The 1153433-nt window shown below is 45.3% G+C and overlaps 2 protein-coding genes across 3 annotated transcripts in view; both read left to right on the top strand.

Moving 5' to 3' along the window:
• Window positions 1-341218: 341218 nt before the first annotated feature.
• On the top strand, window positions 341219-869307 carry LOC147706990 (cytochrome P450 2K1-like). Its single transcript, XM_086926217.1, has 9 exons — window positions 341219-341718; window positions 503845-504007; window positions 532279-532428; window positions 594067-594227; window positions 598297-598470; window positions 704623-704764; window positions 788186-788370; window positions 842553-842694; window positions 867713-869307. Exons 1-9 carry the CDS (start codon window positions 341533-341535, stop codon window positions 867892-867894), a joined length of 1485 nt encoding a protein of 494 aa, XP_086782343.1. The 5' UTR covers window positions 341219-341532; the 3' UTR covers window positions 867895-869307.
• A 224223-nt stretch (window positions 869308-1093530) lies between these two features.
• LOC147706987 (cytochrome P450 2K1-like) overlaps window positions 1093531-1153433 on the top strand; it is a 576312-nt gene continuing 516409 nt past the window's right edge. Inside the window, exon 1 of one of the 2 annotated variants that reach the window (XM_086926213.1) lies at window positions 1093531-1093760. In XM_086926213.1, the coding sequence (XP_086782339.1) occupies window positions 1093575-1093760 (186 nt within the window). In that variant the 5' untranslated portion in view covers window positions 1093531-1093574. The remainder of the gene's footprint in view (window positions 1093761-1153433) is intronic. The other variant, XM_086926214.1, reaches the window with a different exon arrangement.

The raw sequence follows: 1153433 nt of genomic DNA, 5'->3' as shown, positions 1-1153433 counted from the left end.
CCACAACTGATCATGAGAATACAGAACTTCTCACGGAGTAGGGAACAGGGAAGTAGATGCTGTGGCGAACAAGGCGTTGTCCTATCTATTTTTTTATATTATATCATCACCATTTTCTCGCTAGCCCTATGCAACATAAGACGTGCACTTAGCGTGAGACACTGACCCCTGACCAGGTGAAGTTACACCTTATTGTAAATATTCATCTTAGTTCTGATAAATGTACGCCCTGTGGGTATTATTGACATCAATGCAACTGACCAGTTCTGCATTTAATTTCTGCTTTTATGGGGAACAAGAATGAAACTCACCGGTCAGTCCTCAGACTACCACCCTGTCATGCTGTAGGTCACTATCTGTGGGTATTCCCCAAGAGCTCTTGTTTTTTTTTTTTTAAGATACAATTGAACTTGCCAAATATATCTGCTATTTTGTCTCCTAAATTTGTGGTGTCTTATCTGCAATTTAATACTTACATTGCAATTGTAAAGCATCTTTTCTCATGTTTAGACATGTGTCTTTTCAGCCTCTCAGCCAAAATCTATTTTATTTTTTGAGAATTCTTTCTTGATCAAAGCTGTGTATTCCATACTGTATTTACAAGTATGTCTTTGAGACTTTAAATTACTCACTTAACATTGCATTTTCCGAAAATGTTTCTCTTCTAACAATTTCAATGCTTTCTGAATTCCAGTGAAAGTCACGTAAAATCAACGCCTTCTGATAATGTGATTATCTGTCAAACAAACTGATTTTATTCTTTATACAATTATCATTCCTTTGAAGCTGCGCCTTCTAATACATTTTTTTAACCTTTTGGTTTGGTTTCAGTGACTCACACGTTTGTTTCCTTCATTTTAGTACGGGCATCCCTGAGCACCCCGGCTCATGTTAAGTGGCCCACAAGCCCTCCCCCATATATGATAGTATGACTTTGTAGCCTGATACTCTTTGTGTGGTGAGGATGGTTTTAGCTTTCTGTATTATTGTAAAGACAGCATGCTCAGTGTATAATGTCAGTGGTGAACCCATAGCTATGGGGGTGCTTTCTCAACAGCAAATGCTGCAGCCGCTAGTGCTTGTTCACAGGGGTAAAGATCCTTCATTACAGAGTCTAACATGCCACTGAAGTAAGCAACAAGTTTGTGGCCCATGGGGTATTTTTGAGTGAGCACTGCTGTCATAACCTGTCCATTGCAGTGAGTAAACATATAGAAGTCTTTGGTGTAGTCGGGGGATCCTAACACTGGGGCATTTGTAATTTCATTTTTCAACTGTGCGAAGGCTGATGTCATTTCAGGTGTCCAGTCAAGCCTATTATGTCTGTCTTTGGCAATTATAACAGCTTTCCGAAGAGGCGCAATAATTGTAGAATAGTCAAAGTCCCATTGTCTAACGTAGTTCACTAGCCCTAGGAACTTCTGCATATCTTTGACTGTCTGGGGTTCAGGAGTATTTGTAATTGCCTTTAATCTGTCTGGGGTAACTCTTCTACCTGATGCTGAGATTAGCTGTCCAAGGTAGTGCACTTCTTTCTGACAGTATTGAAGTTTATATTTGTCTACTTTGTAGCCACTAAGTGCTAACATTGTGAGCAATGCTATGGTGTCCTTTCTGCACTGATGTTCAGTGGTGCTGCAGAGCAATATGTCATTGACATACTGCAACAGTGTGCTATCACATTGGAAGTTTGCCAAGTCTTCCCTGGCAACTCTGTTAAAGACACCGGGGATTCACAGTGGCCTTGAGCCAACCTTCGGTATGTGAATTGGACATGTCTGAATGAGAATGCAAAGAGGTATTGTCTGTCAGGGTGCAATGAGACACTGAAAAAGGCATTGGTATTGCGCCAATGCTAGTTTGCATCTTTCTTTATCCTTTGAGAGATGTGATATACGCCATAGTCGTTCTAATTTTTTGCACCTACTCTTTTCTGTACGAGGATTAGGAGCGAACCAAGCTGACTGAGGGCGTCTGCCTACGTTGGTGCGGAACCAGATGGTCAATGGTAGTTTTAATATTAGAGTTGAAACAGTATCTGTATCAGAGTTTTGAGAGCTAAGGAATGTTTTTTCAAAATCCTTGTGCGTGAGTTTGAACCAGTGTCTGTGCCACCTGGCAGAATTAGTACAAGGATTGTTAGATGTCCCCGTGCCTTTAATATAGAACTCTAAAAGTGAGTGGTCTGTCCAGATGATTTTGGGGGAGTTAGAAAAGATAATATTTAACGGATGTCCCGCTACGTGAGTGGGCTACTATTGATCTTACCCAGTTTGAGTGAGGTTAGATCTGCCAGAAAGCTAGCTGTGTCTTGATTTGTGGAATTTTCACTATGGATATTGAATTCTCCTAGAAGCACAAAGTTTCTAGTAGAAATCAGATGTGGTAGGATGAATTCCTTCAATTGAAGCGAGAAATTGGAGAGGAACCCCGGTGGTCGATAGACCAGAGCACCTTTCCAGCAATGTTGGTGGAGCAGATCTATTCTGAAAACCAAGATTTCCAAACTGTCACTGCTGAGTTGGTCGAGTATAGACACTTTAATAGACTCTTTGTGAATAATAGCTATCCCCCCGTTCTGGAATCTCTATCCTACTTTTGGATCTGATGTCCTACCGGAAGAGCCACAGCAATAGATGTCTTTGAGCTGGATTTTATCCAGGTTTACACATTATATAACAGGCAATTCCAGTTTTGAGATTCCTGGGAGGTCATGGGAGGGGGATCAATCTGGTCTGAGTAGCAGCGTTGGCTATTACTTCCACCCACAAACTCCGCTCTGTTTCCAATGACACCTTAAACGCGATGCTGTGGCAAGACATACAAAGCAGGGATGTATCTCAGGCACGCTCCTACTTGAAGGCACCATTGGGGGCTGTCAAGGCTTCCGCACTTTGGGACATGCAACTGGGGCACAACCCGTTTAAAAAAACTTAAAACCTCTTTCCCTAATAGAGGACAAGGCCGCTTTTGGTAAAAGAAACCATGCGTGGATGACATTAAACACGTATAAATCCCTGACACCACAACTTTACTTCAGCCAGGGCTATCCCAAAACCATCAAACTGAAGTTTCTGAAATACAGATTAGGGATCCTGCCCAGCAGAGAGCATCAACCACCATGGCTCAGGAGCAATGGCCATGTAGCCTGTCCGCTCTGCAACTAAGCATGGGCGAATTTTGCGAATCTCGCGTTCGCGAATTTTGCGGATTTGCGAACTCGCAATTCGCAAAATCCGCGAATTCTCGCGAATTTGCGGATTTTTTTTTTGTGTGTTCGCGCGGGTTTCTGCCAGTTCGCGAGGGTTTTGTACAATTTCGCAAACGCGAACTTACCTGTCGGGTCGCAAGTTTTGCGAACTTGTTGTTTCTACGTGTCCAGCCTGTTTGGGACACTCTTCTTCATCACTGCCACTCTCTGTCACCACTGCCACTCTCTGACTACTCATGCCACCCTCTGGCCCACCCATGCCACCCTCTGTTTCATCACAGCACCCTCTGGTTGTCCAGTCAGTGTACATTATTGTGGCAAAGCAAGCACACCTTCCCTGCCTCAAGTGACCTGAATTAATTTGGGGCTGATTAATGTGTCACAGAATATTTTTTTAGCTGGCACCTGCTTCCTTAGTGCTTCCTGATTAGTGATCTTTTGCACTTGCTAAGTGCTTTCATTGTTGCAAAATTAGTTACAACACCTGCCCTGCCCCAACTGACAATAATGAATTAGGGGCTGATTAATGGATTTGAACTTCCAGCCTGGCTCCTGCTTGTCTCTCTTAGCTGTAATTCAGGACCTTTGTGGCATATGTGTAACTATTCTGAGGTTCAGAGCAGGGTCACATAATAGTTGCAACTGGCAACTGAACTCTGGAGGGGCCCCTCAGGAAGCACTACAGGAAATGGCTACTAATGATGAGCCTGAACTTTTGAACCTGGTAAGTAGTTTCAGTTTTGCTAAGATCGTATTTCTGCAATTTTGCGCTTATTCGCGGGGCGCGAAGTTGTACTGGGAAGCCGCGAACTCACGCGAACAGTGCGAGCAAGCCATAAAATCCGCTGCTCGCGGATTTGCGGATTTTGCTGGAGATTCGCGAATCTCGCGGATTGCGAATTTACCGAAAATCCGCAAAATCCGCGAGCGAAACGGATTTTCCGCCCATGCTTATCTGCAACCTAGCAACTGGAGACATACTCCACATGACCTGTCTCTGCGAAGAGCTTCGACAAGTCCGCCGACAGCTACTAAGGGACCAGCTCAAGCAGATAGGGACCAGCACGCGCAGGCAGGCTGTGCTTGCATGCTTGAACCCTGCGAATACAAAACTGAATTGTAGATACGCCAAGTTTCTGAACACGATAGAGCAAAGACTACCAAATCTACAACTTGCGGCAAGCACGGGTTCTGGCACCTAGCGGACGAACTTTGGGCTACAAACGCCTAGCCCGGCCGGGCTCAGAGAACTTTGCTAGACAATTATTCTCGGTCCCTCACGGCATGAACTTTGATAAGGACAATTACACAGACTATTCTCACCATATTTTAAGAAATTGTTTTAATTGCAACAATTGTATTGGTTTTAATTAACTATACAAAATAAAATGAATCTTATCCACCCATTAACATTCCCTTAAAGCTACGAGTAGCTGGTTTCATGCTCTGAAAACAACATGCTCTACATGTAAAGGGACCTTCCATTGTCAAACATGATGTAGTATTAAGTGGCTGAGTGCAATTATCTAAGTCATCTTTCCTGTAGCTTAGAAGTTCTTGTCTGGTATATCTCACCCAGTACTTTTTCCCTATTTCTGATGCAGGACGAGCAGGGGACCTGGCTCCTAGTGACGTCCACACGCGGTCGGGCGGAAACGGGCTTGCCTTAGGCGCGTCTTTGGCGCTCCCGCTGCGTGTTGTGCCAGCCATCCATTTATGTAGGGAAGGTTAACAACTAGACCGTTAACCTCCGCTCTGTTTCCCCGCAAACCGGAAGTGCCCAAAGCCTCTCCCTCCACTCAAGCGGGAAAAACCCGTGGTAGACCAGGGAGAGATGCGACAGTCTGAATAAGTAGTGCAGTGTTGGTTGAGGCAGGTAGGATGAAAATCTTTGTGCCCCCTCCACAAAATGTGCCTCTTGTGCTAAAAACACTTTAAAAGCAGTCACAATTAAAATAAAATACCACACTTCTAAAATACTTAAACCAATTCTGTTTCACTCTGAGCTGTGAGTTATGGCACCCACCCTCCTGTTCATTGCCTGAAGCCTTGAGGACCACTCTCCAGTGTTGGTCATGGGCTCTTTGCCAGATTCGGTGGGAACAGTGGTTGACAAAGGTGACACCCTGGTGGCTGGGCCAATGAATGCCCCAGGTTTCCACCTTGCAGGACTGTCTGGCGTGGCTCCCATATAAAGTCATTCCGGGCTCTCCTGGAAGAATTCATCCTCCATTGACCCAATTCTACAGGTACCTGCAGTGCTGCCACACACTGACAGAATATCACTCGCCACTGCGAGACCTGCCAGAATATAGTCCCCTGAAGGCCCAAATCCTCTCATTATCACTAAGCCAGGGCAGCATGTCGTGAATATACCACTCCCTGATTGTCAATTCCCCCAAAAGCTTTGTAGTCCTATGGGCAAAAGGCAGCACTGGATTGATGAGCTCAATGATAGCGACTGGCGCTTTCCCTACGCCTGCCTGCTCTCGGTGTGCAGTCGAGGATAGTGACTTCTTCCATATGGTGTGGGCAGTCAAATCGGTGATAAATATTGGTCCTCCGTTTTTATGACACTGTCTGAGATCCTGGGGAGACCTCTTGAGTGTTACTCTTATGTGGTCTTGGTGGGTAACCTGGAGGATGTTGGGGGACTAAGGGGTGTGGGTGTGCTGGTGGGCATTGATGTTGTCATGGTTAAGCGTGACAATAACTACTGCTGGTTATCCCCCACGTCACCAACTACTAAGGACTGGTGTTCCATGCTGTTATGGTGCGCTAAAGGTGAAGAGCCCATGTATTCAGCCTGTGGGTGACCCTCAAATCATGGGAGAATTTGGGAGGATGGTGGGAATACTAAAACCTTGATGATGATTGACATGCAATCGTCCCACCCTTTTATTGTCTGGTGTCACACTTGTGATTTCATTATATAGATACTTTGCACAATTTTTGATCTTTGTTGTAATGTTAATAAGATTTGGCTTCTAAAAAAACCCACAAAATCCAAAAGTCCATACAATAATTTTAGACCTACAAAAACATACTATACCCACCCACAAAAACACAATATTAAATTGTAAGATAAATATTATATTAAAACTATAAAAAACACATATCATTATGTAACATTTTTATACCGTAGTACCAAACACTAACTAGGCCTGACACAGAAGACTGTTAAACAAACTAACACAAATTACAACTAAACTTTCCATAGACAAGAAGCAAACACTATAACTACCATTTGCTAGTACTCCCGGCCTCTACCTACCCCTAAAACCCTATCGAAAGCTTAAAAAAAAGGTCTTACCTTATCCAATAACTCACCTCCAGGAAAACAGACTAAAATGACACAAATAGACTACAAAAGTTAAGTTAGCTGTAAAAGAAAAATGCCCTCTATGTGAAACTAATAAAAAGACTATCTCCCCATAGAAAACAAGTGGGTCTTAAACAGAAAGTGTTTAAAAAATGTACAACATGTCAACAAACGTTATATGGAACACTAATGCAAAGTATAATGTAAATAATTCAATAAATAATACAATATATTATTCTTTAAAATGGATTTCAAAACTGTAAATAAAAAGTATGTTGAAAAAAAATTATATATTTTTTTTAAATAAATGTACCACACTTGAAAAAATAAACGAAAAAGTAAATAATGTAAAACAATGTTCTAAAAGCATGTATATGTTTTATTTAATGGTAAAACTGTACTAAAATGTTATTTTAATATCACACTGAGTTTTTTCTTATGTATAGAAATATATATGTATTTAAAAATGTACATATGTACATTAAATAAATGTGAACAAACAAATAAAAATTACAAACTGTGTCATGTACCTTTCTTATTTAAAAGAAATACAAATAATTATGTAAAATAATAAAAGATGTGAGAAATGCAATATCCACTCCAATCTAAAACATTTAGATTGCACGCTAAACCATATTAGGGGAAGGTGCTGAACACTAAAGGTGTAACATTTACTATTCCCACCCCAATGCAAACCATTTTGGGATGGTGTTGGAATCTAAAGGGGTTACATATACTATTCAAACTCCAATCTAAACCACGTAGGGGAAATTGTTGGACACTATACGGGTGACATTTATTATTTACGCACCAATCTAAACCATTGTAGGGAAGGTGTTGGACACTAAAGAGGTAACATTTACTATCTCCACTCTGATCTGAACGATTTTGAGGAAGTGTTGGAATCTAAAGTGGTTACATTTACTATTCCCACTCCAATCTAAACCATTTTGGGGTAGATATTGGACACTAAAGAGGTTACATTTACTATTCCCACTTCGAACCAAACCATTTTGGGTAAGGTTTTGGAAACTAAAGTAGTTATATTTACTATTCCAATGCAAACCATTTTAGGAAGGTGCTTGAAACCAAAGGGGTTACATTTACTGTTCTCACTCCAATTAAACAATTTTGAGAAAGGTGTTGGACACTAAAGGGGTTACATTTACTATTCAAACTCCAATCTAAACAACATAGGGACATTTCTTGGTCACTAGAGGGGTGCTATTTTCTATTTTCACTCCAATCTAAACCATTTTTGGGAAGGTGTTGGACACTAAATAAATTACATTTACTATTCCCACTCTAATCCAAACTATTTCGGGGAAGTGTAGGGCACTAAAGAGGTTACATTTACTATTCCCTCTCCAGTATAAACCAATTTGGAGAAGGTGTTGAACAATAAAGGGGTTACATTTACTATTCCCACAGCAATCTATAATAATTTGTGAAGGTACTGGACAAAAACAATTAACCATTACTGTTCCCACTCCATAGTCAGACACCCTATGGAAGGTATTTAACAGTGAAGAAGTGAAACTACTTTTACCCACTCATTTCTATTCAACAATTATAATATAATGAACAGTACAAAATATCAAAGCAAATAAGTAATTTGAAAGTAAAATAAAATACAAAGTATACAATATGGTTAATAATATTACAATTGTTTTAGAAATACTGTACTTACTATAAAACACATTAACAAACTAAACGAATTACTGAATTACATACATTAATTATACATTCTATATTTCAAATAACATTAGTTTAAAGTAAAATAAATTATTTAAAAATAAAACTATACTATTTTTATAATTAAACATAATCTTAATGGAACATATTTATATGCAAAACATAAATTTATCATATAAAAAGGCATATTGAAATTAAATATCAAAACATTTTTACATTTTTCTATTTACTTATTTTTTTATAAATGTTAGTAAAACCTTAAATGATTATTTATTGATAAAAATAACCCATAGAAATATGTATTTTGCTTTATTTCATTTGATATACATTTGAAATGTAAAATAATCATATTGCCAAATAAATACATCTAAGGTTTGAATTCATTTTTGAAACATAAAGGCAAAAATAATAAAAAGACATGTTAATAAAACATTACCACATAAAAGATTAAAAAATACATTGTTCTGAAAAAATATTACATTTAGTCAACAGAAATATGCATACCTAATAAAAATGTCCACAACAACTAAGTTCTACAATTTTAATACACATTATAAAACAAAATATTACATTTAAAAAATAATTAAGGATGTAAACAATATTTCATCCATTTTAACAATAAAAACAATATTTAAATAATGTAAAGTATATTTAAGAAATGTATTGTACAAACAAATTAATATTCACACATTTTAAAAATCTACCCACCCTTTCCCCCTATAAACCAACAAACCACTCCTATAACATAATAACATATACTTTCATTTAAAGAATTCTTCAAAGGGGCGTGGTTACGGCACCAGCTAAGATGGCCGCCTGGCGTGGGACTTCCTCCGCACCGGGACACGCTTTGACTTCTTTTCAGCACTTCCCGGCATGTTTATCGGCGCCGGACGTCTTTTCACTGCACCGGAAAGTGAGGCTCACCCGGGGAGTTACTTTGTTGCCAACAAGCGTTTCTTTTTCTGCAGTTTTCGGCCGTGGCCCGTTTCTCTCATGACTGGAACGGCCGCCGCCATTTTGCAGCGATCCCGTTCCTTTCACTGCAGCATGCTGCCACACGCTGCTTAACATTATTATGCCCCTGTATTTGCTGCAGTTGCTGTTTTGACTAAATATCACCAGAAATTGCTGTCTTGACCAGATGGAATTTGTGGCCATTACCCTGGGGGATCGGTCCATGTTTTCAATGATGCTGCATTCACCCTCATAGGGAGCATATATTAATTACCTCACGCTTCCAGCACCTTCGGGACATTGCTACTGCCTCCTCTTCGTCGATGGAACCTCCCTCATCTCTTTTTTTGACATTTTATGACTAGCCAACATTTCTCTGAGGTATTTATGCCCTTTTTTCACCGATCTCTGCACTTATTGGTCAAAATCTCAGCTACCTGTATTATTGAACTGAGCGCCTACCACATTGGACATTTCTTCATATTTGTAGCATATCAGTGGCCCTCTCTCACACTCTTAGCAGAGTTTCATGACTTTATACTAATTTTTGTTCGCAATTTCAAATGAGGTTTTATTGATATTTTTGGGTTATTACGCATGCCTACGCTATTACATTCTCGAGGATACACCCCCTCTTGCAACTGATTGCGATTTTTTACACTATCTCTTTTGATTTGTTCTGGACAAAATTTGCGTGCGTACGCATATGGTCAAGTTGCGTAAGCCAACATTTGTTTTTATCTCCTCTAAATCCACCCAAGAGTCGACTTCTTCCTCTCCAATCAGTGCTTCTGAGACAACTAATCAAATGGCTGGTTTGGCACCGCCTCGTGCCTCCTCTTCAACGCAATCGTCATCATGTAAGGCTTCCCCTCCTAATGTCTCTTCTAAACGTTTGAAGCATGATCCTCCTTCACCAGATAAACCATCCTCTCCTATTTCTATGAAGTTCATTCTTGAGGAGATACAATCCCTTCGTCCCTTTGTTGAGGAGACCAGCAAAGATATGCAGGTTTTGAAAGAAAACTGGACTTCCATGGATGCTAGGATCACTTCTGTAGAACAGCAAATTTCAGGAGTGCAATCCAATTCTAAACGCATATCTTCTTTGGAGAAGTCGGTTCTTACTCTTCAACAACATACTGAGGATTTGGAAAACAGAAATAGATGGAACAACCTTCGTATTTATGGTTTGCCGGAATCTTTGGAGGGGGATGATCCGGTGACATTTATCACTTCCTTTCCTCCAAAGCTGCTCGATATGCCGCTTTCCACTTCCATCAGCATACAAAGGGCTCATAGATGTGGTCCGCACTCATCAGATTCCCCAAAGCCAAAGGTGTTATTATTCTTTTTTTGAAATTCACTGATCTTTTTGCGGCCAGTTCTAAACGTCAGGTTTCCTGGTTGGGCCAGAGAGTATTCTTATCTCAAGAAGTTTCCAATGCTACAGTGTCCAGAAGGAAGGAGTTCCTGAATCTTCATGCACCCTTGAGGTCTATCGGTGCAAGATACAGATTGTTTCATCCCTGCATCTTCAAAGTTACTTACCAGAATAAGACTTGGTCCTTTCAAGATCCTGGAGAACTTAAGAACTTCATTCATCTTCACTTGGGTGGTGTCATGGACACTTCTTCCTCCTCCTCCAGTGGCTGATTCAGCTGATCTTGTGCTCGTGTTTGCTCTTTCATGGAATTTTTGATGTTCTTTATCTCCAAGTATCTTGTCTACTTTTTTCTTTCTTCTCTTGCTCATTACTTTCCTGACTTAATTTTTTCTTCCTTTCCAGTATTTGTTTGTTCTGCTTATTCCTTCTATTGTTCTTCCCTCATTGTTATTTAATATTTCTCTTTTTTCCTCTTACACAGGTTCCTGATGTTTTTTCCTTGAGTCTATGCCCATCAACCTGTCAAGTATCCAATTTGTTTTTTGTCCTGGTGCGGTTGGATTTTCTCCCTTCGCAAGGTCCGTCTTGTAGAGTGTCGCCACTTCCCCAATCCCTTGTGTTTATCTTTTTTAGGTACGTTGTTTTCAGTCATCCTTTGGATATGTACTGTCTCTCCTTCTGCTTTCCTCTTTCCCTCCTTAAGTTCCTGTTCTTTCTGTTTTTTTCTAAATTCTTGCTATTCTCGCTTTTCGGCTTCGTGTTGTTTACATACGTTCTTGCAAATTTTAAAGTTATCATGTCTATCTTGTTTGCAAATTTAGAGTTATATCGTGGAATGTAAAAGGTTTTGTTAATCCCATTAAGCGGCAGAGAGTAATTTCCCATTTATCCTCTTACACCCCTGATATTGCGCTTTTACAGGAGACTCACCTTAATGATCTCGAATCCCTCAAGTTGAAAAGGAATTGGGTTCGTACAGTTTTATTTTCTCCCTCTTCCAATAAAAAATGGAGTTGCTATTTTAATTCATAAGAAGTTAAAATGTAAGGTATTATTGGTGGAGAGGGATTCCGAAGGGAGATGGATATTAGTTAAATTATTGATTAGCTCAATTCCTCTAACTGTCTTTAATATTTATGGTCCTACTCAACCCGACCGTTTGTTTTGGCCTTTAATTACAAGCAAATGAATAGAACATAGAGATGATTTTTTTCTTTTAGGAGGAGACTGTAATCAGGTAATCGACCCGTTTCCGGATCACAAATCTTCTGTCCGTTTCATCCCCCACAAACCCCACAAACAATTCTTGAACACTATACTTCAATCACACCTCTCCGACTCATGGAGACTGTCACGGGTTCTCCGCCAGAACAGGTTGTAGCAATAAGGGGTCCACCTCCAAATCTCACAAACACTCTGATATCACAATACACAGAGTATTCATATGATTAGGCAAGGGAAAAGGAGAGGAAGGGAACAGCAGGGACAAAGGACCTGAAACGACAAGACACTGATTAGCATGTATATATTAACATCAGTCTACTCTCATTTAATTCTTGCTAATAACTGAGATATGCCTTATACATGCGCCAAAGGACTTTATGAACATGTACTCCTTATTCCCACTGGAATCAAGAACCTAAACAAGAATAGGTACAGGTCACTATGCCATTCGTATGCTCAAAATGAGAGAACATAGCAACATGTTTCAGGTGCCCTAATATACCTTAAGCTAGTATAATGCAGCCTCACTGTTATTCAATATTCACAGCACGCTACGGTTCCTCATGTCCTCCCTTCTTAGCATAGTTTTTTCATAGCAAAAAATAAATGTCAGGCCTATAAAGGTTGCTTCACCAAAGCCTAGAAACAAAACCTTATTCCATTTGTAGGGTCTTGTTTTCTCCAAATAGATACCACAATAGTCCTTCAAATACGGTAGAACGTGGCGCCGCCACAGGTCTCCGCTTTGGCACTTGTAATCCAATCCTGTCAACAGAAGTAGTTCTGTGTCAACAACAATCCTCCAAGGTAACGGTAATGCGTAGCATACGCTACTGCACTCCGCTACACAAATGTTCCCTCTGGCACGAATCTTCAAGTAAAACCCAAACCAGGAAATCACAGTAACCATACACTTACAAAACAAAACTTCTCAGGCGCTAACAGGACTAAAATGAACTGTCCTCCGTTGCAATGTGCTTCCAAACACCTCCGAGACAGAGCCTCTGCCTCACGAAGCGTAACCAACCTGAAACCACCCAATGACGAGTTCTTCGCTTACCACCGTAAGCTGAATGCGGGAACTCACGAAACTTTCATAAGTCTCCCGCCACTCCATGGAATGTTGTTTGATGGTACACCGCCTTGATACCAGACGCGCTAACAGATTACTTCGGCGCTCCAACCCGGAAGCGCCCGCAGGAACCACACAGAATTACGCACAACGTGACGTGCGTTGCTCATCGTCTTAAAGCCCGCATCACGCGTGAGCCTCCTGGGAAATGTAGTTTCTTGAGGCTCTGTAGGCGCATCATGCTAGTTCCTGACAGTAGGCCCTCCCGCCAAGCGCCTCCTAGGACCAGGCTTGGCACGCAACCTCCGATGAAAAGAGGACGCAGCACCAGGGGCATGCACATTACACCAGGGCTCCCAGGAGTCGTTTTCGGCCGAATACCCCTTCCAGGATACCAAATACCACAGCATACCTCTACGCAGCTTGGAGTCTCGTATGCTGTGAACCTCATATTCCAGCACCCCATCCCGCATCACCGGCAGGGGCAACCTCCTGCGGCCTGAATTAGCTGGTTTCAGCAGATCACAATGGAACACAGGGTGGATTCGCAGAGACCCCGGCAGCTTAAGTTTATAAACAACAGGATTGATCTGCTTCACAACTTGGTAAGGGCAAATGAACCGTGGATGAAAAATACTGCGCAGTCTGAACCTAATGTTTTTGGTGGACAACCAGACTCGATCCCCCACCTCATAGTGAGGCCCCTTTATTCGATGACGATCCTCCCAATGTTTGTATACCTGCTTAGCTTTAACCACATTTTTATTCACTTCCCGATGTATCCGATGAATGCGCAAGACTTGAGTCTTCACAGACGGATAATCCATGACCACCTCAGGGATAACCACAGGCAGAGTGTTCGCATCATACCCATATGTGGCTTTGAAAGGAGAAACACCAGTGGAACAGTGCCAAGCATTATTATAGGCCAACTCGGCCAACCACAAACGGTCCACCCAAGAGTCCTGAGCTTCCTTAGCGAAACATCTAAGGTATTTTTTCAAGGTCTGATTTAACTGCTCAGTCTGGCCATCTGTCTGAGGGTGAAAACTTGAGGACAGAGCGGATTCAATATGCAGGGCTTTACACCACATTTTCCAGAAGAGAGCGATGAATTGTGGGCCTCTGTCTGACACTATAATTTCTGGAATACCATGTAACTTAATGATGTTACTGGCCAACAACTTAGCAGTTTGTCCAGCGGTGGGAAGCGAGTGACATGGAATGAAATGCCCCAGTTTAGTGAGCCCATCCACCACCACCAAGACGGCTGTACATCCCTAATCAGCAGGGAGCCCAGTTATAGTTATAAAATCCAAACTTATGTTCTGCCATGGCCTTTGGGGAGTTGGTAAGGTCATGAGTTTCCCTTTTTTCCGGCTATTCTCCCCCTTGGCTCTTGCACATTCCTCACAACGCGATACCCATATAGACACATCCTTGATCAGCGTTTCCCACCAGAAATGTCTTTTCAAAGCCTGAATAGATTTAGCTTTACCTGGATGACCTGCCAAAGGACTCAGGTGACACCACTCGAAAGCTTTCTTTCTTAAGTCAGTGTTAGGTAAATACAATTTAGACTGAACGAACGGAAGCCCCTGTTTCACATTTCTTTCATTGCTTTGCCGTGCCCAGGCATCCCAACCACCTCTGACATTATGATTCTACACCTCATCCAAGAAGGTATCGGCGCGGATCACACAAATCACTTTGGATGGATTAATGATTATCTGAGTGTCTCCTGGACTAGGAGTAGAAGGCATCTCTTGTCGGGACAGCGCGTCTGCTTTGCGATTCTCTGTTCCTGGTCTGAATGTAACCAAAAAATGATACTCAGACAAGAAAAGCATCCAACGCAATTGCCTTTGTGTGAGATGCCTGGCGGATTTCATATACTGCAAGTTGCGGTGGTCTGTATACATTGTTATGGAATGACTGGCTCCCCATAAAAAATGCCTCCATTCTTGGAACGCCTTCTTTATAGCAAGAAGCTCTTTCTCCGCAATTGTGTAATTTATTTCCGCTGCGTTTAATTTCTTAGATAGGTATGCTACCGGATGTAGTTGTCCTGAATCTTTGTCTCTCTGAGATAGTATTGCCCCAATCGCCTCATCTGAGGCATCAGCCTCTACTACGAACGGATGTTCTAAGTTGGGATGAGCAAGAATCGGAGCGGTGGTGAATGCCTGCTTTAAGAATACAAACGATTCCCCTGCTTCTTTGGACCATGAAAAAGGAGTACCTTTTCTCAACAACCTAGTAATGGGAATTGCAACTTGAGAGAAGTGAAGTATACATCTACTGTAGTAGTTGGCAAAGCCAAGAAAGCTCTGCACTTCTCTCACATTTCTGGGGATGGGCCATTCCTGCACCGCCTTCACCTTTCTCTCAGCCATTTGGAGACCATCAGGACTCAACATGACCCCTAGAAATTCCACTGTGGTCACCCTAAACTCACACTTACTCAGTTTCACAAACAAACTGTGCTCTCGCAAACACTCCAATACCTGGCAGACCTGGTTGTGATGTTGTTCTTTATTGGCAGAATAAGCCAATATAACGTTCATATAGACAACTACAAAACGGTCTATGTATTCTTTTAATGCATCATTTAGAAAAAATAGAAATGTCGCCGGGGTATTGCACAAGTCAAACGGCGTGACCAGGTATTCATAAAGACCAAAACGAGTCTTAAAAGCCATTTTCTCACTGGCATATTCTTACTAAATGATAAGCACCTCTGAGGTCTAATCTAGTGTATACCTGGGCCTCTATCACTTGGTCCAACAATACTGAAATAAGAGACAGTGGATAACGGTTTCGAATGGTGTTCTTATTTAAAGTCCGATAATCCACACATGCCCTGAGATCTCCGTTCGCTTTTACAATGAAAAGCAAAGCAGAAGCAGCTGGGGATCGGGAAGATCTGATGAAACCTATAGCTAGGTAATGGTCTATGTACTCTCGCAAATGCTGGATTTCTGGCAGCGATAATGCATATATCCTACAGGATGGTATTGTGGCCCCTTCCACCAGATCTATATGGCAATCAAATTACCTGTGCGGGGGTAGCTTCTCTGCCATGCTCTCACTGAACACCTCCCGATACTCATGATATTCCTCAGGCAGGATAATCTCCCTCTCGGCTGCTGTCGCTATTAAAAACAGAGCAGTCAAAGCTGCCACCTGGGAAGGTGTACTGAATACAAAATGGTCTTTACAACCTTTTGACAGAAAGAGAACAGACCTGTCTTGCCAATTAATAGAAGGATTAAGGCAGAGACAACCAAGGCATGCCCAGAATTACCTCGTATTGAGGAGCTTCGATTATGTTAAAAGATATCTCCTCAGAATGTTGTCCTCCCTGGATGTCGATGGACAGTAACAGCACCTCGGTGCATTCTATGATAAGCCCTAACTTGAGAGGCTTGGCGTCTACTGATAGCACTTTCTCAGGGTTATCTCTCAATACTCTGGTTAGGTTTAACTTGTTTACTAAACCATAATCAATAAAGTTGCCTGTGGCCCCAGAGTCCACCATAACCACTACCTGATGGACTTGATTCTTGCCTTCAAGGTGCACAGGGAGCACTATATGGCTTTCTGTATCTCCGGGGATATGGGTAGATAATGAAGGAAGCTTCCATGCCTCATTAACCCCTTCCTTGTTTTTGTTTTCCTCAGTACTCACTGTCTCCTTATTCATTGCTGAAACTGACACTTTCTTATTCCTGGCCCATACGTTGGACGTCTTAGGTTTGGAAGGACATTCTTTCACATAGTGACCCTTCCGTCCACAATACATGCATAAACCTTGGGTTCTCCTGCTCTCACGCTCTTCTCTGGAAAGTGGTGCCCGTATTGCCCCTATTTCCATAGGTTCTCCCCCACCCTCAGGAGGACTCAGAGCCTTATAGGGGGTCCTATCAGACCTGTAATAGTTCCTATCCCATTTCCTTCTCTCCCCTCCTCTTTAAGATATACGACTATCTAAATGCAGGGACAGGTTAATCATATCCACACAGGTGGTAGGTTGAGGATCTATCTGAGCAATCACATTTTTCAATTCCTCACACAATCCTTGATAGTGTAAAGACATTTGTTTCTCCGCAGGCCATTCAGCTTCAGCCACCAAACGATTAAATGTGGTGAGATACGAGATCAACTCCCCCTTTCCTTGTCTGAGATTGAGCAATTCCTTGTCAGCACTAAAAGTAGTGGTCCTACGATCAAACACTTTTTCGAACTCATCTCGAAATGTATTCCAGTCAGACAACACAGCATGGCTATTTTTACCAAGGGAACCGCCCAGTTAACTGCCTTGCCTGCTAAATAAGAAATGGCAAAAGCTACTCTAGAATGGTTAGTTGGGAATTATGCTGGCTTACAGGAGAAATGCAATAACACCTGCGTCAGACAAACTTGGATTTTGCGGGGGTCTCCTGTATATCTTTCTGGGTTTGCCAAAGGAATAGGCCGGGGTACAGTATCTTGGATCTGTGATGCTTGTGATACGGGGTTCTTGTTCATTTGCTCTACCTTATCTTTCAAGGCTGCCGTTTCTGCCTTGGATGAGGCTAATTCTTGCTGCACTAGAACCAGGGCGTGTAATACGTCCTCCATGGAGGCCATCTTTTGCTACAACCTGGTCGAACGGAGATAATATCGTGGGTGCGTAATTCTGTCACGGGTTCTCCGCCAAAACAGGTTGTAGCAATAAGGGGTCCACCTCCAAATCTCACAAACACTCTGATATCACAATACACAGAGTATTCATATGATTAGGCGAGGGGAAAGGAGAGGAAGGGAACAGCAGGGACAAAGGACCTGAAACAACAAGACACTGATTAGCAAGTATACATTAACATCAGTCTACTCTCATTTAGTTCTTGCTAATAACTGAGATATACCTTAAACATGCGCCAAAGGACTTTATGAACATGTACTCCTTATTCCCACTGGAATCAAGAACCTAAACAAGAATAGGTACAGGTCACTATGCCATTCGTATGCTCGAAATGAGAGAACAAAGCAAGATGTTTCAGGTGCCCTAATATACCTTAAGCTAGTATAATGCAGCCTCACCGTTATTTAATATTCACAGCACGCTACGGTTCCTCCTGTCCTCCCTTCTTAGCATAGTTTTTTCATAGCAAAAAATAAATGTCAGGCCTATAAAGGTTGCTTCACCAAAGCCTAGAAACTAAACCTTATTCCATTCATAGGGTCTTGTTTTCTCCAAATAGATACCACAATAGTCCTCCAAATACGGTAGAGCGTAGCGCCGCCACAGGTCTTTGCTTTGGCACTTGTAATCCAATCCTGTCAACAGAAGTAGTTCTCTGTGCCAACAACAATCCTCCAAGGTAACGGTAATGCGTAGCATACGCCACTGCACTCCGCTACACAAATGTTCTCTCTGGCACGAATCTTCAAATAAAAACCAAACCAGGAAATCACAGTAACCATACACTTACAAAACAAAACTTCTTAGGCTCTAACGGGACTAAAATGAACTGTCCTCTGTTGCAATGTGCTTCCAAACACCTCAGAGACAGAGCCTCTGCCTCATGAAGCGTAACCAACCTGAAAGCACCCAATGACGAGTTCTTCGCTTACCACCGTAAGGGGAATGCGGGAACTCATGAAACTTTCATAAGTCTCCCGCCACTCCATGGAATGTTGTTTCTTGGTACGCATCCAACCCGGAAGCGCCCGCGGGAACCACACAGAATTATGCACAGCGTGACTTGCATTGCTCATCGTCTTAAAGCCCGCATCACGTGTGAGCCTCCTCGGAAATGTAGTTTCTTGAGACTCTGTAGACGCATCATGCTAGTTTCTGACAGAGACTCACGCATCCAGACACTCTAGATTATTCTTTCTTCTCACATCCTCATGCTTCTTCCTCTAGACTAGACTATATCTTTCTTTCTCAGTCTCTTACTCAATCTCTTGTATCCTTCTCTATAGAGCCTGTTGTTATTTCAGATCATGCTCCCATTATTACTGATATTGATTTACTTCCTCCTCATCCTAAACCCTCTCGTTGGCGCTTTACTGCTTACTGATCCTATTTTCTCTACTTCATTTCGATCTTTTACTGACGTCTTCTTTCAAACTAACTCTACTCCCAACACTCCCCCTTATATTCTCTAGGATTCCTTTAAGGCTACTGCCAGAGTATTTATTATTGATTTTGTTTCTAAGAAAAAGAAACAATTTCTTCAAAAACTTAAATCTTCTCTCGCTTATATTAAAAAATTAGAACACCAATTCTATACCTCTGCCGATACATGTATGTTCCTGAAACTTTTGCGTGCGAAGATTTCCTTTAACAAGTTTACCACAAATAATGCCTCTTCAATTCTTCTTCGTAGTAGTGCGCGTTATGATGGAGGTCGTAACAAATCTGGAAAACTCTTAGCTAATTACCTTAAATCTCGTAAGGAACACACTTCCATTGAATCCATCTTTTCTTCTGACAATGTTCTTCTTCATACAGTTAAACACATTCTTGAGCTATTCCAACTTTTCTATCAACAACTTTATACTCCAGAATCCCCTCCTACTTCTGATATACTTCATTCCTACTTTGAAAAGTTGCCTAAGCCTTCTACCTCTCACCTGGATTTTTAAACCCTTGACCTTGATCTCTCCCTTCATGAACTTTCTGTGGCCCTATCTTCGCTTACTAAAGGTAAAACTCCTGGTCCAGATGGCTTTCCAGTGGAGTTTTATTTGCATTTTTCTGACCTTTTGTTACCCAAACTATTATTACAATCATTTTATTCCTCTGGTACAGCTGAAGGAACTTTTCAAGATGCCACCATATGTCTTATTCCGAAAGAAGGTTACGACCCCAAATTTTGTAAAAATGATCGTCCTATTTCGCTAGTTAATGTTGATTACAAGCTTTTCGCTAAATTACTCGCCTTACGATTGGATTCTTTCATGCCCCATCCTATTGGTAAGGAACAGTGCGGTTTTATTAAAGGGAGGCTCACCTCTGACAATTCTCGTCTCTTTCTAAACGTTTTAAACAAAACCCCCTCTCTCTCCATACCTTTGGCTGCTATTTCTGTCGATGCTGGAAAAGCTTTTGTGGATTGGTCCTTTTTATTCGCTTCCCTTAAATGGCATGGCTTTGGCTCCAAATTTATTTCCCTTATTTCTTTATTATATTCTTCACCCAAAGCTTCTATTCTAGTGAATGGCCAGCTCTCTTCTTCTTTCACCCTTCAAAGAGGCGTTCGTCAAGGCTACCTTCTCTCTCTGCTTCTTTTTGTTTTGGCTCTTGAACCATTTCTATCCTCCATTCGTCAGAATTCTTCCATTTCCGGTTTTCCCTATGGTGACCATCAATTAAAACTCTCCGCGTACGCCGATGACATCCTCTTGTTCATTTCAGACCCGGAATCATCTATCTCCCCTTTGTTATCTGAATTCAAAGCTTTCTCTCTTGTTTCTGGCTGTAATATCAATTCTGAAAAAACATAAATCCTCCCTTTGACTAAGTTTTGTCTCCCTCACTTCTTCTCTTCCACTGGTTTTGCCTGGATTAGTACTAAGATTAAATATCTTGATATCTGGTTCTCCAACTCTATTTCCAACTCTGTTAAATTAAATGTGTACGCTGTTCTCTCTAGAATCGATAAGTTATTTACTTCATGGAACCCTCTTTTTCTTTCTTGGTGGGGTCGGCTTGACTCCATTAAAATGATGATTGCTCCTGTCCTTATTTACACTCTTTCTATGTTACCTGTACATATCCCTGCCCTGCATTTTAAACGTATAGATTCTTCTATTTAAAAATTTCCCTGGAAAAATAGGAAATCTAGAATCTCTCTTCTATCTCTTCGTAAACCTAAATCGAATGGTGGTGTTAACTTCCCAGACTTTTGCCTCTATCACAAATCCTTCTCTTTCCGTCAAGCTTCACGTTGGCTCTCATCAGAATCGTCCCCTTTCTCTCCTCTTTGGCTTTGTATTGAGCAATCCTTTTTATCGCCCTTCTCTTTTGAGGAGATAGTGCGTTTCTCTTCTAGATCCTCTTATGATTCGCTTCCTTTGTTTAAACACACTTCCTCTCTTCTTAAACCTTTATTCTCTTTGTCATCTATTTCGCACAATTCCTTTCTACAATTACCCATCTGGTATAATCCACTTCTTCTTTTACATAATAGACCTATTTGTTGGACCTCTTGGAGACTTAAAGGTATTATATGGATACATAAAATTTTTAATGGTGTATCGCCTTGCTCCTTTCCCCATTTTCAACTTCAATTTCATTGTCCTCGCTCCTTTCTACAGAAATATACTCTCCTCATGGAACTCATTCTTGATCGTTATTATTCTCTTCCTTCCTCAGTCTCTCTCCTTGCTCCTTCTCATCTTCTTGTATTACTCTCTACTCTTCCTAAAGCGTCTCTTATTTATAAATTCTTTTCTTCTCCTAACCCAGACCGTCTTAAGTCCAAATTGGAACTCTCCTGGGAAACAGATATGGGATGTTCTTGGCCCATTACCCTTTGGGATAAGCTCTGGTCTAGACCTTTAAAAATTTCTCGATCTGCATCTCTCACTCAGTCTCTCTTTTTGTTCTATCACAGACTTTATCTCTCACCTTTTTCCCTATCCCGTTTCACCTCTTCCTCTGATTCCAACTGTTGGACTTGTAAGTCGCCTAATGCTGTTCTTCTGCATATGTTCTTTTTCTGTCCTACGGTTTCTACTTTTTGGAAACAAGTTTGGTCTTACATCTCTCATGTTTTCTCACTCTCCATTCCATATTCTCTCCCTCTTCTTTTCCTTGGTAGTCTTTCAGATTCTCTGACTCTCCCTTCAGATTCACATGGTCTCTTTGATCTTATGCTTCCACTCGCATTTCAACATATATCTTCTAACTGGAAATCCCTTACAAATGTCTCCATTCAGCATTGGTGGAACTCTCTGTGTCATCATCATAGACTTGATGTCTCCTTCGCTTCCTCTTGTAAACCACCCCGTAATGTTGACCTGTTTTGGTTACCTCATACCACATACCTAGATCATTTAGCTCAAAAGAAACCGGTTCCTGTCAATTCTGAAAATTTTAAACATACTTGAATGACTTTACTCTCTCCCTTTTTTGTATTCTAATACTGTTTTACAGTTTCTCTGTATTATTATTGCTATACACATATTATACCATATTTGATTAATGTTTGCATTATTCCTTTTCTTTTTGCCGTTCGCTCTTGTAACATGGTTATGTTATTGTAAATTTTTTCTTTCTCCTTTTCCTTTCCCTTAAAAATCTCATAAAATGCTTTTAGTTCACTAGTTTGACATTGGCAATGTTGTACTTTCCTCTGACTTATATGCTTTATATACTTTTTGCTGGTGTCAATTGTTTTCATTATTATTCTTAAATAAAGCTTTTCAAACAGAAAAATAATTCTTCAAAATTAAAATTAAAAGTGCATTTAAACATACAAATTACAAAGAAATACACAAAATGTTAACACAAACATTAACATACACAAAATAAAACAGTACAAAAAAAAGGTAGTAATGAACCCATACAAACAATTTTACATATGATATTTTAGAAAAACACATTTTTACAACAGTATTAAATCCAACATTTAGGATGATATTCTTACCTATGAGATTCCTGTCCATGAGATTTTTGAGATGACAATATTATTGACCCAATATTTATGTATCACAATATATTATATTCAATATTTTGTCCAAACTCCCTTCTGGTACACTCACACATGAAGCGAATTCTCTACTAGTTGGACCCCACTCTGACTAACACAATCTATTCTTGTGAGCAAAGGATTAGTCAAACAGTATTCTCAGCTAGTAACATCCCACAATAGTAGTTTAATAAGCCCTTATCTTTGTGTGCCGTGAAGCACTTCATGGTCGTACACCTCAATCTTAACAGACAAATCAAAAACCACTTAATATATCTTTGTATCTATCCGGGAATCTTGGATTATAATGAATCCAATAATCAAACTTCAACTCTCTTCAGCAAGCACAGTAATCTACATAAGCACAAGCAATATATGAAAAAAAGCACTTCAATTCTAAACATCAACATGGAAACCTCAGGGACCCAAATTGACACTGCAACTTAAAACACAAGTCATTAAACAAAACAGCAAACACAGCAACTCTCAACAACTCACAATCAAAAACATATAACTCTACATATACTCACACTTCTAGTATACTACAATCGCTTTCAAAAAACTATTGTAAGTTGTCTTGGAAGCGTCATACTGTATGGTCACTGATAATGGTGAGGTGGCCTCCTTGATAAAGGCCATAAAAAAAGAGACCCAGAATGTCGATCTCAGCGTGTCAGCTCAGCTACCAGTGGTAGCTGAGCTGACACGCTGAGATCGACATTCTGGGTCCCTGTTTTCTCAAGCCCTTATCAAGGAGGCCACCTCACCATAATCAGTGACCATACAGTGTGCCGCTGAATCCATATTCAAGAACGCACCATTTGCGTACCCATTCCACACCGATTTGCCCTGAGGAAGTTCAATACATGAACGTAATGCGTTGGCTGATGTATTTATTTATTTGATTTTTATATAGCGCTGGCTAGAACCAGAGATGCCAGAGAGCTTTACATAGGGAAATAGTTTGTTAAAAGTTACAAGTAATAATCACATTAATTACAGAAAACTTACAGGATGACTACCGGAGTTATTAGCAACCATGAAAAATAAGATCCACAGAAAAGAAAAAAGAAGAAGGCCAGGGAGAGCAGGGAGTCCATGGGAGGGAGTCATCAGCGGAGAAAGGGACGACACATAATTCCGAGGTCCGGCTTGGTAGGTGACGGCAATAGCGGTGTGATAGAGCCTGTCTCCCCTATAGCTGTCGGAGCAGCTCCACTGGGAATCGGTCAAACATTACGGACTCCGTCAGACTCCGTCAGATAAAAATGAGGATCAGGAAGGGACCAAAAGTCTAAAGTCTAAAGTCCAGAGACGGGCTGGTGGGGCTGCCAAATAATTTGTTAGAGGGAGGGGGGAGGTAGGGGGCACAGCAAAGAGACGGGGAGAATTGTGCCCAATTTCCGGCTGGGTAGGCGACGGCTGAGGGGGTGAACCAGGGCCCATCTTATCTATAGCTGTCTAGCAGCTCCACCGGGCATCAGCCATGTTGCTCAGGTCTCAGCGGTCAGGAATAACAAGAAAAACTGATTTTTCATGGTTACAAAATTTATAGTTGCATAGTCAGTTCAGTTCATTTAGTCTTTATTTCAAAATTAAATTCATAAAAGACAACATACAATACATAAAATAAAATAAAAACAACAATCATAACCCTTATTATTGAGGAAGTTGTAAACATTCAGGGGGGACTTCATACATTGTCATTCAAGTTAAATAAATGTTCAATTTCTTAATACGAATCAACCACGCCCTTCCCAAAAACTTGGCCACACAGACCACAACAAACTCAGATCTAATATTACGAAACTTCCGCAGGGCTTCAAGGTGGCCCCCACAATCCAATCTACTACATAAAGGTTTCATCCATTTTGATCGTGGGGCTCGATAGGCTGGGCAGGCAAAAAACAAATGGCCAATACTTTCCACATGATCCAGACACCAGGGACACTTATTATTTACATTCCCCGCCCACTTTACAGTAAAGGAATTAATGGGGAGTGTCCCTACGCGAAACTGATGATACAATTTCCGATCCAAGGTTTTGCATATCAAATCCCAATAAGGCTCAAGGGAAGGTGTCAATTTATGTGTTAAAAAATGCCCTGTTAGGTTAGTGTCTGAAGAATGAATAACTGCAGTAGATTTAACCGATGCCCAAAATTGGTCTTTAAAATCTTGTTTTGAAGGGAAGATGGAACGCCCTGGGTTTATCCACAGCTCGGGAAGGCCCATTGCATACAAAACATGTTTGACTTCCCTGAGCCAGGGGATTCTATGGGCACCCCACAGTGATTTAACCTCCTCCAATTCACTAGCAAAAAGGCTAAGCTCTGAGGTCGTCCAAAGCCGACGCCAAAGTGCCACCAAACGAAACCGAGCCATCTCATCTAGGGGTTTGCAACCTAGGTCTAACAGCAGTGGCTTGGTGGATGTGGACTGGGGTAGCCCTACCAGATTCCGCAGGAACCTGTTCTGGGCTGTGATCAGAACAGACAGATCCTTGTAGCCCCATATGTCAGCCCCATACAAGGTGGCTGCGTTGATCTTAACTTCATATATCTTTAATGCTGGGTTAATACGTTTAGTCAAGGATTTCTTCTGTTCCTGCAATAAACAACCCGTAAGACGGACAAATTTAAGATTTAGTGCCTCGATCTGGGGTTTCCAGCTGAGTTGGTAATCAAGGGTCACACCCAAATAAGTCATAGCCTTCACCTGTTCAATCGAAACACCGTTCAGACTAACAGAGCTTTTAATCGGGGGTTTATTACTAAAGACCATAAATTTGGTTTTATCTACGTTAATCTGTAGATCATTCATCCTACAGAACTCAGCAAACCTATTCAAGGCTGTCTGCAACCCCTTCCGGGTTTTAGAAAGGAGCAGGGTGTCGTCGGCAAAGATTAACATTGGGTATTTAGACCCGCCCAGTGATGGTGCATCAGTCTGAGTATTAGTAAAGAATTCGACAACCTGGTTGATAAAGAGGAGAAACAGGGTAGGTGCCAGCACGCATCCCTGGCGCACCCCACGTTGGACCGGGAAGCTGCTGGTCACCTGACCCTGCTTGCCCCACCTCACTCGGGCAAAGTTGTCCTCATGTAATCTCATGACTAATTCCAAGAGTTCGACAGGAAGGCCCATGAGTCTTAGTGCTTCCCATAGTTTCGCTCTTGGAACCAAGTCGAAGGCCGACTTGAGGTCCACAAATGCGGCATAGATAACCCCTCCACCCAAAAGAACCACCTTCCAATAAAGCATAGTAAGTCTAAACACCTGATCTATAGTACTGGTGCCCAGTCTAAACCCAGCTTGCATGGGGGAAAGTATATTATTCTGCTCTATCCATCCCTGAATTCTTACAAGAACCATTCTTGAAACAATATTTTGGAGTGAATCGATCAGACTTATGGGGCGATAGTTGTTTGGCAATGATCGATCCCCTTTTTTAAATATTGGCAAAATCTCTGCCCCTTTCCAGGATTCCGGGATCCTGGCCCCTGCTGCAATGGCATTGTCAACATAGTGATGTACGGGACCCATACATCAGGGTTCGATTTAAAAAGGTCTGCAGGGATAGCATCTAGTCCCGGAGCTTTTCCTGGCTGGACAGAACCAAGGGCATGCACCGTGTCTAAAGAGGAGAAAGTGAGTGAAGCCCCAGAATTAATGAGCGGTAATCCCAGTGCAGGCTTGATTAGTAAATCGGGCACGGCACTTGAATCTTTAAATTGGGCGGTGAAAAAACCCACCCAGTCCAAAGCAGAGATATGGTTAATGGGTGATTGGGAATCCGGGTCCCTGCCTCACCTAACAGTCTCCCAGAACTTCACTTGGTTAGACGATTTACACGCCAGGAGTAGTTCCGACCAATATGAGTCATCCCATTCCCTCTTGGCTGTCCATAAGACCTGTTTATAGATTAGCCTAGCATTCTTGATATCATTGGAGATCCTCGATTTAACTGCTGCTATTAATTTGCTATGCACTTCCCTACAACACTTGTTGTACCATCTTTTACGGACTTTAACTACCTTATTGTTCGATGGCTTAGTGAGCAGACTTTTGAGTTCCGTGAAACACTTCTCATGGAGGTTGGTAATTAAAGAGTCGACCCCACTAGAGGGGGGTAGGTCCGTCATCTTACCCCTTATTCCTAAAACCACCTCCTCTATTTCTTTAATGAGCTCAGGATCAGCTATGACCCTAGGCCATTTAACCCGTCTTCTGTTGTTACACAAAATTATCTCAGACGTTGGGCATGTTGTTACCAAGGGTCCATCACCCAATCCGGGGACCCTAAGACCCAAAGAGAGGGGATTGTGGTCACTCTCTGGCCTAGCCTCTACCTCCATATCTATCACGGATGACCAAAAATCTACTTTGACCAGTATGTAGTTGATTCGACTCACATTGGTCCCATTATCAAAGGTTGGTTTGCCGGATTTATCGGACGGAGTGCGGCCGTTCACTGCCCGTAGCCCCCACTCCAAACAAAATCCCAACCAGTGTAGGGCCGCCTCAGTTCCCCTAACACCCTTACCTATAGTTAGAGGGGGGATATTCCAAGCAGCGTCCTCGTCAGTTCCCACATCTTCAGCCAGAATAAGAATGGGTTCAAATGAACAGTTCAAATCTCCTGCCACTAGGATAAAACGGTCACCGCTAAACTTCTTCAGGAGGCAATCTAGGTCGTTCAAAACCGATTGCTTACGGCCGCCCTGGCTGCCTCGGGCATAGATGTTAATTAGTACAATGCCCTCATTATTACCCTTACTGAGGTTAATACATAGAAGGTCAGCATTATCTACCATGATTTCCTTAGATTGAAATCCCAGGGAATTTCTAATCCATACCACCAGGCTTTCGGAGGCCCTACCCTTTGGGCCCTGTATGGCAGGCTTATAATGGTTCAGGTAACCTGCTCTAAATAAGGGAACGGTTGCCCAGGTTTCCTGGAAAACGACATTGTCATAAATGTTGATAAAATCGACCCAATCATCGTTGTCCAAGCGACCCCTTAACCCTGCTATGTTCCAGGAAACCACCTTAAGTGATCCCACTGGACTACTAGTCGGAATTACCTCTGGTAAGCTTAAATCTTCCACCCTGGTCTCAGTGTGTCTAGTTACATTACTAAGGACTGGTCGTGAACCTTCAGAGGGAGCAAGACAGTCTACACATGCTTCTAAGGGGGTAGGGGGAAGAATCACCTGGGTGGGAGTAGGTTCGGGGTTATGAACTGAAACGTCGACCCCCCCAAGTCAATCGACCTCATCCAAGCAACCGAACATATTGGAAGTAGGAGCCCCTTCCCACCAACCATTTTGACCTTGCCAACCATCCCTTCGTCCACCCTGCATGGTATTTTTGACTGTCGACCAGTTCCCCCCTAGATTAACGTTCTGCCGTGGGGGGTAAAAGAAGGTGAGAGGTCTGACAACGATGATTGAATTATCGCCTCGTACATCCCATGAGCATAGATGTTGAGCTGTACAGGGATCTGCAAAGCAAACCACAATACAGTCACCAGCAATGGACTTAGACGTGGGGCCTACCCAAGGTACCCTACGTACCATTAGTATGTTACTTCTTAGGTGGTTTGGTAGCTGTCTATTTACATTAAGCCAGTAAATAACCTTATTTTTTAGTGACCAATGGTTCTCTTGAGATTGTGGCTCCAAGACAGGCACACCAGCTAACACTATGACATGTTGGCTGGCATCTGGAGGTAGATCTATAAAACCCCCACGAAAATTAGGTCGACTAGGTCCCTGGGAATATGTACGCATGTTCACAGACTTATTGGGTTGTTGGACTATAACCTGAGACCTCTGTTTAGATGGTACTGTGCCTTGTGGGGGGCGATGGATTGGGACAGTAGTTTGTGGGATAGTAACTGAAGGGGTACAGACCTTTGTGCGGAGTTTGGGTGTAGGTTTAGGATTTGGGGGGGCGGGGCTGGTGCGTCTAGCACCGGGGCCTGTGAGGTGCGCTCATCACCCTTAGAGATGTTAGCTTCCATTTATTTTAGGCTAAGACTAGCTAGAGCGACTATAGTCTTATCCATTTCTAGCAGATTGTTTTCAATATGAGTGAGTCTAAGTTCCAAGGGAGTTAAAAGCTGTTTTAATGTAACCCAAACAATTTTGAGGAATTCTTCATCACCCCCCTGATGCTTCCCTGACTCACCCAACCGTCCCTCAATAACCCCCTCAGCAGTGTTTAAAAGGGTTTCCCCCGTTGTTATATCTAACACAGCGCTATCTATACTAGTACCAATTTCCTCGCCTTGTGAGCTGGTATTAGTCTCAGGAACATCAGTACCTACCCCATTTAAGACCAGAGGTCGACGGTTATTAAAAAAATGAGACCTTGCGATTTTGGCCTTTTTACGTGCATAAGCTGATCTGGCAAGGCATTTCCTTTTGTGAATAACATCTTTTTTTTTACACTTGCTGCTTGCTTTGACATCTCGAATTTATTGAGAATACCTATGCCTAAACCTGAGGTGTTTGACGACAAAATCTGAGTGGGCTTCGGGGATGTCGACAATGGAATAAGAAGATGCTCCGAGGGTGGTGTTGATGGTAAATGATGGATATCCGCCTGAGTTATCAATGGCCGGAGACCAGACAGGCGCTCCGGAGTTTTAGCAGAGGCAATATTACCTAAAGATGATTTTTTTGAAAAGGCTAAGTTCTGTGATAATCTGCGTGCTGCTTCTAGCTCTATAGACACTCTATGTTGCATTTTGCTGATTTCGAAATCAATGGCCGTATTGGTCTTGATAATGAAATCATCAAGAGTCCCGTTGGGCTTGTGCTCCCCCTTAGCAGTTTTGCTACGACTACCCCGTGTGCACATGATGGTAAGAAGAAAGAACTAATTAACAAGATATAGATATGGCAGGAGATAAACAGGGGGGGTGGCCCAGGCCAGGCCTTTCAGACCTCGAACGGCCTCAAACGGCCCGCTCTTAGCCCGGTCTTCGCCCCGAGCTGCGTCCCGCGCTGCGGGAGATTATACCTTAGATGTAGGGGACGTTATGGCCGGTGAGCGGGACAACAGGGAGAGCGGACCGGAAGCTGGCAGTTCAAAGTTCCTTTCCTCCCTCGAGCTCCTACATGCAGCCCCTCTCACTCCCAGGCGATGCGGCACCCGCGAAGCGGGTGCGGCGAGGTTCAAGGTCCGGTGCAGGCAAGTTCATCTCCTGACGTTAGCTCCTGGCGATTAGGGTCAATGTAAAAACGTGGTCCCACAGAAGCAGGGAGAAAGGGGATTTAAAAAGCCTCCAGTGGGCGGTGGGCGGGACAACAGGGAGAGCGGACCGGAAGCTGGCAATCGGTCACACAGGGACTCCTGGGTAATGGAGTCCCTGCTACGCTCGCAGCCCCGCTGTGTGCCTCAACCCGGGTCCAAAGTTCCTTTCCTCCCTCGAGCTCCAACATGCAGCCCCTCTCACTCCCAGGCGATGCGGCACCCGCAAAGCGGGTGCGGCGAGGTTCAAGGTCCGGTGCAGGCAAGTTCGACTCCTGACGTTAGCTCCTGGCGATTAGAGTCAATGTAAAAACGTGGTCCCACAGAAGCAGGGAGAAAGGGGATTTAAAAAGCCTCCAGTGGGCGGTGAGCGGGACAACAGGGAGAGCGGACCGGAAGCTGGCAATCGGTCACACAGGGACTCCTGGGTAATGGAGTCCCTGCTACGCTCGCAGCCCCGCTGTGTGCCTCAACCCGGGTCCAAAGTTCCTTTCCTCCCTCGAGCTCCAACATGCAGCCCCTCTCACTCCCAGGCGATGCGGCACCCGCGAAGCGGGTGCGGCGAGGTTCAAGGTCCGGTGCAGGCAAGTTCGTCTCCTGACGTTAGCTCCTGGTGATTAGGGTCAATGTAAAATGACGTGGCATAGTCAAACACAGAAGAACAAGTCCCCAAAAGAGAAATAGAGGGAATTGGGAGGGGAATGGGAAGCAGATTAGTTCTGGCAGACCGGCAGTGGGAGAAAAGTACCATATGGGGGCCCAAGAGGTAAGAGTAAGCGGCCCATAACCCAAATGGTGTCACATGGTGATGAAGTCCAAAATTCAATCACCTCATTAGGTCATCAGCACTAACTTCTGTATGCCCTCCTAAAAACTGCCATGGGGCGTAAGTCCACTGTAGGGAGCAAAGTACCCCTTACTCCTTAGGGCCGTTTTCATTAGCTCCATAGACGCAGGACGAGTCCTGCAGGCCTCAGCTATTTCCATAGGTTCCATTGTCTAGAGCCCCAAGTCGGGTCATAGCAATTCCCCAGAGCTCAAGGACACTCAAGCAATCACTGCACTGCCACCTTCCTCACAGCTGATTCCCGCAGTGTCCAGTCGGGTAGCAAACATACCTCACGCCTCTTGTTGGCTCTGCTCCCAGGCACTCTCTTCCTCTCACATCGTTAGGCTACCCAGGTCAGAGACACTCACTCAGGCAGTTCCAGTACTCTGCCCCAGCCGTCAATTTTCACCTTGAGGGCATGCATCAAGCCGCAAGAGATCCAACGCGGTTTGCAGGACTCGGGGCGTACCTTCTGCACGGGTTTATCAGCTCAGGCAGCAGCGTCGGGCAGCCGTCATCTTATTGCCGCACATCACTCTTCAGACGATCACTGCTAGAAAGAGAGAGGCACCAGGCAGGCCAGATGCGGTCACTCCACTTTGTTTTGTGGGGACCCGCTCTTTGCCAACTCGGCTCTTCCTCCATTCCGCGACCTCAAATCAACCTTCTGCACAACAAAGAAAGCTGCAACAACCTCTAAAACTTCTTCCCTAACAAGATTTAATTAGTTGAGCTATCTATATCAAACGTTTGCTCATACTACTGCCATAAGCACTGACATGCAAATCCAAAGAAATATGGTCTAACGTAGAAAAAAACATTGCCACACCACTAATCCCATAGCTTATATCAATAATCAATGCCTCCCTAATTGAAGGTGTAACACCTGACTGCCTTAAAGCAAACCAGATTACCCCACTGCTGAAGAAACCAGACACTGACCCCAAAAACCTGCGACCTAGCTTCCCACTCCCCTTTCTAGCTAATTTTTTTTTTACAGCTGCATGGCTCACTGGCTCATCATATATGTCAAGAAAAACAACCTTTTTGATTACCACCAAACACTTTCTAGATCTAGCTACTGCACAGAGACCTCTAAGCTACAAATATTCGATGACGCCGTCCACATAATGGTCAATGGAAACTCTAATTCTATTAGACTTATCATCTGAATTTGACATAGCTAACCACTCATCCCTTCTAAGACTCCTAAAAGATCGAATGGGTCTCTAAGGTAGTATACTGAGCTAGCTTAAGCCGTACCCATAGAATAGCTCTCAACAAGTCAAGATCTCAACCTTTCTCTCCAACCCCCTGTCTCTGCAAAAAGGAGTACACCAAGGCTCAAGCCTGTTACCAACTCTATTCAGTCTTTATATAGAACCCCTCTCGAGCCTTCTGGAACATACAACAACCTCTTTTCATCTCTATTTTTTATGACATGCAGCTTTGTTTAAGAGCTTCTCCTCCCTAGGATGTTCCAAACCTGTCAAAAGCCCTCTCAGACTTCAAATCATTGCTGTTGCTCCACCATCTTAAACTTAATCCCCAGGAAGACAGAGTTCCTTCTACTCTTTCCACTACACTGCAATCAATCCACATAGTCCTGGATAATCTCCTCTAATCTTCTTGGCTTTAACTCTCTACAAGGCTAAATCTCTGGGCTTTAAATTTAATACTAATCTGACCCTTCTTGCTCATATCAATGCCATAGCTAAGTGTGCCCAATTTCCAATCAAGCTTCTCAAAAGGATCAAATAACGAATCTCCGCCAATGACTTTGAAAAATTTGTCTATTGATGGTTCTCTCAAAACTCGACTATGTCAACCCAATGCTTACAATAATTCTCAGAGTAACCTTGTCCCCCTGGAAGCCGCCCTCAACTATGTTGCTCGCTTGGTCTCTGGCCCAAGACAATCTGACTACATCACCCATCTTGATCGCTGTCAACTGGCTTCACATTAAAGCACCTTCAAAAAGGCCTGCATTACCCGCACTACCCAACATGAGGGCCAAGTGAACTATCTCAGCAATAAACTAATCATCTTAGGAGGCTCCTGCTCCCTCAGAAGCTCTGAGTCTCTGTCTCTGGAAACTCCTGTCTTCAAAAAGTCGAGAACTACGCATAGCCACTGTAAGTAGGGGTGCTGCAGCACCCTCAAAATAACCATGCAGGAGATCTGAAGGTGAACGCGCACTACAGATGTATTAAAATGTTTGTTTTCATCTTGTCACATTTGCTGTGCATTCAAAGACAGAGGTCAAATGTCAGGCTGTAAATTTAGATACACAGCTGCTTATTCTTTTAACATGAAGATTGGTGTTTACTTTTCTTTTTTTGACTGCAAAGGGAAAGAATTTTGTAGAGTGATCTATGTGACAATGTTTCTGGGGTACAGGGAGCGTGAAAGGAAAGGCTAGAGTATTTTTTTGTATACAACAAAATGTACATTTTTGAAAATGTATTGTAAAAATACTTCTAAATATATCACAATGAGGAAAGCAAAAATGAAGCACATTCTTCATAATTCAGAAGTTAGGTTATGCTATAAGGACTTAAACATGATTGGCTGCCCTAAAATAGGGGCTTTCCCATGCATCTGTTGAAAAGGAAAAAGAAAGCAGCACTTACAAGTGGAACAGCCAACTCTTCAGCTGCTTCCTGAGGCTAAAGTGATTGGACACGGTCCTTAAATGGTTTGGAAGGTTATTCCAAAGAGAAGGCCCTAATATATGAAAGGACCTTCTTTCCCGAGGTGTGACGGAAATAAAGCGCCTCATTAGGATGTCAGCCAGACCGCCACTGACAGGCCGTAAATAGCAATCCGACTGAAATGCAGCAGAGCTGTCTGACCCCCCCACACACATACAATGATGTGGTCTATCGGACCGAATTGGTCATAGGGACTGACTGGCGCTTGCGACAGGTTCGAGGAGCCCTTCGGCCTATTTGTCAGATCGTATTCACTACAATGGCAGTGGTGCTTGCTAGGGATTACGTTGTCCCTTTACGACAGCCTTTCCATGACGGACCGGCCGCCATGTAAAGGCTGTTGAAAGGTTGTTGAAAGGGACTTTGGGGCCCTTGACAGGACCCCCGTCCCGCCATGGGCCTCTGCTTTGAGACTTGGGGGACACCTGTGGTGCCCCCCCAATCATCCGTGCTCTGTGTGCCAGGCACCACATGGTGCTTGGCATGTGGGCATGTTGTTTCAAAATATCCTTTTTTCCATTGTGGGTTGTGCTGCGACCCTTTCTGACAGCCAACACAGCGGTCGCATCATAATTTGATGGGTGGGACCGCCAACTACTTTGATCGGTCCTAATCCCATTACGATGGGGGTCATATGCTCGTCCGACCACCATCGTAATCAAGCACACCGATGGGGTCAAGACACTTTACCTGGTGATGCACAAATGATAAATATTTGCTCAAACACGATTTCCACAAACATTGTTGGCATATATTTTTTGTATCTGCAAAAGTAGTTGTCTGGGCAAATGTAATGGCCCTTTTGAAGGGAAGTGTGTTGTTTAAAAATGACAGTGTGCTCTCACACCAAATATTTGTGAAAGCGTGCTCGAAAATGCACCTATAGCTAACCCTTAGCGCTCCTCCGCTAAATGTACGTAACTCATTTGCTACACTTGTTCTGTGTTCAATGCTTGAATTTTTCTGTCTCTATCACTTCATTGATGCATGTAAAATGTAAAATCGATGGTAGCGCCCAACGCCCGGCAATTGTTCCAGCACCATTAGAACTCTGAAACAGCCCTTCTCAGATGCAGCCCTCAGAGTTGGGAATGCCATCCCACCTGCCAGAACTAAGGGGCATATTTACAAGGGCTTTATCTCCGCTTTTTTGGCTTGAAAAGCCAAAAAAGCGGAGATAAAACTATCGCCCTATTTACAAGAGGGTGCTAACAGGCATAATCACATGTTAGCACCCTTTTTCCCAACACCTGCCTTTGCATCTCTAATGAGATGCAAAGTAGGCGTCACTGGGCGTACCCCGGATGGAATACCTTGCAAATATCGCTGAGGTACACATCTGGATATTTACAAGGCTACCCAGGCATGTTAGCACACGTTAGTTTTTGGAGAAAACAGCTGTTTTCTCCAAAAACTAACGTCTGCTAAAATGCAGACCTACCTATCCCTAACATTGGGGTGGATTGTGCTGATACGACTCAGTGGGTCGCATCAGCAAGGTTATCGCCGTTTTGCAGAGAACAGCACTGGAAACCCGGTGATGTTCCCTGCAAAATGGCGATAACCTCGTTATCCCTGGAATTTTTATTGCCCTGGAGAAACGCATTGTTAATAACGCGCTACCAGGGCGATAAATTCCAGAGATAGCCTGCAATAACAAAATTATGGCTAAGCACGGCCAGTGATAATTATCGCTGGCTGTTGGTAATATGCCCCTAACTCCTCACATTATCTCCCGACCTAACACATCTGCTCTATGAAATGCTACTACAATCACATCGATACTGCCTCCAACTTTTCGGGCACTAAGCTCTATTCCTTATCTAATTGTTATCTAAAATGTCTACTGTAACTATGCTAATGTACTGCTCAGGTGATCTTTGGAAAGTGCTCACATACTCCCAGGGGTCTGGCTTGCGCTTTTTAAGACTGTTAAAAAATAAAGAAATAAATAAAGAAATGTTTGTACATTTTCCTTCCTAGTTCAGACAATGGGAAAGAGATACACAGAAAGTAAGCGAATTGGTCAAGTCATGGTGCGGTCAAAAGTGAGCGCTATAGAAATACAATTACAAAAGGATGTACAAATAAGCACATTTACTCCCACAAGTGAAACGTGCCTCAGATTGAAATCGGGGTTTCTTTATAAACTCACCGAAGGATGCGTGTGCTTCCAGTGATTGTGTTAATTATTTTTTAAAGAGCACTGTGGGCAGTTTATTGAACCCTAAAACTTGGCACACGTGTGAATAACTTCCAATTAAACGAGAGCTGATTTAGAACATTCTTTCAAAACAAAATAATCTTGCTATCTAGAATGTCAAAATAGCGCAAGGACTGTGAAGGGATGGAGAAAACGAACATTAGTACCTATCACCTCTCGGATTGGTCGCCATCTCTTCTAATTCTTCTGATCGTCTTGACTTGTTAGATTTAGGAACTGTCTCTCTGTCAGACAGCAAGCACCACACGGGATCAATGCAGCACGACTTCCAATAAACCAGAACCGTTTCACCGTGTTTCTTGCGTAAACAAGCATTGTGAAAACCAATAGGTCTCGCCTACACCTAGGTTCGAAACGCCTGTGCCCAGAGCGTTTACCTCCGGTTTGGGGTCCGCGCTGCAGACAACTAACTCCTCTACATGTTTACGACAGAGGGGAGCAAATGGGCTATTGAGGGCTACACCCCTTCGTTCGAAAGCCCAGGAGGAAGATAGAAGGAACGTTTTTGCGTCAAGTCGTTGATCGTTTTTTCCCCTTTCAATTTTTGGTGAAGATACAGCCGCTGTTTGTGCCAATAAATCACATCTAAACTCGTGATTGCTAAGTGCCTCGTTAATGATCACCCGAGAAGAGAAGTCGCGCTCTCTCGTTACTACCTGTGGCATTGGTGAGGCTTGTGTGAAGATGGATTTTCCTGCTCCCGTTGTCGCACTTCTGCTGTGTGTTTAAATTCTCGTTTTTCTAATAAACGTTATTATTGGACGGAAGAGCGACAAATACAGCAACTTCCCTCCCGGACCGAGGCCGCTGCCGGTCATCGGTAACCTGCACATCTTCAACCTGAGGAGACCTTACCTGACCTTACTGGAGGTGAGCGCAGCGCGCGCTTTTTTTCACGCCACAGCAAGGGGGGACCCAGGGAGAGCCAGGCACGAGCCAGTATCTTCCTGGGTAGGTTCGCGCGAGAATCAGGAAATCAGGTGGGACTGATTAGGGAACAGATATAAAGGGGTCAGGCTGACGGTTGGGAACTGCGTAGCGGGTGGCAATTAGGGAGGTTTGTTTTGCGACGCTCGTGGTTTACCTTGTATCCTGGGTCATGGAGGCAGCGGCTGAGGTCCGGAGGGCGGTGCAAATCCTTTGTGAGGCAGGGCGTGAAGACCTGCTGCGGCCGGGTGTCCCGGCGGAGGCGTGGGTCGGCATGGCTCGCCCCCCTCGCAAGGCATCTGAGGGTGTATCCCGGGCGGTGGAGGCCTGTTTATCGCAGGACCTGGAGGAGGAGGAAGACGGAGATGCGGCTATGCCGGCTGACGGGCCTGGGCTAGTGTTGCCCGCCGTTGATGTGGAACCCCCACCGGATGCCCCGGGCGCCTCCCAGCAGGTATGTGCGTTACCATATTTTAGTGCTGGCACACGTGGGGTGCCCGGGGGGAGGAGGGGTCGCTCGGCGGGCCGGCAGGCTCCGAGCCCCAGCGGGCTGGTACGAGGGAAGTCAGGGAAGCCTCAGGCGGGCCCCACGCCCAAGCGTGGGCGGAGCTTGGATGTGCCTGGGCGTGTGCCTTTTCCCCCCCCTTCGGGGGTACCCCCCGTCCCCTCCTCTGAGGTTCCCCAATTGTCGGCCGGGGCCTCGCCTTACCTGTGGCTGAACGGTCAATGTTTCCTGCTCTCCCCCGCTGTACCGGGGCCCGGTACTGTTCCCCACCCCTCTTTTGGCCCCCCTCCCCAGGGTGGGGCTGATGCCCGGTTCCTGCCGGGCGAGTTGCCGGCTTGCTCCCTAAATGACGACCCGCCCCCTGCTGAAGTTGTTCTTGCTGCGGGTGCTGCAGCTTTTGGGCTGCCACCCCCGGCTGCCCAGTCCATGGACTCCGGGGTGCCTGACCTGGGGCCTGCCATTTCCACCCCCTCGGCTCCGCGTGGGGGGGGTCCGTTGCTCCGGGGGGCGCACACAGGCACGGGTCCCTCCCTGTTCCCGGTCCCCAGGGGTCGGCCGGGTGCCAGTTCGGGTGGACCTGCGTATGGGTCGGTAGGTAACCATGGTTTGGCGTCGGGGGCTCGTTCCTCGGGGGAGGATGGCGTCTTCGTTTTCGGGGACCCGGTTACGGGGTCTTCTTCTTTGTCTGGCTTGAGCGGCCGCAGTTTTCATGCTGCGCCGTCGGCTGGGCGGCTGTCGGCTGTTTCTGCGGGCCCGGGAACTGTCCACACGGCTGTTTCCAGTGGTGGGCTTCACGGGGGGCTGTCTGGAGCGGATAGCTCTTCTACAGTTTTCAATGTAAACAGCTTTCAGCCTATTGATTGGCAGAGTTATGACGGGGGTATTGGTGATGGGGCTATGCCCAGTGGCAGTGACCAAGTTTTATTTTCTGATCCAGCTTTCTGCGGGAATTTTCGTGATGAGGAGTTGGAGGAGGGGGAATTGAGAGAATCAAATGTTGGGCTTTTGGCAGCACGGGCCCAAGGGGGTGGGATGGGGCAACCCACTGTTTCTCGTGTTTTGCAGGAGTCTCGAGCGGACCATGCAGGTGTACGAGTGGCAGTGAGGTCTGGACCTTCGCAGAAAGATCGTGGGGCTGTCACGCTGCCGTCCGAGCAGTTGCCCAAAGGTAAGGATGGGTGGTGGTCTGTGTGGCAACCTACGGAGAGTCTCCCTGTGAAGAGTACAAGGTCTATTGGTACGGGAGATGGGGTTGTTGAGCGAGTCGCTCTGGCACCGAGGCTTGAGCGGCCAGTATTTTCGAATGTTTCTGCTGGGGATGGGGTTGTGGTTGAGCGAGTCGCTCTGGCACCGAGGCTTGAGCGGCCGGTATTTTCGAGTGTTTCTACTGGAGATGGGGTTGGGGTTGAGCGAGTCGCTCTGGCACCAAGGCTTGAGCGGCCGGTAGTTTCAAATTTTCCTATGGGGCAAGTTGCCAAAGAAGTTTCTACTGTGGGGACTGGGGGACTGGTTGCCACACAGGTTGCGGAGGATAGTATCCTACCGAAAAAGTTACCTTATTCTGGGGTGGGGATGCCTTTGGGGTCTCATTTGTCCGAAAAAACGAAGAATCTGATATGGTCCGGGGCTTTTGTGGATGTTTTTCGACTCCTCCATAGAGATGTTCAGGCAAAAGAGGGGTCGAAGGAGGAGGAGTTGGAACTGGCTCGGAGGCCTCGTGTTCCGAAGTCTATAGAGAATTGGACTTCAGCCTTTTTGATTTATGCCAGTGTTTATTGTCAACGTCATCCTGACAAAGCAATTGATATGTTTAAATATGCTGATATTGTCCGCAAGGCCCACAGTTATTTTGGTGGTTTTGCCTGGTTGTCTTATGATGATGAATTCAGGGCCCGCATGAGCGCTTTCCCCGAGCGTTCATGGGGCGAGGTTGATTCTGAATTATGGCTACAGTGGATGGCATCGGCTAATCCGTCTGCTACGACCCACACGGCTAGCGGACAGCCAGTGTATTATCGGCCCTTTCCAGCTCGCCCCGCTCAGTCTGGGGCGGGGGTTTGGGGCAGAGGTCAAACAGCCGCCACTGGCACTTGCTGGCACTTTAACCGGGGTTCCTGTAACAGGCCAGCTTGTCGGTACAAGCATGAGTGTTCTCAGTGTAGAGGAAAGCACCCCCTCACCCACTGTTTTCCTGGACAACGAGTGGGCGACCAGGGACGAGGTTCAGGGGGTAGGGGCCAGCCGCAGCAGTCTGTTCACAAGGGCTCCTACTCCTATTAGACAGACGGTTCTCGATCTCTGGCTAGTGGATTATCCGGATTTTGAAGCCGCTAAGATTTTGTCTTGGGGTTTCAAAATTGGTTTTCGGATTGGGTATCAGGGGCCCAGGGTGGGTAGGTGGTCGGACAATTTGAAGTCTGTGAAGGAGAGTCCCCAGGTTGTGAGAAAAAAGCTGGATGCCGAACTTGCGGCTGGTAGAATTGCTGGTCCTTTTGTGTCTTGTCCTCTGCCTGATTTGATTGTTTCGCCCCTGGGCGTGGTGCCCAAGAAAGCGGCAGGGGAGTTTCGTCTTATCCACCATCTGTCCTGGCCAGAGGGTACCTCCATTAATGACTTCATCGATCCAGCCGACTCAACCGTTACTTATGCCTCGGTGGACGATGCCTTACGGCTCGTGCGCCTGGCAGGTGTTGGGGCGTTGCTGGCGAAGAGCGACATTCAGTCGGCTTTTCGGCTACTGCCCATCCATCCTTGGGATTTCAGTCTATTGGGAATGCAGTTTGATGGTTGTTTCTACGTGGATCGAGTGTTGCCCATGGGCTGTTCCGTGTCCTGCTCCCTTTTTGAAGCTTTCAGTACCTTCTTGCAGTGGAGATTCACTTTTGTTACTGGCCACACCCTGGTCTGTCATTACTTGGATGATTTTCTTTTCATTGGGGAAGGTCGCTCCGGGCAGTGTCAGTCGGCTTTGACCAGCTTTCAGGCACTGGCGGAGGAATTGGGCGTTCCTTTGGCGCCTGACAAGACTGAAGGCCCCTGTACGTCCCTGATTTTCTTGGGGATTGAAATTGACACGCTGTCTATGATGGCGAGATTGCCTGCAACTAAAGTGAAGGAAATGTCTGATTTCATACAACTGGTCTTGGGGGAACGGAAAGTCGCTTTGAAAATTGTCCAGAAGCTGTTGGGATACCTCAATTTTGCTTGTCGGGTTGTGCGGGCGGGTAGGACCTTCTGCAGGCGTCTGGGGCTGTCCATGTCCGGTGCGACCCTTCCCCATCATCGGGTACGCATTACCGCCGCTGTCCGTTCCGATCTGACGGTCTGGCTTCAGTTTCTGCAGGATTTCAATGGCGTGTCCTTGTTTTTTGCGGATGAGGACATGGTGTGGCAAGTACAGTTGTTCACTGATGCTTCCGGGGCTCACGGCTTCGGGATCTTCTGGGACGGTAGGTGGTGTGCGGCCGGATGGCCGGCGCACTGGCAGGAACAAGGCCGTAGCATTGCCTTTCTTGAGCTCTTCCCACTACTGGTTGCTTTGTATCTGTGGGGGGATGAGTTTCGGAATAGATCAGTTCTGTTTCATGTGGACAACTTGGCAGTTGTACATCTTGTCAATCACCAGAAGGCTCGTGATTTGAGGGTGTTGCGCTTACTGCGCGCATTCATGCTACGGTGTCTGCAATTGAATATTGTGTTTAAAGCACGGCATGTTCCCGGTACCTCTAACTGCATCGCTGACTCTTTGTCTCGATTTCAGTGGGCAGAGTTCCGCAAGTTAGCTCCTGGGGCGGACCTGGAACCAACAGCGATCCCACAGTACGTATGGGACCTGGGGGATTGAGGGTTCACCACTTAGTCGAACAGTCGGTGGCTGCCTCCACGAGGCGGGGGTATGTGAAGGCTTGGAGTGAATTTCTGCAGTTCGGTAAGGATTGGGTGGGACCGTCTGGGGCTGCTTGGTCTGATGAACAGGGCATCTTGCAGTTTGTGTTGCATTTGGCTGACAAAGGTTTATCGCCCACTACCATTTCGGGCAAGTTGGCTGGGATTTCTTTTTATGGGCAGCTTTGGTGGGGAAGGGATCTGGTTGGGGGGGTGTTGGTTCGTAAAATGTTGAAAGGTTTGGCCAGGCTTCGGGCTGGTGGTCCCCAGCTCCGGCAGCCAGTTACTTTTGAGTTGCTTCAGTTGTTGTTACCAGAGTTGGAGGTGTGTTGTCATGATGCCTTTGAGTGTGCCAAATTCCGTTTGTGTTTCATTTGGTTGTTCTTTGGGGCATTCCGGGCATCTGAATTGTTGGGGTTACGGGGTAGGGTAGGCATGACTAGTAGTGAGGTGGTGTTGGAAAGTGAGAGGTTGCGGCTGTGGCTGCGGGCCTCCAAAACTGACCAGTTGGGGAGGGGTAAGTGGGTGTTCCTTGGCAGGAGTGGAGTTTCTGCATGTTGCCCGGTTGGGGAATGGGAAGGGTTTGTCTCCTCTCCGCATTTTGTCCAAGGGTCTATATTTTGTCATGTGGATGGTAGTCCCATTGTGGCATCCCAATTGTTGGCTGTCTTGCGCAAAGTGTTGTTGCGCTTGGGGAAGGATCCGGTTCAGTTTGGTACACATTCATTCAGAATTGGTGCGGCAACGGAGGCCGCTCGTTTGGGGTGGGACTGGTCCCAGATCCGGCGCATTGGGCGCTGGCGTTCCAAGTGCTGTGAGAAATATGTACGAAAGTAGTGCATTTTTGGATTGTCTAACATTTCTTTTTCTCCTAGGTCCTTGGCCGTCGGTCGCCGGAGGCAAACGGAGGGTGTGGATACTGGGGCACTCTTTTATTAAACGTGCAGCTTTAGCCGCTGCCAATCAGCTCTGTGGGAGATCGCTGGGTCTCAACAGCACGTCACACGAAGTCTCCTGGCATGGAACTGGGGGCATGCGCTGGGGCGGGCTTTTTCCCGCCTTGGCAGCTTTGGTTTCCCAGTGTTTGGGGGGCCCTCTGGATCTCCTGGTGCTACATCTGGGAGAGAATGACTTGGTTACTTTATCAGGGTTGACTTTGTTGAAACTCATGAAGCAGGACCTGGAAATTATAAGAACCACATGGGTGAACACCATGTTGATATGGACTGAATTTGTGCCTCGTCTGCAATGGCGTGGAGCGAGGAACCATTCCGCTCTCGAAAAGGCCCGGAGAAAAGTGAACAGGACGATGCGACCTTTTTGTCATAATTTGGGTATATATTGTTTGAATCATTATCATTTACAGGTCTCGGAACATCATTTATTTTGTGAGGACGGAGTGCATCTCTCAGCTTTGGGTCTTTCTTTTTACCTGTTGGAGCTCAGGGATTTGATTAGTAAAGTTCTTCAAGTTCAGTTATGGTGTGCCCCTTCCTGTTCTTTTGGTGGGGCAGGAAAACACTAAAGGTTTTCCTGGGTGGCGGGGTTTTTTGTAGGGGGGGTGGGCAGCCTGGAGCGGGTTGGCCATCCTGAAGGGTAGCGTGGGTAGGTTAGGGGTAGTAGGTAGGAGTTTTCGTTCTGGGTTTTGGGATTCAGTTTTTGCAAGATCATTGTACAGTTGGAATTTGTAAATAAATAAATAATGAAATGTGTTTCGTGAAATTATGATGCACCTGTCCTAAAATAAAGTGGCCTTTTTTGCTCCTAAAAGAAAGAGGTGGACAATGATTTCTTGCGCGAGGGGGGACCCAGGGAGAGCCAGGCACGAGCCGGTCTCTTCCTGGGTAGGTTCGCGCGAGAATCAGGAAATCAGGTGGGACTGATTAGGGAACAGATATAAAGGGGTCAGGCTGACGGTTGGGAACTGCGTAGCGGGTGGCTATTAGGGAGGTTTGTTTTGCCCCACCCACCCTCCCTCTTTTTTCTTTTACATTTGGGTGGGGGGTGTTTTTTCTTCTTCTGCGGTACTTTAGGTGCTGCTCCTTTTCTTAGCCTGCCACAGTTAGGATGGGTGCATGTGTGCTAACTAGAGGCGGGGTTTTTTGTAGGGGGGGTGGGCAGCCTGGAGCGGGTTGGCCATCCTGAAGGGTAGCGTGGGTAGGTTAGGGGTAGTAGGTAGGAGTTTTCGTTCTGGGTTTTGGGATTCAGTTTTTGCAAGATCATTGTACAGTTGGAATTTGTAAATAAATAAATAATGAAATGTGTTTCGTGAAATTATGATGCACCTGTCCTAAAATAAAGTGGCCTTTTTTGCTCCTAAAAGAAAAAGGTGGACAATGATTTCTTGCGCGAATGGGCGTTCTGCTTTGTTTATAGTCAGTGCGTGTTTTTACTTACAGGTTCGGCGCGTGTTTGAGTTGAAGTAATTAATACCCTTGGGTGAACCATGTACGCAGGGAATCGAACATTCCAAAAGAGAATCAACGACTTCACCATCTCCCTAACTAGAATCTGAACCGAAAACTATACATATTGTTTTTATACACTGGTGTGGAGACACGGGGACCACGATTACGTTCATTGCATTTGTGGTGCCACTCACTGGTGCCAAGTGCTTTAATTTCTGCAAAGATGATCGGTGCAGAAGTCATTTTTGCACCAGCCAGTCAGTGCAAGGAGCATTGCAAAATGACCCTGGCCCCTGGAAAATGTCTTGGCACCATTGAGAAATCACCTGGCAAGCTACCAGGCACATGTTTTTACAGGTGCATATACAGGGCTATGCGTTTTTGCACAATTCCTCCTGCTTGTGTAACAGCAAATGGAGCAAATAGATTTCCTCGGCACGTTACGTAGAAGTTTAATTTAGGAGAAAACAAATGGAGCTAACTAAACTTGCAGCGTTTGTTCTTGTTTACATCATAAGGACCTGACGACACTTTCTTCAGTTGCATAAATGTCACACATGCAACTAAATCTGTGGTAAAGTCAGTTTGTTCCATTCCTTGTTAAACAAATAGTAAATCCTTTTTTTCACACTGTTTACATGGATCAGGATTTGTCTGTACTAAGACGATATTACACACCAGAATCGTTTATAAACAACAGCTGTGTCAAATGTTTATTGCACTGGTTTCTCTATTTTGCTCTAATGGCCAGCGGCAAAATCTGATCGCTAAAGTCAACATTGCAAAGGTGGTGCGGACAAGACTGCCGATGCTAATCGTTTTGGTTTTAGTACATTGAAAATATATTGGCTAGCATGAGTAATGGTCTGAAAAGGTAGCACGTGGGTCACAGTCGCGGACCCGCCAACTCATGTATCTCATGATATCTGCTTTCTACACATGCCCACCCAGGGAAAAGCTGATATCACATGGTGGTGAGGAAGGCAAGATGGAAACCTCGACGCTGAGTGAGTTTACTAGTGGTCTTTGGAGGTTCTAAGCAGCCAATGTCTATTAAGGGATTATGAAAACACCCCATGACGTATTGGTGGCAGCCCCAGCAAGCTTTTGTGTTTTTGATATTTTTTGTTCTTTTTGGGTTGTAAAGGAGGTGGAAAATAGGTGGGGAAAGGGCCAGAAGTTGCAGTAGTAGAAAAAGCTTTATTCGAGTTATACACTCAAAAGCACACACATATAAATTCATACATTTTTTTAAAACTTCAAACATTCAGTAACAATCAGTTTATAGTTAAAAATACATAATACATGAACACAAAAAGTTGTTACCAATTAGGGTAAGAAAAGCTTTTTCATAGTATGCGGAAACTAGATGTATGTTGAGATGTAAAAACCTCCGCGTTACGGACCATTTCCAGTATTTACACACTAAAAACTCATACTATACATGTTAGCCGCAATTTAAGGTTAAAATTCATATATATCTCCCAGTAGACGTTTGCAAGGATAAGTCAAACAATGGAAAATGTAAAATTCAAAACACATTAGAAGATAGAGCCCTCCTCCTTATGGACCATGCCCACCCCAGATATTTTGCCGTTCCAGTTACGACGGGCATTTCAGTGGAGGAACAAATAATTCTCAACCCCTCAACACCGCTTGGTTCCTACAAACTGGAGCCAACCAGGATTTTCTTGGATTTGAATAAGCCTCGCATAGGAAAAGAAAATGTGCAATACTTTCGTTGGGGGCCCCACATGACGGGCAGCACGAACTACTACTAGTTCTACAACTGGCCGTCAAACACCTCAGGGGGAGAGAACCTGCCCTTAACTGGAAAAATAATTTCCTGTCTAGTGGAACAGTTATACTGTCCCAATACTTTTCTAGGAATGGTCTCTGTTTAATTTCCATAAATCTACCCCCCATGGATTCAGAGTTTACACTCCTCCAGAGTTTCTGATCGATGTGGTCCCAATATATTTCTTTGATACTAGATTTACTGGGGAATACTTCCCCAAGGGGGTTGTCCCATAGTTTGGAGAGCCCAAGCTCAGCAAGGACGTCCCTTAGCATTTTTAGCCATGTAATTTTGCGAAAAGCATCTGATTTGGCTAATGCTAAGAACCCCTCTGCGTAGTGTCTTATTTCTATGGTTGTCCATAACCGTCTCCAATAGAGGATAGGCCTCAGTCGGGCACGGTCACTAAGCGATCTTCTGCCTAGATCAAAACCAAGCGGAATTAATGGGGTACTTTGGGGGAGACTAGTTATCCCTCTCAAAAACCTGTTCTCAGATCTTTGAAGGGTGGTAAGACTCTCAAAGCCCCAGACTTCAGCCCCATAAAGGGTTGCGCCCAAGGCTTTTGCGTCATAAACCATGAGAACAGGTTTTATAGGCCTGGTTTTGGATTTTACTTGCTCGACCCTGAGGGCTCCTGAAATCTGCTGGTGTTTCAACCCCGCCTTCTCTATATGTCTTGACCAACCAAGTTTACTTGATATCTCCACCCCAAGGTATGTAAAAACATTTACTAACTCTAATTTAATATTGTTCAAGAAAACCTTGGGTTGGGATTGGCACTTTTGCCCAAAGGCCATCAACTTGGTTTTATTTACATTGACCTCAAGTCCCCGTTCTTTGCAGAATGAGTCAAATATGTTCAGGGCTCGCTGGAGACCCGACGGGGTCTTGGATACGATCAAGGTGTCGTCAGCGAACATCAGAATTGGAACTCTGATGCCCGCTAACGAGGGTGCGTCAACCATTGCCTCCAAAATCCTATCTACAATGCCATTAATGAACAGGGAGAACAGCAGGGGTGCCATTGCACATCCCTGCCGTACCCCCCGCTCAACTGGGAAGTTGGTGGTGGATTCCCCATTCCTCCCCCTCTGGACCTTAGCATAGTTGCTTTCATGGAGACGCATTATCATTGTGAGCAAATCCAGTGGGACCCCTAGCTTAGACAGGACCTCCCACAACATGCACCTGGGCACCAGATCGAAGGCAGCCCTTAGATCTACAAATGCTACATAAAGGCTGCCTTTACCCAGGAGTACAGTCCCCCACCGTAGCATGGTGAAGCGCAAAATTTGATCGACCGTACTGGTTGCACGTCTGAATCCTGCCTGGAAGGGGGATAAGGCATTGTTATCATCTACCCAGGCCATAAGTTTGTCGACCAACATCTTCCCCACTACTTTTTGCATGGTGGCCAGCAAACTTATTGGTCTATAATTTACCGGTAGCGACCGATCACCTTTCTTAAAGATCGGTATTATTATTGCCCCCTTCCAGATATTGGGGATTTTTGCCCCTTTGGCTAGGCCATTTCCCAGCAAGGTCGCGTATTTTGCCCACTGGACCTTGTCGTATTTAAAAATGTCTGAAGGGATTCCATCCAGCCCAGGGGCTTTCCCCCCCTGCAAAGTTGAAATTACAAGTTCCGCGTCCTTGGTCAAGAATAGATCACCCTTGCAAAATACCATAGGGATTGATTCTGTGGGCACTATATCCCTGCTCTCAGCATACTGGGGTTTAAAATACTCGACCCACAATGCCTCATCGACATTGTTGTCGGGATTTTTGGGGGCGCCCCCTCTTCCCCATTTCACAATTTTCCAGAAAAGTCTGGAATCCTTTTGCCCTGAGGCCTCGAGTAGCTCCTCCCAATACTCCTCGTCCCACCGCTTCTTAGCCTTGCGGATGCTATCATTATATTGCTTCCTGGTGGCGCTAATCGAGGCCTTGTCCCTGCTTTTTAGTGCTCTGCCCAACTCCAGTCTGGCTGCCCTACACTGTTTGTTGAACCAGGTCGTCAATGTAATTGGTACTTTTCTGTTAGTCTTCAGTGGCTTGATAAAATACGGTTTTATCAAAGAGAAGAATGTGTCATGTATATCAGTTATTTGGATAGAGCCTGGTATTACAGGATCTGCCTTTTCCATGGCAGCAATAGCATTGTCTACCTCCAAATTAATGGATTCCAGGGTGGCCAAATTGGCCAGGACATATGGCCATTTCACCCTTCTTGAGTCGTTAGCCATAACAGGTACGCTCCCACTACCTGGCACTGGGTTGGCTCGTGCGGCCCTCCACCATGAGTGGGAGACACAGAGGGGGTTATGGTCACTTTCTACTCTCCCCACAATTTCCATATCACCCACGCCACACCATAACTCAAGGCTACAGATGACGTAGTCAATCCTACTTTTATTATGTCCGTTGTCGAATGTACAATTGCCACCTTGGTCGCTTTTTGTCCTACCATTAAGGGCCCTTAGCCCATACTCCAAACATAACGCATTCAACAACAAAATATCTTTTGACCACCGCTTCACAGGTATGAGGCTTAAATTTGGGATGCCCCAAAGAGCATCTTCCTCTAGTCCTATTGGATAAGCAGTATTTTCTAGAGGCTCAAATGTCCTATTCAGATCACCAGCCAAGATTACTCTATTTCCAAGTGACTGGGATTCGAGGGAGGCGGATGGAACTTCTAGGGTAGCAGAATTCCCTAGACTCTTGCCCCTAGCATATATGTTATAAATGTCTATCACACCACCCTTTCCTACAGATAATCTCAATAATTGTATATCCTTGCAACCTAGATCAATCATTTTTACTTTTACATTTGAGTTTTGCTTGATCCAAACTGCTAGGCCTCCCATAGGTCTACCCCTGGGGCCTCTCGTTGCCGGAATACTAAAATTTAGATAACCTGGACAAAAAATTGGGTCACAAGCCCACGTCTCTTGAAATAGGCACATTTCGAACCCACTTACAAAATCAGTCCAATGCTGTGACAACAATCTGGCCCCCAGCCCCGCTATATTCCATGACAGGAATCTCTCCAAGGGATTTTCTATACAAATCCCCTTTTTATTAGGGGTCATGGGCGGCAGATCATCCGGCATTCCACGGTCACAATCCTCTCCTAGAACAATGTTTATACAATTTACATCTATTCCCTCCTTAGTACAAATGATAGTTGGGAGGGCCGGTTCACCCACACAGTCCTCCGAACAAGCAATAATACTCCCATCCCTCTCGTTCACCACTTCAAATGTTTGACTCATTTCATCTTCATTGGTTGTCAATGTTACATCAGGGTCGCTTCCCCCGACCACCTCCCCTTCAAAATGTAATTGGTCAACTGATCTCTGTCAACATCCCCACCTCATCTGCCCCTGCCCATTATAGGGATTAAATGCCTGTATGTAGCAGTTATTTATTCTTGATATGGGAGCAGCAGGGGGGCCAGCCTCTGCCCAAGTACCAAGACTGGATCTCGATTGGTCCCTACAGCCCCCAGGGTAGATCGGGATAAAAGAAGGTGAGGTCCACAACCCCAATCCCACCAATACTAATATTCCAACCAGGTCCCGTAATCAACCCCACAACCCTTGGGTCTTGGAAGTTAATTATAATACAATCTCCCCCCTGTTTTTTTAAGGTGTTTCCTATCCAATTGACCCTTCTGGCCCCAATTATCAAGCCATCTACCCCCCCTGGCAGGGGTCTATTGACACGAAGCCAGTGCATGGCCTTGTTTTTTAGCGTGTCATAAGTTTTTCTTTGACCCTCCGGTAGGGGTGGAACATTAGTAAGTATGGCCACATATGGGTAGGAGTCCGGGGTGAGCTGTACTGGGGGGATCCTAGTCAGTGGTTTAGTTATTTGGGGCTTCGTTTGTGCTTGTTCTAAGGGAACACGGCACTGTGTAAGGATATTTTCCACTGCCACACAAGTATTCGTCCCATTCCCGATGCTAAGGGTTTCCCTTGTGGGACCACCCCCCATTGCTATCTGTGAGGTAGGCCCCACCTTATTCCCGGTGCCATTACTAAAGTGTATTTTCTCATTTTCTGACCGTTTGACCATAGTTGTTCCCGGTCCGGTCGGCAAAAGTGTGGCATTTCTACTAATTATTGCAGGTGGGTTTTTTGCACTGTCCCTGCTACCCTTGTTGGTGATGTTATTGGGCTTAGTTTTCCCACGGTTACTAATGATTTTGGTGGACATTAAATCAGATACATTCTTGCTATTCGCCCCTTTATTATCCTGTGCGGGAATACCACTCACAGGCGGAGATTGTAAGTCAACCAACACGACTCCTTGGTCCCTATCGACTGTCTGTTGGTGTTTCCCAATCTCGCCCATTTTATTGCCAGACTTAATTAGTGATTTAATAGAGAAAAAATTATCTAAGCTAGCTTGTTCTAGATGGTCAAGTTGTTCAGCTAGCTTTTTAAGTCTAAGCTCTAAGGGGGTTAGAAGGGAACGCATTATTTTTCCCACTTCTAGCAAGAGATCGTGATTGGGAGATAGTGACCCCGGGAGTGCTATGATAGTTGGATCAGGGGCTGGTACCACCAATGTTGTCGAAGGCACCATAATTATAGGATCTACTTCTACTGGGGCTGCTTCAGCCTCCCCCATTGGCATTACTACGCCATTCATTGCGGGGACATTGCTTGGGGATAATTTAGTACCCAGCTTCCTGTATTTTCTTGCGGGTTTTTGTGGTTGTGATTTTTTAACAGTAACTCCCCGTTTCCTTTTGAGGCAAGGCTTGGGTTTAATCACTTCCAATTGTACACAGGGTTTTTCTAAAACTCCTTTCCCTTTAGGTAATTGGCTAGGTACATCAGAATGCTCAACAGGTAGACTAGTTGCTACAGTGCCTAGTAAGGAATCATCAGCTAACTCAGTATGCAGGGCCAAATCAAGTGATAGATTCTGGGTGGCAGGTAAAACAATAGATGAAAGAGGTGTAACCAGCGCAGGAAAGCTCAAACCTTGATTTTTCTCAGGCGGATTTTTCAAAAGCTCAATCGAGAGCCTACCCCCGGCTCGTCTTTCCGCCAGAGCGATCTCTTTATCAATATCCTGTGGTAAACGCTTAAAGTAGGAATCCAGAGGGCCCATGACCGTAGGCTCAGCTTCACCCGGAGGCAGCAGGGTAGAAGTGCTAGTTGAGCAAGCCATAGTACAAGAAACCCCCCTTCTACCCACCAGTAGACTAACAGGTCACAAATCAGTTAATAAGGCAGTTGATTGATCAGTACCTGGACCGCAAATGTTAGTAGGGTGGCCCAGCCCGGCCTCCAGTGGCCCCGGACGGCCACAGACGGTCCCGCCCTTGTCCCGGGCTTCTCCCGGCGCTCCCGCGCGCTACCGCGCAGCGGGGATGCGAGGAGCGTAATGTAGGATAGATGCACAAATAGGTGAAGGGGGGGAGGGGTCGGGGAGAGCGGCCCAGGTGTGACTGGTCAGGCAGGCAGGCGGGCGCTCCTGGGATATGCAGTCCCAGTTGAGCGCTCGCACTCGCTCGCAGCCCCGGCAAATGTACTTCCCTCAGCGTCCCCTTTCCTGAAACAGCAGGCAACACTCCTGGCGCAGCGGGACCCGCAGAGCGGGTTCCGCAAGAAGTGGGCTGGTGGCAGCAGTCTCCAACAGGTCAGAGCAAAATGCAGCGAGGCGTCCCACTCGCCAATTCCAAAAAGGCAGTTGATAAGGACTCGGTGAAGGGGGGAGGGGTCGGGGAGAGCGGCCCAGGTGTGACTGGTCAGGCAGGCAGGCGGGCGCTCCTGGGATATGCAGTCCCAGTTGAGCGCTCGCACTCGCTCGCAGCCCCGGCAAATGTACTTCCCTCAGCGTCCCCTTTCCTGAAACAGCAGGCAACACTCCTGGCGCAGCGGGACCCGCGGAGCGGGTTCCGCAAGAAGTGGGCTGGTGGCAGCAGTCTCCAACAGGTCAGAGCAAAATGCAGCGAGGCGTCCCCTTGCAAAAAACACAGTGGATGGACAGAATGCAGAACAATGTCTTACATTCACCCCAGTACAAAGATCTGGGCCTAATTCCATCGTTTTTGTTGCACTCCACACCACCCTAGCTCAGAAAATGGCTATATGCAAATCAGCCTCGACCCTGTGCCTCATGGGAACAGTCCAGCCCGAACTACCAAGCCCTGTCTTTCCAAGACCAGAATCAAGCATCCAAGGAATGGTTTCTGACTATCAGCCTTCTTCAGCCTGGATAGCTTTACTCCAGTGATGTGGAGAGCCTGGGACTCACGTCTGAGCATACCCAGCCCACTCGGGGTGAAAATTGCAAAAAACACAGTTGATGGACAGAATGCAGAACAATGTTGTACATTCACCCCAGTACAAAGATCTGGGCCTAAATCCATCGTTTTTTTAGCTCTCCACACCACCCTAGGTCAGACAATGGCTATATACAAATCAGCCTCGACCCTGTGCCTTATGGGAACAGTCCAGCCCGAACTACCAAACCATGTCTTTCCTAGACCGGAATCAAGCATCCAAGGACCGGTTTCTGGCTATCAGCCTTTTTCAGCCTGGATAGCTTGACTCCATTGATGTGGAGAGCCTGGGACTCACGTCTGAGCATACCCAGCCCACTCGGGGTGAAAATTGCAAAAAACACAGTTGATGGACAGAATGCAGAACAATGTCTTACATTCACCCCAGTACAAAGATCTGGGCCTAAGGAGGTGGAAAATTGGTGGGGAAAGGGCCAGAAGTGCCTTTCAGGCCCCACCCCTCCTCACAAGGTGTTTTCATTTTTTAGTTTGCTTTTTATGTTGAGGCTGCAGGCAGCGCACATGCGCTGTTGCTTGGCGACATATTGTGCCTTAAAAATAATCCTCTAAAAAGGGGCTCGCTCATTAGTTACCATTCGGTGGCATCCTTTCCACTCTTCATTGCTTCCTTCTAATTCTGCAGGGTGTGTGAGACATCACTTCCTTTTGTTTCTGTGGTGCATGTACCAATTGCTGATTGATTTATTTTAAATGGTGTTCGTCCACTGCTCGCGATGTGATTGCAATAATATTTCTTCTTCTTTTTTTGGCCTTTTCATATCACATGAAATCGACCCACCCTGAAGTTATGAGTGCTTTCTGTGAGCACCAGTTACGGAACACAAGCTCAAATTCGCATTTTTGATTAGATGATTTGCCCAGAATTAACACAAACTGTACTTCAAGATCTGATATCACCTTTCTGTAAGCCTCAAAAGAGAGTCTGCGCCTATGGAATATGCAATAGCTTGCCTCTGTGCTGCTGTTGCAGCTGCATGTGAGCACTTTTGCAGCAGCTATGAATACTTCCTGGATGTCTCACCAGTAGGCCTGTGAGGTAAATTCCATTCCGCTCGAGGAATTCACAGAATTTGGGTAATTTCGCTACCCGCGAGAACGTGGAATTGCCAAAATTTCCAAAATACGTGGCTTCTCTGAATTTTTTGTTTGTTCGCGCTTTCAACGTGCCCACACATACTCAGACGTCCTCGTAAGGGTTCAACATTTGCCAAAAAATTGATATATACACAAAAGCAAATATCCCCACACACAATATAAAGCAATTAATACCTCTGTGATATCAACAAGAATGGAATAAATAAGATCAATAACAAAATTAACACTTGAAATAAATAATCAGTTGATGGTACAATTCATGTTTAAAGTCCAATTTCGTATCAGAAGGGGGAGACAAGAAAAGCATCACATTAACAAGAAGAGCTCCAGTGCCAACACGCGTTTTGGTGCGTGACCTAGTTGTGGGTCTCACCTTCTTCAGGGTGCACTGATCAGTTGCAAAACGAGGGAGGACACGCCGGAAAAGACAGAAAATACAACATACTGTATATAATACGATACAACAGTGCTGTGTGTCATGAATCTACTCATCTAGTACCAGCACAGCATAACAAGAAGGAAGGCACAGGTTCATAACAACTAGATAAACTGATAAATATAAGTACAAGAGAGCGTGCACACTAGGGAAAAATAGCAAAGGTTGTATCAACGGATATAACCACTATATATTTAAGGCTAACCCAAACACCACTGTGTCCAACACACGTTCCTGGAAAAGAAAAGTTGTTAATGACCATGCTCACACAATTGTTATCCCAGTGATAAGGTTGACCAAGAGTAAAATCAACTAGACAATAAACAAAAAAAACTCACAGTCAATTAAATCTCAAAAAGAGATATCAGACGGGATAGAGGTGTACACAGAGTAAGATAAACAGCTAACCAAATTCAATGGGACAGCGGGGTCCCTAAGCCAGGAGAATATAATATCAGAGTCCTATAAAATAGGACCTGGGCTCATACACTGGAGAGTCTGAGGATTAAGTGAACTCTCATTAGGGCCAAACAGTCCTCTCTAGAATAGAACCCAGAATTGGCACGACTAATTGTCCATGATTAAACAAACTGAAATCAGGAAAACCAGACAGCCAAGGTGCCTAAAACAAGAATACAGGTACTGTGAACCAAGAGAACACCTACTGTAATCAAATGACAGTGGCCCCATCTGTGAATCTACCTAGCGCCACCACGGATGGAAACAAAACCTGTCTTAAAACAGTGGTAAATATAAATTTGCTTGTTGGTGGCGTGGCGCACTGCTAATGTTTGTTTGAGAATTTACGTGTAAGTTTTAAACAGCTTAATTGTAATTTGGGGTGCTCCACCAAGTGACGTAACCGTCCTTGTACGTCGTAATTGTTTAATGGGTGAGTGCGTTACAGGAGAGTAAACGCATCCTTGTGAGTGGGCACTCGCATCTGGTTCGTCATATATGGACAGACTCCATTGTTAGTTATGACCATCGATTATTTATTCAAAGATTTGTCATACTTCTTTGCAATAACAGTTCATGAGTAAGTATTTTTCGATACGTTAGTTTGACCACGAAAACATCGTTTAAAATATTTTCAGCATACTCCTATGCATTTCGGGTGGAGTTTGCCCTTTATCAAGGAGCTCTGTGAGGCAATAAAACGCATTTACAATTCAATACATAGCCCAAATGAAATAACATGTTAATTGTTTACATTTATTTCAATGTGTAGAGGCATGCGTGAAAAGCGTGGATAGGTTGGAGAGTGTCTGGGTACCTTATAAGCCATGGGTGGGTGACTAGGATGTGATAGGGGGGTTTATGAGAGATTGGGGAAGTGGGGCACTTACGTGGCTGGATCGTGAAGAAGTAGTTAGTCTGCGAAAATAAAAATGCGAGTGATACGAGGTTAGAAACGATAAGACCCGGAGTTAACAAAATAACGCGGGTCAATGTCGGAGCTCCGACTTACTTCGGTCAATGTGAAGATTCAGTTCTAGGGTCGATGAGCGAAGTTGCGTGGAGTTCGCGGAAGTGTTTGGCGGGGCGGGTTATGACAGTGGTTGTAGGTCGCAAGCTAGTCACGTGGTTAGGTTATGGGAATCGATGAGGGACTGGAGTGTGACTGGGAGAGTGGCAGCCATGTTGAAATGGGGATTGAAAGGGACATGTGTGATGTAAGAGAATGTAAACATTGATAAATACAATAAAATATAAACATTATATGAGGTAATTCTCGAGTGAAATGCACAAAAGATACAGGTGAAACATATATACCCAATGGTTCTATAGGAAACAACTAAATTCAATTCGGTCATTAAGACCGTATGGCTTCATTGCTTTGAGTCTATATATCCAAGCTGTCTCTCGTTGCAAGAGTACTTTGTTATTGTCTTTTCCTTCTTGTTTATGAACAGTTTCGAGCACCATAAATTTCAATTGTGCTACGTTGTGGTTCAATTCATTAAAGTGCATTGCAATGCTGGATTTCAGGTTTTTAGTGCGAATATTTGACTTGTGTTCGTTAAGACGAACTTTAATTTTTCTGGTGCTTTTGCCCACATATATCATACCACATGGGCATTTGAGTAGATAAAACAAATTGCTTGAATCGCATGTTGCATCCACATGTAATTTAATTTGGAACCCTTTCATGGGGTGGCTTATGCTGTTTCCCTTGATGACGTTGTTGCAACTATTTCAATTAAGGCATGGTCTTGTGCCTGTATGGGAAATTTGTGTCCTGGGTTTTTTTTGACAAGATTTCTTTCAGGTTTTCAGACCTGGTATAAGCAAAGATCGGTGGATTTTCAAATAGGTTCTCAAAATCAGGTTCTGATGACAATATACGCCAATGTTTTAGGATGATGCTTTTGTAAGATCTGCTGGGAGTAGAATATTTTGAAACTAGTACAGTTCTTTTCTCATCTTTTTTATGGATCCTTTGAGGGCTTCCTGTCGTGTGATGGTCGAAACTTTTTTTATAGCTGCATTAATGGTTTCTTGAGGGTAACCTCGGTTGAGGAACCTGGTGGCCATTTCTTCCATTTGAACCTTACATCTTTCGGGTCTGATACGATTTGTTTTAGACGTAGCATTTGACTGAATGCGAAATTACTTTTTAAGGAGTTTTGGTGGAAGCTGGTGTGCTGTACTGTATTGTTTCGATCCGTTGTTTTGCGAAAGAGGTCCGTTTTCAACCCTTTTGCTGTAATTTTAACCAGGACATCAAGAAAAGTGATGGTGTGCTCATTGATGTTCCATGTGAGAATAATGCGGTTATCTTTGGTGTTTAAGTCAGTTAGGGCTAACTCTAAGTTTTCACGGGTGTCTTTCCAAATAAAAAATAGATCGTCGATGTAGCGGACGTATAGCTTAAGGTTATCTGCCCAGTTTTGGTTGGCGTAGATGTGGGTTGATTCGAATTCTGCCATGTAGGTATTAGCGTAGGTCAGTGCTGCGCAATTGCCCATTGGCATACCGGACATTTGAAGATACCATTGGGATGTACCATGTTACAACGCATACTATTACAACTACCTACCGTTACAACGCGACCATTACAACGCATACCATTACAACGCATAGCGCTTTGAGGTGCTGGATAGTGGTAAGTATAATTTACTATTCTAACTCCAGTCCCCGTGGACCCTAGGGAAGGTGTTGGATAGTAAATTATACTTATTCCCTATCCTATAGCGCCCCCCAGCGCAATGCGTTGTAATGGTATGCGTTGTAAAAGTCGCGTTGTAATGGTAGTGCGGAGTAAAAGATGCGTTGTAACGGGTGTATACCTACCATTGTTGGTCATTGTGAAATAACTATGATATAGTGTAAATATCATGAGCTCCATGAGGAAACTTTGTAGGGAGTTTGTGATGTTGCTGTTGAGTAGGGCTTTTTCTATGGCTTCAATTCCACCTCCATGTGGGATGGATGTGTACAGGCTTTTGACGTCAGCGGTGCATAGGATGAGGTGTTCATCAGTTGTTCTGTTAATTTCAGAAAGTTTTTTGAGGAAGTCAGTGGTGTCTTTGATGTAACTCCTTTGGGTCGTTACTGTGGGTTGCAAGTGTCGATCTAAAAATTTGATAATGGGTTCATGGAGGGATCCTCTGGTTGGGCCCAAGGCCTGTGTCTAAGGCAGTAGGGCTTAATTTGTAAAACTTAAATACTACTTTTTCAAAAGTCATTTTCGGACTGTTCTGCTTTGGGGCACCCACACAAGTGAGGTATCATTTTACTCGGGAGAACAAGGGGAACGCTGGGTTGTAGGACATTTGTGCTGACACGGAGATCCCACGCAAAAATGTTTGGAAAACTGTTTTTTAACCTAAATTTATGGTTTGCAGGGATTTCTGGGTAGGAAAACATTGGGGGACCCACGCATGCCATACCTCCCTGGACTCCCCCGGGTGTCTAGTTTTCAGAACTGTTTGGGTTTGGTACTTTCCAAAGATGCCCGCCGAGCCCCGGTCCAAAAACTCAGTCCCCCCCCCAAAAAAAAGGTAATGTTGCTATTGGATATTGTAAATTCACCACCGTACGATTTGAACCGTTTCCTGTTGCAGCCACTATGCCTACCCACGCAAGTGAGGTGCCATTTTTTCCGGGAGACATGGGGGAACGCTGGGAGGGAGGAAATTTGGGTGAGCCCAGTGATGCCACGCTTTCCAACACAAACATTGATGAAATTTTTTTTTTTTTAACTAATATTGAGGTTTACAGGGGATTCTGGGTAAAGGAACGTTGGAGGATCCACACAAGCCATAGCTCCTTGAAAGCACCTAGGTGTCTACAGTTAAAAAATGTATAGTTTTGGTAGGTTTCCCTAGTAGCCCATCAATTCCAGACACATACACACATACTGGTTGGATTTGGCACGAGGGCAAGTGATGGTTCAGTATATAAAAGAACATTAACAAGAGATTTCCCAAAAATGAAATGCGCTGTCAATTACATGGACAAAGAAACTGAACCAATGACTTGCAGCTCGTGAGCTGTAAAGCCAGCGTCAAGGCACCAACCGCTTTACAGGCCATTCACACTCCTTTCATACCTGAAACAAAGAAAAACAATCACACCACCAGGCACAAAAGGAACACATCACAACATTTACTCAAAAAAAACGCAGAGCACCCTTACTGAAAAATATTTTTTTTTAAAACACAGCAAACAAGTCCTCAAACACACACACTGAATGGATTTAGCACGAGGGTGAGTGAAGGTTCAGCATATGCAATTCTATTAGCAAGCAAATTCACAAATAATGAAATGCACTGCAAATAATTGAGAGAACGAGAAACTGAACCATTGACTCACAGCTCGTGAGCTGTAAACCCATGACAAGGCACCAACCTCTTTACAGGCCATTCACACACCTTTCATACATCTGACACAAACAAAACATTCACACCGCCAGCCGCAGGCCCTTCACATCAAAACACTCACACCAACAGACAGCGCCATTCAAGGGCCCATCACATTCATACGCCCACATTCCAGACACAGCAAATACGCAAATTGATGGACTGGGTGGAGTGGCACTCAGCTAGCACTGTGTGTAGTGACCATCAGAAAGTAAATACTCACACACCGCCAGCCAAGCGCAAGTCCACCAACACCACCAACCAAGCACTTGTCCACACACACCGCCAGCCAAGCACCTACCCTTGCACACAAACACCAAAGCACCATCCATTCACACCGCCAGCCGAGCACCAATCCTTGCACACAACCAGCAAAACACAATCCACTCACACCGCCAGACAAGCACCTAACCATGCACTCCGCCTGCCAAGCAAAAATCCACGCACCCCCCAAGCACAACTCCAATCCATGCACTATGCCAGCCAAGCACCAGTTCACGCACACCACCAGCCAAGCGCCATCCACTCACACTACCAGCCAAGCACCTAACCATGCACTTCGCTAGCCAAGCAAAAATCAACGCACCCCCCCAACACAACTCCAATCCATGCACTATGCCAGCCAAGCACCAGAACACGCACACCACCAGCCAAGCGCCATCCACTCACACCACCAGCCAAGCACCTAACCATGCACTCCGCCAGCCAAGCAAGAAACCACTCACCCCCCAAGCACAACTCCAATCCATGCACTATGCCAGCCAGGCACCAGACTACGCACACCACCAGCCAAACGCCAGTCCACGCACACCGACAATCCAAGCACAATGCTGCACACACCACCATCGAAATTTACACTTTTTTTAAGATATACCACAAATCAAATGAAGAAACCTACAAATCTGCTAACACAAATTCAAAAACTAAATGCTGTGCACTAATGCACACCTTGAAGCAGACTAAAAAATATTACAGAATACAGACCAGACAGTACACTTACAAGCTCAATGAAACTCCCAAAACTTCTTTTTTTGTGTGGTACGATTTAAAACAAGCTGGCACACACAATCCAGGTTTTGAAGGACAGTCAGGGCAGTACAAACGAGACTCCCTCCGCACTTCTCTTCGCCAACAGACTCTACATCTTTTAGTGGGATTGTCTTTTGCAGCTGTGGGAGGAATGTATCCTGGAAAGTGGCGATCTTTCAGTCTAGCCACTTCCTCCACCACTCCAAATCTTGGGACACTTGCCTGTTCCACTAGTACAAGGCTGCCTATTATAGTCTCCTGAAACTTAACAAAAGGCATCTTTAACTCAGGACAAGATTTCTGGAACACAACGAAAGCATTAAAGGATGCCAAGTGGAAAAGATGAATAGCCAACTTCTTGTACCAAATGTAAGACTTTCGAAGAGCAGCATAAGGTTCCAACCTCTGATCTACTCTGTCAACACCACCCATGTACTTATTGTACTGTAAAATGCACACAGGTTTACGCACTTCAGCACGCTCACCCCGAACAGGCAGAGCTTCAGTGCTTTCATCATGGATTGTAGTCAGCATGTACACATCTCTCCTGTCTGAAAACTTCACAGCTAGAAGATTCCCACATCGCAATGCAGTAGACTGTCCCCGCACAAGCCTTTTGCAAACAAGTTCTATTGGGAAACCTTTCCGGTTACTGTGCATCGTGCCACAAGCAACAGTGCCCACTTTGGCCAATTCCTTGAACAAACGCACACTAGTGTAGAAGTTATCTACATATAAATGGTGGCCTTTGTTAAATAATCGTCTACCTAGTTCCCACACAATTTTCTCAGTCACTCCAAAAGTGGACGGACAAGCAGAAGTGTTAATGCTGGAATCCTTACCGGTGTACACCCTGAAATTATAAACATATCCAGTCTCACTGTCACAAAGCATATACAGTTTGATTCCATAGCGTGCCCTCTTACTAGGAATATACTGCCTAAAAACCAAGCGGCCCTTGAACAATACCAAAGACTCATCCACAGCTATTTGTTTTCCAGGAGCAAAGATCTCAGAAAAACGATCAACAAAGTGATCAAGGACAGGCCGAATCTTAAAAAGACGGTCACAATCAGGGTGATCGCGTGGCAACGCTAAATCATTATCAACAAAATGCAACATGCGAAGAAGAAGCATATACCGATCACGAGTCATAACTGCTGGAAATATAGATGTTGCCATCAAGGGACTAGTGGAACAATAAGAAGACATTGATGGCTTCCTTAGCAAGCCCGTCAAAAAAATTAATCCCAAAAACTTCTTCATCTCTTCAACATATGTGGGAGACCAATGGGTAGCTCTAGAATGGGGCTTATGGCTGGCACTGTGGTCCCTCAAATACTGCTCTGCATACAAATTAGTTTGCTCCACAATCTCTTGCAAAAACTCATCGTCAAAAAACAACTGAAAAAATTGAATTGTCAGAAAATTGTCAGTATTCACTCTACACCCTGGAACACCAGCGAAGTCTGGCAATTCCGGCTGCACCATGCCAGGGGCAACCCAGACGTCATCACTAACATCGGAAGAAGAAGCCCCCCTAGCCTGCAGCCCAGATGCCTCTTGCTGCACTACATCAACGGGAACACTTGCATCCCCAGCTGCCTCTTGCATCTCAACATCAACAGAAGAACTCGCCTCCCCAGATGCCACTTGCTGCTCAACAACAACAGAAAGACTAGCAGCACCAGATGCCTCATGCTGCTCTACAACAGGAAGACTGGCAGCACCAGATAACCCTTGGCGAACCACAGCAATGTGAAGCCTTTTGGGCACACCCTTTACCACATTTGCCTCTTCCCGACGAGAAAAACAGGGAAACCTTGAGGACCTAGGCTGCCGCTCAGATGGCTCTTGCCTCTCTACCGGCACATCAATGTCCCTCTCTACCACAGGCACTTCATCAGCACTAGAAGAATCATCATCCGATGATGATGATACCATGCGAAGAGAAAACTCACTGCCTGAATCTTCTGCAAATTCCTCATGCTCCGAATCGGAGTCAGTGTCTGGACCATGCTCAGAGGAAGTCTCAAAAAGCAAACTAACAACGTGCTGAGCAGTCATTCTGCGAGCAGCCATTATCCTTACTATGCAAGAAGACTACACACACAAGTGAACAACAAGCTACACTGTGCAAAGTAAGAAGTAAACAAGGTAGAGTCTTCACACAAAGATCAATACACTTTAAAACAATTCAAATCTAACCAAATATAAGAACACTCACCAGCACCTACTCTGCTGAAACACAGCAAAAAGAAAGGAAATCCCACTAGAAAGAAAAAAAAGTATAGATTAGACAAAGTACACATCAAGCAACAATACAAAAAAAAAGTTAACAATCAAGAACCACAAAGCCACACAAACAGCGATAACTAGACTTTTCATAAAAACACATTCATCTAGGGAAAGTAGTACAAAAAACATTTACTTACCAAGCACATGCAACTACACAAGCTGCAAAACCAGCAGTAACTGAACCACAACCAACACCAATACAAACAGCAAAAGCCTGGATCAAAAACAAAGAGGAAATAAAAAAATTAATACTACATTTCACAAACAACATAACAAATGAACAAACAACACACAAATTTACCCACAAAATCACATCCACACAGATGGGCCATCAAAAAGGGCAAAACGGACAAAAGTACGGGTTGATTTGCCCACCGGGGGGGGCAGAAAATCTAAGTTAAAAATCCAACCCACCAGGAAGCAACCCTTGCAAAAGGGGTCACTTCCTACAATCTAAAATTAAATCCCTGGTGCTAGTGGGGGCATTTCCACCGCACAAACGCAATGCTGTGCGCAACCGTGAGGCTGGAAAGAGACATCAGGAGAGAGGAAAATCACTTGCCTCTCCCCTGATGCCTCTTTGCGGCCCCACACCCCCCAAGACTCTCAAAAATAAATTAACACCTCCAGGCGCAGGAAGCAAATGGCTTCCCGACCGCCTGGGAATCCCTGAAGATGTTGACGCGTGCTGTGGGCGCTGACGTCATCAGGGATTCTTATGGGGAGGGGGGCAACAGAATTACTGTGGATAACTGGGATGCTGGACCGAGGCACTTGCATCCTTCACTTTCACAAGCTAAATCCAAAAACAGTTCCTATCACCAGGAGCTTCTTTCACCCCATCTGCTGCTCTCATCAGTCTGTGACCACTCATACACATAAGAGGCATGTGAACACGCACAGAAGACCCCCGTTTGGCCCCGCCAACCAACTAGCGGAGTGCACCATCTGTCCTAAATTTACCCTCTATGAAGGACAGCTCACTCAAGGAACCTGTGCACACATCGGTGTAGCGTCGAGCATGAAGAAGAAGTCGAGGAAGTAAGGCAAACGGCGGGAAGGCATAAGGTTTCAGACCTCTCCAGTCTTGTAAAAAGGCGTCTACTTTTCGAGCTAGAGGGTCCGGCCTCCAACTGAAGAATTCCTTCAGTTGTGTGTTCAGACGATCTGCAAAAAGGTCTGTCCTGAAAGGACCCCACATTGAGTGAATAGTCAGAAAAATGTGTCTGTCTAATCTCCAGTTGCTTGAGTCCCTGAAATTCCTGGAGTACCAATCTGCTACACCATTGCTCAAACCCGGAATATGTTCCGCTACTACCGAAATGTCTTTGTTCAAGCAATATTCCCAAAAACTCTTCGCATGGTCCGTCAGGCCCTTGGAGTGAGGACCTCCTAATTTGTTGATGTAGCGGACTGCTGAAACATTGTCCATTCTTAGTGTCACACAGCATTTCGCTGTTTTGGGTGTAAAGCAACGAATTGCAAATGAACCTGCTAGTAATTCTGAGCAGTTGATATGCAATCTCTTCTCCTGAGTGGTCCAACGACCACCTGTTGAGTACTTCCCACATCTCGCTCCCCAGCCTTGCAAACTCGCATCTGATTCTATTATCAGATCCGGTTGTTCCCCGAAAATGGCTCTGCCATTCCACGCTTCCGCATTCTTCAACCACCAGAGGAGTTCTGTCTTCGACTCTTGATCTAGAGAGATCATATGGGAGTATGAGTGGTTTGATCTTAGAGCACTCGCTTTTAGTCTTTGAAGTGCTCAATAGTGGAGTGGTCCCGGGAAAATAGCTTGGATCGTTGAAGACAAGAGTCCCACTATCCTTGCTAGTACTCTCAGAGGAAAGGTTTTCTTCAAAAGAGCTTTCCTCAATTCTTTTCTTACCTTCCTGACTTTTTCGGATGGTAATTTTAGTTCCGCTTTGATAGTATCTACCGTAAAGCCTAGGAATTGGGTTTCTTGACTGGGTATTGTAGAGGATTTTTTTAAATTTATGATGAAACCCAGATGTTCCAAGATTCGGATTGCAAGGTTTGTGTGGAGAGAGGCAGTCTCTTTCGATTGGGCCATTATTAAGATGTCGTCTAGGTATATGATCAGTCTTACCCCTCTTTCCCTGAGCCAAGCGGTCACAGGTCGTAGAACCTTGGTAAAGCACCAAGGGGCAGACGATAGTCCGAAGGGGAAACTGCAAAATTGGTAGAGTTTTCCTAACCAGGTGAACTGGAGGAATTTCTGATGGGGTTCCCAAATGGGAATTGTGAGGTAAGCGTCCTTTAAGTCTAACCTGGTGAGCCAGTCCCCTTTCCTTAAGATGTCTCTTAGGAGGTGAATTCCCTCCATTTTGAAATGTTGGTAAACTACCCAACGATTTAAATCTTTTAAGTTTATTACAGGCCTCTGTTCTTTGTTTTTTATTCTCTACTGGAAAAACATTGCTGACAAATCCTTTTATTTTGGTCTCGATTATAGCCCCTTTTTCTAAAAGTGCGTGTACTTCCTTGGAGACCAGATCTCTGTCTTTGGGAGAGAAAGTGATCTCGTGAGGGCAACGTGTTTGGAAGGGAATCCCTAGAAAATCTATTTTGTAACCCTTTACTGTTTGTAAGACCCAGTTGTCTTAAGTTATTAAGTTCCAGTTCCCAGCAAACAGGCGTAATCTCCCTCCCACCTTTGGAGGGGTATCTAAACGGTCTTTGAAGGTTCCTACCTGAAGAAAAGGAACGTGGTCTTCTCTCGCCTCTGAAGGTGCGACTTCGATTTCTTTGCCTTTGTGGGAAGAATTGGGAGTTGTAGTTGCTATGAAATCTTCCTAGGCGGGTGTTGAAGGGTCTTGTAGGTTGGGTTCCGCAGCCGGGAAAACGACCCCGTGTTCTCCCGGCCCTGGTAAAAACTCTATCGTTGAATACCTTTTTTATTTCCTTTTGCGATTTCTGAATGGAGCTGAAAGCGCTTACATATTTCGCCATTTCCTTGATGAAGTCTTCTCCAAACAGGAGACCTTGAGAATCAGCACCTCCGTCTTTTTTAGCCAGTTCAATAAGTTTAGGGTCTATTTTAAGCAAGACTCCCTTTCTCCTTTCCGTGGAGATGGCGGTATTAGCGTTGCCTACAAGGCATATAGCTCTTTGCACCCATTCTCTGAGCTCCTTGATGTCAATTTGATTATTGCCTACGTAGGCAGATTCCGTCATTTCAAATATTTTAGATAAAGGACCTATAACGTCAAGTAGACGGTCCTGACATGACTTCAGTCCTTTATCAATACCCTTCCTTGGGTCCCTGTTGTTTTTGGCTATAAATGCCACCACTTTTGGGTCTAACTCGGGTGTCATAGCAATTTTATTTGGCAGGGACGGGCGTGGGCACTCAGATCTTAGTCTGGATCTTACTTCTTGGGGAATCTCCCTTCTAAGCCAGTAAGACAGGTAATCGACTATGTGTTGTGAGGGGGTCCACTCTGGGGACAGGGGATGTTTAATAAGAAGGGGATCGAACATTTCTTCCCCAAAGGGATCAAGGAGCATATTGTTGGGTGCTGAGGCCTTAGACGCCTCTTCATGGCTTCCAGTTCCCCTGGTGTGGTCGTCTTCCACATCAGTATTGAATCCTGATGAACAGGATAGTTCTAATTCCTCCTCGCAGCTTTCATCGCTGTTATTAATATTGATTGGAAGCTCTGGGCCTCTATGTTGCCCATCTGGGGTGCCCGAGGCACCAGTCTTGTCAGCGCCCCTAGGGCCTGAAGTAATAGAGCTTCTGGGTTTCTTTGCCCCTTTATTAGGTTTAGGTACAGGAATAGCTCTTTTTTTTTACCTTTTGGACCCCCATTGACCTTACTAGTAGAGGGAGTGGAGGACAGACTAGTAATTAAATCTAATTTTTTGTTAATAGCATCGTCAATTGATCCTAAGGCTTTCTCTACAGCCTTATTGACGAGCTCCTCCAATTTTTGGTCAATCGATGGGGATGTGGACATGGTAATTCCCCTTTTTTTTTTTTTATGTCCAAAATTGTTGTTAATGTTGTTAGTAAATCGGAAAAGTTACCGATTATAAACGCGAGGAAAAATGAGGGTGATCAGATCGGTGAGGAGATCGTTCGCGAAGTCCGTTGAGAAGGGTTGCTAAGGGGTACAAAATGGTTGCTACGTACGTTGATACGTGAACGTGGCCTCTGCTAATGGGCATTCCTCTAACGCGTTAGCGTGTCATTGTCCCGTGCCCGTTCACATCACATCGGTGCCGGAATCCGATTAAATGTTCCCAATGTGGAACAAAAGTGTGAGGCGGAGCATGTGGGGAGACCTGAGGCTAGACTAGAAGGTAGGCACTAGACCAAACTGCATGCGCGTGTGTGCGCGACAAAACTGCATGCGCGTGTGTGCGCGGGGGACATTCAAAAAAGGCGCCGGGTAACGGAAGCCGGTCGGACCAATGGACAAGCTGTCAAAATGTCAAAATGTCAACACCAATTCCTCAATATGTCATTCAAACAATGAGAACGAGGATGAGGACGACGCGCATTCAGTCTTCCTCATCTGCAGGGAAATATAGATCGATAGATACATAAAAACAGAGATGACAAGCCCCTAGTGCAAAGCGAGTGAAGTCCACAATAACACAGTTCGATAAACGGACAGAAAAACACAGAGTGACCTCCTGGATGACAGCATTACAAAGAGATATATAAATAAATATAAGATCCAGTTACTGCTGGCACAAAACCAGAAAATACGGTAATTTCAAGCATTATACAAAAGGTTTAAGAAGCAGCAAGACACCAAGTGTCACAAACAAGCTTATTCTAAGGTTAAGTCACTAAGCTTGAAGAGCAGAGTACTTATCTTTCTGAGCAGCAGCAACAAAGAAGGAGAATTTGCATAATATTAGCCTCCGTGTCCTTAATAAAATCCAGATTTTCTGCCCAGCAGGCTGTGAAAAATCTAAATTTACCCACTATGAAGGACAGCTCACTCAAGGAACCTGTGCACACATCGGTGCGATGGCATAGTAACACACACGGTCACTGGAGACAAAGCAAGCGCTCGAGTTGCAGCACAAATTCAGGAAAACATTCATCAGCCCACAAACATGTGTGACCTTCCCGCTATGATGGACAGCTCACACAAGGGATCCCTGCGCACATCTGTGTGATTGCATAGTAACGCACACATGGACACTGGAGACAAAGATGGCGCTCGAGTTGCAGCACAAATTCAGGAAAATATTCATCAGCCCAAAAACATTTGTGACCTTCCCACTATGATGGACAGCTCACACAAGGGACCCCTGCGCACATCTGTGTGATTGCATAGTAACGCACACATGGACAATGGAGACAAAGATGGCGCTCTAGTTGCAGCACAAATTCAGAAACACATTCATCAGCCCAAAAACATTTGTGACCTTTCCACTATGATGGACAGATCACACAAGGGACCCCTGCGCACATCTGTGCGATTGCATAGTAACGCACACATGGTCACTGGAGACAAAGATGGCGCTCGAGTTGCAGCACAAACTCAGGAAAACAATCATCAGCCCAAAAACATTTGTGAATTTCCCACTATGATGGACAGCTCACTCAAGGGACCCCTTCGAAACATCGCAGCGATGGCATAGTAATACACACATGGTCACTGGAGACAAAGCATGTGTTCAAATTGCAGCACAAATACAAATAAACAGTCATCAGCCCATAAACACTAGTGAGCTTTGCCGAGGCAGGATAGGTGTGTTATTTAGCCACTTCAGATAAACACATCAGTATAACTAATGAAGGACAGAGGCACTTGCATCCTTCATTAAAATGAGCACTGTAATTGTACTTTAAAAATGACCCCCATCAGCATTTTTCAAACAAAAAACGACCATTTCCAAAGATTAATTGATCGTAAAGACTTCAAATTTAATGTTCCCCCAAAAAGGGTAGCGACCCTTCCCCAAGGGGCCGCTCCCCGAACAACGAAATTGAACACTAAAAAAAAAAAAATGAAATACCTAGCATTCCAGCTGCACGATCGCACGATCGTGCAGCAGGAATGCTCTAAAGTGGCATTGAGGGAAAGGAAAAGCCTTTCCTTTCCCTCGATGCAAGTTTCAGCACAATCCCCCCCGCCCCAGCCGCAAAACGAACCTTTTTCTCCACCGACGCGCAGGAAGCAAATGGCTTCCCTGCGCGTCGGTAAACAAAAGGAACCTCCGGTGACGTCAGCACGCCTCGCGCGCTGACGTCATTGATGACGCGGGCGGGGGGAGGCAGGGAAAGGTCTTCCCCTGCCATCCCCGCAGAAACGAACAAAATCGGGCAGACTCGGGGGGAGCGCTGGCGCTTCCCCCGAGGGTGGGGCTCATGACGAGCTGGGCTCGTCATCAGCGTGCGAGCGCCCTACTCCATGACGAGCCCAGCTCGTCATCAGCCCCGAAGGGGTTAAGGAAAAACTTATCAGGAGGGGGTATCCTACCAAACTGATCAAAGACGCTCTCAAGAGAGCTAGATATTATGACCGTGATGAGATGTTCAAACCCAAAAATAAAGAATAACTTGGCAAACTTGTATGTGTGACCAAACACTCTAACTTTGATAAAAAAGTTACGCCAAATCATCAACTCGCAATGGCACCTTTTAAATATAGATGAGCACAATCAAAAACTGCCCAGGCCTCTTTTTGCATTTAAGAGGAATAAAAACTTCAGGAACCTCTTAGTGAGGGCCAAGAGGCCCGAGCACAACAATTTTTGTTAGAAATCCATCTCGGGAGGTGAGCCTATCAAAGGAGACCACAAGTGTGCCTCTTGCCAAGCCTGCCCCAATACCATTGTGAATGACTATATTCGAATAAATGAGAGAGCGTGGTTTCTAAAAGAAATGACAAACTGTCAATCCTCGAACATTGTGTACATCATTCTTTGCCCCTGCAATCTGGCCTGAGTAGGCGAGACTGGAAGAGCATGCAGGAAAAGAATTGGTGAGCACAAATCCAACATCAGATTACCAAAACATACCATGCCTCTAGTTAGGCACTGGATAGAGGCTAACCATTCTGATGGGGACCTTAGGTGGTCGATTTTGGAAAAAATCCTACCACAAATGGGGAGAGACATAGCGGCAACCCACAGAAAAAGAGAAGTGTTTTGGACTTTTGCACTCAACACCAAAGACAAAGGACTAAATTAAATTTTACCGTGGGAGAATGCTATCCTATAACCATCTGGGATCTCCACCACAATGTTTACCGTTTCTCGCCAACGTCAAATTTCTACTCTATCAAACTTTCTGGTGGCACTGTCGGGAGTTTCCTCGATGTCCTTCTTTTTACCTCAGGGCCCACTTTGTAGAGTCTTCTCTGGGCTAGTTTGATGTGAGGTTACTTCAGTTGCTGCCTTGTTGGTATCAGTGCCTCTCTTGTTCCAGGGTTCCCTTGTACCCTTTAAACCCATGTGCCTTGGTGCAGTTGGAGCACGTCTGTAGTAATTCTTTTACGATCTCTGAACACTTTTTGTGTTCTTACATTCTTCTATATCAGTATATGGCTAGGCTTTCAGTTTGTCCCTGCTTGAGTTTTTATTCTTGTTTTATTTGTGCTATGCTCAGTTATATTCTATATCTTTGGTTCCCACCTGTGATCATGAGGTTTGTTCTTCTTTTTTTCTTGGGATTATATTTATGTCCCAGGTACAGCTTTCTATCTTGTTTTTATTCCCTTTCTACTTGGGGCGTTGTTTTTATTTTTTGTGGATCATGCCCCCATCGTTCATCTTCATTTTCCTGTTCATATACCTGTTTATGCACACAACGGGCACCTATTGCAAGATGGTGCCACCTGTATTGGCTCTTTCTCCTTACATCGTTCTCCTCAATTAAGGAGTGGCGATATAGTGAGGAGCATGAGGTTTCAAACTCAGCGCACGTTTGATCATGCATGCCCGTATGTCTCTATTAAACTCTCTGCCTTGCCTCATTCTTGTCCTCAGTTGTGTTGGGAGCCTGCCAGTATCCCGTTTAATTCCCGTATCAGCCGAAGGCGATGGATGGGAACCATTATCTGCTGCTCTTTGAATCCAGGTGAGTTCTCAACCTGTTATGTGCTGATAATATTTACTTCTGCAGAGTTCAGTGATTTATATTAGTTGTACTTCTCTCCGGATTCTATCACTACGCTTCTCCCTCAATTAGCGTATGACTAACCGTCCAGTACAAGTGACTTTTTAATTGTATCCTTGAGGTTGGGAAATGGCAGTTCTAGGCCTTTATAGTTCTCTCTGGCACAAGCAGCACGCACCACCTTTTGAGGGATGCTCGATCTAATAACTTTATTGCCACTATATCTTGTGATGCCACTGTTTTAAGACAGGTTTTGTTTCCATCCGTGGTGGCGCTAGGAAGATTCACAGATAGCGCCACTGTCATTTGATTACAGTAGGTGTTCTCTTGGTTCATGGTACCTGTATCCTTGTTTTTAAGCATCTTGACTGTCTGGTTTACAGGACACTCCCGCGCCGCACGGCCACCAGCTGTAGCGTGTGCTACCCCCTCCCGCTGCCGCCCTCAGCCTCGCTGAGCCCGCCCCGTGGACCCCGCCCCCCGCTGCATCTCCCGTCTTTTTTCGCCTGCTGCTGTTGTCCTGTCTGTTATCTGCAGTACTTGTGTGCTGTACTTGTTGCCTGCTGTACTTGTGTCCCCCGTCCTTGGTTCATAGTTTTACTGTGTGTCTGCTAAATTATTTCTTGTTTTCTCCCCCTGCGCCGATCACCTCGCTCTGCCCTGTGACCCCCGCCCCACTCCCCGCTCCCCGCCTCCCGCCGCCGTGCTCACGGCCACGCCCCCTTTGCCTTCTGTGCCCTCCCCGCTCCCGCCTCCCAGCTGCTCCGCCCTCTCTCCCACTTCGCCATATATGGCGACCGTGCGTACGCGCAGCTTGCACGCGCAGCAGGCGCGCCGATTGTGCGCCGAAGGCGCGCCAAAGGTAAGCCCGTCTGCGCCCATCCGCGCCTGGACCACGCCCAGTGCCAGGCCCCCTGGTCCCCGCAGACACCAGCCCGCCCGCCGGACCTACAGCGCCACCGAACTCAACGCACTCATCGCCGGCCGACTCCCGGATTGCTACCAAGCCACCCCGAGACGCACCCACGGACCCTTCTGCTGCAACCCCTGCAAGTTCACCTGCATCCGGACCTGCACCACTCCAGCAGTGCCCAAGACCTCGACGAGCAACAGTAGCAGCCACCTGCAGTGCATCCTGCTCAACACCCGCTCCGTCCACAGACACGCCGTCGAGCTCTGGAACCTGCTCGACACCAAAACCCCAGATGTCGCCTTCCTCACGGAAACCTGGATAAACGCCTCCTCAGCGCCCGACATCGACATCGCCATCCCGGACGGCTACAAGATCATCCGGAGGGACCGCGTCAACCAGACAGGAGGAGGCATCGCCATCATCCACAGGAACTCCATCCGCATCACGACCAACACCGACGACACCCTTGCACTCGCCGAGCACCTGCACTTCCAGATCCACATCAACCCCAAGACCACCCTCAGAGGCACCCTCATCTACAGACCCCCGGGATCACGCACACAATTCAGCGAGGACATCGCCGACTTCGTCAGCCCGCATGCCCTCCCCTCCGCTGACTACATCCTCCTCGGGGACATCAACTTCCACCTGGAGAACAACAACGACCGCAACACCACCACCCTGCTGGACAACCTTGCCCACCTCGGACTCAAGCAACTGGTGACCACCCCCACCCACTACGCCGGACACACACTCGACCCCGTCTTCTCATCCAGCAAGGACATCACCTTCAACCACGCCACCGGACTCCACTGGACGGACCACAGCTGCGTCCACTTCAGCTTCAAAAGGACCACGATCCACCACCAACAGCAACAGGTTGCACGCAGAGGCTGGAACAAGATCACAGCCGACCAGCTCGCGACTTCCCTGAGCAAGAACCGACCCACCAGTGCAACGAGCCCCAGCCAAGCGGCCACCAACCTCACGAAGTGGATCGGCGACTGCGCAGACGACCTCGCCCCTCTGAGGACCCCGCCTAGCAGACCCGGCAGCAAGAAAGCCCCATGGTTCACCGACGAACTCAAGAGCTCCAAGAAGGACTGCAGAGCCCGTGAGAAAGCCTTGCGCAGAGACCCAACACCGGACAACAAGACTGCCCTCAAGCTCGCCACCCGAAAACACCACCAACTGATCCACAACACCAAGAAAACTGCATTCAAGGAACGACTGGACAACAATGCACACAACAGCAAGGAACTCTTCAACATCGTTAAAGAGCTCTCCAACCCCAACGCCGGAAACAACGACATCACCCCTTCGCATCGACCGGCCACGCCCTCGCCGCCGTCCCCCGCATCCGAAGAGCCACCACAGGGGAAAGGTCCTTCTCCTACCTCGCCGCCAAGACCTGGAACTCCCTACCGACCCACCTCCGCCTGATCCAGGACCACCTCGCCTTCAGGAAGCAGCTCAAGACCTGGCTGTTCGAGCAGTAGCAGACCCCCCCCTCCCCTAGTGCCTTGAGACCCTCTGCAACTTCCTCGCCTCCTACTTCCACAACAAGATCGCGGACATACACAACAGCTTCAGCACTCAACCGACGCACACCACGACCAAACCACTGCCCCCCACCACCACCCTCCATGCTTGGACCCCGACCAGCACCGAAGACACCATCCGCACGATGAACTCCATCCACTCCGGATCTCTGACCGACCCTTGCCCTCACCACGTCTTCAACAAGGCCGATGCTGTCATCGCACCCCACCTGCGGGACATCATCAACACCTCCTTCAACACCGCTACCTTCCGGGAGAGCTGGAAGCACGCCGAACTCAGCGCCCTACTAAAGAAGCCATCAGCCGACCCCACCGCCTCAAGAACTACCGTCCCATCTCGCTGCTCCCGCTCCCCGCAAAAGTCATCGAGAAGACCGTCAACAAGCAGCTGGCCGCCTTCCTCGAGACGAACGGATCCCTTGACCTCTCGCAGTCTGGCTTCCGGGCCAACCACAGCAACGAGACCGCCCTGATCGCAGCAACCGATGACATCCGAGCCCTGCTCGACAACGGATAAACAGCGGCCCTCATCCTCCTAGACCTCTCTGCGGCCTTCAACACTGTCTGCCACCGTACCCTAGTACAGTGCCTCAGCAACGTCGGAATCCAGGAGAAGGCACTGGAATGGATCACCTCCTTCCTCGCCGGAAGGACACAGAGAGTCCGCCTCCCCCCGTTCAGATCAGAAGCCACCGAAGTCATCTGCGGCGTCCCTCAAGGCTCCTCGCTGAGCCCAATCCTCTTCAACGTCTACATGAGCCCCCTCTCAGCCATCGCTCGCCAGCACAACCTCAACATCATCTCCTACGCCGACGACACCCAGCTGATCCTCTCCCTCACCAACGACCCCGTCACCGCCAGAGCCAACCTACACAAAGGGATGAAAGAGGTAGCCGAATGGATGAAGAACAGCCACCTGAAACTGAACTCGGACAAGACGGAAGTCCTCATCCTGGGATCCTCACGCTCCGCCTGGGACGACTCCTGGTGGCCCCCCGCCCTAGGCAGCGCACCCAAACCAACAGACCACGCACGCAACTTGGGCTTCATCCTGGACTCCTCCCTCTCCATGACCAGACAAGTCAACGCCGTCTCCTCATCGTGCTTCAACATCCTACGCATGCTGCGTAAGATCTTCCGGTGGACCCCCACCGAGACCAGGAAGACGGTCACCCAGGCCCTTGTCACCAGACGTCTGGACTACGGCAACTCCCTCTACGCCGGAACCACCGCCAAACTCCAGAAGAGACTCCACCTGAAAGACCTGCACTGGCTCCCGGTCAACAAGAGAATCACCTTCCGTCTCCTCACCCACGCACACAAAGCCCTGAACAACCAAGGCCCAGGATACCTCAACAGCCGCCTCAACTTCTACGCTCCCAATCGCCAGCTTCGATCAACCGGCCACGCCCTCGCCGCCGTCCCCCGCATCCGAAGAGCCACCACAGGGGAAAGGTCCTTCTCCTACCTCGCCGCCAAGACCTGTAACTCCCTCCCGACCCACCTCCGCCTGACCCAGGACCACCTCGCCTTCAGGAAGCAGCTCAAGACCTGGCTGTTCGAGCAGTAGCAGACCCCCCCTCCCCTAGCGCCTTGAGACCCTCCGGGTGAGTAGCGCGCTATATATAAATGCTTTGATTGATTGATTGATTGGTTTCCCTTCTGTCCCGTCAGGAATATGCTTTTAGCGTCATGGCTTGCTATCTAGAGTCACAACTTGTAAGTCTGGCTATGAGCACATGTTTTTATGTTTCATTTTTTCTTTCAAGTTTATCAGTATGTTTAATCATGGACAATTAGTAGTGCCAATCCTGGTTCTGTTCAAGAGAGGACTGTTTGGCCCTTATGAGAGTTCACTTACTCCTCAGACTCTCCAGTGTATGAGCCCGGGTCCTACTTTCTAGGACTCTTGATATTATATTCTCCTGGCATAGGGACCCGGCTATCCCATTGAATTTGATACACTTTTTTCTTACTCTGTGTACACCTCAGTTCGCTCTGATATCTCTTTTTGAGATGTATTCGACCGTGAGTGTTTGTTCATTATTGTGTTCTCAGGTTTGAGCCCAGAGCCCACTTATTATTCATTTCATGTCTGATATTCTGTTGCCATCTCTTTGGTCATTTGTTCCAGGTGTATTTTGTTTATTGTCCAGTTGATTATTCTCTTGGTTTACCTTATCACTGGTATCAGTATTTTATGAGCATGGTCATTAACACTTAAAATGTTTCTTTTCTGGCACGGGTGCTGGGCACAGTGGTGTTTGGTTTAGCCTTAACTTTATAGTGGTTGTATTGGTTGATACAACCTCTAGTATTTTTCCCTGGTGTGCACCCTCTCTTGTACTTATATTTATCAGTTTATCTATTTGTCAGGAACCTGTGCCTTCCTTCTTGTTATGCTGTGCTGGTACTAGATAAACATATTCATGGCACACAGTACTGCTTTATCGTATTATATACAGTATGTTGTATTTTCTATCTTTCCAAGTGCGTCCTCCCTCGTTTTGCACCTGATCAGTGCGCCCTGAAGAAGGTGAGACCCAGAATTGGATCACACACCAAAACGCTCCTCGGCACTGTAGCTCGTCTTGCCAATGTGATGTTTTTCTTATCTCCGCCTTCTCAGAAGAAATTGTGTGTGGGGGTATTTGCTTTTGTGTATATATCAATTTTTTGGTAAATGCTAAACCCTTACTTTTTAAGACGTATGAGTATGTGGGGGTATGTTTCTGTTTGATCGAATGAATGTGTGTGTGATGTAGGAGGCGCTTGGAATATTGTGGTGTAACTTTCACTATGTTTTTATATAAATTGCAAAACTATATTTATTAAATACATTTGATATTTTTGGTATTTAATGTTTCTTTGTACCATACTTTGGAAGGCCAGTGTTTCATGTTTGCGGTACTATATCGGTGACTATTATCACAGTGTGACTTTGTATACATGCCGACAATTCCTGTCATGATTGCATTTCTAAAATAGAAGGACCCTGCCTTAATAAACTCTCTCACAGTAATCTGTATAATGAACATACAGAATCTTCTAAAACTCAGATGAATGAGCTCTGATGCAAATTGCACAAACGTGGATTTGTAATAGCTTATGTCTCCTCTATTTCCAGACTATTACTAGTCTGACCGCCCTTCAAAATCTTGATTTACTCAGTCATCTCACTCTCTAATGGATATATATTTACATTTTGGTTTGATAATATCCTTAGTGACAAGATAAAACAGGATGAGATATATCATTCATCCAAAAATTCTTCACACAATGTAAGGTAATCCAGACACTCCAACATTCCATATTTACATGTCATCTTCGAGTACCATAATAGCCAAATTATTCACCTTTCTGGCTGGTAAATTTAAGCCTTTCTTGGAATCGAATCTAGAAAAGAATATTCAACCAATCAGATCCAGGCACTCAAATAGTTGTGCTGTTGGGTGATCTAAAATTGCACTGAATTTTTCCATATGATCATGCATATTGTTGTGAACCTGAACCGAGTCTGCCAAAACCCTACCCATAACAGAAGGCCAATCCTGGATCTAATAATTGCAAAATCTAATTGCATTAGGATTCATGAACCTATTGTAAACAATTGGTCTGAACGTTCCAAAATCCCCTTCCTTGTAACTTCACCTATTCCTAGGCAATGGTTTTCTGGCGGTACAAGGCTGAGCCCATCCTTGACTCAAAGTTAGCAAAGCGCCACCACATCAACTGGACTGCCACCCACCACACCAAAATACATCTTAGAAAAGCACAGATAAAACTAGCATAAATTCAATGCACCTTTGTGTGCATAGATTTGCACCATAAGGCACCAATCTGGATTATTTATTTATTTATTTATTTATTTAAAGTTTTATATAGCGCGAACAAGACCCGTGGGTATCAGAGCGCTTCACATAAAAGTAGTTTAAATATTAACAAGAAGATAACCAATTAAACAAACAAATATATATGAGGTAGTTAGTTATATGGCTATAGTGAGTGCTTAAGTAGCTACATTCCACTCGGGTTCGTGGGTTATAATACGGATTAGCTTTACAACGTGAGGTTATGTCATTTGTCCTTTTTGTCATACCTATGAGGTAGCGGTTATATAGTTTCAGGATGTGAGATAGTTGTATGAATTAGTTTTGACAAGAGGTAGCAATTGGTATACAGTTTAGTTACAAAAGGAAAGTCGACAGTATCAGACCATCATTATCTTCCATCTAATTCACGGCAGTCCTTCCCTTTCTGCTAGCATTCGTTCTCATAGTGAGACATAACCTTGTCTATATCTAATATTTACTCATTAAGAAGCTCTTCACTTCTCGCTTAAATTTTGAGGTATTAGGAATCTTCCTAATGCTTGGAGGCAATGAGTTCCAAATCCTGGGGGCAGCTCCTGAGAATGCTCTGTCATAAGTTTTTTTCTTTCTGAATATGGCTGGGCGCAGCACCAACTCTTTGGCACTCCTGGCCGGTCTGTTGCCTCCTGATAGCTCAATTTTCTTGGATAGGTATCTAGGAGTATTGTGGTGGAGTGCTCTGTGGGTGATACATGCTATCTTTAGTTGAATTCTGGCCTCATAGGGTAGCCAATTCAACGCTTTCAGGTGCGGGGAGATGTGGTCAAACTTTCTAGATCCGGTGATGAGTCTCGCTGCAGCATTGAGGCAGGCTTTTAGTGGTGCTGTGGATGTTTTTGGTAGACCTGCTAAGGTGGTGCAACCATATTCAATCCTAGAGATGACTAAAGATTGGATTGCCAGTTTCAGATCTGCTTCAGAGATGAATGGTTTCAATTTTCTTAGGTAGTTCAGGTGGAAGCGGGCGTTTTTGCCATTGAATTAATATGAGTTTTCATGTCAAGACTCTCGTCTAAGGTGATCCCTAGCGACTTAGCTGAGTTGACTAGAGTCGGGGTGCAGTTGAGCGCAGTCACCAACTTGGTCCATTCCTTTATTTCCGTAACGCACTTTGGTGGAGAGATTAGTAAGAATTCTGTTTTTTGAGCATTTAGCTTCAGATGATTGGTAGTTAGCCATTGCATTGCCCTTTTTAATATTTCATTCATTCGCTCAATGTCTTCAAGGGAGGTGATCTTTATATATATCGGCGTGTCATCCGCATACATATGATAAGATACCTGTGAGTTACTGAGAATTGTTGTAAGAGGTTCAACATACAAGTTAAATAGATCAGGGGATATTGTCGATCCTTGTGGGACTCCGATTGAGTTAGGGCAGGATGGTGAAATTGAATGATTGACCAGGAAACGTTGTGTTCTGTTCCGTAGGAAAGATTCGAACCATTTCAACACATTTCCAGACACTCCCATCCTGTCTTGTAGCCTGGCCAGTAAAGCTTTGTGATTTACTGTGTCAAATGCCGATGACAGGTCCAGAAGAATTAGCAAGCATGCTTGATTTCGATCAAGAGCCAGTAGCGCGTCGTCGACAATATGGAGGATCGCTGTTTCCGTGCTATGTCCTGATCTGAATCCTGATTGGCAATCATCTAGTAGGGAAAACTTGTTGATGTGTTGGCTCAGCTGGCCCTGCACGCATTTCTCAATTAGTTTGGCCAATAGAGGGATGTTGGTTACTGGTCGAAAGTTATTCGGGTCTGTAGGATTTGCAGTAGGTTTTTTGATCAATGGAACAACTTGACCAGTTTTTAGACAGTCTGGGAGGGTCCCTTGTGACAATGATGCATTTATTATTTTGGTCCAGATTGGCACCACAATGTGGCTGATTTCTCTTAAGCATTTCGCAGGTAGGGGATCTTGGTAGTGGTTGTTGGGTTTGATTTTCACGAGCATTTTGGCGATCGTGTTCTGATTGTATAATTCGAATGTGTCCCAGTTTGCATTGTTTTTTGTTGTGCTACACACTGTAGTTGAATTGGGATCGTTCGTAGTCAGTGGTTGAATGGGGGGGTTATTTGCTGCGCTTAAGAGCTCTGTTTCAAGCGCTTTGGCTTTTTCCGTGAAAAATGTAGAAAATTCCTCACTACTTATGGATGTTTTTACGTTTTCATGCGCTGTTTTGGTTAGTTTGTTTGATTGTTGTTTCAGGATTTCAAACAGTTTCCGTGGTCTGTTTTTGGCATTATCCAGTTCCGATCTTATGAATTCCTTTTTGGAGTTGATGATCTTTTTGTTATATTGGTTCCTAATTTTTCTGAGGGCTTTCAGCTCGGGGGATGAAGGGTTTTTTCTCCATTTTCTTTCGGCCATTCTTAGTTTGTGCCTATCTTCGTTCAATGATCCGTCAAACCATGGGTTCTTCGTTTTTTCCGTTATTCTTTTTAGTTTTAATGGCATGGTTTTGTTGACGATGTTCCCGATTGAGGTTATATAATGCTCTGTCAACTCATTTGCATTCTGTAAATTGCTGGGTGGCTTTAAGCCACTCTCACAGCTTTGTATTAGTAGTTCAATATTCGTGTCTCTAGTGTCTCGGATCCATTTTTTAACATTGGCAGGTTGAACAGTCTTGCCCTTTTCAATATGGGTATCCGGAATGTTATTGCATAATGGTCCGACCAGTCACATGGGGCTATTGAGAGGATTGTTGTATTTTTGATATCTGAGATAATCCAGTCAAGTGTTGCTCCTTTTGAGTGTGTGGGTTCCGTGCATGCTTGGTTGAGTTTTAGCTCAACAAGGAAGTCCTTAAGCGTGTTGACTAGCTTATCATTGCAGTCGTCCCAATGTAAGTTAAAATCTCCTAGGAATATGTTATTGGCATTCGTGTTAGAGTTGGTCATAATGATCTCCATTAACTGTTCTATGAACTTAGCGTTCTCTCCTGGTGGGTGGTAAAACGCATGTAGATTGCATCTTTGATTCGTTGCTGATTTTATATTGAGACCTAAGTATTCGCAAGATTCTAGGGGGTCAGATTGAATTTGATTGACCTCTATCTCCGATCGGTGAATGCAGGCAATTCCTCCTCCTGTCTTTATAGGTCTATCAAGTCTCACAATGATATATTCAGGTGGTACTAAGAGATCCATGGTTGGGGATGATGATTCCGATAGCCACGTTTCTGTAAGAATTGCCAGATCAATTTCTTTGTTGATGATGAGGTCTGCTATGTCTGACGCATGTTTTGTAGCCGATCGACAGTTGAGTAGGAGGCATGTCAGTTGTTTCCCAGGGTTCTTAATCTTCAGCGTTTCGTGTTCGGAATTAAGCAGGACTTGTTGTAAGTTGTTATGATTAAGTTTCCTATCGTTCTTTCTTGATATTCTATTAGGGTCAATCGGAACTGTTTTGATGTTCTCCTCTTCTTCATGATCAGGCGATTCATAGGATTGGAGTAAGGCAATGGCATCTTCCTTCGACAGGGCCTTCGTCCTTTTTGGTCGGTTGTTCCTATTCGCTAGTGATATGTCAATTTATTTGCTCTTTCTATGTATGGAGTGTACAAGATCTTGAATATTTGTGATCTTAGCATGGGTGCTTGCTGTCATTTCCAGTATTTCTTTCATCGCTTGTAAAGTACTAATTGTGATTCGTGTCATGTTGCTGACTAGTTTCTGAAGATCATTAGTAGCCTTCTGGTTCCTGATTAGTTTCTTGGGGATGGTTAGTCTGTGTGTCCAGGGGTTGTATGTTGCTTTTCTCGGTTTTCGATCTTTTCTTAGCCGAGAAAGGGACACACGACTCGTCAGGAAGAAAAGATAGGAAAATTGCTTTCATACACCCACCCACGCCCTTAAAATACCACAAAGATCATTGTGATCCAATTCCTTTTGGATTCACTCTAACACAATCCACTGAACACAACAAAGCCCCTGAAAACCAATAAGCACTATTAAGCAAGTTTGTTTTATGCAGTTCCAGTTTAACACAAACCATCCAGTTCTTTTTACATCTCGGGTTTTTGGGTTACTGCTGTGACTGAGTCTGCCCAATGGGTTCTCATCCACTGTAAGCTTCAGTCAAATTGTTTTTAGCTCTAATCACCCTGCCCCACCTTCAAAAGGTCTGTTGCTGCAGAGCTATGCTAAAAACGGGGCGAACGGAATTATGCATCTGTGGAGGACCAATTATTTGTCATTTTAATATCTATTAATACTAACTGCCCCTCAGTTTCATTTGAACATAAATGCCACATTCAGCAACTGAATAGTAACTAATTAACCTTTGCAAAGGACATGCCACTGTGCCTAAGTCCACATGGAGCTTTGTGTTTAAAAACCTTTGGTCCATTTGAGGTATAAACATGTTTTTGCGAAATATGCAAATTACTCAGCAGATGAATTGTGCATACTTGTGTGAAAAATGCTTTTGCTGAAGAATTGCATTATTCCAGAGGCACTTGGTAAAAGGTTCTATTCTGGTTACACATGAACACTGGTGCACACGTAAAGTTGTATGCGGATTGAGTGAAGACGGCTATTGTCAGACTCATCCTCATATCAGCAACAAGGCAGCCCTGTTCAAACAAGCCTATCAATAAATAGGTTATAGGCTTTGTGCGCCTTACAATTTATTTGTCAATCCCAAAAATATTTGTCCCCTTTCATTTTGACTGAAGTGCCATTCTCTAGGTCTTAACTCTATTTATACTTTGGGCCTGATTACGATGTCAGTCGGTAAGCCTCGGACCGACAGTCGGATTCTCCTAGACCGTGTCAGAACCCATCCGCCCGCCCACTTATGTGGCATTCAAGACAAACATCTTGATGGAGGTACTTCAGCCGGTAGTCACCCCTTCTCAACCCTTAATCATATTGAATTATTCACTTACATTGTCCTCCTTGGGGCCTGGTCCGATCCCTGGACAGGAGCTTCTGTGAACAGGACAATTGCCTGCTACCCTCGCCTGCTCCTGGGGACCCCAATTTCTTCACAACACAAGCCGAGAGCTTGCTTGTCCAAGTCTCCATTTCAGGATCAATCCCGGTGCATTCCCTACCACTCCACCGGATAGCGAATCGAAAAATGCTGTATACCTTTGGTAAGATGATTTTCTCTCCACCAGCTTTGCTCTGCTGTTGGTTAACATAGCTTGCGTTTGAGCGTACCTTCATACCTTTCCCATAGTCTCAGAGGCGGAGCAAGCCATACTCTCTCTAACGATTGTTAATGGGCGAGATGCAGCAAAGATCACCATCAGATGTTGGCATGACATAACCAAGTTACTCGGCAGAACGATTTTATGATCAGTGGCCCTGAGGTGCCACACCTGGCTGAGAACCACTGGCTTCTCAGGAAAAGTCCAAGCTTTCTTAATGGACTTTCCCATAGATGACTCTTGCCTCTCTGGTGAGAAGGCAGACTCAGCGGTGGAGTGCTTAAAGAATAGCAGCCACGTTCCGAGGCCTGTCCATGGCTCTTTATCAACCCAGTCTGCCTTTCACCCACTCGGAGGCTTAAGTAGGGGTTACCAACCTCGTCCTTTCCTGCCCAGCCACTAAGGCCAACAGGGGCCACCAAGCGGAGGTCGGGTCAGTCCTCCACTCCCACGGCAGCTGCTGACTCTAACTTATTTAGGTAGCCCTTATAGCAGCTTGGGCACCCTGTAGGATGCAGGACGTGCCATCACCGGCCACATTAGAAATTAATAACATCCGACAAATGCGTTTTGAAATCATTCAGAATGACTCTATCCCTTTCTTGGAAACCCTGTCACCCATGCCACCCACTTCCAGTCTTTCTCTAGCTCGACGATTGGCTATTGAAGGCGAGCTTGCCCCAGGCAGTCGTTTCTCACCCCCAGACTACATTGCACCTCCTCCTTTAGCTGTGGTTCACTATCAACGTGCTGAAGTCACACCTAACTTCCTCTCAGACGTTCTCTTTCCTCTGGACTGCTCTGGATACATTGCAGTTTAGGGCCTGTTCTCCCAAATAACGAGTTAAAGATGTTTGGGTTTTACCGCCTCTGTTCTTGATTTTGAGAAGGCTCCAAGGCTGTTTTGCCTCATGGCCTTCTGCATCCTTCTTTTGACACATGCCCGTTACCACATGAGGGTTCTGTAGTGGGATCTGAAGTTCCAGTAGGCATACCATCAGGGGAATCTCTTTGATCTGGCCCAGATCTCAGAGGGAATTGTAAGAAACCTGCAGTAGTGGCTGACGAACCACGATTAGGTCAGCAACAGACCCCTCTCCTTTCCCCACCCAGAGATAACAGTAGTGACAAATGCATCACTCTTAGGCTGGGGGGCATCAGGGAGAGGTGGAGATCTGAGAACTCTGGTTTTGGGCAGAGCCTGGACTACTAATCAACCTTCTGGTTCTCGGACATTGAAAACCTTTCTTTCTTCGATCAAGAAAAGGCTAGGGCAAGTATTCATACAACACCACCACCATATGGTGGGAGGCATTTTTTACCACGCATCAATTTCAACGTGGTACTATTACATTGTGGTTTTCACTATCAAAGTCATTACTGCGTGGATTCTTATGGGTCAGCACAGAAAACAAGCACTTCGAAGGGCCCAGGACTGGATTGGCACTACTTGGCAAGGCATGACTCACAGATGGCAGAGTCCAGGTGCTGCTGCACAGTTGGTTGGCAGTATTTGATGGCCCGAGCCTTCAAAACAGGGGGCAAACAAGGAAGCCCTTGGAATCACTCTAGGTTCAAGTAAGATGTGTCCAGTCCTTTTCTTGAGCGGGGCAGGGAGAAGCAAGCGACTGGCAACAGGTAGCACATCAGAGCAAAAAAGCAGTTCTTCCAGAGGAGTAGTCCAGCAGAGTGGCAGCCTTTGTAGCAGCACAGCAGTACGTTTTCCTCAAAGGGTTCTTCACAATTCCAGTAGTGTACTGTTTTGGTAGGATCAGAGACCCAGTACTTATACTCATTAGTGCCTTTCAAGTGGGAGGGACTTCAAAGAAGGGTCTTTGAAGTGCACTCGGGTTCTTTGTGTACGGAAGAGGTGTGGCGCCACAGCCAGGGTGACTGACTCCGGAATCTGGGGATCACGGGTCAATCCCCGACACCGGCGGCAGATTAGCCCAGCACCATGTGACTCTGGTCAATAGCTCGCTTAATCTTCAAGATGGCCCCCAGCGCCTAGAGACCCTTACGGGTGATTGTTCGCGCTTTACAAACGTGGATTATCATTATTTGTTCCCAGCCCTGGTTCTAGACCATTATTAAGAGGTAATTAGCCCTTTTTGAGGGAAACAGGACACTGCCTACTCAAGTGTATGTGTCAGCTCCACCCTCCCTTCTTGCTCTGGAAGAGCCATCAGAATACAGATGAGTATGCAGGCAAACCTTACCTTCCTGTGTTAGTGGCTGTTTAGAGAGAATGCGCAAAGTATATCTGTCACCCACCCCAGATGTGTATTGGAGAAAGACTGCTGACACACAAAGCAATAAGAGCAGATAAATGAAGCATTTCTAAAATAGTAATGTTAAATCCAGCTTTACCAGTAAAGAGGGTTTATCATTACCATTCCAAATATATAAAACTTGATGCAGCTCCTCCTTTCTAGTAAGGATTTTAAGCTTGAAAGTGTATTAAGGAATTCCCAATGTTAATCTATAACAGGAGTAGGCCTTACAATAGTGAAAAATGAATTTGCAAAGCTGTCACTACCAGGATAAGTAAAACATACCAGTACATGTCCTACCTTTTACTTATACAGCCCCCTGCCCTTAGGGCTACCTAGGGCCTACCTTATGGGTGACTTATGTGTAATAAAAGGGGAGTTGAAGGTTTCGCAAGTATTTTTAAATGGCAAGTCAAAGTTGCAGTAAACTGCACTCACAGTCCCTTAAATTGCAGACCTGAGAAGACAGGTTTGAAAAGTTTGAAATGCTGCAGCCCACTAGTAGCATTTAGGTTACAGTCCCTGGATATATGGTATACCATTTTGCTAGGGTCTTACCAGTAAAATAAATATTTCAATTGTGAATATACCAATTGTACCGTGTTTAGGGGGGAAGCACATGTGTTTTAGCACTGGTCAGCAGTGGTAAAGTTCTCAGAGTCCCAAGGCCAAGAAGAAGAATCTGCAAACAGAGGAGGTAGGCAGGCAAAATGTTGGGGAAAGACCACCCTAAAGATAACAGGTCTAACACCACTGCTGCCTAGAGTTTTCAAGAAGATCAGGAGCGACTTGGCCTAAGCCAATCATTTGGCTCTGGATTGGGCACAGAGAGTTTGGTATATCAAGCTTCTGAGCATAAGCATTAGCCCTCTAATCAGGCTGCCCCTTTGGGAGGATCTTCTGTTGCAGCAACAGGAGAAAGTTCTACACCCAAAAATGAACATGCCCCACCTTCTGGCGTATAGATTGAACAGCATTAATTGACTGCTTTCGGCCTTCCACCCAGCTTGTGATTTTGTTCTGGCAGCTAGGCAGTTCTCTACAAAGACCCTATACGCCTGCCGTTGGGACACATTTGTGGCATGGTGTGCACTCAGAAACATTGACTCCCCCTTTCTGTACCCTTATCCCACCTTCTTCTATTTGCTCTTTCTTTCTTTAGACTAGAAGGGCTCTGGGCACTGTTTAAGGTTATCTGCCTGCTATTTCTGCTTTCTTGTGGTTGCCAGAACAATCTTCTCTGTTACGTCACCTGTTGTGACTAGGTTTTTAAAAGGACTGGAACACTTTTTCTCCCCAGGCCATTCATCATGTCCCAGAGGAATCTTTACCTGATCCTTACCTTCCTCATATATACTCATCTTGAACTGTTACACAACTACCCACTTTGCTTGCTGACTATCAAAACAGTCTTCTAGTGGTCATAACATCGTCCGGGGGGGGGGGGAGGGGGGTACAACAAACTTCCGGTCCTCTCGGTACATCCTCCCTACACCACCTTTTACCTAGGCAAGCTAGTTTCCTCTCGAAAGTTGTGACACCCTTTCATGTAGGCCAGACAATCACCTTGCCTACTTTCTTTGCTCCGCCTAACCCTCCTAAAGAAGAGGAGAGACTCCACTGCCTGGACCTAAAAAGAGTGTTGTTGTTCTACATTGATCGCAAACAAAATTTCTGGTGGTTGATCAACTCTTTCCAGGATATGTTGAAACTAAGAAAGGGAATGCAGTGCCGAAACTAACCATCTCACAGTGGATAGTGCTCTGCATAAATATCTGCTATGTTTTGGCCAAAAGTTAACCCTCTGAGGGCTTGTGTGCTCATTCTAGAAGAGTCAAGGCTGCGACCATCGTGTTATCTTATGGAGTCCTTATCCTGGACATGTGTAAGGCAGCAATGTGGGCATCTTTGCGCACGTTTAACAAGCACTGCTGCCTAGATAGTAAGGTCTGTTATGATGGGCACTTTGCTCATTCAGTCCAGCAGGACTTTTTCATCTAATCGGTTTGCAGACCCACCCCCGGGGTGGTTTTGCTTTGGTATCTATTCTAAGATAAAGAATCTGTGGCTAGAAGTCCCTATCAGATAAACAAGTTACATACCTTCGGTAACACCTTATCTGGTAGATACGATCTAGCATCAGATTCCATACTGACCCTCTCATCGTCCCTGCTCTGTGAACTGATACATTAGGGTCACCCTTCTTAGGGCCTTGGAGTGCCTCGGTAATGCATACCAGTATGTCGGCATTCTTAGTGGCTCAGCGCTTCTGGAGTGGAAAGTCACGAAAAGAAACTGATGTCAAAGAGTTGGGTTGGCAACTATATAGCACTTTGCATGGTACATTGGGCGTGGTTGAAGCTGAGTTGAGCGATGCCACTTGTTGGCATGCAGGTGCACTGCACATACATTTCCGGGGAGTGTCTACCAGAGAAGGAGTTACCGAACATAAGTAATGTGTTCATGAGGACACACTTTTCTGAAATGATGCAGGCTTATTAGTAAAGCTTGCCTACATATAAATATAGTTTACACTCTCTAAGTTCTTGTTTGTACCTGTAAATTAACACTTTTGAAATTTGACCAATATACAGTGCAGCTTGTTCCTTTAACAGCAGTTTTCCTCACTATTGTCTCACGAAAGCAGATAACTATACTATGCCCAGTAGTTGACTTTTTCCCATTTAAATGTCTATTTAACTGTTTCCTCACAATTTACTTACTCTAACTTAAATGAGTACAACACTGACTTTCGTTCCTTCTTGTAATCTTAGCTCAGCGCAAACTCTCAGTGTGACATAGCAGTATCTAATTTATTTTCAGAAACAATCACTGTGATTTCATTAGTTCCCTTAAAATTCTTATATTACTGACCTATTTGCAGAATCACTCATATAGTTCGAAATGAAGTTGGTGCCTCGGTCGGACACCACCTCTCTGGGGAACCCCATCTGGGAGAAAACACCCATCAGTGCCCGTCCCACCACGGGGGCCGTCACTGTCCTGAGAGGGATGGCTTCCTGGTACCTTGTGGCATGGTCCACCAAGACCAGGATGAACCTGTTGCCCAGGGCTGTCTTGGGGTCCAGGGGCCCAACAATGTCAATACCCACCCGGTCATAGGGGGTGCTGACCACTGGAAAAGGTTGAAGGGGAGCCTTCTGCTTCCTTCCGCTTTTCCCACTTGCCTGGCAAGTGCGACAAGTCTTGCAATGGATGTCTACATCCCTACGCATCTGAGGCCAATAAAAATGGGTGACAAGCCTGTCATAGGTCTTGTCCTGCCCCAGATGTCCAGCTAACGGTACGTCATGAGCCAACCCCAGTAGGAAGGCTCTGAAGCGCTGGGGTACCACCAGCACACGGGCTGACCCAGGCTCAGCAGCCTTAGGCTCGCTATACAGGAGGTCGTTCTCCCAGTACACAAAATGTGACCCTGACTGATCACCTGAGGATTGGGCTGAGGCCTGCTGCCTCATGCCCACAAGAGAAGGGCACTCTTTCTGTTCCGCACAGAATTCCTCCCTGGAGGGACCACCATCCTGCTGCCAGTGGGTCAGCTCGGGCAGATCTCCCAGTTCGGCAATTTGTTCCCCGGTGGGCTCCAGGGCATCCCCCTCAGGGTCTACCTCCTTCTGGACCACGGGAACAACGGGGGCCGGTTTCCCGTGCCTCCTGCCTCTTCTCTTCACAGCTGGGTCCTGGGCCGTACTTTCAGGCTCCGGGACCCCATCAACACCCTTACTCGCTGTCATGGATCGAGTGGTTGCACACACCCACTCCGGTACACCCAACATTTTCAAGTGCGCCGCTCTCTCCACCTTAGCCCAAGGGGAGTCTTCCAAATCATTGCCCAGGAGACAGTCGACAGGCATGGCGGGCCTCACAGCAACCTGAAGAGTACCTGAAACTCCCCCCCATTCAAAGGAAACCTGAGCCACCTCGCACTCTTTCTGGGAGTTATCGGCAGCTATCACGGGGTAGAATGCGTGGGGAACCACCTGCTCTCTGGACACCAAGTGACACTTGACAGCTGTCACACTCGCTCCGGTGTCTCTGAGGGCTTCCACTCTATGGCCATTAATGGTCACCCACTGCCTATATTTACTAGTGTTACTAGGCAGAGGGGGTGGAGGGACCCTTTGCATGTCTCCTAGCGAGACCAGGGACATTTCTGCGGGACCCCTCCCCTCATGGACAACCATCTCCTCCCCTCCCAGGGCTACACTGGCCAACTGACGAGGGGGTGCACGCGGCGGTGCATTCGAATCCTTTTTGGGACACTGGGGGTCATAAAACCGGTGTCCCACCTGCCCACAACCGTAGCAGGTTAGGGGGCCCCTATGAACAGGTTTACCCGTCGGGGCCCCTGACTTCTTCTCAGGGGGAGGCTGGGAACCCTTCCCTTGGTTCCCTTGGGGATTAATTTGGGGCCCTTTCTGAGACTCCTTCTGTTTACACTTGTCCCCCCCATTCTTCTGCTGGGGACCCTGCCCACCTTTGGCTGAGTCTCCCACTGGACCCTTGTGGACCCTGGTACTGACCCAGCGGTCCGCCTCCTCAGCAAGTTTTCTAGGGTTAGATATCTTGCTATCAATCAGGTGCTGGCGCAGCTCTGGAAAACAGTTATTAGACAAGTGCTCCCACGCAAACAAATCATAGAGAGCTTCATAACTTTCCACTTTGCTGCCCTTTACCCAACCATCCATGGCTCTGCAAAAATAAGACACATATTCAACCCACGTCGTACCAGGCAATTTCTTACATTCTCTAAAAGCTTGTCTGTACTGTTCGGGGGTTAAACCATATCGCAACATTAAAGCCTCTTTCATATGAGCATACGACATCCTATCTGCAACAGGCATGTCTAACAGGGTATCTCTTCCCTCACTCACAAAGCGACCCCACAACCCAGCTCCCCAATTCTTCTCAGGGACCTGGTGGGCCAACAATGCTAACTCATATGCTTTAAACCATTGACCAATATCTTCATTCTTGTTGTAATCTTTGATCACATCTTTCGGGAAGTAAAACTTACTTTCTGCAGGCTCGGATGGAATGCTGCCACCAGAGGGATTCAACTCTAACTTTTTAGCTTGGATATCCAGTTCCCTCAACCTGGCTTCATGCTCCAAAGCTAACTTCTCTCGTTCAAACTCCAACTTTTTGATCTCTAAATCAGCTTCCCTTCTACCTCTCGCATTTTCTAACTCCAACTGCCCATTTATCTTTAGCCTTGCCATCTCCATGTTGTAAGCTCGCTCTTTCGCCCTTTCTTCTCTTTCTTCCGGGGAAAGACCTTTGGAGGAAACACTGCTTCCGGGAGAGGCCACAGGTCCATTCACTGGCACCTCCTCATCCCCTTCCTCTGTGGGTACCACCACCACATCAGAGGGATTTCTGGATTCCCACCAGGCCTGTAATGCTTTATAAAAATCATCTTTTCTCGAGAGGCCGGTGGTAGGAACTTCAAACTGGTTGCAAAAGTGTTTCAGCTCATCTTTCTTGTATCTTTTTAGCTTACTCCTCTCGAACTCTTCAACAACAACGATAGCAGGGGCAGTGACTCCGTTGTCACTCATGATGAAACTGGCAGTGTTCAGAAAATCAAGTTTCAGGAAAGCGGAGAACAAAAATAGGATCCTTCCGAATCAGATTGTGACTGCGTTATGGTCTGCTTTCACTATGTAGCGCACACTAATCACTGTACATGGGTCATAAATGCAAAGTCCAAATCCCACCGCTGCCACCAATGTTAGAACCGGCTGTCTCTAGTTGGCAGAGGTATACACTTCTGACAAATAGGGACACTCCTTTTCTAGTCAGGGCAAGGGGATCACACCCTTCGATAACCCCTGCTCACCCCCTCGGTAGCTTGGCAGAGCAGTACAGGCTTATCTCAGAGGCTGTGCGTTAAGCAATTATGACCACATACAGTAATACAGTGAATACACTACAAATGGACACGACACCGTAGTATTATAAAAATAAGTATTTTTATATAAGGCTTAGCACAAGACCAAAATAACGGCAAAACTGTACACAATCGGAATAAATACGTTCGGGAAGGAAAAAGGGATAGTTCACAGGTAGTTTCTTCTTTAGCACAAAAAGTCTTTTAGTATCAAGCAAATCTTCTTCTTGGAAACACAGTTCTTAGCAACAGGGTAACTCACACGGGAGCTACACAACGTCGAGGCAAAGATAATCCACAGGTATGGCGTCGACCGCGAGGAGCGCTGCGTCGGGCCTGGAGTCACACGGACCCCCAACAACACAGTACCTTTAGGAAAATGAAGCACACGAGGATCAGCGGCGTCGAGCAATCCGGCGTCGCGCCTTCGGTGTCGATCAGGCCTCAGCAGGCGTTGTCGATGATGCAGTTGCACAGAGTGAGCAGCGCTCACGGCGTCGAAGGGCACACGGTTGATGCGATCAGCAGCGGGGCAGACACGAGGTCCTCTGGAGTTAGAGCCGTACTCCTACTCACTGGCGTCGCTGCTGGCGTCGGTTGGGCCCAGCGTCCGGTCGTCGTGATTGCTGTTCCTTTCAGAGGTGCTGGATTCAAGCTTCCAGCGGATAGCACTTTTTAGCAGGTGAAGTCTTTTGGCCCTGAGACTTCGGCAGGAGACTGGCACTCTTCCAGTCCTTGGAGATTTTCTTAGCAAGCGTGAGAGTACACACACAGTTCCTCTCTCCTGGTTCCTTGGCAAAAATAAAGAAGCACCGCAGGATTCCCCCAACAACAGCACACCGGCAGAAGGGGTAGGCAGTCCTTTAGATCAGCAGGCTTCTTGTCCTTGGTTACAGGGTTCCTTGTCAGAAGTGATCTGATTTCCTAGTTCAGGGGTCCTTCTCTTATACCCCTTTCCGTCTTTGATCCCTTTGTCTATGCTGGGGATTTCCCAACACCCTGGGTCTGTGGTGGGTGGAGCTAGGCAGTAGCACCTGGCCTCTTCATTGAGCCGGGCCGGGTCCTCAGACGCCCCGCAGGAGGTGGAGCCAGCATTGACACTGGCAGGAGCAGCTATCGCCCTCCTGGCAGGAGGTGGGGCTAGGATCGTCCATGGCAGGCACAGAGCCATCAGTTGCTCGGCAGGAGGTGGAGCCAGCATTGTATCAGGCAAGGCAGGCTATCAACAACTACTCTCCCCCTACTCTCAACGTAATGTCCCACTCATCCCGTACTGACTCATCCAGACCTCTTGGAGCCACCCAGCACCTGTCACACACACGCAAGACCAGCAGAGACCAGATATGGTTAGACAAGAAAATAGACACTTTCTAAAAGTGCTATTTTCGAACCCAGAGTCCAAAGACCATCCATATCAACGGATGCGTAATTAAACCCCGAGCTCAGGGATACCAAACTCGACATTGCACCATGCTCCCCGGGCCAGCTAGGATTATAGCGTTAATAATCCCGGCGGCCCATTCTATCCAACGGAGAGCAGGCTACCTCGCAATAGTGAAGCCCTAAGATGGCGGCACTTCACTATCAGGACATGCCAACTTGGTCAGGCTTGTCCTACCTTACACTTACAATGCACCCTGCCCACGGGCCTACCATAGGGGTGACTAACATGAAGCTAAGGGAAGGTTGGAGGGGCTGGCAGGTAGGTATACCTGCGCAGCCGACGTGACAGTGCAAGACTGCACGTGGGTCTCGCAATGACCGACCCGTAGACATTCTTTTACGAGGCCGCTCCTGTGGGTGGCACAACACGTGCTGCAAGCCCACGAGCGGCATTTGTATTTACAAGCCCCGGCACTCCTGGTGCACTAGACTAGGGACTGACAGTAAACCAAATAAGCCAAACATGGATACAATAGACACATCAATTTAACAGAGGGAGCACTTGCGCTGTGGCACTGATCAGCAGTGACACGGCGCCCAAAGCATGTACCAGCAAAACATCGTAAAACAGTAGAGGCAAACAGAAAAAATGGAGGAGAGACTCAAGCCAATGGTGTCAGGTCTAACACTCCCTGATTGCAACCGAATATATCGCTGAGTGCCACTGGTTGTCACACAAACCGCTAAAAAGGGCACGAGAGAGGATTTCCAAAACTGGCCCTGGATTGACTAACAAAGTTTAACAGGATCGGATATGGCACGTGCGAGAATAAACGTCCATCAGGATATGAAGACATTTTGTGAGACCTGCTGAATGGGCCTTCCCCAGCCCCAACCACACAGGACTGCCAAGAATCATGTAATGCCTGGTGCCAGACTCATTTCCCGGCCCAGAGTATTCCGGTATAGGGCCCAAAGGGATGTATGTCATTACAACGCATGCTTTTACAACGCATGCCATTACGACGCAACTTTTACAACGCAAGTCGTTACAACGACTTGCGTTGGGGGCGCTGGATAGTGAATAGTTTAATTTACTATTCCAACTCTAGGCCCCGTGGATAGTAGGGAAGGTGTTGGATAGTAATGAAAATATCACCTATCCTAGAGCGCCCTCCAGCGCAATTTGTTGTAATGACTTGCGTTGTAAAAGTTGCGTCGTAATGGTAGTGCGTTGTAAAAGTTGCATTGTAAAGGATGTTTCCCGGCCCAAAGCAAGATAGCGTTACTACACTCAGCAGAGGGTTCTGGCCTACCTGCATTTCTTTTTGCTAGGAGAGGGACATGGACTATAACATTCCAGATTCACCTACCCCCCTGCTCTGTTGTGACTCCTGGGTAAACAATCAGCCTCAGGGGGCCAGGTTCATGAACTAGTCTTGTGATACATACCTTGGAGTGGGTCCCAATGACTCCTTCTAAACACATATGAAACCCTTGAGTGGCAGCAAGGCTGAGGTGTTTGGGGAGTAATCTACCCTGAGGGCAGTGGGGTACTGCGCAGGAAGACCCTGGCCAGGAGACTAAAAGCGAGCGACCACAGATCATTGCCACTGTGCCCAGTACAAAAATAAGAGTTCATGGACAGAATGCAGAACAATGTCATACATTCACCCCATTACAGAGATCTTGGCCTAAATCCGTTTTTTTGCTCACCACACAACCCCAGTTCAGACATGGCCATATGCTAATCAGCCTTGACCCTGTGCCTCATGGAAACAGTCCAGCCCGAACTGCCAAGCCATGTCTTCCCTAGACCGGAATCAAGCATCCTAGGACCGGTTTCTGGCTATCAGCCGTCTTCAGCCAGAATAGCTTGACTCCAGTGGCGTGGATAGCACCGGACTCATGTCTGAGCATACCCGTCCCACTCGGGTGACAAATGCAAAAACAACGATTGATGGACAAAATGCAGAACAATGTCAAACATTCACCCCAGTACAGAGATCCGGGCCCAAATCTATCGTTTTTTTGCTCACCACAACACCTCAGTTCAGACATGGCCATATGCAAATCAGCCTCGACCCTGTGCTTCATGGGAACAGTCCAGCCCGTACTGCCAAGCCGTGTCTTCCCTGGACTGGAATCAAGCATCCTAGGACCGGTTTCTGGCTATCAGCCGTCTCCAGCTAGGATAGCTTGACTCCAGTATTGTGGAGAGCAGGGGACTCAAGTCTGAGCATACCCGTCCCACTTGGGGTGACAAATGCAAAAACAACAGATGATGGAAAGAATGCAGAACAATGTCAAACATTCACCCCTGTACAGAGATCTGGGCCCAAATCCATAGTTTTTTTGCTCACCACACCACCCCACTTCAGACATAGCCATATGCAAATCAGCCTTGACCCTGTGCCTCATGGGAACAGTCCTGCCTGAACTGCCAGGATATATCTTCCCTGGACCGGAACCAATCAATCAATCAATCAGTCAATTTATATAGCCCGCTACTCACCCGCTAGGGTCTCAAGGCGCTGAGGGGGAGGGGTCCGCTACTGCTCGAAAAGCCAGGTCTTGAGTTGCTTCCTGAAGGAGAGATGGTCCTGGGTCAGCCGTAGGTGGATGGGGAGGGAGTTCCATGTCTTGGGCGCCAGGTAGGAGAAGGATCTTTCTCCGGCGGTGGCTCTGCGAATGCGTGGTACGGTGGCGAGGGCGAGGCTGGTCCATCGCAGCTGGCGGGTGGGCATGAAGAAAGTGAGGCAGTTGTTGAGGTACTTGGGGCCCAGGTTGTGGAGAGCCTTGTGTGCATGGGTGAGGAGTCTGAACGTGATCCTCTTGCTGACGGGGAGCCAGTGCAGGTCTCTGAGGTGGGCGGAGATGTGGTTGTGGCGGGGATGTCCAGGACAAGTCGTGCGGAGGCGTTCTGTATGCGCTGGAGTCTTTTCTGTAGTTTGGCTGTGGTTCCCGCGTAGAGGGTGTTCCCGTAGTCCGTCGGCTGGTGACAAGTGCCTGTGTGACCGTCTTCATGGTTTCGGTGGGGATCCATCTAAAGATCTTTCGGAGCATGCGCAGGGTATTGAAACCGGATGACGAGACTGCGTTGACTTGTTTGGTCATCGAGAGGGAGGAGTCCAGGATGAAGCCCAGGTTTCGTGCGTGGTCCGTTGGCTTGGGGGGGGTGCCCAGGGCAGGAGGCCACCAGGAGTCATACCAGGTGGAGGGGGATGATCCGAGGTCGAGGACTTTCATCTTGTCTGAGTTCAGTTTCAGGCAGCTGTTCTTCATCCACTCGGCGACGTCTTTCATTCCTTCGTGTAGGCTGGCTCTGGCGGTGGCGGAGTCGTTGGTGAGGGAGAGGATCAGCTGGGTGTCGTCGGCGTAGGAAATGATGTTAAGGTTGTGTTGGTGTGCGATGGCGGCGAGGGGGCTCATGTAGATGTTGAAGAGGGTGGGGCTGAGCGAGGATCCTTGAGGTATGCCGCAGATGACTTCGGTGGCTGCGAATCCAAACGGGGGAGGCGGCCTCTCTGGGTTCTTCCCGCGAGGAACGAGATGATCCACTCTAGTGCCTTCTCTTGGAGAAGTGTGGCTCAGGGGTTAGAGGCGGCAGACCTGGAGCTTGAGTTTCAGCCCTGGACCAGGGTTCAATTCCCCGCCTCGGCGGGTCTTGGGCTCAATAATCCCACGGACTTGATAATTCTCGCTCCGGTGCCTTCTCGACTCACGGGTTCACACTCTGCGACTCTGGGCAATAGCTTGCTTAATCTCCACATCGGCCCTTCGCGGCGGGATGCCTGGCTTTCACCTTGTGGATACCCTTCCAGGGTTATCTCACAGGGGAATACCAGGACGGGTTCCCTAAGCAAGCGCGGAAATGCCCCAGGGTAAGTCCTGCGCTATATAAGTTTCATACATTTACATTTACATTTACATTCCGGTGTTGCTGAGGCGCTGTATTAGTGTGCGGTGGCAAACTGTGTCGAACGCTGCAGAGAGGTCCAGGAGGATGAGGGCAGCTGTTTCCCCGTTGTCGAGCAGGGATATGATGTCGTCAGTTGGCTCGAAACTGGACTGTGAGGGGTCGTGGGATCTGCTCGTCTCGAGGAAGGTGGTGAGCTGTTTGTTGTCGGTCTTCTTGATGAGTTTGGCAGGAAAAGGGAGGAGCGAGATGGTGCAGAAGTTCTTGAGGTCGTGGGGTCCGCTGGGCGGATGGAGGCTTGTTGTCATTCCTGCAGCGAGGACAGGGTTAGCGGGCGTGGTTGGTGTCATAGGAAAAGTCGGGAGGGTAGGTGTGATAGAGAGAACAGTAGGAGGGGCAGTGGGGGCAGGAGTGGGCTGTGGCGGGGGACATGCGGGGTGGGATGCGTCAGGGCAGGGTACATTGGGGCTTATGCAGGAGGGCTTTCTAGCATGGTATCAAGCATGAAATCACCTTCTTCTCCCCCTTCCATGTGGCCCTTTCCTTTCTCCTCACGAGCTGGATAACATTTTTGTACCTGAGCCCCATGCTCCCTATCAGCTATTTCTACCGATTTTGTCATTTGATTTTGTAAATTTTCTCTAGCGTGTTCGGCCATTGACATACGTTCCTGTTTCCTTTCTTGGGCCTTCTTCTTTCTAGCTCTCTGCTCTATCTCTTTCCTCCAAAATCGGACAGATTCAAACATAGACGGGCGAGTTTTTCTTTTCATTAAATGTTCCTCTAAGTTGGCGAGAACTTGGGAATTAAAGGAGCCATAAAGTGGCCACTGTAATTCCGTGTTACTTTGTTTGGTATACTTTACCCAAAATAAGGAAAACGTTATGGCAGAAGGGCCATGTTTAACATACATCATATGGCCAGGTGCCCCTTCTGGAGGAAGCGGACAGGCCGCCTTCAGCTGGGAGCCCTGCGTACACATACAACAACATATTTTCTTGAACTTACTACTGACTGGCATGCTTAAAAACAGATAACAGACACCAGCGGGTTTCTAAAACTCACCTCGCTTGCTTGGCTTTTGCAAAAGTCAATAACAGCAGAATCATACAGAACAGACACCAGCGGGTTTTTAAAACTTCACCTCGCTTGCTTGGCTTTGGCAAAAGTCAATAACAACTTGGCTTTTGCGAAAGCCAATAACAGAATCATACAGACTTGGTAGATGATCAGTCCACCCTTACCTTACAGGGGTAGTTCTCTTCTGCAGACATAGGGCTGTGTCCTGTTCCAGAAATTATTTGCTATGGGACTCCAGCGAGGACGCGGTCATGTGGCCCAGACCGGGTGGGGAGGGACAGCGGGCGAGTCATTCGGTCTACCGGAATACAAGAATCCCGCGGGTAGGGCGCCTCCGTCGGAGTCTCTCCGTGCACCTCCTCACATCCACCGGGCCTGACCTTTGTGCTCGTGGAGTCCCACGGGCACCATTTAAAGAACCGGGATAACCCACTTACTGGGTCTGGGTGGCGGGGGAACCGCCCAAGTCTTCCATACCTTCCATACTTAGTAAAAGGAGACACAGGAGCCTTCGTCTGCAGGAGTAACCCAGATTTATTTAAATAGCCCGGGCTATGGAACAGAGTCCCAAGCTATTCAGAGACAAGACAGAGGAGGCTGCTACTGCACTCTGTAGCGTACAAGCCTTTAATACATTTTTCATCCCAGTCTTTTGGTTGTTAATCCATTGTTCAATCAGGGCAGTGTTTGCAGTTGATAACCAGATCCAGACGATGTTTGTAGTTGGTGACCTGGGCAAGGCTTGGTACACAGATCATTGTTCACTCGGCTTGATCAAAGCCGGTCTTTCAAATCATTGTTTAATCACGCCTAACAGTCAGACCATTGTCCAGATAACCTGATCACGGTGTCAAGGATGTTTACTAGGCTGGGAGTAGGAGATGGAAAACGAGCTTGTTTACACAGGGCATGGGCGTCTCATGGCTTTCTGTTGAACTACAAAGAACAGGGGGTTGGGTGTGCGACAGTTCATTGGCAGAAATGCAGGCTGCAAGATGGTCTCTGTTGTGTCAGTTTAGATTTTCCTCAGGCACCAGCAGAAACGACCAGGTGGGTCGTGTGGAAGTGTTTGACACGAGATGGCAATGAAAAAACAATGGAGTCCCTGTACAAATGATGCCAATCAGAAAAACACTTTTCCTCAATCTGAATATCAATCAATTAATCAGTGTCTTGTAGAGCACGACTAATCACCCGTAAGCATCTCAAGGCACTGGGGTTGAGAGGGGAGGCGACCTGCAGGTCCGTCCAGGCACTGTGGTTCAGCAGGTCTTCAGGTCCTTCCTAAATTGAACCAGTGACGGTGATTGCCTGAGGTTGAGAGGCAGGGTGTTGCAGGTCTTTGCTGCGAGGTAGGAGAAGGATGTTCCTCCAGTTGTGGTCTGCAGATACATGGGATGATAGTCAGGGCCAGTTGGGCAGGGGGAGGTCACTGGTGGGTACGTTGAATGTGAGGCAGTGGTTGAAGTACACAGGCCCTGCGTCATGTAGGGCATTGTAGGCCTGTGTGAGGAGCTTTAAGGTGATTCTTTTGTTGACTAGGAACCCGTGGCGGTCTCTTAGGTGTCTGGTGATGTTGGTGCGGCGGGGGATGTTGACAATGAGTCTGGCAGCAGTGTTATGGATGTTCTGCAGTTTCTTGAGGAATTTCTAGGTGATGCCAGGTAGTGCGGTGGTGACCCGTCTTTCATGGATTCGGTAGGGATCCATTTGAAGATCTTTTGGAGCAGGCATGCCATGTGGAAGCAGGATGAAGAGATGGCGTTGATCTGGCAGGTGATGGTGTGTGAGGAGTTCAGGATTATGCTGAAGTTCTGCACGTGGTCTGTGGCAGTGGAGGAGGTTCCAGGTGTTGCAGGCCACCAGGAGTCGTCCCAGGCAGAGGGGTTGGAGCTTATGATGAGAACTTCCGTCTTCTATGAGTTGAGCTTGAGGCAGCTGTTCTTCATCCAGGTGGTGACAGCCTTCACCCTGTCTTGAAAGTTGTTCTTGGTGACTGTTGGTTTGCTGATGAGGTAGCAAATCAGCTGAGTGTGATCTGAGTAGGCGACGATGTTGAGTAAATGGTTCATGACAATGTCTGTGAGCAGGGCCATGTAGATGTTGAAAAACCTGGGGCTCAGGTAGGAGCCCTGAGGCATGCCGCAGCTGATCTTTGTGGGTTCCGAGAAAAACTGAGGTAGTCTGACTCCCTGTGTTCAGTGGATGAAGAAGGAGCATATCCATTCCAGGGCTTTGTCGCAGATGCCAGCGTTGTGAAGTGTAATGCGTAGGGTGTGGTGATAGACAGCATCGAATGAGGCTGAGAGGTCCAGGAGGATGAGGGCTGCAGTTTCACCTCAGTCGAGGAGAGTGCGGACGTCATCTGAAGCAGCGAGGAGGGTGGTCTCAGTGCTGTGGTTGCTTTGGAAGCTGGATTGGGAGATGCCTAGGCTGTGGTTTGCTTTGATGAACTTGGAAAGTTGGGCGTTGACGGCATTTTCTATGACCCTCGCTGGGAAGGGGAGAAGCGAGATGGGCCTCAAGTTCTTGTGGTCAGTCTGGTTGGCACAATTTCTTCAGCAGGGTGTTGATCTCTGCATGCTTCCAGTCTACAGGGAAGGTGGAGGAGTTGATGGAGCAGATTTGATTGATTTAGATATTTGTAAAGCACAACTGTCACTCTGAAGGGGGCATCCTGGCGCTACACAGAAGAAGCAAAGGAGATTAGGTAGGAATGTGCAATTATCCTGTTATACCAGTGAGGAGCAGAATGAATCCATGACCCCAAATATCCAGGTTTTCAGTGATTTTCGGAATAAGGTCTCTGATTCTATCGCCCTTAGATATGTGGGCATGAGATTCCATGCTCTTGTTCCCAAGACCGCAATGGATTTCCCTCCTTCAGTTTTATACCTATAGGTGGGAAGCCTAAGAAGGTTTGCTGTGGAGGATCGGAGAATCCTAGCAGTGATATGATGAATGAACTTAGCTGCCAGATATTTGGGGCCAGACTCTCTAAAGGTAATTACCAAGATCTTAAATAAAATTATTTTCTGTATGGGCAGCCAATGCAGAGTTATAAGAGCTGAAGTGGCCGATGATCGACGAGGCATTTTCAGCACGAGACGTGCCAATGCATTCAGTACAATCTGTAGCCTTTTTACTACTTGTTTGTTGGTTGCTGCGAAAAAGCTATTTCAGTAGCCTAATCTGGAAAAGATAAGTGCAACTGCCCCTGTCTTCCTTGCAGAGCAGGGAATATAGTTGAATAACCTTTTGAGGGTTTTTCTGAGGTTGAAACACATTTCTGCCACTACAAGAGCCTGTGGCCGAAATAAAAATGAAGCGTCAAATTTTACTCCCAGATTCCTGGCAATTTCCACTGTGTTAGTGGGGCAGGTGCCTCTTATGGCCACCATTGGATCGGGTTAAAGGGATTGGCTGTTCCTATCAAAAGTATCTCAGTTTCATCCGTGTTGCATTTAAGATTGTTTAGCCTCATCCAGCGGATGACCTCTGTCATACATTGCTTAAAATTAAGCTGTTTTGGTAGTGTCTTTATCTAGGGCCAGGATCAATTGTGTGTCGTCTGCGTATGAAGTTGTATCGATATTGAAGGAAGATATTAACGAGATCAGCGGAGCCATGTAGGCATTAAATAAAAGCGGGCTGTGAGAAGAGCCTTGTGGGAAGCTTAAGGTAATCGGGCGTTCGATTGAGAGGAAATGTCCTAGGGTCACTGTTTGTCTACGGTTGGTAAGGAAGGATTTTAGCCAGGCCAGAGCTGTTGAAGACAAACCGCTTTGTTTGATAGAAGGAAGTCATGCAAGATGGTATCAAATGCAGCCGACAGAGCCAATAGGATCAGTACCGCCTTTTTTTATTCATCTAGAGTTAATTTCAGTGTACCTAGTACTTCCTGCAATGAGGACTCAGTTGCGTGTTTAGGGCTAAATCCAGATTGGCTGGGGTATAATATCCTGTTTTCTCAAGGAAGTCAGTAAGCTGTCTCTTGACAAGTATTTTAGTAATGTTGCCAAGAATGGATAGTAGTGAAGTAGGATGAAGATTGGTGAGTGTGGAGGGGTCTATGTTCTGTTTTTTTTGCAGTTGTTTGATGACTGCTAGTTTCTATTCTGCAGGGATTATAGCTGTAGTTAGGGATGAATTAACTATATTGTTAACTCCTGGATTAACAATATCTATAATCTTGTGAAGACCCACAGGGGGACATGCGTCAAATGGGGATCCTGATTTACAAGCAATGATGGCTTGACATTGATGTGTGGGAGAGTTTGGGGGCGATGGTGATGCCTTCTCCGTTGACGATGGGGTGTGGGCAGGGATCCGAGGGTGCACTGGCTTTGATGCTCTCCATGACCTTGAGGGTGTTGTCCTCTGTGAAGGGGGTCCAGCTGAGTATGGTCTTTTGGGGTCCAGTGTCTTGGGTGCAGTGGTTGCGGGTGGGGTGGAAGGGTCTTGGGTATCGAGGCGTAAAAGCTGTCATATTCTCCCTGATCTTGCGGTGGAAGTAGGTGCAGAGGGTGTTGCAGAAGTCTTGGGAGGGGGATGTCTGCTGACTTTGTGCTGGGTCTGGCGAATTCTTTGACTATGGCGAAAGGTTCCGTACTGTTGAGTGCTGATAATGGCTACAGTGCTTCAACTGTGGTCAGAGCCATCAGCATGGTTTATGAAAGGCATGCGAAAATTATATGGAAAGATATTGATACATCTTGTATAAACATATATTTCCATTACCTATTTAAACAGTATTCGGAAGGAATGATGCAAAGGGCCAAGAAGGACAACTGAACTGTCATTAAGCAACTAACTTTAGAGATATCCTCTGAATGGCAGTAGTTAGAGAAGGAGACTTTGGCGATGAGGATACAGTGTGATCAGAGGAAAGAGGTGTAGCATTGAGGTTAAAGGGATATTATCCATAAAGCAATGAAAGGGAACATATCCATTGTTTACATTTAGCAGTAGAATGAGACGTTTTGATTGGGAAAGGGGCTGAGATAGATTGCGTTATGTTTCCTGTTTCACAGTGGGTCTGCACATCACTTTGTGGTAAACAGCCATGACAACGCGGGCATTAGCCCACGCTGCCATTACAATGCTGCTTTTACAACGCAAGTCGTTACAACGACTTGAGCTGGAGGGCGCTGTTGGAAAAGGAATAGTTTAATTTTCTATTCCAACACCTTCCCTACTGTTACCTGGGCTGGAGTTGGAATAGAAAATTAAACTATTCCACAATCCAGCGCCTACAGCGCAAGTCGTTGTAACGACTTGCGTTGTAAAAGCAGCGTCTTAATGGCAGCGCAGGGTAAAAGCCCCTATTGTCATGTCATACATCCCACTTCGTTGGATAGGCCTTTTCATGTCACATCTTTGTTTTCAGTATTCTGCATGGGGAGCTCAGAACATCAGAAACATGTTAGTTTGATAACAGTGATTGTGTCCTGTTCAATAAAGATGTTATAGTTAATATTTTCCTCCTAGCCCTATGCTAGTTTGTGCCAGAATCAGTATTTTTGTTTTTCCTATCTCCAAGCTGATCAATCTTCTTATCATAGGGTTATCATTGTTTATATTTATTTGTTTGGATGCTGAAAGAGCTGGAGTGTACTGTTTACCAAGCAACCTGATGTTACATGATTACCACAGATGTCCTACAAGACATGCTTCGTGGACATTTGAGGGTTTCCAAATCCCTGAGTTCTTGCAACATACGTTTGAATAGGCCTAGCAGACATCACCTTAGGAATTCACCCATTTTTCTTTAGCTGGGTGTAAAGGACACTGCCATATAATCACAGACATTCGGAAAGCTTAACTCTTGCCTGCTTCTTACCCGAGTGTTCTTCCTGTATTTGATGCTTTAGAACAATGTCTGTAAAAGTAGTATTTGTTAAATTCTTCATCCTATTTGTCTTTATATCATCCAGGCATATTAGGCTTAACTGAGGCTGTACTCCGACAAACTGATATCAAAGCACTTTCAACCATGTATTGCTAGTTTTTACGTTAATCAGGAAAACTTTTTTCTCCCTTCTAACCAGAACCATCATCTGAGAAAAGTCTCTGGCACTAGTTTTGAAGTCCTGCTAATGGCAGAAGCTCATCTCTTCAAATAAATTGGCATCCACTGTTATGATCTTCTTTTTTTAATTTAGTTCATTGTGTATCGGATTTGAAAGCTTCTTTCATAACCCTTGATGGATGGGTGCAGTTGGAAATATTAGAGATTTACTCAGTGTATCTTTAATCTCTCTGGTAATGAAGGGAACAGCCCCATAGAGCATATAGAGCATAGCAACTTCAGGGGTTGTAGTTTGAGTGACTGTTTTGCAACAGTTGCAAAGTTGTCCAAATTTCAACCTTTACATCAAGTAGGCCGTATCTAGCAAAGCTGTAAGAACAAAGTGTGATAGTGGAATCGAGACATATTGAGGTTAACAAAATACTCGACTACCATCAATCCAGCTTTTATCCATCAAACAGCAATAAAGCGATCACTATGGCAGTTATGGGCAGTCTGTGCCGAGACCAGGTTTTAATAAGTCTCTCTGCTCCATGTTAACACATCAACCATACCATACTGTGTCACAGGTAAGCTGAATGTGGCCTAGACATAATACTTCATTTGTGGGAGTAGAAACCAAGTAGTTTGCTTTTCTATCTATTTATTTTCAATATTTAAATATTTATATTTATATAGCGCAACATATACCCGAAGGCGTCAAGGCGCTTGAGGAGACTACATCAGGTGACCGTTAACTGTGCATCAGCTCAGACCAATTCCAGGTTGCAGGTAGAAAAGCCAAGTCTTTAGGCCTCTTGTTAGAACCGGCTGTCTCTAGTTGGCAGAGGTATACACTTCTGACAAATAGGGACACACCTTTTCTAGTCAGGGCAAGGGGATCACACCCTTTGATAACCCCTGCTCACCCCCTTGGTAGCTTGGCAGAGCAGAACAGGCTTATCTCAGAGGCTGTGCGTTAAGCATTTATGACCACATACAGTAATAAAGTGAATACACTACAAATGGACATGACACAGTAGTATTAAAAAAATAAGGATTTTTATATAAGGCTTAGCACAAGACCCAATAACAACAAAAATATACACAATCTTAATAAATACTTTTGGAAGGAAAAATAAAAGATCCAATGCGGATGCTTCTTTAGGACAAAGTATTTTCGTATCAAAGCAATTCTTCTTCTTGGAAACACAGTTCTTAGCAACAAGGTAACCCACACGTGAGCTACACGACGTTGAGGCAAAGTTAATCCAAAGGTTCGGCGTCAACCGCGAGGAGCGCTACGTCGAGCCCGGAGTCACACGGACCCCCAACAACACAGTCCTTCGGAAAATGAAGCAGACGATGATAAGCGGCGTCGAGCAATCCGGCGTCGTGTCTTCGGTGGTGATCAGGCCTCAGCAGTCGTCGATGTCGATGATTCTGTTGCAGGTGTGAACAGCGCTCACGGCGTCGAGAGGGCACGAGGACGATGCGATCAGCAGCGGTGCAGACACGAGGTCCCTTGGAGCTGGAGCCGAACTCACTACTCACTGGCGTTGCTGCTGGCGTCGATCGGGTCCGGCGGCCGGCGTCGAGGAAGCGGGACACTGGAGCCGTTACTCACTATGTCGAGCTGGATTCGGCGACGTCCGTCGGCGTCGAGATTGCTGGTTCTTTCAGAGGTGCTGGATTCACAGGTTCCAGCAAATAGCACTTTAAGCAGATGAAGTCTTTTAGCCCTGTGACTTCAGCAGGAGACTGGCACTCTTCCAGTCCTTGGAGATTTTCTTAGCAAGCGTGAGAGTACACACACAGTTCCTCTCTCCTGGTTCCTTGGCAAAAATAAAGAAGCACTGCAGGATTCCCCCCAGCAAACAGCACACTGGCAGAAGGGGTAGGCAAGTCCTCAGATCAGCAGGCCTCTTGTCCTTGGTTACAGGGTTCCTTGTCAGAAGTGATCTGATTTCTTAGTTCAGGGGTCCTTCTCTTATACCCCTTTTCGGCTTTGATCCCTTTGTCCATGCAGGGGAATTTCCCAACATCCTGGGTCTGTTGTGGGTGGAGCCAGGCAGAAGCACCTGGCCTATTCACTGAGCAGGGCTGGGTCCTCAGACGCCCAGCAGGGGGTGGAGCCAGCATTGTCACTGGCAGGAGCAGAGCTATCGGCCTCCTGGTAGGAGGTGGGGCTAGGATCGTCCATGGCAGGCACAGAGCTATCAGCCGCTTGGTAGGAGGTGGAGCCAGCATTGTATCAGGCAGGGCAGGCTATCAGCAACTACTCTCCCCCTACTCTCAACGCAAATGTCCCACTCATCCCACACTGACTCACTCAGACCTCTGGAGCCACCCAGCTCCGGTCACACACACGCAAGACCAGCAGAAACCAAAAATGGTTAGACAAGAAAATAGACACTTTCTAAAAGTGCTATTTTCAAACCCAGAGTCCAAAAACCATCCACACCAACGTATGCGTAATTAAACCCCGAGTTCAGGGATACCAAACTCGACATTGCACCATGCTCACCGAGCCAACTGGGATCATAGCATTAATAATCCCGGTGGCCCATTCTAACTAATGGAGAGCAGGCTACCTCGCAATAGTGAAGAACGAAGATGGCTGTTGTTCACTATCAGGACATGCCAACTTGGTCAGGCGTGTCTTACCTTATACTTACAACGCACCCTGCCTGTGGGCCTACCATAGGGGCGACTAACATGAAGTTAAGGGAAGGTTTGAGGGGCTGGCAAGTAGGTATACTTGCGCAGCCCGCGTGACAGTACTGGACTGCACGTGGGTCTCGCAATGACCGACCCGTAGACATTCTTTTACGAGGCCGCTCTTGTGGGTGGCACAACACGTGCTGCAAGCCCACGAGCGGCATTTGTATTTACAAGCCCCGGCACTCCTGGTGCACTAGACTAGGGACTGACAGTAAACCAAACAAGCCAAACATGGAATACAATCGATACATCAATTTAACATAGGGAGCACTTGCGCTGTGGCACTGGTCAGCAGTGGCACGGCGCCCAAAGCATTATCCAGCAAAACATCGTAAAACAGTGGAGGCAAACAGAAAAAAATGGAGGAGAGACTCAAGCCAATGATGTCAGGTCTAACACGTGTCCCCTCCAGCTGAAATGTGGGGAGAACTACCCTTGACCTAGGGAGTCCTCATCACTAAGGCGGAAAAATCTGGACAGACCATCAGCATTGGCGTGATCTGTACCAGGGCGGTGTTCCACCGTGAAGTCCATCCCCTGTAGGGAAATGGACCACCTCAACAGTTTCAGATTCTCACCCCTCATCTGCATCAACCATCTGAGGGGCCTGTGGTCGGTCTGAACCCGGAAGTGAGTCCCAAACAGGTAGGGTCTTAGCTTCTTCAGCGCCCAGACCACAGCAAATGCTTCTCTCTCTATCGCACTCCACCTCGTTTCCCTGGGGAGTAACCACCGACTGATGAGGGCTACAGGCAAGTCTCGGCCCTCTTCATTCATCTGAGCTCGAACAGCCCCCACGCCATGCTCTGAAGCATCCGTCTGGACAATAAATTCTTTCGAAAACTCGGGTGCCTGGACTATAAGTGCTGTGCACATTGCAGTTTTCAGGGTGTCGAAGGCCGTTTGACAGGCATCAGTCCAGATCACGTTTCGTGGCTGCTTCCTGGAAGTCAGCGAAGTCAAGGGGTGCACAATGTTACCGTAATCCTTGACAAACCTCCTGTAATAACCCGTGAGTCCTAAGAAGGCTCTCACCTGAGTTTGGGTTTTGGGCGGCGCCCAAGCCAGGATGGTATCAATCTTGGGTTGCCGGGGGGCAACCTTGCCGCTCCCTACTTGGTGCCCCAAGTACACCACAGAACCCTGCCCAATCTGGAACTTACTGGCTTTGATTGTGAGGCCTGCTCGGCGCAGGGCCAACAACACTTCCTGGAGGTGGCGCAAGTGTTCCTCCCAGCTGGCACTGAACACTGCGATGTCGTCCAGGTAGGTGGCACTGAAATCCTCCAGTCCAGCCAAGACCTGGTTGACCAACCTCTGGAAGGTGGCAGGGGCATTCTTCATCCCAAAGGGCATCACCCGGAACTGGTATAGCCCATCTGGTGAGGAGAATGCTGACCTCTCCTTTGCCCCATCGGTCAAGGCGATCTGCCAGTACCCAGACGTCAAATCAAACATGCTAAGGTACCGGGCAGCCCCCAACCGATCGATGAGCTCATCAGCTCTGGGGATGGGGTGCGCGTCAGTCTTCGTGACTGAATTGAGTCCTCGGTAATCCACGCAGAACCGAAGTTCTGGTGAAGCACCAGGAGCTGCAGCCTTCGGGACCAAGACCACTGGGCTGGCCCAAGGACTGCTAGACAACTCAACCACCCCTAACGCAAACATTTTGGAGACCTCCTCCTTAATGTATGCTCGAACCTTGTCAGTCACCCTGTAAGCCTTGTGCTTCACAGGAGGGCTGTCTCCGGTGTCAACGTCATGGACACACCAATGAGTGACACCCGGAACCAAGCAAAACAGATCCGGGAATTGTCCCAACAGGTGGCGACAATCCTGTTTCTGCTCAAGGGTCAGTGTGTCAGAGAGGACCACACCATCCACTGACCCGTCTTGCTCTTTAGCACACAGGAGGTCAGGATGAGGCTCACTCTCCTCCTCCATTCCAGCATCTGTAGCTAGGAGCATGCCCACTTCGGACCTTTCTAAGTGGGGCTTCAAAAGGTTGACATGCAGGACCCGCAAGGGGTTCCTGGGAGATTTCAAGTCCACCAGGTAGGTGACATCGCTCTTCCTCTCCACAAACTTAAACGGTCCAGTCCACCTGTCCTTGAGCGCACAAGGTTCCACAGGGGACATGACCCACACTTCTTGACCAGGCTGAAGCTCTACCAGAGTGGCATTCCGGTCGTACCAACGCTTCATCTCCTCCTGGCTGGCCTCCAGATTTGCCTGAGCAAGTTCTCTGAAGCGCCGAGTCTGGTTCCGAAAGGCCAGCATGTAACTGTATACATCCTGGGGAGGTTTCCTGGGAGATTTCTCCCAGCCTTCCTTGACCAGACTCAAAGGTCCTCTTACCGGGTGACCGTATAAAAGCTGAAAGGGGCTGAACCCTAGAGATTTCTGCGGCACCTCTCGGTAAGCAAACAACAGGCATGGCAAGAGGACGTCCCATTTCCGCCTCATTGGTTCTTCAAGACCCATGATCATGCCTTTAAGGGTCCGGTTGAATCTTTCAACCAGCCCATTTCCTTGAGGGTGGTAAGGAGTGGTGAACTTGTAGGTTACCCCACACTCCTTCCACAGAGACTTCATATAGTTAGAAATGAAGTTGGTGCCCCGGTCTGACACCACCTCTCTGGGAACCCCATCCGGGAGAAAACACCCATCAGTGCCCGTCCCACCACGGGGGCCGTCACTGTTCGGAGAGGGATGGCTTCCGGGTACCATGTGGCATGGTCCACCAAGACCAGGATGAACCTGTTGCCCCGGGCTGTCTTGGGGTCCAGGGGCCCAACAATGTCAATCCCCACCCGGTCAAAGGGGGTACTGACCACTGGAAAAGGTTGGAGGGGAGCCTTCTGCTTCCTTCCGCTTTTCCCACTTGCCTGGCAAGTGTGACAAGTCTTACAATGGATGTCTACATCCCTGCGCATCTGAGGCCAATAAAAATGGGTGACAAGCCTGTCATAGGTCTTGTCCTGCCCCAGATGTCCAGCTAACGGAACGTCATGAGCCAAACCCAGTAGGAAGGCTCTGAAGCGCTGGGGTACCACCAGCACACTATGGCTGACCCAGACTCAGCAGCCTTAGGCTCGCTATACAGGAGGTCGTTCTCCCAGTACACAAAATGTGACCCTGACTGATCACCTGAGGATTGGGCTGAGGCCTGCTGCCTCATACCCACAAGAGAAGGGCACACCATCTGTTCGGCACAGAATTCCTCCCTGGAGGGACCACCATCCTGCTGCCAATGGGTCAGCTCGGGCAGGTCTCCCAGTTCGGCAATTTGTTCCCCTGTGGGCTCCAGGGCATCCCCCTCAGGGTCTACCTCCTCCTGGATCACGGGAACTATGGGGGCCGGTTTCCCGCGCCTCCTGCCTCTTCTCTTCACAGCTGGGTCCTGGGCCGTACTTTCAGGCTCCGGGACCCCATCAGCACCCTTACTCGCTGTCATCGATCGAGTGGTTGCACACACCCACTCTGGCACACCCAACATTTTTAAGTGCGTCTCCCTCTCCACCTTAGCCCAAGGGGAGTCTTCTAAATCATTGCCCACGAGACAATCGACAGGCATGGCGGGCCTCACAGCGACCTGAAGAGTACCTGAAACTCCCCCCCCATTCAAAGGAAACCTGAGCTACCTCACACTCTTTCTGGGAGTTGTCAGCAGCTATCACAGGGTAGAATGCGTGGGGAACCACCTGCTCTCTGGACAACAAGTGACACTTGACAGCTGTCACACTTGCTCCGGTGTCTCTGAGAGCTTCCACTCTATGGCCAATAATGGTCACCCACTGCCTATATTTACTAATGTTACTAGGCAGAGGGGGTGGAGGGACCATTTGCATGTCTCCTAGCGAGACCAGGGACATTTCTGCGGGACCCCTCCCACCAGGGACAACCATCTCGTCCCCTCCCAGGGCTACACTCGCCAACTGACGGGGGGGTGCACGCGGCGGTGCATTCGAATTCTTCATGGGACACTGGGGGTCATAATACCGGTGTCCCGCCTGTCCACAAACGTAGCAGGTTAGGGGGCCCCTATGAACAGGTTTACCCGTCGGGGCCCCTGGCTTCTTCTCAGGGGGAGGCTGGGAACCTTTCCCTTGGTTCCCTTGGGGATTACTTTGGGGCCCTTTCTGAGACTCCTTCTGTTTACCCTTGTCCCCCCCACTCTTCTGCTGGGGACCCTGCCCACTTTTGGCTGAGTCTCCCACTGGACCCTTGTGGACCCTGGTACTGACCCAGCGGTCCGCCTCCTCAGCAAGTTTTCTAGGGTTAGATATCTTGCTATCAATCAGGTGCTGGCGCAGCTCTGGAAAACAGTTATTAGACGAATGCTCCCAAGCAAACAAATCATAAAGAGCTTCATAACTTTCCACTTTGCTGCCCTTTACCCAACCTCCATGGCTCTGCAAAAATAAGACACATATTCAACCCACGTCGTACCAGGCAACTTCTTACATTCTCTAAAAGCTTGTCTGTACTTCTCGGGGGTTAGGCCATACCGTAACATTAAAGCATCTTTCATATGAGCATACGACATCCTATTATCAACAGGCATGTCTAACAGGGTATCTCTCCCCTCATTCACAAAGCGACCCCACAACCCCGCTCCCCAATCCTTCTCAGGGACCCGGTGGGCCAACAATGCTAACACATATGCTTTAAACCAATGACCAATATCTTCGTTCCTATGATAATCTTTGATGACATCTTTGGGAAAATAAAACCTACTTTCTGCAGGCACAGATGGGATGCTGCCACCAGAGGGATTCAATTCTAACTTCTTAGCTTGGATCTCCAATTCCCTCAACTTGGTATCACGCTCCAAAGCTAACTTCTCTCTTTCAAAATCTAACCTTTTGGTCTCCAAATCAACTTCTCTCCTACCTCTTGCATTTTCTAATTCCAACTGCCCATTTATCTTTAGCCTTGCCATTTCCATGTTGTATGCACGCTCCTTCGCCCTCTCTTCTCTTTCTTCAGGGGAAAGACCTTTGGAGGAAACACTGCTACCGAGCGAGGACACGGTTCCATTCACTGGCACCTCCTCAGCCCCTTCCACTGGCGGTACCACCACCGGATCAGTGGAATCTCTGGACTCTAACCAGGCCTGCAATGCCTTGAGATATTCTGTTTTGTTCTTGCAGCCCTTGGCAGGAACTTTCAACTGCTTGCAAAAGGATTTCAGCTCCTTTAAGCCGTAGTCGTTTATCTTCGCTCTGTCGAATTCCTCCACAACAACAACAGGGGTAGTGACTCCGGTGTCACTCATGGTCAAAACTGGCAGTGTTCAAAAAAGCAAGTTTCAGAAAAGCGGAGAACCAAAAATGGAATCCTTCCAAGTAGATTGTGGCTGCGCAATGGTCTGCCTTCACTATGTAGTGCACACTAATCACTGCACATGGGTCATAAATGCAAAGTTCAAATCCTCACCGCTGACCCACCAATGTTAGAACCGGCTGTCTCTAGTTGGCAGAGGTATACACTTCTGACAAATAGGGACACACCTTTTCTAGTCAGGGCAAGGGGATCACACCCTTTGATAACCCCTGCTCACCCCCTTGGTAGCTTGGCAGAGCAGAACAGGCTTATCTCAGAGGCTGTGCGTTAAGCATTTATGACCACATACAGTAATAAAGTGAATACACTACAAATGGACACGACACAGTAGTATTATAAAAATAAGGATTTTTATATAAGGCTTAGCACAAGACCCAATAATGACAAAAATATACACAATCTTAATAAATACTTTTGGAAGGAAAAATAAAAGATCCAATGCGGATGCTTCTTTAGGACAAAGTCTTTTCGTATCAAAGCAATTCTTCTTCTTGGAAACACAGTTCTTAGCAACAAGGTAACCCACACGTGAGCTACACGACGTTGAGGCAAAGTTAATCCAAAGGTTCGGCGTCGACCGCGAGGAGCGCTACGTCGAGCCCGGAGTCACACGGACCCCCAACAACACAGTCCTTCGGAAAATGAAGCACACGATGATAAGCGGCGTCGAGCAATCTGGCGTCACGTCTTCGGTGGTGATCAGGCCTCAGCAGTCGTCGATGTCGATGATTCTGTTGCAGGTGTGAGCAGCGCTCACGGCGTCAAGAGGGCACGAGGGCGATGCGATCAGCAGCGGTGCAGACACGAGGTCCCTTGGAGCTGAAGCCGAACTCACTACTCACTGGCGTTGCTGCTGGCGTCGATCGGGTCCGGCGGCCGGCGTCGAGGAAGCGGTACACTGGAGCCGTTACTCACTATGTCGAGCTGGATTCGGCGACGTCCGTCGGCGTCGAGATTGCTGGTTCTTTCAGAGGTGCTGGATTCACAGGTTCCAGCAAATAGCACTTTAAGCAGATGAAGTCTTTTAGCCCTGTGACTTCAGCAGGAGACTGGCACTCTTCCAGTCCTTGGAGATTTTCTTAGCAAGCGTGAGAGTACACACACAGTTCCTCTCTCCTGGTTCCTTGGCAAAAATAAAGAAGCACTGCAGGATTCCCCCCAGCAAACAGCACACTGGCAGTAGGGGTAGGCAAGTCCTCAGATCAGCAGGCCTCTTGTCCTTGGTTACAGGGTTCCTTGTCAGAAGTGATCTGATTTCTTAGTTCAGGGGTCCTTCTCTTATACCCCTTTTCGGCTTTGATCCCTTTGTCCATGCAGGGGAATTTCCCAACATCCTGGGTCTGTTGTGGGTGGAGCCAGGCAGAAGCACCTGGCCTATTCACTGAGCAGGGCTGGGTCCTCAGACGCCCAGCAGGGGGTGGAGCCAGCATTGTCACTGGCAGGAGCAGAGCTATCGGCCTCCTGGTAGGAGGTGGGGCTAGGATCGTCCATGGCAGGCACGGAGCTATCAGCCGCTTGGTAGGAGGTGGAGCCAGCATTGTATCAGGCAGGGCAGGCTATCAGAAACTACTCTCCCCCTACTCTCAACGCAAATGTCCCACTCATCCCACACTGACTCACTTAGACCTCTGGAGCCACCCAGCTCCGGTCACACACACGCAAGACCAGCAGAAACCAAAAATGGTTAGACAAGAAAATAGACACTTTCTAAAAGTGCTATTTTCAAACCCAGAGTCCAAAAACCATCCACACCAACGGATGCGTAATTAAACCCCGAGTTCAGGGATACCAAACTCGACATTGCACCATGCTCCCCGAGCCAACTAGGATCATAGCATTAATAATCCCGGCGGCCCATTCTAACTAATGGAGAGCAGGCTACCTCGCAATAGTGAAGAACGAAGATGGCTGTTGTTCACTATCAGGACATGCCAACTTGGTCAGGCGTGTCTTACCTTATACTTACAACGCACCCTGCCCGTGGGCCTACCATAGGGGCGACTAACATGAAGTTAAGGGAAGGTTTGAGGGGCTGGCAAGTAGGTATACTTGCGCAGCCCGCGTGACAGTACTGGACTGCACGTGGGTCTCGCAATGACCGACCCGTAGACATTCTTTTACGAGGCCGCTCTTGTGGGTGGCACAACACGTGCTGCAAGCCCACGAGCGGCATTTGTATTTACAAGCCCCGGCACTCCTGGTGCACTAGACTAGGGACTGACAGTAAACCAAATAAGCCAAACATGGAATACAATCGATACATCAATTTAACATAGGGAGCACTTGCGCTGTGGCACTGGTCAGCAGTGGCACGGCGCCCAAAGCATTATCCAGCAAAACATACTAAAACAGTGGAGGCAAACAGAAAAAAATGGAGGAGAGACTCAAGCCAATGATGTCAGGTCTAACACGTGTCCCCTCCAGCTGAAATGTGGGGAGAACTACCCTTGACCTAGGGAGTCCTCATCACTAAGGCGGAAAAATCTGGACAGACCATCAGCATTGGCGTGATCTGTACCAGGGCGGTGTTCCACCGTGAAGTCCATCCCCTGTAAGGAAATGGACCACCTCAACAGTTTCGGATTCTCACCCCTCATCTGCATCAACCATCTGAGGGGCCTGTGGTCGGTCTGAACCCGGAAGTGAGTCCCAAACAGGTAGGGTCTTAGCTTCTTCAGCGCCCAGACCACAGCAAATGCTTCTCTCTCTATCGCACTCCACCTCGTTTCCCTGGGGAGTAACCACCGACTGATGAGGGCTACAGGCAAGTCTCGGCCCTCTTCATTCATCTGAGCTCGAACAGCCCCCACGCCATGCTCTGAAGCGTCCGTCTGGACAATAAATTCTTTCGAAAAGTCGGGTGCCTGGAGTATAAGTGCTGTGCACATTGCAGTTTTCAGGGTGTCGAAGGCCGTTTGACAGGCATCAGTCCAGATCACGGTTCGTGGCTGCTTCCTGGAAGTCAGCGAAGTCAAGGGGTGCACAATGTTACCGTAATCCTTGACAAACCTCCTGTAATAACCCGTGAGTCCTAAGAAGGCTCTCACCTGAGTTTGGGTTTTGGGCGGCGCCCAAGCCAGGATGGTATCAATCTTGGGTTGCCGGGGGGCAACCTTGCCGCTCCCTACTTGGTGCCCCAAGTACACCACAGAACCCTGCCCAATCTGGAACTTACTGGCTTTGATTGTGAGGCCTGCTCGGCGCAGGGCCAACAACACTTCCTGGAGGTGGCGCAAGTGTTCCTCCCAGCTGGCACTGAACACTGCGATGTCGTCCAGGTAGGCAGCACTGAAATCCTCCAGTCCAGCCAAGACCTGGTTGACCAACCTCTGGAAGGTGGCAGGGGCATTCTTCATCCCAAAGGGCATCACCCGGAACTGGTATAGCCCATCTGGTGTGGAGAATGCTGACCTCTCCTTTGCCCCATCGGTCAAGGCGATCTGCCAGTACCCAGACGTCAAATCAAACATGCTAAGGTACCGGGCAGCCCCCAACCGATCGATGAGCTCATCAGCTCTGGGGATGGGGTGCGCGTCAGTCTTCGTGACTGAATTGAGTCCTCGGTAATCCACGCAGAACCGAAGTTCTGGTGAACCACCAGGCGCTGCAGCCTTCGGGACCAAGACCACTGGGCTGGCCCAAGGACTGCTAGACGACTCAACCACCCCTAACGCAAACATTTTGGAGACCTCCTCCTTAATGTATGCTCGAACCTTGTCAGTCACCCTGTAAGCCTTGTGCTTCACAGGAGGGCTGTCTCCGGTGTCAACGTCATGGACACACCAATGAGTGACACCCGGAACCAAGCAAAACAGATCCCGGAATTGTCCCAACAGGTGGCGACAATCCTGTTTCTGCTCAAGGGTCAGTGTGTCAGAGAGGACCACACCATCCACTGACCCGTCTTGCTCTTTAGCACACAGGAGGTCAGGATAAGGCTCACTCTCCTCCTCCATTCTAGCATCTGTAGCTAGGAGCATGCCCACTTCGGACCTTTCTAAGTGGGGCTTCAAACGGTTGACATGCAGGACCCGCAAGGGGTTCCTGGGAGATTTCAAGTCCACCAGGTAGGTGACATCGCTCTTCCTCTCCACAACCTTAAACGGTCCAGTCCACCTGTCCTTGAGCGCACAAGGTTCCACAGGGGACATGACCCACACTTCTTGAGCAGGCTGAAGCTCTACCAGAGTGGCATTCCGGTCGTACCAACGCTTCATCTCCTCCTGGCTGGCCTCCAGATTTGCCTGAGCAAGTTCTCTGAAGCGCCGAGTCTGGTTCCGAAAGGCCAGCATGTAACTGTATACATCCTGGGGAGGTTTCCTGGGAGATTGCTCCCAGCCTTCCTTGACCAGACTCAAAGGTCCTCTTACCGGGTGACCGTATAAAAGCTGAAAGGGGCTGAACCCTAGAGATTTCTGCGGCACCTCTCGGTAAGCAAACAACAGGCATGGCAAGAGGACGTCCCATTTCCGCCTCATTGGATCTTCAAGACCCATGATCATGCCTTTAAGGGTCCGGTTGAATCTTTCAACCAGCCCATTTCCTTGAGGGTGGTAAGGAGTGGTGAACTTGTAGGTTACCCCACACTCCTTCCACAGAGACTTCATATAGTTAGAAATGAAGTTGGTGCCCCGGTCTGACACCACCTCTCTGGGAACCCCATCCGGGAGAAAACACCCATCAGTGCCCGTCTCACCACGGGGGCCGTCACTGTTCGGAGAGGGATGGCTTCCGGGTACCATGTGGCATGGTCCACCAAGACCAGGATGAACCTGTTGCCCCGGGCTGTCTTGGGGTCCAGGGGCCCAACAATGTCAATCCCCACCCGGTCAAAGGGGGTACTGACCACTGGAAAAGGTTAGAGGGGAGCCTTCTGCTTCCTTCCGCTTTTCCCACTTGCCTGGCAAGTGTGACAAGTCTTACAATGGATGTCTACATCCCTGCGCATCTGAGGCCAATAAAAATGGGTGACAAGCCTGTCATAGGTCTTGTCCTGCCCCAGATGTCCAGCTAACGGAACGTCATGAGCCAAACCCAGTAGGAAGGCTCTGAAGCGCTGGGGTACCACCAGCACACTATGGCTGACCCAGACTCAGCAGCCTTAGGCTCGCTATACAGGAGGTCGTTCTCCCAGTACACAAAATGTGACCCTGACTGATCACCTGAGGATTGGGCTGAGGCCTGCTGCCTCATACCCACAAGAGAAGGGCACACCTTCTGTTCGGCACAGAATTTCTCCCTGGAGGGACCACCATCCTGCTGCCAATGGGTCAGCTCGGGCAGGTCTCCCAGTTCGGCAATTTGTTCCCCTGTGGGCTCCAGGGCATCTCCCTCAGGGTCTACCTCCTCCTGGATCACGGGAACTACGGGGGCCGGTTTCCCGCGCCTCCTGCCTCTTCTCTTCACTGCTGGGTCCTGGGCCGTACTTTCAGGCTCCGGGACCCCATCAGCACCCTTACTCGTTGTCATCGATCGAGTGGTTGCACACACCCACTCTGGCACACCCAACATTTTTAAGTGCGTCTCCCTCTCCACCTTAGCCCAAGGGGAGTCTTCTAAATCATTGCCCACGAGACAATCGACAGGCATGGCGGGCCTCACAGCGACCTGAAGAGTACCTGAAACTCCCCCCCATTCAAAGGAAACCTGAGCTAACTCACACTCTTTCTGGGAGTTGTCAGCAGCTATCACAGGGTAGAATGCGTGGGGAACCACCTGCTCTCTGGACAACAAGTGACACTTGACAGCTGTCACACTCGCTCCGGTGTCTCTTAGAGCTTCCACTCTATGACTATTAATGGTCACCCACTGCCTATTTTTACTAATGTTACTAGGCAGAGGGGGTGGAGGGACCATTTGCATGTCTCCTAGCGAGACCAGGGACATTTCTGCGGGACCCCTCCCACCAGGGACAACCATCTCGTCCCCTCCCAGGGCTACACTCGCCAACTGACGGGGGGTGCACGCGGCGGTGCATTCGAATTCTTCATGGGACACTGGGGGTCATAATACCGGTGTCCCGCCTGTCCATAAACGTAGCAGGTTAGGGGGCCCCTATGAACAGGTTTACCCGTCGGGGCCCCTGGCTTATTCTCAGGGGGAGGCTGGGAACCTTTCCCTTGGTTCCCTTGGGGATTACTTTGGGCCCTTTCTGAGACTCCTTCTGTTTACCCTTGTCCCCCCCACTCTTCTGCTGGGGACCCTGCCCACTTTTGGCTGAGTCTCCCACTGGACCCTTGTGGACCCTGGTACTGACCCAGCGGTCCGCCTCCTCAGCAAGTTTTCTAGGGTTAGATATCTTGCTATCAATCAGGTGCTGGCGCAGCTCTGGAAAACAGTTATTAGACAAATGCTCCCAAGCAAACAAATCATAAAGAGCTTCATAACTTTCCACTTTGCTGCCCTTTACCCAACCTCCATGGCTCTGCAAAAATAAGACACATATTCAACCCACGTCGTACCAGGCAACTTCTTACATTCTCTAAAAGCTTGTCTGTACTTCTCGGGGGTTAGGCCATACCGTAACATTAAAGCATCTTTCATATGAGCATACGACATCCTATTATCAACAGGCATGTCTAACAGGGTATCTCTCCCCTCATTCACAAAGCGACCCCACAACCCCGCTCGCCAATCCTTCTCAGGGACCCGGTGGGCCAACAATGCTAACACATATGCTTTAAACCACTGACTAATATCTTCGTTCCTATGATAATCTTTGATGACATCTTTGGGAAAATAAAACCTACTTTCTGCAGGCACAGATGGGATGCTGCCACCAGAGGGATTCAATTCTAACTTCTTAGCTTGGATCTCCAATTCCCTCAACTTGGTATCACGCTCCAAAGCTAACTTCTCTCTTTCAAAATCTAACCTTTTGGTCTCCAAATCAACTTCTCTCCTACCTCTTGCATTTTCTAATTCCAACTGCCCATTTATCTTTAGCCTTGCCATTTCCATGTTGTATGCACGCTCCTTCGCCCTTTCTTCTCTTTCTTCAGGGGAAAGACCTTTGGAAGAAACACTGCTACCGAGCGAGGACACGGTTCCATTCACTGGCACCTCCTCAGCCCCTTCCACTGGCGGTACCACCACCGGATCAGTGGAATCTCTGGACTCTAACCAGGCCTGCAATGCCTTGAGATATTCTGTTTTGTTCTTGCAGCCCTTGGCAGGAACTTTCAACTGCTTGCAAAAGGATTTCAGCTCCTTTAAGCCGTAGTCGTTTATCTTCGCTCTGTCGAATTCCTCCACAACAACAACAGGGGTAGTGACTCCGGTGTCACTCATGGTCAAAACTGGCAGTGTTCAAAAAAGCAAGTTTCAGAAAAGCGGAGAACCAAAAATGGAATCCTTCCAAGTAGATTGTGGCTGCGCAATGGTCTGCCTTCACTATGTAGCGCACACTAATCACTGCACATGGGTCATAAATGCAAAGTTCAAATCCTCACCGCTGACCCACCAATGTTAGAACCGGCTGTCTCTAGTTGGCAGAGGTATACACTTCTGACAAATAGGGACACACCTTTTCTAGTCAGGGCAAGGGGATCACACCCTTTGATAACCCCTTCTCAACCCCTTGGTAGCTTGGCAGAGCAGAACAGGCTTATCTCAGAGGCTGTGCGTTAAGCATTTATGACCACATACAGTAATAAAGTGAATACACTACAAATGGACACGACACAGTAGTATTATAAAAATAAGGATTTTTATATAAGGCTTAGCACAAGACCCAATAACGACAAAAATATACACAATCTTAATAAATACTTTTGGAAGGAAAAATAAAAGATCCAATGCGGATGCTTCTTTAGGACAAAGTCTTTTCGTATCAAAGCAATTCTTCTTCTTGGAAACACAGTTCTTAGCAACAAGGTAACCCACACGTGAGCTACACGACGTTGAGGCAAAGTTAATCCAAAGGTTCGGCGTCGACCGCGAGGAGCGCTACGTCGAGCCCGGAGTCACACGGACCCCCAACAACACAGTCCTTCGGAAAATGAAGCACAGGATGATAAGCGGCGTCGAGCAATCCGGCGTCGCGTCTTCGGTGGTGATCAGGCCTCAGCAGTCGTCGATGTTGATGATTCTGTTGCAGGTGTGAGCAGCGCTCACGGCGTGGAGAGTGCACGAGGGCGATGCGATCAGCAGCGGTGCAGACACGAGGTCCCTTGGAGCTGAAGCCGAACTCACTACTCACTGGCGTTGCTGCTGGCGTCGATCGGGTCCGGCGGCCGGCGTCGAGGAAGCGGGACACTGGAGCCGTTACTCACTATGTCGAGCTGGATTCGGCGACGTCCGTCGGCGTCGAGATTGCTGGTTCTTTCAGAGGTGCTGGATTCACAGGTTCCAGCAAATAGCACTTTAAGCAGATGAAGTCTTTTAGCCCTGTGACTTCAGCAGGAGACTGGCACTCTTCCAGTCCTTGGAGATTTTCTTAGCAAGCGTGAGAGTACACACACAGTTCCTCTCTCCTGGTTCCTTGGCAAAAATAAAGAAGCACTGCAGGATTCCCCCCAGCAAACAGCACACTGGCAGAAGGGGTAGGCAAGTCCTCAGATCAGCAGGCCTCTTGTCCTTGGTTACAGGGTTCCTTGTCAGAAGTGATCTGATTTCTTAGTTCAGGGGTCCTTCTCTTATACCCCTTTTCGGCTTTGATCCCTTTGTCCATGCAGGGGAATTTCCCAACATCCTGGGTCTGTTGTGGGTGGAGCCAGGCAGAAGCACCTGGCCTATTCACTGAGCAGGGCTGGGTCCTCAGACGCCCAGCAGGGGGTGGAGCCAGCATTGTCACTGGCAGGAGCAGAGCTATCGGCCTCCTGGTAGGAGGTGGGGCTAGGATCGTCCATGGCAGGCACGGAGCTATCAGCCGCTTGGTAGGAGGTGGAGCCAGCATTGTATCAGGCAGGGCAGGCTATCAGAAACTACTCTCCCCCTACTCTCAATGCAAATGTCCCACTCATCCCACACTGACTCACTCAGACCTTTGGAGCCACCCAGCTCCGGTCACACACACGCAAGACCAGCAGAAACCAAAAATGGTTAGACAAGAAAATAGACGCTTTCTAAAAGTGCTATTTTCAAACCCAGAGTCCAAAAACCATCCACACCAACGGATGCGTAATTAAACCCCGAGTTCAGGGATACCAAACTCGACATTGCACCATGCTCCCCGAGCCAACTAGGATCATAGCATTAATAATCCCGGCGGCCCATTCTAACTAATGGAGAGCAGGCTACCTCGCAATAGTGAAGAACGAAGATGGCTGTTGTTCACTATCAGGACATGCCAACTTGGTCAGGCGTGTCTTACCTTATACTTACAACGCACCCTGCCCGTGGGCCTACCATAGGGGCGACTAACATGAAGTTAAGGGAAGGTTTGAGGGGCTGGCAAGTAGGTATACTTGCGCAGCCCGCGTGACAGTTCTGGACTGCACGTGGGTCTCGCAATGACCGACCCGTAGACATTCTTTTACGAGGCCGCTCTTGTGGGTGGCACAGCACGTGCTGCAAGCCCACGAGCGATATTTGTATTTACAAGCCCCGGCACTCCCGGTGCACTAGACTAGGGACTGACAGTAAACCAAATAAGCCAAACATGGAATACAATCGATACATCAATTTAACATAGGGAGCACTTGCGCTGTGGCACTGATCAGCAGTGGCACGGCGCCCAAAGCATTATCCAGCAAAACATCGTAAAACAGTGGAGGCAAACAGAAAAAGATGGAGGAGAGACTCAAGCCAATGATGTCAGGTCTAACACGTGTCCCCTCCAGCTGAAATGTGGGGAGAACTACCCTTGACCTAGGGAGTCCTCATCACTAAGGCGGAAAAATCTGGACAGACCATCAGCATTGGCGTGATCTGTACCAGGGTGGTGTTCCACCGTGAAGTCCATCCCCTGTAGGGAAATGGACCACCTCAACAGTTTCGGATTCTCACCCCTCATCTGCATCAACCATCTGAGGGGCCTGTGGTCGGTCTGAACCCGGAAGTGAGTCCCAAACAGGTAGGGTCTTAGCTTCTTCAGCGCCCAGACCACAGCAAATGCTTCTCTCTCTATTGCACTCCACCTCATTTCCCTGGGGAGTAACCACCGACTGATGAGGGCTACAGGCAAGTCTCGGCCCTCTTCATTCATCTGAGCTCGAACAGCCCCCACGCCATGCTCTGAAGCGTCCGTCTGGACAATAAATTCTTTCGAAAAGTCGGGTGCCTGGAGTATAGGTGCTGTGCACATTGCAGTTTTCAGGGTGTCGAAGGCCGTTTGACAGGCATCAGTCCAGATCACGTTTCGTGGCTGCTTCCTGGAAGTCAGCGAAGTCAAGGGGTGCACAATGTTACCGTAATCCTTGACAAACCTCCTGTAATAACCCGTGAGTCCTAAGAAGGCTCTCACCTGAGTTTGGGTTTTGGGCGGCGCCCAAGCCAGGATGGTATCAATCTTGGGTTGCAGGGGGGCAACCTTGCCGCTCCCTACTTGGTGCCCCAAGTACACCACAGAACCCTGCCCAATCTGGAACTTACTGGCTTTGATTGTGAGGCCTGCTCGGTGCAGGGCCAACAACACTTCCTGGAGGTGGCGCAAGTGTTCCTCCCAGCTGGCGCTGAACACTGCGATGTCGTCCAGGTAGGCGGCACTGAAATCCTCCAGTCCAACCAAGACCTGGTTGACGAACCTCTGGAAGGTGGCAGGGGCATTCTTCATCCCAAAGGGCATCACCCGGAACTGGTATAGCCCATCTGGTGTGGAGAATGCTGACCTCTCCTTTGCGCCATCGGTCAAGGCGATCTGCCAGCACCCAGACGTCAAATCAAACGTGCTAAGGTACCGGGCAGCCCCCACCCGATCGATGAGCTCATCAGCTCTGGGGATGGGGTGCGCGTCAGTCTTCGTGACTGAATTGAGTCCTCGGTAATCCACGCAGAACCGAAGTTCTGGTGAAGCACCAGGCGCTGCAGCCTTCGGGACCAAGACCACTGGGCTGGCCCAAGGACTGCTAGACGACTCAACCACCCCTAACGCAAACATTTTGGAGACCTCCTCCTTAATGTATGCTCGAACCTTGTCAGTCACCCTGTAAGCCTTGTGCTTCACAGGGGGGCTGTCTCCGGTGTCAACGTCATGGACACACCAATGAGTGACACCCGGAACCAAGCAAAACAGATCCGGGAATTGTCCCAACAGGTGGCGACAATCCTGTTTCTGCTCAAGGGTCAGTGTGTCAGAGAGGACCACACCATCCACTGTCCCGTCTTGCTCTTTAGCACACAGGAGGTCAGGAAGAGGCTCACTCTCCTCCTCCATTCCAGCATCTGTGGCTAGGAGCATGCCCACTTCGGACCTTTCTAAGTGGGGCTTCAAACGGTTGACATGCAGGACCCGCAAGGGGTTCCTGGGAGATTTCAAGTCCACCAGGTAGATGACATCGCTCTTCCTCTCCACAACCTTAAACGGTCCAGTCCACCTGTCCTTGAGCGCACAAGGTTCCACAGGGGACATGACCCACACTTCTTGACCAGGCTGAAGCTCTACCAGGGTGGCATTCCGGTCGTACCAACGCTTCATCTCCTCCTGGCTGGCCTCCAGATTTGCCTGAGCAAGTTCTCTGAAGCGCCGAGTCTGGTTCCGAAAGGCCAGCATGTAACTGTATACATCCTGGGGAGGTTTCCTGGGAGATTGCTCCCAGCCTTCTTTGACCAGACTCAAAGGTCCTCTTACCGGGTGACCGTATAAAAGCTCAAAGGGGCTGAACCCTAGAGATTTCTGCGGCACCTCTCGGTAAGCAAACAACAGGCATGGCAAGAGGACGTCCCATTTCCTCCTCATTGGTTCTTCAAGACCCATGATCATGCCTTTAAGGGTCCGGTTGAATTTTTCAACCAGCCCATTTCCTTGAGGGTGGTAAGGAGTGGTGAACTTGTTGGTTACCCCACACTCCTTCCACAGAGACTTCATATAGTTAGAAATGAAGTTGGTGCCCCGGTCTGACACCACCTCTCTGGGAACCCCATCCGGGAGAAAACACCCATCAGTGCCCGTCCCACCACGGGGGCCGTCACTGTTCGGAGAGGGATGGCTTCCGGGTACCGTGTGGCATGGTCCACCAAGACCAGGATGAACCTGTTGCCCAGGGCTGTCTTGGGGTCCAGGGGCCCAACAATGTCAATCCCCACCCGGTCAAAGGGGGTACTGACCACTGGAAAAGGTTGGAGGGGAGCCTTCTGCTTCCTTCCGCTTTTCCCACTTGCCTGGCAAGTGTGACAAGTCTTACAATGGATGTCTACATCCCTGCGCATCTGAGGCCAATAAAAATGGGTGACAAGCCTGTCATAGGTCTTGTCCTGCCCCAGATGTCCAGCTAACGGAACGTCATGAGCCAAACCCAGTAGGAAGGCTCTGAAGCGCTGGGGCACCACCAGCACACGGGCTGACCCAGGCTCAGCAGCCTTAGCCTCGCTATACAGGAGGTCGTTCTCCCAGTACACAAAATGTGACCCTGACTGATCACCTGAGGATTGGGCTGAGGCCTGCTGCCTCATACCCACAAGAGAAGGGCACACCTTCTGTTCGGCACAGAATTCCTCCCTGGAGGGACCACCATCCTGCTGCCAATGGGTCAGCTCGGGCAGGTCTCCCAGTTCGGCAATTTGTTCCCCTGTGGGCTCCAGGGCATCCCCCTCAGGGTCTACCTCCTCCTGGATCACGGGAACTACGGGGGTCGGTTTCCCGTGCCTCCTGCCTCTTCTCTTCACAGCTGGGTCCTGGGCCGTACTTTCAGGCTCCGGGACCCCATCAGCACCCTTACTCGCTGTCATCGATCGAGTGGTTGCACACACCCACTCTGGCACACCCAACATTTTTAAGTGCGTCTCCCTCTCCACCTTAGCCCAAGGGGAGTCTTCTAAATCATTGCCTAGGAGACAATCGACAGGCATGGCGGGCCTCACAGCGACCTGAAGAGTACCTGAAACTCCCCCCCATTCACAGGAAACCTGAGCTACCTCACACTCTTTCTGGGAGTTGTCAGCAGCTATCACAGGGTAGAATGCGTGGGGAACCACCTGCTCTCTGGACAACAAGTGACACTTGACAGCTGTCACACTCGCTCCGGTGTCTCTGAGAGCTTCCACTCTATGGCCATTAATGGTCACCCACTGCCTATATTTACTAATGTTACTAGGCAGAGGGGGTGGAGGGACCATTTGCATGTCTCCTAGCGAGACCAGAGACATTTCTGCGGGACCCCTCCCACCAGGGACAACCATCTCCTCCCCTCCCAGGGCTACACTCGCCAACTGACTGGGGGGGGGTGCACGAATTCTTCATGGGACACTGGGGGTCATAATACCGGTGTCCCGCCTGTCCACAAACGTAGCAGGTTAGGGGGCCCCTATGAACAGGTTTACCCGTCGGGGCCCCTGGCTTCTTCTCAGGGGGAGGCTGGGAACCTTTCCCTTGGTTCCCTTGGGGATTACTTTGGGGCCCTTTCTGAGACTCCTTCTGTTTACCCGTGTCCCCCCCACTCTTCTGCTGGGGACCCTGCCCACTTTTGGCTGAGTCTCCCACTGGACCCTTGTGGACCCTGGTACTGACCCAGCGGTCCGCCTCCTCAGCAAGTTTTCTAGGGTTAGATATCTTGCTATCAATCAGGTGCTGGCGCAGCTCTGGAAAACAGTTATTAGACAAATGCTCCCAAGCAAACAAATCATAAAGAGCTTCATAACTTTCCACTTTGCTGCCCTTTACCCAACCATCCATGGCTCTGCAAAAATAAGACACATATTCAACCCACGTCGTACCAGGCAACTTCTTACATTCTCTAAAAGCTTGTCTGTACTTCTCGGGGGTTAGGCCATACCGTAACATTAAAGCATCTTTCATATGAGCATACAACATCCTATCCTCAACAGGCATGTCTAACAGGGTATCTCTCCCCTCATTCACAAAGCGACCCCACAACCCCGCTCCCCAATCCTTCTCAGGGACCCGGTGGGCCAACAATGCTAACTCATATGCTTTAAACCACTGACCAATATCTTCGATCCTATGATAATCTTTGATGACATCTTTAGGAAAATAAAACCTACTTTCTGCAGGCACAGATGGGATGCTGCCACCAGAGGGATTCAATTCTAACTTCTTAGCTTGGATCTCCAATTCCCTCAACTTGGTATCACGCTCCAATGCTAACTTCTCTCTTTCAAAATCTAACCTTTTGGTCTCCAAATCAGCTTCTCTCCTACCTCTTGCATTTTCTAATTCCAACTCCCCATTTATCTTTAGCCTTGCCATTTCCATGTTGTATGCACGCTCCTTCGCCCTTTCTTCTCTTTCTTCAGGGGAAAGACCTTTGGAGGAAACACTGCTACCGAGCGAGGACACGGTTCCATTCACTGGCATCTCCTCATCCCCTTCTACTGGCGGTACCACCATCGGATCAGTGGAATCTCTCGACTCTAACCATGCCTGCAATGCCTTGAGATATTCTGTTTTGTTCTTGCAGCCCTTGGCAGGAACTTTCAACTGCTTGCAAAAGGATTTCAGCTCCTTTAAGCCGTAGTCGTTTATCTTCGCTCTGTCGAATTCCTCCACAACAACAACAGGGGTAGTGACTCCGATGTCACTCATGGTCAAAACTGGCAGTGTTCAAAAAAGCAAGTTTCAGAAAAGCGGAGAACCAAAAATGGAATCCTTCCAAGTAGATTGTGGCTGCGCAATGGTCTGCCTTCACTATGTAGCGCACACTAATCACTGCACATGGGTCATAAATGCAAAGTTCAAATCCTCACCGCTGACCCACCAATGTTAGAACCGGCTGTCTCTAGTTGGCAGAGGTATACACTTCTGACAAATAGGGACACACCTTTTCTAGTCAGGGCAAGGGGATCACACCCTTTGATAACCCCTGCTCACCCCCTTGGTAGCTTGGCAGAGCAGAACAGGCTTATCTCAGAGGCTGTGCGTTAAGCATTTATGACCACATACAGTAATAAAGTGAATACACTACAAATGGACACGACACAGTAGTATTATAAAAATAAGGATTTTTATATAAGGCTTAGCACAAGACCCAATAACGACAAAAATATACACAATCTTAATAAATACTTTTGGAAGGAAAAATTAAAGATCCAATGCGGATGCTTCTTTAGGACGAAGTCTTTTCGTATCAAAGCAATTCTTCTTCTTGGAAACACAGTTCTTAGCAACAAGGTAACCCACACGTGAGCTACACGACGTTGAGGCAAAGTTAATCCAAAGGTTCGGCGTCGACCGCGAGGAGCCCTACTTCGAGCCCGGAGTCACACGGACCCCCAACAACACAGTCCTTTGGAAAATGAAGCACACGATGATAAGCGGCGTCGAGCAATCCGGCGTCGCGTCTTCGGTGGTGATCAGGCCTCAACAGTCGTCGATGTTGATGATTCTGTTGCAGGTGTGAGCAGCGCTCACGGCGTCGAGAGGGCACGAGGGTGATGCGATCAGCAGCGGTGCAGACACGAGGTCCCTTGGAGCTGGAGCCAAACTCACTACTCACTGGCATTGCTGCTGGCGTCGATCGGGCACGGCGGCCGGCGTCGAGGAAGCGGGACACTGGAGCCGTTACTCACTATGTCGAGCTGGATTCGGCGACGCCCGTCGGCGTCGAGATTGCTGGTTCTTTCAGAGGTGCTGGATTCACAGGTTCCAGCAAATAGCACTTTAAGCAGATGAAGTCTTTTAGCCCTGTGACTTCAGCAGGAGACTGGCACTCTTCCAGTCCTTGGAGATTTTCTTAGCATGCGTGAGAGTACACACACAGTTCCTCTCTCCTGGTTCCTTGGCAAAAATAAAGAAGCACTGCAGGATTCCCCCCAGCAAACAGCACACTGGCAGAAGGGGTAGGCAAGTCCTCAGATCAGCAGGCCTCTTGTCCTTGGTTACAGGGTTCCTTGTCAGAAGTGATCTGATTTCTTAGTTCAGGGATCCTTCTCTTATACCCCTTTTCGGCTTTGATCCCTTTGTCCATGCAGGGGAATTTCCCAACATCCTGGGTCTGTTGTGGGTGGAGCCAGGCAGAAGCACCTGGCCTATTCACTGAGCAGGGCTGGGTCCTCAGACGCCCAGCAGGGGGTGGAGCCAGCATTGTCACTGGCAGGAGCAGAGCTATCGGCCTCCTGGTAGGAGGTGGGGCTAGGATCGTCCATGGCAGGCACGGAGCTATCAGCCGCTTGGTGGGAGGTGGAGCCAGCATTGTATCAGGCAGGGCAGGCTATCAGCAACTACTCTCCCCCTACTCTCAACGCAAATGTCCCACTCATCCCACACTGACTCACTCAGACCTCTGGAGCCACCCAGCTCCGGTCACACACACGCAAGACCAGCAGAAACCAAAAATGGTTAGACAAGAAAATAGACACTTTCTAAAAGTGCTATTTTCAAACCCAGAGTCCAAAAACCATCCACACCAACGGATGCGTAATTAAACCCCGAGTTCAGGGATACCAAACTCGACATTGCACCATGCTCCCCGAGCCAACTAGGATCATAGCATTAATAATCCCGGCGGCCCATTCTAACTAATGGAGAGCAGGCTACCTCGCAATAGTGAAGAACGAAGATGGCTGTTGTTCACTATCAGGACATGCCAACTTGGTCAGGCGTGTCTTACCTTATACTTACAACGCACCCTGCCCGTGGGCCTACCATAGGGGCGACTAACATGAAGTTAAGGGAAGGTTTGAGGGGCTGGCAAGTAGGTATACTTGCGCAGCCCGCGTGACAGTACTGGACTGCACGTGGGTCTCGCAATGACCGACCCGTAGACATTCTTTTACGAGGCCGCTCTTGTGGGTGGCACAACACGTGCTGCAAGCCCATGAGCGGCATTTGTATTTACAAGCCCCGGCACTCCTGGTGCACTAGACTAGGGACTGACAGTAAACCAAATAAGCCAAACATGGAATACAATCGATACATCAATTTAACATAGGGAGCACTTGCGCTGTGGCACTGATCAGCAGTGGCACGGCGCCCAAAGCATTATCCAGCAAAACATCGTAAAACAGTGGAGGCAAACAGAAAAAGATGGAGGAGAGACTCAAGCCAATGATGTCAGGTCTAACACGTGTCCCCTCCAGCTGAAATGTGGGGAGAACTACCCTTGACCTAGGGAGTCCTCATCACTAAGGCAGAAAAATCTGGACAGACCATCAGCATTGGCGTGATCTGTACCAGGGTGGTGTTCCACCGTGAAGTCCATCTCCTGTAGGGAAATGGACCACCTCAACAGTTTCGGATTCTCACCCCTCATCTGCATCAACCATCTGAGCGGCCTGTGGTCGGTCTGAACCCGGAAGTGAGTCCCAAACAGGTAGGGTCTTAGCTTCTTCAGCGCCCAGACCACAGCAAATGCTTCTCTCTCTATCGCACTCCACCTCGTTTCCCTGGGGAGTAACCACCGACTGATGAGGGCTACAGGCAAGTCTCGGCCCTCTTCATTCATCTGAGCTCGAACAGCCCCCACGCCATGCTCTGAAGCGTCCGTCTGGACAATAAATTCTTTCGAAAAGTCGGGTGCCTGGAGTATAGGTGCTGTGCACATTGCAGTTTTCAGGGTGTCGAAGGCCGTTTGACAGGCATCAGTCCAGATCACGTTTCGTGGCTGCTTCCTGGAAGTCAGCGAAGTCAAGGGGTGCACAATGTTACCGTAATCCTTGACAAACCTCCTGTAATAACCCGTGAGTCCTAAGAAGGCTCTCACCTGAGTTTGGGTTTTGGGCGGCGCCCAAGCCAGGATGGTATCAATCTTGGGTTGCAGGGGGGCAACCTTGCCGCTCCCTACTTGGTGCCCCAAGTACACCACAGAACCCTGCCCAATCTGGAACTTACTGGCTTTGATTGTGAGGCCTGCTCGGTGCAGGGCCAACAACACTTCCTGGAGGTGGCGCAAGTGTTCCTCCCAGCTGGCGCTGAACACTGCGATGTCGTCCAGGTAGGCGGCACTGAAATCCTCCAGTCCAGCCAAGACCTGGTTGACCAACCTCTGGAAGGTGGCAGGGGCATTCTTCATCCCAAAGGGCATCACCTGGAACTGGTATAGCCCATCTGGTGTTGAGAATGCTGACCTCTCCTTTGCCCCATCGGTCAAGGCGATCTGCCAGTACCCAGACGTCAAATCAAACGTGCTAAGGTACCGGGCAGCCCCCAACCGATCGATGAGCTCATCAGCTCTGGGGATGGGGTGCGCGTCAGTCTTCGTGACTGAATTGAGTCCTCGGTAATCCACGCAGAACCGAAGTTCTGGTGAAGCACCAGGCGCTGCAGCCTTCGGGACCAAGACCACTGGGCTGGCCCAAGGACTGCTAGACGACTCAACCACCCCTAACGCAAACATTTTGGAGACCTCCTCCTTAATGTATGCTCGAACCTTGTCAGTCACCCTGTAAGCCTTGTGCTTCACAGGAGGGCTGTCTCCGGTGTCAACGTCATGGACACACCAATGAGTGACACCCGGAACCAAGCAAAACAGATCCGGGAATTGTCCCAACAGGTGGCGACAATCCTGTTTCTGCTCAAGGGTCAGTGTGTCAGAGAGGACCACACCATCCACTGACCCGTCTTGCTCTTTAGCACACAGGAGGTCAGGAAGAGGCTCACTCTCCTCCTCCATTCCACCATCTGTAGCTAGGAGCATGCCCACTTCGGACCTTTCTAAGTGGGGCTTCAAACGGTTGACATGCAGGACCCGCAAGGGGTTCCTGGGAGATTTCAAGTCCACCAGGTAGGTGACATCGCTCTTCCTCTCCACAACCTTAAACGGTCCAGTCCACCTGTCCTTGAGCGCACAAGGTTCCACAGGGGACATGACCCACACTTCTTGACCAGGCTGAAGCTCTACCAGAGTGGCATTCCGGTCGTACCAACGCTTCATCTCCTCCTGGCTGGCCTCCAGATTTGCCTGAGCAAGTTCTCTGAAGCGCCGAGTCTGGTTCCGAAAGGCCAGCATGTAACTGTATACATCCTGGGGAGGTTTCCTGGGAGATTGCTCCCAGCCTTCCTTGACCAGACTCAAAGGTCCTCTTACCGGGTGACCATATAAAAGCTCAAAGGGGCTGAACCCTAGAGATTTCTGCGGCACCTCTCGGTAAGCAAACAACAGGCATGGCAAGAGGACGTCCCATTTCCGCCTCATTGGTTCTTCAAGACCCATGATCATGCCTTTAAGGGTCCGGTTGAATCTTTCAACCAGCCCATTTCCTTGAGGGTGGTAAGGAGTGGTGAACTTGTAGGTTACCCCACACTCCTTCCACAGAGACTTCATATAGTTAGAAATGAAGTTGGTGCCCCGGTCTGACACCACCTCTCTGGGAACCCCATCCGGGAGAAAACACCCATCAGTGCCCATCTCACCACGGGAGCCGTCACTGTTCGGAGAGGGATGGCTTCCGGGTACCATGTGGCATGGTCCACCAAGACCAGGATGAACCTGTTGCCCAGGGCTGTCTTGGGATCCAGGGGCCCAACAATGTCAATCCCCACCCGGTCAAAGGGGGTACTGACCACTGGAAAAGGTTGGAGGGGAGCCTTCTGCTTCCTTCCGCTTTTCCCACTTGCCTGGCAAGTGTGACAAGTCTTACAATGGATGTCTACATCCCTGCGCATCTGAGGCCAATAAAAATGGGTGACAAGCCTGTCATAGGTCTTGTCCTGCCCCAGATGTCCAGCTAACGGAACGTCATGAGCCAAACCCAGTAGGAAGCCTCTGAAGCGCTGGGGTACCACCAGCACACGGGCTGACCCAGGCTCAGCAGGCTTAGGCTCGCTATACAGGAGGTCGTTCTCCCAGTACACAAAATGTGACCCTGACTGATCACCTGAGGATTGGGCTGAGGCCTGCTGCCTCATACCCACAAGAGAAGGGCACACCTTCTGTTCGGCACAGAATTCCTCCCTGGAGGGACCACCATCCTGCTGCCAATGGGTCAGCTTGGGCAGGTCTCCCAGTTCGGCAATTTGTTCCCCTGTGGGCTCCAGGGCATCCCCCTCAGGGTCTACCTCCTCATGGATCACGGGAACTACGGGGGCCGGTTTCCCGCGCCTCCTGCCTCTTCTCTTCACAGCTGGGTCCTGGGCCGTACTTTCAGGCTCCGGGACCCCATCAGCACCCTTACTCGCTGTCATCGATCGAGTGGTTGCACACACCCACTCTGGCACACCCAACTTTTTTAAGTGCGTCTCCCTCTCCACCTTAGCTTAAGGGGAGTCTTCTAAATCATTGCCCACAAGACAATCGACAGGCATGGCGGGCCTCACAGCGACCTGAAGAGTACCTGAAACTCCCCCCCATTCAAAGGAAACCTGAGCTACCTCACACTCTTTCTGGGAGTTGTCAGCAGCTATCACAGGGTAGAATGCGTGGGGAACCACCTGCTCTCTGGACAACAAGTGACACTTGACAGCTGTCACACTCGCTCCGGTGTCTCTGAGAGCTTCCACTCTATGGCCATTAATGGTCACCCACTGCCTATATTTACTAATGTTACTAGGCAGAGGGGGTGGAGGGACCATTTGCATGTCTCCTAGCGAGACCAGGGACATTTCTGCGGGACCCCTCCCACCAGGGACAACCATCTCCTCCCCTCCCAGGGCTACATTTGCCAACTGACGGGGGGGGTGCACGCGGCGGTGCATTCGAATTCTTCATGGGACACTGGGGGTCATAATACCGGCGTCCCGCCTGTCCACAAACGTAGCAGGTTAGGGGGCCCCTATGAACAGGTTTACCCGTCGGGGCCCCTGGCTTCTTCTCAGGGGGAGGCTGGGAACCTTTCCCTTCGTTCCCTTGGGGATTACTTTGGGGCCCTTTCTGAGACTCCTTCTGTTTACCCTTGTCCCCCCCACTCTTCTGCTGGGGACCCTGCCCACTTTTGGCTGAGTCTCCCACTGGACCCTTGTGGACCCTGGTACTGACCCAGCGGTCCACCTCCTCAGCAAGTTTTCTAGGGTTAGATATCTTGCTATCAATCAGGTGCTGGCGCAGCTCTGGAAAACAGTTATTAGACAAATGCTCCCAAGCAAACAAATCATTAAGAGCTTCACAACTTTCCACTTTGCTGCCCTTTACCCAACCATCCATGGCTCTGCAAAAATAAGACACATATTCAACCCACGTCGTACCAGGCAACTTCTTACATTCTCTAAAAGCTTGTCTGTACTTCTCGGGGGTTAGGCCATACCGTAACATTAAAGCATCTTTCATATGAGCATACGACATCCTATCCTCAACAGGCATGTCTAACAGGGTATCTCTCTCCTCATTCACAAAGCGACCCCACAACCCCGCTCCCCAATCCTTCTCAGGGACCCGGTGGGCCAACAATGCTAACTCATATGCTTTACACCACTGACCAATATCTTTGTTTCTATGATAATCTTTGATGACATCTTTGGGAAAATAAAACCTACTTTCTGCAGGCACAGATGGGATGCTGCCACCAGAGGGATTCAATTCTAACTTCTTAGCTTGGATCTCCAATTCCCTCAACTTGGTATCACGCTCCAAAGCTAACTTCTCTCTTTCAAAATCTAACCTTTTGGTCTCCAAATCAGCTTCTCTCCTACCTCTTGCATTTTCTAATTCCAACTGCCCATTTATCTTTAGCCTTGCCATTTCCATGTTGTATGCACGCTCCTTCGCCCTTTCTTCTCTTTCTTCAGGGGAAAGACCTTTGGAGGAAACACTGCTACCGAGCGAGGACACGGTTCCATTCACTGGCACCTCCTCAGCCCCTTCCACTGGCGGTACCACCACCGGATCAGTGGAATCTCTGGACTCTAACCAGGCCTGCAATGCCTTGAGATATTCTGTTTTGTTCTTGCAGCCCTTGGCAGGAACTTTCAACTGCTTGCAAAAGGATTTCAGCTCCTTTAAGCCGTAGTCGTTTATCTTCGCTCTGTCGAATTCCTCCACAACAACAACAGGGGTAGTGACTCCGGTGTCACTCATGGTCAAAACTGGCAGTGTTCAAAAAATCAAGTGTCAGAAAAGCGGAGAACCAAAAATGGAATCCTTCCAAGTAGATTGTGGCTGCGCTATGGTCTGCCTTCACTATGTAGCGCACACTAATCACTGCACATGGGTCATAAATGCAAAGTTCAAATCCTCACCGCTGACCCACCAATGTTAGAACCGGCTGTCTCTAGTTGGCAGAGGTATACACTTCTGACAAATAGGGACACACCTTTTCTAGTCAGGGCAAGGGGATCACACCCTTTGATAACCCCTGCTCACCCCCTTGGTAGCTTGGCAGAGCAGAACAGGCTTATCTCAGAGGCTGTGCGTTAAGCATTTATGACCACATACAGTAATAAAGTGAATACACTACAAATGGACCGGACACAGTAGTAATTTAAAAATAAGGATTTTTATATAAGGCTTAGCACAAGACCCAATAACGACAAAAATATACACAATCTTAATAAATACTTTTGGAAGGAAAAATAAAAGATCCAATGCGGATGCTTCTTTAGGACAAAGTCTTTTCGTATCAAAGCAATTCTTCTTCTTGGAAACACAGTTCTTAGCAACAAGGTAACCCACACGTGAGCTACATGACGTTGAGGCAAAGTTAATCCAAAGGTTCGGCGTCAACCGCTAGGAGCGCTACGTCGAGCCCGGAGTCACACGGACCCCCAACAACACAGTACCTTCGGAAAATGAAGCACACGATGATCAGCGGCGTCGAGCAATCCGGCGTTGCGTCTTCGGTGGTGATCAGGCCTCAGCAGTCGTCGATGTTGATGATTCTGTTGCAGGTGTGAGCAGCGCTCACGGCGTCGAGAGGGCACGAGGGCGATGCGATCAGCAGCGGTGCAGACACGAGGTCCCTTGGAGCTGGAGCCGAACTCACTACTCACTGGCGTTGCTGCTGGGGTCGATCGGGCCCGGCGGCCGGCGTCGAGGAAGCGGGACACTGGAGCCGTTACTCACTATGTCGAACTGGATTCGGTGACGTCCGTCGGCGTCGAGATTGCTGGTTCTTTCAGAGGTGCTGGATTCAGAGGTTCCAGCAAATAGCACTTTAAGCAGATGAAGTCCTTTAGCCCTGTGACTTCAGCAGGAGACTGGCACTCTTCCAGTCCTTGGAGATTTTCTTAGCAAGCGTGAGAGTACACACACAGTTCCTCTCTCCTGGTTCCTTGGCAAAAATAAAGAAGCACTGCAGGATTCCCCCCAGCAAACAGCACACTGGCAGAAGGGGTAGGCAAGTCCTCAGATCAGCAGGCCTCTTGTCCTTGGTTACAGGGTTCCTTGTCAGAAGTGATCTGATTTCTTAGTTCAGGGGTCCTTCTCTTATACCCCTTTTCGGCTTTGATCCCTTTGTCCATGCAGGGGAATTTCCCAACATCCTGGGTCTGTTGTGGGTGAAGCCAGGCAGAAGCACCTGGCCTATTCACTGAGCAGGGCTGGGTCCTCAGATGCCCAGCAGGGGGTGGAGCCAGCATTGTCACTGGCAGGAGCAGAGCTATCGGCCTCCTGGTAAGAGGTGGGGCTAGGATCGTCCATGGCAGGCACGGAGCTATCAGCCGCTTGGTAGGAGGTGGAGCCAGCATTGTATGAGGCAGGGCAGGCTATCACCAACTACTCTCCCCCTACTCTCAATGCAAATGTCCCACTCATCCCACACTGACTCACTCAGACCTCTGGAGCCACCCAGCTCCGGTCACACACACGCAAGACCAGCAGAAACCAAAAATGGTTAGACAAGAAAATAGACACTTTCTAAAAGTGCTATTTTCAAACCCAGAGTCAAAAACCATCCACACCAACGGATACGTAATTAAACCCCGAGTTCAGGGATACCAAACTCGACATTGCACCATGCTCCCCGAGCCAACTAGGATCATAGCATTAATAATCCCGGCGGCCCATTCTAACTAATGGAGAGCAGGCTACCTTGCAATAGTGAAGAACGAAGATGGCTGTTGTTCACCATCAGGACATGCCAACTTGGTCAGGCGTGTCTTACCTTATACTTACAACGCACCCTGCCCGTGGGCCTACCATAGGGGTGACTAACATGAAGTTAAGGGAAGGTTTGAGGGGCTGGCAAGTAGGTATACTTGCGCAGCCCGCGTGACAGTACTGGACTGCACGTGGGTCTCGCAATGACCGACCCCTAGACATTCTTTTACGAGGCCGCTCTTGTGGGTGGCACAACACGTGCTGCAAGCCCACGAGCGGCATTTGTATTTACAAGCCCCGGCACTCCTGGTGCACTAGACTAGGGACTGACAGTAAACCAAATAAGCCAAACATGGAATACAATCGATACATCAATTTAACATAGGGAGCCCTTGCGCTGTGGCACTGATCAGCAGTGGCACGGCACCCAAAGCATTATCCAGCAAAACATCGTAAAACAGTGGAGGCAAACAGAAAAAAATGGAGGAGAGACTCAAGCCAATGATGTCAGGTCTAACACCTCTCCTAAAGGATAACAAATCGGGGTCGTTTCTCAAATCAAAACGTAGCTTGTTCCACCATCTAGTGGAAATACTGAAAAAGCTTTTACCACCCCATCTTTGAAGAAGAAACGTGGGTTCCTCTACTAGCTTCAGTGTGGTTGATCACAAGGTTCGACAGGGGGTGTACCATGAAAAGCGCTGCCTCACGTAGCAGGGTCCAGCGCCCTGCAGTGACTTGAAGGCAATACACATGGCCTTGAACATTATACGCTTTTCCATGGGTAAACAATGCAATGTTTTAGGAGCCTGTTTTGCTGATGTAAATTTGGCTAATCCAAAAAGCAGTCTTGCTGCAGAGTTCTGAAGAACCTGAAGCTTAACCAGCGCGGATTTGTTTACTCCTACCAGAAGCCCATTACAATAGTTGAGTTTTGAAAGGACTAATGCTGACATCACTGTTTTGTGTAGGTTTCCTGGGATGAAGGGGAGCACTTTCCTTAAAATTTCCAAGACGAAAAAAATGGAAGAAGTAAGCCTTTTTATATGCAGGGAGAAGGAGAGAGAGGAATCCATTATGACCCCAAGAATTTTGGCTTTGACCACGGGAGTGGGAACCGGTCCAAGTTCTGGAGGTCACCAGTCTGTGGACCAAAAAGTGGTATCTTTACCAAAGGGCAACACCTCCGTTTTACTTGAATTCAATTTGAGGCAGTTCTTGGCCATCCATTCACTGACACTTCTCATGCAGCCCTTAAATTTTAATGCTGTGTCCTGCTTATTACTTGAGATTGTAATAATTATCTGTGTGTCATCTGCGTATGATACCAATTCGAACCCATGCTTTTTTATCAGGCGAGCCAGGGGAGCAACATAAATGTTGAAAAGGGTGGGGCTCAGCGAGGAGCCCTGAGGGACCCCGCATGGGAGTCTGAACGATTTTGATTTAAAGCCACCCGATTCAACAAATTGTTCTCTGCCCTGTAGAAAAGATTCCAGTAATGCAAGGGCAGTGCCACCAGCTCCTGCCTCACCGAGTCGATTGATTAGGATGCCGTGATCTTCCGTATCGAAGGCAGCTGACAGATCAAAAAGTATCAAAACTGCTGATCCGCCTTTGTCAACTGCCCTTCTGATTTACTCGGTAGCGGTGAGCAAGGCAAGTTCAGTAATATGTTGCCGTCTGAAACCATATTGTGTCGGATCAAGGACTTGTTCTTGTGTTTTTCCAGGATCTTCGCCGGCAGGGGTAAACGGGAGATGGGGCGATAGTTACCTACATCCAGTTTGTCTAGGTCAGACTTTTTTAAAAGAGGAAGGATAGATGTCTGTAACAAATAAAGTTCTTGAATCCAGTAAGTAAATGTAGGTTTGATTTATTGTAGATAAATCCAAGTTAAGGTAACAATAAATGATCTATAGATGTAATAATAAAAACCCCACCAGGAGCAGTTCTTCTCTCGCTCAGCCTGTCTGCCATCAACTGCCTCTACTCAGAGCAGTCAGGTACCAAACATTCCAAGGTGTCATCATACATTCTACCAGATGCAGTGGCTAAGCAAGGGGAAAACCTATGCAAGTGAAATGCAAGAAATAAGCAAGATGTAACACATCCCCCTTTCTTATAAAACAACAAACTGAAGATAAGAAAATATATACAAAACAGAGAAAAGAACACAATGCAAAATGAAGAGATCAGATTACATTGCATTCTAAAAGATAAGACAATTGCATTCTGAAAAATAATAACAATTGCGTTTTGCATATACATACAATCTGAAAAATAATAACAATTGCGTTTTGCATATACATACAATTGCATTCACAAATAAAATTGCATTCTCAAATAGTGACCCATCCCCCTTCCTAGGGAAAATTAAACAGATGTTCATATAATCTTCGACAACTTCCATAGCCAAAATAAATAAAATATGAACTAGAGTAACTTGCGGCTCTTAACAAACTTAAACAATTAAACTCCTCAGAGTTCATCTCAAGAAAATTTAGCAACCAGCCAATAGAGTAACATGCGGCTATAAACAACATTGAACCATGGAACTCCTCAGAGTCCATAACAAGAAAATTGAGCAACTACGGCTCTTCTAAACATAAGCAATTGAACCCCTCAGAGTCCATAACAAGAAAATTGAGCAACTACCGCTCTTCTAAACATAAGCAATTGAACCCCTCAGAGTCCATAACAAGAAAATTGAGCAACTACGGCTCTTCACAGCATTACACAATTGAAAAGGATGGAGCGCCTCAAAAATGAGCACCGAAGTGGCTTCCGCAAAAGTACATATCCAAAGTGGAGCGCCTCAAACATGAGCACCGAAGTGGCTCCAGCAAAAATACACTCTAATAAGTCCAAACACCTGAACAATTAATCTTCAACAAAAATCTCAACCTCAAAAACAAATTGAGCACACTTGTGGTTCAAATCAGCGTATCAGAATCAAAAATATCTGCAAATAAACACGAGAAATAAACAAATTGAGCACCCCAACAAAAGTTGAGCACAAACGTGGCTCAATCCAATAAAAGTAAACCAACACAAATTGAGCACCACAAACAAAAGTTGAGCATAATAATGGCTCACTCCATAAATAAGTAAAACCAGAAATCTGAATAAAAATGATAGGGAACCTCAACATACGTTGAGCATAAACATGGCTCCCACATTCAAAATATATCATGCAAAGTACACACATACAAAGTACACACATGCAAAGTACACACATGCAACTAATATGAGAAGAAATACATTGCAATTTAAAAATGATGTGCAGTCTTCCCAGAAATACATAAATGAAAGATGCAGCACCACCCCCCTCTGAAAACAAGTTACTATAACTGCCTCTACTCAGAGCAGTCAGGTACCAAACATTCCAAGGTGTCATCATACATTCTACCAGATGCAGTGGCTAAGCAAGGGGAAATCTATGCAAGTGAAATGCAAGAAATAAGCAAGATGTAACAATGTCCTTTTCCATGAGGGAGGTAAAGTTGCGGTTTTAATGACAGTGTTCAAGACTTCCATAAGAGGGTGGGCTAAAGTCTCAACTAACCTGTGGCTAATGTTAGTAGTGCAGGGGTCTAGTGGGGACCCTGACCTGGTTGCTAGTAAATATTTAACAGTTAGTTCCTGAGACATTGGTGTAAAATTGGGGAGACCGGGTGAAGTATGACCATGTGTCACGGTGAGCGTGTCAAGACAAAGCTTTGCCATCTCGTTTGGGAAAGTCTGGTTCAATGGGGTTTTACCAGAATGGGTCATGAATGTGTTATAGATACTGGAGACTTTGTCACAGAAATGAGAGGCCAAGTTATCGCAGAACGCTTGATCTGCTATGACTTGACTAGTCTCTTGTACCTGACTAAGTTTCAGAACTGTGGAGAATAGTTCTTTTGAATTATTTTGTGCCCCTTCAATTTTTTCTGAGTAGTATCTTATTTTGGTATTTTTTATCAGTTCTTTATATTGGGCTAGTCTTAGCTTATATTTTTCCTTTTCCTTAGAGTCATAGCATTTACGCTAGCACGTTTCCAGGCCACGACAGAGTCTTTTTGCTCGCCTTAGATCTTCAGAAAACCATGGTTCTGTGGGTGCAGTCCTGCTAGCTTTGCCTGTTCTCTGCGGAATGGTTAAATGAACTGCTTTAGAGATCCAGTCATGATATTGAAGCGATGCAGTTTCTGAATCTGAGGAAAAACATTGTTTACTAAGAATTAGTTGCTCAGTGAAGGTGTTTTTATCAAAGCACAAGTAATTTTTCCCGCTGCTTGCTGGAGCGTGTTGCCTGCGGTAGATCCAGAGTTAGCATAACTGCCAAATGAACTGTCCATGGCAGTTGTAGATTGTTGTTGAATTTGAGAAGCGGCCAATCAGAAAAAAACAGCATCCAGGAGATGACCCGCAGAATGGGTGTGTCCTGTTACTAGCTGTACTAGACCGGCATCTGACACCAGGTCCATCAAAGCTTGTGAGTCTTTGTCAGATATCAGATCCAAATGGTAATTAAAATCACCTCTCCATTTTGGACCGTGGGGGTGTCTCCAATCCCCCCACGGTCCCACCGACTCCCCGCGTCCCTCGGGAGCCGGCATTGCTTTGCCACATGGGGAGCTGCTAAGATGCAGCTCCCCATGTGGAAAAGCAATTAGGTTTGCATTTTGAAAGAGAGAGCAGGTTTCCGTGATCTCTCTTTCAAAATCCAAACCAAGTTTGCTATACGCCTCCCGCCCTGCCATAGCAAACTACAGTGTTCCAGGGTGGGCACCCCGGGACACTGCAGAAGTTGGCCTTGGGGGTGGCCGTCCCCATGGCCACAACAAGGCTCCAGGAGGGGGGCAGTGCGGCCCCCCTCCCTTAATTTACAAACCCCGGGGGGTGGTGGTCCCCGGGGCTGGGGGTCCATCACAGACCCCCCCAATTTTAATATTTAGAAACCTGGGGAGGTGGCGGTCCCCGGGCGTGTGAAGGCCATGAGCCCCCCCACAGGTTATTTCTTTAATATTAAAACAAAAATCAAGCCCCGGGGGCCACGGTGCACAGGGCTGCAGGGGGGGGCCGTGAGCCCCCGCATATATTGTAGATAAGCCCCGGGGGTGGTGGTCCCCAGGGCTTGGTAGGGCCTTTGAGCCCCCCACACGTTACATTAACCCCATCGAAGCTCATGACGAGCTCAGCTCGTCATGAGGTACCCCTCTTGTACACTCATGACGAGCTGAGCTCGTCATGAACAATGGGAATCAAGAAATATCAGCACAGGAGCAAAATAACATCAGCATCGATGGTGTTAAAAACCCCTGGCGGGTGGCGGTCCCCAGGGCAGGGGGGCCCCTGGGGGCCCCCAATCCAATACTAATGGATTTGACCCCCGGGGACTGAATAATAATGAAACGCAGGAGCTTGTGCTTAGTTTTTTTTTCTCTGCAGGATCCGCGCACCCTGCATGGATTTTGCCAATTTTTAAATAAAAAAAACAAAGCTACAGCCCGAACTGCCGAACGGAATTACATCAAATTTGGCAAACAAGTAAGCGCTTGGATCAGAAAGCGACCTTTTTTAAAAATGGTGTAAATCCATTCAGTAGTTCCTGAGAAATTAAAATAAAGAAAACTTTCGATATCTGGGCAGAGCCTAACCACACAAGCTTGCCTCTTCAAACCAGGAAGTGTTGGCAGCCATCTTGTGTCTTGGATGTGGGGTCCCATTTGGACAAGCTTTCTTTGTAAACATTGGCCCACATCAAGCATAGGTTGCCAGAAACAGGCAAGCCGTGATGACTGATACAACGCGCCAGCTCTAGGAGTGAAGGGGAACAGCATTGGCCTCCTTTTCAGCAGCTAGGCGGCCGTACGTGATACCGGACCTGGAGCCCCAACGTAGATCGCTACCGGCAATCCGATAAAATCTGGACATACCTTCTGCTATCACCTGACAGTAAGGTGCTATCGACTTGCCGCCGCACAGCTCTTTCTATCGCACTTAACATGAGCCAATGCAGTGTGGTAAAGCGGAGTCGCCAGGCAGTGATGCACATCGCCTTCGGTGAAGCGCAAGCCTTTCCAGCAGCCCAGAATCGATATGACCCGTGGGAGTGCAGCGAAGTCTGGTGAGTGACCCCTTTGTGAGGTGTGATGTGCCCCGTGTGCAGTGTCTGCTGCGGGACTGGCTGGGTGCTGGCGAGAGAAAGCGCGCGATGAGAGAGGTGACTGGAGTTGAGCAGCACCGGATGGAGTTGCGGGCCTGGACAGTGTGTGCCCCCGGGAGTGCCTGCAGGTACACATATTGGGAGCCACTAGCTGCAAGTGGGGAACTCTGTTTAGGCAAGTCACACGATCCCCATGGGCAGCTTCCCAGGTGGCCATATACTGAAAGGGGGCTTTTAATCCGGGCTGGGCGGTGGTCTGAAAGGGCCCTGCGGTGCATACTGCACCGGCACTCCGAAAAATTAGAAACGACCAGCTGGAGTGACTCACCGGGACCCCTAGAGCACTAGATCAGTCTCAGAATATGTCCTGGGGGTGTAGTAACTACTCTCAGCCCTGCCAAGTATCACACTAACGCATTTAAATGTGGTGATCAGCATCACCACATTAAAAAGCATTAGTCATGCATTTGGCGCTGTTAGGGATCAGGGTGGCAGCGACCGTCAGAGCTGCCTTTAATTTTAACAGGGAGGTATCAGAGGGCTGAACGAAGGACAGCTCTTTCAGGCAGGGTGGCCCAGCCAGCTGCTGCAGCAGCAGGCTGCTCTTAAGGGATTGTGAGTCCTGGAGTCGGTCCCCAGATCTTACCTGCTCTGATTCACGTCCAAGCTGGTCTCCGCGGAGGGGCGCTTTCAGCTTTAACCCAGTGCCACAATTATTGGGAAATTATCATTAAAATGAGTTGAGGGGGCCGGATGATCTGCTCTCTCATGATTGAATGTACCCAACACCACAGGGGTGTCCGAAGAAGTCAAGCTTACAGCCTCCCATTCTGTCTGCTCTGCTGCTGTGTGTGTCTGTCTCACTGCAGACTGGGGCTTCAAAGTAACTATTGGCCATGAGCGAGGTCGGTACTCGCCTTTTTAAATAAATGAAATACATACAGAGAAGAGCTTAATGTATGATATGTGCAGTAGCGTCTCTTTGTGTGCATACAGCGTGCGTCGCCCCCCCAAAACATGTGGCCACATAAAAGACATGAAGCAGGTTGTTGTTGTTCAATATGCAGTCTTTTTATCAAATCTTAAAGCAGTGTAATCCTTTGTTCAATTTTAATTAAGGTACTTGACCATTTTCTTCAAGCCGAAGGTATACACAATATTATTTACAATCCAATCAAGGCCATACCTCTTCGTCATGGCCACCTGTGCTTGTTGTGCCAGCAGGCCCCAACTTGCACTGTTTCAGTTGTATCTTTCCGTGCTACTCCTCCTCCCAGAGAGAGGGACTACCACCGGGGCACTGCTTCCACCTGGGCCCCACCATACCGGGAGTACCCCCTCCAATGTTCATAGACCTACACACCGGCATCCTAGGTAGGGCAGGAGAGTCCAGAATTCCCAGCCGGTTAGTCCCCCTCCTGCCATCCCAGAGCCCCACAATGAATGCTTGCCCCGTCCAGGGTCAGCCAGTCCATGCCAAAAAGGAAGTCCACACCCTTTTCTTGCCTGGGACCCCACCACAGGGCAAGGAGCTCACTGGCGCTCTCGCCCTCCCACCAACCTTTATCATGCTTAACTGTTTGGGTACCACCCCTACAGTACTCACCAGTTCAGGTATGACCAGGACATTTTCTGCCCGCCGGTCAGCCCCCCACTCTTACCAGCCACCAGCTAATTACCGGCCAATGGCAACCATTAGGCCCCCAACCGGCGCCTCCTAGGAGCCGCTTAACACACCGTCCATTGTGATGCCTATGCTGTGGCCAAACTCCAGGCACCTCCCAACCTACCAGAGAACTCTAGGGTAACACAGGTAGGGCTGACCAGGCTACGACCCCAGCCAGTCAGTCTTTGACTCCTCCAACTTGACCCCTCACCGGTGCCCTCAATCATGCCTCTGTTTTTGTATCGGATAGCCCACCTATGGTTCTCCGCCTATGCACCATAGTCAACCTGGCAGAACTGTGCTGGTGGCCTCTCCATCCCCCCAACAGGATGAGCTGTCTGCCTAGAACCTGGATTCTCCCTAAGCTTTCAATGAGCCTCAAAACCTAGAAATCTTCCTGTTTTATGATCCTCCCAGGTTACAGAGTGTCAGACTGCCCAATGATAATGCAATGCTGATTGTCTGATAAATCCCGCCCTTGTGGTGATGCCTGTAAATGATGTCTCTCTAATGCCTTCCCCACAACCACTGCTGAGGGACACAGCCCTCTGTGGACCCAAAAGTCCGATCCAACCTTATTCATATGGGACATGGTGGTATGATCATTCACTGGTAGGTGGTATCCCCAAGCTACCGAGCTCCTGGCCGCCCTGGTATAATTGTAACACCAATTTCCTAACATAACTTGCCCTTGAGGTGAAACCGGTAGGCTGTACCTCCCACCTCCACCACGGCCCACTATTGAGTGACAGTACCACTTGTGCAAACAACCGCATACCCAACCCTGTTCTTGCGTTGAATACTAGGCGCCAGCCTGGGGCCTTTCTAAAGCCTCTGCTTTGCCCTCCATGTGATGTTCTTATTACAGGATCAGGCTGTAGGTCCCCCTTCCACCTCCTACGCCTAAAATTCACTGCTAAACCCAACACCCTTTACCCTACACTTGGGTCTTCAAATAAGATAAACACATTGCCCCCCCACAACTTATTAGATGATTGTGAATCAACTGGGGACTGTCCTCCGAGACCACTGAGAACCTTACACATATGAGGGTCTGTGCAACAATGTCTGTTTGCACCTGTTCTTTTTAAGAGGCAGACAGGCGTGCCTAGGCTGCGTAAATAGGCTTTGCCAGTGAGCCTGCTTAAGCAACCCTGCCATATCATTTGGTCTATCCCTGTCCGTTAGAATAACCGGATATGTGACTGCCCCCAGCCCTACCGGCCGTAATGTTAAGAGGCTGCCCTGAATCTTGTACCTTCTCTGTAGACTTCACAACATCCAACAAGGACCCACAGGACCCAGAGCGTGACCCTTGACCCATTTCTATTCACACTCCTTGCCATCACCCCACACCATGGTTCGACTTCTAAACAGGAAGTGCAATCAAAATAATGGAGATGTTCCCTGGACTGGTCAGATTGTAAATCGTCAAAGTGTCCGGAATGTGATAGGATGTGACAAATGGCTGTTCCAAGACAATTATTGCTCACCAGCAGTGCCCCATGTGAAACCGTGACTGCTGCACTAGCCACCTTTCCAAGTCTAGGAGAATTTATTCATATTGGATGGCAAATTTGGACTGATGCACCATAGATATTCAGGCACCAACCCAAGACCTGGTCATTGGCATCACGCCAGGCCCCGCGAAAATTATGTCTCTGCACTCGGTTGCTTTTACTTCCTCCCGTACTTACTCCTGGGGAATTAGCAGCCATTGCTCCTGGTAGAAGGGTGTGCCCCCATCATACTCTAACTCCACCCTACCCACTGCAGATCAGGGTATAGCCTAGAAGGCATCCCATACTAGAGCATATGGGCAAAAATTTTCCTTGCGTGATCTTCCGAACCTTGGTGGACCCTCTAGCTACTTGAAGTTCCCATCCTGATTGTGTCATGGGAGATTTTTGGGGAAATAACTGCACTGGCTGAATTTATATCCTGGGTTTTGGCCCTATGGTCTTCCCTCACCGGCTAGTACTTGAATATTTTCAGCCTATACCACGCTCCCCATCAGATCTACCATATTGTCTGACATGTGCCACGCCAATATAAGTTAACAGTAGAAAAATGCCCCCGATGTACGATTATCTTCCTAAACGGCCTTCACGCCGTTACTCCATTTAAACAGTAATCCAGAAAATAATGTTCTGGAACCTGCACGTGGTGCCGTTATCAGTACCTGATTACTGGTGCCCTGATGAGTTTGGCAGGCTTGCCAGGCTGTTGACCAACTACTGCATGGGAGTTCCGTACCAACTGAACCACCAATTCCCTAGCCTTGGGCAGAATAATCAGGATCAGAAGAAAACTATAGAGCTACCATATGGCTCCCAATGATGGAGTCCTCCTGGATTACCCAAGCTTTGCGCCACTTGTACCAGCCTAGCATGAGTAGATTACCAACTATGCCCGATTGCTGGCCAAACATAGAAAATTACCACAAGGAGCTCTGGAAGTGGGACCCGCCAGATCTAACACCTATATCTGAAATTAAGGGGTCCCTCCGCTATTTGCCGAGGGTGCCTGCGCCATACCACATTATAAGCTAGTTTGGCCAAGGGTCCCTAAAGAAAACCCAGTGCTGGTATTGGAGTTCACCAGCGAGTTCACCAGCGGCCAACCCTCCTCTCAGTGATAGAGCAGGCCACAATTCGGGCCTTGGAAGTCTACGATACGCTGGGGATGTCAACCCCACGTGAACGGTGCTGGTTTCACGAATAGTCACCCTACTCCTAAGGAAAATTGGCAAACTAAGCTTAGACACCCCCCCAATTGCTCCTGCCTGGATGCTTCCTGGTACCGACTGCAGGGGAACCTATCCCAACACACGTCCTCACATGTCTGTAGCGTGTATGAAAGTGCCGAGCTGAGGCTTTATCGCCATACCCCAATCCACAGGCTGCTATGTGATGTTGCCAAGGAATGCCATAATGTATACCAGAGATCAGCCAATTATCCCCAAACAGCTTGTGTGACGTCTGAAAACACTTGCCATGCTTGGCACCACTTCGCCATACCCACTCTGGAAGTTCAGGTCCATCTTCCTGAAATCGCGTTGGCAGCCAGTAGCGCGATGAGCCTCCCCGTCATCACAGTGATAGAAGCAATAAAACATGAGAAAGGAATAGGTTATTCGCTGCCCCCCACTTACTGTGCATAACCAAGGCACATCCCAACCTAGTTGTTACCACACCAACCATATACCCTTAAATCCTGCACACCAGTTACTAGCTTACAATGAGAACGAGAAACTTCATAAAACCGTGCGGCCAGGCCCCCTAGTATTATCAGCAGTTGCCCTTCTTGAATGAATTAGACAGAACACGTCAAGAGTCTGCTTTGAAATGCGCCGCCCTTGCCCTGGGCACCCCCAGCAGCGGGCCGCACTCCTACCACGTGGCAATGCTAATGGAAGACTCTCGACATTCCTTACCCCAAGCTAACTCTGTCTTGTGTCATGCTCAGGTGCCCCCCCCTTGCACCTACAGACATGAGAATGTATGAGAATGTCCGCGAGTTGGTCGACTGCTGGCATTAGCAGATGATATGTTCCCCAACTGTGGCTCAGCTGTATGGGGTGTTATCCCGGTCAGAAATTCACATTTAACATTGCCCTATTTCTCCTACCTCAATTGTACCGGGGTAGAAAGCAGAGTATACTTGTGCGCGTCTGTGCCGGCCATGTGATCAGGCCCCCGGTTTATCTATCCGCCATGCGCCCACAATCAGAATATACATTGTGCGTGTCTGTGTAGGCCATGTGATCCAACCCCCCGTTTAACTATCAGCCATGCACCCATGGTCATTGCCGAGCGCCTCAATGAGGCACGGAGGCACCGCCATATTTGGCCAGCCTCGATTGTAATGGGGTAGAAAGCCAAATATACATTGTGCGCTTCTGCGCAGGTCATGCGATCCAGCCCCCTGTTCATATATGAGCCATTCGCCTACCAACCGAACATACATAATTCTGCGTAGGCCATGTGATCCAACCCCGGTTTATCTATCCACCATGCACCCACAGTGACTGCAGAGCACAAAGGCAAAGGTGTGCTACTCAAGGCACAGGAGGAAGCTCGGACCTGAAATACAAACCTGTGTTTTCTATTCCAAGGCCGACCCCTATGTATATTGTGCCACATTCAGCCACAGGTAATTAATGTGCTAAGCAATCTTGGATAGGACACATACACAACAAACGTAGAACAACGGCCTGGTCAGGCTCTGGACAGCAAGAGATAAAGCACCCGTTCACTTGACCACTGCACAAACCAAAGTTTTGTAAATAATGTCTTCTGGGCTCTAGCAACAGACTTGATCAGTGATGGGCCGACCCCTTGAGCCGGTTCCCTCACCAATTGCGTTGTCCGTCCGGCCAACCAGCTACGACAACAAATGCCCCAAACCCGTCACAAGAGATACTCAACATTTAGGGATCCTAACACGCCTCCTTCCTACGCCCTAATGCACTCTCTGTTCTGTGTCTGGAAAACGGGGCTTAACAAGGAAAGCTAAGCACTTTCTTAAATTAAATTAAATCTATGCAGGCTTCGTAGCAATAAGAGAAACTTCCTCCCTAGAGCCTGCCTGTAACCCCCACCGAGGTTTTTAACTGTAGCGCTCCCTATCAATGCACGTGCTACAAATCCTCCGCCATTACAGCCGGCGATGCGACGATCTTCCGAAATTTACTGACGATATTACTGGGATAGGTTGCCGCTCTCCGAGCATGGTGGCAGACCAGGTACTTCTCTCCATGACTGCCCGGACCATGTTTCAGTTTAGCGAAGCATTTCCTCAAAGTGAAGAACAATAAGACTAGTTTAGAGCTAAAGAATATCACACCTCTGTAATGATGCTGGAGTTCAGTGCTCCAAGAGAAATTGAGTGAGAAATTTCTAGTAAATCACACAGACATATTCTATCAACTCACCAAGAGACTACGCTATTAGGCTCTCTCCTTTTCTCCCTGTGCAGCGATCCAGCTTCCACCGTAGCGCGTAACTTATCTAAATGCACAGCCGCGTAGCGGCTGCATGCAGCGGGCAAGCTGCTGCTTTGCCATCTGCGCCCGGACCGTGCCCAGCGCCAGAACCCCTGGACCCGGCAACCGCCACGCCACCAGACTCCACTACGACACAAGCACCCTCCACGCTCTCAACGCTGGCCGAAACCACACCTGCTTCCAGGCAGCCCCATAATGGACCCACGGACCCTTCTCCTGCCTCACCTGCAGCTTCACCTGCGACAGAACCACCAAACCTCCAAGGACTGGACCCAACCACCTCTGCTGCATACTCCTCAACACCCGATCCGCATGCAAACACGCCGTCGAGCTCTGGGATCTGATCAACACCTCCGCCCCAGACGTGGCCTTCCTGATCGAGACCTGGTGGAACAACTTCTCGTCGCCCGACATCACCATAGCCATCCCGGATGGCTACAAGATCACACGCAGGGATCATGCCAAAAGAGTTGGAGGAGGAATAGCCATCGTCCACAAGTCCACCCTCAAGGTCGCCACCCACGTAGACGACACCCTCAACAATGCCGAACACCTGCACTTCCGGATCCACATCGACCCCAACATCACCCTCAGAGGAACACTCATCTACAGACCCCCGGACCCTGGGCTCAGTTCAGCGACTCCATCGCCAACCTCACCAGCACCCACCCACTCGCCACCATGGACTTCATCCTCCTCGGGGACCTGAACTTCCACCTCGAGAACAACAACGGCAACTCCGCCACCCTGATCGACAACCTCGACAACCTCGGCCTCAGACAACTTGTCACCGCACCCACCCACGCCGCCGGCCACACGCTGGACCCCGTCTTCTCCACAGGCTCCCACGTCACCTTCAACCACACCACTGAACTCCACTGGACCGACCACCGCTGCATCCATTTCACCTTCAAGAAACCAACCACACACCATTGCACCCAACAGCCACCTCGCCGCTGCTGGAGCAAAGACACCGACGACCAGCTGATCACTACCCTCGCCCAGAACCCACTCAACGACCCCACTAGCCCAGGCACCGCAGACCGCAACCTCAGACAGTGGATCAACGAATGTACCAACACCGTCCAACAACCACACCAGCAAGAGAGCCACCAGGTTCACCGACGAGCTCCAGACCTCCAAACGCGCATGCTGGAAACTGGAAAAGACATGGCTCCACTAACGCACACCGGACAACCACACAGCCCACAAGGATGCCTCATGCAGACATCACCACCTGATCAGACTAGCAAAGAGATCCTCCTTCAAAAACCGCTTAGACAACAACGCACACAACAGAAAAGAGCTCTTCAGCATCGTAAAGGAACTCTCCAACCCCAGCGCCAACACCAACGACATCCCGCCCTCACAAGAACTGTGCGACTCACTATCCATCTTCTTCCACCGCAAGATTGCTGACATCCACAACAGCTTCAACACCACGACCACACGTCTACTCCGGATGCCACCTCCCCTGTGAACACCACCAGTGCCAACCGCCTGACCTCCTGGTCCAACGTCAATGACAACGAGACACACAAGGTCATGAACTCCATCCACTCAGGATCTCCGTCAGACCCGTGCCCACACCACGTATTCAACAGAGCAGACGCAGCCATCGCACCCCAACTACGGAAGGTGATCAACATCTCCTTCAAAACAGCATCATTCCCGGAAAGCTGGAAGCACGCCGAAATCAACGCACTCCTCAAGAAGCCCAAAACGGACCCCAAGGACCTCAAGAACTTCCGCCCCATCTACCTGCTCCCGTTCCCAGCAAAGGTCATCGAGAAAATCGTCAACATGCAAATGGCCCGCCACTTGGAAGACAACAACATCCTAGACCTGTCCCAGTCCGGATTCAGACGCAACCACAGCACCAAGACAGCCCTCATCGCCGCCACTGACCACATCAGGCGCCAACTAGACAACAGCCAAACATCAGCCCTCATCCTCCTGGACCTGTCAGCCGCCTTCGACGCGGTATGCCATCGCACTCTAAAGACACGCCTCCTAGAAGCCGGAATCCAAGAGAAGGCCCTTGACTGGACCACGTCCTTCCTCTCAGGCAGAACACAGAGAGTCCACCTCGCCCCCTTCCGATCCAAAGCCACCAACATAATCTGCGGCGTACCTCAGGGCTCATCCCTCAGCCTGACGCTGTTCAACGTCTACATGGCCCACCTCGCACAAGTGGCCCACGATCATGACCTCAACATCATCTCCTACGCCGACGACACCGAGCTCATCCTCTCCTTCACCAAGGACACACACACCGCCAAAACCAGCCTCCATGAGGGAATGAAGACCGTCGCCAACTGGATGAGGAGCAGCCGTCTGAAGCTGAACTCGGACAAGATGGAGGTCCTCATCCTCGGAACCACCCCCTCAGCCTGGGATGACTTCTGGTGGCCGACCAGAATGGGAACCGCACAAACACCCACCGACGATGCACGCAACCTAGGATTCATCCTCGACTCCTCCCTCTCCATTTCTAAACAGGTCAATGCATCTCCTCCTCCTGCTACAACACCCTCCGCATGCTCCGCAGGATCTACAAGTGAATCTCGACCAAAACAAGAAGAACGGTGACACATGCCCTCGTCAGCAGCAGACTGGACTAAGGCAACACACTCTACGCAGGAATCCCAACGATACACCTACAATGACTACAACACATGCAAAACGCCTCCGCCCGACTGATCGTCAACGTCCCCCGCCGCAGCCACATCACCCCCCACCTGAGAAACCTACGCTGGCTTCCCGTTGACAAGAGGATCACCTTCAAGCTCCTCACCCACGCACACAAAGCACTCCACAATGCCAGACCTTCCTACCTGAACAGCGGACTCAGCTTCCACACCCCCACCCGCCAGCTCCGCTCCGCCAGCCTCGCCCTCGCCACTGTCTCCTGCATCCAATGTACGACCTCCGGCTGCAGATCCTACTCCTACCTCGCCGCCAAGACCTGGAACACCCTCCCTACCTACATACAGCAGACCCAAGACCTACCCGCCTTCAGAAGACTTCTCAAGACCTAGCTCTTCGAACAGTAGCAGCACCCCCCACCCCTCAGTGCCTTGAGACCCTCACGGGTAAGCAGCGTGCTTTACAAGTACTCTGATTGATTGATTGATCGCTGGTCTGCTGCCCCTGGAGCTGCTTGGAGAGGACAAACAGGAATATTTCTACCTCTCCCGATGCTTTTATACCCCCAGAGGAGGAGAGGTCGACCCTGCCTCTCTGATGATGTTGCTCTCGCGTGGGCATGCCTCACTTTCTACTTCTTCTACCTTGCCGCCTCCTCCCTGTCCCCTTTCTACCTTGAAGACAGCCATGCCGGCTCCCGCTCGAGATACCACTATGGGCGCTACGCCCCTAGTTGTGGGTGGCGCTGCTCAGTTGTTTTAGACAGTGGTTCATTATCAGCGCTAGTTTAACACTTACGGCGCTGCTCAGACCGGGGCTCACTTCAATCAAGGTGAGCTGGCCTCTAAGTGTTTCAGCACTCGCAGCAGGTTTAGGTAAACTTGTGCAGGTGTTGCATTATGGTTGTGCAGTTTAATATGTTGTAAAAAAGTAAGAGGCTCCTTTATATAAAAATAGTAATTTATTTCAAGTTGGATGGAAAGAAGCACAGCACATCCGTTAAGTAGAAGAGACAGGGAGATATAACAGTTGGGGCAGAATCTGGAACCAAGGATGTAAGATGCAGGCACGCATCATACATTCCAGGCTCCAGCACAATGGGGCAAAACACAGTAAATAAACAAGCACAGGAAAAGCAAGAATGTAACACATCTTACCCCAATAAAAGAAAAGTCAACACAGATACCTACTAGGTGTTTTCTTGGGTCTAACATCCGATTTGACCCGAGAAGCAACAGACAAATCTTTATGAGGAAAACTCTGGAGAGGTGCGTTAACTTGCACATGAGAAGAAGCATTTACCTGTGCATGAGAGGGCATATTGATCTGCACTCGTGATGGTGATGGAAGTGAGTTAGGAGGAACAAGAGAATTGGAAAAGTTGGAGGGATTAGGACATCTGGCAACCCTACGAACATGCCAAACTCTCCCATCTTGCGTGGCAACACAGTTTTTGAACACTTTGACCACTTTAATAGGAGGGAAGAATTTGGAAAAACCTTTAACCAAAAATCCAGGTTTTTTTACTCTCACCCACTCACCTACAACGAAATCATGAAGCTTAACATTCATTTTTGAATCAAATGCAACTTTCATACACTGTTGTTTGTCTTCAACACGTTTAGCAACACTTTCAACATCAATTATAGAATTATTCCTGTTAAGTTTTTTAACCCACCAGGGGCAAATGACGGAAGAAGGTTACCTAGCCTTCAAGAGTTTGAAAGGACTCACACCAGTGACAAAGTGAGGTGTGATGCGGTAGACCCAAAGTCTTTTCCTGACCACTTCCAACCAAGAATCGTCAGAAGAATCAATCCCAGAAATGCAATCCTTGAGGACACGATTAAAACGTTCCACCTGACCATTCTCCCTAGGCTCGTACAAAGAAATAGTATGATGTTTAATTCCACAGCCGTCAAGAAACTGTTTTACCTCAGAGGAAATCAGCTGTGTACCGTTATCAGTAACAAAGGTCTCAGGAAAGCCTTCCCTAGCAAAGGTCTCTTTCAAAAAAAATAAAACAACCTGAGAAGAAACATTATTTACAAATTTAACTCCAGGCCATTTCGAATGGTAATCAACCAAAACAAGAGCAAAACGGGCATTAGAAGGCAACTGTTTAAAAGGGCCTGAGATGTCAAAAGCCACTTTTTGCCACGGAAATTTAGGCCAAGCTACAGGTTTAAGAGGAGCAGAAGACAAATGAAGCATTTTGTCGCTGCTAATGCACTGAGAACATTCCCTTACCATTCTATCAACCATTTTGTCAATACCAGGCCACCAGAAGTTTTCTCTAACCAGACGCTTCATGGATGACATACCAATATGACCTTGGTGAGCTAACAACAAGATCTTCCCTTGTAAAGAAGCATGAGGAATTAACTTGCCAGTCTTGAACAGAAAACCACCAAACTCTTCAATTTCTGAAGCGACTTGGGAAAAGGAAGCTAAGTCAGAAGGAATAGACTTATTATTAGGCCATCCACCATTTACAAAGTCCAAGATTTGTTGACATACCGAATCTTTTGCCATTTCTTTAAACCATTCCTCCTCAGTTAACGTTAAGAACTCCTGAGATATACAATCTTCAATGGAAGCAACTACATCCACATCCTGGTCAATGGTAGAAACCTTATCAACACTACATGGCAATCTGGACAAAAAATCTGCCATGACATTGCTTTTTCCCGGAACGTACATGATCTCAAAGTCATATTCCTGAAGGCGTGAGGACAAACGAGCAATCCTATCTGTCGAGTTCCAACCACCACCAGGGGACAGAATTCCTACTAACGGTTTGTGGTCCGTTCTCAAAACAAACCTGTTCCCCCACACATAGTTTCTAAAATGTTCCACAGCCCAAATACATGCTAGTAGCTCCTTTTCGATAACAGAGTATCTTCTTTCAGTGGAAGATAAGGTTCTAGAAGCAAAAGCTACGCACCATTCATCCTTACCAGCAGTCTGACTCAACACAGCCCCAATGCCATACAAACTAGCATCAACAGTGATGATACATTTCTTACTTATACAGAATGATTTGAGTGTAGAGGCATTAACAATCTCACTCTTAATTTGCTTGAAAGCAATATCTTGCTTGTCCGTCCAAACAAATTTGGCTGAACTTCTAGTCAACTCTCTTAAAGGTTCCATCTTGTTAGCGAAATTTTGAATGAATTTACTGTAATATTCGCACAACCCCGCAAAGGAGAGCAACTTCTCTTTACTATCAGGGGCTGGTGCATTCATAATGGCATCTACAAGGTTTTTCTTTGGTACCACACCATCCCCAGAGAGGGTATGTCCCAAATATTCAACCGATTTACAGAAAAATTTACACTTGCTGGCCTTAATGGTCAAACCAAACTGTTCTAACTTAGAACAGACCTCTTTAAGATGAGCATGATGTTCACAGTTTTTCTTGGAAAAAACAAGAATATCGTCTTGAAAGCATTTGACGAATGACAGGTCTTTAAAAATATGGTACATAGCTCTCTGAAACACTGAAGCAGCCGAAGCTAGACCGAATGGCATTCTCTTGAACTGAAATAACCCATGAGGGGTGATGAATGCAGTAAATTGTTTAGAGTCTTCAGTGAGTTCGATCTGGTGATATGCAGATCTAAGGTCTAATGTTGAAAACACGCTAGCCCCATCTAACATGCAAAGCATTTCATTAATGTTAGGAAGAGGGTGGCAGTCTGTGACCAAGCTCTTATTAAGCGCCCTTAAATCAACACATAGCCTAATACTTTTATCAGGTTTAATGGCTAAAACAATGGGGGAAACCCATTCGGACGATTCCACTTCCTCAATTATACCATCTTTCACCATGGTGTCAAGCATATCTCTAAGTTCGTCCCTAATACTAATAGGCACCCCCCTTAATTTCTGTTTAACAGGGACAGAGTTAGGTTTGACTTTAATCTTGTGGCTAAACCCATTCAATTTGCCTAACTTGTCAGAAAACACTTTAGGAAAGGCACAAGAAATCTCTGTGAATTCGGGTGATTCAGTAGAGTCTCCGTCAGATATAGCCTAAACTAACACAGGATCTTTTGGAAAGGGGCGACCACTCGGTCCCCCCGAACGTATGGCGGAGTGCCTCGATCCCCCCGGGAAGCCATTTTGGGGCGGGAAGCGCGTCTCGGCTGGTATGCCCGAAGCGGCGTAGCCGGGGCGCGCTTTTTCCCGCCCTAGAGTGGGCTGGCCTAGACACCGACGTAGCCAGCCCCGCCCTGGGGGCAGGCAGGGGCGGGTTTTCGCCCGCCCTGAAGACGGATAAAAAGAGACGCAAGACCAGAAGACGTCCTCTTGTTCTTGTGCTCCGAAGCTGCACCTCCTCGCTACACGTGAGCTCGGGACGGAACGAAGAGCCAATTTTGAGCGTTTTGATCTTTTTTCTTTGTCTTCTAGATACTTCCTCGGAGAGATGCCCAAGAAAGGCGCAAAGAGAATGACGACCGACCAGATGGTGAGGGCCCTTTGCAAAGAGGTGTCCGACATAAAGAAACGGTTGGCGGAGCGAGACGGGGAGGAGGGTTCGGGCCCTGCGCCGGCTGGAGGGAGACCTAAGAGGCCGAGAAGGGTTCCAGCCGGTGGAGACGTCCCGGTTCCCTCTGCCCCGCTCGAGGCGCCGACCCCAGTACCGATGGAGGGGAATCCAATCCCCGTTGTCGTCACCCCGACTTCCAAGGAAGACATGCCCCCCGAGCTGGCAGCACAGCTAGCAGCATGGTTGGGGGATAGTAGTGATGGCGCCACGGCTGCCGAGGCACAGGCGCTGATAAAAGGGCTTCGTGAGAAGAGAGATGCAGCTAAAGTGACTGCGCCGTTGGCGGGAATAGACAAGCCGCAAGCGGCAGAAGCTGCGTCCGGTTCAGGTAAGCGGCTATTGCCGATTGCAAGGGACGAGTCAGCACCCTCTCGTAGAGAGAGATTGGGACAACATGTGCCTTTAGCTATAAAGGAAAAGATCTGGGCGGGGGAGTACGTGAATATTTTCTCCTTGCTTGTTGATCATTATGAGGTGGAGCACGTTAAAAGTCAGAAGGACCTAATGCATCCGAGTGTTTGGCGCGCAAAAATGGCCGCCTTTAAGGTAAATGAGAATATTGGCAACTGGGGCAATGCGTGGGGTATTTTTACATCGATTTTGGGGGAACGTAGGCCCGAGTTGCTTCCTGAGTTTCCCATTTATCAATCACGAATAATGGGTTACTCGACAGCGTATCAAGGTAACCATTGGTTTTGTTATGACAATCTGTTCAGGAAAGAAAAGGAACATAACAAGAGTTTGACTTGGGATTGTTACGATTCTGTAACATGGGATAAAATGAAAGAATCGGGAATGTTAAGAATGCCATTGGTTGGGAGCACTGTTGTTGATTACTCCCGCCAAAATGGGGGGACGCCCTTTCGACCAAGTACGAGCACCGACGATCAGTCGAGGCCCGCAGGCAATACAGGGAGAAAGGGTTTCTGTTTTAACTTCAACAAAGGGAAATGTACCAGGCCTCCGGGATCGTGTAAATTCAAACACGAATGTAGTACGTGTGGGTCGTCCCATCCTGAGTCATCGTGCAGAGCCAGAACGAGTGAGAATGGGGGTAAGGGAGGCGCCAAACAGGTCTAATCTAGTCCAAGGGGCGCCTTTACCAACCCCGATTGATACCTTGGCAATGATTCCCTGGCTCAGCGAATACCCGGATCGTACTTCTGCTGGGGTGCTGCGGAACGGTTTTACACATGGTTTCCGCATCCCGGTGGGGGACTTTCAGGGTGTAGGGATGTGCAAAAATCAGCTTTCCGTTTTACAACATACAACTGTAGTGCAAGGGAAAATTCAGAAAGAGGTTAGCCGGGGACGGGTCGCCGGCCCGTTTAGTGTACCCCCGGTGCCGGATTTTGTTTGTTCTCCGTTAGGGGTGGTCCCCAAGAAGGACCCAGGTGAGTTTCGTTTGATCCATAATCTGTCTGCTCCGCATGGTCTTTCGGTGAACGACGCAATCGATCCAGAAGTTTGTTCGGTGCGATACGCATCGTTTGATGAGGCAGTAGCCATCTTGAATCGCCTGGGGCCCGGGACGTTGATGGCGAAATCAGATATCGAGTCAGCGTTCCGGTTGCTCCCGGTACACCCAGACGATCAGCGTCTTCTGGGATTCGGGTTCCAGGGGTCATTTTACATGGATAGGTGTATGCCAATGGGATGCTCTATATCATGTGCTTATTTTGAGCAATTCAGTACTTTCCTGCAATGGGTGTTCACTAAGAAAACGGGTTTCCGAAATATAATGCATTACCTTGACGACTTTTTGTTCCTTGGCCCCGCCGGAAATCCCGAATGTGCCCAGGCCTTAGCTGAATTCTGTGTGTTGATGGGTCATTTTGGCGTGCCATTGGCACCAGGTAAAACTATGGGTCCCACGACTTGCCTCGAGTTTTTGGGGATCGAGTTGGACTCAAGGGAGGGGTGTTTCCGTTTACCAGCTAGCAAAGTGTTGAAATTCAGGGCAGCCCTCCAAGTATGTTTAAATGCATCTAAGGTTACACTGCATCAGTTGCAACAGTTAGTTGGAAAGTTGAATTTTGCCTTGAGGGTGATCCCAATGGCTCGCCCCTTTTCCCGCTCAATTGCCCAGGCGATGGTTGGCCTAAAAGAGGGTCATCATCGCACGAGGTTATCGGCTGAGGTCCGCCAGGACATGCGGATTTGGTTAGCATTTTTGGCGGACTTCAATGGCCGAGTCGTCTGGAACAAGCCAGCCGTGTCCTCCGAAGAGCTTGGGCTATGGACAGATTCAGCAGGAAGCATAGGCTTTGGCGCCATCTTCGGCACAAAATGGTCTGCACAAAAATGGCCCCTATGGTGGCACGAGAAAGGGCTGACGAGTAATATTGCTTTCCTTGAACTATTTCCCATTCTGGTGGCCCTGAGAACCTGGCCAGAAGGGTTCAGAGATCATTCTGTCGTGTTCTGGTCCGACAATATGACCGTGGTAGAATGCATCAATAGTCAGGCAGCCCGTTGTAAATTGATTTTGAGGCTGCTCAAAGAGATTGTCTTACTGTGTATGCAACTGAACGTGATATTCAGAGCAAAACATGTCCCAGGGGTGATGAATCAGGCTGCTGATGCACTGTCTCGTTTTCACATGCAGGCTTTCTCGGGTTTCCTTCCTTCAGCGGACCCAGAGCCGGCACCCTTCCCCGAAGCTCTCTGGTCTCTCGGTGCCCCGAACTTCGTCACCTCGTGGGAGAGAGTCTAGCACCCAGGACAAGGAAGGCATATGAAGGGGCGTTTCAGGCCTATTTAGCCTTTTTGGGGGCAGAGAGAGGGGGACTTTGGGGTCAGGAAGAGTGGGTAGTACTTTTTCTGATGTCCTTACGTAGGGCTGGGAAATCGGTGGCTACGGCCCAAAGGCATCGTGCCGCCATTTCCTTTGTTGCCAGGGCCCATGGCATCCAGGACCCGACAGCGTCTTTTACAGTACAAAAGGCGCTGCGTGGGTGGCAACGCCTAGAGGGTCGCAGAGTGGACGTAAGACGACCGATAGGTCTAGATAGGTTGTCCGAGTTACTGGCCACACTCCCTAACACATGCTCGTCTCCTTTCGAGACCTGTTTGTTCCGGACTGCATTTACGCTGGCATTTCACGGGGCTATGAGAGTTAGTGAGCTGGTTGCAAGGAACAAACAGGATGTGGCGGGGGGCTTGTGCAGGGAACATGTTCAGATCAGGGGCGATGCGATGGTTGTCTCCTTTCTCAGGTCCAAGACCGACCAAGATGGGAGGGGGGACTGCACGATCATTCGCAGGATCCCCGGGTCATCCATGTGTCCGGTACAGTGCTTAGAAGATTACCTAGCACGAAGGGTGGCATCATGGGGGGGGGACATTGTTGAGGCATGCAGACGCCACCCCGCTGACGAGGTTTCAGTTTCAGCGGGTGCTTGCAATGGCCATTGCCGCAGCGGGCTTGGACCCGGGCGAATTTGGGACCCATTCCTTTCGAATAGGGGCTGCCACTGAAGCTACAGCCAGGGGTCTTAATGTAGAACAAGTGAAACGTGTGGGGCGCTGGTCCTCCAATTGTTATAAGAGGTATGTGCGATTGCACATGTTGTGAAGCTGTAATCATGTACTCACGCTTCTTGTCTTTTGTTTGTTTTCAGTTGCGCAAGCCTACGCGGCAGGGCGGACTGTGCAGTCGACCCAACACCAGGCCAGCGGTCGCACGTCACCGGCTGAGAGAAAGGAGGTGTGGGTCGTAGGCCACTCATACGTGAGACGGGCCGCAGACGTATTCAAAGCAGGTGACATGATTCACGTACCTGGGGAATACGGGTACAGAGTGTCCTTCTACGGAAGAGGCGGTCTCTGTATTGACCAGTTTCAAGCATTCTTTGAGGGTTTGTTAGAGCGGATGAGGTCACCGCCGTCCATAGTCATAGTGCATCTAGGGGGCAATGATTTGGCCACCACCGGTAGACGACTTCTCCTGGAGGCTATGCTTTCCACGGTAAGTTGGTTAGCAAGGAGAGTTCCGGGGTGTATAATTGCGTGGTCTCATATGATCCCACGAAAAGTGTGGCGGGGGGCTATCTCGATCCCTGCTTTGAATCATTCCGTTAAAAAATTGAATAACAAAGTGAGTAGGTTGTTCCGTTCCAAGACATTGCATTCGATCTCGCATAGTTGTATTAATGATGACAGTATGTATTTGGGGGATGGTGTGCATTTGTCGAGGGTTGGGAATGAGTTACTCATAGGAGACTTCTTAGCTTGGTTAAAATCGTTAAAACATGACCTCTAGGTAGGAGTTTTGTGGGGGGTCCGGATAGCCGGTCAACTATCCGGACCTGTGGCGGTAAGGTCATGATCGGTGAGCACTAATTGGTAGATCCCTATGAGTGGGCGTCACCCAACACGGATGGGAGCGCTCGGGAGAGGTGGCCATTGGCCCCTCAATGGGGAGGCGGTCCCGTCTAAGGGCGGGTCGCCGGAAGTAAAGGAAAGGCGGTCAAGGCCCCTTCCTTTGTAGGAGGGGTTACAGCCCCCTCCTGGGGAATTTCCCGGGGCCAGTGTCATCTGCGACGGCAGATGCGGTAAGTTGTGTGGGGTGGGGTGAGGTCCACGATACCTTCGAGATACCACACACTAGTGTTCGAACGACCTTTAAATGGCGTCGAGTCTTAAGTGCCCCCGTCAAGTCAAGGGAAATTGTTAGTAGTTGCACTTGAGGTAAGCCTCTGTGCTGTCGCCCCTCCCAAGTGGGAGGGGTAAGTCTGGTTAGGGATCTTGACACCGGTTATGACCTTGCCGTTGGCCCTTAAACGTTAGGATGTACAATTTCAGTGTTTCTAGAGAATGTTTTTTGTAGGATGCTAGTTCGGCTAGGAGAACCTCTGTATTAGAGATTATGTTAAGGTTAGCCAAACATCGTAATGTGATAATGAAATTGTACATAACATGAAAACGTTTAATGTTTTAATTTTTTGTTTTAATAAATACGGCCGGGATGGTTACTCCATCCCACATCCAAAAACTTTAAGAACTGTTTCCGGTTTCCCTCCTTTTTGGGGATTGTGTTGAGAGGGGGTGGCGGGTATCTCAGCCATATGGAAAGGGGCGACCACTCGGTCCCCCCGAACGTATGGCGGAGTGCCTCGATCCCCCCGGGAAGCCATTTTGGGGCGGGAAGCGCGTCTCGGCTGGTATGCCCGAAGCGGCGTAGCCGGGGCGCGCTTTTTCCCGCCCTAGAGTGGGCTGGCCTAGACACCGACGTAGCCAGCCCCGCCCTGGGGGCAGGCAGGGGCGGGTTTTCGCCCGCCCTGAAGACGGATAAAAAGAGACGCAAGACCAGAAGACGTCCTCTTGTTCTTGTGCTCCGAAGCTGCACCTCCTCGCTACACGTGAGCTCGGGACGGAACGAAGAGCCAATTTTGACCCACCCACCAGCCCCTGAGGACAGCAAGTTGTTGTGCAATAAAGTGAATTTATAAGTTTGTTTTTCCATTTCGTTTACAGGCTGTGAAAGTATCAGTTTGTTGTTAATCATAATAAAGTATGGTGTATATCGTCTAGGTTGTTACGATTAAAATGATTTGATGTAGTGTTGCATTTTAAGCATGTTCTTTCGGTCGTAGCGACCAATGTTTTCATAGGTTTAAGTAAGAATTGTCGTATTTATTTTTTGGTAGGCGGTAAGGTCATGATCGGTGAGCACTAATTGGTAGATCCCTATGAGTGGGCGTCACCCAACACGGATGGGAGCGCTCGGGAGAGGTGGCCATTGGCCCCTCAATGGGGAGGCGGTCCCGTCTAAGGGCGGGTCGCCGGAAGTAAAGGAAAGGCGGTCAAGGCCCCTTCCTTTGTAGGAGGGGTTACAGCCCCCTCCTGGGGAATTTCCCGGGGCCAGTGTCATCTGCGACGGCAGATGCGGTAAGTTGTGTGGGGTGGGGTGAGGTCCACGATACCTTCGAGATACCACACACAAGTGTTCGAACGACCTTTAAATGGCGTCGAGTCTTAAGTGCCCCCGTCAAGTCAAGGGAAATTGTTAGTAGTTGCACTTGAGGTAAGCCTCTGTGCTGTCGCCCCTCCCAAGTGGGAGGGGTAAGTCTGGTTAGGGATCTTGACACCGGTTATGACCTTGCCGTTGGCCCTTAAACGTTAGGATGTACAATTTCAGTGTTTCTAGAGAATGTTTTTTGTAGGATGCTAGTTCGGCTAGGAGAACCTCTGTATTAGAGATTATGTTAAGGTTAGCCAAACATCGTAATGTGATAATGAAATTGTACATAACATGAAAACGTTTAATGTTTTAATTTTTTGTTTTAATAAATACGGCCGGGATGGTTACTCCATCCCACATCCAAAAACTTTAAGAACTGTTTCCGGTTTCCCTCCTTTTTGGGGATTGTGTTGAGAGGGGGTGGCGGGTATCTCAGCCATATGCCCACATGCATCAAACAGAATTGCATTCGCAAACGGTGCGAATCGCAGATTTCGGACGTTTGCGAATGCAAATCCTGTTTTTGAGATGCATCATTCAAAATGGTATTTTTCTCAATCTGCGAATTCGCAAATGCGTTTGCGATTCCTTATATTCTCGCAATTTTAAGGAATCGAAAAAAAACTCAAAAATGTGTATGCATCAAAATTCGCACATTGCGTTTTTACAAAGGATTCGCATTTAGGAATCTCTAAAATTAGAAGTACTGGGAGCAGTCGGTAATTTTTTTTTTTTTGAGGAAACATGTGAAAGCAATTATTTGGGTACTTAAGGGGTTGTCAATGAGCAGCACACCTCTTTGAGGATGGCAGCAGTCATTTTTCTTGCCCGTCGCTGGAGGTTGAGAGCAGCAGGAAGGAGAAGGAGGATGCTCAGTGAAAGGATATTTAGATTACGCATCACTTTGTTTGGACAGACACAGGCCGAAATCTATGACAAGTATAGGTTGAATGGTGACTCCATAATAGATCTCATTGCGGAATTAGACCCAATATTACGCAGACAAACACGTAGGACCCAAGCCATACCTACCCATGTGCAGGTCTTATGTTGTCTACACCTGTTAGCCTCAGGTTCCTTCCAGGGAGTAATAGCAATTGCTGGGGTGGTTTCACAGAGTGCACTTTCTAGATTTTTCAAAGAATTCCTAAATGCAATGCTGACAAGGATACAGCATCACATCTATTTGCCTAGAAATCAACAAAAGTTGTTGGAAACCAAGTTGGACTTCTACAACATGGCCAATTTCCCACATGTCATTGGTTGCATAGATGGAACCCATATTCCCATATGTCCTCCATCTACCAATGAGTACATTTTCCGGAACAGAAAAAACTACCACTCTTTAAACATCCAAGTAACTTGCAATTCCAAAACAATAATCACTGACCTAGTTGCAAGTTTTCCTGGGAGTGCCCATGACTCATATATATTCAAACATAGTGCAATCCATGGGCGACTGTTGTCTGGTGAATTCGGAGATGGATATTTGCTAGGTAAGTCATGCATTACTACTCAAATTACATTGCTCTTACTGTTACATGAAGACTTAACTGTAATTCCAATATTTGCAACTCTCATAGGAGACAGTGCATATGGTGTGAGAACATATATACTAACACCATACCTGAATCCATCAACCCAGAAGCAGCAGAACTACAACCATGCCCATATTTCAACTAGAAATGTTGTGGAGCGGACCTTTGGGGTCATGAAGTCTAGGTTCAGGATACTTCACAAAACTGGGGGAGCATTGCAATATCGCCCAGATGTATGCTGCAAAATTGTAGCGACATGTGCCATCCTCCACAACATTGCCACACGGAGAGGCTTGGAACTGGATGCAGAAGACATTCTACCAAATAATGACAACCAGCCTCAACAACCTCATGCAAGAATGCGTGGACCTGATGCTGCAGAAGGAAGGCGAAGACGAGCAGAAATCACAGAGCATTATTTTTTTAAAAAAAGGTAAGAAACCAGATAATGTCATGTGTACATAATGATTTTAATTGTAGAAGAAATTAGCAATAATGTCAAACCAAAGTAACATGAACGCAAAAGAAGTTGTGAATTAAAGAACATCTAGCTTTCAAATGTCAGCTGCTTAAACCCACTATTGCCAAGTTGTGATGCATTCATCATTTATCACATTCATTTACGTCCTCTCACACCTAAAGCCTTGCATTTACTACTCTTGACAGATGTAGATGTAGATGAGTGGCCCTGCAGTGTCACATGTCTGGCACTACGTCGGCCAACCACCGTTTCAGTTTTTGATGCTGTAATCACTTCTGCACCATCATTTGCATTGCACCCTTTTGTTGATGGAAACACAGTCACGTTTTCCTGCATCACCTCCTTGGCATTACTTTTGGCAGCCATTTTAACTGACAGGGCCTTAAAGCATTTCTTTAAGTTCTTTTGCATAGACATTGCTGTTGTAATTAGTGTGGTGTTCGTGTTGCATATACGATGTATTGCTCTGGTGTACGTGTGTATACTAGAGTACATCCTCAGGTGCCTATTCGCATTTGCAATGTTCTGTGCCTCCATGGCCTCAGACATTCTCTCCATGGCTGTTGCCATGCGCTCAAATTGTGAAGTATTGGCCAAATGTGCATTTTCAAAAACAGAAACCATTCTGACAAGGCTGTCACTCATGGTGCTAATATTGCTTTTGATGTGGCTAAGTTGGCCCTTCATAACCCTGATGTCTTTGCCTTTCAGCCTTTGGACTTTGAGGAGCTTTTTCTCCACCACACTGGCCTGGCTGTCATCTGGTGTGGACATTGCCTGGTGATCAGGACGTGCTCTTCTCCTGTAAAATTGTCTGAGTCTACTGCGTTGATTTATTATTTTCGTTGCATTACTTCCAACAGGTTCTTGCAAATTGTCCTGTGTATTGATATTTTCATCACTGTCAGACTCTTCCAGTTGTCGTATCCTTTTACATTTTTTCTTTAGAGATACTGTTGGAGAAGGAACATTTTGACTACGGACTGGCATGTCCTCTATGTCTGCATTGACAGTGTTCTCCAAATCTGTGATTTCCATCTCTTGAAATAAATCTACGAATTAAAAAAAAATGTTTGATTCACATTATTGCAGTTATGTCATTTACCTTCTAACTCAAAGAAAATGCTTTTCTTCAATAAAAGAAGCGTGTTCTTTATGTAGCAATTCGACTACTCTTCAGTCCTCTGACTTCGTAAGTCATTTGTGAATGTTTCATTCAAACAAATGTTAAGATTAAACTTCATACGAACTACATCTCCCACAATGCACTGATGCATTGCAGACTCCCATTTATTCCTATGACTCTTTTAGTGTGTGTTTCAGAGAACATGCTGTAAATTAATATTAACTTTCAGATTTTTTAAGTAGGCAAATGTCTGTGACATATGTTAAGTAATAACATTTACAGTTACACACTTACCTTGCGAAGTACCAGGCTTTTCCGATGTATCTATGTTGGTCACTCCAACCACTGCTTCAGTAAGCAGGGTCCCCTCAACCATCTCCTCCAGTGGGGTGTTTGGTTTATCCTTTGGGGGTCCACCACCTGTCTTGTTTGCATATTTTATCCTGGATGCAATTTTGTCCTTAGCACGGCTGCGCAAGTCATACCAGCGTTTTTGTAAGTTTGTAATATCTCTGTGGGCAACCCCCACCGCATTCACTTTCGATTGAATGGCCAGCCACAGTTTCCTCTTCACTCCTTCTGGAACCTTCAAGGAATCCTTACCAAAAAGCTGGTCATGCCTCAGAGTGACCTCTTCAATTAATATTTCAAGTTCCTGGTCACTAAACTTTAATTTTCGCTTCCTTGCTTGCACGTCTTCAACGGCACTTTCCGCAGCCATCTCTCCGTCAAGGGCACACCAAACACACTCCTCCAGTAGCTGAAAGCAGAGCTTCAACTGCCAACCGCCACTCCCAGTTTAAACTGAACTTCAGCTGTGTCTAATCTGTGTACTGGTTTCCTGGGTGTGTCCTCATTGGTATGCATGAACATGCGAATTCGCATTTTGCGATTTCGCAATGTGCGAAGTCGCACCGGAAAAAATCGCATTTTTCTTGCGATTCGGAGAAAAATGCGAATTTTACCGAATCGCAAAAAAAATGCGAAAAAAATGATGCATACCATTATGCGATTCCTAATCTGCGTTTCGCTAATTTTCGCAAATTAGAGAACGCAAAAAATAACTTTGATGCATGTGGGCAGTTAAGTCTAGGATTTAAAGAAACACCAAGTCTCGCTTGGTCCCTCCACCCCAAGACATTCACTCCCTTCCATGCAATATATAGTTTCCCATTAGCAGAACTACTTTTGATTGTAAGCATAACTTCCTTAAAGCCAATAATATTGATCTTGGACCCATCAAAATTGTAACCACATATATCAGGCTTCGATAAGGAATTAATATCAATTAGATCCCCAAAAGACTTAATACAATACTCATGTGTGATAATGGTCCAAGGAGAACAGGAGTCCACCATGAGCTCTAACACTTTACCCAAAATGGTAACAGGACTCTTAGGAGAGGAAAGTGTGTCTGCTTGAGATAAGTCAATTGACTCCTGTACAGAAATGACAATACCAAATTCCTTAATATCTGGATCATTGCATGCTTCGTCATTGATATATGATACATTTCCAGAAGGACGTTTAGATGAAGAAAAAGAAGATCTTTTTGTGTCTTGGAACGGTCTTGCGGGAGTTTTACACATTTTGGAAAAATGTCCAGAGCGTCCACACTTATTACATTGTCTAGAAATGGCTGGACATTGTGGAAAAGAAGCAATGTGGTCCGGATTACCACATCTAAAACAAAAGAATTGTCTAGCCTTCCCATCATTCTTGTTGGAAGGCACAACATTTCTTGGTTCCTGGGGTTTAACTACACTAACTTCGCTAGAAGAGGTAGAAACACTCGAAGAGGTAGAAGCAGTAGATGCTTTATCTAATGTTTTTATCCATTTATCGGACTGTTCAAGAGCTTTAGCAGTACTGATCGCTATTTCCAAACTAGGATCACCTAAGATCCACAACTGCTCTTGAACTTTCTTACTTTTTACATGTACAATGATCTGATCTCTGATCATTTCGTCTGTCATAAGGCCAAAATTACAATGCAAAGATAACGCACGTAAAGCTGTAAGGAAATCATCAAAACATTCTTTTTCATCTTGAACTCTGGTATAAAACTTAAACCTATTCAGTGCAACACTAGTAATAGGTTTGAACCTCCCTTCAATTCTAGAAACAGCTTCGTCATAAACATTGCTATCACCCCCAGATCTTACAGGTGGTAACGTTCTAAAAACTAATTGCCCTTCTGAGCCGAGGCAGTGTAGAAATATGTTCTTTTTTCTCTCTGCAGACATGCGTTCTCCATCCATGGCTTTGAGATATGTAAAAAATTCCTCTTTCCATCTTGTCCATGGAATAGGTGGATCACCCTTAGACTGTAAAAATTTTGATGGCGGATCAAATTGCATGTTAGAAAATAAATGTCAAAATAACTGCCTGAGAATAACACAAAGGAAGTGAAATAAAAAAAATAGATACCAAAAATATCCAGTAGATGGCAGTCTAATAAAGGAGTACAAACTTCCACTGAAGATTTCCCAGAAAATTTCAAGATAAGACTTGGAACGTAGAAACAGTCTGTAGCCAATTAATAATAAATAAGTCACTGAAATAATATTCCCAAAATAGTATTGTTGAGAAAAGTAACAAGTTCGTGTCCATAAAAATTATTCATAAAATAAATAAGTATAGGAGCACACGCAATAAGAAAGAGCGTGTAAAACAGTACCTTTATCTTTCCAGTTAAAGCGAAATGATGGAAATGCGCTTGCCCGGTGAAATTGAAGCAATCCTTCGTGTTACACACACTCGGTGATTTGGTTGCTATGGAAACGAACACGGAAGGCCTGCGTGATGCGCAATGGCTTGGAATGCAATGCGCGATCATACGCGATGACGCGCGATGACTCACAGAGGCTGGTTCCCAGTAGCCAATCAGGGGTAGCAAACACTGGAATATGCTGATTGGATTAAACGTCGGTGTTTGCTGACGTAGGGCAGCTGCCGTTTTCTCGAAGGAAAACACGAAGAAATCACTAATAAGCAGAATACTTAGCGCAGCTTCACCGGATTTGAAGGAAAATAAGTAGGAAAGACTCCGCTTCACTCCTGAAGTAGACAAAACGACTTCTGAGGTTGATAACGCGGATTCTTTAAATTTCTGCTCCTGTGCTTCGAAGAGATGTGGCAGAAAATGATGAGAGTCCCTCGTCGCCAGTGTAAAAAAGTAAGAGGCTCCTTTATATAAAAATAGTAATTTATTTCAAGTTGGATGGAAAGAAGCACAGCACATCCGTTAAGTAGAAGATACAGGGAGATATAACAGTTGGGGCAGAATCTGGAACCAAGGATGTAAGATGCAGGCATGCATCATACATTCCAGGCTCCAGCACAATGGGTCAAAACACAGTAAATAAACAAGCACAGGAAAAGCAAGAATGCAACATATGTGTATCTTGCTTGGCTGACTGGCGCGATGATTCATGCAGGGGCTGCCCGTCAAGTGAACTCCTCATCGTTGGACGGGCTGACGCTTCCGTGTCCGGGCACAGACTGCTATTTCAGGGGGCTGTGTGGTCTGTGATGTTTAAGCACTGTTTTGTGCCCTGGAAGCACTTTTCATGTTTAAAACACATAGTGGCTTATGTCCTGTTCCCCAGTGCAAGCCTGCTCAGAGGAGGGGGCCCCTAGTTAGTACGTGCTGAGCACAGCCCTAGATGACGACATTTCTCTTACAACATAATCCATCAAACATAGCTCATTGAGCTTATCTCTGGACATACAAATACACTAGGGACAAATTGGCACAGTTCCAAGTAATTTTTAGGCGCTTTGAGGCAATTCTGTTTATGTTTTGTGCAAATGGTCAGTTTGCAGCTCTTTTGGTGGAACATGCAAATTCAGTCTGAATCTGTGCGGGGCTGACTCAGCATGTAATCTTTCAGAGCTCAATAAAGTAGATGTGATCGAGCTGGATACATACAACTTAACATTTCTGTGCAAAAAAACTGCTAGAAATAGACGGTTTTATATGGGTGATATAAGAGTTCATCACACAGCAGGGTAGTATGATTGGTTTATTGGGGGCCTGAAGCAGTCACAGAACCGCAGGCGACAGCTTTGTTTATCCTTGCTGTGCCGCCACTGACAGAGCAGACTAGGGGCCCCAACCTCGTCCATGCCAGACCCCTCAGTGCTTCTTGACCTGGTCTAACAGCTATGTAGCCACGTGCCTGATCAGGGGTCCCACAGTCCTGTCCGACTGAGCACACCTTAGTACAATAAAGTCAATATGAGAGCGTGGGGGGAGGGTTGAGGAAGACATGTTTGAAAAAGGTGGTCTTTCACATCCAGCAAAGTGCATGTAAACTAACACCGCTTGCACAGGGCACAAGTCGTAAAAAAGAAGTGGGGGGACACTGTCACCGGAAGTGATGTCACGACAGGAAGTGACGTCACGAAAGGTACCGAGTTCCACGTCCCAGAGAGGCCAAAGAGTAAAGTCCAGCTGTTTGGCAGGGGGGACGGTGTCCCCCCAGTAAAATTAGTGGGGGGACGCCGTCCACCCGCGTGGTACCCCAAATCGAGCCCTGCGCTTGCATGTTATAATGAAAGATAAATGCAAGTATAGTAATCAATGGGAATTGAACTATAACATTATGAAGCCTCATAGGTTAATGACATCACTGCAGATCTCTGAGTGTGTGTCACAAAGTGAAACAGGGTAATACTGACTTGTGTATTTGTATTGCCTTCAAAGACTTATTGTTTAATATCATGGGGCCCCAATTGTTTTACAGGTCTGTCATTATTGAAAGGGCCAGTGCATTAGTGACTTTACATTTTGGGTTTTTTGCAGCAGTTTCAAAATGTTTTTAGAGCTTCTCGTTGCTCAATGGGATATCATTTCTGTTATTTATCTATTTCCATGGACTTCTTTGCTTGGGTTTACATGAGAAAACGAGCCACTCTAAGTGTCACTTCACATATTTGGTTGTTTAATGTCACTCATAAATCCACTGTAACACAAATGCAGTCTGAAAACTTGGCAGCTCTGTGAGTCGGCTATCGTGACTGAGTAACTATCATAATTTATTAGCAGGCAGCTGAGATTATCCGCACTGGGGCTCTCACATCCTATTTGGTACAGTTGGGTCGTACAGCACCATTCCATTTTTGGCACTCTGCAGCAGTTATAAGATCTTCCTAGAGCTTCTTGTTGCTCAAATGGATGTCATTTTTGATATTTATTTTTCCCTTGTCATCATTGCTTGACTTTACTCATGAAAAGTGTCACTCATAGTCGTTGAATGCCACTCATAATTACACTGAAACTATAATATTGTCGCACATAAGCAATCTGAAACCTTGGCAGATATGTACTCTGGGACAATTGAGTAGATATTCTAATTTGGGACTAAGAGTACTTTCAATAGGGCATAATCACTCTACAGCCGGTCAGCCCGTGGGGACTGCCTCACTGGGTTGGTGGGGGGGATCGGGGGAACAACAGCGGAGCTCTTATCAACTGAGGTTTCCAGTGGTGTAACGATAATTGAGGGGGCCCCCCTGCAAGGTACAGGGAGGGGCCCCCTCGAGACTCTATCAGGATCTCCCCCGCCGAAGTGCAGTGCTGAGGGGGCCTCCTGGATTTTGTGGGCCCCCCCGCACTGAGGGGAATGCGGGGGCCTGTGTTACGCCCCTGGAGGTTTCCCATCATCGATGAGCTGAGGCCTCTTCGTTACAGCCGGATGGACTCTGACTTTCCGCTCATTCGTTTTTTTCTTGCTCCTCTGGATTTCCTGACTACTGGTCCAGCGTCCTCCATTTCATCACTTTCGCTGGTGCCCTCACTCAAAATTGCCGCTCCTGTTGATTACTTGCTACTAGAATGTCTTTTATCTAACTGGCTCTGTCTTTCTGCTTATAAATGCCTCGCCTAGCTTTGCTCCCCCTTTAATCCTTCACTCTGCATCCTTTTTGCTTCCTAATCCCTTTATGTCAACAACCCTCCCAAATTGACCACTGTCATGCCCCACCAAATAGGACAGGAGCCGGAGAGTAGTCTTCAATACTTCTTTATTCTTTCATGCCCTACTCGTAACTGCCTCTCGACCTTGTGTCCCTCCCATTCCTGTTCCTGGTTCCCGGCTCCGCCCCCTCAACCACTAGACTGCATCACGACGTGACATCTCCCCCCTTTTTAACAAACAAAGTTGATTCCCGAAACTTCTATAGTGTCTTGATCAGCTGCACAGGGCAGCGACCCGCCTGTTTGAGTCATGAGACACATCTCCATCACAAACTCAGAATCGGTCTGTTTCATGGGTGTCAGCAGGGTGCAGTCTGTTGGGGACACCTCACTGTGTCTTTCCTGCTGCCTTGACAGGAGTATCGCTTCTTGTGATGTGGTCATAGATGGCTCCGCTAGATGTCGGCTGTCCGTATTCTTTTGTAGTTTTTGTTTGAGCGGCAATTGATCGCTTGCACGTGTGTCCGTTGTTTTAGTTTTCTTCCGAGCGCCTGCATGCACTTCTATTTCTTGTTGTCTTGTTCGGTCAGAGACAACACTGTCCTCCTGCCCTTGGACAGGCATGTCAGACAACACAGGTGCGCGCTTCCCTTCTAACTGATGATGATGACCTCTCTTTCCCAACGTGTTGGCCCCTCTGGGTAAGGTGACTGGGTGGTCCCTTTCCGCCCAGCGGGTGCAATCACCTGCATCCGTGCTTTTTCTGTGCCCCTTTTGCGTAAGTCTTGCCGACCCTTTCAATGGTGATGGTATATTCTTCACATCATGGTGTTCCTGGGGCTGATATGGCATGTTGCCTTGTGAGGAGTTCAGACATTGCAGGTTGTTGGACTGAGGTGTGTTGCTTTGGACAGGGATGATGGCCTTTGCTTCCACTGTGTTTTCAAGTGGTGGACACCGTGACCGTTGTCGGTACCAGGACTCTATTGATTTAATTGATCGTCTGGATATGCTTTCTGAGTCGGTCGACGACGCACTCCTGGAGCCGCTGCTATCGAGGAGGCACTCCTCTGGGTGCATCTTTTGAAATGTGTTTTGTTTTGTTGGATGACGGGGTTGTTTGCTAGCCACGTATTTGCTTCCTTGGTTTGGTCTTGGAGTATTTGACTCTCCTCTGTTTTCTCCAGTTCACAAATGGCTTGAGCGTATGCATCTTGAGTTGTTCGAGTGTATGTGTGTATCAGTTTCTGGGGATGGCGTGGCCTGTCCCCTCGCCGGTGTTTGGTCCTTTCCTCACAACCGTTGAGTCGACTGCCGTCGGTCTCCTCTGTGTGGTCTGTGTCTCTGCTTGATGGTTCTCCGAAGTAGTATGTTGGTTTCTGAGTGCTTGCGGTCTCCTCTGTGTGGTCTGTGTCTCTGCTTGATGGTTCTCCGAAGTAGTATGTTGGTTTCCGAATATAACGTGACTTGCCTCCTCGCCGGTGTTTGTAGTTTTCATTACGACCATTGAGTAGACTGTCTTCGGCCTCCTCTGTGTGATCTGTGTCGCTGCTTGATATGTCTCCAGAGTAATGTGTTGAGTGGCTTCTCGGCGTTATGTCCACCTGGTTGTCACGATTCCTGGTTGTCCCAGTCTTTCGTACACCCTTATCCATTGTCCTTTGTATTGGTGTCTCAGGGAGTTCCCTGTCACTTCGTCTTTCATGGTATCTTACTTGAAGTCCGCCTTCGCCCTCCCTCTCTCGAGTTTTGTGTGAGTCCTGGGCTTTCCTTGCGGACATGGGGAATGTCTCCGTTCTTCTCTTTTTGTTTCCTGCTTCCTTGTCACTTTGTCTCTCATAGTATCTTGCCTCTGGTCCGCTTTCGCCCTCCCTCTCTCGGGTTTTGTTTGACTTCTGGGTTTTCCTCGCGGACATGGGGAATGTCTCCTTTCTTCTCTTTTTGTTTCCTGCTTCCCTGTCACTTTGTCTCTCATGGTATTGTGCCTCTAGTCCGCTTTCGCCCTCCCTCTCTCGGGTTTTGTTTGACTTCTGGGTTTTCCTCGCGGACATGGGGAATGTCTCCTTTCTTCTCTTTTTGTCTCCAGCGTCCTGGTGGAATTCTTCGGACGCTTCCCTCGCTGTGACCCGCTCTCCAATTTCGGCTCTCCTGATGATCTCTTTTAGCGAGAACCGCCCTTGAATGATCTTGCGCTTGGTGTCGGGTTTTGAACAGCCTTCAATCACCCGCAGTCGGATTGCATCTTCATTTGTGAAGGTGACGAAGTGGCAACCTTTCACTAAACGTTGCAGCCGGGTAATAAAGCTTGGTAAGGATTCTAATGGTTCCTGCCGTGCTGCGTTGAAAGCAATGCGTTCATGATCCACGTCTTACTTCGCGTAGAAGTGAGCGAGCAGCGTCTCTCTGAGTCCTCTATATGTCTCTGTGTCTTTTGCTAAAATTGTTTTGATTAAACGTCGGCCTTCATGACCCACCAGCTGAAGCAGTAGTAATCGCTGTCTGCTATCCCTCCACTCACCGATCGTTGCGAGGAATCCATCAAATGACTCCAGCCACTTTGACCATTCAGGACCTAAACAGTGAGCGCTGGTCTGTGTCACTGGAGGAGGTACTCCAATGCAGGGATTGGGTTTGTGCGTGTCTTTCCTCACCGGCATGATGGTGTAGTACGCAAGCTTCAGGTAGACGGACTTGATTTCTTGGGGTTAGCTTGGTCACCACTCAGCCGTTGGCGGTCTGATTCTTTGTTCGTGGTTGTTGCGTTCACCAGGGCTCGTTCTCTTGTGTTTGCCAATGCATGTTGTGGTTTCCTCTAGTCTTCACTGCTGTGTGTTTCTTGCGGTCACTTGTGCTTGTTTCCTTATTCTATCTCTGGTTGATGTATGAACGAGGCTTCTATGGGATTGTTGGCTATTGTGGGCACGTTAACGGAGGAGCTGGGCCTCCTGTACTTGCTGGGCCTGATATGTCGTTCCCTCCGGGTAAGCTATCAGGGTTTATATCGGACATCTGCAACTGACTGACCCTGGATATCTGGATGGGAAGTCGTCCAGGCTCTATTATATTGTTGCTGGCTTCACGACAGTCCTTTCTTTATGTTAGGAAGCTTTTCTTTGCTTTAAACGTGTGTTGCCCGCCTTTTTCTTTCAGTAAAGTCCTTGGAGATGAGTGGCGCCTGACCTTAAGATGGCCGCCATCAAGGGTGCGTGGATTGATTTAAGCGCTGGCGCCTGACCCCAAAATGGCCGCCGCGCGGGACATCGTGTCTCATTTATTTTTCCTTTGCACTTGCTGCTATCTATGTTTGAACGCGCGAGGAAGGTTGCGGGGTTTGGACTCACCCTCGCTCCTCGCTCTGTCTTCGTTTCTGGCCCCCACGCTCCTCGCCTCATGTCTGGGGTCTGGCACTGTTCTCCGGCGCTACGCAGAGCCGATCGCTCGCGTCTGGGGACACGTGGTGGCAGCGTTCTGGCACCCACGCCCTTCTTTCAGCAGGCAGGCAGTGTTTGAGTGCACACGGGGTGGCGCTCTGGCACACGCTCTCCGGCTTTTCGGTGGACCGCTGGCTGCAGCCTGATCTTGCCTCCCCACTTCCCTCCGAGGATCTCTCGTGTTAACAAGGCAGTTTCTTTGCTGGGGTGAGTGGCGGCTTTCAGCAGCTTTCAATTTCCGTGCTCTTTCCGAGCCTCGCATCGGGACCCCTGTAGGCTCTCGGGTGTCGGGCCACCCTCCGGAGGCAACAAGTCGGCGGGCAGTACCTCCGCTATGTTGATCAGGATGTCAGGGCATGGGCAGTAATTTATTTGAAACAGCGCTGATTCTCGCGCTTTGGCAGCATTCAGGCACAACGTGTGGAGCATCCCGTTTCGCGCTCCTTACGTGCTGTGCTGACACGGCTGCAGGCTCTCTGCTTTCCTGGCCGTCCTCAGGCGGCAGGGGTCTTGGGCAATGTGGGCTTCAGTTGTCATCCCACCCTCGTCGCCATTGTCATGCCCCCCCAAATAGGACAGGAGCCGGAGAGTAGTCTTCAATACTTCTTTATTCTTTCATGCCCTACTCGTAACTGCCTCTCGACCTTGTGTCCCTCCCATTCCTGTTCCTGGTTCCCGGCTCCGCCCCCTCAACCACTAGACTGCATCACGACGTGACAACCACCATCTTCTCTCTCTCTCTCTTTCATTCTCCACTGCTCTGTTTCATGCAGAAGAGTTAGTGGTCTCCTGTCTTAAACCTTGAGCACCACCTTGTGGCCTACATTAGTATCGGAGGGCTAGTCAGCTTTTTAGATTTCAGATGATTGGTGATATATTGAATCTCTGGAAATACACGTTATTTCCTTGCAGCATTCTTTTGTCCTCATTCCTTAATGTCGACCTTGAGAGACTTAAACTCGGCCCTCCTGGGGTGAGAGCTGGAGAGTAAGGTGGGCGGCACTTCCCAGACTCTCAGAGATTGGTCTCAGGGGGACGGTGCTCCAGTGGTTTCGTTCTTTCCTGGCAGGCCGTCGACAAACGGTCTGGGCCTCTGCTTGCTCCGCCGAGATGTCGCCATTGGGGGTCGGAGTTCCTCAGGGCTCAGTATTGAGCCCAACTCTATTTAACATCTTTATGACCCCTCTGGCGGCTCTGGCGGAGTCTTTCGGGGCCCAGATCGTTTCCTACGCTGTCGACACCCAGCTCCTCTTCACCTGTGAGAAGGGTGCGGATTTCGATGGAGGTAGGATTCGGGGTTGCCTTGAGGCTGTATTTCAGTGGTTCCAACATAACAGCCTCAAGTGTAACTCTGATAAATCCGAGGTCCTCTTTTTTGGGTGCAGTTCGGATCCGGACTGGAAAGTGTGGTGGCCTGAGAACATGTTTCCACCAGCAAGTTCGTCCCAGGTGGCAAAAAACCTTGGGATTAAGATTGACAACGGCCTCTCACTGCGCTCACAGATAGTCGGCCTCACGGGCACCTGCTTTGGTCTGCTCCGGATGTTGCGTAAGTTTCTCCCTTTGTTATCGGAGGAACACAGGAAGATCACAGTGCAGGCGATAATTGGCTCGAGAATTGACTATTCCAACGTCTTGTATCTCGGCCTGCCAGAATATCTGCTTCAACGGTTACAGGTGGTCCAGAATTCAGCAGCACGAGCCATTTTTGGACTATCTCGCCGTGCTAGAGCCTCGTGCCTCTTGGAGGCATTGCACTGGCTCCCTGTCCGGAAGCGGATAATGTTTAAGACCTTGACTCTGGCACATAAAGCCCTGCACGCCTCCGGAGCGAAATACCTCCAAAAAAGACTGACCTTTTACCACCCAGCCAGGTCGCTGAGGTCAGAAGTCTTGTTTCTTGCCGTTGTGCCCCGTGTCAAGAGGGCACGCATTGGAGGCCGCTCCTTTAGACTGTTGGCGCCCCAGTTGTGGAATAAGCTACCAGTGGCCCTGCGCAGCACTTCCAACCTGCTGGCTTTTAGGAAAGGGCTTAAAACCTGGCTTTTTACCTCCTAGTTCTCCATGATCTGTTGGTCTCTTTTCTGTCTTTTGCTGTGTTTCTTTTCCTGTTATGTTATCAGATTGGTGTGCAAATTAAAGCGTCGGGACACTCGCTGAGTAGCCGTACGCTATACAAAATACAGCTTAACATAACATAACATAACAAACACCAGGACTGGTGCGGCCGATGGAACTGTGATGATGCCCCTGTGGCTAAAACCACAAATGTTGTACTGACCCAGGAGCCCAAGCTAGCATGGCTGATGCCCCGTGGAGCTGTCTGTTTAGGCAGCTATAGAGCAGCTTGGCTCTGGTTTCACCCCCTCGACCATCACCAACCCAGCCGGACATTGGACATAGTTTTTCTTCGTCTCACCGCTGTGTTTACTTCCCTCCCCCACCTCCTCCCTCCGTGATCCTGTGACTGTCTCCCCCTTCCTGCCCTGCTTGGAGCTGTTGAGCAGTGCTTAATTTGTACGGTGCTTAGCACTGGCACTTATTGAACAGGGCCGGGTCTATGGTGGTGAGGCACTCTCCGCACAAAGTAAATGTGGGCCTGAGGTTATTGGAGTAAATTAAAAGTGCGTACCTCGGAGCCTTACTTTTAAAACAGCTTGAGCCTTGCACGCCCTGAACTGAATTCAGTTGAAGCCCCCCTGCCATACATAATTAATTCGACCTTCTTGTGCTCTCACTGGGGCTGCAGCACCACGGCAAGTGGCAACATTGTTCATTTGCTGCCCAGGCCAGAGACAGAAAATTTAGTAATTAACTGGGCGGTGCGAGCTGTGACTGTGCGGACGAGGCTGCTTAGAGGCTGCTCGTGGTGGCTCTGAGACTCCCACTCTGGAGACCGAAGGGCTCCTGCCCCTGGAACTGCTGCAGCTGCTACTATCATGCTGCAGTGCAAAGGCAAGTAAAGCAGACGGATTTGAGGACAGTGACACACACGAAAAGCGCTGGTGAAATGCGAAGGGCCAGCCAGCATCCAGGCTGCCAAACAGTCAGCCACCCTTCAAAGGGGTTTTCTCCCAGCAGGATGCCAGCCACATCCATGTGGAATAGCTGGCACAGGAACAAAGCTTGACCCCGGAAGACTCTGATCCATCGAGGTCAGGTGAGTTTACATAACCTTAGATTTAATTATATTATTGTGTATAGTGTGAACGCATGAGCCAAGCAGTTCACAGCTCCTGCTGGCTTTATCGACAACCTTATGGAGGGTTCTTTTTTTTTATTGCTGAACTGCTTCTATGTCCGTCCATTAAGCAATTCAGCAATCACAAGACAATAGAATAGGTCAGTAGGAGCTGGGAACTGCTTGGCTCATGCGTGATCGGTGCAGCAGGCACAGCCTCTTGCTGACCTCACTATGTTGGCAGCACAGCACTGGATGCTGACGCTGCTAGGAGTGCAATCAGTCGGGCCGGGGCTTCTGGGGTGCACTTAATCAGGACACTTCTTCGCTTTTCTTCCAGAGTTGAGTGAAGAGGCTTCCGTGTGCAGACTATTGCGGTGCCCTCCATAACACCAGCCAGCTGCAGATTGAAAGCAAGATTGGGCAATTAAGATCATTTATTTGCAGGCAACTGAGAGCATGTGTGCTGGAGCCTCTCACATCCTGTTGGGACAGTCAGGCCTCCAAGTGCCCTTCCATTTCTGGTACTATGCAGCAGTTGTAACCCTATTAGCGCTGGCACATTCTGAATGTGTATGAATATAAGTATTGGGGAGTGTGGAGCCTAAACCTGGTTAGGAAGTTGGTGCCCGTGACCGCAACGGAAAGGTATATTAAATATGCTGAAGGAGCGCTTGATTTGAACTTGCTGATTCAGGTGGGGCCCACCAGCACCTATTTTTTGGGACTGTTACCTATTTTTCTTAATCAGACTTTCACCCAAAGCAGAGAGATAAAAACATAAAAAGAGGAAAGAAAGAGGAAGAGAAATATGAAAAAACAGTGACACAAAAAAAGAACATGCATGAGTTAAGGGAAAGGGGTGACCGGTGCTGGATGAAATAGGCATGATGTGTAATCAAGAATACGTAACCTTGCTATGCGGCATACCCAATATTCATACTGCCACCTACAGGATTTGAGCAAAACTTTGTGCACCAGCACTTACTGTTTTACAAATTAAGTACTGCGGCAAACTGCATCACGTATCACTTTTGCGGCCAGGAGTGGGGGGTCGGTGGGCGAGGCTATGACTAGGAGTTGCTGTGTCTGTGAGAGGTGTTCCGCCCTGGGGAGCTGACCAGACCGACAGCATAAGCGCCGTCAGGCATGTGGTCCGGATGAGTTTATTTTGTTGTTCTGCAGGAGGTGTGTGTCATGCCGGCAGCTGCATGTCTGCACTATGAAGCAGGAGCGTGAAACCACCACAGGCCTGAACTGTGCGTGTTCCTGGTCAAAGCTCTGCGCTACAGTCGCTAAAACACATTATCATCTCTCATCCACATGGAAAATGCTCTCAGGTACGTGCATCTCTCGCAGACCAGTGAACATAAGATTCATGCATTGAACACATGCAACGCTCTGAACCACGTGCTCTAAGGCTGCCTCCCCCAACACATATGCTTTGGAAGGTGGTTTGCACTATTTTGAATCCGGAGGCCTAGCCACAATGTTTTCCTGGATGTCTTTCAAAATGGTGACTGAAAGACGCTGTGAAAAGGGAGTGCCTCACACAAGAAGGGAGGAAAGGTAGCTCAGGTCCTCCAAGCACAATGTTACTAAGTGCAATGTCTCTTTTTTAAAGCTATATTATAGACTGATAATAACACTAATAGTCAAACTAAACGGCATATGTAATAGACTGATAATAACACTAATAGTCAAACTAAACGGCATATGTTTATTTAATTATTTGAATTTAGATTGCACTGCTCTCATTCCTTTTTCTAATGTTCTTGTTCAATCACTTATCACTTCCTTCCTCCTCCGTCTCCAGCGCTTGGACGCACACTTTTTGTTAATCCAATACGTCCTGTATTTAATTATTTTTTGGTTCTTCCATCACTGTCATTTTGTAAGCAATTCCGATGTGCATGTTGATTTGTTGAACCCTGCTCTTGGTTGCAATCATTGACCGCATGCCGCCCACAAAGCTGAGAACACCAATACTCCACTTGACTTCATTCAGTTAACTGCAACATACTTGACTTTCCACATCATATAGGACAAAAGACACCAGCTGACTAGAATGGTCTTAAATTGAGGTGCAAACCAATGGGGAACCATAGTGTTTAATGAGCAGCGAGCTGCTCAACGGAAACCAACTTGAAGTGCTGACATTCTGTGAAACAAGGGAGATAGACCTTCCAAGTGGGGATGGCATGCAATCCTAACCTAAAAAAGTAAAAATACATCTCCTTTTCAACATTGGCTCTCTTACATTCCTTTTGGGATAGGGACTGTAGAACACCTAATACTTGCTACTGTCATGCTGCTTCACTTCAGCCACCATCTTGCATGGAAGCTCCCTTATTGCAACTGTTCAAGGTCGACTAAATTAACCTTTGCCACCATGTACTAGTTTTCTAGTACTTGAGAGTCAGCAGTACCAGTTGAGGATGTGGGTGAAGCAACTAGAGTGAGTGGGTGGAGCCACTGCTAGAAGAGGGTGGGGCCACGGGAAGTGGGTGTGGCCTCCTAAAAAAATTCAAGCACCTGCACTTCATATTTTACAAATTAAGCACTGCTGTGGAGTCATTTACTTTATGGTTTTTGCATTGGATTTTTGTATATCCCTCAATTTTGTGATAATTACGGCTCCCATTACCTGGGTCCTCCCTCTTGCTGGTTTCAACAGATCCTCATTTCTGCTGGTCTGCTCCTTTGTTTTTTGGACTGGCCTGTTTCCTCTAATCCAACCCCCCTCCCCCTTTTAGGTCTCCAACACCCCTCCTTTCCTATGCTTATACCGTTACATGGGATGTTTTTGGATTGTCTGTCCCCAGCCCGTCTTATTGTTCTTTCACTTTAACTGTTTTGTCCCCCTGAAGTATTTTCCCCCTTGCCGGTCTGCCTGACTTGAATATGCTTGGCGCTAATAACTCATGTTATTGTTTAATCACTGTTTTGTTCTCCTATGTTATACTTGGCTCCTGTAACTGAAGCAATTATTATTATTTTTGTTTGTAACTTGTAACTCGCTGATCCTCATGTATCAATCAATCAATCAATCATAACACTTGTATAGCACGCTACTCACCTGGAAGGGTCTCAAGGCGCTTGGGGGAAGAGGGCCGCTACTGCTCGAACAGCTAGGTCTTGAGTTGTCTCCTGAAGGCGAGGTGGTCCTGGGTCAGCCGAAGGTGGATGGGGAGGGAGTTCCATGTCTTGGCCGCCAGGTAGGAGAAGGACCTGCCTCCGGCGGTGGCTCTTCGGATGCATTGTACGGCGGCGAGGGCGAGGCTGGCAGACTAGCTGGTGGGTGGGCGTGTGGAAGGTCAGGCGGTCTTTGAGGTACTTGGGGCCCAGGTTGTGGAGAGACTTGTGTGCATGGGTGAGGAGCCTGAACGTGATCCTCTTGTTGACGGGGAGCCAGTGCAGGTCCCTCAGGTGGCCGGAGATATGGCTGCGTCGGGGGATGTCCAGGATGAGTCGGGCGGAGGCATTCTGGATGCGTTGGAGTCTTTTCTGTAGCTTGGCTGTGGTTCCGGCGTAGAGGGTGTTTCCGTAGTCCAGACGGCTGGTGATGAGGGCCTGGGTGACCGTCTTCCTGGTTTCGATCGGGATCCATCGGAAGATCTTGCGGAGCATGCGGGGGGTGTGAAAGCATGAAGAGGAGACGGCGTTGACTTGTCTGGTCATCGAGAGGGAGGAGTCCAGGATGAAGCCCAGGTTGCGTGCGTGGTCTGTTGGCTTGGGGGCAGTGCCCAGGGCTGGGGGCCACCAGGAGTCGTCCCAGGCGGAGGGTTGATGGTCCCAGGATGAGGACTTCCGTCTTGTCTGAGTTCAGTTTCAGGCAGCTGTTCATCATCCACTCGGCGACGCCTTTCATCCCTTCGTGGAGGCTGGTTCTGGCGGTGTTGGGGTCTCTGGTGAGGGAGAGGATCAGCTGGGTGTCGTCGGCATAGGAGATGATGTTGAGGTTGTGTTGGCGTGCGATGGCTGCGAGAGGTCTCATGTAGATGTTGAAGAGGGTGGGGCTGAGTGATGATCCTTGCGGGACGCCGCAGATGACTTCGGTGGCCTCGGAACAAAATGGAGGGAGGCGGACTCTCTGTGTTCTTCCAGCGAGAAACAAGATGATCCACTTCAGTGCCTTCTCTTAGATGCCAATGTTGCTGAGGCGTTGGACTAGGGTGCGGTTGCAGACAGTGTCGAACGCGGCGGAGAGGTCCAGGAGGATGAGTGCCGCTGTTTCCCCGTTGTCGAGAAGGGCTCTGATGTCGTTGGTGGCTGCGATGAGGGCGGTCTCGGTGCTGTGGTTGGCGCTGAAACCGGACTGCAAGGGGTCGAGGGATCCATTTGTCTCGAGGAAGGCGGCAAGCTGTCTGTTGGCGATCTTTTCGATGACTTTGGCAGGAAAAGGGAGAAGCGAGATGGGGCAGAGGTTTTTGAGGTCGGTGGGGTCCGCTGTAGGTTTCTTCAGTAGGGCGCTGAGCTCGGCATGCTTCCAGCTCTCCGGGAAGGTGGCGGTGTCGAAGGAGGTGTTGATGACGTCTCGGAGTTGGGGTGCGATGGTGGAGTCGGCCTTGTTGAAGACGTGGTGGGGGCAGGGGGCAGTCGGAAATCCGGAGTGGATGGTGTTCATCGTGCGGGCTGTGTCTTCGGAGGTCACCGCGGTCCAGGTGCGGAGGGTGGCGGTGGGGTATGTTGATTCGACGGTTGGGTGCGAGGATGGTGCACCGAAGCTGTTGTGGATGTCGGAAATCTTGCGGTGGAAGAACGAGGCGAGGGAGTCGCAGAGATCTTGTGATGTCGTTGTTGCCGGTGCTGGGGTTGGAGAACTCCTTGACGATGCTGAAGAGTTCCTTGCTGTTGTGGGCGTTGTTGTCCAGTCGCTCCTTCAGTGACTTCTTCTTGGAGATGCGGATGAGCTGGTGGTGCTTGCGGGTGGCGTGTTTGAGGGCAGTCATGTTGTCAGTGGTCTGGTCGAGGAGCCAGGTTTTCTCGAGGGTGCAGCAGGTCCTCTTGGAGTCCTTGAGTTCGTCGGTGAACCAGGGGGCCTTCTTGCTTCTGGGTTTGCTGGGAGGGTTCTTTAGTGGTGCGAGGTGGTTGGCGCAGGCGGTCAGCCACTGCGTGAAGTTGCGGGCTGCTTTGTTGGGGTCCGGTGTGCTGGCAGGTGGGTTCTGGCTGAGGGAGGTAGTGAGTTGGTCGACGGTGATCTTGCTCCAGCTTCTGTGAGGAGCCTGTTGCGGGTGGTGGTGGGTAGTGGTTTTTCTGAAGTTGAAGTGGACGCAGCTGTGCTCTGATACCTTCGGATCTAGCCAGCCCTACATAAAGCTCTGCAAATAAACAAATAAATACATATTTAGTGTAGTGGCTGAGTTCTAAGTGTTGCTTCTAAGTAATTATATTAGCAGTTCTCTGTGACTCGAAATGTAATCGGTTTCCAGGGACTGCTTTACCCCTCCCGCCCCACTCGGCTTCTGGAAGGTAAAAAGCGTGCGCCTTCTAATGAGTAATTACAAGCGAGCCGCAGTTCGCCCATGTGACACAGGCTGTCACGGACTCTACATTTTCCTTGTGGACTCCGGTCCAGCCGCTAGAAGCCGGTCCCATAAATAAATCTTTAATCCTCCTATTTAAACTATTTAAACTAATATTTAAGCCCATTTCTCGGCTTTTGAATCCCACGTTAATTCCACAATCACTTCATTCATTTTTATTGCTTTTAAAAAGTGCACTCTCTCCATTCTCTCTTTGTTTACAACCATCCGCTTCCTTATCCCTCTTAACTGCCTCCGTTTTATTATGTATCAGTAAGAGCTTTGAAGCAGGGGGCGTAGGAGCTAGAGCGCCTCTAATGGCGTAGCACTTTTATTTTGTATTTCAATCCTCTCCTCGTCTGCTGCAGGCAGGAGCATTTGTTTCACAAATGAGGTGTTTTCTTTCGCCGTCCGCCTTCATTTTCTTCAAAGAGGATTTTTGGAAACTGTGACATGGCAGCGACTAATCTGTGGTGTGGTAATTCGGCGGGAATAGAGATGCCGCACAAAATAGTGTCTGGAAGTCGTCTTTATTACAATTGGAGGGAGAGCGCATAGAACACTCTACGCAAAATGGCCGCCAGCGCCCCCAGCATGCGTGAGGCCGTCACGTGGTGTTAGCCAATAGAACGCTACACCACATATCTCCTCCCTTTAATAAATCATAACAACATGAACTGTGGACCATACAGTGGTGCTGAAGAGGTAACATTCAAAGGCACTGGTAACTTAACACGAATATACGTCTTTTTCCTGCAGTCTTTTTTCCCGCATAGAATCACAATGCGGTCGTAACAACGACCGAATTGTGATTCTGCATACCATTACTCCACAAATCTGAACAATGACTTGCAGGGGGGGGGGGCACTGGGTGTTGGAATAGTAGAATTTACTAATCTAACTCCAGTCTGTGCGGACACTAGGGAAGGTGTTGGATTTTAAATCCAACACTACCCCCCTCCGCAAGTCGTTGTTCCGACTTGCGGAGTAATAGAATGCGGATTCACAACCCAGTCGTTGTAACGATCACGTTGTGATTCCATGCGGGGAAAAAGTTTCGTCCTAAACGTTGTTTACCTTTAACACATGCCAATAAATTGTGACATGGGGTAGGAACAATGGGAATAAGGGATACATAACATACCGAGAAGTCACGTATCATATTCTTGGTATCTATTTGGTAACACTACTGCCCTGTCTGTGCGAGTGTGTGTAGTGGGTACTTGTGTTGCGTGTGTGTCCCTCGAGCGTGCTCTGGTTTCCCCTGTACTCGCCTGCTAGTCGCTATCGAGAGCTTTGGGGTTTTGCTGCATAGTGCCTTCTTTACGGGCTTCGTGGCGTTCTTGTGGCCTGAGCTGACGTGTGTCCGCAGGACTCCTCTGTTCTTGTGTGTTACTACTTTCGCCTTCATTATCTCTTAAAATACTGTGTCTCTGTGTGTCTTTCTCTGGTTGATCTGGTGCTTGTTGTGGAGGCTTCCTTGTTCCACCCAATCACTTTGTTGCATTTGGCCACTTTACTCGTGAAAAAGTGTCACTCATAGTCGTTGAATGTCACTCATAATTACACTGAAATTATAATATTGTCACACATAAGCAATCTGAAATCCTACTGTGGGACCATATTTTGCCATCACTTAATAAGGCAGATCTCAAGTAGGTTTCTTTGACTTGCAAGGGTTCACTGAACTTGCTTTTGTCTTTCCTACGTAGTAGGGCCAATTACACTCTGACCTATTCCCCTTTTTCCAACGAGACCTCTCATGCTGTGCATCTTGTTTTAGTGGTACGTGTAGATTTTCTGGGCCTTCTCCAAATTGCTTCGGACAACAGCTGAGGACCACCTACTCTGTACTGTAAGGTTCAGCCAAACTGCGTTGTCTCGTGTAAACGGGTCCCAGCCACGTGGAATCTTGAACGGACTGTATCCGATCATTGGGGGAGTGATGCAGTAAGCCCATACAGTACAGTCATTGGCTATGTGCGATTGACTGCCACACCTGTAGCAACCAGTCTTGGGGTCACTGGGTGCTTTGTGGTGTCCTACTGCTTTCGACATGGGCTTCCTGTTGTACTTTGCCCCAACCATGGGAGGGGGTTTGGCATTGTGGGCTTTTGTGTCAGTCACTTTACATACTGTAACCTTATTTTCGCTGTGCTTTTTTGGCGCAGCTACACATCTTTTGGAGAGTTCTGCTTTGTTCACCATGGCAATGATCTAGTTGAGGGGGCATCAGCGCTAACCCACAATTTCTCCTGTATATTTGTGTTAATGGTGTGCATTATGATCTGGTGACGTTCCAGATCATCCTAGAGGTGTCGAAATTTGCAAGTGACCGCTAACCGCTTCAGCACAGCTATAGTCTTCCACAGACTCAGTGTACGTTTGTTTCCGTTGGAAGAAATTATAGCAGTCTATGGCTGTGCAGACCACTGGTTGGTAGTGACTGTCTAAATATTCCAACGCATACTGAAATACGTCATTGGGGGGTTTAGTCTTCTTCACCATGTTCTCATACACTCGAAGACCCTCCGCCCCAGATTATGCAAAAAGATTTTTTTTCTGCGTTTGCTAAAAAATGCTTCTTCCCCTTTGTCTTCCAGAGCAGACAAATAATTCAAGAAATAACCCTTCCAGTCCTCCCACTTCATGGCTGGCTCCCCCGGTTTAGGCAGGAAGGGGACTGCATTGGTGGGAGAAAATGACTGCGCACACATGCTGGCGGGGTGATCGGGCCGGTGTCCACCGGGTGTGTACCAGCAGATGCAGGAGGATGACCAGCCGAATATATGGGCAGTCCGGTGCACTTGGCCATCGACGGTGTGTGCTCCTGATAGTCCTGCTCAAGGGGTCGGGTTATGGGTGGCATGGATGCTTCACTCCTGGACCCTGTCTGTGCCCTGTGGGTGCTCTGGGGAGTCGCCAGACTTGGCTGCAGGCTGGGAAGATCCCCGTAGGCAATCTGCTCCCCTAGCTCACCTCTAAGGGTACTCAGCTGGTTCTGTGGTGGGGCTGCAGGATGTGGCAGCTAGTGGGGGTGGAAGGTCCCAGGCAATGATCCACTCCCCAAACAGGCAGGCACGTACCCACCCAGGTACTTACTGTGGAGGAGCTGGTCCTTGGAGGTCTGACTGCCGACTGCAGGACTCTGTTTCAGGGCTTTCAGCGCCTGCCTGTCGCTTTCAGCACCAGCCTGATGCTGCATCTAAGATGTAGGCGCCTGGATCACCAGTGGGGGTGCCTAGCATGCCCAGGATCCCTCTGCCCGCTCTCCCTCTTCTTCTGAATGCCCGCGCTGATCGCATGGCTCATTTAAATGCAAATGAGCACCAGCCTTGTCGCCAATTTGTGGTGCGCTAATTCGGCGGGAATAGAGACGCTGCACAAGATAGTGTCTGGAAGTCGTCTTTATTACAATCGGAGGTAGAGTGCTGGGGTCACTCACGCGTGTAGAACACTCTGCACGAAATGGCCACTCCCAGCATGCCGCAGGGCATCACGTGGTATAAGCCACTAGAACGCTACACCACAGAATCTGAAATACAAGGAAATGAAAACCTAAAAAAATCCACCAGAATGGGCTTTTATTTCTATTAAAAAAAGACCTTCTGAAAACGTGTCTGTGAGCGAAATGTTATCCATACTAATAATGTTAAGTTGTTTTTTATTTATTTTTATTGTTTTGTATTTGCTTATTTCCGGCTTTTGAGGGGGCTATCTTTACACCCTGACAGGGGGTCACCGGGGTTTAGTGATTGCAGGTTTGCAGCAATGAAAAAAGTATTTTAAAATACGATGTTTCTATTAAGAAGTGTGTGTGGGTTACAACATACCAAGGGACCGTGGTGGGCTGAAGGCCACGAGCCCGGTGTCAACAGACACCCTGTGTTTCCGGACCATAATACACTTAATAATAGTATTTAATTTTACCTACCAGGGGTTTTCTTTCACATGTTTTACTTTAGTTTGTAGTTTATGAAAAATGCATTTTTTTTCCAAGTAAAGAAATGTTTATGGAGTTAGGATGGGAAGTTAATTACTGAAGTATGAAAGAAAAAATTATGGTTACTATGTACATTGAGAGGCCAGGAATCTGCAGTGAGAGCAGCGGAAAACCAAGGTTTGTTATATTGTTGTGTAGGCGGGGATATATTTTACAAACGTGTGTGCCGAAGTGAGGTTTTAGCAGCTGCTGTCTGCAGTGCTCACCAGGGCCCAGGCTCTGCTGACGTCCAGGCGCTGCTGGGGTTGGTTCAGGTGCTGCTGGGGTTGGTTGCTGCACTGCTGTGGTTCAGGTGCTGCAGAGGTTAAGGCTCTGCTGGGGTTGGTTCAGGTGCTGCTGGGGTTCAGGTGCTGTTGGGGTTCAGGTGCTGCAGGGGTTCAGGCACTGCAGGGGTTCAGGTGCTTCTGGGGTTCAGGGACTGCTGGGGTTCAGGGACTGCTAGGGTTCAGGTACTGCTGGGGTTCAGGCACTGTTATGGTTCAGCTACTGCTGGGGATCAGGCACTGCTGGCGTTCAGGCGCTGCTGGGGTTCAGGCACTGCTGGGGTTCAGGGGCTGTTGGGGTTCAGGCACTGTTGGTGTTCAGGCGCTGCTGGGGTTCAGGCACTGCTGGGGTTCAGGCACTGTTGGGGTTCAGGCACTGCTGGGGTTCAGGCACTGTTGGGGTTCAGGCACTGCTGGGGTTGGTTCAGGCACTACTGGGGTTCAGGCACTGCAGGGGTTCAGGCACCCTTGGAATTCATGTAATGCTGGGGTTGGTTCAGGCGCTGCTGGGGTACAGGTACTGCTGGGGTTCAGGCACTGTTGGGGTTCAGGCACTGCTGGGGTTCAGGGACCGATGAAGCAGGCCTGTGTCTGTGGGAATATTAAAAACTTGTTATGTGTGGAGAACACCAAGGATAATTGTTTGAAAAGAATACTAGACTAACCATCTCGTCCTTGAGGCCTCACATTGGTTGAATCCCGAAGTTAAGACATGTGACATCATTCCCCAGAATGCCAGCGATGACGTCAGAGTGACGTTCCTTCTGTGAAGAAGCCATGGTTTTTAGTGGAATTAATGTAGGGCACATGTCATATATATATATATATATATATATATATATATATATATATATATATATATATATATATATATATATATATATATATATATATTCAATGAAAAAACCATAGGTTTTAACCCATATATAGTTAGGGATTAGCATTTACAAAACCTTGAAAATTCACTGAAAAAAACCATAGGTTATAGACCATATATAGTTAGGGATTAGCATTTACAAAACCTTATTTTACTCGCATAAAACCATTGAAATTCGCATATATAGTTAGTTGCGCTAACTATATATCGCGCACCCGCAATCCACTGCTGATGATGTCACATATTACATCATTCATTACATGGTCAGTGACATCACTGATGACATCACTGATGACATCTCAAATGACATCACTGATGACATCACTGATGACATCTCAAATGACATCACTGATGACATCACTGATGACATCTTAAATGACATCACTGATGACATCACTGATGACATCTCATTTGACATTACTGATCACATTACTGATGACATCATTCATGTGATTGTAGAATATAAGGTAACACTTCAACAATTGACCCTTAAGTGTAAAAATAAGACGCTATGTGTAGAACACAAGGTGATTATATGTTTCTAATAGGAGAGAACTATGAGCAAGTCATCTTTTAGATCTCGCTCTATCGCAAAAAAGCCATGAAACTGAAATCTCTCCTACGTAATGAAATCATCAGGGAGGTCCCCTTAAAGTTAACAAAATATATCCACAGGAAGCATTTTTGACCAAATACCACATTCAATGATATCTCTGGCATCAGGTGTTCAAATCTTTTCCCTGTTCCCGGTGCACACATTAGGGTCCTATCATCAGTCAGATAGTAGCATTAACTAAGTGTCTTTAGCTATGTATATTCATGAAGTTTCTCGCAGTGTAAGTGTATAGGGTTTGAGAATAGCTTGTTAACTAGGATAAGTACTGTACAATGTATTTCTATGAATATTTGTCAATCAACTGACATAAGACGACCAAAATTGTATAAGGTTTAATCTAGTAAGTGTGAGTCGACACAAGGTCACAATGTATAATATGCACTCATTTTGTATAAAAATTAAAGGTAGCTGATAAAATTTTTTTTTTAAATTCGCTAACATAAATATGTGAATATGTGAAAAGTACGTAGTCTTGTATGACAAATATATATTATTTTTTTTCTCTCTTTTTATAAATTGCTTCTCCAGATTATCAGCAGAAACTCCTGAAGAAGGCGGTTTTTCTGCCGAAACGCGCGTCGAGTTGCTTTATGATTATATATTTTTATTGTCATCTAATTTCATGAATGTATTGCTTTCTTCACTATATGTATGATTTTGAGAATTTATAGTGGAATATGATATGTTTGTTTTGGTTTTAATGAACTGTATTTTTAGCCCTATCATATAGGTTGCCTGTCTATATGATTTTTAATTAATACGTATTAAATTTATATACTGTTTGCAATTTTTAGTCTTTGTTTATTTTTCACACTTGCTAGTTTAAACTAATTTGGTCATCTATAATATGCAGATGTCCTAGGTTTTATACACACATAGGTATTTACCCTGCCCTAGGAATCTTTATCGGTACCCAGGGGGTCCTTGTTTTTCTCATATATACGATGAACCTCTTCAGACTCTGATACAACCTTAGATACACTCAGTGTAAACAGACACTCACAGACTGTCACTCATCCATGGAGTTACTCACACACCTAGTCAGCCATGCAAAGAATCAATCACACCTCCATTTCCTCAACTATACAGTTATACACATCTTACTTATTCAAACATATACTAAAACATATTTACCCCCTGATACAAGTTCACAATGATCCATACAGCCACTCACACATTCACTGGCTCTTATGCACAGTTATTTATATATGTCAACTCTCACATGTACTGTGTTTTACATATGTACTTACTTTGACATGTAGCACTGAGATATCCATTCACTCACCAATAAACTCATGCACACAGTCAACCGCCCATACAGCTGTTTCCACATGCACTTTTGAACCCATACATCTAGTGAATCAACTGCTCACACATCTATGCACAGAGTCATACACCTCCCAGCCACCCCCACACACACTCAGTCTCCCATACAAATACTTGGGCAACCAATCAATAACCCATATAGTTACTCATATAGCTACTGATCAACACATGCAGCAGTTTACAGAACAACAGACATAATGATGCACAAATTAAGACAGTTTAGTCACTAACCCATGCACTCAGTGAGACACATTTAATCACTCACTTATACAGTCAGTCATGCACCTACTAAATCCTTCATCCAGACACTTATACATCCACTCATTCTTCAATATGTAATACATATTTTAACTTTACAGAAACATACAGTCACTGGATAATGTCATCAGTGATGTCATCAGTGATGTCATTTGAGATGTCATCAGTGATGTCATCAGTGATGTCACTGACCATGTCATGAATGATGTAATATGTGACATCATCAGCAGTGGATTGCGGGTGCGCGATATATAGTTAGCGCAACTAACTATATCTGCGAATTTCAATGGTTTTATGCGAGTAAAATAAGGTTTTGTAAATGCTAATCCCTAACTATATATGGTCTATAACCTATGGTTTTTTCAGTGAATTTTCAAGGTTTTGTAAATGCTAATCCCTAACTATATATGGGCTAAAACCTATGGTTTTTTCATTGAATTTCAATGGTTTTTTAATAGCAAATATCAAAAGCTGTCAAATGTCAAGTACGTGATAGGTAAAAACATTTTCGTGTTTATGCACGCTGATGTGCTTTGAACGCTGCCCCCCCCTCTTTTCTCTTAGAAGTACTCTCTCTTTGCAGATAGTGAAGGGTAGTTAACGCAGGCCTTTGCCCCCGTTGTAATCCGTCGTGCCTGCTTGTCTCTCCATTTGATTGATTGTTATCCAAGCATTTACTATTTTAGAATTTATTCTCTTTGGTTCATTCTCTATTTACTAACAAGCACAAAGCCGCAATACTCTGTTTAGTCTTTGCAGATAGTGAAAAATCGTGTAAAAAATAAAAAAAACCAATCGAGCAAAATCAGTAGGCCACTAATGGGATCTCTTTTTGACCTCGCTAAAATAGAAACATTAGGAACAACCCTTCATGAGAAATACGAAACTAGTGAGTTGAACTGAGCTCCACACCATGATGGCTGCAAGACAGCTCGGCTCCGCCACCCACCCCGCCCAAAATAACGATAAACTCTATGCAAATATTATAAATATATACAACACACCAGCAAAGTAACAGGGTAAAACATTTTATTAAATAACTATTTACATAACTATTTTATACTTTTTGTTGCCTGATCCGGCTAGCCCAATCGATCGAGCATGAAACTCATGCACTCTGATAGCAAGCGTTGCTGCTGATGCTATGCAAACAAAAACTGGTTTTCAGTTTGTACATTCTTCAAGATTTTTCATCCAAGGCTGGTTGAGAGTTTGTAGAACGATGGCTTCAGATTTTCAACATACGGTGTGGTGGCGCGGACTGGGAGGGTGCGCTTGACTTCTGCCCCCTCCCCAAGTCGTGTTGCCCTGGCGTGGCCTAAGATCGCCCCCGACATAGGCGGCCGGCTCCCGGGGTCCGGCGGAACATTTTGCCTTTTGATGACTCTTCCATTCTGGACCTTATCCCACAATCCGTTTGACCTGAAGACAAGCTGTAGTGGGGCGCCCCTTTACCGTTTCAGTTGCCATTCCGCCCGCTTTTGCTACAATGTGCCTCCTCCGCCATTCAGCTGTTTACCGCCCGCTCTTGCGACTACAGCGTCTCGCTCACCATGTAGTTGAGTTGCTCCCGCTCTTGCGATGCAGCTATAGGCGGCTGCCACAGGACTCTCAAAATGGCGGCCGCCTCTTCAGATTTGGGCGTGGTCCACTAAAATGGCCATGGGACACCTTGGAACTCGGACGCTTGTCTGCTAGGGCCCGGGCCCCATTCTCAAAAGCGTCCACTGAGCCTTGAAGATTCTACAAAAGTCTTGGGGGCCCCGACTCCCGCAGGCTTCTGGTGGGGAGCGGCTGCCATGATTGCTCGTGGAATGGCCACGACTGAGATACGAGATGGTGGTGCTCTCATGCTAATGCCAGCTTCAGTCTGAAACATCCAGAAACACTGTAGACTACCAATTCGATCAGTTACGGTAGCGCCCCAACGTGACCCGGTAGGGAAGAACTTGCCCTCCCATCTTTGACTGATGGTTCTTGTTGCCTGTCCCTTCTGTTGTCATTTAACAGAACTTTTTAGACTGCTGAAAGGGGTTGTGTTCCGACCGCTGGTTGGTGGAGACATTTTGACTATATTCTGGACCTACGTTGTCGCGTAATGCGTTATATGACACGCCGCGTTAGCGCACCCGGAAGTACTCCAGTGCGCGAAGCGCAGCTTCCCGGAAGGGATCCGGGGCGCGGCGCGCAGCGCGTAACGTAAGCATAACAGGTCATGTGACTTGTTAATAAAACTTTTCATTGGTTCATTTTACTTTTGTTATTCTAATGATGAAAGGCTTGGTCATATGACCTAAAAATTACGCTTTTTATTGCTTTCGAACATTATTTTTTCTTAAACATATATGTTATAATGTTCCAGGCTAATGTATTTTCCCGGAAAATTTACAACTGTCCTGCAAGTAAAATATATTCCTTTTTCTAGAAAAAGGGCGTTTCTTCGTCCCATGACGGAGCCGTTGAGCAAAAGATGCTCGGCCTGCTGTCTTAGTCGCCGATACGCCTGAATATCAGATTCTTATCGATCACTTTATGTTGCAGGAGTAAAAAACACAACAGCCCTTGACCATTTATCTTTACTGCGTTCCTGCGTATTATACCTTTTATCCGTCATGTAATTGGACTGCTTTATTTCACTTGCCTTTTACTGATTCGAAAACAGTGACTAAAATTAAAAACTTTACCAATGTAAATACTACTACCATGTTTTGTTTTAAAAACCTTTATTGTGAAAATGTCAGTATACAAATACGGGCCTATAACCACGTGGGCCGGCCACGGAGCAAACTGGAATCGTATATGATGAGGAGACATTTACACTGTAGAGGAACGCAACGAGCGGGCAATTAGGTTGCAAGAACTAATGTGTCTAACAGTTGCGGAATCGGTGGACGTACATTTTGTAATTAAAATACGACAGGGCCACTTACAATAAAATTATCTAGATATACATTTGCGGGCAAGTACCATGGGTGACGTTAATTCGAACTTTCAATAGTACAGTAATCAATAACACATCAGAACTTAATATCAATAGGGATGTCGAAATATTCAATCAATTCTCGTTCCCGCCCGCCATGTGCTTCAAAACTGCATACGTATCTCGTGATATCAAGGTTGTGCAACCAGTACACAACAAGGAGTTACGAGTCCCATTTATACCGGCGCCATTTTGGGCGAGGCCGGGCAGGTCCAGGATATAGTCAAAATGTCTCCACCAACCAGCGGTCGAACCAGAACCCCTTTCGGCAGTCAAAAAAGGTTCAGTTAAATGACAACAGAAGAGATAGGCAACAAGAACCAACAGTCAAAAGAGGGGAGGGCAAGATCTAAAGCCATTGTTCTACAAACTCTCAAGCAAACTTGGATGGAAAAATCCTGAAGAATGTACAAACTGAAAACCATTTTTTGTCTTTATAGCATCACCAGCAACGCTTGAGTCAGCTTTGTGTGAAGCCGCCATTTTGATTCAATTAATAGCGTCCCCCTGCACACATTCAGGGACCTGGTCGTGTCTAAAGGTCAAACGGATTGTGGGACAAGATGCAGAAAGGAAAAGGAAAAAAGTTCCGCCGGACCATGGGAGCCAGCCGCCTATGTCATGGGCGATCTTTGGCCACACCAGGGCAATAGTGAAGCTGCAGCAGGTGCAAATAAGCTTCAGACAGTGTTACAAGCGCTGCTCAGAACTCTCAACTATGACACCACCTCCGTGCCATCCGGACCTTGGCGCCTTGTGCTGGTTCCGACCTATTCACACATCGGTCCGCTACTGACACCACCTCATAAGCCAACGGGGCACCCCACGCCGACTTTCGGCGCAGCATTGTAGGATGGCCACACCAGTGCGGCAACTTGCTAGACACCACCTCGGTGCCATCCAGATCTCGGCGCGTTGTGCTTCCTTCGGCCTACTGTAGCCGCAAGTGCGGACGCAACTCAGCTGGATAGCGAGTGAAACACCAAGGGGCGCCCCACTGCAGCCGAGGAGCCTCCATCTTGGGGGCGACGCACAGCATCACATTGCTTTCACAAACAGCCCCCACTGACTGACGCGACCTCATAGGCCAACGGGGCACCCCACGCCGACTTTCGGCACAGCATTGTAGGATGGCCACACCAGTGCGGCAACTTGCTGAACACCACCTTGGTGCCATCCAGATCTTGGCGCGTTGTGCTGCCTTCGGCCTATTCGCACATTGGTCCGCTACTGACGCCGCCTCACGTGCCAACGGATTTTCTACGCTTTTTATACCAGCGCGTAACGTAAGCATAACAGGCCATGTGACTTGTTTATAAAACATTTCATTGGTTCATTTTACTTTTGGTTTCCTAATGATAGAAGGCTTGATCATATGACCTAAAAATAACACTTTTCATTGGATTAAAACATTTTTTTTTTCCCAAACGATGAAAGCCCCACCTTGTTTCTGGATGTTTCACACTGAAGCTGGCGTCAGCATGAGAGCACCACCATCTCGTGGCTCCATCGTGGTCATTCCGCGAGCAATCATGGCAGCCGCTCCCCACCGGAAGACTGCAGGAGTCGGGGGCCCTCAAGACTTTTGTAAAATCTACAAGGCTCAGGGGACATCCGAGTTCCAAGGTGTCCCAGGGCCATTTTAGTGGACCAGGCCCAAATCCGAAGAGCCGTCCGCCATTTTAAGAGTCCTGTAGCAGCCGCCTATCGCTGCACCGCAAGAGTGGGCGCAACTCAACTACATGGTGAGCGAGACGCTGTAGCCGCAAGAGTGGGCGATAACCAGCTGAATGGAGGATGAGGCACAGTGTAGCAAAAGCGGACGGAATGGCAACTGAAACGGTAAAGGGGCGCCCCAGTACAGCAGACGAGCCTCCACCTGGGGAGGTCCGTTCACGCCGCCTCCTCCCCCCCCCCCCCCCCCGGGGCGCCCCACGCCGTTTTTCCGAGCAGCATTGTAGGATGCCAAAACCAGTGCGGCAACTTACTGGACATCACCTGGATGCCATCCACATCTCAGCGCGTTCTGCTGCCTTGGGACTATTCGCCCAACAGACCGCTACTGACAAGGCCTCTCCCCGCACCACCCGGGACGCCCCACGCCGTTTTTCGGAGCTGCATTGTAGGATACCAAAAACCAGTGCGGCACCCAGGTAACATCACCTGGGTGCCGTCCAGAACTCAGCACGTTGTGCTGCCTTGGGACTATTCACACAAAACACAGCTACTGACCATTGTTGCTTCTTTTTTAAAAAAAATCTTTAAATGTATTTACTGTTTTTGTTGCGTTGTATATATTTATAAGCTATTAAATGTTATAATCCTACTACTTTGTTGGAGTGCTATATATTTTTAATGTGACACATAATTGTAAAAACTTTGATGTACAAAGAGGCATCCCTGGAATCTTCCGCTTCAGGCTCGGACCCACACACCCTCACAGTGAGAATCCCCTTCCCAAGCACAATGCAGGATGGTTATCAGATAGTAGGAACGCGTGTGGTGTGACGGATCTCATCGGGTGGGGGCCTTGATCTACTGTAACTCCTTTGAAGAGGGGTGATTCTCTACAGCTGGGGCCATAAACTACACCTGCAGGACTAGGTGATAGCCTGGGACCGGCCTGGACAATCGGACACAGAGGAAGAGGAGTGTCAGAGGGTGCGGTAGTGAATAGGGTGAAAGGGAGGTGTCGGGCGGGCACAGGGTGTGATTCTCAGAGAAGAACAGTGCAGATGGGAGGAGGTTTCTGGCCCATGCATGAGAGAGAGAGCGGGGTGACCAGTGCGTAGGGGAGATGCTTGCGAGGGTGGGAAGCCATGCTGAGGATCAGCGGCGTGCAGAGAGTGGGTCTGGTCAAGGCATCTAAAATGGCTGCCGTGCTCAACAAAAGTGTGGCATTGCAAAAAAGGCAAGATGGCGCAGACAATGTTTATCAATAAGGATTAATTTATAACAATTATTTTTAACAAAATATTTAATCGCAGTGACAAAATGGCGGTCAACAGTTCCTGATTTCCATCGAAACGAACGTTAACAGACGTCACGCAGCAAAAAAAAAAACGCTCCCGAACAGCGCAGATGGGAGGAGGTTTATGGCCCATGCATGAGAGAGAGAGCGGGGTTGACCAGTGCGTGGGGGAGATGCTTGCGAGGGTGGGGAGCCATGCTGAGGATCGGCGGCGTGCAGAGAGTAGGTCTGGTCAAGGCATCTAAAATGGCTGCTTGTTGAATAACATTGGAATAATTTGGAAAGAACATTGGGTAAGAACACTATAAGATGGAATGTGGAATGAACACAGTTAAAGTGATATGACAAGTAATTCACAACATAACACTGCCCTGCTCAACAAAAGTGTGGCATTGCAAAAAAGGCAAGATGGCGCAGACAATGTTTATCAATAAGGAATAATTTATAACAATTATTTAAAACAAAATATTTACTCGCAGTGACAAAATGGCGGTCAACAGATCCGGATTTCCATCGAATCGAACGTTAACAGACGTCACGCAGCAAAAAAAAAAAATGCTCACGCACAGCCGCTGGAAGACATGTATCAACATATATGAGCCTCCTCAGCCACCCTCAGAAAACATAAGGGGTCAGGATACGTCTCCCGTATCCCCTTATACCTAGTAATTTAATTAAATCGAAACACAAAATGGCGAATTCACGTTTCGCTACCAGTTTGCGACCCGGTTCGCGCACCGAGAAGCGCTTCTACCACGAAAAATAAAACTTTTATTATTTGCCCCATGGGAACCTTTAATAACCCCAACATCATTCCTAGGGGGTCAAGAAGGATCTACCTTGCCCCCTTTCATTAAATTCCCCCTTTGTTTTTCTCCTCCTCTTGTCTCTCGATCCTACCGAGAGACAAATTGGCGGCTGCACCGGACGGTTTAGAATGTTGACAGACACCGGAGAGCCAATCAGCTTCGCTACGCAAAGCTCCGTTACGCGAAAAGTACGCGATCTGGTGCGCTATCTGGGACGCTGTCACAGATATATCTGTTTTTTTAAACGTTAATTTCTCAAAATCCACTGGAGCACATATATTGAGACCCAGCAAAGGCACATCGGGCTAACAGTCCCTATAATTTTGCCAAGTTTCGTGTAAATCCATTCAGCCGTTCGAGCTAAAAGTGAGGCCAAAGGCCCTATGGAAAAATGAATGGGAAAAACGCGTTTTGGGACCCCCCTTTTTTCTCGGCCCCCCCTTAACGGAACCCCCCCAAATTTGCAGGGGCTGCTCAGAAACGAAATGTGCCGTTTTCCTGAAACGCCGATTCCGTCCACAAACGCCAAAGTTATTAGACATAGAATTTTCAAAAGTTCCATAGAGAAAAAATCCTAACTATATATACCTACTGGCGACTGCCAGTAGGTAATATATATATATATATATATATATATATATATATATATATATATATATATATATATATATATATATATATATATATATATATATATATATATATATATATATATATATATATATATATATATATATATTAGCTACTGGCGGTCGCCAGTAGGTAGTTATAGTTAGGATTTTTTTCAATGCAAAATCTCAAAATTCTATTGTGAATAACTTTGGCGTCGGTTGATGAATCTGCCTGAAAATTCCCTCAAATTTGCCTCGCGGAGCTCCGGTCCTTCCCTGAAGGTTTGGGGGGGATTCGTCAAGCGGGGGCCGAGATAAAAGGGGGGTCCCAAAACGTGTTTTCCCCATGTTAATTTCCATAGGGCGGTCAAACTCACTTTTAGCCCGAACGGCGGAATGGATTTGCACCAAACTTGGCAAAATTGTAGGGACTGGTAGCCCGATGTGCCTTTGCTATGTCTCAAGATATGTGCTCCAGTGGTTTTTATGAAAATTAACTTTGAAAAAATATATATTGGGCTACATTGGGCTATATATATGTTAGAGCCCAAATGTAGCCCAATGTAGCCCAATGTCGCCCAAAGATGGCCACCAGAGACAAAAAAAACAAATGTAGCCCAAATATCAGCCAGATGTAGCCCAACTATAGCCCAATGACAGAATGTCCCAGAGTGTTCTAAAGAACAACTAGAGCGCTAACAGTTTTACTTATGACAAAAGTATGGCACACCTGAAGTCATCTTGATTGGAATAAAGTGTTAACACTTAAAACATTTTATTTGCAAAGGAACAAAATGAGGGGGTTAATTTTGCCATAGAAATTATGATTAGTGCTGAAGAAAGAAAAATTAGGGCACATTTTGAGTGACTTCTCAAATCCTCTTATATTTCATTAAAAAAATTCTGATATGCAGTCTCCCAAGATGGTCACCAGAGACAAAAGAGCCCAAATGTAGCCCAAATATCAGCCAGATGTAGCCCAACTATAGCCCAATGACAGTATGTCCCAGAGTGTTCTAAAAAACAACTAGAACGCTAACAGTCTTACTTATGACAAAAGTATGGCACACCTGAAGTCATCTTGATTGGAATAAAGTGGTAACACTTAATACATTTAATTTGAAAAGGAACAAAATGAGGGTTTCATTTTGATTTTATATATATATATATATATTCACTGAAAAAACCATAGGTTATAGACCATATATAGTTAGGGATTAGCATTTAAAAAACCTTATTTTATTTGCACAAAACCATTGAAATTCCATATATAGTTAGTTGCACTAACTATATATCGCGGACCCGCAATCCACTGCTAATGATGTCACATATTACATCATTCATGACATGGTCAGTGACATCACTGATGACATCACTGATGACATCTCAAATGACATCACTGATGACATCACTGATGACATCTCAAATGACATCACTGATGACATCACTGATGACAACACCCAGTGACTGTATGTTTCTGTAAAGTTAAAATATGTCTTACATATTGAAGAATGAGTGGATGTATAAGTGTCTGGATGAAGGATTTAGTAGGTGCATGACTGACTGTATGAGAGAATGATTAAATGTGTCTCACTGAGTGCATGGGTTAGTGATTAAAGTGTCTTAATTTGGCAATCATTATTTATGTTCTTCTGTAAACTGCTGCATGTTTAAATCAGTAGCTATATCAGTAACTATATGGGTTATTGAATGGTTGCCCAAGTATTTGTATGGGAGACTGAGTATGTGTGTGGGTGGCTGGGAGGTGTATAACTCTGTGCATAGATGTGTGAGCAGTTGATTCCCTAGGTGTATGGCTTCAAAAGTGCATGTAGAAACAGCTGTATGGACAGTTGACTGTGTGCATGGGTATATTGGTGAGTGAATGGATATCTCAGTTCTACATGTCAAAGTAAGTACATATGTAAAACACACTCCATGTGAGAGTTGACATATATAAATAACTGAACATAAAAGCCAGTGAATGTGAGAGTGGCTGTATGAATCATTGTGAACTTGTATCAAGGATTGTATAAGAGAGTAAATATGTGTTAGTATATGTTTGAATAAGTAAGGTGTGTATAACTGTATAGTTGAGGAAATGGAGGTGTGATTGATTCTTTGCATGACTGACTAGGTGTGTGAGTAACTCCATGGATGTGTGACAGTCTGTGAGTGCCTGTTTACACTGAGTGTATCTAAGGTTATATTAGAGTCTGAAGATGTATTATCACATAAATGATATCATCAGTGATGTCATTTGAGATGTCATCAGTGATGTCATCAGTGATGTCACTGACCATGTCATGAATGATGTAATATGTGACATCATTAGCAGTGGATTGCGGGTCCGCGATATATAGTTAGTGCAACTAACTATATATGGAATTTCAATGGTTTTGTGCAAATAAAATAAGGTTTTTTAAATGCTAATCCCTAACTATATATGGTCTATAACCTATGGTTTTTTCAGTGAATTTTCAAGGTTTTGTAAATGCAAATTCCTAACTATATATGGTCTATAACCTATGGTTTTTTCTGTGAATTTCATTGGTTTTTTAAAAGCTAATATCTATAGCTGTAAAATATATTCTTTATTAAGTGACGTATCACGTAGCCCGTGAGACGCCTCATGATGCATCGCATAACCGTGACGTATCGTCTCTGCAGCGCAAACCAACCCCAAAACGTAAGCGCGCCAAAACACGCTTAAAGATATATATATATTTTTTAACCTTAATTAGACAAAATCCACACGTGCACATATCACAAACGTTCAAAAAACACAATATGTCGGACTCCCGTTACGCTGCCGGTTAGCTGCCCGGTTAACGTACCAGGAAGCACCTTTACCGCGAAAAATCGCAATTTTTTTTTTCACCCCCCAGGGAACTTTAATAGCCCCCTCATCAATCCTAGGGGTTCAGGAGGGGTCTGCCTTACCCCTTTCATTCATTTACACCTTTTTTCCACCTCTTGTCTCTCGATCCCACAGAGAGACAAGATGGCGGCCGCTCCAGACTGTTTACAATGATAACAGCCAATCAGCTTCTTTTCAGACTCTAGTTACACTGCCGGTTAGCTGCCCGGTTCGCGTACCAAGACGCGTCTCTACGGCAAAAAAAATCGGAATTTTTTTTTTGGGCCCAGCGTGGCTCTATAATATCCCCTCATCAATCCTAGGGGGTTAGAAGGGGTCTACCTTGCCCCTTTCCTTCATTTCCCCCTTTGTTTTGGCCTCCTCTTGTCTCTCGATCCTACCGAGAGACAAGATGGCGGCCGCTCCGAACTGTTTACAATGTTGACAGCCAATCAGCTACTCGTCAGACTCCCGTTACACTGCCGGTTAGCTTCCCGGTTAGCTGCCCGGTTCGCGTACCAAGACGCGTCTCTACGGCGAAAAAAACGGAATTTTTTTTTTTTTTTTTGGGCCCAGCGTGGCTCTATAATATCCCCTCATCAATCCTAGGGGGTCAGAAGGGGTCTACCTTGCCCCCTTCCCTTCATTTCCTCCTTTGTTTTGGCCTCCTCTTGTCTCTCGATCCTACCGAGAGACAAGATGGCGGCTGCACCGGACTGTTTAGAATGTTGACAGACACCGGAGAGCCAATCAGCTTCGCTTCGCAAAGTTCCGATAAGCGAAAAGTACGCGAACCGGAGCGCTGCCCGGAGCGCTGTTACAGATATATATCTTGATTTAAACGTTAATTTCTCAAAATCCACTGAAGCACATATATTGAGACCTAGCAAAGGCACATCGGGCTAACAGTCCCTACAATTTTGCCAAGTTTCGTGCAAATCCATTCAGCCGTTCGAGCTAAAAGTGAGTCCAACCGCCCTATGGAAAACTCAATGTTAAAAACGCGTTTTGGGACCCCCCTTTTTTCTCAGCCCCCCCTTGAGGAAACCCCCCGAAATTTCCAGGAGCTGCTCAGAAACAAAATGTGCCATTTTCCTGAAAATTTCAGCCGATTCCGTCCACAAACGCCAAAGTTATTAGACATAGAATTTTCAGAAATCCCATAGGGAAAAAATCCTAACTATATATACCTACTGGCGACCGCCAGTAGGTAATATATATATATATATATATATATATATATATATATATATATATATATATATATATATATATATATATATATATATATATATATATATATATAATCACTGAAAAAGCCATAGGTTTCACACCAGTTATAGTTAGGAATTAGCATTTAAAAAACCTATTAAATTCACTGAAAAAACCATAGGTTTCACACCAGTTATAGTTAGGTGGAAATTTTACTCGCATAAAACCATTGAAATTCACACGTTATAGTTAGTTGGACTCACTATAACTTGCGCGTGCAATGCACTGCTGATGACGTCACATATTGCATCACTCATGACATGGTCAGTGATGTCATCAGTGATGTCATGAGTGATGTCACTGACCATGTCATGAGTGATGTAATATGTGACGTCATCAGCAGTGCATTGCACGCGCATGTTAGAGTGAGTCCAACTAACTATAACGTGGGAATTTCAATGGTTTTATGCGAGTAAAATTTCCACCTAACTATAACTGGTGTGAAACCTTTGTTTTTTTCAGTGAATATATATATATATGTATATACATATATCTATCTATATATATATATATATATATATATATATATATATATATATATATATATATATGTATATATATATATATATATATATATATATATATATATATATATATATATATATATATATATATATATATATTACCTACTGGCGGTCGCCAGTAGGTAGTTATAGTTAGGATTGTTTTCCATAGGAAATCCTCAACATTCTATTTGGAATAACTTTGCCCCTGGTTGAAGAATCTTAGCGAATTTCTTAAAGAAGATGGCTCGGTCCGCTGCGCTCCTTCCCTGAAAGTTTGGGGGGGATTGGTCAAGTGGGGGCTGAGATATAAGGGGGGTCCCAAAACGTGTTTTCTGCATGTTATTTTCCATAGGACCTTTAGACTCGGCTACAGGTCGAACGGCTGAATGGATTTATAAGAAATTTGGCAAAACTGTAGAGTCCGGTTCGCAGATTACGCTTTTTTTGGAATGGTGTAAATACGTTCAGTAGTTGTTGAGAAAATTAAAGTTAAAGTCAATTATATATCTATAGGCGCGCACACGTGCGCGCACTCAAGCGGCTGCGCTTGAGCGGAATTTTTATTTGCTGCGTGACATCTGTTAACGTTCGATTCAAAGGATCTCAGGAAGTTTTGTTCGCCATTTTGTCACTGCGAGTAAATATATTGTTCATTTCAAAGCGTTGAAACATGGAAAGGGGAGAAGGTAGAGATTGTTTTGCTGCATAGCTTTTCTCGGGGTGTGCAGTAAGGCCCTTAAACGCAAAAAGATATAATTTTTTCCCCCCAAAAAATACGGGGTGCGCGCAACCGGTCGCGCACACCTATTTACAAGAGTGTGAAAATGGAGATAAATCAGAAGTTTGAGTGCTTAGATATAAGGTGGCTCTGAAAAGAGCCATTGTGTTAATTGAGTGTTTTCTGCATTTATAAGTAAGTACCGATGCAGAGCCTGATGTTGCTGAGGAAGATTCTGTTTCCCTCATTCATGAAATGAACACCGTCTCTCCTATAGACGTCTTGCATGTGGTATCGCAAGTTGTTGTGGTAAATAGAACCCATGCTATAATCTCTGAGGAACGCAGAAACAGATTTATTTACATGTCTCCTTGCTTTCTCAAATTGTGCACAATGTTGATTGGACCAATTCCATTTCTGTCTTTGGCATATATTGGAATATACCAAGGCAGATCGAGGAAAAAGTGTCATCAATTGTCGAAAGGTGTCTTTTAGAAGCATTTCCAGACCTACCCCAGTGATTGTGCCTAGATCGTTCCCACCACAGTGCACAATTATAAGGTCTGGTTCTGGGAGATGCATAAAAGTTTTCACCAATGGAATCAATTGGTGACATTTCAATCCTCTTTTGGCAATCCATGTTATGTGTACATTTGGTAAGCCGAGGTTGCAAATTCGTCTGCTTACTGCATATTTTTCACTCCAGTGAATATAACTGTGTCCTATAAGCCAGACCTTCATTTTCAAGGGATTTGTAGTCGTCATCCGATCGGTTCTGGAAGTGGAATGGTAGTTAGAAGTTGAAATTCTAAATAAAGAAAAAGGAAGAGGCTGGGTGTGGATAAAAAAATACAAATGATTGGTTGATTGTAATAAGTGGAGATTGAATAGTACGTTGCATGTTAATGTTTATGTTAAACGAGAAGTACTATTGGGTGTGAAAAAACAAGACATGTAACAGAGCTGTGGATTGGCAGGTGTTTCTGGAGGGAAAATAGTCTTCTTAATTTGTTGTAGAACGTTGAGACATGAACTTTTGACCTGTGCCTTCAGCAAGGTGCAGAATGAGGTGTAACCATGGAAACAGCCGGAGATGGCAGTTGGTGATGGGTTCACTCCTTGGTGCCTCTGTGTCTGACTCTGTTCTGTGGTGGCAGGCGGACAACTGTTTGTTATTGTAGAGATGAAAGGGTGATAAGGAGAGAAATACGACATAGCGTTTGGCCTGTAGAAGCGCGGGAGCAGTGATTAACTCTGAGTGAAGCGGAACTGTGGCGGTGCTTGGTAACAATAAAGACATTTTTTTAACAGTGGTATAACTGTCTGTACGGTGCGCGACCTACTAAGAAAAAGTTCACGGGCCGTAATTGGCTTGCAGGTTCTAGTATCAGTAAGTGAGGTCGAGAAAAGAAAACATTCAGGACTTTATTTATGAAGGCCTTGTGCCACCGGTGTGTCACTGTTTCCCATTTTAAAAAATGAGGCACCGGCGGCGGAAGGTCTTCATAAATAAGGTCCTCAGTGACTGCAGTTAAGGTTATGTGGAACCCATGAATAGTTTTTCAATATGAAATCATTTCAGTTGAGATTATGGATTAAAAGAGAAACCGTGAATATTTGAAATGTTTATTTAGAAATGTACTGTTTTAAAGGCAAATCATTATGTAATATGAGTACAGAAATTGCAAAAAACACAGTAATTGGTATTGTCAGTAGTACATGGAATACAAACGCTATAGTTGAAGAAAAATGAATATAGTTGGAAAAAAACATTGTACACTCTTATAAGGAAGTATATTATATTTTAATAAATGGAAGAAGGTCTCTGGCCTTTCAGTTTAGGAACGATATATGAAAATGCAAGTGGTTATACATCATTACTTTATCAATCAGCTGTCTACATGTGAAGCACTATCAAGTTTGTGTTATGTTACTGTGTACGGGGAAAAAAAGGCGCCAAAAGCGACAAAATGGCGAGAGGTGCATGTATGTAATCTGTTGGATGCTGCGCAAATCACTATTGAGGAGAACTACTGTATTGAGATATCTTTTGAAGGTTGCAGTATTGCATTTGAAATACAGCACAAGTAACAATGGAAATATTGTTGAAAGAACATATTTTTCTGTAAAGTATTTTAAATTAATAATTTTATAGAAAATTAAAGGAGCAGAGGCGTGTGAGGTGGAAATAAGCAGTTGAGATGCGAAATGGCGTTTACAGTTATAAAAAACTAGTTTATAATTTACACATTAATTAGGGTACATGTAGCATATATTAGCGAGTTTTGCATCGAGTACGTTTGAAATAACCTTAGATAAGATATGCAATAGAATTGTTGAGATTAGACTGTAAAAAAAAAGTTGAAAATCGAGTAGCTGAAGAAACAAATGTAGTCCACATAAAAGACCAAAATTTAAACAACACAAAATCATAATGTCCACTGTTAGTAAAGCCAATAGGTCTGTTCTTCAAAAGAAAATATGGAAAAGAACGTGAAGAATATAGGGAAGCAAAAGGAAATGAGGACGTCAATGGCTTGTATAAGAGTTATTGAAGCATTGTTTAGGCAAAATAGGTAACTTCTGCTTGTAACAGGAAATCACTTTTATGATTTGAAAGTATGTCAGCTATCCAGTGGAAAAGAGTAAAGCAGTACTCATGATCTGTTAAAATCGGAGCCTCTTTTATTATCAGAGGGCAGCTCGGTGGGTTTTCGATGTAGTTCTCTGTTAGGAAAGAGTTAACCGTCCATTGTGTAGGCAAAGTATGCAGCAAGTGCTTCTAACAGGAAATCATTGTTATCATCTGAAAACATGTCAGCCATCCAATTGAGAAGATGAAAGGAGCATTCATGATCTGTCATTATTGGAGCGTCTTTTACCATCATAGGGCAGCTCGGTGGGTTTTCGATGTAGCTCTCTGTTAGGAAATCTTGCGCCGCTGCGAATATATTCCAATGACCCAGAACTCCTTGTATCGCTGCAAAGGCCATGAACCCTGCGTTGTAACAAAGCTGTTCATGATCAAGTAACGGATTCATGAGGTGATTGTAATTCGGTTCAGGAGGTACCAAATTGCAGAGACATAAATCCAGGGCCCACGTGAAATCACAGCTCAGGCAATGAAATACAGGCTGCACACAGGTGAAATACAAATATCGAAATGTTAATCGATATGAAGTATTCAAAGTTGAGAGTGGTAAGGTGCCGTAGTACAGAAGCATTCTCTGTCGAAATAGTTCTAAGTAGTCCGGCTCGTTTGCGAAGGCAGGAGGGACATCCATTTTGAATTTCCCAAGATGGTAAAGGAAACGGCGCAGCACTGCCGCTTGTATAGCAACTCCACAGAATTAGGTCGCCGGCTATGCAGTGGAGAGGAGCAGAGTGACTTGATAAATTTTTTAGGAGTCTAGTCACTTATATATTGCTTAGTAGTTATCAAAAAAGTAGCTTTTCTTGAAGTGGAGGATGCGTTAAAAAATAAGGGAGTTATTTGACCAAGTTGTAAAGCAAGGTCAATTTTTTTTTACATCAATGCTGTTTTCTGTGAATGTTAGCTAAGTGAAAGATATGTGTGTGAGCAGATGCAACGTTCAGTTTTAAATGTGACAATGGAGGTCTTGTTCATGTCTTCCGATTCAAGGTCGGTATTTGCTGCCAAATACAAAGATCAAGAAACGCATGCGTGGGGTAGATAGTCTGCATTCTTAAAGGAAAGGAAATGAAGGGTTATTTTTACCGCGTTAGCATTGTCGTTTAAAAAGTTACAGTGATTTTCATTATATGTTAAGAAAGTGTCACTGATGAAGACTGAAAATAAATCCTTATAAATAACAGGGACTGGTATTTTAGAAAAGGTGTGTAACATTACATGAATTGTAAAAAAAAAAATAATGTAATTGAAAGTGTATGGTTTGAAAATGAAAAGTAGAGGTTTATAGTTCACGTTTTGAAGGCGGTTCTAGAGGGTCAGATGCATGATAGATTTATAAAAAATAGAACATGTTTTTCAATAGTTTTATGGAAAAAATATGTGCCTTTATGTACTATTTAGATTATCTGCCTGTTGCCTATTCTTTGAGTGTTAGTAATCCTGTGTCTTATAAGTTTTGCAGGGGCGGTTTGAGGTTCATGGTGGGTTTGGGCAGGGAGGGTAGGTTGGGGGTTTGTAATAGGGGGTCCGGGTGGGGTGGAGTGTGGAGTTTAGTGAAGAGTGAGGGGGCGGGGGGTTAGGGTGTTTGGTAATGAAGCAGAGTCAGAGGACGACAAATTTCTTTTATGGGGTGCCACGGAAATATGTATTTATTCTCAGAGGTTTATTATATTAAGGATACATATTAACATGGTGGCTCTTGTCGTTTTGTGGTTCTGTGCATGTGTATAATGCTGGCCCTGTAGTTTTTGTTTATGGACCTTATTACGACACACAGGGGAGCCACGTTGCACAGTGTGAGATCAGACACTTAGGAAATAAAACTTTATAATTGTAAGGGCTCTAAGCGATACAAATCGCCCGTTCTCGGTGTAAAAAATATCACCGCTATTGGTGGTATTTTCTACGGTGTTAGTGCTCGAAGGAGAATAGTAACATATATGTGAAATAAAATTCTGTAACAGGCTCAGCATTTCACATTATTGCGTGAAAACAAAAGTTGTTCTCACATAGCAATAAGGGACGGAGTGTATATAGTGCTATTTACTACTCTGCTATGTGAACGATGTCGAATATTTCATAAGAGGAGGCTTTAAAAGTTTTTCGATAAACTGGTTTTCCAGGGAAGTGGGTGGAGTGTTCCGTGTAAATTGCAGAATAGTAACTAGTAAGAACCAATTGGAAGTGTTGTTTTAAAGTCAATATGACTGCACATGCGTGTCTCGACGCCTGTACGCGATAGGTGGGTGCGCGCACCCAGTCGCGCACTAAATGTAAGCGGTGAAAAAACATCCTATAATATGCTCTTGGAGTACGTTTTGGTAGAAAGAGTTAGTTCTGAAAAGAACTTTTTTTTTTTTTTTTGTTGGAAACAAGTGTTATGATGCTTTTGATTTCTTAAAGTTGCTACGACATTTTTCAGTATGTCATACTATCCAAATAAAGTGAAGAAATTTAACTTTTTTTGGAGCATTTATGACTCTCAATTTTGTGTTTAATTAGAGTAAAGCTTTGCTCTCCGTATACAAGAAGTTTTCCACAGTTCGTGCATTCCATGTGCACGTTCGCCAGATATGGTTTCAAGTCCATTTCAGCACTCGATGGAGATACAGGTCGTCCACCGGAAGATGTGCTGATTACTTCTGATGGTAATAGCGGGGCCTCCGTTTTTCTTGTCAAAGGTGGTCGCTCATTTCCTTCAGATTCGGAAGATGAATGCGGAACGGTAGCCATTGCAGCGAAGTCTTCGGGAAGATGTTCGACGTTGTTCTCTCTTAAGAGTAGAAAAGAAAGTGATGGAAGTGGGTGGAGTGCTGCGTGTAAATTCCAGAATAGAAACTACCAAGAACCAATTAGAAGTGTTGTTTTGAAGTCACATGACTTCACATGCAAGTGTCAGGTCCTGTACGCGATAGGAGGGTGCGCGCACCCGGTCTCGCACTAAACTAAAGCGGCGAAAAAACATCTCATAATATGCTCTTGGAGCACGTTTTGGTAGAAAGAGGTAGTTCTGAAAAGAACTTTTTTTTGTTTTTTTTTGTTTTTTTTGGAAACAAGTGTTATGATGCTTTCGATTTTTTAAAGTTGCTACTAAATTTTTCAGTATGTAATACTATGAAAATGAAGTAAAGAAATTTATCTTTTCTTGGGGCATTTATGACTTTCAATTTTGAGTTGAATAAGAACGAGGCTCTGCTCTCCGTACAAAAGAATTTCTCCACACTCGTTGCATTTCATGTGCACCTTCGCAAGATATGGTCTCAAGTCCATCTCAGCACTCGATGGAGATACAGGTCGTCCACCAGAAGATGTGCTGGCCACCTCTGATGGTAATATCGTGGCCAGGGCTCTTGTCGATGCTTTTGCATAATGCTCAGGGTGCCTTTGTTTAACATGCCGCTGCATGGTGTGTATAGAAAAGGAATATTTTTTATTTGGATTTCCCCTTGAGAGCTCCGAATTGCATATCGTGCAGGTTACTTTTGGCGCATTCACTTTCTTTTGATCTTTAGGATAAGTAAAAAATTGCCAAATGAAAGATTCCTTTTTTCTTCTTAACGGTGGTCGCTCATTTCCTTCAGATTCGGAAGATGAATGCGAAAGGGCAGCCATTTCAGCAAAGTTTTCCGGAAGATGCTCGACGTTGTTGTCTCTTGAGAGTAGAAAAGATTGTGAGGAAAGTGGGTGGAGTGCTTCGTGTAAATTCCAGAACAGAAACTACTCAGAACCAATTGGAAGTCTTCTTTTCAAGTCACATGACTTTACATGCGCTTCTCAGGACGTGTAGGTGGTGACACTATCTAGTTACGAACGTGATTACATACTTAGGAACTAGCATTCAAAAAAACTATGAAATTCACTGAAAAAACCATAGGTTTTACACACGTTATAGTTAGGAAATAGTATTTGAAAAACCTATGAAATTCACTGAAAAAACCATAGGTTTGACACCAGTTATAGTTAGCTGGAAATTTTACTGACATAAAACCAATGAAATTCCACGTTATAGTTAGTTGGACTCACTATAACTTGCGCGTGTAATGCACTGCTTATGACATCACTGATGACACCATCCCTGTGACACAGTGACTGATCTCCTTTCACTGTAAAGTAACCCTTGAAACACATATTCAAAAATAGAAACTAACATTTTCAAAAAAGTGGATATACCCATACCAGTTACAACAACGAATTCAGTAATTTCACCATCTATGTACACATTCACACATTCACCAACAGTTTTATATAGTCACTCATACATATACTCACTCATCATATGTAGTGCTACACCTATTCAACCTATGGTTTTTTCAGTGTATATATATATATATATATATATATATATATATATATATATATATATATATATATATATATATATATATATATATATATATATATATATATATATATATATATATATTCACTGAAAAAACCATAGGTTATAGACCATATATAGTTAGGAATTCGCATTTACAAAACCTTATTTTACTCACACAAAACCATTGAAATTCCATATATAGTTAGTTGCACTAACTATATATCGCGCACCCGCAATCCACTGCTGATGATGTCACATATTACATCATTCATGACATGGTCAGTGACATCACTGATGACATCACTGATGACATCTCAAATGACATCACTGATGACATCTCAAATGACATCACTGATGACATCACTGATGACATCTCATTTGACATTACTGATCACATCACTGATGATATCATTCATGTGATAATACAATGAACCTCTTCAGACTCTAATATAACCTTAGATACAATCAGTGTAAACAGACACTCACAGACTGTCACTCATCCATGGAGTTACTCACACACCTAGTCAGTCATGCAAAGAATCAATCACACCTCCATTTCCTCAACTATACAGTTATACAAGCTTTACTTATTCAAACATATACTAACACATATTTACTCTTTTATACAATCCCTGATACAAGTTCACAATGATCCATACAGCCACTCACACATTCACTGGCTCTTATGCACAGTTATTTATATATGTCAACTCTCACATGGACTGTGTTTTACATATGTACTTACTTTGACATGTAGCACTGAGATAACCATTCACTCACCAATACACTCATGCACACAGTCAACCGCCCATACAGCTGTTTCCACATGCAATTTTGAAACCATACATCTAGTGAATCAACTGCTCACACATCTATGCACAGAGTCATACACCTCCCAGCCACCCACACACACACTCAGTCTCCCATACAAATACTTGGGCAACCAATCAATAACCCATATAGTTACTCATATAGCTACTTATCAACACATGCAACAGTTTACAGAACAACAGACATAATGATGCACAAATTAAGACAGTTTAGTCACTAACCCATGCACTCAGTGAGACGCATTTAATCACTCACTCATACAGTCAGTCATGCACCTACTAAATCCTTCATCCAGACACTTAAACATCCACTCATTCTTCAATATGTAAGACATATTTTAACTTTACAGAAACATACAGTCACTGTATGTTGTCATCAGTGATGTCATCAGTGATGTCATTTGAGATGTCATCAGTGATGTCATCAGTGATGTCACTGACCATGTCATGAATGATGTAATATGTGACATCATCAGCAGTGGATTGCGGGTGCGCAATATATAGTTAGTGCAACTAACTATATATGGAATTTCAATGGTTTTGTGTGAGTAAAATAAGGTTTTGTAAATGCGAATTCCTAACTGTATATGGTCTATAACCTATGGTTTTTTTAGTGAATTTTCAAGGTTTTGTAAATGCTAATTCCTAACTATATATGGTCTATAACCTATGGTTTTTTCAGTGAATTTTCAAGGTTTTGTAAATGCTAATTCCTAACTATATATGGTCTATAACCTATGGTTTTTTCAGTGAATATATATATATACATACATATATAAACATATATCATCTGTATATCTATATAAATACAAACATAAATGCATGCATACATATACTTATATGCATACAGATGCATGTTATTTACATGAAAGTTGAAAAAACACTAATAAAAGCAAAGCTAAAAAGCCACCTCATTACAAACAGAATGGTTTTAACTCAAACGAGGGCGAGATCTATTGCATTTTCAATGCTTGTTTACTTTGGTTCCATCAAGAAGGCATTCAGATGTGTCACACATTTGCCATAAATTCTGAATGTTAGCACTCTAGTTGCACATTAGATCACTGTAGTAAAGCTACTGCTCACCAGGGACGTCTGCTGCTGGTATTCAAAGTGCATGTTTCAGTCTGCATGTCAGAATTTTTTTAATGAAATAGAAGAGGATTTGAGAGGTCACTCAAAATGATCCCTAATTTTTCTTTCTGAAGCACTAATCATACTTTCTATGGCAAAATTAACCCCCTCATGTTGTTCCTTTTTAAATTGAGTGTTTTCAGACTTACCACTTCATTCCAATCAAGATGGCTTCTGGTGTGCCATACTTTTGTCATAAGTAAGACTGTTAGCGCTCTAGTTGTTCTTTAGAACACTCTGGGACATTCTGTCATTGGGCTATACTTGGGGTACATCTGGGTGATATTTGGGCTACATTTAGGCTCTTTTGTCTCTGGTGGCCATCTTGGGAGACTGTATGTCAGAATTTTTTAATGAAATTGAAGAGGGTTTGAGAAGTCACTCAAAATGTGCCCTAATTTTTCTTTCTGCAGCACTAATCATAATTCATATGGCAAAATATACCCACTCATTTTGTTCCTTTTTAAATTAAATGTTTTAAGAGTTACCACTTTATTCCAATCAAGATGGCTTCAGGTGTGCCATACCTTTGTAATAAGTAGGACTGTTAGCGCTCTAGTTGTTCTTTAGAACACTCTGGGACATTCTGTCATTGGGCTATACTTGGGCTACATCTGGGTGATATTTGGGCTACATTTGGGCTCTTTTGTCTCTGGTGGCCATTTTGGGAGACTGCATGTCAGAATTTTTTAATGAAATAGAAGAGGATTTGAAAAGTCACTCAAAATGTGCCCTAATTTTTCTTTCTGCAGCACTAATAATACCTTCTATTGCATAATACACCCCCTCATTTTGTTCCTTTTTAAATTAAATGTTTTAAGAGTTACCACTTTATTCCCATCACGATGGCTCCAGGTGTGCTATACCTTTGTAATAAGTAGGACTGTTAGCGCTCTAGTTGTTCTTTAGAAAACTCTGGGACATTCTGTCATTGGGCTATACTTGGGCTACATCTGGGTGATATTTGGGCTACATTTGGGCTCTTTTGTCTCTGGTGGCCATTTTGGGAGACTGCATGTCAGAATGTTTTAATGAAATAGAAAAGGATTTGAGAAGTCACTCAAAATGTGCCCTAATTTTTCATTCTGCAGCACTAATCATACTTTCTATGGCAAAATATACCCCCTCATGTTGTTTCTTTTTAAATTAAATGTTTTAAGAGTTACCACTTTATTCCAATCAAGATGGCTTCAGGTGTGCCATACCTTTGTAATAAGTAGGACTGTTAGCGCTCTAGTTGTTCTTTAGAACACTCTGGGACATTCTGTCATTGGGCTATACTTGGGCTACATCTGGGTGATATTTGGGCTACATTTGGGCTCTTTTGTCTCTGGTGGCCATTTTGGGAGACTGCATGTCAGAATGTTTTAATGAAATAGAAAAGGATTTGAGAAGTCACTCAAAATGTGCCCTAATTTTTCATTCTGCAGCACTAATCATACTTTCTATGGCAAAATATACCCCCTCATGTTGTTTCTTTTCAAATTAAATGTTTTAAGAGTTACCACTTTATTGCAATCAAGATGGCTTCAGGTGTGCCATACCTTTGTAATTTGTAGGACTGTTAGCGCTCTAGTTGTTCTTTAGAACACTCTAGGAGGCTGCAGTAGAACACAAAGGAATCAACTGACAGTCTCTGTCCTTGTTGGATGTACATGTTTTACTGAGAATGTCAGACTTCATTTTCACATGACTGAGAAAGATAATGTGAATTTACAGAAAATATGCTTTCAGTTTAGCTTATAGATCCCCTTCCAAACCACTGTGGGAAAATCATGAGATATTATTTTTCTTTCAAACAATATTCATGATATCACAGCAGAAGGTTTTTTCACATGGTAAAATCACCTTAGAACCCACCACAATTCCTAAAACGAGTATGGTACCATCAACAAATGATTTATAATGTAACTAAAGTCCTAAAACCCTCTATTAACTACAATGCTTTTTAATGAGGTGCTATCATGTATATTGGTCCCAAGATGGCTGCCAACACTTCTTGGATGAAGTGCTGACAGCCAATCAGATCAGATGTGTGGTTAGGCTCCGCCCAGATATATATCTTTTTTTGAACCTAAATTACTCAAAATCCACTGGAGCACATATATTGAGACCTAGCAAAGGCACATCGGGCTAACAGTCCCTACAATTTTGCCAAGTTTCGTGCAAATCCATTTAGCCATTCGAGCTAAAAGTGAGGCCAACCGCCCTATGGAAATTAACATGGGAAAAACGCGTTTTGGGACCCCTCTTTTTTCTCGGCCCCCCCTTGATGAAACCCCCCCAAATTGTCAGGGGCTGCTCAGAAACAAAATGTTCCATTTTCCTGAAAATTTCAGCCAATTCCGTCCACAAACGCCAAAGTTATTAGACATAGAATTTTCAAAAATCCCATAGAGAAAAAATCCTAACTATATATACTTACTGGCGACCGCCAGTAGGTAATATATATATATATATATGCGCAGCTCCAATTCCTTGTAGTTTCTCAGGAAAACACCACTCATAAACAAACTGATGCTAGCACTCGTGTTTATTTGCACAGAGTAAACAGACGCGTTTCGGCTTCAAGCCTTCCTCGGTGTCAATTACACTATGCAGATTAGCCATACATATTGTGTGTGTCACACGTCAAACATAAAAAACGGACTCATATCATCAACACATACTTGGGGGCCATCTTTGAATGGGCAAGAAATCCCAGTTGAGCAACGTAAGATTATATACTCACTGATGTTTGCCTACCCAAGTGTGATACAAATAGAGTTTTACTTATACTGCCGTGTATCGGCAAGTGACCCCGGATAGAAACTATATCGGGGGTGTGTGGTCTCACATGTGAATGGTGGGTTTAGAATTGGCACAACGCGGATCTCCCCAGTTCCTTGATATCTGATGGGTAGCTATCCCATCTAATCTAGTTTGTACTCTATATCCAAGTATATGCATCACATAACATTGGCCAATATGTGGAACTCCGGCATAATGCCGTGGATCGGCTTAGCGCCATCGCTTGGAACCTCATACGCGGGCATATATCACTGCGAAACCATCTCCATTATTCTATCTATTCTATTTGATATTGCAAATTAATGTCCGCCCGGTGTTATATTAACCAATAAGTTTGACACATGTTATCTTATATACAAAACAATTTATTTCCTATGTAGAAACTCTCTCTGTTTAAAAGGTAGTGCAGCAATTAACAAACAGTCTTTTCTCTTCATATCATATCATGTCACAAAGCTAAATTGTCCCTACGTTGAAGTTCAAGAGTTTATGAGCCCATAAACTGTTAGATCAAGTCAATTAAACAATTAAACATAAACCATAGATGGCAAAAATAATAGTATTCTAGGTCTCAGATTATTCAAATTCATCACGACTGGTACAAAATCACAAAAATGTAGTCAGTTTGGGTCATCTAAATTTCATATTCCATATTCCATATTCCAAGATCAGCTCTTGTTGTATCTAAAAGGGCACATAATGTAGCAACAGGTTCTTACATCGTTTAGGATCCTAATTTGTACCATGTGCTGTCTATCTTCCTAAATGTACAGCCATTTCTTCCCCGCTATTTAGCCCTCGAGGTGCCTTTGTCATCAGATCTATTATATATCTGGATTCCAGACGTCTCAGTTGGTTTAGCCTGTCTCCACCCCGGATGCTAGCTGGAATGCTGTCCAGTCCTAAGTACTGTCATTTACTTCTGTCCCTGCTGTGTGTCTCATCAAAGTGTCCTGCGACTGGGTAGGATGGATCTACTTTTTCAATCGCTCTTTGGTGTTCCAAGACCCTCATCTTTAATGGATAGATTGTGCTGCCTATATATCTTAGGCTGCATGGGCAGACAAGACAGTAAACCGCAAATGGTGTACTACATGTTAGGAATTTCTTTATGGGCTTAGTTATTTCTGGCCCTGGTACCCAGTAAGATAGTATCCTTCTACTCCATGCACAAGCTTTGCACTTGCCACAGGGATAAAAAACCCTCATTTCGGTCAATGTGCTTGCTTCGGTTTCTTTTGTTCAAAATGGCTTCTCACAAGTGAGTCTTTCAGAGATCTCGCCTTGCTGAAGGTAATCTGGGATTTCGAAGGAATATCCCCTTTAATTACAGGATCAGTTAGAAGGATATGCCAATTCATGGCCAATATTCTTCTAAGAGTGTGAGATTCTGTGCTATATGTCGTTATCATACAAAATTTGCCGCCTGTGTCTGTCTCTTTTTCTTTGATTTTAGTTTGTAGCAGGCATGCCCTCGGGATCTTCCTAACCTTCATCAGTGTCTTGTTGAGAGAGATAGATATATAGATATATATATAGATATATATATATCTATATATATATATATCTATATATATTCACTGAAAAAAACATAGGTTTCACACCAGTTATAGTTAGGAATTAGCATTTAAAAAGCCTATTAAATTCACTGAAAAAACCATAGGTTTCACACCAGTTATAGTTACCTGGAAATTTTACTGACATAAAACCATTGAAATTCCCACGTTATAGTTAGTTGGGCTCACTATAACTTGCGCGTGTAATGCACTGCTGATGACATCACATATTACATCACTCATGACATGGTCAGTGACATCACTCATGACATCACTGATGACACCATTCAGTGAATGTGTGTCTTTCTGAGAAATAAATATGTTTTATATATTTATATGTAAAGGTCTATGGAAGAATAAATCTTTAAATAAGTGTCCTAATGGATGTTTTTTAAAAAAGAAATTGATGGGTTAACTGCCTTATTAAGTGTATTTTAGTGAATACATATATTAACGAGTATTGTTTAAATATTTAAATCTTTGTATCAGTGTTTCACTTTGTGTATAGGTGGCTGCATGGGTTGGTGAGTAGCTACATGTGTGTGTATATGGGTTGTTATATATTTTTTTAGTATCTTTATAATTGTCTGTTTGATTTGGTGGGGGTGTTACTTAGCACATAGATGCATCAATGACTGACTCACTGTTTGTATGTGTTTTGAAGACAGCATATGTGCCGGACTGTATAGGTGAATGAGTGTGTATATGTATGTGTTAGTAAGTGAATGACTGTCTCACTAGTGTCTTTATCAGTAACTACATATGTTTTAATCTAGTATATGTGAGTATTGATGTATATAAGTGAGTATATGTGAGAGTGAGAGATTGAAAGAGTTCTTGTTTTAATAAGTATGTGTTTCTATAAGTGATTGTTAAAGAGAGTAATTATGTGTAAGTTTCCTTAGAAGTAAGGTGGCAGTGTGTGTATAGCTGTGTATGCAAAAAAATGGATGTTCAATAGTTTATTTGCATGTGTGAGTATGTGTGTGAGCAACTTTTGGAAAACTTTCGGTGTGTTAACGGATGTAAAGGTGTCTCACTACATAGGATAAGTGAGTATATGTATGAATGACTATATAGAACTGTTGATGAATGAGTGGATGTGTATATAAATGGTTGAATTGCTGAATTGGTTGTTGGAACTGGTATAGGTATCTCCACCTTTTTGAAAATGTTAGTTTCTATTTTTGAATATGTGTTTCAAGGGTTACTTTACAGTGAAAGGAGGTCTGTCACTCTGTCACAAGGATGGTGTCATCAGTGATGTCATGAGTGATGTCACTGACCATGTCATGCGTGATGTAATATGTGATGTCAACTATAACTGGTGTGAAACCTATGGTTTTTTCAGTGAATTTAATAGGTTTTTTAAATGCTAATTCCTAACTATAACTGGTGTGAAACCTATGTTTTTTTCAGTGAATTTCATAGGTTTTTTTAAATGCTAATTCCTAACTATAACTGGTGTGAAACCTATGGTTTTTTTCTGTGAATTTCATAGGTTTTTTAACTGCTAATTCCTAACTTTTTATAGGGCCTCATACCTATTTGTTTTTTAGTGAATTTATAAGGTTATTTTTTCGCAAATATCAATAGCTTAGAAAAGTATGTTTTTCTAATAATGAATCCTATATTGTATATTAATATATGATTTTTTTAAAAAAAAGTATATTCTTTTTTTTTATATTTCACTCAGGAGCGCTCCCGGTGCGCGTACCGGTCAGCGCCCTGGTGCGCGTACCAGGCCGTGTCCCGTCAGCGCACCAACAAAAAAAAAAGGAGTGAGCATGAGGAATGGGGAAAAAAAGAGAGTGGTGTAAAGAGAAAGAGAGCTAGAGGGAGAAACACAGAGGGACTGTGTAAGAGATAGTAAAACAGAGAAAAGGTATAAGAGGAAGTAACTGAGAAAAGAAAATGAATAAGGGAGCAAAAGTAGAGAAGAAAGAGGAAGAAAACTAAAGCAGATGTTCTAGGAGAATGTGAATGGGTGATGACAGTAAAAGGAAGGAGAGTAAAGGATGAGGAATGAAAGGTAGTGACGGAACCAGAGAAAAGTAACAATGGTGACGGAGGGAAAGAAAATAGCAGTGAGTGTAAGTAAAGAGGAGTGAAAGAGGGTGGATAAAAGTGAATAAGGGTAAGACATGGGGAGTGACAGAAAGAAAGAACAGAGAGAGTAAAGGAAGGAGTGTCAGAAAGGGACTAAGTGAAGCAGAAAAAAATGAAAGAGAGGGAGTGTGGGTGAGCAGGGGCACTGAAAGAAGTTGAATGTGGTAGGAAAGTAAGGAAAAGAGAAGTAAATATGGAGGATAAGAATAAGTGAGGGAAGCAGAGTAAGAAAACATGGGCGAGGTAGGGTGAGAGAAAAGTAGTGAGGTTAAAACAAAGGGTGATGATAAATTACATTTTGTAGTCACACTTACCATATAATTAATGAAAATTTACTTGCATCTTTAAACTACACTTTGTATCTGTGAAAGACAAAACAAAAAACAAGTTATAATCAGTAAAATATATATTTTAAAATAGAAGAAACAGGTCAAGAGGTAAAAAATATAAAAAAGTTTACTAATAAATAAAGCAATAGTGAAGGATACAAAAACAGAAATAAAGTAATGTAGAGAAAGAAAAAAGAGAGAAAAAGAAATAGAAAGAGAACAAATTACTGAAGATAAGTAAGATACTAAAAGAATGCGAGATACCAAAACGAAATCAGGAAAGATAAGAAAGTAAAAAGAAAATGAGTGAAAAGGGGAGGAGTCTAAATGAGGAACTATTAATAAGAAAGAGGAATAGAAGATGACTGAGAGTGAGTGAAGGGGAGTCACAGAGTGAAGGGATGAAGGGAATGAGGTTAATATAGAACGATGGAGGAAAAAGGAGTGAGAGAGTAAGTACACAGAAAGACAAAGGGAAGGACTGAGTGAACTGGAGTACAATGAGTGAGAAAGGAAAAAGAGTAAAGGAGCAAAAGAAGGAAAGAGAGGGGAAGAGAACTAAAGCAGTGGTACTCAGAGAATGTGAGAAAGATGCAAAGTGAGAAAGCACGGAAACATGTGAATAAATCTGTTTCTGCTTACATGAGAGACTTTGGAATGGGTTCAATATACAACAATATACAACAACTTACGTTACAACATGCAAGACATCTACAGAGGAGATGGTGTTTTCTGAGGTAGGCTTAGGAAGCTCATATAGGCCAAAAATAATGGCCAAAAATAAATAAAAAAATTTAAAATTTAGCGGTGGGGGCGCCCAGTACACGCACCGGTAAGCGTACCGGGGAGCGTACTTTGGTGAAAAATAGTGAAAAAAGTTAGAAAAAGATAAACGTTTTGAATGATCAGAGGTAGGGTAGCTCTGAAAAGAGCTTTTGGGTTCTGTGGCTGATTTAGGTACCTACAAGTAGGTTCTAATGCACAGTCTTAAATTCAGGAGGAATATTCTATTCCCCTCATCTGAGAAGTGCTCACATCTCCTCTGTAAATGTCTTGCATGTTGTAACGCAAGTTATTATTGTATATTGAACCCATTCCACAGTCTCTCATGTAAGCAGAAACTGATTTATTCACATGTTTTCGTGCTTTCGCAAATTGTGGACAATATTGGTGGGACCAGTTTCATTTCTGTCTTTGGCATATATTAGAATATACCAAGGCAGTTTGTGGTGGAAAAAGTGTCATCAATTGATCAAAGGTGTCCTTTAAAAGCATTTCCAGACCAACCCCAGTCATAGTGCCCAAGTCATTTCCTCCACAGTGCACTATTAAGAGGTCAGGGTTTGGCAGATGCAAAAAGGTTTTCACCAATGGTATCAATTGGTGACATCTCAATCCTCTCTGGCCAACCCACTTGATTTCCACATTTGATAAATCAAGGTTGTGAAAATGTCTGCTAGCTGCATACCTTTGAGCCCAATGGAGGTAGCTATGTCCAATAATCCAAACAGAATACATGGAGAGAGAAGGTTCTGGTGCAGTCAGATGAAGTGTGGGAATGAAATGGCAGTTGGAACAGTAGGAGTTTACAAAAAAAATAATTGTGGAGTTTCCCTGCTCTTGAATCACAAGCAATGATTGGTGGATTCAGATAGTTAAAAACTGAAAGTTAGGGTGCATGGTTGTGTTGTGTGAAAGAAGCAATTTGAATGGTTAAGAAAAAGTCAATTAAAGCAATAATGCCCTGGATAAGCTGGTGTATTGAGAGGTCAAACATCCTTGCTGACTTAATTTGCAACATTGAAGAATAAACTTTTGAACCTGAGAGTTCAGTTAGGAGGGAGTTGCTATGGTAACAGATAGAAAGGTCTGAGAGGGGGAAGGGTGTTGGTTTGAAAATAGTGAGGGAAGAGTTTTGATTAGTTGAAATGAGGCATATGTGTGTAGAATTAGAGGTTATCAGTGCCATTAATGGTTGCAGTGCCTGGAGAACATACCTTTTGCTCTGCTAAAGAAATATTGGTGTGTGTATCTGACACTGTTCTTAATCTCCTACAGCATTTCTAAAGGTAAGTAATGATTCATTTAATTTAGATAGAGACTTATATGCTCTATGGAGAAGATTTGGAAGCAGATAGTGAAGTTTCAGTAGTAAAATTGAATGCTTGTACATAGGACTTGTGCTGTATTTGTAAAAAGTTATTTAAAAAACGATTTGGGGGTAAAAGAATGCCTTTTATATTTTTGAGAAGCAATTAATAGTGTCTGCCTCTGTCTTTGCTATGTATATTTGCAAGATAGGGGATTTGTATTTTGTGAAACAGTGAGGTTTCAGTAGTGAAATTGAATGCTTGTACATAGGTCTTGCGCTGTGTTTCTAAAATGTTATTCAAAAAACGATTTTAGGGGCAAATCAATGGTATTTACATTTGGGTGTTATTTATGATTGCCTTGTGGTGCCGGTGCGTCACTTTTAACATGGGACAAAAGTGACATACCGGTGGCGCAGAGCCTTCATAAATAAGGCCCTGAGTTTCTTTGCTATTGGTTTCTGTCTTGCTTTTTGATGATGCTTGCTATGTATATTTGCAAGATAGGGGATATGTCTTTTGTGAAACAGTGAGGTTTCAGTAGTGACATTGAATGCTTGTACATAGGTCTTGCGCTGTGTTTCTAAAATGTTATTCAAAAAACGATTTTGGGGGCAAATCAATGGTATTTACATTTGGGTGTTATTTATGATTGCCTTGTGGTGCTGGTGCGTCACTTTTAACATGGGACAAAAGTGACATACCGGTGGCGCAGAGCCTTCATAAATAAGGCCCTGAGTTTCTTTGCTATTGGTTTCTGTCTTGCTTTTTGATGATGCTTGCTATGAACATTTGCAAGATAGAGGATTTGTATTTTGTGAAACAGTGAGGTTTCAGTAGTGAAATGAAATGCTTGTACATAGGACCTGCGCTGTGTTTCTAAAATGTAATTCAAAAAACGATTTTGGGGGAAAATCAATGGTATTTACATTTGGGTGTTATTTATGATTGGCTTGTGGCGCCAGTGCGTCACTTTTAACATGGGGAAAAAAGTGACGCACCGGTGGCGCAAGGAATTCATAAATAAGGTCCTGAGTTTCTTTGCTGTTTATTTCTGTCTTGATTTTTGATAATGCTTGCTATGAACATTTGCAAGATAGGGGATTTGTATTTTGTGAAACAGTGAGGTTTCAGTAGTGAAATGAAATGCTTGTACATAGGACCTGCGCTGTGTTAGTAAAATGTTATTCAAAAAACGATTTTGGGGGCAAATCAATGGTATTTACATTTGGGTGTTATTTATGATTGGCTTGTGGCGCCGGTGCGTCACTTTTAACATGGGGAAAAAAGTGACGCACCGGTGGCGCAAGGCATTCATAAATAAGGTCCTGAGTTTCTTTGCTGTTTATTTCTGTCTTGATTTTTGATAATGCTTGCTATGAACATTTGCAAGATAGAGGATTTGTATTTTGTGAAACAGTGAGGTTTCAGTAGTGAAATGAAATGCTTGTACATAGGACCTGCGCTGTGTTAGTAAAATGTAATTCAAAAAACGATTTTGGGGGAAAATCAATGGTATTTACATTTGGGTGTTATTTATGATTGGCTTGTGGCGCCGGTGTGTCACTTTTAACATGGGGAAAAAAGTGACGCACCGGTGGCACAAGGCCTTCATAAGTAAGGCCTTGAGTTTCTTTGCTATTGGATTCTGTCTTGCTTTTTGATAATGCTTGCTATGTATTTTTGCGAGATAGGGGATTTGTATTTTGTGAAACAGTGATGTTTCAGTAGTGAAATTGAATGCTTCTACATAGGTCTTGTGCTGTGTTTTTAAAATGTTATTCAAAAAACGACTTTGGGGGCAAATCAATACTTTTTACCTTTGGGTGTTATTTATGATTGCCTTTTGGCACCGGTGCGTCACTTCTAACATGGGACAAAAGTGACGCACCGGTGGCGCAAGGCCTCCATAAATAAGGCCCTGAGTTTCTTTGCTGTTGGTTTGTGTCTTGCTTTTTGATAATGCTTGCTATGTATATTTGCAAGATAGGGGGTTTGTATTTTGTGAAACAGTGAGGTTTCAGAAGTGAAATTGAATGCTTGTACATAGGTCCTGCGCTGTGTGTCTAAAATGTTATTAAAAAAACGATTTTGGGGGCAAATAAATGGTATTTTACATTGGGGCCTTATTTATGATTGCCTTGTGGCACCAGTGCGTCACTTTTAACATGGGAAAAAGTGACGCACAGGTGGCGCAAGGCTTTCATAAATAAGGCCCTGAGTTTCTTTGCTATTGGTTTCTGTCTTGCTTTTTGATAATGCTTGCTATGTATATTTTCAAGATAGGGGATTTGTATTTTGTGAAACAGTGATGTTTCAGTAGTGAAATTGAATGATTGCATATAGGTCTTGCGCTGTGTTTTTAAAATGTTATTCAAAAAACGATTTTGGGGGCAAATCAATGGTTTTTACATTTGGGTGTTATTTATGATTGCCTTTTGGCACCGGTGCGTCACTTTTAACATGGGACAAAAGTGACGCACCGGTGGCGCAAGGCCTCCATAAATAAGGCCCTGAGTTTCTTTGCTGTTGGTTTGTGTCTTGCTTTTTGATAATGCTTGCTATGTATATTTGCAAGATAGGGGGTTGTATTTTGTGAAACAGTGAGGTTTCAGTAGTGAAATTGAATGCTTGTACATAGGTCCTGCGCTGTGTTTCTAAAATGTTATTAAAAAAACGATTTTGGGGGCAAATCAATGGTATTTTACATTTGAGCCTTATTTATGATTGCCTTGTGGCGCCAGTGCGTCACTTTTAACATGGGGAAAAAAGTGACGCACAGGTGGCGCAAGGCTTTCATAAATAAGGCCCTGAGTTTCTTTGCTATTGGTTTCTGTCTTGCTTTTGATGATGCTTGCTATGTATATTTGCAAGATAGGGGATTTGTATTTTGTGAAACAGTGAGGTTTGAGTAGTGAAATTGAATGCTTGTACATAGGTCTTGCGCTGTGTTTCTAAAATGTTATTCAAAAAACGATTTTGGGGGCAAATCAATGGTATTTACATTTGGGTGTTATTTATGATTGCCTTGTGGCGCCGGTGCGTCACTTTTAACATGGGACAAAAGTGACATACCGGTGGCGCAGAGCCTTCATAAATAAGGCCCTGAGTTTCTTTGCTATTGGTTTCTGTCTTGCTTTTTGACGATGCTTGCTATGTATATTTGCAAGATAGGGGATTTGTCTTTTGTGAAACAGTGAGGTTTCATTAGTGAAATTGAATGCTTGTACATAGGTCCTGCGCTGTGTTTCTAAAATGTTATTCAAAAAACAATTTTGGTGGAAAATCAATGGTATTTACATTTGTGTGTTATTTATGATTGCCTTGAGGCGCCAGTGCGTCACTTTTAACATGGGAAAAAAGTGACGCACCGGTGGCGCAAGGCATTCATAAATAAGGTCCTGAGTTTCTTTGCTGTTGGTTTGTATCTTGCTTTTTGATAATGCTTGCTATGAACATTTGCAAGATAGAGGATTTGTCTTTTGTGAAACAGTGAGGTTTCAGTAGTGAAATTGAATGCTTGTACATAGGTCCTGCGCTGTGTTTCTAAAATGTTATTCAAAAAACGATTTTGGGGGCAAATCAATGGTATTTACATTTGGGTGTTATTTATGATTGGCTTGTGGCGCCGGTGTGTCACTTTTAACATGGGGAAAAAAGTGACGCACCGGTGGCACAAGGCCTTCATAAGTAAGGCCTTGAGTTTCTTTGCTATTGGATTCTGTCTTGCTTTTTGATAATGCTTGCTATGTATTTTTGCGAGATAGGGGATTTGTATTTTGTGAAACAGTGAGGTTTCAGTAGTGAAATTGAATGCTTGTACATAGGTCTTGCTCTGTGTTTTTAAAATGTTATTCAAAAAACGATTTTGGGGGCAAATCAATGCTTTTTACCTTTGGGTGTTATTTATGATTGCCATTTGGCACCGGTGCGTCACTTCTAACATGGGACAAAAGTGACGCACCGATGGCGCAAGGCCTCCATAAATAAGGCCCTGAGTTTCTCTGCTGTTGGTTTGTGTCTTGCTTTTTGATAATGCTTGCTATGTATATTTGCAAGATAGGGGGTTTGTATTTTGTGAAACAGTGAGGTTTCAGTAGTGAAATTGAATGCTTGTACATAGGTCCTGCGCTGTGTTTCTAAAATGTTATTCAAAAAACGATTTTGGGGGAAAGTCAATGGTATTTACATTTGGGCCTTATTTATGATTGCCTTGTGGCGCCAGTGCGTCACTTTTAACATGGGAAAAAAGTGACGCACCGGTGGCGCAAGGCCTTCATAAATAATGCCCTGAGTTTCTTTGCTATTGGTTTCTGTCTTGCTTTTTGATGATGCTTGCTATGTATATTTGCAAGATAGGGGATTTGTATTTTGGTAAACAGTAAGGCTTTAGTAGTGAAATTGAATTCTTGTACATAGGTCCTGCGCTGTGTTTCTAAAATGTTATTCAAAAAACGATTTTGGGGGCAAATCAATGGTATTTACATTTGGGCCTTATTTATGATTGCCTTGTGGCGCAGGTGCCTCACTTTTAACATGGGACAAAAGTGACGTACCATTGGCGCAAGGCCTTCATAAATAAGGCCCTGAGTTTCTTTGCTATTGGTTTCTGTCTTGCTTTTTGATGATGCTTGCTATGTATTTTTGCAAGATAGAGGATTTGTATTTTGTGAAACAGTGAGGTTTCAGTAGTGAAATTGAATGCTTGTACATAGGTCCTGCGCTGTGTTTCTAAAATATTATTCAAAAAACGATTTTAGGGGCAAATCAATGGTATTTACATTTGGGACTTATTTATGATTGCCTTGTGGCGCCAGTGCGTCACTTTTGACATGGGAAAAAAGTGATGCACCGGTGGCGCTAGGCCTTCATAAATAAGGGCCCGAGTTTCTTTGCTATTGCTTTCTGTCTTGCTTTTTGATGATGCTTGCTATGTATTTTTGCAAGATAGAGGATTTGTATTTTGTGAAACAGTGAGGTTTCAGTAGTGAAATGAAATGCTTGTACATAGGACCTGCGCTGTGTTTGTAAAATGTTATTCAAAAAACGATTTTGGGGGCAAATCAATGGTATTTACATTTGGGTGTTATTTATGAATGCCTTGTGGCGCCGGTGTGTCACTTTTAACATGGGGAAAAAAGTGACGCACCGGTGGCGCAAGGCCTTCATAAGTAAGGCCTTGAGTTTCTTTGCTATTGGTTTCTGTCTTGCTTTTTGATAATGCTTGCTATGTATATTTTTAAGATAGGGGATTTGTATTTTGTGAAACAGTGATGTTTCAGTAGTGAAATTGAATGCTTGTATATAGGTCTTGCGCTGTGTTTTTCAAATGTTATTCAAAAAACGATTTTGGGGGCAAATCAATGGTTTTTGCATTTGGTTGTTATTTATGATTGCCTTTTGGCACCGGTGCGTCACTTTAAACATGGGACAAAAGTGACGCACCGGTGGCGCAAGGCCTCCATAAATAAGGCCCTGAGTTTCTTTGCTGTTGGTTTGTGTCTTGCTTTTTGATAATGCTTGCTATGTATATTTGCAAGATAGGGGGGTTGTATTTTGTGAAACACTGAGGTTTCAGTAGTGAAATTGAATGCTTGTACATAGGTCCTGCGCTGTGTTTCTAAAATGTTATTAAAAAAACGATTTTGGGGGCAAATCAATGGTATTTTACATTTGGGCCTTATTTATGATTGCCTTGTGGCGCCAGTGCGTCACTTTTAACATGGGAAAAAAGTGACGCACAGGTGGCGCGAGGCTTTCATAAATAAGGCCCTGAGTTTCTTTGCTATTGGTTTCTGTCTTGCTTTTTGATGATGCTTGCTATGTATATTTGCAAGATAGGGGATTTGTATTTTGTGAAACAGTGAGGTTTGAGTAGTGAAATTGAATGCTTGTACATAGGTCTTGCGCTGTGTTTCTAAAATGTTATTCAAAAAACGATTTTGGGGGCAAATCAATGGTATTTACATTTGGGTGTTATTTATGATTGCTTTGTGGCGCCGGTGCGTCACTTTTAACATGGGACAAAAGTGACGTACCGGTGGCGCAAGGCCTCCATAAATAAGGCCCTGAGTTTCTTTGCTGTTGGTTTGTGTCTTGCTTTTTGATAATGTTTGCTATGTATATTTGCAAGATAGGGGATTTGTATTTTGTGAAACAGTGAGGTTTCAGTAGTGAAATTGAATGCTTGTACATAGGTCCTGCGCTGTGTTTCTAAAATGTTATTCAAAAAACGATATTGGGGGCAAATCAATGGTATTTACATTTGGGCCTTATTTATGATTGCCTTGTGGCGCCGGTGCGTCACTTTTAACATGGGACAAAAGTGACATACCATTGGCGCAAGGCCTTCATAAATAAGGCCCTGAGTTTCTTTGCTATTGGTTTCTGTCTTACTTTTTGATGATGCTTGCTCTGTATATTTGCAAGATAGGGGATTTGTATTTTGGGAAACAGTAAGGCTTTAGTAGTGAAATTGAATTCTTGTACATAGGTCCTGCGCTGTGTTTCTAAAATGTTATTCAAAAAACGATTTTGGGGGCAAATCAATGGTATTTACATTTGGGCCTTATTTATGATTGCCTTGTGGCGCCAGTGCGTCACTTTTAACATGGGAAAAAAGTGATGCACCGGTGGCGCAAGGCCTTCATAAATAAGGCCCTGAGTTTCTTTGCTATTGGTTTCTGTCTTGCTTTTTGATGATGCTTGCTATATATATTTGCAATATAGGGGATTTGTATTTTGTGAAACAGTGAGGTTTCAGTAGTGAAATTGAATGCTTGTACATAGGTCTTGCACTGTGTTTCTAAAATGTTATTCAAAAAACGATTTTGGGGGCAAATCAATGGTATTTACATTTGGGTGTTATTTATGATTGCCTTGTGACACTGGTGCGTCACTTTTAACATGGGACAAAAGTGACGTACCGGTGGCGAAGGCCTCCATAAATAAGGCCCTGAGTTTCTTTGCTGTTGGTTTGTGTCTTGCTTTTAGATAATGCTTGCTATGTATATGTGCAAGATAGGTCATTTGTATTTTGTGAAAAAGTGAGGTTTCAGTAGTGAAATTGAATGCTTGTACATAGGTCCTGCGCTGTGTTTTTAAATTGTTATTCAAAAAACAATTTTGGGGGCAAATCAATGGTATTTACATTTGGGCCTTATTTATGATTGCCTTGTGGTATAAACTTAGATATGTGGCAAATTAGTGTTTATATCGTTTGCTTATTGTGATTGCTTTGTTGTTTGCTAATAGTGGTCTATAATGTGTTATTTCTTTCTTTACCACAGATTGAAATCAAAATTTAAAAAGTTAGCAAAAATGCTGTTAAGGCAAGGAGAAGAAAAAATAACACACAGAAAATTACAAAATTAGCAACAAAAGTAAAAGAATCCTCTACAACAAGTACTTCAAAAAGCACCCAAAAAGGTCCTGGTAAGACAACTAAGTCTTTTTTTCGCAACATATGTAAAACAAAAACAAATGTTAACGGTAATGTGAAGATCCAGAAGGAGAGAACAAATTTGAAAAGGAAGGAGAGGCCCTCAAAAAATGTCTCTATTGGAGCAGGAGAGAAGAATATGGATAGCAATAGAAGGTTAAATCGATTTAGGGACATTCGTAGATGAATGTTTCGCAATAGGGTAGTTTTAAGTTTGCTAAAAAAATGAAAAGAAAGGTAAACAGAGAGCTGCTTTTTACAAGAAAAAGAAAAGTGTAGAGAAGATTGTTGATCAGGCTTTTGAAGTTAAGAAAAAATTATTTATTTTAGTAATCAATAGAATCAGGATACCTAATAAGGCAATTGATGTTTTCAAATCGAACAGTAGATGGAAAAGAATAATTAATCGGACTAATTTTTGTGAAGTATTTTCTGGAGAATGGATGCATAGTTCAAGTTCTGAGCCATTTTTTAATGAGGAGAGTTACTTTCAGGAAAATGATTTGGTGCATGCAGTTGACAACAGTGGTCGAGCATATGAGGTGAAAGATGGTTGTGTGATGGAAAAAGAGAAACTTGTGTCCAGAGATGCAGAAGAGGTGTTAGCTGATGAAGTTTTAGGGAGACGTACTAAGGGTCCAGTGTACACATGGAAGTGCAGTAGTATTTGTAGTGTGCGACAGGATTCAATCGATTTGCTTCGAAATTTCTTACGTATATATAGTAAGAAAAGTCTAAAACAAAAAATGAAGATCTTGCAAGACTTAGATCCTTGCAGAGTGAGAGAAAGCACAGGTTTGCATGGGCATTCACTGGCTTGTCTTTCTAGAAAAGTATGTCAGAGTGTTTTTCATCATTTTAGGATGTTAGCAGTGCATCATAATAAGGTGAGGAAATTAGTGAGAAGGTTGTATTATGCAAAAAGTCCAGCACTTAAGCTTAAACAGTTAAACAGTGCTCTTTTGCATGGATCTGAAGTAGATGTGAAGACTATTTGTGAAGAAATTGAGTTTTGTTATTTTGGGAACAAGGAGGACAGTCCTGAAATGGATATAGTAATGGATGGTAATGTGGAAGACAATGTACAGATTTCAAGTACAGAAAAGTTTGACGAGGAAATTACCAAGTTTAAGGTGAAATCAAGTGAAAGGCCTAATTTAACTTGTGTGTGTTGTCGACGGACTCATTATAAGATTCAGACTAGGTTAGTTGATTTATATGCAAAATGTAAATTGGAAAATAATAGTGAATGGAAGGATTTTGTAAGTTATTTGTTGGTTGAGAATTGTTTTGATTTGAGTTTTGATTAGGGTATTTGTAATTATTGTTTGAAAAAATTAAATGAAAATAGAATGCCTGCTAGAGCTGCTCATAATAATCTTCAGTTGATAGATATTCCTTCTGAATTGATGGATTTAAATAATTATGAATCAATTTTCATTCAATGTGTTCATCCTTTTCAAGCTATTGTTCGCATGGAGCCTAAGATAGGGAAATTACCTCCTACAGATTTACAAAGAGGATTAAAGGGAAGAGTTGTTTATTTGCCTCTAGATGTCAAGAAAAATATTGATACAATTGGTGTAGAAAGAGTAGAAGAGGATCCTCTGGTTATTCTAGTTAATGGGGTTCCGACAAAGAGTAAGAAAATCTGGCAAGATTTAGTGGATGTTAGGAAAGTCAAAAAGGCAACGTTGTATTTGGTCAAAAACAATGAGTACTATAAAGATGTAAGTGCTGGAGCAGAGGAAACAGCTACAGAAGAAGACAGTGATTGTTCAGTTGGCCAAATTGAAAAAGTTGATGTGTCTAGAAGTGAAGAAATATATGAACATTATACTGTTCATCCTTTGCATTCCAAAGAAGTAATGGGGAATGCAATTGACTTGTTTCAGCAAAAGGAAGTCCTATTAGTGTGTGGGAAGAAAGTTTGGAAGCTCGTTGTTTTCCACAGTTATTTCCAACAGGTCGAGGTGGACGATATGACGATCGACCAGTTCAAATTCCTGCAGCTGAATACCGGACTTTAAGATTATATGCTGAAGATCCAAGGTTTCGTCAATGCATTCCGTATTTGTTTCATCTACTGTATGAAAGTGATTTGTCTGGGCTTTCTTATGCAGTTAATCAGATATTGAAAAGTGGAGCTCATCTGCAAAATGTTTCAGCGAGGGACTTTATGGAGAAAGTCAATCTGCAAGACAGTATTTTGGAATCTCAGCTAATCAATCTCATGGCATGTCAGCGTGGAACAAACGAGTATTGGTTCCGTCGTCATGGGGAATTGAAATGTATGCTAAGGAACTTAGGAACTCCTACATGGTTCCTCACTCTTAGCTGTGCTGAGTATGCATGAGACGACTTACTTCAATTTCTATGAGAGGCAAATGGAAACATACAAAATATAGAATTGAAAACACCTGGAGAACTGTGTTCTTTGGATCCAGTGAATGTATGCAGATATTTCAATCATAGATTTGAAGCTATGATGTCTTTTATTACCAACAAAAAAAATCCTCCCCTTGGAGAGGTTTTGGATTTCCTTTGGAGGAAGGAGTATCAAGCGAGAGGTGCTCCTCATATACATATGTTGTTATGGATTAAAGATGCACCCAAATTTGGATCAGATTCGGATGAAACAGTGATGAGTTTCATTGAAGAGTATTCAACATGTGCGGTTCCGAAAACTACTGAAGAAAACAGTTTAAGGCAACAAGTTTTACGTTTTCAATCTCATCGTTGTGGAAAGTACTGTCGTCGAAAATTCAAAAACAAGGAAAAGTACTAAACAAAATGTCGTTTTGCGTTTCCACGACCAGTAATTTCTAAGGGAAGAGTAAAAAATTTGATGTCATTTCTACGACATATTGTGATGAGGAAATCACCCAAAAAAACATATAATTTAAAAAGAAACGAAGAGTCCAAATACATCAACGACTACAACCCAGTGATTTTGTCCATGTGGAATGCTAACATGGATATTCAGTTCGTTGCTGACAACTCTATTGCTGTGGCTCGATATGTGACATCTTACATCACAAAAAAAAAAAAGACAGAACTGAAGGAAATGTGGGAGGACATTTCACTTGAAAAGAGTCTAAGCAAGAAATTATACAGTTTCAGTCTGAAGATGTTGTTGCATCAAGAAATTGGAGCATATGAATGTTCTGATCGGTTATCATCAGCAAGTCTCTATGCCAAATCAAGAACAATCATTTGGGTGAGTCAAGGTATTGCTGCAACACGACACCGAGTTTTGAAATTGAATATTTGGCGGAGAAAGAACCAAACAGTACAGATATTTTGAAGACAAATATGTTGGATACATACTATCCAAATAGAAGTACTCACCTTGAGAACACTTGTTTGTATGAAGTTCTGCAAAACTACAGTTATAAGAGGAACATCACAGAAGATATCAATAATGGAAAATATGCTGTCATTGGGTATGAAGGATGTCTAGTGAAGCAGAGAAAAGGCCATTTGATTAATCATCGAAAATTGAGTTGCGAAGCTCCAGACTAAAGAGAATTTTACTATTTAGCTCTTTTGCAACTCTTTAAGCCATGGCGTACAGAAGAGGAACTACTTGGAGATTTTCTCTGTTATGAAGACTCTTTTAATGCAACTAAGGATACTATAGAATGCCCTGTTTTTCCAAATTATCTGCAAATGTTGAACGAAGAAATAGAGCAAGAAACCACAATTGCTGAAGAGATTGCTAGAGACAGTTCTCAAGACAGTCAGAGTTCTACTTCATTGAGTCAGGATCCACTAGGAGGACCAATTATCCAAAATGAAGCTGCAACTGCTATGGAGGAGGTGGAAAGAGCTATGGAACAAGCTCAAGAGGATGGAGTTAACTTAGAAGATTTGGTAAAGCAACTAAACGTTGAGCAGAAAAAGATATATGACGAAGTTACAGAACAGATTGAACATGGATTCAGACATGAGAAAAAAGTGTCCTCATGTACATCATTTAAGCCTGTTCGACTGTATGTAAGTGGAGAAGCTGGAACAGGAAAAAGTTTTCTGATTAAAGCCATTGCAACCTATTTGCAGAAAAGGACTGAATCACCACTGTCTTGTGTTGTAACCACTCCTACTGGACTGGCAGCACATAACATTAAAGGGATTACTCTACATCGTTTACTGATGCTGCCAGTTGAGCATGATAATAAATTGCATTACACCAAGCTATCTGGAGATGCATGTTCTGAAGTTTCCAGAGTCTTGAAGAAAATGAAACTTCTTATCATTGATGAAGTAAGCATGGTCTCAAATCTAATGCTTGCTTTTGTGCATTTGAGAATGCAAGAAATTCTTAGAACAGAGTATGATGTGTTATTTGGAGGAAAACACATTATTGTTTTTGGAGATCTACTGCAGTTGACTCCAGTAAAAGGACAACCAGTGTTTAAAATGCTTACGCATGAAGATACCAGGAAGTCCCTTGGAAGCATTGGAAACGTTAATATATGGTTAAATTTTAAATATGCTGAAATGCTTCAAAATATGCGACAGGCAAAGGATGAAGATTATAAAAATATTCTACAAGATATAAGAATACGGAAAAGTAAGTGAGCTTGGGAAAGAAGCTTTACATGCTCGATTAATTTCAAATTTGTATCCAAATGAAAACATTCTTCCAGAGAATATTTTTTTAAAAATGACTGAGAAGAAATCTGGGATATGTTTGATGCCAACTCTGCAAGAATGTTCCATCTTCAACAACAAAATGTTAAAGTTAGAAAATGAAGAGATTGTGAAACTGGAAGCAATAGATAAAATAGAGCATATGGGTGCAACAATTGTTTTGTCAGAAAATTTGAAAACAAAATTGGATTCATTAGAGAAAAGTATTTCTAAAACAGCTGGTTTTGAAAAGACTCTGAATGTGTGTTTAAATTGTCGTATCATTTTGATAAGGAATTTAAATGTTGAAAGAGGTCTGGTAAATGGAGCAATGGGTTATGTTGTTGATTCTGTGAATTATAGAAATAGAGATGGAATTGAATTTTGAAAAATAAAATTTGATGGTATTGAGCAAGTACAACAAATCAGTCGTTGTTCTGCTAGATTTTTGCTTGTAAAAGACTTATATGTTCGCTGAAAACAGTTTCCTGTTTGTTTGGCATATGCAGTGACAATTCATAAATCTCAAGGTTTAAGTGTAGATAGTGCTTTGGTGAACATTGGAAGATCTGTGTTTAAAGATGGTATGGCATATGTGGCATTATCACGAGTCAGAACTTTATCAGGATTGTACTTGATTGAGTGTGATGAGACAAAGATTTGTGCAGATCTAGATTGTGTTAAAGAATACAATAGGTTAAGAAGAGAGTATGCTCCACATTTGCCTCAATATCCTCTGTTTGAAAAACGTGTGGTAGGCCGAAAAAGAAGAAATGAGAATAATTGCAGTGAGGTAGTAGCAAAAAGACAAAAAGTAGATGAAACTGTAATTCAAAACAGAAAGAAAAAGGATTCTGATGAAAATGTTGTTGGATTTCAGTTTGAAAACAGTTCTGGTGTCAACTGCTATGCTAATGTAGTGGTTAATGTTGTTTTTTTTCTTCAAACTTTACAAGAACAGATTGTTGAAAATCGGGATCAAAGATTGTGTGGTTTATTGAATTCTGTGTTTGAGAAATGTAGCAGTGATAGAGCAAAATAGAAAGTGTAACAGAAATTTGAAATATTTTAGATATGTGTTCTGGTCAAGATACATTTTCACAGAACATTCAGCAGGATTGTCAGGAATTTTTAATGTATATGTTTGGTGTTTTGGAAGATGAAGGTGTAGATGTAGATAATCTTTTTTGCCTTTCTTATCAATGGCAGCATGGCTGCCACAACTGTAGTTCATCAAGTACTACTAGAATAGACACTGAAAGATTTATATATTTGACTTTACCAGACTGTAAATCAGTGTCATTTAAAAATCTAGTTAAAGCAACAGATCATAATATGGTGTGCACCCAATGTAAGTGTCCAATGCTATCCACATTATTTATACAAAGTTATGGTCAGTATATCATTTTAGTTTTCCAACGATGTAGACCTGATGGAACTAAATTGACAACTTCTATCAAACATTTTGTGGCTACTCAGTTATCAATTTCAGGAAGAACCTTTAAAACTGTAGCTATTATTTATCATGACGGTCCTTCGACAACATCAGGACATTATACATGCTACTTAAAATGTCAAAAAGGTTGGAGTTACTGCAATGATTCTCATTTGACTTATAAACAACGTTTGCCTTATGACTTTAAAAATTCTTACCTAGTGTTTTTAAAACCAAAGTTTTAGTAAAGGTAATTGGCCTTTGAAGACGGGAGTAGTAATAAAAGTTAGTTAGTTAGTTAGTCTAATGTTTAAAATTATTTATCTCATATAGGTATTGTAAGTGGATCTCATAGTAAAAAATACTCATATATCTAACACAATTTGGCCGTAAGGAAAGTGTAAGGTATGATGTTCTTAGATCTTTTTTCATAGGAAGTCGATGAAATGGAAGTTATAGAGAACAGCAGACTTTTTTTCCACCAAAAGGACCTTCAGATCGTGCTGAATGCGGCTGCGAGATTGATAAAACGTGTCCCTTTCAGGCAGCACATCTCTCCGCATCTGCACGAGCTGCATTGGCTGCCAGTGGCAAGCAGAATTAAGTTCAAAGTGCTTACCCTGGCTTTCAGAGCGCTAAAAGGCACGTGTCCCAATTATTTAAAACTCCGACTCCCCCACTACCACCAAAAGCGAGAGCTGCGCTCAAACTCCCTGCTCAAGCTAACTGTACCGCGCGTGAGGAAAGCTAGACTTGGAGGCAGGTCCTTCTCGGCCGGCACGGCGAAACTTTGGAATACCCTGCCCCCTGCCATCCAATCCGCCACGTCAGAAGCCAGCTTTAGGAAACTCCTAAAAACTTGGCTTTTTATGCAATAATCCTGTTCTTCCTCCTGACTACTCACTCTTGCTGTAGGACTCGCTAGCGCCGGGACACCTCCCCAGAGGTAGCTGTTCGCGCTCAACAAGCTTCTGTATTATTATTATTATTATTATTATTCACTATCTTCTATTTGGCCTCAAGGAAAAGTAAGTGAATCAAAGATTACTGTACATATATGATTTGTAAGTTTTTATGGTTGTTTTTTAAACACAATCTTTCAGATTGTGTTTTTTTTCCCCGCTTTTATATGATGAAGAGTTTGAACTCACTAAAAGTGAAATTCAATATATTCTGAGAACAGCAAAAATAAACAATGTAACATATTGTATAAGTCATTCTATAGTTTGCATTGTGTAATTTATATTGTATTCCCATTGTCTCAAACTCATTTTCCTTTTTTCACCCTTATTTAGCTCTCTTTACTCACTTACACTGCCTTTTTTTCACTTTGTTTCATCGCTGTTCCTTTACTCCACTTCTTTCACAACTCCTCAATCCAATTTCAACTGTCTGCATTTCCTCTCTCCCTTCCACCACTTTTCAGCTTTCTCACATTCTCTTAGTACCAATGCTTTAGTTCTCTTCCCCTCTCTTTCCTTCTTTTGCTCCTTTACTCTTTTTCCTCTCACTCATTGTACTGCAGTTCACTCAGTCCTTCCCTTTGTCTTTCTGTGTACTTACTTTCTCACTCCTTTTTCCTCTATCGTTCTATATTAACCTCATTCCTTTCATCCCTTCACTCTGTGACTCCCCTTCACTCACTCTCAGTCATCTTCCATTCCTCTTTCTTATTAATGGTTCCTCATTTAGACTCCTTTCCTTTTCACTCATTTCCCTTTTACTTTCTTCTCTTTCCTGATTTCGTTTTGATATCTCACATTCTTTTAGAATCTTACTTATCTTCAGTTTTTGTTCTCTTTCTATTTCTTTTTCCCTCTTTTTTGTATTTCTACATTACTTTATTTCTGTTTTTGTATCCTTCACTATTGCTTTATTTCTTAGTACACTTTTTATGATTTTTTACCTCTTGACCAGTTTCTTCTATTTTAAAATATATATTTTACTAATTATAACTTGTTTTTTCTTTTGTCTTTCACAGATGCAAAGTGTAGTTTAAAGATGCAAGTAAGTTTTCATTAATTATATGGTAAGTGTGACTACAAAATGTAGTTTGTCATCACCCTTTGCTTTAACCTCACTACTTTTCTCTCACCCTACCTCACCCCTGTTTCCTTACTCTGCTTCCCTCACTTATTCTTATCCTCCATATTTACTTCTCTTTTCCTTACTTTCCTACCACATTCAACTTCTTTCAGTGCCCCTGCTCACCCACACTCCCTCTCTTACCTTTTTTTTCTGCTTCACTTAGTCCCTTTCTGGTACTCCTTCCTTTACTCTCTCTGTTCTTTATTTCTGTCACTCCCCATGTATTACCCTTATTCACTTATATCCACCCTCTTTCACTCCTCTTTACTTACACTCACTGCTATTTTCTTTCCCTCCGTCACCACTGTTCCTTTTCTCTGGTTCCGTCACTACCTGTCATTCCCCATCCTTTACTCTCCTTCCTTTTACTTTCATCACCCATTCACATTCTCCCAGAACATCTGCTTTAGTTTTCTTCCTCTTTCTTCTCTTCTTTTGCTCCCTTATTCATTTTCCTTTTCTCAGTTACTTCCTCTTATACCTTTTCTCTGTTTTACTATCTATTACACAGTCACTCTGTGTGTCTCCCTCTAGCTCTCTTTCTCTTTACACCACTCTCTTTGTCCCCATTCCTCATGCTCACTCCTTCATTATTATTTTGTAAAAAATTTTTGTTGGTGCGCTGACGGAACGCGCCCCAGTACGCGCACCGGGGCGCTCATCGGTACACGCACCGGGAGCGCTCCCCCCTCCCATCTACAAGTAGATTTCCCTATTCCACGTTTCAGAGCTTAGCAAAGACCCCATAAGTCGTCCTGGAAATACTAAGCCAATCATAGACATGGAGGGGAGTATTGATATATCCCAAGTAATTGCAAATAATTTTCCACAAGGAGTAAAATATGCTCATGAAAAATGTATTTGCAGATTTTACTTTTTTCACAGAGATTTTTCACCCTTTAGAGAAACTCTTTGACACAAACCATTAATCATATCTGACAGACACCGCCTGCATGTTACTCATTTTCCTCCCCGGCCGCAAGGCGACCGGGGCGGAAAACAGGCGGGCGGTATTTTGCACCGCCACCTTCCCCTCCTTCATCCTAATATGGCGGGGGGAATTGGGCTTGCGATGTCGGGCATTTTGCCAGCCTGGCGGAGGCAAAGCGCCCGACATCGTAATGGACCCCAGAGTTTATGCGGAGAGTGCCTCACCACCATAGACCCAGCCCTGTTCAATAAGTGCCAGTGCTAAGCACCGGACCAAATTAAGCACTGGGAACAGGCATTAATTGAAAACTGCTGAAAGGCGAGAAGAGCAGGATCCGGGAAGATGGACCGTGTGGAAGTGCCTCCCGACAGAGGGAGAGAAAGTGTGAAGGGGCTGACGCAGAGGAGGACCAATGAGAGCTGCACCTGTGCCAACGCGAGCTGCGCAACGCACAGGAGCTGACAGAAGCCTTGCGTGGCTTAAGGGGATGACAAGAGGGACTGTCAACACCTACCGGAGCGGCCCCCATTCACGCAGGGCAGCACGAGCAAAGCTGCGTGGCTGTGGCTGCTAACAGGAGTGGGCATCCATAGGGCATGCACTCGACCCCAGGCGCAGGCACGGGCCGCACACAGGCAAGGCAGAACACATCGGATTCCCGCTGACAGGACATGACGGGGTCGCCTGTCACAAGGCTGCAGCTTTCCACCAGACTGGCACTCGCCTGTTTTAGGTCAGGAGGCGCTCAGACCTAATTGTGGTGTATGCAGCCTGTCCTCCTTCTTCACGAAGGCGCGCCTGTTTCATATCAACACCACAGTAGCCAGCTATCCAAGGGATTTGGAGTTTAAAGGCTTATGAATGAAAGGAAATGCAGCATAAGTAAATCAATGCTGGTGACTTTAGCCCATGAATAAATTAATAATTTGGGCTTCCTGAGGAATCCCTCTGGTAGAGTGTGTATAAGATCACAAGCTATTCTTTGAAAGAACTCTGGGACTTTAGAAATTTTGGCACAAAGCACAGCCCTGGAGCCCGGACAGGTTTTCCATTTTTAGATCACCTAATATTATTTTCGGCCTAGCTTATTCCTGGCACAATGTCCCTCGTTGCATGCAGCCACGCCTCTTGCACACTTCCAGCAGCCGGATGTAGGAGACTTTTCAACTTTATCAATGGATATCCTGTGACATGAACACAGTTCACACTCTTTCCAGTCCTAGAGATGTACCCAAAAGTGTGTCATTGTCTCAGACCTCAAGAAAAGTCAATGGCATTGGCTATTGGTCAAGAGTAAGCAGACGTCAAGAACGAGACTTAGAGGCAGAGATTATGCTTTAGAAATAGCACTGCAAATAACAAAGCATAAACATGAATATCTAGACACACCGAAAAAAATATTTGCTAATCTGCCACTAAATTCTGAAGAATTAATGTTATCCTGTAGTCTGTAAAAAAAGACACAAGCACACGTGCCTCGTGTGGCAGCAGGGAGAGAGGAGGGGGCCTGCGCAGGATTCCCTTGCGGGAGTGAGCATCAAGGCGTGATAATTACAAGCATATGGTGGCATCGCTTGCTCCCGCCAAGGGAATCGCCAGATGGGCACGCGTTGCCATTGGAAGCAATGCAACGCGTGCACTTTTATGCCCGCAAAGCTGTGCTGATGGCTAAAGGTCTTTTTCCTATGCATGCATAGGCGAGACCTAAAAACAATTGATCTGATAATATAACTGCAACAAGCAAAAGCAGCAGCTTGCAAAACTGCTGTAACTACGACCTAGGCCGGGCACAGATGTGCCAATAGTCAGCCCAGACAATATTTGCTTGTTGTTGGCTAATGATGCCAAAGCAGGTTAAAGTCAAACAAACAACCAGTGTTAAAAAAGTAAATTGCGAAGGAATGCTGTTGAGTGTAAGAACAGTGAACTGTCATTTTAGCATGGAGAAGACGAGAGAGGACCCTGCAGTTCATACTTGGTTAGACAGGCAATGTCAACACAATAGCTTTAAAGAGGCCAGTAATATTTGGCAGGTTGACAATGAATCAAAGTGTATTGAACAAAAGATGGTGACTGCATGCAGAGGATGGTGATGCCATACCAGCAGCAGGAATAATTGGTCATCAGAGGAAGTGATTGTGAATCCAGGCCATAGTGCTAAGACTAGAAAAATCTAAGATTCAATGCAGCAGGGCCTGGCAGTACTAGAGTGGTTATTACAAGCAACACAAGAGCTCAGTGATGTGTTGACAGTAACTAATAAGTTAAAGGTGATGGTACTCACACAAACATATCAAAAGATTTATAAACCGTTCCAAGAGGGGAACGGCATAGATCTTAACATGAAGCCATTCCTGAAAGGGATGCATTCCTTCACTTGTGCAACTGAACAATGTAATGACCAACATGGTACATTAGCTAAATGGAGCCTTCTTACACAAACGTGTTTGGTTGTACCCTATTTCTCAACTAAGTAGATTTACAAAATCAAAGCTAATTCTTCAAACAAATAATACAGGGCGAGTCTAGCTGATGGCGGTACGTAGGACAGCAAAGTGTGACAATGCCTTCAAGCCCAACACTGCTTGGTCATGGGAAAGGGCAAATCTTATCTGGGGATTCACATCACCCCCTGATAGGAAAAAGGCGTCATGAGAAGTGAGTCACTAAATAACTCTCAAAGCGAGGTTTGTGCTCCACTACATACCTATCTGACCTTCATGGGGCCACGCTCTTTAAAAAAAGTAAAAAGGCTTATTTAGTGGTTTCAACATCTGCGGCAAGCAGCATACATGCAGAATATGCACTGTGAGCGGCTATATCAAGTACAGGCGATCACGCTCCTAAAACAAGATGCCATGGTACTTCAAATACGGGGTGCGGAGGATGATTGACCCTTTAGTATTGGGTTCAATATTTTCCATAAAATACATTTTGTAGAATGTGTTGTACTTCCTCTTAATAATGGATATAGACCGCTCATCATTATTTCCACTCAGAAACTAAATAACGATCCGCCTAGTTCAAGACACCGCAAGGATGAAGCATATAACCAAGGTATGCTAGTGGGAGGCGGCATCTGAAGATGACAAGTTACACCACCTCAAGAGTATTCAATTGGGAAACCAATTCCAAAGGGGGAGCTGGGGGCAGGTCCCTAAAACAACTGTCAAAGAAGGTGTGCTATAAAAAAAGAAAGCAGAGGGAGCCACGCAAGGCGGACTCCCTACTCACCCCATTCAGAATAGGACAGGTTCCTTATTTATAAAATACATTATGATGAATCAGAGACACACATGGGAAGAAACTGTTCCTTTTCTGGAACCACTGCAAAGAATCAAGCAGGGGAGCAGAATTAGTGCCACTTCACATTTCAGTTAGAAGAAAATGGAGGGCCTGGGAGCAAGTGCTTTTACGTGGAGTATCAAAGGACATGTCACTGGAAATACAATATCCTTGCTGGTAGTATTATTCCCACGTCCTCTTCCAAGTCATCAAGCACCTCCCACATGAGAAGAACCAGAGATTGAAGCTGCTGCCACAGGTACTGGCTGCGCCAAGACTGGGTTCGGCTCCAACACATCCTGAGTTGTGGGGTCAGAGCCCAGGCAGAGCTGTGGGCCCAGTCCCGCCTTGCAGATTGTGCAAACCCAATGCTAGGCGGGCGACGCCGTCTGTGTTTTGACGGATTTGTATTGCTGAGTTTTTTGCTGTCTCAACGACTGCAGGCCGTAGTTGCACCTACTAACAACTGCATTAATCACATGGCTGCCTTTGTTAAAGCACGGCTTGCCTATTTGTTAAAAATGTAAGCATTTTTTGCTGTTCATGTGTTACGGGTGAGTGAGCCGCACATAAAACAAGCATTTGCAATGCAATAAGACTCAAATTTACGCAAGACCTATTGCATAGCAAACGGGACTGCGAGCGGTCAAGAAGTCATGAACAATACAGTGTGGGTGGAGGGCCCAGCGAGAAGGCACAGACTCAAAGTAAAGTGCCAGTAGCCATGGAAGGATACAAATGACGATATAGCCATCAAAAGAAGGGACTAACAAGCCTAAAACCAATTGGAAGACAGCATTTAGGGCCGACAAAGACACACGCTAATGAAAATGATGGAGGAGATGGGCAGAGATTTTACGGAGCTTCCACTCCATACCGAATACTGATGCCTAGCAAAGCGAGCAGCGCATGCGCGCTGCCGCTATAGGCTAAACCTAAAAATGGCACAGTTCTGTACCAGTTATAACAACAGATTCAGGGTCATTGGCAGTAGTCGGACCTCAGAGAATATTACTATTTCCGCCGAATGGGCCACATGGCTGAACAATGCTGCTTAAAACCATATCACGAGCAGAGATCGATAAATCTGGACCAGTTCCTTTAAAATCCCCATCCTCAAAACCAAGCCCAAAGTAACCCAAATACACCTTAAGCTAAGCCGCAGACAGTCACTACACCATTGCAGAAAGAAGCAGGCGGTTGGTCGAATATGTGGCAAGAGCAGCAACAAACAAAAACCCCAGCTCAACAAGAACGGCAGCAAGGAGGGGTAACTGTCTGGGGAGGCAATACCTTTACGCAATCGCAAAACACACCTATGTGGTTAGTTCAAAAACCCAGATACAGACATAGACTTCACACACAACCTCAAAACACATTTCAAAATAAAGAATAGTAAGACAATGTTATATCTGGGGGTATCTAGTTGGCAATGGTATTTACCTTTGTCCAAATAGGGACCCCTACTTCTAAGTCAGGATAAGGGGATTACACTCCATAATATCCCCTGCTCACCCCCTTGGTAGCTTGGCACGAGCAGATAAGCTTATCTCAGAGGCAGTGTGTTAAGCATTTGTGAATATACACAGTAATACAGTGAAAACATTACAGATGGACACAACACAGGTGTTATAAACATAAGTATTCTTTATATAGACTTAAACACAAGACTACAAATGACAATAATTCACAATACTACACTTAGGGCTCCATTAGGCTGTCGGGCGGATTTCCTCCGCCAGGGTAGCGGTGGCCACCGCCACCCTGGCAGAGGCAATCCGCCCGACATCCTTCCCTGCATTCCCCCCGCCATATTACGATGGCGGAGGGGACCGCAGCGGTGGGAAACTGTTTTCCGCCCCGGTCGCCTTGAGGCCGGGGTGGAAAAGGGATAACATGGTGGGATAACATGGTGGCGGTGTCTATCAGACACCGCCAGCCATATTAGAATAGGCATTTTTCAATGCCTGTCCGTGGCGGCAATGCCGCCACGGAAAGGCATGCAGTGTTCACTCTGGGGGGCCCCTGTGGGCCTCCAGAGTGACGTCCAAAGGGGGGTGGCACACATTTGCATAATCGCAGCGGCAGGCACCGCACGGTGCCTGCCGCTTTGATTATGCAAATGCGTGCTTTTGTTATTAACATTGTGGAGGGCGGTGCAGTGAGCACCGCCCGCCACAATGTTAATTTGAGGAATGCGCCCGCATCCTAATGCCAATGTCGGGACCCCCGCACTTTAGGCGGGCGGTCCCGATTTACGATGGGATGACGGGCGGGCAAAGTCCGCCCGTCATCCTAATGGAGCCCATAATGTTGCTTAAAAGATGATTAAAGTTGCTTAGATAAACTTGATAGTAAATGCGACAAAGTTCTCAACAAAGTACCTGGATGCGTAACGCAAAGTAAACAATAGGCTTGCAAAAGGGTAGATGTGTTGGTTCCATGATTGGGGGGAGATGATGCGTCGTGCCTCAATGCTTTCGCAGAGTAGGGGATGCATTGTGATCCTTACCTGTGCGGGGGTGATGTGTAGATTCTCCGCCTTCGGGCCCGTTGCGGTGCGCAAGATGGCGCCTTGATACAATGTGATGATCCGGTTGCGATGCGAGAAGATGGCGCCTTTGATGCGGCGATGCGATGACGGTGCGATGACGCCCTGGCAGCCTTGCGACGACTCTGTACTTTGGAGCCGCGACAGGCCCTGCGACACAACTTCTCCGGTTATGCGATGGCGACTCTCACGATGGCATCACACTTCTCCGGTGATGCGACAGCAGGCAGCTTAGATGAACACACGCTTCCAGGGAGATGCGGCGAAGGCTCGCTTCTCTGGGGATGCGACGAATTCAGCTGCGGCTGCGACACGCTTCTTCTCGTCTGGAGTCAGAATTCCCAGCAAGGAAACTCAGTGGAGAGCTGGAGTTGAAGTCTTTTGTCCCTGAGACTTCAGCAGGAGGCAAGCACAGTTCAAGCCCTTGGAGAATATTCTGTCGTTGAAAGTCCTTACAAAGTTCCTTCTCCTTTACCTTGGCAGTGAAGCAACCACTGCAGGCCAGCCCAGCAAACAGCACACTGGCAGGGGGGCAGTACAACTCCTGCAGCTTCCTTGGTTCTTCTCCTTGGTAGAAAGGTTTTTTGTCCAAAAGTGATCTAATTTCTTGGGATCAGTGTCCCAATATTTATACCCCAAAATCCTTAGTTCTCTGAAGGCAGGGAGGCCTCTGCCTAGTCCAAACCAGTTCCTGGGCACTTTGTTTACATGACTCTCTTCTTCCTTTCATTGTGCAGAGCAGAGACATCAGCCGCCCCACAGGAGGTGGAGCCAGCACAGGGGAGGGAAGATCCAGCTCCGGAGCACTCTGTTGACATGATTCCTCCTCTCCTTTCACAGTGCAGGGCAGAGACATCAGACAACCCACGGGAGGTGGAGTCAGGATTGTAGAGGGAAGGCCCAGCCCTATTCACGTCCCAGGTGCAACTCCTCCTTCCCATCTAGATGCGGATCTCTCTATTCACCACTGGGCTGCCCCAGCCTGTCTCCTGGAATCCCCCAGCCCTGTCACTCACAAACCCAGACAAGGAATACACAACCTAGCAGAGGCAGGCCTGGACAGTTAGGTAAGATAATACCTACTTTCTAAAAGTGGTATTTTTAAACACAGAATATCAAAACCAACTTTGCTAAAAGATGTATTTTATTGTTCTGAGTTTAGGCATACTAGATTTGAATTTGCACCATGTTCCCCTGAGTTAGGTATGATTATAAGAATGTAATAATCTAACTGCCTATTCTGGTCTATGGAGAACAGGAAGCCTTCAATAGTAAAGAACGAAAATAGCTGTAATTCACTATTAGGACATGCTACACCCATCAGAGCATGTCTTACTGTATACTTACAATGCACCCAGCCCTTGGTCCTACCTTAGGGGTGTCTAATATGAAGAAAAGGGAAGGTTTAGGGACAGGCAAGTGGGTGCACTTGGCCAAGTCGATATGGCAGTGCTAGACTGCACACAGGCCTTGCAATAGCAGGCCTGAGACATACTTTGCAAGCTGATTCTGTGGCACAACCAGTGCTGCAAGCCCACTAGCAGCTTTTGATTTACAAGCCCTGGGCACACATGGTGCACTGGACTAGGGGCTGACAGGTAAATCAAATAAACCAATCATGGAATCACCAATTAGTACATCAATTTAACATAGGGAGCACCTGCACTGTGGCACTGATTAGCAGTGACACAGCGCCCAAAGCATAAAACCAGCAAAAACATATCAAAATAGAGGAAGCAATCCATCAAAATGGAAGGGAGACTCACGCCAATGATGCCAGGTCTAACACGTGTCCACTCCAGCTGAAATGTGGGGAGAACTACCCTTTCCCTTGGGAGTTCTCTTCACTAAGGCAGAAAAATCTGGACAGACCATCAGCGTTGGCGTGTTCTGTACCAGGGCTGTGTTTCACCGTAAAGTCCATACCCCGTTGGGAAATGGACTACCTCAACAACTTTGGGTTCTCGCATCAGCCTTCTGAGGGGCCTGTGGTCGGTCTAAACCAGGAAGTGAGTCCCAAACAAGTAGGGTCTCAACTTCTTCGGTGCCCATACCACAGCAAACGCCTCACGCTCAATTGCACTCCACCTCTGTTCCTGTGGAAGTAACCTCCTACTGATGAAGGCTACAGGTTGGTTTATGATAGAAATTTGTGATAGAAAAGCCCCCACACCATGCTCTGAAGCGTCTGTCTGTACAATGAATTCTTTTGAGAAGTTGGGTGCCTGACGCACAGGTGCTATGCACAAGGAAGTCTTCAGGGCATCAAAAGCCTTCTGACAGTTGTCAGTCCAGTTCACTTTCTTGGGCTGCTTCCTGGAAGTCAGCTCAGTCAAGGGTGCAACAATGTTGCCATACCCCTTGACAAACCTCCTGTAATACACTGTGAGTCCTAAAAAGGCTCTCACCTGTGTGTGAGTATTTGGGGGTTCCCATGCTAGGATGGTATCAGTCTTGGGTTGTAGGGGCGCCACCTGGCTGCTTCCTACCTTGTGACCCAAGTACACCACGGATCCCTGCCCGATCTGGCACTTACTCGGCTTGATCGTGAGGCCTGCCTTGCGCAGTGCCATCAATACCTCCCAAAGGTGCTGCAGATGTTCTTCCCAACTGGTGCTGAACACTGCAATGTCATCCAGGTAGGCAGCACTGAAATCCTCCAGCCCAGCCAACACCAGGTTTACCAACCTCTTGAAGGACTGGGCTATTCTAAGGCCCAGCGGTGCCAGGGGACAACACCTGAAACCTTTGTGGGTTACCTGTTCCGGCGTACAAATCACAGAGACACGGGACACTTCCTTCGGCGTCAAAGATCGAGGTTTATTTACTGCAGGGAACACAGAAGTCACAAGAAGTACAGCATGTGTAGGTTCTAGGAGACTGCTTCAAATTGCAACAGTGGATCGCTCCTTTTATACAGATTTTAGTCATAGCACAACATGGCGAACAAAAGGTTACAACTCAGTTCCCACAGTAAACTTCAAAAGGGTTGCTTTCATGTATTCAGGAGCCCGGAACATAATTACAGTAGCATCGCCGGTTCCCAACTGTAAAAGTACGTTATCCCACCATTAAGTACATTCCATTCCGGCTGTAAACGAGTTTAAGGAAGAGACAAAAACAGGTGCAAGGAAGACAGAGATAGACAACAGATTGAAAAAGAGTGTAGGGGGGCGATATCGGAAGCACGATTGCAGGATCAAAGGATTCGTGCCTAATGTATGCACGGCTGAAACAATAGACCGGCACGGCAAGATGAGCTTCGAGCGGGGCCATCTGCCTTTGCAGTGTCATCCCCCTCGTCATAAAGACACCCTCAAAGGAACACGTGTCTTCCGCAAGAGCTTGGGAATCCCAGGGTCACGAAGCGGACAGTGTCCGTTCGCTGGCTACCTGAGGGCAAGGGACAAAATGGATGCCGTATCTAAAATGGAACCCGTGGGTTCAGATGAAGAAACCCACGAATAAGACGAACGGTTCAGGCCAGCGTAGCGAAAATGCGTACACCCACTAAACTCGTCATTTGCGGTTCATAGATACCAAACTCGTCCATATTCGACCGGGCGAAAACACCACTATAATTATCACGGAACCTCAGACGCTCCTTTTACCCTCATGTAGGCAAATACTAGTCGATATCAGAATCGATCTCGATATTCATCAGATCATTCAGATGTTGCTGCAACATCATTCTATCCATCAATGCTTCCTTGGTAACAGATGGCCGTCTTATACACGTTGTAGCACAGAGGCCACATGAGGCAGGACCACACTGCACGCAAAGACAACACGTGAACAGAAATGCTACAACAACCCCAATGATCATCAGAATTTTCCAACCCCACGTCGACATCAGGCCCCAAAACCATCCTAGTAGCGTCCAATCACCTACGTCCACGTGTATGGACTCGGAGATCTTATGCAACTTCGAGATGGCTTGATAAACAGTTGGAGCGTTATCAGGGATGAAAATGCAGCAACTCGAATGGATCACCTTACATACACCACCTCTATATGCAAGAACATCGTCTAAAACCATACGGTTTTGCAACGTCATAAGCATATCCGCCTGAAGCTCTGCTGTTAGATTACCAAGAGCAATTGCAGTTATTTTAGCAGTCGATTCTACCACACGAGTCAACTGTCTCAGGTTCCTACTATTGATCATAGGTCCCCAAAACTGCAGGAAACCCTTAAAGAAGTCTCCTGCTTCTTGACCAGCAGTGTCCTCTTCGCTAATTACGCCTCTCACAACTCTATTCTTGTGATAGTTCGAGGCAACTGTGAAGGTCGGTGGCAACAGATTCGCAATATAACAGGTGCCCGAGAAGTCACGGGGCAACCATGTATATGCGCGATCGTAACATACAAAGTATGTACCCTTGGCAGTCAGAAGAACAGGGGAAGAGAGCGTTGGTAAAACATACGTTTCAGTGCAAGCACTCCTCCCAAGCTGAGCTCGCGGGCTTCGGCCAAGACCTTTCAAGCAGAAATTTCCGAGATGGGGTACGATCCAGATCGGAGACGAGCTTTTAAGCTGTCTATCACCCACTGACATGCTATACTCAGCCTCACTCAGATCCTTATAGGCTCGCACCTCTTCCTCTGGGATAAGCGATGCGTCAAAAATATCTCTATCTAAGTCAGCAATCGCTCTTGCCAAAGGCTTGTGGTACGGGCCGGGACCATGATCTGCAGTCGTGGCTCTCGATGGTGGTAGGAATCTAGTGCGCTACGAAACATAGTTTGGAATGCTCGAGCTGACCCCTGGGAGCTATAAGGAAGAACCAAATACGGAATACCCCTATCCATGGCATGTGGCCTTAACCCACACACCCAACAGTTAGTAGTGTTCATCACCAACTGATGTTGATGTAGAAGCTGGACAAAGGAGTTGTTCATAAATTCGCACGTCTAACCTGTTCATGTTGGGGCTGAAGATGGAAGGAATGTGGAGAAACAGTGGGAATAGATTTCGGTTCAGAAGAAGAAGTAGGTAAAACAGAAGGCAATAACGACTGTATTCCAAAATACACTCCACCCACCAATAACATGGAAACAGTCAGAAACAGCAGGAATACCTGAAACAGAAAGCATTTTGTTCGTACAACCCTATGCAATGTCGATCTTTGAGCTAGCATCCTCTCCACTTCCGACCACTTAGAGAATTCCATCCTTTAAAAACCGTCCGCAACGTTCTTGACGCACTTCGTTCTGAGTAGCAATTATCAATTCCCAGGAGTTCCCAGGAATCGACAAAAGTACCGACCTAGTGTCAGGATCCTGCTAAACAGAAGGAAGTACCCGCACGGCCCTACGGTCAACCCGGATGTAAGGTTTTCTTTAATCAAACATTCAATTTTAATGCAAATCTCCTAGCTGTGGAAAAAAACACACGTGGAGGAGTACTCAAGAATTAATAGAGGATGCAATTATTCATAATGTTCAAGGCAACAGTGAGGGGGTAATATGAATTCAAAAAGGGGAAAAAAAAACAAAAAAGGTTTTAGTTTATTAACGAAGAAAATATCTGCTTCTTCCAGGACGAGTCTGTTCTTCAAATAATTGTTCAGATTGTGAAACAGCATCCAATCGATCAGATGACAGTTCAAGCCTCAAGTTCTCCAATGCTGATGGTTCAACAAATGTATCTGACTGCAATGAAGTGTCTCCTACAGGTTGAGCATCACTAAACGGCACAAATCTTGTTGGGGTCTCCGTTTCTGTTGCGGCAATCCCAGTCCTCACCCAAGAATCTGCTGGCAAAGGGATAGGCACTTTTTTGGTGTGGATGGCATGCACCCAATTCTTCCTGCCTTCCAGACGAACTGCAGTCCTTGTGGTTAGGAGGACTTGGAACGGACCCACAAATCTCGGCTCCAAATTGCGCTTTCTGCCGAAGTTGCGGGTGACTACCCAGTCACCCGGTTGGAGCCGATGTCCAGGACCCTCAGTCTGTGCCGGTAGAGCTTCAAAGACCTGTTGATGAATTAACCTTAGTTCAGCAGTCAGATCATGAAGATAATCAATTAACATTGGGTACTCAAGACTATCAAAGGCCTTAGGCCTCGGGACTCCCCAAATGTTCGCAGGACGGCCGAACACAATCTCATATGGGCTAAGCCCTACTCGAGAGTGTACAGTCGCCCTGGTCGACAAGAGAGCCAGAGGCAAGGCATCGGGCCATGACAGACCAGTCGTAGCTTGGATCTTAGCAAGTTTCAGTTTCAGAGTACCATTGTACCCTTCAACTAAACCTGCTGACTAGGGATGATTGGCGCTATGGAATTATTTGTTGAATTCCAAGGCTCTTACACACACTCTTCATCACACTCCCCACAAACTCACTTCCGTTATCTGACCATACAATCCGTGGCATTCCATACCGAGGAAAGTATTCCCTCAGTAGGACTTTCGCTGTTGACAGGGCAGTATTATCTTTGAGAGGGTAGGCCTCGATCCATCTGGAGAACGCGCAAACCACAACTAAAACGTACTTCAGGTTATTACATCTCTCCATATGGATGAAGTCCAGTTGGATAACCTCAAAGGGATATGTAGGAGGAGCAAAATGGCCAGGTGGAGTGGGGGTGCCTTTGCCGGGATTGTACATCATACATACCATACAATTCTTAACCACTCTCTCAGCACACTTAGCAATACCATCATTCTTCCATACAGGGGACAGCAACTTGCATATACCTTTCGCGCTAATATGTGACAAGCCGTGAGCCATAGTCACAACGGCTAGCACATATGCATCCGGTAACATCCACCTCTGACACTCCGACAAATCAATCCAACATCCGTGCGCATCTAACTTTCCCATGCTTTCTTTCCACTTAGTCTTTTCAGTTTCAGTGGCCTCATTCTGAATCGCTTTCACGCTCTCAACAGTGTCCTCACACATACCAGTCTCTGCCGGCCACCTTACTGAACTCGTAACATACATTCGGGTTGCAAGGTTTTTAGCTGTCTCTTTAGCAATCTCATCCGCAAACGCGTTACCACGACCAACATCATCCGTAACCTTTCGGTGCGCGCTGCATTTAATAATCGCCACCTGCTTAGGCAATGTAAGTGCGTCCAAAAGATCGTTCACGAGCTGTCCGTGTTGGATCTTCGTACCATGCGATGCCATAAATCCTCTTTCTCTCCACAAGCGACCAAAGCTATGTGCAACGCCAAATGCATACTGACTATCTGTAAACACATTCACTCGCTTTCCCTTAGACAAAACACACGCTCTCGTCAACGCAATCAACTCTGCCGCCTGCGCGGAATTCTGACTCAATCTCGCAGTTTCCACAACCGTACTCAGTGTCACAACAGCATACGCAGTCGTCACATCACCATTCGGCAACTTGAAACACGAACCATCAACATACAAAGTACCATCGGGATCTGCCAATGGGGTGTTTTTTAGGTCAACACGACCCTTCGTTTCTTCCTCAGTTCGCAAATAGCAATCATGTGGTGGTACATCATTAAGCATGAGCGGGAAATCCGTTACGCTCGCGGATTTTGCGGATTTTTGGGAAATCCGCAATCCGCGAATTTTGCGGATATCCCGCAAAATCCGCAAAAAAAAATCCGCGAGCGTAACGGGTTCAAAAGTTGAACCCCCACTCATGCAACTATTTTACAATGGCGCCAGCAAGCTGCCAGCGCCGTTGTAAAATAGTTACAAAGTTAGCTTGCACAGGAACCACTAGATAAAACGAAGCAGGTGCTGCTTTATTTTATCTAAGTGCTTCCTGTGCAAGCTAACTTTGTAACTATTTTACAACGGCGCTGGGAGCTTGCTGGCGCCATTGTAAAATAGTTACAGGCACAGCCTTACACAGGTCACTCAAGGGACCCCTGCGCCCTTCAGGGCGATTGCATAGTAACACACACATGGTCACTCGAACTAGTTGATGCTCAAATTCAGTGACTCATTCATTAGCCCAAAAACAATCATGAACGTCTTCGAGGCTGGACAGGTGTCCCTCTTCCCAAATCTACCGTGGATAATCAGCTTGTAGTAATCAGGGTTCCCAAGGCCTACATGCTCCGAAGATAACCCACCTACACTCAAGAACTGTTGGCACGGAAACTGTAAAAGTCAAAGAACAAGTTTATTAAGACCCCATGGGGTGGTGGTACACTCATACAGCACCCTTCGGTAATGCAAGAGGTATCACACCGAACACCGGTGTGACCCCGATTTATATACAGTTTTGGGGCAATAAAAGATAGGCGGCACAAGTTAGAACACATTCATGTACATATATGGTCATGTTTTGGAACACAGCCAGCTCATTGGAGGGGGCACAACTCCGCTGGTCAGTTTGGTGCACATTCCTGAAGGGTAACTGGTCAGTTGGGACTGCGCATGTGCAAGCTTGACCAGTACTAAAAATAGCCTGTTGCTGGGCAGACTGAAGTGGTCAGTGGTACGGACAACGGACTAAAGGGCACGCCAGCCACGAGGCCGCTTATGGCCAAAAATGGCCGCCGCAACATTCAAAATGGCGTTTTCATGTATGGCCAAGTTAAGGAGGAAAACGTGTAGTTTCAGCTAATCGCTAACGCGGCCATGCCAATTACGACAGACGACCCTTTTAGCGTTTAGCTGAATCTACCTCATAGTGAACATAATCAGGATGTTCGTCCTCGATGTCTATTAACATTATTTGTGTTACTTCTTTATGAAGCATCATTTGGTCATGGGCAAGTGCTCGTCTTGATGGTATGCAAGCTGATAGGCACATGGAACATAAGGCAGGGCCACATTGGATACATAGGCAAACAAAAAACAGTGCCCCCACAATTATACATAGAATCGTTAACAGTTTCCAGCCCCAAGTAGTAAGCATTGACCAAAACCATCCTGAAAGTGTCCAAGTTCCATTGTCTGGGTGTATTTCAGCGGCGATGTTATGAAGCTTTGATATGGCATCATAAACAGATGGAGAATTGTCAGGTATGTATACACAGCAGCTACTTCCGATAATTCTGCATGCCCCCCCACGATCAGCTAGAACTACATCCAACACCATCCTATTTTGGAGCGTAACTATTCTAGAAATCTGAAGTTCCTCAGTGATATTTCCTAGGGCAATGGCAGTGTCATTCGCTACAGCCTCGACAACGCGTGTCAATCGTCTTATTTTCCGGCTGTTCAACGCGGCCCCCACAAAGGAAAACAGTCCCAAATTGAAGTCCACATACTGCTGTAAGGCAGTATCAGTCTGGTCTATGTCATCCAGAAGGACAGTCCGTTTGACCCTATTCAGGACAAAATCGTGGTACAAGATATAATCATTGTGATACATTGGTGGGGCAATGAATACAGGAGGTAGCACAAACGATACATAACACGTGCCCAACCATCCCAATGGAAGCTGATGATAACCCTTCGTTCCACAAATAAAATACGTGTTTCGAGATGCTACAAACGAAATGCCATTCGGGCTATCAAAAGTAAGTGTGGTGTTGCATTCACTCTACCCTACCGCAATCGAACCTTTATTTCTTATACACAAATCGGCTTTAGTAGCAATGACATTAATGACATGTGAGCTAGATACATTGATATTTCTTTGATTGCTGTACACACGCGGGGCAGATACGTTGTCGGGCCTGTACTCTTCCCATTCGAATCGAGTACCCTCAGCCCGCGGAAACCCATCCTTGTCATGGGAGCATACTTTATTCAAACGGAAAAGCACCCCCCCTTTGGTTGGCCATCTCAAAGTAAAAAGGAGGGTGTACCAGGCATTGCAGGATCCATTATGAGAGAACGGGAGTGGAATGAGTGGGGTGCCCCCTCTCTTCTGGTGCCCCGGTAACATCCCACACACCCAGCAATTTGAAGTATTGGTCATATTGTGCGTGTGATGAAGAATCTGAATAAAACTGTTGTTCAGATAAGTTTGCCGATGTCGTTCTTCATGGTAGGGTAATGTAAAGTGAAAATGTTCAGATGGAGCCGGGGTAGTCGGCAGCAAATGTTCTCGTGCAGGTACCACAAGTTCAACTACCCAGGCTATTACAGCTACCACCACAATAGTCAAAACAAAGAGAATGGCACCCAAGATTCGCTTATCTCATGATGCTGGTGATGCCATAGTTCGGAAAAGTTCTTACAGAGTCTCAAATAGTTCAAATTGTTCACAAAGTCTCAAGTACACATGCGTGTATACCTAAAAAAATAAAAATACGGTGCTGAACTCCGAGGTAGCCGTTGTTTTCTTCTCTGGGCCAAGACGGGTGTCGCTACACTGGCAGAACTGATCCCCCCCCTTGGAATTCCCGGTTTCCGTTTCACAAACCTGGAGCAGTAACCAACCAGTCACGTACAAAAAAACAAAAATCTTCTTATCGAGGACGCAGGTTGTAGTGCTCTCGTCCAGCAACAGCGTGGTCCGGGAAGGCTCCCTCAACTTCGGCCGATGTCACAGCTGGGCTCTTTTCTTTCTCCAGAATCTCTTTGTAATCAGTCAGCACAGCAGGAGTCACCAGATCCGGAGAGACACGGGCGGCAGTGTGTCGAGTGCACCCACCGCTTCCTGTTGGTCACTCGTACAGCGGTCCGGGTCACAAGGAGGACCTGTTCGGGGCCCTTCCACCTTGGCTCCAAACTGCTCGCTCTCTCAAATGATCGAATCATCACATGATCGCCGGGGCGAAGATCATGGCCCTCTCCAGTAGAGTTGTCAGGGAGCGCTTCTCGAACCTGTTGGTGAATAGAAAGCAAATCATTTGTTAATCGTGCCAAATAGTCGTTCATCATAACACAAGGCACATCATGTATCAATCGCGGCTTGGGCACCCCCCAGATATTCATGGGGCGCCCAAACACCACCTCATATGGTGTAAGGCCAGTTCGTGAATGGGGTACTGATCTAAGAGAGAGCAGTGCTAGCGGCAAAGCATCTGGCCACTTCAACGACGTGGATGCCACAATTTTGGCCAGTTTACGTTTCAACGTAGCATTGTACCGCTCAACCAGACCTGCCGACTGAGGGTGGAACACAGCGTGGAACTTCTGCTGAATCCCTAACCCCTTCAGTACATACTCCACAATCTTCCCAACAAAATGAGGTCCATTATCGCTCCACAAAAATTTGCAAACTCCAAAGCGAGGAAAGAATTCCTTAAGCAACACCTTAGCCGTTGTCAGGGCTGTGTTGTCTTTCGTGGGGAAGGCCTCAACCCATTTGCTAAAGGCACATACCACCACTAGGACGTACTTCAGGTTGTTGCAGCGCTCGAGTTGTATGTAATCCATTTGGAGTACCTCAAATGGTGCAGAGGGTGGAACGAACCCTCCTTTCGGAGTATGGGTCCCCTTTCCAGGATTGTGTTGTAAACATACCAGGCAGGTCTGCACTACTCTCTTGGCTGTATTAGCAATCTCGGGATGTTCCCAAACTCGTGTTAACAATCGAGTGATTGCAAGGGCTCCGATATGTGCCAATCCATGTGTCATCTGAACCATCGCCTGCAAGTAAGCTGCAGGCAATTTCCATTTCTCCATGTCTTTGCTTCTCCAACAACCCTCATCATCTAGTACCCCATCTGCTGCCCATGCCGCAAGTTCTGATTCAGTAGCCGATTTTTGAATGTCCAATATTTCTGCTCTAGCATCGCTCCATCGCTCAGCCTGCGATTGTGTCACATACATGGGGGAGCTAGTCCGGGACATAGCCGTTTGTCTCGCTATGCTGTCTGCGAAGGCATTTCCTTGGCCCACTTTATCCGTAATCTTTTTGTGGGCACTGCATTTCACTATCGCTACTTTCTTTGGGCAAAGCAACGCGTTTAGGAGATCACGCACTAGTTCTCCGTGCATAATATGTTCCCCATGAGATGTCAAAAACCCACGCTCTCTCCAGAGTAGCCCGAAGTCATGTGCTACTCCGAAGGCGTACCGGCTGTCTGTGTATATGTTCACACATAGGCCAGCACTCAATTCGCAGGCTCTTGTTAAAGCTATCAGCTCTGCTGCCTGAGCCGATTTCTGTGGTATCCTAGCTGTTTCTACCACTGTCTTTAGTGTCGTGATCGCATAGGCTGCGGAAGTCATACCATCTGGCAGCCTTAAACACGATCCATCAACCCACAGTTCCCCATCCACATCTGGAAGTGGCACATCCTGTAAGTCAACACGACCCTTTGTTTGTTCCTCGGTCAGGAAAACACAGTTGTGATGCTTTTCTTCCTGACCCTCCCCAACCGGATAGGGCAATAAAGTGGCGGGGTTCAGAGTAGCGCATCTTTTTAGTGTAATATGTGGCGCCAAAAGTGTCAGCTCATATCCTGTTAGCCGCGCACTCGTAAGGTATTGGGTCTTTGTTTGATTTAGCAGAGCATCTACTGCGTGAGGAACTAACACCAGCAGTTTATGTGATAACACTATTCCCTCACTCTGCCGTATGGCTACTGCTGTTGCTGCTACCGCTCGAAAACACCCAGGCAACCCTCGTGCTACAGGATCAAGAATGGCAGAGAAGTATGCACATGGTCTCTGCTTGTCCCCGTGTACTTGTACTAACACTGACAACGCGCACCCATCATTCTCGTGCACGTACAATGTGAAAAGTTTCGTGTAGTCTGGTGTACCTAACACGGGTGCAGAACAAAGGGCCTGTCTCAACTGTTCAAAAGCCTTCTGACATTCATCTGTCTATTCAAGGGGCATTGGTGTAGCTTTGGACAGTAATGCTAGCAAAGGTTTTATGATGTGTGAAAAACCCATGATCCACTGTCTACAAAAAGACGTCAACCCTATAAAGGCACGTACATCTCTCTGCGTGCGGGGGACTGGTGTGTCTAATATTGCTTGAATTCGATCAGACGTTAATGCACGCCCCTCCTTAGACAACAGATGACCGAGGTAGGTCACCTGGGGTCTACAGTATTGGAGCTTCTTCTTCGAAACCTTATGTTTGTTATGTGCCAAAAAGGAAAGCAACGCAATTGTACTTTCTTCACATTGTGCATAAGAGTCTGCAGCAAGCAGAAGGTCATCCACGTACTGAATGCGAACAACGCCAGTTTGCAACTCAAAGGAATCTAGCTGTCTTTTCAAAGCCTGGCTGTATATACTCGGGCTCTCAGTGTAACCTTGGGGAACACGACAAAATCTATACGATTTATTATTTAACGTGAAGCCAAACAAATATCTGCTATCAGGATGGACAGGGATGGAAAAGAACGCGTTTTTCAAATCAATTACACTAAAGGTCGTGGCCGTTGGTGGCACCAATGTAAGCAAGGTCGTAATGTCGGACACCACCGGGTATTGGGGAATGACAATTTTGTTAATCTCTCTCAAGTCAATAATAAACCGATAGACTTTGTCGTCAGTATCTCTCTTAAGGATCGGAAGAATCGGACTGTTACAGACATTATAAGGAACCTCTTCTACCACCCCTGCAATGATCAAATCCTGAACAATGTGCGTCAAGGCAATTTCACCTTCTCTCGAAATCTTATACTGGGGTACTCGTGGTAGGGGGACCCCCTCCTTAACAGTAATGTGAATTGGTGGAATACGCATCTCTCCCACATCCGTATCTGAGGTCGCCCATAACGTGTGCGGTAGAGAGGCCAAGGCTGGAATGTCTAAGATAGTGCAAAACATATCCGAGTCAGGATAATTGTCATTCAGGATAACCCGCACTCCCTCAGGAGCGCACCGTATCGTGGCTCGAAAATATTTAAGCAAATCAATGCCCAGGATATTGTCTGGTGTATGGGGTGATAACAAAAATTGACCAAAACTGAAAAATTTGTCAAGACATAGTGCAAGGGGCTTTGACAATGGGCTAGGGGAGGGTGTGCCATTGAACCCTACACATGTAATCATTTCGCCAGACAGGGGAGCCCTCGGAACCAAGTTTTTCGACAAAGCGCTACGAGTAGCTCCTGTGTCGACTAGAAATTGATCAGTAGAACCCAGAATACCCGCTGTTACATATGGACCCTGCTGATCTACCGGTACTTCAATTGATTCCTTACCCCATCCTACGCAGTCCTATGCATGCACATAATCCTGGTGCTCCACATTCTCACCCTCCGATATCTGATATTGATTTCGTCTATCAAACGTGTTTCGTTCATCCTGGCCACGGCCCCTTTCCTCAACCCTTCCACGATCACTTCCGCCACCTCTCGCTCCCGTATAACCTCCTCTCGACCTACCACCTCCTCGACCACGTTGGCTACGCTGCTCACGAAGTACCGGACAATCATCAGCCCAATGCCCAAACTCCTTACAGTAGGCACATTGATCCTCCGCTATATCCGTACGACCATACGACGTATTCCCTCCGCCTCGTCTACCTCTATCATTCCCTCTACCCTGTGTTCCCCGAACCTGCGCCAACATCACCTTCGTTTTCAATTCTTTCGCCTTTTTATCAACACTTTCTTTAGCCTCCAATTCCTGCCGCTCATAATACTGAGCCATAGTTAACAAAGACGCAGGGGTCGCCGTGGCCCAGGAACTTTCACTCGATTTCAATCGTTTTGCAATCTCCGGCAGGAGATTAGCCACATACTTATCTACGAACAAATGCCGACCCGTATCGTCTGTTAAAGATTGACCACTATAATCATGGAATGCCTCCTCGAAGCGCGTAAAGAAATCTGAAACCGTTTCATCAGGCTTTTGTTTGCACGAGGCTAACATAGTCCAATCGATCTTTTTAGAAGGAACAAGCGTTTTTAATTTAATCAAAATAGCCGCCGGAAGGTCTAAAATCAACTGACAAGGCTTACATGCCGGTTCCCTATCTAAATCGGCAGCATTTATTTCTTTCCATGTCCCCCCCAGTATTGTTTCATCATTATTTTTACGAATTTGCCTCCACATATCAGGTGGAAGGATTAGCCCAAAAAACAGATCTATGTCAACAAGAGTCATCACACAAGATGAAATAGCCCCTTCCACCCCTTCATAAAATGCCGCCGGATTTTTCCGAAGATCAGGTAAAGAATTTTTCAATGCCATAACATCTGCTCTATTCCAAGGCGTCTATACCCAGTTATATATAAAATATCCTTTCGCATCCTTTGACGATTTATCATCATCTGTACCTTCCCCTTTAGGTGGAACATACAAGGGCGCGGCTTCACGCATAGGCATAACATGCAATGCAGAACTCTTATCTGAACCCCGGAGAGAACACTCCTTAATCTGCTCGTTATTCTCCGACTCGGACTCCTTTTGCTTCCTTTTCCGCTCCTCCCGCAATCTTGTTGTTTTCGCTCGCAGCTGGATCAGTTGCTTGAAAAGGTCGTCAACATCTGCAAGATCAAATAAACCTTTATCCAAATTCTCACGATGTACTGACAAAGCTTTAGGTTCTAACGTATCTGAAAGGTCACGATACGCGGCAACAACTTCATCCGCCAAACTAGACAAAAAATACATTGATTCAAGATCCGACCACCTACTCCTCTCCGCAATCACCTCAGCCTGAGAAACACATTTCCTATTCACTTTACGAGCCCAACTACGTAAATGTGCGGACCTCTCCGCAGTAAACCTGAGAGCGGATATACCCTTCTTTTCCGACTTATCCTGCCCATCATCTCCCGAATCTTCAGCTGGAGCCGTTGGCGAAACGTACGGAGGCGGTGACCGATCTAGCAATGAAAAATCATCAATTTCATTATTAAGGACAGGATAAAGCGGTCGGCGAATAGGAAATTGACCAGTCGTTTGCAATTTATGTTCCCGTTCCTCCCTCTCTCTTTTCTCCTGAGCCTCTTTTTCCTCAAGCTGTAAAGCCTTATCCCGAGCAGCCTTGCGCTGCTCTTTGTCCGCCAAGGCAACTTCACGCTTCATTCGCTCGCGCACCGCTTTCTCCCACATTCGCACACAATCAAACATGTTTTGTCTAGACCTGCGTTGAAACAAACATTGTTCCACAAACTGTACTTTACGTAAATCGAACGACCCATGTAGAGGCCATTGCAATTCAGGATCAGATTTCGTATATTTATTCCATAATTTGCTGTACATAAAGGGGGGGAGGCCAAATTTAATGTACATCTCACGGTTTGGTGTTCCTTCTGGGGGAGCCGGCTGTGCTTCTGCTAACCTAATTGTGGTACCATTTCCAAGACAGCACATCCCTCGGAGTGTGCTGAAAACAGGCATGTTCAAAAAGTATCACGAAAGCGTGACACTGTAAAAATGGCACTTACAGTACTTCACACAAATGTGCCGCTCAGAGGAGAAAAAAACAAAGTTAGAGAAACATCTCTACATGCCTGCCTATGTGGAGTGCACTACACATATAAGTTCAAAGATCACAAATTCACAAACGTTAGCTAACTCAAATCAAATCATAGATCATAGGACTTCGGCAAGCGTCCGAGGACTACCTTACCGATCACAAATCATAGAACTTCAGTAAGCGTCCGAAGACTACCTTACCGAACACAAATCTTACCCAAAGTCTCAAATGTCCAGATTCCAACTGCCAAGGTCTTGTGATCAAATCAGCCATACGGCCCTTTCCCAGCAACGCAGACACTCGAAAACTCAGTCGGAGACCGGCGCCACCTGGAAGGTCAGATCGGAAGGAAAGGAAGAAACACCGTGGGAGCCAAGACTCGGGTCACTCAGTGGCAGCGCGCGTCCATGGCGAGTTTCCAAGCCTTCGTCACAACCTCTCCTTCGGGCATCCGAGTCGCCGATGAGTCCCTGGTCGTGGTCGCCAATTTGTAGTAATCAGGGTTCCCAAGGCCTACATGCTCCGAAGATAACCCACTTACACTCAAGAACTGTTGGCACGGAAATTGTAAAAGTCAAAGAACAAGTTTATTAAGACCCCATGGGGTGGTGGTACACTCATACAGCACCCTTCGGTAATGCAAGAGGTATCACACCGAACACCAGTGTGACCCCGATTTATATACAGTTTTGGGGCAATAAAAGATAGGCGGCACAAGTTAGAACACATTCATGTACATATATGGTCATGTTTTGGAACACAGCCAGCTCATTGGAGGGGGCACAACTCCGCTGGTCAGTTTGGTGCACATTCCTGAAGGGTAACTGGTCAGTTGGGACTGCGCATGTGCAAGCTTGTCCAGTACTAAAAATAGCCTGTTGCTGGGCAGACTGAAGTGGTCAGTGGTACGGACAACGGACTAAAGGGCACGCCAGCCACGAGGCCGCTTATGGCCAAAGATGGCCGCCGCAACATTCAAAATGGCGTTTTCATGTATGGCCAAGTTAAGGAGGAAAACGTGTAGTTTCAGCTAATCGCTAACGCGGCCATGCCAATTACGACAAGCTGTGATGCTGGATAGAAGGCGGCCTTTGCATGGTCGCTCGAACTAGTTGATGCTCAAAATCAGTGACTCATTCATTATCCCAAAAACAATCATGAGCGTCTTCGAGGCGGGACAGGGGTGCATCTTCCCAAATCTACTGTGGGAAATCAGCTGTGATGCTGGGTAGAGGCCTTTGCATCCTTGACTTTCATGAGCGCAATCCCTGTGCTGTTCCTGTGACCAGGAGCTTCTTTCTCTTCATATAATTGTGTTCGCACGGGTTGCTGCAAGTTCGCACGCGTTTTGTACAATTTCGCAATTTGCGAAATTGTACAAAACCTTCGCGAACTTGCAGAAACCCGTGTGAACATAAAAAATAAAATGCGCAAATTCGCGAGAATTCGCGGATTTTGCGGATTGCGAGTTCGCAAATCCGCAAAATTCGCGAACGTGAGATTCGCAAAATTCGCCCATACTTATACATCATCTGATTCCATATTAGTCGGCAACAACGTTGCCGGGTTCAGTACATTACAACGCTTTATTTGTATATGACTTGCCAAAAGCGTCAACTCTTAACCGGACAACCTTGCGCTCGTCAAGTGTTGGGTTTTTGTACGAGCAAGAGAGTGTCAACTGCATGCGGAACCATCACCGTAAGCATATTATCCATGACCAATCCTGCAGATTGTCGAATGGACACCGCAGCTGCCGCTGTCGCTCTTAGACAACTCGGCAATGCTCTAGCTACTGGGTCCAAGGTCGAGGAAAAATATGCACATGGACGATGTTTACCACCAATTTGCTGCGTCAAGACACTCAACGCACAACCCTCTCTCTCGTGAACGTATAGTGTAAACGCCTTACTGTAGTCAGGAGTACCTAACACAGGGGCCGAACACAACGCATCACGCAATTCAGAAAAACTTTTCTGACACTCTTCAGTCCATGGCAAAGGAGTTGGAACATCCTTGCACGTGTGGGCTACCAATGGCTTCGCTAGCAATGAAAAATTTGGAATCCATTGCCTGCAGTATGACGTGATACCTAGAAAGGCACGCACATCTCTTTGAGTTGTTGGCACAGTCATTCGAGCGATCGCTGCAATTCTCTCTGGGGTCAACCTTCTTCCCTCCTTTGACAATAAGTGACCTAGATAGGTTACTTCTTGACAACAATATTGCAGTTTAGAAGGTGACACCTTGTGGTGCAAGTCACAGAGATGCTGTAACAACGATACTGTAGCTGTTTTGCAGATCTCTTTAGTGTCAGCAGCCACTAATAAGTCATCAACGTACTGGATCAAGGCTGCACCAGCCGGTAACACAAACGCATCAAGTTGACTCTTCAGAGCTTGACTGTAGATCGATGGACTCTCACAGTAGCCCTGAGGAGCGCGTTTATACCTGAAGCTGCGACCACCTAATGAGAAGCAGAAAAGATCTCTGCTTTCCTCAGCAATCGGAATGCTAAAGAAAGCATTCTTCAGATCGATCACTGAGAACCAAGAGGCAGAGGCTGGAATCAGAGTCAGTAAAGCCGTAATGTCAGGCACCACAGGAAATTGTGGAATCACAATTTTATTCACCTCCCGTAAATCAATGACAAAACGGTACACAGGAGGCTTGGATGGATCAGTTCGTTTCAAAATAGGTAACACAGGACTATTACACACATTTCCCCGAGTTTCCTCAATAACATCCTTCTTAATCAAGTCATAGATGATCGCTAACAGCGCTCGTTCACCATCGAGTGAGATACGATACTGGGAAATACGTGGTAATCGCACATTCGATTTCAATTGGACAACATAAGGTGATATGTCCAGCAGGCCCACATCATTGGGACCTGTTGCCCACAAAGACTTAGGAAGAGAACTCAATTCCGGTGGGAGCTTACCAGTTGACAAGTACATAGGAGAGATCACTCTCTGACCCAATGTAAGCTCCACTCCCGCAGGAGAACAGTACAGGGTCGCATATAACCGTTTCAGCAAGTCCAGGCCCAAAAGATTCTCACCACAACCAGTAGTCAAAATCAAAGGAGCTTCCAGCTCACGAGGCCCAATTGTGAGGGGCAAAGGGCTAGAAACCGGATTGCTAACGGGGGCGCCAGAGAATCCAACGGAAACATTCGTTAAGCCAGACAAAGGTGCGCCAGGGAGTTTCGAATGCATGATGGAACTTTTCGCTGCACCAGTGTCCAACAGAAAAGGCTCAACTACGCCCGATGTGGCAACTGCGACGTAATGCCCTCTCTGATCAACCGGAACTGATACTACTCCCTCTCTTTGTCTGTGGCTGTCCTAGTAATTACCGTCATCAATATCATGCTCGACGTAACAGTCATCCACATGATACTGTGCAGATCTACCTGACGATGAACCACGCTGATCAAAGCAATTGTTTGAATCTGATGAATTGGTAGAACGCTCATTCTGATTTTGAGTAACACCACGACCCCTACCACGTGAAGCCTGTTGAGGACCACTACGACCTCCTCGTGCCGAACCACCATTATTTCGGTCGCGCAAAACCGGACAATTAAACTTCAAATGGCCCTCACCTCTACAGTATGCGCATTGATTATAGCCAAGCATAGATCTCGGTATAGAGGAGTCATTACGCGACTGTGACCTAGAAGACTGTGATTGCGATCTATTTTGCTGCTGAGAGTCATTTTGATTTGAACGCGGAGGATACGCTTGCTGCAACAGAACTTTAGTTTTAAGATCCTTAGTTTTCTTATCCGCACAATCATTTTCCTCCTTCTCCCTATTTTCTTAATATTGAGCTGTGGCTAATATCTGAGCAGAGGTAGAAACAGCCCACGAACTTTCGGAATTTTTCAATTTGTTGCTGAGTTCAGGCAACAAATTCGATACAAATTTATCTACAAATAATCGCTGACCTCCCTCAGTGCTCATATCCTGACCACTGTGATCGATGAATGCCTCCTCAAATCTCGTAAAGAAATCGGAGACACTCTCATCCTTCTTTTGCTTGCACGCAGACAATTTGACCCAATTAACTCTCATAGCTCGCATAAGCGTTTTCATAAGTGTAATTATCCTCTGGGGCAGATCAGTAATGAGCTGTTCAGGCTTAGCCCCACCAATTTGTCGTCTGTCGGTGGCCGCAAGAGCAGCCCAATCACCGCCTAACTCGGCTACGTGATTCTCTTGACGGATGTTTGCCCAAATTGGTTGTGGTACTACATTACCAAACAGCATGTCGATATCGGCAAGGTTCATAACAGTAGCGTCCACTAATTGGGATAATTCCTTATAATAACCAGCCGGATTTTTGAGGGGGTCAGGCAAAGTTTGCTTCACCTGAAAAACTTCCGATCGCTTCCATGGGAGGTGTATCCAAACTCTCTGGAAGTGTGGCAAAATAGGGGGATTAGCACCGGGATTACCTGGCATCCACACTGGGGGGACTTCTCGCATGGGATACTGACCAGGTGTTGCCATCCACTCCTCAGTCTCGTCCTTAAACAATGCTCGAGGTAGTACTGTAGATCGAAAGGATAGGAGACGCTCTAAAGCACGTCGAACATTACTACCCACAATCATACCACTCGAAAACTGATGCTGGAGTTCAGTCACTTCGGGCGGCATATTGTCTACCTCATCAGTATCCCATACTTCTCGTAAGCATTTACACATTTCCTCAAACACAAATCTCTGCGTGGGCTCATTGAATTGAGAGAAGGTCTCAAAAACCATGCGCGGGGTGTTTTTAATGGGATACCTAATCCAATTACGCAACATTTTTATTAATGTATCACTCTCCCTACCACCAGGAATTTGACTTTGTCTTGAGGAACATCAGAAACATCGGACCCAAGGATCGGTCCGAATGGAGAGTAAAGATTACCAACAGCATTAGGTATGCGACTACGGACAGACGGAGAAGAGGAGAGAAGTACAGGGGCAACAACATGAGGGCTAAACGTAGGAGCAGTAGGAGCAGTAGGAGTAGCCAAGAGAGCAGAAGTAGCGGGAACAGTAGACTGAGAAGGTATAGGCAATGGAGCAGTAGGAAGAGGGGCAGGTAAGGGAACAGGGACAACTTGAGGAACAAGAGGATTCGGAAGGACAGGACCAGCGACAGGCTGACCAGCAGCTGCCGGAACAACAGGTTGAGGAACAGGAGGAACCACAGGGGCTGTAGTATCCTGTGCGTATGGAGGTGGTGATTTCAGTAAGTAGGACAAAAAAGGGTCCTCTACCGCTTCCTCTCCCTTCTAATCAGTACTTGACGGTAAAACAGGATAACACTTATCCACCGCCATATGTTGCAGTCTAGCAAAAACTTCCTTTTCCTTCTCTTCTTTGTATCGCTGGAACTGCTCTGCATTTCTCATCACGATACCTTCCCTCTTATTTTTCTTAAGCTGTTTGATTTCTTTCTGCTTGGCCTCTTTGCGCCATAACCGAAAGGAATCAAACATGGCCGGCCTAGATTTCATTTTGAACAATTTTGCTTAGAGATTATCCAAAATTGCTGTTTCGAAACTACCATGAGGTGGCCAACTAAGGACACCATCGTCTTTAGTGTAGCGGATCCAATAATCATTATATACGATAGGACCCACTCCGTGGCGATTATAGAGCTCATAGATCGGAGTTCCAACTGGAGGTATCGGACATGGGTTATCGAATTAGGATGTCCTCGCAAAAATGCAAGACCCTCGGTTTTGGCAATTGCAATCGTCAAAATAAAACACAACTACTAAGAACCAATAACTAAGAACCACAAATGAAATGGAACCATGCAAACAACCAAGTTTCAACAACAACCAAAGATTCTGGGAGCGACCCACAAATACTTAACTGAAAGAGCAATGGCGTCACCAGGAAGGCCTGTCTATCGTCTCGCTGTACAAAGGACTACGCCAGGCGCCAAAACAGGTCGACAGTCAGGGCATCAGTCCGTCGCAGCCGTCAGGAGGCGGGGATCTTTGCGGGAAAAGTCTTGGGACCACTTATTTCGACAACAGGATCGATGAAGCGGGGTGCACCTTCCCTCGGAGATTTCACACGAAGTTCCTCACGATCGTCGGGCTTTAGACCGCTACCGCTGATGTCGCCAACTGAAGGACTGGGCTATTCTAAGGCCCAGCGGTGCCAGGGGACAACACCTGAAACCTTCTGGGTTACCTGTTCCGGCGTACAAATCACAGAGACACGGGACACTTCCTTCGGCGTCAAAGATCAAGGTTTATTTACTGCAGGGAACACAGAAGTCACAAGAAGTACAGCATGTGTAGGTTCTAGGAGACTGCTTCAAATTGCAACAGTGGATCGCTCCTTTTATACAGATTTTAGTCATAGCACAACATGGCGAACAAAAGGTTACAACTCAGTTCCCACAGTAAACTTCAAAAGGGTTGCTTTCATGTATTCAGGAGCCCGGAACATAATTACAGTAGCATCGCCGGTTCCCAACTGTAAAAGTACGTTATCCCACCATTAAGTACATTCCATTCCGGCTGTAAACGAGTTTAAGGAAGAGACAAAAACAGGTGCAAGGAAGACAGAGATAGACAACAGATTGAAAAAGAGTGTAGGGGGGCGATATCGGAAGCACGATTGCAGGATCAAAGGATTCGTGCCTAATGTGTGCACGGCTGAAACAATAGACCGGCACGGCAAGATGAGCTTCGAGCAGGGCCATCTCCCTTTGCAGTGTCATCCCCCTCGTCATAAAGACACCCTCAAAGGAACACGTGCCTTCCGCAAGAGCTTGGGAATCCCAGGGTCATGAAGCAGACAGTGTCCGTTCGCTGGCTACCTGAGGGCAAGGGACAAAATGGATGCCGTATCTAAAATGGAACCCGTGGGTTCAGATGACGAAACCCACGAATAAGACGAACGGTTCAGGCCAGCGTAGCGAAAACGCGTACACCCACTAAACTCGTCATTTGCGGTTCATAGATACCAAACTTGTCCATATTCGACCAGGCGAAAACACCACTATAATTATCACGGAACCTCACTCTGAAAGGTGGCAGGTGCATTCTTCATCCCAAAGGGCATAACCCGGAACTGGTAGTGCCCATCTGGTGTGGAGAATGCTGACCTCTCCTTAGTCCCATCAGTCAAGGCAATCTGTCAGTACCCAGACGTCAAATCAAACGTGCTGAGGTACCGTGCAGGCCCTAACCAATCAATGAGCTTATCAGCTCTGGGGATGGGGTGTGCATCAGTCCTGGTGACTGAATTGAGCCCTCTGTAGTCCACACAGAACCGGAGTTCGGGTGTGGCACCCGGCGAGGCAGCCATTGGGACCAAGATCACTGGGCTGGACCAAGGACTGTTTGAGGACTCAATGACCCCTAAAGCAAACATCTTGGAGATTTCCTCCTTAAGCATTGTGCTTCACAGGAGGACTGTCGCCAGTGTCCACATCATGGACGCACCATTCTGTGACACCAGGAACCAAGGAAAATAGATCAGAGAATTTCCCCAACAGCTGGCGACAATCTTGCTGCTGATCAGGGGCCAGTGTGGCAGAGAGGCTAACACCACCCACTGACCCATCTTGCTCTGATGCAGACAGGAGGTAAGGAAGAAGGTCGGTATCCTCGTCAATTCGATCCTCTGTTGCTAGGAGCATGCCCACTTTGGACCTTTCTAAGTGGGGCTTTAGGCAGTTATCATGCAGGACCCGAAAGGGGTTCCTGGGAGACTGCTAGTTCACCAAATAAGTGACATCACTCTTGTGATCCACCACCTCATATGGACTGGTCCACCTGTCCTGGAGCGCACAAGGTTCCACAGGGGACATTGACCCAAACTTTCTGTCCAGGTTGAAGCTCAATCAGAGTGGCATTCTGATTGTACCACAGCTTCATTTCCTCTTGGCTGGCTTCCAGATTTTCCCGAGCGAGATGTCTGAATCACCGAGTCTGGATCCTGAAGGCCAGCATGTAACTATATACATCCTGAGGAGGTTTCCAGGGAGATTGCTCCCAGCCTTCCTTGACCAAGGTCAAAGGTCCTCTTACCAGGTGAACATAAAAAAGCTCAAAGAGGCTGAACCCTAGAGACTTTTGTGGCACCTCTCGCTAGGCAAACAGAAGGCATGGCAAGGGGACGTCCCACTTATGCCTAATGCCTTTGAGGGTCCGGTTGAATCATTCAACCAGCCCGTTACCTTGTGGGTGGTATCGACTGGTGAACTTGTAGGTAACACCACACTTCTACCACAGAGACTTCATATAATTAGAAATTAAGTTTCTCAAAGTCTCCTAATGAGACAAGGGACATTTCTGCGGGACCCCACCCACCTTGGGAACCCATCTCCCCCTCACCCAGGGCTACACTGGCTATCTGACGGTAAGTAAGTGATATGTTTATTGTACAGTTAATTAAAACAAAAATTGAACGTCGTTTATAAGCAATAAAACATCAGTTTAAAAGAGGCTGATAGCCACAGTTAAAAACGCACGTTGAGATTGCGGAGCAGATCCACTACCCCGGTTTTGATGACCCATAGTCTTGTTTCTTCATTTATGTCAGTAGAGATTAGCAGCAGTTGGGACGTGGCTTGGCAAGCCACGATGGAGGCTGTGTCCTGCTGAGGCTCCGTGATCGGCTAGCATCCTGCCCAGTTCCTTAGATCGCCAGGAGCCTCAGCTTACCGAAACAGCACCTGGGATTCCCCCGCGCACCGGGGCATCATTCGGACGAACTTCGAAAGCGGCGGACGAACGACACGGACTGACTCGTCTAGTGCCAGAGCCGAGCACCGCAACTCAAAATGGCGGGCACGGCTCCGTCCTGGGGGCACATACGCTGCCGGGAGCCAACCCGGTGACCGACGACCCCGAGGGACGGGCCCAGCGGACACCTACGAGGGGTCCCGGAGCAACAGCGGACCGGCCCCCAGGAGTGTGCACCGGACGGCGCCCTCTCTCGTTCCAGCACCCCGGCGTGCAAGATGGCGGCCGCCGCACCGGGGCTCCGCTACACCGACACTGTTGCCTCACCGGGAGCCTGATCATCCTCCGGCATCGGCCAACCTACCACCGCGAGGTGCAGAGGGCCGACGGACGCGCTATCAGCGCGGTGGTGTGCCATTCAGTGGCCCGCAACCTACCAACGAGGGCGATGAGTGCCCATCTCTTCCCCCCCTCCCCCGAGGATCTTGGTCCCGGCGGCCCCCCTACCTCCTCGGGGCCCCGTGTGAAGACGCGGCACACGCCGCCGGCTGGCCCGGGGATCCAGGGCGCTCCCACTGCCTTGCGCGATCGACGGACCTGAGCGCCTGACCCCAAGATGGCGCCCACAGAGGACCAGACTCCGGGAGCAGCGCGAGCCTCGCCATAAGAGCAGGGGTGCCCCCCCCGAACTCGAGACACTGCCGGTGGCCGTCCGCTGCCCCGGACCCCCTCGGATTCACACCACCTGACCTCTGGCCCTCCCGCCCGGTATTGACACTGCGCCACACGCCGGGGGGGGGGCCGCAAGGCCTTCTGACACCGAGGCTTTTGGCCCCAGCGGCCGCAGACCGCCTCTGACGCCCTAAACTGGTGGAAGCTACCTAGGACGGGGGGAGCCGCCCCGGAACCGGGAGGGACAGGGGGGACCGACTAGCACTGAACTGCCCCTAACCCAGTTACGTCGACCTGCTGTTCCCGGAGTGCACGGAGGCCCGGTGGCCCGCTTGACGGCACCTATGGGGAAACCAAAGGCCTCGCAGGTGACGGCTGTCCCTGAAACGGCCGTTGAGAAGATGCCACACACCAGGACGTGGACGCAAGCCAATGCGTCGCAAACAGACCCTACACTGACGGCGAAATTGGACCAGGTGTTGGCGGCGATCGAAATGTCTCGCCTTTCAATGGAAGAGAGATTGGGCGCCCTGACGACGGACATTAGCTTGATCCGCGATGAACATCGTAAGCTGGCGGACAGGGTGAAGGAAGGAGAACGAACCGTGACCGAGTTACAACCCGTGGTGAAGATGCAAGAGGAAGACATGAGAGAGGTCCTACGCCGCGTGGAGGCCCTAGAAGAACGCACGGTGGACTTAGAAGGACGCTCGAGAAGATGTAACATCCGCGTCCTGGGCCTGCCGGAGGGGATTGAAAATTCAGATCCTCTGACCTATATGGAATCCTGGACCAGATCGTTCACCCCGGAGAGTGCGCGATCGCCGTACTTCTCCATCGAAAGGGCCCACAGAGTCCCGGCCCGGGCACCCAAACCCGGCCTCCCTCCACGACCCATGCTAGCTAAATTCCTGCACTTCCGAGACCGGGATGCGGTGCTCCGTGCGGCCCGGACAGCTTGTCCCCTGCAGGTGGAGGATCAACATGTTATGGTGTTCCCAGACTACGCCCGGGAGGTCCAGCAGCGGCGATCCACCTTTCTGGAGGTCAAACGGCGCCTTCGTGCTAACGATCTGCAGTACTCCTTGCTGTTCCCAGCCCGCCTTAAAGTGCTGCACAATGGGAAATCCCTCTTCTTCACTACGGCGGCGGAAGCACAAGATTGGACTGAATTCCACTGCCCACTGATCCCTAAACCCGGACCCCAGAGGACACGCAACAACGACTCCAGACGATCTAGAAGACGGGGTGCGAGCCGGGCCCGATCTGGCCGCCCCAAAAGCCAGGCGTCCTCCCCCACGGGTTCACCCGACCTCACGCAAATCATGCAAGAGCAACGAGACGCCCTACGAGCGGTGACCGAACTTCACACGTCACCCCCAGCATCGGACCTGGAAGGTCACCCGCACCTGTTCACCCCAGAGAAAGACCGAGACAGCGATGGAACGATGTCGGGATTTGGCCCGATCTCTTCCCCCCTCCTGGCGGCACCTACACTGGACGCTACCCTGGCCGGCCAACCTAACACCTCTTCATGAACAATGAACTATCGATTACTGTATCCTTCTAATGGTTGCCCACTGTATTGCGCGACGTCTAGGAGCCTAGACTGCTTTGCCTGATTATTGTATACGCTACCGAGCGATGGACTCTTCTCCTACAAGAGCCCGGCCCGCGCACAGGCCCAGCAGCGACACATGCTGCCACCCCCGCAGTTACCTGTTGTATTTCTCCCCTAGTGGGACACTAGTTTGGATATGCCACCTCCGGTGATATATCCTCAGTATTGGGACTGTTGCCCACCCAAGATTTTACTTGTTGTTAATCCCCTTAGTCCCTCCCCTACGATTGTGGAAGCTTGACGCGCAGAAACACACGTGACACATACACACTGGCGGCCCTCGGGTACTATAGGGGGGCCCTCATCCCTACCACGACACCCCAGGAATGGCAGTCCCACGCTCAGACATTAATGTCCTTACATTGAACGTACGGGGCCTGCACACGCCCAGCAAACGATATTCTGTTTACACCTACATTAGACGCATGTCAGCCAATATTGCACTTCTACAGGAGACACACATAAATGCTACCGAACTCACTCGCCTACAGTCTAAATGGCGAGGGACCTTCTGTGCCACACAATACTCGGCGTTTGCACGCGGCGCGTTAATCTGGGTCAGACCGGGTACTCCCTTCCGGGTGCTCCGACGGGTGGTAGACAAAGAGGGCAGGTATGCGCTTCTGGAGGGAATACTGGATGGGCAGGGAATACTCCTTGGCAGCATTTACGCCCCTAACACAGACCAGGATAAATTCTGGGATCACCTCACGGGCGTTCTGGCCCAGTTCACTACAGTCCCATGGGTACTGGGAGGCGACTTTAACTGCACACTGGACCCCACCCTGGACCGCTCACATCCTCCTCCCGCACATTCCCCGGCCCCCCGGCAGGCAGAGCTCTTTAGGACATGGGTCACACATTGGGCGCTCACTGACGCATGGCGACACCTACACCCACTGGCTCGCATTTACTCCTTCCACTCGATCCCACACAACCTCCGGGTCCGCCTAGACCGCTTCCTCTGTTCTGCACCAATTCTCCCTAAGATCACGTCTACAGACTACCTGGGTCGGATCCTTTCGGATCATGACGCTCACATTATACGTCTAACCTGGCACCCCCCCCACCCACCGGTCCCCACCTGGCGCCTCCCTAGGGATTGCCTGACCGACCCAGTATTCAGAGACACACACAAAACCAGCATACAGGACTATTTCACACATAACGCGAACACGGCGTCGTCGGTACTAGTGGAGTGGGACGCGTTTAAGGTGGTGGCTAGGGGAGAATGCATCAAACAGGTGGTGGGGGTTCGCCGCACCTTGGAGCGGACACTCCTAACCTCGGAGCAGGCTCTGGCCGCACTCACTAAACGGCCTGATGACTCGGAGGAGCACGCTGTACTCACGGCCGAGGCTAAGACGGAATACCAGGCCGCCTGCGCTGACCTCCGGAAGTATAATTTTAGGGCTTACGCCTCTAGGGTGCATAAGGACAGGGACAAAGCTGGGGCGCTGCTGGCTTGGATGGCAAGGCAGAACACCGAAATCAAGCCAATCACGGATATTATCAACCTGGACGGTGTGCTGGTGCGCTCACAAGCCGAGATTCTTCTGGCGTTCCAGCGTCATTATACACAAGTGTACGGGACCCCGACCCAGTACTCCCCGTCTTCTGTAGACAATTTTCTGGACCCTCTGACTCTACCCACAACATCGGGCGTCGACAAGCCCTCCCTTGACGCCAAGATTGTCCCGTCTGACATCACCCAGGCGATACGGGCCATGTCTCGTAATAAAGCGCCGGGGTTGGACGGCTTCCCACTAGAATACTACTCGACATTCTCCCCCCTAGTGGTCCCCCGTCTGTCACGGGTGTTCGGGGCGTCTCTTCATCTAGGTAGGTTACCCCAGTCACTGCGGGAGTCCGTGATCGTCACCTTTCCCAAACCCCACAGAGATCCACTTCACATGGGGTCGTATTGCCCCATCACGCTCCTGTCGGCCGACTGTAAGATCCTGGGGAAAATCCTGGCGGATCGGTATGCGCAGATCATTCGCCCATTGGTCCACCCCGACCAATGCGGCTTCGTGCCGGGAAGAAACACCTCCCAGAATCTCCGCCGAGTCTTCCATGTTCAGGATCTGGTGCGTGACCGATTTCCTCGCGCCGCCTGCCTCATCATGGACCTGGAAAAGGCGTTCAACACCCTCACCTGGCCCTATCTCTTTTCTGTCCTGCGGCGACTTAATATCGGCCCGACACTCATGGCGTACACGTGCCTCCTGTATACCGATCTCACCACTCGGGTTCGTATCGGGAAACGCATATCACCAGCATTCGGAGTTCGGCGGGGCACAAGACAGGGGTGCCCCCTGTCGCCGCTCCTATTCGCGCTGGCGGTCGAACCGCTGGCGGTTCGGCTGCGCCTGGAGGGTGTGGATTGGGGCATCCCTCTCGCGGATGACACGCATTGCGTGTCCATGTACGCGGACGATCTCCTCATATACGTCCGAGACATCGAAGCGGACCTGGCCCCCAGAGGGGCGACGTTGGCGGACTTTGCAGATGCCTCAGGCCTACAGATGAACTGGGACAAGTCCACAGTTTACCCCTTACACCCGGGCCTACCCCCCCGGGAAGTCGAGCTCGGTCCGCATAAACTCTTGTGGTCCGCGGAGGCTCCCCGGTACCTCGGTGTCCGCTTGTACCATTCTCCAGCAGCCATGTTTGAGGGTAATCACCGCGCAGTGCTTGCTAGTCTGCGCCCGACTGTCGCTTTCTGGAATAAACTCCCGCTAGCCCCGATAGGACGGATAGCCCTAGCTAAAATGGTGATGCTTCCCTGACTCCTTTACCACTTCACGAATTTGCCGGTTATACCACCCAGGTCCTTCTTCCGCGATGTCGACTCCCTCCTAGGGACCCTTATCTGGGGCGAGGGCCGACACAGGGTTGCCCTGAAAACCCTCCAACTTCCCACGACGCAGGGAGGACTCGGAGCTCCATCCTTCGAGGCATATTTCCTCGCGGCACAACTCCAATGGTTATCTTACTGGACGGCGGACCGCTACCCTGAGGAGACTGTCACTTTGGCCGGCAGAATCGCAACCCCAGAACTCACCCGTCTCCTCCTCTCGGGCACCAAGCCACGGCGCACATACCCCCTTCAAGTGGCGATAGCGCGCCGGTGCATGATGCGGATCCACCGGTTGTCCCCCAGTAGACCTCCGTACTCCCCGCTACTACCACTGATAGGCAGCCGCAGGCAGGACTCCTACTTCACCGCTCCACTGTTCACCGAATGGTCACTCTGTGGCATCATGGATCTGGAATCGCTCTTCGAGGAAGGCCAGCTAAAATCGCTTGACCGCCTGATCGCTGAATACGGACTGCCCCCAGGCCAATTCCTCAGATATAGACAGCTACTCGATGGATACCGGCCCCATTTTAATCTCTGCACTGGCGAGCCAGACACGCATCCAGTAATACATACAATCCTGCATATGGGGGTGGGACGCCACTTAATCACCTGGTTATATAAATCCATCCGGGAACTCTCACACGCTCCCCTTACGACTTTGCGAGCCACATGGGAGGAGGACATATCCTACACAGGGCATACCTCACCCCAGCACGACTGCATAAGTTCTATCCCTCCACACCATTCCTTTGCCCCAGATGCTGTTCCCCTACGGCAGATTTTCGGCACATGTTCTGGAGTATTCCCAACCTTCACCCCTTTTGGCGGATGGTACACGACACTCTGGCGGAACTTACAGGTCTCACTACACTAGCCACCTGGGAGTCCAGCGCACTAGGCATCTTTCATGTTCCTAAGCGAGACCCGTGCACAGACGCTTCGTGTCCTTAGCACTCCTGTTGGCAAACAGATGTATAGCCATGCGCTGGCGTTCCCCGGAGGCTCCCTCTGCAGCGGCATGGACGGGCGCGGTCGGTAAATGGGCGGCGGCGGAAGAGGATGCCCTTAGAGAGGAGGAAGCCAGGGGTGCGCGTAAAATTCCCTTATCCATGGAATGGGCCATGCTCCTCCACAGCTTCTGACAGTCCACACATACAGAAGACCCGCCCACTCCTCCCCCCCCCGCCCGAGAGAACCAGTAGCCTCTACATGGTATCAACCATCCCGGGACCGTCTCCCGGTACCCCCTACATCCTGATCGAACTCTCATATGTCATGCCACCCACCTCGATGCCCGCATACACGGGGGGTATTCACCCCCTGCCCACTCCTCTTCCCCCCCTCTCTTGGAGCGCAGATCGACTGGCTCCGTGGCCCCCCCCCTGACGCCCGTCGCCAGTATCCCCCTGCTTAGACCCTGCTAGCACCCACACGCTTCTCTCCCACAGTTTTGTCCCCCCCGCTCTCAGGTGCCACCACTGTATGGACAGTACAGACCTCGATCCTACGCTCTCGAGGCGGGATCCTACATACCTGCTATTATCCATCGCCCTATTGGCGATGCAGATTCACTGTTTCCGGGCCTGCGGACATGTTTGTACGATCTACACTGATTATTCAAGGAAATGTATATTTGCACCAGTTGTATAAAAACAAGAAAACGTTGCACGCTTGGCTGTTCGGGGCTGAATGTTGAGGCCGCGTCAGCAGTTCATTTACACTGTACCTGTATACTTTGATGCAACAATAAAATAAATTTCAATTAAAAAAAAGAGATTAGCAGCAGTTCATAAGACAGAATTTTCCCCTTATCAGAGTCTTGGCTACAGAGTGAAGGCAGGCAAAGGTGCAAATTTATAGTGCATAGTCCCCTCTCAACATTCATTGATTTGTGCAAAGATAATTAGCCTATTGATGCTTTCGTTTGAGGCTTACATGTGCAAAAATGCTTAAATTTGTGTGCTTAAAAACGAAATTACAATTGTGTGCGCAGAGGATCAACAGGGCGTCACCGCCTCTGTTCCAGTACAGCTTCATCGATGATCTGGAGGTATCTGTTTTAATTGAAGGTCCGCTGCAGTTAAAAATGTTACCAGGTAGCAGCTTAGTTGAGTGTCTTCGCCAGAGAAGCTTGCAAGCACCGCTTGTCTGCACGACCGTATTTGGTTTTTGTTGAAAATAGGTTTAAGTAGTGACCGGCGTTTCAGCTCATGGCAAATAGTTATGATATGGACTATGTCCTCCTCTCCTTCCCCGCAGAGGCGGCATATTGCTGGCCTAGGAGGGCGCAACCAAGGGGGGAGATGGTGTGCAGATGGTAATAAACCTAACCTGAATTTCAAAAACTTCTCTTTGGTAGTTTTGGAGAAGTTAGAGAGTAGGTAAGCTTGAGGAGACGCTTTACTGTAAGATAGTTCTGTAAAGGCCACTTTGTCTTGTATAATAGACTCATTTTTAACAATGTTATTTGCAGTTTTTTTAAGCTTGCTGTGGTCCCCAACGTTACTGAGAGTTGCCTTAACCCTAACTGGTCCAGTGCAGTGTCCAAAAAGTGTTGAGCTGGGCAGGTTTCTGTGGTTTCTACTTCTCTCCAAAGTAGAAGTTTAGCGTTTCTGGCAGCCCTTTTTTGATCTTGAAACAGGTGTTAACAAAACCTGGCTCGCTCCTGTCTTTGTATCCCGAATTTGAGCCTCATTTGCGCAGGAGATGTATATCCAGGCAGCCCATATATTATTCTCAGTGCTCTTGCGATGGTGCCATTTAATGTTTCTGCGTCCCTCCCTCTCATGGCTTCGCTTCCATAAGTAATTCATGGAATAAGTTTGGCCTGTATCACCTTGGTCAGAGAGAGAAAGCTTGGCCCAGTGGTTATATTTTTCAGGTTTTTTAATGCAATCGCTGTTGTTAATCCCCTCTTTTTTATTGCCTCACCTTGTGCTTTGTTATTGCCTTTGCTGTCAATCATGACCCCCAGATATTATAGTCTTCTACGACTTCAAGCTTGACCTATGTCAGGTGCCAGTTGTACTTTATTTTTATTTTCTGGTCATTTACACACATGACTTTTGTTTTGTCTTGGTTAATGCTTAGTTTATTGATGTCTGAGTATTGAGATGTAGTGTCCAGCAGGCGTTGTAGTCCTATGGGTGTCCGACTGATGAGTCCTAAGTCGTCTGCATATGGGATGTTAGCTAGCTGACGACCTCCTAGCTTCGGGGCGTGTGCTTTGCTTCCATTAAGTTGGACTGAAAGCTCGGCCATAAATAGATTAAAAAGTGTTGGGGCAAGTACACACCCTTATTTTAATCCTGAGGTTGTGTTCATCTTTTTCGGTAGATGGTCTCCTGTCCCCATCTTTACTTGTACCCAGGTGTTACTATGCAGAAGGATTAGTTGTCTCAGGAGTAATGGTGAGATACCTAACATTTTTAGTTTTTGCCACAGAATATTTCTGTTTATATGATCGAATGCTGAACTGTAATCATTGAAGCACATGTATAGAGGCTGTTTGATTTCAAGTGGAGCGTCTATCATTAGTGAGAGGGCGGAGATGTTAGTGGTAGTACTCATGTCTCTACAAAGCTGGTTTGATTATAGGGTATTGCGTTAGTTTCTGTGGCCCATGTTGTTAATTCTTGAAGAAGTACCCCGGCCTAATATTTGGCTTCATTGTCCAGAAGAGCTACCAGCCGATTGCTCTGTGGGTCGCTCCTGTTGCCTTTTTTATAAATGGGTGAGATTATTGAGCCCTTCCCCGATGATGGCATTATTTATGTCTGTAGGATTTTGTCAAAGATCGGTTTTAGAACTGTAGCCCAAAATTCAGGGTCTTGTTTGAATAGTATAGGCGGGATCCTGTTTGGGCCAGGAGCTCCCTCAAGTCTACCTTTCAAGATTCTTTTGTGAACTTGGTTATTTGTGATTGTGAGGTTCTGACCATGTTCTGCTTTAAAGTTTTGCTGGAGCAGGTGGGATTCCGTACTAGGCACAAGGTTATTTAAGCCAATTTGGAGAATCTGTTCTTTGTTAAAGTTAGGTTCGAGGTAACTTATCCATGCATCTCTGTGAGGTTGGAGCTGATGTACTGACCTTGCGGGTTAGATAGGGCATTAATCTTTTGCCAAAATTGTGCACTGTTGTCGTTTTTGATGTCGTACAGGAGTGTAGCCCAAAGAGATTCTTCAGCTTTTAACTGCCGCAGTTCTTGCAATGCAGAGTGATCTTTCTTCAGCCTCCAAAGTGTGAGGTTTATCCGTGCTTTTAGCTGTTTTAATTTAACGTTATTACGTTGGTTGGAGCCTGGCCGTAGGTTTTGATGGCACTTTATTCTCCTGTTTCGAGAGTGGCCCTTTATATCTCAGTAGCTGTTACATAGGGCATTTGTGAATGCCTCCCAGCCTCCAATTATGTCGGGATTGGCTGCTTTGCCTTCTTCCCAGAGTTGTTTTGCTAAAGAGAGGAGTCCCTCAGGATCGTTGTTTCTACATTTTACTCTTCTCTCTTTGTTGGTATATTTTGAGCAGATTATGTTTGCTGGGAGCAATTTATATGGTGATTGGTCTTCTACCGTGATTTCCTGGGGTAAGTGGTCGCTGAAATCTACGCTCCCAATGCAATAGTTTTTTACTTTTGTGAACATGTGGCGAGAGCAGAATGTGTAGTCAATTGTGGACCTTGTTGCTGCGTTGTTAAATGATCCAGGAAATCTGCCGTTTAATGCACGTGAGCCCAGTTGCTCTAAGAACGACAACAGATTTTTCGAGGTGTTTGTGAGTCTTCCATCTTTGTTGATGTCTTGGGGCATTTCCTCCCAAGCAAATGGATCCTCCTCTGAGTGGATGTAATCAGCTCGTTTCCTCAGCATGTTTAGATTGAAGTCCCCTGTAATTATCCAGTTATTTGTTTTCTCTTCTGTTATAATTTTCACCAGCTCCTCCTTTAGTTGTTGACTCCCTTTGTTTTTATCACGCGGGTGCAGATAGAGGTTTACAAGTATTATATGTTCTTTAATTGTCTTCCACTGTAGAGTAATTCGAATTACTTGCATTTAATTTGGTGGCGCTAGGTTGTATGGAAAGGGTTCTGCTGCGTAAATGCTGCTTATGGAGCTGTATGTTGCTAAACCTCCCTTTTCGTGGTCGAATTTAACGTTTCTAATTGCCGGTAGGTAGAGCATGTTGAAGCCATGCAGTGCCGTTGGTGCTTCGCTCCATGTTTCATGGAGCAAAATTATATCAAATTTTTGCAGATAAGATTGCAGTTCAAGGTCCGAGATCTTGTCTCCCAGCCCATTGATGTTCCAGGAACAGATTTTAAATGAGTTCTTGAGTGGCGGTGCATGCTGCTTAGAATGTCTCGGTCTTTCCGTTTTTATGTTTATTGTCCTGGTAACCATGCTCCACTCCGGTGTGGGTCTGCTTCTGTCCGCGTATGCCCTATGTGCAATGTGTTCTCCATTCCCCCTGTGTTCTGTGCTGTTGCTGCGCACCCCTCGCAGTACTGAAAATAGTCATGGGCTCGGTTGCCCAGAGCCAGGGTTTTCTTCTTGGCACTTTGGTTCGGCCAACAAGGGGTCAGGATACTTTGGTTTTTCAAGTGGCTGGAGTTTAATGCCCCAATCGTTGAACCTATTTTGTTCCTTTAGGATTCTCTCAGCTAGGTCTGGTGTAACCCAGACTGTTTTCGTTAACTCTGTGTCTGGGTAATCAGGAGATTCTTTAAACTCAACTGACTCCAAGTCAGTGGTTTTTATGTTCTTTAAGGTGTTGATGGACCTTAGTAAACGCAAGATGTTGCCCCTGTTTAGTATATCAACCCGTCCCTTTGATATGTACTCTGGGTAAAACATGATTGTTGTTGTTTCTCCAGAGTGCCCTGTTTGTGGGTCCAGGTTGTTCTCTGTCGATGTTGAGACCTCTGTTGATGGTTATGGCCCCCGCGCTGGTATACTCAGGCCAAATAGCTGGCTGTTGTTTGCTGAAGCTTTCTCCATACTTGGCACTGTTGTTTTAATTGTCTCCCCCTCCCTGCAAGTGCTTCTTTGTGAGTCTGTTTTTTCCCCTACTGGCTCCTTTGGCCCATTGGTTGATAATGTTGATGAACCTTGTATTGCCTTAATGAGTGCCCAGTCCTTTATTGTAGTTAGCCGCGGTTCTCCTATCGAGCTCCTGATTTTGGTCTCTGGTTACTGTTCCAGTCCATCAGTAGTCGATTCATTGACAATTGTATGCACAATGATTTCCAGTGCTTTTTCCTGGATTGGACTCTTTTCCTCTTCCCAACTTGGGACCGTATCTACTTCCTCCCTATACGAATCGACTAGTTGATCATCCTTTGGTTCATCCTGGGGACTGTATATTCCATCCTTGCTATGTGGTAGTGCATGCATGGGTTTTTCGTTTCGCCCCTTCCTCCTTTGTTTTCTCTGCTGTTTGGATGATAATTGTGCACCTTCAGTCAGTTCCTGTTTTTCCAGGGATTTACTGGACTTAGTGGTCTTACTTGTCAGGGCTGCTGATGTTCCTTCGGCTAGTACACTGTTGTTTAGCCCTGGTATGGGTAAGTCCCCCTCCTCGGGAGCCTGCCTCCCGTCGGATATCTGGGCCGCATTTGCAATTAGCTTAGCCTGTGCATTGGGACCTTGAACTTTTCTTAGCTTTGTTGTTTGTTGGCCACTGATGCTGGTGTGGGCCAAACCTGGCACTGATTGGGCTGGCACTGCTTTCCTAATGTCGGCAAGGAGGTTATCCAGTGCTGATGGTAATGTTGCTATCTTGTCCATAATTGTTATACAGGTGCAGCTAGCCTGGGCGAATTTTGGCTCTGACTGTGCCCTCTTGATCAGGTTGTTAAAGTCTGCCAACTTGTCATCTATGCCCGTGACAAAAATGGAGTGAGGATTGACAACTGGAGGTCCATCTTGTCTGATTGATACTGGAGTGCGTTCACAGACATTTGCAGTGTGTGCAATAGAGTTCCCCAAACATCGTCTTTGTTGGGTGTTTTATCTTTTTCGATTTTGGGTTTTGGAGAACTGTTATTTCTTCTTTCTGGCTCACCTCCAGTGGCAGTAGGATAAGACGCAACTAATTCCTCCCGTTCTTCAGGAGTATGATGACTCTGGTTCAGTTCTGTTAGACATTAATAATCCTGTTGGTGCCCGATTCGTGTTGCAGTCAGGTTGAGCTGCGACAGAGACGAGGCCATATTGGGTATTAGATGTTTCCTGGCTCAGTTGAGCGCGCTCATCTTGTGCTGACGGTGTTTTCCCGACTTCAGTTTTTTTTGTTATATTATAGGAGCCTTCGCTATCTCCGTTGCTCATGTTAACCATGCTCATATTAGCTGTGCACGCCTCCTTGTGCTTACGTGACCCAAGTCTCTCCAGTGAGTCCAGCCCAAATGTACCCAAGGTGAGAGGGTAATCGTTGTGGTTATCTTCTGTTTTGGCCTTTGATGGCGTATATGGTCGCTGGAAGGGACCATGACAAGCTATACTGAACTTCTGGTTTCCGGAAGCTTCCACATCTCCTCCCAATAGCTGTGGGAACATTTTGTCCAAGGATCCATCCTTGACGTGTTAATAAGGGGTGCAGTTATAGTTATAGGGGATGCAGTTATTGGTCATTTCCCCCTATTTTTCCTCCACCCCTCCTTCTCCACCCTCTGCAGTTGTTGCGGACGTGTTATGCTTGCACTCATTGTCTATTGCGATGTTTGTAGGGAGGGCTATCTCCAGATGACTCAGGACATCGTATCCCGGGTGATCGTTTTACTCGATTCCCTGGGTCTTTGCCTCCTTGATTATGGGTGGTGCGACTTTTCCTTCTTTAGGGCTCGCATCTCCACTACCAAAGCTTTTGTCGGCGACTGATAAGCTTCTGCGGTGTGCAGTCTAAATCTCAAGTTTTTATCGACTGGACAGAATATTGACTACAGACTAACGACATGGCAGTAATATCGAGGTAAGTAGTATTGATGCTAATGTTATCGATTTTTAAGTGGTTTAAAAAATATCGAAGTATAAAATATTGAGTAGTTTATATCGACTGTAGAAAATATCGAGTTTTTGTATAAGTAAAAAATATCTAATGTCAAAATATAGGGCTCCATTATGATGTCGGGCGGATCACCACCGCCATGGTGGCGGGTGCGATCCGCCCAACAGAAATGCCCGCCCGCCACCCTTTTCCCCCCGCCACATTACAATGGCGGTGGGGACCGCAGCGGTGGCAAACACCGCCCGCCACTTTTGGTTTCATGTGGTGGCGGTGTCTATCAGACACCGCCAGCCATATTTGCATGTGTTAGCATAGGTGCCTTTCCGTGGCGGCGATCTCGCCACGGAAAGGCAGGCGGTCATTGCCATTGGGGGCCCCTGCGGGCCCCCATGTTGAAGCCGAGGTGGGGGTGCACAGGGGGGTACCTATGGTAACCCCCTTCATTTGCATATAGAAAGCGGCAGGCACCACGCGGTGCCTGACGCTTTGCATATGCAAATGTAAAAATGCATTTTTTGCATTGTGGCGGGCGGTGTAGAGTGCACCGCCCGCCACAATGCTACAACTACAGGATGTGCCCGCCACTGTGGCGGGCACATCCTAATAGCCCCCACGGGACCCCCGCCCTTATGGCGGGCGGTCCCATTCACCGGTAGGATGACGGGCGGACGAAGTCCGCCCGTCATCCTAATAGGCACCATAGTGTTAGGATATCGAAAGAGAAAATATCGAGTGTTAGAATATCGATTTGTGAAATATAGAATGTTTATAATGTTGTAGTTTTAATTTTTTTTAAAATATTGTTTATGCCTGTTATTTCATATAATAAAATATATAAATATTTTAAATAAAAATAAATAAATGTGTAGTTAAAAAATAATTTTAAAAATTTAGGAGCGGGTTGTGGGTTTTTAGGGGAATAGGGTGGGAAGTGTTTTAAAATATATAAAAATAAATTATAAAAAATGTTTTATAATTGTGAAATTTTGTAAAAATGTATTTATACATTTTATATAAATTTTTAATTTTATTACATAATTTAGTTTTAGGTCTGAGTTGTGTTTTTTGGGGGGATTAGGCTAGGAATTAAAAAAATATTTAGAAATTAATTTTAGAAATTAATTTAAAATATTAAAGGTAAATTTGTGTTAAGTTTTTTTATGTAATATTGTATAAAATATTTTACTTTTTAGGAGTGTGTTGATTTTTGTAACTTATATGGCTTTAGTGTCCAGTATCTTCAATGAGTTTATACTTGGTGGAGTAGGAATAGTAATTTATATGGGTTTACTGTCCAGCATCTTCCCTGAGTTTATACTTGGTATAGTGGGAATAGTAATTTATATGGGTTGAATGTCCAGCACCTTCCCTGAGTTTATACTTGGTGGCGTGGGAATAGTAATTTTTATGGGTTTACTGTCCAGCACCTTCCCTGAGTTTATACTTGGTAGAATGGGAATAGTAATTTATATGGGTTTACTGTCCAGCACCTTCCCTGAGTTTATACTTGGTGGAGTGGGAATAGTAATTTATATGGATTTACTGTCCAGCACCTTCCCTGAGTTTATACTTGGTGGAGTGGGAATAGTCATTAAAATGGGTTTACTGCCCAGCATCTTCCCTGAGTTTATACTTGGTGGAGTGGGAATAGTAATTTATGTGGGTTTACTGTCCAGAACCTTCCCAGAGTTTATACTTGGTGGAGTGGGAATAGTAATTTATATGGGTTGAATGTCCAGCACTTTCACAGACTTTATACTTGGTGGAGTGGGAATAGTAATTTATAAAGGTTTACTGTCCAGCATCTTCCATGAGTGTATACTTGGTGGAGCGGGAATAGTAAATCATAAGTATTGAATGTCCAGCACCTTCCTTAAGTTTATACTTGGTGGAGTGGGAATAGTAATTTATATGAGTTGAATGTCCAGCACCTTCCCTGAGTTTATACTTGGTGGAGTGGGAATAGTAATTTATAAGGGTTTACTGTCCAGCACCTTCCCTGAGTTTATACTTGGTGGAGTGGGAATAGTAATTTATATTGGTTTACTCTCCAGCACCTTCCCTGAGTTTATACTTAGTGGAGTGGGAATAGTAATTTATATGGGTTGAATGTCCAGCACCTTCCCTGACTTTATACTTGGTGGAGTGGGAATAGTAATTTATAAGGGTTTACTGTCCAGCACCTTAACTGCGTTTATACTTGGTGGAGTGGGAATAGTAATTTATATGGGTTTACTGTCCAGCACCTTCCTTGAGTTTATACTTGGTGGAGATGGAATAGTAATTTAGATGGGTTGAATGTCCAGCACCTTACCTGACTTTATACTTGGTGGAGTGGGAATAATAATTTATAAGGGTTTACTGTCCAGCACCTTCCATGACTTTATACTTGGTGGAGTGGGAATAGTAATTTATAAGGGTTTACTGTCCAGCACCTTCTCTGAGTTCATACTTGTTGGAGTGGGAATAGTAATTTATATGGGTTCACTGTACAGCACCTTCACTGAGTTTATACTTGGTGGAGTGTGAATAGTAATTTATACGGGTTGAATGTCCAGCACCTTCAAAGAGTTTATAGTTGGTGGAGTGGGAATAGCAAAAACTTTGTAGAGATATACATTTTGGTTAGTAGAATATTATAATTATTATTTGTATGTAAATATATTAACTATAGTAGTAATGTTATTTATTGTTATGTTAGTAATACATTGATAAAGAAATCACAATTTTTATGATTTAAAAATACATAATTGTTAAAGAATTAAAAAAATATTTACATTATATTTTATTATAGAAAATTAAAACAGGAGACACACACATGGTTAAGTGAAAATATGCAAAAACAGTTTATTAAGATGTAAAAAGAAATGGGGAGTAGAGGAAAAGTTTTTATTTGCAGTATAATTTTGAAAGTGAATAGTTTAAAAAAAAAATACAATAGCAAGTAAATATTTGTATATTAAAAATATTCATAAATTGCAGTGAGATAATTTTTATGGTAATTTACATGTATTGGAAATGTAAATTTTCATAACAAATATAATTACATAGTGTACAATTTATTTCATAACAATTACTTTAAATCACATACAAAATAGAAATATTTTAATAGTAAACATGTTGAAAATAATTGTTATATTTGTTGTACATACATTTTTTAGTATTTTATAGTACAAATCAGTGTTAGATACATTTTTTACAGATTTCAAAATAGTAACATTTTTGTTGGTTCAAAATGATGATATTTATTTTATAAATTAATATTGAAAATATTAATAATATTATTTTTTACAAAAGTAAATAATGAGAAATAATTTTTAAACTGTAGATACATTTCATAATCACATTAACATATTTATAAACATAACGGGTAAAAGAAAGTGCATGATAAAAGTAATTTCAACATTTTAATTAATTACAAAGTGTACATATAAATCATATTTTCTTTTTCATAGTTCATTAAATAATATTGTAAATAATTTTTTTAAATAAATATATATTTATAATTATTTAAAAATATTATTAGGAGAAATAATATATAATGTAAGCCTATATTTTTAATTTTTAAGTGTAAGAAAATAGAAAATAAATAGGCTTTCCAGTTATACAGGGACTATTTTTTAACCGAGTTATGTTTTTTCGCTTGATTTGGTACTGGAACAGCTCGCGTTTGGATGCTGCTTCGCGTTGGAGAGGGTAAGTTTATTTTTGTTGTATTTTATAAGTTACTAAATTTAATTTAAGTGTAAGTGTGGTGTATTTAGGTTGAGTAGGATTGTAATATCGATCGTACATTGTGTTATAGGTGTTAGCTTGAGTGTTCAATATTTAGGGGTCCGTTAGTCTAGCGGGCGGGCTCTGCCCGCCCGCCACCCTAACGGAGAAGTGGACCGCCCGCTAACAGTGCGGGGGTCCCAACAATGGCATTAGGATGCGCCCCCCACACAGGTGGGCGCATCCTGTATGTTTACCATTGAGGCGGGCGGAGCAGGAATCTCCGCCCACCGCAATGGTAAAAGTGCACGTTTCACTTGTCAACGCGCAACAAGACAGGCACCGCACGGTGCCTTCCATGTTGCACTCTGAAATGCAGGGGGGTACCATAGGTACCCCCTATGTGCACCCCCCAAGCCACAGACTGCCAGGGGGCCCGCAAGGGGCCCCCGCAGGGAGTCTCCGCATGCCTTTCTGTGGTGGCATTGCCGCCACGGAAATGCATTGTGTAAAGCACATTGTAATATGGCGGGCGGTGTCTACAAGACACCGCCACCATGTTACAGGTTTTCCACCCGGCCGCTAGGCGACCGGGGCGGAAAACAGGCGGGCGGTGTTTCACACCGCCACAGTCCCCTCCGCCATCCTAATATGGCGGAGGGGAATTGGGCTGATGATGTCGGGCGGATTTCCTCCGCCAGGCTGGCGGTAGCCACCGCCAGCCTGGCGGTGGAAATCTGCCCGACATCGTAATGGACCCCTAATTGTTTTACTAGAGACTTTACCAAGCTTAGAGATGAAGAACGGACGTGATATGAAGAATTAAAGCAAATGGCTGCCCTGGGAGGATTACTATGAAGAGATTTGGACACATTGTTTAATATAATTGTCCCAAAGGACCTTTGGGAAGAATGTAAACGGAAAGTCGGGTGGCCAGATGTGGAGCCACCGAGGGGCGAGAGCGGGATGCCAGGTCCAGCAGTAGATGCATTATACATGAAAGTGGTAGAACATTTGAAGGGGAAGGGACCGGAAGATAGGGTTGATTGGAGTAAAATAACGAGTACTAAACAGGAGAAGGACGAAAGTGTGAATACATATTTCGACCGCCTCCTGCAAGTATATAATTTACAAAAAGGGGGTGGTGATGAACAGAGTGTCTGAGTTAAACAGACCAGTCTTACCCAGTCCAAAGATCAGGGCTTGATCCATCACCGTTATTTATCTCACTGCCCCATCCCAGCTCAGAACCTGGCTATATGCAAATCAGTCTGTCCCTGGCCCAGTGCATCATGGGAACAGGGCAGACTAAACTACCAAGCCAATTCTTCACCAGAAAGGAGACAAGCTACCGGGGACCGGTTTCTGGCATTTCAGCCTTCTTCGGCCCGGCTTGCTTGAATCCTGATGGAGCAGTGAGAAAGGGACTCATGTCTGAGTATACCCTGCCACACCTATAGTGGCCAAAAACGATTTACAAAAAGGGGGTGGTGATGAACAGAGTGTCTGAGTTAAACAGACCACTCTTACCCAGTCCAAAGATCAGGGCTTGATCCATCACCGTTATTTATCTCACTGCCCCATCCCAGCTCAGAACCTGGCTATATGCAAATCAGTCTGTCCCTGGCCCAGTGCATCATGGGAACAGGGCAGACTAAACTACCAAGCCAATTCTTCACCAGAAAGGAGACAAGCTACCGGGGACCGGTTTCTGGCATTTCAGCCTTCTTCGGCCCGGCTTGCTTGAATCCTGATGGAGCAGTGAGAAAGGGACTCATGTCTGAGTATACCCTGCCACACCTATAGTGGCCAAAAACGATTTACAAAAAGGGGGTGGTGATGAACAGAGTGTCTGAGTTAAACAGACCACTCTTACCCAGTCCAAAGATCAGGGCTTGATCCATCACCGTTATTTATCTCACGGCCCCATCCCAGCTCAGAACCTGGCTATATGCAAATCAGTCTGTCCCTGGCCCAGTGCATCATGGGAACAGGGCAGACTAAACTACCAAGCCAATTCTTCACCAGAAAGGAGACAAGCTACCGGGGACCGGTTTCTGGCATTTCAGCCTTCTTCGGCCCGGCTTGCTTGAATCCTGATGGAGCAGTGAGAAAGGGACTCATGTCTGAGTATACCCTGCCACACCTATAGTGGCCAAAAACGATTTACAAAAAGGGGGAGGTGATGAACAGAGTGTCTGAGTTAAACAGACCACTCTTACCCAGTCCAAAGATCAGGGCTTGATCCATCACCGTTATTTATCTCACTGCCCCATCCCAGCTCAGAACCTGGCTATATGCAAATCAGTCTGTCCCTGGCCCAGTGCATCATGGGAACAGGGCAGACTAAACTACCAAGCCAATTCTTCACCAGAAAGGAGACAAGCTACCGGGGACCGGTTTCTGGCATTTCAGCCTTCTTCGGCCCGGCTTGCTTGAATCCTGATGGAGCAGTGAGAAAGGGACTCATGTCTGAGTATACCCTGCCACACCTATTGTGGCCAAAAACGATTTACAAAAAGGGGGTGGTGATGAACAGAGTGTCAGAGTTAAACAGACCACTCTTACCCAGTCCAAAGATCAGGGCTTGATCCATCACCGTTATTTATCTCACTGCCCCATCCCAGCTCAGAACCTGGCTATATATATAGTCTGTCCCTGGCCCAGTGCATCATGGGAACAGGGCAGACTAAACTACCAAGCCAATTCTTCACCAGGAGCTCCCCGGGAGCTTGTTTCCTTCCCAGTGTAAGAATTGGCTTTTGTAGTTTGGTTTGCCCTGTTCCCATCATGCACTGGGACAGGAACAGACTAATTTGCATACAGCCAGGTTCTGAAACTGGGATGGTGCAGTGAGCTAAAAACAGTGTTGGATCTAGCCCTGATCTCTTGACTGGGTGAGAGCTTTTTGCTTAATTCAGAGACTCTGTCCCTCACCACCCCTTGTTGTAAATATTTTCTTCCACCCTAAGCGTGGAAGGGTATTCTCAGATGTGAGACCCTTGCTCATTGCACCATCAGGATTCAAGCAAACCGGGCCGAAGACGGCTGTAATGCCAGAAACCGGTCCCCGGGAGCTTGTTTCCTTCCCAGTGTAAGAATTGGCTTTTGTAGTTTGGTTTGCCCTGTTCCCATCATGCACTGGGACAGGAACAGACTAATTTGCATACAGCCAGGTTCTGAAACTGGGATGGAGCAGTGAGCTAAAAAACGGTGTTGGATCTAGCCCTGATCTCTTGACTGGGTGAGAGCTTTCTGCTTAATTCAGAGACTCTGTCCCTCACCACTCCTTGTTGTAAATATTTTTGTCCACCCTAAGCGTGGAAGGGTATTCTCAGATGTGAGACCCTTGCTCATTGCACCATCAGGATTCAAGCAAACCGGGCCGAAGACGGCTGTAATGCCAGAAACCGGTCCCCGGGAGCTTGTTTCCTTCCCAGTGTAAGAATTGGCTTTTGTAGTTTGGTTTGCCCTGTTCCCATCATGCACTGGGACAGGAACATACTAATTTGCATACAGCCAGGTTCTGAAACTGGGATGGTGCAGTGAGCTAAAAAACGGTGTTGGATCTAGCCCTGATCTCTTGACTGGGTGAGAGCTTTCTGCTTAATTCAGAGACTATGTCCCTCACCACCCCTTGTTGTAAATATTTTTGTCCACCCTAAGCGTGGAAGGGTATTCTCAGATGTGAGACCCTTGCTCATTGCACCATCAGGATTCAAGCAAACCGGGCCGAAGACGGCTGTAATGCCAGAAACCGGTCCCCGGGAGCTTGTTTCCTTCCCAGTGTAAGAATTGGCTTTTGTAGTTTGGTTTGCCCTGTTCCCATCATGCACTGGGACAGGAACAGACTAATTTGCATACAGCCAGGTTCTGAAACTGGGATGGTGCAGTAAGCTAAAAAACGGTGTTGGATCTAGCCCTGATCTCTTGACTGGGTGAGAGCTTTCTGCTTAATTCAGAGACTCTGTCCCTCACCACCCCTTGTTGTAAATATTTTTGTCCACCCTAAGCGTGGAAGGGTATTCTCAGATGTGAGACCCTTGCTCATTGCACCATCAGGTTTCAAGCAAACCGGGCCGAAGACGGCTGTAATGCCAGAAACCGGTCCCCGGGAGCTTGTTTCCTTCCCAGTGTAAGAATTGGCTTTTGTAGTTTGGTTTGCCCTGTTCCCATCATGCACTGGGACAGGAACAGACTAATTTGCATACAGCCAGGTTCTGAAACTGGGATGGTGCAGTGAGCTAAAAAAACGGTGTTGGATCTAGCCCTGATCTCTTGACTGGGTGAGAGCTTTCTGCTTAATTCAGAGACTCTGTCCCTCACCACCCCTTGTAAATATTTTTGTCCACCCTAAGCGTGGAAGGGTATTCTCAGATGTGAGACCCTTGCTCATTGCACCATCAGGATTCAAGCAAACCGGGCCGAAGACGGCTGTAATGCCAGAAACCGGTCCCCGGGAGCTTGTTTCCTTCCCAGTGTAAGAATTGGCTTTTGTAGTTTGGTTTGCCCTGTTCCCATCATGCACTGGGACAGGAACAGACTAATTTGCATACAGCCAGGTTCTGAAACTGGGATGGTGCAGTGAGCTAAAAAACGGTGTTGGATCTAGCCCTGATCTCTTGACTGGGTGAGAGCTTTCTGCTTAATTCAGAGACTCTGTCCCTCACCACCCCTTGTTGTAAATATTTTTGTCCACCCTAAGCGTGGAAGGGTATTCTCAGATGTGAGACCCTTGCTCATTGCACCATCAGGATTCAAGCAAACCGGGCCGAAGACGGCTGTAATGCCAGAAACCGGTCCCCGGGAGCTTGTTTCCTTCCCAGTGTAAGAATTGGCTTTTGTAGTTTGGTTTGCCCTGTTCCCATCATGCACTGGGACAGGAACAGACTAATTTGCATACAGCCAGGTTCTGAAACTGGGATGGTGCAGTGAGCTAAAAAACGGTGTTGGATCTAGCCCTGATCTCTTGACTGGGTGAGAGCTTTCTGCTTAATTCAGAGACTCTGTCCTTCACCACCCCTTGTTGTAAATATTCCTGCAAGTATATAGGCAGAAAAGTGGATTGAAAAACCCTATGTGGGGATACGATGCTGGCCCTGGTAACATTTGTACAAGGTCTCACACCACCTATCAAAACACACTTGCAAACTTCTTTTGTCTGTTCGCAGCACGAACAGCTAGAGAAAGTGTTGGCGGCAGCAAAGTACTACTCAGATTTTCAGTCTAGTGAGCAGGCAATAGTGACAGAAAAAGTAAAGAAAGAAAAAGTGAGGCTAATGGTAGCAAAAGAACAATTTTACAGCAGCAGCAGAGGGAGGGAAAGGAGCATAGGGTGGGGGCCTTATCTGCCTTACCCCGCAGATCAGCCTCCCTGCCACCATAAGGAACAGCGGGGCATATTACCAACAACTAGCGATAATTTTTGTCTCTAACTTGTTTAGAGACAAAAATTATCGCCGCACATCGGCGATTTTTATCGCAGATAAACCTTGCTATTAACAAGGTTTATCGCAAATGCGATAAAAAACGGCCGAAATGCATGAATATCGCTGAAAAGTCAGCGATATTCATGCATTATCGAGCAAATGCTCTTAGCCATGTTATCCACCTCCCATTGGATAACATGGCTAAGAACTGCTCAGGGCAGGTGTTAGCTTTTGGAGATATTCCCGCTTAGCGCGAATATCTCCAAAAGTTGATAATAGGAGATAGCGATGTTAGCGACTGTTTTCAGTCTCTAACATCTTGGCACGCCCACTTTGCATCTCATTAGTGATAAATATCACTGACATGCAAAGTGGGGCCCAAGATGGTCGCTATCTCCTACTAGCTGTCGGTAACTGGTGTTAGCGACAGCTTGGTAATAGGGAGATAATTTTATCTCCGCTTTCTTGGCTTTTAAAGCCAAAAAAGCGGAGATAAACCCTCTTGATAATATGCCCCAGCATGTTTCTATTGTAAGGACCCCAACCATTGGAAAGCAGATTGCCCAATATTGAAGAAAAGGAATGAGGACAATAGGTACACACAGAGCGACGGGCAGGAGGGCCGACACCAGCACACCAATTACACTAGGCCCACATGGTACAGGAACAATGCGCAGCAAGAACACGAGCCTCAACACCAGCAGCAATGGACAGGAGGGGAGGGGTGGACACCAGTAGGCAATGACTGGCCCGAACCACCACCTCCAATTTCATTCTAGGGATGCCTGAAAGTGGGAAACTGCTTGATAGCCCCAGCAATAGCCGTGGATCAATCCGTACACTACGTAGAGGGAAAAATATTGGTTAGGGTTGTTCCATTCTTAATTGATACGGGGGCTCAAAGATCAATGCTGAAGGCGTTAACAACGCCTGAGGCTCCACTTTCTAGGATTACGGTAACCGCAGTAGGCATGGCCGGACAACCCATTACAGGATTCCTTACTGAGCCACTACAGTTTGTAGTAGGTACAATAACAGTGCACCATCAGTGTATCCTTAACAGGTTTTGCCACGTGAATTTGCTGGGTAGAGATTTGTTATGCAAATTGCAATGCACCATACACTGTTCATCAACAGGGATCTTTCTAGAGAGCAAGACCAATGGCCTCATTTTACAAGCCTTTATTACATGCACTGACCCTACAATACCGCCAGAACTATTCCACTGTGTGCCGCCTGAAGTCTGGGCCACCAGTGCCAATGACGTTGGGCGGGTATTAAACTACCCACCAGTCCAGATAAAATTAAAGCCAGGAGCAATTCTCCCAAGAGTGCCACAATACAAGATTTCTAAAGAGGGGGAGGAAGGCATCGCAACAGTCATACAGGGCCTCTTGAAGCATGGACTACTAAGGGAGATTCAATACAGTCAATGTAACACACCCATACTTCGGGTAAAAAAGCTACAAAGGGCTCGAATGGGGCTCCTGTCTATAGATTCACACAGGATCTGAGAGAATAAAACAAAATAGTGTTGCCCTCTTTCCCAGTGGTCACAAACCCAGCAACAATACTATCCAACATCCCAGTGACAGCCACCACCTTCACAGTGATGGATCTTAGCTCCGCCTTCTGTACCATCCCCTTGCACCCTGACAGCCAACATTTCTTCTCCTTTAGTTTCAGGCAGAAGAGATAATGTTGGACGAGGCTCGTGCAGGGCTATACAGAGTCACCTTATGTTTTCACACATGCCTTAAAAAGGACTGTTAATTTATTACAATAACAAAGCAAAAGGTCATCAGTTATTGACAGGGGGCAGTTGACATGTGTCCAGGAATATGGATTGGTCTGCCAAACACAATGTCTTGTGGGCTTAGCTTGGTCACCCTATCTGGTGTGCTTCTCATTGCTAGTAGTGCTAAGGGCAGTGCATCTACCCAGGAGAGGTCTGTTGACGCACAAATCTTCGCTATTTTATTTCAACACCACATTCTTTCTCTCAACAGCGCCTGCAGCTGGTGGGTGATAGGCACAGTGCAGTTTCTGCGTTATCGCAAGCTCCTTACAGTCCTTTTTATTACATGGGAGATGAATGCAGGCCCATTGTCGGATGCAAGGAGGGAGGGTACCCCAAATCTTGGCAGTAGTTCTTTCAGCGGACTTCTAAGAATGCTCTAACCTCCTTCTAAGTGCGGGGACAGACATTTTACGTTACCTTCATTGTCAGGTGCTTAAATCCCTCCCAGAAACAGCCACTCCGCCAGCCCATGGTCTACAGCCAGGGGAGTGGGTGTGGGTAAAGGCCCACACACGAAGGAACTGCTTACAGCCAAGGTGGAGAGGGCCTCTGCAGGTTCTTCTGACGACAGCCACAGCGGTGAAATGCGATGGACTAACGTCATGGATACATGTGGCACACGCGAAAAAGGTGACTCTGGAGGCCAGTAAAGGACAGAATCCACCAACGCCAACTCAATCTTCAGAAGCACATCGTGAGTATAACCTTCACTCCAACAAAGAGAAAGATGCAGAAGTGGATTGATGATTTACTAACCATTGCCTAATGCAAGGACTCAGAACTGATAGGCTTCGATCTGTGTCAATACGAGCCAGTGGGCAACGGTTCAGAATTCAAGTAACCCTTTTGTGTCCAGGAATATAAATAAATGCAACACTGACATTACTGGTGCTGAGCCCCATGTTGCTCAGTGAGCTAATAAGACTTATTTTTCATGACATTTATTTTCCAACGGGTTCAGTGCTAGTACCTGAGCAAGAATTAACAAATGTACGTTTTGACATTCTAAATTGTGCCATTTTTGCGATAGAGGACACTAGTTCTAGCTTACCCAAGACCTGGAAGATTCCCCATTGTGCCGTTTTTGCAATAGAGAACATTGGTCCCAGACTTATTCGAGACATTAAATAGAAAAGGAAAAGAGTGGGTTAAATACTTGGCTCTAAGGGTTAGTTAGATTAGCGCCAAGAGGAAGAAGAATAAAATTAGGGCCTATTCACCAGCCCGAGTGGACCAAGAATAAAATTAGGGCCCATTCACAAAGAAGATTAAAAAGAAAAGAGAAAGGAAAGATTTGAAAGGAGCCATGCCATCCACTGATTCCCACAAATGTAACTGGAAAGCAGTGGTCCCTGCAATATTGTTACCGGCACCTGCAATACTAGTGACAACGATGATTATAGTATATTCTGCTGATCTTCAGATACCGCATCTTAATGGAAGGGTGGGGGATGGGAGCGATGGAAGTGAACCAATGCAATCCCCAAAGGACTATGAACTGAATATGACCACAAATAATGTTGAAATGGGGGTGGATGTGAATAAAGGGGATCAAGGAGGATTGTGGGAGAAGTATGAAGGAAACCAATATGTCAAAATGTTAAAGATATATGTAACAATTTTTAATATATCCGATTGCTATGTCTGCACACCTCTGCCCACAGATGCCACACTTAGTTTGAAGTACAACATAATGCCAGTGTCCAAGTATGTAGGCTGTGTTTTAATGCACAACATCCTACTAAGCCAACACAGCATGTCTGTGTCAGTAGGCCCTCCTCTCATTCCTAAAAGGGTCCCTTGCACGAATATGCAGCCAACTAAGGGAGACCTAGAGATGTTAAAGGGATATGACAGGTTTCAAGGAAGGATGATTGGAGAGGCCGGGCAGGCTGGGATGACGTAGGGACAGAGCAGACAGACAACATGAAAGTGACAAGGTTCAGGGTAGGGGAAGTGTCCGCCCCCTCCTGTATCCTCAATGATCAAAGGATAACACCCAAAATAACACCAGTTTTGCAGAAGAAAGGTAGAGCTTGCAGCTTTGCAGAATTACTGGACAAAAACTTCTGGAAAGAATGCATCTCATTTTCATGCAGCTTAGAAGAGCTGGTTCGGGTGAGCAGGGATTGTTTGACTGTGAGGACAGGATAAATAAGATCAAAGGTATACAACCAACAAAGACAGTTCAACAGATATATATGGGCACCAGTAGCTATAACCACACAACAAGACTGACACGACTCAGGAGCCGCGACGAGTCGTCACCAGGTCTGGTAGGTTACAAGGGCCTTTTCTTTGTCTGTGGCCCATGGGCATACTTCTATCTGCCACCAGGATGGTATAGAAGTTGCTACCTAGCATCCATCATTCCACGGATGACCCACTTCACCAAATTAGTGCCAGCAGAAAAGAAAGTGTTGGCAACGGTTAGGGCCAAAAGAACAGCAGCATGGATAGACAACGTGTTAACAGGTTTTGGGGCGATGGTCCTAGTCGTAGGTAGTGTCTATACATCAGTCAGGGTACACCAGTTATTCAGAATGATTGAGGATCTAGCGGACTCTACCACTGATGCCTTAGGTAATATAACGGAAGAACTCACCTCCATGAGGGCCGTCGTAATCCAAAATAGGATTGCTCCAGACATCATTCTGGCCAAAGAAGTAGGAGTCTGCAACGCCATTCATCAATTACCTTCTCAGTGTTGTATATTTATACCGGATAACAGTGGGAATATAAATAGGGCAATCATTAAGATCAAGGACATTAGAGATGAGGCCCATGGTATACACACAGGAGGCCCGTGGGAAGTCATGATGAACCGGTTTGCAGATTGGGGTTCTTGGATACTAAAGGCCATTATAATAGTGGTAGCAGTCCTTTTGGCACTATGCCTCCTGCTCAAAATCTGCCCAGCCTGTTGTACAGTCATTTCCAACTCCTGTGCCCGCTGCATATCCAGGGATGGGATTACACCAAACCACACCCATGTGGATGAAGGGCAAGAGATGATGAACAAAGCTGATTTCTGATTAGCATATGATTTGGTATCAAATGGGGCGATGATGACGCAGATTTTTATGATACCAAATGCCTTTGCTTTGAGGCCTGTAATTTTCTTTAATCTACTTAAAATGGACACCAGCGAGAATGCACAAAATTGTCACACGTTCCATTTTGTGTCAGCCACCTGCAACGTGCAAAGCAACGCAAGGCTTTCCGTGAAATACGTGTGCCAGCTTCCAGCTGGCTACTGCAAAATCTTACATTTCCTATCAGTGTTAGCGTGACCTGACCGGTCACGTCTGTGCCATGCCCACGTATACCAGAAGCACATATTTCACCTCTATGGAAATACCCCAAATCTGCTTTTGCCGATGACATGTAGGCAGCAACACCAGATCATAGACGGATTTCGGGCCTTAGAAGGTATCACACCAGGATTAGGCTTCACTGATTGGTCCAGCAGGGCATAGTCTGGTCTGTGTTACGTATTTTGTGATGCCCATCCTCTAGGGCTTGTATCTATGAAATGTCTCTGCACTGTCATACCAATTGGGCACTCAGTAAGCTTTGCAGAGGTCTCCGTGCTGCACGTTTATTTTGCATTCTGATTGGGTTCCCAATAAATCTTGCAAACTTGTGTGCTGAGAGAGAATTGTTTGTGTCTTTTTATTATCCTTTATCATTTCAGCTTCAATACCTGCACGGCTCCTGTGGGGTGGTGCTTGATGCTTGTGGCCGCTGCCGCTGCGGGGATATCACACGCGGCTCCTACCGCTGAGGAAAGCTCGCAGCGGGTGTGGCACCAAACTCCTAGCAGCTAACTTCGGGGTTATTTCCTGTGGCTCATGCAGCTCCTGCTCTTGCCGCTCTTACCGCTACTTGTGTTTCGTCGCTGTAGAGACTCGCGGCTGCAGCCACTGTGAGCTGCTGTGAGCCGACTTTTTCCCTACTTTCCCCCGCTATTTGGCAGACTGTTGCCTCGCTTTGAACAGTCCAGTTGGGAAGACTCGCGGCTCCAGCCGCTGTGGCAGACTCCCCCCACGCGGGTCCTGGTTAGGTTCACTTGCTGGGGGTGTCTTTGGTGGCTTTTCGGCGGCTTTGTGTGGCTTTTGGTTTTCGGTGCGGCTGCAGAGGGGCCGCACACTGCACGCCACAGGGCGACTTGCACACAACGGCAGCGGCAGGACAACCAGGAACAGGGAGCCAGGAGCCTCTTGCGCCAACACTCACAGCAGTCTCGAGCCTCAGCAAAACGTGGACTGGATTCAGTGAGATGAGGCTATCTGAAGTGGTGGTGCGTGTGGTGGCACATACTGACCCTTTTGAGGACACTGGGGATCATGCCAATGGTGTCCCACCTGCTTACACTAAAAGCAGGTAACAGGCCCCCTCTGAACAGGTTTACCTGTCAGGGGTCCTGACTTCTTCTCAGGGGGAGGCTGGGAACCCTTACCTTGGTTCCCTTGGAAATTACTTTGGGGACCTTTTTGGAACACCCTCTATTTACCCTTGTCACCCCCACTCTTCTGCTGGGGACCCTGCACACCTTTGGCGGAGTCTGCCACATGACCCTTGTGGACCCTGGCACTGACCCAGCGGTCCGCCTCTTCAGCAAGCTTTCTAGGGTTAGTCAACTTGCTATCAATATGATGCTGGCGTAGCTCTGGAAAACAATTAGCAGACAAGTGCTCCCTAGCAATCAAATAATAGTGTGCTTGAAAATTTTCAACATTGCTACCCCTCACCCAACCATCCATCGCTCTGCAAAAGAAGGACACATATTCTACCCAAGTGGTTCCCTCCAGTTTCTTACAATTACTGAACCTCTGTCTATAGAGCTCTGGAGTTAACCCATACCTTGCCATCAGTGCTTCTTTCAAGTGGGCATAAGACATCCTATGATCACTGGGCAAGTCTAACAAAGTATCCCTACCTTCAGTTAAAAAGCGACCCCACAACCCTGCTCCCCAATCCTTCTCAGGGACCCAGTGGGCCAACATTGCCATCTCATAGGCTGAAAACCACTGCCCAATATTTTCATTTTTGTGGAAATCTTTGATGACATCCTTGGGAATATGTACTCTACCTTCTGAAGGCACAGATGGTGCGCTGCCACCAGAGGGATTTATTTCTAAGCCCTTGGCCTTGATCGCTAACTCCCTCAACATTCTCTCATGCTCCATTCTCATTCTCTCTCTTTCCAAGGACATCCTATTATTTTCTGTTTTCCTCTGACTCTCCATTTTAAGCTTAGTCAACTCCAGCTTCAGTGCCCTCTTCCTCTCCCTGTCTTCCAACTCTCTGGGGGACAGGCCTTTGGAAGAGATACTGCTGCCAGGTGGAGAGAGCCCCCTCCGCTAGCTGAAAACCCGCTAGCCTCTCAATAGGCTCATCTGCATCCACAAGTGGCTCCAGCACAAGATCAGGGGCATTTCTTGCTCCTACCCAGGCCTTCAGCGCCTTTTGGTACTCTTCCTTTTTAGAAATGCCTGGTGTAGCAACTTTTAATTTCCTGCACAAATGTTTGAGCTGTTTCACAATGTAGGTATCCGACCTCTCTTCCACAAATTCAAGATCCATAGATACAACAGATGCTGGTTTACTCATGGTAGTAAATTGGGAGTATTTGGGAAAAACTAACAGTCCAAGGAAAAAGATTCTAAAAAAAAGTATGTGGTCCCGTTTGGTCTGCACTCGCTTTTAGTGTACACCAATCACTGTATATGAAATACAAATGCAAAGTCCAAATCCTTACCGCTGACCAACAATGTTAGATCTGGGGGTCTCTAGTTGGCAATGGTATTCACCTTTGTCCAAATAGGGACCCTTACTTCTAAGTCAGGATAAGGGGATTACACTCCTTAATAACCCCTGCTCACCCCCTTGGTAGCTTGGCATGAGCAGCCAGGCTTATCTCAGAGGCAGTGTGTTAAGCATTTGTGAATATACACAGTAATACAGTGAAAACACAACAGATGGACACAACACAGGTTTTATAAAAATAAGTATTCTTTATATAGAATGAAACACAAGACCACAAACGACAAAAATCCACAATACTACACTTAAGATTCTTTAAAAGATGATTAAAGTTGCTTAGTTCAAGTTGATGGTAAATACGACAAAGTTCTCAACAAAGTACCTGGATGCGTAACGCAAAGTAAACAAAAGGCTCGCAAAAGGGGAGATGTGTCGGTTCCGTGATCCGGGGGAGATGATGCCTCGTGCCTCAATTCTTGCGCAGAGTAGGGGATGCGTCGTGATCCTTACCGGTGCGGAGGTGATGCGTAGATTCCCGGCCTGCAGGCCTATTGCGGTGTGCAGCCTTGATGCGATGCGATGATCCGTTTGCTATGTGAGAAGATGACGCCCTTGATGCGGCGATGCAATGATGATGCAATGACGCCCTGGCAGCCTTGCAACAACTCTGTACTTTGGAGCCGCGACAGGCCCTGCGACACGCTTCTCCGGTGATGCGATGGCGACTCTCATGATGGCGTCACACTTCTACTGTGATGCGACAGAAGGAAGCTTCGATGAACACACGCTTCCAGGGAGATGCGTTGAAGGCTCGCTTCTCCTGTGAAGAGACAATTTCAGCAGCGGCGGCGGCACGCTTCTTCTCGATGAGTCGTGCTTTCAGCTCCCAGCGGCACACAAGTATCTGGAGTCAGAATTCCCAGCAAAGAAACTCAGTGAGGAGCTGGAGGTGAAGTCTTTTGTCCCTGAGACTTCAGCAGGAGGCAAGCACGGTTCAAGCCCTTGGAGAATATTCTGTAGATGAAAGTCCTTCCAAAGTTCCTCATCAAACAGCACACTGGCAGAAGGGCAGTGCAACTCCTGCAGCTTCCTTGGTTCTTCTCCTTGGTAGAAAGGTTTCTTGTCCAGGAGTGATCTAATTTCCTGGGATCAGCGTCCCAATATTTGTACCCCAAAATCCTTTGTTCTCTGAAGGCAGAGAGGCCTCTGCCTAGTCCAAACCAGTTCCTGAGCACTTTGTTTACATGACTCTCTTCTTCCTTTCACTGTGCAGCGCAAAGACATCAACCGCCCCACCAGAGGTGGAGCCAGCACAGGGGAGGAAAGATACAGCACTGGAGCACTCTGTTTACACGATTCCTCCTCTCCTTTCACAGTTCAGGGCAGAGACATTAGACAAACCACAGGAGGTGGAGCCAGCATTGTAGAGGGATGGCCCAGCCCTATTCAGGTCTCAGGTGCAACACCTCCCTCCAATCTAGATGCAGATCTCTCTATTCACCACTGGGCTGCCCCAGCCTGTCTTCTGGAATTCCCCAGCCCTGTCACTCACAAACCCAGACAATGAATACACAACCTAGCAGAGGCAGGCCTGGACAGATAGGCAAGAAAATACCTACTTTCTAAAAGTGGTATTTTCAAACACAGAATATTAAAACCAACTTTGCTAAAAGATGTATTTTATGATTCTGAGTTCAGGCATACAAAATCTGAATTTCTACAATGTTCCCTGAGTCAGTTAGGATTATAAGAATGTATCAATCTAATTTGCCATTCTGGCCTATGGAGAACAGGTGGCCTTCAATAACAAAGGAAATGGCTGTAGGTCACTATTAGGACATGCTACACACATCAGAGCATGTCCTACCTTATACTTACAATACACCCTGCCCTTGGGCCTACCATAGGGGAATCTAATATGAAGCAAAAGGAAGGTTTAGGGACTGGCGAGTAGGTGCACTTGGCCAAGTCGACATGGCAGTGCTAGACTGCACACAGGCCTTGCAATGGCAGGCCTGAGACACACTTTACAAGCTGCCTCTGTGGGTGGCACAACCAGTGATGCAGGCCAACTAGCAGCATTTGATTTACAAGCCCTGGGCACACATGGTGCACTGTACTAGGGGATGACAGGTAAATCAAATAACCCAATCATGGAATCACCAATTAGTACAGCAATTTAACATAGGGAGCACTTGCACTGTGGCACTGATTAGCAGTGGCACAGAGTCCAAAGCATAAAACCAGCATAAACATATCAAGACAGAGGAGGCAATCCGTCCAAATGGAAGGGAGACTCACACCAATGATGCCAGGTCTAACAGACAACATTAGGAAACCCAAGTCTTTTCTTGTGTTTGGGAACCCAGGGTTGCTTTACGTCGTGTCGATCGGGAATCCGCACTAGATTCTGTCATTCACGTGTCTGCAGGGGTCTAAACCTCACTTTGCTGATGATCCTCCTGGGTGGGATTGGCTGACCATGCCCTGGGTGGGGCAGTCTGATGAGGGGGCAGAGCATCTCCCCATCCAGTGCACAAAAGCAAGCAGCCAGGTCCCCTCACCCAAGTCCAGTTGAGGCTGTTCCTGATTACTAGATCAAAAGGACCCCATTCCTGGGCGTCAAGCCTAAGACCAAAATTCCTTCATGAGGTGTGCTCCCAACCACAGCTAACATTCTCCAGGCGAATGGAGGCCCATTCTCATTTCCAAAACAAGCAATGTTTCAGCGCTGAAAGCTGGGTTTCCTGCACACCTGGGATGATAAAGACCCCATAACATCCATAGCACAAGTATAAAACTACACCTGATCGCAAAACTCTGCCTGGCACCCAGTCAGAAGGGGTGTTCACCACAACATTTGGTTGTCCCAGTCCATTACCCGTATTGGGCAAAGTTCTATTAGATCAGGACTCGCATCTGACTATCAATTTAACAAATATTCTGCCTTTTCCTTTCCCTCAAAGTTCTGAAAACACCCAAAGCCTGCTTATCAGGTAATGTCCCTTCAAAAACATTGAAGGTAGTCGGTTGGAAGTCACTGGCCACAGCTGTAGACAATAGGCCTAAAAATCCTGGGTATGGTATAGATGAACGGAGAGGGGATGCCCGCAAAAATCCATCACAGGTTCATGCAAGGTACTCAGAAATGGGCCCACCACCGTATTCAGCCTATCAATCAAGCTGACATGCACAAGGCCTTGTATACACCTTCTATGGGAGCAAATAAGCCCTATCTCGGATGTCGCCACATCAGAAACACATGGGGGCTCCAACCACCGCCGGTACACGACAATTGGAATCACATTAGAACCTAGGGAAACACCCAAGATCACAGAAAAAAAGCCCATAGTTAGCTTGTAAAGAGCCTTCTAGACAAATGGCAAAGTTAAGATACCTAGTGCTGTGAAGGAGTGTCCCACTGTACACCTTGTGCTGGGTCTAGAGAGGGTATACACATGACCCAGAGCACACAGCGATGACCAACAGTACCTAGTTTCAGTATGCCCCCTCTTTACATTTCACCTCTAACAAGTATAGATAGGTCAAAAGGCATGCCTTGCACTCCCTCACTGGGCAAGGTTGGATATTAAAAGTCTTGCAACACCCATAAGACGTTAGTTACAGAATCCAGACTATCCACAGGCTCACAAAAAACGATGGTTCATAAAGAAAGTATTGAGGGGACACATTAATAAACACCTATGGCTAGATGTAGGTAATTGCAAATTACCGATTCTAAAATACCGAATTTTACCGATTCGGTATTTTAGAATCGGTAATTGCCAATATAGATAAAAATTCGGTAAAAAATACTGAATCGGTAAGATTCTGTATTTACCGAATCGGTATTTACCGATTTGGTATCTGCCTGGACGCCCATAGGAATGAATGTCAATTACCGAATCGGTAATTACCGATTCGGTAAAATTCCGAAAAAGTCAAGGGTGGCGGGGTGGCACTTTGACACCCTGTTGCACCCCTGATTAGTGCTTGTGTGCCATGTGGCACACATACATGCCCTTAGGCATGTAAATGCACATTTATGCATTTACATAGGAATTCCGTATTTACCACCAACTAATAGGTGGTGTTAAATAGTGAATCCTTAAAGCCCTGTAGCACTGTTTACAGTGCTACCTACATTACAAAATACAGATTTGGTAATTTTACCGAATCGGTAAAATTACCGAATCTGTCTTTTTTTAATGCCCTACATCTCAGTATCCAAATACCGGTCGGTAATGGCCATAAATTGGTATTTTCGGCCGTTACTGACAGGTATTTGGATACCTACATTTGGCCCCTAATGTCTTTCAAAAAGGTAGACACCCCGATTGGGGTCCACCTTCCTGTGCCCCACCAAAATTAACATGTATGAATGTAAAGGCATATCCCTTAAAAAGAAAGGTACAGGAATCTCCAATAGTGATTGATAATGATATGCAAGATGCAAATGTTTTCTGAACTTAACCGACAAACAAGAGTTCCAATCCAACAGGTCTACAATTGACTCGCCAAAGTGCACCACCCTTACAGCTGCCTACTGTCTCTTCAGCAACCACTTCCATAATTCTAACAAAACCCCAAGTGTGCAAGACAAAGACCTTGAACTTTTATCACAAACTTTTTCATCCTAACTCTTTTGAGCCTTTCCAAAGTAAAGAAATCCCCCAGTCACCGAAAGACTACAGACATCTTTCCTGGATCCATCTCCAAGACCTACAATGTTCGACAAGTTATGCATTATTGTACAATTGCATACCTTTTGTTTACTGTGGCTGTGGCTGCATCAATTCATTGCCAAAGATCTGCCTAGTCAAATGAAGTCCACCCCAATATTGGCACAGAGTTTACGTAGGGACCTTTTGCATGTCACATTTAACTGAATCCAACATTAGCATTCCACATGCACTACACAGCGCACTCTAACACAATACATGGTATCAGCACATGACTTCTGTGGTCTCCCGGACATCAGCCAGGTCATGTTTTCTCTGCTCACAGATAACACATGCAGTAGACGCAGACAGGCTGAACTTGTCCCAAGAGATAGCCCTCGAAAAAGCGAAATGCCGTTCTCCACCTGTACCTATGTAGGATTATGGCCAAGATGCAACTCAGCAGGGTAGAAGCCCATAGTAGCAGTGAACATGACCCATTATGAGACCCATCCCATAGCACTATACCTCTTCACCCATCCTAGCGAGATTCACAAAGAGCTAAATATGATGCACAGGTGGATACTGTTTGACTCCGAGACACATAGAAAAGTGATTCTTGAGGGGGTGCTAGGTGGCGCTGGACCAAAATGGCCGCGCTTATGTTAAGCTCCAGCCCTTCTGAGCAGTTATTTATCCTTCAAGGCCATCCTGCTGCATATTTCCCTGCCATCCGCTTCACCGATGTGACCGTGAAGCTGAGAGGAATCCGTCGATATGACTCATGCTCGCCTGCCTGCTGTTGAGACCTCCTAAAAAGCATCTGATCCTGACTGCGGGCTGAGACCTGTCCTTCCCAGGACCTCCACCGGCCTGCTGTCTCTACGCGAGGCCAGGGTCTGGGGACCTGCGGGCCGCGAGAAACGGGCCGCTCTGCAATACTGGAGGTGGACTGCCCTGCTAAACCGCACTGCTGGCGGTAAGTTTCCAAAAACATTTTGTCGGCGCTGGGAGAGAAATAGCCCATCCAGGCGTGAGGACGCTGTGAGGTCCGGCCGTGGTCCGCTTCCGCCGCTCACACAACCAGCAGCTGGTGTATCGCTGCTAATACAGACCGGGGTCTGAGGGCCTGGGCCCCGGGTGCGGCCGAAGCACAGCACATCGCCGCTTTGGAGGGACGGCCAGAACTGCCAATATAGTGATAACTACACCCAAGGAGGGGGGTGAAGCGGGGCCCTAACTGACGCCTCTTACAAATATAGCGCTGGTATTATCGCAGGTGCTTACAGTGAGGCGCACACGCTGGTGCTTGCGGCCCTACCCCTTTCTCTCTGACCAAGGACCACGCCTTTAGCTGCGCTATTGACTCCTGTCGTGTCACCCTGCCTGGCCTCGAGAAGCTGCTTCTGTGATGTGTGTGACACCCAGCAACCTGCCGGATCTGGGCTGCAAGTACTACCCAGATCCCACATTGAGTGGGCAAATGATCTGGTAATTGTGGAGGTATATACTAGCTGCTACCCTATTGAAGGGCTTCACCGTCTGTCGCCTAGGCCTCGCTGTGGGCACCATAACCATACTACAGACACTACAGATGCAATGGTGTGGGGGAAGCAAGAATCCTGACGCAGCCATTTTTTCTCGCCGGCCATTTTGAAGGTCACCCTCCTGGACAGCCCATCGGGCCGAGCTAATCCCAGATGGCCTCCTAGAAAAGACAGTGGCGTTTCCACCAATGCCGTTTCACGTGGCGGCTTGCTCCTAAGCGAGCTCCCTGCCCCATTACACCTCCAAGCCTGCCCTTTTGGAGCGAACCTCAGATCCATACTCGTGAGAGGCGAGTCACCTTACCCCGCTGCCTTGGGCCCTCTGTATGCCGCTAGACCAACGGATGGTTTGAGAGGGATCGTCCCGATGTCAAGTGGAGCTCCCTGATCCCACCTTACAGACCCAACGACGGTGGAACCTCTGTCTAATAGCTACTCGTCAAGGGGACACCTCTCAACTGCTCGCTTGATCACGCTGATCTCCGCAGGAACTGTCAGATGCAAGGACGTTTCCTCCATACCCCACAACCGATAAGCTGCCGTACCTATTGCAAATTGGGGATCCCTGGAGCTGGACCTAAGGCCCAGTGCCTCAGAGCTCAACCATTTACGTGCTGCACTTTGGAAGCCTACAACTGGGATACTGTCCTTTTTGCTGCAAAATGGGGCGCAATGACGCTAAGCAATCCAAGCTTCCTTTTGAATCCCGTAAAAACTCCAGATACCAATCGGCGGACCTCCTGGAGTCCGGAGCTGACGCCCCTCCCGAGGAAGACTGGAAATCACTCTTGCTGGGGATGAAGCACAGCCTTACATCCATAGACTCCAAGATAGACAAGCTCAATTTAATTTAGCCAAACTGAGCCAACATGACACTCGTTTGAAAGAGGCGGAGAGTAGGATTTCTGATTTGGAAGATAATGCAACATCCAGCGGCTGCCAAGTCACGCAGATGGACAAGCTGCTCAAAATCATAGCAGACAAAAATGAGTACTTAGAAGCGCGGTCCCGCAGAAATAATGTACGCATCTTAGGCCTTGCAGAATCTACCAACACAGGACGTATGGAGGACTTTATAGAAAAGCTTGTCGCTGATCTCTTCGGCAGGGAGTCCTTCTCAGTACACCTCACTGTGTAAAGGGCGCGTCGTTCCTTGGCGGTCCGTCCTCCTCCCGGCGCGCCACCCAGGCCCATCATAGCCCGGTTTTTAAATTATCGGGACCTAGACCCGATCCTCTGTCTGGCTCGGGAGAAACAGCAGGTACCATACGAGAACACTACACTGACTTTCTTTCCGGATTTCACACCAACGGTTCAGGAAGCAAGGCGCAAATTCACTGCCGTGAAAAAGAAGTTGCAAACCCATGAAATTCCCTACGCCATGCTCTCCCCGGCAAAATTGAAAATCACACACCGCGGGAAGCAACATTTTTTCAACACCCCGCAGCAGGTTGAAGACTACCTAAAGCGCCATAAGAAGGCATACTCCAGAGACGCTGAGTCCAGAGACCGGTCCAGATCGCACTCTCCACTATCCCAGCAGGACTGACACGTGCTGAGATAGTAGCTCTCGACGAAACGACCCAGCACCTTTCCATGATGCAACAAACTAATCGGCTTGGGTGATGTATATCAATGACTTACGTTGTTTACATATGCACTTACTGCTCAGCTCAGACACTCATCTCTGTCCCACGTCTCGGTGCCTGGCTTACAGCTGAGGTGCCGGTGGGTGAAAGCAGGGAGATGGCTGGGCGGGTCGAGAGCCTCTAGCGAACCTCTCCCAATACAGGGCGAACCCCTGATCCCCCCCTTTTTTTCCTCTCTTGGGTGGGGTATTTCTGTTTTAAAATGTGTTTTGTTATGAAGGGTGGGTACCTATTGCCCGGCGAGTTGGGGGAGCCAGTGTGGGAGGTGGGACGACATGCACTGCGCATCGCTGTAATGTACGCCGAGGGGAAGACGCTAATTCAATTACACATGAAGTCTAATTTACCACACGTAATGTCATATGAATATGGGAGACCAACGCTAATTCATCAGGGGATGTGGGAAGGATACTGGTATGGGTTCCACGGTTGAGTCACGGGCACTGCACACTATCAAAATGACTTCATGGAATATTCAAGGCCTAAATGACCCCAGGAAGCGCAGGCAGATATTAGGATATCTGGACAGGAGACGCACTTGGCACCCAGCAACGCCACACACTTTGCATCCAGGTGGCCCACATGTCGCACTTTCTCCTCCTACTCAAGCTACTCTCGAGGAGTTACCATTTTGATTAAACGCGGTGTAGCTTTCATGCCTAAAGGGATGGACACTGATGCAGAAGGCAGATTTTGTTTGTTGTGGGGGTGCCTGCACCCTTATGATGTGCTGTTTGCCAACTATTATGACCCCAATGTAGATAATCCTAATGCTTTGCTTTTATTATGGGGGAAAATTCAGACGCTGGGCATTGCATATGTCATCCTGAGGGGAGACTTCAATACTGCTTTGCGCCCCCAAGTTGACAGGTCCTGACCTCTCTCAGCACACTAGACGGTCACGCAGAGGACACTGTGCAACATAGTGGATAGTAACAGACTGATTGACGCCATGAGATATGCACACCCTACTCTCAGAGAAGTCACACATTACTCGACTATACATTCCACCTGGGCTCGACTAGATTACGTCTTTATCTCAGCGGGAATGGCACATTGGCTGACTCAGGTGACCCATTTAGCCGGCATGTTCTCAGGTCACTCCCCAGTAATAATAGAACTCCGGATTCCTCTGGAATGCTCCCCATATCTGAGCTGGCGGCTTAACCCTGCTCATCTTCAAGATGCTGTGTTTAAAGCAGAATTAGAGCAGGACATACAGGATTTCTTTGACCGCAACTTATCGTCCGTATCTAGCATCACGACAGTGTGGGAGGCATTTAAAGTTAAGTTAAGTTAAAGAGGTTGGTGTATAGCCAAAGGTGGTGGAATCCTTAAGTCCCTGAGAAATGACCTTCACACACTAGAAACTGAGCTGCATGAGCTGGAGGGCTTCATTGCCCTAAGACTGAACAATGACACTGCCAAAGCCCATATGAGCGACAAGCTGACTGAATATGAAACTGTGGCGGGTAGGGAATGCAAATTCCGAGGGAAACCACATACAGCAAGGGTGTATGGGGAAGGAGACCAACCAAGTAGGGCGCTAGCGAACTCGATCAAACCCCCTGATTTGCCAACTATGTCACTGAGCTGCAAGACGCTCAAGGGAACACACATAGGAACCTTCCGGACCAGCTTTGCATTTTCCAAAAACACTATAGAGAACTATATTCCTCACAAAGGGGTGCGCCTCTTGACCTGCCCACCTATTTTGAGGATGTGGCGCTGGCTTACTTAGGAGAAACCCAGCAGAAATTCCTCAATTTGGAGTTCGAATTAGATGAGACCACTGAGGCTATCATGTCGATGCGTTCTGGTAAAGCCCCTGGCCCTGACAGCCTTCCAAGTGACTTTTATAAAACCTTTGCCCCCCTCCTGGCTCCTATTTTAAAAAAGGTTTTTTATGCAGCACTGGAAGAGGGCTGCCTCCCCAGCACTATGCGTGAGGCTCTCATCACTTCCCTGATTAAACCTGGCAGACCCCCCACTCAATGCGACTCCTACCGCCCCTTGTCGCTACTCAACTGCGACACCAAAATACTGGCCAAGGTCTTGGCTACGCGCCTCAATCTCCTTATGGAACGCCTGGTCCTACCGGATCAGGCTGGTTTTGTCCCGAATCAGGCAACCTCGCATAACCTACGTACCCTACATGCGGTGCTTCAGGACATCGATCCTAACTGCGAGGCAGTGGCGGTATTCCTAGATGCCACCAAGACCTTTGATTTGCTGGAGTGGGATTATCTGCTGGGTACCCTGGAATACATGGAGCTGCCCTTAATGTTTCCTAGACTGAGTGCGGTTACTATATAATAAGCCAATAGCCACAGTACTGCTAAATGGAACTAGGTTCACCCCATTTCACATCAACAGGGGAACGCGCCAGGGATGCCCTCTATTCCCCATTCTTTTTGCGATAGCCATCGAACCTCTGGCTGCGAAACTCCGGCAACACAACAATAACAGCGCTCTTATTTACCCGGCCCGGCAGTTCCTCATCTCGCTATATGCAGATGACATGACATTATACATTAAGAAACCCCAGGATAACCTGAATCCTGTGCTGCGTGAAATCACAAAATTCGGAGGTATCGCTGGAGTGAAAATTAACTGGGCCAAGCCCGCCATATTCCGGCTGACGGATAACACACAACCACATCAGCTTGATTACCCTCTTGTGTGGGAACTTGAAGAATTGAAATATCTGGGCATACGCATCACTAGGCAGAGAGATGCCATGATGCAACCTAATTATGGAACGGCAATAGATAAAATCACTGATAGTATTACCAAATGGATACGTCTCCCTCTTTCAATGGCTGGTCGGATCGCCCTTATTAAATTGGTGATATTGCCGAAATTATTGTACCTTTTCGTTAATATCCCGTACAACCCAGGGAGATTCTTCTTCCGCACACTGTGGACCCAATTAACGAGACTAATCTGAAGTGGAAAATAAGCGCGTCTTAGCCTCAACACACTCATGCTACCATACCATCAAGGCGGGTTTGAGGTTCCCAACTTTGAGAGTTACTATGATTGCGCTCAGGCCCACTTCGCAACATATTGGTTCCACCCGCCCCCATATATGTCACATCTGGCGGTGGAAGATGGCCACATGGCCCCAGTGGTAAAGACTGGGTATATACATACACATGGAGGGCCCTGGGAAAGAGACCCATCCACGGTGGATTGTACTGCAGCGGCATGGCAACGCATAGCTCACTCCATAGGCAGCCAGTTTTTGTATTCACCCAAAATGCCATTAACGAATGATCCCCGACTGCAAGTCACCTGTGAAGCGATCTGTCATAAAATGCTGACAGGGCTGAAGTACCTTTTGTGGGGAGATCTGTATGTGCAGGGACGATTTCGCACCACAGAAATTTTTTGGGGGGAGCATGTACCTTCAATAATGGATACCTTCTTGTATACTCGCCTCCGACAGGGTGTACGTGTTATTAACCCCTCGTTCCCTGAGGAGCCCGACACCCTTGCACCTCTGCATGCCATACTACAAACTGATGCCCCGCGTCATGTCATATCATTGCTCTATAAACATGTACAGAACACGCCACGTTCCGCCACCCTGCGGGCTCGGCTGCAATGGGACAAGGATCTTGAAGAACCTCTGACAGACGAACAATGGGAGAACAGCTGCTCACAAACAAACGCAATTATGGGTAACAATAGGCTACGCCTCCTACACTATAAATTTGTGCACCGCCTATACCACACCCCTGTCAGATTACACAGGTTTAATTTGCGTGAGACTGACTGCTGTATGCGCTGTGGGGTAGCTGGGGCTGATTTTATTCATCTGTCTTGGACTTGCCCCAAGGTTGCTGAATACTGGACGCTAGTTTTCGCTGACATTTCGGACATGTTAGGGGTAGCTGTAGTGCCTTGCCCACTAGAGGGGCTACTGTGATTGACACAATCAGTAGACACTGTACATAAAAAGTTTTTAGCTATGAGTCTGCTGATGGCTAAAAGAGTAGTTGCGTTCAGATGGGGAAGGGGGCATGCTCCCAAGTTTAAATGCTGGATATTGTCTATGACCACGTGGCAAGACCACTTGCACGCATATGCCGTACTACTACCTCTGAGGTCACGTCCAAAAGATATTTGGGAACCTTTGAGGTCCTACCTTCTTCGGCAACAGGCAATTGAGGATGAAGAAATGTTGGAAGCGGAGGTTGGAAGCGGCGAAGACTCTCAGCCCGCTGCTTAGCGCTGCATCTAGGGAAAGGCACGTGCGCTGCCAGTCACTGTCGGATGCTGATTTGTATAGACTGCCTTTGGGGAAGTGCCCACTCTGCTGTTGATTATGGGGGTCGTATCGCAGCTATGGCTTGCGGAGGTTGCGATGCAAGACCCACTGACAGGGCCAGTTGTCGCCCGGGACATGCCGGAATTGACATACACGCTGTGGTGAACCTATCGTAGTAATACCTACTGATGCTGACTTCGAACCTACATGTACCTCGGTATACTGTGACAGTTGTTAGGGGGTGGGTGGACGGGCACTGTTTGCAATTTCTATTTGAGTTCCTTTGGATCACTGTAAAATGAAGCGCACAAGAAGTTGCTAATTTCCTGTATGTTTATTTGTATCGTGCCTTATATTTCAATAAAGGTTTTTGAAACTCAAAAAAAGAAAAAAGTAAAGTGATTCTTGGAGATAGAAAAGGCACCACACCAGTGCACTAACATGTCCTCTCCCGCTTCCATCTGTAGTCCCAGCGTGGCCCTTACAGTGTCTGGGGCAGCCTTCTTTAATAACAAATTGACACCAAACATGGAGTTCCAGTGTAGGGCAATTCACATCAATGACACGAAGGGAAAGGGGACCTCCGACTTCGATCCCAGGAACGCACTCTCCCTGGCAGCTCCTAGGTGCTTTGTGTCGCCTGCCGGCCCCTCCGTTGCAGCGTTTGATTCCACCCTGACACTGGTCTAGTTTTTCTCAGACTTGTGCTGCATTGTGCTTGATTATGTGTAATTTCCACTGTTTTACTCTTTACTCTGCCTACTTGTATTTTAATTTCCACTGGTTTACTCTTTACACTGCTTTATTGTGACTCATTGCCACTGTTTTACCCTGTGATCTTCTTGATTTTCGCCCCTCCACTGTTGCACTTTTGCCCTTCTTCCCGTTGTTTTTTTCCCTCATTCTCGCTGCCAGGTCTACCTGTAACCCCTTCCCCCTGACTGCCCCGCTCCTGCCTCCCAGTCGCTCATCCCTACCCCATCACCTACATAATGGCAGCCCCTGTGCACCCTTCCCCGACCGCGACCAGCATCAGGACCTTGGTTCTCCTAGACCTCACCACTATGACTCAACCAGCTTCCACGCACTCAACCCCGGAAGACACGCAGACTGCGCATGTTCCTCGCTGAACAACACCCACAGGCAATTTTCATGCAGACCCTGCCACAAATCCTTTACCATTGACAGAACCCCTGTGACCGCCGAAGCAACGCCTAATACACACACCACAGAAACAGTGGCTTGCATCCTGCTCAACATGCGCTCCCTGCACCGACACGCCATTGAGATCTGGGACCTGCTCAACACCCTCTCGCCCGACGTCGCCTTCTTCACAGAAACCTGGACCAATGCCACCTTTGGCCCCGATTTCGCCACTGCCATCCCCAATGGCTACAAGATCCAGAGAAATGACCATCCGCACTGCCCAGGAGGAGGACTCTCTGTTGCACACAAGACCCCCTCTACCTCTCCACATCCAGCACCAGTGACCCCCCACTCCAACACAGAACATCTCCACTTTCAGATCCCGACAAGCCCCAGTATCACGCTACAAGGCACCCTCATCTACAGACCGCCAGCACCTTGCACCCACCACGCAACTACCATCGTCGAGCTCGCCACACCCCACCCCATCACCTCCACGGACTACATTATATTCGGTGACCTGAATTTCCACCTCAACAATGGCAACAACCCTGACTCCACTGCTCTCGTCGACAACCCCACTGACCTAGGGCTGAAGCAGCTCATCAATCCACCCATCCACCCACAGAGCGGGTCACACCCTTGACACCATCTTCGTGAGAGGAACAAACATCCGTTTCTGCCACACCACCCAGCCCCTCTGGACTGACCACCACTGCGTCCACTTCACCTTCAACACAACTGCACCCAAACCTACCCTACGCCAGCCATGAGGGAACTGGAGCAAGGGGACAGAGAAGCACTTCAACACCACCCTCCGTCAATACCCCCCCATCCCCACAACCAATGCCAACGTTGCAGCCAAAGAATTTCACCGCAGGGTCTCCCGTTGCGCCAACAAGCTGGCACACCTCTGCCCCCGCCAAACAACGCCCGCTGAAAGCCGCCTGGTTCACCACAGAACTGTAAGAAGCTAGACGCTCCTGCAGACGCCTATAGAAAACCTGGCGAAACCGGAAAACTAAGGAAAGCACGGAACAACCACAAAAACGCCCAGAAGGAATACAACTAGCGCATAAGACACACCAAACAGATCTTCATAAGAGACAAAGTCACGACCAATGCCAAGGAACTGTTCAACGTCATACAGCAGCTTGCAAAACCCACCTGTGAAGTAACACCTTCCCAGGAAGTTTGCGACAAGCTCAGCTCCTACTTCCATCTGAAGATCAAGGCCCTCTACGACAACAAACACCCCTCCCCCCACCCACAGGAGCCGATATGCCTACCAACATGACCCCGCCACCGTCGAACTCATCACACTCAGGAGCCCCAATAGACCCCTGCCCACCGCACATCTTCCACAGGGCCCCCACATCATCGCACCCAGTTTGGACGCACCATCAATGCCTCCCTCAGATCAGGCATCTGCCCAGACGACTGGAAACCGGCAGAGGTAACACCCCTCCTCAAAAAACGATCGGCCGACCCAACGGACCTGAAAAACTACCGGCCAATCTCTCTCCTCCCCTTTGCCGCCAAAGTCACTGAGAGACTCATAAACGCCCAGCTGACCGCCTTCATAGAAAATAACTCCATCCTGGACGCCTCCCAGTCTGGATTCTGCAGCAACCACAGCACAGAGACTACCCTCCTCACCGCCACTGACGAAATCCGCATGCTACTCGTCCAGGGACACACCACAGCCCCCATCCTTCTAGACCTCTCTGCAGCCTTCGACACTGTGTCACATTGTGCACTAGCAGCCAGACTTCATGACGCAGGGATACAAGGAACCGCCCTCGACTGGATCCAATCCTTCCTTACTTGGAGAACCCAGTGGATCAGACTCCCGCCGTTCCTCTCCAGACACACTAAGATCAACTGCGGAGTACCCCAGGGATCATCACTCAGCCCCACACTCTTCAACTTCTACATGGCCCCCCTCACCTCCATCATCAGACAGCTTGGGCTCAGCATTGTATCCTATGCCTATGACACCCAGCTCATCCTCTCGCTCACGAAGAATCCCGAAGACTCCAGACTCTGTTACCGGGAAGGCATGAAGAATGTGTCAGCCTGGATGAGGGACAGCTGCCTGAAGCTAAACTCAGAGTCGACCGAAGTCCTCATCCTAGGTCCCTACCCCTCTGCCTGAGACAACACCTGGTGGCCCTCTGCCCTTGGGAGCCTACCCACCCCTACAGACCACGCTCGGAACCTCAGCATCACCCTTGACTCCTCCCTCTCCATGAACCGCCAGATCAACCCCGTCGCCTCCACTGGTTTCAAATTCCTTCGCATCCTCTGTAAGACCTATAAGTGGATCCCCCTTGACTGCTGATGGACGGTCACCCATGCACTCATCACCAGCACACTGGACTATAGCAACGCCCTCAATTCCAGAATCTACAAAACTGTTCTGCACATCCAGAACACCACAGCCAGACTCATCCTCTGGACACTTCGCCATGAGCACGTGACCCAAAACCTACGAGGCCTCAACTGGCTCCCCATCAAGAAGAGGGTCCTCACCCAAGCCTAAAGAAAAACTGGAAATTTCAATAGATGACTACAATGGTGTGTGCGTCAACACGCTAAAACAACGAGCAATGTTGTTTAATGTCCTGATGTAATGAAGGAAAGAAGGTGTGCGCATCACCGATTTCAAAGCAAGTAAAAATCACTCAGCTGGAGACTTAGAAGCAGCTGATTTCAAAGGTGGGTGCGTCACCGTGCTGGCAAAGTGAGTGTTAGAAATGGCGATTTCCGGTTGGCTTAAGCTTGCGCCAAAGTCAGGCAGAAACCACCACTCTAGTCAGGGCAAGGGAGTTACACGCGAAATATAACCCCTGCTCACCCTCTAGGTAATGTGACGTGAGCAGCAAGGCTAATCTCGGAGGCAATGTAGGTTCAGTGTTTACGCGGGCACCCAGCAACAACACCCAAGGCCCAACACAAAGGAAACTCCACACAAGGTTATATAAAAAAAATAGCCTTTGTATTATACCAAGCACATTAGATAAAAATACACACTTTACAATGTGCCAACAGGCACAGGCAGAATTTACAGGGGATTATCTACATGGGGCAGGGCCACGTGGGCCACTGTCAGGAATAAGCACTTTTAGAACTAGCACTTGGTAGAATTAGCACTTTTTAGAACATAGAATACTTGTAGGAATAACACTTAGCACATATAATACCTGTAGCACCATATAGAAAATGTAGCACACAACCAGTAACCACTGGTAACATGTAAGTACCACCTACGCAACCCTAACCACCGTAGGAAAATATCACGCAGGGAACCATGAACTCACTAGTGTAACTATACTAGGAAAAACAACCTCCTAAGCATCACAATACATTCAGAGGTATAGGCACAAAGACATTACACATGATGCAGAAATGACACTAGGCAGGTATCACATTTGTGCAAAATATCACAGAGGGCATGAAAACGTAAGGGCACAACAACAGAACTGTCCCCAGGCCAACTGGCCTCTCAGGGGCTACAACGCTCTGTGTCCAGCAAAGTCAGGGCAGGCTGCGCTGGGCAGCCAAAGGAGATTGCGCAAATCCTAAATGTAGCAGCCGCCCAGTAGGTGCTGGGCGGCTGTAAGAACAGAGCCAGGCACCAGCGTGCCTCCTGGTTCTCTGTAGGCTCTGCATGAACTATGGGGCCAAAGGGGATGTGAGAGCCTTGCAGGCTCTAAAACAAACAACTGTACCCTCAGGAGCCTCGTGGGCTATCCGCCACAATGCCCCCTTTCACGTGGGAGTCCTTCCTCTGGGGGCTCAGAATCAATGGAAATGCCCTGGAGCCTCTCAGGCTCTAATTAACGATGTGCCCTGCCGTTGGAGTCCCCCTCTCTGGGGACTCAGAAACAGCAAATGCCCCCTTTTGAGCCTTGTGGACACTAGAACAAATGGCCCCATTGTTGGAGCCTCTCATGGGCTCTGGAGCACGGAAATACCTGCTGGACAACGTGGGAGCGCCCCGCTGCCAAGTGGGGCCGCTCTGAGTGGTAATTGGACTGGTGCCTCACTTCGGCACAATCCTTGATCTCACGGCGCCCCCCTCTACCACACGGAACACCAGGCCCCACTCACCGTGACCTGTAGTGGGGGCTCCTCTTCCGGCGGCTCTTCTCCTGGGCTGCGGGGCTCTCCATTGTCTTCTTGACTCCCAGCGCGGGGTAGCTTCCCGCCTGGGGTCTCTTAGGGCGGTGCTTCTCAGGACACCGGCCAACTTCGGGCATGGAACCTGCGAGGCTCCCAACGTCTCTCCAGGCTGCCGAGCCGGGCGCGGGTCTGTTTGCCCGCAGGCCATGCCCCGTCCCATCCAAGAACACCTTACTTCCTGGGGAGGGAGCCGCGGCATTGAGGCTCCCTCAATTAAATAAAATAAAACAGGGTGGGCACCTGTTCTTGAGGCACAAACCAAGTCGGCAAATAAGCAAGGTGGGCACCCGCACCGCAGATCGGGCCAAGAGGGGGATCCCCACAATGGTGAATACCTCGGGATTGGGTTCTCAGCACCAGCGGTGCCACGTGCTATTCTTGGGGGGGGAGGGCAGCCCTCCATAGGAGCTGGCAGGCCCCAAAAGCCCCAAAGGTGCAGAGACAGAGTCCAAAGAGTAAGCCAGGAGAGGGGGCGAAGACTGGGCCCAGGGGCCAGCACACAGGGCCCTCCAGGCAGGAAGGCAGTCCCAGTGGCGGTCCTCCTGGGGCCCAGCAGCAGCAGGGCCCCCTCAGCTTAGGATCAGGAACAGAGCACCTTTTACAAGAGGTCACAGCTTTTTTTTATACACTAAATCCCTTTGTGTACATGGGTGCAGGCAAAGGGCGAACCAGATACAACTGGTTCCTGAGCACTTTGTTGTGCTCAGCCCCTCTGTCTATTCACAGGATGGGTCAGGGACATCAGACACACCACAGGGGGTGGAGCCAGCATTGTGGATGAAAATGCCCAGCCCTATTCAGGTCCCAGGCCCACTCCTCTCCAGCCATCAACATGCAGATCTCCCATTCACCACCGGGGCAGACCCATCCTGACTCCAGGAGCCTGGCACACCAGCAGTGAGTAACCTTTTAATTTTGCCTGACAAAATGGCGGCACGTATAAATGTAACATGACCCTGACATACATGTACAGAGTGATGTATGAAACACTACTGCTGAGGAAGAATGGAGCTGATGGAAGATTCCACGTTGTTTATTGTTGTGCTCGTCTTTGGCCCGCCCCGCCTCCCAGCTGAGACGCCCTCGCCCCTCCCCTTCCTCCATCCATATATGACAGGTATTCTTGCGCGCAGCGTCCACGCGCAGCGACCGCGCCCAATCCGCGCCGAAGGTGCGCCAAAGGTAAGCCCGTCTACGCCCGTCCGCGCCTGGACCGCGCCCACGCCAGACCCCCTGCCCCTCGCGCTGCCCAGCCCTCCCGCGTTACCTACGATGCCGCCACCCTCCTAGCCCTTAACCCCGGTCGCGCTCCCAACTGCGTCCAAGCCGCTCCTGGTCGCACCCATGGACCATTCTCATGCCACTCCTGCAAATTCAGCGGCACCGACAACATCACCGCTACGACCACACATCAGACTCCCGACCCCAACCACCTACAATGCATCCTTCTCAACACCCGATCGGTCCACAGGCACGCCATTGACCTATGGAATCTACTAGACACCATCTCTCCAGACGTCGCCTTCCTAACAGAAACATGGATGAACGCTTCCTCCGCCCCAGACATCACCATCGCTATCCCTGATGACTATAAGATCACACGCAAGGACCGCACCGACCATACAGGAGGAGGAATCGCTATCGTCCATAAGAAATCCATCCGCATCTCTACCAGCTCTGACGCCAACCTTGCTAACTCCGAAACCTTCACTTCCAGATCCACATCGACCCCAAGACAACTCTTAGAGGCACCCTCCTCTACAGACCACCAGGACCCCGCGCAAAATTCAGTGAAGACATCACGGACTTCATCACCCCACACGCGCTCCCCTCCAAAGACTATATCCTTCTGGGAGACCTCAACTTTCACCTCGAAAAGATCAACGACCGCAACTCCGCCACCCTCTTAGACAACCTCGCCAACCTCGGACTTAAACAACTGGTCACTTCCCCCACCCACATCGCAGGTCACACACTCGACCCCATCTTCACCTCCAGCAACCATGTCTCCTTCAGCCACACTACGGATCTCCTCTGGACTGACCACAGCTGCGTTCACTTCACCTACAACAAGCCGAAACCCATCATCCACCTCCAACCAACCCTACAAAGAAACTGGAACAAAATCACCACGGATCAGATCTCCGCATCGCTCCTTCGAACCTCCCCAGCCCTCTCTTCTAACGCCAACGAAGCCGCCTCCAACCTCACCCTTTGGTTATCCAACACCGCCGACTCCTTAGCACCACTGAAAAAACGCCAACACAAACTTGGCAACAAGAAGGCCTCATGGTTCAACGATGATCTCAAGAAGTCCAAGAAACTATGCCGCTCCCTTGAAAAGGCCTGGAAAAAAGACCCATCCACCAGCAACAAGGACGCCTTCAAAAGCGCCACCCGCACTCACCACCAACTGATCCGAAATGCCAAGAAAACAGCATTCAAGGATCGACTTGACAACAACGCCCACAACAGCAAGGAACTTTTCAACATCGTCAAGGAATTTTCCAACCCCTCGGCCAACTCCAACGACATCACCCCCTCTCAAACCCTCTGCGACTCCCTAGCCTCTTTTTTCCACAACAAGATTGCTGACATCCACAACAGCTTTGACAACCAACCCGGAAGCCAACCCACCCTACCATCTGCTGACCATCTTCCCCCCGTAAACACCCTTAACGCCTGGAACCCAATCTCCACTGAGGACACCATCCGCCTGATGAATTCCATCCACTCTGGATCCCCACAGACCCTTGCCCTTACCACATCTTCAACAAAGCAGACTCCGTCATAGCACCGCACCTCCGAGACGTCATCAACTGCTCCTTCAACTCCGCCACCTTCCCAGAAGACTGGAAACACGCTGAACTCACCGCCCTTCTGAAAAAACCAACAGCAGACCCCACCGAACTCAAAAACTACCGCCCCATCTCGCTTCTTCCATTCCCGGCCAAAGTCATCGAGAAAGCCGTCAACAACCAGCTCGCCGCCTTCCTCGAAGCCAACAAATCCCTCGACCCCTCACAATCTGGCTTCCGAGCCAAACACAGCACCGAGACCGCCCTCATCGCAGCAACAGACGACATTCGAACTCTACTGGACAATGGTGACACAGTCGCCCTCATCCTCCTCGACCTCTCTGCAGCATTCAACACAGTCTGCCACAGCACCCTTCTACAACGCCTCAATAACATCGGAATCCAAGGAAAAGCACTCGATTGGATCACCTCGTTCCTCACCGGAAGAACCCAGAGAGTCCGCCTCCCACCATTCAGGTCCGAGGCCTCTGAAGTCATCTGCGGCGTACCTCAAGGATCCTCACTCAGTCCCACCCTCTTCAACGTATACATGAGCCCCCTCGCGGCCATCGCCCGCCAACACAACCTCAACATCATCTCTTACGCGGATGACACTCAACTGATCCTTTCTCTCACCAAGGACCCCAGCACCGCGAAAACTAACTTACACGAAGGAATGAAAGAAGTCGCCGAATGGATGAAACAAAGCCGTCTGAAACTGAACTCAGACAAAACAGAAGTCCTCATCTTAGGTACATCCCCCTCTGCATGGGACGACTCCTGGTGGCCGGAAGCCCTCGGAAAAGCACCCATCCCGACAGACCACGCACGGAACCTTGGCGTCATCCTGGATTCTTCACTCTCAATGAACAGACAAGTCAGCGCCGTATCCTCTTCCTGCTTTAACATTCTTCGCATGCTCAGAAAAACATTTCGCTGGATCCCCTCCGAAACAAGGAAAACAGTCACCCACGCTCTAGTCACGAGCCGACTGGACTACGGAAACACCCTCTACGCAGGTACCACCGCTAAACTCCAGAAGAAACTACAACGAATCCAAAACGCCTCAGCCAGGCTCATATTAGACATCCCACGCAACGAACACATCTCTGGTCACCTTAAAGACCTCCACTGGCTACCCGTCAATAAGAGGATCACTTTCCGACTGCTTACCCACGCACACAAATCACTCTACGACATCGGACCAGATTGCCTCAACTCTCAACTGTCCTTCTACACCCCCTCCCGCCAACTCCGCTCTTCCAGCCAAGCCTTCGCCACTGTACCTCGCATCAACAAGACCACCATGGGAGGCAGATCCTTTTCATACCTGGCTGCTAAAACATGGAACTCACTCCCCGCTTACCTTCGCCTCACCCAGAACCACCTAGCGTTCAGAAAGCAGCTTAAAACGTGGATATTTGACACATAATCCTCCTCCCCTTCCTAAGCGCCTTGAAACCCTCTGGGTATGTAGTGCGCTATACAAATTTTATGACTTGACTTGACTAACCTGCCACTAATGACTTCACGTAGTAGAAGATTGTGCGCCTCTGACTTGGTCACGTAATAGTGATCAGAAACGTGCTGTGCAGTCCTGTAGAGTCTTTAAAAAAATCCCGGTTGCCGCCAATTGTAGCAGGGTTGTCCAAAGAAGTGAGGACAGGAGCGTATTGAACAAATGAAGTCTTCTTTATTTATTAGGAAATGCAGCACGTCCTGACACATCAGACTGCATCGACGGTCTCTGGACAACTGTCAGAAACCCGAACCCTCAGCTGGCACCCCCCAAACATTCTATCATTGCATTCCAGCCAGTGTCATGGAAACAAGATAGATAGATACTGGTGGTTGGAGGGGATGGGACAAACCCTAATCGTACAGAAACTAACACTTTAATCCTTGTGTTTGAGTGGCAAAGGAATGAATGCAAATGGCACAAATGAGAACAGTGGTGCAATGCTGCATGTACTAGGAATGCAATGGGGCCCCTCAACACTGATGGATATGTAATGGCAGTGTGACGAGTTTGCCTACACCCATCTCATCCCTGATGGCGTGACATGTGCTCCATGGTCACCATAAACACCCCTACCCTGGTCATTCCTGGAGAAGATCTGTCAGAGTTGTACCAACATCCGCTACAGAAGAAAATAGCTGTTGCATCAGGCTTGATAGAGAGTAGCTTCTGGTTATTTTGGCTGAGCTCAGTTTAAGGACATTACGGAAGAATTCAGCCAGTTTTCTGACACACAAGTCAATGTGGGAGGGTCAAATGCCTTCTTCACTATTAAGACGAAACAAACTTCTGTTGGTTGCAAACAAACCAGATGGGAAAAGATGAAAATGATGAACGATACTGAGCTTGGCCTTAATGTAATCAAGAAAGAGCTAAGTGCCATTCGCCTCATGGTGATGCAACATCGGTATGTCTTGGACTTGATGACAGCAATGGTGGGAAGGGTGTGTGCCAAGATCTGTGCGTTCTATGGCATGTTTATCCCATGCAATGATATGATAAATGGAACTCTGACTCTTGCCATCCAAGCACTGCATTGTTTATAAACTAACATGGGTAAGCATAGAGGGGCCCCTGAGCAGGACTGGTACATCTGTTGGTGCTTCTGCTCCTCCGGTGGGTGACAGGACTGTGCATGTAAATGCTGCCTATTCTCATTTTTGTACTTTTTGTGTTGTTTCCTACAAGTAGGGGTTTCCAGCTGTAAAAATACAGTGCTCAAATTGCATAGAATGCAAGTAGTTAGGGAATAGTAATAGTTAAAAATGAAACACGACAAGCCCCATATAATGTGACTGTCATGATGTATGAGGTAAATGATGTAATTGAAAATTCAACTGGAGGGACAATGTGTCGTAACGGAAGAATGACCGGATCCAGGTAGTATCTTCAGGAAGTTTATGAGGTAAGAAGTAAGGTACAATGAACGAAAGAACCCCAACAGGAGCAGCCTCCTTGCTGCTCAGCCCTGCACTCAACTGACATCCACCCAAGCATACAACACTCTATGACATCATCCAGTATACTAACATTCCACACAGAAATCCACAGGCTGAGCAGCAAGCTGGAGCAGATATCTCACAGTGTTAATTTTTATCGATGTACTCAATGATACATGCGTGCATGAAAAGGAAATCGAATCACTGTTTTGAAATCTCCCGATATGACCTCCCCATCAAAACCAGGTTAGAAATACGTGGTAATGCAGTCCCTGCAACTTAGTCCTGAGGCAACTAATTGACAGATCGCATGTGGAGTGCACATAACCAGCAAAACAAACAAGTAAAGAGGAAAAACACAAATTAGTGTCACAGACAGGCAGCAACAGCACAATGGCCTGGGGAGATTGACCCCAAAAACACACATGACCAGGCAGGCGCGCATTCCCAAAATACCATACTGTTAGATGCCACATGAAGTTAGGCACACTCAGCCAATCAGGACATAGCACACATAGCACAAGCAGTGGTATTCTGGTATACTGGTATAAGTTTATTTGCATAGTTAATTGAAAGCGTTGCAAAAATGCCAAAATTATCAAAAGATAAAAAGCACAATGTATATACATTTACAACCCATTCCTTCATAATTATTAATTTCAAAAGCTTCTTAAAAATAAAACAGAATGAAATTTTCAATATGAAGCAGTGATCACGCGTTTCCCATCTGGACACGCTACCCACTGGCCCTTATTGTGTCCACGCAAGGTTGAGAGTCAGCTGCGTTTGTTATCAGGTGGAAATAATTTATGGATCCATGAATAGGCCCACATTCCTCTCCCTAAACATGATCTATGAATTGTTTTATGATGCTCCAAGAAATGTATCTAGACCCTCAAACCTTTTGTACTTTGAGTGAGTCCTCAAACATGTTTCTGTATGCTGTACTCACGGCCGCAGTGTTTAATAAATCCTAGAATTATCTCCTTCCTAGTTGCTCAGCCAGAATGAGTGTGATGTCTGCGTGGAATGTTGGAATGCTTGATGTCAGAGAGAGTAGAATGTGAGTGTGCTTGGTTGTGTATGGAGAATGACAGTTGATGAGAGTGGGCTGAGCAACAGCCATCTAGTTCCTGGTGGGACCCTCTAATTGATCCTATTAGTACAACTCAATCTTCTATGGAACTTATGATGAACTACAAATAAACTTCCAACTTGGATATATTACCTGGCTACCTCCAGTTATATCTTTATTTACCCACAACATTTTGACGACGATTTGAAACAAACTTTGCAAGTTTTGACTACAAGAAAACTGAAGGTGAGGAAACCTACATCATTTTGAACTTTATTCATACAAGTAACTAATAGATACTAAGCAATTTTAAAGTTAAAAGAAATACAAGGAAAAGAACGCCCTCTCGAGCCCCACCAGTGTCTTGCACCATCTGGACAGCCTGCCTAGGGCGCTTCGCTTTTCTTTTAATTGTGGAACTATGATTTAAAAGAAAAGGAAACTACAGCGTTAATATATTTTCGAGTGTCTACCTATGTACTTGCTTTGCGCTGAGCACTTATGAAGAAAAGTGTTTAAAAGCGGCTTCTACATGTACATGTGCTGTTGAACAGTGACTGCAAAGACATTATTTAATATGCAAGGAAATGGCTTGCCTACACAAGTAAATGTTTTGTCAGCTCTTTGATGTGATGCGTTTTAGTTGAGGATTGGAGCACCCATACACAAGTACTGATGTGTTTTTATAGAAAACAGGCTTCGGTTTGCAACTTTATTTGTGTCTCTGGGATATCCGTGCCTGCTGGACTGTTTACAATATGAAGGAGAGCGCAACATACAGCAGCAGCACTACATGTATGAGAACAGAGCAGCGTTAACACGTATTCCGAAGTTGGCAGTTGTGAACTGAGCGCTAATGTGAACTGAACGCTAATGATGAGCACACCTTACTTTTTATTTTTAAATTTAGATGGTGCACGACAGCGCTTACTTTTAAAGTTTAACGAGCGTGCAGGCATTTAAAGTTTAATGGGTGCGCAAACTTTTTAAAAAACTGTACACGCGCTACTCACTACGCAGTCCTGCTTTGGAGCCTTCTGTGACGTCTTCTTTTTCCTAAAGACGTTTGCAAGAGGTGGAGTGACGAGAGCCACCTGGTGCAACGTCTAGTGCGTGCCGCCATTTTCCAGTGCGTATCTTTCAATGAGTTCAAGCCTTGGGAGATCGGTGTTTTGACAAGCCGCATTATTGCAGTTCATGTTCTCGGGGTGAGTCTAACGTACATTATAAACTTTATTGGTGAACTCTGGCTCAGTTTGGCTCACTCTGACTCTGGCCCAAACAAATAACTGGATTACTCACTCTTCAACACGCTTGAACTTTCTCTCAGCTGTGAAGTTCTCGGGTGAGACATCGCTCACCGGTGTTTAAGCTTAACTATCTGTCTTATTTGCCACTGCTGAGACATTAACCTCCTGCCAGAGGGTGCATTTTTTTTCTTTCTTTATTTAGGTTTTTAAATGATTTATTGATCGGTGTGGGAAGTGCTTGACATTTTCGGGTGAAAGAGTTCGCTCACCGGTGTTTTTAATTAAAGAAAAGTGTTTTCTTACATAGATTGTAATATGTAACTGTTTCGTTTTACCATTTAATATACTTCAAATGATTTATACAGTAATTTAAACAATATTGTGACATGTTGGCTTTTGACAAGTTTTAGGAGGTGCACTATAGTTTTATTGCAGGTATAATTTTGCTCATGCTATATGTGGGTGTTTTGGCTTATATGACATGTGCTACATTTTCTAACCTAGACACTGTTGTAGCACTAGCTTTATTCTTTTCCTGTGGTGCAGTTTTGCATGTGAGCTGGTCTATTTGCATTTCTTCAATTCTTCGGTGCGGGTGGTGCGCACACCTTTTCACTGTTTCTAATCTACACAGGCTGTTTTGTTGTGGTCCCATTTCTACTCGTAAAGTGTAGTGGGTCATGTATCAATGTATTTTTGCTTTCATGGGGTGGTGTTTCCACCCTTTATATTTATGGTGCATTTATTGATGTTATTATGCCATAATTATTAAGAAGCGCGCAGGTATTAAGACGCGTTAGCATTTTTATTAAGAAGCGCGCAGGTATTTAGACGCGTTAGCATTTTTTTTAAGAAGCGCGCAGGTATTAAGACGCGTTAACATTATTATTAAGAAGCGTGCAAGTATTAAGAAGTGTTAGCATTATTATTAAGAAGCGTGCAAGTATTAAGACACGTTAGCATCATGACGAGCTGAGCTCGTCATGAGCATGGAAGGGGTTAAGAAGCGCGCAGGTATTAAGTCGCGTTAGTATATTAATAATATTTAAAGTGCATTTATTTACGCTACTATGCGAAAGGTTATGCACTTGTTCTTGGGTCATGTACCAATACTTTTATGCTTTTATGCGGTGGGGTTTCGACCCTATACATTTATTGATGCGTTCATGTGAAGGTGATGCACTTATTATTGGGTCATGTATTTACCCCATACATTTGTGATGCTGTTTTGACTTGGGTTTTGCACTTATCCTTGGGTCATGTATTTACCCGGTGCTAGTGCAATATTTTTCTTTGCTTCTTTGTTTTCACTCTGTCAGTTCTGCGTTATTTCAACATTGTTTTCTTTTCATTCACTTGTTTGTTTTCTCCAAGGGAAGGGGATTTGTGCCATATTGTATAGGTTTACACTGGTCTTTCTTCCTTATTCTAGTCAATTACTACTAGCTGTTCTTCTCTACTTTTTCTTTACTTATTCTTTTCCGTCCTTTCTTTCCAATATGAACTGTCCGCTTGCTAATATGAACTGCCCGCTTTATTGCAAGTTTTATCATTCTATATTTATAATTGCTTTGTTGCAAGTTATTGTGTTTTATTGCTGTGAAGAAAAGGGGATATGTTGTACCTAGAATTATCTCCTTCCTAGTTGCTCAGCCAGAATGAGTGTGATGTCTGCGTGGAATGTTGGAATGCTTGATGTCAGAGAGAGTAGAATGTGTGCTTGGTTGTGTGTGGAGAATGACAGTTGATGAGAGTGGGCTGAGCAACAACCATCTAGCTCCTGGTGGGACCCTCTAATTAATCTCATTAGTACAACTCAATCTTGTATGGAACTTACGATGAACTACAAATAAACTTCCAACTTGGATATATTACCTGGCAACCTCTGGTTCTATCTTTTATTTACCCACAACACCAACATTCCTATTTTGCCAAATACCTCTTTTCCTAGTTTTTTCAAGGTAAATTCATATTTGAGCAACACGCCTTTAAATCCTGACTTCAAAGCTCCGGTATTGTGATGTGATTTCGTCTTTCACCACAACATCCTGCAGTCAGAACGATAGCATATGGGGTATTGTAGTGTGGCAGACACCATAGTCACTTTCACAGACCATTAATCTGCTGTCACTTAAGAGCTACAAGACCCAGGCGACCTATCTAACCCACTGCCAACCGTGCTTCTGCTACCACAGAAAACGGTATGGTTGGTGTTTGTGTGCGCTGATGTCGCGGTGCCCCACACACCGCTACTCTGTGCTCCCTGCCACCATCATGTACCCGAGCTGCTCGCTGAATATGCTGGGGGACTTTGAGTCACAGGAGCAGGCCATTACCAACTGCTCTTTCTGTCCCTCCTCTGGAGAGGGTATGCATGTGCAGAGCATAGCACTTGAAAATAGAATGATAGCTACATTTACAACTATCAACCTATGAGCTGTTATTGAACAATAAGTCCATATACACCACAGGGGTAAATGCCAAATGTACTGTGGAGGGACCGTCTCTAAAAGCAATTGCAATCTGATTATACTAAGATATTTTTGTAAATACAGAATGAGAAAGGACTTTTTTGACTTGCAAAGCAAAAATACAAACGTCATTTGTTTACTTCTACATCAACATCATTTCGTGATGCAATCATGTTAGGTAGTTTTTGTTAAAGTGCTAAATACACAGCCAATGGAAGGCATGTTTCCAAAGGCATTTTAAGTAGTCATTGATTGCTTCTGTGAGTGCACGTGGAACTCTAACATTCACTCTAATAAGCCTGATTGGATATTAGAGAATGACCTCTAATATGGCCCCTGCAATTAGAAAGCCATTGTAATAAAGATACTGAAGTTGGTTTCTCTATCTTCAAGGTTCCCACCTGTTTTGTCACCAAACAAAACATTTTTACAGCTCTTAGTTCTCTTAAGCCTCCACTAGCCTTCTTAAACATGGTGTGAAACATAAACCCAGAACAATGACATGCCCAGTTTCCAGGATTGATTGCCCTTGGGTATTGTGACTGCCGTGTAACTTTAGTCTGTTTTTTGTTCTAGACGTACGTGAGCTGCCTTTAGAAGACTAATTTTAAGTTCCATTTGTTTTCCCGAGAATTAAATTACTGCTATGAAGTCCTCACAACGTTGTCTGGCCAGCATTATCTTCGCTGTGCTCAACCCTTAGGGTTAGCTACATTTATTTAAAGAATTACATACTTTTATCGATGGTAACCCCAGCCCTCCGGTTTCACTCTAAATGACAGCTGTGCAGGGTTTTTTAGGAGGATTTCAGATACTAGGGGCGCTCTGCCTCAATTTCTACGTTAAAGAGTATTATGTAAGTAGGTAAGTAGGTAGTGCGTAGAGAGCGAACGGAAAAAAGCCCTTAACCGTCCAAAAGAAAGTCAGATGTCTTTAACAGCACATAAAACAGCAATGCTCTCGCACATACAGCAAGGTAAAGATAGAAATAGTCATGTGTAACACAAGCAGGTAAAATAAACAGATGCAGATTCTTGGGTGTTTTTTTTTTTTAAAGATGATGGTTTAATGAGTCCACATTCGAGGAATAGTCCACAGTCAGCCGACATGTGTTTCATCGTGTTTTGGTGAGTCAACACGACTCTTCAGGGCTTGTGGCTCAACCTCGTTATAGTGGGTTGAGATCAGTTGTAGGCTCGTTGGAATGTTCAGTGTGCGGATATTATCAATATTCAAAAAGATTTACTGGTATTGGTTCGCTTTAACTCCTAGGAACGCGGATATGTTTCTCTCTCAGTGTTCCACCCACCAAGTAATGCGGGATTTCAAAGGTTCACACTTAAGCCGTACCGGGAGGGGATCCAACTCTTGGCACTGCAAAACGGATGCGTTTCACGTCCGAAAGATTCAGGAGTGTGGTATCCCTCCTCTTCTGTTTCCCGGTCGCCGTGTTTCGAAAGACGGTGACCGGGAAACAGAAGAAGAGGGATACCACACTCCTGAATCTTTCGGACGTGAAACGCATCCGTTTTGCAGTGCCAAGAGTTGGATCCCCTCCCGGTACGGCCTAATACGTACACGTATTAAGTGTGAACCTTTGAAATCCCGCATTACTTGGTGGGTGGAACACTGAGAGAGGAACATATCCGCGTTCCTAGAAGTTAAAGCGAACCAATACCAGTAAATCTTTTTGAATATTGATAATATCCGCACACTGAACATTCCAACGAGACTACAACTGATCTCAACCCACTATAACGAGGTTGAGCCACAAGCCCTGAAGAGTCGTGTTGACTCACCAAAACACGACGAAACATGTGTCGGCTGACTGTGGACTATTCCTCGAGGGTGGACTCATTAAACCATCATCTTTAAAAAGAAAAAACACCCAAGAATCTGCATGTGTTTATTTTACCTGCTTGTGTTACACATGACTATTTCTATCTATACCTTGCTGTATGTGCGAGAGCATTGCTGTTTTACCTCCGGTTTCACTCACCCACCCTACAATATTCATGTTGCCCCACATTCACCCTTCCTCCCTGCTGCCAACTCGCCTTCTATAATGAACAAATAAAAAGCTATGATGCAACAAGTGCTGGCCTAGTCATCGTGTTTTTTTCCATAATCCCCTCTATTGTCAGTGTTGCAAAACCCATCACAAGGCCCACCTCTCTTACCCCCACCTACATTCCCAAAATCAATTTAAACAAGCATTTACAAGGCAATCAGCCACCATCCGTGCAGGTAACAGCGGTAAGGCGGTGTGGCCAGGTAAGGGGGGTTTCGAGGGATGTTGCCTAGGCAAAAATGTAATAAATAATTCATTTTCCCTTGGCATCGTCCCTCGAAATCCCCCCTTTCTGGGCACCACCCCCCACCACTGTTGCCTGCACAGACAGCGGCTGAATTCAATAGGTCACGCATTTGCGATAGCTTCGGCTATTGGCTTTGTAAGCATAAAAGCAGGTGCCATCTGCAACATAAAGTGCGGCGCCTGTGTTGTAAATATGAAAGTGGACGCCATGCTGAAACATAAAGTGTAGCGCCCGAGCACACACAATTTATGTGTATGGTGGCCCATGAACCAGCCACCATGCTAATCAAAAAATTAAATAATCACAAAAGCGAGCGCCATGCTCAAACATGAAGCGCTGTGCCTGTGCAAATAAAAGTAATGTGGTTGGGGCCCATGAAGAGGGCACCATGCTAATGAAAAAAATAATCATAAAAGCGGGCGCTGCACTAAAACATGATGAGCAGAGCCTGTGCATATTTAGATTATGTGCATGGCAGCCTCTGAAGCGGGTGCCATTGTAATAAAAAACAAAACATGAAAGTGGCGCCTTGCTAGACGCCGTGGTGATAAAGTATCAGTAACACAATATAAAAGAAGTAGTCCCTAAACAAAGCACATAAAGTACTACAGCGTCAGTAAACTGTAGTTGACTGGTGCTCCTCGTCACAAACCGTAAGTGATGTATAGGGTGTTCCAACCAGTAAGCAGCCAGGAAAGAAGAGAAAAGCAGAAGTTAACCAATGCCAAGCGGCAGGCAGGATTACACTCCGTATACTGATCACAGCAGGTCTTGCAGACAGCGGATGCACACTGCCTAGGCTCGACCTAATAAAAGAAGTCACCCATTATAAAAGGTATATTAAATAATACTTTAACCTCGTACTTAGGCTGCCGCCCAGCAAATACTGTGGTTCTTCCACGGTTCCTGGTGCTAATGTCCTGGTGACCTTGTGCTAAATCAACAATATCTGGCAAGGGACACAGTGCAACATTTTAAAGCACAAGAGTCTTACAGTTGAGGACCCAAATAGTAGGCCTTGCTCAAGCCAGGACCAGATGGACCAGTGAGACAGTACACACTAGGTTGGGGTCCTAGGGTACCTTAATCTCTTAGATGGGTGAATCTAAAAAAAAATACCATTCACTGTTCAAGAGAAACTCAAAGAAGCCACTGGTCCAACTAGGACTTACCTGAGTCTGATTGTTAATTATAGGTGGTAATCACTACTTTAACTGGTGATATCATGCCAGTTGTTAGGGTAGGCAATTCCATCGATTGCAAATCTAAAACCACCTATTCTTGCCAGTAGAACCAAAGTACCCCCGGTGTGAAGGATGACTGCCTCCTGGTCTTTCTGTTGCAGGAGAAAGTAGGAAACATGCACCCTAGGAGAAAATGATGTAGCAGATCAGGCAGAGCCTTTTCAATGTGAGAAGCAGTTGAATAGGCTCTTAGATGCAAATGATGCTCTTCTAACTTAACCCTGGGCATCTTGGCTGCGGTGGCCTCACAACTCTCAACAGCAAAGAGATTCAGTAGATGCCCTAGACTTATGCTCAGTTTGGAGGCAGTATAGCAATCGCACATAAGTTATATCCTGGTCAAGCATCTTTTCTCTGTTCATGCAGTGTTGTGCAGGTCTCCTTGGTGTTACAGATGAGCAAAAAAAATAAGTCCAGTACTTTGACCCCGCTGGCTACCTATCTTGACTGCAAACCAGAGGATCAAAAACAAATGAAGAAGTCAAGGAACCTCTAATGTAGGAAAAACATCCTGACCCTACAGTCAAACCACTTCTCACTCATCCAGGTGTCATGCACTGGCAGGATACTAGGGACCTAATTTGACTCCCATTGCCAAGGAATATGCATTAAACAAAAACTGGGGAATTGACTTGAACTTTGCCCCCACTAGCTATGCAGGTTTCAGAAAGGAGTACAGGAAGGGTGCTGATGCAGTTTGGTATTAGAGTGATGGACATCACCAGCTCAACACAAAGGAGACCACCATTTTGAGCAACACACTTACCCCCAGATGCATCAAGCATCCATTTTGCGATTCCTTATTAGCGAAAAATAAGGATTTGCTTATAAGGAATAGCAAAATGCTATGCATGAAGAAATCACTAAAAAAATTACAATTTCTTAATATTCCTTAATTGCGAGTCGCAAATTGCGAGTCGCAATTAAGAAATACCTCCCCATTCATTCCTATGGGCCTAGAGGCCCATAGGAATGAATGGGAAGACATTCTCAATTTGTGATTAGCAATTAGTGAATCGCAAATTGAGAATGCAATGTCAAGGGTGCAGGGGTGTCCAAAGGACACCCTGTTGCACCCCTGAAATTAATCTGTGCACATATGTTGCGCACACACATGCCCTAAGGGCATGTGTGCACAACATGAATATTTGAAAAATGCACAAAAGTGCATTTTTCAAAGTTTTAGCAAATTACCATGAAGTTCAACGTCATGGTAATTTGCTCCTCTATTAGCAAATCGCTAATTTTGTTACTGTGTTGCATTGCATTTAAGGAATCTTAATTTGGGATTCCTTAAATGAAATCGCAATTTAAGGAATCTCAATTTAGAGATTCCTTAAAATTGTGATTTTTGCATTTGGGATGATGCATAAATGCAAAAATACTGGTCGCAAATGGGCAGATTCTGAGAATCTGCCCCTTTGCGACCAGATTTTCCTTTCATGCATGTGGCCCATAATCCTTAAAGACATCTGCATTCCCCGAGAGTCAAGAGGCAGCCTAACTACAGGGGTACAGTTGGGGAGGTCTGTGTCCCTGGGCTATATTCTAACTGCCACCAACTTAAGCCACCGTGTAGCATGGACTGAGAAGGGTAGTAGTCAGCCTGGCTTGAATGGAGGTACAAGTGTCCCTTCTACATGTCGGCAGAACCAAAAACAAAAGAGTGCCTCTAGTGTGTTAATAATTGTTGAGCTTACTGGAAGAAACCCATAGGACAAGCACCAAAAATAATGTCGTTTTGACAAGTCATGCAGAGAACTCTCATGCTAATAGTATACCAATAACAACCATTTATATAGCACCAAATGCAAAGTGAACTTTTTCCTAACAATAATAGTGGTGCAACTTCCTGTGATTCTGGGCAAATCACTTAATCTCTCAGTGTGATAAAGTGTGCTTTACAAAGCTGCTGCAAGACAAAAAAGCAGAAAGAGGCAAAACTTTATGAAAAATAATTCCACCAAAGAAGATGTTAACAGTATTTTGGCTACAGGAAACTGATAGCAGAAGCAGAGGGGGAACAAGCATTGGTAAATGCAGAAAAATATGCTACAATCAATAGAAATGGAGGAAAGTTAAGTGGCAAGCACAGAAACCAATTAAAAGCCAGAAATGTGAGGGGGCTAAAAGGGGTAAGGCCCTTTTTAGATTTATGTTAAAATGCAAGCGCTGTGCATACTAAACCTAAAAAGGCAATTTACCAGGCAGAGAGGATGTGGCATAACATACAGAGCCGCCACTTTGGGTCTGGCGCACCAGGATCGAGTCTCGGCTCTGCCTGTGCTTAGTAAAAAAATAACTGCAGATAGTAAAAATAAAATTAAACAATGGCAGACTTGTTGAAATCCCTTTAAATACTAAACGTTATAAGTGCAAAGCAATGCTGATCATAACATTTAAAATAAACAATGCCATACTCGAAGCCAGCAATAGTTGGACTCCCTCCCATAAATTCTAAACAAGATAAGCGCTTTGTTGGGAATGGAGCAGTGGCAAGCCTAAACAAGTAGTCCCTAAAGGAACACATAACCACCTACAGCTAAGTAAACTGTAGTTGGCCCGTGCTTCTCTACATAAAACGGAAATAGTGCATTGGGAGCATCAACCAATCAGGTGCCAGGAAAAAAGAGCAACGCAGGAGTGGACCAATGGCAAGCAGCCGGTGCGATTCCACTCCATTCAGTGATTACAGCAGGTCTTCCAGACAGTGCTTGTGAGCTGCTTAGGCTGCCCTAAATAAAGTGCTATGTTAGCGTTTTCTTTTTTAACTTTCAGCTGTTCATCAGGAGACGCTGCGCTTTCATGAGTACCATGAAAAACTAGCTTTTTTCTGGTGTTGTGGGGGGTAACCTGTTTTAGCACCAAGAGGCCATTTCCAAACTTATAGTTGCACTCCATGTAACACCACAATAGCAGCTGTCGGCTTGTACATGAGCCCTACTGTGTTCCACTCTCACTAAGCACCCTGGTACTTTCCTCAGAACCGCTTTCCCTCTCATTCTGAAGAGCTTGCATTCTATCTTGGCAACAGGTAAGGTCATTGCAAAATCCATGCATGCACTCCTGAAATGGTTCAGGGTAAGTGTTCTTTTGTTGTGACTGCCTTCACAAATGTTCCTTATTCAGTTTAAGATATTAAATAGTCAGATACCTAAAGGCAGTTGTAATAAATGTAAAGAAATTCTCTATGTGTAAAGCAAAAACAGCTATCCGAAGGCATCCCAGCACTGGGGGCCATCAGGAAGATTAAGCACGCTATTGCAGAGAGTCAAAGGGTGCTGGGGTGACCTGCCACCGGTGCCGGGGATCGAACCATGAGCCCCAGATTCCAGCATCAGTCGCCACAGCGCCACACCTCTTCCCTATACATTGAAAATATAAATGTTTAATGCATTTGATATATTGCTGTTTACTCTGTACTGAAGGCCTCTGATTGCTAGTTTATTCTTTGAGGTTTAACATAATTTCTATGGAAGGAGTGGATAGATAAAGGAATCATTACTCCTCATCAATTGCTTAAGGGAGATACTTTCTTATCTTTTTCTGAAATTCAATCCCTGTACAATATTTCATCACGGTACTCCGCCCATTATACTGCACTCAAAGATCTCCTCACCAAATATTATTTCCCTACTACTCTTTCATCTACTCCCTCCTCTGACCCCCCTTCTCCTCCCCCTACCCCTATCGATTTTTCTACCCAATTTAAAGCTGCTACTATTTATAAATTGATTGCCCATACACCCACACTTAGAACCAAATCCCTTTTAGAACTCCTCTGGGAAAAAGACGTCTGCATGGATCTCCCCTTGCGCACTTCAGACATTTCATGGTCCCAGGTTCACATCACCTCTCGCTCAGCCAGCACGACACAATCCCTATACTTTTTTTATAACAGATTATTTTTCACCCCTAGTCTCCTTCATCAATTCAAACGGCTAGATTCCCCTAAGTGTTGGTCATGCTCCCATGTGCATGCCGATCTCTTTCACATGTTCTTCCATTGTCCCCCTATTGTTGACATTTGGTCCAAAGTAAGGTCTAAGCTAAACGATATTTTAATGTCAGATATTCCCTTTCACATTGAACATGTTTTCTTAAGACATTTGTCCCCTGTTTTTGATCATTATAAGGAATGTGGTAATTTTGTCAACCCATTCATTGCAATTACCTTTCAGATTATTACTTCTAATTGGAAGGATTCATCAAATGCTTCCTTTCTAGCGTGGTGGAAATTACTTTGTCATCATCATAGAATGGATATAGTTTACGCTACCTCAACTCCCTTGTTTATTAAGAGAGACTTATTATGGTTACCACTGACAAACTTTTTATCTAGGAAATTACCTTAATTATATATTAAGTTATTTAAAATGTTAATTGTTACTTCATTTGTTATTACTTTTCTCCTCTTTTCTTTCTTCCTTTTCTTTCGTTTTCTCTTCCCCCTCTCTCTTCTTCTTCTTTTTCTCTCTATTTTTTTTTTACTCTTCCTTATCAACATTTTTCTTTAAAATACATTTGTATTAAGTATGGTTTTATTTCATAAGGTTACTTTTTTATCACTGTTTCACATTATATTCCTAGTTGCTATGGCTTCCTGTTATTATGGAATATGTAATGATGTTTTACATTGTCTTACTCTCTTAACAATAGCATTTTAAACTCAAACATAATTTCTGGATCCCGCCTCTAAAAGCTTTTGGCTTTACTGACATATGGTATTATATATGATGGTTTTGTTGTGTAACCTTTTATGTAAAGCGTGTATTTTTGGCTTTCACTATAAACATAATTTTTATTCCAATAAAGCTACAGTCCTTATAAGAAATATTTTCTGTTTTTAAGTAGGTCCTTAAATCGAGATTTTAATCTATTCCTACCATCTCTCAGATTTGAGTCATAGAATTGGGCAGTCTTAGTACCAGATTATACAGGAACAAAACTACTTCCTGGATTTATACTGGAAAGTGACTGTGAATCTTGATGCTTTGAGCTTTCCCCAGAGTGCTCGTTTTTTTTCTTTTTATACTCTCTCCGTTGCCTCTTTTCACCCCTTCCCAATCAACCCCAAACAGATCGCCCTCACATCAAAAATTGCTTTATTTAAACACTCAAATGGGTGCATGTTCCCGCTCCCCCACCTCACCAATCTGCCAGCACTTCTCCTTTCATTCCTTTTTATTTTTTGCATTTTTATATAGTGCGAAGGAAGGAATCAAAACGCTTTCCAGGAGCACTAGTTCCTTTGCAGAAATGTACCCAGAATTACAAGATGTAGCGCCTCCACCGAGCGTCAACCCTGGTTTCCCAGCTTTAAAGTCTTGTGCACTAGCCGTTAATCCTCATCCTCCACTAACAACTCTTGCTTGTTTCTTATATGATGGCTTCCCTTCCTGTTCTTGTTTTTATCCCTCCCCTGGAGCATAGCCGCTCTACAATTCTTTTGATTGGCTACTTCTACTATTCCACTTCTGACATTTAGGGAACTATTTTTTCTTTTTCATTCAGCACTCATTGAGAGTGCACATGTTTTCTAGCCCTCTCCTTCTTGTGCAGCATCCCCCCAAATATGCACCAACACAACTTTGTTGCTTTGCACCCGCACCCGCACCCCCAAGCTGGTCTATTGAAGTACTGCAGCCAGGAATTGTTTGTTGGGTATTGCTGAAGGGCAGAAAATAAGTGTAGATTTTGATTTGTCTCCTATTTTGCATAAAATTTGCCTGAAAGCAACATCTATGGTGCTTCGGAACGGCCCTCTTTTGGGGGTCCATTACGATGTCGGCGGTTTGCCTCCGCCAGGCTGGCGACATCCTTCCCTGCATTCCCCCCTGCCATATTACGATGGGGGAGGGGACCGCAGCGGTGAGAAACACCGCCCGCCTGTTTTCCGCCCCGGTCGCCTTGCGGCCGTGGGGTAAAAGGGATAACATGGTGGCGGTGTCTATCAGACACCGCCAGCCATATTATAATGGGCATTTTTTAATGCCTTTCGGAAAGGCATGCGGTCTTCACTCTGGGGGCCCCCTGCGGGCCCCCAGAGTGAAGTACAGTTGGCGGGGGGGTGCACATGTGGGGTACCTTTGGTACCCCCCTTCATTGTCATTTGCAAAGTGGCAGGCACCGCGCGGTGCCTGCCGCTTTGCAAATGAAAATGTGAAAGTGCATTTTCAGCATTGTGGCGGGCGGTGCAGAGAGCACCGCCCACCACAATGCTGAAAATACAGGATGTGCCCGCCACTGTGGCGGGCACATCCTAATGGCACCCCTGGGACCCCCGCCCTTATGGCGGGTGGTCCCGATTTACGATAGGATGATGGACGGGCAAAGTCCGCCCGTCATCCTAATGGACCCCCAAATGACTGAATCCAGTGGAATGTAAATTTGCCTTGGCAATCAATTTCCTTCACATTCTGAATCTCTGATATTCTTATTTTGCATTGTGTTCAGGTTCGTGAGTGAAAAATATTAGAAAAGGGGGGACCCAGGGAGAGCCAGGCACGAGCCGGTCTCTTCCTGGGTAGGTTCGCGCGAGAATCAGGAAATCAGGTGGGACTGATTAGGGAACGGATATAAAGGGGTCAGGCTGACGGTTGGGAACTGCGTAGCGGGTGGCTATTAGGGAGGTTTGTTTTGCGACGCTCGTGGTTTCCCTTGTATCCTGGGTCATGGAGGCAGCGGCTGAGGTCCGGAGGGCAGTGCAAATCCTTTGTGAGGCAGGGCGTGAAGACTTGCTGCGGCCGGGTGTCCCGGCGGAGGCGTGGGTCGGCATGGCTCGCCCACCTCGCAAGGCTTCTGAGGGTGTATCCCGGGCGGTGGAGGCTTGTTTATCGCAGGACCTGGAGGATGAGGAGGACGGAGATGCGGCTATGCCGGCTGACGGGCCTGGGCTAGTATTGCCCGCCGTTGATGTGGAACCCCCGCCGGATGCCCCGGGCGCCTCCCAGCAGGTATGTGCGTTACCATATTTTAGTGCTGGCACACGTGGGGCGCCCGGGGGGAGGAGGGGTCGCTCGGCGGGCCGGCAGGCTCCGAGCCCCAGCGGGCTGGTACGAGGGAAGTCGGGGAAGCCTCAGGCGGGCCCCAAGCCCAAGCGTGGGCGGAGCTTGGATGTGCCTGGGCGTGTGCCTTTTCCCCCCCCTTTGGGGGTACCCCCCGCCCCCGCCTCTGAGGTTCCCCAATTGTCGGCCGGGGCCTCGCCTTACCTGTGGCTGAACGGTCAATGTTTCCTGCTCTCTCCCGCTGTACCAGGGCCCGGTACTGCCCCCCACCCCTCTTTTGTCCCCACTCCCCAGGGTGGGGCTGATGCCAGGTTCCTGTCGGGCGAGTTGCCGGCTTGCTCCCTAAATGACGACCTGCCCCCTGCTGAAGTTGTTCATGCTGCGGGTGCTGCAGTTTTTGGGCTGCCACCCCCGGCGGCCCAGTCCTTAGACTCCGGGGTGTCTGACCTGGGTCCCGCCGTTTCCACCCCCTCGGCTCCGCGTGGGGGGGGTCCGTTGCCCCGGGGGGCGCACACAGGCGCGGGTCCCTCCCTGTTCCCGGTCCCCAGGGGTCGGCCGGGTGCCAGTGCGGGTGGACTTGCGTATGGGTCGATGGGTCATCATGGTTTGGCGTCGGGGGTTCGTTCCTCGGGGGAGGATGGCGTCTTCGTTTTCGGGGACCAGGTTACGGGATCTTCTTCTTTGTCTGGCTTGAGCGGCCGCGGTTTTCATGCTGCGCCGTCGGCTGGGCGGCTGTCGGCCGTATCTGCGGGCCCGGGAACTGTCCACACGGCTGTTTCCAGTGGTGGGCTTCACGGGGGGCTGTCTGGAGCGGATAGCTCTTCTACAGCTTTCAATGTAAACAGCTTTCGGCCTATTGATTGGCAGAGTTATGACGGGGGTATTGGTGATGGGGCTATGCCCAGTGGCAGTGACCAAGTTTTCTTTTCTGATCAAGCTTTCTGCGGGAATTTTCATGCTGAGGATTTGGAGGAGGGGGAATTGAGAGACTCAACTTGTGGGCTTTTGGCAGCACGGGCCCAAGGGGGTGGGATGGGGCAACCCACTGTTTCTCGTGTTTTGCAGGTGTCTCGAGCGGACCATGCAGGTGTACGAGGGGCAGTGAGGTCTGGACCTTCGCAGAAAGATCGTGGGGCTGTCACGCTGCCGTCCGAGCAGTTGCCCAAAGGTAAGGATGGGTGGTGGTCTGTGTGGCAACCTAGGGAGAGTCTCCCTGTGAAGAGTACAAGGTCTGTTGGTACGGACGTTGGGGTTGTTGAGCGAGTCGCTCTGGAATCAAGGCCTGAGAGGCCGGTATTTTCGAATGTTTCTACTGGGGTTGGGGCTATGGCTGAGCGAGTCGCTCTGGAATCAAGGCCGGAGAGGCCGGTATTTTCGAATGTTTCTACTGGGGTTGGGGCTATGGCTGAGCGAGTCGCTCTGGAATCAAGGCCGGAGAGGCCGGTATTTTCGAATGTTTCTACTGGGGTTGGGGCTATGGCTGAGCGAGTCGCTCTGGAATCAAGGCCGGAGAGGCCGGTATTTTCGAATGTTGCTACTGGGGTTGGGGCTATGGCTGAGCGAGTCGCTCTGGCACAGAGGCTTGAGCGGCCGGTATTTTCGAATGCTGCTGATGGGGTTGTGGTTGAGCGAGTCGCTCTGGCACCAAGGCTTGAGCGGCCGGTATTTTCGAATGTTTCTACTGGGGATGGGGTTGTGGTTGAGCGAGTCGCTCTGGCACCAAGGCTTGAGCGGCCGGTAATTTCAAATTTTCCTGTGGGGCAAGTTGCCAATGAAGTTTCTACTGGGGGGACTGGGGGAAAGGTTGCCACACAGGTTGCGGAGGATAGTATCCTACCGAAAAAGTTACCTTATTCTGGGGTGGGGATGCCTTTGGGATCTCATTTGTCCGAAAAAACGAAGAATCTGATTTGGTCTGGGGCTTTTGTGGATGTTTTTCGTCTCCTCCATAGAGATGTTCAGGCAAAAGAGGGGTCGAAGGAGGAAGAGTTGGAACTGGCTCGGAGGCCTCGGGTTCCGAAATCTATAGAGAACTGGACTTCAGCCTTTTTGATTTATGCCAGTGTTTATTGTCAACGTCATCCTGACAAAGCTATTGATATGTTTAAATATGCTGATATTGTCCGCAAGGCCCACAGTTATTTTGGTGGTTTTGCCTGGTTGTCTTATGATGATGAATTCAGGGCCCGCATGAGCGCCTTTCCCGAGCGTTCATGGGGTGAGGTTGATTCTGAACTATGGTTACAGTGGATGGCATCGGCTAATCCGTCTGCTACGACCCACACGGCTAGCGGACAGCCAGTGTATTATCGGCCCTTTCCAGCTCGCCCCGCTCAGTCTGGGGTGGGGGTTTGGGGCAGAGGTCAATCAGCCGCCACTGGCACTTGCTGGCACTTTAACCGGGGTTCCTGCAACAGGCCAGCTTGTCGGTACAAGCATGAGTGTTCTCAGTGTGGAGGGAAGCACCCCCTCACCCACTGTTTTCCTGGACAACGAGTGGGCGACCAGGGACGAGGTTCAGGGGGTAGGGGCCAGCCGCAGCAGTCTGTTCACAAGGGCTCCTACTCCTATTAGACAGACGGTTCTCGATCTCTGGCCAGTGGATTATCCGGATTTTGAAGCCGCTAAGATTTTGTCTTGGGGTTTCAAACTGGGTTTTCGGATCGGATACCAGGGGCCCAGGGTGGGTAGGTGGTCGGACAATTTGAAGTCTGTGAAGGAGAGTCCCCAGGTGGTGAGAAAAAAGCTGGACGCCGAACTTGCGGCTGGTAGAATTGCTGGTCCTTTTGTGTCTTGTCCTCTGCCTGATTTGATTGTTTCGCCCCTGGGCGTGGTGCCCAAGAAGGCGGCAGGGGAGTTTCGTCTTATCCATCATCTGTCCTGGCCAGAGGGTACCTCCATTAATGACTTCATCGATCCAGCTGACTCAACCGTTACTTATGCCTCAGTGGACGATGCCTTACGGCTCGTGCGCCTGGCAGGTGTTGGGGCGTTGCTGGCCAAGAGCGACATTCAGTCGGCTTTTCGGCTACTGCCCATCCATCCTTGGGATTTCAGTCTTTTGGGAATGCAGTTTGAGGGTTGTTTCTACGTGGATCGAGTATTGCCAATGGGCTGTTCCGTGTCCTGCTCCCTTTTTGAAGCGTTCAGTACTTTCTTGCAGTGGAGATTCACTTTTGTCACTGGCCACTCCCTGGTCTGTCATTACTTGGATGATTTTCTTTTCATTGGGGAAGGTCGCTCCGGGCAGTGTCAGTCGGCTTTGAACAGCTTTCAGGCACTGGCGGAGGAATTGGGCGTTCCTTTGGCGCCTGACAAGACTGAAGGCCCCTGTACGTCCCTGGTTTTCTTGGGGATTGAAATTGACACGCTATCTATGATGGCGAGATTGCCTGCCCCTAAAGTGCAAGAAATGTCAGATTTCATACAACTGGTCTTGGGGGAACGGAAAGTTGCTTTGAAAATGGTACAAAAGCTGTTGGGATACCTCAATTTTGCTTGTCGGGTAGTGCGGGCGGGTAGGACTTTCTGCAGGCGTCTGGGGTTGTCCATGTCCGGTGCGACCCTTCCCCATCATCGGGTTCGCATTACCGCCGCTGTCCGTTCCGATCTGACAGTTTGGCTTCAGTTTCTGCAGGATTTCAATGGCGTGTCCTTGTTTTTTGCGGATGAGGACATGGTGTGGCAAGTACAGTTGTTCACTGATGCTTCCGGGGCTCACGGCTTCGGGATCTTTTGGGACGGTCGGTGGTGTGCGGCCGGATGGCCGGCACACTGGCAGGAACAAGGCCGTAGCATCGCCTTTCTGGAGCTCTTCCCACTACTGGTTGCATTGTATCTGTGGGGGGATGAGTTCCGGAATAGATCAGTTCTGTTTCATGTGGACAACTTGGCAGTTGTACATCTTGTAAATCACCAGAAGGCTCGTGATTTAAGGGTGTTGCGCTTACTGCGCGCATTCATGCTACGGTGTCTGCAATTGAATATTGTGTTTAAAGCACGGCATGTTCCCGGTACCTCTAACTGCATCGCTGACTCTTTGTCTCGATTTCAGTGGGCAGAGTTCCGCAAGTTAGCTCCTGGGGCGGACCTGGAACCAACAGCGATCCCACAGTACGTATGGGACCTGGGGGATTGAGGGTTCACCAACTGGTCGAACAGTCGGTGGCTGCCTCCACGAGGCGGGGGTATGTGAAGGCTTGGAGTGAATTTCTGCAGTTCGGTAAGGATTGGGTGGGATCGCCTGGGGCTGTTTGGTCTGACGAACAGGGCATCTTGCAGTTTGTGTTGCATTTGGCTGCCAAAGGTTTATCGCCCACTACCATTTCGGGCAAATTGGCTGGGATTTCTTTTTATGGGCAGCTTTGGTGGGGAAGGGTTCCGGTTGGGGGGGTGTTGGTTCGTAAAATGTTGAAAGGTTTGGCCAGGCTTCGGGCTGGTGGTCCCCAGCTCCGGCAGCCTGTTACTTTTGAGTTGCTTCAGTTGTTGTTACCAGGGTTGGAGGCGTGTTGTCACGATGCCTTTGAGTGTGCCAAATTCCGTCTGTGTTTCATTTGGTTGTTCTTTGGGGCATTCCGGGCATCTGAATTGTTGGGGTTACGGGGTAGGGTAGGCATGACTAGTAGTGAGGTGGTGTTGGAAAGTGAGAGGTTGCGGCTGTGGCTGCGGGCCTCCAAAACTGACCAGTTGGGCCGGGGTAAGTGGGTGTTCCTTGGCAGGAGTGGAGTTTCTGCATGTTGCCCGGTTGGGGAATGGGAAGGGTTTGTCTCCTCTCCGCATTTTGTACAAGGGTCTATATTTTGTCACGTGGATGGGAGTCCCATTGTGGCATCCCAATTGTTGGCTGTCTTGCGCAAGGTGTTGTTGCGCCTGGGGAAGGACCCGGTTCTGTTTGGTACACATTCATTTAGAATTGGTGCGGCAACGGAGGCCGCTCGTTTGGGGTGGGACTGGTCCCAGATCCGGCGCATTGGGCGCTGGCGTTCCAAATGCTGTGAGAAATATGTACGAAAGTAGTGCATTTTTGGCTTGTCTAACATTTCTTTTTCTCCTAGGTCCTTGGCCGTCGGTCGCCGGAGGCAAACGGCGGGTGTGGATACTGGGGCACTCTTTTATTAAACGTGCAGCTTTAGCCGCTGCCAATCAGCTCTGTGGGAGATCGTTGGGTCTCAACAGCACGTCACACGAGGTCTCCTGGCATGGAACTGGGGGCATGCGCTGGGGCGGGCTTTTTCCCGCCTTGGCAGCTTTGGTTTCCCAGTGTTTGGGGGGCCCTCCGGATCTCCTGGTGCTACATCTGGGAGAGAATGACCTGGTTACTTTATCGGGGTTGACTTTGTTGAAACTCATGAAGCAAGACCTGGAAATTATAAGAACCACATGGGTGAACACCGTGTTGATATGGACTGAATTTGTACCTCGCCTACAATGGCGTGGAGCCAGGAACCATTCTGCTCTCGAAAAGGCCCGGAGAAAAGTGAACAGGACGATGCGACCTTTTTGTCAGAATTTGGGTATATATTGTTTGAATCATTATCATTTACAGGTCTCGGAACATCATTTATTTTGTGAGGACGGAGTGCATCTTTCAGCTTTGGGTCTTTCTTTTTACCTGTTGGAGCTCAGGGATTTGATCAGTAAAGTTCTTCAAGTTCAGTTATGGTGTGCCCCTTCCTGTTCTTTTGGTGGGGCAGGAAAACACTAAAGGTTTTCCTGGGTGGCGGGGTTTTTTGTAGGGGGGTGGGCAGCCTGGAGCGGGTTGGCCATCCTGAAGGGTAGCGTGGGTAGGTTAGGGGTAGTAGGTAGGAGTTTTCGTTCTGGGTTTTGGGATTCAGTTTTGCAAGATCATTGTACAGTTGGAATTTGTAAATAAATAAATAATGAAATGTGTTTCGTGAAATGATGATGCACCTGTCCTAAAATAAAGTGGCCTTTTTTGCTCCTAAAAGAAAGAGGTGGACAATGATTTCTTGCGCGAATAAACCATGCCATCATAAAGACTTGAACACATTGAATTCAGTGTACATTTTTTAGATCCCGTAAAATGTGTTTGACTTATCTCCAATATTTATATATTTCACTTTTTTTTTAACAAGTTACGGACAATTATTGGCAGTGCCAACAACTCTGCAGTCACACTGCAGAAGCTACGTGCACTGCATTGCATTCAAGTACAATTTACAACAGGGTCATCGCAGCCCGCTTCTGTGTTATGCTGGAGCTCTCCAGATACATTCAGTAATGTTTTTCAGCTCCCAATTGTTTGTGCCTTGGATTGTTTTTTTCACGCTCTCTGTTTCTATCTCCTGTTTTAGATTCCTAAACGCAAACACACAGATTGTCTCCATTGTTAAGATGGGGAGGAGCACAGCGGTTATTGGATGGTGTCACCCCTTCATTCCACATGCCGGGAGGAAGATGGAAGGATCATTCCCGCGTCCAGCCATTGATTGTCATCATCCGCTGTCTTTTCTTGGTGATGTTACAGCTGCGATTTGTGCCGTTACATCATGCATGGAAAGTGCTTCGTCATTGCATGCATGGCATCGTTTTAGAGCAGGCAAATGGTAGGTTTAAATAAAACATGGGAAACTATATTTTACCCATTGATTTATACTGAAGCAGAGGCAATCTGCCTGAATTGGGTGTATTGGCATGGTGTCAAACAATCCGCATGTCATGTTTGGCAGTTGTTAACATAGCGCAAATAAAAGAGTTATAAACTCAGTTTTTGTATGCACTATGTAAACTGCCAAAAATAAAATGTCAGGTCTGTCACACACTCTAATCTCTCCCTCCAAGAATGAAGAACAAAACATGAATCTTGGATCTCGAGGTAATTTCTTGGAGGGGGATGGGAGGATGCCGGACAGCATCAATATTTCACTTTTGTTTGATTTCCAGGAGCTCGTGATTGGAATCCGAATCGGGTTTCTGCTTGACTACCGGGAGTGTCGGCAAGTATGTTAATGATTATTAAAGTCACACTCTCTGGCTAACGTCAGAACGATAACGAAATATACTCCTTCCTACTTCAACCTAAAGATTCCAAAGTCCACGCGTTTTTGTTAATGTAAATAAAATATTTCTCTTTAACACGGCTTGACTGGTGCAGCACATGAACACGACAACGGGAGGAGGAGTGAAAGCGGGATGTGGCGTAACACGTGGTAAAATCTCAAAGGTGCCAAAGCATTCTTTACCGTAGTGCCCCGCGATTCCGCTGCAGCTGCTGGTGTTGCTGGGCTACCCGTGAAGATGTATTTTCCTGATCCCGTTGTCGCGTTGCTGCTGTGTGTTTTAACTCTCGTTTTTCTAATAAACATTATAAACGGACGGAAGAGCGACAAATACAGCAACTTTCCTCCCGGACCGAGGCCGCTGCCGGTCATCGGTAACCTGCACATCTTCAACCTGAGGAGACCTTACCTGACCTTACTGGAGGTGAGCGCAGCGCGCGCCTTTTTAACGCCACAGCAAACGGACGTTCGGCGTTCTGCTTTGTTTGAGTTGAAAAAATGAATACCCTGGCTGAACCATACTTTCAAAATGAGAATCAGCGACTTCCCCCACCACCCACAGTGCAGAATCTAAAGCGAAATAATTAGCTTTTCTATACTGAAGCAGACAGGGTACTAGTTCTATACATGCGTTAGCAAAGGCAATAGTTTTCGCCTATGCAAATTCTATTGACTTGTCAACTTTTTTTTTTTACATGTTGCACCACAGGCAGCAGAAGCAGGAAGTGAAGACCCGTGCAGGAATCCGCTCTTGAAGCAGCAACTTGCTGGGTGGCTGCAAGGGATTGCGTAGGCAAACACCACCTGTAAGATGCTGTACAATATATAACTAGCAAAAGCGTTAGATTAGTTTAAATGGTACATATATAAAGCTGTGAACTATGGAAAGTTCTTGCTTGCACTGCACGCGGTGTAAATCCGTCCCACTGGAGTGTAGCAAAGTCAAAGAATGCATTGGATTATATTGTATTTACTCACAGCACACAGAGTATGTGTATGAGATAGGCAAGCAATGGTCACGTTTCAGTGTCAGATAAATAGTAATCTGAAACCCCCCTTTATGAAAGCCCCATTACGCCACTTTCCCCGATCACTCAATAACACTGGCAGGAACGCTGCTTTTTTGTTGGCAGTTTTATACAGCGCCAACTCCGCGCCAACTCGACCCAAAGGTATAGGCGCACTTTCCACGAGCATTTCACATTGAATATTAGTAAGCAGGGGAGAGTGAGTGATTTGCTCAGAAGAATCAGGATGTTGAGCTAATGCCGAGGCACGAACCAAGTCGGCAGCTCTGGCCGTTACACCTCAACCTCTGCACCGGGAAAAATATATATTATTCAGCTGATAAATGCGGAATGATGCTATAGTGCATTCGCTCGCGTTTCAAGCACTTAGAGAACAAAAACAATGACATGGAACAGGGTAGGACGTATTCAGATGCTGAAAAGAACCTTGTTCAAACACGTAAGAATCATAGCTGTCAACTGGCCTGGCCCTGGGTTTGTAGCCAACAAAATGGTGCGCGCAGGGAATTTTAAGTTTAAGTCCTCATTTGCAATGAGAAAGCAGTGGTGGCTCCTTCGCTAAGGCGGAGGAGTGTCGCCCCACTGCTTTTAGGCAGTGCAAAGTAGGAAAAATAAAATGATAACAACACAATATTATCGTTTTATTATTCCGCGCTGAAGCAGGTTTTGGGTCCGGGCTTGGCCGTCATCGCAGCCAGCAGGGGAGGAGGAAATATGTGCACTTAAGTGCGCATGACTGTTTGGCCAGCCCTCTTGGGCCAGCCGGTCAGGCCCTCTTAGCATGTTCCCCACCAGGCTTTGGTGGGGCACAGGCTCCCACTGCCTGTCTTAGCGCTAAACTACAACGCTCAGACCAATCCCAGCGCTGCTAATGGCAGCGTTGTGATTGGCTTAGGGGAGCCTGTGTGCTTCCTGTTCTAGGTGGACTGAACCAAACGAGAGACGATGATGGAGGAGAGTTGGCAGCCAACAGGGTAAGTGATATTTATTTTTTAACCACTCTGCCCCCTGCCTACAAGGTAAGTGGTATTTATTTTTAACCCCCTGCTCGTTCAGTTCCAGCAGCGACTGACTTTGAGTTGTAATGTTAGTTAACTTGATGATGAGAACATTTGACAGCTTTGAGATAATAAAATTTCAAATCCTATTTTACAAAAACATTTTAAACAAAAGTGATTTCTGGTCTTCATTGACAGAAAACACACCAAGACATGTTTTAAGGTTGTGATCTGACTGTATCCCTTAACTTACATCATCTCATCAGTAGAATGATGGGCCAAACTCCTCTTCATTTAGGTTTCCATAGTAGAAATCTGGCAGCATCAACTTAGCAAGTTTTTCAAACTTTCCAGGTGTTCAGGGTCGTTTAAACATTTAATTTTTATAATTTATTTCCAATCAAGCAACATTTTGCCTTACAATTAAGCACCAACAGGTTCATAAGCCACCTAGCTGCCCATGTTAGAGTGCAGCCAGGTTGTAGCTCATCCCTGTGTCCCAGATAACCCTCGCCTCTCTCTGCAATGCAATGTCACCTCATGTAGCGCAGTGATTGCTGCTCACAAGACGCATAACTAGAAACAACAAGCATTGGCAAAACCAATAAGTTTCTCCTATGTGATTTCAATTGGCGTTGTCAATGTTTTTTTTCAATATTTTACTAATAAAAGCAATTAGTGGGGCCACAGAGTCCTATTGCTCAATCTGCCAGTCACGATTCTAGGCTTTGTCAATCAGAATGACTAGTGAATTTTCAGAGGGGACGAGTGTTAGAACTGGCTATTTCTAGTTGGCTAAGGCTGACGCCAAAGCTAGGCAGAAACCACCATTCTAGTCAGGGCAAGGGAGTCACACGCCAAGATAACTCCTGCTCACCCCCTTGGTAGCTTGACACGAGCAGACAGGCTTATCCCGGAGGCAATGTGTAAAGCATTTGCGCACGCACACAACAGCAACAACATCCTAGGCACACCACAAAAGGAACCCCACACAAGGTTATATAAAAATAACTTTTGTATTGTCAAAACACATCAGATAGTAATCACACAATATACATTGTGCCAACTGGCACGGGCAATATTCACAAGGGATTATTTACAGGATAGGGCCACATGGGCCACTGTCAGAATCAACACTTTTAGAACTGGAAATACTGGTAGAAATAGCACTTTGTAGATCATAGAACAATCAGAAGTTTCACACATGATGCATAGACCATTCAGAGGTGTAGGAAAAACACATGATGTATGAACATACATTTAGCGGTGTAAGGAACAAGACACATGACGCATCAAAACACATTCAGAGGTGCCAGAGAAACACATTATGCCTAAAACATTCAGAGGTGTAAGGGAAGGAAAACACATGATGCATAAAAATACATTCAGAGGTGTAAGGAAAGAAAACACATGATGCCTAAAACATTCAGAGGTGTAAGGAACAAGGCACATGACGCATAATCAACACATTCAGAGGTGCAACACAGGAGAACACATGATGCATAAACTACACATTCAGAGGTGTCACAGGCATAATGGCATAGCACATTACGCATAACTCACATTTGGACCTAACCAGTAAAAACTACAGTAGGCAATCTCTCACTCGTCTAAATACATTAGACTCTCCCCCTAAGCATAACTTACATTTAGGGGCATAACTCACATAGTGAAATAAACTCTCACTAGCATAAACCTACATAGGTAAAATAACCTCATAATCACATTGCGCAAACATCACCTTAGGCAATTACTATCAAAAACATAGAAATCACATTGCGCAGAAATCACATACCAGCCCCCTGGCCAACTGGCCATCCAACAAGGGGACTCAAAAAGCCCTGTGTCCAGAATGTCACGGTGCGCTGTCAATGCAGCGCCAGTCAGGGGTGCGCCACCGGCGCAAACCTAAACGTTACAGCTGCCCACTAATTGCTGGGCAGCTGAGAACAATCCCAAGGGCCTAAATGTTGCAGCTGGCACTAAGTGCTGTGCAGCTGTAGAAGGCCTGACACCACTGTTCCATCTCTGTCCCACACAGGGACTCACTGACATTGCGCCTAAACGGTGCAGCTGCCCACTAATTGCTGGGCAGCTGAGACATCAGTAAAACTGTGGCAGGGCCCTCACTGGCCCTAGGTACAGCACTGCGCCAACATGTAGGAGCCACACAGGCTCTGGGAAATAATGGGGGCGAGGGAGCCATCTAGCTCCTTAAGGCAAACATGCCCTTGAGCCTCTTAGGCTCCTTAAAACAAATATGGCCCCCTTAGAGCTTCGTGGGCTCTAACAACACAAATGTGCCGCCTGGTCGGAGTCCCTCACGGGGGACTCAACCTTGCAATTGCCCCCACGACCCTCTCTGGGCTCCAAGTAAAGAAAGAACCCCCACAAGCCTCGGGGTTCAAACCACGGAAATGCCCCTGGGAGCCTCGGGACTCCTAATCCATCAAAACTGTGCCCTGAGCCTCTCGGGGCTCGTAACAACGGAAATGCCCCGGGGGTTGCTGAAGCCTCGACAGGCACGGCATAAACCAACAATGCCCCGATGTGCCCCCTTCGAGACAATGGCCCCCCCGGAGCCCGCGAGGCTCTACAGACAACTGTGCCTCCTCCGGCACTCTGAACCTGCCCGCAGCTCCTCTCCCAGCCCTTTCTCACTCACCGGGCTTCTCGGGTCGGCGGTGCAGCGCGTCTCCTTCTCCTCACGGCCGCAGGCGGGACTTGGCAGCAGGCGGGGCTCTACCGTAGCACGGGAGCCCCGCGGACTTCACCTGCTTGCTCCTGGCCTTACTTCTCCCTCGGCCGCAGCATCTCCGGTCTCTCTCTCCTCACGGGAGACCGGACGGGCACAGCATGGCTTCCCCCAGGCAGGGGGGAGCGGAAACAACGTCCTCCCGGCCCCGCCCACAACCAGGCTGCGGGCTGGACATCTACTTCCGGCGTTTTCCTCCGGGCTGCGGCGATGACTTTAATGGAGGCAATAACGAGGGGTGGGCACCCTCGAAGTTCAAAATAAACATAGAAGCGAGGTGGGCACTTGCTAAGGCACCCATAAGCGGGGTGGGCACCCGTGAATAAAAATGTATCGAAACTCGATAAAGACGCAGGGTGGCACCTGCGCACCCGGCACACAAAGGGCAGGAGCGTTTCCCACAGAGGGAAAACGACAGCGCTCTGCCTCAGGAAAAGTAGAATAAAGCGCTCTCTAGGCGCTGGGGGCATAGACAGCATAATAGGCCCCAGACATTACCCCCTTTGCAAGGAGGGTCCCAACACAAGCAGGACACCACAGGACAAGGCTTCCAGGATCAGGAAGAAGGGTCCACAAAAAGTCCATCAGATATCCAGGGGCTCGGCAGGGCCCAGGGAGGCAAGCCTTCCCCTGGGCCCAAGCAGCAGCACGCCCCTGGCAGGATTCAAGTCAGAAACAAGAACATTTTGTAAGGGGACACAGCCCCTTTTTATACCATAAAATCCTTTGTCTAGCAGGGTGTAGGAATGTGAGAACCAGCTACAACTGGTTATAGGGAACTCATTTCACTGGCCAGGCTGGGGACATCAGACGCACCACAGGGGGTGGAGCCAGCATTGTGTGTGGAAAACTCAGCCATATTCACTCCCAGGTGCTATCTCCTCCCACCACTATAGTTGCAGATGCAGTCATTCAACCAAGGGCTGACTCAGACAACCTCCTGGGGGCTCCCCAGCCCCTGTCACCCTCAAACCAGACAGTCAATCCACAAGCAGATCCAGGCACACTCCTGGAGCCAGGCTCCAGCCAGCTTTAGCCAATCACACACCAAACACAAATTACACAATATGCCATCTTCTAGAAGTGGCACTTCCACACTAGACACAATCATGCAGCATATATCATTGCGAGAACGAGAAAACGAGGCAATAAATATTTTGTGAACAAAATTGTAAGTATTCATTGTACCTTTACTCCTTAAGCGCCCTCTGAAGAGGTGTGCATCCATTAGTCAGCTGAGGACCAATATCTAGCATAAGTGAAAGACTTTGTGTTCAACAATTGCCTCTTTTGTCAAATTTCTCAATCTGAGGCCAAACAAACCACATTATAGATTAGTTTTCAGTAATATTTTTCTCTGACTGATTTTCCTTGTTCTGCATTGTTCTAGAATACCCCCTAAATGAATGAAAGGTGGTGCCATGGAAAATAAAATGAGTTTAAAATGTATAATGACTACCTATGACTACCCATATTTTTCTTCTTTTACGTCCCCTTTTTGTGTTGTATACCTTAATATGGCAATAAAAATTATTTGAAATCAAAAAAATTGAGTAGAAAGCAAAACGAGCTCTAGGAACTCAGAGGAGAGCAGGACCTACCTGTTCATCGATCTGCCCAAGGCACATCGTTGGTCGGCCTCAATTTGCGGTAGGTCCCGCTATGTTCTTCTCTGCACCACTAAATCCTGTTTAGCGGTTCCTCTCTGCAAGGGTGTCTAGTATCCTGGAGCATTATACAGATCCAGTCTGCAGCTTTGCCTCAATGGAGATCTTTGACTTCCAAAAAGAGTCTAATGGCCTGTTTATGATCTAGATGGACAGGGTTACTTCATTACAAATGTAACAGATAGCCTTTCCCCCGTATTACAAATCCATTATATCCTGTGGAACTTGTAATACAGCGCAGGATATATCCGTCACATTTGTGATCGAGTATCCCATCAGCCAAGATCGTAACCAGGCCCTAGGTCTAAATGAAGAAATCTTCACCACCATTTCTCCAGTGGCTCACTGACGACGATATCTCCTCCTCAGGCACTGCCGGGTGTCTTGCCCTGCTGAACTTGACATTCTCAGACATTTTCCTTTGAAATTTCTTCCAAGTTTGAAGTTAAGCCAAGACGGGTCCCAATTCACTTCTTGTACCCGGGACGCACTCCGCCACCGTCGGCCATAACATTTGACTTTGCCCTGATCTCACGCGACTAGAAGCGTATGGTTGGCACTTTGATCGTTTAGGCTCTAGATTGCACTAAAACCTTTAAACATTCCTAATTCCTGTTCTATTGATTGGATTTTTGTTGTTTTGGTGTCAAATAATATATTCAATTAGTGTGGGTTTTGGGTGTCTTGTTTTCAGTTTATTACAGCTTAAGTGTTGCATTAATACTTTCCACATGACCTCAAAGTTAAACCTGAATGCCTGTGTGTCAAGCTGCCAGTGGGTTAAAAATAGGTTAATTGAATGACCTTCTGTGGTTCTCTCTAACAAGGATTGTGGCTGTTGCTTGAAAAGGGTTCACATACCCCTCAACCATCAACCCATATTTCTCCCACATAATATCTGCTTTCTTCAAGTGGTAACCTAGGGAAGAGCCAATATCACATGGTGGCAGCAAGGGCAAGGTGGAAACCCCTGCACTGAGTTGGTTTACAGCTCTGTGGAAAGTACGACGGAAGCAGGAAGATGTTTTGGGGTAACTTTACTCCCAGGGAAGCTTCACCCACGATGGGCAGCAACCGGCCAGTCAAGATCCAGGAAGAAACTGACCATGTCAGTCAGAATCCTAACCAATCGATCTCTGCAGTCACAGGCATGGAAGACATTACATTTAAAATATAACAATCATGACTATAAACATGGTGTGGTGTGTCTCGGGAGGAACCCGCAAGAAGGTGCGTTGAGCGTATCATGAGACATACCACAGAGTGAATCTCTTCAACGCTATACCACAAGCTCGTCTTTGGAGGCTCCCAGCAGCCGATGTCCACTAGGGGTTGTGAAAACACCCTAGGTCATCCTAGGCAGCCTCAGCAAGCTTTTTCTCTTTTCTAGAGAGGGTGGGGGCTTGGTGGTGAGAGTCTTCCAGGCAGATCTCATTATGAAGCTCCATTCCTTCCTCAACCAGTGGATTTTTGTTGTTGTGAATTTGGCAGATTTGCAGTAACAAAAGCCTACTTCCCACATGCAGGGAATCTTGTTCACCTGCTCAAGCTGTACCCCTTCTGTATATCAGGAAGCACCCAGTTGCCTCCTGTGCTGGAGCTATGTTAGAAAAGGTTGCAGAAAAGCTGCCAATGCTGTGCTTACGCTGTATGACAGTGAGCTTCAGTGAGCCTTTCCGTCCGAATTTGCAAAGATGTGGCTTGCTTCGGCATGTCTGGCTTGAGTTGGAGTTTTGGCTGAAACCTGAACTCCAGCTTTCAACCTGGAACACTACAAGAGTACGTCATAACTTCTTTGTTATTCATACCCTTTAGCTCTGTACAAATTCCAAAATGTCTGGCACTTTCAAGTTTTGTGTGGTTCGATCTGTGGTTTGGCAGCAATGCGGAGCAGAGGGAAGGACTGCAGCACAGATGATTGGCTGAGCAGTTCAGACTGCAGTGCAGCACACAAAAAGGAACAGTGCACATTTTATTTACAATTTTTCGCTACTACCTCTTCATAATCGTGCCCGGCCCAGTGCTCTTCCTTTAGTTATATAAAAGTAACCGCAATCTGGCACAGTAGCAATTTACAGAACAAGCGAAATAATTCACTCCTCACCCCATCATGTTCTGCCAAGTTTCTAGCAGCCGATGCATCAAAAGTAAACATTTTAGTTCCATTTATGTTCGCATATTGAAAGCAAAAGGAAAGACTTGCTGTGGATTTCTACTTGTTTCCCATATGAAGTTTGAATCCCCCTACCATTTGCAAAGTATCTGAGTCAACAGAGTACGAAGCATTCCCAGCAGCAAAACGCTTCTTAAGAAAACAATGATTCCTTGTACGTGAAGTCTGGTTACTCGGCAAGGGACCCTGACGTTATTCTATATCAAGACATCGTTTACAGTTCACTAGAGCAGATTGTGATGTCATGAAACTATGTTTGGCTCAGATATGTGCACATAGCCCATAAAATAATCAATGATAGAGGGCCTAGATATCTGGAGGAAAAACTCGTCCACTACCGCCCTAGCAGATCTCTGCGCTCTGCTGAGAAGGCTCTGCTAGTAGTCCCTTGAATTAATAAACGTCGAACTGGGGGCAAATCTTTTGCCTATCTAGCCCCGTGTCTTTGAATATATAATGTTACAATGCATGCAATTACAATGCATACCATTACAACACATTTAAAAAAACTACCACTACAACACATACCATTACAATTTATACCATTATAACGCATACCATTATAAAACATAATACTTTTAGAGCAACAGTAGGGTAAGTGTTGGATAGTGTAGGGGTAACAAATTACTATTCCCACACTAGTTAGTGTTATGTTATGTTATGTTATAACGCTCTTATATAGCGCACAGCTACTCGAAAAGAGTGTCCCGGCGCTTTCCACCTGCAACTCAGAATAAAAATAACAAAACACGCAAAAAGAGTAAGAAAAGAACTGAAACAAAAACAGTAAGAACAGCCTAAAGATTAAAAAGCCAGGTCTTCAGGCTCTTCCTGTGCTGCGCAGCGAAAGAGGTAGCGAATTCCACAGCTGGGGAGCTTTGCAGCTGAAAGAGCGCCCTCCCGCGCGGGCCTTCCTCAACAGTAGGGTAAGTGTTGGATAGTATAGGGCTAAAAATTACTAAGGGTTGGATAGGGTAAGGGTAAACATTTCTATTCCCACTCCAGTGAGTGCAACAGTAGAGTAAGTGTTGAATAGTGTAGGGCTATAAATTACTAAGGGTTGGATAGGGTAAGGGTAAACATTTCTATTCCCACTCCAGTGAGTGCAACAGTAGGGAAAGTGTTGGATAGTGTAGGGGTAAAAATTAATATTCCCATGTACCCCAAAACCCATACCCACCCTAATACTAAACAAATCTCTATTACTTACCTTATAATGTGTTATAATGACATGCCTTGTAATGGTAAGCGTTGTAATTGCATGCTTTGTAGTGACATGATTTGTAATGACATGCATTGTACTGGCATGCGGTGTAAGGTCAGTTGCGTTGTAACAGTTGCGTTGTAAAGGGAGGACATTGTAATGACCTTGTTGTAATGGATGTTTCCCGCATCTTTGGAACTCTCTCCCCAACGCCTTACTCAAGTGCTCTAATGTTCTTAAATTCAGGAAACTATTGAAAGCTGAGCGTTCATCTATCCTCTATTTCCTCTACTGTCAGCGTGGAGATACCCCTTCAGGAGTGATTCCAGCTCTCTACAAATCCTTCATTCATTTATTCATGAGTTCTCTTCGAACCCCAATTGCCAATTGTAGGGCTTTGATTGCAATTGGGTATGGCTGTAGCCTCAGGCAACAGTTGTGACAGTGCATTATTCAATGTCAAGAATTTCCTGTAATATTCCGGAGCAAGCATTTTACAATGGCTTAATGCTGTCACATCATGAATGCCCACAATATGTAAAGTATTACTACTATTATTCTAGTGGTAAGTATGACACCAGTAACAGACGTAATCAAGACAAGAATTCCTAAAATATGCCAATAATTTTCACCATCATGCCATGTAAATGTAAATGTAGAGTATATATATCGCACACTTCTACCCGGAGGCCTCATAGTGCTGTATTGATACCGCTGTGGAACCCTTCCTGGCTTTCCTGTGAAATGTCCACTCCTGGGCACCCCCAAGGTGAAGCCAGGCATCCACAGCGCTGCTGGGGCCGTTGTGGAGATTAAGCAAGCTATTGCCCAGAGTCACAGAGTGGAACCCATGATTAGACTAGGCACCGAGGCAAGAATTATCAGGTCCGGGGGAAATTGAGTCCAAGAGCCACCGAGGCGGGAATTGAACCCAGGTCCCGGGCCAGACCTCTGCATCAGGGTCTGCCACTCTAACCATTGAGCCACGTTTCTCCACGCTTCGCCATCATTATGTCAGTACAAGCATTATGTAGGGGTGAGCACAACTATATCAAGAATATTCACAATATATCAAGGATTATCATGCCTTTGTAGATTCAACATTTTCGCCATGACTCATCACTCTTTAGCACCATCACTGTGGGCCTGTGTGCTCAGATTTGTTCCATTACTCAGTAATTCTTAGTGCAGCTTAGAAGTTGCCTCTTCCCTCAATAAAACTTAGTGCATGTTCAGATTTGCCCCAGCACACATTCATATTAACTCCATGTTCAGGCAGCTTCAGTTTTAGCCATATTTAACCATCACTTAAGTCTTTGTTGCCTGCACATGTTTTCATTATTACTTATTTATCCATTGTGCATACTTGCATTTACTCAAATCACCCAGTATAATAAAAAAAAATCCTGATTAATATTACTGGTTTTTGAACTCTGTACTATTGGGCATTGCTGTCCCTGACCTAAAGAATGTGCTATGACCCATAAAACATAGTTACATTTGGGTAATCCCTAATTGACATTTTTATCTTTTTATAGAAAGACTGTAGTACATGGTGGAGGACAATACACCAATGCATGGAAAGTTAAATATCACCCTACAGACTGCAGCATGTATTGTGCCATCCACTTCAATGACAAGGAAACACTGCTTCAGGCCTACCTGAGTGGGATGACTAATGTAGATTTTGAACCTGCAGGCAAGCCTGCCAAAATAACTCTTTAGGCAGGAAATTGCAAACGCTGTTCCTGACCGCTGTGTGCCGCCCCTGCTCGCCGGACCCGCTTTGCGGGTCCCGCTTCGCGGATACACAGCGGCTGCTAATCACCAAGGGGCTTGACTCAACCGGCAGGGCTGCGAGGGTAGAGCGGAGGACTCCACAGACCAGGAGTCCCCGCGCGCCCGTTACCAGCTGGGCTCCTCTCCCTGCCGGCCCCGCCCCCAACACCGGGAAAGCTGAAAAGGCAGCTGAGCCTTCCCTCATTGGATTCCTCCTGTCATCGCTGGGCATTCCGTAATTGCAAACGCTGTTCCTGACCGCTGTGTGCCGCCCCTGCTCGCTGGACCCGCTTCGCGGGTCCCGCTTCGCGGATACACAGCGGCTGCTAATCACCAAGGGGCTTGACTCAACCGATAATGTCTCCCTCTTATCCCATCCTGATGTGAGTATTACTGAGTCTAAGAGCCAGGGGGAAAGAGAGGGTGCAGTTAGGAAACGGAAAAGAGTGTATAACAAAAAAGAAGTTAAAACGGGAAGGGCTGTAAAAACTGCTAAGGTGCGGGAGGCACCACCCCCGACCACCTTTACTCCCCCTGATGTCCATCTTCCGAACAGAGAAATATCTATGGAATGGGCCGTGGCCTTACTTAAATCAATCATATCTCCATTAGAGGCTAAACTAGATAGGCTTTGCTCCAGAATATCTAATGTAGAGAAAACATCTGCCTCCATTTTAGCCACCCTCTGTAACCTTCAGAACCAACACATCCCCACGACTACCATAACCCCTGTGATCCCCGCCCCCCCCAATCCGGCTCTGAACCAACCTAATATCCCCCACCTAATACCTGCATACCACCCCTTATCCCCCCTCAGCCCAATAACTCAACAACCGTCAATGTGGCGAGTCAACATCCAAGCCAAACTAACCCATCAGACCATATGACTGAGGGAATCCAGGGAGCACCAAGTGAGGCACACAATACCCCTAGACCTAGACGGCCCGATCTACCACCGGAGGCAAACCGGTTTACTGTCATCTTAGCCGGAGTACCACCACTAGAAACGGGGGAATCAGAAACCTTTAGTTCCTTGAAGAACAAAGTAATAAAATGGCTCAACTGGAATAGACCACTCCCGGGCCACTTACACAATGAAATTATTATGGTTAGGAGGGTCCCTTGGATAGGCAAGACCCCAAAAAACATCAATGGGGACTGCCTAACCGTTAGTTTTAGAGACCCCCGCACTGTATCCCATATATGTGCAGGTTTCAACAGATCCTTTGACTCAACGATCCAGACCCTTCCTGTTTCCTATTTTTTCCCACCAACCAACATTCGCTACCAACCAAGAAGAGGGGACTGGTCCGTTGTGGAACGGAGGGGCAGACAACGAGCGTATGATGCTAGACCACCAAGACAACCTCAATACGCACCCCAATTCCACCCCTTTATGGATCATAACCGCTTTGGTTGCTTAGAAGGCCTAGAGGGAGTAGACTGACTACACCCCGTCTCTCCCTCCTTGAAGCCGACCAATATCCTGGCTAACCCTGATGTCCCACCCATGGCTCATTTACCCACCCCTACCGAAGCTATCCCCATTAATCCGGCCCAGATCCCACCCGTTATGATCCCTATTATACAATGTTCCGAAGCCATCCCCATTACCCCTACCCCAGCTACCCCCACTGAACCGGACCTGATTTCCCCAGATACGATCCGTACTACACCTACTACCTCAACTATCCGCACTAATACAGTACTGGACCCAAGGCTTAAGGGATATTGATTGATGAGCTGGAACATTGCTGGGTGGCGGCAAAAAGTTTCAGCCCTGGGTTGGAGGGAACACATTGTGGACTTTGATATTTTATGTCTGCAGGAAACGTGGTCAGTGGAAGATATTGCCTTTGATGGTTTTGTCTCATACAACTGTAATGCGGTGGAATCTGCAATGGGGAGGGCCAAAGGGGGTTTGTTGATTTTACTGTCTGTACACCTACCTTTACATGTAAGGAAAAGCCATATTGTGGGGTCCCATACGCAAATTTTGGAAATTTCGGTTGGCAGGGATAGAAATTTACTGTTGATCAATCATTACAATAACACCTTTGACCCCTCCAGTACCACTGTAGTAGACGAACTCGAATCAGTCCTGGATCCCATTCTTTGCAACTTAACTGTATCCTATGATATTGTTTGGGGGGGAGATTTTAATATCAGAACTTGCCCTCTCTCATATTCAACTACTTGTGGTTATGATGGGGAAAATGGGGAAAATGTACTCCACTTTTTACACTCTCCATATGGCACTTCCCTTAACAATCTGATGTTAAAAATTGATATATCGATCCACCAACATGCCCCTGATAATGAGGGTAATCTGGCGCCCACCTTCACGGGGAGAAATACCACCTCTATTATTGATTTCCTGATCATCTCCAACCGGGTAGCTCCCCATTGTTCGGTCCCCCAGATCTTAGACCTCGACCTGAGTGACCACAACGCACTTACCATGGTCTTATATTGTGAGCTCCATATGGATGTATTCTCCGGTAGGGTTGTCGATGACATTATCCCATGTAGACCAAATGGGACTCGCATCAAGTGGAGTGGGGAAAAAGCAGAGAATCTACATCGCAGGGTGGTGAAAGCTGGCCTAAAAACGATACTTAGTTGCCTTGATACGGAAGCCCTCCCAGTACAATCTGTAAACAACTTTGAGAAGTTGGGTATTATAATTAAGCAAACACTCACCTCCAAGAAGGCTAAAACTAGACGGGCTACACAGGGTTGGTTTAACCAAGCATGTACAAGGGCATTAAAAGCCCTCAAACTTGCCCTTTCCACTACCCCGAGAGACAGGGAAGCGGTTAAATCCCTGAGGGCCAATTACAAAAATGAGCTCAAACTCAGGAAACAAGAACTAAGAGAAATAGCCTGGGAAGACCTGAGCAAAGCTGCAGCCCTCCGGGACAGCAAACTATTCTGGAGTACCATCAATAGCCCATTCCTGCAAAAAGAGGAATTCCCTGTTCTCACTGCCCAAGTTAATGAAGATGGCTGGGTGTCCCACTTCTCAGGGATTTTCGATCCTACTGGAGAGTCCACTGCCAATTTTAACTCGATCTGCACCACCCCAGTTGAAATACCGAGAATCACGACCCATGAGGTGGATATGGCAATAAGGAATTTTAAAGGGGGAAAGGCTCCAGGCCCAGATGGGGTACCAATCGACCTATACAAATTTGATCCAGCCCTTTGGAGCCCATTACTGACCATAGCCTTTAATGCTGCTATGGATAACAGGACCCCTTCTACCTGGGGCGAATCCATTATTATTCCAATCTACAAGAAGCGGGATAGAGGAGAGGCTAAGAACTACCGCCCTATCTCCCTTCTGGATTCCTCACTAAAAATCTTGAGTAGGGTCCTGCTAGCACGCTTGGAAGATTGGGCCTTAGATAACAATATTCTTGCCCCATCCCAATATGGCTTTAGAAAGGGCCTTGGTACGATCGAACAATGTATCAACCTGAACCTTTTAATAGGGAAGTATACCAAGGCCAAGCCGGGATCACTATTCTTGTGTTTTGCAGATCTTTCAAGCGCATTTGATTTGGTCGACCATGCCCTGTTATGGTCAACTTTGCTGGATATGGGAGCCCCCCCCCGATATCATCCATTTCCTAGCCACACTTTATTCAAACCTATCCGCCCAAATTCGTTATGGACCTGAGGGGGAGTGTACACAGAAGATTAGAGTAAGATCTGGCATCCGACAGGGTTGTGTATTGGCCCCGTTGCTTTTCTCGCTCTTCATTAACTCGGTGGAGCAAGAATTAAAGCAAATATATGCTGATGCCCCCCAAGTAGGAGGCTCCCCCATACCGGTATTACTTTATGCCGACGATACAGTCCTACTCTCCAGGACCCCTATAGGCCTACAAAAATTGATGGACGGGTTCTATGATTTTATATTGAGAAGGAAACTCAAAATTATTAACTCTAAAACGTTTGTCATGATGTGTGGGAAAAAGCTGAAACTTTTTAAACCTTTCTCTTTTAAGGAAAACCATATTGCAACTGTCAACAATTTTTGCTATCTGGGAGTTACATTTAATGATAGAGGATCATGGGCCCCTGAGGAGACAAATGTCAAAGCCAGAATGGGGAAAGCATCCTTAGGTGTCTTCCGCTTTGCCTCCAAAGTAGGAAGCCGCCGTATTGTTGATATGCTGACCATATACAAACACAGATGTACTTCAATAGCATTGTATGGTTCGGGGGTATGGGGACATTGCAATGCCAAGGCCCTGCAAATTGAAGAAAACAAGTTCATCAAACGGCTGCTTTGTCTCCCCTCCTCGGCATCTACTGTTTTAACTCATTCGGAACTAGATCTGGATTACCTGTCCGATCTTACCGGACTAAGGCCATTGTCGGTATGGAAATCCATTTTTACCAAGACGGAAACAGCATTTACTAAAGATATCATCAAAGACTGCTTACTCTTGGATAAAGCTTTAAGTATTCCATGGTTAAAATATGTAGTTTCGACTGTTAAAGACCTGTTTGACATGGATTTGGGCAATGATCCTACCTGTTTGAACTCTTTAGACAAACAGGAACTAAAAAATTTCTATCTTAGGGTGAAATCGGATGTGCGAAGTTATGCTACTAGAGAATATTCCACACATATTTTTAACTTGGCTTTGAAGGACGATAGTCGGGGTATTCCTATGTACCTTAATGTTATCCACAGACAGTTACACCAGTTTGTTCTTTCGAGGCTAAGATTAGGTATAGTACATAACTTGGTTGCTTTCCCGATAATGAAATCTCACCCAGTTACCCCATGTCCGTGTGACGGTTTTTCTAAACAAAGCACAATGCACTTTTTATTACTCTGTCCTTTGTATAAAGCGCAACGCATCTGTTTCCTCAAACCTATGTTCCTTAAATATTCCATGTATACCACTGATAACGCCTTGAGGCTACTCTTTTCACTTTCAAGTCCGGATATATGTTTTTATACTGCCACTTTTATTTTGAAATCTATTAGAGCCAGACTTAGTATGGTTTTCCCGTAAATGTATGGTTTCCCCATGTGACAAGGCTATTCCTGTTTTTTGCATTTTGTGTACTATGTATATGTAATGTTTTTTAACTGTATACTTTTATGATGTTTTTTAAACATTCGAATAAAGTTAAAAACTGAACTACTATGTCTGCTAACTTTAGATTAAAATACACTACTGAGGCGATCAAACCACTACTTATTATATAAAAAAAATAAAATGAATTGATAAAGTAACATTTTTAGTAAGTATTCTTGGAAAGTAATTTAAAAATAAATTCACTTTACCTGCCTGAACCTCCAATTGGCTAATTAGCATTAGTCAGCAGCAGGGCTATGCCATTGGTTCTTCTTAATGAGGTGTGAAAGCTGCTCCCAGAGTAGGTCAAAGGTTTAGGCCTTTTCTCAGAAAGACCTGGGTTTAGGAACATGACTCCTCTCAGCCCAGGTTGGACAGCTGTGGAAGGTCCAGGAAATTCATTAACTTGAAAGGACCAGTGTGAGGTCTGCCCATTCAAACTTAAGTGTAACAGGAGATCTGAGGAAGGGAACCCTTCTATTCCTTAGGCCATCTGTCACCATCTTGGTACCAGGCTAGTGGGAGGGAGAGCTGGTCCCTAAACCAGTCTCGTGTAGCTAAAGAGGAAGAGATTGCTCATTTGCCTAGACATAACGCTGGCTGAAACACAAGTTCCCTTTAGAGTAAAATGGTTTTGCCGGGTTGGATTTGCCTCAGAACAGTGCACTATGAGATAGTTTGCAGTAAGCCAAACTGACGTTGCTGCAAAACTGGGAAGGGGTATACTTAGAGCCATTTTTCTCATTGTCTATGAGTAATCCCTGCCACAGCCATTACCGTCCGATATCCTTGCTGCCATTCCTTTCAAAGATCCTGGAGGCACATGTTGCTAGCAGTCTCTCAAGCTTCGTTGAAACCACTGGATATCTAGAACCCAATCAAGCCGGGTTTCGACCGGGGCATTCTACCGAGATGGTGACATTAGCGGTCCAGAATGTACTTAGATGCAATGCGGACAAGGACATTCATCAAGCACTAGTACTTCTCGACCTGTCGGCCGCGTTCGACACGGTCGACCACACCATCTTGGTCGACCGTGTCGAACAGGCGGGCCTTAGAGGCTCGGCCTTGAGATGGCTGAAGTCATTCATCTCGGATCGCACCCAGGCAGTGAGACTAGGAACCTTTACAGCCCCTAAAATTAAAAATGAATGCGGAGTCCCTCAGGGATCGTCCCTGTCTCCAATTTTTTTTAATTTGTATTTACGACCCCTGCTGTTTTCATTAAGAAAGTTTAGAGCTTTAATTTTTAACTATGCAGATGACTTGCAACTGATCTTCCGTCTGGACTCCCCTGGTGCTACCACCGAATTTCGGGAGGCCATGGTCCACATTCAGAGATGGATGAGCCTAAATCACCTGAAACTGAACCCAGGCAAAACTGAATTGATTTTGCCTGGGAATAGTGAACTGTACTGGGGACCACATTTTTGGCCTCCAGAAATGGGAAATCCTCCAGCCAAGTCCCAAACAGTAAAAAGCCTAGGGGTCACTTTTAACGAAGATCTTTCGCTTAAAAGTCAGGTAGGGACTGTGGTATCTTCAAGTTTCTTTCAACTTCGTAAGATCAAGAAGATTGCCCACCTATTAACTCACCCTGCTCTGATCCAAGTTATCATCGCCCTTGTGCTGTCCCGCCTGGACTATTCCAACAGTTTGTATTTGGGTCTTCCAGCTGGGCAGCTCAAGAGACTTCAACTGGTTCAGAACCAAGCGGCCAGGCTGATTTGTAAGATTCCCAAATGGCAGTCCATCAGGCCGGGTCTGGCCAGTCTCCACTGGTTGCCAGTAGCGCAGAGAGCAATATTTAAAGCCGGATGCATTATCTTTAGGGCTCTACAAGGTAAGGGCCCTGGATTTATTAGCAGCCTGCTTGTTAGTTACACTCCCTCCCGTGCTCTTCGCTCAGGTCAAAAGAACTTGTTAGTGGTGCCCCGTATCAGGAAACAACGCCAGGGAGGCGGTTCTTTTCACTTCTTGGCCTCCTCCCTGTGGAACTCTCTGCCACTGACACTGAGACTTCATGAAGACCTGCTGGCTTTCAGACAGGCTTTCAAAACTTGGCTTTTTAGGCAAGCCTACCCATAGTTAATTTCTGCCTCTCTCTGTTATATGTTATGTCTCTGCAAATCCTCCAACAGCGCCATGAAGCCTAGTGAATTCTATAATAGTGTCACGTAACCCACAGCTCATCAGAACACTATCAGGACCCACAGAAGAATGGAAGGGGACAATATCTGCTGTTTGAGACTCGAAGGGCTTGATCTGCTCCCAACTAAGAAGTGAACTTCAGGAGTCAGTTGGCTACTCTTCCGCGTGCATGAGTACAGGGACATAACAAGCTGCAGTAGGCCTTTGTCCTGAAGTTCTTAGCTTACCGGTTGCAATTGCAATGAGACTGGCCACTGCTGGAAAGAGTCCTGGTTCCTAAGTGCTGTCTCTGAGGCCCTCGGAGACTTAGAAGCAACCACGAGGAGCTTCTCCAGAAACTATTGTGATTTAGCACAATTTCCGTACTTCTGAGTTAACAGAGCATCAGTGGGACTTTGTGGCAGAGGTGTTCGATTTCATGGCAACTTTGTTGGATACACCTTCCGGCTTGTCCTGCTGGAAGGGTTTGAGCCCCCTACAACAGACTATCGGAAGATAAAATTTTTGACCGAACAAAGGTGCTAAATGAATTTGAGAGTTTTTCACTACCTGGACATGCCCAACTTTTTAAATACAACACAGCCTTTCCTATGGACCGTTTAGGGCCTACACTAAGTTTGACTACTATGTAATAAAAAATAAGTTTTAGGCCTGGCAAAGTTTATTTTGCCAGATCAAAGTGGCAGTTTAAGACTGCGCACACAGGCTGCCATGGCAGGCCTGAGACTTGTTTTCAAGGGCTACATAAATGGGTGGCACAATAAGTACTGCAGGCCCACAAGTAGAATTTGAATTGACAGTACCTGGGTACTAATAGTACCACTTTACCAGGGATTTATAAGAACACTAGCAGCCCGTCCCGACATTGTCCGGGGCAGAAGGGGGCTGGGGGCAGCACCGCTGCAGGAGACGCTCAGCAGAGTGGCCAGCAGCGGGAGCAGCAGGAGCGTCGAGTCTGTGTCTGTTTTCCTTAGGGAACCCTTTGTGTGGCGTCGTGAAGGCTGTGACATATGTAATAGCAATAGGCGGGCCATGAATGTAGCGTTCCTACGTAACGCGACTTGTTGATGGAAGCCGCGCCGTTGATGGAAGCCGCGCCCCTTATAAGGCGTAGTTACAGAACTGATGCGCCAAGTGTGTCTGCCTGAAGTGAATACACATCAACTTCTACATTCATGGCATATGTGAATGTTTTTTCCGTTTACTTACACATGGCGACGTCCCTCAAACCCCGCCCATGCTGTTTATGTCACCTCCCTCAGTAAGTTACACCCACCCACACCCACTCTCTTTATGTGCCCACCGTCACTATCGCTTACTTTTATAGATGCTTCAATGTTGCAGCGAGTTTCTGTCTTCATGCAGCGAGTTTCTGTGTTACTGAACTCGCAGTGTTTTGTGTGTGCCTGCTGCGCTCTGTGTGCCTGAAGCTCGCAGCCCCTGGAAGCGAGTGACGTTGTATGGGCCATGCCCCTCTGCCAATGTTGCCACCCACAGGTTTAGTTTGACACGCCCATGCTACTCCCTAACTGCAGAAGAACGCCCTCAAGGAACTACTTTACCCCGAATATTGTTTTCACTTTGTAATGTATATGTTGCCCAAATGTATAGCCTATGTCCATCTCCTGGACCTCCCCTTTCTAACGCTGTATTGGGTGTTGTGATTGGTGGTGTACTTTTCGAGATTACCTGGCTCAAAGGACACAGTTCTCTCTTTATAATAGTAGTATAGATTTAATGTGCCAATTGGGTGTAAGCCAATGTTACCATTTTCAAAGGAAAGAGCACAAGCACGTTAGCAATGGTTAGCAGTGGCAAAGTGGCAAAGTCCTAAAGGCAACAAAACGAATTCATCTAAAACAGGAGGGGTTAAGTGAAAAATTTAAGGGGTGACTCTGCAGTAGAACCCCATAAACCTCAAGGAGAATCGCACTCCCTGGTTTGCTCTCAAGACCACAGGAATCCTCCCCACTTGCTGGGTGCCTGTTTGTCTTGTAGGAGTCTCTGGTACACTTCCCAGAGCACTTACAGCTGAAACTGGCCCTCAGAACTCCAAAGGGACCCTTTTCCTTTGGAATCCCCAGGAAGTCTACTGTCTTCTGTCTTAGAGGGAGAGTGAGGACGCCAGTTCCATTGCATCTAGAGTCAAGATCCACAGATTCCAAGGAGTAAAAGTTGAAAGCCTTTACCCTCCATGCATCTTTGTCAGAAAACTTTGTATCCATACTTCCTTTTCTGTAGTTTCTTTCTTCTCAAAGACACTACCCATGTGCATGGGTTTAAAAGTTGAGATGGAGAATTCTAGAACGTGGGCATCTCTACCCAATCCAAGGATGCCACACCACCGCTCCAATCATAACTAACATTTCCCAAGGGCACTCCTGATGCTGGCTCACCGGCCTGCACAGCATTCTGAGAACATTCAAGCTCGCAGAATCAACCATGGCAGTGGAAGACCTTTCCTCTGAGACTTTCTTCTACCACTCAAAACTAGTACCTTGCATCCAAGACTTTGATTGGAACCCTGCGTGTGACTGGTGCCAGTGTCCTGCCTGCTCTCCCTTTGTCTCTGTAAGAACAACATGTTCAGGCTTATTAGAGGAAGACAGCTTGTCACCTCATTTAGATTTCCGCACCCTCTTGCTCTCCCAGGAGAAGGCTAATCCCTCTAAATCTATACTTTTCAGGGGGATGCTTGGAACTGCTCGATGGCTAGCAGAGGTATTAACGTTAGCCTGTCTGCATTAGGTCTGGCTCATTCAAAGATTCCAAAAGTAAAAATGCAAACACAAATAGGAACATTATATATAAATATATATACGGTTACATGTTGTTATCACTGTCATTTTAAAAAGCATGATCACTCCTCATGGCATCATGTGATCACAGCCTTTTTGGGGCCGAAAGGCGTTATGGCGGCAGTGCTGGGTCAAGAAATTAAATAAAGACTTTCCACTAAGCTTTGGGTCCGTACTGTCCTTTCAGCAGAATTGGAGTGTGTGACGGAATTCATGTGCATATATATATAAATATAATATTTTACTCTGGGTAAGATTCATAGACAATGTTTTCGGGCTGTGGCAGGGCACGGAAACGGATATAGAACATTTCATCATGGATCTGAACCAGAATTCATTGAATGTGAAATTTGTGGGACAGTAGTAAGACCACCATGGATTTTCTGGATATCAGAATTCAACCAGTAGGAGATAAATTGGAGACCACGATATTCAGAGAAGCTACTGCGGGGAATACTATCCTCCATGCAGATAGTGCCCACCCAGCGCCATTGATACAGAGTATTCCCTTTAGGGAGTTTTACGGGGTTAGAAGTGCATGCAGTAGCCAGAATGAGTATTTGAAAATTGAACAAGAAATGACAAATAGATTCAGGGAAAGAGGATACTCTCCACAAGTAATAAAAGGTGCAGCCAAAAAAGCTAGGAATCTTGAGTTTATTAACCTGCAGATCAGAATATGTTGTCTATTTATTGCAATATGACTGTCCGAAAGTATATTTAGGAAGTACCATTCTACCTGTATATAAGAGAATTCTCTAACACAGAAGAGCAATTTTAAACAAAGACAGAACATACCCAGTCGCAAGACATTTAGAAAAATTTCATCAAAGCAATCCCTCAAGTCTCCAATATAGCTGTATAGCTGAGATCCACCGTAAAAAAAGAGGAGGGGATAGGGAAAAGGAACTCAGGAAATTGGAGACATATTACATCTTGGAGTTCAATAGCCATGAACCTCATGGACTAAATGTTGATGAGGACTTGTATACTTCTTTGCGCTGAGGTAGTTAAATGAGAATTGCAAAGGGTAGAAACTGCACAAAATGAGACCTTTTTTTTTAATAGAGAGATTGAGATCATGAGTAAAAAAAAGACATAGGGGTGATGGTTTTCTTCTGTACATAAAATGTGGATATTTCTTTTATGTTGAAAGTATATTATATGTGTAAAAAATTGTTGTATAATATATATTGCAATTTTAATTGTATATTTTATTATTTTTGATGAAGTGTTTTAATGAAGTATATGAAATATGTATAATAATGTACTGTGAAGCACTTGCACTTTAAAAACTTTAAAACATTTTTAAATATGTAATGATATTTTAATTATGTATTTATTTGATAAGGTGTTTTTGGTAAATCAATCCATGAAAAATGTATAAGAAAGCATTGCCAAGCACTGGCACTTTCAATGATTAACTTGCACAAAGCACTAGCACTTTGTTATAAATTGTGATTTTTTCGTTGGTATGCAGGATGGAAAAATAATACCATCTTTATCTCCCTGGTACCACCATTTTTCTTATTCTGAAAAAAATATACAAAGAAACACATATATTGTAAAATTCATAGGTGCAGGTATATAGATGTGATTTTGCTACTACTGGATGTTTAGTAGAGCCGTTATTTATCCTTGTTTTTTATTTTGGATTAGAAATGCAAGGGGTGTAATATCTCTGTGACATTGAATCCAGGAAAACGAAGCTCAAATATGGCACAAACATCTGTAAATGAAAAATACTCTGCGTGTGTATTTTGGTGCAATATACTGAATAAATTGGAACTATCCATGTGATTGGTTATTTATGTAGGCACCTTATTTATTTAAATATGGCGCCACTTTCAACCAAAGAAGGAGTGTGCAGGCAAATGTGATGAAACTTTGGTAGTCCTTTCTCATTGTTGTTACTCTGTAACTGAGTATTTTAATGAAAAAAATAATGGTGCTCCAACATCGTGAACAAGGCAGCTGAGACTGCTGAAATGCTTAGATGTTTGTCGTTTAAATTAAAGATCTGAGTGACCTAACCCTTCTGGAGTGCTGGACGATTATGTCCTGTGAAAGAGGAGAATCTTATTTTTTATTTATATATATATATATATATATATATATATATATATATATATATATATATATATATATATATATATATATATATATACCAACAACTTTCCCTTCTAGCAGAAAGGAAAATGCTTGACCACTGCATCGTGGGGTAACTTGTGCTTTATTTGTAGTTCTCGGCTTCCTACAATTCCCAGGATGCATCAGGGGAATTAAAGTCTCTTTGTCTTAACACTTTTACTGCTCCGATATTTCTTCCAGGATTACACACAATTGCAGTACGTGTAGAGTTTCACTCGATGCACAGTCTGCTCTTTAAAATAAATCTGGCTGTTTCCTTGAATATAATTCATGCCTGCACTTTGAAACAATCCCGAAGCCTTCTGTTACAGCACCCATGTGCTGCACATTCCCTAACTTGCAGTGAAGCCCAGTTGCAATTACAGCTGGAAATCTCTGCGCCTAAATCCTGGAACACTGCAGGCGGGTCCCGCTCCTTTTCATACAACTCCAACTCCTTTTGCCCACATGGAGCAGCGGACCTCTCACAGGGCGGTCACAGCGCTGGGGGTGGACAACCTCCATTACCATACCAACAACTTTCCCTTCCAGCAGAAAGGAAAACGCTTGACCACGGCATCGTGGGGTAACTTGTGCTTTATTCAGCCAAGAGAAACAGTCTCTGTCTTCAAACCTTACGCGTTTCAGCTGTCGTTGCAGCCTTGATCACAGGTGAGCAGAAATTCTTATGCTTGCGACGTGTGATGTGATATTTATGCGTCTGCGCCAAACTACTCCTTTTCACTGTAGTTCTCAGCTTCCTACAATTCCCAGGAGTCATCAGGTGAATTAAAGTCTCTTTGTCTTAACACTTTTACTGCTCCGATATTTCTTCCAGGATTACACACAATTGCAGTACGTGTAGAGTTTCACTTGATGCACAGTCTGCTCTTATATATATATATATATATCCTGGATTGAATAAAGCCAACTCCTTCACCAGGAACAGACCACCACAAAAGGTTTAAAGTTCAGTGCAATTTATTAAAGCCTTCTCAAAACATGACGCGTTTCAGCCGGGTTGCCCCGGCCTTGATCACATGACGTGCCAGGAAAAAATACCACCCATAAATACTATGAGGCATTTTAAGACCCTCCCATTATTTGCATGGAAAGAGTAAATAGACTAACAGTCATTTAGAAAGTGAATAGTGAAATCGTACATATTCAAGTCCTCAATCAATCAATCAATCAATCAAAACACTTGTATAGCGCGCTACTCACCCGGAAGGTTCTCAAGGCGCTTGGGGGAAGGGGGCCGCTACTGCTAGAGCATCCAGGTCTTGAGTTGTCTCCTGAAGGCGAGGTGGTCCTGGGACAGCCGAAGGTTGATGGGGAGGGAGTTCCATGTCTTGGCCGCCAGGTAGGAGAAGGATCTGCCTCCGGCGGTGGCTCTTCGGATGCGTGGTACTGCGGCGAGGGCGAGGCTGGCGGACCGTAGCTGGCAGGTGGGCGTGTGGAAGGTCAGGCGGTCGTTGAGGTACTTGGGGCCCAGGTTGTGGAGAGATTTGTGTGCGTGGGTGGGGAGCCTGAACGTGATCCTCTTGTTGATGGGGAGCCAGTGCAGGTTCCTCAGGTGGCCGGAGATGTGGCTACGTCGAGGGATGTCCAGGATGAGTCGGGCGGAGGCGTTCTGGATGCGCTGTAGTCTTTTCTGTAGCTTGGCTGTGGTTCCGGCGTAGAGGGTGTTTCCATAGTCCAGCCGGCTGGTGACGAGGGCCTGGGTGACTGTCTTCCTGGTTTCGATCGGGATCCATCGGAAGATCTTGCGGAGCATGCGGAGGGTGTGAAAGCATGAAGAGGAGACGGCGTTGACTTGTCTGGTCATCAAGAGGGAGGAGCCCAGGATGAAGCCCAGGTTGCGTGCGTGGTCTGTCGGTTTGGGGGCGGTGCCCAGGGCTGGGGGCCACCAGGAGTCTTCCCAGGCGGAGGGTGATGGTCCAAGGATGAGGACTTCCGTCTTGTCTGAGTTCAGTTTCAAGCGGCTGTTCTTCATCCACTCGGCGACGTCTTACATCCCTTCGTGGAGGCTGGTTCTGGCAGTGTCGGGGTCTCTGGTGAGGGAGAGGATCAGCTGGGTGTCGTCGGCGTATGAGATGATGTTGAGGTTGTGTTGGCGTGCGATGGCTGCAAGAGGTCTCATGTAGACATTGAAGAGGGTGGGGCTGAGTGATGATCCTTGCGGGACGCCACAGATGACTTTGGTGGCCTCGGAACGAAACGGGGGGAGGCGGACTCTCTGTGTTCTTCCAGCGAGGAACGAGATGATCCACTTCAATGCCTTCTCTTGGATGCCGGTCTTGCTGAGACGTTGGACTAGGGTGCGGTAGCAGACAGTGTCGAACGCTGCGGAGAAGTCCAGGAGGATGAGTGCCGATGTTTCCCCGTTGTCGAGAAGGGCTTGGATGTCGTCGGTGGCTGCGATGAGGGCGGTCTCGGTGCTGTGGTTGGCTCTGAAACCAGACTGCGAGGGGTCGAGGGATCCATTCATCTCGAGGAAGGCGGCAAGCTGTCTGTTGGCGATCTTCTCGATGACTTTGGCAGGAAAAGGGAGGAGCGAGATGGGGCGGAAGTTTTTGAGGTCGTGGGGTCCGCTGTTGGTTTCTTCAGTAGGGCGCTGAGCTTGGCATGCTTCCAACTCTCCGGGAAGGTGGCGGTGTCGAAGGAGGTGTTGATGACGTCTCGGAGTTGGGGAGCGATGGTGGAGTCGGCCTTGTTGAAGACGTGGTGGGGGCAGGGGTCAGTCGGAGATCCGGAGTGGATGGTGTTCATCGTGCGGGCTGTGTCTTCGGTGGTCACTGCGGTCCAGGTGCGGAGGGTCGTGGTGGGGTGCGTTGGTTTGGCGGTTGGGTGCGAGGATGGTGTGCTGAAGCTGTTGTGAATGTCGGCAATCTTGCGGTGGAAGAACGAGACGAGGGAGTCGCAGAGATCTTGTGAAGGGATGATGTCGTTGTTGCCAGTGCTGGGGTTGGAGAACTCCTTGACGATGCTGAAGAGTTCCTTGCTGTCGTGGGCGTTGTTGTCCAGTCGATCCTTCAGTGATTTCTTCTTGGTGGTACGGATGAGCTGGTGGTGCTTGCGGGTCGCGTGTTTGAGGGCGGTCATGTTGTCAGTGGTCCGGTCGAGGAGCCAGGCTTTCTCGAGGGTGCGGCAGGTCTTTTTGGAGTCCTTGAGTTCGTCGGTGAACCAGGGGGCCTTCTTGCTTCTGGATTTGCTGGGAGGGTTCTTCAGTGGTGCGAGGTCGTCGGCGCAGGCTGTCAGCCACTGCGTGAAGTTGCGGGCTGCTTCGTTGGGGTCCGGTGTGCTGGCAGGTGGGTTCTGGCTGAGGGAGGTGGTGAGCTGGTCGGCGGTGATCTTGCTCCAGCTTCTGTGAGGAACCTGTTGCGGGTGGTGGTGGGTAGTGGTTTTTCTGAAGCTGAAGTGGACGCAGCTGTGGTCGGTCCAGTGAAGTCCGGTGGAGTGGCTGAAGGCGATGTGCTTGCTGGATGAGAAGACGGAGTCAAGCGTGTGGCCGCCGTTGTGGGTGGGGGTGTTGACCAGTTGCTTGAGTCTGAGGTTTGCGAGGTTGTCCAGCAGGGCGGCGGTGTTGCGGTCCTTGTTGTTCTCCAGGTGGAAGTTGAGGTCCCCTAGGAGGATGTAGTCAGCGGAGGGGAGGGCGTGTGGGCTGATGAAGTCTGTGATGTCTTCGCTGAATTGTGTGTGTGGTCCCGGGGGTCTGTAGATGAGGGTGCCTCTGAGGGTCGTCTTTGGGTCGGTGTGAATCTGGAAGTGGAGGTGTTCGGCGGCGGTAAAGGTGTCGTCGGCGTCGGTCGTGATGCGGATGGTGTCCTTGTGGGCGATGGCGATGCCTCCTCCGGTCTGGTTGACGCGGTCCCTCCTGATGATCTTGTATCCATCCGGGATGGAGATGGCGATGGCGGGGGCTGAGGAGGCTGAGGAGGTCCTAATAAGTCCTAAAATGTTATCAAACACTGTAGTTCAACAATAAAAATTGTACATTGTTAAACATAATTTGAATATTTCTACAAATATTAAAAAAAGGAATTTACAAAATTATTTCATTACAATTTGGAAAAATCCCGGGCAAGTGCCCAAATCCTAATTCATTGAAAGGACTACAAATGTGTTGCACAATTTAACAAAAAATGCTCATAGTAAAATTACCCAATGTGCAAATCGTGAAGTGTAGCTGGATTAACAGCCATTCATTAATAACATATTTAAAATCAAACAAGTGTGCGGATGCAATCATCAAGCAAGTTTTGCAGAACAAAGGGAAAGATAGATTATTCAGCTTATATAATGTGAAAGTCAAAAGGATCAGATCTTAGCGTTGTACGAATAAATATATGAATAAAACTAGGCAATTTCAGTGGGATCATTATTGAGTACATTGCATTTCATCAAATATTTACAAATATTTAAAATAGATTAATAACCCTCTGCCAGAAAGTCCATCAGCCAAACTAGAACAAGCTAGAATAAACCAATAAAATAACACAGAATAAAAGGTTATATTAAAAATCCATTATTTTCAATAAATATAATACCCATAATTTAAAACCTAAATTCATATATATATATATATACACACAACTTGTATTTGGAGACCACAATTAATCATAGATAAACATATCGTAAATGTAGATCCAGAAAGAGGATAGGTACCTGATATTGAGCCCAATATCATCTAACCATATAAACATATCAATACAAAACCAACACTATTTGTATGTTTATAGAAAGTGGACCAAGTCTTCCACTGTGTTTAGACCATTAGGTATTTTGGTGTTGAGCCTAACTATGTATTGACTCTCTAACTAGCGAAGTTTCTTCTCTCTATCTCCACCACGTATTGATTTGGGAACAGAGTCAATTACGCAGTACTTTAAGTCCTCCAATTTATTTTGATACACAAGTTTGAAATGGCGGCAACCGGATATGATGGATCAGAATTCACGATTGTCCGCAAGTGCTGGAGGATCCTATTAAACACAGGGAGTTTGGTACTGTCGATATATGAAAGATGACACGTACACTCCAAAACATATACAGCACAGTCAGTTTTGCAATTATAATAACCGTTTATCTTATTGGGAATCCTGGAGAAAGGATCCAAAAAAGACTGTTTGTTTATTCCGAACTTACAAGCTTGACAAGAAAAGCATTTTACAAAACCCCTCTTGTCACTCAACCAGTTTCCTTTGTCAATCACCTCAGGGCTAGTTTTGACTATATCATCTCTCATTGATGGTGCTCTTCTAAAGGTGACAGTAGGCTGATTTAGAAGTTCCGGGGACAAAGTAATGTCACTATGTAAGATTGGTCAGTGTCTGCTAACAATTTTCCTAACGGCCTGCTCCTGACTACTAAAAGTAGTAATTAACCTTACTGGGGTGAAAGGGTTATTTCAGCAGGAGTCTCATCAATTACCTCACTAACACCTATTGGGACACATGTATTCAATTTGTCAGGCGCCCATTGTAGGTCTTTAGCATTATATCCTCTATTCAAGTATCTCTCCTTAGATTCATTTAAACAGATATCTAAATCCTCTTTTCTACTACAGATCCTCTCGATACGTAAAAACTCACCGTAAGGAATACTTTTTATGAGGTGCCTAGGGTGAGCACTGCTGGCATGAAGGATGGAATTTCCAGCTGTGACTTTACGATGTAATTTTGTATAAATATTCATTTTGTCAACAAATACCTCCACATCTAAAAATTCTACCCTAGAATCGCTGACTTGTGCTGTAAATTCCAAATTGAGGGAATTGCTATTAATCTTCCTGACAAATTCCAATGCAGATTCCTTTGAACCCTTCCATATGACGAACACGTCATTGATGAGACGCCACCATCTGATGACGTGTTCCGAAAAATCATCTATGTGGGTCTGCATGAGGACGTGCTTCTCCCACCAGCCAACGTGCAAGCACGCATAGCTGGGAGAGAAGCACGCCCCCATAGCCACCCCTCTAAGTTGCTGAAACAATTCTTTATTAAAAATTATGAAGTTATTGGTCAAACACATTTCCGTCATATGGAGTAACATTTTGTTATGTTCATTGTAACAGATATTTCTGTTGGACAGGAAGAATTAAATAGCATTCAAGCCATCTTGATGGCTAATACATGTGTATAAGGAACAAATGTCCATCACTAAGAAGTGATAGCCATCCTCCCGGATTACATCTTTAAGTTTTTCTAGAAAATGGCCTGTATCACCAATAAAAGAAGGCAAGTCAGCTACATAGTCATGAAGAAAAAAATCAACGTACTTAGACATTGATTCGAGCAGGCTACCTTGAGCCGAAATAATTGGACGTCCTGGTACTGGGGTTCTCTGTTTATGTACTCTAGGGAGTAAATATAAGGTTGGAGTAATTGGATGCTCTGTTCTTAAAAAATTATACTCATCCTTATCAATCAAGCTCTCCCTCTTCCACTTCGATAGTTCTTTAAAAGTCTGATCCTTAACTTTCAATAAGATTGGAAAAGCTACCTGCTTGTAGCAATTAACATCACTCAATTGTTTTCTAGCCTCTTCCAGATATGTATCCCTAGGCCAGTGCATGTGTGTGATTGAATACCAGTGAAATGAAAAAACTAATATCAATGGCTTTTCTTCATTGAGTACATCCAAAGTTCGATTTTAAAAACTCTTCAACCAAATAGTACTTACAGAAGCTAAATGGATCATTACATTGGGAACGGAGATTTCATGGGGCTTGAATGCGGATGCCGAACTGTATACAATTTTATAATTTTTTCATTGATTGTTTTTTTTATTATCTGTGATATGTGTCAAAAGAGCTTTGAAGTAGGATGTCTTATTTATTTGAGATTCTATGTTTTGATCTTAATGATTGTCTCCAAGAGGATGAAATTCAAGTCTGTAATCTAGTCACCTTCTTTTAACAAGCATGAGACACTTTCTCAGACTCTTGATAACAACACTCCACTTTAAAATTATGAGCGTAATAGAAGAGTGGATTTAGGAGTGGCATCATCACGTTCTATTTTATGTACTTTACTGTAAAAACACATTGCACTTTATGTGTATGTGCAATAATGGAACTCTCAGAGATCGAACATGTGTGCAATAGTAGAGGTGATTCTAAAACAAGCACATAGTATTTTTCTGTAGTGTACAGAAAAAACATGGTGCACTTTATATTTATATCTATATTTGTGTGCAATAATGGAACCACCAGTGATCGAACAGGAGTGCAATAGGTGAGGTGACACTAAAATAAGCACATAGCACTTTTTAATCTGGGTACTCTACAGATACAGCATTTTTGGTAAACCCCTTTCTCTATATAGCTTTATATTTGATAGGAGAATGAAATATCAGGGATATCCTATATCCTAGTATTGGTGCATTAGAGGAGGAGGAGGAAGGAGAGGGGCCAATGGCTCCCTTTAATATGCACAAGGGGCGGATAAAGCACTGGGCACTTTATATCCAATACTAAAATAATCTGTTATCTGCCACTTTATACTGCAACTCCTTCCCCTGGTACTTTACTATGAGAGAACGTTGCACTTTATAATTCATTCATACATTTTATTTCATGCGTGTTCTTTACAGTTACATACACGCTGTGCAAAATATTGTGCACTCTATATATTTGTTGACATCACATGGGTGTAACTGTATTGTTCCAGTTGCATTAGAATTCCAGTGTTGTGGCAAGCACTGGTCCATCCTTCCTTTTTTGGAAAATATGTCGCTCAAAAAAGGTTATTACTAATGTGCAGTTACATCATTACAAATTATGTAGCCATCTCAAAAAAACAAATAATCCCAAAAAACAACTGCCCATCACAACTGTATACTTGGCCAAGTGCAAAACTTGTTTGACATTTCTTTGTCTGTTTGAGATTCCAAAACCCATGGCTCTGAGGAATCATGCTCTTTAATAGTGTACAAATGCAAAAACAACAGTTGATGGACAGAATGCAGAACAATGTCATACATTCACCCCAGTACAGAGACCTGGGCCTAAATCCATCGTTTTTTTGCACTCCACATCACCCCAGTTCAGACATGGCCATATGCAAATCAGCCTTGACCCTGTGCCTCATGGGAACAGTCCAGCCCGAACTGCCAAGCCATGTATTTCCGGGACCGGAATCAAGTATCCTAGTACCGGTTTCTGGCTATCAGCCCTCATCAGCCAGGATAGCTTGACTTCAGTGTTGTGGAGAGCATGCGACTCACGTCTGAGCATACCCATCCCACTCGGGGTGACAAATGCAAAAACAACAGTTGATGGACAGAATGCAGAACAATGTCATATCCCCTTGCGTCTGGTCAGATCATCATTTAGTTGAAACCTCCATCACTGTCGCTGGCCGGATTCCTGCTCCTCTGATGGCTGGTGGCTCCTCTCGGAAATGGAGCACATACGAATCCCAGGACTTCCTTACTACCCTGGCCAACACCCGCCCAGTCTTTAATCCCACTGACAACCTCGACGTTACGGAAAATGACATCAGTTCCTGGTTGAGGTCTGCCAGCGACCAGTTTGCCCCTCTGACCAAATTCCCCTGCACTAGGCATCATAACTCCCATAGATGGTTTTCTGATGACCTCAAGCAGCACAAATTGAAAACGCGCCAGCTAGAACGTATCTGGAGACGTGACTATTCTAACTCAGCCAGGCTGTCTTATATGGCAGCACGCAAAAAATACAAAACCGCCATTACCCTAGCAAAATCGGAACACTTCTCCAACAGGATCTTGTCTGGGGATAATAAATCAAAGGAGGTGTTCAAAGTCATGAACAAACTCACCACAGACGACAGAACCCTCCCAGCCCAGACCCCCACTCAAGAAACTTGCGATACTCTCAACCTCTTCTTTGTGGAGAAAATTATAAAAATTAAAAACTCTATCCCCCCCTCACCCCAGCCACATTCTTTGGACACTTCTTCTTACAACCCCCAGACTCTTACCACTTTCCCGGCTTTGAACCCTACCTCACTAGAGGAACTCACTACCCGTGTCAAATCCGGCTCTCCTAATGACTGCTGCCCGCCATCTGTCCTTCAGAATATTTGCCTCAATCTACCTGACTGTATCCTTACCCTGCTGAATGGCTCACCCAGCAGTGGCATTGTCCCTAGCTCTTTCAAGGAGGCCATCCTAGTGCCCCTCCTCAAAAAAACCTGGCGCCGACCCCGCAGAACCATCCAATTATCGTCCCATTTCCCTCCTTCCCTACTTTTCTAAATTAATGGAGGCCCATGTCACCCGCTGCCTGTCTAATTTTATTGAATCTTCTTGTTACTTCGAGCCCAATCAAGCCAGCTTCAGACCTGCCCACTCTACTGAGGCCGTCATTTTGGCAGCCATGGACACGCTCAGAAGTAACGCGGATGCAGGGATTCCCCAAGCCCTTGTACTCCTGGATCTGTAGGCCGCGTTTGACACGGTGGACCACAACATCCTTCTCCACCGTGTTGGACAGGCAGGCATCCAGGGCACTGCCCTTAAGTGGGTAGAGTCCTTCCTGACTGGAAGAACACAGGCCGTCCGCCTAGGCCCCTATACCGCAACTAAACCCCCCCCAACCTGTGGAGTCCCTCAAGGCTCCTCCCTTTCACCACTCCTGTTTAATCTATACCTCCGGGCCTTGATCAACTCACTCCAGAAATGGGACAACACTGTTTACAATTATGCCGATGAATTACAGATCGTCCTACCTCTCAACTCACCTCATGCCAATAATACGTTCCACACTGTCATGATTCATATCCAACACTGGATGAATCTGAATCAACTAAAACTAAAGCCCGGGAAAACCGAGCTCCTCCTCCCCGGACTCAGCCACGCTCACTGGGGCCCGCAGTTCTGGCCTTCTGAGCTAGGCCCCCCACCCAGTCCCGGTCAAATCAGTGAAGAGCCTGGGTGTGATTATTGACACCGAATTGTCTCTCAAAGCTCAAGTGGGCGCGGTCATCTCATCCTGTATGTACCAGCTCCGGAAGATCCGCAAAGTTCGCCATTTACTCCCGCCCACCGCTCTCACTCAGGCCATCATCTCGTAAGTACTCTCCCATCTGGAATTTTCCAACTCCCTTTACCATGGTCTCCCACAATCTTTGCTGCACAGCCTTCAGGTTGTCCAGAACCAAGCGGCCCGCCTCATTCATAAAACTCCTAGATGGCAATCGGCAAAAACCCTACTTCACAGCCTGCACTGGCTACCAATTGGCCAAAGGGCGGCCTTCAAGGTGGCCTGCCTTACATTCAAGGCCCTTCACTGCACCGGCCCGCATTTCTTAAATCCCTTATCACTCCTCATCGACCAACGCACAATCTGCGTTCAGCCCACCTTCACCTGCTTGTCACCCCCAAAGTTAAAACCACGAAATTCGGCGGTCGTCGCTTTTCCCACCTAGCTCCCGCATTCTGGAATCTTCTCCCTCTGTCCATCAAATCCAGCCCTTCCCTCCTGAACTTCAGAAAAACACTCAAAACCTATCTCTTCCCACCCCTTGGTTAGAACACCGTCATACATTCACCCCAGTACAGAGATCTGGGCCTAAATCCATTGTTTTTTTGCACTCCACATCACCCCAGTTCAGACATGGCCATATGCAAATCAGCCTTGACCCTTTGCCTCATGGGAACAGTCCAGCCCGAACTGCCAAGCCATGTCTTTCCTGGACCGGTATCAAGCATCCTAGGACCGGTTTCTGGCTATCAGCCCTCATCAGCCAGGATAGCTTGACTCCAGTGTTGTGGAGAGCATGGGACTCACGTCTGAGCATACCCATCCCACTCGGGTGACAAATGCAAAAACAGCAGTTGATAGACAGAATGTAGAACAATGTCATACATTCACCCCAGTACAGAGATCTGGGCCTAAATCCATCGTTTTTTTGCACTCCACATCACCCCAGTTCAGACATGGCCATATCAAATCAGCCTTGACCCTGTGCCTCATGGGAACAGTCCAGCCCGAACTGCCAAGCCATGTCTTTCCTGGACCGGAAGTAAGCAACCTAGGACCGGTCTCTGGCTATCAGCCCTCATCAGCCAGGATAGCTTGACCCCAGTGTTGTGGAGAGCATGGAACTCACGTCTGAGCATACCATGGGATGGGTATGCTCAGACGTGAGTCCCATGCTCTCCACACCACTGGATTCAAGCAAGCCGGGCTGAAGACGGCTGGAATGCCAGAAACCGGTCCTTGGAAGCTTGTTTCCGGTCCAGGGAAGGCATGGCTTGGCAGTTCGGGCTGGACTGTTCCCATGAGGCACAGGGTCAGACTGATTTGCATATGGCCATGTCTGAACTGGGGTGGTGTGGAGTAAAAAAAACCGATGGATTTAGGCCCAGATCTCTGTACTGGGGTGAATGTATGACATTGTTCTGCATTCTGTCCATCAACTGTGTTTTTTGCATTTGTCACCCCGAGTGGGATGGGTATGCTCAGACGTGAGTCCCATGCTCTCCACACCACTTGATTCAAGCAAGCCGTTCTGAAGACGGCTGGAATGCCAGAAACCGGTCCTCGGAAGCTTGTTTCCGGTCCAGTGAAGGCATGGCTTGGCAGTGTGGTTGGACTGTTCCCATGAGGCACAGGGCCAGACTGATTTGCTTATGGCCATGTCTGAACCGGGGTGGTGTGGAGTACAAAAAAACGATGGATTTAGGCTCAGATCTCTGTACTGGGGTGAATGTATGACATTGTTCTGCATTCTGTCCATCAACTGTGGTTTTTGCCTTTGTCACCCCAAGTGGGATGGGTATGCTCAGACATGAGTCCCATGCTCTCCACACCACTGGATTCAAGCAAGCCGGGCTGAAGACGGCTTGAATGCCAGAAACCGGTCCCTCGAAGCTTGTTTCCGGTCCAGGGAAGGCATGGCTTGGCAGTTCGGGCTGGACTGTTCCCATGAGGCACAGGGTCAGACTGATTTGCATATGGCCATGTCTGAACTGGGGTGGTGTGGAGTGCAAAAAAACGATGGATTTAGGCCCATATCTCTGTACTGGGGTGAATGTATGACATTGTTCTGCATTCTGTCCATCAACTGTGGTTTTTGCATTTGTCACCCCGAGTGGGATGGGTATGCTCAGACATGAGTCCCATGCTCTCCACACCACTGGAATCAAGCAAGCTGGGCTGAAGACGGCTGGAATGCCAGAAACCGGTCCTCGGAAGCTTGTTTCCGGTCCAGGGAAGGCATGGCTTGGCAGTACGGGCTGGACTGTTCCCATGAGGCACAGGGTCAGAATGATTTGCATATGGCCATGTCTGAACTGGGGTGGTGTGGAGTGCAAAAAAACGATGGATTTAGGCCCAGATCTCTGTACTGGGGTGAATGTATAACATTGTTCTGCATTCTGTCCATCAACTGTGGTTTTTGCATTTGTCACCCGAGTGGGATGGGTATGCTCAGACGTGAGTCCCATGCTCTCCACACCACTGGATTCAAGCAAGCCGGGCTGAAGATGGCTGGAATGCCAGAAACCGGTCCTCAGCAGATTGTTTCCGGTCCAGTGAAGGCATGGCTTGGCAGTTCGGGCTGGACTGTTACCCTGAGTCACAGGGTCAGACTGATTTGCATATGGCCATGTCTGAACTGGGGTGGTGTGGAGTGCAAACAAAACGATGGATTTAGGCCCAGATCTCTGTACTGGGGTGAATGTATGACATTGTTCTGCATTCTGTCCAACAACTGTGGTTTTTGCTTTAATAGTGTACTTCACTATGACTTTTTTGAACTTTTATTCAACGAGTGTAACGAACTGCAGTAATGACATACTTCCTTTAAAAGAATTAGGAATGTGGCATTTCCCCTTTAAATTCTGTATGAAGTTTTTAATTGGTGGTGGGAAAAGGTACAGCTGTTCCTTTAAAAAGACCCTATGCACTGAATTCTATGACCAAGTAGGTTACGGCCAAAACATGTAGGTACGTCCTGTGGGGAAATATGCACCTTGCACTTTGCTGGTTATTTGCTTGATATATTATGGAAGCATCTGAAACCAAATAAATCGCTTCTGTAAAGGAATTCTGTGTGCCGCACTACTGTTGGTCCTGGTGATGGAGTGGTAAAAGCAGGGCTTTGCGCAGAGGCATTCCTGAAAATACAAAAAATAAAAATATATATATTCAGCTCAAGGGAATGTCCAACAATTTGGCTGCACTCGGGCACAAACTAGCCCTTTACCAACAGCTTCCCACTTGGTAAAGAGCAGTCCCAGATTTCAGTAAATTAAAAGCATCAGACTGGTGCCCGAAGCGTTTCGGGAGTCCCCTTCTTTAGTGGCAGCGCAGTCACAGAGCGCAGGTCAGAAAACGCCTCCTAATTATGCCATACCGTACGCAAATGATTGGACGCTCTGTATGAGCAGTATGTTGCATTGTGGGAGACACAGTTTGTTCTTTCCTCTTCAGGTAGTGCGCTCTGAAATAAATGCTGAATGAAGCTTTAAATGGGTCCCGGAAGTGTGCTGTTCTTCATCCACGGTTGGTGCCACACAATGAGCGCCCCTCACTTCACGGCTTCGATGCCCCCTTCTTTTGAGGTGGTGCAAGCCCGGCGGCAGGACGGCCACCAAGATATTCAGCTCAGGGGAAATGTCAAACAACAGGGCTGTACTTGGGCACAAACTAGACCTTCCCCAACAGCTTCCCACTTGGTGCAGAGCAGTCCCAGCTTCCAGCACATTAAAAGCATCATCCTGCTACCCGACGGGTTTCGGGAGTTCCCTTCTTCAGTGGCAGTGCAGTCACAGAGCACAGGTCAGACAACGCCTCCTAATTATGCAATATTGTATGCCAATGATTGGATGATCTGTATGAGCAGTACTTTGCATTGTGGGAGAAGCAGTCTTTTCTTTCCTCTTGAGATAGTGCCCTCTGAAATAAATGCAGAAGAAAGCTCTAAATGGGCCCCGGAAGCGTGCTGTTCTTCATCCACGGTTCGTGCCCCACAATGAGAGTCCCTCCCTTCAGGGCTTCGTGGCCCCCTTCTTCTGAGTTGGTGCTAGCCCGGCGGCAGGACGGCCGCCAAGATATTCAACACAGGGAGAATGTCCAACAATCAGGCTGCACTCCGGCACAAACTAGCCCTTCCCCAACAACTTCCCGCTTAGTACAGAGCAGTCCCAGCTTCCAGTACATTTAAACCATCATACTGCTGCCCAACACGTTTCGAGAGTTCCCTTCTTCAGTGGCAGTGCAGTCACAGAGCGCAGGTCAGACAATGCCTCCTAATTATGCCCTGGATTGAAATCTGAAATAACTACAGTTCGCACTTGTGGCATTAGTGATCGTGAGCGTGTGGTTTTTCTGTGCCGGTACGGACGCACTCTAGTGGAGAGCCTCCCACTTCACAGCCCTCACTTCCGACTTCCTGTTTAGACGCCACCATCCGCCGCATCGGCAGCTGCACCCAGGAAACTGCTGCACGGAGCACGGCGTGTGCGGTGCGTGCAGGGGCCGCGACAATCGTAATTCACGGTGGCCAGTGAGGGCGTGGAGCCTGCATTTTCCGTGGCCACCAGAAGGCTGTTAGAAGGACTTAAGGACATAAGGCTCCTTAACTTCGTACGAGCCGCGAACCACGAACCACGCGAGGCGCCTGAGGTGGAGAACCGGGCCTTATGGGCCTGGCGGCGCAGGGCACGCCTTAGATCCCCGAGTTCACCTGCCTTGTCGAATAAAAAAAAAAGACATGAGACACTCCGTTGAGCGTGGAAACCAGGTTTATTAGCTGCAACTAAGCACAGTTATCCCAGAAGTTACACACAAGGTGAGTTCTGAGGAGACTGACACTTCAATCCGTGGCGCACAATCTTTTACAGAGAAACACATTTACAAAGTTTACTCCTTACACATACAAAACGGACCAATGAGAAAAGTTGGAAAATAAGCTATCAGGTGTCTCAAATACGCCCCTCTCTGAGACCCCGTGTGTTACCCCTTGCAACAAATTAATCAGTACTAACACCAACAATCTAATTTGCAGGTGGCAGGACGTATTTGTATGCCTCAAAGGATAGTTGTGTAACAGGAGAATACAAGGAGAGAATAGTGAAGGCCAGTCGGATAAGATAATGTAAGAAAGAATAGGAGAAGGCAAATAGTCAGTCGAGACGGGGATCAATCAACCCAGACATGGATTAAGGAACTCGGCCAGACCCTGACATCAGTTTCGTAAACAAGGGCAAAGGAGTTACTCCTTGACAGAAAAGACACATAGCAGCTGAGAAAAGCAAAAACACACCGTCCGCCGTGCTGCCTGAGTGAGGGCAACACAAAATGGCGGCGAAACACAAAATGGCGGCTAAATACGGGACAATGTCAGAAATCGAAGAACCTCAGACCCTCCTTTTGCCATTACTCAGGCAAAACACCAGGGACTCAAGTCAGTCTGAGTCAATGTCAATGGCCATGAGGTCATCGAGTTGTTGCTGTAGCATTATTCTAATATTCTCTGTTTTCTGTGACACAGGCTTTGGGACACACATGGTGACACAAAAACCACAGATGACAGGTCCACACTGTACACAAAGATAACAAGAAAAAATGATGGCTAAGACCATTCCAAGGAAAGTTAGTATTTTCCATCCCCATGTGGACAGTAGTCCCCAAAACCATCCCATCACAGACCAATCTCCTGTGTCCTGATGTATAGATTTGGAGATGATATGCAACTTGGAGATAGCTTGGTATACCGTAGGGGCATTATAAGGAATGTAAATGCAGCAACTAGACCCTATCAATTTACAGACTCCTCCACGATCTGCAAGGACAATGTCTAGAACCATCCGGTTCTGCAAAGTCATAAGGCGATCCGTCTGAAGTTCGGCTTTCAGATTACTCAAGGCTCCTGAAGTTACCTTTATAGTAGCCTCAACAACACAAACTAGTTGTCTGATGGTTCTGCTATTGGCCATTGGGCCCCAGAAAGGAAGCAACCCTTTAATACAGTCACCTCCTTCTTGTCCTGCTGTGTCTTTTGAATTAATAACTCCCCTGCCATATCTTTTCCTATGATAACCTGTAGGAGCAGTATATGTCGGAGGTAGAAGAAAAGCCACATAGCAAGCTCCTGAAAAGTAGGTAGGAAGCCATGTATAGGCTCTGTCATGACAGATAAAATAGGTGCCTTGTGATGGCACTAGTGGTGAGGAAATATGAGGCGTATAGACATAAGTATGGGAACAGACACTCTTCTCCTGTTGATTTTTAACATTCTGGCCATTAATTTGTAGACAGAAATTACCTCAATGAGGTACAGCCCAAATTGGTGGGGATCTATTTTGCCTAGCCTTTTCTGTAAGGCTAATTAACATAACGAGTTACATTCCAGCCATCATATGCTCCTTTCTCATCCACAGGAATCTTACTAATCTCAGCAATTCTAGCCATAGCCACTATTCCCTTTATCAAAGAACTGTGACTGAAATCTGCTCCACCACCATATGGACTACCAGGAGGATACCGTAGTTAGTAGTTTGGAAAGAATGGGGACCCCTACATACTAGTTAGTTTGCTAATCGTAGGGAATATATAAACACAAGTTGGGAAAGATAATATCTAGCAAACCAGTGATAATATTATTGCCCTTATTTTGACCTTATTTCAAATACTGTATAATAGACAATAGTAATTCACTGAGACAGTAGTATATCAAAAATATTTGGTTATTTTATTTTTCATTCTATTTATTTACTTTTTTTTTTTTGATATTAGCAAAAAAGTCTATATTTTTTGTTGATTGGTTCATAAAAAGACATATATAATTCATAAAAATGACATTAAGTGACATACAATACTCATATTGACAGAAAACAGGACAGTTTACACATAGATACAAAAAAAGTGCTATACGATATATTCAGTCGATGGAAGAAATTTATGAAGAAGGCAAATGCGGTAGAATGGATACCGTAGTTAGTTCTGATAAATATTAGAAAACATAGCCAAATAGGCCCAAGCGGAGCCTTCATAAGAAAATGGAAGGACTAAATATGGCATCTCTCTCTCTGTATTATGGGGAATGAGCCCACAGACCCAACAATCAGTGGTATTCATTACCAGTTGATGCTGATGCAATAACTGAATAAATGAATTATTGAGGTATTGTGTTCTCCTAATCTGCTCATGTTCTGAGAGTGTATGAAACCGATGTGGGGAGGCAGTAGTTTCGAAAGATAAGGGGGCAGAGGTTGGAACAGGTGCTTGCTGCATAGTGTAAACAATCCAACTTACACACGCTAATAATATACATGAACGTATTAAAATACATAAGGTTATGTCACATGGATTAACCAATAATTCTTTACATTTTCTTTTCATTTGTACATCATTAACATTACTTTCCACTTTAATATCCATTCTCTAAAGCGTTGCTCACGGCAGTCTTCCTTGATCACTTAGCTGTGATTATTAGCCGTCCTATGACACTGCAAGTCTCGCAGCCTATGTCACTACTCAGGTCACAGCTTAAGACTCCTACCGTGACCCTGCAACTTGATGGATAGTGGAGAAAAAAAAAATGTCTCTCAAAAAGTATAATCAGAAAAATCAATTGTCTTTAGTTACTCTTGGTCGTAAATTATACCGAGTCTTTTAGGGATCGTTTGTTCTTGAAATAAACTTTCTGGATTCACTGTGTTCAAACGCAAATGTGAATGTACAGCTTCTTGCAACACGTCGTCATCTTCTTTCTCAGAGTTCGTTCGATCCAGGCGTGCACTACTGAAAGGAACAAATCGAGGGACCCTTTTGCCTTCGCTATCACTTATGCCCTTACGAACCCACGGATCGCAAGGCAAAGGCAAAGGTACCCTTTTACAGTACACACCATGGACCCAGTTCTTTTTCCCAACAACCTTTACTGCTGTACGTGTCGCCAACAAAACTTGTCGCGGCGGGCCCCAACGAGGTTCCAGATTCTTTTTCCGCTGGAAATTCTTCACGCAGACCCAGTCTCCGGGTTGGATGGAGTGACCTGGATCTGCAGAGGCCTCCGGCAAAGCGTTTTGAACCTGTTGATGAAGAACATGTAATTTAGTGGTGAGGTCATGCAAGTAGTCAATCAGCATTGGATACTGGATGTCAGAATACTTTTTAGGTCGAGGAACTCCCCAGACGTTAGCTGGGCGCCCAAAAATGACCTCAAAAGGACTACGTCCTAAACGAGAATGCACAGTAGTTCTCGTGGACAGAAGTGCCAAAGGCAAAACATCAGGCCAAGCAAGACCCGTGCTGGCCTGAATCTTTGCCAATTTAAGCTTGAGAGTGCCATTATAGCACTCTACCAAACCTGCTGACTGAGAGTGGTTTGGCGCATGGAATTTCTGCCTAATACCGAGACCCGCACACACTTTCTGCCTAATTTGACCTACGAATTCACTCCCATTGTCAGACCAGACAATGCGCGGCCAACCAAACCTCGGGAAAAATTCCTTCAAAAGGACTTTGGCAGTAGACAAAGCAGTATTGTCCTTTAGGGGGTAGGCCTCTATCCATCTGGAAAAGGCACACACCACCACCAAAACATACTTGAGGTTATTACAACGATCCATATGAATGTAATCGATTTGCAATACCTCAAAAGGATACGTAGGAGGAGCAAAGTGACCTGTTGGAGTTTGGGTTCCCTTTCCTGGATTATGCATTAAACAAATAACGCAATGCTTTACCACATTTTCTGCACATTTAGGAATTCCTTCATTCTGCCATACTGGAGCCAGAAGCTTACATATGCCTTTTACACTAATGTGGGCTGGACCATGCGCCATAGTAACTACAGGTAGTACATAGGTGTCTGGTAACAGCCAACGCTGAGGTTCTGACAATTCCGTCCAACACCCTGTCGCGTCCAACATTCCCGTACTTTCTCTCCACTTACTCAATTCTTTCTCAGTTGCTTCTTCTTGAATCGTTCTCACACTCTCTATTGTGTCTTCACACATTCCTCTCTCTCTGACCCATCTTGCAGGGTCTGCAGCACACATGCGACTCGTAGCATCTCTCGCTGTCTCTTTTGCTACCTCATCTGCAAAAGCATTCCCGCAACCCACATCATCAGTAACCTTCTTATGAGCACTACACTTGATTATTGCTATCTGGGTAGGCAACGCAAGTGATTCAAGAAGGTTAGTCACCAACTGACCATGCTGTATCTTAGTCCCATGGGAAGTAAAGAATCCTCTTTCCTTCCACAAGCGACCGAAGCTATGAGCCACACCAAAGGCACATTGGCTATCAGTATACACATTCACTCTCTTTCCCTCGGCCAACACACACGCTCTCGTTAGGGCAATTAGTTCAGCTGCTTGGGCTGAATTCTGTGCAATGCGTGCTGTCTCTACTACCGTATACAAGGTGGTAACAGCATAAGCAGCAGTCGCCTCGCCATTTGAAAGTTTGAAACAAGACCCATCCACCCATAGGATCCCATCCGGGTCCACAAGTGCTTTGTCTTTTAAATCTATTCTGCCTTTAGTTTCCTCCTCTGTTCGAGAGAAAACAATCATGTTCTTGAATGCCTTTCTTGTCCGGGATGGGCAACAATGTTGCTGGATTCAAAGTATTACACCGCTTGATATGTATATGGCTAGCCAAAAGCGTCAGCTCATATCCAGACAAGCGAGCACTCGTGAGGTGTTGTGTTTTTGTCCTATTCAAAAGTGTATCTACTGCATGTGGTACCATAACAACAAGAGTATTATCTAATACCAATCCATCAGATTGGCGAATGGAGATCGCTGCCGCTGCTGTAGTTCTGAGACAACTAGGCAATGCCTTGGCTACTGGATCCAACGTAGCCGAAAAATAGGCACATGGACGTTGTTTGTCTCCAAATTGCTGCGTTAAAACTGACAACGCGCAACCTTCTCTATCATGAACGTAGAGTGTGAAAGGCTTACTGTAATCTGGAGTACCTAACACAGGAGGGGGGGCGTGGCTTGGACGCCGATCGGGATGGCGGCGTGAGCTCGCAGCTCCGCGCGGAATCCCGCTAATTCTCCTGTTTTCGGGACCCTAGGCGACCCGAAGACGACGTTCCTGCCCTCTGAAGTGTAAGGGGACAGCTGGGCGCAATCGGGGAGTCGCTGGGGCACTGCTGGCCCCGAGAAGATCGAGAGAAGAGGCGGCCGAGGTGTTGCCGAGGGTGAGAAGAAAATGGCGGCGAGGAGGTCGGACGGCCCCGAACTTCAGCCCTGAACCAAGTTGTCGCCGAGTGGCAAGAGATCCTGCACTTGGCTGCCCGAAGCACTAGGACTGGCGGTGCTGTGTCCTGAGACCAGGGGACGCTGACCTGATTCACCCAGGAGCTCGGGGACCCTCGTTGGCCACCGCCCTGAGACTTATCCTTCCCCCCTCAGGCCGGAGGGGGGTGATGGAACGGAGCCCGTCCACCTGGCCATTGTTCCTGAGAGCGTCAGCGGGGACATTGCGCTGCCTGGTGCCCGGAGACCGGCACAGAATCACGGGCGTAACCGCCAAACGGGCGACAGGACTTGTGACGCAGCACCCTGGCATGGCGGCGATCGGAGGGCCGATGCCCGGGAGTCGCGAGGGGGACTCGGCGACATCAACTCGGCTGAGTGAGAGTCCCTCCCCGGAGCTTGATCAGGAACAGCGGCTGAACCGGCGTTTGGATGCCATCCTTGATGCGATCACCTCCACTAAGGAATCATTGCACAATGACATTGCCCAAGTGGCCACGGGCCTGGGGCTGCTACGCGCGGATCACGCGAAGCTGGCAGACAGGGTCAAGGACCATGACCAGCTGTTGCTGGACCTGAAGCCATCGGTGGTGACCGCGGAGCACAGGATCACGGACATTTTGGCCCGACTGGACTCACTGGAACGGAGGGCGGAGGATGCCGAAGGCCGCAATAGACGGAACAACGTGCGGGTCGTAGGCCTGCCGGAACGGATTGAGGGGGAGGACGCGGTGGCCTACATGGAGAACTGGTTCCGCACTGTGGTGGCACCGGAGGGGCTTACTCCTTTTTTCACTCTGGAGCGAGCTCACCGGGTGCCTGCTCGCCCGCCGGGGCTTGGCCGCCCCCCCCGACCGATGGTGGTGCGGCTCCTCCACTACAAGGACCGGGATCTTCTCATCCAGCGGGCCAGGATGTCGGGCCCGTATGGGGTGGAGAACAGTAAGGTAACGATCTTCCCGGATTACACTCAAGCGGTCCAGAAGAACAGGGCATCATTCCTCGCTGTGAAGAAGGAGCTCAGGGAGGAAGGCATCCAGTACTCCTTGCTCTACCCAGCCAAGCTGCGGATCATTATGGACGGTACTACGCACTTCTTCCAGACTCCGGACGAAGTTTGGCATTGGCTCGAGTCATATAGAGCGGGGACGGACAGATCACACCAAAGTAGGCGAGACCAACCCAAGCAGCCCCGGGTGAGGCAGTCACAACGCATCAGATCCCGCAACAGGCGCCAGCGGGAGAAACGGGAGGCTCAAATGGCGGCGGAGAAAAGGGATGCGCTCGCAGTGACGGCGGCCATTACAGGGTCGCAACAGAACAGTGAACGGGCAGAAACGGACTCGGGAGGGGAAGGCAGCAGAACAGGAGAGGAACTTTCAGAGGCGGAAAGTGCGAAGGGGCCGATAGTGACCCCACAGACATCGGATGGTATTTTCTGCGGCTGAGATAGAACTGGGACTAGATCGGGACTTCATGGTAGGGTGATATCCTGTTGATGGAGGGCGGGTTGCCGGGAGGGGGAGCTGTGTGCTTTGGAGGGGATGAAGGTGCGGGGTGCGGGCTCCGCTAGCTGGGGTCGGCGGCGACTCACCCCCCTTGGGCCCTTAAGGTCGACTGTGGTGGAGACCACAGGGTAAGAGTGTGAGAAGTTGATTCAAGGTTTGGATGGGGGCGGCCATTGGGTTCGTGTGCTCTGTCCTGGGGAGTGGGGTTTGGGAAGTGTTTCAGTTTTGGGAATGTTCGGGGGGGGGCAACTGCAATGGGGGGGCCATGGACTTTTGTTCTTTGATTCGGACTGTACGAAGTTGGAATGGGGACGTTACCTAACTTGAAATGCCTAACGTGGAATGTCCGGGGGCTGCGGACCATGGTGAAACGTCACAAAGTACATGCATATCTGGTACGCAGGGGGGTTCAGATTGCTATGCTCCAGGAGACTCATCTCACCAAAAAAGAGTGCGCTGCCTTGCAGAAAAGATGGCGGGGCCAGGTGTTTGGCACCACTTACTCAGCGTATGCCAGGGGGGTGTTGATCTGGGTGAGGGCGGGGATACCCTTTCAGGGGCTGAATCAAGTAGTAGATCCGGATGGCAGGTTTGTGGCGGTGGAGGGGAGGTTATATGGACGGGATGTGGTTTTCTGCTGTGTCTATGCACCGAACACTGACCAAGGCCGATACTTTGATAGTCTCTCGGGGTCCTTGGCCTCTTTCCTGGCGGGTCCGATAGTGTTAGGGGGGGACTTCAACTCGATTACGGATGTTGCTCTGGATAGGTCCCATCCCCCCCTAGTAGACTCTCCGGTGCGCAGGCTGGCCGCGCACAGGAAGGACTGGCAGGAACGATGGGGGTTGCAGGATGTCTGGAGGGAGCGGCACAGGGGAGCCAGGGATTATTCCTTTTATTCCGCTCTCCATGATCTACATGTCAGGATCGATTCGGTGCTTTGCGGGGGATCCCTGGCCCCATTGATTACCCATGCGGAGTACCTGGCTAGGACTATATCGGATCATAACCCCCTTTTGGTGCACATTCAGTGGCAGAGAGAGCGCTCAGTGATACCAACATGGCGGCTTCGGCCGGAGACGCTAGAGGACTCTGTGTTCAGCGATGCGGTTCGGCAAGGCATTGATGGTTATTTCGGAGTGAATGAGGGCACGGCTGCGAGTAGGTCTATTGAATGGGATGCAATGAAAGTGGTGGTGAGAGGGGTGTGTTTGGGTAGGTTCTCGAATGCTCGTACGACTGTGCTGAATGACCTAATGAAAGCGGAAGAAACTTTGAGGGACTTAGAGCGCCGCAGGCCGGCTAGGCCAGATCTACAGGCCCAGTTGCTGGAGGCGAAGGAAGTGGTTGCCACCGAGACGGAACGATTGAGGTGCTATGACTATAGGCAGTACATCATCAGGGCACACGCGGAAAGGGACAAGGTGGGTACCCTCTTGGCCAGATTAGCTAACCCGGAACTTAGGGGCTGCCCGATTCTCGGCATTAATAATGCGCAGGGAGAGATGGTGTACTCCTAGGCAGCGGTATTGGAACGATTTAGGGGGTATTATGAGGAACTATACTGGAGTCAGCTGGGAGTGGGGGTTCAGGACATCGCGGAATACCTGGGGGAGCGGCAGCTCCCGGTCCTGGACGAGGAAGACGTGAGGGAGCTGGGTAGCCCGATCACGCTCACGGAAATACGGGTGGCCATCAAACATATGGCCCGCAACAAGACGCCCGGGGTGGACGGACTGCCAATTGAATTCTATCAACATATGTGGACAGCTTGGCACCCAGGCTGCTGGTGGTGTACACGGAAGCCTTCGAGACGGGGGCATTGCCTGGGTCCATGCGGGAGGCCTTGATTGTACCGCTCCTCAAGCCTGGCCGGGATGCCGCAGATGTGAGGTCTTATCGCCCGCTGTCCATGCTGACGGTGGATTATAAGATCCTGAGCCAAATCCTGGCCACCAGGCTGGCCCCGCACATGACGGGTCTGGTACACAGGGATCAGGCCGGGTTTATACCCACGAGGAGCACGGCGCTGAATATCCGCCGCCTGGTGGGAATAATGGACGCCATCTTGGACGGGGAGGGAGCACCGGCGGTTCTGTCCGTGGACATCGAGAAGGCCTTTGATAGCTTGGAATGGCCTTTTCTGGATGGAGTGCTAGAGAGGTTTGGCATGGGCGAGGGGTTTCGGAGGTGGACGAGGGTCTTATATACCTCGGCGACGGCGAGAGTACGATTGGGCGGCCTGGTGTCTGCGGCGTACCCAGTGGGCAGGGGAACACGACAGGGATGTTCTCTCTCCCCCCTATTGTTTGCCCTGGCGATGGAACCCTTGGCGGTCCATGCGAGGTCAGGCGACCGATACGCGGGGATAGTTAGTGACGGGCAGTGGCATTATATATCGCTATACGCGGATGACTTGCTCCTGTACCTAGCTGACACCTCGGGGGCATTGGTTGGAGCGATGGACCTGCTGTCTGAGTTCGGCCGGCTGTCGGGCCTTAAGGTCAATTGGGCGAAGACTTGTGTGTTCCCGCTGCGAGCGGGTTCGCCAGCCCCTAGCAGCGATTTGGGTGTAGTATGGGAACCCTCTTGCATCACCTATTTGGGTGTCCGCATTTACCACGCGGCTGCGGACCTATTGGAGGGCAACATCGGCCGCTGTGTCCGGGCGCTGCGGGGCAGCTTGTCTTTCTGGTCGACCCTCCCGCTGTCAGTCCTGGGCAGGATAGCACTGTTGAAAATGGTGGCGCTCCCCCGCTTCCTCTATTATTTCCGAACGCTGCCTGTCTGGATTCCCCAGGGGGTGTTTAGAGAACTGCGGTCAATGATAATTGGCTTTCTTTGGGGGCATGGCCGCCGTAGAGTAGCCCTGAGCACGCTACTTCGCCCCAAGCTGGAAGGGGGCATGGCTGTGCCCCACCTCGAGCTGTATTATCTTGCAGCGAAGTTGCAGGTCCTTACACAGAACGTAGCCAGGGTGTTCCGGGGCCCGGAGGAGGACCGGGATCGGGGAATGCAACGCCACGTGATGTCCTACATCATCATGCAGCAGCGGCTCGAGTTACGGGCCCTCACCATGGAAGAGCGGACGCTCCGGCTGTGCTGGCAACGGAGCCTTCGGAGAGCGAGGGCATCGCAGCCTTATGCCCCGGAGATCCCGATTGGGATGTTGACGGCATTGCCGCACGGAGGAGATTGGTCCTCGTTGCTGGATTGGGAGGAGGCGGGACTGCAGGTGGTGGGCGACTTGTACATAGATGGGGCTTTGGCGCCGTTCGAAGTGCTCCGGGACCAGTTCGGGCTGCCTGCTGGGGGCTTTCTCCTACACGCGGCAGTGGTGGCTGCCATACAAAAGCACTGGAAGGAGGGGCTCCTGGAACCCACGACGACTATGGCGTGCCAATATGTGGTGATGGCGGCTGGTACGTTCAAAGCTGTGACGTGCCTCCATAATAGGATGCTGAACGAGGGGTTGGAACCACTCCAAGGGCTCAAGGCTAAATGGGAGGTGAGCATCGGCCGGCCCATACCGGATACGGCATGGGGTCACATCCTGCGACGCACGTGGAAGGGCACTAGAAACGCGCGTTTTCAGCAGGTGCATTTCTATGTGCTCCATAGGGCCTATTTAACTCCTGAGAAATTACAGCGGTACTTTCAGGTGCCGGATGCCTGTTGCCCGCGGTGTTCGTCCCAGGGAGCAGACATGGACCACTTGTTTTGGGGGTGCCCACAACTGGGGACCTATTGGGCGGAGGTAGGGGAACTTCTGAATGAAGTGACTGACAGGGAGGTGGATTTCGACATGGCGGCGTGCCTATTGCTCTGGTTCCCGCATACTAAGCACACCAGGGTGACAAGCAAATTCATAGACCTGGGCCTGATATTGGCACAGAGGGAAATATCGTGGCATTGGAAGTCCAGGGGGGGACCCTCACTGCGTAGATGGAAGAATGAGCTGCTGCGGTGGTCTGACTGCGAGAGTGTGCTCCGGATGAAGCAAGCTGTAAAGTTGGGGAATTTGAAGGCATTGGATGCGGCGCGTGCATGGGAGTTAGTGGTACAGGCTATGCGTGATTCTTTGGTAGAGGATGAGGATGGCGAGACCTAAGCCGCTGGACACCACGGGGCGAACACAGAAGCATAGCATCACGCACTGTAGTGGACCCATCCAATTCGACAGGACGAGGCACACACCTTAGCAGTTGCCAGTGGAGGGGGGGCTTTGGGGGGGTTGGTTGTTGGGTGTTTGGGGAGGGCCGGAAGCCATTAGATGGTCGCTTGTCAGGGCCTTGGATCTACTGGGACGGTGGTTACTATGTGGAGGGTAGAATGGCTGGGTAGAGCGGCCTGGTGTGACGACCCATGGCGCCTAGGGCAGGTCCCGACAAGGGCGACATCACTGACTATCACTGGGATGGCTGACGGGAATGTTGTTGTGGGTGGGGGGGGGTAAAAGCAGATACGCAAAACGATCTTTCCACCAGGGTCCCTATGGGACGTGCACTGTGATGTGTTCCTCTTGAGCGATATAATATGCCGCCCGGCCTCCGGGATGCGGGCTGAATGGCTGTGTACGACTGGGAATTCTTATTGGACGGGGGGATCTCACAAGTGTACTGGCTGATTAATTGTATCCTGTGGTTTATAACTCTGCAATAAAAATATATTAAAAAAAAAAAAAAAAAGAGTACCTAACACAGGAGCAGAACACAAGGTAGTAGGTAAGTCAGAAAAACTCTTCTGACATTCATCAGTCCAAGGAAGAGGTTGGGGTGTATCTTTCAGCGTACGTGCCAACAGAGGTTTAGCCAAAAATGAAAAATTCTGAATCCACTGTCTACAAAAAGAAGTTATGCCCAGAAAGGCACGCACCTCTCTTTGTGTGGATGGCACAGACATTTGCACAATTGCTTGAATTCGTTCCGAGGTCAATCGCCTTCCCTCCTTCGACAAGAGATGACCTGAATAGGTAACCTCTTGGCGGCAATATTGCAACTTAGAGGGGGACACCTTATGATGTAGGTCTGACAAATGACGCAACAGTGAAACAGTCACATCCTTACAGACATCCTCTGAATCAGCAGCAATTAACACATCGTCCACATACTGAATCAGAGTGGCACCTGGAGGCAGAATGAAAGCTTCAAGCTGAGATTTCAAAGCCTGACTGTAAATGGAGAGACTTTCACAATAGCCTTGAGGTGCACGCTTGAACCAGAAACTTCGGCCTCCAAGAGAGAAGCCAAAAATATCCCTACTTTCCTCAGCAATAGGAATGCTAAAGAAAGCATTCTTGAGGTCAATAACCGAGAACCATGCCGCTGAAGCCGTTATCATAGTAAGCAAGGCAGTGATATCTGGGACAACAGGAAACTGAGGGACAACAATCTTGTTGACCTCCCGAAGATCGTTCACAAAGCGATATACAGGAGGCTGAGAAGGATCACTGCGTTTAAGAACAGGTAGAACAGGACTATTGCAAACATTTCCTCTTGTTTCTTCCACCACACCCTTCTGAACCAGATCATAGATAATAGCCAACAAAGCTCGTTCACAATCATTTGGAAATCTTATGTTGAGGAATGCATGGTAACTTAACATCAGGCTTAATAGTAACCACATAAGGTGGAATCTGAAGTAGGCCAACATCATTCGGTCCAAAGCGTAGCAGGAAGAGACTGCAGTTCGGGTGGAAGTTTATCTTTTGATAAATATATAGGAGGAACCAGTTTCTCTCCCAAAGTAAGATGTACACCAGAGGGGGAACAATACAACGTTGCATGAAGATGTTTCAACAAGTCCAAACCCAATAAGTTTTCACCGCAACCAGTCATTAAAATAAGTGGAGCTTCCAGATTGTAAGGACCAATTGAAAGAGGCAAAGGACAAGAAACCGGGTTAGCAACTGGGGCGCCAGAAAATCCTACAGAAAATTTGTTAAGCCAGACAAAGGTGCCCCAGAGATTTTGGAATGAATGATAGAACTTCTCATTGCACCAGTATCCAAAAGAAATGGTTCTGCAACACCCAATGCAACAACTTCAACATAAGGCCCATTCTGATCCACTGGAACTGATACAAACTCCCTTACTTTGTCCATGGCTGTCCAAACTAGAATGAAAATCCTGAATCTAACCCTCAACACAATAATCATTATTATAATATTGCGCAGACTGAATATTCTGCTGATCAAAATATTTCAAAGAGTTCTGAGGGGGAAAGGAACGCTGTCCCTGAGGCAACGCACCTCGCCCTCTACCTCTAGGTGCTGATTGAAAACCACCACGGCCTCTTGGCCCTTGAAATCCACCATTACGCTGTAATAAAACCGGACAGCTATTCTTAAAATGGCCTTCCTCTTTACAATACGCACATTGATTAGGACCAAGCAAAGGTTGTGGAACAAAGTGTTCATTTTTCTGTAACAACCTCTGAGGCTGGGGAGGCTGTTGAAACTGATACTGGCCAGAATGAGGGGGATAAGCCTGCTGAAGAAGAACCTTTGTTTTTAATTCCTTAGTCTTCTTCTCCATCTTATCTTTTTCTTCCTTATCCCTATTCTCATAATACTGAGCAGTGGCTAATATCTGTGCAGACGAGGAAACAGCCCAGGAACTTTCGGAGTCTTTCAACTTATGCGACAATTCAGGAAGTAAATTAAATACGAATTTATCCACAAATAATCGCTGCCCACCTTCAGTAGCCATATCCTGACCACTGTGACGTCTCCTCAAAACGGGTAAAGAAATCAGATACACTCTCATCTTTCTTCTGCTTACACGCAGCTAACTTATCCCAGTTAACGCATAAGGCAGGCATCATCGTCTTCATTAAAGCGATGATTCTACCAAGAAATTGTGTAATCAAATCATCTGGCTTAGCACCACCCACTTGTGCTGCATCCACGGCACTGATAACGGCCCAATTACCACCTAAAGCTTGGTCGTGGTCCTCTCTACGAATCCGAGCCCACAACGCTTGTGGAACTACATTCCCCATCAGCATATCAATATCGTCCAAATTCATAATACAAGCATCAAGAGTCTGAGACAGCTCCTTATAATATCCTGCAGGATTTTTACGAGGGTCCGGTAGAGACTGTTTAAGTGCCAAAACTTCAGATCTTTTCCAGGGGATGTGTACCCATATACACTGGAAATGAGCAGGGACACCCAGAATATTTCCTGCCTGTGGAACCGCTTCCCTCCATACTGGAGGAACTTCTCTCATAGGGTAATTTTTCATTCTCTGTCTAACTGCAGAATCAGGTTCAGTAATAGTCTGGGAAGAATATAAGGACCTAAAAGTAACAAGTAGGTAGGCCATCAGGTAGGCAGATGACGTTGGTTTCAACAAGGATACCTAGAGACATAGAACCCCTCGAATTTAAGTGTAACTGGGCATTAGGTAGTAGAGTGCGGATATTAAATAATAACTTAGGTGTTGAAAGCCTATGCATTATAAATGTGTACATACAGAAAGGAAAAATAAATGAGTATAAAGCGGGTCTGGAACGCTTAAAAAAGGACTTGAAGGGTTTATGCGATACTTACCCGAGAGATGTGCTCCTGATACTGGGTGATTTTAACCATACAATAAATCCCCCAAAATTGACTCTTGGCAGAGTGATCTGTTAAGAGTATATAACATAGAGTTTGCTAAGTTTCCTAGTTGTGATATCTCAACCCAAGATGTTGAGCTCAGTCAGCTGTTGGGGGCTATGGGCCTGGTCTGTGCTAATGGAAGAAAGGAAACGGATCGGCCCGCTAAACGTACCTTTAAAATAGGGCAGCAAAAGTGCCCTATAGATGACGCATTTATCCAGGCATGCAGCTTCCATTTAATAAAAAAATTCAAATACTTAGGGTGGAGGGCAGTGACCACTACCCACTGCTGGTAGAATTACAGGTAAACAGCGCCCGCAGAGACAAAAAGCGTTACAAGTAGAGGTTGAATACCCAAAGCGACTTACAACCTGGATTAGTGAAGAATATATAAAGAAACTGAGCACACTACAGTTAACAGTTGAGTTAGACAACCCACTACCAGGATATATCCTGGTATGAGGTCATAATAAGGCAACTGGTAGAATGCCTCAGGATAAAAATCAAACATGGTAAACACGAGGTAGTAAGTAAAGCTATATTACATTCTAATAATAAACCCTGGTTTGATGATGATTGTCAGAAAGTATCACTTATCAAAATATTTGGTTTCAATTTTTTAAATACAGAGTGCAGCTCTATCACACATTCATTGATTTATCTTTTCCTGCCCAAGTGAAAACCAGCACCACCATTTTCAATATGTCCTTCGAATCTATTGCAAACATCACGGACAACCGTGCATCTACAAAAGTGTACACGGCTGATGAAGCCATGGAAATTTACAAATTAATAAAGGAAACAAAAATGTTTGATGCCCAAAGTGGATCAATTGCTCAGCAATTACGTCAACTGGAATACCTCACAAGACGTGAACTCAATCAACGCTTACATGCGTCTACTTTGATTCAATATCACTGTGTAAAAAGAATCCCACGCGGTCTTAGATTAGCGATTCAACCGATGCTATTCAGACTCAACAATAACCAACAATTCATGGAACAATGGTATTGTATCCTCAATAGGTGTTCCTTAGATTTAATTCTACTCCTCATCGAGGAACTTTCAAAAACGATCAGTGAACTTGAAGTAGAAATTTATAATACCAAAAAAGAGTTATCTGCCAGAATGGAAGCTGAACCATGGGGTAAATTCCTAGGAGCCCTAAACACTCGCTTTGACAAATATGGAAAAGAATTGCAAGAAACAAAGCTCCGGAAATTTTGAAGGGATACTATAGACTATAAGCTGAACGAGGCCTATACGTGGGCTGAGGTGATTGCCCAACGGAGATACAGCGGCAAATAGACACAACCAGCTTCTTCTGATGAAATTGTGATTTCTGACAGTGATACCAACATTTCTAGACAACCTGCCAGTCACTCATTAAGTCTCAAATCAACTGACAAAACGAGTGGCCCAGCAGCAACAGGACATGAAGGCAGTGACATAGCATCTGCATCATCTTCTTCTTTTTTAGAAAAGGAGGGAGCACAAAGCAAACCACCGGACCAAGCCACTTTGAAATCACTCGAAAAAAGACAAGACGAGGAAAAGGAAAAAAAAAAAGAAAACAAAAAGTAAGGCTTGAGAAGTCAAGGGAAAATCTCATAGTCAACATTTCAAAAAAACAACTAACACAATTTGAAGAGAACTTATTGAACAAAGGTACTACATTTGTGAGCACATATCACACTAGAGATTTGGAAACAGAGATATCCTTCTACAAGTTTATGAGAGTTTTACGCTTGAAAAAGTTCTTTACCATGGTAAATCCAACTGATTCTAACGATGATTCCACCATGCAATTCAAACCGAAAAGTACATTCATTGCTCCAATCTCACATAAAAGTTTGGACACCTTCGAAACCCTAGTCAAAACTGATTTACACAAGATTAAGTACAATAGGAATCTTAAGAATCTCTCTCGAGCAGAATACAGCGCCCTCCAAACGCTGGCCAAAAATGATGCAATCATAATACAGAAGGCAGACAAAGGTGGAAGTCTAGTCGTGATGGATGCAGACTTTTATTGTGCAAAAGGAACAGAACATGTAATGGACCACAACACCTACACTAAACTCAATAGGGATCCCACAACCGATATTGCTGATTCTTTAAGTGCAATTTCAGATCAAGCAGAAAAGCTGAATTGGATCAACACTACTACCAAACGCTACCTTTGGCAAGCTTATCCAAGAAGACCAAGAATGTATTTTCTTCCAAAAATACACAAAAACCTTGAGAATCCTCCCTTTAGACCAATTGTGTCAGGATATGAATCAATCTTTGAGAATTTGGGGAGATTCATTGACAATCATTTACAGTCTTTTATTCAATGGTGGCCAAGCTACATAGAAGACACATCTGATTTTTTTAGAAATCTTATGACTGTTAATTCGGACTCGACTGACAACTGGATTCTATGCGCCATAGATGTGGTCGCACTTTATACATCTATCCCTCATGCTCTAGGATTAGAAGCAATAGAGGTGGCACTGCTGCAAGATGATAAACCCGAAACATTGAAGTGTTTAATCATTCAACTATTAGAATGTTGCCTGGAAAACAGTTATTTCATGTGGCAAGACGACTTTTCTCTCCAACTCAATGGCACAGCAATGGGCTTCCCAGGAGCCTGCGTATATGCGAATATCTTTATGGCCAAATTTGAGAACGACTATATCATGGCTGATCAGACATGGCAAGAAGGCTTGATCTATTACAAAAGATACATTGACGATATATTTATAATCTGGAAGAACACACAAACATCCTTAACCAACAATATTCAAAACCTCAATAAGATTGATCCCAGAATCCAATTCACTTACAACATGGACTACCACGCATTACCATTCCTAGATGTCATGATTGCTCTAAAAGATCACCAAATCCACACAAGTGTATTCAAGCAATTAACAGACAAGAACACAGCATTACTTCACAAGAGTTTTCACCCGACAACTTTGATCAACAATCTACCAATCTCGCAATTTATGAGAATTAAACGAATTTCTTCTGATCAAATGTCTTGCAGTAAAGCACTTGAAGAACAAAAACAAAGATACATAGCACAAGGCTATTCCCCAGAATAATTGGACATGCAAATTACAAAAGTAAATGCAATGCCAAGATCTGATCTTCTTCAAAAGAAAGTGAAAACACCCAACAAACTAATGTTTTTTGTTTCAAAGTACTCCTCGACATCACGGGACTTCAAAAGGATCATCCTAAAAAGATGGGAAATATTGGAGACAGAAAGCGATTTTGGATCTCTATTTAAAGAGAAGCCTCTATTTGCATACAAACAAACACAAAATCTTAAAGAACTTTTCACAAAACGAACCAAACAATCATCACACAGCACGTATAAAGGCACAAGCGTTAGAATTGCAAGAATTGCAATAATGTTATCACTGGCAATGTCCTCTTACACCCTAGGACGGGAGAGAAGATCCGGTTAAGACACACAACAAATTGTGACTCGCGACACCTGGTCTATATGATAAAATGCCCCTGAGGACTTTTATATGTGGGCAAGACAGAGAGGAAAATGAAAGTCAGACTCTCTGAGCACAAGAGCAGGATTCAAAATAAAAGTACGACATCTCCACTTGAGTTACATTGGATTGAACACCGACATACAATAGCACAACTGAAATTTCAAATAATTGAACAGGTGCCACAGAAGCTCGGCTCAGACAACTCCAAAATTCTTCTCCAACGCGAAGTATTCTGGATCAAAAAGTACAGACTCTGGCACCACTGGGACTTAATGACAAATTGGAGATGGCATGTTTCCTCTAAATAACACATACACTAGAGCTTGAAATCAACTAAAGATCTTGACACATAGATACACATCAACACCACAAAAGGGTTTTCACTAACCAGAGCTTGAGACACACCACATTTTCTGATACATTGATATATATGGTTACTTCACAGGTTTTTGTTGAACATATAATTCAGTTCTTAAGCACCATATGTTGACAATAGAATAATTCGTAATTGTCTTATTATTATAATTGACAAATGAGATATAGTGAAATTAAAAACGTCATTCAGTTTGTTTAATCATGATATACATTGGTTATTATAGCGACTTTATTTAAAACAATGAGACTTGACATGCAATACCATTGTCATCTAGCAAAATTAATTTTTTTAATCAATTTCCATTAGATAATGAGTTATGATGACTACTGCAGAGATTCAATTCAGCCTACACGACTGATATTTCAGTTAATATGACTAGGCGTTTTAATGTAAAAAGTTTCACGTAATATTTCTTGGGATATTTGGTCTTTTTTCACTATTCAGAGCACAATGTCATTTGAAATTAGGAGCCATATAGTTTTTCTTCAAATTACAGTCCTTTCATTATGTCCATTAGGCTAGATCACTAGTCCTTTCTTGATTTGAATCGTTTGTAGATAGTCCTTCTTCAGTGATCATTCGGTCTGTTTTTCATCCCTCATCTCATTATTATTAAATATTCTCTAAGCAAACGCAACTGAGACTAAATACGGCATTCAGAATCAGTTGGTGAAACCACTCAAGAGTTCCGTATCATGCTGACTAGTCCTTCACTTATGTCGCTTAGCTACGCTCTAGGTAAATTCAAACTGAAAACGGACTCTCTGCTTGTGTGTTCAAACGAAGACGAGGAAATCGTTCGTCCGAGTTCAATCAATCAATCAATCAATCATAGCATTTGTATAGCGCACTACTCACCCGGAGGGTCTCAAGGCGCTTGGGGGAAGGGAGGGTCTGCTATTGCTCGAACAGCCAGGTCTTGAGTTGTCTCCTGAAGGCGAGATGGTCCTGGGTCAGCCGGAGGTAGGTGGGGAGGGAGTTCCATGTCTTGGCCGCCAGGTAAGAGAAGGATCTTCCTCTGGCGGTGGCTCTTCCGATGCGTGGTACGGCGGCGAGGGCGAGGCTTGTTGAACGTAGCTGGCAGGTGGGCGTGTAGAAGGTCAGGCGGTCATTGAGGTACTTGGGGTTCAGGTTGTGGAGGGACTTGTGTGCGTGGGTGAGGAGTCTGAACGTGATTCTCTTGTTGACGGGGAGCCAGTGCAGGTCCCTCAGGCGTCCGGAGATGTGGCTGCATCGGGGGATGTCCTGGATGAGTTAGGCTGAGGCGTTCTGGATGCGTTGGAGTCTTTTCTGTAGCTTGGCTGTCGTTCCGGCGTAGAGGGAGTTCACCGTTTAAAGCGGGTAAGCTGCTTCTTAAGCTGATGTTGAATTTGAGTAATCAGTAACCTTCGTTTTCCGCAAGAATTTTTATACTTTTCTATTTTCTCTTCAGTTGCCTTTTTTACACGGGATTCAGTTTCACGATTTCCGCATTCGGTTTTCAACTCACGCAGGTGAGCGATTTTGACTTTTCATTTTATGTTGCTACCGTTACCCTCTTGACAATCTCCGAATATTCTGACAGATCGTATCTATTTTCTAGGTTGCCATTAAATTCCCAAAACATCTGTTGGTATAGGTACGCCCAAAATTTTGGGAATCAACTACTTCGGATAATTCTGGCGGTCAGCGCCTAAACGATGCATATTTTTTTCTCACGTGCAGATTCCAACAGACTCGCAATATGGCATTACGCGTGTTCTAGCATGCTAATACCTTTCAATTAGGTAAGATTTAGTCCTGCATTTTTGAAACTCATTATTTACAATTCGGTTCATCACTAAAACTTTTTAAAAAAATCAGTAAATTGCTCCTAAAAGACCAAGTAGAATAATGACATTGAGTAAATTAACCAGTCAAATGCAGAGTTGTTTATTACTAAATGTGAAGGCATCAAACTGAAACGTTCCCTTTATTTTTCCTTTTTTTGACAGACCCCTGACGAAGTAATTTTTAGTTCCGAAATGCAATGGGTTATGTAATGAAATGTATTATGGTTATCACTGTCAAATGCAACTTCTGTATTGTAAAAATGAATGCATTATGAATTTTGATTGCTAAAACTTTCATTCGACATGATTAAAATGTTATAATGGAATAGTTCTCTCTGTGGTTGCATGTCAGAGTCCTAGCAGCCGATAGGAGCTAGGCCACTTTCAGAAAGTAAAGGCCGGCATTAGGCAACATGAGAGATGCCTTAGAGGCAGATACAATGAAGTAGCATCATCTGAGCTTAGGAAATTAAAGATAAAATACAGGGCAAGTATTAGAGACAAAAAAAGATCCTTTAAGGATAAATGTTGGGTGAATTTACTCGAAGTAATTGAAGAAATAAATGTGAAAGGCTTTTGGAAATCAATACAAGAATGTACGGGGAAAGTTGTAGGGACCCTGCAGTGCTTCGTGCCTGAGGATAAGTGGGTGGTCTATCTTGAGGAAATTTATGGTAAATGGCCAAGGATGGCGGAAATAATACCCAGTAGCTGGCCTGGAGTTAGGGAAGATGTAAAAGAGCATTTCTCCCCAGGTCATATTAGGAGCATAATAGCTAGGCTAAATTTAACACGAGCTGCCGGCCCAGATAATCTACCAGCAGTTATTATAAAAACAAATCCAGAAAGGTGGGCCGAGTTCTTCTCGAATATGTTCCAGGGGATTTTAAATACTGCAATTATGCCAGATAGTTGGAAAGGGGCTATTGTGAGACCAATACACAAAAAAGTGACTTAAATTCCACTAAAAACTATCGTTTGATAAATCTCCTGGACATAGGTGAAAAGGTATTTTCCAAAATAATTTTAGGTTTGCTAAAGGATTGGGCAGATGACAAACAGATAGTACCCCCAGAGCAGGGTGGGTTTAAAGAAGGATACTCAATGGTGGACCACTGCTTTGCTCTCTGGTCCATTGCACAGAGGGGTAATTTATTTAGCTGTTTTTTGTACTTCCGTGCGGCATTCGATCTTGTGGGAGGGAACAGCTGTGGTCAACCCTGGTAGGGTACGAAATACATGGTGATCTATTGGCCCTGATCCTAGCCTTACATACTGAAAACTGGGCCCAGATAATCTTGGATAAGGAGGGAGGATTGTCTGAGAGGATCCAGATTGGTAACGGCTTGAGGCAGGGGTACGTACTTGACCCTTTACTCTTTTCCCTGTTCTAAGCTGACCTGCCTTTAAAATTAAGAGTGGTTAGAGGGGATAGCCTGAAATTGGGAGGAAATCATATATCCTGCTTATTATATGCAGATGACCTGTTGATTATGGACCAGACGGAGATAGACCTCCAGAGAAAATTAAACAGGTTTAAAGAATACTGCCTAAATAAAAAATTAGTAGTGAACATGGAGAAGACTAAAATGTTATGTTTCGAGAGGAGCCTAAAAAGATTTACAGTGTTTACTGAGAAATGCCGGATAGGCCGGTTATAAAGGGCTAACTAGCAATGGTTCCTCCACAATTTCTGTATGGGGCAGAGGTACTTTTCTTAAGTGGCAAGAACTACTGGGATAAAGAGGAGGGAAATATCCTAAAAAGCTTGTTCTTGCTGCCCAGATCATCAATGGTACAGGCAGCAAGACTTGAGTTGGGAATTACCTCCTGGGCTATAACAGCCTGAATGGCCCTAATACGCTTCTGGCAGCGTCTAGGGTCAGGGGAATCTCTGAAAATTTCCCAATGGTGTAAAGGTGAAATTGACACTAGTGAACTGTCCTGGGTGAAAGAGACAAGAGCCTCAATAAGTGAAGCGTATGAAGTGCTTGGTTTAAGGGTATTCCCGCAGCTAGGCCATGTGTTAATAGACAAGAAAGAACTTAGGTCACTGGGATCTGATATGTCATGTACACATGACCGGGAGTATCTCTCGTGAAAAATTTCAGTGGCCCATATGACCTTGGCTTTGAAAAATGATCACTATTTTCCTTATGTAGACCGGATATCCAGCTATCAAATAAGGCGGGAAGTGTTAAAAATGCGAATTGGGATAAATCCCTGTTATGCGATTAATGGGATTAAAAACGTTATGATAGATAGTAATAGTAAATGCACTTGCACGTAAGGTACCCCCTGTGATATCTTACACATTTTATTAGATTGCATGAAGATTTTAGACATACAAAAGGAGATTTTAAGCCTGATTTAAAAACAAATATAGGATTAAGAATAGGACGCAAGCTGTTAACCTTTTGGTGGAAATGATGAACTTAGATATAGCCTGTCCTATGGGAAAATTTATGAGTAAAGTTAAAGTGTTCCTCAAGTGCACAGAGTAAGCTTCATAAGTGGTTCCCCTAGGATAATACAAGATTGTGCTACTAAGGGATAACAGTACTGTTCCCGATATATCGGAATGATTTGATGTACATGTATGAATTCTTTGATTTGAACAATTATAGGATGATATTTGACTCTTATTTTAAAGGGAATGTGTAACTTAATGTGCGATGAATAGGTGCCACATTTTTTATGATACTGCCGTGTTTATGCTTTTTAACGGAATGATAAGATGTAAATTGTATACTTTTATGGTTGTAACAAACCAAATAAAGTTTTGTTTGACTGACTGACACTTGAGGGATATGTTGCACAGTGCCCGCATTTCTGGTTGACTACTCTTATTTTTAAGCCCCATAATGCTGTGATGTTTCCTGTCATAGTTGGTTCTTTAACTGCTTTCACTATACAATCTGTTTTCAATATAAAGTTGGAACCGTTCAGCAAGTGCCAATTTTTCTTAATTGTCTCAATGACTATTCGAAAATTTGGTTAGTATTATTTTGTATTCTTAATGCCATTCTCTTTTCTAGGATTGTTCGACTAGTCACCAATAATAATCCATTTTACAAAACTTTAATAGACAAATGTTTAGCTACTTCAACATAATACTGTATTGTATCATTGTACTGCTATTTTGCCATATTCGTCATTAATCAACACTTCGGGAATTAGGCTAACTATGGAATTTCTATAGGATGGCCAAACACTCCTTCCAGATCATGAGCACATGATACATGATCAATGTACCTTATCCATAACCAGATGGATAAACTGGATAATTTTCATAATAGATTGTTTAATTTTCAAATTTTCCTTCCGTCACCAAATTGATTTTGTGGGTTATTAGTAGGAGAGAATGTGAGTCCTTCCCAACTAATAAGTCAAATATCTCGTTAGGTCAAACACACAGTTCTAATCATTAAACCTGAGTTCAACCTCTGCCAGCTACAGCACAGAGAACATCGGCTTAACTTAGTAAATATGAGTTAAATATTTAGCAGCACAAAAATAGCCACTGCATGAGAATCAACGGCACCCAGGGTATCCATGGATAATTGGAGTCAATGCAAAGCAGTCACTGATCCTGTAATTTTAAAACTTTTTGTGAGCCATTCAGATCTATATTCGAGTACCAGTACCGTGATGGAGGACTCTTGTCTCTGCTGTTCGACAGGCATTTCCAGTTGTGTCAGTGACTGTTTAACAGTGGCTCCAATTTTTCCCTGGATGCTCTGGATACCATTGATCCTCATGCCGTCATCTCATTCTGATCAGGCGTTTTAAAGATGTATTTAATTTCCTAGGAACTCACCCCAAGCATTTTATTTCTTCTTGTGCTCAATCAGTTCTCTGTCCTGATGATGACCTGTTTAGTTGAAGGAAGTGACCTGATATGGGCCACCAGGGTCACTAGCGACCACCGCTCAGCCTTCCATACAAATGAAGAGGCGGTCAAACTGTAGAGAATACAAACCAAAGTGATTTATTAGTCATACACTCGAGCAGAGTCCAGTCTGACCAGCCTCCTTGGATTGCTGCAGAGGTGACTGACCTCAGACAACGTGGTAAGGCATAAAGTACATTTCCAGTACCCCTAAAAACACGCCCAGACTGGATTTTTCCAGTTGGGAGCTAATGAACAAAGGAGATCCAGAAAGATGAGTTGCAATCCTGGGACTGGGCACACATTATCTTGTATTCAAGGTTACACTGCCAGTGGTGGGAGCAAGGCTATCTAGTCAGAAAGGTATGCACTAACAAAACATTCTATTCATTAGCACAGCAAACTCAGCCTTGAAGAAATACATGTACAGAGGACACATTGGGCAGCTTCTTTTCGATGAGGCAGACACAGAGTGAAACAGAAGTTAGTTTCGATCATGAATCAAAGTGGCAGCTGAATACAAAATGGTGCAGCGAATGCTAACCTAAATCATACAGTGCATGGGAAATTTGGAAAGAGCAGTTTTCTGGTCTAACATACTTTGGCTAAACATAATTTATTTCAATAATTTAAAGCTGTGCTGTGGGATACTTACAAACTGTTATCTTCTGAAAATATCTGCACATGCTGTAAAATCATTACAATCTTTTTGGCGCTTTTTGATTTTCCTCTGATCATTACGCTGCGCTGTTCACACCATACATGCTGCTAATGTGCTGTGCTGCTAATTAAAAATATAAATATTGTCTTTCTTTTGATTTTTAGCCATATTATATTCTTTGACTTGTTGCATAAAACAATGCATTTCTATAAGTATTGTATGATTGATGATGTCTTTATATAAATAAAATCTATTTGAACACTTTTGTATAGACATGATTATTACTCTTGCCCTTTTGGGACTGTTGGTAACTGTTGCATATATTAACATCAGAGTAGGTCAACCACACAACAAGTGATGGGAGGAATGCTTGCAATAAGTCTAAACACTGGCAATCACTCAGGGTAACATTCCAACCTTTCGTTCTTATGCCCACCATGCCGCCTCAGTTCGGACCCAACCATATGCAAATCAGTCTTTAAAAAATATATTTTTATTGTATTTTTCATGAAATGTATCAAATGGACGAATACTAGACCACAGAGGTGAAGGAACTTCCAGTCAATTGCGAGTCTAAAGCAATGACAGCGCACAACCGCTAACCCCACCACCAACCTCCCTTCACCTCAACATCCGACAAGGCCCAGCAGTAGCGTAGTAATAAATGAGCAAATCAAACAGCAGAAAATAATTCCAACAGATTAAATCCCAATTTCTGTCACTTTGCCCTCTCTCTATCCAGCGTTTCAGTACCTCTTCAAAAGAATAATATGATATCCACTTGCCCCAGACCTTCTGGACTATGCTTGGGGAGCCCCTATTAGTGTATGTGACCTTCCCCGGCACGATTTACATGTCCATCCCCCTTTTCCATTCCGAAAGTGTAGGAAATTCCCCTAATCCCCAGTGACGAGCCACGGTATGTAAATCAGTCCTGACCTTGATCCAATCGAAACAGTCTAGCTTGATTTGCATATGGCTATGTCCAAATGTCAGAAATTTCACCCTTCAAGATTTCACCTTTTTTGGATGACTTCAGCAGCAGACCCCAGACCGACAGAGGTCAAAAACGAATTAAAAAAAAGTCTTCTTTTGAGAGTAGCTCCTCCAGGTCAATCCCAGAGTTTCTGGGTCCCAAGGGACAGCATCTACAGACCAGAACTCACTCCAACAGAAGCCACCAGCAGGGTCAGTCAAGGTCGACTTGCAACTGGTCACTTCTAGGAAAGATCATTTGAAGCTTTTAGTGCTCTTGTAGCCATACAGGAAGTCAGCCAAATGATTAGGCAGGTGTACAGCCTTAGCCCTCAGGCTTACCTGGGTCTGGAACTTCCACTACACCATGTTTTTGAGGACCCTGTTTGTGAGGTGCTGTGATACCTATCTCGCTCTTCCTGCTCTTTATCTCTCACTCGTAATCTCTTGCCAGTGCTCTCTTTGCTCCCTTTGTACTGCCACTGTTTACTATCACTGTTTTTTTCCCTCCTGTGCTCTTTATCCTACCACTAGTTTCTCTCATTGTGCCTTCAGTTTTTGCCTCTCTCTTCCCTTTGCTGCCCCAGTTTTTGCTATTGTTTTCATTTGTCTTCCATTTGTGTTTACCACAGTCCTCTTGTGTGCCCTTTGTATGACACTGTGTTGTGCCTTCTCCTTTACTTCCATTTTCTTTTGATGACCCTGTTTTTGCCTCTGTTTTTTGCTGTTTGCATTTCGCTTTTTGCTATCCTTTTCTTTTGTCTGCACTTTCTGTTTGCCACTGTTTTTTCCTACTGTGCCTTTTGTCTGACACAGTTTTCCCCTTGTTGTACCTTTTGTATTTGCTAAAGTTTTTCTCTTGTTTGTCCTCTGTTTTTGCCTCCATTTTCTCTTTTGTATCCTGGTATTATGCCCTTTGTTTCTGACTATATTTCTCTTTGTGCCCTTTGCTTTATGCTCTTTTGTGATCTTTTCCTGCCCTTATGCCCCCTCTCACTCCTCCCTGCTGCTCCTTACCTGCTCCGCAAGGCAGTGGCGGCGGGTGAATTTTTAAAGTAGAGGGGCGGAAAGCTGGTTTCATGGATTTGCATATGATTAAAATCTGATCAAATAATTCATTCATTCACTGTCATAATAAAACCTTTTTTTGTTCTAATTAATTAAAAGAGAAAGTACTCACCATTTTCAGCTTGGTCACCATGATGGGCACGGTGTTTCTCCCAGAGGTGTCATCTTGGGCCCTGATGCATCTCTTTGAAGGAAGGAGGGAAACAGGAACCCAGCACAGACCGAATGAAGTAGTGCTGGAAATCCCACCTCCTCTTCTCATAGGCTGACAGTAACAAGGGTCAGCCAGTCACAGGAGAAGGGGATCCTTGAAGAAAGTGATGAGCCACGTCGGTCGAGCCGAATATTCGACCAAAGTCCTGGCAAAAACTGCCGCTGTAAGTAGCGCCAGCTTGCCTACACCCCAGCCTCACAGACACACACTGCACATGCAGGAGTTGGGTGGTATTGATGACATCCGCCTCACATGCGCAGCATGTGTTTGTACACGGCTGTGCTGCACTGCTGCAGCCTCAGACCAGTCCAATCTCCTTCTCCATCCTCAGAGACTGGTGATGCTCCGCCCCCTACACCCTCATGCAGGAACCACCACTGTCACAGGGTGCTCTTCCCGCTCTACCACCTCCTGCCCCCTCTCAGCCCACCTAGTGCCCCTGCTCTCCTTCCCCTCCCAAGACCTGCGTAATGATGGCGATAGCACAGATGTGCAGTGAACGCATGCAGTGGGTGCACCAAAAGCAAATCCGTTTGCACTTGTCCACACCAGGACTGCACCAAATGCCAGGAGCCCAGGTCTTTTCACAACCTACCGCTACCCCACTGCATTTCCCCTTGCCCTCAACCTCAGCTGCCACTCGCTGCGCTGCTGCCCCTTTGCACCACACCACATAACATGATGCAAGGCGTCTTCACCTACTCTTGCTGGCCACACCTGCAACTTAATACCCACACTCATTACTCCAACACCCACAATGACTGGACCCACACACACATCACTCATCCCGCTCAAGCAGATTGAAACCAGTCTCCACCCAGACCCTTTTCATCACTCTCTTGCATGCTCCTCCACACCAGCTTGCTCAGCAAACATGGGTACTTCTGGATGACTCCATCACAGACCTGCTCTTCTTCACCATAACATGGCTAATCACAGCATTGCCTTCAAACATTGTCATTCCCATCCTCACTGGATATAACAAGACTCAGATCTGGGTGAAGAATCTCAGTCATCTTCAGGGATGCCCTCAGCAGTACTGCCTTCATGTTTAATCTCTTTTGGGCATCAAGAGAGGGGGTTCCTGACCAATGGAGGCAGCGTGCCCTCTGGACCTCGTCCTGAATGGCCGCTCCCCCACGCTCCCTCACGCTCCCTGACTCCTGCTAACTGCAGCGCCCAGAGCCCACAGCTGAAGCTGCTCTCGACGCGTGACTCACCTGCATTGTTGACTCTAGATTGGTATCGTAGCTCCGCTTTAGGAATTGCGCGCTGAGCATTATTACCTATTCAGTTTGCAGCGATTTCTAACTGTGTATTGTTGTCTGTGTTAACGCTCTGTGGCCGCAGCATTATTCAACTGTTAGCGCTATCACCTGGTGGCCTTAGAGAGCGCGATGCTGTTTCTGGCTGTGCTTTAAAGGATTGCTGGTATTGTTTCCTAAGTTTCGTTTTGAGGCTCCACCACCATCTTGTGTGTTGTGCTTTCCCCTGACACGCCTCCCTGAGACCGCCTCCCAGCTGACCCTCCCACGCTCTGCCCCCCTCCAGTCCCCATTTATGTCAGATGTCCCAACGCGCAGCGACCACGCGCTACGGCCGCGCCGAAGGTTCGCCAAAGGTAAGCCCGTCTACGCCCGTCCACGCCTGGACCGCGCCCAGCGCCAGACCCCCTGGTTCCCGTAATGCCCAGCCCTCTCGCATTACTTACGATGCCACCACCCTCTTAGCCCTAAACCCCGGCCGTTCCCTCAACTGCGTCCAAGCCGATCCTGGACACACCATGGACCCTTGAATGAATGAATGAATGAATGAATCTTTATTGTGTGGTTACTTAAAACCATTACATTCGACCAGGTATAAAATTACGAAAGTTAAAAAAAAAAAAAAGCCACAAAATTTCTGTAAGCAGGCATTTGTTAAAAAAGTTCCCAAAGTTCATAAGGACGAAAAACCACAGAATTTTTGATGACAAGCGTTTATAAGAAGTTCCCAAAGTTCATACGGGCACACGCGGTCAAATGCCTTTAAGGGCCACCGGGGGTCCTATGGCAAGGTCTCTATTCCTGCGTGGCCTTTGCGGCTATCAACTCCAGCCGGGCCTGATGTATAAATTTTCCGAATGAGGCCATCTGTTTTACTACGCTCAGGGTATATAGGTGATGAATTGCTTCCTTGGCTGTGCGTGTCCCAGCGTCCCTAAGAATGGGCCTAAGGTAGAGGGTGCGGGGAGCGCGTAGAGCGGGGCAGCAAAACAGTAAGTGGGCCAGTGACTCTCGTTTGTAATTGCAGAGTCAGCAATGCCGAACTCCTATGCCTGCATTTTCCGGGTGATATAGTTCATTGAGCGGCAAGGGATGCAATCTGTAGGCGAGGATTTTGTGGAGGGCTGGGAGGCCCACGGCCTGCGTGAGGTGATTTCGGGGGTTGTGCACGGAGTGTGGCAAGCGTAAAGACTCATGGAAGGCTCTTTTCCTGAGGGACTCCAAGTCCAGTTCCCGGGAACATGCGCGCACTTGCCTCTTTATCACATGTTTGATGGTCGTGTAGTTGACAAGATCTGGGTTCCACGACTCGATCGCCAGGTTCAATTGCGTCTTGGCAGCTTCGATGGTAGTTGACCAGGGGTTCCCTGGTTCAATGAAAATGTGTTTCAGAACGGCCTTTAGTGTGTTATCGGTTGCCGCTGTTGTGAGGTAGTAATATTTACTTAGGGCTGCCATCTCTTCCAGGATTTCTTGGTTAAGGGCGAATTCCAGGCGGTTTAGGGTGTTTCTTGTGCATTTCGGCAGGTGATACAGTCTCTTGTATGCCCCACATTGGATTTTTTCCAGCTCCTTATTTAATTTGCCTGGGTACGCCTGTTGTGCGTAGTTAAGGGCAGGCATTAACTTGGCCTTGAGGACTCTTTGAATGGCCGTTGCTGAAGGGCTCTGTATAAGGGCTTGTAGTTTACATAGGGCAAAAATGATGGATTTACCTTTACCCTGAATTTTCTTTAAGTGGGTGCCGCACAACCCTGATTCGTGGAAGGAGACCCCTAAGTATAGGTATTTCTGGGTGCTGTCGAGGGTTAAATGGCCGAGACTCCATTTTGCTCTTTGTTTTTTGGGGTAGTGCCCAAAAATGACTATTTTTGATTTAGTCGGGTTTGCTACCAGCCTGTTTTTGTTGTTATATATAGCCAGAGCGGTGAGTGCTTTTTGGAGTCCTGTTTTTGTGTGGTCCAGAATTACGAGGTCATCCGCATACTGCATGAGATGTATTTTGGTTGCCCCGATCTTTGGTGTTACTAAGGAGGCCCCCAGCAGGGCTGTCTCCATGTCTGCTGTATATAAGTTGAACAAAAGGGGCGCCAACACGCACCCTTGTTTTAAACCGCGATTCGTGGCTATCTTATCCGTTGCGGAGTCGTTTGAAAGTTTGATTCTTACCCAGGTGTTTTCATACAGGGATTGTATCGCTCTTAACAGGGAGGGGTCAATGTTCCAGTGGACCAGCTTTCTCCATAAGATAGTACGGTCTACCCCGTCGAACGCGGCGGAGTAGTCGATGAAACAGGCAAATAAAGGGAGGCTTTTGCGCAGCCGTGCTCGATTGATTAGGTAAGAGAGTGCTGTGATATTATCCACAGTGGAGGACCCAGGTCTGAAACCGGTTTGGCAGAATGGCAGGAGATTTTCTTCGCTTGCCCAGTCTGTAAGGTCTTTCAGGATGGCACTTGCGTAAGCTTTACCCTCGATATCCAACAGGGCGATCATGCGGTAGTTTGTTGGGTCTGATTTGGGCCCTTTTTTATGAATTGGGTGCAGGAGCGACCCTCGCCATGAGTCAGGCACGGCCCCCGACAGCCAACAGTCAGAGAATAGGTGGGTCAGGTTTTTAGACCAGAATTCAATATTTGATTTGAATAAGTGGCCTGGTAGGCCATTGGGGCCCGGTGCGCCGTTTGCTCTGGTTTTTTAAAATATTTTGGACACTAGTGCTTTTCCGGGAGGGAATGTTGTGTTAGTGATTAAGGTCGGGTCCAGTTTTTGTGGTGTCATGTTGTGAGGCTTGGTGGTTGATCCTTCTTCCTTGTAAAGCGCTTTTACATGGCAGACCCAGACAGATGCCTCAAGGGAGTTTTCTCTATGATTTGTGCCTCGACCGAGGTGACTAATGTAACTCCAGAACTCTTGTGTTTTTCCAGGGCTCAATAGATCGAAGATTTTCAGCCACTGTGCCTCGCAATGGTTGCGCTTTGCAGCCCACACTTTTGTGGAGTGGCTCTTTGCGGCCTCTTGCAGTTGGATTTTGTTTTTGATTGTGCGCTTCTTACTGTAGGCTTTACGTTTTTTGTTTAACTCCTTTGCACTAGTTTTAATTTCTGCGTTGAATCCGAGTTTGGTCGGTGGGTGCCAGCGGATTGCCCTTGGTTTGTCTCCACCTCCCCTAAGTTCTGCCGCTAGGGTCAAGGTGATTCCTTCCCATGTTGCTATTGTCTCCTGGTTGTGTTTGCACGGGGGCCAGCCTGCCCACGTGTTTGCCCAGTTGTTAAAGGTTGCTGTGGCTGCCTGCCCCCATTTTATTCTTCTTGGCAGTTTTGTTAATTCTTGGCCGTCCGATGCCCCCACGCATATCGGCTGATGTCGTGATTGCACCGATAGGTTCATGGTTAATGTTAGGGCAGCGTGATCGCTATCATTACATTGGTGAACCATGAAGTTTATCATTTTGTCTTGCAGGTTATCGCTTAAGATGATGTAATCGATCGTCGTTTGGTTGTTATAAGTGTGACCGATCAAGGCTCCCGGGGTGTTCTTTAAGAGCAATGTGTGGGCCGTCGCCAGTTTGTGGGAGTTTAAGAAATCATTCAGTGCTTCGGTCCCCCCGCGGTGTTGTATTTGCTTGGTTGAAACCCCTATGTTATGAATGTTGAAGTCGCCTAGGATAATGCAGTCTAATAGTGGATAGCCTAGCAGTAAAGTTTCTAATTGATTTGCGAGTTTGAGCGAGTTGGATGTATTCTCCTGCGAGTTGTGATAGATGTTGATCAGTAGTATTGGTGGGGTTCCGTTGATGGAGTTGGGGAATTTCAGAATACCCGCCTGTAAAGTGTCTGATAAATTATGTAGTTCCAAAAATTCTATGTTCAAGGCATGTTTTATGTAAACGCACTTTCCCCCTGATGGTCTTCCGAATATGTTGGTCTTTTTAGCCGCTTGACTGTATTCTGCATATCCTCTTAGCGAGAGTGGTTGAGTCAGCCAGGTTTCCTGTGTGCAAATAATGTCTGCTTTCTCCAGGAATTTCACCGCAGCTGGACTTAGTAACAACATTTTGAGTCCTGAGACATTCCACGTTAATATTTTTATACTCTCGGTGGATTTCTCTTTTTTCTTCAGATTTTTTTCTCGCTCGCTAGCAGCGTATTGAGGTGTTCGAGCTGAGTTTGCGGGGTGGGCTGTATTAGGAGCTGGGATTTAGTGCAGATGACAGCCAGGACCAGTCGTTGCAGGGGTGTCCCCTGGTTGCGCACAATCGTATTCCTTGGGTAAGGTTTGTTGTGATCTTAATTGGGGTGCCGTCCATTGGGCTGTTATTTATGCAACCTTTGCCCCCCTGGAGAACAGACTCAGTTTTTCGCCGATGGGTGGATAGAGCATTTGTGAGTGTAGAGACAACCATGCCCTGAGCCTGATTGTCTGGCTTAGAGTGTAAGATTGATGCTTTTAAAATTAAGGGATATTTTTGGGACGGCTTTGCCTTTATCTTTATGCCCCAACTTTCTAGTAATGGTTGTTGACTCCTCAGTGCCTCCGCCAGGTCTGGTCTGGTGAAGGTTAGTTCCGTTGTTTCATTTTTTTCTTCTGCGTCGGGGGGCAGGAAGGAGATGGTTTCGATGTCTTTGGTTTTTGTACCTTCCAATCCCGGCAGGTTTGCGCAGAGTATTAAGAGATTGCTTCGATTCAGGATGTCCCATTTTCCTTGCGAGGTGTATTCTGGGTATAGCAGGATTTTCCGATCCTCTGCATTTGCTTGGCTTGGAATGGCCTCTTTAAGCCAGATTTTGTCCTGGGTTTTAATTAGGGGTGTTATCCTCAAGCCAGGCAGGTGAGAGTTTGTCTGCTGGTTTGGCCCTATTGTCGCTTGGAGTGCTTCCATGGGCGTTGTGCTAAGGGAGCAGTTCTTATTCCGTAGCCTGTCAACTGCTTGCTCCGGTTTGAAAGATATTAGCCCATAGGGGGCGCTCTGAGAGTCTCCGATGGTGGCATTAATAGACCTGAACTGAAGTGAAGGTGTGTAAGTTTTCGGGCGATGATCCTGTGGCTTCTTCTATGTGCGTGGGGGCTGCCGGGGTAGGCTGCTTATTCGGTCGTAGCCAATTGTGAATGACGCTGGTGGCGTATGCATTATTTTTCTTCTCCTTGTTGAGTTTACTTAGTTTTTTCTTGTTTTTCCTTGACAGGTTTTGTAACTCTGGGCTGGACGGCTTGAATGTTGGATGGTGGTCCTGACTTTCAGCCTTCGTCAGGGTTAATCTTGTGCTGCCAGCAGAGGGCGAGGTCAAGGGTGCTGGCATTTCCGAGCTACTTGGGCCGGGGGTGGGTGGGCTGTTATCCGTGGGGTGTGCCATAGCAGGTCCCTGTGTGAATGAAGGCATACTCTTCAAATCGTTTTTTTTATTTGCTTCACCCTTGAGGTCCTCTATTAGAGCGGACATAATATTTGGGAGTTTTTCTAGGCTCTGCAGAATCGGGCTGCAACTGCATGACTCTTGTTTGAATTGCGTGTTGTCCTGTGCTCTGCGTATCAGGGCGTTTAAGTTGTCCAGATTTGCCACTAATTGTAGAATGTTGATCTGCACATCAAGCTTGTCTGCGTGCATTATCGCTGCTCCGGTCATTGAGACAAGGGCTTCACTGATTGATGATAGATGTTCAGTATTTACAAGGCCGCTATCCGATGGCAGAGAAGATTCCGTTTTATCATCTTCTTGGAGGCCCGGTCTAGGTACGATCAGTGGGTGTTTTGGGGTCCTGTCGAGTGATTGGCGGGTTACACCCTCCTCAATGGCCGGGGGTTCGTGGGACGGTTCTGTGTGCATTGGTGTGGTGGGGAGAGTTGTGCCTCCTCTCTTGTCGGCAAGGGAGCTGTCTGAAATGACATGTATGCTCGCTGTGGCTGTAGCTGCAGGAGGACTGCTCTGCGGACAGTGCGCTGAAGGGGGGAGAGTCTGGGCAGTAATGTTTGGTTGGGTGGGCCCAAGAGCCACCTTATCCGGTGTCGAAGGTTTGTGGCACTTGCCACTCTGGAGAGTAAGTATTGTTGGCAAGAGAGGTATCCTGTTTGCCCGAGGGCTTGCCATTGTTAAGTTCAACTCTTCTTCCTCTGTTGCTTTAATAGCGAACAAGCTGTCCGAAGTGCTAGAACAAGTGGGAGTAGACGATGTTTTGGGATTCAAAAAACTTCTTATGTCTCTGTTCCCAGCGGGGCAGTTTGAGCGGTCTTTAGTGCTGAGCCTGGGCTTGTGCGAGTTTAGGCTCGGGGTGCTGGGAGGTTTCCCCCTGAGGTCAGGTGAGGGGTGGGCTGGGAGGGAAGGAGCCGGCAGTTCCATGATAAAATCGAAGTCTTGTCCTGGGAAGGTTGGAGTTGCACCAGTCGCTCCCGCTCTCCCTGCAAGTTCCTCATCCCAGGGCCCTGGGGCTTGGCAAAGTCCCCCTAGCTCAAGTACTGGAGGATAAAATAGTTTTGCCTTCCTTCTCTTGGCGGAGTTGTGTGGCCGAGGCTTCTCCTGGGGTTGGATTAGAGTTGAGTTTCTTGTCCTCATTTTGCAGCTGGCCTGAGTGGTTTAGGTGATTTGCCGGTGATTTCCCGGCTCCTGTGTTGCTGGTGCTCGAATGGAGGAGGCCAAGGCGAGGACCTGGGCAAAGTCTGCTCAGAAGGATGCTGGCGGTGAGGGAGCTGTGGTGCTCTTCTTGGCGTCGCCTCTTGCTTCTTGCTTCTTACTTTTCAGCCGGCTACAAGAGGGGTCCTCGCGCCTTACACCTAGCGCCGAATTACTCCTTGGCTGCTTGACCGTTTTAAGCTGGTGGTTTGGTTGGCTGCTCGCTGCTTGGCTGCTCGCTTACTTGCTGCTGCTGCACTTGCTATCTACTATCTACCATCTACTGTTTGCAGTTGCTCTGCAGCTGGCAATCTTCAGCTCTGTAGGTAGCGTGGGCGCGGATGTGGACGCACTCTCGTGCACTGCTGGTGGCAGCTCTCTTCACTTGACGCCAGGGGGGGTGTGAGTGATATATAGGTGAATATGCCTGTTGGCGTGGTGTTTAGCAGTGCGGAACAGACGGGTGCAGTGCAGTGCGGTGGGGGTGCAGATCTCCGCTTACCGCTGAGTGCGTCCCTGCATTTCCGCGTGCCGCCACCGCCACCGCCGCGTTCTCCTCGTTCGCGTTCCCCTCGGCACCCGGGTTACGGCCTTTTCAAATCGGCCTTTTCAGGTCTTAGTCCCGGGCGGAGGCGGCTCCTGCTTGCCGCGCGCCACTTGCCGCACGCCGCACACCACAGCGTTTTCCACAGCTCTCCTTTCTCTCTCCCTCAGCCACCGCTCGCGCTGGTGCTCCTGCTGCTCACTGTGCTGCTCTCTAGCGCCCTCTGTGCTTCCCATGGACCCTTCTCTTGCAACTCCTGCAAGTTCGACGGCACCAAAACCAACTCCTCATCCACCAACACCAAACAGAGACCGAACTCCAACCACCTAAAATGCATCCTGCTCAACACCCGCTCGGTCCACAGACACGCCATCGACCTCTGGAATCTACTAGACACCATCTCACCGGACGTCGCCTTCCTAACAGAAACTTGGATGAATGCCTCTTCAGCCCCAGACATCACCATTGCTATCCCGGAAGGATACAAGATCATCCGTAAGGACCGCATCAAGCATACTGGAGGAGGCATCGCTATCGTCCACAAGAACTCCATCCGCATCTCAACCAGTTCAGACGTCAACCTGGCCAGCGCCGAACACCTCCACTTCCAGATCCACACCGACCCCAAGACCACACTCAGGGGCACCCTCCTCTACCGGCCTCCAGGACCCAGGGCACTATTCAGTGACGACATCACTGACTTTATCACCCCACACGCCCTCCCCTCCGAGGACTACATTCTATTGGGAGACCTCAATTTTCACCTGGAAAAGAGCAACAACAACAACACCACCACCCTTCTAGACAATCTCGCCAACCTCTGACTCAAACAACTTGTTAATACCCCCACACACCACGCAGGACACACTCTCAACCCTATCTTCACCTCCAGCAAACATATTTCCTTCAGTCACACCACAGCTCTCCAATGGATGGACCACAGCTGTGTTCACTTTGTCTACAAAAAGACCACAACCCACAACCATCCTCAACCTTCCCTGCGAAGAAACTGGAACAAAATCACCATCGACCAGATCTCCACATCGCTTCTTCAAAACCCCCCTGCCCACTCATCGAACCCCAACCAAGCAGCCATTAACCTCACTCAATGGCTAAGCAACACCGCCGACAACCTAGCACCTTTGAAAAAACGTCATATCAAACCAGGCAGCAAAAACGCCCCCTGGTTCAACGAGGATCTTAAGAAATCCAAGAAACTCTGTTGCTCCCTTGAGAGAGCCTGGAAAAAAGACCCAAACACCAACACCAGGGACGCCTTCAAAAACGCCACCAGAATACACCACCAATTAATCCGGACTGCCAAGAAAACCGCTTTCAAAGACCGACTAGACAAAAACGCCCACAACAGCAAGGAACTATTCAACATCGTCAAAGAGTTTACCAACCCCACTGCCAACTCCAACGACATCACCCCCTCTCAAACCCTTTGCGACTCCCTAGCTTCGTTCTTCCACGACAAAATCGCAGACATCCACAACAGCTTTGACAACGAACCCGAAGACTAACCCACCCAACCCACTGCCGTACCTTCACCCCCCTTGAACATCCTTAATGACTGGAACCCAATCTCCACTGAGGACACCATCCGCCTGATGAACTCCATCCACTCAGGATCCCCCACAGACCCTTGCCCTCACCACATCTTCAACAAAGCAGACTCCATCATAGCACCACACCTCCGAGACGTCATCAACTGATCCCTCAACTCCGGCACCTTCCCAGAAAGCTGGAAACACGCCGAACTCAGCGCCCTTCTGAAAAAACCCACTGCTGACCCCACCGAACTCAAAAACTACCGCCCCATCTCGCTCCTTCCATTCCCGGCCAAAGTCATCGAGAAAGCTGTCAACAACCAGCTCGCCGCCTTCCTCGAAGCCAACAAATCCCTCGACTCCTCACAGTCCGGCTTCCGAGCCAAACACAGTACTGAGACCGCACTCATCGCAGCAACAGACGACATCCGTACTCTACTGGACAATGGAGACACAGTCGCCCTAATCCTCCTCGACCTCTCCGCAGCCTTCGACACAGTCTGTCATAACACCCTGTTACAACGACTCAGAAACATCTGAATCCAAGGAAAAGCACTGGAATGGATCCCCTCATTCCTTGCCGGAAGAACTCAGAGAGTACGCCTCCCTCCATTCAAGTCAGAGGCCACAGAAGTCATCTGCGGCGTACCACAAGGATCTTCACTCAGCCCCACCCTCTTCAACATTTACATGAGCCCCCTCACGACCATCGCTCGCCAACACAACCTCAACATCATCTCCTACGCTGATGACACTCAACTGATCCTCTCACTCACCAAAGACCAAAACATCGCCAAAAATAACCTACATGAAGGAATGAAAGAGGTAGCCGAATGGATGAAGAATAGCCGTCTGAAACTGAATTCAGACAAAACAGAAGTCCTTATCTTAGGTACCTCCCCCTCCGCCTAGGACGACTCTTGGTGGCCAGAGGCCCTTGGAAAAGCACCCATCCCGAAGGATCACGCACGGAACCTAGGCGTCATCCTGGATTCCTCACTCTCGATGACCAGACAAGTCAAAGCCGTCTCTTCATCTTGCTTCAACATTCTCCGCATGCTCAAAAAAACATTTCGCTGGATCCCCACCGAAACTAGAAAAACGGTCACCCACGCACTGGTCACAAGCCGCCTGGACTACGGAAACACCCTTTACGCCGGCACCACCGCAAAACTTCAGAAAAAACTCCAACGCATCCAGAACGCATCAGCCAGACTCATATTAGACATCCCGCGTAAAGAACACATTTCTGGTCACCTGAAAAACCTTCACTGGCTCCCCGTCAATAAGAGGATAACTTTCCGCCTCCTCACCCACGCACACAAAGCTCTTTACGAACTTGGACCCGATTGCCTCAATACACGTCTTTCCTTCTACACCCCCCCCCGCCAGCTGCGCTCTTCCAACCAAGCCCTCGCTGCTGTTCCCCGCATCAACAAAACCACCATGGGAGGTAGATCATTCTCCTACCTAGCAGCCAAAACCTGGAACTCACTTCCCATGCACCTTCGACTCACTCAAAACCACCTAGCATTCAGAAAGCAACTTAAAACCTGGATATTCGAGAAGTAATTCCCCACCCCTCTTCAAGCGCCTTGAGACCCTCTGGGTATGTAGCGCGCTATATAAATTTACTGACTTGACTTGACTCGACTCTGGTCCTGACCAATCCAACAAGAAAGTATGGGAGTACAGACGAAAGTATAGCAAAATCTTTAACTCCACTCTCTCCCCCTTCCTGACTGATTTTTATCCTCTCTCCTTAGCTAACGCTAATGAAGCTGCCCTAGGTCTGTCGGACACTCTCTCTAATGCTGTGGACGTACTAGCACCCTCTAAAAAACACTACTCCGCTCGAAAACGCCCATCATCACCCTGGTTTTCGGAACATCTTAGATCATTACGGCAGAAATGCAGACAGATGGAGAGAGCTTGGTGTGCAAGTCCAGACTCTCTAGGGAAAAGTCTACATAAATCTGCCCTGAGAGATTATAAAAAGGCCATAGCTGAAGAAAAAAAGACCTACTACAGCAAAGTTACCACCTCACTTAAATCATCCAGAGAACTTTTTAAAGTTATTAACTCACTCTCAGTACCCAAAGCCATTGAGTCAGTCAATGAATCCCAGGAGCTTTGCAACAACATCGCAAGCTTCTTCCTCACCAACATTTCTGATATTCATGTCTCCTTAACTTCTCTCAATACTGCATTAGATGCTAATAGCACACCTTTGCCTCTTCCCTCTCCTTCTTCACACAATGAAATCCCCGATTTTGATCCCCGTCTAACTTTTCTAAATTCCCTCGCCTGACTCTTGACGATCTAAATCGCCTCCTTGCCTCTACTAAATCATCTTCACCTCTTGACCCATGTCCTTTAAAGATAATGAAGTCATGCAGAGAGACGGTTCTTCCTCCTCTTCTGCAAGTTATGAACATGGCTATAGATGAAGGGTCCTTTACTACCCCCTGGAAATCAGCGGTTGTCAAGCCCCTTTTAAAGAAACTTTCCTTAAACCCTGAAAACCTAAAAAAATTCTGCCCAATTTCTTTGCTCCCTTCCCCAGCAAAGATACTTGAGGCTCACCTCAATCTCCATCTAACCACCCATCTGGAGACGAGGGGTCTTCTTGATATTTCCCAGGACGGGTTTCGTGCTGCTCATAGCACAGAGTCTGCCCTCATTGCTGAGCTAATAACATCCGCTCCAAAGTGGACAGAGGGCAGACCGCACTATTGGTGCTACTTGATCTCACAGCAGCATTCAACACCCTATCCCCTTCCATTCTGGTTGATCGTTTGAAGGGGATAGGAGTAGAGGGAACTGCTCTGAGCCTCCTGTCTTCTTTTCTCTCTCAGAGACAACAGAAGGTCCAGCTTGGTAATTTTCTCTCCCCCTCCCAGGCCGTGCAATGTGGGGTTCCTCAGGGCTTCTCCCTGAGTCCCCTGTTATTTAACATCTATGTAACCCCACTTGCCGAGGTAATAAGATCTTTCGGATATCACATACTGTCTTATGCAGATGATACCCAGATTATCATTTCCACCACCTCACAGGCCTCAGCGGCTGCCTCCAAATTTCGATCTTGTATGGAAGCAGTATCGCAATGGATGGTACGTAACTACCTCAAGCTCAATGGGGAGAAAATGGAGGTGCTGGTCTTTGGAGGTAAACATGACATCTGGTCCAAAGACTGGTGGCCCCCCTCCCTAGGTGACTGTCCTAAACCTTCCAACTCGGCTAGAAACCTGGGTGTCCTCTTTGACTCGGCCCTCTCCTTCGACCTTCAGGTCAACAAAACTGTATCCACCTTGCAATACCATCCGCATGCTGAAAAAAATTGCCCCCTTCTTGTCACCTGACACTCGTAAGCAGGCTACAGTCGCCCTGGTATCTTCCAGGCTCGACTACTGTAATGCGCTATACGGGGCATAAATAAGAAATCCATACATCGTCTCCAGATGGTCCAAAATTCTGCAGCTAGGATGGCCCTAATGCTGCCTAGGCTTTCATCGGCAACACAAGCCAGGAAGCACCTACATTGGCTTCCAATGCATGCCAGGATTTCTTTCAAACGTATCTGTCTGACCCACAGGGCTGTGTTTGGATCTGCCCCCGAAGGTATAAGGACTCTTGTTAGTCCTTATTCCCCTAATAGATCCTTGCGGTCATCCTCACGAAATCTGCTCGCTACTCCCAGATTCAAGAAGGCTAGATGGGGTGGACGAGCTTTTTCCGTCCTGGCTCCTAAATTGTGGAACAGCCTCCCTCCCGAACTCTCTGGCCAGCCCTCTTTGGCGATATTTCGGAAACTTTTGAAGACTTGGCTCTTCTCTCAGGTCTATCACTAAATTCATTTTTATTCTGTATGAATGTATATACTGAAATGCGCCTTGATGCCCGTTGGGCTAAGTTTGTGCTATACAAATCACATTTCATTCATTCATTCATGCATTCAGGCGCATAACCACTTCCTCCCAAGTTTGGCATCTTCTTGTCTCAGAAAACACTATTCCTCCAAAATCCATCATGGATGAAATCTAAGCAGAGCAGTAAGAGCTAACTGAACCAGTTCTCATTTTGGCTCATGTCCATAGCTCTCCTCCCCAAAACTCCTGCAAATTCCTTCCTTAAACCTGCTAGCTGGCTGGGGCACATGGGTCTGCGGGTAGATACGCCTCGCATTTCCTGCCTGTCATATCCTCCTTTGAAGCCTCATGCTTTACAAGCCACTCCCCTGCCCTGGCATTGCATTAGAAATACGGTACTGTCAATGTGTACTCAAAACATGTAATAGAATAGAAAAACATTAAAATAACAAAGCAAATCTTAAGAGTGGAACAGATCACAGCTATAAAGCTATTTAAACAGGTGTCATTAAAGGCAAGTCTGAAAAATACTGTCCTTATTTGTTGCCATCTCTATAGATTTAGGCAAAACAAATCATAGTACTGCTTCTGTAACTTCCTACACTGTGCACATTTTGTCTAGGGCTGTGTGAAGTTGTACAGTTTCTGTACTTGCAGCATCACACATTTTCTCTGCAAAGCCCTTATGAGCTTCAGGCTACAACCCTATCAATGGCGCCACTCAACAGGTATACACCCTACCCCCTAATTGGAGTGACTTCCTCTATAACAGAAAGTCTCTCATCTGGCTTTCCAGCACACTAAAATCAAAATGTTAAATGTCCCCATTCAAACCATGCCAGCTGTCCCATATAACAAGGGATCAGCCAGCACGGCCTTCCAGCACACGGCACCTGCCATCAGCACACTACTCCCGCCACCAGCACAATGCACCTGCCACCAGCGCACTGCATCCGCCGCCAGCATGCTGCACCCGCTGCACCCACTGCACTCGCTGCACCCACTACCAGCACACTGCACCTGCCGGATGTACACTGCATCTGCCATCAGCACACTGCGCCCGCCTCCAGCACACTGCGCCCTACACCAGCACACAGCACCCGCCGCCACCACCACCTGTGCTAGTCTTTTTCCTGCTTGCATTCTGCATGGTGATCATGTGAGGGTGTGGTTTCCATTCCAACATTTTCTGCTCCAGGATATCCCACCTTATAGACATCCAGGAGCAGGAAATGGTTCTGAGCAGAGAAGTTGACAAAGAAGCTCCTATTTTCATCAATGCTAAAGTGTAATACACAGCCCTGGTTGCTGTAAACAGTACTGTCTATCATCCTACCATGTTCAATTTTCCTCTTGTGGATACTTGAAATAAATTGCCAATACTCAATTATCATGTACAGAACAAAACATTATTAGTTCATGATGCTTCAGTTATCATGTAGTAGTTTGAGAGGATATCGCGATTCTGACCACGACACAATAGCAAAAGTGAGCAGTGGTGTGGAGAAAGTTTAGGGTCTGGTAGGCAGGAATGAGCTTATAAACAAAAGTAGATAACTGAGCGCTGCCTGTGCCATGAAAGCGAGCGGTGGGAGCTGCACACCTGTGAGGGTGTGTCTGATCACAGCAGAGCTGTCAGTTATAATTTAATCACGAGAACATGATTGGAAGAACAGTTGATAATGTAATTAGGTGAACATAATTAGCATTCATCTGCACAGATTTGGTTGACATGAGTCGAGAGCATTTACAAGAAGAGGTTACAATTAGCAAGGCAAAAAAGTAACATGAAAAGGATCTGACAAAGTGAGTTATGAAGTTGCCGTTCAGACAATGTCTAGTAAAATAGCCGCTTTGTGAACTGCAAGCAGGTTGCACAATGCCAATTGAAATTCAGTTAGTGAAACATTTTGCAACCGGAGATTGGTACAATAACACACAGTTGCACACATTTCGATAAAGTCACTAATTGTTTGATAAAAAACATTGCTTAAATGTTTGGAAGAGCCACTGCTTTATTGAGAAATAAACTGTCCTCTTTTGCCAAGAGCATACATTAATATAGCAGTTCATAGAGCACAGCATGAACAGAGAATCCTACATCCAAGCTGAGTTATGGCAATGAAGAAACTTTAAAAGTATTAGGAGAAGGTATGTGCTTGAAAAACTGATTTGCTGATGATTTAGGACAACACCGGTACAGAGACTGCCCCCCCCTTCTAGATGGTAGACCCCAACAAGCCCGAATAGGGGGAGCACTATTTCCAGCCTGCACTTTGCGATATGCTTGGGCAAGGAAGCTCTCTGAGGGTGAATTTTATGCAGGAAAGCCTTGTTGTCTTTAAGAGCAAGGTGATCTAGACAAACATCTTGCTAGGTGGCCGGCCAACCTATCCGTACAGCAAGCAACACCAGATCGTGCGCTAGAGCTTGCACAAACATCGTTAATGTCAATAAAATTGCAAGCACAATTTTACAAAACATTTTTTGCCGTTTACTACACACCGTATAAAATAGGCAAATGGGCCAGCGGCTCGGGAACTGCTTGTCCACGCTGTTCGTTGGCGGCAGCTAATGATATTCACATGTTCGCCACGTGCTCAGCACTTACCAACCTTAGGATAGAAGTATCCAATTTCATTTTGGATATATTTAAGGTAGAAATTACTATCTCCACTGAAGAATTGATCTTAGGAGTGGCAGCAACTGAGCGCCCAATATACCAACAGGGGCTGATTTTTGTAGCTAGGCGGCTTTTAGATTGTGTATAGCCACTGCATGGCTCGACCCTCAACCGCCATCTTTCACACAATGGAGTGCTAGATTACTTCTCTAATACATGAGAGAGGGACCCCAAGGCCAAAGGGACAGGGTTCCGTAGACGACTGTAAGTCAAAAAAGAGATTCCCTTCGGGCGAATGAACATAGAACAACTAGTTCTTATGGACCAAACAAATAAAGATACATCGATTCATGACACATGGACAAACAGGAAGCAATGTGAACAAAATTAAAAACAAGTGAAAACACTCTAGTAAAAATAAATCTAAACAATTTATTCATATACACTATATTTGTTAAAAAATGGGAAACAAACAGGACGGAAATAATATACAATAAATCAATGAGACATTCCAATAAAAAAGGAGGTACAGGTTGAGGACTAAATTCACACAATGATACAGAATTTTCCTCTATTTCTTGACCAAGTATTGCTCCTTAAGCATCGACGCATTTCGGTGGTGAAAGAGAAATTAGACCACCTTCATCAGGACAGTTGAGATAGTAGTTTCCCAATAATTCTAAAATTTAAAACAGAACCATTCTTAGTTACAGATAATCCTCATGGCAACATAGTATAGTTCATCTTAAGAAATATAGTGTAAGCAGATTTCTAGCCCTACCAAATTGTATTAACAGATTGTATCAACAATGCTTCCATGTACAACAAAACAGACATTACATAAAACAACATATCATAACATAATAATCATACAAATTGCCTTTAGCATTGATCATTTCATTATTTTATTTCTCATGAGTAGTCAGTAACATCTACAGCTTGTACCTTTTGTTCTTAGGTCTCCCTGAGACGTCCTGATACCCTGACAGTTCTCAATTCTAATATATTCACTACTTAATCCATTATAGACAAGAGAGGTGGATAATACGATATTATTGATATATCACCTACCTCAATAAAACCATTAGGATCGTAATAAGGGGTACTCAGCCTCCTTTCCACACAGAGAAGATATTCGTCCAGCGAAAATATCCTCTCACTTTGAATGTTTAAAATATATCCTTGCGCTATGAATAGGTTTCAATAGCTATATCCGACTCTCTAGTCTTCCTAGAATAAAAGTGGTGAAGACCTTTCACCACAAAAGCAATGGCTAACTTTTGCTCATTTCCCTGCATAGGATATATTTTAAACATCAGGACGTCTCAGGGAGACCTAAGAACAAAAGGTACAAGCTGTAGATGTTACTGACTACTCATGAGAAATAAAATAATGAAATGATCAATGCTAAAGGCAATTTTTATGATTATTATGTTATGATATGTTGTTTTATGTAATGTCTGTTTTGTTGTACATGGAAGCATTGTTGATACAATCTGTTAATACAATTTGTTAGGGCTAGAAATCTGCTTACACTATATTTCTTAAGATGAACTATACTATGTTGCCATGAGGATTATCTGTAACTAAGAATGGTTCTGTTTTAAATTTTAGAATTATTGGGAAACTACTATCTCAACTGTCCTGATGAAGGTGGTCTAATTTCTCTTTCACCACCGAAACGCATCGATGCTTAAGGAGTAATACTTGGTCAAGAAATAGAGAAAAATTCTGTATCATTGTGTGAATTTAGTCCTCAACCTGTACCTCCTTTTTTATTGGAATGTCTCATTGATTTATTGTATATTATTTCCGTCCTGCTTGTTTCCCATTTTTTAACAAATATAGTGTATATGAATAAATTGTTTAGATTTATTTTTACTAGAGTGCTAGATTACTTGCCATATGTAGCGTGGAGATGGCCATATATAAAAACAAGGGATCAAAAAAAAAAACCAAAGAGGGATGATGATTTGGGAACCATTGATACTCTGGATAGAGGTCCACAGTTAAGGGAAATATATTCAAGGGAATATCCCTAAGGAGAAAGCGGATGTGTGAATCTCTTTCTGCATTCTTTTCTTTTTCTTTTGTTTTTCTTGGTTATCAAATCTTGCGAGCTGTGAGAGTTTACTTCTTCAACTTACATACTTAAGGTGGTTCAACCGAATTTGTTTCTTGACCTTGGTCTGCTAGGGGGAGGGGGGGGACCGTACTGTATTAAAATGTCAAAATGTGAATAATAACGTTTAAAAAAAAAAAGAGCAAGGTGAGATTTACAGGCGAATGGCCAATATGGGCGGGTAGTGGCCTCCGCAAGAGACTGCGTAGTCCTACGAAAATTGCAACACGGAGTTCAATGGGCATGGACGTGGAGTAGCCTTGTGCTGTATTCTCTATCAAGATCCTCAGTACAATTTATTAACAAAGAAAGCAACTCAACAACAGTTTGCAGTTTCATGCGGTTCCATCCCTGTACTTTGAGATCTAAGGTAGGACTTTCTGGAAGAGCGCCTCTCATATTGGGACCGTCCATGGCATGATAATGGCTACCTATGGAATCTAATTGACCCTAAAATGGCAGCAGAGGGAACCATGGTGAATAAAGAATGGAACCAACAATTGGGAAAGGGATCCGATCCATAGTCACGATTATCAAATGCATGCAGGAACATCTGCAAAGCTGTGCAAGCTGAGGCAGGACTTCTTGGCCAAGGGCCATCCAACCAACCATTGTTTGTCAAAATATGGCCATCTGGGTATTTTATCTGGCTCTCATAGGGCTGTAGTGTGAACCATTCACACGGACGAATGTGACCAAGAAGAGAGTCAGACTTGTTTTCTACACATTGTTTGACAGCGCTGTCAGGTCAAATACCCTGTAATTTGGGTTTTCAAATGTTTCTCTTTTTGAATCGTTACATTAAGTACCATCCGCGCATTCTAGGAACCCTTTTTTCAATTTTAATGATAATGTATTTTGCTCATCTGCCTGCGTGGGTCTGCTGTTGAAATAGATAACTTATTTTACTATCCAATAGATAGTCTCTTCATTTGAAATAAATCTCAATTTGTATTCAGAAAACTATTTTTTAAACCTATACAAGGTGACTATGATATGTGTAAAATGATTTATTCTAACAAATAACATAACCATAATTGTGTATTTGACTTGCAGGGCATTTGATGTTAACTGTACTTTTACTTGTGTCAGTGACACATAGGGGCTGATTACGATGGAGGGCGGATCACCACCGCCGGACCGGTATTGGCGAGCTGCTCGCCATCGTAACCTGATTTACCCCCCACCATATTTCAATGGCGGGGGTGTTGCGCCAAGAACCCGACCACATGTGCAGACCATGGCTTTAAGTGGGATATGAAAAAACTAGAGGGTTTCTCAAAGTTGCGTGACCGATGCAACTAAGGGCGTGGCTTTAAAGCAATTAAGTAAAAAATCTGTGCTTTGCATAGTGTGCCACTCAACTGATATGTTGCTTCTTCTGTCATTGCATCCAAATACATAATACAAGTTACATTACACCTACCAGATGCCAGGACTATTGGCTTTGCCAATGGTTGTTTGTTGCATAAAGTTGTATATAATATTGAAAATGCTTCCTCTCTTGTGTTAGAGGTTGTGGCTTAATGCTGGAGGTGCCGACTTTGGGAATGGGTTTGCTTAAAGTAAATCATGATATTCAGCCAACACACAACTTCCTGGATGTGATTGAGGCAGTCTTGGGTGCATGGGTGTTTTAATGTTTTTAGTGATTTGTTTGTACTGTTGGCATTATGGGCCTTTACATACTAATAACTCAGCCTTGGTAAATATAGGTGGACCCCTAACAAATTGGTGACATGTGATCCTTGCAGCATAGATGACCCTTTCCCAAATTCTTCGCTGCTTGCTACACCTGATCTTGGTTTTTTCATTGTTGTCATTTTGAAAAGTGTGCCTTGGCCACAACCTTACAAATTTCAGTTTTTCTACCATTTTGACATTTCTATCAGCCAGAAATGCTGATACAAATTTGTTTATTTATGTGTGCAGGGGCGGGGCAGAGCCCAGCATACAAGGAGTTATTTTTCTGTGATATCTGGGCTCGACACGGTTTGTATAAAATAGAACCGGTGAGTCTGGGGCCCCAGTAATTGGTATCCGATCCAACAGTGCTTGAAACTGGAAAAATAAAAGTGCAGTTACTCTGTAACAGAGTACCTGCTTGTTTCTGAAAAGTGCTGGTACTCTCAAATTAAAGCCCCCAGACTAACTGGTTCTATTTTATACAAACCGTGGTGAACCCAGCCATCACACACAAATAACCCCTTGTATGCTGGGCTCAGGGGTGGCCTTAGGCATGTGCAAATTGTGCACCTACACAGGACCGCCAAACCCCAGGGGCCACCACGCCAATATATATCCTTAATATAATAATCTTCTGAGGCTGGATACATATTTGCGTGACGGGCCCTGGCAGGGATTTGACGGCCTCCGGATCTGTTCCACTTCCAAACACTCTGACCCCCCCCCTCTTCACTGGCCTCCGCGCTCCGCCCCGCCCGGACCCCCTCTTCCGAGGCCCCCTACCTATGCTCCCTGCCCAGGGCCACCATGAGCCTAGAGCTGCCCCTTCTGGGCTCTCACCCCCCCTCCCCTGTACACATAAATAAACAGATTTGTGTCTGAGTTTCTGGTGGGCTTTTCGGGGGCTCTTTATACCTTTCCTCTTTCACTATAGTACTCCTTTAATCAAGCGTGTTTCAATCCTACTTCCCCCACCGCTCTCTTTTCTCATTGCCTCTTTTTCAACCTGATTCCATTTGACAAACATCATTGGATGGCAGTGCTTTAAATGGCAGGGTAAAAAAGAGGCAATGAGAAAAGAGGGGTGGAGGAGGTAGGATTGAAACATGCTTGATTAAAGGGCTACTATAGAGAAAGAGGATAGGTAGGAAGAAAGCGTGGATTGGGCAGTTTGTGGTATAAGTATTCATGTTAATCACAGCCCCTTTACAAACTGTGATTAACACGAATACTAAAAGCCCACAATCTTCCCAGCACCGCGCTTTACTAACTAAAGAGCACAGTAATTTTAAAAAGACAGCGTGTACTTTCAGAAAGTACACGCTGTGTTTTTAAACTTACTGTAGCCAACTGTAGCCAACGTAACACCACATCCAGGAAGTGCCAGTTTTTCGTGCCACTCGCTTTTTTAAAGCAGCAGCCTGACTCTCTTGTGGGATGTCCTGTGTGTGTGCTCACTCCACACACAGCAGTGCGCGCTCACTGTAAGATAGTTGCGCACACACGTGTGCACCTTAAAGGGAACAGTATCCATGGTACCCCCCCTCCATTTCCATGAACAAGGTGGTAGGCACAGCGCGGTGCCTAACACTTTGTGCAAAGGAAATGCACACCATAGCACTTTGGCATTGCGGCAGGTGCTGCTGTAATGTGGAATGCAACTGCCAGGGTGGCGATCGCATACTGGTTAGCAGTGCGGGACCGCCGCAAGTCTGGCGGCCGGTCCCAACACAGTGAAGATGGTGGGAAGACTAAGGTCTGCCTGCCATCCTAAAAGGCCCCGGAGTTTGGTGCATTGGTATCTGACAATCTGCTGTGGGCTTTGTGTCCTTCTGAATATTAATGTTAAGTATTATTCCATGATTGACACCACCAATACCTGATGCTGCCAACTGTTGACAGGTACAGCGGTTCTTGTTTCCACTTTCCTCCTCTTCACTAATTTGAACATGCACTACCATGCACTGATCTCCTAGCTTTCCTCTGACTGTGTACAGGGCTGCAGTTATCACTGGCTATTCAAATTGACTGTGCTGACCTGTAAACTCGTTTAACTCAGCTACTTCCCAGTCAAGTTTTGGCCCTTTAGAATATATAGTCCAATTGCACTCAAGGAGGGATGAGCTTCATGTTCTGACTGAAAGTAACAAGACAGCTCTTTTTAACAGAGGCTGTTGCAGGAAAAACTAAAGTGCTCAAACCCATTGCAACAAGGCACCGTTATGTCAGATGCTACGTTCGAGTCCCCCATGCTGGAACTCCCATCAATTAGGGATATGGGATTGCGAAAGGCAATACAGTGAAAAGATGACAGATATCAAATTTGCGAAAGCAGATCTGGCCAGCTTCCAAGCCTGATTGGAAAAGATAGACAGCAGATTGGAAGAAGCAGAGAACAAATTAGATCATACGAACCAGGACACTGACTTTCTTGTGACATCTGGAATTTATGAAGGAAATAAACACGAAGAGAGAAGACCCCACAAGTTCCAGGGAACAGGGTGCTATAGACAACAAGTATAAAGAGGATCCCTGGAAAAAGCAATTCACTCACTCGTTCGTACTAGTAGTAATCACTGGTCATAAACTAATTTATACCGTTCACAGACTTTTTTTATTAAAAAAACACACATAAATAGATAAAACAGAATGCATTACATAATACATTTTGTTGTTCATAAAAAGAATAACATTTCATACAGTAAATAAAAAACAAAGTTACAAAATAATTCATCAATGTATACAAATAAAACAGCAAAAAGAATAACACATTTTAAGGTGTCAACAGATCCTAACCACGTTTGTCACCACTTAATCTAAGGAAAATAATACAACTCCTATGAATCAAAAGCACAACCCCAAAGAATCAAGAGCAACCATTTCTGATACTAATTGCAAGATTCAAGAAGCCCTTATAATGTTTTTAGGACAGATCTCTTTTCACAATTGATCTTATACCAGAGATTTACTGGGCTTGAATTCTAAAAACAAAAGAAAGCGTCGACGCGTTTCGGTGTCACTGCATTTGGATATCGGCACACCTTCCTCAGGACAATTTCGAAGTCCTTGGGGTTACAATCATGTATCCTTCCTGTGTGTAAGAAAAGGATTGGTTCAATACATTTTAAGGACATTTCTAATTAGGAGAGAAGATGTTACCTATTTCTATTGTGTATTATTCATACAATCACGATACTATATATCTTATTTAAGATGCAGGGTATATACATTTTCACATTACATTCCGTTTATTTTTATACTTTAAATTATCTGAACTCCTAAAGGCTAATCCCATTTTCTGATACATAGTTCATCTCTTCCACCCTCCGTTATAACCTAGCTGATGACCAGTTTGATATAGATCCACTCAAACACTCATACATACCATTCACTCACATTATTACTGACCTTAAAGTTAAAAAGTTCTATTTCTTTTTAAATCAGAAAGGCACCAAATCCACGTTGGACTGTGTCCTAGATCAATGTCTTTGGAATATACGTGGTCTGGAAAGATACAATATTATTTGTTTAAAAGATTTTTAGATGTAAGACTAAGACATGTATTAGCCTACTAATCTGAGCTCTTATAGATATAAGTAGCTCAGAGTATATAGAGTTTTCTAGTATATTACCGTAAAGGGAGAATCCCTTGCCTTTACTTCTGTTCAGGTTTGTATGATCGCCCTGACCGTATGGTAAACCCCCTCTGGATACCGGAGTTTCACTTTGTGTATGGAGGCCCCTGTACAGGTTGATATCAATAATTTTATGAAAATTTGGTCGAGGATTTTATATATCCCTTAATTAAAGCTTAGCTAATAGCTGTATACGTACCTGTAAATATAGGGGATAGCCTCTTCCCCGTGGTATTCTTTTCCTTTTTAATTTCCCCAACACCTTTGGATAGCGGTGAGTGGCTTTATAGGAGAGATGCCTGATCTATATGGAAAGGTAAATTACAGGTTGTTGTACTTATTCTGGATGTTACTATTAGTGAGTTAAATTTTTTCAAAAAACGTAGTATAATGCTTAGCACTAATCATCCTAACATGTTTATAAGAGAATCTTACTGGTCTACATTTATCTGGATGGCGTCGTGCCTGACCGAACTAGGCCATTCTATCTTGATCAAGGTACAAAAACCGGTGTCTATTATAGTTGTGAAATGACTCTATCTAGCGTGAAGGTACGGAGGTCCCCATTATATTATTCTTCACCTCTCCTAGATACCCACTTATGAGATGAACGTCTTCCCCTCTTCTCTAATAATATGAGGCACACAGAAAGATCCTACTTTAAGGAAGAATAGGCTTTAAAGTAAACTCGAGTAAAAACCCGCTTTAGATTGGATTGGTTTTAGGTTAATTTCGAGTTAGAGTTAGAGTCCCGCTTTAGATAGGAGTCGACCCACCTTGACGACAAGCTAATATTGTGTTCGACTTACTCCTGTTTACATAGTCGGGTCCCTCCCGCTTACCTTTGCACTGATCTGCTCTCGAATGGCCACGGGTACACCTGCTCCTGTGTGCTTCTCTCTTCTTAGGGTGCCATGCAGCCCTCATTTATATTCTAATCCTGATTCTATTGGGTCAACAGTATTCAGGTGTGCGGGCATTATTGCGAGACGCGCATGCGTAGAAGCGCCGAAAGTTTATCCAACTTAAAAGAATTTTTAAGTTGGATAAACTTAGGCGATGTAAACCTTAAGTTCACAGCATCATACAGTAACAAAAAAGTAGACTTCCTAGACATTAGCATTAAGGCAGATAATAACCAGCTAGTGGTAGAGCTATATCAAAAGAAAATGGACCGTAACACGGTCCTACATTATAATAGCTACCATCCAAAGAGCCAGAAGGATAATATTCCTTTTGGCGAATTTCTTCGACTAAGGAGGAATTGCACCTCCCTTGATGACTTTTATAAACATGCGGAAGCCACTAAACAAAAATGTTTAGATAGGGGATACCCGAAAAAACTAGTAAACCACTCTCTCAAGAGAGCGAGATACTATAATAGAGACAGCCTCTTGGACAAAAAAGAAAAAGACACAAGCCTGGATAAAATAGTTATGGTCAGTCAATTTTCAATAATTGCAAATCAAATAAAAAATGTAATTAACCATAATTGGAAAATTTTGAATGAAGGAACTGAAACCAAACTCCCAAAACCTCTATATGCCTACAGAAAAAACATAAATTTGCGTTCCACCTTGGTTCACACATATAAAGAGGACACATTAGGTGGTCAAAAGACTTTATCAGGGACCAGAGCCACAGGGAATCACAAATGTGGTTCATGTAGCGTTTGTGACTCCTGTGTGGTGACAAAAGAAATATGCCTAAACGGAGTCACCCATAAGATTAACACTTTAAATAATTGTAGAAGCAAAAATCTAATATACCTGATCCTGTGCCCCTGTGGCCAGGGGTACATAGGCGAGACAGGCAGAGAGTTGAGGACACGTATAGGAGAACACAAATCAGCCATTAGGTGCAACAAAGAAAATGCCCCTCTAGTCAACCACTGGAAAGAAAAAGGCCATAATGACTTAGAAGTCAAATGGGTAATACTGGAGAAAATTAAAGAACAAACTAGACAAGGGATTAGCACTAAAAAAGGAAAACAACAAGAACAGTGGTACATCATGAAATTTGACACTATAAGGAAGGGACTGAACACTAGAGAAGACTGGGATACTCCGATCTAAATAACATAAGTACTTCAAACAGTAATGTCTTTGGTTCAGATTAACGTCCAATATAGTCGAATCACTAGATCCATTAGCTACAGGATGTTATTTACCCTGACCATGGGGTTTCCCTGCCATCCCACTATAATAAATAAGAAATGGAAAAAGAGACGCGAGACAGGAATTGGATTGCTACACTATCTTGATAATAGTATTTCGTTATTACTGTGAACAAAATTTAAATAGAAATGATAATGCGCTATGGGGCTGGCACTTAAATAAAATATGTCCTTGTGATCATATTCCAGAAACTAGGACGTAGGAAGTAATAATATAAGAGTACAAACAGGTGTTTCAATTATATCATCTGACTACGTACAGGGATCCTCCACCCCCTTGCCAGCTATTTCACCACTACAAAATGGCGCCTATGTACGTCGGGAATTCGGCGCTCCTGCGCTCACATTATAACAACATAATAAGGATAGTTAGACGTGAGACGGGAATCAAATGCTTACACTCTTTGTAAAATAGCATTCCGTCATAGGGCTGGCATTTTCTGATTTGTTGGCACTGAACAGTAATCTACATATAAAAATGGTCCGATAATTCAATTGAAATAATTTTATCTTTGATATGCAAATTGAAATTTAAACAAAACAAGTCCTTGTAAATATATCCCTCTGACTAGGATACAGTTAGCAATAATACAAGAGTTAGCATTGGTAAAACAGTTAGAGCCCTTTATCATTTTTTGGGATTCTTTATTCCCATCCGAGAAAGTACACATATACAAAATGGCGCCTAGTTATATCTGAAGTTAGGCGCTTCTACGCATGCGCGTCTCGCAATAATGCCCGCACACCTGAATACTGTTGACCCAATAGAATCAGGATTAGAATATAAATGAGGGCTGCATGGCACCCTAAGAACAGAGAAGCACACAGGAGCAGGTGTACCCGTGGCCGTTCGAGAGCAGATCAGTGCAAAGGTAAGCGGGAGGGACCCGACTATGTAAACGGGAGTAAGTCGAACCCAATATTAGCTTGTCGTCAAGGTGGGTCGACTCCTATCTAAAGCGGGACTCTAACTCTAACTCGAGTTTAACCTAAAGCCAATCCAATCTAAAGCGGGTTTTTACTCGAGTTTACTTTAAAGCCTATCTTCCTTAAAGTAGGATCTTTCTGTGTGCCTCATATTATTAGAGAAGAGGGGAAGACGTTCATGTCATAAGTGGGTATCTAGGAGAGGTGAAGAATAATATAATGGGGACCTCCGTACCTTCACGCTAGATAGAGTCATTTCACAACTATAATAGACACCTGTTTTTGTACCTTGATCAAGATAGAATGGCCTAGTTCGGTCAGGCACGACGCCATCCAGATAAATGTAGACCAGTAAGATTCTCTTATAAACATGTTAGGATGATTAGTGCTAAGCATTATACTAAGTTTTTCGAAAAAATTTAACTCACTAATAGTAACATCCAGAATAAGTACGACAACCTGTAATTTACCTTTCCATATAGATCAGGCATCTCTCCTATAAAGCCACTCACCGCAATCCAAAGGTGTTGGGGAAATTAAAAAGGAAAAGAATACCACGGGGTAGAGGCTATCCCCTATATTTACAGGTACGTATACAGCTATCAGCTAAGCTTTAATTAAGGGATATATAAAATCCTCGACCCAAATTTTAATACAATTATTGATATCAACCTGTACAGGGGCCTCCATACACAAGGTGAAACTCCGGTATCCAGAGGGGGTTTACCATATGGTCAGGGCGATCATACAAACCTGAACAGAAGTAAAGGCAAGGGATTCTCCCTTTACGGTAATATACTAGAAAACTCTATATACTCTGAGCTACTTATATCTATAAGAGCTCAGATTAGTAGGCTAATACATGTCTTAGTCTTATATCTAAAAATCTTTTAAACAAATAATATTGTATCTTTCCAGACCACGTATATTCCAAAGACATTGATCTAGGACACAGTCCAACGTGGATTTGGTGCCTTTCTGATTTAAAAAGAAATAGACCTTTTTAACTTTAAGGTCAGTAATAATGTGAGTGAATGGTATGTATGAGTGTTTGAGTGGATCTATATCAAACTGGTCATCAGCTAGGTTATAACGGAGGGTGGAAGAGATGAACTATGTATCAGAAAATGGGATTAGCCTTTAGGAATTCAGATAATTTAAAGTATAAAAATAAACAGAATGTAATGTGAAAATGTATATACCCTGCATCTTAAATAAGATATATAGTATCGTGATTGTATGAATAATACACAATAGAAATAGGTAACATCTTCTCTCCTAATTAGAAACGTCCTTAAAATGTATTGAACCAATCCTTTTCTTACACACAGGAAGGATACATGATTGTAACCCCAAGGGACTTCGAAATTGTCCTGAGGAAGGTGTGCCGATATCCAAAGGCAGTGACACCGAAACGCGTCGACGCTTTCTTTTGTTTTTAGAATTCAAGCCCAGTAAATCTCTGGTATAAGATCAATTGTGAAAAGAGATCTGTTCTAAAAACATTATAAGGGCTTCTTGAATCTTGCAATTAGTATCAGAAATGGTTGTTCTTGATTCTTTGGGGTTGTGCTTTTGATTCATAGGAGTTGTATTATTTTCCTTAGATTAAGTGGTGACCAACGTGGTTGGATCTGTTGACACCTTAAAATGTGTTATTCTTTGTGCTGTTTTATTTGTATACATTGATGAAATATTTTGTAACTTTGTTTTTTATTTACTGTATGAAATGTTATCTGTTTAATGAACAACAAAATGTATTATGTAATGCATTCTGTTTTATCTATTTATGTGTGTTTTTTTAATAAAAAAAGTCTCTGAACTGTATAAATTAGTTTATGACCAGTGATTACTACTAGTACGAACGAGTGAGTGAATTGCTTTTTCCAGGGATCCTCTTTATACATGTTATTTATGAAGGAAAGCCATTGATTAAAAAAAGAAAGAAGTCGCTGGATGTTGGGACGGAAATATGGCATGCATTGTATTTGGGCGTATACCTCTGTCCTGAGTGCCTGACTGCATATGATTCTGGTATCCTGACTTTTTTTGGCTCAGCCAGCACTCTAATCGATTGAGTGTTCTGAGACCTACACTTGCACGTAATAAATCTTAGTTTCAGAACTTGTTTTTTATAGTAGAATTAAGAAGCAAGCATACATTCTCTCTTGATGAGATATTTTTGAAGAATTATAATTCTGGACACTACTTTTTTACTTTGACTCAGAGGAGTGCAGTCTGATGGCATACGTGTCACAGTGAGAATCTATATGTATTATGGAGTCCTGGGTGGTAAATTCTGCCCCGCTCGCGGAATTTGCAGAATTTTGGCAATTCCGCAGAGAACGCGGAATGTCGAAAATTCTGCGATCCTCGGGATAGCAGAGTTTTTTCCTTGTTCGCGCTTTCAAAGTGCGTGTTCGCACACATGGTTGCGACTTTCCGGGATCCCTCTGTTCAGCGAAAGGTTTTCCTATCCGTTTGCGTGCGCCAAGAGATTTTGGTAGCCGGCCGCGCGATCCCGTTAGAATGTGCGATCGCAAACATGTAATTCGGAACCGCCATCGGGCATCTACAGTTGTGAAAAGGAAACACGCATTGCGAGCGGGTGGGACAAGTGAAACAAGATTGCCCCACCAATTGGTGTCCACATGGGCAAGTTCGCGAGATGTTCCCCAAGCACGCAAACAGCGTCCCTGAACTGAAAAACGCATCGCGAACGGGCGGATCAGGCAATTCTGTGTGCTTCAAGTGATTTTTTACAGTTTTGCAGAACTTTGGGTAACGCGGCTACGCAAATTCTGCCCACCCCTAGTAACGTGTGTAAGAGCTGTGACCAGAGGATCCATTTTGGGTGGCCTCTGGTTTCACAATGGCACAAGACAGATGATGTGTACAGCGAAGTGTATTGCATACATTCCTATTACTAGTGGGTAGAGACGCAGACAATGAAGTAAGGAAGGATGGATACATGGTTGCCTTTACAAATTCCATTAGATTCTTTTAGCAAGGAATTGCTGATTATATTTCTTGAGTACTGCCATTTTGTGTATGGAAGGGGAAAGGTAATGAGCCAACAGATTCTGTTATCAAAGGTGAGAAAATGCCATATAATACGCCAAACAAACAAATGATCTTCACAGTCTTCGGTGTACAGACTTCTTTATTTTTCAGGAAGACGAGGAGTATACACAGCAACAGCCACAGCCAACGCGTTTCACCCGAATGGGCTTCCTCAGGGCTAAAGCCACAAAGAACAAGATATAACACAGACTGGCTTCCGTTCTTCCATCCACCAAATGACTCTCATCCCCAGAAATATTCATCCAATTTTAAGGCAAGTGAGTCAATTCATTGGCAAGCACATAATAGTAGAAACAGCTTGAATGGGCACAATCGTTTAGTAACGAGCTTGCTTTGTCATTCCAGAGTAGAAAAACACACCGAACTGAGGAGTAGTCAGTTCATTCAAAAAGTTTCTGGGCAGGGCCTTCCCCTTAGCCTGTCCCAGACTTCTATTTCAAGAAGGCTTAGGACAGTCAGGTGCAAAGATTTGCTGCATCATTTGGCCCATGTTTTGGATACGCATGATTGAAGCCAGCCTCTTCACTTCCTACAGTAAGTAGCAACACCGCAACACCTTGCACAAAGGCAGTGTCTGTACTATAACCAAAAATTATATCTGAAAGCGAACCATCCCAAAACGGTTCCAGGAAGTTAGACAGTGGTTCCACGTCCCCTCTCTTAAAAATGAGTGCACTTTCAACTTCCTCATGTACTCGTAGAGCTTTTGTGCAACCCAGGCCGGCATCCGACAGCCAGTTAATCAGAGGTGCGGGAATGTCACCTGAAGTCTGTACAACTTGCTGGAGAAGATGCAGTTCCTGCTTACTTGCTCATAAAGAGAAGTTGCCACCTCGCCCCTGCAAGAGGAGGGACTGTCCAGGAGTAGAAGCCTTTCCATCTCCTTACAAAGATACTCAGAATAGGCAAACATGTGTATGGGAGTACACCAGTGTGAACCCTGGATGAGATGCATTTGTTGATGGTGCATTTTATGAACTATGTGAAGTAACATCAATTTTCAACATCAGTGAGCCATTTTGGCATCTCTGTCATGACCTGAAAGGTATGCTACTGCCACTGTTGAACAGTGTGACCAGTCACCCCTACTGCTGCAGCCGAAGACTTCCCTGAAACCTCGGAGATGGCAACTGCCCTGGAAATGGTCACTGGTGCTAGCCTGATGTGCTGTAACTTTAGTGTACTGTTAGAGGTAGGACCCTGTCCTCAACTATTTTACACTTACCTGAACATTACGTGTGCCGCAAATAACTCAAGTCTGGTGTTCTACAACTCCATTGCGACCATAGATGTGGGCTCACGGCTGCAACCCTCTTGGAGGACTCTCCGTGTGACTACACGGAGAACGTCTGACTGTCACATGCTCATCAGCACCTCGCCCAGCCAGGTAACCCACGACTGTGACTGAAAACCTGGCCAATGAGCCACCTGAATTCTTGGAAAAGCACAAAGCTGAACAGACTTGTGAATCCCTCGTATTTTGGCCAGTAAATTCATAACCATAGTACAGTGCAGCTCCTGAGCTGGTTTTGACCTGATATTCCCCTTAAGTAGACGTCCTGTATAGATTAATGAGGAGTGAACCCTTAATATCAGTATCCACAGAACAAAATATCAAAGACATAATATCATTATATTGAAGTAAGTAATATTGTTGGTAAGTATAGTATTTTTTTGGCAGCATTTTAATACTGAAGTTTAAAATATAGTAGTTGAAATGTTTCTAATATTGTTTTTTATACATTTTATTGTTGTAATGCTATTATTTATGTAAATATCAGTGCATAATTATTATTAATTTTAAAATTACTGTTTTTGGTGTAAGTTTTTAAAATATTTCAGGTTTCTTTTGTTTTATTTTTAAAGTTTTTGTAGAGATTCTAGAAATATAATTTACATAAATGATGTTATTATATATTTATTTTTATTTTTATTGTTGTTATGCATGTATATAATTTTTGGGGGGCTCTTACAAAATATAAGGGCTTATGGTGGTAGGTATATCTTTTTTAATGTTTTTTTAAAATGTTTATTATTGTTAAATTAATACATCTAAGTTATTAATTTATATCCAGTAATTTGTTATTAAATGGTGTTTTGTTCTATTTTGGGTTCAGTGGTAGTTTTTTCGGGGTAGTCTATTTTAAATATTGTGTTTAACTTCCACTTTTAGCTATTTCAGGAAAAGTTTCGAAAACATTTTTATACACTTTGTTTACAGATATATATATATTTTTAAATGTATTTAGCAAAATTAATGATTAAAAATATATAAATCTTGTATCTATTTTTTTATTTTGAGTATTTAAACTGGTACGCAGTTGGATGGTATCTGCCAATTGTGGCTTGAAATAAATTGTGTCACCCTTCTGCTTCATTATTTATTATAGATTCTTAGTTTAGTGTACTTTCGTAGACATTCCACAAGTTAGTGTGGAATCTGACCTGGCTTGGAATGGTTGAGTGACCACCCAAGTGTTCTCAAAGTAATCTAGGAGTGGGGTTCATTTTTCTTTATTTTCTTTTGTAAAATGTAGAATCTATTAGTAAGTCATAATATATTTTCATGGCTGTGGTGGCACACATACTAATGCAAATAGTTGTTTTGAAAAATGTGATCTGGAATGTGGTATTTGTGGAGTATTGGATACTTGAGGTAGATATGTTTTAGTTGGCGAAATATGGCTCTGTTATGGAAATAGCACCCTTGTCTATGTGTTTGGGTACACTTTGCATATTGTGATTATCAAAGCAAACTTGAAATCCATGATTATTTTAGTGTGAGCATAACTGCTAAATGTTTCTTTTATTGTATGAAATATTTCTAAGTAGGCGCTTTATTGTTTGGTAATAAAGTGAATAACAATGGTGTGTTATTCTCATGGAGTTGTGCATGAATGGCATATTTTTGGTAGAAAGTTGGAGAATGCGCTTTAAAAGCACACTCAATTAGCCATATGGTGCTTTGATTTAATGTTTGCAGGGTTGTTCCTTATCAAAAATTAACATTTCTTTTTCGTTATTTTGATTGTGATATAGTTGGAAATTGTTAGTAATCATTAGGTTGTCATGGCTGTCTATCTGTGGAACGGTTTTTGTGGACAGGTTAAATATTTTGTTATTGTGCCTTTTTGTAGCTATGTTTTTTCAATGTGCTGCATGGTTGGTAGTTGTGCTATCCAGTGGATTAGAATTTTGTGAGTGTACATTTTAATTACTGCTCCACTATTCCACTTGGTACACTTTAGTTTCTGGTAGCTTCTTTGAGTTCTAGGACTATATTTCAGACCTCTGTTTTACCAGATTTGTCGAATGATTATGCTCAGTTGTGCTTTTTACCCCTCCCTTAACTGTAATTGCCTTCCCAGTGCTTTGTACCCTATACTTAACAGTAATTGCCTTCCCATAGCAACCATTTGATTAGAATTTATTTACAGTGGCCACATTCTTTGTGGCTGGACCTGCGTAATTTAGTGCCCCACCTTTTTATATGCAACCTACACACTCCACTTTTGTTGGACTAATATTTTATGTGTGTAATTTTTTAATGAATTGTAGTGAGTGGCTATGTCTTCACTTAGGTGAGAGCCACCTGTATGTTTAGTTGAAGTATAATAAATATATATTGTATAAAGGTAAACGTATACCTTTCTTAAAGGGACTCAATATTCACTTATGCTAACTGTACTTGTTTAGAATCTACTCTGTATCCAATGTTGGCCTAACTTGTAACTTGGCCTGAGTTGCATATTACATTTTGACAAAACGTTTTGCAAATCCCTTGTTTTCATTGCTCTGGAGGTGTCTTAGCATGTGTCTTGTTAAGTTAGAATAGGCTTGTTGTTACTGTATTTGACTAGTTGGCTATTGAACTTACATTTGGAAGTTGACCCCAGATATGAAGACTGTGAGAGTGGGAGATACCCTCCTGTACGAGGCAGGCCAGATTGATGTTACAAAGTCTCCCTGCTCCCAGAGTACGTTGTCTTTGGATTGGTTAGTTTGGTGGAAACTGATTGGAAGAAGCTGTCTAGAATTTACTTCCATGTTTTAATGGTGTGTTTTTGGAATAGTTTAACAGATCCTCTCCTGACTTTGCAGAGAGAAGACTTCTTCTTAACTCTGCTCATTTCCCTTGCTCAGAACCTTAAACTTTGTTCAACTGATGCCAACACCTTTCTCATAGATTTTGCCACTTTTGATACTTTGTGTAGATTAGGTAATTTGCTTTATGGAACATGCTTGGTTGATATGTTATCTGCTGTATGTGATCCTATTTTGCATATTCTTTCTTATAATATATAAATTCTGATTGCAGGATTTCTGTCACGGCGCTCGATCACTGCTACTTTCTTTGCTTTAGGTGTAGCTGAGTTACATTAGCAGGGGTTTTTCTTTCTGGGAATCAGTGTATCTTGCTTATTTAGACATGTTGTACTCTTTGTTAGATTTAAACTAAGCCTGGGCAGTAAATTCCGTTCTGCTCGTGGATTTTGCGGAATTTGGGTTATTTTGTGTTTCGCGGAGAACGCAAAATTGCCCAAAATTCTGAGTTCTGCGACTTCGTGAAATTTTTCGCTTGTTCGCGTTCTCAAAATGCGTCTTCGCAAGATATTTCCCCCGAGCACGCAACAGCGATTGCAAACAGGAAAAAAGCATCACAAACAAGCAATTCTGCGTGTTTGCGGAATTTCTGCGTGTTTGCGGAAATTTTTTACCGTTTTGCAGAGATTTGCGTAACGCGATCACGCAAATTCCGCCAACCCCTAATTTAAACCTATAAAGAAAATAACCTTTTGTGGTTTTTGTGCTATATTAATTATTTAACAAATTTTGCTACAGCTTATGTTTGTTTAGTACTTTCAAGTAAAAGCAGTTTTCTTTTTTCAAGTTGGTTGTTTTGTTTTTTTGACTTTTTCTCTGGTTAGGCCATTCTTGTGCTATATTTTTGTTTTTGTGGTCTGTGGTTTCAAGAAAGAATTAATGTATTATTTATTTTGTTATTTTGTTTAAATAATTTCCAGCAAGTTTGATGTTAGTTTGTTAAGGAAATTATTTGGAGCTTTTTCGAGTTTTCTGTAAAGTTTTGTGCCGTATGGCTGGCTTCTTTCTTCTCATTTGGATGCAGGTACAAGGGTAGTGAAACTGTATGCTTCTTTCATAGAGATTTTTTTTGTGGGATTTTGTTGGTTATCTTAATTTTCTAGTGTTGATATTGGAGCATTCCAATTGTTTTCATTATGTACTGTATGCTAAATGCTTATTGTTGTATTAAGAGTGTCTGTTATATTTTTTGTAAATTTTATTCACATGTATATTTATGCCTTTAATATCGTTTGGCGATATTTGAACAGTGTTAAGTTATAAAGCAAGATCAGTATTATGGTTTGCTTTTTTTATTCTGAATATTTGTATTACCAATATTTTGTGTTTCAATATTTTGGAATTTTGCACAGTTTCAATGGATTTTTTTTTATATTTGGGCTACAATATTGTGGCGCCAACATTTGAACATGGCAATACATTTTTTTTTCTAAATTCTGTAGTACCTACGATGGAAAAGAAAGTTACAGAGGTAGCGGGACATTACTTTTGTAGGACATGGCTAATCACCTCTGATCAGAATTCCAGGTGGGTGTGAGCACTGACAAATTGGTTATAACCAATAGTGAGTAAAAAACCCTGAACTTGAACTCCAATACTTTGTGTAATGTTAGGTTTTGTCTTATTGTTAATGTACTTCTCTTTTTTATAAGAAAAGCATTGTGTGGGGCTGCATTTTATTGTGTCTGTTGGTTGATTATTGATTTCTGGGTTCTTGTCCCTACATTACTTCCCTAAGAAGCCTTTGGTTGTATTCTCTTGCTATCCTGAAAGACAACTATGGAAAGGATGTACTTGGCCTAGTTTGCAGAGCGATAATATAATGGGAGCCAGGACACTATTGTCAAATTATGTCAACCACCCTGATTGGAGTTTAGTAGCCCTTGTCTGTCCTTTGGCACTCCGAAATGAGTTATACACTAGGTCAATGTCGGATTGTCATGGACACCAGAAGGATTGGTGAATGATGACATGCTGAGCCTTCTGTTGTAGTTTCTCTCTGATCTTGCTGCTAGACTTTCAAACTAGGGGTGTGTGAAATTTGCATAATGTTTGGCAAAATTATGCATAAATAAGTGAAAAGCAAATTCGACATTCCGTGCTATATTTTTGCATGAAATGTGTCCTTGTGTCTGGCCTGGGTAGGTGCACACACTTTTGAGGACTCTTCGCCTCCACTTTTAAACCACTGCACAAGGCCAGAGACTTTAAAAATACAGTGGAACCACAGAAAAGCAATTGTGATGGACCCAGAGTGTGGATATACTTGTATTTGGAGAGGGGACTTATCATATATGTGTATCGTCGAACTGTAATGTACTTTGACTCCATCACTTTTGGCCGGCTTAACCAGTCCCTTTAGACTGGCAGTTGAGGCTTGACTTTCTAGGGACTCAGAAAGAAGGAAAGTCTTCTGTTGACTGACTGCCATGCACTATCCTTTGTCATTTATTTATTTATTTTATTTTAGCGATTTCTAAAGCGCCTGGTGACCCAAGGGCATCCCCGCGCTATGTAACATGAAATCCTAATGAGGGGGAGAGAGGAGGGAAGGCGACCGAAGGGTGTTATTTGGGAAACAGATGGGTCTTTAGTTTTTTGCGAAAAGCAAGGTAGTTGGATTCCAGTCTGGTTCAACAGGAACGATCATAGCACACCTTGCCCACCAACATGCACAACAGTGCTCAGATTATACTGAGTCTCAACAAGCCCCCTCTGGGAGAATTGGAAACAGAAAGAGAGAAGACAAGATTGGTCTAGTGTCTCTGCCTCTCAATCTTTCCACAGTCTCCATGGTCTTACATTACTGTAATGCTAACACCTAGAATGCAAAGGTACAAATAGCAGTTCAGTTCACAAATGTTTGCTAGTAATGACACTCTATTCTCAATATCATTTCATTAAGCATACCTAACGTTTCCAGGGTGGAATTTCTGGTTTCAACTTTAGGCATTGTTAACCATTTTATTAGGAACACACTTTTGTTAAATGACACAGACGTGCTAGTTAATCTAGCTTTACATATAAATATATTTTACATTTCCACTCACTAAATTCTAGTTTGTACCTGTTAGCTAATATCCTTGAACGTTGACTGTTATTTATTCAGCTTGTTCCTTTGTCAGCAGTTTTCTTCACTACTGGCTCACTGATAGAGATAAATGCTATGTCTAGTGGTCGACTGTTTTATATGTCTATTTGGCAGTGTCCTCAGAATTTACACTCTCTAACCTGAGTGAGTTTCAAATTTTATGGTACTTATCTCCCTTTTCGCCTTCTTGCAATCTTATCTTACTGGTATGTAACAATGAGTGTTCTTGGTATTCAACTTTTAGTTAAACAAGCACTTGTTCACTATGAAGTCATGTGTTACCTTTCAAAAGGGACTCTAACCCCTTTTAAAAGTAGTATTTGGCAGACCTGTTTGCAGAATCACTCACACAAATCTGGTTCTTTTCTGATTGATATGGAAAATATCGCTGAAGGCTACTGATGGTGACACAGTCCTCTGGACACTCACAGTGAGGGTAAGAGAGAGGCGATCTAAAACTGGTCCTAGAATACCTACCAAAGATCTTACAGCTAAAGTGTGGTAGTTATACTTGTAGGAATACAAATGGCTGTCAGGATTGGAGGACATTTCATGAGCCGTTGATGGAAAACGTCAGGACTTCCTCAGATCCAACCAAAATGCACTATCAAGGATCATGCTATGGCTGGTACCAGGACCATACTTGGTCCAGTCTAATCCGGTATTGGGCCTAATGTGAACCACTGTTTATACACTCAGTATAGTGTTCTGCCGTACTTGCACTATCTTTTGTCAGGAAAGAGAAAAGATTATAGCATTCCAAGTGCACTCATCCAGATGATTTGTTATGACTCTCAGCGAAACAGTTGGCCTAGGGTAGCTAGGGTCATGAACTGGTCAAGTGGTGGGTACAACTGGAGTGGGTCCCACTGACTCATACTAGACACACAGAAATCCCTCAAGTGGCTGAAGGCCTGAGGTGTTTGGGTAGTGCCAGCTGGAGCAGTAGTCCATCTTTAGGGCCGGGGGTATGCAACAGGAAGACCCAGGCCAAAAGACTCCCAAGAACTGGGATAGAAAGGCAGGAGACTCTCAAAGAGACTTGTAGTTAGGAGGAAGCTACAGGGACCAAGGGTTGAGAAAAACAATAATGAATTGCAACCAGAAAGAGTGTGACAGACCACAATTAAGCCCTTACACCACATTTTGAAATTGGGAGTAAGATTGCCTACAATTTCAAGCATGTCTGACCAGGGCCTAAGGGCCCAGATTGTCTGGAGTGCATGGACCTTTGTTTGCGTATCATCTGTTGTTTCTAGGCAATCTTGGTAAAGGTAGTAATAACACATTAACTGAAGTGATGACTATTTTGTACTGTTTGCTCTTGTCAGTATGTTGGAGTCTATATGAATGACATGGTAATAGTAAAAGTAAAAAGAAGTTCATATTTTGGTATTGTCTTAATTTATTCCATATTTACTGAAGGGCCCATATCCAGGCAGGGATACCCTCGGCACGCCACTAGACCAATAGGCCTGACTTTTTATAAATGTATATCTTGTATTTTCAGATGTCACGGAAAACCATTAAATATACCTCTGAGATAGGGATACTAGGTTGCAATTACGGGGTTATTACGTGACTGTGACTATTCCTTGTTGCATGTCTTTCGGCAGTATGCGAGGTCCTTCAAGTGGACCTATTGATATTTGTACCTGGGATCAATATCTTTTTGTATAGTATTTAGTTTTATATGTCATAATGTACTTTTCCCTAAAAGCATTCACAGATCAAAGATCGGTTTATTAAGTATTTTCATGGTGTAATTGAGTTCTCAGTCTCTAGTCCACAGCAACTCTCTGAATAAGTCTTTGACTGGTCTGCTGTTGTACCCTGGCAGTCAAGTGCTAAAACTGATCTGCCTTATTGGTGCTTAAGGTCTAATGTGCTTTACATATGCTACAAAACATCTGTGGACTAATGTGCTTTACATACACCACAAAGTGATTTATGACCTGTGCAAACTATGAGTATGTACTTCAGTGTACCTCATGTGAGGTGATGGCTATTGCCTAGTTGGCCAAGTGAGTATTGATTTATGTGATTGTGGTCTATGTGTCTTCTGTATAATACAAAGGATATTTTTATATATTTGTGTGGAGTCTCTTTTGTTGTGTGCCTAGTGTATGACTGGTGTGTGGGTGCGTTGCACAAATACCTACACATTGCCTCAGGGATAAGCCTGGCTGCTCTGTCAAGCTACTAAGTCGATGAGCAGGGCTTATCTTGTGTGTGTGTGACTCCCTACTCTGACTAGAGTGGTGGCTTCTGCCTGGTTTAGGTGCATAGCCTGGCCAACCAGAAACCCCATTTTAACACTGGGGATTGCAGAATCCCAAGAACCTAGTTGTTACAATTGGAGACCACTATCTTTGGACTGCCCTGATGCACTGACCCAGATTGCCCACAATCATGATTGTGGATAGAGTGAGCCCCATTATGCCATGGATGTCAGCAATATGCTTATAAATATCACAATTATACCTTGGTCAATATATATCAGGAGTGAGAACCATTGTGCTATGCATACCCACAATGTGTTAATAATTATAGTGAGGCGATCAGGCAACATCATGTTGTTGACGCCCAGAGTATACAAGTAATTATCTTCATTATGCCAAGGCTAGCATTATATCAGGGATGGTCATTTCAAGCTATGGATGCCCTACTTATGCCAAGATGTATTACCTGTGTGCTATGAACATTCTACAGGAATAAGCACCTTCGTGCCGTGGCTGTCCACAATCAAAGGCTTGCAACCAATAACGATATTAGCCAGAGAAGCCATGTTTTCATGTGCTGCCCAGTTCTCAGGTTTCCAATATTTATGTATGGATTTTATTTGTCTCTCAGGACAGTAGGCAGACAATCTAGTGCTCCAGTGCATGAATTCTTTTTTTTTTAATCCACCAGAGGAGCAGAGGTCATGGAACCTTGCCATAAGCTATTGAAAACTAAATGTTTTAAGCTTCACATCACTTTCATTTATTTGGTAGAAGTAGAAAGCATCTGGAGGGTCATCAAGCCAGATCACCCCATTCCCTAAGGATGAAGAAAGCTTGACTTAAAGAGTAGCTCCTATTTGATAAGCTGAGTTGCTTTTGCTTCTTTTTAACTCAATTTTCATTGTCTGATCATGATATGGTTTACACAAAATGAAATTCAGTCGAGGATGTATATTTTTGTTAATTGATTCTGAAATCTGAATGAAAATATATGAGATCAATGACACTCACAGGATTGTAACATTTTCACCAGTGTGATCTTCGCAGGAATGGATACTTGTTTTATATTTTTTTCGCTGGGAAAAAGGTCATGCTGTTCTTTCACCTGCAGTATGATTCGGCCTATATGTGAGTGGGAGACCATGTTGTCTAATCTCATTGCTTGGAAGACAAGCTGCTATGTTTCCAGGCCATGTCTTATCCTTAACAGGCTAGAGCAGCAGTTCTCAACCTGTGGTGCGGGGACTTCAGGAGGGGTTCTGCATCGCTTACTCAAGGGTTCCGCAACTGCTTAGAAAATTAAATAATATTAATTGAATAATAAAACATATATAAATAAAGAAGCAAAATATTTTTAAAAAATTAAGCATTCTCTATATGTGAAGGAATTTAGAATTATAGACAAAAAATTAGCTTGGTATCCTCAGATTAATTTGTGGACCAGTGCACGTGCATCAAACAGAATAGAATATGGATGATCGATGTCCTCAATTAAATTTCATAAAGCTCCATCCTACCCATTAAAATTGCAATTGATTTTTTTTTATATTTCTTTGGAATAAATAAAATATTTCATAATTTGTGTATTTGTTTGATGAATGCTTGTGTCTGTCTTTTTGTGTATAGTACTGCGGTTCAAACCATTGAAATTGTTGAGGCCGGGGTCCACGGCTTCCAGTACTCAGTGGGGATCTCCACATTCCAATAATTATTCAGTGGTGGCTCGTGAATTCCTGTAAGTGGGGGATCTTCAGAAATCAAAAGGTTAAGAACAACTGGGATAGAGTATTTCTTCAGGGGATTCTAGTCCAGTTTGAAGGAAGAATTATATAATTCACAGGGCAAACAAATTATTTCGAACTCTGTTGTTTGCATCTATTTAAAATATTTCTCATTCTTGTATTATGTTACACTTTATAAAAATGAAATTAACTCGTGAACTCTTAGGTCTTGCCAGCCTCATTAAATAAAAAAAATTATGAATACAAATATATGCAAATACAGATACAGGAACAATCTTTTGGCCAGTCCCCTTCATATATTTGTCTGTTCATCTGCCAAACACATTTTTCCCAACATAGCATACAGCATGGGTCAACTGGTCAGCCACTGGCCCTCTTGCACTTGGAGTAACAGCATTTTTCCTGATCACATGTTCACATCTTCCGTAAAAGAATTGCACTTATGTGCCAGGACAGGCCATTACTGGACAGCTGCAGTATCCTTAGAATAATTAAAACAAAATCCCTATATCAATTATCTGGAACAGTCGTCCCTAATAGGATGGTTAACCCTTTCCCACCGAGAGGTGCGTGCATCATCATCGGGATCACCATCTAACACTGGGAGCCATTCTGGAAAGGCCTATCCTATTGTTTGGCTCCCTTTCACAAGATCGGCCTGTGTAGGCGATTGTGCAGTGAACAGAAATATATGTAAAATATAACAAAACATTTAAAAAATTGAGGCTAGAGTTAGTCCACCATGTAGTAGAAAACGTATATATTTAGAGAGCATTATTAAGATCATGAAAGAGAGTTTTAGAAATACAATTTACACTAGTGTAGAACTATTTTTGTAACACAGGATCACAGTTGGGGAGCCTGAATTGATTACTGATAAATACTGGGTTAAAACTGAGGACATATTTATAAAGAAATGGTGCAGCTTGGCGGGGTTCTGCAAGCAAATTAGGAGTGCCATGCTGCATTATTTAAAAAACACATGGATGCTTCATATTCACAAGAATACGATGCACCCCAGTGATTTCCTTTATGCTGGCGCTAAAAATGCTGCCTAGCGCTAATGTGGACACCCTTGTGCCATGGTGCAAGGGTGGCTGCGTTGCAGGGATGATTTTTTATGTGCAGGTGTAGTGTAGTTCCTATTTTCCCAATAGGCCCTGCACATTGGAATAACATAAACAGTAGTATCGACGTAGAAGTACGGATCTTCCTGGCCTCTACTGACTATGCTAGACTTAATTGGGTTTGTTACCAACTAGCTCAGAGGTCACTGGAAACTTTCTTGACTGAATAGGAAGTGATCAGCTTCCCTGGCACAGCCAAGAAGGGATTCCGTTTTCCAACAACCGTGCAACATGACAACTTTGCTCCTCAGATACAATAGACAGTTATTTTACTCAGTCAGTTGTTGTGCAGATTACTTTCACAATATGTAGAGAATAGAGAGACGGGCGTTTTCAATAAAAGGTATTATTTATTGAACAGTCTTTCTTCTCATACAAGAAAAATGTATTGCCACAATTGCAAGACTTGTTATTATAAAAAGTGCGTACAGGAATAAGAGTATCACGAAGTAATACTGTAAAAGCATTGATATGGTTTCTTAGCCATACAATGGTTTAAAATGAATAAAACATATATACATTCATATATACATTTGACTAACGTACTCAACTGGTGCTTCTAACTACGCCTACCCCAGTGTACCTGACCTAAGCCTAATACTTGGGAGGGAGTAAGTAAGTAGCTTTAGTTAAGTTGGTTTTGCCAAGGTTTGCTTCAAGAATTCTCTCCAAGGGTTTAGTCAACACCATACCTCTGGAATAGAATGTTGAAGGGCCTGTATCTCCTTCAGGACTCGATATCCCAGTCACTCGCAAGAGTAGGCTGGAAACGCCGGAGCTGGATTTTCCCGGCAGGAGAAAAGACAGGGTCTTTCTCAGTGCGTCAAAGAGGAGGAGGAGGGGCAGCGTCCGTGGGCTGGTTGCATCTGCTGGGCTCTGCAAGGGACGGCTTTTCAGCTCCTGTGTTCACCACACCATCGTTCGCTCGTTCGCAGCGATAGTATCAGCAGCGATAACGACAGCGATGTCTATGAGGCAGCTAGCATCTGCTTAAGGCAACGTTGGTAATATTTATACCTGAAAGGTGCCTTGTTTGACGTAAGTTTTTGGACATAAGACGTCAATAAAGATGTCACTAGGAAGTGATCGTCTCTCAGTGCTCATTAGAGTTCTATTACTAATCAAAACATAGCAAGCAGGGCTTTCCCAGGTTGCTGAGTTTTTATCTTGTTGAAGAACTCGGAGTGTTAATCTAGGGATCTTAGATAGTGGCTTCTGCTGTGTCATTTGCACTAATGAGCTGCAAAGGAAGTTGCAGAGGAAGAGATTCTGAAATGTGGCTCTGATCGTGTGAGGCCAGAGACGAGTTTCTGAATATTGCATTTGATCGGTTATGCCAATATAGGGGTACAAAGGGATTATAGCCGTATAGGGGCATAAGGTCACAGTATCGATCAGGGTCCTAGATTAGAACGCGACACCCACTCCACGAATTTATGTCCATCAAATTACTAAAACTAGAGCAATAAGATGCATGTGTAACATTGCCCACCCCAAAATACATATTTGCATTTGAAATAGGCGTATTTGAAATACGTGAAAATATAGGTACTGTACGTCTTTAAGCATAGGAATCATTCAAAAATTATAGCATATGTAATCAATGAACGATTTTGCGAAAAAATTACACATGAAATATCTCTTAATACAGAAAAGAAGGGCAAGATAATTTCATCACATATAAATGCATTGCAGTAAAATGAGCTAGAGGCTGGTGTTAAGTTATTATGTCTCTAGATTTACCTAAATAGAAGTAGAAGCTTCTGTTCTTTATGAATAGGTCTACTTTAAGCAAAGAATTCGTGCCAGAAAAAGGGGAAAATATTATGAAAAATAGTTCAATCCAAAAAATATTTTCTTGTGAACGGGGGAATAGAGTTCCAACGCTTTTAGTAGTTTTTGTTGATCAAAACTGAAGGCCGAATTCAGAGTTCATGGGAACGCTGTGTGTCGGAATGCTTTTTAAAATTATTGTTTCTGTTCGGGGGAGAACATCATATCAGACAGGCTCTCAAAGAATTGGTCTACAAAATCAGGTGACGGTTCGACCAAATTCGATAGTGCTGTAACTTGGCAGGTGTGAGAATGATTGCTATCATCAAAGTCTGGATCAGCAATGCTCACAGAAGGTCGTACCTGGGTGATGTTGCTTTTGTCACTTGCTCCACTGTTACCACCTAGTCGTAGTACAGGAGTCTCAACGAATGCCGTCATCAGGATTGGTAGCCGCTGGGGACAACACAATGCGTGAGCCGTTATCGGACTGAGCAAAGTATCGATATCCATTGGTAGTGCTGATGGAAGTGCAAGACAGATGTCCAACACGCATTCATCTCCGCATAGCATACATCGTAGCACAGGTAAGATGCAGGATTGCCATATAGGTCTGAATGAAAGGAACCAGGTCATGTTTAGATCTCTCAGCCTGGCCAATCCAAGGACTCTAGTTATTCTGTCCCGGTAGCGTATTGCTAGGATTGTTTCTTCCATCCTTGTAGGAGTCATGTCTGAGCTTTGGCTTGCCATATCGGAGCAGGAGGGTCAAAAATAAAATGCCTGCTACAAGTCCCAAAAATAGGGGTATGCCGCCAAAGACTGAATGGACAAAATTGGGAATGATTCCCAGAATTGCTTGAAATGGTGTTAGCAGTCCCGTAAAAATCGTCTTATATATGCCTGGGATGCCTATGGCACTAGACATGTAAAGAATTTGGCTAAGCATTTCTACGAAATGCACAGGGCAATTTGTTGATAAAAGGTCATGAATCTCTGATGTTGTCCTTGCAACTAGGAGATCATACGTCTCTTTTGATGACGTGATGGGCACTGTTGTCTGCAAAAGCACAGATTTCATTCTGCTTAAAGTATCAATTCGTATAGAAGAGAAATTCAGACGAGGCCAGATGGGAGTCTCTATGTCTCCAGGGCCCCTCGGAAACAATGCTTGCATGCAGCATTTGACCATGGAAGTTACGCTTACGAGATAGGCTTTCCCTGGCAAAAGGCCACAACAGCTGTGATCCCATTTGTGAGTTGCATAAAGAAAGGCTCTATCTGTGTTGCAGGTATGACATGCTGGTGGCATGAAAGGTTCTTAGAATTTCCTTCACAGGATCCGTGTAAATTAATACCCTGGCACAAAAGTATACCGTTTAGTGAATGCTTGCAATTTTCACCACTAAGAAATACATTTTTGTTGCTGTCACTATAGCATGTGTGTTTGTATGGTAATTTCCATGTTGACTTAATGTATCCTTTTCCCAATCGTTCATACTGGCCAGTAGGTATGTATTCAAGGCAATTTTTAAATCGGAAAGTTGTTATCGGAATTGTGATAATCCCATGTATTATCCATTCAATGACAGGACTTTCTGACATTGTCAAAGGTAATCTCTCAAGTTTTTCGATGCTCAGGATTGTATAGTCTGCTCCTTTCTGTGCCAAGCTGATTTGTTTATCAGTAAGGTTAAAGATGGAAAACAATGACGTTGTGTTGATTAAACGCCAAGGCACATAGCCTGAACGAAGATTTTGCAGCGTCCAGCCTAACTGTACAATAGAACGCAATTGTGACTGGCCATGCTGTAACATTAGCAAGTCTTTGTCTATTATTTCTATGGCGGATGATACAATATTGTCCAACGAATATATTCTGGAGGACAGAGTCATTAACCCATTGTCCACTACAGAAAGTGATTTTTCCAAATTAATACGATCAATTTCTCGTATTTTTTCAGCTGTTTCAATTTGTGCGACTTTCCAAGCCTCGTTGTATGCAGCATAGATACTGGTCGCTATGAAACGCTTTTGACGCTGTTTGCGTGGTCCCATAATAAAATCGCGCAAATCAGCACCATCTTTAAGTAAAGATAAGTGTTGCTTCATTTCAGCCAGTGTGGATGATTCTAGCCATTCAAGGCAGAGTTTCCCTACACTGTATGTTGTTACTATCCCTGGATGTTGTCTCTGGGAGTATCTAGGGTCTTGTCTGGTCATTTGTAACCCCTGTGTTTTGTTCAGGAATCTATCTTGACAGTTGTTTGTGTCAGTGGGCCAGAGTAACCACTTTTTCCAATCAGGATGTGTTCTGTTTAATTGTTAAATTTTAGATACGTCTATCTCAATATCTGTTGTTGCATTATCAGGTATTGGCTTCGGAATAGACGGTTTGTTAAGGTCTTTTATCTTAGCTAGGCCAAGACAGGATGTTTGGTGAATTGTGTCATTTAAAAACATCATTTGCTCTGGGATCATGCAGGTTCTGAATAATGCTTCTAGGCCTTGTACCTGCCACTCTTTTGTACCCCAGATGGTTTTTGTTTCAATGTTATTTTTCCAAAAATCAAAACCAAGTATCATCATTTTTTCATAAAATGCTTCTGAATATATCAATTTAGTATTTGTCAGCATTGTTTTCAATCCTGTTTTATCTAACAGTTTATAATAAAACGTTTCTGCATCACTGGTGTTAAACCCTGAGAAGCACTGAAATTTCTCATAAAATGTTTTAGAACTGCTTTTAGGTGGTGTAGCACAATGTTCCCATTGGTTATATTTAAAAACATTTCTAGGTTGTGCAGACTTATGCAAATAATGATCACCATAGTGTGTGAAGCAGAACATCTGTTCATAACTAGACAAACCTTGTAAATAATCATGATCTGTGAATCTAGCTGACGTTACTAAATCAGACATCATATTATTAATACTTTCAAAGTCCCAATCATCAGAGAATGTACTAGGTTTTACAAAGTCACTTAAGGAAACCTTGAATTGATGAGGATACTTCAGGATTTCGACCGTACCATAGATTTCATAGTCAGTTTCCTCCCATACTACCCCACCGGGTATTGGAATGGCTGTGACATTTACTGTTGACAGTTCTCTTTTCTTCACCTGGGATGATCAGTGTGGTTTGAGGACTAAGTTGATGTTCTGACTTGCTGTGTCCATTGTATTGTAATAAACTTTCCTAAAATTAAAACTAAAATTAGGCATAGTAGGAGTATGAATACCCCTGAAATAATCCAATGCTCAATCAACGGTGCATCCAGATATACTTCTTTGATTTGTTAAAAGAGTTCAGTTGCTTTCTCTTTAAAAGTCTTTTTTGTTTCTGGCATCACTTCGGGGTCGTTTTGATCTTCAGAAAAGTTGTCGAAATTGATGAAGTAGCCAGAGGCAGTTCTGTCAATTGTTGGGTTTGTTCTTTCAATTTGTCTTTCGGTAGCACAGTCTGATGCCACATCATTGTAGACTGGTGTTTCTTGACGAACTGTTTCAATCTGTGTTTCAAGAGGCACGAGTTCCATGGCATTATTGCATAGTCCCTCTCTGTGCACTGCAGGCTGATCGAATGTGATTAGTCTTTCAGTTTGAACCTCTTGGATTGTTGCAAGTTTGGGTATTCTGTTGTTTCTCGGGAGTCCACTGGGCCTACTGTTGATTATAGACCACATGCTTGTGGTTTTACCAGGTCGATTGATACAACTCTGTTCTCCTTTTTACCAGCCAGGGGCGGTAGTACTACTGATCTTGTTCCGTTGATTGCTAAGACAGGTACTGCTTTTCTGTAAGAAGGCCCAAATTCCTTCTTCACCGCTATTTTTTCTCTGACTAGATCCCCAATCTTTGGAATCCAGACAGGCCTTGCTGGGGCTGGTGCTGGTGGTGCCTCGTCAGTGGTAGCTGGCTGTTGCTTTAACTTTATGTTGCTTAAGGATTTTGCTGTTTCATTCAAGTCCTGTAAAACAGCCAAACGGTCTTTGATGTCATAGTCTGTTTTCTTATCGTCTACCACCGATACCTGACTATCTAAGTCCTGAATTCGCATTCTAGTTCCGAACAATAGTTTGTATGGGGTGAAACCTTTTAGAGAATTTCTTGGCAAGTTATTTAGGCTTACCTGGACCCTTATTAAATGTTTGACCCACCCAGCACCCGAACCTAATACCTTCGCTGTTATAGATTGCTTTATGTCCCGGTTTTTTCTTTCTACCACACTGCTCCCTTCGGGGTGTGACGGACAAGAATACCGCAACCCAACTCCCATGATGGCCATGGCCTCCTTATAAGCTTGAGAGCTAAAAGCAGGACCCTGGTCAGAATGGAACATGGCAATTGCGTATGTGCCGATAAAGACTCGCAGATCTTTTATAACCGTTCTGGCGTCAGACAAGCGCTGGGGCCACATTTTTTAAGTGGATTTAGCCTTAATGATGTACAATGGGACGCGTTTCTCTTGTTTGATTGCGCGGATAGATCGCCTTATGCTTTCTATTAGGGTTTCTGACACTACACTGGCCGGTTCTCCACTGCGATCTCTGTTGCAGTCTTCACAATTTTTTGCAAAATCATGAATTCCTTCACTCATTTCCGGCCACCAGTACTCTGATTGCAATTCTTTCAGAGAGTCCCTGATTGTTTGGTGTCTTAGACCCAACCCCATATTTGCCTCCTGTAATAGGAAACCTCTCCGTTTCATGTTTGGAATTACCCTATCCCCCACTCCAGGGATTCGAGCAAAAGGAACGGAGTTTGCATCAATTACGTATGCATAATTGAGTGGATAGTTCACTGGTAGGGCTGCACAGTCGCCTTTTACGGATGTTTTGACTGCCAGCATGGTTTCCCCGTCTATGTATTTTTCTGAACGCTTTTTTGTGGCTACGGAAGCCGGTTTAGTTGCTTCCGCTGTGGCTGTATTAGCCAATGAATTCCCTGCAACGTGAACGCCATCACGTTGAAGACTCTGTGCGTGTACCACGTGAGTCTTTTGAAGTTCTTTCTGTAAAAAAGCTACCTGTTTCCAGAGCATTTTATGCTTTATTGTGGCACCTGTGTCATCTTTGTAATCGTTTTCAATCCAGCTCTGCAACTTGTTAGTGTAAGAGTTGACGCAAAAATGAGAATCGCACACGATAAGTGTCGGGAATTCACGTTCTGCATTTTTAAGCGCCATCTTTAAACATCTGATATCTGCTCTCCCAGCCGAACAGTATTTAACTGATTCAGTTTTTGTTATTTTCGGTCTGAATTTACCGCACAGCCATCGACCTTTAACAATCGCACAGGCTGCATCGTAGGATTTGTTCTCTACGTTGAAATGCTGTACAAATCTATCTGTATAGATTATACAGGCGTACTGTGGGAGAGGCAGAAGTTCGATTGGCAGAGGATATTCTTCTTCATATTCTAAATCATTCAGTTTTTTGAATTGCGGGGCGAAATAGTATTTTACATCTTCTGCTCCTAGAGAATCTACACACTGTATCCATTTCGGATCCAGTAACACTGTAGGCAGGTTTACTGGGCTGAATAGCGCCTCGAAGGCGGATTCTGCTGTGAGGATATTAATCCTTTTGCCATGCGCTAGTTCTCGTTCATTCGCTAATGCAGTTTCTACTGCTTTCACAGTTCTTTCTGTGGGACTGAATGTTTTTTCTGCTTGTGTGTACAAGTGAGATTTAATTGAAATTGGTATCTTTTCTCCCTCATTAGAGGTCAGGTACGTGAATCCGCATCTTCCTGGGATGACTCGGATTACAAGATTGCGTGTGTTGTCAAGTGTATCTAATGTTGTTTTTGCTAACATGTCTGTTTGCAGAGATCTCAAAATTTCTGTGTGTTTTTGAGTCCAGGTGATTGGTTTGAAATCAGGTTTAATTAATTCGTAGAGAGGTTTAACCCTCTCTGCGTAGTTTAGAATGTAAGTTCTACCGAAATTCAGAAAGCCTAGAATCGATTGTAAGTTCATCAGCGTTTTTGGTGCTTGGAGTACAGCGCACTTCTCTAAGAAGTTGTCCGCTAGGCTTTTTCCTTCACTTGATAATTTGTATCCTAAAAATAATACTGCCAGATGGGCAATTCAAGACTTTTTAAAGTTGAATTTGTAACCCTCTGCTGCGAACCCAAGTATAATGGTGTTCACTCTTTTAAAGTGAGTATCCAAGTCGTCGTCTGTGAGATAGATATCATCTAAGTAAGATAATGCCTCATCATCATACATTTGTAGTAACTCTGTTACTCTAGCTGAGAATAGTCCTGGGCTGTTCTTGAATCCCTGTGGGAGCCTACAGACATTTTTCTGTGACCCCATTACTGAGAAAGAGGTCAAGTATCTGCTTTCTGGTGCAATATTTTGACAAAAGAAATCATTAGATATGTCTAATGTCGTTTTATGTTTTTTCCTAAATATGTTATTCATTAGTGCAGCACTATGCGAATTTTGTACTGCAAATGTTTTGCAACATGCATTAAGGTGTCTGTAGTCCAAAACTAGACAATATGAATTGTCTGGCTTGGAGACAGGAAACAAAGGATTGTTCATTTGAGAGGTGCATGTTTCAATCACCCCCTGATATTCAAGTTGATCTAAAATCTCCCTGACTTGTTTTTTAGCTTCTTGCTTAATGGGATACTCCCTTTGTGCAGTCGGTTGACTTTTTAACTGGATTTTGTGAGGAGGAGAGTCCTCATCCCATCCTACATGATTTTTATATAATGCCGGTGCCTGGGCTACTGCCCATTTCCTTGCATAAGTATCTTTTTTGTGAATCGGAATGTGATTCGAGAAGGCAGGCATAATCATTTCTTCGCCACGAGGGCACTCCCTGACAAACTCTGGGGGCCAATCTTTTTCAGCTAACAGAATGTCATAGCCTTTTGAGAGTTTATCCCAAAATAGACCCCTTATTTTCCTAGTCTTATCACCCTCTATACGCAATGTTATTTCGTATATCTTATGGGGCTCGCTAAGCCTGGTGTCTGCAGTTTCAACCTGAATGTATTCATTCGTGTCCACTGTCTCCAGATGACTCATCAGGATCTTGCGGGCTATACTGATTTCTGCTGCACTGTCTAACATTGTCTGTGCCCACTTCCCGTTTTTCAACTGTGTCCTCAGTATTCTCGGCATGTTCGATTACTCTAATACTGTCTACCTTCTTTTTTGGAAATTGTGATTTTTTACTCTGAGCAGGTTCCTTGTCTTTGGACTTGGTGTGCTCTCCTGGGTCTGACCGTCCTCTTCTTTCAGATTTCTGCGAAAAAGATTGAGAGGGACGTGTATCAATACTTTGATATCTATCAGGTTTCTTCAAATTATCCCTATTTCTAAGGTTATATCTTTTCTCAGAGGGCTCACTCTGGGGAGACTGGTGTTCTCCAGTCGGAGTTCTTTCCCTCCGCCGAGGCGACCTTCCTCTGGACTGGAAAACGTTTTCCTTGGGAGTGGATTGTTTATTTCCATCCCAGCTCTTTTTAGGAGTGTTTGAATTATTTTTAATAAATAATTTTTCAGGATTTTCGAGCAGTTGGGGCTTAACTGGTTTTCCACCCAAGCTGTCTCTACCTAATTCTTCATAGCATTTCTCTATGATTCTGGCAAGCTCAATTGGTTGATCTGTTATATCTGTTTCCTTCAACTTCAGGCGGATCGCCAGAGATGCTGCTTCTCCATTTATATTGGCTAGTAATATAGCCGAGACCTGCTTGAAGTTTTTCAGTAATTTCATACCAAGAGTTAAAGCAGGTTCTGGACCGTATTCATTTTGAATCTGTTTTAGCACTTCTGGTATTACCGCCATTGATGGAACACCATGTGTTTTTGTGTAAATGGAAGCAAAGACTGTACCCCAAGTGTCACAGTCCTCCACGTGTGGTACGACCCCCATAGGAAGGCAGATGGTCAGAATCCTGTGTTTCTCAATAGGGGTGGTATTCGGAAATACTGCCTCTATTTGAGTAATTTTCTGCGCTAACCAGAAAGGAATTTGTTCCCGTTTTACGGGTGTTTTACCAAGACATGATTGTATGTTCTGGGGTGTAATTTTATTTGTGTTCCCCTGATGAGGGGTCAGCTGTGGAACGTTAACAGCTGTTTGGACTGTAGCAGTCCGCATTACATATTGGACTAATTGCCTATGTATTTTAATTAATGTTTTTAACTGTGCTAAAAGTTCTTCTTTTGACATTTTTTCAATGTCCGGATGTGGTGTGTAGCTGGCTAGAACCGGCCACGTTGCTCCTGGTCTACCTAGTGGACCGAGCCTGGTAATATGATCATTATGTTTTAGGGCGCCATTAAACCAGAGCAGGTGCTCTTGGAATTTTAATGGGATTTCAATCTCCTCGAAAGGAGCATACTCTCCCGGTGGATCCCCTATTTTGTAATAGTGGAACTCATGTGTTGCAGCGTTTGCCGCTGGAAATTTTATCCATGAATAGAATACCTCTGTCTGCCGATATTCGTGTGCCTCTATCACGAAGACGACTGTGCCACCTTGTGTGGTCAGTCCATTTTCTATAAGTTTTGACGTTATAGATTTTCTTAAATGTGCCGGGATGATTATTGCACCCGGTTCAGTAGTCCCGTCGGGACCCTGCTGAGTCGCATTTACTGCGGCATCAGTTCCGTTGTTTTCAACGGACATGTTTTTTTTTTTTTTTTTGCAGAGCAGGTCTCCAAGGAGACAAAGATTAGGTGCACAATATTTTGGAACACTGTATCCTTCAACGATGAATAAACCAGAGCTTTACATAGGAATCTCTTCCTACTAAGGTCGGGCGGATTTTAACCTTTCACCCACTCCAGACGTCTATTGGAGTATTTACGGGAGAAAGGGGTCTGTGTGAAAAATGCACGACTGAGTTACTCTAACGTCTTGCGTTAGTTTATCGCCTTACCAAATGTTTGGGCGCCATGTAGTGTAGTTCCTATTTTCCAATTAGGCCCTGCGCATTGGAATAACATAAACAGTAGTATCGACGTAGAAGTGCGGATCTTCCAGGCCTCTACTGACTATGCTAGACTTAATTGGGTTTGTTACCAACTAGCTCAGAGGTCACTGGAAACTTTCTTGACTGAATAGGAAGTGATCAGCTTCCCTGGCACAGCCAAGAAGGGATTCAGTTTTCCAACAACCGTGCAACATGACAACTTTGCTCCTCAGATAAGAGTCAATCTCTAGAGTCGTGTGAAACAATAGACAGTTATTTTACTCAGTCAGTTGTTGTGCAGATTACTTTCACAATATGTAGAGAATAGAGAGACGGGCGTTTTCAATAAAAGGTATTATTTATTGAACAGTCTTTCTTCTCATACAAGAGAAATGTATTGCCACAATTGCAAGACTTGTTATTATAAAAAGTGCGTGCAGGAATAAGAGTATCACGAAGTAATACTGTAAAAGCATTGATATGGTTTCTTAGCCATACAATGGTTTAAAATGAATAAAACATATATACATTCATATATACATTTGACTAACGTACTCAACTGGTGCTTCTAACTACGCCTACCCCAGTGTACCTGACCTAAGCCTAATACTTGGGAGGGAGTAAGTAAGTAGCTTTAGTTAAGTTGGTTTTGCCAAGGTTTGCTTCAAGAATTCTCTCTAAGGGTTTAGTCAACACCATACCTCTGGAATAGAATGTTGAAGGGCTTGTATCTCCTTCAGGACTCGATATCCCAGTCACTCGTAAGAGTAGGCTGGAAACGCAGGAGATGGATTTTCTCGGCAGGAGAAAAGACAGCGTCTTTCTCAGCGCGTCAACGAGGAGGAGGAGGCGCAGCGTCCGTGGGCTGGTTGCATCTCCTGGGCTCTGCAAGGGACGGCTGTTCAGCTCCTGTGTTCACCACACCATCGTTCGCTCGTTCGCAGCAATAGTATCAGCAGCGATAACGGCAGTGATGTCTATAAGGCAGCTAGCATCTGCTTAAGGCAACGTTGGTAATATTTATACCTGAAAGGTGCCTTGTTTGACGTAAGTTTTTGGACATAAGACGTCAATAAAGATGTCACTAGGAAGTGATTGTCTCTCAGTGCTCATTAGAGTTCTATTACTAATCAAAACATAGCAAGCGGGGCTTTCCCAGGTTGCTGAGTTTTTATCTTGTTGAAGAACTCGGAGTGTTAATCTAGGGATCTTAGATGGTGGCTTCTGCTGTGTCATTTGCACTAATGAGCTGCAAAGGAAGTTGCAGAGGAAGAGATTCTGAAATGTGGCTCTGATCGTGTGAGGCCAGAGACGAGTTTCTGAATATTGCATTTGATCGGTTATGCCAATATAGGGGTACAAAGGGATTATAGCCGTATAGGGGCATAGGTCACAGTATCGATCAGGGTCCTAGATTAGAACGCGACACAGGTAGGCAAACCTTCCTGCACATATACAATCATTAAAGGTAATTAGCTTTTTTTATATGTCCTACAGAAAGAGCAAAAAGTCGGGAGAAATAAAAGTATTTATCCTCGTTGTACCACTCTAATGTCTACTTTTCAATGGTGTCCGTTTTTGGTGCTGCCTCGGATGTACAGATCCTTTTAAATCTGGGGCAGCGTCAAAATGCAATGGGTGTTGCGATGGAACACCCACACCAACACCCATTGCACGCCTCTTTGATGCAGAAAACTGCATGAAAGGGTATGATATTTACAAAGTGACGTCAAGGCATGCAAGTGGCTTAGTGTCACATTGTAAATATGGAGCAGGGCAGCGCCTCCGGAGCGCCATAAAACGTGACGCTTTGGTGGCATAATGCACTTGTAAATATGCCCATGGGTGAGAAAGTTATTCACAAAAAGCAAGGTCACCTTGCAAAGTGAAGGTCGTTTGGAATAGAGGAAACCAGAGAAAACTTCTCTCTTCTATCTCCTGCAGCAGAGGAAACATCTCTAGATTTATTTAAAATGACATAAATGTCTCAAGAAAAGTGTGGGCTTATTTATGATGAAGTGGACGAGTGTGGGGTTAGCCACCTTGGCTTAGTGCTGCTCTCCGCCACTTCTGAAACACAGGGCAGCACTGTATTTGCAAGGATATGGTGCAGCCCTGCGGTTCCCCCTGCACTGGCACTAGTTTAGCTGCCTAGCTCCAATGCAGACACCCTTGCACCATAGTGCAAGGGTGTCTGCGTTGCAGGGGAAGATTGTTTATGTGCAGGAAGGTGTGCCTTCCTGCACATAAACAATCTGAAATGGATTTTGTAACTTCTATGTATGCTGTGTAATGCAGCACACATGGAAGTTGCAAATTGTTACAAAGATGAATGGTAGGAACTCCAGACGTAGTCATGAGGTAAGTTTCATGTAGTGGTTTATTTAAGCTAGATGGAAGATGGTATATTCAAGTATAATTCAAGGCCCCACCTGGAGCAGGTTCTTAGCTGCTCAGCCCTCAGTCTCCAACTGTCTATTTTCTCACAACCAGGCACACCAACATTCTGCTCTCACATCAACATTCTAACATTCCAATATACATTCATACAGGCTGAGCAGCAAGACAAGGAGATCAAGGTACAGCATATCCCCTTTCCTTGGGAACACAATAAACCATTAATAATTACAGCTTTGCACAATAAAGGTACAATACAAGTGAAAAAGTGCAATACCCGAATGGAGAAAAAAAAATAAAGATCACCTAGTTAAAATCACAGCATAGAGTGATGGAAACAAGGTGGAACTGATAAGTGTCAAATATCATAGAACAGAAGAAGGAAAATTGAAGGAGAAGTATGAAATGAAAGCATGAAAAGTCAAATATACAAACATTCAACAGAACAGAATATCAGAAAGGACGCGTTTTTTTTATCCCATCCTCATCGCCAAATTGTTACAAAGATGAATGGTAGGAACTCCAGACGTAGTCATGAGGTAAGTTTCATGTAGAGGTTTATTTAAGCTAGATGGAAGATGGTATATTCAAGTATAATTCTATGGCAGGACCGGAGGCTCAGATTATGCTTTTCTTTCTCCGCAATTTAATACAATAGAAAAAACACAGCAGCCTCAGAAAAGCTTATAACGAAAAATGCTTATATCTCAACAGTAAAGCATTATCCATAAACACAATCCAAGAAAAAAATGTCTCTGGGACTACAACTCCCATCCTTCCGACATAGACAGTCTGCACGGAGTCCTTCCTTTATGTCCACAATCCATAGATAGGGAGTCCCTTCTCCATGTTCCTCCTCTTTCTTCGCTGCTCACGCAGCCAGATAAGTGATTCCTTTTCCTCTCAGTGTTGTGATACTTTTTGGGGGGAGGACTGCTTTTTATTTGTAATGCTTTGGGGGCTGTGGGGTCTCTGATGTGATTTTACCACAGACGAGTCGCGGAAGTGCCGTTTCGCTTCCTTCGCGACTATTATTCCTGTGCATGTAGCGGTGCGCTGACAACCACTAGAGGGCGCTGCCGCGTCTCGTTGGTTTCCAGCGCGGTTTTTCGTCACAGAGGAGCCGCGCTGAGGAGACCAAATGCAGCGGAGCCGTGCCCTCAAGCTGCCTCATAAACGCCCATTTTCCGGGTCTGTAACCCCAATTGCTCCCTTTTGAATGCCCCAGAGGGGGTCTGTACTGTGGTTTGTACCGCGTTTGACGTCTTTGTGGCAGGACTTGCACTCATTTAAAGCTACGGGTGGTAGCGCGCTGTGAGGTGGCTGACCTGGTCCCTCTGTGGTGGGTCTGCGCGCTGTGGGAGTGAGTGCACCCTATCCCTGCCAGTCCCTGGCGTAAAAACGTTATTGCAGTCCTCTGGTCTGCCCCAATTTACAGTAACACCCACGCTAGTTGGGTAGTGCGTAGGACCCTAGTATTTGTTTTGGGCATCATGGAGGGCGAGTATTACGAGGATGGCTCGCAGTCCTATCTGCAGGATGAGGAGTTCTATCAGGCAGTAGATAGCTCCATTTACTGTTGTGTAACGGAGGCAGTGGCTCCTATGGAGGAGCGTCTCTCTGCGCGCATTGTGGAGGAATGCGCCAAGCTGGCCCAGGCGCAGGGAGGGCTTCCATATTTCCTCCTAGGTCCATCGGGCGAGGGTCCCCCGCTCCTGAGAAGCTCCGCAGGGAGGGGTTATCGGAGGGCGCCCAGGGAGTGGACAAGGGAGCCTTTGAACGTCTGCGTGACGCTTTTTTAGCAAAGGCAACCCCGTCCCCGCCTGACCAGGCTTCGGCCCTCGCCTCTGTAGTGGCTCCTGAAACTGCCCCTTCGTCTCCGGGGGATTCCCCGGATTCGGATGACGAAGGGGAGTCGGTACGCTCCTGGCGGCCTTCGAGCTCGTCTGCCGAGTTGCCACGGGACAGCTCAGGTATGCTGGATCCGGATGAAATTATGCATCCGCGGTCCACAGCCTGGGCCCCGGGGGACAAGGTGGCAAAGTTTGTGGCTAGTTGATTGCGCAAGCCTCTAGAGAAAGAGGCCAGGGGGTGTCTCCGTGGGGAATGCCCTAGGCCTACCTTGGAAGGCAAGTTGGCCATGACGCCGGATTTAGATACTAAGATGGCGACCTTTCTGGCGAAATTTATGAAGGACCCGCGTAAGGGCATTGACCGATCCTGGCGGTCATGCCAGGACAAGCTGCTCGACGCAGTGGGGTCCATTACAAAAATCCTTGATATGGCGGAGGAAGCTAAAGTCACTGGGACCGCCATTTCTCCCGACGTCCTGTCAAATTGGGCGCAGAGGGTGATTATATTTTTAGGCAACGCCAACTGCGCCCTTTCGACCGAAAGTCGGAGGTCTTTCCTGATTAAACTGGACCCAAAGTTAGGAGACTTAGCCTCTTCGGAGGTTGGGGCGGTTGCCCAGGGCGGTCTCTTTGGGGAGCCATTTATTAAAGAGTTAGGAAAGTTCGTGTCAACCTTCACCTCACTGGATAAGGCCCAGTCCAGTATTAAACGCGTGTTCCAGCAACGTTTCTCCCAAGGGGCCGGTCGCGGTAGGGGCCGCGCGACCGGCCGTGGCGGGCAGAATGCCAGCAGTAGAGGGCAAGGCACCTGGCGAGGGCAGTACAACACCTTAGCCAATTTCAACTCCTTCTACCCTACAAGGGGGCAGCGCTTCAGAGGTCGAGGTTTCAGAAAGAACAACGGCGGCAAAAACGCAAATGGTGAGTGTTCTCCCCGCAGAGCGGGCTCAGATTGGCAGTCGGTTAGCGGCCTTTCGGGGTGCGTGGGAGGACCTTACAGCGGATGCATGGGTGCTGCAACCATCCGCGGGTTTCATATCAAATTCTACGACCAACCCTTTCAGGTGGGTCCCCCGCAGTCAACTCGGCACCCTTCAGGGTTCATCAGCAATCTTTTCTTAGTGGACAAGCCCGGCGGTGGGTGTCGACCGGTAATCAACCTCAAGGAATTCAACGGGTGGTTGATTTACCGTCATTTCAAGATGGAGGGGATTCATCTTCTTCAGGATGTCCTCCTCCCGCGGGATTGGTTGCTACGGTTGGATCTCAAGGATGCTTATCTTGTGGTTCCGATCTATCCTCCGCACCGCCGCTTCCTGCAGTTCCTCTGGCGGGAACGGGTGTTCGAGTTCAACGCCCTGCCGTTCGGTCTGTCCTCGGCTCCATGGTGTTTCACGAAAGTGTTACACCCCGTGGTGGAATTCCTGCGGGCGCAGGGGATACGCCTGATCGTCTATTTGGACGACATTTTGCTGATTGCGCAATGGCCGCACAGCTTGCTTTCCCAGCTGTGCCCGTCTGTGGACCTTCTGCAGGAGCTCGGTTTTATCATCAATGGTGACAAGTCGGTTCTTGTACCCTCTCAGAAGGTAGAACATTTGGGATTCGTCATAGACACCGTCGACGCTTCCCTCAGCCTTCCGTCGCGGAAGTTGTCCAAAATTAAGCACGTCTTGCAACAGACAATAACAAAGTCCACATGTCTTTACGACAAGTCGCCAGAGTGGTAGGCCTTCTATCGTCTTCGATTCAGGCCATCTTCCCGTGCCCTCTTCATTACAGGGCCCTTCACCGTCTCAAGGCATACCATCTGCGCAGGGGCATGTCTTACGACCAGATGGTTCCCCTCTCGGAAGAGGTCAAGGACGAGATGTCGTGGTGGCTGTCTCACATGGAGGCCTGGAATGGCCGAGCGATTTTCGGGTCTACCCCGGACCTCGTTATCAAGTCCGATGCCAGCAGGGTCGGTTGGGGGGCGCGCTGTGGAGATTTTTCCACAGGTGGCGCCAGGTCATTGGAAGAACAGAAGTTGCATATCAACTGTCTGGAACTTCTGGCGGGTTCGTTCGCAGTACGCTGCTGGACCGGAGACTCAGTGAAGTCGTGTGTGCTGTTGAAGATGGACAATGTGTCGGCAGTTCGATATGTGAACCACCTAGGGGGCTCGAGGTCCCGTGCACTGGCGAATTTGGCAAAACAGTTCTGGGATTACTGTCTGGACCATCACGTATCTGTGACGGCAGAGTACCTGCCGGGCCAGGCCAACCAGGTTGCGGACTGGCACTCCAGATACCTTCGGGACTCCAGTCTGTGGATGTTGGATGTTCAGGTTTTTCGCTGGCTAAGCGAGCTGTGGGTCATTTCTCAGTGGACCTGTTCGCGTCCCGCTTGGACCATCAACTTCCGAGATTCTTCAGTTGGAGGCCGGATCCGCTGGCAGAGGCCACGGACGCTTTCCTCCAGGACAGGAGCCAGGAGAGGCCTTTGCGTTCCCCCCTTTTCGATGGTGATGCAAACGGCGGCTCAGGTTCGCCGGCAGGTGGTGGAGCTGGTTCTAGTGACACCGCTATGGAGGTACCAAGTCTGGTTTCCAGTTCTTCTGGAACCTTCCTGGGATTCTCCAATCCTACTCCCCCGGTTTCCTCACCTGCTTCTCAATCCAGATCGAGAGCCGCATCATCTCATCGTTCAGGGCTCTCTCCGCCTCAAGGCATGGAGGCTTTCAGGAGACGTTGGTCGCTCCCGGGCCTTTCAAGATCGGCTGAGGGGTTGTTGTCCAAGGGCTGGGCTATCAGTATGTCGAAGCACTACAAATCCACTTGGTCTAAGTGGGTTCGTTGGTGTCTTCGACTGGGCTTGGATCCCTTGGTCGCGGGAGTCGTTCCCGTGTTTAATTATTTGGCGGAGCTGGCCATGGATGGTTTTGCGTACCGCACAATTAATGCTGTGTGTTCGGCTATCTCAGCGGCGCACCATCCGGTTGATGGTTCTCCTGTCAGAATACATCATTTTGTGTGCCGGCTTTTGTGGGGCATCCGGTTGTCATTGCCTTCGGAGCTACGATACTCTGTCCTTTGGGACGTCAATGTGGTGTTGAACCTTTTTCTATCCTGGCAGCCTAATAGGTACCTGTCTTTCAAGGAACTCTCGGTGAAGCTGGCGATGCTTTTATGCTTAGTGTCCTGCCGGAGAGTGTTGGATGTGCGTGCTTTGGATGTCTCGGCACGTGTGTTCTCGCCTGATCGAGTCACTTTCACGATTGGTCACCGCACAAAGTAGGCTTCTAGAACCATTTCGTATCCGGCTTTCGTGGACGTTCCGAAGCTATGTGTTGTTCAGAGTCTGAAAGCTTATGAGGATGTGACTTGGGACATTTGCCCTTCGGGCGAGAGACAATTGTTAATTGCCTTGTGAAAACCACACCATGCAGTCTCTTCCCCCACCATAGCCAGGTGGGTGCGCTGGGTCATGCAGGAGGCAGGTATTGATACAAAACGTTTCAGAGCTCACTCTGCCAGGGGGGCCATGGCCTCTAAGGCTTTCTCTGTAGGAGCTCGTTTAGAAGATTTAATGCGGGCCGTGGACTCGTCCTCCGATTCCACCTTTAAGAAGTTTTACTTTAAGCCTGTGGTGGATATTGCAAATTTGGTGGTAGGTAAGCTTTGAACTAGCATAATCTGAGCCTCCGGTCCTGCCATAGAATGGTAATTTGCCTAGCTTATGTAACGGTAAATTTCAATTCTATTACCGACACGGAGGCGAGTATTATCCCACCCAGGACGTCTTCGAGCGACATCCTGCCCGTATGGCAGTAAGTAACCAGGTTTTCATGGTTTATTCCTCATAGTTGAGTTTGGTCAAGTGGTTGTTTAATTCAGCTGTAAGCACATGTGCCTTCCATTACAACGCTTACGCTGTTCTGTTTTTTATGTTAGGAAATGACGGTTCCAAATCAGACCAATGAACTGCGTAAATCGCGCGAAGATAGAGGAGGAACATGGAGAAGGGACTCCCTATCTATGGATTGTGGGCATAAAGGAAGGACTCTGTGCAGACTGTCTATGTTGGAAGGATGGGAGTTGTAGTCCCATATACATTTTTTTCTTGGATTGTGTTTATGGATAATGCTTTACTGTTGAGATATAAGCATTTTTCGTTATAAGCTTTTCTGAGGCTGCTGTGTTTTTTCTATTGTAATAAATTGCAGAGAAAGAAAAGCATAATCCTCGCCTCCGTGTCCTTAATAGAATTGAAACTTACCGTTACATAAGCTAGGCAAATTTCGATTCAAGGCTCCGCCAGGAGCAGGTTCTTAGCTGCTCAGCCCTCAGTCTCCAACTGTCTATTCTCTCACAACCAGGCACACCAACATTCTGCTCTCACATCATTCTAACATTCCAATACACATTCATACAGGCTCAGCAGCAAGACAAGGAGATGAAGGTACAACACAAATCATCATGTTTTTTAAATCATTGTTTATGTGCAGAAAGGAGCACATCCAAGTTGGAAGGGAGTCAGCTTTCATGCTAGCTCAGATATGCCACTGTTGTCACAAATGCTGGCTCCGTTCACCTGCATGGATAATGAAGCTGAAAACGGTGTAGCATCTGAGACTTCAGTCAACAACCACTTGGCACCAACATCTTGTTCCAGATCTATGTATTTACTTACTGTAAACAGGATAGACAAGAAAAGCCACCTTTCATAGAAGCTTGGAATATTTTCTGAAAAATCTGCAGCAGTACTTTAAATGCTGTCAGTGAACACCAAAGGGCTATGGCCCGTGCACAGAAACGCAAAAGTTCATGTTCTGCAACAATTTCGGTCCCCCGGGGAAGTGAAGGTCGCTGAGCCAATAGGACAGGGTGGGGGATAGGCCAATTTAGAGGGACGATTGGACTTTAGGTAGGGTATAAAGGTGTCAGTAGAGGAGTACCCAGCCTCTTCCTGACACCTAAACACCACTGGGCATGGAGACAGGTTTTTTTAGGCCTCCCACCCACCCTACATGTTGTAGGAGAAAGGGTGGTAAATGCTTTGTTGTTTGTTGCCAGTTTAGGGCAGGTTTCAGTTGGTAGGTGGTATTTTGGGGGGTGGTGATTCACATACGGGCACATCCACCCCTTGGGGGGAGGAAGAGTGCACAGGGAACTGATGGCGGAGCACGGGATGCAACGAGCAAGGGAAAGATCTACAAGGGAGGATGCTTGGAGGGTGAGTGAAAGAAAGTTTGGGCAGATGGAAAGAGGTCAGTGATGGAGAGGGGAAAGAGAGAGTGGAACAAATGATATGCCCTAACACGGGACGTGGAAGAGGGTGAGTAGTGAATGGTGCGGGGAGAATGGACCAGTCTGGGTTATGTCAATGATTCATATTTTGGAATTTATTGTTAATGTTAATAAAGTTCATTCATGTGTAAGCAACCTTGTCCTAATAAATGGCCCTTTACGCTAACACAGCATGGAGTGTGGTTATTGCACAAAGTCACATAAACCAGAATGAACCAATTTAAATATGAAAAATGTCACTCGCAGGGTGATTCTATTCTAGGATAACAACTCTACACCTTTAACTTTCTATGGGCAACTTTAACAGATCATTTTCTGTTCAACACTCCAGAAGCATTTACCATATGTAGTAAAACCTATTTTGTGTGAGGTATTTACATCTAATTTTCACTTTTTACATTTGAAATAAGGCATCACGTGCAGAATCAGTATTTAACACACTAGATTCTGCATATTTGTGTTTTTACTTGATAAATTTAGACAGAATTTATAAGAAGGAAACTGTGAGAGTGAGAATATTATCACACAGCTCGTAATCCTGATTACTAGTCCTGCACTCGTAAACAGGGCCTCTTCCTTAAAACTAGATTGGGGCAATTAGTGCATGAACTTCCACGCAGTCTGTGTTTCTTTTCTGTGTTTCTTTTCTCGGAGTGAGGTCTTACAAAATGATACTGTATGGCGCCAGTTCAATGTCTTACAGCTTGCAATAAAAAGAGTCTAGCCTAACAACAAACATACATACATTCTCACTAGAGAAAGAGTCACGTGGTACTGTCAAACAAGGACTTCAAAACATGTTTTCTTTTCTATGTGTACATAGAACTGTACTGAGAGACATGTTCTTTCTGTATAAAACTCTCACGCATAGGCAAGTATACCTTTACCAACATGTCAACAGTGAAAAATAAATGAAAACAAAATTAACTGCAGGGTGCTGTATTTGCCCCGTATAGTTCTACCTTCCAACTACAAGTTCTACAACTTGGAATGGTGAATAATTTTGTAATATTACAAAGTTTTTCCAAAGTCCAAGTTGAGAAAATCTGAATATTGCATTTCCACACCCCTCCCTCACAATCCAGACAGGTTTAATGTAGCGAAATTCATCCAGGAAAACATGTGTGGTATTCATATAGGCTGCAACATGTGCAAAGACATTTTGCGATTGCAATGCCAGGGATATGCAAAATCACGGGATGTGTGATAGCTATTGGCAGTGCAGGCCATGAGGGGATCCAGTAGGATCCTCATTCCTGCAGCTATTCCTGAACCAGATCTGGAATCCATCTGATTGGTGAAACATGCTGCATTTGTCCTGGTGACATGTTCCCACCCTGCATCCAGGGATGGACTGGAAATCCAAAGCAGGCCAGGCAATTTTGTCAGATCAGCCCCCTCCACAAAGGGATCAGGGGTTTGCAGGAGGGAAGCACTGCTGTGTTTATTTATGGGGGCTATTACAAAACCATCCCCCAGTAACAAAATCAGCCCCCACACTTCCAGCCTCCTCGGGAAATGCCTGATGCTCGCAATGGCAAGTCCGGCCCTGACTACAACACATTTAAGCAGTGCCCACAGGTTATGTGCTTTCTGTTCAGAGGAGCAACGTGTAGGCAGCCAATGGGCTTTCCTACTTTCTCTTTCTGTCCATACTAAATCAGAAAGCTGATTTAAATTTGTCAATTTCCCCCTAGATATTTTCCCCCAATTGGAATTTTGGTCGCCCTACTAATCCTAATGAGTTTTGGAACATCCCCTTACAGAATCTCTATGAACCACTTTCCGGGCTTGACTCCAACGAATGACTGGACAAGCCAACTCTTGACACAGAGGAGATTCAAGACTGTCTGAGTGTTTCGTCTATACTAGATGATGCCAACAAAACTGTCCCTTTTAATGTCACTTCTCTACTCATAAGTAGTCCTGCAGAGTTAAACATTAATATGTGGGAGAAAACTTGTGTTCCCTTAGCGGAGAAAAGTGGAATTAGTAACAATGTCAATCTCTGTTTGTCGAATTTGTCTGATAGGGCGATCACTCCCATCTCCAGTAATTCAAAGGTTGAGTGGGGTGGGGCGGAGGGGGCATTGCAAGTTGCCTCACCAGTGTTTTTTAATCATATGCATTTGGATAGCGGAAAGTGTTCAATTTTTCCTACTAATTCCTCGACAAGTGACATGGAGGGCACTGGTGGGAATGAAGAACTTGTTGACACAGTATCCCTCCCTGAAAAATTTATTCCTGGTGGTCAGATTAATGCAGAGGCTTCTTCTATTACCTGTACTTTTACCCCTGCTTGCATTGTATATTCCATACTGAGCTGGAATGTGGCCGGCCTTGTATCTAAAATTGCATCACAATCATGGCTGGATATGGTGAATGCCCACACAATCCTCTGTTTCCAAGAAACCTGGGCCCTAAACCCAGTCCACCTATTGGGGTACCAGACCTTGCATGCCCCAGCCGTGGCGTCTAACCACGGCAGAAATAAAGGCGGTCTGGTAACATATCTTAAGATTACTAGCGGACTAACTGTGCTGACACACATCCCAAAAGATTCCTATCAGATAAATATGATTGGCTGGGGTAACTCCCTTAATCTTATCATAATAAATTTCTACAATAATGTAGCTCCTGAGGCCTTAAACCAAGTCTTAAATGATTTAACTCAGGATGTTGTCACTTTGAAAGAACGTACAAATAAGGAATGTATGATCGCCTGGATAGGTGATTTTAACTGTAATCCTTGCCAGTATGGGCCAAAGGAACTTTGTGGCCTAGATTGTATAATGGATGAAACTTCGAATCATTTCAGTCATTCTAAACTAGGGGATAGTTTAAATAGTTTTCTTTTCTTTTTTAACCTAGATTTTGTAAATTAATTATGCTCACCGTCATTACCTTTTCAATCTACCTTCCACAGAAGAGATTCTAACTCTGTGATTGATTTCACCCTTTTTTCTAGATCACATGCCATTTTTCTTACTTCATGGAAAACATTGGATGAGGTGTATGGAGACCATTACGCTCTAATGTTTAACATAAGAAAACATATAGAGAGGTCAAAAACGAATACCAATACTACTAACTACCAACTCCATATTTCCATGGGACGGACAAATGGCTATACTATTAAATGGGATAAAGTGATCCCTGAAACACTTTTTAGACATTTATTGTCTGAGAGACGTATGGAGATTAATATATGCCTATCTCCATTAGAAGACCCACAAAAAATATTAGACTCTTTTAACAACATTCAGCAGACCCTTAAATCCCTATTGACACGGCAACCAAAATCTGGAATTAATAACAAGAGAGGTTGGTTTGATAAACACTGTACGGCGGCCTTAAAAAATCTGAAAAAGGCGCTACATACCACCCCGCGATCTATAGAGGCCATCAGACAGGCAAGATGCAACTACCGCAAGGCTATAAAGATTAGAGAAAAAGTCTTGAAACAAAAAGTCTGGGTAACTCTTATTTCTGCCTCAAGAAGTAAAGATGTTACGGCATTCTGGAAGGCAGTAATGCCCCTTTCTGGCGAGGCAACCAGACGGAAATGATAGATCTTGCCATCGATGGGGAGACTTGGGTCGCTCATTTTAAAAATTTGTACGATGGACAGGAGCCACAATTGACCGCTCCTGAGGGTGGCATTTTACCTCCTCCTATCTCCGAATCCCATGTGAAAAATCTTCTGTTGGATCTTGTTTTTTCATGTGAAGAGGTCAGTCTGGCTATTAGAGATAGCCCGGCCAGTAAGGCACCGGGTTCAGACTGTATACCTGTAAATGTTTTTAAAGTTAATCTAGACTTTTGGGCCCCACTGTTAGCTTTAGTGATGAACTGTGCTAATAAACACGGTCTAATACAAACCTGGTCAGAAGCTATACTGGTCCCCATTTTCAAAAAAGGGGATAGGCAGGACCCGTCCTGCTACCGTCCAATTTCATTGATGGATGCCCAAATGAAAGTAGCAGGGCGAATCATTTTAAAACGCATGCAAAATTGGATTGAAGAATCGAATATTCTTTCGTTTTTTCAGTATGGTTTTCGTCAAGGTATGGGGACGGTTGAGCAGAGCCTTAATTTACATCTTTTCATTTCCAAATACACCATAGCAAAAAAAGGGAATTTAAATTCAGCATTTGATTGTGTTGAACACAAACAACTGTGGGCTGTCCTTAAAAAACTCGACCTGGATCCTTCCATTTTAAACTTTATTAAAGAATTATATAAAGACGCTGGAACGAGGGTTCGCTTTGGACAACAGGGAGAGTGCTCACCAAAGTTCTCAATTAGGAGGGGGGTCAGACAGGGGTGCATTCTGGCACCCCTGCTCTTTTCACTCTATATTGATGAAATTGGTGATCATCTCAACAGCTTTCCTTACGACTAGCCTGCTGTGCAGGGCTCTCCTGTCCCCATCCTCTTATATGCGGATGGTGCCGCAATTTTATCGCAGACCAGACTGGGACTTCAGAGGGCAGTCTCTAAGTTCAACCTTTTTATGAGGGAGAATCGACTGAAGGTCAACATTAGTAAAACCTACTCTATGTCGTGTCGACAGGGAATAAAGCAAATACCCTGCCCTGTCTTCATAGATAACAAAAAAATAGAGATTACAGATCATTTCCCGTATTTGGGGATTTGTTTTGAACGTAAATCTACTTGGAAACAAGCAATTCAAGCAAGAAAATTAGCTTTCTTCAAGGCCATTGGTGCCGTGCAGAATTTTGCAAGTAAAATTGGGGGAAGGCCTGTGAAAGAGTTAATTGTCATTTATAAAGCCAAATGTGTGTCCACAGCAATTTATGGTTCAGGGGTGTGGGGCATCGATTCCGCAGTCTGTATTCAACAGATCGAGAATCGTTTTCTCCGGTACCTCTTAGGGGTACCAAAATCCACCCCAAATTATCTTATACACATAGAACTTGGCCTTGCATACATTTCGGACATTATTATGACGGAACCCATCCTTCTATGGCACAAACTCTGGCTGACCACTGAAACTGTCTTCAATCGTAATATTATTTCTGACTGCTTACAACTGGATGGCGTTAAGCTTGTCTAGTGGCTATCGACAGCTGAAAATATGATGAATGACATTGGTCATCAGGAGTTTTTTAAAAATCCCTCGACCATGGAATCAATATCAAGGAAAGGGCTACGTAAAATGGTTATGGACCATCTAGAAAACAAAAGATGGAAGACAGAGAAACTAAAAAAGTCAGTCCTAGCCTATCAAAACATAACTCCTGAACGGGGCCCATAACTTTATCTTAATAGTGATATAAATAGCTACGCTACAATGCTTTTATCCAGATTTAGAATGGGTTCCTTTTTTCGACTAATCACATTTCCATCTTGTAAAGATTGGTCGAGACAAATCTTGCCTTGTCCCTGTGATGATGTGGCCCTACAATCAAATTTGCACTGCACTTTATTCTGTAAATTTTAGCTTGTTCCCAGAAAAACTCTGTTAAGACCAATCCTTAAAGAGTGGGGGATCCTTTCTTGTAGAGAGGTGTTCTTTATACTACAAAGAATGGAAACCCCGAAAATAATTTTCACTCTTATTGAATTTTTGAAACTATTGGTGAAATTTAGAAATTCAATGAATTGACTGTATATTCATTTTATATAAAAAAACGTTTTAACCCATAGGGCTCTCTGAATCGCATAATCTTAATTGATTTTTTAAAAATATTTATGGCATTTCTTTTGTATGAATATGACCATTATTTCCCCTTTTCTTTTTTCATCAAAAATTGTAATGATACTGGCTTCTTTGTGATATATAGTGAAATCTGTATGGTGATCTTGATGTATTTTTAAATGTATGCTTTTATGATATGAAATTTTATATCGAAATAAAGCTTTATTCGAATTTGAATTTAAATTTAAAGGGTCATCAACTCTCCTTTTGTTCGAGTTACAACCTGGCTTTGATCCATCTGAAGTCAAATACCTGGAGTCAATACAATGGAAAGAAATCAATATACACAGCTTCTTATCACTTCACAAGGACTTAAGATAAACTACGGTTTAGAGGCAGCTTTTTTACAATTCAGCCCCTTATGCAAGAAATGTGCTTGCACTATAAGAATGCCAGTTGCTTCTGTGTGTATGCATAACTAAATAAATAACAATATAAATGGCATTATTTTTTTTAATTCTTTTAAGGACTATTCAGCTCAGTGCAGGGTGTCAAGAGCATTTTACATCACACACAGAGAGACACTATATCATACAGGTGTACACCTCAATATACAGAAAATGTTGCATAAGACAATGAGGGTTATAAGGTTTAGGAGTCACATATCATCAATACTTTGAGACATTATATGTTGAGTGCATGGTTGGGGAAAAAGTCAGGATTTAAAATGCAGTGGATGGGGTTGTCTGTACTAACAATACGTTACTGCTACTCAAAGGAAGTTTTCCTTGCAAACTTAGAATACTAACAGAGTGAGAAAAAAACAACAAGGATCTAAGCCCATGAGTTGCAGTAGCCAGTTAATAGCGGGAAACATCCTTTACGACGCAACTTTTACCACGCAGTGCCTTTACAACGCAGGTTTTTCAACACAAGTCATTACAACGAATTGCGCTGGGGGGCGCTTTAGGATAGGTAATAGTTTAATTTACTATCCAACACCTTCCCTACTATCCACGGGGACTGGAGTTGGAATATAAATTAAACTAATCACTATCCAGCACCCCCCAACGCAAGTCATTGTAACAACTCGCGCTGAAAAACCTGCATTGTAAAAGCATGCATGGTAAAAGCATGCGTTGTAACAACGTACATCCTTTATTAGCACACTGTGTGGTATTAAAAAGACTGCACCTTATAAACTGTAGTAACAAAAATGATCTCTGTGTCAAACGCAGTAACCCACTTACCTATCTACATAACATACAAATCTGTGATCTGTGCGCTCCACAATGTGCTTTGCAGAAGGCACACTAACCCTACATGCAAGTTAATGAGTCAAAACTGTGACTAGACAAAACATAGATCTCTCCAGCAAGAGCATTGCCCTCCAGTCTTATCCTACAATTACTATTATCCCTAGAAATTTGCTGGGCACTCTAGGATGCCTGCAGCAGATGCCTTAACCTATAAGATATTTTAAAAGCAACCTCAATGTGGCCAATGAATTAAGTTGAACAGATTTACTGTCACATTTGTCCTTGTTCCAATTTCTTTGCGGCATATTTTTGGGAAAAATGTATAACTTGACTGTCAGACTTTGCTTTTCATGACCATGCCTCAGGTGACTCTGCCCCCTTTCCTTAGCTACACCATGACCCCTAAATGTTAAGTTCCCAGTGAAATTGTTTCCCAATTCCAACACTAGGCAGTGTTCCAGGGGACCAAAGCTGTTAAACATATAACAAAAGTATTTTTTTCATTAAATACAGCCATATGTCCTTTGGGGAAAAAGGACTGCATTTAAAGAAATACTTTATTTAAAAGAAATCACAGGCCACCATTTGTTGTGATGGCATTCTATCATAGTCAGTTGCAAATTTTTGACCTACCTCTTAAGTAATGAGGTAAGTTGAATTGCGACCCAGTGTTGAATGTTGATTTTGTGGACTGACCTAATAATCCATCGGTTGGTTTGCAAAATCAGAATTGATTTGCAAAAAATTGGTGTGCAATTTGCAACCACTTTCCCCCAGTAATTTGTTGTACTTCTGGTGCTTAGTGCAGTGTTTTACGCAGAGGAGTTTTATTTTTATAGCTACTCCAGACTATGCTGCTCATATATCAATGACTGCAAGTGAATTATTCAGGGGTTTTGCATGGTGTCTTGGCTGACGTCAATCTGTCACAACACTGGTATCACAGTTGGTAGAAAGATAGACGTCTTCACCCACGTAAGTTTAAACTGAAGAACAGTTTCTATCAAAATATTGCTTCTAAACTCCTGTGGCTTCAATGAGATATGGCACCCTTCCCAAACCACTGTGTGCATATGTTTGTGTTGTTCCTACAATGGGGGTTTCAGTGTGGATTTGGACAGGTCAAATGACAAAGCATTTGCCGAATAGTCATGCAAGCAAAAGATGTTTCAATTGCAAATAAACATGTTTGTAGTTGTTGTATGCAAATTCGATCAGCTACAATACTTCCCTCTAGTCATCCTCCTGATGTAACACAAAGATCCTGATTATGAGTCCGGCAGATTCTTGAACTGCCCTCCCTGCTGTGGCAGTCCAACAGTGGTGAGCCATCCAGCATATTAGAAGTTGGGCGCATTGGCTTTGTGAAGACCGCTGCCGAACCGCTGGCACTGCCATCACACCGCCGACTGGCGGAGTCAAAGTTGGGGGAAGGTAGTCTCTATAGGGTGGCATAGTGGTGCAACATTGCCGTCCGTATTAAAAGTTGGCTTTCCCACAAACCGACTGCGACAGGCAGGACCACTGCCTTAAGGTTGTCAGAGACAGAGGATTTGGGGTGGATACTCACCCCTTTCCAGTTGTTCGCAGCAGATTTTGATGTTGATCCCTTACTCCAAGTCCCACCTACACAGCAGCATCTTCACCCTGAATCCATTCTTCGACGAAATCCAGGGAAGTGCTTTGGTACTATATACCCATTACTGGGACTGCCCCAAAAAGGCTTGGACTCCGGCAATGGGTAGGTGGTATTTTTCTACATATCTCATGCACATGTGTGCTTTCGAGACATATGCAGTCAGAATGTACATACAGGCATCAATCTATATAGAAATACATTGCCCACTATGCAAGACTGCCCTAACGCCGCCCATCAGCAAACTCGTAATTCAGCTGTCGGAATGCCAAAGTGGCAGCAGTCTTCTAGCCGTCATGGACGTGGTCCTTTGGCTGTCGAACGGCCGCACTCGTAATGAGGCCTAAACTATCATAAATGCTGTTCCATGTCCTCAGTTTGTCATTGCTTTTAGCCATCTGTTTGTGGATGGTTAATTATGGACATCCTCAGATTGATATCTAAGATTTTGCAAAAAGCGGATCAGAAGCTTTAGGTAAATTGTGGCCCTTTATGATGATGGCCTTGAAATTAATTCCATCTATTTACACCCCTTCCTGTGTTACGAGGCTGCCTAAAGCTCATACTGCAGCTAATACAGGTAAAGCGATTAAATGGTACCTCTAAGAGAGCTGACCTAGTACTACCAGGAATACAATCTTATCCTTATATTTGGACAACTCAGCTTCAAAATCCATGGATAATATATGCCAATGCATGAGTGTATTGGATTCTGGCTATAACTAAGCCACACGTTGTGAATGGGTATTTTCAGACACAAATGGTGTAAAGTGGAAATGCACCCACAGGCATCTGAAAGCACGCTGGGCCACCAGAAATACCTTTGGAATCTGGCTGCAATTTGAAACATACCCAGATGACTAGTCATCTAGGGCAAGATGTACAAAGCATTTCCAATTACAAATGTCCCGAATCTCAGAATCTGGCTTGTTTCCGACCATAAAAATGCCTTTTTAAATGTACAAAATGCAAAATTCTATTCAATAACTAGTTGCCAAATCGCATTTTGCATTTGCGATTCAATATTTTGAAGGGGCGTGTTTAGGGCATTCCTTTCAAATACCGAATTGGCATGGTGTGTATTACAGTTTTGTGACAAAATTCCGGTGGCAAAACAGTAATACTTTACCACAGTGGCGGCTCCTTCGCTAAGGCAGAGGAGCATCGCCCCTCTGCTTTGCAGCAGTGAAATAATCAAAAAATAAAATGATAATAACTCAAGGTAATTGTCATTTTATTTCTTCCCTGCTGCAGCAGCTTTGCAGGTGGGGCGGGGCGGGGAGGGGCTGCTCTGCTGATAGAGCAGGAGATGAGTGGTTTGCACTCCCTAAGCGTCCATGAAAGTTTGGCCGGCAGTCTCTAACCATCCAAACATTCATGCGCACTTTGCATGTTCTCCAGCCAGGCTGCATTACAGCCTGGGTGGAGAACATGCCCAGGCTCCCATTCCTTGGGTGAGTGCCAAACCCTGGAGCCCAGATCAATCACAATGCTGCATTGCCACATTGTGATTGGCTCAAGGGTGCCTGAGCCTTGGTGCTCCCTGTTCCAGGAACACAGGCCAGGAGATACGTCGGTGGGGCGATGGAAGAGAGGCGCTGTGAGGGAGTACGTTTATTTTCTTTTTTTACACTTCCTTTATCCCCCCACCCGTGTACCTCCTCTTTTTGCTGATTCTTTTTGTTGGCCATAAGACTCTGAGCACTTTATCACGGCTGACCAGTACTTAAGTGCATATGCTACTTCCCTAAACATGGTAACATTAATGCCTATATAATTGCCATATTTAGTTTACTTGTAAGTCCCTTGTAAAGTGGTATACCATATACCCCTGGCCTGTAAATTAAATGCTGCTAGTATGCCTGCATCACTGATTGTGCAAACCACACAAGTAGCCTTCCAAATCTATCTCAGACTTGCCATTGCAGGGCCTGTGTGTGTAGTTTACTGCCACTTTGACTTAGCATTTAACACCCTTTGACAAGCCTTAAACTCCCTTTCTATTACACATAAGCCTCCCCTAAGGTTGGTTCTAGGTAGCGCGTAAAGGCAGGGAGCTGTGTAATTAAAAGGTAGGTAGAAAAAAGAGAAAGACCCCTTTAACCAAACCAGGGGAATAGGGTACTACTTGAAGTTAGAAATATCCCTTGGTGGAAAATTGTTAAAACAATCGTTTTTAACAGTGCTCAGGTGCACTAGCCAGTTATGTAACCTTTGCACTGCCCTAGTTCAACCTCACAATTGTATAGCCCATGAGGTAGAGTTAGACAAATACACAAAAAATAATAACATTCTGACTGTTAAAATCTAATTCTTTTATTAAAACATCACTTGTATGACAATTTTATAAAATCACACAAACAATCACATTTATCCAATCACTGATTCATTTACATTCATTACAGGTCCCCACTTTTCATATGCTACACAAAACCACTATTTCAGAGAGAAACACAAAGACAGTACATTTTGTCATCAGATAACACATCCGATCAGAACATTTTTTGGGACTACTCCTGGATGTAATTATTATTTATTATCTGCAGGGCAGACTCGTTCCACGGATTATGTTAAACACAAGGGTGTCAACGCATTTCAATGGTTCAATTGATATTCCATCTTTTTCAAGGCAATCATTAATCTCTCTTCATGGACCTGTATGGTTGCCAACAAACCCAACTCCTGTATAAGGAAAAATCATATATTTCTATTAAAGCACTTGGTTGTCCATAATCAATCAATCTCCAAACGTTTCTTTAATATAATACAGTACAATGAATACTGCCTACCACATTTAATTTAAAAAGCAACGCTCTATATGGCTGCATATCAAACACTTCATGTGAACATTTGTTACCAACTGGAAACTCGATGACTTATATGGGGTAACACCGCTTCTATCCTACAGGCACTTAAAAAAGAGAACACACATCTTAGCTTCTCACAACTAAGCTCATCATAATTTATCCGACCTCTTGTCAGGATACTGTTCTCTATTAGTTTTGCATCAAGCAGTTATTAAAGCTAGGGTTTCACCAGAAGAAAATCTTGATTACACATGTTGGATAAGCCACCCTTTTTCTTACAGTTACTTCTAAACCAACATACATCTTAACTTCTATCAAATGGGCTCAACATATTGTGTCTGACCTCCTAAGGAACCCCCCGTAATTTGTAACATTTATTCGGGTGACATAAACCATTAAACATAACCTTATATTCCATACACTGTTGGTGTTGCGGTCATATTGCTTCCTTAGAAATTATGTCAGTTATTCAGGGAGGACTCTATCTTTGCTAGTTTAAAACTTCAATTGTTTTTCATTTATTTGCTCCAAGTGTAGGTTCACAACTTTTTTACCTTATCTCATAGAGTTTTAGTCGAATCTTAATTCTGTATTTTCTGCATGACTCCTGTCCTGCTTGCACTCCACAACATCTATTTGTTAAAAAAAAATTCAAAATTACCAATAGATTATTAACCCGACCCGTAATATTGACTAAAAAGACAAAAAACCTCATCTCACCTGATAGAGTTGGATTACTCGTGCTGTCACTACACTTCCTTTTTTCATATGGTCCCTTTGTGCAGGTAGTTTAGTTTGTATGGTCCGTTCTATTTCTTATTCTAAAAAATGTTTTACATGTACAATTCAATGTAAAACATATTACTTATTTGACCCCTACTCTACGCCACAGTATTGCTTTCTCATATCCTCCCACCTGTGTCTCACTGGAATTATCAAGCCTGGTATCCAATGTGTGTTTTTAAAATCTCCTAGGATTATATGGTGACCTCTATACATTACTTTCTGTCAAGGACGCTAAAAGAACAAGCATTGGCATAGCCAACAGGTCTCGCCTTTGGGACCTTATAAGTATTTATTTATGCAGCACAATATCCTTGGTGCAACAACATCAACTGTTGCATGGCTAAATACTTATAAGGTCCCAAAGGCGAGACCTATTGGCTATGCCAATGCTTGTTTTTCCTTACTGCAGTGACAGCTGGCACATTGATGTGCTCACTTCTCACTAGTGGAAAAGTATTGGCATGACGTCATGCAAGGTGAGCATTGTAGGGGGAAGGGAAATCCTTTAAAGAGTCATATCTCTCTGGATTTCCCTTATTTTTTTGAAACTCAGGAGTAGCAACACCAGGGCTTTGAGTGCAAGCTTTTCCAATATTATATACAAGACATAGTTGCTGCTTATTTATCTTATGCAACTAACAAACATTAACAAAGCCAATAGTCCCGACTTGTAGGTATGATGTTACCTGCTGTGTCATATCTGGATGCAATGACAGAAACAGCAAAATACAAGTCTAGCGGCACACTATGCAACGCACTGACTTTTAAGCCATGCCCTTAATTACATTGGGCACGGTCCTTTAAGCGACCCCCCCCCCCCCGTTTTTTCATCCCACTTAAAGCCCTGGTGTGCATGGTAACTGTGTCACCACAATTAATAACAAAAAAGCCATTAATCAAAACGACGTGGGATGCGCTTGAAAACTAATCACTACCTGAAGCCTCTCCAACACCCAAGCCTTCCTTCCACGTCGTACCAGCCATCTGAAAGTTTCAATGGGAGAAACGCTCTAAATTGAAGGCAGTTTAAAAATGTCTAACAAGACGATTGTGGGAATAGATGTCTGTAAGTGACATTTCCTAACCCAGAAGGTTCTGCTTAGGCAGAGCAGCAGCCGCTGTGTTTGCATAGGGCAGCCTGTCTTGCAGCCAATGAGGGGCGACGCTGGGGCTTCTGCGAGGAAATGCCACCTGAGGCTTGGTCACGACCACCAGGCAAAACTCAACAAGTGGTGAGGGCACAGGCTCTGCCCGGGGACACTCTACGTGTCTGTCCTACCCCCAAGCTTGCAGCCATGACTTGGGGCGCACTCTCACCCACCTTCCCAGAGAGCGCCTTACCTCCCCTCCGCGCACAGACGCCTCCCGGCAGGAATCGAGCGCTGCTCACAAAAGGGTCCAGGGGAGTGAAGCAGAGCCTCGGCGCCTGCTGGGGAGCACAGGAGCCCCCTCCCTCCCGCGGACTCTGTGTTGCTCTTCAGGCTCGGGACCCCGCCTGCAGGAGGAGGTTCGCCGCGGACAGCTCGGGAGCCGGGCCCTGTCTCGCCCCTCGCCCCCTCCAGTGGTGCTCCCCACGGTGGCTTCCCAGGCGCCGGCCTCCGCAGGCTACAGTGGTTCGCTGGCTGCTCTGCGGGTGGCGCCTACTGCATTCCATCAGGGGACGCTCATGTGGCAACAGACGGATCTTGCTGTTGTTGGAGCCGAGCTTTTGCTGGCAGAAAACAGTCCATATCAACGGAGGCTTCCAGAAAAAAGTTTCCTCATTACCTTATCACACACCCCTTTGCCTCCGGTGACGTAGGCGCCACTTGGCCAATCCTAGAGGGGCTCCTCCGGACACGGTGGCCTGCTTGACGATTGCCATGACAATATACAAGGAAATTTTGTCAGGGTGCCGTAAAGCAGGTCACCCAGTCCTCGGGAGGCGGGATCGAAAGTGGACAAAACAACAAAACACACGGAAGTTCCAATGACAGGCCTCCATTTCGCGAGGCCTGCCAATGGAAAAAAGGGGGCGTGGCTTCACACATTACTGAAATCCCCTGTTCACAATATCTCTTTACCTGCAGCAGCGCATGCGCTGCAACGCAGGCCTCTACCTAAAACGCATTAGAGCTTGTATTAGGAGGGAAAGAAACCCCATATGGAGTGTGCTCGAGAGTCTTCTGATGAGAGCAGGCATACTGTTTATTAAGGCTTGTGATATTATCTATCTGTGTCCTACTGTTTCTTACCTTTTGGCCGTCACTGTTCGCGTGGATCTTAGTCCGAACTTCACGGCTTTAGAACACCAACTCCCGGGGCGTCCACAAACATTTATTTAAATACCCCAACCTCTACCATGTTATTGGGTACAGAGTTTGAATTTTAATTTATTGCAGCTGCGTGCTGTTTGTACTCAGGCTTTCCACCAGCACTTCCCCCACTGTCCCGGAAGTGTTTACTGCCCTCCGGCTCTGTCCCCGTTGACCCAGAAACACTGCGCTACCCCGTGTACCTCATTGCTCACTCATAGCATTCTTCTCATTGCCCGAAGTGTACAGTCTCAATTTTAACTGTACATTTTCCGATTCGTTACAGGACCATTATCTTCATAACATGTGTTAACACACTTAATTCCTTTGATTTTTTTTTATATATGTATATTTAAAGTAAACAACTTGCATCGATTGTTCCCCCAGCATATTTTGCATACCATTTACCTGACTTATCGGGGCTCCATGTAAAGCTCACCTTTTATTGTGAGCAATATCTCCTCACTACCCTCATTTTACACATTGGCATCCTCCTCCAACTCCACTCGTCATCTGGCTTTCTTCTGTGTTACTGTTTAGTGGACATTATCATTCGAATATACAGTGCATTTTAACTAGAAATTGCATCTCCAGTATACAGTGCATTTTGACAGATTTTATTACTGATTAGCAATCAGTTTCATCCAGTCTTCTCAGGAATTTAAACCTCTCTCAATGGTATCTAGATAGCACATGTACCATTGTTCCCGCATTTTCCTTATCGTGTCAAGATTCCCTCCTCTCCTATTTATGCTCACTTTCTCCAATATGAACCAACTGAACTGGTTCCAGTCGTGTTTTTTTTTCAAAAAATGTTCAGTCAGGGGTGCATTTTCCTTTTTATTTTTCAATGCTGATTTATGTTCCAATAACCGGACACGTAGTTCCCTGCTCGTTTCGCCTACGTACCCTATTCCACATGGGCATACGAGCAGGTATACTTTGTTTTTGCTCTGGCAATTGTTCAAGGTTTTGGCTATTAGTGTTTTACCATTAAAATGCAAGTTCTTAGTCTCCATACAATGTGGGCAGATGGAACATGTGCCACATTTGTAGTTTCCTACTGCTGTCTGGTTGTACAAAGTAGTTTAACTGTCTCTCTCCATTGGTTTATATGTTCTAACTAGAGCATTTCTAATGGTTTTGTTGCTCCTGAATGAGAAGAGGAGTTTTACCAATGGGGTTGAACATCCACTGTTTAAAATTTTCCAATTACGATTATTTACATTTTTGATTTTATTTCTCATGCCTGAGTACTGGCTCACAAATACAATTCTATCCAGGGTCTTGTTTTCTTTCTGTTTCTTCATATTAATCAAGTGATCCCTGTCATAGAACCTTGCGCGCTTTAAGGAATGTTTTATAAATTGTTGAGGGTATCCCCTATCCTTCAATTTGTTCTCCATAATCTTTGCATGATGATAAAAATCTGTCAGATTTGTACAATTTCGGCGCAACCGTAGAAATACACCAAAGGGGATGTTATCTTTTTGAGATTTTGGATGGTTACTTTTGTACTGCAATAAAGTGTTTTTGTCTGTTGGCTTGGAAAACAATTCCACCTCTAAGACACCATCTGCATCCTTGACTCGAATATCCCAAAAATCCACGCAAGTATTACTTAAGTGGGCCGTGAACTTCAAGTTTTTGTCTCCCAGGTTCAACCAATCCAAGAACTGCCTCAAATCACTACTGGCACCATTCCAGATAAAAATGATATCATCTATAAAACGGTGCCAGCATGTGATGTTCTCATAATAAGGCGCAACTTCGTTTTAGATGTGTTTTTGTTCGAAGTCACTCACATAGAGGCAAGCCAGACTGGGGGCACAAGTAGCCCTCATGCTGGTCCCCTTGATCTATTTATAGAGTTCATCCTTGAACAAGAAGATGTTGTTATTAAGAACCGTCCTAATACAGCTCAAGATAAAATCTTTGTGGCCCTCAATTAGATCCTCCTCGTCCAGGATAGACAACATCACCACAATAGTGTCGTTTTGGGGGATATTTGTATACAGGGCTTCAATGTCCACCCTGTTGAAGCCTTGTCCCTCAAACACTGAGATTGTGTGTGCCGTGCTTTGAAATATGATTTCTGTTTCTGTACAATAGGTTTTAAAAATAAATACACATATTTACTCAGAGGCTCCAATAGTTAGCCCAGGCTACTCACTATTGGTCTCATTGGTAGATTCACTAATGAATTTTTAGCAATCCATAGATGGCCGGGAGAATAGGATTTGTATTCAAAATAAATTTGTGCTCAATCTAACCGATCCAGGCCTCTTCCCTCACATGGTCTAAAAGTTGAACTACCTCCCTTTTCAAATCCTCAAAGGTTTTAAAGGGCACTCGTTGGTAGTGAGCTCTTACATTGAGTAATGTCCTCATTCTACTTTCGTAGTCGGTAGTATCCAAAACAACAACCCCACCACCCTTATCGGCTGGTTTGATGGTAATTTGATCACATTCTTGAAGGGTTTTCAACGCCTTCCTTTGTGCAAGTGGCATATTGTTATTGAAATTATGCTAATTTCCTATGATGTTTTTATTTTCAATCTTTACTACCTTCTCAAATATTTCCACATTTCTATCTACCTGATTTAAACTAGGAGTGAAGGTTGATTTTGGTTTAAATCCAGAGATATTCTGGCCTGGGTCATATGTCCTATCAGAAAAAACCTGTTAAGTCGTATCTTTCTAAAAAAAACTCCTCATATCCTTTTCTAATTCGAATTTATTTGGAGGGGCAGTAGGAGCAAATCCTATGCAACAAATTAATAATAGGAAATTCATCTACCTCCAATAGCGCTTGTTCCGAGTCGTGAGGTAGTCTTGAGCTGTGTGGTTCTGAGGTGGAAGATTTCTCATCGGTTCCTCCCTGGCATAGTTCCGATAGTTTCTCTGACCTCGGTTCTGGCGCCCACCTTATAAAGGCTCACGCTCGAAATTAGATATTGTTCTTCCAGGTTGCTCATTCATCTGCTCCTCCTCACTGCCTGAGCCTGAGGATTCAGAGAAAGTTATTCTCTTATATCCCCCCCTGAAATGTATTTGTCTTTGATATTGTGGTTTCTCCTATCTCTGTTCTTTTCTTGTTCTATAATAATCTTTTTCGAGAAATGGATATGCCACTTCCGCACTGAATCTCTCTATGGGGCAGATGTATCAAAAAACCATTTTGCGAGTCCGTAATAGCGATTCGTTGCGACTCGCAATTTCGGAATCGCAAATTGGTATGTAACAAGAAAATTGCGAGAAAATAGCAATTCCATAAAAGTCGCAGAAAATAATGCGAGAAATGTGCGAATCGCATAATTGCGATTTTCGCATTTAAGGAAATCGCAAAAACGGGAATCATGCAATGCTGGAACAAGTTGATGACATCACAAGCAGGAAGTAGCAGTGATTGCTTGCACCTGCTACCCAGAGCCACACCCAGTGGCAGTTGGAAGAGTGTGCTGAGGCAGAGCAGACCTGTTTGTTCAGCTATGGAGGCACAGAAGGCACAGGAGGAGCAGCCGATTGAGAAGAAAAAAAGAAAGCAGAAGTTTTCAGAAAAGAAGCAAGAAGTGCTAATAGAAGAAATGGTGTGTAACCATGAGGACCTCTTTGGGAAAAAATCTTTAAAGGTACCTGACTCCAGGAAGAGAAAAATATGGCTGGAGATCCAGGAGAAAGTCAACTCAGTAGGAGTCACCACTCGCTCCATTGATGAAATCAAAAAAAGGTGGTATGACATGAGACTGAGATCCAAGGGAAAAAAAAGGAGGCTCAAAGATAGCAACATGACAGGTGGTGGAAGTTCCATGGTTGACAAACCCACACCCCATGAGGAACTGATAGAATCCACACTGAAACTGAAAGTGTGAGTGGAGTGACCAACATAGACAGCTCAGAACCCACAGCAACAGCACAAGGTAAGAGGATATGAAAGTGCATCCATGTGTGTGTACAAAGAATGTGTGTGTGTGTGTGTGTGTGTGTGTGCACTGCATCTGAGATTACCATTAGTCCATTGACACTGTGAAACAAGACCACAGCAATGCATTTGGGAGTCGTAGTCCCATTGCCATAGTAACACTCACAATCACAGTCACTTATATAACTCCTTAATGTGGGACTACGTAATGCTGAAACAGTGCAGTACAAGTAATACTGTGCCATGAGAAATTTTTATTTTGTAATGAACACAAATTCATATTTTTCACTCTACATTCACAGGACATACCAGTGAGGACAGGACTGACAATGATGTTGAATTGTCACCTCCCCATGTGATCTTCATCATCAGATGTGTCTGAGTCACTCACTTCAATTTCTGTGCCTTTGCGGATTGCAATGTTATGCAGCATTGCACATGCTGTCACTATTTTGCAACATGTCTCTGGATTGTATTGCAATGCACCTCCACTTTTGTGTATGCGTCTGAAACGGCTTTTCAGAATTCCAAATGTATGTTCTATTACCCCACGTGTGGACCGGTGTGCCCTGTTGGAGCGTCTTTCACTTGCATTTGCAGGATTCAAGTATGGGGTGAGTATGAAATCACGCACTGCATAAGCACTATCACCTGCAAGTTAGAGAGGGAAAAGTGACTCAGAGTTCCATTACATTGGTTGGGTGGAAGGGAGGATGGATGAGTATTACTTACCTAGCAGGTATCCATCTCCAAACTGACCAGCACTGAGACGTCTATGTATTGCACTATGTCTGAAGATGTAAGAGTCATGTGTACTCCCTGGAAACTTTGCCACAATGTCCTGTATTATGTATTTAGCGTTGCATATGACCTGGATGTTCAGTGAGTGGTAGTGTTTTCTGTTGCGGAATACATATTCAATGGCTGCTGGTGGGGTGATGGCAATATGGGTTCCATCTATGTATCCAATCACATGTGGAAATCTTGCTATTTGATAGAAATCCAACTTGGCTTCCTGTATGGCTTGCTGTGTATTTGAAAAAAATATATGATGTTGAAGTCTACTGATCATTGCATCCAAGAAGACATGGAAAAAACGCGATAGGGCACTCTGTGAGACTCCACCAACCTCTGCTATTACTGTTTGAAAGGACCCAGAAGCCAAAAGGTGCAGTGAGCACAATACCTGCACATGTGTTGGTATGGATTGTGTTCTGGCAGTTGGGCGTGTCAAAAATGGTTTCAATTCAGTAATGAGGTCCAGAATGCTGTGAGGATGTAGCCTGTATTTTTCATATATCTCCTCCTGTGTCTGCTGGAACAGCGTAATGCGTATTCGGAATATCCTTTCCTGACGTTGTCTTCTCTGGCCAAGAGCTTGGATGCGCATCCTCCTGGCAATCAGGTACAGTCCCGCCATTTTGGAAAAAGTGAAAATGCATTCTGGGTGTTCATTTATATATTCATTTTTTTACCACCTGCTTGTACCTGGTGTTAATTGCGATTCCTTATTATGCGAAATTGGCAAAATCGCACTTTGCGAATTTTTCTTACATATCCATGCGAATTTCGCAATTTTGCGCCAATGCAAAATCGGGAATCTCAAAATATTCTGCGATTTTTCTTTTCTCGCACATTAGGAATTCGCTAACATGCGAATTCCTAATGTGCGATGTGATTTCTTTCATACATGCCATTTTCTTTTTTGCATGTGGCAAACGCTGTAAAATAGAGAATTGCAGCTTTTGCGACATGCAAAACACATGATACATCTGCCCCTTAATCTTTTCGTAATTTCATTGATTTTTTATTGATAAAGTATTCGCGATAGCCATTGGTTTCTGTTTCTAGTTCTTCTAATTTTTCTTGGCATCTTCAAAGGCTGTATTCTGTTCCAACGCCTTTTTCCAGCTCTTCTAATTGTTTTTTTTTTGATAATCATTATTTCTTGTGCAGTTTCACTTATTAGAATTAGCCAGTCTCTGCTGCACGGGTTGGCTATACGAGTCCAAACCTCTAGAGATTTCGGGTTCTCAAAGAATAACCCAGGTTATTTTCTAATACGTAGTCCTATAGGAATTACTCCAGCTTTCAAAATCTAAATTAAAAAATCAGCACAGAGTTCTGTCATGATCTGTTTTTTCTTGAGATTTAAGATTTTTATCACTTGATCATGGCTATTAGCATTGGTCATGGATTTACTCCCATTTTTGGGGTTTTGGTTTATAAGTCTATTAAATTGATCTTTGGTGAAACCGAACGTCTTAAAATTGTCCGTTGTATTCACTGGGAAAACCTGCTAGAAAACTCTTGGACTGTGTAACTTAACTGACCACAGAACTTCCCTCCAGCCCACCTAGGCTGTACCAATTACGTAGAAAAAAGAGAGAGACCCCTTTAATCAAACCAGGGGAATAGGGTACTACTTGAAGGTAGAAAGAAATATCCTTTGGTGGAAAATTGTTAAAAGAATCGTTTTTAACAGTGCTCAGGTGCACCAGCCAGAGATGGAACCTATGCACTGCCCTAGTTCAACCTCACAATTGTATAGCCCATATTTTAGAGTTAGACAAGTACACAAAAATAATAACATTCTGACTGTTAAAATCTAATTCTTTTATTAAAACATCACTTGTATGACAATTTAAAAAAATCACATGAATAAAAATCACATAAAAAAATCACTGGTACATTTATCCAATCACTGAATCATATACATTCATTACAGGTCCCCACTTTTTATATGCTACACAAAACCACTATTTCACAGAGAAACACAAAGACAGTACATTTTGTCATCAGATAACACATCATCCGATCCGAACACTTTTTGGGACTACTTCTGAATGTAAATACTTATTATTATCTGCAGGGTAGACTCGGTCCACGGATTATGTTAAACACAAGGGCGTTGACACGTTTAGATGGTTTAATTAATATTCCATCTTCTTCAAGATAATCATTAATCTCTCTTCATGGCACTGTATGCTTGCCAACAATCTCAACTCCTGTATGAGGCAAAATCATATACTTCTATTTATGCGCTTGGTTGCCCATAATCAATCAATCTCAAAACGTTTCTTTAATATAATACAGTACAATTAATACCTCCTACCACATTTAATTTCAAAAGCAACGTTCTATATGGCTGCATATCAAACATTTCATGTGAACATTTGTTACCAACTGGAAACCCGATGACTCATATGGGTTAACACCCCCTCTATCCTACAGGGACTTAAAAAAGAGAGCACACATCTTAGCTTCTCACAACTAAGCTCATCATAGTTTATCAGACCTCTTGTCAGGACAATGTTCTCTATCAGTTTTGCATCAAGCAGTTCTTATAGCTAGTTATACCAGAAAAAATGTTGATTACACATACACCCTTTTTTATACAGTTACTTCCAGACCAACATACATCTTAACTTCTATCAAATGGGCTCAACATATTATGTCTTACCTCCTAAGGAACCCCCCTCCATTTTTAACATTTATTGTGGTGACATAAACCATTAAACATAACCTTATATTCCATACACGGTGTTGCGGTTATGTCAGTTATTCAGGTAGGACTGTATTGTTGCTAGTTTAAAACTTCAAAATGTTTTCATTAATTTGCTCCATGTGTAGGTTCACAACTTTTTTACCTTATCTTATAGAGTTTTAGTCAAGTCTTAGTTCTATATTTTCTGCATGACTCCTGTCCTGCTCGCACTCCACAACATCTATTTATTAAAAAGATGTCCAATTAGATTATTAACTCGACCTGTATTATTGACTAAAAAGTCATTTTGGTATGTATAATTTGGTGTAACCGAAAAACTTCATCTCACCTGATAGAGTTGGATTACTCGTCCTGTCACTACACTTCCTTTTTCATATGGTCCCTTTGTGCAGGTTGTTTAGTTTGTATGGTCCGTTCTGTTTCTTATTCTAACATTTTTTTATATGTACAATTCAATGTAAAACATATTACTAATTCAGTCCCATCTCTATGCCACAGTATTGCTTTCTCATCTCCTCCTACCTGTGTCTCACTGGAATGATCCAACCTGGTATCCAATGTGTGTCGTTAAAATCTCTCAGGATTATATGTGACCTCTGTAAATCCCTTTCTGTCAAGGACGCTAAAAGAAAAAGCATTAGAGCTTGTATTAGGAGGGAGAGAAACCCTGTAGGGAGTTTGATCGAGAGTCTTCTGATGAAGCTGGCATATTGTTTATTAAGTCTTGAGATGTTATCTATCCTTGTCCTACTGTTTCTTACCTTTGGTCCGTCACTGTTTGCGTGGATCTTAGTCTAAACTTCATGGCTTCGGAGCACCGACTTCCGGGGCGTCCACAAACTCTTATTTAAATACCCTAATCTCTACCATGTTATTGGGTACAGAGTTAGAATTTTAATTGATTGCAGCCTTGTGCTGTTTGTACTCGGGCTTTCAGTCTGCCAGCTCTCCCCCCATCCCGGAAGAGTTTACAGCCCGCCGGCTCTACCACCATTGACCCGGAAATGCTGCGCTGCCCCGTGTACCTCCTTGCAGACTCATAGCATTCTTCTCGTTGCCCAGAGTGTACAGTCTAAATTTTATCTATACTTTTTCCGATTCGTTACAGGACCATTATCTTCATAACATGTGTTAACACACTTAATCCCTTCAAACATTTTTTTAATAAATGTATATTTAAAGTAAGCAACTCGCATCTATTGTTCCCACAGCATATATTGCATATCATTTACCTGACTTATCGGGGCTCCATCCAAAATTTACCTTTCATTCTGAGAAATATCTCCTCACTACCCTCATTTTACACATTGGCATACAGTCCTCCCTGAATAACTGACATAATTTCTAGGGAGGCAATATGACTGCCACACCAACAGTGTATGGAATACAAGGTTATGTTTAATGGTTTATGTCACCCGAATAAATGTTAAAAATGGCGGGGGGTTCCTTAGGAGGTCAGACATAATATGTTGATCCCATTTGATAGAAGTTAAGCTGTATGTTGGTCTAGAAGTAACTGTAAGAAAAAGGGTGTATTATCCAACATGTGTAATTTAGATTTTTTCTGGTATAACAAGCTATAAGAACTGCTAGATGCAAAACTAATAGAGAATACTGTCCTGACAAGAAGTCGGATAAACTATGATGAGCTTAGTTGTGAGAAGCTAAGATGTGTGTTCTCTTTTTTAGATTGCCTGTAGGATAGAGGGGGTGTTACCCCATATGAGTCATCGCGTTTCCCGTTGGTAACAAATGTTTACATGAAATGTTTGATATGCAGCCATATAGAACATTGCTTTAGAAATTAAATGTAGTAGGGAGTATTCATTGTACTGTAGTATATTAAAGAAACGTTTGGAGATTGATTGATTATGGACAACCAAGTGCTTAAAAAGAAATATAGGATTTTGCCTCATACAGGAGTTGGGGTTGTTGGCAACCATACAGTGCCATGAAGTGAGAATAATGATTGTATTGAAATAGATGGAATATTCATTAAACCATCGAAACGCGTCAATGTCCTTGTGTTTAACATAATCCCTGGAACGAGTATACCCTGCAGATAATAATAAGTAATTACATCCAGGAGTAGTCTCAAAAAATTTTCTGATCGGATGTGTTATCTGATGACAAAATGTACTGTCTTTGTGTTTCTCTCTGAAATAGTGGTTTTGTGTAGCATATAAAAAGTGGGGACCTGTAATGAATGTATATGATTCAGTGATTGGATAAATGTATCAGTGAGTTTTTAATGGGATTTTTATTCACGTGATTTTTATAAAAATTGTTATACAAGTGATGTTTTAATAAAAGAATTAGATTTTAACAGTCAGAATGTTATTATTTTTTGTGTATTTGTCTTACTCTACCACATGGGCTATACAATTGTGAGGCTGAACTAAGGCAGAGCAAAGGTTACATATCTGGCTGGTACACCAAAGCACTGTTAAAAACGATTTTTTTAACAATTTTCCACCCAGGGATATTTCTTTCTAATTAAAAGGTAGGACATGTACTTTTTCGTTTTGCATGTCCAGGTTTTGACAAACAGCTAACTCAGTTTTTCACTACTGTGAGGCCTGCTTCTTTCATAGGTTAACATTGGAAATTCCTTAATACAATTTTAAGCTGTAATTCCTAATCAGGAAGGAATGGCTGCATCAAGTTGTATATTTTTGGATTGGTAATGATAAATACTTTTTACTGATAAACTGGTATTTAACATGATTGTTTTAGAAATGTCACTTTAAGAAAGTGGGCACTTCTCTGCTCCTAATGCTCAGTGCACCTGCAGCCTTTCTCCAACACACGTCTAGGGTGCGTGCCAGCTATACTTTGTGCGTTCGATGTAGACAGCCATAAGCAAAGGAAGGTTAGGTGAGACAGAGAACTCATCTGCATTCTGATAGATCTTCATGGGCAGGGCATGCACCCTATCCTGAAGTCTCAGGGACATCAAAGACTTTCTAGAACCCTACAACAACTCCTAGACTCTGCCACCTGTATGTCCTGCCCAGTGCCAATCCAGCTCTGGGCCCTTGAAAGTGAGCTTTTGCTGTGCTGGTCCAATATAATTGGCACATCAATGAATTTGCACTGCATGGAACCAAGGCATCTCCTTCAACACTGATACAGTTGCTGCTTGAGGAAATTGCTTTGACGTACTGCACAGCTCGAAAATGACAGGCTGCGCGGCTCGATGATGACATATCACCTGCATCGGAAAGGGGTTCATTGATGAAGCCTTCACTGACTGCATAGATCAGAGTTAACGCATCACCTCCATCCACAGGGTGGACGACGATGCATCGCCTCCTCTACAGCTCGCATTGAGCCTTTGACATCTGCAACAAGGTACTTTCCAGCAGGACCTGAGTGAGTCCTGCATCTGGCCTCCCCTCCATCGCAGCTGGCCTGAACTTCAGATTTACCACAGTCTAGCGCAACCAAATATCTCAGGTTGATGCTTTAAGAAACTAAACACTATACTTTGATTTAATCTTTAAAAATTCATAACTCCGGATCTACTTATTGGAGTATTGTCGTTTTGGCCATGTTTTATTCCTGAAAGTATCTGTTTGCCCAACACTGTGTGGAGTATTTGTATGGCATTTTCATTGTGTAACTGTCTGTGTGAGTTGTACAAACACTTTACACATTGCCTCTTAAATAAGCCTGACTGCACTGTGCCAAGCTACCAGAGGGTGAGCACAGGTTATCTTTTAATGTGTATCTAGTTCACCCTGACTAGGATTGTGATGCCTGCTTGGACAGGATGAATCTCTGCCAACCAAAAACCTCGACATGGTAGGCTGATGCAGTACAATCTATCAATCCCAGCTGGAGCTTTCTATCTGTTTGTCCAGGTCAAAATGCACCTAGAACAGAAATTATGGTACAGGTAAATTATGAGGCAACTGTTGAAACAGCTACATGTAAAAAGTCTAGAATGTCTGCTTTTTTTTGCCATCCTGTTTGTACATGACCTCATAGGTTTGCTCCCTCTTTCATAATGTTCATAATCTATAAAATGCACCAGCAGCTGGTCATGATGGGCATGGTACATACAGTTTCTTCTTACTCTCAGTTCTTTTCTAACAGTTTCTTAACTGCTCCCACAGAGAATTTCCAAGGTTAATCTGCATTCCATTTTAGTAATTTGCATTTTGGCAGTCACATTATAAAGACACAAAAGGTGATGGGTATCAAAAAAACCATTACTGTAACAGTGCCAAGTAGTACTATTGAAGATTACAATCACAGGGGTTATAGTGATAAATGCCCCTTAAGTTTGACAATGTAGGACACTGGATACACAATTGTGTATCCCCCTTTCTTTCCTGCATGTTCTTCGTTTAATTCCTTTTTATATATATATCAAACTATGTCAATGAGCTTTTTTTGTTGCAATAAAACAAGGACCCCCTGATTCGACATAGTATTCCTAGGACAGGGTAAATATAGATTATTCAAAATTTCCTAGGCAATACTTTACCTAATAATGACTAGGTTGAATAGAGAACTAAGGATATATTGAAGCCTCAATGCACTGACCACAACCAATGAAAATATATATATATATATTTATTCAAAATTACAGCATGTATATCATAACAAAAATTATTTTGAATAAAGGGGGAATAAACCTCTATTAAAACACATTAGTGAACTCTATCATTCGATGATCAAAAACAATTGGAATATACACGAGAACATAAAAAATACAGTGCAAATTATATTTGTTTAGCAATCTTCTTAAAGTTAAAACCACAAATTTTCGTATCTATACAGTCCATTTATTTTCGTCATCAGTCTCAGTCTCTACGCGCGTTTCGGCGAGTAACCGCCTTCTTCAGGAGAATACCTTGTTATTCTAGAAGATAAAGAACAGTGTATATTGCTCATTTATAGAAACAGCAGTGTATTGAGGCTTAAGGCTTGGTACAGGATAGATTTAGGTACACATTTTGCTCTCCTACTTTAATCTAATCCTCGATAGATCAAGAAAGAAAAGGGTGACACCCGTGCTAAGAAAGAATACTCAACAAGTGATGTACCGTAAATAGATCTAATACATTTATAGTCTAGAGAAAATAAGATTAATTGATAGAGAACCAGATAAGTGTGATCAGATATGAAAAAAGAGAATAGAACAGAGTGAATAAGAGATAGTTATTAGCAACGCCAAACCCAGATTTACTAAGTTTATTGTTATGGATACTTGTGATAGTCTTGACACAAGTCCCTAAAATAAAGAAACCTTTAAATACCTATATTGTTCTTACCGATCTGATCTGGGAAATAGGTGAAGCCTTTCGCTTGAAGTAAATTATATCAACAATATATTGGATATCTATTAATGATATTAAAACAAGAAAGCATGATATAGCATGACTTGTGTGTGAAGCATGTACAAGTAGAATAAGCATAAGGTTAACTTAAGGCCACTATATACCTGTTCACTTATTATTGCTTGACCTAGATTTATCTGTAGGTCATAGATGAATGCAAAAACTAAGGGATCCCCTACTATGGTCGATTTTAGATAAAATGCTTGAACTTTCATAAGTAGGATGCAGACCTATGTCTGTTAATGTCCGATGAAGTGTTGAATCTTCCAAACTTGAAATAAACAAATCTGTTTGAAAACAGAATATTCTGTAAATATTTATTTAATTAGCAAAGTAATAATCTAAATGAACTTTTTTAGTTCAGACATTTTTTGTCCTAAAACAGTGTGCTCTTGAACGTAATTCCTGTCACATGAATGTAAAACATCCCCTGTATAATATTTGTATGTGTTTACAATTGTCCTTTCAAAAAAAGATAAACTAAGAAAGAGGACTCCTTGTTCATTTCCTGAGAAGTATTTTTGATTAACATATTGTGGCGTGATACAGTCCAGTGTACAGCATTGACTAATTCACTAAGGGAAAACAGGCAAAATTATGGATGCTTGAAGAAACAACAGTTCTGTTTCCTCAATGGAGGAAAGATTTGATTGATGGTCTTAGAGGTAATGCTTCATGATATAATTACCAAATTATAAAGCATTGCAACTCTAACATATGAGTGAATAGTGCACCCTTCCAGTACCTACCAGTAAATTACTGACTGAGTTCACGTTGCTAAAAACTGATACAACAAGCGAGGGGTAACCCTGAACTAACCGGTCACGTACACAATATCAAGTATTAAGGGGTTCAGTAATCCTGACTAAATGTAACTGTATGAAACACACAAAATGTGATGGGAGTAATGCTTGCAATTTGTCTACCCACTTGCGATCACTCTGGTTAGCATCCCAACCCATTATACTTTTGCCCACCATGCCACCTCAGTTTGGACCTAGCCATATGGAAATCAGTCTTGACCCTGCTCCTCAGGGGAACAGTCCAGCTTGAACTTCCAGGCTTCCCTGAACAAGAACACAAGCAACCCAGGACCAGTTTCACCATACTTATAGGATCAAAGGTTGAACCCAGCCATAGGCAAATCAGTCTTGAACCTGCACACAATTGGAACAGTCCAGCCCGAAATGCCTGGCCAGATCCTCCCTGCACTGGGAACAAGCATCCTAGGACCTGGCTTGGCAGTTCGGGCTGGACTGTTCCCATGAGGCACAGGGTCAAAACGGATTTGCATATGGCCAGGTCGAAACTGGGGTGTGCAAAGTGAGCAAAAGAATGGTGGATTTAACCCAGATCTCTTGACTGAGAGTGAATGTTTTGATTTGTTCTGCATTCCGTCCATCAATTGTGTGTCTTTGTGTGTGTGCGCCGGGTATGCCCAAACATGGTTCTGCGCTCACTGTGCCACTAGATTTCAAGCTATCCTGGCTGATGAGGGGTGAAACCTCAAAACCGGTCCTGGGATGCTTGTTTCCGGTCCAAGAAGGACATTCATTTAAAGCCAGACCTATTGGCTTTGCCAATGCCTGTTAATGTCTGCATGCACCCTTTGATGCCACTGCTTCAGTTATGGAATTTCATGTTTATAACTATTCTAATGACGCTTGATTCATTGTTAGTTCATCTCCTTCTATCGAAAAAGAAAGAAAAGCATTTGAGCACGATGTCCTTGATATCTATAGATGTATGTCCATCAACCACTGTCATTTAATCGTAAAGAAACATAGATAATTAGGTTGACCACGTTGGGAGCAGGAGCTGCATGAGATACCCGCAGGGGTTCAAGTCTTTTACTCCTGATGTCCCAAGGCTCAACCTACTGTGGGTCGTGAGTAACCTGATTAAGTACTATCTTGTCCAACACTTGATTCTGAACGGTAGTGTGTGTTAGGAAGTCCAAAGCTCTTCAGTGAGAGTTAGATGCAGCACAAACCCTGGGTTATAACCCAAAGTACACACTGTGACAACAATAATGTGACTGTCCAGTCAAGTATTTGGTGTTCTACCACAAAATAAGTATTTTAATGTAACACACAAAACAAAGTATCGGGACACTAAAACAATCCCCACTGTCTCTTAAGGTCAGCATTTTAGCGTTGTCCTGGGTGGAGTGCCTGAGTTACAATGGTGCATTTTGTGGAGTCTGTTATTCCGCATTCAATACTGGAGGCAGCTCCTAGATGTGTCCCACACTAGCCCCATGCAAACAAAGTCTATTTTTGGCATTAAAAGGTAGGTCAGCAGCACTCTGCTGCTAATTTTATAGAGGTCTCCTGCAGACCCGATGGCCTTCAATAGTCTAAACTGATGCAAGGGCAGCGGCCAACTCCAGGGGACCTCATGCGGTCCTTTCCCAGTGTCTTGTAAGGTTCCTCAGTCTCCAGACAACCGCATTAATGTGGGATTTGCCCGACCCACTCCTCAGGTGATCGTTAGGTGTTCCAGTCATCACCTTTGTACAACGAGTCAGGGTGTCAGCCCTGTCTCAACCTTGGCCCCCTTCTTTTCACACATGAGTCACCCACTACAGCCCTCATGCAGGCAGTGGCCCTGTCATCACAGGAGCTCCAGCTTCCCGGCACGTGTGGGTCAACTGCAGCACACACATAGGTGCCAGCCTGATTTTCACAGTAACCTGCACCCTCTCCACCTCCCTCCCATACCCCAGCACATGGAAGAAACTCCCACAACAACCACAACCTACCAAGGGAGATTATCCAAGAGACATCTTATTAGTATGCATGCCTTACCCAATAGTTCATTGTACCAAATTCATAAGAAACTCTCAAGTATGGTCAAGGATATAAACCTCAAAAAAGCAATACAATTACACGAATTAGGCGTCATATGTACAAAACAATGTCCAATTCTGCATGTTGTACTGTTAAAATGATTTTTCTGGGATTCTGAATGGATAAAGATTTGTTATCTGAAACAGGCCTGCTATATCGAATGGGTATTTTAAGTATCCATGTTTTTCGACTGAAATCTGGTTGGAAAACATTAATATTTCACCAACACCTCCAAATAGATGGTAATACATTTGAATGAGGCCAGGGACCCACTGTTAACTCTTTAACAGACAAGAAAAATAACAGTTTCTTGTTAAACGCAGTCCCTTTTTCTTTAAGAAAAATGAGCTGCTTTAAAAACAAGCATTTACAATGCAACGGTTTCGCCTTTGGAAAAGTTAGAGCTATTGGCAATGTAAATGACAATGCCATTTATTTATCTGTTTTCAAAACCAACACATAAATACACATTTTGTCATTTACAATGCCAATAGCTCAAACTTTTCCAAATGCTCAAACTTTTCCAAATGCTTGTTTATATTTAGCTTGAAAATAAAATGCAAAGAAGTGAATTCTCACCCTCGGTACTGACTACGAGGGCCACAAGCCATACACAGAAGATCGACACCTGTGCGCGTCGGATGGCGGGCGGATGGCTTTAATCCAAGAAATTCACTCAGCCAAGGCAGACGCCCTTCCTGCGGCCTGAGTCACCACGGAAACTAGAAAAACCAATGGGAGAAGACATTAAAAAGGCACCTGCTGCTTTTTTACTGATAACCATAAAACGAATGGGCAGCTAGGAAATGCAGAGAAAAACACCATGATAGCAACACCCACACGCACGAAACGGCGCTTTTCTCGCTGCGCCGGTCAACAAAGCACAAAACACGCAAGCCTAGAAACCACTGCTTGTTTCACAGTGCGCGCCTTGTAAACTCTACTACACGATGTAACCTACAAAACAAACACGCGTCCACTCGTGGGGTGACAGAACTGCTGTTTCATTGAGCATAAACCCTCTGACACTTGCAAAACCTCTTCAGGGGACATGTCTTACGGCTCCTAGAGAAGACGTTCCAAGCAGCAACACTAAGACACCCCCAGCTCGCTGCTGAAAACTATTTCAGACCCGTTTATTATACCTACACCGGAACCCAGAGTCGGCATTTGCCAGGATAGCGCACTGGGTGGAAAGACATTTGGCGCTCTTGCTACTGCTCATGAATACAACGAGCATCAGGGAGAACTGTTTTGTGTTCAGGGGTCAGCCCCCGACGTCTACACTACACCAGAATTGTTACTTGCCTCAGAACACAAACACGTCAGCACCTCCAGCTCCTATCTGAATCACTCATAACTCCTCACGCTGGTGGAGCACGTTGTTTGTTGGAGGGGGTGGGGTTTTAGTGTGTGGCAGCAGAGAGCGAGAGGGTGATGTGATGGGATGATAAGAAAGTGTTATAAAGAGCGCTTGGAGCTCCTGAAGCCAGGCGCTAGGCACTCTGCGGTCTGCATGACCTTAAAGCAGACAGCTCCTTATGCCCTCTCTGAAGTTTGTCGCCATTGGCCTATACCCAGCTCGCCCATGCTAAAAGGTGACCCTTCTGAAGTAGGCAACACGCCTCCAACAACTAACTCGAGAGTTATCTGTTACCAAGCAACACCCAACCTACTGGCCCTTAGAACGCTCGAGCACACAATACAGACCATGCAAGAGATCCTTCCCAAAAATATACAACCTAGCAGCCAACAGGAAATGTTAACCAGCATTCAGAAAAGAAAAACAAGTCAGGTCCCGGGCCGGCAGCCAATCACAGCGCGGCCCGGGGAATGACGTCACGGGGGTGTCCCGGCCGGCAGATTCGGGGGCGTGTTTTTCGCGCACTCCCCTTCCCATTGGCTGGAAGATAAAATTCTAGCCATTGGGCAGAGGAGAGGGCGGGACTTAAAAAATGACACGGAAACGCCCCTGAATCGCGTTTTCACGGGGAAAGCGTGATTGACAGCCAATCTCTTCCAATGGCTAGCCTCCATTTATGGAGCTAGCCAATGGAAGACAGAGGCGGAACTAAGCCCCATAGTGTAGGATCATAAGATTTCGCAGGTGCTACGGCCAGGGCGAAACCTAAAAAAGCAATTACATACATGGTTGTCTGCTGGCCCTAGCAGGTCACCATCCCTGAGATTTCGTAGTGAGTTGCAATTTGCAACCTATTTAATTAATATTCATGAGGTAATTTTGGATTTCTACCAACTTCAATTCAGATTTTTAGAAGCAGCCTATTAGTATTTGCAAACATAGTGGTCTATATCTTACATCTGGCCCAAATAATTTAAGATTAATAATCAAGTTCATAAAAACTACAAATGTCCAACTGCTTTCCACAGAAATGAACAATAAAAAAGGTAATGAAAAAGGGGATACCCTTATCATAGCAGTCAGCGGGACTGGATGTAAATGTTTTGTAAAAAATATCAAAAGCTGTCTAGAGGACTGATGTAGAGGAGGTCCATACCAGAGGACATGCCAGCAACAACATTTGTTCTGTGATGGATGTCATGTAAGCAGGTAATCCAAACACAGGTGAGTAAAACTAAACACTAACTCAGGCCTAAAATATCTCTATGTGGCTGTTCAGTAGAACTGTGGTTAAAATGTATCCTACTTGTGATACGGACAGTGGGTTATGTCTCACCAGAATTTCCATTGAATGCTCCAAAATATATTCTGTTAAATTATGAATAACTAAAATGTTAATTTTATTAGCGCACACAGAATAAAAGCTATCTTTAAAATCTTGTAAAATATGATATAGAAACAAACACCTGCAGGTTTATTAATTAAATTCAAATTAGCATTTGGTTCCATGGGGCCTCATTTATGATGCTGTGCGTCACTTTTACGCCGCCAGTGTGTCACTTTTTGTGACGCACCAGTGGCGTAATAAATGAGCTCTGTTGCGCCATATTTACAAAGTGACGCATCTAGGTAGATGTGTCACTTTGTAAACCCCTGCACCACATTATACCTGCGCCAGGTATAATGTATGCAAGGGGGGCGTATTGACGCAAGGAAGGGTCGTAAAAGTGACGCAGTGAAATCCATGAGATTTCACTGCGTCACTTTTATGACGTGGTTGCGTCAAAATCTTGAGCCTGCCTCACAGCAGGCATAAGACTGATGCAGGCCCTTTCACATGGGGCTTGCCCCATGTGAAAGGACACATTGCTGGAGTTGCGTCACTTTTGTGACACACTCCAGCAATGCGTCACTTTTGCGCTTACAGATACGTCAGAAATACTGACGTATCTGTAACTCCTTGCGACATGATGCATCATACATTAAATATGACGCATCAGGAATGTCGCAAGGAGTGCGCACTGAGAAGTGACGCATCCCTGCTTTCACGCAGCGATGCGTCATTTCTCATAAATGAGGCCCCATGTGTTTAAAAAACAGACCAGGGGAGATATGAGACTGGGAGCACACATGCCAGTTAGAACAGTTCACGTTTAATGAAAATGTAATGCATTATACAGACCACCAAGCTCAACTGGTGCCCAGCCCCAGGCTTTTTGCCAGTTAATGAAAGGCAGTTTGGAAGAGCACCGTAAGGCTCAGCTAGAACAACAGGCCCAGGCCTGGTGAGATCCAAATACTGGGTACATACAATTAGAATAAGGAGGTTATTTCCTGATTACTTTTCAGTAACTCTATTACTCCTTTCCCTTCTTCCTCAAACCATGGCTGATGTCCTTCTCACCCTACACCCAGGCGCTTCCACTCCTCCACACGTCCTTCCCTCCCTCTCAATGAGTCTACATCTTCAATAGTGTGGCTGGTGGCTTGGAGGCTGTATATAAATATCATTGTCAGATATCTTGTATGAAATTAACATTATGCCCTAAATATTGTTTACAAAATTAATTTGGATGTTCTCGCACCATGCCAGGATTGATAGTTAGACACTGTTCCTCAATTAGTTAAAGCAAGGCAGCCTGGCAACTGACTTGGGAGTTTTGTCTTCTCATTTATTAAAGAATGGTATTGCTGTAAGAATTGGAGAAGAGAATACTGGTAAGTATCCCTGGTCTTATTTCTATGATGTTTGTTATGTGTGGCATGTTTTTACATATATTAAATACAACTTGTGACAACTTTTGCTAAATTAGAAAGTGTGTCTTTCTTTTGCATTGTAGTTATACAAGGAATATGGACCAATATACAGCGTTCAGATGGGAAGGAAGAAGTATGTTGTATTGGCGGGTTACAAGACAGTGAAGGATGCCCTCATAAATCACGCAGAAGAATTTGGAGAAAGAGAGAGACTCCCTATATTTCAAAAATCAGATGAAGGCCATGGTAAGGGTACACTACTACCATAGTACTAGACAGAGATTAATGTGGCACAAAAAGAATCACCCCTTAGGTTTTAGCATCGAAAAAGATCGATTTGCCTATATCTAATGAAGTACACTAGAATCCGAAATGTGAACCTACTTTTGCATGGGCTGATATGGGAATTTCTATATAACATTGTACTGTGAAATACATGAGAATAATATCAGATCTAATTTCCAATTATAGATTCATTTATGGATAACTAACGATTTGTTTAAGGAAAGAAATGATAACAAAAGAATAAAGAGGGAACAGAACAGCATTTTGAATTCCATTTACATATATGCACACATTTACTTTCAAACATATTTACATACCCACACACATCCAGAATGCTTTTACATGGCACAATAATGAGCTATATATTGATCTACTCGTATGAATAATTACCCTTGCTAGGTTTTTATGATAGTGAATGATATACCACAGTTAGTTGGGTTCCTCTGCAACACCCCACAGCAAAAACACAATCACTGTATGTAACTAAAAGCTGTTCTAGTAATGTAATGTATTAGTATATGAACACAGAGCCATTTTTTACATGAACAATTGCAAATTATTGTTTTAATTATTTACCTTGTCCTTCCTTGTCATTGTTACATCTATTTTTTGGGAGCTAGCCCACGGCAAGCTTTTGGGAAACATTAAACCCCACCAATATTCTTGGCAGTTTGGTATTATTTGGCAACTCTTGACATTTGGTTGAGGTAAAAAAAAATTGTTCCCCATAAAAACCTTCCGCTCTTGAATATAAATATACAGATTTTTTATGATGGTTTTCACATGTATGAGTATTTAGTTATAAAGGTTCAGATTTACAAGCCGCTTGCGCAACTTTTGTGTCACTTTTCCCATGTTAAAGGTGACGCAAAAGTGGCGCACGGGCTTGTAAATCTGCCCCAAAGTGTTTCTCTGAATGGATAAATCCATCATGGTATCCACATCATACTGTTAAATTTACACAGGCTGACAATAAAGTGATATGCCTGTCAACAGCAATAATAAAAATGGCACTATTCCCGTTAAGGACTTTTTCAAAGGCTAAACAAAAGCATCTAAATTCTGCTGTCTTTAAAATACATTTAAAATTAAACCAATCAGCTATCTCCATATTCTGTTGTTTTTTCTTTTGACCCTAATCGTGTTGCATAAAGCTTCTCTTTATTGTAAACATATTCTAATATACTCCGTGCAGAAATGACGTGCAGAAATTATAATGGCTGGTGGGTCCGCGGCGACGGAAAGACCATCCGCCGCTTTTCCGCCCGGTCGACATGTCGACCAGGCGGAAAAGGGTTCTATGGTGGCGGTATCTAATAGACACCTCTAGCCATATTAGAATGTGTCTTAACAGATGCCTTTCCGTGGTGGCATCTGTTAAGAAACATTCTTGGCCTACAACTGATTTACATATTTAATTCACTCATAAGTCCATAGTAAAGTGGCATTTCATACACCTGAGGCGGTAAATTAAATGTTACTAGTGAGTCTTCATCATGCATTGTGGCACTCACTTAAGCAGTTCTTTAAAACATGTCCTTGGCTTTCACTACGGCCTGTATGCATTGTAAAGCCTACCTGCTAATTCAACCTGACAAAATAAACCCCTTGCTAGGAATAAAACTCCCTATCACCCCTTAAGGTAGGCCCTATACAGCCCAATGGCCAGGGTGCAATGATAATAAAAAGTTGGATCCATACTTTTAAGCTTTACATGTCCTGGTAGCGAAAACTCACCAATTTTTTCTTCACTGCTGGGGGACCTACCACTCCAATCGGATAACAGTGGATTCCCATATTACATTTATTACATTGTTTCATTTATCTGGAAATTGCATATTTGGTGACTGAGGGTGTGTAACTTAAAATCCTCTTTAATGGGGAAGTCAGATTTTATGTTAGAACTTCTGAAACTGTCACTTTTAGAAAGTTGACATTTTCTTGTCCTGACAATTTTGTAGTGTAGTTCCTATATTCCCAATAGGCTCTGCGCATTGGAATAACATAAACGATAGTTTAGACGTAGGACTGAAGTCGACTAGATCTCTATTGAATATGTTAGACTTAATTGCGAATGCCAGCTAGCTCAGAGGTCTTTAGAAACTTTCTCGAATGAACAAGAAGGGATTAGTTTCTGACAACCATATAGCATGACAACTTTGTTCCCCAAGAATAAGAAATATATCTTCAGAGTCGTGGAAACAATAGATGGCTATTTCACTCAGTCAATCGTGCATGCTTCGTTTCACCAGGGTTTTTGCAGAGAAATAGAGAGACGGGCGTTTTCAGTAAAAAGGTTATTTATTGAGCAGTCTTCTCTCTCATGCAAGAGAAGTGAATTGCTACAATCGTAATACTTGCTATGAAGTAAAGTGCGTACAGTAAAAAGAGTATTATGAAATAATACTGTAAAAGCATGATATGGTTTCTAAGCTATAAAATACATAAAATAGATCAATACATACAATGATAAATAATGACTAAAAGTACTCAACTGGTGCATCTAAAATACGCCTACCCCGGTGTACCTAACCTAAGTCTAGTACAAGGGAAGAATTAAGTGAGGTGTAGCTTGAGTTAAATAGTTTCTGCCAAGAATCTATCCAAGAATTCTCTAAGGGTCTAATCAGCTCCGTACCTCTCAGGACTCGATCTCCCAGTAACCCGCAAGGGTAGCAGGGAAACACTGGAGCTGGATTTCTCGGCAGGAGAAAAGACAGCGTCTCTCTCAGTGCATCAGCTGGAGGGTCGGCTTCCTTCGGCACTCGCTACAGCAGGGCTTCGGGCAAGTAGTTAGTCGATCAGCTCCAAACCGCCGTGTGTTTGCTAGGGCAGATGTGGGTATATTTATACCTGGAAGGTGCCGAGTTTGACGTAAGGGTGGACATAATAACGTCACTAAGAACTCGAAGTTCTTTACACGCTCCAGGAGTTCTGGGACAAATCAATACTGAAGCAGGGGGAAGTCCCGTACTGCTGAAGGCTGGTTGTCTTCAATAACTCGTTGTACTCTAGGAGCTTAGTGGAAGTAGCCATGCCGTATTTGGACAGCATTGGCTGTGTCTAAATATGGTTATGATTCTTATGCCTATATAAGGATATGATAAGTTATACCTATATAAGGGCATGAATCAGGAAAATTACACTAGAGTCCTAGATTCGTTTACAACACCCACTCCACGTAGAATGTCCATCTTTACTAAATACTAAGCAGTTATAACATTTCTAAGCATGTGTTTACAATCCCACCCCAAAAATACATAAAAATGCATTTGAAATGGTTGTACACCAAAAATGAGTATTGTGCTGTACTTTTTCTAAGCAGTGGTATCATTCAAACAATGCGTATAGTTTTACATTTGAAATGCTGACTGAATGATTCACAAAATTACATTTATGAAATGGCTCTTAATACAGAAAAGAAGGTCGAGACCATTTCATCACATATTTACATAAGACTGTTAATGTGCTAGAGGCTAAGTTTAAATATTGCCTCTACGTTTCAAAAATAGAAATCTTGTTCTCTAAGAATAGTTCTACATTAAGCAGATTACTCTGTGCCGAAAAAGAAAGGTAAATATTTTGGTATTGAGAAAAATAATTTTGTTGTAGTAAAAATAGTTCAAAATTTTAGAAGTTCTGTTTATCAAAACTGAAGGCCGAAATCAAAGTTCAGGGAATGCTATGTGTTTGTTTTTCAAGAGTTATTCTCATTGTTAGGAGAAAACATTAACTCAGATAGGCTGGCAAATAATTTGTCTACCACAGTAGGTGAAAGTTGGGCCATTTCCGAAAAAGTAGAAATAGTGCATATGTGAGATGCATTACCGTCAGCGTTATCTGGATCAGCAATGCTCACAGAGTGTTGTACCTGTGTGCCCCTTTCATCTCGTACCTCACCGTCACCTAGTGGTAATGGTGAGGTCTCAACGAATGCCGTCATCAGAATTGGTGCAAAAACAACAATTGATGGACAGAATGCAGAACAATGTCATACATTGACCCCAGTACAGAGATCTGGGCCTAAATCCATCGTTTTTTTGCACTCCACACCACCCCAGTTCAGACATGGCCATATGCAAATCAGCCTTGACCCTGTGCTTCATGGGAACAGTCCAGCCCGAACTGCCAAGCCATGTCTTTCCTGGACCGGAATCAAGCATCCTAGGACCAGTTTCTGGCTATCAGCAGTCTTCAGCCAGGATAGCTTGACTCCAGTGGTGTGGAGAGCATGGGACTCACTTCTGAGCATACCCATCCCACTCGGGGTGACAAATGCAAAAACAACAATTGATGGACAGAATGCAGAACAATGTCATACATTCACCCGAGTACAGAGATCTGGGCCTAAATCCATCGTTTTTTTGCACTCCACACCACTCCAGTTCAGACATGGCCATATGCAAATCAGCCTTGACCCTGTGCCTCATGGGAACAGTCCAGCCCGAACTGCCAAGCCATGTCTTTCCTGGACCGGAAATCAAGCATCCTAGGACCGGTTTCTGGCTATCAGCCATCTTCAGCCAGGATAGCTTGACTCCAGTGGTGTGGAGAGCATGGGATTCACGTCTGAGCATACCCATCCCACTCGTGGTGACAAATGCAAAAACAAAAATGGATGGACAGAATGCAGAACAATGTCATACATTCACCCCAGTACAGAGATTTGGGCCTAAATCCATTGTTGTTTTACACTCCACACCACCCCAGTTCTGACATGGCCATATGCAAATCAGCCTTGACCCTGTGCCTCATGGGAACAGTCCATCTCGAACTGCCAAGCCATGTCTTTCCGGGACCGGAATCAAGCATCCTAGGACCGGTTTCTGGCTATCAACCGTCTTCAGCCAGGATAGCTTGACTCCAGTGGTGCGGAGAGCATGGGACTCACGTCTGAGCATACCCATCCTACTCGGGGTGACAAATGCAAAAAGAATAATTGATGGACAGAATGCAGAGCAATGTCATACATTCACCCCAGTACAGAGATCTGGGCCTAAATCCATCGTTTTTTGCACTCCACACCACCCCAGTTCAGACATGGCCATATGCAAGTCAGCCTGGACCCCGTGCCTCATGGGAACAGTCCAGCCCGAACTGCCAAGCCATGTCTTTCCTGGACCGGAATCAAGCATCCTAGGACAGGTTTCTAGCTATAAGCCGTCTTCAGCCCGGATAGCTTTACTCCAGTGGTGTGGAGAGCATGGGACTCACGTCTGAGCATACCCATCCCACTCGGGGTGACAAATGCAAAAACAACAATTGATGGACAGAATGCAGAACAATGTCATACATTCACCCCAGTACAGAGATCTGGGCCTAAATCCATCGTTTTTTTGCACTAAACACCACCCCAGTTCAGACATGGCCATATGCAAATCAGCCTTGACCCTGTGCCTCATGGGAACAGTCCAGCCCGAACTGCCAAGCCATGTATTTCCTGGACAGGAATTAAGCATCCTAGGACCAGTTTCTGGCTATCAGCCGTCTTCAGCCAGGATAGCTTGACTCCAGTGGTGTGGAGAGCATGGGACTCACGTCTGAGCATACCCATCCTACTCAGGGTGACAAATGCAAAAACAACAATTGATGGACAGAATGCAGAGCAATGTCATACATTCACCCCGGTACAGAGATCTGGGCCTAAATCCATCGTTTTTTTGCACTCCACACCACCCCAGTTCAGACATGGCCATATGCAAATCAGCCTTGACCACGTGCCTCATGGGAACAGTCCAGCCCGAACTGCCAAGCCATGCCTTCCCTGGACCGGAAACAAGCTTCCGAGGACCGGTTTCTAGCATTCCAGCCATCTTCAGCCCGGCTTGCTTGAATCCAGTGGTGTGGAGAACATGGGACTCACGTCTGAGCATACCCATCCCACTCGGGGTGACAAATGCAAAAACAATTGATGGACAGAATGCAGAACAATGTCATACATTCACCCCAGTACAGAGATCTGGGCCAAAATCCATTGTATTTTTGCACTCCACACCACCCCAGTTCAGACATTGCCATATGCAAATCAGCCTTGACCCTGTGCCTCATGGGCACAGTCCAGCCCGAACTGCCAAGCCATGTCTTTCCTGGACCGGAATCAAGCACCCTAGGACCGGTTTCTGGCTATCAGCCGTCTTCAGCCAGGATAGCTTGACTCCAGTGGTGTGGAGAGCATGGGACTCACGTCTGAGCATACCCATCCCACTCGGGTTGACAAATGCAAAAAGACGTGAGTCCCATGCTCTCCACACCACTGGATTCAAGCAAGCCGGGCTGAAGACCCGGGCTTTTAAAGCTTGCTATTTTGCACTATTGTGATTTTAAAACTTTGTGTGCTTACTTGCTGTTGTTTTATTGCTGCTCCTGGGTCTTGGGGTTACCTTGCACAGCGGTTCCAGCGCTGTTGCACGGAGGGTCACTACAGCGCCGCCATCAACCTCGAGACGATAGGCCACGCCCCCATAACAAGCCATGCCCCTTTCTCAGCACTTAAAGCGTCGTGCTGAACCACGAGCCGGCGTTAAGATAGCTCTCCTGAGGCGGAAGCCGGGAGCCACATTCTGATATATTTTAAAGCTTGCTATTTTGCACTATTGTGATTTTAAAACTTTGTGTGCTTACTTGCTGTTGTTTTATTGCTGCTCCTGGGTCTTGGGGTTACCTTGCACAGCAGTTCCAGCGCTGTTGCAGGGAGGGTCACTACAGCGCCGCCATCACCCTCGAGACGATAGGCCACGCCCCCATAACAAGCCACGCCCCTTTCTCTGCACTTAAAGCATCCCGCTGAACCACGAGCCGGCGTTTAGATAGCTCTCCTGAGGCGGAAGCCGGGAGCCACATTCTGATATATTTTAAAGCTTGCTATTTTGCACTATTGTGATTTTAAAACTTTGTGTGCTTACTTGCTGTTGTTTTATTGCTGCTCCTGGGTCTTGGGGTTACCTTGCACAGCGGTTCCAGCGCTGTTGCAGAGAGGGTCACTACAGCGCCGCCATCACCCTTGAGACGATAAGCCACGCCCCCATAACAAGCCACACCCCTTCCTCTGCCTCTTCCAATAAGAATGTTTACTACTCGGAAGCGCAGCGGACGAGCGCAGCGGGCGCGCCGGCAGCGTGCCAAAGGCGCGCCTAAGGCAAGCACGTCTGCGCCCGTCCGCGACCAGGCCGCAACGAGCGCGGGCCACTCTGCTCAATCTATCACAAGTCATGGAGCCTCCCCTTCACTATACGCTCGGGAGACTCTGCTCAACCTGTGTGAGTATGCGCATGAAGGACACCTCTCTTTTTTGCCGACACTGCTTACCCACTGAATGATTTTGCTATCAGGGGTCTGCTATCGGGCGGACTTCTTAATGTAAGATCACTGCCGAAGCATGCTGCTGAAATTCAACTATTAGTAGAAACCCATCACTTAGATGTTCTTTTTTTAACAGAGACGTGGACCCACTCTGACTGCGAAATTGAACTTGACTGGGCATGTCCGCAGGATTATAAAATCGCGCTTCTACCCAGACCCAAAGGTCGCGGTGGCGGGGTGGGTATTATCTACAGAGCCTCCTGGCACATTAACATCTTAGATATGGACCCGGTTTTTGGGACTGAGCTCCTCGGCCTCTCAACCAACAGTCACGTAGGAGTTACCTTTACGGTAATTATCTGTTATCGCCCTCCGGGGGCCTTCAGCGCCCAGCAACAACAATCGCTACTTACTTCTCTCTCCAACATGGCGACTTCCCACAATAAGCTAATTATTTTAGGGGATTTTAACTTAGGGCCAAATGGTACTTTGGATTTTGGACTGCACAATCTTTTGCTCTCTTGTGAGAGCGTGGGGTTGCAACAACTAGTCAGGGAACCCACTCATAGAGCAGGGCATCGACTTGATCTTATTTTCTCCACCCCTCAGCTTGTACACTTGAATGATATCCTGCCCATGGGCTGGACTGATTACTCCCTCCTTAAATTCTACATCAACTGTAAGGGTGCTAGAATGCCGGCACGCAGCACCACCTCTGAATTCATGTACAGAGACTGGAAAGCTCTGGAAAAGCGGAGAACTACTGGTGCCGTGTTCCAAGTGGATGACAGTTTCTCTCCGAATTGTCCAGTTGGTGACAATTATGAGGCCTTCTGTCTTACGATATCTTCTACTACTGACTCCCTAGTTCCACTAAAGAAATGCAAGCACAAGGGCAGAGTATCAGCTCCTTGGTTTGATGATTCTTTAAAGACCCTTAAACTGGCCAGGTTACCGCGATGCTAACAAGCAACTCTGGAAAACCATACTTTTGGAATATAAAACTGCGATCATGAAATCTAAATCTGCATACTTTTGTTCCACAATATGTACAGCCGCCAACAGTTCCAAAAGTATTTTCCAGATTTTGAATCTCTCCAACACAAACTGCAGGATAGAGGGTACCCCACTAAACTGATACGTGACTCCAGCAAGAGAGCACTAAACAACCATAGGGAGGCCCTCCTTGAAGTACACCAAAAGTAGCGTGATGACTTGCGTCACTAGTTTTACCAGAAACTCCAACTTTATTAAAAAAACTGTGAACAAACATTGGGGCATCCTTAACTCAGGGGGCGCTGAGTTACCCAAACCGAGGTTCGCTTTTAAACGGACGGCCAACCTGAAAGACTCCCTGATACATACACGCCCTAAGAAACAACTTAGCAGTGGGCAGCAGACATTGTGGCACCTCCCCCTGTTGTTGGACACTACCCTTGTGGCGGCTGTGCGGTGTGTCCCCAGTCCAGACAATGTAAAGAAATCAAGCTCACTGATTCCTTCAAGTGGAAACTCAACAGACACACCAATTGTCTCAGTACTAAATGTATCTACCTCCTGATTTGTCCTTGCGACAAATTCTATGTAGGTATGACCATGAGACAGGTGAAGCTCAGAATAACGGAGCACAAAAGCAACATACGGTGCTCCAGGACCCACACAAGATTGTATGAACACTACCAACTACACAATCACTCTGCAGACAGCATCCAATGGTTAGTGCTCGAGTCCCAACCAGCCATGACTAGGCAGGCACTGTTTAGGCTTGAACAGAGATGGGTGCATCGCCTTCAGCTTGATATAGGCGGGCACAACGATGCAGTCCCCTGGGCTACCGTTTCCAGATGACATTTCCTAGCTAGCCCCTGTACCCACTCGCCCTATGTATCACACACACCCTAGCCCGGCACAGGCCATCCCGCTACAGAAGGTTAATGTCATACCCTTGATGATTCATGAACGAGGTATCCCTACATGCTGGCCCCCCTAGTACCTGATTGACCCCTGTTGTCTCCTAGACGAGCCTAGCAACCCGGCCACCATCAGGGCACCTATGCCATCCCCGGGGTTGTTATCCGGTAGTAGCCCCTCACCTCCAGCAGTTGCGCGGCCCCCCCACGCGTTAGTTCATCATTATCTTTATCCTTTCCAATACCTGAATGGTTTTTTTCATCAGTAGCAACCCAATGCTACTCCAACCCTTAGCAGACCACATTTCCGTCATCTGCCGGCATCAGCGACCTTTCCAATATGGCCGCCACGCTTGCCATCGTTACCCAGTAACTGTTCTAGTTACCGTGCTCCCTGTACGCATGCGCATAACGCGCGATAGGCGCCACCATACCCACGGCGCTCTGGCTAGGTAGCAGACAGCCTACTTAAAGATGGACCCTCACGGGATTCACTACCAGCTGCTCCGCACCCTGACCAGGTGCCGCGAGCGTGAGGGGTAGGTGTCTCCGCCTTCCCAGAGTCTGCATGCAGGTAAGCTCTGTCCCCATGCCCTGACCACTTGAGGCTAGTATCCACGCTTGCAGCCCTATAGCACTGGCGGTGACGGGGATTGCTCTCAGCTCCGCCCGGCCCCCCGCCCACTCGCCACATTGCGGCCAGCGGTTTGGTGGAAGGAGGGAGCGCCCGCCTTTCCCCGATCATACGTACGCTCTTGAGCCTGCACTTTGAGGGCTGGTACCTGCGCGGTGCTTCGCTGCATTTCGGCGCTGTCTTCATTCATGCTCACAACTGGTGAGCATGTATTGTTGTATTGGCGCTGACGGTGCGTGCTGGGCTCCGCGCCGGGGGCTCCCTTGGCCTGTAGACACATTACACAGACGGAGTGGTTGGCTCTTTACCTACCCTATGACTGTATATGTGGTAGTGGGTGTCTTAATCCTGGAGGTCACCTTTTGAACTAGTCTTTACCACCAGGCACTAGTAAACTACCCTGTGATTTGTAAGACACAAATCAATCCTTCCCTTACATACCCTACAGGTACATCTACCAGACAGCGCTGGCCTCACGGGAGCATGCTGCGAGGCCCGTGTTACTCTCCCTTAGGGTAAGAACCTTCCTATTATTCTCCCAGGAATGGGTGTGGCTTTGATAGATTCGGCTATACACTTTAGATTAGTGTTTTACTTGCAATCTTGTTTCTCCAATGAGAGATAATAATCGCGCCATATCTAGACCGATTATGAAGGGAAGCTCTCATCCACCTAGTGTCCGGTATGAACGTTTTCCCAGCACGCCCCCCCTCACCCCCCACAGTGTGGAGAGCATTCACTAAAAGTCACTCTATATCGTCCAAATGTATAACCATAAAATTGAGATATGACGTGACCCGCTCTCTTTTAATCACTTTTTCCTCCTACCTTTAGGTCGCTTAATTAGAGCAGGACCCCGCGTCCCTCTTTGTACCCGACCCAGAGAGGTTGTATTTGCTTTTTACTTCCTGAATGAGCATTATATCACTTGTTTTCATGTGTAGTACCTCGCTTAGGTCCTGACGAATCGCCGGTTGGCGAGAAACATGTTGACCACACCAGAGGGTTGAGCTAGCTTTCTGTATACCTCCACAGTTTCTAGCCCCCTCCAACCCCCTTTCAATCAGGGAATCAGCCACGTTAATAAAACCCATTGTGGACTGCTTACCCTGTTTTATTCACTCACTTTGCACTGACTACACTTCCTTTCTTCTTCACTCACACACACCATCGGCAAGGAACAAATGAACTCCGCCAAAAGAGTGCCTTTGGGCACTCCGTCAGACATTGCAGTGCCGGTCTGACGAGGAGCAGTGAGCCGATGATGAAACTGGACATCCTACAGTCAGGGTGTGTTTCACACCTAACGCTCTGGGTGTGTGAGGCTCTCTAGTTCCGACAAGGGAACCTTCCTAGTTCCTTGACTGTGTACGTCTACTCCCCTCTCCACACTGTAGTACTCTCCCCGGGGAACTTTGTATCCTTCTGTGTGCTCCAGATTTTGAATAGCCTTACTCACCCTGACTGCGCTAAAAAGTCGATCCCTCCCACACAAGCCCTTTGTGACAATCTTGCGTTGTTTTTCAAAGATAAAATTTAGAATATTATTCGAAACCTGAGCATCTCTCCTACACTGGTCGGCCCTACCGGCCCTGAGGTCGCCAGCGTTGATTATGGAGTGGCGAGCCCAGGGTGCCAGCCTTTGGACTGCTTGTGGGAGTTCCCCACCATCACTGAGGCGGATTTCGACAGACTGGCTCGAGGGATTTCCTCGGGCTCTCCTCTCGACCCCATTCCCCCTAAAATCTGGAAGGCCTCCGGAGAGGAACTTTTTCCCACGCTCTGCAGGATCTGCAATCAATCCCTGCACAGTGGCTTAGTTCCTCCTCCCTGAAAGCAAGCCCTTATCAGGCCACTGTTGAAGAAACCCTCTTTGAATCCTGAGTGTCTACAGAATTATCGACCCATCTCCCTACTACCATTCCCGGCAAAAATTGTCGAGCGCTGGGTGAGCTCGTGCCTCTCCAAACATCTGGAGCAGAATCATTTCCTGGACGAAATACAATTTGGCTTTCGTCCACCCCATGGCACCAAAACAGCTCTACTTACTGCCATGGAGGACCTTCGTATGCGTGCAGACAGGGGCCAAGCAGTAGCCTTGATCCTGCTGGACCTGTCTGCCGCATTCGATACGGTCAATCACGTGATTCTATTGGAGAGACTAAGGGAGGCCGGGGTGGGCGGCACTGCCCTGCACTGGTTTCACTCCTTCCTGCTGGATAGGAAGCAGGCTGTGTCCCTCCACCCGTTTCAATCGGCCTTCTCCCCGATGATCCACGGGGTGCCTCAAGGCTCGTCCATCAGCCCGATTTTATTTAACGTCTACCTTAAACCACTGATCACGTTAATAAAATCCCACAGGCTAAAAGCCGACGACACTCAGCTCATCCTCTCTTGGGAGGGTGAGGAATCAATCCCCTTAGAATCGTTTCATGACTGTCTGCGAGACACGGCTGGCTGGCTACACAAGAATTCCCTACAGTTGAACGCCTCCAAAACCGAGGTTCTGTTCTGTGCCGGAAATCGGACTTCCCGCCCGTTCCCGGCGGAATTTTGGCCCCCTGAAACCCCAGATAAGCCACAGCCAGTCACCACTGTCCGCAATCTGGGTGTTATGATGGACAACAAACTCAGTATGGAAGCCCAGGCTGCGAAAACAGTGTCCACCTGCTCGGCCCTCATTCGCTCTCTTCGTAAGATCTTGCCACTCCTTCCCTTACGGGCCCAGGCCTTAATAGTCAGGTGCACCATTCTTAGTCGCCTTGACTATTGTAATGCGCTGCTGCTCGAGGCCCCGTCCGTGCTGTTAGACAGACTCCAAATAGTTCAAACTGCCGCTGCCAAATTGGCCCTGGGCTGGCCAAGGAGATCTTCGGCCACTGCGGCAATGGCCGAGCTTCATTGGCTCCCTATGAAACAGCGAGTTACTTTCAAATCTCTCTGTCTTGTTTTTAAAGCCCTGCATGGAGTCGGGCCTGGCCCCTTGCAATCTATGTTTGAATGGTACATTCCAAACAGAGCCCTCCGCTCTAAAACGGTCTGTCTTGTCAAAGTACCGAGATTTAAAAAGGTCTGGACCGGAGGGAGATCTTTCAAAGTTGCAGCGGCCAAACTTTGGAATAGCTTGCCTCTGGACATCCGCCAAATAAGAGAACTTCTCCCTTTCAGGAAGCGGATCAAAACCTGGCTGTTTCCAAAATGTTAACTGCTGGCTATTCTACTGTTGTCTCTCAGTGCATCTATCTTAGGAGTTATCTCAGCGCCAGGATAACTGTAAGGTGATAGCTGCGCTTTATAAATGTTTTAAATAAATAAATAATGTATGACATTGTTCTGCATTCTGTCCATCAACTGTGGTTTTAGCATTTGTCACCCCGAGTGGGATGGGTATGCTCAGACGTGAGTCCCATGCTCTCCGCACCACTAGGTTCAAGCAAGCCGGGCTGAAGATGGCTGGAATGCCAGGAAACCGGTCCTCGGAAGCTTGTTTCCGGTCCAAGGAAGGCATGGCTTGGCAGTTTGGGCTGGACTGTTCCCATGAGGCACAGGGTCAGACTGATTTGCATATGGCCATGTCTGAACTGGGATGGTGTGGAGTGCAAAAAAACGATGAATTTAGGCCCGGATCTCTGTACTGGGGTGAATGTATGACATTGTTCTGCATTCTGTCCATCAACTGTGGTTTTTGCACCCCGAGTGGGATGGGTGTGCTCAGAGGTGAGTCCCATGCTCTCCACCACTGGATTCAAGCAAGCCGAGCTGAAGACGGCTGGAATGCCAGAAACCGGTCCTCGGAAGCTTGTTTCTGGTCCAGGTAAGGCATGGCTTGGCAGTTTGGGCTGGACTGTTCCCATGAGGCACAGGGTCAGACTGATTTGCATATGGCCATGTCTGAACTGCGGTGGTGTGGAGTGCAAAAAAAACGATGGATTTAGGCCCAGATCTCTGTACTGGGGTGAATGTATGACATTGTTCTGCATTCTGCCCATCAACTGTGGTTTTTGCATTTGTCACCCCGAGTGGGATGGGTATGCTCAGACGTGAGTCCCATGCTCTCCACACCACTGGATTCAAGTAAGCCAGGCTGAAGACGCCTGGAATGCCAGAAACCGGTACTCGGAAGCTTGTTTCCCGTCCAGGGAAGGCATGGCTCGGCAGTTCGGGCTGGACTGTTCCCATAAGGCACAGGGTCAGACTGATTTGCATATGGCCATGTATGAACTGGGGTGGTGTGGAGTGCAAAAAAACAATGGATTTAGGCCCAGATTTCTGTACTGGGGCGAATGTATGACATTGTTCTGCATTCTGTCCATCAACTGTGGTTTTTGCATTTGTCACCCCGAGTGGGATGGGTATGCTCAGACGTGAGTCCCATCCTCTCCACACCACTGGATTCAAGCAAGCCGGGCTGAAGACGGCTGGAATGGACATTTCTCATAAAATGTTTTTGAGCTGCCTTTTGGCGGTGTTGGACAATGTTCCCATTGATTATAAGTAAAAACATTTCTAGGTTTTGCAGATTTATGCAAATAGTGGTGCCCATAATGATTAAAGCAATACATTACTTCATATTCAGATGAACCTTCTAAATAATCATGATCTGTAAATTTTGCTGACATTTCTAAATCAGACATCATATTATTAATAGTCTCAAAGTCCCAATCATCAGAGAAAGTGCTCAGTGAGGCAAAGTCACTTAATGAAACCTTGAACTGATGAGGATACTTTAATAGTTCCACCGGGCCATAGATGTCGTAATCAGAAGCGTCCCATGCTACACCACCAGGTAGGGGAATGGCTGTGATGTTTACTGATGACAGGTCTCTTTTTTTCAACATGGGATGACGTGTGAGGTTTTAGGACCAAGTTGATTTTCTGACTTGCTGTGTCCATTGTACTGTATTTTCCATCAATCATTCTTCCCAAGCTTAAAATCAAAATGGGCCAGAGCAGGAGGAAAAGTACACCTAACATAATCCACAATTCAATCCATTGTGAAATCAGATATATTTCTCCAAGTTGATGAAAGAGTTCTGTAATTTTTTCTTTGAAAGTTTTATTTGCTGGCTTTTCTTCATGTTCACTGGGATCTTCAAAAAAGTCATCGAAATTGATGAAATAGCCAGAGGCAGTTCTGTCAATTGTTTGAATCGCATCAGGATTGTTATTAATCTTTGTAGTTGCTTCTTCCATTGTCATATTAGTATAGTCAGAGGCTACATCATTGTAGACAGGTGTTTCTTGATGAACTGTTGTAATTTGGGTTTCAAGAGGCACAAGTTCCATGGCTTTGTTGCATAGTCCTTCTTTATTCACTGCAGGTTTATCAAATGTGATTAGTCTCTCAGTTTGAACCTCTTGAATTATAGCAAGGTTTGGTCTTCTGCTACATCTTGGGAGTCCACTGGGCCTACTACTTATTATTGGCAACATGGTTGTGGTTTTACCAGGTCGATTGATACAACTCCGTTCTCCTTTTTACCAGCAAGGGGCGGTAGTACTACTGATCTTGTTCCGTTAATAGCTAAGACAGGTACTGCTTTTCTGTAAGAAGGCCCAAATTCCTTCTTCACCGCAATCTTTTCTCTGACCAGATCCCCAATCTTTGGAATCCAGACAGGTCTTGCTGGGACAGGTGATTTTACTTCAGTGGCCACAGGCTTTAGCTTTGTGTTACTCAGACTTCTTCTTGTTTCATTTAAGTCCTGTAAAACAGCCAAACGATCATTGATATCAAAGGTTTTTTGTTCCACCACTGAAGTGTGACTATCGAGGTCTTCGATTAACATTCTAGTACCAAACAAAAGTTCATACGGAGTGATTCCACCCAGAGAATTTCTTGGCAGATTATTAAGACTATGTTGGACATTTATTAGATGTTTGACCCACCCATCACCCGAACCTAATACCCTCGGTGTTATAGATTGCTTTATGTCACGTTTTTTTCTTTCCAGTACCGCATTACCCTCAGGATGGAAGGGACTAGAGTACCGCAATGCAACGCCCAAGCTGGCCATGGCCTCCTTGTAAGCTCGAGAGCTAAACACAGGACCCTGGTCAGAATGTAGCGTGCCGATTGCGTATGTGCCGATAAAGATCGCAAATCTTTTATAACAGTTCTGGCTGCAGCCGAGCGCTGGGGCCACATCCAAATGAATCTTGTGCAGGAATCCACTGCGACCATGATATATTTATAGTTACCGTCCCTTTGTAAGGGTCCACAGTGGTCCAGGTAAACACACGCTAATGGTTTATCTGAGATCAGAAGGGGCGTCTGCGCAGGACGTTTCACTGTTGATACTTTCATTTTTTGGCATATTTCACAGTCTAGAACATAGTTTCTAGTCTGTTCCTCATGCACGGCCACCAATATCTCTGTTTTAATAAAGACACTGTGGCGAAAACACCTGCGTGTGCAGAGGCGAGCCCTTCATGTGCTGCTAAGATTAGTCCTAACCTATGGGATTGCCCTATCCCCCACTCCAGGGATTTGAGCAAAAGGAACATTGTTTGCATCAGTTTTATATGAGTACTTTACTGGAAAGCCTTTCGGGAGTGTCTTATCACTGTTTTTTACTGAAGCAGTGACAGCTTGCAATATTTCGCTTTCTATTTTTGTTTTTGAACGAGTGATTGCAGCTATGGAAGCCGTGTGGACAGCTGCCTTTGCGGCTTCATCAGCAATGAATTCCCTGCAACGTGAACGCCATCATGTTGATGACTCAGTGTATGGATCACGTGAGTCTTTTGTAGTTCTTTCTGTAAAAGAACTACTTGTTCCCAAAGCATTTTATGCTTTATTGTGCCACCTTACGCATCTTTGAAACCGTTTTGAACCCAGTTCTGCAAGTATTCATTGTAAGACTGGACGCAGTAATACGAATCGCACACTATTAGTGGGGGGAATTCGCGATCAGTATTCTCAAGCGCCATCTTGAAAGCCTGTAGTTCAGCTCGCTGAGCTGTACAGTCTCCGAGTGATTGAGTTTTAGTGACCATAGGTCTGAATTTACCTTTGCGCCAGCGACCTTTAACAATCGCGCACGCAGCACTATAGGCGGGCTGTGCTGATCCGTCGGTATATATTATACAGCCGTAATGTTCCAGAGGCAGAATATCGGTCTGCAGAGGACATTCGTACTCGTATTGGAGAAATTCTTCTGTTTTCAAGCTAGGGTCAAAAACGTATTCAACGTCTGTTGCAGCAAGAGAATTAACCCATTGTATCCATCTTGGATGTAAAGCTTTAGCATTTGGAATGCTCGCTCTTGTTACTGCCTCCAGGGCAGGTACAGGTGTAACGACCGATATGTGTTTTCCCTGTGCGAGGGCGCTTTCTTTTGCTATAGCAGTTTGAACCGCTGTCAGAATTTTCTCAGTTGAAGTGAATTTTATTTCAGCTTGTATGTACAAGTGTGATTTGTAAGCTATTGGTACCGTTTCACCTTCGTTATAGGTCAGGTACGTGAATCTGCATCTTCCTGGGAGACTCGGATTACAAGATTTCGTTCATTTACGCGTGTATGTAGCTTTGTTTTTGCTAACATGTCTGTTTGTACTGAACGTAAAATTTCTGTGTGTGTCTGAGTCCAATTAGTTGGTTTAAAATCAGGTTTTATTAATTCGTAGAGAGGTTTAACCCTCTCTGCGTAATTCAGAACGTAAGTTCTTCCAAAATTCAGGAAACCTAGAATTGATTGTAAGTTTTTCAGCGTTTTTGGAGCTTGGAGCAGCGTACATTTCTCTAAGAAATTGGCTGCCAGGCTTTTTCCTTCACTTGATAATTCATATCCTAGAAATAGGACAATGAGGTGGGCAATCCGTGATTTCTTAAAATTGAATTTGTACCCTTCAGATGCGAACCCAAGTAAAATGGTGTTCACTCTTTTCAAGTGCCTGTCCAAGTCATCATACATTTGTAGTAACTCTGTTACTCTGGCTGAAAATAATCCGGGGCTATTCTTGAATCCCTGAGGGAAACAGCAATATTGCCTCTGGGCCCCCATACTTGAGAAAGCGGTCAATACCTGCTTTCTGGTGCAATGTTTTGACAGAAGAAATCATTTGAAATATTTAATGTTGTTTTATATTTTTTGCGCACGATGTTATTCATCAGTGCTGCACTGTGTGAATTTTGTACTGCAAATGTTTTGTAACAAGAGTTTAAGTGTCTGTAGTCCATTACTAGACAATATAAATTGTCTGGTTTGGAGACAGGAAACAAAGGATTGTTCATTCAATCACCCCCTGGTACTCAAGTTGATCTAAGATCTCCCTGACTTGTTTTTTAGCTTCTTGCTTAACTGGATACTGCCTTTGTGCAGTAGGTTGATTTTTTAACTGGATTTTATGGTGAGGGGATTCCTCATCCCATCCTACATGATTTTTATATAATGCAGGGGCTTGGGCCACTGCCCATTTTCTAGCATATGTGTATTTTTTATGAATTGGAATATTATTTGAGAAGGCAGGCATAATCATTTCTTCGCCATGTGGGCACTCTCTAACAAATTCTGGTGGCCAGTCTTTCTCAGCTAGAAGAATATCATAGCCTTTGGATAGCTTCTCCCAAAAGAGAGTTTTTATTTTCCTAGTTATGTCCCCTTCTATACACAATGTTATTTCATATAATTTATGGGGTACACTAACTCTGGTGTCTGCAGTTTCCACCTGAATGTACTCATTCGTGTCCACTGTCTCCAGAAAATTCATCAGGATCTTGCGAGCTATGGTCACTTCTGCTGCCCTGTCTAGCGTTGTAGCATTGAGTTGTGTCCTCAGAATCCTCGTCATGTTTTATCTTTATGCTTGCTACCTTCTTTTTGGAAAATTTAGATTTTTTACTTTGGTGAGCAGGTTCCTTGTCTTTGGACTTGACGCGCTCTTCTTTATGTTCTGACTGTCCTCTTCTTCCAATTTCTACGAGGAAGTCTGAAAAGATCGAGAAGGACGTGTATCATTATCTTGATATCTGTCAGGTTTTTTCAAATTATCCCTATTTCTGAGGTTATATCTTTTCTCAGAGTGCTCCCGTTGTGGAGACCTACCCCCCTGTTTTGGAGATCTATCTCTCCGTTGGGGAGACCTTTCTCTGGACTGAAACTGTTTCTCTTTAGGAAGAGTCTGTCTGGTAGTTTCCAATTTCTTTTTAGGAGTAATTAAACTATTTTTAATTAAAGTTTTTTCTGGATTTTCTGTTAGTTGTGGTTTTAGTGGTTTCCCACCCAAACTATCTCTACCTATTTCTTCATAGGATTTTTCAATTATTCTGGCAAGTTCAAAAGGTTGTTCTGCTATATCTGTTTCTTTTAATTTTTGGCGGATCGCCACTGATGCTGCTTCTCCTCTTATGTTGGCTAGTAGTGTAGCCGAGACTTGTTTAAAATCTTTCAGTAATTTCATACCTAGATTTAAAGCAGGCTCGGGACCGTATTCATTTTGAATCTGTCTTAGTACGTCTGGTATAATCACCATAGACGGAACACCATGTGTTTTTGTGTAGATTGAAGCAAAGACTGTTCCCCAAGTGTCACAGTCTTCCACATGTGGTGCGATCCCCATTGGTAAACAGATTGTCAGAATTCTGTGTTTTTCATGAGGTGTACTATCAGGGAATACTGCCTCTATTTGAGTAATCTTTTCAGCCAACCAGAACGGAATTTGTTCCTGTTTTGCGGGTAATTTACCAATGACTGATTGTATAGTCTGTGGTGTAATTTTGTTTGTATTCCCCTGGTGAGGGGTGTGCTGTGAAATTTTTATAGCAGGTTGGACTGTTAAAGTCCGCATGACATATTGGACTAACTGTCTATGTATTTTAATTAACTGTTTCAGCTGAACTAACAGTTCTCTGTCTGACATTTCTTCAATGTCCGGATGTGGTGTATAACCGGCTAGAACCGACCATGTAGCTCCTGGTCTACCTAGTGGACCGAGCCTGGTAATGTAATTTTGATGTTGTAGGGCGCCATTAAACCAGAGCTGATGCTCCTGGTAAGTTAGTGGAATTTCAACGTCCTCGAAAGGAACGTATTCCGCTGGGTGTTCCTCTGCTTTCTAGTAGTGGAACTCGTGTGTTACAGCATTTGCTGCTGGAAAAGTTATCCATGAATAGAATACCTCTGTCTGCCGATACTCATGTGCCTCTATTACAAATATAACTGTACCACCTCTTGATGATACTCCACTATTTATTAGTTTGTAAGTTACACTCTTTCTTACATTAACCGGGATGAATATTGCATCCGGGTCATTTTGCTGAAGACTTGTGTCCTCTGCTAATAGTTCAGTTGCTATTCTAGCTCTCTCCCTTTCGTCGTCACTCTCCGTCATTTCGCTGACAGAAAGTTTGCAGAGCAAGTTTCAAGGAAACAAAGAATAGGTGCACAATATTTTGGAACACTGTATTCTTCAACGTTGATCAAACCAAAAAACTAATACATAGGATTCTTGTCCTACTGGCAGATACTGACCTTTTACCCACTCCAGACGTCTATTGGAGTTTTTACGGAAAAAGGGGTCTGTGTGAAAAGCACGACTGAGTTACTCTAGTATCTAGCATTAAATTGTCGGCTTACCAAACATTGGGCGCCATGAAGTTTAGTTCTTATATTCCCAATAGGCTCTGCGCATTGGAATAACATGAACGATAGTTTAGACGTAGGACTGAAATCGACTAGGTCTCTATTGAATATGTTAGACTTAATTGTGAATGCCAGCTAGCTCAGCGGTCACTAGAAACTTTTTCGAATAAACAAGAAGGGATTCGTTTCTGACAACCATATAACATGACAACTTTGTTCCCCAAGAATAAGAAATATATCTTCAGAGTCGCGGAAACAATAAATGGCTATTTCACTCAGTCAATCGTGCATGCTTCGTTTCACCAGGGTTTTTGCAGAGAAATAGAGAGACGGGCGTTTTCAATAAAAAGGTTATTTATTGAGCAGTCTTCTTTCTCATGCAAGAGAAGTGAATTACTACAATCGTAATACTTGCCATGAAGTAAAGTGCGCACAGTAAAAAGAGTATTATGAAATAATACTGTAAAATCATGATATGGTTTCTAAGCCATAAGAAACATAACATAGATCAATACATACAATGATAAATAATGACTAAAAGTACTCAACTGGTGCATCTAAAATACGCCTACCCCGGTGCACCTAACCTAAGTCTAGTACAAGGGAAGAAGTAAGTGAGGTGTAGCTTGAGTTAAATAGTTTCTGACGAGAATCTATCCAAGAATTCCCTAAGGGTCTAATCAGCTCTGTACCTTGGTTATAGAATGAAGGAGGTCTTGTATCTCTCTCTCAGGACTCGATCTCCCAGTAACCCGCAAGGGTAGCAGGGAAACACTGGAGCTGGATTTCTCGGCAGGAGAAAAGACAGCGTCTCTCTCAGTGCATCAGCTGGAGGGTCGGCTTCCTTCGGCACTCGCTACAGCAGGGCGTCGGACATGTTGTTAGTCGATCTGCTCCAAACCACCGTGTGTTTGCTAGGACAGATGTGGGTATATTTATACCTGGAAGGTGCCGAGTTTGACATAAGGGTGAACATAATAACATCACTAAGAACTCAAAGTTCTTTACGCGCTCCAGGAGTTCTGGAACAAATCAATACTGAAGCAGGGGGAAGTCCCGTACTGCTGAAGGCTGGTTGTCTTCAAGAACTCGTTGTACTCTAGGAGCTTAGTGAAAGTAGCCATGCCGTATTTAGACTGCATTGGCTGTGTCTAAATATGGTTATGATTCTTATGCCTATATAAGAATATGATAAGTTATACCTATATAAGGGCATGAATCTGGAAAATTACACAAGAGTCCTAGATTTGTTTACAACAATTTGATGCCTGCAGCCATTTTCCTGGGGCACATGACTATGTGTAGTTGGCAGTTGGCATTCCTTCCAAACAGCCACACAATAGAGGAATTGGGCATTGGAAGGAGGGGCCATCCAATTCAGGATGGGTATGGAGCTTGCTATGCACTTCAAAGAACCTGCCTCAGCTGACCCACAAAGAACTTCACACTAGCCTATTGTAACTGTAAATAGACTTGGACCAGAGTAGGGATGCAGAAAATTCTGAACATTTCAGTGGTGGGAAATACTCCAGAAGTTTCTTCACTTCATACCCAACATCAGGTAGAATAATAGAACCCTCAGACGCACTCTGGGGTTCACTTATGGTCAGTGCAGTTCTTTTTTTTTTATTGTCATAACCTTTCGGTTTCACAGAGGTACTGTTTTGAACCAATTGCACCAATGATTTCTAGTAATTGTGCTAAGCAAAACCTATTTATCTACCTATCTATCTATGGAACTGCAACCAAAGAATTTGGATGTTAACTGCTATATTTTAAAGATTTTCCATCCACATTTGCCAAATAAATAGCCAAACACTGTTTCTCTAAAAAGGAATAATTATCAAATCAAATAAATGTTCATTGTTTTAATTAGTTAAAACCGTAACAATTTGTCTCCTATGTAAAAAGTTTGACAATAAAGTTTTTTTGTTATTTTCTTGAAACCATACAAACTTTTCATTTTCAATCAATGACATTCAAGTATGTACAGAAATGAGTCCTAAACAATTGATTAGTCCTAAGCAAAGGAGTAATTATGGGCTAAGACAGAAGTTGTCAATCTGTGAGGCATGACCTCCAGGGGGGCCGTGGAGTCCTGGGAAGGGGGGGCGCATTCCCCTGCCTCACTTGTGCCCTGAATTCAAAATGTTTCCTTTCGTTTTGGTAAAAAGACAACCCTCCTTGGATGGCTAATTTTGATAGTTCAAATTCTACAGCTGAAGTTTCATTAATTGAGTCTCTTGTGCTGTGAAAAACCTTGGTGCCGCGGTGCCTGCTTGCCTGAATGAAATGCAAATGTGCTCTTTTAGTTTATCTGCAAGTGCAAAGGGTGCTTGGGAGCTGGCTTTGGCTATTATGGATCGAATCACTCCAAACTTTGTGATCACAAAGATTTGGTTTTTTTGAGTGGTAGTTCAAAGAGTTAACAACTGGGCTGTGATGTGTGTGCTCTCAATCTTAACTGTATTTACACAGTACTCTGCACCCCTAAGGATTGCATTACATATGCTCTGGTATGACTAAAATCTACATTTTGGAAGCACCATTTTATCGTAAACCTATTTGCACATTTTGTATCAGTCTATCTTATACTCTATGTAATGCAAGTATGAAATAAATACTAACATAGTCACAGTGCTTTGTCACAGGCTGTGACCTCGTAGCACTAAAAGTACACAAGTCCCTATTCTCCACTGCACCAACCAAGATTACATTCTCTGGCTCTCTGGTTACACACAGTCCTCTGCAGTGCATTAACTAATAGAGGTTTCATAATTGTACTACAGTGCATTTTTACCTGAGTAACAACTTTTTTAATTTATTTTTCATTCATGCTGCCCATTATTTTATGTGTAGGTACCTGATGGTAAAAGACCTAAAAAACGTGCAGAATATTTTAGCGCTTATTTGTGAGAGTATTGCGCTGCCAGAGCATCACTTTTTTTAACTCTCAGGTGGCGCAACCACCTTAACCATACCTATGAGGCGGCAGAAATCACCCTGTATGGCTTTGCATGGCATAATGGATATGGAGTAAGACAAAGCAGTGCAAGTCACTGCATTGCATTGCCTTACTCTGCCTCAAGGAAGTGCTCCATGGGACGCCCATGAATTTTGATGCTGCCCCATATGTACAAAATCACTCAAAACTGGTGCCCCTTCCTCCACAAAAACAATCCTGCCCATGTTGGTGCTAGGCAGCTATTTGTGCAACAACGCAAGGGGGAAGAAAAGGAATGCACTGTATTTTAGAAATACGGTGCCTTCCTGTCCTTTCACATTGGCGTAGGGCAACACAGTAAGAAGACTTGCGGCTCTGCCCTACGGCAATTCCTCATATGAGGCCCTTTGTTTTTAGCTACACCTTTGACCATGTCCCCATGCTGACTGACCTTTGGTTTGCTAAACACTCTTTAATATTATTTTCCCACTGTAAAAAGTATTTGCTGTGGGAATTGGGGGCATTAATGTTTTTATTTTTCAATTTCTTTATTGTTTTGTCACGTAAACAGCAGCCATTACCCAATGTACAACGGATATTCTATACATCAATCCATCAGTTACAGTATAACTATTTAGCAATACTCCTAAACTTTAAAGATCATAATTTGAAAGAAAAAAGAAAACTCAACCCACTTCCCCCAACCAGTATCCTTTTACCAGGGTTAGTGTGTTTTGTCGTGCTGATTTTCACTTTTTATGAGTCAACTTGTGAGTCCGTAGCTCATCCAACTTGTCTTAGGGCGTCCCCTGTATCCTGTTGCTCTCCCCCACTGGGTCTAATTGCAATGGCTGGGGTGTGGCTATCAACTCTTGTATCGTCATTCCCCAGGCCAATAATACCTCTGGCAATTTCTCATCTAGTCTGGTTTTCCTCATGTGTTCTTCCTCTGCCGTCGCCCATTCTTTGTGGTCTAACTTCCATTTAGCTATGAATGTGCCCTGTTGAGACAGCCAATGAATTGCAAATGCCTTTTTGCTATTGTGAGTCCCAGTATCAGAAAGTGTCTGGTTGTTTTATGCTTGGGATTGCTGGGTATCAGTCCCAGAAGCCATGTTGTTATCTCTAGTACTACACTCCATCCTGTCACCCTATTGCGTTTTCAAGTACTTCCATCCAGTATTTTTGTATAGGGGGACATTGCAAGACCATGTAAACAAAATGGGCTTGTGTACACCTGCATCTAGAGCACTGTAGGTCACTTGATGCGTTAATCGTGTGCAGTCGTCTGGGGGATAGGTACGTCATATGTATTATGTTGTATTGTATTAATTTAGACCTGGCACCTATTGACACTTTACGGACTCCCTTGTGTATCTTCTTCTCTCAGACTGCGTTAATGGATAATAAATAACCTCCTGCCATCTTTCTTCTATTTTTAAGGGTTTGCCTTGTCTGTCCTCCCTCAGTGCCCTATATAGATGGGTCACAAATGTACACCCTCCTGCCATGGACATCATGGCGACTAGCGTGTTTGAGTGTTCTGGGGCCTTGGGAAAGGTCAGCCAGAGGTCTTTAGCCGTGGCAGCTATTTTTGCATATTGCAGAAATTGTCAGAATTGTTCAAATGCTTCCACTGCGTCCTGATAGGTTATGAACCTATCTTCTGTGTACAGGTACGCTAACATTAGGCAGACTCCTTCTCTCCATTTTTTGATTGTCACTGCTTGCTCTATCTTGGCGAACTGTGGTATACCCCATACATTTGCCTCTGGTGGGAAGGGCTTCCTCTTGATCACTGTTTTTACCATTCTATCCCACAAGCCATTAATCGTATTGGGGGGGTGGTCGTGCCTGGTATGCCTTTTCCCCTCATGAGTAGGATTGGTAGGTGCTGATTCCTGTAGGTACCCTCCAATAGGGTCTTATCCCAGGAGGATTCTGTGTCAAGCCACAGTATCTTGTGCTGTAGCTGCGATGCCAGGTAATAGAGCTCCAGATCTGGGATTTCCAACCCCCCTCTATCCCATTGCCGTTTCATCACCTCCAGACTCACCCTACATTGCCTCCCATTCCATAACAAGGATGTCAGCAGCAATTCTAGTTCTTGCGCAGGATCTCATAAAAAGACCCCTAGATGACATAGAGGCATCTGGATAACACCACCATTTGTATTAAGGCCACTTTACCGATAAGGGACAGCTTTAGGGTGTTCTAGAAGTTCACACTTCCATGAAGTCCCCTTATTATTCTTCCCATGTTTAGATCGTAGAACTGATCCCCGCCCCTGGCGATCGGTATTCCTAGGTACCGTACTGCTTCCAATTCCCATGGGAGCTCCAGTTGTGGAAGTTGGGACACTTCACCCTCTTCAGATTGTGTGATTGGATATAGCTGTGACTTAGTCTAGTTGATCCTTAGTCCCGAGGCTACCGCAGATCTATCCAGTACACTGACCAGTATTGCAGCAGATGGCACAGGGGAACTTAGATACACCAAAGCATCATCTGCATATAGGGAGACCACATGTTTAGATGGTCCTATTTTTATGCCATGTCCTCTGAGTGTCTGTCTAAGGTGGCAGGCTAGCAGCTCCATTGCTATTGCAAATATTAGCGGAGAGAGCGGGCACCCCTGCTGTGTCCCTCTTTGGAACCCTATACTTTCTGACACATAACGTCAAGAACGGTCCCTAGCCGATGGCTTTGAGAATAATAGCTTGACCCATTCGATGTTTTGCTGTCCTAGACCCAATTTTTCTAGTACCAGCCAGATATAGTCCCATCTGACCTAGCCCAACGCCTGCTCTATAGCTAAGAAGGCCAGGGCACTATTCCCCGATTTCCCTTCCAGGGACTGCATAACATGTGCCAGGCGACTGATATTTCGCAGAATATACCTATGGGTATGAAACCTGATTAGACTTCAGGAATAATTTGGAGCAAATACCGGAGCAATCTGGATGCCAAAACATGGATCATGAGCTTTAGGGCCACGTTTAACATAGATATGGGCCTATATGAGTTTAGTAATGTGGGGTCTTTCCCTGCCTTAGGGATCTGCACTAAGAGTGCTTCACACGTAGAGCTCGGTAGTTCTTTCCTCTCTCGTGCCTCATCTAAGGTCTCAAGAATTCTATCTGCTAAGAAATCTGGGAACGGTTTATAGAACTCAGCCGCCAGGCCATCAGCACCCGGTTGCTTTGTGGAGGAGGGGGGGTGTTTTTGGTTGTCGATAGTTGTAAATGATGAGGAGTACCAGGTTCTAAAAATATTTGTCAAGAGGGGTCCTTACGCCTACAAATCTTTGACAAGGGGGTCTCAGCATCACAAAATGTAAAGATCTATGCTCTAAACCATTATGCACACATCACTTTTCAAACTGGCATCTGTGTAAATAATGACCGGAACTAACATTTGCAATTGCTGAGCCATTTTTAATTCCTGTTTTATCAAATTAAAATCCTCACTACACACAGTAGTCCATTTGAATTCGACAGTGAATTGTGTCATGTTTGCTTTTTTATCTGTACATATGTGAGTAAATGTTCCGTAATAGTCTACATCACCTAAAAAATATGCAATTTCTTCTTTGGTAAAAGGTTCACTCAAACTAGTGTTTAAGCATGGGGCCTTCAGTCCCTAGTCCTGGATAATGTTTACCAAATCTGATTTGGGACAGATCCCCTTCTTGGAAATTTTATATTCCAAATAGTTCACCTCACTCACCCCAAACCTGCACTTTTCCAATTTTAAAGGCAAAACAGAAAACAACATCTTCAGCACCATTCTCACTGAATCATCGTGTTGACCTTTGGCATTACCAAAAATTAAAAGTCATCCTGATAGTACCTCACACCTCTGATACCTTTTAACATCAACAACATATACCTTTGAAATATTGAGGTGGTTGAAATGAACCCAAATGACACTCATTTGAATTTATATGAATCCAATAGAGTGACAAAACAAGGCAACTCTTGAGACTCTTCTGCTAACATGATCTGATTATATGCCAAAGCAAGATCAAAAGTCGTAAAATATCTTTCTTCATTCAAAGTCATGACCATTTCATCAATATTTGGTAGTATTTACAAATTCTTCTATCGGCCTGCCTTGCTACACCGATTGGAGTGACCCCGTCTGATGCTTCAACTGACACCAGAATCAGTCAACCACTCCATCTCTATATATAGTTTATTTTTTAGGCTCAAAGGAAGACATCTTTCTTTTGACGTGTGTGCCTGCGCGCGTGTGTGTATGTGTCTGCCTGTCAATTGCAAGCACTATGAAAGGTTACATGAGTTTTGTGGCCCCGCTTACAAAGAGTGCACTGGTGCAACTTTGCACCAACATTTGAGCTGCCTTTTCTCGGATTAGTCAGTTCAAAATTACATTTTATAACAGTAGGTTGATACAAATTCCAGTCAAATGTTGGGGTAGTTTTGGAGGTATAAGTGAATCTTATATAATCACACCAACTACTTACCACTGAAATGCCAAGACACATCTGAAAGAAGACATCCCACTTTGTGTTAAGAAGACAATGGCGCATGTAGAAGAATGTGTAAATGTACAAAAGGCTCATTTTTAGGTTTCAGAGCTTTATGTGTTATATGCATATTGGGTAATTACATCCAGAGTGTCCTATGACACATAGGATTATTTATAATTCAATATTTCTATCAAAAGGAAAGCTGAAATGCAACAGCAAAGAATGCATACATTTTTTAGGTACTGTAATGATATTTATTTTTAGGGTATGATCACTTTGTGCCACTCAAATTCTTGTATTTGCATGAAAGAATCAAATTGAATGAAAACTCAGCTTTAAGAGGTTGTTATCATTTCAATTCTATATAGGAATAATTTTCTCTCATGGGGAAAACTGGAAGGTGATGAGAAGATTTACAATAACAACTTTACGCGACTTTGGCATGGGTAAATCGACAATTGAAGACAAAATTATTGAAGAATGTGGCTATTTGATCAAACATTTTGAATCATACAAAGGTAAATATCTTTATTTGATAGCAACCTTAAAATGTCTTTAAAAGCAATCAGGTTTAAAATGTAATTGTCAACTGTTAATCTGCACAAATGACTTCTGCCCACGTAAATGTTTAAATCATATTCTGAGCTGGTGAACTTTTCCAGATTTCTTGTTGATGACTTTATAGACGTTCATGAGCACTGCAGCCAGCAGAGGACTCAAAAATCATTAAGGCACATGCATCAAAGGAAAAATCGGTCGCAAACTGGCAGATTTTCAGAATCCGCCCCTTTGCGACCTGTATTTTTTCATTTGGGATGCATCATCTCAAATGCAAAAATCGTAATTTAAGGAATTACTAATTTGCGATTCCTTAAATTGCGATTGCATTTAAGGATTCCTAAATTGAGATTCCTTAAATGCAATGCATGAAAGTTACAAAATTAGCGATTTCGCTAATAGGAGTAGCAAATTACCATAAAGTTGACCTTCGTGGTAATTTGCAAAAACTTTGAAAAATGCACTTTTGTGTGTGCAACATATGTGCCCAGATCAATTTCAGGGGTGCAACAGGGTGTCATTTTGACACCCTTGCACCCATGAAATTGCTCATGCAATCTCCAATTCATTCCTATGGGCCTGTAGGCCCCTAGGAATGAATGGGACAGCATTCCTTAATTGCGACAAGCAATTTGTGAGTAGCAATTAAGGAATGTTTAGGAATCGCTATTTTTATAGCGATTCCTACATGCATAGGCTTTTGCGATTCCTTAATTGCGATTCCTTAATATTCGGAATTAAGGAATCACAAAAGCCTACGTTGATGCATGTGCCAGCAAGTGTCTAATAAGTCATAGCATGTCTTGCATTCAGCTATTCATTAGACACAATCTGGCAGTTGCACGGTTAATTGGTTCTAGCTGCGTATTAACCCTTAACAAAAAATATAACCATGAAGCAAACTGCATACTACTGGAATGTTTGTGAACAGATTTTTTCATCAGCTGTCATGTACCCCCATGTCAATTGTTACTTCGTGCAGTCCTGTGTTGTTTGCCAACAGTACCTTACATTCTGAAACATTAACTTTCAAAATACCAATATTAGCATTGAGCTTACTGACAGTTGAATGGAGAGTGCTTTTAGCTGCTTTAGAGTGCTTTTAGCTGCAAAATACACACTTGAAATTTGACTGACAATACCTCTACCATAGAGAAGTACAGTCTACTCATAAAACTGCACATTTGCCTACTTAAATGTGTTTACTTGATTGAGTTTCAAGTAATAAAATGGTGTATTGTCCCTTCTAGAATTTGATTCTGTGGCCAATAAGATTCACACAGATTTCTGCCGTAAGAGCAGCAATCTACAGAGATCTAATGCAGAGTTAATTTATTTTTTTATCTGGAGAGTATGCACATAATATACACAGTGCATTTGTCCTTTGCTAAACCATCTATCTGTGATATTCCAAAACCCTCACTACCCTCACATCCATCGCCTTTGATGAACTTTTCCAACATTTGAACGCATATTATCAAAATATACCCTAACCTCAAAGGATGATAACTGTGATACTGCGAAGAAGATATAGAGAGATTTTAGAAGAACAGAAAATGTGTGCATATTTCAATTTTGCAAAACCCCACAAACAACTCGTTAGGTGTGGCTAGAGATATTTTTAGTTGTCTGTGTGAGCTAATCTAATCATCAAAAACAGCTTTATAAAGCAGTTTTGAGAAAGCTTTGGCTAAGCCCCTAAATTGACTTGTTTCACATGCTTATGGTTAATTTGCAATTCGTGCTTCTGAAGTACGTACTTTGCATATATCTGATAAAGGTATTGTTAATGGCAATCCTGTGTAATCCCATTACAAATACTGGAGGTCTGAACTCTCTGACAAATACACAGTAAGGGAACGTTACATAATAGACTCTCTGAAAATGCAGTTGGAAGGGGTTTTACATTGTAATCTCTCTGACATCTAAAATAGCAAAGAGTTTAACATTTTGAGCTCTGTGACTAATACAATAGGATGGGGTTTCACTAGAGCAGTGGTCCCCAAACCTTTTCCAACCACAGCTCCCTTGACCTATTGGCTGTTGGCCGTAGCGCCCCATTGTGTTACTTTTTTGGCGGGTGGGGGTATGTAAGCCCAGCCTAGAGAGTACTTCCATTTTTCTCCCTGAAGATAATTGGGATGAAGTTGATTGATGTAACAAAATACAAATATAACTATTATTTAATAAAGAACTTAAATTGGTTAAGTCGGAAACAATACTCTTCAGCACTGGGGTCTGAATATGGAATTTTTTCAATCAATTTTTGTTTAAATAAAAAATGTATTTAGAGCGGCTTACTCCTGGGCACCAAGTGAAGGGGGAGATGGGCACGGGACAAAATAAATAATTCTCATTGATACCTTTTGTGAGATCATGTTAATGTACAAATGAATGCCAATAGGAGTAGAGTGAATGTAGAGAAGTAGAGTTATCAACTGATTCATCATGCAGTTCAATGCAAGTATTCAAATGAACATGGATAGTAACACCCAAAAAGCAAAAAGCATTATTTAGCATTGATACAGAATAGCTGAATCTCTACTAACATTTGTTTTTTGTCCATAAAAAGAAAAAAAGGAAATGGGTGTAGCTTTCTAACTTTCTGCATTTGTATCCAAATTCGTTTCATCAAATACCAGCCAAAACCATGTAGAAATTGTATTAACAAATTGAGATACTGACTAATTGTTACAGCTATATGAACCAACTCTAGTTCCCTATAGTGGCAACCCAGAATATTCTGAATTTATAAGTGCCATTGTTCTCATTTAGAAAAACGGTTTAATACATTTTGGTCAGGTAATGGAATAATTCATGAAAAAGTGCTCTCCTACACATCTGTCCCATTTCGCAAAACTCCCACAAATCTATTCATCCACTCTAATTAACGCTTGTAAATTCCACCCCCTCTACAGCAGTCTTGCCTGTTTAGCGCTAAGACACTGCAGTGAAGCTGTGGTTACAAATAATAAATATAAAATGCTCGGATGAAAATCTTTAGCTTTAAATAGCTACCAGGAATTGGAAGAGTTGTGGCATTCTAAAACCTGGAAGCCCAGGGCCTTATGTGGTATTCAAAGTTTGAAAGGAAAAACTAACACTGCTCATAGCAGGAATTGGCATTGTGACCATTTCAATCCTTGTTCTGAGGTGGACCCAAACTTTTTAAAACAACAGTCCTAATGATGCGTGTGACCAGCTCTGTCAGTCTCAAGAATTGCCTTTAATGTTGCCTTATTGCAAACATTTTCACAATTTCCCCACAAAAAAACACTTTCAGTGTTGCATTCCTAGTGAGTCACTCCTATATTTGCGCTTACAAAACTGTTCAGTCAGGCAGCCGGCTTCTAAGAGTCCATGCTGGAGAATGCGGGCCTGTGCTTTATGCTCATTGTATGCGGGAAAGAGAAAAAGGCTGGGTCCTGTCTCTGACCGGCTGGACCACTCTTTTATAACAAACACAAGAAAGTGCCGGACAGTCTGAATAGAAGCAAACAAATGCACACCTAGTATAAGTAATTACCAGGTGGACAACCCATTCGTGATTGATCACTTGTATTTTATAGAAACCTTTTCTGAAATGTTTTTGGCATCAAAAGTTATACACCACATTCACAGAAAGTACACAAATGCATTGAAACCAAAATACAATACATAACATAACATTATAACATACAAATATAGTGATTATGAATACAATAAACAACTGTGCTATGCCTCACAATACAGTGTTATACTGAGGCACCAATCCTGAATTACAAATGAACAAGTGGACAGAGAAATGAAATACTAGCCTACTTGTTTCCACCACCCTAGACACGTGTTAGTTTTAACAAATGGTACAAAAATAGGAACACACAAAAAACTAAGCAGACATGTCAAATTTGTGCTAATCCTGTTCCTATTATGCCCTAATATTCGCAGTGTTTGGGTGGAGCAGGACGCCGACGCGTTTCGAACCCATAGAATTAGTGGAGGGTTCTCCTCAGGACAAGGATTGGGGGTCGTTGTTGCTGTGAATTTAAAAAAATGGAATCAATGGAATGTTGACTACCACCTTACTGAAACTACCACACTGTACAGACACGTAAGGGTACCTTAGACTTGCAATGTCAGGAAACTCTCTGTGGGTTTTCCTGTGGGTGAGATGATATAAACCCTAATTAATCACTAAGCCACAAACAATGCGTGAGCCTCCAAATGATCAGGAAAGGATGGGCACGTACCTTGGTGGGTACACCACTATGAAGCGTGGGGGGTGCCGGTGCGCGTTAGATCAGCAGTTACACGGATTATGCCTGAGAAGATAAACAACGCTATATGTCAACAAGTCGGACTCCTAATGCCCCAGAAAGTTTCTAGCGCATGTAACTGTCACTACCAGAGAGGTGAGAGGAGCACGTACCTCGTTAGGTAGACGTTCATTACTTTGCGCGAACTCGAGCGGCAGCCGCCGCTGTAGTTCGGAAGCTGTGGGGACACAGAGAGACGGTGATCAGAGTTGAGCCTAAAAACGTTTGCTGGCTCATGGTTGGTAACGTAAAAGACGAAGCGGGACTTACATTTTACACGATTGAATCGGTCTCCACACCGAGCACCAACTTCGCTGGACAGGTAGCGCGAGTGTGTTGGGGGCGTGTCCTAGTCTTTTTGTACGCGTAATGCGTTAGTGAAAGTATGGACGAGGGAGTACTGGGACTTGTAGTCCAAGAGAAAGCGAGGGCATTTCCCGGTGTTTTTAAACCTGATGCGTTAGAGTCTGGGCCACTAGGACCCTGGCACCAACAGATACGTTTGTACATTAGGCAATCTGGCCCTACTATGATCATAAACAGGGGGCTGGCAGTGTGGGTACATAAAAACGTGAGCGATTGAGAATATTTATAGGCACATGAGCGACTGGCAGCATAAGCAGATAACGACTGCAGACAAGCTAACTAGAGGTTACTTAGTTCATTAAGGTCATTTAGTCCCACCATGGCAGTATTAAACCTCAGAATGAGGTAGGCCTCTTTTTGAGCAAGCCGGACATCAGGGTCCCCTCCGGCTCCAGGTGTGTTCTTGATGTTTGACAGGACTGTCCATTTCAGATCGTTGGCTGAATGTTCTTTGCGCAAGAAGTGAGATACTAGGGGCGCAGTCAGTACTTTGTTATTTATCCTAGATCTGTGCTGGATGATGCGTTGGCGCACCTCCTGGGTAGTTTTTCCGATGTAGACCTTGCCACAGGGGCACGTAATCGCATAAACTGCGTACTTGGTCTTGCAGTTGGTGAAGTTATTATGGCGCCAAAATTTCTGACCATCGGTGAACAGGGTTCCTTCTGTCGTCAGGTTGCACACAGAACATGTGCCACATTTGCGGTGACCCATGACTGGGCCCATATTGAAAAGGGTACTCTGTGATTCTTTTTTTGTGGCACCTCTGGTAGATGAAATTTGTTGACCAATGCTCCTGTTTTTTTTGAGAGCAAACAATGGTTTGCCGATGTTGGGCAGGATTTCTTCAATCAAGTGCCAATTGCTGCGAATTATTTTTTGCACCGGATTGGTATGGGGGCCAAAGGTGGAGACGCAGACCATTCTCTCAACGGTAGATTTTTCTCTCTTTTGCAAGAGGTGTTCCCGTGGGGTCCATCTTGCTCTCTTCATGGACTGTTTTAGAAGTTTTGCAGGATAGCCTCGTGCCCTCAGCTTGTTCGTCAGGGCTTCGCCATGAATGGTGAAGTCTTCTGTTCTTGAACAGTTCCGTCTTACCCGGAGGTATTGGCCGTATGGAAGGTTGTTCTTCAGGCTTTTCGGGTGGAAACTTGCGTAATGTAACGCGTTATTCCTGTCTGTTTTCTTCTGAAAGAGTGTGGACTTAAGGCCCTCTGGTGTTGATTTTATCTCCACATCCAGAAATGGCATGCATTTGCAGTCGTATACCAGACTGAATTTTATGTCTGGGCTGCGGTTATTCAACCATTGGTGGAACTCCTCAAGGGACTCAGGTGTGCCGTTCCAGATGCACCAGACATCATCTATGTACCTGAGCCACTGCCCAATGTGTGCTGCATAGGGGTTGTTATTATAGACAAACCTGTCCTCGTATTGAGCCATATACAGGATAGCCATTTCAGGTGCGAATGGACACCCCATCGCCGATCCCTTAATCTGTAGAAACATCTCGTCCTCGAAGATGAAAAAATTCTTTTTGAGGGCTAAGGACGCTAGCTTCACGATGAGTTCAGTGGGCACTCTATGTGGCCGCGGTCTTGAGTTGAGGTACAGTTCTATCACATCAATCCCATCTTGCTGTGGGATTTGGGTGTATAGAGAGGACACGTCCATTGTGACTAAGAGTTGGGTGTCTGGATCGAACTCAACTCCCTCAACTTTAGTCAGGAAATCCATAGTATCTCGTAGAAAGGATGGTACTTTGATGGTAAACTCCTTCAGGAAAACGTCCACAAACTTGGAGATAGGTTCCAACACCGAGTCACAACCCGAGACTATCGGGCGGCCAGGTGGAGCATTTGGATCTTTGTGCACCTTTGGCAGGAAATACAGATGGGGGGTGCGTGGGAAGCGTTTGACCAGGTACTCTGCTTCCTTGGGGCCAATAATTCCATTATCTCTCGCATCTTTGACAATCTGTGAGATTTCATGGGTAATCTCGGCTGTCGGGTCATGTGTGATCAGGCGGTACCAATCGGTGTTATACACATGTTTCCTTCCTTCAGTCTTATACAGGTCCTTAGACCAGAGGACCACCGCACCTCCCTTGTCTGCTGGTCTAATCACGGCTTCCTGCTGGTTCTTCAGGGTTGTGATGGCCTGTCTTTGGTCTTTAGTCAGATTGCTCGGTACGAATCTTCTTTTCTTTTCAAGCTCATTTAAAGAAGATAATACTTTCTGCTCAAAGGTAATGATGTTTTTTGTCATATTATTGTTCGGAGGACAGAAGAAAGATTTGTTTCTGAGGCCTGATACCTCAGTTTGTGGTTCATATGTTGAGTCTTTAAAGAACCATCTGAGGCGGATTTTGCGAAAGAACTCGATCACCTCTAATTTCACTTTCGTGAAGTCAATATGTGTACCAGGTACAAATGAAAGTCCCAATTGCAGTAGTTCCTCTTCTGCCTTAGTCAGGACTTTCTTGGAGATGTTAATGATAGAGGAGTCTTCTAGGATTTGTAATTCCGTTTGCGTGTTGACATTTCCCATTGTGGTTTGAATTTGGTCCGCTGTTGCGGTTGGCCCTGTCCTAAAAAAGGCCTCTTCTGTTGACCCCTGTTCGAGGACCTGTATAAGACTGAAGGAAGGAAACATGTGTATAACACCGATTGGTACCGCCTGATCACACATGACCCGACAGCCGAGATTACCCATGAAATCTCACAGATTGTCAAAGACGCGAGAGATAATGGAATTATTGGCCCCAAGGAAGCAGAGTACCTGGTCAAACGCTTCCCACGCACCCCCCATCTGTATTTCCTGCCAAAGGTGCACAAAGATCCAAATGCTCCACCTGGCCGCCCGATAGTCTCGGGTTGTGACTCGGTGTTGGAACCTATCTCCAAGTTTGTGGACGTTTTCCTGAAGGAGTTTACCATCAAAGTACCATCCTTTCTACGAGATACTATGGATTTCCTGACTAAAGTTGAGGGAGTTGAGTTCGATCCAGACACCCAACTCTTAGTCACAATGGACGTGTCCTCTCTATACACCCAAATCCCACAGCAAGATGGGATTGATGTGATAGAACTGTACCTCAACTCAAGACCGCGGCCACATAGAGTGCCCACTGAACTCATCGTGAAGCTAGCGTCCTTAGCCCTCAAAAAGAATTTTTTCATCTTCGAGGACGAGATGTTTCTACAGATTAAGGGATCGGCGATGGGGTGTCCATTCGCACCTGAAATGGCTATCCTGTATATGGCTCAATACGAGGACAGGTTTGTCTATAATAACAACCCCTATGCAGCACACATTGGGCAGTGGCTCAGGTACATAGATGATGTCTGGTGCATCTGGAACGGCACACCTGAGTCCCTTGAGGAGTTCCACCAATGGTTGAATAACCGCAGCCCAGACATAAAATTCAGTCTGGTATACGACTGCAAATGCATGCCATTTCTGGATGTGGAGATAAAATCAACACCAGAGGGCCTTAAGTCCACACTCTTTCAGAAGAAAACAGACAGGAATAACGCGTTACATTACGCAAGTTTCCACCCGAAAAGCCTGAAGAACAACCTTCCATACGGCCAATACCTCCGGGTAAGACGGAACTGTTCAAGAACAGAAGACTTCACCATTCATGGCGAAGCCCTGACGAACAAGCTGAGGGCACGAGGCTATCCTGCAAAACTTCTAAAACAGTCCATGAAGAGAGCAAGATGGACCCCACGGGAACACCTCTTGCAAAAGAGAGAAAAATCTACCGTTGAGAGAATGGTCTGCGTCTCCACCTTTGGCCCCCATACCAATCCGGTGCAAAAAATAATTCGCAGCAATTGGCACTTGATTGAAGAAATCCTGCCCAACATCGGCAAACCATTGTTTGCTCTCAAAAAAAACAGGAGCATTGGTCAACAAATTTCATCTACCAGAGGTGCCACAAAAAAAGAATCACAGAGTACCCTTTTCAATATGGGCCCAGTCATGGGTCACCGCAAATGTGGCACATGTTCTGTGTGCAACCTGACGACAGAAGGAACCCTGTTCACCGATGGTCAGAAATTTTGGCGCCATAATAACTTCACCAACTGCAAGACCAAGTACGCAGTTTATGCGATTACGTGCCCCTGTGGCAAGGTCTACATCGGAAAAACTACCCAGGAGGTGCGCCAACGCATCATCCAGCACAGATCTAGGATAAATAACAAAGTACTGACTGCGCCCCTAGTATCTCACTTCTTGCGCAAAGAACATTCAGCCAACGATCTGAAATGGACAGTCCTGTCAAACATCAAGAACACACCTGGAGCCGGAGGGGACCCTGATGTCCGGCTTGCTCAAAAAGAGGCCTACCTCATTCTGAGGTTTAATACTGCCATGGTGGGACTAAATGACCTTAATGAACTAAGTAACCTCTAGTTAGCTTGTCTGCAGTCGTTATCTGCTTATGCTGCCAGTCGCTCATGTGCCTATAAATATTCTCAATCGCTCACGTTTTTATGTACCCACACTGCCAGCCCCCTGTTTATGATCATAGTAGGGCCAGATTGCCTAATGTACAAACGTATCTGTTGGTGCCAGGGTCCTAGTGGCCCAGACTCTAACGCATCAGGTTTAAAAACACCGGGAAATGCCCTCGCTTTCTCTTGGACTACAAGTCCCAGTACTCCCTCGTCCATACTTTCACTAACGCATTACGCGTACAAAAAGACTAGGACACGCCCCCAACACACTCGCGCTACCTGTCCAGCGAAGTTGGTGCTCGGTGTGGAGACCGATTCAATCGTGTAAAATGTAAGTCCCGCTTCGTCTTTTACGTTACCAACCATGAGCCAGCAAACGTTTTTAGGCTCAACTCTGATCACCGTCTCTCTGTGTCCCCACAGCTTCCGAACTACAGCGGCGGCTGCCGCTCGAGTTCGCGCAAAGTAATGAACGTCTACCTAACGAGGTACGTGCTCCTCTCACCTCTCTGGTAGTGACAGTTACATGCGCTAGAAACTTTCTGGGGCATTAGGAGTCCGACTTGTTGACATATAGCGTTGTTTATCTTCTCAGGCATAATCCGTGTAACTGCTGATCTAACGCGCACCGGCACCCCCCACGCTTCATAGTGGTGTACCCACCAAGGTACGTGCCCATCCTTTCCTGATCATTTGGAGGCTCACGCATTGTTTGTGGCTTAGTGATTAATTAGGGTTTATATCATCTCACCCACAGGAAAACCCACAGAGAGTTTCCTGACATTGCAAGTCTAAGGTACCCTTACGTGTCTGTACAGTGTGGTAGTTTCAGTAAGGTGGTAGTCAACATTCCATTGATTCCATTTTTTTAAATTCACAGCAACAACGACCCCCAATCCTTGTCCTGAGGAGAACCCTCCACTAATTCTATGGGTTCGAAACGCGTCGGCGTCCTGCTCCACCCAGACACTGCGAATATTAGGGCATAATAGGAACAGGATTAGCACAAATTTGACATGTCTGCTTAGTTTTTTGTGTGTTCCTATTTTTGTACCATTTGTTAAAACTAACACGTGTCTAGGGTGGTGGAAACAAGTAGGCTAGTATTTCATTTCTCTGTCCACTTGTTCATTTGTAATTCAGGATTGGTGCCTCAGTATAACACTGTATTGTGAGGCATAGCACAGTTGTTTATTGTATTCATAATCACTATATTTGTATGTTATAATGTTATGTTATGTATTGTATTTTGGTTTCAATGCATTTGTGTACTTTCTGTGAATGTGGTGTATAACTTTTGATGCCAAAAACATTTCAGAAAAGGTTTCTATAAAATACAAGTGATCAATCACGAATGGGTTGTCCACCTGGTAATTACTTATACTAGGTGTGCATTTGTTTGCTTCTATTCAGACTGTCCGGCACTTTCTTGTGTTTGTTATAAAAGAGTGGTCCAGCCGGTCAGAGACAGGACCCAGCCTTTTTCTCTTTCCCTTGTTCTCGAACGGGTCATTACCCGTAAGGCTTCAAGTCGCTTTACCTCATACAAATAACACATTAATTGCATTCCGTATAGGAAAACAAATGGCAGATAAGGACACACTTTCATTCAGTGAGGAACACATTGAGAAACTCCTTGCTGACTCCACACTGTTCACTTCCTTCACATTGAGCGGCGCGGCTAAGCAGCAAAACGTGGCAGATAAGCTTGTGAGACTTCAAAAAAAGCATATCAGAACGGAACTTCATGGCCAGTTCCTGCTGGCCAATCTAAGAGCTGGTACTATACCGTGGGGGCTACAGATCAAGAACGTTCCTGTCCTCTTCACCGACGATCCAGTGTACAAGAAAGGCTTCAGCTGCATCAGTACGAAATGCAGCAGGGACCTTATGGTCCATACTGTTGAAACGGCTCACAGAATCTGTAAAAAAGAAATCGAGGAGATCGAAGAGCAGCTTCAAATTATTAAAGACAACCATACAGAGTCGGAGGCAAAACTTCTCCTTGAAAAGATAGAAAAGGAGATCACAACATTTAAAGACAATACAATAAACTTTAAAACAACGAAGTTTGAGAAAGACAAAAAGGCGTTTAACCTCGAAACTGTGTACCCATATTTGAAGGAGGACTTCTATACCCGTTCCGAGTCAACTAGATATCTTAACACGTATCAAGGAAGATCAAAGAAGAGATTCCTTACATTTTCGGAAACCTCATCTTCTGACTCGTCAGCAGAATCAGATCCAGGCGAAGGATCATCGAACAGGGGTCAACAGAAGAGGCCTTTTTTAGGACAGGGCCAACCGCAACAGCGGACCAAATTCAAACCACAATGGGAAATGTCAACACGCAAACGGAATTACAAATCCTAGAAGACTCCTCTATCATTAACATCTCCAAGAAAGTCCTGACTAAGGCAGAAGAGGAACTACTGCAATTGGGACTTTCATTTGTACCTGGTACACATATTGACTTCACGAAAGTGAAATTAGAGGTGATCGAGTTCTTTCGCAAAATCCGCCTCAGATGGTTCTTTAAAGACTCAACATATGAACCACAAACTGAGGTATCAGGCCTCAGAAACAAATCTTTCTTCTGTCCTCCGAACAATAATATGACAAAAAACATCATTACCTTTGAGCAGAAAGTATTATCTTCTTTAAATGAGCTTGAAAAGAAAAGAAGATTCGTACCGAGCAATCTGACTAAAGACCAAAGACAGGCCATCACAACCCTGAAGAACCAGCAGGAAGCCGTGATTAGACCAGCAGACAAGGGAGGTGCGGTGGTCCTCTGGTCTAAGGACCTGTATAAGACTGAAGGAAGGAAACATGTGTATAACACCGATTGGTACCGCCTGATCACACATGACCCGACAGCCGAGATTACCCATGAAATCTCACAGATTGTCAAAGATGCGAGAGATAATGGAATTATTGGCCCCAAGGAAGCAGAGTACCTGGTCAAACGCTTCCCACGCACCCCCCATCTGTATTTCCTGCCAAAGGTGCACAAAGATCCAAATGCTCCACCTGGCCGCCCGATAGTCTCGGGTTGTGACTCGGTGTTGGAACCTATCTCCAAGTTTGTGGACGTTTTCCTGAAGGAGTTTACCATCAAAGTACCATCCTTTCTACGAGATACTATGGATTTCCTGACTAAAGTTGAGGGAGTTGAGTTCGATCCAGACACCCAACTCTTAGTCACAATGGACGTGTCCTCTCTATACACCCAAATCCCACAGCAAGATGGGATTGATGTGATAGAACTGTACCTCAACTCAAGACCGCGGCCACATAGAGTGCCCACTGAACTCATCGTGAAGCTAGCGTCCTTAGCCCTCAAAAAGAATTTTTTCATCTTCGAGGACGAGATGTTTCTACAGATTAAGGGATCGGCGATGGGGTGTCCATTCGCACCTGAAATGGCTATCCTGTATATGGCTCAATACGAGGACAGGTTTGTCTATAATAACAACCCCTATGCAGCACACATTGGGCAGTGGCTCAGGTACATAGATGATGTCTGGTGCATCTGGAACGGCACACCTGAGTCCCTTGAGGAGTTCCACCAATGGTTGAATAACCGCAGCCCAGACATAAAATTCAGTCTGGTATACGACTGCAAATGCATGCCATTTCTGGATGTGGAGATAAAATCAACACCAGAGGGCCTTAAGTCCACACTCTTTCAGAAGAAAACAGACAGGAATAACGCGTTACATTACGCAAGTTTCCACCCGAAAAGCCTGAAGAACAACCTTCCATACGGCCAATACCTCCGGGTAAGACGGAACTGTTCAAGAACAGAAGACTTCACCATTCATGGCGAAGCCCTGACGAACAAGCTGAGGGCACGAGGCTATCCTGCAAAACTTCTAAAACAGTCCATGAAGAGAGCAAGATGGACCCCACGGGAACACCTCTTGCAAAAGAGAGAAAAATCTACCGTTGAGAGAATGGTCTGCGTCTCCACCTTTGGCCCCCATACCAATCCGGTGCAAAAAATAATTCGCAGCAATTGGCACTTGATTGAAGAAATCCTGCCCAACATCGGCAAACCATTGTTTGCTCTCAAAAAAAACAGGAGCATTGGTCAACAAATTTCATCTACCAGAGGTGCCACAAAAAAAGAATCACAGAGTACCCTTTTCAATATGGGCCCAGTCATGGGTCACCGCAAATGTGGCACATGTTCTGTGTGCAACCTGACGACAGAAGGAACCCTGTTCACCGATGGTCAGAAATTTTGGCGCCATAATAACTTCACCAACTGCAAGACCAAGTACGCAGTTTATGCGATTACGTGCCCCTGTGGCAAGGTCTACATCGGAAAAACTACCCAGGAGGTGCGCCAACGCATCATCCAGCACAGATCTAGGATAAATAACAAAGTACTGACTGCGCCCCTAGTATCTCACTTCTTGCGCAAAGAACATTCAGCCAACGATCTGAAATGGACAGTCCTGTCAAACATCAAGAACACACCTGGAGCCGGAGGGGACCCTGATGTCCGGCTTGCTCAAAAAGAGGCCTACCTCATTCTGAGGTTTAATACTGCCATGGTGGGACTAAATGACCTTAATGAACTAAGTAACCTCTAGTTAGCTTGTCTGCAGTCGTTATCTGCTTATGCTGCCAGTCGCTCATGTGCCTATAAATATTCTCAATCGCTCACGTTTTTATGTACCCACACTGCCAGCCCCCTGTTTATGATCATAGTAGGGCCAGATTGCCTAATGTACAAACGTATCTGTTGGTGCCAGGGTCCTAGTGGCCCAGACTCTAACGCATCAGGTTTAAAAACACCGGGAAATGCCCTCGCTTTCTCTTGGACTACAAGTCCCAGTACTCCCTCGTCCATACTTTCACTAACGCATTACGCGTACAAAAAGACTAGGACACGCCCCCAACACACTCGCGCTACCTGTCCAGCGAAGTTGGTGCTCGGTGTGGAGACCGATTCAATCGTGTAAAATGTAAGTCCCGCTTCGTCTTTTACGTTACCAACCATGAGCCAGCAAACGTTTTTAGGCTCAACTCTGATCACCGTCTCTCTGTGTCCCCACAGCTTCCGAACTACAGCGGCGGCTGCCGCTCGAGTTCGCGCAAAGTAATGAACGTCTACCTAACGAGGTACGTGCTCCTCTCACCTCTCTGGTAGTGACAGTTACATGCGCTAGAAACTTTCTGGGGCATTAGGAGTCCGACTTGTTGACATATAGCGTTGTTTATCTTCTCAGGCATAATCCGTGTAACTGCTGATCTAACGCGCACCGGCACCCCCCACGCTTCATAGTGGTGTACCCACCAAGGTACGTGCCCATCCTTTCCTGATCATTTGGAGGCTCACGCATTGTTTGTGGCTTAGTGATTAATTAGGGTTTATATCATCTCACCCACAGGAAAACCCACAGAGAGTTTCCTGACATTGCAAGTCTAAGGTACCCTTACGTGTCTGTACAGTGTGGTAGTTTCAGTAAGGTGGTAGTCAACATTCCATTGATTCCATTTTTTTAAATTCACAGCAACAACGACCCCCAATCCTTGTCCTGAGGAGAACCCTCCACTATTTCTATGGGTTCGAAACGCGTCGGCGTCCTGCTCCACCCAGACACTGCGAATATTAGGGCATAATAGGAACAGGATTAGCACAAATTTGACATGTCTGCTTAGTTTTTTGTGTGTTCCTATTTTTGTACCATTTGTTAAAACTAACACGTGTCTAGGGTGGTGGAAACAAGTAGGCTAGTATTTCATTTCTCTGTCCACTTGTTCATTTGTAATTCAGGATTGGTGCCTCAGTATAACACTGTATTGTGAGGCATAGCACAGTTGTTTATTGTATTCATAATCACTATATTTGTATGTTATAATGTTATGTTATGTATTGTATTTTGGTTTCAATGCATTTGTGTACTTTCTGTGAATGTGGTGTATAACTTTTGATGCCAAAAACATTTCAGAAAAGGTTTCTATAAAATACAAGTGATCAATCACGAATGGGTTGTCCACCTGGTAATTACTTATACTAGGTGTGCATTTGTTTGCTTCTATTCAGACTGTCCGGCACTTTCTTGTGTTTGTTATGCTCATTGTATGCAGCAGTTTCTTCCTGTGATTCCCAATCTGTTTGCTGCACCCCTGGGTAGTTTGGATGGTGCATCGGGGTGCCACGGCATGTAGATTGGGACTCTCCGCACAAGAGGAAGGAACTTCATACTGGGAGACATTCTAATACAGATCTGGGCAGCCTATAAAGTACTTTCATTGTTCATAGCGAGCATATGCATGGTAACCAGTGACTCTGTGTCAAATACAGTAGGAAGGAACTTTGCATGATGTAACCCTGTGACATAACTAAGTGACAAAAACAGCAAGAGTGGGTTTCACATAGTGAACACTCAAGTGCAAATGCAGTAGGAGAGAAGGGAGTTTACCTTGTGAACTATCTGACAAATGTAACACATACGAAGGGGATTTACATTAGCCAGTCTCTGGAAAAAAAATTTGGAAGCAGTTTTATATTGTGAAGTAGGTGACAAAAGTCATAGGAAGAGACTTTACATTGTTAACTTTAAGATGTCGATTAGTTCCTATAAATCTGCAGGATCTCTGCATTGGTCGGATAACATAAACTAAGGGCTTGGGGCCGGATGTAGGTCGGTCGGTAACGGCCGAAAATCGGTATTTTCGGCCGTTACCGACCGAGATTCACACAATGGTATGTAGGGCCACATATTTTACAGATTCGGTAAATTTACCGATCAGTAAATTTACCGAATCTGTAAAATACCGAATCGGTATTTTTACCGATTCGGTAACAATGAGATGTAGGTGGGACTCTTCTGAGTCCCACAAGCCTTACAGAATCGGTATTTTACCATGAAATCCAACTTCATGGTAAAATACCGATTCCGGTGTGCATGCACATGTGTGCATGCACACCTGTGCCATATGACAGGCAGACCTGTCCTTAGGGCAGGTATGCCTGCCACATGGCCCCCGAATCTTTTTTGGGGGTGCTAGAGGGTGTCAAAGTGACACCCCCTGCACCCTTGTCAAAATCGGTATTTACCGATTCGGTAAATACCGACCGGTAATGCCCCATTCATTCCTATGGGCTTCGGTAATTAAAATTCGGTAAATCTATTTTACCTACATCTGGGCCTAGGTGTGTATACTGATTTCGGACACCCCTAAAGGATATGTTTGCCTGTAGACCAGCTGGCTCACAGTGCCATTATAAGCCCCCAAACCTTACCAAGGAGCAAATAATTTCTGGCAACCTCTGAACATCACAACCCTTGACCTTTCAGGGATTGTAGAAACAGTACAGTACTTTTCGCTTAGTCACTCGTGCTCACTTAGTCTCAGATAGATACACAGACTAAACATTGGAGGGATTTTCAATAAACATTTATTGAACCAGTGTCATTCTAGTATAAAACATGTTTGCTGCGACAATCATTAGACAGAAGCAAATGTAAAAGTTTACAAGTCACAACAGAGTAAATAGAAGGTAGAATTCTATCATGGTGCTAAAACAGTGAATATATGCAGGCATATATAAAGATGACAGTAATCAGGCGTACTCCTACTATGCGGACCCTACCTAAGTCTACCTAGGATGTAGGTAGTTGTAAAGCCAAGAATCCTCTAGGAAAGAGCCAATCCCATTATCTGATGGGAGAGAATGAAGGACTCCATCTTAGTCTCAAATTAAACACTTCTTTTATACCATAAAGCTAGCCTCAGCGCTCTACCACAATCCAAATGTTGTGAGTACGATTATGTAAATGAACCTAAATCAATTATTGCAATTATGCAAAGTAGGCCTGTCGCTCAAGGATAAAGATGGTGATGGCTTTTGTACAGAGTATGTTAATCAGCACACAACTGGGGGAAAGGTCATTGCTAGAACCGTTATGCAGAGCAAGGTAGGACGAATGTAGGTAAAAGGTCGGTGTGCTACTTGAGCCTAGGTTAGGGGACATAACAACCACACCTCATCCAAAGGTCAAAGAGATCAACTAATGCTTAAAATAAGCCTACTGAAACATTGTCATAAAATAAGTGTATAAAAACATCTAAAATCTTGATGTATGTAAAAAGAATGCTATAAAACTCAAATAGCTCTACATGGCCATTAAAAATCAATATATGATAAGACTGACTGAGCCCATAGAAAGCAATCGTGCTCAGGTAGAGCAGAAAAATAAAACAAAAATATGTTTTTCACTCCATTTTGCTTGTTTTGTAAAAAAGGCCGAATTGGTCCCATCACACAGAGAGCCAAATATTTGTGTCCTGTGTGGGAGACGCAACATTACTGTCGCTCGCATTCAAAGGCGGCAGTCCGTGTAACACCTCATGATTCAGGTCAATGGAGCAAAGGTGATCTTTTTCTGTTTCCACAGCAGCAGCAGCTGAGGAAGCACTCAACACTTGTGAGCCTGTTGTAGAGATGTCAGTTCTGCCAGGAGCTGAAGCATCCTGTGGAGGGTCTTAGAATGCGTCATCAACATGGGAATACACTGTGGACACTGATACTTGTGGGCCTTTAATTTGCCCAGTAGTACATCTATGTCCTGTGGCACAACAGATGGAAGTGTCAGACCAAGGTCCAACACGCATTCATATCCGGTGAATAGGCAGCCGAACAAAGGCAAGATGCAGTCAAGCCAGACTGGTGTGAACGATAGGAACCAATGCTCGCTTAGTTCCCGAAGCTGAGGTGTGCCCAGATGAGCCACTATGCGTTCATGACAACGTCGCACCAGCAGTGCTTTTGTCATCTCTTAATGAACTTGGACATCCATTAAGAAGCAGGAAAATTAAAGCCAGGATGCCCGCTACAAGTAGTAGGACCAGCGGATGCCCTCCAAACACGCTTCCCAATACGGAGCGTATGAATGCTGAAGGACCCCGAAGATGGTCTGAAAGGTGCTCAATAGTCCAGAACCTAAAGGTTTATATAGGAGTACGATTACCTTTGTATCAGACATGTTGAAGATACAATGAACCATTTTCCCGAAATGGAGCAGAAAGTTCATATGGACTAGTGCCTGTATCTCAGATGAAGACCTTGCAAACTGGAAATCAAGAGTCTCTCGGGCTGCGGTTAAGGCCTTTTTGAAAATGCATGGCTTTCAGTGTGCTCTGAGAATCAAACCGTATTCAGGAAACATTCAAGGAAGCCATAGCATGCCCGGGACCACCCCACAACAGCCTTGATCATTCAGCATAAAATATCTCCCATTCAAGAGCAGCTCAAACACCAGAATATTCACAGCATTAGGGGAGCCTTACAAGTAACAGGACAAGTTTGCAACCGAAGCATTACATGCCCCGTGAAGTGAAATGTCTTTGCAAACTAAGGACTCACTTAAAGCACTTTCCCATTTTGAACCGCTAAGAAAAACTTCAGTGTCCCCCTTCTGTATCTCAGTTCTCATGTATATATCCTTCTCCTGGTGCTTCGTATATGTGTACCTGATGGTATTTGAGACAGGATTGAAATTGGAATGTTGTGACCATGGATTAACCATTCTGTGGAAGATAACTCAGCCACAGTAAAAGGTAATTGGTATAATTTTTTAATGTGCAACATGGTATATTTTGCATCTCTCTGTGCCATTACCATATGTCTTTCCATTAGATTGTATGCAAAAAACAGATTCATGATGTTGATGTAACACCAGGCCTCGTGGCCAGAATGCAGAGATTGTAGCATCTAGCTTAGCAAAATAATGGACCGCAATTGCGATTGCCTGTGTTGTAGAATAGACAAATCCTGTTCCATTATAGCTATTGCAGAAGACACAATGTTGCCCAGAGAATAAATCCTGGAAGATAGTGTGATCATACCATTGTCGACCACAGCCAAAGCCTTTTCAGGTTAACCCTATCTATTTCACGCTGTCTCTCTGCAGCCTCCTGTTCAGAGATGTTCCATAGCTCGTTGTAAATAGAATACAAGAAGAGCTTTTGACATGGCTTTTGGGGACCAAACAAAAAATCCCTAAGATCCATGTCATCTGAGAGAAGGCACATGTGTTACTTCACCTGAGACAGTGTTGAGGTTTTTAGCCACTCTAGGCATAACTTCCTAACACTTTAAGATGTCAACCCCGAGTGTTCTGAGTGCACATAGTGTGCGTCAGGCCTATGGATTCTAAACCCTTCAGTGGTACCCTTGAATCTTGACTGACAGTTATTTGTGTTGATAGGCTAAACCAACCATCCCTTCCAATTAAGGTCTGATGAATTGTAAGAACCACTGTGAAGCATGGTATCTAAAGTATCCTCACTGTGTACTGTATAATTTTGCCAATCCCCAAAGTGTGTAAGTGAGTTAATCTAAGGTTTATTCAAGTCCTTCATCTTGGCTAGCCCATGACAAGAAGTCTGTTGCACAGTCTTGTTCAGGAAGATTATCTGATGTGGCCTGAGGCATGCTCTAAACAGGGCCTCAGTTCCCCGAACCTACCAATCTTTAGTCCCCCAGACAGATTTTGTGTCTATAGTGTCCCTCGAAAAGTCGAAACCCCTTAAAGACAGTTGGGAAATAAAGGGAGCAGAGTATGTAAGCTTAGGTTTAGTAAGCATATTTTTATTTGCAGATGTTTGTGCAAGCCTATAATAATAAGTTCTGTATCTGAAATGCTACACCCAGAAAAATCAGAAAACCATTGAGCAAATATTGTTGAACTACCTCTTGGCAGTGTTGGGCAATGTTCTCATGGATGGTAAGTGACATGGTTATGTGGGATACTTGCTTTGTGCAAAAATGGTGACCATAGTGTTGGTAATAGAATGTGTTGTCAAAATTAGATGTACCATCATACAATTAGTAATTTGAAAATGCAGCATATAGCTCTAAATCAGATAGCATAGTGTGCAGAGTTTTAATTTCCCATTCATCTGAGCGTGGGTCTAAAAGTAATGATATTATTAAGAGAAATTTTGAATAAATGTGGAATTCTCAAAGGTTCAGTAGGACCATGCACATCATAGGAAACTCTGGCCCAAACTATTCCATCAGGAACTGGAACTGCTGTAATGTTCACTGAAGATAGGCCCCTCTGTTCATGGTGTGATAACGCATGCGGTTTCAGGACCAACTTCACATGAATAACTGCAGAGCATTCTGGGAGGTAATTCCAATGCAGGAGCAAGAAAAAGACAATCACTATACCAATCCAAAGGACTATGAACAGTAGACCAGGTGCGATTTAGAGCTGTAGCCAGAGGAAAAAAAAGTACGTCTTTTTCAGGCAAAGGTAGAAATCACAAATTCTTCTTTTGTGGGGGAACAGGTGATAGTGGTTTTTTTTTTTTTGTTTTTTTTGTGTTCCTCATCTCAACCATGGCTGGCCCATAAGTACCTTGGGCTCAAAAAAGGTGTAACCTGGAGAAAGACTTGCTGTCTCAGTGCAGGACTGGTAGGGGTCAATGATTATGAAGGAGTGCCATGACCCTACAGACAAGTTAATTTCATCCTTAGTCACAGACCTTTATGTACTCTTAGGACGGAGCTTGCCATTAGCCAAATTACACCACTGCTTAAACCACAGATTGACCTTAATTATAAAAGTCAGATATGAATAAGCAAAAAGGAGTACGACATGGCTTCGTAATCATTGGAACTGGGGAAAAAAAAAACCCAGCTTCAAATTATTGCGACCAATCGAGTTTTAGCCAGAAGGCTCTTCTTTCTGGTTTTCCTCCTCTTGAGAGATCTAGTTTTGATATAGAGAGCATAGATGAGCTCCAATCTTGTAGAGTCGGGGGGGAGGCCTCTTTCCAACGCTTACAAGTCTCACGTCGGGCTACCAACATTGAATAGAACACAAGATTGTTATTTGCGGTGCGTTTTTTGTCCTGTATTCCAAAAATTGCCAGTCCTAGGTCTATATTCACAGTGATGCCTATAGAAAATGTTAATTTGTTACTAATTGATTGCCAGTAAGACGATAGATGAGGGCAATCATAAAACATATGAGCGTCAGAAGCAGCTACTAGACCACACCGTGGGCAAGCTACTGGTATACCAGATGTAAATTTTGACAGCCTTTGAGGGGAATAGTACGCCCTGTGAAGGGTAAAAAAGTGGTTTCTTCGCAGCCAAGCAGGTTTGACAATATCCCATAACACAGTAAAGGATATCTCCCATAGTTCGTTTATATTTAATGTCGGCAGAAGAGAACCCCAAAGTTGATCTGGTAGGTGGAATACTCCATCTATTTCCTCTAGGATTAAATTATAGAAATGGGAAACCTCTTTAGTTTTTAGGGTATTGTCCAGTAGAGAAGATTCCAGTTGACTGCTGCCTCCCAGTAATCCTTTTGAACAACGAGTGGTGTCAGAATTTTGTGCATTCGCCCAACTAGAGATCTGGAGAAATTTAAGCCTTGATAGATTGGGGCCTACTTTTCTAACTAAATGCTCCCAGGAAAACATTTCCCCTTCAAAAAAGAGATCTCCCCAAGTTATGATACCAGCTTCTTTTAGCGGGCTTATCAAGGCATCTTTAGTCCACTCAGGTGGGTCCGGAAGGTCCCATATAGGAGAACTGTTTGAAAAGTACCCTATTTTGGTAGTTGTTCTAAGATTGTACCAAGTTCTCGCTAGGCCCTGTAGTATCTTCAACTTTATCTTCTTAAAAAATTTTGGATCCCCAAACTTGAACAAGAATCACACCTGATTTAAGCCCTCAAATTTTAATAATGTTGAAAACATCAGGCCGATACCCTGCTCAGCTGGAGTTTTAAGTAAAATTCGAGCATGTGTCATCTGAAACGCCCAGGCGTGGATTTGAATATCAGGGCCAGCCAAGCCTCCCTTCTCCCTACGACGCCTTAATTTATTCCAAGAAATTCTTGCTAGTTTATTCCTCCATATAAATGAGGTTATAGCACTCTGCATCTTTGCTATCATTTTCTTTTCAAAGTAAAGTGGTAAACTATTGAAAATAAAGGTCAACTTAGGTAGAATGGACATCTTGACCAAATTTGATCGACCTAAAAGAGTCAATGGAAGATGTCTCCAAGAATTCATTGAATTCCTGCAGTCTTTGGCTACCTGAGCAAAATTTGTATGGGCGATCTGATTAATATCTTTTAAGATTTTTATACCCAAATATCTCATATTATCGCAAGGCTGTACAGGAAGTAGCGTATTATTAATATTCCATGTCATAATTTTGTGGCATTAATTTCGTAACCAGAAATATTGCCGAATTCTTGTGCCAGATTAATAACTGACGGGAAAGCTGCTTTGATATCAGATGTTAGGATCATAAGATCGTCAGCGTATAAAGATACCTTTTTTTCCCAATCTCTGTAACTAAATGGAGTGATATTAATGTCTTCACGGATCTGTTGGGCGAATGGCTCCATATATATATCAAAAAGTAAAGGCGAAAGCGGACAGCTCTGCCGGGTTCCTCTTGTAATAGCGAAATGTTCCGATAGTGCACCATTAACCAAAACCGAGGCTGAAGGTTCATGGTACAGTAGTTCCACCGCTCTACGAAAAGCTCGGCCCACCCCAAATTTATCCAAGGCCCCCGACAGGTATTTCCAATTAACCCTGTCGAAGGCCTTGGCTGCGTCCAAGGTGAGAATGGCCAAGGGCAGTGATGAAGTAGTTGCCAAATCTATTGCACCTATTAGGTCATAAATTAACTCGTAAAGTTGACGACCCTTTACGAAGCCCTTTTGGTTAAGATGTAAGATTAAGGGAGCCACCTGTCCCAATCGTTTGGCTAGTATTGATGCAAAAATGTTATAGTCCGCATTGAGAACTGAAATTGGACGATATGACCCGCATGCTGTAGCTATTTTGCCCGGTTTCAAAATTAACGTGATGGAAGCTTTGCTCCACGATGTAGGAGGCAAGTCTCCTTCTACCAGTATCAAGTTAAATAGCGTAGTAAGAAAAGGGGCGATATCGGATGCAATATATTTATAAATCTCGACCGGAAGACCATTCGGGCCTGCTGCCTTACCAGATTTAGCATTTGATATTGCTGATAATACTTCCTCCATCGTAATTGGGCGGTCTAATAGGTTCGCCTGTTCTTCATAAAGTGTTGGTAAGGTAATTTTGTTAAGCCAGTTTTCTACTTCAGTAGAGGTAATATTGTTATCCTCTCTATACATTGTCTGGAAAAAATCTTTAAAAGCTGACCTTATTTCCGGATCCGAGGATGCTGTTCCAGAATCCGATATTATGGAGCCAATGATATTACGTGTTTGGTCTGTTCTGGACTTCCAGGCTAATAGTTTGCCTGCCCCTTCACCAAATTCAAAATTTGCTAGTTTACTAGCTTCCCACCTCTGCAAGATACGCTGATTTAATAGAGAAGCCAATTGTCCTTTAAGTTTCGTAAGCTAATCTTGTTTAGTCAGTATAACGTGATCTGGACAATTATTTAAGTTTTCCAGATCTAATTGAGCTTTTAGTATATTAGTCTCTATCAGTGTAACCTCTTGGGTGTTTTGTTTCTTACGATATGAGGTTTTATTCTTGATGATCCCTCTCAAAGAGCATTTAAAAGCATCCCATACTAAACCAGCTGCCGTCGTACCAATATTAATTTTAAAGAATTCCTGCGTCTCCACCTTTAAGTAGTCTAGATCCTCAGGTGAAGTAAGAAAGGATCTGTCGATTGTCCATGCCCTTGTCGAGTTTTGAGACTGAAGTTCAAGGTCCAACAGTACTGCCGAGTGATCGGACAGGTGTGAGGGTAGATAGGTTATATCCCTTACTGACTTCTCCAAAGACTTGTTTACCAATATAAAATGAATTCTTGATTTGTGATGGTATTTGTAGTTTCTAAAAGAAAAAACGGATTTTAAACCCGACCTTGCCCTCCATATATCAACAAATCCATATTGATGCATATTTTTAATTAGAAGATCTCTTGATTTAGAATGTATCTGTTGTCTGCTAGAGGTGGATTTGTCCAACTTTGGATCTAGCACAATGTTAAAGTCACCCGCTATTATCATGGGTTCTGGAAAGTGTAACAGCTCGGAGAACAACGTGGCCAAGACAGATGGATCATCACAGTTCGGCCCATATTAGCCTACCAATGTGATACTTGACCCTCCAATCATTACAGTCACAATTGCCCATCTACCGTGAGGGTCGACCTTTTGTTTCAAGAGCCTTGTAGTAATGTTTTTTTTAAATAGTATGACCACCCCTCTTGTATTAACTGTCTGGGAAGTGGAGACTGATATGTCTATCCATCTATTTTTTTTTACCAAATCTAATATTTCCCCTTCAACCAGGTGTGTCTCCTGGAGAATAATGACCTGGGCACCAAAATCCCGGATATATTGTACTATTGTACTAGCTCTTGGTTTGGTGCGCAGGCCATTAACATTCCAGGAGAGAATCTTAATGGTATTCATATTTTACGTATCTACTAAAATTGGTTAAGAGTCCTGTCCATGCTTTCTCCTTAATATTGTTAAGATACTTAAGATTCGCCCATTTTTTATTTATGGATTTTCCAGCCGCCATTTTAGAAATGAGAAACATTTTATTTTTTATTCCCCTAACCCCTCCCCTTGTGCTCACCTCCCCCCCTTCCCTAAGGAACCCTTGATTATCCAACCGGAAGGAATCCGGTTTGTGATACCCCTGATGCTCTATCTAGGCTCAGGCGGAATGTTTTAACTGATTAGATAACTATAGTGGAGTCTATATGTGTTATGTGGTTTTACGAAAGGAGAGAGGAGTTCATACACTCCCACTTTTCTGTGAATTTCAATATATGTTTTTTTTTCTTTTTCTTTCCCTTTCCCTTTCCCCTTTTCTTCCTTTTTTTCTCCCCTTCTTTTTCTTCCTTCTTTATTTCTTCCTCCTTACTTACTCCTTACTCCCTTTCTTCCCCCCTTCATTTTCCCTTTTTTTTCCCTTTATTAGTAGAGGGTTTTGTGATAGTGATTCCTTCTTTCCTAAGTTAAGCTGTTAAATTTAGCTTATATTTCCTTCTATTCTGTTAGGGAGCATCTTTTGAGTTTTGGATTTTTTTCTTTTTATGTACTCACAGACTCAAAAGTTAGCACTATGTACTATACACCCTATTGTATAAGATTGTAAAAAAAAAAAAAAAAAAAATAGCTGAGATTACTTTTTAGAGGCACCTAAAGTTAGCAATAGTTCATCTGCTGCTTGTACAGTATGGACATTGAACATTTTGTTATTTAGCATAATCTTAAGAGCTGCAGGGAAGTTCAGCTGGACAGATGCACCTAAATTCCTGAATGCCTCCAATCTCCGACCTAATTCCCATTGTCTATCCAGAGTCGCCCGTGACAAATCTGAGCGCACTTGGAAGGAAAAACCATCGCCTGCCAAGGATTTTTGTTTTAAAGCTAAGTTTAGGATATGGTCCTTGAGTTGAAATGTGTGAAAATTCACTAGTATCTTGCGAGGCTTTGTACGTTGCGGATTGCGCCTGAATGGATCCCTGTGAATGCGTTGAATGTCCAGATTAAGCTCCTCCTCTGTGTTTTTTAGATTCAACGTTTTAATTAGGAGTCGGATAATGTATGTCTTAATGTCCGTACCTTCGTTTGATTCTGGTATATTTAGGATGCGAATATTACAGCGCCTCGCGTTATTTTCCAAATGTTCTATTCTTTCTGCCAGTACAGTGTCTTCCTTTTTAAGTTTCAATATCTCCTCTTTGGCATTGTCAAGTTCTATGGACATTACTGCTGTTGTAGTAGTGGTGGCTAGGGTTCACTTGGATCTGATGAGAAAAACTGATGAAGTAGCCAGATGCAGTTTGATCTATCTTTGGTAGCACAGCAGGTTTTGTGGAACTGGCAGGGTTCCTCCATTAGAGACAAATTTACATAGACTTCGGTATTTTGCCAAATTTAGATCTGTGTGTCATTTGTAGTTTGATGTTGTTTAATTTCAACATATACAAGTTGCATTTCCTTGTTGGTAGAAGCAACCAACATCATTCTAGTATAAAACATGTTTGCTGTGACAATCATTAGACAGCAGCAAATGTAAACGATTACAGGGCACCAACAGAATAAATAGAAGGTAGAATTCTATCATGGTGCTAAAACAGTGAATATATGCAAGCATATATAAACATGACAGTAATAAGGCATATTCCTACAATGCAGACCCTACCTAAGTGTATATAAGAGTACCTAACATGTATGTGGGTGTAAAGCCAATAATCCCATAGGAAAGAGCCAACCCCATTACCTAATGGGAGAGAATGAAGGACCCCGTCTTGGTCTCCAGTTGGACACCCCACAAGGAATGTCAGACCACTGCATGCTGGAACTTCTGCATGCAGGACCTCAGTGTCAGTGTGGAAGGGTCTCCTCTTTTTTTCTAGCAAAGGTGAGGTTTTTTATACTAAAAAGCCAGCTTCTGGGATTTACCACAGTCGATATGTTGTGAGTATTATTGTGTAGGGGATTAAGATAATCCTTATGCATAATAAATGAGGGAAATTTCAAGGAAACCAATCAATATTTTATTCAGCACATAACTGGGTAAAAGGTCATTGCTAGAACCGTTATGCAGAGCAAGGTAGTACAAATGTGGGTAAAAGGTCACTGTGCTACTTGGGCATAGGTTAGGGGACATTACAGAGAGACCTTAGACAGATCTCGGGTTCAGGAGGAACAAAGGCGCTCTGGATTTTATTATGTACTTTTGTCATTTTAGGATTGCCATTTAGTTGAGTGTAAATGAGATTACTTTTCTTTTTTTTTAAAGTAAAAGCAGTAATTTGAGAATGACATATTAAATATTATTTTGTGCTTTGTGGGGGTAGTAAATGGGAGCAGTAGTTCACAAAATGTTGCTGTGCAGGAACTATAAGGTGGGAAGGTATTGGTTGGCAGACGGGCTCCTACGCTTCCAGGAGGATTACTGTTTTGCATGAGGTCAGGTGAGTATTGGTTGCACCTGTGCCCTCTTCCTGTCATGAAGCACTATGGATTTACTTGGTCCATTTCCACACAAGACAAAATCTGTCTCGTCGTCCCTATACTTAGTCGTTCAGATTGAAGCAACTGTGGGCCCCTCCGAATCAGCTGGGGTGCTATTCATCCGGGATATCACTCTGACTGAGCCTGAATGCGGACCCAAGTGTCAGGTCTGTGCTTAGCCTACTTTCTCAGTCTGAACTGATCACAGAATTCAAGATTTGCATTAATTGTAACAAGTATTACAGACAATAGGTTTTTCTAAGAGACCACAGTGCTCAGAAATAGCAGACAGGAGTGGTAGGTGAGATCCAGGATTGGTATAGACAAGGGGGCATATTTATCATTCAGCTGCTTCGCCCTTGCGCCTCGCAATGCGGCGCAAGGGTGATGCAACCTCTAAGTCAGATTTATCAACCAAATATTTCTCTGCCTCAGAGAGGTGTTCCATGTTTGGAGCGTGGGTGTTCCCAAGCATCCACTCATGGATTTTGGCACATTCCCGGATTTGTCAATACTGGGAATCATGGGCGTCCGCAGGGGGGGGGGTATAAGGGGGGGCGCTTGCCCCCCCCCCTTGGAGCGACGCTCCTTGTCCCTCCTGCGGACGCCCATGAAAACCGTGACTTCAAGATGGGGTTCTCACTCTCACTCTCTTTCCTCTCCTTTCTTTTATTTGCTTCCCTGTGAAATGAATCCAAAAAAGAAAGAGCTTTTACTGGAAATGCCGTATTTTTCTGACATTTTAATTCCAAAGTGCAGCAATGGGAATAAAACGCTAAAAATATGAAAAATAGATAAATAACTAAATAAAGTAAGCCAGAGTGGTAGCAAACTGGGCAAACTGATTTTATTCACACTGAAACACAGTAGCGCCACTTTAACAGAGTTTGCCAGTGAAGCGCTATGTTTGTTTTCTTGTCTTTGTTTTCCATGGACTTGGAACTAGTGCACCAATCCTGGAGGTAATGCAATGTGTGGATTGGAAAACAAAATGTGTGCTGTGGCTCCGCGTCCAGGGATGTGGTCTTTTTACCATACTGCTTGCGTTTTGTAAGGATATAAGCAATGGCCATTGAAATGGGTCCATTCAGGGCCCTGTAGTCGTGTCCTTAACTTTTCAGGCAAAAGTACTCACTGATTTCTGAATAGTGAGCGTAAAATCATTAAGGTAACCATGTTGTTCCTGCTTACATTTCCCATGGTTTGCTAAAATTTGCATTCCCTATAAGTGCTTGCTTTTTCCAGGATGTTGTTACATTTTTTTTGTAGGCAGCATATTGCTCTTGTCTAGTGCGTAATTTAAATTGAGCGCATCCAAGTGTTTATAGCGGGCAACAATTGGGTTGTAGTTGAAGACAGTGGGAGTTTTTCTCAGTGGGGCCTTACGGTGTTCAGTGGGGGAGAGGATGTGGCACTATGGTCAAAGCTGCTGAATTTGGAACTGGGAACCAGGTTCAGCCTTAATAACCAGCCCACCAGACCACTCTCCTGCGAGAGCACAATCACATGCTAGACCTTAGAATGCTTCGCAACACTTTAGAAGTCCTGGTGTCTTCGCACCAGCAGGTGGACCCTAGCATGATAAGTGTAAGTTAACCTTCAAGGCTTGTCCACCACTATCCATACTGAAGTTCACCTCCAGTCTTGCGAGCAGGCCTATGAAGCAGCACACCCTGGAACAACATTCACTGAGGTCACAGGACCCTTGAGAAGGGCCAGCTCTAGGGCGGTGCAACCAGTGTGACCGCACTGGGTGCTGACTTTAGGTGGAGGCATTATGTTTGCAAGTATATTATTATTTTAAAAATGCTTGCTACCTCCTTCCTGGCCTCCAGCAATTTTCGGCAACACCCAAATGTCACGATGACTCTGGTGATTAAAGTTCTTCCTAGAGAGAGATCAGAATTTTGTCTAGTGGAAGTTTTGACTCATGGAAAGGTAGCTCAGAGGGTTAATGTGCCTGCTGCAAAGAACATGCGCCATGCACATCACAAAGTGCACATAATGTAAATAGGTCAGTGGGCTACTGCTTTTGTCAGAGAGATCCTTTTGTTACCTGCAGTTTATAAGTTAGAATCCTAAGTTAGAACAGTGAGCTATGAACTGTCATCTAAGAGCTGCATACAAACTGCAATGTATAAATTTGAGCGGTATGTCCCCCCCACCCCCCCAGACCAATCACTATAAAACTATACGGGCTACTAGTATCGTTGTCATGTGACTGCTACACCTTGTAGTCCTTAGTCTTATGTAACATTTTCTATACAATGATTTACACACATATTGATTGTTTCTGTGTACTGGTTGTGATGTAAAGTGCTCTGACTCCCTACAATGGTATGAGTGGCGCTGTAAATCAAATTAAATGCATCTGAGAGAGAGTGGTTATGGAAACTTGGGGGGACAGTTAAAGGGTGGTAGTGAGGGAATCCATGGCAGAGGTGGTCCTTGGGGGTCACTAAAAAACATTAATGCACAGGACACCACCAGTGCTATGGCTGGCCCTGCCCTTGAGGCCAGTCTGCCTCACCCATTTATTTATTTATTTGTGGTTTTGTATAGCGCTATAATCACTCCAACAGGAGTATCTCTGCGCTTTTGACCGGTAAATCTGCGAACATACTGAGTTTATATACTGATGAGTTTAGATTTCATTTTTGAATAGGATAGTTTTTAATTGCTTGCGGAAAGTTAGGTGTTCTTTGCATTGTCATAAGGTCAGTGGTAGTTTGTTCCACAACTTTGGACCTAAAGTGGATAGAGCTCTACCTCCATGCCTGGCTTTTTTGACATGGGGGACCACAAGTAAAAGATTGGTACTTGATCTGAGGGACCGTGCTGGGACATAAGGAACAAATCTGCGTTCAAGATAAGTGGGTCCCTGTCCGTTCAGACACTTGTGGATAAGGCAGCACATTTTAAATTTGGCCCTTTGTCTAACTGGGAGCCAGTGCAGTTGCTCAAGGAGGGGTTTGGAGAGGAGTTCTTGGAGGGGCGTTCACAACAAGGCGAGCTGCCGTGTTCTGAATGACCTGCAGTTTATCTAGCACTCCTTCATTGGCTGATATTAGCAAACCTTTGCAATAGTCGATCCGACTCAGTATAAGTGCTTGAACGAGGGTTTTCCTCACTGAGTTAGGCAGAAGACGGAAGACTTTGCGAAGCAGGCCGATAGTATGGAAGCATATCCCTGATATATAACTGGTATGCTGTTTAAGAGACAGGTCATGATCAAGCCGAATACCCAAATTCTTCACAATCTGCTTGGGTTCAGGGACAGCCCCCAGCTCTGCAGGCCACCAATCCGGAGTCCAGAGTATCTTAGCTTCCCCAAATAGCATGATCTCCGTTTTGCTGACATTACATTGGAGATAGTTGGAGGACATCCAATGTGCCACTGCTTTCATGCCAGCTGAGAAAGAGTTCCTAACCTCGGCGGAAAGAGATTTGAAGGAGAACATGAGTTGTGTATCATCTGCGTAGGATACGGGGACAAAGCTGTATCTACGCAACACTCCTGTCAGGGGTGCCACATAGATATTAAAGAGCGTGGGGCTCAGGCATGAGCCCTGTGGCACCCCCTTAGAGATCTCAATTTCCGCCGAGCGATATGTACCCATGGTGACTCTCTGGGTACGATCAGCTAGGAAACTCTTTAGCCCTCAAGGGCTTTGTTCTTAAGGCCAGCGCTCGACAACCGTTGGATTAAGATGGAATGAGATACGGTGTTGAACGCTGCCGATAGATCTAATAGAACCAAGATGACTGATAGGCCCTTGTCCTGGTAGGCATGGAGATCATAAGTAACCGACAACAAAGTAGATTCGGTACTGTATTTGGGGCGGAATCCTGTACTTGTTCAATATGTCTGGATAGATGTCGATTGACATATTTTTCTATGACTTTCCCCAAGAAAGGTAGCAGAGAGATGGGTCTTAAGTTTGTCAGGTCAGACCATGGTAGGGCGGTGTTTTTCCTCAAAGGTCTGACGAGAGCTCGCTTCCATTCCTTGGGGACAGTGCCTGAGATGAGTGAGAGATTCACTAGTTCTGTGATCAATGGACTAAGTTGTTCATCCAAAGTGGGTATTAGTCTAGCTGGTATAGCATCCTCTGGACTACCGCTTTTAATCTGTTTTATAAGACTCGATATTTCTTGAAGTGAAACAGGGGGAAAGGTATCCAGGGATTGTGAGTCCGGTATTGAGTTAGAGAGAGTAGGTAAGGGGGTCATAGGGATTGTAATTGAAGCCTGATTGGTACATAAAATTTTATCGTAGATTTTATCAATTTTGTTAGTGAAGAAACATGAAATCTCATCACACAGCTGCTGGGATGAAGTATCAGGAGCTTCACATGCTGTCGGTTTAGCAAATGTCTGTAGTATTTGAAAAAGAACTTGAGGGGAGTTTCCAGCTTCTTGTATTTGAGTAGCAATATGTGCTTTTCGCGCACAACGTATTGCTTTATGGTAGGAGGATAGTGCACTCCAATATTTTTCTTTATCTTCTAGAAGATGGGATGTTCTCCATATTTTTTCTAATTTCCTGGCTCCTTGTTTAAGAGTTCTTAATTTGTCAGAAAACCAGACTTCTTGCTTTCTGACTGGCCTGGATTTAAAAAGTTTTAGTGGAGCAATTTTGTCTATAGTTTTCCTGGTTTCATCGTCAAATTTCTTGAGAGCTGCTTCAATGTCATCCGAATGTCGTAGTGCAGGAAGGTTAAAATTATCTTTAAAAGTAGAATTAGTGACTTTATGCCACTGTCTGCGGATGCAAGGTAATGTGCTGAGGTGCGTGGGTTTAGGCGCCTGAGGGGGGGTAGTAAATTCCACAACGAAATGATCAGTCCAGCTCACCTGGATAGCAGGCGGGCATGAAATTGTGTGAACATTGGAAAAAACTAGGTCTAAAGTATGACCAGCCTGATGCGTAGGTCCTTTATTCTTTAATGTCAGACCTAAAGTTGATAGGTCTGTCATTAATGATTGAGTATTATTGCAGTCATGTTTCTCACCATGGACATTAAAATCTCCAACTAGTGTGAACTCACCGTCATCATTTATATGTGGGGCAAGTAATTCAATTACATTATTGGAAAAGTTTTTGTAAGGACCAGGTGGCCTATAAACTAGAGCACCTTTATAGTTTTCCTTAGAGGACTGTATCTTAAAAATCAGAATTTCAATGTCAGGGGAACAAAATGCTTCTAAAAGTGTAGCTTTCAATTCTTCTTTGTATACCACAGCAATTCCGCCACCAGTTTTCATAGGGAGGTCCAGTCGCAATAATTTGTAATTGCACGGAATAGCATGGAATAGATACCTCCATTGGCCTTGTTTTAGCAGTAGTAGCTACAACTCACCAGGGATTGGCAATGCAGGATTTGCACGCACAGCAAACTATCCCTGCTTCATTCACAAGCACTTTTAACATGTGCTGCCTGCTGTGGGGCAAGTGGAATTAATTATTGTTGGAACTGGCCCTTCTTTCAGGGTCATCCCCAAACTTTTTGCTTCTTCCTCCCTTATTTTTCCTGACCCGTGGCTGATGGCAATAGGACTCTGCGCACTTTACCACTGCTGATCAGTGCTAAAGTGCATATGCTCTCTATGTAAATTGTTATGATGATTGGATATACATGATTGGCGTATTTGTATCAACAAGAAGTCCCTAGTAAAGTGCACTGGGTGTGCCAGGGCTGGTGATGACAAATGCTACTGGTGTGCCTGCAGCACTGATTGTGCCACCCACATGAGTAGCCCTAAAATGGTGTCTCAGGCCTGCAACCGCAGTGCCTTTGTGCAGTCTGTGAACTGCCATGTCCTCCTGGTCAGTGTCCCCACTGACCAGGCCTAACCCTTCCCTTTTTGTGCACATTGGTCACCCCAATGGAAGGCCTAAGGTACCCCCCCCTGGGAAGGGTGCAGTGTATGTGAAAGGTAGAGCATGTACTGGTGCAGGTGACATGCTCTGGTAGTGAATTGCAGCCAATTTCGTTTTTCACTATTGTAAGGCTATCTTGCTCTATAGGTTAACATGGGGGATGCTGGCTACAGTGGCTACCAGCATTTCTTCCCGTAGGAACAAGATAGGAAATAAGAGTCTAGTATCTCTGAACTCAGAATTTAATAACACATCTTTTAGGAAAGATTGTTTTTAAATCCTGTGTTTGAGAACAGCACTTTTAGAAAGTTTCTGTTCTCTTGTCTGACCCTTCTGTGTGCCTTGACCTGTTTGTGCATTGACTGTCTGGTTTGAGAGTGACAGGGGCTGGGGATTCCCCAGGAGGCTGGCCGAGTCAGCCCTAGGATGAATGACTGCATTTGCAACCTGAGTGGTGGGAGGAGTTAGCACCTGGGCCTGAATAGGGCTGTGCCTGCCTGCCACAATGCTGGCTCCACCTCCTGCTGGGCGGCTGACGACCCTGCCCCTCACTGTGAAAGGAAAGGAGAAGCCAGGCAAACAAAGTGCTCAAGCAACACCCAGAACTGGTTCAGACCGGGCTCAGGGCCCACTTGCACAAAGAGAACAAAGACTTCTAGGGGTATAAGTACAGGAACCCTGACAACAGAAAAGTAGATCATTCTGGAATCAAGAAGGAACCTCTGCTAAGGAGAAAGCTGAATCTGAAGAAGGAAGACTGTCCTGCTGTTGCTCCGCTGGACTGACCTGTTGCTTTGCTGCCAAGGAGAGGGGAAGGACTTTCTTGTTGTGCTGTGTCCCCTGTCTTGAAGGAATCTCCAAGGGCCTGAGAAGAGCTGGCTCCCTGTTCTGAAGTCCCAGTAACAAAAGGACTTCACCCCCAACTTCCCTGAACTCAGCTGAGAGTGTTCTGTCCTTCCTAGAGTGCTTGATCCAGTTGTGGGGCCTCTGGAAGTTGTACCTGTGCTGGGAAGCTTGAAACTAAGCTTGAGAGACTTTTTGCAATTGAAAAGTTATCGCATCGCTCGCTGCGGAGCGCATCCCCGACAGTGCGAGAAGTTTCCCGCCGCTACGAAGGTCGAGATCGTCGCAGAGCCTGTTGCCGCTGTCAGACCCGTCGCATCCTTTGTTTGCGGGACGCACCTGATCGGTACGGGAAGCCTAACATCGCTGCGAGTGTTGTCGCAGAGCCTGTCGTCGCTGGGTGAGATCGCCGAACTGCTTGCTTGCGGACCGCATCACGTCGCTGCGAGTGTCGTCGCAGAAGCCATCGCATCGAAGAGCTGCGAGAGAGAAGATCACCGCTGGTTCACGCATCGTCTCCCCGGAGATCGTCGCAACTCCAGAGACTGCCGCATCGTGCCTTTGCGAGAACAAACTTCCTACGGAACCTACGCACCGGAATCCATACAAGTGGCCTTCCTCCCCATACAGACCGGATTCGTTGCAACATGCCCGCTGCTGCAGCGGGGCTGTCGCATCGCCTCCCCAGGGTCTCAGGAGCAACGCATCGCTTGTTTTCCACCGCACCAGCTTCTGCTTTTCGAACTTTGTCGCAACTAAAGGTACTGTGTCTGAAACGTGACGCAACTGTGAACTTTTCACGCAACTGTGGAACTTTTTATTACAACCTTAAGAACTCCTTTGAAACCATATTCTTGAACTGTGTATGTTGGATTTTTGTCGTTTTGGTCTTGTGTAGTTTAGAATAAATACCTTTATTTTTTTAAACTGTTGTGGAGTCAGTTTGTAGTGTTTTCACTGTGTTACTGTGAGTGTTGGTACAAATACTTTACACATCGCCTCCTGAATAGCCTTGACTGCTCGTGCCAAGCTACCTAAAGGGAGAGCAGGGGTTATCTCAGAGGGTTTCCTCCTTACCCTGACTAGAATCAAGGGTCCCTATTTGGACAGTGGTACCTACCTCTGCCAACTAGAGATCCCCAGTTCTAACAATTATGCAGCAAAGGATGACAACATTATGCCATAGTGTTGACTAAATAATGCATTAAAAAAAATGCTGCAGCGTAATGCAGTATATTTTCAGATATTTTATTATTTTGACGTGTGTACACAAGCTAACAGTCTCTGGAAAGATTTTGCCTTATTAGTACCAGTGTAACATACAAACGCAGCAGTGAGAAAGGTGACCAGTCAACCTTTACAATAGGCCATCCACTCCGCAGCAACACAAGTCACATTTTATATTAACTTTTGATATGTTTGAGCTACAAATAATTTATTCGTTTAAATGGTCAGATCATGCAGCAGATCTTGCATTATGAGGCAAATATGGCAGAGCCATCGTTTTAGAGAAAACATTTGCAAACTAGGATATTTTGCCATTCATGTTTGAACTGCTGTTGTGGAAAAAGGGAGAAGTGCTGATGACAGAAACTCCATGGCTCGGAGACAAATGGTTTGTGTATCCACATTTTATCGTATTTGGTACATTCTGTGATTAGAAGCATATCCCACTTTGTGATTATATTCTATTGTCAATAACTCATTATAACCTTAAATAATCATGTGTATTCATTGGTTGATTAAACTGGGAAGTGAAATGCCAGACAAATACTAAAAATTGGGATCTCTGCGCAATCTCGCCACACATCTGGCCCCACCCACAGATCCAATCCTTGGGTTATTTCCGCCGTCTGATTCTCCGCCCATTGTTCCCCACTGTTCCCCTACTTTTTTCCCCCCACTTTGACCACTGTATAAGACTCAGCATCCCTGGACCTGTGATGTGCCGCCGCTGCGGGAGCCGCATGTGACACACATTTACGGTGCCGGGCTTCGGCATAAGGGAGCTGGCCATTATTGTATCCCTAAACGTGCGCACGTTGTCAGTTTGACATTGACTACATGTAGAGGGACTCTAAGTTTCTTTTAAAAAATATAGCTAACATTTGGACCTATACATTTTATTTTGTATAAATGAATTGAATGTGTGTAAAATTTAGCAATGCCCGGGGAATTCTAGTAAAGGGAGCACCCATTGGCGCATCACTAGCGTGTGTGATTGCTGCATTATTTATTACTAACTTTGACGTTGTGCTTTAACTTTGGATACAAGTTATCATAAATTCTAGCACCAAGAAGCCAATATATGTGTGCTACAAATAATCCCTAACATACACTGTGCATACAGTATATTTAATCTGGTGCTTTAATCATAGGCTGTTTTAAAGTATTTCGATAAAAATTGAATCGTGCTGAAGACAGCATTGATTGGTGTTGGATCGAGGACCCGGAAGTCTGAACACCTAGCAGACAGAGATAAAGTACCTTGTCAGAAAGTTTAGCATTTTCCCTACAGGTGGTGTTTGTTGGCATGTGGCAGGGTCAGTCAAATGTCCTGGATTCCTGGCATTTAATTGAGTCTATCCCAGTTATACGCCCAAGTGTTTCTTGTGCCCCACCTGGCACACATCATGTCGGAGGATGGTGATGATGTTAACATTTTGCCCCCCCCCCCCACCCCCCCCCTGGAAAAATATCTGCGGACACTGCGTCAAAATTCTATGCCTCCCCAGGTGAGGCATAGCAAGGAGAAATATCTTTATTTTTCCTCAATTTTTTCCTCTTTCTATGTGTGCATTCTACAGCACACATTGAAAGAAAATTTTCTTTTGTGCAGAAGGGTGTCCGTTCTTGCATAGAAATTATCCTGTCCACAATGCAGGCATCCTTCCATCATAGCGCAAGGGTGCATGGGTTGGGGCTAGGCAATAGTTTGTGTGCCAGTGTACGGAAAGGGCAGGAATGTGCTGTATAATGTTAAATAGAGTGTATTAATGCCCTTTCCCTTTAACGCATCAAAGCAAGGTGGATTGCTGTTTTGCGTGAAAGTTTCATAAATATGCCCACAGGTGCACAATTATAAGTGGTTCTGGCAATGCATTTCCACCAATAGCCCGCAGGATGGGAAGGCCCCCTCTGACCTGCACAGCCCCAGTTTTCGAATGTTCCATTCAGTCTGATAGTTTGCTTGGGGTCTTGTTTTTGTTTACTCTATTGTTATTAATAGGGTGGGGTCAGTGGGTCACTGTCTTGTGTGTCCTTGACACACCCAATGAGAACCAGTCATTAAAAGGCTGCCACAGTGTGTAAATTCAGCTGCTTTGTCATTGGATGACAAAGCAACTCAGCTCAAGCCAACATAAGCGCACAGGCATTGACATAAGCAGTGCTGACCAATGGGGATGAGTGAGCGTACAAATTACTCAGTAGAGCCGAGCCAGAGCCTAGGGTACAGCTTGTCTTTAGGACCACATGCATCGGCCACGCCACAAAAACATTTCATATGTAAACCAAGCAACAAACATCAGATAAAAATATGATAAAGTCTTTTAAGATTCAAAAAAAGTATTTCTTTAATATACTGACACTTTTCACAGCAGCAGATCTGAGGATATTATTACATTAAGAGGAATTTTTCAATTTTTTTTAAAACTGAACTTAAAAACATTCCTGCCCACCCCTGTCTGCCCTGCTGACAATGCCATTAGCGAAGTGCAACTCAAGTCAGTTATCATGTGAACCCTATATATGGAGTGGATTCGTATTATATATGGAGTAACATTGTAGTCTAATAAATCAAACACCAGATCCTTTTGTACAATGCACATCCTGAACCTACGTATTTGAAAGTGCTGTCAAAAGCAATAATAAGGAAAAAGTGGTTTGGTGAAATAAAATATTTGCCTAGGGAGAGAAAGCAAAAGATACACAATTGATGGATGGAATACAGAACAGATCAAAACATTCACTCCCAGTCAAGAGATCTGGGTTAAATCTATCGTTCTTTTACTCACCATGCCACCCCAGTTTAGATCTGGCCATATGCAAATTAGTCATGGGAACAGTCCAGCCCGAACTGCCAAGCCAGGTCCTTCCTGGACCGTAAACAAGCATTCTAGGACCGGTTTTGAGGTTTCACCCCTCTTCAGCCAGGATAGCTTGATTCCAGTGGCACAGTGAGCCCAGGACCACGTCTGGGCATACCTGGCGCACTTAGGGTGAGAAAGCAAAAGATACACAATTGATGGACGGAATGCAGGACTAATCAAAACATTCACCCCCAGTCAAGAGATCAGGTTTAATCCATCATTCTTTTGCTCACCATGCCACCCCAGTTTAGACCTGCCCATATGCAAATCAGTCTTGACCCTGTGACTTATGGGAACTATCCAGCCTGAACTGCCAAGCCAGGTCCTCCCTGGACCGGAGACAAGCATCCTAGTACCGGTTTCGGGGTTTCACCCCTCTTCAGCCAGGATATCTTGATTCCCGGGGCACAGTGAGCCCAGGGCCCACGTCTGGGCATACCCGGCGCACTTCGGGCGAGAAAGCAAAAGATACACAATTGATGGACGGAATGCAGAACAAATCAAAATATTCACCCCCAGTCAAGAGATCTGGGTTAAAGTCATCATTCATTTGCTCACCATGCTACCCCAGTTTAGACCTGGCCGTATGCAAATCAGTCTTGACTCTGTGCCTCATAGGATCAGTCTAGCCCGAACTGCCAAGCCAGGTCCTCTCTGGACTGGAAACCAGCATCCTAGGACCGGTTTCGGGGTTTTTAAACCTGAACTTAAAAACATTCCTGCCAAGTCTTGCTGGAGATATTGCTAGAAGAATTACAGAGACACGCACAGACATTGTTACTCTCACAGCTATTTGAGTAAACATACACTAATCCATTTACATTTACCAATATTTCATAGTGTCCTGCACCGAATTGCAAGTGGTAGAAACCGTGTTCTCTCTACCAGTTCCTGAAGACTACAGGGAGTTAGAGTTAAGCAAGCTTTGACTACATGAGAGTCTCTAAATTAACATGAACTCAATCCATAGGTAGCTATAGCACAGAGCAGGCAGGCTTATCTCAGAAGCCATTTGTAAAGTATTTATGCTGTACTCAAACAGTAATAACTTAAGAATACAACACATGAAAAATCCCAATCCAAAATTCAGAAAAATAGAGTCATTAAAAAAAAAAAGTCACAAACTGATAAATCTGTTACGCGCCAACCATAGTCACCTAGTTGCCGTTGACTGGTACTTAGGAGCAAATTAAGGCTGACAACAATGCCCTATGGGTAATATACAGAAACCAGGTTTGACCCAGTCAGAAGTTTTACCTTTGGTCTTAGTCTCTAAAATTTAAGTAAAAAATCCTCATTGTGGCAAGACAGCAGTCTGAGGTTGAAGCCAGCTCCACATCATTGAATAGCCACTGGATGAAGATCAGCAAAGCTATTGAATTTTGTTGGAAAAGATCACAGTGGGAGAAATGTGAATTGCGCAACCAGAGAAGGTCCCTTATCAGCAGCATTCTTTCCGCAACATTGTTCAGTAAGGATTTCTACTTTCAGACCAAGTTGCCATCCTAGAGCTCAGATTTTTCCAGTGGGGCTAGACTGTAGGGTGTAACCAAAGAAGGCCTCATCAAAAGGGCTATTGAGCTCCTGGGTGAAAGTTGTAGCTCATGCAAATGGACTGCCAGTGGCTTTTGGTGGGGAAAAGGTAACATACTAAAAGGCCCTCACCCAAAAAATGCATTACAAATCCATCTTCAAATAAATTGGGCTTTTAATAAATATTCCAAAAAGTCCTAAAATGTACCTAATAGCTGCTTTCTAGCCTGAGATAGCTATATTAAATGTAGTACGGTATCGAAATGCTTCCCTATGGCACAGTCAATCCTGCTGCAGTGAAAAGAGCTTTTATGGTCTTTTCAGTGTATGGATATGTTGTACATTAACAGGTACATGCATCAAAAGATTTTGCGATCGCAAACGGTGCGAATCGCAAAAATCGGCCGTTTGCGATCGCAAAATCTGCTTTTTGAATGCATGAAGGGTGAAGGCCCTCGCAATTTGAGAATTCGCAAATATTTGCGAATTTTCAAATTGCGATTGCATTTAAGGAATCACATTTTGCGATTCCTTAAATGCAATGCATGAAACTTTAAAAAATTGCGATTTCACAATTAGGGGGAGCAAATTACCATGAGGTTGAACCTCATGGTAATTTGCGAAAACTTTGAAAAATGCACTTTTGTGCATTTTTCAAAGTTTCATGCTGTGCACACACATGCCCTAAGGGCATGTGTGTGCACAACATATGTGCACAGATTGATTTCAGGGGTGCAACAGGGTGTCCTTTGGACACCCCTGCACCCTTGAAATCGCATTCTCAATTTGCGATTCGCTAATTGCTAATCGCAAATTGAGAATGTCTTCCCATTCATTCCTATGGGCCTGTAGGCCCATAGGAATGAATGGAGAGGTATTCCTTAAATGTGATTCTCAATTTGCGAGTCGCAATTAAGGAATTTTAAGAAATCGCAAATTTTTCAGCGATTTCTTCATGCATAGGCTTTTGCGATTTCTTAATTGCGATTCCTTAAAAATCGCAATTAAGAAATCGCAAAAGCCAACAATGTTGCATGTGCCTGTAAGCCTTTTCATGCACTTCTTCATGCACTGCTTTTGAATCACATGCACCCTGTCTCATTGGCAGTAGGGCCAACTTAGGGTGACATTATTTAAAAGGTAGGTTTAGGCCCTTGAAAAGGGGTTATTTTGATAGGTTGAGTTTGCAGTTTAACGTGGACAGCCAGGTTCCAGGTGGCATGCCTGCAGTCATGTAACTTTAACATGCCACTCAGGGTATGCCAATTTCATCATCTTGAAAGGGGAAGAACAGGCCCTTTACGACTGGTTAGCAGAACTAAAATGCACAGCTCCCCCACCCTTCTCCTTCTGTCCAACTGTCCTCAAGTTCCTCTATTGCCATCTGTAAGTTGCTTAGCAACAGGATACTTATTAGCCTTATTCCGCCTAATTTTTTGTACATTTTTAGACTTTATATTGTATTTTGTTAATTTGTACGCCTTATTGTGCTATGTGGTCATTTGCGCAGCAAGACTTCCACTCACTTGCTGTTTCCCACCACCCCCTTCCGTCCTCCCCAGTGCCCCTCCCAGGTCCTACCTAATGAAGGCTGCAGTGTGACTGCGCTGCTGGAATGCCAAAGGCAAGCTCATCTTCGCCACTCCGAGCATGGACTGCACCCAGCACCAGGAACTCTGGCCCTCTGGGCTCCCACAGGTACACCACCGAAGATATCTGAGCCCTAAACCCCAGATGCTGAAACAGAAACAACTGCTGCCTCACATCTCCCCGCTCCACAGCAGGACCGTTCACCTGCAACCTAGGACCTCCCGCCCTCACATAAACCTGTGCCACTCTCACCCTAATGACCGGCACTACCCCAGAAATACTCCGATGGCTCCAGATCAACACCAGATCACTCTGCAAACATGGCATCGAAGTCTGGGACACCATCTCCACCCTCGCCCCAATGTAACCTTCATCCCAGACACCTGGCTCAACCCCTCCTTGATCCAGGACAGCCCCACCATGATGTCCAGTGGCTACAAGATAACACCAGAACCGCAGCAACAAACATGGAAGTGGCATCAGCATCCTCCACAAAGAATCAATCCGCTGCACCACCACTGAATATGACAGCACACAAATGATGGAACACCCTAATTTACAACTCCACATTGATGACAAAACAACCATCAAATACACCCTCACCTACAGAACCCCAGGACCACACACTGGCCTTTGTGACACCACCACAGACTTTATCGCCCCACTCACCTTCGAATAAAAGCACTACATCTTCCTTGGAGACCTCAACTTCTACCTAGACGACCCAGCAGACATGACCTCGACTCATCTTGGAACGAATGGACAACATCGGCCTCACCCAGCCGGTGACAGACCGCAAGCACAGAGCAGGACAGAAACCGGTCCCTATCTTCACATCCAGCAACAAAGTCAAATACAGCCATACCATGGAACTCACCTAGACCGACCACTCCAACGTCAACTTCACAATCACAGGATCACCGCGCACCTCCCCAATCCCTCCCTGTACCTCCTCCTGCAGCTGGGGATAAGTGACCCAGACCCGATGGATTGACACCCTCTGCACTATCCAGCTCGACCCTGCAGCCAACCTGCAACAGGCAGTCGAAAACTGCAACACCTGGATCACCAATGCCGTTGGCCGAGTTGCCCCATAAAACCAGACAAAACCTGCAGACCCACCAAAGAAGCAAGCTGGTACACACCAGAACACAGTAGGAGGAAATTCAGCTGCAACCAACTGGAGAGAAGCTAGCACACTAGCAGAGATCATATGGACCGAGCCACCTTCAAGTCAGCCTTCAACAAAATACAACCAATGATTCCTGTTGGACTTGGCCCTTTTTGCAGGGTCATCCTAGGACTTTTTGTCTTCCTCCTGTATTTTTTCCGACCTGTTCTTGGTGCTTTTATGACTCTAGGCACTTAGACACTGCTGATCAGTGGTAAAGTGCATATGCTCTCTTTTGTAAATTGATGTTATTGATTAGTGATTCCATGATTGGCATATTTGATTTACTTGTCAGATCCTAGTACAGTGCACCATGTGTGCCCAGGGCCTGTAAATCAAATGCTGCTGGTGGGCTTGCAGCACTGATTGTGCCACCCAAGAAGCCTGTAAAATGTGACTCATGCCTGCCATTGCAGAGCCTGTGTGCAGTCTGGGACTGCCATGTTGATTTGGCAAGAGCACACACTTGCAAGTCACCAAACCTTCTCTTTTCTGCATGTTAGTCACCACCAAAGGTAGGTCCAAGGTACCTATGGTGGCAGGCATTGTATGTGAAAGGTAGAACATACCCTGATGTGTGTGGCATGTCCTGATAGTGAAATACTGCCAATTTCGTTTTTAACTATTGCAAGGCTATCTGTTCCCGTAGGCCAGAATGGGCAGTTTGGGTATAACATCTTATAAACATAACTGACCCAGGGAACAAGATTGGAAAATAAAGTTTAGTATGCCTGAACTCAGAATGTTAAAGTGCATCTTTTAGTGTGGGTAATTTTAACATTCTGTGTTTGAAAATACCACTTTTAGAAAGTAGATTTTTTTTGCCTAACCACCCGGTATGCCTCTGCTAGGTTTGTTTATTACATGTCTGGCTTCTGGATGTCAGGAGCTGGGAGAGGGCTGCGGCTCCATCAGTCTGATGAGTCAGGGCTGGGCTGAATAGGACCTGGGTTAAGTTCAGAGTAGGGGGAGTAGATTTCCTTTCACCTGCCTGGGCCAGGTCTGCTTTCAACAATGCTGTCTCCACCTCTTGCCAGGAAGCTGCACCAGAGAGGACAGAACTGGTTTTGGCTGGGTACAGACAATCTCTGCCTTCAGAGACAAAGGATTTGTGTGTATAAAAAGGAGGACGAAGACCCCAGAACTTTATATCACTGCTGGGAAATCAAGAGGGGCCATTGTCAAGGAGGAGAACCGGAGAAGCTGAAAGAAGATTACTACCCCTGTGCTGTTTGCTGTTTGGGGTTGGCCTGCATGGTAACTTGTTGCCAAGGAAAGGAGAAAAGGACTTTGCTGTTTGCTTTGTCATCTTGAGGACGATCTCTAAGGGCTTGAAACTGAGCTTGCCTCCTGTCTAAAGTCTCAGGGACACAAAGACTTCGTCACCAGCTCCCCTGAATTTTCTTGCTGGGAATTCTAACATACAGAGAGGTGTCTGCTGCTGTTCAGGACCTCTAGAGACTGATTGTTGCTGGGAGCTGGAAGTGCGACGCAACGATGAAGAAGTGTGTTGCATCCGCACCGAGACCTGGCGCATCTAAGAGCCACGGGGAAGAAGCGTGTCGCATCTACACCGAGTCCTGAAGCATCACCAAGAACATCGTCACAGCGCCTACCGTGTGGCTTCAAAAGTGCACGCATCGGACCGGATCGTCGCATCGCATCCAAGCTGCCATTTTGTCGCATTGCACTGGACTGTCGCATCGCATCAAGATGCCATCTTGTTGCATCGTAACCGGAACGCAGTAAGAAACTGACACATCCCCTCCTCTCCAGTAAGGAACTGACGTTTTGCCTTCCCTTCGACCCTTTTGTTTGTTTTGCGTGACGCATCTAAGGTACTTTGTTGGAAAAGTGTTGCATTTACAACTTGCATTGAACTGAACTATTTCTACCATTTAAGAACCCTATTTTTGATACTGTGTTGTGGATTTTTGCAGTTTGGTCTTGTTTGGATAAAGAATACTTATTTTTCTAAACTGGTGTAGTGTCCATTTGTAGTGTTTCACTGTGTTACTGTATGTGTTCACAAATGCTTTACACACTGCCTCTGAGATAAGTCTGTCTGCTCCTGCCAAGCTATCAAGGAGGTGAGCAGGGGTTATTTTAAAAGTGAATCCCCCTTATCCTGACTAGAAGCTATCCTGACTAGAAATAAGGGCCCCTATTTGGACAAAGGTACAAACCATTGCGAACTAGAGACCCCCATTTCTAACAACGCCAAAAAAGGCACCCTTGCAGACCGCATCAAGGCTAGCGCCAACCACACCAAGGAACTCTTTACCATCTGACAATTCTCCTTCCCAACAGCCACCGAGAACACAACACCTCCCTCACTGGAACTCTGTGACGCACTAGCAAATCACTTTCACAACAAGCTATCCACCATCTATAGGAACGTCATACATAACCCACCGACCTCCTCAGCCCCCTCACTCCAACAGAAGCCTTAACTGCCAACTTCTCATTGCATTAGAACAGCTCACCACTTCGGACACCACAGCTATCATGAACCCCATCTGCTCGGGAGCACCCACTGACCCCTGACCCCAATGCCTCTTCAACTTAGGAAGCAACAAGATCAGTTACCAACTCACCACCATCCTCAACACATCCATCATCACAGCCACCTTCTCCGATGCATAGAAACACACAGAGGTCTGACCTCTCCTCAAGAAACCTTCAGCAGACCCCAGCAAACTCCAAAACTACCACCCCAATTTGCTGCTCCAATTTCCAAACAAAGTCCTGGAGAAGGCCATCAACCGACAGCCTACCGAACACCTGGAGAGAAACAACCTGCTACACATCTCCCAATCCGGTTTCCGGGCCAACCACAGCAACGAGACGTCCTGATCACTGTCACAGAGGAGAATCAGCTACCCTGATCCTCTTCATCCTCTTCGCAGCCTTCAACACCGTACCCCACCACACTCATCAAGAGACTGCATCAGATCAGAATCAAAGGAGATGCACTCAGATGGATCGCATCATTCCTCACGGGCCACACACAGAGAATCCATCTACCCTGCTTCACCTCAAAACCCACGAGCACCATCTGCGGTGTCCCTAAAGTCTCACCCATCAGCCCAACCCTCTTCAACACCTACATGACACCTCTAGCCGACATTGTCAGAATCCACAATATCAACATCATATCCTACTCAGATGACCCCAAGTCATCCTCTCGGTCTCAGCTGCCCACTTCACCAACAAGAACAACATCTACAACTGCGTGAAGAACGTCACAGTCTGGATGAAGGAGAACTGGTTGAAGCTATACATGGACAAGACCCAAAAGCTGAACTTTGGCAACAATGCCTCCCTCTGGAACATCACCTGGTGGCACGCTGAACTCGGACCCACCCCTACACCAAAGGGTCACACCAGCAACCTCTGCATCATATTTGACAGGAATCTCATCATGAAATGACAGACCAACCCAGTCTCCTCTGACTGTTTCCACACTCTCTGCATGTTCCGATGAATCTTCAAATGGCTTCCAATAAGCAAGAAAAAACAATCACGCAAGCCCTAATCACCATCCATCTGGACTACGGCAAGGCAATGTATGCTGGAACCATGACTGAACTCATGAGAAGGCTCCAGGTAATACATAATTCAGCGGCCAGATTGATCCTCAAACTGCCTAAGTGGACCCATATCACCCAAAGCCTGAGAAACCTCCGCTGGCTCCACAATCCAAAATAGATGTAAATTCAAACTCGTGACACATGTCTACAAAGCGAACCACAACCAAGCACCAGCATACATGAACCACCACTTGATATCCCACCAACCATCCAGAAACTTTTGCTCCAACTTCCACACCCTTGCACAGCCACATTGAAGGCCACTCCTTCTTCCACCTCACCGCCGAGTCCTGGAACCACCTCCCTCTCCACCTCTGTATATCAACAATCAAGCATTTGTGAAGTGCGACTACTCACCCGTAAGGGGCCCCAGGCGCTGGGGGAGGGGGGTTGCAGTCCATCAAGGAGGCGGTCTATTGAAGAGTCAGGGTTTGAGGTTTCTTTTGAATATGGGGAGCGATGTAGTCTGTCTGAGGTGGAGCGGAAGGGCGTTCCAGGCTCTGGCCGCGAGGAAGGAGAAGGAGCGGGCTTCCGATCTGGTCTTTCTGGTGCGGCCTTCAGAAAGACACTCAAGACTTGGGTTTTTGACTGAGCCCAGCAACAAAGCATCTGGATATTCCAACGGGTAATAAGCTGCACTCTACAAGTACTGATATATAGGTTCAACAGCCAAAAAAAGCTGCCAGGGCAAAGATCGAGGGTGACACCTTGCATAAGATGGTCATATAAAAAAATTAGTAACTGTAGGTTCCTCATGCTAGTCCTGATGAAAGCACGCAGATAATTTTGTTTACCATGTGCGGCTGAAACATGCTGACTACTTAGGAGTGAGATGCAGATATCGTAATAGTATCAATTTCCTTATACTCCTTGCTGTTGTTTTTAGCCTTGTGCAGGGTAGGCTCCAAAATACATTGTTTTTTTTTTTATTTGAAAGCAGGGGAGTGAGAGGTCAGCCCTCGTAGGTTCTTCTTTGGATAGGAAAGTCGGCCAATTTTACTCCATTAACTCTGACCCTGGCTCTCGGTTGGGTATATAGTAATTCCACCAAGGTCATGAATACTTGTCCCAACATCTTAAAAAATATATTCTCTGCACTTTCCCCTCCGATTTTGAGATTTCTCAATGCATCACTATCCCAAGGCATGATCCCCAAAACCTTTAAGGAGGCAGTCGTTAACGGGAGCCGACCCCTCCATTTATTCCAATTATAGGCCAATCTCCCTCCTTCCCTACCTGGCTAAGCTATTGGAGGCCGATGTTACGTCACACCTTTCAAACTTCATTGAGCAATCCAACTTTCTAGACCCCTTCCAAGCTGGATTTCAACCTGCTTAAACCACTGAGACAGTTATCACTGCTGTCCTGGATTCTCTCCGTCATAATGCTGATAGAGGAATTCCCCGGGCCCTGGTCCTATTAGACCTTTCGGCAGCTTTTGACACGGTCGACCATAACATCCTTTTCGACCGTGTCAAACAAGCCGGCATCTGTGGCTCAGCTCACAACTGGATTAGGTCCTTCCTTAGTGACCGTACCCAAGCCGTCTGCTTGGCCCCTTTCTCAGCCCCCAAACTCCGCACTTCCTGCGGGGTTCCACAAGGTTCCTCGCTGTCCCCTATTTTGTTCAACATCTACATGTTCCCTCTGATTCTGTCCCTTAAAACATTCAAGGTCGTCACCTTCAACTACACTGACGATCTTCATCTCATCTTCACCATTGACAATTCCTCTGAATCGATTCAGGAATTTCAAAGTACTATGCTCCACATCCGCCACTGGATGGACTCCAACCAGCTGAAATTAAACTCCGGCCAGACCGAACTGGTTCTTAATGGTAAAAGCCAACTATTCTGGGGTCCGCACTATTGGCCACCAGAGCTTGGCTCCCCTCCCACTCCCTCCAGCTCGGTTAAAAGCCTGGGGGTGTCCATTGACAAAGACCTGTCAATAAAACCCCAAGTGGGCTCAGTTGTGTCCACATGCTTCTTCCAGCTCCGCAACATCAAGAAGATAAGCCGGATGCTTACCCAGCCAGCCCTGATCCAGGTGGTGATAGCTCTCGTACTATCACACCTGGACTATGCAAACGCTATCTATCTGGGCCTTCCTATCGCCCTTAGCAGGTGCCTCCAGATGGCCCAGAATCAGGCAGCCAGACTGATCCATCGACTGCTATGCTGGCAATCAGCAAGGCCCTTACTAAAACAACTTCATTGGCTCCCCATCTCTCAACGAGTTACATTTAAAACGGCTTGCCTAACCTTCAAATCCCTCCATGCCCGCAGTCCCCAATTCATCCACGACCTTTTGCTTAGATACACTCCCTCCCACAGCCTCCGGTCCACCAATAAAAATCTCCTGACCATTCCCCCTTACAAACTCCAAAGCCAGGGAGGCCGCAGGTTTGCCGCCCTTGCTTCCAAATTATGGAATTCCCTTCCCTCTGAAATCCGCTCCTGCTCCAACCTCCTGATATTTAGGAAACAACTTAAAACCTGGCTGTTCGTCCAGCCCATGCTTAATTTCCCCCTATTTCCATCTGTCAGTCAGCGCCATGAAACCTCTGGGTGTACAAGCGCTACATAGAACTTTGTTAACATAACATAACAAAACCCAAAGTTCGCAAGGACCCACCTTATAAAAGGCCAATGAACAGTGTTGAAGGACTTTTCTGCATACAGGGACAGCAGCATTTGTGAAGTGGCCCAGTCTTTTACTGTATCTAGCCAGTTGGCCAGTCAGCGGAGATTGAAGTCTGTGGCGCGGCCATGGCAACCTGATTGGTCTCGATGGACCAAGGATGTAATTACGGTTATGAGCCGCATCGCCAGAATAGAAGTCAGGATATTCATTTCAATACTTAAGACTGAGATTGGGTGATAAGATCAGCAGCATTCTGGGGGCATGCCTGGCTTTGCTATAACTACCACTGTGGCCTGACAGAGATCTGGTGACAGTGTCCCCTCTTTCCTTACCACCTGGAACATCTTTTGGTGATGAAGAGCCAGCAACCGAGCATTTTGTTTAAAAAACTGCTGGAAGTTCATCTGGCTCTGGGGTTTTCCCCGATTTTTGTTTATTTATTGCTTCCTGCACTTCCTTTATAGTGATTTCTGCCTCCAGAGATTCCTTTTCATCTTGTTTCTATGATGGAAGTCATTATATTATTAAAGCAGGACATTGCCTGGTTGGGATCTGCTAGGGTTCAAGCATCATATAATTCAGTGTAAAAACATGCAAAGGTGTCTGCTATAGTGTGTGCGGTGGTGTGTTGTACTCCCTGCTCTTGTATTTGGGACACCCATCTCGCCTCCCTTTCTCTTCTGCCCAGCCAGGCCAGCGGTCTCCCTGCCCTGTCTCCTGCTTTATAGAGTCTATGGTGTATGGCCTGGATTTGATTCTGTACCTTCCACTCAGTCAGGTCACGAAGTTCCCTATGTGTGATTGTCAGCTGCCTTAGGTGGGTGGCTTCAGTTTATGGAGTTATGTTGCTTTCTAGTTCCAGGAACCTATCTTCTAAAATGTCTACTTGTTGGGTTTCTTCTTTGGGTTTGCGCGCTATAGCATCTTGAATTTTACCCCAAAATACCACATTATAGGCTTCCCAGAGAGTAGTATGTGAGGTCACCGAACCCTCGTTCTCTCGGAAGTATGTCTTAGTTTCCATTCTTATTATTCCCCTGATGGACTTGTCCCGGAGCTCCTATGCATTTAATCTCCAGTTTGGTCTTTGTCTGTTACTCTTGCCTCCCACTGTCAACTAGAGGGGTGAATGATCTGATATGCCCCTCGCCAGGTATGCTACCTTATCTACTGTTCGTTTTTCCCTTGCCGGGGCAAAGAAATGATCTAATCTGGAAAAAACTTTATGTGCCCTAGAGAAATAGGAATAAGTGCGCTCTGACGGGTGGTGTTGACGCCAGAGGTCAGCAAGCCCCAGCGAGTCTACGAAATTTGCCAATGGGGTGGGAACACGCGTTCCTGTGGCAATGTGTGTTCGGTCTATAGTTGGGTCAATCGCATCAGTGTAATCACCTCCAATTAGCTGTGTGGGTGCATCTGATTCTAATAGTATATTGCCAATTGCCTCTAGGGTTTGAGTTTGCAATCGTGGCAGGGCATAACCGCTGATTACTGTGATTTTGCGTCTTCCACAGAACCCCTGAACAACAACAAAGGTCCCTTTGGGGTCCATCCAAGTTTTGGTTGTGCAGAAGGGTGTTTTTTTTAAACTAGTATGGTGACACCACATGCCCACGGGGAGACTCCAGTGTGGGCGAGAGTTGTGTAAGGCCCCCTTCTGATGAAAGCACATTGTGTACCCCTCAGGTGTGTTTCCTGTAGTAGGACGATATCTGGCTTAAGTCTCTTGAGATATCTGGTGACTAATCCCCTTTTTAATTTTACTGTCCAAACCATTAATGTTCCATGTCAGTGCAGTGTTAGTTCTATTATTTGTATGCATGGTACCATTTTGTCATTGTACAAACAGGTGGGTCTACCCGCAGGCCACTTGACTTCTGTTTCTGCTTGTCAGGTGGAGCACTTCAGCTTCTGGCTATTCTGGGAACTTGTTTCCTAAACAAACTTTGAAACCTTTTCATCCTAACCCTATCCCCCCACCCCACTCTCTCCCACATCCTATGCCTATTCCCAAAACTATCAACATGACAACTTTGGCGTAAGATTCGTGTGAGAGGTCTGTAGACCCACCCTCTCCCCAATCCCACTACGTTTTAATCAATACAATGAAGGATATGATCTTCTAGAAAAGGTTCTGCTCCCAAACATGGAGCACAGTAGTGTCTGGAGGGGGGGTTCTGTAGCAGTTCTACCCTCTTGGCCATTGTCTCAGCCTTCTTCACCACTTTTTCCCTGCTGTTGACCTGTCTCGTTCATCGATGCTCTGTTCTTCAAGACGGTTAATGTTCCTAAGAAGTGGATGATTGATGTCCGTGTCCATGTGAGATTCCTTATCTGATTGATCTGTATGGGTACTGTCTCTCTGGCTGGAATGTTTATTCGGGACTTGATCTTGGGGCGAGTCCTCATTTGTTTCTGAACGCGCCTGTGTCTCCGCACTGCATTGGGTTGCCCTCAGTGGGGTCTCTGATCATTTATTGTGTCGTCCACTGAGCAGACACCGCTTTTTTACTCTCTGAGGCCTGGGCTCCCACTGTGTTGCGTGTCTTTAACACCTTGGGTGCTAAGGGTTTTCCCCCCCCCCCGGTGCTGGATTCCCACATTTACCATTGTTTGTGACAAGGTCAACTCGTCATAAGCACAGGGCAGGTAAAGCCCATGACGAGTTGACCTTGTCACTAGCATGGAAGTGGTTAAGGTGTGTCCCATTGGTTCTTATTTATTTTGTCCGTACAATGGGGTGTTTCTCTATCCAGGCCCATGCCTCTTCTGGGGCCTGGAAGAATTGCGAAGTACCTTGAAAGATAACCTTGAGCTTGGCAGGGAAGAGGAGCATATACTGGATATGCATGGCTCTCATTTGACTTTTACTGAGTCAAATGACCTCCTCATTTTCTGCACTTTACTGGAATTGTCGGGAAGATCATAATTTTGGCGTTAGCGAGTTTGAGCTCCCCCAGATGTCGAGACTCTCTGAAAATTATATTACAGTCCTGATAGTTTCGAAATCGTGGAATTAAGGGCCTCAGGGGGCACCAGGTGAATTGCACACATTCAGCATCCTGCAGGCTCGTTCAATGGTGAAACAGGGTGAAAGCTTGGTCACTCGGAGAGAGTTGCGCAGCCACGACATCGAAAACGCTAATGGGTCAGGGCCCTCCATTCCTTCCGGAAATCTAATAAAACGTAGAAAGTTCATGAGTGCCCTATTTTCCAAATCACCTACTCTCCATGCAACCTCTCTCATGGTTGCTTTTAGGTCTTTGACATCTGAGTGTAGTTTGTGCGTCGTGTCATTCACCTCTGAGATGCGAGTTTCAGCATGGGTCCTCCTTTCCGCAATGTTACGCATAGAAGGGATACCTCCGATGTAATTTCTGCCATTTTGCCCTAATTGGCATTGCTAGAGGCATGGATCGTCTAGAGGATGGCTGATGTATCTGGTGGTCCTGGGGAGTCTCCCTCAATTTTCATTGGTGGTGGGAGAACTTTTGTGTTCTTATCCATTTTGTACTGCTTCTGGGTTTTTGGTTCCTTGTCTCTCGCCATTCTCTTAGTAGCAGAGTTAAGTCTTTAATTGAGTCAATAATTGCTTCCGCTATCCCCGTCGGAGGGTCTACTGCTGGGTGTCCTGGTATGCCGTCCTGGTTTGCCGTCCTGGTATGCCGTCTGTGCCCTTTAATGATTCTACAGCGATGCCACCAGAGCTTCCTCGGGCTTTCAGGAATGGTATGTCAATTGATATTGTGACCTTTCCCATCTTTTTCCCAGTTCTCAGTGTTTTAGGCCTCTGCACTAGGATGTCGACCGTCCGATCAACTCCTACACTGCTGCACAGGTAGAACGTAGCCCTTTATTCAGTGTCTGCACAAAGTCTGTCTCGCCAGCACTTCACGGCGCTAGGGGTGATAGACAAACCTGTCGCCTGAACCCACAAGTCAGTGTGGTAACATCCTTCCCCCACCCGCGATTCGCTTCACTGTTGTGGTTTCTGGGGCTTCACCTGTCATGGGGTTTCATCCACTACTCAGCAGGAGGACAACTCCACTCACCCCTGCCCATTCATTTCATAGCAGCTTATAGCATGTGTGAGTTAGGCCTGTAATTCCAGGTTCTCTAATCAATGGGGCTGATCTTTGATCCTCTCAGTCACTGCCCTTAAGCTGGTAGTACGCAGGCCACGCACACCTCAGGGTTTTTCGTGCTTCTAATCTGTCCCTCTTCCCGAACGCAGTCTCTCTCCCCTGCACCAGGGTTAGTCCCTGGTGCTCTGGGGGGCTGGATCTCTCACTCCCCGCAATCTGTGCCTGTGTGGTCTTTATTTCTTTGGGTTTTGAGGCCGGTTTGGTCGCACTGCCGCCACCCTCGCGAAGGCCACCGCCGACGTTCGGGCAGGGAGCTGCCCCTAGATCTTCGATGTGCGCACTGGGTGGGCTCAGATTTCTGCAACCCTCTTGGCGAGGCCGCTCCTTCCAGCTGCTGCTGACCTCTGCCAGGGCTCCCACCGCCACTAAAATCCGATCCGCCCTCACAGAGCGGAGGTCTCAGGGCCATCACTTTCCCCGAGACTTCGTTGTTAGCTCAACTGGGGGAGGGCCGCAGTTCGATTCTGCTTCATACTCGGCTCACCACTCCAAAGGGATGGGGCTTCAGCTCTCGCCCACACTCCACACAGTGGATTCCTCACAGGGCGCAGCACTAACACGCCTCCCGACAAGGGCCTGCCTTTAAGTTGTGGGCCATCTCATCTGCCAGCCTCCACAGCCGTGCCCCTCCGCACTGGCCGTCTCTCCTTTTTTGGTCTTTCATAGCAGTCTGCACCCACGGAGCCACTTGAGACCCACTCCTGCCATTTAGAGGGTGAAGAGCATCGGAAACAGGCCGTGGATGGTGGCAAAGTAAGTAGGATTGTGCACAGGATACATATCGGGCCGCCAGAGCTCCGGCGAACACAGCTAGCCGGCCATGTTGCTGGCCACGCCTCCCTCCAAAATATATTGGCAATCAATTCATGCATTCTTTTCCCTAACCTAACCTAATTTTAACAGTAGATTTTCCAGAGCCCAGTTATCTCTAATAATAAGAAACACATACAACAGATCTTAGAGAGCTTATACAGAACCCATTGAGCATTATTATTGGTGCCTGAAAAGGAACAGCCTCCATGATGAAACACGTCACTGTTAGTTGATGAGGCATTGCATTCCTTTATACAAAACATTTTAATTAACTCTTCAAGACAGGACCTAGAAGTGTTAGTATTCTCTCTGGCGAACAGAGATATGGAGTAGTAATGCTACACATTGTGGTGTAATACTCACAGATGTCTTGTATTCTGATATTTATTATTGCTCATTAAGAATTGTCTGATTATTTGTGATATGTGCAATAGCTCACAATGCATATCGGAATTAGGAGTTTGAGGACTAACACCTCATTACCACCGTTTTCCACCCAATAAATGCCCTGTGACAGCACCAAATGCTTCCAATTTTGACAGTATCCATGATTTCATTAAGACTTATGCATACCCTCAATATTTGAGTGTATTATTTGTTGCATTCCACCCTGTTTTCATTATTTTACATGTTTTTTATCTTGATAATAGTATGCTACTCCTATTATTCTGCAATACTTTGCATATTGTTTAATAGTTAGCAGTTGTTTTATTTGTTCTCTTATAATATGTAATCCCTCGATTGTAACCTGTAACTGATAATTTGCCTTGTTAAGTGCTCTGCCATCCTGGGTCTAATCAGTGCTCTAGAAAACTGTAGGAAACAAATATACTAGTAGGCTTGTGAATAAAATAGAAAGGTTAACTTTCCAAAAATGTAAATGTCTGATTTCTCTTCTTTTTGTCCTGGATTTTAAAGGGCACAATTATTTGGGTCATCTTGCTAATATGCTTGCCATTGTTAGTCGAGACACTAGTACAATGCATTGCTAAAGTCCTGTTTTTATTTGCCGGCTGATCCCACCACAACTCTGCAAAGGTTAGAATGTATCTGATGTGATAAGCAGCTTCTAGAACAAGTTATGGAAAATAACGTGGAGGTTGGCTCTTCTACACCAAAATCCACATGTTCTGTTAATTACCACTCAGTTTTTGTAGGAAGAAGGCCAAAAGGAGGAAGGGAAGGGTTTAGTCGGGGAGGAATGAGAAAGTCAGAGAACCTGCGTCTTGTTGGAGTTGAACTTTAAAGCGTTAAGTCTCAGCCACGATCCCACAGGAGACATACACTGATGGAAGTTGCCCAAGGATGCGGACCCATTTCGTTCTGAGCTATAATAAGCTGTGTGTCATCCGTGTATTTCCTGCAGGTGACACAAAAAGACTAAACCAATACAGGCAAACATGGATTTAGATATCAAATGGAGTCTGACTGAGAGAAGACCCCTGTCTTACTGGCTTTTAAGCCGACACATAAGGTGGGAGGTACATGGCTTGATGACTATCTGCAAGAGAGGTTTTACACCACTGTTTCACATATCCTCCAGTACCAACCTCCTCCAGTCTTGTTAAAGGGATGGAATGAGAAAAAGTATCAAAGTTGCAGACAAATCGAGAAGACTAAGGTAACTGGATTAGCCATGTCTGCTAACATTCTAAGTCATTCAAAACTGAAACCAGTGCAGTTTCATTTCTGTGTCTCTGTCAAAAAACAGATTTTATTTGTTCTAATAAATAGCCCTGTTCTCAAAAATTAGATAGCTGTTTATTAACATATTTCTCTAAGATTTTAACTGCAAAAAGGTAGTCGAGAAATTGGGAACAAATTTGAAAGGACAGATTGGTCAGCATTTGGTTTCTTCCACAATGGATGGAACAATGCGTGCCCTTTTCCATTTACTAGGGACCTAGGCATTGATAAGTGAGTGATTACATACTGCCAGCAAAGGTTGGAGGAGAACAAATTTGGCCAAATTCCAATATTTAGGAGCCGTCAGCTTAAGTGGCACACCAGTACACCCAGAGATAGAGTTAAACTGTTCAACAGATAGACACAGGAAGTTATCTTAGCCAGGGGTAGACTCAGTTTCAGCTTCTAGTGGAACTTGAAGATAGTCACAAGAAGAAACACCAGAGAGGATGTGATGAGCAGGCTGCCACTTATGAGTTAGACTTTAAACCAGAAACACTCAACGAGTCACAGATGGAATTAATCATCTCCTCAAAATAAGAGAGCATGTCAGTAAGTGCCTTAGAGTGAACAATAGAAGAGGTTTCACAATTGGAAGAAGATAAAGACTGTACTATTGTGAACATTTCCTTTGTGTTACAGCATCTAAAACTTTGTTGAAGTAAAAATCATTGACTATTTTTTTATAGATAGTCAGTGTGAGTTCAGCTTGAGCTTTGGGAAAATAATCATGTCCAGAGACATCATCAGGGTTTTTTACAGTCCATTTTGGTGACCATCAGGGCCTCGGTATACTGGGGCTGGGGGTTTTAAGGGCTTTGGGAAAACCATCTTTGTCGGCGGGACAGAATCTATGGCCGACTAAAACCACTCCATAGTGGCTTCAAGATTTTGTGGTCTCCTCATCTCAGTTAGCTTATTAACAAACTTAACACTGGAAAATCAGCTCCAAAGATATTTGACTTGATTGAGGGATCGTAGCTGTTAAAAGGTTGATGTGGCGGCTACCCTTTGTAAATAAAGCTAAATGAGATCAAGAAGTGATCCGACCAGACTTGGGGAGAAACAGTAACAGCTTTCCCCCTATTGGGAGGCCAAAAGGCAAGGTCGAGCATGTGGCCTTTAATTTGTGTGGGGTCCTTGCCTGCTTGAGTGACTTCCATAGTGCCCATACCCTCTATAAGATTGAAACATCTAGGTGGGAGAAATTAATTTGTAATTTAAAATTTTATACTACCAGCAGATTAGTGTATGAAAGGGAGAGAGGCAATATCAAATCCAAAAAGGGTTTGAGAAAGGGTTTAGATGTGCTAGGAGGAGAGTAACAGACCACACCACTCAGCACATTGATTGTCTACAGAACAAGGGAAACACCAAGTAACGCAGCTGCCCTAAAAGCTGATAGTGCAAGCTCCTTAATGGTATTCTCAGTATTTCCAAGAATAGCCATTGCTCCCTTTTTCACAGGGCGATTATGATACAAAATATTGAAACCAGTGGGACAGAGGGCAGTAGCTGAAGAGTCTAAGAATCATGTTCCCATAACAAACAGGGCAAATACAAGGGGATGATGGTTGGAGTGCTGAAACTTTTCAGACACTCACACTACTCAGTCAGTCAAATACACTTTATTCGATTTGTTAAAATTCATAAAAGGCATAAAAGCATTTATATACACGTATAAAAATATTTTATACATTTTCAACATGTGCAATACAATGGGTCAAGAAAAATGAAGTATATAAATAATGGGTTTAAAAACTCACTATGTTACACACCGTGGCGCCTTATGTGATTTAATTCTGGATGCCGCCACTAAAAAGTTGGCCACGCAAAATATGATGCGGGTGCTGCTCAATGACTGGAGGTAAACTAATGCCGGCCTCACTTGCGTGAAGCCAGCCTCCTTCACAATGGGCAGCAAGTATTTTTTTCTAATGTCCGAAAAAAAAACGCAAAACATAACAAAATGCATTGTGTCTTGGGTTGAAAATTGATCACAAGTGCAGGGTGTGGCTATATCTGGTTTGACCCAAGTTGGATAGTTGCCCATATAAAAATGAATCAAATTGAATCTAAACTTAACCAATTAAAAGCTATGAAATGGCCTTGTGACAATCCTAAGATATTGCTCGAGTGAGGTAGAGCCTAATAGCATATAGTGGGATCTAACTGTGGGTTTCAGCAATTCCCTTTCCTCCCGGGCTAGTCTGGCCCTCTCCATAAAGTGCTTTTTGACCAGGATCACATCCTCCTTCTTAATACAAGATGGGGATAGGAAGAGATCCGGGCGTCCCAGATGTTCGAAGGACTTTCTCAGATAATCCAGCCAGGGCACCTTTTCGGAGTGGTCTAAGGTCATGACGTCTACTAAAATCGCGTGATTAAGGGTTAGTTCCTTGTTAAGCCAAATCTTTAGCCAAAATATTAGCGACGCCAGATTAAGCCTGTCGATAACATAGTCCAAGCCCACCTCCGCGTGGATCAAAAAGGTCGGGTGGACTGGGGAACAGGCAGCAAGGAACGCAGGAACCTATTTTCCGCCCTCTGAATTGTCTCAAGATGTACATAGCTCCATAAGGCTGACCCATACATCGCGATTGAAATACATTTAGCGTTGTAGACTTTTAACAGGGCCTCCATCGGCCTGACCCTCAACCTTTTTGTGAACCCCATGAGTGCCGCAGTTGATCTAGCCACAGATAAACTCTTTGCCCTTACCTGGGGGCCCCACAAGCCACTCTCATCGAAGAGCACCCCCAGGTATGGGAACACTGCCACTCTAGAGACAACTTCACCCTTGCCTTTAAACATTTTTAATTTACCCCTATTCCTATGAAATCTGACCACCATGGTGTGTGATTTGTTAGCATTCACTTTTAGGTCTAGCCTATCCATAAATGCCCCAAATGCATCCAGTAAGCGCTGCAAACCATTGCCAGTGCGGGCTATGAGGACAGCGTCATCCGCGTATAGGAGAGCAGGAATCTTTGCATCTCCTATACGCGTCGCGTCGCCATCCACCTCCACCAGATATCGGCCCAGGCCATTAATAAAGCTGGTAAAAAGGAGGGGGGCCAAAATGCAGCCCTGGCGCACTCCTCGCAGCGATTTAAAGCGGGTAGTACACCTTCCCTCGTTAGTGACCCTAATTTGGGCATACAGCTCTTGATGAAGGGATGCCATAAATCTAACCAATGCCTCATCTATCCCTAACTCCAAAAGGATTGCCCACAGTTTGGCCCTGTTCACCAAATCGAAAGCCGAGGAGAGGTCCATAAAGGCTAGAAATAGCGACTCCTCCTTGGCTACCGTATATTTAGCAACCAACAGATGCAAGTTAGAGCACTGCTCCAGGGTGCCTCTCTTCTCCCTGAACCCATACTGGATGTTTGATAGCCCCCCACATCCCTCAATGCTATCCCTCAGCTTGACAAGAAGGACTCTGCCTAGTATTTTAATTGCAGAATCTAAAAGGGATATGGGTCTATAACACCCTGGGCCATCACGCTGTCCTTTTTTGAACATTGGCACTCTTATTGAAGTGGCCCAAGAAGTAGGCAACGAGTTGCCATTGGCAGCGTTAAATACATTAGACAAAATTCTGGCCCAAAGCTTCGGGGAGTGTTTGTAAAAGTCTGCCGGCACCCCATCCGGCCCTAGGGCTTTATTCTTAGTTGTCTCTAAAATTGCTATCTCCACCTCGGCTTCGTTGAAGATTACTGGGGCGGCCTCAGGGACTATTGGTGGACAACCAGGAGCTTCCGAGGCCGAGTCGCCATACACTGCTCTAAAGTGGCACAGCCATTTGTCATCAGGGATGACGAAGTCCATGACATTGTCATCCAGATCTGAGAAAAATGGCTCGTTAACACTAGCCCAAAATTGGCTGCTGTTACGCAGGACGTCCGCTGAGAGTAGTTTTCCCAAGCCGCTGCCTTTATGTCGTCCTTCCGACGTTTGATTGCTAGCTTGTACTCTCTCCTTAGTGATGTGGTGACCACCTTATCTCTCGGTTTATGTTTTAGAGCTAGCATAAGAGCTCTGTGTGCTTTCGAGCACTTCGAGTCGAACCATCGACGGTGGTTATTGGCCCCCTGCCCTAATCTAGCCATTAGGTCTTTTGAAATTTGTGTGCATATAGATTCAAAAGCCCCCATTGTTTCGTAATTTACAGCTCTAGGGTCCTCACAGATTGCCATATATCCCTCTATTTCTGGGAGGAGATCTGCATAAAAGTTTTCCACATTAGCCCACTTTAACCTTCTCCCCTGATCCACAGGGTGTAATACTGGCCTTAACTTGGCGGGGCAAAACATAGACCCCATGAAATCCCCCCATTTCACCTCTAGTAAAACAGGATTATGGTCACTGAATGGGGAAACAATTGTTGCATAGGAAACAGCCCTGTGTAGAATACCTGAGGACACAAATATAACACTCACCCTAGTCACAGATCTGGGTTGAATCCATCATCATTCTTTAGCTCACTTCGCTACCCCAGTTTAGACCCAGCCATATGCAAATCAGTGGGCTTTAGCTGCTTCCCAGAGCTCATGCAATCTATACAGAAAGGGTCTTTGAGCTCAACCTCCCACCATAATTTGTTGTGCTGTTCATTCTATTCCTCAGCCATTAGTTGACTGTAATCTGTGGAGATTTGCTCGTGCATTTAGGCACAAGGGCATTTCACTAGTGCAGCTGTTACTGACGCGAGAAATCATAACAGTGTCAGTATTGTAAAGATTGGCCCATGCTTAATGTATTTCTTCTTGCAGAGATACCATCCAAAACACAGTGATTATTTTACGTGACCTGTTGCTGATTTGAACTTAAAAGCAGTTAAAATCTTAGAAAATGCTGTTTTACTAAGTGTGTCTAAATGTAATATATAAACACATTTTAACATGGTTCTCACTTATCATATGCCCCATTTATTGTGAATGTGTATAACTTGTTATCTTTGAAATGACCAGAAAAGTCGAAACTATCTTGACTAGTTTCACTTGCCTGTGGAGGCCACAGAAACTCCCAGCCAATAGAAGAATGTAATTCACTCAGCCCAAACTGCCATGCCCAACCCAAACTACTAAATCAGGTCTTCCCTGGACCAAAAACAAGCATCCTGGGTCCAGTTTGAGGTAACACCCCTCCTCAGCCATGCAAGCTTGAGTCCAGTGTCAAAGTGAGCAAGGGACCCATGTCTGGGCATAACCTGTCAACGTAGGGTGAACAATGCAAACACAAGGAGATGATGGCGGAGCGCTGAAACTTTTCAGACACTCGACCCCAGTCATCATAGATCTGGGTTGAATCCATCATCATTTTTAGCTCACTTCCCCACCCTAGTTCAAATCCAGCCATATGCAAATCAGTCTTGACCCTGTTCTTCATGGAAACAGTCCAGCACGAACTGCCAAGCCAGGTCTTCCCTGGACCAAAAAACAAGCATCCTGGGACCGGTTTCGGGGTAACACTCCCATCAGCCACGATAGCTTGAATCTAGTGGCAAAGTGAGCAAGGGACTAACCTCCCGGCATACCCTGACAACTTAAGGCAAACAAAGCAACCACAAGGAAATGATGAATGGAGCGCTGAAACTTTTTAGACAGTCACCCCCAGTCACAGATCTGGGTTGAATCCATCATCATTCTTTAGCTTACTTCGCCACCTCCATAGGAAACAGGACAGTCAACTGTCTCTGATACAATACATCACATATTTCCGTAGAGAGCTTTACAACTGAGCGTGCATCGACCAAGGCACACCTCAAACAGCTGTTCAAAACTGGTTTGGATCCAGAATGCAAAATCTGACCATGTTTAGAGGGAGCATTGGTACACCAGAAAGTCAGTCAGATGTGAAATGTGACTTTATGGTGAAAATACATAATACAATCAACAGGGAAAACCAGTCCAGTTTTAAAGTGAGTGGATACTCACAATAAAAACAACAGTTTAAAAAGCGGGTACATTGGGGGTGAACTAGCAAGTAGCTTGCAAGTAGATCACCTTCCAACAAAAATATGAAAAGCTTCAATGAGTTAAGATTTAAAAAGCAAATTCAAAATTGAAAAACAATTCCATTTACATAGGTAAGCTAACAAAAATTCTAATTCAGTTCAGAACTGAATTGTCGTATGATAGTGCAGGTAAGGGTTCAATGGTGTTAAACAGCATTAAGCAATGTGACACATTGTGATAAATGAGGAGGCACTTTAGGTATACATAATCTCTTGTTTAAGACCTGAGGTTGATTGAAAATGAATGTGCCTACTATAGGGTGCATTCTTTCTTTTCTTTGTAGTTTTATTATTACCCCAGAAGGGGGCAATATAGAAAATTGTTCCGAAAGATATAATATGCACTTGTAAACCCATTTTCAATGCTGTTTTGTGAATCTTTAGGGAAAGGGAAAAGAGATGTAGAATATAGTACATATTTGCATCATTTTATTTAACTAAGTTTTTCTTTTCTTTTCCAGGCCAGCCATTTGACAACATGATGATCATGAATGCATCCATTGCCAACATCATAGTGGCTATTGTGCTTGGCCACCGATTTGAGCACAACGACCCAGCATTCCTGCATCTCCTGAACTTGGTCAACGAAGCTTTGAGAATTCTGGCAAAGCCTATTGTTTTGGTAAGTCTTGTGTAGCTTGTTGATTGTTCGATTTGTTATCTATCTTTAGATAAATTCCACTCCACAAAGAAAGTACTGCATTTGTTGGTTTGCACCAGTCTTTCTTTTTGTAAGGATTGGCGTTTACTTGAAATAACTCCACTAAACAACTCAAAGACTGGTAAAGTGAAAAATAGAGCCATGTTACTTTCCCAGGATCTGCTAGAAAAGCTTCAAATGCTTTCAGACAAATAGAGTTAGACTTTTTTTCTCTCAATTTCTCACACCCCAGGCCTCATCCTGTGCCAGAAAAATACCCAGAGATAAAAATACAACACCTTTCGTGTGTGTAAATATATACCACTATATTGCCACTAGGTAGTTATAGTTAGGATCACTTTTCCATAGGAAAAACATCTGTTGAGTTGTTAGTAACTTTGGTTCCATGTGATGACTCTCCACAGAACTTCCCAAAAAGGTGCTACTTATTGACTAATTTGTGCATGGAAAGATTTGGGGTTATCCAACAAGCAGGGGCCAAGAATAAGGGGGTTTCTCAAAATGCTAAATACTCATGCATTTTACATTGACTTTATTAAGATGGGCTACAGCAATAACTGCTGTACAGAATTACACCAAATTCGTCAGGAAGCTAGATGTAATGGATGTAAATCCATCCTGTAGTTTTTTGAGAACTAAAGGGTCAAACAAATATAAACATCTAGATGGTTGGGCTCTTGCTTCATTAAACTGCTGCTGGTCATGAAACAGAGAGGGCTCTACAGGGCCTTCTCATGCCACATGCATGGGGGTGCATGCAGGGAGGCACATGCCGAGTTCCTCCACAACATGGACTAAATAGTCCATGACATGCAGGAACCTGCTTTGGCCTTCCCATTGTGGTGCCTTCTTAATAGGCACAGTTGTGGGAACGGCAAAGGAACGCCAGCCAGATCAGGACAAAACTCCTAATCTGGCAGGCAGACGGCAGTCAACTTTTGCGGCACCCCCACTCCTGCACTGCCAAAGTCGTAGTCAGCCACTTAATAACATAAAATATATTACAGTTAATCCCAGAACTGGAACTGGGCGCAGACATGTATATGTACTTTAGCTAAATAAATATAAGGTTTAACCAGAAGAGCAGAGTACATTCTTAGGGCTAGCTGTGAGGGCTTTAGCTGCCTCCCAGAGCTCATGCAATCTATACAGAAAGGGTCTTTGAGCTCAACCTCCCACCATAATTTGTTGTGCTGTTCATTCTATTCCTCAGCCATTGGTTGACTGTAATGTGTGGAGTTTTGCTCGTGCATTTAGGCACAAGGGCATTTCACTAGTGCAGCTGTTACTGATACGAGAAATCATAACAGTGTCAGTATTGTAAAGATTGGCCCATGCTTAATGTATTTCTTCTTGCAGAGATACCATCTAAAACACAGTGATCATTTTACGTGACCTGTTGCTGATTTGCACTTAAAAGTAGTTAAAATGTTAGAAAATGCTGTTTTACTAAGTGTGTTTAAATGTAATATATAAACACATTTTAACATGGTTCTCACTTATCATATGCCCCATTTATTGTGAATGTATATAACTTGTTATCTTTGAAATGACCAGAAAAGTAGAAACTATCTTGACTAGTTTCACTTGCCTGTGGAGGCCACAGAAACTCCCTGCCAATAGAAGAATGTAATTCACTCAGACCCAAAAGAATGATTCAGTGATGACGTAACTGGGATTTGTGGGCCCTGCAAACTCAAGTGAGTTTAGAATATCTGTTTATCCACAACTGCTATGTGATGCAGAATAACACTGCGCACCAAACCTCACTTCAGAACAAATACTTTGGTGCAAAGTAATGTGGCTTCAGTGCACTATACTCAACATCAGTTAGTATTACCCAACTTGGGAGGTGGGGTGGGAGGGGGGGGGGGGGGTCAGGAGGGGGTTGTCATTTAATCCTGATGGGGTTCAAACCCATGATGTGCAACCCACAATGATACTTTATTAGAAACTGGATTAAACCATTAGAATATTTTAGCACCTTAGGAAGTGAAAAGTCTATAAACAACTAAGATTAGGAGAGCAATTGCATGCTATTACTATTCTGGTAAATGGATATCCTGAACTAATTTGAGGAATGTGTTTTCCCCACTGGCTGTTGATTTTTTCAGATTTTTAGAAAAGTCAGCCTTAGTGAAATGCATGCACAGTCACCCTTTTCTCAGTTTTTAGGTCTCGTGCCTAGCGTTGCAGTGCGTAGCCCTATCTGACCACATGCCTGTGGTTTTGCTTTCACCGGCTGCAATCGGCTTTAGCGTGCTTTTTAAAAAGAAATACAGCACGCAATTGGGCAAAGGCGGGCGCATGTCCTGCCTTTGCTCCGCCCATTCCCATTGGTGTCTATTACGCGCAGCAGGAGCGGCAAGGACAACAGGCTCCTTCGCCCTGCTCCTCTGTGGTGCTCGCACACCACTGGTTTCGATTCCCGCTCCCGCTCCTTTATTGTGCGCACGCACCTCTCGGTTCGATTCTGTGCTTTTTTTTTCTTTTGAAGTTGCATTAGATTCCTGTCAGTTCACAGTGTGATGATGCGCTCTAGATGGAGGGAGAGGTGGCGGTCTTCTGTTGACTCGGGGGTACCATTCCTGGAGAGGGAAGGCGCATTCCACCCTATCTAAAGGCTATTTTTAAATTTGTAAGGCGGCTTGGTGTATATAAGAGCAAGATATAGCGCTATGTATAGGACGCACAACACGTCCCAGCCATCTTTTAACTGTTTTTTAAAACAAAAACTTGACCCGAAGTTATAGGAGCGCTACGCTTAACCACCACTTACATTGCATGACAGCATACAAAAAAGAAAAAACAGCATATTGATTGTTTAGAGTCTTGGGGGATAATAATTTGCCCAAAAACACAGGGAATAGAGACCACGCTGAGATTAGAACCATGCTTCTCATTTGCCCCATCAGCAGCTCTGGCCACTACTCGCATCCCCTTTCCCCGTGAGACTTAAGTGTAAGGACCGCCTGCTCCATATTCCCGTTTGACAGTAAATGCCTATATATTATTCCATAGACACGTGTGATCCTGAACGTACAGCGCTAGTATCGGGTCAACAACAGCATTCCCAGGCGTTGAAAGGTGGCATTAAGATGGGGTTTGGGGCAGGGGTGGTGTCTTCCAAGCTCGTTCGAAGATGGTGCAGCCCGACCATATCAAAACATAGGGCCCTGTACCGCCTGCTATTGGTTGTGACTTTACTTACAAATAGGAGATGGAGAGTTAAGTGCATCGATTCTCTTTATATTACATATGAAGGAGTCTAATCACATCGTGAGTATTGGGACCACCTATGTTCCCTACTGCTTTTATTTATCCCATTCTAAGATGGCGCCTACGCAGATGATGTAAAATAAAAATGAACATCCATAAAATTTGGGGAAGGCGCTAGAGACTTCGTCTCACTGTAGTAGACAATCAAACCTCAATGTGACTTGGACTCCTTGGACTCCTTGATAAAATGAATCGATGGAAACTGGCTTCATGCACAGGCGTTACATGTCCCATGGAGATCCGAACCACAACACCCCGTCTCGCTCAGCAGCAGGTGCGGCTGGACTGCACGCAAGTTAGAACAAGCATTTGCAATTTTGCAATGTAATAGGTCTCGCATTTGCGAGAGAAGCTATTAGTATTGTAAATGACAATGCTTTTTATTTATGTTTCAAAACCCAAAACATAAATAAAAGTCATTGTCATTTACAATACCAAAAGCTCAAACTTGCGTGAATGGAGACCTATTGCATTCTAAATGCTTGTTCATTCAGCTATGACTGTGTTGCAGATAAAGGATCACATACAGTTTACTTAATCCACAAAATAAATGGTAATTTGTTAAGGTTGACTGTGTGTGTGTAATGTTTTTTGTCTCAGCCTTTATGACTGTTTCCTGTGTGTGACTGGAGAGATGCCTGTCTTTGAGTGCCCAATAACAAAACAAGAGTTATTAGCTTAATCAAAGCCTGTTGGTTGTGCCTTACTCGCCATATTTGCTCAGTGCATCTGATTCTTGTGTTTCCCACAGCTGTATAATGCCTATCCTTTCATTGGATTCCTACCCGGAGCACACAGGAAGGTCCTTAGGAACGCGGAGGAATTTGATGCATTCGTAACCGGCACATTTGTCAAATATCTCCAGCAATTAGATGCCAATGACCAGCGAAGTTTGATTGATGCATTTTTTGTCAAGCAGAAAGAGGTAAAGCATGCAGGCTTTTTCAGACTTACAGTAGAAATATCTGTGTAACGTGTCGATTACTAGTTGTATGTGATAAACTGTATATAGAGAGTGACCGTCTTTAATAGTGATGGTGATATGCAGGATGTTTGCTCGGGACACACCAGTGAATTACAGTATGTTCTGCCAGAGTCAGACAGTTTGAAGAAGTTGATCTCACAGGAAATGCATATTTCAAAGCTGCTGTGGTCTATAAAAACAAACAGTGCTGGACCGTAAACGTTGCACCAGAGCTGTATGTCTGCCTTGCGCAGTGGAGAACATTATCCTGGATTAATTGTGCAGGCTAAACAGACAAATGAGCAGATTTAGCTTGAGCTGCAGGGGCATAGCTGGGGTGGGAGGGGAAGCTTTTGGGTGTGACATTTCGACCTCCTGAGAATCTACTAATTATCGATTCTCTATCTTGCAATCAATGCAGGGTTGTCCCGTCCCTGTCCTGAAGAAGACCTGTGTTGCTGAGGTTCAAATTTCCCTCTACTGCTGTCAAGTCGGGTCGAAACGTTGACACCACATCCCCTCCAATTTAGAATCCTGGGCCTTCGTCCCGAGCCACCCGCCTCCTTCAAAGGAGACATAATCCTCCAATTTTTTTTAATTAATTGTGTAATCACAAGGCATGTACTATTATTGGGCCAGTTTTCCTATGACTGGTTAATAATTACCAGGCTTACACTGAATTATGTAAATATATGCTTCTTACTCTTTTTGGGGATTCTTCCCTGTTCTAAATCTTTTTACACTTGAGCACCAACATTCCTTCACGTTCCTCTATGGAGCAACCCTTTCTCCCCCTCCTAATCTTGACACTTTTTTAATCCTATGATGATTTTGTTCTTGTATTATACATATATATGTGAAATAAAATATATGCCCTCTTTTGAAAAACTGTATTTAAAAGACTATGTTTGGTGCACATCTGGTTTTGGAATTAGTTTCCTGGTAATGGGAGCTAACTTAATAGTAGCGCCTGTTGAGATTATCAGTACCTTTGAATTAAACTGACATTTATTTAGGCCTTGATTTACAAAGGTTTTGCATTGGAGTTGGATCACTTTTCTGACGCAGCCCCAACACAAAATAATTTTTGGTATTTACAAAGGCAAGCAGACATCAAATTTTGCTGTCTTTCATGACTTTGCAAAAAAGGAGAGGCACCCCTTAAATTAATCAAGGGAAATAGGGTTAGATAACCAGGAAAAGGAATTCCCTTGAACAGAACTATACAACATTTGGTAAGAAAAAATCAAAACCTAAATCACAAAAAATCATACATAGAGCAACAACTGAATTAACAATGAAATCACAATTTATTATGTGTACATACAATGCAGCAAATTACACTAAAATACAATAAATTCTTGAGCTAAAAACAGTTGAAGGGTTTTAAAAAAATTCAATACAATACATAAAATACATGACATTCAATTATGACCCGCATAATTGGTAAGAGAGACAGAGACAGTAAGACATCAAAATTGTACAATACTTAAAGTATATTCTGACTCCTATGTATTCAAATCGATGTCGTATCTAGAAATAATCAGTGTATCTACAAGGATGAGGGAGTCTTGAATTATACAACTTTAGAAAGCGTTGACGCGTTTCGGTGGGTTTTCTTGGTTAATGCCACCTTTTTCAAGACTAACAATATGTCTGTCGTAACCAGGGGGTCATATGATATCCCTAGAAAAACATATGTACAACATATTAGGAAAAATGTGCACAGGCTATTTAATATATGACTGTTAGAACTGGGGGTCTCTAGTTGGCAGAGGTAGGTACCACTGTCCAAATAGGGACCCTTGCTTCTAGTCAGGACAAGGAGATAACCCTCTCAGATAACCCCTGCTCGCCCTCAAGGTAGCTTGGCCTGAGCAGTCTAGGCTAACCAGAGGCAATGCGTTAAGTATTTGTACCAACACTCACAGTAACACAGTGAAAACACCACAGACTGATTCCACAACAGTTTAGGAAAATAAAGGTATTTATTCTAAACTACACAAGACCAAAACGGCAAAAATCCAACATACACAGTTCAAGGATATGGTTTCATAAGAGTTCTTCAGGTTGTAATCAAAGTTCTTTAAGTTGTGATCAAATGATCCACAGATGCGTGAAAAGTTCACAGTTGCGTCACGTTTACTCACAGTACCTTTTAGATGAAACAAAGTTCCACAAGCAGGAAGCTGGTGCGGTGGAAACAAGCGATGCGTTACTCCTGAGACCCTGGGGAGGCGATGCGACAGCCCCGCTGCAGCAGCGGGCGTGTTGCGTCGAATCCGGTCTGTATGGGGAGGAAGGCAGCTTGCGTAGATTCCGGTGCGTAGGTTCCGTGGGAAGTCTGTTCTCGCAAAGGCACGATGCGATGATCTCGTAGGGGCTGCGACGATCTCCGGGGCGACGATGCGCGGTCCAGCGGTGATCCTCTCTCTCGCAGCTCCTCGGTGAGATGTTTCTGCAGCGATGTCTGCAGCGACGTGATGCGGTCCGCAAGCAAGCGGTGCGGCGATCTCACCCAGCGACGACAGGCTCTGCGACGACACTCGCAGCGATGTTCGATTCTCCCGCACCGGTCTGGTGCGTCCCGCAAGCGAAGGGTGCGACGGCTCCGGCAGCGATGTCAGGCGCTGCGCCGATCTCGACCTTCGTTGCGGCGGGAAACTTCTCGCACTGTCGGGGATGCGCTCCGCAAGCGAGCGATGCAACACTTTTCAGCTTCACAAGTTTATCAGCTTAGTCTCAAGCTTCCCAGCTCAGGTTCAACTTCTAGAGGCCCCACAACTGGATCAAGCACTCTACGAAGGACAGAACTCTCTCAGCAGAGTTCAGGGAGACTGGGGATGAAGTCCTTTTGTTCCTGGGACTTCGGAAACAGGGAGCCAGCTCTTCTCAGGCCCTTGGAGATTCCTTCAAGACAGGGGACACAGCTCACAGCAAAGTCCTTCCCCTCTCCTTGGCAGCAAAGCAACAGCAGGTCAGTCCAGCAGAGCAACAACAGGACAGTCTTCCTTCTTCAGAGTCAGCTTTCTCCTTGGCAGAGGTTCCTTCTTGATTTCCAGGATGATCTAATTTTCTGTTGTCAGGGGTCCTGTACTTATACCCCTACAGTCTTTGTTCTCTCAGTGCATGTGGGCCCTGAGCCCGGTCTGAACCAGTTCTGGGTGGATCCTGAGCACTTTGTTTTGCTGGCTGCATCTTTCCTTGCAGAGTCCTCAGCCGCCCAGCAGGAGGTGGAGCCAGCATTGTGGCAGGCAGGCACAGCCCTATTCAGCCCAGGTGCTAACTCCTCCCACCACTCAGGTAGCAATTGCTCCACTCAGCCTAGTGCTGACTCATCCAGCCTCTGGGGGGACTCCCCAGCCCCTGTCACTCACAAACCAGACAGTCAATACACAAACAGTCTCAGGCACACAGAAGGGTCAGACAAGAGAACAGCAACTTTCTAAAAGCGCTGTCCTCAAACACAGGATCTAAAAACCACCTTTCCTAAAAGATGCGTTATTAAATTCTGAGTTCAGGGATACTAGATACTTATGTCCTATCTTGTTCCTATGGGAAGAAATGCCGTTAACCACTGTAGCCAGCATCCCCCATGTTAACCTATGCAGCAAGATAGCCTTACAATAGTGAAAAACGAAAATGGCCGTAATTCACTACCAGAGCATGTCACCTGCACTAGTACATGCTCTACCTTTCACATACACTGCACCCTGCCCAGGGGGGTACCTTGGGCCTTCCATAGGAGTGACTGATGTGCACGAAAAGGGAAGGGTTAGGCCTGGTCAGCGGGGACGCGGACCAGGAGGACATGGCAGTTCTAAACTGCCGTAGGCGCTGCAGTGGCAGGCCCGAGACACCATTTTAGAGCTACTCCTGTGGGTGGCACAATCAGTGCTGCAGGCCCACGAGCAGCATTTGTCATCACCGGCCCTGGCACACCCAGTGCACTTTACGAGGGACTTCATGGTGATACAAATATGCCAAACATGTATATCCAATCAGAATAACAATTTACATAGGGAGCACTCACGCTCTGGCACTGATCAGCAGTGGCAGAGTGTCCAAAGCATCTAAACCAGCAAAAACGAATCCAGCACAGCATCAAAAAATACAGGAGGCAGAGGCAAAAAGATGGGGGTAATCACGCCAAAGATGCCAGGTCTAACAATGACAATCAATTACTTAACAAAAAAACGCAACAGTAATTGGGACAGCCTACTACATACGGTATATATGGTCATTGTAGAAAAATTGATTAGAGGGAGCAGAAGATTAAAGTTGTATGGCTCATCAAGTTAGTTTGAAGGGAATTGGGCTTCCAGATGAGGCAAGATCATATAAAGAGTCTCTAGTACATAGTATAGTACATAGTTGTTGTTATAACAGATGTTACATACCCTCTATATCCTGATTAGGTGGCTACTGCAAAGGAATTCGGCAGGAATGGACATATTAACACACAATGGACTTACGTAAGATTACATACTAACTAATTAACAAAGTTCGAGAACACATAGAATCTACTTTAATACGGAATAAAGGGGCATCTATGTTTTACCCAATTCTACCCTTTATTGGATTCAGGCCTTATCGGTGTATTTAACTCAACTATAAAGAGAATGTCCCGGTGCTGGGGGTAATGTATCTTACCCAAAAATTAACAGAGACAAAACTGTTCCCAGGTACAGGGTCCTTGGGTTTGGAACTGGTAATTCGATGTATTTAGCGAAAAAACTTCTGGCCTTGGATAAAGCAGAAAAAAACAACTAAATTAGCAATGGACTCAGTAGACGATCAAAGCGTAAAACCACTATTCTGTTTTTGGCCCCAAAAATTCAGGAAATACCTGTTGTCAGGGTGCGTGATAGTTACTAGAGGGCCCCTTGGAACAAGTGAGAAGGCCACCCCTTTGTATCGTCGAGTCTTCTCTTCATATAGATTGGTGCCTAAAAGAACAATGAAGGCCAATAGGGTCTCAGTAATGTGGAATAGTTAAGCAGCTAGACCTATAGTCCCTACTTTTTAAAGTCGTGTGCTCGCATGCCTACCTTAATAGAGTTTGTTCACTAGTCGAGTAACGGTATTCTGGAGACCCGCTGTATTGTTGGCTCCTTATATCAGCATGCAGTGGTACAGCCCAGGTGAGTCTGTACTGTTCAATAATAGGGATAGACCGCTATCCAGGCTGAAACAAATATATATTAACAAGGTATCAGTTGCAAAGTTCGTCCTCTAAGTACCTGGAGTAGTCTAACAAGGTGGGGACCGCGCATCATAAAGGGTTACCGCTTACTTATTATATTCAATCTTGGCGCCAAAAATTCTTCTGTCTTGCAGGTGTTTCCCGATTGAAAGTAAAACTAGGTCCGGTTTAAATATCCGAGTTCCGGTTGAAGATTGGATTAATTGAGAACCAATCTAGGTGTAGGTTCGCGAAGCCCGCTAATTTGCATAGGACGTAGCATCTTATTATTGGATAAGACGCTAGAGCATTGAAACAACGCTCGTGAAATTGTGGCGTTTCCCGTGCAGGGTAAGGGTTGGTTAGATGGGGACCTATCGGGAGCCGTGGCTAAGTAATTTACATATGGCTGTGTCATTATATAATTGGTCAGGGCACTAGGGTGTGGGATAAATTACAAACGGGATGGTGGGGTTTCCAATACGGTCCGCTACCGAACATTAGAATTAATATGAGAAACCGTGGCTAAATTGTATACATGGAATTATATCGTTGAATAATAGATCAAGGCACTGGGGCATTGGAATAATTTACACGCGGGATTCCAAGTTTCCAATGCGGTCCGCTATCCGAATTACGAGTAGATTCGAGGACCCGTGACTATTGCGGCCAATCCGAATGAAGGAGCCCTGGACGAGCGATATGTGTCGCAGAGGACGTCAAGTTTTTGTAAGAGGTGACCGGAAAAAGAAAGATACTGCATGAGAAATATCCGACTGTCTTACGGTCCATTCAAAATTATTTTTAGAAGAATGGAACCGTTGCAGCAGCGGCTCTGGCTGGATTGCAGGAGACATAGTTCTCTCTAGAAAAAGTGGAGATGTAATAGACACTATTATAAAAATGCGATAAACCGTATATATTACTTTTAAGGTGGGGGAGACCAAGACGAGACAAGAAAGAAAGCAGGGTCTAATGGTGGGACGCAAGATCGTCCGACTGTCAGGTCGTGTTTGTAAGAAAAATGAGGGGGGCAGAAGCTAGTCAGCTAGGTTGGATAACGTTATTAAAATGAACAGTGTGCATGATTGAACAAGATGACTATTGATGTTATATGCACTTTGCCCAGTCTTCTCTTGTATTCAATCCTTTATGTATGGTGTTCAAATAGCAAAAGTACCATTGTTCTCGTGTTTTTCTCATCTTCTCGATGTCTCCTCCACGTCTAGTAATTCTGATTTTTTCAAGAATTAACCATCTCAGGTCTTCACACGAGTGGTTAAGTTGTCTAAAAAGATCAGTAAGGGGAGCATTACATTTGTTGGTGCGGATAGCTGATTTATGTTCCAGGACGCGCAAGCGTAATTCTCTGCTCGTCTCACCTACGTAGGCCAAATTGCATGGGCACAATAGTAGGTACACAACGTTCTGGCTACAGCAATTGTTAAACGTGTTGGGAATTCATTTTTGTCATTGTATTCGAGGGTGTTGTTGACAATGCAATGAGGGCAGATGGAACAATTACCACATTTAAAGTTTCCGACTGCCTTGGTTCCTGTCAAGGTAAGTTGGGTCTCTTTTTGGGGTTTGTATGTGTGGACCAGGTAATTCCTCAATGTTTTGTTTCTCCGGAAGGAGAAAAGAGGTTTGTCAAGTTCTTTGTCTGAATCAAAGTTCAAGATCTTCCAATTTCTGTGAACAATATTTTTGATCTGATTACTGACATGTGAGTACTGGGTTACAAAAATAATCCTATCTAATTTGGTGTCAGGACGAATTTTATTTTGGTCTAGTAAACTGTCTCTGTTATAAAACCGAGGACGTTTGAATGAATTTTTAATCAGTTTGTTGGGATAACCCCTTTCCTTAAGTTTTCTCTTGGTTGTTTCTGAGTGTTTATAAAAGTCCTCCAGATTGGAACAATTTCTCCGCAGTCTGAGAAATTCACCGAAAGGCACATTGTCCTTTTGTGCCTTCGGATGGTTGCTGGAATAGTGGAGAAGTGAGTTTTTGTCTGTTGGCTTTGTAAAAAGCTCTACCTTCAGGCTTCCTTCTTCCTCTTTTATAATAATATCTAGAAACTCTACCCTAGAGTTGCTATGATGTCCGGTGAATTTAAAATTTTGGTCGCCTAAATTCAACCATTCTAAGAAGCTGATTAATTCCTCGCTGGCACCGCTCCAGATAAAAATGATATCATCTATATAGCGGTGCCAGCAGGAGATGTTCTCAAAGAACGGGGCAGCTTTGTTGAAGATATGTTTCAACTCGAAGTCGCCTACATATAAGCAGGTCAGGCTGGGGGCACAAGTGGCCCCCATACTGGTCCCCTTAATCTGGAGGTAAAGTTAATCTTTAAACAGGACGAAATTTCTCTTTAACCCCTTAAGTGCTGCCTCGGTGCATTGGCCGACGGCAGCACTACCTCCCCAGTGCTGCGCACGACCATTGGACGTCCATTCAGCACTAGTTCCAATGGACACCGCAGCACTGGGGAGGAATGTTTAATAGCATCTATGAGGTTAAGACCAAGAAAATGCAGGACATAATGAAAATAAACATTACCTCCTTTGAGATCCTCTGTTCCTAAAATTGAGGCAACCACATCCATGGTATCATTTTGTGGAATATTCGTGTAGAGGGCTTCTATATCTAGGGTGACCAGAAACTGGGTCACTCTATTGAACCCCCACCTTCAAAGACAGAGATGGCGTGTGACGTGTCCTTGAGATAGGACCTCTGTCTCTTCACAATGGGCTGCAGGAAAAAATCCACATAGCGACTAAGTGGTTCTAAAATGGAACCGGTCCCACTGATGATAGGTCTCATTGGTGGATCAGTCAGGTTCTTGTGGACTCTGGGGAGTCCATATAGAGCACGGGGTAACTGGATGTTGGTTGAGAAGGAATTTGTATTCATTTTCACTGATTGAACCGTTCTCTCGGCCTATACTAAGTAGACTGGCTACTTCTCCTTTTAATTTGCTAAGTTCTGAGAATTTACTTTTAGTGTAGTGTTCTTTTACTACTAAAAGATCTCTAGTTTTGTTATCATATTTCTCAGTATCGAAAACAACAACGCCCCCGCCTTTGTCAGCGGGTTTTATGGTTAACTCCTCACAGTTCTGTAAACTAGTGAGGGCAGTGCGTTGTTCCTTCGAGAGGTTATTGTTTCTACCTGTATATTTGCGGGCACAGAATAGATTTTTAACTTCAATCTCAACCACTTTCTCAAATGTTTCTACATTTATGTCCACTTGTTGGATGCTAGGGCAAAAGGTTGATTTAGGTTTAAGTCCTGTGGTACTGAGGGGGGGGATCATATGTACGGTTTTCAAAAAACCTATTTAACCTAATCTTTCTAAAAAAAATTGAAGATCACTCTCTAAAGGTGGCTTTAACCAAGAAAACCCACCGAAACGCGTCAACGCTTTCTAAAGTTGTATAATTCAAGACTCCCTCATAGTTGTAGATACACTGATTATTTCTAGATACAACATCGATGTGAATTCATAGGAGTCAGAATATACTTTAAGTATTGTACAATTTTAATGTCTTACTGTCTCTGTCTCTCTTACCAATTATGCGGGTCATAATTGAATGTCATGTATTTTATGTATTGTATTGAATTTTTTAGAAACCCTTCAACTGTTTTTAGCTCAAGAATTTATTGTATTTTAGTGTAATTTGCTTTATTGTATGTACACATAATAAATTGTGATTTCATTGTTAATTCAGTTGTCGCTCTATGTAAGATTTTTTATGATTTAGGTTTTGATTTCTTCTTACCAAATGTTGTATAGTCCTGTTCAAGGGAATTCCTTTTCCTGGTTTCATTACTTTGCGCCAGGTAGGCATTCCATGGGTGGTGCATGGGCATTCCAGTGCACACACCCATGGATTTTGACGCTAACTCACATTACAAAAATGTGTTAACATGGGTTTGCACTGAAATGGTGCACCTGTCTGAGGCTGGCTTTATGAGAAATATCTTTAATTCTCCCTATTTTTCCTCTTTGCATGTGTGCTGCATTCTGCAACACACACACACAGAGGAAAAAGACTCTAGGGATACTTTTTGTGCAGGAAGGTGCACCTTCCTGCACAAAAACTATTCTGACCACAAGGCAGACACCAATGCACTATGGCGAAAGGACAGGGTCAACTTTATAGCAATGCAATTTGTGCCAGTGGGACGCTGTGTTTTGAAATATTATCGGTTTAAAGGCACCGGTTGTAGAATTTCTGTATGTGCAGCGAATTTAACGTAAAAATAAAAATGTCAAGATAACTCTATTGATTAATGGGACAGCTGAAGAGAGATTGAGTTTTGCTTAGGGGCATTTTTCACTCACACTAGAATAGTTCAGATGGTTGATATGCCTGCTGCAAAGTTTTTGTACCATACAAATCACAGCGTTTTAGTTTATTTTATTAGCTCAGTGGGTTACCGCTTTTGTCACACAGATTCTTTTATCACTTGTAGTTCATAAGTTATAATTCCAATACTCCAAAGTGACCTATGAATTGTCATCAAAGAAATTTATGCAAACTGCATGGTATGGATTAGAACGTAATGTTTTTTCCCAGTTTTTATAATCCTAATATTGCTGTAAATTATGTTTTTCGGGAGAAATCATTTATTATTAGTAAAGCTAACCCCCCAAGCACCTTGTTACATGTTAAATCCCGAATGTGTGCTTTTCCAGATCAAGCACTCTTAAAATATGCTCCTTACCGTTATGGATGTCATGTGACTCCTACTCCTTGTAGACTTCATTGCCTTTTGTCATTTCCTATTCAATGATTTACACACTTGAATGATTGATTGTTTCTGTATAATGAGTGTGTAATGTAAAGTACTCTGTCACCCAACACACATATGAGCAGCTATAAAACAAAAGAAATACATGTGAGAGAGGGGCAATAGATAGATGAAGAGCACTGTTGGAGAGTGGTAGAGGTAGTGGTCCATGGAGAAGAAGGCCATTGGGGGGCACCAACAACGATTGTCAAACTGGGCCCCACCAGCGCTAAAGCTGTCCTGCACAAAAGTGCCTGCATTGGCGCTAAGCAGTCCAAAGTGTGCTAGCACATGGAGAGAGCAGAACTGCACCATTGCTTTGACGATATGGCAAAGTTCTGCTCTCCTCAGGTGAGGCAGTGCAAATACCTTACTTGCTGCACTGCGTGGCACAACTTCTTAGTAAATATGCCCCCTAGGGACCTGATTACCAGAATAGTAGCACATCTGAACCCATAGAAATACACCTGGTTATTTACTACAAACATTGTTAGTCATAGACTTGAAAAGCTGCGCTAGTCTTGGCATTCCAGCATACTACTGGCAATCAAACACCGAAAAGGTGACATGATGATTGCTTGGCAAACCCCTGGCAATCCCTCAGGGTAGCATTCCAAATCACCGCTTTTGTCCACTTTGCCACTCTAGACAATGTGTCTAATTTAGTATTTAGCAGGCAGAGTAAAGGTAGGCAGGATGGTGGAGAACTTTACTGCCCTTACTTCGCCCACCAAAATTTGAGATGTATGCCCTCTTGGCGGACATCTCTATATTTAGGCAGGAACCTCTTTAACAGCTTTTCCAATGAATGTAGGAAAAGTATTAAAGTATAACGGATCCTCCGTCACACATGATGGCTGGCTGTCAAATTTTTCCATAGCTTTTGTTTTTCAAAACCAAACTCCCAGAGCACGAAAAAAAAAGTTGTGTTCCTCACGAATGGTGGACAGCAAAAAAACAAAAAAAAAAGAAATCTGAACTTGCACTCTAAATAGGGTGGATGCTCGGGTGACTTACTTCTGATGGCACCTACTCCTTTGAGTGGAGGTTTATGCTGACAAAGTAAATTTTCTCCTTCAGCTAAAAACTTGCAGTCCATCCAAACTGACCCTTCTCCTCATGGGAACTGTCCCTCGAATGTCAATGACTAATTTATGCCCATATCAAGCCACCTGAAACTCCCATAATGTCTCAAACCCCAAACTGTCGCAAACTGATACTTTTACAGAGATTTATGGGTGGATGTAGAATTACCACTATAGTTCATCTTTTTGTGGAACGTTTAGGTGGTCCAGATGTGGTGAAATCTGTAGATTTGCTTTGTCCGCATAAAGCGTACAACCTTTGTTTTGATATCCAGCCATGAAATGTACCATATGTTCCCCATTCCATTGTAATGAAGTGACATGTGTTGCAAGAGTGGACAATCCCCGCCCCCCTCCCCGCTGGGACTAGATTAAATAGGATTGCATGAGTGCCACTGCAATTTTACAATTACCATGGAGAGCTATGCCCTCAATCATTGTTCGGGCTATGCCCTCAATCATTGGTCAGGCTTTTATCTGTCTGAGTGCATATTGCTGTAAAAAAAGGGAGGTGAAATACAGAGTACAGTCTGGTATGTCCTGGGGGATAAGGCTACACAAGTGGACTGATTTATAGATGACCTCATTGCCACCCCCTCTCCCCCCTGTTCTAATTAGACTGCATATAGCATATCCTGCGGGGCGGGCTAGTGCCGGTATAGCCACAGAGGCCTCGGAAAACCAGGTTTCCGTTAAGAAAAGGACCTCAGGTGTCCGATCCTGAAGAAGGTCGAACACCTCGGCGTAGTGTTTAGTCATGGATCAGCAGTTGATGCTCAGAATGGTATATGTCTGAACCCTAGGGCCTGAGAGTGTAGGGTGCCCAGGAGGGTTAATCCCCAAGGTGCAATGTCCACAGAGGGTAGGACAATCATCTGGGGCCCAACCTTGAGTCCCACAGGTGCCCCCTCCTTGTAAGGCAAGTAATGCTTTGCGGGAGAAGGCTAGCCTTTGTGGTACAGATAAGGCAGAGTCCCTGGCTCTTGGTGATTTGCATGCCTGGACAGGCTTGCCTTAGGCACACCAGTGGCGTGTCAGCGCTGCGGTGTTCATTAAATGCCTCGGGGGCTCAACAGGCTCCACCCGGGCTGGGCTCTGATTGGCTGAAGACCAACCAATCCGCGCGAAGGCACTGCCAGAGGCAGGAAGTGTCCAACGTACTGAATAAAAAGCAATTCGAGTGCAAGATAGGCTTTTTAGTAAAACTCTTAAAAAAATGTAGTTCTAGCAACAATTGTGGATGCAATCTTTAAAACTCTTAAAAATAATAGTTCAACAACCGTTCCCCCAACAATTCCCAAAGCAATACCCCCAGCTCAGTCTTGCCATTTACCACTGAGACATGCATTCCCTCACGAACACAGCCATACGCACACTCACTCACCCATACAGTCCCTCACAGAGGCACTTATCAACCCATACACCCAGGAATTCCCTCAGTCATACATCCATGCAGGGAGTCACACACCCCTCACCCACCCACACAGACACTCAGGCACCCATACAGGTACTGAGACAACTAATCAATAACCCATATAGACACTCATGTACCTGCTCACCAACCCATGCAGCCACTTACATACCAACTGACAGACTGATACACACATTCACACATATTAGTGACTCATCCATACTTTCACAAAGACATGTTTATAAACTCAGTTCACCCACTAATACATTTCTATAGACACTCATACACCCACTCATTCTTCAATACACCTTGGTGTGTGTGTGTATATAAATGTATATATATCACCTGCAATCCTTCCAACGAAAAGATGAGAGGCCACAAGGGGAGTGGGGAACAAGCTTGCCGTTTTATTCAGAAATTCCAGCAAATGGTGAATGCATTTCGGCGTTGGCCTTCTTCAGCGCCTTCCTCTTGAACAACCCATTCCCTAATGAGCTCCTCCTGTGTAGATGTACCTGTAGGCACTGAGTTCCCTCCCCCTAATGCAATCAGCACAGCAATGGTAGTCCGTGTTAATTGTTGCGGACTCCAATTCCCAGCATGCACAGTCTTGGCAAAGTTAGGTGGCTGGTGTAGGGGAGTGGAAAAAAGGTAGTTTTGTGCCCGTGGCAGGAGGGCGGGGTGGTCGAAGAACAACGAACATCACGGTGCCAGCTCCTGTGTCCCCTCTGACTGCAGCGCCCGTTCTCCCAGGTCAGTCATGAAACAGGGCGGTCAAATGAGAGACAGATTGCCCTGTCGAGGAAAAATATCTCAGTCTGTTTCCTCCGGTCTGGGATGTTTGGCGGACTCCTGGGGTATATCGATCCCTCGATTTCGAAAATGAGCTGCAAGCAGCGTGGTGCCAGTTATTCCCCGAGTCTCTTGATGCCGCAGGGCCAACTCTTCTGCACGTCTGGTGCGCAGTACATATCACCTGCAATCCTTCCAACGAAAAGATGAGAGGCCACAAGGGGAGTGGGGAACAAGCTTGCCGTTTTATTCAGAAATTCCAGCAAATGGCGAATGCATTTCAGCGTTAGCCTTCTTCAGCGCCTTCCTCTTGAACGACCCATTCCCTAATGAGCTCCTCCTGTGTAGAAGTACCTGTAAGCACTGAGTTCCCTCCCCCTAATGCAATCAGCGCAGCGATGGTAGTCCGTGTTATTTGTTGCGGACTCCAATTCCCAGCATGCACAGTCTTGGCAAAGTTAGGTGGCTGGTGTAGGGGAGTGGAAAAAAGGTAGTTTTGTGCCCGTGGCTGGAGGGCGGGGTGGTAGAAGAACAACGAACATCGCGGTACCAGCTCCTGTGTCCCCTCTGACTGCAGCACCCGTTCTCCCAGGTCAGTCATGAAACAGGGGCGGTCAAATGAGAGACGGATTGCCCTGTCGAGGAAAAATATCTCAGTCTGTTTCCTCCGGTCTGGGATGTTTGGCGGACTCCTGGGGTATATCGATCCCTCGATTTTGAAAATGAGCTGCAAGCAGCGTGGTGCCAGTTATTCCCCGAGTCTCTTGATGCCGCAGGGCCAACTCTTCAGCGCGTCTGGCTGCGCAGTACATATCACCTGCAATCCTTCCAACAAAATGATGAGAGGCCACAAGGGGAGTGGGGAACAAGCTTGCAGTTTTATTCAGAAATTCCAGCAAATGGAGAATGCATTTCGGCGTTGGCCTTCTTCAGCACCTTCCTCTTGAACGACCCATTCCCTAATGAGCTCCTCCTGTGTAGAAGTACCTGTAGGCACTGAGTTCCCTCCCCCTAATGCAATCAGCACAGCGATGGTAGTCCGTGTTAATTGTTGCGGACCCCAATTCCCAGCATGCACAGTCTTGGCAAAGTTAGGTGGCTGGTGTAGGGGAGTGGAAAAAAGGTAGTTTTGAGCCCGTGGCAGGAGGGCGGGGTGGTCGAAGAACAACGAACATCACAGTGCCAGCTCTGTGTCCCCTCTGACTGCAGCGCCCGTTCTCCCAGGTCAGTCATGGAACAGGGGCGGTCAAATGAGAGACGGATTGCCCTGTCGAGGAAAAATATCTCAGTCTGTTTCCTCCGGTCTGGGATGTTTGGCGGACTCCTGGGGTATATCGATCCCTCAATTTTGAAAATGAGCTGCAAGCAGTGTGGTGTCAGTTATTCCCCGAGTCTCTTGATGCTACAGGGCCAACTCTTCTGCGCGTCTGGCTGCGCAATACATATCACCTGCAATCCTTCCAATGAAAAGATGAGAGGCCACAAGTGGAGTGGGGAACAAGCTTGCCGTTTTATTCAGAAATTACAGCAAATGGCGAACGCATCTCGGTGTTGGCCTTCTTCAGCGCCTTCCTCTTGAACGACCCATTCCCTAATGAGCTCCTCCTGTGTGGAAGTACCTGTAGGCACTGAGTTCCCTCCCCCTAATGCAATCAGCACAGCGATGGTAGTCCGTATTAATTGTTGCAGACTCCAATTCCCAGCATGCACAGTCTTGGCAAAGTTAGGTGGCTGGTGTAGGGGAGTGGAAAAAAGGTAGTTTTGTGCCCGTGGCAGGAGGGCGGGGTGGTCGAAGAACAACGAACATCACGGTGCCAGCTCCTGTGTCCTCTCTGACTGCAGAGCCCGTTCTCCCAGGTCAATCATGAAACAGGGGCGGTCAAATAGGAGATGGATTGCCCTGTCGAGGAAAAATATCTCAGTCTGTTTCCTCTGGTCTGGGATGTTTGGCGGACTCCTGGGGTATATCGATCCCTCGATTTTGAAAATGAGCTGCAAGCAGCGTGGTGCAGTTATTCCCCGAGTCTCTTGATGCCGCAGGGCCAACTCTTCTGCGCGTCTGGCTGCGCAGTACATATCACCTGCAATCCTTCCAACGAAAAGATGAGAGGCCACAAGGGGAGTGGGGAACAAGCTTGCCGTTTTATTCAGAAATTCCAGCAAATGGCGAATGCATTTTGGCGTTGGCCTTCTTCAGCGCCTTCCTCTTGAACGACCCATTCCCTAATGAGCTCCTCCTGTTTAGAAGTACCTGTAGGCACTGAGTTCCCTCCCCCTAATGCAATCAGCACAGCGATGGTAGTCCATGTTAATTGTTGCGGACTCCAATTCCCAGCATGCACAGTCTTAGCAAAGTTAGGTGGCTGGTGTAGGGGAGTGGAAAAAAGGTAGTTTTGTGCCCGCGGCAGGAGGGTGGGGTGGTCGAAGAACAACGAACATCACAGTGCCAGCTCCTGTGTCCCCTCTGACTGCAGCGCCCGTTCTCCCAGGTCAGTCATGAAACAGGGGCGGTCAAATGAGAGACGCATTGCCCTGTCGAGTAAAAATATCTCAGTCTGTTTCCTCCGGTCTGGGATGTTTGGCGGACTCCTGGGGTATATCGATCCCTCGATTTTGAAAATGAGCTGCAAGCAGAGTGGTGCCAGTTATTCCCCGAGTCTCTTGATGCCGCAGGGCCAACTCTTCTGCGCGTCTGGCTGTGCAGTACATATCACCTGCAATCCTTCCAACGAAAAGATGAGAGGCCACAAGGGGAGTGGGGAACAAGCTTGCCATTTTATTCAGAAATTCCAGCAAATGGCGAATGCATTTCGGCGTTGGCCTTCTTCAGCGCCTTCCTCTTGAACGACCCATACCCTAATGAGCTCCTACTGTGTAGAAGTACCTGTAGGCACTGAGTTCCCTCCCCCTAATGCAATCAGCACAGCGATGGTAGTCCGTGTTAATTGTTGTGGACTCCAATTCCCAGCATGCACAGTCTTGGCAAAGTTAGGTGGCTGGTGTAGGGGAGTGGAAAAAAGGTAGTTTTGTGCCCGTGGCAGGAGGGCGGGGTGGTCGAAGAACAACAAACATCACGGTGCCAGCTCCTGTGTCCCCTCTGACTGCAGCGCCCGTTCTCCCAGGTCTGTCATGAAACAGGGGCGGTCAAATGAGAGACGGATTGCCCTGTCGAGGAAAAATATCTCAGTCTCTTTTCTCCGGTCTGGGATGTTTGGCGGACTCCTGGGGTATATCTATCCCTCAATTTTGAAAATGAGCTGCAAGCAGCGTGGTGCCAGTTATTCCCCGAGTCTCTTGATGCCGCAGGGCCAACTCTTCTGCGCGTCTGGCTGCGCAGTATATATCACCTGCAATCCTTCCAACGAAAAGATGAGAGGCCACAAGGGGAGTGGGGAACAAGCTTGCTGTTTTATTCAGAGATTCCAGCAAATGGCGAATGCATTTCGTCGTCGGCCTTCTTCAGCGCCTTCCTCTTGAACGACCCATTCCCTAATGAGCTCCTCCTGTGTAGAAGTACCTGTAGGCACTGAGTTCCCTCCCCCTAATGCAATCAGCACAGCGATGGTAGTCCGTGTTAATTGTTGCGGACTCCAATTCCCAGCATGCACAGTCTTGGCAAAGTTAGGTGGCTGGTGTAGGGGAGTGGAAAAAAGGTAGTTTTGATCCCGTGGCAGGAGGGCGGGGTGGTCGAAGAACAACGAACATCACGGTGCCAGCTCTGTGTCCCCTCTGACTGCAGCGCCCCGTTCTCCCAGGTCAGTCATGAAACAGGGGCGGTCAAATGAGAGACGGATTGCCCTGTCGAGGAAAAATATCTCAGTCTGTTTCCTCCGGTCTGGGATGTTTGGCGGACTCCTGGGGTATATCGATCCCTCGATTTTGAAAATGAGCTGCAAGCAGTGTGGTGCCAGTTATTCCCCGAGTCTCTTGAAGCCGCAGGGCCAACTCTTCTGCACGTCTGGCTGCACAGTACATATCACCTGCGATCCTTCCAATGAAAAGATGAGAGGCCACAAGTGGAGTTGGGAACAAGCTTGCCGTTTTATTCAGAAATTCCAGCAAATGGCGAATGCATTTCGGTGTTGGCCTTCTTCAGCGCCTTCCTCTTGAATGACCCATTCCCTAATGAGCTCCTCCTGTGTAGAAGTACCTGTAGGCACTGAGTTCCATCCCCCCAATGCAATCAGCACAGCGATGGTAGTCTGTATTAATTGTTGCGGACTCCAATTCCCAGCATGCACAGTCTTGGCAAAGTTAGGTGGCTGGTGTAGGGGAGTGGAAAAAAGGTAGTTTTGTGCCCGTGGCAGGAGGGCGGGGTGGTCGAAGAACAACGAACATCACGGTGCCAGCTTCTGTGTCCCCTCTGACTGCAGAGCCCATTCTCCCAGGTCAGTCATGAAACAGGGGCAGTCAAATGAGAGACGGATTGCCCTGTCGAGGAAAAATATCTCAGTCTGTTTCCTCTGGTCTGGGATGTTTGGCGGACTCCTGGGGTATATCGATCCCTCGATTTTGAAAATGAGCTGCAAGCAGCGTGGTGCCAGTTATTCCCCGAGTCTCTTGATGCCGCAGGGCCAACTCTTCTGCGCGTCTGGCTGCGCAATACATATCACCTGCAATCCTTCCAACGAAAAGATGAGAGGCCACAAGTGGAGTGGGGAACAAGCTTGCCGTTTTATTCAGAAATTCCAGCAAATGGCGAATGCATTTCGGTGTTGGCCTTCTTCAGCGCCTTCCTCTTGAACGACCCATTCCCTAATGAGCTCCTCCTGTGTAGAAGTACCTGTAGGCACTGAGTTCCCTCCCCCTAATGCAATCAGCACAGCGATGGTAGTCCGTATTAATTGTTGCGGACTCCAATTCCCAGCATGCACAGTCTTGGCAAAGTTAGGTGGCTGGTGTAGGGGAGTGGAAAAAAGGTAGTTTTGTTCCCGTGGCAGGAGGGCGGGGTGGTCGAAGAACAACGAACATCACGGTGCCAGCTCCTGTGTCCCCGCTGACTGCAGCGCCCGTTCTCCCAGGTCAGTCATGAAACAGGGGCGGTCAAATGAGAGACGGATTGCCCTGTCGAGGAAAAATATCTTAGTCTGTTTTCTCTGGTCTGGGATGTTTGGCGGACTCCTGGGGTATATCGATCCCTCGATTTTGAAAATGAGCTGCAAGCAGCGTGGTGCCAGTTATTCCCCGAGTCTCTTGATGCCGCAGGGCCAACTCTTCTGCGCGTCTGGCTGCGCAGTACATATCACCTGCAATCCTTCCAACGAAAAGATGAGAGGCCACAAGGGGAGTGGGGAACAAGCTTGCTGTTTTATTCAGAGATTCCAGCAAATGGCGAATGCATTTCGTCGTTGGCCTTCTTCAGCGCCTTCCTCTTGAACGGCCCATTCCCTAATGAGCTCCTCCTGTGTAGAAGTACCTGTAGGCACTGAGTTCCCTCCCCCTAATGCAATCAGCACAGCAATGGTAGTCCGTGTTAATTGTTGCGGACTCCATTTCCCAGCATGCACAGTCTTGGCAAAGATAGGTGGCTGGTGTAGGGGAGTGGAAAAAAGGTAGTTTTGTGCCCGTGGCAGGAGGGCGGGGTGGTCGAAGAACAACAAACATCACGGTGCCAGCTCCTGTGTCCCCTCTGACTGCAGCGCCCGTTTTCCCAGGTCAGTCATGTAACAGGGGACGTCAAATGAGAGACGGATTGCCCTGTCGAGGAAAAATATCTCAGTCTGTTTCCTCTGGTCTGGGATGTTTGGCGGACTCCTGGGGTATATCGATCCCTCGATTTTGAAAATGAGCTGCAAGCAGCGTGGTGCCAGTTATTCCCCGAGTCTCTTGATGCCGCAGGGCCAACTCTTCTGCGCGTCTGGCTGTGCAATACATATCACCTGCAATCCTTCCAACGAAAAGATGAGAGGCCACAAGTGGAGTGGGGAACAAGCTTGCCGTTTTATTCAGAAATTCCAGCAAATGGCGAATGCATTTCGGTGTTGGCCTTCTTCAGCGCCTTCCTCTTGAACGACCCATTCCCTAATGAGCTCCTCCTGTGTAGAAGTACCTGTAGGCACTGAGTTCCCTCCCCCTAATGCAATCAGCACAGCGATGGTAGTCCGTATTAATTGTTGCGGACTCCAATTCCCAGCATGCACAGTCTTGGCAAAGTTAGGTGGCTGGTGTAGGGGAGTGGAAAAAAGGTAGTTTTGTTCCCGTGGCAGGAGGGCGGGGTGGTCGAAGAACAACGAACATCACGGTGCCAGCTCCTGTGTCCCCGCTGACTGCAGCGCCCGTTCTCCCAGGTCAGTCATGAAACAGGGGCGGTCAAATGAGAGACGGATTGCCCTGTCGAGGAAAAATATCTTAGTCTGTTTTCTCTGGTCTGGGATGTTTGGCGGACTCCTGGGGTATATCGATCCCTCGATTTTGAAAATGAGCTGCAAGCAGCGTGGTGCCAGTTATTCCCCGAGTCTCTTGATGCCGCAGGGCCAACTCTTCTGCGCGTCTGGCTGCGCAGTACATATCACCTGCAATCCTTCCAACGAAAAGATGAGAGGCCACAAGGGGAGTGGGGAACAAGCTTGCTGTTTTATTCAGAGATTCCAGCAAATGGCGAATGCATTTCGTCGTTGGCCTTCTTCAGCGCCTTCCTCTTGAACGGCCCATTCCCTAATGAGCTCCTCCTGTGTAGAAGTACCTGTAGGCACTGAGTTCCCTCCCCCTAATGCAATCAGCACAGCAATGGTAGTCCGTGTTAATTGTTGCGGACTCCATTTCCCAGCATGCACAGTCTTGGCAAAGATAGGTGGCTGGTGTAGGGGAGTGGAAAAAAGGTAGTTTTGTGCCCGTGGCAGGAGGGCGGGGTGGTCGAAGAACAACAAACATCACGGTGCCAGCTCCTGTGTCCCCTCTGACTGCAGCGCCCGTTTTCCCAGGTCAGTCATGAAACAGGGGCGGTCAAATGAGAGACGGATTGCCCTGTCGAGGAAAAATATCTCAGTCTGTTTCCTCCGATCTGGGATGTTTGGCGGACTCCTGGGGGATATCGATCCCTCGATTTTGAAAATGAGCTGCAAGCAGCGTGGTGCCAGTTTTTCCCCGAGTCTCTTGATGCCGCAGGGCCAACTCTTCTGCGCGTCTGGCTGCGCAGTATATATCACCTGCAATCCTTCAAACGAAAAGATGAGAGGCCACAAGGGGAGTGGGGAACAAGCTTGCCGTTTTATTCAGAAATTCCAGCAAATGGCATAGGTTTTACAGACGTTATAGTTAGAAATTAGCATTTAAAAAAACTTTTGAAATTCACTGAAAAAACCATAGGTTTCAGGGATGTTATATTTAGCTGGACATTTCACTCATACAAAACCATCGAAATTCCACCGTTATAGCTAGTTCCGCTAACTATAACTCGTGCTCCTGTAATACACTGCTCTTTACATCACATCTATTATAAGATTCACAGTCATTATGATCTGAGAGGAGTTTCTGAGCTGAAGATGAAAGATTTTGAAGTTCCGGAAAAAAAACTTTGAACATATTCACCGTTGAAAAGTATTTCATTATTGATCTTGTTTTGTGTTTATGACTTTATTTTCCTTTTCCTTTTTTGTGTGGCATCAATTAAACTCTCTATATTGTAGTAGAGTGTCATATTTTCACATAAGAGGAATTGGAGATTCGTCGCCACCAGGAGTGAACCATCTGAAATACAGCTTACTGACCTTTATAACTTACTTGATTATATATTTTTACAGTGAGAATATTTTTCGAAATTGCAGTTTAAAAAAAGATTGTTTACATAGATACTTTTTTACTGAATGCCTTTGATAAACCCTGCATTTCTTATTTGATATTTTCGTATTTCTCTTTTTCTTTGTGGAGCTTCCTATTCTCGTTCCCCCAATAGAATATATAGGAATAGTATTGTATATATTACTACTTTCCTATATATTCTCAATGGAGTGTGTGATCTGTTAGCAGAGCAGTGAGCGACCTCTAAGCACTACGACAAAATTTTCCCGACTTCTACAGAATAGAGATTGTAAAAACATTCTTTTTTTTGTTTTGCTCCTTATTCTTCTTCTCCTATGGAACACTATAAAGTCACCGTGTATATTTTAATACTGTGAATTTATAGTACTTCAGAGGGGTTAGAGATCTATCTCTGCGACATTTTAACAACATTTACTACAGTTATTTCCGTTGATAACTTACTACCTCACAGTTTGTAACACTGCTAATATTTTATAAAATAGTAGTCCCTAAAAACAAACTGTATACATAGTGCTTTATTTAATGTTTTGATGAAGCGTTCATTTCTAGGTAATATGTCATTTGTGTTTAACTGTTTTTTACTTGTTATTGCTATTGTGACCTGAGATGATGTAGTGCAGGAGTGTTTCTTGTAGCACTCTACTTTATCTAAAAGTAACTGATGCCTAAGAATATGGGGCAACACTTTTACAAACTATAAGCAACAAAAAAAGGAGGGTGTGGCCACGCTTAAGGGATATTTTATGAATTGCGTTTTTATTTATCACCCCTCTGATATATACAGCTACACTTTCCTAAGAAAGTATAATTGTGATTGCTTAATAAAAAACTGTTTAAAACCTAGACTTCATTTTTTACAGCGCTACCACACCTACTATTTTGTTGCAAGGATATAGCATTACCCGCGACAGACGTATGTTGATTGGCTGTAAACCATTGAAAGTAAAAGTGTTGTCAGCGATTCCTTCCCCCTCCGCGGTGTATCAGGGACATCTCACTCGTTAACGTGTTCCAAGCAGGACCTGCCCAAGCTTAATGTTCACCGGCTGTGAACCATTAAAAGTAGAAAACCAGAGAAATTCGGCTGTTATAGTTAGTTGAGCTAATTATAACTCGGGCCCACGTGAAGCACTGCTGGTGATATCACATATTACATCACTCATGAGATGGTCAGAGACATCACTAATGACATCTCAAATGATATCACTGATGACATCACTGATGACATCGTCCACTTAATATCTGCTGCACCTCCTCAAACCCTAATAACCTTTCATACACCCACTTGAAAATGCAGACTACCATTCCCGAAACCATAGACACACCAATACCAGTTAGTACATACCCACTCACTGATTCATAGTTCTACACACATCCACTCACTCACCTATACAGCCCCTCACAGATGCACTCATGAACCTATACACTTCCTGAAATACCCATTTACACATCCATACAGGGAGTAACACCCCCACACAGATACTCAGGCACCCATACAGGTACTCAGACAACCAATCATTAACCCATATAGATACTCTTGTAGCTACTCACCAACACATTCAGCTACTTACATATGAACTGACATATTAATATCGACATTCACACAGATTAGTCACTCACCCATGCATTCACTAAGACATGTTTAATCACTCACTTTTACAGTCAGTCACACACCCACTAAATCATAAATTCAGACACTCATACACCCACTCATTCTTCAATAAACTTTGGTGTGTGTGTCTGTGTGTATAATATATATATATATATATATATATATATATATATATATATATATATATATATATATATATATATATATATATATATATATATATATATATATATATATATATATATATATATATATATTACCTACTGGCGATAGCCAGTAGGTATATATAGTTAGGATTATTTGTCTATGGAACTTTTGAAAATTCTATGTCTAATAACTTTGGCGTTTGTGGACGGAATCGGCTGAAATTTTCAGGAAAATGGCACATTTTGTTTCTGAGCAGCCCCTGAAAATTTGGTGGGGTTTCGTCAAGGGGGGGCTGAGAAAAAAGGGGGGTCCCAAAACGCGTTTTTCCCATTCATTTTTCCATAGGGCGGTTGGACTCACTTTTAGCTCGAACGGCTGAATGGATTTGCACGAAACTTGGCAAAATTGTAGGGACTGTTAGCCCGATGTGCCTTTGCTAGGTCTCAATATATGTGCTCCAGTAGTTTTTGAGAAATTAACGTTCAAACCAAGATATATATCTGTAACAGCGCTCTGGGCAGCGATCCGGTCCGCTTACTTTTCGCTTATCGGAACTTTGCGCGCAGAAAGCTGATTGGCTCTCCGGTGTCTGTCAACATTCTAAACAGTCCGGAGCGGACGCCATCTTGTCTCTCGGTAGGATTGAGAGAGAAGAAGAGGTGGAAAACGAAGGGGGAATTTAATGAAAGGGGGCAAGGTATCCCCCTCTTGACCACCTAGGAATGTTGTTGGGGTTATTAAAGGGTCCCGTGGGGAAAATAAAAAAAAAATGATTTTTCACGGTAGAAGCGCGGCCGCGAACTGGTAGCGAAACGGGAATTCGCCATTTTGTGCTTCGTTAATTAAATTACTAGTTATAAGTGGGTGCGGGAGACGTATCCTAATCCCCTATGTTTCCTGAGGGTGGGTGAGGAGGCTGATATATGTTGATACATCTCTTCCAGCGGCTGTGCGTGAGCTTTTTTTTTTTTTTTGCTGCGTGACAGTCCGGAGCGGCCGCCATCTTGTCTCTCGGTAGGATCGAGAGAGAAGAAAAGGTGAAAAACTAAGGGGGAATTTAATGAAAGGGGGCAAGGTATCCCCCTCTTGACCCCCTAGGAATGTTGTTGGGGTTATTAAAGGGTCCCGTGGGGAAAATAAAAAAAAAATGATTTTTCACGGTAGAAGCGCTTCACGGGCCGCGAACTGGGCCGCAAACTGGTAGCGAAACGGGAATTCGCCATTTTGTGCTTCGTTAATTAAAGTACTAGGTATAAGGGGGTGCGGGAGACATATCCTAATCCCCTATGTTTCCTGAGGGTGGCTGAGGAGGCTGATATATGTTGATACATCTCTTCCAGCGGCTGCGCCATCTTGCCTTTTTTCGAATGCCACAATTTTGTCGTGCACGGCAGCCATTTTAGATGCCAGGCTGGTTCCAGGCTATCACCTAACCCTGCGGATGTAGTTTATGGCCCCAGCTGTAGAGAATTCAGACATGCCAATCCTCCTGATTCAGGCGTGTGAGTACTGATTTCAGTGCTAGTCTCCCGCCTCCCGATTTCTGCAAGCAAAAACCCGGGGGCATATTACGAACAACTAGCGATAATTTTTGTCTCTAACTTGTTTAGAGACAAAAATTATCGCCGCACATCGGCGATTTTTATCGCAGATAAACCTTGCTATTATCGCAGAAAAGTCAGCGATATTCATGTATTATCGACCTAATGCTCTTAGCCATGTTATCCACCTCCCATTGGATAACATGGCTAAGAACTGCTCAGGGCAGGTGTTAGATTTTGGAGATATTCGCGCTTAGCGCGAATATCTCCAAAAGTTGGTAATAGAAGGTAGCGATGTTAGGGACTGTTTCCAGTCGCTAACATCTTGGCACGCCACTTTGCATGTCATTAGTGATAAGTATCACTGACATGCAAAGCGGGGCCCAAGATGGTCGCTATCTCCTTTTAGCTGTCACTAACTGGTGTTAGCGACAGCTTGATAATAGGGAAATAATTTTATCTCCGCTTTCATGGTTTTTAAAGCCAAAAAAGCGGAGATAAACCCCCTTGATAATATGCCCCACGATTCCTTGGGGGTTTCAGCTGACAGGGCTTGGTATTGTGTTACATGGTAATTTTTCCATGAAACGTCAGAGGGTCGATGCAGGGGTTCTAGAAGAGGTGATAAACCATTTAAGCCTCATGAACAAGCGCATGGTCTTTTAAAGATTTGTGAAGTACTCGGGGCGGCGGTGTGTGTGTGCCCTCTTTCAGGAGCGGGCGGGGGGGCACTGCCAGCAACTTGCCAGGTCAGGTAGTGTTCAACACGTGCATCACCCTTTCTCTGCCTGCTATTGCGCTCCATGCTTCGGAAAGGTAAGAAAAAGAACGTGCATTTGAGTTTGAAATGTCCGATCCTGCAGCAGCACACTTCCAAAGCCCACACATGACAATAACCCGATTCAAGGCCCCATTCACCCGTTTTTAAAAAAATAGATAACACTCCAACAAAGTAAGGTTATAAAACTTTATTAACTACTAACTTTAACAAACGGAACAAAAACTAAAAACATTTAAACATTTCTCAACACAAAAAGCAACAATGGTTAGAAGCTGTCTTTTGTGCGAATAGTCCCAAGGCAGCACAACGTGCAGAGTTCTGGACGGCACCCAGGTGATGTCGCCTGGGTGCCGCACTGGTTTAGGGATCCTACAATGCTGCTCCGAAAATTGACGTGGGGCGTCCCGGGTGGGGCGGAGGAAGGCCTCGTCAGTAGCGGTCTGTTGTGCGAATAGTCCCAAGGCAGCACAACGTGCAGAGTTCTGGACGGCACCCAGGTGATGTCGCCTGGGTGCCGCACTGGTTTAGGGATCCTACAATGCAGCACAGAAAAACAGCGTGGTGCGTCCCGGGTGGTGCGGGGGGAGGCCTCGTCAGTAGCGGTCTGTGTCCAGTGTCACATGGCTGACACAACATGTACGACAGGCACCCAGGTGATGTCCAGTAAACTGCCGCACTGGTTTTGGTATCCTACAATGCTGCTCCTAAAATAGGCGTGCGGCGGCTCGGGGGGGGCGTGGGGGAGCCGGCGTGAACGGGCCTCCCCAGGTGGCGGCCATCTAGCTGAGTTGCGCTCGCTCTTGCGGCCACAGCGTCTCGCTCACCATGTTGTTGAGTTGCTCCCACTCTTGCAGTGCAGCGATAGGCGGCTGCCACATGGCTCTTAAAATGGCGGACAGCTCCTCGGTTTTAGGCCTGGTCCACTGAAATGGCCCTGGGACACTTTGGAACTCGGACGCTTGCCTGCTAGGGCTTGGGCTCCATTCTCGAAAAGCGTCCGCTCAGCCGTGAAGATTGTATAAAAGTCTTGGGGGCCCCCGACTCCCGCAGGCTTCCGGTGGGGAGCGGCTGCCATGATTGCTCGCGGAATGACCACGACGGAGCCACGAGATGGTGGTGCTCTCATGCTGACGCCAGCTTCAGTCTGAATGATCCAGAAACAAGGTGGGGCTTTCATCGTTTGGGAAAAAAAAATGTTCTAAACCAATGAAAAGTGTTATTTTTAGGTCATATGACCAAGCCTTCCATCTTTAGGAAACCAAAAGTAAAATGAACCAATGAAAAGTTTTATAAACAAGTCACATGACCTGTTATGCGACATAGGGCTACAAAAAGCGTAGAAAATCCGTTGGCACGTGAGGCGGCGTCAGTAGCGGACCGATGTGCGAATAGGCCGAAGGCAGCACAACGGGCCGAGATCCGGATGGTACCGAGGTGGTGTCCAGCAAATTGCCGCACTGGTGTGGCCATCCTACAATGCTGCGCCGAAAGACGGCGTGTCCAGCTGAATTGCGGTCACTGTTGCGGTACAGTGACTCGAACGCGCCGAGATCCGGATGGCACCGAGGTGGTGTCCAGCAAATTGCCGCACTGGTGTGGCCATCCTACAATGCTGCGCCGAAAGACGGCGTGTCCAGCTGAATTGCGGTCACTGTTGCGGTACAGTGACTCGAACGCGCCGAGATCCGGATGGCGCCGAGGTGGTGTCCAGCAAATTGCCGTACTGGTGTGGCCATCCTACAATGCTGCGCCGAAAGACGGCGTGTTCAGCTGAGTTCCGGTCACTCTTCCGGCACAGTGACTCGAACGCGCTGAGATCCGGATGGCACCGAGGTGGTGTCCAGCAAGTGGCTGCACTGGTGTGGCCATCCTACAATGCTGCGCCGAAAGTCGGCGTGGGGTGCCCCGTTGGCTTATGAGGTGATGTCAGTAGTGGACTGATGTGTGAATAGGTCGGAACCAGCACAAGGCGCCAAGATCCGAATGGCAAGTCCTGGATGTTGAGTGCCTCAGTTGAGATTTCTGAGCAGTGCTTGTAGGACTGTCTGAAGCTTATTTGCACCTGCTGCAGCTTCACTAGGTCCGGCGGAACTTTTTGCCTTTTCCTTTCTGCTTCTTTTCCTACAATGCGTTTCATCTGAAGACACGACCAGGTCCCTGAATGTGTGCAGGGGGACGCTATTGATTGAATGAACGCGCCGAGATCTGGATGGCACCGAGGTGGTGTCCAGCAAATTGCCGCACTGGTGTGGCCATCCTACAATGCTGCGCCGAAAGTCGGCGTGGGGTGCCCCGTTGGTTTATGAGGTGATGTCAGTAGTGGACCGATGTGTGAATAGGTCGGAACCAGCACAAGGCGCCCTGCACTGTTGAGCCTTTTTCAATGCCTGTTTTTTGTTGTTTCCCCTCAATCAAAAACAAAACAAAAATACAAGGCGCCAAGATCCGAATGGCAAGTCCTGGATGTTGAGTGCCTCAGTTGAGAGTTCTGAGCAGTGCTTGTAAGACTGTCTGAAGCTTATTTGCACCTGCTGCAGCTTCACTAGGTCCGGCGGAACTTTTTTCCTTTTCCTTTCTGCTTCTTTTCCTACAATGCGTTTCATCTGAAGACACGACCAGGTCCCTGAATGTGTGCAGGGGGACGCTATTGATTGAATGAAAATGGCGGCTTGACACAAAGCTGACTCAAGCGTTACTGTTGGTGCTATACAGACAAAAATTGGTTTTCAGTTTGTACATTCTTCAGGTTTTTTTTTTCCATCCAAGTCTGATTGAGAGTTTGTAGAAAAATGGCTTCAGATTTTCCACATACTACTCTTCAACATTCTTCCTAAATGTAACAATGTGAAACTCACTAGGAGAACGGCTGTTTCTGTTTCCTTTCAAAATGCTGCCACCAATATTTTCTGAATGGAAGACACCATCTTGTAGCATAAAGGGCCGAAAGGGGTTCTGGTCTGGCCGATGGTTGGTGGAGACATTTTGACTATATCTTGGACCTGCCCGGCCTCGCCCAAAATGGCGCCGGTATAAATGGGACTCGTAACTCTTTGCCCGCAAATGTATATCTAGAAAATGTTATTGTAAGTGGCCCTGTCGTTTTTTAATTACAAAATGTACGTCCACCGATTCCGCAACTGTTAGACACCTTTGTTCTTGTCACCTAATGGCCCGCTCGTTACGTTCTTCTACAGTGTAAATGTCTCCTCATCATATACGATTTCAGTTTGCTCCGTGGCCGGCCCACGTGGTTATAGGCCCGTATTTGTATACTGACATTTTCACAATAAAGGTTTTTAAAACAAAACACGGTAGTAGTATTTTCATTTGTAAAGTTTTTACTTTTAGTGACTGTTTTCGAATCAGTAAAAGGCAAGTGAAATAAAGCAGTCCAATTACATGACGGATAAAAGGTATAATATGTAGGAACGCAGTAAAGATAAATGGTCAAGGGCAGTTGTGTTTTTCATGTCTGCAACATAAAGTGATCGATAAGAATCTGATAATCAGGCGTATCGGCGACTAAGACAGCAGGCCGAATCTCTTTTATTCAACGGCTCCGTCATGGAAGGAAGAAACGCCCTTTTTCTCGAAAAAGGAATATATTTTACTTGCAAGACAGTTGTAAATTTTCCGGGAAAGTACATTAGCCTGGAATATTATAACATATGTTTGAAAAAAAAATATTGTTCGAAAATAATAAAAAGCGTAATTTTTAGGTCATATGACCAAGCTTTTCATCATTAAATTAACAAAAGTAAAATGAACCAATGAAAAGTTTTATTAACAAGTCACATGACCTGTTATGCTTACGTTACGCGCTGCGCGCCGCGCCTCGGATCACTTCCGGGTGCGCTAACGCGGCGTGTCATAAAACGCATTACGCGACAACGTAGGTCAAGAATATAGTCTAAATGTCTCCACCAACCAGCGTTCAGAACACAACCCCTTTCAGCAGTCCAAAAAGTTCTGTTAAATGACAACAGAGGGGACAGGCAACAAGAACCATCAGTCAAAGAGGGGAGGGCAAGTTCTTCTCTTCCGGGTCATGTTGGGGCGCTACCGGAACTGATCGAATTGGTAGTCTACAGTGTTTCTGGATGTTTCAGACTAAAGCTGGCGTCAGCATGAGACCACTACCATCTCGTAGCTCCGTCGTGGCCATTCCACGAGCAATCATGGCAGCCGCTCCCCACCAGAAGCCTGCGGGAGTCGGAGGCCCCCAAGACTTTTGTACAATCTTCACGGCTGAGGGGACGCTTTTCGAGAATGGGACCCAAGCCCTAGCAGACAAGCGTCCGAGTTCCAAGGTGTCCCAGGGCCATTTTAGTGGACCAGGCCCAAAACCGAAGAGCCGGCCGCCATTTTGAGAGTCCTGTGGCAGCCGCCTATCGCTGCACCGCAAGAGCGGGCGCATCTCAACTACATGGTGAGCGAGACGCTGTAGTCGCAAGAGCGGGCGGTAAACAGCTGAATGGCGGAAGAGGCACAGTGTAGCAAAAGCGGGCGGAATGGCAACTAAAACGATAAAGGGGCGCCCCACTACAGCTTGTCTTCAGGTCAAACGGATTGTGGGACAAGGTCCAGAATTGAAGAGTCATCAAAAGGCAAAAAGTTCCGCCGGACCCCGGGAGCCGGCCGCCTATGTCGGGGGCGATCTCAGGCTACACCAGTGCTATAAGACTTGGGGAGGGTGTCGGAGCCAAGCGTCTTCTCCGAGTCCATGGCCATCACACCGCCCCTCAGGGGCCTCCGTCAAGCTGTTTAGGAAGGTAACATATCACATTGTTTTCTAATGCAGTCAGGTCCACAAACAACACTCACTTACTTTGAGAATAGTGAAGCTGCAGTAGGTGGAAATAAGCTTCAGACAGTGTTACAAGCACTGCTCAGAACTCTTAACTATGGCACCCAACATCCAGAACTTATGCTATTTGAGAATGGTAGTGACATCGAAGCATCTCAGGGACCAAAACCATTAACGTACTTTCACGTATGAAAATCTTACTTGGGGAGGGGGCAGGAGCGAAGCGCCCCCTCCCAGTCAGCGCCACCACACCGTATGTTGAAAATCTGAAGCCATCGTTCTACAAAGTCAACCAAACTTGGATTGAAAAATCTAGAAAAATGTACAAACTGAAAACCAGTTTTGGTCTGCATAGCATCAGTAACAACGCTTGAGTCAGCTTTGTGTCAAGCCGCCATTTTGATTCAACAAAGCACAGGCATTGAAAAAGGCTGAAATTCAGAACTCTAAACTATGGCACCCAACATCCAGGAGCTTGCTATCCGGATCTTGGAGCCTTGTGCTGTTTTCGATCTATTCACACATCGGTCCACTACTGACATCATCTTATAAACCAACGTTATGTAAATAGTTTTTTAATAAAATGTTTTACCCTGTTTCTTTGCTGGTGTGTTGTCTATATTTTTAATATTTGCATAGGGTTTGTCGTTATTTTGTGCGGGATGGGTGATGGAGCCGAGCTGTCTTGCAGCCCTCATGGTGTGGAGCTCAGTTCATCTCACTATTTTCGTATTTCTCAAGAAGGGTTGTTCCTAATATTTCTATTTTAGCGAGGTCAAAAAGAGATCCAATTAGTGGCCTACTGATTTTGCTCGATTACTTTTATTTTTTTACACGATTTTTCACTATCTGCAAAGACTAAACAGAGTATTGCGACTTTGTGCTTGTTTGTAAATAGAGAATGATCCAAAGAGAACCAATTCTAAAACAGTAAATGCTTGGACAACAATCAATCAAATGGAGAGACAAGGAGGCACGACGGATTACAACGGGGGTAAAGGCCTGCGTTAACTACCCTTCAGTATCTGCAAAGAGAGAGTACTACTAAGGCAAAAGAGGGGAGGGGGGGGGGTGCAGCGTTCAAAGCACATCAGCGTGCATAAATACGAAAATGTTTTTATCTATCACGTACTTGACATTTTAAAGCTTTTCATATTTGCTATTAAAAAACCAATGAAATTCACAGAAAAAACCATAGGTTATAGTGGATATATAGTTAGGAATTTGCATTTACAAAACCTTGAAAATTCAATGAAAAAACCATAGGTTATAGGCCATATATAGTTAGGAATTAGCATTTACGAAACCTTATTTTACTCGCATAAAACCATTGAAATTCCATATATAGTTAGAAGCGCTAACTATATATCGCGCACCCGCAATCCACTGCTGATGATGTCACATATTACATCATTCATGACATGGTCAGTGACATCACTGATGACATCACTGATGACATCTCAAATGACATCACTGATGACAACTCAAATGGTATCAATGATGACATCTCAAATGACATCACTGATGACATCACTGATGACAACTCAAATGACATCACTGATGACATCTCATTTGTCATCACTGATCACATCACTCATGTGATAATACAATGAACCTCTTCAGACTCTAATATAACCTTACATACACTCAGTATAAACAGACACTCACAGACTGTCAGTCATCCATGGAGTTACTCACACACCTAGTCAGTCATGCAAAGAATCAATCACACCTCCATTTCCTCAACTATACAGTTATACACATCTTACTTATTCAAACATATAATAACACATATTTACTCTCTTATATAATCCCTGATACAAGCTCACAGTGATCGATACAGCCACTCACACATTCACTGGCTCTTATGTTCAGTTATTTATATATCTCAACTCTCACATGTATTGTGTTTTACATACGTACTTACTTGCACATGTAGCAATGAGAAATCCATTCACTCACCAACACACCCATGCACAGTCAACCGCCCATATAGCTGTTTCCACATGCACTCTTGAACTCATACTCCTAGTGAATCAACTGCTTACACATCTATGCACAGAGTCACGCACCTCCCAGCCACCCACACACACACTCAGCCTCCCATTCAAATACTTGGGCAACCAATCAATAACCCATATGGCCACTCTTATAGCTACTGATCAACACATGCAGCAGCTTACACAACAACAAACATACTGATGCACGAATTAAGACAGTTTAGTCACTAACCCATGTACTCAGTGAGACACATTTAATCACTCACTCATACAGTCAGTCATGCACCTACTAAATTCTTCATCCAGACACTTATACATCCACTCATTCTTCAATATGTGAAACATATTTAAACTTTACAGACACATACAATCACTGGATGTTGTGATCAGTGATGTCATCAGTGATGTCATTTGAGATGTCATCAGTGATGTCATCAGTGATGTCACTGACCATGTCATGAATGATGTAATATGTGACATCATCAGCAGTGGATTGCGGGTGCGCGATATATAGTTAGCGCTTCTAACTATATATGGAATTTCAATGGTTTTATGCGAGTAAAATAAGGTTTTGTAAATGCTAATTCCTAACTATATATGGCCTATAACCTATGGTTTTTTCATTGAATATATATATATATATATTCATCCATTGACTGAGTATTTCTAAAAATTTTAAGAATGATATATATATGTATATATATATATAATTCTTAACATTTTTTGTATTTCTAAAAATGTTAAGAATGATATATATATATATATATATATATATATATACATATATATATATACATATATATATATATATATATATATATATATATATATATATATATATATATATATATGTATATGTATATATATATATATATATATATATATATATATATATATATATATATATATATATATATATATATATATATATCAGTCACTGGATGATGTCATGAGTGATGTTATTTGAGATGCCATCAGTGATGTCATGAGTAATGTCACTGACGATGTCATGAGTGATGTAATATGTGAACCCATCAGCAGTGCATTGTGGGGATGCAAGTTATAGTTAGCTCAACATACCTCAGCATAACAGCCGAATTTCTCTGGTTTTGTACGAGTGAAATGTCCAACTAACTATAGCTTCACTGAAACCTGTAATTTTTTAAGTGAATTTGTATGGTTTGTAATGCTAATCCCGAACTATAACGTACCTGAAACCTGTGTTTCTTTCAGTGAATATATATATATATATATATATTACCTACTGGCGGTCGCCAGTAGGTATATATAGTTAGGATTTTTTCTCTATGGGATTTTTGAAAATTCTATGTCTAATAACTTTGGCGTTTGTTAATGGGATTGTCAGAAATTTTCAGGAAAATTGCACATTTTGTTTCTGAGCAGCCCCTGAAAATTTTGGGGGGGGGTTTGTCAAGGGGGGGCTGAGAAAAAAGGGGGGGTCCCAAAACGCGTTTTTCCCATGTTCATTTCCATAGGGTGGTTCTCCTCACTTTTAGCTCGAACGGCTGAATGGATTTGCACGAAACTTGGCAAAATTGTAGGGACTGTTAGCCCGATGTGCCTTTGCTAGGTCTCAATATATGTGCTCCAGTGGATTTTGATAAATTAACGTTCGAAAAAATATATATATCTGTGACAGCGCTCCGGGTAGCGCTCCGGTTCGCGTACCTGACGCGTAACGGAACTTCGCGAAGCGAAGCTGATTGGCTCTCCGGTGTCTGTCAACATTCTAAACAGTCCGGAGCGGCCGCCAGCTTGTCTCTCGGTAGGATCGAGAGACAAGAGGAGGCCAAAACAAAGGGGGAAATGACCATAAGGGGGCATAGTAGATCCTCCCTGATCCCCTACGTTTGATGTGGAGGCTTTAAAAGGGCCCCGCGGGGCAAAAAAAAAAAAATATAATAATTTTTTTTTGCGTGGGGTGCGTCCGGTACGCGCACCGGAGAGCGGTCCGGGGAGCGTAATATGAGGAAATGAGAATGATAGACTTTTTAAATATTGTATGTTTTTTTTATTTAAGTAGCAAAATGTAGGTACCAATGCAGTAACATAAAAAAGTTGCACAGTATACTATAAGTCTGTCTTTACATTATAATCAATTTGGTACTAGTTTATGAATTACATATAAAAATGAGTAAAGACTCGAACAATTTTTGATTATTAAATATACATTTATTTTTCTGATTCTTTTTCAAAATTTAATAGACTGTCTAACATTTGACTGTCCGAAATGTCCTCTTGTTGAGTGAACATAACTTCCCACATGTTATCGTCCTCATAATGAAGTAACAAATCCACAGATTCAACACATTGTAGAAGTTCTTGGTCTTGTGATTCATCCATGAATTCCAAGTCAATGTGTTCAATGATTTCCTCATTGTTCTTCTCTAGGGCAATTTCTGTCAATTTTTGTGCTGAAATTTGCATAAAAAATAAATATATCAGTAAAGATAGGGCAATGTTGGGTTTAAGTTCAGACAGGTACTTGTGAGTTTATAACAGAGAAGTTATCTATGGGCACTGTATGGTTTCAGGCGTGAAGTAGTACTATTAAAAAGTGCCTGCGAAAAAGCCTAAGTAAATTCATAATTATAACACAGAAACGTAAATCAATCCATAATTATAATAAACAAGCCTTTCTCAATGTCTAACTCTTACAGAGGGGTAGTATATAACTATCTGAAAATGTTTTCCAAATTAATTTAAATTGTATAACATAGTTCTCCGGTCAAATTTATAAAATAACATCTTGTCTTTTAAAAACAAGTTTAAGTTGTCAGTGAAAATGTTCTTGCAATGTACTTCAGGAAGTAGTAGTCAAAATGGCTGCGTTTTTCTCTCTTTCTTTATATATATTCAGGTACATAATCAATCAAATGTCAGGTAAAAAAAGTAGAAAATGAAAGTAACATTTTAATTGGTTGTCATTCCAACACTTCAGATGTGTTTTGTGAAGTAATTTACCTCAGGGAATTTAGAGAGGTCTACATGCTAAATGGCTAAATGGAATTCCAACCAAATTTGTGAAAATGGTAGGGATTGGTATGTAGTATGAGCTAATGTATATTTGGTGAAAGTGTCTCCAGTGGTTTTTCTGTAAATTACTTTTCCACCTTTTTTAAGCGAGCGCTTCTCAGTGCGTGCCCCGGTATTCAATTCAGATGGAGGGTAAATAATGTTCAGAATGGGTAGAAGGGGGCACGGTAGACGTATCCTGACCCCTAGGTTTTCTGAGGGTGGCTGAGGAGTCCCATATGTGCGAGAAAAAAGAAATTTCTTTTTTAATTTTTCGCGCGGTTAGCTGCCGGTACGTGAACCGGGTAGCGAACCGGGAAGCGAACATAAGTGAAAATTAGTGAAAAAAGGTACATTCGAAATTTTTAAAGAGTAATTATAGTTAAGGTAGCTCTGAAAAGAGCTTTTGGGTTCTGTGTAAGTTCTAGGTACTTATAAGTAGGTACCAATACACAGTCTTAAATTTTGTATGAAAACTCTGTTCCCCTCATCTGAGAAGTGCACGCCATCTCCTCTGTAGATATCTTGCATGTAGTAACGCATGTTATTGTTGTAGATGCAGCCCATTCCATGGTCTCTCATGTAAGCTGAAACAGACTTATTTACATGCTTCCTCGATTTCTCAATTTGCGGACAAAATTGATTGGACCACCTCCATTTTTGTCTTTGGCATATATTGGAATATACCAAGGCAGTTTGAGGAAAACGTGCCATCAATTGCTCAAAGGTGTCCTTTAAGAGCATTTCCAGACCTACCCCAGTCAAAGTGCCCAAATCATTTCCTCCACAGTACACTATTATGAGGTTAGGGTTTTGCAAATGCAAAAAGGTTTTCACCAATGGTATCAATTGGTGACATCTCAATCTTCTTTGCCCAATCCATTTGATTTCCACATTTTGTAAATTGAGGTTGTGTAAATTTCTGTTATCAGCATACCTGTGAGCCCAGTGGATGTAGCTATGTCCAAGAATCCAGACAGAAAACATGGCGAGGGGAGGTTCTGCTGCATTCAGATGAAGTGTGGGAATGAAATGGCAGTTGAAACAGTGGAGTTTGTAAAGAAAAAAAACTGTGGAGTTTGAGTGCTAATGATTCAGTAGCAGTGATTGGTGGATTTCCATTGCTGAAAACAGAAAGTTAGGGTGCATGGATGTGTTCTTTGAAAGATGTAATTTGAATGGTTAATAAAAAATGATTTTTAGAAAGACTGCAGTGGATTAGCAGGTGTAGTGAGAGTTCAGAGTTCATTTGAAACATTGTTGTGTGAACTTGTAAACATGAGAGGTCTGTCAGGAGGTAGTTGCTATGGAAAAAGGGCAGAAAGGGCAGAGGGGGGAAGGGTGTTGATTTGAAAAAAGTGGGGGAAGAGTTTTGATTGGGTGACATGAGAGATATGTGTCATGAATATCAGCATTTCTGTGCCTTTGTTGGTTCCAGCCTCTGGAGTGCATACCTTTTGCTCTGCTTTTGTAAAATTGGTGTGTTTCTGAGACTGCTTTGAAATTCAAAAAGCTTTTGCTAAGGTGAGATATGGTTCCTTTACTTTAGAAAGAGACTAGTATGCTTTTTGGAGAAAATAAGGAAGCCAGCTGTGCATTTAAAATAATGTTTTGTGTCAAGTGTTTGCGTTATGTTTTCCAAGAAGATTTTGCTTTTTTTACAAATTGTAATTGGTGATAATGTGAAATATTAATACTGACAAGGTGTGGTTGTACATAGGAGCTGTGCTGTGTTTTCAAATTATGACCAGAAAATCGTTTTTAAGGAAAAGGAATGCTTTTTAAATTTAAGAGAATTTATTTACTTGCGATGTGACTCCTGCAATGCGTTGCTTTTGCGGAACAGATGCATGATGCATCTGTGTTGTTTTTGCCCCATGGTGCTCCACAGTGTACATGTTAAAAGTGATGCATAAGTGGTGCAAGGGCCTTGTAAATACACCCCTATGTGTGCTTGGTCATTTTAAGTCACTTCCCCCTGGGGAAAGGGTCTTCTAAATATGTCCTCATGTGTGCTTTGCAATTTTAAGTCACTTCTCTCTGGTTCAAGTTCTTTGTAAATACGCCGTTATGTGTGCTTGGCCATTTCAAGTCACTTCCCTCTGGTGCAAGGCCAGGGCCTTGTAAATACTCTCTCATGTGTGCTTGGCCATTTCAAGTCACTTCCCCCTGGTGCAAGGTCCTTGTAAATACGTCCCCATGTGTGCTTGGCAAATTTTGATTTTCATTGTTTGAGTTACATAGCCATGTTAAAAGTGATGGAAAAAAAGGTGCAAGGGTCTTAAAAAAACGCTTTCATGTGTATTAGGGCATTTTAAGTCAGTTCCCCATGAATGTAGGTATATAATTGTTTTACATAAAAGGTTTGAAAACGTTTTTTGAAATCAATTAGGTTTCTTGATATGTACTGCTAGTGTTTCATAGGTTGTTTGGGGCATATTTACAAGGCCTTTGAGTCCCTTTGATGTTATTTTTCCCATTTTAATTTAAGACATTTCCCCGTGGTGCAAGGTCCTTGTAAATACGCCACCATGTGTGCTTGGCTAATTTAAGTATTGATAGGGTGTGCTTCTACATAGGATCTAGACTACATCTGCACAATGAGATAACTAAGCTGAAGAAATACAGGTGATGTGATTGTTGAATGTGCAAAAATATTTGCACGTTTTTCAATTATATCACTTGTGTTTCCTTACATTACGAATCACATTGTGCAGATGAGGTTTAGGCGTGTTCAGGGAGATAGAGGAGGTCTGGCCTTTGTTCAAGAGTGCAGTTGACATGATTCACTTCATTGGTAGGCCTGCACATGTATTATCACCTCTGTACTCTTCAACAAGCCTAAATTTCATCTGCAACCCTGAGTAGGCCTCACCTCAAACAAATCTCTAGATAGTCCACACCTTATCGCCATCCTGAATCAATTATTTAAAGTGTTAGGGGCAGATTTATGATGGCTGAGCACCTCTTTTGTGCTGCTGTTGCGTCACTTTTATAACGCAGCAGTGATTTACAAGATGTACCATGTTGCAAGATAGCAGCCGCGGGCAGTGGAGGGAGTTACGGTGGGGCAGGGAGGCAGGGAGGGAGAGGGGCAGGGTGGAGGGACCTAAACACTGGCATATGGATTATTGCAGGTAAGTATACAATTTAACGTGCGTCAGGTTTCATGTGGGCGTTTTGTTGCAGGGTGGGCAGTCATTTGCATGAAAGCCCTGTAAAACTAACACAGTAAAATTAAGAAGATTTCACTGAATCATCTTTATGGCATTGCTGAATCAAATTCTTACTGTTATTGATTTACTGTTTGGTAAAAGTGGTTAATAACATTTTTTATTATATTTTACCACAGATTCAACTGCAAATCATTTCGAAATTAAATAATGCCGTCTAAGGATAGAATCCGAAAGGCTACAAAACGACAAAGACACAGATTACTAAATGCTTGCAGCAGTCCTCTACAATAAAATCTCGTCCAGTCACGAAGAAAGCTCCGGGTAAGAGAACTAAATCATTCCTTAGAAACATTTGTAGAAACAAAAGTATAACTACAGAACAAGTTTTAGTCCAGAAAAAGAGAGCCAATTTAAACGGAAAGGAAAGGACAATCAAAAATGTTACTGGTAGAGCAGGAGATAACTCTGCGCATGGCAGTAGAAGGAAAAATCAGTTCCGGGACATTCGTAGACGAATGTTCCGCAACAGGATAATTGGCAATTTGTTAAAAAATTTAAAGAAAGGTCAACAGAAAGTGGCTTTTTATAAGAGAAAGAAAAATGTAGAGAAAATTATTGATCAGGCTTTTGAAATTAAGCGAAAGTTATTTATTTTGATAATCAATAGAATTAGGAAACTAAACAAGGTAATTTATGATTTCAAATCAAATAGTAGATGGAAGAGAGTAGTTAATCGTAGTAATTTTTGTGAAGTTTTCTCAGGAGAATGGATGCATAGTTCAAGTTGTGAGGCATTTTTCAATGAGGAGAGTTACTTTCAGGACAATGAATTGGTGCATGCAGTTGACACCAGTGGTCGAGCTTATGAGGTGAAAGATGGTTGTCCTGTTGAAAAAGAAAAACTTGTGTCAACAGAGGCAGAAGAGGTGTTAGGTAATGAAGTTTTAGGGAGACGTCCTAAGGGACCAGTGTATACCTGGAAGTGTAGTTCTATTTGCAGTGTGCGACAGGATTCCATCAATTTTCTTTGTGATTTTGTACGGACATTTAATAAGGAAAGTTTAAAACAGAAAATAAAATTGTTGCAAGAATTAGATCCTTGCAGAGTGAGAGAAGTGACAGGTTTGCCTGGTCATTCACTGGCTTGTCTTTCCAGGAGAGTATGCCAGACTGTTTTTCATCATTTCAGGATGCTAGCAGTGCATCATAGTAAAGTGGGGAAATTAGTTAGAATGTTGTATTATGGTAAGAGTCCAGCAATTATGCTTAAAGAATTATGCACTGCTCTTTTGCATGGTTCTGAAGTAGATGTGAAGAATGTTTGTGAAGAAATTGAGTTTTGTTACTTTACAAGTAAAGAGGAGAATGTTGAAATTGACCCAGAAGAAGATGGTAATGTGAAAGCTAGTTTACAGGTTTCCAGTACAGATAATTTTCAAAAGGAAATTGCCATGTTTCAGGTGAAATCAAGTGAGAGGCCTAATTTCACTTGTGTGTGTTGTCGACGCACCTATTATAAAAATCAGACTAAGTTAGTGGATTTATATGCGAAAAGTGAAAGAGAAAAAAATAGTGAATGGAAGGATTTTGCAACATACTTGATGGTAGAAAATTGTTTTGATTTGGGTTTGGATCAACGTGTGTGTACTTATTGTTGTAACAAATTAAATCAAAACCGGATGCCTGCTAGAGCGGTTCATAATAATCTGGAATTGGTTGACATTCATTCTGAATTGAAGGATTTAAATACTTATGAATCTATTTTGATTCAAAGTGTGCATCCCTTTCAGGCTATTGTAAGAATGGAGACCAAAGGGGTCTCGATTCTCTTCAAGAAATCCGTAAGGTTTAAGATAAAACAGCAGAAAGTCGATTCTGGAGGGAGATGGGCCATCGTAGCAGTAGAGTTAGGAGAAATCAAGTTAACACTAGTGGGATATTATGGTCCAAATATTGACGATCCCTCAGCACTCAAAACCCATTTCAACCACTTGTTAAGTTTCCCAGACCCGGTGATTATTGCGGGGGATTTCAATATCACTCTGAACCCACTTCTGGACAAATCCCCTAACAGTAGACAAAAAATCATCTCTAAATCCAGAAACTGTCTTTTAGGTTTAATGAACCAATATGATTATATTGACATCTGGCGGTTTAGAGAGGGTCAAAGGCAAGACTTCTCATTCAGGAATTCGAAGTATAGACATAAATCTAGAATTGATTTTATTCTTACTAGTAGAGCTCTAGCTTATGACATTACCTCAATACACTACACTCCAATGCATCTCTCTGACCACTCTGCAATTGAGTTAGAATTAAAATTGGCTATGGCTCCTCTTACAAGAATGTGGTCCTTTGACAGGTCTTTACTCTCATCAATAGAGGATATTGAATGTTTACAATTAGAAACACGTCACTTCTTTAACACTAATAATGGTGCAGCCTCAATAGGAACTATATGGGATGCATTTAAGTGTACATTAAGAGGTCTCATCAAAAATAAAGTAGCCTATAGAAGAAGGCAGTATACAGAGGAAGTAACCTCCATTGAAAATAATATTTTGGCAGTTCAGTCTGATATTGACAATACTGGTCTAACAGACAATCACAACCTTGCCGAAAAACACGCAGAGTTGTATAGGCTAAAGCATACATTATCGGCAATTCTAGAGAAACGTGTCATGCAGAGATGGGAGGCAAGTAAGCTTTCGCATTTCCAATATGGGGAGGGAGCAGGGAAATTACTTGCCTGGAAAACAAAATCTGACCGGGTCCGTAACAATATCTCTTCTGTTACATCCGCGGGGGGCACCTTTTCCAGGGACGATGAAATCAGAGTAGCTTTCAGAAATTTCTTTCAATCCATATATCAGGACGATCTTAATCTTACTCAGAATGACATCATGAGTTGGCTGGAAGGTATCTCTCTACCATCTTTAACATCAGAATAGAGCTGCTCCTTGGATGAGGAAATAACCATTACAGAGGTAGAAGAGGCTATAAGGAAAGCAAAGAGTGGAAAGGCAGCAGGCACGGATGGTTTGCCATGTGAAATTTAAAAAAAACTCATCACAGAGGTCTCTCCAGTACTAGTTACCCTTTTTAATCAAATTCTAAGAGACGGCGAATTGCCACCCGAATCATGGGATAATGCCTCCATAATCCTTATCCTGAAGTCTGGCAAACCCTCCTCAGATTGCGGCTCATATCGGCCTATTTCTATATTAAACGCCAACTATAAAATCTTTACCACTATATTGGCCAATCGGTTGGGCCGGGTAGCGCCTGATATTATAGCTCCGAACCAAAAAGGGTTTATAAAGGGGAGACAGCTCTGTGAGCTCACCTATGAATTACTAGGCTCTATAGATATTGCTATAAAAGAGGCTATCCCTTTGGTTGTCCTCACGTTGGATGCTACCAAGGCCTTCAACAGGGTGAATTGGCGGTACTTGTCGGAGGCCTTGAGGAAGTTCAACGTAGGGGACAGATTTCGGAGAACGATAAAGCTGTTATATCGGTGCCCATCTGCTTCACTTTTGATAAACGGAGGTTTGACGGAGCCCTTCAGGGTTACGAGAGGAACTAGACAGGGTTGTCCCCTGTCCCCCCTCCTCTTTGATGTATATATCGAACCTTTCGCTCAAACCTTAAGAGACAGTATACTCATTAAACCTTTTATTTTTGGTGGCTGGGATAAAAAGGTGGCACTTTATGCGGACGATATTATGATTTTTACTATGAGTTATGATGAAGCATACCCAGAGATAATCGAACAGGCCCTCAAATTTGGCAAAGTGTCAGGGTATGAAATTAACGCCCTAAAGACAGAGTCAATGTCCTGGAATATTAATACAACTGACAATAACGGGACATCCAAAACCCAAATTCGCTATCTGGGGGTAAACATAGTTAAAGATATCAACTCGATTGCTTCTCTTAACTTCACCAAAGTAGCTGCAGAGTGTCGGAAACTTATGAGAGACTGGTCTCATCTCCCGCTCACTGTTTTGGGTAAGGTTAATCTGGTGAAGATGAGTATCCTACCGAAAGTTTCTTTTTTGTTTAACTCAATTCCACTTTTTTTTAATTCAAAATTAATCTCAAAGCTACAGAGCGCGATTACCAGCTTTTTTTGGAATAGTTAGAGCCCAAGAATCTTGTGGAAAAAAATCAGGCGTCGCAGGGAGAAGGGAGGGCTCGCTGGACCAGACCTTCAAATCTACGCATGGGCGTTTCAGCTTTCGCATACGCGTATGCTGCTTAAAACCCCTACATCAACAGGGATGGGCCTTCTTTTTTCCACATTATTGGAATGTGAAAGAGTAGACCAATTTGGTTTTTTGTTTAAATTTGGCGACCCCAAATTCTTTAAGAAAATAAAATTGAAAGTTTTACAAGGGATTGCATCCACTTGGTATAAAGTCAGGCAAGCGACAAAGGTTGGCTACTATTCTGGGAAGGCTCCTATATGGAACTTACCCGCCCCCCCCTCATGGACAATAGATGCCCTTACTAACCCACTAATAGAAGCTGGTATCAATAGTTGGGATGACTTGTTTATGGATGGGTCATTACTTCCATGGGACTTTTTAATTAATAAAGTAGGCCCAAGTCTGTCGAGATTTCAATATATTCAGATCTACAGCTGGTCACAGTCATATAAAGAGCAGCCAGCACGGATCAGTAAGCCGCCTATAGGTGGTTATAGTGATTTGGTAACTTGCCTCTTAGACAGCCCAGTGGCAAAGAAAGAAATTTCACGCTGGTACAATAAAATAATCGATGAAATAGATGCCAACTTTCATCTACCGATATCAATATGGGCTGAACTAATGCCAGGCTTAGATGTGGAAGAGCTCTGGACAGCTTCTTGCTCAACGCTCTGGGACCTAGTTAAACCCGCGTGGCTTCGTAGGAACCACCTCTTTACTATACATAGGGCATACTATTCCCCACATAGGCTGACCAAGTTTTCTCTAACAGGCCCAGTCCTATGCCCAAGATGCGGGTCAATCGTAGCATCAGACATACATATGTTTTGTGAATGTCCAAATTTATCCGCTTATTGGGAAGCCATCAGGAATAAGCTATCACAATCTTTGGGTGAACATATCTCTATAGACCTCGCTCTTGTTATCTTTGGTCTTAAAAGTAAAACCCGCAACGCCGCAACTAATCTGCTATTTTATTCCATTCTAGCGGCACGTAGGGAGATATGTAGACATTGGACAGATGCTCAACCGCCTACAGTGCATGAATAGCGAGCGTCACTTCTTCAAATCTCCAAACTCGATCTCGCCAGAGCAGGAAATCCCAATAGGAGAGCCTTTTGGGCTATGCTTGGATAGCAGTGACAAACCTGGGGGTTTTTTTTTGTTTTTTTTTCCCCCAGGTCCTATGATTAATGTGCGCATTGCTTATCCTTGCTACCATGACTAACAGTCTCGGTGTTATGGGGGTCTCGATAACTCGGGCACTATCTACTAAGGCACAGCCCTAAGCAAGATCATGTCTGGCCTGTGTGTATGGTGCTGATGGGAATTGGTCTTCCTCCCTCCCATATGAATTCTCCCACCAGCTATAAGCTGACACGACCATTCGCCTTTTTGCTCTGTGGCGGTCTTTTGGTTTTGATAGATTGGAGCTATGCACGCAAATGAGGATAAAAAAAAAAAAAAAAAAAAAGAATGGAGCCAAAGACAGGGAACTTGCCTCCATCAGATTTACAGAGAGGATTAAAGGGAAGAGTTGTTTCTTTGGCTCTAGATTTAAAAAAAAATTAATACAATTGGAGTAGAGAAAGTGGAAGAGGAACCTCTGGTTATCTTAGTTAATGGGGTTCCGACAAAGAGTAAGAAAATATGGCAAGATTTAGTGGATGTTAGGAAAGTCAAAAAGGCAACATTGTATTTGAAGAAAAACAATAAGTACTACAAGAATGTATATGTTGCAGAAGAGAAAGTAAGTGAAGAAGAGGATAGCGATTTGTGTGCTGGTCAAATTGAAAAAGTAGAACCCTCTAAAAATGAAGAAATATATGAACATTATAGTGTTCATCCTTTGCATTCTAAGGAAGTCATGGGGAATGCTGTTGAGTTGTTTCAAATGAAACAAGCCAAAGGGAGTCCTATTAGTGTTTGGGAGGAAAGTTTGGAAGCTCGGTGTTTCCCACAGCTATTTCCAACAGGTCAAGGAGGAAGATATGATGAGCGACCTGTTCAAATTCCTGCTTCTGAATACCGGACTTTACGATTGTATGTAGAAGATCCTAGGTTTCGTCAATGCATTCCCTATTTGTTTCATCTACTGTTTGAAAGCGATCTGTCTGGACTGTCATATGCAGTGAACCAAATCTTGAAAAGTGGTGTACAGATGCAAAACATCTCGGCAAGTGACTTTATGGATAAAGTCAATGTGCAAGATAGTATTTTGGATTCTCACCTGATTAATCTCATGGCGTGTCAGCGTGGTACTAATGAGTACTGGTACCGTCGTCATGGTGATTTGAAATGTATGCTGAGGAACTTAGGAACTCCCACATGGTTCCTCACTCTCTGCTGTGCCGAGTATGGCTGGGAAGACTTACTTGAATTTCTACGAGAGGCAAATGGAAACATTGAAAATATCGAATTCAAGACACCCGGAGAACTGTGCTCTTTGGATCCAGTGAATGTATGCAGGTACTTCAATCATAGATTTGAAGCTATGACGTCTTTCATCATGAACAAGAAAAATCCACCTCTTGGAGAGGTGTTGGATTTCTTCTGGAGAAAGGAGTACCAAGCAAGAGGTGCTCCTCATATACATATGCTGCTGTGGATCAAAGATGCTCCCAAATTTGGAACAGATCCAGATGACTTAGTGATGAGTTTCATAGAACAGTATTCTACATGTGCTGTTCCAAAGACAAAGGAAGACAAAAGTCTAAGAGAACAAGTTTTACGGTTTCAAAGCCATCGTTATGGAAATTACTGTCGTCGTAAATTCAGAAACAAGAACAAGTACTATACAAAATGTCGTTTTGGATTTCCACGATTGGTGATATCTAAAGGAAGAGTGAACAATTTGATGTCTTCTCTGCGACATAATGTGACGAGGAAATCACCCAAAAATACATACAATTTGAAAAGGAACGAAGAGTCCAAGTATATCAATGACTACAACCCAGTGATTTTGTCCATGTGGAATGCTAACATGGATATACAGTTTGTGGCTGATAACTGTATGGCTGTGGCTCGGTATGTGACATCTTACATCACCAAAAAAGAAAAGACAGAATTGAAGGATATGTGGGAGGACATTTCCCATGAAAAGAGCCTCAGTAAGAAGTTGTACAGTTTCAGTCTGAAGATGTTGTCGCATCGAGAAATCGGAGCTTACGAATGTTCTGACCGGTTGTCGTCAGCAAGTCTTTATGCCAAATCCAGGAGTATCATTTGGGCGAGTCTTGGTCTTGCTCCAACGCGTAATCGAGTTCTGAAACCTGTACGGGAAATTGAGTATTTGGCGGAAAAGGAGCCCAACAGTACAGATATTTTGAAGACCAATATGTTGGATACATATTATCCAAATAGAAGCAGTCACCTCGAGAATGTTTGTCTGTATGAGGTTCTGCAAAATTACATATTCAAAAGGAACATCAAAGAAGATATTGATAAAGGAGTGTATGCTGTAATTGGAAGTGAGGGATGTCTGGTCAAGCAAAGAAAATGCCAATTGGTAAATCATCGAAAATTGAGTGGTGAATCTCCTGAAAGAAAAGAGTTTTTCTATTTAGCTCTTTTGCAACTTTTCAAGCCTTGGCGTGCAGAAGAGGAACTGCTTGGAGATTTCTCTGTTACGAAGACTCTTTCAATGCAGCCAAAGAGACCATAGAATGTCCTGTTTTTCCCAAATATCTAGAAATGTTGAATGCGGAAATCGAGCAGGAAGCAACGATTGCAGCCGAGATTGCTAGAGACAGTTCTCAGGACAGTCAGAGTTCTGTTTCATTGAGTCAGGATCCACTAGGAGGACCAGTTATCGAAAATGAAGCTGCCACTGCTATGATTGAAGTGGAAAGAGCCATGGCACATGCTCAGGAGGATGCGGTTAACTTAGAAGACTTGGAAAGACAACTCAACATTGAGCAGAGGAAAATATATGACGAAGTTACCAACCAAATTGATCATGAATTAAGACATGAGAAGAAAGAGTGCTCATGTACGTCGTTGAAGACTGTCCAACTGTACGTGAGTGGAGAAGCGGGAACTGGAAAAAGTTTCCTCATTAAAGCAATTTCATGTTATTTGCAGACAATGACTGAGTCATCGCTGTCTTGTGTTGTCACCGCTCCAACTGGACTGGCAGCACATAACATTAAAGGTATTACTTTGCATCGTCTACTGATGCTGCCAGTGGAGCATGATAACAAATTACAATACGACAAGTTATCTGGAGATGCTTGTTGTGAAGTTTCAAGAGTCTTGAGGAAAATGAAACTTCTTATCATTGACGAAGTAAGCATGGTTTCCAATGTCATGCTTGCCTTTGTGCATTTGAGAATGCAAGAAGTTCTTAAAACAGAGTATGATGTGTTATTTGGTGGCAAACACATCATTGTTTTCGGTGATCTTCTGCAGCTGACACCAGTGAAAGGACAACCTGTGTTCAAAATACTCACACATGAAGATACCAGGAAGTGTTTAGGGAGTATGGGCAACGTCAATATATGGTTAAACTTCAATTATGCTGAACTGCGTGAAAATATGCATCAAGCAAAGGATGAAGATTATAAGAATATTCTACAAGATGTTAGAATTGGAAAAGTGACCGAGCAGGGGAAAGAAGCTTTACATGCACGATTACTGTCATATTTGTATCCAGAAGAAGACGTTGTACCTGAGAATATTTTTCGGAAAATTACTGAGAAGAAATCTGGAATATGTTTGATGCCAACTCTTGCAGAATGTGCCATCTTCAACAACAAAATGTTGCATCTAGAAAACCAAGAGATTGTGAAACTGGAAGCTATTGACAGAGTAGAACATATGGGAGCAACAATTATTTTGTCTGAGAATTTGAAATCTAAATTGGATTCATTAGAGAAGACTATATCTAAAACTGCAGGTTTTGAAAAGACTCTGAATGTGTGCTTAAATTGTCGTATAATTTTAATGTTGAAAGAGGTCTGGTAAATGGATCAATGGGTAATGTTGTTGATTTTGAGAAATACAGAAATAGAGATAGAATTGAATTTTTAAAAATTAAATTTGATGGCATTGAGAAAGTATAGCTAATTGGTCGTTGCTCTTTTAGGTTTTTGCTTGTAAAAGACTTATATGTTCGCCGTAAGCAATTTCCTGTTTGCTTGGCATATGCGGTGACAATCCATAAATCGCAAGGTTTAAGTGAAGACAGTGCATTGGTGAATATTGGCAGTTCTGTGTTCAAGGAGGGTATGGCATATGTGGCATTGTCACGAGTTAGAACTTTATCGGGATTGTACTTGATTGAGTGTGATGTCACAAACATTTGTGCGGATCTAGATTGTGTTAAGGAATACAATAGGTTAAGAAAAAAGTATGCGCCACATTTGCCTCAATATCCTTTGTTTGAGAAACGTGTGGTAGGCCGGAAAGGAAGAAATGTGACCAATAGTCGGGAGGTTGTAGCAAAAAGACAAAAAGTCGATGAACCTGAAATTATAAGCAGAAAGAAAAAGGATTCTGTTGAAGATGTTGTTGGTTTTCATTTTGAAAACAGTTCTGGTGTCAACTGCTATGCTAATGTAGTGGTTAATGTTGTCTTTTCTCTAGAAACTTTAAAAGAACAGATTGTGATCAATTCGGATCAAAGTTTTTGCTGCTTGCTGAATTCTGTGTTAGAGAAATGTAGCACTAATAGAACAAAAATCGAAAGTGTGTCTGAAATTCGAAATCTGTTAGACATATGTTCAGGTCAAACGCAATTCTCTCAAAATATTCAGCAAGATTGTCAAGAGTTTTTAATGCATATGCTTGATGTATTACAAGATGTAGGTGTAGATGTAGATCACCTGTTTGGCCTTTCTTATCAATGGCAGCATGACTGCGAGAACTGTAGGCTATCAAGTACCAGTAGTGTAGACTCAGAAAGATTTATATATTTAACTTTGCCAGACAGTAAATCAGTGTCCTTCAATAAGCTAGTAAAATCAGCCGATCACAACATGGAGTGTAGCCAATGTAAGTCAGCAATGCTGACCACATTATTTATACGAACATATGGCCAGTATGTCATTTTATTGTTCCAACGATGTAGGCCTGATGGAACAAAATTGACAACTTTAATTAAAAATTTTGTGGCTTCGCAGTTGTCAATATCAGGAAGGACTTTTGTAACTGCAGCAATTATATATCATGACGGTCCTTCAACAACATCAGGACATTACACAGCTTATTTAAAGTCTAGAAACGGCTGGTCATTCTGCAATGATTCTGTTTTAATTAAAAAAAAAAATTGCCTTTTGACCTTAAAAATTCTTACCTGGTGTTTTTAAAACCAAAATTTTAGGGAAAGAATCTCGTGATTTGTTCTGAGGAATTTCAAGACGTTCTAATGGCTCCTACACTATATAGCCTTGTGGATAAGTGTAGTATAGAGTCAAAAGTTAAATGTGGAAATGTGGAACATGAGTGAGCAAGAAGGGTGAGATATTACTAGTACAGGATTGTGAAAGTGATCTTGAACGTTTTCTGTCTAAAAGTTGCGGAAAAAGAAAATGACGGGATTTGCTTAGAAGAATTCCAAGAGTTATAAATGGCTCTTTCATGATTTGGCCTTGAGGAAATGTGCGGTAGAGAGCGAGAAGTCATTTATTGTATGTAACATATTTCTCAAAACGATGGAGCTTTTCTTTCAGAAAGTGGCGGGCTGAAAATAATAGCAGAACAACAGAGTATAAGCTGTTCATAGGACATCCTTTGACGTCATGGAAAGTAAGTTACTTTTAAGGAGTACAAATTTCTGATTGGTTATGCTATATGGGTTTTTTAAACACAATCATTTTGATTGTGTTTTTTTTCCCCGCTGTTATATGATGAATACCTTCAAATCACTGTTTTTAGTGAAATTTGATACATTCTGAGAACAGCAAAAATAAACCATTTAACATGTATAATTAATTCTGTACTTTTTGTATTTATGATATACATTGAGAACTGTGTAGGAGGCATGGAAAAAATGAGGCTTCTGTAAGTGTCAAGGTAGGTGAGTAATGTACATTGCTCTGTTGCATACAGTCCTCACCCTCTCCGTACTCTTGGATATGCTAGACTATATCTTCACAATGAGATACCTAAGCAAAGGAAAAACACAAGTGATGTGATTGTGGAATGAGCAAAAAAAATTGCACGTTTTTCAATTACATTACCTGTGTTTCATAACATTACGAATCACATTGTGTAGATGAGATTTAGGCCTGTTCAAGGAGATGGAGGAGGTCTGACGTTTTTTCAAGAGTGCAGTGGACATGACTCACTTCGTTGGTAGGCCTGCTCATGTATTATCTCCTCTGTACTCTTCAATAACTTAAATTTCATCTGTAACTCTGAGTTGGACTCCCCTGAAACAAATCTGTGGATAGGCCACACCTTATCATCATCTAGAAACAATCATTAAAAATGTTAGGGGTAGATTTATGATGGCTGTGCGCCTCTTTTGCGCCGCTGTTCCGTCACTTTTGTGACGCAGCAGCAGTGCAAAAGATGCACCATGTTCCAAGATAGGCCTCACTTTATCTTCAAAAAGATACCGTCAGTTTAAAATGTATATATTTAGGACTGTGTAGGGGGCATGGAGAAGTGGAGGCCTCTAACTTTATTTTTTTGTAAAATTGGATGATTGTCAATCTTTTCCCTTGTCTTTTCTAATTTTAAAATACATGTTTTAATATTTTTCAAATGTTTGTTCTTTCTTTCAAAGATTGAAAGTATAAAAATAACAAGTAACTAAGTTAACGACAATTATAAGGTAAATGTTTTGTACTCTTTTCGTTACGTTTCTATCACATTTAACTTCTATTAGTTTTTTTTTTTTATTTCGCTTCCGGTTCGTGTACCGGCGCGTGAACCGGGAAGCGAACCAAAAGAAATAGAGGTTGTCAGAGTGCTAAACATTCTAGCAAATTCTTATAAAGGGGAGGTAGTTCTGAAAAGAACTTTTTTTTATTATTTTTGAACGGTTTTATATTTTGTTTGTTTTTTTGGGGGGGGATGAAAATGATTCGTTATGAAGGGCTCAACAGGAGCAACAAAAAAAAAGATAATTTATTTTCGGGGGCGTTTGGGACATTGATGATTATCAATAGCTAAATGATTAAATTTATGCTACTCTCTCTGTAGCAAATGAGTTGTCCACAATGAATACAAACATGTTTTATGCTCCCAAATTTAATTTGAATGTTTGGGACCATGTCGCTCGCCTCTGGTCCCGTCACTGCCTCTTCATTGGTGGATGTACTGGCCACAGGTCGGGGGTTATCCACCAGATCACGTACTTGAGCAGCACTGTAGTTGATAGGGTGCCACCTTTCCATATGGCGATGCATGATATAATTACCATAACTGTATTTTTTTTTTGTTCCTCTGGACAGTTCATTTTTACAAATCAGGCAGGTAACATACCGGGCATTAACCTTTTTTTGTCCCTGGGGAAAAGAAAAAAATTGCCATATATAATTTGGTTTGACATGGAACCTCCTTGGCTGTTCAGGTAAAAACATCCCAGTCCCTTGCTCCTCTTCCTCTTCTTCCTCCTCTTGTTGGAGGATGACCTGAGAAGGTGGTCCTCTCTTCCTAGAAGGTCGTGGTGGTGGTGGGGGTCCACCAGCTGCAGCAATCATTGAAGCCATTTGTAAGGTAGTCAATGTAGGTCTTTCTCTCATAAAAATGAAAGTCAGAGTGAGGAAAAAAGGTGGGACTTTCATCATTTGGGAAAAAAAAATGTTCTAAACCAATGAAAAGTGTTATTTTAAGGTCATATGACCAAGCCTTCCATCATTAGGAAACTAAAAGTAAAATGAACCAATGAAAAGTTTTATAAACAAGTCACATGACCTGTTATGCTTACGTTACGCGCTCCGCGCCGCGCCTCGGATCGCTTCCGGGGCGCTGCGCTTCGCGCCTCGGTTCGCGCTCCGGAACACTTCCGGGTGCGCTAACGCAGCGCGTCATAAGACGCATTACGCGACAACGCTATACGTCGCGCTTACGCGACGCGTCACAATGATGTTTTCGAACGCGGCAGTTGCGCAAAAAGAAAGTTTACCGGTTCGCGGACCGAGTCGCGGCACCAAATTGAGGTAACGCTAAGCTACCCGGTTCGCCGCCAGGGAGCGAAAGAAAAAAAAAAAAGAAAAAAAAATACATACAATAGATGCCAACGTAATTAGACTAAAGAATGTCTTTAAAAGGGCCCCGCGGGGCAAATAAAAAAAAAATGTTGTTTTCTTTGCGTGGGGTGCACAACACATTCACATTGAGATAGGCATGACGGGTTACAAAGGGGACAAAAGTCTGCACTACCTATCCTTCTCTATCTGCAAAAACTATACAGAGTATTGCGACTCTGTGCTTATTTGTTAATAGAGAATCACCCAAAGAGAACAAATTCCGAACAATCATAGGCAATTGGCAGTGGGCAGAGAGGCCATGACACCCAAAATGGCTGTTACTTACGTGCATGATGGGGCCTAAAAGGGACTAGATGGCTTGGCCACTGTTTCGCGACTTTCACTTTACTTTCACCAGTGGCTGTGGTGAACATAAATGAACGCCGCTTATGTATACCTAATTTTAGTCATTTTCCACAAAAAAGCTTTTCATATTTGCTTTTAAAAAACCATTGAAATTCACTGAAAAAACCATAGGTTATAGACCATATATAGTTAGGAATTAGCATTTACAAAACCTTAAAAATTCACTGAAAAAACCATAGGTTATAGACCATATATAGTTAGGAATTAGCATTTACAAAACCTTGAAAATTCACTGAATAAACCATAGGTTATTGACCATATATAGTTAGGAATTCGCATTTACAAAACCTTATTTTACTCACACAAAACCATTGAAATTCCAAATATAGTTAGTTGCACTAACTATATATTCGCGCACCCGCAATCCACTGCTGATGATGTCACATATTACATCATTCATGACATGGTCAGTGACATCACTGATGACATCACTGATGACAACATCCAGTGACTGTATGTTTCTGTAAAGTTAAAATATGTCTTACATATTGAAGAATGAGTGGATGTATAAGTGTCTAGATGAAGGATTTAGTAGGTGCATGACTGACTGTATGAGTGAGTGATTAAATGTGTCCCACTGAGTGCAAGGGTTAGTGACTAAACTGTCTTAATTTGTGCATTATTATGTCTGTTGTTCTGTAAACTGCTGCACGTGTTAATCAGTAGGTATATGAGTAACTATATGGGTTATTGATTGGTTGCCCAAGTATTTGTATGGGAGACTGAGTATATGTGTGAGAGGCTGGGAGGTGTATGACTCTGTGCATAGATGTGTGAGCAGATCATTCACTAGATGTATGGGTTCAAAAGTGCATGTGGAAATAGCTGCATGGGCAGTTGACTGTGTGCATGAGTGTATTGGTGAGTGAAAGGATATCTCAGTGCTACATGTCGAAGTAAGTACATATGTAAAACACAGTACATGTGAGAGTTGACATATATAAATAACTGTGCATAAGAGCCAGTGAATGTGTGAGTGGCTGTATGGATCATTGTGAACTTGTATCAGGGATTGTATAAGAGAGTAAATATGTGTTAGAATATGTTTGAATTAGTAAGGTGCGTATAACTGTATAGTTGAGGAAATGGAGGAGTGATTGATTCTTTGCATGACTGACTACATGTATGAGTAACTCCATGGATGAGTGACAATCTGTGAGTGTCTGTTTACACTGATTGTATCTAAGGTTATATTAAAGTCTTAAGAGGTTCATCGTATTATCACATGAATGGTATTATCAGTGATGTGATCAGTAATGTCAAATGAGATGTCATCAGTGATGTCATCAGTGATGTCACTGACCATGTCATGAATGATGTAATATGTGACATCATCAGCAGTGGATTGCGGGTGCGCGATATATAGTTAGTGCAACTAACTATATATGGAATTTCAATGGTTTTGTGTGAGTAAAATAAGGTTTTGTAAATGCGAAGTCCTAACTATATATGGTCTATAACCTATGGTTTTTTTCAGTGAATATATATATATATATATATATATATATATATATATATATATATATATATATTCACTGAAAAAACATAGGTTTCAGACATGTTATAGTTAGGAATTAGCATTTAAAAAACCTTAGAAATACACTGAAAAAAACATAGGTTTTAGGGGTTTTATAGTTAGCTGGACATTTCATTCGTGCAAAACAATTGAAATTCCTCCGTTATAGTTAGTTGTACTAAGTATAACTCGCGCGCCCGCAATCCACTGCTGATGATGTCACATATTTCATCATTTATGACATGGTCAGTGACATCACTGATGACGTCTCAAATGATATCACTGATGACATCACTGATGACATCACCCAGTGAATATGGTTTGGTTCGATATTTAGCACCTTGGCCGCGGCTGGATTTCCACCGCGGTGCTGAACATTCCGATCGCAGGCGTGGTCATGACGGCTCCCGGCCATCATCAGCACACGCCCACCGTGACTCATGCACCGAAGGGGTTTAATATGTATTATATATATAGCAATCTGCCTTGAAGACTGAGTGGATGTAGAAGTGTCTGAATGGAGGATTTAGTAGTAATGTGATTGTCTGTCTAAGTGACGAATTTAAAGTGTCTCACTAAATATATGGGATAGTGATTAAGCTATGTGAATATCTGTATCACGCTATCTCTTGTTGTGTAAACTACTAGATAAGTTGGTTACTAGCTATGTGAAAGTCTATATTAGTTATTAACTAATTAAGAGAGTATTTGTATGGGATAGTGAATGTGTGTGGTTGGTTGGGAGGTGTGTGGCTGTCCAAAGATGGGTAAAAATTGTTGATTTAGTAGGTATATGAGGTTAAGACTTTATGTGGAAACAGTTGTTTGGGTGAGTGAATCTCTTTATGGGTGTGGTGATGGGTAAATATATTTCTCAATGATACATGTCCAACAAACTAGAAATATAAAACGCAGTGTATGTGACAGTTGTTGTATATAAATAAGTATACATAAGACTCAGTGATTATATGAGTGACTGTATGGAAAACTGCATACTTGTAATAGTGATTTTATAACACACTAAGTATGAGTTACTATCTATATGAATAAATAAATTGGTGTTTGTATAAGTGTGTAGCTTAGTAAATGTAAGTATGATCAATTGTTTGTATAAGTAAGTAGATGACTGCATAAGTGAATAGGATGTGTGCTGGTGTGTAATGTCGATGTAGGTGCATAAGTATATTTATTAGTGTTTTATTGATCTTTGTTAGCCTGTTCAGTTCATCTTTATTTCGGTGGTTAAAAACCATCATAAAAATACACAATACATTACAAATCCACATTCAACAATTTACATTGTTATTCTGAACTTTACAACGTTAAAAACAAATTTAAAATATATATTATTATTAAAAATAGTTGAAAGGGAGAGATTAATTAATTCATTTCATCCTACATCAACCCCTAGTATTTCTTAATTTGACAACTATTTTTAAAAAACTCATTATAGAACACAGAGTACGCATGTCAGTTGCTCTTTGCAAAAATAATAAAGCAGTTTTAGCATGAAAGATTTTTGACTCCTTTAAAACATCCACAAGAAATCTTCTACATGGGGTTTTATAAAAAGGACATAATAATACAAAAGGAAGGGTGTCCTGCGGAGATCTATTGTCGCAGCCGCAGGCACCCTTCTGCTCAATTGTTAAGGTAAAACCAGACGGGTACGCTAAAATGTTTGGTAATAAATTGAGCCTAAAACGACACTTTAAAAACCTCTCTTGTTGGCTATGCATTAAAAAAAGATACGGTTCCATGTCCATTTCATTACTCACAAGAGAGTGCGCTACTACAGATGTTTTATTAGAGTCAAGTCGATTCCTGCTATGATCGTATTTATCCAATAATTGCCTTTGAATACGGTATTTGCTAGAGCTATCATTCTAGGAGGGATCAGTAAATAACATTTGGTAGTCAATAGACTCTAGGGTTACTTTAATGTATTTAAGCCAAGGAATTTGCAACCATCTGTCTCTCCGAAGGCAATCTTCAATAATCTGTCTAGTTAATTCAGCGTTTGGATTTAGCCAAATTCGAAGCCAGGTCAAAATTGGTCTTATTCTAATCAGGTCAGAAATGTACAGGGTACCAAGCTCCTTGTGTGTGACTGCTGCTGGGATGCTCTGTGGAAGCTTTAACAGTTTCTTTAGGAATTTTTCTTCCTCAGTTTCTATCTGGTGTGCATCCCTAAAGCCCTGAGATTTCTGCCCCAGGGAGAGGTGAGGGTTGAGCACAGGGAACACCTTCTATCGGGTTACTTGGTGACACTAAATTTCCAGTCAAATTGGGGCTGTCAGCAAGTATGTGATCCCTAGATTGTGTTGGGTTGCTACTATGGGATTGGGTGAGACAGAAAGGCTCCTTTCCATACATTGTATCTCCCCAGATACCTTCCTCAGCATTAAATCAATTGCAGTGTTTATTTTTACTTTATTGGGGGCAAGATTATTGATTCGGCAAGGGTTTGTTTAGGGATTTCACCAGGGTGTGCTTTGCTCGTGACCGAGCGAGTTTTAGGGTGATTAGACATAGTGAATGAGATTTTAGACTCGCTCTTGCCTACCCTGCAGAGCAGTCCAAGCTTCCTTCAAATGGATGGCTAGATATCTCTGTGCTATGTTTACTATATATGACTTTATCCCCTGCCCCCCTCTTCCTAGTACAACAGCTGGATAGCACAAGTTGATCTATGAGGCCCGGACGACCAGTCCAACTACAAAGTCAACAGTACCTGTCGCAAAAGTCCGTGCCAAGGGGGGTGGCCCGTCCCGTCCCTGGTTGTCCCCGGACGGCCACAGACGGCCCGCCCTCTTCCCGGGCTCCGCCCGGCGAAGCCCGCGTGCGTCCCGCGACGCGGGAGGAAGTGCTGGCTGAATACACCTCTGGGCGGAAGCCCCAACTGTCCGGCGGCGTCCCCGCGAAGCAGAGGACGCTGGGAAGTGTAGTCTTTCCTTCTGCCCTGCTCCTCTCGGCGGCCGCGGTTGGTCTGCGGCGGCGGGGGCGTGCAGGGTGTGCTGGTGACCAGGAGAAGCCACAGGCAGGTAGCGGTGGCCCCAAAATGCGGTGCAGCCTGTATGAGTGAATCTATAAGTAAGTGTTTAGATGTGTGTGTAGATGTAGGAATCACTGAGTGGGTTTTTAGAAACTGGTATTGGTGTGTCAATGGTTTCAAATATGGTACTCCATATTTTATAATGAGTGTTGAAAGGTTATACTAGTGTATGATAAGATGTATCAGATTGTTACGTGGATGATGTCATCAGTGATGTCATTTGAGATGTCATTAGTGATGTCACTGACCATGTCATGACTGATGTAATATGTGACATCATCAGCTGTGGATTGCGGGCGCGCGAGTTATACCTCGTACAAATAACTATAATGGAGGAATTTCAATGGTTTTGTACGAGTGAAATGTCCAGCTAACTATAACACCCCTAAAACCTATGTTTTTTTTCAGTGAATTTCTAAGGTTTTTTAAATGCTAATTCCTAACTATAACGTGTCTGAAACCTATGTTTTTTCAGTGAATTTCAAAGGTTTTTTAAATTCTAATCCTAACTATAACATGTCTGAAACCTATGTTTTTTTCAGCAAATTTCAAAGGTTTTGTAAATGACAATTTTTAAATGTATTAATTGTTATATTTATTTTTTTGATACTGATTTACTACATTTTTTCACACTATTTATTTTTAGATATTTCATTTTTTAAATTACATTATAGTTACATTATACATTACATTACAAAATATACTTTCTCACAATGAATTACTTTAGTTTAAACACTTTGCAAATAGGCAATAGACTTTTAAGTACAGTTGTTACAGTTGTTGCAATGGACAACACAATTTCAAACACAATGCAACATTTAGCTGAGCGGGAATTTCTAGTTAAATGCAATTAGTTACTTTATGGATTACTTTTCTAACCACAGGACTGGATCCTATATTCAGTCCTGGATATGTCCTGTAAACAGTTGAGTAAAAGCGTTTTGGTTACAGTAGGGATTTTTCATTAATATTATTGTATTTAAAAAGTTTACACAGAAACATTTTCACATAGAATCATCAATGTTATCCTATGGGGGAAATCCACTTAGCAAGTAAGTGGTGTTATCGTTACTTTTTCTTACTCAGTGGTGGATCCTGTATCCAGCACTGATGCATCTCCTGTAAACAGTTGAAAGAATGCGTTTAAGTCATACAGGCGATTTTTAAGGAATATTTGTAGTTTGTGAAAATAGACAGTGAAACTTTTCTGGTGAAAACCAGACAATGGATTCCTATGGAAGGAAATACAAATTACTTGTAAGTATGGTTAGAATTAGTTTTCAGGGTCAGTCCTGTGCTAAAAGATGCAGCACTGGGTTCTATCCTGATAACAGGTGAGTAAATCAGAATGTGTTCGGATGATTTTAGGTGAATATTTAAAAGTTCCAAAACTCCACACTTAAAAGAATTTAGCAGAAAGATGTAAAAAGGGGCACGGCCTGTACCACCTCTCTGCAACGCAGCACAATGGCGCTTTCTGGAAGCACCTGGTGGGCTACTTGGCCCCCATGGTCCCTCAGGTTTGAAGTGGAATTTTTTCCCCAACTTAAAACACGCCACAGGGCGTGTTTGCAGACATGTCACCTCAGGCCCCGCCCCCTTCCTTCACCATTGTGCAAACAAGCCCCGTGGTACGTTTTAAGTTGAGGAATTAATTCCTCTTCAATCTTGAGGGTCCCTCGGAGCCAACTAGCCCACCAGGTACCTCCAGTAAGCACCACAGAGTTGCTTGGCAGAGGGGTGTAAAAAGCGGCATGGCCTCTGAATACCTCACTGCAACGCAGCTCCCTCTTTCTTCCAAATAGCAAAGCAGTTTGCAATGACAGGGTGGGAGCCGCGAGGCTCCCGCCCTGTCATTGCAAACGGCAGTGTCCCAGGGGTGGGCACCTCAGGACACTGCAGGAGCCAGCCCTGGGGGGTGGCACTCCGAGGGCCTCGAAAAGGCTCCAGGAGGGGGGCCACGTGGCTCCCCTCCCACATTTTACAAAGCCTTGGGGGTGGCGGTCCCCGGGGCTGGGTGTCCATCACAGACCCCCCAATTTGAATATTTAGTGCCCCAGGGAGGTGGCAGTCCCTGGGGCGTGTGGGGGGGGGTTTGAACCCCCCACACAGGGTATATTTAAAAAAAATAAAGCCCCAGGAGTGATGGTGCCTGGGGCCACGAGGGGGCCATGAGCCCCTTGTCATTTATTTTTTTACGCCCCGGGGGTGGTGGTCCCTGGGGCTGGGGGGCCTGAGACCCCCCCGCACCCAATTTTTAGAAGCCCTGGGGGTGCTGGTCCCTGGGACTGGTGGGGTCCTGAGAGCCCCCCCACCCAATTTAAAGATGCCCTGGGGGTGGCGGTGCCTGGAGCTGTGGGGGCCACGAGCCTCCCGCATATATTATGATAAAGCCCCAAGGGGTGGCAGTCCCTGCGTCAGTGTGGGGGGATTGGGCTCCCACATACTTTTTTTCATCATGCCCCCGATATTTGGCCCCCTGGGGGCTAATCAGCCTTGAAGCGCGGGAGTCCACGCTTCGTTTTTTTTTTATCGGCAGTTTCCGCTCATCCTGTGCGGATTTTGCCGATTAAAAAAACAACTAATTTGGGGGGTGTACCTTAGGTGTCCTTGTGGGATCCCCTGAACAGGCCTAGTGGGTCAGGGTGTTTCTACCCTGCCCCCTTTTTGCGTTTTGCACGTTTGTTTTATAGGTTTCTTGTGCCTCGGTTCTACCGAGGCACATATGGTTGGGATACCCGACACCCCCTCTCAACACAATCCCCAAGAATGGGAAGACGGAAACGGTTCTGAACTTTTGGAAGGCGGGAGGGAGTTACCCTCCCGGCCGTATTTATTAAAATATGAAACAAAAATTAAAACATTAAAATAACAGTTTCATATCATGTACAATTTCATTTACACATTACGATGTTCATGGCTAACCTTAACACATCTCTAACAAAGGTTCTCCTAGCCGATACTAAAACATCCTGTAAATAAATTTCTCAAAATTGAAATTGTACATCCTAACATTACGGGCCAACGGAAAGGTAGTAACCCATGTCAGATCCCTAATACCAGAACTCCCCCCTCACTTGTGAGTGGCGGGCGCACAGAGGACTGTACCTCTGTGCCAACTTCCAATTTCCCTTGTCTTAACGGGGGCCCCTGTTTACTCGACGCCATCTTAATGGTCGTCCGAGGACTCGTGTGAGGTGTCTAGAAGGTAGCGTAGACCCCCCTCCCACCCCACACTGCTTACCACATCTGCCGTCGCAGATATCCTGGCCCCGGGAAATTCCCAGGAGGGGCCCATAGCCCCTCCTCCCCAGGGAGGGGCCTTGACCGCCTTCCCTTTCGGCGTCCCCATCCTTAGAAAGGGACCGCCTCCCCGTTTGAGGGGCCACTGGCCGCCTCCCCCCGGGCGCTCCCATCCATAATGGGTGACGCCCCACCTATAGGGATCTTCCAATTACTGCTCACCGATCATGACCTTACGGCCACAGGCCGGATAGTTGACCGGCTATCCGGCCCCCCACAAAACTCCGACCTAAAGGCCATGGCTGCACAAACTCTTTAACCAGGCTACGAAGTCTCCTATGAGTAAAGCATTCCCCTCCCGGGACAAATGGACCCCATCCTCCAGGTACATATGGTCCCCCCTGATACATCCATGAGGAATAGAATGCAATATACATGTACGAAACAATCTACCAAGTTTGTTATTCACCTTCTTCACCGAGTGATTCAAAGCTGACACTGAGATAGCCCCCCGCCACACCTTCCGTGGAATCATGTGGGACCATGCAATCGTGCACCCTGGAATCCTTCTGGCCAACCAACTTACTGTGGATAGTAATAATTCGAGAAGTACTCGTCGACCCGTGGTCACCAAATCATTGCCCCCAAGATGCACCATGATTACAGATGGTGGTGACCTTGCCCGCCCTAACAAACCCTCCATAAAAGTTTGAAACTGGTCAATACAGAGCCCGCCCCTTCCGTAGAAGGTCACCCTGCACCCGTACTCCCCAGCCATGTGAATCATGTCACCTGCTTTGAATACGTCTGCGGCGCGCCTCACGTATGAGTGGCCGACGACCCACACCACTCTTGCCTCAGCCGGTGATCTTTGACCGCTGGTCCCCAGGTGTCGGGTCACTTGTACAGTCCGCCCCGCAAAGCCTGCTCGCGAAACTGAAAACCAAACAGAAAAACAAGAAGCGTGAGTGCATGACATTAGCTTCACAACATGTGCAACCGCACATACCTCTTATAACAATTCGAGGACCAGCGCCCCAACTGTTTCACTTTATCTACACTCAAACCCCTGGCTGTAGCCTCTGTAGCAGCACCTATCCGGAATGAGTGTGTCCCAAAATCGCTCGGGTTCAAGCCCGCTGCCGCGATTGCCATTGTTAACACCCGCTGGAACTGAAACCTGGTCAGTGGGGTGGCGTCGGTGTGCCTCAGCAAGGTTCCCCCCCATGATGCCGCCCTCTGCGCTAAATACTCCTCCACGCATTTTACCGGGCACATGGGAGACCCTGGAATCCGCTGTACTACCACACTGTCCCCGATCGCTCCCTGATCGGTCTTGGAACTGACAATTGAAACCACCATTGTCTCCCCCTTAATTTGGATGTGCTCTCGACACAGACCTCCCCTTGTATCCTGCTTGTTCCGTGCTACAAGTTCGCTTACCCGCATAGCCCCATGGAATGCTAATGCAAAAGCGACCCGGAATAGCACCGTCTCGGTTTGAGATGAACATGTCGCCGGAAATACGGACAGCAACAAGGACAACCTTTCTAAACCTATCGGGTGCCTCTCGTCCACTCTGTGACCCTCAAGGCGTTGCCACCCTCGCAGCGCCTTTTGTACCAAAAAGGACGATGTGGGGTCCTGAATGCCATGAGCCCTTGCCATAAAAGAAATGGCGGCCCGGTGCCTATTGGCCGTAGCCACTGACTTGCCTGCCTGATGTAAAGATACCAGAAATTTCAGGACATACTCCTCCTGCCCCCAGTGCTCCCCCCTAGCTGAACCCAAAAAGGACCAATAAGAACGGAACGCCCCTTCATAAGCCTTCCTTGTCCTGGGTGCTAGACTCTCTCCCACGAGGTTTTGTAATGCGGGGCACCGAGAGACCAGAGAGCTTCGGGAAATGGTGCCGCCACCGAGTCCGCTGAGGGCAGAAAACCCCGGAAGGCCTGCATATGGGAACGAGAGAGCGCATCAGCTGCCTGATTTAGTACCCCTGGCACGTGTCTTGCCCTAAAGTGGACGTTTAGTCTCATACATAGCAGGACAATTTCCTTCAGTAATCTCAAAATCCATTTGCAGCGTGCTGCCGGACTATTGATACACTCAACCACGGTCATATTATCAGACCAGAACACCACAGAGCGATCACGAAACCCCTCTGGCCAGGTTTCCAAGGCCACCAAAATGGGGAACAGCTCCAGAAACCCACTGTTACTAGTGAGTCCATTATCGTGCCACCACTCCGGCCAGGTTCGTGCCGACCATTGATTGCCGAATATGGCGCCAAAACCTACACTCCCCGCCGAGTCGGTCCACAACCCTAGTTCTTCCGAGGACACTGGCGGGTCGGTCCATACCACACGACCGTTGAAATCCACCAGAAATGCCAACCATATGCGCATATCCTGGCGAACCTCTGTTGACAGTCTTATGCGGTGGTGCCCTTCCCTGAGGCCCACCATGGCCTGTGCGATAGAACGGGAGAAGGGGCGAGCCATTGGAATCACTCTCAGGGCAAAGTTAAGCTGACCCACAACCTGTTGTAACTGATGGAGAGACGCCTTTCTCTCGCCGAGACATGTTTTTAGTGCGGCCCTGAACTTCATAACCTTCTCTTCGGGCAAGCGGAAGCACCCCTCTACAGAATCGAGCTCAATTCCGAGAAACTCGAGTGTAGTGGATGGCCCTACCGTCTTACCGGGTGCCAGCGGCACGCCAAATTCCTTCATCAGATCACAGAATTCCCCCAAAGCCTGTGCACATTCCATGTCCCCGGCTGCCCCCAGAAACAGAAAATCATCCAGATAATGCATAACATGTGTAAAGCCCGTGACCCTTGTGAAGGCCCATTGCAAAAAAGTACTGAATTTCTCAAAATACGCACAAGAGATGGAGCAACCCATTGGCATACATTTATCCATGTAATAGCGTCCCTGAAACATAAAACCTAGGAGACGCTGATCATCGGGGTGTACCGGGAGCAACCGGAACGCTGACTCGATATCTGATTTAGCCATCAGCGCTCCGGGCCCCAGGCGATTCAACATGGCGACGGCCTCATCAAAGGATGCGTACCGCACCGAACAAACTCCTGGGTCAATCGCATCGTTCACCGAAAAGCCCCTAGGAGCTGACAAATTATGTATCAACCTGAACTCCCCTGGGTCCTTTTTGGGAACCACTCCCAAAGGTGAACAAACAAAATTTCCAACTGGTGGTATGTCATATGGTCCAGCAACCCGACCTCGGGCCACTTCCTTCCCAATCTTTGCCTGTACCACCGCCGTATTATGTTGAACCGATAGTTGGTTCTTACATTGTGCGTCCCCCCGAAAATCCCCCGCCGGGATGCGGAAACCATATGAAAAACCGTCCCGCAACACCCCGGCGGAGATATGATCAGGGTATTCGTTCAGCCAAGGGATCAATGCCATGATATCAACCGGGGTAGGTAATGGCGCCCCTTGGTCTATTTTATACCTGTTTGGCGCCCCCTCTACCTCCCGTATCACCAGTCCTGGCTCTGCACGCACTCTCAGGGTGTGAGGACTGTCCGCACCCTGCACACTCATGCCTGAACCTGCACGATCCCTGTGGCCTAGAACACTTGCCTCTGTTAAAGCTCCAGCAGACCCCTTTCTTACCCGGGTTGCCATTATTCTTTGTGTTCTGATCGTTGCTTGAACCCGCCCGAAAGGGGGCCCCAAAAGAATGGCGGGAGGGCTCCACCCCGTTCCCGCCTAAAAATGGCGACTTCGCCGTGCTCGACTTCTCAATTTTCTGCCAGGAAATGGAGTCGAAACAATCCCACGTCAGAGATGAGTCGTACTCTTTGGACTTACGAAATATGCTATCGTAACAACACCATTGATTGCCCCCGTATGATTCATAAAAGTCCATGATACTTGTCTGATGAACGGCTAACTCCACCACTAATTCGGGCCTACGTTCCCCCATAATTGCAGTGAACATTCCAAACGCTCTGGCCCAATTAGAGATCGTTTCATCTACTCTGAAATCCGCCATCTTTGCGCGCCATACACTAGGGTGCAAAAACACTTTCTGATTTTTTACATGCTCAATCTCATAGTGATCGGTCAACAGGGAAAACATGTTCACATATTTATCCGCCCAAATCCTCTCTTTCACTTCGATCAGGATATGTTGAACGACTTTTTCCCTTCTTGAGGGTACCGATCCCTCCCCCGCCATCGGCAATGGCTGCTTACCTGAACCGGTAGCTGTGACCGTTGTCGCTGCCGAACCAACGCCCGATAATGGTTGTAGGAGAGTAGGGTCTGCTATCCTATGGTCACCCCAAATTTTTGCTTTTTGCTTCACTGGTTTCTGACTTAATGTGGCTGTGGGCCTGCTAATCAGACCCACAGCCTGCTGTTCTCTCTCTAAATTGATGCCAATGCACTTTAGGTGCATTACGAATTGGAACTGGTTCACCTTATGAGCCCCTGTAAGAGTGCACCCTAGGTGCCCAGGGCATAGGTGTATCCAAGGCCTACCAGGGGCTGCAGCACGTATTGTGCCACCCCTGGCCTGGCCCCCATCTTTGACACAACTGGCTGATCACTCAGCTGGGGTAAGTCGGTGTAACCACCTCTTACTTAGGTACAGTATGCCTGTGCCTAACCCTAAACTGGACACATATGTTCCTATCAGCCACTCCTATGGAAGGCCTCATCAATCCTGGAGGCAGAGTGCTTGGAAATATGTGAGATGGTGCTCTGGCATGAGCTGAGCCTGTCTGCAGCTGTCGGGAACAACTCCCTAAGCTGTTCCGGGATATTGCCATACCATATACTCTTAAGTGCATTATAATCCTCGCGGTTAAATGCTATCTTTGGTTTGGCTTTATCAAAACATGTCGAGTAAGGTGTCATACGAATTGGAATACTATCCCCTCGCCAATTCTGGCGACGGGGATAGCATTCCACCCTTCTAGAGGGACACGACATGTGCGTAGCCTTAACCCCGGTTAAAGTTAAACAGAGCCTCAGCTTCACAAAATGGACGCTGCCACCACAGACACAAGTCTGGCCTCCTGCTGCTGACCGAAACTCGGCAGATGGTGGCCTGGACAAAGGGTTTCCTGCCTTGGGAGGTGCGAGCACCACCCCAGACAGGATTTTGTGTATTAGGTAGGACAGGGCTGAAAAGAATCAGACATGCCCGGGGCACACAAGGTGTCCCCGTGCATAGGCCAGTCCAAACCGGTTCTGGGGCCTTCCAGCCCCAGTCCTGGCGCGGAGCTGGACAAAGGAAAGGGGGTGTAACCGCCCCCCTTCCTGGTTCCTCCCAGAGGAGGGACCTAGTAGGTGATCCACCCCCAGTTTGGGAATAAGAGGGGGAGCAGTGCCATTGCACAGCAGATCATCCCGAAATCAACTTAAAACTAAGAAGAAGACTGGACTTCGACATTCTGCTGCACAGAAGACTGAAGAAGAATCTCCCTTGTGGCCAAGGAGTGACCACCCTGTGAACACAGGTACCAACCAGCGACCCGACGTCTGCTTTGCCGCCGCCTCCCGCCGGAGACCGAGCCCAGAGCCCGACAAGAACCAGACTCCCAGACCTCTCAGAGCCCGATCCACAGTCCCTGCGAAGAAGGGACCCGTGGAGGCACCGAGTGACGTGGGACCGGACCTCTTGGAAGACACTCGAACAGCTGACTGCGCAGCTTCTGAGGCATCCTCGACGTTGTGCTTTGGGGATTGAGAACCCCCACCACCGAGCAGCCCTTGCACCGAAGATCAGCCCCCCAGCATCTCCACGATCTGCGTGGGGCCCTTTTGCACTGTGCCACTCGACGCGCCATCCCGGCCACTAGCCACGTGGTCAGCGGCCATCTTGGCGACGAACCCGAAGATTTAAACAGCAGGTCTGGTTGCTCCAGACCTACCCAAGCTCCTGGGAAAAGGAGCACCCGCTCTGACCTTGCTGGTCCGAGTGAACAGCATCTTTCAACTTCTGCGTGGCTTGCATTTGCCAAGGCCTGTTTGCTCCGATCAGGTCGCCGACACCGCCAACAGCGAGAAGCCTACGTGGGACAGCTCGTGACCGACTCCTGGACGTCCTCGACCCCGGGTATCCACGTGGCTGCAGAAAGAAGCTACCCGACAACGCCTGTTTGCACCCGACATCGCCTGGTTCCACTCTGGTTCCAGGGCAGTCACTGGCTAGTGACTTTGAACACTGTCCCCTCTGTTTTCAGGTCTTCAACTCTTCTGATCCACCCTTGGATCCACCGGAACTCTTCTCATCGAGCCGCCTGCAGCATCTTCAGCTCCAAGCACCATCGACCAGCGTGACGAAACCCGACACATCTTCGACCCTGTGCACCCGCTTCCTGTGGGTGAGGTAACTCAGCTCCGCCGGTGCTCCTGCACTGGTACACATCCCAAGGGCCTGTGTTTTAAGTTTCAGCTCCGTAGGTCACTCGGAAGGTTCCTAACTTTCTAACTTTGTGCTTTTTACGCACCATAGACTTTGTATTGAGAAGTGCGTGCACTTTGAACACAGCACCCGAGTCCCGTGGGCCTTTCCCGACTTAGTTAACTCCAGTCTCGAATAGCTCCAGCGATTCCCAAGGCCCTAGGCCTCTTCACTTTCCTTTAGGTATCTCTTATACCACTTATTTAGTATATGGTTTAGGTGGCCCCTAGGGCTCATCCATATTGTGCAACTTTTGTGTATTTTAAACTGTCTTGTGATTTTACGCTTGTGCTTCTGTGCTCATAAAGAGTCCAGGGGATTTTAATAGTTAATAAATCAATATATATTTTCAATATATATCTGTGTGGTGTCCCTTTCATTTGGTATTCAAGGGGGTTGTGTATGGTATAACAGCTGGCTTCACATGCCTTTCAGAGTTTAGCCTAAGACTGCTTTGTCCACGTTACCACTAGGATAACTGGTCTACAAGGTTGAATTACAACCATCATCATAAGGGTTGCTTGGCATGGTACAAAGTGATCACTAGAATTAGTGAGCATTATATACCAGGCCAACTTCTCACATTGGTGAGCAGCGGATTGGGATCTGAGCTTGCTGTTGTTTTACCATTACAATCTTTGAGATTATCATTTGAAAGATCATACAGGTACCTGCTAGGTACATATAAAACAAGACTAGTATACATAAGTTCTACTGAACTTAGTTGTTGTAGAGCAAAGGGAGTAGCACACCCTAGCTACAACTACTAGATAGGTTTAGTAGGTAAACACCAGTGTAGGTAGATTGCAACACATCCACCCACACTAGAGCAATGTCTGGAACAGAGGGGTCCAGTGGACTTACTCCTGTTGAGAGTGACCCTCCAAGGGCACCATCCCAGTTTGCTATATTTCCCTTTAAGGAATTAAGACAGCTTTGTGTCTTAAGGGGTCTGAAGACAGGGCCTTCCCCTACTGCAGACCACCTAAGAGAGCTCTTGGATCAGTCTGAAGCTCTAAAGACCTCTAAAGCAAACCCCACAGGGAATGCTGAAGGAGGCCATCCTTCAGAGGATGACACTGTAGACACCCCTGCCCCTATCATCCTAGTAGATGAGGAAGCCTCCACCACTGGAGCTCCTCAAGTAGATGTAGAGGAAGAGGAAGAAGAAGAGGAGGAGGAGGTGGAAAGCAGTGAATCAGATGATGACAGAGATAGTCAGGTGCGGGTCAGTAGACTGAACCAGGCTAACTTAAGTCAACTTGGGAATGAATCAGGTAACAACCCATTCAGACCCCCAGGTGGACTTAACCAGGGCCATAGGAGGAGAAGGCATCACTCAGGTGAATCCAATACCTCCCATGTCTCTAGAGGCTCTCATGGTCACTCCAGAAAGGAGATGACTAGCCCTCAGAGAAGGGAACATGAGGCCAAGATGAGAGAGGCTGAGCTTAGGATCCAGAGGCAAGAATTAGAGGTTGCCCTGGCTAAGGAGAAACTTGCTAGAGCAAGACAGCCTAGAGAGAGTGGGGTAATAGAACCCACTGGTGGCAGCAATATCCACAAGGATAAAGACAGGTCTTTTGATAATAGAAACCTGAGTAAGATTGTGCCCCCCTACAAAGCTGGGGATGATATCCATAAATGGATTACTGCAATGGAGAGAGCCTGCAGAGTACAGCAGATCCCTCAGGAGCAGTGGGCAGCAATCTTGTGGCTCTCCTTTGAAGGTAGAGGCCGAGACAGACTCCTCACAGTTAGTGATGGGGATTCTAGAAACTACCTGGTCCTGAAGAGTGCTCTGATTGATGGGTTAGGCTTAACCACTGAACAGTACAGGTTAATGTTCAGAGATACCCAGAAGACACAGACTCAGGACTGGTCTGAATTTGTTGAATGTGCCACTGAGGCTCTGGAGGGATGGTTGCTGGGAAGCAAGGTTACAGACTATGAAGGATTGTACAATTTGCTGATGAGAGAACAAATTTTAAATAATTGTTAGAACCAGCAGTTGCATCAACATTTGGTTGACTCAGATTTGACCTCTCCCCAAGAATTGGGAAAGAGGGCAGATAAGTGGGTAAGAACCAGAGTTAAGCAAAAGAACCAGAACCAGAACCAGGGTGGTGACCAGAAGAAAACAGACCAGAAGGGTGGGGAGCAGAAAGCTAAAGACCAGAAGTCTTCAACAGGGCCCCAAACTGAGACAGAGGGTGGGTCCCAAACTTCCAAGAAGAAGAAGAAAGAAGGTCAGAAGAAACCCTGGTGTAAAACTTGTAAGAACACCTCTCACTGGACAAGTGAGTGTAAAAAGGGTGGAGCCCCCAGCACTGCAGCCCCTAAGGCACCTGCACCCACTAGTACAGTTAGCAGTGTTGGTCCTCAAGCCAAGGGTTTAGTGGGAATCACTTTGGGAACTGAAGGAGATTCTGACCTAGTCAGAACCCTTACACAGGCTGTTCTGGTTTGTGAAGGGGACATAGATTTGACCCCTGACATAAGTCCCAGTAACCTGGGCAAATACAGACAGACACCTTTGATTAACAACAAAGTAGCTCAAGCTTACAGGGACACATGTGCCAGTGTCACTATGGTGACACCTAACTTTGTGGACCCTGGACAATACATGCCAGGCGATGATTACCTGGTGACCAATGCCAGCAATGTCACTACTACACATAGTGTGGCACTTGTTAACTTTTCCTGGGGAGGGGTAACTGGCCTAAAGAAAGTTGTGGTTAGTGCTGATCTCCCAGTAGAATGTTTGTTGGGCAATGACCTGGAGAACTCTCTATGGTCAGAAGTTGAGTACAGGACTCATGCAGAGATGTTAGGGATATCATCACATGTCCTTGCTGTGACCAGGTCACAGGCCAAAAAGTGCCTCTCTGAACCTCAGGTCTTGGATCCTGGAACAATGGACCAAGTACCTCCCAAGAAGAAGAACAGGAGGGTTAAGGCTGCGCCTTCCCAACTGCCTACAAGTGAGGATCAGGCTTCACAGGAAACTGATCTTGAGACCCCTGAAGGAACTGTCCCTGAAGAACTTGAACCTGATCAGGTTGAGTTTCTGGGGACAGGGGGACCTTCTAGGGCAGACTTGGGGCAGGCTCAGTTAACCTGTCCTTCTCTTGAACCCCTCAGACAGCAGGCTGCTGCTGAGGCTGCTGGGAATGCTCAAGGTGCCCATAAAGTATATTGGGACGATGGACTCCTTTATTCAGAGGCTAGAGACCCCAAGCCTGGTGCTACCAGGAGGTTGGTTATACCTCTGCAATTTAGGGGCTTCCTACTCACCTTGGCCCATGATATTCCTTTAGCAGGACACCTAGGCCAGAACAAGACTTGGGACAGGCTTGTCCCTCACTTTCACTGGCCTCACATGTCTGAAGACACCAAGGAGTTTTGTCGCTCCTGTGAAACCTGCCAAGCCAGTGGTAAAGCAGGTGGAACAACAAAGGCCCCCCTGATACCACTACCTGTGGTGGGGGTTCCCTTTGAGAGAGTGGGGATTGATATTGTTGGTCCAATGGATCCCCCTACAGCATCTGGGCACAGATTCATACTGGTGGTAGTGGATCATGCCACCAGGTACCCAGAGGCAATTCCCCTTAGGACCACAACAGCTCCTGTTGTGGCCAGGGCCTTACTTGGAGTTTTCTCCAGAGTGGGGTTTCCTAAGGAGGTAATATCAGATAGAGGTACCAACTTCATGTCTGGATATTTGACAGCTATGTGGAAGGAATGTGGTGTAAACTACAAGTTCACCACTCCTTATCACCCACAGTGCAATGGGCTTGTTGAGAGATTTAACAAGACCCTAAAGGGCATGATTAAAGGATTACCTGAAAAGCTCAGGCGAAGATGGGACATCCTTCTGCCCTGCCTTTTGTTCGCTTACAGAGAGGTCCCTCAAAAGGGGGTTGGCTTCAGCCCCTTTGAATTGTTGTTTGGGCACCCTGTAAGAGGACCCCTGTGTCTTGTGAAGGAAGGATGGGAGTTACCTCTCAAAAAGCCTAAACAGGACATAGTGGACTATGTACTTGGTCTCCGCTCCAGGATGGCAGAGTACATGGAAAAGGCATCCAAAAACCTTGAGGCTAGCCAAGAATTACAGAAAGCTTGGCATGACCAAAAGGCTGTCCTTGTTGAGTTTCAGCCTGGACAGAAGGTATGGGTGTTGGAGCCAGTGGCCCCAGCAGCACTCCAAGACAAATGGTCTGGACCCCATACAATTCTGGAAAAGAAGGGAGAGGTTACCTACTTGGTGGACCTAGGAACTCCCAGGAGCCCCCACAGGGTGCTCCATGTGAACAGATTAAAGGCATATGTCAGCAGGGCAGACATGGGCTTGCTCATGGCTACAGATGAGGGACAGGAGGAAGAGAGTGACCCTCTCCCAGACCTGCTCACTCAGAACCCTGAGGATGGCTCAGTTGATGGTGTGGCCTTAGGTGGCAGCCTCACTGAACATCAGCAACATGACTGCAGACAAGTTCTACAGGCATACAGGCATATGTTCTCCTTGACACCCAGTCAGACTAACTGGTGTACACATGTGGTGGACACTGGTGACAGTCTTCCTGTAAAGAGCAAAATTTACAGGCAACCTGACCACGTCAGGGACTGTATAAAGACTGAGGTGCAAAAGATGCTGGAATTAGGTGTCATTGAGCCTTCAGAGAGCCCCTGGGCTAGCCCAGTGGTTCTGGTCCCCAAACCTCACACCAAAGATGGCAAGAGAGAGATGAGGTTCTGTGTGGATTACAGAGGACTCAATGCTGTCACCAGGACAGATGCACACCCTATTCCAAGGGCAGATGAGCTCATTGACAAGTTGGCTTCTGCCAAATATTTGAGCACATTTGACTTGACAGCTGGCTACTGGCAAATCAGGTTAGCTGAGGAGTCTAAAGCCAAGACAGCATTTTCTACCCCTAGTGGGCATTATCAGTTTGTGGTGATGCCCTTTGGTTTGAAAAATGCACCTGCCACCTTCCAAAGGTTGGTGAACCAAGTCCTCACTGGGTTGGATGACTTTTGTGCAGCTTATCTGGACGATATTGCTGTCTTTAGCTCCACCTGGGAGGATCACCTGATCCACCTGAAGGAAGTGCTTGAGGCTCTGCAGAAGGCAGGCCTCACTATCAAGGCAACAAAGTGCCAGATAGGGCAGAGCAAGGTTGTATACCTGGGCCACCTTGTAGGTGGAGGCCAAGTTCAACCACTGGAGAGCAAGATCCAGACCATCAAGGACTGGTCCCCTCCAACTACCCAGACTCAGGTCAGAGCTTTCTTGGGCCTGACTGGGTACTACAGGAAGTTTGTTAAGAACTATGGGTCCATTGTGACTCCTCTTAATGATCTGACATCCAAGAAGATGCCCAAAAAGGTTCAGTGGACAGAAATCTGTCAAAAGGCATTTGATGACCTGAAGAAGGCCATGTGCTCTGCACCTATCCTGAAGAGTCCTGACTACTCAAGAGAGTTCATTGTCCAAACAGATGCTTCTGAGTTGGGAGTGGGAGCAGTGCTTTCACAGCTTAATGTAGATGGCCAGGACCAGCCCATTGCTTTCATTAGCAGAAGGCTGACCCCCAGAGAGAAACGTTGGTCAGCTATAGAGAGGGAGGCCTTTGCTGTGGTGTGGGCCCTGAAGAAGTTGAGACCATACTTATTTGGCACTCACTTCAAGATTCAGACCGACCATAAGCCCCTCCTATGGCTTAATCAGATGAAGGGTGAAAACCCCAAACTACTCAGGTGGTCCATTTCCCTACAGGGGATGGACTTTACAGTGGAGCACCGCCCAGGGACTGACCATGGCAACGCAGATGGTCTCTCCAGGTACTTCCACTTAGAACATGAAGACACAACTGGTCAAGGTTAGTCTAATGTCCCTGCGTTTGGGGGGGGGTTATGTAGGAGAGTAGGGTCTGCTATCCTATGGTCACCCCAAATTTTTGCTTTTTGCTTCACTGGTTTCTGACTTAATGTGGCTGTGGGCCTGCTAATCAGACCCACAGCCTGCTGTTCTCTCTCTAAATTGATGCCAATGCACTTTAGGTGCATTACGAATTGGAACTGGTTCACCTTATGAGCCCCTGTAAGAGTGCACCCTAGGTGCCCAGGGCATAGGTGTATCCAAGGCCTACCAGGGGCTGCAGCACGTATTGTGCCACCCCTGGCCTGGCCCCCATCTTTGACACAACTGGCTGATCACTCAGCTGGGGTAAGTCGGTGTAACCACCTCTTACTTAGGTACAGTATGCCTGTGCCTAACCCTAAACTGGACACATATGTTCCTATCAGCCACTCCTATGGAAGGCCTCATCAATCCTGGAGGCAGAGTGCTTGGAAATATGTGAGATGGTGCTCTGGCATGAGCTGAGCCTGTCTGCAGCTGTCGGGAACAACTCCCTAAGCTGTTCCGGGATATTGCCATACCATATACTCTTAAGTGCATTATAATCCTCGCGGTTAAATGCTATCTTTGGTTTGGCTTTATCAAAACATGTCGAGTAAGGTGTCATACGAATTGGAATACTATCCCCTCGCCAATTCTGGCGACGGGGATAGCATTCCACCCTTCTAGAGGGACACGACATGTGCGTAGCCTTAACCCCGGTTAAAGTTAAACAGAGCCTCAGCTTCACAAAATGGACGCTGCCACCACAGACACAAGTCTGGCCTCCTGCTGCTGACCGAAACTCGGCAGATGGTGGCCTGGACAAAGGGTTTCCTGCCTTGGGAGGTGCGAGCACCACCCCAGACAGGATTTTGTGTATTAGGTAGGACAGGGCTGAAAAGAATCAGACATGCCCGGGGCACACAAGGTGTCCCCGTGCATAGGCCAGTCCAAACCGGTTCTGGGGCCTTCCAGCCCCAGTCCTGGCGCGGAGCTGGACAAAGGAAAGGGGGTGTAACCGCCCCCCTTCCTGGTTCCTCCCAGAGGAGGGACCTAGTAGGTGATCCACCCCCAGTTTGGGAATAAGAGGGGGAGCAGTGCCATTGCACAGCAGATCATCCCGAAATCAACTTAAAACTAAGAAGAAGACTGGACTTCGACATTCTGCTGCACAGAAGACTGAAGAAGAATCTCCCTTGTGGCCAAGGAGTGACCACCCTGTGAACACAGGTACCAACCAGCGACCCGACGTCTGCTTTGCCGCCGCCTCCCGCCGGAGACCGAGCCCAGAGCCCGACAAGAACCAGACTCCCAGACCTCTCAGAGCCCGATCCACAGTCCCTGCGAAGAAGGGACCCGTGGAGGCACCGAGTGACGTGGGACCGGACCTCTTGGAAGACACTCGAACAGCTGACTGCGCAGCTTCTGAGGCATCCTCGACGTTGTGCTTTGGGGATTGAGAACCCCCACCACCGAGCATCCCTTGCACCGAAGATCAGCCCCCCAGCATCTCCACGATCTGCGTGGGGCCCTTTTGCACTGTGCCACTCGACGCGCCATCCCGGCCACTAGCCACGTGGTCAGCGGCCATCTTGGCGACGAACCCGAAGATTTAAACAGCAGGTCTGGTTGCTCCAGACCTACCCAAGCTCCTGGGAAAAGGAGCACCCGCTCTGACCTTGCTGGTCCGAGTGAACAGCATCTTTCAACTTCTGCGTGGCTTGCATTTGCCAAGGCCTGTTTGCTCCGATCAGGTCGCCGACACCGCCAACAGCGAGAAGCCTACGTGGGACAGCTCGTGACCGACTCCTGGACGTCCTCGACCCCGGGTATCCACGTGGCTGCAGAAAGAAGCTACCCGACAACGCCTGTTTGCACCCGACATCGCCTGGTTCCACTCTGGTTCCAGGGCAGTCACTGGCTAGTGACTTTGAACACTGTCCCCTCTGCTTTCAGGTCTTCAACTCTTCTGATCCACCCTTGGATCCACCGGAACTCTTCTCATCGAGCCGCCTGCAGCATCTTCAGCTCCAAGCACCATCGACCAGCGTGACGAAACCCGACACATCTTCGACCCTGTGCACCCGCTTCCTGTGGGTGAGGTAACTCAGCTCCGCCGGTGCTCCTGCACTGGTACACATCCCAAGGGCCTGTGTTTTAAGTTTCAGCTCCGTAGGTCACTCGGAAGGTTCCTAACTTTCTAACTTTGTGCTTTTTACGCACCATAGACTTTGTATTGAGAAGTGCGTGCACTTTGAACACTGCACCCGAGTCCCGTGGGCCTTTCCCGACTTAGTTAACTCCAGTCTCGAATAGCTCCAGCGATTCCCAAGGCCCTAGGCCTCTTCACTTTCCTTTAGGTATCTCTTATACCACTTATTTAGTATATGGTTTAGGTGGCCCCTAGGGCTCATCCATATTGTGCAACTTTTGTGTATTTTAAACTGTCTTGTGATTTTACGCTTGTGCTTCTGTGCTCATAAAGAGTCCAGGGGATTTTAATAGTTAATAAATCAATATATATTTTCAATATATATCTGTGTGGTGTCCCTTTCATTTGGTATTCAAGGGGGTTGTGTATGGTATAACAGCTGGCTTCACATGCCTTTCAGAGTTTAGCCTAAGACTGCTTTGTCCACGTTACCACTAGGATAACTGGTCTACAAGGTTGAATTACAACCATCATCATAAGGGTTGCTTGGCATGGTACAAAGTGATCACTAGAATTAGTGAGCATTATATACCAGGCCAACTTCTCACAATGGTTGTTCCACGGGAGCCTGCGGGGAAACAAGAGGACACGGTGCCTTCGCAGCATCTTTCGATTGCCGCAACTGCTTCATTATCGACCTGGCTTCTTCAGCCGTGGCCCCCTCATTCCCTCTGCCCAACCAGCTCGGGAGGCATATCCTCCTCGTTCACAGGAGTGACCACCACAGGGATTGGCTGTCCCGCGTTCGGGACCGGAACTAGGGCCTCGATCGGGGTGACCGGGTCCGCTGGAGGTGATTCGGGAACCGGGGCCTCCCCACCCGATGCCCCCTTCTTGGCCCTTCTACCTCTCCCGTTAGGGACCACTCCCGGCAATGCTGGTCCGATGACTTTCTTTGGTCCACCCGCACCGTTCATTGCCGCCATCTGCTTTTTCATGTCCGCCATGTCCTTCACCAGCATACGAAGCATCTGTTCGGTTCCGATCCTCTTTCCGACCTTCTTGCCAGGCATCGTCCAAGGGTAATCCGCAAGGTCCTAGGTCACTCGCTGAAAGAAGAAACACAAAAATTAAATTCTCAAAATTGGCTCTTCGTTCCGTCTCGAGCTCACGTGCAACGGGGAGGTGCAGCTTCCGAGCACAGGAACAAGAGGATGCTTCCTTGGCTTGTTGCTTCTTTTATCCTTCTTCGGGCGGGCGTGGCCCCTCCTCCAATCCGCCTCCGGGGCATAGCCATCGGCGTAGGTGTCTAGGAGAGCCCCCTCTTGGGCGGGAAACGGCGCGCCCCGGCTACGCCGCTTCGGGCATACCAGCCGAGACTCGCCTCCCGCCCAAAATGGCTTCCCGGGGGGATCGGGGTACTCCACCATACGTTTGGGGGGACCGAGCGGTCGCCCCTTTCCAAGATTGCAGCCAACACTTCCTGATTTGGAATTTTGACAGCCAATTAGAATGCTGCTCGTGCACGGCACGATGCGCTTAGGGTACGCGGATCCTGCATGTCCATAGCTATATATGTACTTTTAAAAGGTATTTTCTCAGGAACTACTGAACGGATTTACACCATTTTAGCAAAAGCCACGAGCCTGAACTAAGGACTACCTCTTTGCCAAATTTGGTGTAATTCTGTTCATCAGTTCGGGCTCTAGCCGCGGCTAAAAGTCCCTATGGAAAATTGCATGGGGAAAACACGTTTTTGGACCCCCCTTTTTTCTCGGCCCCCGCTACATGAATCACCCCGAGATTTTCAGGATAGGAGCGGACCGGAGCAGGCCATTCGTTTTAAAAATTTCACGAAGATTCATCAACTGGCGCCAAAGTTATTCCAAATAGAATGTTTGTTTTTTCCGTAATTTGTGCCTGTTTGGTTTTTTATTTCATTTCATTGTGCCTGTGTTTTTGTTTTTCCTTCCTTGTTGTCCGCCTACCCCGCCGCCCTCCGCCCTCCCTTCCCGCCACCGCCGCTTTTCCCCGCAACTTTTTCGATTCTGTACCCTCCCCGCTCCCGCCTCCCAGCTACTCCGCCCACCCGCGCACTTGGCCTTAAATGGCGACCGTGCGACGCAGGTGAGTGTGACCCACTTGTGGGACACCCCCGCGCCGCACGGCCACCAGCTGCTGCGTGTGCCCCTTGCCTGCCCTCTGCCTCGCTGACCTGCCTCGTTTGCCGGTTGCCGGCTGCCTCCGCTGCTGCTGTTTTTTCCTTGTTTTTTCCGTAATTTGTGCCTGTTTGGTTTTTTATTTCATTTCATTGTGCCTGTGTTTTTGTTTTTCCTTCCTTGTTGTCCGCCTACCCCGCCGCCCTCCGCCCTCCCTTCCTGCCACTGCCGCTTTTCCCCGCCCCTTTTTCGATTCTGTACCCTCCCCGCTCCCGCCTCCCAGCTACTCCGCCCACCCGCGCACTTCGCCTTAAATGACGACCGCGCGAACGCGCCGCGGTCACGCGCAGCGGGCGCGCCGATTGTGCGCCGAAGGCGCGCCAAAGGTAAGCCCGTCTACGCCCGTCCGCGCCTGGACCGCGCCCAGCGCCAGGACCCCTGGCCCACGAGGACCCCGACCAACCCGCCTGACGTACTCCGCCGCCACCCTCACCGCTCTCAACACCGGCCGACTCCCAGATTGCCATCAAGCCACTCCACGACGTACCCACGGACCTTTCAGCTGCAACGCCTGCGAGTTCACCTGCATCCGGACCAGCCTCGCACCAGCACCCGCCAAGTCGAACACCAGCAGCACCCACCTCAAGTGCATCCTGCTCAACACCCGCTCCGTCCACAGACACGCCATCGAACTCTGGAACCTTTTAGACGCCACAGCCCCTGACGTTGCCTTCCTCACGGAGACCTGGATGAACGCCTCTTCAGCTCCCGACATCGCCATCGCTATCCCAGAGGGCTACAAGATCGTCCGGAGGGACCGAAACGCCAACCAGATGGGAGGAGGCATCGCCATCATCCACAGGAACACCATCCGTCTCACGACCAGCACCGACAACACCCTGACCAGCGCCGAACACCTGCATTTCCAGATCCACACCAACCCGAACACCACCCTCAGAGGCACCCTGATCTACCGACCCCCTGGACCACGCACACAATTCAGCGAGGACATCGCCGACTTCGTCAGCCCGCATGCCCTCCCCTCCGCTGACTACATCCTCCTGGGAGACCTCAACTTCCATCTGGAGAACAACAACGACCGCAACACCACCACCCTGCTGGACAACCTCGCCAACCTGGGACTCAAGCAACTGGTGTCCACCCCCACCCACCTCGCCGGACACACACTCGACGCAGTCTTCTCTTCCAGCACAGACATCGACTTCAGCCACGCCACAGAGCTTCAATGGACGGACCACAGCTGCGTCCACTTCACCTTCAAGAGAACGACGACCCACCAACACCAGCAACAGGCCGCCCGCAGAAGCTGGAACAAGATCACAGCAGACCAGCTCGCCACCTCCCTGAGCCAGCACCCTCCTGCCAGCTCAGCGAACCCCAGCCAGGCCGCCGACAACCTCACGAAGTGGATCAGCAACTGCGCGGACGAACTCGCCCCACTGAGGACCCCGCCTAGCAGACCCGGCAGCAAGAAGGCCCCATGGTTCACCGACGAACTCAAGAGCTCCAAGAAGAACTGCCGAGCCCTCGAGAAAGTCTGGAGAAGGGAACCGACACCGGACAACAGGACCTCCTTCAAACTTGCCACCCGGAAACACCACCAGCTGATCCGCGCCGCCAAGAAAACAGCATTCAAGGACCGGTTGGACAACAACGCACACAACTGCAAGGAACTCTTCAACATCGTGAAAGAGCTTTCCAACCCCAACGCAGGAAACAACGACATCACCCCATCGCAAGACCTCTGCAACTCCCTCGCTTCATACTTCCACAACAAGATTGCGGACATACACAACAGCTTCAACAACCAACCAACGCACACCATGACCGAACAACCACCCCCCACCACCACCCTCCACGCCTGGACCCCGATCAGCACCGAAGACACCATCCGCACGATGAACTCCATCCACTCCGGATCACCGACCGACCCCTGCCCTCACCACGTCTTCAACAAGGCCGACGCTGTCATCGCACCCCACCTGCGAGACATCATCAACACATCCTTCGACACCACCATCTTCCCTGAGAGCTGGAAACACGCCGAACTCAGCGCTCTACTCAAGAAACCAACAGCGGACCCCACCAACCTCAAGAATTACCGCCCCATCTCGCTCCTCCCGTTTCCAGCCAAAGTCATCGAGAAGACGGTCAACAAGCAGATGGCCGCCTTCCTCGAGACGAACGGATCCCTCGACCCCTCACAGTCCGGCTTCCGAGCCAATCACAGCACCGAGACCGCCCTCATCGCCGCCACCGATGACATCCGAGCCCTGATGGACAATGGAGAAACAGCGGCCCTCATCCTCCTAGACCTCTCCGCGGCATTCGACACGGTCTGCCACCGCACCCTAGTACAGCGCCTCAGCAACGTCGGAATCCAGGACAAGGCGCTGGAATGGATCATCTCCTTCCTCGACGGAAGAACACAGAGGGTCCGCCTACCACCGTACAAGTCAGAGGCCTCCGAAGTCATCTGCGGCGTCCCCCAAGGATCATCTCTGAGCCCCACCCTCTTCAACGTCTACATGAGCCCCCTCGCGGCCATCGTACGCAAACACAACCTCAGCATAATCTCCTACGCCGACGACACCCAGCTGATCCTCTCCCTGACCAACGACCCCGCCGCCGCCAGAGCCAACCTGCACGAAGGGATGAAAGAGGTAGCCGAGTGGATGACGACCAGCCGCCTGAAACTGAACTCGGACAAGACGGAGTTCCTCATCCTGGGCTCCTCATCCTCCGCCTGGGACGACTCCTGGTGGCCTCCCACCCTGGGCACCGCACCCAAACCGACAGACCATGCACGCAACCTGGGCTTCATCCTGGACTCCTCCCTCTCCATGACCAGGCAAGTCAACAACGTCTCCTCTGCGTGCTTCAACATCCTACGCATGCTACGGAAGATCTTCTGGTGGATCCCCACCGAGACCAGGAAGACCGTCACCCAGGCCCTTGTCACCAGCCGACTGGACTACGGCAACGCCCTCTACGCCGGTACCACCGCCAAGCTCCAGAAGAGACTCCAGCGGATCCAGAACGCCTCAGCCAGACTCATCCTCGACATCCCATGAACCAGCCACATCTCCGGACATCTGAGAGACCTTCACTGGCTCCCCGTCAACAAAAGAATCACCTTCCGCCTCCTCACCCACACACACAAAGCCCTACACGACCAAGGCCCGAGCTACCTCAACAGCCGAGTCAACTTCTACGCTCCCAAACGCCACCTCCGATCAGCCAACCACGCCCTCGCCGCCGTCCCCCACATCGAAGAGCGACTACAGGAGGAAGGTCCTTCTCCTACCTGGCCGCCAAGACCTGGAACTCCCTCCCTCCCGACCTGCGCCTGACCCAAGACCACCTCTCCTTCAGGAAGAAGCTGAAGACCTGGCTGTTCGAGCAGTAGCGGCACCCCCCCCCCCCCCCCAGCGCCTTGAGACCCTACGGGTATGTAGCGCGCTTTATAAGTGTCACTGATTGATTGATTGAATGTTGTAGATTTCCTATGGAAAATAGGTCCTAACTATAACTTTATCTACTGGCAACCGCCAGCAAATGTATATATATATATATATATACTTGCGGAATATATACAGTATATATATACTGGCGGAAAATTCATATTATCATCGTATCTCTCTCTCTCTCTCTCTATATATATATATATATATATATATATATATATATATATATATATATATATATATATATATATATATATATATATATATATATACGATGATAATATGAATTTTCAATTTTTGGTATAGTATAATAGCCGGGATGTCAGTAGTAGCTGATATTAACAAAAATGTAATTTGCACTTTATCACGTAATTTGCACATTTTGCCACTGGTTTTAGTCCACGTGAAAGATGAATCAAGTCCTTAGAGACGAATGTTGTCTTTTTGCCCGAATATGATAATGTAAACAGTTGCATCATTTTGCACACTCATTATTTTATCGGTGGCATTTACATTTGTTTGTTTATTAATATTTACCTTTCAAAGTCTTACTGACTGTATTTTACATACATAGTGTTTTGGGGCGAGCAGTATGTTTTCCAGCTTTATCACCTGGTCAGTCACGTGGCCATTACGATGTGTATGCACTGTCACTTTAAAATGCACTTTCAAGGCAACACTCATTGTTGAGTGAACAAGCCGCTGTGTCTGTGAAACGCGTCTTGACAGAAAAGGAATAAAAGAAACTTGACGCACATACCTTGGGTCCGTGTCCGGATTGCGGCAAGCGGCGCGAGTCTGCGAGTATGCGACAGTCATGTTTTGGAATTTGGCATATATATATATATATATATATATATATATATATGTTTCCAGCTCATTGGGGTTGTGTCCAAAAACGAGACGCACTCAGGTGTAAGGAGCTTTCCCCATTCGCTTTTATTGGTACAGGTAAGCGCGCTGTCAGATACATTTAAAGCAGCTGACCTTGCCGACGCGTTTCGATAATCACACTTCCTCATAGGCTTACAGGTCAGGTTAGTATTGAAATCCCCCAATCACCAGTCATTTTGCAACATCGTGTGCCCCAATTGGCAATGAGAATTAACACATTAGCATTCTGGGAAATGGAGTCCTTATTTAAAATTCTGTATGGTTACTGCTGACTTTCCATGCCAAATAACAGACTCTTACATGAGCTCCTGGCAGCGCGTCTACCTTCAATCAATTCTTACACTCCACTGTAAGGGCTTTACTCCTCATGCGCTCCGTGGCCCCCCAGATATCCGGGACGGTGCGCCTCAGCAGCAGAACATCCGCTAAAACATCCAGTTCGTTGGGGTTGTGTCCAAAAAGAAAACCTGCACCACCTCATGTTCTGGAGGCCACGGAGCCTCAGCAAATATGGCTCTTTGTGTGGGACAACAAGCACAGATTTTAACCTGCCGCCCGAACTGAGGTTCATGGAGAACCAGGTATCGTTGCATTTATTTTCGAGCGCTTCCATCTATGGATAGTAATGATGACTCCATCACCCACAATACAACGCCTTAAACTCATCCAGAGGACCCAAAATTGGCGAGCGATATCAGCATATATAATTGGCAGGTGGAGTAAGTCAAGCACTTGGGGGCTGCATTTCATAAGAAGAAGGGATTACCCGAAACGCTGCGGATTGTGCTCCACTGCATTAATTATTTTGGTTACGGTGGCAGTGTGGACTGTTTATTAAAGCTCTGGGGAAGCTTCTTGTTGCCTGTGTGCGGTTCATTTAAGGGACACGCCCCACCGAGCTGGTAATATATATTTGTTTTATCTATTTATACATACTTTTGATATATGGATTTTAAAGCTATTTATTCAAGACATGAATTAGTTTTTAAGGCATTTTATAATATACAAAAATGTTTTTAGCTAATTGTGGGAATCATGTTCTTGATCAATGGTAAAATCATCAATTTGTCCATATAGCCTGCGTTCCATGTTACTGTGAAATCCATTAGCTGAGATTGAAATAAGATAATCAATCTGATAAAGAAAGTAATAAGTTATGATAGTATCCACTAATCAATACTATCACACAATGGTGAAGAAAATATGACAGTTTGCACTATATGCACTTTTTTAGTTATGCACTTTTGCACTTTTCATATATAAGACACCAATAGGGTGAATTAGAGGGTTTTCCTTAGTAGAAGCACCACACAAGAAAATGTGAGAATATACTTGTACTGGAGGTATCATTCAGTGATGTTAGTTGTAGATAGGTATGGTAGTGGCAAGGCGCACACAATAATAGAAAAATGTGGGTCACACTGAACAAGGTTGCCAATATGATCATGCATTTATGCAAGTATTGTGAAAAAAGAAAAAATGTATTTTACAAGTATCAATAATTGTGTTTTGCATTACTACCGAATGATATTTTACAATCAGTCATTTTTAAAGTATTTTACAAATATTATCTACTTATATATCACTGATGTTATATACTGTATTTTACATCTATTAGGAAACCGAAATTTTTATGTAATTTGAAAAAGAAAAACAGACCCCAGCACATGTAAATATTTCTTTTATGTTTATAACTGCACTAGCACTTTAAAAGGGTGTGTGCTTCACGACTATGTTGTCATGTGATCAAGGCAGGGATCTGCCGAAACGCGTCGTGAGGATTTTGGTGGCATTTTAAGAAAATAAATTTAATATCACCAAGTTGGGTCTGCCTCGTCTTTTGTGCAAATCCGGCTGGAAGTTGCTGATGGAGCGAGCACTATTGGAAAAAAAATATAATATATATATATATATTTATTCACAGAAAAAAAACATAGGTTTCAGGTATGTTAAAGTTAGGAATTAGCATTTAAAAAAACCTTAGAAATTCACAGGAAAAAAACATAGGTTTTAGGGGTGTTATAGTTAGCTGGACATTTCACTCGTACAAAACCATTGAAATTCCTCTGTTATAGTTAGTTGTACTTACTATAACTTTCTCGTCCGCAATCCACTGCTGATTATGTCACATATTACATCATTCATGACATGGTCAGCGACATCACTGATGACATCACTGATGACATCTCAAATGACATCACTGATAACATCACTGATGACATCTTCCAGTGAATGTGGTTTGGTTCGATATTTAAATAAGTATTATATATACAGCAATCTGCATTGAAGACTGAGTGGATGTATAAGTGTCTGGATGGAGGATTTACCAGCACTGTGATTGACTGTCTAAGTGACTAATTTAAAGTCTCTCAGTAAGTATATGGAATAGTGATTAAACTGTGTGAATATCTGTTTCAGTCTGTCACTGTTGTGTAAACTACTGCATACATTGGTTACTAGCTATGTGAGAGTCTATATTAGTTTTTAATTAGTTAAGTGAGTATTTTTATGGGAGAGTGAATGTGTGTGTGGTTGGGTGGGAGGTATGTGACTGTCCAAAGATGGGTAGATAGTTGATTTAGTAGGAATATGAGGTTAAGACCGCATGTGGTAACAGTTGATTGGGTGAGTGTATCTCTTTATGGGTGTGTTGATGAGTAAATATATTTCTCAATGATACATGTCCAACAAAGTAGAAATATAAAAGGCAGTGTATGTGACAGTTGTTGTATATAAATAAGTATACATAAGAGTCAATGATTGTCAAACTGACTGTATGGAAAACTGTATACTTGTAATAGTGATTTTATAACACACTAAGTATGAGTTACTATCTATATGAATAAATAAAGTGGTGGTTGTATAAGTGTGTAGCTGAGTAAATATAAGTATGATCAATTATTTGCATAAGTGAGTAGGATGACTGCATAAGTGAATAGGATGTGTGCTGGTGTATAATGTTGATATAGGTGTATAAGTATATCTAATAGTGTTCTATTGATCTTTGTCGGCATGAATGAGTGAATCTATAGGTAAGTGTTTAGATGTGTGTGTATATCTACAAATCACTGAGTGGGTTTTTAGAAACTTGTATTGGTGTGTCAATGGTTTAAACATGGTACTCTATATTTTATAGTGACTGATGAAAGGTTATACTAGTGTAAGATGATTTGTATTAGATTGTCACGTGGTTTGATGTCATCATTGCTGTCATCAGTGTCATCAGACCATTTTTTTTTATTTAATGCGATTTTATATAGCGCAAACTTTACCCGAAGGTGTCAGAGCGCTTTACATAAGAACCAGTTGCAAAACATAAGGACTACATGCGCTACATAAGAGATACACACAGAAAAAAATTGCAAATGTACAAGATGTAAAGTAACACAAAGAAGAGACTGGTGATTATAGTTATCTCTCTATACATAGGAAAGGGATATGAATAGATATACTCTAAGAGTCACATAGGAATGGTATAGAGTACAATGGTCTACTGCATATACTAGTGATTAGAGTTATCTCTATATACATAGGGAAATGATGCGAATGAATATACTCTAAGAGTCACACAGGAATGGTAGATAGTACAAAGGTCTACTGCATATACTAGTGATTAGAGTTATCTCTATATACATAAGGAAGGTATATACATGGATATACTCTAAGAGTCACATAGGAATAGTAGAGTACAAAGGTCTACTGCATATACTAGTGATTAGAGTTATCTCTATATACATAGGGAAGGGATATGAATGGATATACTCTAAGAGTCACATAGGAGTGATAGAGAGTACAAAGGTCTACTGCATATACTAGTGATTAGAGTTATCTCTATATACAGAAAAGCAGAGTTCCATTTAGTGGGGTCGGAGGGGGATGCAGTCACAGTACCAAGCACCAAGCACCAAGCTGAGTGGTCGCTCCCCTGCTTCCCTGGCGACTTGTGGTATCGTTGTGCCGCATTTACTTTAAGAACTGCCTCTTAATTGTTGCCTGCAGTCTGCCTTGATTGCCGCTTTATTGTATTTGCATTTTAAACCGCTACTGTAACTTTATCTGTTATTGTGCGTTTCTCCTCAAGCGCTCTGCTGTTTTACCCCTCCGCTGCCATTTTGTTTGTTATTGTCGTCCTCTGGAGCCCGCCCCGCCTCCCAGCTGAGCCGCCCTCCCACTGACTACAAACAGCGCTCCGTTACCTGAATGCGCTGTGACTCGCTTCGCTCTTCGAGCTGAGTGGTCGCTCCCCTGCTTCCCTGGCGACTTGTGGTATCGTTGTGCCGCATTTACTTTAAGAACTGCCTCTTAATTGTTGCCTGCAGTCTGCCTTGATTGCCGCTTTATTGTATTTGCATTTTAAACCGCTACTGTAACTTTATCTGTTATTGTGCGTTTCTCCTCAAGCGCTCTGCTGTTTTACCCCTCCACTGCCATTTTGTTTGTTATTGTCGTCCTCTGGAGCCTGCCCCGCCTCCCAGCTGAGCCGCCCTCCCACTGACTACAAACAGCGCTCCGTTACCTGAATGCGCTGTGACTCGCTTCGCTCTTCGAGCTGAGTGGTCGCTCCCCTGCTTCCCTGGCGACTTGTGGTATCGTTGTGCCGCATTTACTTTAAGAACTGCCTCTTAATTGTTGCCTGCAGTCTGCCTTGATTGCCGCTTTATTGTATTTGCATTTTAAACCGCTACTGTAACTTTATCTGTTATTGTGCGTTTCTCCTCAAGCGCTCTGCTGTTTTACCCCTCCGCTGCCATTTTGTTTGTTATTGTCGTCCTCTGGAGCCCGCCCCGCCTCCCAGCTGAGCCGCCCTCGCCCCTCCCCCTCCACCATCCATATATGCCCGCTGCATTAACGCACAGCGTCTACGCGCAGCGACCGCGCCCCAGTCGCGCCGAAGGTGCGCCAAAGGTAAGCCCGTCTACGCCCGTCCGCGCCTGGACCGCGCCCAGCGCCATACCCCCTGGTCCTCGTTCTGTCCACCCCTCCCGCATTTCTTACGATACCACCACCCTCCTAGCCCTCAACCCCGGCCGCTCCCTCAACTGTGCCCAAGCTGCCCCTGGATACACCCATGGACCCTTTTCTTGTTACTCCTGCAAGTTCGACTGCAACAAGACCAACTCCTCATCTACGATCACACAACAGATATCCGACCCCAACCACCTACAATGCATCTTGCTCAACACCCGATCGGTCCACAGGCACGCCATTGACCTCTGGAATCTACTAGACACCATCTCTCCGGACGTCGCCTTCCTAACAGAAACATGGATGAATGCCTCTTCAGCCCCGGACATCACCATTGCCATCCCGGAAGGCTATAAGATCATTCAAATTCAAATTTCAAATTCAAATGATCTTTATTCGGATTTAGTACATCCATAAAAGTACATACAGAATGAAAATACATTTAAGAACATTTTAAAAACACACATTTAAAAAGTTAAAAACAAATTATCCAGTTTGGTTAAGCAGCATGTATGGCTTAAAGTGCATAATATATAAAGTGCAAAATGCATAATACATAATACAGGTGGAGCATTAGTCCGTTGATGTCCATAGTTTCAAAATATAGTTGTATTCTCCCACAAGGATTGGTTCAAACAAAACACATGTGCAATGGAATCACTATTTAGTAACTGGTACAATGGTAAAGTACACAGAATATAGGATGGCATAGTACTACTGTCCATTAGCCGTGTTCCATACTTGCCCTCGATTTCACACAGGCTTTTATGAAACAACTAACAGAATAAATGACATCATCAGTATGCAACATTTGCAAAAATTGCAGAGCGAGAATGGAGTCTCGTAAATTATATTTGCGGAGGATTGGTCTTAAATATTGACAGGTGAAAAATGTATAATGGCCACAAAAGAAGAAATAGTGTAATACATTTTGTTTTCCACCTTGAAAACAGGGGCAATCCAGCTCTTCTAATTTTTTGTTGTAGCCAATAGGAAAGCTAAGCAAATAGACTATGCTTCCCTCCCGGAACCTGAATAAGAGACTCCGATTCCATCTTCCTATAGGCATAGACAAGTATCTTATAGAGTTATATGAATTATCAACACCTAAATCAATAGTGCGCAGATATCTACTGACCACTGGTTTAATAGATTCTGATCTCATCCTTTCCTCAGTATATAGGTCCATGAATGCCCGTTTAATACTATTCTTGTGAGCGGGTACAATAGAATCAGGGGAGCTAAATAAAGATCCTTGTCCCACACACTGCAAACTGTTTTTAACTGCATTTAGCCAAGGTATAGGATGAGATCTATCACTAGACAAGCAGTCAGATATGATACTGCGCGTTAATGTTGCTGCTGGATTTAGCCATATTTTAATCCAAAAAAGGGCAGGCCTCGACTTAATAAAATCGACAATATATGGCAGCCTTAGCTCATTGTGACAAATCAGAGTGGGAGCACAAGGAACTCCCCCTAGCACCCTCCTACAAAATCTATTTTCCTCCACCTGGAGGGCCGAGCTGTTACAATAGCCCCATACTTCAGCTCCATAAGTCCCAGTTGGTCGACATTGGGTACGATAGATGGTAAGAAGGGGGGTGACAACGTCAGCCAATTTTGGTTGACGAAGGGATAAGATCGAATTAATTGACTTGCCAATTTTGTTACTCGCAAGGGCAGCATGTTGCTGCCATGAGCCTGAGTCAGAAAATAACAACCCTAGATAAGGGAAAGTGCTGGTGCATTTTAGCGTGTTGTTGCCAGATGTAATGGATGTGATGTTATACTTCTTTGGTCCGCAATTCATTATAAAATATTTTTTAAAATTGGTATTTAGACCAAGGTCTGACATGAAGGTAACAAACCCAGAAATTAAAATGCGTAAAGCATTCGGTGTGCGCCCCATTAATACAGCGTCATCCGCATAGAGTAGGGTAGTAATGGGGGAACCGTTTATTATTGGAACATCCTTAATGATCTCACTCAAAGTACTACTTAACCTATTGATATATAAAATAAAAAGCAGTGGGGCGAGTACGCAGCCCTGTCTAACTCCTCTGCTAATAGGGATATCGTCAGATAAATCGCCATCATTATTAATTCGCACTCGCGCTTTTAAATCCCTATGTAAATAAGAAAGAAAATACACCAGTGAGTCGTCTAAACCATAATCAAGCAAAAGTGACCACAACCTAGAACGGTTAACAAAATCAAACGCGGAACTCAAATCCATAAAACCTAAATAAAGAGGGGATTTTTTGACAATGATATATTTAGCCATAATCAGATTTAAATTTAAACATTGTTCGATAGTGCCTACTTTACTTCTGAATCCCAGTTGGCTACAATGGAGGACGTTGTTATCTTCAGCCCAGTCCCTTATCCGTTTAAAAATTACCCTTCCCAGGACTTTTAACGTATTATCGATCAGTGAGATCGGGCGGTAACAGGCGGGATCAGACCTGTCACCTTTCTTAAATATAGGGACGATGACACTGTTCGACCAGGATTCGGGGATTGAGCTGTCATTCAGGTTATTAAATAGGTTGCATAATAGAGGGGCCCAGAAATTAATTTCTGATTTTATCTGATCAATAGAGAGGCCATCGGGGCCTGGGGCTTTATTACTAGCACTATCAATGATAGCATCCTCGACCTCAAGTAATGAAAAAGTCAAAGGTTCAGCGCTATAGGGTAGAGAGACAGTATCTAGAGGGGTAGCTGATATGGCGTAGATTTGGGAGAAATGCTCTACCCACGCCTCGCCTGTTATATTACTATTAATTGGGTTGATGTTAGAACCAAATGATCTTAAGGACTTAACTTCTTTCCAGAAACCCATTGTGTCCTTCAGTTTGGCAGTACGCGTAAGGGATTCCCAGTGATTAATTACTAGGGCTTCAGATCTAATTCGTAAGGCACTTTTATATTTTGATCTTAATACTCTCACAAGTTGAGAGTCCCTTGGGTTGGTGTTAAGTGCTGCCCTCAAATCCCTGTTGGCCCTGGAACAAGAGGAATCAAACCAGCGGGGTCCCTGGGAGATGTTCTGCCTAGCGGGTTTGGAGGATTCAGTTTTAATGGCCCTGCATAAGTCACCAAAAGCGCCAACCACCTCATTACTAGGACTTTTGTAAGACAGGCAAATCTCGACTGTCTCGGGATGTTTTTTAATTACTCTGGAGAGAATCCCTTTATTATCAGCTCCCTTCCATGCTAGTCTCAATCTGTCCGTTGATAATGCTAGATTTTGAGGCCCTACCTCTTGCTTCACTGCACCCCTTGAGGTCTGGGGATTGTGTAAATTAATTCTAAGCGGGTAGTGGTCGCTATAAGCGGAACAGACGACTTCTGCTTTTAAGATTATTTCACCTAATTTTGGGCATGTGAAAATATAGTCTATCGTGGAAGCACAGCCCTGACCTATGAAAGTGGGGGTTGTTATATTGTTTGCACTTGTACCTACGATTTCCATAGCATTAACTAGGTCACGGGAAGCTATATGATTTTTCAGTTCTTCCCCATTTTTACATATTGGACTATGGCGATACATATGTGCATTAAAATCCCCTCCGATGCAAATACCATCAAAGGGTCCGTACTTTTGCCCCCCAATGATTTCATCTATAAAATTAAACAATAATGTAAAATTACCATTTGGACGGCTAACAAAATCATTATTATAAAAATTAATAATACATAATTTCAATCTGTTAATGTACTTCATAGCCATAAAACAACAATTACCCGGTGTAGGGATCAACTTAGTATGCGCCCCGCATTTTATTTTGGACCAAATAGATAATCCCCCGCTAGGTCGACCCATATGAGACGGGGAAGCCTTGAGATTATAACAGCAGAAACCCTCAATTGTTGGTGACGTTGTACTCCACGTTTCTTGTAGCAACAATATATCACAGTTATTATCGACCCAATTTAGCCACTCTATGATTTTCAGTTTAGATTTTAAGCCTGCTATATTCCAGCTAACAAGGGACAGTTCTGAGTCCAAAGGCAAACGAGTAAGGGTCTGGGGAGGTTCACTCAGGGTACTTTGAGGCAAGGATTCAGGAACAGTCAGGGGTTCAGATGTCGGAGTCAAAGATAGTTCGACAGAGGTGGTCGAAGATGGTCAGTCTTGCATATCCAGAGCCGAAAGAGGTGTAAATCTATTATACGTTTGGAATGGGAAATAAGGTTGTTGAAATTGCATAGGTGGTGGCCGAAAATGCATAGGTGGTGGTGGTTGGAAATGCATGGGTGGTGGTTGAAAATGCATTGATGGCAATGGGAATTGCATAAATGGTGGGCGAGGTTGAGTGGCCATTTGTCTATAAAAGTAACTCAAGGGCAACATAGTTGCAACAGTAGAAATGGTTGAATAGTTGCAGTTTCTGTTAATATGGCTGAGATACCCGCCACCCCCTCTCAACACAATCCCCAAGAATGGGAAACCGGAAACGGTTCTGAACTTTTTGGAAGGCGGGAGGGAGTGACCCTCCCGGCCGTATTTATTAAAATATGAAACAAAATTAAAACATTAAAATAACAGTTTCATATTAATGTACAATTTCATTTCCACATTGCGATGTTTGGCTAACCTTAACATATTCTCTAATACAAAGGTTCTCCTAGCCGAACTAACATCCTACAAAACGTTTAACTTGAAATTGTACATCCTAACGTTTAAGGGCCAACGGCAAGGTCGTAACCGGTGTCAAGATCCCTAAACCAGACATATCCCCCTCACTTGTGAGGGGCGACCGCACAGAGGTGTACCTCAAGTGCATTTACCAATTTCCCTTTGACTTGACGGGGGCCCCAATAAACTCGACGCCATTTAAAGGTCGTCCGCGGACTCGTGTGAGGTATCTAGAAGGTAGCGTAGACCCCCTCCCAAACCCCACACAACTTACCACATCTGCCGTCGCAGACGTCCAGGCCCCGGGAAATTCCCCAGGAGGGGGCTGTAGCCCCTCCTACCCAGGAAGGGGCCTTGACCGCCTTTCCTTTCCTTTCGGCGGCCCATCCTTAGAAGGGACCGCCTCCCCGTTGAGGGGCCAATGGCCACCTCCCTCGAGCGCTCCCATCCGTAATGGGTGACGCCCACCCCTAGGGATCTTCCAATTACTGCTCACCGATCATGACCTTACCGCCCGACCAAAATAAATACGACAATTCTAACTAAATTACTAAATGACTAAATTACTAAAAGACAGTAACAATTTAAAACTTTATTAAAAGGCATGATTACTGATCAACACTAGTGCATAATTACTTTATTTGCAAAACATATTATAATTCGACCATTCCTTATTGCATATTCAAAGTTATCACAATAGTCATCACAACCTGCAAAAAATTTGTGTTACATCAAACTTTATTCAAACCACTTGCTGTCCTCAGGGGCTGGTGGGTGGGTCAAAATTGGTTCTTCGTTCCGTCTCGAGCTCACGTGTAGCGAGGAGGTGCAGCTTCAGAGCACAGGAACAAGAGGATGCTTTCTTGACTTGTTGCTCCTTTTATCCGTCTTCAGGGCGGGCGTCAACCCGCCCCTGCCTGCCTTAAAGGGCGTGGCCGGCCGCGTCAGTGTCTAGGCCAGCCCACTCCAGGGCGGGAAAAAGCGCGCCCCGGCTACGCCGCTTCGGGCATACCAGCCGAGACTCGCCTCCCGCCCAAGATGACTTCCCGGGGGAGATCATGGTACTCCGCCATACGTTCGGGGGGACCGAATGGTCGCCCCTTTCCATATGGCTGAGATACCCGCCACCCCCTCTCAACACAATCCCCAAGAATGGGAAACCGGAAACGGTTCTGAACTTTTTGGAAGGCGGGAGGGAGTGACCCTCCCGGCCGTATTTATTAAAATATGAAACAAAATTAAAACATTAAAATAACAGTTTCATATTAATGTACAATTTAATTTCCACATTGCGATGTTTGGCTAACCTTAACATATTCTCTAATACAAAGGTTCTCCTAGCCGAACTAACATCCTACAAAACGTTTAACTTGAAATTGTACATCCTAACGTTTAAGGGCCAACGGCAAGGTCGTAACCGGTGTCAAGATCCCTAAACCAGACATATCCCCCTCACTTGTGAGGGGCGACCGCACAGAGGTGTACCTCAAGTGCATTTACCAATTTCCCTTTGACTTGACGGGGGCCCCAATAAACTCGACGCCATTTAAAGGTCGTCCGAGGACTCATGTGAGGTATCTAGAAGGTAGCGTAGACCCCCTCCCAAACCCCACACAACTTACCACATCTGCCGTCGCAGACGTCCAGGCCCCGGGAAATTCCCCAGGAGGGGGCTGTAGCCCCTCCTACCCAGGAAGGGGCCTTGACCGCCTTTCCTTTCCTTTCGGCGGCCCATCCTTAGAAGGGACCGCCTCCCCGTTGAGGGGCCAATGGCCACCTCCCTCGAGCGCTCCCATCCGTAATGGGTGACGCCCACCCCTAGGGATCTTCCAATTACTGCTCACCGATCATGACCTTACCGCCACAGGCCGGATAGTTGACCGGCTATCCGGACCCCCACAACACTCCTGCCTAAAGGTCATGTCACAAAGTCTTTAGCCAAGCTATCAGGTCTCCTATGAGTAACTCGTTCCCCATCCGGGACAAATGAACACCATCCCCCAAATACATACTATCCCCTTTAATACAACCATGCGAAATAGAATGCAGTGTACTTGAACGGAACAATCTACTCATTTTATTATTAATTTTTCTTACTGAATGATTCAGAGCAGAAACCGAAAAAGCCCCCCGCCACACTTTCCGTGGAATCATATGGGACCATGCAATTGTGCACCCTGGAACTCTTCTCGCCAACCAACTTACAGTGGAAAGCATCCCCTCGAGAAGAAGTCGTCTACCAGTGGTCACCAAATCGTTGCCCCCAAGATGTACTATGACTACAGACGGCGGTGACCTCGTCCGCCCTAACAAACCCTCGAAAAATGATTGAAACTGGTCAATACAGAGCCCGCCCTTTCCGTAGAAGGACACACTGTACCCGTATTCCCCAGCCACGTGAATCATGTCACCTGCTTTGAATACGTCCGCGGCACGCCTCACGTATGAGTGGCCCACGACCCACACCTCCTTTTTCACAGCCGGTGATGTCTGACCGCTGGCCCCCCGGTGTCGGGTCGACTGCACAGTCCGCCCCGCCTCGTAGGCTTGCGCAACTGAAAACCAAACAAAAACAAGAAGCGTGAGTACAACATTACAGCTTCACAACATGTGCAACCGCACGTATCTCTTATAACAGTTTGAGGACCAACGCCCCACACGTTTTATTTGTTCGACATTCAGACCCCTGGCTGTAGCCTCTGTAGCAGCTCCTATCCGGAAGGAATGGGTCCCAAACTCGCCGGGGTTCAGGCCCGCGGCCGAAATTGACATCGCAAGCACCCGCTGAAACTGAAACCTCGTCAGTGGGGTGGCGTCAGCGTGTCTCAACAAGGTCCCCCCCCATGATGCCACCCTATGCGTTAAATATTCCTCCACGCACACCACAGGGCACATGGAAGACCCGGGAATTCTTTGTATGATTATGCTGTCCCCGATCGCACCTTGATCGGTCTTGGACCTGACCAACGAGACAGTCATGGTCTCCCCCCTGATCTGAACGTGCTCTCGGCATAGTCCCCCCATGGAATCCTGCTTGTTCCTTGCTACTAGTTCGCCTACTCGCATAGCCCCATGGAATGCTAGCACAAAAGCGGCTCGGAATAACACTGATTCATACTGGGATGAACACGTTGCAGGAAGTACCGATAACAACAGAGCCAACCTATCCAAACCTATCGGGCGCCTTTCATCTACTCTGCGACCCTCAAGGCGTTGCCACCCACGTAGCGCTTTTTGCACCACGAAAGACGCAGTCGGGTCCTGGATCCCATGAGCCCTTGCCATAAAGGAGATGGCGGCCCGATGCCTCTGGGCCGTAGCCACTGATTTGCCTGCCTGATGTAAGGACAGCAGAAATTTTACCACTAGCTCTTCCTGACCCCAAAGCTCTCCCCTAGCAGTCCCCAAAAAGGCCCAATAGGATCGGAACGCCCCTTCATATGCCTTCCTCGTCCTGGGTGCTAAACTCTCTCCCACGAGGTTCTGTAGTTCGGGGCACCGAGAGACCAGAGAGCTTCGGGAAAGGGTGCCGCCACCGGGTCCGCTGTGGGCAGAAAACCCCAGAAGGCCTGCATACGAAAACGAGAAAGCGCATCAGCCGCTTGATTCATCACCCCCGGCACATGTCTTGCCCTAAATAGCACGTTCAATTGCATACACAATAACACAATTTCTTTGAGCAATCTCAGAATCCATTTGCATCATGCTGCCTGGCTATTGATACACTCAACCACGGTCATGTTATCAGACCAAAAAACCACAGAGTGATCTCTGAGTCCCTCAGGCCAAGTTTTCAGGGCCACCAGAATGGGAAAAAGTTCAAGAAAGGCAATGTTGCTTGTCAGCCCACACTCATGCCACCATAACGGCCGTTTTTGGGCCGACCATTGTGTGCCGAATATGGCACCAAAACCAATGCTCCCAGCCGAATCTGTCCACAGCCCCAGCTCTTCGGAGGACACCGCCGGTTTATTCCAGACAATTCGACCATTGAACTCCGCCAGAAATGCCAACCAAATGCGCATGTCCTGGCGAACCTCTGCCGATAGTCTCGTGCGATGATGACCCTCCTTCAGGCCGACCATGGCCTGAGCGATCGAGCGGGAAAAAGGGCGGGCCATCGGCATTACTCTCAGGGCAAAATTCAGCTGGCCCACCAATTGTTGTAATTGATGCAGTCTGACTTTAGATTCACTAATACACTTTTTCAGGGAAGCCCTGAATCTTAACACCTTTTCACTCGGTAATCGAAAACAACCTTCCTCTGAATCGAGCTCGATCCCCAGGAACTCGAGGCAAGTCGAGGGACCCACAGTCTTACCTGGTGCCAGTGGCCCACCAAAATGCTTCATTAAGACACAAAATTCATTCAAAGCCTGTCCACATTCTAGATCCCCAGCCGCCCCCAGAAACAAAAAGTCATCGAGATAATGCATGACATGCTGAAAACCCGTCCTCTTTGTGAAGACCCATTGCAGAAAACAACTGAACTTTTCAAAATAGGCACAAGATATAGAGCATCCCATCGGCATACATCTATCCATGTAATAGTGACCCTGAAACATGAAACCAAGGAGACGCTGATCGTCTGGGTGTACCGGGAGCAACCGGAACGCTGACTCAATATCTGATTTTGCCATCAGCGCCCCGGGCCCTAGGCGATTCAACATGGCGACGGCCTCATCGAAGGATGCGTACCGCACCGAACACACTTCCGGGTCTATCGCATCATTCACGGAAAGACCACGTGGGGCTGATAAATTATGTATCAACCTAAACTCACCCGGGTCCTTCTTAGGGACCACCCCCAAAGGGGAACAAACAAAGTTAGCACATGGTGGCTCGTCAAATGGACCGGCGACTCGACCTCGAGTAACCTCCTTCCCAATCTTCTCCTGTACCACGGTTGTATGTTGCAAGACCGACAGTTGGTTTTTACATTTTGCTAAACCCTGAAAATCCCCCACTGGGATGCGGAAACCATATGAAAACCCGTTCCGCAACACCCCAGCGGAAACATGATCCAAACTTGCATGACCCCTGGGGCCTCGTACATTTACCCCTGTTAAAGTTCCAACAAATCCCCCTTTTACCTGCGTTGCCGTTCGGCTTCGAGTGGTAGTCATTACCTGTACTCGATCGAAAGGGTGTCCCAGCATATTGGCGGGAGGATTCACCCCCGCTACTCCCTACCAATGGTAACTTCAACATACCAGTACTCTCCATTTTCGACCATGAAACAGAATCGTAACAATCCCAAGTCAAGTTCTTGTCGTGTTCTTTCGCTTTTCTAAAAATATTATCTTAACAAAACCACTGATTGCCCCCATACGATACAGAATATTCCATGATCCGTGACTGATAAATAGGCAATTCTGACAGCAACTCGGGCCTACGTTCACCCATGATGGCGGTAAAAATTCCCCATGCCCTGCCCCAATTGCCAATGTTTTCGTCAACCTTAAAGGCGGCCATCTTTGCGCGCCAAACACTCGGATGCATGAGCTCCTTTTGGCTCTTAACATGCTCCATCTCATAATGATCAGTAAGCAACGAGAACATGTTTACATACTCATCTGCCCACATCTTTTCCTTAATAGCCAAAGGAACATGCTGACCCAATTTTTCCCTTCGTGAGGGTGCAGACTCATCCCTCGCAATCGGCAATGGCCGCTTACCTGAACCGGAAGCTGCGTCTGCCGCTGGACCTGCTCCTGTCGATTTTCCACCCGCCGGAGACGGCGTGATAACTGGCGATGGTGCCTTCACCGCCTCCCTATTTGCACGCAGTTGCTTCATCAACACCCGTGCGTCGTCAGCCGTGGCGCCCTCGCCATCTTTCCCCAACCACGCTGCCAATTGTGCTGCCAACTCGGGCGGCATATCCTCCCCGGACACGGGAGTGACCACCACGGGAATCGGATTCCCCTCTGTCGGCACCGGAGTTGGCCTTTCGAGTGGGGTATCGGGAACCGGGGTGTCTCCCCCCGCTGCCCCCCGTCTGGGCCTCTTGCCCTTCCCTCCTGGAGCGGCTCCTGCCAATGGTCGTTTCGGTCCCCCTTCCCCGTCTCTAGCCGCCATCTGCCTCTTTAGATCGGTTACCTCCTTCATGAGCATACGGAGCATCTGGTCGGTAGTAACTCGCTTCCCAACTTTCTTAGGCATTCTCAGACAGAGTATCTGCAAGACAAAAAGAAAGATTACCACGTTCAAAATTGGCTCTTCGTTCCGTCTCGAGCTCACGTGTAGCGAGGAGGTGCAGCTTCAGAGCACAGGAACAAGAGGATGCTTTCTTGGCTTGTTGCTCCTTTTATCCGTCTTCAGGGCGGGCGTCAACCCGCCCCTGCCTGCCTTAAAGGGCGTGGCCGGCCGCGTCAGTGTCTAGGCCAGCCCACTCCAGGGCGGGAAAAAGCGCGCCCCGGCTATGCCGCTTCGGGCATACCAGCCGAGACTCGCCTCCCGCCCAAGATGGCTTCCCGGGGGGATAGTGGTACTCCGCCATACGTTCGGGGGGACCGAATGGTCGCCCCTTTCCAGGAGGTTTCTTACGGTCCCCGGGTTTTTAAAGTTAAGAACTATACAGTCACCTTCCTTGTCCTTGGGTAAAGGGCCGACCCACGATACCCTACGTGCAGATATAATCTCTCTTGAGATGTCAAATCCAACGCCTTTGTGTTTGGTCAGCCAGTCTATGCTCTTATTTCGCAATTGCACCCATGATTCCCCCTGGTCCTCCCTCAATGGCGGAACACCTGCTAGAACCAAAACAAAAGGACAAGCATCCGGTGGCAAATGTAGGGCTGGTCCTTGGTGTTTAAAAGGCTTAATAGACCCTTGAGAGCCAGTTCCCACGTTGTTATTGGCAGCAGTCGGTTTGGGAGCTGCAGTTGGTTTAATTGGGCCATTGTTGCTGTTTGGAACAGGAATGTTAGAAGTAGATGGCATAACAACTTTCCTGGGAGCAGGTATGGGAGTCGGTTTTATGGATAAGTTAACTTTATTCATAGTTGGCCCTTTTTTAGTAGTTGTGGGTTTGGTTATTGATGGCGCAGTAGATGGAGATGAAGATGCAGAATTGCTTAATACCCCACCCAAAGTGCTAGTGATGTCCTGTTTCTTTGATGACAGTATATTGTTTGCAGTTTCCAATTCCTTCAAGAGGCGATCTGCTCTAACTTGGTCCAAGATAATTGACCCCTTCCTTTTTATTTCTCCAGTCTTGACCAGGTTGTCTAATCTATCCAGTCTTTTAAAAACGTTATTAAACTGACTTATCATTTGCTTTTCAATCCGGTTAAAAATAGTATCGACTATGGTTTCTATTATGTTCCCATTCTGTCTGGATAGATTGTAATTATCACCCATTAATGCTGTTTGGGTCCATATGGTTTTAGAATTCCTGCAAAGGTGAGTGGTAGATGCATCAGAAATACTGTCCATATCAGCGGAGTCTTTATCCTCTGTAAGGACAATTTGTGCCCCCGAAGATTTATTTTTATTCCACAAACTTTGCGGTGTGGGCTGATTTTTGTGGAATAAGGGCTGTTTCCTTTTATTTGCACTTTGCTTAGTTGTGCTTCTTTTACGTTTTTCCCTTCCCGGTTTGTTACTACTAGAATCAGTGATGTCCAGATTAATGACATCATCCTGCGAGGCAGTTGTAATTGTAGAAACACTCTCTGTCTGGAGGGATACTGGGGATGTCACTGTCAGTATTGGCTTAGGCATTACTGCCGCTGGTGTTGTAAAAGCGGAATCTTGTGCTATGTAGGTGACAGTATTTTCATCATCCAAAATAGTGGGCACGTCAACAAAGGGATGTGACGATTTTACCACAATTATTTCCGGGTTTATGTGTACATCTCCGTTGGCACAGCTTGTACTACTTGTACTACTTGTAAAAGTCATTTTATTGTTAATGGAAAGGTAACCCATAGAAAACATTCTCTCAGTCTCCACTATTTCATTAAAAGCGGAGTCTATCATTGACTCAAAGGAAGTGATGAGGGAGACAGAAGTGTCAACAGCCTTGTTTTTGACATCAATGTTATTGCTGTCATCCATTTTGTACTCCAAAGTAAGTGCTCACCTTTGATACAGATGTTAGAGGGGTGGCCCGCCCGTCCACTGCAGTCCACTGATGGCCACAGACGGCCCGCCCTTTGCCCGGGCTTCGCCTCGGGCGTCCCGCTCGCGTCCCGCGACGCGGGGGTTTCCGATCTTTATGGCAGCGTTGGCGCTCTCTGGGCGCGAGCCGCGTCACTCAGCACGCGCCGCCGCGAGGCCTGCCGGGATTTGTAGTCTCCCGGAGCGGCGGCGCGGAGTCCGGTGCCTTTGGACTCTTGGCGGTGGCGGCGATGGTCGCTGGAGCTCCCTGGTTCTCCCTGGTGCAGTGTCAGCCTTCGTCTGACTCTCGGCGGTGGCGGCAAAGGTCAGTGCTATAAGATCATTCACAAGGACCGTACCGGCCAAACAGGAGGAGGCATCGCTATCGTCCATAAGAAATCCATCCGCATCTCAACCAGCTCAGACGTCAATCTCGCCAACTCCGAACACCTCCACTTCCAGATCCACACCGACCCCAAGACCACACTCAGAGGCACCCTCCTTTACAGACCACCAGGACCCCGCGCACAATTTAGTGAAGACATCACGGACTTCATCACTCCACACGCGCTCCCCTCCGAGGAATACATCCTTTTGGGAGACCTCAACTTTCACCTTGAAAAGAACAACGACCGCAACACCACCACCCTTTTGGACACCCTCGCAAACCTCGGACTTAAACAACTTGTCACCACCCCACCCACATCGCAGGTCACACACTCGACCCTATCTTCACCTCCAGCAAACATGTTTCCTTCAGCCACACCACAGCTCTCCTTTGGACTGACCACAGCTGCGTTCACTTCACCTGCAACAAGCCCACATCCAACAACCACCCCCAACCCACTTTGCAAAGAAACTGGAACAAAATCACCATCGACCAGATCTCCTCATCGCTTCTTCAAAAGCCCCCCGCCCACTCCTCAAACCCTGACCAAGCAGCCACCAACCTCACCCAATGATTATCCAACACCGCCGACATTCTAGCACCGCTGAAAAAACGACAAATCAAACTAGGCAGCAAGAAGGCCTCCTGGTTCAACTACGACCTTAAGAAATCCAAGAAACTCTGTCGCTCCCTCGAGAAGGCCTGGAAAAAAGACCCAACCACCAGCACCAAGGACGCCTTCAAAAACGCCACCCGCATACACCACCAACTAATCCCAAATGCCAAGAAAGCAGCCTTCAAGGACCGTCTAGATAACAACGCCCATAACAGCAAGGAATTATTCAACATCGTCAAAGAATTTACCAACCCCTCAGCCAACTCCAACGACATCACCCCCTCTCAAGCCCTCTGCGACTCCCTAGCCTCATTCTTCCACGATAAAATTGCAGACATCCACAACAGCTTCGACAACCAACCCAAGACCAACCCACCCAACCCCCTGCAGGACACCCACCCCCCCTGAACACCCTCCAGGACTGGAAGCCAATCTCAACTGAGGACACCATCCGGCTGATGAATTCTATCCATTCAGGATCCCCCACAGACCCCTGCCCTCACCACATCTTCAACAAAGCAGACTCCATTATTGCACCACACCTCCGAGACGTCATCAATTGCTCCTTCAACTCTGCATCCTTCCCGGAAAGCTGGAAACATGCCGAACTCAGCGCCCTCCTGAAGAAACCCACAGCGGACCCCACCAAACTCAAAAACTATCGCCCCATCTCGCTCCTTCCATTCCCGGCCAAAGTCATCGAGAAAGCTGTCAACAACCAGCTCGCCGAATTCCTCGAAACCAACAAATCCCTCGACTCTTCACAGTCCGGCTTCCGAGCTAAGCACAGCACCGAAACCGCCCTCATCGCAGCAACAGACAACATTCGAACTCTACTGGACAATGGAGACACAGTCGCCCTCATCCTCCTCGACCTCTCCGCAGCATTCGACACAGTCTGCCATAGCACCCTTCTACAGCGCCTCAAAGACATCGGAATCCAAGGAAAAGCTCTGGAATGGATCACCTCGTTCCTCTCCGGAAGAACCCAGAGAGTCCGCCTTCCACCATTCAAATCAGAGGCTACTGAAGTCATCTGCGGAGTACCTCAAGGATCCTCACTCAGTCCCACCCTATTCAACGTTTACATGAGACCCCTTGCGGCCATCGCACGCCAACATAACCTCAACATCATCTCCTACGCCGACGACACTCAACTGATCCTATCACTCACCAGAGACCCTAACACGGTCAAAACCAACCTTCACGAAGGGATGAAAGAAGTAGCCGAATGGATGAAGCACAGCCGACTGAAACTGAACTCAGACAAAACAGAAGTCCTCATCCTAGGTACCTCCCCTTCCACCTGGGACGACTCTTGGTGGCCAGAAGCCCTTGGAAAAGCACCCATCCCGACGGACCACGCACGGAACCTGGGCGTCATCCTGGATTCCTCACTCTCGATGAACAGACAAGTCAACGCCGTTTCTTCATCTTGCTTCAACATTCTTCGCATGCTCAAAAAAACTTTCCGCTGGATCCCCACCGAAACCAGAAAAACAGTCACCCACGCTCTGGTCACAAGCCGACTGGACTACGGAAACACCCTCTACGCCGGCACCACCGCAAAACTCCAGAAGAAACTACAACGTATCCAGAACGCCTCAGCCAGGCTCATATTAGACATCCTGCGTCAAGAGCACATCTCTGATCACCTGAAAAACCTCCACTGGCTCCCTGTCAATAAGAGGATCACCTTCCGGCTCCTAACCCACGCACACAAAGCACTCTACGAAATCGGTCCTGAATGCCTCAACTCACGACTATCCTTCTACACCCCTTCACGCCAACTACGATCCTCCAACCAAGCCCTTGCCACTGTACCTCGCATCAACAAAACCACCATGGGAGGTAGATCCTTCTCCTACCTAGCAGCGAAAACTTGGAACTCACTTCCCACACACCTTCGTCTCACTCAGAACCACCTAGCATTCAGAAAGCAACTCAAAACATGGATTTTCGACAAATAACTCCCCACCCTTCTTCAAGCGCCTTGAGACCCTCTGGGTATGTAGCGCGCTATACAATTTTTTTTGACTTGACTTGACTTGACAGAGAAGGGCAGGAAAGTGAGACAAAGGAGAGAGGGAAGTAGATAGTAATGAGTGAGACAGTGAGGAGTGTGTCAGAGGCAACAGGAGAGACAATAGAAAGGTCGCTAGGACAGAGGGGGGGTCAGAGATCGCTAAAATGGCGGAGGAGAAAGGTAGAAGAAGAAGCGAGTCATAAAAAGAAAATGATAGGGAGCATAAAGTTCCAAGTCCGAAAGTCCAGGAAGAGGACTGCCATAGCCAGCAAGTCCGGGGGGAGAAAGGCAGTCCGCAGCAAAGTCACAGCCTCATCGTCCATGAGGAGTTGGGGCAGAGGAGTTCAATCCGGAGACCAGGGGTCAGAGAAGAAAGACCACAGGCGCCAAGGCAGCTGATCGCAGAACGGGAGGCAGTAAAGTCTAAAACAAAGTTTAAAGGAAGGAGGAGGGGGCCTCTCACCAGAGCCCAGTTAAACATGCTGTGGGTGGTGGTGTTGTGCGTGGGGGGCTTAGCGGCCGCTAAAAGCAGGCTCTTGGTGGTCCGATAGTCCCGTAGTCCGCCCCCGATCTTATCTGGTGAGCTTCCATGCAGAAAATGGCACCTGCCCGGGTGCTGAGCTGTTGGTAGTGGAGGAGCATGGAGCCTGGAGAGGGGCAGGAGCGCTGGGCTCTCCACGGTTGTTGTTTCTCTGGTCGGTCTGAGCTCCTGAGTTGACCAGCTGCTGAAAATCCGCGCTTCCTGCTTATCCATCACCCGGCCAGGGTCGGCCCTCCCCGTGATCCGGAGCTCGCACTCCCCGGCGCATGCAACAGTTGCGAAAAATGAATTATGTAATATGTGACATCATCAGCAGTGGATTGCAGGTGCGCAAATTATAGTTAGTACAACTAACTATAACAGAGGAATTTCAATGGTTTTGTACAAGTGAAATGTCCAGCTAACTATAACACCCCTAAAACATATGGTTTTTTCTGTGAATTTCTAAGGTTTTTTAAACGCTAACTCCTAACTATAACATACCTGAAGCCTATGGTTTTTTCAATGATTTTCAAAGGTTTTGTAAATGCTAATTCCTAACATTAACATATCTGAAACCTATGTTTTTTTCAGTGAATTTCATAGGTTTTTTAAATGATAATTTTTAAATATATTAATTGCTATATTTTTTTTGATACTGCTTTTCTACATTTTTAAAACTATTTATTTTCACATATTTTATTTTTTAAATTACATTACATATTTTTAATATAAATAGAAAAAAATGTTTTTAAAAATATTGAAACTCTAATTTTGTTTTTTTTATTTTATATTTTTTAAATTTATTTATAATATTTTTTTCACATTTTTTTGGGAGTCGCACACCCAAAGCTTACCTTTCTCGACCACTGCGCGGAACCTAGCCGCCATTTTATGATTGTTGTGTAGGATCCACGTAGGGTGTGCGATGAGTACGTATTTTCCTGCGCGATTCCTATTCGACCGGTACGCGATTTCAGGCACATGTGCGACACATGCGTATTACGTTATGCCCCGCTCGCGCGCTTCCATGCGACGTCATATATGTGTTCGATGCGGTGGGTGTGTGACTTCTGCGAAATCTTTTACTGTCTAAAAAGATATATATATGTATTTATAATAAATATTAAGGCAAGATATTATCTGAGCTAATCATAAATATAATATACTTTTACTTTTAATCAACCTATATTAGTTTTTAATGGGATTTCGCGAAGTCGCTTTGGGTGCGTGCTGCCTGTGCGCTGGATGCGCGGACCCCATGTGACCTGAAAAAAAGAGATTTGATTGGTTCATAACACTTCCTATTCTAACTATTGAAGGACCCCACCAATTTCAATCATTCGCTTAGACCTTCTTTGGAGGAACAACTCTCTACTGAGAAGAACCTTTTTTGGGAAATTGCACACCTGCTATTTCTTGCAATGGCTTCAGGACAGCAGCTACCATCTGAATCTGACCACTCTTCGGATGATGAATTTGTTCAAGAACCTCCATGTACTGAGAGATACACCTCAATGGTGTGGAAGTTTTTTTCAATACCGGAGGGACAGAAGAAAGTGAACGCAGCGAAAGTCACATGCAAAGTCCGCAAAAGGGTCCTGTCAAGAGGTGACCCCACCCAAAAAAAAATACTCTTGTGGGACCGCAAGTATGTTAAAACATCTTAAGACGCAGCACTCTGTGAACTTGGCGAAGGAGGAATGCAAAAGACTTTGTGAAAATACTTCAGCTGCAGTTGCAAGCACCTCTGCTGCTGCTTCGTCCTCACAACATCTGGACATACATCCACAGTTTGTCCAACTCAAAATACAATGTATTAAGTGCAACAGATTGCTCTGTTACGGAGAGCAGGCTTGGACTTGATTTGCAGAGCACAAGAGAACCATCGGTGCTAGAGGTTTTTTTTTCCTGAAGTTCATTGTTTTGTTCCTCCATTTCTCTTTCTTTCCTTTTGAAAACCATATGCACACAGACTCACAGTGTGATTCTAGACAAGCAACACTATTCCTTGGACTTTACCAAAACACATTCACTAGTCTGGAAGGGGTAAGGTGACTGCATACATTCTACATATTTCAGAACTACACTCTAGTGTAAAGGCCTGACTCATTCTACGAATGCATAAGCAATGACTGGTTTCCAATTCTACCAAAACTTGAGAACAGGATACGTTTTTAAGCAGTTGTCTGTCAATAAACACATGATGTAACCAAATGCTTCTCTCACAATGGTTGCCCAAATGCGCACAGCCTCACAGTGTGATTCTAGACAAGCAACACTATCCCTTGGACTTTACCAAATCACATTCAGTACTCTGGAAGGGGTAAGGTGACTGCACACAATCTACATATTTCTGGACTGCACTTTAGTAATGTGTCTGCAAAGTCATGAAGTACCCAAATGCTTCTCTCACAATGGTTCCTAAATGCACACAAACTCACAGTGTGATTCTAGACAAGCAACACTATCCCTTGGACTACTGAACCACCATAACCAAAAGGCACGAGTGTGAACCAAAGGCTACCTCTTTGCCAGTAGGTAATATAGACATATATATATTTATATATATATATATATATATATATATATATATATATAGTAGAGCAAATTGCGCAAGCGCTTCGGGAGGGCTCACCGCTTCATCCAACCCTCCGGTCTGTGTTTGGCTCCTCAGTAATGTTCACAGGTTCCCTTGAGTTAAAAATTGAGTCTGACGTGTTTCCGGGCCAACAAACGCCCCTTCCTCATGGACTGTGCGCAGTTCATCACCATGCTCTCTTCACGCTAGTCAAACGCGTTTTTGTTTGACCAGCTGGCGTCGTCCTCCCTAAGTGGGTGGAGTTTGGCAACACCGGGACTCATGGTTGACGTAGTCCTGTGAAGAGAAGGAAAATAATGACCTTAAGTAGGTTGGCGTGTCTGCACTTTCATTTCTTGTCATTAAAATCCTTAAGTAGGATGGGAGGGAAGCTGCGGGCATCACGTTATATTCAAATGGATGTTGCGCTGACATACAAGTGTGTTTGATCTTGCCTCAGTCTCTTAGGACAGGATACATGTTCCGCCATCAGAGTGCAGGAAGTTAAAGTTTGAGAGCTGTGTTGGTACTTGGTGGAGCTGTGTTGGTGCAGAAGAGAGATGTGAGGGGGAAGGAGGGATTAAAAGAATGATGCAAATTCATCACAGCATTTGATCAACTTATTACTTTCCAGTTGAGGAAAAGAAGATGTTTGTTGCTTTATGATGTTGAAAAGTTCTTTAGGTATGTTTTTGGACTTGTCTAGTTGTTCCCGGAAAAAGGAGGATTTTTCTTTGAAGATGTTTTTTGAATTTTTGGTGTTTGGCCTTGAGGATTAAGAGATTCGTTTCTAATGGATTCTGTTTGGATGGATTGACAGCTCAATACCCACACCCTCATTTCCACTCACTGTGTGTTCTTCCATCATTGGTCTTTCCATTCTGGGGTTTCCTTCCACTATGCTGTTCTACTATCCTATGGCTGGAGTGTACAGAGTTCTTGCCCCGGAATAGAAGTGTTGCCGATCTGAGTGATAGCTGCGTAACTCCGTAATTCTCTGTACCCAGACCCCAAATTCTTCAGTTTTCAAAAATGTAATTGATGATTTACACTCTTACCTTGAAACCAGTGGAATTACATCCTCCCCCAGCTCTAGAAAAGATAAAGGACTGCTGGGAGTATATTCATGCCAATGTTAGGACCTGTGCATATAGCATGACATGCTAGTTCTACTGCATATACCAATCTTTAATAGCCTGGGAAATGGGTACGCTATGACTGAACTGCCTAACCACAAGCTGCAGCACTAGGTTTACAAATCAATGAGATTGCTTGATTAAAAAATTGGATACAATGGACTTGACAAGATCATATTATTAACAATAAAACAACAGCCACCAATCACATATATTGCTGTGACTCTAGAAATCATTTGCACAATAAGGAGACTAGTTTTAACTGTTGTTGGAAAATGTCGCCACCGGCAATTACTAGTGACTAATAAATATATAGCAACTTAACACTTACTTTTCCCTTCCTAGGAAAAGTCTAAGCCGGACACATACTTCCATGACAAGAACCTAAAATGCGTTGTGAGAAATCTGTTTGCAGCTGGAATGGAGACCACTTCCACATCTCTTCGTTGGGGGATGTTACTCATGATGAAATACCCTGATATTCAAAGTAAGGAATTTAAAAATGTCAATACTGACTTTGTACTCACCATTTTCAAACATCCAATTGTTATTGTTATTGTTATCGGCACTTATATAGTGCACTATCACGCTACGGGCATCCTGGCGCTTGTCATACATGTGCCCCAATTGAACCCATAATGAGTGAGGTGAAGTTAGCAGAAAGTATTTAAGGGGAATGGATGGAATCATGCTCTAGGATAGAGCCATGTCTTCATGCTTTTTCTAAATTGAAGAAGATCCTCCAGCTGTCTCAACTCAGGTGGAAGATTGTTCAAGAGCAGTGCAGCAGCAGTGCTGAAGGCCCTGCCTCATGATTTCTTTTTCTTATCAGTGTCCCATGCCCAAAATACTGTATCCATCCACATTTCTAGGATTTTTTTTGTTTTGTTTACATACTCTCCCTGTGCACACATTTAAAGTGTGTTTGTGTAGTTTCCCCTGTGCAGCGCTTTTGTTGGGTACTTTTACATAGCGCGATACACAAACACCAGTTCTATTACAGATGGACACATTCCAGGCATAAGAGATTAAGTGAAAGTGAATTGCTCAGTCTCAGGATGTTGACCCTCCTGCCGAGGCTGAACCCTATTCCCCAGTTTCAGAGGTGGCCGTGCTAGCCCTTACACTTCGTTCTTGGCTATCAGCATACAACATGGCTGGCACTACTTTGGAATGTTCAATTAAAATGCATTCTCATTATGCATTTCAAAGCAGTGCCGGCCATCTTGTTTTTATGCATTTAACTTGTATGGAGTGAACCTCACTGTGCTGTATTCCAACCCTACCGACATCGCGAGCTTGGAGAACCTGTACTACCTCGCACCGCCTTGCCACAGTGTTTTGGCTATTACTTTCTCTTCAGCAGTCAGCTGTAGGCTATGCTGTGTCTTGGTCACCAGTGTTGGGCTTTTGTAATGGGAAGCTAAACGGAAATTGAATTGCATTCTGCCAACACTTTCCATGCTGGTGACACAGGCATCGAAAGCTGACATCCGGTGGCACATCCAAACCACCTTCATACAAACTACCCCAACAGGGCAGGGCTTTGTTCATAAACACGTATCCCTACCCAACCTCCTTATCTTCAGTGTCTGCGGGTCAAAAACCTGCGGCTGGTCAGTTTCCACCAATGCCAAAAGCAGATAATTTAAGACAGATCGCAAAGCCATGCCTCCCGCCTCAGCCCTGGGCTGCCATCAGTAGGACTGTTGTCTGCTATGAGTGGCGAGGTGGGTGGGGAGGTGGGGGTGACATAGGGGTCATGAAGAAAGGTTGGCAAAATAACACAATATATAATAATTTGTGAAAAAGCCTTCCCTTCAGCTGGCCCCATTCAGCTTCGCGCTCCTCTCCTCCTCTTCTTCAGGCACAAGCTCCCAGCCTGCCCTGCCGCCAATTCTGAAGCTGCTCTCACATGAGAGCAGCTTCAGGATTGGCCTGAGTCCTCTAGATTAGCGCTCCAGACAGACTGGGAGTCTGTGCCTTCTTTCTATAACCCCAAGCAATGCAGCTGGGGTTGGAGAAAGCTTAACTGAGCACAAGGGTTTGGTCGGCCTGAGACAGCCAGCCAAACCATTATGCACAGTGAAAGGAGTGCATTACCTCTCCCCTCTGTGCAGCCATCCCCCAAGGCCCCATCCACAAGACCCGTCAGGAAAGGTGAAATGAAACGAGTGTCATTTTATTTTTCCTTTCCTGCCATTTATGGGGGGAGATGCTCCTCCACAATAGGGGACGAGCCGCTTCTGGCTGCAATGTGAGACACCAGCCACCACAAACACAGAAATTAGTCCACCTCATGCCCATTCACCCGTGTGACCAAACCTAACCTCGAGCACTGACCGGAGATCTAACAGGGCTCTCCAACTGGCAGAGTGTGAATACTACTTTAGATGCATATGCATTCAGCATAAGTCGGCAGATTTGGAAATCAAGTTGCTACCTAATTACACCTGGCAAAGCAAACACTTTAAACAGATTACAGGGCGAATCCCTAGCAGTGTGGCAGTAAGTTCTAAACTCATCAAACATTTTGGGAAAAAGGAGCACACAAACAGGATCTATTGTGAAGAGATCTATTATGCAGTTTATTCTGGAAACATTGGGGCATATTATCAAGCCTGTGTGCTAAAATTATCGCCGCTTTATCGGCCGAAAACGGCCGATAAAGCGGCGATAATGGGCTTGATAATATGCTCTGTGGAATTCCAATCGAAGCCCATGTTAGATGTCTTCACATCTAACATGTGCTTCGATTGGAATTCCATAGAGCCTATTATCAAGCCCATTATCGCCGCTTTATCGGCCGTTTTCGGCCGATAAAGCGGCGATAATTTTAGCGCACAGGCTTGATAATATGCCCCATTGATTCATCAATTTAGCACTTCTTTCTTTTTTATTTAACAAAATTACTTGCTCGCTATGCACACCACAAACAGTAGATACTCATGATACATGTTGTAGTCATTTAGAGTAATATCAACTTGAATACAAATGTGCCATGAATTAAGTATGTGGTTATAATTAAGACACTTAAGTCTGTGGTGTGTGAAAATTAAACAGAGCAGGAGAAGGCTTTTAATAACTCGCAGTGGAAATACAATGACAGAATTAGCATTTTCCTTTTAATTATTTATCTCTGGATTTTCCCATGCAGTCCAATCATTTAATTACAAATCCCCATAGTACTCTTATTCACTTCAATTGTTGTCTTTATTTAAACCCAAAACAAAGCCACCATATTTACATTATTTACTATGCTGCGACCACTTCAACTTGCTCTTCTTACACATCGCTTCACCAGCCTGCAGTGAGATATCCAAGTAAGGAAGTTTTATTTTTTTCCTTAATCTTACTTGAACAGTATCAAAAACAATTGTACTCCTTTCATCAATTTTGTGTAGAAGACTAACACAATTTACATTTAAAATACTTCTGACTCCCACAACATGCTTTTTGAATGCGACGCCCCCATGACTCCCACAATATGTTGCTTTAATTGGCTGCAGACACTGTGTGGTCTTGGTCACATTTTTGTATTTCTTTTTGTCTTTTGTGTCAGTAGCTATGAATAAGTTATTGTGTGTCTTTTTTAAACTTTTGCCAGCCACAGCAACAGCAATTTTATATAGCATGAACTTGCACGCTTTAGAAGAGGCCAAATTATATTACATTTATGGGATGTCTTTAATAATTAGCTTTGGAGCCATTACATAAGAGACCCAATGAATATTTGCTGTCCCCTCCTGGTTACTTGCTGCTCTCCCACACTGTTAATAAAATGTGCTGCAGACATTGTGTGGTAGTGGCACATATTTAAATTTCAGAGTTGTTTGTTATCGTTTTTTTGGTCCTGAGGAAGATAACCAAGAGGATGGCTTCTGAAACATGCCGACCTTGTAGGAGGTGACTCATTATAGTACACCACCTGCACCTCCCCACTTTTACTATTCTCAGCCAGGGAAGACAAAGTATTTTCGTTCCACTAACCAGAGAATTTTTAACTATCTCACATTTTCTTTTCACAATCCCACGCACTACACATACTCACCAATCACTGCATAAAGTGCTCCTGCGTCTACGTGAGTTGTAACACGCCCCGTCCTGTAGAGGTGTGGGAAGACTCCAATGATGAAGCATGACACTGAATCAGGTTTCAGTGTGTGAGGACGATTCTACCTTTTTCCCCTTTACTCCCTCCTTTGATTTTTTGATGGGTACCATAGGATAGCCACTAAATGATTGAAAGTATAACTTTTATTTATACACTTACATTACAAGCAGAGTGACTCATGATTTTGGTCCTGACGAATGCAATGAATCTGTCAGTCAATTTAGGCAGAAACATGTTGACCTTAACCCCTTCCATGCTCATGACGAACTGAGCTCGTTATGAGCCACGGTGCTCCGGTGCTCATGACGAGCTCAGCTCGTCATGGCCCGTGGAACGCTCAGGTGCGGGGAGAATTCCCCCGCTGTGCTGAACGTTCCACAGAGCCAATGCACCTGTGACGAGCTGAGCTTGTCATGAGCACAGGAGCACTGTAGCTCATGACGAGCTCAGCTCGTCATGAGCATGCGGGCGCTGTGCGCGCCCCCCTGCCCCCCGGCACATCAGGGGAATAACCCCCGCAGCGAAGGGGTTAATATGAAGTAGTAGAACAGCCATATTCTGATTTCACACTGCTTGTTTTTAATCCTATTCATTGAGAATACCAGAATAAAAGTATTTCTACCCACCAAGAGATAGTTTTAATACACACATTTTTGTTTGCATTGTTAGAACTCACCCCAGCATGGAGAGGATTGGAAGGACAGCTGACAGAGCTGTTTGAGCCCAAAAAATAAGTGCCCACTCGTGAAAAAATTTAGGGCCAGATGTAGGAAGGCAAATACCGGTCAGTAACGGCTGATTTCGGCCGCTACCGACCGGTATTTGGAGTTTGGGATGTAGGGGCATGTTAAAATACAGATTCGGTAATTTTACCGATTCAGTAAAATACAGAATCGGTAAAATTACCGAATCTGTATTTTGACATGTAGGTAGCACTGTAATCAGTGCTACAGGGGTTTAAGAATTCGTTATTTACCACCAACTAGAAGTTGGTGGTAAATAATAAAAACCCTTTGAAAAGCATTTTTTTTGCTTTTAAAACAGTGCCATGTTGCAGACATACATGCCCTAAGGGCATCTATGTCTGCAACATGTGCACCCATGCACAATTGAGGGGTGCAACAGGGTGTCAAAGTGACACCTTGCCACCCTTCTATGTTTCCCCCAATTACCGAATCGGTATTTACGGATTCGGTAATTGACATTCATTCCTATGGGCCTCCAGGCCAATAGGAATGAATGGCAGTTACCGTATCGGTAAATACCGATTTGGTAATTACCGAATCATACCGATTCTGTAATTAAATCGGTAAAATTACCTACATCCCGATTGCCAGTTCTTAAATACTGAATCGGTATGATTCGGTATTTAAGAATCGGTAATCTGGGATTACTTACATCGGGCCCTTAGTATTTAGAGCATTCAACAAATGTTATTGAGTCTGCCGATACATTAAATTGAGTGCGGGTGGCCCTTCACGAAGGCTCACAGGAACGTGTTGTTGTTCTCCCACAGTATAGCTTCTAGCTTCAGTGGACCTCCTTTAGGGAGGTTATTTCCTGATCCAAGGTAACCTGGAAATTCGCACGCCACACCTTGCCTTGTTCCGGTTTTAATTTAGTTCACCAGCCATCACTGTGTTTCTCAAACATAATCTGTTCTTAGCATAAGGTCTACTACTCTACAGCTTGTAGATCACTTAAACGGTTGCCCATGGGAGAAGTGGGCATGGGACGCTGGCAGTGTCTGTCGTTTTATATATCAGAGGATTGAATTTCCCACTATAACATGGTTATCTGGTGGCATTTTCACTTTCTAAACACACAACATTTATTTTTTCACTATTTACTTTAGCGCATTGGTTTTGCTAGTTCTTCCTGCACAATGCAGTAGCGCGGGAACTGGAATTAACTCTTTATGCACCAATGTAAAGGGCATAACTGGCTGATGTGTATAACCAAAGCACCGTAGGTAGTCTAGTGAGTTGGGATCCTGCTGCATAAAGTGTGTGTAACCTGCAGGAGCGAGGATTTGGGTTGAGGTGGTGCTCATCCCAATTCAGCCTTTCACCCTCCGAGAGGAGTGCCCCAGATTTGTGTAATATCTGTGATTTAGATGCCAGTGTGCCAATCCGTTGCAGCGAGGTGAGCGTCCTACTTACTCCATCAATACTGCAAAAATACATGATATGTCCCTGGACCAGCTAAACCTTGCATGGTATAGTCAGTCTGTGTCTTCCTGGTTTGGGCTTAACATGTTTGGTACTCAAGCTGCCCTCCCCCACCGCCCTTTCCACATTTCCTAAACAGGCTACAGGTGAAGGAAAGGGTGCTTTCTAAAGTGCCTTTCGAGCTGTTTAAAGGCCTGGCATTTTCAGACATCACATGAACAAGCTTTATTCAATTTGTCATAAAATCATAAAAGCATTCAGTTAAAAGGACATTTCATAAAAAGAGCTTACATAAAATTAATTTTACAAAATGATTTGCATAGTAAAAGGAATGCGTTTAGATTTAATCACAGTTATTTCAGGTTTCATTTGAATTTAGATAAAATGCAATATTAAAATTAAGATTGTTTTTCTACGTTTCACTATACCTTATAAAAAGAGTCATGGCTAATTTGTACTCTGTATGCCACAGCCTAGGTTATTTTTCCTGGCCTGAAACACTGCCCATAAAAAAGTCATCATTCTACAGCACATCTCCACTGATGATTATGATTCTAAGTACAGATATGCAGGCCAACATTGAGCAAAAGACATGTGTTTAATAAGCTGTAGGACACACCTCTTTCTATGTTTTGCATAAAATGTACAAAATGGCACCACATGCATTGTATTCTGGAGCATGTTATCATTACATGGGCTTTTGCTAGGTAAGCGCCGCGATTTGAGGCTGCTCCTGAAAGATTTTATTTGCTGCTAACTAGCGCGAGCACAGCGCTTTTTAAAACGCGGAAATAATTAATTAATTGTTCACTTTTTTAAAATTAATCGAAGGGTCCTGTTTCCTGGTGGGGTTTGAGTTAGGACATACCCACACTCTAATCGGAGATTGCACCGCTGTTGAGCGGGTCTTTAGCTGCTTTCTTGCTCTCTTGGGGTGGGAAGACATCTTGGGGGAGGAAGCGCCGCTTTGGGACGCCATTGTGGTTTGCAGCCTAGTTGCTGCCTGGCCACCTGCACGCTCGAGGCTACTTAAGCTGAGAAGCACAGGGCTTCTTCTTGCTAGGTAAGCGCCGCGATTTGAGGCTGCTCCTGAAAGATTTTATTTGCTGCTAACTAGCGCGAGCACAGCGCTTTTTAAAACGCGGAAATAATTAATTAATTGTTCACTTTTTTAAAATTAATCGAAGGGTCCTGTTTCCTGGTGGGGTTTGAGTTAGGACATACCCACACTCTAATCGGAGATTGCACCGCTGTTGAGCGGGTCTTTAGCTGCTTTCTTGCTCTCTTGGGGTGGGAAGACATCTTGGGGGAGGAAGCGCCGCTTTGGGACGCCATTGTGGTTTGCAGCCTAGTTGCTGCCTGGCCACCTGCACGCTCGAGGCTACTTAACCCTGCCCTCATGCAGGCGCGCAGCGTATGCGCGCAGCGTGGGCGCGCCGGAGGCTCGCCAGAGGCAAGCCCATCTGTGCCCATCAGGGCCCAGACGGGACCCGGGGCCACGACCCCTGGTTCTCGCTTGGTCTACTCCAGAGGTGAGTTGGAGTCTTTGAACTCCTGTAATCTTGATATCAGCCCAGAATGTGTTGCCATTCTTGAGCGCGAGAGACTCCTGTCTACCCCCACTCCCCAGTCGGATCGGAAGGTGATAAGTCAAGCCCGAGGCTTACGCTTTGGCCTACTTAATACTCGCTCCCTGCAACGACACAATCTAGAGGTGTTCACCCTTCTAGAAGGAGGAGAACTAGATCTCCTGGGACTCACCGAGACATGGTTAGAGGATTCCTCTATGCCGGATCTCGTTGCCTCCCTACCACCCGACTTCTCGGCACTTTTCCACAATAGATCTGGAGACAAGAGGGGGGGAGGTGTTGCCCTCCTGTACAACTCACGCCTTTTGGTCGAAAGGGTCCTGATGGAAAATTTAGCAGGTGCGGAAGTGATGGGTGTTAAGCTGCAATCAGGAACGGTCTGTTTGCTGATTATGCTAGTCTATCGCCCTCCGTGGACTACGCCTGACTTCCCTGACTTGTTCATAAGACTGGTACAGGACATTCGCTCAAGATATGACAAGGTAATGATAATGGGGGATTTTAACTACCATTGGGAGAAGGTCCCAAAAGATGGTCAGGCGTTACAGATTGATGAGGCACTAACCTCATTAGATCTGGTTCAACAAGTAAGAGGACCAACACATGCCAAGGGACACACTCTAGACTTGGTGTGGACGACAGTTCCTGTTCAGGACATGGTTGCGGCTCAGCCATGCGTGTGGTCTGACCACTACTTGGTGAGAGGCAAGGTTTTGGCGAATAGACAGAAAACAACAACTAAAGGAGGATGGAAGGCAGTTAGGAAGTGGAATAAGATCGATGGGGAAAAAATGGTAAATATACTTCGCACCAACTCCCTTGCTAACGATCGCCCCCTCAACCCAGAGGCCCTTTGTGGGGCACTCACGGACAAACTTCAGATTGCTATAGACACAGTTGCACCAATCTGTAGGGTGAACCGCTCGGATAGGAAACGAGGGGCCCCATGGTACAATGAGTCACTCAGAGCTCAGAAACGGGTGCTACGTAAACGGGAAAGATACTGGCGGAAAAACTATAGTCCTGACTCTCGCAGTAACTACCTACGGGCTCTCGCTGATTATAAGCAAGCGATTATAGCCAGGAAGTCCGAGTTCTACGAAGAGAGGATTTCTTCAGCCACGAACCCTCAGAAAGAAGTCTTCAGAGTCCTTACGGAGCTCAGGAAGAATAAGGAACAGTCCCCGGACTTTAGTCAGGAGGATTGTCAGAAGTTCCAGGACTTCTTTACCAACAAAGTCATTGACTTGGTCACTGAAATTGCGGCAACCTCGCAAATTGACTGTCCACCGGTGGATGTCCCAGCCATACTGCCAATTACAATCCCGCTTTCTAATCTACCCATGATCACTAAGGATAGTTTAGTCTCCCTTACGGGACGGGTTAAGTCCGGTTCTAGGTCGGACCCATGCCCACCTGAAGTGTTTAAACTTGCACTCCCGGGCATTGAGGAGGACGTGCTGAGTCTCCTGAATCTTTCTCTACAAACGGGCCAAGTGCCATCGGCCTTCAAGGAAGCTCGTCTGATTCCCTTGTTAAAAAAACCAGGGGCAGACGCAAAATGTCTGAAGAACTTCAGACCAATTTCCCAGCTACCATTTCTGGCGAAGGTTCTGGAGCAGCATGTCCTTATTACCCTCTCTGAACATCTGGAAAGTAACATGCTGCTAGAACCGAACCAAGCAGGGTTCCGCACGAACCACAGCACGGAGCTGGTGATGTTGTCAATCGTGGATGAACTTAGGAACAGAGCAGACAAGAAAATCCCGGGGGCCCTGGTGCTGTTGGACCTCTCCGCGGCATTTGATACCGTGTGTCATGAACAACTACTGTCGCGGATGAGGGATATCGGCATTCAGGGCATAGCATTGGCATGGTTCACATCCTTTCTTCAAGGGAGGACGCAGAAAGTGCAATTGGGTGACATGCTTTCTACCGCAACCTCGATCACTTGCGGGGTCCCACAAGGGTCGGCTCTGTCACCCCTATTGTTCAATATATACCTGCAGCCTTTGATTCGGATGCTTAATCAAATGGACTGTCAGGTATATAACTACGCAGACGACACCCAGATTATCATCCAGCTGGAGGATAGCCAGAATGCCTTTACCAGACTGCAAAACATTCTGAGAAGCACAGCTAACTGGATGTCCGGCAACTCCCTAAAAATCAATCCGGACAAAACCGAGGTGTTGCCGATTACCATCGCTGGCAACCCTTGGTGTGATCGTTTCTGGCCTGGGGAGTTGGGCACGCCGCCAGAACCGGCAGAGGTGGTCAAGAGTCTGGGCATCCAGGTGGACAGTAAGTTGTCCATGAAAAAGCAAGTTTCAGCTGTGGTGGGCTGTTGCGTCGGCCTCCTTCGCCAACTTAGGAAAGTTTCCCCGTTACTTTCTTTTTCCACCTTAAGGAGCGCGGTTTCTGCAATGATTTTGGCCAGGCTGGATTATGGCAATTCATTGTATATAGGACTCCCACAGGGTCTCTTAAATAGAATGCAGACGGTAATGAATGATGCTGCTAGGCTCATCTTCAAGAAACCAAGGAGTACCCAGGCATCCCCCCTCCTGCGGGAACTCCATTGGTTGCCAGTGAGGCAGAGATTAATGTTCAAGGGGCTCTGCATTGTACACAAGGCGCTTCATGGCAGAGCACCCACCTATCTGAAATCTCGTCTGTCCCTTTACAAACCAGGGAGGGCGCTTAGATCTGCTGACTCTATTTATCTGGTTCAGCCACGCTGTAGACTGACTACTGTGGGTGGACGCGCTTTTTCACATACTTTGCCAGCTATGTGGAATAAATTACCGCTGAAACTCCGCAATGAAAAGAAACTAATGCCTTTCCGCAAACAACTAAAAACTGTGCTTTTCCAGCAAGCGTGGGGTGGCCTTGAAATGTAATTCTGATGCATCTTTTATTGTCTAGCTGATCCTAACAAAGCGCTTAGGGACCCCTGGGTTATAGGGCGCTATATAAGTCACAATAAATAAATAAATAAATAAATAAATTAATCAAGTTTGGAGACCAATCATTCATAGTGGGGAAAGTAATTCGTCTATGAAATATATCTAATCTTAGGCGGGTCAGAACAAACCTATGGCGAGCATTTAAAACAAGTCTAAGGTATGGCTGGATAGTAAAAAGTAGTTAAAATCAGTTGTTTTTTTGGGACCCTGGGGTTTAGAAACTTCAGTTGGCAGTTTAAGAGCTTCCAAATGTGCTGTTGCTTCCTTCTTTAGCGATTTTCTACTGATAGACCCCATTGTTTCAGGTTTCTCAAAATACTCAGGTTGAGCCATGTCGCTAAAGAACCTTTCAACATATACCAGCCATGGAATGCATGAATAAAGTGATGATTTTAAACAGTCACCAATTAATGCTTTGTTGAGATCTTGTTGGTCAGAAGTCCGAATGTTATGCCATAACAATATTAGTTCAATCTTAATCATATCTTGAACAGTTCAGAGTGGGATACATATACTGAGGTGCTTATGGGGATTGCTAGAAGGTGTCTAATAAAGTCGTTTTCTACACCTTTCACACCTCCGTACTTCTTATATCCCCATATGCCCGCCCAATATAATGCTATGTTAAGGTACTTTGCTGTATATATTTTCAGCATATTCTCAGGGGGGCTTGAGCCCAGTTGTATGGCAAAACGTCTAAGGGCCCAACATGCCTTACTTAATTGGTTCTGTCTGTTTTCAATTGTGTTATTCAATTTACTGGTTTTGTCGAAATGGACTCCTAAATATGAAATGGTGTCAGTAAACTCGATTTTTTCCCCTGTTAATACTTTGTCCCTACATATTGTGGTTTTCTTCCCACACTTCATAATGTAGGTGTAATGTCATGCCTCACTTATATGCACTTGCTTCCTTTGAGAACTTAGATTCTCTGTTCATGTTTGTTCTTAGAATGGGAATGTTATGTGTATTCTGGGCAATTACTGAGATTGGCTGTTCGTGGATGAGGCGAATAAATTGCTCCTGGAAATCACATCTTGTTTCCTCCTTCTTCAATTCACAATACACCCCATTTATATTGGCGACGATCATCAAAACCTCTATGCCTCAACACGCAGCCGTCCCTACCTCTCCAGCGCCTGTTTAACTTCAAAGGAAGCGTTGTCTTCCCAGCGGCAGACCAGCAACTTCATCAGCACATTTTCTAGAGAACTGTAGGGTGAGGAGTGCAGCGGGAGGTTATTTGAATATAAGGGACTTAATATAATTGGGAAATATTGATTCTGGACGCTGTGCGCAAGGCAACAGTTTGAACACTGCTTGCGCATTCACTCGCGATAGAATCCAAAAGACGCACAATAATGGCTGTGCGTTTCAATGACGTGTGCGTGCTGCGTTTCAATGACGTGTGCTGTGCGTATCATTGACACGCTACGTTCTATTTCCTTGAAATTCAAAAGAACGAAGGATTAAAGAACAAAGGATTATTACACGCTCGTTCTACTCTGATTGTTGAACTAGAACGAAGGATTCCTGCTTTGATTCAATCTGTGAATGAAAATAGCATTATTACGTTTTAGGAATTTAACCAACAGCAAAATTCTTAAGTAAAGAACAAGCTCACTGCGTCAGTGCCTAAGTTGATATTGTGATATAAACAAAAAGAAAAATATTAAACTGGAGGCAAGAGAGTCAATATTGCAGAATACTTCTCAATTAAAGAGTAATTTATTAAAAGAATCTTTACTGAAGAGTTTATTTTATTTATTATTACAAGCAGCATAAAAACTAAACAAAAGACTATAATTGATTTAAGGAAGATTAGTTCAATTTAAAAAAAAATATGCAAAATGTTACGCAACCCGCATTTTTCTTGACAAGTCCTGGTGAGCCAAACGTAAAATGGCAAAAATGGAAAAAAATATTTGCAAACTATGCAAGAGTATGTGGCACAAACTTGAGTGCAGAAAGAAAACATTCATTACTATTACATTGTTTAGGAGGTGAAGGTCAAGATGTTTTGGAACATGTACCAGAACTCACGGCTTCAGAACAAAGAAATTTGAATGAGTACGAAATAGCCATTGAACAATTAGATTGACATTATCTTCCTAGATTGAGTACAATAATGGAAAGATACCATTTTGGTTTAAGAGGGCAAAAAAAAGATGAGTCTGTTGAAGACTACGTCTCTGCACTAAGAAAGTTAGCCTCATCTTGTAAGTTTGGACAGACCTTGGAAGAAAGAATAAGAGATCAATTTGTTTTGAAATGTGCTCACGACAGTATTCGAAAGGAACTATGGTTGAAAGACGAACCACCTTTAGAAGAGGTTCTTGTTCTAGCGAAGCCGGTTGAACACATGACAAAATGTGTGGATGAATTAAAAGGAGAAAAAGAAAAAATGTCTGAGCCGGAAAAGAAAAATGAACCTAAAGTTGAAGAAGTCAAAAAGGAAGAAAAAATGGCTGGTGGAAAAAATGATAATGGAATGAATAGTTTCAATCCAAATTGTAATGTTTCTAACAAATTTTCTTGTTTCAGATGTGGGAACGTTGGTCATTTAGCTAACTCTCCAAATTGTCCTGCTTTGAAATCCATTTGCAATGATTGTGGAAAAAGGGGACATTTTTCTAAATGCTGTAGAACTAAGAGCAACAAAAGAGACAATCTTAATAGAAAATGGTCTCAACCCCAGGTGAAAACTGTGACTTTCCAAATCAGTAGTGGTCCATAAGCACATCCCACACATTTAGTGAAAGTGGATAATGCCATAATTGAGTTCCCAAATAACCATGATTACCATGATTGATGAAGAATTATTACATAAGACTTTTGGAAAGAATGTTAAACTTTTCAAGAGTGATATCTTACCCTTAGGTTATGGCAGCAAACCAATTAAGATATTGGGTTATTTTATGGCCACTATTGAATTGGGAAGTCGAATTATTCCTGGTAAGATATATGTTACGAATGTATGTATATGTATGTATAGGCATTTATATAGCGCACTACTTACCCGTAGGGTCCCAAGGCGCTTCGACCGCTGCGAAACCCTTCCTGGCTTCCCTGAGAGATGGTCCCTTAATGGGTATCTCCAGGGTGAGGCCAGGCATCCCCGGCGGTCTGGTGGGGCCGTTAGTGAAGATGAGGCAAGCTAATGCCCAGAGTTGCCGAGTTTGATCGCTGATCAGAGTGGGCACCGAGACGAGAGAATTATCGAGTCCGCTGACCCTGGTCCAGAAACCTGCAGCGCCGGGAATCGAACCCTGGTCCCGGGCCATCTTCTGCTCTCGGGTCTGCCGCATCTAACCAGTGAGCCACACTACTTCACTGTAGGTGAAGGGAATGTAGGTGATGCTTTAATTAGTTGGAGAGACCAGCGAGATTTAGGTGTTACGCTTAATCCGAATGCCTCACCTCAGGTACAAATACAAGAAGTGGAAAATTTGTCAGAAATGTTTGCAGGGAAATTTCCAAATGTATTCAAAGAAAAGTTAGGATGTTTAAAAGGTTACAAACATTGTATAAAATTTAAAAAAAAATGCGATTCCCATAATAGCAAAGGTAAGAAGGATTCCTTTAGCAGAACAAGGAAAAGTACAGGAAGTAATTGAAAAATTGATTGCGAACAATATCATAGAACCAGTAGAAGCAACAGAATGGTTGGCTCCAATTGTAATAGCCAAGAAGCCAACAGGCGAAATTCGCTTATGTATTGATTTAAGAGCTTTGAATAAAGAGGTAGTGGTAGACAGATTCACATTGCCCAACATTGATGAGATTGTGGGTACATTAGAAGGTGCAAAGTACTTTACCACCTTGGACCTAGCTTCTGCCTAACACCAGGTTGAATTAGATGCCTCGTGCCAAGATTTGACTGCTTTTATAACTCCCATGGGAACTTTTAAATTTGAAAGGATGCCTTTTGGTTTAATATCAGCAGCCTCGGTATTTCAACGAATAATGACACACATTCTTAAAGGACTCCAGGGGGTGAAATGTTACCAAGATGATCTATTAATATATGGGGCCAACATGCTAGAACATAATGAACGAGTGTGTGATGTATTAAAAAGGTCTGAAGCTGGTTTATCTCTCAAGAAGGAGAAATGCAAATTTGGCTTAGAGGAGGTGAACTATCTTGGCCACTGTATTAAGAGTGAAGGTGTATTTCCCAAGTCGGACTTGGTTACATCCATTGATAACATGGCTGAGCCTGTTAGTAGAGATGAGTTATTATCTTTTCTTGGAATGGTAGAGTTCTATGGAAAATGTATTCTACATTTTGCAGATAAAACAAAAAATATGAGGAGACTTACTGCAAAAAATGTTATATTTGAGTGGTCAGATGACTGTAAAAAAGAGTTTGAGAAGATTAAGGAGGAGTTGAAGAAATCACCTTGTCTTCAAGCATTTGTTCCTGGTTTGCCCACATATGTGTTTACTGATGCAAGTGACAAGGGTCTAGGAGCTGTATTAGTAACAAATAAGCATGGTTATGATTCTCTTATTGCTTGTGCCTCAAGGTGTCTTCGTGAACCGGAACTCAATCACTCAGTTATTGAGAAAGAGTCATTAGCTATCTTCTGGGCTCTGAAAAAATTTAAGAATTTGATTTGGGGTACTAAGTTTATAGTTAAGTCAGACCACAAACCTTTGAAGGAAGTTTTTTGTAAAAAGGGTTTAGATTCTATCTCCTCTAGGATTAGAAGATGGATTATATCTTTGCAGGAGTTTGATTTTGAGGTATGATACTTACCAGGGGTTTCAAATAAAGCGGCTGATTGTTTTTCGAGATTAGTAAAAGGGGATAATCTATGTAGTGATGAGGAGTTTATTGATGAGGAGGATTTTCTTAATGTGTGTGAAGTCACAGAGGGTGTTGTAGGAAAAGATGAGTGGAAGGATGAATTACTAAAGGATGAAGAGTTGCTTAAGGTATTATCCTTGTTAAAGGATAATAAACGTCTGGAAAAGCCTTGGTCGCTGGTCTCCCAGGAGTTATCCATTACGGATGGCATGTTGACACGTGGTCTGAGACTTGTGCCTCCCTCTACTTTAAGGAAAAGATTATTGATGCATGCACACACTGGCCATTTGGGTATAGTGAAAACTAAGGAAATGTTACGCACCCAATTTTGGTGGCCTGGTATGGATTTAGAAATAGAACGCATGGTTAGAGACTGTATTGAATGTTGCGCAAGTGACAAAATCTTGAAAATAAAACAGATGCCAATGGTTTGCAGGGTTTTACCCAATCATCTTTGGGATGAATTAGCTATTGATATTTTGGGTCCTCTTACAGGTGTCTCGGATACTCCTTACTTGAGTGTTTTAATTGATCTATACTCACGTTGGATTGAGGTGTGTGCTGTAAGTGACATAACATCTGATTCTGTTTTCAAGTTCTTATCTGATATTTTCATGAGGGAGAGTTTCCCAAACAGTATTTTATCAAATAATGGACCTCAATTTTGTTCAGCTGCATTTGATACTTACCTTGACAAATGTGGTATTGTACATAAGCGTTCTTCGTTATACCACCCTGAAACCAATGGTGCAGTTGAGAGGGTCAACAGAACCTTAAAAGAATGCATTCAGCTTGCAAGAGCCAGTGGGCTAAATTGGAAAGAAGCTCTTAAAGAAAGAATTGATGCTTACCGTTGTTCCCCTCACTCTCCCACTGGTAAATCTCCTTTTGAATTATTCAAAGGTAGAGGTCCCAACACGACGTGGTGTCCTGGTTGGATGAATTTGAACAAGGGGTTTGTTGACAATCATGTTGGTGCTTGGAGGGAGAGAGAATTACAAAAGCAAGCTTGTATAAAAACGTATTTTGATAAAATTAAGTGTGCTCAATTTCATGAGGTGAAAGTAGGTGATCTTGCCAAAATAAAAGCACCTGTTGGAAGAAGAGCTTGGTCTAAGTATACCAATGTTAGACCTGTCATTAAAGTTTTTGGTAGTGCGATTAAGACACAAGATGGGAGGATTTGGAACAAAAGTCGGGTGGTTGTGGTTAAGTCAAAGAATGTTTCTCATGGTGACTTTGATCCAGTCTGTGAATCCTCTGGCTCTGTTAATCTTCCTCTTGCCTGTTCCAACAATCCACCTTCTTATCTTATGAGAAGTCAGAGATTATGCAGAGCACCATTTTATATGAAGGATTATGTTTAAGCTCATTTGCTTTCTCTTTTGTTGTTCATTTCTTTCTCTTCTTTTTTCTTTATCCTATTTTTTGTGTTTATTGCATTTGTAAAGAAGGGAGATGTGTAATGTCATGCTTCACTTATATGCACTTGCTTCCTTTGAGAACTTAGATTCTCTGTTCATGTTTGTTCTTAGAATGGGAATGTTATGTGTATTCTGGGCAGTTACTGAGATTGGCTGTTCGTGGATGAGGCGAATAAATTGCTCCTGGAAATCACATCTTGTTTCCTCCTTCTTCAATTCACAAGACACCAGAGTAGGTTTTTGATTGGTTCACATGGAGCCACAAATCCTTCTTATAATCAACAAAACCAGTCAACAGAGACTGTAAGGCCAGTGGGGTGCGGGCCATTAGGACTGCTTCATGAGCGTAGAGGAGGGCTGAGACAGGGCGTGTACCTATCTGCGGAAGATCTTTTGCAATGGCCACACTGTTAATATATAATGAAAACAGGAAGGGGGCTAAGACGCATCCCTGCCTGACACCTCTCTCTAAGCTGAATGACCTGTACATTCTCCTTTGGCACCATTCCTAACCTTTGCCCTGCACCCTGTGTATAGGTCTCTCAGGAAACTAATGGTTAGGGTGTCTACCCCCATATCTTTCAGTTTTTACCACAATTTTTCATGCATCACACAATCAAAAGCTAATCAGAGATTTACAAAAGCTAAATAAAGCATCCCCTTTCTCATCTTAACATACTTCCCGATAAACATGTTTAAATTAAAACTCTGTTCAATTGTACCTATCCTGCTACGGGAGCCATATTGGATATCCGATAATTTCTAATGTTCTTCTGCCCAGTTCTGTAGCCTTTTTAATATTATGCATCCTGCTATTTTGGCTAAAGAGTCAATCAGAGAGATTGGCCTATAACATGCCAGATTTAAACAGTCTCCTTTTTTATAGATGGGAAACTTTAATTGACTCTCTCCATGATGGCAGGAGTCCTACAGTGCATATGGCCATCTGTACTATAGTCAGTAGTAGGCCCCATAGAGTGATGTTACTTTTATACAGATCTACGGGGATGGCGTCAGGACCAGGGCCTTTGCTGCATTTACTTGATTGTCTCGCATTAATGACCTCATCCAGTGAAAACGGGGAGATAGTGGCAATTTGATAGAAGTTTAGATTATTTATCATTATTAAGGTGGCCTTGGGGCTGTGAGTTTGTCGGAGAGGGCAAAGACTAGATGTTTGAGAAGTGCTTAATCCATTCATCTTTTAGGATTGCGAGTTTGATTGTGGGGTCACGTCTGTATTTTTATTTTTTTTTAATTTTTTTTAATGCGATTTTATATAGCGCGAACTTTACCCGAAGGTGTCAGAGCGCTTTACATAAGAACCAGTTGCAAAACATAAGGACTTGGGATTACATGTGTTACATAAAAGATACACACAGAAAAAAATTGCAAATGTACAAGATGTAAAGTCACACAACGAAGAGACTGGTGATTATAGTTATCTCTATATACATAGGGAAGGGATGCAAATGGATATACTCTAAGAGTCACATAGGAATGGTAGAGAGTACAAAGGTCTACTGCACATACTAAAGATTGGAGTTATCTCTATATACATAGGGAATGGATACGGATGAATATACTCTAAGAGTCACATAGGAATGGTAGAGAGAACAAAGGTCTATGGCATATGCTAGTGATTAGAGTTATCTCTATATACATAGGGAAGGGATATGAATGGATATACTCTAAGAGTCACATACGAATGGTAGATATTAAAAAGGTCTACTGCATATACTAGTGATTCGAGTTATCTCTAAATACATAGGGAAGGATTATAAATGGATATACACAAAGAGTCACATAGGAATGGTAGAGAATACAAAGGTATACTGCATATACTAGTGATTAGAGTTATCTCTATATACATAGGGAAGGGATATGAATGGATATACTCTAAGAGTCACATAGGAATGGTAGAGAGTACAAAGCTCTACTGCATATACTAGTGATTAGAGTTATCTCTATATACAGAAAAGCAGAGTTCCATTAAGTGGGGTCGGAGGGGGGATGCAGTCACAGCATCAAGGGAGGGACAGAGAAGGGCAGGAAAGTGAGACAAACGAGAGAGGGAAGCAGATAGTAATGAGTAAGACAGTGAGGAGTGTGCCAGAGGCAACAGGAGAGACAAAAGAAAGGGTGCTGGGACAGAGGGGGAGGTAAGAGATTGCTAACATGGCAGAGGAGAAAGGTAGAAGAAGAAGCGAGTCATAAAAAGAAAATGGCGGGGAGCATAAAGGTCCAAGTCCGAAAGTCCAGGAAGAGAGCTGCCATAGCCAGCACGTCCGGGGCGAGAAAGACAGTCCGCAGCAAAGTCACAGCCTCATGGTCCATGAGGAGCTGGGGCAGAGGAGTTCAATCCGGAGACCAGGGGTCAGGGAAGAAAGACCTGGGATGAGTTAATTGTCTTCCAGAAGGTTCTCTTTATCTTTACAGATCCTTGCCTGCTGAAATTTGTCCCAGGCAGCCTCTCTTAACTGCATTTTCCTTTTATTCAATGCCTGTTTATATAGAGCTCTGCAGTGCTGGACCTCGTCAGTGCTTCTCTGTGTTCTATGCAATGACTCCCTCAAAGCCTTGTGAGCTTTCATACATGGTACATCAAACCAGCCCTTCTACCTGCTTTCTCTGGTTTTATTGCTATTAACAAACAAGATCTTCCTCACGCCCTGTGTTATATTCAGGAAAGCAACGATAACTTCAGAGGGAGAGGTGGTGTCCTTTAGGCATAGATCAAAAGCATCTTTATTATTACCTATCAGATGGATGAGGAATTCGTCCGGATGACATGGGTCCAACGTAAGGTATAACCGTTGCATTGGGCTAGTTCTATTCTCTCCCTCAGGTGATAACTGCACTCTCAGTGGGAAGTGGTCACTGAGCGAGATTGTATGAGTTGGAAAATTAAGCACAGAACCGACCAATCATTTTGTCACTAAAATATGATCTATAACACTATTACTAGAACTCCCATTAAAAGTTTACTTCCTAACAGCCTGAAGGATTGCGATCTTGATGGTGAATGTTAAATCAAATTTAAACAGCCGTTCATTAATCTTGTTGCCATATGGACTGTGCATAAAATGAGACTGGTCACCCTGAAACTCTGACGTACCACACTGTTTGTTTGAGCGTGCCATGCACTAGCGCTTATTAAAATCTCCACCCCACAAGATCGTCAGGTGTTTTTACTAGTATTGTCTATACCCTCCAAATCATTACTAAGATCCTGGATAATGTTTATGACTTGTTTTGTGGTGGCATTATTATAAAATTAATTATTACAATTTTTGCATCACCTTTTGTCTCGCAGATCATTATTTGATAAAAACAATTCTTTACAAAGGGCATAATATTTATGAATTGCAGCGTATTAGCTATGTAAGTACACAGACCCCTTTCACCCTGCCATGTCTTGATGGTGCAGCTGAGGTGAAATAGGTTCTACATCCGTTTATGTGGATAGGTTCTGTGAGCCATGCCTCTTGTACACATAGAATTGGATAATCCACTATGAAGTCTAGCCACTCTGGAGTCTGTATTTTGCCCCGGAGACCGGCTACATTCCAATAGACAGCCCAGAAGCTGTGGTGGTGTTCTATTTGCCTAATGCTTGCTGTACTTGTTCGATCCAGTGTGGGATTGTCCTCAATCAGTTCAGGGGATACTATGTTTCTTCGCTGCGCTTCCTCTGATATGAAGCCTGGATTATTGTCTGTATAATTAGCTAGGTTACTACCTTCAGCGGAACAGATGTCTGTGCCCTGTGTTGGCTCTGTGTTCTGAGGTATTATCATAAAGGCGTTTCCATCAACAGCTGTACATAGATTTCCCCGTCTACTTTCTTCTCCAGCTAGTTGGGCCTCCCTTTTGAGTTAATTGAACCCGTCCAATGTGGACAGACAGTGAAATCTGTTTGATGTTTGTATATTGCAAATTAGGGCCCTCGGTCTCTGGTCGGTACCAATGAGAGGTCTTAAGTTGTTCCTTGAATGTAGAGAATGGTAAAAATAGCCCAGGGGTCAAACGGTGATCCCATTACCAACATTATTAATATATCAACATTCAGCGGAAGGAGCGTTTTGAGTTCTTTATATTTCATTACTTTGGATTGATTCGGAACTATTTGTATTGATGAAACAGAATTGCTGTCGCTGATATTGGATGAACTTTGCAACAATAAAAACTTTGGAAACCAACACTTGAACTCAAGAATTTGTGATGAATACGAATTTTGATTGGTTGGATGATTGGGGGCCTTAACGGTAGACCTCAGGGAGTTGAGCGCACAAACTTTTTACATTTATGTGTTATTGAATACATTAATTTTTTCTCTGTGCTTGTCTTATCACCATTACCGTTAGTTCTATAATTGCAACATTATTAATATACCCTGTTCTATGTAAAACCGTCTCAACTAACTCCGGTGTACCAAAAGACAGTACCACGCAGTCACCAGCATGTTTTTTCTTGCCCTTCCCTACCAATTTCACTCTTCTTGCCATCTTGAAGTTATAAAATAGGTGGTCAGTTAGGACCGATCTCATGCCCAACATATTATGAGATTTGTTTCTTAAAGAGGTCCAACTTTCTTAACTATTTTGGGTTAACATGGGCATGTTTGTAAGGACTAGCACATTAGGGGCCACTGGTGGTGGAAGATCCAAATGGTCTGATATTTGTTCTGTATGTTCTCTAGACTCAAGGAGAAGTTCTTGGGTATCAAATTCTGGGAAGTGGAGTCCGATCCGTTCTGGTTGTCTCCAAAACGTGCCCCTTGCACTTTAATTCCTGTGACCTTTTTACTTACTGTATGGCAGTGGGGATATAGGCCAGAACCTATTGATGCAGTGTCCTCTATGGTTCTCTTGCTTAATGATTCTATGGCAGGTTCTGGAGGGGGGTTAGGGACTGGATCATGTACTGCATTCGTTTTTTGTCCAGAGGAAAAGATTGTCAAAAGTTCCGGACATAAGCTGGTTTTTGTCTCTACTTTTAATAGCCTGGATTGTATTGTCCCTAGAATTTTATTTGCATGTTGGTCGAGAATGTTCAGTGCTCCTACCAAACAATCCAGTTTATTGATAGTACTGTTTTGGTTGGGATCTGCAAGGATTTTATCAGGAGCAGTTTCGTTTTCGACCAGGCCCTGTGTGCGGGTAGTTCCCTTATTGTTCCTTGTTGTCTTATTGCCTAGTTCAGAGACTTTACCCTGTGATCTAGTTTGCATTTGAGTGGCGGCGAATTAGACCTGGTGGGCGACAAAGACTCAGAAATTAGTTGTACGCACCCGTTTCCCTTGTTTACTCCTGCCTCTTCAGTCATCCTGCTAGAATTCTTCCCCTCTATCGTAATTCCAGGGATTTTTCATCATTAACCAGTACTTGGACTGACGTAGCCTTAGTGGCCTCACCTAGGGATTCTTCCACTGTTAGTATCTGCTTTTCTATGTCCCCCGTTGGTCCTCTGATGTATTTTAGTAGTGACATTTAGGATTTGTCAAGGGAATAAGTATTCCCTAACGTAGCTGTATGCTTTCTTTTGCCCATATTTAGATTCCCTGTGCTATTAGGGAACCTTAAGCTTGTAAATTTAACAATAACATTTACTCTGTTGTTTTGGAGCGATTGGAAAAGGGCACAATAAAGGGACACTAAGTTATGGTAATATTAAACTGAGCTACGTGGTTAATTAGATGTGTGTCTATCCTTGTCACGCCACGGGGGTAGAGGCAGAACTTTAAGTACGGTTGGTAGCGCCTCCGTCCTCGTTAGAGGTAGCAGGGCCGTGATCAAGTGCATCCTGGGGCTTGCAGTCCTGCCCAGGGTGTTGTTACGGGCAAAAATATGCAGGTATACGGCCAGGCAGCGTCAGTGACTTTTTCTACTCTGGGATAACGATCCCACCAGAGCACCTCCACCTGAATACCTCCTCAGCAACAAACAAGAGTCTCCAACTCACGGCAAGTCAGAGCAGTATAGACAAATGTTCTTGTGCTACTGTTCTGTACTCCATTTAGGTTAACATCAGAGTTGCGCAAGATACAGAAATACATTAATACATAAAAGTACTGGTGTGGTGTTCGGGAGCCGCCCACAGCAGTTGGTACTTGGGCTTGATTTAAAAGCACACAAACGAAGACAAATGCTTTATATCTCAATCACGATGTTTACTGCAGTGATGCTTATTGTACTTGCTGGCAACTTTCACAACTAAACATTTGATACAAGCCTAATTATTGGTTTGGAGACAAAGCAGCATGCAAACCAGACACAGCCTTTAAATCCTCTGGCTTAGCACAGCAGGCCTATCTACATCCAGGGGCAGCGTCATATATTTAACAAAGAGTTGTGAACGCTCAACACTTGCTGTTTGTAAAAATGCATTGTTGCTCATGTTTTAACACTTCATTTCCATCAAACTTAAATGTAAATTGTATTTCAGTTGCCTGCAGCTCCTTTTTTAAAATAAGCATTTGCAATAGCTCAAACTTTCAGTAGCGTGAGTATTGCATTGCAAATGCTTATTTTTTTCTTTTGTATCGGCCTTTTCCTTTGGTTTCCATTCGGCACTGCTCTGGTGGAATAGAGAGACATTGCACTTCATGGTACCTCTTGCTTCCAGTACCAGACTGCTCATCTCGGCACTCTTATGCAGATTTGCCAAGATTCTCAGTTTAATGCATGGGAGCTCATCTAGTTTTTCTTTGGCATTGCAGGGACTGCAGGTCCCACAATGCAAATTAAGGAAGCCTTAACTTGTGACTTACTCACACATAACAATTGTGAACTCCAAATTGTGTGTCCTGTTCAAAACATATTTTTGCCTCAGACCCGATCAGACTTTGTCAATGATTTAAGTCACAGGCTTGCTTGTTCCGTTTTCTGCTGTGCCGGGTTGTGCACAGTGCGTGCATCAAGTGCCGTTAACTTTTGAGCTAGTATTTCATTGTGTACCATAGTTCTAATCCAAGCAGGATGGAATAATGTACCCAGTGGCACTCCCTAGCTTTAGAACAGACCGGCAAAGTGTGGGCTCACCGCTTTAACCCCACCGGCAGCCTTTTATTGCATAGCAATATATTTTAATATTCTTAATGTGCTGCAGGTAATTCATATACTATGTTTTTAGGACGAGCTAAAGTGCGCACGTACTGTCTGCAAGTCCTTCTGTAATCGATAATCTGACTTTTTTCCCACCTGCTACACGCTACAGTGGATTGGTGTCAGTACAACGCGATGTATTACAACGCGTTCCGTTACAACGCAGATTTTACAACGCGGGATACATTACAACGGATGTCATTACAATGCATGGCATTACATCGCAAATGCTATTACAACGCATGGCATTACATCGTAAGTATAGGTAAGTATAGCTTTTTTTAAAAATGTTATTTAGTTTATTGTAATTAATTTATTTAAAATAATTTAATTAAAAGACATTTTAAAATTGTCATTAAATTAATTTAATTAAATAATATCTATTTAATAAACAATATGTATTTAATAAATGTAATTTTATTAAAAATAGTAATTAATTTAATTTAATAAAAAAAGGTAATTAGTTTAAAGTACATATTTATGATAATGAAATTAAATTAATAATAATTATTTATTTAATTTAATTAATTTAATTAAAAAATGTAATTAGTGTAAAATAATTAATATAATTTATTAAATATATTTTAATCAATTTTAAAATAGTAAATATAATTTAATTATCCCTAAACACAAACCCTACCCTAAAACCTAAAAACACCCCTGTACCCCAAAACCCAAACCCTGCCCTAAAACCTAAAAACACCCCTGTACCCCGAAACCCAAACCCTGCCCTAAAACCTAAAAACACCCCTGTACCCCAAAACCCAAACCCTGCCCTAAAACCTAAAAACACCCCTGTACCCCAAAACCCAAACACTGCCCTAAAACCTAAAAACACCCCTGTACCCCAAAACCCAAACCCTGCCCTAAAACCAAAAAACACCCCTGTACCCCAAAACCCAAACCCTGCCCTAAAACCTAAAAACACCCCTGTACCCCAAAACCCAAACCCTGCCCTAAAACCTAAAAACACCCCTGTACCCCAAAACCCAAACACTGCCCTAAAACCTAAAAACACCCCTGTACCCCAAAACCCAAACACTGCCCTAAAACCTAAAAACCCCCCTGTACCCCAAAACCCAAACCCTGCCCTAAAACCTAAAAACACCCCTGTACCCCAAAACCCAAACCCTGCCCTAAAACCTAAAAACACCCCTGTACCCCAAAACCCAAACCCTACCCTAAAACCTAAAAACACCCCTGTACCCCAAAACCCAAACCCTGCCCTAAAACCTAAAAACACCCCTGTACCCCAAAACCCAAACCCTGCCCTAAAACCTAAAAACACCCCTGTACCCCAAAACCCAAACACTGCCCTAAAACCTAAAAATACCCAAACACCCCAAAACATATACATCAGTACCCCAAAACATATACTCCTATACTCATACTTATTTTAAAAAATACTTAAATTAATATATTTAATTTATAATATTTAAAAACGAAATAAATATTTTTTTATAATTAATAATAATTAAATCAATTATAAAATATTAAATAAAAAAAAAAAATAAATTAAATACTTACCAATACTTACGATGTAATGGTATGCGTTGTAATAGCATCTGCTATGTAATGCCATGCGTTGTAATGGCATGCATTGTAATGGTATTTGCGATGTAATAGCTGCGTTGTAACAGCATTACGTTGTAAAAGATGCGTTGTAGCAGTAACACACCGCTACAGTCACTCTTCTTGGCTGGGCCCTAACTCGTTTTGCTTCTTTCATATGTCATTTCCCTTCAAGGCTAAGGTACATTACAGTCTCCTTCCTCTTCCATTGTTGATGTATTGTTAGAACTCTTTTTCCTTTTTCTTTGCCACAATTTGGGTGCAGCCGTTGCTGCGTCCAGCAACCATTGTGCTTCAGTGTGACACCATGTGATCCCTCTGCTGTACAGAACCAATTCCAGCAAACCAATACTGTTGAGCAGTGGTTTTATGTATAATCGCTGAGTTTTTTTTTCAGTGTATGCATCAGTGCCAGACAACTTGAATCCTAGCTTATTAACATTCTTATTCAACAAATGACGTGTATGCGTAACCGATCAGCTGCCCCCTTTAATGCAGGCGCTAAGACAGACACACTATAGGATGGCGTGATTACCAAACACTCTGGAAGTTCAAAGTACCAATCTCGCAAGCGCACCATTTGCTTTGTTATGTTAAGGGCGGGGGGCATTTAGGCAGATTGCCAGGGCATACCTTTTTTAGGTCGAGCTCGACCTGCATTCAATGCGAAGCATTGATTGCTGTCTTTAGGTCGAGCTCGACCTGCATTCAATGCGAAGCATTGATTGCTGGCTGCTCGGAACCTATTGTCAGCCGTTTCTGGGAATGAAGACACGAGTCAGACGCGCGCTTTTCCAGTCTCAGTTGTGACAGCGGGAGCGTGCCTCTGAGACGCACTTGCGCAGACGCACACACAGCCCCTGCTTTCGCTTGGCTTGCATGCAAACACGGCGCACACACACACACACAGCCAGCCCCCACCCCCTGCACACACACACACACACTGGCGCGCGCACACATACACACGCTGCCGCCCCCCCACCCCCCCTGCACACACACACACACACATACAGACACGCACACACAAAGACACGCACGCATACACCCACCGCAGCCCCCTACCCCCCTGCACACACACATACACACACCCCCGCCCCCCCTTACAACTAAGCCCCACTCACTGCATCGCCGCCACTCCTGACTTCGGCAGCCACTGCGGGGCTCTACCTCAGGCATGGGAGCCCCGCCCGCGTCACCAATGCTTCTCTCTGGCAGTCCGTGGATGCGGGCTTCACTCAGAAGGCAGAAGTCCCACCCCACGACCGGCTTCACGCTGCTGAACTTCCAGTTCAATAAATTGTGATTAAAAGAAAGAACCGTATTTCCCCTATAAACTGCCAGAATTTTGGCCCAACATGTTCCTATTTATAACACTAGTTGAAAGAAAGGTAAAACTTATTCGGCGATATAATCAACGAAGTACAAAGGTCTACTACAAACGCTAGTGGTTAGAGATCTATGTATACAAGTTGCATATTCACTCAAGTATTTACAGATGTCAGTGTTATTAATGACATGTATCATGTTCAGACACCCTCGATTTTTACCTGTCTGCTGTTTAAGAAGATTGCCTTCTCATCTTCGGCATAATGCTTTTCTGTTAATATGTCTTTCAGGTTACCGATGAATGATGCATTAGAGAAGTGTAGAACCCACCCACAGTTTTTTTTGGCTGTACTTTTGTGTATTTAAAATATGAAAAATATAAAGTGGTTTATTGTTTTCAAAGGATGAGTAGATATCTTTTTCTTTGCTTTCTAGTATTTTTAGTCATTCGTCAATAATGGAACGAAAAGGACCTCAAGCACTAGGAAAACCTAGACTAGTTGAGCTAGTCGCGTTAGGACTTTGAAAACTGCAAGTCCCAGCATGCTTAAGACCTGTTAGCTAAAAAAAAGTGACTGAGAGTCAACTACACGACGATGGGTCATTAATGTCTACAAGGGTACCAACTAGTGCTTTCTGAATAAAAGCACTGAATAGTTTCCATTCTTCAAAAAGCAGCATCAGTTTAACATGAATACTCCAACAATTACACTAAAGAAAACCTAATAGCCCCTTAAATTCACTACAAATGATCTGCTACACAAACTATTAATCACTTTAAAATAAACTGCTCATAACATACATGATGTAGCAGAATCCATTATATCTGTCATAACTGGTGAATTATATCATCTTACCATTGACATGCGTATAATATAGTTTGTATGGATATGTATCATTATTCTATTGTCTTAAGTCCAGTTGTTTACTAGTTTTACATGTGGAAGTTGTCCGGTGTGAGGTATGGTTTTGATCACAAAGGCACAAATTATGGTTTGTGTAGGGAACTTTAACCAGTACATTTCAAATGTTTTTAGGTTTTGTGTTGCAACCATAGCGTCACAGTGAAATCATGTTATGTTAGAATTTTTAGAATGCAACAAATACTTAAGGGGAGCACTGGCAATATGCTAGTAGTCCGCAAGAATGCATCGATAAGATTGCATAACAAACATTAACAATGCCAATAGGTCTGGCTTTAAAGAAATGTTGTATGATAATATGAAACATTACAAGTAAATAGCATGGTGATGAATAAGGCATGCCAACTTGTTACTCTCTTTGTCACTCAGATTGCTATGAACGTCAATGAATAGAGTAACAAGTTTGAAAAATGATGTCATACTATAAAAAAAGAAAATGTATTTTAACTGTTTGTAATGTTTATATTGCATTACAAATGCTATAGGTGTCACATTTGCGAAAGTTAAAACTATTGGCATTGTAAATGACAAAGCTATTAATTTCGCTATTTTCAAAACCAACACATAAATAAAAAAATGTAATTTACAATACCAATAGCTCAAACTTTCCTAATGCGAGACCTATTGCATTGCAAATGCTTGTTTCTTTATGGTTCTAGATAGTGTAAAAATATATTGGGTCTTTGTGTTTTTTGTTTTTAATTAAAGACCACACAGTGTCATCATGCATTGCCTTCCCGTTTAGTTGGTCAATTGTCCTGATGCCGTCTTCGTAGTGAAAACGTTTCACTGGGCATCATTGTTGACCATTGATCTCACACGATACGCAGGCTCTTACAGCATGTCAACTGATCTAGGAAGTCCAGTAACTAGTCTGCAGCTGTCTTGGTATGTATCTTAAGCATGCTCCAGCCAAAAGTAGGTTGAGTAAGGGGAAGGATTGCCTGTCAACGTGGCATCTTCATGGCTGGGTTTACAACCCCTACTCATTTTATTTAAACATCCCACAGCTTCTCTGAAGCTGCCGCAGTGCACTGCATTCCCACGATGTGTTCATAATTGAGTGCAGTAAGCACCATCTCCCAGTAAAGTAATACAAATGAGAGACCATGGAGCTCTTCTGTTCCTGACACGCTTTTAGTTCCACCAGCTCCTCTGCTTTTTCTTGTACTGACCTAGTTGTATCCACTTTGGAAAAGGCCTCCTTTTGGAGACATATTTTAAAAATCTCATAGTTTATTACCGGATGGCCCAGTATCTAACATCCCGATTAAGAAAAAAGAAGGCTTCTTTAAAACTTGTCTCGACTTCTGCTGTGTACTACAACAAGAGGAAGACAGGGCTATATGCATTATCACTATATATTGTTAGAATTGACTTTTATTTAAATGTTCAGAGAAAATAACCTTTAATCTGAAAAGCAGCCTCATTGGTTCAGACACAGCTACAGACATCTGTATCTATGCAAGTGATAGATCTCGCATGGATAAGTGATCTTGGCTGACTCTGCCCTTTCATCCTTCTTGGGTCAATATCGTATAGAGCTTTTTTATTTAAAAAAAAAAAGAAAATTCCAGGCCTGGCTCACCTTGAAGTCCAAGACTGACATTTTAGCTAATCATGTTTGCGGACATGTTAATTTAACTATTGGTGGCTTTTGGGGACAGGGCTGAGTGGTGCTGTGATAGTGCTTGTACTTCAAGTAATTATTTTCTAGGATATTCAGGATGTCGTCAGACTTACACCCAGAGACATTCTCTCTCAGGGCACCAAAGGTGAAGGCCAGTGACAAAATTTGCCATTTTCCTGCATTTTGAGTTTAGTAATGGTATCATTTTGGAAAGGAGTCATCTGAACCAGTGTCCATAACTTATAAACAATACCATTTTGAATACTTGTCTTTAGAAACAGTATTTGTTTGCTGCATACTTGTTATCTTCATGGGTAGCCCTCTGTACTCAACATTCTTGAACCTCACTTACAACATTGTTAGGGGGTGACTTCCCAGCAAACATTATTTATGAACTAAAAAAAGGGGCAGACCTATTCGCTTTGCTATTGCCTTGCCATTTCAAGGAGCCACATTGGCTTGGTGTGCAGCTTGTTGGACTGTTCAATGTCATCCTGCTTCAGGAGCAAAAGAAGTGTTAGAAAATGTAACTTCTGCTTTTAAATAACATTTGAAAGAGGATATCCCTTTCAATTTCAAGTTGTGCTAAAATGTACCAGAGTTCAACACCTCAGCCAACTGTAGTAACACTATGGGGCCGATTCCGATTAGGGAAAAACCGCTCTGAATAGCCGTTCGGAGCGTTTTTCCCGTACAAATCGTACCCAGCAACGTCCCCCGTACGTACGACAAAGTACGATTCGTACCAGAAGCCGTACTCCGTACGAGTCGTACAGAGGTCCGTACGACTCTAATCTCCGTACGATTCTCCATCGGAACCCGCTGTACGCGACATCTGTACGGTTCGCGGCCGGTTTTTGCGACCCAGCAAGTACGATACGTGTCGGGTACGCACCGTACGACCCTTTTTCTACTGGAGCTGAAAACAGCCATAAAAGCAAAGTTTGCGCCGAAACAGGTACGGAACGGCCCCCCGGGGTACGGTGCATACCCCCCATGATCGCAGGGGTACGCACCGTACCCCTGCTATCATTGGGTGTACAAGCCGTACCCCATGTACGATGGGTGTATGAGCCGTACCCCATGTACGATGGGTGTACGAGCCATACCCGATGTACAATGGATGTACGAGCTGTACCCCATGTACGTACACCTCATGATCGCAGGGGGACGGTGCGTACCCCAGCGATCATGGGGGGTACGGACCATACGGTGTGTATGTGTTTGTGTGCTTTTCCGTACGACTCGCGCTTACCTGACGAGGACCGTATGAATCGCGTCCTCATACCCCTGTCCGGATCGTACTCGTCGGGTCGTACGGCATGTGTACGAGCCGTACGGTTCACGGTTTCAGCCTTGCAAAGTGTACGGATCGCGACGATTCGGACGGATTCACGGATACGGATCGTACTACGCGACTCGGACCCACGGGTACGATTCGTACGGAGAGGGCTCCGGATACAAATCGTACGGACGTTTTTTTTCCCGAATGGGAATCGACCCCTATGTGTTTACCAAGGTTATTACAGAAAAGCTATATATAATGATGTTACTGCACTTTTCTCCTGTTAACATACATTTAGAGAAGTGTTGCATTTTCTGAATGCCTTTGTAAAAAGTACATGCAGTGCTTTATGATTCGGCTCCTCATTAACTGCACTTCGCAAGATAATTGCTTGAGGATAATCCAGTTTTTCTTGTTAATCCTAATGGTGCTATTCAGATTAATGTGATCATCAATGTGCATGTGCTGATCCACATGTCTCTTTGGTAGTAGGTTTATCTCTACTCCACCCATCTCCACTCTATCACATCAGACACTAGCCATTTGTAATGATGTTGGGGCCGATTCTCAGAACTAATCTGAGATAGACTCCTAAATTTACAACTTTTGGTATTTAGAGAAGGCATTTAGTGTTAGTTAAGGTAAGACTCCTAACTTTACTACTAATAAACTGAGATAAAATCCTAAACTTCCTACTTTTGGTATTCACAGAAGGCGTTTAATAGTTGTAAAGTTAGGACTCCTAACTTTACTACTAAATGCCTTTTGTGAATACAGAACGTCGTAAAGTTTGGATTTTGCACCCTCAGTTTAGTAGTAGTAACTGTACTACTACTAAATGCCTTCTGTGAATTCCAAAAGTAGTAAGGTTAGGATTTTATCTCAGATTAGTTCTGTGAATCAGCCCCATAATTTTTGTTTATTTATTTATTGATTTTAGGACTACAAAAGAATACCAGAATTACTTTCAGGATTAAGCAGAGTTGAAGAGCTAAGCCCAGACCTTTTGGCTTTGCCAATAGTTTTTCATTTGGAGACCTGCCACATTTGTGAGATATTTTTTTTCCTCTTAATTTCTCCATATTTTTTTCTTTTTTGAGGGTGGCTTGGCTATTAAAATGTATGTAGCGGGGCAAATATCCTGACACATTTTTTTCCACTGCTATTTGTGTTTTTTATTTATTTTGCAACTAACTGCCTTTTCAGTTTACCCATGACTTCTGCATAACATATAAAGGAGGATTAAATCACTACAGAAGGTCTGTTTTTGCAATTATTGGCACTAGAAAATCACATATTAATTTACTTCAGTCAAATAGAACACCAGCTTGTTCAAGAAGGGATCAAAAGTTCACCCTCCATAATTATTTATGGAAGTGCTTTCAAGTGATTTCCTAGTTGCTGAAGTTCTCAAGAACCGTTTCACTGTTTACACATTCATATAGCCCATGTCAATCATTTGCCTAGTCTGTGTTACTTTTGCAATGTTGACATAGAGGTTTACAAGCATTAGTGATGCCATAAATAACGATACCTCATAATATTTTTGATTCTTTCAACCTGTTGTCTAGATACCTTCACAGCCTTGTATCATACACCATTTACTAATATTCAATTTTTTCGGTTTCAAACTTTTGGGTCTTCTTAGTGCATGACATATTTACCCATATTAATTAAAAAAGGGCCATCAAAGGCAGTGGGGACCTCATTAACTATGTTGTTCCTGCTTATATTTCAGCCAGCATATTAGTGTTGTCTCCCCTCCATCATAACCTATGAGCTCTAACTCTTGAAAATCAATCAATCAATCAATCAGGGGGATTAAAGTGCGCTACTAACCCATGAGGGTCTCAAGGCACAGGGGGTGTTGAAGCTCCTGGTCAGCCGAAGAGTCATGTTTTGGGGCTCATTCTGAAGGTGTCCAGAGTGGGGAGCATTAGATATTGACTGGGAGCTCGTTCCAGGCTTTGGCTGCGATGTAGGATAAGCCTCTTCCACCCGATCTGGTTTTGTAGATGTGCGGGGCTTCTGCTAGGGTGAGGTCAGCGGAGCGGAGGTTCCTTTTGGGTACGTGGAAGGAGACTCTTTCATTGAGATATTTCGGTCCACTGTTCTAGAGGGATTTGTAGACGTGGGTGAGTAGCTTGAAGGTTACTCTTTTCTCGGATGGGAGAAAGTGGAGGTCTCGCAGGTGTTGGGTTATGTGCTCATGCCGTGGGATGCTGAGGACGAGTCTGGCCCCAGTGTTCTGGACGGTCTGGAGTTTACGTAGCAGGGATTTGTTGATTCCAGCATAGAGGGCAATTCCAAAGTTCAGTCTGCTTGTTATGAGTGCATGGTTGATGGTCTTTCCGGCCTTGGGGGGATCCAATTGAAGGTCTTGCAGAAGATGCGTAGGGTATATAAGCAGGTGGTGGCAATGGTGTTGATCTGTCGGGTCATGGTGAGGGAGGAGTCATCTATGATTCTCAGGTTTTGGGTGTGGTCCGCGGGGGTGGGGGGCTGCCAAGGGCCACCAGGATTTGTCTCACGCGGAGTGGGAGAGGGTCCGAGGACTTGGACTTCTGTCTTCTCCGAGTTGAGTTTCAGACAGCTGCTGCTCATCCAACCTGTGAAGTCTCATTGCTTCATGGAAGCTGAATCTGGTGGTTTCGGGGTTCTTCGAGAGGGAGAGAATGAGCTGGGTGTCGTTGGCGTAGGATACAATGCTGAGTCCATGCTGTCTGACATGGAGGTGAGGGGGGCCATGTAGATGAGGAAGAGCGTGGGACTGAGAGAAGATCCTTGTGGTACTCCACAGATGATCTCTGTGGGTTCAGAGAGAAAAGGGAGTATGATCCTTTGGGTTCCCCCATCAAGGAAGGAGCAGAGCCAGTTGTTGTAGTTTACTTGCATTCTGGCGTTGTGGAGTCTGGCAAAGAGGGTGCGGTGGGAGACACTTTTGAAGGATGCGGAGAGGTAGAGTAGGAGGAGGGCTGTGGTGTGGTGTGGCCTTGGTGGAGGAGCGTGCCGATGTCGTCGGTGGTGGGGAGGAGGGCGGTCTCGGTGCTGTGGTTGTTGCTGAATCCAGATTGGGAGGGGTCGAGGATGGAGTTCTCTTCAATGAAGTTAGTCAGCTGGGCATTGACAATCTTCTCGGTGACCTTGGCTGCGTAGGGAAGGAGAGAGATGGGTTGGTGGTTCTTCAGGTGTGTCGGGTCTGGGAGGGTTTCTTGAGGAGGGGCTTGACTTCTATGTGTTTCCAGTTGTCTGGGAAAGTGCCTAATTCAAGAGGGGCGATGATGGTGAGCTGTAGCTGGGGCACAATGCGGAGGCAGCTCTGTGGAAGATGTGCGGAGGGCAGGGGTCCATGAAGGCTCCTGAGTGGGTACTCTTCATGGTAGTAGTGATATCTTCAGTGGTGACCAGGTCCAGGCGGTGATGGTGGGCCAGCTGTCATTGCTGGAGGGAAGGGTGGATTCTGGAGTCTGTTCACTGAAGTTGTCGTAGATGGCTTTGATTTTCAGGTGGAAGTAGGAGCCCAGCTTGTAGCAGAGGTCCTGGGAGGGAGTCACGTCTGTGGCTTCGATCTGGGGCTTGGTGAATTGCTGGATGATGTTGAAGAGTTCCTTCGAGTTGCTGGAGTTGGTGAGGATTTTGTTCTGAAAGAAGGTCTTCTTTGTGTATCTTATGCGCTGGTGGTAGTCTATCATGGCATTCTTGTTGTAGGTGGTGAGGTCGTCCGGGCTTTTGCTGTTTCTCCATCATTTTTCGAGACGTCTGCAGGAGAGACTGGCTTCTTGGAGGTCGGTGGTGAACCAGGTAGCCTTCAGGGGGCATTGTCTATTGGTGGTGCGGAGGGGTGTGAGCTTGTCTGCACAGTTGGTGATCCAGTGGTCTAGTTCTCTGGCTGCAGAGTTGGCCTCGGTAAAGGCGGCGGGGTCCTCAGTGACCTTGCTCCAGTTCATTTGCGGTAGGAAAGGAGTGGGTTCAAGAGCAGTGGTGGTGTGGAAAGAGAAGTGTACGCAGTCCTTGTCCATCCAGAGGGGCTGCATGGTGTGGCTGAAACAGATGTTGTTCCCACAGGTGGGGTCAAGGTTGTGTCCTGCCTTTTGTGTAGGGGTGATGACGAGCTGTTTCTGTCCATTGTTGGTGAGGTGGTAAAGGAGGGTGGTGGAGTTTGGGTTGCTGAAGTTGTTGAGGTGAAAGTTCAGGTCTTTGATGAGCATGTCGTCCACAGGAGGCCAAGGTGTGGGGTGCGATGAGGTCAGCAATAGTATTGGTGAACAAAGTGCAGGGTCCACGGGGTGTGTAGGCAAGGGTGCAGCGAAGAGTGGTTTAAGGGTTGTCATGGATCTGAAAGTGAAGGTGTTCAGTGGTGGCAGAGAGGTTGCTCATGGTGGAGCTGGACAGTCGGAGGGAGCTCTTGTGGACGATGGCGAGTCCTCCCCCAGGCTGGTTGGGGCAGTCCTCCCTCTGAATCTTGTACCCGTATCGAATGGCCGTGGCAATGTCCAGGCAGAGGAGGCATTGATCCAGGTTTCCGTGAAGAGGACAATGTCTGGTGAGAGGGTGTCAAGGAGGTCCCAGATCTCAAAGGCATGCCTTTGCTGTGGGTGCACATTGAGGTGGATGCACTTCAGGGCTTTGGTGGTTTGGGCTTCCGGCCTTTGGGCAGCGGCAATGATGGTGGGGAGGGTGGTGAAGGTTCAGCGGCAGGAGAACTGCCCATGGGTGGTGTTTGGTGTGGACAGCTGGCAGTTGTTTCTTGAGAGGTTGAGTGCGAGGAGGGTAGCAGAGTCGTAGATGTGGGTCCCTTGCACTGGTCGCCGTCAAGTCACAGACAGGCTTGGCTTTAGCACACTGACGGCATGTGCATGCAGTGGCCGCCATTAAATTGGGAAAGGGAGGAAAGCACATCTGGGAGGCGGGAGCAGGAAGCAGCAGGGGGAGGGGCTGCCGGGGCAGCAGCAGTGGAAAAGGGAAATCAAGCAGAAAGTAGCAGGACAGAGAGAGACAAGGCAACAAAAAATACAGACGCAAAAGACAGGAAAATAGGAAAACAGGCATAATAATAAAGACAGAAAAACAAAGTAAAAGACAGAAAAACAGGCACAATATAACACAGACAGTAGTGGAACCAGCAGAAGAGCAAGGCTCCCCCACTGGACCACCGGGGATGAGGAGCAGGCAGGAGCCTGCAGGTGGTGGACGGCCTCAAACACCTACCTGAACAAAGCAGTGCACAGGGCAGCAGCACTTAACAGCGGAGCTGCGGGGGGAGAAAGCAGCAATGCAAATTCGAGACCTATTGCACTGCAAATGCTTATTCTGTATTTGTGTGCTCCCAAACAAATCTGTGCACTATTAAATTCACATTTGACTACAAGTATAAAATATTAGCTGATACAAGAGTTTCCAGCTTTATTTATTTATTTTATTTGAAAGGTTTTATATAGCGCTGGCTAGACCCAGAGGTATCAGAGAGCTTAACATGAGTATCAGACCATAGTTGCAGGTTTCATTGTTAAAAGGTTACACAGTTATAGAGCATAGCTACGTAGTTACATGTTAGGTCGAGACAAGCAATAAGGACAATATGCGTAAGGGAAAAAGCAGGCAAGGGAGAGATTTAGGGGAGAGGGGGTAGGAGCATGGAAAGTAGGCAGCGAATGAAGGAGAGAAAGAGGAGGGGGAGAGACACAGTATGAAGAAAGGAGGGTATGGTGACAGGGGCACAAACCGGTAGATGAGTAATAGCTGCGTCGAAAGTCCAGTAAGCTGTGATCCTAGGGGAAGTGGTATCATTTCCCCAACTCCGTTGTGAGAGGCTCCCTTTATGCAGTGGACTCTCTCAGAGGGGTCTCTGAGACTCCAAGCCCTACCTACTGGATCCTTCCCCAAAAAGGGGAGATGGAGTGCTTTGGCAAGGGATGCCATACCATACCCCAACTGTGAGTGGCTCCCTTGGCGCTGTGGACTCTCTCACAGGGATCACTGAGACTCCAGAGTATAAGTAATTGTATCTTTCCCCAACAAGGGGAGAAGGAGTGCCTATTTACAGGGCACAAGGGACAGGGGGCTAGGCGTCATAGCAGGCAAGGGGAGAGATTAAGGGAGAGGGAATAGGGGCAGAGAAAGTAGACAAAGAATGAAAGAGGGAAAGCGGTAGGGGAGGGTAAGAAAAATTCCAACTTTGCATGGCACGAATCAGCCAATGGATGAGAATAAACTGCCTAAAACTGAACGGTGACAAGAGTGAGGTCATGATATTAGGAGGGGACACAAACATATGGTCCCCTTCATGGTGGCCAAAAGATCTGGGAAGATGCCCCGAGTCGTCAGAAAGGGTGAAAAACCTAGGGATCACGTTAGACACTAATCTCTCATTCGACGCTCAAGCCAGTAAACTGGCATCCTCACTCTGGTACATCCTAAAAATGATCAAAAAAATTCTACCTTACTTACCGTATGATGCACGCAAGACAGTAGTGACAGCACTAGCATTGTCCAGACTGGACTACCGGAACGGCCTATATGCCGGAGCAAGGAAGAAAATCTTACTCAAGCTACAACGCCTGCAGAACGCAGCAGCCAGGCTGGTACTAGGAATACCAAAGTTCGAAACAGTCAGCCACAAACTAAAAAACTTGCACTGGTTACCAATTGTAAATAGGATACAATTTAAATCACTGTGCCTGGCATACAAAGCAATAAACGGAACTGGATCACAATTTCTAAAAAAGCATTTACAACAATATGAGCCAAATAGACTTCTCAGATCCAGCCAAATGAAGTTCATCAGGGTCCCTAGATTTAGGAGAGCCAACTGGGGCAGAAGAAGCTTCCTGGTACACACAGCAAGAATCTGGAACCAACTTCCACTAAACATAAAAACCAGCCCATCCTTGAAATCCTTCAGAAAGGAAGTTAAAACATGGCTTTTCTCTGCACAGCTCTAGTCAACATATTTAAGAGACAGTGGTACATCTCAGCGCCAAGACGCCCTCGGGCATTCGCGCGCTACATAAATAGAAAAATCAAATCAAAATTAAGAGAGAGCATTAAAGGTGGACGGTGAAGAGGGCACAAACCGAAAAACGGGTAAAAACCTCATCCAAAGGTCCGGTAAGCTGTGATCCCAGGGGAAGTGGTATAATTCCCACATCTCCGCTGCATGAGGCTCCCTTTAGGGAGTTGACTCTCTCTGAGGGGTCTCTGAGACTCCTCAGTCTACCTACTTGTTCCTTCCCCAACAAGGGGAGAGTGAGTACTTTGGTAAGGGGCGCATACCATGCCTCAGCTATCCATGGTTGGTTCCCTTGATGCTGTGGACTCATTCAGAGAGGTCATTGAGACTCCAGAGTAAGAATAATGGATCTTTCCCCAACAAGGGGAGACGGAGTGCTCAGTCAAAGGGCAACAAGAGACAGGGGGCTAGGAGGCGGGTCGGAACTGGCAGGTCAGCAGAGGGGGAACAGACGGCAAAGGAAAATCACAATAATTACAGAAAGATAACACATTTAATACCAGGGTAAATTAGTGATCCAGAAAAAGACAGGATCCACGAAAGGCAAGGGTCAGGGAGGACAAAGGGAGGGAGTCAGCGAGTTGAAGAGTCCCACAAGGAAGAGATACCGATAGCAAAAAAGGAAATGTATAAGTTGTAGAGTCACTCAGGAGAGAGATGCAAACAGGAAAGCTCAGAATCACAAAATAGTGATATTAAGTACAAAGAACTACTACATATACTAGTGGTTAGAGTTGTAACTATGCAAAATAGTAAAATCACTCAGGGTTCCATTTTCACAACGATTAGGCTAAAAACGATTGTATATTACTTCTCAACAGAGTGAACGGAGAAATAAGACATCCAAGGGGGTAGAGAGAGGGAGGGGAGGGAGAGGAGATAGGTGACAGGAGAGACACAGGCCTAGGGGGAGGAGAAAGAGATAAGGCCGTCCAGCCGAGGAGCAATGTCTGAGGGTCGGCAGGATGAAGTCCAACTGCCCAAGGGAGAGGACAAGAAACCACAAAATTGTGGCTCAATTCGCGATCCCCCATTTTGCGCCGTCAGTTCCCAGACTCATCACTGGACCGTCACTCCAACTATGCGGTGATAGGGCAAACTAAGCAGTCACATGTGTGGGATAAATGCGGAAGAACAAACTCCAGTGAGGCAATCTGTGTTTATAAATCCTCAGAGTGAAGGCAGTTCAGGCAGGCCGTTTCATAAAAGGCCATATAGGAAATATTCACAATGCGGAAATGGGGGTAAAAAAGCAGGCCATGAGTGTAATATATAGAAGAACTCACTCCAAGATGGCCACCAATGGTGGGAAGGAACACGCCCCTCTCTCTCTTTCCATGCCCAGCAGTACACAGCAAGCCCATTTCAGTTTCCATGGCTAGCAGTACCTAGTGCTTATGGCGGGGGGGCTCCCTTCATCAGCTCACATGGGAGGAGGCCAAAATGGATACCAAAACAGGGTTATGTGGCCGTTTGTGTCTAGGCTGCAGCGTCTCATTGGTCACCTCCACTGGGCGGGGGTCAGTCTGCGGATCACTCATTCACATTGGGTCCTCGGGTGCGGTCAGGCCTTTTCCTGGCTGGGTTCCCGTGTCACCTGTCCAACTACTGTTGTGCTAATGGTGGCGAACAGAGGACTGGGTCCCCAGGACGACTCTTTGCTCGTTACGGGGACACTAACAATGAGTACACCTGGTTGACTGTGCTCAGAAGAAAGGAGCTGGCCTGCTCGCCATTTGAGGTCCAGCCTTCCACTACTCTGTGAGGGGGTCCAGCTGGGTCAAGCTCCCTGAAGTATCCGGATTGCAGGTATAGTCTACTGGTCGCAGGTCCCCAATCTTCATCAAGGCAGGGTCCCAGATTAATGATATGGCAGTTTCAAGGCCCCAGAAGTAGTCCAGAGGCTCACCCCAGGCACGATCTGCCAGGGGCCCTCATGTGCCACACAGTCTCAGCCACCACTGCTGGTTTCGAGCTAATGAGCGGATACTCCATCAGGCCGGGGGGCGGGGGCGCAGCACTGCCCTCAGGGTGAAATGTAGGATTGGCGCATGTCTGGCAGCAGGCCACACACCAAGCGCTTAAGGGGTGCTCACTCCTGGGCCTCGCCCTCACACTTCCAGGCCACCGAGATGTCCTGCGGGCCGGGTGTGGTGCTGGCATTCTGTGGCTGATCAGCAGTTATGCCTGTGACAGGCTGCCGCTCCAATGCTGATGTGGGGTCTCTCTTTCTTCCCTCTCGCTTCCATCCGGGCCAGTGATAGGGGTCGCACCCACTCTCGCTAGTGCTGCCGCCCTAAGAACTAGGGTCGGGCCCAGGATTCTCTTGTGGTTCCTGCGAAGGGAGAGGGGGAGGGTTTTCCTGTCGATTACGGGCTGAGTTCACTGGAATCTGCAGCTGACATCTGTTCACACTTTCGACAGCATGCATGATTATCACACATTTGTGTCCAAAGGTATTGTCTACAGTATTATAGCTGGATGTCGGTAACATATGCCTACTTATATGTCTATACTAAGATAATTACACATCCCCCCTCAACCCCCAGCATTGCCAAAGTTGATAGTTTTCCCCTATGCAAAATCAATTAGCTTTGTCAATATTTTTTTATATGTTGTACAGCAGTTGAGCTGCTATGGAACATGACCTAAAATAAATAAAGAATACTATAACACAGTCAAATGTGGCCACATCAAAGAACCATTTTGACACTTTAAGGCATGTTGTAGAGCAATAACCAGCAACAGCACAATATATTGCCTTTCTCAATTAATAAATCATAACACATTAATGGAGATTCAGTAACTTATATTGCACAACTGCTCACCAAGCTACAACTTACAACAAATACAGCTTATTATTAGTCATATAGGTGCAAACTATTTCATTTACCAACACTTATTTAGGTTCCTCCTGCACAGCTTTGTGCTGTGCTTGTGAACTCTCTTGTATTTAATATATTAAACGGGTCTTATTATTATTATTTTATTATTTTGAAGCTTATAAAGCGCGCGGCTACCACCAACGGGGGTGTCCCGGCGCTGCAGACAACCGACACCAGAGGGATTCAGTGAGAGCTAAATCATAGAAAAGAACCAAGTCTTGAGTTCCCTCCGAAACAGAGACTCAGATGTAATAGTTCTGAGATCCAACGGGAGATGATTCCAGAGTTTAGAGCTGGCCACAGCAAAGACCCGGCCCCCAGTTCGTGCAAGACGGAACGTGGGGCGTACATCAAGCGGAGATGGTTTGATCTCAGGTCACGAACTGATTGAGTAGATTTGAGTCTATGCCTCAGGTATGCAGGGCCTTGACCATTGAGAGCCCTGAAGGCGATGACTAGGGCCTTCAATTGTATGCGGTAGCTCACCGGCAACCAATGCAGTTTAGCCAGATACTGTGTGATGGAATGGCGATACGGGATGTTACAAATCAGCCTGGCAGCGGCATTCTGCACAATCTATAGACGTTTGATCAGGTAAGCTGGCGCTCCCACATACAGGCTGTTTGCATAGTCCAAGTGGGACGGAATTAAGGCGTGGACCACAGTCCTCCGTGAATCAGGTGGGAGAAAGGGAACAATTTTCTTAAACATGCGAAGCTTTCCGAAGCAAGATGCCGAGACTTTGTTGATTTGGGTTTTGCAGGACAGAACCGTATCAAAATGGAAACCCAAATTACGGGCAGTTTGTACTGGAGCAGGGGGGCGGGTCAAGTTCTGTTGGCCACCATATATTAGCTGGCATAGGAGATTTTTGATTGAAAAATAAGACCTCCCTCTTATCTGTATTCAATTTGAGGTAATTGGTGGTCATCCAGGATGCGATGTTAACCAGACAGCGACGGAAGTTATCCATGTAGCCATCAGAGTGATCTCTAAATGAAAACACAAGCTGAGTATCATCAGCATAAGAGATCACTCTGACCCCCCAGGATTCCACCACTTCCACTAGCGGGGCCAGATATACGTTGAAGAAAAGAGGGCTAAGTGCAGAGCCCTGCAGGACCCCGCATACCAGTGGTTTCTCCGTAGAGACATATGGCCTGAGAAAGACCTGCTATGATCTATCCTTCGAGAAGGATTTCACCCATGCCAGTGGTGTCCCCCCAATGCCCACATCATGGAGACGGTCCAAGAGGATGTCATGTGAGACCGTATCGAAAGCTGCGGATAGGTCGAGGAGGACCAGCATGGCCTCCTCTCCCCTATCCACACACTCACGAATCGACTCTGGCACTTCCAGTAATGCAGTCTCCGTACTGAAGCCTGGCCTAAAGCCCTACTGGGAATCATGAAGCAGTTGATGTGATTCCAAGTATTTAGACAGTTGCTCCTGTACCACCTTCTCCAGGATTTTTGCTGGCTTAGGGAGGAGTGAGATGGGCCGATAATTACTAAAACATAGCGGGTCAGCATCTGCTTTCTTCAGAATAGGTATCAACATAGCCTGTTTCCACACAGAGGGGAACGGGCCAGAAAGCAGAGAGGCATTCCATATTTTCAACAGCGGGTTAATCAATAACGGGGCCAGATTGCTCAATATCTGTGCGGGGGCTAGGTCAAGAGGGGATCCTGATTTGCATTTGTCAAACAGGGATGGAGCGTATTCTGTAGTTAAGGGTTTAAATGAAGTAAACTATTCATCATGAGTGATTCTATTGTTTGATGCTGACACCGTTCTACTCTGATTAATTATTGCCATGATGTTTACAATCTTCTCATAGAAGACATCTGACAGGCCATCACAGAGGGATTGACTTGGCACAATAGGGCATGCCAAGGCAGAGGCGTTAGAGAATTCTTTGATTATATTAAATAGAGTCTTTATTGAATTTTCCGCCGTCTTAATTTTTCCTATAAAGTGAACCTTCATAGTGCTACGTTTAAGTTTGCGAAAATTCTTCAGGGCCATCCTATAGAGGGCTTTGGCAGCCGAGTCGTAAGACTGTCGCCAGGCACGTTCCAGTTTCTTACACCTGCTTCTTTCCTCCCGTAGCTCCAAGGTGAACCAGGGTGCCAAAGGTTTAGATCTAGAAGAGGTAAGAGGCAACATTGGGGCAATTTGATCAATGGCAGAAGAAAGACCATTATTGAATTTAGATACTTCCGCATTAAGGTCACCAGACGGTGGTCCTATCATATTAACAAAAGTATGATCCAATGCATTGCATGTGACCTTGTGCCATTTTCTGCCAAATTCCCTGATTTTAGATGGTCTTATATCTCGCCCTTACTTTTCATTTGTGTGCTTGCCACTTACCTTGCCTTAGTTTCAGTTGGTTGTAGTGATAGAGCGCCCAGGTCACCCGGCTAGGATATTTTACTAATACTCACCTGGGCCCATAATTTTGATACAGACCCGTAACATTCACCTTGGGTAACTCACGCTCTACTATCAGTATAACTTGTGAGTCTCTATACTACTAATTCCTATATCTATAACCTAGCAAATAGATACTAGGAACCTAAACACACTGGATCAGGGAGTTGAGTCAAATATCAGATAGTCAAGAACATTTATAAACATTTGAGAAATATGAAATACCCACAGACTCTGGGTAGGTTCAAAACTTTATCTAATCATCATCATCATATGTCATGAGTATCAGATTAAAACATATTAAGCTATCTGTAATCAAGATCATTAAAAGTGTATAGCTATGCAAAAGATAGATTATACTAAGCATTTAAGAACTTTGAATAAGGGAAGGTAAAACAAGGAACATGCTATATTTAGAATAACAATCTTTCACAACATTGGTTAAAGGAGGGTAAAGAAAGGGAACATTCTATATCCAAGAGACTTTATAGCAGTTAAAGAAACTTAAATTCAAGATTCAATTCAGCTCAATTCTATAGGGTAGGTAAGTTTGGAACATACTATTGAATTCTCCACGTTGGAAAGTGCAACAAATGGCAGTGAGATGCTCTTCATGGATGAGTCACTTCTCCGAATTCTCCGAATTCACCTGTGAGCAAAGCTGACTGAGAGGGAGTACACAGAATAATTACCTTGAGGTCGGGAAGGAAGACGCACCCCAGACAGAGCAGAGAACCAGCAGAGCAGCGTAGCCGCACATAGCCACGGAGGAACAGAGAGCCCGCCAGGCGGCCGTGGCCACGCCCCCTTGGAGGCAGAGCCAGAAAACGCGAGGACAAGCGGCACCCCGCCCCCTAGAAGCCCCGACCGCCCAGCGCGGGAAACCCATGGGAAGAAGCGAGCCGCACCGGCAATGCATCCGCCGGAAAGCACGTACATGGAGCAGCCCCGCAGCCGCCCGCGAGCTCCAAAGGACCGAGAGCGCAGGGAGCACCGTCCAAGAAAGAACACAACCCGAAGGTAGCGTCCATATGAAACGGTGAGTGTACCAGGGGCCCACAAGAGCAAAGGGGGTGCTGCCGCGGTATGCAGGACAAACCGCCGGGCACCCAGCCCAACCCCGCCAACAGCCACACACACACAAGGGTCATAGGATACACCGGGGAGGCCACTAGCAACAAAAAGCACGGAATACCTGCAGAGACACCATGTGCACCAGAGGGGCAGACAGCGCTGATTGCCAGCAGCTGCAGCACAAGAACCAAATCGAGTCAAGGCACGTCCGTGTCTATCCAAACCAGGCATAAAAAATCAACCGTGAAAAGAACCACGTTCCGTGGAAGCCCGTGCCACAGAGGCACAAGACACACCACTTAGCCACAGCTCCGTGGTGTTCCAATAACCAATAACTGAGACAGTGCGAGGCGAGGGGCAAAATGGGAGCAGAATAACAGAGCCCCAGACCACTCCGCCCGCCCCCCCCTATTGACCCTTGGCCCGCTAAGGCAGAGCCTAACCAGCCCCAAAAGAGACTGGTAAAGGAAGGGGAGAGGCCCAAAAGCCCCAGAGTCCGCTTGCGCAGGACCACCAACCAAGGACCCACGCTCCCGCAACAGCAGAAACCACTTACCTGAAGACAGGCTGATGGGTTGGGGCGGCCCTCCTCTTATAGAGGTCAGGTGGTAATGGGTCGGCCATCTTGGGAAGGGATGGGGGCATGGGAGGCTGACTTTTTGCTTTGGAGGGTTCTGGTGTGGAGCTGAAGCTCACTTTGTTAGTCATGTGGCGAGGAAGACTATACTCGGAGTAATGTAGATTACCGGTAAGTAACCGGGGCATCTTCAGGTATTCTGGACTACAGTCATAAAGAGCCTTATGTGCAAAAAACAGGGCCTTAACTAGGCAATGCCTGCGAGATAGAATGAAACTTTGGAATCCCTAGAAGAAGGCACGTAACAGCATTCTGAAAGATCTACAGTTTCTCCAACAGTTTCGGTTGAATATTAATGTATGGAGAATTGCAGTAATCAATTGTTGATAAAACTCAGGAAACTATTACTGTTTTCTGGAGATTCAGAGGAATGAAAGGAAACCTCAGTTTCGCCAGGATTGAGTTTGGGGAAGTTCTTTTTCATCCATCTGCTAACTTACAACATGCAATCATAGAACCTACTTGCAACCTCAAGGTGATCACTTGAAATGGGAACCACAATCTGAGTTTTGTCTGAATACACTACCAAGGAAAGCCTAAAAGAACAAATCAACCTAGCCAAAAGTGTGACATAAATACTAAAAAGTGTAGGGCTTAATGATGACCCCTGAGGAATTACGCAGGGATGAAAGAAAGGCTTAGAACTATAGCCCACATAAGTAACATCAGAGTGAAAGGAACTGAATAAAGCCAAGACAGAGTCATCAATGCCTATACTCTCAAGACAGGTTAAAAGTACTGAGTGATTGATCATGTTCAAACTAGCCTACAGATCTTCCAGGATGAGTGCTGCCTTGCCCCTACTAGCCGCAATGGCTCTGATTTTTTCCATTGCTGCCATCGAGGCAACTTCCATGTTGTGACTACTTCTGAAGCCGAATTGATTGCCGACAAGTCATTTCTTGAGGTTTATAAGTTAGGAGAGCTCCATATTTATGACCTTCTCTACTATTTTGGCTGGAATTGACAGTCTGGAAATGGGACAGCAGCTGCTAACCTCACCCGGATTAAGCGCATGTTTCTTTATTAGTGGTAATATAAATGCCTTTTTCCGGATGTATGATTGAACAACTACTGCCTAAACAACGAATTCCATAACCACGAAGGCTAAACAAAGAGCAATGCCAAACAACTACATTTTTAACCACGAGTTCCTAAACCACAAAATATATTTAAATGGTTCAATACCCATTTTCACTACTATGTTCTTTTTAATCAGCATATTTTTGTCATTTTAAATGAAATAAATATAATAGTAGATGACGCTATGCCCCCGATGTACTGCCAAGCTAGAAGGATGAAAGCAGACTGCAGCCCTGCGCTCGTCAGAGTCCGCCATCATGGTGGCCACAATACAGAGTCAATCATGCCAGGGGGCGCGAAGCATGTCAGCTCAGGGGCTCCCTATACCCACTGACCACACAACATCCTCACATAGCACCGGTCGTGGTTGCCTGCCGAGTGTGTCATACAAGGAGGCGAAGAGCATTACAGTTCTTAGGGGGTGGGGTGGATGGGACACCCTGTACCTAGTCACCAAACCTCCAGCACCAAAGCAAAAGCTTTTCCTGTGACGCTATACTCTGGACGTGCTGCCAAGCTGAGAGGATGAAGCCAGGCTATAACCCCGCGCTCGCCAAAGCCCGCCAACCTTGTTGCTGCATGTCAGGTCAGGGGGTGAAGAGTCGAAAGACACACGGGCGCGCTGTACCCAATCACCAAACCAGAAGCACCAAAGCATAACCTGTGAAGCTATGATGTAAGGATGAAAGCAGGGTGCTGCCCTGCAACACATAGCCCACGTGGTTTTCTACATGCTGTCAAGCTATATGGATGACACATGGGCACCCTGTACCCAGTAACCAACCTGCCAGCGCGTAAGCAAACGTATCCCCTACGACGCTATGCTGGAAGGATGAAGGGAGGCTACAGCCCCGCAATAGTCAAACCCTGCATGGATGAAAGCAGACTGCAGCACCGCAAAACATAGCCGCATGTTTTTAGACCTGCTGCGCAGATATATGAATGACACACGGGCGCTCTGTACACTGTATTTTGTACTTCCAATGAAGGAATGCATTTCCTGTAATGTCTACTTTACATCCTCTTTGGATGTCTAGGTTTTTGATGGTGGTGAGTTTCGAGGTGAAGTTTCCTGCAATTCTCCATGTTGAGAAAAGGTCTGTAATTGTAATTTTAGCTTTCGTGCTAGTATAGTGATCTGTGATCAGGGTCTGCAGGGTTTTGTTAAACTTAAGCATATTTGGTCACCAGCCGAGTGTATCATACAAGGGGGCGAAGAGCATTACAGTTCTTGAGGAGGAGGGGGCGGATGTGACACTCTGCACCTAGTCACCAAACCTCCAGCACCAAAGCAAAAGCATTCCCTGTTTCGTTATCCTGCAGACGTGCTGCCAAAAGGAAAGGATGAAGCCAGGTTGCAACCCCGTGCTCATCAAAGCCCGTCAACCATGTGGCTGCATTTCCGTGTAAATCCTAGAAGGGGCCAGAAGCATGTCAGGTCAGGGGGTGAAGAATCACACAGGCGCTCTGTGCCAGCATGAAAGCAAAAGTATTCCCTGCGACGCTATCTTGGAAGGATGAAGGCAGGCTGCAGCCCCGCAAACATACCCTGCAAGGTTTCACGACTTGCTAAGCTAGAAATATGACGTAACTTTTCGTGGTTTATGTAAGCACAAATGATCGAACTTGGTACCATCCACTCTGAGTTATGCACTAACCTTGCAGAGGTGCTGAACCCAGTGGCCAGGTCAAATAAGTCTAAGCAGAAAAGAGGCACCTGGTTCAACGCTTCTTGCGGGGCAGCAAAAGCTGCACTATTGAAATCACTTAAAGCGCGAGACACTACAAGTGTAATCAGGGAGAAACGATTAGCCTATAAATTAGCCCTCCGTGCTGCCTAAGTAGATTGGGATGAGGGGAATTGGACCAAAATGACAGCTGCTCTTGCATGTCGAGACGCACGGACTTTCTGGCAGATCGTCAAGCACGGCTCAGCTGAACCACTCGTAGCAGTGGAGGCCAACATAGCACCCTCTGTCTGGGAGGAACATTTTAAAAATCTATACAAACCATATAGTAGCGACCAGGCGATGACCCTACCCGCAGAAGTGTCGTACCCCTCCAATGACAGTGTAACCGACATGGACGGATTTAGCGTGGAGGAGATCACCATGGCAATTACGTCCCTGGCTGCTGGAAAGGCGCCGGGCCTGGACAGGCTCCCAGGCGCCCTTTACAAACACGAACCAAAGATATGGGCCCCTTATCTTAGGGTGCTATTCAACTCGATCCTGAAAGGCATGCCAATCCCCCCGACCTGGCCAGGGGCAGAGATAGTCCCAATTTTTAAGAAGGGATCGCCTCTGCTCCCGGTCAACTACAGGCCAATAAGCTTGATTGACGTGTCCCAAAAACTCTTTGCAAAACTACTGTTAAATCGCCTACATGAGTGGATCAGGGATTTTAATATCCTGAGCCCTTTCCAGGCAGGTTTCAGGGAGAAGGTCTCTACCATTGACCAGGTCTTTCGGCTTGTCCTCATCTACTGGAAAACGGTGCAGTTGGAGGGTGGCAGCCTCTATACTGTATTCGTGGACCTGAGGGCGGCGTTCGACCTGGTCCCCCGGACCAAGCTGTGGGAGGTCCTGGCCAAACTGGGGGTTCCTGAAGGCTTGTTGAAAATGCTAGTTCGCCTTCACAGCGCCAATTTCGCGCAGGTGAGATGTGGTAGGATGGGTGCACTGTCCGAGAGGTTCCCCGTTGGCAGGGGGGTAAGACAGGGTTGTGTGCTTGCACCGACCCTGTTTTGCCTCTATGTCAACTGGGTTATCTCTCACCTAGAGGGGGTATCCAACTCTGATGCCCCAAAACTGGCCGCCGAAAGGGTGCCGGCCATCATGTTTGCCAACGATACTCTGTTGCTATCAAAATCGGCAATGGGTATCCAGCGCATCCTTGATGGCTTTGTGGATTTCTGTGAGGCCCATGGATTGGAAATTAACGCCATCAAAACTAAATTCATGGTCCTCAATCCCCCACAGAAATTCCATTTTAGCCCCAGCATTGCACACAACAGGCTTGAGAGAGTGAAAACCTTTGAATATCTGTGCATTATGTTAAATGATAAACTAACCTGGAACACGCACCTGGAGAAGGTCCTACTTAAACTGACCCAACATTCGGGGAGCATCATGAAGCTTTTGGCGAACAATAAATCCACAATCAGGCCCATTGGTCCTCCGATGCAGATCTACAAATCACAGGCCAAGGGGGCTGCCATCTACGGGTCTGAACTCTGGGGCCACGTTGGAACATCAGACCTCTTGAAAGTGGAAAATAAATTCGTCCGAAATCTTGTTGGATTACCACCTAGTACGCCCCTTGTCCCCCTCAGGATGGATCTAGGTTTATGCCCGCTAGATGACGACTTGGCTTTCCGCCCGCTGGCCTTCTGGCGCAGACTATGGACAACCCCAGAATTGGCCAGTTACAGACAGGGACTCCAGGAGGTCCTTGCTATGCCGGGTGCTGGAAAAATCAAATGGCTCAATTTCATTAAATTGGAACTGGAGGGATTGGGACTTTCTAAAATGTGGTCCGATCCCTTGCCTACTTGCCAACTCATTTCCAAAAAAGAGCTAGCCAAGATATACCGTGACAGTAAATTATCCCTGCTTTCCAATCAATCTAAACTTGGGACTTTGACAGACTCTTTCATGTCCTTCAAGGCCATTTACAACTTTGAACCGATTCTGGATAAAGTTTACCCGCCTCTACTTAGGAAATTATACCTACAGTGGAGACATGGGTCCCTCCCTATCAGATCATTCACAACTAAATGGAGTGATGACGCAAACAGTACCTGCCCAGCATGTAGAACCTCGGATGAAACTGAACTTCACATTCTCTTTCTTTGTCCCGTCTACCGAGAGATCCGCAAGTACTGGATTGTTCCTCTATGCAGGAATCTGGGCTTTGTGAAGTGCATGGCCGCTTTTTAGAGTCCTGAAAACTGATTTGACCGATTACATTGTGTTTGCGGTGGCTAAGTACCTGGGCGCTGTCTGGCCCATCAGAAGGAAATGCCTCAGGGCTGGTAACTGACTTTTCTGTACATAGGTCATCCCTGTGCAACATGGGATTGTGTAAAAGCTTGAGTTTAAAATTTTTATATTTCACTGTATAACTCTTTATCAAATATCAGTTTTAAAATGTATGTTTTAAACGTCTTTTATGGTAAAATCTTACCGAAATAAAGATATTTTGAATTGAATTGTAAGTAGTTGTTTAGGATGTCGTTGCAAAGGATGTTGTGGTTAACTGAATGATCGTTGTTCGGGATTTGTGCTTCAGGTAATTCGTTGTTCAAACTTCGTTGTTTAGGATGTTTACCATCCTGGATACAAAGTAAATTGGTCTAGAAGGACACAGATCTGAAGGAGCACCAGATTTAACGGATTCAATGCGTTTTGTCACCTGCTCAGTTGCTAAATGAGTAAATTAAGTGATGGACATAGTTCCCAAAGAATTACTTTCATAGTTTCCATCAGAGAAATCTGTTGTGTGTTGGCAGAAAACTCATTATAAAGCTCACTGACTTTTGGTTGAACATGGTAGGTAAGTTTCCCACAAAAGAATTAGTTCAGACCAGATGTAACATTATTATTAGAATTAGCCAGGGTTTTGACAGTTTCAAAAAAAATCTCACACAGACGTTTTAGCAGAATACAATTTTCTGGTGCAATAATTTGATTTTTCAGTTAAAATCATATCTTTAGAGTTCCTAATGCATTGCTTGTATCTATCTCTATCGCAAGGATCATCGTTTATTTTCCACTTTTGTTCCTGTCTGTGACGAAGTTGCTTCTGTGATGTTAATTTAACAGAGTACCATGGGGCATATGGTTTGCTTCTATGCCACTTTCAAACTTTAATAGGGGCCATCTTATTTACAGCTTTGCCAATCCATTCAATGTAATTTAGGGATGCCACATCCATGTCATTAGCTAGGGCTGGTTAGGTTTCTAAGAACGTCCCTTTAAACTTACCTGCATCAATTTTATGCCAGTCTTGCGATTTAACAGTTTTGCTTAGTTTTTTTATGTTGCTCTAATGGGAAGTGTCAACATAAAAAAACAACATTGTGGTCTAACCAAGAAAGTGCTGTTTTGGATACCTCAGTAAGTAGTCAAGTCAAGCATAACTTTATTTGATTGCTATTGCAAACAATCATAAAAGCACATAAAACAGGCAATTCCATGCACTAAAATAAAAGAGAGAAGAAAGAGTATCTTTTGCAATTCATTATAAAATTCAAGATAAGGTTTTAAAAATAATAATAACAGTCCAGTGCAGCTTTTACGACCACAGTACTTAGTTAGCAATCCATTTCCTTTTCCAAAGTACTTTCTTTAAAAACATTGATATCCTCCACAGTCTATGTTCATTATCCAGGAACTGTAGTATGATGAGCGCCGGGCGACATTGTCTAATCCCCATAGATTTTCAAAATTATATTATCCATACTTTCCTTAATTCACTGTAAAATTTACAAAATAAAACAACATGTTATGTAGATTGTTCTGAGAGGTTACCACAAGGGCAGAATTGTAATTCTCTGGCCCAATTATTCATTTTTGGGAAGCTAAAAAGTCTGTGGAAGAGCCCCAACCTGAATCATCTGGTCAAAAAAAACCTTTTGTAGTCCCCAGTTACAAATTTTAGGAAGGGGTTGATACTAAAAGTAGTTAAAATCAACTGATTATGCTGGACAGTAGGCTTGATGATCTCCGCCGACATTCTCAATGTGTCCAGCAACAGAAGACCCTCCTTTTTTAACTCCTTTCTCTAGATCATCTGGATAGTACTCAGGTCAGTAAAATACTCTATGCGACCTAGATCACGCATGAAGTCTCTGACATATATAATCCATGGGATCTTTTGGGCCCCCTCCAATTTTAAACTGTCCATTAAAATGTCCCTGTTTTGCTTTGTCTCTACTTTTGTCCCAATTCTATGCCACAAAGGAATTGGCTCAGTTTTAATAAGATCAGAGATGTATGGTAGGCCCAATGCCGCATGACAAACATATGAAGAAGTACTGTTCATTACACTCAGAATGTATCTTAAAAAAGAGTTTTCCACCATCTGTAGTGGATACATGTCAGAAAAACCCCAAACCCTTCCCCATACATAACAGTGGGGATGCATTTTGCTTTATAAATCTGGATGAGTTCTACTGGTGGTCTCCTGCCCAGTTTTTGTGAAAAATTAGCAAGGGCGGTAGTTGTCCTTAAGGACGCTAAGTTTTTTACTGATACAGCTTGGGCCCTTGAGTCATTTTGATTAAAGAGTATTCCGAGGTATGAAAAACTCTTAGTGGCCCATATCTTCTGGCCTTCCAGAAACATATCTCTGCACCTCTGGCTACCACGGCCACGCCTCATTATGTAGGTCTTTGAGGTATTCACTCTGAGACCAAGATTGCTCATTAAAATAGAAAAGCTGTCTATCACCCTCTGCAAACCTATTTGCGTGTGTGACATCAAAACCACGTCATCCGCATAAAGGAGGGCAGGTGTTGGGTGACCGGCTACCTGGGGGAAATCTTGATTGTCTTTAAGCAGCCCCTCACCCAAACCATTAATATAAATATTAAAAAGAAAGGGGGCTAGGACAGATCCTTGCCTAACTCCCCTCCTTCTTGGGGGACGGACCGAGCGATCACCAGAATGGCCAAATCGTACTCGCACCCTGGCATCGATATAAAGGCACCTAAGAATTTTTTTTTAAAAATCATCCACCCCCATGGACCCGAGGATCTCCCAGAGCTTGTCATGAATCACAGAATCAAAAGCTGCAGTGAGATCCACGAACGCTAAAAACAACCTCCCTTTTTTTGCCTGAGTATATTTCCCAACAAAAATAGCTAAATTTAAACTCTGATCGGTCGTTCCAGAGCCCTCAATAAAAGCCATATTTATTATCCTCAGCCCACTCATGTAGACGTTTTAAGATAATTCGACCAACTACTATGGTCAAGTAATTCAGTAAGGAAATGGGCCTATAACATCCAGGGTCTTGGCAGTTACCCTTTTTGAAAATTGGGACGATGATGGATTCCACCCAGGTTGCCAAAAAAGGGGCACCGCAGCTAGCAATAATTACCTCCTTAAGGATTGGCCCCCATAGATCCATATTTGACTTGAATAAGTCTACAGGGACCCCATACGGCCCAGTGGCCATACCACCCTGACTTGCAGAAATTGACAGAGTCACTTCCTCCAGTGTAAACTGGAGGTTGGAGTAAAAAGCTAAAGGGTGCTGGGTATCTTCCCCTCAGTTGTTATTTAACTGCACATCAAGGTTTCCCTCACCGTTATATACACTGGAAAAATGCTTGATACATTGGTCCTCAGTTATAGTAATTTCAATTTTTGGACCGCCTCTGGAAGTTAGAAACAGGGCTTTTACTGCTTTCCAGAAGGCCGAGCTATCTTTCAATAAAGAGGCTTTGTGCAAGACTTCCCAGGCTTGATTTCTCAGGGCAATTCTTATCTCCTTAAGTGCACACCTCTAATCCCTTCTTGCCTGCCTCACACCAATTAAATTTCTAGGTGCCTTATGTAGTTCGTGTTTTAAGTTGGCGTAGGCTTGTGTGCACTTTGAGTCAAACCATCCCTGGGATTTGCCTTTGGATCAATTCTCAATGAATAAAGCCTCGCTTAAAGCAGCTGATATTAATTGAAAGGAAGAGAGAATACTGTCTGGGGAAGCTGTCTGGGGAAGCAGTTTCAATCAAGCAGGTCTCAAAAGCCATTTTACACTTAGCTACCACTTGCTTAGTAATCACTAAAGGATCCACCATTGACCAGTGCAGAGAATACAAATTCGTCTTATCAATTACTATATTTACTCACGCCTGGACTACTTCCTCATGTCTATCAGATTTATTTATCGGCAATCGAACAGAAAGACACTGTGGAAAGTGGTCACTAAGAGAGTTATTGTCTACAGCGAAAGAGTGAATTCTACATGCATGACTGTTTGACAATAATATGTAATCTACAGTAGTACATAGACCTCTGCCATTAAAGGTGTGGCACATGGGAACAGGTACCGCACATAGATCATTTGCAAAGCCCAAATCAAGGCTAAAAACGATTTCATTATACAAATCCCCCAGTATAGAGTGCCTAAAATGGGAATTGCATAACCCTTCTTCGTTTGTAAAACCACATAGGTTACCCTCATCATTTGGGCATAAAGCACAGTTAAAATCCCCTGCCAGGATTATCATTGTGTCTTTGGTGTTATCACTACACAGGGAAATAGGTCATTACCCAATTTTCCGACTACAGCTCCAACTTTATCCGGGGGGATATTGTCATAAAAGTTGGCCAATGCAATACAGACCCTAGTGTCCACATAGATTCTGCTCAATTGATAAAACATTTTCTCCACATACATCTCCAGCTTTTTTATTTTCAACATACTGGAGATGTAGGTACAAACCCACCCTTTGCCCTTCCACTTGACCCTTCAACAGCTTGGGTGTGAAATGTTTTAAACCCATTAATGTGTATTATGTCCTTTGTCCACGATTCCTGAAGACACAATATATCATACTTTGATACAAAATCGCACCATATGGGGTTGGTCAGCATAGTGCACAGTCCAGAGATATTCCAAGAGACAAGGTTACACATGACTCGGTCATTAGTATTAGCGGAGCTAGTTGTTACTGCTTTACCGCATAATGATCCGCCATCAGTAAGAGATGTTTGGTCTGAACTAACATGTTCATGGGATGCCATAGGCGCACCCCAAGTTGGCTCAATAGTCCCCATGCCCTCTTCCCTCTGCTCAATATGACTTTGGGGGACAGATGGTTATCTATAACTACATAAACCAGGTCATAAATAGTTTTCAGTTTGTGAACTATGTCACCTCGATCTCCATTTGGGGTAAAAAAAAATCAAAGGGAAACTGAAGTAGTCAATCTATATATTCCAATGGATTTAGAGTGTTGTAGCGGTTACTGACTAGGACCGCATACTTAAGGTATCTGCGTTCGGCAAATCTCTCATCTAGATGATTAGGCCCTAGGTTCCTAGGAGGTTGATAAGAGTACCCCAATGGTAAGATGTTTATACCCTGCACCATTGCTATTCCATTTCCATTCCCAGCCCTATCAAGGATGTCCTGAACCAGACCTGGAGACCTAAATGTTACAACTACACAGTCACCCACTAGAGACTCAGTTGTTTTACCCACCGAGCCTATTCTTCGCGCCATTTTAAACTCTGAAAAAAGTTTGTGGGTAATGCCAGTACTTGCACTCAATAAGTGTAATGACTTATTCCCCAATGTTGACCATTGTTCAAAGGCGTTTGACTGTAAAGATGGAACATTTGCCAGCACAATCATATAAGGAGTTGTCTCTGTCAGGAGATGTAATTTCAGATTTGGATTGGTAGAATCTCCCTGCTTAAATCTCCGATGGTTCAATGTGCTTTTGGCTCTCCCCATCACTGTGTGTCAAGCTCCCCGTGATGGTTGGGAGCCTTGCTTGGAGGTTTTACGGCCTGCATGCATGTGATATTCGGACCACCTATACAATGAGATGGTCCTGCCTGATATAATGAAGAGGCTAATGCTCTTATATGCAAATGATCGGACCTAGCTGGATCTATAGATGTAACATTGTGAGTACCAGAATGAAACACTTGTCCCCTTGCAGAATTGCTGCCAGGCTGACCAGCCGCAGTTCCCTGCCCCCTATCAGGCAGCGGGTCTGTGCCTCTACATGGACATATATTGTGGCAAGCTGGTGCAAGGCTGGTAAAAAGCCCCTCCAGCTTTGTTAATCTAATTTCCATGATAGATAGTTTTTGGGACAGAGGATCCAACAAGACTGATACCATTGTTTCTAATATTTCCCCAAAACACTCCCCGCTTGGACAGGGAGGTAGTCCATATGTTACCGTGGACGTCGGCATTATGGTAGGCCCCTGTCTACAAACTCTCTCAACAGTTTTAGTTTTACGCCTGGCAAATTTTGATTTTGTTTCTGGGAACCGACCCTTCCTCTTCTTTGATGGCGGTCATGACTATTGTCTTCACATGTTTTAGCTGACCTCTTGTATTTACATTAGGCCTGCTTGATCTACTACATGGCTCAGAGGATATAGTGGATTGGAGATCTAGCTCAGTAGTTTGGGACTGGTTGATTTGGAGAGAGATATCTTCAGAGTTATTTTGCAGAGGGGGCTCTGTAGATGGAATTTGATTCTGGAAAAGCTAGGGTTCTAACGATAATCTATGCTCTGTTATCTCAATCGCATGGATAAGTGCTGACTTAGCCCTTAAAAGAAAAGCATCAAGTGTCTGCACAACTCCCTGCCCGGTAACAGACTTTCATTTGCTCATTTTGGAGCTCCCTAGAACTAATATCAATATTGATTTTTAGCACAGGACTTTCAGGGCAGGGGCGAAAGATGTCCCAAAAGCAAAATATCAATAATGTAACCCATTGTGGCCTCCTCGGGTCTCAGATTGTTGCAGATGGGCCCACTTGCACGCGTCCCGAGCCGCGGGATCTTGGTCCCTCTTTAAAGCGCCGCATGGTGCAGTTGTCGTGACACTTGCGGCTCCTGCCACACGTTCTCTGGGCCTTGAAGTCCTCCGGGGCGGGCAGGTGTGCAAATAAAGTGCTGCATGCCTGGAGACAGAGAAACAGCTGAGCAGGGGCTCCTGCACCTCAGGAGCACGGTCCCTCTTTAAAACGCTGCATGGTGCGTTTGTCGTGATGCGTGCAGCTCCTGCCACAAAACGCTCTGGGCCTTGAAGTCCTCTGGGATGGGCAGGCCGGCAAATAAAGTGATGCGTGCCTTTAGACAGAGAGACAGCTGAGCAGTGGCTCAGTAAGTAAGTAATGATTTATTAAAAAAATAGCCATCTAAAATACGGGCAACCATGTGGGTGATAGAGTGAACCAGTTAGGAGAGACCAAAACCTAAGCATGCTATCAACCGGGTGTTGCATATCTTTCTCTCCAAATGTGTGAAGATGATAATTAAAATCTCCATGTACAGTGAAATTACACAGTTGTAAGCATGATTCCATATGTGCACTGATTGTTTTCACAAAATTATCTCTCACATCCGGAGATCTATAAATTGGCATATCATTGAATAAAGAATTCTTAGATAACTCAAATCAAAGTAAGGGCTTCACAGTCAGTGGAGGTTATAGTCTGAAATATAGCCTCCAGATAACTATAGTAGATCATTACTAAGCCCCCAACCTGTTAAATATACAGTCAACTCTGGGTATAGAATATTCAGCAGGAATGGCAGACACTAGATCAGGGACAGAGATACCATCAGCCCAGGTTGCAGTAACAAAATGATTTGTACACATATTATACTACTTGCTATTTCTTTCTCTCTAGTCCTTGAACTGTGCCAAAATTGAATACCCATGTAACCTCCCATTTCTTTTTCTCTAGTGCTAACAAAATTGTCCATTATGATATCTATGGTGGGGTTTTACTCATCCCTGTTATTAATCACTGAGAAATCACAAATCATTACAGGTTCAATCTTCCTATGTTACTGCAATGCTAATAATCTAACATAGTACATGTCATTTTCATACCTTTTTTGTTGTGGGACAAAAGCTCTTTGATCGTATAAATACTAATTGGGCGGTGCTGCAGGGTGAAACGGGCAGGGGTACTTGCACTAGGTGCTATCCCAGTAAATGTAAAATGTAAATTGATACTTGTATAGCGCACTACTCACCCGCAAGGGTCTCAAGGCGCTTGTACGAATACCGCTGTGGAACCCATCCTGGCTATCCCTGTGAGGCATCCACTCCTGGGCACCCCAAAGGTGGAGGCCAGGCATCCTTAGCGTTGTGGGGGCCGTTGTGGAGATTAAGCAAGCTATTGCCCAGAGTTGCAGAGTGGGACTCCATGTTTGGAATAGGCACCGAGGCAAGAATTATCAGGTCCGTGGAATTTTTGAGCCCAAGACCCGCCGAGGCGGGGAATTGAACCCTGGTCCCCTTGCAGAATTGCTGCCAGGCTGACCAGCCGCAGTTCCCTGCCCCCTATCAGGCAGCGGGTCTGTGCCTCTACATGGACATATATTGTGGCAAGCTGGTGCAAGGCTGGTAAAAAGCCCCTCCAGCTTTGTTAATCTAATTTCCATGATAGATAGTTTTTGGGACAGAGGATCCAACAAGACTGATACCATTGTTTCTAATATTTCCCCAAAACACTCCCCGCTTGGCCAGGGAGGTAGTCCATATGTTACCGTGGACGTCGGCATTATGGTAGGCCCCTGTCTACAAACTCTCTCAACAGTTTTAGTTTTACGCCTGGCAAATTTTGATTTTGTTTCTGGGAACCGACCCTTCCTCTTCTTTGATGGCGGTCATGACTATTGTCTTCACATGTTTTAGCTGACATCTTGTATTTACATTAGGCCTGCTTGATCTACTACATGGCTCAGAGGATATAGTGGATTGGAGATCTAGCTCAGTAGTTTGGGACTGGTTGATTTGGAGAGAGATATCTTCAGAGTTATTTTGCAGAGGGGGCTCTGTAGATGGAATTTGATTCTGGAAAAGCTAGGGTTCTAACGATAATCTATGCTCTGTTAACTCAATCGCATGGATAAGTGCTGACTTAGCCCTTAAAAGAAAAGCATCAAGTGTCTGCACAACTCCCTGCCCGGTAACAGACTTTCATTTGCTCATTTTGGAGCTCCCTAGAACTAATATCAATATTGATTTTTAGCACAGGACTTTCAGGGCAGGGGCGAAAGATGTCCCAAAAGCAAAATATCAATAATGTAACCCATTGCGGCCTCCTCGGGTCTCGGATTGGTGCAGATGGGCCCACTTGCACGCGTCCCGAGCCGCGGGATCTTGGTCCCTCTTTAAAGCGCCGCATGGTGCAGTTGTCGTGACACTTGCGGCTCTTGCCACACGTTCTCTGGGCCTTGAAGTCCTCCGGGGCGGGCAGGTGTGCAAATAAAGTGCTGCATGCCTGGAGACGGAGAAACAGCTGAGCAGGGGCTCCTGCACCTCGGGAGCACGGTCCCTCTTTAAAACGCTGCATGGTGCATTTGTCGTGATGCGTGCAGCTCCTGCCACAAAACGCTCCGGGCTAGACCTCTGCATTAGGGTCTGCTGCTCTAATCATGGCAAGCCCATCTGTGCATTGGCACAATAGGTTTGCCTTAGCAACATGCCAGCAGTGTGCCCACTGCACACATCCACACTGCATTAAATAATGAACAAAACAAGAAGAAAGGAGATGGGGCACAGGTTATGTCAGCTGCTAGATTGATAATTCAACAAAATGAGGTGGATGTGGTGTTACCAAACATGAAAGATAAATGCCGCTCCACTCACTGAGAGCTGATAAATTTGGTCCCCTGAGAGCTAAGTGAAAAAATTATTTGTCTGAAAATGCCTAAAATTCTTGAAAATGAGAGCAGAGTTATTTAGTGACACTTAAAAATCACAGATAATCCCCCATTTTAAAATAACTCACAGAGTACAAACCATGTGAAATTGAAAGAAGCAAAATTAGCCCCAGAACAGCAGGAATAGATTACACCATATTAGTTGCAGTCTTTGCTGCATGTCCGCTTCATAGGCTGCATTAAATAATGACCAAAATCAAAGAAAGAAAGGGCTCCATATGTCTCAGCCGCTAGAGCGCTAATTCAACAAAATGGTGTCTCCACAGCAGCACAAAATATTAAGGAAAAATGGTGCTTCATTCGCCGAGAGCCGATAAATTGGGCCCTCCTGAGCCATGTAAAAAACAGTTAAGTCTAAAAATACCTACAATTGTTAAAAAATAAAGGGTAGTACATAGTATCAAGAGTTCAACACATTACCAGAAATGTAGTAAGAGTAAGTTGGAATTGTTATGTTTGGGAAATGTTCATATATTTACAACAAGGGGTGGTGAGGGACAGAGTCTCTGAATTAAACAGAATACTCTCACCCAGTCAAGAGATCAGGGCTAGATCCAACACCGTTTTTTAGCTCACTGCACCATCCCAGTTTCAGAACCTGGCTGTATGCAAATTAGTCTGTTCCTGTCCCAGTGCATGATGGGAACAGGGCAAACCAAACTACAAAAGCCAATTCTTAAGCTGCTTTTATCTGCAGGTGATGGAGGGGTTGTATAGAGTATCATGCGAGGAATAGTTTATGACACAGCAATCAGATAACAGTTAGTAACACTATGACTATGATAATGAATGCTTAAGATGATATAATTGAGCATAAACGGCCTACATGTACTAAACAAACAACCAAAGATATGAGGCTTCATTTTGGAGGGGAAACATGATATAGAGGCTCTTCAATAAATACACCTTATGAGATCATTTGAGTGAAGAATTCAATGCAATCATTGCCTCCAGACCTTTTACTCATCAGTAGAAGCTTTATTCTTGGAACAGTTAAATCATGGAACTCGCACCTGACTGACATAAAAAACAGCCCAACAATGCTATCTTTTAGAAAATCACTAAAAACATGGCTCTTTGCCAACTAAATCTCTATTCCTATTCTTCTTCTGGCAGTCTTTTCTTGCAGTGCCTAGACCCTCTTGTGCATTCATGCACTATATAAGTTTTCAAATCAATCAACATGATTTCTGGTACAACACATATTGATGGTTCATTGGTCTTTCCCTTGACCTTCATGGCATCATGATGTGTTACGCGGCAAAGGAAGATCTATTGAATTCTGGGCCTTGTATGATCAGTGTGTAAATGTAAAGATTGTGTCCATCCTATTTGATACCATAATTTTACTGTGGTATTCTACAAGTGCCAAAGTATGCAAGGTGAACAACTATCCTAGTATAGAAATAAGGATAGAGAGCAGACACGTCCATCAATGCTTTAGAGCTGTCTGGAGTTTTGACATAGGTGGAACCAACTGTTTCCAGGTTAAGTAGCATGCATGCCAAATTTGTAGAGTGAACGATGAATCTGGTGTGATATGTGCACTTAATAAATGTTTTCTATTGATTTGTGATTGTCTGGTGTGGAAAAGCAGCTGCTATTAACCATACCGGTTAATACTGAGTAAAGCTTTGCATAGTTATTTCTGAAGGTCTCTGCAATCTCAGTGGGGTATGGAGGATGTGTCCTCGGGGGTCTCGGATTTCAGGAACTATCCGGCTAGCTAGGGGGTGAGTGGTGAACTAGTGGCAATAGCAATTTGCTATTTGTGTCTCCCCTGCCATAAACCCGGGCCACTGAGGACCTCCAAATAATTTTGGCAGATTCAAGAGAGATGCACTATGCATATAGTGCTCTAACCACCTTCACACTTGTGTTTCCCCAGTCAGTATCCATACACTCCAGCAAACACCCTGTCACTGCTCTTGCAATCCCATAGTGATTGATTGATTAATTGATTGATAGCAAAGTTTATTTAGACTATAGTCTATAAACCATACATAGAACAATGGATCCACATAGTGATAAAATATTTAAAACCACAATTCATTTTACACATCTACAGCACTTATAAAACCATAAAACATAAAATTGGGATGCTCTGTCATTTTAAACTCTCCCACCCTCCTTTGTTGCCTCCGTTACACATTCTCTTGTCGCTTTCAGAAACTTCCCCAACGCAATTGTAATATCCAAAAATGACATTTCTGTAAGGAGGTCGATGGCGTCAGCACGTGAGTTCACCTCATATTTTAAAAAAATTGAACGTAAAAATGCTTTCCAAATTGCTAAAATCCATGTACAGTCAAGCAGTATATGTAAAATATCATTTCTTACTCCTAAACCACATTTACAGGTACCGACAGGTTGGATCAGGGCCACTCTTATTTTTCTTTAAATCTTCCATGGATTTAGGCCCACCTGAACCTTCAAGATTTCATGTCTTAGCCATATATTGGGCAGCAAATCCAGGTATGGGAACCGGACCTTCTTTTCCCATTCATTCTTGACCTAGTTCACCGATTTATTTTTAGCCTCAGATAGTCCATATCTTGTGATCTAGGGTATTCGAGCCCTTGGTCTCCAAGCATTTTTTTAGTACAAACTATATTCAACGATGGTGGGGAGAGACTCAATTTTAAGTGCGCGGCTACCAACTGGAGGGTTTTCCTCACATTTCGCGCCCAGCGTAAGCTGCTTACTTGAATTTCCTCTCTGCACCAAATTGAGACCTTCTCATCACCACCAGACTCCTGTCGGTTCCAAAATCTTATTAAGGACATTTGAGTCGTTACATCCCATGCTGTCAGTCCCACCTCCATTCTAATAGCTTGGATCATGGAGCTATTTGGTATGGACAGCAGCATTTTCAGAATTTTACCTTCTTCCCGTTCCCACCCTCTTTTACCACTCAGGTAAAGCACTTCTGCTCCATAAAGCACTTGTGGGGGGATCATAACTTCAAAAGCCTTTAAAATAAGTCTGTGTGACATATCACCGTAATCTTTATTACATTTTTTCAGACCACAGACCGATGAATAAGCTTTTGCAGTTTGTGCCTCCAAGTGGGTATTCCACTTTAATGCGCTGTCAAACCAAAGGCCTAAATATTTATATTCACCTACTACGTCTAATTTATCCTGTCCTAAAAAACAATTAAAATTATTTACCCTCTTTCCAAAACATAGGATCTTTGTTTTCTCCATATTCACGGTTAAGAGCTTTTTATCACAATACTTTTTGAACACGTTTAACTTCCTTTGGAGGCCCCTTTCAGTTTGGTCCAAGATCACAAGATCATCGGCATGTAGGAGGCATGACACTTTATTACTATTCATTCGTGGGCTCGCACTTTTTTCAACTTCCAGGACCGCTGGAAGGTCTGCTAAGAAAATTGAAAAAAGCAAGGGTGCCAAAATGCACCCTTGTCTCAAGCCCTTTTTGTCTCTAATGACCTGGGCCCAATTACCACTATGTAATTCTTTTAAAATGTTCAATATTCCCTGTGGCATTCCATAGTTTTCTAGTACTTTCCAAAGGCTATTTCGGTCCACTGTGTCAAACGCAGCCCGGAAATCGACGAAACAGCAAAATAATTTGCCGTTTTGTTCCATCGATTTCCTGGCCAATGGCCCCAGTGCAAAACAATGATCTATCGTAGAGTGGCCTTCTTTGAACCCACCCTGTTCAACCGGCACGATAGACCTGTGTTCCACCCAAACTTTTAGCTTACTAAGGATTATTTTAGAGAAGATTTTTTCTCCTGTATCTAATAGGTTATTTAGCCTATAATCCTTCGGGGCATGTACATCCCCTTTCTTATGTAACGGTCTTATTATAGCTCCCTTCCAGTTTGGGGGCATAGTCCCTTGGTCTAAAATTAAAGCAAACATTTTCGCGTAAAATTCCGCCCACCAGGGCTGATTTGAGTTTAAAATCAGGGCTGGTAAGTTATCTGGACCTGCAGCTCTAGTTAGATTCAATGTCCTTATTGTCCTAAGGACATTTGTTATTGAGCATTCATGTTTTAAGTCCTCTACTCGGCCTCTCCAATTCCTTGGTGCCTCATTTCCAGTCCCACTCCCTGGGGCGTATAATTGCTGTATATACTCTGCCCACGCCCCCTCCTCCACTACGCAAATCATAGGAGCAACCAAGGGTTCCGTAGCTGACTGAATTAGCTTCCAGAACTGACGTGTATTCTTGGATTCGATTGCTTCCAATAATTTGCCCCAACACATTTCTTTATGGGTCCTTTTAGCATTGCGGATTAGAGCGGTATATTCCCTCTTTATTTTTACTAGGTTTTCCGCCCTAGCTTGCACAAATTTTTTCCGTATGCTGCGCTCTTCTCGCCTAACTTCTCTTTTCTTTAGTAAGCAGTCCTGGTTAAACCAAGTTCCTTGCTTTACTTGTGACCTTCCATTGTTCTTATGGATGCTTACATCATACCTTAATTCTACACTTATGCTTTTCACTACTTGAGTTATGTTCTCAACATACCGAGGTAGGTTTTGACCGCACAAGCAACCTAATTGCACCTTTTGTTGCAGACTAGTTAGCTTCTCGATGTATTTTTCAGTCAACCAGGTGGTTATCCGCTTTGGATAATCAATCTCCTGAAAAATAACTCTATCACATGCTAAATGTTGGGCTATTACACGCTCTAATTTTAATATTTTATGATCACTACATTCCGCGGGGTCAATCCTAAAATCTTTTACCAACTCAAAATTCCATGCTAACATAAAAATATAATCTATAGGGCAATTTTGAGTCCCATATTTAAAAGTTTTCTTGGCCGGACACTCCTGAGTTGAACTACCATTTCGACATAACAAACTTTTTGTCGCTAAGAAATTGCCCAGGTTAGCCGCATCAGTCGGTATTTTAATTTCCAAATATTCTGCTTTTTTTACTTCACAAGCCTCTAGAATTTCTGTATACCACTGAACAGACAATTTTGGGTTTAATTTGTGATTAAAATCTGCCAATAACAACATCAAATCATTTCCATACTTATCACAAAGTGTATCCATATCATTCTTAAAATATAACAATTCGTCCCCATATTCCTTCCGTGAACTCCACTGCATATACACATTTAGGATCAGCATATTTTCATATTTTTTATCAGCAAATGATGTTTGTATTCTACAAGCCAAAAGCCACTTAGACGTCACAGGTATCTGAATAACCTTAGTCAATAAATTTGTTGAAATCAAAGTCAGCAAGCCACCTGCTGGGCAGCCAGAGGTAGATTTTTCTGCTGGTCGGTAAATTTGTTGGAACCCTTCCACTACCGGGGGTTCTCCACAGAGCCAGGTCTCTTGTATTCAAATGATTTTACTCTTTTTTGCGAGTTCTTTCAAAGCTTCCTGTTTTACTTGAGTACCCAACCCATTTATATTGCAAGAGACCTTATATGTGCTCCGTGGCTGCTCCATTACCTATTCTACATCGCTTATGGGATCATTGATTACAGATTCCTCCCTATAGCTTTGTGAGGGGCCTGCCGGGCTTCGATATTACTCCAATTCTTCCAGGACTCCGCTAGGTCTGAATTATTTATCACTATATTGAAGTTTTCCCGCCCTTGTTCCATTTCCCTTCCTGGTAGCTTCACTTGTCTCTTGCCTAGCCCTGCATGGTACTCTTGTACTATCTCTTCTTTGGGCACTAATCTAATCCCCTCCTTTCGGATCTCCTGCTCTGCGTTTATTATTGCAGTTATGACCAGAGCAGAATAGAACTGTACCTTAGTAACCTCCTTACCATCACCATTTACCTGGAAACCCACCTGTCGCAGATCTTCTGTGCCTATTCTTTTTAAATTTGAGCAGTGCGCAAATATATTGAGAAGGTGGGCCCTATTTAGATAAGCACTCTTTTTTGCTTTTTTCCCACCCCTTCCCAATTTTACATGTTCAAAATAGAGCCACTTATTCCCTTTGTCCATCTCTTCTCCAGACTTAACCCCCCCCCCCCCCCTGATGTGGTTCTGTGTTAATTCTGCATCCCTCCTCCGGGCTACTTTCCCAATATACCTTCTTTTTAGCTGGGACCTACCGGGCGGGCGCACTCGCTTGCTCAGGGGCCACCTGTCTTATATTTTTCATCACCTTTTCCTGGTGGATTTGCTTCTTACAACCGCTCTCCTTTTTCGCTAGCTTCCTGCCCCAATTCTCTGGTCTTGTTTTAATTAGACTGGATTCCCTCACAATTTTATGGGGCTGTGACTTAGGATCTTGTACTACTACTTCTGGTAACTCATACTTTTCTTCCCATTTTTTTGTCACTCTTCTGCTCACCTTTCTTTTCACCCCCCTTCTTGCCATTCTTACGCTTTTTGATAAGCCATAGTTCGCCTCTTCTTTTTACCAACATTGGCCATCTTGACACATAAACTTCTTGTTCACCCGAGTGGACTACATCAACATGACTTACTTATGGGGGATTAACAATTCCACCTTCCTCGTCCCCTTCCCTCCATAGACCCGTAACCACCGGATCTAAGACAGGTCTTAACATTGAGGGCATTTGACCCCTAATACCCTGAAATTCTCCCTCAATTTTAGACAGATGCATTTTTTGGCTTTTCAAAATATCATGGTTTAGCATTATTACTTTTAACAATCCTTGTAGCGATTTTTGCACCATTAGCATCAATTCCAAGATTGAAGATGCTGGAATTTCTGACCACTCCAAGTTTATCTCAGAGAGCTGGTTTTCACTATTTGTGTCGCCATTTTTGTCCAGACCTACAAGGTCATTGCTTCTCGTTAAAACCAGCTTTTCTATTCCAGCAAAACTTCTTTCTGGGTTTAGAGTTCTTTCATCCATTTGCCTCGAACCCAGGCTAACTGCCTCCTCCGACGTCTGTCGTAACAATCGCGGAGAAGAAGAAAGTCGTGGTGACATTATTGTCCCCTTTTGGCCTTTCAGAGACTGTACCGATCGATTGACCAGGTCTATTGAGTCTACCAAGCAATCATCGAAGATCAAAGACGTGCCCCCTTTCCATGAATCCTCCTCTTCCTCGGTAGCCATGGCTTTAGCCGGTGAAAAAAACATTTTAAAATGCTTTCCCACGAATTCCTTAATTGTATGGGATGCTACACTCCCCTTACTTCCAACATGCTGTAGTTCTTTGGGGGTTTTCTCTTTATTCTTTTGAGAGCGTTTGGATTTTTCCTTGACACCTGGTGATGTCAAGCTCTCTTGGTCGTCTTGTCTATTTTCACCATTAGACTTTGCTTTCCTTGTTATTCCTAAAGTGCTTTTGTTTTTCCGTGGGGCCATTCTATTCCTTGAGCACTTCCCTCAAGTGCTTCTAATTAAAAACAATTTAATTTAATTAAACTTGAATATTAATGCAAAAATTATTTCCCCTTACCTCTGTTGTGCCTTGTACTGCGCTCGGGCCCGTGCCCTTCTCCACTTCTCCTTATAAAGTTATTAGTCCTGGTTTATTTTGCCAATTGGTCAAAGTTTCCTTCCTCCACGCCCTCAGCTTTGACTCTCATGAGGGTTGATGGGAGTTAATAGGGGTATAGCCAAGAGGGATTACTCCTTTTACTGCTTTGCCCACGAAGTCTACTCTCTTTACCCTCTCTTATGCCACCACCGGCTTCCACTTGCTTCCTCTACCCCCACTCCACCTCCGCAACACAGGTAGAACTCAGGCGGGGGGGGGGTGAGTTTTTCAAGTTTTTACACGTTCACGCAGGTCTGTGGCTCCTTTATCCAGTTTCCGGGGCAGTGTGCACGCAAATTTGTTTTTCCTGAGAGCTAGATTACCATGGACTCACAGGTCTCACAGGTCCCGCTCCTCCTTATGTTGCAACCCAGCTTAGCCCAGTTCTCAGGGCTCTATACTCTGCAAGGGTGAGGTCGCCGCCTGGACTCACGGGTCCCACAGACCCCGGTCACCTCGATCCTCGCTCCTCGCTCCTCTCGTTAGGGGTTTTGTTGGCTCGGCGCTCGCAGACGCTCACAGCCGCTCCGCTCCAGCAGCCGGCTTCACCCTCGCGCTCTAGCACGCACAGCACGTCGGGGTCATGGGTCACGCAGTACGGCAGCAACAGAGTATCTTGTAGTTGCAATCCCATAGTGACCCTTTCAGCACCATGTACTAATCATTCACACTGGTACAAACCCTTGTCCATTACACATGCAGACCTATAATTACCTATACAGTTATATTTACACCTTGAATTACAATTTCAATTAGTGATTACAAAAGAAATTGGTTAAATGTTTTTTTATATAGAATGGGTTTGTATAGTAATAGAAAAGTATAATTTATAAATTTATTAAAATACATGTATTTGTTTATTTTTTACAGATATTGTTTATCATCATTAAAATAATGTTATCATGCCTGAAAAATCAAGAAAGAGAAAAGGACAGCTAAAGTACAATTATTTGAAGAAAATTCAACAACAAGTATTGGATGACAAACATCACGTGGCTAAAAAGAAGAACCCTTCTGGTAAGACAGCCAAGGAATTCATTAAAAAACGTTCAAAGCCTACAAACAGTGTGCAGAATGTGCAAACTACTGACAATGATTCAACTAGGCAAAAGAAAATCAATAACAGGAAATGAAAAAAAGAAAATTTACATGCAAAAGATTCAAAGTATTGTAAAAGAAGGCAAAATCAGTACAAAGAAATACGTAAACATTTTTTTATAATAGAGTGGTTCTTAATTTGCTCAAAGATATGAAAAAATATTGAAAAAGAGCACTATTTTATAAAAAGAAGAAGCATCTTGAATCCATTGTTGAAAAGGCTTTTGAAGTAAAAAGGAAACTATTTATTTTAGTTTTAAACAGAATTCGATCACTAGATAAACCAATCCATTTAATGAAGGCCAAAACTAAGAGTAAAAGAGTCATTAACAGAACTGATTTTTGTGATTTTTTTTGGGTGAATGGAAACACAGTTCAAGTTCTGAGCCTTTCTTTAATAAAGAGAGTTATTTTCAGACCTGTTGATATCAGTGGTCGAGCTTATGAGGTTAGAAATGGTTGTCCAATTGAGAAAGAGAAAATGGTTCCCAGAAATGCAGAAGCTGATGAAGTTCTAGGCAGACGTCCTAAAGCCCCAGTGTACACTTGGGAATGCAGTAGTATTTGTAGTGTACGAAAAGAATCTATTGATATTTTACTCAATTTATTACGAGCATATAGCAAAAAATCTGTTAAACAAAAGTTTAAGATATTGCAAGGACTAGACCCTTGCAGAATAAGAAATAAAACTGGTTTGCAAGGTCATTCTCTGGCTTGTCTTTCTAGAAAAGTATGTCATAGTGTTTTTCACCATTTCAGGATGTTAGCAGTACATCATACTCAAAAGCGGAAATTAGTCAGAAGATTGTATTATGCAAAAAATCCAGCACTAATGTTAAATGAGTTGAACAGTGCTCTTTTGCGTGGATCAGTATCAGATGTGAAGAAGGTTTGTGATGAAATTGAGTTTTGTTACTTTGGTCCTGAACAAGAGAGTGCAGAAACTGATACATTAATAGAAGAAAATGTTGAAGAGAATGTTGAACATAGTAGTACAATACATTTTGAAGATCAAATTACAAAGTTTAAGGTGATTTCAGGCGAAAGGCCACATTATTCCTGTATTTGTTGCCGGCGAACTCACTATAAAAATCAGACTAGGACTGTTGATCTGTATTTAAGAAGTGAAAGAGAAAATAATGATAAGTGGAAGGAATTTGCAACTTATTTGTTGGTAGAGAATTGTTTTGATTTGGGTTCTGATCAGCGTATTTGTAAATATTATTATAACAAATTAGATGACAATAAAATGACCGCTAGAGCTGTCCATAATATTATTGAGTTGGTTGCTATTCCTCCAGAACTGATAGATTTAAATACCTATGAGTCTATTCTCATTCAATGTGTGCACCCGTTTCAGGCTATTGTTCGTATGGAGCCTAAAACAGGTAAATTGCCTCCTTCAAATTTACAGAGAGGATTAAAAGGAAGAGTTGGATATTTACCTCTAGATTTAAAGAAAAATATTAAAACTATTGGTGTAGAGAGTGTAGAAAATGAACCACTAGTTATTCTAGTTAACGGCGTTCCTACTAAGAGTAAGAAAATCTGGCAAGAGTTAGTGGATGTTAGGAAAGTGCAAAAGGCAACATTGTATCTGATAAAAAACAATGAGTACTATACTAATGTGTATGTGGGAGAAGAAGAAATAGTTTTAGCAGAAGATACTGAAACGTCAAGTGGACAAATTGAAAAAGTGGACATGTCCAGAAGTGAAGAAATCTATAAACATTACAGTGTACATCCACTTCATTCAAAATAAGTGATGGGGAATACCATTGAGTTATTCCAAATGAAACAAGCAAAGGGAAGTCCCATAAGTATATGGGAAGAAAGCTTGGAAGCTCGTTGTTTTCCGCAGTTGTTCCCAACAGGAAAAGGTGGACGATATGATAAACGACCTGTTCAGATTCCTGCATCTGAATATCGGACAACAAGATTGTATGCAGAAGATCCAAGATTTCGACAATGTATTTCATATATATTTCATCTTTTGTTTGAGAGTGACTTGTCTGGACTTTCATATGCAGTCATTCACATATTGAAAACAGGAGTACATCTGCAAAATGTTTCTGCAAAGGAATTTATGGATAAAGTACACCAAAGAGATGATCATTTAGAATCTCAGCTGATTAATCAGATGGCATGTCAGTGTGGCACTAATGAGTATTGGTACCGTCATCATGGAGAACTTAAATGTATGCTAAGGAACCTAGGAACGCCTACATGGTTCCTTACCCTGAACTGTGCTGAATACGCTTGGGATGATTTACTTGAATTTCTTTGAGAGGCAAATTCGAATATAAAAAATATTGAATACAAGACACCTGGAGAATCATGCTCTTTGGATCAAGTTAATGTATGCAGGTATTTCAATCATAGATTTGAAGCTATGATGTCTTTCATCTGCAATAAAAAATCCTCCTCTTGGAGAAGTTGTGGATTTCTTTTTGAGAAAGGAGTATCAAGCAAGAGGTGCTCATCATATACATATGCTGATATGGATCAAGAATGCACCTAAATTCGGAACAGATTCGGATGATACTGTTGTGTCTTTTATTGAAGAATATGCCACATGTTCTATACCCAAAAGCACAGAAGAAAACAACTTAAGACAACAAGTCTTATGATTCCAAAGCAATCGTTGACGAAAATACTGTTGACGAAAGTACAAGTCTAAGGAAAAGTTTTATACCAAATGTCCTGTAATATCTAAAGGAAGAGTAAACAGTTTTATGTCAGCTACGCGACATACCATCACAAGAAAGTCTCCAAAAAATACCTACAAATTAAGAAGAAGCGAAGAGTCAAAATACATAAATGATTACAATCAGTTATTCTGTCCATGTGGAATGCTAACATGGATATTCAGTATGTTGCAGACAATTCCATTGCTATTGCTCGATATGTAACATCCTACATTACAAAATCAGAAAAGACGGAATTGAAAGAAATGTGGGAAGAGATTTCTCACGAGAAGAGTCTAAGTAAGAAATTATACAGTTTCAGTTTGAAGATGTTTTCTCATAGAGAAATCGGAGTGTATGAATGCTCAGATCAGTTATCATCTGCAAGTCTATACTCAAAATCTAGAAGAATTATTTGGGTGAGTCTAGGTCTTGCTGCAACACTAATTCGGGTACTTAAATCTGTTCAAGAAATCGAATATCTCGCAGAAAAAGATCCCGAAAGTACGGATATTGTGAAAACAAATATGTTGGACACATATTATCCAAATAGAAGTCATCATCTTCAGAACATATGTCTTTCTGAAGTGCTGCAAAACGGAATACTCCAGAAAACATCAATGATGGAAAATATGCAGTAATTGGTTCAGAAGGATGTATGGTGAAACAAAGGAAAGGAAATGTAATTATTCACAGGAAACTGAGTTGCGACACTGCTGATTAAAGAGAATTTTACTATTTAGCACTTTTGCAACTGTTTAAACCGTGGCTTTCAGAATTGGAATTACTTGGGGATTTTCAGAGCTATGAAGATTCCTTCAATACTTGTAAAGATACCATAGAATGTACTGTTTTTGCAAATTATGTGAAAATGTTGAACGATGAAATTGATCAAGAAGCTACTATTGCAGCTGAGATTGCTAGAGACAGTTCTCAACACAGTCAAACTTCTGCTCCGCTGAGTCAAGATCCACTAGGACCTCCAATTGTTGAAAATGAAGCAGCAATTGCCATGATCAAGGTGGAAACAGCAATGCATCAAGCTCAAGAACATACTATGGACTTAGCAAACTTGGAAGAACAAATACATGTTGAAGAGAAAGAAATATATCAGCAGGTGAGACAACAGATTGACCATGGATTACTTCATGAAAAGAAAGAATGCACATGCACATCATTTCAACCTATCCAAATGTATGTGAATGGACAAGCTGGAACAGGAAAAAGTTTCTTAATTAAAGTATTCACCAGTTATCTACAGAAAACAACTGACTCACATTTGTCTTGTGTAGTAACTGCTCCAACTGTGTTGGCAGCACACAACATTAAAGGAATTACATTGCATTGTTTACTTATGCTACCTGTGGAGCATGAAAACAAATTGGAATATCACAAGCTTTCTGGAAAAGCTTGTTATGAAGTTTCAAGAGTGCAGAAGAAAATGAAACTTCTAATTATTGATGAGGGAAGAATGGTCTCAAGCTTAATGCTTGCTTTTGTGCATTTAGGAATACAGCAAATTCTTAAAACAGAGTACGATGTCTTATTTGGAGGAAAACATGTCATAGTTTTTAGAGATCTACTGCAACTTACTCCCATAAAAGGACAACCAGTATTTAAAACACTTACGCATGAAGACACCAGAAAGTCTTTGGGTAGTGTTGGAAACGTTAATATTTTGAATACAAAGAACTCATTGCAAATATGCGACAGGCAAATTATGTTGATTATGGAACTATTCTTCAAGATATAAGAATTGGAGTACTGACAGAACATGGCAAGCAAACTTTGCAGAGATGATTACTTTCCAATTTGTTTCCAAATGAAAATATAGTTCCTGAGAAAATATATATGAAAATTGCAGAATCTGCTTAATTCCAACACTGCGTGAGTGTTCTATATTCAATGAAGAACTTTTGAAGCTGGAAAATGAAGAAATAATAAAAATGGAAGCCATTGATAAAATAGAGTATGAAGGAATCACTATTATTTTGACAGAAAAGTTGAAAACAAAATTGGGTTCTTTAGAAAAATCGATATCTAAAACTGCTGGTTTCGAAAAGAATCTATATACATTTATAAACTCTCGGGCAATTTTAAGGCGTAATTTGGATGTAGAAAAAGGTTTAGTTAATGGAGCAATGGGCAAAGTTGTTGATTTTTTAAATTATCAGAATAAAGATGTAATTGAATTTTTTAAAATTAAATGTGATCAGATTGAAGAAGTGAAACAAATTGGTTGTTCAGTTCGTTTTCTGCTCGTTAATGATGTATATGTCCGTAGAAAACAGTTTCCACTTTCTCTGGCATATGCAGTGACTATTCATAAATCTAAAGGTTTAAGTGTAGACAGTGCTTTGGTGAACATTGGAAGTACTGTTTTTAAAGAGGGTATGGCATATGTTGCTTTGTCCCGAGTCAGAACTTTCTCTGGTTTGCTTTTGATTGATTTTGATGACACAAAGGTTACTGCAGATGCAAACTATGTAAAAGAGTATAATAGGTTAAGAAGAGCGTATGCTCCCAATTTAGGTCATTATCCTGTATTTGAAAGCGTGTGAAAGGTCAAAAAAGAAGGTATGAGAATTTCTGTAGTGATAGTATAGAGAAGGAAAAAAAACAAGATAATGTTGTGATTGCACGCAAAAAGAAAAAGGACACTGTTGAAGAGATTGTTGGTTATCAGTTTGAAAATAGTTCAGGTGTCAACTGCTATGCTAATGTGGTGTTTAATGTTTTTTTTTCTTGAAGGTTTGCAACAGCAAATTATGGAGAATCGGGAAAAAAGATTGTGTTCCTTGTTTCATTGTATTTATGAAAAATTGAGAACTGATAAAAGTAAAATACGAAGTGTTTGTGATATTTGTAATCTTTTGGATGTATGTTCTGGTTCTACACAATTTACACAGAATATCCAACAAGATGCTCAGGAATTTCTAATGTATATGCTTACCATATTGGAAAATGAAGGCATAGAAATTGAAAATCTTTTTGGCCTTTGTTATAAATGGGAACATTCTTGTGAAAATTGTATGTTTACATGTAGCACTAACATAGACACTGAAACATTTATATATTTGACATTACCAGATTGTAAACCAGTGTCTTTCAATAAACTATTTAAAGCAGCAAATCAAAACATGGAGTGTAGCCAATGCAAATCAGAAATGTTATCAACATTATTTATAGAAAGATATGGACAATATATAATTTTAATGATGCAACGTTGTACAGCTGATGGAAGAAAATTGGACACTTTAATGAAACATTTTGTAACAAGTCAACTATCAATATCAGGAAGGACTTTTGTAGCAGTAGCAAATATTTTCCATGATAGTCCTTCCACAACATCTGGACATTACACTTCCTATCTATAATGTGATAAAGGCAGGACATATTGTAATGATGCTCTGTTGGTTTTTAAAAATTTGCCTAGCGAATTACCAAATTCCTACCTAATATTTTTAAAGCCAAAGTTTTAGGAACATAATGAGGTCTCTGAGGAATTTATTAATATGTAATAATACAATTACTATTGGACAATTTCAATGTAAAGGATTTCAGTAATACCATTTGGCCTAGAGGAAATGTGTATCTTTGAATTACTGACTTTTTCTTGCACATTTTCTCAGCGTATATTTTTAAACAACAACATTTACAGTGTATATAAATTCAAGTAAGAACATTTTCTTAGAAGTAAGCATTTTATATATGTGTGATTAGTATTAAATGGTATGTTATTGAGGATGTAGTCTTGGTTTTTTTTAAACAACCTTATTGATAGTTTTATTTTTGCCCGCTGTTTTGTGATGAGTACGATTGAAATCACTATTTCTAGTGAACTTCAATATATTCTGAGAACAGCAAAAACGGCAAAGAAAATCATTTGTAAAATGATACAATTATGCTGAGTTGTAAAAAATATAATATTATATATTATAACTGTATTTGTTTTCTTTCACAGATCCTAATTCTAAAATATGAAATCCTCAGAAATGTATAAATAAAAAACAACTGAAAAAAAAGTGTAGCGTTTTTTATTTCTATTACTCTGAAGGTAAATTTAAATAAGTATTAAAATGCACAATGGCCTATGTTTGCAAATAGGTGAAGAAAGAGGAGATGGACAGAGTAGATATGCGTGGAAGATGCTCTGTGGGTGTTTTAAGTTACAGGATAAGGATAACATGAATACTGAGTGGCCCTGGGGGCCAACTAACCCACCAGATATGTGCAGAAAGTGCCAGACAGTTGCATTGCAGAGAGGTATAAAATTAGACATGGCTTCAGAGCACCTCTCTGCAACGCAGCTATATGGTGTTCAATAGAGAGACTTAGTGGGTTACTAGGGTCCAAGGAGTTTGAGGATTAAAAGAGACTAAATTCTTTAAGTTAAAACATGTCACAGAGTGTGTTTGCACATGTTATATGAGGCAGCATCCCTTCCATTCACAACTCTATAAACAAGTCCTATCACTTTGCTGAAACATAAGTACTTATAAATGTACCTTGTTCTCTCTTTGCAGTACTGAAATTACTCTACTTATTACTTGTATAGTTAAGGATTGGCCTAGCCATTAACCCTAGTACAAGTTAATTTCTTTATATACTATACAAGCAGATCTGCAAGAAGATACAAAGTATCAATACAGTCTGGAAAACACCCAGTTTATACCTATGTAGGTTTGGAATCTCACTGTCATACGATATCGTGTGACCTGAAAAAAAAAAGATTGGATTAATTCATAATATTTTCCATTGTACCTGTTGAAGGATCGCAATCATTTCAATCATTCTTCTTTGAGCATCTTTGGAGACATAACTCTGTGCTTACCTCCTGTCACTCTCATGCAATTTTTCAAACAATGAATTAGCAATATGTTCTTATTGTAACAGTCTGCCAATACCTAAGCACCTATGGGGCGAATTTAGAAGCATCCTGTGGCAACAATATGTCACTTTCTGTAACATAGTGATGGCACAACACACTCTTTCATATTTACCAAGAGAGGAAAAGGTACTCTGTGTACCGTTTCTTCTCCATGGAAATACAATCTCATCATACACACCACTTTGTGTTGAAGGGGCGTTCTATAGGTGTTGCTGTGTGTGTTTGCACAGAACTCTCATAGAAGAAGACATATCTTCAGATTTATCAGAAATCATGAATCTGAACATGTGTGTGAATGCCACACCATCCTCCAATTTCTGTAGCAAGGCTCAACAAGGAGATTTCTCCTCATTTTTTCTCTTTCAATATATGGTACAATGCACAGCATACATTGAAGGAGAAAAATGTCTTAACTGATTGTTTTTGTGTAGTAAGGTGTGTCTTTCTGCATAAAGACAAACTCCACATGACACAGATATCCTTGCACCATGGTGCAAGGGTTCCTGTGTCACTACATGGCTTCAGTTTAAGCAGCAGTGCAGAGGGAAGCATAGACTTGCAACACATTTACGTACATATGTTGCATCCCTGTGCTTTGGAAGTGCCACAGCAGACTGCAGCTAAAGAGCTTACAGTGTCATGCTGCATCACTTCCTTATAGTTCTGCACTTATACATTCACCATACACCATACACCATACACCACAAATGCATTCTTTCAGTCAATTATACACTACATATACATTCATCTAAACTTTCACACACTATCATACAAATATGGCTATTTTTTTAACCAGAGTAGTTAGTTCTACAAATAATTCTTTTTTTGTTTTTTGTAGTTTTATATTTTTTTGTGCTTTTTTAACGCTTTTTTGATTTTTTTGTTTTTTTTAAAAGGATGACAATGAACTTTAGGGGAAAAAAAAATCTAGCATCGCTGATGGTCGATTGCCCTACAAACTAAAACTACAGACTGCTCATCACAGCAGAGCAATCTATTAAACTTAATGCAGTGTATTTTCACTTTTGCAAATTGTTGACGTATGTCTAGATGTGGGTTTGAAGGAGACGCCCCAGAAGTGCTCGGTACTGCCGGTGGTGGAGGTGGATTCTCCCGGAGTCTTCTGCACTCCTCATGTGCCAGGTTAACAGGATGCAGACATTGTAAATGCTTCCACATATATGCGGTAACGCAAGAGTATTTTTTATTTGGATCTCCTCGTGACAGGACAGCTTTGCAAATTTTGCAAGTCACTTTCGTAGCATTGACTTTCTTCTGTCCTTCTGGAAAGGTGAAAAATTTCCAGACGATGGAAGTATACTTTTCTGGACGTGGAGGTTCAGGTACAAATCCTTCTGCATTTGAGTGTTCTGAGTCCGAGGCTTCCTGCTGTGGTGAATGAAAGGAAAACCAGGTGTGCAATCAGGAAAAAATGAGGTTCTTCTTAGTAGAGCTGTTCCTCTAAAGAAGGTCTAAGAAGAGTGATTGAAATGGGTGGGGTCCTTCAATAGTTAGAATAGGAAGTGTTATGAACCAATCAAAATCTCTTTTTTTCTAGTCACATGGGTTCCACGTAGGGGGCGCTCACCCAGCACGCACCCAACGCGACTTCGCGAAGTTGTATTTAAATGTAATATAGGTTTATTAAAAGTAAAACTATATTATTTTTATGATTACATCAGATAATGTCTTGCCCTAATATTCATATTAAATACATATATATATATATATATATATATGTTTTTAGACAATAAAAATGTTTGCGGGAGTCGCTCACCCAGCGCATCAAACACATATATGACATCATGCTGAGCACGCAAGCGCCGTGAAATGTAATACGTATATGTTGCGTATGCGCCAAGAGTCGGGTACCGGTCGCATAGCAATCGCGCAGGAAAATACATACCTATCGCGCACCCTACGCGGATCCTACATGACAATCCTAAAATGATGCTTAGGTTCCCCGCAGCAATCAAGAAAGGCACGCTTTGGGTGCGAGACTGCAAAAAATGTTTTTTTAAAAAATACTAAGAAAATAATATAAATATATTTAAAAAAATATAAAATAAAATAAAACAATATTAAAATTTCAATATTTTCAAAAACATGTTTTTAAAATTTATATAAAAAATATGTAATGTAATTTAAAAAATAAAATATCTAAAAATAAATAGATAAAAAATGTAGTAAATAAATATGAAAAAAATAAATATAACAATTGATACATTTAAAAATTGTCATTGAAAAAACCTTTGAAATTTACTGAAGAAACCATAGGTTTTAGGGGTGTTATAGTTAGCTGGACATTTTACTCGTACAAAACCATTGAAATTTCTCCGTTATAGTTAGTTGTACTAACTATAACTTGCGCGCCCGCAATCCACTGCTGATGATGTCACATATTACATCACTCATGACATGGTCAGTGACATCACTCATGACATCACTGATGACATCTCAAATGACATCACTGATGACATCAATGATGACATCATCCTTGTGATAGTGGCAGACCTCCTAATATAACCTTTGATACACACATTTAAAAATAGAACCTACAATTTTCAAAACAATGGACATACCAATACCACTTACAGCACACCTATTCAATCAATCAATCAATCAGTGACACTTATAAAGCGCGCTACATACCCGTAGGGTCTCAAGGCGCTGGGGGGGGGGGGGGGGGGGGGAGCCGCTACTGCTCGAACAGCCAGGTCTTCAGCTTCTTCCTGAAGGAGAGGTGGTCTTGGGTCAGGCGCAGGTCGGGAGGGAGGGAGTTCCAGGTCTTGGCGGCCAGGTAGGAGAAGGACCTTCCTCCTGTAGTCGCTCTTCGGATGCGGGGGACGGCGGCGAGGGCGTGGTTGGCTGATCAGAGGTGGCATTTGGGAGCGTAGAAGTTGACTCGGCTGTTGAGGTAGCTCGGGCCTTGGTCGTGTAGGGCTTTGTGTGCGTGGGTGAGGAGGCGGAAGGTGATTCTTTTGTTGACGGGGAGCCAGTGAAGGTCTCTCAGATGTCCGGAGATGTGGCTGGTTCGTGGGATGTCGAGGATGAGTCTGGCTGAGGCGTTCTGGATCCGCTGGAGTCTCTTCTGGAGCTTGGCGGTGGTACCGGCGTAGAGGGCGTTGCCGTAGTCCAGTCGGCTGGTGACGAGGGCCTGGGTGGCGGTCTTCCTGGTCTCGGTGGGGATCCACCAGAAGATCTTCCGTAGCATGCGTAGGATGTTGAAGCATGCCGAGGAGACGTTGTTGACTTGCCTGGTCATGGAGAGGGAGGAGTCCAGGATGAAGCCCTATTCAGTAATTCCAAGATCTACACACACATCCACTCATTCACCAACGGTCGTATACAGTCACTCACACATGTACTCACTCATCACATGTACTCATACACCTATAAATCCTGTTACACACCACCACTCATCCATAGAGTTACTCACACACAGTCACTCATGCTAATAAAGAATCAAACATCCATTTCCTTGCATATACAGTTATACACACACCACCACGCTTACTTCTATAGAAACTTAACATAATTACTCTTTTAAACAATCATTATAGAAACACATACTTATTCATACAGGAACTCTTCAAATCTCTCACTCTCACATATACTCTCTTTTATCTACCAATACTCATATATACTGGTTTAAAATATATGTAGTTAATTATAAAGACACTATTGAGACAGTCATTTACTCACTAACACACCCATACACACACTCATCCACCCGTACAGTCCTGCACACATTCTGTCTTCAACACATACAAACATTGACTCACTCATTTATGCATCTATGCACTAAGTAATACCACCCACTGAACCATACAGACACTCAGACACTCATATTCATACTCGAAAAACCAAGTAATAACCCATATAGACACTCATGTAGCTACTCACCAACCTATGCAGTCACTTATACACAAAGTGAGCGACTGATATTTACATATTTAAGCATTACTCACTAACCCATGTATTCACTAAGATATGCTTAATCAGTACATTATTCAATCAATTTTACAAAAAAAACAAAATCATCCATTTAGACACTTATATACCCATTTATTCTTCCATCGACCTTGAGATACACATATATAAAACATATTTAAATTTCAGAAAAGCACATATTCACTGGATGATGTCATCAGTGATGTCATTTGAGATGTCATCAGTGATGTTATAAGTGATGTCACTGACCATGTCATGAGTGTTGTAATATGTGACGTCATCAGCAGTAAAACTAACTATAACAGAGGAATTTCAATGGTTTTGTACTAGTAAAATGTCCAGCTAACTATAACACCCCTACAACCTATTGTTTTTTCAGTATATATATGCAAAAGAGAGTTTCCCCTTGCGTGGAGGTACACATCAATAGTTGCTAGAATCCCACACTCGGGGTCACACCCAAATTCACCGCCAACGCGTTTCATGCTGTTCCCCTTCTTCATGGGCGGTCTTAAACAAATGGATGGCACGCAAGGACCACCAGCGTTTTCCTTAATTTCTTTTTATTCATCCTGAAATAGGTCATCACAGGAATTATGGGACTGGTAGTACCTCCATACAATTGAGCCTTAAATGAGGTGCTGCCAAAAAAGTCCAACTGTAATAACATGAAAATAATCACTGGGGTGTTCACAAAAGTGTAGGAAAAACAATAACAGCAACAGTCCTTTCGATTGCCGCTCTTGATCTATGGCGACAACGGACCCACAAGTTCAGTGAGGGTGCCATCCATGACCGGGGCAGTCACTATGATGCAAAAGTGAGTTTCCCTTTGGGTGGAGGCACACATCAATTGTTGCTGGAATCCCACACGCGTAATCACACCCAAATTCACCGCTGATGCGTTTCGGGCTGTTCCCCTTCTTCATGGGTTGTCTTAAACAAATGGACGGCACGCAAGGACCACCAGCGTTTTCTTTCATCTCTTTTTATTCATCCTGAAATAGGTCATCACAGGAATTATGAGACTGGTAGTTCCTCCATACAATTGAGCCTTAAATGAGGTGCTGCCAAAAACGTCCATCTGTAATAAAATGAAAATAATCACTGGGGTGTTCCCAAAAGTGTAGGAAAAACAATAACATCAAGAGTCGTTCTGATTGCCGCTCTTGATCTATGGCGACAACGGACCCACAAGTTCAGTGAGGGTGCCATCCGTGACCGGGGTGGTCACTATGATGTAAAAGAGAGTTTCTGCTTGGGTGGAGGCGCACATCAATCGTTGCTGGAATCCCACACTCGCGGTCACACCCAAATTCACCACCAGCTTTTTCCTTCATCTCTTTTTATTTATCCTGAAATAGGTAATCACAGGAATTATATAAAAAAAAAAATATATATATATATATATATATTGATAATCAATATGTTTGTATTATTTTTAACAATATTAGTGTGAATGATTTTTGCAGATATTTTTGTACCTACCATTCCAGGTGTAGGTGGACAATATTTTTAGGTCGATATTTTGAACACAATATTTGTGTAGTATGATATTTGTTTTTCCAATATTATGTCAGACATCCCAGACTGGTCCGTCAGACGAATGTAGCGCTACATAGAATGATGCAGCTTTAATGCCTGGTGGATGCATGGAGAGTGATGTTGTTCCCTGACGAGGTAGATTACATTGTACTGTTCAACAGTCCACATAGCTAGTTCTTGTATTGATTTCTGGTTGACATTGCAGTCATTGATCTGCTGGATTAGGGAGGTGAAATGCTGCAGAGAACCTTGTCAGACCACTTCCCTGTGGTGCTGCTGCTGGAGGACCCTTACAGAAGGTCAGGAATTAGAATCTTAGGAGACCAAGCTACAAGACCCTTTGCTACACTCACAGATCTGAGCAGGCATGTTGAAGTATATCCAGCAGAATGCAGAATCGATTCCAGAGGTGGGAATGCTCTGAGAGGTGTTTAAAGCCTATATATGTGGCATTTACATATCTAAGGGGGCAGGAATGCATATAAGGCTAGATCCTTTGGAAAAAGAGATCAAGTACCTGGAACAAGAGTTTGAAAAAAGTAAGCCGTAGGCCATACTGTCCCAAATTACGGACTCTCAGAAGAAGTTGTGGGATGTAGCACAACATAAAGTATGACATTTAGGGCAGCATGCATGAGCCTGGGTGTTTGAAGAGGGAGACCGGCTGGGAAATAAACTGGCTTGGGTGCTGAGATCCAGTGGATAATGTGAGCAGATAGCAGTTATACGGGGAGGATGGAGCAGTGACTATATCGCTGACTGCCATACTGGATGTCTTTCTACAATATTCTGAATAGTTAAATGCATCCCGCCCGGGCGTTGCAGTTCATGACATAGTACGCTATTTTAATAACCCTGGCTTGGGTTGATTGAGAAATGCAGAATATTCTTAACTCTCCTATAATGGCTGTGGATGTAAAACTTGCAATCACTGCTTTGTCGAGTGGGAAGGCCCGAGAAATTATGGCCTTCTAGTTGAGTTTTACAAGGAATTTGCTAATATACTGGGTCCTAGAATGTTGCCATATGAAGTCTAAATGATTTTGCGATTTGGCTCAAGAAACTTGATTCCCATTATTTGCAGTGTGCCTCTCCAATAATGAAAATACATATATTTTTTATTTTGGCTCCAGACTACAACTAGAAGGAGAGCTTATAGACTATTTTGTGACAGCTTTAAGGAAATTGACCTATTGTTGCAAATTTGGTGGGTTAACAGATGAACAAATTAGAGAGCAATTTCATCTATACTGCAAATGTGAAACGGTCTGTGGATAAAAGATGAGCCATTTTTAAGTGAGATTGTAGCAGCGGCTAAACAAATTGAACTCATGATTAAATGTGTCTAAGAGAGCAAAAAAGATGGGAATGAGACAGCAGATGTGATTACTCAGGGCAAAGGCAATTAGGTTACTGGTAAAATTAAAAGTTAATGTTTTATGTGAGGAGTTACATGGCACATGAGCAACAGGAAATATTGTCCACCTTTTCAAGCCATTTGCTTTTAGTATGGAAAAGGGATGTACTTTAGGATATGCTACCATAGCTTAGAAGGGAGGAAACAAAAAGATGTAAAGGAGGCTGAAGAAGAAATTACTTTGCAAGATGGTTCATATAATGAGAGAAGTCTGACTGATATTGTGTGTGTTGATACTTTGCGGATGTCAATGATGTTTGACTCATGTTAACAATTATTTGGAAAACGTTTTTGAGACCAATTTAGAAGAATAATTTGCTAAATAAGATGGATGTGGTGCCAAGAGGTTATTGTGGTCAAAGACTTAGAATTAAAGGTTATTTCCTTAGCACACTTGAATATAATGGGAAATCCATAATTAGCCCAAAAATGTTTCTATTAACGGTGATAAGATTGTAAGCTGGCACCATCAAAAAGAGCTAGGAATGTTTTTAGATTCCAATGTCATCCCTCAAGTGTGTAGTGTGTGTGCAAGAAGTAGTAGAGAAGTATAAATAGTCTACTGAGTCAGAGATGTTTCTTAATAACGTCTAGCAGCTCTACTGACCTAAGGGTTATGCTGACTCAGAGCAGTGTTGATGAAGATTAAACCATTGCTTTTGCACTAAGAGCACTCGGGAGCAGAATTTGGCAGTTCTTTTGTCAATGAACAAATGTAAAACCTTTCTCTGGGGGGACTTGTTTCACTGTATATACAAACCATTAGCCTATGTGTGAAATCTTTGAGGAAAAGTGTTTAGATTCCATCTCAAGAAGTATCAAGAGACGGGTTATAATCCTTCAAGAACACACATTTATTGGTAACTATGTACTAGAGCTGTTGAATTAAACGGTTTGACTGTCTGTCAAGATTGGTCCTCACTGAGAAAGGGTCTGCAGGAGATGAGATGGAATAGGAGGAAATGTTGGAGGAGGTCTGTGTAATAAGTAACGGTTGTATTACCAAAGGTGAATTGAAAAGAATGGGAAAGGATTCTGTGTTGAAAGATATTATGAGCATCTTTCTGACTGGTTGAGAACAGGTGAACAGTAACAGGCCGGAGCCTTTATGAGCCGCATTGTAATCAGCCCCTTTGTTGTCAGAAGAGAACGGACCACTCAACCAACAATGATTCTACCTAATTAACTGTCTTAGGGCATCTCTCTCCCCAGACTGTATCAGTCATGTTGAACATGTTCATTTGTACAACACACTTTATATTTTTAATTTAGTTACACTTGAATCCCCATCTCATACAAAATGAAAAATATGACAGACCTGTTTAATATTCTTGATTTTGGTTTCAGAAAAAGTCCAAGAAGAGATTGAAAGGGTTTTGGGATCTGCCCAGGTGAGATATGAGCACCGAAATAATATGCCTTACACCAATGCCGTTATCCATGAAATACAGAGGTTTGCCAATATCCTGCCCATGAGCTTGCCTCATGAGACCGCAACAGATGTCACCTTTAAAGGATACTTTATTCCAAAGGTATGTGAAATCCTGCAGTTTGCTTCCTATTGATATGTTAAGGCACAATTTGGCATCTCTTACTACACTCTTGTGGTATGAACTTCTTTAGTGTTCTTTAGTGTTCTGCTATCAATGCTACTTTCAGCGAGGGGCATATCTTAGTGAGTGGGATTTGGGGGAGGGGTTGGATCCTAAATTTGACATTTAAAAAGTAGTAGGTGGTAGGGACGAGAGTGAGATAACCCAAGGAGACTGCATTCAAGCGAGACCAGAAGCATGTTGGTGCAGCTTTGAGGCGTGTTTTTTTAATTGGGCACATGGCTTACTATCCAATTAATATTTTTAGAGATTGTGCTGTCAAACCCTTGTTAAGCCCTAAATTTGTCTCAGACTGTGTTGGTGGAATCATAAACTTCCAGGAAAGGGTCATACTGCATTAATGTACTCAGTGCAATCAGGGACTGGGATTTAAATGAGTTCCAGGGTGGCTTTTTCTCACAATATTAACTCTCTGTAGTATGAAGTATAAAACTGCCATCAGGGTTGTTGTGGTCTTTTGACCTGCTGTCCCACATGACACTCCACCATTCCAAAAGAACCAAAACACAGAAAAGAAGACTGCTGATTTTTACATTGATGTCCTCCATCAAATAATAGATTGACATTGTAGGCCCAATTCAGCAATCCAACTTTACGGTTGAAAATGTATACCTGTCACGTATCCACCAAAGGATACCTTACATTTACTACTGCATAATTGTATGCAACAACTTCATACAATTATGAAGTACTTAATCCTGTGCAAGGTAGATTAACCATGATTTACCTTGAGAGTTTCTGAATGCCCATCAACTGGTGAGTTGGTAAATGATTATTATTAGTGGTAAGTGACAACTCATTCAATGCCAAATCCATAAAAACAGATCAGGGAAGAATGTACCATGGCCCATCAGTTGGGGTACCAGAGATCACAGGTAACATCTCCATCAAAAATCAGCAGCAGTATCGATCAAAGACGGCCCTGTGTTAAAATACTGTGCAGGCTAAGGGCCTGACTCAGAGTCTGTTGGTCCATGGACCACCTAGATCATGCTGGTAGGGCATTGGCAGTCCAGCCACTGTCCGTCTGACAGCCCTTTTACACCAAGGGCGGTCAGACTGCTATTGTAATTCCACAACTGCCAGGGATGAGATATCCATGGTTGTGGCGCTGTGGTCTTGAGGCCGCTTGGTGGGGGCACCGGCAAGCATATTACGACTTTCCTCAATACCAGCAGTTTCATGAAGGTACTTCCACCATTAAACCGCTGGCCAACAGAAAATGCTGTGCTTTGGGGTGCATGGAGGGTGGCACATGTGGTGTCCCCCCCATGGAGTTTTGCAGCCCTAGTTCCTGCACTGGAAAGAATGCACAACATAATGGATTCCTTTCCGTGCAGAAATGTGGCCCGGCGGTCCCACTGCACTGCAGTCTAAGGCTCACTATAAGCCTTTAAACTGCACAGCTGCGGGCCACCATGCTGCCATCCTACTCATCAGACTACAAAAATACTTGTAATCTGGTCGGCGGATGAGTGCTGATGCGTTTTGGTGGCACAGGAGCCTGCCGATAGCGTGACAACCGCTCCCGCACCACCAAAACTCGTAATCAGGCCCTAAGACTCATAGTTGACTAAAAGACACAACCTGGAAGACAGGCACTGACTAATGGGTAAGCAGTTGGAGAGTGATATTCATAATTCTTGAACGCCACGGGAAAGATCACATCCACATGATAATCACTTACAGTGCGAAACATGGATTATTGGGTTTGTATGCCGCAAAAGCATAATAAAATGCATAACGAAATATACTATACAGATGTCAAATAGAATGTTCATAATGATCAAATACTATGGTGCATAGATCGAATGAAGGTATAGAAATGGTGATTACCGCAAGTGACTGGGGACGACCCATGCAAAATCACCCGTAAAGCACTGTTCATGGCAAGAACTTATCCAGGTGGACCTCACAAAATTAAAGGCAACCCAAAATGTTTCAAACTAAACTTGAAAGCCAGCTTATCTCCAGAGATGCAGTAATTCATGCATACAGGGCTTATGTAATAATCCATTTTTGTAAAGCACATGCTCGAGGGCGTCTTGACTTCACAAGTCTGAGTTCATGAGCTCCGAAGTCTGGACCAGGGATTTGCAGACCTTCCAAATCACATGGTGCCACTTTGTGACACACGATATTGGCTCCCTTCACATGGTCGTCCAGTGAGAAGCCAAATCACATGGCAAAAGGGAAAACAAGCTGAAAATCACGGCAAACAATAGATTTCCAACTCACCATTAAGGGGTGCGAAAACACCCCAGGACATTTGATGGGGAGTGCGGTCTTCCCCTCCTCACACAGTGAAATGTTTGTGTAAGTTAGCAGGTATGGAACTGACAAGAAGATATTTATATGGGGAAGCAGGTGCCATTTTTTAAATTCCCTATTGATGGTTGCAACTACTGCAATAAACAAAGGGGTGTGACTAAAATGCTAGACAGACAGACAGACAGACAGACAGATAGATAGATAGATAGATAGATAGATAGATAGATAGATAGATAGATAGATAGATAGATAGATAGATAGATGTTTCTGAGCAGCCCCTGAAAATTTGTGAGGGTTTCGTCAAGGGGGGGGCCGAGAAAAAAGGGGGTCCCAAAACGCGTTTTTCCCATTCATTTTTCCATAGGGCGGTTGGAATCACTTTTAGCTCCAACGGCTGAATGGATTTACACGAAACTTGGCAAAATTGGAGATATGGTTTGCCCGACGTGCCTTTGCTATGCCTCAATATATGTGCTCCAGTGGATTTTGAGAAATTAACGTTTTTAAAAATAGATATATCTGTGACAGCGTCCAGGTTAGCGCCCCGGTTTGCGTACCTGACACGTAACGGAACTTCGCGAGGAGAAGCGGATTGGCTCCCCAGTGACTTTGAACATTCTAAACACATCGGAGCGGCCGCCATCTTGTGTCTTGGTAGGATCGAGACACAAGAGGTGGCAAAAACAAAGGGGAAAATGAGCATAAGGGGGCAGAGTACATCCTCCCTGACCCCCTAGGTTTGATGAGGGGGCTTTAAAAGGGGCCCGCGGGGCAAAAAAAAAATAATTTATTATCGTTTTTTCTGCGGGGGGAGCGCTCGGTACGCGCACCGGGAAGCGGTCCGGGGAGCGTAACATAGGGAAAATAGAATGAAGGAATGTTCAAATAATGTATGCTTATTGATTGTTCTTTTTGTTTTATTTTTTTAAATTTTTTTTCATTTAAGTACCAACATGTAGGTACCAATGTAGAGTCTAAAAATAAATATACACTGTTTCCTTTGTAGATATCTTGCATGTTGTTTCAGAAGTTATTGTGGTATATGGAATTTATAGCATAGTCTGTGAGGAAAGCAGAAAGAACATGGAGGCAGGAGATGATAAAGAGATGTTAAATACACATTGGAGATAAAGTAGTGGGAGAAAGGAAGTAATTATGAGCAAACTTACTATGTAACACAAAAAAGTTGCACAGTATATTTAAAGTCTGACTTTACATTATAATCAATTTGGTACTAGTTTAAAAAATAAATATAAAAATGAATAATGTCTCAAACAATTTTTGAATTATTAAATATACATTTATTTTTCAGATTCTTTTTCAAAATTTAACAGAACTTCTAATATTTGATTGTCAGAAATGTTCTCATTTTCAATCAGGAAATCTACTGATTGTACACATTGAAGTAGTTCATAGTCCCGTGATTCATCCATGAATTCTGAGTCATTGGGTTCAATATCTTTATCATTGTTGCTTTCCAGAACAATTTCGAGGGAATGTTTTTGCTCTCCTTCCATTTTTGTGCTGTAATTTGTATTTAAAAAAAATATATCAGTAAAGATAGGGCACTGTTGGGTTTAAGTTCAGACAGGTACTTTGGTTTTTTAACAGTGATTTTATCTTTGGGCAGTGGAAGTAAAAATATAAAAAAGTGTATGTGATAAAGCCTAAGTAAATTCATAATTATACAAGACAAGCCTAACTCCATCCATAACTATAACAGAGAAGTCTTTCTTATTCTATAACTATTACAGAGGGATAGTATATAACTATCAGAAAATGTTTTCCAAATTAACTTAAAGTGCACAAAATACTTCAGTTTTTAAAAAAACATCTTAACTTTCAAAAAGAAGTTTAAGTTGTCAGTGGAAATGCACTTGAAATGTACTCCAGGAAGTAGTAGTCAAAATGGCTGTGTTTCTCTCTCTTTCTTTATATATATTCAAGTACATAACCAATCAAATGTCATGAAATAATAGAAGATAATGAAAGTAGCATTTTAATTGGTTGTCAATTCTAACACTTCATAAGTGTTTTTGTTATGTAATTTACCTCAGGATATTTAGTCAGGCCTACAGCATAATTTTCTCAATGGAATTCCATCAAATTTGGGTAAATGGTAGGGACTGCTATGTAGTAGGGCCTATTCTATATTTGATGAAAGTGTCTCCAGTGGTTTTTCTGTAAATTACTTTCCCACCTTTTTTTAGCGAGCGCTCACCGGTGCGCGGCCCGGTACGCGTACCGGCAGGGTTACGGGAGTCCTCCATTTTGTGTATCGGTAGAATTGAGCCACAAGATGGAGGACAAACAATGTTCGGAATGGGTAGAAGGGGGCACCGTAGACACTTTGTGACCCTCGAGGTTTTCTGAGGGGGGCTTAGGACGCTCATATAGGCAATAAAAAAAAACGCGTGGGAAGCGCCCGGTACGCGCACCGGTAAGCAAACCGGGGAGCGTACTTTGGAGAAAAAAAGAAAAAAGTTAGAAAAAGAGAAATGTTTTGAATGATCAGAGGTAGGGTAGCTATGAAAAGAGCTATTGGGTTCTGTGGCTAATTTAGGTACGTACAAGTAGGTTCCAATGCACAGTTTTAAATTCAGGAGGAATATGCTATTCCCCTCATCGGAGAAGTGCACACCATCTCCTATGTAGATGTCTTGCATGTTGTAACGCAAGTTATTGTTGTATAATAAACCCATTGTAAATTCTCTCATGTAAGCAGAAACAGATTTATTCACATGTTTCCGTGCTTTCTCAAATTGTGGAAAAAATTGGTTGGACCACTTCCATTTCTGTCATTGGCATATATTGGAATATACCAAGGCAGTTTGGGGAAAAAGTGTCATCAATTGATCAAAGGTGTCCTTTAAAAGCATTTCCAGACCAACCCCAGTCATAGTCCCAAAATCAATTCCACCACAGTGCACTATTAAGAGGTTAGGGTTTGGCAGATGCATAAAAAAATTATATTAAAAACATATAAAATATATTTTTCATTTAAAAGAATAATACATTTAACAGCTTTTGATATTTGCTATAAAAAAATTGAAATTCACTGAAAAAACCATAGGTTATAGACCATATATAGTTAGGGATTAGCATTTACAAAACCTTATTTTACTCACACAAAACCATTGAAATTCGCATATATAGTTAGTTGCACTAACTATATATCGCGCACCTGCAATCCACTGCTGATGATGTCACATATTACATCATTCATGACATGGTCAGTGACATCACTGATGACATCACTGATGACATCTCAAATGACATCACTGATGACATCACTGATGACATCTCAAATGACATCACTGATGACATCTCATTTGACATTACTGATCACATCACTGATGATATCATTTATGTGATAATACAATGAACCTCTTCAGACTCTAATATAACCTTAGATACAATCAGTGTAAACAGACACTCACAGACTGTCACTCATCCATGGAGTTACTCACACACCTAGTCAGTCATGCAAAAAATCAATCACACCTCCATTTCCTCAACTATACAGTTATACACACCTTCCTTATTCAAACGTATACTAACACATATTTACTCTCTTATACAATCCCTGATACAAGTTTACAATGATCCATACAGCCACTCACACATTCACTTGCTCTTATGCACAGTTATTTATATATGTCAACTTTCACATGTACTGTGTTTTACATATGTACTTACTCTGACATGTAGCACTGAGATATCCATTCACTCACCAATACACTCATGCACACAGTCAACCGCCCATACAGCTGATTCCACATGCACTTTTGAACCCATACATCTAGTGAATCAACTGCTCACACATCTATGCACAGAGTCACACACCTCCCAGCCACCCACACACACACACTCACTCTCCCATACAAATACTTGGGCAACCAATCAATAACCCATATAGTTACTCATATAGCTACTGATCAACACATGCAGCAGTCTACAGAACAACAGATATAATGATGCACAAATTAAGACAGTTTAGTCACTAACCCATGCACTCAGTGAGACACATTTAATCACTCACTCATACAGTCAGTCACGCACCTACTAAATCCTTCATCCAGACACGTATACATCCACTCATTCTTCAATATGTAAGACATATTTTAACTTTACAGAAACATACAGTCAATGGGTGATGTCATCAGTGATGTCATCAGTGATGTCATCAGTGATGTCATTTGAGATTTCATCAGTGATGTCTCTGACCATGTCATGAATGATGTAATATGTGACATCATCAGCAGTGGATTGCGGGTGCGCGATATATAGTTATGCAACTAACTATATATGCGAATTTCAATGGTTTTGTGTGAGTAAAATAAGGATTTGTAAATGCTAATCCCTAACTATATATGGTCTATAACCTATGGTTTTTTCAGTGAATTATATATATATATATATATATATATATATATATATATATATATATATATATATATATATATATATATATTCAGGGTGAACCATCAAGCGGTTAAAAAAATACAATTTTACCCATTCATTTTTCCATAGGATCTTTGGACACAGCTGCAGCTCAAACCATTGAACGGATTTACACCAAATTTGGCAGAGAAAAGTAGATATTGGTCTAAAAAGCATGCTTATTGGGATTTTGTGTAAATCTATTCAGTAGTTTTTGCACAATTAATGCTCAAAAACGTGTATATTCATGCTGTGGAGAATCCGGAGAGCCGACAGATCTCCTGATAAGATCTGATTAGCTGCCACCACATCAACCAGGAAGTTATCCCAGCCATCTTAGGACTCGATCTTCAGTTCTGAGTTCCAAAAAAAAAGACACAGGGGGTATGGTGTATATAAAACACTGAAACCCTAGACCTGGTGGGAGTTCCAGCCTGTGGACAAAAGAGTTTTTATAATGTTGCTTCAAATTTTCAGGGTATCCACAAATCCATGGCAAAAATGATTAAAAGACCAAGAGCGGCCTCCTTTTGTGCTTCTTTAAAAAGCCCTGGTGCAGGTCAGGGTCATGGCGGCGGGGATGCATGTTTTTATTTTAGGGAGGGAGTGCTTGGCTCTCCTCCCTGAGCCTCTGAGAGGTCTTGGGACCCCATCCTATTGGGCTGAGGTGATAAAAGGTAAAGTGTCTCAAAGCCCTGCTCTCAAAGCATAATAATACCACAGGGACTCATCCCATGGGTCCGAAATGCACTAAAAGGGGAGGGCCCCCCTCCACAAGCCTAAAAAAAGCCCCAGTGAACTATCCCCAGGGCCAAGTAACTAATGAAGTGTCCCCCCCCCCCCTTCTCGAGCTTTAAAAAGTCCCTGAGAGCCCCATCGCTGTGACTGTGTCCTGGGCAGCCCACTCTGTGACATAGTAGTTTCCCTGCCTGCACTAGTACAGACAGGGAAACATATGTTTTCTCTCCTCTGGTGGGAGCAGTTTTAAATCTCCCACTTAACGAGAGCAAACATGAAAGTATGGTCGCCACTGACTGAAGATTTTCAAATGATCCCACCGGCTATCAGCAGTCTTGTGTTCTGTTTCCTTGCCAGCACTCCTGTTGTACGGGAAATAGTACACATTTTGCTCCTGCCTTGATGGAGCATGCTATCCCTGCAGTCACCCAATATGTTGTGTGTGTGTTCCCCGGTTGGGCACCGGGGCACCCCCCTATTATAAATAAAAACCCAGGTGGGTGGGAAGGCTCAGGGAGGGGGGACCACATGACCCCATCCCCTTTTTAAATAAGGTATGGCCCCAGGGAATGGTGTTCCTGGGGCCCATGAAAGCTCCACAGGGGGCGGCATAACATCCTACCATTTTCGATAAAATATGGCCACAGGGGATGGCGTTACCAGTGTCCCAGCATAAATAGCTGCTCCGTCCAGGCAGGAGCTATACTGCCTAACTATGGGTGAGAAAGGGTGGAGGGCGGCAAGCAAAGCTCTACCAGATGGAACAATAATTGACTGTTAACCAGGGCAGGGCTCTGACCCAAGGTTGCGATAACCGAATGTAAGCACTGAACTGAATTGCAATGTAATGTATGTGGTCTTGTAAAGCGCACTGCTGCCCTGAGGCGTCGTGGTGCTGTAGACCGCTGGGGAACCCGTCCTGGCTATCCCTGTGAGATGGTCCCTACTGGGTATCTCCAAGGTGGAACGAGGCATCCACGGCGAATGTGGGGGGCCGTTGTAGAGATGAGGCAAGCTAATGCCCAGAGTCGCCGAGTGTGATCCCTGGTTAGAGTAGGCACCGAGGCGAGAATTATCGAGTCCACTGACCCTGGTCCACGACCCTGCCGCGTCAGGAATTGAACCCTGGTCCCAGGCCGTTCTCTGCTTCCGGGTCTGCTGCCTCTAACCAGTGAGCCAAACCACTCCACCATGGTGTGTATTACTATTGAGCCTGTTAATGTGACACTCTTTTCTGCAACTGAAGACTGTTTAATAAAAAGACTTATATAAAAAATGCTGGCTAACGATGCATGTTGAAAGCTGTCTGGGTCCATAGAGACCCTGGGGCTTCCCATGCATCCCCCAATGAGTTATGTAGGGTGCCCTCGGTTGGGACCAAAGCATCCACCCATATTAAAGGCAGTCCCCAGCGGATGAGTTCCCTGTAGCCAAACCATTTTCAGAGAGGGGGCTATGTGCCCTCTCCCCTTTAAAAAATACACAGCCCAGGGGGATTAGGTCCCAAGGGACTATTTAGGGCTTGGGGAGGGGGGCCTTGCAGCTGCTCTCACCCTTTTGTAAGTTTTTACCCTGATTATGCTCCACTTGGCCTGTAACGACTTGGGTTGGTGGCCCGCAGACCCCCTCCCCTTTAAACAAGCATTTGCAATGCAGTATGTCTTGCCTTTGGGACCTTATATGTATTTAGCGATGCAGCACATTAGCCTGGGTGCTGAAACATCTACTGTTCTTTAACATGGAGGGATAGTAAGCACCGAACTGTGTGACATGCCAGGTATGGGAAAACATGGAGAGAAATATTGCCTATCATCTGGAAAGATTTTTCTCAATTTAGTAGTAGTAAAGTTAGGACTCCTAACTTTACTACTACTAAATTGAGAAAAATCCTAATTTTAAGACTTTTGGTATTCACAGAAGGCATTTAGGCGTCCTAAAGTTAGTAGTCCTAACTTTACTACTACTAAATTGAGAAAAATCGTAATTTTAGGACTTTCCGTATTCACAGAAGGCATTTAGGAGTCCTAAAGTTAGGAGTCCTAACTTTACTACTACTAAATTGAGAAAAATCCTAATTTTAAGACTTTCGGTATTTACAGAAGGCATTTAGGAGTCCTAAAGTTAGGAGTCCTAACTTCTGTGAATACCGAAATGAGTAAGTTCATTCTGTGAATACCAAAAGTAGTAAGTGCATTCTGTGAATGTCAAAAGTAGTAAGTTCATTCTGTGAATACCAAAAGTAGTAAGTGCAATCTGTAAATACCAAAACAGTAGTAAGTTTAGGATTGAGTCTTAAGTTCATTTTGTGAATCGGGCCCTTAGAAAATATTTACACTCACTGGATGATGTCATCAGTGATATCATTTGAGATGACATAAGTGATTTCCTCAGTGATGTCACTGACCATGTTATGAGTAACGTAATATGTGAGGTCATAAGCAGTGCATTGTGGAGGCATAAGTTATAGTTAGCTCAGGTAACTATGACTGCTGCGGTTTTGTACAAGGGGAATGCGAGCCTAACTATAACGTCCGTGTAACCTTTGTTTTTTTCAGCAAATATATATATATATATATATATATATATATATATATATATATATATATATATATATATATATATATATATATATTTAGAACACAAGGAGGGCGGCACAACCGGATACTTATTCAGAAGCCTTTATTAGCACTTCACAAACACTCCACCGGCGCGTTTCAGCCTCACGGCTTTTCTCACGGCCGAGACCGTGAGAAAAGCCGTGAGGCTGAAACGCGTCGGTGGAGTGTTTGTGAAGTGCTAATAAAGGCTTCTGAATAAGTATCCAGTTGTGCCGCCGTCCTTGTGTTCTAAAATTAAAATTCGGGCTCTGATCCAGCCTTGGGGCTGAGCACACACTGTCGAGCACTCTCTTGCATCAAAAGGATCGTTTTTGTGTAAATATATATATATATTACCTACTAGCGGTCGCCAGTAGGTATATATAGTTAGGATTTTTTCTCTATGGAACTTTTGAAAATTCTATGTCTAATAACTTTGGCGTTTGTGGACGGAATTGGCTGAAATTTGTTTCTGAGCAGCCCCTGAAAATTTGGGGGGTTTCCGTCAAGGGGGGGCTGAGAAAAAAGGGGGGTCCCAAAACGCGTTTTTCCCATTCATTTTTCCATAGGGCCTTTGGCCTCACTTTAAGCTCGAACGGCTGAATGGATTTACACGAAACTTGGCAAAATTATAGGGACTGTTAGCCCGATGTGCCTTTGCTGAGTCTCAATATATGTGCTCCAGTGGAGTTTGAGAAATTAACGTTTAAAAAAACAGATATATCTGTGACAGCGTCCCAGATAGCGCTCCAGATCGCGTACTTTTCGTGTAACGGAGCTTTGCGTAGCGAAGCTGATTGGCTCTCCGGTGTCTGTCAACATTCTAATCAGTCCAGTGGGGCCGCCATCTTGTCTCTCGGTAGGATCGAGAGACAAGAGGAGGAGAAAAACAAAGGGGGAATTTAATGAAAGGGGGCAAGGTAGACCCCTCTTGACCCCCTAGGAATGATGTTGGGGTTATTAAAGGGTCCCGTGGGGCAAATAATAAAAATGTGATTTTTTGCGGTAGAAGCGCTTCTCGGTTCGCGAACCGGGTCGCAAACTGTTAGCGAAACGTGAATTCGCCATTTTGTGTTTCGATTTAATTAAATTAATAGGTATAAGGGGGTACGGGAGACATATCTGACACCTTCTGTTTTCTGAGGGTGGCTAAGGAGGCTCATATATGTTGATACATGTCTTCCAGCGGCTGTGCGTGAGCGTTTTTTTTTTTTGCTGTGTGACGTCTGTTAACGTTCGATTCGATGGAAATCAGGAACTGTTGACCGCCATTTTGTCACTGCGAGTAAATATTTTGTTAAAAATAATTGTTATAAATTAATCCTTATTGATAAACATTGTCTGCGCCATCTTGCCTTTTTTGCAATGCCACACTTTTGTTGAGCACGGCAGCCATTTTAGATGCCTTGACCAGACCCACTCTCTGCACGCCGCCGATCCTCAGCATGGCTCCCCACCCTCGCAAGCATCTCCCCCACGCACTGGTATCCCCGCTCTCTCTCTCATGCATGGGCCAGAAACCTCCTCCCATCTGCGCTGTTCTTCTCTGAGAATCACACCCTGTGCCCGCCCGACACCTCCCTTTCACCCTATTCACTACCGCATCCTCTGACACTCCTCTCCCTCTGTGTCCGATTGTCCAGGCCGGTCCCAGGCTATCACCTAGCCCTGCAGATGTAGTTTATGGCCCCAGCTGTAGAGAATCACCCCTCTTCAAAGGAGTTACAGTAGATCAAGGCCCCCACCCGATGAGATCCGTCACACCACACGCGTTCCTACTATCTGATAACCATCCTGTATTGTGCTTGGGGAGGGGATTCTCACTGTGAGGGTGTAAGGGTCCGAGCCTGAAGCGGAAGATTCCAGGGATGCCTCTTTGTACATCGAAGTTTTTACAATTATGTGTCATATTATAAATATATAGCACTCCAACAAAGTAGTAGGATTATAACACTTTAATAACTTATAAATATATACAACGCAACAAAAACAGTAAATACATTTAAACATTTTTTTGAAAAAAGAAGCAACAATGGTCAGTAGCTGTGTTTTGTGCGAATAGTCCCAAGGCAGCACAACGTGCCAAGTTCTGGACGGCACCCAGGTGATATTACCTGGGTGCCGCACTGGTTTTTAGTATCCTACAATGCAGCTCCGAAAAACAGCGTGGGGCGTCCCGGGGGGTGCGGGGGGAGGCCTCGTCAGTAGCGGTCTGTTGTGCGAATAGTCCCAAGGCAGCAGAATGCGCTGAGATGTGGATGGCACGCAGGTGATGTCCAGTAAGTTGCCGCACTGGTTTTGGCATCCTACAATGCTGCTCCGAAAAACGGCGTGGGGCGCCCCGGGGGGGCGGCGTGAACGGGCCTCCCCAGGTGGAGGCTCGTCTGCTGTACTGGGGCTCCCCTTTACCGTTTCAGTTGCCATTCCGCCCGCTTTTGCTACACTGTGCCTCATCCTCCATTCAGCTGTTTATCGCCCGCCCTTGCGGCTACAGCGTCTCGCTCACCATGTAGTTGAGTTGCGCCCACTCTTGCGGTGCAGCGATAGGCGGCTGCCACAGGACTCTTAAAATGGCGGACGGCTCTTCGGATTTGGGCCTGGTCCACTAAAATGGCCCTGGGACACCTTGGAACTCGGACGTCCCCTGAGCCTTGAAGATTTTACAAAAGTCTTGGGGGCCCCCGACTCCTGCAGGCTTCCGGTGGGGAGCGGCTGCCATGATTGTTCGCGGAATGATCACGACGGAGCCACGAGATGGTGGTGCTCTCATGCTGACGCCAGCTTCAGTGTGAAACATCCAGAAACAAGCTGGGGCTTTCATCGTTTGGGAAAAAAAAATGTTTTAATCCAATGAAAAGTGTTATTTTTAGGTCACATGATCAAGCCTTCTATCATTAGGAAACCAAAAGTAAAATGAACCAATGAAAAGTTTTATAAAGAAGTCACATGACCTGTTATGCTTACGTTACGCGCTGCTATAAAAAGCATAGAAAATCCGTTGGCACGTGAGGCGGCGTCAGTAGCGGACCGATGTGGGAATAGGCCGAAGGCAGCACAGCGCGCCAAGATCCGGAATGGCACCGAGGTGGTGTCCAGCAAGTTGCCGCACTGGTGTGGCCATCCTACAATGCTGCGCCGAAGGTCGGCGTGGGGTGCCCCGTTGGCCTGTGAGGTCGCGTCAGTCAGTGGGGGCTGTTTGAGGATCTGACTGCATTGGAAAGCAATGGGATGCTGTGCGTCGCCCCCAAGATGGAGGCTCCTCGGCTGCAGTGGGGCGCCCCTTGGTGTTTCACTCGCTATCCAGCTGAGTTGCGTCCACACTTGCGGCTACAGTAGGCCGAAGGCAGCACAACGCGCTGAGATCTGGATGGCACCGAGGGGGTGTCTAGCAAGTTGCCGCACTGGTGTGGCCATCCTACAATGCTGCGCCGAAAGTCGGCGTGGGGTGCCCCGTTTGCTTATGAGGTGGTGTCAGTAGCGGACCGATGTGTGAATAGGTCGGAACCAGCACAAGGCGCCAAGATCCGGATGGCACGGAGGTGGTGTCATAGTTGAGAGTTCTGAGCAGTGCTTGTAACACTGTCTGAAGCTTATTTGCACCTGCTGCAGCTTCACTCTTGCCCTGGTGTGGCCAAAGATCGCCCATGACATAGGCGGCCGGCTCCCGAGGTCCGGCGGAACTTTTTTCCTTTTCCTTTCTGCATCTTGTCCCAAAATCCGTTTGACCTGAAGACACGACCAGGTCCCTGAATGTGTGCAGGGGAGCGCTATTGATTGATTCAAAATGGCGGCTTCACACAAAGCTGACTCAAGCGTTGCTGCTGATGCTATACAGACAAAAACTGTTTTTCAGTTTGTACATTCTTCAGGATTTTTCCATCCAAGGCTGGTTGAGAGTTTGAAGAACAATGGCTTTAGATCTTGCCCTCCCCTCTTTTGACTGTTGGTTCTTGTTGCCTATCTCTTCTGTTGTCATTTAACTGAACCTTTTTTGACTGCCGAAAGGGGTTCTGGTGCGACCGCTGGTTGGTGGAGACATTTTGACTATATCCTGGACCTGCCCGGCCTCGCCCAAAATGGCGCCGGTATAAATGGGACTCGTAACTCCTTGTTGTGTACTGGTTGCACAACCTTGATATCACGAGATACGTATGCAGTTTTGAAGCACATGGCGGGCGGGGACGAGAATTGATTGAATATTTCGACATCCCTATTGATATTAAGTTCTGATGTGTTATTGATTACTGTACTATTGAAAGTTCGAATTAACGTCACCCATGGTACTTGCCCGCAAATGTAAATCTAGATAATTTTATTGTAAGTGGCCCTGTCGTATTTTAATTACAAAATGTACGTCCACCGATTCCGCTACTGTTAGACACCTTAGTTCTTGCAACCTAATGGCCCGCTCGTTACGTTCCTCTACAGTGTAAATGTCTCCTCATAATATACGATTCCAGTTTGCTCCGTGGCCGGCCCACGTGGTTATAGGCCCGTATTTGTATACTGACATTTTCACAATAAAGGTTTTTAAAACAAAACATGGTAGTAGTATTTACATTGGTAAAGTTTTTAATTTTAGTCACTGTTTTCGAATCAGTAAAAGGCAAGTGAAATAAAGCAGTCCAATTACATGACGGATAAAAGGTATAATACGCAGGAACGCAGTAAAGATAAATGGTCAAGGGCTGTTGTGTTTTCTACTCCTGCAACATAAAGTGATCGATAAGAATCTGATATTCAGGCGTATCGGCGACTAAGACAGCAGGCCGAGCATCTTTTGCTCAACGGCTCCGTCATGGGACGAAGAAACGCCCTTTTTCTAGAAAAAGGAATATATTTTACTTGCAGGACAGTTGTAAATTTTCCTTGAAAGTACATTAGCCTGGAACATTATAACATATATGTTTAAGAAAAAATAATGTTCGAAAGCAATAAAAAGTGTAATTTTTAGGTCATATGACCAAGCCTTTCATCATTAGAATAACAAAAGTAAAATGAACCAATGAAAAGTTTTATAAACAAGTCACATGACCTGTTATGCTTACGTTACGCGCCGCGCCCCGGATCGCTTCCGGGAAGCTGCGCTTCGCGCACCGGAGCACTTCCGGGTGCGCTAACGCGGCGTGTCATATAACACATTACGCGACAACGTAGGTCCAGAATATAGTCAAAATGTCTCCACCAACCAGCGGTCGGAACACAACCCCTTTCAGCAGTCTAAAAAGTTCTGTTAAATGACAACAGAAGGGACAGGCAACAAGAACCATCAGTCAAAGAGGGGAGGGCAAGTTCTTCCCTACCGGGTCACGTTGGGGCGCTACCGGAACTGATCGAATTGGTAGTCTACAGTGTTTCTGGATGTTTCAGACTGAAGCTGGCGTCAGCATGAGAGCACCACCATCTCGTAGCTCAGTCGTGGCCATTCCACAAGCAATCATGGCAGCCGCTCCCCACCAGAAGCCTGCGGGAGTCGGGGGCCCCCAAGACTTTTGTAGAATCTTCAAAGCTCAGTGGACGCTTTCGAGAATGGGGCCCAAGCCCTAGCAGACAAGCGTCCGAGTTCCAAGGTGTCCCAGGGCCATTTGGCCATTTTAGTGGACCACGCCCAAATCTGAAGAGCCGGCCGCCATTTTGAGAGTCCTGTGGCAGCCGCCTATCGCTGCATCGCAAGAGCGGGAGCAACTCAACTACATGGTGAGCGAGACGCTGTAGTCACAAGAGCGGGCGGTAAACAACTGAATGGCGGAAGAGGCGCAGTGTAGCAAAAGCGTGCGGAATGGCAACTGAAACGGTGAAGGGGCGCCCCACTACAGCGTGTCTTCAGGTCAAATGGATTGTGGGACAAGGTCCAGAATGGAAGAGTCATCAAAAGGCAAAAAGTTCCGTCGGACCCCGGGAGCCGGCCGCCTATGTCGGGGGCGATCTTAGGCCACACCAGGGCAACACGACTTGGGGAGGGGGCAGGAGCCAAGCGCCCCCTCCCAGTCCGCGCCACCACACCGTATGTTGAAAATCTGAAGCCATCGTTCTACAAACTCTCAACCAGCCTTGGATGGAAAAATCTTGAAGAATGTACAAACTGAAAACCAGTTTTTGTCTGCATAGCATCAGCAGCAACACTTGCTATCAGAGTGCATGCGTTTCATGCTCGATCGATTGAGCTAGCCGGATCAGGCAACAAAAAGTATAAAATAGTTATGTAAATAGTTATTTAATAAAATGTTTTACCCTGTTACTTTGCTGGTGTGTTGTATATATTTATAATATTTGCATAGAGTTTATCGTTATTTTGGGCGGGGTGGGTGGCGGAGCCGAGCTGTCTTGCAGCCATCATGGTGTGGAGCTCAGTTCATCTCACTATTTTCGTATTTCTCATGAAGGGTTGTTCCTAATGTTTCTTTTTTAGCGAGGTCAAAAAGAGATCCCATTAGTGGCCTACTCATTTTGCTCGATTACTTTTGTTTTTTTACACGATTTTTCACTATCTGCAAAGACTAAACAGAGTATTGCGCCTTTGTGATTGTTTGTAAATAGAGAATCAATTCTAAAACGGTAAATGCTTGGATAACAATCAATCAAATGGAGAGACAAGTAGGCACGACGGATTACAACGGGGACAAAGGCCTGCGTTAACTACCCTTCACTATCTGCAAAGAGAGAGTACTACTAAGAGAAAAGGGGGGGGGGGCAGCGTTCAAATCACATCAGCGTGCATAAACACGAAAAAGTTTTTACCTATCACGTACTTGACATTTGACAGCTTTTGATATTTGCTATTAAAAAACCATTGAAATTCACTGAAAAAACCATAGGTTTTAGCCCATATATAGTTAGGTATTAGCATTTACAAAACCTTAATTTACTCGCACAAAACCATAGAAATTTGCATATATAGTTATATGCAATAACTATATATCGCGCACCCGCAACCCACTGCTGATGATGTCACAAATGACATCATTCATGACGTGGTCAGTGACATCACTGATGACATCACTGATGACATCTCAAATGACATCACTGATAAAATCACTGATAACATCTCATTTGTCATTACTGATCACATCACTGATGATATCATTCATGTGATAATACGATCAACCTCTTCAGACTCTAATATAACCTTAGATACAATCAGTGTAAACAGACTCTCACAGACTGTCACCCATCCATGGAGTTACTCACACACCTATATACTAACACATATTTACTCTCTTATACAATCCCTGATACAAGTTCACAATGATCCATACAGCCACTCACACATTCACTGGCTCTTATGCACAGTTATTTATATATGTCAACTCTTACATGTACTGTGTTTTACATATGTACTTACTTTGACATGTAGCACTGAGAAATCCAATTACTCACCAATGCACTCATGCTGATAGTCAACCGCCCATACAGCTGTTTTCACATGCACTTTTGAACCCATACATCTACTGAATCAACTGCTCACACATCTATGCACAGAGTCACACACCTCCCAGCCACCCCCCCACACACACTCAGTCTCGCATACAAATATTTGGGCAACCAATCAATAACCCATATAGTTACTCATATAGCTACTGATCAACACATGCAGCAGTTTACAGAAGTACAGTAATAATGATGCACAAATTAAGACAGTTTAGTCACTAACCCATGCACTCAGTGAGACACATTTAATCATTCTCTCATACAGTCAGTCATGCACCTACTAAATCCTTCATCCAAACACTTATACATCCACTCATTCTTCAATATGTAAGACATATTTTAACTTTACAGAAACATACAGTCACTGGATTTTGTCATTTGAGATGTCATCAGTGTTGTCATTTATGATGTCATCAGTGATGTCATCAGTGATGTCACTGACCATGTCATGAATGATGTAATATGTGACATCATCAGCAGTGGGTTGCGGGTGCGCGATATATAGTTATTGCATCTAACTATATATGCGAATTTCTATGGTTTTGTGCGAGTAAATTAAGGTTTTGTAAATGCTAATCCCTAACTATATATGGGCTAAAACCTATGTTTTTTTAGTGAATATATATAAATATATATATATATATATATATATATATATATATATATATATATATATATATATATATATATATATATATATATATAACAAAATCAACAAAAATCCTAAGGAGAAAATGGAACTTGACATCAGGGGAATATAAAGAATTAAAAGAATTGAGAGATGACCCACAAATCATAATAAAAGCTTCTGACAAGGGCGGAAATATCGTCGTCCAGGATGTCATTGATTATATAGAGGAAGCCACTTGACAAATCTCAAATAATGATCAATATGAGCGTCTAGACAAAAATCCCATGCAAGCATTGGTCACAAGAATACCACGACAAATTACCACAATGGAATGAGTTCGGGCTGATCGACTTTAAGGAGTATATGTATTTAAAAGTGAACCATGCTATTGTTACAACCATATTCTTCTTATCCAAAGTATATAAGTCGGTCAACAAAACACCAGGGAGACCAATTGTGAGCTTGATTGGATCATTCTTAGCAAAAACATCACGCTTCATTGACACTTTTCTCATGGACTATGTAACATCATTGCTGTCCTATCTAAAAGACACAACAGACTTCCTCAAAAAGATCCAAAGTGTCCAATGGGGTGATGGACTCATTGTGGCTACAATAGGTGTGTGCTCTCTATACACATCAATTTTACATTCTGACAGTATTGCGGCTGTACAAGAGTTTCTCAAAACCAGATCAGTGAGTTTTTGGAGCACTCAGCAATGCTCCTAGAAATGTTATCCTACTGCCTTACTCATAGCATCTTTCTCTTTAATGGTGAACTCTTTCTACAAAAACAGGGAACAGCAATGGGTATAGAATTCGCTCCCTTGTATGAAAATGTACTCTTAGGAGCATAGGAGAAGGGTGTACTAACTGGCAAGCATAAGTCCAATATTAAAATCTGGAATAGGTTCATCGATGACCTGTTCGTGATTTGGGAGGGTGAACGGAATGAATTGGAAAATGTTGTTGAATCACTGAATAGGAATAATTTAAGTTTAACTTTCACATCCACCACCAGCAAGAACAGTGTGATATTTTTAGATGTGGAAGTATTCATCAAGAACAATAAAGCCTGTAGTAAAATGCACTAAAACCCCACTGCCTGCAACAGTATAATCCATGCAAATAGTGGGTATCCGCAACATCTAAAGTGGAGTATACCATATGGACAAATGTTGCGGGTTAAGATAAACTGTTAATAAATTATGTGGAACAACAACCTGATGAGATGAGCGCCCGTTTCCTGGAGAGAGGATACCCAGTGGAGATAATCAGAACTGCCAGAAAAAAGGTCAACCAGAAATCACAGGAATCTTTGCTCATTTCCCAACAGGAGGACCTGGCTGTACAAGACGAGGAGGTGGGAATAACACGACAGATCGTAGAATGAGAACAAGGTACTGAAAAAATTGTAGAAAAGAATTGGAACATACTAATGCTGGATGAAACAGTAAAGAAGAAAATATCATCATGTCCCAGCATTACGTATAGAAAAACAGCATCCCTAGGGGACATATTGACACACAGTCATTTTGAATTCAAGGCCCTCAAGAAAACAACTTGGCTACCTACTCCGGTATTCTGGAAAATGTCCCAAATGTAGGGCATGTGAATATGGCCGAAATACATTAACATTTACCTTGCAGAATGGTAAAATAGAGCAGATCGTGGACCACATAACATGTGAGTCTAAAAATGTGGTCTACATATTGGAATGTCCCTGCAAAAAACAATATGTTGGGAGTACGATGAGTAAACTGAAATTAAGAATACTTCAAAATTTGAAAGCCATCTAAAATAAAGACTTTTGTTATCCCATCTCAAAAAAACATTTTTTTTTTTAATATTTATTTATCAAACAGCAGCACATTACAATGCACACAGGGCCATTCACCTACATCCCATCTCGGGCCGGCGGTAGGCCAGGTCTTCTCATCAATGAGGCAGTAGTGTATCAAATGGAGTTCACAAAGAAGAAGTCCCCACAATGGAACAGTCCAGTGTGCAGTTCGAGTGGTGAAGGTTCCAATATGGTAATACCATCAGTGATGTAACGTGCACTATGCATATATGGACATAATCGTAAGATTTTATTTTTTCTCCCAACAAGTTCCCCTAACCCCAAACCCCACCACCCCTTAACCGGTCCCCATTCTGCATGTTCCCTGTGATGTAAGACGTAATCTGTTGGAGTGACATGGCGTGTAGTGTTGTGTACGTCCCGCTGTGTGCGCAGGTGCATGCGTGGTCCTGTGGTGCTGGGAGTAGCTGAACGTCTACAGTGCTTGGTGGTGTTGTCTATCTAAAGGTGAGGCCGCTGGAATCAGGGGGGATCTAAGGTCGCTCCGCCCTCCTGTCCCTCACCCCCTCCCGAGGTTGAGTCATCCTCGTCCAACCTGGAATTGAGATAGGTGCGATAGAGCTCCCAGAAGTTCTTGGGGCGACTCCGGGGAGGGAGTAATTCGCTCTACGCCTCGGCCTGCGTGTTACAGTACAGCATGTCGCTGGCCCATCGCTTCAGAGTCGGGAGCGGGCCCCTCATCCAACATGAAGCAACAACCCGTTTGGCAAGTAGCATGCCCATGCTAACCAGTTTATGCACCGGCGCCGGCACAATCCGCGCATGGCCCAGCAGGGCGAGGGCGGGGTCTATGTCCAACTCCTGGTCCGTTATTCTGCTTATTTCCGCAAATATATTGGTCCAGAATTTACGGACCCCCGGGCATAACCAGGCCACGTGTATAAAGTCCGCTACTGGGGCGCGGCATCTCTCGCAACGGGGTGAGTCGCGAAGGCCATAGCGATGCAGTCTTTCCGGTGTGTAATACACCCGTTGTAGAAATTTAAAGTGAAGCAGGCGGTGTCTCCCGTTCAACGAGATCCGCCTGGTGGCCGCGCAGCAGTACGTCCACATTCCGTCGTCAATGTGCATGTCTAAATCGGTCTGCCAGGCTAGTCGCGCCTTTGTATACTGAAATGCCGTGTGTGCATGTCCCATACTGTAAAGCTTAGAAGTAAGCTTCTTCGGAGATTCTGTATAATTGACATACTCTAGCTCTGGTATCACAGGGGGTTCCTCCATATAAGGGCCTAAGTGATCTAGAAGGGCGCTACACACTCTGTGATATTGGAAGCGGTGGAGTAGGGAGGGGCGGTCACGCCCCCGCGTCAGCTGATCCCACGTCTTAACCCTACCATGTTCGAAAAGATCTCCCAGCGTGTGCGCACCCAGATCTGCAAGTGCTCTGTGTACACCCGGTTCCGTCAATGTAGGAAGCCAAAGTGCCCAATGTATCGGCATATTAGGGGCATACAATAGCACCTTATCTTGCCTCTGTATTATGGAGTGCCAAGCATGGTTAGTAGACCGGATAGAATCCAGGACTCCTACTCTGCGGTCGCCAGGGCTACAGATAGTCGCAGGGAGCGGAGTAGGGGCAGCGAAAAGGCGCTCCAGAATCACATGCGGGACGTCCGGGTTGCCGTGTATCCAGGTATGGAGATGGGAGGCCTGCGCAATCCTATAGTAACGTTCTAGGTCAGGGGCCGCCAACCCCCCTTGCTCGTATGGGAGCTGGAGCACCCTCCATTGAACTCTAGGTTGCTTCCCGGCCCAGGCGAGCCTAACAAGGAGTTTGTTCAAGGTCGTGAAAAAGGCTCTAGAGAGGACTATTGGGAGGTTATTAAAGAGGAACAAAAATCTCGGGAGGACCACCATTTTCATCAAGGCAATGCGGCCCATTAAAGAAAGCGGGAGCTTGATCCAGAGCTCAATATCATCTTCGAGTTTGCTATATGCAACCCCGTAGTTTTCCCGCAACACAACGTCAGGGTCCGTGTGTATCTTTATACCCAGGTATCTGATCGGGTCTGTGGACCACTGTAGTGGGTATTCCATCTCAAAGGGTTTGGTAACAGGAGTCAGGGGGAATGCCACTGACTTTGGCCAGTTTACTTTCAGTCCCGAAAGGGCCCCAAACCGTACCACCTCCCGCAAGACCGATGAGAGGTTGTTCACCGGGTCTCTGATGTACAACAATGTGTCGTCCGCGTATGTGGAGATACCGATCTTGTAGGTAGGGTAGTTGATGGCTTCGTAGGAGTGGTATTCCCGCATCGCGCAGACCAACGGTTCTGCAACCAGCGCGTACAGTAGCGGCGAGAGGGGGCACCCCTGTCTTGTGCCCCGGCTTACAGTGAACGCCTCTGAGACTGCATCACCCAACCGAACTCTCGCGGTGGGCCGGTGGTAAAGCGCGTCGAGGAGTTGGAGGAAAAGGTCTCCCAGCCCCAGTTTCCTGAGGACTTTGCGCATGAACGTCCACTCCACGGAGTCAAACGCCTTCTCCATATCTAAGAAGACAGCAACTGCCTTGGTGTCATGTTTGGTGTGTTGAATGGCTCCCATAACCGTTCTGATGTTGTACGTGAGGTTTCTGGCCGGAATGAAACCTGCCTGCTCTGGGGCAACTAATTCCGGGGCTACGAGCGCCAGTCTGTTTGCCAGTACCTTAGCGTATAGCTTCGCGTCTACGTTGATAAGGGACAAGGGACGATATGACCCCGGGAGGTCAGGCGGCTTGCCTGGCTTCAGTATCGTCACTATGAGTGCTTCTCTCATAGAAGGCGGCATAGCACCATACTCGCAGATCTCGTCAAAGAGGGTGGAGAGATAGGGCAGCAGCTTCTCCTTGTATGCCTTATAAAAGGCGACAGTTAGTCCGTCGATTCCAGGCGCGCTTCCAGACCTCATGCTATCTAGGGCGTCTGCAATCTCCTCCCGGAGTATGGGGGACATCAAGAACTCCCTCTGCCAATTCTCTAAGAACGGCATTTTGATGTATTCTAAATAATTGTCAATGTGGCCCTCCACTCCCGAGATCTTACTGGAGTACAGTTCTTGGTAGAATCCCTTAAATTCCGCCAGTATATCTTCCTCCGTTGATAGTGTCTCCCCGTCCGCAGTGCGCAATTCTGTGACACCCTGTCGTCGCCTGGCGCCCTTCATAATCCTGGCTAGCAGTGAACCTGGTCGGTCTACCTCACCATAGGCGCGGGCCGTTGCGTATTTCCCTAGATGCCTGACCTCTCTGTCTGCCTCCTCGTGGAACTCTGTCAGGAGCTCTCGCAACGTCTCATCACCCTCCGGGGACGGGTCTGCCAGCCGTTGGCATTCACATTCCGCAATTCGCCCCTCAAGAAATGACAGTCTGCTCCTAATAGCCTTCAGGACACTGGAATGCTTGGCCATGACGACACCTCTAACATAGACCTTAAATGTTTCCCATATCGTCCCGAAGCTATCCACTGTGCCTACGTTATTAGAAAAGAACGTGTCTATGTCCTCCACTAGTTCTGCCCGGAATGACTCATCTAACAGGGAGTATGGTGGGAAGCGCCATGTGAACGGGGGGATTCTTGGATGTGGAGTGATCAGGACCAGCAATATGGGGGAGTGGTCCGATAGCGTCCGTGGGAGTACTCTGCAGTCCCTCACCATCGTCAGCAGGGTAAAAGCAGACAGCCAGTAGTCAATCCTGGTGTGGAGGTTGTGATACGCTGAGTAGTGTGTGTAACCCCCCCTCTCGCTGTGTCTCTCCCTCCAGACATCCACCAGCCCCAGTCTTACCATTTCGGCTTGCATTTGTTGCGCAGCTGCTGCCGGGCGCCTGGGGGGCCCCCCCGATCTATCAAGTTCAGGGCTAAAGGTGAAATTAAAGTCCCCCCCCCAAAGCATTTTATCTCTGGGCCAGTCGGCGCAGTGACCCGCTACTGCTGCATAGAAGTCTGGGGAGTCATAGTTCGGGCCATACACATTCATGACCAGGAAGTTATGTCCCTTACCCGTGCACTTGCTTAGCACGAATCGGCCCTCCGGGTCTGCTCTCAGTAGTGTGAGTGATAGTTTGGATTTAGGGATTACCCACGTGAGGTGTGAGGTGAAGCCCGCATAAGTGGAGTTACCCTGAAGGCCCCTATGTGCGTGCATTCTACTGTTGTTGGGTAGGTGCGTCTCCTGTAGCAGAGCCAGGTCTATGTGGTGTCTTTGGAGGTAGTGCAGCACCTTGCGGAGTTTCCGGTAATCGTTCAAACCCCTTACGTTCCATGTCAGCGCAGTAAGGGCCTCAGTGCTATTCAGTGGATCTCCGAGTGACGTATCAGCCATTGGGGAAGTAGCAACATCTAATGAGCACCAACAGTACATATCCCGCCCGCCGGTACGTGCCCCCACCACCAGTCCCCTCCAAGGTATGAAACATTGCAGAACACAGTTTGGACCCCCCCCCGACCATCCCGAAATACAAAACAGGTATCCCCCCCCACCTCCCACAGCCAACCAACCCCAACCTGGTGTGACCGAATCCCCTGTGTCCCCCCCCCCCCACCCTCTAGCAAACCCATTCAACAACACCCCAAACAGGCTCAATCTGAGCCGTAACTGCTGGCAGCGCTAGGGCAGAGGTAGCCTACTCGATCTGTCTGTCGTCCACTGTCCCACCTGGACCTCCGTACAATGTTGTATAAGCTGCCCCCACGCCAGCGCCTTAGAGAAGAAGCCCAGCAAGCCAAAGGTACATAATAAGTTCAGGCCCATTGTCCGAGCCCCCACCCCCCGCCCCTCCAACCGCATCTGACCTGTCTCGTGTCCGGCTCCAGGGCGGATGAGCCCGCCTAGGGCAGCACTGTGCCGCAAATGTGAGGGCCCAGGGGCACCCAGCCAAATCAATCGGATCTCACCCACTCGACGGGGTCCTGTAGATCCAAATTTCCAGCAGTATGAACTGAGCGGGGAGACCGCATCGTGTCAGAGCGGAGAGGTGCCATGGGTGCCCCCAGAGCAGTGGCTCTCCGTTGCGTCCCTGAAAGCGCTCTTCTCCTCAGTCCTGTTCCTCCAGGTCCTCAGCGCCAGATTGTTCCGCTGCACGCGTCTCCGAGCTTCCTCTGTTCTCCCTCATCCACACCTTCAAGGATTTTTGCAGTTCTTTAGGATCTGTGAAAAAGTGCGAGTGACCCTGTCTGTTTAAGCGCAGCCGCGCCGGATATAACATGGCGTAGTCCAAACCAAGGTCCCTCAACTGTTGTTTGTACGGGACAAAGCACCGACGTTCCTCCTGCACTTTGGTGGTGAAATCTGGGTATAAAGATATGTTCATCCCCTCATATTGCAGTGACCCCTTCTCGCGGGCCACGCGGAGCGCAGCGTCCCTGTCCCTGTAGTTCAGTAATTTCGCTATTATCGGCCTGGGGTTTGTGCCCGGTGGGGGCCTAGGTCCAAGGGTGCGATGAGCGCGCTCCACAATGAACATTGGGGAAAAGGTGTCGTCTCCCAAGAGCGTCTTCAGTAGTTTTTCAACAAAAAGTTCCATCTTACCCGTTTGGGTCGACTCGGCCACTCCCGTTATGCGAATGTTGGATCGCCTTGAACGCGCCTCCAAGTCCTCCGACTTCTCCTGTATCACCTGGAGCAGGCGGCCAAATTGTTTTCGGTCGGCATCCCACTCCGTCTGCGCCTCCTCAGCCTCCGTCAGTCTACGTTCGGCCATGTCGAGTCTCTCCGCATGCTTATCCACCCTCTCCGTCATGCGGTCCATTCGATACGCCAGCGCATCGATCTTGTTGCCAATGGCCGACATACCCTCCTGCAGGCCCTTCTCCATAGTCGTGAGCATTCCTTTTATTTCCGCGCAGAGCGAGGAACCCGGATCGTTGGTTGCTCCCGGTGACTGGGAGGTCGGAGGGCCTGGTTCCTTCTGTCGGCGCTGGTCGAACGACAGTATCGACTGGGTCCTGTCCCCCTTGACCATTGTCGCGCTTCTCAGAGGGCCTAAAGGCCTCACTGTCAAGGAGGGTGCTGCTAGTGTTCTGTACACTGCTCCCGCTGGGTGTTGACCGTTGCAGCAGGGCCGTGAGTGTGCCGCCGTGTCCTGGGTATCGTGGCGGGCTCCGCTCAGGGTATCGGCTGAGCTAGTATCCAGCCGGGCGACCGCTCCCCCGTCCCGGCGGTATTATCTGAGTCCCCTGTGATGTGTGGCACATTCAAACTGTTCCGCTCGCCCTCCTGGTACTGGAGGGGCTCGCTCGTCGAAGGGGCCTGGGTGATGGCTCCCCGTCGGAACCCGACCGGTGCCACGTGGTGCGTCGCCGTCTCCGCGGTCGGTTCGGTGTTCTTCCAGGTCTCTCGACTCCGGGAGCCCTCACTGGCTGGCTATCCTGTGTGGCAATGTGGCGCCGTGGAGTCCGAGGGTCAGCCTTCGCTGGGACCCGGAGGGGTCCAGGTCGTCCGGCCCGCGCGGCCGCACGTCGGATCACGCAACTCGGCCCCGCTTCCAGGGGAGGTCGGGGATCCTGGCCTGGTCCCTCGCCACCTCGTAGACGGTGAAAAGCAGTGTGTCCGAGCGCAAATCGCTCCCAAACTTCGGGTGGAGGTGCGGTAGGGGCAGGGTCGACAACTCCTGCCGTTTTCGCTGGGATTTTTCTGCTGGGCAAGGATCTTTGTCGGATATTCGGTGGCGCCGACGCGGAGCTCTGCTCTTACGCGTCCGCCATAGACGCCGGCTATCTCCGCCCTCAAAAAAACATTTTTTAACATCATTCCAGCAACAACCGTGAGTTGAGGTACTTTGGTATTAAGATCGTACCCCCAGGAAACAGAGGTGGTGATAGAACAATGGAGTTAAGAAAAATGGAGTCCAGGTACATCTTAGTGATAGAAACAGAGAATCCTTTCGGCCACAATCTGGATGCGGAGCTCCATATACATACACAATGATGGCTCTGAAATATTGAACTGAACTCTCACCATTTCAGAACAAAGGGACAATCTGAGAAATATCATAATGAGAACACCCATTTCTCTACCATAGAGATCCAATTGCAATAGTTAAGACACAGGAGGGGAGCATGGGGGAATTTATCTAATTATTCATGCACATGATCACTTTAACAATTGATATGGAGATTTAACATGCTTAGGGGATTGGAGCTATTCTTTTAATATCTCTCTTCTCTTCTCAAAACAATGTAGAGATAGAGATCAGTAATAAGGATTTGAGATATATTTGTTTAAATAAGGATTATACTTTATGAATCTTATTTTAATGAAACAGTGGACACATCTGGTTACTCCCCTCTCAATTGTCTATCCATAAATGATGATAGACCATACTTGAAGTACATCTCTTTAGAAGAAGTTTCAATGAATGGTGAATTCCCCCTTGATCTCTGGAATGTTTTAATTGTGTTATCCGTTCTATTCACACTAGTCCTTTTGTACTTTACATACATATTTTTATCATTGGGGCATTAACTTTTAAGGTATATGTATTATGTACTTGTCATAGTTGAACCTTCAATGATTTTATGGATAGAACTAGGAGATTTTACGGATAGAACGATGAGATTATCTTTGCATGGATTTTAGAAATGTCTTTTGTGCCAATGCTGCTATCCAAATATCCCCCTTCCCCCACAATGAAAATGTTTACATACTTTATTCTTAACAAAAGTGCACCAACTGATTCATTATTGAATGCACTTTTTCTGCACTTTCACTTTGATTTTGAAATATTGTAGTTGCACATATTTGGCGTATCATGTTTTAGAAAACCTGGTAGAAGATCACTAGTGTACTTTACAACTAGTAAAAAAGTAAAAATGGTGGACACGGAATACCACCATAAATTTAGTGGGTAGCAGTCTAGAATGAGCACAAAGGTAAAAATAAACAAGGGACTGTAATAAGCACCTGTCACTTTAAAATGGCGATCTAGACAGCTGGACTCTATGGTCCAGTGGAAGGCATGTGCCACTGATGGTGATTTTAAATAGACTTTGAAAAAAAGCAGCACTTGCCTGGATCTACTTTCTTCATGGTGCCGTGTATTCCTGTGGCTTGATGAGAAGGCGCTGGTGAATTTGAGAATATATATATATATATATATATATATATATATATATATACACGCTCAAGTTTGTCCAACAAACGGAACCTCACTCGATTGCAGGCGGGTCCCGCAGTCTCCCACAGGGTCCTTTATTCGTAAAACACAGGCAGGTACAAATGGACGTGCCGAAGCCCAACGCGTTTCGGGGATCCTTCCCCTTGATCACGGGCATGTTGAGTAGATTGACGCCTGCACACAAAGTCTCATGCTTTTATAGTGTCACGCTCACAGATGGGCTGCCTGGGATTTGTAGTGCTGCCATTTCCCCACAGATGGGTTCCACTACCTCGGCGAAGTTGTAGTCTTTTGCCAAAGCTCTAATGAGCCTCCAGTTGTGTCCGCTCGTGTTCGCTATCGATACCTGCAATCCTGCTTTGCTCCCCGAGATCATGAAAGCAGCAGTCCGCCCCTTTATGGCAGCGGTGCGGTCTCCCGACCTTGGACAGGCTGGAAAATATACACACTCAAGTTTGTCCAACAAACGGAACCTCACTCGATTGCAGGCGGGTCCCACAGTCTCCCACAGGGTACTTTATGCGTAAAACACAGGCAGGTACAAATGGTTGCGCCAAAGCCCAACGCGTTTCGGGGATCCTTCCCCTTGATCACGGGCATGTTGAGTAGATTGACGCCTGCACACAAAGTCTCATGCTTTTATAGTGTCACGCCCACAGATGGGCCGCCTGGGATTTGTAGTGCTGCCATTTCCCCGCTGATGGGTTCCACTACCTCGGCGAAGTTGTAGTCTTTTGCCAAAGCTGTAATGAGCCTCCAGTTGTGTCCGCTCGTGTTCTCTATCGATACCTGCAATCCTGCTTTGCTCCCCGAGATCATGAAAGCAGCAGTCCGCCCCTTGATGGCAGCGGTGCGGTCCCCCGACCTTGGGCAGGCCGGAAAATATACACACTCAAGTTTGTCCAACAAACGGAACCTCACTTGAGCGTTTATATTTTCCGGCCTGTCCAAGGTCGGGGGACCGCACCGCTGCCATCATGGGGCGGACTGCTGCTTTCATGATTTCGGGGAGCAAAGCAGGATTGCAGGTATCGATAGAGAACAAGAGCGGACACAACTGGAGGCTCATTAGAGCTTTGGCAAAAGACTACAACTTCGCCGAGGTAGAGGAACTCATCTGTGGGGAAATGGCAGCACTACAAATCCCAGGCGGCCCATCTGTGGGCGTGACACTATAAAAGCATGAGACTTTGTGTGCAGGCGTCAATCTACTCAACATGCCCGTGATCAAGGGGAAGGATCCCCGAAACGCGTTGGGCTTCGGCGCGTCCATTTGTACCTGCCTGTGTTTTATGAATGAAGGACCCTGTGGGAGACTGCGGGACCCGCCTGCAATCGAGTGAGATTCCGTTTGTTGGACAAACTGGAGCGTGTATATTTTCCTGCCTGTCCAAGGTCGGGGGACCGCACCGCTGCCATAAAGGGGCGGACTGCTGCTTTCATGATCTCAGGGAGCAAAGCAGGATTGCAGGTATCGATAGAGAACATGAGCGGACACAACTGGAGGCTCATTAGAGCTTTGGCAAAAGACTACAACTTCACCGAGGTAGTGGAACCCATCTGTGGGGAAATGGAAGCACTACAAATCCTAGGCGGCCCATCTGTGGGCGTGACACTATAAAAGCATGAGACTTTGTGTGCAGGCGTCAATCTACTCAACATGCCCTTGATCAAGGGGAAGGATCCCCGAAACGCGTTGGGCTTTGACGCGTCCATTTGTACCTGCCTGTGTTTTACGAATAAAGGACCCTGTGGGAGACTGCGGGACCCGCCTACAATCGAGTGAGGTTCCGTTTGTGGACAAACTTGAGCGTGTATATATATATATATATATATATATATATATATATATATATATATATATATATATATATATATATATATATATATATATATGCGTGTATGCATATTATGTCATTTCAAAAAAAAAAAAACGAACCTGCGTGGTAAGTCAAATCTAATCCAAACAAATCCTATTCCATTCAAGTGGTAGAACTATGCTGCTCCTTAGTCTTGGAAATGTTGCATTAGCCCTATAAAAATGACCATTCCCATGTTTATAGTATGAGCTATGCCCAACACCCAATACTGTTCCTAGTTAGCGCTATCCACCCTTACATATCTTAATTCCAAAAGTGTACAAATACTGTTCTTGGTAAACACTCACACTCGTGGCTTGGCAGCTTGCCACCCTTCTCACAAAAATAATCCTGTAGATGTGCAGCAAATGTCAGCAAGATTCATATTAGAATATTTGTTATCAATATTTGCAGCAGTATGAAAACTTAAGAAGTGTGGCAAGAAGCAACTGTTGAACCACTTTCCAACATCAGGTTTTCCCCAAAGTGTAGCTTAAATACTCAACTGTCTGGAAGGGCTGCTGAGTTCTCTGCAAAGGCACAGCATGGAATGTTCTGCAGTTTCTCTTTCAGCATGTGAATTAGCTACTCACACCCTTTAAAAGTCTATTGTAGCAGAAAAAATGCCTCAAATGAAGACCCACAAAAGGCAGGCTGCTCCATAAAAGAGTGAGGGTGCTGTCCATAAAAGGAGTTGAGGGGTTAATCTAGGATAGTATTACTCCTACAATGCCCTTTCAAATGTGTCATGCGTGCTCCAAACTATAGTCTTTAGGGCACAGTTTCCAGTAAGTACTTCCTGATATATGACCGGCTCAAACAAAGCAGGCCGGTGTGTACACACCTCCAGTGTCATATCTCAGCTCCATTACATGCTTCTCCTCTGGAAAAAGAATGCAGCCCGGGAAGGTTGGCTTCAGAGTGAGGTTTATTGAAGTTTGACACCAGACAAACTACTTAACAAGGCATATAATCTTTGTCTGCCTCATGGGAGGTTCATGCTGCAGTTCTTTTCACGTTTGGCTGCTACTGGGGTGTTGTTGTTAAGCAGACATCTCAGGTGGCTGAGAGTGGTACAGAGCAACTGTCATCATTTCCAGTCAAACTGAGAGCTGCTCAAGGGAGTGGGGCTTACAATGTTGTTTTTGTTTTGCCAAACACACACATACATTTCAAGGCATGGCATGGGGAAAGTAGGCAGCCACGTTCCAAGCATCTTCCTAGAAAGTTGAACATTCTCTCTATTTGACCTCTGTCTATTCAATGTGTCTATTTAAACTTCTCTCCTTACGTTTACCTCTGACTAGCCCTACCCAGTGCTATCTTAAGGTTTTCGGGTCCCTGGCGGACCTACTTCTACCTTTTTATGTGACCTTGTTAATGTCCAACAAATAGTTTAGTTTTGTTTGGCATCTTGCAGGCTTCAATTTCTGGAAATTGGTATTACAAATTCAAATTTGTTTTAAAATATTTTTGCCTGGGGCACCTAAAATCTGTAGGATGGCACTGCTTACACACCTTCAAAGCCCGGTGCGAGCACTGATTTCTTTCTTTCCCTTCAAGAGTACAAAGAACCTGCCATCACTTCCTTTCAGTGATAGGTTCATTAGAGCCCAAAGGAATTGGGGTAGCCAATGTACCTTAGGGGTCAGGAGGAAGAGGAGGATGGAAGGGAGCCTATGACAGTACCTAGGAGAGGTTCATATCCTCCAGGTTTTCTTCAAAGAAGGGAAGAGGGACACTTAGATATTCTGAGTAACAGTAATAGCCTTGTTTCACACATTCTAACACATTTCATGTTACTGAAATCTAAGGTTCAAGATGGCCTTCCATGCGCACAATTCATAATAATTTCAACTTCCCTGTTGCAAACCCATTGAGTTAACCAGGATTTTTCACTTCTGATTACCTAGTTGTCAGACCTTTACTTTGGGTGAGTCTCACTACCTGAGTCACTCACAGTAATTGAACTGAGCGTGTTTACAACCAGTGTATGCCTTTCAAAATAATGCCTTTGCAGCACAGCTAGGGTTGGGGGCAAGATTGGTTGGACTGCTACCCCAACCCAAACCACATAGCAGTGCCCCATAATGCCCTGCCAGGGCTCTCCGGCCTTTTTCTTTTCCTCTGTGGTACCACAAGGTGGGGCAGGGACACCACCAATGATGGTGGATGACTGTTTTGGTCCTGCAGGGATGTGAGCTGCCCCAAAGATGTCTTTAAAGGAAATTGCCCTATGTTTCTGCATCTATGACCCCCAGACCATAGTGCTCAGTTATTCAAGCAATGCGTGAGCTGGAGCTTTAGCTCTTGAGTGCAGTGACCACTTGTGGTTGGTCCTATGGCTAGATATTATGGCCTAAAGATTTCAAATGATAGATTAAGGCACAATTTTAATGTTGTTTTAATCACAAATGTTTTATTCATTGTTTTATTGATGAACGGTGCAATGCTACTTTTTTTTATAAAGAATGCCTTTAAATATGATTTCTAATGGTGTTTTCTAACATGGTGGTTATTGTTCTTATAAATGTGGTGATCTCTTTGACAAAGCCAGTAGGCCTACCTTTTTTAAAAAGGACACCCCCTTATAATGTGATGTTGCATCTGATGTATGAGGGGGGCAGTGTGGTTTTGGGTTTCTTAACTCACTAAAGGTGAAATTTGAAGTTAGGGTGTCCTTACCATCTACCTGATGTACATATTTGTACATATTTATAATTAAATGTATAGTAATTAATAGTTTGCATAATAACTGTACTTTTCCTTTTTCAATGCAAAAAGCACTGACTAGACAATAACTTATTGAGCATTTATACAGTGTGCCAGTGAATGGAAATTGCTAGCCCACACCACCAATGCTTATTAAGCCTTGGACTGCTCTGCTTTATTACTCTGAGAGTCAAGTGCTTCAAAGGGTGCCTTTAATTTAGATTGCATAACACAGGTAACAAAATGTGCAACATTTAAGTTTTCAAGGGGAGTGTGTACGCATTTGCCAGGAGACTGTTACTTTACCTTCAATGACAAAGGGAGCTATGTAGAGAAAACGCAATGAACATGTGTGTACCTGTCTGGCTGCTCTAAGGGTACCATGAAGGGTACCATGAACAGGAACAGGATGCCACCATCTGCCTCTGCCATTCCAGGGAACACGGGGTTGAAAGGAAACAATGTGTGGAGTACAAATTAAATGACATTGAAAAATGTGAAAGGAGCTCCTACAATAGAATTTGATGCAAGATTACCAAAGAGGTGTCTTAGGGCTGAGGACTTATCAACGCCATTTTTGAACATGGAAGAGATCTGAAATTGATATTTGACAGTCTGCACAGAAGGAAGCAAATACAAAGAAAAAGACACACCTCATCTTGCCCAAGCTTTAGCACTAAGATAACAAACAGAAACACTTAAACAAGCTGATATGTTTTTTTCGTATCCAGGATCAAGTATAATGTTATTTGCATTTTTTGTTATCTTGAATCTGTAACTTAAGCAGGGGTTTAGGAATCGCACCCATTGGTTATAGACAAATGCTAGGTTATGTCACTGCACATTAGGGTTGAGCAATTACAGGACAAGAACATTGATAAAAAGTTGGGTTTTACATTATTTTTTTACTTTAAAGCCAAAGGCCCCTGGTATCTTTTGATGCTTCATGAAGAATTTTCTAAGCTGGCCACAAACCGCGAGGTCCCACACTTAGCTCATACTGCCTTGAAAGCAGAAACTATATACCGGTCATACACTCTCCAAATGGTATGAGTCTTACAACTGTGTCAATGGACAAACAGAAACACATTAAGATTGTGAAGGAGAAATACAAATATCATCGTTATCGGAATGTTGGTTTATTAGTAGAAATTTTGCTCCTTAAGTTAAATGAAAGGCACAGCTTCATCTTCCTCTGCTTTTCTTATTTTACTGAAAAGAGGCTAGAGGTGGTGATGGCCACTGCCCTCCCCGGCTTTCCTTTTACCCCATGAAATCTGCACTATCCTGGTACACCAATGAGTAGTCTTATCGCCCTACATGGGACTCTTTTATTTTACTGATCAAAAGTATTTCCTGTGTATATGTTTACGTGTTTGTTAGTAGATTTAGTTTTTGGAGTTTTGTCATGACAGTAGCTGTGTGCAGGATACGGCTAGGTATCTATATGTCATAGGTGTTCTGGTCAAAGCTGTAGCATTGTGCTATGTGTGGTTGGTTTGGTGTGTAGCCATGTGCTGGAGTTGCAAAGCACAATGAAAAATATAAAAAGTGATTGGTGTAATACTTGAATTAATCTCAGCCACTGGTAACTACTTCTGAGCCGCATCCCAATCCTTCATTTTTTTGCTTGCCAATCCACTATAAATTATCCCCAGCCATGTTCAGTCATCAGCCTTTGTCTCGCTCGAATAGGAAAGGCCCAGCCCAAAAAGCCAACAAAGGTCAGCTTTGAAACAGAGCATGTGCAAACCAAGACCTGTTTTGGCCTCTTCAGCTGAGTGCTGCTTGGTTCCATTGGCACAGTGAGCATGGTATCCACATCTGGGCATACTGATAGAAGTAATTAAAATTGTGATGCATGGACTGCTTAAATTAATCTCAACCACTGGAAATTGCTTGGGCCGTATCGAATTCCATTGTTATTTTGCTCACTATGCCAGCTGCGGGTAAACCAGTTATAAACAAAGTAGCTGTGGTCCTGGTGTAATAGGAACCATCCAGCCAGAGCTTCTAATCCATAACCCAAGCAACCCAATAATGATTTGCAACTATTTGGACTGCTTCACTTAGGAGCAACTTGACTCCGTGACCCAGTGAGTGGAGGACCCATGTGTGGACCTACCCTCCACAATTAGGATATCACAATAAACAATCAAAAAATAATGGATGTAATGCCTGAACCAATCACTGCCACTGGTAATCACTTGGGCCGCATCCCAGTCCATCAATTTTTTTTCTCTCCATGCCACGCCAGGTTAGTCCCTGCCATAAGCAAATCAGACTTCATTCTGGTGTAATAGGAACAGTCCAGTCCATACTGCTAAGCCAGATCCTCACTAAACCGAACCTCAAGCAACCCATGACCAGTTATGGCCCCATTGGGACTCTTCAGTCTTGGTTCCAGTGGCCCTGTGAACATGGAACCCTTGTCTGGAAATTTTCATCACACTTGGGACATCACAATAAAAAATACAAAAAACTGATGGATGGAATGCGTGAATAGATCTCAGCCACTGGTCATTACTTGGGTCTTATCCCACTCCACCGATGGACAGAGATGTATCACTTTTTAAAAAAACTTTAGTGTTAGTCTTTAGTGTTCACACACAAAGCAGGTCAAGACTATTTCTGGATAAAGATTTGTACTGGGAATTACCAATATTGAGTTGAGTGCTTGATTTAGTAAGAACTGTAGTCTGCAGATAACAGTTGGTTGCTCTCATAGCAGAAGCTTCCAGAGCTCTTTTTGTACATCATGCTTCCTGGAACAGGACGCACACACTTGTGCGTGATGTTCATAACAATTCCTGTAATCCTGCACTTGACACTACTAAATTCAGTGAGGATCCACTTTAGCACTCCTGATGATAGCATTTTATCAGTCCACTTCTGGTTTTTGCAAAGGGAATCCCTTCAGAAAATATGGTTACTACTTCATTGCAGTGACCTATTGATAATGACGTTTAAACAAACAGTTCTATGGCTCATGCTCAAAATCTCCTAATGGACCTTTCAGATGTGGACTCAGATGTGAAGAGGAAAAATTAAGCCATTTGTGACAGCTGACACTCAAATCCCCAAAAGATTGTGCCACGGGCTGATCAAAAAGTTAATGATGCTACCAACAGAGCAACAACTGAACGGACCTGACACATTTCCACACGCTGTGTATGCTGTCCTGTGAGTTGATCCAATATATGAATGACATTCCAATAAAGTTTCTATCTAGTAACTTCAACTTACTTGGACTGTAGCAAACATCTAAAACTTTCTTGCCAGCTGTAAAAAAAAGTACTTTGTGATCTGAATGGATTAAAGTGATAGTTAAGACTTAGAAAAGGTACTTCAGCTTCAGGCTCGATAGTAAATATTCCATGGGGAGGATCAGAAAGACCTTAAATAAGCTTCATCTGAGATTGTGGTGTAGCTATGACTTTAGATGGTTCGGTTCATGAGAAGATCAGGACATAATTAGTATTTCTCATGTATAATGTCAGATGACTGATTCCAGAGTCTTGTGCTGGGGGCTCCTACAAGGGGTGCCAGTCTGTACTCAGCACAAATGGCTGCTGCAAGCAGAGGCAAAAGATGGCGGGTGCCCAGAGGTCCTGTTCTTCCCACCAGGCCTGGCATACAAGCCCCCTCTAAATAAGCAGATAGTTGTTCAGGTGTTATGCTGCACCTCTAGCTTCAGCTCTAACCTTCTTGCCACCTGGTCACAGTGCATGTCTGTACATTTCTTGCAGTGCAAGCTGTTTTGTTTCACAGTTCTCTTTTTGTAACAGGTTGAATGTGAATGTATTCTGTTCTTGCTGCAGCTCATTTGAATCTGTGCTACACATGCAAAAGCAATTTGATTTCACAGGTAGTTTGTTTTCCAAGCTGTTAAAATGGCCTAATTGTTTGCAGTCAGTTGTTGTTTAGGCTAGCTTGATGGAATTTGGACCTCGGAGGCTTAATTGGCATGGTCCAAAGATGAGCTGACAATTTTCCCTCAGGGTTGCCTGTTATCAAGATAGAACAGCCATGTAAGTAGTTCCAGTCACAAACCTTGGGAGATCTGCTGGTGACTGCTCTGGTATGTTTACTTGACTGGCAAAGGTGCATTATCATGCATGTGGGAAGCAACAGTAGCTGATAGTGTGGGATGCAGAGTATGGTCAATGCAATGGCGGCATTGTTTTTCTACCTTGTGTGACAGATTGTGCTTTATCATGGAAAGAGGCAGACAAAGAGGATTTTATTATCCCTTGAAGAATGATCCATTCATAGCAGTGAAGGATTTTGTATGATGCAGTTGTCAATGTTTTGCAGGACCAAGATTCCTATATGGCCTCACACACTAATAGTCAACAGCACTGAGCACTTCTCTCTTACTCCACATCAAGAATTATCTGCAAGCACACAGCTGGCAACCTTGCAGGATGAAAAAAAACATAAACTTCTTTGTTGGTCATAAAGTACAACAATATCGTCATGACAGGATCTGTGGACCAAACATTAACCAGGCTTCCAGAAATGTGTAGATTTCTTGGGGCTGATTTAGAGTTTGGCAGGTAGAGGCACGGTGGCGCACATTACTCCCATGAGACTGAGAGTCCTCTGCCCACCAAATGTATTGAGTTGCCCACCAGCCATATTTCATGGCGGTTCCTGTCAATATGTTAACATTTGGACAAACTATACCATCAAAATGATGGAACTGTCCATCAAACTTTAAAATAATTTGGGGTTTTTAAAAACGAAATCCTAAAGCGAATTTTGTTTTGTTTTAATAAAAAACTTACCACCACGTTTTTCATCGCGCTATAGGAGAGTTAAAAACTGACATTTTGCCCGGTGAGGTACGAGATGAAAGCGGCACACAGGTACAACCTAATCCGAACATTGCTAACGCAGCACATGCTGACGGCGATGATTCACATCTGTGTACAATTGATCTTCTAAACGAGGTAATCCACCTTTCACCTACAATGGTAGACAAATTCTTTACTGCATTAGAAGACGTGATGTTTTCTCCTAATGATAACACTGACTTTTGAAAATAGCACACAGTATGGACACAAATGGACTCTGTATTCGGCCTTCACTTTTCAAAACAAAACTTCTAACTTTGGAACTCTATTTTTCTCTACGATTTGATTTTTTCCAAACAATTGACCTTTTTTTGGGGGGGGCACAAGTAATCTGCTTAAAGTAGAACTATTAATAGAGAACAAGAATTCTGTGCTAAAATTCCAAATAACAATATTTGACCTTATCAACAACTAAAACAGTTTTATATATTCTGTTATGGAATGGTCTTGACCTTTTCTTTTGTATTTAAGAGCCATTTCATTAATGTAATTTCGTGATTCATTCGGACAGCATTTCCAGTATTATGTTATGTGCTTTGAATGATAACATTGCTTTTAATATGCGTACAGCACATTTTGCTCTTTTTCCTGTACAACCATTTGAAATGCATTTCTATGTATTATTGGGTGGGGTTCTTAACACATCAGGCTTTAGATATGTTTAGATTGCTTGGAATTTTAGTATTGTCAAACGTAATTAAGTGGAGTGGGTGTTGTATAGAGTTTTGGGACCCGAATGTAATTTTCCCGATTCGTGCCCTTATATAGGTACAATTCACATTGCCCTAATATAGGCATAGAAATCATACCCATATTTAGACATAGCCCATGCAGTCCAAATACAAGCATGGCTACTTCCACCAGTTCCAAAAAGCCACAACGATTTCTTGGAAAATCGACTTAAGCAGTCAGGGAACCGCCCCTTGCTTGAATATTGATTTGTCCAAGAATCATGGAGTTTTCAAAGAAATACCATTCCCTTGTGCTTCTTTGATGACATTATGTCCGACTTTACGTCAAACCAGGCACCTTCAAGGTATAAATATTCCTTCACTTGCCCTAGCAAACAAACAGTGGTTTGGAGCAGTTCGACTATCTACTTGCCCGACACAGCTTGCAACAGCAAGTGCCAAAGGAAGCCGACCCTCCAGCTGACACACTGATGACGAAGCTGTCTTTTCTCTTGCCGAGAAATCCAGCTCCAGTGTTTCCAAGCTCCCCTTGCGGGGTGTTGGGAAATCGAGTCTCGAGACAGAGATTCCAGACCTCCTTCATTCTAAACTAAGGTATGGACTGATTAGAACCTAAGATACATCTTGGAAAGATTCTTTGCAAAGAAAACTAAACCTATGCTGTACAAAACGTACTTCTTCCCTCGTACTAGACTTAGGTTAGGTTCACTGGGGTAGGCATATTTTAGAAGCACAAGTTGAGTATTTTAGTCAATGTATTTATATATGTTATTTTATATGGTTTAGAAAGCATACAATGGTTTTACAGTATTATTTAATTGTATTCTTCTTGCTGTATGCATTATACTTTACAGCCACTATTACGAATGTAGCAGTTCATTTCTTCTGCATGAGAAAGAAGACTGTTCAAAAAATTTTTTTATTGAAAACGCCCGTCAATCTATTTCTCTGCACCTCTGGTGAAACGAAGCATGCACAATTGACGGAGTGAAATACTTATCTATTGTTTTCGCGACTGTTAGACCTGACAGCATTGGCTTGAGTCTCTCCTCCATTTTTTCTGTTTGCCTCCACTGTTTTATGATGTTTTGCTGGATAATGCTTTGGGCACTGTGCCACTGCTGATGAGTGCCACGGTGCAAGTGCTCCCTATGTTAAATTGATGTATCGATTGAATTCCATGTTTGGCTTATTTGGTTTACTGTCAGTCCCTAGTCTAGTGCACCAGGAGTGCTGGGGCTTGTAAATACAAAAGCCGCTCGTGGGCTTGCAGCACGTGTTGTGCCACCCACCAGAGCGGCCTCGTAAAAGAATGTCTACGGGCCGGTCATTGCGAGACCTACGTGCAGTCTGCTACTGTCACGCTGGCTGCGCGAGTACACCTACTTGCTAGTCCCTCAAACCTTCCCTTAACTTCATGTTAGTCACCTCTATGGTAGGCCCACGGGCAGGGTGCGTTGTAAGGATAAGGTAGGACACGCCTGACTAAGTTGGCATGTCCTAATAGTGAATTACAGCCATCTTCGTTTTTCACTATTGCGAGGTAACCTGCTCTCCATTAGTTAGAATGGGCCGCCGGGATTATTAATGCTTTGATCCTAGCTGGATCGGGGAGCGTGGTGCAATGTCGAGTTTGGTATCCCTGAACTCGGGGTTTAATTACGCATCCGTTGGTGTGGATGGTTTTTGGACTCTGGGTTTGAAAATAGCACTTTTAGAAAGTGTCTATTTTCTTGTCTAACCATTTCTGGTTTCTGCTGGTTTTGCGTGTGTGTGACAGGAGCTGGGTGGCTCCAGAGGTCTGGATGAGTCAGTGTGGGATGAGTGGGACATTTGCGTTGAGAGTAGGGGGAGAGTAGTTGCTGATAGCCTGCCCTGCCTGATACAATGCTGGCTCCACCTCCTGCCAAGCGGCTGATGGCTCTGTGCCTGCCATGGACGATCCTAGCCCCACCTCCTACCAGGAGGCCGATAGCTCTGCTCCTGCCAGTGACAATGCTGGCTCCACCTCCTGCTGGGCGTCTGAGGACCCAGCCCTGCTCAGTGAATAGGCCAGGTGCTTCTGCCTGGCTCCACCCACAACAGACCCAGGATGTTGGGAAATTCCCCTGCATGGACAAAGGGATCAAAGCCAAAAAGGGGTATAAGAGAAGGACCCCTGAACCAAGAATTTAGATCACTTCTGACAAGGAACCCTGAAACCAAGGACAAGAAGCCTGCTGATCCAAGGACTTGCCTACCCCTTCTGCCAGTGTGCTGTTTGCTGGGGGGAATCCTGCAGTGCTTCTTTATTTTTGCCAAGGAACCAGGAGAGAGGAACTGTGTGTGTACTCTCACGCTTGCTAAGAAAATCTCCAAGGAGTGGAAGAGTGCCAGTCTCCTGTTGAAGTCACAGGGCTAAAGGACTTCATCTGCTACAAGTGCTATTTGCTGGAACCTGTGACTCCAGTGCTTCTGAAAGACATCAGCAATCTCGACGCCGACGGACGTCGCCGAATCCAGCTCGACACCGTTAGTAACGGCTCAAGTGTCCCGCTTCCTCGACGCCGGCTGCCGGGCCTGATCGACGCCAGCAGCAACGCCAGTGAGCAGTGAGTTCGGTTCCGGATCCAAGAGACCTCGTGTCTGCACCACTGCTGATCGCATCGACCTCGTGCCCTCTCGACGCCGTGAGCGCTGCTCACTCTTGCAACTGCATCATCGACAACGACGCCTGCTGAGGCCTGATCGACACCGAAGACGCGACGCCGGATTGCTCGACGCCGCTGATCATCGTGTGCTTCATTTTCCTAAGGTACTGTGTTGTTGGGGGTCCGTGTGACTCCGGGCTCGACGTAGCGCTCCTCGCGGTCGACACCGAACCTTTGGATTAACTTTGCCTCGACGTCGTGTAACTCCCGTGTGGGTTACATTGTTGCCAATAACTGTGTTTTCAAGGAGAAGAGTTGCTTTGATACGAAAAGACTTTGTGCTAAGAAGAAACTATGTTTGAACTATTATTTTCCCTTCCAAGAGTATTTATTAGGATTGTGTATATTTTTGTCGTTATTTGGTCTTGTGCTAAGCCTTATATAAAAATCCTTATTTTTATAATACTACTGTGTCGTGTCCATTTGTAGTGTATTCACTTTATTACTGTAAGTGGTCATAAATGCTTAACACACAGCCTCTGAGATAAGCCTGTCTGCTCTGCCAAGCTACCAAGTGGGGGAGCATGGGTTATCAAAGGGTGTGATCCCCTTGCCCTGACTAGAAAAGGTGTGTCCCTATTTGTCAGAAGTGTATACCTCTGCCAACTAGAGACAGCTGGTTCTAACATTGGACGCAGCGGTGAGGATTTGAACCTTGCATTTATGACCCATGTGCAGTGATTAGTGTGCGCTACATAGTGAAAGCAGACCATAGCGCAGCCACAATCTACTTGGAAGGATTCCATTTTTGTTCTCCGCTTTTCTGAAGCTTGATTTTTTGAACACTGCCAGTTTTGACCATGAGTGGCACCGGAGTCACTACCCCTGTTGTTGTTGTGGAGGAATTCGATAGAAGCAAGATCGAGGATTACACGTTAAATCAGCTGAAATCCTTTTGTAAGCAGTTTAAAGTTCCTACCAAAGGCCTCAAGATTAAGGAAAACTATCTCAAAGCATTGGAGGCCTGGTTGGAGTCCAGAGATCCCTCTGATGCGGTGGTGGTACCGCCAGGGGAAGGGGATGAGGAGGCGCCAGTGAATGGGCCTGTGTCCTCTCCCGGAAGCAGTGTTTCCTCCAAAGGTCTTTCCCCTGAAGAAAGAGAAGAAAGGGCGAAAGAGCGAGCTTACAACATGGAAATGGCAAGGCTAAAGATAAATGGGCAGTTGGAGTTAGAAAATGCAAGAGGTAGAAGAGAAGCTGATTTGGAGACCAAAAGGTTGGAGTTTGAAAGAGAGAAGTAATCTTTGGAGCGTGATACCAAGTTGAGGGAGTTGGACATCCAAGCTAATAAGTTAGAATTGAATCCCTCTGGTGGCAGCATCCCATCTGGGCCTGCAGAAAGTAGGTTTTATTTTCCCAAAGATGCGATAAAAGATTACCATAGGAACAAAGATATTGGTCAGTGGTTTAAAGCGTATGAGTTAGCATTATTGGCCCACCGGGTCCCTGAGAAGGATTGGGGAGCGGGGTTGTGGGGCCGCTTTGTGAATGAGGGGAGAGATACCCTGTTAGACATGCCTGTTGAGGATAGGATGTCGTATGCTCATATGAAAGATGCTTTAATGTTGCGGTATGGCCTAACCCCCGAGAAGTACAGACAAGCTTTTAGAGAATGTAGGAAGTTGCCTGGTACGACGTGGGTTGAATATGTGTCTTATTTTTGCAGAGCCATGGATGGTTGGGTAAAGGGCAGCAAAGTGGAAAGTTATGAAGCTCTTTATGATTTGTTTGCTTGGGAGCATTTGTCTAATAACTGTTTTCCAGAGCTGCGCCAGCAACTTATTGATAGCAAGATATCTAACCCTAGAAAACTTGCTGAGGAGGCGGACCGCTGGGTCAGTACCAGGGTCCACAAGGGTCCAGTGGGAGACTCAGCCAAAGGTGGGCATGGTCCCCAGCAGAAGAGTGGGGGGGGACAAGGGTAAACGGAAAGAGTCCCAGAAAGGGCCCCAAAGTAATCCCCAAGGGAACCAAGGGAAAGGTTCCCAGCCTCCCCCTGAGAAGAAGCCAGGGGCCCGACGGGTAAACCTGTTCATAGGGGCCCCCTAACCTGCTACGTTTGTGGGCAGGTGGGACACCGGTATTATGACCCACAGTGTCCCATGAAGAATTCAAATGCACCGCCGCGTGCACCCCCGTCGCTAGCGAGTGTAGCCCTGGGAGGGGAAGAGATGGTTGTCCCTGGTGGGAGGGGTCCCGCAGAAATGTCCCTGGTCTCGCTAGGAGACATGCAAATGGTCCCTCCACCCCCTCTGCCTAGTAACATTAGTAAATATAGGCAGTGGGTGACCATTAATGGCCATAGAGTGGGAGCTCTCAGAGACACCGGAACGAGTGTGACAGCTGTCAAGTGTCACTTGGTGTCCAGAGAGCAGGTGGTTCCCCACGCATTCTACCCCGTGATAGCTGCTGACAACTCCCAGAAAGAGTGTGAGGTAGCTCAAGTTTCCTTTGAATGGGGGGGGGTTTCAGGTACTCTTCAGGTTGCTGTGAGGCCCGCCATGCCTGTCGATTGTCTCCTGGGCAATGATTTAGAAGACTCCTCTTGGGCTAAGGTGGAGAGGGAGACGCATTTGAAAATGTTGGGTGTGCCAGAGTGGGTGTGTGCCACCACTCGATCCATGACAGCGAGTAAGGGTGTTAATGGGGTCCCAGAGCCTGAAAGTACGGCCCAGGACCCAGCTGTGAAGAGAAGAGGCAGGAGGCGCGGGAAACCAGCCCCCGTAGTTCCCGTGGTCCAGGAGGAGGTAGACCCTGAGAGGGATGCCCTGGAGCCCACCGGGGAACAAATTGCTGAACTGGGAGACCTGCCCGAGCTGACCCATTGGCAGCAGGATGGTGGTCCCTCCAGGGAAGAATTCTGTGCCGAACAGAAAGTGTGCCCTTCTCTTGTGGGTATGAGGCAGCAGGCCTCAGCCCAAACCTCAGGTGATCAGTCAGGGTCACATTTTGTCTACTGGGAGAATGACCTCCTGTATAGCGAGCCTAAGGCTGCTGAGCCTGGGTCAGCCCGTGTGTTGGTGGTACCCCAGCGCTTTAGAGCCTTCCTACTGGGTTTGGCTCATGACGTTCCGTTAGCTGGACATCTGGGGCAGGACAAGACCTATGACAGGCTTGTCACCCATTTTTATTGGCCTCAGATGCGAAGGGATGTAGACATCCATTGTCAGACTTGTCACACTTGCCAGGCAAGTGGGAAAAGCGGAAGGAAGCAGAAGGCTCCCCTCCAACCTTTTCCAGTGGTCAGTACCCCCTTTGACCGGGTGGGGATTGACATTGTTGGGCCCCTGGACCCCAAGACAGCCCTGGGCAACAGGTTTATCCTGGTCCTGGTGGACCATGCCATGCGGTACCCGGAAGCCATCCCTCTCCGAACAGTGACGGCCCCCGTGGTGGGACGGGCACTGATGGGTGTTTTCTCCCGGATGGGTTTCCCCAGAGAGGTGGTGTCAGACCGGAGAGCCAACTTCATTTCCAATTACATGAAGTCTCTGTGGAAGGAGTGTGGGGTAACCTACAAGTTCACCACTCCTTACCACCCTCAAGGTAACGGGCTGGTTGAGAGATTCAACCGGACCCTTAAAGGCATGATCATGGGTCTTGAAGAACCAATGAGGCGGAAATGGGACGTCCTCTTGCCATGCCTGTTGTTTGCTTACCCAGAGGTGCCACAGAAGTCTCTAGGGTTCAGTCCCTTTGAGCTTTTGTATGGTCACCCGGTAAGAGGGCCTTTGAGTCTGGTCAAAGAAGGCTGGGAGCAATCTCCCAGGAAACCTCCCCAGGATGTATACAGTTACATGCTAGCCTTTAGGAACCAGACTCGGCGCTTCAGAGATCTTGCTCAGGCAAATCTGGGGGCCAGCCAGGAAGAGATGAAGCGGTGGTACGACCGGAATGCCACTCTGGTTGAGCTTCAGCCTGGTCAGGAAGTTTGGGTCATGTCCCCTGTGGAACCTTGTGCGCTCAAGGACAGGTGGACTGGACCGTTTAAGGTTGTGGAGAAGAAGAGCGATGTCACCTACCTGGTGGACTTGAAATCTCCCAGGAACCCCTTGAGGGTCCTGCATGTCAACCGTTTGAAGCCCCACTTAGAAAGGTCCGAAGTGGGCATGCTCCTAGCTACAGATGCTGGAATGGAGGAGGAGAGTGAGCCTCTTTCTGACCTCCTGTGTGCTAAAGAGCAAGATGGGTCAGTGGATGCTGTGGTCCTCTCTGACACACTGACCCTGGAGCAGAAGCAGGATTGTCGCCAACTGTTGGGACAATTCCCTGATCTGTTTTTCTTGGTTCCGGGTGTCACTCATTGGTGTGTCCATGATGTTGACACCGGAGACAGCCCTCCTGTCAAGCACAAGGCTTACAGGGTGACTGACAAGGTCAGAGCATAAATTAAAGAGGAGGTCTCCAAAATGTTTGCCTTAGGGGTGATTGAGTCCTCTAGCAGTCCTTGGGCCAGCCCAGTGGTCTTGGTCCCGAAGGCTGCAGCGCCTGGTGCTTCACCAGAACTTCGGTTCTGCGTGGATTACCGAGGACTCAATTCAGTCACAAAGACTGACGCGCACCCCATCCCCAGAGCTGATGAGCTCATAGATCGGTTGGGAGCTGCCCAGTACCTTAGTACGTTTGATCTAACGTCGGGGTACTGGCAGATCGCCTTAACTGATGGGGCAAAGGAGAGGTCAGCATCATCCACACCAGATGGGCTCTACCAATTCCGGGTGATGCCCTTTGGGATGAAGAATGCCCCTGCCACCTTCCAGAGGTTGGTCAACCAGGTCTTGGCTGGACTGGAGGATTTCAGTGCCGCCTACCTGGACGACATCGCAGTGTTCAGCGCCAGCTGGGAGGAACACTTGCGCCACCTCCAGGAAGAGTTGTTGGCCCTGCGCAGAGCAGGCCTCACAATCAAAGCCAGTAAGTGCCAGATTGGGCAGGGTTCTGTGGTGTACTTGGGGCATCAGGTAGGGAGCGGCAAGGTGGCCCCCCTGCAACCCAAGATTGATACCATCCTGGCTTGGGAACCGCCCAAAACCCAAACTCAGGTGAGAGCCTTCTTAGGTCTCACGGTTTACTACAGGAGGTTTGTCAAGGATTATGGTAACATCGTGCACCCCTTGACTTCGCTGACTTCCAGGAAGCAGCCACAAATTGTGATCTGGACTGACGCCTGTCAAACGGCCTTTCCCTCCCCGCTCCCGCCTCCCAGCTGCTCCGCCCCCCGCGCACTTGGCCATATATGGCGACCGTGCGACGCAGGTGAGTGTGACCTAGTTCTAGGACACCCCCGCGCCGCACGGCCACCAGCTGCTGCGTGTGCTTCCCTGCCCTTCTGCCTCGCTGCCCGGCTGCCGCGTGACCACGCCCCCTCCTTCGAGCAGCGTGGTCCGTGCTTGCCGCTTCTCACCCTGGTGTCATCACTGTTAGTATTATTGTAAATTGTGTTATTTTTCACTTCTGTTCTGCCTGTATTGCCTGTTTTGCTGTTTGCTGTCCGTGTAGCTGCCCTCCGTCTTCCCTCCCCGCTCCTCGCTTCCCGCCACCGCCGCTAACCCCGCCCCTTTTTTGCCTTCTGTACCCTCCCCGCTCCTGCCTCCCAGCTGCTCTGCCCCCCGCGCACTTCGCCATATATGGCGACCGTGCGAACGCGCAGCGGTCACGCGCAGCGGGCGCGCCGATTGTGCGCCGAAGGCGCGCCAAAGGTAAGCCCGTCTACGCCCGTCCGCGCCTGGACCGCGCCCAGTGCCTGGACCCTTGGCCCACGAGGACCCCGACCGACCCGCCTGACATACACCGCCGCCACCCTCATCGCACTCAACACCGGCCGATTCCCAGGATGCTACCGAGCCACCCCACGTCGCTCCCACAGACCCTTCAGCTGTCACGCCTGCAAGTTCACCTGCATCCGGACCTGCCCGTCACAAGCACCTGACAAGCCGAACACCAGCAGAAACCACCTCAAGTGCATCCTCCTCAACACCCGCTCCGTCCACAGACACGCCATCGAACTCTGGAACCTCCTAGACACCACAGCCCCGGACGTTGCCTTCCTCACGGAGACCTGGATGAACGCCTCTTCAGCGCCTGACATCGCTATAGCCATCCCTGAGGGCTACAAGATCACCCGGAGGGACCGCACCGCCAACCAGATGGGAGGAGGCATCGCCATCATCCACAGGAACACCATCCATATCACGACCAGCACCGACAACTCCCTAACCACCGCCGAACACCTGCAACTCCAGATCCACACCGACCCGAAGACCACCCTCAGAGGCACCCTGATCTACCGACCCCTGGGACCACGCACCCAATTCAGCAAGGACATCGCCGACTTCGTCAGCCTGCATGCCCTCCCCTCCGCTGACTACATCCTCCTGGGGGACCTCAACTTCCACCTGGAGAACAACAACGACCGCAACACCAGCACCCTGCTCGCCAACCTTGGACTCAAGCAGCTGGTGTCCACCCCCACCCACCTCGCCGGACACACACTTGACGCCGTCTTCTCATCCAGCACAGACATCGCCTTCAGCCACGCCACAGAACTTCACTGGACGGACCACAGCTGTGTCCACTTCACCTTCAAAAGAATGACGATCCACCACCACCAGCAACAGGTTGCCCGTCGAAGCTGGAACAAGATCACAGCCGACCAGCTCGCCGCCTCCCTGAGCCAGCACCCTCCTGCCAGCTCAGCGAACCCCAGCCAGGCCGCCGACAATCTCACGAAGTGGATCAGCAACTGCGCGGACGAACTCGCCCCTCTGAGGACCCCGCCCAGCAGACCCGGCAGCAAGAAGGCTCCATGGTTCACCAACGAACTCAAGAGCTCCAAGAAGAACTGCCGAGCCCTCGAGAAAGTCTGGAGAAGGGAACCAACACCGGACAACATGACCACCCTCAAGCTCGCCACCCGGAAGCACCACCAACTGATCCGCGCCGCCAAGAAAACTGCTTTCAAGGACCGGCTGGACAACAACGCACACAACTGGAAGGAACTCTTCAACATCGTGAAAGAGCTCTCCAACCCCAGCGCAGGAAACAACGACATCAACCCATCGCAAGACCTCTGCAACTCCCTCGCCTTCTACTTCCACAACAAGATCGCAGACATACACAACAGCCTCAGCATTCAACCGATGCACGCCACGCCCGCAGGAACCCCACCCACCACCACCCTCCGCGCCTGGACTCCGATCAGCACCGAAGACACCGTCCGCATGATGAACTCTGTCCACTCCGGATCTCCGACCGACCCCTGCCCTCACCACGTCTTCAACATGGGCGACGCTGTCATCGCGCCCCACCTGCGGGACATCATCAACACCTCCTTCAACACCGCCACCTTCCCTGTGAGCTAGAAGCACGCCGAACTCAGCGCTCTACTCAAGAAACCCACAGCGGACCCCACCGAACTCAAGAATTACCGCCCCATCTCGCTCCTCCCGTTTCCAGCCAAAGTCATTGAGAAGACCGTCAACAAGCAGCTGGCCGCCTTCCTCGAGACAAATGGATCCCTCGACCCCTCACAGTCGGGCTTCCGAGCCAACCACAGCACCGAGACCACCCTCATCGCTGCCACCGACGACATCAGAGCCCTGATGGACAATGGAGACACAGCGGCCCTCATCCTCCTAGACCTCTCCGCGGCATTCGACACGGTCTGCCACCGCACCCTAGTACAGCGCCTCAGCAACGTCGGAATCCAGGAGAAGGCACTGGATTGGATCATCTCCTTCCTTGACGGAAGGACACAGAGAGTCCGCCTACCACCGTACAAGTCAGAGGCCACCAAAGTCATCTGCGGCGTCCCTCAAGGATCCTCGCTGAGCCCCACCCTCTTCAACATCTACATGAGCCCCCTCGCGGCCATCGCACGCCAACACAACCTCAACATAATCTCCTATGCCGACGACACCCAGCTGATCCTCTCCCTGACCAACGACCCCGCCGCCGCCAGAGCCAATCTGCACGAAGGGATGAAAGATGTAGCCGAGTGGATGACGACCAGCTGCCTGAAACTGAACTCAGACAAGACGGAGGTCCTCATCCTGGGCCCCTCGCCCTCGGCCTGGGACGACTCCTGGTGGCCCCCCGCCCTGGGCACCGCACCCAAACCGACAGACCACGCACGCAACCTGGGCTTCATCCTGGACTCCTCCCTCTCCATGACCAGGCAAGTCAACGCCGTCTCCTCTGCGTGCTTCAACATCCTACGCATGCTACGGAAGATCTTCTGGTGGATCCCCACCGAGACCAGGAAGACCGTCACCCAGGCCCTCGTCACCAGCCGACTGGACTACGGCAACGCCCTGTACGCCGGTACCACCGCCAAGCTCCAGAAGAGACTCCAGCGGATCCAGAACGCCTCAGCCAGACTCATCCTCGACATCCCACGAAACAGCCACATCTCCGGACACCTGAGGGACCTGCATTGGCTCCCCGTCAACAAAAGAATCACCTTTCGTCTCCTCACCCACGCACACAAAGCCCTTCACGACCAAGGCCCGAGCTACCTCAACAACCGAATCAACTTCTACGCTCCCAAACGCCACCTCCGATCAGCCAGCCACGCCCGCGCCGCCTTCCGCCGCATCCGAAGAGCGACGACAGGAGGAAGATCCTTCTCCTACCTGGCCGCCAAGACCTGGAACTCCCTCCCGACCGACCTGCGCCTGACCCAAGACCACCTCTCCTTCAGGAAGAATCTGAAGACCTGGCTGTTCGAGCAGTAACGCCCCCCCCCTCCCCCCCAAGCGCCTTGAGACCCTACGGGTAAGTAGTGCCCTCTATAAATGTCTTTGATTGATTGATTGATTGACATCCTGAAAGCTGCAATGTGCACAGCACCTATACTCCAGGCACCCGACTTTTCGAAAGAATTTATTGTCCAGACGGACGCTTCAGAACATGGCGTGGGGGCTGTTCTAGCTCAGGTGAATGAAGAGGGCTGAGACTTGCCTGTAGCCTTCATCAGTCGGAGGTTACTTCCCAGGGAAACGAGGTGGAGTGCGATAGAGCGAGAAGCATTTGCTGAGGTCTGGGCGCTGAAGAAGCTGAGACCCTACCTGTTTGGGACTCACTTCCGGGTTCAGACAGACCACAGGCCCCTCAGATGGTTGATGCAGATGAGGGGCGAGAATCCAAAACTGTTGAGGTGGTCCATTTCCCTACAGGGGATGGACTTCACGGTGGAACACCGCCCTGGTACAGATCATGCCAATGCTGATGGTCTGTCCAGATTTTTCCGCCTTAGTGATGAGGACTCCCTAGGTCAAGGGTAGTTCTCCCCACATTTCAGCTGGAGGGGACACGTGTTAGACCTCATTGACTTGAGTCTCTCCTCCATTTTTTCTGTTTGCCTCCACTGTTTTACGATGTTTTGCTGGATAATGCTTTGGGCACTGTGCCACTGCTGATCAGTGCCACGGTGCAAGTGCTCCCTATGTTAAATTGATGTATCGATTGAATTCCATGTTTGGCTTATTTGGTTTACTGTCAGTCCCTAGTCTAGTGCACCAGGAGTGCCGGGGCTTGTAAATACAAATGCCGCTCGTGGGCTTGCAGCACGTGTTGTGCCACCCACCAGAACGGCCTCGTAAAAGAATGTCTACGGGTCGGTCATTGCGAGACCTACGTGCAGTCTGGTACTGTCACGGTGGCTGCGCGAGTACACCTACTTGCCAGTCCCGCAAACCTTCCCTTAACTTCATGTTAGTCACCCCTATGGTAGGCCCACGGGCAGGGTGCGTTGTAAGGATAAGGTAGGACACGCCTGACCAAGTTGGCATGTCCTAATAGTGAATTACAGCCATCTTCTTTTTCACTATTGTGAGGTAACCTGCTCTCCATTAGTTAGAATGGGCCGCCGGGATTATTAAGGCTATAATCCTAGCTGGCTCAGGGAGCGTGGTGCAATGTCGAGTTTGGTATCCCTGAACTCGGGGTTTAATTACGCATCCGTTGGTGTGGATGGTTTTTGGACTCTGGGTTTGAAAATAGCACTTTTAGAAAGTGTCTATTTTCTTGTCTAACCATTTCTGGTTTCTGCTGGTTTTGCGTGTGTGTGACAGGAGCTGGGTGGCTCCAGAGGTCTGGATGAGTCACTGTCGGATGAGTGGGACATTTGCGTTGAGAGCAGGGGGAGAGTGGTTGCTGATAGCCTGCCCTGCCTGATACAATGCTGGCTCCACCTCCTGCCAAGCGGCTGATGGCTCTGTGCCTGCCATGGACGATCCTAGCCCCACCTCCTACCAGGAGGCCGATAGCTCTGCTCCTGCCAGTGACAATGCTGTCTCCACCTCCTGCTGGGCGTCTGAGGACCCAGCCCTGCTCAGTGAATAGACCAGGTGCTTCTGCCTGGCTCCACCCACAACAGACCCAGGATGTTGGGAAATTCCCCTGCATGGACAAAGGGATCAAAGCCAAAAAGGGGTATAAGAGAAGGACCCCTGAACCAAGAATTTAGATCACTTCTGACAAGGAACCCTGAAACCAAGGACAAGAAGCCTGCTGATCCAAGGACTGATCCTTCTGCCAGTGTGCTGTTTGCTGGGGGGAATCCTGCAGTGCTTCTTTATTTTTGCCAAGGAACTAGGAGAGAGGAACTGTGTGTGTACTCTCACGCTTGCTAAGAAAATCTCCAAGGACTGGAAGAGTGCCAGTCACCTGTTGAAGTCACAGGGCTAAAGGACTTCATCTGCTACAAGTGCTATTTGCTGGAACCTGTGACTCCAGCGCCTCTGAAGGACACCAGCAATCTCGACGCAGACGGACGTCGCCGAATCCAGCTCGACACCGTGAGTGACGGCTCAAGTGTCCCGCTTCCTCGACTCCGGCCGCCGGGCCTGAGCGACGCCAGCAGCAACGCCAGTGAGTAGTGAGTTCGGCTCCAGCTCCAAGAGACCTCGTGTCTGCACCGCTGCTGATCGCATCGACCTCCTGCCCTCTCGACACCGTGAGCGCTGCTCACTCTTGCAACGGCATCATCGTCAACGACGCCTGCTGAGGCCTGATCGACACCGAAGACGCGACACCGGATCGCTCGACGCCGCTGATCATCGTGTGCTTCATTTTCCTAAGGTACTGTGTTGTTGGGGGTCCGTGTGACTCTGGGCTCGACGTAGCGCTCCTCGCGGTCGACGCCGAACCTTTGGATTAACTTTGCCTCGACGTCGTGTAACTCCTGTGTGGGTTAAATTGTTTCCAAGAACTGTGTTTCCAAGAAGAAGAGTTGCTTTGATACGAAAAGACTTTGTGCTAAGAAGAAACTACGTTTGAACTATTATTTTCCCTTCCAAGAGTATTTATTAAGATTGTGTATATTTTTGTCGTTATTTGGTCTTGTGCTAAGCCTTATATAAAAATCCTTATTTTTATAATACTACTGTGTTGTGTCCATTTGTAGTGTATTCACTTTATTACTGTATGTGGTCATAAATGCTTAACACACAGCCTCTGAGATAAGCCTGTCTGCTCTGCCAAGCTACCAAGGGGGTGAGCAGGGGTTATCAAAGGGTGTGATCCCCTTGCCCTGACTAGAAAAGGTGTGTTCCTATTTGTCAGAAGTGTATACCTCTGCCAACTAGAGACAGCCGGTTCTAACAGCGACTATAGAGATATTTTTCTTTTTCTTGGGAAACAAAGTTGTCATGTTTATGCGGTTGCCAGAAACAAATCCTTTCTTGTTTATTCGAGAAGGTTTCTAGTGACCTCTGAGCTAGCCGGCACTCACAATTAAGTAAAATATATTTGATAGAGACCTAGTAGACCACAGTCCTACGTCTAAATCTATAGGATATATTACTCCAATATGCAGAGCCTTTTGGGAATATAGGAACTACACTATAACTCTAAACTGGGCATGTGGTTGAATGGCCATACCCCAACGGCCCTTATTCTGTCAGCTAGTCGAGGAGTATGTCAACAATGGAGATGGAGTAGTCTACGTCACTGACATACTGAAAGGCACTTGTCCCAAAATCGGGATGGCAGACCTTCAGTTTGGCAGAGACGGTACTCTGTTACTATTGTGATGGAGTACCCTCGTCAAATGGTGAATATTGTCATTCTTATTGCAGTTCCCACATACAAGATGCTCAGTTGAAGGAGATCCAGGACAGTTAATTTTTCAGGCACTTCATGAATTTCATGACTTCAGTTCTGCTCCGAGACTTGGGTTCAGGATATTTCACAGTTTAGAGCCATGAACTCCAAGAGTTATGCCACCGTGTTTGATCTGAGTGAATACTCTTTGGGTAATGAGATGTGCAGATGCTTAGCATGGGATTCTTTTTGTAATGTAATGAAGTGTCAGTCTTTGTAAGTATCTCAGGCATTAGTCTTATTAGTACTTTATGACTATGTAAAGTGTTTAATCTTGATCCTGGCATTTACTGGGAGCTATTGGAAAGCTTTCATGACTTGCTTCTTGTGGTGACTCCTCTTGGGGTTAAGACAGAATGTGACTGCCTCGTTTTGAAATTTGCATTATGACAAATAGATTTCTGGGAAGGCCAGTCTATAGATTAGTGTACCGGTGATATGGTTAAAGGACAAGGATGCTGTGTAGAAAGGAGAGTTCCAGGTTGATTCCCTTGACCAGTGCATTCATTTTCTTAGGACTCAAAGGGAAGCTCTACATCAAAATGAGTCACTAATTCCTGGAATTCAAATAAATGAGGGGTAGGACAATCAAAGGAAAAGAGTTACTTTCTGTTCTGGAGAACACCAACATCTTAGTCTTGCTTCAATTCAGACTAAGGATGTTCTCACTCCTACAGATGAGTATGTGATTCAGCTACAAGGAGATGTCTGTAGAAATGTTTTCAGCTGGAGATAGATTTGAGTATTATCAGTGTACATGTGTGGTTTCAGTTTATGTTGACCTAGGAGTTGAACCATTAGTCTTACATAAAGAACATGCTAGATAATGAACCTTGCGGTACAACTCAGCATACTAATCGAGAAGATGATTCAACTGACCGTATTTAAACTTGCTGACTGAGGATGTAGAGGAAAGATCTACCAAGTCTAGAATATGTTAAAAAATGTTAGTATGTTCCTCAAGCTCCTCAAACATTATGTTGCAATTGGTTACTGCAGTTGTGTTATTGCAATCCCTATACACCCAGCACCTTAGAGAAGAAGTTCAATCCATATTTAGTTTTCTTCATATATCATTCATGATGTATAATATAAAAAATGTCTTCTTTCATAGGGAACTGCCGTCACTGTTCTCTTGGCATCCGTCTTACAAGACGAGGCTCATTTTGAAAAGCCAAAGGAGTTTTATCCTCAGCATTTTCTTGACTCAGAGGGAAAGTTTTTAAAGAAAGAAGCATTCATTCCTTTCTCAGCAGGTAAGATAAATTAAGTACATCGCTCCTTCTGTACACCAGAGATGGAATAAGTACTAATGTGTGGTATTGTATAAAATACAAGGAGGTTTCTTTCTCTGTTATTTTAAATTGTCAAAAGCAGAATTGTATGTGCAGTAAATATTCAGGTTGAAGAAGGCCACCAGCCAATGAGGAATAAATAGTCTGTACATTATCTTATACATTGAGACAACATGTTCCAATCAGAAATAATTTTGTATACAACATTATGCATCCAGTCTCAGAGTGGATGTCAACCACCCGCCATCAATATTTTCTATAAGGACATAGTTCAACTCATAATTAGTTAACCCTAAAAGGACCATGTAGAAACATAATTATTCACACCTAAAACCTAAAAAAGTATATAGGTGGGATAATACTAGTAAATGTTTCATTGTATGGGTACTGCTTTCTGGTTAGCATAAAAAGCATGCAAATCCTCACCCAAATGAGATGACTTGCTACATATAAGGGTTGGCCCTCATCCTGCTCACACAAGTCCAGGATAGGCCTTGTTGAGGCTTTTTTTATTCCCCGCTTGTGAAAAACTGCCTCTTTCTTATTAGTCAAACCCATTTTTATGTGAAGTGATGCTGCTGGTTTTTTGCAATCCTAGAAGGCTATAGCATATGGTGTCCAAAATGCAGCAATGGTAAGGAAATTCTAATACCATCACAGACTACATTACTACTGCATCGTTCACAAGTGTGACCAGGCAGACATGACTCCAGGTCTACTACAGTGGCCTGGCTGCTGCATTTTAAAACCTGCAACCGACCTGCCAAAATAACCCTTTTACACAGGAGATAGCCTTGCATAAATATTAATAATTCATCTCTATGTGGGCCTTGTAGCCCAGAAGTCAGGGTGCCTAGAATTTAAAAGTAGGACAGGACATGTGGAAATGTAAAGTTAGCAGGTCATTACGCTGATTAGCATCTAAAAGCTATTTGTACTGTAGCAATGCTGACTGACCAATAGAAGAACACTGGGAAGTGTGGGATATTATTTAATTCTGCTATCTCCGGTTAGGGGTCAGATTGAAAAATGATTGAACACCTATTTTTAATATTTATTAAAAGCCCAACCTAATGGAGAAGTCAGATTTCTAACAAATATTAAGCAAACATAGGGGCATATTACCAAGGAATAGCGATATTTATCACAAAATGCGATTAGCGCATTTTTTTTTTATTGCTGCCTATTGCTGGATATGTTAGCGGAGAAAACATGCTATTAGCAACGTTTTTCTCCATTATGCTAAAATATCCAGGGATAGCGGCGAAATGCGTGAATATCGCTGAGAATACAGCGATATTCACGCATTAGCGACAAAATGCTCTTAGCCATGTTATCCACCTCCCATTGGATAACATGGTTAAGAACTGGTCTGGGCAGGTGTTAGCATTTGGAGATATTCGCGCTTAGCGCGAATATTTCCATCGCTACGCCTGCCTTGCTAATAGTCGATAGCTGCGTTAGCGACTGCTTTCAGTTGCTAACTGGTTGGGTACGCCCACTTAGCATGTCATTAGCGATAAACATCGCTGACATGCAAAGCGGGCCCCAAACCGCTCACTATTGCCTAAAAGCTGCCGCTAACATCAGTTAGCGACAGCTTGCTAATAGGGCAATAGAATTATTGCCGCTTAGCGGCCAAAAACGGCTGCTAAAGCGGCTATAATTGCCTATCGCCCTGCTTGATAATATGCCCCATACCTTTTAGAAATATGCAGATTTCCTGTCTAAAGCGCCTGGGAGTTAATTTACATTAGCCCTCCAACTGTAGCCCATCCAGTAAATAGTACCTTTAGAACTGTGAAAATTGCTTCCAGAGCATGAGACGAAATGCCTGGGTGTGGGAAGATGTTTTTGATGACCTTTCTGGAAGAAGAGTTGGGGTCAACCAAGGAGCTTAATATATTTCAGAGGGGCCTTTCCCTTTCATTGCAAGCAAATGTTAGGTGACACACGGAAAGGTTCTAGCTTCTAGCATTTGTACTCCCAGTTGTCAGGCACCAGCCCCATGGGGTGAGGGGGGAGCTGCCCCCAGAACTTCTTTGAAGTAACCAAGGAGGACAGGACTGCTCATGACCCTGACCACATATCTGTGTGTACGCACAGACTCTGCACAAGAAGAGAAGGATTTCTCCATCTTGGATTTTGAGAGTGAGGGGCTCTTTAGGAAAGACTGTTTTCAGTAGGGCAAATGGGAGCTGTTACAAAACTGGGTAAAGTAACCTCTGGGAACCTACACCCCATTGGTTATGGAGGGGCTATAAGTTAACCCATCCTCTAGAGAGTGTCAGGCATAAATGTGGCATCCCCTGGCACACGCTTCAGAACATTGTGGACCTCTGGAAGAACACAAGAATGAGTTAACCTTTTGTTTGCGACCTATGATGAGTCAAAAAGAATTGGACCTACTCCCACTTGTACCAAGGACTATGAAGTGGACTCCCAACATCAGTTGGATGACCTCCTGTGTGGCTACAGTGACATAAGAAGCTGCAAGAGGCTCAGATGGCCAGTAGTAACTGGACCTGCCTTTCCTCATTTTGGTAGAATGTGGTGCAGTGAGTTTTGACATTTAAATGTTGTCCTCTGTGATGGGTCAAACTGGACTTCTCCTATCTCCTCTTGAAACCTGATATGTAGGCACCTTTTGGATTCCAATCCCTCCAGAGTCCTGGGACAAACCACCCCATCCTCTCCCCCAAAGGTGGGAACCCACAGAGCTAGGACATTCTCTGCAACAGCAAATCAGGTTCCGTTGGCCCTTGAAGAGAAGGTGTCCAGCCTCGGATACCCAGCATCAGATACTGCTGGAGCCTTGTAAGTATCCAACTGGTAAGAGAACTTCCCTGGGCACGAAATTCGAATTTCTCAAACTTTGAGATTTTGCCATGGAAACCAACAGCTTCAGCTGAACCCTATCCAACTCTTATCTGACTTTGTGTGGACTTCCTCAGATACAGCCTGCTGCCTTACCCCGCTCCAGGTTTTTGACTTCCTGAAAAAGACAAAGTTCCAACTAAAAATTTCTGACCAGGTCAAACTTGTTTGGTGAATCTAACCCGCCATTCATTACAGTTGACCTGAAATCACACCTAGGTGCCCGTCTACCGTGACCACTGACTAACATTGGCACTTTGAGTTTTAGGGTGTTATTTTTCCCTAAATCCTTAAAAATCTATATCTCATGTCCCACTTATTGAATTTTTGCCTTTTTGGTATCATACTGTTCATTAAATCATATCCTATTTTCTAAATTAGAGTGGGATTTTTATTGTGATTTCGACTTTTCAATTATTTTGGTATTTCTAAATGCTTTACACTTTTTCTTTAAGTTAAGCCTGTCTGCTGTGTGCCGTAGCTCATGATTAAATTACTGAAGCCTTTAACTGGATCGAACAGGATAGTGCCTATATTACTTGTGGTAGACCCCTACAAATATTAAACGACTTTCTCAGACTGCATAGAAGAGCTGTTTTAATATACTATATACTGCCATAAAACCCACCCTTGACCTCAGTGATAAGCGGTTCATGCCTCCACGAGAGGCCGTAAAAGGCAGTGTGTGCTCTAGTGCAGTCTGGTAGCCATCCCATGTCAGAGCTCTCATCCACACATGTGCAACTCCTTACACTGCTGCCTGCAAAATTAGCTTTTTTTTAAACCAGAAAGGTCCCTGCTTGTGAAACCTACCCCATGCACTGTTCCCAAGCATATTGCCCAGCCTTGAATCTTGTCCCATTACTAGGCGAGAGGCACTCCATGCATCTCTGCTGGATGACCTGCCCTTTAATGGTGAGGCATTTTGCGGCTGGAAAACAGCCTAATTATGCATGCTGCTGGTGTAGAGTCTTTGCCCTGCAAAATCAGCAAGGCAAAATCTGAAAACTTAATTTGCCTTCACTGACATTTTAGATTTCACCTATTAGCCTACTAAAATCATGTTAGGTTTTAGGCATGCCAAGATTTTTTTCCCTGGGTCAATCAATCAATCAATCAATCAGGTGTTTATGAAGTGCGCTACTCACCCGTGAGGGTCTCAAGGTGCTGAGGGGGAGGGGTGCAGCTCCGGATCAGTCGTAGAGCCAGGTCTTGAGGCTGTTCCTGAAGGTGTGTATAGTGGGAAAGCGTCTGATGTTGACTGGGAGCTCGTTCCAGTTCTATGCTGTGATGTAAGAGAAGGCTCTTCTGCCTGCTCTGGTTCTTCAGATGCGTGGGGTCTCTGCCAGGGCGAGGTCGGTGGAGCGGAGTTTCTTGGGTCAGAAGGACAACTATTTTGTCTCAACCAGTATTCTATATGAGATGATCTGCCAGACTGGAGAGGGAAATCTTGTGATCCTCTTGAGCACAAATGAGACAGAAAATGTAGCCAAGAAAGTTGATGGGGATTTATTGAGTTCCAAAGATATGATATCATTAGGCTTTCCTGTTTTCAGTTTCTATTTTTGGTAAATTCTGTTGGGGTTTTTCAGTGTTTTCAGTTTCTTCAAAAACAGTTGTTATCAATGATTACACATTTTCACGTCACTAAAAACAACAGAAAAAGTGTTTTCCGGTGTTTATGGAACGTTTTGCTTTTATTATTGCTTGCTTTCTGCACTGCAAGAACATTGTATTTAGACAGTGTACTTATAGTGTATATGAGGTCCAAATAGATTTTTGCTAATTCATCTTATTGTAGTACACCATACAATACTTCTTCAGTGAGTCTTTGGGTCATGTGCGCTCGCTCTTTCCTTCCCATGTAAACTTCTGTGAAAAGGCCCTCTCAGCATTCATAGCCCCTTCGGCTGAGAACCATCAGCTAAGGGACACAGTTGGGATGACTCTTTCTTTGATGCCACATAAAGCACAAAATGATAAATATTTGCGTTTTAGGTGTTGTGCATAAGAAAACAGTGCACCAGAAAGGACTAAAAAGTCAATAGCATCCCTCATTAATTATGAAGATTGTAAAGATGTGTTCAGGATACCAACTAACAAGTGTCAAGGATTTCCTACAGGGACTCACTTCAGTTTGGGTATCAATTTTGACAGGTTACCACACAACTTTTTTTATATATGTAGCTGAATCACTGCAAATACAAACAATATCACTCCAATATTTGTTGAACTTGTGAAGAACTTTTTTTGCAGAGCATTACAAGTGAAACCGCATTACATGTTTTCCAAAAGTCTGGTGTCATGTTTTCACCACTATGCCAGATGATTGGTGATATATATATACTTGTCACTATACCTTGCATTGCATGTTTAAAGCCTGAGGTGTTGGCAATTCACCTACTATCAATACTGACCCCCTTGAAACTATGGTATGATGATGTTAAGGGTTTTTACCCATTCTCTGTGGGTAAATGTGATGACACATATTAGGAAAGATTTTTATGAAACCAAACCAGCCATTTTACCTGTCAGTGAAAGAATCAAATGCAGCTAAAATATAAAATATGAGTTTGATATTTCCTGATTCTCTACAGTTTATAAAATAATTAAACTAGACCTAAACCATGAAACTAAACCTTGCATCTTTAGACCAAAGGCCACAAAACTGAAAAAAGTAAAAGGAAGAAGAAACAATATTTTAGTGGCATCCCTAAAGAACAAAACTCAAGCAGAATAATGTTAGCCAGTCTTTCTTACTGCTAGCTTGTATAACAAAGTTACATTGCATTTACCCCTTCAGGAAGAAAAAAATTACTCTTTCACTCTCTTTTTCCTTTCTTTCACTCTCTTTTTCCTTTCTTTGAAAGGCATTTAGTTTGTGGTTGTCCATGTGTTTTCTCAGTGTTTATATGTTTTGACCAGTGAGGGCTATTTTTCTTTCAGTGGGGTTTTATCATTTATTATAGGTTTAAACCTAAAACCCCACAGCCTAGATATAGTTCCTAGGAATCATCATATCATAACGGATATCCCCAGTGCTAACACGCATTCTTTAGGAGCGTGGATTGCTAGGAGTATGCCCATGGAGACTTAGGCAAGAGTAATTGCATGGCGAAGTCACTGTCCAATCATACCTGTAAGCCTTGGAAATTACAATTTTACTCTGCCCAGCATGGCTCCAAGGGTGGATCTTCCATTAGTCTACTTTTTACAGGGTGCAGTATTATCTTGGCTGTTGCTTTTGCCCTCAGGCCACGCTAGTTACAGAAGACCAGATTCTAGTCTACAAGAAAGGAACATCAGCTTCTGTGATTCCTCTGGTCTTTCTAGAAATTATGTGCAGAGAATCATATTCTCATATTAGAGAATTTTTTTCTATGTTGAGGTTCTTGAGTACTCATGAAAAGACTCCAGTTTTATACCGCGTCAACCAGACTGGAGGAGGCATCACCATCGTACCCAGAGACACCATCCGCATCACAACCAACTCCGACGACACCCTCACCGCCGCCGAACACCTCCACTTACAGATACACACTGACCCCAAGACCACACTCAGAGGCACCCTCATCTATAGACCCCCGGGACCGCGCACACGATTCAGCAAAGACATCGCCGACTTCATCAGCCCACACGCCCTCCTCTCCGCTGACTACATCCTCCTAGGGGACCTCAACTTCCACCTGGAGAACAACAATGACAGCAACACCACCACCCTACTGGACAACCTAGCCAACCTCGGACTCAAGCAACTGGTGAACACCCCCACCCACTACGCCGGCCACACGCTTGACCCAGTCTTCTCCTCCTGCAAGCACATCTCCTTCAGCTGGAGAGCTGAAGGAGATGGAACAAGATCACCGCTGACCAGTTCACCACCTCCCTCAGCCAGAACACCCCTGTCTGCACAACGGACCCCAACGAAGCAGCCAGCAACCTCACACAGTGGATCACCAACTGCGCAATTGACCTCGCACCACTGAAGACCCCTCCAAGCAGACCCGGCAGCAAGAAAGCCTCTTGGTTCACCGACGAACTTAAGGACTCCAAGAAGAACTGCTGCACCCTCGAGAAAGCCTGGCGGAGCGACCAGACCACAGACAACATAACTGCCCAGAAGACATAATTCAAAGAACTTCTGGACAACAACCCCCACAACAGCAAGGAACTTTTCACCATCATCAAGGAGCTCTCCAACCCCAGCGCCGTAAACAATGACCTCACTCCCTCACAAGACCTCTGCGACTCACAAAGTGGATCAGCATCTGCGCAGTTGACCTCGCCCCACTGAGGACCCCGCCCAGCAGACCCAGCAGCAAGAAGGCCCCATGGTTCACCGACGAACTCAAGAGCTCCAAGAAGAACTGCCGAGCCCTCGAGAGAGCCTGGAGAAGAGTCCCAACACCGGACAACATGACCACCCTCAAGCTCGCCACCCGAAAGCACCATCAACTGATCCACGCCACGAAGAAAACAGCATTCAAGGAGCGGCTGGACAACAACGCACACAACAGCAAGGAACTCTTCAACATCGTGAAAGAGCTCTCCAACCCCAACGCCGGAAACAAAGACATCACCCCATCGCAAGACCTCTGCAACTCCCTCGCCTCCTTCTTCCACCCCAAGATCACTGAAATACACAACAGCTTCGGCGCACCAACCATGCACCCAACCACCAAACCAACGCCGCCCACCATCACCCTCTGCGCCTGGACCCCGGTCAGCACCGAAGACACCACCTGCACGATGAACACCATCCACTCCGGATCCCCTACCGACCCCTGCCCCCACCACGTCTTCAACAAGGCCGACTCCATCATCACACCCCAACTCCAGGACATCATCAACAGCTCTTTCAACACCGCCACCTTCCCAGAGAGCTGGAAGCACGCCGAAATCAGCACCCTCCTGAAAAAACCAACAGCGGACCCCACCGACCTCAAGAACTTTCGCCCCATCTCGCTCCTCCCTTTTCCGGCCAAGGTCATCGAGAAGTCTGTCAACAGACAGCTTGCCGCCTTCCTCGAGACAACTGGATCCCTTGACCACTCGCAGTCCAGTTTCAGAGCCAACCACAGCACCGCACCCGCCCTCATCGCAGCTACTGAAGGCATCAAATCCCTGCTCGATAACGGGGAAACGGCGGCCCTCATCCTCCTGGACCTCTCCGCAGCGTTCAACACTGTCTGCCACCGCACCCTAGTGCAGTGCCTCAGCAACATCGGAATCCAAGAGAAGGCTCTGGAATGGATCACCTCGTTCCTCACCGGAAGAACCCAGAGAGTCCGTCTCCCCCATTCAGATCAGAGGCCACAGAAGTCATCTGCGGCGTACCACAAGGATCATCACTCAGCCCCACCCTCTTCAACGTCTACATGAGCCCCCTCGCAGCCATCGCCCGCCAACACAACCTCAACATCATCTCCTACGCCGACGACACCCAGCGGATCCTCTCCCTCACCAACGACCCCTCCACCGCCAGAACCAACCTACACGAATGGATGAAAGACGTCGCCGAGTGGATGAAGAACAGCCGCCTGAAACTGAACTCAGACAAGACGGAAGTCCTCATCCTGGGAACATCACCCTCTGCCTGGGACAACTCGTGGTGGCCACCTGCCCTGGGCATCACTCCGAAGCCGACGTACCAAGCACGCAACCTGGGCTTCATCCTGGACTCCTCCCTATCAATGACCAGGCAAGTCAACGCCGTCTCATCATCATGCTTCAACACCCTGCACATGCTCCGCAATATCTTCCGATGGATCCCTACCGAAACCAGGAAGACGGTCACCCAGGCACTCGTCACCAGCCGACTGGACTACGGAAACACCCTTTACGCCGGTACCACAGCCATACTTCAGAGAAAACTCCAACGCATCCAGAACGCCTCCGCACAACTCATCCTAGACATCCCCCGACACACCCACATCTCCGGCCACCTGAGAGACCTGCACTGGCTCCCCATCAGCAAGAGGATCACATTCAGACTCCTCACCCACGCACACAAGGCTCTCCACGACCTGGGCCCCAAATACCTCAACAGCCGACTGACCTTCTACACGCCCACCCGACAGCTACGATCGACCATCCTCGCCCTCGCCGTCGTCCCACGCATCCGCAGAAACACCGCCGGAGGAAGATCCTTCTCCTACCTGGCAGCCAAGACATGGAACTCCCTCCCCACCCACCTCCGGCGAACTCAGGACCATCTCTCCTTCAGGAAGCAACTCAAGACCTGGCTTTTCGAGCAGTGGCGAACCCCTCCCTCCCAGCGCATTGAGACCCTCCCGGGTGAGTAGCGCACTATATAAATTGTGATGATTGATTGATTGATTGATTGATTGATTGATTGATATCCACACATACAGGATATTTAATTTGTGTCCCTCAACCTTTCCACAGTAAAAAGTGGAGTGCATTACCGAAGTGGAGTGATTATAAGAGAGAGGACATGTATAAATAAAACACTCTAGGGAAAACTTGTAAAAAACATGCGCTTCCAAATCTATAATCCACTATCATCAATCACCAATTTCTTGTAACTTACCATGCATGGGGCTCCATGCTCATATAAGGGTTGGTTTACATTTTGGGTTAAGTGGAGTTAATTATCTATCCAGAAAACATGAAGTCAGCCCTTCATTGAGCACAGGACTTTTGTCTTCTACACCGTACTCAAGATTGTAACAAAGATTTGCTTCCTTGCAACAGCACATGAATGCTTATTTCCTAATCAAATTCCTTCTCTTCTGCATCTGCCTGTTATACCTTCCTTGATTTCTTACCCTCCTCTTCAGTGGAGAATGCACTTCCAGCCCTATTGTACATAGACGTATATTAGAGAACCTCATTTATCTACTCCTTGCCTAGCCATTTTTACCTGCCCTTCTTTAGTGAGAAAAAATACAATATGGTTTTATGGTATGGACATACTGATTGTCACTGTTGTATTTCTAAATAAAATATGCATCTTTTGTTGCAGACCCAATGTGACACTATACCCTAGCTATGGGTTTCTTCTTAGATTTGACAGACCTGGTCAGATCACAGAGCAATTCCTTTTTCTTTATTAGCGTTATCTGCACATATTATGGCTAATTGACAGACACATAAGGCTCCTATTGGAGATTACCATGCTACCATACACATACAATTAATCTCCCTCCTGTCCTATGCCTCGGCAGTACCAACCTAATTCCGAAAAGAAAACATCCGCTTTTTCCTACAATATTTTCTGAAACAAATGCCTGAATCATTTGACCAAATCAAAAATTCTCTGATTCTCACTGTCCTACTCACACATTTTCCTAAGTTACCTCATACCCACAACCATCAATCACATCTAACATGTGCTTTCTGATAACCATAATACATATTTTACTTTTGCAAGTGGTGTAAGAATAAAACTATTTATCACCATATTAGAATGACTGTCAAGCACTATTCATAACTTACTACCTCTACCACAAACTCCTCAAAAATCTCTAATAACAAAGAAATCTTTCAACTCTACCCTCCAATACTTCTGATACCTGTGATCTCACTTGTAATTTACCATATTAGCTACAAAGCTCATCCACATACTAAAAACTCTTGATCCATCTATCACAAGTCCGTTGTGAGCCTAAGAGCCCTCAGACTTTCAAGGCTCTACTCTGCTGAACCTATTTATTGAATCACTCCTTCAAATTTGGCAATTCACTCTCATGTCCAGATCTGCTGTGGTCCTGTCTCTTGTGAAGATAACATAATGCACACCTAGAGAAGGTCTGTTAAGTTCTCTTCTTGATTACTCAAAGAAAGGGAGACTCATCCAGGAAGCCACATTTCTGACCAGAAATAAGTAGTATACTTGAAAGGTTGCAAGTGGCTCCATAAGAGAATTCATTTAGGAGGAAAAAGACACAAAAAGTAAAAAATACCCCAGGCGATCTTGTTATGCTTAAGTAAGGATAGCATTTAATTCAGATGTAGATAAGTTAAACATCAAGCTCTGCCTGATGTCAGAGAAGAAGAATAAGGATATCCAGTCAATCAAAGAGAAAATCAGGAGGAACATTCAGAGACAAATGTAGTAGTGAGTGGGATATGGGCACTGTGACACACGCAATACGCATTACTGCCTCCATTAAATATAATTCAAGCATGATCTGACATCACAGGAAAAGACACAACTTAATCTAAATTAGGGAACCTGAGCCAGAAATATCTAGAAGCACTTCACTTTTGGAAATTACAATTAACAAAGCGTGTTGCGGGGTGTAGAAATGGACTGGACTGCCCCTGTGCCCCCTGCTTGGCTATGTTGCGGTGAGCGCCGGCGGGGTGATCGGCTAACTGTAAGAGGCGATGGCGTCCAGCTTCAGGACCTGGCACACGCCAGTGAGCAGTGTGTGCAGTGGCAACTCGAGGATCGACTGGTCCCTTGGGAGGATGGCTCTCAATCTCGAGCACCACTTTTTGCTGGTATGCCCGACGTACAGGGAATTGCTGTACCCTTATTTCCTGAGACGCCCCTGCGGATTACCGATGTTCTGGGAGCCCTGGGTGAGTTACGTGATGCCCAATGTGCTGTTGTTCGAGACCTGGAGGACCGGCTGGACGCTATTTCATCCATTGTGGTTCCGACCGACCAAGCTTGCCTGTGAGTGCTGGTCGCTGCGCCACACCCTATGCCCCATTACTGCGGATTGCCTATTCAGCTGTCCACAGTTGCGCTGCTGGCACAGGATCCTGCCCCCGCCGTGTCGCTACATGTATTGGCCGGGAAGACGTCTGATATTCATGGTCTCATGCGGCGGCGTGGGAATCTTCCCCAAAAGCCATGCCCGGCAGCTCCATTGTGGTCTACTGGTGGAACTTGCTATCTTCCCCTGAAACTGATGCTACTGCTTTGGTTGACTTTTCTTGGCGGACTAATGCTGCGTGTTCTTCCTCCTGGTACGATTGTAACATGCTGGGCTTCGTGTTGGACAGTCCATGGCGGTCAGCGTTCTACTCTGCTGAGGTCGTTTCGTCTGCCTACCCCACCCAGGATGGCTATCGCGCAGTTGGACTCTGTTGGCACATTGGACCATAAGGGGCTGGGTTGAGGCTGTTTATTTCTTCTTTGCCTGCTGAAGTTCTTATTGCTGGAACTATAATGCACATACCGGGGAGTTGGGTGTTGGTTCTGTATTGGTCTTGGGGCCTGGGGATGGGCGGCCGTGGTTGCGCACGTTGATTGCTTTGAGTATACTCGCTTGGCCCTCCTCCGCTATTATGGAATTCTTTTTCTTTTCTCTCTTCACTTTGTTTCTGCATTTTGGGTACTCTTTTTTGGGCAACAGGCACACTGCTAGGGGGGGGGGGGGGCATAGCCTCTGCATGCGTGTAGGGTGGGGGTCTTCTTTGGTTCGCTTTTGTTTCTATGGGCCTTGTTTTTCTCCTTTGTTTTATCCCTTTCCTTTTGCTTCTTCCTGGGTCAGTGGGGTGGTTTGGTGTTAGATGGGTAGCGGCTGGCGTGCATGCTTTGTGCTTAATCATCCTGTTGTGCTATCCCTGTGCCGCCATTTTGGCTATGTTTACTGCTCGTTGGATTTTATCTGATAGACGTTGCCCGCTTACTTCCTAGATGGACTCTATGTACACTGATCCTTCTTAGCTTCTGTATCTCCTTATATATTACAAAATATTTTGAAAATTAACCTTAACTTCTCCTGATACTCGGTGGCAAGTGGAATTTAGTGTAACACACGTTGAATGCTTTTATGTACTGAAGTGCTACTGGGTTGAAGTATATTTTGCAACAATGCTTACAAAAGTTTCGAGGCCGGCCAGATGGTTGTAGGCCCGTATTTGTTCTCTGACAGTGCATAATGAAGGTTTTCAAAAATTAAAAAAAAAAAAAAAGCATGTTGCTTCCATGTCTTCTAGCTCATAGTTATGACTTGGCACAGGAGGAAGAAGCCAAGTTTGACATCATTGACCTAATGCAGAATCTTCTCACCTACCATCTTGCCCAATGCTTCTCGTCGTTTGAGGAGTGCTCTCCAGGTGACCGCAACATTGGAAATACCAATGCAGTCTAGGCTGATCAAGCATCCTACAACATTCTGCCTGACTGTGTGATAATCGCACTGCCTTATTTTATTTTAAATGTATTTATTTATAAAGTTTTGTATAGCGCGAACGTGACACTAGTGGGTAACATTTGGTCTGGAAAAATGCCACAAAAATAACCAGGAAATACATGTGTGACAACCAAATAAATCATAAAGTATAATAGGATAACACGGATTGGTCTTGAATAAAGACAGTAATAGGAGGGACAATCCCCATAGGAGTTTGCTGGCTATATATTTTCAATGTGGCCGTCATATTGTCTTAAGGTAAAAACTTTGTTCTGTAGAAAAGATTTGACTTCTTTAATGAAGGAGGAGGTAGTTCCATATCTTGGGTGCAATAGCCAAGAATGCTCTGGCACCCATTTTCTTTGTGTGAGTTCATTGGGGTTTCAGAAGCAATGTGAGCGCACTTCGTGAGGATCTGCTGCTCCCAGATTTTTCTAGTTTTTGAGCCAGGTAACTGGGAGTATTGAGATATAACACCTTATGTGTCATGCAGGCAATTATTAGCTGGATTTTTGCCTTTGTATGGTAGCCAGTTTAGTGATTTTAGATCCGGTGAGATGTGTGCTCTTTTTTTTGTTCCAAGGACAAGTCTGGCTGCCGCGTTGAGGGTTGCTCTTAGCGGGGCTAATTTGTATTGAGGTAAGCCTCCTAGTGTAGCACTACCATAATCCAGTCTGGGTAATACTAGAGCTTGGACCGCTTGTTTTAGGTCTTCTTGTGGTAGATAGGGTATAAGTTTCCACAGAATGCTTAGTTGGTAATTTGCTCATTTGGTGGCTGCGCTGATATGATCCTGTATCTTTAGATGTTCGTCTAATTTGATACCTAATGATCTAGCAGAGTCTATGATGTGGGAAGAGCATTTTAGGGCTGTAAGATGGTTCAACTAAACATCAATCTTGGGGCGGTAGTTCAGTGGAGAGATGAGAAGAAATTCAGGTTTTGGCAGCGTATAGTTTGAGATGGTTAACTGTGAATCAGAGGTGTTTGTTTTGTGAGATGGAATTGAGGGATGTAATGTCCTCTTGGGAGGCAATTTTGAGATACAGCAGAGTGTCATCAGCGTACATATGGTATTGGATATTAGAAGGTTTTAGGAGGTAAGCCAGTGGTTCAAGGAATAGGTTAAATAGAATGGATGAAAGAGCAGAACCTTGAGGAACGCCAAGCATGATCGCATGGGACATAAACAGAGATTGATTCATTTTGACTCTTAGGGATCAGTTTTGGAGGAAGGAAGCAAACCATTGTAATAGCCCATCCTTTGTTCCAGTAAGTACAATAGATTATCATGTTTGACAGTATCAAAGGCGGCCGATAAATCAAGCAGTATCAGAAGGCATGATTCATTTTGATCCAGCATTTTTAGTATGTCATCCACTATATGAGTAAGTGAAGGTTAAGTGCTCTGATCTTGTCAGAAGCCTGATTGGTGTTGGTTGAGGAGTTGATATTTGTCTATGTGGTTGCAGAGTTGACTGAACACATTTTTCTAAGAGCTTTGCCAGAGTAGAGATGTTGGAGATACGTCGGTAGTTGTGAGGATCATAGCAGTCTACCATAGGTTTCTACTAGCTCTTTCTGCTGTTCAAAGATTGCGTCTTTCTGTGTTCAGGTTGTCATTGAACCAGGGCTTTAAATTATTATTGGATATATGTTTCTGTTGAAGAAGCGCGATGGAGTCCATGATTTTTAATATGGAAGTGTTGTAGTAGTCGGTGAGCTCATTGAGATTCTCAATGTTGGTCTGTGGGATCAAGTTATTATTGTATAGGGTATTAGTTCATTGTGGTTTATATTACGAAGATCCCTTTTCCATTGTTTTATTTTCTTTGGTTGTTCATGCTTAGGGATTACCTTTAAATTGATGAGGAAAGTAATGCAATAATGGTCTGTCCAGTCACAGGGGCTAATAGATTCTAGGAAAATAGTGTCAGTTTTTGAGATAAAATGGTCCAGGATCTCCCCCTTGTGTGTTGGCCTGTCACAAATTTGGGATAACTCATGGTTTAATAGAAAAGATTTTAGGTTATTCACTGAGTGGTCGTTAGGTTCATTCCAGTGTAGATTAAAGTCACCCAGGATGATCTGGGGCCCTTGAAGATTGTCATTCAGTGTGTTGATTTCCATGAATTGTTCAATGAAAAAAGAGTTACCACCCAGAGGGTGATAGAAGGCATGTATATTACAAATGTTGATGTTACAAATGTTGATGCTAAGATATCCACATATCGTGACCACTATTGTTTCCAATTGGCCTACTGAAAGAGAATTGTGGTAGATGCATGATATTCCACCCCCTATTTTCTCTTGTCTATCTAGTCGAATGATCTTGTGACTAGGTGAGACAACTAGATCTACGATGAGATGAGATGAGTTGTTTAACCATGTTTCCGTGAGAATAAATGTGTTGAATTTGTGTGAGAGAATGAGGTCGTAGATATCTGCTGCGGGTTTATTTGCTGATCTGCCATTGAGGAGCATGCGCTTCAGCTGCTTATTATTATGAAGAGATGCCACCTGTGACAACAAGACACGCTTGAGGTTATTCTTGTTTCTTGCGTTGTGGTTGAGGCTCGGTTCTCTGAAAGGATTCACTTGGATGGTTTGTATTTGATTTTTATCGGAACTGCTAGTATTCTTTTTGGACTGATAAGAGAGGAGGAGTTCATGGATCTCCTTGCTTGTCAAATCTTGATTAGATCTCTATGGGCGAGACGCATCATTAGGATAAGGTATAGATCCAGATCCCAGATTAGCTGTAGATTAGTTTGGGACATGGAGTGGGGGGGATGCCTGTGAGGAAATCAGTTCTGTTTACCATGTTGTTATTTGAACTCCGAGAGATCTGCATCTCAAATGAGACCGCACCAACGGAGTTGGAGGAGGAATCGCCATCGTCCACAAGAACAGCGCCAGGGTCTCAAGTAGGGGTGGTCGGCAAATTCTGTTGCGCTCGCGGAACTTGCAAAATTTCGGCTTTGTCAAAACTTCTGCGATCCGCGGCAGAACGGAATTGTGTTGCACAAACGGTGACATCTTACTGGATAAATATACAAGGCAGGATTCTTTCTGGAACAGTGCTCCTGTCACAAAAATGAAACCTGAACAGGAAGCACTTACAGATATGAATAAAGGAGGTGCCCAAGTTTAAGCTCAAATTCAGTAACTCATTAATCAGCCCAAAAAAATCATGAACTTTGTCAAAGCTGGGCAGGTGTGCTTTCTCCCCATATCTACCCTAGAAAAGTAGCTGTGATGCTTGATGGAGGCTGTCAGGCCTTGCGTCGTTGCTCCTTAGGATTGGATTGATGCTAAACAGGGGCCCACCTCTAGATCGTCCCAAGTCTGGCTCTGTGTAACACAGACTATTAAGGAGATCAAGCGGGGGAAAAAATAAGGTAGTCCGGAGGGGAACAGCTGGGCAACTGGAGCTGGAGACCTGTAATATATAAAGCAGGGAATAAATGGAAGAACCACTCTATGCCTAACTACTCTCTACCAATATCGTTATGTTTGACACCCACCTGAAGAATTCTACAGGTGAGATGGAACGAAGAGTGACAGAACAGGCGTCTTCTCAATTCCCAGGCTTTCCTGCTTAAATATATAAAGAAGACCATAAATAGGCCCCTTCCTTCCCACCACTATGCATAGGGTTTCAAAAGCACGAGATGTAAGGAAGAACATTCACCACCTACCCACTGAGAACTGGAAGAGAACCTAAATGCCAATGAGGGTTCACATCGCCTGTCACTGTGTAAAGAAAATAACATTCCCCTCCGACTGTACAGGGAGAGATAGTACCAGCAAGTACCAAAAACACCCTAAGAGTTTCTCAACCAACACGGGAGTCAATTAGGGTATTCATCCAGGAAATATGACATAAACGTAACTATTGCCCAGCGAAATCAAAAATGAGGAGAAGGACTTAACTCCCCTGCAGATACGTCTCTGCAGGGAAACAGCAGGACCACTCCTCCCCTGAAGTACACGGATACTTGGCTTCAGTATCCGACCAGACTTCCGAACTCAGCCGAGTTGGAAACAATTGTCAACAGTAACACAAAGTACAGCACAGAATTAGTACCCCCCTTGCTCGGGGAAAACCTGTAGCTGGAACACGCAAAACGCGATGTGGGCGCTTCCTAAGCCCCTCTGATTATTCCACACGAGCGGTGCAGAACTGGGTTCCAAACGCGGAGGATCTGCAACCGGAACGGGCGCTTCCTAAGCCCCACCTGTTAATCCAGCGGGTTCCCAAAATCAATCCGGCGTGAGCTTCCTTCAGCCCACCCGAACAAACACAACACAAAGAACTGGTCACACGAGCCTCTTGCATGAACGTCAGGATCGAATAATCGGCAAGGCGTCTTCCGCTAACGCCATGATATCCTGTTTCCTGGTCGCGCATCGTCATTCTGACGCGCCGCGCTATGAAACATGGGAAATGTAGTTTTCGTTCATGTTCAAGATAAATACGCATTGCAGGCAGTGATTTACCGGCCGCCGGGGATTCCTGACAGAGGCATTTGCATCCTTGACTTTCACAAGCGCAATCCCTGTGCAGTTCCTGTGACCAGGAGCTTCTTTCTCCTCATCTGCTGCTCTGATCAGTCTCTGACCTTTTATAAACACAAGAGAGGCATGTGAACTCGCAAAGCAGCCCGCCTCCTAAATCTCCACGAGCACGAGAAATTCCACGTGTTCACGGAGATTTCTTGCTGTTTCGCGAAATTTTGCGAAAGGCAATTTTGCAAATTCTGCCCACCCCTAGTCTCGACCAAGACAGACGACACTCTCAGAGCCCCAGAACACATGCACTTCCAGATCCACACAGATCCTAACACCACCCACAGAGGTACCCTCATCTACATACCCTCCGGACCCCGACCCCAATTCAGCGACTCCATCCCCCACTTCATCAGCATGCATGCCCTGACCTCCACAGACTACATCTTCCTCGGAGACCTGAACTTTCACCATGAGAACAACAACAACAACAGCAACTCCACCACCCTGATCGACAACCTCACCAACCTCGGACTGAGGTAGCTCGTCACAACGCCTACCCATTCCACCGGCCACACGCTTGAGCCCGTCTTCTCCTCAAGCTCCCACGTCTCCTTCAGCCACACGACTGAACTCATCTGGACCGACCACCGCTGCATCCACTTCACCTTCCAGAAACCCCCAACACACCAACGCACCCAACAGATCCCCCGCCGCTGCTGGAGCAAAATCATGGAAGACCAACTACACGCAAACCTCTCTCTCACCCCACCCACCGACACTTCCAACATCGACAAAGCCGCCTGCAACCTCAGATGTTGGATCAACGACTGCACCAACACCCTTGCCCCGCTGAAGAAACCCACCCACAGAGACACCAGCAAGAGAGCTAGCTGGTTCACCCCAGAAATCCTAGCCTCCAAGCGAACCTTCCGGAAACTAGAGAAGAAACGGCACAATGAAAAGACACCGGACAGACTCGCAGCCCACAAAGACGCCATCCGCAAACACCATCACCTCATCAGGTCTGCCAAGAGGACCTCCTTCAAAGGCCGCCTCGACAACAACGCACACATCAGCAAGGAGCTCTTCAACATCGTAAAGGAACTATCCAACCCCAACGACATCCCACAGTCGCAAGCCCTGTGTGACTCCCTCGCCACCTTCCTCCACCGCAAGATCGCTGACATCCACGACAGCTTCAACGCCCAGACAGCCCCAACAGACATCGACACTCCAGACATCCCGCACACCATCGGCCAGGACCCCCTTCCAGCCTGGGCCAACATTAACATAGATGACACCATCAAGACCATGAGCACAATCCACCCTGGCTCCCCGTCAGACGCACTCCCGCACCACATCTTTAACAAAGCCAGCAGCTCCATCGCACCCCACCTGCACAACGTCATCAATCTCTCCTTCGAGACCGCGACCTTCCCTGAGAACTGGAAACAAGCTGAGATCAACGCTCTACTCAAAAAACCAAAGGTGGACCCCAAGAGACCGCAAGAACTTCTGGCCCATCTCCCTGCTTCCGTTCCCATCCAAGGTCATCGAGAAGATCGTCAACAGACGGCTAACCTGATACCTCGAAGAAAACAGCATCCTGGACCCATCCCAGTCAGGGTTCCGCAGCAACCACAGCACCGAGACTGCCCTCATTGCTGCCACCAACGACATCAGGACCCTACTGGACAACGTTGAGACCGCGGCCCTCATCCTCCTGGACCTCTCTGCCGTCTTCAACACTGTCTGCCACCGCACATGCCTCCACAACTCAGGAATCAGAGACAAGGCCCTGGAATGGACCACCTCCTTCCTCTCCAGCAGAACCCAGAGCATCTGCCTCCCCAATATTCCAATCCGAAGCCTCCAAATCATCTGCGGCGTACCCCAGGGATCATCCCTCAGCCCGACACTGTTCAACATCTACATTGCCCTGCTCGCACAAGTCGCCCAACAGCACGACCTCAACATAATCTCCTACACTGATGACACTGAACTGATTCTCTCCCTCACTAAGGACCCCCTCACCGCCAAATCCAACCTCCGCAAAGGAATGAAGGCCGTCGCCGACTGGATGAAGATCAGCCGACTGAAGCTGAACACGGACAAGACAGAGGTCCTCATCCTCAGTTCCAACACTTCAGCCTGGGATGACTCCTGGTGGCCTACGGCACTGGGAGCAGCCCCAACACAAGCCGACCAGGCACGCAACCTGGGAGTCATCCTCAACTCAACGCTCTCCATGACCAAGCAAGTCAACGCAGTCTCCTCCTCCTGCTTCAACACCCTCGGCATGCTCCGCAAGATCTACAGTTGAATCCTGACAGATAAAAGAACAGTCACCCAGGCCCTCGTCAGTAGCGGACTCAACTATGGAAACGCCCTCTACGCGGGAGCCCCGGCCAAGCTCATCAAACGACTGCAACGCATTCAAAACTTCTCTGCACGCCTGATCCTCAACGTACTATGCCACAGCCACACCACCCCCCACCTGAGAAACCTGCACTGGCTCCCCATCATCAAGAGGATTTCCTTCAAGCTCCTAATCCACGCACACAAGGCACTCCACAAGACCGGCCCAGACTACTTTTCTTCTACATCCCCAACCGCCAGCTCCATTCCGCCGACCTCGCCCTCACCACCGTCCCTCGCAAGAACAACCACCGGTGGTAGATCCTTCTCCCACCTCGCCACCAAGACCTGGAACACCCTCCCACTGAGCTATGACAGACCCAAGACCTGCTGACCTTCAGGAGGCTACTCAAGACCTGGCTGTGGGACCAGTAGCGCCCCCCCCCCCCTTTTCCCCCAGCACCTTGAGATCCTCACGGGTAAGTAGTGCGCTCTACAAATTCCTGATTGATTTATTGAATGTTCTTAAGTCTCTGAAGATCCTCCCTAAGATGTTTTAGGCAATGATCAATCTCATTGAATCTCATTACCCTGTAATCATGTTTACAGGTAGCCATGGGTTGCGTTGGAAGGTCGCGGAGCAAGGTGATGTTATGAGGGACTCCATGCTGAGAGGGTGGTCTTTATTATTAGCTGGACAGAGTCGAGATGAGAGTGTATGAGGAGCATTGGAAGTGAAGGGAGGTGTTGTAGTAAGGGTGGAAGTGAGAAGGCGAGAATTTGGCGATTTAAGATTGATTTGTTTGTATATGGGTTTGTGGAAATTATTGTTCCCTTTATGGGTGATCAATGAAGGAGTGCCTGGACGACTCTCATTGGTACGCTTCTGTGTACTTGCCATCACTAGTAACCTTTTGGTTTGTATGTCGTGTTCCCATTCTACTGTCAGTATCCCAATTCCATTTTGTCACCGAAATTGTAGAACAAATTGTTTTTAATCAGCTTATAATTTAACGGTCCCCTAACAATCTGTTTAATAATTTGCAATTTGAAACCATTCTCCCAACTGTACAGAAACGGCACTCTCACACTTAGCAAACTTTACCACCTTGGCACACCATAGAAAGCTCTAACCACTCTTTGATCCATGTTGTCGCTGCTATTTTTGACACTGTTGATTGCTCCAATTTATACACTTCCTAAATATCCTGTGAATCACAGCCTGTGCCTCAATTAATGTGCCTCTTACCTCTTTAACCACTCCTTTTCGGTTGCTTGGAACTTCAAACTACCGTCCTCCAAGCCATCTCTACATTGATGACCCATACAAATTGTGTTCTCATTTACAACTGTCTCATTCTTCCACAAGGAATACATGTATCATTGTCTTACTGCCATTCATTCCTGGATGGCTCCTGGTCTCATCATAATAAACCCATCCTAGATGGAGGTCCTAAACCCACTTCCATAACTAACTTAAACAACATCCCTCCGATTGCCCTGGCTTTCACATCTTCTGCTGGAAACTTGGTGTTCTATTGATTCTCTCTAAAGAAATGAAACCTTACATCGTGGAGACTGCCACTTCAGGGATTTATCAAGAACTAAATACACACACAACCCACCAAGTCATCCCTTTCCGCACAACCAAAGCACAGAATTCAGTTTTCCTTATCAAATTTGCTCACTAGTGAACACCTTAAACGTCGCCACTGGACCATTATACAATGTCTCAAAACACAGCGCTACCTCAACATATCACCACTAATCTGGCTGCTGATCAACAAAAGCAAGTGCCTGTTCAGCTTCTAATGCTAGTATTCAAAGTCATCCAAGGCACCTATGTCTGCTCTCTAATGCTTTTCACCTAATATATGCTAACCAAAACCTCTTAGTCTCACCAAAAACACCCTTTGCTGTGTCTGGATTCCGTTCTTTCTGCTGTATAGGACGCCCTTATAGCCCCTCAAAGATCCTAAAACAGCCCTAAAGAACCACCTCCTAATAACGGAAGACACTTATGTATTTCTCACGGGGCTCTCAAACTTAGAAAATATGTATTTTGTTGCATGGGTGCTTTGTTATTAGAAATGTAATTAGATCAATATCTATTCCCACTAATAATTTCCATACAGCTGGTACATATAAACACTAATTTTGGTTTATGGTCTAATTAGTATTGTCCTCTGTGTACTGTATTTGTGCTGGAAATGCTGTGCTCCCTAAATACAATATTAAATAAGTTCATCCCACAAACAAGAAAACTTTCCTTGGTAGGATTTATAGTTGTTGTTCCTCATCCTCAAACCACGCGGAAACCCCCGAACAAGTGCAGAGTGTGCCATCAGCTGCTTGCACAAAAGCCATGTTTCTGTATTAATATTGATAAGGCCCCATCCAACCATGACTTTTTGGATGAAAGTAGTACCTTTTGATTGAAAATTGCAGTAAAAAGTAGCTTTTGACCTTCAAAAAGGGGATGTTTATGGCTATGTAAGTAATGGTTGTGCAACACACAATCCAGAAACATTGTTTGCATCTTCCCTTTATTCCTCCCTACTGTTTCGCATAATGCTGAGACCAAGGGCCATATGTATCATCATGACCATTTGCGATTTCTAAATAGCGATTTTTAAGGAATTGCTATTTAGAAATCGCAAAATGATATGTATGTAGGAAATCGCTTCTTTTTAGCGATTCCTTAACATTCCTAAATTGCGATTAGCAAATTGCTAATCGCAAATTTACCATTCATTTCTATGGGCCAGGAGGCTAATCGCAATTTAGGAATTTTTTCAAGGGTGCAGGGGTGTCACAAGAACACCCTGCTGCACCCCTGAAAATGACATGTGTGGGCATATGGCGCACATATATGCCCTAAGGGCATGTATGAGCGTCATATGGCACCTTTGGATTTTTAATAAATTGTTTTATTAAAAGAATTCGCAACTTACCACCAACTTCTAGTTGGTGGTAAGTTGCGAATTCTTTTAATAAAACAATTTGCTAATCCTTATGGGCATTTTTGCATTAATTTTCCTTTGATACATTGCATTTAAGGAATCGCACAATTTGCGATTCCTTAAGTGCAATCGCAAAATAAGGAATCGCAAATTTTGCGATTCCTTATTTTGCTGCCAAAATGTTTCATACATACCATTTAGCAAATTAGCATTCGCAAAGGCCGGGATTTTGCGAATTTCGGCCTTTGCGAATGCTAATTTGCTTGATACATATGGCCCCAAGTGACCAAATCAGAGTCTGTATATCGCTGCAGCGGTTTAGCGCAACCAAGTAAAACAAAAGCCCTCTTAAACTTAAGATCCAATGTACCTCTTGTCTTTTTTTGTTCAGAAAACATCTGGACATAGGATAACAAAAAATAATAATTGTGAAACAGTACATCACTAGGATATTGCCTGTAGTATCATCCATAAATTGCCTTAGTTAGCCTTGAGAGTGTTAATGTTTATGACACCTGCTTTAAGAAAACAATGCATTCTTTTGTAATTGTATTGCAATTGAATTTATATACTGCTTACTACCCCTGAAAAGATGTCGAAGTGCTTTTTCAGCGAGTAGCATGTTACTCCAGAACCCATAACGGGATTAGTGGTGAAATAGATAGTAAATATGAAAGTGATTTGAGTGGTGCATATGTTAGTCAGTTATTTGGCTTGAGAAGGATAGTGGAGGCATAAAAGAGGTAAAAATGTTTGCATTTATACAGCGCTTGCTACTGTTATGTTTCATAGGGTACCCCAATATAGGCTTGAGTATTCTTCTAACCTTTCACCTACATATGCCGTACCATTACACTACAGAGCGGGTTTTGGTATTGACCTTTTACCTAGTTAAACTCTTCATAAAATGTTGTGTGGTTTTCCCTGAAAACTAGCCTTATGCATGAAGACTCTCAGAATCACAGCATGAGTACCATCTTCTGCATAATAACTATGTAAAAGGGTCATCCCTTCAGTTATGGACGACATGACACAGCAAAGGTAGAATCTCCTGAGAGCACCTTTTGGGTTTATATACACCACATCTTTGCCTTAGGCAGGCAGAGGAGAAAGACTTCCATGCTGACACACTGACGCAAGACGCTGAGTTTCCTGCATTCAGACACTCCAGCTCTCAGTGGTCTGACATTCCTTGTGGGTGTCCATCGCGAGACCAAGACAGGGTCCCACAGTCTCTCACTTCAGGTAATGGGGTTGGCTTCAGCCTAGAGGGATTCTTGGCTCTACACCTCCTTACATGCTAGTTACACTTAGGTAGATCAAGTTAGGGTTGCATCGTAGGAGTACGCATTACTGTCATGTATTTTTATACCTGCCTGTATTAATTGTTTTAGCACTATGGTAGGAATCTACCATCTATTTACTCTATTTGTGCTCATAATGTTTCTGTCTTGTGGTTGTTTCAGCACACCTATTTAACACTAGAATGATGATGGTTCAATAAATGCTTATTGAAAAACATCCCCACCATTTATTCTGTGCATCTCTCTCTGTGAACAAGTGAGCACGAGTGACTTTGCAAACAGTATTGTATTGTTTCCATGATCCCTGATGGGACAGATTTGTCATGTTTGATAGTTGCCAAGAACTATTCTCTCCTTGGTAGTTTACAGTGGCACTGGGAGCGAGCTGATATACAGGCGAACATACCCGGTGGGGGTGTCTATAATCAGTCTGGACACTAAACCCAGAGTCTATATTTTCTAAATGTGCAGATCCTATATAGGTTGATAGGGACTACACAACACTACCCTTGATGAGTGTTGAAGCACTTTTTCTGCAAGTAGCATGCTACTTCGGAACCCATAAAGGATTGGTGGGGAATTAGTATAATGACATACGAAAGCAATTTGAGTGGTGGATATGTTAGTCAGTTATTTGCTTTGAGAAGGATAGTGGAGGGATAGAAGAGAGAAAAAGGTTTGCATTTATATAGCGCTTGCTGCCCCTGATGTTGTGTTGAAGTGCTTTTTCTGCAAGTAGCACGCTACTCTGGATATGTAGTGCACAAAGAACTAGCTTGTTGCTTTGTAGTTACATTTCTGTTTTTTGTGCTTTTGATGGATTTACTTTATGTGCTTGTTTCAGGTCGAAGGATCTGTGCCGGTGAGACTCTTGCTAGGATGGAGCTCTTCATCTTCTTCACAAGCCTGCTGCAGAAGTTCACCTTCCGCCTTCCTCCTGGGGTAACGGATGTGGATGTTACTCCAGCAGAAGGCTTCACCCTAATGCCGATGCCACACAAGATTTGCGCTATGGCACGCTCATAAGCATCACCCACCTATCAGCAGAGAGGAGAAATGTCAAAATTATTAAAATACAACAAAAATCTCTTTCAGCTATCCAAAAATATATTATAATAATATTTTTCAGTTTTGTGTGTTTCACACAAATCTATTTTTGCTTACAATTTGCATAAGATTCTAGAAGCATTTTGAAACCAGCAGATAAATAGTAGTACACCTTTTATAATTAGAATGCACTTTTTAATGTAAAGTTTGTATTCTTATATTGAAGGTATGTCTAGGGCATACATAAGAGGCTGTAGTGTCTTTGACACACAAATTACTTTGTATGTTTGTGAGATACAGATAATAATGCACAAAGGTTTACAAAACCCAAACAGCTCAGTAGACTAACTTCATGTGTTAAAGTTGAGTATGATATTTTATATTTTTGTAATTTATCATTTATTTAAAGAATACACCAACTTTGTGAAAGATTTCAAGAAGATCAAACTAGGAAGCAATGCTAATGTATATTTTTGCATGTGGACTTGACCAAAAATATGTTGTCTGTTCTTCACTACTAGTTTTCTGAGGTAAAAGGTTTAACGTGGGCCAGAGGCAAAAACAGCATGGTGAAAGGCAATATTTCTCTCCATGTGGTCCCATACCTGGGGTGTCATGCAGTTTGATGCTTACTTTCCCTCCATGTTAAAGAACAGTAGATGTTTCAACACCCAGGCTAATGTGCTGCATAGCTAAATACATATAAGGTCCCAAAGGCGAGACTGATTGCATTGCACATGCTTGTTCTTTTAGTGGCTTGCTGCATCTTCGTATGTACTTTTATAAATTTAATTCACCTGTGATTCGTATTACCAGGAATTCCTTTTCTACAACGGGGACAATGGCAGTGAATAGACCCTACCTCTCTATTTAATTGTGAAGAGAGGTGGCTCAATTTAAGCCAAAGGGAGTGGCTTATCTATAAATAAAGCAAGAGTATATTTGATGTGCCTCATCGCTGTATGCACATGTGCACATCACAGAGTTTATGTGTTTGTTCCACAGTGATAGCAATTTTGTGGTGCGATTCACTGTATGATCTAGTTGTGTTTCAGGTGCACGTGCTCCATTTCAAAAGTGTTCACATATAAATGATTACAGAGAAGAGCGCTATGTTAAAAGGGTTAAGGATTCAGGGCTCGTGTATCAGAGACTTATTGCATCATCGTTTTCTATTTTGTTGAGAAACCTATTTGTTAGGACGACAGGTAGAATCCCTATGGTTTCATATGCAGATACTGTGTGCATTCATTGATGTTATATGCTTCTGTTCAAGTTTTCGTGAGATGTAACACTCTTCAAATAACTTTTGTTTTTCAGAAGAAGTATAAGCTTACCTGTTATTTCCTCATCCAAATGCTGCTGAAATTAAAAACAGATATTTAGCTTCCATATGATGACGGTGACTACTTTTGTTATTTTTTTTGTTTTGGTAGTGTGATTTTTAACTTACATGCTGTTACTGTCAATATGTTGAGCATATTTAGAATTGGATAGCCAGTTAGTGAAGCCTGCAAGACTCCCATAAAGGTCAGGGGTGAGTGCAGGTCTAGGACCTACCAGAACCGTAGCAAATTTGGAAGGATCAATTTTTTTGAAGGCTGGTTTACGGGAGCAGGAGCCAGCAGGGCAGGTCGAGACTAGCTTCCAGGAAAAGTAGGAGAGGGAGTGGTCTGACCAGGTGACTGGCAGAGGATCCTCAGCCGCAATAGCGAAATTGGAACATATAGGGTCGAGAATATGACTGCCTGGATGAGTAGGGCGGGTAACCCATTGAGATAGTTGGGCGAGCTGGGCCAGTGCAACAAACGGGTCAGATGTGTTATCTAACCACATTTCTGTGATAAACAGTAAGTCGACTGGTCTGTCATAGAGGAGCTCAAACACATCACAATGGTGCTTTTTGAAGGAGTGCACATTAATCAGAGCCGCTAGGATAGGTTGCGGTTTGGAGGGCCCAGAAAGGGGACCAGGGGATTGCGAAGATAAAAGATAGTCTAAACGCAAGCCGAAGTTGCATACAGCACAGACATTGTTCTGGGCCGACCGCAAGTCAAACTGAGAATGAGAATGACCTGCTGGCAAGCGGAGAGCCCAAAGTGCCTCCCTGGAATAGGACACCCTCTCCAGGGTGCTGGTAGACAAACGGGCAGAGTGACTGGCCTCGGCCACTTCCGGAATGCTGAAGAGCGCATGCGAGTCCGCGCAGCATGCATATTTATGGGCCGGCAGGCAGAGAAAACTAGAGAGCGCACTGCCTAAAAAAGATGTCTCTCAGTGGCTGACCGGCAAAGCAGGAAGTGAGAAAAGCCCCCCTTGTGAAGATTCAAATTCCCCACATTATCGGAACAGAAGGTAATTTGAAAAAATTCAGTTTCTTAAAAGCGTCAACACATAAATCACAGTACAAAGTTAAAAATCAGAGCAGCTAGGGTTATGTGCAAAATCGGCAATTACTAGGTCAGAATGCAAGCGTTTGAACAGAACATGATATTCTTATGTTAACATGATATTCTTCTGTTTGGGAACGATCTCCAGTAGCATGATTAAAGATGGTTCTTCAAGTGTTGCCTAAAAAGGGGTTAATGTTGAAGCTAAAAAATGATGATTCCGAGCATCTGGAGTGGAGTATTTCACCCATACCCTTACCAGGAAAGTTTCTAAAGCAAAGCATGGTCATATAAAGGCCATTGCTGAAGCACCTACATTAGGAAATAATGAACAGTAGAGGTATTTTCTAGGCTTTACTGAATTTTATACCAAATATATTTAAGATTATCCCACTAAAGTAGAACCACTTAGATTGTTGTAAATGAAAATGCTAAATTTGATTGGGGAGAAAGAACAACAGAAAACTTTAGAGGAGCTATAAAAGGTGTTGTGACTACACCATGTTTAAAATCATTAGTCATGGGGATAAAATATTGTATCTGTTGAGCGCAAGTGTTTCTGGATTGGGAGATGTTATGCAAAAGACTGTTGAGAAGAAAATATAGGTTGTGGCTTATGGGTCTAGAGCTCTATGGAGTTCTGAAAGAAATGATTCTGTAAGAGAAAGGGAATTTGTAACATGCATATTGGCAGCAAACATTTCCGTATGTTTTCATGGGGAACCAAGTTCATTTTGAGAATTGATAACCCCCGCACTCTGCCCCACTCCCACTTGTACAATACCTTCTCTCATATAGTATTCCTTCTCATGCCAAGAAAACCAACGTACACGCTCATCTTGTGGTGGTCATTTATTGGCCGCAGTTTAATAGGAATACAAGGAAACATATATATACTTTGCATATTTTGCCTGTTAAGTCCTGGCAAACGTCCTTGTTATTGTCTCTTGGCCCTTCTGGGTCGTTTCCTTTGTTAGGTTGGATTTTTTGCGCTCCCTTTGCGCGGGAGGGAGTAGTTTCTGTCCCGGAGTTCGGCCACCTCGCAACCATGTCCGATTCTTGTTGTGCCCTGCCTTCCGGCAGGGGCTGGGCTGCGAGTGCCGTCCCCGTTTGCTACTTCCCCCCAATCTTTGGTAGGCAAACTTCCCAGTCGTGAGGCATCCCAGAGTGAGTGGTCCTACACACCTGTCCTTAGGCCCAACTCACCCAGCCGTGAGGCATCTGAAGGTGAGTGGACCTATTCTGGCACACAGCCCTCCGGTGTGCCTCCCTATCAACCGTTATCAGCGTAGTTCTTCGCCACGCCATCTGGGAGGCTTCCGTCTCCCCGCGGCTCCCCCAAACTACGTCCTGATCTTCCATCTTTGCGTCCTACCAGGACCATTGCTCCCTTCCGGTTGGACCAGCTTGAGCATCTATTCTCTGCGGTTGTCTCCTCCCGTTTCGTTTCCTCAGCGACTCCCCTGGCTGTTTTTGAAAATTTGCTCCTCTGATCCTTGTCGTCTTACCAGGGGTCAGCCTGACGGTAAGTACCAGAGTTCCAGTGCTTTGCCTGCATATGTCATGTTATCCCCCATTCACTATTTTCAGTAGGTGGGCCGTAGAGTTCTTGGCTTGGTGGGGGCAAGTGTTCCGCTGCCACTGTTGCTGTAAGAACGACAGTGTGGGCGCTGGGGGGCTTCTCTGACGCCCTTCGAGACTACTCTTGCCATTAACCTGCTCAGTGGGGGCAAGGCATTTGAACCTGGAGGTTTCTGAGCAGGATCCTGTACGCATACTAGCGCACCTAATTCCATCCTCCTGTCTCTAGTAAAGTCCGCCCCAATACTTCAGGCCATTGTTCTTGATGGGCCGAGATCCCTTTGAGGCCAAGGCCCCGCACCTCCACTAAATGTAGATCAAGTTTAGCTGTCTTTACCATGCTGTGCTTGGTACACTTCCATCACTTCCTACTATTGTGATAACATTAGAAACCGGTTTGTGGATTGCTTCACCAAGAGAGCGATATCCCTCTGGAATTCAAACATCACCCAGTACCGGGGGGGACGCGCTGCCTGGCGGTGTAAGCCACCCCACCAGCGTCCTGGTGGTGGGGTCCCCCTCCTGCTAAAGCGGGGACAACTTAATCTGGGGAACAGAATCCGGACGTGGATTGCACCTTGATGTCTCGTGCACTCCCCCTTATATACGGGTGTCTCACAGATTATAGGCATGGTTTGAGACTGTCGGCGTCCGGGGCCCTCTGCTGAAATGAGAAGCCGGCATAGGTGTTCGGGTAACCTTGACATTGGCCTTTCGCTATAGTACGTTTCGCTGAAACAACTACGTGCCCTGCTAGCTGTATATTGAAGGCTGCTTCGGTGAGTACAGGCAGTCTTTGGCAGCCTTGTTTCTTGGGCCGTGATACCTAATTGTAATACATCAGTGGGCAGATGAGTCGTCTCCATGAAGAGGTCATCGACTGCAACCACTATTTCTTACATAACAAGCCTCTAGCGCTGGGGTAAGTTGTAATTCTTCCTGCATAAGGAATTATTTTGAAGTTGTACATTCCTGTATTACCTATCTCCCTGATAAAGTGCCTAGGGGCTTCTACTGAAGTCACTCCCTATCACTCTTCTCATTACTGGCATCCCCGAGGTATTGGCGCGCCTTACATGAGTACCGTAGTCTACCTTAAACCCTCGGGCGCGGGCGAATATTTGCCCGGATTCCCCCAGATGCAGGCGCGACTCCGAGGCTTGACCCCTGGGCCCCCGTACCCCCTGACTTCAGTCTCGCCTACGGACCGCCCCTCTCCTGCCTTTCTTATCATGGTGGAGTGCCTACGCACCCGGACGCAAAGTGGGGTGGGGGATGGGGAAGGGGGTGTCCGCTCCTTTCTGCCCGCTGCTACCCTGGATCTTCCAATTGTCCCGGCTGTCTGCCTCTGACCTCAGGACCTGCGCTGGGTGTCCCTGCATCAATTAGCCTGTGGCTTGTGAGTGAATCTCTGTCAGAGCCTGCTATTTTGGCCTGCAATCCGATCAGGCATCCCCGTATTATCACAGCCCAGGTGGTATGCTCCGTGAGCCAACGTATCGGGTGGGGCCGCCTAACACGTTTCTCCCAGGCCCTGTGCACGCTCATGGACTTATGTGCGACTCCGAGACTTATCTGGAACTGTGCACGGGGGGAAATCTTGGCTGGACCTGCCAAGTCCTGACAGGGGATTGTGCCTGTTGCACACAAAATTCCACTTGTTGTTTAGGCATGTCTTTAATCCCTTTGCAGTTTGAAAACCAACTCACACCAGTATGTATTGCGCGGCTTCATGAAGACAGTGTTGCTCATGATAGCCGTCAAAGGTAATGTGCGTGCCTTGGCGATAGACCGGTTCCCTCACCCGTAGCGCTTCTCATGGGACAGGAGGTATTGGAGATTGTGAGCCCTTAATCCGGTCGCCCTATTCCCGGTGCAATCTTAAATAGCGCAGGCCTGCCACTTCGCAAATTGTTAACAGCGCTCGCCTGCCCGGGTGTAAATATACAGCGCTAGCTCCTTTTGGCTTGGCACAGAGGCTTCCTAGTTTATAGAACCCCCTTTACTAGACTGTTTGAATTCCGGCAGAGAGTGCAGCCATTATCTTTCTGACAAACCAGGACGAACTGACTTAACATATAATGGTATGCTGTGCGCTCGGCCTGGTTCAAGCCCTTTGCAGCAATAACAGTAACAATCTGTTACCTGTTAATGAAGAGTTGTGGGGGTCAGACTACTCTGGGCCTTGTATTTATTTATTTATTTATCTTTAATACTTGTAAAGCGCATGCAATGGCCCGTGGGCGTCTCGGCGCTGAGTATCTAAATATTTTCCCTGAGGAAACTATGAATGATTTATTGATTAAAGAGCCAGGTCTTAAGTTGTTTACGAAACGACCATAAAGATGGACTGGCTTTAATCATATGACGAATCACCGCTGCTAGAGGCAGAGATAGGGCCCTCAATGCTCATAACTCGTTTTCAAAATGAAGAGCAGCGAAAGCCAAGTCAATTTTCTTCACTCCCTTTCTTTTCTTTTTTTTTTTTTTCTTTTTTTTTTTATATGCGTGGTCGGGCCTAAACCTCCGACCTCAACCTTGGAAGCTCTTTCCACTTATCACTTATGGTAACGCAGCATGGTCTCTTTAAATAGGTGCATGAGTGACGGATATTATAAGGCTAACATTCCTATCCCAATTAAAGACAAGTTGCGCTGGTCCTGCCAGGATTTGCCAGTGAATGGATTATTAAACCAAGCTCCAGCTTTCCAAACATTATTTCTGCCATGCCGGGCATTATGAATGGGAGGTACCAAGAAACAAAAGTACCGGGGAAGTTGTCTCCAATGGCGTCCTCAACGAGCATGATGCAAACCCCGACTGTGCCACTGAACGCATCTTGTTTTGCCTGTTGCCTTTAATTTGCCGAAAGTGAGCATAGCATGAGCATCTGCACGATGGCCTGGGTCATTTTTCCGTCCGGGCCACTTCCAATGATTTATTGGAGTACTGTGTGCGCACAGGCACACAGGCCTCACGCATAACGAGGCCATCTCATGCTCTGAACCCGTTTATACCACGCCCCACCCTGTGTCCCAGGGTAATGACCGTCCGGGCGGAGGATATGAATGCCTCCCTGCTCAGGTCAAATCAAACCTTCACTTCCAGCACCACTTAGTGTCGTGCCAAGGGGGGCCCCCAGCAGCACAATGATATCCTGAGATAGAAACTATTTGCAACTAATCTGGTTGTTGCACACGAACCTCCTACTTAGTACAGCTATCCATCCATTCCGAAATCAGGTTATAAACCAGCCGTTATGACGTCACTCATCCTGTAATCGTGCAGTTCTAAAATGGAATTCACATCCACATAGCTGTGTGCCATTAGGCATAGGTGCAGTCGCACCGTTGCATACAAATGCACTGACTGACATAAAGCCACAAGCATGTACTCACAGACAGCAGAACATACCCACGGACGCACGTGCATGAACACACTCACAGGCTGGGTCTATATCCAGAGACGTGGTTAGATGACCTCCGGTCCTTACAAATACCTCTACTCCCACGCCCACCAACACACTGACGTAGTAACCCGCCCATTAACACGAGCACCTGCTCACAGACAGAGACCTATCTCAAACACCGCCCATAGTACGAAAACACCCCCAGTCTCTCTCTGTACATGTGACGGGCACAAAGGCGTACATCTGAGCTCATGTATGTGATTATTCTGCGCCAGTCATCCCTTGATTCTAGAGCGCAGCCGAGCTAGCAAAACAAGGGGTTGGACTTCTTTGCATATTACACTGTAGCCGTGTGTGGGTGTGGTGCCAGGCATGTTTCTTGACAACAAAAGGGGTACATTTCAGGGGATGATAGCACGAGTTTCTAGTCTACATTTTTAGGAATTAAAGCACCGGGAGGTATACTTTAACATAATCCTCCATCCATAATCATCATTTTATTTTCTTCATTTTACATTTCTTAAACGGTGTCTCCTAGCTGAGGTCCCATGTTGACAAGAGTTTCAGATATAACAAGGGTTAACCCGAGGCTCAACACCTGGCCTACCCGCCAGAGTCAGCAGCAACAGCGTGAGGTGACATGAGCAACTTGGGACCCTGGCCACGATCACGTTCTCATTCCCCTTTGCCCTCGCGCCACTAGGTGTCACTGCTGCCACACCGCACGTTAAAACCCCGCACATAGCACCATTGCCACCCGGCCCTCCTGCGAGGGCGCCGCTAGAAGTGCAGGAAAATCGACATCTAGCATGCCAAGGATGTTAGGTATCGGGCGCTTTCTATCCTTTCTTTGTTCTATGCTCTAGGGACTTTGTACATTTTATTAAGGTGGCCATGTCTCTTTTCTGTACCTTGAAGGGGCATTAAACCATATTCACGCAGCTGTTTCTTACCTCCTTTGATGGCTGCGGGGGCACTGCCGCCCGCCCCGGCCTTTGTCATCTCAGGGGCACCACCGACCACCGCCTGGTTCCGGCCTGGCTGCTATCTCATAATTGCTCCAGCTGCTTGCGCCCAAGCCTGCCGGCGCCCAGATCGCGTTCTTGTGGGCACCGCCGTTATGGCTTGAAGTGCATTCGGGTAGCCGTTCTGGCACCCTGCTCTGCCTCGATCGCCCTGTCCAACAGCTGGTCGTCGATCCTCGGCCTCCTTGATCCCGGTTCCCGCGAGGTGCCACCTGGATCTCGTCGCCCCTCCTTATGTCGTCCTGTTGCTTGCTGCGGTGGCCGGTCCTTCCTCTGTCATGTGAGGGGGGAGGGGGTACCTACACTTCTGTCTCTTGCTCGATCTGTTCCCCGATAGTCCCTTTCTTCTTGGTGGCTGCATGGCGAGGTGGGGTACTTCGTCCGATCCTGCTGGGCCGTGGCGGACTCCATTGGGAGGGAGGGCGAGGGGTGAGAGAAAAGTAGACCAAAAAATTGTTTGTGTGTGTAAAAGGCCGCTTTATTAGGAAACAGGTGCACATTACAAATACAAACCTTGGCAAAGCCTTACAAAACTAAACCTCACGAAATAAATAAATAACTACAAACTCAGGCCCCCAACCCCCACCCCTAAAACGTTTGGGCCCTCCCAACAATACATCATAAACATTATAACAGCATTATAACATTACGTCATCAATAAAACATTACGTCATCAATAAAACATTACGTCATTGATAAAACATACGTTATCATTAAAACTTTATTTGTCAAACCACAAATGAAATAACAACGGTCATGCCCTCCGTAATCATAGACCCTGCCTGACCCTGCACTCCTGCAGATACCCCCCTCACAAAACTGAACGGTCAAACCCTGACCAACATACCCCGGCACCAGTCAAAGAAATACTCTATCGAATACTCAACCAACAATCTGCCTAAAACCGTACTGATACACAAAAACACCGCACGGCACCTGTTCCTAGCGACAAATACAATTACAAGAAAAAAAAAAAAAAAACCCTGCACACCGGTAGCCCATAAAACAGCCTTTTGAAAGAAAAAATGGGGCAAAAAACGAAGGAGCGAGGGGTAGAAAAGCTATAAAATGGGGAGGGAGGGTGGGACAAAAAAGCTAAAAGCCCTCCTAGCCACCAGGTCACCAAACCTAAAATGGTGGCGGGTAGGCAAGAAAGCTGGAATTTATACTTGGGCTGGCTGGTCCTACTAGACCAGCCCAAAACTAGAACATTCTGGCAACTTCTGGAAAGAACCCCTCGCAGCCCTCCCAAACCGCCCGGGGGAGGAGACCTCCCGTCGGTTGGCTCCCTCCCCCAAGCCCCCCTTGGGAGGGGGGGCGAGGGGTGAGAGAAAAGTAGACCAAAAAATTGTTTGTGTGTGTAAAAGGCCGCTTTATTAGGAAACAGGTGCACATTACAAATACAAACCTTGGCAAAGCCTTACAAAACTAAACCTCACTAAATAAATAAATAACTACAAGCTCAGGCCCCCAACCCCCACCCCTAAAACGTTTGGGCCCTCCCAACAATACATCATAAACATTATAACAGCATTATAACATTACGTCATCAATAAAACATTACGTCATCAATAAAACATTACGTCATTGATAAAACATACGTCATCATTAAAACTTTATTCGTCAAACCACAAATGAAATAACAACGGTCATGCCCTTGGTAATCATAGACCCTGCCTGACCCTGCACTCCTGCAGATACCCCCCTCACAAAACTGAACGGTCAAACCCTGACCAACATACCCCGGCACCAGTCAAAGAAATACTCTATCGAATACTCAACCAACAATCTGCCTAAAACCGTACTGATACACAAAAACACCGCCACCCAGAAAGGTAGGCGGGGGAGACAATCCACGCCTCCCTTTCTGCCCCCCAACACACGAAGCTGAAAGGAAATGGGAAAATCAACGTTGCATAGCCAATGCCCGTGCTAACACCTCACGAAGCTCCAACAAATAAAGATCCATGCCCACCCGAGACAAATGAACCCCATCATCCCTAAAAAACTCAACTGACTCAAACTTAATGTCCCTGTGTGAGATCCTGCTGAAACCAAGGCTCCTACAGCAACGAGACACCTCTGAATTCACTTTCTTCCTGGCCCAATCAACAGCCCTGGGGTTCACAGCCCCTCTCCATGTCCTGCGCGGTATCAACTCCGTCCAAAAAACATGACACCCAGACCAAAGATCCTTGATGAGGCCTAAATCTCGTTTCATAGCTCGCAGTAAAACCACACCTTTCGTAGCACAGAGATCATTTTCCCCCAAATGAATAACTAAAATATCCGGGCATAAACCGCCCACCATGTTGTTGTTCAAACAAGGGATTAACTCTCTCCAGAGCATCCCACCTTTACCCTTCCAAATAACGTTAAACATTCGATCATTAAAACCAAGTAGTTCTCCAAAGTAACTTCGTGCTGCCTGGACTCTGGCCCACTTCACGAAGGAATGCCCCACTATCCAGACCGTTACCACTGAGGAGCGAGGTCCAGCAACGGATCCTGAAAAAGAAAAGACAATTAGAGATCATGTCTAGGAGGACGACGCATGCGCCTCCTCTGCCGAGCTCCTCACATAACGCTGGAAACAATTGGAAGACCAACGCCCCAATCGCATAATATCCCTCTCGGTCTAACCTCTGTTAAAGGCCTCAGTGGCTGCACCTATTCGGAAAGAGTGAGTCCCATATAGATTGCTATCGAGACCAATGTGCTGCAGAGCTTTGCGTAGAACCATTCGTAACTGATAAGTTGTGACAGGGGTGCCATTAATATGTTGGAAAACAAGAACCTCATCACCACCCCCGCATAATGAACACCAGCGCCGCGCCAGCAGTAAAGGGCAAGTGAGCTTTGGAGCACGCGCCTGTAACCACACACCCTTTCCCATACCCGACTGATCAGTTTTAGAGCTGGCCAACCAGACATGCACTCCCTCATCATAACAAAAAACGTCCTTCCAATACAATCCACACTTATATTTCGATCCCAACAATTCCGAGACCCTGAAAGCTCCAAAAACATGAACGCCATGAGCATTGAGAACACACATGCCTCAAAATCGTCCGAACATACCAAAGGCAGGACTGTGATTAGTCTGGCAAGCACTTGCCAATATAGGGGAGCCCTGGATCTACCAACATGACCTTGCTCCCTGGCCCAGCCCTCAAGCATTCTCCTGCCGATTTCCCCCGCTGACGGGGGATAACCCCACAACAACTTCCCCATGAAAGCAATCCCCGCTAGTTTCCCAGCAATGGTTACTTTGGTTAGGCCCTTATCCATGAGGTCCAGTATAAAATTGACCACATCGTCCGACCAACGCAACATATCCTCCCTTCTGACAGCACCAGATTCCAGGAATTCCCTCCAGGCTAAGGAATATGCCGAACGCGTAGACACAGACAAAGAACCTACCACCAATTGTACGACCCGACCTCGCCGACGTGCCACAGATGAATCGGCATCGGAGTCGGGGATCTGTCTGCGTCCCTCGCCAGTCCACGGAATCTCCCCCACTGTGAACGAGACAGAGCATCCGCAATGTCATTGTCCACGCCAGGAATGTGTAAGGCACGAAAATGAATGTCGTGTTTCAAACAACCCAGAACGAAAACTCTCATAAGTTTTAACACCTGTTCGTCTCTGGCAGACTGTCGGTTCACTATCTCTACAACAGCCATGTTATCCACACGAAACAGCACTTTTTTGTGTGCCAATTCCTCCCCCCACAGGGTCAAAGCGACCAATAAAGGGAACAATTCCAAAAAAGTGATGCTGCGACCACCATTCAACCATTCATCCGGCCAACGTTCCGCACACCATTTGCAATTCCAAAAGAGCCCAAAACCATCACTGCCGGCAGCATCCGAAAACATTTGCACGTCCCACTGAAAGTCAACCTCTCTAACCAATGGCACACCATTGAAGGAGTTCAGGAAAAACTTCCACATTCTCAAATCTTCCTTAACACCGGCAGACAGACGAACACGATGGTGGGGCAAGTGATGACCTGCTAAATCCCTGCCCAGTCTTCTACAAAAAGTCCTGCCCGCTCTCACCACTCTGCAAGCAAAATTCAAATGGCCCAAAAGCACTTGAATCTCTTTCACCAACACTTTCCTTTTTGTCAACATTAACTCCAGCAGGTCCACCATGTTGACCCTTTTGTCCTCGGGCAGGCGAGCAGACATAAGTACAGAATAAATTTCAATACCCAAAAAGGAGAGGATCGTAGCAGGGTCCATTGTCTTTTCAGGGGCCAAAGGAACTCCCAGATCCTCCATGAGCCCATGGAATGTGTCCAGAGCCTTCTGGCACTCCGCGGAGCCCGGGGATCCGACAAAGAAAAAATCATCAAGGTAGTGTGTCACCAGGGAGTGACTGGACTGATGGGAAAAATACCATTGCAGAAAGTACTAAAACACTCAAACAGAGCACATGATATGGAGCAGCCCATCGGCAGAGCCTTGTCCACGTACCATTTACCTGCGAATTGTATACCCAAAAGGCACCAATCGTCCGGCTGTACAGGCAACAGCCTGAAAGCAGACTTGATATCACACTTGGCCATCTCAGCGGCTGCGCCCGCGGTCACAACAAGTGACATGGCCACGTCAACCGAAGAGTAAGAGACCGACACCGCCTCTGGGTCAATGAAGTCATTAACAGACGACCCCTCAGGCCACGACAAGTGTTGAATAAGTCTAAACTGTCCCAGCTCTTTTTTCGGTACCACCCCAACCGGTGAAACAATCAAATTCAGGATCGGCCAATCATGGAACGGGCCAGCCATCCTTCCTTCATGTACCTCTTTATTAAGTTTGTCTTGTACCACTGCGGCATGTTCAGAAGCCGATTTTAAATTGGGAGACCACCTCCTTTCCCGAGAGCCTAGGTAACCTAGCCGGAAACCAAACTGAAAACCCTCCAATAGTTTTAATTTTGCTGACTCATCATCGTAACCTTGTAGAGCAATGTGCAGCCTTTCATATTTAACTGGTGTACGAGCCCTTGGACCCAGCACCCTTAGCACCTCTGGATCCCCTTCCCCCTGAAAACTGTGAGGACGTACTGGAATTTCCTGAACCCGACTGCTTACCCTGTTGGCTACCCGATGGCTGGTTGTCCCAGCACATGGACAACGGGTGTTTCCTTCCACAACCAGAGCATTCATGTTTAAATTTACAGTACTCTCTGGTGCAGGAGCCCCTATTGAATTCCCAACAGAACCCAGATCCCGATGGCATGGTTGTAGTGGCCCCCACCCCTCCCCGGGTGGGCTTCCCCTGAAAGGGCCGGTAGACTAACGGGAAACCACTTGCCGTAAAAATGGGCTTCCCCCCTGATGCTGACCCCATTGTATGTAGCCATAAATCCAAATCGAGCTCCCCCCATTTCGCCTCGGGGTCCCAAGCCATCCTGGCCCTAAATTCCTCATCATATTGAGACCAGGCAAAACCACCCCCCGTGATCTGTGCCTTACGAATGACGTCCATGTATTTAAAAAGGTTCACGCTGCGCTCAGGGAACTTTTCGCAATATACACTAGCATAAATCAAAAACGCAGTTGTCCAGTTCTCAATATTCAAAGGCACTTTAGGGCGTTTAGCCAGCTCAAACTCCTCCTCCTTAGACCCTTCCTTAGACCGGACTTCCCGGTGCAATAGCTTAAGGAGTTCCACATACTCACCATTCCAAATACGTTCTTTGGTACTTAGCATCAGATGAGCACCTAAAGGTTTCGTAACCCCCATGTATGGCAATTTTTTGATTTTTAACTCCTTACTGGCCACTGGCTCTTTAACATTGCTGGAAGCACCAGCCATAACACCACTTTCCACTTTATCCGTAACTTTGCTGGAAGCACCAGCCATAACACCACTTTCAACTTTATCCGTTACATCCATCACATCATCGGTGCCAACTGCAGTGTCTTTTACGTAACGACCTTTGACCAGACGGCCATCACCAATGACCACATCGGTTTCACCACCTGTACCCACAGACACCATAATAGGTTTGGCCTGTGTGGCTGATTGCTCACCTGGCAACAGAGAGACCACTCTCGATGGCTCCGCCCGTGGCGCCGAGGTCAATGCATCCGGTCGGCGAGGCGCCCTACCCGATGGGCCGTGCTCTCTTCTCCCTTGCAGTTGACTCTGGACCACTGGAGCCTGTAAAACACTATGAGAAGCATGAGAGGGCACCCCCCCCTCAGGATCCCGCAATTCACCTTCTTCAGGACTCTCTTCGTCGTAGTCCAACACCACTGAATCGACACTGGTATGCATCAAATCACCACGGGTCTTACCCAACCCGGTATCAACAACTGTGCATTTAAAAGATTTTGAAACTCCAGGAGGGGGAGCAGACTGTACGCTCCTGTACCTCCCTGCGCGTTGACTCTGTTGCTCCATAGCCGCCGGCAAGGCCTGCCACCTATACCTGCTACTCGTTGGGGCCAGCGGGGTCACGCCAGACCCTCGTGTGCTGGCCGCGGTGGGATCCCTCGGTGGAACAGAGAGGGCCGCGCTAGGCACTCTCCTCACTTCCCCTTGGCGAAATGGGACTGGACCGCGCCCTGCCAAGTCTGGAACTCCGCGCCTAACCTCTTCCTGCAAAGAAAAAGTTTGGACTGGTGTGCTAGGATTCCTACCATCCACAATCCAACCAGACACATTCCCCCTCCACTGAGAACCAACATCCATTCTCCGACCCCGCTCCAAAGAACGACCACGTACATCCGACCGTAAAGGTACCTCCCGCACCGGAGATCCACCTACAACCTCCTCATCTCCACTGTGATCCAAATTATCAGGTGCCAATGCCGTAGAAGAAGATTGCCTAAAGGCCCTCGAGAATGACTCCTGGCCTGAAACCTCCTTCTGGAAACTACGCTGCGTGAGCCCCGCTGCGCCAAAATGTTCCCACCCAGGGGAACCACACATAAAATAAGGACCCCCTGAAGTCCCAGATAAGCGAGGAGCTGTACTCCTGGGCCCTTGCGCTGGCCCGCCGCTCACCTGGCCGAAGCCCTTATCCGGACCCAACAACGTGCCCTGGAAGCCTACACCCCCTGCACTCAATGCCCCGGGAGCATGGAACCTTCCCGAACCCATAACTGAAGCGCCAAATGCCGCAGAACCCAAACAAAAAGCTGGCTGACGAACCTGCAAACCAGTGTGAAAAGATCCACCATCATCATGGCCCAGAGAAACACCACCACCAAAACTCCCCGAGCGCGGATCTTCAAAAGCCGTATTCGCGCCACAAAACGAACCTCCTTCACCCATCTGGGCCCATTCGCCCTCACCTCTAGAGCCACCTCCCACAGATACAACTTCACCCGCCGACGAGCCCGGCGTCGAAAACAGTAACGGGCTCCCTACATTACCCCCAACATCACCCACACCCGCCTCAGCCTCCCGACCAACAACCTCCTGACCACCCATCGTAAGGAAACCAGAAGACAAACCATCCCGAGGCCTGCCCACATTAACATCACGGCCCTCCCCTGATAGAACATCGTAAGAAAGTTGTCTTGAAGGGGATAACAACATTCCGTTGAGCAGCCTCAGGTACAAACTGAGATTCGTCAACGACCAACATGGCGTCATGGGCACCATGATCAACCTGTTCCTGCTCCGTATCTTGCAACACAAATTGAACCGATCCCCTCCGCCCACCACGCACAGGGGCCCCGTCCGCAGACTGCCCCCGCCGCTCGACTAGCGGGTCCGAAGCAGAGCGTTTCTTGCTTCCTCCCCGACCACCCCTGCCCCACTTCCCTGACACCTGCCCCTGACCCACCATAACCGGAAATCCTTCCGCCCCAGAAACAACTCCCAACTGAGGAGCCGGAGCTAGGGAAGACTCACCCCCCCGCACTCAAAGCCCCTTGAGTTTCCGGAGCCTCCGAAGTACCGGGCTCCCCCCGAACCATCCTTTGAGGGGCCGGCTTCCTAGACCGGGAACGGCCCCTCTCGCTTACCTGACTCGGGCGTCTCTTCTTCGGCGACGAACATGCCATTAACGCGGCCACCACACCAGCCGAAGCCTGGCGCTGAGGCCTAGCCTGCCCACCTCCTGCGAGCAAATCCAAACGGCCAGCATCCGCCAACAGGCGCATCGCCTCAATGACTCGTGCATCTTCCATTATCTAAGCTCCAAGTAATAAACACAAGCACCAAAGATTGAAAAAGAGTCTCCCAGACACACAAGACACTCTCTCACAAAAAAGCTAAAAGCCCTCCTAGCCACCAGGTCACCAAACCTAAAATGGTGGCGGGTAGGCGGGAAAGCTGGAATTTATACTTGGGCTGGCTGGTCCTACTAGACCAGCCCAAAACTAGAACATTCTGGCAACTTCTGGAAAGAACCCCTCGCAGCCCTCCCAAACCGCCCGGGGGAGGAGACCTCCCGTCGGTCGGCTCCCTCCCCCAAGCCCCCCTTGGCATCACTCCTCCAGCTCCCTGATGTGCCCGGTGCTGCTGCGTGGGCACCCGCCTTCTTCCTGCTCCTTGCTCTAGTTGGTGGCCCTGAGCGGGGAGTTCTGGGCCGTCTATCTGTCTCTTGCTGGTGGAACGGGGTGGGCACCCAGACGTCCCTGGCAACCCCTTATTCTTGTTAGGCAGCAGCGGCCAGTTCCTCGGTCGTGAAGGGCTTTTTGCCTACGAGAAATGGAACCCTCGATCAACAATTTGGGCTCCGACGCCGGTGCTGCTCCCCCGCTCCGATAAGATAGGAGCTTGCCTTGGGGGAGCAGTGCTTATATTCCCCCCCACCCCCTTTGTCTTCCAGGCCAGGTCGGCCCCTGCCTATTGGGGGGCTATCTTCTCGCCTCGGTCCCCATTGGCCAGCGCTTCTCCCGCGGCCGCTGTGTGAGGGGGGAGGGCGTCTCCTTTGTCCTGCTTATTTTTGGCGCCCAAAAAACTGGCCCCTACTAGTTGTATCTGGGGGCACGGCGCTGGTTATGGCGCCGGCTCTCGAGCCCCCTTTGAGGGCAGCCTCTGCGATAATACATCGTTAAGTAACATTTTGCCTATAGAAGGAGGAAGGATGATTACTACATTGACCCGGTGATCAGCGAGAATGCCGACTTTTCAACTCAAATGGGAGCATGTAAAATGATAAAGTAACAAACATCAGTTAGCATGACCCATTGGCCTTTTACCTGTTGCTCTTGTACCTGCAAAACAACATGAATTGGCTGTGGTGTTTAGTGCATGTGATATGATGTCAGCAACAAATGGTGTATGATTAGAAGAAGACTGCAGGGGAGGCAAGAAATGATCAAATCATGAGTGAAATTCTGAAGTATTAATGGTTACGATGGCCAGAACAAAGGAACTTGACTGGCAAAGTAGGATCATTTTCCAAAGTTCAAGGGGACCTAGCTTGTTTGGAAGGTATACCAATGAGAGGAGACAAATGTATATTGCTTCATGCACTTCGAAATATCATAAACAGCAGGGAGAGGATGCCCACTACTTAACAGTGTGTTTGTGAATATTTTGGCGGCATCCTCTAATCCATTTGCGCTGCAGGAAAGGCCTTGGCGATAAAAAGGATTATATTCTGGGTTCATTTCATGAGCCAACTAAACGAGAAGATGACTCAGTGACATCAGCTGCTTACCAACAGTCTCTAAAGGTGGCTATAGGTATGGGTCCTTTGATGAAACAGCCACAAAAAAGAGTAATAAAAAACTTTAGAATTCTGAACGTGTAACCTAAGGACAACTGTGTATTTTTGACATCTTGCGCCAATGCATGTATAGTTTCCCCCCTCCATGAATTTCATATTTTATTTACTTAGGTATAGATTTAAATATTTTATATTATATATTCATGTCTTTTGTATGAATTGACTTACTTTTTCCAGTGATTGCTTTTAAATTATTGTTAGAAATGGGATCTCTAGTTCGCAGAGGAATGCACTCTGTCCAAGTAAGGACCACCACTCTAGACAGTATAAGTATAGTACAAACTAAGGGGCAGATTTACAAGCCCCTTTTGTCACTTTTACACTGCTGTTGCGTTACTTTTGTGATGCAACAATGGTGTATAAAATGGGGCAAATTTACAACGTGACGCGTCTAGGGAGATGCGTCACGTTGTATAGCCCTGCATGACATTTTACCTGTGTCATGTATAATGTATGCAGGGTAGGTGTTCCCACGCAGGAAGGTTTCGTAAAAGTTATGCAGTGAAATCTACAAGATTTCACTGCATAACTTTTAGGACACCACTGCGTCGAAACTTTATGCTTGCTTGAAGCAGACATACGGAGTGAGGCAATGTATTGGAATTAGGCCACAACACACATTGCTGAAGTTGTGTCGTGCTTGCGACACGACTTCAGCAATGCGTGACTTTTCCACCAACAGATGCGTCAGAATTTCTGATGCATCTGTCAATCCTTGCGCCATAGTGCGGCGCATCTATAGTGGTGCAAGGGTTTTTTACTCAGGCGTAGGGAAACTGATCCATCTATATGGATGCGTCAGTTTCTTGTAAGTCTGCCCCTAAAGGTTTACCTGTGCTCACCCTCTAGTTGCTTGGCAGAGAACAGTCAGGCTAAACTAAACTCAATCAACCAATCAGGGCTCTTCTAGAGCGTGGCAAATCACCCATAAGGGCCTAAAGGCGCTGGGGGAGGTAGGGTTTTGCAGTTCTGTCGACGAGCAAGGTCTAGAGGTCCTTTATCAATTGAGACAGTGACAGTGATTGCCTGAGATCCAGGGGCAGGGAGTTCTAGGTCTTCGCAGTGAGATAGGAGAAGCTTCTTCCTCCAGTCAAGGTCTTGAGGATCCATGGGATTGCGGCCTGGGCCAGTTGGGGGATTCGAGATGTCTGTTGAGTGTGTAGAAGGAGGGATGGTGGTTGAGGTATTCTGGTCCTGTGTTGTGGAGACCTGTGTAGGGTTGCATGAGGAGCCTGAAGGTGATTCTTTTATTGATCTGGAGCCAGTGGAGGTCTCTCAGGTGACTAGAGCTGGTTTCTGTGGTGTGGTATGCCCATTAAAAGTCTGGCAGAGGCGTTCGGAATGCGCTGACATTTCTTTTGGAGCTTTGGGTGGTGCCTGCATACAGTGATTTGCCGTAGTCGAGCTTGCTGCTGTCGAGCACCCGGGTGACCATCCTCCTGGGCTTGGTGGGGATCCACTTGAAGATCTTCTGAATCAGTTAGAATCGGTGGTAGCAGGAGGATGATACATTGTTGACTTAGCAGTTCATTGAGGAGGTGAGTGTCTGAAAAGTTTCAGCACTCCGTCCATCATCTCCTTGCATTTTCTTTGTTCCCCCTAGGTTGGTGGGGTATGCCCAGACGTGGCTCCCTTGCTTACTTTGCCACGGGATTCAAGCAAGCCCAGCTGATGAGGGTTGTTACCCTGAAACCAGTCCCAGAATGCTTGTTTCCGGTCCAGGGAAGACATGGCTTGGCAATTTGAGCTGGACTGTTCCCATGAGGCACAGGGTCAAGAATTATCTGCATATAGCTGTGTCTGAACAGGAGTGACGAAGCGAGCTTAAGAATGATGATGGATTCAACCCAGATCTGTGACTGGGTGTGCTGAGTGGCTTAAATGTTTCAGCGCTTCGTCCATCATCTCCTTGTGTTTGCAACAAAGCAAAGCAAGCAGCAAAGTGGTAGTCTGTCCTGATAACAAAACAGCTCTTTTTCCTTGCAAAATGTCCTCAGTCCAGAAGTGTTCTGAGTATTTGGGGCCACAGGTACGACTGCCAGATTTTGTGATTCGCAAATTGCAATTTTCAGCAACATGCAATGTCAGAGTCACAAAACCTGATGTGCAACTGTGTCTGAGACACTGTTTGCAATTCAAAAATGGGTTTCAAGGGACCTTCCTCATTAATTTTCATAAGTCAGGTCCCATTTGCAACCCATTGGGAATGGCTGACACGCATAGGGATGGTGACCTAATTGGATCAGCAGACGGCCATGTCTGTGACTGCTCTTTAAATAAAGCTGTTTTTTAAATGCAGCCCTTTTTCTCGAAGGAAAATAGTATGCATTTAAAAAAATAAAAATTAAATGTTTTCTTTTCATTTTTTAGGAGTAAGCAGTAGTCTGTGGGACCACTGCCTGTTTTCGCTACCATTCACAAAGGTGAAGAAGACCCCAGTGGACCCCTTCCCATTTGCAACTGGCTTACTACCAACTTGAAGTAGGTGGTAAACTTTGATTGTTTTGCGCCTGCATTCCAGTCACAAAGTAATGGCATATTCCTGTCGACTTGGTAATATGAAGGGATGCCCTTGGCACACCCCTTCCTAATAGCGACTCACAAACTCTATTCTGCGAGTCGGTAATAGGTTACTGACTCACAAAATAGGGTTGGTAGATGGCAAAAGCCGCTTTAGTTGTCGCAAACGGGCTGAATTTCCATTTGCTACCACTTAAAATGGTCGTAGATGTTCCCCTCAGTGTGAGAGGTCCACTGGTTATACCCATTTCCGCCTCTGAATTAGAGGCACATTAAAAAAGGTGTTTGTAGTGCACACAACCTTACCCTTTCTGACTCTGGCTTTAGACTCACTACAAGGGAGTATGCAGCATTTTACGTGGGGACTGGCACAGCGCGTTCCGGTGCACGTGTCAACTCCTCGCACCACTCTTGCTCAGGAAGACCCATCTGCCTGGTAATGGGCCATCAGGATATGCAGGTCAAAGCCTGGCCCACTTTGTGTGGGACTGTCTAGAGTGAATGCTCAAAGCCCAGCTGTCACCCTGACCCATACGTGTTTTCTAGGGACAGGTAGATACCCAGGATGGTTAAAGTAACAAAATGCCAACTTTCTAAAAGTGGCATTTTCAACCTGCAATTTAAAAACCAACTTCACTAAAAGATTTTTTTTTAAATTGTGAGTCCAGAAACATTAAACTCCAATTTTGTATCTGCTTCCAATTGGAAGGTACAATTGTAAAGTTTTACGAGGCATCTCAAATGCTAACCTATGGGAGAGATGGGCCTTGCTGTAGGAGAAAAGAATCTAGCCATTTTTTACTGCCAGGACATGTTTGGGTCTGGCAAGTAGGTCAACTTGCCAGGTCAGCATGGCAGTTTAAAACTGGCTACTCATGCGGGTGGCACAATCAGTGCTGCAGGCCCACTCGTAGCATTTGATTGACAGGCCCTGGGCACATGTAGTGCGCTGTACTAGGTACTTATCAGTAAATCAAATATGCTAATCATGGAGAAACCAAATGCTGTTACATTTTAGACACAGATAACATGCCCTTTAGCACTGCTCACAGTAAAAAAAAGTGCCTGAGTCATAAATTCTGCGAAAATGAATTTCAGCACACAGTCAAAAACAGGAGGGCAGAAGCAAAAAGACAGGGGACACCATGCCAAAAGATGCCAGGTGTAGCAATAATAAACAAGGTTATATAAAAACTGATGAATGTATTTCTCGTTTATTGTTTTTAAACAATTGGCAAGATTAAACGGAATGTAAGTAAGTGAAAGGCTGTCATAGCTTTACTGCTAATTGTTTATTCTGAAAATGTTCCACAACATTTAGATAAAAAGGGGCAGATGTATGTTAACTGGCGCATCCTGAGGGATGCGCCAGTTAACATGCGCCACAGTGCGCCACAGCTACGGCACCCATGGTGCGCCGCATTTATGATGCGGCGCACCATGGGGCAAAAACGGCACAGATGCGTGACGCATCTGTGCCGGAAATGTGGCGCATTGCTGGAGTTGCGTCGCAAGCGCGACGCAGCTCCAGCAATGCTCTGGGGGGGCCTATTCTTTCAATGCTGCCTCAAGCCTTACGCCTGCTTCAAGCAGGCGCAGGGTTTTGACGCAGCATTGCCCTGAAAGTGACTGAGTGAAATTTCATAGATTTCACTCAGCCACTTTCAGGAGGCGTTCCTGCGCAGGAACGCCCCCCCTGCGCAGGAACGCCTCCTCATGGCGCAGTGCTGTACAACGTGACGCATCTCCTATATGCGTCACGTTGTAAATAGGGCGCAGGGATGCGCCACGTTTCCGTGCCGTTGCGTCACGCAACGGCGGCGTAAACGTGGCGCAAGCCCTTCATAAATCTGCCCCAAAATATATAAACTAATAAAAGCTGGGTATGAGATTGAGAGAATCTCCGTACCAGGGTCTCATGTGTGATAGTCATGCAGCGCTGTAATTGTAATTGTCTTCCTTTACTTAAGGCTACCAGAAAGGCACATCCAGCCTTCACTGTGTGGGTTTATCTGCCTGCCTGCTGACGCAGATGAGAATAGCAGACGCAGGTTAATTGCAAAAGTTAGTTCTATTGCTCGAAAAATGTATGCAAGCGAGAGTTATCTGTGAAACTTAAAATGGGCTGCTTTTGGTGCTAAGTTTACTTTAGTTAGCAATGAGGATTTTTGGGTTAGAGGTACAAAGAATCTTGATGATATTATCACAGTGTTGCTCGGTTTTCTATAATTCACCCTCCCAATTAGTATAATTGCCACTATTTTGCTTTTCTTTATAATAGTTACGATTCATTTTGCATGCACTAGGAGAGGGTTTTGATTTAAATACATCTTGAAAAAAAAAATCTGCTTTCCTAGTGTTCGAGTTTCATAATAGAAGAGGGCTTGAGTTCAACTGACTATCCCTCAGAAATCTCACATGATTAATCATTACTAGAATATATCACCCAAGTAATGCTCAGTTGGTGTATGTTGGTTGCAGCCAATAGGATTTTCTGTGTCAGGTTAGCACATTCAAAAAGTCCTTGGTGCCAGAGGGTCTAGAAAATCAATGTCTAGGCTGTATTCTGGACGGGAATCCAGAAAACATATTATGTCAATGAGCTGGAAATTATTATAGATAGTAGTATTTGGATTAGGTTCACATTTACCTGCGGACATATGGTAAAGAGCAACACTGCTACATGCAGGATAGCCCCTGATTAGTTGTAATGAAGCAGGGCATAGCATGGGCAATAGGGACGGTGGAGTCACTGCAGCTGTGATAAGACACACATACAGGGTACTGAAATATCACAGCACAAATTGAATGAGGGATATAGAAACATGTTAGTGTTAGGCAATGATCCCACATCCACATATATATATATATATATTTACCAATGAAATAGGGAAAATGAAGGATGTATTTTGAGACTTATGGACACAGGTACCAGTCCTTTTAGTGAGAAATGTTGACCATGGGACTGTGTTATAAAAGCAGATTTTCCCTATGCTTATATTTATGCAGACAACGAGATGAATAGGCAATTATCAATTGACATAGAGATAAAATTACAATTGTCTGCCATTTATCTGGTATGTGTGGTCAGTCTGCATCGTGGCCTAGGCAGTGTAGCAGCAGCAGAGATGGTGGCAGGTGCTGAGAAACTGCCAACACGGGACCTACAAAAGGCAAAATGGCATGATGTGGATGAGTGCATGTGAACCCTAATTACTTATAACCATGCTATCAATATACAGGTGACAAGTAGTATGAGGAGCGACCTGTCTGGTGAATATTATGAATATATTCCCCCAGTGCTGGGTTGCCAGCATACTACTTCCATAATGTTCAAAAGCCATACCTTCTCCCCAGGAGTAAAACATGCTGATTTACCCAGCTGAAGGAGAATCAGGAACCTGCATGGTCTGCCTCATTGCACCTCATACGGTGTTAAACCTGTGCCTTTATTAGGGGTACTTCTCATGCTGAGTAGTACGAGAAGAGCAGCATCTCTCCATTTCAATGACGTCAGAGAGAGCAATATAGTCAACTTTGCTTTCATAATACTGTTCCCTCTCCCAACTTACCCTGGTGATTAGGGATGGCAATGACAAAGGAACTTCTTGTCTTTTTCTGTGCCATTCATGAGATCCTCATGACCTCATTTTTTAAATGCGTACCCCTATCAGAGTCTAAAGAAGTTGGCAGGGCAACTTCAGGGAATAACTCTCTCAGTAGCAGCTTGGCTACGCAGAGTGCATCACAACTCCATGTCAGGTACACTTCAATCCATGTATTGAACAAATAAATGACCACTAAGATGTATTTAAGACCATTGCAATCAGCCATTTCTATTAAATCTACTTGTATCCTTGTGATTGGACCTTCTGCTTTTCCCACATGACTCATAGCCACTCTTTTATTTCTACCAACACTGACTTGCTGATAGCATAGGATGAGTATGTTCCCAGGAGGAGTATGAATACTAGAGGGGGAACTTTGTATAGGTAGCGTCTTGATTATGAGTTAGGTAACCGTATTGATGTAATTAGGGCTAAATAATACCAAATCCTTCTCATAGCAGGGACAGAGGCAGCATAATTGATTATATTTTAATTTCTTTTACTCTGCTTCCATTTATTGAGTCAGAGGGAACAATGGAAAACTGTTGCAGCAACCACAATCCTAATACCTTTACATTTAGAATTCCAAAAACAAGAGCCGTCTCAGGTAGGCCCTGTAGGTATTTTGGTGGTTGACAATAGATTCAGCGTTAAATGGCAGGCCATTGATGCCAACCCTATTTGGACGATCCTGGTTAATTAAAATTTTTCGTATTTTATGGATAAATTATTAATCAAACCTAGGGTACATGGGTATTTAGTTGATGCATTTATTAATCTGGGGGAAATTATTTAAAAAAAAAAACTCCTTTCAGCCCCTTTCATTTATAGTCAAACTGACAACTAAGTTGGTTTAGCAGCACTTGCAGGGCTGTTAGCAAGTGTCTAAGGTCTGCTCCTAATAAAGCCCCTGGGGACCTGGTCGCTATTGCTGATTTGCTTGCCGAATAGAAACAGGTGCTCAGAGAAAGGCAGCAAGAAATTAAAAAGGATAAATGGAATACAATAATTACTGCTTGTTCAATAAGAGATGCAAGAGTTTTCTGGAAGTTAGGCTGGGACCCTCTCAACAGAAAGAATTATAGTTTAGGTACCGTCATTCCTGCTGACAAATGGGTTTCACATTGTAAGTCTATATATGGGCTTAACCCTGAAGATTTTGTTCAGGGTGAGAAACATTCTAGTAAAACTTCTCTTATGAACTCATTCAATGTGAAGGAAGTTCATCTAGCTATTATTCAAAGCACTGGAAAAAATGCCCCAGGGCCGGATAGTGTCCCTATGGACTGGGGTAAGGCTAATCCAAGGTTTTGGGCACCTGTTAGCACCAATGTGCGGAATTCTGTTGCCAGTGCTAAGTTTCCTAGTACATGGCCCTTAGCCATCATTATGGCCATCTTTAAAAAGGGTAGCAGTTAAGTTCCAGTGTGTTATCACCCAATGTCCTTGATGAATCCATAAAAATAGTGGGGTGTATTGTTTTGAGAAGAATTATGACCTGGACAGATGCTTGAGGTATTATCCCTCCATTACGGTATGGCTTCAGAGAAGGTTCAGGCAGTATTGAGCAGAGCCTTGACCTTATGTTGTTTATCTAGTAACATACTTTGGCTAAAGATAGGGTACTTTACCTTGCATTTATGGACCTTAGTTCTGCTTTTGACCAGGTTAATTGGTCTTTGTTATGGATTATACCACGAGACCTCAAGATGAATCAGGATTTGATTGATTTTCTTCTAGCACTCTGTAGAGATCCTAATGCATCTGTCTGATATGGCCTGGGGGAGAATTAATTTTAGTCTGGAATGAGGTGTGAGACAGGGTATTGTTTTTTTTATAAATAAATAAATCACATGATTATCCAATATCCCATGGCCATGATTTCCCTAAAATTGATTATTGTCCTGTGGCAGTCTGTTTGTATGCCGACGATGTGGCTCTAATTACTCGGACTCCTGCCAGCCTTAAAAACCAGACTGATAACCTTTTGTCACACATGAATGGTCTCAATCTGGAGACAAATTTGAGTAAAACACATTAAGTAGATGTTGGGAAACGTCCATCTAGAATCAGATCCATTTGTTTGAAGGGGGGCATCTTAAAAGGGTATATAGTTTCTCATATTTGGGTATCATCTTTGACTCCCTGTGAAATTGGGGTCCCTGCTTGAGGACTAAGGTTAGTGAATTCATTTTAGCCATAGGGACCTTTTTTCAATTTTTCAAGGAGTATTGGATCTAAGCCCATTTCTGCGCTGATGGAATTTATAAGCATAAGTGTATCCCTGTTCTGTCTTACTGTTCTCCTATATGTGGCTACTGTTTCAATGTGAGCCTCCAAGTATCGGAAAACAGGTTTTGTAGTAGATTATTAGGATTACCCTATTCTAGTCCCCATGTTTTCATTCATGAAGACTGGGGCTAAATTATGTGGCAGATGATATCAGGCTGGCATCATTATTTCTTTGGCTTTCTGTTTGAATTAATAGAAAGGCTAGCCTTAATCGAGAAATTAAGGACTGCTTGAGTAGTACTCATTGTCATAAAATACACTGGCTAAAATACTTGAGACAGCTGCCTGCTGAGTTAGGCAGAGCAAATCTGTTTGCTGCACCCAAAAGAATTACTAAAAGAGATAATGGGTGAAGAAGAAGAGTAAGAGAGAGTGTATCAATATACTGAAACCTTCAACATGATAGTATAATATTATCCACTCTACCTCTTCATTTGGGAATATCTATAGTGGGTTAACAATGCCTAGTAGAGAACTGTCTAGATGAGATTTTAGCTTAGTAGCATAAGATCATCCTTGTCCTTTTCCGTGGGCAAGTACGACTCCTCCACAATTTTAATTTGTACTTGTAATGAATTATTTTTTTTAAAATATCTTTTTGTTGATTGATCAAAAACAAAGACAGAAAACAAAATACAGTGCAGTTTCAATAAGTTCCGACAATCACAGTGCATTTGTGCAATATCAGTCAATATGTTACACTGAGCCTATAGCAAAGCCACATATCATAGTAGTTCCTTTACAAAATGAACTTTAATATCCCATGTGGTACATAGTCTGTGGGGAAGTGTCATTGAACGGTGTACCTATCAGCCCTCTATCTACGTTCCAGGCACCCCAGATTTAGGACCATTTATGTGGGCACCCTTTACCCTCATATATAACCCTCTCTGTTTACATGCACCAATCTATGTCAGTCTCCCAATCCCTGAGTTTGGGCCTAGTCATCCCCTTCCACGTTTTCGCGATGTTGCGTTCCGCTACCATACATCCAAGGAAAACCCACACTCTCTCAGCTCTCAATAGATTTATTGCATCCCATATATTGAGAAGGCACTAGCGGGGGAGACCTCCATTGATTTATTACAGATCAAAAACATTGCCGATGTGACCCTCTCCAAATATTGTAGGTAGGTTCCTGTGTGGACACACCCCCTTGGGCACACTGAGGAATTCAGGGCACCCATTTTAACCAGTACAGTACTTGTGTGGTATGCTCTACGCAGGAGTTTGAGTAGTTGGATAAATTTAAATCGAGATCGGATCGCCACCTCCCGGGGGGATGCCAGTGCCTTCTGCCTGTCCTCGTCGCTAATAACTCCACCATCCTCAACCCATTTTGCACGAGTCTTATCCATTGTGTCCGCTGTATTGTTAAGTATTTTTCTGTATGTTAATAGTCCAGTTGGAGATCACCGAAAAGGGCCACTTTTCCCCCTGCCCACATGCCGCCCACCCTTTAAAAACCTATCAGGTTCCACTTGTCAAAACCTGGGTGTTTCTAACAGCGGGGTGACTTGTGTGATCTTGTTTTTGCACCCCAGAGCAGTCGTTGCTGTATGCCATAAATTAATTGTGGTGTATGTTGTAGTGTATTTTGGTGCTTTTTTCCCCCCTCAATAAATTCCTCTAGTGTAAACACCGTGGGGTACATGTTATGTCTGCCCATCCTGTAGGCCGGGTCTGCTCATGGCCGGTTGTGGCCGGTGCACCAAATGATTAGTGACCACCAGCTGGGAGGCCCAGTAATAGCTTTTGATTGCTGGCAGGGCTATACCACTGTCAAACCATGCTATTCTTGGGGTACCATTATTCCAGGGCAGAGTGCGCATTTCTGACTTTGCAGGGACAATTTACGGTGTGTTCTGTAGAGCGTAGACAAAACAGGCAAGCTCCATCATTTTATATAGGGCGGCCCTACCTAATAACGTATGGGGCAAGGACTTCCAATGCTGTATGTGGTCTTGGAATCACCGCAAGGGAGTAGCCAAATTATGTTCATAAAATGCTGTTGGGTTAATTGTGACATATATTCCCAGGTGTCGAAATCCGTCAGAGACTACTTTGTCCCCACAGCATCTAGGCAGGATGGAGCACTCCCCGCAAAGCACGTTCACCAGTGACTTGTCCCAATTGATGGTATAACCTGAGTACTTTTGAAAAAGAGTGAATATGTGTACTGCCCAATGTATAGAAAAATAAGGTCTGGCCAGATAAAGCAAAACATCATCGGCATAAAGGGATATTCTATCCTCCCATTCTGCCGTCCAGGTAGGGCCTTTAATGAGGGGGTCACCTCTGATCCAAATTGTCAGTGCCTCAAGGGCCAGGGCGAAAATTAAGGGGGAAACCCTGCCTTGTCCTCTTTTGCAATGTAAACGTTGTTGATCGACCACCATTGACTGTGACTCAGGCTAGTGGTTCCAAATAGAGAAGTCCTACCCAGGATAGAAATATCTTACTGAACCCAAATCTTTCAAGTGCGGCAAACACAAATGGCCATTCGATAATGTCAAATGCCATCTTTGCATCCAGAGACATAATAACCTCCTCCTCTCTGATTGTGGCTGCCCTATCCATAATGCCATTAAGTAGCTGTAGGTTCAGCGCGGTATTTCTGCCTGGCATGAAACCGACTGATACGGGTGGATCAGCTTATGTAACAGGGGTGACTAATGTAATGCCAGAATTTTTGCCAGTATTTTTACTTCCGGTCCCTAGGAGGGAGATGGGTGTATACGAGCCTGAGTGCTCCAGGGTTCTCTCTTTTATATATTACTACAATGTTCGCCAGTCGCTGCTCCTCAGGGAGGATGTCGTTGAGCGCATTTTCCTTTTACATTTTTATAAGGTACGGGCGATTGTGCATGCATTTGATTTGTAGAGTTCTATTGGAAGGCGACTTGGGCCCATGGCCTTCCTGGATTGTAACACCCGAATCGCCTTAGAGGCCCCTCGTATGCCAAGGCTGAGTCTAGGTCCTCGACATAATGGGCCTCCAGAACCAGCAACCTAAGGGTGGCCAGCAATTCTTTCACCTCAGTGTATGTGGAGGTCCCAGTGGATGCATTGATTTGTTTTAAAAGGTCATATACGCCTCCATAATCCCAGATCTATACCGCACTTGCGTGCCATCGTTGCAAGTGATCTCAGCCACCCAGCTATTAGCTGTGTCTCTCTTATCTAACCAGGCTAACAGTTTGCTACCTTTATCACCAATGTCTTATAGGCGATGTTGAGGGGCACGGTACTGAGCTTTGTCCGCGTCCTTGGCAATAGTCCTATATTCACTTTGCTTCATGAGCAGTCTATGCTTGGCGTCTGGGGCATCTGTCATTATCAGGTTTCATTCGAGTTGAACTATCTCTAGTAATTGCTTACCTCCTGTAATTGCTTCCTTTTTTCCTTCCTATGATCCACGGTTGCTGAGAAGTGTGGCTCAATGATTAGAGCGGCAGACCCTGATGCAGAGGTCTAGCCCGGGACCGGGGTTCAATTCCCCGCCTCGGCGGGTCTTGGGCTAAAAAATTCCACGGACCTGATAATTCTCGCCTCGGTGCCTATTCCAATCATGGAGTCCCACTCTGCAACTCTGGGCAATATCTTGCTTAATCTCTACAACGGCCCCCACAACACTTAGGATGCCTGGCCTCCACCTTGGGGGTGCCCAGGAGTGGACGCCTCACTGGAAAAGCCAGGATGGGTTGCACAGCGGTATTCGTACAAGCGCATTGAGACTCTTGCGGGTGAGTAGTGCGCTATACAAGTATCACTGCCCCTCACTACCGTCTTGTATGCCTCCTACCTCACCTCACCTCACCCGGCACCCGCTCAGGAAAATGAGGCCCCGCTCTGTCCGTCTGTACCTCTCACCGGCTTCCAAGTGGGAGTGGAACTCCCACTTGGAAGCCGGCGAGAGGTAGCAACGGACAGAGAGAGGCCTCATTTTCCTGAGCGGGTGCCGGGTGAGGTGAGGTGACTTCCCACATAACGCTGGGAAAGGACGATTTATTCATTTTTCCACCAGTCTACATTGGGGATCCAAGTTCCTGGTAGGCATATTCTGATTCAATATTGCATAGTATTATTGTCATTTTTTCACATTATCACTTACTTTGCAGTCGCTATTAGATCACGGTCCTGAAGAAAGCTGGATAGTTGATTCCATACAGCTGAAACATGTCGACCACTCTGCACTGCGCCACCATTATAGTCATATTTTCAGACTATCAGGCGTTATTTTAATCTTGACACTAGAACAGTGCCTATTAAACAAACTTTCTGTTCTAGTAGTTCTTTTTATCTTATCACTCACTTTTCTCACAGCACTGAACACCATCAGCACCACTTGAAATACACTATGGCTAGAGGTCTACCTCGGAAATCCATCACTGCACCATCAGTAGATGGGTTGGGCGAGATTTGGATCCACCATCCGTATCCCACATGATGAAATTCCGACACAATGGTGGGCTGATGGGAGTTTTTTTAGCCTAGTGTAATTTCTTGTTGTAGTTCCATGATCCATGTTTGTTCATAGTTCCAGAATAGCACAAATTTTCTTTGACCTGGCATCTCCTGTTTATTGTTTTTGTTATAGATTGGGTTGTTAGGTGTCAGGGTCGGTAAACTAACCCACACAGACCCCCCTATCTTTTCTTTTTTCCAAATTACTGTCACGCCTTAGCGTATAAAAAATGCTTTCTATTATTGAGCCCAAAACTGAATAATGCCACTTACTTAATTTCATTCAGAGAAATCCTTAGTTTGCACACCGTCACACAAACGCGAGCCAGCTCCTACTGCCGATCACATGATGCGGAACAACCTCTTCAATACTAGACACTAAAAAAGGACTGTGTAGCCTGTTTCCATAATGGATATAGAAAACAGAGGCTGTGTTGAACTTAAGGGGCTGCCAGTTCTAAATCTATACTAAACGAAAGGTGCTTAGTGCATACTACATATTTTTTAGAAGGGGACAAGTGAGAGAATAGAAAGTAGAAACCCCCAGTCTGCCACTCCTTATGATCTAATAATTACATTTTATGCCAACACTTGGTCTATACAATTTTTTTTTTAAATGGGGGAAGAAATACACTAAATCCACTCAATTCGATGTTAGCACTCGGGACATAATATAAAGTACAGAACAGTAACGCAATCGTATTTTTGAAAGTTTTATTTTTGAAAGCTTATTCACTCAAATTAACGCCCAAATTTCATCTCTGTCATTTAGACCAATACTAGCCGTCTTATATTTTTCTATTAGTCTTGCCTCCAACCTGTCCAGCTTGGTTTTAATTTCCTCCTGTTTCGTTTTACCAAGTACACATAGGACTGTCCAAATCATATAATTTTCTGTGTACTGATGGGTTTCATAATGATGCACCAGAGGTGCTCCTTGTATTTTACATTTGACCCTAGATTTATGCTGTAGAATATGTTTCTTCACAGCTTGGGTCGTCTGTCCGATATAACATTTGTTACACAGACATTTAATGCAATATACCGTATTCTTTGTATTACAGTTTGAAAAACGTTTTTGGTGATGTTTATATCCATTAATTTCAAACTCTTTTGTATCTGTAGTATGGTTACATGCCACACAGTTTTAACACCTATAATGTCCTATTATAGTCGGTAGATTTTGGAGTCCTCGTAAATCTTGAGGAGGAGAGTCGACTTTTCATATTGCCCTTACCAGGGATTGTGTTGTGTTTTTGCCTTTTTTAAAAGCAAAGAGGGGCTTTTTTATTCCTAAGTGTTCAATAAGCTTGCAATGGTTTTGAATGACTTATTTTACTTTATTAGCTTTCGGATCATACGTAAGTACGCATGTAAGAGGGGTATCTTTTTCTTTAATTTTTGACACCAAAAGAACCTATCTAGGGGTAAACGGTGCCCTTTTCAAGGCGATCTTAACTAACCATTTGGGGTAACCTCTGGCTACCAGTTTGTTTCTTTTTTTTTAAATATTCCTCTTTTTACTACAAATTCTCCTTACACGGATAAATTGCCCATGCGGCAAATTCTCCTTAAGGGTACGGGGATGACAACTCGTAAAGTGTAGCAGTGTATTACGATCAGTAGTTTTAGTATATAGACTTACTTCCAGGTGGCCATTGTCATCTTGGCTGTTGACATCCAGAACGTTCGGTTTGTTTTGGTTACTGGACATTGTGAAATTCAATCCAAGAAAATTTATTTCAACTCTAACTGTGACAAGTCTGAAGAAATAGCCCTCAAAAATCTTTCTGATAATCGGTTGTTGGTAATCAAACCGGCGGACAAAGGTGGGGGCATTGTTCTTTGGGATATTGACAGATATGACCAAGAGGTGAATAGACAACTATCTAATGTAAATCACTATAGAAAATTAGATGATGATCCGGCAGGGAGGTTAAAAGAAAAAATTCTAAACATTTCAATGGAAGGCTTGGAGCAAGGATGGTTATGTCAGAAGGAATTTGATTACCTTAATTCAGAACAGAATAAAGTACCAAGCATATATATATTGCCTAAAGTGCAAAAGTCAACAATTGATCCCCCTGGAAGGCCCATAGTATCGGCCTGTGGTTCGATGCTAGAACCCTTGGCAAAATATATAGATTTTTTTCTTATCCCATTGGTCAAGGAAACCCAAGCATACTTAAAGGACACTATGGATTTTATAACAAAAATAGAGGATCGGCCTTTTAACTGTGACAACCAACTATTAGTATCATTCGATATTGAATCATTGTATACTAATATTCCCCAAGATGAGGCTATTGCAGTGATGAGATACGTATTAGAACAGAGGGAACGTCCACACCAAGTGCCCACAAATTTTCTTGTATCACTGGCTACTATTTGTTTAAAAAACAACTTTTTCAACTTTAAAGGCCATTTACAAATCTCTGGTGTGGCCATGGGATGCAGTTTTTCTCCAGAAATCGCCAATTTGGCGATGGCAGAATTAAAAAAAAAATTGGTTATATAGCGACACCAATTCTTTTAAGAACGAGGTAAATTTTTGGTGTCGCTATATTGATGATATTTTTATGGTGTGGCATGGTAACAACAGACTATTGCAAGAATTTCACAACTGGTTGAATTCAAGAACTTTAGAACTGAATTTCACAATGTCCAGTAACCAAAAAAACGGAACTTTCTGGATGTCAACATCCAAAATGACAATGGCCACCTGGAAGTAAGTCTATATACTAAAAGTACTGATCGTGGTACACTGCTACACTTTACGAGTTGTCATCCCCGTACCCTTAACCCCTTGACTGCGGCGTCAATTCTGCCGCAGTGCTAAGGGGGCGGGGGCCGTGCGGTGGGCGCATGCTGGTGGTGGAACCTCTCCGTCACCAGCCGCGGTTGCGCTGTGCCCATGACGGAGCGGTTCCATCACGGCCCCACCCGCTCAATGGAACGCTCAGCGCAGGCGCGGAATACGCACCGTGCAGGCGTTCTGAGCGGGCCGTGACGGAACCGCTCCGTCATCAGCACAGCGCGACCGCGGCTGATGACGGAGTGGTTCCGTCACCAGCAGGGGAGGGGTTAAGGAGAATTTGCCGAATGGGCAATTTCTCTGTGTAAGGAGAAATTGCAGTAAAAAAGAGGAATATTTCAAGAATGCAGAAATTCTGAAGGACAAGCTGGTAGCCAGATGTTACCCCAAACGGTTAGTTAAGATCGCCTTGAAAAGGGCTTGGTTTACTCCTAGAGAGGTTCTTTTGGTGCCAAAAATTAAAGAAAAAGATACACCTCTTAAATGCGTACTTACGTACAATCCGAAAGCTAATAGAGTAAAAAAAAGTCATTCAAAAACATTGGAAGCTTAATGAACACCTAGGAATAAAAAATCCCCTCTTTGCTTTTAAAAAAGGCAAAAACATAAGACAATCCCTGGTAAGAGCAATAAGAAAAGTCGACTCTCCTCCCCAAGATTTACGAGGACTTCTAAATCTACCCCCTATAATAGGACATTATAGGTGTCAAAACTGTGTGGCATGTAACCTTACTACAGATACAAAAGAGTTTGAAATAAATGGATATAAACATCACCCAAAAAGTTTTTCGAACGGCAATACAAAGAATACGGTATATTGTATTAAATGTCCGTGTAACAAATTTTATATCGGAGAGACGACTCAAGCTGTGAAGAAACGTATTCTCCAGCATAAATCTAGGGTCAAATGTAAAATACAAGGAGCACCTCTGGTGCATCATTATGAAACCCATCAGCACACAGAAAATTATATGATTAGGACAGTCCTATGTGTACTAGGTAAAACGAAACAGGAGGAAATTAAAACCAAGCTGGACAGGTTGGAGGCAAGACTAATAGAAAAATATAAGACGGCTAGTATTGGTGTAAATGACAACGATGAAATTTGGGAGTTAATTTGAGTGAATAAGCTTTCAAAAATAAGACTTTCAAAAATAAGATTGTGTTACTATTCTGTACTTTATATTATGTCCCGAGTGCTAACATCGAGTTGAGTGGATTTAGTGTATTTCTTCACGCTTTTTTTAAAAAAAAACTGTATAGACCAAGTGTTGGCAGATAATGTAATCATTGGATTGTAAGGAGTGGCAGACTGGGAGTTTCTATTTTCTATTCTCTCACTTGTCCCCTTTTAAAAAATATGTATTATGCAATAAGCACCTTTAGTTTAGTATAGATTTAGAACTGGCAGCCCCTTAAGTTCAACGCAGCCTCTGTTTTCAATTTCTATTATGGAAACAGGCTACGGAGTCCTTTTTTAGTGTCTAGTATTGAAGAGGTTGTTCCGCATCACGTGATTGGCAGTAGGAGCTGGCTCGCGTTTGTATGACGTGTGCAAACTAAGGATTTCTCTGAATGAAATTAAGTAAGTGGCCTTATTCAGTCTCATTAGTGTTCACCGAGAACAAGAGTTGGGGGACTAATCAAAGGCAGTATGAGCCAGCTCACGCTCATGAGACAGTGCAAATACTAAGTAGTTGGATTTCTCTGGATGAAATCAAGTAAGTGGCTTTTTTCAGTTGCTTGCTTAATATAGGCTTACAGCCCGCCGTAGAGGGCTATACCGGCTATTAAAGGCCCTCTCCAGCATTAAAGGCCCCGAGTCGAAGGCGAGGGCCTTTAACAAGGGAGAGGGACTTTAATAGCGGTATAGCCCATCTACGAAGGGCTATAAGGCTATTAGAACATTCTGTCACTAGAGGACAGAATGTTCTAACAAAAAAACCAAAGCCTTTTGGAAGCGTAAGGGGATTGGAATCCCCTCAGGCTCCCTGAAGCATTTGTTCACAGCCAGAGCTGTGAACAAAGAAACATTGGAATGTTGGAGCTCCAGGCTTTTACCAGCCATTATAAGCCCAGAGCACTCCATTGTTTTCAATGGAGCTCCCAACATTCCAATGTTCTAATATAGCCTTATAGCCCGCCGTAGAGGGCTATACCGGCTATTAAAGGCCCTCTCCAGCGTTAAAGGCCCCGAGCCGAAGGCGAGGGCCTTTAACAAGGGAGAGGGACTTTAATAGCGGTATAGCCCATCTACGAAGGGCTGTAAGGCTATTAGAACATTCTGCCACTAGAGGACAGAATGTTCTAACAAAAACAACAAAGCCTTTTAGAAGCGTGAGGGGATTGGAATCCCCTCAGGCTCCCTGAAGCCTTTGTTCACAGCCAGAGCTGTGAACAAAGAAACATTGGAATGTTGGAGCTCCAGGCTTATACCAGCCATTATAAGCCCAGAGCACTCCTTTTTTTTTTTTTTTTATTTATTTATTTTTTATTTTTTATTTGACAGACAAGTCACAAGCAAAAAGACATTATAGAAAAGAAAAAAAAAGAAGAATAATATAACATGCTTTTAGAGTGACATCGGGAAAAACGTCCATACGTTAATTCAAACAGCAGTCTTTAAATGTTACTTCTTAGCCGAACAAAAAGACATTTATAAGAAAATGAAAAGCAAGCAAGTTCATCTCAAAAACCATTAATATTTAAACAAAGTTAACCCAGATCTTTTCCATTCTATCTACAGTTTTCCAACTCCTATTCTTAGCAAGGGCCTTCTCCATAGTGTATATTTCATGTAGTAGCATGAGCCATTCCGACCTCTGTGGTGGATTCGGTGAAATCCAGGCTCTAGTTACTACCAGTCTGGCACAAGAAATCGCTATATCTAGCCAGCTTCTATTATCATGGCCCCTCTCATGTATATAAAGTAACACCATAGATGAAGTAAGTGGGGAGCTGATCAGTTGTTTTTCATATAAAGTAGATTCTATTTCTCGCCAGAACAGGTTCAAAACTGGACAGGAATAGATCATATGAATAAGATCAGCTGCATTCAGATCGCATTTAGGGCATTTAGTACGTTCATTATTTTGTGACCATTTGGCAATTTTCTGAGGGGTATGATAAAGTTGACTGACCGTTCTGTATAGTTGAAGTTTTAAACTTGAAGAATGTATTGTTTTGTTAAGAACTGTGAAAGCATTTGAGATATTCTGGGGTGTCACATTAGTTCCCAATGCAAGCGTCCATTTTTGAGACAGTCGAGGACAATCATCCGAGTTATGCTGGGTTAACTGTTTATATCCTGTGCTGATAATTGATTTCTCTTTAGAGCTATACAAAACTTCCCAAATATCCAAGCTAGTAATTTTTTTTAAGTTCCTTTTCCGCATAAGATAGTCCCTTACTTGCAGATATTTAAGTATCATTTCACTTGGTAGCGAATAAATTAATTGTAAAGTAGGAAACTGTAGAAACCCCTCGTGCCCATATAAGTCTCCCAATCTCTTAATCCCGTATTCAGCCCACTCTCTCCCAATTTTATCATTAAAAATACCTGGTAGCCCTGGGTTATCCCATAGTGGTAAGTCTGAATGAAAAAAAGAAGTGTCACAAAACTTCATGACTAAATTAAACATCCCTACAGTATCCCTTGCTGTCTTGAATTTTACTCTTTTGAAGAAGTTCGGATCTTGTATTCTTGTTAAAAATTGAGATGAATTTATCCCTAACATGAATTGGTGAAAAAAAAAGTTTTATTCTTATTTAATAAGCTTCTAAAACGCCCTATAAAAGATGCAAAATAGTAAGACTTAAAGTCCGGGAAATCCAATCCACCCTTCTCTAAAGGTAGTTTTAGTATCGCTATTGACCTCCTAGGTTTTTTATAGCTCCAAATAAAGCTACTACAAATTCCTTCCAGCTTCTTAAAAAAGATATTATTAACTCGAAGGGGAATAGAGCGAAAGAGATATAAAAATTTGGGCAAAATATTCATTTTTATCAAATTAATTCTTCCCAGAATGTTCAGCGGAATTTTGTGCCATTTTTTAAGCATCACGGTAACTTGTTTAAGTAAAGGTTCGTAATTCAATTTGATTATTTCATTTATTTTAGAAGATATGGTCACCCCTAAGTAAACGGCCGAGTTGCATAGCCCAGTAACTGATTGATTAGCTTGGTAGTTCATGATGGTTTGAGTTTTATTAAAGTTTAATTTGTAACCGGAAATATCTCCAAATTTATCCGCTTCGTCTGTGATTCCTGCTAGAGCGTCTATAGCATTAGTGGTGAATATAGCTAAATCATCAGCGTATGTAGTGATTTTAAGAATTTTATTTTCATGCTCAACCGGAGATATCTTCTCTTGATTCTGCAAGGCATTTATAAAGGGCTCCATAGAGAGGGCAAACAGCAGGGGTGAAAGTGGGCACCCCTGTCGGGTCCCCCTTGATATAGTGAACGTTGAAGAAAGTGCTCCGGCATAACTAATTTTAGCGTTAGGGTCTCTGTATATAGCCTGTATGCCTCTAAGGAAGCGATCCTTAAACCCATACTGCATTAGCACTTTCCACAGATAATCCCACCCCACTCGGTCGAACGCCTTTTCTGCATCCAGTAATATCATACCGAGTGGGGTGAGATTAGTTGCAGCAACATCAAATGCCGTAATCGCCATATTAATGTGGGCGGTAGTATCCCTTCCCTCTATGAAGCCATGTTGTTGATCATTAACTAACTGCGGCATAATAGATGCCAATCGCCTTGATATTAGTTTGGAATAGGCCTTAGCATCAGCATTTATTAAAGAAATAGGCCGATATGACCCACATTCCATTGGAGGTTTATTTTTTTTTTTTAAAAACATAATTTTCGCCGTTTTCCAGGATTCCGGGGCCTTGCCAAATGTGCCTATAGAGTTTATCACTGAGCAGAGTAGAGGAAGTAGCTCTTCGGCACATATCTTATATAATTCAATCGGAATCGTGTCCTCACCTGCCGCTTTATTAGAAGGAAGCGAGAACACCGCTAAACGTAATTCTTCTAATGTATAATCAAGTTCCAAGTTATCCAAAATCTCCTGGTCTAAAAAGTGTCCCGAGGGAAGATTATCATTCAAATAAGATTGGATCTGCTCTGGCCTAGCCCTACTCTCAGGAGTATATAGTTCTTCATAGTATGAAGCAAATTGCTCCATTATATCTCCAGGCTGTGTGTAAATAATACCATTAGGACCTTTTATAGCTTTAATTAATGTAGATGCTCGGTCCTCGGCTACCTTGTATGCCAAGAGCTTTCCTATTCGATCTCCAGATTCATACTGTGATAATCTGTATTTAAGTATCTTGCAACTGTTTTTTTCCTTAAAAGAGCTTTTCATGCCTGTACGTATATTTATAAGTCTACTTTCCAAAAGTAATATATCTCTGCTATTCCGTTCCCCATCTCTAAGCTTGTCTGCCAGTAGTTTTTCGATATGTAAAATATTATCTGTCATTAACTTTGTTTCTCTTTTCCTTGATGCATTTTGTTTAAATATATATTGTTGAGTTGTTCCTCTGATAAAGGCCTTGCAAGCATCCCAAACTGAGAGCAAACTAGCAGTATCTTTATTATATGTAATGAACTCCTTTATCTGTTTTTTAAGCATGGTTACAAAGACCTCATCTGAGAGTAAGTATCTTGGAAAAGAGAAAGAGCGTCTTTTTTTTATACCTAGGGCCAGATCAAATGTAAATATTATAGGATTGTGGTCCGATGAAATTTTTGGCATGACCTTCATATCTCCTCTGCTCATTAATTCGTCAGAGGCCCAAGCTAAATCAATCCTAGAGCAGAGTTTATGAGGAGCTGAGTAATACGTAAAACCAGGTAAGCCTGGATATAAGCTACGCCATATATCTTTTATATTGTGTATTTTAGCTAGTTCCAATATAGCTGCTCTTGTTTGGCGCATACGTAGCCCTACACCTTTTTTAGTTGTATCCTGTTGATAGTTCAAAACACAGTTAAAATCTCCCATTAGAATAAGTTCTCCTGACCAAGATAATAATTCCATATTCAACCAATCAAATAACCGTGGCTCATCTTTGTTAGGGCCATACACTGAACAAAAAACATATAAAGTGCCCTCCAATCTCATTTGCATTATTGCCCAACGCCCTCCCTTATCTGCTGCTGTTTTAACAACTTCCCCTTGCCAGTATTTTTTCTTTAAGATAGCCACACCTCTTATCGGTGCATTTAAGGTCGTGCAAATCACCAATTCGTATCCCAATTGACTCAACAATTTTTTATCTTTATAACATATATGAGTTTCTGTAAGCATTATTATCTGTGCATCATACATCTTTAGTTCTTGATAGATTAGATTTCTTTTAGTCTTGTTGTTCAGACCTGATACGTTCCAGGCAAGACAGCTGCAGTACGTCATTTTATATACAATAAATCAAAAGCCTGTTCCCTTTTCTTATTGCTCCATAAAGCTCTCTTTCTTGTTAAGTACATTGTAACTTCGCCTTCGCCTTGACTTGTCTTGTCCTTTTTGTTTCCCCCCCCCCTTCCTTTCTCTCCCCCCCTGTACCAAAGAAAAACACCCCCCCTTTATATCTGCTGCCTTTTGGTAGGGCAGCCTCTCATCGGTGCAGCTACCCGCCGCTATCCACCACCCTCATTACGTATGCCATTTTTGCTAAGTTTAGCTTGTCTTGTATCCCATATCCTCACTTTTTATCCTGAAAATTGTCACATTAATCAGACCTTTTCACCTAACAATCCCAGAGGTATAGTATTATATAACTTATGCTTTAGTAAGCTTATCTAGCACAATTTCTGCCTCCTTGACCTGATTGAGACAATACGTATGCCCGGCTTTCATAACCTTTAAACATGCAGGCTCTTGGAGGAAAACCTGAGCCCCTGTGGTCTTAAAAGAGTCAATTAGCTGGCGCAGATTCCATCGTCTCTCCATAGTAGATTTACACAGATCTGAGCGAACAAAGAAAGTCACATCTTCGGTGGTAATCGGAGAATTAGGTTTAGCTTTTAAAGAAACAGCTTGTCTCAACAGAAAATTTCCAAAATAAATCAAAAAAGGGCGAGGATACTTGTTGTCTCTTTTTCTATTAACTAAAGGCAGCCTGTGGGCTCTTTGGATCTGAGAGTCCCAATCCCAGTCCGCGAGATCTGGGAAAGCACGTTGGCATAGTCTGACTATGTAGGCCCTGGGGTCCGCCCATTCAGCCCCCTCCGGGATCCCAAAAAGTCTGAGATTCTGCCTTCTTTGCCTATTTTCCAAGTCCTCCATCTTGGATTGTAAGGCCCGGATTTCTTCCTCGTGCCCAATACTTTTCTGATTGTGCTTGACCGAAGTCTCCTCTATTTGTGCCACCCGTTGTTGAAGTTCCTCCACTTCTTGAGTTACTTTGTTCATTTTGCCATTACCTTCGAGCAAGTATGACTGAATTTTAGAACTATCCTCCTTTAGTTGTGAAAAATGTTGTTGTGCCTCTTGTCTCTGTTCGGTCAGCATATGCAAAATTAGCGCCATAGAAGGGATCTCCAAAGAGGAGACCTCCTGGTCTATTTCCTTCGTGATTTGCATGGCCTGATCTGTTTCTTCCTCTACTGAAGCAATAATTTTGCCCACATTTAGGGCCATCTCAGTCCCATCCTCCCTTAAGGTAGAGTCTAGTTGTATATCTTGTACTCCTTTAGGATCGGCTACTATCAATTGATTTGTAGAAGTGGGTGAGTTGTCAGAACCGATATCTTGGATATCTTGAATATCCTGATTAGATAGTAACGGAGTTGATGGCTCCATGGAGCTGTTGCCTGATAGGCGTAAGGCCATTGTTTTAACTCATCCCTTAGCTTTTATCCAATTACGCAAGGGACTATCATCAATAATAGATTTTCCACGGTTATTAGCCTGGTTTATTGTAGAGGAAAGAGTAGACTGATTAGTGTTTTTCTTACTCCTTATTTTATTTTTGGCTTTCCCTTTTCCTTTTTTCCGTGTCACTGTTTTCCAGTTATCCTGTGGTGAACTCCCCATATTGTCCTCCTCCTCATCGATTAATTCCTCATATTCATCATTCGACTCTACTTGTATTCCGTTGCTCTCTTCTACTTTATCTTTAGAAGTTCTAATAGCTGGAACTAAATTTTGAGTGCCCGTAGCCTCGACTGCTATAACTTCGTAGCTCATCTGGGTCGGGCTGGTTCTAGCGGGGTCGCTTCTTATGTCAGAGTCTGAGATTTGTGCAAGTGTCTGCACCTGTGGCATCAGCTCTGCTGCTCCATTTTCAATATCCTTATCTTTCACTTTATCCATATCATTTTCCTTTTGAGCAACGGTATCCTCTTGTACCCCCATCTCAGTCTCATTCTCATTCTCGGTTACACAAACCTCCTTTCCTGAAGCCCTCTGGAGATCCCTCCTTAAATCTGTATCCATGTCTCCATAATCAGTTATCTGCCCAGTCTCTTTACTGACCCCTGTAGGCGCTGGATTTACAGCTAATTTGACTCCTTTATCTTTGGCAGAATTATCTTTATTACTAGCAGCTAGCATTAAGGATCGCAATGATAGTTGTTGCTTACCAGCCAAGTTAACTGCTTTGTCCTGGCTCCCGGTATTGAGCAAGTTCTTCACAGCAGTGACAGCGGTAATCACCACCTCTGTTCCGTGAGGTTTAGCTGGAGTTTTAGCTTTAGCAGCAGCCGCCGCCGCCTTCTTCTCTGCTAGTCCATTGACTGCAGCTGTGGTGACATTCTCCTCGGAGTTTCCTGCTCCTTTCGCATTCCTGGCGCTCCTTGCTTGAGTCTTCGGAGCCATGACAGCTCTCCCTGTCTCTGACTCAAGAACGCTCCCCGCAAACAAAGCGGCTCTCCGATCCCGCTTGTCCCGTTTGTCCGGAGGGCTGGCTAACCTCCTCACATTGATGATTCCGATGCTTCCCCTCGAACCTGTGCCTGCGGATCCTAGCCAAGTCAGCAGGGACCAGCGAGCCCAGCGTGCGCAGCCTGTCTCCGCTCCTCGCTCGCGGACACCACCGCAGCCGCTGCCGCCCACAAACAATAGCCGCATCCAGCCTTCCTGTGTTCTCTAAGGCTCATGCAGTCCGTGGCAAGTCGCAGGTAAAACGTTTCCGTTTATTTCGCTCCGTTCGATTACAGCCTGTTGTGAGAAAGGTATCTGTTAATCTGCTATCCGTGAGGTGGTGGGAGCGGCGTTCTCAAGCTGCACCCGGCGGCACCTTCAATCCGCCATCTTGTTTTTTAGCCCAGAGCACTCCATTGTTTTCAATGGAGCTCCCAACATTCGAATGTTCTAATAAATATGAGAAGCAGCTATGGAGTAATGTTCGGCCACGCATAATTTAGAGGGAGTGAACGCCGCTTACACAATAGGTGAGCCTATTTTAAGAGTGGTGGACAATGTGGTAATAAAAGCAACACACATAGAATCTAAAAAGTGTCCTGCATTTGTTTTAGTTCCCTATGACGGAATAGGAGCGTTTTCTGGATATTTCATTTTAAGAGGACACATACATTTTTGGAAGCAAAATACAACGGTAACTTAGGTTTTTGTACAGACGGCCATAGGTGTGTGAAGGTGGCGTGTTACTTGTGGCTTTTTCTACTGAAGCATGACACAGGGTGTTTTTTTCATTCGCAGAAACACTATACTTGTAAGGTTTATTGAAATGCACTGTGTGCACACACGTTTTAGGATAATGGCACTAAGGGTGTGATTCCTTATATAGTCTGACCACTTCAAGGCAACTTTGGTATTTGAATGTGTATATATGTAAATATTCAATATAGAACCCTGATTTCTGAACATATTTATTATTGGATTTATATAGTTATATATGAATTCTTGATCCCCTAGATGGAATATCTCATTAGCCCGAGTCCTGATGAGGCCTGTACTGTGAGGGCTGAAACGCGTTGACATTATGTTTAAAGAAGACTCCAGCCAAAGTATTTAAGTTGTGAAAAAAATTGTTTTTAACAAGGAGCAAAGGACTGAAGATATAGACTTGTTATACTCCTTGTTTATAGGACTGGGTGATCTTACTTCCGAAGGAATGCTGAGTCTTTACATGTAGCGAGCATCCTTTTGAAAGAAATTGGGCTACAATATTTGAAAAAGAAATACCAATGGATTAATGTATGTATATTTGTTTGTATATATTTATGTAAAAAGTGATGTATATATATATATGTTTGTTTGTTTACACGTTTGAAATGGGCTTAAAAATTACATGAGCGAGGGGGGAGGAGCCAAGCTCACGACCGTGATGGCCGCAATGTAGCTCGGCTCCGCTAGCCTTCCTGCCCAACACACATATCCTGACACGCATCCTGCCCCGAGACGACATACTCGGGAAGATACGGAAAGACGAAGGAAAGCTTGTACTCACCATCTGTCCCGGGGGCTCCTGCGAGCGGCGGATCCGAAGTTACACCCCTGCTTGGTCTGGGGCCTTTGCGGCGTATTGACCGGGGACTTGCCTGTGGAGGTCAGCCGGCGAGATGGTGTCGACGGCGGCCCCTGATGGAGAGGAGAGGTCGGCTGGGAGAGGCTGTGGTGCGCTTATGCCGATGGCAACGGATCGGGCCCGGTCCAGCGGCCGTAGGGCCCCGTGGTGAGGTGTGGCACGCCTTGGACGGGGGAAGACCGTGTAGGAGGCTCCCCCCTTTGTTGCCTTGTCTGGCCATCTTGAAGCCCTGCGCCCAGAGTCGGCGTGTGGCGCCCGCGGGGCGGTGGCGGTCCCCCTTTTGGTGGCTCTCCTTTCTGTACCCAGATTGCCATTCCTGGGGCTCAAGGGGGCTCCCGTGGTGGCCTTGCTTGAGAGCCCGCTCCAGAAGTTGAGGCGCACAGGGACGCGGCTGGATCTGCAAGATGGCGGCCGGCGCACTGAGTCACGGACTGAACCAGGGCAGCGAATTTGTGTCACTGAAGTGTACTGGGGTCTGGTCATGTGAGCGGGAGCCCACGCTTGGTGATGTTCTTGACGCCTTAAAGACTTTACGCGCGACCCTGGCCCTCGACGCCCTTGTGCTGGATAGAAGGACAGCCGCCATTGCTGTCGGGCCGTCCCTCATGGACGCGGCTCGGCTCTGAGTGTGTGCTGTTTCGTCCCCCTCTGTTGCCGTGAGGAGTGCTGTTACTGTGCATCGGCAAGACTATACACCAGCGGCCCCGGATCCCGGGGTCGCCTTGATCATGGCGGGCGCGGGCGTGGGCACCGCGTCGGAGCCCGTTCCTGCTCGACTGATCGGGGAAGAACGTAAATTGCCGATTCGAACTGCCCCAGCGAGACCCCAGTGTTATCCTACGGGGACGACTCTACTTTCCTGGGCAGTGAGACTGTACCCACACTGTTTGTTGTTCCCGTTATCGTTGCTGAAATGTCTAGACTGCCGCACAAAGTTCTTGCTTGGCCGCTGGTTGCTGGAGTCCTCTGGTTTGCTCCCATGGTCTGTCCTGCTTCGACCATACAGCCTCTCCACTTTGATTTGTTTGCTGACCACTACTCTACCACGCGCGGTAGCGATGGCTAGGAAAGGACAGGGGTGAGCCGGTTCTGGACCCGGAGGACTAATGGTTGGCGGATGGAGATGAGGAGTGCCCTCAACCATGATACTATGGACGATTCCTTCGAAGGTTTATGATACCCGAGACTATGCCAATTTTGTTTTGATGTTGCAATAATGTGTGTGATGGCTGGGGGGTAGGGGCCGAATGGTTCGATTGGTGGCTCTCCTCTCCCCCTGGTTCTTTTTCCTTTTTGTCTCTTTTGTTTCCATTCCCTCTCTCTAACTTTTCCTATATTTCGGGTCTCCTATTTAGGGCAACAGGCACGCTGCTGGGGGGAATGCCATAGCCTTCCGCAGGGATGCAGGGTGGGGTGGGTGGGTTGGGGTCTTTTTCTGACCGTTTTTTTAGTTTCAACGGCTCTTTTGTGTCCCTTTCTTGGGACGCCGTGGCTGTGCGTGTTTCCCACAGTGTGATTTTTTTTGGGGGGGGGGGGGGGAGGGGGGGCGGGGTGAGGTATTCTTCCTTTATACGATATTGATTGCACAGATATCCTGACTTGAACGCCCCACGCCCCAGTCACTTTGCTCGCTCTTATCGCTGTGGGGGCGCGTACAGCAGCACGGCGTTCCTTCTTTTCTTTCTATTTTAGCGTTCCCCCCTTTTCTTATCTTCTGGGTCAGTATAGAGAATGACTGTAACTCCTTTTGCCGTTCTGGTTACTCAGTTAGCTATAAGTATAATAAGTTGGTGGTCTGTGTGCACGTGGCGGGCTACGATGGGTACTGATTGGAAATATGGCATCTATATTCTGATTGCTGTAGACTATTGCTGATAACCGTTTTTATTGATGCCTTAATGTTTTGCTGCTTGATTCGTGGCCCGCTATGGGCACTCAGATGATTAAACTGCAACTGATCCTGCTATCATTTCTATTATAAAATTAACCTTCTTTGATCTTGCATCCGGCGGTCACACTCAGCTCCTTTACGATTGAACTACTTGTTCACAATATACTGGGTGACTGCCATAAAACCTCTTTATTGATTTACGTGCTTTTCAGATTGCTTTGTGGCTGCCTTAATTGGTTGTAGGCCCGTATTTGTATGCTACTATCTGCACAATAAAGGTTTTCAAAAATTAAAAAAACATAAAAAAAATTACATGAGCCTAAATCTAATTCTTTTTCAATTAAATTGAAAAGCAAATAAGACAAAGAATATATTATGTGCTCTGTGTGGAGGTGGGAAGCTTTACAAAAACAAATATAAAAATTTAGTCTGTTAAGATAATATATTTGTGATAGGATGAGACAATTTAGCTATCTCACCTAATACTAAAAGTGCGTTATTGGTGTCCTAGGCATCATTTGTTTTATATGGGTCTTTATTTACCCAGATGCCATAGGTTTACCGGGTTTTCCCCTATTTTTGAAGGACCAAAATGATCTTGTGTCCTTGCTATCGCTTGCTGCCTTAAGATCCTGCCAATGGAGTTCGTCCCACTGTTTCTTGGCATCATGTATGGATTTTTTATACTCTCACCTAGCTGATCTAACACCTTTGGGTTTACCTTTCCTAATGGCAGCACTCAGACATATTCTAGCAGACCTGCATTCTGCATTGTACCAACTTAACTGCTTTGGCGGTAGATGTTTACCCTTTTTCACTGACTTGAAAAAAAGGGGTCTAATGCCACCAAAAAAAATCCTCATGTAGCCTGGGTATAAGCGCCAGGTCTTTGTCCGATGAGGATAGGCACACAGCATCCTTTATATGAGTGTCAAGTTTATCACTAATAGTGCCCAGTACCTCTGGTCTATTCACTATCTTCGGCCATTTGAGCCTGCGAGTGTCGTTGGAAGGAACTACATCTGGGGGACAGCACGCTGCCAACTCAGCCCCTGAGTGATTGGCCTTCCACAATTTATGTGCTACACAAAGGGGATTATGATCACTTTCTGCTCTCCCCTTGACTACCATATCCACTATTTCATTCCAGAGCTTCAAACGACATAAATCATAGTCGATTCTGCTTACATGACGCCCATTATCAAATATGACTGACCCAGTCTTGTCGCACAGTGTTCTGCCATTCAATGCCCTCAGACCCTTTTCATAGCAAAGAGCATTGACCTGGGTGATAGTTTTGGTACACCTTGCTATGGGCTTTAGGTCCAGAAACGGAATCCCCCATTGTTGGTCTTCTTCATCACCCAGCCTACACTCAGAAATCGTAAGGGGTTTAAAAGTTAAGTTTAAATCCCCGGCAATGATCACAGCATTCTCGTTCGAGTACTGATCAAGGAGGGAGCCTAATTTCGCTAAACCCTGGGATTTAGCCCCTCTAGCCCCCCTGACACATATGTTGTAAATGTCAAGGTTCCTCCGTGGGCCCAGAGGTAATCTGACGAGCTGGATAACATTACTCCTAGTAGGCAATTCATTAATTTTAGGAAATATATTTTGTCGAAGCCAGATCGTAAGACCACCCATTGGGCGTCCCTTAGCCCCTTTCACTACAGGGACATAAAAATTCAGGTAGTCCAATGCGAACTGGGGTTCGCATGACCAGGTCTCTTGAAAGACACAGACATCATAGTTGTTGATGAATTTAAGCCACTCTGGTGATTCCAACCTAGGTGTCATGCCAACCATGTTCCATGAAATAAATGAGCCCTCCCCAGTATGGAACCCAGTATTCTTGGAGCAGATCAAGGCTCCTTCTTCTGTCCCTGGTTTAAATATGGTGGTCGCTTGTCTATGTTTGTACTCAATTTTAGGGCGGAGGTTTCATATTTTTTGTGTAAACTATCTGTACTGTGTGAGTTGCTACTGAGCCGGTTTGTACAGCATTCAATTCAATTCAAATTTTGCTTTATTTCGATTTAAGTTGCAAATCATAAAAGCATACAATAAAAACATACATTATAAAAAAATCAAGATAATTACAAGTTAAAAATATACAAAGTATTTACAAGTCAGAACTATACGACCAACCTCGTAGGAAATAATTCATTTTCTCCTTTTGATAGCATTTTATTTACAAGGTTGGCTAAAGAAAACTTTCTACAGTGCAACTTATTATCCCTTAGTTAATATAATTACTGACAAGCAAAATGAACCAATTAATTGCTTTCCATATTTATATCAATACAAGTCAAGGCTAGCTTTTGTACAGTATTCAGTCTAAGTTCGCTCGTTGGCGAACGATACATTTGAGAAAGCTAACTAATTAAAAAACTGTTTGCTCTCAATCCAGCAACTGCAAAAAGAGTAATGCTGGACGACATTGTCTATAACCAGATTGTCATAGCAATGGAACAACCCATTTTTTCCTGAGGTCTTTATAAAATTTACAAAACATGATGGTGTGCAAAGTGGATTGTAAGGAAATATCATCACAAGGACAGGGTAAAAGATCTTTGACCCATTTTTTTCGGGTGGGGAGTGCAACAAGTCGATGAAATAGATTCATCCTAAACCTTACCAACAGGTAGCGCTCATAACTCGAAGTGTTATATGTAAGGTACGGTTGTATTGCAGGTACCACTTGTGTCAGCAGGCTGTGAATAACAGATGGTTTCGTGACCTCACTCATTAATCTTAACTCTTCGAGATGAGCAAGACATTTCACTTTTAAAGCCTTCCTCGATAATTCACGAATTGAGGAGGGAGAATAGTAATATTTATCCCAGCCCAAATCATGAAAAAACCTTCTAATGTATCGCAACCACCTGGATTTATGCACATTGTCCATGGCTAAGCAATCAGATATCTCCGATATCCAGATTCTGCGCCATAATAAGAATGGTTCCACCTTCGCTAGATCCGTTACATATGGGAGTCCCAACTCTGTGTGGCAGGCAAAAGTGCCAGTGCTCCTGGGGACCGCGAGACGCTACCTCAAAAAGGAGTTTTCCACCCTCTGGATGCTATGTGTGGCCACGAAACCCCAAAGACCCGCCCCGTAAAGCGCCACCGAAAGGCATTTAGCTTTATAGATCATGATGGTTTCAGGGGGAGCTTTCTTACCCAGCTTCCTAGAAAAGTTTACAAGGGCTATAGTAGTTCTTAAAAATAAAAGTTTTCTAGTTTCTACTGCCGGTTTTCAGGATAATTTATGATCTATCGTTATGCCCAGGTATAGATATTTCTGTGTGGTTGCTATTTTCTCTTGATTTAGATAGATACCTCTCATTTTACTTTTGTGGCCAGTACCTGCCCTCATAACAAACGTTTTGGTAACATTGATTTTTAAGTCGAGTCCTGCCATAAACGTGGAGTATCTATTCATACTCTTTTGTAGTTCAAGGCGGGTGCGGGCCAATATAACGGTGTCGTCTGCATAGAGCATGGGGGGTATTTGGTGGTTGTTCACCACTGGAAGGTCCTTGTACCCCTTAATCGTCTCTCTTTCCAAACCGTTGATATATAATGTAAAGAGGAAGGGGGCTAGGACACAACCCTGCCTAACCCCTTTTTCTACTGCAAACTCCGCCGTCAGTTGGCCCCCCACCTCATGGCGCACCCTTGCTGTGGCATTTGATTAAAGTTCCCTCAGAAACTTGACCAAATTCGATGGTGCTTCCATATCCATCAGTAGTGTCCAAAGATTGGAATGGGAGACACAATTGAATGCGGACGATAAGTCCACGTAGACCATATACAGGTCTCCTCCTTTAATATGGACATACTTATCTATCAAAAGTGATAGATATAAAGCCTGTTCAATGGTACCCAATCCCTGCCGTAAACCGTACTGAAGGTCGGAAATAATCCTACCTTCGTCCGCCCAGTATTGCAATTGCTCAAGAATGACTCGACCCGCCACCTTTCGAAGGGAGTCTAGGAGAGACATTGGACGATAGCAGGTTACCGACCCCCGATCCCCTTTATTTTTAAATTGGGAGTAATATACATTTTGACCATGATTTCATTAGGCCTGTAGTGCATGTTGCATTCAGGACTCTTGTTAAAAGAGGGGTCCAGAGGTACATCTTGGCTTTAAAAATGTCCACAGGGACACCGCCTGGGCCCGGTGCCATCACATTTTTACTTGCATTAAGAGCCAGAGTAATTTGCTTCAGTGAAAACTGTAAGTCAATAGGATATGGACTATCTGAATCCTTTTGGGATTTAGAGTTCTGAGGGTTATAATCCTCTTGATTCACATCCTCTGTGTCAATTGCAAAAATCTTAGAAAAATGGTGAACCCAGTCCTTTTCCTCTATAGCTATTTCTAATTTTGGATGGTCAGAGTTATTGGCTAGAAAGGGGGACTTAACCACTTTCGAAAACGCTACCATATTTTTATGGGTACAGCTTTCATTGAGTTGAGCCCATAATTGATTTTTTAACTCTTTTTACCTTGATTTTTAGTGCGGAATTATATATTTTTCTAAGAGTTATTATCTCATCTGGGATCCTAGCTGTTTTCCTCAAAGCAACTTTGAGTAGGCAGCCGTACATTCATGATTAAACCGTCCCTTCCTCTTCTTTGACCTGTGGTTAATTTCTATCCATAGTGCTTCTTTAATCACGTTGATGATCTTATTAAAATTGGAAATAAATTCTATATCGGTCGTATCCAAATCAAGGCATTTCATAATGAAAGTGAAGGCCCTTTGTATCACCGACTTAGTTATTTCTATGGGGTCTACTTTCCCCCATTTCAACGCGTATCCATTATCCTATTTAATTCCAAAATATTTTGTGCTAAAATAGAGCCAATGGTCATTTTTGGGTTGTAAGACAATGGAAGAGAAATGCTGAGTGGATAATGATCACTCAACGCGTTTATGTGTCTAGTAAATGTTATATTTTTAATCCTCTCTCCATTTGAAACCAAAATGTAATCCGTGGTTGTTTGATATCCTCTCCCATGGTAAGTAGGGGCCAATAATGGGTTCTCATTATTCAGATTATTTTCTCGAACCAGATCCAATTCAAACAGGGTTTCATGTAAATAGTTACCTAGGGTGGAATGTCTAAAGTGTGAGATGGAATTTTCACTCTCGTCTAGGATACCACAGATGTTGCTATTATCAGCAAGACATGGTACTAGATTAAAATCCCCCCCCCCCCAAAATAATTGTTTCCTCCTTTGCTGTCTTGCTTCTTATGGATAACAGTGTAGAGCGGATCGAGGATGCCAAGCTTACTGCCTCCATGTCTGGGAGATTGTTATAGTAGTTCAATATAAGGAAATTATCCCTTTTGTTTAAACGTAACCTAAGAATCTGGAAATTAGAATCCATTTTTATAGGGTCTACTTCCATTGCGTTAAGGAGGTTTGAAATATAAATAGTTAAGCCTCCTTTTGCTCTACCCGATGTCGATGGAGTGCCAGGTGTAAAGTAAGTTTTAACACCCTCTATATGAATTGCGTCGAGAGTCCAAGTCTCCTGGAGCGCTATAATGTTAAATTTAGGATTAAAGGCCTCCCATTCATCATTTGATACTTTAGAGCATTGTCCTGCTATGTTCCAAAATAGAACAGGAATACAGGATTTATTTCCCTTCCCATTACATCCCAAAGTGCCTGTTATAGGTTTGATGAGAGACTCATGATTTAAATTTGATCCAGAACACCATGTTCCTGGTTTGACCCAGTTGTCTTAGGCAATTGATCAGTAGTTATAGACTGATTCTGTGTATATTTTAACTGGGAAAGAGAAACATCATAAACGAGACTTGGCTCGAAGTTTGCAGGTGACGCACTATGTGGGATTTGGACAGTTCCCTTCTCTATGCTCCAAAGATGGAGTTAGTCCACTCCCTCCATACCTGTTAAAACCGCATAGCGGTTATGAACAGGGATGAGCGAGTCAGCCTGATATCCAAGAAGGGGCCTGTGATTAAAATCCGGGATAAAAGTAGGTTAGTTCACGAGCTGTGATACCATTACTACCATTCTCTGGGGGCCAACTTAGAATGTATCTGACTGCTCCAGGGTCTCTAAAATTGATTACAATAATATTCCCCTTTAAGTCTTTTGTTCTATTTCCCAGCCAGGAAAGCCGCCTAACATGTAACACTTCTCCATTTATATGTGGTCGGAGTGGTCGGTTTTGTCTAAGCCAAAATATGACTTTGTTTTTTAGCTGGTGGTGGTCTTCTCTCTTGCCTTCTTCTAGTGATGGAACTCCAGTAAGGACAACAGCTAACGGAACTGCTTCAGGTGGTAATTCTACTTTATGCCTCTTGGATTGCATTACCCTGATAGGATTTTCATTGCCTTTCAGATTTTTAATATTTCGTGGGGAGGTAGATTTCCCTCCTGGTTGACCCTCTTTGTCCCTGTTATTAACATTTTGAATTGTTTTTTTAGGAGGCGGTGGCTAGAGGGGTTTTTGGTTAGTTTTTTTGTTACTTTTTACTTCCTTTTGAACAACGGATTATGGGGATGATACTAAGGTTGGGGGTACTGATGTTGGGGGTACTGGTGTGGACTTTTGTAGGTCCTTTATTGACCCTTTATTGACCTCAATCGCTTGTTCCAAACTCTCCAACTGGGATGCTATTTTTTTCAGTCTCTCTGTTAGTGGTAATATAAGAGATCTGAGTAAATGTTCAATATTTCCCATTAAATTATTACTCAATGTTTTTTCCATAGGATGATGTGGTGGGGTAACTATAACAGGTAGCGAAGGTACGTTCAATTGAGGGCTTTTTAGAGAACCAAAATCAATCTGAGTTGTCTTGCTTCTAAATGGTCCACTCCTCCTCTTTCTCCTTTTCTTTTGGGGGGGGGGGGGGCCTTGAGGTCGGGAACATTTGGTGTTTTTAGTAGTTTCCACTATTGGTGAAGGTGTATCTACTAGAACTTCCACTTCATGAATTGAGTTAGAAAAAGAAGCAGAAACATTTAAATTCAGTTCACTGTTTGTGGTGAGTGGGGAAATTATATCTTGTAGAAGTAGTGGAATACCGTCATTGCTAGATACATCAAGTCCCTCTCGTTGAGTGTGATTCGTGGTGTATGGTGAAGTTGCTAGCTGCAGCGGGCCTAGAGATAATCGTTTGATTTTTATGAGCTCAACAGAGCGATGTCGCTCAGCACGTCGCTCAGCAAGAGCGATTTCCCTTTCAACTCCTGAACTGGCCCTAATAACGTAATCATCTAGAGGTCCTCTATGTACCCCTCCTACCATTGAGGATTTTCCCTTTGGATGATGTGAAATCATAATGCGTACTAAACCAATTAAACTACACTAAACCTTACTAGTAGAGTTCATCAAATGATACTCAGACTAGATTTCCCAGAAGGCTGCTTGGTAGATGGAAATAACAGCTTACTATTATGTAGCCCTAATAATACAAATAGTCCTGAGCGAAAAATGAGAATCAAGGGGGAGGTGGCCCAGTCCAGTCTCCTCAGGCCTCTGAGGGCCACAGAGGGCCCGCCCTTTGCCAGGGCTTCACCCGGCGTCCCGCGAGGCGGGGCTTACGATGATTTGATGCGCCTCCTGGCGCGGTTTGATGAAGCACAGGGCGCATGGGCTGGTGGGAGTTGTGGTCTGCAGCCTGCTCTCCACTCGGCGGCCGCGCTACTATGGTGACGAAAAGTAGCGAGGCAGTGGGAGGCAGGGAGTTTGTTCCGGTGGCTGGTCAGCAAGGGTGCAGAGTTCACGGGCGGCAAGCCAGTCCTCGAAAAGGTCGGCAAACAGTTTCCCGCTCAGCAGGGGCTTACGATGATTTTATGCGCCTCCTGGGGCGGTTTGATGAAGCACGGGGCGCATGGACTGGTGAGAGTTGGGGTCCGCAGCCTGCTCTCCACTCGGCGGCCACGCTACTATGGTGACAAAAAGTAGCGAGGCAGTGGGAGGCTGGGATTTGGTTCCGGAGGCTGGTCAGCAAGGGTGCAGAGCTCACGGGCGGCAAGCCAGTCCTCGAAAAGGTTGGCACTCACCAATGCTTGTATTTCTTATACCCTTGTCTATGCCGTTGCCAGTTATCAATGGGAATAAATTCTTGTTACCTAAGCCAGCACACCCGTCACTAACTGTCCCCCTAGCTGCGTCATGTTTTATTATACCTACTAAGTTTGAGATCATGTGCTTCATAACATCAATTTCGTCGCTCAAGAGGGAGACTAAGCTTACTAGGTCCTCGATATTTTTAGGGGCTGTTCTGTCCCTATCACTCCAAGCATCTAACCCTTGGCTTGTAGAAAAAAATTAAATCAGTTATGGATTCAGCCCTGGGGTTTTGCATTGGCTCTGATACCTTAACCTCCACAGGGGTGTTTGCTAGAACTGAGCATCTGTTCGAGCATATTACTTGAGCATCATCACTTTCCCGGCTACTATGGGTTGGCACACACTCGTTACAGACCTTATCGCAGGCCTCGGTTGTATTTTGCTTTGCCGGTGGAGGTCCTACCTCCTCACCTGCTTTAGTGTTTGTATCTGGGATCGTTTGTTTTAACCAAAACATGGCAGGAAGAGTAGGAAGAGGTTTCCCAGGGAGCCCACTTTGATCAAGCCCTTTCTTGTAGTACTTGGTTCTCCCGCCCTGATCTATATTCACATCATCAGTCAAAATAACTCAACTTAACTCAATAATAGTGTCTATGCAGTCAATAATGCAGTTTGTGGCAGCATGTCTTGGCATCCACTTGACTTTCTTTCCCTTTCTCTGCTTCGTAGGATTAGCCATCTCTCCAGTCCCCCCCCTTCCTTCTTCTTCCTATTACCCATAGTCCCACTCCAGTGAGTCTGATGAACGGGATTACCGAGTAGTTTATATACCACTGGCTAGAAGATCCACGCAGTGTGTTCCAGGGATGGCTCTCAAGGTACATAGGCGAATTCTCACCTTTTACTTGGTCGGGTCGTTTCAGCACAATGACATCAGAGGGGGAGCCCGGCCCGGCCTCCTGCGGCCCCTGACGGCCATAGACGGCCCGCCCTTTGCCCAGGCTTCGGCCCGCACGATCCGCGCGCAATTCCGCGATGCGGGACCACAACTCGATTGTATGCGCCGCTGATCGCTTTTGAGGGCGGTCTCAGGTTCCAGAGCAGTGGAGGATCACAGGAATAGGAGTCCCCCCGCTCCCCGCTGGCCGCGCTATGTTAAGGAGAGGTTGCAGGACGGCCAACAGCAGGGCAAGCAGGGCAGCGATGTCTGGGTAGGTAACCCCACAGCTATGTCTCTTCCGCGCTCCCGCTTCACCGGGGCACAGCTCGATTTTATGCGCCTCTGGTCACGTTTGAGGGCAGTCTCAGGTTCTGGAGCAGCAGAGGATCACAGGACTTGGAGTCCCCCCGCTCTCCACGCTGTGTTAAGGAGAGGCTGCAGCAGCGGCGGGGGGGGGGGCAGGATGGCCAACAGCAGGGCAAGCAGGGCAGCGATGTCCAGATAGGTGACCCCACGGCAATGTCTCTTCTGAGCTCTGTTAACCTGCATCGCCCCTTTACATTGCAGAGCAGACCACACATCTCTTCAGTGATGATGAAGTGGACACCCTGCACATTTGCTCAGACACCCTCCTACAGCTAATGGACAGCCTCTACACCCCACCCCCAGGAGCAGTGCAGCCCAGCAGAATTGAGGTGACCCCATCCCCTGCACGGACCACGCAGTAGGAAGCACATACCACCACAGCTGTCTCCCAGGACCCCTACGACCAACACATGCAATTCCAATGCCAAGTGTTAGGGTGCCAGGTGGAGATGGCTGATCAGCTGCGGGTGGGGTTCGACCTCGTTGCAGCCAAACTTGATGCCATACATGGGTGTCTGAATCCCATCAGGGACCACTTCCACTTTCACATGGACACCCACTGTGTGCACCATGCTCTCCAACAATCCTTGGCTGACATTGCTGCGGCCATTACTCGGATAAAAGAACTATCTAGTCAGACAGGCTACGGAGATGACCTCACAGAGTTGGCACAGATGTGGAGGACAATGGAGACCATGGAGCCAATGCAGGCTGGAAGTATGGCTGCCTTGGCTGAACACCAGCGAGATGTAGCTGGGATCTTCCATGCCTTGCACTTCCTTATCTTGCCATTTATGTCACTGAGCCTGTACCAGATAACTGCAGCAAGAACTTGGACACCCATAATCACTGCCCCTGAGGTGTCATTGGCACACAGTTACGCAGCCCCATCACTTTCGCACCCTGATGTGTCAGTGGTACACAGTGATGCAGCCATAACACCACAACACACATGTGACACACCGGACACAAAAGACATCTCAGAGGAGTAAGATGTGGAAGGCAATGACTGTGTGAGGAAGGAGGTAGTAGCATCCATCCCTGCCATATGGCCTGTCCCTGCCTGATTCAGCCCTATGCATCATGCTCTGGAACAACACCTTCCACTGTCCCCCACCACACTCTGCGACATTCACCTGGACCCCGACATGGACTGCCATATCTGCTCTGGTTACCAATGACACAGCAATCCGGCTGCAGATTTAACTCTTTCTCTTCAGATTAACTTTTCATTTCCCCAAGGACTCTGGTTGGCCAGCCACTGGGCAACCATGTAATGTGGGCTTGGCATGACCATGTACTGCTCCAGCTCCGACATTCCCCAGAATGTGAATAAAACATTCCAAATCAGACAGAGGTGTCATGTCTATGTTCACTCACATATAAAAGTATTGATGAATGTAGGGACATTGATTGCACTAAAAGGTACACCCTTCTAAGTGACATCAATGCACATGTTTGACCCTGACCCACATGGTCAATTAGATGACTGTGAAGGTGTGAAATAGCTGTGGCCTCATTGCACATGAACTAAAATCTCGCAACCCCCCAACGTAGCCCTACGTTCATGTATTAAAGAGGGCTGTGTGTAGAAATGTCAAATTCGGTAGCAGGCCTGAAGTGGTGTCCCCATCACTTGTGACATTAGAACGTCTCTTTGCATACATACTCGCACACATCTGTGTGGACACAGTCTGTTTTGATGGATAACCTTGATCTACATGGCAAGAGGTTGGACACCACACTCACATTGCTGAAGACACGTAAGAGCACATGTCTCCCAGCAACTATCTCAACCACAAAATCTGGTTTACAGAGGTGGAGCTGTCAATAGGGACTCACCCCAATGTACAAGTGTCAGTCAGTCCCTCCATGTGTACGGACAATGCTCATTGAGGCACACAATTTGTCATTCTAATCAACACTCATCACAGTTGTACAATAGTGAAGTTGCATGGACTTTATTAGCATGTGCGTGTCAGTACGGGCAAGGTAAGGGCCACAACATGCAGACCAATGCTTAAGAGACTTACAGGCAGCATAGGAACATGTTGAGGTGCAAGACATGGGGAGGAAAAAATGAACACAAATCATTACGGATGGCAACGCGCTCAGCCCACCTTGCTTTGCTGGATGAGTCATATGATGTTTGGCGTATGCTCATTGCCCCGTGTTAGGGGACACGACTCACAGCCCATGAGATCTGTATAGTGCTGTACCACCAGACTGCACCGACTGTGTGCTCTGCTGACATTGAGCATGTAAAAGGGTCCTACAAGGTCACATGTCATACTACATTGCGATGTGTGTACTCTCCCCCCAGCAGTATGTCTGATTTCGGAACGTTGCCAAACGACGATGTGCAGCTCCGCCCGTGGGATTGCACAGGTGTATGTACACACGCATAGGTCCACGCACATGCATTCTGAGTCCGGGCGAAGGCAGACATGTCCACTGTTGTGGTGGGATATGTGACCATTCCTCCAAAATGCTACAAGGTGTAGGGACCTGTGCTATGGATGATAATCAGTTGTGGCTGCAGGAACGTAGTTACTCGTCCATGAATGCAAACGCAGCTTCATGGGCAATCTTTTCCAAGAGTGCGTCGTTGTCAAGTTCAAGGAACACAAGGGAGAACCAATACATTAACTGGTCCGGGCAGCTGTGCTCCGTCCACACTGTTTCACCAATCTGCAACACACCCCAATAGATGGGCACCTCGATGTGGTCGCTGCACACGAGGAGGTGTGCAATCTCCCATGCACAACTGCCAGCACATACGCCATGGCCTCCCATGAACGGGTATCACGGTTACACTACTGTTCGTGGGCCAATAGGGGGCGCACACACAAGTCATAATCCAGTTCAGCTACCGTTGTGTTCGATAGGCAGACATCCATGGGCCTCTAGAATGTGCATGATTAACAGTGGAACCAGGCTGGATTCAGGTGACGTAAGCAAAATGGAAACTCACACGGTAACTGATGCGCAACACTGCCAGTGGCAGTGATCCCAACAGATCCAGCATTCATGCACGGTACAGTTTCACCTGATAGGGGCTTTGCATGTGCCCGGGATTGCCTGTCATTGCTTTTGTTGGTCTCGTAGCACTGGCACTCTTCTGACCAGCGGCAGTTATGTTGATAATATGCCACAGCTTGGAGCAATGAGTCGTATTTGTGTGCAATATCTGGGTTGTTTTTGACTTATGTGTCAAGGGCATCCCATACAGGTGTATCTCAAGCAGGGGGAACTGTATGTGGGGTGTGGACACGTTGGTCTTTCATTAGCGCAGTTCGTGGTATGGGAGTTGTCAAGATCTGGTATGGTATCTCTCGCAGGGGGTGCCAGCCTCATTCAAGCCCAAGGTCGGAGGTTCAGTTGTCCTTCCGCCTTGTGTATTGAAACAAAGGAATTTTCATACCTAATGTTAGTCTGACTACCGCTCGCATTATTGAGATGTGATGTGGCCTTCGCATTGCAATTGATGCCAGGCCTTAGACTTAGTATGCACCAATAGCGATCTACACACAACATTGGCATGTATGAGCCAAGAGCCCGATTGGCCTTGCGCTTCTTGTACAATCTCTCTCTTTCTCTCTATCCCTCTCTCTTTCTCTCTTTTGCTCCCTCCCTCTCTCTCTCTCTTTCTCCCTCTCTTTCTATCTATCTCTCTCTCCCTCCCTGTCTTTCTCTCTCTCTCTCTCTATCCTTCTCGCTCTCGCTCTCTCTTTCTCTGTATCTCCATCGCACTCTCTTTCTTCTAGACTTTTCTTTTGCAGGCTGTGACTTACAGATTGTCCTCAGAAGACCCACAAAGACTCTTCAAAATAGTTGTTTTGTGTTCATTCTGAATAAAACAACTTATTTGGAAATGTTGAGATTAATGTATGATTCTCCTTTTTCTTACCACCCATGTATGTTAGGTGTTGTAATTTTGCGACATCAGGCAAATTGTTTTGTTCATGATTTCGTAAAGTTGATGTGACATAACTTTGTCTGGGGGGGATCCTGGGGGTGGTGGCGGTGGATGTTGTTGCCCTCTTGGGGCTCCGAGATGCATGGTCAGTAGCTCCCTGGCATCTGTTGTTCTTCAGGTGCGGCTCTGGGCTGGGCTCCCTTTTCTGGTGCATGTTGTCGTCAGACTTTACACCAGGTTAGGACAGGCGCCTTATTGCCTGTTTTGAGATCTTATCTGGCCGGTCGTTGAGCATGTTGCAGAGTGGTGTTGTTGTGGCTTTTTGCACGAGAATGCCTACTCTGCATCTCATTAGCAAAAGTTGCTGTGCTCATCTGTGGCAATGTTTTTTGTGGCTGCTATCGCAGGTAAACTGGTGATATCGGCTTTTAGCACCAGCTTTTGAATGGGGCGATAGATTTTGGCTGAGATAAAGTGCAGACAACTCGCCAATAACTTCTTGAGAATATGCCCCTTTGTACAATGCTGCACAATAAAATCAAAACCATTCTAAAACAACCCCACTTGAAAACACCCCAACCCCCTCCTGCCTTCCTGCAACATGGACTTAAAACTGCCCACCCCCGCCCCAATTTTACAGTGTGCCTGTGTACCCTTACCCATTTAACTTTGTGAAGGGGAACGCGACACTGCCAGAACTCGTTCAACAAGAAAACAATGATCCCCCGTAACCCGGATCATATTAGCCCATGATGTAACATATTCAGCAAGCTTGGTCTATCTCTCATACCCAGTGTGGTGCATCCATTTATTATCCCTCCTCCCCTTACAAACTGGACAATGCTGCCCTGCCATATCAGGCCATATCCCACAAGTTACATACTTGACAGTTCTCCACATGGCGATCATCAACATTGTGATCAACACCCAGATCCAGTGAGGATTTTACCATTTTGGTACGCCTCCAGCTACAGATGTCTTCCCACCAATTGGTCCGGGCTGTCCAGACACTTTTTTGCAATGGCCGTCATGAAGGTCGTATTTAACTTGTTGACTCTCATTTCCTTGCAAACATCTTTGAGGATTAGACATGTAAGCACCGGGAGTTCTCCAAGCATCTAACCATTCCCAGGTTTCCTCTGGGGTTTGAAAGAACCAGGACTTCCCCTCCATTAGCACTCGTAGCTTGGCCGAAAAGAGCATTGCATACTTAAAGTTTTTTTCCCGGAGCGCTTCCTTGACCTCCAGGACGGATCTTCGCATCTTTTGCACCTTCACTGTGAAGTTTGGGAAAAATGTAATTGTTGAATTTTCAAACTTGAGTGGGGGTGCTGTGTATGCCGTTTGAAGGATAATGTCTCTATCCGGATAAATAAGTCTTCTGACCAAGATAAGACGTGGGGGTGCGCCTGGCTTCAGGGGTCCTCCAGGCACTCTATGAGCACGTTCAACTGAAAAGTATTGAGAAAGAGATCGGGCTGTAGATGTTTCTGAATCAGGTCTTCCACAAATAGGTCTGTCACCTGCCCCTTTGCTCTCTCTGGGAGCCCTAAAATGCGCACATTAATTCTGCCTGCGCACCTTCGTAGTCCTCGAGTTTTTCCTCCAAATCCATAGTTTTCCTCTGTAGCCTCTTTACGATTCTTTCCAAAGTTTTGGAAGAGGCTTGGAGTGTCAAGACCGACTCCTTGGTTGCTTTGATCCTCTCTCCCAAATTTCATAGGTCCCCATGCATGAGGGCTACCTCAGCTGTCACAGAGACTATCTTGTGTTCCATCACCGAACTGACGCCCTGAATGGCCTCCATTACATCCACTAGAGTCGGAGCTCCTTCCTCAGACTGTTGTTTAGTACACTGTACCGCATCCCTCTACTCCGTGCTGTCCATTCTGGACTTGGCAAACTTGTCCAGTTTCGCTTTGTGGGTCTGCTTGGGCCCCCTCTTTGTCGACATGATATCAGGGTCGCTGATGTGGGGTGCCCCCTTAATTAGTATGCTGCGTAGTTCCCCGCAAAGTTCGTTATGCGGAGGCCATGGATACAAAATTTGGGAGTCTATGCATAACTGGAGCCGTCACTGAGTCCAAATACTCCTCATAAATGCTTCAGAACTGGGTCTGCACATGTGGCTGATCCCTCCACTAGGTGTCGTCTGAAAAGGCGGCCCACTACGGTTGGCCGAGCCCTTCCCACCAGCAGAGATCAGTCAAGTCCCTCACGCCATTGTCAGCACCACAGCCACAGGCCTCAACTTCAATTGTTGCAGACTTTTAAGCCTCCCAACCTCTGTGCCTGTTCTGATGGGAATGGTCCTGGTAGGCCTCGATGTGTTGGGGGGTTCAGGGTTCTGGAGGGGAGCCCTCGCGCTGGTAATTTTTCATGGTCAATCCTCCTGGTGCCCAGACAAACACACCACAGCGTGACTAGGGCTGAGGGGGGGAAGTGCAAACCGTGCTCGGATCAAGACCCTGCCTCCACCTTCCACCTGGCTACGAGCACTGGGTATAGGCCCTAGGGCACGGCGTGACAAAAGGAGGGATCGCGCTCCCCCCGCAGAGTAGTTTCGGCCTCTCCAGGCAGACTGCTTGGGCCAGACACTCACATGGAGCACCGTGGAGTGCCGGGACAGAAACCGCAGGGCTGCACGATGTCGCCACCACTGGGGACATCCTCCGGGATTGCAACGGATCTTCAGTTGACATCTGTATGGGCAAAGGAGGCTCCAGCAATCACCAACCGGTCAGAAGGGCCTGTAGTATGGGGTCATCAGCACATTTGAGTGGTACGTTGCTCCAAATGCCCAGGCGGCCAGAGGCACCAACCACTTTAGTTTTCGCCAGGGCTCCTCGCACTCCCCGGTGTGTCCCGCTCCCAGCCATGGCGCTGCCATCCAGAGGCCCCAGAATTTCACAGTTTTTCGACCGAGTCTCCTCAAGGTGTCAGGGAGCCCAGACAGGAATCATTTATGGGTAATTCCGGAATATTTTGTGGATTTTAACTATCGGAGCTCTTCTCCGATGCGGCCATCTTGGGTGCCGGCTGGCCACGCCCCTGTAGTGAATTCTTCATTCAACTTTTCTACATTTTGTATTTTCTGTGAGCATTACAAACCGTTTACTAATTGGAATTACATTCCAGTTTTGAAATCACAAAGTTGTTATCAACGTTGACCAGCTTTATTTTATTTGCAGTCTTTTCCAAATGAATTTGCATATATTGCTGATGGTAGTTTTTAAAAATCAATAAATCATCAACCAGCATTTGTAGAGCATAGCACTGTCACCCATAAGGGTATCTGGCACTGTGTCTCCATCGAAAAGCCAGGTCTTGAGTCTCTTTCTGAAGTCTGCCTGCGAGCAGGCTATACGGACCTGGAGTGAAAGGTTGTTCCAGGATTTGGCAGTGATGTAGATTGAGCTGCCGCCGCTGCAGCTGCCACATATATTGGGGTATGAGCAAGGCAGAATGAAGAGGAGGACCGGTGTCTGGTGGGGTGGTGGAAGTTCAGTCGATGGTTGAAGTAGGTAGGTCTTAGGTTGTGGAGGGCTTTGTAGGGATGCGTGAGGAGATTAAACTAGCATCTTTCCTGGATGGGAAGTCAGTGGAGGTCCAGTATGAGTCTGGCTGCAGATTCTGTATGGTCTGGAGTCTCCTGAGGAGTTAGGTTGAGATGTTGGCATAGAGGATGTTGCCACAATCAAGGCGGCTAGTGACGGTCTTTCTGGTTTTGGGCTCCATCCAAAGATTCTGCAGAGTATGCGAAGTGTGTGGAAGCAGGAGGAGGCGACTGCATTGACTTGAAGTTTTATGGTCAGTTGGCTGTCAAAGATGATGCTCAAAGTGCATGCATGGTTCGTCAGTGGAGTTCAGAGGTCTGCAGGCCAACAGCTGTGGCCCCATGCGGAGGTATTCTTCCTGAAGATCATAACTTCAGTTTTATCGGATTTTAGTTTCAGGCAGTTGTCTCTCATCCATTCGGCTACATTGGCCATGGCATTGCAGAAGTTGGTTGTGGTGTTTGGAGAGGATTTGGTGAGTGAGAGGGTCAGTTGAGTGTCCTCTGCATGGGAGATTATGTTGAGTCCATGGGATCTGATGACATTTGCCAGGTGGGTCGTGTTGAACAGGGTGGGGCTGTGGGATGATTCTTGTGGTACGCCGCATATAATGCCTTTGGGTGCGGAGCTGAAGGAAGGCAGTCAGATGCTCTGGTTGCATCCTGTGAGGAAGGGGGCAGTCTACTTGAGGGTGTATTGCTATATGCCTGTGTTGTGTAGTCTGTTGATGAGGGTGTTGTGTAAGACCCGGTCAGACCGCACAGAGGTAAGGGAGGATCAGGGCCATGGTTTCTCCATGGTCGAGGAGTTTTCTGATGTCATCTGTGGTGGCAATCAGCGTGATCTCAGTGCTGTGGTTGGTACAGAATCCTGATTGAGAGACAGCCAGTAGGTGAGTTATTTCCAAGACTTCATTGAGCTGCTGGTTGGGAAGGGGTTTCAGGAAGATTGGATGGCAATTTCGAAGATTTTTGGGGTCAGCTGAGGCTTTCTTTAGGAAGAGTCAGACTTTTGCGTGTTTTGCATCTGTCTGGGAAGGTTGATGTGTAGATGGAGGTGTTGAGGATAATGATGAGTTGAATGTAGATTGGGTTCAGCTGTCTGTCATCACAACTGTATAAAATTATGTTTTTAAGAATATTTTCTGCTAAATTTGTAATGATGAAATTATACCCCACCTTTTTATTGATTGTTTTTTAAACTTTGTATTGTTTGTATTAGTTGTTGTGCGTTTATGGCAAATGTTGATTATTTTAATAAATAAAGCCATGTTGATGATGATGGTGACTTGCTGACATATTACACACATTAGACTCAAGTATTCAGTTATGTCTCTAAAATGAAGATTAAGCCACTACTTCTTGAATGAGGCTAACATTCCATCATGTTTCAAATGTGTAGGTCAGTGCATTTATTTTGTCTTCTTGGGTAGGACTGAATTTGGTAATAGAAATTTCCCATCACTGTACCTTCAAAAGTCCTTTTTATCTTCAGTACATCCTGCTCTTTCTCAAAAAATAATTCATTCCCTGACACCTCACTTTGCAAGTCTCCAAGTTTATCCAAAGTTTGAACTAACATCTGCCTGAAGCTCAACTCAGACAAAACCAAAGTTCTCATCCTAGGACCCACCGACTCATGCTGGGATGACTCCTGGTGGCCAGCTGCTCTGGGTTCTCCCCCACACCAACAGACCACACACTCGAACTTGGCATTATCATGGACTCGTCCATCACAATGAACTGCCAAATCAATGCAGTTTCCTCAGCCTGCTGACACATGCCCCGTCTACTCCAAAAGACATTCAGATGGATCCTCACAGAACCCAGAAGGACGGTCACCCATGCACTCATCTCCAGCAAACTCAACTACGGCAACACACTTAATTCTGGCGTCACTCAGAAACAGCTTAAGAAACTTCAGACTGTCCAACACGCCACCGCCAGACTGGTCCTTGACATTCCCTGCCTCAGCCACATCATGCATCACCGCCAACAACTTCACAGGCTCCCAGTCAAAAAGAGTGTCACTTTCAATCTCCCCACGCACACCTACAAAGCTCTACACGATGAAGGACTAGAATACCTGAACAACTGCCTCACATTCCACATACCCACCAGACAACTTCAATCCTCCCAACTCACCCTCGCCTCCATCCCCAGGATCCACAAGACCAGAACCAAAATAAGATTTTTCTCCTACCTCCCCGCCAAGACCTGGAACACCCTGCTCCTGAAGCTCAGGCAATCAGAGTCACTGATCCAATTCAGGAAAGACCTCAAGACCTGGCACTTCGAACTAAGCATGGGCGGAAAATCCATTCAGCTCGCGGATTTTGCGGATTTTCGCTAGATTCGCAATCCGCAAGATTCGCGAATTTCCCGCAAAATCCGCGAGCGGAACGGATTGGGTCAAAAGTTCAAGCTGACTTTTGTAACTCTTTTAGAATGGTGCCGGCAAGCTGCCAGAGCCATTCTAAAATAGTTACAAAAGTCAGCTTTAACAGGAAGCTCTAATCAATAAAGCGTAACTGAATGCTGCTCAAAGTCAGTTACACAATCAATAATCACCCCAAAGTTGGGGTGATTAATGATTGTGTAACTTAATTTGACCTTCAACTCGAGCACCTGCTTTACTTTATCTATTAGGGCTTCCTGTTGAAGCTATTTGTAGCTATTTTAGAATGGTGCTGGCAGCTTGCCGGCGCCATTCTAAGAGGGGCTGAGGGCAGAAGGGCACAAAAGTGGGACAGAGGGCAGAAGGGGAAAAAAAATGATTGGGGCAGAGGGCAGAAGGGCACAGAAACTAGTGGTACAGAGGGCAGATGGGCATAAAAAATGAGAGGGTGGCAGTGATTAACCAGGCAAACCCCCCCCCGTGAAAACCCAAAGCGCCTTGCGAACACCCGCGAACACGCAAAGTGCCCCGAGAACACCCGCGAACTCGCAAAAATCAAAAAATCCACAAATTTGCAGGAATTCGCGAATTTTGCGAATTGCGAATTTGTAAATCCGCAAATTCGCGTATTGCGAATTCGCAAAATTTGCCCATGCTTACTTCGAACGATCCTCCACCCAGTCAGACTAGCAGCCTCCCCCAGCATCTTGAGACCCCCACGGGCGAGTGGCCGCACAATGCAAGCCCTGATTGATAGATTGACATTGCCAAAAAGGTATTTACTTTTTCCTTTTCTGATTAAGAATTCTCATCCCATTCTAATATACCAGAAACAAGAGAACAGCATTCGGTAAATTTAGCTCCACTCTGGTGTGCAGCATATTTCACGAGAGCAATTTGTTTTGGAAACTTGAAAGCTTTTCTTAGCTACTTTTGGAAACTTTAAAGCTTCCATTAACCCAATAGTTTGAGGCAATTTACTATTAGTGTGCCAGCAGATGTCATGAAACCCCACTGGGACCACTGTCGGGCAAAATTATGGACCACACCAAAACCATACAGGCTAGCAGACAAGTCCCCAGCATTTGAGTCTTTTAGATTGATTCTTTTAGATGCGGCATTTTTTAACTGTTTTGAGTTGTGTTCGGCAAGAGAGATTCTGTTTGATTTCAGATGCTTACCTGATTTTCATAGTATCCTTCGCTCTCCCGCAGCAGTAGCTGTTTGCGTGGAAAGGGCAGTTAGACACATTTTATTGGTTATTGTCCACTTCCTGTTTGGTAGCGGTCTAGCAGACATCTTGGCTGCACCTATTTCAGCCAGATTGTTGCAGGAAATTAGTTTGGAAACAGTACTATGCCTGGGATCCCAGAACGTCAGTATGTAGGTACTGAGTCACCATACCACATTAGAACCTATGGGCCCAAATACAACTTGGTCACAGTGCCTTGCCTGTCCTCCTAACTTTCCTAGAGTAACAGGTAATTTGGCAACCTAGAACACAAGTCCCCAAGAGAACTGTGTAAATAGATCATCACCTTTTGCTCTCTCACTCATGCATGTCAATAATAAACAAAAGAAAGACACAAAGAAAGTTTACACTTTTTATTGACACTATAGTGCGCTGTTATGAAGCAACTGTGCTGTGACTAGAAAACGTCTACAATTGAGCAAAGTAATCAGCATTACCAGTGAACTGTATACAATGAAATGCTCTATCTTGACCAAATATATATCTGCCTAGGCCTACTATGTGAACACAGTGATATATAAGTAATTTCTAGGGTTAGCGCCAGACGTTATACCTGGCATTTGTAGTTAGGTGGTCCACATCCCAGATTTCGCAAGGCTGGTGCGCTTATTCCTGCACCTTTGCCCTCTGCTCAAATCCTCCTCTCTGTCTTGGTTTATATGATAAAATGCATCTAAATCCTAGGATATGTTACTTACCAATCACAGAAATATAGGGCATTATGGGCCAGATGTAGGTAACCAAATACCAGTCGGTAACGGCCGAAAATCTGTATTTTCGGCCCTTACCGACCGGTATTTGGTATTTGAGTTGCAGGGGACAGAAAATCGCCCGAATCGGTAAATATACCGAATCGGTAAAGTTACCGATTTGGTAAACTTTCCGAATCAGTATATTTACCGAATTGGTAAATTTACCGAATCGCAACGGTTTGCAATTCGGTAAAATTACCGAATCGGTAAATTTACTGAATCTGTAAAATACCGAATCGGTAAATAAGAAGTGGCAAAAATGAAAATCGAGATGTAGGTAAGCTCTTAAATACCGAATTTGCTTGAAATTCGGTATTTAGGAGTCGGTATTTACCATGGATTGAAATCAGGTGGTAACCATGTGCAGACTATAAAAAAGGACCCAAAATGCAATACTGTTTGCACAATGGCGGCATTATATGTCATTGCGAGATGGGTGCGGCTACAGGAGGAAGGAGAGAGGGAATGGCAGAGACAGGAGCAGGTCTACAGGCAGAGGATCACCTTTTTCATGCTCACAGAGGCAGAGATTCGCCAGAGGTACAGGTTGGAGCCAGACACCATCTTGGACCTCATCAGAGACCTCCAACCACTGTTGGAGCACACTATCCCAAGGGCACATGCCATTCCACCCCACGAGCAGGTGCTGTGCAGTCTACACCTGCTTGCATCAGGGAGCTACCAGAGTGTGGTTACTGCGGTGGGTGGGGTGACCCAGAGCAGCCTGTCCCGCTGTTTCCACAAATTCCTTGACGCCATGTTATAGAGGATGGACCACTATATATCTTTCCCTGCAACCCATGGCGAACTGCTCCAAACTAAAATTGACTTTTACCAGATGGCGCATTTCCCCAATATCATTAGCTGCATTGATGGCACCCACATTCCCATTTGTCCCCCTGCTGCCACTGAATACATATATCGGAATCGTAAGTCCACCCACACCATCAATGTGCCGGTGATCTGCAATGCCAAGTGCGTCATCACTGACCTGGTGGCAAAATTTCCTGGGAGTACCCATGACTCCTTCATATTCCAAAACAGCGGCATCTATGCACAGCTGACAGCAGGGGAATTTGGTGAAGGATACCTCCTAGATAAGACACATTGTGCGACCCCATTAACACCTATTGCAGTAAGAAGTACATGCATGCATGTGAGTAATGTATTCCCATTTCCTTTTAGGGGACAGTGCATATGCCCTACGCTCCTTCATCCTCACCCCCTACCTCAACCCCTCAACACCCAGCCAAAGGAGATATAACAGGCCCCACAAGAGCACAAGAAATGTTGTGGAGCGTACCTTTGGCTTTTGGAAGAGCAGGTTCAGGTGCCTGTTCAAGAGTGGAGGTGCCCGGCAGTATACCCCCCTGACCTGCTGCAAAATCATTGCTGCCTGTGCTATGTTGCACAACCTTGCTGTGAAGAAGGGCACAGAGGTGGAGTTGTCAGACTTTGAGGATCATGAGGACGAGACTGCTGTGCCTGAAACACAACCTGCTGGAGTGTCAACACCAAGTGATGGCAGATACAGACGTGAGGAGATTACACGCAACTATTTAGTAGGTAATGAGACACAGACAGGTCGTGTATGGGACCAACGTATTTTAATGTTGCCACAACGTTCAAGCACTTCAGTGCAACAAAATAAACATCATACACGTGGGGACTGTATGTCCCGGGTTACTTCACCCATGACCGGTAATGTCACTTGCGCCCGCATTTCCCAGAGCCACTAGGGTGTTGTTGGCTTGGTTCAGCATGCCCTGCAGCCTCAGCTTGGCGCCTAGTACTCCTCCGTGTCTCCACAATAGTGCTAGCCATGCTGCTCCGGCTACTAGTGTCTTCAGCCTCTTCCACGTCCAGGGCAGGATTCTGTGCTGTTTGGGAAATCATCATTGCCTCTAGTGCACTCGTCATTCTGGCCATGCCCCCGGTGACCTCAGCTGTATTCTGTGTCAAAGCCTCCTGCATATTTATGCCCCTCCAACATAGCAGGGATGTGGCAGTGGCCAAGCGATTGATGGCCGTATTGTGGGCACGGGCATCCCTGCGCCTTGTGTGTGACAGACTTTCCAGTTTGGTGCATAGCTGCGTAATTGAGTTACTCATCTGCTGAATCCCTGCTGCAATGTCCGTATTTGTTTTTGCAATCTCTTTATTTGTGTCCACAATGTCTCTCATGCCCTTCCCCATGTCTCCTATTTGCACATTCAGGGCTAGGAATTGACTTTGGCAGGCTTGGATGGATTTGCCCTGCATCCTTTGAATGCGCACCATACTCCCCTCCAGCCCACGGAACACAGTACCCTCACCACGTCCACCTGCACTGCTGGGTCTGTGTTTTCTTCTGCGACCAGTGACTGTCTCACTTTTGGACTGCAGTGCTGCTGACCTCACATCTACGGTGACTTGAGCCTCACCCTCACCCTCTGCTGCCCCCATTAATGGTAGTGGGGCCCCGACACGCCTCCTGGCTGGTGGGCTTGCAGGAGTGGACTGGAGATGTGATGGTGAAGTTTCTGGTGAAAATACCAAGGGAGGGCATTGGGAAAGCTGTGGGGAGTGCAGCAACTCTGGGGTCTGCACAGTCTCATCTTCATGGGAGATGCCAGTCATGTCACCTTTCTCCAGCGAGGCTTGCACTTGGCTTGGGCCTGCATCCTCACTCTCCTCCCTCGCTGGTGCAATCCCTTCGGTCTCAGTGGGTCGACTGCCTGATTTGGCCCCTAGGTATAAATAAGCATATATCAACTGAGTGCTACTGTGTCACAATCACTACAATAAATGTTTTACACATTTCACTTTCTTTTATCTGCATTCAGTTCACTAACTTGCTGATGTCTAAGCTGTTGCACAGGGTCTTACATTTGCTGACTACATTTCCCATAATGCATTGTTCTTGTATAGTTATAGCAGTACTGGAGTGGGGTTTGCTTGTCCATAAAAGGGTATAAGGAAGTAGGTTGGTATGGGGTGTTATGCAGCACATGTGTCTTACCTTTTTTTTGCTGCAGCTCTGGCTGAGCTGTCCACATCTCCCAGTCCGCAGACGCTGTCTGCCTCAATGATTGAGGCCACCAACTCTTCCAAGTCAGTCAAGGGGGGGCGCTGTGTTCCTGCCTCCACCGGTTAGGCCTGCCTGCATGTGGATATCTGCCATTTTATACTTGGTGAGGCTCCTGAGGTCATAGAATCTTTTTTTGACATCCTCTGTATTCCTGTTTGGGACTCCCACTGCATTCACTTTTTTGCAATTGCCAGCCAGATTTTTCTTTTTGCAGACTCAGGAACAGTGAGGGAGTGCCTGCCAAAAAGTTTGTTGTGCACCCTCACAACCTCCTCCACAAGTACCTGCAGCTCCATGCTGCTGAACTTTATTTTCCTCTTTCTATCTGACTTCTGGCTTTCACTGCTTCTTGCCATTTTTAAGTTGATAAAGTTTCAAAAACTCTCCCTGCTGCTCTGTGACTCTGCTCAGCTCTGACTGCCTCTCCAGAACCTTCTAATTAGTTGTAGCTGCCTGGGTAGCCACTTCCTGGTAGGGAGAGGGAGGGTGGTAGCACCTGATTGGCTGTTTTATTAAGTTTCACTTTTGCTTGCTTTCCGTTTCGGAATTTACCAATTCGGTATTTACCGATTCGGTATTTCCCATTCATTCCTATGGGCCTCTTGGCCCATAGAAATGAATGGGAAATACTGATTCGGTAAATACCAATTCGGTAAATACCGATTCGGTAAATTCCAAAAGTCAGATTCCGAATTTTACCGATTCGGTAAAAAATACCGATTTTTATCGACATATCATTTACCGATTCATGAATACCGAATCGGTAAAATTCGGTATTTAAGAATCTGAAAATTGGACTTACCTACATCTGGCCCTATGTTGTTAGACCTTACATACAATGTTCAGATTGAATCCTAAGAGAATAACTAAATAGCAAAAACATGTTTATTTATTTATTTGAAGAGTTTATATAGCGCTGGCTAGACCCGGAGGTATCAGAGCGCTTTACATGAGGTTCCACAAAATTACAAGATTAGATCAGTTCCAATTTACATCAGTTGCTAGACAAACAATTGCAAGAGCATAGAAAAACGAGATAAGTGAAGTGAAGAGGGGGAGGGGTTATGGGTAAAGGGGTGGGAGAGAGATATGGCAGAAAGAGGAAGGAAAGTCTGCCCAAAGTCCGGCTGGGTAGGTGACGGTCGAGGGGGAAGTCCCAAAACCCATCTCCTCTATAGCTATCAGGCTTTGGCCATATAGCTAGGTCTCAATTGGAAACATTTAAAGAACATGGAGAGCAAAATAAATAGAGGGTAGAGGGAAGGGGACAGGGAACGTGAGAAAGGAAGGATAGGGGAAGCGACAACAAGGAGAGACGAAATGAAGTCTGTCTAAAGGCCGACTGGGTAGGTGACGACCAAGGACCCTATAGCTAAACCAGGTAGCTCCATCGAGCATCAGACAAAATAGTTCAGTCTCAATACATTAAGAGAAGAGAGAAGGAGAGACATAAATAGAGGGAGGATGTGGGAAGAGACGACAGGAGAGACAAAAGGAAGTCTGGCTAAAGACCGACTGGGTAGGTGACGTCCAAGGAGGGAATCCCTGACTTTTCTCCCCTATAGCTAAACCAGGTAGCTCCATCGGGCATCAGACAAAATAGCTAGATCTCAAATGACGAGGGAAAATTCACAGGTAAACAGGGTGGGGACCAGGGCCAGGACAGGTGAGGGCAGAGGTCAGTAGCAGGAAAGTGGAGAGGAGTAGAGCGGGGGGTAGGTAATTCGGTAAAAGTTCCCATGGATCTGCTTCGAGTCATTCGAGGTCCGTTCCTTCTCAGGCGCCATCTTGAGGTTAAACGCCGGGTGAGATTTTCGCCAGTATCCTTGTGTTGCTACGACCGGTTGGAACGGCGGCCACAGCGTCAGACGCTCCCGACCATCCAATGTCCGGAGATCGTTGAAACAGTTTTTTAGGTGGGGAATTAAGCGCCTCACTTAGTTGATGAAAGCTGGGCTTCAGCGGAACAGAGGCTCCAAGCAGCCAAGTTGGATTCTGGCACCTCCTCCTTTCCCCTGAGGTGATACCCCAGAATGCAGCACTGAAGCATGGCTCTGATACTTATGGTAAGGCGACCCTCAGTTAAAAATACTGGCAGAGGAAGTGCAGCTGAATCAGGTCCCAGTCCCTCTCACCTCCTTTGTTGCGGCTTGTGAGTCCTCTGGTGGAGATCTGCCTAATAGGCCGAGTGTTTTGAGGTTCTAAAAAATTACGAATTCATTCTTACTCAGCCTCCATTTTGTGATCGCCGCCATTTTGTGTTGCCCTCACTCAGGCAGCTTGGCGAACGCAATGTTTTTGTCGTTACTGCCTTTGCGTGTCAGGTGGCTTCTCTGCTTATGTTTACTAGTGAGTGTCAGGGTCTGGCCGAGTACACTAATTCCTGTCTGAGCTGATTAATCCCCGTCCGGACTACATGTTGATTCACACATTTGTTTCCCTTAGGTTATCTTATTTGCTGTCCTTCGCTACATGTCTCCTGTATTCTCCTGTTTCACGACTGTCCTCCTACGACACTTAGCTGTGTGTTTTCTTTGCTGGTAAACTGAATAATGTGGATTCATTTGTAATTTACTTAAGGGGTCGAGTGACAAACGGGACCGGGAATTTGAGTTGCCTTAGTCTTAAAACATTCAGGTACATGCATCAAAGGATTTTGCGATCGCAAACGGTGCGAATCGCAAAAATCGGCCGTTTGCGATCGCAAAATCCTCTATTGGAATGCATGAAGGTACAAGGCCCTTGCAATTTAAGAATTCGCAAATATTTGCGAATTTTTAAATTGCGATTGCATTTAAGGAATCGCATTTTGCGATTCCTTAAATGCAATGCAAGAAACATTTAAAAATTGTGATTTCGCAATTAAGGAGAACAAATTACCATGAGGTTGGACCTCATGGTAATTTGCGAAAAATCTTTAAAATGCAATTCAGTGCATTTTTCTAACTGTCATGTTGTGCACACACATGCCCTTAGGGCATGTGTGTGCACAACATATGTGCATAGATTGATTTCAGGGGTGCAACAGGGAGTCCTTTGGACACCCCTGCACCCTTGAAATCGCAATCTCAATTTGCGATTAGCTAATTGCGCTTCACAAATTGAGATTGTCTTCCCATTGATTCCTATGGGCCTTTTGGCCCATAGGAATCAATGGGAAGGGATTCCTTAATTGCGATTCGCAAAGTGTGAATCGCAATTAAGGAATTATAAGGAATCGCTAAATAAATTGCGATTTTTTAATGCATTGCCGTTTGCGATTCCTTAATTGCGATTCCTTAATTTTCGCAATTAAGGAATCGCAAACGGCCGCTATGATGCATGTACCTGATTGTTTCTAACGTTTGCCTATAGCTCATGCTCATGTATTATTGCCTTTTTGCATTGTGTTGTACTGTATATAAACCTGTGCGCCCTTGAGTTGAGTGGCAGTCTCTTTTGAACCTCATTGCATTGACGACTTCTAAGACCACTGTACTAGCTGCAGCTAATAAATACCATCTTCTACGCCAGACGAAGAGTCTGTGTCTCTGTATTCTATAAGGCAGGTGAACTCCTGGGATTTAGGCGTACCCTGCGCCGCCGGGCCTTAAGGCTGCGGTTCTCCAACTGGCGCCCAACATGGGGCGACTTCAGCAGTAGCGGTTGAGCCCGAGGGTCGTGAGGAGCCCCGCAAGAAAATTCCGGAGGAGGCGCACCACCTGATCAACCCCTGTATGTCGGAAATGGACCGAAGGTCTTTGACAACACGGCTACTCCTACTCCTCTCGGATGGCTGCTGACGACTGCTGCCCTGACTGTTGCCCTGCCTTGGACCCTTCTGATGACATTTGATAGAGCGAGACGATAGGCGGACCTTCGCTGGTGTGGAACGACCCTTAGTTAAGTATTTGGTGGGTCGCTCCCACAGACCTTTGTTTTGTTTTGTTTTTGGTACATTCAGGTATTGCAATAGCTGAAGCCAAGGGGTGAGTACGATTGTACTTTTTAACTGTCCTATACCCCTTGTTGTTTGTGATCAGTCTAGAGAAGTAATGATGCTTGGGCTGAGTAAGTTTAAGAGATTTTGTTGTTTAGGTTGTACGAGGGATTCCCAGTTAGAGGAATCGTGCCCGATCCCTCCAGTTGGAACTCCCACTTATGAGCCCTATTCGAAACATGGTATTGGTCCCATTACCTTTAATGAGACATGGGTCCGATATACGAAAAATAGTGGAGTTTTAAAATGGCCCCAGAATGGTAGCTTTGACCCCACTATATTAGACAATTTAGAAACAATTTTGTTTAAAAGAACAGCCCGGCCGGCTATGTTCGACTCCTTTCGCCTTTGGTGTAAAGAAGCCAAACAGAAAGAAATGAAACAAGCGAAAAAGGATAAGAAAGCACAAGATATGTCGATTTTAGAGGCTGCCCAACAGCTTAAACATAATGAAGAAGATGGTGCGAAGGAGGTGTCAGAGAGACAACATCGTATGGCGGTAGATAGATGCTATCCAATGTTGCCTACTTCCTCTTCAGATAAAAATAAGGAATTAGAAGAAGATGCCCTAATGACTAGTTTGTTGAGTTCCCCTCCGCCCTATGTGCAAAATGCTACCGCACCTCCGTTACCCCCTCCTATTGCTCAGCAAGTGGTTGCTCAGTTGCCAATTGTTCAGCAACAAGCTCAGCCTGTCAATACTTCTTTTCCTGCTTCTGCTCCATCCTTGCAGTCTGTGATTCAGCCTCCGTCTTCTCCAGCTCCTACTCTTCAGCCTGCTATGTTTCAGTCACCGCTGCCTTCTACATCTGTCATGCCTCCTATTCTTTTGAAGGATTCTCCTACCTCACAGAGGAGGATAGCGGATGCTGTTTCAAGTTTCCTTTCTCCTCTCATCGGGTCTTTCAATCTGTCTCCAGCTTTTTCTAGACGACAATCTCGTTGTCAGCTTCCTCTTCTGGACGAGAAAGTAGTTTTGGGTTCTCTCGCTTGTAGATGGATTGAGCAGGGATTAGAATATAGTACTGCACAGAGATATGTTTTTAATGTTATGTGTCAAACCCTTTTTAAAGGTTGGGACGATACGGAGTCAGATACAGTTCCCTTGGAATTGCTGAAGTTGCAGGCTGACTTCAATAAAGGCGTTATTGTAGGAAACGGGGTTGAAGAGGCAGTGAATAAACTTATTGCATTTCGCACTATGTTCTTGTCCTTGTCTGTTTCTGAGGTTAAGACCGCCAACAAACAAGGTAGTAAGAATTATCCGATCCGTGAGGTTCCACATGTATGGGGAGAAGCAGTACTTGGTCCACCATCAGTCCCCGCTCATTTCCAGCGTATATGGGTCCACGAACCTTGGAAGAGGTCTGAAGTTTTGGCACTTAAGAGCACTCTTCTGGACCCCCGTAAAAATCCTGCTGGATATTATAAAGAATTGTCCCAAACAGTAGATGCTTGCATCATGAATTTGGCTGACATTGATATTTTTTGCTTGCTTTCCATTTCGGAATTTACCAATTCGGTATTTACCGATTCGGTATTTCCCATTCATTCCTATGGGCTTCTTGGCCCATAGAAATGAATGGGAAATACCGATTCGGTAAATACCAATTCGGTAAATACCGATTCGGTAAATTCCAAAAGTCAGATTCCGAATTTTACCGATTCGGTAAAAAATACCGATTTTTATCGACATATCATTTACCGATTCATGAATACCGAATCGGTAAAATTCGGTATTTAAGAATCTGTAAATTGAACTTACCTACATCTGGCCCTATGTTGTTAGACCTTACATGCAATGTTCAGATTGAATCCTAAGAGAAGAACTAAATAGCAAAAACATGTTTATTTATTTATTTGAAGAGTTTATATAGCGCTGGCTAGACCCGGAGGTATCAGAGCGCTTTACATGAGGTTCCACAAAATTACAAGATTAGATCAGTTCCAATTTACATCAGTTGCTAGACAAACAATTGCAAGAGCATAGAAAAACGAGATAAGTGAAGTGTAGAGGGGGAGGGGTTATGGGTAAAGGGGTGGGAGAGAGATATGGCAGAAAGAGGAAGGAAAGTCTGCCCAAAGTCCGGCTGGGTAGGTGACGGTCGAGGGGGAAGTCCCAAAACCCATCTCCTCTATAGCTATCAGGCTTTGGCCATATAGCTAGGTCTCAATTGGAAACATTTAAAGAACATGGAGAGCAAAATAAATAGAGGGTAGAGGGAAGGGGACAGGGAACGTGAGAAAGGAAGGATAGGGGAAGAGACAACAAGGAGAGACGAAATGAAGTCTGTCTAAAGGCCGACTGGGTAGGTGACGACCAAGGACCCTATAGCTAAACCAGGTAGCTCCATCGAGCATCAGACAAAATAGTTCAGTACCAATACATTAAGAGAAGAGAGAAGGAGAGACATAAATAGAGGGAGGATGTGGGAAGAGACGACAGGAGAGACAAAAGGAAGTCTGGCTAAAGACCGACTGGGTAGGTGACGTCCAAGGAGGGAATCCCTGACTTGTCTCCCCTATAGCTAAACCAGGTAGCTCCATCGGGCATCAGACAAAATAGCTAGATCTCAAATGACGAGGGAAAATTCACAGGTAAACAGGGTGGGGACCAGGGCCAGGACAGGTGAGGGCAGAGGTCAGTAGCAGGAAAGTGGAGAGGAGTAGAGCGGGGGTAGGTAATTCGGTAAAAGTTCCCATGGATCTGCTTCGAGTCATTCAAAAAGCAGGTCCGTTCCTTCTCAGGCGCCATCTTGAGGTTAAACGCCGGGTGAGATTTTCGCCAGTATCCTTGTGTTGCTACGACCGGTTGGAACGGCGGCCACAGCGTCAGACGCTCCCGACCATCCAATGTCCGGAGATCGTTGAAACAGTTTTTTAGGTGGGGAATTAAGCGCCTCACTTAGTTGATGAAAGCTGGGCTTCAGCGGAACAGAGGCTCCAAGCAGCCAAGTTGGATTCTGGCACCTCCTCCTTTCCCCTGAGGTGATACCCCAGAATGCAGCACTGAAGCATGTCTCTGATACTTATTGTAAGGCGACCCTCAGTTAAAAATACTGGCAGAGGAAGTGCAGCTGAATCAGGTCCCAGTCCCTCTCACCTCCTTTGTTGCGGCTTGTGAGTCCTCTGGTGGAGATCTGCCTAATGGGCCGAGTGTTTTGAGGTTCTAAATAATTACGAATTCATTCTTACTCAGCCTCCATTTTGTGATCGCCGCCATTTTGTGTTGCCCTCACTCAGGCAGCTTGGCAGACGCAATGTTTTTGTCGTTTCTGCCTTTGCGTGTCAGGTGGCTTCTCTGCTTATGTTTACTAGTGAGTGTCAGGGTCTGGCCGAGTACACTAATTCCTGTCTGAGCTGATTAATCCCCGTCCGGACTACATGTTGGTTCACACCATTGTTTCCCTTAGGTTATCTTATTTGCTGTCCTTCGCTACATGTCTCCTGTATTCTCCTGTTTCACGACTGTCCTCCTACGACACACAGCTGTGTGTTTTCTTTGCTGGTAAACTGAATAATGTGGATTCATTTGTAATTTACTTAAGGGGTCGAGTGACAAACGGGACCGGGAATTTGAGTTGCCTTAGTCTTAAAACATTCAGGTACATGCATCAAAGGATTTTGCGATCGCAAACGGTGCGAATCGCAAAAATCGGCCGTTTGTGATCGCAAAATCCTCTATTGGAATGCATGAAGGTTCAAGGCCCTCGCAATTTAAGAATTCGCAAATATTTGCGAATTTTTGAATTGCGATTGCATTTAAGGAATCGCATTTTGCGATTCCTTAAATGCAATGCAAGAAACATTTTAAAATTGTGATTTCGCAATTAAGGAGAGCAAATTACCATGAGGTTGGACCTCATGGTAATTTGCGAAAAATCTTTCAAATGCAATTCAGTGCATTTTTCTAACTGTCATGTTGTGCACACACATGCCCTTAGGGCATGTGTGTGCACAACATATGTGCATAGATTGATTTCAGGGGTGCAACAGGGTGTCCTTTGGACACCCCTGCACCCTTGAAATCGCAATCTCAATTTGCGATTAGCTAATTGCGCTTCGCAAATTGAGATTGTCTTCCCATTCATTCCTATGGGCCTTTTGGCCCATAGGAATCAATGGGAAGGGATTCCTTAATTGCGATTCGCAAAGTGTGAATCGCAATTAAGGAATTATAAGGAATCGCTAAATAAATTGCGATTTTTTAATGCATTGCCGTTTGCGATTCCTTAATTTTCGCAATTAAGGAATCGCAAACGGCCGCAATGATGCATGTACCTGATTGTTTCTAACGTTTGCCTATAGCTCATGCTCATGTATTATTGCCTTTTTGCATTGTGTTGTGCTGTATATAAACCTGTGCGCCATGGAGTTAAGTGGCAGTCTCTTTTGAACCTCGTTGCATTGACGACTTCTAAGACCACTGTACTAGCTGCAGCTAATAAAGACCATCTTCTACGCCAGACGAAGAGTCCGTGTCTCTGTATTCTATAAGGCAGGTGAACTCCTGGGATTTAGGCGTTCTCTGCGCCGCCGGGCCTTAAGGCTGCGGTTCTCCAACTGACGCCCAACATGGGGCGACTTCAGCAGTAGCGGTTGAGCCCGAGGGTCGTGAGGAGCCCCGCAAGAAAATTCCGGAGGAGGCGCACCACCTGTCGGAAATGGACCGAAGGTCTTTGACAACACGGCTACTCCTACTCCTCTCCGATGGCTGCTGACGACTGCTGCCCTGACTGTTGCCCTGCCTTGGACCCTTCTGATGACATTTGATAGAGCGAGACGATAGGCGGACCTTCGCTGGTGTGGAACGACCCTTAGTTAAGTATTTGGTGGGTCGCTCCCACAGACCTTTGTTTTGTTTTGTTTTTGGTACATTCAGGTATTGCAATAGCTGAAGCCAAGGGGTGAGTACGATTGTACTTTTTCACTGTCCTATACCCCTTGTTGTTTGTGATCAGTCTAGAGAAGTAATGATGCTTGGGCTGAGTAAGTTTAAGAGATTTTGTTGTTTAGGTTGTACGAGGGATTCCCAGTTAGAGGAATCGTGCCCGATCCCTCCAGTTGGAACTCCCACTTATGAGCCCTATTCGAAACATGGTATTGGTCCCATTACCTTTAATGAGACATGGGTCCGATATACGAAAAATAATGGAGTTTTAAGATGGCCCCAAAATGGTAGCTTTGACCCCACTATATTAGACAATTTAGAAACAATTTTGTTTAAAAGAACAGCCCGGCCGGCTATGTTCGACTCCTTTCGCCTTTGGTGTAAAGAAGCCAAACAGAAAGAAATGAAACAAGCGAAAAAGGATAAGAAAGCACAAGATATGTCGATTTTACAGGCTGCCCAACAGCTTAAACATAATGAAGAAGATGGTGCGAAGGAGGTGTCAGAGAGACAACATCGTATGGCGGTAGATAGATGCTATCCAATGTTGCCTACTTCCTCTTCAGATAAAAATAAGGAATTAGAAGAAGATGCCCTAATGACTTGTTTGTTGAGTTCCCCTCCGCCCTATGTGCAAAATGCTACCGCACCTCCGTTACCCCCTCCTGTTGCTCAGCAAGTGGTTGCTCAGTTGCCAATTGTTCAGCAACAAGCTTCTTTTCCTGCTTCTGCTCCATCCTTGCAGTCTGTGATTCAGCCTCCGTCTTCTCCAGCTCCTACTCTTCAGTCTGCTATGTTTCAGTCTCCGCTGCCTTCTACATCTGTCATGCCTCCTATTCTTTTGAAGGATTCTCCTACCTCACAGAGGAGGATAGCGGATGCTGTTTCAAGTTTGCTCTCTCCTCTCATCGGGTCTTTCAATCTGTCTCCAGCTTTTTCTAGACGACAATCTTGTTGTCAGCTTCCTCTTCTGGACGAGAAAGTAGTTTTGGGTTCTCTCGCTTGTAGATGGATTGAGCAGGGATTAGAATATAGTACTGCACAGAGATATGTTTTTAATGTTATGTGTCAAACCCTTTTTAAAGGTTGGGACGATACGGAGTCAGATACAGTTCCCTTGGAATTGCTGAAGTTGCAGGCTGACTTCAATAAAGGCGTTATTGTAGGAAACGGGGTTGAAGAGGCAATGAATAAACTCATTGCATTTCGCACTATGTTCTTGTCCTTGTCTGTTTCTGAGGTTAAGACCGCCAACAAACAAGGTAGTAAGAATTATCCGATCCGTGAGGTTCCACATGTATGGGGAGAAGCAGTACTTGGTCCACCAGCAGTCCCCGCTCATTTCCAGCGTATATGGGTCCACGAACCTTGGAAGAGGTCTGAAGTTTTGGCACTTAAGAGCACTCTTCCGGACCCCCGTAAAAATCCTGCTGGATATTATAAAGAATTGTCCCAAACAGTCGATGCTTGCATCATGAATTTGGCCGACATTGATATGCTATTTGGAAATGTGGTTCCGCATGGTATATGGGTGCGGATTTGTAAGGAAAATCACTTGGCTGAATTAGGTGGTGATTGGGCTGCTATTAGAGCTGCAGATGCGAATCAGGTAGGCGGTGCGAAGCCTGAGGATTCGATTACGGCTCTTCCAGGTAGAATAATTGAATTGATGGAGACAATGATGCCTGCAATAAATTGGGATAAGCTGGCCGCGTGCAAGCAAAAGAAAGATGAAAGTGTCTCGGATTTCTTCACTCGTTTTGAAGAGACGTTTATAGATCACAGTGGCCAGGATTTGAGTATAGAGGGTGGTCAGCGATTATTTGTGGACAAGATTGTCTACAATTTGCTTCCCGAGTTGTTGAACAAATGAAAGAGTTCTGAAAGTGCATGGGCTGTCTCTTCCCCTGCTAAAATATTGGCTACTGCACAGTATTATGAGAACAGAGATATGGAGGAAAAGGAGAAACAAGAGAAGAAAAATAGAGATCTGAAAACAAAGGTTCTCTTGCAGCAGGCGTATCCGCCTCGCTCGAATCAGAATCAGCAGTCTTCCCAGTTTCAACAGCGCCCACAGTTTCAGAGATTGTTGCAAAAGCCTGAGTATTACGCGCCGCGACCTTTGTTAGGCCCTAATCAATGTGCATATTGTAGGGAAGAAGGGCATTTCAAGAATAATTGTCCGGTTCTATTACAGTGTAATAATGGGATGTCTGCTCCCCGAGGTTGAGGTAATTTTCAGGCAGGATCTAGAGGTAGAGGACGGGGTGCGTCCTCCCAGGAGCAACAATGTTTTCCTTCATCTACTTCGAATTACTTTGATCAACATGTAGTTCCGTCCACACAATATTACAATGATGATTATCATGTTGAAAATAGAGTCGACGATTTTCATATTGTATAGGGCAGCCATGGACAAAGTGAGGGAGTTGTGTCGATTCCAGTAGATTAAAATGGGCCATATGTTACTGTCAATACTATGGGCGTTTTAGAACAGTTTCTTTTGGATACTGGTGCGATGAGAAGTTCTATTATGCATTCTAAACTCCCTGGGGCACCTTTGTCTGGCATTATGAATACATCTGTGGGATTTTCTGGCGCCCAAGTCTGTAATCCGGTTTCTTGCCCTTTGCCTGTCTCGATTGGTCCTTATGATTTTGAAGCTTCCCTTATCTTGACAACTAGTTGTGGCGAGAATTTGCTGGGTTTGGATTTTTTAAAAAGGTTGCATGCAACATTGTATTGTTCTCCTTCTGGTGTGCATCTTACATTGGGAAAGAAATTGATGTCTCCCATGTGTTTGTCCCAAGATCAGTTTCCACTTGAGTTGCTTTCTCTCCCGGAAAGTCTTTGGGCCACGGGTCCAAATTACGTGGGTCGTCTTGCGATCCCGCCGTATGTTGTTACAGTTAGAGAGAATGTTAGGATGCCACGTATTCCCCAATATTGTATCTCAAGTGATGGAGAAAGAGCATTATTGGCTATTGTTGATGACTTTATTCGGAAAGGTGTGGTTGAAGAAACGAGAGGCAATGTTTGCAACAGTCCTGTTCTTCCGATTCTTAAAAGAACGGATCCCTCACAGCCTCCTGTTTATCGATTTGTTATCGACCTGAGGGAGGTCAATAAAATAGTGGTACCACAGTTCCCTGTTGTTCTGGACATTACAGCCTTGTTAACGATGATCCCTGCCTCGGCAGCTTGGTTTTCTGTGATAGATGTAAAGAATGCTTTCTTTAGCATTCCTATAGCTGAAGAAAGTAGGGACATCTTTGGATTCTCTTTAGGTGGCCGAAGTTTCCGCTTTAAGAGAGCTCCTCAAGGCCATTGTGAAAGTCCTTCTATTTACAGTAAAGCTCTTAAATTCCAGCTTGATGCTTTTTCTTTGCCTCCAGGTGCTACGCTTATTCAGTATGTGGATGACTTACTGGTGGCTGCAGATACGGAAGATGTGTGTAAGAATGCGACTGTTGCTTTGTTGCATCATTTGTCTGCTTTAAATCATAAGGTGTCACCCTCTAAGCTGCAATATGCCCGCCAAGAAGTGACCTATTTAGGTCATCTCTTGTCGAAGGAGGGAAGGCGATTGACCCCAGAACGCATTCATGCTATTTCACAGATGTCTGTACCTACCATCCAGAGAGAAGTGCGTGCCTTTTTGGGTATCACTTCTAATTGTAGACAATGGATTCCTAATTTTTCACTCTTAGCAAAACCATTGTTGGCACTAACGTTGAAAGACACGCCCCATCCGCTCCCTTGGACGGATGAATGTCAGCAAAGATTTGTTGATTCACAAACTGCCTTGTGTTCTGCTCCGGTGTTGGGTACCCCAGATTATAGCAAGTCCTTTACACTGTACGTTCACGAGAGAGAAGGTTGCGCATTGTCAGTCTTGACACAGCAATTCGGAGATAAGCAAAGGCAGTGCGCCTATTTCTCCGCTACATTAGACCCAGTAGCTAAATTTTTGCCCAGTTGTCTCAGAGCTACAGCAGCTGCCGCAATCTCTATTAGACAGTCTGCTGGATTAGTATTGGATAACACACTCATTGTTATGGTTCCACATGCAGTGGACACCTTGCTGAACGGAACTAAGACGCAGCATCTCACGAGTGCTCGTTTGTCTGGTTATGAGCTGACACTTCTAGCGAGTCATGTACACATTAAAAGATGTAACACGTTAAATCCAGCTACGTTGTTGAGAAAGATGATCAGGAGAAACATGATTGTTTTCTCCGAACGGAAGAAGAAACGAAGGGTAGGATTGATCTAAAGGACACTCCGCTCAAGGACCCGGATGGGATCCTTTGGGTGGATGGTTCTTGTTTTAAGCTCCCGAATGGATAACCACTTCTGCCTATGCTGTCACTACCTTATGCACTATTGTTGAGACGGCACATATTGAACATAATTCAGCCCAAGCAGCTGAATTAATAGCCTTGACTAGAGCTTGTGTGTTGTCAAAGGGAAAGAGAGTGAATGTGTACACGGATAGCCAGTACGCCTTTGGCGTTGCACATAGTTTTGGCAAGTTGTGGAGGGAGAGAGGATTTTTCACTTCCCATGGAACGAAGATTCAGCATGGCCAGTTAGTGACTGATCTTCTCGAGTCACTTACCTTACCTACACAAATAGCGATCATAAAGTGCAGTGCACATAAGAAAGTTACAGATGATGTGGGTCGTGGAAATGCATTTGCAGATGAGGTAGCGAAAGCAACAGCTAGAAACATTGCTAGCCGAATGTATGTGGCAGGCCCTGCAAATTGGTTTAGGGACATTGGAATGTGTGAAGACACAATTGAGAGTGTGAAAACGATTAAGGGAGAGGCTACTGAAAAGGAATTGAGCACGTGGAAGAAAAGTACGGGAATGTTAGATCAGATGGGCTGTTGGACAGAATTGTCGGAACATCAGCAATGGTTATTACCGGACGCTTATGTGTTACCGGTTGTGACTATGGCTCATGGTCCAGATCATATTAGTGCAAAGGGCATATGTAAGCTTTTGGCCCCTGTATGGCAGAATGAAGGAATTCCGAAATGTGCAGAAAATGTGGTTAAACATTGCATTGTTTGTCTAATGCATAATCCAGGAAAAGGTACCCCAACTCCGGCAGGTCATTTTGCTCCTGCGTCATATCCTTTTGAGGTGTTGCAGATTGATTACATTCATATGGATCGCTGCAACAACCTCAAGTATGTTCTGGTGGTAGTATGTGCCTTTTCCCGTTGGATAGAGGCCTACCCCTTGAAAGATAATACTGCTTTGTCGACTGGTAAAGTGCTAATAAAGCAATTCTTCCCTAGATTTGGTTTGCAGCGCATTGTCAGGAGTGACAATGGAAGTGAATTTGTGGGCCAGATTATGCAGAAAGTCTGTTCTGGTCTTGGTATTCGGCAAAAATTCCATGCGGCAAACCATCCACAATCAGCAGGTTTGGTTGAGTGTTACAATGGCACACTCAAACTGAAATTGGCTAAGATTCAAGCTAGCACTGGTCTTGCTTGGCCTGATGCTTTGCCCCTAGCTCTCTTGTCCACCAGAACTACTGTGCACTCTCGTATGGGACTTACAGCCTTATTCATGAAGGCTAAATCGGCTCGCAAATGGCCGGATTCTGAGAATCCGGCCCTTTGCGAGTGCGATTTTTGCTTTTGGGATTCAGCATCCCAAAAGCAAAAATCGCTAATTGCGATGTCGCAAATGTGCGAGGAAATGACATTTAAGGAATCTCTATTTGAGATTCCTTAAATGCAATTCAACATCCTATTTCAATTTGCGATTTCGCTATTTCTAGGCGCAATTTACCGCGAGGTCAGACCTCGCGGTAAATTGCGAAAACTCAGAAAAATGCTTTTAAATGCATTTTTCTGAGTTGCACGTTACACACACACATGTCCAAAGGACATGTGTGTGTGCAACACCTGTGTTATTTTCCATGCAGGGGTGCTACAGGGTGTCCTTTGGACACCCCTGGCACCCTTGTACTCGCAATCTCATTTGCGATTAGCTAATTGCTAATCGCAAATGAGGAATGACTCCCCATGCATTCCTATGGGCCTTTTGGCCCATAGGAATGCATGGGGAGTTATTCCTTATTTGCGATTAGCAATTAGCTAATCGCAAATAAGGAATCAGTGGGAATCGCAATTACTATTGCGATTCCCACATGAATACCGTTTTGCGAGTCTCAAATAGCGATTCCTTATGATTCGCTATTTGAGCCTCGCAAAACGGCCCGTACATGAATCAGGCTGTTAGCCCCTATGAAGAGGTATTCGGACGCCCAGCAAATGTTTGGGGTGTCCCTCGTCCCAAAAGATATTCTGACATACCATATCCTTATTTGCACGATTTGACTACTAAATTGAATGTTATTCGTCAACAGGTGCAAAGTGTTTTGCCTGAGGCCTTCACAGACCCAGGTCATACGATTCAACCTGGAGACTGGAATTTTCAACGGACGAAGAATCTGGAGCCTCGCTGGTCTACGCCTACGCAAGTTTTGCTCATCACCCACATAGCTGTCAAGGTGGTGGGAAAATGAAATTGGGTCCACGGCGTGCACTGTAAAAAAGTGCCACTGCTGTTGCCCTTTGACCAGTGGATTCGTAGTGGTGTGAGAGAATCGGACACTGCAGCTATTCCTCGCTTCGTTCCCTTCAGTGACGCTCAAATCTGTGAGACTCAGTCAGAAAAAGCGGATGATGATATTCTTCAAGCTGCTGTGCCTTTGCATCGTTGGATAGATACTACAAATCCAGAAGCTCTATTTCAGGACCAGACCGTGCTGAGCAAAACACGTTACGATTTAAGACCCAGAACTAATAAAAAGAACAGAATCTTTTTTTGTGAACATTCTCCTATTTAAAGACATTTCTTTTTTAACTCTTTTTTGCTTCCTTTTTGATATAATTTTTAGTTTTAGATGTGCCATCTGTCTCCGTAGCAGGGTCACGGTAGGAGTCTCAGACTGTAACCTGGTTTTTGACCTTTTAGTAAGTGGCTAGTGCCTCAGGATTTACAGAAATAAGTAGCTGAGTGATTAAGGAAGAGTGCTGTGAGCGCCATTTTTTTTTAGACAAAGATGGATGGTGCAACAACCATAGGTAGGGAAAATAGGAAGCAGGAAATGCGAACCAAGTATTGTAAATTACTGCGTAGTCGCTTTGGCGTAACTTTGTGTGTTTTAGTGGTTTTATGTATTTTATTAGCTGCACATGATGGATCGTTCATATTTTGCAAACCAGAAATGTTGCTAATTCTACATCCTCTTTGCCTTCTCGCCTTTCTGTCTTTTCACATAAAATGCATACTCTACCCCCTCATGAGCAAATTAGGAGAGCCGAGTATATGAACAATAGGTTCATTCAACTGTTGCACCAACATCAGCTGGCTATTAACATGACTGACTGTTTGGTGTGCGGTCTTATGCCACATAATGCGCAAAAGGGAATGCCATATCTGGTTCTTCCCTTTTCATATGAAGGTTCAGCTTGGGCTTATCTGACAATGTTCTCAGCCGCATATCACAACAGACTTAGAAGCCCTGTAAGAACTTCTGGCATTGGACTAGATTTTAGTCATAGCTCTCTGATAAAAGGCATAGTATTAATAGCTAAAATCATAGAGAAGAGTAAGATTCCATTAGATAAGAAGAGAGTTTATGATGAATGGAATGTTACCCACTATGTCTCCATTATTGGTGACAAAATTAAAAAGGGGGAGTCTTCCCCAGTATGGACTGTGCCCCATCAAGGTAATTTTTGTCTCCTAATGAATAGCAAGAAAGCTGACATGCAGCAGAAATGTGCATATACATACTTCTTTTCGTCCCTTAATTTTCCTCTGTTGGTTCCGTCACAAGGAACCTATTTTGTCTGTAATGACCGAGCCTATACTTGGCTCCCTTACAATTTTTCTGGAACTTGCTACATAGCTTTTCTCCTTCCCCCTACATATACGGCTCTGTCAGACCATCACAAAGTTAGACATAGCAGAGGTGTAATTGATGCCAAAGACAAGGCGGAACAAGAGGGAGGAGACTTCCTTAAAGGATTCCTTTCCTTTTGGGGTCCGATGATTAACAGCAGACATATTAGGCAACTGGTTCGAGTGGTTGAGGCCACTATTAATGTTACTGCAGATGCGGTAGGTAACATTGCTGCAGAGCTTCAGGCTGACCGTCTTATGACGTTGCAGAACAGAATTGCACTAGACGTGATCCTAGCAGACCGAGGTGGTGTCTGTAGATTGATCAGATCTAGTTGCTGCATTTATATTCCAGACGACGCTCCGGCAGTATAGCAAGCCATTTCCAAATTGTACACAATCTCCGAGTCGATTCATCAGGACGAAGGAGATTGGTCTTTTATGGGATGGATTTGGGGAATATTGTCAACTTGGGAATGGAAGATCTTAATGTTTCTTGGAGCAATCTTAGCCATCATATTCTCTTGTTGTGTATGTGTGCAATGTGGTCCTGCAGTCTGTGGGCTGTTGGCTACTCTATGTGTTCCACAATCTGCTACTCAGAAGACAGAGAATATTCGAATGATAGTGCAGCAACAACTTGAAGACCTTATGAACATCAGCGTTGACTCTGACTCAGATTAGCGTGAGTTGGGTTGTCTTTGCCTGAGTAATGGCAAAAGGAGGGGCTGAGGTTCTGAAAAATTATGAATTTGTTCGTACTCAGCCTCCATTTTGTGATCGCCGCCATTTTGTGTTGTCCTCACTCAGGCAGCTTGGCGAACGCAATATTTTTGTTGTTTCTGCCTTTACGTGCCAGGTGGCTTCTCTGCTAATGTTTACTAGTGAGTGTCAGGGTCTAGCCGAGTACACTAATTCCTGTCTGAGCTGATTAATCCCCGTCTGGATGCATGTTGGTTCACACCATTGTTTCCCTTAGGTTATCTTATCTGCTGTCCTTCGCTACATGTCTCCTGAATTCTCCTGTTTCACGACTGTCCTCCTATGATACACAGCTGTGTGTTTTCTTTGCTCGTAAACTGAATAATGTGAATTCATTTGTAATTTACTTAAGGGGTCGAGTGACAAACGGGACCGGGAATTTGAGTTGCCTTAGTCTTAAAACATTGTTTGTAACGTTTGCCTATAGCTCATGCTCGTGTATATAAACCTGTGCGCCACAGAGTTAAGTGGCAGTCTCTTTTGAATCTCGTTGCATTGACGACTTCTAAGACCACTGTACTAGCTGCAGCTAATAAATACCATCTTCTACGCCAGACGAAGAGTCCGTGTCTCTGTATTTGATAAGGCAGGTGAACTCCGGGGATTTAGGCGTACCCTGCGCCGCCGGGCCTTAAGGCTGCGTTTCTCCAGTTTCATCTCCTCTGCGCCATTTTGAGGTCATGCCTGTGTGGCGCAAAGTAGCAGTCTCCTCGGGATGTGCCGATGAGAGGGGCAGAGAACGCGCTAAGCTGCATCAGCTTCTCCTGTGGGATTAGGATTAGCCTATGTAGGGTTCAGTTATATCAGTCCTGAGGTCTGCACCGCTCACCTCCAAGATCACACCCCTTGCCTTGACCCTCTGATTTGGGTTCGCACTGCGTTCCTTGCGCGTTTCCTCTCCGTGGTAAATATCCCACAGCATAGACCAAAAATTAAATTAAAATTAAAATTAAATAAAATGGCAGGCTGAGGTAAGTTGAAGCGAATAGACATACTGTTGTAGGTAATCACGGGAAAGGATTAGGGGTGAATAGTATATTAGATTAAAAGTGGACTATAGGGGAGGTGGGCAAGAACTGTGGTAGTTCCTTAAGTATAGTAAGGAGTTTGATTAAAATATAGACTCATGGGGGTGGAAGAGGTAATTAAAATAGGAGAGGGATAGGGATGGAAAGACTTAGGTTAAAAGTAAGCAAAGAGGTGGACGACAAGGTCAGATATTTAAGATTCCCAGTTCGTTCCCATTTGAGCCTGACTCACATTCAAGATGGCCACCGTAGTAGTGAAGAGGGTAGAGTCCTTTGTTTCTTTCACCTATTATTAGAGTATCGGGATCAGGGTGGGAGGAAGGACAAAATGGCATTGACTATTTAGCCGATCATATCAAGTGATGCCCAAGTTTCCTGACCAATGTCAAGAACTAAAACCATATGCTTAATCGCTGTAGATGGACCGCAGAGGATGTATCATTTAATCCACCGGGGGAGAGGTGGTAATGGGCCAAGTGGTGGTCATCACACCAGGAATTAGAGGGGCGGGTCCCGATCCAAAGGGCAGTCAGGGTTCGGCCGGCCGCACATACTACTCTACGGCTAGCTGAATCTGCCAGAAAAAGAGGCGACCAAACAATCAGGGCAGACCGGGTCACGATCCGGGTGGAGGATCAAGCGATGCCGGTTTCCCTGCAGCAGCCAGGCATAGATGAGGTCCATGGCACAAAATAATACATGTTACGTGTGGCTGTGTGAAGCAAAGTGGCCTAAAGTAGGCCATCTGCTTGAGCTAACTCCTATGCGCAAGAAGCTGGAAAGGTCCCGGAGCCCAGGGAGACTGAATTTCCCTGGTGACATCAGGCAACAGTGGCACAGTAGCGCTTAAGATAGTGGGTGTGCATTACGGACTGTGCAGTTCCGGCCCAGGGGTCACATGTGGTCTGGGCTGCTTCCTCCCTCCCCACACTTACACAGCCTACACAGGCTGTGACCTTGGCTGGAGCCTGTTTGCCTCCTCGCTGGCCCGGTTGGCTCAGGTTGGAGAGTCAACTCTTAGGGCAGAACCTGGAGTCTCCTCCGGCCCTGCTGACATGAAGGAGAAATGAAGGAGCATCTTTTGAACTGTGCGCAACAGCTACAATACCCAGGAACCCTGCAGCCCTCAGTCCCACGGCCATGTTACAGCAGGTGAATTGAGGGTCCGGTGTTCATGACTCTGCTATGGCCCATCCACCATCATCTGTGGATATAAGCCCCGGGAACATCCCACTTGGACCTGGAGCACGGGCACCCAGGGTACCTCCTTCCCTATTCCTGGGCCAGTGGGGACAGCAGTGCCCTGCCCTACTCCCCATCTGCAGTGTGATGGATAGGATTTTTGCCCAATATGCCTAACACGCAGCAACTGGTCATGGATCATTGCTGCTCCACCAACCAGCTGGATGGCCCCCAACAGAGCTCGGCCCGGGAGACTCCAGGTGGAGGTTCTCAGACTCAAACCAATCAGACATCTCGACTGAGCTGGACTTGGTGCTGGCTGCGGTGGAGAGAATAGGCCCAGCTTTGGATCAGACCTGCACCTCTCTCGATGGTAGAATGGACAATATCACATCTGATTTCATGCCGCTGTGCGCAGGTCAACAAAAGCTCTTGGGGCATGTGCTGGGGGCAGAGATCACATTAGCGGACCTGCAACTTAAATCTTGCAATCACACTGCAACTTTGCAGGATCTCCATGATTAGGTCTGCACACTAGAGGAGGAGTTAGACGACACCGAGGGGCACTCGCGCCGTAACAACGTGTGAGTGATAGCTCTTCCTGAGGGAACAGAGGGCCGAGATGTGGTGAAATATGTAGAGACCTGGTTGAAGGATCTGTTCCCCCTGGGGACACTCTCCCCCAGTTTGATTTCAAGCAGGTGTACAGGGTTTCTTCTTATAAACCACCTCCTGGCGGCGCTAACCAGCATCCTTTTCTGATTCGCCTGCTGAACTTTCTGAGAGAGGTGGGGAGAACTCCGAGACCCCAGGTACAAAAAGTTCCTGCTGTTTCCAGCCTGTCTTTGGGTCATCCATAAGGGCACTACACATTTCTTCAACTCTCCTTCAACTCTCCTTTGGATGCATGGGACTGTAAAGAAACGAAATCTTCATTTTCAGGGGTCGTACTAATACAAAGAAGAATCTGACATAGAAGCTGGAATAAAAAGACATCTTTATTATGTGAGACTACGTCACACAGAAGCATTAGCAACTGAATGAGGCAGTCTGAGGAATATAGAAAACAGAGGCCTTATATATGCTTAGGGTTACAAAACTCAGCATAAAAGAAAGGGGCAGTCCTAGCTTTTGCAAGCATGCAAAATGCCTAACATGGACATGCAAGATCTGCCAAATATTAGCCAATAGGAAAACATTCAAAATAAGGCATCATGTAACCAGAACATCCCCCTTGAGTCGTGTCTTTGCCCGATCCCATAAGTCAATCAATGACAGCACCTATAGGTCAATCAGTAATGGCAGAACATGTTTGCGTGCTTCAAAGGGAAGGTTTGTGGAATAGAAAAACACAGGAAGATAATAGCGAAGGCCAAAAGATAAGATACAGCACAAAAAGAATACTAAAGGCTAACAGATAGTTGATACAGGGATTAGGTGGTCCAGACAAGAATTAGTTTAGGCCAGCTGGTGTCTGAGATGAGTTTCAGGACAAGGACTGAGGGGGTTTTCAACACATTGCAGTCCGAAAGGGCAGAGATACTTCGTGAAACATGCAGCCTGTGTAAAAGCAACACAAAATGGAGTTTGAATGTAAAATGGAGTCAATATTAAAAAACCTCAACTGGCTGGAGGAAAAAGGGCTAGCAACAGTCCCTAGGCCTCAGGAAAAGCCTGTGGTGCAGAAGAGATGCAAGTGCGGATGCTGGAGAGGCAGGGGCAGAGGATCACAGAGACTGGGCTCACCGATCAATGCCCTACAACATATGTTTCCACACACTTATAACCCAGCGTATGAATACCGTGAGTAAGCAGCAACCTATCCTTGAGGTCTGCCACTTCCACTCAATGCGTTTTATGCTTAATTGCGTTGCCTTAAGAGTCTTTGAATCCAATGTAGTGCAATTAATGTAGATTATCATGAAAGAATTAGACTCATTAATACAAATCACCCATTATGATTCGGATTCACAAAGGCAATCTGAGACAAATATCAAATTTTACAACTTTTTGTATTCACAGAGGTAATTTTCAAGTTGTATCTTTACGTCAGCAGTCATGCCGTACTCTCTGCACCGAGCCGTACTTGCCACACTCGGGCCGTACTCTCCAGCTCAAGCCGTAATCTCTGGCTCGGGTCGGATGAAGTTTAATCAATGGGCCAGAGTAAAATTTTTACAAAAAGGAGCATTGGGAATGTGATAAATGGTAGAGGGAAGTCATGAAAATCAGATTGAGCAGGGGAAAGAGTGTAGTCAGATACTACATCATATCCCAGAAAGGTTTGCTCCTTCGCATTATGGTAAATGCAGTCCATATGCGCTCCTCTCAGTCTAGTCAATGGTCTGTGCTTGACTTGTGGTCCCGTAAGGGGAAACACAGCTTCATTTTGATCATTTATGGGGCGATCCAAAATTGAATTTCTTCACGGTTGGTGGGAATTTTGCCCTTACCTGAGTGAACAATTACATGACTTATTAAAGGCACTGCTGGCAACTGGGATTGACCTGGCAAGCCAAGCCTTGCTGGGGCCATTAACAAGTTGCATGAAACATACTGAGTTTAACATCTATATAATCTGACAAAACTATTGTGTACTGCTAGCTCTTGAGCATTAAGATTTGCTAAATTAGGTAATGATGTATAACGTGCTAAAGCTGGCCAGGAGCCCCATTATTACGAATGAGACCTGTGAATACTGGTAAAGTGCATGTGGAAGAAGGGTGCCCCAAAACCAAAGGGCATATTTACAAGAAACTGGCAGAGCATGGTGTCTTGCCAAAATTAGTAACGTAGCGCTTTGACAGTTTAAAATCGCAGAAATATGTGATATTTACAAGACTGTGGCGGACCCCTGTGATACGCCAATTGCTGGTGCTAAAAGCTTCCCAGCGCCAGCACAGCCACCCTAGGGCCCTTTTGCTAGGATGCATGTACTGTGGTGGCAATTGTTTATGTGCAGAAAGGGACCCCTTCTTGCACATAAACAATATTTACAGGCAATGCATTCTGCAGCACACATAGATAGAGCAAAATTTGAGAAGAAATAAAACATTTCTCTTCGTATCGCCTGCTTAAGACCAGGTATTCCCTAGCTGTATTTTTGGAGCTGCCTTGTAAATATGGGCTGTCTAACAACACAGGATCTGGCTCTAATCAGCAAGGCTGAGCCTCTAATCGATAAAAACAACAACAAACTTGTCTGTACTTTGCTTTGCTAGTGCTAAAATATATTTCAATTTGTACGAGATTACCTTTTTCCTTTGGGGTAAGGCTTGGCAAAACTCTTTCGCAATGTCCGTACTGAATCAGGGAAGGGAAGAGTTCTGAAACCTTCCGGTTTATTTATTATTAAACTTATGGGTTGTCTTCTTGCCGTAGGAGTGGTTCAAACCAGTCATGTGACTCAGTTATTGTAGTGTAATTGACCGAAGGAGCCGTGTCAGCCCCATAGTTTGATGGGAAATTAAGTTTTCAGCGCCATTATTGGAATGACTGAAACTTTATTGAATACTCATCTGCCAAGTTGAACACTTATCATTGTTAAGGTGCAAAAACAAAAGTGCAAATGCATTTGTGACTAAAAATCGCAACACGCAATGTATGAGCAAAATCGTATCGCAATATTAAGGAATCGCAAAATTTGCGATTCCTTAATTTTGTGTAAGCATTTAAGAAATAGCAAATTGCGATTCCTTAACTGCTATGTAACAAGCACCCAATATGTGCGATTTCTCCTTAAGAGATCGCAAATTACCACCAACTTCAAGTTGGCGGTAATTTGCGATTTCTTTCAAAAATGCTCTTTTGGGTATTTTTCAAGGTGCCATGTGGAGCACATACATGGCCTTATGGCATGTATGTGCGCCATATGCGCACACATGCTCATTTCAAGGGTGCATCAGGGTGTCCGTATGACACCCTTGCCCCCTTGAAATTATTCTCAATTTGTGATTCTCAAATTGAGAATCCCAAATTGAGAATGACCTACAATTCCTTCCTATGGGCCCCCTGGCCATAGGAATGAATGGAAAGGTATTCCTTAATTGCGATTTCACAATTTGCTGATTGCAATTAAGGAATACTAAAAAATCACAAAAAATTGCAAATTTTTAAGTACATCCCGTTTTGCAATTCTCAGATAGCGATTCTCAAAAAATCGCTATTTGAGAATCGCAAAAACAGATTTTCATACATATGCCCCATAAATTCCAACGGGGACCAAGGGGCATATGTATGAAAATCCGTTTTTTCGATTCTGAAATAGCGATTTTTTGAGAATTGCTATTTGAGAATTGCAAAACGGGATGTACTTAAAAATCTACAATTTGTTTGCGATTTCTTAGTATTCCTTAATTGCGATGAGCAAATTGAAAAACCGCAATTAAGGAATACCTTCTCATTCATTCCTATAGGCCAGGAGGCCCATAGGAATGAATGGGAAGTCATTTTCAAATTGGGATTCACAATTTGAGAATCGCAAATTGAGAATAATTTCAAGGGTGCAAGGGTGTCAAAGGTGTCACCAGGACACCCTGATGCACCCCTGAAATGAGCATGTGTGCGAATATGGCATATGTGCGCCACATGGCACCTTGAAAAATGCCAAAAAGTGCATTTCTGAAAGAAATCGCAAATTACCACCAACTTGAAGTTGGTGGTAATTTGCGATTTCTTAAGGAGAAATCGCACTACTTGGGTGCTTGTTACATAGCATTTAAGGAATCGATATTTGCAATTCCTTAAATGCTTATGCAAAATTAAGGAATCACAAATTTTGCGATTCCTTAATATTGTGATGCGATTTTGCTCATACATCAGGTTTTGCGAATTTTTAGTCGCAAACGCTGTTTTTTGCGATTCGCAGCATTTGCGACTAAAAGTTAGTTTCATATATATGCCCCCAAATGTCTTAACACAATGTATGAATAAAAAGATGCATTTTGTCAGAACACTATTTGGATAATGTGTGTTCATTCTACGCCTAGAAGCTTTTACGGAGAAGAAGATTCATGGTGCCAAAAGTCCATTGTGTTTGTTTTTATAACAAAGTTAGCACATTTAAATTGTCAAATGCAAGAGATGGATAAAGCCAATAGCTGGTCAGAAACATCAATAGATTGTATCAGAATAGAATGTATGTATCTGCAATTGAGCTCACAATTTATAAATCTCAGAAAGTTCATTAAGAACATTATGAGACTATATATATATATATATATATATATATATATATATATATACATACTGGGAACTACTTAAGAAAAAGAATCTTTAAACAAGGAGAAAAACGCCCACCCAGCCCCACCAGTGTCCACTAACATTGGGACAGCCTGCCTGGGCGCTTCAAACTCCTTATATTTAAAGTAACAAAAGAAATTGTGGGTTTAACAACAGTTGTGCTCCTTAAAGCCAACCTGTTCAACGAGTTTAAAGAGACATTTGGTTAACACTGTGTTTGAAAACGACCTGGTGCTTACTCAGTGTATTATAGTGTCCACTACAGTGGACACGATTTAGAAAAGGGGGTGGTGATGAACAGAGTGTCTGAGTTAAACAGACCACTCTTACCCAGTCCAAAGATCAGGGCTTGATCCATCACCGTTATTTATCTCACTGCCCCATCCCAGCTCAGAACCTGGCTATATGCAAATCAGTCTGTCCCTGGTCCAGTGCATCATGGGAACAGGGCAGACTAAACTACCAAGCCAATTCTTCACCAGAAAGGAGACAAGCTACCGGGGACCGGTTTCTGGCATTTCAGCCTTCTTCGGCCCGGCTTGCTTGAATCCTGATGGAGCAGTGAGAAAGGGACTCATGTCTGAGTATACCCTGCCACACCTATAGTGGCCAAAAACGATTTAGAAAAGGGGGTGGTGATGAACAGAGTGTCCGAGTTAAACAGACCACTCTTACCCAGTCCAAAGATCAGGGCTTGATCCATCACCGTTATTTATCTCACTGCCCCATCCCAGCTCAGAACCTGGCTATATGCAAATCAGTCTGTCCCTGGCCCAGTGCATCATGGGAACAGGGCAGACTAAACTACCAAGCCAATTCTTCAACAGAAAGGAGACAAGCAAACCGGGCCGAAGACGGCTGTAATGCCAGAAACCGGTCCCCGGGAGCTTGTTTCCTTCCCAGTGTAAGAATTGGCTTTTGTAGTTTGGTTTGCCCTGTTCCCATCATGCACTGGGACAGGAACAGACTAATTTGCATACAGCCAGGTTCTGAAACTGGGATGGTGCAGTGAGCTAAAAAACGGTGTTGGATCTAGCCCTGATCTCTTGACTGGGTGAGAGCTTTCTGCTTAATTCAGAGACTCTGTCCCTCACCACCCCTTGTTGTAAATATTTTTGTCCACCCTAAGCGTGGAAGGGTATTCTCAGATGTGAGACCCTTGCTCATTGCACCATCAGGATTCAAGCAAACCGGGCCGAAGACGGCTGTAATGCCAGAAACCGGTCCCCGGGAGCTTGTTTCCTTCCCAGTGTAAGAATTGGCTTTTGTAGTTTGGTTTGCCCTGTTCCCATCATGCACTGGGACAGGAACAGACTAATTTGCATATAGCCAGGTTCTGAAACTGGGATGGTGCAGTGAGCTAAAAAACGGTGTTGGATCTAGCCCTGATCTCTTGACTGGGTGAGAGCTTTCTGCTTAATTCAGAGACTCTGTCCCTCACCACCCCTTGTTGTAAATATTTTTGTCCACCCTAAGCGTGGAAGGGTATTCTCAGATGTGAGACCCTTGCTCATTGCACCATCAGGATTCAAGCAAACCGGGCCGAAGACGGCTGTAATGCCAGAAACCGGTCCCCGGGAGCTTGTTTCCTTCCCAGTGTAAGAATTGGCTTTTGTAGTTTGGTTTGCCCTGTTCCCATCATGCACTGGGACAGGAACAGACTAATTTGCATACAGCCAGGTTCTGAAACTGGGATGGTGCAGTGAGCTAAAAAACGGTGTTGGATCTAGCCCTGATCTCTTGACTGGGTGAGAGCTTTCTGCTTAATTCAGAGACTCTGTCCCTCACCACCCCTTGTTGTAAATATTTTTGTCCACCCTAAGCGTGGAAGGGTATTCTCAGATGTGAGACCCTTTCTCATTGCACCATCAGGATTCAAGCAAACCGGGCCGAAGACGGCTGTAATGCCAGAAACCGGTCCCCGGGAGCTTGTTTCCTTCCCAGTGTAAGAATTGGCTTTTGTAGTTTGGTTTGCCCTGTTCCCATCATGCACTGGGACAGGAACAGACTAATTTGCATACAGCCAGGTTCTGAAACTGGGATGGTGCAGTGAGCTAAAAAACGGTGTTGGATCTAGCCCTGATCTCTTGACTGGGTGAGAGCTTTCTGCTTAATTCAGAGACTCTGTCCCTCACCACCCCTTGTTGTAAATATTTTTGTCCACCCTAAGCGTGGAAGGGTATTCTCAGATGTGAGACCCTTGCTCATTGCACCATCAGGATTCAAGCAAACCGGGCCGAAGACGGCTGTAATGCCAGAAACCGGTCCCCGGGAGCTTGTTTCCTTCCCAGTGTAAGAATTGGCTTTTGTAGTTTGGTTTGCCCTGTTCCCATCATGCACTGGGACAGGAACAGACTAATTTGCATACAGCCAGGTTCTGAAACTGGGATGGTGCAGTGAGCTAAAAAACGGTGTTGGATCTAGCCCTGATCTCTTGACTGGGTGAGAGCTTTCTGCTTAATTCAGAGACTCTGTCCCTCACCACCCCTTGTTGTAAATACACTACAGTGGACACGGCATGGCAATTCCTCAACTAACTACCGATGTTTTGCCTTTAAAGCTTTCAATTATATGAGGATTAAAGTGGCTGTTTTGGCGAGAGGCATCCGAATTAATTGGCTGTACACTCTGAGTAGACTTTAATACTGTTTGGCTTAGTGAGTGTTTATCGAAAGAAGCTGGCAATATGTACGTCATGATATCTGCGGCCAGTTTGAGGAACTTTCTGGCAAGTACTGAAATGTTATTTTTTTTACATGAGTATTGACAGTTTGGATGAGCTTTTTAAAAAAAAAATTCTTGAGGCAGTACTGTTGGCGAAATCTACTTTATTCTGGTCCTAAAGACTATTTAAATGTCAAAATGTTCATGTACTTTACATTGAGGCCAGAATATCGACAGTTGGGCATTGCTTTTAAATTTAGAAAAGCTTGCGCTACTCACCTTGACAATAATGTTGTGCGGAGTCTCTTCAGCCTTTCATGACGTCTTCTTTCCTTCACGATCTACGAGGCTACTGATTGACGTTTGTGTCGCGTTTTGCCCGCCCCAATAACACACAGGAGTCGGAGCTACAACTCACACATCCATCTTTATTCCCTGCCAGGATGTGACTGGCTTACAAGCTAAACTGGGGTTCCTGTTCCTGTTTCGTTTTTCCGCTTCCTGCTTGCCTGCTCTGTCCCTAGGCAGAGTCAGGCACGACGACACGACATCTCCCCCTTTTGTACAAAGTCCTGCTGCTCCCTACATTTCTTCGACGAGTCGCCTGGATCTCCTCACTTGACGTCTGGGACGGACCTCTCGGTCTGGCGTTCGGCTACGTTGATTGGGGCTGCTGATGATTCTTGGAGAGTTATGATGATGGGGGTCGTTGTTGTCGCTTTGACTGGCTGAGTCACTCGATGTTTGACTCCAGGATGTTACTCGACCATTTGAGGGAGTGTATCATTTAAAGTGCGATATGTTTCTTGTTATCTGCTTGTGATCAGCTTTTGCCGTAATCATTGTTCCCTTCCTTTTGTGAACCTGCAGTGGGATATCCAGATATCGGCTATCTGCTTTTGTTCGCCGGTCACCCCGTACTATGACCCAGTCTCCTTCTTGGATGTCGACGTCTTTGGCGTGTCGGTGTCGGTCTGCATAAGTTTTCATCTTCTGTTTCTTTTTCCTGTCTATTTCAACCAGCGTGTTGTGATCAACAGTGATGGCCCGTGGTTGGGATGTCATGCTTATTGTGGGTAATCGAGTTCGGGGCGCTCTTCCCAGCATTATTGTGGCTGGGCACTGATTCGTGGTGTTATGCGGAGTGGTCCGGTAGGCCCTCAGCATTTCATTCAGGGTTTGCTGGATATCTCTGTGTGTTAGTTCCACTTGCTGGATCGCCTTTTTCAGTGTCCCCATGAATCGCTCCACAATGCCGTTGGCTTGTGGCCATAGGGGAGTGATTTTCTGGTGTTTAAAGTTGAGGTGTTTCGCAAAGTCTGTGAACTCATGGCCGTTGAACGGGGGTCCATTGTCAGATTGAACTCTTGAAGGAATGCCCCATGCTGCAAAGATTTCATCTAGTATGGGGATGACCGCCGTTGCCCTGGTAGATGGTATCATGTGTGCAAAGGGGAATCTTGAATACTCGTCCATGAAAACCATGATGTATTGTCCCGACTGCAGTGGTCCAAAGAAGTCAACTGCAATTTGTTGCCACACTCCGTCTGGGAGTTCGGACATTTGAAGTGGTGCTGGGGGTTCCTCGGGACTAACCAGTTGGCAAGTCATGCAGTCTTTTAGAGTTGATTCTACCATTAGGTCGAGAGAGGGGAACCAGACTCGTTCTCTCAAGATCTTCTTCGTGGCGTTTATGCCTCTGTGGCCTTCGTGGGCCAGGTTGATAATTCCTTGGCGCAGTTTGTGTGGGATCACAATTCTCCCCCCTCTCAAGAGAAGTCCATTGTCACTTATGGAGAGTTAATCATGAATACGTTGGAAAGCTGTGAGGTCACGGAGGTGTGTTTCTGAGCTTTGGGACGTATTTTTGACGTGCCGCCAGGAGATCGCACGTATGTGGGCCATGACTGCTTGAATGAGTGGGTCCGACGCGGATGCTTCTTGAATGGCCTCAAGGGGGACTGTAGGAGGGCATGCTGCGTCGATGACAAAATGGATGTAGTCGTCCGCTAGTGATTGTGCAGTCGTGGCGCTGGATAAGGGGTGCCGAGACATGTAATCAGCTGGATTCTCAGCTTTCCCAGGCTTGTGGATGATCGTGTATATGTAGTCTTGGAGGCGCAGCCCCCACCGCTCAATGCGTGGCGGCATCTTGGCGTTGGGATTGCCAAATATGGTGATCAATGCCTGGTGGTCAGTGACGATGGTGAAGTGTTTGCCATATACAAACAGGTGAAAGTGCTCGCACGCCCATACTACTTCCGGCTGGGAGTACACTTTCTCCGTGTCCGTGAGGCTGCGGCTGGCGTATGCGATGATATGGCGTTGGTCAGAGTGTTCACGATATTGGGCTAGGATGGCGCCTAAGCCCACTGGGCTGGCGTCAACAGTGATTTCTGTTCTCTTGTTAGTGTCAAAATAGGCAGGGTTGATGGCTGAGCCAACAGCTTGTTTGATTTCCGTGAAGATTTGTTCGCATGCTTGTGACCACTCGAACTGCTGACCTTGACGCGTGAGTTCTCGAAGTGGGTAGCTGATGGTGGCGTAATCACAGATGTAGCATGCGCAGTAGCTCGCCATTCCAAGGAAAGAGCGGAGGTCACTCACGTCTCGGGGCGTCGGGGTATCAGCAAGTGCAGCTACCTTGTCAGGATCTGGCTTCATCCCTTCACTTGAGAAGATGTGTCCGTAAAATTTCAGGGTGTTTTTGTGGAACTCGCACTTGTTAGCATTTAGCGTCAAGTTTGCTTTCAGTAGGGCGTGGCATACCCTGTCTGGTGCAGTGTCGTGCTCGATCCGATCCTTACCGAATACTAGCAGGTCATCACTGTAGTTGAATGCGTTTGGAATTCCTTGAATAACTCTGTGGATGGCTTCTTGGAAGATTTCGGCGGCTGACGAAATGCCGAAATTTAAGCGTTTATAGCGGAACAGGCCTTGGTGCGTGGTGAATGTTGTAATGTACCTTGATTGTTCATGGAGTTCTAGCTGGTGATATCCTTTGTTAAGGTCAAGTTTGGAAAATATTGTAGCACCATTGAGTCTCGTGATCATGTCACTTATGTGTGGCCCTGGGTGGCGTTCTTGCTCCTGGCGGTGTTGGGTGCACGCATGTCCACACATAGTCTGACCTTGTTGTCCTGTCCTTTCTTCGGGACCACTACGACTGGGGATACCCAGGGGGTGGGTCCTGTCGTGCGTTCAATGATGTCTGTTTGTAAGAGGTCTTGGAGCTCGTCATCAACAGCTTGCTGTAGGTGAAAGGGCACCTTTCTGTGGTGTTGGGCAATGGGTGTTACGCGTTCGTCGATGTGTAGCTTCACCTTGAAGTGATTTAGTTTTCCCAGGCCTTTGAAGAGGTTTGGGAATTTCGCCACGATGTTAGGGGCGTCTTCAGTCAAGTACAGCAGCTCCACTAGTTTTAATATTTCAGCTGTTGGCAAACTGAGCAGGCAGTCGGCAAAATCAGGTCCCTCTACCACATGGACGTATGCTGGAACTTTCCTGTCCTTGAAAGTTAGTGTGGTGTGAAACCGACCTAGACATGGTAGGGGTTTCCGAGACATCCATGTAAATATGCGAACCGCTGCTGGCTCCAGTTTGGGTCGAGTTTTCATGTTGTGGTATTCCAGTGCACAGATATAATTTAGAGATGCTCCTGAGTCCAGGACGAACTTGGCTGGGTGATCCCCTATCATGATGTCTAGTTTGGGTTTTCGTTTCAAACGGTCCGGGTCAGACACCATGCAGATGTATTCGTCACTGTCTTGCGACGCAGGCGTGTGTAACGATGAGTTGCTGGATGTGGATCTGTGCGCTCGACGTGAGCTTGTCGTATGATGTCGAGAGTAATGCGTGCTCGTGAATCGGCTTCGCGGTTGGTAAGAGCTTGTTGGTCGGGTGCTTGATCTTGAGGAGCTGGATGAGTGTCTCTCTCTTCCCGTTACAGCACGTGCGTGGTGTCGGGTGCTAGGTCGCGGGACGGGAGACTGGCGTGTTGACTGTCTGGCTTGGCATGCTACCTCAAAATGATTATCTTTCCCGCAGCGATGGCATCGCTGGCCGATCGCTGGGCATTGTCCTGAATGAGGATATTCTTGGCCACACCGATAGCACGCAGTTGTGGATTTGGTGGATCTGGTATGTCGTGATTCTCGTTTGGGTGATGTTTTCCGGGAGCTGTGGTGGTGTTTGCTCGATCTATGTGTGTTCGTCACGGATCGAGTAGTCTTGCGTGCTTGTACTCGGAGAGCGTGTTCTTTATGTTTGGGCTTGTGAGTTTCCATTCGCTTGGCATGATCTTCCGCTTGATCATTGATTCTTGTTAGTTCCTCAATCTCTTCTAAGGTGTATGGTTTTTTTAGGAGTCGCCTGCGTAGTGATTCAGATTGGCATCCATCGATGATGCGAAGTCGCAGCGCGTTTTCAGTCTTGAAATTTTCAAAATCGCAGTGTCGCGTCATTCTTTTGATACGCACGATGAAATCGCCCATGCACTCTCCTTTTTCTTGGGTGGCTAGGTTGAACACATATCGTTCGTAGTCCACGTTACGCTTGTGTAAAAATCGTCTATCAAGGCTAAGTATGGGCGGAAAATCCGTTCCACTCGCGGATTTTGCGGATTTTCGGTAAATTCGCAATCCCCGAGATTCGCGAATTTCCCGCAAAATCCGCAAATCCGCGAGCAGCGGATTTTATGGCTTGCTCGCACTGTTCGCGTGAGTTCGCGGCTTCCCAGTTCAACTTCGCGCCCCGCGAATAAGCGCTAAATTGCAGAAATACGATCTTAGCAAAACTGAAACTACTTACCAGGTTCAAAAGTTCAGGCTCATCATTAGTAGCCATTTCCTGTAGTGCTTCCTGAGGGGCCCCTCCAGAGTTCAGTTGCCTACTTGCAACTATTATGTGACCCTGCTCTGACCCTCAGAATAGTTACACATATGCCACAAAGGTCCTGAATTACAGCTAAGGGAGACAAGCAGGAGCCAGGCTGGAAGTTCAAATCCAGTGACACATTAATCAGCCCCTAATTCATTATTGTCAGTTGGGGCAGGGCAGGTGTTGTAACTAATTTTGCAACAATGAAAGCACTTAGCAAGTGCAAAAGATCACTAATCAGGAAGCACTAAGGAAGCAGGTGCCAGCTAAAAAAATATTCTGTGACACATTAATCAGCCCTAAATTAATTCATTTTAGAAAAGGGGGGTGGTGATGAACAGAGTGTCTGAGTAAAACAGACCACTCTTACCCAGTCCAAAGATCAGGGCTTGATCCATCACCGTTATTTATCTCACTGCCCCATCCCAGCTCAGAACCTGGCTATATGCAAATCAGTCTGTCCCTGGCCCAGTGCATCATGGGAACAGGGCAGACTAAACTACCAAGCCAATTCTTCACCAGAAAGGAGACAAGCTACCGGGGACCGGTTTCTGGCATTTCAGCCTTCTTCGGCCCGGCTTGCTTGAATCCTGATGGAGCAGTGAGAAAGGGACTCATGTCTGAGTATACCCTGCCACACCTATAGTGGCCAAAAACGATTTAGAAAAGGGGGGTGGTGATGAACAGAGTGTCTGAGTAAAACAGACCACTCTTACCCAGTCCAAAGATCAGGGCTTGATCCATCACCGTTATTTATCTCACTGCCCCATCCCAGCTCAGAACCTGGCTATATGCAAATCAGTCTGTCCCTGGCCCAGTGCATCATGGGAACAGGGCAGACTAAACTACCAAGCCAATTCTTCACCAGAAAGGAGACAAGCTACCGGGGACCGGTTTCTGGCATTTCAGCCTTCTTCGGCCCGGCTTGCTTGAATCCTGATGGAGCAGTGAGAAAGGGACTCATGTCTGAGTATACCCTGCCACACCTATAGTGGCCAAAAACGATTTAGAAAAGGGGGGTGGTGATGAACAGAGTGTCTGAGTAAAACAGACCACTCTTACCCAGTCCAAAGATCAGGGCTTGATCCATCACCGTTATTTATCTCACTGCCCCATCCCAGCTCAGAACCTGGCTATATGCAAATCAGGCTGTCCCTGGCCCAGTGCATCATGGGAACAGGGCAGACTAAACTACCAAGCCAATTCTTCACCAGAAAGGAGACAAGCTACCTTGGTCAGACTAATTTGAATGTAGCCAGGTTCTGAGCTGGGATGGTGCAGTAAGCTAAAAAACGGTGATGGATCTAGCCCTGATCTCTTGACTGGGTAAGAGTATTCTGCTTAATTCAGAAGCTCTGTCCATTACCACCCACTTTTCTGAATCGTTTTGTCCACCATAAGCGTGGAAGGGTATACTCAGATGTGAGTCCCTTGCTCATTGCACCATCAGGATTCAAGCAAGCCGGGCCGATGACGGCTGTAATGCCAGAAACCGGTCCCCGGAAGCTTGTTTCCTTCCCAGTATAAGAATTGGCTTGGTAGTTTGGTTTGCCCTGTTCCCATGATGCAATGGGACAGGGTCAGACTAATTTGCATGTAGCCAGGTTCTGAGCTGGGATGGTGCAGTGAGCTAAAAAACGGTGATGGATCTAGCCCTGATCTCTTGACTGGGTAAGAGTATTCTGCTTAATTCAGAAGCTCTGTCCATTACCACCCACTTTTCTGAATCGTTTTGTCCACCATAAGCGTGGAAGGGTATACTCAGATGTGAGTCCCTTGCTCATTGCACCATCAGGATTCAAGCAAGCCGGGCCCATGACGGCTGTAATGCCAGAAACCGGTCCCCAGAAGCTTGTTTCCTTCCCAGTATAAGAATTGGCTTGGTAGTTTGGTTTGCCCTGTTCCCATGATGCAATGGGACAGGGTCAGACTAATTTGCATGTAGCCAGGTTCTGAGCTGGGATGGTGCAGTGAGCTAAAAAACGGTGATGGATCTAGCCCTGATTTCTTGACTGGGTAAGAGTATTCTGCTTAATTCAGAAGCTCTGTCCATTACCACCCACTTTTCTGAATCGTTTTGTCCACCATAAGCGTGGAAGGGTATACTCAGATGTGAGTCCCTTGCTCATTGCACCATCAGGATTCAAGCAAGCCGGGCCGATGACGGCTGTAATGCCAGAAACCGGTCCCCGGAAGCTTGTTTCCTTCCCAGTATAAGAATTGGCTTGGTAGTTTGGTTTGCCCTGTTCCCATGATGCAATGGGACAGGGTCAGACTAATTTGCATGTAGCCAGGTTCTGAGCTGGGATGGTGCAGTGAGCTAAAAAACGGTGATGGATCTAGCCCTGATCTCTTGACTGGGTAAGAGTATTCTGCTTAATTCAGAAGCTCTGTCCATTACCACCCACTTTTCTGAATCGTTTTGTCCACCATAAGCGTGGAAGGGTATACTCAGATGTGAGTCCCTTGCTCATTGCACCATCAGGATTCAAGCAAGCCGGGCCGATGACGGCTGTAATGCCAGAAACCGGTCCCCGGAAGCTTGTTTCCTTCCCAGTATAAGAATTGGCTTGGTAGTTTGGTTTGCCCTGTTCCCATGATGCAATGGGACAGGGTCAGACTAATTTGCATGTAGCCAGGTTCTGAGCTGGGATGGTGCAGTGAGCTAAAAAACGGTGATGGATCTAGCCCTGATCTCTTGACTGGGTAAGAGTATTCTGCTTAATTCAGAAGCTCTGTCCATTACCACCCACTTTCCTGAATCGTTTTGTCCACCATAAGCGTGGAAGGGTATACTCAGATGTGAGTCCCTTGCTCATTGCACCATCAGGATTCAAGCAAGCCGGGCCGATGACGGCTGTAATGCCAGAAACCGGTCCCCGGAAGCTTGTTTCCTTCCCAGTATAAGAATTGGCTTGGTAGTTTGGTTTGCCCTGTTCCCATGATGCAATGGGACAGGGTCAGACTAATTTGCATGTAGCCAGGTTCTGAGCTGGGATGGTGCAGTGAGCTAAAAAACGGTGATGGATCTAGCCCTGATCTCTTGACTGGGTAAGAGTATTCTGCTTAATTCAGAAGCTCTGTCCATTACCACCCACTTTTCTGAATCCTAAATTAATTCAGGTCACTTGAGGCAGGGAAGGTGTGCTTTGCTTTGCCACATTAATGTACACTGGACAACCAGAGGGTGCTGTGATGAAACAGAGGGTGGCATGGGTGAGCCAGAGGGTGGCATGGGTGAACCAGAGAGTGGCAGTGGTGACAGAGGGTGGCAGTGATGAAGAAGAGTGTCCCAAACAGGCTGGACACGTAGAAACAACAAGTTCGCAAAACTTGCGACCCGACAGGTAAGTTCGCGTTTGCGAAATTGTACAAAAACCCTCGCGAACTAGCAGAAACCCGCGCGAACACAAAAAAAAAAATCTGCAAATTCGCGAGAATTTGCGGATTTTGCGGATTGTGAGTTCGCAAATCCGCAAAATTCGCGAACGCGAGATTCGCAAAATTCGCCCATGCTTAATCAAGGCCAGCTTTCACTTCGTCATATGTGGCAGTTGCTGCATCGGGCATTTCTTTAATTATTTGTGCTATCTCTTGGCCTGCTAGATTTCGCAGTCCAACTAGCTTACGTTTGGAGTCTTGTACCAGGGAGCCCTCCATGTAATCTTCAAAGTCCTCGCTCCAGGTTTTCCACGCGGGCCCCATGGTGTTGCCAGGCGTCAGCACCAGCGGCTGTGGTTGTCGCATGAAGGGTGACCCCACGGACGCTGCTTGAGGCATCATGGCTGCGTTGGCTTGTGTTGCTGGGCCCCGCCGGCAGATGTGCTGTGAGGATCAGTGTCAGACATGTGCTATTTGGGAGACTTTGCACTCTTTGTTGTTCCTCCCTGCTTTCTTGTGGTTGCGGGGCTTGTTGTAGCCATATGTGGGGTCGCTCGCTTTCTCTTGCTTGGATTGCAGTGAATGTTTGTATTCCCGCACTTTTTTAGACAGTCTTATGGCTTGGAGTAAGTTGTGCCTGACTCCAAGATGGCCGCCGTTGTTGAGACGTGGGTTGTGCAAGGGCCGGCGCCTGACCTCAAGATGGCCGCCAGATGGGACGCTGTCTTCTTTGCCCAGCCACTCCCTGTTCACACGCTCATGCAGCTGCAACACGCTTTCCTTGCTTCGTTTTATTTTGATTACGGCGGGACTCACCATCGCATCTGCTTGGGTTTCAGGACCTTCGCGCCCACCGCGGCGCTGCTCAGCAGGGCTCCTCGCTTTTCAGTGCTGCACGAGCACTTCACTCGCTCCGCGTTTGTCTGGCTGCACGTGCGCTTCACTCACTCCGCGTTTGTGCGGCGCGATGTCGTCTGGCCAGGTCGTAGCTCTTGGCAGTCTCTGGTGCCGGTTCTGTCTTCTTTTCCTCTTCGCGCCTTTTCTGGGCTGCAGACAGGAGGACTGCAGACTCGTCGTTGGGGCCGCGCGATCGGCTGGGCTGTGCGACTTCATTCGTGGGGTAAACGCATCCCACCCTCGTCGCCAATTTTGCGTTTTGCCCGCCCAAATAACACACAGGAGTCGGAGCTCCAACTCACACATCCATCTTTATTCCCTGCCAGGATATGACTGGCTTACAAGCTAAACTGGGGTTCCTGTTTTGTTTTTCCGCTTCCTGCTCGCCTGCTCTGTCCCTAGGCAGAGTCAGGCACGACGACACGACAGTTTGGGAGTAGGAGCGCGCCGTTAGCCCCCGGCTTGCATCTCTGTACGTCCTGCCATCTTTGTTTTGGAAGGTCAAGGCTCTTGGTCTTCGGTTTCGTGTCTACCAAGTCTCTGGGCACTCGATGACAACTTTTCTTTCCTCTTTTATTTCAAGGGATATTTAACATCGGATTGTGCCTCAAATGCTTCCGGTGAGTTTTGTGTGCCAAGTTTCCCTCTTTATCGTCTGGGACTGATGTCTTCTACGCAGTGTTTGAATGTGCTTCAAAGTACTAGAATTTGCCAAATGATTTAATTTATACTGAATGTTAACATTTAAACAACACTCAGCAAATCAAAACGGAGAGAGAGGACTAGATAAGCCAGTCCGAATCCCCAATTTAATATGTAAATATCAAAAAAGGACTAGCTTGGTTGTGTTTTACCAGTGGAGACTCAGTACGTATGACGGCAAACCATTTGGTTTGGTTGTTAAGCCCTCACCCACCGACCTAGTCGGTGGCATGCTTCATCATCGGGCCCACCACAGTAACGCCGAATGCGTCCCGGGTGTGCTTCGACTCCAGATTACTGAGGAGCTGGTATACTTCTCTGAGTGTGCTGTGAGGGGGTGTATAAGAAAGTGATTTAAAAGCTATGCTGTAGGTCCCAGTGCCCGAGGGTATACAGAACTTTAATAGCTGGGCCCACGCTAGCGTATAAAAAGGCAAGCGGACGCGATGGAGCGGGTTATGAACTCCCGCGTCCTATGTGGTCGACATGTTTCAGCCAGGCCTTTTCTTTATAAAACTGGCTTTCCTCAGGACCAATGAGAGTGTGGGTGAAAAAAATTAATATTAAGTGAAGTGTTTAAAAAATGTGTCGCACACGCTAAGGTGCTATACGTGTGTGGAGGGGGGTTCCCTCCGCTTTAACATGCTATTTGCTGTTAAAGCCTCAAAGGTCACCAGGCAGGGAAGAGCGGACCGAGATTACCGGCCTCCGTGCTCCATGAACCTGTAGTCCTGCTGCGGTGTCCACACGTATAGCACCTTAGCGTGTGCGACACATTTTTTAAACACTTCACTTAATATTAATTTTTTTCACCCACACTCTCATTGATTTTAGTCATCTCTTGACTGAACGCATCACTTCCTATCTACCATCCTCTAATAATTTCCTCCTGTTGGGAGATTTCATCGTCCATGGGTAGGATGTCTTAAGGTCAAAGGTTGCCTGTCCTTTTGAAGACTTAGGAAATGCTGAGTCTTCTGCAATATATTACAGGCCTCACACATATGGCTGGCCACACATTGGATTTGTTTTTACAAATTCACCACTCTTGGTTAGTTAAGATCCCCTGCCCCTTAATTGGACAGACTAAAATGTGATTAAGTTCCAGATTGCTATATCTAATTCTGAAAAGCAGTCTGCTATAGTGGGTAAAATCACCTGCACAGCGTGAAACAACATCTCGAAAGAAACGTTCTCTAAGGTTGTTTCATGGGGAGTAGCGGCCAACGACCCTGAAATTAATGTAGCATTAAACAATTACCATTATGCTCTATCCAAGGAATTTGATAAACTAGATTCTGCTTTTCCAGTGAATTATCCTCTCTAAAATAAGGTGCAAAACGTTTGAAAGAAGCTGGAGCTTCTAAAAAAGTTTAAATGACAAAGCACCCTTTACATCTACGCTATCTGAATACCATGCCCACATCAGGAAGGCTAGGAGGAGTTTTATCTGCAGTAAATGTCCAAGTACAGTACGTCGACGTTCATTATTAAGCTTTAGGGCCCAAACAGACCATACAATAAAGGAGTCTGGCTAGGGCTTGTGATATTTTTTGTGCAATGCTACCTAAGAATAATTGATCTTTCATGCTCTGTGTTTTTTTGGTTGGTATTGTAGATATATGTACAGTCACTGTCTATCCCCTTTTATATGTCACTATTGTAGATAAGCACTTATGTTTGTTGTGTAGATTTTGATATGTGCCCGTTCATGCCATCATCTGAAAATATATGATTTGTTTCAAATACTTTGACGTCTTTTCAAGTTGATTTTCCTTTTGTTTCAATTATCAGTAATGTGCGTTCGTATATCATTGTTGATCGTCCTACTTAGGGCGGACACAAAATGAAATGTATTAATGTGGCAATTATCACATTGGGACAGGACATTGCCTTTGCTTTGTGCTGTTTTCGAGATGGCATGGGGAATATTGCTGTCTGAATGTACAAGAACTGTCTTCAGCCAAATAGCGAGACAACAGAGGTCTTGTTGTTTGGCAAAGACCTACATCTCTGGTCTCCTGACTGGTGGCCTCCTGAATTGGGGTCTGTCCCCTACCTAGGTTTCAAAATTGACCTGGCATTCTCTATGAAAAGCCATGTAGCCACTATAAGAGCCAGCATCTCGTGGGAGTGGCAGACCAACTCGTAGAGGCCTCCTGACTAAGGAAAGGGGCCTGAACTCTGATCCTTGGATGATTAAGACTTGACACCTGGTGATGCAATCCCAGGACACCAAAACTTCCGTACCCCAGCGACATTGAGCCTTGCGGGACGTATATGAAAGTATACCTGGTTACTCAGGCTTGGCTCCAGGTGGAGGTTGCAACACAGTCCTGATGAAGACTCGCAGCAAAGCACAGTTGAGTTGAAACATAGACGCTCTCCTATTGATCCAGTCCTGTACCTACATCCCAACCCTTCATACCATTGGAAATTGCATTAAGTGCACACAGAAATTTACAGATTACTTGTAAATCGTATATGGACAGGCTTGCATTAACTGATGTTTGCTATCAGTATTTGTAAAATATTAAGGTGACTATCTTTTATTCTTTTATTCACCTTCTCACTACCCAACACCACTATCCTCCTATCCTTTCACCTCTCCTTTTGCGCGCAACCTATGGTTATTGCTAAAGTAATTTTTTGATTTGCTCAAAAAGAAATATCTTGTAATTCATTACATAAATTTGGTGCTTGGTTCATGTGTGGTCTATTAACCTGTTTAGATGCATAAATAAGGGGGCAGATTTATGAAGGGCTTGCGCCACGTTTACGCCGCCGTTGCGTGACGCAACGGCACGGAAACGTGGCGCATCCCTGCGCCCTATTTACAACGTGACGCATCTAGGAGATGCGTCACGTTGTACAGCACTGCGCCATGAGGAGGCGTACCTGCGCAGGGGGGGCGTTCCTGCGCAGGAACGCCTCCTGAAAGTGGCTGAGTGAAATCTATGAGATTTCACTCAGTCACTTTCAGGGCAATGCTGCGTCAAAACCCTGCGCCTGCTTGAAGCAGGCGTAAGGCTTGAGGCAGCATTGAAAGAATAGGCCCCCCCAGAGCATTGCTGGAGCTGCGCCGCGCTTGCGACGCAACTCTAGCAATGCGCCACATTTCCGGCACAGATGCGTCACGCATCTGTGCCGTTTTTGCCCCATGGTGCGCTGCATCATAAATGCGGCGCACCATGGGTGGCGTAGCTGTGGCGCACTGTGGCGCATGTTAACTGGCGCACCCCTCGGGATGCGCCAGTTAACATAAATCTGCCCCAAGGTATTTAGTACATGCATTATTAATTTTTGATGGTTATTCATTAACCGAGTTGTAATGTTTCATGCAACATAAATTGTTAGCTTTTCTATTGTTGGTCACGGACCACTGTTTTCATTCCCGTATTGCGCCCAGGTCCGGCTTGACTGTAGGGGCTACCCAATTATCTATAATCACTATAAGAGATACATGCTTTCCTACCCTGCAGCTTTTGAGGGAAGTTTTCCCCTGGCTTCCATCCTCGCCTAGAAAAACGTTAGTCCAAGCTTTGATAATTAGCCAATTAGACTATAGCAATGTTTGCTTATGACAACAAATGACACTTTCCTGACTAAACTGCAGGTGGTGATAAATAGGGCTGCCTGGTTAGTTTGTAACCTTCCAGCAGGTTCTCCTTGTGCCCCCATCCTCAGATCCCTTTAGAGGCTTCCGATCAGAAAGCACATACCCTTTAAGATATGCTGTCTTGCCCACAAAGCTTTGTTGGGCAAACCACTTAGTATCTTAAATGCAAATTACGCTACCATTGTCCTCGCACATTAAGATCCAGCGACAAGGTGCTTCTGCCCATTCCCTGCATCCGCGCCTCAAGATGTGGGGGCAAGACATTCTCCAATACTGCCCCTTGAGAATGTAATCCGCTTCCATTCCATCTTTGCTGCAGCTCCGACTTTGCTCAGTTTAATTACTAGAAGCGACTTATGTGGAGATCGAGCACCGAGATACACCTTCGGGTGTGATTGGCTGCACTTTATTAAGTGGCTACAGCGTATCACCTAAATAGATTGTAACACTCAATTCAATAGCTTTACAACATTCTCTTGTAATGACAACCAGTTATGATATTTGGGCTGAAGTTACATTACATAAGTGTGATGTCTTCACAACATGTATCAATGTAAAAAGTCTTTATGCTGCTCACAGAATTCCATGATGGTTGCTCAGTCAAGAACCATCCACAAATAAATTTAAATCAGACATGTCAGAGGGTGCATCAAGGCTGGTCTTGGCTTTTTGCATAATCCAGTCACATCAATACAATCATGCTTAAAGTCAAATATTTTCTCCGCCAAAGGCGCTTGTACCCCTGGAATAGGGTGAGGAAGTGGCCCAGAGGATGGTCATAGTTAGACCCCAGATGCCTATTGACTGCATTCTGGGAAATGAGTTATCACTGGTGTTAGAAGAAAAGGGAGGGGCAGACAGCCAGGGTGCCTTGAATGATCCAGTTTCTGGGGGTAGTGCTTTCAAAAGGAGAGTACAGAGGTCCAGATGGAGGGGCAAGTGGTGGAGACAGTCCACCGTGGGAGGACCAGTGAATCAGGGCTTGACTCATTTTTTAATCATTAAAGCGTGGCACATGTCATTGCCATGACTGGAAACAAGCAGATTGCCATCCTGTGCTTTCCCACATGTAGATTCCTATGGAGAGCAGCACATGTGACATGATTCATTTGTTGTTTTTCTCGTGTCATTAGGTGGGCCCCATGGGCCATGCCCACTGACAGCGATGGCTTCCTTGGGGCCGGCAGGAGGATTTCGAAAAAATACATTCTGGGGCCAGTCTGTCTGTGTGCTTACACACTAGCACACAAGGTAGTACAAAAGATGTATGACATTACAACGCATGCTTTTACCACGCATGCTTTTACATCGCAGGTTTTGCAACGCATAGTGTTGAGGGGTGCTGGATAGTGAATAGTTTCATTTACTATTCCAACTCCAGTCCCCGTGGATAGTAGAGAAGGTGTTGGATAGTAAATTAAATCTATTCCCTATCCTAGAGCGCCCCCCAGCGCAATGCGTTGTAATGGTTTGCGTAGTAAAAGTTGCGATGTAAAGGCACTGCGTGGTAAAAGTTGCGTTGTAAAGGATGTTTCCCAGTACAAACAAAGCACTGTCAATGAGGCCAGGGATCTGTAGCACTTCATGGTCTAGAGGTTCAGACAACCCACTCACTCTATGCCTGCAGGGGAGCACACAACAAGCAGCAACTCAAAAGCATAATTATGCCCACCAGTTACTGGGTCTCTGGCCAATCATTATCCAATCACTGACTTTGTGGAATTGAGTTAACTGTCACTGATAGTGCATGCAAGTGGTGCCAGTTTTCGCAATACAACAGGGCAAATCACCGCCCCCTGAATGCATCATCACTCTACAGCACTCTCACAAGGGGCATGGTGTTTGAATACAGTGGTCTGGTAATGTGCAATACAATCTCGCAGTTACAAATAAACCTTGAAGATTAGATTTTATGTGTTTGCGCTATCTATATCTACTGTGCCAATTGCCAGTACCATGATAAGGAGGGTTATTTCTACCACCACACAGTGCGCCTAAGTGGCATGATGTTTATGATAAGGATCTGCTGAGGAGCCAGACATCTATGCCAATTTAGAAAACCTAGGATCACGCTATTGCCCGCACTAGTATAACCTACATTTCACCTGCACTAGCATAGCTAAGATTACCCTTGTGACCACCCTACGCCTATCGTATGGGGCCAAAATCTCCTGCAACAGTAACCTGCCCTAAGCCATGCATCCGAATAATACATACAAACTGACAGATATTCAGACAAGCACCTACGTTAGTCATGATAGTCACAACTATGTTCTTGGCTTAAATACATATTCCTGATACTAAGGAGTGAGTTTTTAGATGGCCATGGGTACCAAAGTCACAGTGACAACGTCTCCTGCCGACATCCCTGTCATTGCCCACCTTGGGCACCACTGAGCGGTACTCACCTGTGTCTTACACATTTTTGTTCCAAGCATTCCATTCTTGATTCAAGCTTTCAGCCTTTTGATCCAAGCATTCAATTTCTACATGCTTTTTTATATGCCCTCTTGCTCTACATGGTTTGGGGTACTACTTCACGAGTCCACGACTAAGGGACGTCACTGGTAGATCCCTGTCTACTCCATCTTGATTTTTTACCCTTCTCTTTGTTTCTCCCTCTCTGCAGGTTAGACACAGATCAACATAGACACACAGTAGGTAGTACCTAGAGGCACCAATCTTAGTGTGGGGTAATTTGTCCACTACACATGTTTTTTTCATCCTGATGAAGCGCTGCAGATCCTTATGACCAGTTTAGAGGTGAAACATGTTGACTTTCCTTTTAATGAAGGACTGACCAGAGTCAGGTCCCTCCCCCAAGTACATCAATTGTGTGTCTTTTGCCCTCCACTAAGACAACAGGAGATCCCTCCTACACAGTCTCAGCATCCAGACTACCAGGGTTCCTTTGAAACCCCAAGGTAGCATTCACCTGCTAACAGGTTTTTATCCCTGATAGGGCTGCCCCTCATTATAGTATAAGGCAGGATCTCCCGTATCAGTTTTAATCCTTTATCTCACACCCACCACTTCACGAACCATCTCACCAGCATTCATCATACGGCATCCCCTTAAAAGATCTCCGCCAAAGTGACTCTTTGGGGGATCCGTACGGCATTGCAGCGCAGGCCCGACGAGGAGCACCGCCCTATGATGAAGCATGAGATCCTCTAGGGGATGTGTGAGGGCACCATGAACAGTTCAGCTGACTGTCGCCATCTGGTACTCTGACCCACGGATCCTCCACCCTTTGAGAGATTGTGCCTTCCTCTCTATCCTTCATAGGAACATTACTCCCTTGTTGAAACTTTGGTAATGTCCTGGTGACCTGGTTTTTTAGTCAACAATATCTGGCAAGGGACACAGTGCAAAATGTTAAAGCACTGGAGTCTAACATTTGAGGACTCAAATAGTAGTCCAGCCAGGACCAGATGTACCTGTGAGTCAGTACAAACTAGATTGGAGTCCTAGGTTGCTTTAGTCTTTTAGTTGAGAGTATCTAAAAAAATACCATTTACTGTCCAAGAAGCACCCAGAGAAGCCACTGGTCCAACTTGGACTTACCCAAGTCTGCTTCTTTATGGTAGGTGGTAATCAATACTTTAACTGGTGATATCATGCCAGTTGTCAGGGTAGGAAGGCAATTCCAGTGATTGAACATTAAAAAAAAACACATATTCCTGCCAGTATAGCCAAATTACCCCAGGTGTGAAGGATGACTGACTTCTAGTCCTTCTGTTGCTCTGGACAAAGTGGGATACATGCACCCAAAGGGAAAATAATGGTCCAGAGCAGGCAGAGATTTTTCAATGTGAGAAGGAGATGAATTGGTTGTGACATGCACATGATGCTCTTCCTACTTAACCATGGGTATCTTGGGCTGTGGTGACCTCACAACGACCAACAGCAAAAAGATTCAGTAGTTGCTCTAGACTTATGATCAGTTTGGAGGCAGTATAGCAATCAAACAGAAGTTCTATCCTAGTCCAGCACCTTTTCTCTGTTCATGCACTGTTGCGCAGGCCTCCATGGTGTCCAGATGACCAAAAAATGATAAGTGCTGGTTGAGGGCTCCAGTACTTGGACCCCTCTGGCTCCCTATCTTGACTGCGAACATGAGGGTCTGAAAAAGGTGAAGGACGAAAGGATCCTCCAATGTAGGAGAACACCCTCGCCCTGCAGTCAGATCAGTTCTGACTCATCCAGGTGTCATGCACTGGTAGAATACTAGGGCCTAATTCTACTCCTATTGCCAAGTGAGATGCATAAAACACGGACTGGGGAATTGGCTAGAACCTTGCCCCACTAGTTACGCAGGTTTCAGGAAGATGGTCAGGAAAGGTGTTGATGCAGTTTGGTATTAAAGAGATAAACATCACCAGCTCAACACTAAGAAGACCACCATTTTGAGAAACACACATAGGGGCATATTCTCAAGAACTTATTGCTGAATTATCGGCACTTTAGCGCAGCAAAAGTGGCAAAAGAATTATTGCCCCATTCTCAAGCTGGTGCAAACTGCCGATATCGCCAATTTTCCAGCTATAGCTTCTGCAAAAAACATCGCCATGGATGAGAGCAACAACTAACGCTAATGATATGCAGAGTAGGTATTCTCTTGTGAAAACACGCAAAAACACCACTTCACGATATTCTCAACGACCAGCCAGATCTGCGATGTGGTCCAAAAACAGGGGATAAGGCGTATTAGCAGCAGGGATTTAACACCTGCCTTTGACTGGTGCAAAGCAGGATGACTGCCTGCAGTATGAAAGGGAGCCCAGCCCAGAGCCACATCTGAAGACCAACACTGTCATGGAGACACTGATCATGCAGCTCGGAGACCCAAGAGGCCCACAAAACCCACCGCCACCACCCCAATACTCCCCCAGGATCACCCCCCTGGACTACCACCGATGCAGCGCAGAACAGGACAGCGGACGTTCCTAAAACGCACCAGCCTCAGAGACTCAACACCAGAGGAAAACATTGCCCACTACAGGCACAAAAGGACAACCATCCTCCGCATCCTGACCTACATTGCCCACAGGCTGACGGTACCAACACAGCGGACAACCAACATCCCTCTGCAGACAAAGCTGCTGGCTGCACCTGTTGGCCCCTTGTACCTCCCAACCAACAACTGCCATAGTCGGAGGAGTTTCAAAGCCAGCCCTATCAAACTTCCTCACACATGTCTTGGATGCATGTCCACAATACCAATGGTGGGCCCCTGTATCGGCACCACACAGCAATTCTAATTCGTCGTGTTCCTGCACAACCAACCACAACGCCAGCCGTTGCCAGACACCTCTGTGCCCCAGATCCAAACATTGTAGCAACTGAAATGGGGGTGCGCACCGTCATGAAGTCCAGTAGTCAACAGTAGTACAAAAACAGTCCTTTATTACAAATACACAAATAAACAATACAAAAAGCACAGCCAACACCCAATGGGGAAGTTCATCAGGGCAACGTGTGGATTCAAGTAACTGCATATGCTGTGGGAACTCCCCAATACAATTCCATTCTCCGGAAGTCAGTATTCAGAAACCTGTTGGACAAATGGTGACAATAGTCAAGCGTCTATGTGGTCACAAACCTAATCTGGTACAGTGTATAGCACATGGACTAACCGTAATGCTTACAGGAAAGACAAATCCTGCTCAAAAAGACCGTAACGGAAGTATGTGTGGTCGTAACCTTCGTAGGAAAGAAAATTAAGGTTATAGTCACATGAACTTCTGTTACGGTCTCATGATGTAGGATTTCTCATACCTGTAAGGCATCACGGTTTGTATCAGCTTGAAACCCATGCAACTACACCCCCACCCACCCAGCCACGAGTGTGCCGCTGTGACCGGTGGTGTCTACCAAATCCTGTGTGCCTGCGGCACCCCAGCCCTAGTCTGCAGACCGGTCCACCCGCCCAACGATGACTGCCCACCCCTGCGCACCAAGGCCTCAATGCTCACCTGCCGCCACCAGCATGTCTCCAAGCGGGTCCACCACGTGCCAGTGCAACCTCCTCAGCCGATCACTGGATTCTGCGCCACAGGCCCCCAGCGCACCCTGCTGCTGTGTGCCACGAAGTCATGTCTGTGCAACCGGCAGCCTTCAGCGTATACTGCGGTCAAGTTGGGCTCACAATTCAAATCGTATCTTGATTGGCAGGACGGCGTATCGAGGCCTGCACATCATCGCAGGCTGCACACCCGCTCAGCCCTGGTGCCACTAACTCAGTGCACCGCAAACCATCGCCATGTGGCAGTAGGCCTGTGCTGGCCAAAGTACCTCGGCTGCCCCTAACTCTGTGCACTGCAAGTCATTGTCAGGTGGCGGCTGGCCCGTGCCGGCCAAAGTGCCTCAGCTGCCACCAACTCTGTGTACCGCAAGTCATGGGACCTTTATGATTGAGTCTCATGGTGTGGACACCATCATGACACCTCCGGCGGTGGGGAATGTGATGTGGTAGGGCCCCAGGTCCTCATTCATAAATAATGACTACACAAACACACTCAGATAGATAGTGGAAATGGCCTTGAGCATGTGCGCTTCAGCCCGTTTTATTGGCAGGGTCACATGTCCTGTGATGCCTGTGCTGGATGGGTGAGGTGTAGGTATAAACCAGCCCTCAGGGAGTGGCTGTGGCATGCTGACAACTAGAACTGTGATCAGCAGATCACTAAAGGGAAGACATGGGACATGTAGCGTTGTCCTCCCCCCCTGTAAGCGGAAGCTGAGTGGGCTGGCCTGGCGTATGCCAGTCCTGCGTAGGGGTGTGAACAATGACCCCAGGCCTCTGGGCGTGGTTCTGTTCTGGGCTGGACAAGAAAGTAACTTTGCATGTGTCTCTGTTGTAGTGTTGGCACCAACCGGACCTCAATCGGTAATGTTGCACCCTGTGACTCAAGTCCCACAACTTGAGCAACATGGACATAAGGGGCAATCACTGACCCTACATTCATCCATACTTTCACTCTTGAATGATCATAGACATGATACATCTGTGTGAATTTGAATGTTTCATTCAGTGGAGTGTTGTAGCTGGAGCAGTACAGGGCCATTGAAATCCCACTTTACATTGTTGGCCCATGGAGGGCCAGCTGGAGTCCTTAAGGGAATGACAAGTACATCGGAAGAGGAAGAGTTAAGTCCACAGTCTGATAGCTTTGTCATTGGTGAAAACACGGAATATGGCAGTCCATGTTGAGGTCCAAGGTGAGTGTCACAGAATGCATCGGGGGACAGTAGAAGGTGATGATGCAGGGGGCAGAACCAAGCAGAAACAGGCCATATGGTGGAGATGAATGCTACTGCTTCCTTCTTACCAGTAAGGCAGAATCATCCGCATCTTCGTCCTCTAATGTTTCATGTGCCGCACATGTGGGTGGTGGTGTACTGTCTCCAACACTGTGTGGCACTGACACATTAGGGGGGATGTGGATGTTGAAGCAGCAGCAGCATTCATCTGCGCCAGGCCTTGTGGCAGCAATGCCATTATGAGGATCTGCAGGGCATGGTAGATCCCAGCTACATCAGGCTGGTGTGCAGCTGTGGCAGCCATTCTTCCCACCTGCACCCCCTCCATGTTCTCCATGGTCCCCCGGATGTGTTCCAACTCCCGGAGGACACCGCTGGAGCCACTCTGACTAGACAGTTGTCCTTGTCTCAGAGTCAGGACTCCAGCTATGTCATCCATAGATCATTGGACATCATGGAGTAGACTATAGGTGTCCGTTAGGGACTGTAAGTGGGCAAGATGGAACGTAGACACCCATGTATGGCATCTAGTTTGGCCCATGAGGTCAAACCCCACCCACATCTGATCAGCCATATTCTCCTGGCACCCTAACACATGTCGTTGGAAGACCATTTGTTGTTCCTGTGGGTCCTGGGAAACAGCTGTGGTGGTTGGTGCTTCCTGCTGTGTGGTCTGTGCAGGGGGTGAGGTCTCCTCAATGTAGCTGGGCTGCCCTGCTCCTGGGGGTGGGGTGCTGAGGTTGTTCATGAGCTGCGGAGGGCGTCAGTGTCGAAGGTGAGAAGGTCCTCTTCATCATCAGTGAAGAGTTGTTGGATCTGCTCTGCAGGAGGTGTTGATTCTCCCTTTGCAATGTGAAGAGGAGATGCAGTTTAATATTGTGTTCACATGTATGTTGACGCATTGTACAAGTATACATACAGACTGCATGACAATGTACATTGTGACTGTTTGGGAGGAGCTGCCTATTTATTTAGCGATTTGCAGAGCGCCTGGTGACCCGTAGGCATCCCCGCGCTATTTTTTTATATTTGATGCGGGACACTGGACATTTTGACAACATCACGGATGTGTGTTTGTACTTGTACATCATCATCTCACATTTCCCAGCTATGCCAAATGTGATTGGCCAGTTTCTATGCACAAGCGGCAGCAGTTGTGTCCTCTGTTCTGTTGTGAACGTGTTGCAGTTTGTACCACATTGGTGTCAATGTTGATGTGCTCTGCTTATTATGTGTGTGTGCTGCATTGTGGGAGAGTCGCCCCTGCAGCTCTGGTTTTTCTGGCCCTTATATCTTTCAGGCGGTGTGCCTTTCATTTCTGTGCTTATACTGTGCTGAGATGTTGCAGACTTGGGTAAATGGGCTCTTGGTAGGAGTTGGGACTATTGGGCATAATTTGTCTGCAGATGTCTTGTTGACGTCAGGGGTTGTTTGTGCACATGGGTTTGTCGGAGTGTGACCTGCTCCTTTACGGATGTGGTCCACACTCATCTACCTCAGTGTTGTGGCGTGCACCATGTCATGATAATTTACTGCAGCCATGCTAATGGTCATGCAGTGTCACACACCAACAGCTTTGCTGGGTTCAGCACATGTGCATGGGTTTGTTGTGAGATTAGTGATGTGTGGGGGAGTCCCCCTCTGGGCCCATAGTTGACGGGGGCATACTTGCAGTTTCTAGGTGTGCTGCAGTGTGCCAAGAGAATCAGGACATGCTCCAGGGTCATTGTGGGTGGGCACTGTTCTATGCTTAATTGTGCATGTGTGCCATTGTGCCCATCTCCCCCGTCCCCCAGTCCCTGGTCATTACTCACCCTCTTGCTGTTGTGTCGGCTCCTGTCGAGCAGTGTCCAGTCCCCCAACTCCTGCCACCGTCTTCACACTGATGACTGTGGACACCATTTCCTCCATCTCGTCCAGCTCCTCCTGTGGTGCTGGACTCCCACCTCCAGTCTGCATTGCTGCCTTCTGGTTTTTGCAGAGTTTCTGCTTGTTTTTGCACTTCACAACATTCCAGCGCCTCTTGACAATTTACTGCCATATTCCATTTGTTGTCGCCAATGACACATTGGAGGTGACAAACAGTTGTTGATGGTATTTTATCACCTCTGTTATCAGGATCCTGTTTTCCTGCGGACTGAACCGCGTCTTCCTCCTCTTCTTGTCCTTGCCCTTCTCAGACCCAGAGGTCCCAGCCTGGTCCTCCGGGGGGCTTGTAGGGTTCTGGTCGTCCTCTGTTCCTGTTACCGCTACCTCCATTGTGCTTCGCTGCTGTTTTGTTTTTGTTTGTGGGATATTTTCTGCTTTTATGGTGATTTTTATCTGCCTGACGTGTGTGAATAGCAGGCCTGGCACAGCTTATTGCTGATTTTGTCACGTTTTTCGTGTTCGTGTTTGTTTTCACGGACATTTTACCCGTTGTCGAGAAACTATCGCATGTTACCGACGTGTTGAGAATACGATGTTGACACTGAGTTTTTTTCCCACAATAGACAGCGATATGTGAAATTGCATTAACCTATTTTGGCGATGATTATCGCACGTACTTGAGAATATACTTCATAGTCCTCAAGGACATCCCCATTCGCTGAGAGCCAAGAGGCAGCCTACATACTGGGGTACAGTTGGGGAGGTCTGTATCCCCGGGCTATAATCTAACTGCCACCACCTTGAGCAACTAAATAGCATGGACTGTGACCCTCACTTGAATGGAGGTATATGTAGCCAAAACCGGAAAAAAAAGAGTGCCTCTAGTGAGTTAATGATTGTTGAGTTGACTGGAAGTAATATGTAGGACAATCACCAAAAATAAAGCAGTTTTTACAAGTCATGCAAAGAGGATGTAGCCTTACGGCTGGAGCTGTAGACCTCGGAGCTTGGGAACCAGGTTCGAGTCTCGGCAACGACGCTCAACATCCTGTGATCCTGGGCAAATCACTTAATCTCCCCGTGCCTGACAAAAATGAATGTGTCCTTGGGTAACGAAACTGGTGCTCATGTAATGTGCTCTGATACCCGATCTCTCGGGTCTAGTTCATGCTATATAAAACTCAAAAAAAAAAACCACCTGCTAACAGTATACCAATAACAACATTTTATATAGCACCAAATGCAAAGTGAACTTTTTCATATCAATAATCGGTTTACAATACTTCTGACTTTAATGACTCAGTCAGTCAGTCAGTCAAAATACTTTATTGCGATAACTTAATATCATATAAAGACAATGGCAAAGTGCAGGTTATTTAAAATACATATACAATAAATACATAATTTAAAAACGGTTGAGATGCAAAAAAGATAAAAATCATACAACATGTCATATATATAGTGCAAAATGCGAAGTACTAAGAGCCCCAGAATAAGACATATCTAAAACCAGATATATCCCTGTTACAAGTCCTATTATAATAACAAAGTGCCTTTTATAATACTCAGTTTATGCTATTGAAGGGTGGTTATTATATTTTTTAACCTAATGACTCATTCTAGGTTAGACCTGAAAGGATTTAAACTTATGACTTGCTCATTCAATACTTGCAACAGGCGCATACCTCAATGTAGTGCGACTCAGAACAGACTCCTGTTATCTGTAGGTTATGGAAGGCTCTCCCTCGCAAAAAGTCCACTATATTAGAATTCTAATATGTTACTAACAGGTGGCCTGCAGTTAGAGTGACTCCATCAGTCTAGGTATAAACACTATTTCGAGCCCTAGTTTTTTGTGTGATAAACTAATGCATTGTGGATGTTGTTGTCTTGTTTCGTTTCCATTACACTAATGAGTACTACTAAAATCAATATCTTGTAGATGAAACTCAGGACTGGAGACCGCGTCTAGTTACCTGTTGTGAGGTGGTAATCTTACCTGCAGTGTTCCATTGAAAACAGATTAACCCAAGATGCTTTATGAACAATTAAACCTGTGACCAGCTATTTACACTCAGAACTTTGTAGCAAGTGAATCAAATTCCTACGGTTAATATCCCCTACAAATTGCTTTATAACCTAAACATTTCTGCAACGTGTGCAGTAACTCTCTAAAACATCTTCCCAATAAATAGGCACCACTTAGTCGTTCCTCTGGGTGGCTTTAATTGTCAATCGCAATTGCTGGTTATCAAAGGAACACTCCTTGGTGGTGGTCTGCTACATAGCGAACTAATCGCCCTGGAAGACTTATTCTTGCATTGTGCGATATGTGCTCTCCATGAACCATTATCAGCAAAGACTAGTCACAGGCAAGAAAAAGTGCTTTAGCATTTTAGGCTAGATTCGCCTACATTGAGAGAGGTCAAATTGTGCTTCTTCGGGCCGCAGGTCATAAGTTAAGATTTGCTAAAATGAGTGTGTAAATCCAGCGAGGCCATAACATTTACAAAGCTTTGTACTAGCAGTCGCAGGGCCCTGGGGGCACGAGCCAGTAGCAGAGCGTTGTCAGCATACAATAATGATCACAAAAATGAGCCTTTAACTGTATGAACATATGGAGTTACGGGAAATAAAAAAGGATGGCGATCATGTATATATAGAATATACAAAAGTGGGGCTAAGACACAACCCTGCATCATGCACTGGAAGATGCCAATATCTCGAGACACCTCCCCCTGAGTGTTTATTTTTATTCTGGCCTTCGTGTCCCTGTGCAAATATGCCAGAAAGTGCACCAGTGCTTCGTCCATACCAAAATCAAAAAGAATAGACAACAGCTTTGAATGATTTAGGCTGTCAAAAGATGTGGTCCTATCCATAAACGCTAACTATATTGGAGAATTTGGGGCTATAGTGTATTTTCCAATTAGCAATTTAAGATTAAGGCACTGCTCTGCTGTGACAATCTTAAATCTAAAGCCATACTAGCGTGGTCGCGCGCAGCTCTGATCACTACGAGCTAGCTGCCACAGGTTTTAACGCTGCCTGATCGTTTTTACTTAACTTTTAAAAATTTTATTTCTTGTGTTATTCCCTACCTGCACCTCGTCCTCAGCTCCCCTGTACCTCCATTCCTTCCGCCGCTACCCCGGTCCACCACGGGCTTGCCCGATTGATGTGGAGGGTAGGCAGGGTGGCCAATCACTACTACCAGCTTGGGAGGGTGGAGTCAGAGGTCAGCGCTCCAGGCACTTAAGGGGATGTCTCTTCCTGCTCGCAGTGGACGCACGCCAAAGGCAAGCCCGTCTGCGTCCGTCCGCGCCTGCCCCGCAACCAGCCATGCTGCCCGTGACCTTTTAAAATCAAGAGTTTAGTGGTCTAGGTCTCAACTACTGGCTTTAAGGACAGGGATATGCAGCCGCAGCACTCACTGCAACCCTTCTCTACTGTTAGCTAATCATTTCTATTGCAATGAGTGTTCCTTCTCCCTTAGTCATCCCTCTCAAGGATCTCGCATATGGGGCAGAGAAGATCTATTAAACGTCCCTCTGGTAGCGATTAAAGCCTGCCTCTCAACTGCTGATCTCTCCCCCGACATGTGGGCGATATCTGGCTTTCCCAGACCTCCCACTCCTGGGACATTATGTTTCTGACCGAGACATGGATTAAAGACTCATTCAATCCTGATATTAGTATGGCGATTCCTCCGGACTATCGCTTTGTTGGGATTAGTCGCCCAGGCACCACAGTAGGAGGAGGGATTACTGTAATCCTTCACTCTCAATGGAAGATTACTTCCAGGAAATTGGAGAACACAGGCCCTATTGAAGCTATGTATTTTAGCATATCAGACGCACCAAGCCTTATTTGAGCGGGGGTGTTGATATACAACCCCCCCAATACACCGCCTTCCTCTCTCACTAAGCTCATAGCTACCATTGCTGACCTCTCTTTGAGACACTCGCATTTCACTATCCTTGGAGACTTCAATCTGCATGTAGATGATAATGCATGCTTGAAGGCCAGCTCTCAGTTGAAAACGCTGGCTGGCCTGAACCTCACTCAGCTTTCACGTGGCCCCACCCACCGAGCGGGCCATACCCTTGACCTCTTTTTTACGAATTTTCCTGACTTGTCCACTATTTCCCCACTACCCCTCTACCCCTTATTTGGTCAGACCACTACTTAATCCCATTTAACCTGACCATCTCCTTGTCACCGGTCATTCCTACCGGAAATGGTATAAAGTTACCTGCAATGCCCTTGAACCTATACTAGCTAATTCGAGGTGGCAGCCCTCTAGCGATCTGAACACCGATGTTGTTCATTTTAATACCCACCTATCCTTGGCAATATATGTCATTGCCCCAAAGCAACCAATGCAACCACTGACATCGGCCAGAACTAAACCTTCAGCTCTGTGGTTCTCCCAGGCTCTACGCGAAGAAAGAAGTAGCTGAAAGAAGCTAGAGCACCGTTGGCGACTCACTTATGATCCTATTGCTAAAGCCATCTATAGAGCTGCTATTAAAAAAAATCATAAACTCAAGCGCGCGACAATGAGAGATTTATTTGTTGATAAAATTAATGCAGCTGATAACTCTGCCAAAACATTGTTCCAAATTGTGAAGGATTTTACTAAACCGATAGCTCTTACCGGCTCAAGTAAACCCAGTCAGGATCTCTGCGATGGCCTCTCTGACTTTTTTCACAACAAAATCATTGACATCTTCTCCTCATTCAATCAGACCTAAACTTGCCCTTCCCAGGACACTATGGTCTCCCAAGAAAAGGCGTTTGTTGCCTTTAAAGCAATCTCAATGGAAACTGCCCTGCTGAAAATGCAGTGGTGCAAATCAGGATCTCCAGATCTCCATTAGACCCTGTCCCCGCCCAGGTACTCAGTAACCTGGCCCCTGTCATCACAGCCCCTTTAATCTCTATATGGAACTCCTCCCTATCCTCAGGTCAATTTCCCACACTATGGAAGCAGACCATGTTAATCCCCATCCTGAAAAAGGCAGAGGCTGACCCTGCAGTATTGAGCAACTACCGGCCTATATCACGTCTCTCGAAACCAGCTAAGGTTTTGGAAAAAGTCGCGCAAGAGCAACTGGCCGACTACCTGGAGGCCAGTGAACTCCTCCACGACTCTCAATCCGGATTTACATCCGGATATAGTACGGAGACCGCACTGTTGGAAGTAACAGAGTCCATTCGCGAGTGCGTGGACAGAGGCAAGGTAGCCATGTTGGTGCTCCTCGATCTGTCCGCGGCATTTGATACCGTCTCGCACACCATCTTAATTGATAGACTCTATAATCTAGGGATACGGGACACTCCCTTGGCTTGGATAAGATCGTTCTTGATTGGAAGAACGCAGCAGGTCTGGTGCCATTTGCTTCTAAAGATAAAAAAACTTCTTAGCTGTGGAGTCCCTCAGGGGTGGTCATTAGGCCCCCTCTTCTTCAACGTCTACTTTTCTCCTCTAGCTAAGGTAATTGAAGCTTGCGGTGTCAGAGTGGTCTCTTATGCTGATGACACTCAGCTGGTGTTTTTATTTAGAGATCGCTCTGACAACGGTTTAGCCAACTTCAAATGCTGCCTCTCTAACATTGTATCGTGGATGACCCTCAACACCCTCAAGCTGAATACTGACAAAACTGATGTGTTGTTTTTCAACAAATGGGCCCCTCTGCTTCCTTCTGAGTGGTGGCCGGCCGAGCTTAACCCCCCTCCATCACCTGTCAAATCGCCCCGGAATCTGGGCTTTCTAGTTGATAATGAGCTGTCTTACAAGGCCCAAATCAATAAGTTCAACTCCGCATGTTTTGGCAAACTGCGCATGATTAGGAAAATCTTTCCATTTCTTCCCCTGGATTCTCGGAGGGCCATCATTCCTGCACTGATTACCTCCCACCTGGATTATTCCAACAGCTTATATGTGGGAGCACCGGCATATCTTATCAACCGGCTGCAGATTGTGCAGAATGCGGCTGCTAGGCTGATCTGTAACATTCCTTATTGCCATTCAATTACCCCGCATCTGCGGAAACTCCACTGGCTCCCGGTGTCCTCCTGCATCCAGTTTAATGCCCTGGTCTTGTCCTTCAAGGCTCTGAAGGACAAGGGACCAGTGTACCTTAGACAGAGGCTGAATCTGGTGCACTCATCCCGAGCACTTAGATCTAACCACCTCCGCCTCCTTTGCCCCCCCTGTTTTCAATGCTCTAGAAAAAGGGATGGAGCTTTTGCAGTGGTTACGTCCAAGCTCTGGAACAGTCTACCGCTTAGTCTCCGTCTTAATGAATCGGAATCTCTGTTTAGGTGCAACTTGAAGACCTGGCTGTTTTCCAACCAGTAGCCTATATGTGTTCTTTGCTGCTCAGCTGTCTACAGTGCCGGGACACCCCCGTTGGGGGTAGCCGCACGCTTCACAAATTACAATAATAATAATAAATAATTGACCTCTTTTCTGCCCAATCCTTTATCCAATTATATAAAACCCAGCCCAAACTTGTTAGGGTTGTATCTATTTAAGAGTTGGGCCTATAGAAACAAGGATGGGAATGAACTTCCTTTTTAGGTCGAGCATTCGAGACCTCTTGTATATACTTCAGTATATATTTTTTATATACTTATCTGTGTATGTACTTTGTGGGCTCTGGAGATCAGCTCTAGGACTTGTCTGCTTCTGCTTAGGGACTCTTTTTCTGTTCAACTGCCTCTATTTAACTGTCTTGATAGAAAACGTCCAGCAGAGGTCAGTTAAATACCAGAATTGCTTTCTGCTGGGGGACTTTCTTTTTTTCATTTTTCTGGCAACTGCCTCTATTTAACTTTCTTGATAGAAAACGTCCAGCAGAGGTCAGTGAAATACCAGAATCACTTTAGCATTCTCTAGATTCCAGTCCATAGAATTTGTCTTCCACGAAACTTGAATTTTCAGTGATATGACCAGCAAAGGTACTGATTTTATATTAAAAACAGAGCTTTGGACTATTTACCGCCGAAAGGCAATATTTCTCTCCATGTGTTCCCATACCTGGCGTGTCACGCAGTTTGGTGCTTACTTTCCCTCCATGTTAAAGAACAGTAGCTGTTTCAGCACCCAGGCTAATGTGCTGCATAGCTAAATACATATAAGGTCCCAAAGGCGAGACCGATTGCATTGCAAATGCTTGTTGAAAATAGAGACTATGATTGAAGTTGTCCATGTTTTGGGTAGGGGGGCGTAAGTGAAACTCTAAGAGCCCAAAATGTGGGCTTATGTTTGAGGTATTGGTACCCTGTCGGACTGGAGGCCTTACCCCGGATACTCTGATTTATTGCATCCTCTAATTTCCCCAAGGTCAATCGAACTAATTTAACATTTTGTCAGGCAAAAGGTCCTTGTCAGTAGAGATTGGTAAACTGGATTATCCAGGCCTCGCTTGTAATATTACATCTGATCTTTGACTCTACCTGGTTGAATTGTTTTGACTCTTTCACAACAGCCAAAAAAGTTTGCTATTCCTCTTAATGCCCATTAATACTAGTGAGTCCCATTGCTGATTTAATACTTCCTTTTTTCCAGCTGGGGTAGCCTACTTTTCTATCTTGTGTGACTCAGCCACTGCTTGGGCGTTCCTTGGAGTGGCCTTAAGTGCCAATTGCAATTGCTGGTTATCAAAGGAACACATTTATACAAACAAAAGGATTCTATCAATGTGTGATGGTGATATTTTTTATTATTATTTTAATATATGCATTGAAATACTAAGCTCTCTCTTATAAAATGGAAAGATGAGAGCATCCTTTAGTGTCATGCTTCATCATAGGGGTCTTCCCGTCCCTCTACGGGGCGCGGCGTGCTACGACCTACGAACTACGCGGGATCACTAGTTGTTGTGACAAAGGCTATGTGATGGTGCAGTGTAAATGGTATCAGTGAAGTGTAGGGACCTAACTAGTGAGTGTGATAAAAAAAGGAAAAATAAAAAATTCCCTGGCTAGTAGAAAAAATACATTTTATTCACTTCTCTGGCTGGGAACATTAAGAAGTGGGTTTTGTGGTAGAGCAATTAGCTTGCTACCTGGTCAACATGTTTCGTAGGCAGTCCCCTACTGTCTACTCATCAGGACCTTCTAATGGTCCCTACTGCGAAGTGCTCGGTTTGTAAAGTGGTAAGCCTACTGTCCTACAAACTGACAGCAAAAATTGGCTGTTAGTTTGGGCTACAGGGCATGAGCTGGCCCCATTGAAAACGTGATAGAATTTCAATTGATAGTCAAAAATATTGACCTATTGCGGTCTTTGTAAAGGAAAAATGGAAAAAAAGAGACAAAGCACAATGTATAAGCAAGTTTTGGACACTTAAGCACATATCAGCTCTAGTATCCAGAATCCCACTGGTCGTGGGCAATCTCACGTTATTGAAGCACGCACTACAGGCTTCATATGTGAGAGGGCGAGTTAAATGTAACTTCCCTGACTGTAGTAAATATCCACGTGCAAGTATTGTTTACCTCATTACTGTGAGGGCTGACTCATCTCAAAATACACACACACGTAACTCAATACATTCAAAAGCACCCCTAAAATGGGGCAGACTCCCAGGAGACCAAAAAACTCTTGATGAAAATAATGTAGGTCTTAACTTTTCAATGAACAATGTCGCTAGACCAAAGTAAGGATGTAATACATACTAGTTCGACAATTGTTGCATGCCCCATGAGCCGGCAGACGAAGGGTGTTCCTCTTGGTAGACTTTAAGAGAAAACCGCACCATTACGTAAATTACGGATTCCTCCGTAAATAAATGTTGCCTCCTGGACCAAATTTGTTAAAGACTCATGGTCAGAGTCTATTACTTACATTTACCGCTCGAGTACAATACCTCGTTCCTACCCTTGTGCCGCTCCGTGGACTACTGGCGTCCCGCACTTGGCGGCTTAAAAACAACTTCGTTGCATTGTCATCCCGTCTGTCTCGTGCCGGTGAAACGCTAGTCTGCTAACCCAAGATGGCCGCCGTCCGCGGGACATCGGGTGGAGAGAAAAGATTTCCGGCAGTCTTTCTTCTGATACAGTTACCTGAAAAGTAAATCGATATTGCAAAAACCAAGCAAATGTTTCTGTTTGCTCGTCGTCTCGTCTTTTTCTTATTTTAGAAAAAATGGGTTTTAACATGAACGTATGTCGATGCAAAAATCTCTTTGGAATGTTATTGTTAAAATAATTGGCAGTCATGAAGGAGAATTATAGCACCTGCCAGAAGCGTGCATTACACTCATGTATGCTCAAAAATGATGTTTGATTGAATGAAAAAGAGCATTATCCATGTGGAGGGTGTAAGGTATATTACCTAACCAAGAAGAGTAAGACACTCACTTTCAATAATGGGACAAAATGGGAACAGAGAGGCTTTAGTAACTGCAACAGTCTCAATGTTGTGTACTTAATCACCTGCCCGTGCAAGCTTGAATATGTTGGCATGACGAGCAGGGCTGTAAAGATCAGAATAGGGGAACATAAAAGTACCATAAAATGCAGAAAAGCAAGCACAAAACTGACTAACCACTTCATAGAAAGTGGCCACAAACCTGAGGACATCTCTTGGACTGTCATAGAACAGGTTGACAACGAGAACCACCTTCTGGAAAAAGAACAACGGTGGGTCTTTCGAATCAAATCCAACAAAAACAGCCTGAACGATGAAATACCTTGGGGTCAGCTGTAAAGGACAATAACCGCCCTCCTTAACTCTGATGTGACAATCACAAGTGACCTCAAAATGCCAGTACAACAAAGACCTCCATGTGCCAAACATTTTTGCAACAACCATTGCCTTAATCGAACTATGGCGCTGCATTATCCCATCATCTGTGTCAGCCGTTGCTCTTTTTCAGTGAGGGGGTAAAGAAAAAAAAGTACCTCCTCGCCATGTCTCTGAACAAAAGCTACAGCGGCTGAGTAGACAGCGTCAAATTCAGTAAAACAAGTCATAACTGTAGACAAATTTTCTTTAATCATTTTCTGGAATAGGTGTGTGGGTGTAACAGCGCTCCATTTTAATGTTAAACTGTCATTCGAGAGTTCAAGGTTACTAGCTAATTTCTCTCTTATATAATGGGATTTAGGGGTAGAAGTAGTCAATTATGGATGTGTGGCATAGGTCCCTGAAAGTAGGTAGTAATTCTGTGCAGTTACCTGTGATATCCATATCATTAGCAAATTTGCAAGTAGCCAGAAAAGATAGAAGCTCATGTCCTCTATCGTCAAATCTGTTTTGTTCACAAGAGACGGTGTTAATGTTAGGAATGGTGTTATTAAAAAGTGTGGAGTGGTGCTTGATAATCTCAGCCTTGCGTTAAAAGACCTTCTAAACAAAAAACAGCTAATAAGTCCATTATCACCAGCGGCGCTTTGTAGGGAAGATATGTATACAAACATGATTGGAAATTTTGTATTGGGCACATTAGTAAAATTGTTATTATAAAACTTAATTAAGTATATTGCTAGTCTTATTTGATGGCTTCCCTTCCTGTCTTGTGGATGTCCCTCCCCTGGAACATAGCCTCTTTATAATTCTTTTGATTGGCTCACTTGTACTCTTCTACTTCTGAAATGTATGGAACTATTTTTTTCATTTTCATTCAATACTCAGTGAAAGTGCATGTGTTTTCTAGCTCTCTCCTTCTTGTGCAGCCTCCCGCCAATATGCATCCACACCACCCTGTTGCTTCCCTCCTCCTAGCTGGTGTATAGAAGCACAACAGCCAGGATGTGTTTGATGGGTATAACTGAAGAGCAGAATTTAAGTATTGCTTTTGATTTATCTCATATTTTTCATACATTGCATGAAAGCAATGGCTTGTATGGTGCTGGGGAACGGTCTTCTCTGAGCTAGGATAAGAGGCAGAAGTTGTACTTAGTATGATATTACCCTTAGTGGTCCAACAAATCTGCTCCTTGGGATTCTGCAGAAGACCAAATGGATCAATCCAGTGGAAAGTAAATTTACCTTGGCAATCATTTCCCTTTACATTTTGACATTGTGTTCAGTTTCTTAACTGAAAAGTATTAGAAAAAGCAAGAAAGCCATTATAAAGACTGGTGCAAATGGAACAAACAGGGCTGTACTGGGAACCACAACCGGCCCTCGCAAAGTGCTTGGCCGCCCCCCCCCCCTCCCCACTCAGGGGGGTGGGGGGGGGGGGGGGGAAGTTGGTGGTGCCGCCGAGCTCTTTGGCCAGTTTTTGGTCGATTTTCGTACAGGGCTGATTTTGCAAAACGGCCCTGTGACAAAAACGGCCCCCAGGGTCCCAAAACCGGCCCAGTTTGGGGATTGCCCAGTGCCCGCTTTGGCCAGTCCAGCCCTGGGAACAAATGATGGCCAGAATGCTGAACCATGCAAGGGTATGCCCAGGCGTGGGACCCATCCTCACTGGCTACTGGATTCAAACTAGCCTGGCTGATGAGGGGTGAAACCCCGAAACAGGTCATAGGATGCTTGTATCTGGTCCAGGGAGGAGCTGGCTTGGCAGTTCGGCCTGGACTAATCCCGTGAGGAGCAGGGTCAAGACAGATTTGCAGATACCTGGGTCCAAACTGGGATGGCATGGTGAACAAAATACCAATGGATTAAACCAAGATTTTTGTGACAGTGGTGAATGTTTGCATTGTTCAGCATTCCATCAATCATTTCTTCCTTTTGTTTTTACCACCCTAAGTGGGAAGGGTATGCCCAGACGTGGGTCCCATCCTCACTGCGCCACTGGATTCAAGCTAGCCTGGCTGATGAGGGGTGAAGTCCCGAAACCAGTCCCTGGATGCTTGTTTCTGGTCCAGTGAGAACCTGGTTTGGCAGTGCAGGCTGGACTGTTTCCGTGATGAGCAGGGTCAAGACTGATATGCATATAGGTGGGTCCAAACTGGGGTAGCATTGTGAGCAAAATAACAATGGATTAAACCCAGATCTTTGTGCCTGGGGGTGAATGTTTGCATTGTTCAGCACTCCGTCCATGATTTTTCCCTTTTGCTATAGCCACCCTAAGTGTGAAGAGTATGCCCAGTCGTGAGTCTCTAGGCCTCTAGATTCAAGCAAGCATGGCTGATGAGGGATGATGGCCCGAAACGGGTCCCAGAATGCATGTTTTTAGGTCGAGTATTTGAGACCTCTTGTATATACTTTATTATATGCTTATTATCTACCTAGATGTGTATGTACTTTGTGGGCTCTGGAGATCAGCCCAAGGACTTGTCTGCTTCCGCTTAGGGACTTTTTTCTGTTCAACTACCTCTATTTAACTGTCTTGATAAAAAACGATCAGCAGATTTCAGTAAAATAGCAGAATTGCTTTCTGCTGAGGGACTTACTTTTTTTTTTTCTGGCAACTGCCTCTATTTAACTTTCTTGATAGAAAACGATCAGCAGACGCCTGTAAAATACCAGAATCGCTTTAGCAATCTCTAGATTCCAGTCCATAGAATTTGTCTTCACCAGCATCCGTAGACAATAATATCTTTTTCAACTCTTGTAATTTCAGTGATATGACCACCGAAGGCCCTGATTTTATATTAAAAACAGAGCTTTGGACAGTAACGTTTCCCGCTGAAAAGCAATATGCCTCTCCATGTCTTCCCATACCTGGTGTGTCACGCAGTTTGGTACTTACTTTCCCTCCATGTTAAAAAACAGTAGCTGTTTCACCACCCAGGCTAGTGTGCTGCACAGCTAAATACATATAAGACTGATTGCATTAAAAATGCTTGTTAGTCCAAGGAGGACCTGGCTTAGCAGTTCGGGTTGGACTGTCCCCGTGAGGAGCAGGGTCAAGACTGATTTGCATATAAGTGGGCCCAAACTGGGGTAGCGTAATGAGCAAAATAACGATGGATTGCACCCAGTTCTTGTGACTAGGGGGGAATGTTATTGTTGTTCAGCATTCTGTCCATCATTTGTTACTTTTGCTTTTGCTGCTCTGAGTGGGAAGGGTATGCCCTAGAAATGGGTCCAATCCTCATTGTGCCACTGGATTCAAGCTAGCCTGGCTGATGAGGGGTGATGTGCTGAAACTGGTCCAAGGATGAATGTTATTGGTATAGGGAGGACCTGGCTTTGCAATTTGGGATGCACTGATCCCCTGAGGAGCAGAGTCAAGACTAATTTGCAGGTAGCTGGGTCCGACTGGGTTGCATTTGTGAGCAATACAATGATGGATTAAACCCAGATCTGTGTTACTGGGGCTGAATTTGAATTTGTTAGAAATGGGATCCCTGGCTGGCCAGGGCTTGCGTCAAAGTCAGTCAGAGACCACCACTCCTAAGTCAGGGCAAGGGAGTTACACGCCAAGATAACCCCTGCTCACCATCTAGGTAACGTGGCGCAAGCAGCAAGGCTAAACTTGGAGGCGATGTGAGTTAAGTATTTGCGCACACACCCCAGCAACAACACCCAAGGCCCATCACAAAGGAAACTCCACACAAGGTTATATATAAAAATAGCCTTTGTATTATACCAAAACACATTAGATAAAACACACACTTTACAATGTGCCAACAGGCACGGGCAGAATTTACAAGGGATATGTACAAGACAGGGCCACATGGACCACTGTCAGGAATCAGCACTTTTAGAACTTAGAATACAATACTTGTAGGCCTAGAACTTAGGACATAGAGCCTATCGGACAGTACCTTCCGTCCTGGTTGCGCGGGGTAATGCGAGTGACCTCCTTAGTAAACTTGAGCGGGCGGCCAGCTAGCTACAAGCATTTCTCTGGGGGCAACCAATGTGTGCGGCTCAATAGAGGAGGGGAAGGCAGGATGCGGTTGACCCAGCGAAGCGGCGTGGCTCAGGGGAGACCGGCGCTGCTCGAGGCTTGGACGGGCTGCCGTGCACGAGCTGCCGAGGGGAGTGAGCGAGGCACACTTCAGCGAGGCCCCAGGGGCCCAAGGGAGATCAGACAAGTCCCAGCAATTTGTCAGAGAAGGCACAAATAGAGTCCACTGGTCCTGGGACTCTGGTCAGGGGGCGGGCTCAGTATCAAGCCAGTCCCCCTGGTTTGTTCTTGCTATCGGTCGATTATTATTTGGTAAGATGTGTTATTCTAAAGCGGAACTGCTTGATCTACAGCACTCCACCTGCACTTGTGCCAGACACAACCCAGCCCACATGCGACATCCTGTACTACACCCCTCTCAACTTTGCTCCTCTAGGAATACCACACCCAATCCCGCCAAGATCCACACTCTCAGGATAGGTCATCTTAATGTGAGATCTGTGCATAAACACCACTCTGAAATTTCTGACCTCCTGACTGACCACTCGCTCGATGCCTTGTTCATGACGGAGACGTGGCTTCTCGATGAAATGGACTCGGTTTGCAACTTGGCGACGCCCACAGGTTATACCATTCACACTGTGAATAGAGGCACGAGAGGGGGGGGCTTGGCTCTAATAATCAAATCCCATCTCGACTGCCTGTTTAGCAAAACTGATATTAAGGGCTGCGAAAGTGCGTGTTTTTCGATCAAAGCTAACCCTCAGTTCTGCGTAACGGGGCTTCTAATCTATAGACCCCCTGGTGCAGACACTCCTTTCATTAGCTCACTCCTACAGTTTCTAGACGTCAACATCCTTAAATCTGCTAACTTTACAATCATGGGTGACCTTAATTTACATCTTGATAAGGACTCCGAACCCAAAATGTCCACCTTTCTTGCTGATCTCGCGGCCTTCCAACTCACTCAATTTGTGAAGGGCCCCACTCACACAGCGGGTCATCTTCTTGACCCCATTTTCTCCAATATCACGAGCTGCTCCGCAGGCACGCCGATCCCCATGACCTGGTCCGATCATTGTTTAGTAACTCTGTCCATCCCGTGCAATTTGAGATCTGTCGCGGCACCTACTCCCTCAGTCCTGAAACGGCCATGGAGAAAGCTTCATCTTGAAGACCTACACAATCTTCTGGTATTAAATCCTCCACCCCTTACCGAAGATTTAGATGTAAGCTATGACCAGTTCTGCCTATGGATCACTCAGGCTCTTGATACCTTGATCCCGGCCAGATGTTGTAAAGCTCGCACCCATACTGCTAGCCCTTGGTATAACTTCGAATTAGCTAGATTGAAAAAGGAATGCAAAAAGGCAGAGAGGGCATGGAGGAAGAACTACGATGTCAATCTAAAACTAGACTATGTCATGCTCCAAAAAACCTACCATCGTAAGATCTGCAGAATAAGGGCGGCATATTATGCCAAGGAAATTAATAACAGCCTTAACACCTCGAAAGCTGTATTTAAAATCTTGAAAGATCTCACCGCAAAGAAAACTGTTAACACCACTATCACTTCCCCTGACCTCTGTAACAACATGGCCAATTTCTTCACCAACAAGATCCTGAAAATCTACGACTCCTTTCCCAAAGGCCCGCAGCCAGTTGCTATCTTTGATCCTACTAGGCCCTCTCTCTCCTCTTTTCCCACGCTTGAGCGAGAGAGTTTCCTAAAAATCTGCAAAAAGATTACATCAGGCTCTCCGGCAGATCCCCTTAAACCGGATACCTTCTGCGAAGCCCATGAATCTATCACTGAGCACATCCGAGAAATCATCAATCGGTCCCTTCTGACCGCTAAAGTTCCCTCCAAGTGGAAGCAGGCCTGGGTTTCTCCCATTCTGAAAAAACCCACTCTAGACCCCTCGCTTCCTGAGAACTTCAGACCTATCTCCCTGCTCCCCTGACCTGCCAAAATTATCGAGGCAGACGTCAACAACATTCTGACAGATTTCCTCCTTACCAATAACATCTTGGATGACTCTCAACACGGGTTTAGAGCTGGTCATAGCACCGAGACCGCCTTGCTCAGTGTTTCAGAGGACCTCCGTACCATCCTAGACACCGGAGGCACGGCAGCACTGGTCCTGTTGGACCTCAGTGCTGCCTTTGACACGGTGTCACACGAGGTCCTCTTGTCGAGATTGGAGGAGATTGGGATCACAGGGCCAGCGCTGGAATGATTTAGAGACTTCCTTTTCAACAGGTCTTTTAGAGTCTCTACCCCTCCTTACATCTCTGAGGAACATAACATTGGACAGGGAGTGCCGCAAGGCTCTTCCCTGAGCCCCACCCTGTTCAATGTATATGTCCGCCCCCTGGCAGAGGTAGCTAGAAGAAATGGACTTGCCCTGGTTTCCTACGCCGACGATACCCAGTTGGTGGTGTCACTTAATGACAACAGTGGTGTGGAGGCTCAACACTTCAAACAGACACTCACTGACATCACCAACTGGATGACGGCGAATTTTCTTCAACTAAACGCCGGGAAAACGGAGATTCTCCTCCTGGGCAAAAACACCTCGTCCTGGGGTGACAACTGGTGGCCGGATGTGCTAGGCCCTCCCCCTACGCCTAAGGAATGTGTCAAAAACCTGGGAGTTTAGGTGGACTCTGCTTTAAAGTTCACGCACCACACAAAAAAAGTTGCCGCCACATGCTTTGGCGTCTTGCGTAACATCAGGCCCATTCTGAAGTTCTTTGATTGCCGCACTCGCCAACTTATCGTCCAGGCGACCATTCTCTCCAGACTGGACTATGCGAGCTCCCTTTTATTGGGAGCTAATCTAGCTGAAATCACTAGATTGCAAAGAGTTCAGAATGCGGCCGCCAGGGCTCTGGTTGGTCTCCCGCGCCATTCCTCTATATCGGGAACCTTGAAGAAACTGCACTGGCTCCCGGTGGGCAAAAGGGTCCAGTTCAAAGCATTGTGCTTCGCTTTCAAAATTCTTAAAACCTCCTCCCCCCCAATGCTTCGCCCACTTCTGTCAGAGTACATCCCTAGGAGATTGCTCCGGTCAGAGGGGCAGCATCTTGCGATCGTCCCCCGCACCAGACTGGCTAGAATGGGCGGCCGCTCTTTCAGTTTCCTAGCGGCCAAGCTATGGAATAGTCTCCCTGAAGCTATCCGCGGGATTCAGGATCTCCTAGTCTTCAGAAAGGCTATCAAAACACACCTCTTTCAACTATAGTTCCCTCCTTAGCGTCTCCACCTCACTGTACTCTGTCCTTCCGCAGCGCCGGGACGCCCCTTTGCTGAGGCAGCCGTGCGCTATATAAATCACTATAGCATAGCATAGCATTGGAATATCACTTAGAACATAACAGAAAATCACTGTAGCACAAAATAGCATACAACTAGTAACTACTGGTAATCAGGTAAGTACCACCTACGCAATCCTAACCACCTTAGGAACAGGTCACGCAGGGAACCAGGACCTCACTAGCACCACCTGTACTAGCAAGAACAACCACCTAAGTATCGCAATACAAGTAGGGGCATAGGCACATTACACATGATGGATCATTATACATTCAGCGGTGTAGAGGAGGAAAACACATGATGCAGAACCTACATTCAGAGGTGCAGCACAGGAGAACACATGATGCCTAAAAACATTCAGAGGTGTAAGGAACAAGGCACATGATGCATCTACAACACATTCAGAGGTGCAGCAAAGAACACTTCGCATAAATCACATTAGCACAGAACTTACATCAAAAGTCCAGGGTCAGGTTGCGCTACTGCGCCAAGACCTAAACGTGGCAGCTGCCCACAAAGTGCTGGGCAGCTGTAGATGATGGGGGGCCAACTTGGGAGCCTCGCAGGCTCTGAACATATATTTGTCCCCTTTTTGGAGCCTTGCTGGGCTCTGAGTAAAGTAATGGCCCCACGAGCTTCTCTGGGCTCTTTAAACCAAATGTGGCGCTTGTGAGCCTCTCGGGGCTCTAACTACAATGTCTACAAGTCTAGATCTGCTTTGCATAGGTGGAGCCCCTCTCGGGGGACTCAGCATCGGGGAAGGCCCCACGCGCCTCTGAAAACCCGGGCGCTCGTGCTGGAGGGGAGGGGCGGGCACCGGCAATGTGCCCCGACGCCCCTCCTCTCCCTCCTGCAGCACTCACCGGGTTGTGGTCGCGCCGGTCTCTCCTCGCTCTCCGGGGCTCTCCCACGCTCCTGGGGGCCCCGGGGGGGAAGCAGCAGTTCTCTCAGGGGGAATCAGGGGCGCGGAGTAGGCTCCCGCCACTCCCTGCCTCCGTCGGCTCCAAGGACTCAAACCAAACCTCCAAGGGCTGGCAGCCAATCACGGCGCGGCCCGGGGAATGACGTCAGTAGGGAATCCCGGGCCGGCAGCCAATCCCAGCGCGGCCCGAGGAGAACATCGCAAGGGGTCCTGGGCTGGCAGCGGTGAACACGGAGCAATGCCGGGTGGGCACCGGCTCCTTTTAAAAGAATAGATCGAGGTGGGCACTCGATGGGGGCGGACAATGCCGGGGCACCGGCCTCTGCAATAAAAGCGCTCACAAGTGCAATAAGTAAAATAAAGCACTCCCAGGCGCTAGGCAAATGAATAATAATAATAATAATAATAATAATAGGGGGTCTTATAGAGCGCTTGCTGACGCACCACGGCGTGTCCCCGCGCTGAAAGCAAGTGCTACCAGGAAAGTACCGGGACAGGGACCCAACTACCGGGCAAATAGGAAGATTTTTAACTTGGCTCTAAAGGTGCGCTCTGAAGGTTCCAGGCGCAGTGCCACAGGAAGTTTGTTCCAGCTTGAGGCCGCCAGATACCTAAAGGATCTACCGCCCATCCGTACTTTAGATACCTTAGGAATGGATAGGCGCCCCGAGCCAGAAGATCTGAGATCACGGGGGGGCTCGTATTGTGTTAGCAGGCCCTGCAGAGGGAGAGGAGCCCTGCCGTTAACAATCCGGTGGCATGTGCTTTGAATTCCACCCTGCTTCTCACCGGAAGCCAGTGCAGGGCCTGGAGCGCAGCTTTAGATGATGCTCTTCTGGGTAATTTGAGAACCAGCCGCGCCGCAGCGTTCTGCAGGACCTGCAGGCGGCTCAGGTTCTTCTCAAGAGTCCCCAGGTAGAGCAGGTTGCCGTAGTCCATCTTGGACGTGACTAGTGCATGCACTAGAGTTTGACGGGCTTTGATTGGCAGAAGCTCCAAAACCTTCCTTAAGAATCCCGAAACAGGCACCAACTACCCGGTTCACCTGGGGTCCAAAAGTCAGCTTAGAGTCAAACCAAACACCCAAATTCCTCGCCTCCTGGCAGGGAATTGGTTCTAGTCACAGGCAAAGGAGGCCACCACGACGACGTCCAAGCCGCTTGGTCTCCCCCCACCACCAGCACCTCAGTCTTGCCTCCGTTGAGTTTAAGGCAATTGGCAGACATCCAGGCAGCAAGATCTTGCATGCATGCTCTGAAGATGTCTGCCGCGAGACTTGGTGCTCGCGAGAGGGAGATGACCAGCTGCGTGTCGTCGGCGTACGACACCATGCTCAGGCCGTGACTCTCCACTATGGTAGCAACCGGGGCAGCATACAAATTAAAAAGGGTTGGACTCGGGGATGAGCCCTGCGGCACCCCCTGGTCCAAGGCAACTCGCTCGGAGTAGCAGTCGCCCTGCCTGACTTGAAAACCTCGGCCAGAAAGAAATGATTGGATCCATTTCAGCGCGGTCCCTCCTACTCCCCCTTTGTTCAGACACTGTAGCAAGATGGAATGTGCTACAGTGTCGAACGCAGCGCTAAGATCCAAAAGGATCAGGGCCATAGTCTGGCCCTCGTCGGCACCCTTCCTAATGGTTTCGGAAGCCATGAGGAGCGCTGACTCCGTCGAATGTCGGGCCGAAATCCAAACTGGGTGGGGTGTAGCCGGTTAGTGTCTTCTACATAATGCATTAACTGCATATTAGCCACCTTCTCCACCACTTTGGAGAAGTAGGGTAGAAGGGAGATGGGACGCAGGTTGTCCAGTTTCTCGAAGCTGATATTCGGCTTCTTGCGGAGGGGAAGCACCACGGCTTGTTTCCATTCCTCTGGCATGGTGCTGGACCTAAAAGAGACATCCATCAGATGCCTAATGTAAGGTTCTAGCATTGTCAGGCTGTCCCCCAGCCGCTTGGGTGATGCTGGGTCCCGTGGAGAGGCTTATTTCACAGATCTACATATTTTAATCAGGTTGTCTGCTGGGGGGGTGGTGAAATTAAGCAGCAGATTTTGTCCACCTGCCTCTCTAGCAGATGCTTCAAACTCTCCCCCTGCCTTGGGTTGGGTAGGGAAAGGTGAATAAATTTTAGACACTTTGTCACCAAAGTAGTCATCAATACGATTACAGGCGGCAACTGAACAGACCTCCAATCCTACTGAGGACTTGGGAACAGTCAGGGATTTATAGACACTAAACAGTTCTTTAGCTGAGTTATCAGCACCCAAGATCCTGTCTGCATAATAAGCAGTTTTCGCTGTCCTAATCGGGTTATGATATGCTCGTCTAATGACGAGATATCTCTCTCTCGCCAGGCAGTCATAGGCTGCTCTCCACTGCCTTTCTGCCCGCTTGCAGTCCCTCTTGGCGCCTCGTAGTTTCTCATTTAACCACGGTGCCGTTCTCTGTTTACGGCCGCCCTCCTTCGGTCGGCCTAAAGGGGCCGTACGATCCAGTGCAGCCGTGATATGGTCGTTAAGCAACTTGTTTGCCGTATCCACGTCATCGCCTCCAGGAGGGCCCCCTGCGATAAGAGCCTCATTGAACTCTGCCAAGGAGAACCTGGCCCATTTACGCCTGGGGTAGTTGAGGGGCGGGGGGTCTGACAGCTTGTGTTTAGGGAGATGAATTTCAAATGGCACCATGAAATGGTCTGTCCAGGGGAAGGGCTCGGGGTGCGCCACTGTGACATCCTCCCAACTCGCAAAGACCGGGTCGAGCAAGTGGCCATGCTGATGTGTTGGAAGCTGACCCTTTAACTCGAGCTGTAAGGCCTGAAGTTCTTGACAAAACTCCATCGCTCCTGTGTCTGACAGATCCTCTAAGTGCATGTTAAAGTCTCCGAGTAACAGAAACTTGTCTCTCCGTAGTGCTGTCTCCGTGACATACTCTAGTAGGTTCCCTTTAAACCTTGCCAGTGGTCCCGGGGGACGGTAGATTAGATAGCCCTTCACTGTGGTACCCCATTAATTTTTATGGTAAAAACCCCAGCCTCGCTACCCGCCAAAGGGACTAATTCCAATTTGTGAGAAGTTGGCCTGGTATATAATGCTCACTAATTCTTAGTGATCACTTTGTACCATGCCAAGCAACCCTTATGATGATGGTTGTAATTCAACCTTGTAGACCAGTTATCCTAGTGGTAACGTGGACAAAGTAGTCTTAGGCTAAACTCTGAAAGGCATGTGAGCCAGCTGTTATACCATACACGACCCCCTTGAATACCAAATGAAAGGGACACCACACAGATATATATTGAAAATATATATGGATTTATTAACTATAAAATCCTCTGGACTCTTTATGAGCACAGAAGCACAAGCGTTAAATCACAAGACAGTTTAAAATACACAAAAGTTGCACAATATGGATGAGCCCTAGGGGCCACATAAACCATATACTAAGAAAGTGGTATAAGAGATACCAATCGGAATGGGAACAGGCCTAGGGCCTTGGGAATCGCTGGAGCTATTCGAGACTGGCAATGACTAAGTCGGGAAAGGCCCACGGGACTCGGGTGCAGTGTTCAAAGTGCACGCACTTTCCAATGTAAAGTCTATGGTGCGTAAAAAGTACAACGTTAGTTTAAGGGCACTTCCGCTGAACCTAGAGGAACAAAACTTAAGACACAGACCCTAGAGGTGTGTACCAGTGTAGGGACACTGGCGTTGCAATGTTACCTCACCCACAGGAAGTGGGTGCACAGGGTCGAAGTAGCGTCGGGTTTTGACACGCAGGTTCTTGGCGCTTGAAGCTGAAGATGCTGCAGGCGATGTGAAGGAGAAGTGTCCAGTGGATCCAAGGGTGGATCTGAAGTGGTGAAGACCTGAAAGCAGAGGGGACAATGTTCAAAGTCACTGACCAGTGACCACCGTGGAACCAGATTGGAACCAGGCAAAGTCGGGTGCAAACAGGTGATGAGGTGTTGCTTCTCTCTGCAGCCACGTGGACACGAAGAGGTCAAGGACGTCCAGGAGTTGATCACGAGCTGTACCTCAAAGGCTCTAGCTGATGGCGGTGTCAGAAACTCGATTGAAGCAAACAAGCCTTGGCTAATGCAAGCCATGGGGAAAGTAAAAAAGGCTTATTACTCGGACCAGCAAGGTCAAAGCAGGTACTCCTTTCTACAGGAGTGAGGGCAGGTCTCAGCAACCAGACCCACAGTGTAAATCGTAGGTTTTGTTGCCAAGATGGCCGCTGATCACGTGACAAGCGGCCGGGATGGCGAGTCGAGTGGCACAAAGCAAAAGGGCCCCACGCAGATCGTGGAGATGCTGGAGGGCTGATCTTTGGTGCAAATGCTGCTCGGTTATAGGGCTTCTTAAACCTCAAAGCACAGAGTCGAGGGTGCCTCGGGTGCTGCGCAGTCAGTGTCTCGGGGGTCTTTCAAGATGTCCGCTCCCACGTCTCTCGGTGCCTCCACGGGTCCCTTCTTTGCAGGGACTGTGGATCGGGCTGGGAGAAGTCTGGCAAGCTGGGTCTTGTTGGGCTCTGGCCTCGGGCTCCGGCGGGAGGCGGCGGCAAAGCAGACGTCGAGGTGCTGGGTGATGCCTGTGTTCACAGGGTGGCCCCTCCTAGGCCACAAGGGAGATTCTCTTCAGTCTTCTGTGCAGCAGAATGTCGAAGTCCAGTCTTCTTCTTGTTTAAAGTTGATTTCGGGATGATCTGCTGTGCAATGGCACTGCTCCCACTCTTATTCCCAATCTGAGGGGTGGATCTCCTGCTAGGTCCCTCCCCTATGGGTGGGACCAGGAAGGGGGGTGGTTACACCCCCTCTCCTTTGTCCAGCTCCTCGCCAGGACTGGGGCTGGAAAGCCCCAGAACCGGTTTGGGCTGGCTTATGCACAGGGACACCGTGTGTGCCCCAGGCATGTCTCAATCTATTCAGCCCTGTCCTACCCAATACACAAAACCCTGTCTGGGGTGGTGCTCGCACCTCCCCAGGCAGGAAACCCTTTGTCCAGGCCCTCCTCGCTGGAAGGACTCCCAGCAGCAGGTCAGACATGTGTCTGTGGTGGCAGCATCCATTTTGTGATGCTGAGGCTCTGTTTAACTTTAACCGGGGTTAAGGCTACACACATGTCGTGTCCCTCTAGAAGGGTTAAATGCTATCCCCGTCGCCCGAACTGGCATGGGGATAGTATTCCAATTCGTATGACACCTTACTCTACATGTTTTGATAAAACCAAACCAAAGATAGCATTTAACCGCGAGGATTATAATGCACTTAAGAGTATATGGTATGGCAATATCCCGGAACAGCTTAGGGAGTGGTTCCCGACAGCTGCAGACAGGCTCAGCTCATGCTAGAGCACCATCTCACATGTAACCATGCACTCTGCCCCCAGGATTGCAGGGGCCTTCCATAGGAATGGCTTACAGGTTAACATGTGTCCAGTTTAAGGTTAGATATAGGGATCCTATATCTAAGTAAGAGGTGATTACACCAACTTACCCCAGCTGAGTGATCAGCCAGTTGTGTCAAATCTGGAGGCCAGGCCAGGGGTGGCACAAGACGTGCTGCAGCCCCTGGTAGGCCTTGGATGCACCTATGCCCTGGGTACCTAGGGTACACTGTTACAGGGGCCTATAAGGTGAACCAGTTCCAATTATATTATGCACCTAGGGTACATGGAGCCCATTTTAAGGAGAGAGCAATCAGCCTGGGGCCCTGAATAGCAGGATCCCAGGCCAACTATGTCAAAAACCAGCTAAACACCAGGCAAAAAGTTTGGGGGTAACCATAGTCAGATATCCACCTTCCTACATAACCCCCCCCCCCCAAACGAAAGGAGATAAGGCTATCCTTGACCAGGTAAGCCTATATTGCCTAAGTGGCCATATAAGGAAGTACCAGCTCTGGCTTGGTAACCCCCTGTCTCATGGTCCACTAAGCAATCCCTCACCCTAAGGGCATCTGAGGGTCTCCACCATAGGGAATCTCTACCTGTGGTGTGTCTTTGCAAAGTCAAAGGCTGGTGTTGGGATGGAGTACTGAAGTGAGTTTCCTCTGTAGGGCTCAGCTTCCTCCAATCACTCTCCACCATGTGTGCCTTTCTTTCTCTGACTGAGTTGCACTGTGCTCTCAGGGTCAACCTCTGGCTACCTAAAGCTGGAGGCTGAGTCCCTCTGTTTGGCTTACTGGAGGGACAGTTCAGGTTTGGGCCCTTAGGGTCCCAGGTTTGGCTGTGCCCAACAATATCCATCTGGGGGAAGTCCCTAACTACTTTTAAGGGGGATCCCTCAGGAGTTTTTAAAGTTTGCACCTCACTAGGGCTACTACTTTCGGTGCCCCTAATCTGTTGATGGGGGTGCTTTATTTGACAGGGGGCCCTTTGGGTCTCACTGTCCTTCTTGTTCTCTGCAGCCCTGGGCTGAGTAAGGCAAGGTAGAGAGGGGCAGGTTACCTGCTCCAGACTGGGTCCCACCTGAGAAGGGTCCACTGCCATCAGAAGGGTGCACTGCTCTCCTTCTCAGTGGCGTTGCTACTATGCTTATTTGTTTTCTATTTCGTGGTCTCATTGGCCTGAGTAACTATTATGTATGAGTGTACTTTACAGAACTGCGTAATGCTAGACACTAGGGGGCAGATTACATTTACAAGCCCTTTGCGCCACGTTTACGTTGCCTTGCGTGACGCAACAGCGGCGTAAACGTGCCGCATCCCTGCGAGTCATTTACAGCATGACGCATCTAGGGAGATGCGTCACGTTATAAAGCCATGGGCCTGCACCACAATGGGTGCGTTCCTAGTACGCAGGGTGGGCGGTCCGGCGGCTGTGCGCCTCGCAAAATTGCCTGCGTGAAATCTACAAGATTTAACGCAGGCACTTCTGCGACGCTGCTACGTCAATTCAATTCCTTATGTCTGCTCGAAGCAGGCTAAAGGACTGACACAGCATGTTAAGTATTGGGTGGCCCTGAGCATTACTGGAGTTGCATTGCGTTGGCGACGTGACTCCAGCGATGCGCCGCTCTTACGTGACGAGATGCGTCACGCAAGTGCCTACCCTTGCGCCAGGGCGCGCCGCATTGTAAATGAGGCGCATCTGCCGTGTCGCAAGGGTAGTTTTGCGTGACGCATTTGATCTGGCGCATCTCTGGAGATGCGCCAGAACGCGTAAGTAAGTATGCCCCTAAGGGGCAGAATTGCAATTACCGTCGCATCCCTGCAAAGTAGCAGGGATGCGCCATTAATTGTGCGGCCCGCTACCACCACCAAACATGGTGCGCCGTATTTGCAATGCGGCGCACCATGGGCCCAAAACGTCACCGAAGCTTTACTGCTGGAGTTGCGTCACAACGATGGCGCAGCTCCAGCAATGCTCTGGGGTACCCTATCTCCCCAATGCTGGGTCAAGCCGTACGTCTGCTTCAAGCAGGTGCAGGGTTTGTGTGACGCATCATTGTCCTAAAGGTGACTGATTGAAATTTTGTAGATTTCCCTCAGCCACTATTAGGATGTGTTCCAGCGCAGGAATGCCCTCCCTTGCGCCGGAACGCCCCCTGATGGCGCAGGGCTTTATAACGGGATGCATCTCCCAAATGCGTCACGTTGTTATAATATTATACGCCGCACCATGGCGCCCTTTTTTGTTTAGCTGCTGCGTCACAAAAGTCACGCAAGAACGGCGCAAAAGAGCCGCAAGGGGCTTAAATCTGCCCCTTCCTTTGTACCCCTGACAATAAGAAAAATAGTGGCGGTGGATTGATAGTTTGACTATTTCAATGACTGGTAATGTAGCAGGCAACTGTTAGTGTTGTCACTGATCTGACTGAAATCACAATGGAGTTTGTCTGTCACTTTGCGTCTTGCCTGCGGACTGCTGCCTGCCAGTCCTAGGTGAACGTTTCAGTACTTTGTTTAGTGAGTTACGTGACTTTCGAAGTCACAGGTCCGCAAATAAATGAAAACTAACCCTAATCAATATAATTTCGCGGAAATATTTTGTTATTGTTCTTTTGAAATGTTTGATTTGGTTGACATTGACAAGCAACAATCATCCATGTTTTCTGTTCTTTCTTTCATGTTGTACGTCAGCTCCCCCCAGGGGTGAGAGGAGGACACAGGAGCAGCAGGCGGCGGATGCTGTTCAACAGGGCCAGGATCGGGCAGGCGAGGGCTCCCCTGCTGGCCCCAGTAAGTTTTCATTTTAGACTAGTACCTATTTTTCCTAGCGTTCCTCATTTGACTTTTTTCAAAATTGTCTTTGCTCTTCTTGTAGACTGTATCTAAATTCTTATCCTGCCTCTACTATGACTCCCTGTGGTATTACTAGATTATTCTTATTAGTCTGTCTGTGTAGCTAACTAAGATTGCACGGTTGGCGAAACTCCCATGATTCTAGTCAGCAATAGCTCTATCAACTTAGTGCAGTCCTCTGGGATTGTCCATAATGTCTTTTGAAGTGTTCTATCTGGACTCATGCTTGCAAAAATTGCAAAACCTTTCGCTCAGTCACTCTAGTCTGGACCAAAATACACAGATTATATTTAAGTTTAAAAGCTTTATTAAAAGTAAACACATTTATTAAAATGAAGTCATAATAAAACTAAACGTTTAACTGATAATGGAAAAGTGGTTAGTGCTGACGATTAAATGAAGACATTTCTTTTGGTCGAGCCGAGCTCTCACCTGGTTTCAACTTGATCTTGTTGTTAGAAGTCCATCTTCTGTCTGTGTGGAGAAAAATGGTGCGTGTTAAAAAAACAGCCTTCATCAGTTGTGCCAAAAAGTGCAGCAAGACAACCTTCCCTGGAAAAAGGGACATTTTTTTTAACTTTAACGTAGACAGTCACAAATTACATTGTTTTCACATGTCTTCATTCCTAGACCAAAGACTAGTGAGTGCTTTATTCTAACATTCTTAAATGTACTTTGTAGGTGGAACATCTGGTGGCGGGGCCAGTGTGGAGGTGGCGGTGCTCGACACGGAGGCGGAGGGCGATTCTTCAGGGGAGGAGGCGGCGGCTGTGAGAGTTGAGACGGTGGTGGTGGCGGCCAGAGGTAAGCTCTTATATATTCCTTACTTATTGAGATTGAAGACTAGCTGGGAAGGCAAGAATGTGAGATGCATGGCTGGGTGAATGATGAAGCAATGATGGGTGGAAGGACAACAGCCTGGGTGGGTGACACAGAAACTGTATGTGTCCATATACCTGGATCATGCTACTATCTGACTCTTAGATAGCATATGTGTATCTAGAGCAGGGGTACTCATAGTACGGCCCGCGGGCCGGTGGTGGCCCGGCAAGCCTTCCTTGGCGGTGCGCAGACCTTGCAGACAATCACTGCTCCCCCGGCCCCCACAGAGCAGAGTGGAGATGCAAGGCCACAAAGAAGTGAAATAGAACAAAGCCTCTGTGGGGCCGGGCAAGCAGTGATTGTCAGGGTGGAGAAGCAGGGGCGCTACAACAAACAAAGCCTCAATAATATGTTAATGGTCTTTTAAAGACCTGTTAAGTACTTTGGTGTTGTTGTCTGTGTGTGCGCGTTGAGGAAGCGGTCTCAACCCGAGCTGAAGGCTGACACAGATAGACACACACACAGTGAGATGACAGAGGGGGAGGTAGAGGGAGGGCAGGAGGGAGAGAGAGATGGAGAGGGAGGGCAGGAGGGAGAGCAGGAGGGAGAGAGATGTATGTAAATGCTGGGTCTGGTGGCTCAGTGGGTGAGGGCATCTGCTGCAGGGACCTGTGTGCAACCTCATGGTCACAAGTTATCGTTTTGCTTTAGCCCCGCCCCCTCTGACTCCGCCCCCACCAGTGCGGCCCTCGGCCCCAAACTACACTGTAAATGTAGCCCCTGAGAGAAAGTTTGTGAGCACCCATGATCTAGAGAGAGTAGACGGTCAGTGGATGAACTAAGTGTAACTTTGAAGAGCATGTAACACTGCACCCGCACGTCCGTTCCAGTGTAGGAAAGGCAAGGAAAAGAACTTTTAATTTTGTCCAAATACTACCATCAATAGTAGCAGTAGTTTGTATTGCAAGCACTGCATAGATCCGGTTATTATGGTGGCCACTCCCTACCTCTCTTAATAAGTTTAGTAGTACTCAGTCATTCATGTGTGGATGTATCACTGGTCACTCAATAAAAAGCAAAGCACCAAAAGTCATCCCATATATAAGCAAAAACATCCCATGTGAAGTGATAGATAATCAGATTATTTATCTTCTTCAATTTTCCATTTCTAGTACTCATTTCCACTGTAGGGTGAAAGTTAAATTAATTAAGGAGTAGCCCTTGAGTTGTAACAGAGTATTCTCAGTGCCACCCGTAATAGAAAAGTAAGAGCTTCACCACCTGCATGTACTGGACGGGTACATTAACGCAACGCAAGTCTAGGTCACTCCTCATGGCGTGCGTCTCTTTTTCTCGGGTGCAAGTTTACTGCGCTGGCATTATGCCGGCTTGCAGAAGATAACGTACCAATTTTCCAAAACAAGAGACAAGAAGAAGAATAAGACTGGTGTACTTTCATAGTCGACTCCAATGGAAGTCCATAGTGCTCGTAGAATTTGTTCCTTAAACTCCCACTAATGTTAGAGCAAGGATGAAGAAGTGTGAGGTTAGATAGATACTGGCCTCAATAGTTATGTAATGCGTTTGCAAGTTGCTAGTTGTAGTGCAACACAAATTTCTGCTGAATGATTGAGTTAATCTTAAGGAGCATTGGTTACAGACTATGTCTTTCTTTCTTCATATAGGTTCTCCTTCCAAACGAACAAGGAGGAAGGAGCTGGCTAGAGCGGCCCGGCAACGGAGGATCGATGCCACTGTGGCCGAATATCGGCGGCTGGTGGCCCTGGAGGACGAAGAAAGTGTGCAGTCGACCACAACAACTACGTCGTCTGCATCGGCCTCCGTTCCCCCACGGGCTGCCAGTGCCACCCAGCACAGTGGTCCACCCAGACTGAGCCGGGCTGCCAAAGCCAAACGCCACCGCCGAGTAGCAAGGACAACAGCTACAGCTTCCTCTCACAGCCGTTGCACCTAAAAGGCATTGAAGGCACGCCTGCGCCGCAGTACCCTGATGGTGTCCCGCCTCCAGCAGGAGCTCCACCACTTTTCCAACCAGTTGGAGGGGTTCCGCGTAGAGCACGCCTTGCTCCGCCAGGAGCATGATGCCCTGGCCCAAAAAGTTGACAGCATCCGCCAATAGTGTCCCTTGCCCCTTTTTTAGAGACTTTTGGGGGGTGGGAATTGGGAGTTGGGTTTTTGGGGACTTTTGAAGGACAATCGTTGGGGTTAGGGAGGGGCTTGCGGGAGATTATTTTGTTAGGGATATAAATATACTTTTTCAAACTTTATCTGAGCATACCCGTTTCTTACTGCTTGCCTGGTGGGTGGGGGTTTAACGTTGACTTTGTTTTCCTGAAAGTTTAGTTCCATTTTCTTCCTTTAAGTGTAAATGCCCAAATGTTTTCAACACTAAGTGCCTCTCACAGACGAAGTGAATCCAAGAGTCCTAGGACTTTAGTAGTACTACCTTCAGTCTCTCGTCTCTCGTACTAATACTCCATTATACCCCCAAACCACCAAACGCTTATCTTACCTGTAATTTCTGTTTGAAAGTAGGGCTAGACCCAGGGCTGGCTCCACGGGAGACAGCGAATATGGTTGGCAATCTTGGTCGGATAAAATTTCCTCATAGCGGTGGTACTAGTGGTGTGACACAGTGGCAGTTGCATGCCTATGAAAAAAAAGAAAATGAAATCTGGTTTGTCCTCCTGAGCAATTCAACGGTACAACTGAGAATATAGCAGGTGACAGAAGTACAGTAGAACAGTGCCACATTGTAGCCTAACAAATGGTAAAGTATAACTACTAATTCGGTTGAAGTTCTTTCACATTAGCAATGGTTCTTTGTCAAGCAGAGTAAGAATATATCCTCGGATTTCTTCACCAGCCTGTTGCTATCACCTTATCCTCCCCAGCAAGTGTGTGGATTTATTGCTGTCATTTAGTCACACATCAATCAAAACCACACAGCCCGGGGGAAGAGGGTTAGGGTTTGAAAAATGGATGGGTACGGGGATTTTTGGGAAAGGTTTTGGGAGACAAGAAAAAATAGCACAGCATAGACAAACAATTGTGAACATAAACAAATCTTTGGGTACAAACCTATCCATCAATCTTTGAAAGTGCATGCACTACTGCATACATGTCAGTGAAAAGTAAGTAGTACATTCGACAAGTGTGGAAGAATAGAAAGAATGCGACAGTACAGGGCCTGTGTGGAATTATTGATAACGATATTCAACATAAGGTCTCTGTACTTAGCCAGATACCCGAGAGCCTTGCTGGTCACTATAAATCCATTCACAACAACACTCAGTGGGGTTGGTCTGGAAGGTATAGTAGATAGAAAAGGAGAAATTGCTTGTTTTCTAGGTGTCCCCTCACTCACCAGGGTTGCCCCTTGGTGACATGCTTCATCATTGGGGCCATCCCAGTCCTCTACGGCCTGGGGCGTGCTGCGACTTGCGAATTACGTAGGAGCACTTACAAATGATTATGTGTGGTGCAGATGTGATAGTGGAGTGGACTAAGTGATGTGTTAAGGGATCAATATAGAAGCAGAGAGAGATCCAAGAAATGCAGTCACAGTCAGAGAAAAAGGCAAGGGATACTGTATCTATGTGGTTGTAGTGGTCCTGTTGGAAGTGGTAAGTAAGTTGCCTGCAGAAAAAAAATCCTCCTTTTAGCGGCACTCCTCCTTTGCAGCCGACGCTTCGTCCATCGATGTTGGTCACCAGAAGACACCCTGTAAAAAAAAGCACAGCATAGACAAACAATGGAACATAAACAATTCTTTGGGTACAAACCTATCCATCAATCTTTGAAAGTGCATGCACTACTGTATGCATGTCAGTGAAAAGTAAGTAGTACATTCGACAACTGTGGAAGAAAGAATGCGACAGTACAGGGCCTGTGTGGAATTATTGATAACGATATTCAACATAAGGTCTCTGTACTTAGCCAGATACCCGAGAGCCTTGCTGGTCACTATAAATCCATTCACAACAACACTCAGTGGGGTTGGTCTGGAAGGTATAGTAGATAGAAAAGGAGAAATTGCTTGTTTTCTAGGTGTCCCCTCACTCACCAGGGTTGCCCCTTGGTGACATGCTTCATCATTGGGGCCATCCCAGTCCTGTACGGCCTGGGGCGTGCTGCGACTTGCGAATTACGTAGGAGCACTTACAAATGACTATGTGTGGTGCAGATGTGATAGTGGAGTGGACTAAGTGATGTGTTAAGGGATCAATTTAGAAGCAGAGAGAGATCCAAGAAATGCAGTCACAGTCAGAGAAAAAGGCAAGGGATACTGTATCTATGTGGTTGTAGTGGTCCTGTTGGAAGTGGTAAGTAAGTTGCCTGCAGAAAAAAAATCCTCCTATTAGCGGCACTCCTCCATTGCAGCCGACGCTTCGTCCATCGATGTTGGTCACCAGAAGACACCCTGTCCACTGCCTGCCTGATGCTGAATTGTGGCTCGCTACTGTGAAGCCTGACTCCATCCTTTTTTCCCCATGGCAGAGACTGAAACCCGGCCTGTAGTTATTCAACGAAAAACAGGAAGTGATATAATATTACAACACCACTGATAAATAAATATAAGGTAAGTAGGCTGTGGAGTGCAAAAAGTCACAATTTGATTTTCCTAGTAGACAGTACAATATTTTTGAAAGTGCGCACTCTGAGTCACCTTTTGAAGGATAAATAAGTATGGGCAAATTAATGTAGCGGATCTTGCCCCTCAAGCTAGGTGTACTGTAAACTGTGTTTTAGAACAAAATTAGATCTTCCTAGCAGTGCTCCCACCCAAACCCTTACTAAAGCCAGTCGCAAAAATGTAGAAGACCCCCAATCAAATCTCAAAAAACGAGGCCTAGCAGAAAACTGGTGACAAAACTTACTTTGAAAGTAAAAGTAGGCCGAAGTACCCCCTTCCTAATTACCCATTACCCACCGTGGATTGCATTCAAACCACTTGCAAGCAACCAAGCAAAAGTAGCCATAGCCAGCATCGCTCCAAGACTCGAAATCCCCCCCACTCAAACACATGCAATAGAAATACTGCTAACCCTAACGAACCCTAAGTTAAGAATAGTTGCAAAGGCTTTCTTTAACTATGCCAAATCCCCCCTTTCCCACCATGGATTTTCTTCAAATGACTTGCAACCAAAATTACACATTCTCACAAGTGCTCTAAGACCCCAGAACTCAGTTGGAAAAATCTAGAACACCCCGAAACACATGCAATCCTGCTGCTAGGGCTAACCCTAACGAACCCTAAGTTACAAAAAGTGCCAAAACTAAAGGCTTTTCCGCGAGGATTTTGTCCCAACCACTTCTACCCGGTATTAGACCTTCCCAGGAATGCCCCAAGACCCGGCAACCCACCCGCCAAGAAGCATAACACCCCCAAACAGGCCAAAAGCAAAATCTCATACTTGCAATATTTCTGGGCCTTCGGTCCAAACGCGCTGCGTAGCTAGGCCATAAGTCGGGGTTGGCACGACGGATTTCCTGAAAAGCAAATGCAATCAAGATTAGAGTGTCCCAGCAATGCTCCCAGACCACGAAACTCACCCACAAACAGACGGAACCCCCCCTAAGAGCACCTCAAAGGCAAGCAAGTCATCAAAAACACAAAAAAATTTCCGCCTGGGATTTGGTCCAAAACACTTTTATCCGGTATTAGAGCTTCCCAGCAATGGCCCCAGAGCCGTCAACCCAGGAGAAAACGAGTAGAAGACCCCCAAACAGCCAAAGAGCAAAAGTACAAAAATGGGGACTTAGTCAATTTTACACAAATTTCCCAAATCACTCCGCGCGCGCTCTGCAGCTAGGCCCTAAGTCCCCTCTGCCACCATGGATTTGCTTCAAACCTCTTGCAAAGTAAAGTATATATAGCCAGCAGTGCTCCCAGACCACGAAACTCACCCACAAACACCAGGAAGCCCCCCAAACAGGCCCCCGAAAACGCTACATAGAGCAAAATGTCAGAAATAGCCAAAAAAAAAATCGGCCTGGATTTTGTCCCAACCACTTCTACCCGGTATTAGACCTTCCCAGGAATGTCCCAAGACCCGGCAACCCACCCGCCAAGAAGCATAACACCCCCAAACAGGCCAAAAGCAAAATCTCATACTTGCAATATTTCTGGGCCTTCGGTCCAAACGCACTGCGTAGCTAGGCCATAAGTCGGGGTTGCCACGACGGATTTCCTGAAAAGCAAATGCAATCAAGATTAGAGTGTCCCAGCAGTGCTCCCAGACCACGAAACTCACCCACAAACACCAGGAAGCCCCCCAAACAGGCCCCCGAAAACGCTACATAGAGCAAAATGTCAGAAATAGCCAAAAAAAATCGGCCTGGATTTTGTCCCAACCACTTCTACCCGGTATTAGACCTTTCCCAGGAATGCCCCAAGACCCGCCAACCCACCCGCCAAGAAGCATAACACCCCCAAACAGGCCAAAAGCAAAATCTCATACTTGCAATATTTCTGGGCCTTCGGTCCAAACGCACTGCGTAGCTAGGCCATAAGTCGGGGTTGCCACGACGGATTTCCTGAAAAGCAAATGCAATCAAGATTAGAGTGTCCCAGCAGTGCTCCCAGACCACGAAACTCACCCACAAACACCAGGAAGCCCCCCAAACAGGCCCCCGAAAACGCTACATAGAGCAAAATGTCAGAAATAGCCAAAAAAAAAATCGGCCTGGATTTTGTCCCAACCACTTCTACCCGGTATTAGACCTTCCCAGGAATGCCCCAAGACCCGGCAACCCACCCGCCAAGAAGCATAACACCCCCAAACAGGCCTAAAGCAAAATCTCATACTTGCAATATTTCTGGGCCTTCGGTCCAAACGCACTGCGTAGCTAGGCCATAAGTCGGGGTTGCCACGACGGATTTCCTGAAAAGCAAATGCAATCAAGATTAGAGTGTCCCAGCAGTGCTCCCAGACCACGAAACTCACCCACAAACACCAGGAAGCCCCCCAAACAGGCCCCCGAAAACGCTACATAGAGCAAAATGTCAGAAATAGCCAAAAAAAAATCGGCCTGGATTTTGTCCCAACCACTTCTACCCGGTATTAGACCTTTCCCAGGAATGCCCCAAGACCCGCCAACCCACCCGCCAAGAAGCATAACACCCCCAAACAGGCCAAAAGCAAAATCTCATACTTGCAATATTTCTGGGCCTTCGGTCCAAACGCACTGCGTAGCTAGGCCATAAGTCGGGGTTGCCACGACGGATTTCCTGAAAAGCAAATGCAATCAAGATTAGAGTGTCCCAGCAGTGCTCCCAGACCACGAAACTCACCCACAAACAGACGGAGCCCCCCCTAAGAGCACCTCAAAGGCAAGCAAGTCATCAAAAACACAAAAAAAATTCCGCCTCGGATTTGGTCCAAACCACTTTTAGTGCTTCCCAGCAATGGCCCCAGACCCGTCAACTCACCTGCAGAGAGGTAGAACAACACCCCCACAAGTGCTGAGTCTTTCTTCATTGGGCGTAAACCAGCCCTCTGCTTTGATGGAAATAGGAGTCTGGAGGAGGAGGATAGAGGAGCATGTTCTTCTGAACTTGTGAACCTGAGGAATGCAGACTGCGGCACCTTCAAATCAATTAGCAAACAAGTGAAGACAGTTCTGCTGATGGGCTTGTTTTTGTGATTATCTGATTAAAGTTTGAATTATATTAACTGTGCACAACAAAGAAAGACAGACACACAGGAATAAAAGTGAATAAGGATGAAAAAGAAAGTTATTGATTCGTTGTCTCATTTTCAGGGCTCGGTATCACGGTCCAGGAATAAGAATAAGGCTTCGTCATCATACTCTGCGAATTCAGGCAGGGTGAGCTCAGTGTCACCTGACAGAGTAGAAATTCCCTCATCTATGTTGCTGGCCACCTCCTCTTCATCCGGCACGCTCTCTCGTACTCTGAAATCTGGTGGTATGAGGTGCTGATTCATCTTGATCATTGTTAACCTCTCCACATTTTTGGGCGAGAGGCGGCTCCGTTTGGGAGTTACAATCCCACCAGCCGCACTGAAAACCCGTTCAGAAGACACGCTTGCGAGTGGGCAAGACAAGTAGTTTAAAGCCAGGTTGGTGAGCTGTGGCCACAATTCTTTTTTCCCATGCCAATACGCCAATGGGTCAGAATTAACATAGACCTCTGTTGAGTCATTCAGATAGTCCTTCACCATCGACTCAAGGTCCTCATCCAAGGTTCCTCCACTTTGCTTAGCTCTTGCTGTGCCTCTGACCTTTTGAGAACCAAACCCACGCAGAGCTAGCCAATCCTCTTCAGCCTCCAATGTTTCTGTTGTCTTTCGTGCAGATGATCCGGTTGCCGGTGTCTTTAACGGCTGAGAGGTCACTTGTGCCACAGCCACAGGTGCAGAAGTGGATTGTTTTGACTGGGGATGGCCTGCTGATGTACTGCCATTTCCTTCAATTTCCAGCCGTTCTGTTTCAAACTTCTTGGCTGACAAGGCTAGCCAACGTTTGTACTTTGGAACATGTTCATCATCAAAAGGAAAGAATGCTTGGCCTGCCAGCGCCTTTTTGTAGCGTGGATCCAGAATAGTAGCACAAATGTAATGCTGTTCTGAGTGGATCTTTTTAAGACGTTCATCACCTTGTAGGAGCTCTAATAATTGCTCAGCCAGAAGCAAAGAGTCTTGGTTTTTGTCATCTTTTCCAAACACAGAACACACCTCCTTCAGTTGGTCCTCCAGCATGTACAACAATGGGATAGCTTTTCCCAAATTAGAGTCCTCCTTGCTGACTGAACGCGTGAAGAACTCAAAAGGGCGAAGCATGCGTGTCAGGCTTTCAACTATGTTCCATTGCGGCCCACCCATCCTAAGCTCCTCTGTACCCTCTTTAAGGAAATATTGATCGAGTTCCGTATACTGCTCATACAGACGCTCAAGCATGTAGAAGGTTGAGTTCCAACGTGTTACCACCTCCTGGATGAGTGCTTTCACTGGCATTTGACGTTGATATAGCAGGCTCCTCAGCTGCTTCCGGGCCTTAAAAGAATGCCTGAAATGCTTGCACATTTTTCGGCAGGTCTCCAATACACTGTACGCTGCACTGCCTTTATTACCCAAGAATTTTTGGACAACCAGGTTTATACAGTGCGCCAAACACGGCACTCTGAAATAGTAACCGTCCCTCATGGCCTTAACTATATTGGCGCCATTGTCCGTGGAAACATAACCAACCTTGCGTTTTAGTGGGGACAGCCAGTTAAGGACCTTTGTGTTAAAGACATCCAAAATGTTTTCTGCTGTGTGACGTTTCTCCAAACCAAACATGGCTAGTGTTGCATGTTTCCGAGCACCTTTAAAAACAATGTTCGTGTCAACACCTGCGTTTAGCTTTGCTTTAGCCCCTGAAAAAGAGACCCAGTGTGCAGTGATGCACATGTAATCAGCGCCTGCGCCACTGGTCCACATGTCTGTTGTCAGATGTATAGTGTGAACAGCACTCTTCTGCAAAGCTGCCCCAATCACCTTCAGAACATCTTCATGTAGTGCTGGAACCGCAACTCGGGCAAAATAGAACCGGCTAGGAACCTTCCATTTAGGGCAGAGCGCTGTCACTAATTCTAGAAAACCAACCCCTTCTACAAAAGAAAAAGGGAGAAGGTCCAGAGCTAGCATTTTAGCCAGCTTAGTGTTATACAGACGGGTCATTGGGTGGTTGCGTTCATATTGCGCTTCTGTAAACAACATCTTTTTAATGTTGCCCTGGACCAAGGATTTACGGGATGATGATGATCTCTTCGACCCAGTTACGCTCGCTGATGAACTTTTCCGCATTGATGTCTCACTCTCTCCCACACTCTTAGTGTGGCTCCCATGGGGTGTGCTGCTGACAGGGGAACTGGGTGTAAGTGAAGTGTTTGAATCGTCTTCTACCTCCTCGTCATCATCAGATGAAAAATCAACGTTTTCATTACGTGCAATTCCGGCTTTCTTGACCGCCTCTAGGTGCGGAAACCATTGGACAGGGTGCGCTCTCTCAAGATGACCTCTCTGGCCTCCGGTACCATAGTTAGAACCAAGCTTACCACGACTAACTCGAAGCTTACAAAGGCTACAAATGGCTATGTTTTCCTTTTTTGGGCAAACACTAAAGAAGTCCCAAACTGGAGACTTGAAATGTCTTCGGGGGCCGGAGGAGGCGGCGATACTGGTGGTGGTGGTCCTGCTGCTAATGCCAGATGAAGTGGAGGATGTGGATTGCCGAACTTCAGTACGTTTTGCACTTTCACCACCACGAATTGAGGTCGAGGACGAGGTGGGTACCTTCTTGCGAGGAAGAAATATGGAAGTGGTAGGTTTTGGTGTACTACTTAACTCCAAATCTAATGATTCCATTTCCATTGCCTCCTCGCCAACATCATCATCACGCTCAGCAGCTTCTCGGGATAGGGTCAAAATGTCTCTTTGCTGCATGCCCGGTGGGGCTGCAGTGACCTTTGTGATGACTGGCTCGTCGTCATCGTGAGAGGCTTCATCACCAGCAGTATCTGTCACTTCTTGTTGAGCCTCATCACACTCCATAGGTTTGAGTTTTTGGACGACCTTCCTTTTACGCTTAGGTACCGGTGTCAGATCATGGTGTGCCTCACTGTCAGACCGCAGTTGTGGTTCCCAAGCTGGATCTGTATCATCAGAAGGAGGTGGGCTTGAAGAAGATGTAGACACCCCCCTTGATCTTTTCCTTGCTAGGGATGTGGAAGACAATGAATGATCATCAGGAGGAGTGGCTTCCAATGATACCTCCTCGGCTTCATTGTCGATTTCCTGATGTGCCCCTACTTCGGGAGGAACAACTATTGTGGGCACTTGTGAACCTCCATGCACCTTTGCTTGCGCATCTCCTTTTGCTGCCTCTCCTTCCACATGTACTTGGGCGTGTACTTGCACATGGTGTTGTTGTTGCGGCTGTGGTTGTTCAACACTTGTCAGATGAGTTACAACAACCTGTGTTGATTCAGGGACATTGCTGCTACTTTCTTGCGATGAGCCAACATCACTGGTCGATGGTGATTGGAGAAGTACACTGACTGCCTCTGAAGCACTCAAGGGCTTTGACTTAAGTTGGCGTGGTGGTGGAGGCACTGAACCCAATGGAGCAGGGGTGCTGCTCCCAGCTTGGTCCCCAGCAGATCCTGCTGCTGCAGGCGTACTTTTTTTTTTGCTCCCAAAAAACGTGGCGGGTGGCACACCAGCCTCCTTGGTAACTTGCTTCTTCTGCTCCTTACTAGCAACTTTCTTGCTAGAGGAGCTACGGAGAACTTTCTTTGGGGCCATCTTCTTCAGAGCAGGTCAGACAGCAGGCCGCAGTTGCACGAATTGTAGAGTTGTCTGAGGCCAGACGTGACGTCGCGTGACGTTATGCTGCACACACACACCGCTGCAGGACTTCTCCCTGGCACTGGTGGTTCTCTTGAGTCTTGTGCACCTAAAAAAAATGGAAGACAGAGGAACATCAGTTCAGTTATAGAGCACAAAAAAATCGAAAAACGCTGCAAAATCAGCACAATCCCAATCCATCCATGCCCTCCATAATGTTTAAATTCAAGACAACCCACAGAAAGATTAGGCCCATGCAAGACTCACTACCCCTGGGCATAAATAAAGGTTGAAAAGTAGGCAAAATGGTTGGAGGCCTAACAACAAAGCCTGCATTCAAAATGGCCATTTGCCTGCCAGCACATGGCCAGTGCCTGTAGCTGCACTCAAAATGGCCACCAGCCACATGGCATGTCCCTCCCCATGAACACCCCCAAAAATCGAAAAACACTGCAAAATCAGCACAATCCCATTCCATCCATGGCCTCCAGGATGTTTAAATTCAAGACAACCCACAGAAAGACTAGGCCCATGCAAGACTCACTACCCCTGGGCATAAATAAAGGTTGAAAAGTAGGCAAAATGGTTGGAGGCCTAACAACAAAGCCTGCATTCAAAATGGCCACTTGCCTGCCAGCACATGGCCAGTGCCTGTAGCTGCACTCAAAATGGCCACCAGCCACATGGCATGTCCCTCCCCATGAACACCCCCAAAAATCGAAAAACACTGCAAAATCAGCACAATCCCATTCCATCCATGGCCTCCATGATGTTTAAATTCAAGACACCCCACAGAAAGACTAGGCCCATGCACCACTCACTACCCCTGGTCAAGGCCCCAACAACAGGTCAAAAATCGAAAAACACAGAAAAATCAGCACAATCCCATTCCATCCATGCCCTCCATGATGTTTAAGTTCAAGACAGCCCACAGAAAGACTAGGCCCATGCTAAACTCAAATACCCCTGGTGAAAAGGCCACAAGTACAGGCCCAAAAAACGAAAATCACTGAAAAATCTGCACAATCCCATTCCATCCATGGCCTCCATGATGTTTAAATTCAAGACAACCCACAGAAAGACTAGGCCCATGCAAGACTCACTACCCCTGGGCATAAATAAAGGTTGAAAAGTAGGCAAAATGGTTGGAGGCCTAACAACAAAGCCTGCATTCAAAATGGCCACTTGCCTGCCAGCACATGGCCAGTGCCTGTAGCTGCACTCAAAATGGCCACCAGCCACATGGCATGTCCCTCCCCATGAACACCCCCAAAAATCGAAAAACACTGCAAAATCAGCACAATCCCATTCCATCCATGGCCTCCATGATGTTTTAATTCAAGACAACCCACAGAAAGACTAGGCCCATGCAAGACTCACTACCCCTGGGCATAAATAAAGGTTGAAAAGTAGGCAAAATGGTTGGAGGCCTAACAACAAAGCCTGCATTCAAAATGGCCACTTGCCTGCCAGCACATGGCCAGTGCCTGTAGCTGCATTTAAAATGGCCACCAGCCACATGGCATGTCCCTCCCCATGAACACCCCCAAAAATCGAAAAACACTGCAAAATCAGCACAATCCCATTCCATCCATGGCCTCCATGATGTTTAAATTCAAGACAACCCACAGAAAGACTAGGCCCATGCAAGACTCACTACCCCTGGGCATAAATAAAGGTTGAAAAGTAGGCAAAATGGTTGGAGGCCTAACAACAAAGCCTGCATTCAAAATGGCCACTTGCCTGCCAGCACATGGCCAGTGCCTGTAGCTGCACTCAAAATGGCCACCAGCCACATGGCATGTCCCTCCCCATGAACACCCCCAAAAATCGAAAAACACTGCAAAATCAGCACAATCCCATTCCATCCATGGCCTCCATGATGTTTAAATTCAAGACAACCCACAGAAAGACTAGGCCCATGCAAGACTCACTACCCCTGGGCATAAATAAAGGTTGAAAAGTAGGCAAAATGGTTGGAGGCCTAACAACAAAGCCTGCATTCAAAATGGCCACTTGCCTGCCAGCACATGGCCAGTGCCTGTAGCTGCACTCAAAATGGCCACCAGCCACATGGCATGTCCCTCCCCATGAACACCCCCAAAAATCGAAAAACACTGCAAAATCAGCACAATCCCATTCCATCCATGGCCTCCATGATGTTTAAATTCAAGACACCCCACAGAAAGACTAGGCCCATGCACCACTCACTACCCCTGGTCAAGGCCCCAACAACAGGTCAAAAATCGAAAAACACAGAAAAATCAGCACAATCCCATTCCATCCATGCCCTCCATGATGTTTAAGTTCAAGACAGCCCACAGAAAGACTAGGCCCATGCTAAACTCAAATACCCCTGGTGAAAAGGCCACAAGTACAGGCCCAAAAAACGAAAATCACTGAAAAATCTGCACAATCCCATTCCATCCATGGCCTCCATGATGTTTAAATTCAAGACAACCCACAGAAAGACTAGGCCCATGCAAGACTCACTACCCCTGGGCATAAATAAAGGTTGAAAAGTAGGCAAAATGGTTGGAGGCCTAACAACAAAGCCTGCATTCAAAATGGCCACTTGCCTGCCAGCACATGGCCAGTGCCTGTAGCTGCACTCAAAATGGCCACCAGCCACATGGCATGTCCCTCCCCATGAACACCCCCAAAAATCGAAAAACACTGCAAAATCAGCACAATCCCATTCCATCCATGGCCTCCATGATGTTTAAATTCAAGACAACCCACAGAAAGACTAGGCCCATGCAAGACTCACTACCCCTGGGCATAAATAAAGGTTGAAAAGTAGGCAAAATGGTTGGAGGCCTAACAACAAAGCCTGCTTTCAAAATGGCCACTTGCCTGCCAGCACATGGCCAGTGCCTGTAGCTGCATTTAAAATGGCCACCTCCACATGGCATGTCCCTCCCCATGAACACCCCCAAAAATCGAAAAACACTGCAAAATCAGCACAATCCCATTCCATCCATGGCCTCCATGATGTTTAAATTCAAGACAACCCACAGAAAGACTAGGCCCATGCAAGACTCACTACCCCTGGGCATAAATAAAGGTTGAAAAGTAGGCAAAATGGTTGGAGGCCTAACAACAAAGCCTGCATTCAAAATGGCCACTTGCCTCCTAGCACATGGCCAGGGCCTGCCTGTACCAGCACTCAAAATGGCCCCCACCCACATGGCCTGTCCCCATGAACACCCCCAAAAATCGAAAAACACTGCAAAATCAGCACAATCCCATCCCATCCATGCCCTCCATGATGTTTAAATTCAAGACACCCCACAGAAAGACTAGGCCCATGCACCACTCACTACCCCTGGTCAAGGCCCCAACAACAGGTCAAAAATCGAAAAACACAGAAAAATCAGCACAATCCCATTCCATCCATGCCCTCCACGATGTTTAAGTTCAAGACAGCCCACAGAAAGACTAGGCCCATGCTAGACTCAAATACCCCTGGTGAAAAGGCCACAAGTACAGGCCCAAAAAACGAAAATCACTGAAAAATCTGCACAATCCCATTCCATCCATGGCCTCCATGATGTTTAAATTCAAGACACCCCACAGAAAGACTAGGCCCATGCACCACTCACTACCCCTGGTCAAGGCCCCAACAACAGGTCAAAAATCGAAAAACACAGAAAAATCAGCACAATCCCATTCCATCCATGCCCTCCATGATGTTTAAGTTCAAGACAGCCCACAGAAAGACTAGGCCCATGCACCACTCACTACCCCTGGTCAAGGCCCCAACAACAGGTCAAAAATCGAAAAACACAGAAAAATCAGCACAATCCCAATTCATCCATGGCCTCCATGATGTTTAAGTTCAAGACAACCCACAGAAAGACTCAGTCCACCCACCACTGAGTACCCCTGGGCAAAAGGCCCCAAAACAGCCCAAAAATCGAAAATTCCAAAATTTTAATTGCAGCAACTGTAATGCCCCAAACAAACTTACTTGTAAAATTTCTAATCCAACAGTGATCCAAAGAAAGTCAAAAAGGCCTCAAATCCAAATATCCAGCAGCATCCACAAAAAGTAATCCTTCCAGCTCCAGACCCAAATGAAAAGTGACCAGGAGATGGACAAAGCACTGGGAGGAGCCTGCTGAACAGGAACAGGAAGTTGAAGACTGTGGGGCACTTCCTTCCTCCCACCCCCCTGCCCCCCTCTCCAAAATGGACTCCTCGCTAAAAAAGTGCAGGCAAATGTCAAACTAAGGAGTTATTCAGATAAAAATCATCATTTCTAGAAGGTTTATGCTGCTTGCTGGTGGATTTCTTGTGCAGAATTGCAAATTTATATTTTCGCTCGCCGCATCTCAAATCTCGCAATTGCGAAGTACCGCGAGACGTGATCTCGCCGTACTCGCGTTGACAAACTATCGCTGGCAAGCCGCGATGACGTAATCGCGCTCGCCAATTCCCGCGGGATCACACAGCAAGATCCAAAATGGCGCAGCACTCGCAAACTATCGAAAAAAACAACTCGGCAAACGATGATAAACGCCGCGCGCCGCAAAAATTGTATCACCAACGCCGCGCGCCGCCAAAAAAATCCGCTGCGTGCGAATTTGCGGATTTTGCGGGAAATTCGCAAATCTCGCGGATTGCGAATTTCCCCAAAATCCGCAAAATCCGCGAGCGTAACGGATTTTCCGCCCATGCTTAGCAACCTCTAACTCTTGCCTCTGGATCCTAAGCTCAGCCTCTCTCATCTTGGCCTCATGTTCCCTTCTCTGAGGGCTAGTCATCTCCTTTCTGGAGTGACCATGAGAACCTCTAGAAGCATGGGAGTTGTCAGAGTCACCTGAGTGAGTCCTTCTCCTCCTAGGCTTCTGGTTAAGTCCACCTGGGGGTCTGAATGGGTTGTTACCTGATTCATTCCCAAGTAAGCTTAAGTTAGCCTGGTTCAGTCTACTGACCAACACTTGACTATTATTGTCATCATCAGACTCACTGCTCCCCCCTTCTGTCTCTTCTTCCTCTTCCTCCTCCTCATCTATCAGAGGAGCTCCAGTGATGGGGGCTTCCTCATCTACCAGGACTATAGGGACAGGGGTGTCTACAGTGTCATCCTCTGAAGGATGGCCTCCTTCAGCATTCCCAGTGGGGTCTGCCTTAGAGGGCTTTAGAGTCTCAGACTGGTCTAAGAGCTCTCTTAGGTGGTCTGTAGTAGGGGAAGGCCCTGTCTTCAGACCCCTTAAGACACAAAGCTGTCTTAATTCCTTAAAGGAGAAAATAGCAAATTTGGATGGTGCCCTTGGAGGGTCACTCTCACCAGAGACATTCCCAGTGGAACCCTCTGCTCCAGACATTGCTCTAGTGTGGGTGGATGTGTTACAATCTACCTACACTGGTGTTTACCTAATAAACCTATCTAGTAGTTGTAGCCAGGGTGTGCTACTCCCTTTGCTCTACAACAACTAAGTTCAGTAGAACTTAAGTATGCTAGTCTTGTTTTATATGTACCTAGCAGGTACCTGTATGATCTTTCAAATGATAATCTCAAAGATTGTAATGGTAAAATAACAGCAAGCTCAGATCCCAATCCGCTGCTCACCAATGTGAGAAGTTGGCCTGGTATATAATGCTCACTAATTCTTAGTGATCACTTTGTATCATGCCAAGCAACCCTTATGATGATGGTTGTAATTCAACCTTGTAGACCAGTTATCCTAGTGGTAACGTGGACAAAGCAGTCTTAGGCTAAACTCTGAAAGGCATGTGAGCCAGCTGTTATACCATACACAACCCCCTTGAATACCAAATGAAAGGGACACCACACAGATATATATTGAAAATATATATTGATTTATTAACTATAAAATCCCCTGGACTCTTTATGAGCACAGAAGCACAAGCGTTAAATCACAAGACAGTTTAAAATACACAAAAGTTGCACAATATGGATGAGCCCTAGGGGCCACCTAAACCATATACTAAGAAAGTGGTATAAGAGATACCAATCGGAATGGGAACAGGCCTAGGGCCTTGGGAATTGCTGGAGCTATTCGAGACTGGCAATGACTAAGTCGGGAAAGGCCCACGGGACTCGGGTGCAGTGTTCAAAGTGCACGCACTTTCCAATGTAAAGTCTATGGTGCGTAAAAAGTACAAAGTTAGTTTAAGGGCACTTCCGCTGAACCTAGAGGAACAAAACTTAAGACACAGACCCTAGAGGTGTGTACCAGTGTAGGGACACCTGCATTGCAATGTTACCTCACCCACAGGAAGTGGGTGCACAGGGTCGAAGTAGCGTCGGGTTTTGACACGCAGGTTCTTGGCGCTTGAAGCTGAAGATGCTGCAGGCGATGTGAAGGAGAAGTGTCCGGTGGATCCAAGGGTGGATCTGAAGTGGTGAAGACCTGAAAGCAGAGGGGACAATGTTCAAAGTCACTGACCAGTGACCACCGTAGAACCAGATTGGAACCAGGCAAAGTTGGGTGCAAACAGGTGATGAGGTGTTGCTTCTCTCTGCAGCCACGTGGACACGAAGAGGTCAAGGACGTCCAGGAGTCGATCACGAGCTGTACCTTAAAGGCTCTAGCTGATGGCGGCGTTGGCAACTCGATTAAAGCAAACAAGCCTTGGCTAATGCAAGCCACAGGGAAAGTGAAAAAGGCTTATTACTCGGACCAGCAAGGTCAGAGCAGGTACTCCTTTCTACAGGAGCGAGGGCAGGTCTGGTGCAACCAGACCCACAGTGTAAATCGTAGGTTTTGTCACCAAGATGGCCGCTGATCACGTGACAAGCGGCCGGGATGGCGAGTTGAGTGGCACAAAGCAAAAGGGCCCCACGCAGATCGTGGAGATGCTGGAGGGCTGATCTTTGGTGCAAATACTGCTCGGTTATAGGGCTTCTTAAACACCAAAGCACAGAGTCGAGGGTGCCTTGGGTGCTGCGCAGTCAGCGTCTAGGGGGTCTTTCAAGATGTCCGCTCCCACGTCTCTCGGTGCCTCCACGGGTCCCTTCTTTGCAGGGACTGTGGATCGGGCTGGGAGAAGTCTGGGAAGCTGGGTCTTGTTGGGCTCTAGGCTCGGGCTTCGGCGGGAGGCGGCGGCAAAGCAGACGACGAGGTGCTGGGTGATGCCTGTGTTCACAAGGTGGCCCCTCCTAGGCCACAAGGGAGATTCTCTTCAGTCTTCTGTGCAGCAGAATGTCGAAGTCCAGTCTTCTTCTTGTTTAAAGTTGATTTCAGGATGATCTGCTGTGCAATGGCACTGCTCCCACTCTTATTCCCAATCTGAGGGGTGGATCTCCTGCTAGGTCCCTCCCCTATGGGTGGGACCAGGAAGGGGGGTGGTTACACCCCCTCTCCTTTGTCCAGCTCCTCGCCAGGACTGGGGCTGGAAAGCCCCAGAACAGGTTTGGGCTGGCTTATGCACAGGGACACCTTGTGTGCCCCAGGCATGTCTCAATCTATTCAGCCCTGTCCTACCCAATACACAAAACCCTGTCTGGGGTGGTGCTCGCACCTCCCCAGGCAGGAAACCCTTTGTCCAGGCCCTCCTCGCTGGAAGGACTCCCAGCAGCAGGAGGTCAGACATGTGTCTGTGGTGGCAGCATCCATTTTGTGATGCTGAGGCTCTGTTTAACTTTAACCGGGGTTAAGGCTACACACATGTCGTGTCCCTCTAGAAGGGTGGAATGCTATCCCCGTCGCCAGAACTGGCGAGGGGATAGTATTCCAATTCGTATGACACCTTACTCGACATGTTTTGATAAAGCCAAACCAAAGATAGCATTTAACCGCGAGGATTATAATGCACTTAAGAGTATATGGTATGGCAATATCCCGGAACAGATTAGGGAGTGGTTCCCGACAGCTGCAGACAGGCTCAGCTCATGCTAGAGCACCATCTCACATGTAACCATGCACTCTGCCCCCAGGATTGCAGGGGCCTTCCATAGGAATGGCTTACAGGTTAACATGTGTCCAGTTTAAGGTTAGATATAGGGATACTATATCTAAGTAAGAGGTGATTACACCAACTTACCCCAGCTGAGTGATCAGCCAGTTGTGTCAAATCTGGAGGCCAGGCCAGGGGTGGCACAAGACGTGCTGCAGCCCCTGGTAGGCCTTGGATGCACCTATGCCCTGGGTACCTAGGGTACACTGTTACAGGGTCCTATAAGGTGAACCAGTTCCAATTATATTATGCACCTAGGGTACATGGAGTCCATTTTAAGGAGAGAGCAATCAGCCTGGGGCCCTGAATAGCAGGATCCCAGGCCAACTATGTCAAAAACCAGCTAAACACCAGGCAAAAAGTTTGGGGGTAACCATAGTCAGATATCCACCTTCCTACACAATTGACAAGCGAACTGTTGTTTAAAAGCAATCGCTATGCCCCCCCCTCTGCCCTCGAGTCTATCCAGTCTCACCATCAGATATTCTTCTGGCAAAGCCTGAATGATGTCGGGGTCCGAGTGAGCATCCAACCACGTTTCCGTGAGGAAGAGCAAGTCTAATTGTCTATCCACAAGATGCTTGTATATATCGTGCTTGTGGCATCGCAACGATCTCACGTTAAGCAGGCCACAGGACAAGGTGGAACTGCCCAGGGTATCAGCTGTCAGTGTGCTAAAACGAAATTGACAGTGCCTGCACCCTCCCTCTTCCCCTATCTTTAAACTATGAATGCCCGGCATGCAGGTAGAGGTGGAAAGACTTACAAGATCGCTCCTACTCCAACACACTCGTTTGTCTGGACCAGGGGTGGGGGCCCTGGGCCGTGTCCGGTCGCGGACGGGCGCAGACGGGCTTGGCTTAGGCGTGGCTTCGGCGCGCGCACGGCGGGCCCGCTGCGCCGTCTGGCCATGACGCACATTATATAGTGGTGTGAGGAGGGTGGGAGGCCGGCGCGACTAGAGCGCTCCCCCAGCCACACCTAAGATGGCGCCCACCGCTGCCAGACGCCGGCTCGAAAATCGGCTGGGCGAGGCAGGAAAGAAGATTCAGAGCGTGTGAAGGGTGTCAGAGTGCCTAAAAATATATTTCCCCAATTATCATAGAATAAAAGCCCCCAATGCTAAAATAGCAGAACGATGCCCAAATGCTTCCTAAAAAGTCCAAGTGCCTCCTAAAATGGTAAAAGGTATTCCCCACACAGTAAAATCAAGCAGCAAGCTCGCAGCCCTAGTTGCACTCACTAGGGAGAGCTTCGAAAGGCAACGCGGCCGCCGAGAAGCCCGACTAAATACTCAGGGAGGGCGGGAGGGCGGGAGGCCGGCGCGACTAGAGTGCTCCCCCAGCCACACCTAAGATGGCGCCCACCGCCGCCAGACGCCGGCTCGAAAATCGGCTGGGCGAGGCAGGAAAGAAGATTCAGAGCGTGTGAAGGGTGTCAGAGTGCCTAAAAATATATTTCCCCAATTATCATAGAATGAAAGCCCCAATGCTAAAATAGCAGAACGATGCCCAAATGCTTCCTAAAAAGTCCAAGTGCCTCCTAAAATGGTAAAAGGTATTCCCCACACAGTAAAATCAAGCAGCAAGCTTGCAGCCCTAGTTGCACTCACTAGGGAGAGCTTTGAAAGGCAACGCGGCCACCGAGAAGCCCGACTAAATACTCAGGGAGGGCGGGAGGCCGGCGCGACTAGAGCGCTCCCCCAGCCACACCTAAGATGGCGCCATCCGCCGCCAGACGCCGGCTCGAAAATCGGCTGGGCGAGGCAGGAAAGAAGATTCAGAGCGTGTGAAGGGTGTCAGAGTGCCTAAAAATATATATCCCCAATTATCATAGAATAAAAGCCCCCAATGCTAAAATAGCAGAACGATGCCCAAATGCTTCCTAAAAAGTCCAAGTGCCTCCTAAAATGGTAAAAGGTATTCCCCACACAGTAAAATCAAGCAGCAAGCTCGCAACCCTAGTTGCACTCACTAGGGAGAGCTTCGAAAGGCAGCGCTCCCAAGCGCTACAGGGGAAATCAAGCGCTTCCACGTGCTGTAGGACAATCCACAGCGCTCCCAGCGCTAGGGGTCAATGGAAAGCGCTCCCAGGCGCTAGGGCAACAGCAAGTAGCAAGCCCTTCAGGGGTCCATCAGCAAGCCAGGGGCTGGGCAGGGCTCAGGGGGGGCAAGCCTTCCCCTGGGCCCAAGCAGCAGCACGCCCCTGGTAGATTCAAGTCAGCAACCAGAACAAGAACATTTTCACGGGGTCACAGCCCCTCTTTTATACACCTTTTCCCTTTGTCTTTAGGTGCAGGGTGGGGGGAGAACCAGTCGCAGCTGGTTTTGGAGTACCCTTGATGGCTCAACCTCCCCTTTCATTCACCAGGCAGGCTAGGGTCATCAGTCGCACCACAGGGGGCGGAGCCAGCATTGTGTGGGGGAAACCCAGCCTCATTCAGGACACAGGCGCAGCCCCTCCTTCACATCAGCATGCTGATCTCTTCATTACCCCCGGGGCAGACCCACACAGACTCCTGGAGCCTGGCATCCCAGCCAGCTCCAGCCAATCATACGCCAGGCATATTTTACACTAATATGCCAACTCCTAGAAGTGGCACTTCCACACAAGATACAATCATGCCACATACATCGTTGCGAAGCATTCAATCACACGAGTTCGCACATACCCAACTCGATCATGCACACCTCACGCATCAGGAACTACCAGGGACACAGACATTCCCATGCATTCCTATGGGAGAGCAGGCCAATCTCACACACGCACTCAGGGAGCGCATGCACTTTACACTGCGCCACAGTGTCAAAGTGCGCAAAGACCAGAAGTCACTAGGCAAAAAGTTCAGGGGTGAAACCTGCCAGAAGGGCCAAGTCCAACAGAATTGGTTCAGCATTCCGTCCATCATTTGTTCCATTTGCTTTTGCTGCTGTGAGTGGGAAGGATATGCCCCAGACATGGGTCCCGTCCTCATTGCACCAACTTGTCCCAGGATGCTTGGTTCTGGTCCAGGGAGGACCTGGCTTTGCAGTTCAGGCTGGACTGTTCTCGTGAGGAGCAGGGTCAAGATTGATTTGCATATAGCTGGGTCTAAACTGGGGTGGCGTGGTGAGCAAAATACTGATGGATTAAACCCAGATCTGTGTTACAGGGGGTGAATATTTGCATTATTCAGCATTCTGTCAATCATTTGTTCCTTTTGCTTTTGCCACCCTTAGTAGGAAGGGTATGCTCAGACATGGGTCCTGTCCTCTTGCCCCTCTGGATTCAAGCCAGCCTGGCTGATGAGAAGTGAAGTCCTGAAACCAGTCCAGGGATGCTTGTTTCTGGTCCAGAGAGGACCTGGCTTGACACTTCAAGCTGGACTGTTTCCGTGAGGAGCAGGGTCAAGACTGATTTGCATATAATTGGGTCTAAACTGGGGTAGCATGGTGAGCAAAATAACAATGGATTAAACCTAGATCTTTGTGACTGGGGATTAATGTTTGCCTTGTTCAGCATTCCGTTCATCATTTGTCCCTTTTGCTTTTGCAATCCTAAGTGCTAAGGGCATGCCCAGACATGGGTCCAGTCCTCACTGCACCACTGGATCCAAGATAGTCTAGCTGATGAGGGGTGGTTCCATGAAACCGTCTTAGGATGCTTGTTTCTGGTCCAGGTAGCATGTGGATTGGCATTTCAGGCTGGACTGTTCCCCTGAGAAGCAGGATCAAGACTGATTTTCGATATGGCTGGGTCCAAACTTGGGTGGTATGGTGAGCAAAATAATGATGGAATAAACATAGATCTTTGTTACTGGGGGTGAATATTTGCATTTTTCAGCATTCCGTTCATCATTTGTTCCATTTGCTTTTGTTGCTCTAAGTGGGAAGGGTATGCCCCAGACATGGGTCCTGTCCTAATTGCGCTACTGGATTCAAGCTAGCCTGGCAGATGAGCGGTGATGCGCCGACTCTGGTCCCAGGATCCTTATTTCTGGTAGAAGGAGCACCTGGCTTGGCAGTTCGGGCTGGACTGTTCCTGTGAAGAGCAGGGTCAAGACTGATTTGCATATAGGTGGTTCCAAACTGGGGTAGCGTGGTGAGCAAAATAATGATGGATTAAACCCAGATCTTTGGTACTGGGGGTGAATATTTGCCTGGTTCAGCATTCCATCCATCATTTGACCCTTATGCTTTTGCCATCCTACATGGTGAGGGTATGCCCATACTTGTATCCCATCCTCACTGCGCCCCTGGGTTCAAGCTAGTCTGGCTAATGAGGGATGATGCCCCGAAACCGGTCCCATTATGCTTGTTTTTGGTCCAGGGAGGATCTGGCTTTACATTTAAAGCTGGACTGTTCAAGTGAGGAGCAGGGTCAAGACTCATTTGCATATAGCTGGGTCCTAACTGGGGTGGTGTGGGGAACAAAAAAACAATGGATTAAACCCAGATCTTTGTTACTGGGGGTGAATATTTGCATTGTTCAGCATTCCATCAATCATTTGTTCCATTTGATTTTGCTCTTCTGAGTGGGAAGGGTATGCTCCAAACATGGGCCCCGTCCTCATTGCGCCACTGGATTCAAACAAGCCTGGCTAATTAGAGGTGATGCCCCATGACTAGTCCAAGGATGCTTGTTTCTGGTCCAGGGAGGACCTAGTTTTAGAATTCAGGCTGGACTGATACCATGAAGAGCAGGTTCAAGACTGATGTGCATAAAGCTGGGTGTGAACTGGGGTGGCATGGTGAGCAAAATAATGATGAATTAAACCCAGATCTGTGTTATTGGGGGTGAATATTTTCATTGTTCAGCATTCCATCAATCATTTGTTTCTTTGGCATCTGCCACCCTAAGTGGGAACGGTATGCTCAGACGTGGGTCCCGTCCCCACTGTCCCCCTGGATTAAAGCGAGCCTGGCTGATGAGGGTTGAAGTCCCGAAACCAGTCCCGGGATGCTTGTTTTTGCTCCAGAGAGGACCTGACTTGGCAGTTCAGGCTGGACAGTTTCCATGAGGAACAGGGTCAAGACTGATTCGCATGTAGGTGGGTACAAACTGGGGAGTCTGGTGAGCAACATAACAATGGATTAAACCCAGATCTTTGGGACTGGGGTTATTGCTAGCCTTGTTCAGCATTCCATCCCTCATTTTTCCCCTTTGCTTTTGCCATCCTAAGTGGTAAGGGTATGCCCATACGTGTGTCTCATCCTCACTGCGCCACTGGATTTAAGCTATATAACAACAAGAGGAAAATGCCAATACTGATGGTTGATTTCATCAGAATGAATTCCAAATGTAAAAACAACAGTTCAATACATATGTGTGCTACTAAATAGCCATTTTTTTGAAAAAGTCTCATTTGAACACACTTTTAAATTAATCATGGGGTTCAAAAAGACAACACAATATATAAAGAGGAACAATCAAAAGAAGGACACTAAAGTGGGATAAAACAGCTCATACGAACCATCATTCATAATGTTCAAGCATCTCACAGTCATACCGCTCACATTCAATCAATCAAACAATGTACCCGACACCCACCGGGAAAGATGTATGAACCAGTGGGGTGAGTAATGGGTCTGCTGTGTTTATAAATCGCTATTCATATGATATACACCAGTACACTTCAATCCAATGTATTTAGTATTACAATTCTCATTTCAATCAATAAGGTTCAAGTGTACAAAAGAAGTCAAGATGCACTAATTCCATTTATCACCAAGACCTAGACAGCAGACCAAAGAAGGCCTACACGTTTCGAATCCTCACTGTTGACAGGATTCTCATCAGGGCCAATAAGCTCTGTGGGAAAAAGGAGAAACATAGGTCTAGTTTCAAAAGGTCAAGAATCTATCAGAGTACTACAGTTGTTATCAGATTGGATATAAGCTAGCATGGCTGTTGAGGGATGATGCCCTGAAACCGGTCCCAGGACGCTTGTTTTTTGTCCAGATGTGGAAACTAGCTGCAGTGGCTGTTAGCATCAGCTGAAGCCATTTTGTTTTTGGCAGCCATTTTAGTTAGCCAGGTGCTCGCCATGTGCTTCTCCCTCTTCACTATTGCCTGCCCTTATATTCCGCTTAAGTCATCAGTTACAGTTAACTCCTTCAGTACTGAGCCAGGGCACTGCATATGCTCAGAAAGGCCTAGCTGGTAGAATGCACCTGCTCTTAGAATAACTGTCAGGCTATTTTAACTGATGTCAGCAACTCTGTTACTCCTCTTACTTTGTTGACTAAGTATTTTCTGTTAGTCCTTATATGTGTAATAGCTATTTGTGTGCACACTTGTACTGCCTCTTTTGGAGTCTTCATGCTAACTCAGCAATAAACTGGGCATAAAAGACCCAGGATTTCTGTACTCATTGAACTGCCACCTACAGTGGCCTGAGGGTACCGTATTGAAGGAGTCTCCCTCATGTGAGGTTAATAAATGCATTCTTTTGATGTTACAGCTTTCGTGCCAATCACTTCTTTGTTGGTTTAAGGACCGGTGCATCAGTAAACACCTAAAAAGGCTTTTTTTATCCTAAACAGAGAGAACCTGGCTTGGCAGCCCAGGCTGGCCTGTTCCCCTGTGAAGCAGGGTCAAGACTAATTTGCATAGAGCTGGGTCCAAACTTGGTTGGTATGGTGAGCAAAATAACGATGGATTAAACCTAGATCTTTGTTACTGGGTGTGAATATTTGCTTTTTTCAGCATTCTGTCCATCATTTTTTCCATTTGCTTTTGCTGCTCTAAGTGGGAAGAGTATGCCCCAGACATGGGTCCTGTCCTCATTGCGCTACTGGATTCAAACTAGCCCGGCAGATGAGGGGTGATGCGCCGAATCTGGTCCCAGGATGCTTGTTTCTGGTCCAAGGAGCACCTGTCTTGGCAGATCAGGCTGGACTGTTCCTGTGAGGAGCATGGTCAAGACTGATTTGCATATAGCTGGGTTCAAACTGGGAGGGTGTGATGAGCATAATAATGATGGATTAAACACAGATCTTTGGTACTGCGGGTGAATATTTGCATTGTTCAGCATTCCGTCATTCATTTGTTCCATTTGCTTTTGCTGCTCTAAATGGGAATAGTATGCCACAGACATGGGTCCCATCCTCATTGCACCACTGGATTCAAGGTAGCATGACGTATGAGGGGTGATGGCTCGAAACCGGTCCCATGATGCTTGTTTCTGGTACAGCGAACACCCAGCTTTGCAGTTCGGGCTGGAATGATCATGTGAGGAGCAGGGTCAGGACTGATTTGCATATAGCTGGGTCCAAACTGGGGTGGTGAGAAAAATAACAATGGATTAAACCAAGATCTTTATGACTGGGTTTGAATGTGTTTCATTGTTCAGCATTCCCTGCATCATTTGTTTATTTTGCCTTTACTGCCCTAAGTGGGAAGAGTATGCCCAGACGTGCATACTGTCCTCAATGTGCCACTGGATTCAAGCTAGCCTGGCTGATGAGTGGTGATGCCCCAAAATAGTCCCAGGATGCTTGTTTCTGGTCCAGAGAGGACCTGGCTTGGCGGTTAGGGCTGGACTATTTCCGTGAGGAGCAGGGTGGGGACAAAATTGCATATTGGTGGGTCCAAAGTGGGGTAGCGTTGTGGGCAAAATAACAGTGGATTAAACCCAGATCTCTGTGACTGGGGGTTAATGTTAGCCTTTTTCAGCATGCCACCATCATTTCTCCCTTTTTCTTTTGCCATCCTAAGTGGTAAGGGTATGCCCATGCGTGTGTCTCATCCTCACTGCACCACTGGATTCAAGCTAGCCTGGCTGATGAGGGATGATGCCCCGAAACCGGTCCCAGGATGCTTGTTATTGGTCAAGAGAGGATCTGGCTTGGCATTTCAGGCTGGACTGTTTCCGTGAGGAACAGGGTCAAAATTGATTTGCATGTAGGTGAGACCAAACTTGGGGTAGTGTTGTGAGCAATATAACAATGGAATAAACCAGTTCCTTTGTGAGGGAGGATAATGTTAGCCTTGTTCAGTATTCCATCCATCATTTGTCCCTTTTGGTTATGCCATCATAAGTGGTAAGGGTATGCCCATACGTGTTTCCCATCCTCATTGCGTCACTGCATTCAAGCTATCCTGGCTGATGAGGGATGATGCCCCGTAACCGGTTCCAGGATGCTTGCTTTTGGTCCAGAGAGGACATGGCTTGGCAGTTGAGGCTGAACTGTTTCCGTGAGGAGCAGGGTCAAGACTGATTTGCATTTAGGTTGGTCCAAACTGGGGTTGCGTGGTGAGCAATATAACAATGGATTAATCCCAGATCTTTGTGACTGGGGGTTAATGTTAGCCTTGTTTAGCATTCCATCCATCATTTGACCCTTTTCCTTGTGCCATCCTAAGTGGTAAGGGTATTCCCAGATGTGTGTCTGGTTCTCACTGCACGCAAGATAGTCTGTCTGATGAGGGATGGTTCCATGAAACCGGTCCTAGGAAGCTTATTTCTGGTCCAGGGAGGATGTTGATTGGCAATTCAGGCTGGACTGTTCCCCTGAGAAGCAGGGACAAGATTGATTTGCATATAGCTGGGTCCAAACTAGGGTGGCGTGGTAAGCAACTGAACAATGGATCAAACCCAGATCTTTTTGACTTTGGGTGAATGTTAGCATTGTTGGCATTTTGTCCATGATTTGTTCCTTTTGCTTTTGATACCCTAAGTAGGAAGGGTATGCCCCAGTCGTGGGTCCCATCCTCACTGCCCCCCTGGATTCAAGCCAGCCTGGCTGACGAGAGGTGAAGTCCCAAAAGCAGTCCCGGGATGTTTGTTTCTGGTCCAGGTAGCTTGGCAGTTCAGGATGGACTGTTTCCGTGAGGTGCAGGGTCAAGGCTGATTGCATGTATGTGGGTCCAACCTGGGGTAGTTTGATGAGCAAGATAACAATGAATTAAACCCAGACCTTTGTGACTTGGGGTGAATGTTTGAATTTTTCCAAATTCCGTCCATCATTTGTCCCTTTTGATTTTACCACTGTAAGTGTGAAGGGTATGCCCATACATGGGACCCGTCCTCACTGTGAAACTGTATTTAAGCTAGCCTGGTTGATGAGGGAGGATGCCTTCAAACTAGTCTCAGTATGCTTGTTTTTGGTCCAGGGAGGATGTAGATTGGCAATTCGGGCTAGACTGTTCCCCTGAGGAGCGGGGTCAAGACTGATTTGCATATAGCTGGGTCCAAACTAGGGTAGCATTGTGAGCAAAAAACCAATAGATTAAAACTAGATCTTTGTTACTGGGGGTGAATATTTGCATTTTTCATCATTGCATCCATCATTTGTTCCATTTGCATTTGCCGCTCTAAGTGGGAAGGGTATGCCCCAGGCAGGGGTCCCATTCTCATTGCACCACAGGATTTAAGCAAGTCTGGCTGATGAGGGGTGATGCCCCAAAACCGGTCCCATGGTGCTTGTTTCTGGTACAGGGAAGACCTAGCTTTGCAGTTCTGGCTGGACTATTCCTATGAGGAGCAGGGTCAAGTCTGATTTGCATATAGCTGGGTCCCAACTGGGGTGGCGTGGTGAGCAAAATATCAATGGATTAAACCCAGATCATTGCGACTGGGGTTGAATGTTTTTCATTGTTCAGAATTCCCTCCATCATTTGTTCCTTTTGCTTTTACCACCCTAAGTGGGAAGAGTATGCCAAGACGTGCCTACTGTTCTCAATGCGCCACTGGATTCATGCTAGCCTGGCTGATGAGTGGTGATGCCGCGAATCCAGTCCCAGGATGATTGTTTCTGGTCCACAGAGGAGCAGTCTTGGCCATTCAGGCTTGACTGTTCCCGTGAGGAGCAGGGTCAAGACTGATTTGCATACAGCTGGGCCCAAACTGGTGTGGTGTGGTGAGCAAATAACGAGGGATTAAACCCAGATATTTGTGACTAGGGTTTAATGTTAGCCTTGTTCAGCTTTCCATCCATCATTTATACCTTTTGCTTTTGCCATCCTAAGTGGTAAGGGTATACCCATTCGTGTGTCCCATCCTCACTGCACCACTGGATTCAAGCTAGCCTGGCTGATGAGAGATGATGCCCCGAAACCGGTCCCAGGATGCTTATTTTTGGTCCAGAGAGGATGTGGCTTGGCATTTAAAGCTGGACTGTTCCCATGAGGAGCAGGGTCAAGACTCATTTGCATATAGTTGGGTCCAAACTGAGGTGGCGTGGTGAGCAAAATAATGATAGATTAAACCCAGATCTGTGTGATGGGGGGTGAATGTTTGCATTTTCCCGGATTTTGTCCATCATTTTTTCCATTTGCTTTTGCTGCTCTGAGTGGGAAGGGTATGCCCCAGACATGGATCCTGTCATCATCGTGCCACTGGATTCAAACAAGTCTGGCTGATGAGGGGTGATGCCCCAAAACTGGTCCCAGTATGCTTGTTTCTGGTCCAGGGAGGACCTGGCTTTACAGTTCGGTCTGGACTGATCCTGTGAGGATCAGGGTCAAGACTGAATTTCATATAACTGGGTATGGACTGGGGTGGCGTGGTGAGCAAAATAATGATGGATTAAAACCAGATCTGTGTGACTGGGGGTGAATGTTTGCATTGTTCAGGATTCCGTCCATCATTGGTCCCTTTTGCTTTTGCTACATTAAGTGGGAAAGGTATGCCAAGACGTGGGTCCTGTCCTCACTGCACCACTAGATTCAAGCTAGCCTGGCTGACAAGGGGTGATGCGTTGCAACTGGTCCCAGGATGCGTGTTTATGGTCCAGGGAGGACTTGGATTAGCAGCTCTGGCTGTACTGTTTCCGTGAGGAACAAGGGCAAGACTGATCTGCATGAAGGTGGGTCAAAACTGGGGTAGTGTGGTGAGTAATATAACAATGGATTAAACCCAGATCTTTGTGACTGGGGTGAATGTTTGCATTGTTCAGGATTCCGTCCATCATTGGTCCCTTTTGCTTTTGCTACCCTAAGTGGGAAAGGTATGCCAAGACGTGGGTCCTGTCCTCACTGCACCACTAGATTCAAGCTAGCCTTGCTGATGAGGGGTGATGCACGGAAACCAGTCCCAGGATGCTTGTTTCTGGTCCAAGGAGGACCTGAATTAGCAGTTCGGGATGGACTGATTCCGTGAGGAGCAGGGTCGAGACTTATTTGCATTGTGCTGGGTCAAATCTGGGGTGGGGTGATGAGCAAAATAACAATGGAGTAAACCTAGATCATTGTCACTGGGGGTGAATATTTGCATTGCTCAGAATTCTGTCCATCATTTGTTCCATTTGCTTCTCTGAGTGGGAAGATCTTTGTGACTGGGGGTGAATGTTTGTATTGTTGAGGATTCCCTCCAATATTTGTTCCATTCGCTTTTGCTGCTCTGAGTGGGAAGGGTTTTCCCCAGACATGGGTCCCGCCCTCATTGCGTCACTGGATTCAAGCTAACCTGGCTATTGAGGGGTGATGCCCCGAAACTAGTTCCAGGAGGCTCGTTTCGGATCCAGGGAGGACCTGGCTTTGCAGTTTGGGCTAAATAATCCTGTGAGGAGCAGGGTCAAGACTGATTTGCATATAGCTTGGTCCGAACTGGGTGATGTGGTGAGCAAAAGAATTATGGATTAAACTAAGATCTGCGTTGTTGGGGGTGAATATTTGTAATGTTCATGATTCCGTCCATCATTTGTCCCTTTTGCTTTTGCCACCCTAAGTGGAAAGGGTATGCCCAGACGTGGGTCCCATCTTCACTTCACCACTAGATTCAAACTATTCTGGCTGCTGAGGGGTGATGCGTGGAAATAGGTCACAGGATGCTTGTTTCCGTTCCAGAGAGGACCTGGATTAGCATTTCGAGCTGGACTGATTCTGTGAGGAGCAGGGACAAGACTTATTTACATAGAGCTGGGTCAAAACTGGGGCAGCGTGGTGAGCAAAATAACAATGGATTAGACCTAGATCTTTGTGACTGGGGTGAATGTTTGCATTGTTCAGCATTGAGTCCATCCTATGTTCCTTTTGCTTTTTTCACCCTCAGTGGGAAGGGTATGCCCAGACATGAGTTCCTTCCTCACTGCACCACTCGATTCAAACTAGCCTGGCTGATGAGGGGTGATGCCCTGATACCAGTACCAGGATGCTTGTTTCTGGTTCAGGAGGACCTGGCTTGGCAGTTCGGGATGGACTGTTCCTGTGAGGAGCAGGGTAAAGTTTGATTTGCATATAGCTGGGTCCAAACCTGGGTGGTGCGGGTGAGCAAAAACCGATGTATTAAACCCAGATCTGTGTTACTAGGGGTGAATATTTGCATTGTTCAGCATTCTGTCAATCATTTGTTCTATTTGCTGCTCTGAGTGGGAAGGGTATGCCCCAGACATGGGCCCCTTCCTCATTGCGCCTTCAAGCTAGCCTGCTGATTAGGCATGATGCCCGAAACTAGTACCAGGATGCTTGTTTCTGGTCCAGAGAGGACCTGGCTTGGCAGTTTGGGCAGGGTGGATCCCACGAGGAACAGGGTCAAGACTGATTTGCAGATAGCTGGGTCAGAACTGGGGTGGTGTTGTGAGCTAAATAATGATGGATTAAACCCAGATCTGTTACTGGGTTGAATATTTGCATTCCATTTGATTTTGCTTCTCTGCGTTGGAAGGGTATAGCCCAGACATAGGTCCCGTCCCCGTTGTGCCAATTAATTTCTAGCCTGGCTGAGGAGCAGTGTTCCCTGTAACGCGCGCGGGCGCACGTTGATTACCCCGAGCGCGCAGAGTCCCGAGGGAAGCGCGCACACATCCTGCGAGTGCTTTCGCGCCGCCGCTTTTCTAACGCGAGCGGCGCGAAAACGGTAGTTCCGGCTGTGGCTGCGGGCTGTTTGTGGCCCTTTGTGAAAACATTTGTTAATTGCAGCCCCGTCATGCGCTGCAATTAACAAACATTTTCACAATGGTTTACAATCAGCCCCCAACTGCGCTCCCTTAAGAGAAGACATTTAGCAAGTCCAAAAGCACGAACTTGCTAAATGTCTTCTCTTAAGGGAGCGCGGTTGGGGGCTGATTGTGAACCATTGTGAAAATGTTTGTTAATTGCAGCGCATGACGGGGCTGCAATTAACAAATGTTTTCACAAAGGGCCACATGGTTTCATAGCTTCCAAGGTTTCAGTCAAGGATGCAAAGTCCTCTATCCAGCATCACAGCTGATTTTCCACGGTAGATTTGGGAAGAAGGCACACCTGTCCAGCCTCGACGACGCTCACGATTGTTTTTGGGCTAATGAATAAGTCACTGAATTTGAGCATCAACTAGTTCGAGCGACCATGTGTGTGTTACTATGCAATCGCCCCGAAGGGCGCAGAGGTCCCTTGAGTGAGCTGTCCATCATAGTGGGTGAATGGCGGGAACACGGTGTAAACCACGAGTGTGTGGACAGGGGCAAACGGGCGGGGCTTCCATGCGAGTACACATGCCTCTTGTGTGTATAAAAGGTCAGAGAAAGATCAGTTCAGCAGATGAAGAGAAAGAAGCTCCTGGTCACAGGAACAGCACGGGTATTGCGCTCGTGAAAGTCAAGGATGCAAAGGCCTCTATCCAGCATCACAGCTGATTTTCCACGGTAGATTTGGGAGAAGACATTTAGCAAGTCCGTGCTTTTGGACTTGCTAAATGTCTTCTCTTAAGGGAGCGCGGTTGGGGGCTGATTGTGAACCATTGTGAAAATGTTTGTTAATTGCAGCGCATGACGGGGCTGCAATTAACAAATGTTTTCACAAAGGTCCACATGGTTTCATAGCTTCCAAGGTTTCAGATTGCTTTGTGTGACATAGGTGCACAGGTCCCTGCAGCAGGCCAGCCAAACCTTCATGCTGAGATAGAAATGTGACGAGAATGAAGGCTTCAGGAACATCTCGGTAGCAGTGGCATTAACTGTCCGGGCTATCAGACCTGCACTTTTCATCCCCATCTCTGCCGTAGGGACACAAACCCACTGAGCTGTCTCACTTGGAGTGAATCATGAGAGCTGCACATCGCACATGTTTCTGTTGCAAAAGTCTTTGGCCTGTAAGTTATGGAGAAATCAGTGCAGCATGTGCTGAACCCATTGAACTTTTTGTTCAGTTCGTTTTTGCCTCGCACACAGACCCTTGAAGGTTGATAGCTTCTTTTTGGCCAATGCTATATAGTTTTTTTATGTAAGTACCTGTCCGCGTGGCGCTACTTTGCAGCAATACATTATTTCATTATTTAAGGGGTGCTATTTTACTCCATTTGGGCCAGTGCTGTTTTCCAGAAAGTCCATATTGAAAAAAATATGAATATTGATTTTAGCTGCTGTAGAAAAGCACTGACCATTTGAATAATATATTGGACACCATTATAATCCGCAGGTGCTGGCAAATAACTCCTCGTTCCCAATTAGCGCCAATAAGATAATTCACGTAACCGGCTCAGTGGGGTTCGTAGATAAAAGGGACCAAGTTTGTGCAGCTGATTCAAATTTACCTTAAGGTGATTAAGAGGCTGTGATACTCCAGCTCATTGGTACTCATTTTATCAACCTCAGAAGGACGAAATGGCGAGTTGTTCCCGCCAGTATTTTTCCCTACGACTCTGCTGCTTATGGAGTTCTCTTTAGGAGGTTCATGCCTGCGAGTTCTGAGTAGAAAAAATACACAATGTGTGAAGAAAGCTCAACAGGTAGTGTGTGCTGTCGTGACGAGTGAATGGTTATTGATCCATAGGTCACAGGTTCAAATACTCAAAAGGACTGCACATCCTTTTGAAGTATGTAAAATGAATATTAATTTCAATCTGGCAATAGTATTTATGTAAAAAAATGTCTTTTTACCATACTTTGGATAAATGTAATACATATAACAGAAGAAGTTCAAATGGAATTTGAAATAATCTATTAAACTTATTTATTGATTTTCTAAGTCTTAAGGTGCGGGCACGTTACTAGTCAGGATAGAGATGCATTGTGAGAGCACTTGGAGTGTCTTGGATCTGAGGCACAAGTGCACTGCATGTGGGGACAGGGGGGCATCGCAGAGTCTGTGAATGGGTCTGTTCTTAACAGTTGTGTATGCAGACTGCATTATGAGAGATTCATTCGATGCATAGTGTAGATGTCGGTGATGTTGCATTATATGCCCACCCCCTCCCCAGAGCAGAAGTTATAAGCGATGACTCACCTGGTGCAAAAGAACAACCACAGACTATTTGTGGTGAAACAACTTGAGGTGCATTTATTCTACACTTGTGTTACAAGGTAACACACCTCCTCAATTGCAACATCAATAAATAACTTGTTAGATGGAGTTGACACCATTCCTGTATGTAAACCCATGGCTTGCATCACTGATCGCATTTTTCTTTTGGGACAATAATTGATTTTGATGAATAAAGGTGAGAGTTTAAGCACCTGCCCCTGCACTTCTGCCAGAGAACAGATCAAATTCTCAATCTTAACTGTTATTGCTTTTCTATATTTCTTACTACCCCTGATGAGGCGGAGAAGCGCTTTATGCCGGGCAGCACATTGCTCGGAACCCGTGGTTAATGGTTAGTTCAGTGTTATTGGTTACTGTTTGTTATTAGGGTTAGTCTTGTGCACTCAAAGCAAACCATTGCATGCAGTCATTTCAGTTTGTTATGGTGTACTAAAGTAATAGTGGATGGTTGCTGTCCTTAGTGGTGAGGTGAGCTCAGGCACATGGTTGGTGGTATTAATACAGGAGTTACAGGAGATTAGCTATGGTAAGGCCTCTCTGTGTAGTTAGGCCTCTGGTGTTTGCAGTCTATCTTTTCCCCAGTGGGATACAACCATTGTTTGGCCTTCAGAAGCTGCTGCAGGACTTGCTTCCGAACACAGCTGGAATTGATCCGTAATTGGGAAATCCAGTAAGATGACTTCTGAGGTCTTTAGTAGAACAATACATTGATCTCTTCTACATTTCCTGGCCCAGTTCCCAAAATGACCCCAACTTGCAGACTCTGGCCTTTTGTTTAAGTATTACTGTTAATCGGAGCCTGTGAAGGGGCTCTGATTAACATCAATACTTAAACAAAAGGCTAGAGTGGCTGGGGAACCAAGCGGAACAGGAGGCAAAAGGGGCACGAAAACATGGAAAAGCGAAGTGGGACAGAGGGCAGAAGGGCACCAAAACGAGTGGGACAGAGGGCAGAAAGGCAAAAAAACTAGTGGGACAGAGGGCAAAAGGGCACCAAAAACGAGTGGGACAGAGGGCAGAAGGGTACCAAAACGAGTGGGACAGAGGGCAGAAGGGCACAAAAACAAGTGGGACAGAGGGCAGAAGGGCACCAAAAACGAGTGGGGCAGAGGGCAGAATGGCAAAAAAACTAGTGGGAGAGAGATTAAAAGGGCACCAAAAACGAGTGGGACAGAGGGCAGAAGGGCACCAAAAACGAGTGACATTTGGCGCCGCAGACACGCGCGGTTTGGTTCCTGGCGCACATAGCCATGGTTGCAGCGCACAGAGACCCTCCACTGCCGCACACAGAGGAAAAAAATTAGAGGGAACATTGCTGATGAGTGGTGAATCCCGAAACCAGTCCCAGGATGCTTGTTACCGGTCCAGGGAGGACCTGGCTTGGCAGTTCTGGCTGGACTGTTCCTGTGAGGAGCAGGGTCAAAAATTATTTGCGTATAGCTAGGTCCAAAGTGGGATGGTGTGGTGAGCAAATGAACAATGGATTAAACCCAGATCTTTGTGACTGGGGGGTGAATGTTAGCATTGTTCAGCATTCCATACATTATTTGTACCTTTTGCTTTTGCCACCCTAAGCGGGAAGGGCATGCCCCAGACCTGGGTCCCATCCTCACTACCCTCCCTGGATTCAAGCCAGCCTGGCTGATGAGAGGTGAAGTCCCAAAACCATTTCTTGGATGCTTGTTTCTGGTCCAGAGAGGACCTGGCTTGGCAATTCAGACTGGACTGTTTCCTTGAGATGCAGGGTCTAAACGGATTTGCATGTAGGTGGGGCCAAACTGTGGGAGTATGGTGAGCAAAAAACAATGGATTAAACCCAGATCTTTGTGACTGAGGGTGAATGTTTGCATTGTTCAGAATTCCGTTCATCATTTGTCCCTTTTTCTTTTGCCACCCTAAGTGTGAAGGGTATGCCCATACGTCGGTCCCATCCTTACTTCGCCACTGGATTCAAGCTAGCCTGGCTGATGAGGGATGATGCCCCCAAACCGGTCCCAGGATGCTTGTTTTTGATCCAGGGAGGATGTGGATTGGCAATTCAGGCTGGACTGTTCCCCTGAGGAGCAGGGTCATGACTGATTTGCATATAGCTGGGTCCAAACTGGGGTCACATGGTGAACAAAAAAACAATGGATTAAACCTAGATCTTTGTTACTGGGGTGAATAATTGCATTTTTCAGCATTCCATCCATCATTTTGTTCCATTTGCTTTTGCTGTCTAACCGGTAAGGGTATGCCCCCTACATGGGTCCTGTCCTCATTGCACCACTGGACCCAAGCTAGCCTGTTTAATGAGGGGTGATGCACCGAAACTGGTCCCAGGATGCTTGTTTCTAGTTGAAGGAGGACCTGGCTTGGCAGTTCGGGCTGGACTTTTCCCGTGAGGAGCAGGGTTAAGACTGATTTGCACGTATCTGGGTTCAAACTGGGGTGGCGAGGTGAGCAAAATAATGATAGATTAAACCCAGATCTTTGTTACTGGGGGTGAATATTTGCATTGTTCAGCATTCTGTCCAACATCTGTTCCATTTGCTTTTGCTGCTCTAAATGGGAATGGGTTGCCCCAGACATGGGTCCCATCTCATTGTGCCACAGGATTCAAAATAGCCCGGCTGATGAGGGGTGATGCCCCCAAACCGGTCCCAGGATGCTTGTTTCTGGTCCAGGGAGGACCTGGCTTTGCTTTTTAGGCTGGGCTGTTCCTGTGTCGAGCAGGGTCAAGAATGATTTGCATATAGATGGGTCCAAACTGGGGTGACGTGGTGAGCAAAATAACAATGGATTAAACCAAGATCTTTATGACTGGGGTTGAATGTTTTTCATTGTTCAGCATTCTGTCCATTATTTGTTCCTTTTGCTATTATAAAGACTGAACACATTGAATTCAGTGTACAGTTTTGAGAACTCCTAAAATGTGTTTGACTTTCCTCCAGTATTTATAGATCTTTTTTCTTTCACTTTTTTTTTCTTAACAAATTACTTACAAACATGGGCAGTGGCCACCGTGTAGGAGCTTTCTGTTGGAGCTCTTCGGGTTTCTGGGATCACCTTTTGGTGGATATCCCTGCATAAACCTAGCCAACACCGGCCTGCCTCCTGTCTGCACGTCGTGCATCTACTGGGCAACCTCCTCACAGATCCTTTTTCAGGAAAAATTTGACGGCAACTCCCCTCTGTGGCAGCCCGACTTGGAGCCTCGCGTCCTGGAAAGCCTGATTCCAGCGCTGCTTGGAGACTGCTCACCTTGGTGTGCCTGGGTCCTGCGAGCCGGACCTTTCATTGCTGGCATAATGCTGGGTCTTAACAACTGTGAATCTTCATTGAGATGGTCCACTGGAGGGTCATGTGATATGATACGATTGCTGCCAGGTGTTGCGATCAGCATCAGAGATGGCGGCTGTCAATCTCAGCATCTAGGACGTGAACGGAGCCATCTTTGCCTGGAGGGGATCGGTAGGCAATCACCACCCGTATTTTTGCCCTGCCGCTGACTTTCTTTTTTTCGTCTCCCGCCGACTGACTCACCCCAAGCGCGGCAGGGGGAGCCTACGGTGCTAGTGAATCAGCGTGCATTTCCTAAGCTCTGCCTCGGATTGTGCAGGAGGTGGGAGCAGCAGGAAAAAGTTAGTGCACATCGCCTGGTCTACACGGGTCATCGGACCTCAACGTACTGCCTCAGTTTTGCTCCGGAGCCTTGCAACTGGCATGAGCAGCTGGTATTCAGATAGCGCTCCTCGCACTGCATGCATCGATCCTCAGATCTTGTCTGCCCACGCATCATAACACTGTTGTTCTCTCTGGATCGGATGCCTAAGAGCGATGTGGAATCCACAAACCGGCTTGCCTGACCTTAAAATGGTGGCCGCAAAAGACACTCTGAGGGACTAATGAAGGTAGCTTCTTGCTGCCTAGTATAACTAATTGCCCACAAAGGTTTAAAATAAGCATGGGCGAAATTTGCATATTCGCGTTCTGCGAATTCGCGAATTTCCCCGTGAAGTACTTTCTACTGGCTAATCCAGTAAGTGCTCCCTTATTGGGTAAATGTATAGTGCTTTTACTACACTGCAGCTGCGTGAAGGGCCAGAAGATATGTCTCCAGTGACCATATGTGCCTGTAACACAGGCACAGGCACACATGGTCACTGGAGACACATCTTCTGGCCCTTTACGCAGCTACAGTGTAGTAAAAGCACTATGGGGCAGATTTACAAGCCGCTTGTGCCTCTTTTGCGCACTTTTGTGACGCAGCGGCAGCACAAAAGATGCGCCATGGTGCTGGGTATTAACAACGTGACGCATCTGAGAGATGCGTCACGTTGTAAAGCCCTGCGCCATCAGGTGGCGTTCCGGTGCAGGAGAGGGAGTTCCTGCGCAGGAACGCCTCCTAAAAGTAGCTGGGTGAAATCTACAAGATTTCACTCAGTCACTTTTAGGCCAATGCTGTGTCAAAACCCTGCGCCTGCTTGAAGCAGGCGCATGGCTTGACGCAGCATTGGGGAGATAGGGCCCCCCAGAGCATTGCTGGAGTTGCGTCGTGCTTGCGACGCAGCTCCAGCAATGCGCTGCTTTTACGGCACAGATGCGTGATGCATCAGTGCCGTTTTTGCCACATGGTGCGCCGCATTGTAAATGCGGCGCACCATGGGTAGCGGAGCTGTGGCGCACAATAACTGGCGCATCCCTGGGGATGCGCCAGTTATTGTAAATCTGCCCCTATACATTTAGCCAACGAGGGAGCACTTATTGATTAGACAGTAGAAAGTACTCCAATTGAGTAGAGGTATTGCACAAAAAGGTGGCATCTTCGTGGACAAACACGCAGGGCGGGATTCATTCTGCCCCCTGTTAGACTTGTTTTTTGTGCCTTTCTGTCCTCTGTTAGACTTGTTTTTCCCTTGTTTTTGTGCCCTTCTGCCATCTGTTAGACCTGTTTTTCCCTTGTTTTTCTGCCCTTCTGCCCCCTGTTAGACTCGTTTTTTGTGCCCTACTGCCCTCTGTTAGACTCATTTTTTGCCTTGTTTTTCTGCCCTCTGTTAGACTCGTTTTTTGTGCCCTTCTGCCCTCTGTTATTCCCTTGTTTTTGTGCCCTTCTGCCCTCTGTTAGACTCGTTTTTTGTGCCCTTCTGCCCTCTGTCAGACTCGTTTTTTGTGCCCTTCTGCCCCCTGTTAGACTCGTTTTTTGTGCCCTTCGGCCCTCTCTTAGACTCATTTTACCCTTGTTTTTCTGCCCTTCTGTCCTCTGTTAGACGGTTTTTTGTGCCCTTCTGCCCTCTGTTATACACGATTTTCCCTTGTTTTTCTGCCTTTCTGCCCTTTGTTAGACTGCTTTTTGCACCTTTCTGCCCTCTGCATCACCACATCATCACTCAGCGCTACCCTAGCATCACTCAGCACCACCACATTATCACTCAGCACCGCCACATTATCACTCAGCACCACCACAGCACCACTCAGCACCACCACAGCTTCACTCAGCACCACCACAGCATCACTCAGCACCACCACAGCACTACTCAGCACCACCACAGCACCACTCAGTGCCACCACCGCATCACTCAGTACCACCACAGCTTCACTCAGCACCGACACATTATCACTCAGCACCACCACAGCACCACTCAGCACAACCACAGCATCACTCAGCACCACCACAGCATCACTCAGCACCACAACAGCACCACTCAGCACCACCACTGAACCACTCAGCACCACCACAGCATCACTCAGCGCCACCACAGCATCACTCAGCGCCACCACATTATCACTCAGCATCAACACAGCACCACTCAGCAACACCACAGCATCCCTCAGCACCACCACAGCATCACTCAGCACCACCACAGCACCACTTAGTGCCACCACAGCATCACTCAGCACCACCACAGCATCACTCAGCACCACCACATTATCACTCAGCATCAACACAGCACCACTCAGCAACACCACAGCATCCCTCAGCACCACCACAGCATCACTCAGCACCACCACAGCACTACTTAGTGCCACCACAGCATCACTCAGCACCACCACAGCACCACTCAGCACCACCACAGCATCAGTCAGCGCCACCACATTATCACTCAGCATCAACACAGCACCACTCAGCAACACCACAGCATCACTCAGCACCACCACAGCATCACTCAGCACCACCACAGCACCACTTAGTGCCACCACAGCATCACTCAGCACCACCACAGCATCACTCAGCACCACCACATTATCACTCAGCACCACCACAGCACCACTCAGCACCACCACAGCATCACTCAGCACCACCACAGCATCACTCAGCACCACCACAGCACCACTCAGCACCACCCCAGCATCACTTAGCACCATCCCAGTATCACTCAGCACCACCACAGCACCACTCAGCATCACCCAGCACCACTCAGCACCACCACAGCACCACTCAGCACCACTCCAGCATCAATCTGCGCAACCATTCAACAACAACTGGTTCAAATATGTTCTCTCAATGTTTCAAGCTTTATTACAAATGTCACAAAAAGATGTTAATATTTCACTTCTGTTCTTGGATTTTCGTCACAATAAAATACACTGAAGATAATCTTCACAAAAGTTATTCACAAAAGTTTAAGCTATTGCCATTATAAATCACTTTTATTTAAGTATTAATTATTTAAAAAAATTAAAAGCCATTGTAATTTGTAATATCAATACATCTAAGGCACGTAAATACAAAACATGTTGCATTACAAATGCTATAGGTGTCATATTTGCGAAAGTTATATCTATTGGCATTGCAAATGACAAAGCTATTAATTTAGCTATTTTTAAAACCAACACATGAATAAAAAAAATGTCATTTACAAGACCAATAGCTCAAACTTTCCTAATGCGAGACCTATTGCTTTGCAAATGCTTGTTTTTTTATCTGTCAGTGATTCCTGTTGAGGTTTAATTTTCGTGACAGGTGCCTCATTGCCTACTTGTAACTATTCTCTGACCCTGCTTCAAGGGTCAGAGCAGGGTCAGAGAATAGTTGCAAGTAGGCAACGAGGCGCCAGGAAGCACTTACAGGCTTACAGCAGCAGGTGCCCAAGTTGAAGTTAATTTCTTTGCAACCCTTTTGTAAAAGGTTACAAAAAATTAGCTTCAACTTTTGCACCATCTGCTGCAACCCTGTAAGTGCTTGGCTGAAAAAACTTCCCCCTGATTCACGGATTTTACCGCGATTTCGCGAGATTCGCGGATCGCGAAATCGCGGAAAATCCACAAATTCCGCGAGCGGAACGAATTTTTGGCCAAAGAACTTTCAGCCATTATATCGCAATGATACTCCTAATTAAGAAAATACAATAGGAACTGAACTCCAAATGGCGCAATACCATCACACAGATGCTTTACATAAAATCCACAACTAATATCCCACATGGTACAAAATTTATGACAATAGCATCACCAAATCTCACAGCGGACCTTTGCATAACTATCTACAGGAATGGAAACATGCAATGATTGTTCCTCTCTTAAAGAAGGCCGGAGCTGACCCCTCTAATCTATCTAATTTCAGACCTGTCTCGCTGTTGCCTATCTTTTCTAAGATCTTAGAAAGGCATATTAATACACAGCTTACTCATTTTGTGGAAAGCTCTGGCTTTTTGCATCCATCCCAATCAGGCTTCAGGTCGAATCACTCCACTGAAACAACGCTTTTAGGAGTTACCAAGAGGCTGCGTCACTGTATCGATCGTGGAGAAACATCTGCACTCATAATTCTTGATTTGAGTGCGGCTTTCGATACGGTGTCGCATTCCATCCTTCTTGCATCTCTTCGGTCTCTAGGAGTTGAGGGTTCTGCTCTGGCCTGGGTGGCCTCCTTTTTAAGTGGCAGCACTTTCCAGGTCTTTTCTGCAAAAGACTCTTCCAAACTTTGCTCTTCGGCGTACGGCGTTCCCCAGGGGTCTATTCTGAGCCCTTTATTGTTCAATATCTACGTTAGACCCCTGGCCACCATTGTGGAGGAAGCTGGCCTCACTTTATTCTCTTACGCCGACGACACGCAAATTATCTTTTCTCTCTCTAATGTGGAAGGTGGCAAAATCTCTGTTCTGAAACAAGGATTTGACTCGGGTCTCTGAGTGGATGTGGAGTAACTTCCCTAAACTTAATGGAGAGAAGACCGAGGATGTTATCCTGGGCAGGGGGAGAGATTCATGGGGTCCTCAACATTGGCCCAATGAAATGGGCCTTACTCCTCAACCTGTTGCCCAGGTCCGCAACCTTGGATTCCTCATCGATGAAAAGCTCACGATGCGCCAGCAGGTAGTAAAGGTGGCTTCCATCTGCTTCGTCACTCTAAGATGGCTCCACAAAATCCTCTGGATGCTTCCTGTCTCCACACAGAGGACTGTAGTCCTGGCGTTAGTTGTTTCCCGCCTGGACTATGGTAATGTCCTTTACCTTGGAGCTGATCTAGCAACGTTAAGCAAACTTCAAATTGTGCAGAATGCGACTGCACGGCTTTTACGCCATGTCCCGCGGAGAGCCTCCATCTCCCAAGCACTCAATGATCTTCACTGGCTTAGGATTGCCAGTCGAATTAAGTTTAAGGCTCTTTGTTACATTTTTAAGATTAAACAAGGCTCAGCCCCTGTGTACTTACAAGACCTCATTCAAGCCTATCATCCCAGTCGCTCCTTGAGATCCTCTGGGAAAGGCGATTTTGTGATTCCGAGATTCAGGCTGGTAAAGATGGGCGGCCGCTCTTTTTCCCACCTGGGTCTGAAATTTTGGAATGCTTTGCCCGCTGTCCTAAAAACAGAAACCAATCTTTTTCGTTTTCGCAAGGGACTTAAAACGTGGCTCTTTCAGTAACAACTTAGGGTGTATCTCTTCAGTAATGACTTATGGTTGGTCCTTTTCCTTCTCTTAATCTGTCCTTTGGCGCCGGGAAACCCACTGCGGGTAGCTGCGCGCCTTATAAGTTTAAATAAATAAATAAAATAAAAATAAAAAGATCCAAGCTTCTAACAACGATTTGGAAAAAATTCAACAACATATTCTCATCCTTAAAAAAAAATGTAGAGTCCGTGGACACGTTCCGAAAGGTTTGGCTACCATTACTGTCCCTCCTTTCAACTGAATTCAATGAAATCACTTGTCCAAGATTCCTTCGTTTGTTACGCCTTACAGAGGCCCCACGCGATCCTCTATGACCTCCTGAAGGAGCGTGCTGCCTGCGGTGTGGGCTCCTTGACGATTGCTTTACTGGTATGGCACACTGGTTGGGGTGGGGGGGGTTCTTGGTTTCTGCTTTTGATATCTTGCTTCTTTACCAGGCTACGCCCCTACGGTTCTTGCGCCACACTTAGGGTCTGGCACATGTACCTTGCCTACGGTTTGCTTTGTGGAGAAGACATGCCTGTCTGTCTCTACCGCTGTCTGTATATGATGCCTACTTTTTGCACGGTAATGCCTGTCTTTGCTTTTGAAACCAATAAAACAAATTTGAAATTAAAAAGAAATGTAGAGAACCCTAATCCACTACAACACCAGAGTCTTATAGAAGACAACCATGTCCCATCTAACAATATCACCACAATTAGCACAACAACTAGAGACCTACAGGAACCTGAACAATTTACGCAATTAAGAGAAACAAGGCCTATACAACACCAGAGCCATTTAGAAGACAACCCAGTCTCATCTGACACTATCTCCACAATTAGTACCCCAACTAGAGCCCTCCAGGAACCTGAACAAATTATTCAACCAGGAATCATAAGCGGAACAGAAATCCCGTTTTTTGGGAATGAGGCAAAGAGAACACAAAATGCGAACATCAACAACAGCCTTGGAACACAAAGCTTAGATAGAACTTCCAATACGGCAAACAATCGTGGAAGAGGCAACCGATCTAAGGGAAATCTTAAGAAGACCCAAACGAAATGTTCAGAACTAAAACGTGGGAACAAAAAATGTGAACATCGTAATATACGGATGAGTAATCACATTACGTCACCCAAGGTCATGAGAAAAATCATAGAGATGCAAACACAAATCAGCAACATGTCACAGGAATTTCTAAGCACCCTGAAAGGGTTAGAAAAACTACATGATATTACAGAAAACACTCATACCGAAGTAGAGCATATCCGAGAACTATTAAATACATCCAAAGTTAAGAGCAATATGAGGGCGATGCCATTTTTAAATAGACAAAACCGACCGGATAAGATTAAGAACCATTTAACGGAAGAAGAAATACTATCCCTACTCTGGGATTATGAGCCTATGGACCAAATTAGGGGGGAGGAAACCAAAAGAGTACAGATAGACGCCAACAGAATATCCAAGAGGAATGAGAGGAAACCCAATCTCAACAACCTACAACAAATCCAACTAACCACCGATTTGTTAAACATGAACACAGATAGAACATAGAAATCATTAAAATGCCTACTGCTAAACTGTTGATCTGCATCTAAACATGCCTCTGACATAGCCAACATCATTATCAACCAGGAAATAGACATAACAATCCTTATCGAAACTTGGCTATCTGAATCCTCGTCCCCAGTCATGGACCTTCTGGTGCCCCGCATTATAAAATAATGAGAATTGATTGGCAAAAAAAGACAGGGGGTGGTATAGCCTGTATCCACAGATCGGACTTAGAAGTTGGACAATTTCAATCCGACCCTCTCGAGTCATGTGAATACCTAGGGCTTATTATAAGATTGGCTAACAAACAGATTTGCAACCTACATGCCTTGTATCACCCACCAGGAAATAATATGAACTTCATTGACCAGATAATGGAGATCATCACAGCTAACGCTAACACCGACACTATAATATATTTTTAGGTGATTTTAATCTACACTGGAACATTTTTAAAGACTTGTTAACTGAACTTAACCTATCCCTAGCATGCATACCACCAACACACTCTAAAGGAGCAACATTGGACTGGATTATCTCTAAAAACGATAACATCTCAATCCTCGCAATAGAGCCATTCGACTGGTCAGATCACCACGCCATACCATTCCTAATACCCACATGGGAAAAGATAAAAACCACTCAACCTAGCAAAATCAAAATATGGATGCGAGATACCAGAGACTTGAATATGGATCCACTAATTGAAAGCTGCAAGAAAGACCTTAGCCTACCTGACAACATGCAGAATGTGAATGATCTAACGAACCACTACACTACCTCAGTAACGAAAATAGTCAACACCACCATTCCACTTAAATTGAAAAGAGTTACTGAGAAGATTAAAAACCCATGGTTCAATGGAATATTGAATGAAGACAGACGAAAACTGAGACGTGCGGAAAGAAAATGGAAACAACACCCATCCTCCCCCGAGCTGAAATCCCTCAGAAAAATCAGAAATGAATACAACAAAAAGATCCTCAACTGTAAAAAGGAATGTATCAGAACAGAACTGGATAACGCCAAAAACAGACCAAGGAAACAGTTTGAGATTATAAAACAACAATAAAACAAACTGGTAAAATCTGCACAAGAAGTCACTAAAACGCAACTAAATTGCAAAGAATTCTCTACCTTTTCCACCAACAAAGCCAACAAGCTGGAAAGAGAACTCAGGATCGCAGCAGATAACCTTTACTACAATACACTATCATCACAATATACAACGGAATATGCGAATAATGCGACAAAAAACAAGGCACACTGGGACAGCTTCAAATTGTTGAACCAGAGTGAGATTGCTAAAACGCTATCTGACACCAAACCCAACAATCACTGCAACGACCCACTACCATCAAAATGCCTGAAAGAAATCAACCATATCGTGATTCCAATATGGACAGAAATTATAAACGCATCTCTTTCCCAGGGAGTCCTTCCAGAATGCCTTAAGACAGGGCAAGTAGTCCTGATCATCAAAAAACCAACAGTGGACCCAGCTGATCCAAATAACTATCGCCCAGTGACTAACATCCCTCTTCTTGCCAAATTAATAGAGAAATGTGTACAGAATCAGTTGAGCCTGTACATCGACAATTTCTCACTGTTGGATGACTGCCAATAGGGATTCAGAACAGGTCAAAGCACGGAAACAGCAATCCTTCACATTGTGGATGTTGCACTTCAGGCACTAGATCACAATCAATCTTGTCTACTCATCCTCCTAGACCTGTCTTCTGCGTTTGATACAGTTAACCATGAAAAATTACTGAACAGACTGCATGACAGGATGGGAATATCTGGAAATGTACTGAAATGGTTCGAATCATTCTTACAGAATAGAACTCAGAGATTCCTGGTAAACCAATAACTTTCAACTTAATGCCCAAACACAATTGGAGTACCTCAAGGATCTACTTCATCTCCATCACTGTTTAACTTGTACATCGAACCCCTTACAGAAATTCTGCGAAATTCCAAAATCTTTACCACATGTACGCGGACGACACGCAGATTTACATCAAGATCGCGTCCCTGGAAGACATCACCTTAATGAATGAGGCCCTCAAAATGACGCTAAAATGGCTAACTATAAATCATCTCAAGCTAAACGCAAATAAAACAGAATTCTTACTTATCTCGCCACAAAAGAATCAATCAGAAGTGAAAGAATGGTCCAAAATGATCACAGCGTTAAATTTCACCCCCACACTAGTGGACTCGGCGAAATCACTTGGAATCACACTTGATGAGAACCTAGACATGAAAACCCACATTAAAGTAATGGCAAAAAACGCCCGTTTTCATCTGAAATACTTACAAAAAATGAAATAATTTTTATCAGAGATGGATCTAAAACTAGCAGTGCAATCACTGGTCATCTCGACGATTGAATATCGGTGTACAACGCTAGCAGGACTACCAAAAATTTCCACAGCACCACTAAAAGCATGCCTCAATGCAGCAGCAAGACTTATCACAGGAACGAGGAAATTTGACCATATCTCTCCTCATCTGAAAGCTTTAATGCCAACCCGGGGGCAGGAGAAGATAGAGACCTAATCTAAAGTCACTAAAAACAATCATATGCAGAAAGACCTCGTACATTTATATAATATAATTACTCCCTAACCTACCTCATAGCATTATATATTTGTGTTTAAACATGATCCGGTCCTTATTTGTCTTTATCGTTACATCATCTTCCTAAATCGACCTGGTTTGGAATTATGCCTTACTAATCTCTTTACAGTCATATTGTATATTATATATGTTTGTGTTTTTAACCTATTTCCATATGTTGTTAAGCGCTCTGATACCCAAGGGTCATGTTCGCGCATAGAAATCTTTTCAATAAATACATAAATAAATAAATAAACTACAGAAGCTACATGCACTGCATCCCAACGCATCCAATTATATTTTAGGAGAGGGTCATCGGCTGCTTGCTTTTTTTTTATGCTGGAGCTCTCCAAATACATTCTGTAATGTTTTTCAGCTCCCAATTCAGATTGTGCCTTGGATTTTTTTTTTGTTTATGCTCAGTGTTTTTTGTCCTCTATTATATTCCTTAATGCAAACACCCAGCTTCTACATTGTTACGATGGTAAGGAGCACAGCGGTTACTGGAGGGTGCCACCCCTTCAATTTACAAGCTGGGAGGAAGATGGAAGGATCATTCCTGCATCCAGCTATTAATAGTGATCATCAGCTGTCTTTTCTTGCTGATGTTACAGCTGCAGTTTGTGCCAACATTGTCACGTGGCCCATGGGGACATTGTCGTTTTTCCCTAACTAAACATAGGCACGCTGCAAATTTTCACACATTACTACATGTCTGTATTTTTTGCAATATTTTCTATGGCGGCTTTCACATGAGAACTCATCACTGTGTTCATTCTCTGCATGTTGGAAGAGGTGTGGCACAGCGGCCAGGGTGCCTGGCTCTGGACCATGGGGTTCACGGTTCGATCCCCGGTGCCGGCGACAGGTTAGCCCAGCACCATGTGACTCTGGGCAATAGCTCGCTTAATCTTCCCGACAGCCCCCAGAACCGGGACACCTCTTTGGAGGGAGCTGTGCGCTTTACAAATGATGGTATTTAATGTTCCTGGGATTTTGACTGAACATTATGTGCAAGATCGGACAACATTGGCCCTTGTTATTCTGTTCTAGGCAGACCTTAGCCCTTAGACAAAACATACAGTTGCAGCTGTTGTTTGTAAGTATGGGCGAATTTTACGAATTTGCGCTTTGCGAATTTGCGTATTCATGAATTCGCAATCCGCAAAATCTGCGAGCTTTCGCGAATTTGCGGATTTTTTCTTTTTTTTGTGTTCGCAAGGGTTTCTGCCAGTTCGCGAGGGTTTTTTACCAGTTCGCAAACGTGAACTTACGTATCGGGTCGCAACGGTCGCGACAAAGTTGTTTCTACGTCTGGTTCATCACAGCACCCTCTGTTTCACCACTGCCACTCTCTGTCTCACCCATGCCACCCTCTGGTACATCACTGCCACCCTATGGTTCAATCACTGCAGATTATGGGGGGAAAAGCACACCTGCCCTGCCTCAACTGACATGAATGAATTAGGGGTTGATTAATGTGGCACTGAATTTGAACTTCCAGTCTGGCACCTGCTTCCTTATCTGTAATTGCTTTCTGTTGCAGTGTAATTTTTTCTAACAGGACCTTTGTGGCATACTTGTAGCTATTCTCTGAGCCTGCTGTGAGGGTCAGAGCAGGGTAGTTGCAAGTAGGCAACTGAACTCTGGAGGGGCCCCTCAGGAAGCACTACAGGGAATGGTTACTAATGATGCGCTTGAACTTTTGCACCTGCTGAGTCCTTTCAGTTTTGCAAAAATCGTGTTTCTGCAATTTCGCGGGATTCGCGGGGCGCAAATTTGCACGAGATCGAATTCGAAGCAGCGAATTCGTGCAAATATGCGATTTTTTTGCGTTGTGTTAGTTCACGTGGTTTTTTGCGTTTTCGCAAGCTGCTGGTAGCGCAATGAGGCGAAGTTACCCTAGCAGTCATACATGGGTGCGGCCATCTTGTTTGCGTGACGTTTTTCCATTTCCGGGTGCTATGTTTAATCTCGCAAAGTGTGCGGCTCGCTAGTACAAGTTTGCGTGTGATCGCGGGGGAAATCTCGCGCAAACTTACCCATGCGGTCGTAAACGGGCGCGGCCATCTTATTTTTCATTCATTGCTATGGTTCTGGGCATGCTTTCTGTATCCTCTCTGAATCTCTGCAATCCTTTGATTGTTTGAAGTTTTTTTTGATCTATTTTACCTATTATCTATCCCTCTATTATTTTAACTCTATATTTTTGTGTTTTCTGCTTATTTTAGTTAATTTTAAACTACTTTTTTAAACTCTTTTCTTTTCTTCTTCCCTATTCTATTTATTATATATTATTTACCTTCCTTTCTGCCCAGACCATAGTAAAGGGAGCCGGGGAGCAGCCCGAGAAGGGGAAGGGTCCGGCACCCCGTGCCCGGCTCCCGTGCGGGCGTTTGAGGGGGGAGCTAGTGATGCCACGGGAGATCTTCAGCACGGAGGAGGTGGCCGCACTTGTCTTCTATGTACAGCGCCGCCTCCCCAGGACCATCATGGCAGGCGGCAAGATCGCAAGCGGCTACGGGCTCCGAGAGCGCCGGAAGCGGTGGGAGTAGGTATGCCGGGCCATGAATTCTCACTCTCGGGTCCAGCGCACCTACAACCAGGCCACCCACCGTTGGACGGATCTCCTGGACCAGGAGCGCGACTTGCTCAACCTGCTCGGCGAGATCCCCGGGCTTGGTGAGTAGTAGTAGCTATTTCATCACTACTCTGTTTTCTCCTGCTCTGTGTGTTATTATATTGCAAATCTTTGTTTTTTACCAAGAGCAATAATGGTGCCGATTACATTGTAGGTAAATTATATTTCAAAATCATCTGTGCATTTCAGGTGCACTGCTCTCCTTCTCAGTAGCGTTGCTACTATACTTATTTGTTTTCGATTTTATGTTCATTTCATTGGCCTGAGAAATTATGTATGAGTGTAGTTTACAGAACTGCGTAATGCTAGACATTAAGGGGCAGATTTGCAATTACCGGCGCATCCCTGCAAAGTAGCAGGGATGCGCCAGTAATTGTGTGCCACGCCACCACCACCCATGGTGCGCCGTATTTACAATGCGGCGCACCATGGGCCCAAAAACGGCACCAAAGCGTTACGCATCTGTGCCGTAAAGGCGGTGCATTGCTGGAGTTGCGTCGCAACGATGGCGCAGCTCCAGCAATGCTCTGGGCTGCCCTATCTCCCCAATGCTGCGTCAAGCCGTACGTCTGCTTCAAGCGACTGATTGAAATCTTGTAGATTTCCCTCAGCCACTTTTAGGATGCGTTCCTGCACAGGAACACCCTCCCTTGCGCCGGAACGCCCCCTGATGGCGCAGGGCTTTACAACGTGATGCATCTCCCATATGCGTCACGTTGTTAATATACGCCGCACCATGGTGCCTCTTTTGTTCTGCCGCTGCGTCACAAAAGTCCTGCAACAACGTAGCAAAAGAGCCGCAAGGGGCTTGTAAATCTGCCCCTACAGACTCAAGTCCAGTCCTTCCTTTGTACACCTGGCAATAAGAAGAAATAGTGGTGGTGGATTGATAGTTTGAGTATTTTAATGACTGGTTAATGTAGTAGGAAACATGTTAGTGTTGTCACTGATCTGCAATCACAATGGAGTTTGTCTGTCACTTCGCGTGCCACGGACTGCTGCCTGCCAGTCCTAGGCGAACCTTTTTAGTAGTTTTTTTAGTGAGTTACATAACTTTCCAAGTCGACGGTCCGCAAGTCAAGCAATACTAATATCGAAGTAGACCACATGAGATAGGTCATTATATCCCGTGGAATAGTTGTCTATTTGCTATTTCGCCAAAATATTTTGTTATTGTTCTTTTGAAAAGTTTCATTTGGTTGACAACAATCATCCATGTTTTCGGGTCTTTCTTTTTTCTTTCATGTTGTACATCAGCTCCCCCCAGGGGCAAGAAGAGAGAGGAGGAGGGGGTATTGGCTGCTGCTGCTCTACAAGGCCAGGATCAATCAGGCCAGGGCTCCTTTGCTGGCCCCGGTAAGTTTTAATTTTAATATAGAGTACCTATTTTTTCCTAGCGTTCCTCATTCAATTTTTTCTTAATCGTCTTTGATCTTCTTGTAGACTGTATCTAAATGTTTATCCTGCCTCTACTATGTCCTCCCTGTGGTATTACTAGATTATTCTTATTAGTCTGCCTGTGTAGCTAACTAAGATTGCACATTTGGCAAAAGGTGTTAAACGAAACTCCCATTCTAGTCAGCAATAGCTCTATGCACTGATTGCAGTCCTCTGGGATTGTCCATAATGTCTTTTCAAGTCTTCTAAATGTTTATGCTTTGACAATTCCCAACACTAAAATGTGAATGACCACCAAGAAAGAATAAGATAGTACTTTACTTTTGGTTTGGATAGGAGGACAATCCATACTACTACTGTTGCAGGGACAAATCTCCACACACAGAACTATGGACACTAAATAGTGCATTGTTTATCAATTATAATAGGTGCAGGTAGACTTTCCACATACTTCAGTGATATCAGACTTTGAAGATCCCCCAATCTCCTTACTGACTAGATAGTGTGGCAGAGTCATTTAGCTCCCGAATTCATCGACGATTGATCCCTAATGATGATTATCCAACGCAAGACAAGAGTACGGAGTCAGAGTCCAGAGGTGTCAGAGGCACGGACTCATGCTTGCAAATTGTAAAAACCTTTTGCTCAGTCACTATTGACCAAAAACCACAGAGTCCATTTAAGTTTAAAGCTTTATTAAAAGTAAAAACATTTATTAAAATCAAGCTTGTCATAAAACATAAACTGTTGATTAGAAATGGAAAAGTGCTTAGTGATTTATTTCTCAACTTTATTGTGGGCGAGCCGAGCCCTCACCTGGTTTGAACTTTCATTTTTCTTTTTGGTGCTGAATCGTTGGTCACTCCGTCCTAGTGATGATGATCTGATCTTGCTCTTGTTCTTAGAAGTGAAGCTTCTGTCTGTTTTGAGAAAAATGGTGCGTGTTAAAAAGCAAGCATTCATCAGTTCTGCCAAAAAGTGCAGCAAGACATCACCCTTCCCTGGAAAAAAGGACCTTTTTACTTTAGAGTAGACAGTCACAAATTATTAGATTGGTTTCTGTATTCACATTTCTTCATTGCTGGACAAAATACTAGTGAGTGGTGTATGTCTATGACATCTAACATTCTTAAATGTACTTTGTAGGTGGAACATCTGGTGCCGGGCCCAGCGCGGAGGTGGAGGAGGATACTTCTGGGGAGGAGGCGATGCAAGTGCCGGAGGAAACTGCTGTGGGGTTGCCACTGTAGTGGCGGGCAGTGGTAAGCTCTTATATTCCTTACTTATTGAGATTGCAGACTGCAGAGTGTGCTCTCTGCACGGGTGTAGTATATATGTTCAACAGTTAAGTTATTATACTGTTAAGCAGACTTTCAAATTTAGAACAAAGTTTTTATCAACCAGGTAGTAGCCTCCTCTAAATTTACTTCAACTTAGCGGTGAATTTTTTTTCGAGAATTCAAATCAGATCTGAGATGAACTTGATGGATGGGATGAACGAAAAGCGAAAGAAGGGTGTAAGTAAGTGTGGAAGGATGAGCAAGTTAAAAGTAATGATGACTGACAAAGAAGAATGATACGTGTTTGATTGGTTCCCGAGGTGGCTGGGAAGCAATATGATGCATGGCTGGGTGTAGGATAAAGCAAGGATGGGTGGAAGGAGAACAGCCTGGGTGGGTGAAACAGAAACTGTATGTGTGCGCAATATATCCTTTGTTGAAATTCAAATGCAAGTCAAGCACAGATGTATGGCTTGCAGTCTCCCAAATAAAATGAAAATGTTGTTTTCCCGTGAGAAAATGTAAGGTTTGTCCAGATGAGAGACAAGAAGAAGAATGATTGACATATAGTTTGAATGGATGGATGCCTGGATCATGGTACTACCTGACTCTTAGATAGCATATGTGTATCTAGAGAGAGTAAACGGTCACTGGATGAGCTAAGTGTTACTTTGAAGAGCATGTAACACCACACCCGCACGTCCGTCCCAGTGTAGGAAAGGCAAGGAAAAGAAGTTTTAAATTAATTTTGTCCGAATACTACCATGAATAGTAGCAGTAGTTTGTATTGCAAGCACAGCATATATCTGGCTATTACAATGGCCACTCACTACCTCTGTTAATCAGTTTAGTAGAACTCGGTCATGTCACTCAATAAAAAGCAAAGCACCTAAAGTCATCCCATATGTAAGCAAATACATACCATGTGCAGTGATAGATAATCAGATTATTTATCTTCCTCATTTTCCTTTTCTAGTATTCATTGGCACTGTAGGGTGAATGTTAAATTAATTAAGCAGTAGCCCTTGTAACTGAGTACTCTCAGTGCCACCCGTAATAGAAAAGTAAGAGCATCACCACCTGCATGTACTGGACTGGTACAGTAATGCAAGTCTGTCTCACTCATCATGGCGGGCGTCCGTTTTTCTCGGGTGCAAGTTGACTGCGCTGGCATTATGCCGGCTTGCAGAAGTTAACGTACCAATTTTGCTGAACCAGAGAGAAGAAGAAGAATAAGACTGGTGTACTATCATAGTCGACTCTAATGGAGTGAGTCGATATAGTGCTCGTAGAATTGATTCCTTAAACTCCCACTAATGTTAGAGCAATGATGAATAAGTGGGAGGTTAGATAGATACTGGCCACAATAGTTATGTACTGCGCTTGCAAGTTGCTAGTTCTACTGTGACACAACTTTCTGCTAAATCATTTTGTGTTAATCTTAAGGAGCATTGGTTACAGACTATGTCTTTCTTTTTTCATATAGATGCTCCTTCCAAACCAACACGGAAAGAGCTGTCTAAAAAGGCCCGGCAATGGAGGCTGGAGGCGACTGTCGCCAAATATCCGCGGCTGGTGGCCCAGGAGGAGGAGGACACGCAGATTACGTCGACAACATCCACGGTGACACCTGCATCCTCCTCCGCGATCCCTGGGTCAGCCAGTCAGCGCAGCAGGTCTCCAGCGGTACAGAGCCGGGGTACCGCAGCCACCCGCCACCGCCAAGCAGCGAAAAAATCAGCTGCCCCCCACAGCAGTACCAAAAAAAGATTGCACCGCCTTTCACTATGGGTGTCCTACCTAGAGCAGGAGCTGCTCAACTACAAAACCCTGCTCGAGACCCTCTGCAAGGAGCATGCCGACCTGGCCCGAAAAGTCAACAGCAGCCAGCATTAGGAGGAGACGGTCCCTTGCCCCTTTTTTAAAGACTTCTGGGGGTGGGAATTGGAAGTTGGGTTTTTTGGACTTTTTACGGACATTCGTTGGGGTTAGGGAGTGGGGGTGGGTTGGGACTTGCGGGAGATTATTTTTGTTAGGGATAAAAATATACTTTAAACTTTATCTTAGCATACGTGTTTTTTTACTGCTTTTGAGGGTGGTGGGTGGGGGTTTAACAGTAAGTTTGTTTTCTAGAAACTTAAGTGGCATCTTGATTCAAGTTGTGCAATTAATTGCCCAAATGTTTTCAAACTAAGTGCCTCTCAAAGAGTAAGTGAATTCAATAGTCCTAGGACTTCACTAATAGTACCGCCAGTCTCTCGTCTCTCCTAATACTCCATTATACTACCTCCCCCAAATGCTTATCTTACCTGTAACTTGTGTTTGGAAATAGGGCTAGGCACAGGGCTGGCTGCACGGGAAATGGCGATTAAGGTTGGTAATCCTGGGCGGATAAAATGTCATCATTGCGGTGGTACTAGTGGAGTTACACAGTGGCAGTTGCAGCATCTGAAAAAAAAGAAAATGAAACCTTGCTTGTCCTTACCGTAGCATTAGAACGGTACGATAGAGAATATAGCAGGTGACAGTACACTAGAACAGTGCCACAATGTAGTCTAACAAATGGTAAAGTATTGAAAGTATAACTACTACTTGCGTTGAATATCTTTGACATTGGCTACTACTACAAGAAATAGTACTGAAGGTGAAGGACACAGCAGCGTAATCATTTGCCACGTCTAGGAGGAGGATGTTCTTGATGATCAATCAAGTTGATGGCGCACATGAAAATCTGCTTTCATTTGCCAATAGTCTTGGGTCTGTGTCAAGCTGAGTAATAATATATCCTCGGATTCCTTCACCAGCCTGTTGCTATGACCTTATCCTCCCCAGCAAGTGTGTGGAATCATTGCTGTCATTTAGTCACACATCAATCAAACCACACAGCCCGGGGGAAGAGGGTTAGGGTTTGGAAAATGGATGGGAATGGGGGTTTTTGGGAAAGTTTTGTTGAGAGAAGAAAAAAAAACACAGCTTGGACAAACGATAATTAAAGATAAACAACTTTTTGGGTACAAAGCTATCCATAAATATTTTAAGTGACATAAAGGAAGTGCATGCACTACTGCACGCATGGTTACTGAAAATTAATTAGTACTTTCGACAACCGTGAATGAAAGAATGTGACAGTACAGGGCTGCAGTAATAATTATGCGTTTTCACTTGCCTATCTCTGCACTCAGAGAAACACTTCTTACATTAAATTATGTTTAAAAAATAGCAGAAGTAAAACCTATACAGTGGCTGTAGGGATGAATTTACAAGCAGAGATCAAAGAAATGCAGAGTCACACTCATAGAAGTTCACAGCAATAGCATTACTTAAAAGATAATTAGAAAAGAACGGATACTGTATCTGTATGTTGTTGTGGTTGTCCTGTTGAATTTGGTAAGTTGCATGCATCCAACCATTCCTCTTATTAGCGGGACTCCTCCATTCCATCTGACGCTCCGTCCATCAATGTTTGTGACCAAAAGACACCCTGTCCACTACCTGCCCGGCGGATGCTGAATTGCGTCTCATTGATGTGAAGCCTGACTTCATCCTTTTTTTCCCATTGCACAGGCTGAAACCCGGCCTGTAATAATTGATGGAAAAACAGGAAGTGATATTAGAACACCACTGACAAATAAATATAAGGTATGTACGCTGTGTAGTGCAAAAAGTCACACTTTGAGTTTCCTAATAGACAGTACAATATTTTTGAAAGTGCGTACTCTGTCTGAATCTCCTTTTGAAGGATAAATAAGTATGGGCGAATTAATTTAGCGGATCTTTCCCCTCAAGCTAGGTGTACTGTAAACTGTGTTTTAGAACAAAATTAGACCTTCCCAGCAGTGCTCCCAAACCTTTACTAAACCCAGTCGCAGAAATGTAGAAGACCCCCAATCAGATCTCCAAAAACGAGGCCTAGTAGAAAATGGTGACAAAACGTACTTTGAAAGTAAATAGGCCCAAATCCCCCCTTACCCACCATGGATTGTATTCAAACCACTTGCAAGCAAGCAAAAGTATCCATACCCAGCATTGCTCCAAGACTCGCAAACCCCCCCAAAAACACCAGGAACCCCCAAAAACAGCCCCCCAAAAACGGTAGAGTGAGCTAAATCTCAGAAAATGCAAAACCTTTTTCCCCAGGGATTGTCTCCAAAACACTTTCTTTCGGGTATTAGACCTTCCCAGCAATGGCCCCAGAATTGTCAACCCGGGCGAAAACAAGTTTAACCCCCCCCCAACAAGCCAAAAGGCAAAACCCGGGAAAAGCCACAATTAGAAAACTTTGGCCCTACCTGGAATTCAGTCCAAATGCGCTCTGCAGCTAGCCCCTAACTCCCCTTTTCCATCATGGATTTCCTGAAAAACAAATGCAATCAACATTAGACTGTGCCAGCATTGCTTCCAGACCCCAAAACCCACCCACAAACACCCGGAACCCCCCAAACAGCCCCTCAAAGACAAGCAAGTCAGCAAAAACGCAAACAAATGTTTACCTTCGGTTTTGTCCAAACCACTTTTATCCGGTATTAGACATTCCCAGCAATGGCCCCGGACCCGTCACCATGGATTTGCTTCAAACCTCTTGCAATCAAAAGTAGCCATACCCAGCAGTGCTCCCAGACCCCAAAACCCACCCACAAACACCCGGAACCCCCCCAAACAGCACCTCAAAGACAAGCAAGTCAGCAAAAACGCCAAAAAATTCCACCTCCGATTTTGTCATTCCCAGCAATGGCCCCAGACCCCTGCAGCCACCCGCAAAAAAGCAGAACACCCCCAAACAGGCAAAAAGCAAAAATGGGCCTATTACCTTCAATTCAGTCCAAATGCGCTCTGCAGCTAGGCCCCAACTCCCCTTTTCCACCATGGATTTCCTAAAAAACAATGCAATCAACATTAGACTGTGCCGGCAGTGCTCTCAGACCCCAAAACCCACCACAAACACCCGGAACCCCCCCATACAGCACCGCAAAGACAAGCAAGTCAGCAAAAACGCAAACAAAATTTCACCTCCGATTTTGTCCAAACCACTTTTATCCAGTATTAGACATTCCCAGCAATGGCCCAAGACCCGTCAACCAGGGCGGAAAGAAGTAGAAGACCCCCAAACAGCCAAAAAGCAAAACTACAAAAATAGGGACTTAAAATTTTCAGGCAAATCTTCAAAATCACTCCACGGGCGCTCTGCAGCTAGGCCCTAACTCCCCTTTGCCACCAAGGATTTGCTTCAAACCTCTTGCAATCAAAAGTATCCATACCCAGCAGTGCTCCCAGACCCCAAAACCCACCCACAAACACCCGGAACCCCCCCAAACAGCACCTCAAAGACACACAAGTCAGCAAAAAAACAAAAAAATGTTCACCTCTGATTTTGTCCAAACCACTTTTATTCGGTATTAGACATTCCCAGCAATGGCCCCAGACCCCTGCAGCCACCCACAAAAAAGCAGAACACCCCCAAACAGGCAAAAAGCAAAAATGGGCCTACTACCTTCAATTCAGTCCAAATACGCTGTGCAGCTAGGCCCTAACTCCCCTTTTCCACCATGGATTTTCTGAAAAACAAATGCAATCAACATTAGACTGTGCCAGCAGTGCTCCCAGACCCCAAAACCCACCCACAACAACCTTAAAGCCTGCCAAACAGCACCCCAAAGACAGGCAAGTGATCAAAAGCGCAAAATCTTTTTCTGCTCCGATTTTCTCCAAACCACTTTTATCCAGTATTAGACCTTCACAGCAATGCCCCAGACCCATCAACTCAAACGCAAGGAAGTAGAACACCCCTACAAGTGCAGAGTATTTCTTCATTGGGAGTAATCCAGCCATCTGCTTTGAAGGAAATAGGAGTCTGGAGGAGGAGGATAGAGGAGCATGTTCTTGTGAACTTGTGAACCTGAGTAATGCAGACTGTGGCACCTTCAAATCAATACGCAAATAAGTGTAGACAGTTCTGCTGATGGGCTTGTTTTTGTGATAAGTTGATTAAAGTTTTTTTATATAGATTTTGCAAAACAAAGAAAGACAGACACACAGGAATAAAAGTGAATAAGGACGAAAAAGAAATTTAATGATTCATTGACTCATTTTCAGGGCTCGGTGTCAGGGAAGAAGAGCTCGTCCTCAAACTCTGCGAATTCAGGCGGGAGTAGGTCACCTAACAGTGAAGAACTTCCCTCATCTAAGTTGGTGTCCTCCTCGTCTTCTTCCTGCGTGCATTCTCGTATTTTGTAATCTGGTGGTATGAGGTGCTGATTCATCTTGATCATTGTTAACCTCTCCACATTTTTGGGCGACAGGCGAGTCCTTTTGCAAGTTGCAATGCCACCAGTAGCACTGAAAACACGTTCAGAAGACACGCTTGCGAGTGGGCAAGACGAGTATTTTATAGCCAAGTTGGTGATCTCTGGCCACAATTCTCTTTTCCAATGCCAATACGCCAATGGGTCATCATGAACATAGACCTCTGTTGAGTCATTCAGATAGTCCTGCACCATCGACTCAAGGTTCTCCAGGGTTCCTCCACTTTGCTTACTTTTTGCTGGGACCTTTTGAGAAGCAAACCCAAGCTGAGTTAGCCAATCCTCTTCTTCACACAATGTTACTGTTGTGTCTGGTGCAGATGATACGGTTGCTGGTGTCTTTAACGGCTGAGAGGGAAAATCACTCACTTCTGCCACAGCCACAGATGCAGAAGTGGATGTTTTTGACTCCGGATGGCCTGTTGATGCTGATGTACTGCCTTTTCCTTCAATTTCCTGCTGTTCTCTTTCAAACCGACTGGCTGCCACAGCTAGCCAATGTTTGTACTTTGTAACATCTGCGTCATCAAAAGGAAAGAATACTCTGCCTGCCACTGCCTTTTTATACCGTGGATCCAGAATAGTAGCACAAATGTAATGCTGTTCTGTGTGGATCTTTTGAAGACGTTCATCGCAAAGTAGGTGCTGTAATAACTTCTCCGCCAACTCAAATGCTTATTCCTTTTCCTCTTTTTGAAACGTAGAAGACACCGCCTTCAGTTGGTGCTCTAGCATGCGCAAAAATGGGATAGCTTTCCCAAATTACAGTCCTCCCTGCTGACTGCACCTGTGAAGACCTCAAAAGGACGAAGCATGTCTGTCAGGCTTTTAACTAGCTTCCATTGCTCCACCTGTATCCTCAGCTCCATCATAGCTGTACCCTGTGTAAAGAAATACTGATCGACTACTGCATACTGCTCAAACAGACGCTCAAGCATGTAGAAGGTTGAGTTCCAACTTGTTACCACCTCCTGGATGAGTGCTTTCACTGGTAGTTTACGTTCATGTTGCAGGCACCTCAGATGCTTCCGGGCCTTAAAAGAATGGTTGAAATGTGTGCACATTCTTCAGCAGGTAGTCAGTAACTCGCACACTGGACTTTCTTCACTCAAGAATTTTTTAACAACCAGGTTTATACAGTGCGCCAAACACGGCACTCTGAAATAGTTACCCTTATCCATGGCCTTAACTACATTGGCGCCATTATCCGTTGAAACATAACCAATCATGCGTTTTCTTGGGGACAGCCATTGAAAGACCTTTGTGTTAAACTCATGCAAAATGCTTTCTCCTGTATGATTTATCTCCATGGCAAACATGGCTAGTGTTGCATGTTTCCGAGCAGCTTTATAAAATTTGTCCGGGTCAACACCTGCGGTTACCTTTGCTTTAACCCCTGAAAAAGAGACCCAGTGTGCAGTGATGCACATGTAATCAACGGCTTGGCAACTGGTCCACATGTCTGTTGTCAGATGTATAATGTGAACAGCACTCTTCTGCAAAGCTGCCCCAATCAACTCCAGCACATCTTCATGTAGTGCTGGAACCGCAACTCTGGCAAAATAGAACCGGCTAGGAACCTTCCATTTAGGGCAGAGCGTTGCCACTGATTCAAGAAAACCAACCCCTTCCACAAAAGAAAAAGGGAGAAGGTCCAGCGCTAGCATTTTAGCCAGCTTAGTGTTATACAGACGCCTCATAGGGTGGTTGCGTTCACATGGCGCATCTGAAAACAACATGCTTCTAATGGTGGGCTGGACCATTTTACGGGATGATGATGACTTCTTCAACTCAGTTACGCTCGGTGATGATGAACTTTTTTGCATTGGTGTCTCACTCTCTCCCACACTCTTAGTGTGGCTCATATATCATGCAGGGGGTGTGCTGCTGACAGTGGTACTGGGTGTAAGTGAAGAAATGTTTGACGCTTCTTCCTCCTCGTCATCATCAGATGAAACATCAACGGATACAGTTTTTTTTTTTTTTTAAAACCTTTATTTCGATAAAGTAATACAAATACAGACCTACAACCACAGGGGCCGGCCAGTAGCAGCGAATATCGAAATCAAAAATAGGAATGTCTGACATAATATCGACAGACAAAATATCAAAATGCAAAAATATCGGAGCAAAAATATCGACAGCAAAAATATCGGAATCCTGTCTTCATTAAGGTAAGTACAAAAATATCGAAAAAATAATATCGTAGTACAAAAATATCGGAATCAAAAATATTGTTTTTTAAATGTATTAATAATAATGTAAAAATAATTTTAAAATACATATAATTTTACAAATATTAAATAAAAATATTAAAACAAAATTAAAACTAATACATATACATTTAAAATAAATAAAACACTTAATAATTTAATGTAATTTTAATTTTTTTCATGTAATTTATTTGATTTAATGTAATATTTTTTTGTATTTACCCTGTACGCCTGTACCCCAAAAACCCAAAACTGACCCTGAACCCTAAAAATATCCCTGTACCCCAAAAACCCAAAACTGACCCTGAAACCTAAAAATACCCCTTTACTCAAAAACTGAAAACTGACCCTTATCCCTAAAAATACCCCTTTACCCAAAAACTGAAAACTGACCCTGAACCCTAAAAATACCCCTTTACCCAAAAACTGAAAACTGACCCTAAACCCTAAAAATACCCCTTTACCCATGAACTGAAAACTGACCCAGAACCCTAAAAATACCCCTTTACCCAAAAACTGAAAACTGACCCAGAACCCTAAAAATACCCCTTTACCCAAAAACTGAAAACTGACCCTGAACCCTAAAAATACCCCTTTACCCAAAAACTGAAAACTGACCCTGAACCCTAAAAATACCCCTTTACCCATGAACTGAAAACTGACCCTGAACCCTAAAAATACCCCTTTACCCAAAAACTGAAAACTGACCCAGAACCCTAAAAATACCCCTTTACCCAAAAACTGAAAACTGACCCTGAACCCTAAAAATACTCCTTTACCCAAAATAAATTAATATTATTTAATTACCAATTAATTATTAATTAACAATAACAATAAAGTAAATATATTAGCACATTTGCTGTAATTAATTTAATTTAATAATTAATATTATTTTTCCCAATTAATTAATTAAGAATAACAATAAATTATATATAAAAAAATTACTATAATTAATGTAATTAAATCATTAATATTAATTAATTACCAACTAATTAATAATTATAAATATGTACAAAATTATATGAATTAATTATCTAATTAATAGAAATTAATTACCAATTAATTATTAATTAAAATATGTACAAACATATATCAATTAATTAATTATTACTAAATTACTTCCCACCCTATTCCCCTATAAACCCATAACCCGCTAGAGAACATATTTATCAATTAATCAATTAATTAAAAATAATTAAAAATTATTTCTCAATTAATTAATTAATAATTCCTACTAATTAATAATTAATTTAACATAATTAAATTTCTTCCCACCCTATTCCCCTATAAACCCACAACCCGCTACAGTAGTAAAAGACAATATTTAATTAAATTACATTAAAAATAAATAATAAAACATAATAAATACAATATAATATACACTAAATTTATTTAAAAATTGATATTAGTAACATCAAAGTTATTAATTTCGATATTATTGACATCGATATTTACAACTTCGATATTACTGATATCATACTAATATCGATATTAAGACTGTCGATATTACTTACCTTCGATATTTTGTCCCATCGATATTTAAACTTCGATATTTTTGTATATCGATATTTAAAAATCCATATTTTGTCTGTGTACCCAAAAATAGTACACAGCTCATCAGCCGACAACCCGGGGGTTCGGCAGCAATATAATACGCCCATACGATGTCCTTGTGATGAGAGGAGGATTAATGAAAGGTTTCACATTTTATATTTTTAAAAAACAAACATAACAACATAATTCCGAGGTGACATTTAAAATGTATGTGACTGTTCCAGATAGCAGGGGGAGCGACCCAGTTAAAAGCAAATGTAAAAAGGATATGGAAACACAAGGAGGGAATGAAGGGGTCAGGAGCGGACAAGCAAGTAAAGTACAATAGGATATAGACGCATGAGATGCCTGGTCATGGAGACAGAGGAATATCATTGGTTTCTACAAAGGGGGGGGGGTACAAATCTCTCCACGGTATGAGTTCCATTGACCCCATATCCTCCCCCATTTCTTAGGTCTTCCAAGGGCGATGTACACAGTTTTTTCTCTGAACATGCACCAATCCATGTTTTCCTCTCAAGTTGAAACCAGGGGTGCCCGTTGAGACCACCACAGCTGGGCTATGTCTCTTTTCGCAATTATGTTGCTGAGGGTGGCCCATTGAGTCTGCGCTACGCTATAATCATTCGGCTCCCACACGTTCAACAGACACCTCCTGGCCTCAGGCAATAACGAAACACCCGTAACCTCTTCCATAACCTCATGCACTCGTCTCCCACACACCACCACGTCCGGACATTCCCACAAAATATGAAGAAAAGTAGCAAGCATACCACAGCCGCGCCTACACAACCAATCCATAGAGTAACCCATGCGCATCAGGCTTGGACCCGGGACATACACGCGGTGTAAAATCTTCAAATGCACCAGCCGGAGACGCGCCGGAATCGCAACTTCCTTAGGGGATGATATCGTGGCCTGCCAATCTTCGTCATCCAGCTCCAACCCGTCACCAGTCCAGGCCCCACGAAGCTGTACAAGAAGATCCGAGCGGTCATTGATTAGCTTTTTATAAATGAGGGAGATGGTACTATCCGGGACATACCCATCAAGCACCCTGTCTTCCAAGGGAGAGGACTCTGGGATAGTGGTACCGGTCGGGAAGACGGATCCAAGTGCATGACGAACCTGCATATACCGGAAGTGCTCTCTATCGCCCAGTTTATACTCTTGTTGAAGTTCCATGAAGGATTTGATCCTATCATTGACCCAGAGGTCCCCTACCCTACTAATGCCAATAAGATCCCATTTGTCGAATCCCTTCGTCGTCCAAAGACAGCCCAGTCTCTCCGACGCATAAAGCTGAGTGGCTCTGGTCAGCCTGTCTGTCCATCCCGTGGCAGCAGTCGCAGCACCCCACACTCGTACCGCAACCCCAGTGGGACCGGTGAGATTTTTCCCCGCCGACCTAGAGTACAGTGCCCTACTGTAGTCTCCTCCCGGCAGCTGCCATTTATCCATCTCGAATGTCGGATTCGGGACCGGACCATACATTGCGTGGTTGATAGCACTCAGTTGTGATGCCCAATAGTACCGTTTTACATCAGGCAACGCTATACCACCGTTGTACCAGGGCAAAGTCAATTTCGCCAGCGCAATGCGAGGTCGCCCGCCCCACACCAGCTTCCCCTGGAGGCCCTCGATCTCCTGGAAATAACTAGCAGGCACCAAGTCAAGCGTGTTTTGGAGGGCATACAGAAATCGAGGGAGGGGCATCATTTTAAACAAGGCCGCTCTCCCAACCGGGGACAGCGACAAACCGCACCACGCTGCCACGTCGGACCGAAGCCGGCGGAGTGGCAGAAGCAGATTCCTCTAATACCGTATGGCTGAGTCCAAGGAGATAAAAAATCCCTAAGTATTTAAAACCGTCACGCGATATCGGTATCAGACAGACACGGGGCAACAGTGGCATTTCTGCAGTGAGCGGGTAAATGCAGGACTTAGACCAATTGATGGCCAAACCTGAGTTCCTTCCAAAGGAACGTAACACGTCAAACAACACTCCTAGTGACTTACGAGGGGAAGTAAGGTATAACAGAATATCATCGGCGTACAACGATATACAGTCCTCTAAGTCAGAGGACCAACTAATGCCCTTAAGCGATGGTTCCCAGCTAAGCCACGCGGCAAGTGGCTCAAGAGCAAGGGCGGAAAGGAGCGGTGATAACGGACAGCCCTGTCGCGTGCCTCTTCCTAGGACGAATGGCTCAGAGGCCCTACAGTTGACAACCACTTGGGCCATTGTTTGTTCATAAAGGAGTCTGACCCAGCCAATAAAATAAGGACCAAAACCGAATTTAGCGAGGGCCGCCCACAAATACGGCCATTCAATGGTGTCGAAGGCCATCGAGGCATCCAAGGAGACCAAAATGGTCGACTCACGAAGTGACCCCGCCCTTGCCAGTACACCATGAAGGCGGCATAAATTCAGAGCCGTATTCCGATGAGGAATGAACCCGGACTGATCCGGGTGTATCAAATCACCGATAACCGTGATCAAACGATTCGACAAAAGTTTCGCCAAAATTTTGGGCTTGACGTTCAAGAGCGAGATCGGCCTATATGAAGAGCATTGATCACGAGGCTTCCCTTCTTTGTGAATGGCTACAATGGACGCCAATCTCTGATCCCGGGGAAGAACCCCGAGATCTCGTGATTCCAAAAACATTTGGCGAAGGTTTGGCGCCATCTTGTCTGGACACAATTTGTACAGCTCTATCGGGAGACCATTAGGGCCGGAGGCCTTCCCTGAGCGAAGGGAGCGGATAACAAGCGCTAGCTCATCAGTAGAAAAATTCACCTCCATCTGACTTCAAAAGGCTAGGCAGCGCGATATCTCTAAGTAGCAAATGCGAATCCTCCTCCGGCCTGTCCGAGACCGGCGCGTAGACCTTCTGAAAGTGCTGAGCAAACACCGCAACTATCCCATCCGGGTCCACAACCCGTTCACCGTCCTCTCTTACCACAACAGGCACCACACGATTCAACCTTTCTCTCTTATCCAGCCATGCAATCAACTTCCCGGCCTTGTCACCAACATCATACAAACGCCCCTGCTGCTCAAGACTCATCATCTTCATCGCATCCGTCACCAGCGCCCTGTAATCGGTCTGCTTAAGGGCCAAAACATGCAAACCCTCGGGTGTGACCCCAGATTCCAACTCTTCTTCCAGAGACGTGATTTCAGTCTCCAATCTCACCACTTCCTCAGTCTTGCTTTTCCTCGCGCTAGCGATCAGGGAAAGGGCTTGACTCCGAACGACTGTCTTAAAGGCCTCCCACAGGGAAACCGAAGAGGACACAGACCCAACATTCTCCACAAAATAATGGTCTATACATTTAACCACCTCAGCCCTGGTTTTCGGATTGCGTAGGTGACAGGGGTTGATTGGGGCAACCCGGCCCCCGGCTTCCAGTTGTACATCAATCGTAAGCCAGAGAGGAGAGTGATCCGAAATCCCCCCAGCAAGATGTCGAATTTCCCTCACAGAGACCATCTGCACCGCTGGTACCAGAATATAATCGAGCCTCGAGAGACTCCCATGTGCTCCTGAATAGAAGGTATATTGTGCCTGCCCAGGGTGTAGGTGCCTCCAGCAATCCACTAAACCCAGCGCATTCAGGAAATTGCTCATCCATAACTGTGACCTCAAAAGAGTCCGGGGGGGGGGGGGGTGACGATCCTCTCTACCACAAACAACCGAGTTAAAATCCACACCAACCACCAACATGCCCAGAGGGAAGTTCAGCACCACTCTACCCAGATCAGAAAACGTGACGGACTGTAAACCCGGCGGGACATACACAGAAAGAACAGAGATCATCCTCCCCTCCCAGCGACCCGTGAGGGCCGCGTACCGGCCTCTATCATCTAACACAGTATCATCTATCTCCAAGGGGAGGGAACTTCTAACCAGGACACCCCCCCCCCTCGACCCAGTAGTGAAACCTGAATGTGCCACCAAACGGTATTCCCTTCTAGTCAGTGCCTGGCAAGCATTTCCTATCAGATGTGTCTCCTGCAGTAATACTTATCAGGTGAAAGACGTTTCAGATACTGTAAAACAATCCCCCGCTTGATCCTATCACCCAGACGGTTGACATTCCAGCTCAGCACCAGCAGCCCCCTACCCCCCATTCCAAGAACATGAGCCGTGCTCCCCCCATAGAGAAACAGACACAGTGGTCAAAGTGTGCAGCGAAATAGAACCTCGGGATAAACAAAGAAACGAAAAGCCCCCCCCCAACCCCAGGAAAACCCGTAGAACACACCCACCCTGCGTCCCTGCGTAAGACCAGATAGCCACCCCAACTTGCAGTGTGCCTGTCGCCCCATTAAACTAATCTACGAAAAGAGAGAGAAAGACCCCTTAGAGGAGGAAGAATCCCGAGCCCCTCCACCCCCGGGCAATCAACAGGTCATGCACATAGTAATAGTCAAACCCCCGCTGCAAGTCCGTATAGGTGGCACGCCGGTGGGGACTCACTCCACCCGTTCCTCCAGGCCACCTTCAGCTCCCGTCGGTTGGTCCTGTTGATCACTGTGTGCCGGCAAAGTACCGAGCTAGTCACTGGCAACCTCCAGGCGATCAAAGAAGAGCACACGCTCCTCGTATTCGATCCTCAAGTGAGCCGGGAACAGCATGGCGTACTTTAGTCCCATGTCTCTGAGGCGCCTTTTCACATCGGTGAAGCTCATGCGTTGTTTTTGCACCGCCTGCGTAAAGTCCGGATAAAAGCTGATCGATGCATTGTCAAATTTAGTGGGTCCATTGGTGCATGATGTTTGCAGGATAGCGTCTCTATCTCGAAAATTAAAAATCCTGGCAATATTAGGTCGTGGTGCGGCGCCCAGTTTAGGCCTACCACCTGGGACTCTGTGGGCACGCTCCACGGTAAACAAGTTGCTGAGTCCCTTAGGCGCGAGATGATGCAGCACCAGATCCTCCACCAAAAGATCCGCAGAGAGCTCCGAGGAACTTTCCGGAACACCAATAATACGGACGTTGTTGCACCTGGCCCGGCTTTCGAAGTCGTCCTGCCGACGGGCAAACAAGTCATTTGATGATCGAAGAGTACGAACCTCCGCCTGTAGATCAGAGACATCTGTCGTGAGGCTTGCAGTCTTAATGTCCAGCGACTTGACCCGCTCGTTGGTCTTTGCGAGGTCCGTTCTGATAAGGTTGACTTCAATCGCAACCATGTCTATCTTTAAGACCAGGGCCTCATACTGCTGGCCCATCGAGGTCTTCATACCGGCAATGGCGCCCATGACATCCCGCAATGTCAAGTCTTCCATCACAGGAGAGCCATCTCCAGTCTCATCCGAGATTTTACCCGATCCACCAGGGGATCCCTTCGGGCGGGCGAAGCGATCAATAGTATTGGATTGGGCGACACCCCCTCGGAATGCGCCCCTGGTGGCTCTCTTCTCACTATCCGACCTGCCCGCCATGTTGGGTAGCGAGCCCAGTCGGGCCGTTCGAGATCTGGTGAGAATGGCCCCCCGCAGCACCAACCAGCAAAGGCAGGGATGAGGGCAAGAGAAGAAGAAGTGTAGGGCCAGCAGCCGGGCGAGGCCAACAGTCGCAACAGACAGCGAGTCCCAGTGGCTGATAACCAAAAACGAAACCGAAAGTACATCAGGGGCGACAGATGGGTCTCAGTGGCCGTTGTTGTTCAATTGCCACCTGGGTACTTCAGAGACTCGAGGCCGCGGAGGTTCGGCGGTGTAGGCCACAAAGTTCCGAGATGCAGAGAGTCCGGTTCCCAGCGGCCAAATCAATTTCTGAAAAGAGATATTATGCCAGCAGGGCGCCAGCTAATAGAACCCGTCGTCCAAATCAGGATATGTGGCAGGATAGATGCGGGAGGTGGAAAGGGTCTCGGGAGCCCTGTGCTCACGCGTCCATCTTGGATCCGCGCGTAGCTCCTCCCCGGATACAGTTTGTTGACTGGCAATTCAGGCTTCCTTGATCTCCTTCAGTTGCGCATGCCATTTGACAGTGTGCTGTCTCTCAAGATGACCTCTCGGGCTAGGGTAAAAATGTCTGTTTGCTGCATGCCCGCTGGGGATGCAGTGACGTCTATGCTGACTGCGTCGTCGTCGTGAGAGTCTTCATCAGCAGGAGTATACGCCACTTCTTGTTCAGCGTCATCATCACACTCCATAACTACGAGATTTTCGGGGACCTTCCTTTTATGCTTAGCTACCTTTGTCAGATCATGGTGTGCCTCACTCTCAGACGGCTGTGGTGGTTCCCAATTTTCATCCATATCATCAGAAGGAAGGGTGCTTGAAGAAGATGTAGACACCATCCTTGATCTTTTCCTTGCTAGGGATCTGGAAGACAATGAATGAGCAGGAGGAGTGGCTTCCTCAAATGATACCTCGGCTTGAATGTCGATTTCCTGATGTGCCCCTACTCCGGGAGGAACAACTATTGCGGGCACTTGTGCCGCTCCATGCACCTCTGCTTGAGCATCTCCTTGCACTGCCTCTCATTCCACATGTATTTGGGCTTGCTCATGTGGTTGTTGTTGCGGCTGTGGTTGTTGAACACTCGTCAGATGAGTTACAACAACCTGTGTTGATTGAGGGATGCTGCTACTTTCTTGCGATGAGCCAACATCACTGGTCGATGTTGACTGAACAACTATACTGGCTGCCTCTGCAGCACTCAAGGGCTTGGACTTAAGTTGGCGTGGTGGTGGTAGCACTGAGCCCAATGGAGCGGGGTGCTGCTCCCAGCGTGGTCCCCAGCAGACCCCGCTGCTGCTGCAGGCATACTTTTTTTCCCCAAAAAATGCGGCGGTCTGCACACCAGTCTGCTTGGTAAGTGGCGCCACTTGCTTCTTCTGCTCCTTACTGGCAATTTTCTTGCTAGAGGAGCTATGGGCAACCTTTTTTAGGGCCATCTTCTTCAGATGTCAGAACAGCAGGCCGCAGTTGCACAAGTTGCAGATTTGTCTGTGGCCACACGTGACGTTGTGCTGCACACACCGCAGCAGGACTTGTTTCTGGCACTGATGAGGAACGATGAGGCTGATGATTCGTCTTTCTGCACCTAAAAGCAAACGAAGCCAGAGGAACATCAGTTAAATAAATGTTGCATATGTAGCGCTTCAATTAATAGTTTGCAAGTAAGCATTTTTATTATACCCCCCCCCCAAAATGGAAAGACCAATAAAATGCACCACTGACAGAGTACCCCTGGGCATAATGGATGAAAGCATGGCAGACTGGGTGCAGGCCTATGGCACAACAAAGCACACTGCCTGGCTTCAAAATGGCCCCTAGAACCCCACCACATGGCCAGGCCCTGCCTGTACCAGTCCTCAAAATGGCCCCCACCCACATGGACAGGCCCCATCAACACCTCAAAAAATCGAAAAACACACATAAATCACCATAATCCAATGCCATCCATGCCCTCCATGATGTTTAAATTAAAGAGACCCCGCAGAAAGACTCAGTTCATGCACCACTGAGTACACCTGGGCAAAATGCCACCAAAACCACCCTCAAAAATCGAAAAACACACATAAATCACCACAATCCAATGCCATCCATGCCCTCAATCATGTTCAAATTCAAGACACCCCACAGAAACTAGGCCCGTGCACCACTGAGTACCCCTGGGCATATTGGATGAAAGCATGGCAGACTGGGTGCAGGCCTATGGCACAACAAAGCACACTGCCTGGCTTCAAAATGGCCCCTAGACCCCCACCACATGGCTAGGCCCTGCCTGTACCAGTCCTCAAAATGGCCCCCACCCACATGGACAGGCCCCATCACCAACCCCAAAAATCGAAAAACACACAAAAATCACCACAATCCAATGCCATCCATGCCCTCCATGATGTTTACATTAAAGAGACCCCACAGAAAGACTCAGTCCATGCACCACTGAGTACCCCTGGGCAAAAGGCCCCAACAACACCCCAAAAATCGAAAAACACACAAAAATCACCACAATCCAATGCGATGCATGCCCTCCATGATGTTTACATTAAAGAGACCCCACAGAAAGACTCAGTCCATGCACCACTGAGTACTCCTGGGCGAAAGGCCCCAACAACAGCCCAAAAATCGAAAAACACACAAAAATCACCACAATCCAATGCCATCCATGCCCTCCATGATGTTTACATTAAAGAGACCCCACAGAAAGACTCAGTCCATGCACCACTGAGTAACCCTGGGCAAAAGGCCCCAACACCACCACCAAAAATCAAAAAACACACAAAGATCACCACAATCCAATGCCATCCATGCCCTCAATCATGTTGAAATTCAACAAAACAATTGTATCATGCACTCATAACTAACCCTGGTCCTACTGGATACTGTGGCTACCCACAATATATTTTATTTAATGTTCTGAAAAAGTTCCAAAAATGTAGTTGCAGCAACTGTAATGCCCCAAACAAACTTACTTGTGAAATTTCTAATCAAAAAGTGATCCAAAGAAAGTCAAAAAGGCCTCAAATCAAAATATCCAGCAGCGTCCACAAAAAGTAATCCTTCCAGGTCAAGATCCAAATCAAAGTGACCAGGACATGAACAAAGCACTGGGAGCAGCCTGCTGGACAGGAAGAGGAAGTTGGAGACTCTGGGGCACTTCCTTCCTCCCACCCCCGCCCCAAAATGGACTCCTTGCAAAAATAAGTGCAGGCAAATGTCAACCTGAGGAGTTATTCTGATAAAAATCATCATTTTCAGAAGGTTTATGCTGCTTGCTGGTGGATTTCTTGTGCAGAATTGCACATTTTGCAATTTCGCGAGTGCGAGATTGTTGCTGCCCGCCGCATCTACGTGTTCGCAATTGTTTACTCCCGCGAGGCGTGATCACAGGCCTTTATGACGTACTCGAGTTGACAAACTCTCGCTGTGCAAGGTGGCAAGCCGCGATGACGTAATCGCGGTCGACAAACTCCCGCGGGATCCCGCAGCAAGATCCAAAATGGCGCAGCACACGCAAAACGTGGAGAAAAACAACTCTGCAAACGCTGAATGACGGTAAGTGAATGCTGCGCGCTGCAATATTGTATCACCAAGCAAAAAAATCCGCTGTGTGCGAATTTGTGAATTTTCGGGAAAATCCGCAAATTCCGCGAGCGGAACGGATTTTACGCCCATGCTTAGTTGTTTGGACAGTGAACGTGGGTTTTTAGTGGGGTTCACAAATAGGTGACAAACACTTGGAGAGGCACATTTCCAGAGAGAAGAGCGAGACAGCACCTTTGATGCAGATCTACCATCTATAGGTTCAGGTATGGGATATGTTGCCAATGCCCAGAGATCATCTATTATATAATAATTCTTCTTCTTAGCAAGGGGAGGGAGGTTAGGCACTAGAGTCCTTTCTCCATTGTGTTTTTATGATGACATCTCCCTTCATGATATATGGACTAGCTTCTATGCTGATGGTTGGAAGACCCAAATACACCAAGGTCCCATATTCCTGCCCCCAGTTCTGCATTTGTGCAGAATCCCTGCAACAATGTATCACAACTAAACACATGCATGGAAAGTGCTTCATCATTGCATACATACCATCATTCTAGAGCAGGGAAATGGTAGATTTAAATTACAAAATTATTGGGAGACTGTATTTTTCCCATTGAATTATACAGAGGCAGAGGCAATCAGCCTGAATTGGGTCTGTAGGCATGGTAGCAGCAATCACCATCTCATTTTTGGCAGTTTAATAACATAGCACAAAGAAAAGAGTTCTAAACTCTGTTTTTAGCTTGAGCCTCTGCAGCACGCATGCGCTGTCTGCAAGACCTGGAGTACTCCATAAAGGACTTTGCCCCCGTCTGCTCCCACCCCATTGATTTCAAGCAGTGCCACTCTTCTTTGTTGCTTTCTAAATCGTTGAGGCAGCAAAATGTAACTTCCGTTTATTCCGGAAGCAGCACTGCCAAACTACAGTTTTCGTACGCTTGCATGGTTGATGTGTTGCTGAGGAGAACTCTTTTATACGATTGTTGTAGCCCAGCATGCTAATTGTTATGCACTGACCCGATCCTAGCGTGCCATGACTCTGGCTGGAGCCGCTTTGCTTGTTTAAAATGTCTTCTGTCCCTTTCCCATGTTTTTCTGTGATTGCTTGAGCTTGTTTTTTCTCCCACCTAACCCGCTTCGCGCTTTGTTACCACCAACAGAAGTGGGTGATTTGACCTGCAGCGGGGTCCTCCTTTTATAAACCCTCCATGCTGCTTCAGTATTATGTCCAAATTCACAGTATGTTGAGCCCAAGCCGAGACTCAAACCTCCATGTCCGCTGCCGACAAGAGGGAGTGGTTTTGCCTGCAGCTGGGGCCCCGTCCATGAAGCCACTACATTCCTTCAGTGATTTGCCCAAATTCACAGTATGTTGAGCCCATGCCAAGACTCAATCCTCCATGTCCGCTGCACTTAGTTTTTTTCCTACACCTACACCACATTGCATATGGAAGCGGTTACAGTAGCGGGTGGTTTTGCCGTGCAGCGGGGGCCTCCTTCAAAAAAGCCACCATGCTCCATGCTGCCCGAGTGATATGCCCACATTCACAGGTTGTTGAGCATGCGCCTGGGCTCAAACCACCTTCGTGCCTGCAGCCACACTTTTTTTTAGGCTCACCTAACCCGCATTGCGCTGTTTATTTACTTAACAAGCTTACAAGCACTTCCCATAAGTGCCCCCACTTCATCTTTAAGCCTTGCAGCCATTTTGGGCTGAATAATTAACATAGTACAAAGTTCCAAAGATTTATGTGCCACCCTTTTATTTCACTTAACTTAGCTGATCCTAGTTTAGTTTGCAAGTGCTTGTTTTTTTCAGCTGATCCTTGTTAGTTGCTTGCAAACTAACGTGAATCCGCTAAAAACACACGGGCTTCCAAACTAAATGAGGATTGGCTGAAAACACAAGTGATTGCAGCTTGTGTTTTTAGCCTAACCTTGCCCCTCCCCTCCAGCCGTCCCCTCCTGGTTTCGTTTTTCAGCAAGCACTCGTGCTTTCAGCCGAACCTCGTCCCCTCCAACCCCTCTCTCCTGGTGATAGGCATTCCTGCAAATGCATGTACTTCAGAGCTGAGGACACTACGAGCTGTCTGCTCACCGGGACTAAGGGTGGACTATCAGCTCTGTCCAGTCACACCCTCCTTATCTTAGCAACATGTGTAACTGCAATGGGGACAACTGCAACCAGACGGAAAATGCCACGGTAGGTGACCCTGGTTATTTATTTTTTAACACTCCATATGAGATCTGTGTTTTTTAAAAACCGCTTCACTTTTAAAATAATGCTTCTTTCACAAGACGTTTATTACCTTTCTGCATGTTTCTGCAGTTCCCTAATTCAGCCCTGCCGTTGCTGCTTTGTCGCTTGTGTTCGTTCCCTTCCTCCGCAACCCAGGCCTCCGAGCTGTTTCTGCTTGCTTTCCCACCCTCTACCACACTACTCCACCCTCTGTCCTGCTTTAATTGCCACCAATGTCTCTCCCTTGTGTTGGTTGTTTACTTTTTTCTCTAGTGATGGCGCGCTGGATTACCAGTATAATTTACCATACTCACCTGGGCTCATAAACATTCACTCCTTGAACCGATAATCCTGCTTCAACTTCCTGCCTATCAGAAACCTATTTCAGTTTTAGGACCAAGGGCCACATGCATCAAAGTCCGGTTTTGCGATTCCTTATTTGCGATTTTTAGGGAATCGCAAATAAGGGATGTATAATTTAAAGCGCATAAAATTTGCAATTCGGTAAAAATCGCAATTTTTACCGAATCGCAAATATTATGCAAATTCCAATGTGGCCTATAGGAATCAATGGGAATTGCGAAATCGCAAATTAGAATTCGCAAAATGTTAATGCATTCCATGGGTGCAGGGGGGGTTCCAAAGGACCCCCCCCCTGCACCCCTGAAATTTATTTTGAAGTGCATGTTTCAAACACACATGTCCTAAGGACATGTGTGTCTGTATCATGACAGTGTTTTAAAATGAAATTTTGAGCATTTTAACACATTTTCGCAAATTACCACGTGGTTCAACCTCGTGGTAATTTTCACCCCCTAATTGTGAATTCGAAGCAGATTCCGTCAGAGTAGGAGTCATGACTTGGTAGTTCGAGTTGGTACACCAACCGTTACTGGCTTTTGAAGGTATGCTGAACTCAGAAATCATTTATCGTGGTGAATGATTTTGGTTAAGTGGTCACACACGCCTTGTTCTGATCTAGGGTGCCGTTTTGTTTATAACTAGAATAACGAAACATCGAAGAAAAATATATTATTCGGTATCATGAGAAGCGGCGGTATACTAAAGGAGGAAGCGAATAGCCGAGCAGAGAGAGGGGTAAGGATTTTCTTCGAGCCCTATAATGGTGGAGTGGACTGTTGCCGATTTAAATTAGTTACACTGGCAATCGTTTTTTTACAGGTACGAACCGGTCACGTAACAGTTTCAAGTCAGGGCAGGGAACGGATGTGAATATATGAAGGGGTAAGATTTCATTTACATATTAGTCACTTAAGCATACTGAGTTGGAGTCATTCTAGAACCATGAGTTGAGTCGCCAGGTTGTTTGTAATTCACAGTAGCCCCTTCCAGGAAGCCCCATGGCAGAAAGTGAGTAGACGGATGCTCAGACTCAGAATAGGTTGTGCATTCAGGGGTTGTTTATGAAGGAATGAGGGAATTGGGAGCACTGACTGAGAGCACTGATACATGGGAAGAGATGAGACGTTTTGATAATGACACAGGAGTGAAGGGTTCCTTTGGTACACAAGCTATTTCACTTTTGCATCTTTCCCTCACTAATTTCACTCTTCATTTCATTTTACCGTTATCATTCACTTTTCTTTTGAACTACACGTGCTAATCCTATAGGGACAATGCAGAATTGTCAATACGATAGAACAAAACTTTGCTTGAAATGTGTAATGTACATTATTTTCATTTTAATTTTTAGTGCCCACTCTTGGAATGAAAGAAAATTAAAGAAGAAGCGTAAACGAATAATTTGTATATAATTTATAACCCATGACGAAGGGTTCTATGTAACCCGAAATGCATTGGGTATCTCAGGAAAAATTGTTTGTTTATTAGTTTCATTTTTCATGCAATCATGGTACAAACCAGTAATGAAACGGATGATTTGGATATGATGTTTTGAAATATCTTGTGAATCATGTATTGAGTTAAATAAAAAACACACGATAACAAACAACTGTATTTGTTTTGATTACTGTATGGTTTCCATTGCACACTGAATGAGTATCATTTGATAACAGAATTGAAGCCTTAGGGACATAGGTTGAGCACCCTGCAGACCTAGATGTTTCTAGGTCTGGACAGAGCAGCATATACATACGGGTTGTGGGCACAACCCACAGCAGGGTTGCTCCCCAACACACACAACCAGTTGAATCTTCTTAGATTACAATCATATAAAATAGAGGTGTGCAGGTCTTTGGTGTACAGTGCTGAGACTTGAAGCGGCCATCTTGGCACTAGTGGGCAGCTGCAAAGAAATTCCCACTAAGCGAATGATACGTCACACCACGTAGATGTGGCAGACGCATGCGCAGAAAGGTTCCCGCGTTTTCGGCGGCCATTTTAGAACACTCAGGTTACTGTTAGTAAAAGCACTTATGCAAGCTTCCTCTTCTTACTAAAAATGTTGTGTAATGTAATGTAATGTAAAACAAAACATGTTGATTAATAAGTTACATGTTATTTCGAGAGGGCTGAATCCAAGCAAGTTTCTTTACGTATGAAACCTTGCTCCATCCCTAGGACAGTAGAAAATCAGTGCCTGTTCGGCTCATACATAAAGGGAGTTTATAAATTGAAATTCAGCATTCTTCTTTTTCCGTTACCTTCTTTTTTAAGCCCATATAAGACAATGAGTGAAAGTCACACTCGGAGCCCAGCTTAAGATAGCAGATGTCAATAATACAGTATTGCTGCCCATGGTCAAACACGCTTAAAAAGAGCCCCCAGTTTAACATCTCCCTGTTAGGCTCCCAGTGTCTGCAAGGAGCCACTTTGTCTGCCATTTTCTGTTTATGTGTTTTTTACTTGTTCTGTGCATCAGGAATGCTTTCATAAAAATAATTTCGTCATAAAAGCTTACATTCATCCACACCACACCACACAATTCCACCAATATCAATATCAATTCAACCCACAACATTCTTTTCCACTCCTAACTAAAACACATAGGTAAAAAACATTGTCATTTACAACGCAAATAGCTCTGACTCTTTCAAATGTGAGACCTATTGCAAATGCTTGTTGTAGTGGCTACATAAACTGTCAAAAATAAAATGTCAGGTGGGTCACACCCTCTAATCTCCCCCTCCAAGAACTAAGGACAAAGCATTAATTTTGGGTCTCAGAGGTAATTCTTGGAGGGGGTATCATTATCAGTATCAATATTTAACTTTTGACTTATTTTAAAGAGATAGTGATTGGGCCATCCGAATCGGGTTTCTGCGTGACGAGCCTTTAAATCGGTAGTTTCCAGCCAGAATCGGGAGTGTCGGCAAGTGTGTTAATGATTATTAAAGTCGCGCTTTCTGGCTAACGTCAGAACGATAACCTAATTCACCCCTGCCTTCTTCTTCAACCTACAGATGATTTCCAAAGTCCACGCGTTTTTTGTTAATGTAAATAAACCATTTCCCTTTAACACGACGTGACTGGTGCAGCACATGAACACCACAACGGGAGGAGGAGTGAAAGCGGGATGTGGCTTAAAACGTGCCAAGCATTCTTTTCCGTAGTGCCCCGCGATTCCCCTGCCGCTGCTGGTGTTGCTGGGCTACCCGTGAAGATGTATTTTCATGATCCCGTTGTCGCGTTGCTGCTTTGTGTTTTCACTCTCGTTTTTCTAATAAACTTTATAAACGGACGGAAGAGCGACAAATACAGCAACTTCCCGCCCGGACCGAGGCCGCTGCCGGTCATCGGTAACCTGCACATCTTCAACCTCAGGAGACCTTACCTGACCTTGCTCGAGGTGAGCGCAACGCGCGCTTTTTAACGCCACAGCAAACGGACGTTCTGCTTTATTTATAGTGAGTGCGTATGTTTTTACTTATAGAATCGGCGCGAATTTGAGTTGAAATAATTAATACCCTTGAGTGAACCATGTACCCAGGGATTCGAGCGTTCAAAGTGAGAATCAACGACTTCCCCACATACCACGGTCGAAAATCTAAAACAAAAACAATATAAGTTTAGCTTTTCCATATTAGTGTGGACAGGGTACTAGTTCTAAACAAGCATTGGCAAAGCCAATACTTTTCGCCTAGGCAAAATATATAGACTTTGTCAATGTGTTTTTTACATGTTGCACCGCAGAGGCAGCAGAAGCAGGAAGCGTAGGTGAGCCAGGCCCGTGCAAGAACAGGGTACTAGTTCAACAAGCGTTGGCAAAGCCAATAGTTTTCGCCTATGCAAAATCTATTGTTTTTTTCAATGTGTTTTTTATATGTTGCACCGCAGAGGCAGCAGAAGCTGGACGCGGAGGTAAGCCCGGCCCGTGCAAGAATCGGCCCTTGAAGCAGCTCGTAGGGTGGCTCCAAGGGATTGTGTCGGCAAACACCACCTGTAAAATGTTCCGTGTAAAATATATAACTAACAAAAAGCTTTAGATTCTTGTAAATGGTACGCATGTAAAGCTGCGAACTGTGGAAAGGTCTTGCTTGTACTGCACGGTGTGTAAATCCGTCCCACTGGAGTGTAGCCAAGTCAAAGATTGCATTGCATTTTCTTGTAATTACTCTCATCACCACGACGAGATAGGCAAGCAATGATCACGTTTCAGTCTCAGATAAATAGCAATCTGAAACCCCCCTTTATGAAAGCAGCATTACGCCACTTTCCCTGATCACTCAATCACACTGGCAGGAACGCTGCTTTTTTGTTGGCAGTTTTTATATAGCGCCAACTTGACCCAAAGGTATTGGCGCGCTTTACAGGAGCACAGTTACATTACACATTCAGTATTGGTAGGCAGGGGAGAGTGAGTGATTTGCCCAGAAAAATCATTGTATGTTGAGCTAATGACAAAACACGAACCAAGTCAGCAGCTCTAGTCGTTATGCCACAACCTCTCCACCGGGTAAAAATATATAATATTTAACTGCTGAATATGTACATGAAGCTATAGCGAAGTCGCTCACGTTTGAAGCATTCATATAACACAAGCATTGGCAATGCAATAGGTCTCGCAATTGCGAGATTTTGACCTATTGGCATTGTAAATGACACTGCCTTTTATTTATCTGTTTAAAAAACAACACATAAATAAAAAGCATTGTCATTTACAATACCAATAAGTCAAAGTTTTTAAAATGCGAGACCTATTACATTGCAAATGCTTGTTGTTTATAAGGGCCTCATGCTGTGATTTTACGTTAATAGAGGCCACGCCCCTATCTTTAGACCTACCGTGTCTAAAGAAAGGTCAGCAGCCATTATTAAAGTGAAAGTATGGTATGGGACGGTTTTACCAAAAAAAAGTATTTGTTTGTCAAGTTGACAAACGCATGTTTTTTTTGTAGAAAGCGCCCCTTGAAAGAGCGCATGGTGCACTCAATGTGCTGAATTTTGCTGGAAAGCATTTAGTGCCTAAAGTAAGGAATCACATTAAAGAAAATATTGCTTTCAAATGAAATAAGACGTACTGTGTAACAAGTGAAGTAAAAGGGCCAGTAATCATGGGTTTTACAAATAAAGACAAGGCAGTACTAAGGAGAAACTAACAAGCCTATTAACAAATCAGAAGCCTGCATTTAGGAAGGACAATGACACAAACCAATGACAATTATGGTTGAAAAGTGGATGGGCCTTCAATTCCATACTCTTGTAGAGCATGCCTCGCAGAGCAGCGCATGCGCTGACCAGGCTCGACCTAAAAAACAAGGACATGGAACAGGGTAGACCATACCCAGATGCTGAAAAGAACTTGAAACACGTAAGAATCATAGCTGTCAAGTGACCTGGCCCTGGGTTTGTAGCCAAACACATTATGCCTGGTGCGCACAGGGAATTTTACGTTTAAGTACACATTTACGATGAGAAAGCAGTGGCTGCTCCTTTGCTAAGGCAGTGGAGCGTCTCCCCACTGCCTTTAGGCAGTGCAAAGTAGGAAACATAAATAATTACAACACAATGATGTTATCATTTTATTTTCCCACACTGAAGCAGGTTTTGGGGCAGGGCATGGCTGTTATTGTAGCCAACAGTTTATACAGCCCTCTTAGGATGGCCAAACAGGACCGGTCAAACAGTCATGTACACTTAGCATGTTTCCCGCCAGGCTGTAATGTAATGCTCCCACTGCTTGTCTAAGCGCCGAACAATGGCTCTTAGACCAATAATCAACACTGCTAACAGCAGCAGTGAGATTGGCTTAGGGGAGCCTCTGTGCTTCCTGTTCTGGTCAGACTGAACCAAATAAGAGACAACGATAAAGGAGAGTCAGCAACCTACAAGGTAAGTGATATTTATTTTTTAACACCCCCTGCCACCCGCCTTCATTAAGTACCAGTCACTACTGCTATGTTAGTTAACTTGATGAGGAGAACATTTGACAGCTTTGAGGTAACATCAAATTTCAAATTCTTTTTTACAAAAACGTTTAAAAAAGTGTTCTCTGGTCTTCATTGAAAGAAAACACACCAACAACAAAGTAATGTTTGAAGGTTGTACTCTGGCTATACCCCTTAACTTACATCATCACATCAGTGGAATGATGGGCCAAACTCCTCGTCATTTAGGTTTCACTAGAAGAAATCTTGATGCATCAACTTGGAAAGTTTGAAAAACTTGCAGGGTGTTCAAGGTCGTTTAAGCATGTACTTTTTAGGTCTCGCCTACGCAGCGCACATGCGCTGCATAGGAAAGAGGGTAGGGTGTTAAAATATGGATTACAAAAATATAGCTGACATAAATATCGTTGTAAAAATATCGTTTACAAAAATATTGACACCCTATACTTAAACAGGTAAGTACATAAATATCGACATCAAAATATCGTTGTAATTAACATAGATGTAAAAAATATCGACTTTTTAAAATAATTAAAATTACATTAAATAATAAATAAATATAAGTACTATTAACAAAATACATTACATTACTTTTATTTTTTAACTATTTCAAAAAAATTTACTACACTTTTTAATTATAAACTTAATAAATATGGACATATAAATTGATTTTACACATTACTTTATATAACAACAATAATACATACATATAATTAAAATACCCCTTTACCCAAAACTGACCCTGAACCCTAAAAATACCCCTTTACCCAAAAACTGAAAACTGACCCTGAACCCTAAAAATACCCCTTTACCCAAAAACATTTTCACTAAAAAAATCCTGTACACACACCTAAAATTAATAAAAAAAATTAACATAATTAATTACATAATTATTATTCAATTAACTAATTGAAATTAATTAACTATTATTTATTACACTATTTATATTCATTTAAAACATTAATTAATCTATTATTTCATTATATTTAAATGCCCCTTTACCCAAAAACTGAAAACTGACTCTGAACCCAAAAAATACACCTTTACCCAAGAACTGAAAACTGACACTGTACCCTAAAAATACCCCTTTACCCAAAAACTGAAAACTGACCCTGAACCCTAAAAATACCCCTTTACCCAAAAACTGAAAACTGACCCTGAACCCTAAAAATACCCCTTTACCCAAAAACTGAAAACTGACCCTGAACCCTAAAAATACCACTTTACCCAAAAACTGAAAACTGACCCTGAACCCTAAAAATACCCCTTTACCCAAAAACATTTTCACTAAAAAAATCCTGTACACACACCTAAAATTTATTAAAAAATTAACATAATTAATTACATAATTATTATTCAATTAACTAATTGAAATTAATTAACTATTATTTATTACACTATTTATATTCATTTAAAACATTAATTAATGTATTATTTCATTATATTTAAATTACTTCCCACCCTACTCTCCTATAAACCCTCAACCCGCTACGGAACTATTAATACTAAATTCAACTGAAAATACATTATTAAATAATAATATACTACTAAAAATACTACTTTGACTACAAATATTCATTAAAAACACTACATTACTTATAATTATTTAAAAAACGATATTATTGTAAACTATGTTTTTGTAAACGATATTTATTACAACTATATTAATGTTAACGATATTACTTACCTGTCTGTCGATATTCTGGTCAGACGATATTTTTGTCATCGATATTTCTTCCTGCAGATATTTTTGCAGCGATATTTAGGTTAGTCGATATTTTTACGACGATATTCCTGCTCTGTACCAGGAAAGAGACCTAAATCCGTCGATTCCCTTTTTGAGGAAAACTCGTGCACGCGTTCCATTGCCTTCAATGGCAACGCGCGCATGTGGGGCGATTGACTTGTGGGAGCGAGCGGTGATATTTAATACCATATGGTGCTGCGAGCGGCAGCGCCATTTGGTATTAATTATCGCCACTGGCTCCCTCAAGGGAATCGGCAGGCCCCGTCCTCCTGCTGCCATGCGAGGCGTGCACGCGCACGCTTGTTTTGTGTGCTATGTGATTAATGTGATTACAGAGACGGACTTGCTATCTGCAAACCAATCTTAGCCCTTCCTTTAAAAAGAACGGTCCAATCCAAACAGCTTGACCATGTGAATGGGGACTAAAGCAGCCCAACATGTTCCTGCACGTTTGAACCTCCTCGGCTATTCATCATGATGAACCTGTGTTTGTAGTTCTCTGTGGGAGTGCAGATGTTTTTTTCTTTCTTCCGGTCCTGGAATGGTCTAAGCATTCGGGGCAGGTAGTATTGCATACACGCCCACCCTGGAGACTTAAAAGCCCACTATTGTTTAACACTGCTGGGGCTCATCCTGGTAGGACCACCAACCCATGTTATGCTCTGTGGCCTCAATTGGTGTGAAACCCTGTTGTTTTACTCGGGTGCGGCGGATTAAGCAAAGCGCCTTGAAAGAATCTTGTTATGTTAAGGTTACCGTCTTTTGAGTACAAGACATACCTAAGCTGCAATTGTATCATTACCTATTTTTAGGACGTAGTAGTTTGCACTAAGTGCATAGACGGAGATCCAAAAAAGGATGTACTTCATCGGCGGCCCAGCACCATAGATTCTGAACACTGTTGCGTTCAGTATGTATTTTGCCCAGGGCTTAAAGATTCTTGAGGAAGCATTATCTAGGATATTTCTCTGCTTTTAACCCAGTCGAGCAATGAAAATAATGGTAGAACCAGGGGGTTTTACGATTTCAATTCTGTGCTTTCCAGGTCAAATAAAAACCATTACGATCCTAGATTTCAGACCACCTCTCACGGGAACTGGAGAGTGTTTCCCCAACACCCCTTGGGTGAATGCTCTGCAGCCTCCTCCCTCCCCTTAATATTCACTGGGTTGAATAGGAATGAACCCCCTCCCCCACATTACTTCCCCAAGAATCCTTACCTGGCTGGTGCTGGCCGCTTCTTGTAGCTTTCGCCGTGCCCTGGCCCACTAGCAGCAGCAACAGGAGGAGGGGGAGGGACCCCTAGAGCCCTCGCGCAGCCATCATTACCACCCGCAATCCAGCCCTTGCCTCAGACTCTCACGGAATTCAGCTGTTAATCACTCCATCCGCACTGCAAGCAACCTTAGGAGCCTCGCGCTAGCTCCACGCAACACTCCATAGTTTGGTGCGGGGCACACACGGGGAGAGCGCGCAGGAGGGGGGCAGGCCATGCTATGGACGCGGACAGGAGCGACACTTACAAGTATACGGCTGAGAGGGTACAGGGGGTTTGAACCTATACCAGACCACCAGTCTGTTGTATGAGAAGAACCTCCATGCATGCGCGGAACGGAGGACGAACAACATGAGACGACCCAGCATGAAGGGCGGGGGACACACTGAACATGAGTCCCGAATGTATTTTAGGAAGCCGGGTAGTCCTTGTGGTGTGTGTCCGTGAGCCCTGTGGGCAAAAAAGCTAGGTGGCTGCTTTATAGATACTGACTATTACCCGGTCCTTAGTCTAACCATATGCGGCTGCTGCCCTGGACACAACCTGTCTTGCGCGGTAGTAAGTGATTCTTAATTTGTCCTCAGCCAGTAGGACAACCCAAGTTCCTCCGCTCCTGCTCCCGAGCCGCATTCCTGATGAAGCCTGCAAGGGTAAAGCGCCACTGCGAGGTTAATGGTCCTGGCTGGTATCGGCGAAATAACGTTATTCAAACGTTCAGACTGAAAACATGTGAATCGAGAAGCTGAAAAGTTTCTAAAACACAAGACTGGAAGCGGGACGGATATCAAAATGCTGAACCTGGAATGTATTGTGCTAAACTTTCTATTTTATTGTTTTGCTTAACGTAATTGTTATACTGTATGTTGAGAATGTCATCAATTTTATAAGGCAAATTGCTATAGTTTACAGTTGTGGTGTTTAGGATACCTGGGGACTCCACTATGGATAGGGTGACCAGATCATGAAAAGCATTGGCATAGCCAATAGGTCTCACCTTTGGGACTCAGAAGTATTTAGCTATGCAGCACAATATCCTTGGTGCAACATCATCAACTGTTGCATGCTAAACACTTATAAGGTCCCAAAGGCGAGACCTATTGGCTATGCCAATGCTTGTATTGACACGACCGGGCCGCAGTCGCCATTGAAGAAATTGAGCGAAGGGTGTTGGGCTGCTGGGCTTTTCAGTCTTCACTTATAAATCTTCCAACATTGCACGGGCAAAATTCAGACCGTATTCCGTGAGCCTGCATTTGCAGGAAAACCTGTCCTATTCTCGGCCTTGGAAACTGTAATTAACTTCTTTGATTGAAGCAGGATTCCTATTTTCGAACATGCCAGCGGGGTGGTGGGGTTGGGGGGCCACTCTTTACGTAAACCTTCTTTAGCAATTTAGCACATGGGGAAAGAAAACAGAGTGTCCAAACTGGGGGTGTAGAAGCTGAGTTATCTGTTGAGGTACGTTGGTCCGGTGTTTTGGAGTGCCTTGTGTGCGTGGGTGAGGAGCTTGAAGGTTATCCTCTTGTTGACCGGGAGCGAGTGCAGGTCTCTCAGGTGGGGTGTGATGTGGCTGCGGCAAGGGATGTCGAGAATCAGGCGTGCAGAGGCGTTCCAGATGCGTTGGAGCCATCTCAGGAGTTTGGCCGAGGCTCCTGCATAGAGCGCGTTTCCGTAGTCCAACCTGCTGTTGACGAGGGCCTGGGTGACCGTTCTTCTCGTTTCAATGGGGATCCACTTGTAGATCCTGCGGAGCATGCAGAGGGTGTTGAAGCAGGAGGAGGAGACGACATTGACCTGTTAAGTCATGGGGAGGGTAGAGTCGAGGATGACCCTAGGTTGCGTGCGTGGTTGGTGGGTGTTGGAGCGGTTCCCAGTGCGGTCGGCCACCGGGAGTCGTCCTAGGCCGAAGGGGTGAATCCGAGGATGAGGACCTCCATCTTGTCTGAGTTCAACTTCAGTCGGCTGTTCCTCATCCATTCAGCGACGGCCCTAACTCCTTCGTGAAGGTTGGTTGTGGCGGTGTGGGGGTCCTTGGTGAGGGAGAGGATCAGCTGGGTGTCATCGGCGTAGGAGATGATGTTGAGGTCGTGCCGACGGGCGAGGTGGGCGAGCGGTGCCATGTAGATGTTAAACAGAGTTGGGCTTAGGGATGAGCCATGGAGTACGCCGCAGATGATCTCAGTGGCTTCGGAGCGGAAGGGGGGAAGGCGGACGCTCTGTGTTCTGCCAGAGAGGAAGGAGGTGGTCCAGTCGAGGGCCTTCTCTTAGATCCCGGCGTTGTGGAGGTGTGTTCGTAGTGTGTGGTGGCAGACCGTGTCGAAAGCAGCTGACAGGTCCAGGAGGATGAGGGCCGCCGTTTCTCTGTTGTCCAGCAGGGTCCTGATGTAATCGGTGGCAGCGATCAGGGCAGTCTCGGTGCTGTGGTTGCTGCGGAACCCGACTGGGAAGGGTCCAGGATGTTGTTCTCCTCGAGGTAGCGGGTCAGTTGTTTGTTGACGGTCTTCTCAATGACCTTTCCCAGGAATGGGAGTAGGGAGATGGGCCGGAAGTTCTTGAGGTCCTTGGGGTCCGCCTTGGGTTTCTTGAGTAAGGCGTTGATCTCGGTGTGCTTCCGGCTCTCCGGGAAGGTTACTGTCTCGAAGGAGGTATTGATGACTTTCCGGAGATGGGGTGCAATGGATATGCTGGCTTTATTGAAGATGTGGTATGGGCATGGGTCTGACGGAGATCCGGAGTGGATGGTGTTCATGATCTTGATGGTGTCGATGTTGTTGATGCTGGTTCAGGAGAGCAGGCAGTTGGTACGGATGGTAGTCGTGGGGGATGAGGTCTCAGTGGTTGACGGGGCGGTCATGGCGTTAAAGCTGTCGTGGATGTCTGCGATCTTGCGGTGGAAGAAGGTGGCCAGCGAGTCGCACAAGTCTTGCGAGGGTGGGACGTCATTGGTGTTGGAGCTGGGGTTGGAGAGTTCCTTCACGATTTTGAAGAGCTCTTTGCTGTTGTGCGAGTTGTTGTCTAGGCGGTCTTTGAAGGAGGCCCTTTTGGCAGTTCTGAGGAGGTGATGGTGTCTGCGGGTGGCGTTCTTGTGGGCTGTGCGGCTGTCCGGTGATGGTTCATGGAGCCAGATCTTCTCTAGCTTTCGGCAGGTTTTCTTGGAGGCCCGAAGGTTTTCAGTGAACCAGCTGGCTTTCTTGTTGGTGTGACTGTTGGAGGGTTTCTTGATTGGGGCGAGGTTGTTGGCGCAGTCGTTGATCCACTGTCTGAGGTTGCGGGCTGCAGTGTCGAGGTCGGTGGGCTAGGCGGGTGGGCTCTGGGCGAGGGTGTTGGTTAGCTGGTCTTCGGTTACTTTGCCCCAACAGCATCTTTTGGGTGCGGTGGTGCCCCCTCCACTACTTTTCTCTCTCTTTTCTCTCCTCTCCTAAAGTATTGCCTATTTTTTGAAAGTCCATCGTCACAACGGGCCGGCCTATTCCTGAGGCTCGCACAGACAAGTGTCACTCTCTCCAGTGAGTGTGCGGCTGTGCAGCTCCTGCCTCATTCTCTCCTTTGAGATTCAAAACAAGGTAAAACACAGGAACTTGCTGTGAAATACCATGTTGTGGACTTAGAGGAGGCTTTCTCAATCACTCAGGAGTAGTCTGTAGTGTCCTGCAGGACACGTTCTAGCATTTCCCAGCTTCCTGTTTTGCCAGCCACTCCCTCGACGGCTAAGCACACTACACCCCCCTCACCCATCCATCACGGGTGTCACGAGTCACGTGACCCCGCAAATAAAAGGGCCCGGGTGCACGTGCTCGTGGCCAGTTACTGAAACTAATCTCCTCGAGTCAGTCTCATTTATTAACGCCATGTGGGCCTGAGGCCCGACATCACATTGGCGACGAGGCGGGTCTGTCCCCGCGTGCCTGCTGCTCAGCGCAGCGTCACCCCTCAGGAGGAGAGAATGAGCCTAAACTGTGTCACCGCTGCCTCCTAGACCCTACAGAATCAGCGTAGCCTGCTGGAAAGCTTACACAGGCTTAGCGCCAGCACGACGGCCGAGGTTGTGAGGAGGCAAGACGACCCTCAGTGCACGTTCCGGCACCGCAGTCGCCGACATACTGCCATCGCAGCAGCCCTGACACCATGCAGCCCAACTGAGAGGTCAGTGAGGGGCACAGGGAGGAGGCGCCACTGCTAGCGCTGCTCCTGAGGCAGCCGTGCGTGTGACCTGCAATGCACCCAACCCAGAGGTATCCATAGGCTGCCTGCGTGCCAACTCCTGCACAGGGAAAGATAAGGGAGGCCCCTGATCAGGCTTAGCTTGGCCGCAAGTCTCCCAAGGAGTATGCGCATGTTCCCCGCTCACACACCGGCCAGAGACTGATAGAGGGTACCTGCATGAGCGCGGAAGTTATTGCCACCGCGAAGCGCCAACGACTCCTTGAGCTACAGGCAGCGCCAGCCCCAGCACGGAGAGGCCCACACTGGCAATCCCAGCACGATACTGCCTGGCGGGTCACCCCTATCGCCGTGAAGGGAAAAGAGGAAGTTTGCGGCAGATCACACAAGCCGTCACAGGGCAAGCGATCAAACTCCAGCAAGCGCGGTGTCGAGAAGATACTGACTATTTGATCTGCCCAGCACCTGACTTCTGGCAGCGGCCACTGGAGCCATGGCGCACCACCCAAGCGCTCCACTGCATCACACTCACTGCGTTCTCAAAAGGTGTGCTGCAGACACTCTAGAGGATGGTGACAAGGATCGCTTCCTGCGTCTGGAGCGTGATGAGCAAATGAACAGCGCCCCAGTCAACACTCACCTTTACACTCTCCCCATCACGTTGATTCAGCGCAGCACGTTGCCATGACCTAGCAGGACCGGGAAGTATTCTGGCCCACAGCCCTCCTACCACTGCAGGTCATCGTCGCAAGACGTGCAAAGCGTTTGCAGCGCCCCTAGCGACAGCCCATAGCATTGCATCACAGCACAGTAGACGAAAAGGAACAGAAGAAAGGAGAGGGCTTCGTCCAGCCTCGCTGACAAGACCAGCTCTGGTCCTCATGCTCAATCCAAGTGACCCCAAAGAAGGACAAACGAAACACCTTCAGCACCACCTAGCTGCCAGAGACATCAGTGCGCCAGCTCTAACAAGCAGGGAAGAACACCGGCAAACCTGCCTCCAATAAAGCACAGCCCCTCCTAGCAGCTGAATCACGACACCTTGCCAAAGCAGCACGGGTACAATCATTTCCCCTGGAGGCAAGACCGCCACCAGTACAAACCAGCGCACAGTGTGTGAACCCCTCACATGAAACACCTACATACACACAGGGAACTGAGACCATACAAGCAGTGAGTGCAGCCAACTCTACCTCAACACAAGCGGGAACACACAACAGGTCCCAGCCCCCACTCTGAGGCTAAAAAAAAAAAAAAAAAAGACAGTCACTCATGGTAAGAAGGAATCAACCAGAAACGCAAGCCCTTGCACGACGTGGCATAACAGGAGATACATGGAGGAGTGCATCTCCCGTTCTACACCACTGAACTCTGTAAGTGTTAGAACACAGCACTGCACGGCACCTACGCAAAGCATAGCACCAAGCGACAATAAGCGAGACCGGCTGCGCAAGGACCGCGTCCCATACGCTACTGCCCATTTCAGCTACAGCTGGGAAAGAGGGAGAAATCAAGGACCCCATAAAAGCTACAGGACGTACACTGATTTCCCACTGCGACCGACATCAGCAGGCCAGAGTGGCACATCAGTGACAGGTATGGCTGTACCACAGACCAGCAGCACTAGAGCACAGCACAGCGTCCTGTTAACCGGCCGGCAACAGCAGTCAAAGAGTCCCAGAGTGCGCACCCCCACCACCAGGAAGACCACCTGTTCACGCCCAGCTGCTGAGACGAACTGCACTAGGCACAGCAAGACAGGCCCTCAAAAAAGAACGCCAGTGAAGTGGCCTCTCCACCCTGCAAGTGAACACCGCAAGGACACCTTCTAAGACAGCAAAGTCTCCAGGTAGGTGCCTCACTTAAGAGCAAGCCCCAAGGTGCCCCAAGTTACACCAGCGCAAACCAGCAGAGAAGCAAGAGCACTGGCTGCCACTTCTGCAAGTACGGGGAGACACTGACAACCCCCTCAAGGTACTGCAAGAAACTCAAGTAGCAACCCCAAAGACAACCCCCACTAGCAAGAGTGGAAGAACAGCCAGACAGCAAGGTCTCAAGGTAACTACCCCACTACAAGCACAAGAAAGACTGGTGCCAAGCACGCACCACACGTGGCTGCCCACTGCCACCGCAAGTGAAGAGGTCGCCATCTCCCACCCTACTGGTGAACAACCGCAAGCTACAACGCAGGCACCCCAAGTGCCAGAAGAGAGCGTCCACAAACGATTCCAGGCACTCAAAGGACACACCAAGCCAGAAGCGCGCAGGAGGTTGTGCCTGTGAACTTGACAGCCCAGTCAGCACCCAGGAAAACCTCTCCACACAGAATCACTGCTGAACGGAGGTCGGAAAGTGCCCACATCTCCACCGCCACAGTGAAGCCCTAACAACAGGCCGAAGACCAACCACGGTGTCCTCCATCACACTGCCTCAAGACGGACTCAGCCACAACCCAAGAACGGCAAGAGAGGAGTCGCACACCCCACGTGGCAGGCCGCCACAGCACCAGGTGCTCCAGCAAACAGGGACACAAGACCGGACGTCACGTCGCCCAGCAAGCAGGAAACACGTCACCAAGTGACTAATCCCGATAAGCATGCCAGAGCAAAGGCAGAAGCCGGTGCCACAACAGCACCGCCTCGAGGTCCAAACGCAACGCCCTCGAAGAGATGAAGAAGAGTGACAGCTCTGTCCCCCCGAAGGCCGGACCAGCAAAGGTGGGCTGAACAAGGCCACAAAAAGGGAGAAGACCGAGGACTCACAGCCAGCCAAGAAACATGCCAGACAGCCACCAAGGCGGACAGACGTCCCTGGATGCAGCGCCACAGATAGACCAAACATAAGCCGCAGCAAGCGCAGTCCACGTCTCATCCCAACGTTTTCCCCGGCGACCGTCCGTCCCCGAGCGTCGGCAGTCTGAGTCGACCAGCATCCATGCTCCTGTCCTCAGGTATCAAGGGTGGAGATCAGCCCAGAGCGTCCGTCCTCCCACCGCCTCAAGATGGAGTCGGCAGTGGAGCCAGGCAAGGGAGGATCTCCTCACTCTACGTGTCAAGCCGCCCTAGACACTCCAGCTCAGCAAGGCGGAGGCACACGGCTGCCAAGTCCACCTGGACATCCAACACTCCCAGCAAATCACCACCACCGGTCGTCCCAAGTCATCACATGGCTGGCCACCGCCAGTCATCATCCCCTTCGTCAAACATCACCACTCCTAGAAGATCGGCGGACTGGAGTCCGGCATTGTTGCCACTCCGGCAGACAAAAAGAAACCAGAGACCACATGTGGACCTAGCCTACACCGAAGCCACGGCAGCGAAGGCAAGTCTTAACTGAAACACCCACCCGTGGGAGTTGGGCGTGCGACCACGTAACGGCTCCTCAGCGGCCCTGGAGCTGCCACCAGATGGCACACAAGCAGCCCTCAGCGCAGCCCTCCTACAGTCCAGCAGCAATCCCGAAAACGGGCCTCCCCAGGCGGGAGAGTGAATAGAGACTCTGCTCCACCAACAGGGTTCCGGTCACGGCCTAGCCGCCCCACAAGGATAGTCGGCCCAGCCACACCTCTGTGGACTCTCCTGTAGGACTCCATCCAGCTTTATGACGCAGCCCTCCACCATGAACTGTTTGAATCCACCACAGACCATCACGGATGTCAGGAAAGTGGACAACAGGCAAAGCAGCAAGACACCTCACCATCAACGAGCTGTCGGTATGCCGAGGACATCTCCCAGCCAGCAGTCGTGTCCTGGGGCCCTCAGGTTAAACTACGGGTGCCCACCGAGAAGGTTCTTCCCCAAGCCAAGCCACCAATCCAGGTCTGCAGTCGTCCTGCCACCTGACTAGAGACTGATGGACCCTGTGGTAACTAGTTTACTTTTCTTTTATCCCCACAGGCTTGGACTAGCAATTTTTGTTTGTTCCTCAATAAAGTTGGGGAGGAATGTAGTGTCCTGCAGGACACGTTCTAGCATTTCCCAGCTTCCTGTTTTGCCAGCCACTCCCTCTACGGCTGGGCACACTACACCCCCCTCACCCATCCATCACGGGTGTCAGGAGTCACGTGACCCCGCAAATAAAAGGGCCCGGGTGCACGGGCTCGTGGCCAGTTACTGAACCTAATCTCCTGGAGTCAGTCTCATTTATTAACGCCATGTGGGCCTGAGGCCCGACATCACATAGTCCAGTGATTCCCAGCAGAGGCCAAGCGTCTGCCTGCCATACACCCACTTTAGTCCTGCTCGACTTGCAGTCGGTGCACCACCGCTGAGACCCATAACTGAGCGACACCCTGCGCGCCCATCCTCTCACTGTTCCCGAGGACACACCATTCCTCGTCCCTTTCCTTCCGACCGCAAGCTGAACTGCGAGGACAGAGTCACCCCTGCTCCCAGGCTGAGGCAGGGAGCAGGAGGCCTACTCTCAGAAAAGATGACCTTTTATTCATTTACTGAGTGAAAATAACTGTATTCTGATCGTCATGCTGTGTGTTGCATGCACAGTGGGAGCATGGCATAGCTGCCAAGCTCATCATCTGGCTTATGTGTCATATTTTGTAAGTTTCAGCAAACGTATGGGTGACACTTCAATCAGTGCCTATGACACTTTGACACATTCTGCTCTATATTACATGATACCCTTTAGCCCATGCTTACTTTTATAGGAAACATGACATCGCATTCACAATTGCAGTTTTGTTTTTGATACTGTATGCTGGCTACAAATCCAATACACGCTGAAACTGCGTTTTAGATAGATAAATTCAAGGCTCCATGAAAACGATCTACGGAAGAAACATATTTTTATTTATGCCTTGAACAAAAGGTGTATCGCGCGCATTTCACGCAATGCAGGGCAAAACGGCCAACAAACGTTGATGAGATTAAAGGCAGGGAAGGACACATTACATGCAAATTTGTTTATTGACCTGGCCCAAAATGAATGCGTGCTTTTAATGTGAGGGGGGGGAGTGATGGGTTCTGTTTGACTTAGGGGCGTACCCTAGCCAACCAGTAACCCCATATCTAACACCGAGGATTGCAGAACCCCAAGACCGTAGCTGTTACAGTTGTGGACCACTATCATTAGACTGCCCTGAAATGCTCTGACCCAGATTTCTCACAATCACGATTGTGCTTAGAGTGAGCCCCATTATGTCATCGATGTCAGCAATATGCTAATAAATACTAGTATTATATCTTTGTCAATATATATCAGGAGTGAGACCCATAAGACCTTCCATTCCCACAATATGTTAATAGTTATAGAGAGGCGATCAGACAACATAATATTGTTGATGCCCGTGGTATACAAATAATTATCTTCATTATGCCAAGACTAGCATTATATCAGGGATGATCGTCTTAAACCTATGGATGCCCTCATTATGCTAAGATGTACTTAATACCTTTATGCCATGACCAGCATTCTACAGGCTTGAGCACCATCATACCACGGCTGTCCACAATCAAAGGCTTGCAACCCATAAATATATATACAAGAGAAGGCATATTATCATGTGCTGCCCAGTTCTCAGATTTCCCATACTTATATCTGGATGTATCTGTCTCCAATGCCTGAAAAATATTTTTGACTCCACCAGAGGAGCAGAAGTCAGTTTTCCTTCTTGTGTTCCTTGTGGATCCTGGCAATAAACTGTTGAAAACGAAATGTTTTACGTTTCACATCACTTTCATTTATTTGGTAAAAGAAGCAGAAAGCATCTGCAGACTCACCAAGCCAGATCACCTTATTCCCCAAGGATGAAGAAAGCTAATGAAATACAGTCATATATGTTTTAGTTTTTTGGTTCCGAAAGCTGAATGGAAATGTTTGAGATCAGTCACACTCACATGATTGTAATTAGTTGGCAGAACATGTTCTTCAGTGTAATCTTCATATGCATGGATACTTGTTTTATACTTTTTTCGCTGGGGAAAAGATCATGTTGTTCTTTCACCCGCAGTATAATTTGGCCTATGTGTGAGTGGGACCATGATTCCTAAACTCATCGCTTGGAAGACAGGCTGCCATCTTTCCAGGCCATGGCTTATCCATAACAGGCTAGAGCAGCAGTTCTTAACCTGTAGTGCGGAGACTTCTGGGGGCGGGGGGGGGGGGGGGGGGGTCTGCAACGCTTACTCAAGGGGCCCGCAACTGGTTAGAAAATGAAATAACATTAACAGATTAGTAAATCATATATAAATAAAGAAACTAAATATTTTTATTAAATTAAGCATTCTGTATACGTAGAGGAATTTGGAATCAGAAACACAAAATTAGCTTGGTATCCTCAGATTTAGCTGTGGGAGCAGTGCAAGTGCATCAAACAGAATAAAATATGGACGATCAATGTCCTCAATTGAATTTCAAAAAGCTCCAACCTTCCCATAAAATTGCAATTGAATTTTTTTTATATTTGTTAGGATTAAATAAAATATTTCATAATTTGTATATTTGTTTGATGAATGCTTGTGTCTGATTTTTTTTTTAAATTGTCCTCCGGTTCAAATTGATCGAATTGGTTGAAATTGTTGAGACCGGGATCCACGGCTTCTAGCGGGGGTCTCCGCAAGTGGCTCAGTACTACATTGTAAATATGGAGTAGGGCACTACGCCACCAGAGCGTCGCAAAAAGTGATGCTTTGGTGGTTCAATGCCCTTGTAAGTATGCCCTTGGGTGAGATAGTTATTTACAAAAACCAAGGTCAACTTGAAAATTGAAGGTCGGTTGCAATAGAGGAAACCAGAGAAAAATTCCCTCTATCTCCTGCAACAGAAGAAAGATCCCTACATGTATTTAAAAAAATATAAATGTCTGAGGAAAAGTGTGGAGCATATTTACGATGAAGTGACGGAGCGTGGCTTTAGCCTCCTTGACTTAACGCCACGTGCAAGGGTGCCTGCGTTGCAGGGGAAGATTGTTCATGTGCAGGAAAGTGTCCCTTCCTGCACATAAAAAATCTGAAATGGGTTTTGTAACTTCTATGTGTGCTGTTTAATGCAGCACACATAAAAGTTGCAACTCATAATTTTTTTCTAATGATTTTTTATGTGCAGGAAGGGACACATCCCTATTGGAAGGGAGACAGTTTTCATGCTAGCTCAGGTAACCCACTGTTGCTACAAATGCTGGCTCCCTTCACCTGCATGGACAATAAAGCTGACAATGGTGTAGCATCTGAGATTTCAGTCAACAACCACCTGGCACCAACACCTAGTTCCAGATCTATGTATTTACTTAATTTAGACAAGAAAAGCCACCTTTCATAGAAGCTTTGATTTTTTTCTAAAAAATCTGCAGCAGTACATTAAATGCTGTCAGTGAACACCACATGGCTGTGGCCTGTTCACAGAAAGTGTTTAAGTGCATGTTCATCAACAATGTCCATCCCTGAGGGAAGTGAAGGTTGCAGGGCCAATAGGAGAGGGTTGGGGATAGGTCAAGTTAGGAGGAGGGACGGGTTTTAGATAGGGATTGAAAGTGTCGGAAGAGGAGTATCCATCCAGCGTCTTCCTGACACCTAAACACCACTGGGCGGGAAGACAGTTTTTTAGTCTTACCACCCAACCTACATGTTGTAGGCAAAAGGGTGGTAAATGCTTTGTTGTGTGTTGCCAGTTTAGGGCAGGTTTCGGGTGGCAGGCGGTATTCTGGGGGTTGGTGAGTCACATGCCGGAATATACACCCCTGGGGGGGGGGAGAAAGAGTGCACAGGGAACTGATGGGGGAGCGCGGGATGCGACGAGCAAGGGAAGGATCTACAAGGGAGGATGTTTGGAGGGCAAGTGAAAGAAAGGTTGGGCAGATGGAATGAGGTCAGTGATAGAGAGAGGAAAGAGAGAGTGGAACAAATTATATGGTCTTACCAGGGACGTGAAAGAGGGTGAGTGGTGAATGGTGCAGGGAGAATTGAACTGTCTAGGTTATGTCAATGATTCATATTTTGGAATTTGTTGTTAATATTAATAGAGGGGCATATTATCAAGGGATTTATCTCCGCTTTTTTGGCTTTAAAAGCCAAGAAAGCGGAGATAAAATTATCTCCCTATCACCAACAGGGGGCTAACACACAAATTTGCATGTTAGCACCCTTTTTCTCTACGCTTCCCCTTGCATCTCTAATGAGATGCAAAAGGGGCGTTCTAGAGAAAAATAATAGGAGAAATGTTGTTAAGCGACATTTCTCCTATTATCATGGATTTCGCTAACCCTGTTAGTGATAAAAAAAAAAGCAGCTCTAACCGCGGTTAGCACTGCTTTTTTTACACCTGGGGGCATATTACCAAGCAATAGCGATAATTATCGCTATTGCTTGGTTAGAGATAAAAATTTTCCGCTGAGCTGCGGCGATTTTTACCGCAAATAAACCTTGGTATTACCAAGGTTTATCGCAAATGCGATAAAAATCGCCGCAAAGCATGAATATCGCTGAAAATTCAGCGATATTCATGCATTACCGAGCTAATGCTCTTAGCCATGTTATCCACCTCCCATTGGATAACATGGCTAAGAACTGCTCAGGGCAGGTGTTAGCTTTTGGAGATATTCGCGCTTAGCGCGAATATCTCCAAAAGTTGGTAATAGGAGATAGCGATGTTAGCAACTGTTTTCAGTCTCTAACATCTTGGCACGCCCACTTTGCATGTCATTAGTGATAAATATCACTGACATGCAAAGTGGGTCCCAAGATGGTCGCTATCTCCTACTAGCTGTCGCTAACTGGTGTTAGCGACAGCTAGGTAATAGGGACATAATTTTATCTCAGCTTTCTTGGCTTTTAAAGCCAAAAAAGCGGAGATAAACCCCCTTGATAATATGCCCCCTGGTATTTTCCTAACTTAGCCATGATATCCTATGGAAGGTGGATATCATGGCTAAGTTTGTGAGCCCCTATTATCAAGCTAAGGCCAAACTTCGAGAGATTATTGTTGGTTTTCCAGCGATAATCTCTCAATTGGCAGTTAGAGCGAGGATTTTTATCGTTTCTGAGATAAACCTTGCTAATAGCAAGTTATCTCTGCGATAATTTCTGGCGATGCTTAGCGTTAAAAAATTCGTTGCTAAGCATCGTTAGCGATAAATATCGCTAAACGTTGGTAATATGCCCCAAAGTTACTTGGTGTGTGAGCAACATTGTCCTAATAAATGGCCTTTATGAGTAACACAACAGTGTGGAGTGTGGGTATTGCACGAAGTCACATAAACAGAATGTACCAATTTGAAGCTAAAAAATGTCACTCGCAGGGTGATTCCAGGATAACAACTCTACACCTTTAACTTTCTATGGGTAACTTTAACAGATAATTTTCTGATCAACACCCTAGAAGATTTATCATATGTAGTAACACCTATTTTGTGTGAGGCGTTTGACTCTGATTCTGGCTTTTTACATCACGTGTAGAATCAGTATTTAACACACCAGAGTCTGCATGTTTGCGTTTTTTACGGGTCTTTTCCTTGAAAAATGTTGATAGAATTTATAAGAAGAAAACTGTGAAAGTGAGATCATTAACACACAGCTCATAATTCTGATTTCTAGTCCTGCACTTGTAAACAGGGCCTCTTCATTAAAACTAGACGGTACAATTCGTGTATTAACTTCCACGTAGTCTGTATTTCTTTTACCGGAGTAAGGTCTTACAAAATATTAATCTATGGCGCCAGTTCAATATCTTACAGCTTGCAATAAAAAGAGTCTAGCCTAACAACAAACATACATACGTTCTCACTAGAGAAAGAGTCACGTGGTACTGTCAAACAAGGACTTCAAAAGATGTTTGCTTTTCTATGTGTACATAAAGCTCTTGTACTGAGAGACATGTTCTGTCTGTATAAAACTCTCATGCATAGGCAAGTATACCTTTACCAACATGTCATCAGTGAAAAAGAAATGAAAACAAAATTAACCAAAGGGTGCTGTATTTGCCCAGTGTGGTACTACCTTCCCATTACAAGTTCTGCAACTTGCAATAGTGAATAATTTTTTAATATTTCAAAGGGTTTCCAAAGTCCAAGCTGTGAAAATCTGAATATTGCATTTCCACACCCCTCCCTCAAAATTCTGAATGGTTTAATGAAGTGAAATTCATCCGGGGAAAAATGTGTGATATTTTTATAGGCTGCCACATGTGCAAAGCCATTTTGCAAATGCAACGCCTTTGGTATGCAAAATTACAGGGTGTGCGATAGCTAGTGGCAGTGCAGGCAATGAGGAAATCCAGCCGGATACTCATTCCTGTAGCTATTCCTGAATCAGATTTGGAATCCATCTGATCTGTGAAACATGCTGAATTTGCCCTGGTGACATTTTCCCACCCTGCATCCAGGGACGGACTGGAAATCCAAAGCAGCCTAGGCAATTTTATCAGATCAGCCCCCTCCATCGCCGCAAGGGGGCAGGGGTTTTCAGTTGGGAAGCACTGCTGTTTTTGTTATGGGGGCTGATATTGCATCAATGCTACAATGCTACAAAACTGGCCCCCAGTAACAAAACTAGCCCCCACCGCTACAAAACCGTCTCACACACTTCCAGCCTCCTGGGGAAATTCCCGATGCCCGCAATGCCAAGTACGGCCCTGACTGCAACACAGAAGCGCCCACAGGTTATGTGCTTTCTGTTCAGAACAGCAAGGTGCAGGCAGCCAAAATACTTTCCTATTTTCCAATCCTGTTCAGCCTAAAACAGAAGCCTGATTTAAAGGGTCATCAACTCCCCTTTTTTCCAAGTAATTGCCTGACTTTGATCCATCTGAAGCCTAATACCAAGAGCAAATACATTGGAAGAAAACCTAGACACACAGCTTCTTATCACTTCACAAGAACTTAACAGAACTTATGGTTTGGAGGCATTTTATTTTTACAATTCAGCCCCTTATGCAAGAAATGTGCTTGCACTATAAGAATGTCAGATGCATCCGTGTGCATGAGTAACTACATAATTAACAATTTAAATGGCATTCATTAAAAAAAATATTTTAAGAACTATTCCACTCGGTGTAGGTTGTCCGAGCACTTTATGTCAGACACAGAGAGACACTAAATCATACAGGTGTACACCTCAATGTACAGAAAATGTTGCATAAGACAAGGAGGTTTATACGTTATAGGAGTCACATATCGGCACTACTTGGAGACATTATATGTTGAGTGCGTGATTGGGGAAAAAGCAAATTCCTTTTTTTTTTGTTTTTTTGTTCCTCATCTCAACCATGGCTGGCCCAATGATACCGTGGACTAGGAGAAGTGTGATTTGAGAAAAAGACATACTGTCTCAGTGCAAGACTGATAGGGGTCGATCGTAGTGAGGAAGCGCCAGGACCCTACAGCCATGTCAGTTTCACAGTTCATCACAGACCCTTGTGTACGATTTGGATGGTGCTTGCCATTAGCCAGATTCCACCATTGCTGTTACCACAAATTGACCTTAACCCCTTCCATGCTGGTGACGAACCCCAGCCGTCACGCTCTGCGGCACTCCTGTGCTGATGACGGCTGGGGTTCGTCACGGCCCCGCCCTGTTCTTTTGTTTACCGCACAGCGGCGGAAACGCCCCAGCATGGAAGGGGTTAAAGAAAGGGCGAAAGTGATAGAGCGAAGAGAGTGCATCATGGCTTCATAATCATTGGAACTGGGGGAAGGGGGGGGGGGGGGGTGGGACCAGCTCTAGTTATTGAGACCAATCGAGTTTCAACCAAAAAGCTCTATTTTCAGGTTTTCCAGCCCTGGAAAGATCCAATTTCGATATATGAAGCATGGAAGAACTCCAGTCGGGCAACGTCGGAGGAGAGGCCTCTTTCCAGCGCCTGCAGATCTCACGTCGGGCCACCAGCATTGAGTAGAACAAGAGGTTGTTATTAGCACTACGTTTTTTGTCCGTTACTCCAAAAATTACAAGGCAGAGATCTATACTCACAATAGAGCCTATTGAAGATGTTAATTTATTGCCTATTGATTGCCAGAAAGATGTTAAATGTGGGCAATCATAAAACATATGAGCATCTGAGGCTGCCACTTGACCACAACGGGGACAAGCCACTGGTGTACCTGTTGAGAATTTGGACAACCTCTGGGGAGAATAGTAGGCCCTATGAAGGGTAAAGAAGTCGTTTCTGCGAAGCCAGGCAGGTTTAACAATGTCCCAGAGAAGGTTGCAGGATGTTAACCAAAGTTCATTCACATTTAATGCAGGCAATAAGGAACCCCACAGCTGGTCCGGAAGTTGGAATACTCCGTCTATCTCCTCTAAGATTAAATTGTAAAAGTGGGAAACCTCTTTAGACTTTGGTGCGTTGTCAAGTAAGCAGGATTCTAGTTGACTACTTCCTCTTGAAGGTCGTTATTGACGACGTGTGGGACCAGATTTTTGTGCTTGTACCCAACTTGAGATATATAGTAATTTAAGTCTAGAGAGATTGGGGCCTACCTTACTCACTAGATGTTCCCAGGAAAGCATTTCCCCTTCGAAGAACAGATCTCCCCATCTTAAAATTCCAGCATCTTTTAGTGGGCTTATCAATGCATGTTTAGTCCAGCCCGGGGGAGCAGGAAGATCCCATAAAGGAGAACTGTTAGAGTGGTAGCCTATTTTGGTAGTGGTTCTAAGGTTATACCAGGTTCTTGCTAGGCCCTGCAATACCTTCAGCTTGATTTTCTTAAAACATTTGGGGTCTCCGAACTTAAGTAAAAAACCCATCTGACTTAGACCGTCACATTGTAATAGTGTTGAAAACATTAAACCGATGCCCTGATCTGATGGAGTTTTAAGTAGCATTCGGGCGTGTGTCAACTGAAAGGCCCAAGCATAAATCTGAATGCCAGGACCGGCCAAACCACCCTTCTCCCTACGACGCCTTAATTTATTCCAAGAAATTCTTGCAGTCTTGTTCCTCCATACAAATGAGGTGATGTCGCTCTGCATCTTTGCTATCAATGTTTTATCAAAGTAAAGTGGTAAGCCGTTAAAAATAAAGGTCAGCCTAGGTAAGATAGACATCTTAACTAAGTTTGATAGACCTAGGAGCGTTAATGGAAGATGTCTCCAAGAACTCATTAGTTTCCTACATTCTTTAGCCACCAGAGTGAAATTTGTATGTGCGATCAGATTAATATCCTTTACAATTTTTATGCCTAGATATCTCATGCTGTCACAAGGTTGTACAGGGAGTTGCGCTGTTATGCTGTTCCATGCCATAACCTCGGTCTTTGTGGCGTTAACTTCATAGCCAGAGATGTTGCCAAATTGTTGTGCTAGATTTATGTCTGTCGGAAACGCTGTGCTGATATCTGAGGTTATGATCATAAGATCGTCAGCATACAAAGATACTTTTTTTTCCCAATATCTATATCTAAATGGAACGATGTTAATGTCTTCGCGAATTATTTGAGCAAATGGCTCTATATAGAGATCGAAGAGTAGGGGCGAAAGCGGGCAACCCTGCAGAGTGCCCCTTGTGATGGTAAATGGTTCCGACAGTCCGCCATTAACCAAGACCGAGGCCGAAGGGTTATGGTACAGTAATTCCACTGCTCTGCGAAAGGCCCGACCCACGCCGAATTTTTCCAAGGCCCCCGACAAGTATACCCAATTGACCCTGTCGAAGGCCTTTGCTGCGTCCAGGGTGAGAATAGCCAAGGGTAGCGTTGAACTAGTTGCCATGTCAATCGCTCCTATTAGGTTGTATATCAGCTCATAAAGTTGGCGACCTTTAACAAAGCCCTTTTGGTTGGAATGTAGGACTGAGGGGGCTACCTGCCCCAATCTCTTGGCTAGTGGTGACGCGAAGATCTTATAGTCAGCGTTAAGAACTGAAATTGGGTGATACGAGCCGCAGGCGGTGGATGCCTTCCCCGGTTTCAGAATAAGCGTGATGGAAGCTTTATTCCATGATGTGGGCGGTAGATCACCATCTATCAGAACTTGATTGAATAACTTGGTGAGAAAGGGAGCGATATCAGCTGCAATATGTTTGTATATCTCTGCCGGTAGGCCATCCAGGCCCGCCGCCTTTCCAGATTTACTATTTAGTATGGCAGTTGATACCTCTTCTACCGTTATAGGGTGATCTAAAAAATCCACTTGTTCTGTAGAAAGTTCTGGCAGTGAAATTTTATTAAGCCAGTTTCCTACAATAATGGAGGTGATGTTATTGTCCTCTCGATATATAGCCTGGAAAAAATCTTTGAAGGCTGGCCTTATTTCTGGGTCCGAAGATACTGTACCGGAGCCAGTAATTATAGAGTCAATATTATTTTGTGTCTGATCTGTTCTAGACTTCCAGGCTAGTAATTTGCCCGCCCCTTCACCAAATTCAAAATTGGCTAATTTACTGGCTTCCCACCTTTGCAATATAGAGGCCAGTTGCCCTTTAAGCTTCATCAGCTCCTCCTGTTTAGCCTGTCCTACTTGTTCGGGGGTATTGTTAAGATTTTCTAATTCTGATTGGGCTGTTGATATGTTAGCCTCTATCAGTGTAACCGCTTGGGTATACTGTTTCTTACGAAACAAAGTTTTATTCTTAATAACCCCTCTCAAAGAGCATTTAAAAGCGTCCCATACTGTTCTAGAGCACGCCGAACCAATGTTAATTTTAAAACATTCTTGCGTCTCCACTTTAACATACTCCAAATCTTCGGGGGATGTGAGAAAAGATCTGTCAATTGACCAAGACCTAGTCGGGGGTTGAGACTGCAGTTCGAAGTCTAAGAGTATCGCCGAATGATCGGACAGGTGAGATGGTAGATAAGTTACAATCCTAACCGATTTATCCAAAACTTTGTTTACCAAAATAAAATCGATCCTAGATCTATGACGGTACTTGTAATTTCTGAAGGAAAAGCCGGTTTTCTGACCCGACCTTGCCCTCCAAATATCAATAAATCCATATTGATACATGTATTTAATTAAGAGATCTCTAGATTTAGAGTGAGCAAGTTGTCGGCCAGAAGAAGACTTATCCAGCAGCGGATTGAGCACGATGTTAAAATCTCCCGCTATTATTATAGGTTCTGGAAAATGTATTGTATTGTATTGTATTGTATATGGATTTGTAAAGCGCGATTGCTGCCCAAGGGCGTCCAAGCGCTGAGTAAGTAGACAGAGATGGGGGGTGCAGAAGAGATTAGAACTCAGTGGATTTAGCAAACAGTAGGGTTTTCAGCTGTTTGCGTAATGAGAGCAGGTTCGAGTTGGACCGGAGTTGTAGAGGAAGAGCATTCCACAACTTCGAGGTGTTCAGGGAGAACATCCTGCCTCCGGCCCTAGCTCTCCTTACTCTAGGTACCACCGCCAGGAAAGCCTCCGTGGAGCGAAGGTTTCTACTTGGGTGGTAAGGAATGACTAGATTGTCATTGATTCCTGGGCCTGTCTTCCAGAAGGCCCGATGGGCAATACATAGTGCCTTAAATGCCACTCTCTGCCTTACTGGTAACCATTGTAGACTTTTTAGTCCGGGTCTGGCTGACTGAGTGCGTGGAATCTGTAGCAGGGTACGGGCTGCACAGTTCTGTACCACCTGCAACTTCCGAAGAGTCATCTCAGGAGCCCTCACATATAGGGCGTTGTAAAAGCTCGGAGAACAGCGTGGCCAGGGCAGATGGGTCATCACGGTTAGGCCCATAATAACCAACCAACGTAACGCATGCTCACCCTATCATGACAGCCGCGATTGCCCATCTACCAAAAGGGTCAACCTTCTGCTTCAAAAGTCTTGTTGCGATGTTTTTTTTAAAGAGAATGACAACCCCTCTAGTGTTAACTGTTTGAGATGTAGTGACTGATAAATTTATCCATCTGTTCTTTTTTACCAGGTCCAATACTTCAGCTTCAACCAAGTGTGTCTCCTGGAGAATAATGACCTGCGCATCAAAGTCACGGATGTATTGTAAAATTGTGTTAGATCTAGGTTTGGTGCGCTGGCCATTAACATTCCAGGAGAGAATCTTAATGGTACTCATAGTTGACATATCTAATGATAAAGAGTCCAGCTAACTCACACCCCTTAGTACTACTAACAAGAGCAAAATTCGTCCATTGTTCATTTATAAAGTTATCGACCACCATTTTAGAGATGAGAAGCATTTTATTTTTTATTTTCCTAACCCTTACCCATGTGAAAACCACCCCCCCTCCCCTGAGGAACCCCTGGTTAACCACCCGGAGCAGGCTAGCTGCCGCGATACCCCGCTCTGGGCTATCGCGGAGCGTTTGGCTTTTCTCTTTCTGATGAGGGCTACATTCGTGCGCCAGCTTGATTAGCTTGATCTGGATGTGCTGTCATCTTCTATAGCCTCCTTTTTTTTTGTAACATACCTACTTTCTGTTGAGCCGAGGTTATTCTCCAGACTTTGGAGCCATTAGGCTCGGTCTCCTCTCGCCTTCCATGCTCGTGCTCGCTGGGGGCGTGTTTCGTTCTGACTCGGCATCCGCTCTCCTGGGCACTACTCTCCCGCTGCCGGCTCGGTCAATACTGCAGGCACGTATCCTCTCGTCGTCTGTGCCTTGGAAGTGGTACCGGGCCGCCCTGGAGCACCGTTGCGGGAGGCAAGCTCGCTCCCTTTGCAGAGACACTCTTCCTGTGGTTGCTGGCGGAGAAGGACGGGCGGCGGTGGCAGCAGTGGCGGCGGAAAGCGGGACCACGACCGAGAGCACCTTGGCGTCGGCTCCCGCTCTACTGGAGGCAGCAGGAGATTCCGTGACACCAGATCTGATGACAAATGAGGTGAAGGGGGGCCAAGGGGCGGAGGAGGCAGTGGCTGTTCAACTTTTGGAGGAGCCGCATGAGAAACAGTTTGTGGGTTTCGCTGAACTTAAGGAAGATTTAAACTCTGGGGTAGGGACATTAAAGCAGAGTATTAGCTTTGTTAAAAACCCATACTCCCTTAGAAGTCGAACCTCAATTCAACCTGAGTTTACTGCAAAATCGACCCCAGTAATATCTAGAAAGGGTCGTAGAGGAAGGAAAACAGCTAAAACAGGGAGTTTACATCATAACCGAGGGGGGAAGACAAATTCAGATATACCTAACTTGTTTTCCGCCTCAGCTCTGGAATTCAAGCAGGTCACTGAGCAGGAGGACTGTGATAATACTGTTGTAGGTCTCAAATTAGTTAATCCAACTAGTGCAGTATCCACTAAGTCCAGTGGTATTGTTTGTGGTACCAATAATACGCCCGCTAAGTGCTCTTCTTACCTCTCTGCAGAGGCTAAGCCTAAACGATCCAAGAAATCCAAGGCAGTAAAATCAGTTTTGGATTCGGCTTAAAGATAACACCCTCTCTGAGGTCTTATTTTAAGGTCATACCTCAGGTTCTGAGCCTTACACAGAGTACTCATTACCCTACCAGAGCATCCTCAGAGACAATCTCTAGCCCAATAATAACTGGTGATATGGCCTCTGTCTCTCTAAACATGGAAGGGGGGTCTTGTAATGTAAATCAAACCGATGAGAAGGGAAGAGGTCCACCCATGGAAAACACACGGCCAGGTACTATGGCAGAAAATGCAGATATAAACGCAGTCTTAACATCAGAATTACTAACGCAACAGTATATTAATGGCAGTGAGAGTGTGACCATCTCTTTAAATCTCGACAAGATTCCTGCCGTCCCTTCCAGTATCACAGGATTGGAAAACTCTAGTCTCTCTGGTAGATGTATCAATCTTTAAGCAAACGCAAGTCTGGCATTAGTAGAGTTAGAGTCGGATAATCAACTTCAAATACTTGAGGGTCCTTCAATTCCAGACCGGAGTACTCAGAGTACTATACTGCAATTAGCTCAGAGCCCGCTTCTTCTTAGTTCTGAAACACAACTACCACCAGATGCCACTGTCTCTACCTCACCTTTAGATCTTTCTTCAGTTCTAACTATTTGACATTAACTAACTGACATTAAACGAGGCTTTGAGGAGTCATCTAAAATCCAGAGAGAGATTAGGTCATACTGTGAATCACTGGATAGCAAAATTGATGGGCTTTTTTCAAGGAGCTTTGGAAGAAACGACAGCGGTAATGTCCATAGAGCTAGACAATGCCAAGGAGGAAATTGTGAAACTTAAAAGAGAGGATACTTTATTGGCTGAAAGAATGGAGGTCTTGGAAAATAATGCGAGGCGCTGTAATATTCGCATCCTGAATGTACCAGAAGCAAATGAAGGTTCCAACATTAAGGCATATAATATCCAACTCCTAATAAAATCTTTAAATTCAAAGCATACAGAGGAGGAGCTCAATCTAGACATTCAACGGATTCATAGGGACCCCTTCAGGCGTAATCCGCAGCGGGCAAAGCCCCGCAAGATTCTAGTGAACTTCCACACATTTCAACTGAAGGATCACATTCTAAATCTGGCCCATAAACAAAAATCTCTGACTGGGGAAGGCTTTTCCTTTCAAGTGCGATCTGACTTATCAAGGGCGACCCTTGATAGACAGTGGGAACTGGGTCGGAGAATGGAGGCATTCAGAAACTTGGGAGCATCTGTCCAGCTGACTTTTCCTGCAGCACTGAAGATCATGCTTAATAACAAAATCTTTAATGTCAGCACAGTCCAAGCTGCAGTTGAACTATTATTAATTATTGGCACCTCTAAAAATTGACTGTAGCTTAGTTTCAGACCGAGAAGTTTTTGGTTTTCCTCATATGGTTGCCTATAGAGTTTATCTATGAATGAATATATAAAATTCTTAGTTCGGCATGAACTTTCCTAATAGAAGACAAATAAAATAGAAAGTAAGTTAATTCAGAAAAGAAGAGAGTGGAAAAAAAATGAAAGAATAAAAAACAAGAAAACACATACATTTCTGTTAAAAAAAAATAATAAAAAACAGCAATAGCAAATCACAAAGAGCACGAATATATGCATACTACCTCTACAAACCTTTACAGAGATACCAGTTAATGCTACTTAATTAAATTGGAGTTTGACCATAAAGGGCTTGACTGAAATTAGACATATTTAGTCCTCCAATACTTTAGTCACTAACGCCTCGCCTGAGCCTGGACAGAGTATCAGGGTATCACAAAAGCAAATTCTTGATTTAAAATACAATGGATGGTGTTGTCTGTGCTAACAATACTTTACTGCTACCCAAAGGAACCTTTGCTTGCAAACTTAGAATACTAACAGATTGAGAAAAAAACAACAAGGCTCTAAACCCATGACTTTCAGTTACCAGTTAAGAGCAGACTGCGTGGTATTAAAAAGACTGCAGCTTATAAACTGTAACTAACAAAAAAGATCTCTGTGTAAAAAGCAGTAACCCACTCACCTAACTACATAACATGCAAATCTGTGATCTGTGTGTTCCACAATGTGCTTTGCACACAAACATACATGCTAGTTTATAAGTCAATACTGTGACTAGACAAAACAGAGATCTCTCCAGAAAATGCATTAACCTCCAGAGTTATCTTACAATAACTAATATATCTAGAATTATTTTTGGGTTTCTGACTTTTTACATCACGTGTAGAATCAGTATTTAACACACCAGATTCTGCATGTTTGCGTTTTTTTATGGGTCTTTTCCTTGAAAAATGTTGATAGAATTTATAAGAAGAAAACTGTGAAAGTGAGATCATTAACACACAGCTCGTAATTCTGCTTTCTAGTCCTGCACTTGTAAACAGGGCCTCTTCATTAAAACTAGACGGTACAATTCGTGTATTAACTTCCATGTAGTCTGTATTTCTTTTCCGGGAGTAAGGTCTTACAAAATATTAATCTATGGCGCCAGTTCAATATCTTACAGCTTGCAATAAAAAGAGTCTAGCCTAACAACAAACATACATACGTTCTCACTAGAGAAAGAGTCACGTGGTACTGTCAAACAAGGACTTCAAAAGATGTTTGCTTTTCTATGTGTACATAAAGCTCTTGTACTGAGAGACATGTTCTGTCTGTATAAAACTCTCATGCATAGGCAAGTATACCTTTACCAACATGTCATCAGTGAAAAAGAAATGAAAACAAAATTAACCAAAGGGTGCTGTATTTGCCCAGTGTGGTACTACCTTCCCATTACAAGTTCTGCAACTTGCAATAGTGAATCATTTTTTAATAATACAAAGTGTTTCCAAAGTCCAAGCTGTGAAAATCCGAATATTGCATTTCCACACCCCTCCCTCTGAAAGGTTTAATGAAGTGAAATTCATCCGGGGAAAAATGTGTGATATTTTTATAGGCTGCCACATGTTCAAAGCCATTTTGCAAATGCAACGCCTTTGGTATGCAAAATTACAGGGTGTGCGATAGCTAGTGGCAGTGCAGGCAATGAGGAAATCCAGCCGGATACTCATTCCTGTAGCTATTCCTGAATCAGATTTGGAATCCATCTGATCTGTGAAACATGCTGAATTTGCCCTGGTGACATTTTCCCACCCTGCATCCAGGGACGGACGGGAAATCCAAAGCAGCCTAGGCAATTTTATCAGATCAGCCCCCTCCATCCCCGCAAGGGGGCAGGGGTTTTCAGTTGGGAAGCACTGCTGTTTTTGTTATGGGGGCTGATATTGCATCAATGCTACAATGCTACAAAACTGGCCCCCAGTAACAAAACTAGCCCCAACCGCTACAAAACCGTCTCACACACTTCCAGCCTCCTGGGGAAATGCCCGATGCCCGCAATGCCAAGTACGGCCCTGACTGCAACACAGAAGCGCCCACAGGTTATGTGCTTTCTGTTCAGAACAGCAAGGTGCAGGCAGCCAAAATACTTGCCCTATTTTCTAATCCTGTTCAGCCTAAAACAGAAGCCTGATTTAAAGGGTCATCAACTCCCCTTTTTTCCAAGTAATTTCCTGACTTTGATCCATCTGAAGCCTAATACCAAGCGCAAATACATTGGAAGAAAACCTAGACACATAGCTTCTTATCACTTCACAAGAACTTAACAGAACTTATGGTTTGGAGGCATTTTATTTTTACAATTCAGCCCCTTATGCAAGAAATGTGCTTGCACTATAAGAATGTCATATGCATCCGTGTGCATGAGTAACTACACAAATAACAATTTAAATGGCATTCATTAAAAAAAATCTTTAAGAACTATTCCACTCGGTGTAGGTTGTCCGAACACTTTATGTCAGACACAGAGAGACACTAAATCATACAGGTGTACACCTCAATGTACAGAAAATGTTGCATAAGACAATGAGGGTTATACGTTATAGGAGTCACATATCGGCACTACTTGGAGACATTATATGTTGAGTGCATGATTGGGGAAAAAGCAAATTCTTTTTTTTTTTTGTTCCTCATCTGAACCATGGCTGGCCCAATGATACCGTGGACTAGGAGAAGTGTGATTTGAGAAAAAGACATACTGTCTCAGTGCAAGACTGGTAGGGGTCGATCGTAGTAAGGAAGCGCCTGGACCCTACAGCCATGTCAGTTTCACAGTTAATCACAGACCCTTGTGTACGATTTGGATGGTGCTTGCCATTAGCCAGATTCCACCATTGCTGTTACCACAAATTGACCTTAAAGAAAGGGCGAAAGTGATAGAGCGAAGAGAGTGCGTCATGGCTTTATAATCATTGGAACTGGGGGAGAGGGGGAGGGGAGAGGGGGGAACCAGCTCTAGTTATTGAGACCAATCGAGTTTCAACCAAAAAGCTCTATTTTCAGGTTTTCCAGCCCTGGAAAGATCCAATTTCGATATATGAAGCATGGAAGAACTCCAGTCGGGCAACGTCGGAGGAGAGGCCTCTTTCCAGCGCCTGCAGATCTCACGTCGGGCCACCAGCATTGAGTAGAACAAGAGGTTGTTATTAGCACTACGTTTTTTGTCCGTTACTCCAAAAATTACAAGGCAGAGATCTATACTCACAATAGAGCCTATTGAAGATGTTAATGTATTGCCTATTGATTGCCAGAAAGATGTTAAATGTGGGCAATCATAAAACATATGAGCATCTGAGGCTGCCACTTGACCACAACGGGGACAAGCCACTGGTGTACCTGTTGAGAATTTGAACAACCTCTGGGGAGAATAGTAGGCCCTATGAAGGGTAAAGAAGTGGTTTCTGCGAAGCCAGGCAGGTTTAACAATGTCCCAGAGAAGGTTTCAGGATGTTAACCAAAGTTCATTCACATTTAATGCAGGCAATAAGACACCCCACAGCTGGTCCGGAAGTTGGAATACTCCGTCTATCTCCTCTAAGATTAAATTGTAAAAGTGGGAAACCTCTTTAGACTTTGGTGCGTTGTCAAGTGAGCAGGATTCTGGTTGACTACTTCCTCTTAAAGCTCGTTGTTGATGACGTGTGGGACCAGATTTTTGTGCTTGTACCCAACTTGAGATTTGTAGGAATTTAAGTCTAGAGAGATTGGGGCCTACCTTACTCACTAGATGTTCCTAGGAAAGCATTTCCCCTTCGAAGAACAGATCTCACCATGTTAAAATTCCAGCATCTTTTAGTGGGCTTATCAATGCATCTTTAGTCCAGCCCGGGGGAGCAGGAAGATCCCATATAGGAGAACTGTTAGAGTGGTAGCCTATTTTGGTAGTGGTTCTAAGGTTATACCAGGTTCTTGCTAGGCCCTGCAATACCTTCAGCTTGATGTTTTTAAAACATTTGGGGTCTCCGAACTTAAATAAAAAACCCATCTGACTTAGACCTTCACATTGTAATAGTGTTGAAAACATTAAACCGATGCCCTGATCTGATGGAGTTTTAGGTAGCATTCGGGCGTGTGTCAACTGAAAGGCCCAAGCATAAATCTGAATGTCAGGACCGGCCAAACCACCCTTCTCCCTACGACGCCTTAATTTATTCCAAGAAATTCTTGCAGTCTTGTTCCTCCATACAAATGAGGTGATGTCGCTCTGCATCTTTGCTATCAATGTTTTATCAAAGTAAAGTGGTAAGCTGTTAAAAATAAAGGTCAGCCTAGGTAAGATAGACATCTTAACTAAGTTTGATAGACCTAGGAGCGTTAATGGAAGATGTCTCCAAGAACTCATTAGTTTCCTACATTCTTTAGCCACCAGAGTGAAATTTGTATGTGCGATCAGATTAATATCCTTTACAATTTTTATGCCTAGATATCTCATGCTGTCACAAGGTTGTACAGGGAGTTGCGCTGTTATGCTGTTCCATGCCATAACCTCGGTCTTTGTGGCGTTGACTTCATAGCCAGAGATGTTGCCACATTGTTGTGCTAGATTTATGTCTGTCGGAAAAGCTGTGCTGATATCTGAGGTTATGATCATAGGATCGTCAGCATACAAAGATACTTTTTTTTCCCAATATCTATATCTAAATGGAACGATGTTAATGTCTTCGCGAATTATTTGAGCAAATGGCTCTATATAGAGATCGAAGAGTAGGGGCGAAAGCGGGCAACCCTACCGAGTGCCCCTTGTGATGGTAAATGGTTCCGACAGTCCGCCATTAACCAAGACCGAGGCCGAAGGGTTATGGTACAGTAATTCCACCGCTCTGCGAAAGGCCCGACCCACGCCGAATTTTTCCAAGGTCCCCGACAAGTATACCCAATTGACCCTGTCGAAGGCCTTGGCTGCGTCCAGGGTGAGAATAGCCAAGGGTAGCGTTGAACTAGTTGCCATGTCAATCGCTCCTATTAGGTTGTATATCAGCTCATAAAGTTGGCGACCTTTAACAAAGCCCTTTTGGTTGGAATGTAGGACTGAGGGGGCTACCTGCCCCAATCTCTTGGCTAGTAGTAACGCGAAGATCTTATAGTCAGCGTTAAGAACTGAAATTGGGCGATACGAGCCGCAGGCGGTGGATGCCTTCCCCGGTTTCAGAATAAGCGTAATGGAAGCTTTATTCCATGATGTGGGCGGTAGATCACCATCTATCAGAACTTAATTGAATAACTTGGTGAGAAAGGGAGCGATATCGGCTGCAATAAGTTTGTATATCTCTGCCGGTAGGCCATCCGGGCCCGCCGCCTTTCCAGATTTACTAATTAGTATGGCAGTTGATACCTCTTCTACCGTTATAGGGTGTTCTAAAAAATCCACTTGTTCTGTAGAGAGTTCTGGCAGTGAAATTTTATTAAGCCAGTTTCCTACATTAATGGAGGTGATGTTATTGTCCTCTCGATATATAGCCTGGAAAAAATCTTTGAAGGCTGGCCTTATTTCTGGGTCCGAAGATACTGTACCGGAGCCAGTAATTATAGAGTCAATATTATTTTGTGTCTGATCTGTTCTAGACTTCCAGGCTAGTAATTTGCCCGCCCCTTCACCAAATTCAAAATTGGCTAATTTACTGGCTTCCCACCTTTGCAATATAGAAGCCAGTTGCCCTTTAAGCTTCATCAGCTCCTCCTGTTTAGCCTGTGCTACATGTTCGGGGGTATTGTTAAGATTTTCTAATTCTGATTGGGCTGTTGATATGTTAGCCTCTATCAGTGTAACCGCTTGGGTATACTGTTTCTTACGAAACAAAGTTTTCTTCTTAATAACCCCTCTCAAAGAGCATTTAAAAGCGTCCCATACTGTGCTAGAGCACGCCGAACCAATGTTAATTTTAAAACATTCTTGCGTCTCCACTTTAACATACTCCAAATCTTCGGGGGGATGTGAGAAAAGATCTGTCAATTGACTAAGACCTAGTCGGGGTTGAGACTGCAGTTCGAAGTCTAAGAGTATCGCCGAATGATCGGACAGGTGAGATGGTAGATAAGTTACACTCCTAACCGATTTATCCAAAACTTTGTTTACCAAAATAAAATCGATCCTAGATCTATGACGGTACTTGTAATTTCTGAAGGAAAAGCCGGTTTTCTGACCCGACCTTGCCCTCCAAATATCAATAAATCCATATTGATACATGTATTTAATTAAGAGATCTCTAGATTTAGAGTGAGCAAGTTGTCGGCCAGAAGAAGACTTATCCAGCAGCGGATTGAGCACGATGTTAAAATCTCCCACTATTATTATAGGTTCTGGAAAATGTAAAAGCTCGGAGAACAGCGTGGCCAGGGCAGATGGGTCATCACGGTTAGGCCCATAATAACCAACCAACGTAACGCATGCTCACCCTATCATGACAGCCGCGATTGCCCACCTACCAAAAGGGTCAACCTTCTGCTTCAAAAATCTTGTTGCGATGTTTTTTTAAAGAGAATGACAACCCCTCTAGTGTTAACTGTTTGAGATGTAGTGACTGATAAATCTATCCATCTGTTCTTTTTTACCAGGTCCAATACTTCAGCTTCAACCAAGTGTGTCTCCTGGAGAATAATGACCTGCGAATCAAAGTCATGGATGTATTGTAAAATTGTGTTAGATCTAGGTTTGGTGCGCAGGCCATTAACATTCCAGGAGAGAATCTTAATGGTACTCATAGTTGACATATCTAATGGTAAAGAGTCCAGCTAACTCACACCCCTTAGTACTACTAACAAGAGCAAAATTCGTCCATTGTTCATTTATAAAGTTATCGACCACCATTTTAGAGATGAGAAGCATTTTATTTTTTATTTTCCTAACCCTTACCCATGTGAAAACCACCCCCCCTCCCCTGAGGAACCCCTGGTTAACCACCCGGAGCAGGCTAGCTGCCGCGATACAACGCTCTGGGCTATCGCGGAGCGTTTGGCTTTTCTCTTTCTGATGAGGGCTACATTCGTGCGCCAGCTTGATTAGCTTGATCTGGATGTGCTGTGATCTTCTATAGCCTCCTTTTTTTTTGTAACATACCTACTTCCTGTTGAGCCGGGGTTATTCTCCAGACTTTGGAGCCATTAGGCTCGGTCTCCTCTCGCCTTCCATGCTCGTGCTCGCTGGGGGCGTGTTTCGTTCTGACTCGGCGTCCGCTCTCCTGGGCACTACTCTCCCGCTGCCGGCTCGGTCTATACTGCAGGCACGTATCCTCTCGTCGTCGGTGCCTTGGAAGTGGTACCGGGCCGCCCTGGAGCACCGTCGCGGGAGGCAAGTTCGCTCCCTTTGCAGAGACACTCTTCCTGCGGTTGCTGGCGGAGAAGGACGGGCGGTGGTGGCAGCAGTGGCGGCGGAAAGCGGGACCACGACCGAGAGCACCTTGGCGTCGGCTCCCGCTCTACTGGAGGCAGCAGGAGATTACGTGACACCAGATCTGATGACAAACGAGGTGAAGGGGGGCCAAGGGGCGGAGGAGGCAGTGGCTGTTCAACTTTTGGAGGAGCCGCATGAGAAACAGTTTGTGGGTTTCGCTGGACTTAAGGAAGATTTAAACTCTGGGGTAGGGACATTAAAGCAGAGTATTGGCTTTGTTAAAAACCCATACTCCCTTAGAAGTCGAACCTCAATTCAACCTGAGTTTACTGCAAAATCGACCCCAGTAATATCTAGAAAGGGTCGTAGAGGAAGGAAAACAGCTAAAACAGGGAGTTTACATCATAACCCAGGGGGGAAGACAAATTCAGATAAACCTAACTTGTTTTCCGCCTCAGCTCTGGAATTCAAGCAGGTCACTGAGCAGGAGGACTGTGATAATACTGTTGTAGGTCTGAAATTAGTTAATCCAACTAGTGCAGTATCCACTAAGTCCAGTGGTATTGTTTGTGGTACCAATAATACGCCCACTAAGTGCTCTTCTTACCTCTCTGCAGAGGCTAAGCCTAAATGATCCAAGAAATACAAGGCAGTAAAATCAGTTTTGGATTCGGGCTCAAAGATAACACCCTCTCTGAGGTCTTATTTTAAGGTCATACCTCAGGTTCTGAGCCTTACACAGAGTACTCATTACCCTACCAGAGCATCCTCAGAGACAATCTCTAGCCCAATAATAACTGGTGATATGGCCTCTGTCTCTCTAAACATGGAAGGGGGGTCTTGTAATGTAAATCAAACCGATGAGAAGGGAAGAGGTCCACCCATGGAAAACACACGGCCAGGTACTATGGCAGAAAATGCAGATATAAACGCAGTCTTAACATCAGAATTACTAACGCAACAGTATATTAATGGCAGTGATAGTGTGACCATCTCTTTAAATCTCGACAAGATTCCTGCCGTCCCTTCCAGTATCACAGGATTGGAAGACTCTAGTCTCTCTGGTAGATGTATCAATCTTTAAGCAAACGCAAGTCTGGCATTGGTAGAGTTAGAGTCGGATAATCAACTTCAAATACTTGAGGGTCCTTCAATTCCAGACCAGAGTACTCAGAGTACTATACTGCAATGAGCTCAGAGCCCGCTTCTTCTTAGTTCTGAAACACAACTACCACCAGACGCCACTGTCTCTACCTCACCTTTAGATCTTTCTTCAGTTCTAACTATTTTTTCCAATTTGACAGCTGACATTAAACGAGGCTTTGAGGAGTCATCTAAAATCCAGAGAGAGTTTAGGTCATACTGTGAATCACTGGATAGCAAAATTGATGGGCTTTTTTCAAGGAGCTTTGGAAGAAACGACAGCGGTAATGTCCATAGAGCTAGACAATGCCAAGGAGGAAATTGTGAAACTTAAAAGAGAGGATACTTTATTGGCTGAAAGAATGGAGGTCTTGGAAAATAATGCGAGGCGCTGTAATATTCGCATCCTGAATGTACCAGAAGCAAATGAAGATTCCAACATTAAGGCATATAATATCCAACTCCTAATAAAATCTTTAAATTCAAAGCATACAGAGGAGGAGCTCAATCTAGACATTCAACGGATTCATAGGGACCCCTTCAGGCGTAATCCGCAGCGGGCAAAGCCCCGCAAGATTCTAGTGAACTTCCACACATTTCAACTGAAGGATCACATTCTAAATCTGGCCCATAAACAAAAATCTCTGACTGGGGAAGGCTTTTCCTTTCAAGTGCGATCTGACTTATCAAGGGCGACCCTTGATAGACAGTGGGAACTGGGTCGGAGAATGGAGGCATTCAGAAACTTGGGAGCATCTGTCCAGCTGACTTTTCCTGCAGCACTGAAGATCATGCTTAATAACAAAATGTTTAATGTCCGCACAGTCCAAGCTGCTGTTGAACTATTATTAATTATTGGCACCTCTAAAAATTGACTGTAGCTTAGTTTCAGACCGAGAAGTTTTTGGTTTTCCTCATATGGTTGCCTATAGAGTTTATCTATGAATGAATATATAACATTCTTAGTTCGACTTGAACTTTCCTAATAGAAGACAAATAAAATAGAAAGTAAGTTAATTCAGAAAAGAAGAGAGTGGAAAAAAAAATGGAAGAATAAAAAACAAGAAAACACATACATTTCTGTTAAAAAAAATAATAATAAAAAACAGCAATAGCAAATCACAAAGAGCACGAATATATGCATACTACCTCTACAAACCTTTACAGAGATACCAGTTAATGCTACTTAATTAAATTGGAGTTTGACCATAAAGGGCTTGACTGAAATTAGACATATTTAGTCCTCCAATACTTTAGTCACTAACGCCTCGCCTGAGCCTGGACAGAGTATCAGGGTATCACAAAAGCAAATTATTGATTTAAAATACAATGGATGGTGTTGTCTGTGCTAACAATACTTTACTGCTACCCAAAGGAACCTTTGCTTGCAAACTTAGAATACTAACAGATTGAGAAAAAAACAACAAGGCTCTAAACCCATGACTTTCTGTTACCAGTTAAGAGCAGACTGTGTGGTATTAAAAAGACTGCAGCTTATAAACTGTAACTAACAAAAAGGATCTCTGTGTCAAAAGCAGTAACCCACTCACCTAACTACATAACATGCAAATCTGTGATCTGTGTGTTCCACAATGTGCTTTGCAACAGGCACACAAACATACATGCTAGTTTATAAGTCAATACTGTGACTAGACAAAACAGAGATCTCTCCAGAAAATGCATTAACCTCCAGAGTTATCTTACAATAACTAATATATCTAGAATTTTTTGGGGCTCATAAGGATCCCTGTAGCAAATACCTTAACCCATACGATATTTTAAAAAGCAACCTAAATTTGGCCAATTAATTAAGTAGAACAGATTTACTGTCACATTCGACCTTGTGCCAGAAACAAATGTATAGCTTGACTGTCAGACTTTGCTTTTTATGACCATGCCCCGGGTGACTCCGACCCCTTTCCTCTGCTTCACCATGCCGCCTAATTTTTAGTTTCCCAGCGAAATTGTTTCCCAATTCCAAAAATAGGCAGTGTTGCAGGGGACCAAAGCCATTAAACATTTAAAAAAAGTAATTTGTTTGTTAAATACAGCCATGTGTTCCTTGAGGAAAATGGACTACATTTAAAGAAATACTTTATTTAAAAGAAATCACAGGCCACCCTTTGTCGTGACCGCAATTATAGTCAGTTGGGAGTTTTTGACCGACCTCATAAATAGTAATGAGGTAAGTTGAATTGCGACCCAGTGTGAATGTTGATTTTGTGGATTGACTTAATAGTACCTAGGTCAGTTTGCAATCACTTTTCACCAGTCATTTTTTTGTATTTCTGATGCGTAGTGCAGTGTTTCAAAGTAGAGGAGTTTTATTTTTATAGCTACGCCCGACTATGCTGTTCATAAGTCCATGACTGACAGTTAATTATTCTGGAGTTTTGCATGGTGCCTTGGCTGATGTCAATCTGGCACAACGCTGGTATCACAGTTGGTAGAAAGCCAGGAGTAGGTTTTAACAGAAGGGCATTTTCTATCAGAATATTGCTTGTAAACTCCTGTGGCTTCAATGAGATATGGCACATTTCCCAAACTACTGTGTGGATTTGTTTGCGTCATTACTACAGTGTGGATTTCAGTTTGGATTTGGGCAGGTCAAATGACAAAGCATTTGCCAAATAGTCATGCAAACAAAAGACGTTTGCATTGCAAATAAACATGTTTGTAGTTGTTGCATGCAAATTCAGTAAGCCTCAAAACTCCACTTCAGTCATCCTCCTGATGTAACACAAAGGCCTGATTATGAGTTCAGCAGATTCTTGGCTGCCACCCCGGTGGTGGCAGTCCAATGTCGGTGAGCCGTCCAGCGTAATACGAGTTGGGCGCAGTGGCTTTGTGAAGACCGCCACCGAACCACTGGCACTGCCATCACACCGCCGACTGGCAGTATAGAGGTGCAACATTGCTGTCTGTATTAAAAGTTGGCTTTCCCTCAAGCCGACCGCAGCAGGCAAGACTGCTGCCTTAAGGTCATCGGAGACAAAGGATTTGGGGTACATACTCACCCCTTTTCCAGTTCTTTGCCGCAGATTTAGAGGTGGATCCCTTTCTCCAGGTCCCCCCTACACAGCAGCATCTTCACCCGGAGGAACATGGCCCATTCTGCAGCAAAATCCATGTAAGTGCTTTGGTACTATGTACTCATTACTGGGTCTGTCGACATATGGCTCTGACTCCGGCAATGGGTATGTTGTATTTTCCTACAGATATCATGCATATGTGTACTTTTGACACATATGCAGTCGGACTGTACACACAGCCATCAATATAGAAATACATTACACACCACCGCAAGACTGCCACAACGCCGGCCCCTCGGCAAACTCGTAATTCGGCGGTCTGAATACCAAAGTCTCAGCAGTCTCCTAGCGGTCACTGACACGGTCCTTTGGCTGTCGAATAACTTAACTCGTAATAAGGCCAAAACTATCATAAAAGCTGTTCTATGTCCTCATTTTGTCATTGCTTTTAGCCATCTCTTTATGGATGGTTAATTATGGAGAACCTCACATTGATATCTAAGATTTTGCAAAAAGCGGATCAGAAGCTTGATTCAAATTGTGGCCCTCTATGACGAGGGCCTTGAAATTCCGCCTGGTCGCACCCCTTTCTCTCTTGAGAGGCTGCCTAAGTCTCATACTGAAGCTAATACAGGTATAACGATTAAATGGTGCCTCTAAGAGAGCTGGCCTATCTCTACCAATAATACAATCCTGTCCTTATATTTGGACAACGCAACTACAAAATTCATGGGCAATGTATGCCAATGCATTTGTGGATTGGGTTCTGGCTGTAACAGAGCCCCAAGTTGTGAGTGGGTATTTTCAGACACATACGCCCACATGCATCAAAGTTATTTTTTGCGTTTCCTAATTTGCAAAAATTAGCGAAACGCATATTAGGAATCGCATAATGGTATGCATAATTTTTTTCGCATTTTTTTTGCGATTCGGTAAAATTCGCATTTTTATCCGAATCGCAAGAAAATTGCGATTTTTTCGGTGCGACTTCGCACATTGCGAAATCGCAAAATGCGAATTCGCATTTTCATGCATACCAATGAGGACACCCAGGAAACCAGTACACAGATTAGACACAGCTGAAGTTCAATTTAAACTGCAGGAGTGGCTGTTGGCAGTTGGAGCTCTGCTTTCAGCTACAGGAGGAGTGTGTTTGGTGTGCCCTTGAAGGAGAGATGGCTGCGGAAAGTGCCGTTGAAGACGTGCATGCAAGAAAACGAAAATTAAAGTTTAGTGGCCAGGAACTGGAAATATTAATTGAAGAGGTCACTCTGAGGCATGACCAGCTTTTTGGTAAGGATTCCTTGAAGGTCCCAGAAGGAGTGAAGAGGAAACTGTGGCTGGCCATTCAATCAAAAGTGAATGCTGTGGGGGCTGCCCACAGAGATATCACTAATTTACAAAAACGCTGGTATGACTTGCGCAGCCGTGCAAAGGACAAAATTGCATCCAGGATTAAACATGCAAACAAGACAGGTGGTGGACCCCCGAAGGATAAACCAAACACCCCACTAGAGGAGATGGTTGAGGGGACCCTGCTCACTGAAGCAGTGGTAGGAGTGACCAACGTAGATACATCTGAAATGCCTGGTACTTCGCAAGGTAAGTGTGTAACTGTAAATGTTATTACTTAACATATGTCACAGACTTTTGCCTTCAGAATCATTGTCAAATGATAAAATTAATTTACAGCATGTACTCTGAAACACACACAAAAAGAGTCATAGGAATAAATGGGAGTCTGCATTGCATCAGTGCATTGTGGGAGATGTAGTTCGTATGAATTCTAATCTTTAAATTTGTTTGAAATAAATATTCCCAAATGACTTACGAAGTCAGAGGACAGAAGAGTAGACAAATTGCTACATAAAGAACATGCTTCTTTTATTCACAAAAAGCAATTTATTTGAGTAAGAAGGTAAATCACATAACAATAATAATGTTAACCATACATTTATTTCTAATTCGTAGATTTTCATAAAGTGAGGGAAAGCACGGATTTGGAAAACAATGTCAATACATACATAGAGGACATGCCAGTCCATAGTCAAAATGTTTCTTCACCAACAGTATGTCAAAAGAAAAAAAGTAAAAGGATACTGCAACTGGAAGAGTCTGATAGTGATGAACATATAAATACAAATGAAAATTTGCAACAAGCAGTTGGAAGTAATGTAACGAAAATTGTAAATCAACGCAGTAGACTCCAACAATTTTACAGGAGAAGATCACGTCCTGCACACCAGGCAATGTCCACACAAGATGAGAGCCAGGCCAGTGTGGTGGAGAAAAAGCTCCTCAAAGTTCAAAGGCTGCAAGGCAAAGACATCAGGGTTATGAAGGGCCAACTGAGCCACATCAAAAGCAACATTAGCACCATGAGTGACAGCCTTGTCAGAATGACTTCTGTGTTTGAAAATGCACATTTGGCCACTAGTTCAAAATGTGAGCGCATGGCAACAGCCATGGAGAGAATGTGTGATGCCATAGAGTCACAGAACATTGCTAATGCCAATAGGCACCTGAGAATGTACTCTAGCATACACACTTACACCAGAGCAATCCATCGCTTATGCAACACAAACAGCAAAGTAATTACAACTGCAATGTGTATGCAAAAGGACTTAAGGAAATGCTGCAAGGGGATTGGTGTCAGTACAACGCAGTTTTTTACAACGCATTCCGTTCCATCGGAATTTTTACAACGCAGGATCCATTACATCGGATGCCATTGCAACGCATGGCATTACATAGCAAATGCTATTACAACGCATGGCATTACATCGTAAGTATAGGTAAGTATACCTTTTTTTAAAAATGTAATTAAGTTAATTTTATTAATTTAATTTAATTAATTAAATAAAAATACATTTTAAAATAGTAATTAATTTAATTTAAAAAAATAAAATCTATTTATTTAATTTAATTTTAATAAAAATTGTAATTAATTTTATTAAATTAATATAATGAAATTAATTTAATTTAAATATTTTTTAAAATGTAATTTAATTAAATTAAATAAAATAATTTATTTAATTTAATTAATTTAATTAAAAAATGTAATTAATGTAATATAATTAATTTAATTTAATAAATACATTTTAATTATTTAAAAATGGTAAATACAATTTAATTAGCCCTAAACAAAAACCTACCCCTACCCCTAAACCCTAAAAACACCCCTGTACCCCAAAACCCAAACCCTGCCCTAAAACCTAAAAACACCCCTGTACCCCAAAACCCAAACCCTGCCCTAAAACCTAAAAACACCCCTGTACCCCAAAAACCTACCCCTACCCCTAAAACCTAAAAACACCCCTGTAACCCAAAACCCAAACCCTGCCCTAAAACCTAAAAACACCCCTGTACCCCAAAAACCTACCCCTACCCCTAAAACCTAAAAACACCCCTGTACCCCAAAACCCAAACCCTGCCCTAAAACCTAAAAACACCCCTGTACCCCAAAACCCAAACCCTGCCCTAAAACCTAAAAACACCCCTGTACCCCCAAACCCTGCCCTAAAACCTAAAAACACCCCTGTACCCCAAAACCCAAACCCTGCCCTAAAACCTAAAAACACCCCTGTACCCCAAAACCCAAACCCAGCCCTAAAACCTAAAAACACCCCTGTACCCCAAAACCCAAACCCTGCCCTAAAACCTAAAAACACCCCTGTACCCCAAAACCCAAACCCAGCCCTAAAACCTAAAAACACCCCTGTACCCCAAAACCCAAACCCTGCCCTAAAACCTAAAAACACCCCTGTACCCCAAAACCCAAACCCAGCCCTAAAACCTAAAAATACCCCTGTACCCCAAAACCCAAACCCTGCCCTAAAACCTAAAAATACCCAAACACCCCAAAACATATACCTCAGTACCCCAAAACATATACTCCTAACTCATACTTATTTAAAAAATTACTTAAATTAATATATTTAATTTATAATATTAAAAAACATAAATAAATTAATTTATTTAAAATTAATAATGATTAAATTAATTATCTAATATTAAAAAAAATTAAAAAATTATATACTTACCAATACTTACGATGTAATGGTATGCGTTGTAATAGCATCTGCTATGTAATATCCTGCGTTGTAATGGCATCCGATGTAATGGAACCAGCGTTGTAAAAGCTGCGTTGTAACAGCATTACGACGTAAAAGTTGTGTTGTAACAGTGACATACCGCTGCAAGGCCCTGTCAGTAAAAATGGCTGGCAACAGTAATTCAAAGGAGGTGATGCAGGAAGACATGACTGTGCTTCCATCAACACATGGGTGCAATGCTAATGATGGTGCAGAAGCAAGTACTGCATCAAAAACTGAAACAGTGGTTGGCCGACGTAGTACCAGACATGTCACACTGCAGGGCAACACATCTACATCTACAGCTTTGAGGAGTACCAAAAGCAAGGCTTTAGGTGTGAGAGGACGAAAATAAATGTAAAGACTAATGAATGCATCAACACTTGGCAATAGTGGCCTAAAGCAGCTGAAAATTGAAAGCTACATGTTGTTTTATTTTCAACTTCTTTTGCATTCATGTTACATTGGTTTGTCATTATTGCTATTTTCTTTTTCAATTAAAATCATTCTGAAAACATGGACATTATCTGGCTTCTTACCTGTTTCTAAAAATAATGTTCAGTAATTTCTGCTCGTCTTCGCCTTCCTTCAGAAGTATCAGGTCCACGCATTCTTGCATGAGGTTGTTGAGGCTGGTTGTCATTATTTGGTAGAATGTCATCTACATCCAGTTCCAAGCCTCTACGTGTGGCAATGTTGTGCAAGATGGCACATGTCGCTACAATTTTGCAGCATACATCTGGACGATATTGCAATGCTCCCCCGGTTTTGTGCAGTATCCTGAACCTAGACTTCATGACCCCAAAGGTCCGCTCCACTACATTTCTAGTTGAAATATGGGCATGGTTGTAGTTCTGCTGCTTCTGGGTTGATGATTCATGTATGGTGTCAGTATATATGTTCTCAAACCATATGCACTGTCTCCTATGAGATTGGAAAATATTGGAATGGCAGTTAAGTCTTCATGTAACAGTAAGAGGAATGTAATTTGAGCAGTAAGGCATGACTTACCTAGCAAATATCCATCTCCAAATTCACCAGACAACAGTCGCCCATGGATGGCACTATGTTTGAATATATATGAGTCATGGGCACTCCCAGGAAAACTTGCAACTAGGTCAGTGATTATTGTTTTGGAATTGCAAATTACTTGGATGTTTAAAGAGTGGTAGTTTTTTCTGTTGCGAAAAATATACTCATTGGTAGATGGAGGACAAATGGGAATATGGGTTCCATCTATGCAACCAATGACATGTGGAAAATTAGGCATGTTGTAGAAGTCCAACTTGGTTTCCAACAACTCTTGTTGATTTCTAGGGAAATAGATGTGATGCTGTATCCTTGTCAGCATTGCATTAAGGAAATCTTGGAAAAATCTTGAAAGTGCACTCTGTGAAACCCCCCCAGCAATTGCTATTACTCCCTGGAAGGAACCTGAGGCTAACAGGTGTAGACAACATAAGACCTGCACATGGGTAGGTATGGCTTGGGTCCTACGTGTTTCTCTGCGTAATATTGGGTCTAATTCAGCAATGAGATCTATTATGGAGTCACCATTCAACCTATACTTGTCATATATTTCTGCCTGTGTCTGTCCAAACAAAGTGATGCGCAATCTAAATATCCTTTCACTAAGCATCCTCCTTCTCCTTCCTGCTGCTCTCAACCTCCAGCGACGGGCAAGAAAAATGACTGCTGCCATCCTCAAAGAGGTGTACTGCTCATGAAAAACCCCTTAAGTACCCAAATAATTGATTTCACATGTTTCCCCCCCCAAAAAAAAATTTACCGCCTGCTCCCAGTACTTCTAAATTTAGAGATTCCTAAATGCGATTCCTTTGAAAAAACGCAATTTGCGAATTTTGATGCATACACTTTTTTGACTTTTGTTTGCGATTCCTTGAAATTGCGAGAATGTAAGGAATCGCAAACGCAATTGCGAATTCGCAGATTGAGAAAAATACCATTTTGAATGATGCATCTGAAAAACAGGATTTGCATTCGCAAACGGCTGAATTCTGCGATTCGCACCGTTTGCGAATGCAATTCTGTTTGATGCATGTGGGCGAAAGGGTGTAAAGTCAAAATGCACCTACAGGCATCTGAAAGCACCTTTGGAATCTAGCTGCAATTTGAAATATACCCAGATAACTTGTCATCTGGGGCCTGATGTACAAAGCATTTGCAAACGTCCAAATTCTCAGAATCGGACACGTTTTTGACAGGAAATATGCCTTTTTAAATGCACAAAATGCCATTCGATAACTAGTTACCAAATCATATTTTGCATTTGCGTTTCAATATTTGGAAGGGGCGTGTTTAGGGCTTTCCTTTCAAATACCAAATAGGTAGCTCCTTCGCTAAGGCAGAGGAGCATCGCCCCACTGCTCTGCAGCAGTGAAATGAACAAAATAAAATGACAATAACTCAAGGTTATTATCATTTTAGTTATTCCCTGCTTCTGCAGCTTTGCGGGTAGGGCGGGGCTGCTCTGCTGACAGAGCAGGACAGGAGTAGTTTGCACTCCCTAAGTGCACATGGAGTGGTGTGGCTCACTGGTTAGAGGCAGCAGACCCGGAAGCAGAGAACGGGCCGGGACCAGGGTTCAATTCCCGAAGTGGAGGGTCAATTAATCAATCAATCATAGCACTTGTATAGCGCGCTACTCACCCGGAAGGGTCTCAAGGCGCTTGGGGGAAGGGTCCGCTACTGCTCGAACAGCCAGGTCTTGAGTTGTCTCCTAAAGGCGAGGTGGTCCTGGGTCAGCCGAAGGTGGATGTGGAGGGAGTTCCATGTCTTGGCCGCCAGGTAGGAGAAGGACCTGCCTCCGGTGGTGGCTCTTCGGATACGTGGTACGGCGACGAGGGCGAGGCTGGCAGACCGTAGCTGGCGGGTGGGCGTGTGGAAGGTACTTGGGGCCCAGGTTGTGGAGAGACTTGTGTGCGTGGGTGAGGAGCCTGAACGTGATCCTCTTGTTTACGGGGAGCCAGTGCAGGTCCCTCAGGTGGCCGGAGATGTGGCTGCGTCGGGGGATGTCCAGGATGAGTCGGGCGGAGGCGTTCTGGATGCGTTGGAGTCTTTTCTGTAGCTTGGCTGTGGTTCCGGCGTAGAGGGTGTTTCCGTAGTCCAGACGGCTGGTGACGAGGGCCTGGGTGACCGCCTTCCTGGTTTCGATCGGGATCCATCGGAAGATCTTGCGGAGCATGCGGAGGGTGTGAAAGCATGAAGAGGAGACGGCGTTGACTTATCTGGTCATTGAGAGGGAGGAGTCCAGGATGAAGCCCAGGTTGCATGCGTGGCCTGTTGGCTTGGGGGCGGTGCCCAGGGCTGGGGGCCACCAGGAATCGTCCCAGGCGGAGGGCGATGGTCCCAGGATAAGGACTTCCGTTTTTGTCTGAGTTCAGTTTTAGGTGGCTGTTCATCATCCACTCGGCGACGTCTTTCATCCCTTCGTGGAGGCTGGTTCTGGCGGGGTCGGGGTCTCTGGTGAGGGAGAGGATCAGCTGGGTGTCGTCGGCGTAGGAGATGATGTTGAGGTTGTGTTGGCGTGCGATGGCTGGGAGAGGTCTCATGTAGACGTTGAAGAGGGTGGGGCTGAGTGATGATCCTTGCGGGACGCCACAGATGACTTCGGTGGCCTCGGAACGAAACGGGGGGAGGCGGACTCTCTGTGTTCTTCCAGCGAGGAACAAGATGATCCACTTCAGTGCCTTCTCTTGGATGCCGGTGTTGCTGAGGCGTTGGACTGGTGTGTATCACTTACAACGCAACTTTTACGTCATAATGCTGTTACAACGCAGCTATTACAACGCAGGATCCATTACATCGGATGCCATTACAACGCATGGCATTACATAGCAGATGGTATTACAACGCATACCATTACATCGTAAGTATTGGTAAGTATATAATTTTATTTTATTTTATTTAATATTATTTAATTTATTTAATTATTATTAATTATAAATAAAAATAAATAAAAATATTTATTTATGTTTTTAAATATTATTAATTAAATATATTAATTTAAGTAATTTTTTTAATAAGTATGAGTATAGGAGTATATGGTACAGGGGTGTTTTTAGGTTTTAGGGCAGGGTTTGGGTTTTGGGGTACAGGGGTGTTTTTAGGTTTTAGGGCAGGGTTTGGGTTTTGGGGTACAGGGGTGTTTTTAGGTTTTAGGGCAGGGTTTGGGTTTTGGGGTACAGGGGTGTTTTTAGGTTTTAGGGCAGGGTTTGGGGTTTTGGGGTACAGGGGTGTTTTTAGGTTTTAGGGCAGGGTTTTGGGGTACAGGGGTGTTTTTAGGTTTTAGGGCAGGGTTTGGGTTTTGGGGTACAGGGGTGTTTTTAGGTTTTAGGGCAGGGTTTGGGTTTTGGGGTACAGGGGTGTTTTTAGGTTTTAGGGCAGGGTTTGGGTTTTGGGGTACAGGGGTGTTTTTAGGTTTTAGGGCAGGGTTTGGGTTTTGGGGTACAGGGGTATTTTTAGGTTTTAGGGCAGGGTTTTGGGTTTTGGGGTACAGGGGTGTTTTTAGGTTTTAGGGCAAGGTTTGGGTTTTGGGGTACAGGGGTGTTTTTAGGTTTTAGGGCAGGGTTTGGGTTTTGGGGTACAGGGGTGTTTTTAGGTTTTAGGGCTGGGTTTGGGTTTTGGGGTACAGGGGTGTTTTTAGGTTTTAGGGCAGGGTTTGGGTTTTGGGGTACAGGGGTGTTTTTAGGTTTTAGGGCAGGGTTTGGGTTACAGGGGTGTTTTTAGGTTTTAGGGAAGGGTTTGGGTTTTGGGGTACAGGGGTTTGTGTTTTGGGTTAATTATATTATATTTACCATTTTTAAATTAATTAAAATATATTTAATAAATTAAATAAATTTTATTTCATTAATTACATTTTTAAATTAAAATAATTAAATTAAATAAATTATTTCAATTAATTTAATTTAATATCAATTATAATAATATGTACATTAAGTTAATTTTATTATTTTAATAAATTAAATTATTCCCATTTTTTTATTGAAATTACATTTATTAAATAGATATTATTTTATTAAATTAAATTAATGGCTTTTTTAAAATGTATTTTATTTAAATTAATTAAATTAAATTAATTAAATTAACTTAATAACATTTTTACAAAAAAGTATACTTACCTATACTTACGATGTAATGCCATGCGTTGTAATACCATCTGCTATGTAATGCCATGCGTTGTAATGGCATCCGTTGTAATGGATCCTGCGTTGTAAAAATTCCGTTGTAACGGAATGCGACGTAAAAATCTGCGTTGTAATGACACCAATCCGTTGGACTAGGGTGCGGTGGCAGACAGTGTCGAACGCGGCTGGTCGTGGACCAGGGTCAGCAGACTCGATAATTCTCACCTCAGTGCCTACTCTAACCAGGGATCACACTCGGCAACTCTGGGCATTAGCTTACCTCATCTGTACAACGGCCCCCCACATTCGCCGGGGATGCCTGGTTTCACCTTGGAGATACCCAGTAGGGACCATCTCACAGGGATAGCCAGGACGGGTTCCCCAGCGGTCTACAGCACCACAACGCCTCAGGGCAGCAGCGCGCTTTACAAGAACACATACACATGAATGTTTGGCCGGCCTTTTCCGGACAGCCAAACATTCATGCGCCCATGGCATGTTCTTCACCCAGGCTGCATTACAGCCTGGGTGGAGAACATGCCCAGGATCTTATTCCATGGCTGAGCCCCAAACCACGGAGTTCAGATCAATCACAATGCTGCATTGTGCACTGTAATTGGCTTAGGGGTGCCTCAGCTTGGGTGCTCCCTGTTCTTGTAACACTGGCCAGGAGATACGTTGGTGCGATGACGGAGGAGCGGCGCTGTGAGAGAGTATGTTTTATTTCTTTTTTTACACCCCTTATATCCCCACCCCATCTGCGTGCCTCCACTTTTTGCTGATTCTTTTTGTTAGCCCTAGGACTCTGAGCACTTTACCACTGCTGACCAGTGCTTAAGTGCATATGCTTCTTGGGTTTTGAAAAGGAGCATACAATTGAACATAATACCTTAATTAATTATGCACAAGCATGTAATTAAACAGCTTTTTCCCCAAAATATACACAATGGCATGGGATCCACAAAATACATGCAAAAATGGAGTGCAAGGAGTCTTGAGATTTCTTATTTTCAATTATTCTTTATTTGTAGTCAAATGCATCAGCCCAGCCAACGCATTTCGTCCAGCATGGACTTCATCAGGGCTGAAAAAACAATAATAAAACATAGTCACTTAAAATATCTCATATACACCAAAAGGTTAGTAGAACCTAAGTTAGTAAAAACTAAATAGACATGAAATACAAAAACAGCCATAACAAATCAACATTTGAATGAACAAACATCAATAATCCAAGAGAATTGCTACCTCTCATCAAAGACTCCCTGCCTATATACAATCTCAATATATTATTACAAATAACAATTGATTGTTTAATGAAACAGCTGCATTATAACTTCAAAAAGTGACTCCCATTGCTAAAAGTTAGACATGGATAATACAACATAGATTCCATTTTTAGTCTCAAAGTTTTCAAATTGCACATGTTCAATCGGCCATTATTGAGATAATACACATGTTTATCAAAAGCTAAAAATAAAGGAGAAATTCTCTTATGAAGATCTAAGCATCCTCTTCAGTATAGCCAGAAAAATAAATTACTTCCTGGTTGAATGTCTCGACCAATAATAGTCTGTTCAAACAGGCAGCACCAAAATCAAATTCTCAAGACAGACTCACTTGGAATTGTGTTTTTAAAGATCACCAAGATGTGTCTCTACTATAACTACCGTGGCGTCTGTTAGATAAAGACTTTGAAGGAATGAATGCCTTCGATTCATCCTGGAAAGGAACAGGAAATTCTTTACTATTAAAGTTCAGTAATCACTCTTTCAGCGGTTAGATTAAGAATATTATACCAAGGTATGCCCACAAATTAGCTATCAATTTGAGATCTATAAGTCCTCATAATTGTAACCGGAAACAATTTTAATTTCTGGTTAAATGTATAGACCACTAACCATAAGACTAACATCGCAGCACCCAGATGTACGGGATCTCTTCATTGTGACCAGAAATAATTTAAATTATGGTTAAGTGTAAAGACCATTGACCATATGACAAAAAATATCAATACCCAAATAAATCTTTCAAAAATAGACTCACTTGAGATTATGGTATTGATTATCACCCAGAAGCTTAATTTATTGCAATATTTAGTGTCAATGCACTGGTGATCACCGTTGCGTTCGTTCAACAAAATCTTACAAGGATAATTGCCTTAGATCATTGCTAAAAGACAAGAGAATTTCATTTTCAATTTTGGATCAAATATCAACCTTCCAAAAGTGGAGTTCACAAATGTAATCCCAGTTTTAGTTCGGTCCCTCGAGGGGCCATCCTCCCTGGATCACACCTGTCTACTTCACTTGGGTGAGTATACCTTCCTAAAAGTCCTTTTAAGATTATGCGAGATGGGAATAGTAACTAATTAAAAATAGTCCCATGGCCAAGAATGGTTTCCCCTTAATAACAATCTTTCTGGACAAATATAAGGGTCTAAGAACCAGCAAGGTTACTTGTCCACACATCTAAAATACTGGCAAGTGATCAAAAAATGTGAGGTTAACATTGGAAATTACTTAATACACTTTTAAGCTGTAAGTCCTAATAAAGAAGGAGTGGCGGATCTAGTTTTATATCTTTGAATTGGTAATGACAAATACTCTTTACTGGTAAATCTAGATTTAACATTACTGTTTTATAAATGCCACTTTAAGAGAGTGGACACTTCTCTGCTCCCCTATTGCTCTGTGCGTCTTCAGCCTTTCCCCAATACATGTCTGGGGTGCGTTCCCTCTAGTCAGCCACAAACACAGGAAGATTAGGTGTGACAGAGAACTCTTCTGCATTCTGATAGCTCTTCAAGGGCAGGGCTTGCCCCCATCTTGAAGTCTCAGGGACATCAAAGACTTCCTACAACTCTACACCAACACCTGGACTGTGCCACCTGATGTCCTGTCCAGTGCCAATCCAGTTCTGGGCCCTTGAAATAGAGCTTTTGCAGTACTGGGCCAATAAAATTGACACATCAACGACTTTGCAACGGTCGGAACTGAGGCAACTCCTTAGACACTGATGCAGTTGCTGTTTGAGGACATCCCTTTGACGTACTGCACAGCTCAAAAATGACAAGCTGCACAGCTCAATGATGACACATCATCTGCATCAAGAAGGGGTTCATCGACAAAGCCTTCACTGACTGCATGGATTGGAACCAACGCATTGCCTCCATCCATAGGATGGACGATGATGCATCACCTCCACTGCTGCTCGCATTAAGCCTTTGACATCTCCATCAATGTAATTTTTAAGCAGGACCTGCGTGAGTCCTGTAGCTGGCCTACACTCCATCGCAGCTGGCCTGAACTTCAGATTTACCCGGGTCTAGCCCGACCAGGTATCTGAGGTTGATGCTTTAATTCTCTAAGCACTATATTTTGGAATTCAGAACTCTGGTTCTAATAATTGGATTTTTGCCATTTTTGGTCTTTACTTATTTATTTATAAATTTATCTGCTTTCCAAACCCTATGTGGAGTATTTTTGTGGCATTCTCATGGCTTTACTGACTGTGTGTGTTGTACAAACACTTTACAGATTGCCTCATTAGATAAGCCTGACCGCACTGTGCCAAGCTACCAGAGGGTGAGCACAGGTTATCTTTTAATGGGTACCTAGCTCACCCTGGCTAGGTTTGTGATTCCTGCTTGGACAGGGTGCACAATCTGCCAACCAGAAACCTCAATTTCACAGAATGAGTGAGAAAAACACTGGTCCCGACATGGTATGCTGAGACAGTGCAATCTATCAACCACGCCAAAGCTTTCTATCTGTTTGTCTAGTGCAGAATGCACCTAGTACAGAAATTATGGTACAGGTAAATTATGAGGCAACTGTTGAAACAGCAACATGTAAAACGTCTAGAATTTCTGCTTCTTATTGTCATCCTGTTTGTACATGACCTCAAAGGTATGCTCCCTCTTTTGATATTTTGATAAGCAATAAAATGCACAACCATCTGGTCATGATGGGCATGGTACATACAGTTTCATCTTACTTTCCGTTCTTTTACTGTTACTTAACTGCTTCCACAGAGAATTTCCCAGGTTAGTTGGAATTAGTTTTTAGTAACTTGCATGTTGGCAGTCACATTATAAAAGACACAAAAGGGGATGGGAGGGATGCTTGCAATTTGTCTAACCATTGGGAATCACTTGAAGTAGCATCACAACCCATTGCATCAACATTTGTATGTTTCATGTTATGTTAGTAGTGTTTTTATAAGGCATGGCTGCCCTAGCAACAAGGCGTCCCAGCGCTTGCAGATAAGTCAACCAGCGGGGTGCTATGGAGTATACAGTGGAGTGAGCCAGATTGGCGAGCTGAGCTGGGTAGCTTGTGCTAAATGGAGGCGAACAACCAGGTTTTATTTTTTTTCCGGAAGAGCCAGTGATCCTGCGTGGCACGTGCCTCAGGGGGGATGGAGTTCCAGAGGGCCGGAGCCAGGAATTGGAAGGATCGTCCGCCTGCTCTGCTCTTGCGTACCCTAGTGGTGCGAGCGAGATGGAGGTCGGCAGAGCGAAGGGCACATGTGGGGACGTAGAAAGAGCAGAGACCCTGCAGTATTTGGGGGGGCTTGGCCATGTAGGATCTTGTGAGTTTAGCAGAGTGTTTTAAACTGGATTCTCTGTTTCACCAGCAACCAGTGAAGACGGCGTAGGATGTGAGAAGTGTGTCAGCATCTGGAGAGGGCAAGAAGAGTGTGAGCCGCAGCGTTTTGAGCCCTTTGGAGTCTATTCATGGTTGTTAGGTTGATACCATGAAATAGACTATTGCAGTAGTCAAGGTGGGATAGGACCAAGGACTGGACTATTACTTGTCTGGTAGATGGTTCAACGAAGCCCAGAATGGGCTTGAGGGTGCGTAGGCATCCAAAACAAGTACCAGCCACCTTTTTTGTATGCGACTCGAAAGAGAGAGAGTTACCCATTAAAACTCCCAGATTCTTTACTTCCTTCTTTGGAGTCGGGGCAGAGCCCATCGTCGGGGCCACCATTGGTCGTCCCATTTCTGTGAGTTCCGGCCAATTAGGAGCACCTCCGTTTTTGAAGAGTTAAGTTGGAGGCAGTTCTCCATCATCCAGCTTGAGATGGCTATGACATCTTCCTGAAATTTTGCCTGGTCCGATATGGTATTGTTAGAAAAGGTAAAAATAAGCTGCGTGTCAACAGCATACGAGATCAATTTGATCCTGCGTTCTTTAGCTAACAGGGCCAGGGGGCAAATGTACACGTTTAACAGCATAGGGTTGAGGGCCGAACCCTGGGGGACGCCGCATTTCAGAGGGAACTTGCTGGATGAAATGAATGAAATGAAGGAAAATTTATATCGCGCAGACTAAGCCCCAAAGGGCATCAAGGCGCCTAGCTCAATATTGATAGATTATCTGTCCCAGGAGCTGATTACTGGTATGCTTTCTTAAAATACCATGTTTTCAGGGCCTTTTTGAAGAGGGAAAGTGAAGATAGAGACTTAAGTTCCAGAGGGAGTGCATTCCAGAGACGGGGGGCGACTGTAGAAAAAGCTCTACCTCCCCATCTGGTCTTCTTGGTCCTAGGGATAGCCAGAAGATTCTGTTGCCGTGAGCGCAGACATCTGCTGGGGACATAGCTGGATAGAAGTGCACCCAGCCCAACTGATGTTTCAGTTTTAAGAGCGCTGTGTACCAGACAAATGATTTAAAAAAAAATACGATGCTCTATAGGAAGCCAGTGTAAATTCTTTCTGGCTAGTATTGCTGAGGAGGATCGGGGAGTGTCCAGGACGAATCTTGCAGACGCATTTTGAACAGTTTGCAGTCGCTGTATTAGTCCTTTGTTAATCCCTGCATACAGTGCAGTAGTCCAATCTTGAACCAACAAGTGCAACCACTGTCTGTTTCCTGGCTAGCGGGTAGAGATAATGTACTATTCGACGGAGAATTTTAAGAATTCCCCAACAAGTAGCCACTGTTCTATTAACCTGAAGGGTCATTGCGAGCGAGGTGTCGAACATAACCCCAAGGTTTCTAGCTGAATGGGAGGGGACCGGGCAGGTTCCCAGGGATTGCGGCCACCACTCGCTTGACCACACATCCTGGTCCTTTCCGAAGATCAGCACCTCAGTTTTATCGCCGTTCAGCTTCAGGGAGTTGACTATCATCCAGTCAGAGACTGTTTGCATGCAACTCCTAAAGCTGGAGGCGGAGGTACTGACCGGTTGGGCTAGTGACACCATAATCTTAGTCTCATCTGCGTATGACGTTACTTCCATTCCTTGAGCTTTCACCAATCTCGCAAGGGGGGGCCACATAAATGTTAAATAGGGTCGGACTTAAAGCCGACCCTTGTGGTACCCCACATTGCAGAGATGTAGCAGGGGATTGGTATTCTCCTAATTTAATCCTCTGTTCTCTAAGGTCTAAAAAAGAGGACAGAAGGTCCAGGGCTGACCCCTCCACTCCTATCTCCCTCAGACGAGATGTTAAAATTGAGGGAGATAGGGTGTCAAATGCTGCGGTCAGGTCGAGTAAGACCAGCAGTGTTGTCTGACCCTGATCTACCTTCATTCTGATGTTATCAGTAACCATAGTGAGTGCGGATTCTGTACTATGGAGTTTCCTGAACCCATGCTGGGTATGATCTAAAAACCCAGGGGAGTCCAGGAACGCAGACAGATGCATATTCAGGTGAGACTCAAGCATTTTAGCGGGGGCAGGAAGTAAGGATATGGGCCTGAAGTTTTTCAGGATTGTGGGGTCAAGTGAAGGTTTTTTGAGTAATGGCCTAACAATGGCTTTCTTCCAGACTGACGGGAATATCCCATGTAACAGGGCACTATTCATTACTTCCAGCAGTGGGGGAAGTAGTATGTTCCTACACTCCTTCAGCACATTAAGAGGACATGGATCCAAAGGAGAACAGGATTTAGTCCTATTCAGCAGTAAGTTGAGATTATCGAGTGTGAGTGATGGGAAATTGGAGAGGGTCTTGGAGGGGTCTCTATTCCAGGCCTCTAGCATAGGTAATGCCTGGATAGCATTGGTCTCAAGGGACTTTTTCTGCGCTTCTAAGTTAATAGCTATCTCATCGATTTTGTTGTAGAAAAAAGATGAGATCTTATCACAAAGCTCCTGGGATCCCTTCACAGGGTCCGGAACTTGTAGTGTACAAAGGGAGTCCACTATCTTGAACAACTCCTTCGGTGAGGAAAGAGAGGTAGTGAGTTTAGAGAAATATTCTTGCTTGGTTTTAATGACTGCAGCTTTATATTCACCCAGCAATTGCTTATGGGCCTCTCTTTCAGTGGAGTCCCATGATTTCCTCCATTTTCTCTCCTGTCTCCTGCAGCCTTGTCTCAGTAGCCTAAGAGGTTCAGTGAACCAGGGAGCCGAAGGCCTACATCTCTCTGAGTAGCGTCGAATGACAGGGGCTAGTGAATCTACTGCCGCAGAGATGGAATTGGCGAGATTTTGTGCTGCCTTCTCAGGGTCTGGTGGCAAATAGACAGAGCCAATGATGGGAGCCAGTGAATCATTTGTGATGTTTTTATAATTCCTTTTACCCTTTCCCTGAATAGGTTCTTTGCTAGGGAGGGCTGAGTGGGGGAAAGTCAGGACTAACGGTACTGCCAAATGGTCTGTCCAGACCAGAGGTTCTGGGGTCCCAGTATTAACTCTAGGATCCTTGGAGAAAACTCCATCCAGAGTGTGTCCTGCTCGATGTGTTGGTCCTTTAACCAATTGGAGGAAGCCACACTCCTTAAGGGGATCAACCAAGGAATGAGTGTCTTTAGAGATGTGATCATCTAAATGAAAATTTAAATCTCCTAGGATAGTAAATTGGGGCTTGCCAGCATATGGCTCTAGAATTTTAAACAGGTCGCTGCAAAAATTGGATCTAGGTCCTGGGGGCCTGTAAACAAGAAGGCCCACAAAGGATGTTGAAGGAGATGAGGAAATAACAAAGTCCAGGACCTGGAGAGGCTCAGATGGTGACGTCAGGGCATTAATACGGCAGGTCAGATGCGACTGATAAATAATTGCTAATCCTCCACTTCTTCGCTTAGCTCTGTCGAATCTCTGCAGATGAATAGGGTGGGGCGTGAATCTGAAAGGAGCGCTCGGACAAGTATGATGCGAACCATGCCAGAACCTTGTCCCTGACCCCGATCTCCCGAGACGTTTGAGTAGGATCTCGTGGGAGACCGTGTGGTCGGGTAGGATCAACGCTGAGGTATGTCCAAGGTCCTGTGATACCCTTAGTTGCTCAGTGACAGCCAGGAGCTCGGACTCCATGCTATGATTTGCCCGGAAGCCGTTCTGTGACTCATCCAGGGTCCAATGTGCCTCCAGGTAACTGGTCAGGGTGGAGTTTACGTGGGCATCTATCACCTTGGCCAGGTACGGTAGAAGGGAGATGGGTCTGAAGTTTTCTGGGAGAGAGGGGTCCAGGGTGTTTTTTTTTAGCAGAGGGATGACTTTAGCATGTTTCCATGATCTGGGGACTGTGGAAGACGATAGGGATCTGTTAATCAATTCCCAGCCCTAGTGCAGGATAGAGTCGTGGAATTGTCTGAATGTTTCGGGTTTGACAGGGTCATCAGGAGACCCAGACTTTACTTTTAGGGCCAGGAGCTCGAGGTCTTTCTTGGTCAGGAGCGGGAGAGATAGGAGGAAGTGGCTGGTGTCCGGCTGGTCAGGAGGGGCGGGGAGTAAATCAGTGATGGGGAGGGTCTACTAATATTCAGCAGGTTATAGATCCCCTCTACTTTATTGATAAAGAAGCAGGCCAGATCTTCACATTGAGAGTTGGAGACTATAGTACTGTTGGTTCCCTCTGTTACTTTAGTCATGTCTTTAATTATTGAGAAGATGGTTTTGGATGGGTTAGGGCTGGTTTTGATTGTGTTCGTATAAAACGCAGGTTTTGATTTTTTATGATTTTATGGTATGCTTTAGGCGCAGCTAAATAGGTGTTCTTTGCTGACGGGTCATAGGATGGCCTCCAGGCACGCTCAAGGGTTTTGCAGTGCTCTCTTTCTGCTGCTAGTGTCTCTGAGTACCATGGGTGTGACTGCTTGCGCTTGGGCCGGGACACTTTTTGGGGATTAGGTGGTCAAGAGAGTTGTTGATCCACCCTCTATAAGCTTTGTCTGATTCCTCTAAATTGCCAGACCAGACTGGGTGGGAGGCTATAAGACTGGACTCTAGGCAGGTAGCGTTTAATTTGTGCCAGGGGCGCCTCCACAAGGGGAGGGAGGGGGTCTGCTGTACAGTGGCTCTTGTGGTGATTCAGAAGTGGATAAGGAAATGGTCTGACCAAGTGAGCCGGAAGGGGGTTTGGACTTCAATTCCCTCTATATTGGAGAGCACTGGGTCTAGCAAATGCCCTTCTAGATGAGAGGGATCTTTAACTTGCTGGGTAAGCTGACATGCTTCCAGGTCGTCCAGAAAGTTAGAGATGACAGGGTAGTCCATACGCTCTAGGGGCCTCATTTATGAAAAGTGACGCATCGCTGCGTGAAAACAGCGATGCGTCACTTTTCACTGCACACTCCTTGAGACTCCAATGATGCGTCATATTTAATGTATGACGCATCATGTCGCAAGGACTTACAGATACGTCAGTATTTCTGACGTATCTGTAAGCGCAAAAGTGACGCATTGCTGGAGTGTGTCACAAAAGTGACGCAACTCCAGCAATGCGTCCTTTCACATGGAGAAAGCCCCATGTGAAAGGGCTTGTGTCAGTCTTACGCCTGCTGTGAGGCAGGCGCAAGATTTTGACGCAACAGCATCCTAAAAGTGACGCAGTGAAATCTCATAGATTTCACTGCGTCACTATTACGAGGCTTTTTGCGGGGGAACGCCCCCTCTGCATACATTATACCTGACGCATGTATAATGTGGCGCAGGGGTTTAAAAAGTGACGTATCTACCTAGATGCGTCACTTTTTAAATATGGCGCAACAAGGCGCATATTTTAAGCCGCTGGTGCGTCACAAAAAGTGACGCACCCGCAGCGCAAAACTGACGCAAGGCCTTCATAAATAAGGCCCTAGATGTAAGTTAAGGTCTCCTAGTATACTAAAATTGGCTGGCTGTAGTGCGAGGGTAGGGATGGTCAGAGTTAGGGATTCTTTAAAAGTGTTTGCCGGCCCAGGAGGGCGGTAGATGAGGAGCCCCGAAAGAGTGAAGTTGTCAGTTATTCTGATCTTGAATAGAGTGCATTCACAGTCAGTTGTAGTAACGGGGGAGAGAGTGCAGGAGTAGGTAGTTTTGGATATCACAGCTAACCCACCTCCCTTGCCTTTGTGTCTGCTCTGAGTAGACATTGAGTAGCCTGGTGGAAGGACCAGGGCATGGATGGCCGTCGAGTTGCTGGTTAGCCAGGTCTCAGTGAGAAAAAGTAGGTTCGGCAACCGATCCAAAAGGAGGTCGAATACATCTCCGTGGTGTTTTACAGAGACCTACAGAAAACTCCAAGTGGCATGGGTATGCCTATTGTGGGTCCCTTGCTCACTGTCTCACTGGAACTAAGCTGTACCCGACTGATGAGCCCATAAATGAGGCAAAACCTGTCCTGGATTGCTTGCGTTC

This window comes from Lissotriton vulgaris, chromosome 6, assembly GCF_964263255.1.
Source record: "Lissotriton vulgaris chromosome 6, aLisVul1.2, whole genome shotgun sequence".
Lineage (NCBI taxonomy): Eukaryota > Metazoa > Chordata > Amphibia > Caudata > Salamandridae > Lissotriton > Lissotriton vulgaris.
Note: the sequence above shows the minus strand (reverse complement) of the source record. Positions and strands in the feature narration are given on the sequence as shown.

Bases quoted from the DNA above. Each gene is read 5' to 3' on its own strand.
- LOC147706990 (XM_086926217.1), top strand. From the start codon at position 341,533: ATGTATTTTCCTGATCCCGTTGTCGCGTTGCTGCTGTGTGTTTTAACT. The intron at 598,471-704,622 runs GTAAAGCATGCA...TTCCCTTCCTAG, and splicing joins TTTTTGTCAAGCAGAAAGAG to GAAAAGTCTAAGCCGGACAC. The intron at 842,695-867,712 runs GTAAGATAAATT...TGCTTGTTTCAG, and splicing joins ATTCATTCCTTTCTCAGCAG to GTCGAAGGATCTGTGCCGGT.